Consider the following 1,025,476-nt stretch of genomic DNA (forward strand, 5'->3'; position numbering starts at 1 on the left):
TCATTCTTAGAAGAGTTTTATCTGTGGGACCCCTGTGAGCCCTGACCTCTGGGTGGGTCCTGTACAGAGATATTTCATTTGCTTATGCCAGGTAACCTAAGGATATCACCAATTCAGTGTCAATTTTTTTAGTTCCTCCCATATGAATGGAATATATATTTAAACTCCAAAGCCTAGGAGTCCTAGACATTGGTTAAAAATTTCCTAGGGAGACTTTTCTATGCAGAACCCAGACTTAGATTCCTTTGTCTAATTTTACTATATCTGGGAGTAAGTATTGCTTTTAGAGAACCCAACTTTGTGTGAGGAGTGTCTTACTCCCAACACCCCTTAACAAGCCCACGATTTCCCCTCCACGTGTGGATATAAGAAGACCAGGCATTGCAAAACATGACCCCATGCTACCACATTCTCCCACCATAGGCAGCAACGACAGCTGCTTATAGAGTTCTGTGTTCTTGGTGCTGTGGCCCAGGGGAATTTCCTTTACCTTCTTGTAACCTCCACTACGCATTAAAAGGAAATTTTATAGATAGTACCTAGTGTTTTCTAGGTGTTTGGCTGCAAGGAGCTCTTCAGGTTATCCTGTCGGCCCCAGTACCAGAATAGAAGCCTCATAGACATCAGTAGCATTTTACTTCTGGAAAAAAGATCTGAAGCAGAAAAGGAAAATAGTAGGATTTTCTGACGTTAGGTAAGGGGCTATATGGGCATTTATCCTCTATTTTTTCAGTTTGTTGGATTATTTCCTAATCAATGAATGAAGAGAACCTACTTCGTATCTGAGTTCCCTTTCCCGTTTCCAATTGGGAGTAGTTTTAAGTGTGAGCAAGCTTCTCCTGGCAGTGAGGAGAGTAGGATACTTTGGTGTGAGAATTCTTCCCAGGGCAGGACAAGAAGCTTCACTTGGTTCATACTGGCAAGAGAAGTTACAGGCAAAGCCCCTGGGGCTTTAGTCTCCTCCCCTTACCTCAGGCCCAGTGATGTGAGCTGACTCAGCACTTGGCACAGGGACTCCCATGCCCTGACCAAGCCATACCCAGCTCTTCTTGCCACATAGGCCACAGGCTCCTTTATGGAGGGACAGCACGCTTGCAGCCTCAAGCATCATATCGTACCCTGGCAGCTGAGTGGGAACAAGTGGCAAAAGTAACTCAATTGCTGCTACTTCTTTTTTTCTGACGTTTCCTGACTTCCCTTTATTCATGGGAGGCAAAGAAAACTCAAGAGCAAAAGGCAGCCAAGGAGACACAGAGTAACGGTAGTTCATAGCGTCTCTGGAGATATGACCAGCTCTGAGGTATGCTTTGAGGGTAGGCAGTGAACAGTTTTTTTCGTAAAAGTGTGAGATGCACCGCTTGGTTGGCAATTAAGAGGGAAACCAAGCCCTGTGCGTTTCAGATGGCCCTCAGCAGTGGCTGCTTTGATCTGAAATACTGGACGTTCACGTGCGACATCAAAATAGGTATTATACCCATTCACATTAAAGGTTCAAGAAACTTCATCTGAGAGCCAGGAAATTGATAGAAGTTAAAAACACACACACACACACGCAAGGTCACCTCTTCAAGGCCCTGAAGAAATAGCTCTAGACGAGCTTGCTGCCCAGAATGCGTCTTCCAGTGTGAATCTGGGAGTTTATGTTTAATATCTTGGTGTTGTTGCCTATTCCTCCCTGGTCCCAGCTGCTCCTTCTGTCTGCCCACCTTGACTTGTTTCCCCTGCTTCAGTTTCTGATGCTTGCTTCTTGGTGAAGCCAATTCCAGATGGAGGGAACAGTACCAGAGGGGTCAGGCAAGCAATGCCATGGGCGCACGCCAACTTCCAGGGGGACATGGTTCTCACCTTAACCCAGCGGCCACAGGGAAGGCTGCTTCCTCCTCCTCGTGGTTGAGGTTTGACCGGTTAAGAAGGCTTTGCCTGACATCAGGTACTTTCTATTAGATGAAGCTGGCTTGTATCTCTTAGAGCCGCTTCCGCTTCACTTAGGCCAATGCTTCAACCATTTAGGATTCAGATTCGGTCCCACCTCCTCTGGAATCCAGGAGTGTGGAGGCCCTAACTTCCCTCCTTTCTTAGAGGATTTCTCCATTCTGTGAACCCCTCTCCTGGTCTTTACTACCCATTTTACTCAAGAACCCTTGACCAGAGTACAGCTGTGGGCTCTGGGAACACCGTTCTCTTCAGACAAGTCACCCTTTGGGGAGGACCACAAGTGGAGTTGGGAAGAAGTAAAGGGGGATCCACATGGTAAAGGTATCCACAGGTCAGTGGAATTAAATACTTTCTGGAAGACAACAGGGTGACAGATGTCACAGCCAGCTCCCTCACTTCTGGGTCACTTATTCTGTGCCCAAAAGACCCTGCCTTACTCAACAAACTTCTCTTCTCTCTTGAGAGCCTAAATTTAATTATTCAAAGGGAGGGAACACTTCACCTTTTATACCCTTTGACCCCAACACAGGGCTGGGTGTGGTGGAGGCTACCAACAAATGCATGTTGAATGGGCAAATGGGTGGATGGATGCTCCAATTATCGAAGGAGACTTCTCTATTCCTTACTTCCCAGGTGTCAGATGACCATCTCAAAATCCATAGCTCTTCCATCACACCTCAAGTCCAAATGCCTAAAATCCTCCTATTTTCCCCTTCAGATCTCCCCTTGTTCTTGACCTTGGCATCCCCCCCTTACCAGTACAGCTCTTCTCTAGCACTCAGCAGAAACTCTAGTCATGTTGGAGTCTTTCCCCTCTTGGGCCCTAAACCACCAAAGCACATCAAGGCGCTCATTTCCTTTTACTCCCTTCTACACAGCCACAACCTAGGTGCTGGCCCTAGGTCTTTCCAAAACCTGCCCATCCTTCGAGGTTCACCAGACTCAAGTCCCATCTTCCCATCTCATTTACACCTTCACCAGCCACTTTCAAGGCCACAGGCTATTTACCCTGGGGCACCCCTTCCCCCCCTTGCTCCCAAGCTCTTTTATATATATAAAATATATAAAATATTTTATATTTGTAACCCGCATTAGCTCTCTTAAAGATCTTCCATCTTTGGAAATTTCCAGCCCACTTAAAACCCACACCCATCTCTGCTCCTGACCATTGATAACTCTCATGTGCTGCTTCGCTGACCCTGGGGACTGACTGTGCTTACTATTTTCTTATAATAGGACTGGAAAGGCACTCAGAGTTCGCTCTTGGCTCCTATTTTCTTTACTTCCCATTTGGATCAGATCCCCAAAAGCTTATTGCCGTGTATTTTGTACAAACCTGATAAGTTCCTGGGCAGAGCAGAAGCAAGGAAGCCTTTTTAAAAAATTTTTTAAATCTTTTATTTTTTTGGCAAGGAAGCTTTTGTCCTTGGCATCAAGGTACATATTATATTGCTGGGAGGATCAAGTCCAAAGGGCTATGAAAAAGGAGTCAGTTAGGTAAGTGCCCCAAGAGGAGTACAGGGTTCTCCTGTACCGGGCACTTACCCTACCATCCCCACATCCTAGCGGGTCATCCTGGATGTGCTGAGCAGAGGGAACAGCAGTTCTCCTCAAGACTGTCAAGAAGTAGGAGAGGCTAAGCTTTGTCCTGGCTTGACCTACCACCCTCTACTCTTGAACAACCCCCGACTCCCATCCTCCCACGCCCCTCCAGCTACTGAGGAGGCATTTCTTGTGCTGCTTATCCTGCTAGCCATAGCCAGCTCCTTCCTGGCTTCCCCAGCAATGCATGGTCTGAAGGGGTCCAGGTGCTTCCAGGGCTAACTTCCCAACGTGCAGTGCTTTTAGGACAGCGCTCACTGCTTTTGCTTTTGCTTCTAAATTTCCGTCTGTGCCTAAGAAATGATTTGAGTTTGTAAAATCAGTAAAAGCAGAGAATCAAATGTGGACAGCATGCCCTGGATGGGCAGAAAAACCAGAGTGAACCTTCGGAGAGGTCCTGCGAGTGGGTGGGGGTGCTGAGGTTAGGCTTCATTGGCTTCAAGGCAGTAGCCTCGGGTCAACCTCCTCCTACCTTTTGGGCTAAACCATTCCTCATTTCCTTGGCTTGGAACCCCTCACTATCCTCTCTTGGAACTAAGAGTTCCTTTTGCTGAGGATGCTGAATCCCTACCTCAAGTGTAAAGAAATATGGGGAGGCTCTGGCTTGCTGCCTTCCTCAGGAGTCAGGAAATCAATTTCGCTTCCTGAAAAATCAGTACCTACGCTCCTTCTACCAGCCCAAAGGTCTGATGTCACCCATGAGCTCCCTTCTCTGCCTTTGCTGCCAACAAGCTCAGAGTTAACATTTTGTGCGAAGTTACTCTGACCTTCTAAGGCTGATTCTTTGGGACCATTATTCCTCTCCTCCCTTTCCACTCCCTGACTCCCACCCTCTACCCCCTTTTTGTGCTAACAAGCTTTGGTCTTGTTCTATTTTAATATTTATATAGATTCGTTTGAAGCTTCTGCTGAATCCCCATCTCCCCATTCCCCATGGCACTCCATCTATTCCCTCTGTGAGAAACCAGGGCCCACCCAGGCGGGGACCCATGGTGGCAAAGCATCTTTCCCTTTAGGACTGAGCAGAAGAACTTTCTTCTCAGTGGTTGCTTCTGATGGTGGCTCCTGCCAGCTCTGGCAACAGCTCTGAGGCCTCCTTGTGACCCAACTTCTGAAAGACAGCTTCAAGAGGCTCCTGTGTTTCATGGGACCCTGTGTTAGGGCCCGGCTCCCTAAACCTTGAAGGGACTGCCTGCTTCACTTTCTCTGCTCAGCTTAAGTCTTGTCCAGCCTCAGGGAGGGGAGCAGCACCCCTGAAGGCTTCTGGGAGGTGCCCCGGTTGCCCTGGCAACCTGGCAGGGCTAAGCCACCAACTGCCAATGCGGATGACAGTTATTCAAGAGCTTCTGTTGGTCCTCTGTGCCAACGAGAAGGGGTTTCCAGGCAGCAAATATTTAACAGCATTTCTGAGACCAGGGGCATGGCTTGATCAGTCACTTAAACTGGAATGAAAACCCAGGCAGCCTCTCTATGAAGAGAAGACATATCACACTATCTGCCACGATGAGCTCCAGGGGCAGCTCCGGCCCTCAACTGGAAATGCTGGGCCTTTGGGCAGCTCAGGGCTCTTACCAGATGATCAAATATGGCCTGAGTCTGATCCAGGAGAAAAATCTAATGCCGAAGTCCACTAAGGGCCAGTTTTCCGAAGTGTGGTCTCAGGACACCTGAATCAGAATCCTCTAGGATGCTTGTTGCAAATGCCAAGTCCCAGGCTGTCCACCTACTCCTGGGCATGGGCCTGGGAAGATGATTTTTTAATTAGGACTCCCAGGTGACCAATGCACATTGATGTCTTGAGGACCACAGATACAGGGGATGAGGTTGCAAGGATGAGCAGGAAACTAATATTTCTGGCTAATTTTTAGAGATCAACTTTATTGAGGTATAATCTACATACAGTAAAATATGCTCATTTAAAGCCTGTGGTCCAAAGAGCTTTGACAAATGTTTATGCTTTTGCAATCGTTGCAATCCAGATAAAGGGCATTTTCCTTACGTCCCTTTGCAGTTAATGCCCACCACCCAGCCTCAGCCCTACTGGCCTGCTGTCTGGTACAGTCAATGAGATTTACCTTTTCTAGAGCTTCATATAAATAGAATTATATGATATGTTCTCTTTTGTGTCTGATTTCTTTTGCTTAGTGTAATATTTTCAAATTTCATGTCACACTTATCCCTAGTTCCTTTTTATTGCTGAGTGATACTCTATTTGAATACATAAGACTTTATTTACTTGTTTGGGTTGTTTCCAAATTTTGACTATTATGAGTAAAATTTTTATAAACAGTAATCTAGCCAAAGTTAATTTTGGTTTGTAGTGTAACAGTTGAGTTTTTTTTTTTTTTAACCCAACTAGTTAAGGGTATCTAGTTGTTTCAGCAGCATTTATTGAAGACTCTCATTTCCTCCATTGAATTATCTCAGCATCTTTGTTGAAAGTCAACTGACCATATATAAATGGAACCCATTTTTGGACTTTATGGTCCATCAATCTGTTATGGCCAACTTTTAGCCAATTCCCCATTCTGATTACTGTAGCTTTATGATAAAAATCAGTTAGTCTAAAATTTTTTTTAAAGATTTTGTTGATTCATGAAAGACACACAGAGAGGCAGAGACATAGGCAAAGGGAGAAGCAGGCTCCATCCAGAAAGCCTGATACAGGACTCAATCCCGGGACTCCAGGATCATGCCTTGAGCCAAAGGCAGGTAGGTGCTCAACCACTGAGCCACCCAGGTGTCCCCAAAATCAGGTAGTCTAAGCCCTCCAGATTCTATTATATGTTCTTCGCTTTTCCATATAAAAGTTTTTTTGATTAAAAAAAATATATAAAAAAATAAAAAAAAATTTAGGGACACCTGGGTGGCTCAGCGGTTGAGCACCTGCCTTCGGCCTAGAGCATGATCCTAGAGTCCTAGGATGGAGTTCTGCAGTGGGCTTCCTGCATGAAGCCTGCTTTTCCCTTTGCCTGTGTCTCTGCCTCTCTCTTGTGTATCTCTCAAGAATAAATAAATAAAATCTCTAAAAAAATAGTGTAAAAAAATAAAATTTAAAAATAAATAAAATTTGGGATCCCTGGGTGGCGCAGCGGTTTGGCGCCTGCCTTTGGCCCAGGGCGCGATCCTGGAGACCCGGGATCGAATCCCACATCAGGCTCCCGGTGCATGGAGCCTGCTTCTCCCTCCGCCTGTGTCTCTGCCTCTCTCTCTCTCTCTCTCTGTGACTATCATAAATAAATAAAAATTAAAAAAAATAATAATAATAAATAAAATTTTTAGGGGCACTTGGGTGGCTCAGTGGTTGAGCAACTGCCTTGGGCTCAGGGTGTGATCCCGGGGTCCTGGGACCAAGTTCCACATCGGGCTCCCTACATGGAGCCTGCTTTTCCTTCTGCCTATGTCTCTGCCTCTCTTTCTCTCTCTCATGAATAAATAAGTAAAATCTTTTAAAAAAAATTTTTTTTTAATTTAAGAGAATGAGAGCCCACACATGAGTGAGAGGAGGGGCAGAGGGAGAGAGAGAAGCAGGCTTTGAGAAGACTAGAAAGAGTCCCAGAGCATGTTCTTTACAGCCAGTGGCTTTGATATTTCCTCACAGTTGAGGTTATGCAAGTTTGGCAAGAACACCCCAAAAGTCATGTGGTGCCCTCTCCAATATATCATCACGAGGTACCAAGATATCAGTATGTCTTACTACTCGTGGTGTTAACTTTCAGCATTTGCTCAATGTAGGGTCCACCAGATTTGTCCACTGTAAAGTTACCATTCTTCTTTTATTATCAATAAGTACCTTCTGGGGACATATTTTGAGACCAATCAAATCATCCTTTTTCATCATACTTTGGCCCACTTCTTTTAGCATGCATTCAAAATTCTTTCCAGCAATAATAATTACTGTGGTATTTCCCAAATGATGATTTTTAAAATTTCTATCATTCTATATTTATAAATTGGAATTTTACTGAAAAGAAGAGCCAATCTTTTTCTTTTATTTATTTATTTATTTATTTATTTATTTATTTATTAGGATTTTATTCATTCATGAGAGACAGAGAGAGAGAGAGGCAGAGACACAGGCAGAGGGAGAAGCAGGCTCACGCAGTCAACCCAATGGGGGACCCGATCCGGGGTCTCCAGGATCACATCCTGGGCTGAAGGCGGTGATAAACCACTGAGCCACCCGGGCTGCCCTCTCTTCTATTTATTTATATTGACATGGACTCATGGATATTTATTTTATTCTATATCTTGTAATCCATTGCTGTCACTTTATTTTCTTTATTTTTATTTTTATTATTTTTTTAAGATTTTGTTTATTCATAGAGACAGAGAGAGGCAGAGACACAGGCAGAGGGAGAAGCAGGCATCATACAGAGAGCCTGACGTGGGACTCGATCCAGGGTCTCCAGGATCACGCCCCAGGCTGCAGGTGATGCTAAACCGCTGGGCCATGGGGGCTGCCCTATTTTCTTGTTTAAATTGATCCAGATGGAAAGGAACAAGGGGTGGTGGAAAGGGAGGTGGGTGGGGGGTGGGGGTGACTGGGTGACGGGCACTGAGGGGGGGGCACTTGATGGATGAGCACTGGGTGTTATGCTATATGTTGGCAAATTGAACTCCAATAAAATAAAATAAAATAAATAAAATAAATAAAATAAAATAAAATAAAATAAAATAAAATAAAATAAAATAAAATAAAATAAAAATAAAATAAAATAATAAAATAAAATAAAATAATAAAATAAAATAAAATAAAATAAATAAAATAAAATATTGACCCAGATCTACTTACCGGGTTCTTCAAGTTGACTCCTGTCACTTTGATATGTTCCCATCATCTGTGGGATTTGGATTCTTTTTCTCATTAGCTTTCCACCCCACCCCTACCCCCCTGATTGTGGGTAGCACTTTCTTTCCTCTTCATATACCTAGCAATTCTTTAGTGTGCAGGGTACTTTTCATCATATGCTTAGCAGTGCTGTATTTTGTCGCATTACTATTAATGTTAGCTTTGTTCTGGAAGGCAGTTAAGATACTGTTGGTTCATCTCAATCCTTTGAAAGCATGCTTTTTAAGATTTTTAAGGGCAGGTCTAGATTATCTTGTAGTCTCCGGTTATTTTAGTGATAACTATTAAGATTTGACTCTTCTGGGGTTTATACTAAATCCCCCACATACTCAGCAAAGTCTCTCCACTCTGGCTTGGAGGAATTAAAATGATACCTGTGTGATCTCTGAGAATGAATAGGTTTGGCTTAAAGCTCCCTGGGAAATATTCTTCCCCTGGCCACTGTTCTTGCCCAGTTTTATTGAGTTTTACCCTGTGTGCACAGATTTGCATTTAGCCAAAAAGTTGAGTGGATCCCTTTGCAGATTTCCAGAATTCTTGCCCTAATAGCTCCTGCTTCCAAATTCTGCCTCGACCTTCACATGCAGTGATGGCTCATCATGGTCCTGCTTTGCATTTCTCTGATGCCTAGTGACGTGGAATGTCTTTTCATGCGCCGGTTTGTCACCTGTATTTCCTCTTTGCTGCTACATTTCTTCATGTCTTTTGCCTATTTCTAATAGAAATTTTTTTCTTTTTGGGGGTTAGATTTTGAGTGTTCTTTATATACTGTGAACATGAGTCCTTTGTCCCGTAAGTGATTTGAAAATATTTTCTCCGAGTACGTATTTTGCCTTTTCATCCTCTTAACAAGGTCTTTACAGAGCAAAAGTTCATTTTTCATAGTGTCCTATTAATTTTTTTTCTTTTAGGGATTGTGCTTTTGGTTATGACTAAGAAGTCTTCACTAAGCCTTAAGTGCTGAAGATTTTCTCCTGCATTTTCTTGTAGAAGTCTCTAAGTTTTACATTTAAAGCTGACCCATTTGGAGTTAATTTTCATAATAAGGTATGATGTTCAGGTCAAAATTCTTTTTGTTTTGTTTTGTTTTTTTGCCTGTGGATGTCAGATTGCTCCATCATTTATTAAAAACACCATCATTCTTGCATTGAATTGCTTCTGTACATTAAAAAAAATTCACTTGACTGTACTTTTACATGCCTATCTCTGAGTCTTCTGTTTCATTGATCTGTGTTTTTCAATTCATCAATATTGCACAGTCTTGTTAACTGAAGCTCTGTAATAAGTCTTGAAATTTGAGTAGAGTGATTTCTTCTACTTTCTTCTCATTTTCAAAATTGTTTTAGCAATTCTAGTTCCTCTGTCTTTCCGTATAAATTTTAGAATAATCGGGCAGCCCGGATGGCTCAGCGGTTTAGCGCCACCTTCAGCCCAGGGCATGATCCTGGGGACTCGGGATCGAGTCCCACATCGGGCTCCCTGCATGGAGCCTGCTTCTCCCTCTGCCTGTGTCTCTGCCTCTCTCTCTTCTCTGTGTGTTTCTCATGAATAAATAAATAAAATCGTAAAAAAAATGAAAACTATAAAAAATTTTTTTTAGAATAATCTTGTCTACATGAAAAAAATTCTTCCTGGGATTTTTATAGGAGTTGCAGTAAACATATATATGTACTGACACTATGTTGAGTGTACTAATCTGTGAATATGCTGTATCTCTGCATTTAGTTAGAATTTCCTTGATTTTTCTCATCAGCATTTTGTCATGTTTTGTATTCAGTCCTGTACACATTTTGTTATATTTATACCTAAGCCTGTAAACAACTTTTTCTAGCTATAAATGGCATTGTGTTTTTAATTTCAGTTTCCATGGGTATAGAGTAGTGCAATTCATTTTGGTATATTGAACTTGTATTTTACAACCTTACTATCCATTCCAAGAGTTGGGTGTTTTCTCTTTTGTCTTATTTTGGTATACTCCTTAAGGTTTTCTATAAGGTCTATTATGTAATTTGCAAATAGGACAAATTTGTCTTTTCTAGCGTTAGCTAGAACTTCTAGCATTATGTTGACTAGCACTGGTGAGAGCAGACATCTTTGTCCTGTACTTGAACTTAGGGAAAAACAATCTTTCACCATTTAGTATATTAGTATAGGTTTTTTGTAAATGTTCTTTAATTTTTTAGCTTTAATGAGTAGAATTGACAACTAAAATATCTAAAGTTTGTGGGACGCCTGGGTGGCTCAGTGGTTGAGCGTCTGCCTTTGGCTCAGGGCATGGTCCCAGGGTCCTGGGATCGAGTCCCTCCCTCCTCTGCCTGTGTCTCTGCCTCTCTCTCTCTCTCTCTCTTTCTGTGTGTGTCTCTCATGAATAAATAAATCTTAAAAAAAAAAAAGTATGCAATGTGATGATTTGACATATGTAAATTTTGCGAAATGATTGTCACGTCAAGTTAATTACCACTTCACATAGTTACCTTTTGTGTGTAAGGGTAGTAAGAATGCCTAAGATCTTCTCTCTCAGCAAATTTCAAGTACCTAACAATATATTAACTATAATCACCATGCTGTTTATTAGATAGCCAGAGCTTATTCATCTTAAAATTTTTTTTAAATTTTTTTTTTATTTATTTATGATAGTCACAGAGAGAGAGAGAGAGGCAGAGACACAGGCAGAGGGAGAAGCAGGCTCCATGCACCGGGAGCCCGATGTGGGATTCGATCCCGGGTCTCCAGGATCGCGCCCTGGGCCAAAGGCAAGCGCCAAACCACTGCACCACCCAGGGATCCCGCTTATTCATCTTATAATGGAAGTCTTGTAGCTTTTGACCAATATTTGCCCATTTCCCCCACTTCTCATCCCCTAGTAAGCACTATTTTACAGCCTGTTTCTGAGTTTGACTTTTATTTATTTTTTAAGATTCCACACATACATTAGATCATACAGTATTTGTCTTTATCTAGCCCATTATTTTCTCTAGGTTCATTTATTTTGTTGCAAGTAGTAAGATTTCCTTTTTTCTCATGACTGAATAATATTCCATCATATAAAATCTTGTATCTTTTTTGTCCATTTATCCATTGATGGGCACTGAGGGAGTTTCCATATCTTGGTTATTGTAAACATGATAGTGCATTTATCTCTTTGAGATACTGATTTTGTTTCCTTCAGATACATACCCAGAAGGGGGATTGGTAGTTTTGATTTCTTGAGGAAACTTCATACTGTTTTTTATAATGGTGATATGAATTTAAATTCCTACCAGCAGTATACAAGGTTTCTCTTTTATCCACATCCTCTCTAATACTTATCTCTTGGCATTTTGATAAATGCCACTCTAGCAGGTGTGAAGTGATCTCTCATTGGTGATTTTTATTTGTATTTCTGTGATGATTAGTGATGTTGGGAGCACCATTTGTATATATGTTGGCCATTTGTATATGTTTGGGAAAATGTCTATTCAGATCATTTGCCTATTTTTTATTTAAAATATTTTATTTATTCATGAGAGACAGAGAGAGAGGGAGAGAGAGAGGGAGAGAGAGAGAGGCAGAGACACAGGCAGAGGGAGAAGCAGGCCCCACAGAGGGGGCCCGATGTGGGACTTGATCCCAGAACTCCAGGATCATGCCCTTTGACCAAAGGCAGGTGCTAAACCGCTCAGCCACCCAGGCATCCCCTTTACTTTTTTAAAAATGAGATTATTTGGGGATTTTTTTGCTATTGAATTCTTTATATATTTTGGATATTAATGCTTTATCAGATATACTATCTGCAAACTCTCTCCTCCATAGGTTGCCTTTTGATTTCGTTGATTGTTTTCTTTGCTGTGGAGAAGCTTTTTAGTTTGATGTAGTCCTACTTGCTTTAATTTTTGCTTTTGTTGTCTTTGCTTTTGATTTCATATCCAAAAAATCATTGCCAAGACAATGCCAGAGAGCTTTTCCCTATGTTCTAGGAGTTTTACAGTTTCACATCCTTCATTTAAGTCTTTAATCCGTTTCAAGTTAATTTATGTGTATTGTGTAAGATAAGGATCTAGTTTAATTCTTTTGATGTGAATAACCAATTTTCCCAATACCATTTGTTGAAGAGATTCTTCTTTCCTTGTGCATTTTTGGCACACTTTTTAAAGATTAGTTAATGGTATATACAGTTGGGCTTGTATGTGGGTTCTCTATTCTGTTGCAGGTCTAAGTGTACTATATTGTTTTGTTTACTATAGCTTTATAATACAGTTTGAAGTCAGGAAGTGTGATGCCTCTGGCTTTGTTTTTCTTTCTCAAAATTGCTTTGGCTATATGGTGTCTTTTGTGGTTCCACACACATTTGAGGATTGTTTTTTCTATTTCTGTGGAAAAGGCAAGTGGAATTTTGATAGGGGTTGTACTGAATCTGTAGATTGCTTTGGGTAGTATGCATATTTTAACAATATTAATTCAGTCCGTGAAAGTGGGATATCTTTCCATTTATTTGTGTCTTCCTTTTTAAAAAAATTTGTGTCTTCCTTGATTTCTTCCATCAACGTCTTATAGTTTTCATAGGTGTTATAGCATAGGTCTTTTACCCTCTTGGTTAAATTTATTCCTATTTTATTATTTTTGATTCTCTTACAAATGGGAATGTTTACATAGTTTCTTTCTCCAGTAGTTCATTCTTAGTGTATAGAAATGCGAACAATTCTTTTTTAAAGATTATTTATTTATTCATGAGAGACACAGAAAGAGGGAGAGAGAGGCAGAGACACAGGCAGAGGGAGAAGCAGACTCTGCCCAGGGAACCTGATGTGGAACTCGATCCCGGGACTCCAGGATCATGCCCTGGGCCAAAGGCAGGTGCTAAACCGCTTAGCAACCCAGGGATCCCCAACGAACAATTTTTCTTTTTTTTTTTTTTTTTTTTAATTTTATTTATTTATGATAGGCACACAGTGAGAGAGAGAGAAGCAGAGACACAGGCAGAGGGAGAAGCAGGCTCCATGCACCGGGAGCCCGACGTGGGATTCGATCCCGGGTCTCCAGGATCGCGCCCCGGGCCAAAGGCAAGCGCCAAACCGCTGCGCCACCCAGGGATCCCAACAATTTTTCTATATTGATTTTATATACTGTAATTTTACTAGATTTATTCTAACAATTTTTAAAATATAATCTTTAGGGATATGATTGTATTGCTGGCAAACAGGTACCATTTTACTTCTTCCTTACTAATTTAGAGGCCTTTTATTTCTTTCCTAATTGCTCTGGCTATGACTTCAAGCACTATGTTGAATACAGTGGTGACAATGAACATCCCACAGGACACCTGGTGGCTCAGAAGTTTGGTGCCTGCCTTAGGCCCAGGGTGTGATCCTGGAGTCCTGGGATCGAGTCCCACGACGGGCTCCCTGCATGGAGCCTGCTTCTTCCTCTGCCTGTGTCTCTGCCTCTCTCTCTGTCTCTCATGAATAAATAAATAAAATCTTAAAAAAAAAAAAAAGAGAATGAGCATCCTTGTGTTGTTTCTGATCTTAAATCTGAAAGCTTTTCACAGTTGAGTATGATGTTAGCTATTGGCTTCTCATAAATGACCTTTATTCTGTTGAAATACATTCCTTCTACACCTAATTTATTGAGGGTTTTTTTTTTAATCATGAAATGATCTTGAATTTTGTCAACTTCTTTCTCTACATCTATTGAGAGATCATATGATTTTTATCCTTCATTCTGTTAATGTGGTGTGTCACATTTCTTAATTTGCGTATGGTGCACTATCCTTGTGTCTCAGGGATAAATCCGGTTTGATTATGATGTCTCATACTTTTAGCGTGCTGGTGAATTCTATTTGCTAGTCTTTTGTTGAGGGTTTTTTGCATCTATAGCCATTGGCGATACTGGCCTATAATTTTCTTATAGTGTCATCCAGTTTTGGTATGAGAATAATGCTGGCCTCATAAAATGGGTTTGGAAGTATTCCCTGGAAATGTTCTTTATTAGGTTGAAGAGGTTTTTTCCCTATTTTTAGTATTCTAAGATTATTTATGAATGAGCATTGAATTTTGCCAAGTGCTTTTTCTGCATCAGTTGATAGGATCATGCGATTTTTCTTCTTTAGCCTGTCAATATGATAGAATACATTGATTTTTAGAATTTGAACCAGTTTTGTATCCCAGAAATAAACTCTACTTGATACTGTTGTTTAATGCTTTTTAATATAAAAAAATACTTTTTAATATATTAACTGAATTGTCTTTGCTAATATTTTGTTATGGGTTTTTGAGGGATACTGATCTTTAGTGCTTTGCCATTTTTTTGTTTTTTGTTTTTATTTTTTGTAATGTAATTGTCATATTTTATAATGTAATTGTCTTGTATTGGCTTTATAAAATGAACTGGATCTCAGAGGTATCTGTATTTCCTTGTTCACTGCAGCATTATTCACAACTGCTGAGATATGGAAGCATCCTGTGACCACCAATGGGTGAATGGGTAAAGAAGATGTGATGTGTGCACACACACATAGACAAACACACGCACACTGAAATATTATTCAGCCATAAGAAAGGAGAAACTCTCCCATTTGTGGCAACATGGATGAATCTGGAGGACATGAAAAGTGAAATAATCCAGACACAAAAATACAAACACTGCATGATCTCACTTATATGTGAAATCTAAGAGTAGAACTCATAGCAGCAGAGTAGAATGGTGATGGTCAGGGACCAGGGGTTGAGGGAAATGGGGAGGTGTTGGTCAAAGGGTACCAACTTTGAAGTTATAGAATAAGTTCTGCAAAAAAACCCGCGACTGTCTTGAAGAATGTGAACCTAAAGCTGTGAACTGTGAATATCACAGAGTTTAAACAAAACCCCTCTGACCTACAGATACCACACAAACAGCAACTCCAGAAAACTTCAGAGCAGGAGCTGAGAGTGGCGCTAATGCCTCACATTTGGATCACTTCTCTCAGTTAAACAGTCTGATCAAAACAGAGGAATTGGTAAAAAGCCACAGCCCCAAAATGATGTCACTTTGGCCAAGTTGCCCATCTGGGGCTGATACCTAACCTAATTATGGTTTCAACATCCCCCAGAAAAGTAGTCTTAACTGGTCAGTCAGGAATTTTCTGGTAAGCACCAATGAGGTAATCGGTCACCTAGACCCTCTCTATTTCCCCAAAGAAGAAGAAGAAATAATCTGCATGATAAGACCCCCTTGCTCCCTGCTCCCACCCCCCAACGAAGGGAAAGTCATCTTGCCTGGAACAATCCTTTCTTTTTTTTTCCTTACAACATTTTTTTTGCCACACCCTCCTTCCTATTGAAACCTTCCATTTTGTACAACTCTTCAGAGGTCCCCTCTATTTGCTAGGTAGGATGTTGCCCAATTCATAAATCCCTTAATAAAGCCAATTGGCTCTTTTAAAAAAATGAAACAAACAAAAACAAAACAAAATGAGTAAGTTCTGGAGATTTAATACATAGCACAGTGACCATAGTAATATGGTACTGTATTTGAAATTTGCCAGAAGAATGAATCGTAAGTGTTCTCATCTCACACACCAAACTGGTACCAGTGTGAGGTAATATGTTAATTAAATTGATTGTAGCAGTCATTCCACAAGGTATACATCTACCAAATCATCACATCATACACCTCCTGTTTTTACTTTGTTTTGCCAATTATACCTCAATAAAGCTAGAAAAAATGAATTATCACACCTATAAGGAGTGTAGGATTGGTGTCAAATCTTCCTTACATATCTGATAGGATTCAGTGGTAAAGCCATCTGTGCCTGGAGATTTGGGGGAATTTTAAAATTATGACGTTAATCTCCTTAATAGTTGTAGAATGGTTCAAGTTATCTGTCCTGTATGGGTAACCTGTGGTAGTTTGTAGTTTTCAGGGAATTGGTCCATTTCATTTAAGTTGTCAGATTTATGTGTAGAGTTGTTGGTTGTATTCTCTTCTTTCATGGACCTGGCACTGCAGGGTCTGTAGCGACAGCCTGTTTTGTTGCTGATACAGTAATTTGCGTCTTGTTACTTGTTTTCTTTGCCAGTCTTGCTAGAGGTTTTTCAGTTTTGTCAGAAAGCCAGTTTTTGATTTCTTTTTTTTTTTTTTTTAATTTTTATTTATTTATGATAGTCACAGAGAGAGAGAGAGAGAGGCAGAGACACAGGCAGAGGGAGAAGCAGGCTCCATGCACCGGGAGCCCGACGTGGGATTCGATCCCAGGTCTCCAGGATCGCGCCCTGGGCCAAAGGCAGGCGCCAAACGGCTGCGCCACCCAGGGATCCCTTTTTTTTTTTTTTTTTTTAAATTTTGAGTTTTTGATTTCATTGATTTTTTTTTTACCTCATTTTTCTGTTTTCAATTTCATTTATTTCTGCTCTTACCATTATTATTTCCTCTATTCTTCTTGTTTTTGGTTTAGGATGTTCTTTCCCTAACTTCCTATTGTGGGACATCAGACTACGGACCTGAGGCTTTTCCTCTTTTTCCCTATCAGCGCTGCTTTAGCTACATAACACAAATTTGATTATGTTGTTGGTTTTTTCTTTTAATATTTTACTTATTAATTTAAAGACAGAGAGAGAGAGCATGAGTGGGAAGAGGGGCAGAGGCAGAGGGAGAGAGAGAATCTCAAGCAGGCTCTATACTCATGCTCAGCCTGGAGCCTGATTGGAGGCTTGATCCCATGACCCTGAGATCATGACCTGAGCCAAAACCAAGGGTCGGATGTTTAACTGACTGAGCCACCCAGGTGCCTTGGTTGTATTGTATTTTCATTTTCATTCTAGTCTAGTTGTTTGTCCTTTGGACAGGAATCAATAAACTTTCTTTGTATAGGGCCAGATACTAAATACTTTAGGCTTTGTGGGATATATAAAGTCTGTATCATTCCTCCTTCTTTCTTCTTTCTTATAACATTTTTTCCCTCATAACATTTTTAAAAGTGACTTTAATTTTTAGAGTGTTTTAGGTTCACAGCAAAATGGACTAGAAAGTACAGAGGTTTTCCATATATCATCTGTATATCCAATATCCACGCATGTATAGCCTCCCCCATTATCAACATCTCCCACCAGATGGTACCTTTATTAACAGTTGATGAACCTACACTGATACATCATACTCATCCAAAGTCCAGAGTTTACATTAGGGCTCACTGTCGCTGTCATACATTCTATGGGTTTGGACAAATGTGTAATGACCTATGTGCATCATTCTGGTACCCTACTGAGCTTGTACTGCCCTAAAAAATCCCCTGTGCTTCACCTATTCATCCTTTTCTCCCCTCTAACCCTGGGCAATCCTTGATCTCTTCATTCTCCATAGTTTTGGCTTTCCCAGAAAGCTACATAGTTGGAATCCTATAATACGTAACCTTTTCAGATTGCCTTCTTTCACTTAGGGATACACATTTACGCTTCCTCCATGTCTGTTGGTGGTTTAATATCTCATTTCTCTTTAGAACTAAATAACATTTAATTGTTGGATGTACCACCAACTGAAGGACACCTTGGTTGCTTCCAAGCTTTGGCAATTATGAATAAAGCTGCTGTAAATATTTGTGTGCAGGTTTTTTTTTCAGGTTTTTTTTAACGTAAGTTTTCAACTCCTTTGGTAGGAGTGTCATTGCTGGATCATATAGTAGGAATATGTTTAATTTTGTTGGAGACCACCAAAGGGTCTTCCAAAGTGGCTGTGCCATTTGGCATTGCCACCAGCAATGAATGAGAGTTCCTATTGCACTATATCCCCACCAGCACTTGGTGTTGTCACTATTCTTGATTTTAGCCATTCAGATGGGTGTATAACATTTTAAAAATGTAAAATCATTCTTAGTTTGCATCCTAAGAAACAGTTTTTGCACCAAAAAAAAAAAAAATGTCTTGTGGGGTAATGGCTTGTTAACCCCTGGTTTAGACCTATCTCCCATTTTCCATAGTCTTGAATGGGTGTCTCTACCTTTGCATGATGCAAGTCCTAGCTGAGCTTTTGTGCTTAAACACACACACACACTATTAAAGCCTTTTCTCTTCTGCCAATTTCTCTACAGCCTTCTCTTTTTCCAGGACTCACTTCAGTTCTTACCCCCACCACTTCCATGAAATTTGTTCCGTCTGCTTCATTCTACACCTGTCTCTTTTTCAGAACACTTACTGCACGTAATTTTGATAACACTATTTTGTGCTAAGTGCAGACTCTCACGGTTCGCTACTTTAACTGCCTCACGTATTTTAATTTATTTCCACAAGCGGATTATATGTTCCTGGAGAGCTGGCATTTCCCTTAACAACAACAATGATAACAATGCTGCCTTTTAAAACAATTCTTTCTGGGTTATAAAGTGTTTACATGGGCTTTTTCTTCTTAGTTCATCAGAGGAAAACTGGGAAGCAGTCTGGGCAAGGCATTTTATCTCTGGTTGACAAACTGAGGCTCAGACAGTTCATGTAGACCAAGGCTCCGTGACTAGTAAATGACAAATGCAGATCCAGAGTGTCTGCACTGGCCTGGTGTGGCTTCAGCATCCTGACACTAGGTAGGGGATGGGTACTCCCAGCACCCTTGGCCCAGCCTGTTGAATGAATGCCTGATGCTGGGGTCCAGAGGGTCCAGTCCCTGGGTCCATATCCCCCGTTACTTCCCCAGACCTTCTGCACCGTTTTTTTCGGCCGCACGCTGCTGTTAATTTAGGGAGAACTTGGGCTGTCACCCTTTCAGAAGACCTGTGCAAAAGAAGAAGCTCCATCCTTTCATATTTGGAAAATCTTTCTCCAGAGGAAGGGGACTCTGTCTGAAAACACACTCATTTCCTGGAGCTGGTCTTGGGTGGAAAGGCCACGTTCCAGGGAAGGACTTATCCCCTGGAATTTCACACTTGTCCCCGACAAACGATTCTTCCCCACCATCGGGCCATTGCTGCATGGTCCTCTGTGGGAGCACAGAGGCTGGGGGCCCAGGCCTGGGGGGCTCTGGCCAAGGAAACTCCCTCCTGTGCCGGGCAGTCTCTGCTTTAGTAGAGGAGGTGTTGGTGGAGAAGCTAGGGAAAGGATTTCCACAGCCTCAGCAAGCCCCATGGCAAACATGGGAGTAAATGCAGGCCTGTCCATTGCTGCTGTGCAGCAAATGCCCTCTCCCTGTCCTCTCAGGGAGTCCGGTGGCTTTCCACTTAAGAGGAGGACCTTGGGCTGATCTGGGCTGTCAGAGTGGCCGGTCTCCCTCTGGGCACCCTGAGCCCCGGCCGAGCCCCTGCCTGGTGTGTGCTGGCTGGCGGCATTGCTCTCTGCACACAGTGGCTCCCACGGCCTGGCCACTCCACCCGCACCCAGAGCTGGAAGCCTGGCCACAGACCAACGTCCAGCCGTGTGACTGGAAAAGGAGAAGCGTGGCTGGACTGGGGCAGGGAGGCTCCTGGAGCAGGTGACAGGGACACTCGGGTCCCCAGAGGGCTCTTCCTGCAGGGCTCAGCTCTCATGCATTCAGGGAGAATAGGGCCATCCTGTCGGGAGAAACTCCCCTTCCTGGAAGGCCACCTCCTTGGTCCGGGTGCTCTGCAGTCAGGATTTCTGCCCCGTCCCAGTCCTGGTGAGCAGCTCCTGGTGCGCGGCCTCTGAGGGTGAGTGCATGGGGGGAGAGGAACGCTAGACAGCGGTATCTAGGCCCTGTCCCCCTTTCACTTAACCCTCACAGCAGCTTTGCCAGGCGGATCTCTAGTATCTCGGCTTCAGGGGCACAGAGGGTGCTGGGGCAGGGCCGGCGCCTGAGCTCAGGTGCACACTCTCTGACCTCTTCGTTCTCTTAGGCCTTCAACTTGGACGTCAGTCAGGGACACCGAGTGCAGACAGAGAACCGACCCGGGCCAGTTGCCTGAATGCCTGATGCTGGGGTCCAGAGGGTCCAGGATAATGGAAATCCAGGTAATGGATTTCGGAAGGAGAGGGTAGATTCCAGCTGGATGCCGCCCATTCCATTTCTTGGCCCCAAGCGTAGGGGCAGCGGTGTTTCCTGCCTAGACAAGCCTGGAACCCGGCAGGAGCTGATGTCCAGCCTGAAGTCTCTCTGCCAGGGCCTCACCTTCTACTCTCCTATGAAAGAGGAGGATCCTGAGATGGAGTCACGCTGGAGGAGTGCTGCCCAGGCCAGCTGTCCACCCTGCAGGGGCCTGCCTGTGGCTGGTGGGGAAACCTTGGTGCGCCAGCCGCTGAGCTGTCAGGCTTGGTTGGTTGGAATGGCCTAGCGTACCCCAAAGATTCAGATGCAATGAAACGTGGGGACACCTGCACCCCGATGTTTCTATCAGCAATGGCCACAATAGCCAAACTGTGGAAGGAGCCTCGGTGTCCATCGAAAGATGAATGGATAAAGAAGATGTGGTTTATGTATACAATGGAATATTACTCAGCAATTAGAAACGACAAATACCCACCATTTGCTTCAACGTGGATGGAACTGGAGGGTATTATGCTGAGTGAAATAAGTCAATCGGAGAAGGACAAACAGTGTATGTTCTCATTCATTTGGGGAATATGAATAATAGTGAAAGGGAATATAAAGGAAGGGAGAAGAAATGTTGGGAAATATCAGGAAGGGAGACAGAACATAAAGACTCCTAACTCGGGGAAACGAACTAGGGGTGGTGGAAGGGGAGGAGGATGGGTGTTGGAGGGGAATGGGTGACGGGCACTGAGGTGGACACTTGACGGGATGAGCACTGGGTGTTTTTCTGTATGTTGGTAAATTGAACACCAATAAAAATTAAAAAAAAAAAAAAAAGGAATGGCCTAGCGTATTGTGACCAATAAAGCCAGCAGACGAGGCTCGGCGGCTCCAGACCCAGGCACGATGCCCTGAATCAGGTGCCTGAGCTGCTTCTGTGGGCGCCTCCATGCTCCTGCTGCTGGCGTAGGTGGCATGGTTTGCGTGACGATCACTGCGGCACCGGGCAGCAGGCACTGCGGATCCAATGTCTGCCGGGCCGCCTTTGGGAAGCTGGGGGTTGGCGCAACCCCAGCTTGGGCAGGCTCTGCACAGCCCAAAAGTGTAAGATGCGGATCCTAGCCTCAGAGAGTGAACTGTCCAGTTGGAGAAGTAAAAACCCATAAAGGCCATTGTGATGGAAGAGAAAGTGGTACGTATGCCAGGAAAGGATGGGTACTGGGCTCTGGTTCCTGGAGGAAGAGGCATTTAGGTCAGGATGGTTGACTCTGTGCACTTGGGTTCTGGGGATATTGTCTCAGGCTAGTTTAAATTAAATTACTATCTGTTGCAATTCAAGAACGGAAGGGAAAATGTTGAAGAAAAGGTGGACACAGAGTTTATATTTAACAACAACAAAAACAACAACAACAAAATCCCGCAACCCCAAAACATATATACTCATATATCCCTCAGGGAGGGATACCTTTAGACCCTGCACTTGACCCTTGGTTCATAGTTAACTTTCTCCCCTTCCAGTATAGACTTATTTGGCAGAATGAAGTGAAAAGCAACTTTATTTGTTGTTTTAACTCTTAAGACGTTGCATTTTTCTGGGTCGTTCATTAAGGAACCCAAAAACCTACTCTTTCAAGTCAATACTTTGATTAATGACTCAAGAATAACACCATTATCAGGGGCTCTACTTCTACTACTGATTGTTATTTATCATTTATGTAGTTCTGTAAAAACAATCCCACTGTGTTAAAATGCTTTTATTCAGACCCATTTAATGGTTAAGACCGAGGGCTGCCGACATTCCCATATACATCCTCGTTTTATCATAACCACAAATCATTCTTTCGCAAATCTATTTTCCTGATTAATAACTTCAAATTTTGCATTCATTAGTAGCCATTTAACATATAATCCCTGACAAGAGTATTGATGTATTAACATTGTACTTTTATTGTATGCTTATGTTCCCAAATTGTCCTGATTCCCTTGAAGGTGGCTATTTTGCTCTTAATAAAGGACAGCAAAAGATTGAAAACAAGTCAAATATCTGTAAAAAGGAAACTACTTAAATATATCATGTCACGTCCCTCTGTGGGATGCTACTCGGTTGTAAGAAAAAATGAGGTGGCGCTTCGTGTCCTGTCATGCAATGATCTTCGAGACATATTGTTAAGACAGCCAAATGCAGAACAGGATGTAGAGAATGCTCCCGTTTTTGGTTTTTGGTATAAGGGAGATGTTAAAATGTGTTGGCTTGCAAAAGTGCGAAATACTCTGAGCAGATACATCCAGAAATGAGATAACATTTGGAAGAGAATATCATGTGGCTGAGAGGCTGAGTTAGGGGGGAAATACTTCAATGTATATGTTTTATTTTTTCACTCTCAGATACTTCAATGTGTATTTCCTAAGTGTGAGGATATTCTCTTACAGAACCTCCGTGCAATGATGGCAATCTGGCAATTTAACGTGAATACACTATCATGTAACGCACAATCCACATTGTAATTTCTCAATAGTGACTCATAGCCATTCCCCACCTCACTCCCACTCAGGATCACGTGTCATACTAATTGTCTTGTATTTTAGTCTCCTTTACCTTGCAATGGCTCCTACACCTTTCTTTGTCTTTCTTTTTGTCAACAGCAGTAATGATTAAGCCTCTTTTTTTTTTTTAATTTAAAGATTTTATTTATTTATTCATGACAGACCCAGAGAGAGAGGCAGAGACACAGGCAGAGGGAGAAGCAGAGATGTGGGACTCCATCTGGGATCCTGGGATCACACCCTGAGTGGAAGGCAGAAGCTCAACCGCTGAGCCACCCAAGCGTCACAATGATTAAGCCTCTTTAAGTGGCTTCTCGGGTGGCAGATGTAGACAGGTGGGAGCTAGACTAGGAGAGCCAGAGGATGGAGGCCCTAGGGATGGCTATCAGCTTCAGTCTTGTTTGTGGTTCAATACGTGGAACCTTTTGAGGACTTGGTGGAATAATGGCATTCTTCTAGAATGTGCTCCTAGGTTGTGGGGATGGGTAGGTGGGGCTTACAGTTATTGTAAGTTGGGCCTAAAGAGAAATTTGAGCCTATTTTAAAGGCTGGTATGGCCAGGTGACATTTAGATTACATTCTTGGGTACATTTACAGGGGGAGGCTGTCAATAGCTTTCATTAGAGTTTTTTTTTTAGGCTTTTTATTATGCAAAGTTTTAAATACATACAAAAGCAGAGAGTGTTCAATGAACCCCCATGTACTCGTCACAGTGGGTTTGGCTGGCTGGTCAGGGACTTGGAAAGGGCACAATTAAAAATTGATCACAAGGCATTCTGAGGAAGAGATGTGTGGCTAGACCTCTCTAAATGGCCTCAGAATGAGAAGATCTGCATCCCAATGGTCGCTTAAGAGTTGCTACAGCAGAGAAGGATTTTTATAATCAGGTAGATAAAATGGTCTGTTCTCTGGACTTCCTTTAGCTTCTTTCCCCAGCATCTCCATCCTTGCCCAAAGGCCTCAGAGACCAAAGTGGCCAAGGCACAAAAGTGGCTCAAGGCCAAGGCATTGAGCCTCTGCACAATCTCTGTCAACCGCTGAGCCAGGGCAGCCCAGGTGGCCCAGCGGTTTAGCACCGCCTGCAGCCCAGGGCGTGATCCTGGAGACCCAGGATCGAGTCTCATGTCTCCCTGCATGGAGCCTGCTTCTCCCTCTGCCTGTGTCTCTGCCTCTCTCTCTCTCTCTCTCTCTCTCTCTGTGGCTCTATGAATAAATAAGTAAAGTCTTTAAAAGAAAAATAAAAACAAAAACAAAAACAAAAACCGCTGAGCCACCTAGGCTGCCCCCTGCTGGGATTTGAATGGGATTGTGTTCAATCTATAGATGAATTTCGACATAACTGACAACTTAACCACACTTAGTCTTTCAACCCACGAATGTGGCATATCCCTCTATTTAGTTGTCTTTTTTACTTTCTTTAACAATGTTTTTTTGTAACAAGTCTTGTGTACCTATTTTGTTAAATTCTTTCCTAATTATTATCTGGCCTGTGATGCTATTATATAAATAGCATGTTTTAAAATTTAATTTTCTAAAATAAAATAAAATTTAATTTTCTGACAGGTGATTGTCAATATTTAGGGATACAATAGATTTATTGACTATACTTTATAATTTTTGCAAATTTTCTTATTTTAGTGATTTCATTGTATATTTCCTAGGATTTTCTACATACACACATTATTATATACCTGGAAAGAGTTTTACTTCTTCTAATCTATACCTTTCTTTTATTTCTTTTTGTTTTGTCATATGGAACTCCAGTACAACATTGAATAGGATGGTGAAATAAGACAATTTTACCTTTTTCTTGATGTTAGGTTAAAAAGGGTTTTTTAGCCTTTTATCATTAAGTGTAATGATAGCTTTGTGTTTTGTATGTGTGTGTTTTTATTTTTTAAAGATTTGATTTATTTCTTCATGAGAGACACAAGAAGTGAGGCAGAGACACAGGCAGAGGGAGAAGCAGGCTTCATGGAGGGAGCCCGACGTGGGACTCGATCCCAGGTCTCCAGGATCATGCCCTGGGCCGAAGGCGGTGCTAAACCGCTGAGCCACCCGTGCTGCCCTATGTGTGTGTTTTTAAAGTTCACTGAAGACTTGTAATTTTAAAAATGACCCATGGGGTTTGTAACGAATTCAGCAAATCATTCTAATATTTTAGAACTGATATCAGCTTTTGCCAGGCAATTTGAAAGATTCAGATGTGAAAATTTCACAGTCAACTCCACCCCTAGCAAAACCCCTCATGTTCCATGGTTATAACTCTCAATTCTATACTAAAGTCTGCATTATAAAGCTCTGAGGCAAGCATCAAATAATTAAGTAGTAATATTTTAAGTGCGGACAGGTTTTCCATTATTTCCAAGGCTTGAATCTCCTTATGTTGTAACATTAAATTCAATATGATTGGTGAAGTTTTGGAATATAGGTGAGGTCCGAAGCCGATGACCCAGAAAGAATTCTTGAGACGTTTTTGGTGCAAAATGGTGGTTTTATTAAAGCACAGGGACAGGACCCGCGAGCCAGAAGCGCTGCTGCCCCAGGGTTGTGAAGGGTGGAGTTGGAGGAGTTAAGCAAAAGGGAGATTTCAAAAGGGTTTTCATATGCTAAGGAGGACCTACGGGATCCTGGAGGCCTTGCCTTCTTCATGTTAAAGATAGTTTTTCCCTCTAGCAAAGTATTAACATTAAGACAACTGGAAGCTTCCTGAGGAATGTCACACATTTCCCACCCTGGGTGGGGGTCGTTTGTGGATATCAGCCGTGCTTTGTCCTCAGCTAGCCCTGTTCCCCAATCTTGATGACAAGTCAATTTAAAGAATCCCTCTTCTTATACAAAGTTCTACAAATTTCTTTTTTTGGTCATCTTTCTTCTTCCTTGTCTTTGCTCTTTGGCCTCTTTTTCTTGTTTTTGTGTTTCTGGCTCCCCCCCGCCCCCAATTCTGTGCCAATGCCTGTATGCTTCCTATGTATTTATTTTTAAAAAATGTTTCTTGTATTTCTTCTTGCTGTCCTGACTTCCTGCTGAGCTGGCACTGCCATTGTGGCTTTGGGCTTGGCTTCTAGAAAGACCGTCACATTGACCTGGACGGCAACTAGGACCACTTTGCTTGACTCTTACTGTGTCCAGGCTCTTCTGCATCCTTCATTGTTTAGGTCCTTAGACATTTGGCTGAATTTTTCTCTTCTTTTACAGATAATGTGACTTTCACTGTCACCGTCATTATAGTCTGGCTGAAAAGCTGCTTCGTCGTTTTCTCTAGTTAAGTCAGAGGAGGGTCGAGAGGAGTAGATAGTGAGGCTTTAGGCTGGATAGATTCTAGTCATTTCACCTGCTCCTTTGCTCTTTTTTCAATATCTGTGTGTCTGATAGGTTAAGAATAGAAATTAATTTATTGCCACTTGCTTCTTTTTTGCTCCTTCTATTATGATCCTTCCAAGTACTTTTGTCTGCAGACTCTGTCTCTTCACTGGAGCATTTAGCATCATAAGTGGCTCTCTGCTCCTGAGATTTTTTTACTTCTTCTGGTACATGAACTACCTTTTTGGGAAATGTCCTATTCCTTTTTTAGGCAACTCTCTCCTCTTTCAGCTTATTTTTCTGTTCAGATGCAGAAGCTCTAGGGTTTTTTTTTTTTTTTTTTATAGATACTTTTTATTAGGTTGAGAAAGTCCTCTTCTATTTCAGTGTTTTTGCTGAGAGGTTTTTTTTTTTTTAATCATAAACAGTTGTTTAATTTTGTTGTTGTTTTCTATGTCTTTTGTGATGCTTATAACTTGTCTCTTTTAATTGTGCTATTGTTGTGGATTACATTGAGCTTGCTTTTTTCTTTCTTCTTTCTTTCTTTTTCTTTTTTTTTAAGATTTTATTTATTTATTCATGAGAGACACAGGGAGAGAGAGAAGCAGGCTCCATGCAAGGAGCCCGACAAGGGATTAGATCCCGGGACTCCAGGATCAGGCCCTGGGCCGAAGGCAGGCACTAACCCATTGAGCCACCCAGAGATTCCCCAACATTGAGTTTTCAAATGTTAAGACAACCATGCATTCCTGGGATAAATCCCACCATGTCGCATGTATCATGTATTTTTAATACTGCTGGGTTCAATTTACTGATTTTTTGTTGTTAAGGATTTGTGGTCATGAGAGATCTTCATCTGTAATTGCAGTATAATGACTTTTTCTCATCAGGATAATGTTGACATTATACAATGATATTCTCTCACCTCTTTTTTGAAAGTTTTTGTGTAAGACTGGTGCTATTTTCTCCTTAAATGTCTGATGGACTTCACCAGTGAAGCCATCTGGTCTGGCATTTTGTGAAAAGAGTTTCTTAAAAAAATTATTATGAATTCAATTTCTTTCATAGACATAGGAACATTTAAATGATTTCTCTTTTTATGCCAGTTTTTGTAATTTGACTCTTAAGGAATAGGTAATTTCACTATGTTGATGACTATATTGGCATACCTTTGCATATATTATTACTTAATCATTTTAGTGTTTGTAGGACCTGTAATTGTGTCTCCTCTTTAATTCCTGATATTACTAATTCGTGGTTTTCCTTGATAACTCTAGAGGTTTATCAAATCTATTACATTAAAAAAAAAATACACCCTTTAGCTTAATTGATCTCTCTCCACTGTTTGTCTATTTTCTATTTCATTTTTCCTATTCTTGCCTTCACGTTTCTCTTCCATGTATTTTGGGTTTAAGCTGCTCTTTTTTTCTTTTGGAAGATTTTATTTATTCATGAGAGACAGGCAGAAACACAGGCAGAGGGAGAAACAGGCTCCATGTTGGGAGCCTGACATGCATGGGACCCGATCCCAGGACTCTGGGATCATGCCCTGAGCCAAAGGCAGACGCCCAAACACTGAGCCACCCAGGCATCCCTAAGCTGCTCTTTTCTTTCTACTTTCTTAATACAGAAGTTTATTATTTATTTATTTTTTAAAAGATTTTATTTATTTATTCATGAGAGACACAGAGATAGAGAGGCAAAGACACAGGCAGAGGGAGAAGCAGGCTCCATGCAGGGAGCCCGACATGGGACTCGATCCCAGGTCTCCAGGATCAGGCACTGGGCTGAAGGCAGTCCTAAACCACTGAGCCAGCCGGGCTGCCCAAGATTTCATTTTTTTTGATGGCTGAGTAGTATTCCAGTGTGTGTGTGTGTGTGTGTGTGTGTGTGTGTGTGTGTATCACATCTTTATCCATTTATCTGTTGATGGACATCTGGGCTCTTTCCATAGTTTGGCTATTGTGGACATTGTTGCTATAACTCTGGGGTGCTGCATTTTTATATTTGGAGTAAATATACAAATATTTGGATTTGGATGATAATATTTGGAGTAAATACCCAAATACCAAACCAGTGCAATTGCTGGTTCATAGGGTAGCTCTTTTTTTTAACTTTTTGAGGACCCTCCATTCTGTTTTCCAGAGTGGTTGTACCAGCTTGCATTCCCACCAACAGTATACAAGGATTCCTTTTTCTCCACATCCTTGCCAACATCTGTCATTTCCTTACTATTTTTTTAAAAGTATTTTTCCTTACTATTTTATTTATTCATGAAAGACCCACACAGAGAGAGGCAGAGACATAGGCAGAGGGAGAAGCAGGCTCCCTGCAAGAAGCCTGATGTGGGACTTGGTCCAACTATTTTGGGATCACACCCTGAAATGAAGGCAGATGCTCAATGGCTGAGCTCCCAGGCATCCCTCCTGACTTGTTAATTTTAGCCATTCTGACTGGTGTGAGGTGGTATCTCATTGTGGTTTTGATTTGTATTTCTCTGATGCCAGGTAGTGTTAAGCATTTTTCATGTGTCTGTTGGCCATTTGTATGTCTTTTGTGTGTCATCCTTGCGCAGGGGCCATGCTAATCTTCTCTGTATCGTTCCAATTTTAGTATATGTGCTGCCGAAGCGAGCACCATTTGTATGTCTTTTTTGGAGAAATGTCTGTTCATGTCTTCTGTCCATTTCTTGATTGGATTATTTGTTTTTTGGGTGTTCAGTTTGATAAGTTCTTTATAGATTTTGGATACTAGCCCTTTATCTGATATGTCATTTGCAAATATCTTCTCCCATTCGGTTGTCTTTTGGTTTTGCTTTGCTGTGCAAAAGCGTTTATATCCTGATGAAGTCCCAATAGTTCATTTTTGCCTTTGTTTGCCTTATATCCTCTCTCCTGCTTCAGAGGAATTGTTGCTGCAAAGGGCCTCTTGTGTTAGCCCCCTTCTCTATTTTTCCTCATGTGAAATTGCATAAACTCTTTGCCAAGCATAAAGGATCTCTTCAGACTCAGCAGGTATGTTAGAGAAACTGGCTTTGAATTTGGTGCTAGTCCAGATGGATTAAGAAGTGGAAATAAATTGAAATGAGGATAAAGGGCATTTTAAATGATATCAGGAATCCCATTTGGTAAAATCAGAGTAAATTCTTCTTTTACTTCATTTTCCCCAAATTCCATTTTAAAGCAGGTGACCTTTTAAAGGCAGATGCTTCTGTTGTAGTAGGCATTGGATACATTACTAGCCTTCCTGGGCTTTCTCAGCAGGGATACAGACCTAACATGTGATCTAAGAGTGTTTTCCTTGAGTCCAGTTAGTGTTATTTGGTTCCAGATATGGAGAGAAGATGGATAATCTCCTAGTCTAAGATGTAAGAGGCTTCTTCTCACCTTTTCTATATTTTCAATTAATAAGCCTTTTGAAAAACATTTGGACTTCCACTTCCAGATGGACTATAGAAATTTGCAAGAGACCATTACTCTCACTGTAACAAGGTAGGCTCAATAAGCTACAAAATCATAGCTGTTAAAAACTAGTGAGAGAGCTGAGGATGCAAAGAATTTAAAATGACCTAATTCCAGAGTGTAAAGAGCCCTTTTTAGGAGAGTGAGTTTGCTTCCATATAAGGGTATTGGAATAGCAAACCTATTATAGATACAGGATTTTTGGAGTTGCATGAGAAACTAGTTGAACTAGTTGAAATTGGCATGAGCTGTCATGATGTATTAAAATTCCGAAAGACCTAACTGCAAAGTGGCACCCACCTGCAAATCCTCATTTATAAGACCTCACCAAAAGTATGGCTCTGGCCTGGTGAAGGTCAAGGGTGAAGAGAGATTTCCTAGCAGCACTCATTTGTTACTTTTTTTTACCTGAGTCTTCACTGAGTACACAGCAGCAACAGGGACATGGAAGAAGGACAGAGATCCCTTAAGGTACACCTGCCCATCAGTCCTTTCCAAAGGAACACATAGTTAAAGGTAGAAGACATGTAAAAGAGCAGGAAAATGTGACCCATAATCAAGAGGTAAAAATGGCCAGTAGAAACAGAACCAGAAATGACCCAGATGTCAGAACTAACAGACAAAAATTTTATGATAAGTATACCTCTGTTAAAGTGTCTAGTGGAAAATACGAGCAAAATAAGTAAAAATGTGCAAAATTGCAACAGAGAATCTGAAATTTCAAAAAAGAATAAAATGAAAATTCTAGAACTGATATGAAAATTCCATTTGAAGGATTTAACAACAGAACTTAAAGATAGGTTAATAGAATTTATCCAGGGGACGCCTGGGTGGCTTAGCAGTTGAACATCTGCCTTCTGCTTGGGGTGTGATCCTACAGTCCCGGGATCGAGTCTGCCTGGAGCCTGCTTCTCCCTCTGCCTCTCTGTGTGTCTCTCATATATAAATAAATAAAATCTAAAAAAAAAAATGATGTAAACTTATGCATAGGAAAGAAAAAATGAAATTTAAGATTCATTTACTGATTTATTCATGAGAGACACAGAGAGAGGCAGAGACACAGGCAGAGGGAAAAGCAGACTCCATGCAGGGAGCCTGATGCGGGACTTGATCCCAGGACTCTGGGATTATGACCTGAGCCCAAGGCAGATGCTCAACCATTGAGCCACCCAGGTGTCTTGTGAAAAATTAAAATTTAAATAAAATTACAACAGACTTTCAGAGAACTGTAGCACAATATCAAACACCATAACACATGTATACTGGAGTCCCTACAAAAGAGAAGAGAGAAAATGGGGCACAGGGAATATCTGAAGGGATTATGCTTGGAGATTTTCAAGAAATAACAAAAAGTATCAATTCACAGATCTTAGAAACTCAGGAAAACCCAAGCAGAATAAATACAAAGAAAACCATACCAAGGCACATTGTAGTCAAAATACCAAAAATCAAAATTAAAGAGAATGTCTTAAGCAGAGCCAGAGAAAAAAGGCACATAAGTTAAACAATACAAAAAATGAGGGCTAACTTCTCATCAAAAACAGTAGAATGTAGAACACAGTGGCATGGCTTCTTCAAAATGCTGAAATACGGGGGGTGGGAGTGACTGGGTGGCGGGCACTGGGTGGTGGGCACTGAGTGGTGGGCACTGAGTGGTGGGCACTTGACGGGATGAGCACTGGGTGTTATTCTGTATGTTGGCAAATTGAACACCAATAAAAAATTTATTATTAAAAAATGCTGAAATAAAAAAAAGTCATTCAAAATACCTACTTCAAGAATGAAAGAAAAATTACATTTGCCCACAGAAAAAGGCTGAAAGAACTTGACTCTAGTAGACTTTCATGACAAGAAATCATAAGTTCTTCAGGCTAAAGGGAAAGATACCAGATGTAGCCTGCATCAGTAGGAAAGAACACTAGATAGGGAAAATAAATGGGAAGGGGTGTGTGTGTGTGTGTGTGTGTAGCTGTAATCATTGTTTTAATTTACCCACCAGGTATTTAGACTTACCCATGTTGGAGTGAGCTCTGCTCTGTACTAAGGACCGATACTGGTATATAGTGGTGACGCTCTCAGGTTTTGTTCGTTGACTACAGTTTCAGTTCACACTGATGGTCACTTTTTTTCCTGGGTAAGGAGTTTTATGTTGGGAGTTCTCTTCTTTCAGCACATGGAGATGGTCATTCTGCTGTCTCCCAAGTTCCACTGTGTTTGTTGGTTTGTTTTTCTGTTTTTTTTTTTTTTGAGAATTCAGCTGTGAGCCTAACTGGTACACTCTAAAGATTTCTCTTAGGTTTTTTCCTTGTCCTTGGTTTTCTGCAGTTTCACCATAAAATGTATAAACATGGATTTCTTTTTTTTTTAAGATTTTATTTATTTATGAGAGAGAGAGAGAGAGAGAGGCAGAGACACAGGCAGAGGGAGAAGCAGGCTCCATGCAGGGAGCCTGACGTGGGACTGGATCCCGGGTCTCCAGGATCACCCCCCTACCCCCCCTTATCCCCCCCACTCCGGGCCAAAGGCAGGTGCTAAACTGCTGAGCCCCCTGGCTGCCCTGGATTTCTTTTTAAAACTTTCTCCCTGGGATCTCTTTGGCTTCTCAACCATCCATTCTGGTATCTTAGTCTTAGTCTATGTAGGCTGCTATAACTAAATACCACCTACTGAGTAGACTTCTAGTCCTAGAGGCTGGAAGTCCAAGGATCATGGCCCAACATGATGGGGTCAGGGCCCTCTCCCTGGTTGACAGCTGGTGCCTTCTGGCTGAGTCATTACATGGTGGGTGGGGCTGGGGGTCCCTCTGCCTCTTTAAAAGGCATGACTCCCATTCAGGAAGGTTCTATCTTCCTGGATCAGGCACCTCCCAAAGGCCTCACATCCTGATATCACAATTTTTGAGGGTTAGGATTACAACATATGAATTTGTTGGGGGCGGGACACATCCAGACCCTTGCAGCATCTTGCGTTCTGGACACTTCTCAGTGCCCATTTCTTCACACATTCCTCTGTCCCTCTTTCTCTCTCTGCTTTTGGGATACCCCCCAAAAAACATATGGGTCAGACCTTCTCATGGTATCCTCTATGTCTATTTCTTTCTTTCTTTCTTTCTTTCTTTCTTTCTTTCTTTCTTTCTTTCTTTCTTTCTTCTTTTTCTTTTCTTTTCTTTTTTCTTTTCTTTTCTTTTCTTTCTTTTCTAAGATTTTATTTATTTATTCATGAGAGAAACAGAGAGAGGCAGAGACACAGGCAGAGGGAGAAGCAGGCTCCAAGCAGGAGCCTGACTTGGGTCTCAATCCCAGGTCTCCAGGATCATGCCCTGGGTGGAAGGCAGGCATTAAACCACTGAGCCATCCAGGGATCCAGTGAATGTCTCCATGTCTCTGCACACCTGGGGCTTTCTGAGCAAAGGTTGATACCTGAGGTGAAGAGTGTTAGAATGGAAGCCATCTGCTCCCATTCAAAGGCTAACAAAACGTAGCTTCTCTGAGCTCCCCACCTCCCAGAGCTAGACGCTTGCATTCTTCCCTGTTATACTTCTTAGATAATCCTTTACATTTCAGAGGGGGATAAAATTTGGAATCCTGGAACCATCTGTTTACATTCCAAAGGACAGTAAATGACTCCAGTGAATGTTTCTCCACCCCCCCCCCCCCAACCTCCTCTTAGGAAGAGAGGGTGCTAGCTGGGCATTGTGTAACCTATGTACACTGCCAGATTTCTAACTTCAGGGTGTCTCTCCTGCAGTGCAAAAAACGCTTTGCTCATGCGGCTCTAACCCATGGCTCTCACTGCGTGACTCTGAAGGCAGAAGAAGTCAGGAGTAGGGAACCGATATAGTTACTTGTGTTAGTTATAATCGGCCTCATCCCAGAACTTTATGATTTTAGTCAGGATAATAGATGTAACTAGAGGTATTTAAAACTTACCACTTAGATTTCCTGCTTTATTTTCTATCCCCTTGTCTTGACTATTCTCTGAGTGGTTTCTTCTGACCTACATTTTTGTTCATGAATTCTCTCTTCAGCCCTTGTAATCTACCATTGAGCCATTCATTTAATTGTTTTTTGTTGCTGTTAATTTTTTTTTTCTGTTGCGGTGGTGGTTGCACAAGTATAGGTCACCAGAGTGTATACAGTGAATGAATGGATTTTATTGTATATAAATTATACTTCAGTAAAACTGGTAAAAAGATAAAAAGGAAAGTGCACCTGGGTGGCTCAGTTGCTTGAGCATCTGACCCCTGATTTTGGTTCAGGTCATGATCTCTGGGTTGTGGGATGGAACCCTGCATAAGGCTCCATGCTCAACGTGGAGTCCACTTGTCCCCTGCCCTCTACTCCTTTACCCACTCGTGCTCTGTCTCTCTCTTAAATACATACATACATACATACATTAATTTTAAAAATATTTTTTTAAACATTCATTTTTAAAAATTTTTTAAAAAGATTTTTAAATTTATTTATTCATAGAGACAGAGAGAGAGAGAGAGAGAGAGAGGGAGAGGCAGAGGGAGAAGCACACCCTAGGCTGCAGGCGGCGCTAAACCTCTGTGCCACTGAGGCTGCTCAAAAATCTTTTTTAAAAAGATAGAAAGGGCAGGAAAAATCTTACTCTTAATTTTCATGTTATTCTAATTTGCCGTTTTAAAAATGACTCTGTTCCTTTACATATTCGTCACTTTTTTTTTCATATTCGTCACTTTTTATAGTTTCTAGTTTTCTACCCAAATAGTTTATCTCCTTGAGATAAAATAACTAGTAAAACTTCATTTATTGACTTATTTTAAATAGTAAACATATACATTTTATCGTCTCTGCTGACAGTTCCATTATTTTAAATCCCTACAGGCCTCATAGTATTATCGTCACATATGCCTGGTTATCTCTGACTGTATGTTAGGCATTGTGGTGGGAAAACTATTGCCTAGGACGTGTTCTCATCTTCTTCTGAGAGTGGGTTTTCTATTGCTTTAGCCAGGGGTCTAAGAGCATGACCAATCCAGGGTCTCTTCATCCCAAGTTCAGGCTTTGTTACTTTCTCAGAAACCCAAATAATCTGAAGATAGATTTTCATCTGTGTGAGGGTTAGTTTATTTTTGCTGACTCTTACCTATGGTGTATGGCTTTGGGAGGCCACAGCCCAAAGCCAGAAGATTTTTTTTATTTGGCCCTGTACTTTGAGAACTCTGGACTCTGACATTTCCTTCCATGGCCCCTCAAGGCCACCAAAAGTCCCAAATTGCAGCTTTGCTTCAGGTGGTAGAGTCCAAAGTATCTCATTAGCCATTCCAGTTTCCAGGCCTTTCTGGGATTTTAGCCAGGTCATTTTTTTTTTTTCAATTATCTTTTGAGCTCTGTAATGCTTTTAAAAAGATTTTAAAAATATTTTTTTCACCTTTTTAGCTATATTGCTAAGAGTTTGGTCTGAATCACTTAGTCTGCTATTAGGAGGATTAAGTTTTAACACTTGACATTTAAAATAAATATTTTTATTTAATTAAAGAAACACTGACTTCCCTAGTTTTTTGGGGGTTTTTTTTGCTTTTTTTCAGATTTATTTATTCATGAGAGACACAGAGAGACAGGCAGAGACATAGGCAGAGAGAGAAGCAGGCTCCATGCAGGGACCCCCAAGTGGAACTTGATCCAGGACTCCAGGATCATGCCCTGGGTCAAAGGCAGACGCTCAACCGCTGGGCCCCCCAGGTGTCCCTGACTTCCCTAGTTATAAACGTTAAACCTGCTCATTGTATTGAATTTTGAAAGCTCAAGCAGAAAAATAAAAATGAAGAAATATCTGCCCTTGGAGTACCACCAGATATAAATACCTTTTACTGTGAGGATGTGTTTCATTTCACTCTTCTTTTTCCCTTTTAAATAGAATTAGTATATGAATTCTAATGCATTTACATTTTAATATCCTGCTTCTGTTTCTTAAAATCATATTGCCAGTATTTTCACTAATAATATTCTGTGGGGAAAAATGGTTTTACTGGCTTTGTCATATCCTAACATGAGTATATCAAAATTAATTTAGCCATTTCCTACTTTTGGAGTTTTATAAAAATTATCATTATCCTCATTTTAATAGTATGATTAGCATCTCCTCATATAAATATTTTTCTTGACTTTTGAGTATTTCCCTTAGGTGTATTCTCTAGCATAGAATTACTTGGACAGGATGACTAGAAATGTTATTTTGATAGCAACAAGAATTACCCACAGCTAATCCATCTTTTGCCAGTTTCTCCTCAGCACACTGAGAGCTGTTGTCACTGTAAACTCACCGTGAGTTATGAGTAAGTGGTGCAGAGAAAATGCATCACTCTTACCTCCTTGACCACTTGAGAAAAATTTTCTGCTGAATAGGCAGGTACAGACAACTTTTTGCTCTCAGACAGCAGGCCTTAGGGACGCCTGAGTGGCTCAGTGGTTGAACGTCTGCCTTTGGCTCAGGGCATGATCCCCGAGTTCCAGGATCAAGTCTCGCCTGGGGCTCCCTGGGAGGAGCCTGCTTCTCCGTCTGTCTGTGTCTCTGCCTCTCTCTCTGTCTTTCATGAATAAATAAATAAAATCTTTAAAAAATAATAAATAAGACAGTGGTCCTTAACCCCTGTTGCATATTAGAATGCCTTTGAAACAGTTTAATATGAATCCCCAGGAACACCAATGGGCATCTATAGATCTGTGTTAATTCCTCAGCAAGTTCCAGTGCAAAGTCAGACTTATGGACCACTGCTTAAAAGTAAAAGACCATCTAAGTCTGTGTTTAGTAAACAAGTGAATTTTAACTCTTGACCTCTTAAAATGCCTTTGATCTTTGCCTGCTTAGGAAAGGTGGGTTTGCTCCTGATCGTGGTTTTACTTCAGAACTAGGGTTGATGGATAAGCTATAGGATGCTTAGTTAAATTTGTATTTCAGATAAATAACCAGTAACTGTATGGTTATTGACTGTATGTCCCAGATATTGCAAGGGATATGCTTATTCTAAAAAAACTACCCCTGTTTTTACAGTCTGAAATCCAAATTTAATTTAGCTGAATATCTTGTGCATTTATTTGCTAAATCTGGGTGCACTAATCGTGGTCCCACTTCCAGGTACATGTGATTTTCTGCAGCATTCTCCTCTTCTTGCTGCGGTTTGGTATGGGACCCTCTGTTTTATGAAGAGGTTTGTGTTTCTTTCTGATTCTCTCTGCCTGGGACAGAAAGCCGCCTTCGTCAACCTTCTGCAATAAGTCCACAAAGACACTTTCATGACACTCTGTAAGGCTGGTGGCCCCTTGGCCGGCCCTAATGTCTGTTGCAGGAAGCTCTCACTTGGTATACAAGAGGGCTCCCAATGGCCATAAAGTAGGTAATAGCCTTGTCAGACAGTTAGAGAAAGAAGCTTCTAGCATTTCTAGGTGTCAGTCAACAGAACTGTGTATTCTGGAGTAGGCTTTTGCTCAGACAGCAGTCAGCGGGGGCCCTGCTAGCTATGCATCGCTAACAGACTTGGGGGGGGGGTATGTAGAAAATGCTGCTGCTCTCATTTAGTGCTCGGTCTCGGAGGGGGTGAGCCAGTTTGCACAAGTTGCCCAAGGGGTCTGGTGTGTGTAAAGGCCCTGGGACCACCAGTTCAATCCCTCCTGAATCAGCAGGTGAAGGGGACCTGGGGAGCTCAGCTGGCACGGCCCTGCCCAAGGCACTCCGGTAGGAAAGGTGTGCGTGTAGGGGGTGCGCCTGGGTTGGTGGTGCTGCACCCCTAACGTTCTAGAAGCCCTGTTGGATTCAGAGTCCTCCGCACCCAGCGTGATTAGGAACAACATCTCAGCACGAGGCGGGAGCCACGGAAGAAGCCCAGCCTCGGAGCTGGAGCTCCAGGGTAGGACACCGCCCCCTCCCCCCCTTCCCCCCTCCCCGCCCCGGGAAGGCACCCCCGCGCGCGACCACGGGGCCAACCTTGCGGGATCGCCTCTCTGTAGCGACACCTTGTGGCCGCATCTTGTCATGGCAGCGGAGGCGGAGCTGGGGGAGGCGGGCCCGGGGCGGCGAGGACTGCCCTCCTCCTGGGCCTTCCCCCTGCAGCCCCCGCCCCTTGCACGCGGCGCCCTCCTCCTGGGCCTTCCCCCTGCAGCCCCCGCCCCTTGCACGCGGCGCCCTCCTCCTGGGCCTTCCCCCTGCAGCCCCCCGCCCCTTGCACGCGGCGCCCTCCTCCTGGGCCTTCCCCCTGCAGCCCCCGCCCCTTGCACGCGGCGCCCTCCTCCTGGGCCTTCCCCCTGCAGCCCCCCAGCCCTTGCACGCGGCGCCCTCCTCCTGGGCCTTCCCCCTGCAGCCCCCGCCCCTTGCACGCGGCGCCCTCCTCCTGGGCCTTCCCCCTGCAGCCCCCCGCCCCTTGCACGCGGCGCCCTCCTCCTGGGCCTTCCCCCTGCAGCCCCCGCCCCTTGCACGCGGCGCCCTCCTCCTGGGCCTTCCCCCTGCAGCCCCCGCCCCTTGCACGCGGCGCCCTCCTCCTGGGCCTTCCCCCTGCAGCCCCCGCCCCTTGCACGCGGCGCCCTCCCCCTGGGCCTTCCCCCTGCAGCCCCCCGCCCCTTGCATGCGGCGCCCTCCTCCTGGGCCTTCCCCCTGCAGCCCCAGCCCTTGCACGGGGCCGGAAGGCTGCTCTTCCTAGAACGCACCCGCAGGGAGCCCGCCCAGCCTGCTGGCGCCGCGCAGACCTCCGTGCGTGGCTGAGCCCCTCGCCGCCCTGCTCCCAGGGGCCAGGCTCTTGGCATCGAGGCCTCCCGCTGGGCCAGGCTCCACGTCTCACCGTCCTTGGCCCTCAGCGCCCCCCGGGAGACCGAATTCACTGAGATCAGATGTGACCCAGGGGTGTCCCCTTGGTGACCAGCCTGGCACCGGGCTAGGAAGTGTCGGGGTCCTGGGGGATCAGTTAAGATAAGGAGGCGGCCTCTCCCTGGATTGAGGGTCGAGCGCAGCCCCTCAGTGCATCGTGGGAAGTTAGACACGCGCAGGAAGGGAACAGCTGGCCCTTACACGCCGCGCCGGTGTGCCAGTTCTCTGTCCTATAAGAAGCCTAAAACACCGAGTGTTTAGAGTGTTTAGAGTGTCTCTCTAATCAACAGTAGAGAAAAAAAAAGATTATTGCCAGAATTTATTATTTTGTGTGGGTATCGGCGAGAAACAGTTCCAGCTGGAAAGCTTAGGCGGGCCCCAGGGGCAGGTCAGAAGTCAGAGCCCTGGGGTGGGCGGGTTGGGGGCTGCGGGGAGCACCTGCTCCCCCCCCCCCCCAGCTGAGCTGCAGGAGCTTGTGGCCTACGTCAGCCTCCTCTTTTTTTCTTTTTTCTTTTCTTTTCTTTCTTTCTTTCTTTTTTTTTTTTTGCTGCTATATTGCTAGTAAAAGCACTGGGCTGGTCAGGTACCAGGCTTGCAAAAACCATGTTGCCTGCTCAACAGAGCTTGTTGTCCTTCAAGATTATAAGGAGGGTTGTTCGCACACCTTGTGGAGAGCAGCAGAAGTAACCAGGGGTTATTTCACTGGACCCAGGGAAGGCTGAGAACCTTCTGTGTTTAATAGTTCCCATCTGTGTTTTCTCCTGCCCCACTAACACCCATTCCCCCTGTAGCCCTAGCATTCTGGTTTCGTCTGGGAAATCCTAATGAGTGCAGCCCTGTGGGATTTGCTGAGTCCATTGACTACTGCCTCGGCGCGACCGTTTCTCAAGGTTCCCCAGGATCCCCAGCTACAGAGGTTTGCTCTCAAAGTGTGGTCCCCACACCAGCAACACCAGCGTTGCCTGCAAAAGCCCAGACTCCCGACTCAGAATCAGAAACTCTGGGCACGGGACCCAACAATCTGCATTTTAGGAAACGCTCCAGGTGATTCTGATGCCAAAGGTGGGTCCCAGCACCATCTGAGAGTCTGTTGATTCCCCCAAAACTTTGAAAAGAACCAGCACCTAATTGTCTGCTGGGGGCAGGGAGGTGATTAAGAAGGGTGAAGGGATGGCCCTCAAGAGACTGCCCAGTCCTGCTCCGAAGATCTCTGGAGTCTGTCCAGAGAGTCAATTTCTTGTTTCTTAGAACCAAAGGGCCCAGCTGACCCCCGGATGGGAAGGATTTGGACAGATGACCTGTAAGGTCTCTTCCAGCCGGCACACTTTGAACGAGGGTCCATGCATGACTGACTGATGGGCTGACACCAGATCTCCTTGAGTTTGAGCTCTGAGAGACAGCAAAATTAGAGCTTGGGAGAAAAAGGAAGGTGAGGAATGTGACCAGATTCTGATCCCGGAATGACTTGGAGTTCTGGCCGGAGCAGGATTAGAACAAGCGCCAGGAAACGGGTCCCCAGGGAGAGCTTCTTGGTTGATTGGCTGAGTGACCTCAGGGAAGTCATGTCACCTCCCTAGACCCCATTTTTTTTTTCTAATAGAAGGATTCTTTTGTGCTCTTAGCTCATCGCCCCCCCCCCCCATCGTGTAGCTAAATTAAAATGCACACGTGACTAACAGCAGCCTTGGGGTGGCCGGCATGGGGTGCGGCCTATGGGGTTGTGTGCAATTAGATGGAAAAGGGCTTAATCTTGGCTCCTGGGGCCAGATGCTTCTGCACAGACCCCGCTGACTCACCAGCAGCTCTGAGGCTTACCAGGCTTCCTGAGGGAATGCCATCTGCCTTTCCAGAAGCGCCCTGCTAGGGTGGTGCACTGGGGGTGGGCAGGGGGCAGGCTGGACAAGCATCCTGGGAGCGTCTGCAGGGGCTCTGAAGGACGGGGACTTCATCCTAGCCGGATGCACGTTGATTGGAAGTGAACCCTTTCTAAGGGGCACACGTGAGTGTCTACACGTGGAATTCCGGGGGCCGGGACACTTACATGCATTTGGGAGAGGAAATGTTCAAAAGTGCCAGTTCACGTGGTTCCCTCGGCTGTTTCGGGGCAGCCCGGGGGAGAGAACCACGCTCAGAAGCCATCAGTGCTGGGGCGCTGGCAGGCTGGCCTCGTGCCCCTGCTGCTCTTTCTGCCCCTCTCAGCGTCTCTTTGCCACTGTACGTGGGCCTGGCCCTCTCGCCTTTTGGTTTCAGCTTCTCGTTTCTGCATGTTGCCTTCCAGGCAAGAGCCCTTTTGGGTTACAAGTGACTGATACCAACTTGGCACAACTTGGGGACCCGGGGCGGGGGCACTTTCTTGGCTTGTGGAATAAAATCCTGACTTTGAACAAGCAGATCTTTGAAAGGGAAGAGTCCTGCCAGGTTGCAGAAATGACTGGAATCTGCTGTCAGAGTCACCCCTTCGCTTGTCCCTGTGTGACGGTCTCAAGGCCTCTCACCACAGATCAGCTCCCGCCACACGTGGGGAGTAGGGCTGCCGACGGCTGGGCGTATGCAGTGCACAGTTCCAGCTACTGGAGGGGAGGGGGCGGCCTTCACTTTCCGGGTTCCACGTTGAAGAGAACACTCCAGGGATTAAGAATCCCAGCTCATGACCGTGACTGTCCTGCTCTGCCAGTGACTACCTGGGTGGCCTTGCAAAAGCGACTTCACCTCTTGGGACGGCTGTCTTCTCTCGTCTGAGAATTGGGGCTGAGCCTAGCGCCCACCTTAGAGAGGCAGCTTTTGTCTAGTGGCTGGGAGGAGAGGTCGGGGGCCAGGCCGCCCTGCTACAATCTCGGTTTTGCTACTTAGAAGCAGTGTGACCTTGGGTGTCCTGCCTTCCGCATCTCTAAGATAGGAGACTAATCGCACCCTCTAGCAGGAGTGTTGCGAGCAGAAAATGAACTTGTGCACCAAAGGAGGGCAGAGCAGTGAATGCATCTCCCAAGCAGTTGGCGAGAGCATTTAATCCCTGAGATCTCCACTGCTTTTGATGTCATTTCTACAGGGTCTCTGCACGGGCTGCAGTGTAGACATAATGGAGGGGGAGCAGTGGGCCATTTGCTCCTCTGCTGGTAGCCACTCTGCTCCTTTCTCTTCTGCTTAAGAATGTAAGAACCAAGAGGGATGTTCTTGGAGGAATAAACTCGAATCTGTCTTAATTTGTGTTTTTAAAAAAGTGATCATTCTCCAGCCTTGGTTCCCTATTATTAGTGGATCGCTTTTAAGAATAGATTCTATTCTGAGCACTGCGTCCAGTGCCCCGCAACCGCATTTCCTGTAATTGTTGCAAAACACAGCAAGGCAAGTGTTTGTAGCCCTTGCCTGCAGATTCGGGAAACGTGCCTCTGAGAAGAATGGTGGTTCCCGAGGGGGGTCCCGCACCTGGCTTAGGGAGGCCCCATATTGAAGACCTGCTGGCCTACCCCGAATCCCATGTGATGCCAGTCTCCAATGCATCCTCTGCTGGAGGCCCTGGTGGCCCCTGGAGGCCCTTAGAGGCCCTGGAGGCCCTAGAGGCCCTGGAGGCCCCTGGAGACCCCTGGAGGCTCTGGAGGCCTTGGTGGCCTTGGCCAGCCTTCCCATCTGCTTCTCTCGTCCTCCTCCTGGGTCAGGCCACCCGACTGCCAGTACGTCTCCCCTCTGCGTGCTGGTGTTTGGGCCTGTGCTGCTCTGGCCTGCCGGGGTCCCCCAGGCTGCATGATAAATAAGCTCTGTGCGGTGGCCCCTGTGCCTCAACCTCCCTCCCAGAGGACAGGTGTGCTCCCCACCCGGAGGCCCGGGGGGCTACCAGGGAGCGAAGGCAGCGGAGGCACAGGCCTCCCAGAGCCCGGCCAGCCTGGCGGGGGTGTCGGGCCGGAGCCTCCCAAGGCCTGAGTGCTGCCTTCGTCCTGCAGAGGCACCAGGAGCCCAGGGCTGGGGACGCATGGGGGCGGGGTGAGCCCGGGACCCAATGCAGCATGAGGCCAGGACCGCTCCGCTTGATGAATGTGAACATTCAGGGCTGCCCATCACTTGGCGGGTCCGCATTTCATCGTCCCTGTACAGGCCCGGGCCTTCAGACAATGCTAGAGGCCCCTCCATCCCCCTGTCCCCCAGCCCTAGGCCTCCAGCGGCCTTGGCCCCACTGCTTGGGGACTGCAGTTTCTCCCCTCCCCTGTAAGCTGGCAGGGATGAACCAAGTGGCTCCAAGTTCCCCTCTACCTGTAACTACTTAAAAACTCAAAATGTAGAGCCCTCCTCAGAGATGTGGGGCACCTGACAGTCTCTTGGTTTAGGCTACTGTTCATTCATTTGGGGTTGACTAGGTGCAGCTGCAGGCCAGGCCTCCCTGGCAGCCTGCCAAAGGCAGGGCCAAGGCCACCCCCCTCCCCCCTCTGCCACTCCCCACCTCCAGACAAGAGTCCCGGGCCTCAGGGGGATGCCAGGTTCAGTGCAGGGAAACAATTGAGAAGGCAGTTGCCCGCTATGAGAAGTGCCCCAATGGGGAAGTGGATGTGAAGGTCATGGAGAGCTCCCTGGAGGAAGGGGCCCCTGAGCGGGAGCCTGAAGGTGAGGGGAGCTAGCTGGGCTCCAGAAGTGAGGGGTGGAATTGGACACTGGGCCTCAGAAACTCGTGTCTCAGGAGTAGGGCCTGGCTCCATCCCATCCCTCCTTGGTCATTCGCACCTCAGGGACCCCTGCTGGGGGAGGCAGCAAGTCCACCTCTTATCTGTCCACGTGAACTACAGCGTCCTGCACAGAGGATTACAAATCTGTTGAGAGCTACCAGCCTTCTCCACAGGAAGAATATATGCATACGAGCGTGTCCCCTTTACGCCCACAACTGCAGGGTGTGGAGAGGAGCCCCTGGATTGGAGGCAGAGAACAAGGTTGACCTCAGGCTCATAAATCAGTGGAACCTCACCAGTCTTGCTCCCAATTGCCTTGATCACTGTCCTCTGGGATCCCTGTATCCTGGAAATACCTCCTTGGTTCCTCCAGGAGTCTTTCTATTAACAAGCAGGATCCCCATCCAAATCCCTGTTGCTGGGGGCTCAGTTGTGAGGGCCATCCACTCTGAGATCCCAGGCCCAATGGGCACGGAGGAGGGTGACTTGGGGAGACCATGCCCTCTTTGATGTGAGCCCCAAAGCCTGGTTGCATCTGCGGAATGACACCGATAGTGTCCTTCAGAGTCCTCAGGATCCCTTCTGCCTGGTGGTGTGGCCCAGTGGAGAGCGCACTGAGCTTAGCGTGGGGACAGCCAGGTGTGCGTCCCATCCCTGTCTGCCATTTTTCTCCCATGTGATCCTGAGCAAGTCCTTTTGCACTGCTGGCTCTGGCTCTCTATTTCCTCATCTTATATAGCTCTTGGCCACAGTGAGAGGATCAAATGAGATGCGAGTTCAAGCACTTTTAAACCGTATAGGGATCGTGTCTGCTGGGGTGCTTTCAGTGCACAAGTGAGAGAAAGCAAAACCCCAGAAGCTAAAGTAATAAAGGAGACGAATTGATTCCCATTACTGAGAAACCCAAAGCCTGGGCAGACACTGGCACTGGGGTTTCCTGTGCTTCTCTTAGCTCTGTACCCCTCCTGGGGCCGCTTGGTCCTGCGGCCTGGCCGAGGCGGCTGCAGGATGCACGTGGTCTCGCCCCACACACAGTAAAAGAGAGATCCTTGAGGAGGGGGACGTTACTCCAAATCATCCGCCAAGCCTGCTGCTGCACCTCACAGGTCTGAAATGGGCCATATATGCTTATGGTCTCTGAGGGGCCCTCCAGTAAATGATAACTGCTTGTCTCTATCTGGGTCATAAAAAGCAAAATCTTACTTTTCGTACTGATACTGCTGGAGGCTTATTACCTAGGGGGACAGCTGGGATAGCTACTCACCCAGTTGGGGTCTCCCCCTGTGGGCAACCTGCCAGGTGAGTAAGTCTCCTGGCCTGGAGAAGAGGAGGTGACCGCGTGCTCTACGTGGGCAGCTCACTTCCACAGGAAGAAGAACTGAGCTGGGCTGAGCTTGCCCAGTTTATTCTTCCCTGGTTTTCATTTGGAGAGATTACGTTGCCTCTCCCGGGGCACAGTGGGTAAAGGGGTAGAGAGAGGTCAGAAACCACATGAATGGATTTTCTAAGGGAAGAGAATATTAGGAGAGAGAAAGATACATTTCTTCTTTCCTTCGCCCCTCAAATCTCCATTCCAGAACCGTCCATGTGGCCAGGAGAGTATCATGCACTAATTAGCTTAGTCCTGATTTAACTGAACTAATCAGGATGGCAGGGGGGCGGGGTGCTGGAATCACACCAATTGGATTGGAACAACATGGGGCCAGTGTGAAGCTGTAGCCCAGGTGACGTCCCCCCACCCCTCCGTTCCAGGGGTACTAGACGATGGGAGTTTGGTACAAGAGCTATTGAGAGGATAACCTCCACTTCAGTAACATAAAATAGTAACTTAATAACTATGATTAGTTTAGTGTTTATTACAGCCAAACACAATGATAAGCTGGTTTAATCTAAAAAATCAAATAAGCTGAGATTTCCACTTCTGGCCGTGATGGAGTAATTGTATCAGGGTAACCCTCCATCCATAAATGACTACAAAACTGGAAAAAAAATGAAATAAGGGTTTTCAGCCATTGGACAGTAGCCAGTGGAACCCTGCGATTGCCCTGGCTTTCTGCCTGGAGGCACTTACCAGAAGCCAGCACAGGGAGGAAGGTCCAAGGGAGCTCCGCAGTCTCACTGAGCCGGGCAAGCTAAGTCTTGAGTGTAGGGGGGCTGAGGCATCTGGAATATGTGAGGCAGAGTACATTGGCAGGGAGAGAGCTCTGCAGACCTAGGGCTCCAGAAATCTGGAAGGATCCCTACACCATGATGAAAACATCCTGGAGTTAGACGGTGGTGATGGTTGCCCTGTCTTGTGACTATATTAGAAACCAACGTATCATACACTTTACAAGGGTGGATTTTAAGGTATGTGAATTACATCTCAGTAAAAAACAAGTGAAGAGCAAAGAGGATCCCCTTAAGTCTTTGACTGAGTACTAAGCTGGTCATGGGTAGGGTGAGACCCCAGGAGAACAAAGGGCAAATACTGGCCAATGAACCACAAGCAGGGAGCTGAATAATGACCAGAGCACACACAAGGTTGGAAGACTTTTTTTTTTAAGATTTTATTTATTTATTCATGAGAGACACGGAGAGGGTTGGAAGACTTTTGAGTCCTGACCAACCAGAATAGAGAAACCTCCATGAACCCTGGGAGCTCTCAGTAGTGACTTCACAAAGATCTTACCTTAGACGAGGGGTTAAACTATCCCCAAAGCAAAGGCTGTCCTAGATGTACTTTGACAATGTTTTTAATTTTTTTTTGACAATGTTTTTAAAACATTGTTTTGAAAGTAACAAGCAGATCCTCAAGTAACTCTCAGAACAAAATGATATTTTTAAAGACAACAAATTCCAGTACTCAAAAACATATTCATAATGTCCAGCATCTAATAAAACTTTTTTTTAATCAAAAGGAAAAAAAAATACAGTCAACAGACCTAGAAATAGCCATGATGGTAAAATTAGCAGGCACAGACTTGCCAATAGCTTTTATCTGAAGAAATAATGACCGAAAGTTTTGCAAGTCAGATGAAAAATATATACAGATGTGAGAATTTCAACAAACGGCAAGCAGAACAAACACAGAGAAAACCATACAAGGCACTTCCGAGAATGGCTGAAAACTAACGATGAGAAAAAAAAAATCTTTTTTTTTTTTTTGAGAAAAAAGAATTTTAAAAGCAGCCAGAGGAAAAGAATGACATACAGTGGAATGAAAATCAGGATGACCATGGCTTCTCATCAGCAACAATGCAAGCCAGAGAAAATGGAACCATCTAAGCAAGCCTCCTGTAGACAAGGAGATTGTGGCTCCCAGAGATGAAGATACATGCCTAAGTCATTCTGTACAGTGGGGTTTAAACTCTGGTCTTTTGACTCTAAAGTCTGATTTTTTTTTCTTTTTCCCAGTTTGTCCCTTCTTAACTTATGACAATATCAATAAAGCTTTTGTAAGAATTACCATGTTGACTATAAAAATTAATGTATGAATGTGCTAAGAAGTAAGTAAAAATAACCTGAAATCCCCCGCCCCCAGGGATAAATCATTCATAACTGGTAACAAGGCACAGATACACATGTGTCTGTATGCGATGTAACGGGCACGGATCATACTCCATGTGACTAAGACAGCTAATTGCCTGCCAAATATATATTCTCATCTTCTCCCCTGGTCACAGGGCTTTGGGCATTATGCCCAGTTGGAAAATTCTCTTTCCAGGTTCCCTAATAGGAGCGGTCAGGTGGGGGGGCTCCTGGCAAAGCTGCAGTGGCCCCTCCCCAGGATTTCCAGGCCACAGGACTGATGGCTGAAGCTCCAGGAGTCAGACTCTGGCCTGGAAGGTAGAAGCTGCCTTCCGAGGACGGCAGAACACAAGCGCCGAAGGATCCAGAGCCTCTGATGGATTTCAAGGAACTGCCATCCCAGCCTGGATTGTCTGTCTCTAGCTTCTCTTATGTAAGAGAATAAACCATGAGTCTGTTTAAGCCATTGGCTTGAAGAGCCATGTGCCCCTGAGAAGGTATTTTTTTTTGTTTTGTTTTTTGTTTGTTTTTTCCAGCACAAATCTATTTAATTGAGGCAGGCGGCAGCATGTTCCACTCTGATTAATTAGTCCAGGGGCCTGTCAACACAAAGTACAGAAGAAGCCACCATCATTCTTTCGGGAGTAGCCTCCATTGGTGGCTGCAGTGTGAGGGGACACTATGGATCCCTGGATGCTGTGGATAGACTCCTTCTTAGGGTTGATCCAGTGTCTGATGTTAGCTCGGGAAGTGATGGAAGGTGGCGGAGGAGGGGGTAAAGGTTCTCCAGGGAATTAGGTCTTGATGATACGGTGGATATCCTGAGTGGTCTCCTTGTGTAAAAGTATCTCACTTTTGTTCTTGAATGTCCCTGTGTGGTGGTTGTACAAGGCTGCTAAGCGGAAATCCAGGTCATCCTTTGGTATCTCAGGATCAAAAAAATAAATATCTTGCCTCATGGAGGTGATTGTGGGAGTCGAGCTGAGCTGACTCCAGGGTTCCTGTTGCTGAGCAAGGTGAGTTGGGTTCTTATATGGCAGTTTCTTGGAAGCCCGGAGTTTCCCAGGTAGGAATCATCGTTTTCCAATGTAGGGTGCTGGAAAGGGTCTCGGGTGAAAGGCATGGTAAAGTGCAGAGTGAGATGCTGGTGTGAGGGATGGGAAGCCCACCACCTTTGGAGGTTTTTAAGTTGACATCAAAATTTTTTTTGTAAGTTTAAGTAGTTGCAAAGAATGTAATTCTGACTTATGAAACCGTTAACATTCTAAAGCTGTCACATCACTTTAAAATGTATTTAAGGAAATAAACACTTCACAGTAATCTAATACCATCATTTAAAAAAAAATACATGAACAAATGCGGTACAGATATACAACGGAATATTACACAGCTGTAAAACAAGATGAGATTGTGCCATTTGAGACAACACGGATGGATCTAGAGGTATTATGCTAAGTGAAATAAGTCAGACTGAGAAAGAAATACCATATGATTCCATTCCTAAGTGGAATCTAAAACAAACAAATGAATAAACAAAGAGCAGAATCAGACCCATGAATACAGAGAACAAATTGATGGTTGCCAGAGGAGAGAGGGGTAAAGAGTGGAACAAAATGGGTGAAGGGGAGGGACACCCTTCCAGCTACGGAATGAATAAATCACGAGTAAAAGGCACGGCATGAGGAATACAGTCAATGACGTTATAGCAACGTAATGGGACGCATGGTAGTCACACTTATCGTGAACATAACATATGAAATTGTTAAATTCCTTTTTTTTAAAAGATTTTATTTATTTATTCATGAGAGAGAGAGAGAGGCAGAGACACAGGAAGAGGGAGAAGCAGGCTCCATGCAGGGAGCCTGATGTGCTACTTGATCCCCGACCCCAGGATCACACCCTGGGCCGAAGGCAGGCCTTAAACCGCTGAGCCACCCAGGGATCCCCCAAACTTGTTAAATTCCTAATGTAATATTGGACGTCAACAATAGTCAAATAAAAAAACACATGAATAAAATCTTTAGCAGTCAAATGTTAGATAATTATTTTTCTTGAACTCTTATTTCCATTCTATTATCTTATAGAATTTCATCCTAACTTTTTTTTTTGTCTTTTTTTTTTTTTTAAAGATTTTATCTATTTGTGAGAGACACAGAGAGAGGCAGAGACATAGGCAGATGGAGAAGCAGGGTCCCCGCAGGGAGCCTGATAGGGGACTTGATCCCAGGAATCCGGGATCGTGACCTGAGCCAAAGACAGATGCTCAAGCACTGCCACCCAGGAGTCCCCTAATGTGTTTTTTATGCTTAAAAGTCTTTCAGATTATTTTACCTTGTGTCTCTGCAATTAGATTATACACACACACACACACACACACACACACATATACACATTTAGATCTTGTGACCACATATCTTTACAGACTGAAAATTTTGACCAGGATTGAGGTAGGTACATTGCAATCTTAATGAATATACAATTGAGCAAAACAATATAAAGTAAAAAATTTTGAATAATAAACATATAACTAAAAAATTGGAAATCCACTTCTCAATAATGTGAATTGAGCATTTAAAAAATAATTGGTTCATTTATCTATGGCTGAGTGTGATTGTTAGATTGAGACAGCGTTCAGCTAATTTCTCTTGCTGTTGATGGTTTTTGTAGAGGTAAGCACTACGAAACCTCATTCACATAAGCAGGTAGATAGAAATGGAATACGTTGTATTATATAGCATTGTCATATAATTCTTTGAACTATTTTTGAGTTACATGCTAAAAATCACAATGATATATCATCAAAAAACATTTATAACCTTCTATCAGCTAATCCTCTGACTAAGCTAAATCCTTCTTTAGTTTTCTTGAAACCAAAGAATTAGAAACCATTGATTTGCAACTCGGTCATTAGAGTAATTCACATTCTCAGTTTCTGGGAAGTATATCACAAAGCCTATGTACCAAGACCTATCAAATGACTATTAATTACCCTCTCATTCCTTCACAGAGCGACATTTGTTTAAACTGACATTCACAAAAGGAGTTGGGAAAAATCCAAACATAAATCTCAATTTGCCCTTATCAACATAATATTTTTGATGAAATGCTTTTGTCTCAGCGCAAGCCTTAAACATTTTCACCCAAACCTTGGAAAATGTCCACCAAACATCTGAGGTGGCAAAGCTAGTTCTCGATGCCAAATCAATTAGCCCAGTCAAGTTTATTTATTTTGAAATATGACAAACATTCAGAAAAGTCTACAAAGCAAAACTTTATGGGTCAGTGAATAATAAAAAAGCAAACCCATGTAATTATCACCCTTTGCCGCGTCTCCAAAGCCTCACCTCATGCCCTTTCCCACTGACACCTCCCTCCTGTTCTCTTAGAGGGTACTGGGATCCCTGACTAGCTCAGTCAGTAGAGCATGTGACTCTTGATCTTGGGATCATGAGTTTGAGCCCCATATTAGGGCATAGAGATTACTTAAAAAAAGCAACAACCATCTATGCCTTTCTTCTAGAGGATACCACTATCTTGACTTTTATAGTAACTATGCTCTTCTTTATAATTTTGCCAAATATGTACTCATTCCAAAACGATGCAGTTTTGCCTAATTTTGAATTTTTATAAGTAGAATCTTACTGTGTGTGTGTTTTTTGAAATGTGTATCTTTAACATTGGGAAATTCATGCATATACTTCCATGTATGCTACAATTTCATTTTGGTATGGTTGACCATTGTATGAAATATTTGCCCATTCTGTTATTAATGGACATTTGAGTAATTTCCAGTTTGGGACTGTAAGAATCACGTTGCAATGGATATGCATTTTTTTTCCCAACAAGAGTCAAATTTCAAATTGCTGAGTTCTATTGTATGCCTATCCTCAGTTACAGTACATAGTGCCACCCTATTTTCCAAAGTGGTCATAGCAAAATGGTGCTTTTACTCTCAATACGAGAGTTCCCATTGCTTCACCGCCTCACCCACACTTGGATCCATCAGTTCAAACAGTGCCCATTGGTACGTTTTTGTAACTCCTATACATTTGTCAGCCTTTGTACTTTTGTACTTCTTGCATTCTGGTGGGCATATAGTGATATCTCACTGTGATTTTAATTTGCATTTGACCTATAATGCATGGGGCTGAGTTCCTCCAGTGAATTGTTTGTTCAAGACTCTTGCCATTTTTCTCTTGAACTGTGTGTTTCTCGCTGTTTTGTAGGAGTTCTTTTGATATTTTGGATGTGATCCCATCATCAGTTATATGTATTGCAAAAATCTTCTCCCACTCTGTGATTTATGGGATCTTTCAATCTTTCAATCTTTAAATGGCTGCTTTGGATGAACATGAAGTTCTTAATTTAATGGGGTCCAAATAACAATCTTTTCCTTATTAGTTAGTTTTTTTGTGTGTTTTGATTAGGAAGCTTTTTTCTACACTGTAGCCATGAAAATAGTTTCCCATATTATCTTCTAGAAGCTTTATTGTTTTCTTTTACATTCAGGTTTACAAATAATGAAATTATTTTTAATGTAAAATGTGAAATAGATGTTTCATTTTTCTCTCTCCATATGGATACCCAATATCTAGTGTTATTTATTAAAATACAGTCTCTTTTTCACTCTGTTGGAGAGCCACATTTGTTAAATTGTGCGTGTGCTCATGCATTGCAAGATTTCTGGGCCTTCTGTTCTATTCTTTGAGTCTATTTGTCCAACTCTGTGTCAAAACACTGTTTTAATTACTGCGCTTTTATAACAAATCTTGTTATGAAATTAAGCAAGTTCCCCCAACTTCTTGAACATCTTGGCTATTGTGTTAGCTTGGGTCCTCCAAGAGGCAGACCCCAAGATGGCACGAAAAACTAATAAATAAATTTCATTAAGGGAAATGCTTATATGCAAAAAAAATAGGGAGGGATCTTGCTAAGGCAAGGAGAGCTGTCAGACTGACCCACAAGTCTGCTTCCAAGTAAAGAGGAGAAGAGAAAATTGGGTGGAATTGTTAAAAGCAACTGTGTAGTCAAAGAAAGTTTCGACAATATTGGAAAATCCTAGAACCAAAGCTGGCCATCAGAAGGGTCCCTGTCTCCCAAGAACAGGCCTGCTGTAGTATCCCTAAATGCACAGTCGCTGAGGTCCTTGGTCGGTTATTTTCTCTACAGTTGAAAGTCCACAGGACACACATGCGGCTGCCATGGTCCACCCTTGTGGTAGGCAGATTCATTTCTCCACACAGCTTTGGAAGAGATCCTCATTAGGATGTGATCAAGATTAAATTAAATACACAGATCAGTTGGGGAAGCATTGTTACCTTTAAAATATAGGTCTCCCAATCCATGACACTGGTATACAGCTTTATTTTATAGCTTCTTTTTTTTTTTTTAAAGATCTTATTTATTTATTTGAGATGGAGAGAGAGAGAGACAGAGATAGCAAGAAGAGAGCACAAGCAGGGAAGATAGGGAGAAGCAGACTGTTCACTGAGCAGGGAGTTTGATGCAGGCCTGGATCCCAGGACCCTGGGATCATGACCTGAGCCGAAGGCAGATGCTTAACCGACTGGGCCACCCAGGCACCCCATATTTTATGGCTTCTTTTATTGATCTTCTTACTTATTCATTGCTCTTTGCAAGGTCTTATACTTAGATTAATTTCTAAGTATCATATATATATTTTTTGCTATTTATTGCAAGTATATACAAATGCAAACAATTCTTGTCTATTGAACTTTTTTGAAAAACCTAAACTTATTATTGTTAGGTTTTTCCCAAATGAACGATGGAGAAATTTAAAAAAACAGCAGAGCCAGGCGGTAGGTTTGAGAGTGCTTTAATGGGGAGTGCTCCTGGGCAAGGTTCTGTGACTCAGAGGGGCTTGAGTCAGGGAAGCTGTCCCAGGCAAACTGCAGGGGGGTCTATAAAGAGTTTTTGGTGGGAAGATGGGGGCAGGGTGGCATTCCGATTAGTGTAAGGGTTACAGGTCTTTGTAAGCTAAGTTAGGGTAGGGAGGTAAGGTGGTGTTGGTGGGAAGATGGGGGTAAGATGGCATCCAGTTAGGGCAAGGGTTACAGGTCTTTGTGTGTTAAGGTAGGGCGGCAAGGTGGTCTTGGTGGGGAGATGGGGGTAGGGCTGCATTCCAGTTAGGGCAAGGGTTATAGGTCCTTGTGTGCTAAGGTAGGGTAGGGCAGCAAGGCGGCCTTATTGGGAGACTGTTGGCCTGGGGTCGCTGTTTTGAGGTCCCCAGTCTCACCAGCCCAACAATTATTAATTCTGACATTTTATTTGCATGTTATTTTGGATGCTCTCTATACACAAATTACCTCTTCCTGATTGTTCTATTTCTTCCTTTTTCATCCTGTGTCTTTTATGTCTTCTTGTCTTATTGCACTGGCTACTTCCTCTACCATGTTGAATAGGAGGAAACATATTTGTTTTGTTCCAAATCTCAAAAAGACAAATTTTCTACATTTCATGAGTAAATTATATTATACTGAATGCTTTTTGTTTATTTCTCCAGATCCATTCTCTATACTTTTCCAGCTGTACCGTACCCCAAGAGGCAACTTGTAGGCATTGAACCAATGGGCTCCATTGCCTTTTTTGGTTTAGATTAGTTGTGGCCAGTTATAGGCACTGATATGAGATAGGGTAGGGAGGAGAATTGCTTGGAGGTATTTATTCCCCAGACTACCTCACTGCCATGTCATATAGATTAGGTGTGTCCTACCAAAGACCACAGCTTATGTCATGTAGCCCCCTCCATATAGCCAACTTTCCCCATTTTATAGTAGTTCCTCGTTTCTCTTGTCCCTTCAGTTCCTCCTGTCCATTACTAGCTCTAGGATACTACATTACACCTTGTTTGTTTCTTTAAATGCTCCCCCACCTTTCTAAGCAATTATTGTATTAAACTCTTCAGGTCACCGCATCTGAGGGTGCTATCTACCTTCTGCTGAGTCTCTAGAATAATTGAAGTCTACTGTACATTTTGTCAGATGACAAAGTTTCCTTCTACTTCTATTTGTCTGAATTTTCTTAAAAAGTATGAATGAATCAATGTTGAGTTTTATCAAATGCTTTTTATGAATCTATTGAGACATTATTTTTATCCTTTATTTCGTTATTGCGCTATATGGCATAGTGTTAAGCCATCTTTGTACTTGGAATAAAACTCAGTGTGGTCATGGCATTTAGAGACCACCTTTTTAGAGACAGTTGAAATTAACTTGCTAATATTTTATTAATGAATTTTGCATTAATAAAATATAAAACTCAAGAACAAGATTTGGCTCATAGTTCTTCCACTCCGTGTTTCTGTCACTTTTGGTATCAGAATTCTGTAGGCTTCATAATATGAGTTGGACTGTGTTTCTTTTTGTAACATCTGGGAAAATTTGGCATTTTTTCTTTGTCAATGTTTAAGTTCCATGTAGAAAGCAAATGGACCAGAAAATTGAGGAAATTCAAATTTGTATGTTTAATAACTTAGTCTCAAATACCTACTAAAAACTGACAAACCCAAAGAAACAATTGACAATCATAATCAGATTTTAACATACTTTTCTCTGTAACTGATAAGGAAATTAGACAAAAGTAAAAAAGATTTAAACACAATCAGCAAACCAGAACCAATGGATATATGGAATACAGCTCCTGATGACTTTAGAACACATGTGGTTTCAAGCTAATGTAGAATATTTATTAAAAAACTTGACCATATCCTGGGCCATAAAGCAAGTACAGAAAAAAAAAAGGACTAAAATAATACAGAGGGTTTTTTCCCCCCTTACAATGTCATGAAGTTAGAAATGAGCTAGAGGACCACCTGGGTGACTCAGTTGTTGAACTCCTGTCTTTGGCTCAGGTCGTGATCCTGAGGCCCTGGGATTGAGTCCCACATCAGGCTCTCCGCAGGGACCCTGCTTTTCCCTCTGCCTGTGTCTGCCTCTCTCTGTGTGTCTCTCATGAATAAATAAAATCTTTAAAAATAAATGAGCTAGAAAAAATAATTTGCCATAAATTTGGAAATTTAAACCTTGCTTTTGAATAAACATAAACCAAAGGAATAATCACAATGAAAATTGTGGATTATTTGAAACTGAATGATAATGAAAATACTATATATCTGGGGATCCCTGGGTGGCGCAGCGGTTTGGCGCCTGCCTTTGGCCCAGGGCGCGATCCTGGAGACCCGGGATCGAATCCCACATCAGGCTCCCAGTGCATGGAGCCTGCTTCTCCCTCTGCCTGTGTCTCTGCCTCTCTCTCTCTCTCTCTGTGACTATCATAAATAAATAAAAATTAAAAAAAAAAAAAAAAAAAAAAAAAAAAAGAAAATACTATATATCAAAATATGTGGGTTACAGCTAAAGATATGCTTATGGAGAAATGTATAGCCTCAAATGCATATGTCTTAATATATTACCCATGTTAGTTATGGTGTAAATTTAAATACTAACAGTTTATATTAATAATAAATGACTAATATATTAATTATTTAATGTAGTTCCTAATATATTTAAATTTAAATTTACCATTTTACCAGGTTCTTTCTATTTTTCCTGCCTAGTCTAATTCCCCCTTTCCTCTTTTCTTGCTCTTTTGGATATATTGAGTATATTATCATTCCTTTCACACTCTCTGTTAGCTTGGAAGTTATACAAATTTAATATTTTTTTTGGTGTTCACTTCAGAAATTGGAACCTTAATCTTTGACTTATCAAAAACCTAGAAGTGATTACTAGTAATGCCATCATTCTGGACAGTGGAAGACTATTAAAACATTGTGATTGGGATCCCTGGGTGGCGCAGCGGTTTGGCGCCTGCCTTTGGCCCAGGGCGCGATCCTGGAGACCCGGGATCGAATCCCACGTCAGGCTCCCGGTGCATGGAACCTGCTTCTCCCTCTGCCTGTGTCTCTGCCTCTCTCTCTCTCTCTGTGACTATCATAAATAAATAAAAAAATTAAAAAAAAAAAAAACAAACATTGTGATTTCATGGACACTTTTCTTGACTTACATGTCCATTGATGACATATATTTAAATTTCTTAATATTTTAAACTCAACAATACATTATTACTTTTTAAAAAAAGATTTATTTATGTATTTATTTATGTATTTATGTATGTATGTATTTATTTATTTATAGGAGTGGGGGGGCAGACGGAGGGGGAGAGAACCTTGAGCAGATTCCTCACTGAGCACGTATCCTGGCACAGGGCTCGATTCTACGACTCTGAGATAATCTGAGCTGAAATCAAGAGCCAGACACTTGCCTGACTGAGCCACCCAGGCAGCTCTATACATTATTATTATTTACACGGTCTGTGGTCACTTATACTGACTCGTATTTTTATGATTTTGATTGCTTTTTATTCCAACCTGCATCTGCAACCTTCAGTTTGGAATCACTGCTTTTCTGTTGGAAGAACGCCCTTTAGTACTTCCTTTTGCTCACTTCTTGGTGAAACATTTCCCCAGATGGTCTGCAAGTGCTCTTATTCTATCTTCGTCTTGAAGGATAACTTTGCTGGGTATAGAAGTCTAGGTTGCAGGTCCTTTCTTTCAGTTTTTGAAAGATGTCATTTCACTGACTCCTACTTTCCCTTGTTTCTCTTGAGAAGTCAGTTGTTTGTCTAATTGCTGTTTCTTAGAAGGTAATCTGTTCATTTGCTCATTTGTTTTCACTTAACCTGCTTTTAAGATTTTTCTCTTTGTCCTTTGTTCCCTATAGTTTGACTCTGATGTGGCTGGGTGTTTTCTCCCCCTGCTCCTTAACATAGCTGGCCTGGAGGCTGTAGGGATTCTTAAATCTGTGACATGATGGCTTTCATGTATCGGGCAGTGTTCTCATTCATTATAAGTTTAAATATTTTTTTTGTCCCCTTTCCTCTCTCTCCATTCTTCCTGAGACTGGTTACAAATATGTTGGACCTTCTCAGTGTTTTGTCTAAGTCTCTAACATTAAAAAAAATATTTTTCCAAAAAAAAATATTTTCCATACATATTTTCCTCTCTGTGCTCCTTTCCGGAGATTCTTTTTCTTTTTCTTTTTTTTTTTTAAAGATTTTATTTATTTATTCATGAGAGAGAGAGAGAGAGAGAGAGAGAGAGAGAGAGAGAGGCAGAGACATAGGCAGAGGGAGAAGCAGGCTCCCACAAGGAGCCTGATGTTGGACTTGGTCCCAGACCCCAGGATCACACCCTGAGTCAAAGGTAGACAGACGCTGAACCACTGAGCTACCCAGGTGTCCCAATGGAGATTTTTTTTCTAACTAATTTTTTAATTCATTACTTCTCTGCTTAGGAATATCGGCCTATCCATTGAGTAATTCCTCTTAGTTGCTGTGTTTTTCAGTCCTAGGATTCCTAGATTTCTTTTTCAAGTCTGGGATGTTTTTTCCTAGTTCTTTCTTTGCTAGCATTGTTGATATTTTTTTCCTTTTATCTCTTTGAATATACTAAGGATAACTTTTTAAGAAAACTTTTTTTATTATGGGAAATGTGTGTGTGTATGAATCTATGTATCAAAACATACATATGAATTGTAATACATATGGGTCACATACATATCAAACAAATGTAATGAATTTCTATGTGTTCATTGCTCTGCTTCACTAAATATCAATATTCTTTCATCCTTTAAAAAATATATTCTTCCCATTCAGCTGTTGCTCCTGACCTTCCCCTCCTCCTTTTCCCCTTCCTCCTTCCCCTCCTTCTTCCTCCTTCCCTTCTCCCTCCCTCATTCTCCTCTCCTTCCTCCCCCTCCTCCTCCTCCTGCTCCTCCTCCTTCTCTTTCTTCTTTACTGGAGTAATCAAAGCAAATCCAAGGCATTGGTATATTTTTCTCTAACAGACACAGACTTTAAAAAAAATCATAAGCACAAAATCATCCTACCTAGCAATACTAATTCCTTTAAAAAAAAATTTTTTTTTTTAATTCCTTAATGTCATCTACTACCTGTGCAGTTTAAGCTAATTGTGGCTTTCTTTGGTTTTAGCATCATATGTCTGAATTTTTCACTGGGTTGGTCAAGAACTTAATAAAGCAAATATGAAATTTCCCTCAAATATTGCAGTGTGTGCAAGGGACCCCTGAGGCTCCACTGAGGTGCATTTTCACACACTGGGCTCAACCTCTTTTCTGCCTCTAGGCTGTTCACACAAGCACACTCTTCCATGAAGAGCAGCTGACACTGGACATAGTGATTCTCACTGGGGAACACAGACACAGCAGAATGAGGGTGGAGGTGGAGAAGGATCCAGGACAAATAGTTTGAAAAAGCACTTTGTCAAATCAGCAAGCCCCTTTGCTAGAGAGGTGTAACTCCCCCAGGAGTTTCCTGCTTGACTTGGTCCCAGAGTGTGGACTGTCATAGATAATATGCAAGCTTATTGTAGATGGGACACAGGGGTGGCAATGACAATAGTGTATCACAGGATGAGACAGTGATTCTCCTCTCAGTTCTCCTCAATACTTGTGACTACATCTCATTTACGGATTATAGGTTTTCAGTACTTCTAAACTTTCTGCATCTCAATTCTAACAAAGAAAACTGGGCTTCAGGCAGGCAGTCTCTGGTTAATGTTTCATAAATTGTTTGGTTTCCTTTGTGCTTATTTTTGTAGTTATGTCCTACTTATGGCAAGGAATATGCCTTAGCAGTAGCTAGCACATATCAAGTTCAAACACTGTTTGCAGTGTTTTGAATGCTTTCTGATTAGTAGCTCTTTTTATCCTCATGGCAACCTATGAGAGGGGTTCTAGTACTCTGCTTTCCGTGTATAGAAACTGGGGTTCAGAGAATTTTAGTAAGCTACCTAGAGAGTCACAGTTTGGAAAGGGCCACGCTTGGCTCCAATCCAGAGCCCACATTCTTAGGAGCCACTCCACACTGTCTCTTTTAGGCTAGTGTTTCCTTTAAAGATTATTTAAATCAAAGTGAACTAATTTAAAGATAATTCTTATGTAAAGAACTAAAAAGTAGAGGCACTATGTGAATGGGGCAAAAATTGGGATAGGGTCCTTGGAAGATCCAAATTCGGAAAGCATCAGCTCCATGGTTCTGACCCAAGGGTAGCAAGTCTTCAGCTCTGCTCCAGGCCACAGCCAGGGTCAGTGGGGAACTGTCTGCTGGAGGAGAGAGCAGACCCCATCTTGTTCCTGTTTAGAAGCTGTTGCAGGACAGCTCATCCTGGGAACAGGCCGTCTTAGATCCTTGTATTCTTTTTATATTTCTTACCATGAAGTTGTATTACTGGTTCAAACAGTATGATGTGATCTGATGTGAAATGCTGTAACAGTACAAATCAGGGCTTTTCCCAGCAAACCTAGCATGTGATTAAGAGCTGTCGCAAGAGTGAATGTGTTAGTACATGTCAGCATTTAGAACAGGCCCTCGCATTACATCAGTGGGCTTACAGGGGCATCGGGAATGGGGATGGTTAAAGACGGATGAGACCGTGCTGAGGATTAGGGAGAGGGGGCCTCTCAAGCAGTCCTGGAAGCAGCAAACCCTTAATGAGCTCCTACCCAAGGCAGCTCAACATCGATCTGCCTGACGTTTGTGTCAGGACTTGCTTTGTTTCAGGCAGTTGCAGAGACCTGCCAGAGCCAGCTGGGGAATGCCAAATGTTCCGCCTTGATGCCCGGAGATGCAGTGTCTCATCTGAGCCCACCAGGTGTCATGAGTACGGGACTCCACCGAGACGGGGATGGGACACTAATGGGTTTCCGTGTCAACATTAGTCAAAACCCTGCCCTGTGTTGCGAGCTGCACAGAGCTGGCTGATGCATCAAGGAGTATATGTTCCAGAGACGGGCACCATCAGGCACAAGTCAGCTTTTAAGTCTGGAGGAGATGGGGTTCTTCTATAACTTCTGAATCAGTGAGCCTAAGACCAAGAGAACAGGATTAGCCAGGAAACGAGGCCACCTGGTGAGGGAAGATGCTAGGAGCTGGGCTTTACCTTCTACAGAGCTCTACAGGCTGCGGGGCACCCGCAGAGCTGCCAGGGGCTCAAGAGCAAGGCCATGTATAGAACGGACATGGGCATGCCCCTTACTCCTTGTCTAACCCTGCACAAATCATTTGTCCCTCTGAGCCTTGGCTTTCTCATCTGTAAAATGCAGGCTGTGATAGTACCTACCTTGCAGGGCTGTTGTGTGGATCAAGTTAGATAAGGTAGGCACAGTGGCTGGTGCACAGCAAGGGGCCAGTCAGCGGTAGAACCATCTGTTCTGACATCATCTCGGCTGTGCTGGGAAGGCGGGGTCCTGGAGCCTATTTGACAGGTGAAGTTTGGCTACAGGGACGTGAACGGACTACCTACCCCAGGACACATGGCTGCTAGAGTTCAGAGCCCTATTCCAAGCCCCAAGCACCTCTGACCTAGGTGACGTGTCCCGGGCACAGCATGACATCCAGCCTAGGGGTCATCTGAATTGGCCACAAAATGGAACAATGAGGTTCAAACCCAGGTTTCAGCCTAGGAACCCTGTATGCTCAGATAGGCCAAGACTGGCTTATTTGATTTATGTCACCACTGTGGACAAAAATGCGGCCAAAGTCCTCAGTTGGGGGTAGACAGAGGATTAGTAAATTGAATAAGGAGGAACTTTATTTATATCTTTGTGGCTCAAGGTGATCAGATGGGTTTTGTTTTGTTTTTTTTTTTTTTTTGATCAGATGGGTTTTAAATGGGATATTTCACGTGGCATGTGCTGTGTGTCTTTTGTAGTGAGAGACCTACAGTCACAGTTCAGCATGAGACTCTAGAATCGCACGGCCCGGGGTTCACATACTGGCACAACCACCGAGGCGCTGGGCTGGTGGCTTTTTGGTAGGCCTCAGCATCCTCATGTGTAAAGCTCTGATGATAGGGCTATTTCACAAGGTGTCTATCAATTAAGGCGAGATTTGATTGAGGTTGTGCTATTTACGGCACCTAGTGCAGGGCCTGGCGAGCCGGAGGTGCTCCGTGACGGCAGCTATTACCATAATTAAGACACAAGATGTCACTTAAACTTACAAGGCATTATCTTTGCAGCCAACTATCAACAGATTTTTCTCCCCAGTTGTGGACATGAATCATAGCTCAGCCTGGAGACCTGGTGTCTAAGCAACTGGATGCCTATCACCTTTGCAAAGCCAGCCTCTGCAACTCGTGTGTCGCCGTTACCATCACCCCGCCGCCTAGCTGCCCCAGACACAGTGCTTAGCACAGAGGTGCTGCAAAACGGTCTGTGCACTGGACCCGAATATGCCACCCACCAGCCGGTGGGGGTGTGTGGGTTGTTTCTGGGGGATGGCACAATGGCAATGCCCGGGTGTGGGGCTAAGGAAAACGAAGCCACGAGAACCCGGTTGGACAGACCCCTGGCCCTGACTTCAGCAGTGCTCGTTCTGATTATAGGTTGTGCCCTCGGGGAACTTTCCAGAAATGTAATCATTGATGGGATGCTGGTAACACTCCGCAAGAGTTAACACAGCTGATCCTGGGCAGGTCCTTTAGCCCCTCAGTGACTCAGTTCTCATCTTGAAACTACGAATAAAAAACACCTGCCCATCTAGGTTTTCATAACTACCAAGTTAGCTCTCGAGTGTGATGCTCTGCAAATGGAAAAACTCTCACACAAATGTGCACACACACACAGTTGACTAGTGGGGGCTCTGCCCGTCCTTCCCCACCCCCGGGTGGGCTGGTGGTACAATGGGAGGGTCCCTCTCTTCCTACATGAATTTGATCCTGTAAACCTCCCCTCTTGACCACGGCCTCCGGGGAGAAGGGCCAGGAGCTGCTGGCTGGGCAGCAGGAGACGGACCCTTAGCTCTGGCGGTGATGCTCCTGGGGACTCATCTGGACCTGGGGAGTCAGCTCCAGAGGACACACTTCCAAGCGGGAGATTCAGGAGCCAAAGGTAATCTCCCTCTAAGGGCAGCCACTTCAGAGCCGAGTGCAGCTCCGGGGTTGGCTCTGGGAGGGGAGAGGGTGCTGTAGCTCCAGCCCCGCCTGCGGTGGCCAGGCAGCTTGGCACTGATGCTGACGCACCCCCTGGCCCCCCTCCAGCTCTGGCCCGCTCTCTGACAATGACCGCCCGGGAAGAGCAGCAGCAGCCGTATGATCATACTAATGAGGAGGGCTTTGTGTGAGTGGATCGTTTAATTTAATTCCCATGACAGCTCAGCGAGGCCTGTGCTATTATTATTCCCCTTTTACAAGTTGGGAAACTGAGGCACAGAGAGGCTAAGATGGGCCATGTGACAGATGCCTGGGTCCGGCATATCCAAATTCCAACCCCGGCAGTCTGACTCAGAGTCTAGACCTCTTGCCTCTCCCCCGTGTTTGCGGACCACCACTGGGACGGAAGGGACGGAAGGAAGGAGAACGTGCGTGGAAGCGTGTTGTAAAGTGTGCAGTGTCGGCCCGGGCTGGGGTTTGTCCCCGTTGGCCCAGAGGCGGTCCCCGGAGCTTGTGCTCTCAGGGCTGGGGCTGCAGTTCCCCGGGGGGCGTCTGGCTGAGATCTGGGGCTTGCCCCTCCACCCTCAGGGCTCCCCTGCCCCCGACCCTGGGGCTGCCCCCTTCCTCCGGGCGCCAGGGGAGCCAGTGCACACCTCCGAATCCGAATCTGGAGACTTGGCGCTCCCTGCCCCTGGCCGGCTGGTGGCCGTGTGCCGCCCTGGGTGAGTCCCCCTCTGTCTCTGCGGAGAAGCAGGCCCTGGCCTGGCCTCTGCGGGCCTGGGGGGCTAGGGCGCCTGCGTGCCTGGTTTCAAGGCCACACAGCCCAGTGATTGCAGGGAGCTGTACTGCATGAACCAGGCACAGAGCATTTCCAACACCGCAGAAATGTTCCATTAGCGCTGCTTGTGAGCTTGGTATTTGTTCACGGGTTTTCTCTTCTGAAGTAGAAAGAATCCTAACACCCCAGAAATTTCCTGCACTTCCACCTCAGTCAGTGTCTGACCCCGGCCCCCGAGGTAACCGCTCTTGTGGTTATTTTTCCTTTTTAATAATATAAATGTTTATTTTTTAAAGTTTTTTAAAAATTTTATTTACTTATGAGACAGAGAGAGACAGAGGCAGAGCCACAGGCAGAGGGAGGGAGAAGCAGGCTCCATGCAGGGAACCCGATGTGGGACTCGATCCCGGGCTCCAGGATCACACCCCAGGCTGAAGGCAGGTGCTTAACCGCTGAGCCACCCAGGGATCCCCGTGGTTATTTTTTCAAACCGTGAATTCATCTTGCCCGTCTATGAAATACCTTGTTTGGCAGGGCAAGGCGCCCAAATGCTTGCACCATTTTGCAACATCCTCCTCTCAGGAGAACAGGAGCGTCCTGAGACCGACGGTCCCCACCGTCTCTCCTCCTTGCTCCCCTGCCTTCTACATTCAACAAGCAACACGGAACAGAGCTGGTCTTTGGGAACCTGAGGATGGTCTGCACTCAGCTCCGGGGAACCTACACCTTTCCACTTGCCTTGGTCTGCGTTTGGCCTGTGGAGCCTGGGCTGTAGCCCTTTCTGGGAGAATGGACTGTCATTCCCGGGTGGGCTCTCTGCCACCCTGTGCAGGGCTGCGGAGCAGATGGGAACGGCAAGGAGGACAGAGGCTGTCACCTTCTGAGGACTGTCAGAGAGGGGGTTGGCCCAGAAGACATTGCTCCAGGTCACCCCTGCCCCGGGGCTGGGTGGCCACTTGCAGCCCCTGTCCTGGGGGTGGGGCGGGGGGTGGCGGATTACAGGAGATTTGAATCAAGTTTGAGCTGGAAAGTGGGAAATTACTTTTTGCTTAAAATTTGGGGTAAGGAAACACATTTTACCTTTTTAAAAAAATTCTATTTATTTATTCATGAGAGACACAGAGAGAGGCAGAGACATAGGCAGAGGGAGGCTCCCCATGTAGGACTGGATCCCAGGACCCCAGGATCATGACCTGAGCCAAAGACAGATGCTCAACCACTGAGCCACCGGGGTGCCCCCACATTTTACCTTTTTGCTTCAGATCAGTTGAAAAAAGTCTCAAGTAGGAAAAACCAAATGCAACTCTTTCCATATTTGTTCTCACCAGGGCTCGGAAAATCCCCAGGTGTTCAGGGTGGCCCCGCCGGCCAGCCTCTCCCAGTAACCGCCATGCCGCCGGAGGGGTGGCCAGGGAAGGCATCTGTGTGCAGAGAGCCAGCTAGAAGGACAGGACCTGTGATTCCAGAGACTTCTGAGCTGGCACAGAATGACCTCACTTGACTTTTTCTGGGTGAGGGAAGGGCCCCCAATGGGGGTGGAGGTGGGAGGGAGGGCGCTGGGATAAATGTCAGCAGCACAGTGCTGGAGACTTCCTGAGCCATCAAAGGGGATGGGGGCTGGCTCTAGCACCCCGCAGGAGGGACCTCTCCGCCAAGCCTGGAAACAGTCACCTCCTGCTGTCTGTTGGTCTGCTCACTTCTCACTTCTGTGTGCTGATTGGCAGCTGTGCCAGGATGAAAGAAAAGGGACTGATGACCTGCACCACAGGAGGGGGAGGGAGGGCAGCTGAGGACACTGGGGCTGGGAAGAAAGTCAGCAAGGTTGTGTCTGGGAGCTGGCTGAGGAGTTGCTAGAAGCAGCACATCCCTGAAGCTGATGGGAAGGAAGCAGGCCTGGAACGGTGGGGTGTCTGGGACTCGCCTGCCAACAGGACCACGGGGATCCCTGAAAATGCACAGTGGCCAGGCCACAAAATGATGGGCCAGAGGTCGTGTGTGGAAAGGGAGACCTTTTTTGCTTCCTGGGCAGGGCCCCTTAAGTCACTGTGTTTGTGCATGTGAGTGTGGCAGTGAGAACCTCAGAGGCCGAGCCAGGGGCTTCAGGGTCCCTCTCCATCAGAGGCTTCCACAAATTTACAAAATCCTAGAGGTCTGTTTTGGGGGAAGGGGTCCCGGCCTCTCCTTCCTTTCCTTTTTGCGGCCCCAGAATTCCCCGTGCTGCCTTTGAGGCCTGTGGGTCCGGAGGGCCACCTCCTTCCCTCCACCCAAGTACAGACTCGGAGAGAGAGAAAGCTCTTTGCCTCCCTTCCGCTGGGACCTCAGAGTCCTCACGCAACCATCCCCAGACTTGAGTTGGAAGCCTGTATTTGGGGACCAGTCGTCCACAGAGCTCAGTCTTGGACCTGCCAGGAAGGATGGTCAGAGCCTATGCAGTCTCGGCAGGGCAGCACCGGGGCTGCGGGAAGGGGTTCTGATGTTGGGAAGTATTAAATAGGCGCTTTCTTATTTTGACCATGGAGCGATGTCCTTCTACACATTGGTAGAGACTCAGCAGAAAAGTAGTAAGCTCCCTGTCACCGGTGATATGTAAGCCGAGACTGGCTAAACACTAGCCAGGGATTGTGTGTGTGTGTGTGTGTGTGTGTGTGTGTATTTCAGGGACGAATTTACACGATTATTGCCAGTTTGCACCAGATGAATGCTTCTCATTCATGTGCCGTCTTCCAGATTTTTGACATATCTGGTTCCTGTTTATTTATACACTATTTTTCTTTAAATAATTCACTCTTTTGGATACAAGTGTATGTTTCGAGAAAACTTGAAATCAGTATCATAAAGGAAAGCCAGAATTGCATGTTATAATTAGAAAATAATGCTTAAAAACTCCCCGCCGCCGCCACCACAAACCAAAGATCCTGGTGCTGCTGCTGGGCCGTGTCGGCTGGATCTAGAGGGAGATGGCAAGACACACCTGCCCCCCATAAGGCTTCCTCCCGGAGGTCATCAGGATGGTTGGGAAGGAGCTGAGGAGCCAGGGCCTCCTCCCTGGGCCCCACCCCAATCACCTGGACCAGGTCCCCCTGGGCCGGCTCCTTACCCCTGTGGGCTCACCCCAATGTGTCAAAGGAAGTGTTTGATTGGAAAACCATCACTAGGGTTCTTTGCAGCTCTAATATGCCTTCCAACTTCATTTTTAAGGATTTTCTACTCCCGTATGATTGTTTAATTTTCGAGTGGGCTTTCATCAGCCCTAGTCCAGGGAGGGAGCTGGTGTCCTCGCTGGCTCTGCCGTAATAAGCACCTGCCTTGCAGCCCTGCCTTGCAGCTGTCCCTCCTGCTCCAGACACCTCCCATCCTCCCTGCTTCCACGTCTGCTGCTTCGCGTAGGCTAAATGTCGGTTTGAAAAATAGCATCCCATTAAAAGATTATTGTCTGCTTCCTTACTCAGGCCTCTGAGATGGAGCCTGTCCTCATTTGATTTGGTTCAGGGGCACTTTCAAAAAGAAGGGGTGGTGGGGGCGGTGGGAGGGAGACAATTTATCACAGAGAGTTAGACATCGACGAGAAGAAGGTTTCATCCGGAGCTTTGTTTATACTTGGAAAAGTGCTTTGAAATATTCTCCCCGGCAGGCCGGCTGTCGGCACCCTGTTAGGCGCACCCTGTTAGGCGTAGCACCCATTCCCCACTATAGCAAGGCCTGACCTGAAGCAAGTTCACCACGTGACAATCAGGCCAGAGGAAGGAGAGGCAAATGAGTAGGTAATGAGGCGCTTTACACAGGATGGGTTTCCAGGAGTCCTCTAAACAGGCAATCCCTGGTGACTTTTATTTTTTTATTTTAAAGATTTTATTTATTTAATCACGAGACACACAGAGAGGCAGAGACACAGGCAGAGGGAGAAGCAGGCTCCCCACGGGGAGCCAGATGCAGGACTCGATCCTGGGACCCCAGGATCACTCTCTGAGTCGAAGGCAGAGGCTCAACCACTGAGCCACTCAGGTGTCCCCCCACCCCACCCCCCCACCCCCCGCCGTGACTTTTAATTACAATCCTATTTCTTCTGAGGGTATGGTAAGGACTTAAGAAGATGACCATATCTCAACCAGATACATTTGGGGGAGGGATTTCCTCCTGGAAATTGCTAACCTGCTTCCTGTCTTTGTAGATTTGCCTGTTCTGGGCATTGCACAGAAACGGAATCACACGATATGTAGCCTCTAGTGTCTGGGTGCTTTCACATGCATGTTTCTAGGGTCCATCCGTGTTGCAGCGTGCATGAGAACTTCATTCCTTTCTGTGGCTGAAAAGGAATATTCCACTGGGTGGCTATGCCAGGTTTCGCCCAGCCATCCATCAGTGGACTGGTATTTCGGTGGCTTCCACTATTGGCTATTGTGGATAATGCTGCTCTGAATAACTGTGTACAGACATTTTCATTTCTCTTGGGGACACACCTAGGGATGGAATTGCCACATCATATGGTAAGTCTAGGTTTAACCTTTCGAGGAACTGCCACACTGTTCTCCAGAGCACGCACACCACTTTACACTTCCACCGGCAGTGTATGAGGGCTTCAGCTTCTCCACATCTTCACCCACGCTCATTGCTGGCCTTGGCTCTAGTCACCCAAGTGGGGACAAAGTGGAATCTCCTTGTGATTTTGATTCACATTTTCCTACGACATAACCTGGGACTTGAACTCATGTCTCTCAATTCCCAAGTCATTGCTCGATCCCCAATACCAAAGAAAGAAGAGGAGGAGCCATGATGGGGGAAAGGAAAGCATCTTCTTCCACCATTCCCTCCTACTGTGTCTAAGGGAGGTGGATTTGTTCAAGCCCCCCGTATGAAGACTATACTGAACATAAGACTGCCCCAGCAGTCTGTCTTAGATGCCCAAAATAGCCTTAAGAAGGTGAGAACAGGGGCACCTGGGTGGTTCAGTGGTTGAGCATCTGCCTTCTACTCAAGGTGTGATCTCCGGGGTCCCAGGATCGAGTCCCACTTCGGGATCCCAGCGGGGAGCCTGCATCTCCCTCTGCCTGTGTCTCTGCCTCTCTCTGTATGTCTCATGATTAAATAAATAAAATCTTACCAACAAAAGGTGAGAACAGAGAGACTCCATGGAAACATGGGACTAGTTTATCTAAGATGTAATCGTAAAAAACAAAACCAAACCCATAATGGTACCCAGTGGACAGCAGACCTTGATCCTCCTAGTAGGCTAACCCCGCACAGTGATTCTCAAGAGTGTGTGTTCTCCCCTCCCTTCCTCCCTCCAACCCTCTCCCGGAGGCTTCCTGAGCTGGAGAGCCACCATCTCTGCTGGGGCTGAGTCTGGTCCCCCGGGGATGCTGGGGCGAAAATACTGCTGAGAACTGCTGCTCTTGGGGCTGGTCTGTCACAGGGTCATGCATTTGATCACTCTACAAGTGAATTACAGGTTGACTTGAGTCTTTTTCAAAGGCCGATTACCATAGTTTTTAACCTTTGAATCCTCAGTGCCTGGCATACAAGTTGGCTTTACAGAAATGTTTGTTGAAGTCATTCATCCACCCATTTAACAAATATTTATGCAGCATCCATTTTGTCCTCAGGTACTAGTCTAGGCTTCTAGGATACAGTGAACAAAAGCGGTTAAGAATTCCCTGCTCTCGTGAGGCTTACATTCTAGTGGCTGAAGAATAAAGTGTACAAACCTGTATTTGAGACAATGAATATGAAGGGAATTTGTAAGCTGTGCATGCTATGGACAATGAAGGATTCTATGCATGAAGAAGTGGTGATAATACAATAACACAGCAGGTACGTGATGCACTAAGTGCCAGTCCCTGTCCTAAAGTATAATATGAAGACTGTGTATAATATAGATGAGGATTATGTGCATAATATATATGAGGGTTAGGTACTTAATGTGCATGAAGATATGCACATAAGGTATTCAAGGGTTTAAAAAATTTTTTTTATTCATTGATTTTATGGTGTCAACTGCCTTTATTGTTCGTAATGGGAAGTGGAAGGGCAGGTGACACCACGACTCTGGCTCCAGAGGTGACTCTGAAGACCCACTCTGTCGCTGTTCCCTCCCACCGGAAACAAACCAAATTTTTAAATTGCAATATATAAAAAAAATATATATAAAATAAATTGCAATATGATTTTTTTTTTAAACAAAGAGCAGAGCACTAAACAAAATAACATAATGGGTCAGACGGTGTAAACGTACTGTGCCCTGCCATGTGAGATGGGCAACTGCAGGGAGATCCAAAGTAGACGAGCTTCCTGGGTTGGTGTCCAGTCATCTCTGATCCCACCACACCAGACAGCCAGAGGGCTAGCTGTGGTTGGGGCTGAACCTTTGGGGAGCTGAGTTCCTATAAGTCAACCTACTTTGTGTATATGAAGCTTTTGTACATGAGGATTCAATAGAATGTTAGACACACACATACACAAAACGTAAGAATCCATTAATCCTCCCAACCACCCTACAAGGTAGAAGGTTATTATTATCATTTCCACGTCACGAAAGAGAAAACTGAGACACAGAGAGGTTAAGGAACTCGCCCGGGATCACACAGTGAGTAGGTGAGAAAGCCAGAACTGGAACCCAGGCTCGTGGCCACAGCCCCTGTGTGCTTGACTGCTGTGCTATGGCCCCGTGCGGTGGCAGGAGGCACATAGGAATTTGGCATGAGCTGGCTTCCTGAGCTTTAAGGGCTGGCTGCCACAGCGTCTTTCATTGGTGTGGGCCTGGGATGTTTGGGTTGGTGGCAAGCCAGCCAGACCACTGGAGCAGAGGCAAGGACCTCCTTCAGGACACACCCCACCACCTCAGCCCATGAAGCCTGTGACCTCAAGCCCTGGAAGCTGACCCTCCCAGAGTGACGCTCCTCGCAGCCCTCCCCCTGGCCTTGTCCCAGGTGTCTTTGCAGGAGCCTGTGCTCATGCCCAGCAGCTGCTGGGTGACCTCACGGCTGTGGCCAGGGGCTGGGAGTCAGGCATCTTGCTTCCGGGCAGGGCCTTGCCTGCTCAGTGTTCCACGCGGGGCAGAGAGCCTCCCAGGGCAGAGAGCCTCCCGAAGCTGCAGGGGGGAGGAGGGCGGGGAACTGGGGGGCTGTTGGGGTTGGCTCACATTTTCTCCCTGATAGTGACTTCTGGGTGTCTCCCTGTAAAGGGTGGGTGGTCTTTCAAAGGCTGCTCTGGACACCTTTCATTCTGTCATTTAAAAAGAGACAGCAGGAAGGGAGACAGAACATAAAGACTCCTAACTCTGGGAAACGAACTAGGGGTGGTGGAAGGGGAGGAGGGTGGGGGGTGGGGGGGAATGGGTGACGGGCACTGAGGGGGACACTTGACGGGATGAGCACTGGGTGTTTTTCTGTATGTTGGTAAATTGAACACCAATAAGAATTAATTTATTAAAAAAAATAAAAATAAAAAGAGACAGCAGGAGTCTGGAAGGTGAGGAAACATGCTGAGGAGCCTCAGGCTCCAAGAGCCTAGGCTCTGAGAGCTTCCAGGTAAGCGGCCAGCAGGTAGGGCCTACGGAGTCTCCCTCACGCTCCACTCCCCTGCCTGGGCCAGGCCGGGCGCAGTGGGCACCCAGGGAATGCTGAATGAAAGGGCCAAAGAGCAAAGGGAATCCACCTGGTCCAACTCTCTCCTTTTATAAGCAGGAAACAGGCCCAGCAAGGAAAGGAGACTCAGCTAAGCCAATATTTCTAGCCACAAAACGGGAGACCCAGAGAGCCAGGTCAGGCCTCGAGTTGCAGCAGAGGTGTTCTTTACCGGGCATGGGTGGCCTAGGTGTGCAGGTGCCTCTCCTAGAGGGGACGGAGCCTGCTGGATGGGGAGTCCCTGCCTCTCCTCTCCCCCACACTCGCTCTCATCTCCAGGAACATCTGCTCGCTAGCAGCCCAAATTGGAAAGCCAGGAGGTGGGGAGGAGCCAGTTAACCTTTGCAGTTCAAAGTGCTTTTATGGCAAGGGGGGAAACGCGGTGGGGCGGAGGGGGTGGGGGGAAGAATGATGATTAGGATCACAGGGTTGGCCATAACTCATTGAAGACCTACTACTGTGAACAGGCCTTTTTGTGTGCATTATTTTTAATTCTTCAACATTCCTAAAATAAATTATGGACAATTGATGGAAACATTTTTAAACAGAAGGGAAAAAATATGCGTGGGCCCAGGTACCCCAGTCAGGGGCTCTGGGGTCTTGTGCTCATCCCAGCAGAGGGCAAAAGCTCCTACTTCATGAGCTGTGGGCTATCTGTGGTCCTGGGGCCTGCAGCCTCCGGGTCTCAGGTTCGATCCCAGCCCACCACACCCAACTGAGTGGTGCCCTTTCACACTGAAAGGCCGGGGAGAGAGGATTAAATACACGGGCTGAAAAGGATCTAGGACCGGCACACAGTAGGTGTTTGGTAATTGTTAGCTCTCTTTTCTCTCCCAGCTGCAGCAAACCAATGTCTACTTCCAAGAAAGATGACTGCCTTGCACCATCTTCTAAGAAATCAGCATTTTAACTGATGACTTTTAGAAACCATTGTGTTTGGAAGCTCCAAGAAGTGCATTGCCAAAGGTAACTGAGAGCAACAGAACCATGGACTTGTACACTTAAGAAGACTTGAAATGTCGTGATGTTTCCTGGCCAAAATATATATGAAAGAACCTTGAAAGAAGTTTCCCATTTGGTAACAATCCTGAAGAATTCCTGATAATAAGTTGTGGAGCTGAAAAGGAGTTTTCCAAGCTGTCAATGTTTAAAAAAAAAAAAAAAAGTTGGTTAAAAAGCTAAAGTAGGGGCACCTGGGTGGCTCAGTGGTTGAGCGTCTGCCTTTGGCTCAGGGAGTAATCCTGGGGTCCTGGGATCGAGTCCTGCATCGGGCTCTCCATGGGGAGCCTGCTTCTCCCTCTGCCTGTGTCTCTGCCTCTCTCATGAATAAATAAATAAAATCTAAAAAAAAAAAAAAAAAGCAAAAGTAATTGAGAGAGACAGTGGGGGGTAGAGAGGCTTCCTCCAGGTCGTCCTTGAAGGGCCTGACCACCCCCTTCCTGTGCCACCTCTCTCTGTATGGGGATCCTGAGGTCTGGGGACACCTGTGCAGTAGCTGGGCAAGAACCCCTCGGGGCTCAGGGCACCCTCTGCGTGTGCCCTGTGTAAAGGCTGGGGATGGGAGGCATGGGCAGTGGGGGCTTGCGATTTGGGAGTGGAATTGAAGAAGGAGACGGGGGTCTCAGGCACCAGGGTGAGGGTGTGGGGTCTGCAGCTTTAAGGGTCTTGTACTGCAGTGTCTCAACACCACTTGGAAGATGCTGGGAGGGTCACAGTGGTCACAGTCTCCCCAGGACGGGGTGAGGAGTCCCAGAATGACAGAGATGAACATTTTTATTACCTTTGCCAAATAGGGACTCAGAATAGGTTACGTTTGCTTTCAGAAAAGCACTAAAAAAAGGTAATGTTTCCTCCACTTGAGTTTTGGGGCAATACTTAAACATGCCACAGATGCATGTTACCAGCATATTTAAGTGTAATGTAATAATAGGGGATCTATACCTTTTTATTTTTCCTCTGATGATACAGCCAAAGCCCTCTCTCTTATCTGGTGCTATCCCTTCTGGTTAAAGAGCAGGTTAAGACAATCATTATAAAAATTTCATATACATATTTAAATATTTTATTCTAATTTCCAAAGATGATCATACAATAATCTGGCTTTTTTTTTTTAAACTAATGATGGAAAACTCTAAATATGTACAAAACAGGCAGAAGAGAATAGGGAACTCTCGTGTGCTTTGTGACCCAGCTTCAAATATTATTGAATCACGGCCGAGCTCATTTTGTCTATATCTGTCCTTCCAACGTGCTGTTACTTTGAAGCAGATTCCGGATGTGATTTTGCTTAATCCCTGGCATTTCAGAGCGCATCTGCTATGGACTGAACTGTCTCCCTCCAAAATTCTTATGTTGAAGACCTGGCCCCTGAAGCAACGACCTTTGGAGATGCGGCCTTTGGGAGATAATTCCGGTCAGATGAGGTTGTGAGGCTGGGGGCCTCGTGATGGGATCAGTGCCCCTGTGGGAAGGGACACCAGAAGGCTTGCTCCCTCTCTCTCTCCAGCCACAGCCACCATGAGGAAAGTCCACATGAGGACACAGTGAAGAAGGTGGCCATCTGTAACCCAGGGACAGAGTGCTCACCAGGGACCGACCTTGCTGGTACCTTGAGCTTAGACTTCTGGTCTCCTGAACCCTGAGAAGGAATCTCCTATTGTGTAAGCCACCCAGTCCCTGGTACTTTGTTTCAGCAGCTCATGCTACTACAGCACCTTTAAAAGACAAAGGTTGTTTAAAACAAGCAACTAGAACAATAATGTTACCGCATCTACAACCTTGGATGGTTGACTCCTTCATTTCAGCAGGTATCAGCAGGTAACAGTAGGTGAACTTCTCATGTGGGCCCGGGGCTCTTCTGCCTGCGCTTTGGCTCCCTGGAGGTCTGTGCGGCCTCCCAGGGACAACCACATCCCTAATGTATGATCTACAACCTGTGGTTTCAGGTTTTGGGTTTTGTTTTAATTATTCTTTTTTAATTTTAATTTTAATTTATTTTAATTATTTTTTAAGGTTTTATTTATTTATTCATGAGAGACACACAGAGAGAGAGAGGCAGAGACACAGGCAGAGGGAGAAGCAGGCTCCATGCAGGGAACCTGGCGTGGGACTCGATCCCGGGACTCCAGGACCGCACCCCGGGCCAAAGGCAGGCGCTAAACCGCTGAGCTACCCAGGGATCCCTAATTTTTATTATTTTTTTAAATTGCAGAATGAGAACTTGGAGGGATTTGGGGAGATATGAGGGTAGAACTCTCTCAGCTAAAGTTCTTACTGTCTCCTGCCATCTTTTGTAGTTGTCTCCTTCACACCTACTCCACCAGCGTTTTGAGTTTTTTTTTAGAAATTCATTTTCCCTGAGCATGTCCAAAGCATTTACCTTACTTTTCACGGAAGTGACTCTCCTTTTTATACTCAGACTCACTTGGTGTTTTGTAGTGTTTGCTTACAAATTAACAACCACGGGTACAGCTGGCATAAGTAGGTTTGGGAAGAAACACAGCTCATTCCTGCCAAGCATCGAACTCCACTTGCAGGAAAAGGGCCTTGGGATGCCGGAGAGGGCCACAGTCATCCCATGGTGGGCTTGTGGAGGGACGGAGGGCATCACGTGACTTAGGAAGTCTGTTGGGTGGAGATTGATTAAGTGACCTCTTCTGACTTTTTTTGGAAATCTTTTTTCTTTTAGTGCAAATGGCTCCACAGCCTCCTTTTTATATACTGCATGGTAACCATTGCATAGTTAGTTGTACCATATGCCTTTACTTACACATTTCTTGGGCAGCCACTGTGGTGCAGCGGTTTAGTGCCACCTGCAGCCTGGGTGTGATCCTGGAGACCTGGGATCAAGTCCCATGTGGGGCTCCCTGCATGGAGCCTGCTTCTCTCTCTGCCTGTGTCTCTGCCTCTCTCTCTGTGTCTCTATGAATAAATAAATAAATAAAATCTTTAAAAAAAAACTTATACATTTCTTGGTGGTAGATGTGGAAGTTGTTTCTGGTTTTTGTCTGTTCATTTTGCTTCTTTGCTAAGAGGTAAAATGCTTCATTGAGCCTCCTTGCCCATGCACCTTGCTGTGCTTTTAGATTTTATTTTTTTATGTTTTAACTTTATTTTTCAATATTTTACACTTTATTTAAATTCAGTTAACATATAATGTATTATTGGTTTCAGAGGTAGAGGTCAGTGTGATTCATCAGTCTTGTATAATACCTAGTGCTAAAAAAAAAGAAATACCTAGTGCTCATTACATCCTAGTCCTCCTTAATGTCTATCACCTAGTTACCCATCCCCTCACCTCTCCCTCTCCAGTGACCCTCAGTTTGTTTCCTATGATTAAGAATATCTTATGGTTTGTCTCCCTTTCTGATTTCGTCTTGTTCTATTCTTTCCTCTCTTCTCCTATGATCCTCTGTTTTGTTACTCAAATTTCACATATGGAATGAGATTATATGATAGTTGTCTTTTTCTGATTATTTCATTTAGCATAATATCCTCTATTCCCATCCGTGTCATTGCAAATGGCAAGATTCTATTTTTTTTAAGATTTTATATATTTATTCATGAGAGACACACACAGAGAGAGGCAGAGACACAGGCAGAGGGAGAAGCAGGCTCCCTGAGGGGAGCCTGATGTGGGACTCCATCCCAGGACTCCAGGTTCACAACCTGAGCTGAAGGCAGATTCTCAACCACTGAGCCACACAGATGGCCCCCATTTTTTTTACAAATCTTCTTTATCCATTCATCTGTAGATGGACATCTGGGCTCTCTCCATATTTTGGGTATTGTTACCTTGTACTTTAACCAGCATATTTACAGGATACATTTCTTAGTGTGAAATTATTGGGTTAAACAAAAGATATATGTATTTAAAGGTATATATATTTAAAGTTTTTATTAAAAAATACTGCAATACTGCAAGTGATTCTCCAAAATTGTTTCACTAATTTCTACTCTTACCAACAGCATGTAAAAGTGTCTACTGCACACCTTCTCAGCAACCATTACCACCCTTTTTTATCCTTACTCGTCTGATAAATAGAAAGTGCTATCTTACTGTTGTTCTTTTTCTTTTATTATTTATTTAGAGTGAGCTTTAGCATTTTTTTTTCTGTTTAATGGGTATTTGGACTTAATTTTTTTTTTTATGAACTGTGAGTTCATATCCTTTGCTCCGCTTGTCTTTTTAAGTAGATTTATGAAACTCTAATTTAACAGTCCTTGCCCTTTGCTTGTCTTTGTGTGACATAAATTCACAGCGAGATTTGGATGACTGTTCATCAGAAATGTGCGCTTTCCCTTCCACTGTGTGGAGTTGCCTCTGTGAAGAGGTTGCCAGCTAGGGACTGCACTTTGGGGTGCAGGTGGAGCCACGTGACTGAACTCTAGCCAATGGGCTATGAGCATGGATGACAGATGTTACAGGTGTCTGGGGAGTTTCTCACCAACCTTCTCCGTGATCCCACAGGTCAAAGCTGGCAAGACCTCTGTCGGGCTAGCATCTGGGTGATGTGCAGGAGGGGACCCGTTCTGTTCTGCGCTGCTGATTGAAACCACTAGTTAATTGAACCATTAAGCATTTTACAGTTTATCTTTTTTTAAAAAATAGTAGTCAGCCCCCTCTAGTACCGGAAATACCTAACAAGTAGCCTCTTCTAACTTATGTATCAAATATGTGTTGTGTTTGTTTTTTTTGACCTTTTCCATGAGATTTATTTTTTAATCATGCAGATTTATAACTTTTTTACATGTTCATTTTTAAAAATGATGTTTGCATTTTGTGTTATGCTTGGAGAGAAGCTCCCTACCCCAAGGTTATTTTTTAAGTCATTTATGTATCTTTCTAGAACATTTAGGGTTTACATTTTTCATTAAAATTTTTTGCTTCATTTGTAAGTTATTTTAGTGTAAGATATAATGTGGGTTTCCACCTTAGGTACCCCCCCCCCTTTAAATTCTTAGGAGTTTGTTCTCATCCCATATATTGAAGTCTAATTATCATCACTGATTTGAATCACACTTTTGTCATTTACCAAATTCCCATATGCATTTGGGTTTATATATGGACTCTTCCCTATTTTGTGGATTTGCCTGGTAATTCGTATACTGTGCCAAAGTGTTTTTGTTGTTGCAGGTTTATGACAAATACTTTTTTTTAAAAAAAGATCTATTTATTTAGGAGAGAGAGAGAGAGAGACCATGCACACATGTGCAAGCAGGGAAGGGGCAGAGGGAGAGGATATCCAAGCAGACTACTGCTGAGCACAGAGCTCAATCCTGCGACCCATGAGACCAGGACCTGAGCTGAAGCCAAGAGTTGAATGCTTAACTGATTGAGCCACCCAGGCACTCCTAGGATGAATACTTTAACATGCTTCGTGAGGAAGTCTATCTTCATTTTTCTCTATCATTTTCCTGGCTCTTGTCATATTTGCTTTTGCAGAGAAACTTCAGAATAAGTTTGTGTAGTCAAGAGAAATTATGTTGCTACTTTAACTGGAACTGCTTTGAGTAAAGAAAACTGAAATTTTTTACGGTACTAAAATTTTGTATTCAAGAATATGTGTCTTTTAGTTTATTCAAATATTGGGGCACCTGGGTGGCTTAGTGGCTGAGCATCTGCCTTTGGCTCAGGTTGTGATCCCAGGGTCCTGGGATCGAGTCCCACATCATGTTCCCTGCAGGGAGCCTGCTTCTCCCTCTGCCTTTCTCTCTGTGTCTTCATGAATGAATGAATGAATAAAATCTTTTTAAAAAATTTATTCAAATATTATTAAAATTTCTCACAGGAAGGTTAAAATTTTTTCATGTAAATCCTGCACAGTTACTGTGGAATTCACTCTTAGGGGCTTTATTTTTCATTCTTATTATAATTGAGATCTTTTCTTTCTTTGACTGCCTGTTGTTTGCATATGAAGAAACCACCTAAATCAATACTGAATGTTTCTAAAGCTTTTCAGCTGGTTTGGATATATAATCATATCATCTTCGAATCGTATGAAATCTGCTCCCTCCTTTCAAATATACTTGCTCTACCATCTCATTAAAAATCCTGTACGTTTTTCCTTCTTGATTTTCCTTTCACATATATGGAAAAGGAGGTTCAGAGAGGTTAAGTGACCGGCCCAGGAATTGCTTGGCTAACGAATGGCCGAGCAGGATTCTGTCCTAGCCTTCTGGTTCTTTCCATTCAGCTGTGCTGCCGCTCGGTTGACCATCCCTTGGAAAGCAGCTCTGAAGATTTTCCATCTTGATAATGAAATGTGACTTTTTGAAAGTTGTCAGCTGAGGAGGCAGAAGGGAGTGAGGGAACTGTGTCCTATAGAAGTCGCTACTGATTTTGCCCCTGTTGGCAGAGGGTAGGTTTGTGTGGGAGTCTGGTAAGGAGGGGAGGGCTGGGGGCAGTGAGGGTGGGAATGTGAGAGGTAGCGTGAGAGCCTGCACATCCTTCAGCTCATTGTCCAGCAGCCTAGACTCGGTGTGTTGGAGACCCTGGGGACAGTCCGCTGGCCCCTTGGGGCTGACTCTTGTCCTCTTGCTGGGTGGTCCCATGGAGGGTCATGCAGCTCTCGGAGCACTGGCCCCTGTGGGGACTTGGGGGCCTTCCCTACGCACACAATCCTGTGTCAGCCACTTTGGGATGGTCCCAAGGAGAGAACAAGAGTGCCCAATCCTTACCCTAGAGGCCCGTGTTCTGAAGGGAGAGAGAGAATTTAGCAGCTACTATGTGCCTGGCTGGATGCTGACACCTCACCACTTGGTCATCACCACCAATCCAGGCTGAGGTAGAATGAAGTCCCTAAGTGGAGTCTCAGAGAGGGCCCCAGCTCATTGTGGCCGAGCTGAATTCCAGCTGGGGGTGGGGGCTCCAACCCCCCTGCTCCTTCTGGGCACCCCGCCACCTACCCACAGCTTTGTACCGTACAGGGAAGTCCTGGGTGACTGCGCTGGGCCCCGTCAGGGGAGAGAATCAGGGCAGCTGCTTGGAGGGTGAGGCGTAGGAGGCTGTGAATAGCCTCAGGGGAAGTCAGAAAGGAGGCAGCGGCGGGCTCTGAGACAGATGGGCAAGCAGTGTGGTCTGGCAGTAGGGAGAGGCCACAGGGATTAGACTCCAGCTCTGCGGAAAAGGGTAACTTCTGAGTCCGCCATACTGGAGGCCACGTTCCCCTGAAGGCCTGACCTTGGCGACACGGTGAGGTCAGTAAGGTTAGCTACTTTTCCATCCTCTCCCCAGGCCCAGACTGCTTGTGACCCCACGGGGGTCCTTTCAATCAGCTACAGGTCAACCCTACTGCACCCCCTCTGGCCCCCACCCACATCAAGCTCCCCTCCTGGGCCCCCGCACATGTTTACACCACACGGGCTGGTGTTCCCGGAGCCCCGGGAGCCTTCCGGGCTGTCTGTAGACGCGGAACGGCTACCATTGGCTATTCAGGAGGTGTTCAGGCCGGCAGGAGGGTCTCCCGGCACCCCTCACTGTCTGGGGGGCCACCCTTTGCCTGCTCCACACCTGTCTCTGTGGGTTTAGGAAGTTGGGCTGTCCCACCTCGATGCTGACTTAGAGAAAGTAGGGGCAGTGGCTTTCCCTTCTCTGGCCCTCAGATGTCATTGGTTCCCCTCGACACAGGCAAAGTGGAACAGCAATCCCGCGTGGCAGCCCGTCACTGGGCGACTCGATTTCACTATCAGGATGGAAAATCTTCAGGGGTTATTATCTTCCAGGGGGCTGGTCACCTCCATTAGTGACTCCTTCAAACGCAATCCAATATCCCAGTGAATATGACTTTGAAACCAAATCTGGTGTCCCCAGCCTTGCCTTAATCCCTGTGAGCCTCCTGCCCATCCCTCAGAGCTGACCCAGCACTGGCCCCCCGCGGCTAGTTCCTAAAATGACTTGGCTTAGGAGGCAGGGCGGAAGGGAAGCATCAGCTCAGATTTAACGGGATGGACAACGGGTACTAAGTCTGAGGCCACTACCTTTAGAGATTTGGGCCCCCCTGAAATGTAGGTGACAGACGATCCACAAAAATATACGCTCTCTGCAAGCATGAAAAACCCTTAGTCATATATCACGCTGACATGCATGGAGCCTGCCAGGGTTCTAAGTTCTAAACAGGATTGTGGGAGCCAGTTTCTCATAAACTTTCCAGAGCCCAAGGGCTTCCTTCCCTGTCTATTAACCCCCAACACAGTGGCTCAGAGAACATCAGATTAGCACTATGAAGACTGATAAGGTTTCTTGTCAAGATTTACACACACACACACACACACACACACACACACACACACACTTGCTCTCTTTGTCTCTCACTTTCCCAGTCAACTCCCTTTTCTTTTTTTTTTATTTTATTTTATTTATTTATTCATGAGAGACCCACACAGAGACAGAGAGGCAGAGACACAGGCAGAGGGAGAGGCAGGCTCCATGCAGGGAGCCTGATGTGGGACTTGATCCCAGGACCCCAGAACCATGCCCTGGGCTGAATGCAGGTGCTCAACCACTGTGCCACCCAGGGATCCCAACTCCCTTTTCTTTTCTTTTGTTTTCTTTTCTTTTTTTCTTTTCTTTTCTTTCTTTTCTTGTCTTTCTTTCCTTCCTTCCTTCCTTTTTTCTTTCTTTCTTTCTTTCTTTCTTTCTTTCTTTCTTTCTTTCTTTCTTTCCTTCTTTCTTTCTTTCTTTCTTTCTTTCTTTCTTTCTTTCTTCTTCCTTCCTTTCTTCTTTCTTTCTTTCTTTCTTTCTTTCTTTCTTTCTTTCTTTCTTCTTTCTTTCTCCTTTCCTTTCCTTTCCTTTCCTTTCCTTTCCTTTCTTTCCTTTCCTTTCTTTCCCCTTTCCTTCCTTTCTTTTGATTTTGTTTATTTACCTGAGAGAGAGAGAGAGAGAGCAAGACCAAGAGAGCACGAGCAGGGTGAGGGGCAGAGGAGCTCCTGCAGAGCAGGGAGGTGTTCAGGCCAGCAGGACCTGAACCCCAGGACCATAATGATGACGCTCAGGCGCTTAACCAACTGTGCCACCCAGGCACCCTCTCTTTTATTTCTTAGAGAAAATTAAGACGTTGTGAGGCTCACAAAACTAATTTGGTGAAGTTTCTTGGAAAGAACAGGGTTTTAGGGGATCCATAAACAGCCTCTGGATTGATCTTCAAAAATACTTTACCTCCTATTGTCATGTTATAGTCTTTGCTTAAGGTCCTAAAGCAGTGTCCCCATCTCTCACCCTACCTCTCACATCTAATTTAATATTCAAGATCATTCTCTGGGTCTTCACTGCTTTGTAACACACCCCTGCCCCTGTTAAGTTCTTGCCCACACACCCAGGTTCTCTCTCTCTCTCTCTCTCTCTCTCTCTCTCTCTCACACACACACACACACACACACACACACACACACGCACACACAGGCTTCCTCTCGCCGCACAAAGGCCTTCCTTCTGCATCTGCCCATTCCTGTGCAGTCTGACCCATCCCTCCAGGCTAAGCCCAGCTTCTACTTTTGCTTCTCAGAATGCCAGGAGCATTTAGAATATGATTATAGCCTCATTTTCCGCCTTCTGTCACTTTTTTAGCTCCTTGTTTTGCAGGCACTGAGCCTTTCTCCCTTACTAGATTAAAATACTGCAGGAGGACACGCACTCTTCTTGTCTGTTACCCATTCCCTCCCCTGTGTCTGCAGCAGGTGCAGCACACAGTGGGCCCTCAGGAAATACTGAATATTAAATAAATGAGAGTTTTGGTTTCTGGTCTCAAGGAACAATTCCTAGTTCCTTAAAAAACAAAACAAAACAAAACAAAACAAAAAAAAAACAAAGGAAGTGAAGCAGAAGGAATGTAATCTGGAAGCATTCGGACATTTTCCACAAGATGTTCTGAGAGTGCCTGCTTCTGTGTGTGCATGTGTATATGTGTGTGTGCATGCGTGCATGTGTGTGTCTACATGGGTGTGCTTGCCCTGATAGGGATATATGTGGTAGTTTGGATCCAAGGCAAAATTAGGCTCATTATGAAGATGCCTGCTGACCACCTGCATGTGGGTACATCCTTAAATTGTGCTCATTTGAGATGCCTTTTTTTTTTTTTTTTTTTTTTTGCACATTGTAACAAGCCCTGGGTAATGACAGGAGCTAAGGCTGGAATGCCTAATGAGCTGTGGATTAAGAAATGATGTGATAGCATCTTGCTGATTGTAATTAACACACGGCCTCTATTATGTCCTATCGGAGCTGCATCTTCTTGCTGACAAGTAATTCCCCAAAATAATCACTTGTCTTTCAACATCTCGATGTGTGGACTAATTGTGAAGAGCTCCTGCCTGGAAAGGCCACCCGGAGCAATTTGAGGACAATTACATGGGAACTAGTGGCTGCTGGGCACAATTACCTGAACTTGAATGCATGGTGAGTGAGACCAAGCAAGGGGAATGAAGCTCTGGCCGGGCATTCAGACAGCACCTGCCCATGGCCGCTGGCTTCATAATGGGCTTTCCACATATCTAACATGTTGCCCTAGAGGAGGAGAATAAAGTGCTCATCAAGAGTACATGAAAGGACTTGGATCAATTTTTTTTCCTCCTTAAGCGATACCTCCTCATGCTTATCTGTAGAAAAAACAGAAAATATAAACAACAAAACCACTACCAACACCACCACTCTCATCACCATCATCTTCCGCATCTTCACCATCAAAGTTGCTACCACTTAGGGACTTAATATTTCATGCTGCACACTTTGGCAGGCACCTTAAATAGGTTTTCTCTAGATCTGACAAAAATCTTGCAAAGTGGGTGACTATAGTCCCATTTTATAGATAGGAAAACTGAAGCACATGCCTGTCCCAGCTCACACAAAGCAATAGCTGTTGGAGGTTTGGGTCTGTGTGTCTAAAACCTGTGCATATGCTGTTTCTCTTCTTGTTTTTGGACAGGATGATGACCCCTTTCCCTCTTGGCTGCTGTTAAGTATTAACTGTGAATTTTGAGTAAGATACTGGAGATGAAAGCTTTGCAAACTGTAGAGTCCTGAATGGATTCAAGGCTTTATTAGGCAGTGCCTGGCATCTCTTCAGATATCATACCCAGCTGTCAGGTAAGTAAGTAATGGGTATTGAATGGTGTGTGATTGGGTCTCATTGAGTCTGGGCAGGTCTGTGCAGTTTGAGTAAAGGGAAGGAAGGATTAGAGCAAAGCTAGGTACATGGGCAGGAACATCAGGATTTAAGGGGAAAGAAAATAATCCCATCAACTGGAGTGAACATTGAACTGGGCAGTGGGAACGCCCTGTTCACTTCCACCAGCCACCTCAAATCAGTATTTATTCAAAATCAAAACAGCATGATTAATCCCTAACAGTAGCCTCAAAACAAGCTCCTAGCCCCCTTCCAAGCAGATCATCAAGTTCTTACGTGTGAAAATTCTAGAGCCACTGCAGGTGCTGGGGAACAGGAAGGGTGAGAGTTCAAAACTGTGGGTTAAGCTTGGGCAGGGGTCTGAGTGTGACAGGTGGGACAGAGCCAGATGATTAATGTCGTTCTCTCTGCTTCTGTCTCTGCCCACCTCACCACCTCTCTCACCTTTTATTCATTCTGACTATTGACTTTGGTAAATAATGTGGAATTCAAAAGTTTTGTCCGTGTGTGTGTGTGTGTGTGTGTGTGTGTGTGTGTTGGAATCAGGAACGGGTTCACATGGTAAAAGGCAGAAGTCAAGAGACTCCAGCATCTAAATGTCCACCCAGGATGCCAGCCAAGTGCCCCGCCATGCTTGGACGCTGCACTCCCCTCCCATGTTGGAGGTCCTGCCGGCAACCTGAGAAATTAATTGAAGTTCTGTTGGGCAACTGTCCGCGAAGGCAACTCTCCAGCACCCTGTGGCTTCTGAATTTGTCTTGGAAGATGACCAAGCCAGGAGTGGAGTTTGACCAAAAGTAGGTGGAATTGACATAGAAGAGCTAACTCGGGCAGTCGCTATCATCCAAAAAAGCAAAGAGAAGGAGGCTGGGCGGGAAATTGGGCAGCATCAATAAGGGGATGCTACTTTGCTGGGAACAACTTGCAGCCACAGCCTGGGAGGGGGCAAGGCTGGCTACGTGCAGCCACGCAGATCCTCTACCTGGGGCCAATGCACTTGACCTCCACATCCATACCCAGTGAAGGTGAATCCTCTCAGGCGGGGGGCATTGGAAGGCATATGCGGAAGTCACCAGGCTGGGGGACTCTGCAACGGGAGCTATTCACGCCGACCAGGCATCTGGCGACTGGCTGCATGGCCCTGTGGTCGTGAACTGGGAGAAGTCATCACTGTTCTGGTCATGGTTGTGTGGTGACCCTGTCAGAGAGACACCAGTGGCCATGAACTTTCTTTCTTGGAGTTGTGTTCTGTGTATCAAAGGCCACTTCTGCTTTCTTTCTTGAAACTGCTGCTGGGCTTCAGAGAGAAGCTGGTGTTGATGTGGTCTTTGCTCCGGGGAGGTCTTTGGGGGTAAAGAGGGAAGGAGGAGCAGAAGGGAAAGGGACAAAGGAGATTTCCTCAGTGGGAAGGAAGGAAAGGATGTGTAGAAAGTTCAGCTGTTACAGTGAACAAGTAAGTAAGTACATAAGTAAGTAAGTTCAGCTATTACTATCCAAGCAGTGAGCAGGTTCTTGGATGGTTTGAGCTGAAAAATCAACATCAGACTGAAAAAGCCGGGCATATAGGCACAACCTAACTGAGTTCCACCCTCCGGGCTGCAGGTCTATGAACTGCTGCCTGACACTAGGTCTACTAGGTCGTGGTGCTAATGCCGTGGCTCCCCTCGGGCTCTGGAATCCGCAGGGACTTCCAGGGGGAGAGAAGAAAGCTGCACTGTGTGTCCTTCCCACTCCACACGGGGCTCCTCTGCTCTGTCCTGTGCTGCAACCAAGTGGTCACTCGGACATGAGAGAAATCTGGTCAGGATGGTCCTTGACTCCTAGAACGTGGAGTTCCAAGTTGTCCTATCACAGCTCATTCTCCACCTGAAGATAGAGGCGGTGGCTCTGAGAGGATGCTGGAAGCCTCACCAATGCCCTCCTTAGAGGGCTCACCAGAGGTGAACCTCAGAAATACGAATTAATTGGTGCCCCATCAAGTCCTGGCACCCCCAGCCCAGGCCTAATGTAGCTGCCAGTCCAGTGTCGGTGCCTCATGGATCTGCAGGGAGACCCGAGGAACCACTTGATGGAGCCTCTGACCCCAGAAGACCCTCATTTTTCATCCCCTTCATTCTGCCTCCCTCCAGGGTCCCTCCAATTGGCCCTAGTCCTCAGCTGTGCCCTTGGCTGCTGCTTGGATAGGGATGGCTCCCTCCCTGTCTCCCTCGTTCCAGCTGTCACACGAGGCTCTGGACCCCAGGTTCTGCGAAGGATAGAAGGAGGGAGCGATGCTCGGGGTGGAGAAGAGGAGGTGCCAGAAAGAACCATCGTCGCCCTCTTTAACTCCCTGGCACGGGCATGTGTGTCTGGAAGAAGTGCCAGGTTTTGGATGGCCCAAGCGTTGGAATTCAGATCCCCAAAGGGGAGCTGGGGGCGGACAGATTCCAGGTCAGAGTGAGGAAGTTAGTAGCTGCATTAGTTCGGAGCTGCACCACCTTTCCAGCAGCTGATGCTGGAGGAAGTGTGTGGATGTCGGCATTACCCCGTATCCAACACCTGTGTCCTGACCGCTTACAGAGCTGAGTGCCCCGCCGGGCACTTCACCCACGTGGTCTCACGTAGTACCTCTTCCATTTACTGCCACCCGCTTTTCTCTCTGAGCCCCATTCTCCCCACTCCTGAGCCCTCTGACTTGTGGTCCTTGGGAGGTTAGAGCTTGGAATGAGGAATCCTGACAAGGCTGGAGGCCTGGGAAAGCACGGGCCAGGGCTCGAAAGCCAGACACTTGCTTGATGCAAACAATGACTTTGCCCTTCAGTAGCTGACAAGTAGGCCTCATCCTTGGTGGGGCAAGCGGGACCCAGCCTTCCCTCTGAGCCCTGTTGCCCACGCCGCAAGCTATGACCCTTCCTGTCACCCCCCCACCCTCACCCTGCATGGAAAGCTTCATACAGAAATGAATTATTCACAAGTTTATGTGAAATTTAAAGATTTTGGTTTCCTCTTCCAGGGCAATTATTGCTGTCAGGTCAATCTCTCCTGATACAATGGAAATCCTTGTTCCCTTATCATTAAAGGAAGATTATGATTCTGAAGGCAAGTAGGAGTATCTCCGGAGGCTTGTTCCCCTTGGACCATGCTGCATGGACAGATAAAGATGGATAGAAAGGGGATTGGGAGTCATTGGTTAATGGGGACAGAGCTCCAGTTCCTGCTGATGATAAAATCCGTGGAGCCAGATGGTGGTGATGGTTGCAGGACATTCTGAGTGTACTTAATGCCATTGAATTGCGAATTTAAGAATGGTTACAATGGAAAAAGGAAAAAGAAACCATAGCTCGGCCTGTTTGGAGACAAGTGGGGGAGGCCGAGGCAGGACTAGCTAGCAGGAGAAACAATGAAAAGAATAGAAAGGGAATGCTTTCCCTTGTTGGAGGGGGTGAAGACTGACACAGACCTGATGAGAAGCAGTTGGCCACACGGACTGGAATCATAGCTGCTCAGACCCTTGGAGTTCACGATCTCACCACTATTCAAAGTGGGGGCCTGCTCTCATACCAAATGATGATGCAGGAGCTCTTTACCACAGTGGTGTCAAGAACAAGAGAAGACCAGCAGGTGGAAACACCTAGAGGGCTGGTTAGACAAACAATGACAGAGCCACACTACAGTATAGCTGTTGGGGGCCGGGGGAGGAAGAGGGATGGAGGGAAGGGGAGAGAGAGAGAGAGAGAGAGAGAGAGAGAGAGAGAGAGAGAGAGAGAAGGAGTTTCCTATGTTAATGCGGAAAGTTCTGCAGTGGAACCGGCCTGTAAGTCAAGATTTATTGTAAGGTAAAAACATTGAAGAACAGAATAGTACAAATGGAACACTACCTTCATGTAAGAAAAGAGGAAATGTGAATATATATATGTATTAGAAGTGTGTAGAGAAATACCAGAGGATACATAAACCAAACACAGTGGTTGCCTGAGAGTCCTCAGTGAGGAACGGGGGTTGGGGGGTGGGGGGAGTGGGGGGGGGGTGGGGACAGACAGAAGGCTGCATATTGTATATTGTTTTGATTTTTTAATTGTACGAATAAATTACCTAGTCCTTTTCTAGGAAGGGAGGAAGGAAGGGAGGAAGGGAAGGAGGGAGAGAGAGAGGGAGAGAAGAAGGAAGGAAGGAAAGAAGGAAAGAGGAAGGAAGAAGGAAGGAAGGGAGGGAGGCAGGCTAGGAAGGCCCTTTACAAACTCCAAGACATCCTACAGACAAAAAGCACTTAATAATGAGAAAGCAATTACGATGATCATACTCTAATAGCTACCATTGCTCAAGTGTTTACCAGACATCGCACTAAAGACTTTCTATGATCTTCTTTGGTCCTGACACAACAGTTTTTATTTTCATGGATGGGAAAACCGGCAATCGTTGGAGTGAGTTTGATTGTCCAAGGCCAGGCTTCTAGAAAGGCACAGAGCTGGGGTTTGAACCCAGATCCTCCCGTGGCTCTGGACTGCCTTGCTCCCCTCCGTGCCGTGAGCCTGGGGGGATTTTCTTGGTGGCAGCGGTGGGGCGTGTGGTTCCACGCTGCCGGAGCATCCCCTGGGATCGACATAGGCATTTTCCAAGGAAGGCTCAACTTTTTAGTAGTCTAGGTGCCGTTCTTGGAAAAAACCAAACACCTTGACACCGCCAGTGTGCCTCAGGCCCTGTGGTCATTCTGTCTTCAGGAGGTATTTTTGGTCGCAATTTTCCTACAATATCCGGACAAGTGCCATGATGAGGCACCACACTTCCTTGCGGTTGCGCCTAGCTTTCCCGAAATATCCATCCAAGACCATGCTGGCTCCACCGCCTTGGATGGAGCCCAGAAGAAGGTTTTTATGGAACATTTCTTTAAAACCGGTTAATGATTTACTCATAACTTGGCAATGAAGGCAACGTAGGTACAACAAAACCTTTTCCTGTGTTCGGGCAACCTCATGGCCATGGGCTTCAGCCTGCAAATGGGGCCAGGTAATTACATAGTCCCAGAGGAGGTCCCGCTGTCCAACAAAAATTTGGTTGTAAAAATAATTGGATCGCAGGATATTTAAAAATAGGGTCCAGAAGTGGAGCTGCGGTCTCCATCCTCATTTACCTTCAGAGAAGGGACCCCAAGTTGAGAGTAAGTTGAGAAACAAAAAGTACTGGCATTTTGGCAGACTGAAACTCGAGGCTTCATTTCCCAGGGCCCGGCTCTGCCGCTGGTGGGGTTGCCCAATGGAAGACGCTTGCTGTCTCCAGAAGATTCGCTGGGGAAGTTTGCAGCCTGCAAGTGGCCTTTGTGTTTCCATTAACGAAGCCCACCGCACCCTTTCCCCAGCACCATGCTTGATGACTTGTCTCTCCCGCAACACTTGATCCATTTTTTAAGTTAATGGTGCTCTGTGCCCAGAGAGCAAGGCAACTGACGTGCATGTGCTTCCCTGAAGGGATGAGTTATGGGATGTCCTGTGGAAATTGAAGGGCCGGTTTGCTTCAGGATAAATGGCCTTATTGTATTCTGTTTTTCTTATCAGTTGATTTCCCACAGCTACCCTCATTTGTTTGGGTGTAGCAAGGGGGGGGGCGGCTAGGAAGAGGAAAAAGTCTTTTGTTTTGTTTCACCTTTGTTTTTGGGTTGTTTTTGTTTTTGTTTTTATCTTAACCAGCAGCCAAGGAACCCAGGAAATCAATCACCTCCCTTCTGGCTGGGTTAGAGGATCAGAGCAGGAAGTTAACAGCTTACATCTCCCTGGTTAGAGCAGCCCTCAGGGGCTCCAGAGTGCTTCTTGGTAAGACGTGTTGATGGGAAGCTGGCCTTTCCCCTGGGCCGCGGACATGTGGAAACAGCTTTCTACCGAGTGTCCTGGGTGGCCTGTGCCATGGTGGGGAGAACGCTGACAAAGGAGTGGAGGCAACCAGACTGATCATCCCAGGGGAGGTTTCCATCAGGGGTGTCGGAGGCACCAGCACCTGTGCAGGCCTCGGAGGCTGCCCCAGCTGTGGACGGTCAGCCAGGCCTGGAGGTGTCCTCTGATTAGTGACACACTTGACAGTGGTCGTTCCCACTGGTCGATGCTGTGGGTAGTTTCTCTTTCCTGTGGCAACCGTCAGTACGCATCTGAGCAAGATGCTGCGTGGTGAGGTTTACCGGAGGAGTAGGAATAACGGATATAGGCCAGTTAGCACGATGCCTCGCACCATGATGCTCAAAATACGCATTTGAAAAGAATAGCAGAACAAAAGGGTACCATTATGAATTCCTGTTTACCCTCTATTTGAATTTGGGCCACTGCAATTTGCTAGACACACCCTCCCTTGGTGTCTTTGCTCCTGGAATTCCATCTGCTGGAACTCCATGGCTCCCCCTCTTCACCCACCGTTCCAGGTACATCAGTTCTGCTCATTCTCTATCTTAAAGTCTATTTTGTCTGATGATAAAACTGCAAAATAGTTTTCTTTTGGTGAGAATTTCTCTGGGGCATCTCTCTCCAGTCCTTTACTTTCAACTTTTCTGGGTCCTTAGATTACAAATGTGTTTCTGGGACACACACATTCTGAAACAATTTAAATCCAATCAGGGAATTCTTTTAATTGTTTAGTTGCATCGATTTACGTTTACTGCAACTTTAGGTATGTTTGAATACATTTTACATTTTCTCTTTATATTTATTTATTTATTTAAAAAAATTTAGGGATCCCTGGGTGGCGCAGCGGTTTGGCGCCTGCCTTTGGCCCAGGGCGCGATCCTGGAGACCCAGGATCGAATCCCACATCGGGCTCCCGGTGCATGGAGCCTGCTTCTCCCTCTGCCTGTGTCTCTGCCTCTCTCTCTCTCTCTGTGACTATCATAAATAAATAAAAATTAAAAAAAAAAAATAAAAAAAAAATAAAAAAATTTATTTATTCATGAGACACACAGAGAGAGCCAGAGACACAGGCAGAGGGAGAAGGAGGCTCCATGCGGGGAGCCCGATGTGGGACTCGATCCCGGATCTCCAGGATCACGCCCTGGGCTGAACAGGCGCTCAACCACTGAGCCACCTGGGATCCCTTTCTTTTTTTTTTTTAAATTGAGATACAATTGACATATAACATTATATTAGTTTCCAGGGTAGAACATAATGGTTTGCTATTTGTACATACTACAAGGTGATCACCTCGATAAGTCTAGTTAGCATTCATCACCACCCATAGTTACAGAGTTTTTTTTTTTTTTTCCCTATGCCAAGGACTTTTAAGATCTACTCCCTTAGCAACTTTCATATATACAATATTATTAACTGTATTTTCCATACCTCCCACCTCTAGCCTCTGGTAATTCCCAATCTGTTCTCTATAGTGTTGTGTTTTTTTGTTTTTTTTTAGATTCCACATATACATGAGATCATTTGGTATTTGCCTTTCTCTGTCTTATCTCACTTAGCATAATGCCTTCAAGATACATCCATGTTGTGGCAAATAGCAAGATTTCATTCTTTTTTATGGTTTACTGTATTCCTTTGTGTGTGTGTGTGTGTGTGTGTATATATATATATATCAATGGACACTTAGGTTCTTTCTATGTCGTGGCTATTGTAGATAATGTTGCAATAAACATGGGTGTACACATACTTTTTTGAGTTAGTGTTTGTGTTTTCTTTGGATAAATACCCAGAAGTGGGGTTGCTGAATTGTATGGTATTTCTACTTCTAACTTTTTGAGGAACCTCCATACTGTTTTCTACAGTAGCTGTAACCAATTTGCATTCCCATCAACAGCACAAAAGGGTTCCCTTTCCCCCACATCCTCACCAACACTTATTATTTTTTGTTTTTTGGATCATAGCCATCATTTTCTTTTATTATCTCTGTTTATTCTAAGCTGCTTCCTTCTTTTTTCTGCTTTCGTTTCCCTCTTCATCTTCTTTGATTTGGGAGCTGTCCATTTGGTTTTCATTCTTTCAGTGGTTACTCCTAAAATGTTAACATGTTCATTTGAATGTCACAGTCTCAAGTTAATTTATACCTCTGCCCTCCTACAAACAATTGACAAATAACAATATGCCTAAGGCTAATGTACTCACAAGTTATTGTGTCTAGTATTTGGGTTCCAAAATTTGTCCTTAATATTATTATTATTATTTAAAGATTTTATTTATTTATTCATGAGAGACATGGAGAGAGAGGCAGAGGGAGAAGCAGGCTCCCTGCGAGGAGCCCAATGTGGGACTCGATCCCAGGACTCTGGAATGCCCTGAGCCAAAGGCAGACGCTCAACCACTGAGCCACCCAGGTGTCCCTATCTTTAATATAATTGTTGTTGTTTTATAATTCAAGCTTGTTTAGTATTCCCTATATGGTAATCAGTGTCTTTGCTCATCAATGCTTCTTTAGGACTTTCTTTTGGGTTCACTTGCTCACCCCCTTTAGAAATTTAATCAGGGTGAGTCTATTGATGAAAGATTTAGTTTTCATTTGTCTAAAACCTTTTTATTTCAGCCTCATGGTTAAAATAAAGGTAGGATATTTAGAGTTATTCAGTAGAATTCTGGGTTGACAGTTATTTTCATTCAGTCCTTTGAAGATATTACTCCGCTGCCCCTGGTTCCAGTTTTGCTGTTGAGAAGTCCGCTAATTGTCATTCCTCTGTAGGTAATTTCACTTTTCTCTCTTGTTGCTTTGAATATTTTCCTCTTTGACTTTGGTGAATTATAGTTTTTCTACAAGGCATCTGTAGGTGGGTTTTTCTTTATCCTTAGAACCTGTGCTTCCTAATTTGCAAATTCGTGTTTTTCATCATTTCTCAGCCATTACCTCTGAATATTATCTCTCCTCCTTCTTTATGGTCTTTTCCTGGAACTCTCACTAGATATGTTACAGAACAGGCATTCTCATTCTATCTGCTGTGTCCACCAGGTCAAAGCTTTTCTTTCTTTCTTTTTTCCTTTCGCGCACTCCATTCTGGGTATATTTCTCAGACCTATTTTTATTTGCCTAATTCTTATAATCCAATCAAGGCCAATCTGCTATTTGTTCTCACTTACTGAATTTTAAAAATTCAGTGGCCATTAAGGTAAATCTTCCATAAGTTCTTTTTGGTTCTTTTCCAAATCCACTTATTTTTTGTTCTGTTGTGGCTGTTCCATTTTTAGATTTTTTTTTCATTTTCTATTTCCTTCTTTTAAGCTCTTAATAATTTAAAGTCATTAATTTTATGGTCTCCATCATATTATTCTCTTACCTGAAGTTCTTGGCAGTCGTATATGAGCTTGGCTTCATTCTGTCTATTGACTTTTGCTCATGATGTGATGGCTTTTTCATGGGTTTTGAAATTTTGGATTGTGAGTTCATATTCAATGTGGGTTTATCTTTGAGAATCCGTCTCAGCCTCAGTTGAAGATATGTATCTTTTTTCCCCAGCAATTAATACACTTTCATGAGCATATTAGGTGACCAGCAAATACTCATCTCTGCTGATGATATGGACAAGCTACTAAAAAAGATAACTAAAGCTCTTTACCCCCTCATTAGAAGAGCACTTATTTCTCTACCATGTGTTCCCTTCAAGCTTTTCTGCTTGTTTGTTGTTGAGATATGCATTCTTGGGACCAGAGAACACAGCTAGCCTTGGGAGAAGAGAAATGAGCAAAGGTTTTGGAAAGGGGAAAAAGAAGATGGAACAATTCTTTAGTCACAGGAGAAGAGACAACATTGAACAGCAAACAAAGACAGGTAAACAGAAATGCCATCATTCCTGGGTTGAGACGGGGGTGTGACGACAAGGTAACAGGTGATGGACCAGAGGAAGTATCTCATTGTATGTTTCAGAGGATGGAGCCTCTGAGAAAGCAGGAATAGGTTTATAGAACCACCTTTCTGCTTTTATTAATAATAGCAAATGACAGTAAAGGGTCCAGACATTTCCTGTGCCAGGTACTATGCTAAGGGCTTTATTTGCATTCTTTCATTTGATCCTTGTAAAAACTCATCATGGAGGCACATCCTCCCCTACTCTACAGATGGGGACATTGAAATTCGAGAAGCTAAGAAACTTAACCCAGACCCCACAGCCAGGGAAAGGAGCAGAGCTGAAATTTGAACCCAGCTCTGTCAACTCCAGAGCCGGCCTGTGTAGCCACTTCAGGGCTGACCTAGCACTTCCCCTGGTTATGATATAAAATACTTTAATACATGTAGTAGGGCCTCCAGGGCCCCCTTGTGTGGTGCTGGGAGAGCTGCTAAGGATGGGAAGACTGTTCATTGGAACTGCTGGTAGCGTGCGGTATGTGGCATATGGTGGGTACTTAATAAATATTTACCCAATAAATAAATAATGCTTTTTCCTTCGCAGAGTTGGGGAGCTGAGCCCTGGAGAAGTGGACTAGGACATGTTAGGTTGTGACTCTTCCCTCTCTGGCTTGGCCCTTGGCTTTAAAGTACTCACAGTCACCCAGAGAGACCAGTGTCCTGATCTCTTTCCCTGATAAGGAGGCTGGGCTGGGTGGAATTCTCTAGAAGTGTGTCACACTGCAGGCTGATAATGGTGACGAGGAGTCGTGGCGTGGGTGTTTGAAGCTTCTTTCTCTTGGCTGTGTGGCACTTTCTAGATATCGATCCTGCTGAGTCTTATTCTCACTCCTCATCTTGGTGAGGGGAATATACGCAATGAAGGGATTCCTTCCTCATCTCACCTCCTACTCACACAGCCCAGGCTCCCCCCCAGCAAACCAGGAGACTTTACAGAGCTGCAGGGTCTCCCTGACAGGGAGGCTGAGCATCTCAAGGATCTGTGCTCCTGGACAGTGAGACAGCCCAGAATGTCGGGGTGGAGGGGCGGGGTTGGAGGCTGTGGTTGGAGAGGATGGGGAGGTTTACCAGCCGGGATTTGCCACCAGGATTCTGTGTCTTTCCTTTACAGGGGAAATGATTTGTTTCTTACTGTTGAAGCTTTGGGGCTTTCAAATCCCCTTGAATTACAGCCACAGCTGGCTGTGCTTTCCCAGGGAACAGGAGCACCCAGAAGAGGCAATGGGCTGGGGACAGCTGCATGTCTCCATGTCTTCCTTGTGTCTTGGGTCTCACGTCTCTTTTTCTAATTCTCTCTGACTTTGTGTCTGTCTCTCCCTCTCCTTCCTTTAGCTTTTCACTTCATTTCTTCCCTTTCCTTCTCATCTCCAAGTTTCTCTCCCAGGTCTCACACTTTTGTTCCTGTGAACTTCTACACAGCTCCACCCCATCATGCTTTCTTTCTCTCCACAGGGGCACCCATTCCTGCTATTTGCCTTCATCCCCGCCAGCCTCCCCATGGCCTTGAAAGGTTCTGGCTTGCCTGCAACTCCAGGGCTCATTCCACAGAGGTTCTTCAAAGTTCCCATCTTGACCTCAGGCTGGGTCTGGCTTCCAGTGAGAGGCCCAGGAGTGGGGCTGCCATATGCACCTGCTGCGTTGAACATCCCCCACTGGGGAGCCTTTGGTGGGCTAACCAGGATGCCCGGCCCCTGCAGGGTGCACAGAGGCACAGAGGCCATGGGGAGCAAACTTCCTGGTGCCTGTTATTGGCTTAGGAGACTTCTGAGGTCCTCTATACTGACCCACAGTGGGGGGAGGCTCACTGGGCCAGTGGGCTCCCCATGGGGTAAAGGGCCCCATGAAGCTCTGAGACCCAGATTAGCATTTTAAAGAAAGGTCGGCAAGAAAGAATTTCTGAGACCTGCTGGGAACATAAGGGATGTTGGTGAGGAAAGATCACCACTACCCCCAGTCCTCCACAGGCCCATCTGCTGACCAGGTGGCATTTGAGAGGGCAGAGAAGGCACCAGATAAGGAATGGGAGCGCTGGATTCCAACTTTAGCTCAGCCACTGGTGAGCAAAGAGTGAGCAGGTTACTGAATACTTCCAAGTCTTACTTTCCTCCCTTCTCCAAAGAAAAAGTCAAACAGAAAGACCTTGGAGATCCTTCCAGCTCTAGAGTTATGGTGGCCCAGTGAAGGGGTGAAGGTCAGGACCACCAAAGCTGTTGTCCTCTGGCCTCAGAACAAATGCTAGTGTTTTGTGTGACTTTGGACGGGGCACTTCACCTATCCGAGCCTCAGTTTCCACATCTATATGGTGAGGGTGATGCTTGCTTTACAGGATCCTTTAAGAACTGCCTCAAATAGGAAAGTACAGTATTGCTCAAAGGATGAGTTGTGTGACTCCAGGTAGTGCAAAGGATGATTTTATCTCAGATTCCATCCTGATGTTCCATGAGAAAGTCATACCCTGTTCAATTCTTTCTTAAACCTAGTTGCCACGGAGACAGCCAGCCTGCCTGTACCACCTGTATAACCCTCAACAATTACTCCATTTAGCAGAGGGAGCCCAGGCCTCAGGGTGAGGGCCTTCATTTTTATTTATCCTGTTTAGATGTTTTTACACTTTTCTTCTATTTAGCATTTGTATATTTCTATTTCTATCTTTTTTGTGTGTTTTTATTATCATTTATTTACCTTATATTTATAGCAAGACTGGTTTTCCACAAAGCTAGTGTTGCTAAAATTTCCTTTTGAAATAAATTTGAGTAAATCATAGGAGTCACTTGGAGCCAAATATTAAATACCAGTAAAGGCAGCATGATGATACAGTAAGATTGTGAAGGTGATCTAAGAGTTGGGGAAGGGCTTGCATTACATCTGGGGACATGTCGTGTGATAATCACATGGGTAATCATGACATGCCCTACAAGGAAGGCCATGTACTGCCCACATGCCATTTCTCTGCCTGTGATCTCAGCTCCCAGGTAGTGCTGGGGATGCCAGTCTCCCCAGAAGACCCATGGATGAAAGAGCAGAGCAAACCCTCTGGACACTGCAGTGTGGACTGTGCAGTCTTCAGATTGGTTCTGACTTAAATGGTCTCCCCCCATCGAATTTAATGGAAAGCCATTGCAACAGCCACCTGATTATGAACTATTGAACTTCTACAATGATGATAAAGGGGCTGGAGTTCCCATCTGAGCCATTGTATTTTAAACAGAATGTGTATTACCTTCTGAAATAAAAGCCACTTATGCGTACCAGCCAATCTGTCTCAGTATAGGTCACCAAGACATATCTTGATAGAAGAGCCAAGAGCAAGTCAAATAAAAAGCCGTAAGTCCATGACTAGCCATCACTCAGGGAGTTCCCAGGACAGCTTAGGGCAGCTTGTAGGTTACTTTGTTCAACTTACAGTTTTCAGTTTTGTTATATATATATATTTTAAAGATTTTATTTATTCATGAAAGACAGAGAGAGAGAGAGAGAGAGAGAGAGGCAGAGACACAGGCAGAGAGAGAAGCAGGCTCTATGCCAGGAGCCCAATGTGGGACTCGAACCTGGGACTCCAGGATCACACCCTGGGCCAAAGGCAGGCGCCAAACCTCTGAGCCACCCAGGGATCCCCTCAGTTTTGTTATAAGGAGGGGAGGCCACAATGAGATTTATAGATAACCAAAAGGACGTTTTTATAAGTCTCCAATTCAGTGTAGCACCTTGCAGAAAATTCATTCAGCACAGAATCCTGATGTTCCTGGAGGCTTTCCAAAAGCAAAGACTCAGCCACATACCTGGCAGTGTCTGCCTCTACCTGTCTGCTCTGTTCCAGATACGTAGTGTAAGATGTCTTTCTAGAACTATCTCAAGTATCTAAAGTTTGTGCTCATACAAGCCCATCTCAGGGGTTCCCCAGGGAGAAAGAGCTGGTAAAGCACTCAGTGGATACCTCCAAACAGCAGTGGCTTCAGCACCTGGAAAAACCAGAGGCCCCTCCTTTCTTATGCTTGGATTTGCTAGACTGGCCAGACAATTGGCAAAGGTCACTGGGGAAGAATTTGCTTGGTGGCAGACTCAAGGACTCAAGTCCTGGCTGATGGGGAGGATCTATCTCTCCTTCCTGTCCACAATTCCTAGAAAAAAAAACGTTTAATCAACTTTCCTTTTTAACTCAGCGGCCAGGTATTGGTCCATCTCCTTTATGTCTTATTCTTCTGCTACTCCCAGGATATTGATAGCTTGGGTTTTTGTCTTGCCTTTTTTATTTTTGCAAAAACATGGCAGAAGCAGGATCTCTTGGTTTTGCACAGATGGCCTTACCTCTCATAACAACACCATAGTTTATAATTTTTGAAGACACAAAAGCATGATCTCATCCTTGGGAAGTAAAAAGCTTGACAACTGTAAGATAAATACTAAAGCTGAAGAAAGGATGTGACCTCCAGGGAGGCCAGTCATCAGTGTGAAAGGAAGAGATGGATCCTTCTCTGGATAATGTGCCCAAAGCAGACACAGACAGAACAAGTCGGAATTAGAAGTCAATGAAACCCACAGGATGTCTGGTTTTCGACTCATCTTTCCTTGTTCTCAAGAGGGTTTACAAGTGGGAAGGATGATCTCAGCATTGTCCTTACGTGCAAACGTGATACGAGCTTCTGAGCAGAGGCAGGATGGAGGTCCTCAGCTCATCTGCACAGTCCCTTTTATGGCGTAGTCATTCAGGCACCCGTGGGCCGAGGGATGAGTTACATACTAGAGTACCCAGATCTCGAACCACTGCTTTTGCAAAGACCAGTTAGGGATCCTCTAAGAAAAGGATTAGAAAGTCTCTTTGCCTGGTTTGCGGTGTCTGGCTGGCTTGGTCTGTAGAGCATGTTAACTCTTGACCTCGGGGTTGTGAGTTCAAGCTCCTTGTTGGGTGTGGAGCCTACTTAAAGAAAAAAGTCTCTTGGTCTGGAAGTAAGAACAATTTGGATAGTATCAGGGAGAATCTCTTCACCTTTGACTCCTTCTTTGGCCACCAGCAAAAATGAGCTGATTAGTTTTTGCCCTGCCTACCTCCCAGAAGCAAGGTCTATAGAACTGGCATGTGGGTGCAGTGACAGCGATCACAGAATGACAGGGAGATGGGAATTTGCACAGTCGTTATTCCAGAAGTCCTGTGGAATGCAAGTTGGAGTCAAATTCAAACCAGGCCACGGTCCATGAGCGAGGTCTACTTTGACTCAGCCAAGGATGTAGTTGAAGGGAATGATGACTATATTCTTGCAAGTTTGTACCCTGGCTGGCGCTGGGGACAATGACAGAGGATGATAGGACACTATTCTTCACATTGCCCACTGGGCATTGGCTGATCTGACGCCAGTATGCGAGGCAAGGCTGGGAGGTATCTCACGGCTTGGTTGGCTCGCACGTGCTCCAGCCCTGGAAGACGGCTACTGGGTTTAGGATGTAAAAATATCAGCGATCTTCTTCAGGGCATCTTTTCAACTACTTTGGATCATTTACATAAACTTTTAGAACTTATTTAAAAAGATGTTAGATTTTGGAACAACCTAAATGTCAGCAGTATGCCATCTAATGAAATATTATTCAATTATTTTTTAAAAAGTGTTTTTTTTGGGTTATATTTAATGACATGGACAATAATACTTACAGTGTAATTTTAAGGGAAAATAGGACAAAAATTAGATGTTCAGGGGCGCTTCCGTGGCTCAGTTGGTTAAGCATCTGCCTTTGGCAAGGGTTGTGATCTCAGGGTCCTGGGGTGGTGTCCTGCCTTAGGCCCCCTGCTCAGTGGGGAGTTTGCTTCTCCTTCTCACTCTGCCCTGGTGCTCTCCCTCCCTGCTGGTGCTCTCCCTCCCTCTCTCTGTCTCAAGTAAATAAATAAATAAAACCTTTTAAAAATTAGATGTTCAATCTAACCCTAATTTTTCAAAAATACACCCCACCGCTAAGAAAATAATGTGAAAGAAATATATGAAAATATTAATAATGATTACTGGTGGGCCGTGGGATTCTAGGTAAGTTTTATATCCTTTTATGAAATGTTTATTTGACAAAATCTTTGAGTCTGAGTTATTCTTATAAGCAGAAGTAAATGTAAAATAAATATTTACTATAAACAAACTGCTCAAAGCTTGTTCTCTGCCGTCCCTTCTGGAACTCAGAGGCTCTTGGGCAGAGTTTCAGTGGTAGACCGCTATGCTCATCCTTGTCCATGGTAAGTCACAGGGAGAGAAATTGCTCCAAAGGTCTAGGCCCTCTAGTCATGCCGAGTAACTTGGCAGATCTAAGACTCAGTTTCTTACCTGTAAAATGGGAGAATGACTACTGCCCTCTCTTATACCACAAAGAGATTATAAAGACTGGAGAGGACGAGGAAGGGGAGAGTACTTTAACCATTTAGATCCGAATGCACTGGTGAGGTATGGGTCACTAATGGTAGTTGTAGCTTAGAAGATCGGACATCAAAGCAGGAGTGATAATATCAAGCCTGTTAGCCGCCCTTATCACAGTGCTTTATATGATGGTAGGACTGGCAACTGGGTAATTCTTATTGCTGTGGTTGCAGGATCTTTGGGAATTGTTCGCACCAAATTTCTGTTTTAATAGGCCCTTTTTTCAAGCATTTGCCAAATCATGTCAAGTGCCAGAAAGGGTCACCAGAGGGCGCTAGATCACTTAGGTGTCCCCGCGGCGTCCATAGCAAAATCCCCAGGATTTGTTGGAACTGGGTCCAGGCTGGGGGAAAAATGAAACCCAGTGTTCGTTACGGTGTTGGGCCAACATTTAAGTAAATACACTTTTCTTTCTTTCTTTTTTTTTTCTCCTTGACTAGTACTTTAGTTGCTCGACTTTTTCAGTTTGCATTTTAATGCATTTTTATTGATTTCTTTTACATCAGTTGAGATTGTCCAGATTAGAATCCTTTAGAAGCTTGAGATTTGCTTTGAAAGCTGCTGTAGGCACGTGTTCACATGATCAAGAGGCTGCCCTCTCCTCTGAGAAGTTTATAAATGTATTTAGAAGTAAACAAATGGCCTATATTGTTTTCAGAACAGGGAGGAGGCTGAGGTTTGTATTTGTGGTTAGGCTTTCAGTGCGTGTGCGATGGATGGCCCTCAGTGCCCAGCTGCAGACACACCTACAGGAGGGCCAATGCCAGGGGCTATTCGCCAGCGGGCCTCTCTATCCTGTCCTGGAGTCTGTCCACCCACTGGCTGCGGCGCCCTCCTGGCCCTAACAGCTGCAGCAGACAGCAGGGACACTTTGCCTGACTTCTTATCCCAACTGAGGGGGTCGTTGGGTGCGGAACAGCCAGGTGGGGACAGGGAGCAATAGTTTTAACTGGTCGCATCTCCCCCACGGTCTGGTGCTCACGCAACCAGTACTGATTTGGGGGTCAGAAGATGTGGTTGGAGTTTGGCTGTTTTTTGGGTCACGGCAGTTACAAACAAGACCTGTATAATGTTTTCTTTTTCATCCTTACAAATCACCCTTTGTTATTTGCAGATAGGGAGGCAGAGCAGTTCCTGTTTTTATTCCAACTTTACAAATGAGGAAACAAGATAAATGCAAGGCACTGACGGTTCCATTCTGTCTGATGGGACCTTTCCCCCGGTTGGTCAGGCCAGATGCAGGTTTGCCGGACCTGGTGCTGAAGCTGGTGGACGTTAAGGTGGTAGCAGGAGAGGTGGGCGAGGCCCGATGAGGGCTTTCTCTGGTGGACAATAGCACTCTTGTCCACGGCCTTCCAGCTGGGCCGTCCCGGGAGCTGGTGTGGGACTGGCTGGTTGCAGGAATGGTAGGATATGGATTTTGATGGCAAGGGACTCTGATGAATCCCGACTCAGCCTAGGTTTGGATAACACAGACGTTGCTAAAAGCTTCCACCAGCACGGGCAGAGGCGATGAAGACAGTAGGAGACAGGCCCTCCCAGCACCCTGGAAGGCCGATGGGACGGTGACGGGGACAGTGGAGAAACACAGCTGGACACAGCTGGGGTTTCTGCAGTTGGGGTGACGGAAGTCAGAGCAACCAGTGTCTTCTTGCTGGTAGCCCCAGACTGGTGATTTCAGGGAACTCAGGTTGTGGGGGCTGCCAAGGAAGGCCTGGAGAGGATTCATGGTTTGTGGAAGCTCAGTTTTAGTGGGGAGGGAATCCATTCTGGGGGCTTCGTATCCCTGTGGGCAGACAATCCTAGCTTTCCCTGCTCTTTTTATTTTTAAATTTCAAATCTTGTACTTGATTTAAGGAAAGTCCTTAACTTCCCTGGCATATGCTGAGGCCCAAAGGTAGCAAAGTACAGCCATTTAGAGGGCTAATAAATTGAAGGAGTCTCAAGGTCACTGTTACCTTCTTGCAACTTTGCCACAGCCATCTAGGGCTGACCCTGAACCCAGTGCTGGGAAGAACCCAGGGTCTTTGCAGGGACTAACGCAGCACAGACATGTTGAGAGAGGCTGCCGTACACGAAGGATGAGGCTACAGGTACTATCTGGGTGACAGTTTCACTTTCTGGAAACTACTGTCTGTAGCTCCCTTTTATGCATTGCTTTTTGACTACCAAATACTCAAGAACCCTGATTTCATTCTACTTTCCCTTTTGACCTTGGCCTGGACTTTTTCCTAAAGGGTATGTGTCCTGAACCCAAGGAACATATTCCAGATGAGGCTGGAGAAGCTGCAAACATTCTCTTCAGCCTCTCTACCGAGCTGGGCCTCCCTTCTTGGGTCCTCCCCAGCATCCTAGCGCCTCCAGGGGCAAGGGGCAGGGCTGAGCTCTGGATCCCGCAGAAGCAGGCTTGGCCTATGCAGTAAAGGATGCTAACTTGGCCCTCACCACAGGAAGGGCTGAAAGGAACCTGAGGATTCCAATTAGGCTTAAACTAATGAGCTGGAAACTTTGGGGAAACCACTGTGGGCAATGAGGGGAGAGCGTGACCATCTTCCTTCTAATTAGCACTAGGAAAACTTCTGGTCCAGCTGGTAGCCAAGAGGAAGGGCCATGAACAGAGGAAGCAACATTTCTGAGAGTGTCACAAGAGGTATTCCCCTGTGGTATAGGGTTAGAGGCTGCTGAACAAAACCAGGCTCCTCCTCCTCTTTAAGGGTGGAGGTAGGAGAGAGGCCCTAAATGGGGGGTGGGGGGGTGGGGGGGTGAGGTGGGGGTGGTGTTGGGGGGGTGGGTAGACTTGAATGGCACCTACAGCGTCCTTCCTCCAAGCTGCCCTCCTCACACGATGGGGCCTGGGGCTAAATAAAATGGGAGTGACTTTGGGGGAACTCCATTGTCTATGGGAGCTTGCACCATCCCTGAGGCCGCGTCCCCCTTGTTCCTCTCTCTCTCTTGGGCAGTCTCTGCCCCTTAATAAGGAAAACACAGAAAAACCACCTGCTGCTGTCAAGGGCCACAGACCACCCGCCGGCCTCCAGCCATGCTTGGGGCACCGGGGCACCTAGGAGAGGGGTAGGGATGAACGAACTAGAGGCCAGAGGGGGCCGAGTAGGGTGTGTGCCCTGGAGAAGGGTCCTGCTCACTCCCGAAGCACGAGGATTCGGGGGTGTCCGGCCAGCGGTGTCGGCAGTTGGTCCCTCCTTCCCTCCCCACCGGGGGCTCCTTTGGTAAAAACGGCCTGTGGGGGGGGCTCCCCTCCCGGGTCGGGCGCTCGGCTGGGGGCGCAGCACCTTGGAGAGAGGCGCCCGGGCCGGAGCCCGATTTGGGGCGCCGGTCCTCGCGCTCGGCGGCCAGGGCGCGTGCCAGGCGGCCGCCCAGGGCCCTCCCGCCCCGAGCCGAGCCCCGAGCCGAGCCCCGAGCCGAGCCCCGAGCCGAGCCCCGAGCCGAGCCCCGAGCCGGCGCTGCGAGCCTCCTCCCCTCCCGCCTCGGGCGGCCTGAGCCCGCGCCCGCTCCAGTTGCTGCAGCTGCTGCCGCCGGCGGCTGCGGGGAGCGCGGGGAGCGCGGGGAGCGCGGGGAGAGGCTCGGGCGGCGAGGACGGGGCCGGGAGGGGCCGGGAGGGGCCGGGAGGGGCCGGCGCAGGCGGGGAGGCCGCGCGAGCGGAGGCCGCGGGGCTCGGCGGCGCGGCGCGGGGGTCCCGGGGGTCCCCGGGGGTCCCGGCGCGTGCGGGGGCGGCGATCCGGAGCCCAGCGCGGCCGGGGGCGCCGGGGCCGGGCCGAGGCGGGGGCGGGGGCGGGGGGGCGGGCCGCCCGCGCTTCACTAGTTGCCGCCCGCTCAGCCCGGGGCGGCGGGGCCGGGGGCCGGGGGCCGGGGGCCGGGGGCCGGGGGCGCGGCGGGAGGGTCCCGGGCCGGAGCGCAGCGCACTCGCGTGGCGGGCGGGGGGGCGCGCGGCGGGCGGGGGGCGGGGGGCGCGCGGGGCCGGCGCAGCCCGGGGCGCGGGGCGCGGGGCGCGGGGCGCGGGGCGGCGGGCGCGGGCCGGGTGGCGAGCGGCGGGCGGGGAGCGGCGGGCGCGCTGCATCCCCTCCCCCCGGGCGCGGCGGCGGCGGCGGCGGGGGAGGGCGCGGCGGCGGCGGCGGCGGCGGAGGCTGCCCGCCCGCCGTATATATCTCGGCGCACCCCGCCAGGTCGCGCACAGCGCCCCGAGCCCCGGCGCCTCCCCGCCCCCTCCCCGCGCTCCGCGGCGGCGGCGGCGGCAACATGGCTGTTGACGGGTGTCCGGGGAGGCGCTGGCGGCGGGAGGAGCTCCCCCGAGCCCCCGCGCCGGCCGCCCGCTGCTAGCTATGGCAAATGGTGGCGGCGGCGGCGGCGGCGGCGGCAGCCTTAGAATGAGTAGCGGTATCCACGCGAACCATCTCAGCCTAGACGCGTCCTCCTCCTCCTCCTCCTCCTCCTCCTCTTCTTCCTCCTCCTCTTCCTCCTCGTCCTCGGTCCACGAGCCCAAGATGGATGCGCTCATCATCCCGGTGACCATGGAGGTGCCGTGCGACAGCCGGGGCCAGCGCATGTGGTGGGCTTTCCTGGCCTCCTCCATGGTGACTTTCTTCGGGGGCCTCTTCATCATCTTGCTCTGGCGGACGCTCAAGTACCTGTGGACCGTGTGCTGCCACTGCGGGGGCAAGACCAAGGTAACGCGCCCGGCGCCCGCCCCCCGCCCCCCGCGCCAGCCCACCCCTGCTCGCGCCTGCCGCATCCCGCCCGCCTTCCCCGCCCGCCCCGCGCCCGCCCCGCGCCCTCCCCGCGCCCTCCCCGCGCCCCGCTTGGCGCGGCGGGCGGCGCGCCGGGGCCCCCGAGTCGCCCCCGACCTGCCCCCGACCGGCGCGCTCGGGACGCGGGCGCCCAGCCCCGGCCCCTGGCTCCTGGCGGGGCCGCGGGCGGGGCGCGGCGGGGCGGGGGGAGCGGGGCCGGGGGTCGCGGAGAGGTGCGGGGCGGAGCGCGCGGGGCTCGGGGTGGCGGGGCCGGGGGCCGGGGGCCCGGGCGCGGGGCCGGGGCGGCCGGGGGCCGGGGGCGCGGGGCCGGGGAGCCGGGCGCGCGGGCCCCGGGTGGCGGGCGGGGGCGCTGGGGCCCGGGGTGGCGGGCGAGGGGGCGGCACGGCAGCCCGCACTCTAGAAACCTGTTGGGGAGACGAGTTGGCGGAGTCGGCAGCGAGGGGGAAACCTTTTGGGCGGGGGAATCCCGGGGGAGGAACGTGGCCAGGGGAAGTGGAGGGGGGACTTCGGGGACCGCGAGGGAAAGTTGGGGAGATGCCTCCCAGTTTTGGAGGCAACCCGCGGAGGCCGCCACTTTAGGAATGTGCGAGGTCGCGCAGCCGGTGCCACCTGCCTCGCCATCCCTTGGATGTGCCCGTGGAGCGCACCCCCACCCCGCGTTCCAGCCTCTGCGCTCTCGCCCCCACGCCACCCTCCTTAGGTCCCCGGAAATGCCGCCAGCGGCGGGCGCGGGCGCGGGAGGTCCGTGCGGGAGCCTCCTCCCCGCCCGGGCGCTCTCGAGGTGGCTGGGTGTCGGCTGGAGCTATTCCTGGCGCGGGGACGCCCACCTGCACCCGGGCGCGCTACACCTTAAGCGCGGTTGCTAGGCTCGCTGCCTGGCCTGTCGCCGTGTCCCTAGAGATGTCCTCTTCTCCCCCCCCCCGCCCCCCACCTGCCGAAGGTGAGGGGCTGGGGCAGTTTTTCATCAAAGACAGCAGAATTAAAAAAGAAAGAACTGGAAGAAAAAAAAAAGAGAGAGAGAGAGAGAAAAAGGAGGGATCGAGCCGCCTTGTGTTTGAGCAGTTCGCATCCTAGGGGACTTCACGGCGCCAGCATTCTCGGTGGGCAGGAGGGGAGACGAAGGAGAAGAGGGGAACCCGGGGAGGGCGAAGCAGGTCTTGGGGGGAATGTTCACACCTTTTCCTAGTAAAGTTGATCCCAGGACCCCTGGAACTCGCGCAGGGCTCGGCAACTTGTAGCAGCCTCCTCGGTTGCCATGGCGAGTAGGGAAGCCAAGGGGCTGTGGGTGAAGCACAGGGTGACCCCAGGCGCTCTCTCCCCATCATTAATTATACACGGCGCTGGGTGCTGGAGCTCAGCTGTGTTTTGTGGCAGCACATTTGTGTTTTGGAAAATACTGGTGTGTTGGAAATAAGGGAGAAGAATAAAAGCCATCTCTCTCTCTTCCTCCTCCTCCCGCTTCTCTGGAGGCTTCCAGATGTTGGCCAGCCGGCTTTCTTTGGAGTTGCCTTCTCCTCCGGAGAGGTGTCTCCCTACTTGTCCAGGTGGGAAGCCTCTCGTATTCCAGAGAAGCGAACAGGTTAAGCAGAGTCTGAACCCCGAGACCGGGCGACCGTGTTTCTTGCCTTCCTCTCAACCGATTATTCATGGAGCCTTCTTGATCACACATTCACTCATCTCCTCCTCCTCCCATAGTCCAGTCCTGGAGTTTTGTTTGTTTTTTTCCCTTTACTGAGAGAGTCTGAGTCTGTCCTCGGAGGAGGGATAGCTCCCCGTGATGGGCATCTAAAATGTTCGAGGCCCCTGAGCGATTTTGGTGAAGTTTTTAACAGCCTCCTCATCCTTAAGGAATTGGACGTTCTTGATCATTAATGAAAACCTTTTCAGTAAGTCCAAATAAGTTTGGGTGTTTTTGCGATCGTGTGGTTTTAAACACAGCTCCCACCTCCTTTTACTCTAGGGGGTCACCGATGCCACTGCACTACCTGTGATGAAATGCTGATGGGATCGTTCCCATAGAGAATCTCTTTCATAAACGATGACCAAGCATAACTTCTGTCAGCCTTCTCGAGAAAAATAGGTTTTTGGCAATGATCATTGGGAAAAAAAAAAAAAGATCCCTGTCTACTAGACTGTATTTTGTAGTTCCGAGGCCGGCTGAGTTGACCTAACTGGAAGTTTCTACCAAAAATCCACCTGGGACAAGAGGTGTCTGCAGTTGGTTGGGAGGTTATGAGGCCAATGGAGGACCGTGTCGGGTCACTTTTGATACCATTGGAGCGCACTTTAAAACATGCCCAGAATCTCTTGATAACTGCGCCTTGATTTTCTCACTTGAACCATGTGTAGCCAGCTCATTACACCCGTAAATAGTAACTTAGGCCTTTCCTAGGCTTTTCTTTCTGCCCCTGAGGTCTGTATTTTTACTGCCCTCTTGGTGGTTTTTTCTTTTTGTTGTTGTTGTTGTTGTTGTCCTTCATTCTTTTTGCTTTCCAAGTATTTGGTAGTTGTCAAGATCCATACAGAAGAATGCATTTGGCCTAAGCTTGGAATAATTGTTTTAGCGCCACGCTTCCCAAGCAAACCTAGACTGCTTTTGCCCAGAATTCTGTTGGCCGTCAGATGTGCTCACTCTTGCCCTCATTCAGTCCCAGGATGATCTGCCAGGAGCTGGGGTCCCGTGGAGGGCTGGGTTTTAGCATCTGAAATTCCGTGGGAGGTAAGTTTCAGCAAGGTGCTCTGACGTCACAAGTACTTGGCCTCTGGGACCCTACCGTCTTTTTTGATCAAAGGAACCCAGGGCTAGGGATGTTTCCTTTTTTTTTTTTTTTTTTTTTAAGGGGTGTTTCATGGGGCATCTCATCATCAGCGCTTTGGCCTCTGAATCTCAAATGATGAGTGAATTTACTATTTTGAAAAGAATGGTATGTGGACTTTTTTGGGGGGAAGTAAGAGACCTTGTCCCATTTCCCCCCTCTTGAGAACTTGGGCACCATCATCCAGTACTGTGTTCTTTGCTGTACTTTTTTCACAGTATTATTTTTCTCTGTTGGGTTTCATCAGAGCTCTGTGTTCACGAGGGTGTGACGTTCTGAGGTCCAATCCAGTTGCAGACTGTAGTGAACAGTGAGAAACGCAGGCAGCCTGGCTAAGGCCGTGACCTTGAAGAACTCATTTAACATCTCTGGTCTCCTTCTCCTTGTGTTTAAAATGTGGAGATTGAGTTCTGTGACTTCTGATGCCCCTTCCTGCTCTGGGATTTAGTGTCCGCGGTTGGCAGGAGTCGAGAGAGTACGGGGAAAGTTTCTAGCTCAGAATGTGTGTTGCAATTTTTTGGCAAATTCTTGAGGAATTCAGCCTTACGGTGCCTCTGCGTCTTTATTGCCACTCTTTCCTCTTCCAGCACACGTCAGGGTAATCTCTTCAGATTAGCCTGGGGAAACCGAGGCCAGCTTTCTGACGGAGCTGTGGCTGGCTGGGGGACCCGAATGCGGCCCAGCAAAGGCCCGCACCTGGCCTCAGTTTGAGCTGTCCTCCCCGTGGAAGTTTGGGCTTGATCAAGCCTGGTCTGCATGTAATGAATTATTGAGGTATTGTCTCCATGGCTGTGTGTCTGAGAAAAACAACACGTTTTCTCTGTCAGGTTGGTGAGTAATATAAATATCAGATCCTGTTATGGCTCGGTAATTACCCAGGGTCTGGCCCGACGCGTCCAATCGGGGCTGGAGCTTCAGTGCCTCAGAATTCTTGACTCCAGATTGGCCCCGCTGCCTCATCGCGTCTTGGGGGTTGCCTGCATCGGGTGGCCTTCAGATAATTCTCTCCGATGAGAGCCCTTAGGTTTGGCCCTGGATGAGCTCTCAGGTCCCGGTCACCGGCGGGGCTCCCGCTGACCTGCCCTCGTGCAGGGGGCGTTTGCTCCTCGTTCCTGGCACTCCTAATCGAAGTGCACCCTTCAGGAGAGACTCGGCAGTCAGACCCAGGTGCAAATCGTGAATCTCACACTCATTAGCGGGGCGTCTTTGGCTGCCAGCCACATCCAGCCTTGATTTCTTCATCTGTAAAAAGACCATATTGATGCCTACTTTGTCAGATGCTTTGAGGAATAGCAATAATGGGTATATGGTACCCAGCACAGGCCTGACACGAGGCAGGTTTCCTGTAAATAGCTCTGCAAAGTGGTGAGTTTATTTTCTCCTGGATTACTTGAGTTTGACCCCAGAGGGGCACAGACTACAATACATAGAACTTTTGAGTTGAAAGGAACCACTAGACTCGGAAGGCGGGTCCGATAGCCGCTCAGGGTCAGACGGAGGTTTGGGTTCATGGCTTTTGGCTGTTGGAAGGCTGGAGGATTGGAGAGGGGCGGCCAGGGGAAGCTCTGTGTTTGGATGCTGCTGTTTTGAGGGTGGGGATGTCAGTGGACTAAGCGTTGACTAGTGTTGACACTGTGTGGCTCCGGGAGTGGTAGCTGGAGAGGATGGGAGCTGTTTAGTAGGAGGGCAGGCTGGCCCCCATCATACCATCAAGAAGGGATGACGTCCTTCCCTGTTACCCCAGTCCAGAGCTCACAGACCTGTTCCCCCGATTATGTCACAGTTTCCTGGCCAGGGTTCTCTGTACTGGCACCAGCTTTCCTGAAAGCAGTGTTTCCCAAAGTGTGTTCTGTGGAGCGCTTGTCCTTACCATGTGAAAACCACTGTGAGTCGTGGCACACCTGAGCGCCACTCCCCCCACCCCCCCACCAACCTTGGAGAGTCACATCACAGGCTTGGAGAAGTCCTGTAGTAGAGAAATCCCTTAAACTGCACTTACCTGTGCTCCCTTTGAGCACACTCGCCTAGCTGTCAGGCGTGCTGTGTGGTACCCAAGAGTCTAAATGTGACCTTGGGCAAGGACTTTGCGGCTTTGTACCTCAGTTTCATCATCTGCACATTGGGGATTGTAACAGAGCACACCCCTATGGGGTAGGTACTCTCTCCAGCCCTATTTCATAGACTTTCCTAGGAGGACACAGGTGACCTAAGGCCTTGGGCTGACTCTGGAGACTTATCCAAACATATGTGGGACAGAAAGAATGCCAAGGCCAAGTGGGCCCCCTCTTTGCCTCGCTACTGTCCTCTTCCCTGCATAGGGCCATTCATTGGGGGTGCCTGGTAGCAGGGAGTAAGTGCTTGCTTTGGGTCCCTCTCTGTCTCACCAGGGCACGAGACACGTGCTGTTGAGATGGTCGGGCTGGCAGTGGACTGCAGTGCCAGGGCCTCTTTCCCAAAGTGGGTGGCTGGTGGGGGGGGTGGTCCTGGCTCACAGTGGCAGTGACCACAGTAATCTGCAAGTCACGGCAGCCAACGCCTTCTTGGGACTTCAGAGCCGTGGAGCCCTTGGAGGGCCGTTTCTGTGGCTCTGGTGAAAAGGGGTGTGTTCATGCGGTGATGCCACGGCTCCGGGGCCCTGCTGGGAATCCTGACCCTTCCTGGATACATATCTAGGGGTCGGGCGAGCTCAGGCCTCCTGCAGGACCTCTGAAATTCCAGGGCCTTTCTGGGCTTGGTGGGCAGCAGACCAAAAGTGCCTCCTCTTTTGAAATCTTCTGCAGTGGGTGGAATCCTGGCCCTGAGCGCACAGTGAAGGAATCTCAGCCTCGGAGGCAGGGGTGTCCTCTTGCTCTGGGTAGAAGTCTCAAGGAATGTTGAGTTGGGATGTCAGACCTCTGCTTCCGAGGGCAGGAGACAGCATTTGTTGGTCTAGTCCTCGGGCTCCTCACACCTTAATATTGCATACGAATCACCTGGGGAGCTGTTAAAATGCAGCCTGTGATTCAGAAGGTCCAGGGTCAGGCCCGAAGTTCCGCACATCCCACAAGACACGGGCAGGTGTGTTGTGCTGTGCAGACCACACTGAGTAGCAAGGCTCTGGCTATTCCTTGGCCTCTAGTCAATCCCTCCCTGAAAAGGAGCCTATTTTTAAATATGGAAATTCCCAGCTCCTGAGCAGTGAGGAGGGGGTGAGACAAGGAAGGTTCCCTGTGCCAGGACAGCCTGGTCCAGAAGACTCCGTGCAGGCCCCTCCGAGCTGCCGTGGTTCGGTCTGGGCCCTCCCTGCTGGAGCTGATTGTTCGGGTGCCCCCTCCCAAGGCACCCGCCAGCGCTGTTGGTCTGGGGTTGGCCTGTGGGGGCCCGAGCAGCATTCTGTGGGTGTACAGGGTGTGGCCTGTGTGCCGTCTGCCCGTCGGCGTGCGGGCTGTCCCTCGCGCCAGTTGGTCACCCTGCAAGGGGCGAGGCTTCCAGACATCCAGGACGGCAACTCAGCCAAACCACCTTCTTGCAAAATTAAAGGCTCGTGGTGTAGCCAGGGCTGCGCTGTGGTGATGCTCCAGGGAGCCAGCCGCTGGCCACTCCCTCTGGGGTGTTTGAAGTCAGTGGGCAGCAAGACTGCCAGCCTGACTTGCCGCAGGGTCCTGGGTGGGCCTTCCCAAATGGAGGGTTCAACTTAAAAGGTTTGGACTCAACGCTGATCCTGAGTGTGGGGAGGACGGCTGCCTGGCACGGTGCGCCCTCCAGCTGCTCTTCTCAATGTTCCTAGCAGGTGAAATTGAGAGTAGCTCCTTTTGTCACCTTTGCACGGTTGTTTGCAGCTCGTACTGTCAGGGACTTTTTCCTTGAGATGTGCTGTTTATGTCTTTCCATTGTCGAAGAGGAGAAGCTGGAGGAAACTCTCAGCCAAAAGCGTCTTCGGCAGCCAGGATGAAGAAGGGTCTGGCACAGTGTCCAGCATGGAACCGATCCTCGGATGAATATTATGGTTATGATTATTGTTCTAGATTTGGCTTTTACTACCTAGTAAGTGCATACTATGTGCCTGAAACCGAGCTGGTACCGGGGGAAAAATAAGACCCCGTTGTGACTTTTATTGGACAGGGTGAGAGGGAAAAAAACAGCTGTGTTCTCATGGGGTGTGCACACGTCTGCTCTCTGAGTTGCCTGCAAACCCCCTGAGGGCAGGGGCTGAGTCATATAAACACAGGCGCACATATGTCTTGGGAGGGTCCTTTCCCTACTGGTTCGCTGGGGGCCGGGTGGGAGCGTAGTAGGTGCCAGGACATTTTGCTGCTCTTTCCGGGTAATTTGTCAGAAGCTACGGAAAAAGGCTGGTGAAAGGGACGGGCCTGATTTGGTGACCCGACGATGTTTGAGTCATTCCTGGGTTTCGGTTATTCATGCCACCCAGGTCTCTCTTGACCAGCAGCTCAAGGATTTGGTTCACGATGAGCAGCTGCTTGTGAGCTGGCTGAGTCAGGCAGGGGATGGAAGGGCAGCTTCAGAAGAATGGACGATGGGATTTGCTTTGTTTTCGGCATTATTTGGTGATTGTCTTTGTCCAGTTGCCAATTTGGAAATGTAATTGACACTCCAGGTCCAGAAAGGATATACTGAACATCCTCATCTCCCTGTGAGATCTCATTACCTGTATGACTAATGCTTCTTTACATGGCCAAAGGCGAAATTATTTAAGACATCTCATTCACTTGGTATTCTCTGTGCTGTTTCCTTGGCCTGCCTGCCTGGTTTTCTGAGGGCCCCAGATCTGGCTTACTCTGGGCATTTAGCAGAAACGCCTATCTTTCTCTTTTCTCTCCTTCCTGCTGCTCTTCACCCTTTCCTTCCTCCACTTCTTCCGTAGTGACTTCACCGGCATCTGAGAGCAGAGACTGGATTTGGCAGGTTAGTGGACAGCAGACAGGGACTTGCTCTCGCCAGCTCAGAATCACAGGGCATTACAAAGTCATAGAGGTGAAAGGGAGATTTAGGGTCTGGGTACTTCCTCCCCAGGGCCGGTGCTGGGAGCCCCAAGCCCTGTCATCATAGGGGACGGGGGTGTCACGATCACCTGAGGCCACACTGTTCCACGGAGGACAAACCCACCTTGGAATGAATGGAAAGATCTTTCTCCTTACGCGAACCCCTCTTTGCTTCGGGTCTGTTCCCATGACACACAGAACAAATCTTGGAGGATAGTAGATTTCAGGTTCTAAGTCCAGCCCAGGAAGGCCCAGAGCTGGGTGGTGGTCAATGTCAGCAGTGTTGTTGAGGGCTAGAATGCCCATAGTCCTACCCCTCTCAGGCCACTTTCTTTTTTTTTCTTAATGACTTCTCAGTGTCCTTCACCTGGGGTAATGAGGTTTCTCCTTGTCCCGTTCCCTAAAGTTTGGAAAGGGTCCATTTTGGCTGTTGGTTCTGATGGTTTGCCCTCCAGGATGTGTCTGGTCTTGCTGGAAGCTGTGGGTGGAGGTGTGGGCTGTCCCTTGGCCATCGAGTTGCCTCTTTGTCAATGACACATGTACTATCTTCCAAGGTTAGCTTCCTTCACCATTTAGCGCTGGGATTGGCCTGGAGCAGATGTGATTCTGAGGCCACGCCAAGAATCCAGATGTAGAGAGCATGGATCCTTTGTGAAGATGCCTGAGTTGGTCTCTGTTTTCTAGGTGTCAGCTGTTCCCAGACGAGAGAGAGCAGATAATGATCTGGAGCCTCTTTTTGCACCATTTAAGTATAGCTGCTCCCTGGGATCGAGGGTTGTTCCTCCCAACTGCTCATCTTACCTCTTCTCTGGGCTTCCATATGCTACCTTCGCCATGTCCCCTATTCTCAGAACAGAAAGAAACCAGAAAAGAGAACGTGCAAGAGGAGAAGGTGAGGGAGAGTAAGGGGTAGAGGGAGGTGTTCACACAGTGAAAAATAGAATTTCTCTTCTGGGAGTAAGATGTTGGGTAAATATATAATTGGATGGATTTTTAGTTCCTACACCTTTGTCTTAATGAGTAAGTAATGACAAGTGACCTCACCCCCCAAGAGTGAAGCGTTATGTAAAGACCAGTAGAATGAATGATTTCACTTGTGGAAGATTTCAGCTCTTCCAGTGAGAAGTATTGTCTAGTTAACTGATAGGATGGAGCCTGGGTGGCCTGTGGCCCGTGGGGATCTTTTTTGTGTGCCCGTTATACGGGAGCGGAGTCCTATCCCTCTTGAGGAACAGTTGCTGCATTAACTTGCTTTGGAGTATAGACCCTTTCTGGCTCTGGAAGAGGAGAAAGTGGGTATCCAATGATAATCAAGTGAAGAGCTCGGAGAAAAGGCTCTCAGGTTTGTGGGAAGGTTCTTTCGGAAGATGGCAAGGTTTATCGGAAGTGCTAGGGATTTTCATGACCAACATTAGCTGGCAACAGCTTTATATACATTGTTTTTTTTCTCTTTTTAAAAAATTGTCAATGTTTCTATCTGTCTATCAATCACATTTTCTTTTTTTTCTCTCTTTTTCAAAAGTTTTATTTATTTATTTATTTATTTATTTATTTATTTATTCATGAGAGAGGCAGAGAGAGGCAGAGACATAGGCAGAGGGAGAAGAAGCAGGCTCCCCACATGGAGCCTGATGTGGGACTTGACCCCAGGATCACGCCGTGAGCCAAAGGCAGACGCTGAACCACTGAGCCACCCAGGCATCCCTCAATCACATTTTCTTTATCCGTTCCTCTATCAGTGGACACTTAGGTTGTTTCTGTATCTTACATATTATAAATAATGTTGTAATGGACATGGGGGTACATATATCTTTTTGAGTTAGTGTTTTTGGTTTCTTTGGATAAATGCCCCGAAGTGGAATTGCTGTGACATAGGGTGGCTCTATTTTAATTTTTTGAGCAACCCCCATACTGTTTTCCAGAGTGGCTGCATTGGTTTATATTTCCACCACAGTGCATATTGTTCCCTTTTCTCCACATCCTTGCCAGCATTTGTTATTTCTTGTATTTTTTTTTAAAGATTTTATTTATTTATTAATGAGAGACAGACAGAGAGAGAGAGAGAGAGAGACAGAGAGAGAGGCAGAGACACAGGCAGAGGGAGAAGCAGGCTCCATGCAGGGAGCCTGACATGGGACTTGATCCCAGGTCTCCAGGATCACACCCTGGGCCAAAGGCAGCGCTAAACCGCTGAGCCACCCAGGCTGCCCTATTTCTTGTCTTTTTGATAATAGCCATTTTAACAGATGTGAGGTGATAACTCATTGCACTTTTTATTTTCCTTGTACTTTTTTAAATAAAGATTTTATTTATTTATTTATGAGAGACAGAGAACTCATTGTACTTAAAATTATTTATTTATTTGAGAGCGAGCATGAGCAGGAGGAGGGGCAGGGGAGAGAGAGAAGCAGACTCCACACTGAGCAGGGAACCTGATGTAGGGCTGGATCCCAGGACCCGGGGATCACGTCCTGAGCCAAAGTCAGATGCTTAATTGGCTGAGCCACCCAAGCGCCCCTCTTCTGCTCATCTTAAAAAATCAGATTGTTTGCTTTTTTTTTGTTATTGAGTTGTATATATTCTTTGTATATTTTGGGTATTAACTCCTTATCAGATATATATGATTTGCAAATATTTTCTCCCATTCAGCAGGTTGCCTTTTCATTTTGATGGTGGTTTCCTTTGTTGTACAAGGGTTTTTTAGTTTGGTGTAGTTCCACTCATCTATTTTTGCTTTTGTTGCCTTTGTTTTTAGTGTCAGATCTGATGTATCATGGCCAAGACTGATGTCAAGAAGCTGAGCGCCTGTGTCTTCTTCTAGGAGTTTTATGGTTTCTGGTCTTCCACTCAATCTTTCATTCATTCTTAAGATTCCTTTTTTAACATCAATGTGTTACACTTTTGTCCTTCATCTTAAGTGTACGATATGTTCATTGTAGAAATGTACAGCAAGGCATTAGAAAAAAAAAAGAACACCTCATACCCACTGGGATGCTACTATTAAAAACATCAACAACAAACCAGCCCAGAAAATAACAAGTGTTGGCTAAGCTGTGAGGATTTGGAATCCTTGTGCACTGTTGATGGGAATATAAAATGATGCAGTCATTGTGGAAAGAAGTATGGTGGTTCCTCAAAAAAAAAAAAAAATTGGATTACCATATGATTCAGCAATTCCACTTCTGGGTACAAATCCAAAGAAGATATTTGCACACCCATGTTCATAGTAGCATTATTCATAAAAGCCAAAAGGTGGAAGCCACCCAAATGTTCCCTGACAGATGAATGAAAAAAAACAAAATGTACCATATACTTGCAATGGAGTATTATTCAGCCTTATAAAGAAAGGAAATTGTAAAACATGCTACGACATGGATGGACCTTGAGGATATTATGTTAGGTGACATGAGTCAGGCACAGAACGACAGCAGCTATGTGGTTCTACTTATATGAAGTACCTAGAATAGTCAAATTCATAAAGATAGAAGTAGAATGGTGGTTACCAGGGGCTACGGGTGTGTGTGGGGGTTAACAGGCACAAAGTGTAAGTTTTGCAAGATTGGAAGCATTCTGCCCAACACTGAATAATCTTAATAGTACTGAACTGTATACTGAACTGTATACTTAAAGATGGTTAAGATGGTAAGTTCTATGCTGTTCCTATTTTACCACAATAGAATAAAGGAAAAGAAAGTCCCTCCCCAGCCCTACCTCCTGGAGATGACCCCCCCTCCCCCATTATCTTTGGCCTCATTTTCCTCCCGCATTCTTCACCGTGGCCACCGTGGCACTCATGTTTGTCCTTGGGGCAGCTAGTAATTTTCCTCTAAGGGTTGGTAAATGGCAGTCCTGTGAGAAGTACCCAGCCTGGCCTTGTTGGATTTAGGTGGTGCCCATACTGAGAGCAGAACAGACACCACAACCCTGCTTCTGTCTGTGGAGTCCGGTTTAATGGCATCTATTCTAAGAGTGAAGTTAAAGGCTACTGGAGTTTTGATCTTGACATAGGAGTGGCTCTGGTACCTTAGGCAAGTCATTGTCCCTGGGCCTCTGTTTCCTTACATGTAACGTGTTCTCTGATTCAGTGATTTCAGTAGAACAGCCGTTTCTTCAAATCAGATTCTAAAGTTACAGTTGGTACCCGATGAAAAACCCAGGAGCGAATCATTTAGGGCAATCGGGCAGTCCTGGTTCTATTATAAATCACAAGAGTGAAATCTGACTGATGCGTCCCCGAAACGTCCATACTGACTTGGATGAGATGGTGTAGTTAAGAATTACGGTCTGAGGACATAGGCCCTTTTGGAAGTATCTTCAAACTTGTCATTAAAAAAAGCAAAACGAGACAAAAAAACGTCTTAGAAATAGGTTTTTTTGTGACTCTACTGTTACTTCTAAGGAAACAGCCACGTCACTGCTGGGGTTTTAGTTTTAATTTTTGGTGTGGAGGCAAGATTGGCGACGTCTTAGATTATAGGCTGTAAGTGGTGCGCTATGATAGGCTGGCTTTGTGGAGGTTGGGCATAAAAAGAAACATCTCATTAAAGAGAAGGTCACGCAAATCAACCTGCTTTGATGCTTTTCCTTGACTTGGCCCAGAAGGCAACCCTGGAGTGAGAATGTTCATCTTGGCTCCGTTCCATGGAGCATTTCAGCCTCCAGAAGCTGGGAGGAGATGATCAAAGCTTCTGTGGCAAAGGAGCTAGTGTCTGAAGGGATGATCCCCGCACACTCAACTTTTGAAATAAAATCCAACCCCCCCCACCTCCACATTGTAAGCATCGACTACATCAGAATGGACTGGACCAAATAGTCTTAGGTTACGTAACATCAATTAGATCTTGCTACTGGGGGCCACGTATTACATTTTATTTTGTGTTATTTATTTTTAAAAAAGTATTTATTGATGAGAGACACAGAGAGGGGCAGAGACACAGGCAGAGAGAGAAGCAGGCTCCCTGCGGGGAGGCCGATCCAGGGACCCGGGTCACGCCCTGCGCCGAAGGGAGATGCTCAACTGCTGAGCCACCCAGGCGTCCCCACGTATTACATTTTAACTTGTCACAGACACATTACATTAGTGCTTCACAGATCCACAGGGTACCAGGTAGCCTTTGGGTATTATTGAGTGAACTGGTGACTGCAGGACTTGACGAAGCCTGGACAAAAATACTGCTTTAGATTTTTCTGTAGGTGTTGTTACACTCATATGAGGGGGTGCAGACATCCTGCAAGTATTTCTTACAAAATACGCTAAAAATTGAGATGGGAGTTATTGTATCTGCCGTACTGAATGGTTGCTTTATAGCCATGAACCAGATACGGCAGAGATTTTTCAAACTCTGGGTACCTTCTCATTTTCCGATGACAGGCAGTGTGAGCGCTATATTTTTTAATTGGTCCCTTCTTTAAATCAGGAGCTGAAATGTTATCATGCAAATCTCTCCTGAGTTGCATGGAAACTAATAAAATCACAAAGGTTTCTATTTGTACTCTATGAACACAGACTGTAATGAAGCTGAAACAGCCATCTCCAGGGGATGATGCTATTTAAATGCGAGGCAGGGCTTTCAAAGGATTCTAATGGTGAGAAGAGAAACCAGCAAGTGAGCAGGGCCCCTTCTTTCCTCCCTACCTCTCAGTCGCCTGTGCACCTACGCTCCTCTGTAACTTCCTGACCTCAGGAAGAATTCATTTAAAACAAAGACCTCTAATCCTTAATACATCCTGTCTGTCACCTGTTGTAGCAAATAGCCGTTGACACTCAGTCTCTCTTGGCCATTTGCTGCTCCTCACAGCAAACTTAATGTTAATCACAAACTTTTGTTTTTGGAGCGGTTACGATGCATCAAGCCCTGTTTTAAGCTCCATATGTTTCTTCTGTTAGCCAACCTTCAAAACAGTCCTATGGAATAATCATGTTTATCGTCCCCATTTTTTAGATCAGAACACTGAGGTACAGAGGATATATATATATGTATATATATGTATTCATAAATATATATAAATAAATTTTTGGATAACAGACTTTGAGTGCTTACTATGTGTCTGGTGATTTCCAAGTTCTTTGCATGTATTATCTTATTTAATCCTTGCAACAACCCAGCGAAATAGGTGGTATTGCCATCACTTTACAGATGAGGAAACTGAGGCATAGGGAGGCTGAGTAACTTGCCCAGGGTGACACACTAGTGAGGGGCTGGGCCAGGTTGAAGTGCAGACAGGTGGGCGGTGGAGCCCGCATGTCTCACCCCTGCCCTGTACACTGCCAGGTTTACCTCCTGTAGCGGCGGTAGGTTAGCTCTGCTCAGGTCATCCGTGTCACAGAGGGAGGGAAAACAGGGTGTAAGAGAAGAGTTGGCATGTGGAGACTCCTGTATCATCCCAGGATGAGGCATGAAACCTCTTAGATAAATTCAGAGAATTGTATACCATGAGGATAGAGGTGACCCTTAAGGGATATCTAGTCCTTTCAATCTCTCTGAGTCTTGCTTTTCCTTGCTGGAACATGGGTTCAGCACCTTTTCTGTACCTGATAGGCAGGTGTGCTGTGTGCAGTTGTATAGGTTGCTCACTGCACAACCCTAGGGCTGCTTTGAGATTCATATCTGATACATAATCAGACTTTATGCACCGTGGCACATGTGCCATATTTCTATGTTGGGGAGGGGGGATTTGGAGGCACAGAATAAGTATGGGGCATTTTTCTGAGTACTGGTCTTCCTTGAAGTTTTGGGAAAAAACACTATTTTTTTTAAAGATTATATTTATTTTTTCATGAGAGATACACAGAAAGAGAGAGGCAGAGACACAGGCAGAGGGAGAAGCAGGCTCCCTGCAGGCGGCCCGATGTGAGACTCAATCCTGGGCCGAAGGCAGGTGCTAAACCACTGAGCCACCCAGGGATCCCCTAAAACCACTCTTTCTGATATTAACACACACACAGGAGATATTAGGAGTAGGATGCAGAGTTCAAACATATTTTTAAAAACTTGAGGTGTGTGTAGTATGTGTGTATTTGTGCACACACCTGCAGGAGGGCGTGAGGAGTGGAGAAATTTGACACCCACCAGCCAAGCCTTATCATTAAACTGTGAACCTAAGTATCCTGGTGTGACATGATGCCTTATTATTCCCACATGCTATTTGCTCATATCTGGAACTCTGAACCTATTTTATTAAAAGAATGGGAATTGTATGAAAAGCACATAACTATATCTGAATTCCCCAATCTGTTATAAATAAAGTACATTTCAGGTGTCGGTGGGGCAGAGAATTTAATCTGTGCACTCAGAAGAAGGTAGTGCTGGTTATGAATCTTCCCTGGCCTTAGAAAGATCGATTCCTTGCCACTCTCCACCTCCACAGCCTGGAAATACATTATTGTATCACAATATGGATTTCTTTCTAGACCAGTGGGTATTGTGGCCTTCGTCAGCCAGATCTCGTGCACGAATATTTAGAAGCAGGAGACAAAGTGGTCCAGTCTGTGAGTCTTCATGAGCATGGCTGTCCTTTTCTCGGGGATACAGAGTTGTGTAAGGCAGCTTGTTTCCTCCTGGGCAGGGCCAGTAGCCATGCCTCCTGATTCCAGGGGCACCCTCCGCTTCAGAGTCATGAATGATGGCCCTGGAATTGTTCAGCGTACACCCTCCATGTCCACACACGCGGTTTTTCTAAGTGTCCAGCTGGGTTGTATACACCTATGTAAGAAAGTAAAAACAGTACAAGGCCTTTAATTCTTAACGGCCTAACAAGTAAGAGAAACATCAAGAACTTGAGGTCCGGAGAAGGTGGAGGACATGGAGAACTGGTCAAGGGTGGCCAGACAGAGACCCTGGGGATGTGTGGAGGTGTGAAGGTGGACCTGGCCTTCCCATCCCTAGGCCCAGCACCTGTTGCCATGACTTCTGATGACGGTGCCGCTCCTGACGTGATGTAGGAGGGCTCCCGGGCCCCCACCCTTGTTCTCAGTGAGAGCCTTTGGAAAGAGTGATTGCTTGGGTGCTAGCCTGCGTGTGCCCCCCAGGGCCCATGCACGGGGAATAACAGGATTCAGAGGATTTGGAAAAGGCCTCTCTGTGGCCAGCCGTGCTATTTTTAGCTCCCTCCCATGGTCCCTGCTGTTCCCAGGTGTTTGTCAACAGAGCATCCCACACCTATGTGGAAAATGGCAGTTGAGGCCCAGGCAGGCCCGGTAGGCCACAGCAGTCTCCCCACCGGGCCCGGCGGCCAGGCCGGATCTCTGGGGCTGGCAGGCTGCTGCGAGGGTGGTTGCATAACTGGCCTTTCTGCTGGTTGTGGTGCCTGCTGGTTCTGGGTGAGGAGGTCGAGCCAGAGTAAACAGGTCTACGCTTCACGGCCCCTCCCTGGGCCCCGCTGCACTGGACGGGTTCGTGGGCCTGGTGGTGATGAGCTGGCACAGTCGGGAGCCGCTTTGGCTCTCTTGCTGCCTGGCCACTGCTGCACGGCATCCAGTGCCCGTGCTGGGAAATGTGCAGATGGCCTGGCCTGGTCCAGGGGTGGCCAGGTGTGCTAGAAGGCTGGGTGTGACCTCAGGGATGGCTCCCTCCTTCCCTTTTAACTCTCCACTTTGCCTCCCCCACCCTGCGAGGAGGCTTGGCTCACTTGCCTGGAGTGTCCCCTTCCTGGGAAGCCTTCTGCATGGTCTGAGCCAGGCCTCGCTCTGTCCTCCCACACTCCCCACTGTTTGTCCTCCCCATCCTGCGTGAGCATCACCCATCTGCTGCTCCTTGTGGACAGGGCTGGTACTTCTCCTTTTTTGATCTGTGGCTCCTCACGGGGGTCCTAGAGATTAGGCTGTGAGTATTGGCCAACCAGTGACAGTGTGGTGGCCAGTCCTCAAAGAAGGCCCTTGACAAACCAAGCCTCCTGGTATTCATGCTCTCAGGTATTCCCTGGCTTTGAATCCAGACTCTGACTTGCTCGTAACCAGTAGAATGAAGTCAGAGTGACTGTGACTTCTTTATTTTATTTAAAGATTTTTATTTATTCATTAAACACACACACACACACACAGAGAGAGAGAGAGAGAGAGAGAGAATGGCAGAGACATGGGCAGAGGGAGAAGCAGGCTCCATTCCAGGAGCCTGATGTGGGACTTGATCCCTGGGCTTCAGGATGACACCCTGGGCTGAAGGCAGGTCTAAGCCCCTGAGCCACCCAGGGATCCCATGACTGACTTCTGAGACTAGGTCAGAAGAACCCTTGCAGCTTCCCTCTTGGCCGCCTGGAACACTGGCTTTTGAGAAACCAGCCATCATATATAAGACATCTGATTGTCCTGAGGCCACCGTGCTGTGAGAAGTCCAGGCTACAGGGAGAGCCTTGGAGGCTGAGGTGCCACATGGAGATGGTGGGGGTGGGCGAGCGACACTCCACAGAGCACCAAGGCACCAGACGTGATGAGAAGAATACATCTTGGAAATGGATCCTTGAACCCCAACTGATGTAATCAAAGATGATCCAGCTAGCTCATCCCTTCCTGAATTCCTGACTGAAAAATGATAAAATAAAATGATTGTTTTAAACCACTACATTTTGAGGTGATTTTTTATGCAACAATAGATGACTAGAACAAATAGCTGTCATGTTGGACAGTCCTTCTACTAGATCCAGCTCTTAGCGTCTTCTGTGGGTTCCTCTTAGTCTCTCTTCCCCAACCCTCTGGAGCCAGCTGCATGGGACTTCCTTCATGTCATAGATGATCTTCGCTCCGCCTAGAATTCTCTTTCCTTACCCTCTTTTATACAAGATTTTAAAAAAATATTTTATTCATTCATGAGACACACACACACACACACACACACACACACACAGAGGCAGAAACATAAGCAGAGGGAGAAGCAGGCTCCCTGCAGGGAGCCTGATGTAGGAGTCAATCCCAGGACCCCGGGATCATGCCCTGAGCCAAAGTCAGGTGCTCAACCACCGAACCACCCAGGTGTCCTCTTTCCTTATCCTTCCTCTCCTGTTCCGCTTAGTTGACTCCTGTTTATCCACTGATGTGCTGGTGTTTACTCTCTAGGAGAAAGCCCCTATTTGTGGCGTTTGTCAGTTCCTGTGGGGTAAATATGCCCACCGTGGCTGGTGTCAAGATACCAGCGTGACGTCACAGAACACAGAGACTAGGCCAGTTTTTATAATAAGCAACCCCAACATGTCCATGACTTGATACAGTAGGAGCTTATGTATTGTTAGTATAAAGTGCCATTAAGGGTGTGTGTGGAGTGTGATGGGGTGGCGCCTTGTTCCACGCAGTCATTCAGGGCCCCTGGCTTCTCGTGCCTGTGGATGCATCTGCCATCTTCTAGGGGTCTCTTACAGTCTCTGCTGAATCTTCTGTATCCATCTGACAGATGAGGGTGAGAAGTAAGCCCCGTGAGGTGGGACTGTGGGAGCCGTCCTGGAGGCCGTCCACATCCCTCCTGCGCACACAGTCTATTGACCAGAACTTAGTCACATGGTACCCTAACTGCAAGGGGTCCTGAGAAATGTAGGAGGGCACCCAAGAGGAGTTGGAGATGGATTTGGAGCCTACCCGGACTGCAGAAGGGGCTCCCGAGTGGCCATGCTGGGGGAAAACAGGGGAGGGTTTCAGCTGTCCAGAACTGGCTCTGCCTTGATTATATGACCATCTGCCAGGATTACTGATACTGCTGGATGTTTCCTGGGTGCTGCCAGGTGTTGCAAATGGGGTTAAGCACTCCACATGCCTTGTGTCTCTTACGCCTCTCAAAAAGCCCATGTTTAGGTATTATTTCCCTTATCCCCATTTTAGAGACGGGCAAACACTGAGCATTGGAGTGGTTATGGCACTTGGGGAGGGCTCCGTTCTCACCCAGAGTTTTCTGGTTCCAGAAAGCCTTCTTGTCGCTGCCTTCAACTTGCAAGCTACTCTCCTTGTTCAACACTAGAGCAATGGGACCAAGGGGCTGAATTGCCCCATCTCTCCACATTCCAAGGAGAACAAAGAGATCAAAGGCGTCTTGGCCGTCACCAGTTGGCATCGCCCCTTATTCTCCGCCATGGTTAGAGGGTTGCATTGACAGTGGTGCCTGTGCTCCACCTTGTGACTTGAAAGCACTGTCTTCCCCTTAGCCGCCTTCCACTTTGAATATTACTTTGAGTGGCTCTTTGCCTGGACCATCAAGAGCGTGACGGCGGTGAAGGCGGAGGCTGGGTCCCAGGTCCCTCACTGTCCTCCGTGTAGTGAAGCGCTTCTCCCTTGGAAAGGTCACTTCCCTTTACCCCATCCTACCCCGTGCAGATTTCGTGTTTAACCAGAGTGAGTTCAAGAGTTCATTGCTGAGACAATGGGATTATTAGGTGAGTAATAATGGGAGCAACGTGGCTGCTTGTCTAAAACCCAGTGGACCGGAACGTACACGTCCAAGTGAACCTCTCTCATCCTGCTGAGCTCAGTGTCGTTGAGAGCTTGCTCTCTGGAGCCAGACGGCTCCGCCTCAAATCATAGGTCTGCCACTTGGTGACTTTTAGACCTTTGCCATGTTGCTTAACCTCTCTGGGCCTCAGTGTACTCAACCTGGGAAGTGGGATTGATAATAGTAATCACTTCATGGATTTGTTGGGAGGATAAAGTAGACGTTGATTGCTTAGAGTAGCACCTGATACATAACAAATGCCACGTAAGTGTTGATTGTGATTGTTATTTCACTTTGGTCACCTTTGGGGACTGACTCTTTTCCTAACATGGACCATGACACTAGCTTCGGCGGTCACTCCGTCTCCCATAACTCTCTAGTTTGTTCAGTTTCCAGAGGGCTGGCTGGCATGCCTGTCCCCCTGCTGGAATGTAGCATTCCTGAAGTCTGGGACTCTATGTCCCTGTTTGCATCCATAGTATCGGGGGCACTTGAGGTCCTCTGCAAAAATTGCCTGAAGAAGTATTGTCCCCATGTCAAGAACTCCAAGACCGAAAACTTTTTATGTTTATCTCTGTTACCATAGCAACCTACAACAGTGTCTAGCATCACGAGATGCTTTTTGAATAAATGCAGGAGTGAAAGAAAAAATGGTTTCATTCTTACTTGGGAAATGAGGGTCCGTCTTTGGGAACAGGCTGTTGATGGCATCGGAGCATTCTTTTGAATGTTGCTGGGGTGACATGTCTCGACATTTGAAAGCCAGTGTGATTTTGGGAAACAGAGGTAGTTCGCAAGCAAGTCCAGTGAATAAGAGAGGAAGCCAGTGTGGGTACCCAAATGTGTAATTATGATGTATTGAATCTGAAAGTTCTGGATGGCGTGTCCATGACCTCTGCAGGAGATTTCCAAAGAAAAGTTTCCCAAGTGCTTTTGAGTCCTGGCAGCCCTGGAGCGGATGTGTAACTCACCCCATCCCCCCGCGCCCCTTCCCCACCACGGAGGGGCAGGACTCATTTCGAATATTAACTTTGGTCTCTCAAATTCACGCTTGTGAACTTTACAGCCTAGCCTTGGAGGAGGGACAAAAGCAGGCCTGAAATCCCAGCTTCACGTTGCACTAGTTCGGCGGCTTTGGACAATTTACTTAGCTTTGCCAAGCTCACTTTCTTCATTGGTAAAATATGAATACTAAAAATATCTGCCACATGGAGTTTTTGTGCGGGTAAAATGAGGTGATCACAATGAGCACTCAGCACCTCTTAGGTGCTCGGTAGAGAGCTCCCGTCTGATGAAGTTATTTCAGCCCTCGCTCCTCCATCAACAGCCACAGTGAGGTAGGAGGAGGGCTTCCCTTGAAGGAGCGTGGTAACCAGGGGCCAGCAGTGAGTACTGAGATGGGCCAGTCGGGAGCTGGTAGCATATACGTATGACGGCAGAGCTTAGGATAAAAGAAAAGTGGAGTCAGAAATACTCCCTTCCCTCTACCTCTGCATCACCCCCCACCCACTGTAGGGAGGAGGGGGAAGGGATGGAGCCAAGGGAAAGGAAGGATTTTGGAGTACGAGAGGCCTCATCTTATTTTATTTAAAGATTTTATTTATTTACCTAGAGAGAGAGAGAGAGAGAGAGAGAGAGAGAGAGAGAGAGAGAGAGAGAATAAGTGGTGGGGAGGGGCAGAGGGAGAGGGAGAGAGAGAGAAGCAGACTCCCTGCTGAGCAGGGAGCCCGACGCGTGACTCGATCCCAGGACCTGGGGATCATGACCTGAGCCGAAGGCAGACTCAGCCACCCAGGTGGCCCGAGACCTCACTCTAGAAGAGTCACTTCTGGGGGACCCTCAGGTTGCTCACCTGCAAGATGCAGGTTGGAGGAGGTGATTCTCAGGGTCCCTTTGTCCATTAATCCCCCATGTTTTCTTTTTAATTTTTATTTATTTATGATAGTCACACACACACACAGAGAGAGAGACACAGGCACCGGGAGCCCGACGTGGCATTCGATCCCGGGTCTCCAGGATCGCGCCCTGGGCCAAAGGCAGGCGCTAAACCACTGAGCCACCCAGGGATCCCCTCCCCCATGTTTTCATAAGAATTTTGATTTTGCTCCTGAATGCTCTGTGCTGGGCCAACCAACTTCCATAACCTCAGGTAGACGGAGACCAGAGCGGAGGGAATGGAAGGGATGGCAGTGAGGGACAGCCTGGAAAGTGCTTCTCCAGGAGGCCTTTGAGTCTGGTGGGTCCATCTGCCTTCCGCCCTGGGTGGCCCTCCTGTCCTGCGAATGCCTGCAGGGGCCTGGGGAGCCATGAAGGGACCAGGGGACCTTTAGGGCTGGAAGGGCCGAGGAGAGGGCCTTCTTGGGCCTCCACTGCCTCACCTGAGTAGGCTGATTTCTTACCTGGCAGGTTCCCCCTTTTAGGAACATGTGCTACTCTGGTACATCGAGGGAGGTGAGGTTCTAAGGTTTACATAATATCTGGTATTTGTTCTCCGGCTTTTTTCCTCGACTGGGGATTATGTGTTCTGAGGCACCAAAAACATTTTTCTGTACACTGAACTCCTCCAGGAAGACTTCCGGGTCATCTTCCCCACCTCCCACCCCTTTTTCTAGTTTGTCCTGCCACAGTCACTCAGGTAAGCAAATATCTTCATCATCAGTAAGCTGTCCCCCACTGGTCCCAGCTGTGAAGGGGATCCCAGGGACAGTAGGCATGGCGGTGCCTCCTTGGGGGAGCCCCCAGTTGAGTTGGGCCTGAGCAAGGGACAGACATGGGTGTTCTTTCCTGTTTGCCGAGTGACACGGGGAGGTGTGGGATCATGAGGGATCTGGGCTTAGCTCTCACCGTTCCTGCTGATGGGCTGTGTGGTCTCCCCAAGCCTTGGCTTCCCTTGCCTGTAAGGTACAGACCACAGAGAAAGTTCTACGTCGCACGTAGCAGATGCTCAGTACATCATGGCCACCATTTTCATTATGGAACACATGGAGCGATGCTATTTAGCAGAAGTAGATCTCTTCAGGTCTGCCTTTGAGGACCCCCACCCTCACCCCCTTATGCAAAGTACTGTGTTAGGTGGAGGGTGGAGATAGCCCTGCAGGGTTCTGTGTTGCTTCACTTGCCCAGCTCTCTGATGAGATTGTAAGCCCCTGGGCCACCTGGGTGGCTCAGTGGTTGAGCATCTGCCTTCAGCTCAGGTCATGATCCTAGAGTCCTGGGATTGAGTCCCCCATTGGGTTCCCTGCATGGAGCCTGCTTCTCCCTCTGTGTCTCTGCCTCTCTCTGTGTGTCTCTCATGAATAAATAAAGTCTTAAAAAAAAAAAAAAGACTGTAAGCCTCTAACAGTGGGTCCTTCAGGAGTGAGCACACAAGGGGCCTGTGGTATTTCCTCTGTGTCCCCAGAACCAAGCATATGACGCATGACACAAGGTGGCCGCTTGGTAGACCCGGGTTGAATGAATGAACAAACGGGTGTTAACAAACTCTTGCTGATGAATTGACTAATATTCCACGCTGGTTAAAATTGTATTTCAGGTACTGAGTCTCTTTCTTGTCTGTGGCTTCTAGAGCGCTGAGGGTATTTCTCTCCGGATGCCGAGCCTGAGCCTTTCAGGCCGCCCTGGCCAGGCGGGCGGGGCAGGGTGTGGATGCTGCCGAGGTGGCCTGTCCCCGCTCTGTTTGCCAGTGGCTTGGCCAGCGTCCCCAGAAGAAAGGGTATTTTGTACTCTCTGTTTGTGTAAGTGTCGGACACCTGCAGACGCTCTTTGCCTGTGTTTGATAAAATGACAGATTTAACATTTTTTATTTATTTATTTATGAGAGAGAGAGAGAGAGAGAGAGAGAGAGAGAGAGAGAGAGAGAGAGAGAGGCAGAGGGAGAAGCAGGCTCCATGCAGGGAGCCCGACACGGGACTCGATCCTGGGACTCCAGGATCATGCCCTGGGCTGAAGGCAGATGCTAAACCGCTGAGCCACCCAGGCATCCCTAAAATGACAGATTTACCATTTTCTTCTCCCCCTGCCTCCACGCACCCACCGCTTTCTTCCATTCCTCGTGTGAAGGGGCCTGTGTCGGGCCGGCCACCAGCCACCGAGACAAGCCAAGGCCCTCGTCGTGCTGTGCGGAACCTAACTGCAGCACATTGGGCGGAGGAGGCAACTTCAGCTCAACTGCAAACGCCCTGTCAAGGAACAGAACCACGTATGGTTTTTGCTGCACATGGGGAATCACAGCACGGAGGTGCAGCTCGGCCTCTGCATGCTGCTAACTAACCCCTCGGTGCACGCTCGCTGTGTGAGCCAGCTCGGAGCCTGGCCCGCCGTCTGTAGGGAAGGCCCCTTGGTGGCCACAAACTTGGTTGGCCCAGTCTCCGGCAGCTTCTCACCTGCTTTGTGCCTGACTTCAGACGAAAGTGTTGTTCTGGGACTAGATAGCTCTGAGTTCTCCAACCAGGCACAGAGTGTACTGGAAAGAGGCACAGAGCACCCAAGGGTGGGGCCAGTCAGTTCTAGTCAACCACAGTTCATTGGGCTCCTGGAAGTTTTAAACCTTGTACTGTGATGGGGGGAGGTTGAGGCAGGGCAGCTGCCATTTACTGAGGGCCTACCATGTGTCATATTCTGAGCTGGCCACTTTGTGTCATAGCTGCAACCCTGGACAGTGGATGTTGCTCAGGAAGAGGGACTCGGAGAGGTTAAGGAATTGCCCCAGGGTCACATCGGCGTCCCCGGGGGTGGGAGACACAGGCCTTGAGAACTGACTGTCCTGTTGTATGGGCAAAAGCTCCAGATTGTCATTTATTCCTGAAACAAACAACCTTTGGGTGCCTACTGTGTACGTCTGCACAGGGCAGGGGATCCAGAAATAAGTCAGCCTCAGCTTTGGCTTCCTGGGAAGGTCTCAAGGGGACTCTTCACCTTCACTGTTTGGTTATGGGGCCAAGAGCTGTGTCAGGGATGCACGCAAGGTGAGGAGCTGAGGACTTAGTCTTGGCGGTGAAGCCAGGAAGGCTCCCCCGAGAATATCACACTGGAAACATGCCTGGAAGGATGAGAAGAACTCTACCAATCTTTTGACTTTCAGTTTCTAAACTGAGGTCTAAATATATAATAGGGCATGCACGGATCTCAAGTTTTCAGGCTGGTGGATTTTTACATATGAAACGCACCCTTGGAGTCACCAGGTCTTGGAGGCACACATTGCGTGCTGTGTTCGGGCAGAGTGATGAGCAGACCCTGAGCATTCTGGGGGCTTCCGAAGAAATGGAGCCCAGTGAACTCTCACAACTCTGGTTTCAATCATAAGAGAAAGGAAGATGAATATTCGTGTATCTTGATCTCTTTTTGCATCATTACATTTTGCTTTCTCTGGATTTGAGGCACCCCCCCCCCCCCCGCCCCTGGGTTCTGCAGAATAAGTATTTGATGGCATCACTTTCCTTTTTTTTTTTTTTTGTTTTTTACCTTTTTTTTTTTTTTTTTTTAAGTTTTATTTATTTATTTTAGAGAGCAAGCATGAGCAGAGCAGGGGGAGAAGCTGAGGGGAAGGGAAGGAGAATCCATGCTGTGCATGGAGCCCGACGTGGGACTCGATCCCACAACTGTGAGATTGTGACCTGAGCTGAAACCGTAAGTTGGGCACTTAACCAGCTGAGCCACCCAGGTGCCCCACATGCATCACATTCCTACTGCATTGGGAAGAAGGAAGTTGGCAGAAGAGGAGTTGATTGAATCCTTGACTAGTTTAGCCAGCTTGCTGTGCATGGCTGGGAATGTGCCTGGGTCTTTGGCCGTGTACATGGCATGTGTACGTGATCTTTGGGGTTTGTGGCAGTGAGGCCAGGCCTGGTAGCTGGGCTCAGGTGTGCTGTTTCTTCCATAGGTTCTTGGAGGGAGTGTGTTTGCTTCTGTGTAGGCCCCTGTGTGGGAGCAGAGGGACCAAGGAGACACTAGAAGCCCCCAGGACTTTCATCTTCTTCCTTAAACTGTTTAGTGTTCACATTGAATCGCTTAATCATGTAAGAAGGCAGATATATACTCTACTGTCTTGTGGCCCTGGATCCTACCTTCCAGATTAGATTGTAAAGTCCTCTGTTGGTTTATAAACCACAGCGCCTCGTTCTTCTCTTACACTTTCCTCTTGCCTATACCTAATCTCGTCTGAGCACATGGCAAAGCACCTCGTGATTACTTGTCATGTGCATTGATTTTAGGGTCTTTGGTGAAGTTGTCCGTGGCTTGCTATCAGAGGGATGTGCAATTGAATTGTGAGGTTAAAGCCAGCATCTGATTATAAGCCAGTAGTGTTCATCTCTAGACATTAGGGTGAACATTGACCTTGGTGAATAGCATGGGAGGAATTTGGGAAAAAGTCACAGTAGCTCACATTTTTAGGAAATTATGTAGGCCCAGAGTGAAGGATTTTATGTAGCTGAATCAATTGTGATGCTTTTGATAGTAAGTAGTAGGAATGCTGGCTTTCGTTGTCCTCAACGTTAAAAGGACGTCATTAGCTGATATAATTGAAAGGGTGAGTGACTTCAGATGAGGCTTGATCCAGTGGCTCAGTGTCTTCAAGGACCCAGTTTCTTTCTGTCTCTCCAATCTACTTTCCTTACCAGTGGCCTCATCCTGAGGCTGCTTTGCCTCCGGGTTCCCAGATGGCTGCCATAGCTCCAGAGAGCACGTGCTGTTACGTTCATGCCTGTAGGAAATAAAGCCCCCTTGGTTTGGCATTCCTTGCACAGGTCCTGAGGGTCACTCTACCCGGACAGGGTGAGGCCAGGCTGTATGGTTGGTGTCCTCAGAACCTTGAAGACCTCTAAATGGAAAACAGGGGTCTACAAAGAAGAGAGAAGATGGACATCTGGAAGGCAGTCAGCCAAAGTTCCATACAAGCAGTGGTTGAATTTAATCCTCGCTACACCCTTTCGAGGTTGGCACCGTCCTTACCTCCATTCACAGGTAGGGGAGCCAGGGTACGGAGAGACCGCGTAATTTACTTGAGTTCACACAAGTTCACAATGGAGGCTGGACAGCCCGACTCCAGAACCTGCATTTCTGACCACTCCATTGCATTCTTCAATGAGTCCTTTCTTTTTTAATTTAGGTAACATTTATCCTTTTACTGTGTACATCTCAGTCGTTTTTAGTATACTCACGAAGTTGCACAGCTGTCACCACTGTTTAATTCCAGAACGTTTTTACCACTCTAAAAGGACGCCCTGTACCCATTCAGTGGTCACTCTGCCTTCCCCTCCTGCCAGCCTCTGGGTAATCTACTTTCTGGCTCTCTGGATGCGCCCAGTCTGGAATCCTAGATGGGGAATCACGGCATAGGTGGCCTTCTGGGTCTGGCTTCTGTCACTGAGCCAGGGAGTTCTATTTGACTGGGGTTTGCTGTGCCTGACCTTAGGGATTCTCCAGCCCCATCCTTCCAATCTTGAAATGGACAGGGATGGGATCCCTGGGTGGTGCAGCAGTTTGGGCCTGCCTTTGACCCAGGGCGCGATCCTGGAGACCCGGGATCGAATCCCACGTTGGGCTCCCGGTGCATGGAGCCTGCTTCTCCCTCTGCCTATGTCTCTGCCTCTCTCTCTCTGTGTGTGTGACTATCATAAAAAAAAAAAAAAAAAAAAAAAAAAAAAAAAAAAGAAATGGACAGGGAGAGGATGGTGCTGCTGGGCCGAGGAAGAAAGAGACTCTGGCAGGTGAAAGAGACACTGGCGGGCAGGCTTTTTTGGGGGGGAGCCACCGGGCTGGGGCTTTGTGAGGACAGGTGTGAGCTTTTGTGTCCCCTGTCTCCTGGATATGCCCAGGGAGGGTTCATTGTGCGTTCTTGAGCACCCCCGTGTGCCAGGCACTATTTGAAACCCTGGAAGAAAGTGAGGGAAAGGGTTGGGTGGGTGGGGAGCAGGGAGGGGGGCAGATAATCAGTCGATGAACTAATGAGATCATTTCTAGGACACAACGGAAGAGGGTGATGGGGTTGAGGGTGTTTGAGAGGCTACTTTGGTGGGTGGCCAGGGAAGGCCTCCCTGAGGAGGCGCTCACTGAGCTGAGCCCTGCCTGAGAGGAGAGGTGGCCATGCAGGATGGGGGGCAGCATGCCCCAGGCCTGGGAGGCCAGGGCTAAGTCCGAGGTGGGAACTGGGTGGCAGTCGGGCTAATTGGACATGATAGTGCCTGCCGCCTCGTTTCTGCTTTTCCCGAATGATCCCTTCCTCTTTGGGGCTTTTAACCTGCAGCCTGTGCCCTGGGAGGGTTTGACCACTGCCCAAAGGTCACGGTGAGATTCGTCCCTGAAGGCTTTGGAGGCTATTTGGGGCTTTAATCCCCTTCTCTGTTTCTGAAACTTGAGCCCAGCCTTCCTCCTGTTTCTGACTCAGGCTTGACAGTGCCGATCACCTGTTTTGGTCTTTTTTTTTTTTTTTTAAAGAAAAATTTGGTTATTCAAAGACCTTCATGCTCTTTCTCTTTAAATGTTATGTCCACTGAATTTCAGGGACTGTAGACCTTGGCCAGCCGGACACCTGATGTCACTCACCAATGGGAGCTGTTTGTTCACTGTGCTTCGGTGAGAGTGCAGAGGGATAGGAAGACAGATAATTGGCCCCTTGTACACGCAGGTGCACGCACGCACACATGTGCGTGGGAGCCCACAGTGACGACCGGCCGTGGATGAGGCAGGGCTCAGGGAAGGCTTCTGCAGAAGCGAGGCCTGAAGGAGAGGAGGTGCTAGGCAGGCCTGGGTGGTGAAGAGTGTGCTGGGGGCCCCAGCAAAGCAGCTTGGAGGCCGTGGGCTGGAAGCAGGAAGGACGCGGAGACGTCGAGAGGCAGATGGCACCGTATGCCAGGCCCCGGGCCCCAGGAGAGGGGAGGAGGAGAGAGTAACCGTAAGCTCTGGGAGGCCAGAGACGGTCTCGTTCATCATGTCACCTCCAGTGGCCAGCACGGTGCTGAGCATGGAGAGCTTGTCCTGACTTCTCAGGTGGAGCAAGTTGTGTCTCCATTTCCCATCACCGCTGTGATAAATTGCCGCAAACTTCGTGGCTCAGGACACTGGTAATTATTCTCCCCCAGCTCTGGAGGCCGGAAGTTTGTAGGTAATTGGTTTCACGGGGCTAATGTCAAGGCATCCGCCAGGATGGTTCCTTCTGGAGGCTCTGATGGGGCCCCCTTCTCTCGCCTTTTGCAGTGTCCAGGCGCACCCCTGGCCCTTGTTCTGTGACCTGTCCCCATCTTTAGAACCCGTCGCTGTGGTCTCTGTTTCCATCACCACATCTTCAGTGTTCTCATTTGTGGTCAGCTGTCTCTCTGCCACCTTCTTCTCCTCCTCCTCCACCTTCTTCTTCTTTTTAAAGATTTTATTTATTTATTCATGAGAGACAGAGAGAGAGAGACAGAGAGGCAGATACAAAGGCAGAGGGAGAAGCAGGCCCCCTGTGGGGACCCCGATGTGGAACTCGATCCCAGGACCCAGGATCATGCTCTGAGCCAAAGGCAGATGCTCAACCACTGAGCCACCCAGGCACCCCTCTGCCTCCCTCTTCTCTGGACCCTTTGCTCACGTCAAGGGATAATCTGGGACACTCACCCCATCTCAAGATCCTTCATTCAATTATATCTGCAGGGCCCCCTCTGCTAGATAAGACATCTTGTGCTTCTGCCGACCACAGTGTGTCAATGTTTATAGGGGGTATTAAGGGTACGGGAGGCCATAGCACGTTCAGCAGGAGAGCCGCACCTTGATAACCACCAAGGAAGACGGGTCTTTCCCTTGGCTGGCCTGATTCTGCAGCATTGTCCTTTGTCCTCTGTGGCTGCTCCTCCTGACTTCCCCCTTCTCACTGCTGAGTGACACGAGCTGGTTTCCTCAGCCCCAGACATCCCACTCACACCCTTTCCTGACTTCTGTTCCTTCCCTACCCTGCAGGTCTTCTCTTCATCCCAGAATCAGCATGGCACACGTCCCTCCTGCCCCATCCAGTTAGCGGAGTCAGAACCCCAGGGGGGGCCAGGATGGTTTACTGTACATAGGCACATAGTCACGGGGAGGGAGAGTGGAGCAAGGCCACTGCCAAGGTGGGGATGAGGGTCTTTGGAAGGTTGGCTTCCCTACAGGTCTTGTAGGGTCTTCCTCAAGGTCAAGGGGCCCAAAGTGGCACTGGACAACCAAGATGGCTCTTTGCAAGGGTTTGTTGGGTGCATATGGTAAATCCCTGTTGCCTCTGCCTGCTTTGAAAAGGGAGCTCCGTGCCACCATGGGAGAGCAAGCGATGGGGCAATATCAACCTGATCAGCACCCCTCGGCTTGGGGTCCCCCAGAAGGGGCTTAGGAAGAAGGGATGGCCAGGTGCAAATATGTCCTTCTTGACTCCAGGTTGGGGTGTTGTGTTAAGGATCTTCCGGGTTTGGGTGTTTCTCTGGAGGAGCTACTTGTACCTGACCGTCCCATCCCCTCCTTCCAGACAATCTGGAGTGACCCTATCTTAGAACCAACTTGGCCTTTCAGCAGTCTTACCCGCAAAGGGCCTGAGGCATAGGCGGCCAAGGAAGGCCAGGGGATTTGAGCGAAGGGTGGAAGATGGAGCCTACAGGGAGTAGTCAGGCTGCAGCCATTGGGGTGTGTCTGGGAAGATGGTGGCTGAGTACATCCTTCTGTGGGTGTGACCCCCAAGGGGCGGGGTGGGTGGTGAGGAGTGGGGACTCGGTCCCACCTCTGCCATTTATGGCTGCAGGCCTTGGACAAGCTGTGTATCCTCCATAAACCTCAGTTTTCTGCGAAATGAGCACCTCCCTCATAGAGCATCTGCGTCCATGCAGTGAGTTAATGCGGGTAAAGCCCGTGGCATCCAGGAAGTACCTGCTGTCAGTGAACCACCTCTGTCACCATTACCGTGTGTCGGTGGCCCAAGGGCCTGTGACATGGAAAAGCATCCTGGAAAGGGGGCCAGGAGTTGGCAGCCGTGGTTGGTTGGGGCGGCTGCTGGGGCTCCCTGTCTGAGACACTGCTGCGGACTGTCCGGGGCATGTACGGGACACCGCCCCATGTCTGGAGGCCACGAAGTAGAAAGCCACTGGTCCCCCGCTGGCATCCCCGGTAGCCCGTCACCCCTGGAGGTCTGCAGGCAGACCTGGCTCGAAGCCCAGGGCAGTCACTTCGTGGTCGTAGGACTTCCCAGTGTCCCCATCTGAAGATGGGACTGGCGCCCCACTAGCTGGGTGCTCTCGGCCTCAGCGGAGATGAAGGGTCCTATTCGGAACCCTTCTTGGTGGCAGGCAGGGTGCCGGCTCCTCCCTGCACTGTCTCCGTGGCCTCCTTCGGGAGGGCTCTGGTGCCCTGGCAGCTAGCGAGCCCGCAGGGAGAGCCTCTTCGGCCAGGTGGCCTCTCTGGACCTGCCCATCCCGGTCCCCGGGCTGCTGCTGGGTGCAGGGTGGGGAGGGAGCCTCTCTCCGCGGTTCACGGGGTGCCAGCAGCTGGCTTCTGTGCTCCAGCCACAAGGGTGTCTGCTGTTAACAACCATGGAGTTTTATGGCTGTTCCTGGTTCCTGCCCAGAGGCTGTTTTATGGGCTGCTGTGTGCTTGGAGGGCCGGGCCCAGAGAGTCCCAGAGACTCTGTGGGCTGAGGAGGTGTGTGGTGGGTACCCCGTGCTGCCCGTGAACAGGAGGGTTTTGGGTGCGGTGGGCCCAGCTCCTGGGGTTTCCAGTGACCCCCCCTCCCCGGCCAGGCCCTCAGAGAAATGTGTTTTGCTTGGGTGTCCACTTCCGACGAGAGCCATCTGCTCATCTTTAGGAAGGGAACGACAGCCCGGTTTCTATGCTCTGGCATTAAGTTAACCTCAGAGGACCTGGAGAGGAGAACTTGGTAACTCAGACACTAATAAATGCCGTGCCTGCTGATTGCTTTATTTTATTTTACTTTCTCCAGTTCTTAGTTTCTTATTCCCCACTGTCCTTGAGGAGAAAGGCTTTTGCATGGGGCCTCGTATGGGTTTTGCAGGAGGCAGTTTGGTGTAGGTGGTTAAAGGTACAGGCTGGGATCCCTGGGTGGCTCAGCGGTTTGGCGCCTGCCTTGGGCCCAAGGTGTGATCCTGGAGTCGCAGGATCAAGTCTCATGTCGGGTTCCCTGCAAGGAGCCTGCTTCTCCCTCCTCCTATGTCTCCGCCTCTCTCTCTGTGTCTCTCATAAATAAATAAATAAATAAAATCTGTAAGAAAAAAAAAAGGTACAGGCTTAGTGTCACACAAATCTTGGTTTGAATCCTGTCCTCACCGCTCGCCCATTTTGACGGTCACCTGACTGGAGAGGCACTGCCAGCCTTTGCTTCCCAAGGCCTGGAAGAGTCAACATCCTGCCGCATGTGGGGCAGCCCCAGACAGTTAGGAGTTGCCCGGTCCCCCATGCCAGTGGTTTCCCCGGAGACATTGTTAGTGGGTCCCCATCAATGTCTTGCATTCACTGCACATCTTTTTGCATCAGGCGCTGTCGTAAGAGCTCTAGATAAACCGTGTGAGGTAGGAAAGATTATCATCCTCATTCTGGAGTTGGAGAGCTGAGGGTCAGTGACTTGCCGAAGGTCACACCGCCAAGCGGTAGAGCCAGGATGGGAATGCCAGCATCTGACATAGTCTTCATTCAGGATCACCCAGCCGTCTTGCTTACGAGGCTGTTCTCCCTCTGAGGAACTAGAGTTCTGCATGAGTATTGGGCAGTCCTGGGGGTGGTTGGTCTTCGGAAGGAGCCCCTGCAGGTGGCACTTCCGGCTGTGTAATGGGAGTGGGTGGGTGGGAACTCAGGCCCACATACTGCCCTGGCCATCTGCCTGCCTGTGCACTCTTGACTCCTTCCCCTAAACACCTGCCGGGATCCCAAGGTGGGGGTGGGGGACGTAGGGGGGCCTCATTGAATGGATCTGAACCCTCCTCCTTCTAACAGAGATGCTCAAACCCAAAGGGGCATAGCACCTGTCCAGGTGCTTGGTTCCCAAGCTTCGCTCCACATCTTTGAAGTGGGACATCAGAAGCAGATCTGTCCCAGCCTCATTTCTCTCTGTCCTGCACTCCTTGCTGTCCTCGCAGCCCCATGCACCCCTCTTCCCACCCCTGCCATGCTATAGAAATCCATGCTGAGGTGGAGGGGAGCGGGAGGCAGGGAACACTGAAAGGAGCCCAGAGGGAGGCTGGCTCTGCGGGGACTCCTGAGAACTCTGGCATCACAAATATCAGGGCCTGTAGCTTTATTTTTAGCAGTATGAGGGGCCCTGAGGGCAACAGGGGGGATGTGGGAATCCTATTTTTTGCTGTCTTGCTAATGGAACCTCTAGCCTGATTTGTTTTCCTCTGAAGTCTGTCAGGCTTGCAGCCCCAAAGTGCTCTCCTCCGGCACAGCTTGGAGTAACACAGCGTTGGTGTCAACTGTCGGGCGCGCCGCTTTCCCTCCCAGCTCCAGGTTCTCCAGAAGGAAGGTGGCCGTCTCTCCCGTCTTGTCTCGCAGCCTTCCTCATCCTGGGCTCGGTTTCTGAAAGCAGACAGCTTCCCCACCAGATGAATGGATATTCCCAGAGGTGTTTCCTGGGAATGTTCTGAGAATGTTCCCAGGCCTGCCTTGGTTGCTTAGAACCCTTGAGCCTATGGGGTGAGGGCGGTCTCTTGGCGGGAGGGGCCTGCTGAAGGCTGCATGGTCACAGGACAGCGTGTGGGGTGCTGGTCCCACCGCTGTGGGCTGCCGGAGGTGCCGAGGATGTGAGGACCCGTATCAGTGTAGGGGTAGCAAAGGAGAAGATGTGGGGGCTGAGGCGCACCTCCTGATTCAGTACGCTCAGATTCTCTGTGTCCACCAACACAATTTAAAAACATAATAACAGCTGTATTGAGGTGTCGTTCTCATGGCATAAAGCTCACCCTTTGAAAACAGCCTTTAGCCTATTCATAGAGTTGATGGTGAATCCTTCACTATTATCTAACCCCAGAACATGTGCATCACCCCAAAAGAAAGTCCTTAGTGCTGAGCAGCCACTTCCCATCCCCTCCTCTCCCCCCAGCCCTGGCAGGCACTGACCTGCTTTTGGTCTCTGTGATTTGACTGTTCTGATCATTTCATGTAAATGGGATCATACGACATGTGGCTTCTTTGATCTCTGTGTCACGCTACAAGAATGTGTCTCGGTCCTTTTCTCTGAGCACTTTTGTGTCCGTGGACACAGGACTCATCAGAGTCTGAAAAATGACTACGGTGAGGGCATCTCTCTCAGTTTTAGTGCCTGGGTGTCGATGGGAGAGCTGGGATGCCTCCATCAAATTTTGTTGCCACCCACTGGTGAGTTTCATGGGCCTTGCAGGTTGGACTAAGTTCAGAAGGCCCCTCGCGTTACCTGGGATGGTGATATTGTATAAGGGTTGGCCTCTTAGTGCACTTTAGTAGAATACGGTTTTGGTGAGAGGCAAGGTTAATGACTTAGGTGGCATGGATCTCCTTGTAAGCAAAGGAGTGAGGGCTGGACATCTATTGCCCCCTTGCTCAGAACTCAGCACTTCCTGGAACTGAATATTAGCATGGTCTGTGCCACCTGCTTTGGCCCTTGGTCCAAACAATTTGCTACATCCCCTGACCAGGTTGACCGTGGCCACGTTCTTCAGGGCCAGGAGGTTGCCTTGAGGCCCACATGGTTTCTGGTTGAATCATTAGCAAATAAACTGGCCTTGATGCTTAGCAGGGCCCAGGGGACGGGGAGGCACCATAGCGATGACCTCTGATGATAAACAGACCATTGGAACTAGCCTGTAGCCTCCAAAGGCTTGCTGCCTTCTGTGTTGGGACCAAAAGCAAGAGCTTCTTCATCTTGGGGCTGGTGGGAGTGAGCCACTATGAGATATTTTGGTTCCCAGATTGTGAAAGGAGAACAAATGTTTATACCAAGACTATAAAGGTCATAGGGTCTTGAGTCTAAAGACAGTGGCATTATTTGTGCTTGATTGGCCAGATCATGGGCTTCCTCATTCATGTCACCAAAGAGCTATGGAGTGCATATCACACATTAATCAACGTCACAAATTTGGATTCCAACATATGTTTAATTGTAGCTCTGCTCTTTTAATGGAGCTTATATAATTGTCCCTTCTTTTTATCCAAGAGGCTTTGGTTGGGATGGAGATAATGATGGTCCCTGGTGTCCCTGGACACGAGCATGTTCATCCAGCCATGGGACCCTGGGCAGGACCTTCACATGTGAGCCACAGTGACCTTCTCTGTCAAGTCCCTGCCTCTCAGGGGTGTGAAGCTTAGATGAGATCATGTTTCTGAATATATTTTGAAAAGGTGGAAAGGGCTGGCCGTAAAAGCCACATAGTCAGACCTTCCTGTGCATGAAGGGCCAGTACGAAGTCTCTTCTTGGCTTTGCCAATGAGAAAATGGCCTTTGCTCAGTGGCAGGGATCTTTGGTCATCTCCCCCTGGGGGGTAAATCATTAAGTGGCTGTCACTGTGTTAGGCAGTTTAACAAGCAGATTCATCCCCTGTAGGGAGGCAGGGTAGTCTAGGGGAGAGAGCCTGAGGCTCTTGGTGCATCCTTCGGCTCTGTCACCTGCTGACTCTGTGACCTTGAACAGGGTGTGTGTGTGTGTGTGTGTGTGTGTGTGTATCTTGTAGTAACTTCTCCACGTATCCCATTACATAAGAGGTCAGCTGAGGACTAGGTGAGGGGATGTGTTCAATGCTTGGAAATGCTCAATGTGTCTTACTTGCCGCTCAACTCACAGGACCACCACTGTCTTCTCCTCCTCCTCCTTTTGACTGGTCTGTCACCGCCATTTTACAGATGAGGAGACTCGGGTCACTTTTTATCTTGTATGGACGGACCCTCTGTACCAATATCATGGGAGCATTCCCACCTCTGCTTACATGCCCCTGGGAGAGGGGAGCTCACTACCCCTAAGGCATACATTTTGTTCTGTTTTGGAATAGTTTCACATGAATCCTAGAACATGCCGAGGTGGGTGGTGAACTATTTACATCAAAAACGATGAGCTGTTCATCTTGAGAACATGATAGGATCAGCCCACTTCTCACAGTGCAGACCTGGGATGATGTTCCTTGACATGGAGATGGGTTGGCAGTGAACTTTCTATTGACATCCCCTCCGTACAGGTGAAGGCCAGGGTGTCTGAGGGACTAGTGAGGGTGGAGATTAGCCCAGAGAGTTACAGCGTTGAAGAGTGGAGGCGACCAGCAGGACAGCTCTGGCTGCTGAGGTAGGATGACATCGTTCTGTCCAGGGTCACGGGCCTCGTTGCCCTTGACCTTGAAAGTCAGCGTTGGGGTGGGGTATCCAGTGCCGAGCAGTTCTCTATTAAAACAGGTGAAGGAGGCACAAACACGTGATGATCTCTGTGATTGCAGAAAAAGCTTTCAGTATAATCCAGTTGACATTTCATGAGAAAACATCCCAAACTCGGCACGGAAGGGGACTTGCTTATTTGGTGATGGATAGCACCGAGAATTATAGCAAATGCTATTTTTAACAGATAAACACGAGATGCATTCCCTGTAAGCTAAGAACAGGACAGGGATGTCCACTATCACCTCTGCTTGTTCAACGTTGAACCCTAGGTCCAAGGCAGTGCAGTAAACAAGAGAAAGGCAAGAGAGACATAGCATCAGACAGGTAGAGATAACAGTGTCATTTGCTGGGGATCTGATCATCGGGCTAGAGGAAATCTTAGACTCTGAATCTATAAATTATTAGAAGTAATGGAATTCAGCCAGGGGGCCAAAGTCAAGTACAGAATACACAGCTTTCTCATAGATCAATGGCAACTCACTGGAAACGAGGTTGAGAAAGCCTTGGACCTCCCCATGCAGGCTTTCGACGTTACCCCCCGCATGGCAGCTGCAGTGGTGACGTCTCCCAGTGAGTATTTGTGAGTGTGATAAGGCACTGTCACTCACACCCAGCCCACTAGGCCCAATAGGTAGCTTTATTTTGGATTTTACGCAGGAAGAACCTATGGCTCTGACAGGTGTGAGTGACCTTGTCCAAGGTCACTACGTGAGTAGGAGGCAGAACAAAGGCTCCTTCCCATCCACTACTCTCCACTTGCCTTCTTCGGGCCTTACCATCTCTACCAGTTGGCCTTGCCCCTTGTTACTCATCTCCGGTAGTGGATGACCTTGGTGGGAAGGCTGGTCTGGAAACATTTTCATTTGGGCGAGAATGTACTCTCAGATTTCTTTTACGAGCAACAGCTTGTCCTGACACACTCGCACCTGGGCTGCTGGGCGGGGCTGGCTTTCTTCGGAGGGCACCGGGCTTGAGACGTGAGGAGGGAAGAGAGAGGGCCCAGTGGTTGCTGGGCGTGGTCTAGGCTCCTTCTGTCTTCGTTTTGGCTGGCTTCTTCTTAGTCCGACTTCCATCTTTGCCTTTTATTTTATTAAATGCCTCTTAAATTGTAACAGCAACACATGTTCACTGCAACCAATAGAATAATAACGTAGAAGAAAATGTAGTCTTTATTTCTTCCTCGATAGTTTTTTGCTGCAACACACTTCTCTCCTTTAGCTTCATCACCCAGTGGTAAGAGCCTAGTGTAGTAGACTCTTCCACTCACTTCTCCAGGTGCACAGCGCAAGGTGCACAAGCAGGTTTTCCATTGATTTGATAAGAATTTATAGGCACTGTGCTAGATGCTGGGGATACCACGGGGAACAGGAGATAAAAAGCTCTCATGGAGCTTACAGTCTAGAAGGTTGGAATACCTGATAGTGAAATGTCTAAAGTGCCAGTTGGAGGTAAGTTCTACAGGGAAAAATAAAGCAGGAGAAAGCTCCCACCTATTCCCCACTTTGTAATTTTGAATCAAGAAGAGGTCAGGGTAGAATTGACTGAGAGAGTGGCTTTTGTGGGAGAAAGCCATGAGATCTCTTGGCTTTGAGGCAGAGGGTAAGTACAAAGGCCCTGTGGCAAGATGGTGCCTGGTAATATGCTCTGTCAACTGGAGCAGGGCGTGAGATGGGTAAAGAGGTAGGAAATGAATTCACAGAGGGAGAAGGATGGAACTGGAGGAGGGGAGGTTGTGTAGGGCCTCCTGGGCATCGGATAGGACTTTATGGTTGTGTAACGAAAGGAGGATCTTGTTATATGCTTTTTCCCTTGCAACTTACTTTCCTTGTTTACTCATACATCGTGGACACTCCTCCAGGTCCACAGATGGAGATCTCATTTTCAAAAATATTTGCAAAATATTCATATACCATGATAGATTCAGCCATTCCCTTTGATGGACTTCTGGGTTGTTTCTTTCCCCACTCCAGCAGTGCTGTAATAAATATCCTTGTATTATGTTGCCTTCCAGATGGGTGCTTTTATTTTATATGTTGGAGTATGGGATTTCTAGGCCAAGGTGTGTGTGTGTGTGTGTGTGTGTGTGTGTGTGTGTGTTTTATTTTAATACATATTGTCAGATTTTGCCCCAGAAAGGTTTTTGTTTTTTCTGGTAGAACCGTTCCTAAGTCTCAGATGGTTGGCTTTGTCCCTGTCACACCTACAAAAAAAGGACAGCTTTGGAATCCTTCAGCTGGTGGGAAGGTGTGTGGCCTTTTGGGGGTGCGCTACTGGGAACAATATCATTAGCTCTTTTTCGGAGCTTGTATTTGATGTTGGTGACGTCAAGATAACCAAGAAGATGAAAACACAGCTGTTGCTGTGTTGTTTGTGTTGTGGCTAATTTTCTGTATGCTGAAAATAAGCCCAATGGCGAGAAGCCACACGGACAGAGATTCACACCTTGTCAAATACTGAGTGGTGTTCCTGCAGCATCTGAACGATGAGGCTTCCTTCTGGCATGGGGGTCTTGTGAGCTTCGCGAATGCGGGGAGCGCGGCAGTGGGCGTGTGCTCGCTTGGCCCCCCTCCTCTCCGTGACGTTCGGAGTGGGATGTTGTAAACTTTGAAGCTGATTCTCACCTGTTTGATAGTCTGTATGTACTTGTGTGATTTGTACCGTTGGACATATAGGCTGTTTCCCATCTGTCGCAATTCAAACAATGAATAATCTGGTGCGTGAGTCGTTTTGCACATGTATGAGGATATCTGTTGGGTAGATTTGTAGAAGTGGAACGGCTGCATTGGAAGGGATTGGCCGCTTGCGTGGTGATAGACACTGCCAAATTGACCTCCCTCGGGAGAGGGAGTGGTGTCCCCATTGTCAGGTAGTGTGAGAGGGCACCCTCTTCCCCAGACCCTCTGCAACTCAGGGTCTTGTCCCACGTTTTGATTTTTCCCAGCCTGGTGGGTGAGTTGTACCCCATTTCTATTATGTATTTGTTTCATTTTGTATTTATTTGTTGCCAAGGACAACCCCTGCCTTCAGATGTTCAAGCGCTATTGCTGTTTTATGTTTTTGAACTTTCAGATTCTTTGCACTTTTTTATTTTCCTGTTGGATCATTAGTCCCCTATCTGCCCTCCTCCGATATGGTCTGTCCACATTATGAAGACATTTGACACTATGATCAGATAACCTGACCTGTCTGACTAGTTAAGAGGTCAATCCACACTGTTTTTATTTTCGGGAGGGAAAATTTAGGTATTGGAGAGAAAGGAATACGTTCTCAACAACAGTTCTCGACTGTTCCTGAAACAGCTTAAACTCAGACAAAACAGAGAGCCGTGTGTGTGTGTGTGTGTGTGGGGGGGGGGGCACCTGGGTGGCTCCATTAAGCATCCGACTCTTGATTTCGGCTCAGGTTATGATCTCAGGGTCGTGAGATCGAGCCCTGTGTCAGCTCTGCACTCAGCATGGAGTCCCGTGAGGTTCTCTTTCTTCCTCTCCCTCTGCCCCTCCCACTCGTGCTCTCTCTTTTTTCTCTAAAATAAATAAATAAATAAATCTTAAAAAAAAAAAAAAAACAAAAAACTGTGGGATGGTAGAGTCCCTAAGCCTGGGGACATCTTTTATATGGTCTCATTTTTATCCTTCATTGGTTTGAGGAAATAATGAAGAAACTTAGCTGTCTGCGACTATAACTTCTTTCTCCACTTGCCTGAATTTACAACCCTGTTGTGGGGCTTTTCAAAGCAAGCGCTCCACTGGGTCATTATTCTTGTCCAGGTGGTCTAACTGCTATTTTCAGACAACCTCCAAATTCAGTAACTTAACACAATACTAGGGTTACAACCAACATGGGTGTTCCAGATGAAGTAGGTGCCTGGGTGTCCAGGGAAGGATCCAGACTCCTCCTGTCTGTGACTCTGCCCTTTCTAGTTCCCCAGAGGCCTCCTCAAGGTCCTCAGCTAGCAGAGGGGACAGGAGAGAAGAGGATTATGTGTGGGAGGGTTTCATAGGCGGGTCGCTGTGCCCGTGCTCCTCTGGCCAGAACTTGGTCTTATGTCTCATCTAACTGGAGGGAGGCTGGGCAGTGGAGGCCAGTCTTGACCCCAGGAGCTTGTTGTGTCATGGTTTCTTAACACTGTGTGGAACCTGTAAGTTTTCAAAGCATCTGGAGTGTGATCGCACTCTGTCCTTTGATAGCTCTGTGAAAGAGAGGTCAGATGAATGCTTTTAACCCCCACTTGGAGCCGAGGAGGCCGAGGCCCAGGGAGGTAAGTATCCTGCACAAAGTGAGGTACTGAGGTATGGACATAGGTGCATTTAGAGTAAGCTTGAGGAAAAAGCTCTCTCCTGGCCCATCCTTCCTAACATGATACAAACGCAGTCACCCACTCTGGGCATGCCTGGGCCAACCCCCTGCACATGGGAGAACAGGCTCTTTGGTTAGGGGGCAGTAGCAGCTGGTCAGAGCATATCCTCTACCCTGGTATGGCAAGAGGGGAAGGTGTCTCTTGTCCTTTGTAAATGGTACCCAAAAGGCGAGGGGTGCTTGTACTTGTACTGGTAGGAAGTTTGGCCAAAGTATCTTATGTTAGGATGGACTCGCCATTAAACCTGGCCCTTCCAGGGGAGATGTTCTTTGCCTTGACTTTGGCCATCATCCCTTTCTTATCATTTGCGTGGGGCACTATCATTGAAATTGGGGCTTTCTTCTTCATGTTCCCATTTCCCTTTATTTAATTATTTTAAAACATCTGATGTTGCAGTGAGATCAACATGTGAGCTGTGATGTCTCATCTGTTCTATTTCAAGCAGCGGGGAAACAAATGTGGGATGTTCTCACCTGCCCTCTGGGTAAGGACTGTGCCTCCAAGACCCCATTAGATGGGCGAAGTCAAGGTGGTTCCTGGCATACTTTGCATGCTTTCCCCTCCAGGGTGGACACCTGGGTTTCCTTGTAGTGAGAATGCCTTCACTAACCTACTCAAAGCCTATAAAGACAGAATACTAGGTGGTTGCATGTGTTGTGGTAGCAAAGTCAGCACCAAGCAACAGAAAGAAGAAGCATCCAGAGGCCAGTGGTTGGGGCTTAGTACTGTTACTTCTCATTGAATGGCTGCTGAACTTGGTTTTCTCATCTCTATGACAGAAATAATATCTTTCTTACTACTCTCACTGGGCTCTTATGAGGATCACACAAGATAATTTGTATGAAAGTGCTTCGTAAATGGGAAAGCACTTTGTAATATGAGATATTACTAATAGTAACAACAGGTATTTGCAACGCTGGTGATCCACTTGGGGTAGGAGACCATAGATCTCATCACTGCTACCTTTACTACCCCACATGGTACTTCAGAGCTGCAATTAGCATGTGCAATTTCACTTGATACTTAGCGATCATGGAATGTTCTGGAAATAATCTTGGGGCTTAACTAATCCAACCATATCACTTGATAGATGGTGAAACTGACACCTGGAGGGGAGACACTTGCCTGGGGTTCCTAGAACCTGGGACTGCATACTCTAAGTTCCACAGAGTGGGTTGTTGGGCTATTTGCCTTAGGATGGTCTTTGCTTCTGAAAATGCTAGAAACTGGGAGGTTTGGGTGGGACGTTTATCCTTAGTCATTAGGTGGAGTTGCAGCTCTGACTCATGTCTGCCCGCTCATTCTGACCCCACTCTGAGCTCTGCTGTACAAGGTTCTGGGCAAATTTGGACAGTGCTCAGGGAAGCTCAGATGCTTGGGCACAGGGTCCCGGGAAGCAGAGAGTAGGAACTGAAGTAGTTTGCCAGCAAGAAAGGGAGGCCAGGGATGTTCCCGAATATGGAGGGTGGAGGTGCCCCTGCTCCTGACCTTGGTCCTTGTCAGGCACCCCCTAACCTTACCCTCGCCCCATGCACTCCCTGCCTGCCCTCTCCAGGGGGCGCCGGCCACCAGGGCACACGCAGCTGCAGGGCTGGACGGCCCTCTAGGGGGTGCCTCTAGGAGGGTGCCTCTAGAAGGCTGGGGCACCCAGCAATGCTTGAAGTATTCAGACGGCAGCCGGGCTTGGTCCAGATGGAAGAGGGACCCATGAGTGGAGGCCCTAGAAAGACTAACTTTGTCCTCCTTTTCCATTCATGCCGCTGGTCAGCCCTTTCCCTGCCTCTAGGTCGTGCTCACATGTCACCTTCCAGATAGGCCTTTGGGAACGCCTCTCTTTGAACATGTGACTTGTACTCCCTACGTGTTGATCCCTGTTTCTGGATTGGATTCACCATCTGAAACATACAGAAAAGTTGCAAGTTAGTGCAGAGAGTTCCCATCTACCCTCCACCCAGCTTCCCCTCCTGTCTACCTACACCCCAGGCAACCCTGGTATGGGAGTGCTAGCGCCTGGGGATTGAGTCTCGTATTACTGACACTCACTAGCCACAGACCTTCGGATTCATCAGTTCTTCCACTAAGGTCCTTTTCCTTTTGCAGGATCCAATCCCGGATCCTACCTCGCGTTTTTACCTGTTGTGTCTCCTGAGTCCCCTCCAGTCCGCAACTGACTTTGTCTGTCATGACTTTGGCATTTGTGGAGAGCACTTATTTAATTATTTTTGTAGACTATTTACCAGTTTGGGTATGTCTGATCTTTTTATGGTTAATGTGTATGGCTTTTATTTCCTGTTGATGGGGTCTGTTCCAGGGGTGGATTGTCCTTGCCCATCTGGTTCACTGCCATGCCCCAGGCCTGCTGGAGGGCTCAGTCAGTATTTGCCGAGTGAACAGTTGAGGTGGAAACCTGCCCAGCATTAGCAGAGTGCCCGATCTGGAGTGAGAGAGACCCAGAGCAGCTGGGCAGTAGTTGAGCCTTGGTGGATGACTGGGCTGGGTGAGCCCTGAAGCCTCTTCCATTCATATTCTGTGATTTTAGAACATACCCAGTGGTGGTACATGAGCTCAAACTCATGAAATTCCACATGTGTTAGCTGAGCATGTGCTGGGGAGCCCTGTAGTGGGCACCTGGGATCCAGCCTCTGAGAGGGGTTTACTTTCCTTGTGGACCAAGACCCCAGGGAAATGCATGGGAAGAGCGAGTGGCCATGCTGCTGACAGTTAGTGGTCTAGCATCTGGACTCTAGATCAGTGGTTTCCAGACTCCGACTGACTTCACAATCACCCAGTGGACTCGGTCAAAGCACAGATTGCTTGGTCTCACCGACAGGGTTTCTGCTTTGCTTGATCTGGGATAGGGCCTAAGAAATCACACATGTTGCAAGTTCCCAGGTGACGCTGAAGCTGCTGGTACAGTGACCCCACTTTGAGAACCACTTCTCTAGTTGTTTGGAGGAGAAATAGTCCACTCCCAATTAGCAAAATCCAGGAAGACCTCATGGAGGAAAAGGTCAGGCTTGAGTGGGATAGGATTTACCCAGGTGGCTGTGGGGGCTTGAAGCACACCTGGCTGCCTTGCTGCTGCCACCTGCAATCTGTGGGTGCCTTTTGCTTACCTTTGCCACATTGGCCTCTGGCCTCATTGTGGTTTTGTCCAGTCCTCTCGGTATAGTGGGCCGTCTTGGCCAGGGGAGTCTGAGCCCCTAGAAGAGGAGCCTGACTAAGCCTTTGAGAGGAGTTGACCTTGGCCGGCTTGGATGAAGTCACTCTGAGGCCTGGATGCGTCCGTATTGCACAGGCTGTTTGAATGTGTTTATTTGCCTGGGCCTCACTCTCTGCCTGCTGGCACCGTTTGAGGTGTTGCTGTTGGGCTCCGTGGCTCTATTTCTGTTTTCCCGTCTGGCACCAGCTCAGCGGGGGCAGATGAGGTGTGTGGCCACCCTTGCTTTCTTCCTGGCTCCATGTTCTTCTTGAGGCCAGCACTTGGTCAAGTAGAACATTTGAGCCTCACTAGAGTATCTGCTGTGGAGCAGATGGGTTCTTTTCGGGAGAGAGACGTTCTGTGATGGTAGGAGAAAGCTGGGAGATAAATAATTGAACTATGTTTGGACTTAACACACAACAGTGGTAGGAATATATACACACACATGCGTGTGTGCTTAAACTTCCAGATTCATTTACAAGTTGTTATTCCTTTAAGTGGCATTCAAAAATTGGTGTTAGAGATGAGGGGGAGGCATCAGGAAACTTGGGAGAGGCCATGTATTGTTTGTGTAGTTGGAAGACTCCAGGCAGGAAGGTAGTGTGTCATTCAAATCACAGAATGTTGGAACAAGAGGGACATCGAGGAGCTTTTGGTTCATTCCTTTCATTTTAGTTGGGACCTTCAAAGCCTAAGAGACTTGATCTGCTCAAATGTTACCTCCTCAACTGTCCCAGGCCACTCCAGATTGCTCTCTCTTTCTCTTGTGTTCCAAAGTTGTTTTATTTGTAGCACACATCTCTTGTTTTATAAGTAGCCACGTATGAGTTTGTTTGACCCACGAGATCAAGGATCAGCAAATTACAGGCGGCAGCCCACTGCTTGCAACCAGCCCACTGCTTGTTTTTGTAAATAAAGTTTTATTGGAACACAGCCTATGCCCATTTGTTCATCTCTTGGCCATGGCTGCTTTTGCACTACAGTGGCAGAGGTGAGCAGTTGCTACAGGGACTCTCTGGTCTGAATGGTCTAAAGTATTGACTATCTGGCCCTTTACAGAAAAAGTTTGCCAGCCCCTGCAGTAGAAGGTGAACTCTCTGAGGGCAGGTATGGAGTTTCATTTATCTTTGCATCTTCCATTTCTTGCTTAATAGTAGGCACTTAATAAATATATGTTGACTAGGCTTGAAGTGCAGGGGGCCAATTTATCAATGATTAACTGTACCAGGCTGGAGCCACCACCTGGCTGTCCCGGCTTCCCCAGCCTCCATCCCTCTGTTGGACCACCCCATGCCCCAGTTTTTTCTATAGGAAGATGATAATATTGTCTGTCTTGCTGAGTCCATTGACCTGTGGTGAGGGTAGAATAGGATATTGACATGTCTTAATAGAACCACAGGCCTAGATTCTGATGTTCCTGAACATTCTAAACCAGCTTAGTGCCCGATTTCTCTTTCTGAATCTCTTTGGCTCCCTTTTGCCTGCAGGCTACAGTATACACTTATTCATGACCCTCCTTATTTTGGCCACTACCTGCCCTCTCCAGTGTAACCTACTGTTGCATCCAGAATCTTCTGCATGATGTCCCCTACATATTTATTGCACCTTTGCTGGGACCCTGTGCCCCACCTCGACCTTTACTCTTCCTGTTTCTCTACTGTCTGTCCTTGCAGGTCCCCCTTATGTCCGACCTTGCTGGAGTCTTTGGACCTTGGCCAACATGAGTGACTGTCTGATTTGCCACTCAGGGAAGTGTTTTTCTTTGTTATTTTTTAATCCCCATGGATGCTTGTTAAAAGAAACCCAGAAGCTAGGCAGCCTGGGCTCAGAGGCTTAGTGCCATCTTCAGCCCAGGGTGTGATCCTGGAGTCCTGGGGTCAAGTCCCACATCGGGCTCCCTGCATGGAGCCTGCTTCTCCCTCTGCCTGTGTCTCTGCCCCTCTCTCTCTTTCTGTGTGTCTCTCATGAATAAATAAAATCTTAAAAAAAAAAAAAAAAACAAATCCAGAAGCCTGGCCCCCAGACTCATGGAATGGCTAGAATGTCCAAGGGTGGGGCCAGGTCTGTATTTTTTTTTTTTTTTTTACAAGCTCCTCATGTGGTTATGATTTTGACTGAAGTTTGAGGAACAGTAAGTAGGAACAGGGTGCTCTGTGGTAGTATTTATCTTTTTACGAGATTCTTATCTCTTCAAATAAACTGGAAACATCTTGAAGGCGGATCTGGGTCTCATTTTTTAGAATATATATATATATATATATATATATATATATATGCTTAAGTCTGTGAGATGCTTTGTGGGTGAGATTATCTCCTGCATCAAGCCTGCATCTGGTAAGCGCTCAGGAAATGTTTACTCGTTGATCGGTACAAGATATGAAAGTGCTCGGGAAAGCAAAGCAGGATCTGTGAAGCAGGGGATTATTATCAATGTGTGCCTTTGACTGATTTCTGCTGAAGACATCCTCAGAACTCTGGACACAGAAAGTCCCCCCCGAGAAACGCTCACTATGCAGATTCCCTGCACTTCTCCAGAGCTCTTTTCTTTACTCTCATCTCCCTGGGCTTATGCAAGAACACTCCTTTTTCTTTCCCCTATGGCTGATCCCAATAATGCCAAGCTGTAGAAGTGCATGCTGCTTGGGAGAAGTTTGTTTGGACACTTAAGAATGTAGAAGAGGTTTAGCTTGTATAATGAGTTTTGCTTTCCCATTTAGCATGCTCGGAGAGAAGTGCAAATGTTTCATCTCTGCCTAGTGAGTTATACTGCCTGTTTACACAAGCCTGTGCTCTGCCTCTGAAAGTGCTCCTTGCCTTCTTCAGGGTGTGGTGCTGCTGCCTGGATGTTCTCTTCAAGCAGACACAGTGCTCAGGCCTCGTGTCTTTTATCCTGTTAACATGGCAGCAATGTTATGTTTCAGAAGAAATAATTTCAAGTGGATCTTTCCTTAGAACCATCGTGCAAGGTTATTTAGAACACGAGGTTGCTGTCATTTTATAGAGCAGTGGGGAGAGACCAGTTGCATAGACTGCCCATCAAGGTTGTGAGCCTGGGCTCTGGTCAGGGCACTCTCTAACTGGAGTTGAAAATTCTTAAGTCTGTGATGGAAAGAGATCAAACAAACAAACAAACAAATAAACAAAAAAGAGATAACATAAAAACAGTTAGGAGTCACTGGTGAAGGCTGAATTAGGAATATTGTATTTCCTTAGAAATTCACAGCCATGTGAGCATATATGGGAACCTTGGCTTTGGCAACCAATGGCCTGTGGATAAAAACTGCTTTCTCCTGTTGTTTCATTACCAGCACATGGTATGTGGGGAAAAAAAATGTAGGTTCTAGAGCTTACTCCCCTCCTCCCTTATGATTTCACTTCATTAATATTAGGCTTAATTATTCCAATTTATTATATGAGAGGCTTATTGCTTAATTTAAAAATTGAATGGATTATTAGCTTTTTAATAAACAATAACATTTACTATCTACTGATGAGGGCTCTAATCATTTAATTTATGACTGTACTCTGTTCATGAAATGGAACAGAAACTGTTACCTACCCCAAACTAGACTCGATGACCATCAATGTGGACAGTGGAGGGTGGCCCTCGCAGGATCCAGAGCACGTTTCATATAGAGCACAAGCAGAGGCTGTCAAACATAGAGCAGTGGGTCTAGCATTCTAAATGCTAGAATCTGTCTTCCTCCATTGTACCTAGAGCCAAGAGCATGGGTCAGAGTAGCTCAGTAGAGTGACCGTGTGATCCTGTGTTATAAACGGAGACAGGCCTAGCATAGTCTCTCCAGTGATGAGAGAAACCACCTGGTTTCAGATTCAGACGTGGAGAGTGTTACATACAATGTTGGATAAAAATTGGGGCCCTTTAGTGTATAGAGGGGATAGAAAATGAGTGTTGATAAATACATTGTTTGATTTGGACAGCCAATTTCATCGTGATATAAAGTGTGGTTGGTCAAATGGGCTTCTATTTTTGATAAAAATGAGGTTCCCGAAGGCCATTCTGCTTCTGAGAAAGAGATTTCAGAAAGGAGTTTTGGTGTGTTCCCCCACAGAAATTGCACTGCTGTAATCATTCTGTCACCAGAGGCTTGGCACTGAAGAATGAAAGCATGAGTGAACTCAATCTTATCCTTCAGGAGCTTGTGGCATACAGGGCCCCTCCACAAAGGAGGTAACTAAAGGTGGTGAGGACCTGTATGCCCAAGAAATCCAAAAACAGAGCAGGAAAGCTGTTTACCTAGAGACCCACTACTTATGGAGGTGGCATCTGAGCTCATCCTTGAAGAATATATATTTTATAAACAAACAGACTGAAGAAGTAAATGGAACAGAGAAAGGTGATGGGGTACAGAGCATGTTCATGGCAGGTTAATGAATCTTTTTTGAGAGCTTTCTCTGTGCATGGAGTTCCCATCTGGTGAAGGGAATGAGGTGTGGGCTTGGTCCCAAACCAAGCAATGTTCCTTGTGCTTATCTTCACTCCTTACAGGAATTGTTGAGTATAATAAATGTCTTTAAATGTGGTGATTCATTTAACCATGACAGCAACTCAATGAAGGAGGAACCACAATTGTCCTCACATTATGGAAGAGGAAACCGAGATGCTTGCAGTTGAGTGACTTGCTTAAGTTCCTGCCGTTAGTATGTCACGAGACGGAGATTCCCACTTGCTAGCCTGACCGTGGAGCTTGTGCTCTTGGCTGTGGCTCCTCACGCTGCCACTTCTCACCCTGAGCGCCAGTGACTCATTTCTCTGCTTACCTTCGCCAGCAGAGCATGAGCAGCTTGAGAGCAGGGATGCATTTCGCCCCTTGTCCTGGTCATGCAGCCAACTGTTGGCGTGTGGTCTGAGGTCAAGAAGGTGTGTAGGGTACCAAAGATTTGCTATGGGGTCTTTAAGGAGGGAGCAATCAGATTTTCTGGGTTTTGAGGAACTGTTTAGAGAAGGTAAGGGAGGGCATTTCAGGATGAGAGAAGAACGTGAGCAAAGGGCCAGAGTGGCTAAGTGGGAGGAGTGTGCAAGGGAAGAAGGGTCTGGTGTCCCTTGGACAGGAGTGTGGGTGCATCTGGGGAGCTGGAAGACCCGGGAAGGAGGGTGTAGTCCTTGAGTACTGGCAAGTGCTGGCCCCTCTGCGGGACCTCTCTGGACCTGAAGGATTGTGTTGGACCTCTGGCCTCCAAGGGGTATCAGATGACCATTCTCTCCCCCAGCTCACCCTTTGGTGTCTGTATCAGAGACAGAGTGTGGGACCGAATGGCCCATGGCCTGGATTCCAGGGATCATTTACTTGGTTAAAAACATGTATCGAACAACTTAAATATACTACATTCTGTGGCTGGAGAGGCCCTGAAGGGTGGCTCATGGGCTAATGCTCTTGTTGGCATGTTGGGCTATTGGTGTTTGTTGCCAGGGAAAACTGGGTGGGTGGTGGGGACCAAGGCCTGGCCCAGGGGGCTGTCAGGTCTTAGAGAAAGAGCCAGAACTGTGGTCTGACAGTTTCTCTGGTGCTGAGTTGCTGCCTGGCAGGGTACCCAAGTCCTGCTCTCTAGGTTTTGGGAACTGAACTAAGCAACTGAAGAAATCAACAAATTGTCACCAGGTCAGGTCCTTGATAAAGTATGATAAAGCATGACAGATGAAGGAGGAAACAGAGGTGAGTCAACCTACCTCTACCTTAGCCCCCTGAAATTGTGTCATTTATGAATGAGATTGTACTTTCCAGAAATGCAGAATTCCTTTTAAATGAATATAGGGCTATACCTCCTTAGGGTCTCCTGCCTGGGCATGGTCAAGGCTGGGGATTGCAGACCCTACCTTTATACCCTTAGGAGATGAGGTTGGACATGTTGGTCTTTCCTTCTGAGCCAGCACAGAGGCTGAGCATGGAAGGTGGGTGACATGAATGGGTTGTCTCTGGGAGAGCCCCAAACCCATAAGGAGTCAACACCCTATCTTCTCCATCTTCTTTTTAATTCTGCCACAAAACCAAGGATGTTACCCCAAACCCAGGACAAACTTTGACTCTGATCCACCTGTGTGGAGAGTTAGGTCATTGATCAGAGAAGGATGGACCAGTTTCCTTCAAGGATAGGACTTTTTTGTTGTAAAGCTATCATATTACTCAGATTTCAGATCTCAGAAAATTATAGTAGCAGAGGCTCCAAAGGCTAAACGTTTTACAATCATTTCTTCTTGGGCTTAGAATCTCCAGGTGTTAGACCAGTCCCTGGAAATATCGCCTTCCAGACTGGTGTCTCTGTGTTAGAAACGATACCCACCCAGGCTCTATGGAGCCTCTGTTTGCCAGGGCCTGGATTCTAGTGGCCATTTGTGTTCTCATCCATCCTTCTCTGAAATTGGGCCAGTGATACATTGACCTGATTTCTGATGATCTTCAACTGCTCACAGTAGAATCAGGTCTAGTCAGGCCAGGATGGGGCTGATCAGGAAGAAGCCCAGCCTGGGAGTCCAGGGAGCAGAGCAAAGGGTCAGGACCATGGAGAAGTGGGCAAAACCAGGAGGGCCAGGCTCTGAGTGGTCGGAGGTCAGCAAGAGCAGCCCCGCTTATGAGTTTGGCATGGTGGTGCCCATTTGCCATGACAATCCTGGACCTGTGAGCAGTATTTGTAGCCAAAAGAAGGTTGGAGGCGCACTGTGCTGCTGACTGAAGCAGGAGGGGCTGGAGATGCCGGATTCACCTCACCTGGCCAGGGCCAGCTTTGCCCTGCAGATTGGCAGATGGAGCTGGTGGCTGGTTATGGGTGCAGACAAATCACATAGGAAGTGGGGCCTCCCTAGCTGGCTGCTTGCCCTGTGCTTTGGGACCATGCCCATAACTAAGCAGTCACGTGTCTCTTAAATAAAGGCGGCTGAGAGTTTCATCAGGAAGCCTGTATGGAACCAAACACCTGGGTGTCTGCCAAGGCCGTGGCTGCTCGGGTCAAGAAGGCCCCCAGAGGGGTGTGGCTCTGAGGCCTGCCCTTGTGAGTGTCTTGCCGGGAACAGGCGTTTCCTTGCAGTTGGTCAAGAGAGGGCAATCCTGATGGCTCGTTCTAGAGATTCCAGAGGGGAGAGATTTAGGGTATGGCACAGCAGAGCCTGCTTCCCACTGAGTGAGCATGTCTTCATGTTCCTAAATTCCAGCTGGAAGAGGATGTTACTAATACAGATTGCTAGCGATTGGTAAATCCTTATTCCACATATATTAATGTGTTTATGCCTCATAGCAACCCTGTGTGGCAATAACCCACTGTTATTTCTGTTTTGTAGAGGAGGATGTTGAGGTGAAAGAGGTCAAGTGACTCGCCAAGACTAATTAGCCAGTGAGCATCAGGGCCAGGGATTCAACCCCAGGCTCACTAGCTCCGCTGGGCTCCGTGTCACTGATGGCATCGGTGACCTCGCGGATGAACTCCACTCTTGCCCGGGTGGAGCTGGGCTGACATACATTTGATCTTGCTGGAGAAATCACCAATCTTCTCAAACTTTGGAAAGTTTGACAAGTGGAACCTCAAAGTTGTATCCCAAGGGCATGTCTCCAGGTTTGCTGAATTTTTTAAAGAGAAGTTTTACTTTCTTTTTTACAACAGACTTTCTTGCCCAGTCATGGGAAACTGATAACCACTTGCAGAACTGCCTCTGTCCTGGCTGTCTTCCACCCCTCCTAAAACTCAGCTGCTCCTTGAAGTCCTTCTTTGAGTGTCAAGAGGCTCATGCATCTGGAGTCAGAGCCAGACAGCAAGGTTGGACCAGGCAAAGCAGGATGTCCCTTCTGAGGCCGTCCCCTGTGTAGCCGTGTCACCAGCCCAAGGCTTGGGAGATGTAAATGGGGACAGCCATGTGTTCCCCAAGGAGGGAGAGGGCGGTAGGAGAGAGTGAACTATGCTCAGGGGCTGACTGAACCAGGCCACTGAGTGTTCATCCCACCTGGATAGAAGCCCAAACTTGGGTGTCATACAAATCCTAATGTCTGGGCTGGCTTTGGCTTGAGGAGCCTGGGGTCAGGGAGGCCCTTCATGAATGTAATTTCTGACCATGTTGTGGTTGGGCAGGCTGGTGCTGGAGTCTGATGGTTGGGCTCCTAGTGAGCCACGTGACCATGGCCACTTACAGTGGGGCTGGCTACGTAACTCGTGGGGGGGGGGCAGAGCCAAGTGATAATTACAGGTCCCTTATACAAAGATTATGTATAAATACATAATATAAATATGTAATATGTATTATATAATACATACGATTTATATATATAAATACACACACACACTTTATACATACACACAATGGAGTATTACTTAGCCATCAAAAAGAATGAAGTCTTATCATTTGCAATGATGTGGATGGAACTAGAGGGTAAAAAGTCAATCAGAGAAAGACAAATACCATATGATTGCACTCACATGTAGAATTTAAAAAACAAAATAGAAGAATATAGGGGAAGGGAAGGAAAAATAAAATGAAATCAGAGAGGGAGACAAACCATAAGAGACTCTTCTTAATCATAGGAAACACTCAGGGTCCCAGAGGGGTGGGAGTGGGGAAGGGGGTAACTGGGTGACGGGCATTAAGGAGGGCATGTTGATGGAATGAGCACTGGATGTTGTATAAGACTGATGAATCCCTGATCTCTACCTCTGAAACCAATAATATACTACATGTTAATTAATTGAATTTAAATAATAAAAAAATTACTGAGGATTTTAAGATGGCGACAGCAGAGCATTAAGCCAAGGCTGGGGACCTGTGGGCTTGCTCAGTGTGTGTGTAAAGCCTCCAGTTCTTCCCTTGGGACGTGGAGGTGATACGTAGTAGTATGTCCCTCAGGGGCTCGTCGTGAGGCCTGAGCGTGAGGCCACGTGATCAGGGCTGGACAAAGTCAGCTTCCACGAGTGCCGTGTCAGGCGTTGACAGCCTTGTTTTGGGCCTTGGGCAAAGGCGCGTGGAGGGCAGCAGGACCCTCGGTAATGGCTCAGCTGAAGGGGCATTTTGGGCTATGTTCTCTGCTCTCACCAGCTCATGGTTCGGGACCTTCCGTTTTGCCAAGCACAGAAGCTTCCTCTGAGGGCGCAGGGAGGCTTTTCCCACATGTGTGGGCCCTGCCCTGCATGTCGCAAGCCGTGGGCTGGAGGGCGGCCAGGAGAAACGTGGGCTGGTTTTTTTTTTTTTTTTTTTTTGCTGTGTTCATTTTTAATTTGCTGAAAAAAGTCAATTACTGACATCATGGAATTTCTCCCCAAAGATTTTACTGTGCCTCTCTGAAAAATAAGGACATTTTCTTTCTTTTTTTTTTTTAAGATTTATTTATTTAGTTATCTGAGAGAGAGAGGGAGGGAGGGAAAGAGAACGCATAGAGGGGGAGAGAGAGAGAATCCTATGCAGACTCCCCGCTGAGGGTGGAGCCCGATGTGGGGCTTGATCCCACAACCCCAAGATCACAACTTGAGCTCAAAACAAGGGTTGGACACCCAACCAACTGAGCCACCCAGGTGCCCCAAGGGCATTTTCTTATATATGCACAGTAACATTATTATAGATATCAAGATTTTTTTTTTAAACAGCATTTTTTGGAAAGTTTAGCTAGGTATTTGTGGGGAGATAAAGTGGTTAGTATATATTTGCTTTGCTAGGATGAAGGGCTGTTATCCAGATTCAAGGTCTGCATTCTTGTTTACATTTAAAAAAAAGATTTATTTATTTATTTACTCATGAGAGAGAGAGAGAAGCAGAGACACAGGCAGAGGGAGAAGCAGGCCCCTCAAGGGGAGCCCGATGTGGGACTCGGTCCTGGGACCCCAGGATCACTCCCTGAGCTGAAAGCAGACGCTCAACCACTGAGTCACCCGGGCATCCCTCTTGTTTACATTTAATTGCCATTCATAGGAGGTAGTGGCTCATCATTTTGGTAAGAAAGATGTGGGGACACCTGCCTCATTGCCCCACTGGGTGAGAATGAAAACCGCTTCTCAGGAGGAGCCTCGGTGTCTCATTGCTATTGCTAGGTCCTTCTCTGTCTTTCACCTAACCCATACCAGGGGCCTCCCACTTGGCCTTTGGAGAAACACCCCTACTGGCCCGTTCTTCACATACCATGAGAGAGGTCGATGATGTCACCTGGACCTTGAGAATGTCACCAAGACTTATCATTCACTTAATTAAACCTCCCCAATGCCTTCAGCAGAGTCAACTTGCCACCTCTGTCTGTATGGCCGATGAGCTGAGGATGGTTTATACATCTTTTAGTGGTTGGAAAAAAATGAAAGAAGGGTACTATTTTTTGATACATGAAAATTATGAGAAATTCAAATTTCAATGTCTATAAGGTTTTATTGGAACATAGGCTTGTGCATTCACTTATGTGTCTTCTGTGACTGCTTTTATGTAACAATGGTGGTTGGGCAGTTGCACAGATCATTACAGAAAAGTTTGCTGACACCAAAGCTGTATAAAACCCTTGCTTTTTGGCATGGCATCTAGGGCTCCGGTCACTGCCACCTACCTACCTTTGCACCTTACCTTGCTTTTCTTGCCCCTTATTCTCTTAGGAACTTCTGTCTCCTGCATGCATCATTTTCACCTCTGTGCTTTGCTCCTTCTCTCTCTCTCTCTCTTTTTTTTTCCATCTTTTCTCCTTCCTGGGCTCAATGTCACTGACTCATCCCTGCAGAAATTATCTCTTCCAGGAGGCCTTCCAGGCCCAGCTCTCTGGTTTAGTGGTTCCCTGCTTGGGGTCTTACTGTTCAGATAGGAAAAACAGGGAGAAGGCCAGAGGCTCTGAGAGCTTGGGAGCCAAATGCTCAGCACAGGGGAAGCAGGGCCTGGGGTGGAAGTGGCTCACCCATTCAGGAGATATGGATGGACTGACTGGTATACACCATGTACTCTAGAGGTGGACAAGACAGACTTGAGCTCTGTCCCCTTGGGGCTAGCATTCTAGTGGAGGAGACAGTGCACATATTAACACATTAAGTGAGAAAGAGTTTGCAGTCTTCATTAGTGCTCTGGAAAGGTGGTAGGAATGACAGAGGGGGTGGGTTGTCTAGATAAGGAGACAGGAAGGCCACCGAGGAGGTGATGTCTAAGTCCTGACTGAGCAGGACACTGGCAGCCAGGAGCTCTAGAGTGACAGGGAAGGATGAGCTTTCTTCTAAAGCTGTCTCTTCTATTCCTTTTTCAGTCTTGAGGAGATGGTGAGAGGCCGTGCATCTCTCCTCCCCAAGTCCATAGTGTAGCGGCCTGAGAAGTCACAGCAGGTTCTCAGGTCAGAGCCCTCCCTTGTGCGTGGGCTGCACCTTCCCTAGGCCCTTCTCTAGAGCTTCTTGGCATCTATCCCAACCCTAGGACATCACTAGCAGCCACCTGTCGAGATCTGTGAGGTGGCTTGGAGGGACTTCAGCAATGGACCCATCTGGCCTCTTTAGCATTTCAAGAGGCAAAACTGAAAGCCAGAGAAGCAGAGTCCCTTGGCCACTGGGGTGCTCAGAGGCAGAGCGAAGATCAGACTCCTGGTTCCTTGACCCTCAAAGAAAGGGATCACTCATCTTCTTTTGATTTTATTAGGGGAGACATCAGCCCCCAGAATTGAGATAGGGCTACTAGAGGCCATTGGGAAACCCTTGGATCAAGGCACCATCCAAGAGAAGGGCTGACTGGCTGGGACTCCTTTGCACCAGCAATGCTCTTTGCTGGAGGTGTCCGGAGGCACTATGTGAGGCTCTTGCGTCTAATCCCACTGGTTTAATTTAGCGGCAGTCCTGAGGGAGGCTGTGCTAATTATAGCCAGTTGACCATGCTGGGAGCTATAAATAGGGCGGGAGGCACCTGTTTGGTCATTAATAGGCATTTATCAAGGCACCTATGAAGGATTCGGTGATGGTGGTGGGCATGGCGTGGGTGCAGAAGGCACCTAGAAGCCTTGAACTGTGCTCTGAATTTATAGTTTAGCCAGAGGAAGCCAGTGTGAACAGCGGAGGGGGGGGGGGGGGGGAGGGCATCAAGAGCATGACTTGAAAACAAGGCTATCAGAGCTCAAATCCTGGCTTTTCACAGCAGTGAGCCTCTGAGAAAGTTGCTGGAATTCTCTTCCTTCATTTCCTCACCTATAAAATGGAGGATTTAATATCTGCTTAGGAAGGATGTTGTAAGAGTAAATATATGTGTGCACACACGTATACTCATTTGACAGATACATTTATATAATTATGTAATTACATATTCTGTTGTATATGTTATTACTTATCAATATATTATATATTGATATATAAGTAATTTATGTGTATGCATGTGTGTATTATTTAGAATAGCCTAGTATCTTGAGTCAAATGAAACTGCTTGTTTTTTATTGCTGCATGAGGACAGCTCCAGGAACAACTGCCTTTGAGTGACCATCTTGCACGGAAACCTTGATCTTGGAAGAATGCTGAGTCTAAGCGCCTCCTTCGATGTGACCACTAGCGTGTGGCAGTTAAGAGTGTAGCTTTTTTAACCTGGAGTTCAATTTTAGCTCTCTTACTGTATCCTGTTAGGCGTGTTACTTCCCATCTTGTGTCCGTTCTTCATCTGGAAAATGGGACACCACACTAATGAGCATGTCCTGGGGTTTTGGTAGGATTAAAGAGATAACACCTGCAGAATACTTTAGAGCACAGTGCCTAGCACATAGTCACTGTTTTTTTTTTTTTTTTAAGGATTTTATTTATTTATTCATGAGAGACACAGAGAGAGGCAGAGACATAGGCAGAGGGAGAAGCAGGCTCCCTGTGAGGAGCTTGATGTGGGACTTGACCCTGGGACCCTGGGATCATGACCTGAGCCAAAGGCAGATGCTCAACCACTGAGCCACCCAGGTGTCCCCACATAATAGCTATTAATGGAAGTATTGTTAACCCTCTTCTCATCTGCCTTTGGCAGCACCTCCAGGCTGACATCGTCCTCCTACCTGGAGAATGGGGCCTGTACCTCTGAGGGCAGAGGACTGGTCCTGAGGTGCCCAGGCCTGAAGATGGGTGGCCGGGGCTTCTTCCTTCACAGGTGCAAGTGTCCCTACTCTGGAGCCCCATGGCACCTCCTCTTACAGTCATGCAGTTTTTTCCTGTGTCTTTGCCCTTGTGCCCCAGACATGGCACATGGTGGGCATCCAGGAAGCACACCCCTAGCAGAGAGCCATGTTTGCCCGCGACAGAGGAAGAAGAGATAAAGCGACAGGAGTTGTTGGATTTGTTTTTTTTTTTTTTTAAAGATTTTATTTATTTATCTGAGAGAGAGCGAGAGAGAGCGTGAGCATGTGAGTTGGGGTGGGGGAAGAGGCAGAGGGAGAGGAGAAGCGGACTCTCTGCAGAGCAGGGAGCCCGATGACTGAGGCCCTGATCCCAGGACCCTGAGATCATGACCTGAGCTGAAGACAGACACTTGACCGACGGAGCCACCCAGGCACCCTGGAGTTGTTGGATTTGTATGGAGAGAGGCCAAGGGGTTGGGGGAGGGACAAGATACCTAGGAGGTTTCCTGGGAGAGGAGCCTATTTGTTTTATCCTGTGCCAAAGAGCAAGGACATCAGAGTAGAAGTGTGGGGAAGACAAATCTCTGTTAGGCAAAGGGCAAGTTGCCTGGCCCTAAATCTGCCTGAGGTGAGAAGCATGGGAAGAATGCGGCCCTGGGTGTGAGGCTCCCTGGTCGGGGCTTGCAGCTCCAAGCATGGTTAGACGACCAGCAGCGTGGGTCCCCCCCAGACCTGCTGAGCCCAGATCTGAAGTTCAGCCAGGTTCCCAGGGTGGGGGGTGCATGTGGAAGTCTGAGGAGCTCGGCTCTAGACCAGTGCTGCTTCAGGTAGGGGTCCCTCTTCCCAGCCCACAGCTGAGAGAACTGAGGCTATGACATGGGCCTTGAGTACCGGTTCTCAAAGTCCTGCAGCTCTCCCTGGACCCCCGGAAGCTCCGATTCTGTCCTGGGAGCAGCAGCAGCGTGGAGGCTTGTTAGAAGTGGCAGCCAGTGCATCAGCCCCCTGGGGGTGGGGCCGTCCAGGTGGCCCTGCACGACTGGTGAGATGGATGACCGAGCCGGAGCACTGGCCTGCAGCCCCGCCGGCTGCACAGTGGAATCTCTTGGGAAGATAAACAAAGGAAATACTTGGGTCGCTGCAGAGCATGTGCACGTGGCAGGGACACTGGGAAAGCCACCGCAAGCTCCCTGGGGGATTCTCATGTGCAGATGGATGGCGGCCCAGGGCTCTTGGCCCGTGCCCTGGTTAGCCTCAGTTTTCTCAGCTGTAAATTGGGAAGAATTGGGGAGAATTACCCCAGTTTGTGTGTCAGAAAAAGGAAAGTGCCTCGGGGAGCCTTTCACTGAGCTCCCTGAGGTCTGGAAATGTCCCTAGGGAGACGGGCTTCCATCTGTCAGGAAACGTGCAGTGAGATTCCTGTGTTGGTAGGGGCGGGATTCGATACCTGGCATGGGCCAAGGGGTGGAATTATAACTCGGTGGTTCCCCGATCAAGTACTAAGTGCTGTAAAGTTGATACCATGCCTGCTGCAGTAGCTAGGTTCTGGACAAGGCACTCACTGGCTCCGAGGGAGCCCAGTTCAGGGATTTTCCTTGTCCACCTGCTGCCACCATTGCCTCCTGCGGGAGCTCACCTTTCCTGGGGCCCTTTGCTCTGGGTTGAGACACAGTGCAGACTGCATCCCAGGCTCCCTTGGGTTAGAATGGGGGGTTGCTGGGATCCTGGCCCCCTCGCCCTGAACACTGGTGGTGGCAAGAATGAAGTTTATAAAAATATTTACCCAGAGTAATCCCTCTGCTATGCCACTGCCTGTCTCCCAGGAGGCTGGGTAACAAACACAGAGTTCTGGTCATAATTTATAGAGGGGATGAGCTGAGCCTTCCAAGGGCTAAGACGAGGCAGAAGAAAGGGTGGTGGTTACGGTGTCCAGACCCAGGCTCTGCAGTGGCCAGGGTCGAAGGCCTCTGAAAGTAGCCATTGGCTCCAACCACCGGGTGAAGCTGTATGTGCATTATAAATGCTGGCCTCAAAAGCATCATGAAACAGCAGATGTGGAAAGTAATCATAATTTAATCTTATAAATGCAATTATATGGCGCTTCCCAAGTGCCCGAGGGGACTATACTTCATGGGATCTTCACAACCATTATTCCTCTCATTTTACATGAGCAGTTGCTCTTGGGGGGGGGTCTGCGATGGTCAACCTCTGCATTTTACAAGTAGGGAAACTGAGGCCCACAGGGGGTCATAGTGAATAAGTAGCAGAGACAAAAGAAGAAGTGCAAGTCCTCGTCATTCCAGCACATCTTGAAAAACAAAGGGTTTACCCAAGTCTCTTCTTGATTTTCAGGCTGGGATGACTTTAATACAGAGTTGCCTGTATTATGTAACACCAAAAAGAAAACCTCACAGGATATTCGTTCTGAAAGATTCACAAGAAATTCTTTAGAAAGTAAATTTAAATTTGAAATTTTTAGACCATGTCCCACAGGAAGAAACACACTGGACGTTGTATATGTATTATATGCACACACATATATATAATACATATATATGCACACCCATATATATACATATGTGTGTATGTATGTACTAAATTATACATATGCGTGTATATATATATATATATTTACCTACATACATACGTTTCACAGAACAAAAATTCATGAAACGATTCTTACCACATGGGCCAACTTGATGTATTGGATTTATTCTACTCTATTTTATTTAAAAAACATTACTCATACTCCATTAAGTAAATTTCATGATCAACCAGTGGACCAATTCCTGCCATTTGAAAATTACTGGTGAGATCTGGCTCCTCACTCAGTACGGGAGGAAGCTGCAGCTTTGCTTCACATTGCGTATCTCTTCTTCACGTATCTGAGACTAGAATCCAGCTATACCGATTGCCACTATCCACCTGCCCAAGCCTGACCATTGCACCTGAGACTTTGATGGGAACCTTGTGGGCCCATTTCCTGGCATATTCTGTGGTTTTATGCCTGCAAAACCGTGGCTTCCAGGCCTGGCCGGGCTCTCTTTGGCCATCACCCATATCAATGCTTTGCTCCTTTTCCTGGTCACTGTCCTTTTCTTCCTCTTCTGAGAACCAGAGCATGGATTTTGCAACTGAGTCCCAAAGAGTTTTGGGACTGGAGATTGAAGTATGAGGGATTTTGAGAGAGAACGCATTGATCTGGCTCCCCAACCCCTTGTTTACAATTCCACGATCCTTAAAGCTCTGAAAAGTGAAGGTTTTCACATAATTCATTGGAGGTGGGGGTGGGGGAGTACAAACCTGCCTGGAACTGATATGAGGCTGTTGATGGTTTTTATTCATCCAGCTTAGTCTGGAGAGTCCTGTGTGTCCCTATAGAGACTATAGTGTAACAGTGATTTGTGGCCCAAACCCCAAAAGATTTACCTGATTAATTTTTAAAAATCTGAAACTGTTGAATTCTAGAACATATCTGGCTCCATGGTTTTGAGTAAGGAAATTTTGGACCTGCAGACACAATTGAAGTGTGTGTGAATGTGTTATTGATTAATCAGTGAATACTTTTGGGAGAAAAAGTGGTAGATGGAGGAAAGTGAGGGAGGACCAGTTATCAGAAAGTTGACTGTCAACAACCTGTGAAAAACAGAGGGGCTTTTGTGAGGATGACCTGGGTGCAGGCCATGGAAGCAATGGAAACTCTAGTGGCCTGTTCTGGTATCAGGTGTTTGGTGTGGTCTGATTTCTTTAGAAAACTGAATTATTCTCTAAATGATGCACTTATTTCCAGCTTGAACAAAGGCCCACGTTGTGTGTGTGTGTGTGTGTGTGTGTGTGTGGGTGCATGTGTACATGCACATGCTAAGAAGGTGTCCCCTTTATTTTGCAGTGCCACAAATGAGGAATAACCAAGCAAAAAAAAAAAAAAAAAAAAAAAAGATAGGAATGTCCCTGAGTTCTTTGTAGATTCCTTTCACAGCTCCTTGGCTCGGTTTTAATATTCCTGTCTTCTTCTTTGTTCTCTCTTCTTTATAATAGTTCAGATGCCTCTTAATAGAAACTGCTGACTGCACAGTGAAATGCACTTTTCTTCATTACTATTAGCCTTGTAGGTCATTAAAACCTTGCCGAGGCTGCTTCCCCACCCTCCTACCCTAATAAAGGCTTCAAAATCTTAAGAGTTTTTAAAGCTTCTGTGTTAGAGGGCCCCAGAAACTCCAGGCTCCTGAGATGAGAGAGAGGCATATCCAGCTTTTAGGGAAGTGCAGGAGAGAGAGCACGGACCTAGGTCCTCAGAGACACTTTGATATGTCTAAAGAGAAATCAGGCTGAGGGAGAGTCAGATTTTAAGCCAGGATTGAAGCCATAGTCTTTATGAAGGCCCAGGAGACCAGACCTTGGGCCCTTGTCAGGTGGGGAGTTGGAAATGAGATTCCTGCATAAAGCCAGCCCTTCCGGAGAGGGGGTACATCCTCAGGAACAGGTGGTCCTGGAAACATTTGGTTGAGGGAGGGTGAAACAATGTCTTTTTTTTTTTAATTTTTATTTATTTATGATAGTCACACAGGGAGAGAGAGAGAGAGGCAGAGACACAGGCAGAGGGAGAAGCAGGCTCCATGCACCGGAAGCCCGATGTGGGATTCGATCCCGGGTCTCCAGGATCGCGCCCTGGGCCAAAGGCAGGCGCCAAACCGCTGCGCCACCCAGGGATCCCGAAACAATGTCTTTTGTGAGAATTTGTAATCATAGATCTGCCTTCTTGCAGATTCAGGTTTGAATTTGTACCCCCCATGTGACCCAGGACACCCCACGCTGTGAAATTAGCCTGATGTAGTTTTGGGTTGATAGCATTCTATAGTGTCTGTCAAAACCAAATGAAAAATTCTCTCTAGAGGAATGTACTCATAGCTCAAGCATTGAAAGATTCCTGTAGAGAAAACCCAGCCAGTCAGACAATGAGCCTTTACTCTCCAATTACAAAACAGACAAGGAAACAAGTCACCATGAGTAAAAGTCAGCAGAAACAGCAAACAGGAGAATCAGATCCCCCAGGGTTTCATGTTTAAGACCAATTAGATATATAATGTATTTCAAATGTCGAAAAAATAAGTTGTTGAAAAACATGAGTAAGAAGCATTATACTAATTTTAAAAATGTGTGGCTATTTGAAGAAAAAGAAATAGAGCTTCCAGAAATGAAAAAATAATAACTAAAATTGAAAATATGATCTTCAGCATTAGGCACGTACTTTTACAGGTTATTTTTAATTAGAAACATAAAGATAATTCATTTATAGGAGTATATCAGATACAACGTTAAAAATATTTGCAGTTTTGCAGAATTGAATGCATTATAATGTATTAGAAAAAAAACATGGGACCCAGGCAGACTTTCATTTAATGACTATGTAACCTTGGGTTACTTCTTGACCTCTCAGATGCAGTTTCCTCTCATATAAGCTGACTCCACAGATTTGCTCTGAAGGTTCTATTAGATAGTTTTTGAAAAGGTCTTGATTTCCCTTTTCCCTTCATTTCTCTTGATTCTGAAGAATACTAGTCTCTCCTATTTCTTTCTCCTTTGGGAAGAGTCTTATAATTTATTAAATTATAATTTAGTAATGATCATTTCAGCCAGGATGGCCAAAGAGTAGGGTGCTTAGCCAGTGGGGCCAGTTGCAGGTAGGGACGCTCTGGCCAGGCCTCCCATCCCGAGGCGGGAGGGGATGGTGCACTCTGACTTTGAGTGGGGCCTGAATTTGGTTAATATGGTGGCAAATATGGATCTTAGGTCAGGCACAGCCTGCAAATCCCTTTTTTTTAATAAATTTATTTTTTATTGGTGTTCAATTTGCCAACATACAGAATAACACCCAGTGCTCATCCCGTCAAGTGCCCCTCTCAGTGCCCGTCACCCATTCACCCCCACCCCCCGCCCTCCTCCCCTTCACCACCCCTAGTTCATTTCCCAGAGTTAGGAGTCTTCCACGTTCTGTCTCCCTTTCTGATATTTCCTACCCGTTTCTTCTCTCTTCCCCTCTATTCCCTTTCACTATTATTTATATTCCCCAAATGAATGAGACCATATAATGTTTGTCCTTCTCCGATTGACTTATTTCACTCAGCATAATACCCTCCAGTTCCATCCACGTTGAAGCGAATGGTGGGTATTTGTCATTTCTAATGGCTGAGGAATATTCCATTGTATACATAAACCACATCTTTATCCATTCATCTTTCGATGGACACTGAGGCTCCTTCCATAGTTTCAGCCTGCAAATCCTATTCCCAATTAAGCCAATCCAACCCATGGGAAATCTGAGTTTTGCATTGAGCTTGGACTCTAGTTTTGGGCTCGGGCTCAATTTTACATTTTCCTACAGGCATTGTGCACCCTGTCCTGTTGGTCAGCTCTAGCAGAGGACAAGACCTGAGCTCCCAGAACAGTGGGGAGGGAGGGGGATGGGAGGTACCTGTAGGGTAGCTCACATGTAGATCTCCTCCCTCTCCGTTCCCTGCTTTGTTGCCCTGACCCCCTTCATTTTCTCCCCACCTATTCTGCTTTGACTTTCACTCCTTTGTTCTCTTCCCCTTTTTATCTTTATATTTTCTTTTTCTCTTTAGCAGGGGAATGCTAAAGAGACCATTTTTTTTTTCATCCTGTGAAATGAGTACAGTGAGAATTTGGGGAGTAGGTTTCATCTGGCCTTGCCTGGACCCACAACAATGTTTGGCATATGCTAAGATTTTAGAAATTGTCTAATAGGGTTGTCCTGGACCTTGGAATCGTTTCTGGACCTTTCCTGGTGTGAATGTAAGTCATGACAATGGAATTCTACCCAGGAAGGGAAGCAGTGAACCTGAGCAGAGTTGGCCTTTGGGAGGAAACGGCAGGTTCCCCCTCCCCAGTGACATGGGCCCAGCCCAGCCTTGGAACTCAGCAGAGTCAGGCCTGCAGTGATGTCACTGGCCTTCCGTGGGACAGCTGCAGCCAGCAGCAGGACACTCCAGAAATGCCAGCAGTAATTGGAAACTTTATTTTCAAATGCTTCCCACAGCATTCGTGCATGGTGAAGAAGTGCTCCTGCTGCTGGGCTTTTCAGGTGGCTGTCCTGAGCTGGGCCCTGGGAAATCAGGGGGACCCGAAGCTAACCTCTATCATCTCTGGTGCAGGGCTCCTGGGGTTAGGATGCAGGGACATTCCCCAGAGGGCTAAAGCTTCATGTCAAAGGGATTCCATTTATATAGGCCTCCAGAGCCCGTGGGATGCATTCTTAGACAATAATTTTCTTTTTTCTAAAAAAAAAAAAATCTATTTATTTATTTGAGAGAAAGCACACTTGTGCACCCGAATTGGGGTGAGGGGCAGAAGGAGAAGCAGACTTCCCCCTAAGCAGGCAGCCTGATGCAGGGCTGGATCCCAGGGCCCTGAGATCAGGACCTGACCCGAAGGCAGCCGCTTAACTGACTCAGCCACCCAGGCGCCCCCTAAGAATAATTTTCAAAGCCCTTTTTGTTTTGCTAGTCCATTCAAAGAACATTGTCTTCTTATTTAGCTCTCTCTGATGCCTAATCCCTGTACAGCAGGTGAGTGTAAGAGAATTGAAGAGAGAGAGAAACACAAATATTGTAGAGGAGAGACTATTTTGTGGAGCCAAGGCATTGGCCTTCCCCTGTCTGAAGGTCCGTGATGGGGAAGCGGCGTCAGCTTGTTCCCTGTGGCCCCCGACAAGGGAACCAGGGCTGTGGGGAGACACATTTCGTCTTGGAATCCCAGTGACAGCAGGGAGCTCACAGCAGCGCACCTGCTGCGGGACACACAGTGCAGCGGGCTTGTGCACAGGCCTCGGGTGTCAGAGCCACTTGTGCTTGGGGAGACGGCCTGTAGCATGGAACCCCCGGAACCATGCTACCCAGCCCCCTGATCCGTCCCAGGCTGAGCGCCAAGTGCTGCACTCGTCAACTGTCTAATTCTCATGACTGCCCTGTTGGGTGGGAACTATCATTAACGTCATTTTACACATGGGAAACTGACTCACAGAGCCCAGGTGCCCAAGGTCACAGGCTAGGAAGCAACAGTGGCTGGACTGGAATCAAGGCGGTCTGTCATCAGAGCTCCCTCCCCACCAGCTCTTAGCCACCAGGAATTAGGTCTCACTGGTGTTTGAATGTGGGTTATTAACCCTTTGGCCCTCCCTCTTGCAGTTTTTTTTCTACCTTCTTTTTTTAAAAAATATTTTATTTATGGGATGTCTGGGGGGCCTCAGCGGTTAAGTGCATCTGCCTTCAGCTCAGGGCACAACCCCGAGGTTCCGGGACCGAGTCCTGCATCGGGGTCCCGCAGGGAGCCTGCTTCTCCCTCTGTGTGTGTGTGTGTGTGTGTGTGTGTCTCTCTCTCTGTGTCTCTCATGAATAAATAAATAAAATCTTAAAAAAAATTTTATTTATTTACTCATGAGACCGAGAGAGGCAGAGACACAGGCAGAGGGAGAAGCAGGCTCCCTGCGGGACCCCGATGCAGGACTCGGTCCTGGAACCTCGGGGTTGCGCCCTGAGCTGAAGGCAGATGCACTTAACTGCTGAGCCTCCCCCCAGGTGCCCCCTACCATTTTTTTTTTTCTTAAGATCTTAGTCTTAACTGTCATATGGGCGTATTGCCTAATGAACTCGTTGCGGAGATGTGGCTTTGGGAAGAGGAGCTCAGCCGTGGAAGCGCTCCCTGCCCCCAACCCCCGCCCCCCCCAGTTTAGCTCCTTTAAGGGAGCGCGTACTATGGGAGCTGGCGTCTAAAAATGGACTGGCTCAGCCCTAGTGGATTCAGGAGGGGGAAGGTGACCACTTGCAGGAAGCCGAGCCGGGCGTCAGGCGGGAGGGCTGCTGGACGCCCGAGGCCCAGCCTAATGAGGACAGTGGCGGGGTGGCCCTTGATGGCGCTCCCGCTGCCCTGGAGACTGCGCTGCCAGAAGCGTGATTGGGCTGGGGCGGCAGTGGCACGCCGGCCCTTCTCACCACCTGCTTGAATTATTGCAGTTGCCTCCTGCCGCCCCTGCCAGGCCTGCTTCGCTCCCTCCTCCGGCCGTCCTGGCGCAGCTGCCCGAGCCATCTCCCCGCATGCTGATTTTATGACATCACCCTGAACTCCCTTTGCTCCTGTCTGTGCTTGGAGGCCCGAACTCCTCCGGTACCCGGTGCTCAGGCCTCTGCCCTCGGACCCCGCTTGCTTTTCCCTCTCCCCTTCCTCATCCGCCCTCCATGAGCCTCGCTCCACCCGACCCATCTGCCTGGTGCCCTGAACAGGCCCTCGGGACCTGTGCGTCCTGCCCTGGGACTCCGTCCTCCCCTCCCAGGTGTCTGAGTTGCTTGTCCCTTCGGGGCTCTGTTCATGCTTCTGTTCACTCAGTGCTCCTCTGAGTGACTTGGTGCCGGGAAGAGGTGGGAAGACCAAGACACACGAGCCGGGCCCCAGTGCCCTTGAAGAGCTCTGGGTCTTAGATCAACCTGATGAGAACCACTCCAGGCTGGGTACAGAGGTTCCTCTTCCAGGAAGCCTTCACTGATTGCTCTGTTACTGTGAACCTGCCCTGAGTAGGAGCTCTATAGATCCTGGTCTCTGTTCTTTCTCTTTCAGTGTCTTGTTTTCTGCCTGGTGTTGTTCCCTTAATGCCAGTATCTCTTGGACATTATCCTAAAGGAACATACCGCACTGTACTGCAGTATGCGCCTATTAATAGGAATACACGTTTATGTTGAGGGCTGACTCCCAAGAACACTCACTTCCGTGATGCCCCTGGCTCCCCTAACAACACTGTGGGGCAGCCAGGACAGACGTGATCCGGCCCGGTCTGCAGAATGGATGCGTCTTGCTCACAGGCACACAGTTAACGAGTGGCAGAGGTACACGAGGTTGCTGGGTTGCTTAGATAAAAGGTGCTTAGCACTCCTAACGCTTCTCATCCAGGCGCTGTACTCACCCTCTTCGTCCATGGAGATGGGAGTAGCTGGATGGAGCGAGAGGAGAAAGAACAGTGTGGGAGGGGGCTGGAGTAGATATAGGATGGATGGCAAGAGGGGGCAGGTGAGCAAGGCGTGGGGGCAGAGGCAGTCAGGTGACCTATCCCTTATCACCTAGGAAGAGCTTCAGGCTCAGCCACCAGCTGAAAAATTTCAGAATTCTGTGTGGTTCTTAACATGGTTAGTGGACCTGGGGACCGGGTATACAGGGAGTGGAATCCCAGCTCCCTCTCGCTCTGGCTATCAATTTTTGGCTTTCCAATTACAGCAAAGGTGCTACCACTGTGAACACTAGCTAGTTGGAATGCTTGGGCTCTTGAAGCTCAGTGGTGCGAGTTACCTATGTGTTAAAAAAAAAAAAATCTTACCTTGCTTTAACAAGAACAAAGTGTGTTTCTTTAGCCTGGGCATGAATCAAAAATAGTTGAACTTTTTTTTCTTTCTTTTTTTTTTTTTTTTTACTCAAGTTTAAAAATAAAAAAGTCACCTTTGGGCTGAGATCAAGAATGGAAAATTTCAGGGCTTAAGAGTAAATTTTTTTCCCAGCTGCTCTGGTAAGGGCCGATAAGGTGTTTTGATGGAAGGCTGCATGTCAGCGTGGACTAGGAGTCCCACTCCATTGTTGCTTTGCAATGTCTGCTTGGTTCAAACGTCCTCAATGAAAGGCTTCTCCCTCTCCTTGCACCGCTGAATATGCAGAGGACAGGGGAGACATGTGTAAGTGAATATAAGCAACTAATTGGAACAGACAAAGAAGGTGGTGATTAAAATTAACAGATGCTTCAGCTTCTGCAAATGTGGTTTTATCACATAGAGTACCGGTTGGCACCCCAAATGATCAATTACTGATGCTCTAGATTGGGTAGTGACAAGTGTCTAGAGATAAATGCCAGGCCTAAGGAGCTGCAATGGAAGTGAGAATAAGGATGGAGACACTTCTGAATTTTCTTTTTTTTAGAAGAAATTTATTTATTTATTTATTTATTTGAGAGAGAGAGAGAGTGAGAGCACACAAGAAGGGAGGCAGGCAGAGGGAGAGGGAGAAGTAGGCTCCCCGCTGAGCAGGGAGCCTGATGTGGGGCTTGATCCCACGACTCTGGGATCATGACCGGAGCCTCAACCGACTGAGCCACCAGGTGCCCTGAATTTTCATTAAGATTAAATCTGGACAGTTCTTGACTACTGTAGCTAATTTTGAAGGGCATTGTGGTTAAAGCTTTGTTTGTTTGGCATACTTTGTTTTTACAGCTCAGTATTATTAAGGAATGAAGAAACTGTTTTATGTAAGTCTATTTTACTGTTTCTGACAACATCTTCCAAAGAAGTATACATTTGTGCAACAGACTGCCTGCGATGTTAATTCTAATTTTAGAAGCTGCCTCCCATGGATGCTGAAATCAGTCACACAAAATTCAGGTAGTTACTCAAAAAATCTCAATACACACGAGACTGGCATAGTCGCTGGTGGAAATTTGGGCAACTGAACCTGTGTCTTAGGATCCCAGGATTGTCGGCAGTGCTCGGGTCAGCTGTGGGATGGCTCTAGACATGTGCATGAGCAAACAGTTGTTGAGCAGAGTCAGCATGGATGGAGAAAAGACAAGCCACCGTGGACAGACCCGGAAAGCATCAATCCAGGGGTCCTAGGATTTCATCTTGACTTTGTCACTTACTAGCTGTGTGGCCTTGGGCAGGACGCCTCACATAGAAGCCCTGGTTTCCTCATCAGCAAAATGATGGTATTGGATTGTATATGTTTTAGGTCCTTTCCAGATTCCCAACCCTGTAATTCATAAACAAAAAATTCAAAGATTCAAGTAAGAGCTTTAGCTCTCTCTTAGCTGAGCTGTTTGTAGTAGTCAAAAGTGATAACATAATTCAGGAACTTCCCTTCTGGTTAAAGTAGCCGTTGTCAGATGTAGTCAACGGTATTGTAGTAGTATCGTATGGTGGCAGATGGTAGCTACCCTTGTGGTGAGCATGGCCTCAAGTTGAATCACTGTGTTGTACACTTGGAACTATTGTTAACATTGTGTGTCAACTATAGACAAATAAAAAAAAGTTAAAAACAAAATATAATAGCCCATTGTCCTAAGTTGTGTGAGTAACTCTATCACTCTGGCTTTTTCCCTGAAAGCCTCTGGACCTTCCCAGGAGGCAGTTTTTAAAGCCTTGATGTTTGACCCTGAGAGGGTCTTCAGCCTAGGCCCACATCCATCCTGATGGTCATGGCTCTGCCTTACCCACTATTAAATATGGTGGACATCTTCCTGGCTTACAGGTAGTCTCTGGGTAGAGACACCATGACAATCGAACTCCTCTGGGTCTCTGTTTCTGCACCTGGAAATGGGGCTTCTCATAAACAGTAGAGGTAGTTACATAGGTGGGCCCTAAAGCCTGACCACTCGGCTTCCAGTCTTGGCTCTGTGATCCATTGGTGTGGGATCTCGGGTAAGTCATGTGACCTTTCATACCTCAATTCATTGCCTGCAAAATGGGAGCTATAATAGCCCCTGCTGTCTGGAGCTGAGGGTGGGATTAGACAATGCATATGGAAGGCTTAGAATAGAACACGCATGGTAGAAACGATGGCTCTGTGTGTGTGTGTGTGTGTGTGTGTGTGTGTGTGATATTAACACTTAAGGCTTTGTTATATATCAAGTGAGATAATGTAATTATACACCGAGCGAGAGAATGTGTGTAAGCCCCTGGCACGATGCTTGCCAAATAGTTAATTTTCAATGAATGTTAGCTCTTACCTAACCAGGTCCTGTTGGAAAAAGAAGTTATGTCTTTATGTGGTTGTAGTAGTCTCTCCTCCAGGATTTATGCCTTTTCTCATCAACAAATGGTGGAGGCTGGGCATGAAGATCACAGCGCTTAGCCTGGCTGGGCGGATGGGAGGCCCTGGCAGCTGCGTCTCTGTCAAGGCCTCCTGGCCGGGGTCAGGAATTCAGGTGCTGAAGTTTTGTCTGCTGGGGCAAGTCCCAGCCGCCCTAGAGACCACTTGAGTGCAGCTCTTGGGGGCTGAAGAGCCGGCTCCTTAGAATCCAGGAAACTGGGTATCTATGTCCAGAGCCAGGGCCGCTTCCAAGAGGAGAGAGGACAGCAGGCCTGTGGAGCGCCAGCCACCTCCCTGTGTCACGCCCTCCGGGGGCCTTGCTCAGCTCAGTTTCCTCATCAGTGGCCAGCTGGGATGAGCTGGATTGGGGCTTTCACACTCTGTTTTCCCCCTTGAGACCCACAATAAGACATGCTTTTTCTTCCTCAAAGTGATATATAACAAAGCCTTAAGTTTCTTCCTCAACTCATCACCTACAACCGTGAATAGAATTAAGGCAAAATTCCACACAATGGCGCCTTTCTGTAGGTCAGACTTTCTGTTTCCTGTGCTGTTGTTTTCTATTTCAGTTGAAAAATGCCAGTTGTGAGCTATGAAGTTGGTTCTGTGAGCTGCTTATGGGTCATCATGTGCATTTGAAACACACGAGCCCGGGACGCCTGGGTGGCTCAGTGGTTGAGCGTCTGCCTTTGGCTCAGGTCGTGATCCTAGGGTCCTGGGATTGAGTCCTGCATCCAGCTCCCCGCAGGGAGCCTGCTTCTCCCTCAGCCTATGTCTCTGCCTCTTTCTGTCTCTCTCATGAATAAATAAATAAAATCTTAAAAAAAAATAAACACATGAGCCCTTGAGGGCTGCTGTGCTGTGACTCTGCTGGGACGGTGGAACGGGGAGAAGGTGGCTTCTCCCTGTTGGGCCAGAGACGGTGTGAAATAGCAGCCAGATTTTCAGGTCCAGAGGTGGAGCCAGCTGTCCCTTTTCTCCCCCTTTTCCTTGAAATCAAGTGGATATTTCCACAAACTCAAAAGTATGAATCTAACACATGTGGGGCTGTAATTCCTTCACTAGTCCCCAGTCCTGGCAGCAATGAAGGGAGGCCTCTCACCACGTGGAGAACAATAGATGGTGTGGTTTCATATGGTTCTCGGCATAGCTGGGTCCTGCAGCCCTTCCGTCAGTTCTGTGCTGTGGGTCAGGCTGCAGCCCCATCACATTGAGGTTGCACAGCCTGTGCACCTGTGCAGTCCTGGAGCAGTGCCCAGCTTGTGCACTGGGCACCAGCTTGTGAGTAACAGAATCATGGGGAGGTCTGGGGTTGTGGGGTGGATTGGGTTGTTGGGCAGCATGATAGTGGTGGGCACCCAGGTGCTCAGAGAAGCACCTATTTACTAACATGTACAAATTCCACTCTTAGGCACTGCCGTTGTCCCTAAGAGACCACCAGTAGATCCCACCTATTACGGACCAGCTGAAGCTGGTCTGAAGGCTCACTGAATGTTGCAGGCAACAGGGGCTGCGCTGAGCAAAGGCATGGAGAGGGGCTGGTCTCTGGGGCCGAAGCCCCCAGGCAGCGACACCCATCAGACCTTTGCCATGGCCAGAAGTCCCTCACGTTCCCAGTGAAGCACGGGAGCCTAACTATACACAGCTGTGTTAAGATGAAGTTGTATCACCTGCTCTCCGCCTAAGACTTACAGACCGCAGCCATTTGACCACGACTCATTAGAACCTGGTGTCACTTGGAGAGGCCTCGAGGCCCAGCAAATGGAGACTGTGCCAGGGGTTTCATGGCAAGATGTCTGCTTGATGCCAACTTCCAAGCCTCTGCTTCTTGGGTTTATTTTGTGCCTTTGCCCTCTTCCATCTGGACAAGCAGAGATCTTATTGGAATTCCAGGGCTGCTGTTGTGGCCTTCCTCGAGATGCAGCAGGATTTCTGACTAGTGGGGGCAGGTCTTTGGACCAAAGGTGCATGCCTGATAGCAACTTTATTGTAGGAACCTACCTCCCGGGATGCCTGGGTGGCTCAGTCAGTTAAGCATCTGCCTTTGGCTCAGGTCATGATCTTGGGGTCCTGGGATTGAACCTTGTGTTGGGCTCTTGGCTTCTCCCTTTCCCTCTGTGCTTTTTTTTTCTCTCTCTCAAATAAATAGGTTTCCCCTTTTTATTAAGAGTCTATCTCCTTGGGCATGGCCGGGAACCTAGCCTCTTCTTCCGTAGGACACCTGTCATCTCAGGCCCTTCCTGGAACTGCATTTAAGCTGGTGAACTATGGGTCGGAGTTCTCAGTTCCTGTCTTTCAGGGCCTTGATTGATCCTCTCTGTCCTCTCCTTCCCTGGTATCACTCTGGTCAAATGGATCTCATGAAATAGCTATATACTCAGGCTCTGCCCCTGCAAGTCTGCACTCTCAGTGAGGTGCCACTTGGGTATCACGCGATTTCAAGAGGCATGTCCTGACATCTGTGTTCTTATTTTTGTAAGACCAGAATTATGAACATTCCAGGGATCGTTTGGAATCTGGAGAGGCAAGAACCCATTTTCTGAGCCTTTTTCTTATCCATAGCAGGGGGATAAGATACCCACTTCACAGATTTGTTGTGGAGATCATATGAGATAGAACTTTGCAAATTATTTGGCCAAAGGTGAAAAAAAGAATTTTTATTCATTAATGTTGCTGTTATTTAGAATTTCTTACAATTTGCACACCCTAATGCCTTATTTGCTGCAATCTTTCTATAATTCCAGATTGGGATGCTAGCTTACTTGCTTACAGAATGATGTAAAGGAAAAAAAAATCACTCTTCCCTGGCAGGCTGAATTTTGTAACTTGGCCAGTCAGGCAGCTTAAAGTTTTTTGAAAATATTGGTGAGGGGGACCCAGAATAACCCAGCCCCTCTGGTAATAGCACATTATTACTACCTTTTCTGTTTCCTGTTCATCCCTGGAAACCCTAAAGAGCAGGAGAATTATATTCTCTGTCACTGCTCAAGAGTCTCCCATGAACCATATAAACAGGAATGAACTGCACACTTGTTTCTCATAAACCCAGTTGGGCTAATATTATAGGCCTCTTTCTGTCACCTCTGGCTGTCTGGGTATTTGTATTTATCCACACACCCTCTATGCCCAGGGCGCTTGCTGTGTAGGAGAAGCCTGTGCCCTCCCAGCTGGAGGATGCTCATAACTCATGAACTCAACATTGAAGGGCTAATCGTGGGCCTTGATCCATAGTGTTCCTGAAAGCTCTGGGGCCGGATTAAACTGCCTTCTGGCCGTGATTGACAGCTGCCAAGATTGAACTAATGAGCCCGGAGTGCCTGATTGTCTGCAAACCACTCTGGAGTTAATTTCCTTGCTTACCTCTCCCTACCTTTCAGAAACCTGCCGCCTTTACTCCTCTATGCTCAGTATATGTCACATCCATCTCCCACTCCTATGCCAGACTTAATTGCCAGAATTATCTGAGTGAGTTATTTATATTAGTCTCCTACCAACCAGCAATTATAGCTAGAGGACCAACAAACAGAACACATGCTTATTTGCCTCAGTGCCTTTTGGTCTTGGCCCTGAGAGGGCCTGTGGGAGATGAGTTTGATTGATCTGTGATCAATGGGCTGGAGGCTGGAGCTGTGGAGATGCCCCAGTGTCTGCATTTTCTTAGTGTGTTTTTGGCACACAGGTGTATCATTGCAGCAGGACCTTTGGGTGTTGACGAAAGATGGTCCCCTGGTGTTGAACTTTAGGCACTTGGATGGGTATGCCCAGGATCCTGGGATCTGTGCTCACCGTGATCCTTGGTTCGATGGATCTGGTTCATATCTCCAGGGTCCTGGATTCCACCCGATCAGCCTGATTATGGCTTTGAGATAAGTGAGGAGCTGCCTTGTTCTATCACTGTCTTCATTGTCATCAACAATACTGATGTTTCCATAGGAAACGGAGCTCTGTCACCTGAATTATGACTTTCAGTTTCTCCCAGTTTGAAAAACTGTATTTCCATTGTTAAGGATTTTATTTATTTTATTTATTTACTTATTTGAGAGAGAGAATGAGAGAGGGAGTGCGAGTGTGGAAAAGAGCAGAGGGAGAGGGACAAGCAGACTCTGAGCCGACCGTGGTGCCCAACGTAGGGCTCAATTGTAGGATCCTGAGATCATGACCTGAGCCAAAATCAAGTCAGGTGTTCAGCTGACTGAGCCACCCCGGTGGCTGTATTTCCATTTTTTACAGATAGAGAAACAGACTTCAGCGAGGTTGGCTGACTTGGCCAACGTCCCCCAGATCACAGGTAGTAGAAAGTGGCTTAGAACCTCCTTCTGAAGGGACGCCTGGGTGGCTCAGTGGTTGAGCGTCTGCCTTTGGCTTAGGTCGTGATCCTGGGATCCTGGGGTCAAGTCCCGCATCGGGCTCCTTGCAGGGAGCCTGCCTCTCCCTCTGCCTATGTATGTCCCTGTCTCTCTCTCTCTCTCTGTGTCTCTTGTGAATAAATAAAATCTTAAAAGAGAAAAAGAAAGAAAGAAAGAAGAAAGAAAGAAAGAAAGAAGAAAGAAAGAAAGAAAGAAAGAAAGAAAGAAAGAAAGAAAGAAAGAAAGAAAGAAAGAAAATTGGATCTGAAACCCAAGCTCTTTCTCTTTGGCCACACCATGTATCCACTCTGGATTCTTGCCCAGCCCTCTTTGAGAAGAGCTCAGAATGCTTTAAAAAAAACCTGCATTTTGCTGTTGCTTATTTATAGAATGTCAGTGTTTGCTTCAGTCAGTTCTTAGGTAGTAGTGATCAAGAATCTCATCATTCCTCATTGACTCCAGCTCGGAACCAGAGGCCCCAAAATACAACCACACTTCCTGGCTTCTCCAGCACTGACTTCATCTCTAGATGCCACCCATGGGAGGCCTATGTGTGCTCAAGGGGCACGGGGGAGCTAAGTTTGGATCCCTGTACTGTTCCCTTTTCATCTGTTTAGTTTAACCTCCAAAGCCTTATACCATGCTCTCTGTGCCAAATGGAAAATGATGTTTTTATATGGTTCCATACATCATTCTTACTCCAGTGTGGGGGCTGGGATCTTGGAACACTTCAAGATGCACAGCACAGGACTCTGCTTAAAGCTACAAGAAGCTGTTAGATTGTTTTGTTGTGAGGTTGGCTGAACTCAAGTTTTACAACCGTTTTGTATGTTCGGTTCAGAAAGCCAAGGTTGAAAGAACAGGTGACACCGAAGTGTCATTTGAGTAAATGATTTTTGTTTTCTCTTGGAAGGGAGGTTGGCTGTTTCTGGATTCTAATTTTCGTGTTATTTTTTTCAAGATATATAATTCTGTTTTTTTTTCCTGACATATGAGATCGTAAACCCTGGAGACTCACTTCTTATAATAATCAGAAATGGCCCTTGATCCAGTTTTATCTGGGCTCAAATCAAGTCTCCAGAGGACCAAAGGCCTTGTGATCTTGTCATGTGATAATCACCCTGGCCTGTGAGGAAGGGCCAGGCTGATCCTTTCCCAAGTACATTAGACACGTCTCTCCATCTCCCTCTTCCCGAGAATGAATGCCCTCCCCTACCAGATCAGGGGAGTTCTTCATCTCCTCGATGTTTCTGTGGTGGACACTTGTGTGCTTGTGTGTGTGTGTGTGTGTGTGTGTGTGTGTGTGCGCGCGCAGACACAGAGTGAAGAAATGGTGGGTGAAAAGGTGTCTTCAATAAGGTTCTTGTTAGGGGATGTTTTTTCTCAGAAGAGAAATCCCTTTCACATGATGGGAGGGGAGCTAGTACGATGTCATCTGCAGCCCCACCTGACCCCCTCTGTGATGAGCTGTTCCTGCCATCTTCCTTTTTTCCTGCCATTGTCAAGTCCCTCAGGAACTACCTGGTCCACAAGGATGCACCATGGGGGTTGACTCTCTGTGGGCTCTGTGCCACGACTGTGAAGTTAGGGCCTTTCAAATGCTAGGAGGCTTTGTGGATGGCAACGTTTCCAGGAACAGGAGGACCTTGGAAAATATGTGTGCTCATTTGATGGAGGCAAAGGTTCCTTTGGGCTCTTTCTTGGTCTTCTTCATTTCTAAATTGCAAAAGCAATCTCTGTGGAGTCCTCCTTGCCTCCTCAGAGAGGACTTGGTTCTCAGGAAACATCTTCAGGGTGCCTGAGCTAGTTTATCTGTTGGGTTTTTGGAGGATTGAAGAAACAGCAGACTCACCCCCAGATGTGGAAAATCCAGCTCTGAGGAAATTATTCAGCTTGCTTTGAAGAGCTTGGATTGCCACACAGAGGGGGTCCTTTATTTGTAGTGAGTGGCTTAGGCCAATTGTTTCTAGTCATGGGCACAAGAATCACCTGTTAGAACCTTAAAAATAAATAACCCCCCACTCCAGTCCTACTAAATTGAAATATCCAGGAGTGGAATATGAAATTTGTGTTATTTAGACCAGTGCTATGGGGTTTTCTGATGCCCTTTCATGCTTTAGAACTGCTGGACTCCCCACTCATTAACTAGGCAGTGGGGGAAGACAGGATGAGGGGTGAGGTGACCCTCAGGTGGGACCTTGTGTCTTTGTGGTTGCCTTGAGCTCCTCTCCTGGCCACCCACACCTTCATGGTAATAGCCTTCTGGGACGTTGAGCCCTGAGGGTGGGGTCAGTGGGACACTCTGCACCTGGGGTGGGCATTTCCCTGGGAACAGCCCCGAGACAGAAGCTGCTTTCTGGGAGTGGGATGCACTTGAAACATTGCAGGTGGGTTCATTGCTGAGCAATTTGGTGGCTCCCCAAGCCCCCAGAGGCACTCAGGCTCTGGATAGGTGTGCGTTGTGGATGAACATCAATGCAGGGAGGAGGGGAAGAGTCCGGGCAATGGCAAGAACCATTTATTCATGAGGGCTGATTCAGGAACATTTAAAAGATTGATGGGCTACATTCTCAAAAATTCAAAACAGAAGTAATTTTACAGAGACCCAAGGGGCAAAAAATGAAAAAAAATTAGATTTCATATTTCACTCAATTATAGGATGCTATTGAGAAAATTGACCTTGCCTTGTTGTCGCTAAAATGTTAGTGTCTCTGCTGTTTAGGGAGCAATAATACAGAGGCTGCTTCCTAACTTTCTGCATTGTTAAATGAGCTCAAGGTTGCATCATGGCCCGCCGGTGTGTCCATGACAAGAAAACCATGCACATTGTGGCAAAGGCAGGAAGAGTTTCGTCTGCCCTCTGGGGTGTCAGATCTCAGCACTTCTTGGTGGAAGTCTTTTTACAGTGTGTATGTACTCAAATACCACGACCCACACTTAAATATCTTAAAATGTTATTTGTCAGTTATACCTCAAGGAAGCTGAAAAAAATAAGAGCAATCATGAATACATATATATATATTCCTAAAGAAAACTCCCCATACTTGATGTTTCCTTTTTTTTAAAAATATTTTATTCATTTATTTATTTGTTAGAGACAGAGAGAGAGAGAGAGCGCACATGTGATGGGGAGGGGCAGAGGGAGAGGAAGAAGCAGGCTCCCCTCTGAGCAGGGAGCCTGACGCAAGGCTTGATCCCAGGATTCTGAGATCATGACCTGAGCCAAAGGTAGATGCTTAACCGACTGAGCCACCCAGGCACCCCAATACCCAATGTCTGAAACATAGATGGGGAGCAGAGAGCTGTAGCATGTATGTACACAGGTTGTCTGCCCACCAAAGTAGAGAGAGGCCTCCATGGGTCCTTGTCTTAGCCACCACCTGGAGAGTGCCAAGTGCTCAGCCTGCATTTGCCCTCCTCGTCCTCCCTGCACCCATAATGTCTGTACATAGTTACTGTCCCTGTTTTCAGATGAGGAAACAGATCAGAGAATTAAAGAACTATATGAAGGTCACAGAGCTGGTGCATGGAGGAGTTAGGATTCAAGCCTGGTCAGGGGTTTGAGCCACCCGAGGCCCCTGGTTTAACCACCACACGTGCTGCCTTTCCGCAGCAGAGGCTGGCTGGGGTCACATCCTACTCGGTGCTGTCCGCTTTCCTGCCACCCTGTGTGCTGGCTGGGCTCTCTGCTCCCAGGGCTTTGCTATCTCTTTGAATACAGTCTCTTTAGCCGCCGCTGTCGTCTTCTTCTTCTTCTTCTTCTTCTTCTTCTTCTTCTTCTTTTTTTTTCTCTAGCCTTCTGTACCCAGACTCTTTTCCTGTTCCTTCCAGGTTTCAGAAATGCCTGGAAATTGCAGATTTGTCCTGGGGGTATTTGCCCACTGAGGCCCAGGGAGGTCTGTGCATCTGTCGCTGACAGTTGACCTCCTCCTTAGCACTTGTGTGGTCTTTTGGTCGACCGTGCAGGTAGATCTATCCTGTTAGAACTGCAGAGTGTCCCTCTGCAGAATCAACTGCCCAGAATCTCCAGAAGGAGAGGGTGACTTCCGGGTACCCATCTGCCATCTTAACGATGGCTGGAAGAGATATGCTGGTCAGGTTGGGTGGTAGGGTCTCTGCTCCATACATGCCATGCTCAGGGGACACAGGGTCTTCCTTGAAGGGTCAAGTCTGTGATGTCAGCTGAACCCTGGCTGGAATCCCAGAGCACTGCTGTGCTTGGAAGAATTAGTTAGGGATGCATCTCTGTAGCATGCTGTCCCTGTCGCAGGGCAGGATGAGTTAAATTGGAAACCATTCCTGGTGTCTTCCACCTAACATTGGGTGACACTTTCCTGGAAAGAGCATTGATCACAGGGTTCAGGGGCTTGGGGGATTCTAGTCTGCCTCTGTTCTTTCCTTTCTCTGGGTTTCAGTTTTCTCATCTATAAGGTGGGGCCATTAGAAACTCGGTATACAAGGTGATAAACTCCCACAATGTTGAATGTCACTTACGTCTCAGTAAAGAAGAAGAAAAAAGAAACTTGGTGCTCTTGAGGATTTTCTACTGAAGTTCTTTAAGGGGAGAAAAGAAGAGAAGGTGAGTGGGCCCTTTCTCCCATCTCTTCCCTCAAAATATAGGAGCATAGTCCAGAGTTATCCACTCCGTGCACACGTTTGCTTGATAAAGTCTTGCAGATTTTTCTTGTCACTGCATGATGTGTATTTTTTATTTAATATGTAAATATGGGCAGCCTGGGTGGCTCAGTGGTTTAGCGCCGCCTTCAGTCCAGGGTGTGATGCTGGAGACCCGGGATCGAGTCCCACGTCGGGCTCCCTGCAAGGAGCCTGCTTCTCCCTCTGCCTGTGTCTCTGCTTCTCTCTCTCTCTCTCTCTGTCTGTCTCTTATAATAAATAAATAAAATCTTTAAAAAATATGTAAATAGTACTCTCCTTACATCTTTGGGTCAATTTTATGCTCCTTGAGTGTATTCCGTGGCTGGTTTTATATACCCTGACACCAAAACCTTGCTGGGGGCCTTATATCTGGAAGGCAAAGCTTGGGGGGCTTGTGTCATGCTCTGGTAGGGGGGCAGGATATAAAAATACTATTTTTATAAGCCCTACCTTTCTGCTTGTCTCAGGGTCTTATTCACACACCGCTTCCAGCATCTTTTCTTCATGGACTAAGCAATGATGCAGACGTCTTACCTTAAAAACGCTCCACTTTTGAAAATGTGCTCAGAAGCAGCACACCCAGGCCTCACCACTCCCCAGCCCCCCTTCTGCCCAGATGCAGCCCGGTTTCCGGGGGAGAGGCGTGCCCGAGGCTGAGATGCTTGCTTGGGAATGTTTTCCAAGGCCCCTTCCAGCTCTGATGTTCTGTGCGTCTGCATGAGGTCAGAAAGCTAAGACGGGCAGGCTGACGTCCATGCACACAGCAGCATGTGCATCCAGGAGCTAGAAGAGAAAGCGAGGCAGGAGAAAACAGTGTGAAACCCGAGAAGGTTCGGGGGTTCCCAGTGCTTCCAGCAGCAGGAGGAAGACAGCAGCGGATGCTGTGCCACCTCTCGGGACCCAGCACTCTTGGGTCTACACCGTAGGCTTTGAGAGAGACGCAGCTCCAGCTAGAGCCGGTATCACATGGGAGCAGGGCTCCCTTCTGTCTTCTCTGATGCTCTGTTCTCCCGACTGGATGCACCGGGACTGCCCCAAGTGGGGATTTGTCTCTGCCTTCTTTTCCTTTCTACTTTGCTTCCACCCTGGCCTTGGTGGTGAGCACACTAGACATGAGGACCATTGCCCAGGGGAGTGTCTTGGATGGCTGCGGGGGTGGGAGTGGGGGGGGGAGGGTCCCTGCACAGTCCCTGAATCTCACCCTTTTCTTCCATGTTCTACTCTGCCCCTCTTAGCATCTTCCTCTTCTGAAAAGGAAGCTGTTGTTTGCCTCACTAAGCCAAGACTGTCATCCTTCAGCATGGGCAGTGGAGAAAATGGGCAAAGGGTAGTTGCATGTCCTTGACTTTCTCCAATTTTACCCTTCTCTTGAGGAACGTCTCACCTATTAGTACTTCCAGCAAGGTGCTAGTTAAGGGGGCACCATTTTCCTCTAACCACGGTGGCCCAGGCTTGGGGGCATGGCTTTTCAGCCTTTCCTTCATTCCTTGTGTTGTTGGACATCTGGCCTGGGACATTGAAACAGGTGAAAACTTGGGGCTGGCACTAGGGAAATAAACAGAGGGCAAGAGGGCCAGATAAACTGCCTTACAGGGCATGACGTATCCCTGCCCACATCCTAGTCTTGGCCTGCCTCCATGGCGGTGGGGGGGGGGGGTCACTGCTTTCACTGCAGCCCACAACTCAATATCTGCCTGCTTGGAGCTGCCCGGCCAGGAGAATGGCCCAGAGAGGGAGATGCAAGGGCCTTCTCCATCATATCAGTTGAAGGCCTGTCCTGTTAGGAGCTGTCCTCTCCTAGAGGACGTCCATCCTAGGACGGGGTACTCCTGCCAGCCTGGAGCTGCATGGCCTTACTTCCCAAGTTCAGGAGAGAAGAACTGGACACAGTAAGTTCAACACCTCCAGCCAGTGTCGGAGTATCAAGAGGGGTAGGACAGTTAATTTCCTTCTCAGTATAGGCAGGATGGCATAGTGGTTAGGTACACATGTCCTGGTGTCTTAATGCCTGCGGGTTTTGTTTGTTTGTTTTTGATAGAAGGGTCAACAAAGACGAGTTTATTTATTTATCTTTATTTCAGTTCAGTTTGCCAGCATATAGCACCCAGTGCTCATCCCATCATGTGCCCTCCTTAATGTCCATTGCCCAGTTACCCCCACCCCACCCACTTCCCTCCAGGGACCCTGTGTGTTTCCCAGAGGTAAGAGTCTCTCATGATTTGTCTTCCTCTCTGATTTTTCCCCACTCAGTTCCCCCACCCTTTCCCTTATTGTCCCTTCCACTATCTCTTATATTCCACATAGGAGTGAAACCGTATGATAATTGTCTTTCTCCTATTGACGTGTTTTATTCAGCATAACACCCTCCAGTTCTATCCACGTGGATGTAAATGGTAGGTATTCATCCTCTCTGATGGCCGAGTACTATTCCATTGTGAGAAAGCCTGCGTTTACTCTGCCTTTTACTGATGGTGTTATCCTGGGAAGATGGCTTCACTGCTCTGGGCCCCAGCTGGCTCGTTTGTGGAGTGTGTGTATTTATTTATAGAACCTTACTTGGTTTTGGGGGCTGCTTGTGATTGGAGGGTCACTACATGCAAGGCATTTATTTATTTATTTGTTTTTAGATTTTATTTATTCCTGAGAGACACAGAGAGAGCGGCAGAGACACAGGCAGAGGGAGAAGCAGTCTCCCTGCAGGAAGCCTGATGTGGGACTTGATCCCAGGACTCCGGGGTCACACTCTGAGCCAAAGGCAGACGCTCAACCACTGAGCCACCCAGGCATCCCCATGCAAGGCATTTAGAACAGTTCCTAGTCAGTGACTATGGTCAGTGATCGATTCCCAGCAGGTCCAGTCCGTAATTGGTCCAGAGTGGGAGGATCATGTCACCATCCATGATGCAAGTGCAGCACATCATGGTTTTCAAAGTATTCCTGCATGCATTTCTTGTGAGGTTCCATCCCAACCCTGTGTGGGGGGTACACTCCATGAGGTGGGGCTTTTGTCTGTCATGTTTGCCACTATATCTCAAAGGCTTAGAAACAATGTCTGGCCAGTAGTAGATGTTCAATAATTACTTGCCCTGTGCCTGAGCTCTGTGAGTTAGGCATAGCAAGTAGTATTAGTCCATTTGACAGGAGGAAAGGCTGAGGCCCTGAGATGTAACTTGACCCTTCTAAGGTGGTATGAGGTGTTAGCAGCTGAGTTGGTGTGGGACCCCTGTCTCCTGGGTCCTGCCCTAGTTCTCCTGCTCCCATGGGTTATTGTCTTTATTAAGAGCCATGCCCATAGGTTGCCCAGAGCAGGGGCTATATAAAAGAAAGGTTGCTTTCAAGTCAGTTTCTTGTGTGTCTCCTACATGTTGGAGATTCTGGAGCTTGTAGCCCAGAGGTGCTTGCTGCATGGATCCTGCTGAGGGACAGCCCTCAGGCTGGCTTCTTTGGTCCCTAGCTGAGTGGCATGGGGCAAATGACTGTTTGCTTTCCCGAAGCAGGCATTACCTACAGTAGGCCTTCAGGTGTGGATAGGGGTGCAGGGTGAGACCGTGTGATTGTAGCAGATCTGTCGATCTGGCCTCCCACAGGTGGTTACAGATTGCCCTTCTCTAAATAGGAGTCATAGGAGGCCCTGGGTACCAGGCATCTTGTCTCTTTTTGGCTTCCTATGGGGCTACAAGGGCCTTCCAGGGCTTTTTTTTTTTTTTTTTCCCATCCTTTTACCTCCATGTAAGACCAAACCAAATATATCCTAGAGGTATTATTTGCTTTTAAAAAGACTCAGGAAATAGGACCAACCACTTCTGAAGGTTTTTCTAAATTGAGGGTTACATTTTTTTTTTTCCAGTAAAGGGCCAGATAGTAAATATTTTAGGCTTTGTGGGCCATGCTGTTGCAACTACTCAACTGTACCTTTGTAGCATGGAATCAGCAATAGATAACACTTAACAGATGAGCATGGCTTAGTTCCAATAAAGTTTTATTTACAAAAACAAAGGTCAGGCCAGATTTGGCTCATGGGCTGTAAGTTTGTCAACCCTTGTCTGAGTAACCATCTTTAGGGTCAGCCCATTTCCTTTGGTTTTGCCGGTCGTGGGTGCCACCTGAGTCAGATAATCCAAAGGGAAGGCAATTCCATGTTGACCTTACTTCCCAGTCTCCGCTTCAGAACTCTCCTCAGAATACCTGCTTAGGAAAGGTCCTGGAACATGTGCCTTCCATGCAGAAGGCTTACTGTGTATGGAAAGACTGGCTCTCACCCCAAATTCCAGTTGATCTGGAAAAGCCACACAGGGGTGGGCCTGGATGGGGGGCCAGTCTGGGGTGAGGCTGGATTACTGTAATGCTCAGACACTTGGGTTCTTGGCTCTGTACCCTCCTCACTGCCTTCCTCAAGCCAAGAAAAATGAAAGGCAAGGGCTGTTTGATCTTGGGCATAATATTTAAGATTGAGTGGGTAGGGTGAAATATAATTGACCAGTTCTTTTCCTGTAGCCAAGCCCTGGATGGTTCCTTAATAATTCATGGTGGGGATTGCAGATTGGTGGGAAAAGCAGTGAAGCTCTTCAGCTGGCTTAGGACAGATGTCTGGATTCTAGGAGGTACTGGCTTCTGAGAGGCAGATTCAGCATGATTTTTTCAACTCATTTTCGCACAAGGAGATTTTTATGGAAATCTGAACACTCCCAGCTAAATACTCTTGCTATTAGCATCTTTCATTTTGACAGAAGAGTTTTCTTCTTCTGCCCTGATGGATTATTCAGGCTGGGCTGGGTTCCTGTGTGGAGTTATGGGCACTCTTTAGGGGAAACATTTGGTGTGGTAGGAAGATCATGATTTCTGGGACTCTAGATTTATGTCTTGGCCATGTGCTACTACTTGTAATGGGCTCGGGCAAGTTCCGTAACCTTTCTGAGCTTCAGACCTCACCTGCACAAGGGGGTGATGATACCATACCCACTGTTGCTGGAAGACTGAGGGTCGGTGTGCAGTGCCCCAAGCACAGTGACTCATAGGAGGTGCCCTGTAAAGGAAAACAAAAATTCAGTTCTACTATCTAGGCTGAGTTCAACATCTTTGAGGTTGTTTATGTGCTTCCCTGGGTGACCACCCAGCAGTAAGGTTTTAAAATGTGAAGGAGGCCTTGAAAGGATAGACTGCTACCTGGTGAACAGGTGTTTTTGAAAGTCAGATTATCCCTTTCTCTACACATTGGAAAAATTCAGCCAGTTTGGGGCCAGGCAGCACCAAGGGGAAGGGGCACATGTCTGTGAATTTTGGAAGATAACCTTCTTGTGAGAACTCTTCCAGAAGAAGGAGATAGGATTGGCCTGGGCCTCTGGGTGTTTCGGCCTACCTGCTTGGAAGAGCTTGTCTTGCCCCTCTCCTTGTACTGGTGTTTTGGTGGATTCTTTGAGGCTGAAATGTTCCTCCATTGTTCCCTTATATGAGGTTCCTTCTGTCAAAACACAGTGCACCCCTGCTGCTTCCTGCGTCCCGCATGTCCATGCTGGATAGTGGCAATGATCACCCTCTCCTGATGGGTGGACCAGAGCTTTCTGCACGTTCCCCGTGGAGCTGCGTGCCTGTAGCACACTGTGAGTGAGAGGGAGGCAGTGAGCTGGGAATTTAGTGGAGGAGGAAAGCCTTCATGGCACAGAGAAGAGACAGGATAGGGAGAAGAAAGAGGAGGAGGAGAGGGAGGCTGTTGAGATAGCTCTCTCATTTACGGCAGAGAGTGTGTGATCACAGCCAGCCCTACACAGACTTCCCTCCAAATGAGAAGGGAGTGAGAAAATGTAATTTTAGCGTCTGGCTTTTGGCTGATTCCCTGCGGAGGTTCCTTCTGGGCTGTGGTGTTGGGTGTCTCCCCTCCTCTGCAAGGGACAGACGGGCTGTGATAAGTGGGTTCAGATTTTGCTTGGGGGAAAGCAATGGGGAGAAAGTAGGGAGCAATGCCTATACCCAAGGGACATGGGGGACTTGGATTTGGGGACATGGAGGTGAAATTGAGGTCACTGCAGGAGAGCACCAAGGACGTTGCAGGAGAGGATGTTAGGGACAGGGTGGTGGGGTCAGCAGCTTGACTCAGTCTGGGCTGAGCTATATTGGGTCTCTGTTCCTACGCTGAGGCATGAATCCATGTTTTCCAGGCCCCGTTCCACGGCCCCACTGCCAACACAGGTGTGCATTTTGGTGGAGGCTTGCCGACCTCTGTGCAAGACCAAGGCAGCAGAGTCTTTCCCTGGAACAAGGCCCTGCTAGGAAGTGCACACTCCTAGGAGGATGTATCCTAGGCAGGGCCTGGGGGGCCCCTGCGCCTGGCTGCCCTGTGACTCCTGGCACGGGAGATGCCAGGCAGTATAAACCACAGGCTGGACAGGCTGGTGTATGTGTGTGTGGAAATCAGACTTGGGGAGACTGTAAACCAAAGACAGCCCTCCGCATCCCAACCTGACGGCCCCCACCTACCCCAGAGAGTTTTCAGGGATGGCATAGGGAAGATTCACACTTGGTGGAAAATCTTAGCATTTTTATCCTGCTTTCCCTCCCCTCACTGCCAGTCAGCGAGTGTTAGGGGAGTAGAAACTCATTTAAATATGAGTCTATGAAAAAACATAATTAGGAAGATAAATTGGAAAATGCATATAATACACTTCCGTGCCAGATATAAATTACTTTATCCACACCGCTACACCCATCCATTAACCTGCAGAGTTGGGAGTTGTCTATGGTGTGAAACTCTCTTGGGGGATTTTCCCAGGGAGCCCAGCTATTAGGAACTCCTTAAAAATGGAACTTAAATGATAGCATATAGATAAGAGCATCTTGGAAACCTCATGATTCCATTTAAATTCATCATTCAGTGACTTCATCACAGGTCAGAAAAAAATGCAGGGTCTTTTTTTTTTTTTTCTCCTGTACCTTTTGCACCTGGGGTGGGTCGCCTGGGGAGGAAGAAGCCTGGACAGATGAGGGTCCTGGGATTTTTGCCTTCCTATGTTGGAAGGCAGTGCCATATGGAAAGGGGTTTGCCTTTTTTTGTTGTTGTTGTTGTGTCCCCAGAGAGCACAGTGTGTGCCATTGGTTAGAAGTTATAGAAAGGTGAGCCTTGGATCAACGCAGGGGAGCACTATTTTTTTTTTTTTAAGATTTATTTTATTTATTCACTTGAGAGAGAGTGAGAGAAAACACAAGCCAGGGGCATGCAGGTAGAGAGGGAGAAGCAGGCTCCCCTGCTGAGCAGGGATGGGAGCCCCATTTGTGGCTCGATCCCAGGACCCCAGGATCAGGACCTGAGCTGAAGGCAGACACTTAACTGACTGAGCCACCCAGGTGCCCCTTTTTAAGATTTATTTACCTATTTTAAAGGCGGGGGGAATGGTAAGGGGAAGAATCTTGGGCAGACTGCCCACCAACTGGGGAGCCTGACATGAGGCTCGATCCCATGACTCATGAGATCATGACCTGAGCCGAAATCAAGAGTTGGACACTCAACCAACTGAGCCAGCTAGGCTCTCCAAGGGAGCACATTCTTGCAGAGTATTTTGGCTAAAAACATGGTCTTTAGAGTTTTGGAGCTCAGACCTACCACCTCCTGGCTGTGTGGCTTCGGGGAAATTCACTTCTCCAGGGCCCAGTCTCTTCTGCAGGAAATGAGGGAAAACTCATGAAACCTTATAACTTCCTAAGTTTGCTCTGCAGATTAAAGGAGAATGTAGAAGAATATGATGAGCTCCTAGTTAGGGCAATTCAATAAAAAGTAGGCATTACTGCTAGAAGACATGATCACAAGGGGAGCAGCAGTGAGAAAATTAGCTGTACTGTGCAGCGGGAGAGGTTTTGGTGGGCTGGGTGGCTGGCTGCTTCTAAGGAGTGCTGCCCGGAGATTTCTGGGCCAGACGGCGGGGTTGCATTCCTGGGCTGCGTTCAGTGGTCCTCAAACTTGGCAGTGACCATCTCAGCCACCTGGGAGTTTCTTCCTCTACAAACAATAATGGTTTTGCGAAATAATCACTACTAAAAATTCACAAGAGAGTTTTTTTTAATTCACAGAGAGTTTTAAAAAATCATTCAAAATCTCACCACCTAGGAATAAGCATCTTCAACAGTAGGAGGAAATCACTGAAGTGTCTCTCTATGGATGTATACAGCTGAAAAGATACATAGACCATAGATCGACAGGAATAATTTTAGAATAATAGGATCACACTCTCCATTCTAATTTTAACAAAGAGTATTCACTTACTTTGCTTGATTTTTCTAAGAGGAAGCATCTGAAGGAAGTGCTGCGCTCTGCATTAATATCTCTTCATTGAAACACATTTTCTAAAAGATCTCACTGAGGTGATGAAAAATATTAAAAGGTTGCAGTCATTACTTTCTGTCAACGACGGATTATAATTGTAATAGTGTCTGCTATACAAGATGCAGAAGGATGTAGTCACGTACTTTTCTCCCACCACCTGCCTCTGCCTTACATTAGTACTCCTGTTGTTTTTACAGCCTTAAGGTTGATGATATCTAGTAAGTCCCAGAGCCGTCTGGTCTCGAGCCTTTCCCCCATGTAGGAATTCAATTTTTATTTATAGTCTTTCTGTCTCCAATTTATGTGGCAATCTGAAATGGTGTCATTTTGGTCTTCATTTTGTTTTCTTTGATCTAACTTCTTGATAATCTAACTTTTCTTGTTTTTTTTTTTTTTTTTGAATATATATTCTGATTAATTCTCCTATACATTAAGCACTTGTAGGAAATTTCTTCTGTTTCTTTGGTTCGATTTTCTTCAAGACAGGCCTCTTCATCTTCTCTATGCTGTGTTCCCTATGTTTACCCTTCTTAGTCTATGTATACAGGTGCCATGACACTATCTTGCTTATGCTGAACTTGGATGGCTTTGTTTGGTTCTTCTATTTGTTCTGATATTAGGCAAATGCTTTTTTTAAAATGACTTTTAATGTTTTTTTTTTTTAATGATGCCTTTTGTAACTTATTCAAAACCCCTACCTTGGTATCTGAGCTACAGTTTGAGATGATTTCTGATGCCTCAGAGCCTTATAGGGAACATGCAGATGAGGGAGGGTCAGAGCTTGGAGCTGTATGTTCCTTCGGCTAGGACTATGTGCTGCTCTCCTGAGATTTTGCTCGATATCCTGTTCCAAGTTCATTCCACTCATGGCAAAGGTACTGTCTTCTGTGAGGGGATGCCCTTGACATTTAGATGATCCCTTGAATTAAGCATTGAGTTTTGGAGCATATGTTCATCTGAGATGGAGAGAGGGACCCTGAATTATTGAAACCACAGCTTTATGGCTATCAATTCTTTCCTGTCAAGTCAGACAAGGGCAAAAAAGTAAGTTAAACCATGGTCTTCTTCTTTCTAATAGTAATTGGCAAAATACTGATGACTTGTCTGTACCACTCTAGTACAGAGACTGGTAGTATAATAACGATAGTAACTGGTAAAAAGTTTCAGCATTGTGGCCTCACCAATAATGCTTCTGGAGAGAATGGTGTGGGGATAGGAGTTTCACAAGACATGTCAAATCCTTTCCCCCTACCCTCATCCCAGATCTTTCTTCCCTTTTAGATGTTGATAGCATTCCTTGTTTGATCACTTTCAGTTCCTACCCCCACTCCCCTTTTTTTGAGGGAGGTGTATGTTTTGCTTAATTATGTGTTGGGACATAGAGTTATTGTGATGTGGCTTCACTCCACCATCTTTCTCCAAAAGCCTTTGACTTTCTTTTAAAAAATGTTGTCTCTCAGTATTGAGCCAGACTCATGGAATCACACTCCCCTATCAGTGGGATGCACAGATCTATAACGGACCCTTGAACAGTGCAGGGGTAGGGGCACCAACTTTCTGTACAGTCAAACATCTGGGTATAACTTTTGACTCCCCCAAAACTTAACTCCAAATAGCCTATTGTTGACTGGAAGCCTTACCAATGACCAAACAGTTGATTAGCACATTCTTTGTTATATATCTATATCTATATCTATATCTATATCTATCTGAATTCTTACAATAAAGTAAGCTAGAGAAAATGTTATTAAGAAAAGCAGAAGGAAGAGAAAAAGCACTTGCAGTACATTACCGTAAAATATCTGCGTATAAGTGAACCCACGCATTCAAACCCATGTTGTTCAAATGTCAACTATATATTTTTATGAAGTTTGCAAGGCATTTCTAACAGTCAGGTCTAGGATCCATTTTAAGGTTCCGCCCCTAAGATTCTGTGATTCATTCTGTTCTCTTTAAGAAGCAGGGAGGGGGTGTTAGTACAGGATTGTCAGCTCTTTTACCAGATATTCCCAGATGTGGTTTCCCTCATCTGTGGAAGAAGGGATCACGTATCTCCCTATGTTCTGAAGGTTTCTTTTTTGATCTGTAGGTTGGACGGATGAAGTTGGAGGTCATTTAATTTCTGCTTTCCACAGCAACCTAAAAGTACCCTCTATTAACAGGCTGTCTATGAGTTTGTGTACAATTACATTGTTCTTAACCCTGCCTGAACACCAGTCAATTTGGAAGCTTTTAAAATACTGATGTTTGGGCAGCACTGCTCTACAGATGCCATATTAATTGGTCCGGGGTGAGGCTTAAATCACTGGCCTTTCTTAGAACGCCCTAGATGTTTTAGCTAATCTACTTCCAGGATTGAGAACCAGTAGATTGTTCTTTCTTATTTTTTTAGTGACTCATGATCCTTTCTCCATTTTCCTTACTCATACTCCAAGCCTTGGTTATGAAACATGTATCTTCTGCACACTAAATATTTCCCAAGGTAACATTACTTAGAATAGTAGTGTGTTGAACATGGGCTTTGGAGTGATAGAAACTTGAATGTGGATCCTCTTTCTGCCCCTGCTGCCTGCGTGACCTTGGACAAGTAACCTAACTTCTCTGTTCCTCAGTTTTCTCATGTAAAATAGGGATTTCAGATCTACTGAAATCTATTTTGTACTGTTTTGAAGGTTGTTTTGAGGACCTGTAGTAGTTTTGAATGACATTAATTACATGCTACAATGGTTTTCTTTCCATTAGTGTTTTGGCATCAGAATGCCTGATACATTCTTTTCTGTTCCTTTATTCTTAATCTTTTAGTAAGGTTTTGTTTCAGCTATGCCTCTTGTAATCATAACACAACTGAATTTTGTTTAGTCGTTTACAGTAGTCTGATAATCTCTGTCTTTAAATAGGTAAGCTTAATCCATTTATGTTTATTATAATTGCTGCTATAATTTCTGAGTTTTTTTTCCCCTACTGTTTTCTTTTTACCAATCCTTTTCTTTGCTCCTCTTTTTCCTTTTCTATGTTGATGGATATTTACACATCTTCTCCTTTTTTCCTTTGCTGCTTCCTGATTAGTAGATCATATTCTATCCTCTTAGTGGTTACTCTTAATATTTTTAATGTATGGGCACACCTTGTTTTATTGTACTTTGATTTGTTGTGGTTTGCAGATACTGTGATTTTTACAAATTTAAAGTTTGTGGCAACTCTGGGTAGAGCCAATCTATTGGCTTTATTTTCTGAACATCATTTGTTTGCTTTGTGTTTCCATGTCACATTTTGGTAATTCTCACAATATTTCAAACTTTTTCATTATTGTTACATTTGTTATTTTCATCTATGACCAGTGATTACAACTCACCAAAAGCTCAGATGATGGTTAGCATTTTTTAACAATCAACTATTTTTAAATTAAGGTAGACATTTTTAGACATAATGTTATTACACACTTAAAAGACTAGAGTATAGTGTGAGTATAACCATTGTATGCACTGTAAAACCAAAAAATTCACTGACTTGCTTTTTTGTGATATTCACCTTATTATGGTGGTCTGAAACCTAACCCTCAATATCTCCAAGACATGCCTGTACATACTTAGCCAAAAATGTTTCTAAGAACATTAAAAGTGATACAGGATTATTATTATTATTTTTTAAGGATTTATTTATTTATTTTAGAGAGAGAGTGCATGAGCAGGGGGAAGGGTAGAGGGAGAGAGAGAGAAGCACAGAGCCCATTGTGGGGCTGGGTTTCAGGACCCTGAGATCATGACCTGAGCCAAAATCGAGTCAGATGCTTAACCAACTGAGCCACCTAGGTGCCCCAATACAGGATTATTAATAAAATACTATATGTAAAGATCGGGCATAGTTCCTGATAGTCATTAAAATGCATGATAATTTCCAGTTACTGGTGCTGCTCTTACTACCGCCAACACTGCAATTAATATTAATACCATCATTTTACCCAGAGAGCTGCTAAACATTATTTTTACCCATGAGTATGTTATCAAGAACCTGAACATTATGAAAATTATGCAGAAAAATTGTTAGTCTGAATAGTGACAGTTTTTCCCAAAGGAAGGCCTGTCTATTAGGGAAGATAGCATTGCATCCTGGTGCCTTTGTCCCCAGGCTCATGACAGCATCTTTTTATATGACTTGTTCTTATTTGTAAAGTGTTGCACTGAGTATTCGTTAAGTTTTGCAAAGCACTTAGCACAGAGTAGGTGTTCAATAATTGGTAGCGTTCATATAGATATAAAGCTGAGCTTCCCTTTTCAAATACACCCGCCTTGATGCATTACCCTGCCTTATTTCCCTGAAAGCCAGTTCTTGGTGTGCGTCCCTCTGGCTCCGACCTCCTGAGCCAGAGCTCCGGTGGGTTGAGCATGGATGTGTCTGCTCAGCTCCACCTGCTTGGGGCACAGCCAGGCAGGAGGCGGCCCCGCACTGTGAAATCAATCAGGATGATTTTAGGAGGAATTATTGGTGAATTAGTGGAATGCTATGAGGAATGGTCCAGATGGAGGTAGGTGTAAAGTAGAGCTTTGCTGGATGGAGATGTTTTTGCACAACATATTGATTTCCTTGGGGTGGGAGAAAAAAGAAACAGCGGCTCCTCAACGCTGTCCCAGAACGGCGGGTGGGAGAGGACAGGTGGGAGTCTGTGGGCCCCCTCAGCTCGCTTTTTTTGGCTGTACCATCAGGTACTGAAGCTGCATTCCCACTGCTTCCCCGGCGATGCAAAGGGCAGATTACTAAGCAGGGCTGGGCTGGCAACGAGCTATGCTTTGTTTTCTGTCGGCGGCTGTGGCGTTCCTGGAGGTAGGTGGTGCGGATACTCTAGGAGGGGGTGCTGTTCATGCCTGGTGCCCTCAGACTGAGCTCAGAACAGAGAAGTATGGCTGAGAGTCCAGCCCGTAGCTCCCCAGTGCCTAGGTTGTCCTCCTCTGATGGCCCTGGAAGTAGCAGGGCCTGGGAGTAATGTAAGCCTGGACATTTGGGGATGAGGGATGCTGTCAGAGCCAGGTCCCCTCCTTGAAGATGTCTCCCAGATCTGCCCTTGAGAGGACACAGTTCTTCCTCCAGCCTTGGCTTTGCTTTGCTGCTGCGATCCATTATCTGGGAAACCCTAGGCCACTCGCTTCCCACCTGGGTGTCTGTTTCCTAAGCTGTAAAATTAGAAAGGCAGGTGTTTTAGTGGAAGGGTCAGGAGATGAACCTAGGTTTTAATTCCATCCCCATCACCAGAGGGATGGGGATCAGTAGACTTAGGACTCGTGACCTGGCTGAGCTGTTGAGGACTGACCTCCTATTAGCTCTGGAGTCTGGTACTGCCACTCTCCAAGACACGCAGGAGGAAATTGAGGTCCAGAGCAGTTAAGTGACTTTGCCAAGGCCACACAGCTAGTTGGCTGGGATTTGAACTTGGGTCTGGCTTAAGGAATCTAGATAGGGATAATGATACCAGCGAAGGTTCTGGAGTTGGAAGTGGTGACAGGAAAAGGCTGTTTCAGAGGCCAAAGAACATGGCAGGGTGTGCTGGCCCACAAGACCACTGTGGGGGTTCCAGCCAAGGGTGAGAGTGTGAGTGTGTGTGGGCACGTGTGTGTGTGTGTGTGTGTGTGTGTGTGGAGGGTGTGGCATACATATAGAATACATGAGAGGAGGCTGTACAATGTAGCTTGTATCTAGTGTGTTTGAGTGTATGTGCAGGTAGGGACTTGTGTCTGTGTGGAGTTGTGGGAGTGTGTGTGTATAGAGTCTATGAGCGATTGTGTTTGTGTCTATGTGTAGAGTCTATAAGTGTATCTATCTGTGTGTGTGTGTAGAGTCTATGAGTGAGTGTGTGTGTTTGTGTAGAGTCTGCAAGTGTATCTGTGTATGTGTGTATAGAATCTATAAGCGATTGTGTGTGTGGAGTCTACAAGTGTATCTGTGTGTGTGTCTAGCATCTACGAGTGAGTGAGTGTGTGTGTAGAGGGCCAATGAGTATATCTGTGAGTTGTGTTTGTATCCGTCTACGAGCAAGTGTGTGTGTGTGTGTGTGTGTGTGTGTAGAGTCTACGAGTGTATCTGTGTGTGTGTGTGTGTAGAGTCTACGAGTGTATCTGTGTGTGTGTGTGTGTAGTCTACGAGTGTATCTGTGTGTGTGTACAGCGTCTACGAGCAAGTGAGTGTGTGTATGGCATCTATGACTCTATGTGTGGGTGTGTGTGTGTATAGCGTCTACGAGCAAGTGTGTGTGTGTGTCTGTAGAGTCTATGAGTGTATCTGTGTGTGTATATAGAGTCTGTGAATATGTGTGTGTCTGTGTGTAGAGTCTATGAGTGTATCTGTGTGTGCGAGCCCCTTGCCCCGCCGCGGCCCAGGACGGCCTGCGTCCCATCCAGTCCCGCTGAGGCATGGCGTGGGGGTGGGGGTCGCTGGGTGGCAGAGGCGGCGGCAGCGCTTAGGGACCGAATGGCCCATGTGGCACCTGGGGTGACAGCGGGACCAGCGCTGCCACTTGGACTCCCAGTGGCTCCTGAGCAGCTGCTATGTTCTTAATAACAGATTGTTGCCGTGTCTCATGGTAGGTAGGGTTTTTTTTTTTCTTTTTAGAATTATTTCTTCTTTTACAGGCAGAATGGAAAGAGAAAGAGTGGGATGCAGGCAGCGAGGGAGATTGAAAGGTTTTAGGGATCATCGAGGACATTCTCTAAGCCAGAAAAAATAATTGGGAGTGCGTTTTAGGTTTGTGCACTCCCGGGAGGATCTTTACGTGGAAGACAGGTCCAGGCCAGCTCCCGTGTCTCAGAGCTTGGGAGAGCGCTGGCCAGGCCCTGCTCTGGGCCCTGTCCTCGGCCCACGAAGGAGGGTGGGCCACGGAGGGGGCGAGGGTGGGGTTTGTCCTGCAGTGCGGCTCGGGCACCGCGGACTCCCCTTGGCTCTGCGGAGTGAGTGGCCCTCGTGGCAGAAAAGTCCGTCCCTCGAGCTAGCGCCTGGTGACGCATGGCTTTGCACCCACCCAAAGGAAGGCACTTCCTGCCAGTGAAGGTAAAAGCCAAGGGGGGAGGGTGACAGAAGGAAGCTAGGTTCTAGAGAGAATTCGAAGATCTCGTGGGTGTTGGTGTTAGGGGACACGCTTCCTCCCGACTCTGGGGTTCTGCGTGTTCCCTTGCAGATTTCAGGATCGGCGGTGCCCAGTGTTTAGGGCTGTCTCTGAGGAACAGGCATGAACAGAAACTAAGAGGGGGTGCCTTTGAAACAATGGCACGAGGCACAGTAGGCTTTTTCGGCTTTGGGGCTCTGCGCCAGGCTCTCTACTAGGTTGTGCAGATGGCTCAAAGGTCAGCAAGACTCAGCCTCTGCCCCTAGGACCTCACCCTTGCTGCAGTGGACTTTGGGTTTTGTTTTCTCTTTCCAGGTCATTGGCTGTGTTGAATTGTGCATCCTTTCCGTATCCAACAGGAAACGCCATCAAGATGGCCATTGAGAGAAGGGTACAGATTCGGCTGTGTTGGGAGGAAATAGCGATGCTACTATTTATGGAGGGTCTACTGTGGTGTTTTAGGTAGTTGGCTTCTAAAGTCCGGATGATGACCTTGTCAAGTGGCATTTTTTTCCCTCCCCAATTAACAGATGTCACAGAGTACGTGGTAAGAGCGTGGGAGACAGACCACCTGGTTTCAGTCCCATCCTACTGCCAACTAGCCGTGGGACCCCGAGCACGTTACCTACCTCTCTGTGTGTCCACTTCCTTATCTGTAAGATGGGCGTGATAGTAATAGTACCTAGTGCTCTTCTCATAATAGCGTTGTTGCAAGGAAGAGATGGGTTCTTGGGTGTAAGCTTTAGTGTCTGGTACATACAAGGAGCTTAAAAATGTTGGTATCGCTGTCACCAGTGGGGAGATTGAAGCTTGGTGAGGTGAGGTGACTGGCCTGTGGTCACTTACCAGTACGTGGTGGGGCTGGAAGTCAAATCCAGTGTCAGGGGGTGGGAGGCTGGGGGTCACGCCCCAGCGTCGGCCTCCACCTCTTGCGACCTAACCAACTAGGTAAGAGAGAAGACTAGAGTTCTTGACTTTTGAAGTGACATCTGCTAGAGAGAAAAGAGGCCCTTTGTCTTAGGAGACTCTAGAATCTTGGTGCAGTAACTTCAGTGAGCCCTGAACCACACTGAGAAGAAAGACCACAGTAGGATAGCCCTCTGGGAAAGCCCGTGTTCTCTAATTTTTAATAAGAAAGTGCGCTGGCTTCCTTCTGCTCCCAGAGGCCAACTACCATGGCCTCACTTGGGGGAAAACTCTAAACCATTGTTTCTAGACCAAGAGGTAGTTGCCAAACCAAATAATTACACAAAATGTACCTGCCAATATGTTTCCTTTGTCTTTTAAAAAAAAAAAAAAAACCAAACTGAATTAAAGCTTCTTTTATCTGTGTTTTTCAACAAAAAGGTGATAAACTTTTTTTTTTTTTTAAAGCTTCAATTTATTTGAGAGAGAGCATGGGGGAGATGGGCAGTGGGAGAGAGAGAAGCAGGTTCTCCACTGAGCAGGGAGCCCGGCTTGGGGCTTGATCCCAGGACTCCGAGATCATGACCTGAGCCGAAGGTAGACACTCAACCGACTGAGTCACCCAGGCACCCCAAGTGATAAACTTTTTGAATTAAATTTGTTCGGCCTTGAGGAGTTCTGGGTAGGTGAACAGGAGTCACATGTTGTTGATTTTGACCTTGAGCCCTGAGAAGAATTTTCTGGTGTGTTAGTGTTTTCCCTGGAATCAAGACCCACTTTGTGAACTGATATGTTTTTGATACTAGAGTGTGTATATGAGTGTCAATCTCAAGAAATCATCACAATTTTATGGCCTAACTTCCTATAACATCTTCACATAAGGCTTGGCACTTGGGTGAGCTCCACAACTATTATCAGCAACCTGTAGGTTGTAGATTTAGGTTGTAGGTATAGGTGTGGTGCAGGTATAGTCATAAATATAATTTGTAGATGTAGGTTGTAAGTGTCGGATTTAAGTTGTAGATTATAGGTGGAGGTTGTAGGTAGAAGTTGTCATTTTAAGTATGTAATAGAAATAAAGGGCTTTTCACTTTTCAAGGTCACATGCCACGGAAACAGAAAGCCCTGAACCTAGAACCCAGATCTTTTGATGCCAAGATCCCTGAGATCTTTCTGAGTATATGTTCCTCCATGAGAAATGATGAGATGTATTTCAAAGATATTGTTTATATTTGCTGTTTTAAATATATGGAAACATAGAGGAGGGACTTGTCTTTGGTCTCTCTACCTAGAGACACCCGTTGGTTACCTGTTGATCCATTTCCTTCAAGCCTCTTGGTCAAGATACTCAAGTTATTTCAATTTCCTTAGCTGTGATTTATCCAATTTTATGTGCTGCCCCCATTACTATAATAAACATTTTCCCTGCTGTTGTAAGTCTGTAAACCTTTTTTTATTTTATTTTATTTATTTTATTTTATTTATTTATTTATTTATTTATTTTATTTATTTTATTTTATTTTATTTTATTTATGACTACATGCTGTTCAGGATGGCTGTACCACCGTTTCATTGTTAGCCTTTCTCCAGTGTGAGATATTTAGGTTGTTTGTAGTGTTTGGCTTCATAACTAAGATAACAACAGTCATCTTTGAGCTAAGTTTTCTTGAAGCTGGTATCTTTAGGTTTCCAGGGGGAATGTGGAGCTGGAGAGGCTGGGGAAGGCTGGTAACTCCCCGATGGGGAGCCTGACCTGGGTTTACACAGCTGCCTGGTTCAAGTGTGCCCTTGGCAGTGGCTGCAGGCCCCGAGGCCAGCACTGGGCAGTGTAGTGGGCCAGCCCTGGGGTAGATGGAGCAATAGAGGGAAGGTTTCTCTTCCTCTAGACAAGAGTAAGATGGGCAGGCACAGAGCTAAGAAAAATGGATGCCTTTCAGAGATTTGGGTTTATAGAGCCAGTAGAGGTGGGCATGGGGTGGGAGGGAATAACCATACTCTCTGGTATTTCTGCCCTGAGTTGTCAATGAGCAAGTTCTCTCCCACAACTAAAGTCTAAACAGGGGACAATTGACCCTCCTTTGTCAGGGCTTGGGAAACACTGCTTGGTGTCCTGAGAGGGATCTTGAAATGTTAGTGGCCGGAGGAGTGATCCTTTCATAGGGTTGGGTGAACCTTCAGGGTAAAGGATGGTGGAGGGGAGAAGGAGGGGCAAAGCCTGGCATGAGGAGCGGGGACGGAGTAGGGTATGGAAGAAAGACTGGCCCCTTCACTCAAGGAGGTTAAGATCCTCAGGAGCCCTTCTTCCAGCCTGGATATTCCCAACTCTGGGATGGTTTTCCTCCTTTTGTTTGTCTTGTTTTTGCAAATGAAGCAGTCAAGTCCTGGAGGAGTTAAAATTATTTTCCTAAGGCTGTGTAGCCATTGAATGAGGATGGAAAAGTAGACCAGAGAGCTCCAGCTTTCCTAGTGCCCTGTCCACCATGCCATGCAGCCTGTTACATGTGTTGGCTTGTATTCCCTTGGGGTGTCTGCTTCTCGGGGGTCAGGGTTGTGTCTTACCTCCTTAAATCCCTGCATGTGTGACATGACCTTGTTAGGATTCAGTGGGCATGTTGGTAACCCTGAGTGACTTCCCAGGGTAAAGAAGGCAAGGGCCTGTCATGATGTGGATGGTCAGCCTGTGTTTGGTGAATGCATGAGTGTCGATCCATCCAGCGGAAATGCATATGTGTTCTGTTTGCAGATATTTTTAAGTGCTTGCTGTGTTTGTCCTGAGCATAGCAGTAGACCTTCTATTCTTGCGGAGGAGAAAGTTGTCAACAAGAGTTATAGAATTAATTAATTACAGATGGTAGAAGAGCCAAGGAAGAGAGTGGTTTCAGGTTGCCAAGAGAACATATGAGTTTGGGAAGCACCTATAAGCATTACCCAGATGCCCTGGACTCAGAAGTCAGGGTCCTGTAGTGCCAGGGGAGGATTTTGTTAAAATAACTAGATGTTTTCCACTTGGACTTTCGTTTTGCTCTGCTGTTGACCAGCTGGGTTGCTTTCAAAAAGTCATGTTGCTTCTTTACGTTTTGTTTGCTTTATCTAAAAGCAAGAGATTATACGAATGAAGAGATTGTAAAATTCTGCTATAAATAACGGAGCCACCCCATCTCCTCAACCACCACCACCATGGTGGAAACACATCCTAACCCTATCTTAAAAATAGTCACGATATGCAATATTTTAGTGTTTGTGTTTTGTCTTTTGAGTGGGCTATTTTGGCCATTGGCTAGTTCCTGATGGGTAAGACTCAGAGGGGAGTATTTTCCAGGCTTAAAAATGAGAAAAAGAAAAGATCTGGGAAGAAATATATTGACCCTTGCTGCTTCTTACCCAGTAGGAGCATGCTTCGTATAGGGTGCATCTCTCTTTTCATTGGCTTCATTTCAGTCCCTCATGTACTGGTAGTCGCTTGCCCCCACTTGGTCAGATGGTCCAGAGAGCCCAGTGCCCTGCCCCTTTTGCACACATCCTGGGGAGGCTTAAAGGCATCTAGTTGGACTCAAACGGCGTGTTATCACATGCCTGCTTGGGGAATCCTTCTGCGGTTGACATATTACATGACACACAAGGGGTTTTGCATCATGCTGAAATGCATGCAAGCCTCTTCTCTCTCTGAGCACCAATTTAGTGCATTCCCCACCCCCCAGTCACTGCTTTTTGTAGGAGATTATTTCTGATGCATATTGACTTGTTAGTGGAAAATGCTTCAGAGGGATAATGAGCTGGGTATTTTCCTCTTCATTTTTCTTTGTTATTGTTGTTGAATTCATATGGGCTCTCCACTTACACTTTATTGATTTCTGAATTTAGGGGATGGCCTGTAATAGGCAATTTCCTCCATCCAGCATTGAGCAGAGAAGAGGACTGTATCTGTGGATGCTGACTCTGCCAGAAGCTGTATGATTCCAGGACCAAGGTCCTCGCCTGAGACGGGGGCGCTTCTGTCCAGCCCTGGCCCGCCACAGCTCAGTGCCCTTGGGCAAGTCCCTTGCTGTTTCTTTCCTGGCTCTGTTTTTTTTCTTGCCATCCAGCCGGGGGTCAGACCAGATGCCAATGAGTGCTGGCCTTCCCAGTTCTCACATCCTCCAGGCTGGGATGGAAGCCCTTTTCTTTGGTAGCTTGGTGTGTGGAGACTCGGGCACTCCTGCATTCATGGATGACACCACTGACCCCATGTGCTCTTGCCATTGTTTTCCCAGGAGGCCTGATGAGTGTGTGCTGAGTCATACATACGCACAGCCAGAGTCCCTTGTGACTAAGCTGTGCATTTTCAGGAGGACTGGCAGGGCCAGTGGTGCAGCCTTTGGACTAGGACAGCCTGAGCCCGGCGTTGCCCAGATGGGGAATAACCGTGACCTTGTTGGTGTGGGTGAGGGGCACCTGCCCATGGAGCTAACCGGTCTGGGCTCATGCGTTGCTCTATCCTGGTACTCTGGCTGTCAGCTTTGCTTATGCATAGATGAATTACTCTTGTTTCAAATTATCATGGAAAATCTTACTGTCAAGTTCTTAGGACAGGATTAAGGAGAATAGGTGATAAAGGTCGTCAGCATTATTTACAATCGCTGGACTTTTGTTCACCTCCGTAGCCTGCAGAGGAGCGGGTTTCTTACGAGGGTGGCAGAGACGTGGGATTTGGAATGAGGCACACCCGAGTCTGAAGCCGGCAGTGGTGCTTCTGGCCGTGTCACCTTAGAAACTGGCCTCCCTGAGCCACAGTTTACCTTCTCGAAAATGAGAGAAAACAGCCGACTTAAGAGGTTGGCTGGGAAAGACTAAGTGAGGGAAGGCTGTGTTTTGCAGCATCCCCACACTGGTGGGATGCTTTTAGGTGGGACACAGACGAATTTCTTATTATAGTTATGTATTCGAATGTGCTTGTGAAAAAATAGAACTAGCACATCAGAGCTCGTGCTTTCGCAGATATTATTGCTCAGGACAATGCTAATTTTAAAGAAGTGAGACAATTTAAAGTTGATTTAAAGAACAGTGTGCAGTGAATTTTAGTGCAGGATATGCAGACAACAGCAGAAATCAGAAAGGTGGGTGAGGAGGACAGAAATCCGGGTACGATGGAGCTATGTTGTACCAAAGATCGCAGACTCAGGGGTAGGGCCAGAGTCAGTGCACCTTTGCCTTCTTGTCTGGTACCGGTGCAGGGGAGGTGTAGGGTGCTGGTGTAAGAAGCCCAAGGAGACAAGCTGCTGGTAGCTCAACTTCACACACTGTATCCACCTGATGGATGCTGTCTGCTTCCAGCCATGGATTCGCTAAGTGATTGTGGACAAGATGACCACTTTCCCACATTTTTCCAGGGCAAATGTCACTCATTTCAGAATTAGAGCCTGAGAGCTAGAAGGGATCTCAGAGACAATCTACTCCATTTTACATTAGACTCATGGGATTTCTTTAAAAAATGAGTTTACGAACGAAGGACAGAGAGGTGGAGTTACTCGGGAACACACAAATAGTGCAGTGGCTAGGACAAATCTTTATGTGTCTTTCCCTAAAGATCTTTCTTTCCTCCGCCGGGCTTCCCATCATGGGCAATAGCTTGGAGTGTGTCCTTAGAACGGAACCCACCAGACCTCAGACGTGTAAGCCTGGTGACAGTGAGGGTCTACTTCTTGAACATTGCCTGTGTTTCTGGGTTTCTCCTGGTGGGGAGCTGCTCTTTCACCTCTGAGCCAAAAAAAGGAAATGAATTTTAAAATCACGTTTGGCTTTTTGTGGTTGCAGGGTTGCATAGCTGTGGCTCACCTCCCAGGGCCTGAATTTCCTTCTTCTTTGTCAGATGCTTTGACCTCTGTAGGTTTAAATGAGATAAGAGGTGAGAGAGGCCTAATGCTTGGATCCCTGGGTCAATGTAGTTGAGGCTGAGGCCAGGCTGTTCACTCTAAGCTGAGCTCAGGGCCTCGCCCATGACTTTGCTGATAGAGGCTCACTCTGGTGCCTTGAAGTGGCCTGGTCACTACCTGCTTGGGGTCTTGTAGTCCTTCTCCCTGAGGAGGTTTTGGGGTGGGGGTGGGGTTAGATTATCTAGGAACCCAGTCTCCTTTGTTTATACTACTTATTTCCTTTCTCTTGATTTCTAAAAAGTAGTCTGTAATTTTATTTTATTTTTTAAGATTTTATTTATTCATTTATTAAAATAAATTTATTTATTTATTCTCTCACACAGAGAGAGGCAGAGACATAGGCAGAGGGAGAAGCAGGCTCCCTGCAGGGAACCTGATGTAGGACTCTATCCCAGGACCCCAGAATCACAACCTGAGCCGAAGGCAGATGCTCAACCACTGAGCCACCCAAATGCCCCTAGTCTGTAATTTCAACTCCCTCATTCATTCATGTAGTTACTGTGTCCTGGGTTCTAGGATCTGAGAGTGAATTAGCTATAGTCTGTGCTTGGAAGAAACTTACAGTCAAGTTGAGGAGCAATATTGGGACTTTGTGAGCACAGTGCTTGATAAAGGGGGAAGTGCAGGGTTCCCGAGGTGGGAACCCGGGGAGGAAGAGGCGGCTGGGGGGAAAGGTTTACACAGCAGGCAGTGCCTGAGCTGGGTCCTGGGGCATGAGGGGAGTTCGGCAGTGTCCTGGAGGCAGCAGGGGTGCACTTCTGGTGGAAAAAATAGCATAAGAAAGGCCTGGAGAGGATACGAAGCCTGTGTGAGTGTGGTGTGGGGAAGGAGGGAGCTGGCAGGAGCACAGGAGCTGAACTCTGCATATAACAGCAGCCCTCAGCCCCCAGGACCCTGGTCCCTCTGTCCTCCCAAACCCCCATGAGGTAAGAGGTCTCGGGGGAGAAGGGTCTGTCTGCTGTGCCTTTTCTGGGTTCCTTTTTCGGTGTGAGGTAAAATACATATCTATAAAATTGACCATTTTAACCATTTAATAAAGATAGAGTCACAAGGTTGTGGAGCCATCACTGCCTATTAGTTCTAGAACTTTCCCATCACCCCAAATAGAAAACCCATACCCATTAGTAGTCACTCCCTGTCTCCTCCTTCCTCCAGCCCCTGGAGCCATGGATCTACTTTCTGCCTCTATGGATTGGCCTACTTTGATATTTCATAGAAGTAGAATCCTACAATATGTGACCTTTTGTGTTTGGCTTCTTTCATTGAGCATATTGTTTTAAGCTTCATCCATGGAATGGATTGACTTCATTCTTTACTGTTTAAGGTTCATCCACTTCATTCCTTTCTGTGGCTAAAGAATACTCCATTGCATGGATATTCCACATTGTGTTGGTCTGTTGTTCATCTGCTGATGGACATTTGGGTCATTTCAATCTTTGCCTACTGTGAACAATGCTGCCGTGAACATTTGCGTGCAAGTGTTTGTTTGAAGCACCTGTTTTTAATTCTTCTGGGCATGTACCTAAGAGTGAAATCGCTGGGTTATGGTGGTAATGTTGCATTTAACACATTGAGGAAATGGCTGGATTCTTGAGGGTACATTTGGCTCCACCCTCTGCTCAGAGCCGTGCCCTTCTCATGTGCGCTACTGGGTCCAAGCGCCGAGGAGTGCACCCAGCAATTGTCAGGTGCCAGGCATGGTTTTGCATCCTCACTAGCAACCCAGGTGGTGGGCACTATTCTTGTTCCCAGATTTCAGATGAGGAGACAGAGGCACAGGGTGGTTGAAGATCATACCCACAGTCACACAGCTCCTGAGTAGTGGACTGGGGATGTGAACCCAGACAGACTGTCTCCCGAACCTTGTCTTTCCCCAACACCCCACGCGATGCTTCAGACATGGGAGCGTTCGTCAGCCAGGCTGCAGGCTGAGCCTGACTTGCAGTGGGGGGCTCTGTGTACAGCCCACATGAGCCACTGGGTTTGAGGGCTGCCTTGGGGCCCCCATGGCGGTACCCTGGGCCCTTTGTTCTTTTCATACCTTGGTTCTCCCCAGCACCCCCATCGCAGCCACCAGCCTCCCCTCTTTCTCTTTCAATAAATGAAGATGCTTTTATGTGCTTTCCTAGAAATAATAGAATAGAAAGCCCCTGCCCTCTGGTTAGTGGTGGGAAGGGTCAGGGAGCATGCTCCTGTAGCCCATCTGAGGAGAACCCATGGGACCATCCAGTCTCATGGGTTCTTTTTTTTCCTTTTCTTTTTTTTTTTAATAAATTAATTTTTATTGGTGTTCAATTTACCAACATACCCAGTGCTCATCCCGTCAAGTGTCCCCCTCAGTGCCCGTCACCCATTCCCCCCACCCCCCGCCTCTTTTTTTTTTAAGATTTTATTTGTTATTCGTGAGAGACACACAGAGAGAGGCAGAGACACAGGCAGAGGGAGAAAGAAGTAGGCTCCCTGCAGGGACTCAATCCCGGGACCCCAGGATCACGACCTGTGCCAAAGGCAGATGTTCAACCACGGAATCACCCAGGTGACCCCAGCTGGGGGTTTTTTCATGGTGCTTGCAGGCTGCAGAGGTGACCCTGAGTTGGGCTTGGGCTTTGGTGTCTGAGCATCACCCATGTTCTTTGTGATCGCCACAGGCCAGCCTTCTGCATCTGCTGTTGTGTAAGCGGCACCCACAGAGGATGTACCATGCTGGGGCAGCTAACTGCCAGTAGAAGAGCCTCTGTTGGTTCCCTTTGGCTGAGGCTGGAGGTGGAGGACCCTGGGGAAGGGGTGGCCGAGCCTTGGAGAGGGGGGAGTCCCCTCTTGGGAGGTGAATTGGGAGCCCCAAACCAGTTTGTCCTGTGGGAGCTGGCCCAGATTATGGTTTACAATGCAAATTTGGGAGCATGCCAGGGCCATATTAATACTGCATGAGGCAGTAAGGGGACTGCAGGCTTGAAACCGGAGCTCTGGCCTAGAATGGAACTGCATAGTGGGCCTTGTCTTAAAGGGACATGACGTGCTCCCAGAAGTATGTGCAGCATTATTTCCCTCTATGCTGTTTACTATATTTGCACACAATGCCCCTGAAGGGTTTAAAAAGGAAATGACAATGTAAGATGGGAGGCGTATTTTATTGCACATGATGGCACCATGTAATGCTCATTGACTTTAATTATCATTTCTTTTGTTACCTTGGTGAGAGGTGGGGAGGAGGTGGTGGAGAGGGAGGGAGAGGGAGAGAGAGGAGGGAACTTATGTGTCTCCCTGATACTGTGCTAGAATCTATCTCAGCTAGTCAGCAGATTGAGAAATCCGGGACTCATTCACAGGTAGAACAAAATGAATAACACTTTGCAAGTTCAGAATCACGAACATGACACATAATTCTGCCTTCAGAAAGGTGCCAATTTTGATTCTTCTGCTCTTGTGCTTGAGTTCATGGCTGTGCTCATTGTTTCCATGCAGAAGGGCAAGTCAGTGCTGTTTCTTGTGGGAATGTGCAGGCCACTTGCATTTGTCTGGAAACCAAAAGCAACAATAAAGTATAAATACCTGGATGCTCTTGGCTTCTGAGGAAGAAATGGAAGAGAAGATGTCAGGGATTTCTGTGAAAGGCTGACCTCTATCCGGATGACATCCTAGACATGAAAGGAAGACTCAGATGTGTGCAGTATAGTTGTAGTGTTAAGTGTGTTTCGGAATTTTTTTCATCCTTTTCAAATTGGTGGTCCACTATGGTAGCTAGCATGCCTTTGGGTGCAAGTAATGGGCAACACAGACTCCAACTGGAAATGCAGAACAGAGATGGCTGGGGCTGGGGTAGGGGATCTCTGGTGTGGCTGGGTCTGGCCCAGTGATGTCTGAGGTCCTGGCTCCTCCTGTTTCTCTACCCACTGTCCTTAGTTACAGCTTCATCCTAAAGCTTGTTCCTCTCATGGCTGTAAAATGGCTGCAGCAGTTCCAGGCATCACATCCAGACATGGCAATGTCCAGAGGCATGGTGGGACCATCTCTTCCAGGGAGGCTTGACAGAGAGAGGAACCCTTCCTGGAAGGCTTCCAGCAAATTCTCCATCTGTCCAGTTGACCAGAACTAGGCCAATTCCCCTCCACTGAGTCAGTGAGTAGCAAGTCAAATTGGAATGCTCTTAGATATAGACCAGACAGGAGCTTACCTGAGGCCCTACAAGGGCAGTGTAGAGAGGAGGTAAGAACCTGAATAAAATGAGGCCATGCTATGAAAGAGGAAAGGGGACATGTCTAGCTGTCTCTTCTAGTCACAAATAGCAAAAGGCAGCTCCCATTCACCTGGATCCACAAGGCGGTATGGAATGCTCCAACCTGGGAGAGAAATCAGAGATGATCTGCTCCAGTCCCTTCATTCTACAGATGAACAAACCGAGCCACTGCAGTGGAGGTGACTTGCCCAAAGTCACCTGACCCATCCTGGAACCCATGCTCCAACTATGTGAGCATGGTGAGTGGTTGGGCCTATCCTGGCTGATGTTACACAGTTATGGAAGAGTACCAGAACTCAGGGTGGGAGATTACTGTCAGGGCTTCTAGAAACCATTTGTAGGGCCTGTCATTTTCTTTCAATAAATATATCGATCAACCACTGAGTCTCTAAGTCTGCCCTCTCTGGGTGTTATGAGCCTAAGTGCAGTAAAGACGCTTCAAGACATCCATACGAGAACAGGTTCCAATCCATGAGGGCATAGCCAAAGCTGGGTATGTGTTCTCTTCAGGGGAGAGTTCTCATTTTTCATCTTCTCACTGCCTGATTCCAAAGACTTACAACAGTGTCTGGAACACAACTAATACTCCACAAATGAATGTCAAATTGTGTTGATTGAAACTGCATGAAGCCATGTTAATGGTATCTTGTTTTCACCTGTACAAGGTAAGTATAAAATGAAGTCATGCTAAAGATCTCTAGACAGGATTGTCCAAAGAAGAATGTTATGCCCTCCTGAGAGCAAATATGTCTGGCCTTATTGGAGGACTGCGGTCTTGATGATTGGGTATTGATTGGGTTAGGCAATCAGCCAGTGATGGTGGCAGAGCCAGCTGGTGCAGTGAGAGGCTGAGCTCAGATCCATGCAGGTCATCCATAACTGCCCTTGGCCATCGGGTCTAGAGGACATGCATCTTTTCCTGGCTCCTGCATAACCTCCTCAGGGTACTTCTTGGAGCCTTCTCTTACCAGCAGGGAAGCTCTGGTTGTCCATTATTATCTGATGTCAATTGCAAAAAAAAAAAAAAAAAGAGAGAGAGAGAGAGAAAGGGCAGTGGGGAGTAGCTTGTGGACAACTAGACCCAGGTCCCTTGGTCCCTAGATACCACCCTACACAAAGCAAAATAAGTAGCCCACAGCTGTATCAGTGTGTTTTGTCTTCTAGAACCAGGTCACCAGGACTGTAAATCATTCAGGACTCAGAATACCACACACACCATCATGTTGAGGTTTCTAAAATCAGGCTCTGTCTCTTGTGCCATCTTGAGAGTGTCAGAAACTCCAGCATATTTGAGGGTTCCCAGAGGAGAAAGGAATAGCCTTCTTATTATTCTGAGAGAGTATAGTTTGCACATTCTTGGCTTCCTCAACATTTGGATTCTGGAGCCTGGTCAGCGTGCGGATGCAGAGCAAACCCCATCAAAGCTACTCCTCTTGTTATGCTGATGGACAGTTCTCCACATCTGTTTCATTACTCAAGCATTCCATGTCCCCCTTTGTCATCTCCCATACCCTTGTTGCTTGCCTTTGGGCACTGGAGACTTATCTTACTTTGTACACGGTGACAGCTGAGTTCTCTGAATAGTGAATTTTTGTAAAGCACATCCTTTTCTTGCATTGACTTCACTTGGGCAGTGAAGATAAGTTTCCATGGAGGAAATATTGCTTACTGTTTCTTTTTTACTTTTTTAATTGAACTATGCCGTGATGTGGAAAAAAGCAACAGACCGTAAAGTCTAGGTATCTCTGCAAACAGAACTTACCTGTGCAACCAACAGCCAAATCAAGAAACATAGCATCTCCATAATTTCTTGAAATACGCCCTTACCTAGAGATACAAGGCCCCCATGCATGTTCTATCACTAGCATTTCTGCACACAGCATATCCCCTCTGACACCGTCTGGCCTACATACACATCACCAAACCCAGGAATTTCTCTCCCATGGATGGGTTACTTGGCTTGCATTTCTTATGTGTTAGCTTTGACTTTGTTTTAAAAATGAGGATTCCTACACTTCCATGTTAAGTAAACTCAGCATATGAGAAAGCCATGTTTACCAATGAGACCAACTGGGGACAGTCTTATTTAACACGTTCATTGTTTAATGCTTTTCTTTTTTACTCTTCCTCTTCGATTGTTGCTTCAATCAGGTCAGCTCTTCCCTTGCATTTATAGAGCGATCCATCTTAACAACCCCTAACTATTCATCAGGCACCTGCTACATGCCAGGCATTCTGGCAAAGTAGCGTGTGTCTTTAACATGAGTGCTGTGGTGGCAAGATCCAAGGCTGACCAAGACATGGCTTGTCTTCTCAAAGATGCACCAGTCCTGGGGTGGGAAGTGGGGGGCACAGATGTGTGCTAGCCTGACCATTGACTTGCTACATCAGTGAGATATTGAAGAGGCTGAGAGAGTTGGGGGGATCACCCCCACCTGAGGGTGGGCTGGAGGATTCTGGGGGAACTTGTGAAGGAGAGGACTTTTTTTTTTTTTTAAAGATTTTCTTTATTTACTTGAGAGAGAGAGGGAGAGTGAGAGAGAGCGAGAGAGCACCAGTGAGGGGAAAAATAGAGGGAGAGGGAGAAGCAGGCTCCCTGCTGAGCAGGACCCTGGGATCATGACCCGAGCAGAAGGCGGATGCTTAACCAATGGAGCCACCCAGGTGCCCTGGAGGGAACATTTTACATTGCCACTTGGAGATGTGACTGCCCCTTGATGGGACCCACGTTCATGTTTATGATATGAGCCACAAGGAAAGGAGTCTTAATGTGCTTTGATAGTAGATGCTGCTATTTAATGCATGAAGCTTAGTCAGAGGGAAGGTTTTGGGTTTATTACAGGAAATTAGAGCGCTCTGTGCAGGCAGTTCTGCAAGTTCAAAATGCCATCCAACGGGTTTGCTTAAACAGTTGGTTGCCCTGGGACCTGTTTCTTGTTCACTTGGCAGCTAGGCAGTGCTTGAGCCTTTGAAGGTCGCCTTTGGAGGGTACAGGCTGGATGGAGGCCCTAAGCCAGGCCCCCCAGACTCTGTCCCTGCCTGTACCGCTCCCCTGCCAGCTTGCTGGAGCCCTGCTCCTGGGCAGTGACAGCTGGGAGGTGTGGGTGAGGGGTTGTTGCTAAGAAAACGATCCCAGCTTGCCTTGTCTGACGTGTGTGTTTAAATTAGCATCTTTAACTGCAGTTCCCAACAGTTACTCAGTTTTGAAACTACTGGGATTTGGGGACAGGGGGTGGTGTTGAGGGGGAGGAGAGGTGATTTGAAAAGGCAAAACATTTGCAGGTGTTTTTTTTACGCAGTTAAATAGAGGGAAGACTATTAGACGGGGGAATGTCAATCTCAGGCGTGGTTGCAGAACCCCTCTGTGGGTCATAGAAACCCTCTACTTTGCCCCAAGGGGCTAGCGGTGGCCCTGAGGAGTCCGTTAGAGTGGCTCATGGTCCACTTAGAGTCCTCAGGAGTCATGGTATTGCATAAGACTGTGCGGGGATATCCATCTACCCCAAGGCAAGAATGGTCAGGTGGTTGGGAATCTGGACGAGGTGCTGGGGTGGGTGTCCTTCACCTACCCAGTTACTTCTCCGAAGGGGCCAGGTGGAGATGGGACATCTAATAATAACGATGACAGTGCTAAAAATAGACAATGGTAATGATCACATTTATTGGGCGCCTTCTGTGTGTCGGCGATGGAGCCGAGAGCGCCCCATCTTTTAACTTGCTCACAGCAGCTCACAGAACTGATTCTCTATTATCTGTTGTTTACAGATAACAGAACTGAGGCACCGAGAGAGGACAAGTGCCCCCAATCCCTGAAGCACTAAATGGCAGAGCTGGGGTTGAAATCCTGGTTTCCTGGCACTAGTGTGCATGCCTCTAACTTTGCATTTTGCTACCACCAGGCATAAGGCACCGGGAAACTGAGGAAACCAGATGAGAGCAAGAATGTGTAAGTGGAAGGCAGGAGGTGGGGCTTAGACAGATGTGCTGCACTGAAGGGAGTGCCCCCCACTCCCCACCCCCCGTGGCTTTTTAAAGGTTGCCTTTGGAAGAGGATGAGACAAAGATGCTAGTCTCTCCGGACCTCAGGGCCTTTGCTTGTGCTGTCCTCTGTGTGTGGCTAACTAGGATCATTGTTCTGCCTTCTTTTTGTGTGCTGGCTCCATCTCATCTGTCATGTCTTAGTTTAAAGCCATGGGGACAGAGAAGCCTTTTGGACCATCCAATAACACTCATTCAGCAAATATTTATTATGTATCCATACATATTATTCTAGGTACACAGCATACACTAGTGAACATATGTAAATCCCTGCCCGTGAGGAGCTTAGTTCTATTTGGGAGAGAGAGAAAATATGCAATAAACACAATATATAAGTAAAACTTTGTAGTGTGTGATTTTGCTGTTCTGTTTCAGCACCCCGTTTGCTTCTTTCAAAGTCCTTACCACATTTTGTAATGATTTTCTTTGTTTACTTGATCATTGTCTGCCTACCTCCCATATGGGGTAAGTCCCTTGGGGACGGGGACCTTGGGTGTCTTGGTCACCACTGGCTCCTAAATGCCCAGCCCGGAGCCCGACATGCACTGGATGTTTAGTAAGTGTTCGTTGAGCAAATGAGCGAGAAGTGAAGCTCTTGGACTTTGGGGGGATAACTAGACTGAGGAGCTTGGAAGGATTTTCTGCAGCTGGGCCTTTAAAGATGTCTTCCAAGGCCAGGGTTTGTTGGGACAGATGATGTCCACGTGAACCCAGGGACCCTGGCTGAGCTGTGGTCTAAGCCTTTCCCTCAGGGCAGTCCTTGAGAAAGTCTCTTGGATGCTTTGAGGGCTGTCTCTTTAAAATGGAGATGATCCTGCCTTTTCCTCTCCATTGAGGACAGTTGAGGGATCAGGCGGCTGCTGCCGGAAGCAGAGGACTGTGCGGTATGGGGTGACCTGCCCTGGGTGCCTCACATAGACGGGCTGAGGTACAGTGGGGGGCATGCCATTCTCACCTGCATTCTTGGGTTGGTGTGGGGACCAACGAGACCACATCATTATCAGTAGTAGTAAGGATTCAAATAGGAGCTAATGTTTAGGGAGTGCTGCTGTGCACGGACACCTTGCCAAGCCTTTGAAGGGCACCCTGTCATTCAGTCTTTACTAGTCCCTGTGTGATGTGGAAATTTGCTCAAGTGACTTACCCAAGGTCACACAGCTTGTGGAGCTTGGAACCCAACCCAAGCCAGTCCCAGACCTCACACTGTACACCCTCAGGCAAGTCTCTTGGCTTATTTTTAGTGTCCCCCAGCAGAAAGCTCTTACACTGTCAGAAGATTCTTCACTCGAGCCTTCGAACATATTTCCCATTCTGTGTTTCGCCAAGAAAGGCCTTTACTGCTGAGGTACTAGCAGAATTAATGTACTTTATAAGCGCTCGGGTTATTTATTGTTCTTGCTATTATTAATAGAAGCCAAAATAACTCAGTCTTTGGGTTAGGGAGGCAGCCAGAGGGAGCCGGGTGACCTTGGTTGGGATGTTAATACTCCTTTGCAGTCTCCTCTCGATTATCCAGGCTAATGGAATGGGAAGCAGTGCCCACAAATAGTCATAAAACAAGAAAATCAATTATGTGCTCAGTGGGGTGTTGACTGACAAGCAGGTACTAAGCCTTTTATGAGGCTGGCCTTCAAACACGACTCCCTTCTCCGGCGAGCTTTTGGAAAGTGCGAGGTGGGAAACAGTCCATACTTTGCAAGGCAGGGATGGGGAAGCAGCTTTGTGCTTTGATCTCTGGGTAGAGACAGTGTACGGGGAGTGTCAGCAGCCCAGGTGGGGCTAGTGATGTTTTCTCTTCTCCTAAAGCAACTTGGGTGATGGAGCGAGTTGCCTAGTTGCCTTAACCCCCCCCCCCCCCCCACGCATTTCATTTCGCGGGCTGGTGCTGCCGCAGAGAAAATGTCAACGCGCTGTCCCGGGCCAGGCTCAGGCCAAGGCCAGCGTGTCTTCGAGTTCTGCAGGGCTGACGTGGCGTGCAGCTTGAAGGGAATGGAAAGGTCATAGAGGCCTGGGACAAGGGAGCGGACGGAGCCAATGGCACCGTCCGGTAACATTATATGGAAGATGAAATTGTAGTGTGGAGCCGAGAGATGCCCGGCTGGGGAAAGAAAGCTCAGCATTTTCCATGATTAACTTTCTAATAGTAACCGTGTGTGTACAGCCGGCGCTTAGCAACGGGGAGCTGATCTTCACCGAGTGTGCACGAATACAAGGGCACGTGGCTGCTTACCATTGTTGGGTGTTCCCCTTTGTTTCTATCACCATCCAGGGGAGAGCCATCCGGGAGACCCGACCACACCTGTCGCCCTTGACAGCAGAGGGGGCAGGCGGCCGAAGCTGTGTCCTTTGCCCGTTGAGGCGCCCCTCCCCGGGAACCCCAGGCCTCAGGTGACCACAGAACTCCCTCATGGCTGCAAGTCATGAAGGAACCCATGCTTCGCGAGCTTACCCAGAGCTGGGGCAGGGCTGGGACCAGCACCCCGCTCTTCTCCCCCGTTTCTGTCCTGTGCTCTGGAAAGTGGCCCTGTGCTTTCTCCCTTCTCCTTGGCCTCCTCCCCCAAAACCAATGCTTTGTCTTAGATTTGTCAGCGGTCCCCACGAAGAGAAACTATGGGTTCACGTTGGCATCGATGACTTCCTGTGTCGCCACTTAGCCCACTCTGAGGATTTGAGAAAAGGTGCCTAGGGAGGGCATCGCTTAACCCAAGGGAAAGCTGAAGGCAGGATTGCAGGCCCCGTGTGGCCTGTGGGGTGTTGGCCTGTTCTGGGTGCTAGGGATGCAGGGGTGACACCAACCCAAATCTTCTCTCCTTTTGGGCCGTATGTTACAGTGGGGGAGGCAGGAACGTAGTAGATCGAATGATAATTTACCTTCAGATATGTGTTTTAAGAATATGAAAGCAGGCTAAGAGGTAGTGGTGGCATGAGTGGGAAGGGGCATCTGTTTTACAATAGGTGGCTGCGCAAGGGCATGATGTGTCTACCGGAGCGATCACCGCGGGAATGGCATTGACCTGTCTGGAAAGAGAAACTGTGGAGAACCTCTGGGGGAACAGTGCTTTGGGCGTGTGGAATAGCAGCTGCGAAGCCTCTGGGGAGGGAGCGAGCTGGGCTGCTGGAGATCCCCCCCCCCCCACTCTGCTTGACGGCCCCTTTCCTGCCTCCCTCCCTAGCTTTGTCTCTCCCGGGGAACCTGTCAGCATCCGATATACTTTGGATTTATACAAAGTATAAATATGCTTTGTGGCTTTGGCTTGTGGTCTGCTTCCCTGGCTGCAGTGTCCCTGTTGCCCAGAAGGATGTCTGGGAGGTAGTGATGCTCAGTACCTTCTTGTCAGAGGAGGAAATGGATGGAATCCTGTGTTTGGAGCCAGTGAGCAAAGTGGACCGTGAAGATGTGACTGGCAGGGTAGGCAGGAGTCAGAGCATGCGGGGGGCGGAGGAGAGGCTGAGAACACTCCGCAGGTATTTGTACCGTTGTCTCACAGCCTGCTATATGGGGTGGGCAGGGAATAAGCCTCTGGCCCCAGGAGCCCCAGCTCAGCCAAGAGACCATCTGGTCATCATATGTCCGAGGCATGGTGCTCCCAGAAGCTGAGATGTTCTCATTAGATGTGTAGCCAGTGAAAAAGCACCCACATTGCCCTAATGACGTGTTTGCTTTCCAGAATCTTCAGGGAATCCAGATCTATATGTTCAGTCCTGGTGCAAAACCACCAGCCTGGCCTCCTTCTGAGGGACACTGGTGACCCCATCCCTGGGGAGCCTGAGGCACCCATGCTTGGTGGCCATTTTCCTGGGGCTGCTTTGATTGTCTGGTTGCTGCTCTGTAGTTGTCTTCTGGTCCTTCCATGGAGGAGGAGGCCTGGGTTCCATAGTTCCATAGTTCCATGGTGTCCTGTCCAATACAGCCTCATCAGGCCAGGCAGCAGGCAGCAGAGGGAGGAATTCTTGTGGAAGACCCAAGGGCACTGGCCACCTGGTCCCCATCTCTGCCTCTCCAGCTGGAGGTTGCACCAGGGAGAGGAAGCACCAGCACCGTCTCCCACCAGCACACTTTTTCTGCGTTCACAGATGTGTAGATGCACACAGGTGCACACCTGCATACACCCACATGTGGTGCCTGCCTCCCCTCCCTCGCCGTGTTTTTATATGTCCCCATGAACATTCTCGCCCCTTGGCCCCTGCCCCCCGCTCAGGCCCACCTGCTTCCACTCTGCCATCATACACATTTGCTCACACACCACACACCTGTAGCTCCCGAAACATGCCTCCACCCCTCAGCCCACCTCTATGCACTCAAGACACTCACTGCCCCCCTGGCTCCCCTCACCTGGTACCTCCTCATCACCTCCTCTTACATTTACACAAGAGGGATTCTTGCCCTTTGTGGGCTTAGAAGTATGATGAGGTGTGAGAGGTGGAAAGTTGTGCAAGTGTCTTACTTACTGACACCAGAGGGGGGTGGAGACAGGGGTCTGAGACAGGGGACTCACAGTGGGACTCACAGTGGGCAAACCAGAAAGAAAGCAGACACAGGCTCTGATGTCTCGGTTACGCTCTAGGGGTGGAGCAGGCCATACACAGGATAATTAGGCCAACACGATGTGTCAGATAGTGATGGGGCAATAGGACAAATGAAGGAAGGACAGTGATGAGGAGGACGCTCTTTCCTACAGGGCAGTGAGACAAACTCTTCTGGAAGATGAGCTTTGAGTGGCGGGTGTCTTCAGAGCACCGTGGGAGGGAGGAACAGCAAGTGCAGAGGTGTGGAGGGGCGGGTGGGGGGCAGGGGTGTGGCTGTGGGTGTGGATAATGGGGAGTTGGTTGGGGAGTCCTTCCGATGGAGGCTTCTTAAACATCCGTCATCCCCAAAAGATGGTGATCCCCTGAGGCCGCTGGATGGGTGGGGTTCATCTCCATGGTCTTGTGTGCTTGACCCCGCGGGGTGCTTGGCACCGATGGGTGCTCTGAAAATGCTTGCCCCTTGACACGTTGCTTGGTTCAGTTCTACACAGAACTTCTTCCGTGTTCCAAGATACCTGTGCTGGCCACTGGGGCTAATGGGATGTAAAGAGCCAGCCCTCCCCTTGAGGAGCTCCCGGCTGGGGAGGCGGCCAGCCACATGCACGAATGCTGAGCGGCCCCTGAGAGGGATGTGCCGGGGCTGGTGCACCTGAGGCCTGGCGAGTGGCCCTGAGTAGGGACGGCTCTGTGGAGAAGCTGATTCCTGATCCGTATCTTCAGGAAGAAGAGGAATGAGCCCAGGGTGAGAGGGAGGAGGAGGAAAGAGATACCGCAGGAAAGGGGTGAGTGACAAGGATTAGGGAAATGACACCCTCCTGCGTGGTGTATGGTGCTGGGTACCCAGCAGTTGGGAGCTCCAGGAGTGCCATCTGCTCTTGCCTTCATGCTCTGCTTGTGCTGGGCCAAGAAGACAGCAAGACAGGGCCCAGATGCTTCACCCTCGAGTTGATGCTGTCAGGGGGGCAAGCCCTGTGGCTGCGTGGCCGCTTCCCTGATCCCCATGACTGAGAATACCTGCAAGACCTGACTTACCTATTCTCTGTTTCTCTTGGTCATCTTCCTGGTCCCCTCAGGGTGCTGGGAGCCACATTCCCTGGCTCATCAGTCAAGCCTCCCCCTCTGGCTGGTGCTGCTGTTTGAGAGGCAGGCCAGGAAGGCCTCCGTGGGTGCGGAGCAGAGAGGGATGGAATCCTCTGAATGTGCTCTCCAGAAACCAGTCACATCACCCTCGCTTTCAGAGGGGACAGGCTGGTGGTCCCCAAGTGTACTTGGATTGGCCTGTGTGGTTTTAAAATTCCATTTTGTGGGTTTTTCAATTCTTTTCTATTTTTTTTTTTTTGCATTAATTGCCTACATTTACAAAATGGGAAGTTTGGGATTAAGATAAACAACAGCTGGGTTTCTAACTTTTCTTGAAAAAAAAAAAAGGGTTAAAGACAGACCTTTGTAGGCCTGGGTCTCCTCATGGTGACGATCAGCTGGGCAGAGTTGTGGCCCTTGCTGTGGACAGTCCCTTACTTACCATAGCGGCCTGGTTGCAGTGGGCACATCAGCTTGGAGCCCCTCTGCCCCTTTTTTTGCATTTAGGAAATAAACATAGTTTTGTGTTTCTGCAAGTTCTCAGGGATGGCTTTTGAGTCCTTAAACTCTTCTGGATCATTCTCATTCTCAACTAGAAGCCAGTAGGGTGAAGCCCCCCTCTGTTTTCATTTGCTTCAGGAGAGCTGGGTGTCACTGTCTGGCAGAAATAATGGGGAGGGGCACCTGGGTGGCTTAGTTAGGCATCCGACTCTTGATTTCGGCTCAGGTTATGATCTCAGAGTTATGAGATCCAGCCCCTCATGGGGCTCTGTGCTCAGTGGGGAGTCCACTTGGGACTCTCCCTCTCCCTCTGCCCCTGCCCCATTCGCATAGGCTCTCTCTCTCTCTCAAATAAATGGATAAATCTTTAAAGAAAAAAAAAAAAAAGAAAAAAAAAGAAAGAAAGAAATAAAGGGAAGATGTGGGGGTGGGCAGGCCCTAGGTGGCATTGTTGGAAGACACAGGCCACATTGCCCGGCTTCCAGATGTGGGTAAAGAGGTAGAAGGCCTGAAGCCCTCTGGAAACCTCAAAGGCTGAGCATGGAGAGCTCATGAATGCAGAGGGCAGGGACACGGCCAGGCCTCCTTTTCTCTGCCCTCCTTTTCTCTGCTTCACCATCACCCAGGCTACTCCCTGAGCCAGATCCTCGGGGAGTTTTTGTAGAAAAAAAGAAGGTATGATTGATATGGTCAGGGTCTAATTAGATGGTGATCCCTTCCCAGTGGGTCCCCTTTAGCCTCTGGGCTGCACAGGGCCATTTCCAGACAGTGGAAAGCCTTGGGGTGGGTTGAGAGGGGGCACTGGGAACTTGCCTCTTGAGTCTTTACTGAAGTGGGGAATCATGTTCTGTTTTCTCACCTCTGCTCCCTACTCTGAGGAGACTGAACTCACACCACCTGGGCAAGCTGCTTTGATGGGGCCACATGTGGATTAGGATCAGATGACCACCTGGGGAATGTGCCAGCTGGGCAGCCAGGACAGAGTGATTTGCTTCCCTTTGCCAGTACTTTCCAAGGTCCGGTGTTTGCCTGCAGCTTCTGGCGAGGCCTGGCCTACCTCTGAGGGCAGCTCAGCACACACTTGGGCTCAGAAGTCTGCAAGGTGGCACAGCCAGGCCCTCCGGACCTTGAGCAAGGCCTGATGCACCAGGGCAGGCTGGGGGGAGCCACATGCTGCCAGCCACTGATGGTGGTGGGGAGGCTCCAGGCCCAGGTGCCAGGCGGGTAAATTGATTTTTCAGCCTGCGGAACTTCTAAAGATAGGCTTGGGTGGTGCTCTGCTGGCACCGGGAGTGATGGGCCATCTGTGAATCACAGGCCCGCCCGCTGCGGGAGTGCAGGCCCGGGGCAGTCAGTGCTGCAGTGAGAAGGACCCAGATGCATGAGGGGAGGGCCAGTGCAATGAGGGTGACTCATCCCAGGCCACCCGCAAGGGGGGGCTTTGCTGCCTGGCTCCGGGAGGACTGCATCCGCCTGTAATTTACGTGGTTCCTATGACTGGTTGGAGCAGATAAAGCACAAACCGAGTAGATGAACATCAGTGCCATTTGTGCTTCTCTGGCCTGCAAGCCTCACCTAGTTAAGAAAACAGATTGCTTGGTTCATTTCTTAAATCACCACTTGGAGTCCCTCCGTGTTTACTCTGAATTGCCCATCCCCCTACTTTTACCCTGTTTTCTTTGAATTATTTGGCTGGCTCTTTTGGGTACTTGTGACACTTTCATGCAGCACTCTACAGTTTGCAAAGTAGGCATCCCACATTTATTGAGCTCCTTCTAGGCGCTGGACAAATGCTGGCGAAGCAGCAGTGACTGGGCAGGCACTTGGTGCTGGCTCTCAGGGAGGCAGAGAGCTTGTTGCTATCATCTAGGAAGACAACAGTGTGAGAGGCTCCTGAGGGTTTCTTTGTGATGGGGAGAAAGGCCTCTTCGAGGAGGAGACATTTATCCAGAAAGGAAGCTAGTTGTTCAGAAATTTGGGGGAAGAGCATTCCAGGCAGTGGGAATGGCTAGTGTACACCCCCCCACCGAGGTAGGAATAAGCTGGCTTATTTCCAAAATAGCAAAAAAGCCACTCTGAACAGAGGTTAGGGCATGGAGGGGAAAGTGCTACAACAGGAGGCTGGCATTTCTTGTAGGGCACGATAGGCAATGGTGTGGAGTCTAGATTTCCTCCTCAGTGCAATGGAGTGTTATCAGAGGGCTTTACGTAGCCATGCATGTGACGTGATGGACCTTTGTAAAAGCTTGCTTTTGCAGCAGTGAGGCCAGGCAGTGAGGGCAGGAGTAGAAGCAGAAGTGCCCGTTAGGAGGGCTACTGCATTTTTCCTGGTGAGAGTTAAGGGTGCAACCATGGCTTGGACTCTGAGGCTTAGATCAGATAATACTGCCTCAAGCCTTAGAGGAGTCCCATTAGAGACAGAGGAAGAAACAGAGGTTCAGAGGGTACCAATGACTTGTCCTGTGGCCAGCCATCGGTATGGTGAACAGTTGCAACCAGAGCCCCAAGTTTAAGGACTTGCATATTATCTTCACCTCAGCATGGTGTCTGAGAGGCCGCCTGCCTCCCTCTCACATGGCGTGATGCTGGGATGTAAGGTGAGGGCAGTCCTTGTGGGTCCTTGTATCCTTTTGTTCTGGCTGCTGTAACAAATACCCCAGTCTGGGGATGTTAAACAACAGACATTTCTTGCCTCCTAGTTCTGGAGGCTGGAAGTCAAGGTGTCGGCAGGATTGCACCCTTCTTCTTCTGTTTTTAAAAGATTTTATTTATTCATGAGAGACACAGAGACATAGGCAGAGGGAGAAGCAGGCTCCTTGCAGGACCCTGGGATCACACCTTCAGCTGAAGGCAGATGCTTAATCACTGAGCCACCCAGGTGCCCCGGGTTGCTTCCTTCTGAAGCCTCTCTCCCTGGCTTGTAGCTGGCCACTTTCTCCTGGCGTCTTCACCTGGCTTTCCCTTTGTACCTGGATGCATCCTAATCTCTTCTTCTGAGGTGTCTAATGACCGCACTTTAATGACCTCACTTTAGCTTAATCACCTCTCTAAAGACCCCGTCACCACATAGGATCATCTTTGGATGATCGTACTAGGGGTTCAGACTTCTATATATGAATTTTGTGGGGGATGCAATTCAGCTCCTCCCAGTCTGTTTCCTTGGCATGGAGTTCATGCATGGTGACACTTTGGTTTGTCTCCAGGACGATGACCACTGGGAGCAGGTATTTGCAGGTGGCCGTGTGCAGGAGTCCAGTGCCACAAGTGTGGGAGGGGTCCACAAGGAGGTCCACAAGGAGGGCAAGTGTACTTTGTGCAAGGCGATGAGTGGGAGAAGGAGTGACAATAGCATCTGCCCTAGTCACTGACTTTAAGGTGTCCCCTGACAGCACACAGATTATGAGCTGCTTCCTAGATCAGGTGTTTAAATAACAAAGTAATTGAAAAAGAACAGCTAGTATTTACTGAGCACTTACCGAGTGCCAGGCCCTCTCACTAGCATCCTGCATGCTGGGATGCATGCTTTCAGAAATTCTGTGAACTGGGAGATGAGGAAGCTACATCTTAGAAGGTTTTAGTAACTTGTCGGTGCTTATTTCCAGGTAACTGTGGAGCAGGGATATGCAGAGGTGCTCTTTCTGATTCCAGAATCTGATTAGCTAACTACTATGACGTGCTTCTTTTGAGAACTTGTCCCAGAAGAGAATGGAAGTTTTCAGTTCTAGTTAGACTTGATTTCTGTGGTGTTGCCGGAGGTACAGTTGACCCTTGATCAGTGCAGAGGTTGGGATGCCAATGCCCTGCAGCCAAAAATCCATGCATAACTTTTGATTTTCCCCAAACTTAATACTAATAGCCTACCATTGACTGGTAGACTCACCAATAACATGAAGATTTGATTAACAGTGATTTTGTATGTTACATGTATTTTATACTGTGTTCTTACCATGAGGTAAGCTATAGAAAATGTTAAGAAAATCACAAGGAAGAGAAAATATGTTTACAGTCCTGTACTGTAGAAAATTCTGTGTATAAGTGGATCCATGCTGTTCAAACCCATGTTGTTCAAGGATTAACTATATACACATTTCATCTATGTCCTGTGTTAACCTTGTAGGTGTGGAGGGTTTTTTTTTTTTTAAGTTTTATTTATTTATTCATGAAAGACACACACAGAGAGAGGCAGAGACACAGGCAGAGGGAGAAGCAGGCTCCATGCGGGGAGCCCGATGTGGGAATCAATCCCAGGACTCCGGGACCCCAGGATTATGCCCCGAGCCAAAGTCAGATGCTCAACCACCAAGCCATCCAGGCATCCCAAGGTTTGTTTGTTTGTTTTACTACCTATTTTAATGTTTGGAAAGGTGGGGTTTTTGGATCAAGAAGCATCACCTGGGAATTTGTTAGAGATGCCTTGGATTTCCTCAATCAGACACTGAGGCTGGTATCAGTTTGGCCCTTTCTGGTTTAACAAGCCCTCCAGGTTCTCATGCTTGCTAAATTTTGAGACCACTGGCTCACTTCAGTTTCAACATACAGGCATGTGCATGGAGAAACCCAAGGCTGGATGTCCAGATTTCAGGACTGTACATGGGATGAGGGACAGAGCAGCATCTCTCAGAGTCAGTTGCATGGGACACGAACAGGTGTTATGCCAAAAAGGCCCCGGTTGACAGTAGATTTCTCTATTGCAGACTTTTAATATGGTGATGATTGTTTTGCTTTTTTGGGAGATAGCAATGTTTGTATTTCCCCAACTTATCTGACTGTTAAAATTCCTTTTGTGGGGAGCAAATACCAGGACTAATGTTTGTGAAACACTGCAGTCCGTAGGGATCTCTGGGGGAGATACAAATGATCAAATTGGGATCTTCATCATAATGAGTTTTAATCAAATCAGTTGTGTTTGCTAATAGGTATGTTGTGTTCCCTCCCATGGCAGAAGCTGTGAGCAATCCCAGAAATGAACAGCGATCGTTATTTATCAAACACCTGCTTCCTGGCAGGCACAGTGCAAGGCCCTACAACTCTAAGGGGTTGATATCCTTAGTCCCATTTGGCAGATGAAAAACGGAGGCACAGAAAGGCAAACTTGCCAGGCTTTTGGCAGGTAGATGGTGGAACTGGGATCATACTCCATGACTCGGTGATCCCCACATCTCTTCTCTTTCTACTTCTGTATCTCCTCGTGGAGCTTGGAGAGGGAGACGGGGCACTCGGGGAACAGAGGACCAGACCCATGGACATTGCACTGTGACATGGTAGTGTGCTGTGCTCCGGGCAGGAGGATGATGTGAGCCAGTCCCCAGCGCAGTTTAAAAAAGCGACATTGTTTTTCTGATTATAAACATATAACACGTACTCCTGGTAGGAAACTCTGAAAACACGTAAATGTATACCCATTAAAATGGCTATTAGCCCCAGTCCAGAAAATAACAAGTGTGGGGGGATGTAGAGAAATTGGAACCTTTGTGCCTTTCTGGTGGGACTGTAACGTGGTGCAGCTGCTGTGGAAAACAGTATGGCAGTTGCTTGAAAAATTAAACATAGAATTACCATAGGATCCTGCCCTTTCACTATTGGATGTACACCAAAAAGAAATGAAAACAAGGAGTTGAACAGATATATGTACACTCGTCTTCATAGCAGCCTTATTCACAGTAGCCAAAAGGTAGAATCATCCCAAGTGTCCACTGATTGAAGAATGGGTAAATACACACTGGAAAATTATTCAGCCTTTTTTAAAAAAAAATATTTATTTGAGAGAAAGAAAGAGAGAGCGAGAGAGAGCGTGAGAGAGAGCACGTGAGGGAGCAGTGGGGAAGAGCAGAGGGGGAGGGAGAGAATCTCAAGTAGACTCCGCACTGAGTGTGGAGCCCAGTGTGGGGCCCGAGCTCATGGCCCTGAGATCACGACCTGAATTGAAACTGAGAGTCAGACACTGAACCAACTGGGCCACCCAGGCGCCCCTATTATTCAGCTTGTTTAAAAGGAGAGAAATTCTGACACTTGCTACAACATGGATGAACCTTCACAATATTACGCTCTGTGAAAGAAGCCAGTTCCAAAAATACCGTATGGTTCTACTTTTATGAGAGACCTAGAGTATTTACATTCAGGGAGACAGCAAGGGAAGCGTGGCTGCCTGGGGTGGTGTGGGGAGACTGTTTAGTGGGTGCAACATGTCAGATTGGGGCGATGAAGAAGTGCCTGAGATGGATAGTGATGCTGGCTGCACAGCGCTGTGAATAGACCTAGTTCCGCCACAGAACTGTACGCTGCAGGTCGTTCCAGGGGCGTATATTTTGTGTTATGTGTATCTTACCTCAGGTATTTTAAAAGTATAGCAATGAAAGTAACTGTTCCATCCCAGAGATAATTGCTGTCAATATTTGGATACATGGCCTATCAGTCTTTCCTCTATGCATTTAGACACACACGTAGATCTTTTCCCATGTCATCAATAATTTGTTGAAAGTGTCTTTTTAAAAAAAATTATTTATTTTAGAGAGAGCAACTGAGCAAGTGAGGGGAAGGCGGGGGGGGGGGGGGGGAGAGAGAATCTCAGATTCCCTGCTGAGTGTGGAGCTGACGCAGGGCTCTACCTCACAAGCCTGAGGTCATGACCTGAGCTGAGACCGAGACGCGGACACTTAACTGACTGAGCCACCCTGGCGCCCCAAATACGTGCTCTTTAGTGATGCCCCTTAGTTCCTCAAGTAGATGCGCTGCAGTCTGTTTCACCATCTCCCTGTTGTTGGTTCTGCACACTATTTCTCATTTTTCACTGTTTTAGGCAATGCTGTAGTTAAGATCTGTATATGTCCATTTTTATTCACACCACAGCTTGTTTCCTTAGGACAGACTCCTAGAAGTGGAATTTGCTGGGCCAGAAGGTGCATGTTTTTAAGATTCTCTGTGCGCACTGCCAAATTGCCTTCCAGAAAGGTCATGCAGCTTTCATGCAGTCCCACCAGAAGTGTGTGAGAAAGAGTGTCTTTTTTCATCACCTTCCCTACAGGGAGCCTAGAGGATGCAGAGGAAGAAGGAGCAAGGTAGCCTGGTCCCTTCCCTTCCAAGAGCTGGATCTCAGCCCACGCAGTTTTCTTTCGGGCAGTCAGTGGGTGCCTGTTTAGCCAGCCAGGGATGGGGCTGATGAGTGCTCTGGCCAGCCCGGGGTTCGGAGCCTGCCTGCAGGAAAGAACAGCCAGTTCAGGGATAATCCCTTGATATTGGCGCTCTGGTTCCAGTCTGGAGATTTTTTATCCGGCTGATTGCCAGTCCAGCTCTGGGCAGTCGGCTGAGCTGCTCAGGCGGGGTTCCCTGAGCTTCGGGAGTTGGCCCTTAGACCTCATTTCAGGGGGAGAACTTTGAGAGTCTCTGTGTTGCTCTCCTCCAGGGTACCCTGATTGAACAGTTGAAGGGGGGAGAAAATAGTGCCTCCTTCCTAACAGGCATTCTTCTCTTCCACGGGACTGAAACTAAGTTGCAGGAATAGGTGCTTCCCTGTGGTCCCTGGTAGAGCCTCTCCCTTTTGAATGAAAAAAAAAAAAAATTAATGTAGAGGCTGCAAAGCATTTTCTATTTTTGAAAATTATTTATTTATTTTTTTTGGTGGATCGTAGAAACAAATGTTTGCTTGCTCTCGCCCGTTTGGGAAATAGTGTGCTGCTCTTCATTCTGAGCGGGCAAAATAAACACAGGTTTGGAATGAATGGCCTGTTCCTCTGGAATTAAGCTCTGCCGGTGGTGGGAGGGGCTGTGAGCCCCGAGCCTGGGACTCAGCTGAAGGCTCTGGAAGGAAGACTTGTCTCCTTCTCTCTTTCTGGCTCCTTCTCCCTCCCTTCCTCCCTTCCTCCCTCCCTCCCTTTCTCTCTCTCTCTCTCTCCCCCACACACACATTTAAAAGCTTCCCCTCTGTGTCTGTCTGTCTGTCTCTCACACACATGCACAAGCTCCTTGGGAACCTCAACTCTGTGGCCTTAGTTTCTTTCTGGCGTAGGATACCCTGACAAGGTCCCCTGAAGATTCTTTCTGATTTTGGACTAATTCTCGAAAGGACGTGTTTTGCGGGCTCTCACGATACCCAGAGGAGTGGGACGCCCTTGAGCTGTACCCCTCAGGTGTGGGGAGGATGAGAGGAAGCAGGATGAGGCATGGGCCTGATGGTGAGGGTCCGACCGAGGAGGCACACTGTTGATGGTTTCAGAACTTTCAGAAGAAAGCCTGGTTAGCTAGCTCTACACGTGAGCCAGTGGGGTTAAAGTCACCAAGGAGGGATGGGGGAGCCATGGTACCATTCTCTAAGAGGAGAGAGAGAGAGAGAGAGAGAGAGAGAGTCTCTCTCTCTTACAGGGGCCATGGTTTCAGGGCCCGGCTTTCCCTGTCCCTTTTCTAGTCTGTTGCCAGATGCTGATGGTTCTTGCTATTATTGCCCGCGTGCATTCGCCCTCTCCACTGCTGCTGCCTCTGGTCCACTTCAGCCTTCCATTGCTGCTTGCTTGGACCACTGCAGTAGACTTCCAGCTGGCTGCCTGACTCTCTCCTTTCTGATCAGTTCTACCTCTGACTGCCCAGTTACATGTTCTAAATGTTAGCCGAATATTTCAATTTCCTCATCAAATATTTTTTTCATGGCTTCTAATTAGCTGGAGGAAAAGAGAAAGTCCAGATATATATATATATATATTTTTTTTTTCTTGGCGTTCAGAGATATCCATATCTCTTCCCTGTCTTCCCTTTATGTCTCTGGGTGGCAGCCCACAAAACTACTCTCTGTCCCTGCCTCATGTGGTAGTTCATTTTATCCTTTCTGGTTTTTTTTTTTTTTTTTTTTGGTCTGTGTACTCTTAGGTCTCATTCATTCTTCATAGCCTGGGGCCAAATCCTCTTCTTCCAGGATGCTCCAACGAGAAGTAATCTCTCCTCTACTCAGCATACTCCTCCCCTGTTCCCTGTCTTAAAGCCCTGAATTTTTGTACATTCTGTTAGAGTTTCTTGACTGCTGCTCTTGTCTCCTCAGTCTTTGCAGACGTTGGCTTCACCGCTGAGTGCCGGCGTTGCCAGGGTGCGGCACCTTGCACGTTGCACACGGCAAATATGCAGCAGTAGCTGATGAAGAAAACGAATAAATGATCCGGGCTTTTCGGTGGTGTTCAGCCTGTGTTTTCACCCTGTCCTGTTTGCCCTCCCCTCACTCGCACTTGGTTCCTGCTGGTGAGCAGCTTGCAGCCCAGGTACCGCTTCACTGAAACACGCTCGTGTGTTTCCAGGCACGTAGCAAGGGGCAGCAGGTTAGTGATTCATGAGTAGGTGGAGAAGGTGATTGCCTTGAGAGCTGCTGACTCAGCCACCAGCCGCTAACCTGGGGCTCCTCTGGGCAATGAATCAATGAGTGGATGGTATGAATGAACAGATGGCCACAGACTCTCAGGGGACCCGGGTCTCTTGGATCTGTGCTTCCCAGCTTTACAAGTACACAGCCCGGGGCCGCATGGGGAGTGCTGGAAGCCTCTGTATCAACACGGCATGTTTTCCTTCAGAACTAGTTCCTTTTGGAGGTTTGGGAATAAATATTCTTTAATATTCGATCAGAGTTATCAGGGGAGAAATGCAAATAATGCTTGCATTTTAAAAGATGAAATGTAACAAGTTAAAGAAGCTTCCTGCCTGCTGAAGGCATGTTTCAGGTTCCCACCCAGGCTCCCCTGGGTAGGAGGGAGGTGGGTGTTCACTCTTCTCACCCTCAGGGGCTGTGATGGAAAGGTCTGCAAGGATCTGGGCTAGTTCTATAGCTCCTGCCCCACCTGGTTGCTAGTTTCTCAGCACTTGCCTCCCTGCCCCATGGCCGATCTTAAGCAGGGTGTAGACTGTTAACTTGGAGATTTCACAGAGCTGGGTTCAAATCCCTCCAGCAGCATAGACGCTGTATCCGGAGGGCGATGGGGGGAGGGACACGCCCCCTCTGCCTTTCCAGAGGAGAGAGACATGAGTCCTGGAAACATTATAAGACTAAAAGGTACACATGGAATAAATTTCGTAGCTAGTGCAGTAGAAGCACCCGGGGATCAGTGGGAGAAACACACTCTTTCAGGCAGGAGTATAACCCACATGAGGGACAGTGGGGAGCACTTCAGCTGATGATGCTACTCAGTTATACCCCCTGGCGGAGTGACCCTCCAGTGCCACACCCCAGCAACCTGTGCTCTTGCCCCTCCCTGCACCCCCCATCATGATGAACTTGGTCTAGCTATGTGACCTTGGGCAGGTCACATGTCCACTCCCTTGGTGCCTCATTTGTTAAGTGACTGTCAACACCTGGTCCAGAAGGTTGTTGTAATCACAAGTCCTGCAAGAGGCCAGCAAAGATTTGGGGTCTGATACCTTGTGACTAATATGGCAAGGCCCCCCCCCCCCCCCGCCCCCCGGGCCTCCTGGCCTGCACTAGAGAATCCATCTGCATCTTTGCAGTTCATACATGGCAAAGGCCAGTTGTTTGCTTCCTTAAATTTTTAGAGAAGCAGTTTAAAGAATGGCAGTCCCATGAAGGCGGGGACCTGCCTGATTTGCCCCCATCTCCCTACCCGCTGGAATGGTGCCTGGGGTTCAGTAGGTCCCAGACCAATACTGGATGGTCGGATGCAGGAGGGAGATCCATTTAACATCTGAGGGCAGACAGGTACCAGAGAATGTGCTCAGAATCTCTGAGGAAGTTAGTTGCTAAAATATTGTGAATTTCATGACCATTGGAAATAAGGCTACCAGGCTTTTCTGGATCTTTCTGTGGGAGCCTCAAACTGAACCCTGGGTCATATGCCACCTGGCTGGGTGGCATATAGATGTGTCTAGGATAGAAGTGAAGTGACCTTTCTCTCCGAGTCACCGGTGCCAGGGGAGTGGTCAGTATGCTCTCTTTCTCAGGGATTGAACAGACTCTTGGAGCCTTGGAAGAAAGGAAGGAAAAACCTCGATGTGTATTAACACAGTATTTGGGGGGATCAAGAAATCAGTCTGTGGGAAGGCTGCCGTGATTCTTCTCCAGGTAGATGGCTTTACCTGGGCCAGTAATTAGTCTTAGTCATGAGGTCATCAACTATTTATGAGTGAATCATTGCCACACTCAGTTGTACATTACCTTTGATGTGTTTTGCTCATACAAGTGGGATGTACTTCTCTACCAGACTTCACACCCCTGCATATGATGTGTCCTTTGTGCCTTTTTGTAAACTATATATTCATTGCTTCAAAAAAAGGAAACATTGATTCCTAGGGTGAAGAGGTGATGGTTTCACCCTTGAACTGTCCTTTGTATACTTTCCTGGGATTCTTGAGGTGGCTGGGTTGGCTTCTGTTTGGAAGATGGATTTTATTATGACTTATTTATCTATTTTTTTTAAAAAAAGATTTTATTTATTTATGAGACACATGCAGAGAGAGGCAGAGACACAGGCAGAGGGAGAAGCAGGCTCCCTGCAGGGAGCCCAATGCAGGACTCGATCCCGGGACTACAGGATCACGCCCTGAGCCAAAGGCAGATGCTCAACCACTGAGCCACCCAGGTGCCCCTTATTATGACATTTTAAACCAAGAAGTCTGTTACCACTGCACTCTCCATCTCTGACCTATGGGGACTAGACTTGATATATCTGCAATGTTGAAGCCAAAAAGGGTCTGATTTATCTGCATTTCTTTGATAGTGTTGCTAAGTTGTCTCGGACACATCAAACTAAATCGAAAAGTACTTATTATACACCGATGCTACTTATCATCGTTGTCATTGTCATTTTTATTATAGCGACTTCTGTTTGGTGCTTGGAACTTTACTCACGTAATCTCACTTAATCCCCCCAACAACCCAGGAGGAAGGTATTACTGAGGCTTCGAGAGTTCAGGTGACTTGCCCACGGGGTGGCTGAGTGGAGGAGGTGACATCTGACCTCGGTGAGGTGAGAGTTTGGGCTTTGTCATCAGACAGACCTGGTCCTTCTCTTGATGTCCGTGGGGTATGAGAGACGTAGGGGTGGTGCTTGCTCCTTCCAGGTCAGACACAGCTGCGAGTCTGAGCACCCCCCGGGCGGTATAGGTAAACCTGAGATAAGATTCCTCCAGGGGTAAGACAGCGTGTGGAGGGAGGACTTCCTGGAGGACAGTGCTCCGTGTGGGGCCTGAAATGTGGAAGCTTTGGGGGCAGGTAGGAGGAGAGGCAGGCACTGAGAGTGAGAGCAGTAACCTGAGGAAAGATTCAGAGGTGGCTGGCTCAGCGTGTTCTGGCCTCAGTTTCCCCACCTTCCTGGGCACATTTACCTATGAATGAGGTGATACACGATGCATCCTTTCCATGTTAGAAAAGTGCTGTAGAAGAGGGGCATTTCTGGTGGCAGGAGCACGATCATCAGCGGAGTATCAACTGGAAACTTCTTCTCTTTTTGTGACTTTTTCTCTCTTCCCCAGCGCTATGGCTGTCGTGCTTCATGGCAGCCTGATGTAGTAGGAAGAAGCTTCTTTTGGCGCCCTCAGCTGTCCTTGGTGCGTTCTGGTCCTCCGTTAGGATTTTCTGCTGTGTGACTTTGGGGCTGCCTCCCTGTGCCCTGTGGCCTCACCTGGCGGAGGAGGGGTCACACTGGTTGATTTCCTTGGGCACAAGATGCTGGAGCACATGGTCTAATTGTGACGACACACAGTCAGCAGCAGCGAAGTGACTGCACATTTCAAGTTTGAATTACATCTTTATGAGCAGAGAGATGTCTCCTGCCTCCTGGGACACGTTCATGTCCCTAGGACTCAACTGCCTCTGGTTCTACCTAGGGACACGGAGAACGTGCTGTGTGGCCCAAAGGCCCCTGCCCGTCCCTGCTGCCTGTTTGGTCCTGGATGACCGTGTCCTGGGACCGGCTTGGGTCTCTTTTGTGTGCTGGCTTTCTCTGTTTGGCCGAGAGACCAGGGCCCAGGGTCTGGGCCTGCCTCTGCCCAGCTCTGCAGCCTCTCCAGGGGGAGGAGGAATGGAGCTGGGAGGCCGGGAGGAAGGGCCATGTGGGCGGGGGGAAGAGGCCCTGGAATGACTAGCTCAGTGAGTCACTCAGAGTCTGCTCCAGCTGGAGAGAGTCGGGGAGGGGGGGCGGTTATGGCATTGCCTCATGCAGCAGGGTAGGAACCAACCGCGAGAAGGCATCGATTCATCGTCAGGGGGCGGCCGTCCTCCTGGGCACAGTCGCGGAGGAGTGGGCACGGAAGGTTCCCTGAACCCCGGGGGCAGAAGAGCAGTGGGGGCTCGAGGTGGGCCCTGCTGTGCATCCCTGAATCAGAGTGAGAGAGGTCAGTGAGTGCCTTGCAGAGCTGATCTCATCGTCTCTCACAGCCAGACCAAGAGGGAGCCATTCTTCTTCTTCTTCTCAATTTGTGGATGATTAATCTGCAGCACAGAGAGGTTAAGCGTCTTGCCTGAAGTCACCCAGCAATGACTAACCGGGGCCTTGGGAGCCTGTGGGCTTAATCACTGCATCAGTGATTCTCAGCGTGGAACCTGCATCAGAGCCACCTGCAGGGCTGGGCTCTACCCCATGGTTTCTAATTCCGGTTGAGTCTGGGATGAGTCTGAGAATGTGCATTTCTATCATGTTCCCAGGTGATGCCGGTGTGGAGGGAGAGGGGGCAGGGACCACACTTCGAGGACCACTGCTGTATCCTCTCATCTTCCCCACCCCAGGCTCTTCCCCCGTGAAGCAGGAGGGATGGAGTCTCCCACCGTGAATGCCATTCTTTTAATTACACGTAATTATGTTTAGTTTGGGCCAATTTAATTTATGAAAGAGCAATAGCAGTTTGTAAACTCTCCTATTGCTACTGTGTTTCTGTCCCTTGTCTCTTTTTATTTTGGAAAAGTTGCTGCTGGGCGCCTGGCTTGCTCAGCTGGTGGAACATGAGACTCTTGATCTCAGAGTCATGAATTCAAGCCCCACGTTGGGTGTAGTGCCTACTTGAAAAAAGAAAAAAAAAAAAGAAAATTCACTGCTATATGTTTTGATGCTTTCTTACTTCACGCGTAACGTCCTTGACTCCATTTTGGATTATAGTCGTTATGGACACAAACGCTCTTGAGTTGTCTGATGTCTTTCATCTTGACTTTCTCTTGATGGGAATTCCAATGCCGCCAACCTGGCATCATCCCTGTTGTGTGCGTGTGCTACGTGTATATGTGTTTTTTATCCTAAAAGCAAATATGTTTTGACCCTTCTGGCTCTCTTCTGTTTTTCAAAACTGCTCCTTTTGCAGTCCCCTTTGTTTGGCTATGGTGAACCATTTTTTAAATTTAATTTTATATTTTTCTGTGGAGCAAGGTTAGCTCTATCTTTGTTGCTTCTCAGGAATTTAGCGATATTCTTCAGGGGCGTCTGGGAGGATCAGTCAGTGGAGCGTCCAACTCTTGGTTTTGACTCAGGTCATGATCTCAGGGTGGTGAGATTGAGCCCGGCATCAGGCTCCACGCTCAGCTGGGAGTCTGAGTCTCCCTCCCGCCCCTTCTGCCCCTCCCCCAGCTCGTGCTCCCTTTCTCTCTAAAATCAATCAATCAATCAATCAATCAATCTTTAAAAAATATTCTTCAGTCATCTTTTGCTTATGGCTAATGTACAGAGTGAAAAGCAGCAGCTCTTGCCTCTCTATCGTGTAAGGTAAATACCGGTAAGTTTTCCCTTTCCTTATTCCTCTAGTCTTATCATATCGCATTCATATTTTTATTGTGTATTCTGGTATTTAAGCCTCTGCTGTATTACTGCATTTCACTTGATTTTACATTTTATCTTCTCTTGAAGGGAAGCTTAATTTTTAATTTTAATTTTGTGTCGTGATATATCACAATTATAACAATTATTGAGGCTGAAATGGATCTTCATGTTCAGTGCCAAATCTTTAGTACCACCGGCATTCCCCATTATTGAAGCCCTTACGTTGATTAATGTCTTTCTCGTAAATGTGAGAAGCTTAACATCTGTATAAGCTTTCTGAAACATTTATTCTGATTCATTGCACCTTGTTTCTTCTAATGTGAAGGACAACTTAGCCCCGTTGTTGAGTTCTGCAGGGGAGCAGCCCACTACGAGCCTGAGTTATCTTCCTTTCATAGGTCATCCACCATCTTCCAGTGGGGTGCTTATACTTCTTCACCATGAAATGAATAATTACATTTGTAGGCACCTGGTCCTCAGTGAGCCTTTTGATCTTCAGACCTAGGTCTGTCTTTAGTGTCGGAAAGTTTTCTTGCATTTTCATACATTTTCAGTTCAGTTTATTCTGAATTGACTGCCTGTCCTTTCTAGCTGTCATCTTTTATATAACCTGCAGTCTTCAACGTCACAGTATTTCTGCTTATGTCTGTCCTCCTCTTCATTTCGGGAGTGCTTTTTAAATTTGTCCTTCACAACACATCTTGTTTTAGAGGTAAGTCCTCTCGGCTTTTATTGCAGACATGGAATAGATGGTTTCTTGGTGCTTTACTTATCCCCAGAGTTATCTTTAACGGAGCACTTATTATGCTCTGGGCATTGTGGCAGGCATTTTGTGTGCACGACCTCAGATGAGCCTTAGAACAAGGCTGAGAGGCCTGGGCTTTGAGTGTCTTCACTCTCAGGTTGATATACAGATGCTCAGAGAGATGGAGCCCTGCTCAGCCTCACCCAGGTAGTGAATGCTGGGGCCAGGGCTCACAACAAGCCTGTGTCCATGCCCTTGGCCACGATGTCTTTCCAACCATGGTTCTTTTCAGATCTCTTCTTCACTTTGAGTGCTACGTTCTTGACCTGCTGTGTTTAAGCGTGCTTCCGCAGGTCTGGTGGGAGGTTTTTCATTTTCATCCCTGAATGCAGACGGTGTTGCCTGTAAATAGGAAGGGTCGGTTCTCCTGGGTCCTGGTCCCATCCACCCTGCTGCGGAGCAAACACCCCCCTGGCTCTTAACACACAGGAGTGGCTGACGGAATGAAGTGGCTGACGGAATGAAGTCTTGAAATGAAGTCTTACAGCGAAATGTAAGGCAGGGCAAGTGAGCTACCACCATGAGGACTTCCAGAAGGGAAACTTAATGCCCATGATATTTCTTCTCAGAGTTTGGTGAACCCATTGCACTGTGAGCCAACTGTTTGCATCTGGCTGGCTGTTTGACCTGGCCACCATGCCAGGTACAAACTGTGCTTGGACTTGCCCTTCTTCCTGGAGCTGCCACCTGCTACATCAGGGACAAGGCCCTGCCCCCAGCCAGTTTTCTTCTTGCTGTACCTGCCATGTGATTCCTGGGGCTTCCCAGGGCTGCTGCTGACACACGCTGCTGTCGTTCTTTGGTGACAAGAGGGAGCCAGGTGTGGTCAGCATCTCTGCCCATGCTGGCCTCACTGTCCTGTTTTGTCGTCCTGATCTTGGCAATTCTGCTGTGCAGCTCCTCGGTGACCTCCTCTCCTTGTGGCGTGATCTTTCTCCCACTTCTCCCAAAGTAAGGCTGCCCCAGGGGCCTCTCTGTCTTTTCTCCTTTCTTCATCATATATATTTCTTTAGATGTTCTTTTAAGTTGCTGGCACAGGGGTGGCACCTTTTCCTAGTTTCCCAAGCTGTTGTAGGTTTTCCAGGCTTGCTGTACTCCTTTGGTTGTGTCAGTAGGAATCTGTTGCAAGCCTGTGCTCATGTCTCCATGGTGACTCCTAAATGGACAGTTCCCTCTGAAGCCAGTGGCAGGGCTTTTCTCTCTGTACTGCCCATGCTCCTGAGGGTGGGGATGGGGGTAAGTCACTACTTCTCCCTGACTTCCCACCTGCTGGTCACACCCCCTCCTTTCCCACTTCCTCCTACCTCAGATCTCAAGTCTTAGCATGAGACCCGGGCTTCTGGGTTTCTCACACTGAGTTGGGTGACCCATCACAACTTCTATGACTCTGTGGCATTGGTCCTGGTGATCTAGGTCAGGCTAAACTAAGCTCTCTGTTAGGAGATCAAGAGACTTTATAGTAAAGAGGGGATCCTCTGTTGCTGTTCTTATATATCATATGGTCTCAGGCTGGGAACTCAGGTTTTTAGAAGTCTCTCTGGGGGTCTGGACACAATAACGTGGCATTGATTCATTGTTGGAAGGTGTCAGGAGTAGATTGAGTATGTGAGCTCACTCACCCTCAACCAGCATGGACTTGGTACGTCACTTCCAGATCTGTGTCTGGTGCGAGGTATAGTCACATCCTTGGGGTTTACTTGAAGGCTAGTCACTAAGGTACTTGATACTACAGACACATCAAATGTGATATGCAAACAGCCTTCCCTTCCAGGCTAAGGATGATCTCTCCCCGTTGGACCTTGATTATTCATGAATGACAATTGATAATAAAGCATGCTCTACTTCGGAAAATTCATTAAGGGAGGCTGAGGGGGGGCAGCCCTGGTGGCTCAGCGGTTTAGCGCCGCCTTCAGCCCAGGGCCTGATCCTGGAGACCCAGGATCGAGTCCCATGTCAGGCTCCCTGCATGGGGCCTGCTTCTCCCTCTGCCTGTGTCTCTGCCCCTCTCTCTCTCTGTGTCTCTCATGAATAAATAAATAAAATCTTTAAAAAATATATTAAAAAAAAAGGGAGGCTGAGGGGCTTTTCCAGTGAGAGTTAGGACAGGTTGGTGGTTGAGTCCCTAGGCAAATTTGAGATTTGCTTTCTGAGATGTTGCTGGCTGCCATGCATTGGCCTCTTCAGAGACTTTGGGGGACACTGCTGTTTTCATTTGCTTTGCCAGTGAAACAGGTGGTGATGATCTAGTGAGAAAGAATAGAGGAAGAGCAAGGTCGAGGTGTGGGGCTGGTGAGGAAGGGGAGCAAGAAGTGTGAGGAGGGGAGGACAATGAGTTGAACTGTGGAGGGGGTGGATTTGAGGTACTCAGGAGATGCCAGGTCAGGCAGCCAGGAGACTGCAGGAGTGGAGAGAACATGTCCATGGTGGTGCAGAGGGTGACATCGGGCCTCTCCTTAGCTCCATGTCTTAGGAAACTCACCTAACCTTTTTGAGCTTCACTTACCCATAAAATTGGAACACTCACAACTTGCTCACGGTGCTGTTGTGAAATCAAGTAAGTCAATAAATGCGATGATGCTGGTCTGACAGGGTACTCAAAATCTCTTCCTCGAAGGGTGCTTTTTCTGGAATATTCTCTGTAACATTCATGAGGTGCTCTCCTAATTGGAAGGCCTGTCCCCCGATGAGAAGGATCTTGATTAGAAAGGTGGCAGATTGGATTTTGTTGTCAATAAGGTGGTAATGAAGGGTCTGGCATCCAGGGTGGTATTGAGGGCTGGCCAGGCTGTGTGGTCAGGTGAGTACAGCTGCACTGAAGTTGATTTAAGAGCCCTGGGGTCAAGGAAGAAGAGGGGGCAGGAGAGTCCTCAGGCCAGCCTTTTTTGGAGATGAAGACTGTCCACAACCATGTAAGCCTTCTGCTTCCTTCTGAGGCTGGGGCTTCTCCACTTCCAGCTCTGCTTCTTTATCAGACTGATTCTCACTGAGAATCTTGGGCCCCTTGGTGCCAGCTGAGTGCCCCCAGCAGGATGACTCCCAGAGACAGGCAGCCCTCTGTGAGAGACCACAGGGAGGGAACAGAGGCCACTCAGAGGAAGGACACATCCGTCTCCAGTCTGAGGGCCTCCCCTTTGCCTCTGTGTGGTGCAGGGCTGCTTCACTCCTGTGCCCACCCCTTGGGCTATGTCCACATGTGCCAGCCTCTTAGGTGGCAGCCTTGACTTGGCCTCCCAGTGTGCTTCCTTGCCAGTGTCTCAGGAGAACGTTCTAGGAGCAATGCTTGGGGAGTTTGCTCTTTCTCCTTTCATGAATGAGAAAATGGCCTGAGAAGCCAAGGTGCTTATCATCGTGCAGAAGGTAGTGGTGCCACATTCTGTCCCCCAGGTGGGACAGCCCCTGGGGCTGTAGAGCAGGACAGAGGTAGGGGGGTTTAGAGGTTTGGTAGAGGTGGGACTTGATGGTAGGGTTCATGGTCGGGCTGCAGCATGCTGGGGATGTAGAAGGGAGACTGACCAAAGCTAGGGCACCCGGCAAGGAGTCCATTTCAGTGGATGGAGGCATGAGGCTACAAAGGCAGAAGCTGGGCTGGAAGTCCTTTTAGTCATCTAGCCTGCTTCTCAGAACTCTGCTCCAGGACATTAGTAATGCTATGAATTCTAACTCGGGTTTTTTTTTTTTAACTGTTTTTCCTTTGGAGAACCCAAGTATTATAGGTTGAATTATGTCCCCTGCCAAGATACCAAAGTACCAGGCCCACATCCCTGTAAAGGTGACTTATTTGGAAATAGGGTCCTGCAGATGATCAAGTTGAGATGAGGTCATTGAGGCAGGCCCTACTCCAATGACTGGTGTCCTTATCAAAAGGAGGAAATTTGAGCCCAGATAGGCACACAGGGAGGATGTGTGCGGAGATGAAGGGAAACGTTGGAGTGATGCATCTGTAGGCCAGGGAATGCCAGTGACTGCCAGCAAAGCCTCTGAAGCTCCCATGAAACAGTCTCTCTCACAGCCCTGAGAAGCATCTGACCCTGTTGACACCTTGATCTCGGACTTCTGGCCCCCAGATCTGCGGGAGAATACGTTTCTCTGGTTTAAGCCCCCCCATTTCGTGATAGTTTGTTATGGCAGCCCTTGGCAAATGAGTATACCGTGCTTTCCAGATCCCATTTTCCCACTTCCTGGAAAACTGTTCCCACTGATGCCAAAGGATTGTGCTATGCCCAGCTGACCCCGGGGAGTTCACTGGTGGTAAGCAGGAGCTGCCCTTTGAGCTGCAGACTGGCTGGGGAGCTCCTGTGGGCAGAGGTTGCCGGTTCACCGCCTGCCTCTGGGGACTTTCTTCCCCATTTCCTCCCCCATGGACCTGCCAGACCAGACCCTGCTGAAACTGCTTGTAGGGTCAGGCAGTGGGTGATGCTGCCCCTGCCGGGGACCATGTGTGCTAAGCCCAACCGGGCAACCGACTGCGCCCCTGCCCAGCCCCACCGAGGGATGCCCTCAGCCCCTGTCCTGCCCTCAGCCCTAAACCGGAGAGGGCCAGGGTAATGAAGACAAAAACCTTGTCACTGGGTTGTGCACGGTCTGTTTGGTATGACGCACAGACTGAGCAGAAGCCACCTTTTAAAGTCAAGTGCGGTGTTGTGAGTTTCTGAGGCGTTGGGTGTCCTCTGGTTGTCCCATTGCGCTGAGTGGCACGGTTGGTTGTATGTTTATCCCCCAGCCAGTGGTTATTCTCTTTGGACTGTTTGAGCCGACTATCTTGTATTACTTATGGACTCCTGGAGCACAGAGACCTCTCCCTATATTCACCTTGCACACTGGAAGCCAACATTTGCCGAGGGCTTGTCTTTCGGAACCCCGCTCAGCAGGCCTATGTGAGCTGTTTTATCCATTCATCGTGCAAGGGAGGAAAGCAAGATTCCAGGCTGGAGTGATTTGCTCCATGTCACACAAGCAGAGCTAGACCAGGCATCCCCTGCACACAGTAAGTGCATCGGAAGCATGATAACTTGGTAGGCACCACCTGAGAGTTCTGTGTGTGACTGTGGCCCCAGTGGTCCAGAGGGGCCAGTCTTGGCAGCGGGCCATCGGGGGCAGGGATAGCCTCTCTGCTGCAGCCCCCGGGCTCCCAGACCTGGCTTGGGCACATGTTCTCCTCCTGTGCTGATTGATGAGCGTGGTGTTAAACGTGTGGCCTTTTGCAGGGAACTCTAGGAGGGCGATGAGCTTTATAAATCTGCCTGGTGCCTAAAATTGAACCACACACATAATTCACTCACATGTACTTGCTTAGTCGGGCTTGCATTCTGTCTGCCGTCCTGCCTCCAGCTCACGCTTGACGCCTTATGATTCTGGACTTCTCTAGTACACAGTGGCATGTCCGGCCTGTCCCAAATTCCTGACCTTTAGGCCTTGGGTCCCCGTGGGCAGATTACTGCTATCCAAACACCAGGCCCTGGCCCTTGGTGAGGCCTCGTCAAGTGTTCTGCTACTTTTTCCTCTGCTTTCGAAGCACCATGCCTGCCAGGGTGGGTGGGTGGAAAAGGGGGTGAGAAGCCAGGGCACCCTGGGATGGGGAAGGGCTCCTGAGCTGTGGCCAGAGAGACTTGATAGAAACCTGGAGCAGTTACTGAGTAGATTTAAAGGGCCTGACACAGGGCCAGGTAGTTTGGGGAAAGTGAAGACAAAATCACTATTTCCAGAGACTTGGACAAGCAACAGAGGATTCTAGTGAAAACTCAGATTTGTATTCAACTACTGGCTCAAATCCCCAGTTACTAGCTCTGACCTTAGGCAAATGGTTTCATTTTTCTTGATTTAATTTCTCTGTATACTTTCACGAGGTTTTCGTGAGCATTAGCATAGCGCATGGCACACTGCAGGTACCCGGTAAATATTAGCTCAAAATGCTGGCCCCTCCGCCTCCACTACGGTGATAAGAGCTGACCCGCGGACAGCGCCTGCTGGCTGACCACAGGCTGGTTGTGGGGAGCTGTCTGAAGTTCCAGGCATAGAGCTGGGCCCCTGATCTCTGCCTTCAGTTGCCAGGCCACGTGGCCTTGCTTAGACCCACCTATGTGTGAGATCTTGGACAATCTCCCTGTACCTCAATTTCCTCATCTTTGGAGTTGGTACGAGGAGGGTACCAGCCAGGACCCTTAGGAGAATCCCTTGAGCTTTGTCAAGGGCTTAGCGGGATGCCTGCCCATCATAAACACTCAGTGAGTGGCAGCGGTCCTTTGATGGGGAGCACATGTGCACAGGTGACCAAAATGGCAAGCTGTTCGAGGCAGAATGCCAATGCGGCCATGCAGCTCTTTTATTGTAGGTGTTTAGAGTGTGGAGCTCAGCACGGGCTGATTGGGAGAGACGGGGAGGGGGTGGCTCAAGCGAGGAGGCTAGTCTGGCCAACAGCAGGTGGGAGAGCAGAGACTGAGGAGGACAGGTACCAGCAGGGTTCAGGAAGTTGGGAACTTTAGGAGTGGGGTTCGACCTGTGGACCGTGGGAAGACACTGTGGGATGGCAGGCTCATGGGGGTCACTTCAGGGCCTTTTAGCAGCTCGGTTGTTAGAGATGGGAGAGATTTCTCATTCATTCGAATCCAGCTGCCAGTCCCTGGTGAACAGAGCAGTAATCACAAAGGAAGGGACCCGGCCAGGCACATAGGATGCTTGCCCAGTCCTTCCATCTGCTATCCCAAGGGGCTAGCCCTAGACCCTGGACACATCCAAGGCCCTGGGTTTACTGCCTTTCAGCTGCTGTTTGTGTCACAAATGCCTGTCCCACAAGGGGTATTAAAAATAACCCAGTGGCTAATAGCATTTCTCAAAATAACTGCTTGCAAAGTACGTTGCTAGAGCGAATGGCTACTAAAATTAGATTCCCCGGAGTGTGTGTGTGTGTGCGTGCGTGCGTGCGCACACGTGTGTGTGTGTGTGTGTGTGTGTGTGTGTGTGATTTTTAGACTCCTCTCTCCTGGGTGAGGCCCACAGTTTGTGCCCTTTTGTTCTGTGGCTCCTTCTGTCGTCACTGGGTGTCCCAGAGCCATGGTTACCAGCTCATCCCCGCAACGCCCATTTCCATCCCCCAGTCCTTGGCAAATTGGGGCAGCTGCTGCCCTACATTGCCCAGTTATGCTGCCCCAAAGAGCAGGATTTTGAAGAATCTTGGAGGGGGTGTGGAGTGGCCTCATTGTAGCAGTGGCCTCATTCCTCGGTGTGCCAGGTAATAATAGCACACTGTGGGGGGGAATCTCGCTCAGCCTGCTGTCCAAGGGGGAAACTGGGCCACGGAACAGTGAGGCAGCCCCACTCAAGGTGCCCTAGTAACTGAGGGCATGGACACTCGATTGGCCAAGCCCTTGTTCCAGGCCACAGCTCCAGAACTCTTCAGTGGCCTTCCGGGCCAGTCCTTTGTTCCACCAGGCAATGGGTTCATGCAAGCCCAACCAATTCTCCTTTCACTCAGAATGCAGAAGGGAATGTCCTTAGAGCAAGTGACTGAGTCACAAAGTGACTCAGTCCTGGAGGGGAGAGGGGTTTTGGATGTAGGACAAACAGAACCTGAGAGCCAGAGGTTGGTTCTTCCTTGGGTAGTGACTTGCCTGGAAAGAGGTGGGCCAGTATCCCCGTCTTCCACATGGAAGAGCTTTCAGAGATTCATTAGCAAGCATCTATTGAGCACCTGCTATGGGGCAGGCTCTGTGGTAGGCACTGGAGTTATGGGGAGAGGTGTAAGGTGAAAGCAAGGTCAGGACACTGTTGAGAGCCAGTGGCAGCACCCTAGGGCTTGGGTTCTGTGTGGCCCAAGGGGAGAAATGCGTTGTGTACACATTGGCTGCATCCCCATGCCCACTGGCCTTGTGTTGCCCCTAGAGAGTTGGGTTCTGTGAACCCAAATAAATGAATCCTGTGCATTTATTTACCTATTTATTAGATTTAATTGGACTTAATTTAATTTAATTTTACCTGGGATGGAGGCCCAGGACAAAGTGAATTTCCCATTCCCTGTGGAAGCTGCATGTGGTAGAAGGGATCTATAGTGGAAAGATCATAGGTTCTGAGGTCAGGTGGATTCTGCAACTGCAGACGAATTGCTTATCCTCTCTGAACCTGTCGCTTCACTGCTAAATGGGAGTCAGCATAGCACCAATATTTAAGGGGATTAAAAGTCATAATTGATCCAAAGTGCCTCGTGTGTTCCTGGTGTGTAGTGGGAGTCTCCACACGTTATAGAGATCGGTGGTTACATCAGCATTAAACTAATAAACTGTGTTTGCCTGCGAAGTTCTGGTGGTCATTGCTTTCAATCAAGGTGATGGAGATTTGAGTTTTGAGTACTAAGTCCTGGCTGTCAAAAAGCTGGAAACCAGTTAGGCCGATTTCTAATGCTGGAGTCAGGGTTGAGGTGGGGATATATTTAGGGGGGTGGAGGGGAATGGGTGACGGGCACTGAGGCGGACACTTGACGGGATGAGCACTGGGTGTTTCTCTGTATGTTGGTAAATTGAACACCAATAAAAATTAATTAAAAAAAAAGAAGAAAAGTTTTCATGAAAAAAAAAAAAAAGAAAAGTTTGCATGTAACCAGACTTTAATATGATGCATTCATTATGGGTGCTGGATGTTTAAGAAGAATCTTTTCTGAAAACCCATACATCAAGTTGGCTATCTTTGAACCCAGTGATTCTCTACCAGACATGGCTTGGCCCTCACGTGGGATGTCTGGAACAACTGGAGTGGGAGGTACTATTATTTAGGGGGTGGGAGGAGGGGTGATGCTAAATATTCTATAGTGCACGGGATGCCCCCACAAGAGATAACTAGACCAAAAGAGTCAGGGTTGAGAAAGCCCTGCCCTAATCTAAGGATGAGGGAACTGACCCCTCTTTGGGGGAAGTGACTTGCTGAGGTCACCTGGCACATCCGAGTCAGAGCCGGGACCCAAAACTGAGTTGGTTGGCCAGCTGCCAGGCCTTCTCCTAATGTACCTTGGTGCCTTCATCTCGTTGTGTGAAGCACATCATTAACTTTAATCACGTTACTGAGCTCTTACCCTACACTTGATCATTTTCAAGGCACTTTGTCTTGTCATCTCTGGAGTTCTGCTTTGGGAGAACCAGGTTTTCATATTCCAGGCTTGCTGATACAGAAGAGTTGCTAGATTTAGTAAATTAGAATAGAGGATGCCCAGTTACATTTGAATTCCAGATAAATAAGACACAGTTCTTTTTTTTTTAAGATTTTATTTATTTATTCATGAGAGACACACACACACACACACACACACAGAGAAAGAGAGAGAATGAGAGAGAGAGAGAGAGAGAGAGAGAGAGAGAGGCAGAGACACAGGCAGAGGGAGAAGCAGGCTCCATGCCGGGAGCCCGACGCGGGACTCGATCCCAGGACTCCAGGATCGCGCCCTGGGCCAAAGGCAGGCACTAAACTGCTGAGCCACCCAGGATCCCAAGACACAATTCTTAAGTATGTTCTCTGCAATATTTGGGACATATTATATTAATAAATTATTTCTTATTTATCTGAAATTGAGATGTGACCAGGGCATCCTATTTTTGACCTAGTTACCTTACAACCTCTACCTGCTGTCCCAAGATCACACACAGGCCATGGGACCTTTCCCGCTCCTGCCTGAGGCTTCCAGCATTACTAGGCCTCTCTGCCTGGTGGGTGAAGGCGGAAAGGGACAAGTGGCCCAGAGAGTTGAGCAGGCATCTGTAGCTCCTGGCCTGCAGGTGTTTGGGAGGGACTGGCTGTCCACTCTGGGCTACAAACTGTAAGCTGAGAGGGTGGCTGAGCTGTCCCCTTTTTTATAACTGGAGAATAGTTCAGCTGAAGTGTCAGCAGGTGAGCTGTATCCCTGGAACACCGGGTCTTGGGGGGAAGGCCTGGCAACTTTGCCCCTAAATCAGAACAGAGTGCCCTTTCTATCTTGCTGGCTTCCACAGAACACCGCCACCTGGGCCTGAGGAGCACCTGGGCCCCAGCATCTTCCAGGATGGAAGTGCTGTCCCTGTACAGTCCCTGGTCTGGGCCTGCCCCTGGGGCTGGAGCTGGGCAGCTGCAATTGGCTCAGGAGGGGGAGAGGACAAGGGCAGGGGGATGTACCTACAGAACTGTCTCTGAGCCAGCAGGCCCAGCCCCTGCAAGCTCCTCTGTTTAGAAGAGGAGGCTGTTAACAAGCGGGGTGAGTACGGGATGCTGGCCTAGCTGCCCTGCCGTCTCAGCCTCAACCCTGGCCTGCCCCCTCTTGCAGCCCTGCTACTTCACTAGGCTGGACACTGGGCTCCAGAGCAGTTCAACAGCCCATGTTGGGGGTGAGGCCACTGCCCTGCCCCATCCCTCCCACCAAGGTCCAGGCTTGTTGTTCCTGGGCATTGGGATGCCATCTGTCCTCCCACCCCAGAGCAGCTTCCTGCTGGGGGAGCTTGTCCCCACAGTACTTCCTAATGCGCAGTCAGCTGGCCAGTGCCTCAGTATGGTGGCCGTTCTTGATGTTGACTGGGAACAGCCTTTGAGGATCATTGGGGGGCAACTGCTTAGGGGATTTACCACATTGGCTGTCACTTTGTGGGCATCCATGGGCCACCAGGGAGCCAGTGGATATACCTGGCCTTTGTTTGTGTAGGTGCTTAATAAGTGCATGTTGAATGAACACATGAAAGAAAAGTATGTAGTAATTCTATTTCACAGAAGGTATCTGGTGATCAAGGTCGAAGCCACTGCTTCTCACACTTGCGTAGGCATCAGCATCGCCTGGTGGACTTGTTAAAACAGAGACCAGCCCCAACTCAGGATTTGTGGCTCTGTGGGTCTGGGTAGGGACCAAGACTTTGCAGTCCTGACAAGTTCCCAGGTGATGCTTCTGGCCTGGGGTCACACTTTGAGAACCACTGTCTTAACTTATTGCCCTTCCCAAATGCTTTGCATTTCAATGTTACTTTTATTTAAATAGTCGTTAATCAGGGAGTCACACAAATCTTGGTTGAATGCCTACTGTGTCCCTGTGTACCACCTTTGGGGCATGAACGGATACTTGTGGCCTTGGGGAGCTCACAGTGCAGTGAGACAACTGCACACAAAACAGTTGCCAACTAATCTGATTGCTGTTCCTGGGGTACCATGTTCAAAGTGCAGGGGGAGTGTAGGAGAAAGGGCATTGAGGTAGGATCCCTTTGAAGATGAGTATGACAACGTCTTTTTCTCTCTGTATTGCACTTCTTTGTGGCTTTGTGGCTTGTGTCTCCAGTTGTCCAGTGAGATCTTGAAGGGCAGAGACGGAGGTAACTCTTGGTTTTCCTTTTTTTAAGTGTGTTCAAACAAAACAAAACAAAAACCCCAAAACTGTATTGCCCAAAGAAACATGTTAGTATTAAAGAAGTGAATGCCTAATGGTGGAATTTCAGGCCTAGGTGTTTGTGGGTGTTTTACTGATTTGGATTCTGTTATATATACCTACTTCTGGGCTGTCCTGGATGGAGACCATCTTCAACACTGGTCCCCAGTGTCAACTTGCCCCCTGAGTTTATGAAAAATACTGCAGACATTTACCTGTAGGGATTCTTAGAACCTACCACGCTCTTAGAGAATTTCCAAGAGCCTTACGTGGTCCTGAGCTGATGCTTAGCCAGGGGCTTGTCCATGGCCTGAGGGGACATGCCCTTGCAGCAGGAGGAAGAGGCCTGGGTACTCTTCTTCAGAATTTGGGAGTTTGAGGAGGGAGGGAAGCCCCTCCGTGGTGACTGCTTGGGGCTTTGGGCTCCAAATAGAAGCTGAGAAAGGAAAAAACTGCTGCTTATTCTTAGCAGGGGCTGGGAGAAGCCGTCGGGCTTTGCCTGGGCTCGGGGCTGGCTTCCCTGTGACTTTTCCTCCACGCACCCTCATCTTGTCTGCTTTGGCTTTAGGAGTGCCAGGTAAGTGCAGAACTGTGCTCGCTGTCAGCATCATTAGTAACAAAAGTATTCATAACAGTTGATGCTAGTGGAGCGTCTGCTGTGTGCAGAGCACTGCTCTGTACAAACACCTTAGATTCATAAGCGATTGGAAGGGTCGAAAGGTTAAGAATAGTCCATGCTGATGGAGTGCATGCTCTCAGTGTTCTGCAGCGTTCTGCATGTGTTACTGCATTCAGTCTTTAAAACAACCTTCAGAAATTGGAGTATAATTGGCTCCCTTTTATTTTATTTTAATTTTTTTAAAGATTTTATTTATTTAGAGAGACAGAAAGAGAGAAAGAGACAGAGACACAGGCAAAGGGAGAAGCAGGCTCCATGCAGGGAGGCCTACGTGGGACTCAGTCTTGGGTCTCCAGGATCACACCCTGGGCTGATGGCAGAGCTAAACCACTGAGCCACCCGGGCTGCCCAAGAAGAGGTATTTTAATGGTAATGAGATCTCTTGGCTGGAGGATAGATGTTGGAATTATTTTCAGCAGGGGGTGGTCCAGACGAAGAGCAGAGCGAGTTTTAGTGTAAATTAGCATAGAACGTCCCTCAGCTGATGTTCAGCTGATGCAGGTGGTTGGTGCTTAAGTGTCTCTGTGGATGCTGTGGACGCTACTTACGGGATCCAGTGTCAGGAGAGCAGTCCTTGCACCACGGAGGTAGCTTCCTGCACTCATGTTCTGCACCCCTCATTTTATCACATCTAGCAGGATGAGCGTGTTAGCTGATGAGTGACAGGAACCAGTATTACATAGATGCGCAGTTCTCAAAGTGGGGTCCCTGGCCTGGCAGCAGGAGCATCCCCCTGGGACGTTGTTGGGAATGCACATTCTTTGGCTTCACCCCAGACCCTCAGGATCAGAGGGTCTGGGGTTAGGGGGCAGCCAACATGCCTTGGTTGAACCAGCAGCCCCTCTAGGTGACTCTGATGTGCAGGCAAAACTGAGAACCACTGAGATACAATGACAGGAGCTTGGAGTTGGGTCTGGGTTCTGCCCTGGTGGGTTCTGGAGTCTTGGGCAAGTTACTAACGTCCTTGAGCCTTGCTTCCCCACCTGATTGACGAGGGCTATATAGCCTTTCTCTCCTAACCTCAATACGAGGATTATTAACATAGGCGATAACTGATGTAAAGTGCTTCCTGCCAGGCGGAGCATACAGTGTCAGTGACTGTTTCTCTCATTCATTGGATTATGATGGGGCAGCAGCAGTGGGGTGGGGGGGTCCCCGGAAACATCTGACTCCCAGTTCCTTCACTCACTAGCTCTGTGACCTTGGGCAAACCAGTCTCCTTGTTTGTAAGAGAGAAGTTGCCTAAAGTCCTTTGTAATTTGTAAGCTACCAATCCAACATGTGAAGTTGCTGCATAGGTATTGACTGGGGTGGCTTGTACTTAGTCCTCTTGGAAAACCCTTTCCCTTCTCTCAAACGATGAAAGAAAATCCAGAATCTCACTCTGCTGGACCTGCAGGCTGGGTGACACAGGGATTTTTTTTTTTTCTCCCAAGAGTGTTTGTTTTCCCTACGTTGTTTCTTTCCCTCCCACCCTGACCCTCTTAGGCCAGATCCTGTCCTTAGCTTGTTTCCCCCTGTGGCCTGATGTTGATCCTTTATTAAAATCTCAACCACAAATCATGAAAACTGTCTGGTTTCTTGGAGGAGGGGACTGCCCACCATATCCTTTTGCCGTTATGATGATTGCTTGGGTGGCTATGCCAAGACATCAAATAAATTGCCTCCTCCCCTTAAACGTTTCAGTGTAGAGATAAGCTTTGCTTGCAATTTCACCAGATTCTTAAATGAGGAAAATGGGCAAGCAGCATTCCTTTCGCTCTACTCTCCTACTTTTTCCATGGCAATGTCCAATGACAACACATCCATCACCAGAGAGGCTCAGAGCCGGCCAGCACAGGCTGCTAGAAGGCTCCTGGCTTCCCAGAGAGTACTGAGGGCCCTGGGAGGGGGTCTGCAGAGAAGAAGTAGAGCCAAAGACCCTGCTGTTTATCGTCGGGGTGCAGCAGGTCTTCCCCCTTTTCTCTTCCTCCCTGCCTCAGTGAGCCACACATTGATGAAGTGGAAGCTTGTGTCACAACCACGCATCCTCATTAGGCTGCTGATGAATAGGGACAGCAGGAAAAATGAGTTGGGCTCTGCTGTGGCATCCCTTTACTTTTCTAGCAAACTGCCAGGATGTCCTTCCCCTGTAAGAGTGAAGGTTGCTGAGGAGAGAGGAAGGGTCAGAGCAGAGAGATTTCTGATATGCTGTTAGTGGTACAGCCAATTAAAAAGAAATTAAAACAGAAATCTCTGAAGGCTGCTGGAATGCAAAAGTCTTCTCTCTTGGCCCCTTTAAACCCTTGAACAAATTAATTGGATGGATGTTGACTGGGTATCAGCTGAAGGCTTAGGTACCAATTCTTTCTATGGTGGGCAGAGAGGAACGTGTGTGTGTGTGTGTGTGTGTGTGTGTGTGTGTGTGAGAGAGTGAGAGAGAGAGAGAGAGAGAGAGAGAGAGATGGAGGGTAGGGCTTGGGGGTGTTTATGGGTTGCAGGGGGGCAGTTCAGAGATTGAAAGCATGCTGCATGTGAATTAAGCATTTTGGGGTCTAAGAGACAAAATGTGCTGAAATTTCCTTTTGGAAGTAATCAGAGGGTTGGGAGAGAGATCTCTAGCCTTGGAGAAAACAGTTGGAGGCTGTGACGCACTCTCCCTTCCAAATGCTGCATTTTGGAAGCAGGGCTCAGGTGAGCTATGAAGAAGACCCATGTGGCCTGTTGCTGGAAGAGGCAGTGGAAGGTGTGGGGTGGCCCCATGGTGCCCGTAGTTGGCCGGACGATGGATGGGATTACTTTACCCCTATGCTGACGCACATTTGTCTAGAAGCTTTTTCCACTATGTGGTTGGGTGATCTCAGAAAGAGACAGAAGGAGGAGGCTGTCTCCCTGTGCTGGGACCTGGATATTTGGGGTCACCTGGGTTCCTCCCTAACCTCTTGAGGTCCTCAGCCCTGAATTCTCATAACTTTTCTCTCTCTCTCTCTCTCTCTCTTTTTTTTTGCACATTCTCTTTAAGAACATAGATAGTGATAGCTGTGGCCCTTTGGTCCAGAGTTCCAGAACGTGCACTTTACTGAGGTCAGGGCAGATGAGTGGGAATGGAGCAGAGCTCCATCGTGCTTCCACTGCTGGCTGCCTGGGCCAGCTCTGCTCCATCCTGGGGACAGTGGTGGCCTCTCTGAGAACAGTTCCCACCACGCACTGAGCCATAAAAAATTAAACTGCAGGGCTATCAAATATTTAATCGGTCTGATAAATGAATGCTTGCAGATTCTTATGAATTCTTTGCTTTGATTAAATAAAATTGAAGGATGGGAGTTGTCTTTTCAGCACTTTAGCAAAGGATGAGGCATGGCCGTTTCTTTCCGCCCAGGATCTGGTTCCTGGGAGCAGCGAGAGTCTGGGATAACCCAGACTCTCTGTTGTCTGGGTTGTTGTCACCATCTCTGTGCTCCAGAGTTTTGGACTTACCCCGGTTGTGGTCCAGAGGGGCAGTTCTAAGACCGGCAGCCCTTTATGGTTTATGACATTATCCTAGTAGATCCCAACTTCTATATTCTCAACTCTGGATAGCCCTCTGATTGTTATAAAATGGGAATAACGATGATTAATAATAACAATGATGATACTTTATCTTTTTTTTTTTTTTTTAAGATTTTGTTTATTCATGAGAGACACACAGAGAGAGGCAGAGACACAGGCAGAGGGAGAAGCAGGCTCCCTTCCCTGCAGGAAGCCCGATGTGGGACTCGATCCCAGGATCCTGGGATCATGCCCTGAGCCGAAGGCAGACGCTCAACCGCTGAGCCACCCAGGTGCCCCAATGATACCTTACTTATAAGATTGTTGTGTGAGACAGATCAAATTCCTTATACCCAGCACCTAGCAGGTTCTAAGAAATGATCACTATCATTATTACTTTGTTTCTACCGTATCATGACTGAGTCGCGTCTCTCCTTCGATTTGGGAAGACATGATTTTGGAGGATGTCCGTACAGTGGCTGCTGCCAGCAGTTCCTTGGTTATCACCTGACCATTATGTTAGCAAAGCTACTTGCTCATCTGTTCACTAACTTAAGGCTGTTGGCTCATGCTAGGAAGTGTAAGCAATCAGATCCCGCCCATCTGGAAAATATGCTTTCGTTGGAGACATCACATGTATACACTAGGTATGTGTGTATGTGTGTGTGTGTCTGTGTCTTAAAATGTTCATCATACAGGGAGAAAAGAAGGTTCATAAAAGTTGAGGTTACTATGGGTAGGGTTTTCTCTTTTTTTAAACGATTTTATTTATTTATTTATTTATTTATTTATTTATTTATTTATTTATTTTTATTTATTTATTTATTTATGAGAGACACAGAGAGAAGCAGAGACACAGGCAGAGGGAGAAGCAGGCTCCACGCAGGGAGCTATGGGTAGGGTTCTTAGGGAGAGCTTTCACTAGCAGGCTTTACTGCTAAGTAAAAGTCTTGTGTTGTAAAGCCTGTGCTGGAGAAGGAGTGAAGAAGCCTGTGGTAGTTCCTGGGATTTCAGAAGAACTCATAGAAGCCTCTAGATGTGCAGGACCTCTGGGGAACATTCAGGCTTAAAGATAAAATTGCTCCAGGAGAGGGGGATTTTTTCCTTACTTGCCGGATGCTTTAATAGTATGGGAAAAGTCAACATGGCCCTGTCTGAGTGCCTTTGGCTCAACTGGAGGAAGATCTGCTCTGCGGCAGTTGAGGGGTCAGGTGTACTGAGGATCGGATCTCACCAGACCAGAGCTGTACAACTGTGATTTGCCTGCCGGAGCCCTGGGTCACTGTGCCAGACCCAGCCTTGGGTCAGAAACTGGAACTGGATTCCTGTGGCCAGATGGGAGGCAGGCAGGCAAGGCCAGCCCTTCCTGGTCAGGCCTGTAGCCAGCCCGGGTCTGCTGGGAAGTGAGGGCACATCCTGAGGTCTGAATGCCTGTAATGTGTCAGTCGGTGGCTCAGTCCCATGGGGGGCAGATGCCAGCATCACAGTTGACATGCATTGACGTCCTGGTTGGTGAAGTCTGTGGGTCCTGAAGGAGGTGCACCAGCTTTTGCCTTGGTGGAAGGTCAAGGTGCCCCATGGGACCATTCTCCTCTTTAAGCTATCTAACTAGTTAATCGATGAGCAATCGATGAGATTCGAGGTGTCCAGTATTGAAAAAAATCTCTAGGCTTGGCCCTGGAGGGGTGTGAGGAATTACAATTTGTACCACCCTCAGAGATAAGACCGTGGGTGGCAGTTCAGGACACATCCTAAGACAGCATCTGCTTAGTGACACACATGTCTAGGGTGGGGGGTGACCTCTAGGCAGGGGTGGGGGGCAGGGAGCTTGCCTCCTTGGCCAGCCTCTGTGTCTTTCTGCTTCATGAACTTATTTACATGAAAAGAGATAAATTCTGTTCCTTTCCAAACTCCAATGCGGATGAGTAATACCTCTGGACATTCTTTTCTATTTCTTAGTCCCCTTCCACTGCTTATGAAAGTCCTTTGGACACATTGTAAGATATTTGCAAAGAAGCAGAAATGAAATCACCTGTAATCCCATCAGAAACATTACCACCATTCATGTTTTGCTTTATTTCCTTTCGACAGTATTGCCATACTTTTTTTTCCTTTACAGTGCTGACATCACGGTGTATGTATAATTTCGTGTTCTGTTTTTTTCTTTAGCATCATCATATTATCAGTATTTCCACATGCATTGAGACTCCATAAACATATTTTTAAATGACTCATATCTCATGATATAGATCTCACCCCTTTTCCTTAGATTTTCCTTTAGTTTCATCTTTTTTTTCTATTATAAATGGAGTTGCCCTGAATATCGTTCTTCAGAATTATGTATGTTCCCCACTTGTTCATTTATTTAAAAAACCTTGAATACCTCCCATATGCAAGAAATGTGCTCTTAGCCCTAAGAAGGAAAAGGCTTTTAGGCATACTGTTGGATATTGAGAATGACATGGGACGACTTAAGAGGAAACCACCTGAAATCACAAACACATGCATTTCTGAATTACTTGAGAACATGCACGGTTTTGTGATATTGTTTCTACAGCCACTGTCCCTGGCTTATCCTAGCACATTGGGCAGGTTAGTTGTTGTGGGCCTCAGTTTCCACATCTGTAGTCACTAGATGGGTTCGAAGTTGCTTCTTGCCTCCAACAGTCTGTGGTTCTAACTGTAAATGGAAGATCACGCAAGGGTCCTTCTTTCCTGAGGACTCACTGAGACTCTAGGTGTTTGGAGCATTCCTGGTCTACAGATGCTGCTGTCGGGCCTGGACATAGCCTCTTCTCTTCCCCTCTTGGTCATGATCACGTGTCCATTTGCCCAGCTCTTCTTTTGCATGGTTGTTCAGGGCTTGACTGCAGCCCAACTCCGTTGGGAATTAGCGCAGACATCATCGAGTTCTGTAAAACTGTGAGCAGAGCAACCAAGGAAGGAAGACTCTTTCCCAGATGCCCATATGGCCAGAGAGGTTCCCCTTTGAAACACAAGCAGGGTAAGTGGGAGGGGTTCCTACCCCATTAAACCCGTTGTGATAAACTCAGAGAAAGTATTGTTCTGAGAAGTGTTAAAGGCAGAGCACTGCAAAGACTTTAAAAAGATGGCCATAGAAAGAAAGGCCACAGGACATCTGGTACCTGCAGGGCATTCTAGTCTAGCTGGATGAGTGTGCATGCCCAAGTCCCACAGACCCCGGATAATGGCATTCACATTTATGAGGCTTTGTTCTCAGTTTATACACAATGTGATTGTGACAAGCCAGCACATTTGAGACTGAAGACCAGCTAATTTATTAAGGATTGCAGTTTCTTGCTGGGGTCATGCTTTTAGCTTTGTTGGCTCAAAGAACTTAATTTTGACAATTCACACAGAAGGAAGCAGGTTCACAGAACTGACTGCTACTCAGCTAACTCTCCAGCAAGTGGGGGTACGACTATAAAGGCATGTCATGAGGGGCGTGAGTGGGAGGGAGCATCATCTGTCTAAGTCATAGATGACGAAGTGCCACCTCTTATCCCTTACTCATGACAGACATCCTTAATCTATCAGGATATTTTTTCCAGCTGAGCCAAGATGCAGGTTCAGAATCCTTCTTAACGCCATGCTCCAAGCTGCCCCTCGCAAACAAATGGGGCCCATTGCTCCTGGAGTAAAACATCCTTGTCATCCCCAGGCATAGATTCATTCTTTCTCCTATGGGCAACGCTGTGTGGGAAAATAAATCAATATCTGGAGGGTTCCCCAGTAAGCACAGATACATGGTGGCCTGATAAATTGCTTCTCTATACTCCAGTGACATTTGTCCAAGGAACTGGGGGCCATCTTGAGTAAAACCAGGGAATATGGGAAAGCGCAGATACCCTTTTTATTATTGGCCACCAGCATGAAGATTGGTTCGTGTTATGATAACGAGTTATGCTGTAGGCACTTCCCGAAGGACTTGTCGCTGTGTTTTATCGTGTGTTCTCCATAGCAACACCTGTGGGATGAGCAAGGTTGGTATTATCTCCGTGGAACAGATGATAAAGGCTGAAGGAAGAGAAATGACCTGCACAGGGCAAGTCACACAGCTAGGAGTTTTTCCCAGAAACCAGGTGTCTTTGGTATTCCTTTTAAACATTAACAAAAAAAAATTTAACCTTTTGGGGGCACCTGGGTGGCTCAGTAGTTGAGTGTCTGCCTTTGGCTGAGGTCGTGATCCTGGGGTCCCAGGATCTAGTCCCACATCGGGGTCCCTGCAAGGAGACTGCTTCTCCCTCTGCCTGTATCTCTGCCTCTCTCTCTCTCTCTCTCTCTCTCTCTATCTCTCATGAATAAATAAATAAAATCTTTAAAAAAATTTTAACCTTTTGAGTTTGCACTAACATGAATTCCTCTAGGGCAGGGTCATGTCTTATTGCTGCGTCTTTGATGACTTTTCCTCACAATCTCCAGTATCGTGACTAACACAGGAAGTGATTAGTAGATTTTTATGGCATATAGGGCAGCAGAAGATCCATTTCTTCCCTCCCTTCTTCCCTTTCTACCTTCTTTCCTGCCTTCCAGTAAGAAGCATGTCCCCTCCCTTCCACGCTGGCCTTGCCCACTCCAGGTAGGGGAGAGCCATGAGCTGTCATCACAGGAGCAGCTCTGACTGCGAGGCCGCCCTTGCACAACCGCACCTGTGCAGCAGGTAATGACATTATCACTCCACTGGGGCTTTCTTTCCCACCAAGAGACTAGTCGTTAAACCCTTATTTGCGGCTCTGACAGCAGGAGCCACAAGCCGCTAACCAGCTCAAGACCAGGGGTCCCGAATAGAGGGATCCCTGAGCAACAGGCCTTCCAGGAGGGTGGCAATACCTCTGCTGCAAAGGGCAGAGGGCCTGGGGAGCTGGCGCCCCCAGGCCCCCGGGCTCAGGCCGAGGCAGCAGGAGAGAGGCCGGCACTAAGGAGAAAGCGGGACTTGGAGGGTGGGAAGTAGATTGGATTTAGGGCTGTAGGGAGAGGCGGGAGGCCAAGTAGCCTAGCTCCCCAATCCCTCTCCGGACCATCTTTGTTTTCTGATTTATAATGTGTCCCCTTTGGGGATGGCCTTTTGACATGTGCTAATTATAAGTTGTCCTTTGGCGCATTCAGAGAGCTCTAATAATTAGAATTTCTAATTCCAGTCCTGTGAGCTGCTCCCAGCAGCCTTATCCTGTGAGAGGAGCACTTGACACATTTGCTCTCCTGCTCAAAGTCACTGCAGGAGGGCCAGCAGTGTGCAGCCTGGAGGAAGGATACAGATTTGGCGAGTAGGGATGGAAACTTCTCTCCACAACCCAATGTCCCGGAAGAACTTCTCTCTGTGGCGTGTTTGTTTTTAGAGAGGAATACTTTCAAGGGAAATGGGATAGGGCAGGGTGGTCTAAGGAGGAGCCCCTGGGCTCTGATCCTCACCTGGCCAGAGCCTCCCTGTGGGACCCCGGGCAAGACACTCCATGAATCTCAGTTTCCTTTGCCTGTAGACCAAGGGGATCAGAGCTGTGATTGCCCAGGGCCCTTTCAATTCTGGGATTATTTGAATCTCTGAAATGTGGTAATGGGGTGTTCAGAGCCCCCGGATCACGTAGTGATGCTGCCACGGCTAGCTGCTTGACTTCGTTGGCACGTAATTTGATAATAGGATATTAAATAACTTCACTCAAGGTCAAGGTAAGGGCCCATACCATGTGTTTCTTTCCTCGCTTCCACACTGTCTTGCTTAACCTCCCGGAGCCTTGGTTTCTTCATCTGTAAAGTGGGAATACTCCTACTTGGGAGATGGTATTGGTGAAGCTCTGTGGCAAGTGCAAAGCACAGGGATCTCTACACTGTCACTCTGACCTTCCATGGATCTTTTGGAAGAGGCGCAGTGCAGTTGCTTTACTGTCTCAACCCACACAGGGCTGCAATCGGAAAGCGTCTCTAGGGCCCTGCAGTAATTTGGCACCCAGGGTGGTGGTGGGGAGAAGGTAGGTGGGTACTTCGGCTCCGGCTCTTGCCGAAGACTCACTCTGCCTTGCTGGGGAGTCGCCTTGTGGGAGGGCTGGAAGTGGATATCAGTCCTGAGAACCCCCCGGGTGTCTGTCCTTCCGTCTTCTCTGCTAGTGGCAGCGAGCATGCTTGGTGTGGCAGGATGTGTTACTGGTCCCTAGCACATACGCTCGAGTTGTTCACAGATGGGAGGTGGGTGGAGGGGGGATGCTCAAGGCCATGCAACGGGTAAATGGAGGAAGGAGATGGGGCGGGACAGGAACTGAAGCTTCTAGCTCCAAGGATCAGCCCTGCCGCCCTGCCACAGCACCCCCACCTCTGTGTGCTGCTCTGGCAGTTGCCTCGCTCCCCATCTGGGCTTGGGCCCCAAAGCTGCCCCTTACTGGGGGTGGTGCTTGAGCGTTAGGACTGTAAAGGAGAGGCTGTTAGTGCCAGAGGGATCTTAGATGGCATTAGGTTCAACTGTTTTAGGTAGTTGATGCTGGAATGGGGGCTGAGATGATGGAGTAGTCAAGGCTGCACACGTAGCTTGTTCAGATAGCCTGGGGATGACCAGAATCACAGTGCCCTTTCTCCCACACCTCATTGCCTCCTTTCCCTGGAATTCCATCAGAGTCTTGTACTGCTGAAAGCGAGGTCCAGGGTTCCATTGTATTTGGCTGATCTTTGAGCCAGAGGGGGGTGGGGGGAGAATTTAAAGCCTCAGGACAATACCCCACCCTCCCTGTATTTGTCAGCTTGGTCTACAGCAACAAATATCCCGGACTATGTGGCTAGATGACACATTTACTGTCCTGCAGTTCTGGAAGCTGGAAGTCTGAGGTCACGATGTCCTTGGGGTTGGTTTCTTCTGAGGCCTCTCCCCTTGGCCATCATCTCCCTGGGTCTTCATGTGGTCTTTTCCATGTGGGTCTGTGTCCTCTTCTCTTTTTTAAAAGACCACCCACTGGATAGGCTTAGGGCCCACCCTAAGGACCTCATTTTAGCTAATCCCCTCTTTGAAGAGCCTGTCTCCAAACACAGTCTCATTCTCAGGTGCTGGCAACTAGCACTTCAACATATGGATTTGGGGGGGGGGACCTCGTCCATCCCTAGCACTCCCTCTCCCAAGTCACCTTGTCTCTGATTTACACCCTTTGCTGTTTGTCTGGCCCGTGTGGGCATTTGCGTTCCCAACCCTATCTTCTTTCGGGAGCCTTGGTGAATGATCAGGAGAGATTCCAGAATGGAAGGGATGTCCTGAGAATGTTAAAGATGGGGAAGCAGAAGGGGCTGCCTGTGGCCACTGCCACATTCATCCCATGGTGGCTGCTCCATGGATTTGCTTGGAGTGGGGGTGGGAGGACCAAGCCGACTCAGAACACGTTTGGGGCCTAAGAGGGAGCAGAGGGAGCAGACAGTTCTTCTAGGGAGCATACCTGATTAAAATCATATCAACTGGCCCTCAAAGAGACATATTTATAGCTTCAGCGACACATTTTTTAGGAATCTAATTTGGATCAGACTCTGGGAATCTTATTTTTAGGCCCAGAGGAGATCCCTGCAGGCAGGTGACCAGATCTCCGGGGGCTTTGAAGCCATTCTGTTCAACTGGAGACTCAAAGTTGAAAAAACTTGAAAGGCCCCGTCAGCCCATCCTTCCACCTGTCGCTTGTGTCACTGCCCCAGTGTTCTCACTGAGGGACCATCCCACCTCTCTTGATTGCCTCCAGTGCCAGGGAAACCCTTTCTCTCCAAGGGACCCATCCTATCCTAGGAAAGTTAGAAGCAGCTTTCTCCTTTCTCAGTTATCTGTCTGCTGGATTGGTCCACCCTTGGGGATGGACAGAATGTGTCTAACCATTTGTCAGCTCCTCAGAGGTCTTGAATACGGGGCCAATGGCCTTGTTGGCCTTCCTGGCTCCAGGCTAAAGGCCCCAGCTTATGCTCCAAGCAGTTCCTCTCAGGATGTAGTTCAACCCTGTTTTTAGGGAATGTGTATATTCAGTTCTGGGTTCCAGTACTTTCCCCATTGCCCGCCTCATGTGGGCTGCTGTAATTCTGGGTCCAGATGAAACTTGGCCAGTTGTAGTCAACTGGTCTTTGTTGAGAAATTTTAGGGAAAAGAGACCACTTCTGAAAAGAAATCACTCAACGGATACCTGTGCTCTTGGTTTGGCCAGGAGAAAGGTGGAGGCTGAGTATTGATAGAGGGGGTCTGCCCATATGGGGGGCAGCACTAGGCCCCTTCTGGAGACCCAGATCAGGCCACGGGATGGGAGGAGAAACCAGAGCATCTGGGTGAGTGGTCCTTCTGGGAAACCAGCATTTGGGCACCACTGGTTTGCCTACCTCACCCTGCCAGGCCTGAGAATGGAGAGTCCTTTCTGCCCCACTGTGGGTGCTCCTGACAGGGAGAGCTTGGGGAGCACCTTGTGTAGGGCCGTGTCCCCTGGCTCATACTGGGCACACCTTCAGGGTCACACCGAGTGGACTGTGTGCACCCAAGGCTCAGCTCTGTGGCTGACCTACCTTTTGTGACACCTCGAGCAAATTTCCCCACTTCCCTCATCTTCAGATTCTGTCTGCCTCCCTTGCTGTTTGGAGGATGAAATGGGGTGACGCCTGCAAAAAACCCCACCAGCCCCAACGCTCTCCACAAAGCTGCCTCTGCCTGCACAGATGTTGATATTGTAGGGCCCAACACTAACCGCAGAACAAAAGGAAATGTTAGTTTTCTGAGGTGGGCAAACCAGACTTTAGAAGGTATTTCATTGGAGCTGTTATAGTAGGACTGGCCTAATTGTCCAAACACCAATTTTTTTGTTTCCTTTAAAAATTCTGTGTTTTCTATTAAAGACAAGAATACAGTGTATGTGTGTGTGTGTGTGTGTGTGTTCGTATGTGTGTATGTGTGAGTGAGCGTGTGTATTTATTCTTTGGACAAAGGGGCATTCCTCTGTGGACAGGGCCACCCTTGTGCCCAGTCCCCGCCCCACGTTGCTCCTGCTCCCCGCGTCAGGTGGCATACTTGTGCTCGTACCTAAAGGAACCCAACAGAAGAGCCCAGGTTTTGGGACAAACAAACGCCTAGAAATTGCACTTCCCAGGAAGATCACTTTCAGTGGCTCTCCTAGAGACACCCTCATCGCTTGAAACAAGATGAGAATTTCCCAGGTTAGACCCCACAAGATGGTCGATTCTGTGGGCAGGCTTTTAAGAATGATGAAATTACCTGTTCACTCTCATCAGGATTATAGTCAAGTGGCTTATTTCTACTCTTCTGCCTGGCTGGCAACTAAAAATAAGGCTCGGGAATTAGATTTTTCTTTTTTGTCCTCACCACAGAGCATCCTCTGTGAGCACTGGCTTTCTTCCTGAGGGGAGTCCCTGCCCAGAGGCCTCACGTGCTGACCAAGCTCTTTCGGCTGCTCTGGGTGCTCAGGAGAAGCTGGTGTGGCCTTGGGTCTATGTTCCTTGGGGGAAGCTCATCTCCTGACTCACCCTACCTCGGGTGGACACTCCACCTGGGGTCTCCTGCCCCATGTCTTGCCTTTGTAGTGTCTAGGGAGGGACTTGAATGACAGAAGACTGCAGCATCACCCCCTTGGTGTGCTCAGTCTGAATCCTTGCTGCTGGACCATAAACCCCATGAGGGTAGGGGCTGGGTCCGTCTTTGTCTTCAGTGTAGCCATGGCATAGTGCAGGGTGGGATCATTTGTGGGATAAATGAGTAGATTTCCATTTCTAAGTTCTTTCCAGAACTGGCACCGGCGACAGAGAATCCCACTGGCTTCTCTTTCCCGGTTCCCTCTAAGCAGTTGGCGCCTGGTGGAGAAGATGGCTCCTGGAGTTTCTGCCCCAGCCCCCAAATCCCGTGCCTTTCCAGAAGAGACTCAGAGAGCCGAGAGCCAGAGGCACAAGTGGGCAGCCAACCTTTGCTTCCTTGCTCACCGTGACTGATGAGATTAAAGAATTTTGGCAGCATTTTTAGGTCTTCATCTGCTATTAGCTGATTAAAATGGAAAAAAAAGAGAGAGAGAAAGAGAAAGAAAGATCTGCATCCTGGGACAGCTTGTGCTTGATGCAGTTGAAGAAAGACTGGGAAGCTATCAATGACTTCCTGGCTTATGTGGCCCTATTTTTGGCCTCAAATCCATTGTGAATTGCTATCTTTCCCCCCCAATCATCAGCAGGAAAATTCATCAACAAATTAAAATTCCCTACAGAGTCAGAAGGGCTTTGGTTTCTGGGTTTTTAAATGACCTTAATTTTAAGCACCAATGCCATGCAGGTTTGGAAGCCGCACAGTCACTGGATGTCTTGCTCCTTGCTGAGGCAGCAGAGTGCTGGGGTTTTCACAGCCTTGCCAAGATTCTGGGTGCTTGGGGGATCCCTCTGGAAGCCTTATTGATTTCTAAAGGGCTTCCTGCCCCTTCCTTCATTGGCCTCATTCAGCTTTAGGTGGGTTCATACACCCTTGGGAAGTTTCCTACCACCTTCAGGTTAACTCGGCCTAGGCCCTCAGGAGCCCCCTCTGGCGGCCGTTACGTTCAGGGGCCCTTTGTGGGACGAAGGGAGAACCAGGGGCAGGTCTCAGGCTGCCTCCTACAGGCCGCGTGACCCTTGGGCGGCCCGGAGCGCTGTCCAGCGCCCTGTCAGCTCTCCGGCTCATCTCCAAGTAGGTTAGACCATTGTGGCCGGGAATCCTCCGTCTCCAATGAGCCAAAAAGGAGGCCTCTGAATCCCATGCTGTGGGGATTCGGATGGCCTGTAAGGGTTTTTCTGTCACTGCCATTTTCTGGAGCTGCATCCTGCGTTGGTCTGACGTTGATAAACTGGAGGAGAACCACCAAGCTTCCTACTTGGGCCTTGGGTGGGAGGAAGGTGGAGATGGACAGGCAGGGAGGGACAGAAGCGGCCTGAGTGCAGGTCCAGGAATTCAGACTGGTTTGCTGTGAGGTACTTGGGGGGCTGTGAAGAGTCAGGACTTGCCTGCAGAGTTTAGTGCTCTGTGCATTCATTGTAAGCCCCTTTGCTCACACAGAAGAGGAGGCTAATCGGTTTGCTAAGACCAGGTTGCCTTAAGGCTACTTGTTAGTAGTAAGAGGTGTGAGAAACATTTATTGGGCACTTCCAAGTGTGAGGAACGGAGAGCTCGACACAATGGTGTGAGGAAGGGACTATTGCTCTCTGCAGTTTCCTGATGAGGAAAGCCAAGCCTGCTGACGTGTCATAACAAGGACCACACACTGCGGGCTATGGATGGGGTGGGGGGCTTAAACAACAGAGGTTTTCTGTTGTTCTTGAGGCTTCAAGTCCGAGATCAGACAGGATTGATTCCTTCTGTAGGCTGTGAGGGCCTTAGCCTGTAGATGGCCATCTTCTCCCAGCATCTTCTCATCGTCTTCCCTCAGTAGCTCTCTGTGTCCTCTTCTTGTAAGGACCCCAGGTAATATGGGGTTGGAGCCCAACTTAAGGCCTCATTTTAACGTAATCACCTCTTAAAAAGCCTTAGCTCCACATACAGTCACATTCTGAGGTCCTGGGGGTTAGGAATGGAACACAATTTTTTTTTTTTGAGGGAGGGAGGGATATAATTCAGTCCATTATAGGCACAGAGAGACTAGATAACTTGGCTGAGGTTGCACAGCTACAGGATTCAAAGTCAGGTAGTCTGACTCCAAGAATCCCTTGGTTCTGTACATATTGAAAAAATGTTGGAGAAATGCCAAAGCAAGGTAATGCAGTTGTGGTCTATTTGAAATGTTTACATGAATCAAATAAAGGAGCTCTGTTATTTTTTTATTTTTAGATTTTGTAAAAAAGATTTTATTTATTTATTCATGAGAGAGGCAGAGACACAGGCAGAGGGAGAAGCAGGCTCCACGCAGGGAGCCCGATGTGGGACTCGATCCTGGGACCTTGGGGTCACACCCTGAGCTGAAGGCAGACGTTCAACCGCTGAGCCACCCAGGTGTCCCATAAAGGAGCTCTTTTAAAAAGAAAAAAAGCCAAATACAACATGGCCATGCTATGCGGAGGACAATTAGTTCCTATGTAAACCTAATGTTAATTCTTACTGTGTTGCCAGGAATGAGATCCGGTAACTGGACAGAAGTGTAAAGTCGATGGGCAGTGGTATCTGTTTCCCATCCTGTGGGTGCATCTCTGTGGATGTGTAAGTAACCTCATCACTTTGAGGTCTAATTTGGGGTCCTGGGTGAATGTAGACTCGCCTAGTGGTCCCCAGCTCCTCCCTGGCTCTTCGGGGTAACCTTTCTGAAACTTTGGAGCTCCCCAGTCTCTCGTCTTGGATCACCATGCTCTGCTTCCTCCCAAGTCTGGCAACAGGGTTCTGGACTCTCCAGGAAGCAGCAGTGACCTTGGGAAGGGGAAGGTCATTTGGGTCAAGCTTACCTTCCCTATCTCAAATGGAGGTGTTGTAAGTAGAAGATGACCTTTATGAGTCTCGGCAGATCCACGTATCCCCACAACTTCGATGCTGTGACTGAGAGCTCCGTCACCTGATTCTATGGCTAGAAATTAAGCTAAATGAAATTGCAGTGTCTGGAACCCTATCAGATTGTCCCCAGTGGCACCCAGAAGCCCTTGGGGTCTTCTGATCGCCCAGCGTCACATCCATGGAATGCTGCTCAGCTGACATGGTTGCAGACCGCCGCGTGTCAGAGCCCCGTTCCATCATGAGGGAACACAATCCGGAAAGAGGAGTGGTTGTTTGATCTGATGCGGAGCCATGGCCTCTGCAACGTGTGATTAGTTTTCACAGATGGAGATATAAGGCCAAGAGCTATGGGAGGTGATGATGCGTGTCGGAGTGAGGTGGCAATAGCTGTGTACCACGGCGTCCTTCCCAGCGTGGCCTAGAGGTCACCCTGAGAGCTTGGGACAGGCTCTGTGTTCTTCCAGCTGCGTGTTCCTGGCATAGGTGTCTATTTCCCTTCTCTTCCCCTTCCTTCCCTTCCCATTATTTGTCTCTCTTCCCTCCCTCCTTCTTTCCTTCCTTCCTTAAGTACCATTGATGAGAGCTTCCAAATCAAAGGTGATAATTCGCCTCCTGTGAGCATCATCGTTCCATGTGACATAACGTGCGCACACCCAGGGGTTATTTGCTGGTGGTCTTTCCTTTCTCGTCCCTCTCTGACCCCTTACTCTCTTGTCAGGGCTACATTCAGCCTGTCTCATGCGTTACTCTTTCTCTGACTATTGAAATTTTCAGTGATGGATTGGAAAGTGTAGTGACTCCTTTCTTGGAAGTTATCACAACTTAACACATACGTGATATAAATAATGTGTGTGTGTGTCTCACCGGAGGATAAACTCTTTGAGGACAGGGATCCCATCTGCTTCTTTCACCATCGCGCTCCCAGGCCCTGCACAGTGTCTTAGTGGCTTACAGTACGTCCCAATGCTTGTTAGTTGAATGGGTGAGGGCGGTAGGTGGTTGGGAGAGTCTTCCTTTGGAGCTGAAGAAGCAGGTTCATGTAGCTAGGTGTTTTGTCCCGACATCTCTGCCGGCCATCAGCTGACACAGACCTGGGCTCTCTCACTGCACTTGGTTCAAGGGGACCACGGCCACACCCATCAGTCTCCTGCCCGTGGGGTCCCTACTGTCTAGTTGAAGGGGGCAGGGGAAGGCGGAGGAGGGCTGTGCAAGGAGCCGTGCTAGGAGTATGGCGTGCAAGACACAGGCAGCCAGGCTTCCAAGGGGCAGGGAGCTCCGAGCCAGGGACGGGTGGCTCACCCCGAGCCATGCAGCTGGTCTTTGCCTCCACCTTCAGTAGCTGTGGTGCGCTCTGGATGTTCCTGCCAAGGGTGTGCCTTTGCTGGACTTCTCACCTCCTGCCAGCTGAGCCCCTGCCAGGAGCGCTTTCTGGGGGTGGTCCCATTCCCTGCCAGGGTGGATGCAGGTCTGTCCTTTCCCTCCAGGTATCCCTTGGACATCTCCACAGACGGAGGCAGGGCCAAGGCCACAATGTGGGCAGTGCTCCCTCTAGTTGTGTGGTGGCTGAGAGATGGAGCTGGGGACCGGGGCGGCGGGTTGGGGCGGGGAGGAGTCTGGCTCACTCTTAGTATAATATATAAGGGAAGAGCTTGTTCCCTGGAAGGGCCCGTCCTTGAGCAGTTTTGTTTGTTTTGTATTGAAGGATGGTGCCAACATTTATTTATTTTTTTTATTTAAAAAAAAATTTTTTTTTTTAAATTTTTATTTATTTATGATAGTCACAGAGAGATAGAGAGAGAGGCAGAGACACAGGCAGAGGGAGAAGCAGGCTCCATGCATCGGGAGCCCGACGTGGGATTCGATCCCGGGTCTCCAGGATCGCGCCCTGGGCCAAAGGCAGGCGCCAAACCGCTGCGCCACCCAGGGATCCCGGTGCCAACATTTATTAGACGCCTAGTGTTTGCCAGATGCTAATAGGATGCTTTGTATAGGGTATCTTATATAATCTTCCCTATAGCCCTCCGAAGCTAATTCTGTTATTATCCCCATTTTACACACGAGAAAGCTGAAGTTCAGGGTGTGCACAGCTAGTAAGTAGCGGAGCCCAAATTCAAACTTGGGCTCCCCCAACCCCAACTGCCAAGTATTTCTTTGCTACCGTGATGGATTCTAAGACCTGAGAAGAGCCAGGAGGCTCCAGAGACAGGAGGTGCCGGAGAACAGAAGGCTCAGCCAGGACCCCTTTCTTTCCTGCAGACTGCCTGGTGTCCCTGGGTCAGGAGCTAACATACCACTTAGCTGCATCTCCAGCCCGGGGGCCCTTCCTGGAGCCTGGAAGGCCAAGCTGTTTCCTCTTGCTGCTCTCGGAAGCCAGCGGTGGGCAAGGAGTGGGGCTTCTGCTGGGGTCTCCCAGCCTCATCAGAAACTGTGACTGGGCCAGAGGTGGGAGCCCTGGGGCACCCAGGCCCAGCCTTCTCAGAGCTGACCATCCAAACTACTGGCGTATGCGTGTATTCCATTTTGGGTGTACTTCAGTCCCTCCACTGCTTTTGGTTTAGAATTCGGGCCATATCTCTTTGTTTCCCCACCCCACACGCAACCACAGTCCTGTGCAGAAGACAGGTGCTTGGCCATCGCAGCCCCCGGAGCTCATGGAGGGAAACGATGACTTTGATGAAACAAGATAAGCAATAATTTGGAAAATTTCTGTTTAAGCTCTGTGATGTAATTTCCTCTCGTGACAGATTTACCTCTTCAATCCTGTGCAACTCAGACCAATGTTAGAATGACTTCCCCCTTCCTCTCTGTCTGTGTACCAGTCTGAGTTGGCTCTCAAGGGCCTGGGTGCCCTGAAGCCCTGAAGAGAGTTTGCCTTGGAAGGCAGGGCGCCAGGTTCTGGATTTTGGCCCGGCCTGCCATTGGTTGTGTGGCTCTGACCCACTCACTTAACCTCTTTGAGCCGAAGAGGTCTCCGGTCTCAAATGGGAGTTCCGGTATGATAACTGAATTGCCTTAAGGCAGTGGACAGTGCCAGACCTGGGATTTCTAGATGCAATACTCTGGCTTACTTAGCATGCCTCAGATTTGCTGCCCCCCCCCCCCCCGCCCCATTAGCAAGAGACAGTATCTTCTCTCTCTCTCTCTTTTTTTTTTTTTTTTTAACTTTTTTGGGTTTTTTGGGAGTTAAGAACCATAAGGTTTATTTTTTATTTTTTTAAAAGATTTTATTTATTTATTCACAAGAGACACAGAGAGAGACAGAGACATAGGCAGAGGGAGAAGCAGACTCCCTGTGGGGGGGGCCTGATGCGGGACTCAATCCCAGGACCCCGGGATCATGCCCTGAGCCAAAGGCAGATGCTCAACCACTGAGCCACCCAGGCGTCCCAAGAACTGTTAGGTTTAAAATGGAATTAAGAGACCATCTTCCTGGCCTCAGTGTGTACTCCAGGGATCATCTCTCCACCTTTCTGTGCACTAGCAACATCAAGAAGAGGGAGAGGGGCATAACCTGGTGGGAATGGAATCATTTCTTTATGGAGACCCTCCTCCTTCTCCAAGGGCTTGCAGTTGGTGGGTCTGACTTGAACCTCCTGGAACCTCTGAGAGAGAAACCAGGCCCACTGGCCCAATAGTCCAAATGAGGAAACTCCAGCACGCAGAGAGGTCAAGTGGTTCTCAGAAAGTCACGCAGCAATTCGAAGGCAGTAGAACTCAGGGGTATTGACTCCGATCCAGTGCTTCTCAAAGTTGGGTCTGCTTGGGAGTCTCCCGGGAATCTTGTGAAAATGGAGATCAGGTCCGGGATGGGGCCTGAGGTTCAGTATTTGTGACCAGGGCCCAGGTGGTGCTGATACTGCAGGTCTGGGGATCTCGCTGGAGCAGCAGGGGGCTTGATGAAGAAGCTGGGAGCCTGGGGTCTTCGCATCCTGATCGAAGAGGAGGGAGGCCTCGGTCCAGTAGCCTCCTCACCGACTTGCGTGCGCCTACCTTTTATTCCTGAGTTTTATTCCTCTTGCGCCGTGAAGGCCTTGGCTGCATCTTGTGCTGCGATTGAAGTGAGCGTCGCATCTCAGCTGGTTTCTGAGAGGGCCCTGCTTGCCGTAGGCTCATAGTCCCTGTTCCAGGGAGACTCGATGCCTGACTTAACTCCCTCTGGAGCAAGAAACCACCCTGAGTGCTAACCTCGTTTGTATTTTTAGAGTGCTCTCCATCAATTACTTCACTGGCAGAGCGGCTTCTTTCCGCTCATCGGGGAGGCACCAGCAGTTCTTCCTCAGGCCTCCCTGGGCTGTCCCCTCCTTGTTCCCATCTCTCACGGAGTCAGGCTTTCTCCCCGGGTGCTAGATCCTCCGTGTGCAGGATGGAGACATTATCCACCCCATTTGGTCCGTGTGGCAGTACCACGGGCCCAGAGCAAGCAACAGGCCAGGTTCAGAAGTGCAGTGTGACCGTCCCAAGAGGCAGGCCAGCCCCTAAGCCCTTCACCTCCCTGCTGGGGAGAGGTCACAAAAAAGGGACATTGTGCCAGGCCAGGCAGGGCTGGGGACTCTCTCTGAGCCACTGTTTTGCAAGCTGCTGGTCTGAAGGGAAGCCAGGGAGGGGGCCATGACCTGTGCTGCCCCCTCTGGTAGAGTGCTTTTTTTTTTTTTTTAAAGATTGTATTTATTCATGAGACACACAAAGAGAGGCAGAGACACAGGCAGAGGGAGGAGCAGGCTCCCTGCAGGGAGCCTGATGCGGGACTCATCCCAGGACCTGAGGATCAGGACCTGAGCTGAAGGCAGGCGCTCAACCATGGAGCCACCCAGGGGCCCCAAATTGGTTTTATTTCTAAAGTTCAGCTGGAAAATCCTCACACCAGAGAAGGCTGCCAAGGCCACTTCAGCCAGTGGTTTCTGTCGCACGCCCCCCACCCTAGGGGGACCTTTGACTCTGGTCCCAGACGAGTCTTAGCAAATGACCGGCTTTGCATCTCAGCCCCGTGTCTCCCACCTGTGGCCGAAGCTGTGCAGAGGCCTCGGGGCAGGCAGGCTGGCTCCTTTCCGGGCTGGCCGGGCTGCTCCGGGTCGCTGAGGGCCGCTTGCACACGAGGGTGACGTGGGCAGCGGCTGGCCCTTCTGAGCCAGGCTCTGCCTCTGGCCCCAAGGCCTGTGGAGGTGCAACGTCCCGCGTGTCCCATGTTCTTCCACCAGGAAAGGTGAGCACAGCCGTGTGGGGCCCCAGGCAGGCTGCCTGGGGCTCCGAGTGGGAGGGACCTCAGGGACCTTAGGCCGCTTCCTGGGAAGCCATGCTGTGTCCATCTGGAAGAGTGAAAGCTAAAGGCATCCAGAAATGTGTGTGCATGTGCGTATCAGTGCATGCACGTGTCTGCCCGTCCTCGTTTAGGGACCTGTGTGCTCGTGTGTACGGTGTCCCGTGTCAGTGTCAGTGTGTGTCCACGTGTATGAACGTGTGAGCATATGTCCTGGTGCGTGCGCATGTGGCCTGTGTGGCAGTGGGTGTGTTTCTGTGTGTCTGTGAGTATCTGTGTGACATGTACGTGGGCGTACGTGTGAATGTGTGCGTGTGTCGGTGAGTGTGCTGTGGGCTGTGGCCCGTTGGGCCCCACGGTCAGTGGGAGCGCCCCGACGCCCTGGGCAGTGGATGGGCCGGGGACACGTTCCCTGTGCGTTGTCTCTGTTTGGTCTTGTCCTGGATATTTGGATGTTTCTTCTGCCCAGAAGCCACTGGGCGGAGCTCGTAGTGAAGAGAGAGGAGGAAAACAGAAGGCCTAACTTCGCCTCGGTCGGGGTATGTCTGGTTCCGTGCAGGGCACACGACAGACGACAGACCCAGACGTGCACCAGACTTGCCTGGTGCGGGGGACAGGCCTCTCCTGTGCTCTGTCCGGAGGGAAACTGAGCAAGAGGAGCCTCTAGAGGAGGGGTGGCCGAGGCCAGCCCATGATGCAGGTTAGAAGAATGGCTCCTGGAAACGAGACATCTGCGCCCTCCTGCCCTCGCCACTGCAGCGTTGGTAGGCCCGAGACTACACCGAATTGAGATTCCGGGCACCCACTGTCTCGTTCCAATCCTTACTGTGTGATCTGGAGAAAGTCACTTGGCGTCTCTGGGCCTTGCTTCCCTACCTGTGAAATGCAGACCCTAGATCATCTCCTTATCTTACAGAAATCCGTAAATCCTGCAGCTGAATGGGTCACGCCACAAATGGCAATCTGAGCCATTTAGCCTGCAAAGCCTAACATATTTACTCTTTGGCCCTTTCCAGGAAAAACTTGCCACCCCTCTCCTAAGTGTTTAGTAAACAGGAACTTATTTAATCCTCATAACAGCCCTATCGGGAAGGTGTTATTATTGTGCTTCTTTATGGATGAGGACACTCAAGCCCAGAGATATCAGATACCAGGCCTCAGGCCACGCAGTTAAGAAGTAGGAGATGCGATGTGAGGGCTGCAGCGCTGGCCACTCTGCGGCACTGCGAGAGGACCCTGGGGAGGGAGGATCGGCTGAGAGGATGTTGGTGCTGACCTCCAGGGTACTACCTTGACCTCGCCAGGCTCTTGTCCAGAGTAGTGATGTGTCAAAGCTGTGCTTTGGAAACTGCCGTAAAGTGGACATCCAGGGACCACCCTGCCTTTGGGGAGACTCAGTCTCTCAACCATATCTCTTAAGCTCTTGATAGTTCTTGGAGACAACACCTGCATGTCATTAGGCGGGCGCTGCTCATAAGAGCTTCTCCAGGGAAGCTCAGTGGTTGAGCACCTGCCTTTGGCCCAGAGCATGATCCTGGAGACCCAGGATCAAGTCCCACATCGGGCTCCCCACATGGAGACTGCTTCTCCCTCTGCCTGTGTCTCTGCCATTCTCTCTCTCTCTCTGTGTCTCTCATGAATAAATAAATAAAATCTTAAAAAAACAACACTTCTCCATAAAGTCTTCCTCATTTAGATTATTGGTCCCTGTTTGTACCATTGCCACGTGCTGTGGCCTGTGTCCTAGAGGCCTGCCATAGTCATAAATACTTGGGAGGCCTGTGTTGTGTTTTTCACGGTGTGTTCAGGGGCAGAATGGTGTCTCATCAGGCCAGAGGATTCTAGGGCCATAGTGGTGTCAGAAGGGAGCTGTCAACATGCCTGCCCCTTGAGAGGCTTAGACTGGAGCCGGGAGTTATGTGCAGGGAGGATCGATGATGTTAGCAGGTGCCGTCCATTACCCCATCTGGTCCCCCAGCCCTCTCATTCCTGCCCTGAGCCGCTGCTCCTGGCTCAGGGCCCTCCCCCTGCTCGGAACCAAGGTGAGCCCGCACAGAGTCAGCCCGCGGGAGTGGCCCCAGCCACAGACCCCCGGCATCTGGCTTGTCAGGCGGGCACGGCTTGGAGACCTGCTCTGTGCCAGAGCTGCCCACAGAACCTTCTGTGATGATGGAAGCTCTGCCTCGGTGCTGTCCACCATGGTAGCCACTGATTACAGGTGGCTACTGGGCTCTTGAGATGTGACAAGACTGAGCAACTGAATCTTTAATTTTAAGTAATTTAATGTCAGAAGCCAGATGTGGCTGGTGCCTGCCCTGGGTCCCAGAGGTCCCCAGCAGGCCTGCTGACTCTGTTGTCTTCGGCAGTGTCCTTCCTGTTAACAAACCCTGCACTGAATTCCTCCCCTTCCCCACTCTCCAACTGATTCTTCCCTGGAATTGCCATCCGAATAAACTCTTGATTCCAGCCATTTGAAATGGCCATTTTTAAGGTCAAAAAATAGTCGAATGTTGGTACTTTCATGTGATTGAGTTTGCACTGACATCCCCGCTGTAGGTCTGCATCTGGGGGACACCCAACTTCATGGGGGTGTTGAGGTTCATGTTGGTTTGTGTGCATGAGTGATGGGAGGGTAGTGGAACTCATTCCCTGTCCAGGCTGGAGTTTGAGCCCAGCTCTGCCTCAGAGTGGCTGTGTGGCCTTGGGCAAGCCACTCAGCCTGTCTGTCCTCATCCTTGGTGAGGATAATCCTGCCTGCGTCCATGGCCCGGCGTCTGCCCTACCTGCCTTGCAGGCTGGTTGGAAGGAGCAAGAGAGCTCCTAGACAGGGCTACTCATTAAAAGGGAGCCCAGTGAGGGGTGCCTGGGTGGCTCAGTCGGTTAGGGATCTGCCTTCAGCTCAGGTCATGGTCTCCTGGTCCTGGGATTGAGCCCCACATCTGTATCCGGCTCCCCGCTCAGGGGGGAGTCTGTATCTCCCTCTCCCTCTGCCCTTCCCCCTGCTTGTGTTCCCATAAACAAATAAAATCTTTTTTTAAAAAGTGAGCACAGTGAGACTGTAAGGTGCCATTCGAAGGTGCCGTGCCCCAGCTGCACCCAGCCCCTGGCTGGAGGGATATTTGCTCACGGCTGATGGAATCCGGACGGTGGGCATCTTTGATGCTAGGATGGGCATTCCTAGCTGCCTGGGATGCCAGTCCCTTGAAGCCGTCTTTGCATCCTCCTGTCCTTTTGGCAGGTTGCACTTAGCCGCTAGCGTGAGCTCCTGAGCAGGGACGCTGGGGAAACTCACCCTGCCTGCCATCTGATCAGAGCAAGAACATGCGTTACTGGATGGCTGCTGAGGGCCTCACGTTTGTTTCCCTTGTCCACGAAAAGGCAGTGAGCAGTTGAATTAGTGGTGATTGTGAGGCTTATCCTTTTTAGGTTTTTTTCCTGCAGTGGACCTAGAGAGGCTGGAGGCATTGCACTTGCAGACAGTGTGGATTTTCCTAGTTCCCTCGATCTTCTTGAACTTCCTAGGGGTTTGCCTTCAGCTCAGACTCGCCTTGCCCAGAAGCTCTGTGCCTCCCAGAATGTTCAGGCTGGAGAGAGGCTGAGCCATCAGGGGCCACTCAGGAAACCAGGGCTCCTGCTAACAAGTGCAGTAGGGGTTTATAGGGGGAATGAGGTATAGAGGTCTTGGAGGGGATAAAAAGCTAAGCACGGAATGGAGAGGTGACCCCAGAAGAGCCATAGCAGGAAGCTGCTAGTATCCCTAGGGCTGGGGGGACAGGGAGAGCTGGCTGCCTGGAGCTCAGGATCCAGCAACACCTGGGGATCCTGGACCTTTGGAAGGCCTGCTGGGTGGGGCAGCACCACAGAGCAAGTGAGTCTCTGGGGACAGCTGGAGACCCAGAGGTGATAGAGTCTCTGTGGAGACACTACCCAAAGCAGGGGGGGGGGGGGTAGACGTGTGCTGGTTTCTTTCTTCCTTCTTCCAGGAGGAAACACGGTCTTTTGCCTCTCCTCATTGGCCAGATCTGTCAGGAGGCAGAGGGCAAGGGAGCGGGGTGGGTGGGGGCACTGTGGTTTGTAGAAGAGGAGTCAGGATGGGGTCTGAGGGCAAATGACCGGCATGGGGCCCTACCAGAGCCTTCAGGGGAGAGCTGTGAGTGAGCTCCAGGGAGCCCAAGCACCTCGAGTGAACACAGGCACAATTTTGTCTCCATGTATGTGTACGCATTCTCTAGGAAGAGAGCTGGTATCTTTCCTCAGATCGTCCAGTTGCCCAGGGCCCAGACTGCACAATTGATAAATGTACACCTTGTCTTACTTACGGGAAATCTGTGGGTGCAGAAGAACACATGTGTGCTCTTGGTCCGGGGCCCACTCTGCTAACTGGATGTTTTCCTTTGCTCGTCCTGGTTATGTGAGTATGTTAGGAACATCCCCTGTCCACTGTCTGCCTCTCCAGAACTGGCTGTGTGGCTCCCCTAGCTGGTCGGCCTTCCCTACTCAGGCACACCAAACGGCTCCAGGCAGCCTGCTTCTGCAGCCATGGCCAGCGTGCCCCCGACCTGGGTCCTGGGCCAGGTGCGCCACACTGTGTGTGATGCAAGCAGAGCTCGCACCGGGAACAAAACCTGGTTCTCCTTCATTTGGTCTCCCTTGTTCAGTACATGTGGACCTTGTACCTACCGTGAGCCAGGCGTTTTGCCAAGTGCTGGGGAGACAGTGCCCATCAAGATAGGCGATGACCCTGCTGTCATGGAAGTAGAGGTAGACTTAGAAAATAAACAAGAGAACAGAGACACAAACAAGATAATTTCTGACCATGATAAGTGCCAAGAAGACAACAGAGCAGGGAAACGAGGGTTGAGTCTGAGAGCTATTTTTGATGGGGAAGGCCTCTTCTAGGAGGATATGTTTAAGCAGAGATGTGAAGGAGGAGGAGTCAGCTTTCCAAGAGAAAAAGCCTGGCAAGTGGGAGCAAGAGCCAGTGCAAAGGCCCTGGGGAGGGAATGAGGACTCCCCTCCCCCAATAAAAACAAAAAAAAAAACCAAAAATGGTCTCATGTGGCTGAAGCCAAATGAGAGCTCCCGCCCTGACAGTCTCCAACTCTTCTGACTGACCCTGCTGTGCCTCATGTGTCTTCTTACCTTTGTGCATGAATGGGTGGGTCAATGCCCCTTCCTTCGCCATCCCCTGTTCTCAGCAGGGTGTGTGGCAGGTGGTGGGAGCCGTTTTGTGCTCCCCGGAGCAGTGGCTGAATGTTTTGGTGTCTCTGAGATGCCAGGAGGATGGCAGATTGTTTCTGTTCAGACCATCAGTCACACAAAAGCCCAGAGAGCAAAGAGCACAGGCTTAATTTATTTTGTTTATTTTGCAGAGGAAATAGCACTTCCTTGGAGTGAAAGCTCTGAAGACTAGAAGCTGAATGGAGAGGGGGAGTTCGGATTAAATGAATGGGCTGACCAGCTCTGACCCACTTTCCATCTAGCACAGCAGTGATGGGAGAGGAAATTGCATTCCGGCTCTCTCTGTGCTGGCCTCAGGGCTGGTCACTTCTCCAGCCTACCTTTTCACAGGGGCCAGGGCTTCTGTGCAAGTCAGGCTTGATGGAGTGTTCTTGAAGGTAGCTCATGAGATGGAGTGGAGCCTCACAATGTACAGTGGCCTCGTGCCCTGCCCGGGTTCACGGTGGACCCTTCAAGCCTGGCTGACAGAAGCTGATGACCTTGGCAGTGAGGGCAGCTGTAGGTTTAGAGGAGGGGTCATTTTTAATTAATTAATTAATTAATTAATTTTTTGGTTAATGAATTGATTTAATGGCTGATAGATAACCAAGTACATAGATTGTTAGTAATGCACAAAGAAAGATAGGTGATGTACATATGAGTAGATAAATGTAATTTTATATATGTAGATATATTTTTTAATTTTTAATTTTTTAATTTTTATTGGAGGAGGGGTCATTTTATTGGTTCTGTGATGTAACTGAACCGGGAGGGAGAAATCGCTGCTCCTCTGGGCTGCAAAGGGGCGACCACAATGGGGAATTCTCAGGAGGCTTGCAGCTGGCTGGGCAGAGAGGGCAGGGGACATTCCAACTCCCCCTTGCTGTGACTGGTCTAGCGCTGTGATTGCAGTGCATAAGACATGTCCATGAAGGGCTTGCCTCAAGGAGTCCTGGGTTCACATTCCTGGTTCTGCATTTCAGTAGCTGTGTGGCCCAGCAGGTTACTAATCCGGTTTAGAGGTCTCAGCTTCCACCCCTCTGAAATGGAAGTGTTGATACCTGTCCGTCCCACCTCTCCGGGTTGGTGTGGGGTTCCCGAGGGATTGTAGGCTTTGAAAGTACTGCCAGGCCCATGGTAGGTACTCTGTAAATATAGTTTGCTTAATTGAAAGAATGCAGAAGTAACTGAAAGAGACCAAAGCTGGAATATTACCTGGAACTTTTGGGCTATGAGGAATGAGCTTTGAGGTGGCAGTGACAAGGAGGAAGTTAAGGTGGACTATTGCGAGGTATCCATGAGGATCCATCATCCCAAGGGCTTGGCCAGTTCTATCAAGTTTCCTTACGGCAGGAAGAACATGCTCTGGACATAACACAGATTGTCCTGCTCCCATAGGATGGATGACCGTGAATCACAACCCCGGGGGACTTGGGTCTGTTTATGGATTTCTTGCTCCTCAAGATTGCTTTAGACCACTGTTCATATGAGGATCGTAAAAGGGAATAGAGCCCAATAGGGAAAAAGGGCTCTAGCCATGGCATTTTGAGGGTGCTTCACTAATGAAATAATCACATCATTAATCCCCACATGAAGAAGGAAAGGGGAAGGCATCAAAAGAAGAGCGCGTGTTCATATGCAGTGACCACTGACAAACTCTGATTGTAACAGGCCCTTGTGAAGGGGAATGAAGAGTCATCTGACTTAGGGCTGACCGAGAGAGGTTCAGGAAGGCTGAAACAGAGAATCAACTGAAGCTGGTAAAAAGAGCTAAAGATAGCCATAGACCTTTGTAAACTAATAGCCTCAGAGTTAGAAGGTGAGCAAGACCAGATAGTATCACTACTCTGGAAAGGTGACACTGTTAGCAGACAGAGAAGCAAAATGGAAAAGTGAGTGTTTCTGTTTTTTCTCTCTGTCTTCTCCACCTGGAGTGAACCCTCTCTGGAATGAAAAAGAGAACAAGTCTCTTGTAAGGAACTAGAGAGTCCTCTTAGAAGGTGTTTCTAGGATCAAGTGGATCTTATGGCAAGGTCTTGACATACCCTTCGGATATGATGGATAAGATTGTAGGGTTGTGTGGGGAGTCTTTTGATTGATTATTCTTTTCATTAGGGATCATATTTTTCTGCTTCTTTACATGCCTGGTAATTTTTGATTGGATGCCAGACAGTAAATTTTACCTTCTTAGGTACTAGATATTTTAGTACTAATATAAATATTCTTGAGCTTTGTTCTGGGACATGGTTAAGTTCCATGGAAACAGTCTGGCCCTTTGGGGTCTTGCTTTTAAACTTTATTAGGTGGGAACAGAGCTACCTCAATGTAGGGCTGATTTTTTTCCCCACCCTAGAGGCATGCTATTTTGAGTACCTGTATGAGTTTGCTAGAGCTTCCGTAACAGAACACCACAGGCCTAGTGGCTTACCGACAGAAATTTATTTTCTCCCAGTTCTGGAGGCTAGAAGTCTGAAATCAAGGTGTTGGCAGGGTTTTTTTTCTGAGGCCTCTTTCCTTGGCTTGCAGATGGCCATGTTATCTCTGTGTCCTCACATAATCATCCCCCTGTCTGTGTGGCCTGTATCCTAATTTTTTCTTAAAAAGGACACCGGCCACACTGGGTTAGGGCCCCGTCTAAGGACTATATTTTGGTTTAATTACCTCATTAAAGACCCTGTCTCCAAACAGTCATATTCAGAGGCCCTAGGGGGTAGCGCTTCACCACAGGAATGTTAGTGGGGGGGGACATGATTCAGTCCATAGCCTGTGCCTCATGAATTTTGAGGTTTTCTATTCTGGCGGGTTGGACATGACCTATTTCCAGCCCTGTGTGAGCTCCAGGCTGTTCTGTGTGCCCCTTCAAGATGTTTCTCTTCGCCACCTTGGGCAGTTTCCTCACAGGCCTGTGCTGATCAATACTTAGACTTAAGGAGGCCCCTCTGCTCATCTCTGCTGTGCTGTCTTGGCAGCTTTCTCCAATCTGATGCCTTGCCCTGTGAATTCCAGCTGCTTCGGCCTCCGTGGAATCCCGGCCCATCCCATCAACGTGGCAAGGGCTCTGGGCTCTGCCCGGTTCCCCCTTTTCTGTGTCGCAGTCCAGACCCCCCTCCAGGAGTCCAATCATAGGCTCCTCTCATTTGTCTCTCAGGAATCACTGTCCTGCTGTGCCTGAGCTCCAGTGTCTGCAAACTCTTGTTGCCAGTGTTGCTTCTGAGTTTTTAGCTGTTTTGAGGAGGATGTTGTTAAATCTGGTCCCTCCTACTTCCTTTGGGGAGCCTTTGAATGGTGGGGAACACCTGTAGTGTTCTGGGACTTCTCATCCTTGCTAGTATTTCTCAGTGCGTGTTAGAAGATGGATTCTGGAGTCTCCATTCAAATGATGCTGTGGCTTATCCTTGGGAATAATTTCTGATCAGATTATTATGCTGAGTGCCTGGAGCCTTTAGAGGTGCAAGTGGTAGTCACATTGCACTCCATTCAAACAGGTCATGCTGGAACCACCAGCTGTTAAAGAACTGATGTCAACCTGTAGGGCTTCCTTTACCATGACTTAACCTGAAGTCATGTCAGGGAGGTTTTGCTGCACACGAGGATTTCCTCCTTATAGCAACCCCCTCAAGCAGGTGCTATCATCCCTGTTTTCCAGAAGGGGGAAACTGCAGAGGGCCTCTGGAAATTCCTCAAATCTGCAGTTCGAACTCAGTTCTGTTGGCCCTTAAATGAGATGCTGCATTGTCCAATATCTTCATCAGAGGGTTTTTTTTTTTTTTGAAATATTTTATTTATTTATTCATGAGAGACACAGAGAGAGAGGCAGAGGCACAGGCAGAGGGAGAAGCAGGCTCCCTGCGGGGAGCTCAATGCAGGACAACCTCCCAGGACCCTGGGATCACGCCCTGAGCCAAAGGCAGATGCTCAACCACTGAGCCACCCAGGGGCCCCTTCATCAGCATTTTGATTAGGGAGCATCCAAGAGCTGGAACTTCGACTCAATGAGCAGAACAGAAACAACAACAGATCAGGTGCAAGATGAAGTTCGCTCCCTGGTCCCTGCATGCAAATCAGAAAAGATCCCCAGAAGCAAACGGAGGCTAAAACTTATTCCTGCAAAGGCCTCAGTTTTAGAAGGGAGCTCAGAGATTATTCAGGCCCCACCTTACAGCTGGTGTTAGTGGTGGCCAGTGGCCAGTAGCTGTTGTGGCTTTGTCACACTCACAGGCAGGCAGGAAGCCTCCCTGGCAGGACTTTCTGGGTCTCTACTATGTGAAAGGCCTTTTCCTTGTGCATTCCCAAAGTGTACCATTACCCCTGGATGATTGGATGGATGAACACAATCTTGGATGGGTACAACCTTGTCAATTGTAAATAAATCATCACCTCTCTTCTCCATCACTATCAAAATGTCTTTCATGCTCCAATTAAATTAACCCACTTACTTCATTCTTTAATGAACTTTTCCAAAAGTTAACCCCTCTGCCTCCATCTAGAAAAGAACTCTGATTAGATGTCAACCACCCTTTAACTCCCTTGGGTGTCCACCTCGTTCTCCTGTCCGAATTTGGCTCCCTCCATGTGATCATCAGTGGGTGGTGGGGAGGGGAGTCTTGCTGAATTTTGTGAAAAGAACACTTGCTGTCTTGGAATGCCAGCTCATGTCTGGAACAGCGATCAAACATAGGATAGATGTTTTATTTCCACTGCTATTAGCAATGCTTTGATGGGAAGGAGACGTCGGGGTGCGGAGTTTAGTCAGACCCAGGGGTGTTCCATAGAAAATGCTTGTTAGGCCTAGTTTCCTATGGTGAAAAGAGTTGTGAATTTCAAAAGCATGTCGTGAACATCCACAAACTTTTGTTTACTGTGGATTTGTAATTGAGCTATATACATAGGAGGCAAAACCTGGGCACATAGGGTCTCTGAAAATATAGATGCCCCACATGGTGATGGCCTGCAGCCTTGCCCATAAGCAGGAGGGACAGTCACTAGCATATGTGGTCCACATGCCATGTAGTGACTGCCCACACCTGGGCAGGTGGACACCTGGCTTCTATTTGAATCCACCCAGATTCTAACCCAGTTGCCATGCCACCTCTTTGGGAAGCCACCCTCGTGGCCCAGGCTGGAAGTGAGCTTCCTCTTCTGAGCCCCAGCTGCCCGTCACCCATATGTTTGCTGTTAGGGCTCTGGTCACTGTCTGCCTGGGATTTGAGTTAGTTACCTTCTTACTTCCTCAGCTGGACTGTACCCTCCTTGGAGGACAGGAAGTCTGAGACATCTCTGTGACCCCTTCAGTGCTTGGCACAGAGCAGATGTGACCTCTCTTTGGTGGTTCCTTGTCATCTGCCTAATGTCCTTCAGCCCATGTATTTCACAGGGTAAAAAATACCCATTTACTTTGGGGGTGCCTCTAGGTCAGGCTGCCCTTATATTTCAGGGTTTCAGGGCTGGTGGGAAGTGGCTTCAGATGGATTTGAGGCTAAGGTTTAAGAATCTGGGGTCTGCTACATTAGAGCTGACCTCTTGTAGTGGGTCTCCTGCACTTTCCCTCTCCTGGACTCAGGACACTGGGATCCTTTGAGTGGATCTGAGGCAGGTCATCACGTAGAAATTTGAAATTTCTAAGGTTTTTATTACACGTGGTACATTGTCTTACTAACAGGATACCTTAAAGTAAAAAAGAGGCTTTTTATGATAATAAAATTATGTGTTTATGGGAGAAAACACGGGAAATAATAAATTATAAAGAGCAAGCAATTTCTTTTGTAATTCTACAATGCAGCAATCATATTTCGGTGTATTTTATTATTACAATAAAATGTTATTCTGAAAATGTAATTGGATCCTAAGACATATAAAACTTTAAAAATAATGCTTTTTAAAAATGAAAGAGCACATGTGGTATTCAAATAATTCATAAAGATATAAAATGAAAAATATAAGTTTTTTGGCCACCCACTGGCCCTAATCCGTGAAACCTGTCTCCAAAGGTACCAGCTCTTCAAATATTCTTTTGTATCTCTCGGGGGTGGTAGGGGTAGGGTGGAGAACACATATACTAGCTTTCATAAGTGTGACTGGTTAGGCTTTTAGGGTAGAAACAGGTAAAGGAGCATTTCCTCCTGTTGCTACTGATATTTCAAAAATATTTGAAATGGCACCACCCCAGTCCGTCACGAAGCTGTCCCATCTCTGCTCTTCATTGGGCATTTAGTTTCTTTCCAGGTTGTTATTAAAAGCAATACTTTATTATTTATTTATTTTTTTTTAATTTTTTATTTATTTATGATAGTCACAGAGGGAGAGAGAGAGGCAGAGACACAGGCGGAGGGAGAAGCAGGCTCCATGCACCGGGAGCCTGATGTGGGATTCGATCCCGGGTCTCCAGGATCGCGCCCTGGGCCAAAGGCAGGCGCTAAACCGCTGCGCCACCCAGGGATCCCTAAAAGCAATACTTTAAAATAAAAACATTTTTAGGTACAATTGTGCCCACCTCTGCTTATTTTTATTTTTATTTTTATTTTTTTTCAGAACAGAATTCCCAAAATGGAATTCTCGTAGCAAAGGACAGAAGCTTCTCTGGCTGTTGGTAGATACTGTCTGGTTATGATACATTTCTTCTATAGAAATAGGACTATTTCTCTTGCCCATACATTCTTTTTGATGTCTTGAAGATAAAAAAAAAAAGAATACAAGGGGAACTGCTCTTTATGCAAAATTCAAACAATATGCAAGTTCATGGAGTGAAAAGTAAAAGGGGCGCCCCTCCTCAGCTTCTCTCCCCTCAGCTCAGAAATAAGCCCTGTTAGAGCCAAGCCCGGATGGGGCAGGCCTGAATTAGAGTTTGGATGTTGCTGTGTGATGGTGGATTCGTGACGCAGCTGCCGGGCCTTGGTTTCTTCATCTGTAAGATGGGTGTGCCGAGCATCACCCTATTGGATTGTGAGGATGACGTGGGTGTGTGCAGAGAGCCCGGCCAGCGGTAGGCATCGTTACAAGTGTCACCCTTGTTGAATGACAAATGGCTGTGGGATGTGGAATCCACAGACTCAGGCTGAAATCGTGCTGGGAAGTCATCCTGTCATTCTGTGGAGTGCTGGCCCTTCTCTCCAAGATTGCTTTCAATCTGGCCCCACGGAATCACAGTGCCGTGAGTTCCACGTGCAGGAGACGGTTTCCGGCAGCTGTTGCATTGAGCTTGTTGTCCTAGTGTGCTGGCCTAGGCTCTTTGAGGGGCAGGCAGGAGATCACACCTTTATTGGGATGGACACACCCAGGATGACTATCCCTGAGGACCTTGACATTGAGGACAGAAGAATCAGGCACGAGAAGTCCCAGCTTGGGATTGCCTTGCCTGAGTGTCCCCTTGGAACGTCAGCCTGCTCAAAATTGTGGGCATGAGACCAGAAACCCTCCTATTTATATTGCACTAAACTCTGCAAATATCTTTAGTAACACTAAGCCCTGGGTTGTTCTAACAGCATCTCTAATTATAACCTTTTTAACATTTACCGTGCTGTCACGCCACCCTGATTAAAGTGCCGTGGCGAGCAAGGCTGTTCGCACCCAGTGGCAGCATTGCTGATGAGAAGGTGCCACTAAAGCTGACCTTCCAGGAAAAAAAGGCTGAGCCATCACTTAGGATGCACAGGACGCAGTGGGCCACTGTTCTGGATCCCGAGCTCCAGCACGTCCCAGCTGAAGCATCTCCCTGTGGCCCTCAGGCCGTGTGTGCGAGACGGAAGAGCAGGTGTACTGTGCAAGTCCCGGGGGGCCAGAGGAAGGCTTTGCTGCGGAGATGGTCTGTTTTGCTGGCCTCCACGTCATTCAGCCCACCTGACAAACAGCTACTCTGAGTGTGCGTGGAAGACTGGCCGGCTCTGCGAGAGCTTGGTCAGCAGCTACAAACGTTACGGGATTCCATCTGTCGGGCAAAGGTGCCTTGAGCATCTTCTATGGGAGGAACGTCAGGTTGTACAATAATGACCAGCCAATGAAGACGAAGAGGGGGTGGGCACTGGTGCAGACTGGGTTTCTGGGAAACAGACCTGAGTTTGGACATAGGATGTTGGCGGGGGAGCAACACCTGTGAAAGGAGGGGTGGGGGGCAGAGCCGTGGCCATGGGGACGCGGAGTGGAGGGCCGATCAGGCCCTACCAGGCCCTCAGCAGCCCAGCAGGGAGCTGGGTGGACCCTGCCCGACAGAGATGATGTCTTCTGGCTGGAAGTCTGGGCCTCTGTACCCCAGGCCCTCATCAGGTGCTGACTGTCCCAGAAACACTGTGGCCGCGGGGGAAACCAGCACCTGCACTGGAGGCTGACCCTGATGGAGCAAACAGCTGGAGGCGGTCGGTCTGCTGACCCCCTCTCCCTGAAGCTGCCTTGCAGAAGGAGGATGGGGTCAGGGCATGTCCGCAGGCAGGCACGGCCTGATGAAGGAGCTGGGGTTCCCCCTCAATCCAGAAGGCTACCTCAGGCTGGTGGTCACAGAGGAGTGGGTGGGGTGCGGGCTTCCAGGTGAGCACAACGGTGTGAGCGAAGGTATGGAGGCAGACAGTGCGTCCTGACCGGGAGCCAGTGTGTGCAGCGGTGGAGTTTGGCTACCCGGGCGGAGACGTGGCCACTGTTGGAAGTGGCCCAGGGGGCCACCCGTGTGAGTGACCTTCCCAGCTGTTGGTCCTCAACCCCGTCCCCCTGCCCCCAAAGCCTGTTTTTCCTGTCACCGTTAGGGAAGTGAAGCCAACCTGGTGATGTGTCTTCCCAAGTGACCCGGAGTGGCCTTTCCTCCATGTCCTCTGGCCACTTCACCTCGGACAACAGGGAAGATTCTGTGCTTCCTCCTGCACAGAGCCTGGATTTTCAGGGCTCATCTGGAGGAAAGTGGAGGTGACTGCTAGGGCAGCTGACCAGAACCTTGAGAGCCTCCTTGAGCCTGGTCACCCAGTTCTATTCAGAAGCTCTCCTGAGAGGGGTGCAGGGATCCGGGTAGCACCCCAGCTCCTAAGTGTTGGGGAGCTACCCTCAGCCTCTGCCTGGCTCTGGGAAGATGGGCATCTTGTAGGCCCTCTGATGAAGAAAGGCTGGTCTTTGGCCTGACGGCTTGTCTGTTTCGATTTCTGAGACAGCCCTTGAGGTGAAGGGATTTTCATAGGCAGCGACTTCATTCAGCTTCCCTGGTGGTCTGGGACGGGGCAGAGGGGTGTCTCCTTAGCCAGGTGCTTTTGGCAGCAGGGTGTCTATGAGAAGAACACAGAACCACACGAGTCAGGCCATGAAGGCAGGTACCCGGGGCCAGCCCGCTCTCTCCAGACACCCGCCTTACCCATCAGCTGTTCCAGCCTCCTGCCTTCCTTCGGCTCCCTGGCCCATGCTGCCACTTGGCTGACCAGGGCCACACCTTGAGTCCCTGTCCCTTGAAGTTGAATTTCCTCCCGAGTATCCTCAGAGGCCCTAGCCTGGGTGTTGTCATGGTATTTTGGGATTTGACGAAGGAGCAGAGATAGATGGGCCCCGTGGCCTGTTTGTGGTAACTTCCCTCGGCCTTGACTAATGACTGCAGTGACATCTGTGGACAGTAGGCAGGTCCCTGGTGCAGCCCTGTGCGATTGAGTTTCCTGAGTTATTCCATATCAGCAGTCAAGAAGCCAGATCGTTGGCTGCTAATCGTGCCGGCTTGTACCTGGCGTGGAGTTTAGGTTTCGAGGGCCCTCCCACTCAGTCCCGAGTCGATGAGGACATGGTGCATGGCTAGAGTAGCAAGGACTCTACGCAGGAACGGAAGGTACAGGAGTGGAAGTGTCCGAGGGCAAAGTGAATCAGAAATTTTCATGAAAGGATTTTGTTGAAATTGATCATGCATCAATATTTTTCTCGTTTGCAAATTAACCGCAGGGACCTGTGTATACTTTTATTTTCCTGCATGTGCTTGCATCGTGTGTGTGTGTGTGTGTGTGTGTGTGTGAGAGAGAGAGAGAGAGAGAGAGAGAGAAGGAATGTTTCTGCAGAAGATCTAGAGGTTGGTTGTTGACATTAACCTCGCTGGCAGAGCTAACCCACGAGGCCTGCATCAGCTCTGCACACGGGGTATTCTCGGAGTTGGCCTTGATACAAAGCTAAGAGAGTAGCCACATCCCCTACCCCTCTTTAGTTTTCTTGGGCTTTTCTGAACCTGAACGAATCTCATTTTCCATCTCTAAATACTGCTGGGTGGTCTTGGCTGCTGGGACCCTGGCATTCCGGCCCTGCCTTGGGTCTCTCCTAGGTGCTCCTGCAGCCACAGTGGGTTGCTATGGAAACCAAGGCTCACAGTACCATATAGAGCCTGTTTATTTCTCCATGTCCTGCGTCTGCCCTGGGGAAAAAAATGATGATGGTGACACTTTTGCTCGTGGACCATTGGGAATTCCCTGAGCCATCCAGTGAGGCTTTTCCAGGCCCTGCCCATGGTGACCACAGGGGAAAGTTGGTAACTATTGGAAGGTTTGGGCTCCTCTTGGGCAGGGTGGGTCTTCACCTTTGGACGGGCTGGCCAGCTGCTCCTCTGGGCTCAGCACTGGGGCAGGGAGTACTTGGGCCTTTGGGAATGGTTGGGAGGTGCCCAGGATAACCTCTGGAGTGGTTGGGGACACAGGGGCTGACAGCCACCCTGGGGACAGCCTCTGCCTCTTAGCATGGAGACACCAATGGCAGACTACATGGCATTTTACATCTCACGGATCAGCTGATAGGATAGTGAATATCATTGCCGTGTGGCAAATTAAAGTGACTCCAAGTCAGCTAACAGGTGCCTTTTCATTATTAATTCCCATCAAAGACATTAGTTGCTATTTAGGGATCTAGCTACTTGGCCACCTACACTCTACTTCCTCTGGATGCCTGCAGTTTTTGAAGAAAAGAGAGAAGAGAAAGGTCTTTTTCTTTTCCCTTGCTACTCATCCTTGGAGAATTCACTTTGGAGAAACCTTAGGTGATTCTCAGGGCTAAGTCTCTCCCCAGAGCAGATGGAGTCTGGACAAGCACCACAATAATTCTGCGTGCTGGCAAGTCTCAGCCCCCTTCAGCAAGCTCCTACTACGTGTCTGTGACCTTTTGAAATTATATCTTTAGAACTCTCAAAACCGTGCCTTGCAGAAGGCATTTAAAAAATTCTCATTTCTTTGATGAGAAAATTGAGGCTGAGAGAGGCTACACGTATCACCAGCGGTCACCTACCTGTGAAGGGGCTCAGCTGGGATTTGACCCTGGCCTCTGCCTCCATGTGACACCTGAGTCCATGTGGGGCCAGCTGGACCTGGAAGCTCTGCACTTCGCAGGGGCTGCCGTTCTCTCTGACCAGCAGACATCTCACCCTGTCCTTTGTTGTCATCAGAAGCCCAGCCCAGATCAGCTTCCCTAATGAATTTTCCAAGCTGCGACCACAGTCCCTAAGTGGCTCTGAATGCCCATGAGGGGGCTTAGCAATGGATCTCATGAAGGTACGTGTCTGTGGCAGACTGCATGAGTGCAGGAGCTTGAAGACCAAGAGCATCTGTGCCCCTGTCTGCAGGAGTGACCCAAAAGCTAGCTGGAACCACCAAGAAGACCTTTCTTTTGAGAAAACATTCACGTAGAGGCAGTTTGGCCCCTTGATGGGAGACTGGTGGCCTCTAGGACTCCTTTCTCTCACCTGGTTTCACATCTGTTGGATGTACCCATCCACTCCTGGATCTCCGGCAACCCAGGGCTATCACCCTGATATTGCTGGGCAAACATGCTAGCTGAAAACCAAACCTGCGCTTTGGAAGAGGACTGTCCTTGCACTTGGACCACCTGTGGGAGTAAGGGCCCCCTCGCTAGGATGGGAGGAGGGACAATGTTAGAGGGTAAACAGTAGGTGTCAGACATGTACAAAAATGTGTTCAGATTCACACTGGCCAGGATCAGGAGCCCCAACTACAGAAGCCGAAAGTGCAGACTCCTGCTGTCACCGGGCCTTTTGCTGGGGTGTGAAGGAAGGTGTGGGGGAGAAACCAGCCACTCATGGAACACGTGCTGAGTCTGGTGCATCTCAGGGTGGGGGCTGGGTGTAAATAAAAGCTGCTGGTGACACTCTTGTAGGGAGCCTTGCCATGGGCCAGGCTCCAGGAGAAACCCTTCACGTGCTCTCTTGCTCTTCCTCATGAGCAATCCCGGACGTCAGTACCATTGTGGCCATTGTATAGTTGAGTGAATTAAGGCATTGAGCATTTAAGCCACTTGGCCAAGTTCTTACAAGTAGTAAATAGCAGCTCTAGAAGGCAAAGTCGGGTTTATCTGATTTCAAACTTGGTTGCCCGCGGGGTTTTGGGGCTGGGAGACAACTGAGGAGCCCGGGCAAGAGAAGCCTATTGTGCAGGGCGCAGAAAGCCCGCCTGGAGAGGGAGGAGACCAGTGGGCAGGAGCGGTGGCTGATGATGGGTTGGAGTGTGGCACAGGTTTAGGCGTCAAGGGAAGGGGTGGTGGTACTTGGTGTTAGGCGTGGTAGGCACTGGGAATCCAGAACAGGTGTTCCCACCCTTGAGTATTCACTGAGTTCACCTCCTGGTTCTGGGTCCCGAGCATTTACTCGTTGGGGCAACTGCGATAGTGTGGGAGTGGGTTGGGGCCAGGGTGATGGCTGAACATGGGCACAGTGGGTGATAAGGTAGGAAAGGCCCTGGATGACCGGAGCTAGATCTTGACCCTATATGCAAGGAGACACCTCAAGACAAAAGGACCTTTTGAGTCTCCTGGATGGTCTCTTTCCTGATCCCATGCCTCCTCTCAGAACCGTGAGTGGCCAAGCAATCTCCACTACTGGCTCTGCTGGGAGAGAGGAGAATCCACAGAGGACCTAGGGCATTTTTGAAGCTGTTTTAGGCTTATGGCTCACACGGAGGGGAAAAATGGCCTGGATCGAGTACGTGAAACCCTTGCACTCCTCATTCTGACGCTTGGGGGCCCTTTCTTGCAAGACAGAAAAAAAAATCCTCAGCTTATTGTCCAGCCCTTCTATTTATAGCCACCAGATAATTAAGCAGATCAACGTGTCTGGGATCAGAAGGGGCTGCCTGGCTGGTGGGCCATATGGTGAGTCTGCAGGGTCGCCGTGTGGCTAATAGGAGGAGAGAGGGGGAGTTTGGAGAGCCTCTTGTCGGTGTTTATGCTTCATTTCGTCCCAGTGTGTTTCTGGTCAGCAGAAGGATTAAAAATAGCGTGGTCCTGGATGTGGTCCTGGGGGGCTCTTTGGGTGCACATTTACTCACTTGGCAGATGGCACAGTGTGCTGCGGAGTTCTGAACAGCCTCGGAAAGAAGCCCAACCGAAGACTTCAGGTGTCCCCCCTACCTGGTCAGGGGCGGAGGCATGACCTAACTTCTTGCTTTCCTTTGTCAAGACCCAAGGGCTCCTTGGCCAATACCTGTGATAATTCATCAAGGTCGCCCCTTGCCGCCGCCTAGTGGGTCTAGTGGATCACCTGTAGACATTGCCATCACAAAACCTCTCCTCTCCACCCTCATTGCAGTTCCTCCAAGGCTCCCTGTTACCTACAGGGTGGAGTCCAGGCTTCTTTGCCCCGCACTTGAGGCTCTCGAGGCCTGGCCTGAGCCCATCCTTCTAGCTCCTACCCTGTCCTCCGGAGCCTTAGTCAGTCATTTGGGGCTCTCCACCTCTCCAAACACGGGGGGCTGCCTCTTTGAATTTTGACTCTTGCTGGAATGTTTTTTCTTTGCCTGTTCAAATCTTGCTCACCCTGCAAAAGCCAGTTCACATTCAATATCCTGGGCTTCCTACAATGGCAGATTGATCTCACTCTTTTTTTTCCCCCAGACCTTTAGAGCAGTTCTGTCTGAATGGTTTCATTTGGCAATTAATCATGTTCTGCCGGCAATATCTTCGCCACTATTATCCCAAAGAGTTATTTAAATATTTCATCAGCATTTAAGTCTTGATATTTGTCCTGCCACCTGGACCGGATGGAGTGTCATTGGAGGGCAGAGAGAGGGTCTTAGGCCTCCCTAGCAGACAGTGATGTGTGCTGGTCACCTGCACGACGCCAGAGCCTGCCTCTGCCTTTCATTCTCCCTCGACCTCTTACTAACCATATGACCTGAGGAAAGTCTCCCTGGCTCTGTGCCTCAGTTCCCCTACTTGTAAAATGTAGATAAAAATCTAGCACCCACCTCAGAATTGTAAGGATATAGTGAGCTCATACTTTCAAAGAGAGAAGGCTTCGAGAAGGACTCCGTGGTGCATGCTGAGATGCCTGCTTGCCCTCCACCCAGCCCCCAGACCCCTGCCTTGGACTCAGGAGATGGGCCAGATTTGCTCGTTCTTTCCATTTGATGTAGCATCATTTGTACAGAAGAGAAAGCTCTGCCCCAGAGAGGGAGAGAGGCATTTTTTTTTAATTTTATTTATTTATGATAGTCACACACACAGAGAGAGAGAGAGAGAGAGAGAGAAGAGGCAGAGACACAGGCAGAGGGAGAAGCAGGCTCCATGCACCGGGATCCCGACGTGGGATTCGATCCTGGGTCTCCAGGATCGCGCCCTGGGCCAAAGGCAGGCGCTAAACCGCTGCGCCACCCAGGGACCCCGAGAGAGGCATTCTTAAGGTCACATAGCAGGAAGGGGTGGAGAGCCTAAGGGGACAGAACTGAGAGTCCAGGGCTCCCAGGGCTCCAAGGCCTTTCTTTTCACATGCTAACCCACTGAGGGTCTTTACTTTGCCAGGAGCATGGAGAGAAAGCTGTTTTTTTTTTAAATTAATTAATTAAAATGGTTAAACAACTTCTCCTTGGAGCAGATGGAGTAGGAGTGGGAGGGATGCCATAGCCCTGCAGGAGTCCCAGGGGACCGTTTGCATTGTATTCTGTGGGAATGGCCTCCCCTTGCGGTGTGCAAAAGGGCGCTGGATGGGAAATTTCCCTGATAACCTTCCCATCTCACTCCTGGGCCCTGTGATGGAGCCCGAGGCCACCTGTAGCTGGAGAAACACAAAAGCATCAGAGCCAAGGGTGCTGTTCTAATCCCTCTTGAAGGAAGGGCTCTGAAGGTAGGCTCAGCTGCCCTTGATGTGAACTGCTCTTCCTGCTGTGTCTTGGCCACATTCCGAAAGACCCCTCAGGGTTCAGGAGGTATTTCGAGGAGCTATTCCCAAACACCCTCCCTCCCTGTTTTGTGTCAGGGGGGATGTCAGTTTGGCTGGGACATGTGGTGTGATGATGTGCGGGGGTGTTCCCAGATCACTGCTTCCCTTCTGGCCCGCCCCAACCCACCCCTGGCCCGGGAGAGTGGAGGGATGAGGGGGCTTCAGAAGATGCCAAATGATTTCTGATTCAGAAATGGCAACATCTGACCTGAGCCTCCAAAGTGTTTTCCAGGCTGCTTTTCAATGGAACCAAAGGTTAGCCTGTGGATAGATTTGTGATAAAATAGTAAAATGTAATAATGTTCATGTTAGCATCTACGTGGTGAATATTCATGTGTTCTCTGTGAAAGTCTTTCAACCTTGCTGTATGTTTGAATTTTTTTTTTTTTTTGTTATCAAATGTGGGGGAAGGAGTGAGGACTTTGCAGTGGACTGCCTAGGTGGCCAGTCCCAGCTCTGCCCCTTTCTAGCTGGGTGATCTTGGACAAGTTACTTAACCTCTCTGAGCCTCAGTTTCCTCCTTTGCAAAAATGGGCTTAATTCTAGAACAGTGTCATAGGTGGTAAGCTAATGCATTTGAAGTACATCTTGGGCAAGGACTTGGAATGGAATCTGATACATTTATTTAGTTGGTAAGTATCCACCATCATGATTATTATCAATTAGTTTTGTTTGGATGGGGTCTTAGGAGAGGGCATTGAATTAGACAATTAGGAGGTTATTAGTAACATGAAAGAATTATTCTAGGAGTGTGGTCCCATATGGAGGAAGAAGCCTGGTAAAGGGGTTTAAACAGAGAGGGCCAGGGATGGGTGGAGAAGTCAAGGCAGCAAGCATAGACTCCACTCTCAGAAAGCTTGTTAGAAATAGGAGGGGAGGGGAGGGAAGCGGGATGGGGGGCAGAGGAGACTTGTTTGTGGGGCACAGGGAGAGAGAAAGAGGGCCAGGAGGGAGGAAAGTTGTAGATGGCGCCACCTGGCGCCTCAGAGTGGGGTCCTGGGACCCGCAGCAGCCATGCCACCTGGGAGCTCATTGGAAAAGCAGAAGGTTTGTGCTCATGGAAGCCGGAGAAGCGTGGGGCTGGATACCCACTTGAACTGCAGGACCAGCAGGGCCTTGCCAGTCTCCAGCAGCATGCTCAGGTGCCCAGTCCCACGGTTTGCGTCAGGACGTGGAGTCGAATGGTCCAGCCGGGCTCTTTGTCACCGTTCTTGGGGGTCCAGGCACCTTTGATGGGGCCCCAGCTGGACCTTTGCAGTAGCTCTTCCCCACTCCCAGCAACTGAATCGATTAGGTCCACCCAGCAGTTTTCTCTTGCTCTTCCTCTTGTTGGGCTCCTCTGCCAAGTGGTGTCTCAGAGGAGCCGTGGGGCCAGCAATGCCAGGGCCGTGTGGTAATGAAGCAGGGGGGCAGGCAGTAAGTCTACTTGACACCCCACACTCGAGGGAAATTCTGGAACGTCTAAACCAGAGATCACGGCCAGGGTTTGTGTCACTGACCTTCAGGGGATTGACATTTTTGCAAAATTAGATGCCAAGAAAAAATTGAGAGTCCACATGAAGGTCTAGATTCCTAGCTTCTCTTGAAAAGAAAAAAAAAGATCTACTGATCTATCAGATCTTAGCAATTATCTGGGTTTGAGTGGCAGGTGCATGGGACGTTTAGGTCACCCCTGTCCCTTCAGGCTTATGGTCCAGGCTCACCCTCCTGAGCATTTGGGTTTGTCAGCCTGGCCTAATGCAGCTCCTTCTTTTAGGGGAGTGGCCACTGGCGAGGCAGGTTCAGGGATTTGCCTGAAGCCATGCATTTTGTCCACAGAGCAGGGTCCTGGCTCCCGGGCCCACACGTTCATATCGGAGGCCCCTCTCTCTATAGCCTTCCCATCAGAAGCCTCATGCAAATTCTAAGAAATCCCTTCAACCTGGTCAAGAGGGTCTTGGGTCCGTCCACCTGTCAGGGAGGCCCTAAAGGGATGAGATAACTCTTTGTAACTGCTTTATATAAAATTATCACAAACCAAGCTCCCCTTGGTGAGTCGTTCTGAGTTTTCTATCCATGAATGTTCTTCTATCTTTGCACCCCAAACTTTTACCTGTTGTCAAACTATATAATAAGAACTTTAAAAGACATTTAAAAAACCAGCCACGGATCCCTGAGTGGCGCAGCGGTTTGGCGCCTGCCTTTGGCCCAGGGCGCGATCCTGGAAATCCGGGATCGAATCCCACGTCGGGCTCCCGGTGCATGGAGCCTGCTTCTCCCTCTGCCTGTGTCTCTGCCTCTCTCTCTCCTCTCTCTGTGTGTGTGACTATCATAAATAAATAAAAAATTTAAAAAAAAATAAAAATAAAAAACCAGCCACGATCCCACCAGCGTAGCACAGCAGCTCTCCCTGTCTTTGATTTTTAAAAATGCTTTAAATCTCAGGAAAAAAAGCTATTCTTATTTTTATCTTGTGCCACTGACAATATATTTTAACCAATTTCCCGCCTTCCAGCCTCCCTCCCTCCCTCCCTTCTCCTCCCCGTCTTTTCTTTTCCCTTTCCTCCCAGCCTTCCCTACCTGATAACCGCGAGGCAACACAATGCTTCTATTCTACGTCCAGAGTTTTTTGCTGGAAGGAGACAGAGTCGCCCAATCTGGCTCAAAGAACAGCCCAGGCCCACCTGTGGCAAAGGAGCTGTCTGTCTGCCGTCTGGCTGGTCAGATAAGTTCCAGAGCCTAGGGGGCAGGAGGGAGAAAGCTAAGCATTGGGACGAGCTAGGAAAGTCTCCTAGCTCTTACTTTTCCATCTACTAAAGTAGCACATTTTGGCGGAAGGATTGTGTGTGTGTGTGTGTGCACTTGTGTGCATGTGTAAAGAGGTAGGCCTGGAATGGAAAACTTGTAGGCACCAGGAATCCCCTCCCTTTCCAGCCTGGGACATTCAGATCTTTTGATGCCTCTCACCCACGCTAAGTTTTAAGCTCAATATGGTCATCTTTCCTGGGTATGACGTTCTTAGCATTTATGTATATTCATTTCCCAGAGTTAACTGTGCCCGGCGGGGCATATTTCAGCACCTGGTGATAACAAAATATAAACGGTACATCCCTGGGACGACCGTGCCCTGTGCTGCTGGAGACAGCCCGTGCTTTGGGTGCCAGAGTAGCTGTGTGACCTTGGGCAGGTGACTCGATGTCTCTGCGCTTCGTTGCCTTTTCTGTAAAATGGAGATGACCGTTCCCAACCCTGCTGGGGTTGGATTCATTAGATGAGATACTGTATGCAGAGCACTTAGCAGAAAGCCTGGCAACCAAACGGAGCAGGGATTCCAGTTCCCTCCCCCATCCTTCCCCTGCTAATTTTCTTCAGAGCTTGAGAATCTGCCAAGGAGTTAATAATCTGTTAACAAACACTTACGTGTTCCAGGGAAGCTCAGACTATAACGGGTGGCTTTCGGAGAGTGGAGAACCTTCCTGTAATGTAAATAGTCAACTCCAATTTAAGCCTTTAACTCTGGTGAGCCTCCAGTTTTGCCTGTTTCGGTTTTTGCTGCCCGGTCACAGAGAGAGGCAGAGACCCAGGCAGAGGGAGAAGCAGGCTCCCTGCAGGGAGCCCGATGCGGGACTCGATCCCCGGACCCTGGGGTCATGTCCTGAGCCGAGGGCAGACGCTCAGCCACTGAGCCACCCAGGCGTCCCACCCTCTCTGGTCTTTTATGTCCATGTTTATAACCTGAAGAGGGTGGATATATTTAACCCCGGAGGGGGAAGGGTCAGGAACTTTGGAAACCCAACTCAGCCAGCGGCCCGGTGTTGTTCAGCATTGTCCGTTTCCCTCTTCCTGGTTTCTTTGGCATGAGGTGTGTCCTTAACACTGTTACGGAATCTGGACGTTGCCAGAAACGCTCGGGTTAGCTCCGGCTTTCGGGTTCCCCCAAGTGTGGAAAGCACACCATGGGGAGCGCGCCAGGTATGAGACCTTGAATCTCCAGGAGATTCCAGCTCCTTTTCAGTTTTCCTCCAGTCTTCCTGGGAGATCTGGGAGAGAAAGCCTCATTTTGGTGTTTTGAGCACCTCTTGAGGCTCACCCTTGTTCCTTTGGAACAAAGGCACAGCCATCCGGCCAGCAAGCAGTGGCTCCTTGGAATTACGTGACTGGGTTTTGCTTGGCGTTGTGTTTATTTCGAAGGCTTTTGTCTGTGTTTTAGACGTGATACCAGTTTTTTACATTTGGCAGTGTTACAAGGTTCCATTAAAAAAAAAGCGAAAGCCTGAATCAGTGGTGCAGGTGGCGTGTGGATAGGGCAGGGTTAGGATGGGGGGTGGGGTGTGAATAGCACGTACAGGAGGCACCGACTGAGCCAGTCTCCTGGATTGGTTCCCAAACTGCTGACCTTGACTCCATTTCTGACCTCACCACTGACAAGTAACATCGGGGCAACTTCTCTCAACCAGACAATTCTCTGAAGTCAAGAATGGTGTCTTTTTCCCTGCTTGTCATCCTGCGCACGACAGAGGGACCTGGCCTATCACCCTTATTCATCTGCTTGATGACACACATGTCAGTGGGCCACCTGCTTCCCGGCAGCCTGCGCTGGGCCTGGGGGTCTGGGAGTGGGGGCCAACATGCCCCAGTCTCCTGGGGTTTCGAGGACACAGGTAGCTGCTGTGGTTGACTGTGGCATGTCTCATATGAAAACATTCACATTCATCATGACTTGAAAACACGCCTGGCACAGACCGAGGAGAGGTGGAGCTGGCATCCTGAGGGTGGCCTCAAGATGTGCGGGGAGACAGGGCTTCCTAGTAGTGGCTGCTCCTGCAGAGCATGCTGTTTGCCTGTGCTGCTCATGTGCAAGCCTGTTGTGCACTGTCCAGAGCCGGGATCCTTGCCCCGGGGCCCACCAGTCTCCCCCATGTGGCAGGAAGGAGACACCTGGTGCTGGTGCAGTTGGCTCTTCCATGGGGGAAGATGGCCCAGATGGTGAGACGGGTCCTGCTGCCACTGTCTGAGCGTGCCTCAGTACCCCTGCCCCGACTCTGGTCAACATGGCTCTCAGACTAGCCTTTGTGCGGTACTTCCCAGAGGCAGGTGTATGGCTGGCTGAGCAGAAGGAAGCTTGGAGCCAGCCGGTGACGGTGGGGAGAGAAGCCCTGGGTTGGGTGAGGGAGGGACAGCTTCGAGGCCATGGCATGTTGGTGTCCTGAGGAGGATGGCTGTGCTGAGCTTCCGTGGCTGGTTGTGGCTCTGACTGCGCTGCAGTTAACCCTGGAGCCTGGGATTCGGGCTTGGGATGATAACGACCTTGTGCCACCCTCTGCTCGTCGCTGCTCTTCGGGTTGGGATGGCAAAGTGATCTGTCAAAAACCGAAGTCACTTTTTCAACAAAAAATAAAAGCAGACCTAATGACTGTGGCCTGATTTCTGAGCGGTTGGCCTTCCTTAGTTTTGAAATACGAAGTCATTGCTTCTTTCTTACCGTGAACAGACTTGGCTGAGCTTTTCTCACCCCGACGCGACTCCATCCCTGACTTTGGCCCCTTCATCACCCTAGCCTAGTTCCTGGCCTCACACCTGTCTTGCCCTTGTTCTCTTCCTCACCTCACCCCTTGTTCCTCTGTGTCTGTCCCACCCAGGGATACAATAGCAAAGTCAGTTTTGCTTCTTGCTTGATAATTTAAAAGCTGTTGAAAGCCTGGCAATTGGTTGTTTAAGTGGTATCAGAATGTTCCACCTTAAAAATGACAGGGCCGGGAAAACTCTGGGTTGACCGTGGGGGCCTCTTCCACCACCTCCCCACTTGCGATGATACCTTTCACTTTCCCCGGGCTCTGCTTCCTCATTGGCCGCCACAGGGATTTGGGCCAGATGAGCGAGTCTTTTTATTTCTGGATGTCAGTCTGCTCCTCGGTGGGACAGTGACGCCAGAGCTAATCTCCAAGGCCTCTTCCCATTTTAAAGTTCTTGAGTAGGACCCCTGAGGACTATACTTAAATTCCATAGTTGTGGGGTGAGGAAGTGAAATCAGGACACTTTATAAGGAAGGCCAAGTGTGGTGCTGAGACAAATGGGTTCAGGGAAAGAACACGAGGTGATTATACTTTGTGCAAAGCAGTAAATAAGCCTCCAGAAGGCAAAGTCCCTTTGGCTTCATGGTTAAGCATTATCACCGTACCTTGACAGTGCTGGGAAGGAGAAAGGGGAAGGGAGAGGAGTCAAGGTGTGGCCCTCCGAGTCTGGAACCCTGCAAGTGGGAGAGACCTGCCGAGTGCTTTTCCAGTCCTGAGGGCCCCGGCCTCTGAGCCCTTTGCTGGCAAGTTTCTCGCAGCACAGATTCCAGGAGGAAGCCGCAGACATCTAGCATTTGCTGTTGCATTCCTGTTACAGCTGTTGGCTGAGCTCAGTGGCCTGTGGTCACCTCTATATTTTTCAGACTGGCTGGAGCCACAGTAAACCAGGAGAGGGGCCCCAGGCCTGCCCTCCAGCTCAGACCCTTCCCCCATTCCGAATCCTTAACACCCTTCTACTTGGAAAGCCCCAAAGGGCCTGGAGCAATCCCTAGGACCCTCTTCTGCTCCTGGGGCTGAAAGAGGAGCCCTGGGACACCAGAGGCTTAGAGGTAGGATTCTATTTCAGTCCTCATGCAAAACTGTAGAATGTCACACCATCAACACTTTCTTTCTGGATATTGTTTTGATTGTTTTGCAATCTGAGAATGGGAGCCAACCTGTGGCTCCTCCAGCACTTGGTCTTGGAAGCTGAGACCATCAGGGGAGTGAGTGATCAATCATTGCTTGTGGTGGAGCCAAGAGTGACAGGACACTGGTACCTTGACATGCTGCCCTTAGGAAGGACACTGGACCAGCTGATCTGAGCTGGAAATTGATCTCTTATGTCTTGGAACTGATGCAAGTCCCCAGATGGACAGTGGACACTTCACTGGAGGGCCCACATACCCTCCCTAAAGAGTAGTTCTCTGCAGCCTGGCAAGCCCGGGGTGGAATATGACCCAAGAAAATGATGAGACAGGATAGAGGGAACTGGGGTGGCTTTACAATGTTATCGATGATCTGTGAATTTTAATCAAGGCATGGCAGTGGTGGAGGCCTTGACCTTTTCTGGCTGACATACTCCTTCCACCAGCCTTCATCGAGGCCCGCTCTATGCCAGCCATGATACAGAGGTGCTTGGTGTGGATGCAGAGATGGGTTAGGTTGAGTGGCTCTAGTGGGACTAGCACTGTGTTGGGCTGGTGAGGTATGAGGATGTGATATTAAGTGGTGCCTCCCTGCATCGTCCCGTGGTTAAGGTCATCACCAATGTGAGGTCCTCCTCTGCTCTGCCTGCAGAAAGTACTTGCTTTGTTTGCTCTCCTGGGAAATATTCATGCTCGTAGTTCACTAGCTTTAGCTTCCTGGTTGGATATTCTGAATGGTGGCAGTAGAACCAAATTGTGACATGATAGTGAGAAGCTGGACTTCTATCTTGTAAAATAACATCCAAATCATTTATGCAGGAGGATGTAGACTGGGACTCAAGACTCCAGGCTGCTAGACGTGGTTCTGGCCCTGCTACTCATCTGTTAATGATGCTTAAAAACATGACCCACTTCTTGCCTCCGTTCATCTGGTCATTTGTGGGGGGTGGTTGCCCCCCACATGTACACATTACCACATGTACCAAAGTCTCACAATATAGTCCTTGAAACATTACTCTGAAAGATGCAAATAGATAATAAAGGGGTCTGTTTGGTAAAGTTTGCCAAATACTAGATTAAACCGTTATCCCATGGGTTTTTCTACTGTAGAACTTTTCATGACCTTTAATTTACTAATGTCAGGGATCACCATTTCTGGGGCGGGGGGTATAGGTATCATATGCCGTGATTCCCAGATTTAGCTGGGAAACCCTGAAATACTTGTGTTATAGTGGAGCTTACTGAACTAATGTTCCTTGGAATCTACTTTGGGAATTGTTGGGCTGGATGGGTGGTTCTCAACTGGTGGTGATTTTGGCCCCTTGAGGACGTTTGGCACTGTCTGGAGATATTTTAATTGTCACAACTAGAGAGGGAGGCAGGATGCCACTAGCATGCAGTAGATAGAGGCTGGGGATGCATGTGACAGCACACAGGACAGATGCCCACAACACAGACTTACCTGGTCCAAATGTCATAGGGTAGGGTTGGGAAGCCCTGGCTTGGGTGGTGGAGTCCCTAAAGTTCCCTCCCTTCTCCCAGCTCTAACACTTAGGGAATTGGGTGGTTTCGTGACACTCTCCAACATGGTTTGCCCTGCGAGATCTCTGGCCCTTGAATGCCGTTGCTCTCTGGAAGGCAGGAGAGGTGACGCTACCGACTCCAAGCTGCATATCCGGGCACCCATATGCTCAGTAACCATGATCTGGCATTTTTGGCAGCTCAGAGGCTGGTGGCGAGGTGAGAAGAACATAAAGTCTCCCTTTCCTGGGTCTTGTTTTCACCCTCAGTGGCCAAGCTGGGGGAGCTCACTTTGCTCTGTTGCCCGAGAAACTTGGATTTCAAAATCCGCTGCCTGCCAGGAGCTGTTCCTGCAGATGGAGCTGAGATTCCAAGAAGAATCTCCAGCTCACAGATTCATCATCTTTATGAAGTTTTAAAATCACAGATGGTTTTTATGGATACTCAAGGTATTCCAAGCTTTTTCTGCTTCCTCTTGACCCCCATACCCCACTTCTCCAAACACACATTTTTCTCTAGTAACCAAAACACACTAAGTAATGGAAATTCCGTCACAAGCTGGCCCACAGAGACCCGGATGGGACTGGTGCAATTATATCTGAAGCGAGGCACTGTCATGACTAATTAGCCTCTTAGAGAAGTGAATTTTCCTATGGACAACATCAGGGAAATCAGCCTGTCGCGTCTCAAGGTGCACTCTTTGTAAGCTTCCTGGCCTTCCTCCCCAGGCTTTGGAGGTGCGCTCTCTCCACGGATATCCTGCCACCTGTGCACCGTGTGAATAGTGCAACCCGAGGTGGAAATTCACTTTGTGCCTGCCCTGTCCGCTCCATCAACCCCGTGCTTATTCTCATCACAGAGGGCCTCATCACCTTTAGGGGCCAGAGCCATTTATGGAGAACTTGCTGCTTCCCAGAAGACAGCGTAGGCAATGATGAGCAGGCTCTGTCACCAACAGTAACCTAGGAGGCCTTGGGGAAAGCGTGTTGGGATTTGCCGTCTATGTCTTTCCCATCTGTAGAGAGTAGAGCATCATCCTGTGTCCAGAGATACCAGATGAGACTGAGTGAGTGAAATTTATGCAGCCAACTTTATTGACCACTGGCCCCAGAGGGATGTATGAAACACCATTTTCAAAAGGACGCTCAGTGATGGATGACTTATTGGGGAAAGCTCTAGGCCTTTGCCTGCTTGGTTCAGATATTTGTTGAGTATTAGCCATGTGCTAGGGAGTCCTGCTATTTCTCTTGAGGGTTGCAGAATCTGTAAAATATGGACACACAGAGAGGGGCAGGGAAAATTCTTAGAGCGTTTTGGGTCAGGCTTAGAGGGGACAATAGTGACCTCCTACTGCCGGTCGGCGCTGCCTTGGTATGCCTTCGGCATCCCTGCGGACCCTCACAGTGACCCTCTGTGGCAGATATGAACAGTCCTCTTTCCAGGTGAGGGCACTGAGGCTCATGGGAGGTTAAGCTAGTAACCTAGTAACTCCAAGCTAGTAACTAGCAAAGCTAGGCTTTGAAGTCATTTCCAGCAGACTCTAAAGCCATGCTCTTCTTACTTTTTTAAAAACATTTTTGTCTCCCATGAGTGCTGAATCTTGAATTTTGAGTTCTTAGTTCCCCAGCTGGTATCCAGTCTCCACACTTCAGTGCTCCAGCTAGGCTCCAAGCTCTGGGGAAGGGTCCCAGGGACCATCCAGGCTGTGACAGCGCCATGGTGCTCACACGGAGTAGATGAGCTGTCTAGCTCTTCCTTTGGAAAGAATTGATGTGCGCTGTGCTCAGAAATCGCATGTGCCACATGATAGAGCTGAGTTCCCCCAAGAAGAATTTATCAAGTCCTGGCTGCAACCTGTAAGTGGATTATAAAGTTAGTTTAGCAGGTCACAACCAATGCTTAAAAAAAAAAAAAGTAGTAGAAAAAGATATAACAGTAAATCCCTGGTACACAGGTTCGGTGTTTCATGAGTCCTTTGTTGCAATTACTGAGGTACTAGGTGCGTACAGGTCACAACATAAAGTGTATTTCTCTGTGGGTGAAGGTCACAGGTTTGAAAGTATTGCCCTGGAGGGAGGTTGGGCATGCAGCAAACACTCCAGAGAGAGGCCTGTAGTGTTTGCTTCTTGAGTCTCTGCTGAGGGATGGGTTGAAGGAGGCAGAACATGTCTTGGCAGGTGTGTGAGCAGGGGTTGGCGGAGAGCTCACTCTGAGCTGGGCTCTCTTAGGTGCCTTGGAAGCTTCAGAGATGCTAGAGAGAAGGCCCCTGCTGGCTCTCAAGTTTCTTCCTTTCCCGTCAGAGAAGACAGCTCTGCCCAACAAGACAAGAGGATGTAACAGGCAACACCCGATAAGAATAAAAACCTAGTGGTGCAACATAGCTGTGGTTAAAAGCATGAACTCCATAATAGGTTTAAGTCTTCGGTCATCTCACTTAGTATCCACCCTGACCTTGGGTAGATGACCGCTCTTGCCTCCACGTTCTCATCTGTAAAATGAGCTCGATAATGGTACACACTTGAGTCAAGTTGTTGCGTGGATTGAGTTAGTATCTGCAGAATGCTCAGAACAATGCCTGGCACAGGGCCACCTGCATTTTTACACCTATATACTATATGCCTCATTTGTCATGTGAGCTTGACTGGAGTGCCAACAGAAGGCTTTACCAAGGCAAACTTGAAGCTCACCCCATTTAATATTATTTTCATCATGATCATCATAACTACCATTTTCCTGTCATAGGGATGCCTGAGTGGCTCAGTGGTTGAGCGTCTGCCTTCAGCTCAGGGCATGATCCCGGAGTTCTGGAATCGAGTCCCACATTGGGCTCCTTGCAGGGAGCCTGCTTTTCCACCTGCCTATGTTTCTGCCTCTCTCTGTCTCTCATGAATAAATAAGTAAAATCTTAAAAAAAAAAAAAAACATATTCCAGACACCCAACAGAGTCTTTCATGTATGCCCTATAATCCAATGATATGGGAATCCTTATGCCCATTTTACAGATGGGGAAATGAGTGTTTAAAGAGGAAAAAAAAATAAAGAGGATCCATGCCAGGCCCCAGACCCAGGTTGGTCTGGCTCAGAGGCCTGTGCTCTTGAACCAGAGGACACATTCTGTCCTTGACCTGCCACTACTGCTTCCTTTGAAGATGTGGCAGCTAGGTCCTTTCCTGGTCCTGAGAAAGGGTAGTATCCTCTCCACTGGGCAGAGGGAAGATTGGAAGCATGGAGGCTCTATGGATTGCCCAGGCCTACCCTGTGAGGTGACCCATTCACTACAGAGACCTGTTTTCCTGGTGGCTCCTGCAGCTGCTTGACCTCTTGATGGCCTTGTCTGGTTCTGCTGAGGTCAGAGCTGTGTCACAGCTCTCTGTGCCCCACGCCTGGCTCATCTTCTCTCCATCCCAGAAGTCGAGACCCTGACTGGACAGAGAGCCTGTGACAAATGCCAGCCCCTATTTGAAGTGCTGTGTTAAAGAGGCTTCCAAATAAGATGCGTGGCTCAGCAGAGACTCATGCATTTTTAAATGCCCTCCTGCTTTTGGAAACTGCTGGAATCATTAGGGCTCTTAGTCATCTGGTTCAGCACCGGGGATCTAAGGATCTTGGCTCTGTTCTCAGCAGGAAAAGTCCTTCTGCCTAGGAAGCCAGGAGGGCAGCCCACACTGCCCTGGCAGGTGGGCCCACCCCTGGACCTGTGCTTCCAGGTAGGTGTGGACCGATTAGCAGCTGACTGATGGGAAAGAAGGGCAGTGAGAGTGGCTCTAAGCTACAGGCCTTTGGTGGACTTGGACTTGGCACCCACCAATGTCCAGGTCTCCCCCAAACACTGAATAAACATGAAGGAGGAGTCTGGGCTGGGGAGACACTCAGTGCATAAGCCTAAACCCAAGCACTGTAGGAATCAGGGGAGGGAGTCTAGGGGGACTGTCGTGGTCTTGAGAACTTCCCACGGGAGAGTAAACTCAGGTCAGGGCAACCGAGGGTTTGGAATTACTACACTGGTAGGTAGGTCTGGGTGGTGTCTTTACACATAAGATTTTCTCTTTTAGGAAGCAACCACCGGGACTCCAACACTCACCTATTCATTCATTCATTCATTCATTCATTGTTCAACAAATACCTCTCCCATGGCTGCTCTGCTCCAGGCCCTGGGTGTAGAGTGGTGCACACAGTAGCATGCCACCTCTCCTCCGGAGTTCATGGTCTAGTGAGGGCCTCTGGCATTAAACAAATAAATCTGCAAACATCTGTGAAATTAATCCCGTAGAGAGTCTGACAGAAGCAACTAATGGGTTGTTGAGAGAAAGGAGAAGGGGGTGGTGCTCATTTAGACTCAGGAGCACTGTGCCCACCCTTCAAAGCCAGGCAGCAGCCCACTGCCTTCATGACATCAGCCTTTCCTGGGAACACTGTCTCCCACCACTTAACAGGCCTGTGTCATGCTCTCTCTTCCCCTCCTGTGCCACATTGTACTTTTGCTTAATTTTGGACACTTGTCTTATTTGCTTTGACAGATCTTCAACTCGTGGAAGGAGAGGCTGAGTTTTATTGTGTGAGAACCCACTATGAGAATTCCCTCTATGAGTGGGTACAGGTAGAGTGTTGTTGAGTGAATGAGCATAGGCCTCCATTCCTACCCCAGAGACACACAGGGGGATGTGTCAAGTCCCTGCGACGAGAGTGCAGGCTTCAGAGCCAGCCTGCTTGGGTTCAGCTCAGCTGCTTACTGGCTGCGTGACCATGGGCAAGGGCCTGTACTTCCCTGTGCCCTGCGTCCTCATCTGCAGAATGGGAGATGTTAGGAAAGTTGTCGTAATGCTGAAAGATGTTAGGACATGTGTACTTCTTAGATTCGTACCCGGTCATGGTAGCTGCTTTATAAGTTGGTAGTAACGTGCCAGAGATATTCAGCATCTCACAAAATTCTCCCAAACCTCTGGCACTTATTTTATTTATAAAATAAGTATTTATGATATTTATTTTGTAGCTCTGAAACCTGAGGTTTTGAAAGGTTTACTAACCTGCTGCAAATGAGATTTTGATATGAAACAAAACAAACATAAAATGAAGCATATCTGCAAACCCAAGACTTTTGTACTCTGCAATAGCATGCCATTCCTCTAGCTGGTTTAATTCTCACCTCGAGGTATTGGCTGAGATGTGGATGTTCCAGAAGTCTTCTCTCCCGGTCAAAGACTAATGTTCTGTTCATGGAATGACTGGACATTTGAGAGTAGATGCTGTCCTTGGAAGGGATGAGAGAGGGAGTACTTCCAGGGTGTGTGTGTGTGTGTGTGTGTGTGTGTGTGTGTGTGTGTATCTGCTCCACCTGTCTCAAAGAATCAGGCCTCTCTCTTATTTTTCAAGGGACTCAAGGTAGGAGATAGTATCCCCAAAATCTCATAATCTATCATGGTGGCAGAAAACATGGCCTTGGTCTGTGTGTAAAACACTCGAAGTCTTTCAAGTTCACACCGACTCCATGTGAGCAGTCAGCCCTGGGTTGGCAGGGGTTGGAGAGGCAAGGAAGGTGTTTGATTGGTTCTGATTTTCTATTCTGTGGCCCCTGAGCTTGAGAATACAGAGTCCCCATCCCGTGGCATCCCCTTTCTCTCCATCACCAATGACAAGCTGTGTCCACGTTCCCTTTCTTGGCTCCCTTATGTCCTCCTTGGGCACAAAACTATGTCTGCCTCTTTTGAGAATAAACATTATACCCCTTATTTTTCCAACAGGAGAGGGATATAATTTGTGGCTAAAACCAGGGTGCTTAGGTTATGAAAATATCCATTTCTAGCTCAGACCCAGAGGAAAAGCAGCTGTTTGTCATTGTGAGGTTCTTTGTGAGTGTCTCCCGATAAGAAAGAGACAGGACCAGTGGAACCAGGATGGGGAAAAGCCAAGTCTCCTTAGTCTATTCATTGACTTTTTTTTTTTTTTTAAGACTAAAAAAAGGATCACATGCATTTTGCCAAACCAGCCCCACGTCAGGAATCCAACAAAACATCATAGTAATACTATCTAGATCATCTAATTTCCAAAGAGAGACCCCAGCTCAAACACCCATCAGCTAGCAGTGATGCGGAGATGGTCACACGATCTGAGGGCCGAGGCCCGTCGTTCCCCTAAAGTTCTGTGGACAGCCTCTAACGTTAAGGCGTGGCCAGACCTTCATCTGGATCCTGTGTATGTGTGTGTGTATGTGACTCTCATATCTGTGACTGCAAGAAACACCCTATTTGAGGGAAAGGCTGCCACACACTAAGTGGCTTAAGATAACAGAAATTGATTCTTTCATAGTTCTGGAGGCCAGAAGTCCAAAGTCAGGGATTTGCAGGGCTGAGCTGCCTGTGAAACCTGTAGGGTAGAATTTTCCCTGCCTTGTCCTAGCTCTGGTAGTGGATGTCCCTCCTGGACATTCCTTGGCTTGTGACTGCCTCACGTCAGTTTCTGCCTCTGCTGTCACTTGACCTTCTTCTTGTGTCTCTGCCCTAACGTGGCGTTCTCCGACCTGTGTCTCATTCTCCTCCTTTTGTAAGGACACCAGTGGTACTGGATTACTTGATTATATCTGCAAGAACCCTATTTCCAAATAAAGTTACATTTACAGGCACTGACGGTTGGGAGGGCTTGGGGTACACAATGCAACCCATTACGGATGCCTTGCTCTGATCCTAGGAAGATGGCTCAGGGCTTCTTTTACCAGCATGAGGAAGTGTACAGGTTGGGATGTTCTTGGGAATTAGGTCCTTGGAAGGAGGAGGAAACCTCAGATGGAGGACTTATGCCTTGAAGGCCCTCCCTGGCCTCCTTCCTCCCACCCTGCCCACATTGATGTTTCTCAAAATGGAGGCCCAAATTGGCAGCATCAGCATCAGCTGAGAATTTGTGAGAAATGTGAATTCTTAGGCTCCAATCCCGACTTCCTGAAGGAGCAACTTTGGGGTAGGGCCCTGGAATCTCTGTTTTAATAGGTCTTGCAGGAGATTCTGATGCACAGTGAAGTTGGAGGACTGTTCTTCTAAGTTCTGCCCTTTTGTCCTCACTGTCATACTTTCTAATGGGGTTGCCCATGGATAGTGTTAGGTTTGGATTAAAGTAGAAAATTCGTTGGTGTAAAATGAGTTTGGGAAGTACTGTATTGGTCTAAGTCAAACAAGTTCCTTGACTAGTTCTGAGCTTTTGATATGCTCTATGCACTAAACATGGAAAATTTCCAGAAAGGGGAACAGTAATGTTTGTAGATTTCATCGACAAAAGAATGAGCCTTTCTGTGTGGCGTGTCCCATTGGACAAGTGTTCTACAGAATACACACTGGGAAACTCTGCTCTCATCCACACATCAAGGCATTCAACAAATTTTTATGAATCACCTTCTAGGAATCAGGCTCTGTGCTAGGGGAATACATCCGTGAACAAGACATAGTTTCTCTCTCCATGGAACTTATAGTTGTGTGCAGGAGTTGGCAAACTACGGGCTGTGTGCCAAGTCTGGCCTGCCATCTGTTTCTGTATGGCCTGCTAGCTAAGAATGGTTTTTGCATTTTTTAAATAGTTTAAAAAAATTTTAAATGAAGGACATTTTATTTATTTTAAATGTGAAATTATATGAAATTCAAATTTCAATGTCCATACATAAAGTTTTATTGGAACAGAACCTCTCTCTTCTGTTTGCATATTGCCTATGACCACTTGTGCTCTATAATGACAGAGTTGGGTAGTTGCCATAGAGACCGTGCCACGTATGCCTCACAGATCCTAAAATATTTCCTGTCTAACCCTTTACAGAAACAGTTGGCCAACCCCTGGTCTAGTAAAGCAAAGAGGCTCTGAACAAGTTTTGCAGGTGCCGTGAGTGTTACGGAGGACCACATGGAGATGGAGGTTGGAGGGGATATTAGGGAAGGGTATCCAGAGAAAAAATCTTGAGGATGAACAGAAAGTCTGGAATATGACAGGGTGGAGATGGTTGTTATAAGAAATAGTACATGCAAATCCAAGAGTCAGAAAAGAAGACCACTCATTGAAGGAGTGGAAGAAAGCCCAGCATGGCTGGAATATGAAGAAGGTGAGGCCAAGACTGGTTCCATATGTGACTAGGTGCCAGGCAAAGGCCAGACATAGAAGAGCAACCCTGAAGACCCTGCTGAGGATTTTGAACTTTGCCCTAAGAACAATGGGAGCTAATTGAAGAGTCGAAGCACAGGAATGGTATGAGTGATCTCTAGTTTGTGACATATCTCTGGCTTTGGTGTGGGAATGGATGGAGGACTGGAGCAAGAGTGGACAGCGCACAGATAATTATGAAGCTTGGCTGTCCATCAGGGGAGATAGAATGGGGATGGAGAGAAGTGGATTTTGGACGTAACATCTCCATGACATCTATGACACTCTCCCTCCCTCCTGCAGGTTCTGTGCACTGCCTGACGGCCTACAGAACCTGTCTCTTAGGTGCTGGGCCTGCCTCCTCTTAAACCCTGTTTATTAATCAACACTGATTGCTTGTTGCAAACCTACCACATGTGCATTTGGCAGAGTGCTAGATGTAGAATAAGAATATATATATACACACACACAGTACAGAATGTATTCTATAGGGGCACCTGGGTGGCTCAGTCGGTTGAACATCTGCCTTTGGCTCAGATCATGATCTCAGGGTCCTGGGACCAAGCTCCATGTTGTGCTCCCCGCTCGGTGTGGAGTCTGCTTCTCCCTCTCCCTCTCTGCCTCCCCCAGCTCGTGTTTGCTCTCTCTTTCAAATAAATAAATAAATGAAATCCTAAAAAGTATAATATGTTTATATTCCTTATCTTTAAGAACTAGTAAGATCAGATTTCTGACCTCGAGATTCTTAGCCAGGGGAATGATGGATGTATCCACAGTACACGAATGTAATGAGGGCTCATAACCAGAGGTGCAAGTCGTTCTCTTAGGGAACAGAGAGTAAGTGTTGAAGAAACCCCGGTGGGAGATATTAATTCTAATTAAGAGACCTGGTGAGGCTTCATGGTAGAGGTGGCTTTTAAACTGCATCTTGAAGAACTTGTGGGATTTGAGAAGGAGGGGAGAGGTAATGAATCCAACACGAGCACAGTGATGAGTTTATGGTGGTGTGAGGTGTGTGCAGGAGAGGGCTGGGGAGCAGTGCAGGGTAGTGGAAGGCTCACTCTTTCTCTGATGGCCAGGGCCCTGCCTACTTCATCTTATGACCTCCTGAGACAAGTAGAAACCATGAAACACATGTCCTTCGCTATGACCTTGTTTCTAGGCACGGCCTTTCACCTGAACCAACAACTACTGTTATCCACAGGGACAGGTCCTCTTGGGGGGTACAGTCCATCCTTCGATGGCTATTTCTGATTGCCTTTGACCTCTGCATTGACTTCTTCCTTCTGGCTGATGCCTAGCCCCTGGCTGTGCCCCAAGACCAATGACTTTGAATGAAGTTTGCTCTGGTTCTTGGTTCCGTTGTCCGGGGCTGTGACACAGAGTCATTTGTAATCTGAGTCTTCTGTCCTGTGCCAAGAGATATTTAATAAATGTGAGTGATGATGATGGGTCCCTTAAGAACAGTTTGGCTGATTTATTTTTAAAGCCTTTTTTAAAAATAGTGAAATAAAACAAATATACAGAAAAGTATATAAACATAAAAGTACAAAAGAGGGAATAATGATGACAAAATACTGATAACCACCAACTTGGGGTCAAGAAATAGAAAGTGCCCACAGCTTTTCTCTATGTTGCTTCTCCTTGGCCAGCTTCTCACCTTTGATGTGTCAATGTTAAGAAATACTAACAACTACCCCTGTCAGGGCTCCTGGTCAGAAAACGCCGCTGTAGCAGAAGAGAAACAATCTTGGGATTCAGGCAACAATCCGACCTTCCTTCCAGGGCTGCCTGCACAAAGGAGGTCCCATCTCCATGAGTTCTAGGGGCTGGACTGGCCGTTGCCATGGAAACTCAGGGCTTTTGCAGGATGCCTGCTCCGGTGATGACCACAGTGCTCACACAAGGGCCCCTGCCCTCATCGTGGTTGTTAGATCTTTACAGTAAGAGACTTGTGAGGTTCAAAAGAAGGTTCCCCTTTGGGTTTTCCTCGTCCCCATGCCCACCTGGCATGGCCCTCCCGAGCACAGTAGATGGGGCGCGAACAGAGGGAAAGCGTGTTTTCTTTTTGTCCAAGGGAGATGGTGGGTCCTCAGGGGGAGAATGTGCAGAGCTAACAACAGTTCAGTAGTAATTCATTAGTAAACTTGACATTCAGGTTACGGACATTTTTGCAAACTGCATTTTCTAACAATCGTCTTGGGCCCCCCTCTGATTACAGTCTGTATTTGTAGAAGGAGGCTAGTCTCAACAGGCAGGAGGGGAAAAGCAATTTCCATCGGAAGAGAAGGCTGGATGGCTTTGCCCTCTGTTCTCGGAGAAAGGTGTGTGCCTTTTGAGATTTCAGCTGTTGAATCACCTCCCCCCGCAGCTCCTCAATATTTATATTGGGTGCATTGCAACTAGATTTGCAAACTCAGAATCCTGGGTGGAAGAGAGAGGGAGGGATGCTGTAGGGAAGGAGCCCCTGTGTATGCAGGTGTGTGAGCAAGACCTTTTGGCTTCCTGTTGACTTGTTTTCTATATCTAATTTCATCTTGGGGTCAGACCTGCCACTTTTTCAAGCGTGCCCTGCTGACTGAGGTCCAGAGCCGGGGAAAGGGTGTGGGTGCCCCTGGGGGTGGTGAGCCGCCACGTCCAGACACTCGGTGTGCTCTGTCTGGGTGGAAAACCTCCTCTAAAGCCAGACTGAATCACACCAGTTTCTAAGACATTCCTCAACCATGTTAGGCAAAAGAGTCCCCTGCTGACAAGCTGGGGTAGAAGGAAACCTGATATAATTTTGGAAAAACCTTCTTTGAGAGAGAAGGTTCTCACAGCTGCAGAGCCGCTCCCCACCGTCCGGTGTTGGAGGGGTCCCAGGCTACGGGAAGGAGATTGATGGGCACAGGGGTGCCAAGCAGAGAGCTGAGGCTTTACAGTGCTGGGGTGCTCACCCTTCCCAACTCCCATCGGGGATCCAGAAGGAGAAACAGTCATCTGAACCGGTTAGAAATAGAAGTCCCCTCGCTTCTCCCCCGGCTGTTGAATCATTGTTATTATTTCACATTAACAGCCAGTCCAGACTGTCTTGTATTTGGCTGCTGTGTTGGAAACCTAGATCCAGACGAGGGTTGTGGGAATGCAGGAGCATAGGAAGCTGAGGTTTGGGTGTCCAGCTCGGCCTCCGAGGCGGGTGCAGAGCGGGAGCATGGGGAGGTGGGCAGCCCTGGGGAGCCTGGGCACCCTCCCTGGGCGGCCGTTCACGTTGCCAGGTCCCTAGTGCATCGTGTGCCCGGTATTTTGGCCATCTTTCTGCCTCCCGAGGCCTCTCTGATTTGCTGGGCCTTGGTTTCCCAAATGGGGGTCATACCCTGGGAAAGGCGGTAGGACCACCTCACTGGGACAGCTCTTTTGATCCAAAGCGCGATACCATCCCACGTTCAAGCACGTGGAAGTGGCAGAAAGATGTTCGATGAGTGAGAGGTCTATAGACACATGCTGGATCAGGTCCTAAATCGTGGTGGAAATTTTCCTGGAGTGGGACAAATCCTTTTGTAAACAAGAACATTCATCTTTTATTTTTGACTGATGTGTCTGGTGAAGCATGTGCCTCTCAGAAGCCCCATGACATCTGATCTTGTTTGGGATTTGGTGTTTGTGTTTGAAAACGTAGCTGCACTGAGGAACAGCAGTTTGGGAGCCAGCACTCGGTGCGAGGCTCAAGCTGTGGAAACTGGCCTGCTTTAGCCAGGATGTCAGTGGTGCCCAGGAAAGCACTTGCTTTTCCAGTGCCTATATATTAATCACCTGCTGGATGCCAGACACCCTGAGCCTTTGACTTCAAGTTGCTTTCAGGCTAATGGGGGCAAGGGGACGTGTGTGGATCAAAAGGCAATGAAGACTGCCGGCCTGTGCGTGTCCAGTGACCAGGGAGAGGAACAGAGAGCGAGGGCAGGAAGAGCTGTCGGGGTGGAGCCAGGGAGAGGACTTCACTGGACCCCTGGGAGTTGATTGAGTGGGGGTGGGGGGTGCAGCTGAGTGGAGAGCAGTGGGGTAGGTGTCCCAGGAGTGGGAGCAGCTGGCACAGAGGTTGGTGCTGAGGACCAGGTCCTATCAGGGAGGCCCCGGGGGGAAGCGAGCCCAGTGCATGGTGGGGAAAGCCGCAGGCAGGCCTGAAGAGCAGGCCCCGAGGGGTTCTGGGCAGCGGGCAGTGGGGACTGGGGAGGATTTTGAGATTCCAGAAAACATGAGCAGAAGGAAAATAAAGCAAATCGAACAAAACCCAGAACTCGTGCAGTCATTCCTTTGGCGCACCATCAGGTCCCTTGTAAGTACAGGCGGGTCCCAGGCTCTGAGGATACGCAGTGAACAAACCGGGCCGAAACCCTGGCGTCCCCGTAGTCGCCGGGGTTGATGGAGAAGGAGCGTCCCCCTCCTCCCCGCCCCAAAAGTGGCCCCAGGAGAAGCGTGGCGAGCTAAGGGGATGGAAGTGGCCCGTGTCCTTCGGGGCATTGGACTGTTGCTTGGATGTTTGCCAGTTATTCACCTCTTCGCTTGGGGTTGCCTCTGTCCGCGGATGTGGGGGGCAGTGGTCAGCCAAGCGGTACTCCCACCTGCAGCCAGCGGGCCCCCTGGGTGACCGGGTGGGGCCGTGGCTACAGGTACACCCCGCCCCGGGGGTCGCTGGGGTTCTGGGCGCTTCCTGCCGTCCGAGTGAGGACTTGAGGACCTGGCAGTGATGCTGCGAATCAGGACCCTCGGTGTGGCCCCGAGCCCTGAAAGCGGATGCTTTCTCCTCTCCTGGTTCTGATGGGCACTGGTGGCGCTGTTGGAGTCCCGCCGGACCTCGCCTCTGCCCCGTGCGCCCTGCCTTTCCTGGCCTTAAGGCTGTCCCTGATGGGTGTGATGGGCCCATTCTAAGCTCCATGTAGGGGCTGTGGCCATTATGAGCACAGCCTCTCTGTGGCCCTCACTTCCCATCCGTAGAGTGAGGACCAGGTGAGCCGTTCCTGGATTTTCCATGAGCTACTCAATTACTCGTAAAGACATAGAGAATATCACAGGGTTGCCAGCTTTTTCATTTTGAGAAGCAGGAGCATAAAAAAGAAACTGTCAAATGCCAGCTCTACCACCGTTGTCATTTCATTAAAAGGGCATATTAATACCCAACAAAGGAGTGATGACATAATGTCAAAGAAAAGGACAGTTCTTCCCTGGAGAGGAATGTTGGCCGTCCTTCACTGACATCCATCCTTACACTGTCCCGCCACTTTTCATTTCCACCCTTCCTCCTGGAGCAGCATGGCTGTGTGGCCCCACACATGGGGACCTTGGGACCAGAGGGCCTGCGAGCCCACCTGCCAGGGTCCTTTGCTATCGAGACCAGATGAACTGGTCCCTCAAACATCTTGAACTCTGTGTCTTGAACTCTGTGTCTTGGTGACATTCATGTTCCCCCTCCAACCACATCCATCCACAGCCCTGTTTTGATTCATTTGCCTTCCCCCCCACCAACTTGAGTCATAAAAGTTAACTTGGCTGGGATATGGAGATTTCTGCCTTCTTTTATGAAAATGAGGGTTTTGGATTTCCTGTGGGCCTTAGTTATACATATCTCTAGTCTATCTTGACTAGAAGCCAGATTTGGCCTCCGCTTTGGTGAAGTGGACAGAAAGGAGGTTTGCTGTTGGGAAAATAAGGATTCACATCCTGATCGGCTCTGTTAGCCGGGGGGACCTCGAGCCGGTTGCTTCTGAGGCCCTCCAAGTGCACCGTCTGGCACTCGGCTGGTAATAATAACTGCTGTTTACTGAGCCCTCGCCTTCTGCTTTGCGTTCGTCCTGATGGCCGATCCTCACAGATGCTCTCTGAGGAAGGTATTTGTAAGCCTGTTTCCTTCCCCACGAGGAAACGGAGGAGGCTAGGATGAGGTTCTAGGTTGCACAGTCGGTAAGAGGGGAAGCCAGGAGTCAAACTGCGGCTCTCGGACAACAGCACCCGTGCGTGCCACACTTCTCAGGCCGCCTCTCAGCCACGTCTGGCTCTACACAGTCTCTTCTGCGAACAGGCTGCATTTCCTTGAAAAGCCCCCCTACCCCCCATTCCGTGGCCCTTGGCTCGTCCTTTCTGAAGGGACGGAATCAGACTGCACGGGTTCCAAAGTCCCTTGCAATGTTGACCTCTACAGTTTTGTGACCCTGAGGTTCATTTCATTAAAAAAAATTTTTTTTTTTTTAATTGAAGGAGTTGGAGTAGTCTCCTTGAAGCAAGAAGGCATGCTAGATTGCCAGATTGCCTTCCCCTGAAATGCAAGAGTCTTACTACAAAGAAAGGGATTTATATTGAGCTCATTGTCCTCACGGGGTTTAGAAGGTCCCCGTGCTAACCATAGACCCTCAGAGAGCCGCGGTGCCTCAGTTTCCCATTTTCACAATGGGGATAATAGGATTTAACTTGGAATCTTGTCAACAGGATTCACCAAGATGCTACATTCAGAAAATTATACTCGTTCTTCATCCTTCTGAATTTCTCTGGCCCTGCCTCAGACCTGCCTGGTGTGATTGCAGGTGATTCCTCAACTAAAAGACAAATGAGGTTTTTGTCTTCTGACTCGGCCCCGGGATAGTTTTCTCATCTGAGGGTTCATGAGACATTCTCCCCGGGCAGGGGCAGGCTGTCCTGTAGACTCGAGGGTCAGCTGCTGTGTCTTTGCAGGTGGACAGATGGACTTGGGCCTGGCCTGGGTCACTCTGGCTGAGGGATCAGAGCTGAGGTCTCTGCTAACACAATTCCAAGTCTCTGAGGCCCCAGTGGTGGACTCTGGGCTGTCACGTATGTTCTCATTTTGTTAAGCTAATTGGGAGAAGGAGATTATGAATTTGCATGTGTGGAGTAGTGGCTGAGATGTACATGTTCGTCCTGAAAGTTGGGGGTTACCTTTTGATTTAAGCAGCAAGTGTGGCCCTTGGAGAACACATCTCACTACGGGACATTGTGTCTGATGGGTCATTCTGTTCCCAGGTTGGATTCTCTTCCCCAGGCCCTTTCTCCAACTCCCCATCCGGACACAGCATGACCAGATTTAGATGTCTGAACTACAAAATTATGTTATCGAGAAGCCATAGGGTATGAGATGATGGTTTCAGTAGTAGTGATAAACAGCATTTTATGGGGTGATCCCATCTCTTCTTTGTACATTTTGCCTATCCCGAGGCAGCAAGGAATAGAAGAAAAACATGGCCTTTAGTCTTAGAATAGACTGGATTTAAATTTCAGTGCTGCCACTTATGAGATGAGTGATCTTGGAAATTACTCAGCCTCTCTGCATCTCATGACATTCCTACCTTGCAGTCTTACTGTGAAGATTAAATAAGATGGTGTAAAACCCCCAGTAGAGGACATGGCCTGTGGGTACAGGAGGGAACACAGGATTTCCTGAGGGCCAGCCCTGCCCCATGCCCCCGGACACTGGCCAGCCGCTTATGGTGTTTGCCAGAAGGGGCCCTGGGCTCCCCCAGCACTTCACCTTGGGGGACACGTGCTAGTGAGGGGCTTGCCCTCCAGACCTCAGGGTCAGGTGCTTTGTAAGCCAGACAGAGCCTTGGGGAGCGTTTACACAGCCCCTTTGAGTTTGAGACAAAGAAACCCAAGGCACAAAGATGGTAAGTGCCTTGTTAAAGGTCACCCAGCCTTTTTCTGCTGTCACCTTTTTTTTCCCCCCACAAAGACCTACGAAGAGCAGTTATTCACACACAGCCCAGGGGGGTCTTAGCAGTGAGACACCGGACAGTGCACCCGGGAAGCTAGAGCTAAAGATACCTGTGTTGATGAAGTTTCTTAGGACCCACAGAGAGACCCAGGAGACTTGGATGGCTTTCTGACACCCCAGAGCACTTGGCTTTGTCCGAGCTTCTTTGCAAGCTCCGGTGGGCATTGTACCCCTTCTCTGGAAGGCGTAGCCCGTAGTTTTTAGCAAAGGTGATAGCTCCTGGGTAGGTCCATCTGGCTTGGATGTGGAGTTGCCTGCACGTGTGAGGTCCCGGGGGATGGATGGGGAGGCCGTGGGGTGAAGGGGGGGCTCTGACCTGCGAGGGAGGGGTTGGATAATCAGAGCTTCTCCGGGATAGAAGCCAGTCTGGCAAAAACTCCATCCACCAGCTCCAGGGGGCCCCGGACACTCTGCTGCCCTGCTTCCCCCACCCCTGAGCATCAGGGCTGCATCCTCTTGCTTTTCTCTCCTCTGCAGAGCTCTTGCCATGAAAATCCCAGCGGATGGTGCCCACATTATGCTTTATTTGCCTGAGCTGCTTTAGGTAATCGGTCTAATCCCTAATACGTAGGATTACCAGTTCCTGGGAGACTGCCGGGCCGGGCCCACGCCCAGGATGTGAAGGAGGCCGCACCGAGGGATTTCCCCCTGGCCTGCTGGGAAGGGCTGTGGGTGTCTGGAGGGCCCTCCCAGCACGAGGCCTGAGGCCTCGAACCAGGTCCTGGTAGCCCCGTGGGTTTGCGGACACTGAAGTTCAAGCATTTCTGGATCTGAGGCCGGCTGTGCCCCAGAATGTCATGATCATTGCCATGGAATAAAGCATCTTTTAAAAGCTACAATGGGCCAGGGGATTTCGAACTTGCTTCCCCCACAGAAAACCATTCCAACGCGGTCTCGCCCAGGCTCAGTGCAAAGGTGCTTAAGTCTTCGGCCATCCCTCGCTGACCCCCTAGGGTCCTAGGGTTACTTGGGGCTCTCTGTATTCTGTGTCATAGAATGCAGGGGGCTGGGCCCCAGGAACAGAAAATTATGGGCTTAACCCACTGCTCCTTCTCATCTCTTGCACGAGGGCTCTGCTCAGAGAGGCTGGGTGACCGGCCAAGGCCCCACAGCCTGTTCCTGGCAGAGCGGGGCTACAAGGCCAGCTTCCCAGCGTTGAGCCCGGAGCTCCTCAGGCCGCCACCATTCCTCGGGCAAAAGAAAGACTCCTGCTCCATGCCCCACTGAGGGCAGCTGCGTGCCGGGCTGCTGGGGTCAGTCTCAAGGACAAGAGGGTGCAGGAGAGGTGGGGAGGCTGCCACTGGAGATGGGGTGAAGGTTGGCATTGCAGGCAGGGGGAAGGGGCAACTTGGGAACAGCATCTTGCAATACAGACTCTAGGAAATGAGTTTCCGATGGTGACCAGGGAGACGTGAAGACAGCGTGGGACTTGCAGTGAGACCCAAGGAGAGGACAGACAGAGGCTTCCAGTCCTTCCTTCTCCTACAGCCCTGGGGAAGCTGAGCATCCAGGAAGGATGCTTGAGTGCAAGGCTCGGGGCAGAGGATGCAGGCATGGGACTAACAGGGAGGGGGCTTGCTCCTGCCTCCGCTGTGCCCCCAGGGGAGGGGGGATGGTTCCTGGCCAGAGGCCCCCCCTACCCCCCACCCCACCCCACAGGTGCCTCAGGCCTGCAGGACTCAGCCCGGGTCACCTGCATCTCCTCCTCCGGCCCCATCTGCATGGGGCGCCTGCCTCCTTGCTTAGGAGGAAGGCTTCGCGGCCTGTCAGCTTGCCCATGCTCATTTCTGATTCGATGGGTTTGCTCCACGAAGGGTGATTTATGGCTCCGAGCTGTTTTTTGGCCGAGAAAGGAATCATATTTTCTCTGTCCTTGATTTAACCACCCTCTCAAGGCACAGGGACCTTGCAGAAGGGTTTCTGCGGTACACGCGGTACCCTGGAGCGGGGCAGACTGAGTCCTCATAATGATCATAAACCCCTCATGGGCACTTGGCAGTTGTCCACAATGCGTCCACACACATGACCCACTGGCTCCTCCCTGGGAGGATGTCGGAACAGGACTCAGGTCTTACGGGTGTCAGAGAGCTGGGCCTAACTTCTGAGTGCGCCCCCCTGGGCCAGCTACTCAGGCCCTCAGCTGTGCAGAGTTGCTGCAGTCGTGCTCAATGTCAGTAGCTGCTGGTGGTAGCGTTACGATGGGGACGGGCTCGCAAGCCTACCTGTTCTAGATGTTGCTGAGGACACGGCAGAGAGCAGAAGCAGTGTCACGTCTTCCCCTCATTGAGCTTACAGATGGTAAAAGATGCTGCAAGTTGGCAGGCAAGCAGATCGTCGTATAAATGCTCTGAGCAAGGGTGGGGGGTGGCCGGGGTGGGGGGTGTGTGTTGTTTTCGACAGGGCGGGCGGGGAAGCTCTCGGTAGTAAGGCAGCGATGACCTGAGGATGGTGAGGGAGGCCACCTGGGGCTCTGCGGCAGGGGAGCGGCCAGTGCAGTTAGCCCATGGTGGGAGCAGGCCTGGAACATTCTGGCAGCGCAAGGAGGCTGACGTGGCTGGAGTGAGCGAGCGAGTGGGAGACTTGAGGGATGGCAGCAGGCGCGGACAGATTGGGTGCGTTGGACTGTGTGAAGGCTGTGACTTGTCCTCCCAGTGGGATGAAGAGCCACAGGAGGGTGTTGGCACTGCACCAACATGATCCAACTTACATTTTCAAGAGTAGTTTTCCTCCCAGATGATCACCGTTTAAGCAACTTCCCAGATCTGGGACAAGGAGCCGTTGTCCAAGGAACTGAGAGGAAATTGAGCCAGATTTGGAGCCCCTGGGGGCAGCCCCAGCAGAGCGCAGTGAGGCAGCTCTGGATTCCTCCCAGCAGCTGGCACCCCCCCCCAATGGTCCCTCTGAGGTCACCCACCAGGTGTGGTGCCCACCGTGGCCTTGGCACCTGGCCCAGCCCGACAGGTGTGGGTGCGAGGGTATCCCAGGGAGAGTGAGGCCCGCCAGGCAGGAGCAGGTGCAGTGGCAGCTCACAGGTGGCCAGCATCCTCTTGGGGCCTGGGGAGATGGTGGGGATCCTGCCCCGTGTGATGCAGCTCCATGGGGATCTGAGAGTCGAGCCATGTGCTCTGCAAGGCCTGGCGTTGGGGTCTGGGATTCCTTTCTCCAGAGCAGCATTGCTTCCGGTCCAAACCAGAGGGCGCTGATGCCGCTGTTGCCCACCCTCAATAGGACAGCTGGCGCTTCCAGAAAGTGCTGTACTCCGTATCAGGTTACAAGGCACTACTCATTGCTGTAGATAGAAGAGGCTTTGAGAAATGAACTGGCTTGTCTAGGGCCATCCAGAAGACCTAGACTTGGATTTGAGTATTTTGATGCTCAAAGTTCTTCCCACCACACCACAAACCTGAAGTTTACAGTCTACTGGGTCCAATTCAGAAAGGACGAGAGATGGAGAGAGGGCCCGGAACTGAAGACTGGGGACCATGGGGTCCTGGAGTTAGAACGGGCTTGCTCTCCATTGCTGGGCCAGGGCCACTTCCATGGCTGGGGAAAGCCAGGCCCTTTAGACAAGGAAGGTTGCTTCCCACCACAGCCCCTCTACCTGGGCCAGGAGCCTGGACCAGCGGTTTCTTCCAGTCCCAGGAACACTCAGACTCCACGTTGTGGGCTGGTACAGCGGAGGGACGTGCTTGGGAGTGGCTGGTTCCCTGGGGCTGGATTCAAGGGGGTGACTCACCTGGTTCAGGAGGCAACCAAGGATGAGAGCAGCGGAGGCAGCTGGGGGTTCCTTCCTGGCTGGGCCGGGTGGCCCTGGGCATGTGGCTTCCCCTCCCGCCCATGGTGTTCCCATGTGTATAGTGAGGGGTGTTGGCATCCCAAGGGGTTACTGAGGTCCTTCTCAGGCTTTGGTGTTTGATCCTATGATTCAGGAGAAATGCCTAAACGTCTAACAGATGCATACTCTGTGTAGTGAGCACCAGGTGAGTGTGGTCTGGTCGGACCCTTGGTCACAGGTGACAAGGGAGGCATGATGCCCTCCGCATCACGCCAACAGAAAGTCACAGAAGGGGACGTTACTCAAAGGAATGGGGGAGGGCACAGAAGGGGTGAGGCCTGTGAGAGCAGGCAGGCGGAGGGGCCAGCTGGCCACGGTGCCCTCCAGGGTGCCCCCAGACTCCTGTACCTGCACCCCTGCCCTGCGGTCTAGGCGCTGGCATTACATGTTGTCCTGTGTTGTCTGCAGGAGGCAGCTGTGGCTTGTTTTACAGAAGACTCTGGTGGTGGGAGAGGGCAGGGCTGGGGGGAAGGGGGGCCTCCCAAGTATGATGGAACCCTTTTATCAAGGGGCGTGGCTGTAGCATGTCTGCATCTTCCAGGACATGCCCCCCCCCCCAAGCCCTACCCAGTCTCATTCTTTCCCCGTCCCTTCTTCCTTAGTGTTCCCCTCTTCTCCCCAAGGCATCCTTCTCTCCATTTCAGAAAATCTCTGTCCTGTCTGAGGCTAAGGTAGCTGGAGCCTGTAGCTTATGGGGTCTCTCTGTCTCTGTGTCTCTCTGTCTCTCTGTCTCTGTCTCTCTCTCTCTCTCTCTCACACACACACACACACACACAGTGGTCTCCGTGGAGGATGAATGAGGGGATCAGGGCCAGGTCCCTCCTGATGCCAGGGCTGCCTGCCTGACCCTGCTCAGAAGTCCTCCTGGAAGAGCATCTGGGTCCTTCCCTGCAGTGGGAAGTGGAAGTTTCGATGGATGCCCACTCTGCCATTCAGAACAGTTTCCCACCCCACCCCCCAGTATCCTGGGGGCACTGGGGAGGGAGTGGTGTCCTGGGACCCGGGAGGCAGCCTCCCTCTGGCCCACAGTCTCCTCATCTCGAGTGGGAGGTTGATCTGATGGAGTTCAGAGTCAGAAGGAATCTAAGAGGTCTCTTGGTCCAAGGCCCACCCTGTGTAGGAAACCCTGCAGCCCCCGGCCTGGGGAGGTGCCACCCAGCTCCTGCGGGAGCCCCTCCAGAAGTCATGGTGCCTTCCCATCCAGCGGCCCATTGCCTCATTGAAAAGCCAGAGCCGTTAGAACCTACGCTTGCTTATCCTCCATCCTGTAATTATTTATTAAGGCTTCTCTCTGGCTCAGGGTCCCACCTAGGGTTATCGGCATCCCTTTCGGGGCTACTAGTCAATGGGGTGGTGCAGTTTTAACGGAACCTCCTTGGAGGCAATCCCTCCCGTCAGTGGGTGCTCTGTCTTGGCAACTCTAACTGCCTTGCACCGGGCCAAACACTGTGCATTATTTATCTTACATAAGCTGCGCCCCCCACCTCGGTGGGGTCGGCGTGCTGGTCCCCATTATTGTGCAGGAGGTGAAGTTCTGGAATTGTAACCTGCCCAGTGCAGCCAGCTTGTAAGTGGCATAGCTGACTTAGCCCAGGGGGGCCCTCGGCCCCCAGCCCTTGCAAGCTCTGTGCCTTCCTCTGAGAAATCCCTGCTCCCACTTACCCTGTTTGTAAAATGGGGGTAACCCCAGCTGTCCGTTGGATTATCATCAGCTCTAAGTGAGTTCGTCCATGGAAAGCACTTAATTTTTAGTTGTTGGCACCCAGTTCTGGCTTCATAAATGGTGACCAGTCACCATTAGACTGGGTGCTGTCCCTTACCGTTTCTTCCCTGCCGTGTGCCTCCACAAGAACCCAGCCCCCCTGGGCCGCTGCCCTCTTTTCTCCAGAGCGTGGGGCTGTACCTGCTGCCAGCGAGGGATGCTTTGGCCAGAGTGAGGTCAAAGGTGGAGGGGGGGTGCTTCCCCGCAGGCCGAGTGGGGCCAACCTGGCCGGCTGGCATCAGGCTCTGCAGAGCTCTGGCCTCCTTTCTGCCCTGCCACTGCCCCAGTCCTGCCTCCCGCATGTGGTAATTGAGCCCACGGCATCGAGTATAAGCAAATAATAACACGGGCATTATCTTTCTTTAGTCTGTGTTTTTCCTTGCCTATCATAAAGTAATTAAAATAATGAATGCCTTGTAAAACAATAGTTAAGAGGGCTGGCAAAAGGGCATTATCTGCAGTACACCTCTTGTGCTCTGAATTATTGATGCATTGAAACCACCGAGACTGGGGAGGACTCCCTGCCTCCTGGCCCTCTTCATGCTGCTTCTCTCCTCCGAGGTCTGTGGAGGCTGAGCCTCCAGCTCGGACGCACGGCTGGGGGCACCGCTCCAGAGGCTCCGAGACACAAGAGCCTCTGGTTTGAGGGCTTTGCCCTTGCACCGACCTCTCCCTTGTCCCCTCACAACCCCTCCTTCTGCAAGAAGCCGGTGGTTCCGTCCTGGGTGAAGGGAGAGGCTGGGCGAGAGCTGGGTGTTAAGATCCACGTCCCATTTTAGATCAGGGCGGGGATGATGAAGCTGGGCCAGTGTGATTAGGAACAGTGGTTCTCAAAGTGGGGTTCCCGGGCTGGCCGCATCGGTATTCTCTGGGAAAGTGCTAAAAATGCAGGTTCTGGGCAGCCTGGGTGGCTCAGCGGGTTAGCGCCGTGTTCAGCCCAGGGCCTGAGCCTGGGGTCCTGGGATCGAGTCCCACGTCAGGCTCCCTGCATGGAGCCTGCTTCTCCCTCTGCCTGTGTCTCTGCCTCTCTCTCTCTCTCTCTCTCTCTCCCTCTCTCATGAATAAATAAATAAAATCTTAAAAAAAAAAAAAAAGAAACGTAGGTTCTGGCCCGGGGCACAGCACTCTGTGTTTTAACAAGGCCTCCAAGTGGTTCTGATGCCTACTTGAACTTGAGAATCACTGCTTTTGAGCCTCAGTGGCTCGCGGAGAGGTGGGAGGTGGTGGGCTAGTTAACTGAGTGTGTCGTGTGCCTTTGGGCGCTGCTTAACCCCGCCTGCACCCACGGGGCCGGCTGTGTTGTTCCCATCTCATGGGGCTGGGGGATGCTGTAGGGGCAAGAGAGTGAATCCACAACTTTGGTTCCTAAGATTCAGGGGAAGGGCCTCTGGATCAGGGCTGTTGTGATTTTCGGTACACCAACCTGTGCCGAATCTCCGTGTGATGGAGACTCGGGGTCTCTGGACTGAGACTGGCCTTAGGTGGCTTGGGCAGCAGACCCCACAGGTGTCAGGTGGTCCCCAAGTGTGCCCACCCTGTGGTCCCCCCACTCCACACCTCTTCTTAGACTCTTCTAGCTCCCTGTGGCCCAATACACTTAGAAAGACGGCGTGAGCACCCAGTGCCTTTGGCTTCCCAGCTTTCCTGGAGCCCATGGAGGCCAGAAGGGGAGAACCCTGTGTCAGGAGCAGCTTCCTGCCTGCCCGCCCGCCGTCCCCAAGGGGATGACTCATCCGTGCCTCTCAGCTTGCCTCTCATCTCTCTGCCTCACCCCCACTCACTGCAGACCAAGGTGGTCACCCCTGCCTTGGTTTCTCTCCCTTGCTCCGACTCACAGTGATTCCCTACTGTCTTATTTGCTTTGAAATTTAATTCTAAGGTTTTAAGTGGTGAACATAATTTGCTGGCGTCTTTTATACATCTGTATCTGCAAAAAGAATCTCCGTGGATATTTGAGCAGGGGGCGCAGTTAAATTTTATATAGTGAATATTTTTTCAGTATAACTGTGTGCTGTGTAAAAAAAAATTGGGTTTCATTTATCTGAAACTCAAATTTCTCTGGGTGCCCTGAATTTTGTTTGACAATCCTAAGCCCAGTGGGGGGGGTGGGGGGGTGGAGGGGGTTGATACATATAGCTCTTTATATTTTTTCGTTTGTGTTTATTGAGCCACCTATATGCAAGGCACTCTTCCAAGGCCCTCAGGGTACAGGAGTTGGGAGGGGGAGGCAGACTGTGAATGAAAAGTAAAACAGAAAGGTGGTGCTGTTGGAAGGCAGAGTTGGAAGTTTGAAAGGGTAGCTGGAGAAGATTTCATTAAAAGGTGATACTTGAGCAGAGACTTGAAGGAGGTGAGGAACTAAGCTTGGGTTCTCTGTGGGAGAAGAATATTTGAGGCAGAGGGCTCCTTGCATTTAAAGCATGCAATTTAGGGCCCAAGGTGGGGCTCATTTATCTGAAGAAGTCAGTCCTGTGTCCTCAAGCATGTTTTTAGCCATGGAGGAGCATTTATTTCCTTTTGTAATTAAAAAGGTCTAGTGTGGATTTCAGGCACAGCTGGATTCAGGTGTTCAAATGATGGCATCAGTATTCTATCACTGCTCTCTGTCTCCTGTGCGGTGGCTTCATTCCCAGGGAAGGATTACTTTTCCTACTCTTTCCAACAAAGGTCCCGGGCTTGAATTGTACTGGGTTGGCACAGGTCGTGTAACCATCACTGACCCAATCGCTGTTGCCTAAGGGATGGTCTAATTAATCAGTCTCTATTCCTGGAGCCAGTGTGGGCCTTCAGTTCCTTTTGAACTACACAGATTGAGATGAGGAGATGGGGGATTTCCTGAAGAAAGATAGAGCACTTCTGGGAGCAGGATAGGAAGGCTGGGTAGGTGGACACCACAGCGTGTTAACCTCACTTCCTTTGTAATCATTCCATGACCTTAGACAAGATGCTCTCTCTCCTGAGCTTAGTGATTTTTTCCCCCTTTAAAGTGGAAAGAGAATAATTTCATTCTTTTTTCTTTCACAAAGATATTTTAAGAGGAAAAAAAAAAAAGAAAAGATCCTTTTAAAAAAAGATTTAAAAGAAAACCAAAGCCATAGTACATCCCATCTCCCTGCCCCTCGTACCTTCAAGCCAGTTCCCACATCACCAGGACCCTTTCAACTTTGATTCTTTGGGGTAGGCTGTGTTTAATAAATCCAGTTGGTTCCTATTCTAAACCCTTTTCTCTCTGTTGCCAGGAGGCCCAGAAGATTAACAATGGCTCAAGCCAGGCGGATGGAACTCTCAAGCCAGTGGACGAAAAAGAGGAGGCAGTGGCAGCCGAGGTCGGCTGGATGACCTCTGTGAAGGACTGGGCGGGGGTGATGATTTCTGCCCAGACGCTGACCGGCAGAGTCCTGGTGAGTCCACAATTCCCTCCTCCTTGGGGAGGCCCACTGTCTGGTCCATGATGCCTCTGTGTAGAGGGATGCCGTGTTTCCTGGGGTGGGGCTTCTCCAGGCCTCTGGCTATTGGGAAGTGGGGGTGAATGGCGGGTCATGGAGTAGAGGCAGGGTTCCCTGTGTGCATAAGCCAGTGGTTTGAGGGGGGATTTGCAGAGTGGGCCGGCATATGGGGCACAGAGGGTGTGTTGGGGAAGATGTAGAGCATTTCCTCTGCCAGCAGAGCAGGTGTGCACAAGCACGCACACACATGTGCACACGTACATGAGCATGCACACACACATACATATGCCGCTTGGTAATCTTGGAGAGGAGAAGGGAGTCAAAGTAATGTGTGCTCAGAATTCTGCAGAGAGCCCAATAAACGATAGATGCCAGGATCCGTAGAGCTCTCCGTATGTGCCCATCGGCTCTCTTGGGTCTATTCTGGGAAGGGAGTTTCCCCGAGAAGGATGCTGCATTCCAAATGATTTCTTGTTGCAATTCTGGAAGCTGCCCTTCCTGGGCCAGAAGCTGGGGCTTGGTCAAGACACATTTGGCTCAAAGAATGAATGGAAATGTCCTGACAGTTGGGTGAATCAAAGATCGGGCAGGGACATTGGAAACCGTGATGTTTCATGGCAAAAGCTCAGTGAGGAGGTGATGAAAGGTGTAGGGAGGTGGTGAAAGTTCCACCATCAGAATCCTTCTTGGGGAGAACTCTACATTATGTTTGGAATGAATATCTCACAGGCTGCTTGAGGGAAGGAATGAGACGCTGAATGCCATGCTCATGTCACAAAGGTGACGGCCAAATAGCCGTCAAGGAGTATGAGGTTCTATTAACCCAGGGAGCTTGGGGAGCTGAGCCTTCTGGAGAGTCTGGATGTGAAACTGTGGCTGATGTTAACTGCTGGCAACATAGGAAAGGGAGAAATCTAAAGCTGTGGTTTTGGAGAGGAGGCCAGAGGAACTGGTGAGGCCTGCTGCTGCCTGGAGGAAGACAACCTGGATGGGGAGGACCCAGGAGAGACAGGGCGGTGTGGAGCGTCTGAGGAATTGAAGGTGGCTTGCCGCAGGCTGTGCCAAGTTACCACCATCCTCGCCTCCCTGCAGGGTCTTCAGTAAAGGCTCCATTGCTCTTTTGTGCTTGTGTATGAGTGGATTCTGTGTGGGGAGCTTGCGGAGGTGAATTCTGGGTCTGGCCATTCATGTGAGAAGAAATGCAAGCAGTGCCTTCTCTACCTGTGGTAGTGATGGTAGATGAAGCACAGCCCACTGTTTGGTTGCACGAATGTGATACCTGTCACTTCCACGTGGCCACAGTAGGCAGCTCAGATCCTCTTCATCAGCCTCTGCCAAGACTTACCGAGGATGACTTGGCTAGGCGTTTTTTCCAACTCTTTGGAAAACAAGGAATGATCTCATTCCATTGCACCATGGATGGAAGTTCTTGAAGGAATGTCTGGAGGAGAAATGCTAGGGCTACAAGCATTGTATGGGCGTGTATAGGGGGCTCTGAGCGCGGGGACATAGGAACCATCAAGAAAGCCTTCATGGCGCTTCATAGGGAGGAGAGCCTTTGAGCTCAAACTCCATTTCAAGATGAACTGAACCCACGCTCGGTGGCAGAGAAGATAACAAAGATAAAAGCTTGAAAACAAGAAAGGGACCGCTTAGTGGGCCAGAAGCTGAGAAGAATACCTAAATCATAAACCATAAAACAGAAGGCATTTGAGTTGAGCTTTGAACTGTGAGCAAGCATCATGAAGGTCCATTGAGGAGAGGGGATCATCCCAGAGTGAGCGGAGGGTGGTTGTAGAGCAGAGGTGAGGCACGTAGTGTGCACCCGCTGCAGCAAGGCCTGAGCGAGCACCAAGTGGTGCAGGCAGGGGGGTGGATGTGGGTGGTGTGGGGGAAGCAGAGCTCACAGGCCAAGTGCACCGGTGGTCATCTTGATACTGCTGCTCACAGGAACGTTACCCCCAGCCTCTTGTGAGCCGGGCACTGTGTGAGCCGCATCCGTTATGACCAGGTTGAAGGGCAAGGACCGTGTTGTGTTTGATCCACATCTCTCGTTTTGCTGTTGGGTTGAGGGGTCCACGACAAGGAAGTGAGCAAGCCAGTCTTATCGATGGATTCCTCTCCATCTTAGAGTTGAGGAGCCCAAGGCTTGGGAGGGGCAGTGCCTTGCTGAAGAATATGTAGCCTCAGGTGACACAACTGGGCCCTTACGTGTGCGCCTCCGGACTCCCTGTCCAGTGCTCTTTCTGTGTCATTACTTCCCAGTCGAAGATAATTCCTCTTCTTTTTCTAAGCCCTTGTCAGCTGTCGCTTTGGCTGTGACACTTTGACATTCCTGTCTGAGCCAATTAGGTCCTGAGGCTGTTTGGCCTGATTCTCTTTAACATTTGCATGGACGAGCACAGTCCGCGTCAGCCTCCCCGTGATGCCAGCTGCTCTCTGAAGGTCTCCTTGGAGAAAATCCTGCCCGGGTTGCTCTGGCTCACTCAGAGCCGAGCAGGTCCTGCTGTGCAGAGAGCAGGCATCAGGGAGTCCCGGGCAGTGCTTCAGGACAGGCCTCTCCTTTAGGAGAAGGCAGAACTTTGCTCCGAGGAAGGAGCAGATTCCACATGGCAGTCTCAGTGCGCACGAGAATGCAGCTCTGTCTGTTGAGAACCCAGAGCTGTGTTTGTCTTGAGCTGTCCAAATGTTTATCCTTGCAACAGGGGGACTAAGCACGACTAGACATCCAGCTGTTCAGAGTTCCCCTGTTCAGTTTTTAATATGGTTGTTTTTTTACACATGGCTCAGGAGCTTGGCCTTCACACCTCAGCCGCTTTCTTACCTGTCTCATTGTCACAGGTGAGAGTCTCAAAGCTAGGCATTGTGGGTGAGGCCCAGGTTGTGGAGAATTCACCAAGACCGCCCCAGCACATCTGTAGACACACCTGCTGTCTGGGATCTCTCAGGCGAGCACATCATTCATTCACTGAGTACTTATTTCTCATCTGCACCAGGCACTATTCTAGGCCCTGGGCATAAAGCCACGAGCAACAGACATGCAGGGTGTAAACTATTTATATTGATAAACTAGATATAAATTTGTAGAGCTCAGTGTGAAAAAGGAGAAATGACAGTCACCATTCACCAGTAGCTTTTTATAGTTCACACCTGGAGCCTTGGCATCGGCTCTCGGAATAGCCTGCCTTGTCTCCGCTGTGGCACTCAGGCTTACCTTCAGGACGGGAGCAAGACTGGACAGGGTCTCCTCCTGGAGCGCATGGCTGAGAGGTTCTGCATCAAAATGACCGCCAGGTGGTCCAGAGTGGCTGCATCCTTTATTTATCTTTTAAAATTAAATATCTTTATTATTTTCTGATTATTAAAGGGGGTACGTGCTTATTTAAAATTTGGGAATATTCTGGGAGAATTGGTGTAAAGTCCACTTTGGGACGTGGAGTTGGCACATGCCACGGTTCAGTGTAGCAGTAAATGCCATGGAGGTACCTCCCACCTGTTTGGGGGTTGCTGGGGCTTCGGTGGCTATATCTCATGTCATCCCTTTAATGCGCAGACTCAGGAGATGAGTAGTTATCTCCGGCAGGGATTGCTGTGGTCTTCCTGGTGGACCTTCAGGGAACACTTTACGTTGGGAAGGAGATCATGGCCCTCCTCTCATAGTGGCTCCTGCGAGCCAAGTTCGTGGCCCACGGAAAACACACAGCATCTCAGGATTTGCATTCTACACCTTCAACACCCCCCTGACGCCGTCTCTGTGTCTCTTGGCTCACTTTCTCTTTGTCCCTATTTCCTCACTCTCCTCCTCAAACTTTACGTTGTATGTGGATATATGCTCCATTGGTGTTTTGTGAGCTAATTAAATCTTTCTAAGAATAAGGCAGTGTAGATAAACAAAGAGGGCAGGAAGCCCTACAAAAGCAATAGGCTTTTGTATTGTTTGGTTGTACTTTACAGAATCATAAGCCACAATCAGGAAGCGCGATGGTCTAGTTCAGGGTTGGTTAGGGATTTTGTAAAGGGCCAGATAGTAAAGGTTGTAGGCTTTGCAGACCACAGGGACTCTGTCGCAGTGACTCAACTCTACCATCGTAACTTGAAAGCAGCCACAGCCAATATTCAGGTGTGACTGTGTGCCGGTAAAGCTTGACAAAAACAGGTGGCGGGCCAGACTGTTCTTCATGGCCATAGGTTGCTGATCCGTGGTCTATTCAGTTCCCTATTTAATAAATAAAGAAAGCAAAAGGCAGAAACTGGAAGAACTTCCTTAGGAAGGAATTTTCTAAGGTAAGAAAGCACAAGAGGGATAGTACCAGAGAACCCATTTGTAATGAGGACAGTTCTAGACACATAGAAACACACATGGCTAAACATAGGCACGCACGTACACTACTCACCGCATCTTTGTTATAAGCATCTTGTTTCTGAAAGTTCATATTAATTCCTACATTGACCTCAGAGCAGCTATCTCCCTAAGGAAAAACTGTGTCTCATGGCCAAGCCAGGCCTCACCTCAAGGTGGAAGCAGGCTCTACGGGGCTCCGACCGCACCCCAGTTCCTTTACACATTCAGTGCTTTGCGCTTCTCTTCAAAGACACGTTTTGTCCATACAATGATCAGCTCCTTAAGCAAAGATAGAACTCTTAGAACTGCTCTCTGTTCGGTTATTTCCCCCATATTCCCATGCCACTCTGTTTGAATATTGCTCCAGGAAACATCTAAATCTAATCCATGAACCGAGAAGATATGCTACCTGCTTTACCGTCATCGGGATGATTTGTCGAAGAAGGAGAAAGAAAACCACCAGTCTTTCCCTTTATCATCCTACATTCATCGCATGTGTGGCATTTTACATTCACATTATATACACAGGCTGGGCCATTCTATCTTTATCTCCTAGGGCTCCAAAGAAAATATGTATCAAAAACGCCTTTCAGATAGCAATAATCCTATTGGTTTAATAGAGTTAGATGTGTTCTCTGTTGCGTCATCTGTGCATGAGATCGGACCAGTTGAACAAAATTGGAGGGGCACGTGGGCATGCGCTTAATCAAATATGTGACATTTATTGCTTTCATTTCCCCCTTTAGGTGACTCATGGTGCTGCTGACATTTCTCATCAGCATCCTCTACTTTTCATTTCCAGGGCTGCCTGGTGGCAAATTCACGCATAGCTCACGTTTCCATCTCCTCTCTCTTCTCATTCATGCCTGCTCCCTTTTTTTTATTATCTTTTAGGCATATCTACCTAAAATTTTTATATCACCTACAAATGACCTATGTAGCGGAAAGACCAGAGGTGTCATGGGCCTACATTCTTAGGAAGACTGTTCTTACAGTAGATAGGTAGATCCTGCTGTCTGTGCACTTGGGAGTAAGTCAAGATTTTGTTTGAGGTTTTTTTTTTTTTTTTTTTTTAAACTCCCCTGAGGGAGGCTTCTTTGAAAGGAAATGCATGGCAATCCCTCTCCAGGACTTAATAATGGCTCTTCATTTTATCCCGTGCAAAGAGTTTATATTCTGGATATGAATCAATAAGTCCAGAAAGGTGTGCTTTCTTTATATCATTGAACAGGAGAGGTTTGTCCTCACCTGTTGAAGGGCACACTAGATTGCCATAGATTCCTTATTTGTGACCTGGCACCGTTGGTAGGGGATGGGAAAACTGAGTCGGAGAAGTTGCTGAATCCAGCAGGTGCTCATGCTAGGTGCTGAGCTGCCTGTCACTGGAGACATTCCAAGATGGGCAGGATCACATTTGGTGCCGTTGCTGCCAGTTGGTTAGACTTTTTCCTCACTGCTTTAATTGGGTTCTACAGAAAACTAGATCTGGGAGCTGCTCTAGGATAAAAATGGTTTCCTGGAACTTGGACAGACTTCATTTCTCTCCTTTTTTTTTTGAGATTTGTCAACGCGTATCAGTGTGTCAGGCTCGAAGAAGTCCCGCAGTAAAAAGGCAGAAAGACTTTGCTTTGCCCAGGGTTTCCCATTCCTGTGTCACCATGGAACCCTTTCCTCATGAAGCACCTGTAGGCGTCACAAAGAACACGCCTTGGGAAATGTGGAAGTAGTCTGGGGATCGGCAAATTGTCACCCAGGGTCCCGATCTAGCTCCCTGCCTGTTTTGCTCACAAGCTAAGGAGGGTTTTTACATTTTTAATGGTGTTTTAAAAAAAATCAAAAGAAGAATATCTTGTGACATGTGGAGTTATATGAAATTCAAATTTTAGTGTTCATAAACAAGGCTTTATTGGGACACAGCCATGCTCACTCATTTACATATTGTCGATGGCTGCTTTTGTACTGCACTGCAATGCAGAATTGAGTAGTATCCACAGAGTCCAAGATACCCGCCAGCCTAAAATAGTTACTGTCTGGCCCTGTACAGAAAATGTTTGCCAGCCCCTGAACTAGATCATTAAGTTCCCCTCTGCTCCGTGACTGTCAGTATTTCTAAGCCACCCACGAGACTTGCCTCGTGGTTCCCCGTAGCACGAGCTAATGGGCCACAGGTACCATCTAGCCCCTTGGGCAGACGTTTATTCCCACAACCTCAACCAAGTGATGAGGGTAGAGGTGGGGAGACAAAGGCCAGAGCCAAGTGTGACAGCAGGTTCCCAGCTGGCTTGGTTAACGGATTTCCCCTCCCCAAAGTCAATGGAGTGTGCCGGGGATCCTGTAGCAGGGGGTGCTCCCTGCATCTCCACCTGCCTGCGTCCATCCCCTGAAGGTCAGCCCACCCCGGGCCCTGCCTAGCAGCCCAGAGTCCAGTCCCCACCCCGGAGGACATGCCTGGTTTGGGCCTGCAGGCTCTGCGCCTCGGCCACACCGGCCGCTTGTGTGCACTGCCGGTCTGCAGGCCACGTGCTCCGTGGGCCAGCCTCTCCAGCACATTCTGTAAAGCAGCTGTTAATTTTACTAGCTGGTGTGTTGGCGCCCCTGGCCTCCCCTGTGAAAATGAAGGAGGTTTCAGAAACAAATCCTCGGACAGCTCTGGGGAGAGGAAAAGCATCCTGGCCCAGGAGCAGCCTGCTTCGTCCTGGCTGTTTGTCTCTGACTCCCAGGGGCAGCCTCTGGGCTCTGGTGGCAAGTGCTTATGCCCACGGCCTCTCTCCTCTGGGGCTTCTGGGGGGAGAGGTGCCTGTGTTGTCCTCCCACCTTATCTGCTCTTCATTCATTCCTCTATATCTGGTCACCTTTCTGCCCCACCCACATACCTTTGTTGGTGTTCCCTGGCACATGGAACTGAATGTAGCACCCAGTGGACACCTGATCAGTGAGGTAGGTCACTACAGGGCTCTCCCTCACCAGTTGCTCTTGCTTCTATTCTTTCTGTTTCAGCTTCTGGGTCTGGGCTGGGAGACAGGAGCCCTGCCCCTCTGCTGAGCTAGCGTTCTCTGACGCAAGGCTCCTACTCCCTTGATCTCCATCTGGCTCCTTGTGTCTTTTTCTCATTTTGGTTGGAACCAACCAGGAGGATAGGTAGAGTGCTCAGCATCCCCGGCTTCTCCAGCTCCTACTCTTCCTCTCTCCCTGGGATGTGCATCCCCAGGAAAGCATGCTGAGGGCTGTTGTGCATGGTCTCGAGCCTGTTAGGGGTGCAGTCCCTGAAGCCCTTCTGCTGAGTCCAGCTTGGCCCTCTCTCGGTCTTTTACCCTGGGCAAGTTCTTTCCATTCTGGTGCCTCAGTTTCCTCATCTGTCCAGTGGGCATAGTAATAGTCCTTGCTCTTCACGTTGTAAAATGTGATTCATCAATGTGTATACAATGTTGGGAATAGTGGCTCTTAGATGGTGAATGCTTGCTAAGCATTAGCTGTTATTACTTTGTCATTGTTGTGTGAGCCCAGAGACATGTCATGGAGGAAATGTGCTGGTGTGGAGGGAGTGGAGAATAAATCGTTTCCTGCAATAGGGGTGGAGCAGCCCTTGGACTTCACCACACTCAGATGTCCTCTCAGAGAGCCGAGCCAGCTCTGGGCATGGCGATTTGAAAGGGTTCTGAGTGTCCCAGGCAGGCCCTGGTTTGCCTCCAGGCAGCTCATGAGGTTTGCTCCACGCACACAATTCAGGCCCTGTCATTTCTGAGGCTGCCTCATGCCCCCCTGACTCACCAATGTCAAGTCAGCTAGGAAATTCTCACTTCATGTAGCCTCCTGGAGCTGCCCAGGGGCTGGAGGGCAAAGTGGGCTCACTCTGGGAGCCATACATTGTAGGTGCTTGTGTCAAGGGTCAAGTTTTCTTATTACTGTGGTCCCCATGTCATCCTTCCTGGATGGGGCGGGGTGTGGGGAGGGGGCTGACAGACACAGAGCTGGTTTCAGAGAACACGTCATCTCCAGTCCATGGGGAGGTGTCTTTAACATTCATTTTGGCGGGCAGCAACCACAAATCTGTTGGAAGGATTCAGGAGACTGTGCTGTCACCAGAAGAGGACACAGATTCTGCTGTACATGCAAGGCGTCTCCTTTGAGCTATTCATTCATTCATTCTTTTGAACATTCCTGGAAGATCTACCAGGTGTCAGATGTTATTTAAGGCACTGGACACATGTTAGTTCTTCTAGCAAAATCTGCAAAGTGAAATCATTCAAAATGTTGAAAGTGCAAATGTTATGCCTGAGTTTTGCTACAGTGCTCTGGGAGGCAAGATTTCTGAAGGACTTTGGTCATAAATCAGAGCCCATGGCCTCTCCATCGGTCCTTGGACAGGCCTGGGAGCCTGACTTTTCTAGTCCCGATCACACATCCTGTGTTTTTCTGCTGCTGGGCCCAAGGGGCCTGAGCAAATGTGTTTCTATGACTAATGTTAAATGAACTTCTCCTTTCCCATCAGTAAAAGCTGGCACCCCCTGGAGGCTTTGTAGGAAATGGAATGCCCACCATCTTGAGCTGGGAGAGTTTTCTCACTTGGCTTTTCCCCCAGGGCCTTCGGAGAGTGCCAATGGTTTAGCAGCCTCTATTTGCCAGAAAAATACCCTGGTGGGCTGAAACTCTCCTTGGAGCCTCCATTTCAGCTGCGGAAGTTTGTTTAGCAGGGAGACTCAAAAATAGGGATGACGCGGATGACAAAGTCGCCAGCCGTTGTCGTTGCTGGGGGCACGTGCTCGGAAAGTCACACTCGGGACCACACACAAGCTGATGCTTCCAAGTTTAGTTTACTAGGCTATGTTTAGGAGGAGGCAGACTGACTCGTGCCTGCAAGGCCCCAAACATCCCGATTTGGTGCACTAGAAGCCCCATTTTTAGGGTATGGGTCTAGAATGAGGCCTTTTCCAGAAAAAAAAAAAATACTTCAGGGGAATGACAACAACAGAAATCCACCATTTGCCCTAAAAATTTTATTGCAAAAAAATGTTCTCTAGCATTTGAGTAGTGAGGGAACTAGGGCAGGACATTTGCTTGTCTGTCATCTTTCTTAAGGAATCAGGGCACTCGAAAACTCCATTAAATGCATGCAGGCCTTTTAAGCAGCAGGGCCATGGTTTTGCTCATCCAGTTAATTTTAGTTCATACAATTGGCGTGGTACGGATGCAGAAGATCATGACAACGCTGGGAAGCCGGGGGCCTGACTGCGTGGAAGCTGAGTTCCCAGTTCCCCAGCCTGCTGGGACATAGGTCTTCTCCTGGGGAGTGGGTGGGTGGGGTTTACCTGCAGCACTAGGTGCCTCCACCCTGAGCAAGCACACCTCTGGACTTTCCTTGTTTGTTGGATGCTGGTGAATCCAGAAGGTGAATGCACTGGTCCTACTGGTTTCTTGTACCTGTGGAGAATTCCAACAGATTGCTCTGAAGGGTAGAGAAACCCACACCTTCCAAGATCTGTTCCCAGCCTGCCTCAGCAAAGAGGCTGAATTTTGATCTTTTTGATCTTTTCCCCGTTTTTCTTTATTAGCCGTTTTTTTTTTTCCTTTTCTTTTGGCGGCTCTTGGTGAAGTGACTGTCCTAAGGGAGATAGGGAGCAGCTTACAGAAAAGGGGAGAAGAAGCAAAGACCCTGTTTCCACACTACCTTCTCTTAAATTCTGGCTTCGCTGACATTAAAAATAGCTTGAAATGGAGGCCGAATTGCCGAAGAGTGGCATTTCAGAGGGCAGTCTGCTGGCTGCCTGGCCGCCACTCGCGCCTGCGAGGGCCCTGACTTGCACAGGAAGGCGTGGGCTTTGGAATCCCACTGAGAGGGCTCCAGACCCTTCTCCTTGTATGTCAGGCTAGATCTATCTGGAGCTAATTGGATCAGCGGGGCACTCACGCAGCCTTCTCCCTGGGATCGTGCCCCAGGGGTGGGAAAGAACTTCCTGCAAGGGAAGGGGGTTGTCTTCAGGCATGTGCATGGGCTCCTGGGGAAGCTGCCATGAGGCGGCTATATATCTCCCTCCAAGCCACAAGGTGGGCACCCTGGGCTCTTGGACCTTTGACCTGTCCAGGAGGAAAGCGTTGATCATCAGGAAAAAGGAAAGCATTTTGCTCGCCTTGGGTCATGTGGTGTATCTCTCTGGGCTTTGGGGATTAGTGACAGCGTTCAAGATCAATTTGGGAAATAAGAATAGAGGTGACAGTCACTTCCTTTCATCTGAGGAACTGTGGCCAGCAGCAAACTAAGTGGGTTCTTATCCTGGCTCTGCTGTAACCTTCCTGGTGACCTTGGGCAAGTCCATTCCCCTTCAAGGTCTTGGCGTCTCTATGACTGAGACAAGAGGGTAGCGATAGTTTGTCCCCTTAAGGCCCCAAGTGTTTTTGCGTTTTCTCATCCCTCTCCCGTCCTTCCACCTGTAAAGGCAGCGAGGGTTCACCTCCAACCTGTTGTGCTCTTGACAACGTGCTAGACACTGGGAGAGTTGAGTTGGTCAAAGGATAAAGGAGAGTTGTCTTTCTCCCATCTGCTGGAGCAAGTGAAGAGAAGCAGGAAATAGTCCAGGGGCGTCCCTGCGTGGCCCTCCCCTTGGCTTCGTGTTTCATTTAAAATAAACTCTACAAGTCTCCCTGTGTGATAGGGCCTCTGCCTCACACTCACCTATGATTCTTTCCCTCCCGACTCCTTTCCAGGCAGATCTCCTTATGCAGGAAGGGAAACAGCTCGCAGAGGGAGCAGGACATGTGACTGTGGGGTCAGGCAGGAGGAAGGATGCCTTGGGGGAGGGGTGGGTCACCTCCCAAAGGCCAGGTTCTTCCAGGGGAAGTGGGCTTCTTTGAAACTATCTCCATCTCGGATCTCCCTTGAGTTATCTTTAAGCAGTCGGAAACCTCCAAGGGGGTCGAGTTCCGACTTGGTAACCACACGAGCACCAACACAGACTTTAAGAGAAGCCTTCCTTCCAGCCGAGCAGCCTCTGTTTGGGGAGACCTTGGATGAGATACAGCCTCTGTCCTTTGCTGTAATAGAACTGCTGTTGAAGCATGTCACCATGTTCCTGGAAGTCCATTCCTCTTCTGGAGGTAGAAGCAGTACCTGTAAACGTTTCATAAGAGGCACATTTATAGGAAATAGTGAGTGGAAGAGGCACCCAGGAGAGGTGGAACAGTGGGGAAGCATAATTGTCATGAAAGTCTTTTTTTTTTTTTTAATCTCTGGAGCAAGGTGGTGGTGTACCCTGGAGGCTGGCAGGAGCCACCAGGCTGACCCCACATTCACAGCAAGGGTGCGAGCACTGTGGGTGATTGGTGGGTTTGGTGCCGTGGAGGTTCCCCAAATGGAGCTTCATTTTAGGTAAACTTCGATGAACTTCTAAACAAAACCTCAATCGACTCTTTCAAGTGCTCCTGATTTAATGAATAGGATTTAAGCAAAGGCGGTCCGAATAATCCTTCACAGTAAGGACCGAGCGGTTTCCTGGATGCTGCATTACAAAACGTCACTGTTCCTGTGGCCTGTGCCCACTTTGCAAACCAGTGGGTTTATCTGGTTGTTTCCCCAGAAAGTTTCAGTGCTAATGCAGGTTTCATAGCACCCTGGCCCAGAGGGAGTTGCCTTACTGGGGGCTCAGGGTCATCTCCAGCAGACAGACCTTGTGGAGGCAACTACTCAAGTCATCCTTCCAGCTCTCAAAGATACAATTCTTCTTCCCTGGGGTGTGATAGAGAGATCCAGATAGAGAGACCAGAAATAAATAAGAAACTAGATTCTCTTTCATTTAACTCTCTTTCAGACACAGCCTCTGGTGCTAATTATTTCTGCGGTAGATTTTGTCAGACCTTGAATCCCTCTCTTTTTTGCCATAGGTGGTATATTTTTTAAGATGCACAATGACATGAAAAACAACCTGCTTTCCTGAAAGATAATTTTGTGTACATTAAACAGACATATTAAGCCATTTATAATCGAGCTGTTTGTTCTTAGGAATCTGGAGGAAATCTGAATTTCTAATTTCAGACTTTTTAATAATTTTCAAAAGAACCCACAGTAATAATTAAATGTCTTTGAACTTCCCTAGGCTGTCTTCTATTCCATGATCTCAAAGCATAGGGAAAGAAATGGAATTCTCTACCTTGATGAACTCCTTAAGAGGGTACAGGGGACATCGGGCCCAGGGTGGGGGGTGGTGGTGGTGTGATTTTTAGCAGAATTGAGGGAACCTAAGGTAAAGAGGCTCAAGGAAAATGCTCAAGGTCGCTTTTCAGAGCTTCAGACATGGAGTGAGGGCCTTAAAAGCTGGTGTTTTTTTTTCATAGCCTTGGCTGCTAAGACTTGGGAGAAAGCCAAGGAGAGAGAGAAGTAGAACTTAGTTAAGGGTATTTGTAATGAGAATACGCGTGATGTGTAGCATTTTGTGGCTTTGGTGTTCAAGGATTAGAAGAGATCTGGTCCAGGGATTGGTGAACATGTCATCTCCTGGGCCCACTCTGATTAATTGGTGGCAGTTCCAAGAACGCTTTGCTGAAGATTCAAGGCTCAGCAGGAAAGACTAACTTTCTGGGGCTCTGCTCTCCAGAATTCTGTGATTGATTAGAGATTCCCATCAGGAGCAGTGACTTGAATGGGGGCAGTCCTAAGGTGATTTCTGCCCTGTTATGCCTTAGATGTCTCTGTTCTAGATCATTTTCCCTAAAGTTCACTTTATGTGTGATTAACGTAAGGCTTGTTCAGGGTCACAGAGTTGGTCCCAAGCAGTATATGGACAAGAACCCACATTTCCTGACTGTCTAGCGTTTGGTACCCCAGCTTTATAGGTTAAATCCCCAGAGGAGCAGAAGGTTGTCAGCTTCCCGCCTGAGCCTTCTTTTTCTTTTCTTTCTCTTCTCTCTGTTTTTTTTTTTTTATTATTATAATTCATATTGTAGCCTGATTTCAGTTTTTTCCATCTGGAGACTTGCTTTCGTGTTTGGAGAAGCAGAGTGGGTAGATTTCAGGTCCATAGTGATTCTGCAGACAGAAATGCAAGCACCTTTTTCCCATTCGTGAGGTTCACTCTCAAAACTCTTAGGCACAGAACACGTGCTGGTCACCACCTTTCCCACTACAAAGCTTTGCCCTCAGCGCACTCTCAGGTCCTACCCTCCCCATCTTTGTGGATGCCCCCCCCCCCCCGCCCTGCTCTCAACACTCTATGAAATGCTTCCGGTGGGGGCTCATGCGTCATCATTCCCTCTCTAGCTTTCAGAAGCCTTACCTCCTATTTCTTCCTGTTTTCTCCCTTAATGTTTTCTCTCTCAGGTATTCATGCTCACATCTTAATGGTTGTGCTTACAAAGACGAATACATTTTTGCCTCTGACCAAGAGCACTTTCTGCCCTGACTTGAACTGAAAAGTCTGCAAGAGTGGCTGGATGGGAGCAAGGGTAGAGTCCTCGGCTTTATCCTGGGAGACATAAAAGTTGGCAAAGACTTTATTGCCTCCATCAAGATGAAAATGGGATTCCAAGGCTTCAGATAGGATAGATAAATAATAAGGAAAACTCTAGCTTTTGTCAAAGCCAAGTTGTCTTTATCAGTTTTATGAGTCTTCCTATTGTGCCTGTACCTCAGCATCTCTCATTCTGATGCCAGACAGAAGAACCTTCTCTGGGAATTTATGCAAAACTGAGAATGGATAGAGGATTTCAGACAATTGGTAAAACTCGGAAGAAGGCTGATCAATCATGTTCTTGGGCTATAACTCACTTTCATGCTCCCCATCCGGCTTAATGGGGATTGGTGAAGAGAGCTGAATTAGCTGGGAGGCCCAGGCTGGGTGGGGCTGGGATTCTGGGATTGTGATGGATAAGGTGGTATGACCTACGGGACTGCAGTTGCATGTACCAGGCAATCTTTCATGTTTAGGGTGGCTGGGATCCTTTGTCAACGTGGAATGTTGTCTTCAGTAGCTAGCCATGCACAACTGCAAAAGGCTTTTACTTCCATTCCCATGCACTGCTTGAGGGACCTTCATGTCTCACCTTCTTTAGAAACCAGTGCTGCAAGGAGCTCGGGTGCCATACTGGGTGGGCAAGAAATCACCCTGTGAGTGCTCCCTGGAACTCGTTTCTGATCTGAATGCTTGCTTTGGTGGGAGACTGATACAGACATCCTGTACCCTGGCAAGAGCAGAGTCCTTGGCGACTTATCCCCCAAAGCTACTGCCTCCATTGTCCTGGTTGAGGCCCTGTGACATCCTCCCTCCTCCACTTACAGCAATTGCTGTGTCACTCTCCTCATTTGCCCCATCCCCTTCCTTTGGTCCACCTTGCATGCCATTTGCATCCTTAAAGCCAGCTTTGCTTTGGTTTCCCCATGGCTCAGGGACCTTCAGTAGCTTCCCATGTCCTCAAGCCCAGGCTCCTTTTGCTGAGGGTCAGGGCTCACCATCCTCTGGCCTCCACTCTCTTGCCAGCCAGTCCTCCCACTTTTCCCCTCCACACACTCCATATGTTCTAATCCTGCTCATCTTTATGGCGTAGTGCAGGGTCTTCCCTCCTGTGTAACCTACCACTCCTGTACACTGTTCACTTACACTCGTGCAGGTGGCCTGTGCACCCTAATAGAGTCACAGGCTGAATGGTTAAGGGCACTGGCAGTAGAGCCAGCCTGGCTGGGTTTGACTTTTGCTTTGCCATGTATTTGTGTGACCAATGGCCAGTGCCAGGAGCCAGTAATAGTACCCACCTCAAAAGGATATTATGAGGATTAAATAAGCTAATATTTATAAAGTGCTTAGAACAATAGTTGGCACAGACTGAATATTATATAAATTGTTTGTTCAATAAATACGGTAAACTTCAAATTCCTTAAGAACAGGAAACATGTATTTTAATATTATAATCACCTTTGTCTTATACTGGGCTAAGATAATCCTGAACCAGATTGCTGTGAGAATGAAGTTTAAGGGGATCCCTGGGTGGCGCAGCGGTTTAGCGCCTGCCTTTGGCCCAGGACGCGATCCTGGAGACCCGGGATCGAATCCCACATCAGGCTCCCGGTGCATGGAGCCTGCTTCTCCCTCTGCCTATGTCTCTGCCTCTCTCTCTCTTTCTGTGTGACTATCATAAATAAATAAAAAAAAATTAAAAAAAAAAGAATGAAGTTTAAGAGAGAAAGAGAGGGGAAGAGAGAAAGGGAGGGAGAGGGAGAGAGGGCAGGAGAGAGAGGGAAGGAGAGCGAGAATGAATACATGTGAAAGAACTTTGTCATTTATTCATTCAACTGATATTATTGAGTATCTGGAAGTACCAGGCTCAATGCTCAGTGGTTGCTAATGATCAAAATGGGATAAAGTATGGTTTCAATATTCAAGGAGCTTGCAGTCTAGGGGAAAGGACAGAGATGTAAGTCAGTATCTGAACACATTGGCTCTAACTATATGAAAGACCAGTAGATCAGACATTTTTCTGATCTCACCTTCATGTTATAGATCAGAAAACCAAGACACAGGTATATATAAACAACTAAAAAAAAAAAAGACATACAAAAAAACAGAACAAACTGGAAGTTGTTAGTTAGGGGTGAGGGGGGTTAGAGATAGATGAAACAGGTAAAGAGGATTACGAGTACACTTATCCTGATGAACACCGAGGCATGTATAGAAATGTTTCTTTTTCAGAATTGTTGAATTATTATATTGTATGCCTGAAACTAATATGACTGTATGTTAATTATATCTCAGTTAAAAAAAAAAAAAAGAAAATGAGTGCAGGAATGAATGTGTGAAAGAATGAACCGAAAGATCCTAAAGACATGACTCCAGGAAGAGAAGCTCAAACCAGGGATTTGCCAGAGAGGATGGGTTCCATGTCTGTTTGGATGGGTGGTGAACCCCTGAAGCCATAACTATCCATCCAATCAAGCAGTTACTATGGTGGGCAAGTGGAATAGTTTCATTGCTTCCCTTTTTGGGGCCATCTCACTCCTTTGGTCACACCTTGATACCCTTCTGCCATTTTTCTCTGAGGCAAAGGTGGTTTTATTTCCTTTCCCTTTGGGTCATGCTGAGGACAAGAAGTGAATGTGACGATGGACAGAAAAAGTACTTAACTATTCGCTCCTGAATCTGCTTTCATCATAATGGGACCATTGGGAAGGCTTCTGTAGGTACAGGGACAATGTCTGTCCACTGGGCTTCATCAGCCACTAAGTGATCAAGGCGTCAGGGAACAGTCAGGAGTGAGGCTGGCTGGTTTCCATGGCAACCTGCGTTTGCCTCAGCCCTGCGCACACACACTTCTCTCTTTCCACGTAGGCATGTGTTTATTTATTTATTATTGGTTCCACCCGGAAGTGCCCGAGTGGCTGTGCAGGTGGTCTCTATGCTTCCATTGCTGAGGTCACTCTCTCAGTTTGGAGATGGACCCTCAGGTGGGCGGTTAGAGACACAAGATTTGTCCCACCAGGTGAAGCTCTCCTTTAGGCCTCTGAGCTCTGCTGTCTGTGAGCATGATGATGGAGATCCCTGAGGTGGGGACATTAGAGATGCAGATCTAGAACCATTACAGTCAGACGCTGTGTGGAGCCTGCGGTGAATCACAGGCTGCTCTGGAGGGCTGTTGGTGGTGCACATACCTTTCATCAACAGATGGCTTGCGGCTCCCCTGGGGAGGCCTGTGAGCTGGCCCAGCATTTGTAGGCTTGAGAAGCTCCAGATCTAGGCTGTCTGACATGGGAGCCACTAACCTCAGGTGGCCATTGGGCACTCGAAACTTGCTTGGCCAGTCCAAATTGACATGTGATGTAAATATAAAATCTAGTATGAAAAGAAAGGGGAAAATATCATGACTACTTAATAATTTTTGTATTGATTGCATCTTGAAATGATAGCATTTTGGACAAGTGGCCTAGAACCTAATTTAGGTTAAATAAACTTCCTTATTAAAGTTAATGTTACCTGTTTCTTTGTAGTTTTTAGAAATGTGTCTCTAAGATGTATTGTGGTGAGGGTTGCAGAGTGTGAATGGACTGAATGTTACTCAACTCTTACTTAAAAATGGTTAGGATGATAAGTGCTATGTATATTTTATTGTAGTTAAAGCAAAAAGCAAAAAAAAAAATTTAAAAATTTAAAAAGAGATGGAAAAGGAACCATCGCTTCCAGGTTTCTTAGTAGTCTTGATCATTTTTCTAGAAGCCCCTAGGACACTTCCCTATTTATCTTATGGGTCAGGACTGAATTACATATGTGATCCTTAGCCAATTGCAGACAGAGGAATGAGACTACGTGGTTGGCTCAGACTAACTAGGTCTCCTACCCAGGAGTGAGGCTAGGACCTCTTGTGGTGTTACCTGTGTCCTAGAATGAGACCAAAGCTTCTGAAGAAGGAAGAGAAGGGGAAATAGCAGCCTACACTGCAACTGTAAAGGAAAATGTATAAGAAAATCAACGTATCTGTGCAGTAGGTGAAAGCAATTTGGAGATTTCCTCCCCCACTTGGGATATTACTGTCTTTAAATCTGTTCATGGTTGTAAGTAAATTGGTTAAGCATCAAAAATATGTGCCTCCCACAAAATTTAAAATTATATATGTGGCATGTATTATATTGCTTTTGACAGTGCTGCTCTCTAGTATTAGTGGTTAAATGCGGGGTCTGGGCTCTTCTCTCCCATTTACCAACTTTGTGACCTTGGACAAGCTGCTCTGCTATGTTTTGATCGCTTCATCTGTGTAACAGGAATAGCACTCACTTCATTGGGTTATGAGTTGAGTCGATACGCGCAGGGCACTTAGCACTGTAGGTCTGGCACATGTGAAGTATCTAATGAAGATCAGCTCGCATCAGTGACTGAGTGACTGCGTGGGGACCAGTGGCTGTTCCCAGAGCCTCCAGACCCTCCCCAACCTGCACACCACCCCTTCTTTGGCAGGGAGAATGCTGACTCTCAGACACAAAGGCATCGTTCCCGAGGGAGCTTTTAATCAGAGGTGGTAGTGAGTGCTTGTTGGATGGGTTCTTTCTCCGGATGGTCCCGAGATGACTTTTCTTAGATAAATAGCCTTCTCCTGAGGCTTCTCGGCAACATGGGAAGTAAAGATGGAATAAAAGGTCCACAAATGGGAAACCTTTTGTTGGGTTTGGGCAAGGTCTGACTTAATTGAACTCAAGCCTGTTGTGCTCCCTTAACGTGGCTCCAGGAGAAGCGGGTGTAGGAAGCCAGGTTACCCAGCATCCTTGCTCTCAGAGTCCCACTTTATGAACCTTTGTAGGGGCTTGTGTTGACCAGGAGGGTGTCTCAAGGATATCTGAGGGGAAGGAAGGCCTGGATTTAAAGTTGTTTCTAAGTCAACAGTTGAAGAAAATAAAATCACAAGGAAATGCGTGATTGCCTTCGCAATTATCTGGGACCAAAGGCACACGTGGAGGATTTGTTGGGATCTCCAGGGCATCTAGGGATGTTCTTCATGTCATTGAACCTTAGACTGCAATTATTAGATCTTGACAAACTCTTATCTCAATTCAAATTGCTGCCTATTGAGGTGCCTGGGTGGCTCAGTCGATTAAGTGGCTGCGTTCATCTTGGGTCATCCTCCTGGGGTCCTGGGATTGAGCCCCACATCAGGCTCTCTGCTCAGTGGGGAGCCTACTTCTCCCTCTCTCTCTGCCCCTCCCCCTGCTGCTTGTGCTCCCTCTCTCTCTTTCAAACAAATAAACAAAATTAAAAAAAAATCTGAATTGCTGCCCATTACTTAGAGAACTGTGGTGTCAGTGCTGGAAGGTAGCATAGGGAGCACTGTGCAGAAGGGGATGGGGCTTGAGGGTGAACAGCGGACGTGCTCAAGGTTAAATAGCAAGTTAGCATCAAGAGTCACACTTTTTCTGAAGGAGCTTTCTTTGTGTTTTCTGTAACTTTCCATCATTTTTTAGTAAATTTCTCCCTATTTTAAATTACTCCTATTTCCTGTTTTCTCTTGTTGCTTTATAACACTCATAATTCTCCAATATAGTATATACTGCTTATTTATTTTATTTATTATGTGTCTTCTCCCATCCCCACTAGAAGACATACTAGCTCCATAAAAGCAGGGATTTTTATCTCTTTGGACCACTGTTGTATCGTTAACATCCAGTTGCCAAACTAGAGTAGGTGCGGACCGAATGAATGTTGAATGAATATGTGAGAGCCTAATGGGATCTTTTAGGTCCATCTTGGTGGAAGTCAGCTTTCCTTGGTTGTCTAATTCAGAGTCCCTCGAAGAGAAATATGAAAGCCATTTTCACCCCAATGGAACTCTAAGGTTAAAACTCATAGAGTTGCTCAAGACTAAGCTATCAATATTGACTTTCTAAGAGATCCTAAGGTTTGGAATTTAGTGCCCTCAAGTCACTTCATGTCATCATGCCCACTAGGCTGCTTGAAGTAAATAGACAGGGTGGATCCTTCCTTCCAAGTGAAGGCATCTTTTTTTTAAAAGATATTATTTATTTATTTATTTGAGGGAGGGACAGAGATAGTGACAAAGAGCATGAGCAGAGAGGAGAGGGATAAGCAGACTTCCCGTTGAGCAGGGGGCTCCAGGTGGGGCTCGATCCCAGGATCCCGGGATCATGACCTGAGCCGAAGGCAGACGCTTAACCCACTGTGCCACCGAGGCACCCCTGAAGGCATCTTTAATATGAAGTGCCAGCAGGATTTCGCTAGGTTAAGGGGGGAGAAGCAGGTGTCCCGAAGGCAAGGAGTGCTGGAAGCACAGCTGTGAAGGCAGACGTGATCCTTCCTTCAGCTGACATTCCTCAGAGCACTTACAATGGGCTTGGCTGTGGCTGGCTGTGGATCCATGGCTTGGTTGTGAGTACTTTTGAAGGACTAAGCATTCATGAGTAGGACACTGGGGAGAGAAGGATGCATATTTTTTGCCAGATTCTGAAATGTGCCTTCAATTCTTTGGTGAGGTAGGCTGAACAAGAAAGTAATGCTGGGAAACTGTCTCTTCAAAGCAGCCAGGCCTTGGGGCTCCAGATGAAAGGACTCCTTTGTGAGGGAAATGAAGGGAGGAAACAGAAGTGATTCTGTGGTTGAACCATAGGCTGAATGATGACCTGGAATAAGGGGAATGCTTTAAAGTTAGATGCCAGGCTGGGCTTTCTAAGGAAGACTCATGGGGAGAGGGACCCACCGAGATGGAGGGCTCCAGGCGGAAACCCAGAGGCAGGAAGGAGGTGCAGTGTTTAGGTCTCTGATGGAGACTGGAGGGTGCTCTTTGCTTCGGGCATGAGAAGACCATGGTGCTGATAAGGTTACCTTTAACCTAATAAAGAAAGACCTTTCAGATGATGTCACAAAATTTCCAAATATTTTTGTTTACACACACAGTCATTCTTTTCTCCCTCTGTTTGTAACCCCAGCCGGTGACAAACAGTCCTATTTCTGAGGGATTTACTAAGTGCCACATTTGGTGCCAGGTGCTCTTCCTACGTTGCCTATAATCCTCACATTCCTGCGGTGGACAGGGTACCACGTTCATCCCCATTCTAAGGACTCTACACGTGAGGAAATTGCCTTGGTTGGTGGCAGGCCCGATGGAAATGCTGGCCTTTGTAGACATCAGGTGTTTTCTGTTGAAAAATCAGGTGGCGTGGCGTTCTGGGGCAGGGATGAGGGACTGCTGCTGGCCCATGTGCTGGATGGAGTCTTGACGTGATTTGACCTCATTAAGGAAGCAGTTAGCGAGAGGTTACATACCCTTTAACTCCTGTAATTGTAAATCTGTTACATAGCTTTAAAAGCTTTTAGTGACAATCTTCCAAATTAGAGGTCACTTTATGACAGTTGCTCTTTACTTCTCACTTTATTGTTGTCGTTTGGTTGATTGATTGTTTTCTTTTCTGCCTTCCTCTGTCTGGTTTTCTCTTCATCTCTGCCCCCTAGCTGCCTTCTTAATCACTTCTCTTTTTTTTTTTTTTCCACTTCTCTTTTCTATCACTCTTTTTCTCTGCCTATATATTTATTCATCTGTCTTTCCTTTTCCTTTTCCCCCCTCTGTACCTATTAGTATCTCTGAAATGCCCATGAAAAAGCATTTCTGTGTTCTTGTTTATTGAATAGGAGAGGGTTTTATGATTTTGATACTTCTTTCTTTAAAATACAATAACATTAGGTCACTTTTTTTTTTTACTTCATTAGAAGCAAAAGAATATTCTGATTCTCTACTGGACAGTGGTCCTCGATGGGGGCGAGTGGATCACAAATCTCCTGTGAACCACTTGCATCGAAGGGTTCTTACTTGGTCTATTTTCTTTCTCAGTTACTTATGATTCAGTTTAACATAGAGATCATTAAACAGACAGTGTTTTCTATCTACAGTGTCAGGGGAAAGCCTTGTCATTCCCCAAACATCAAATGAAACAATGCTTTGGAAGCAAGAACTTCTCAATAGAAACCAGACAATTACCAAGGGTGTCATCTGTGCCTCATTTTGGTGTTTGTAATTGAACAATGAAAATGAAGGTACATGTAGGGGCCATGCAATAAGGCTTTTAATTTGAATCAGAGGATGGGGCCAAGAGCTGTCATTTATAACATTACACAACCAGTCCTACAATGAATAATAATTCTGTCTTGAAATTACTTCCTTACATCCTTCCTGACAAATGATCACCATAGATTAGTTTATAATGGAGATAATAGTGCCTTATATTTGCACACAGTGCTTTTCAATTGTCAACATCCTCTCTCATAATGTTATCTTATTTGGCACTTGAACATCTGAAATATCCTAAGAGGGGTGAGACCTGGAACTAAGACCTTTCTTACAGTGTGGAAGCTGGAGATCAGAGAGGTTATGTCAGTTGCCTGACGACACACAGCATACCAGTAGTGACAGTTGACCTAATCCAGGTCTCCAGATTCCTGAGCCAGGGTGATTTTTGTTTTTGTTTTTTTCCTGACTGCATGTGGCTGGAGGGGGACTTCATACTAGCCATTGTGCTGAAGCCAGAGAATGGGGAACTTGGCAGAGTCTGCGCTCTAGCTTGGTAGCCCTCACCTAGACAGGTCTTCTTTCTCTCCCTGAAGACTCAAGGCAAAAGCAAATGTCTTGAAGTTTTCCTAGCTAAGCCTTTGCCCCACACTTTGGGTACTTGTGAGATGAGAATGGGGTTGTGGGGAGGTGCAAACACATGGTCCACAGAAAAACAGCTCCCTCACCACCTTGCCAAGGTCCCTGTGAACCCCTCCTCCTGGAGAGGTCAGTCAGCAGATTTTATTTTCATGGCTTCTTGACACCCCGGGGCTGTGGCGACCAGTGTGGCTTTAGGTGGATGAGGACAGAGCGTGTGTAGAACCATGGCTTATTTTCTCAGACATCAAGCAATTTTTTAAAAAAGATTTTATTTATTTATTCATGATAGACATATATATATATACATATATATATATATATATATATATATATATATATAGAGAGAGAGAGAGAGAGAGAGAGAGAGAGAGAGAGAGAGAGGCAGAGACACAGGCAGAGGGAGAAGCAGGCTCCACACCGGGAGCCCGATGCAGGACTTGATCCTGGAACTCCAGGATCACACCCTGGGCCAAAGGCAGGCCCCAAACCACTGAGCCACCCAGGGATCCTCGACTTCAAGCAATTTAAACACAGGGGGACGTCTTTAAACTTAGCAAAAGAAATAAAGCTTCTCTGCCATTGTACCCTCGGAGTAGAAGCTCATCTGCTTTAGGCACTAAAAGGGGCAGATGCTCATTTAAAGAAAATATTGTATGCCATCAGGCTTTTCACACTTATTGAGAACTCACTATGCACCAGGCACGGGGTGAAGTCCTTAGTGGGCCTCCTTGTACCCTCACACCCAGACCACGAGGTAGACACATTAAAATTGCTGTTTTATGCCAGGTTCAATGGGGTTGAGTAACTTGTTGATGGCTGCACAGCCACTAAGTGGTCTGACTTTTGGCCCCTGCTCCCCAGGATCTCTAGGGAGGGAGATCTCTTAAGGCAGTTGCTTTCCTACTCGTGAAGGCCCAGAGCTCTGTGTAAACTGACAAGAACCTAGCTGCTTTGATTCCAGGGTTGGGGTTGGGGGAAGGCTGGAGCTCCACCTGTGCCCGCTTCTCTGGAAGCCCAGGCAGGTGTCTATCAGGCCTCCACTTGCCTTCTGGGAGATGAGGGGTTCCTATCCTCTAGGTAGGGAAGACCAGCAGCCATTCCTCCTTGGCCTACCTCTTTTTCCGTAAACGGGAATTGCAGAGGGATCGTCCTCGTCCTTGGAAGTGAGAAAGGACGCAGGCCTCCTTGGCAAGGCTGCGGGTGAGACTGCTGGAGATTCGGGTCCTTCACAGCAAGCCCCTGGCTTGGGAGAAGGCACAGGTGGGAGTGGGCTGAAGTAGAAAGTGCCATTCCCCCGCAGGGGCTACTCGTTAGGGAAAGGTGACCTGGGCCTGGGAAAGGCAGGCTGGGCCAAGGAGGCTGCCCTGGAGCGTGTGGTGGACGGACATGCCTTAGGTCCGCTGGTGCCCCCTTCTTTTCTGGCTGCGCCCTCTGGGCCAGGCGGCTCTGGGAAGGCCTGAGGGCCTGTGGGCTGAGCCAGCCCCCACGCTTCTTCACCTCACTGCCAAAAAGAACATACGGGCATTTTTGATCATTTGAAACGTGAAGCATTTCACATTTGGGTTTTTTTGTTTGTTTTTGTTTTGTTTTGAATTAACTTTAACGAACAGCTTAGGCAGCAGTTGATGAAATAATTATTTTGAAATTGGCCATTTATCTTCTAGGACAAAAACATGTTTCTGTTTCTTTTGCTATTGGGAAGAGCTTCCTCTTCCCTCAGGGTGACCTTCCAGGTCATGCCTTGAAGTGAACATCCTCCCTCATTAGTATTTATCTGAACCACTGAAGGCCCTTGGTAACTCCTTGGATAAAAAAAAAGTAGGTGCCATCCCATTGCAGGCTCCCCTCGGTGTGTTTTATTGCTTCATTTGTCTCCCCGCCCAGGACTGATTGTCCCAGCTACATGGGGAAAGTGAACCTGACGGTTTTTGTGGTGGAGAAGGTCTACAGAGCTCACTCTCTACCTGCAACTTCCTAGACCCTGCTGGAAGACAGCTGGCTACCTGATTTTCCTGGAAGGGAGACTTGCCCATGTGCAAGCGTGGCTATCAGGGTGGTCACAGACCCCACACATGCCATTTTGCTTCCCCTGGTCTCATGGCTGTGCCAGCAGCAAGAGTGCCTAGGACATACAAGGGCCAGGACCGCAGCGTGGCTGGGCACATGAGGTCTGGGTAATGCTCTGGATTTAGAAGGCAGAGAGTCTTATTTTCAGACATTCATTCGATCAACAAATTCAGGGTTTGCTGTAGGTGGGGGGTTCTTGGGAAGCAGACTCTGAGGTGGAGTCGAATGTGTGCAGGATGTTTATTACGAAGTGTCCGTAGGACCAGTGCCTGTGTGAGGGGTGGGAAGAGGCAACATTGCACAGAGGGTGAGCTGTGATGCAGGCCTGTGGCAGCCTCGGCCAACCCCACAGAGGGAGCTGGAACGGAGGTGGTCTGCAAGGTCTGTAAGCATTGCCCTGACAGGAGCTGAAATGGGCCCTAGTCAGCCAGAGGGAGAGGGCTGTCCCCCCAAGGGTGTGCTTGGGCCAGACAGTTCTCAGCAGCTGAGCATACCTCAAAGAGGCTACCGACAGCCCTCCCAGCAGCTGAGCAGCAAGGAAGGGGGGGTATCTATGTTCATCATGGTTGTCTCATGGCTAAGGCACTGTGTCAAGTCACTGCAGATGGCATCAAAAGACTTGGTCTCTGTCTTTAAAATGCTTGCAGTATTGTGGCTCAGATGCTGGTGTGATGGATGCAGGTATGGAGGGCTGTACCTGGTGCCCCAGGCACATACCTGCTCCTCCGCAGCCTTGGTACCCCTAGGGGGTGTATGCTAACACCCTGTTTGCTGATAAGGAAGGCAGGGCTCTGAGATGTTGAGTAGCTTGCAGGGGACAGCCAGCCAGTCCAGGAACGTCCTGGGATCCCAATTCAGGTCCAACCCTGAAGCTTGTGTGCTTCTCTGTATTCAGAATTGGCCCTGAGATGGGAGGTGGGGCCAACAGGAGCCATGATCCCATTTCCCCATAGTCCTCCATGAAGATCTACCCCCTTCTCCAGCCCATATGGCTTCCTCCTTGCTTTGACCTTTCTCAGCTGGCCAGAGTTACATTCTCTGGTTGCTGCACTGGAGGAAGCACTGAGCCCTGCCGATGGGCAGGGCTGTTGTATGTGTGCTGACTTAGGTCTTCTGTGAGAGGGGATCCCTGGGTGGCGCAGTGGTTTGGTGCCTGCCTTTGGCCCAGGGCGCGATCCTGGAGACCCGGGATTGAATCCCACATTGGGCTCCCGGTGCATGGAGCCTGCTTCTCCTTCTGCCTGTGTCTCTGCCTCCCTCTCTCTCCCTCTCTCTCTCTCTCTCTCTCTGTGTGTGACTGTCATAAATTAAAAAAAAAAAAAAAAAAAAGGTCTTCTGTGAGATTTCTGTGCTCATGGTCAAGAGGTGTGGTGTGAGTGGCTTCCTTCCTCCACCAGAGACACCCTAACCCCCCTCTCTGGGAATCAGGGGATTGTGAAACGCCAGCAGCCCTTCAGCCCTAGAATCACAGGCGAAGTCACCGTCTTGCCCTCCAGAAGCCCAACTGGTAAAAATTCTCACATCTACGCCTTCTTGTGGGTCTGTACCTGGCCTGCCTCATGTACCTAAGAGAGAAGGTGCAGGGCAGACCAGGGCATCGGCAAGTCTGAGAGACTCTGACTCTCCCTATGTTTGCTGAAGGGGGCGGCTGGCACTGAAGCCACCCGAAAGCAGAATTGGACAAGACCCAAAGGTTCCAGGGCCTTGACATCGAGCCCCTATGACCTACCACTTAATCAGATGGTCAAGGATGTGTTAAGAGGGAGAAATATGTAAATGTTTAGAAAGCAGTGGGTTGTGGGCTGTAAATGGCCCTGGCATGTTTATAAGAAATGAGCAGGCCAGAAAAGAAACCCCAATAGCTTTTTTTTTTTCTCCTCCTTTGGATAGAATTACCAAAGTGATGGATGGAGGGAGTGTCCTGGTTGTTAAATATTTGGGCCTCAGGAGTCTTTTGATGTAGCGCCGTGTGACAACTGCTTGCAAAGTGAGCTCAGACTAGCTTAAATTAGCTTAGGGCCATGTGTTGGGATAGAGAGGCTAGTGGTTGGAGTGGATTCCCTCCATCATTGTTTGCAAGTCTATTGTCCAGAAGTTCAGGACTCACATTTGTCTCTGCTCACTTGCTACCACATGTGGTACTCAGGGTCTGGGTGAGTGTGGAGAAGCATCAGGTCAAGGAAGCTTATCATGATTCTCAAACAGCTATTGGCGTTCACCAGGGCCAATCAGTCTCTCTCCATCCCTGTCTACCACTACCCACCCTCCCCACAGCCTTCTCAGCAGCCCGCCCAAACTGCTCCCTGGTCGCCATGCATGTCTCCTTCCTTCTGCCCCCCTGTCCTTTCTGCCATCCTTCAGCCAAGGATGCTCTCGTGACTCTCTCTAAATAGCTCTGCTTGATCCTTTAGGGGCAAGCTCAAAATGGCATCTTTTGCACCGAGTCTTCTTGAACCACACAGCTAGAAGTGATCACTACCTCTTGCAAATGTCATTTCAGCCAACTGGACAGATCCAAAGTGAGAGTGGGAGCCATCTTGGTTTTGGGTTAGCTGGCTGGCTGAGGAGACAGGGAGACAAGGGAAGAGATGAATGGAAGGAAACTTAGACGCAGGGATGAATATAGTGTCTTCTGCTTAAAAAGCACTATGCTTCAGCTTGCTTAGTCTCCTTTGGTCAGCGGGACTGGTAGTGCCAGCACCTACATTGCGCTGTGTGAATTAGATGGAATAGTGTGTGATACCCGGGGCTGGGGAGGATAGCTGCTGTTATTGTTGTTGTTGTTGAAAATAACTCCAGGAGATGTTCCACCCTTTGAGGAAATTATTTTAGGATTCTGTATTAAACCCAAAGTTTCCTAGGGCTTGTAGTTTCACCATCTAGACCTCCTTCCTTATGTTGCTGACAAGGAGTCTGAGCCTGAAAGAGGGATGGGAGAGACTTGCCCACATTTGTCAGGGTTGGTGGCAGGCTTGGTGTCAAAGTAGAATTTTTTTGAAAGTTAAAAATGTGACTCAGACAAATATAGACTGTGCACATGTCAAAGATTGCATTTATCTGCTTAATGAGGGAATCCACAGGATAGCAAAGTGGAGTTACAAAGGCGCTGGAGAAGGAATGTTGGGATGAGATTGCTAGATTAGACATAGATTTTTTTTTTTTAAGATTTATTTATATATTCATGAGAGAGAGCGAGAGAGAGGCAGAGACACAGGCAGAGGGAGGGAGAAGCAGGCTTCCTGCAGGGAGCCCAGTGCAGAACTTGATCCCAGATCCTGGGATCACGACCCGAGCCGAAGGCAAATGCCCAACCACTGAGCCACCCAGGTGTCCTGATTAGACACTAATGAATGGTTTGCAGAGCAGTAAAATCATCACTTTGGGATTATTTTTACTACTGAACAGAAATCATTTGTCTTTCTACTGGGCAAAACCCTGAACGTGAACATACAGCTTCTCAGATTCTGAGCCTTTAAACAAGTCACACAAAGGAGCTCCTCCCTAGATGCTGAGACATCCGTTGGGAGGGCTGTCAAACCACACCCTATGACATTGAGAGAGCTCGTGCCTTAATCCTGACAATAGAACCAAGTCTTCCCACCAAACTCATCATCTCCCCACCTCTTTCTACTCTCCCTACACATGCATGCGTGCATGGAGCCAGGGTCCCTGCTTCCACTCCCTTGTTGGAAACATGAGGATTAATTACGCCACCTCCCTCGTGGGCCAGGTGTGCTGACTTATGGCTTGGAGCTGGACAGGCACATGGAAGGTCACCTGGTCTTGGGACTGGGGGACCCTGACGTCTACAGGAGAGGCAGACTTGTGCAAATAACTGTGCCACCATTTGGTAGTGGCTGTGAAGGCAAGAGCAAAGAGCTGCAGGAGCCTAGGCAGAGGGGTGCCTTGGTGTAGAGTAAGGGAAGAGACAGGAACATTGAGTAGGGCATCTCCAAGCCCCACAGAGTGGCGTCATTCGTGGAAAGGCACAGGGCCAGCTTGGCCAGGTAAGCAGCATAAGCAAAGATGTGGGAATAAAAGGAAAGATGCTTTCCACTTCATGCGTATTTGTTAAGCATCTGTCAGGTGCCAAGTTCCGTGCTTGGCCCTAGGATGTGTGCAGGGAGTGGAGGAGATGGAAACGTTCATCCATGGAGCAGAAAACAAGCCCTAGTCCTTTTGGAATGTTTTTAGGAGACTGGGGTCTTAGGTACATTTGGGAGGAGGAAATGGAGGACCCAGTGGAATGGAGACAAGTGAGGCTGGAGAAGCAAGAGAAGCCCAGGCTTTAGCTGAGTGATGATATAGATGGTAACCCTTGACCAAACAATTCATCTTTGTCCAGAACCTTCTCTAATGCAAAACCTGTGGCTGACCCCCTGGGTGAGGCAAACAAGTGTAAGCACTTGGTGAAGTCCTCAAGAAGTTGATGGTTTGAGTGGAAAAACCGGCCACACTCACAGAAAGAGCTAACAATGTACAGTGGTGGGTAAGATAACTGTTTGCTCAAGCTCTGGGGGGAAGGAGAGCTCTTTGTGGTCAGCAGGAATTTCTGGAGAGGGGGACACTTGATCAAGAGTTGAGGAAACAAAAGAACAGACAGGGCATTCTAAGCAGTGAATGGAATACCTGCCCACAGAGGGCCTGGAAGCAGGGAGATTTTCCAGGGTTCTTGGGAGAGGAGTTTGGATAGATGTGGTGGGCCAGGTGGTGGAGCACCTTGAGTATCCAGCCAAGAAACTCTAAGTCCATATTTTCCCAGGGGTTGAGTGTTCAGATGTCCAAACAGGCTGGGAGGGTCATGTGATGAGGGAGTGAGCCTGGTTGGGGGGACTGGTCAGCACAGTGAGAGTCTTCCCAGCTGAGGGAAGTTGTCTTGGAGAACTGGCTGACTGTGGCCATTTGTCCAGTTTATGATATTTCAAGGGAAGTCAGAAATTTGCATTTTTGTGAAGTTTGCTGAATTTTTTTAACCTATTGTCAGTTAAAAAAAATAGTAAAAAAAAAAAAAAAAGAAAGAAATCCCTCCATGGGCCAAGAAACATGTGACTTCTCAATAGGTAGTGTGGTCCCTGAAGGTCCTTCCAGGCTTGGGTGTCACCAGGCAGATGGCAGAGGGAAGATGAGGGTACTGAGCAGGAGAACTGAGCAAGGAGGGGCAGCATCAGGGTCAGGCCCTTGGGCAGTTATGACCAGAGGTCACAATTAATACTGAGCAGGCCTTACCCTGACCAAGAACCACAGACCTAGAATGAAGGGTGCCTAAAGGAAAGGGAGTGAGGTGCCTGATGCAGGGTTGGGTGAATAGTACAAATCCAGTTTCTTACTTGCTGTCTTTAAGAAGCCTGGGTGTTGGAAGTCTGCCTATTTGACAGAGCTGATCAGTGGCAAGGCTGGTATTGGAATCCATATCAGTTGGATTCCAAAGACCAAGGACTTTTCTCATGGACTACTGCTCTGGCCCCTACAGGGTCTCTCCTCATTCTCTATTTCTAACCCGTTGTGTGACCTTGGATAGGTCACTTCTGTCTTTGCAGAGAGGGGCAAGAGAGAAAACCAAGGGCTTGTCTGGTCCAACCTCAGCATGTTGTGGTTCTGCATTGGAGCCATTTGCCTGTTGGGATTTTATGGTTCTAAAGGTCTTTGAATGTTTCCTTTCAAACAAAGAGCTAGGAATCAGAGATGTGTCATCCTCAGATAGCCAGGGGAAGCAGGGTTGAGAATGAACTTGGCAGCCCTGTGAGAAAGGATGCATTCTCATCATTCTTGGAAGGGCTTTTTGTATGAAATAGGCACATGGATATTAAAAAAAAAAAAAAAAAAGGCACTCTAGCATGGCTGTCACTGAGGCCCCCAGCCTGGAGGCCTAGAATGCAGCTTTTGCTGTTTTCCTATCTTTCTGCCCTTCTGTTCTCTATGAATGTTCACAGTCCCCCCACCCCAGGACCTGCAGCTTCAAAGAGAAATATTATTGATGCACTGAGTCTATTTTTGGCTGGCTGGGGTTGGTGCACATCCAAAACGGAAGCATTAAGTTTTGTATCCATTTTTATCTACATCTGCTCCTCTCTCCCCTAAATTCATCAAAAGATAACAGAAACAGAACTTTCCTCACACCACATTCAATTGGTTTGTATTTTGGGGGCCAATATGTCAGGCCCCACCTTGCTGTAATTGAGACATGCATGTAACATTTCCAAGGAGCCACAGAAAAAGACAGAGGAAAACTTCCATTTGCCCTTAGAGATTAGAGGAGGGTTTTTCTCTTGGAGCTGTTATATATGGAACTGTTTTTCTGACTCAGCAGGGGAAGGAGGTGGTTATGAAAGCAGAAGATGTTCCTTTGCCATGAAGCAAGTATTTTGGGTCATGGATCTTATTGATCAGACCTATGGAATTGGACATTTCTCTTATGCACACATATATTTTCTGTCTGGTGCTGTTCCAGTAACTGCCAGAGAGACCTCTGAAGACTGAAGACAGCCAGAAGATGGGCTTCTGGAATCTTGCTCCGGTTCTTGGGTTGGGTGGGGAAAGGCAGGTCTCAAGTATAGGGGATTTGTTGGGCTGACAGAGAGAGTTTGGTGAATCCATTGGTCAAAATTCCTCCCTGAAAATTCTCAGTGAGATAACATCTGTCCTTGGGTTATTATAATGTGCAATGGGATTGGGAAGCAATGAACCTATGGCCTTAAGCAGACTGACATAATGAGCAGGGGGCCAGAGCCATGGGAGGCGAGCCCAGATTCTCATATGCCTTTGTCTGAGTCTAGAGTAGGGGTTCACACTTGGCTGACACTTAGAATCATCAGAAGAATTTCCAGTGCCTTAGCCCAGCTTCAGAGATTCTAATTCAGTTGGTCTACGTGGAACCCAGGCATCCATATTTTATAACTCTTTCCAGATGACTTCACTGTGATTTCCACTGTAGAGTAGCATGCTTCTCAAACTCTGATTTGCAGGAAAGTTACCTGGGGGTGTTGAAGTAATGGTTATGAAGACCTGGATAAATGGAAGGACATATGTTCATAGACTGGAAGACTCATCTGTAAAGATGTCAGTTCTCTCCAGACTTCCTTATAGATTTAATACAATTCTAATCAAAATCTAAGCAGGACTCGTCAAGCCAATTTCTGACACATATGTGGAAAAGCAAAGTAACTAGAATAGTTAAAATAATTTTGAAAAATAATATATTTGGAGGGATCACACTACCTTGATTTTAAGACTTATTATGAAACTATGGTAATTAAGACAAGGTAGCATTGGCAAAGGAATAGACACACAGGCAATGGAACAGAATAGAGAGCCTAGAAATAGACCCATAGCAAATATGGCCAAATTGTTTTTTGACAGAGGTGCAAAGGCAATTCAATGGAGAAAGGATAGTCTTTTCTACAAATGGAATTGAAATAATTGGATATTCAAGGGCAAAACAAAAAAACCAAAAAAATCTTGACCTTAACTTCACACTCATACAAAATTTATTCAAAATGGACCATAGAAATAAAGTAAGACTGTAAAACTTTTAGAAGAAAACCTAGGAGAAAATCTCTGTGACCTTTAGCTAGGCAAAGAATTTTTAGGCATGACACCAAAAAGACGATCCATAAAAGAAAAATGGACCAATTGGACTTCATCAGAAGTTCATCAGAATTAAAAACTTTTGCAGCACGCCTGAATGGCTCAGTTGGTTAAGCATCTCAATTTTTATTTTGGCTCAGGTCAAGATCTCGGGGTCAGGAGATCGAGCCCTGTGTCAGGCTCTCCACTGGGCATGGAGCTGGCTTAAGATTCTCTCTCTCCCTCTCCCTTTGCTTCTCTCTCCTGCTTGCATGTGCACTTTCTCTGTCTCTCAAAAAATTTTTTAAAAAAGTAAAAAATGTTTTAAAAGAATTAAAACCTTTTTCTCTGTGAGAGACACTATTTGGGAATGAAAAGATAAGCCACATACTGTAAGGGAATGCTTGAAAATCACATGTCACACAAATGACTTGTATAGTCAGGATATATAAAGAACTCTCCAAATTCAACAGCAAGAAAACAACCCAAATGAGAAATGGGTAAAAGACTTGAACAAACACTTCACCAGTTGTCAGTGCCTGACAAGTTTGCAAAGTGCTTCCTGAGAACCATGGAAGTCAGGAGGGTCCTAAGGAAGATACAGTGAATTATCACCTCAGCCCAGTTTTACAGAGTTTTTATTCTTTAATCCAAGTGCTTATGTATTGTTATTATTTTTTTTAGATGCTCTGCATTTATATGGGGTCCTGGGAAGGGATTCTTTTCCCCATCTGGCAGGTAATCCTGCTGAGACCGTGGGAGGTTATGGTTATAGAGTGTGTTAGTGAAAGAGCAAGGAGGAAGCTGGTTTCTTACCCACCAGGATGCCCACGATGCCCATGAGAGGCATATAGAGTGACTAGAGCCATCACAGAACACAAAGCACAGGAATTAGGTTCTCAGGACTCTTCTGCGGAGGAGGCTAACGGCAGGGTGAAGGTGGCAGGAAAAAATGCTGGATGGAGATACAGTCAAAGGCAAGGGGAGGGAAAAGGAAAGAGGAAACGAAACTGACGGTCATGGGTTGGCTTAAATACACAGTGAAGGTCTGAGGGTGCATCTTTGTCAAATGGCGGGTCTGTGGGAAACCACGCTATCACTAACTCCTAGTTACCTTTTCTCCCCCACCCACTAGAGGAGATCGTGTTCGAACATTCCTGTATTGAGTAAGAGGCATTCCAGTCAGCACATCTGGGCTTCAGTATGCTTCACCTGACACCTACCTTACTGCGAGATCTTGAGCAAGTCAGTGAAAGCTTTGTTTCTGGAAGGTCCTGGGAAATAGTATCTGGGTTGCTCAAGGTTTGGGAGAGGAAGTTATCTGTGAATAGCCCCTCAGTGGGTTGTGGTGCCTTTGAGGAAGGCAGCGAGAGGAGCCAGAAGACAAGGGGCACCTGTTCCCTAGTTGGGGTTTTAGGGTGTGAATTTGTGATGTCTCTGTCATTTTCTCCGGGGACCCACTGCCCTCACTTGTGCTTTGGTTGATAACCTTAGTTGATTCTTTTATGCAGATGGCTCTCGAACCTCAATTTTCCTGGCAATTACTCCTCGACAGTACCTTCCCTGCTGCATGCAACTTCAATTAATCCTCAGTTAAAATGCCACAGAGACTGAAAGGCTTTTTTCCCTTGTTCCCTTTTCTCCTCCTGAGCAGATTGGATTTTGTGCAGCTCCATTGAAAGGAGTCATTTTGAAAGCAGGTTCAGATTCTAGCCCAGTTCCTATTTATTTATAGTGCAAGTTATTTCAGCAACTGCTGTCAAGTAAAAACTCTGTTTAATCGGAGGCAGGTAAACATGCCAATTCCATTTCATTGCCTAAGCCACCGTCTCTGCTGGGGTGGAGGAATGATGCCGTGCTGGCTGACCCTGGCTGCCAGAGGGTTGAAGACCAACATGGTTAGGAGTTGCTACCCAACCGGACTGGGCCACCCAGCTTATCGTCATTTATGTCATTTGGTAGAAAAAGCAAGAAGTTATGAACCAGAGGTTCCAGTTCTGGTTTGGCCACACGCTGACTCCATGACTTGTAAAAGTTACTTAGCTTCTTGGAGTCAGGATTTACTCATTTTATTTTATTTTTTAAAATATTTTATTTATTTTGAGAAAGAGAGAGAAAGTGAGAGAGCAAGTGAGAGCGAGCGAGCGAGAGAGAGCACGTGCATACAAGTAGGGGGAGGGTAGAGTCAGAGGGAGAAAGAGAATCTCAACCAGACTCCATGCTAAACATGGATCCTGACTATGCAGGGCTCCATCTCATGACCCTGAGACCATGACCTGAGCCAAAATCAAAATCAAGAGTTGGATGCTTAACTGACTGAGCCACCCAGGTGCTCCAGGATTTACTCATTTTTAAAATTTTATTTATTTATTTATTAATGAGAGACAGAGAGAGAGAGAGAGAGAGAGAGAGAGAGAGAGAGGCAGAGACACAGGCAGAAGGAGAAGCAGGCTCCATGCAGGGAACCTGATGCAGGACTCGATCCTGGGACCCCAGGATCATGCCCCGGGCCAAAGGCAGACGCCAAACCGCCGAGCCACCCAGGGATCCCCAGATTTACTCATTTTAAGATGGTAGCATTAGTAACTACAAATATAAATGAGCTAATGTAAGCCTCCAGTGCTGTGATTGGTAGACAGTGGTTTCTTACTTCATGGTGCATGGAAGTTCTTTGAATGAATGAAGTTGGACATTGGGGAGTTGAATGAATGAATGAACACATTTGTTCAGAAAAGATTTGTTGAGAATTTGCTAGGCATCAGACACTATGCAAGCTGGTGGAGAAAATGAGATATTGTCTCCGGCTTCACAGAGCTTCCGTGGTAGCGAAGGAAAGGACATGAGCATAGAAATGTATAATCATGCATATTAATAAGTCTGTTCTTAAAAGGTGTGGAAGAGAGAAGAGGAGAGAAGAGGGTGGGAATAGCTTGCACTGGTGAGTAGTCTGGAGACTCGTCTTGGAGGAGGCAGCATTTGAGCTGAGACCAGAATGCAGGGCGGGAATTCACTTAGACAAAAAGGAGAAAAAGCATGTGTCCAGTCCTGAGGCAAGAGAGAGCTGCACATACTCAGGGAAGGAAAAATAAGGCCAGGGGGTGGGAGTGTGGTGAGCAAGGACGGGTTTGGCTGAAGGTCGCTGGAGAGGAGGGCAGAAGCACCCAGGCCTCGCAGGCCACAGGAAGTATTTTGCATCTGGGCGCCACTGCAAGCCTTAGGCTTTGAGCACAGAATTAATGTAATTCTCTTTATTAGGACCAGATGAGGTTGAATTGAATCAAAGGTTATTAAGAATACAGATGCCATTTTTATAGGAAGAGCTTGTGCACTTGGTGCTGAGGGCTGGCATAAGGCAAGGGTGGCTGTTGATGATCGTCTTTGGTTCTTCCTGCTTCTGGCCTCTGCTGTGGAGCTGGGGACGGGCTGACTCTCTGGGGTCCATGGGCTCCTGCCCATCTGAAGCCATAGACTTTCCCACGACCCAGTCCCATGACACCTTTGGGTCTGAGAATCCTCAGGAGTGGGAATCCAGAAAGTGTTGGCTGTGTGGCCTCAACTGGAATTCCAACTTGATTTAGTTCTACTATTGATTGGAAGAAAAACAAGGAAGCTGTGGTGTCAGCAGGCGTAAACTGGGTTGAGGAAGCTCACCATGTATTTTTCAGAAAAAAACCAAACAAAACAAAACAAAACAAAACAAAACAAAAATGGAAGCTACTCTCAGTGTTGTAAGTCACCTTGACAGCCCAAGGATTAGAGTTGTCTGCTGCTTGGCCTAGCCATCCCGGTGCTCATGGGTCCCAATGGGAGATTGTTCAAGCTAAGCCAGCCATGCCTCTGTCTTTCTTCCCAATGACAGGAGGACCATAAAAACTTGAAAGGGGGACACATGCCCCTCATCCCCATTTCCGCCCTGATTTGGGGAGTAGCAGGGACTCGTCATAATATCCCTCCCCTATACAAGCACATCATGTGGGGAGAGATTTGTGAGAGGCCCATTTGACTGATGCGTGTATCTTCGTAAGCTAACTAACCATCCAGGGGAGAGTCCTTTCTAACTAAGAAGAGGGGCGATGGAGAGGAAGCTACGGGAAGCCTGAGCAGATGGACTGCAGCTCCCATGCCCTGCAAGGCTGCAGCTGCCCTGCGCCCCGGGTGGCTGGGTCTGAGGCAAGGCACCAGGCAAGGTCCATCCAAAGAGCATCTTGAATTTACTGAGATTCTGCTGTCCTTTGAGCTCGGCCCTTCCCCCATGCTGGCCCGTGTGTTCTTCCCAGTGATGCTTTACATCTTCAGATGGAGCCACCGAGGCTCAGAGTGGTTACATAAAGTACCCAAAGCCACGTGGGCATGAAGGGGTTGATTGAGACTGAATGTCTGCGTTCCCCTCCCCCCAGATTCTTATGTTGGAACCTAACCCCTCACGGGCAGGTGTTTGGCAGTGGGGCCTTCCAGAGGTGACTGGGTAGCGAAAGCAGAGCCCGCATGGGGCGGGTGCCCCTATAAATGGCTCTGGAGAGCTCCCGCACCCCTTCTGCCCTGTGAGGACACAGACGACGGCTGCTGTGAAGCCGGAAGCGGGTCCTCACCAGACACTGAATCTGCCAGAGGCTTCGTCTTAGACTTCTTGGCCTCCAGAACCATGAGAAGTAAAGGCGTGCGGTTTAAGCCACCTGTTTGTGGCATTCTGTCTTAGTGGCCCAAATGGACTAAGTCACGGGTAGAACTGGATTTGAACGCCAATCTTTCTGGCTCTCTCCACATTGTCTCCCAGCCTGTCCCAGCTTCTTGTGTGCCTGTGCATGTCGGGGACAGGGTCAGTGATGCCCTTCTCCCACGCATGTGTCCTGGTGCTAAGTCATTGTCCTCGGTGGGGGTGCAGTGAAGGGTCACTGGCTGCAGAGGGGCCCGGTGCTGACTTGTCAGCAAGCCATTATGTTCTTCCTTGTGAAGCAGGGTCAGCCTGCCCACCTGGCTGGGCTGCCCACCTGGCTGGCCTGCCCTCTGCCGGCCTGCCGTCTGCCGGCCTGTCCTCTGCTGGCCTGCCCACTTGGCCGGTCTGCCCTCTGCCGGCCTGCCCACCTGGCTGGCCTGCCCTCTGCTGGCCTGCCCACCTGGCTGGCCTGCCCTCTGCCGGCCTGCCCTCTGCCGGCCTGCCCACCTGGCTGGCCTGCCCATCTGGCTGGCCTGCCCATCTGGCTGGCCTGCCCTCTGCTGGCCTGTCCTCTGCTGGCCTGCTGGGAGCCCAAGTGAGAAAATGGATGTGCAAGGTCTTTGGGTAACAGAGAGCACAAGACAAGAAGCTGAGGTGCTAATGGGTAGGCAAGACTACCTGCTGAGAGAGATGGTGGACCTGGCTTGGCTACCAGTGTGCTCAGCTCCCAGGCAATGGAGAACTGGGCCACAGCTGGCCTGTGCTGGGTCAGAAGCACTGTTGCCTGAGCCCACAGCACCAGCCTCCGTTTGCATGGTTGAGGAGGTGCCTGGGCGTCCTGCTCCCCGCCTGGCTGCATGTGGGGGGCCTCTCATTCCTGCTGCTTAGAGTCCAACAGTAGCCAGGGGTAGCTCTTGGCCCACAAGATAAACTACGTGGGCCAATCCTGGTCACCTGGCCCAGGGTCACCTGGCCCGCCTGGCCACAGAAAGTCCCTTGGGCCACTCCTGGCTGGAGCCAGTGCTCCAAACTACCAGCCCCCCCCCCCCCCAATCCTCCCCTTACTTCTGCCCTTACCTCATCTTCACAGTTACTCTGCAGTTTCAGTGGGAGGTGTTGGAGCAATTAGGTGGAAACATCCTTCCTACTGCCTAGAATCTTCGAGCTCCCAGAATCTTGTTAGCTCCTGTGTTCTTCTGCTCTGCCTTCCTGTTCTTTGTCGAGAGCAAATCCATGGGCCAGCCACCTTGTTGCTGGGGGGCCGATGGAACCCCAGGCAAGTGGCCTCCGTGGGAGGGAGTTCTCCTGGCTGGGAGCGTACACTGTTTGTGATTCTCTAGGTGTGCTCTACTCCTGGGCCCATCCCTCATTGTCTGCTAAGGCAGAAGGCTCTGGATGCAGACTTGGGAAGCCTGGGGCCTGGTCTGAGAGATGTCTAACCTCGATGATGGTGAGGATAATGATACTAATACTAATAATAGTTAAAATAGCTCTCATTTACCAGATGCCAATTTACACCAGAAGCAATTTAGACCTGCAAGGCTGGTATTATAGTCACCTTACAGAGGAGAAAACTGATGTTCAGAGAGGTCGAATGACTTTCCCAGAGTCAAACAGCTGGAAGGTTACTGAGCTGAAGTTTGTGTCTACAGATTGGTGATTCCAAAGCCCTGCTGTGTCTCCCGGGCGCCCTGACACATGACTTCATGAGCCCCAGGGTCACTAACTCAGAAGCCACCCAGAGCTGTCAGGGTTCCAGATCCTTCTGTCACCCTGGCAGTGAAGAGGTTCAGGCCTCTACTACATTAGTACCTTGGTTCCTGAGTTCCTTCCTCTTACCTTCTGAGTGTTTGCAGAGGGCCCGACTCTCTGAAATTGCCCTGACGGGGCTGGGTACTTTGGAAAGTGCCAAGGAGGAAGGAAATTCAAAATGGCTTGACTTGGCTTCTTCCAAGTTTCCCTTTGGAGCCCCAAGAAATGCATCTGGAAAATGGACGGGAGGATGAAAAGAAGGAAGCAAAATTGGAAAAAAGAAGACTGGAGACTTCACCTATGCTGAGGGTGCCCATCTCCCAGGAACTCAGGCATGTATTTATCTTTAGAGTGGCCTGAAGGGGTGGAGAGGGTCAAGGTGGAGTGAGACCTTGCTAGCCTTGACTCTCTACTTGCCTGAGACCATCTGAGCACAAAGCAGGGAGGGCTTCCCCAGCCTGGATAGAGCCTCATGCTCCACCAGGGTCCAGCCTCCTCATTCCTGAGAGGGCTGGGAAGCCCAGAGGCTCTCTGTCCCTTAGGTCCCCAGAGGGGAGAGTTCCTGGAATATGTCCTGTCTGTCCTCTTTGGCTATCCTGCTTCTTCCTAGGCTCCCATTCTTTCTCCAAGGCCCGCTCATCGACATCTCTGGGAAGTCTTCTCTGGCCACCCCAGAATCTTATTCCAGAGCAGCTACTGCATTGTAGGCTATCTAAATGCTTGCTGAATTTTTTGTCCTTTTCTCCAAGATAAGGCCACAAGCAATTTTCTAGCCTGGGGTGGTCCCTTCTGTGCATAGTCAGTTCCATGAAATATTTAAAATACTACTGGCATAATTTAGCATACAGAGTGAGTTTATACTCTTGGGTATTTAGATCATTTCCCTTTTCTTTGTAGTTGATATTATTAATTATTCTTATTATCACTTTACTCTGCTTAGTCTTTTTTTTTTTATTTTAACAGCTTTGCTTCACGCTGTCTTTTCCTATGTTGGCATTTATTTATTCATTCAACAAATAGCCATTGAGTAAGCCGTTGAGTACCTACTATGTGTCAAACACTCTTCTAGGTACTGGGGGCACAAAAGTGAACAAAACATTTATCAGTTTATATAATTGAAAGACACAGGATTAAGGGTCACTTAGGGTGAGGCTCAACAGTATCACCACTGGGGCGCACATCCTGTGGGAGCTGACTTTGTGGGTTGAGTATCTGGAGACCCTTTCCTGGACATGCATCAGGTCTTTCTTGAATGAGTGTTTCATCTGGTAGTGAATGAGGCCACCCAGGCTCACACACACTTGTTCCTGGAGTTGGAGCTACCCTCTAAGGTTTCATAATGAGAACATGCTTTTTTTAGGGGAGCAGGTGTGTGGTAGATTCTGGACTCCTACGCGGCTGTCTTCTGATTATTCCCGGAGAACTGCACCTCTCTGATCTGGTTTGGCTGAGACTGTTTTTGTCAGCCCCACAGGGCTGTGTTGTTTGTTCCTAGAGCAGAGAGACATCTGTCATCCTCACTGAGCCTTGACAGATGCCACATTCAAAAAAGCAGCACCCATTTAAATACGCAGCAGCAGGAGCCCTGTCATTGCCACCCTGGCTCAGACACTGTACCTTCGTCTCCATATCCTGTGGCTTGCCCTTCCTTCCACTGGGTACACCTTCCTGCACCCTCCTGCCAGCCCAGACCCCCACACTGCAGGTACAGAATCAACAGTACCTGTGTGCAATATGACGCCCAGCAGATTGAGCAAGAGGGCTTGAGCCTGAGATGTGGGGTTGTAAGCACCTGCTGGACAATGAGCATCTCTCAGCTTGTGGGTTGCAATGGGGTTTGGAGGGTTGATCGTGAACACAATGGGAAAAGTAGGTAGGACACCACCTCCCCAGGGATAAGGATGAGTCTTCCTTAGGAAGTGCCACACTTGACTCCTGTTAGCTTCAGGAGTGAGAGCTTGGGGAACTGGGGAGGGCATAAACCTACAGTGGGACTTGCTCTTAGTATCAAGGGGAAGCTGAGGATGCTCAGTTTCATAAGAGAGAGAAGGCTTGGCTGAGGATGGCTTCCAAAGCGAGACCTACAGAGATGAAGGAGGGCTGGGGATGGTGGGATGAGAAGGAAGAATCAGGATGTAGATCATTTCCTCTTAGTTTACGAAATCACCCTGCCTTTTGATACTTTAGCACTCCCTCACTGTGGGTCCTAGCGGTGTAATCCTGAAAGACATGTGGATTTGTTTTTAGAGAAGGCTGGGTTAAGAAGTTTAGGAACGGTAGAGAATATCATATCCTCCTACTGGGCAGGCTCCTGCATGGAGAGGGTGACTTGGGCGAAAGATGCTGAAGGGTCAGGTCACTGAGGCCTATAGAGAAGAGGTGAGCCCAGCAGTGTCTGGGGACAGGGGGACAACCATTGGTTGGGTCCTGGGCAGTGTCCTGGTGCCATGTTCCAGATGGGAGGGTAGGAGAGTCATCAGCCCATAGATGACCATCCTGCTCTGGTGGTCGGGTTTGGGAAAATAAGGCAGGAGACTGTTAAGTGTATTTGACCAGACGTATTACAGACAAGCCAATAAGATAAGTCCTACTCTTTACCATGTATGCTTATAATAATGGATCACTAGCTGAAAAAGACTAGTCCTGGAAGCTTCCATGGAAGGAAGCTAGTGAGGCCCCTGTTGAGCTAGAGGTGTGCAGCTCCAGGTGCTGAAGAGTGTCAGAGTCAGAGGACCAGGTCTGAGGCCGTGGGCTGGGCTGCAGGGAATCCTGAGGGTGGTTCTTGGCTGACCCTCACTGCTCCTCCTTAAGCCTCCCTCATTGAAAAGCACTTCTGCTTTCATATTGTGCTTGTGCTTAAATATTTTATTTGGAGAAAGGCATCAAGAACCAAAACACTTCTCTATACCCTAAGTTTGATCATCTGCAAGCTCCCTAAACTGATTTTGTGACTTGGCATTCCGGAGACCCCAGCCCACTTCACTTCATCCTGCTTTTTCTTTTTGAAGCTACTCGTTCTTTCTTAAGCTGACATTTGAAATCTTAGGTTGTTCTTTCTGGGTTTTCCCAGATTATGGTTGTGACTAATCCTTCTCATGATGTTTTAAGTAATGAAGAGAACCTGAATCCAGCAGTAAAACCAAAGACCTTCGTCATAACTCTAGAAGTTTCTGGAATCTATAACATACCAGTTAAAGAAGGACTAGGTTTTCCCTTAACTTAAATGATGACAGCTCATGGGAAATTTAATTTTTAAAATAAATCCTGCATTCCAATAAAGAGGAAAGCTCTGCTAGATAAACAATGAACATGTTTGCTCAAAAAAAAAATGGTTCTTTATTCAGCTAGGGAGGAACCAGGGGAATAGAGGAAGATACAAAGTGCTGAATAGAATCTATAAGATGAGATTTTGAAATCAAGGCTGAATTTATCCTCTCTCCTTTCCAGTGGGCTCTAGCTAAGCAGGACTAAGCAGACCTTCTCCAGATGCTCCCTGTCTCAGTTCTAGGACCACCGGAAGATGCTGCCAGAAGGACTGTCCCAAGTGTCAGGGTGCAAAGCCCAGGTCTGTTATCTGTGATAGAAAGCTTCACCAGGGTAACTGCATGTATCATCCAGGATTTTTTTGTATGCAAGTGAGAGAAATCCGGTTCCAGCTGCTTAAGCAAAGCAAAACAAAACAAAATGAAACAGAACAAAGCAAAGCAAAACAAAAATGTGGAGGTGGGTTTGATAAATCCAGGAACTGGAAAGCTTAGGGGTGAGGTTTGGTTTCAGTTGACTCTAGGTGCTCCAGTGATGTCCGGAGGTCCCTTGCTCCCACTCTTTCACTCGTTTCTCCTCATATCTCATACTTATGTTTCTTTCTATATGGTTTTACACCCAGGCATATATCCTTCTCAAATGCGTATCATAGTTGCTTCTTACCCTAAGCTCTCAGTGGAGAAATGACTTCTGTTTTGTATACAGAAGCTTCAGCAGAAATCACATAATCAATTCTCATTAGAACAGGTGGGTTCACATGCTTGTTCCTGAGCCAATCACCATGGCCAGGAAGATGGGTCTAATTCTCCTACTGGGCAAGCCTGGGGGGCACCTGCTCCTGGACTTGGGGGTTAGAGTTGGGGCCCTTCCTGAACCACAAAGATTGAGAGCGAGGGAGTTTTGTTACCAAAGGGGCAATAAGTACGAGGCAGATAAGATAATAGCTATCCACTTTGATATGGTTTGGCCCCTCAAATCCATGGGGCCAGCCTGGGGGTGAACCCATGTTCACCAACTGATCCTTTTAGGTGATTTCTTCCTCTTTGGTTTCCTAAAAACTACCTCAGTTGTTGAAATGATCCTTCTGCCATCTTGCTCCTTGACATTGGAAGAGTATGCAGAGCCTAATTTACCAACTCGGACCCACTCTAGAAGGCAAGGCACGCTCTGTGCCCACACTTCTTCCCCAACTGTAAGAGTTAAGAAGTCACTTCCACCTTCTAGGCTTACTATTAATTTTTGGCCATCAGTTGAGAGCTGACAGCTATTGGAGATTCAAAAACAAAATCTCTAACTTTATGATTGGAACTGTTTGGTTTTATTAAATGAACAAGTTTTTATTAAATATCTCTAGCTATCTGTTATTGGGTACCACATATCAGGCCATTGCATGCTTCATAAATATTGTCATATGTTGACAGTAATGCCATGAGATACAGTATTCGTCCTACGTCACAGGAGAGGAAACAGGGTCAGAGTGCCATGTGGCTTGTCACAGGCCATGCAACCTGGAGTATCCTACATATCTCTGCGGTTGTGCTGGGTTTGATGCATAGAGGGATGTGTAAGGCATGTTCTGTGCCCTTGAACAGTAAGGAATTGCTGCGTGTTTACAGTTACATAAAAGAATGAGTAATATGTTTCAATGGGAGTAAAAGATTAAACAGAAGGAAGTGATTAATTTTCCTTGAGTGTAATCTAGGAGGAGGGAAGGGACATTTGAGCTAGGCCTTCAGGAGTGAGTAGGAGTTTCCACGTGGGTATGGTGCAGAGGGAATTTGTTCTTGAACTGAGTAATACATGAGTTTTGAGATGGAGGTGCCAGTGTCTGGATGTAATATCACTTTGTCCTCTGTCTTCTCATTTTACTGGATGACCAAAGTGATTCAATTGTGTTAGTTCAGATGCTTTCATTTGCAAAGAATAGAAACCCCAAGACAAGCTGCTTCAAACAATAAAGGGGATTTATTGTCTCATCTAATTGAAAAGCACAGAATTAGGGCTGGCTTAGAGTGAGGCTTGATCCATTGGCTCACTAATATCACCAGGGGTCTGGTTTCTCTCCATCTCTCTGTTGTGTCTTATGCAATGGTCTTTTCATCCGAGGCTGGCTCCCTCCTCTTAGAGTGCTAAGATGGCTGACAGAGCTCATGCTCTGTCATGCTCCTCATGCTCGGCTTTGTCCTAGCATTCCCAGCCAAAGACCTGAGGCACTTAGATTGGACTGGCTCAGGTCACATGCCCAATCCTGAGCCAGTCTTTGTTGCCAAGGGACATGGATGACATTAGTTTCTTTGGAAACACATGGATCCCCAAATGGAATTTTGGGGACTGATGGAAGGAGGAAGTGACAATGGATGCTGGGAAGTCATCAAAGAAATGTTCACCACAGCATTTAAGTTTGGATATTCCTTCTCTCTTGAGCAGTAAAGGTGGCATGTACCTGTTACACATGACCTTTGAGGCTTAATCTCTGGTACCTCAAACTCCAAGATTGACCTTGAGTAGTCCAGCCATTGAACCACCATTTTTTTTCTCTGTTGTCCCTTCCTAGTTTATCTCCTGGACAAGCTTGCTTTGACTTTGTCTGAGAACACCCTGAACACCCACTCTCTAGTAACATACAGTGGACTTTGTGCACAGACCAAGATGCTCCCGGCATAATGGCATAAGTACCACACAGGATGGTCTAGAGCTTTATAGCAGATCGTCTCTTAGGCTTTTTAAATAGTTGCTTTCTCTGAAGAGGGTAAAAAATCTGACACAGCATTTTCTAAAATTCTTCCCAAACTCCAAGACCACTACTTTCTCCTTTCTACTGAAGTAGCTAAATTTATTCTCAGTTAGGGAATGGCAAAAAAAGAAAAGGCTTCCCAAGATGTCCTGCACCCACGAGGGGAAGAAATACCCATGGCCATTATTAGCCGGAACTGGCAAATGGCATGTGGATTATACAGCACATAGGACAACTCTAGGAAAGGCTGGGTAGTCGGAGGTGGAGAGACCTGGGTTTCAAGTCTGGATGCAGGCACTTTTGAAGAGGCAACGTCCCATGGGGGTGAAGAATACAGACTAGTCACGCTGCCTGAGTCTAAATCCTGGCTTTTAGGATTTTGTTGACAAGCTGTGCTTGGGTTCCTGTCCCAGCTTTCTCGTTTATTAGACGTGGATCTGGAAATAGTCACCACGTTCTAATCTTCCATTCAGGGGATTGTTTTCTGAGGTTTCCTCTTGTCATCTGACCTTCCAATTTAGTTGGGAGGGCGATGACTGTCACTTTACATCAAGCTGCTTCGTCTGGAAAATATGGATACAAATAATATCCACATTAGAGGGTTGATGTGAGGATTAAATGAATTAATACATGATAGACGATTGACACGGCATCTTGTAAGCACTAACTGTGTGGATAACTAGATAACTTGTAAGGTCGCTGTTAGCCGTAGAGACATTGCATATATGCTCTCTGGCATGTCACAGATGCCTGACAAATGTTAGCCATTATTAATAATAATTAGGTTGATCAGACTGTTTCATAATAATGCGAGTCATCTGAGTAGAGCTTTTTTTTGTGGCTGGAGTGCTTGCCTCCAGCGTTGTCCCCCTGGACCTCACGGCTGCTCAGGTTGGGGCTCCTTTTGGCCAGTGGATCTCAGGGGAGGGCTGAATGCCTCCCAGGATGTCCTGGCCAAATGGCCTCTGTTGGGACAAGGACAGGATGCATGGCGAGGAGTTTCCTTGTCCACGGCTCCTACATAGCCCCTTTCTCTCCATCCTGGAGGCTTCCCAGCCATTTGTCATAGCCTCTTTTGAAATGCATGCGGTTCTCATCAGTAATATCCTGATTGCCCCATTAATCTCCTTTAAGCTTCATGAAAAATACAAAGGGCTGGATCAGGAAATAGTCACCAAGTTCTAATTCTGCATTCAGGGGATTGTTTTCCGTGGACGTGAAGAGACTGATGTTTCCCATTTGGCATTTGGATTTCCAACTAAGTCGGGGAGAGCTGTCACCTTCTGAATTATCAACCAGTTTACAAGGTTGCATCTATATTTTGCCTCTAATGTGTCTGTACTTTTTGTTGTGTCTCTATCTGCATGTGCTCTTCTTCCTAATGGATGTTTTACTATACTGCCCAGAGGAAGCGCCAAGGAAATTTCTTATGATAAGACCTTAGAGGAGCAAGAAGCCTGGAGCTTCCAGTCATTCCCTGTACATGTTCCTTAGGCCCTGACCACAGAGCATTGCTCGCTATGGAAGGAGCAGCGTTTGCTTTGTTAAACTGTGCTCACACACACACACGCATTATACACACACATACATACTCAGAGACACACACACAGACACACATTCCAAGGCCCTGAATTCTATATTAGTTCACTGTTTAATGGGGTAGCTACTGGCCACATGTGGCTTTTTAAATTTAAATGAAATGACAAGTTTAGCTCTTCAGTCTCATTAGCCATATTTCAAGTGCTCAGTAGCCACACATGGCTAGTGGCCACTGTATTGGGCAACAGTTCCATTCATGCAGAAAGTTGTGCTAGACAGTGTTTGGCATAAAAGAGAGAAGGAGAGGGAACTGGCACATGAGTGTTAGCATTAACGACATCATCCCCTAGACCAAGGAATATTAAATATTCCTCTTTCTTCACTCTGTATTTCCCTTGCGATTCCAAGGACACTTATGCCAGGAGAAACAAGAGACTATATTGTTCTTTGATCTGACACATTCAATGAAACCATTCATTGAAAACTGGATTATTTTAATCTTATAGAAACATATAAATGCCTATTTTGTCACTCCCATGAACAGTGAACTTTGAAACACAGGTGTTTCATCCCATCCGTGACTGGCATGGGAGTGGCCGGTGTAGAACCTTGTATCTCTTGGTGAGGGTGGGGTTCAGGAAGACCGTTTTTGAGCATTGCCTGGCAAGTCTAGTACTAGTCTAAGACTTTTAAATGCTTCTGTCCAATTTGATCTTTAACGCTTCTGGCTGTGGACCACGCTGTTTCTGCAAATTCACTTAGGAACCATCCAGTCTACTCATTTGTCTCCAAAAAAGCAGGCACCAGAAATGACTGTAAGAGCACACTTGCGTTTGATAATATCAGGATGGCGCCTGCTGCTATCTTGTTGTTGAATATCAGTAGGTTGTCCAGTCGTACCAGATCCAAAAAGTTGAGCATCATTGCATGAATGTTGCAAAAAATCTCTGGACGTTGCGGGGACCGCCCAGACCTAGTTTTGAGAATGACTGATTTAATCAGTTTGCAGAGTTTAATTCACATACTCGGGCAAGGGTTCTGAATCCTTCAGTCCTTTGGGAGGGGGGGCGTGGGGAGGGAAGGCATAGAGTGGCTGTTGGAACTCACAGGAAGCATGGGGAGGAGGGATCTAGGGCTGCCCCCGAGATCTGAGGTCTGATTGACAGAGCACGTGCAGGAAAGAGCTGATGTGCCTGCCTGAGATGGGCTTATCCAGCAGCACCCAGGGCCTCTGGTGAGCATGGGGTCATTGTGTTCCAAATTGTCTGCAGCTGGCTTACCAGACAGGCTGCAGTCTGGGGGAGACTATCTGTGGGGTTTTCCAGAGACCTGAAGTCCGAGGACAAGGAGGTAATCTTCCCCCAAATGTCCTTGTAGTCTTAATTGTGGCATCCTGAGAATCTCAACCCATGTTAGGGGTCATCTTTTTGGTGCCTTTTGACCTTTAGTCCCCTCAGAGTTGACAGGTGACAGTAAGGTGACAATTTCTTAACTCCTGTCACTGATAAAACTCTTAAAAGATCTATAATACTCTAAATATATCAGAGTAATAAATGTAATAACACCTCTTTACACTTTTGTAGCCTTTAAAAAAAAAAAAAAAAGATCTGCCCATGAGAGACACACAGAGAGGCCGAGACATAGGCAAAGGGAGAAGCAGGCTCCCTGCAGGGAGCTCGATGTGGGACTTGAGCCCAGGACCCCGGGATCACGCCCTGAGCCGAAGGCAGATGCTCAACCACTGAGCCACCCAGATGCCCCTTTTGTAGCCTTTTGAATAAAGTCCCTCAGAAGCGTTATCCTAGTGGTTTACAAACTCATTTTTTCTTGGTGGGGGTTGGGGGCCAGTCCTTAAAAAATCTTTGTTCTAGTGACTCCTAGGCTAGAACGCATCAGGCCATCCAGATACAAGAGGAGTGGTGACTGAGCTCACTGAGCCTCTGTCCTCCAGGCCCTCCAGTCTTCGAGCCACTCCAGAGTGTCGCCCAACTGAGCCTTGCGAGTGTGTCCTCCTGTCACTGCAGTGATTCTTTGCTGCTCCTGGAATTAGGATGGCAGCCAAAGAGGAGAGAGTGGCCTCCTTTGGCCCAATTCAAGGAGTGTCTGTAGTGAAAGGGTTGCGGGGGGAAGGGACTCATCCAAAGTCACTGGTTGGGGAGGGACTGGATTCTCCATCGACTCTTTTCCAGAACAGAGCATGTCCTATTAGAACTTGGCTCATGGTTTCTCAGGCCAAGCTGGAGATTTTGAGCCCTGGCCTCCGTGCAGCCTGTCTTCAGCCTCCACTCAGGGATTCTCCTGGGAAGACCCTCACGAGGGTTTTCAGCCTAGTTCAAACTCTGGGTTGCTCCAGTTACTTTTGCTTTGCACACTCAGGTGAGAGCACCTGGAAGCCCTGCTATGGTCTCCACCTGAGGCTCATGAGGCCCATTGTGCTTGTTCTGCCTCTCAGGCTGTCACCTGTAACAAAACAGCTGCAGCCAGAGTGTCCACAGGTACAATTGGTTCTTGCGCACAGATGAGTGAGCACTCATCCTCCACCGACTCTTGTCTCTAGCGTGTCATCTGCCCAGTGCCTCAGTATTCTTGCCTGTGAAATGGGCATATAAACAAATCCACCTAAGGCTCCCTAGAAGAGTCAAGGTGTTTGAAAAACTGGCTAACCACAAATTTTCCCAAATAGATGCTGGTTGTAAAGCCAGAGAGTAGGAATAGTTGGCCTCCATCTCAGAGGCCATTCCTGCCATGCTCCCTAAAACGTCATTGCTGTTCTTGTTCTGAAACCAAAGAAACCAGAGCTGTGGCTTCTTGTGTAACCTTTGCTGATGGTTTTCAGATCAACTCTAGATTCAGAAGAGCTGCTGATCAGTTTCTTAGAGGGGGAAGCAGACGATGGGGAAGAAAGGGACTGAATTTATTTTCTAAACGCGGTTTCCGTGCTGACTCACCCAGTGGATTGGGAGTAACCTTCTGCTCTCTGTATCCATCCTAGAGATGGGGAAGACGTTACCCTTTTGCCCAAGGGGAGAATGGAGAAAATTCCAAGGACTGCATTGAGAAAGGGAGTCAGCAGAGCAAAGGAACTCCTCTTCAAAGGTTAATACAATCTTAGTAATCTCATGAAAAGCCTTCCTGGCTTTAGCATTAGCTCCAAGGAATCTGGCACCAGACTTTAGATTTGCTCAGAGAGCAAGAGGGAAGGAGATGATGCTTTTGTATGGAATCCCAGTACCTTCCTTTGCAAGGCCAGCAGTGCAGAGGTAGGCCCCAAAGAACACTGGCAGCCTATAGTTGGGACGGAAGCACTTAATTTGCCTCAATTTCTAGGAGTCACTGGGAAATTCAGCAGCTAATGAATGTGCCCCTGTTCTGTCAGGTTCCTATAGGAATATTCAGTATTCCCTTTCTCATACTTATCAGCTAAGGGAATTACAGAAATATATTTCTGGAGCTTGCTGAGGATAAAAACAGAGATATAAAAACCTTCTTCTTTTCCACCCGATGGGACCCAGCAGCGCAGGTGAATGTCACGCCTGTGTTAAAAAGGCCAACGATTCCCAGCAGGCTCTGACCACAGCCTTCACTTCCCAGGACTGTGCCAAGTTGGCTTCTTTTCCCTGGTCCTACCTCTTGCTGGGGTGTCCGAGGGCCTTCCATTCAGCGCGTGGATGTCCAGGTCCTGTAGGCGGACACACTTCTATGGATCTGGACAAAAGGGCAAAAGACGTAGAATGAAGGACTGTTCCCTTTTGGGCTGTTCACTATTTTCTTCTCTCCCCTTTTGCTATAGAATAGTCCCCCCCTTATCTTCGGGGGCTAATTCTAAGACCCACAGGGGCTGCCTGAAACCATGGATAGCACCAAGCCCTATCTATACTATGTTTTATTCCCATACGTACATACCTATAATAAAGTTTAATTTATAAGTTGGGTGCAGTAAGAGGTTAACAGCAATGGAACTAGTGCAGATTTCTTTTCCCTGTTTTAGTTTCATGGAAAAGAAGATTCATTCATACCATAGATCTTAGCGGCCTCAGCACACGATTTTTATTCTTATGAGGTCGAAAAGCGTCACCTTTTCACTTAGAAGAAGCGCTTTCTGGCTTCCCTGTGGCATCTCCAAATTGCCAGCATCATGAGTCTTGTGCTTTGGGGCAATTGTTAAGTCAAGTGCGGGCTACTTGCACACAAGCACTGTGATACCACAACAGCAGGTCTGCTCACTGTGGTGGCTACTAAGTGACTAGTGGGCGGGTAGTGTAGGCAGCGTGGGTACACTGGGCAAGGGGATGATTCACATCCCGGACGGGATGGAGCAGGACAGCCTGCGATTGCATCATGTTACTCAGAACGGTGCCCGATTTAAAACTTATGAATTGTTTATTTCTGAAATTTTCCATTTAATATTTTTGGACTACGGTTGACCGTGGGTAACTGAAGCCGTGCATAAGTACTACTGTACTTAGTGTTTCCACTAAGTAAATGACTAGAGTAAATGACTCAGAAGTGGTATTTCTGAAATCCTATTTCAGGACATACTGATACCCCTCAAATTTGGAAGAAGCCTGCATACTGTCTCCCACTTGATGATTCCCATGCACATGTTTCCGTGAAAGACCATGGAAGTCGTATAGTAAAGTGACCCAGACAGGTTTGCATCTGTTCATCCCTGTGATTTCCAGTGAGCCCAGGATGCTGGGATTCCGCAGGGCACAGTGTGGACGTGTTGCTTACCTGGACTGACTCATCCTTTGAATAAGGTTTGAATGCAGCCAGGTGAATAGCAAGGCTGTAAGTTTTCAGCCTGTAGTCTTGTGCCCTTCAGCAAGTTACCTAAGCTTTACATGCCTCAGTTTTCTCATCTGTAAAAGGGGCTAATAAAAAGTACCCACCTCACAGCCCTATCATGAAGATTAAATGCTTTTGTTAAGCTTCTAGCATCAATTTTTAAATATCATGTATTCTGTACATGTTAGCTATTATTAGGACTAACATCATTATTACTTATTTATTAATTATTATATTATAAATTAAGGCTTTTGTTACTGTGCCAAGTGGGGCTAATGCTGCCTCCTCATGTTGTAGAGCACAGGATAGGATACAAACCTACCTTGGATGAAAGATTGCAAGGCACCAGTGTTTGATTGAAGCCTCATGACCATCTTAGAGGAAACATGCATTTGTCCCTCTTTTATGGTGGAGCGTACCTGAGTGGTAAAGAGACTAGTCCCAAGTCACACAGCACATTGGAGGATGCAAAGCCAGTCTTGCTGGCTCCGAGCCCATGATCCCCCATCACCTCTGTAGAGCTGCCTGTCGGTCAGACCCTCTTGGGGACCTATAGACATGGGCCTGGTGTCAGCTCTGGTAGGAGGCACTGTCTACATGGATCCTGGGTTCAAATCCTATTTCTATCCCTCTCTAGCTCCTTGCCTTTGTGCAGGGTCACTTGACTTCTCTGATCTTCAGTCTTCTCTGCTGTAAGATAAAGACAGTAGTACCCATATCTCATGGACACAACAAGGCTAATGATACAATGTCTGCGAGGGTCAAGCACAAGGCTGACATGGTTAGTGCTCAGTATGTCTTAGCTCGTAGTGACACTCTGCATTAGGCTTTGTACCAGGCTGCTTCACATGCAAGATCTTGTGTAATCCTCACAACCCCAGCAGGAGATCTGTACTCTTCATATTTTTGGATGGGGAAACTGAGGCTCTGTTCAGTTAAGTGACCTGCCCACGGTCATAAAGTTGTGAAGTTGAAGTTCAAACCCTGACAACCTTACTCCATGGAAACGCCTTTCCCCTTCCTCTTCTGTAGAGTGATGTGCTGGACTATATGCATGGTCATGCTCCTTGGTCAGCAGGGTGGTCTGGAAATGGGCATTTTAACCATGTCTGTGTAGGATAGTACTGTCCTACTTGGGCTTGAGGACAGTGTTCCTGAGCCAGGAGAGTAATGCAGAAGTTTAGTGCTGTTTCACCAGGAGAGATGTACTGACTCCACTCTTGGGTCTAGCAGTTCCCTCGGAGATGGTGGCCCATTCATAAGTGCCTGCTTGAGCAAGGTTAAAGTCTGTGCCTCGGCATAGGACACAGTGACCTCAATGAATCCGGTTACCTACTTAACAGCTCAGGTACCAGAAGAGATGGTTTCCTGCAAGATGAATCGAGAGAGAACTCAGCCAGTTTTCCGGCTGATTGGGGGACGCAATCCAGCGCATTGCAGGACAACAGAGTGTTTGGATGCATCCTTAATCATTGAATCACTCAGATAAATCCTCGTTAACAATTCTAGAACCATGGATACCCTTCAGCCTGAGGGACAAGAGTAAAACAAATCACCTGAGGTACCAGATGCAAGACACTAGAATAGGGGGAGGACAGGAAAGCAAGGGAGAGTCCAAGATTACTTCCATGCTTTTCCTACTCAGTTGGTGTTCAGAGTCCAGGGAAAGAGCCAAGGTGGGCTCTTAAGGGAGTATTGATTTGGATGTGCCAAGCAGTTGGAATGTTTTTGTTTCCTAGGACATGAAAGTGCACTTGGCTTTGCATGATTGGGCTTAAGTTGCTCAGTGGAGCATCACTTGGCCCTGGCCTGAGTCTACAAAGTCCTGCAGCTTGGGAAGGACAGTCACTGCAGCACACTTGCACTTTAGGGCTGTTCATAGCAGGTTCCACTGCTCAGTGAAGGCACATTTCCCAGGATTTCCCTGTTTTACCTTCTTTGGCTCAGGATCCTGTAAGCATCCCTGTGGGGGAAAGGGAGTATGTATACAAGGTTGGCCAGTACATGAATGTATCCTCTTGGGTCCCAGGGGATGGGGCCAGGTGCAGCCCAGCAGTCATGGCGGTGGGGATGAAGGCAGGGCCAAGGCAGGGAGGGAATGGAGATCCTTCATTCATTCACCCAGGCAGCATCAACTGAGTACCCACTGTGTGCCAGGCATTGTTCAAGGCAAGATCACAAAGCTGTGATCAGTGAGGTCAAGCACAACCACACCCAGTTCTGTCATGGACAGCGTGGGCCATGGGAGCAGCACGGTGGAGGAGGGAGCACTGGATTGCGGGTGAGTCTGTGTTGTATAGTTGTGCTTCCTTACTAACCTGCCCGGATTCTTCTCCATTCTCAGAGCCAACTTAGTAGGAACAACACTACTTTCTTCCTCCTCTTCCTCCCCTCCTCCATCTAGCAACTGATAGCCATTTATTTTGCCTTTATCCCTCTGGCTGAAAGGTGAATATAGGTATAAAACATAACTTCATCTGTCTGGGATTCAGTTCCAGAACAGAGGGAGAGGGTCTTACAGACCCAGCCACATGCTTCTTAGGGGAAACACCTCCTCCTGAATCCTGGTTTGGGTTTTCTTTCTTGGGGGGGGGGGGCGGGGGGCGGAGACTGAGTCCATGATTTCAGATCAGGGAGGTACTGCCTGGCAAAGGGGGAGCCGAGAGCCCTGATGGGGATAATGAGATGTGGTTCTAAGAACGGGACTTGGAGCAGGTGCCAGGGAGAGCAGGCTAGATGTGACAATTCCACAGAACAACCTGAATAGAGAATATAGGACCGTGTCTGACACATAGGAGGCCCAGTAAAAAAAAAAATATAAATAAAAATAAAAAATAAGCCTGGGAAGAAAAGCAGGAAGGCAGCCATTCATCTGATCTACAAATATTTCTTAAATATCTAAGTCAAAAGAGCATGGACTCTGGAACAAGACTGCCTGGGTTCAAACCTTGGCTGTTTTATTTACTACCTTCGTAGTAAGTTACTTAATTAGTCTCTGTGCCTCAGTTTCCTCATTTATAAAATGGGAACAATCAGTAATAATAAGTGGTTGTTATGAGACTAAAAAAGATTAAGAGCTCCATGTGTTCATTATAAATATCCTTTTGTTTATTTATTCAATGGCTATTCATTGGTCTGGTGTTAAGATCAAGGCAGTGGAGATTGGCAAGGTCTCTGCTTTATCCATCTTCTATTCTAGTGGGAGAGCCAGGGTATCTAAAAAGCCAACAGATTGACAAATAATGTATCTTAAGGTAGTGATAAGTGCTCTGGAGGAGACAAGAAAGAACACCAGGAAGTGAGTGAGCGGAGCTGAGGACCAATAATACAGAGAAAGGACAGGGGTGAGGGAAACAGGCATTGCACACAGAGATCATTCTGAGATAAGCAAATCTTTGGAATTTGCGGGAGAGAGAGAGAGAGAGAGGAGAGAGAGAGACAGAGAGAGATAGAGAGATAGAGAGAGAGGAGAGAGAGAGAGAGAGAGAGAGAGAGAGTACTCTTTGAGTACTTTGAGTTTCCAAGAGAGGCAAGCAGGATAAGCAGCCAAAAATAAATATAGTTAAATAAAGATTGATTCTGGGGCCAAACAAGCTTCGAGATAATTATTTTCCCTGGTACTGAATCATTATGGCTCACAAATGAATTCGTCTTTTCATGTTTTCAGTACCAAAGGTCCTTGATAGATGGATTAATCCTCCTTTTCACCTGGCTTCCTTCACCTGATCCCTTCACTTCGTCGAATTGAAATTAAGGACCATTCATTTGGAAAAACCTATTAACTCCCTGCTCCTAGATGGCTCACTATCCAGTCAGCCTGGCTGAATTCCATCTCTTAGGGCATGAGCCCTTGTGCATCTCTGTTCTCTCCATCAATGTCCCTTTGGGCCTGTGGCTGAGGCAGTCAGGCTCATCGAATATGCCAGTTGCTTCCGTCAACTTTCCAGCTTCCACAGGGAACCCAGGAGCTGGGCATCACGTCTTTGTGATGGCACCCAAGGAGTTTGGGTGCTTCTGATGGTGCAAGATGGTAGAGCTTCCGTCGATCCAGGCCCCAGACTGGGTGGGCAAACCCTCACTCTGTCTCCATGGGTCTCTGACTTCTGGCTTCTCAAGGGCCTCAAGGATTGCCTACTCCCTATGTTTTGTAGGCATTTGACAAACTCTACCAAATGAATTATTCAGCCTCCATCAGGTCTGCTCCTGTTCCTATTAAAGTTAACTTTCCCCCTCTAAAATAACTTCCACACCTCTTCCTGCCCTAGTCACTCTGACTTTCCTGTGTTCTTTCTTATTCTTTTTAATTGATTTGAGAAAGAGAGAGGAGGGGAGGGGCAGAGGGAGAGGGAGAGAGAGAATCCCCAGCAGACTCCCGGAGATCATGACCTGAGCATAATCAAGAGTCAGACGCCTAGCCAACTGAGCCACCCAGGCGCCCCATCCTGTGTGTTATTTCTTTATTATATCTGCCATTATACAACATTATCTTATTTACATGTTTATATATTATCTGTGTCTTCTCACTAGACTGTGGTCTCAAGTCTGTTTAGACTCTACTGTATCCTTTCTTTTTAAAGATTTTATTTATTTATTCATGAGACACACACACACACACACACACACACACAGAGAAAGAGGCAGAGACACAGGCAGAGGGAGAAGTAGGCTCCATGCAGGGAGCCTGATGTGGGACTCAATCCCGTGTCTCCAGGATCAGGTCCTGGGCCGAAGGTGGTGCTAAACTGCTGAGCCACCCGAGCTGCCCGAGACTCTACTGTATCCTAAGTGCCTAGAACTGTACCTGGTGCAAAGAAGGTGCCTGGTAATAATGGGAATGAATGAGTGCCAGTCGCCAGGGAGGCACCTCTGCTCCTACCCTCACTCCTTCCATCCTCTCTCCCCTCTTTCAGGGCCCGGCAGCAGGGTCGGCTCATTGAGGCCATAGACTGTCTGGTTAGGAAGATAGACTTCAGAACCAGACTGCCTGGCCTTAAAGACAACATACGACCTGTGTGACCTTGGGCAAGTTCATCTGTGCCTCTGTTTCATCTATAGTCTGGATGGTAGCAGTACCTACCGCGTAAGATTGTTTTTCAGATTAAATGAGTTTAATATCTGTAAAACACTCAGAATAGTGCCTGGCTCTTGTGAAGATGCCTGTAAGAATTACCTGGTTGCCAATTATTGGGGGAGGAGAGGGGTCTGTCCCCTTGGTGGCCCCTGGGTGCCCCCTCAGTAACCTGGAGACCTGGCCTCATTGCCCCCCTTGGGGTCTATTCAGCAAGCATGTCCAGCCCAATTTTTTAAAAAGATTTTATTTATTTGTTCAGGAGACACACAGAGGCAGAGACACAGACAGAGGGAGAAGCAGGATCCCTGCGGGGAGCCCAATGCAGGACTGTATCCCAGGACCCCAGGATCATGACCTGAGCCGAAGGCAGAAGGCGGATACCCAACTGCTAAGCCACCCAGGTGTCCCCTGGCCCAGTTTTTATGTTCAAAGTGCATAAACCCACCCAGCCTAGAGGAGGGATCCTTGAGGAAAACAGCTGACCGGTGTGGGGACGGAAGGTCCTTTCTCAAGGTTGAAGCTTCCCAAGGCTCTGTCCTTCCCTGAGTCCTTCAGCAAGATTTCCATAATGTTATTAAAAAGCGATGTGTGCTGGCCAGATGAGTGACACTTCGCGGTGGCGGGGCTTTGCTCTGCTCCTCTGGGCACAGAGAGCTTGTTCAGTTATGTGCCACCCTGATGATGGGCCCAGTCACGAGCACACACATTAGCTCCTGATTATACCCTTGTTGTGTGTCTCTTGACAGGAAGGAAATGAATTTACCTCGTGTCACCTCTGTAGTTTGCAAGCAGCCTTGGCTTCTGCGATAATAACACCTTTCATGTTTTGTGAGACCAAGGAGGAAACATTACGTTTGGTGGCCAGTCCTTGGTGGCTGATGCGGTCAAGCCTGGAGGTGGCTTGAGCTGATCCCTCACCAGGACAGTGGCCCCTAGGCTCACAGGGTGTTGGCACCGCAGAGCACAGAGCCCAGAATTCATGCTCTCCGGGTCTTGAATCACTCAAGTCTTGGGCAGATGTCTGTCTCTCCACTTCTATGTGCAAAATGGGGGTGATACGAGTCATTATTTTACAGGGTGGGTGTGAGATGAAATAACCTAATATATGGAAAGGACTTAGAAAAGGGCTTGGCATATGGTAAAGGCTGCATGGATTTGTCTTTTGTTGAAAAATCGTTTAAAAAATAATTTTGCTCTTGCTGTCATCGTTATGAAAAGGCTGTCCCCAGAGTTGAGACACATCTCTGTCATTTAGTAAAGGTGTGGCCTTGGACACATCCCTTATCCTTTGTGGGCCTTTATCTCCTGTTTGTAAAGTGAGAAAAGGGTAGCGCTGCTGCTCTTGGTGTTGCTGGGAGCCTTTCAACGAGGGAATGTGTAGAAAGCATTGAGAACAAACAGCACCAGCACAGATAAATGCTTAGTGGATGTTAGCTGCTGTGGATTGTGATGGGTGATTTGCCTTCCTCGTCCCTCGGGGGGGTGGGGGTGGGGGGAGGTCAGGTGCTGTGGAGGCCTGCAGGGCAAGGGGAGAGGAGTCTCAGCATGGTGGGTTAGTATTGTGTACTGAGGTCTTGCTTTCCATTTGGGGCCGTGACCTTGTGGAGAGAAGTTGTCCAGCCATGCTAAACTCCGAGTTCTGCTCTGGGATCCTGGAGCAAGCCCTGAAGAGAGGTGGGAGTGAGTCCGTGGATCCGTTATTCCTTCCAAAGCCCTCATAGGGGGCTGATCAATGCAGCCTTAAAACAGTATAATTCCGGTAAGGGGCAGCAGACTCCTCCTTCACTGACCCATCCCCTCTCTGCTAGGAGCATTGACCCTTTTAGCAGCTGTCCCTACAGAAGAAAACACCCCCCTCCCACCACTGGGGAACATGAAATCCCTGGGGACTCACCTCTGAAGAACTATGAGAGCCTGGGAAGGGCTTTCCTTGGGTCTGGGAGAGGACTTCTCCTCCTTCTCCTTCTCCTTCTCCTTCTCCTCCTTCTCCTTCTCCTTCTCCTTCTCCTTCTCCTTCTCCTTCTCCTTCTCTTTCTCCTTCTCCTTCTCCTTCTTTCTCCTTATCCTTCTTTCTCCTTCTTTCTCCTTCTCTTTCTCCTTCTCCTTCTCCTTCTCCTCTCCTTCCTCCTCCTCCTCCTTTCTTCTTCTTCTTCTTCTTCTTCTTCTTCTTCTTCTTCTTCTTCTTCAAGATTTTATTTACTTAAGAGAGAGGGGAGTACAAGCAGGGGGAGAGGCAGATGGAGAGGGAGAAACAGACTCTTGACTGAGCAGGGAGCCCAACGTGGGGCTCAATCCCAGGACCCTGAGAACATGACCAGAGCTGAAGGCAGATGCTTCACCCACTGAGCCACCCAGGTGCCCTGGACATCTTCTGAAACATTAACTAACAACCCTTTTTCAACCCCTGATCTTTCCTGTCCCCAGTGAATTCCCAGTGGCAGAGTCAGCTTAGTGGGGAGAGCCCCTGTGTGGATGGGCCATGAGGTCCCTGAAAGCATTGGCATTTTGGTCTGACCTCAGGTTCAGGGGCTGAGCAGGGCACGACCTCTGGGTTCTTTTCTGACCTTCATGGCTGCCCTTGCTTGCCTCCAAGAACATGAGGCACACCAGTGAATCTTCACTCTCGAGGGGAACCCAAAGTCCATGGGTCCCACCCCCAGCCCCCGAGCCCACAGCCTCAGCCAAACCCAGTCACTGCAACAAGAGCCACTATTTCCAGAGGAGCCTGGGCCTGCTGTGCGTGGGGACCTGGCACTGTGCCTGTGCGCAATGAGCTCTCGAATCATGGGCAAAGGAGGCAAATTGCACATCCTTCCAGTGTGAAAATGAATGAGGTGGAAGAGAAGGGAGAAAAAGCCAGAACAAGACAGAGCCCTGAAAAAAAAAAAAAAAAAAAAAAAGACAGAGCCCTGGAGAAGGACAGAAGCAGAGTGAGACTGGGAAGTGAGAGAACTCTTGAAAACAGAAGGGAAAGTAGAAACTCGTCATGGGAACTATCTGGTGCTGAGAACCTAGAGTGTTCCAGGCACTGAGCTAAGCACTCCACATATTCTCCCGTTCAGTCTTCACAACCAGACCATGATGTAAGTACTGTTCTCAACTTTGTTTTAAGGTGAAAACAGTGGATGTTCAGAAGGGTCAGGCGTCTCATCCAAGCTCACACAGCTTTCAGTGGAGAGTCGGGACTGGAACCCAGGCCCACTTGACTGCAGAGTGCGTGTGCTTCCCCCTTCCACCCACCACAGAGGGCCATCACCCCAAGACTGTGGCAGAGCACATCTGAGCCCCTGTGCATGCCCAGACACTGTGAGGCACAAGGCATGCTCTTTTGTAGTTGAGATGCATTTGCAAAGAGACCTCAGGGAAGGCAGATGGGTGAGTATTAAGCATCTCACCCTTGACCCCTTTGTCCCTTGGGATGCTTTTGGGTAATAATGGAAAAAAGCATTTTTCTACACACACACAAAAAGAAATCAAGACAGAGGCGCTGGCTGGTGCTGGTTCAGCTATGTCATGTCAAGGTTGACCTCTCTAGGATGTCAGCTTCCCTTGGCTTTTTGCTCACGGTTACAAGACAAACAGGCAGCTTCAGATGTTGTGTGTATGTTGAGGTGGGAAGAAGAGGGGAAGGGGAAACATCAGGGTAAGCTGTTCCCTCCTCCCTCTGGGGCTTCCTGCCATGCAGAGTTATGCCATGGCCATCCGTAGTGGCGAGGGAGGCGATAGGAGGCATATTTTAGCTTTAAGGCTCCAGGACAGGCAGGCTGAGGGTCTACCTTGGGTGAGCCAAACTGCAGTGTCTGCTGTATTCCAACAATCCGGCCACAGCTCAAACTCACCAGTAACCCTCACCCCCCCGGGCAGGCTCATTTAGTTCTCTGGAAGACCCAAGCAGGCCTTGACCATCATGAGTGGAGGGTCGCCGAGGTGGGGGTGCAGATAGGGGCACCCAGCTCCTTCCTGCTTGGCAGCGGCTGGAGGTAGCTGTCAACACAGTCACGTCTGTCGTGTCTGCAAAACCAAGCCCGGAGTCTCTGAGCTCTTTCGTGCCTGCTTTCTCTGCAGCCAGCTGCACGGCTCACGTCCCAGGAGAGGCAGCAGATTAGATCAGTGGAGGAGCAGAGAGGCCGGGGAGGGGGTGGAGGAGGAATGAATGTGGATTCGAAAGAATTTTCTAAAATATCATATTATTGATTTGGGAAGAGACACGAGAGGAAGTGTGAGAGACGGGTGATAAGAGGCTCAGCCGTGGTGGGCATGAGAGAGGCTGCCTGGTTTTGGATTGGAGGTAACATCAGGCCAGTGATTCTCAACCAATTTCTCATTAGAGCCCGTCTATGGAGCCTTTGAAGATGTTTTATTTTCCTAATCATCCTCCCACCCGCCCATGAAATTTTAATATCACAGATATGCTGTATATGTCTTTATGTGCTGTATGGATATCTGTGCTTATACATAAAAGGGATAACGTTTTTGACACCCCTCCCCAATATCCGTGTTTGCCTCCTTGCAGGAGATATTGCTCCCCATTGAGAATACATGCATTGGGCTTGTCTCTGGGGGCACATTTGGGCTTCAGGGGGAGGGGAAGAGCTGGCCCTGCCCTCCCAGCTCAGATACTTTTATGGAGAGGGGGAGCTGGGAGTCTCACATTTCTTGAGCACTGATTATGTGCCACACACCAAGGCAGGTGCTTTATTTTTTTAATAAAGATTTATTTATTTATTCATGAGAGACACAGAGAGAGGGGCAGAGATACAGGCAGAGGGAGAAGCAGGCTCCCTGCAGGAAGTCCGATGTGGGACTCGATCCCGGGACTCCAGGATCACACCCTGAGCCAAAAGGTGGACGCTTTAACTGCTGAGCCACCCAGGGATCCCTAAGGCAGTTGCTTTAAATACATCACCTCACCTGATGGGGGGCGGGGTCAGAGCTATGACCCCATTTTATAAACAAGGGCATCAAGTTTCAGAGGCTCATCCCTTCTTCGAAGAGACCAGACTTGCCCAGATGAATGAGGAGATGCTGTTCCTATGGCCGGGTATGATCATGTGTCAGCTGGGTTCAGAACTAGTGGCATGAGGAGAACAGAAGGGGCTGAGTCAGTGGTGGTCCTTTCTGGAGGGAAGCGGATGGCAATGGGCTTTGAAGACCTAGAAATGAGAGTTCCAGGCAGCGGGGACAGGAACTTTGAAGGCTTAGGACTCGGATCCTGCCTGACGCAGAGGATAGGGAGCTGAGGGAGATGAAGGTGGAGCCATCCAGGCGATGAGAGGAAGCCATGGGTAAGACTGGCACTCGGTGGACTCTGGTTAGAGTATGGTATTGAGCCAGGGACCCAGCCCTGATACTTCACACAGTTGTCACGAGGCACAAAGACATTTTCTTCCTGGGTTAGGGTAGGAGATGGGGTTCCTAACTCATTGGCTTTTGGAAATGGAACAGTCTTCAAAGAATATCCAAAGGAAATCTCTGAAAGAAAGTAGCGGAGTGTGTGACCCAAGATAGACTAGACTCTTGCTTCCTTTTACTCCCAAGACCCTTCCGGTTCTCTCACCCCTCCCTGACAGGTACTTTGCAGAAGCTCCTATAGACATGACTGTATCAATGAAGACAGGCCCCAGTAACAAACGACCCCCAAATCTCAGCAGGGCAGTGCAACAAAGGTGTGTTTCCCACTCAGGCTTCATGCTCTTCATGCTTTATATTGTAACCCCGGCTTCTGGAGACTGCATTTTCACATGTGCTTCCGCTATGGCTATAGCGGCGGAAGAGAACATGAAGAATTGTGCACGGCTCCTAAAGTTTCTGCCAAGATGTGACTCATGCCACTTCTGTTGACATTTCATTGGCCGTTGTAGGTTACATGGCTTAGCCTAACTTCAAAGGAAGCAGAGAAATATAATCCTGTCATGTGCCCCGGATGTGAGGAGCAGGAGATACTTGTGAACAGCACTGAGGATGACCACAGTGATAGCAAATGACGAAGATATTAAATTGACTTTTCAAGATCAAGTAGAAATGTTTTTTTTTTTTCCCTCTGTTCTGTGTAGCACTCTGATTATCTCTCCATTAGTGCTCATAGTATACCGTTTGGTAAATGTGTATTTGTTGCTGCAACTAAAATCAGAACTCCTAAGGGCAAGAAGTATGTTGAATGAGAGACCTACAAATATTTATCGAGAACCCACACACTATATGCCAGGCACAGTGCTGGTGCACAGAACAAAATCCTAGTGTCTCAGAGTGGTGGGTCTTTGGGGAGTGACATGAGTTGCTTCTGACTTCTAGAACGTCCTGGACATGCCTCCATCTTAGCATTGACTGGTGTCATGGCTTGTTGATTGACTCTCTAAGGTAGAGATGGGAGGTGTAGTGGAAGAACCTTCCAGAAGGAGATGACCTGTGAGTGAGGACCTCGTCCAAGCTCCGCATGGGGCAGGTGTGTCATGCGTTCTTGGCCTTCAAAGTACTTTGCTTTTAACAATGCTTCTTTATCCTCTCATCCCACTCATTCCTTTAGATAGGACAGATATTATTGCTCCCATTTGACAGATGGGCAGACAGTCTCAGAGTTGGCCCTTCAGACTGGTCAGCTTAATTCCACGTGGATGAGGGCTCATGTCCTCTGTGGCTGTGTCAGCTGAGCTGGACCTGCTGAGTTCAGGCTTCCCATCACTCAGCTCCCAACACCATCAATCAAACATTCTCAGATTGGTGGAGCTTAAAAATGACAGCCATTTGAAATTGAGTAGAATTCAGTATTATTAAAATAGCATTCTAAATTTTAATCTTGTGCATCGACTTTTTAATAGCTTCTACTTTCACTAAAAATTATGAGCCATGCTCAGAGACATTCAATTTAAATACTGTCAGGCACGGCTGATTTCTTTTCTAGTATTATGAGATTTCTTCCTTCCCTCCCTCCCTCCCTCCCTCTCCCTCCCTCTCTCCTTCCTTCCTTCCTTCCTTCCTTCCTTCCTTCTTCCTTCCTTCCTTCCTTCCTTCCTTCCTTCTCCCTATCTCCTTTTGTCTCTCTTTTCATTTTTCTTCCTATTTTTAAAAAATTTTTAAAGTACTGGATTGATTGGTGGATTGATTTATTTTTTACTACTTGGTGATTTTACAAGGTAAGAAAGAGGGCATGTCTCTGCTCTGGCCTAGTTATTCTTTTCCTCTGTTGTTTGGTCTTCTTTCCAGTCTAGCCATTGATAAGGGAAGATAAGCTCCTCCATTGTGGAAACTGGATAATGTTTATTTTTTCTCAAGCATCTTTTCTTACCATTACCTTATTGTCAGGATACCAAACAAGTGTAGTTATCAATATGGGTACCCTCCCCAATGCGCTTGTTCTAGGCTCACCCTCTTCAGGACTTGGAAGTCTCCCTTAGTCCCCTCCGAGATGCATCTGCTATTCTTTTTTCTCCCCTGCCATCAAACCCTTTCTTGCCTGGTTGTCTTTATCTTCTCATCCCCATCCCAGTTTCTCACCTTGAACCAAGCCTGGGGTGGGAGAGATGGGGAACAGGATTGCTAATGAGGACAGGCAAGGACAGATAAGAAGGGATGAGCATGGCTTTTGGAGTCATAGCTGGTTGCATTTCTTTCCTTGCCAGTTTCTAACCTTTCCTGGTAAAGTCACTTAGCTTCTCAGAGCCTCAATTTTCCTACCTGCAGAATGGGGCTAATGATACCTCTCTCACGGGTGATAGCACAGAGTTGGTGGGAAACTGCCCACAAAGCACAATGCTCAATGCCATGGATGGTGGCATCGATAGCCACCAGGCCATTCTTTCCTTTCCTCCGCCCTGCAGTTCCTCTCCCCCCAGACCAGCAATTCTCAGCCTGAGACACACATTAGAATCACCTAAGAGCCCTAAAAAGGTGCCCAAATCCCCAGGCTTCACTCTAGCCTAATTAAATCAGAATCTGGGGGTGTATGCTTGTGGCATCTTTACTTTAAAAATTCTTTCCAGGTAAGTCTGATGCATGCAAGGGCTGAGAACAACTCTAAGTCCCCAGGGTTCCCTGAAGCCGGAATATATTTTTCTTTTGAGATCATAGGGAACTTATTTTAGTGCGTGTGGGCAAAGACCCAGATCTCTCATTAGTGCTGGAATGGGGTTGTACCTTTTCTGACTGTGCCTGAGAGAATGAAGAGAAGGGGAGGGGGTGTGGAGTAGGGGTTTTCTCAGCAGGTGACACTAGGCACACCCTTTGCTTGTTTTCTCTTGGGGATGTCTGTATTGTGGCCGCATCCACACTCTTGCTTCCAATAGGGGGGCAGCGGGAGAGAGGGGGAAAAATAAGGGAAGGAGGAGGGTGACCCGCATGGAGCCTTCTCCAGACTTCCCTGCCTCTAAGGTACTCCTCTCCTCTGTGCTCTGGAAACCCTTGGTCTAACCTGAAGCTTGTCCAGTATGGTGGCCATTGGCCATCTGTGGCTGTTACACATGAAATATGGCTTGTCTGAGTTGAGATGTGCTGTGTCATATATATTCAATGAGTAATTATAAAAAGAGAACGTAACATAGCTTATTGACAGAATTTTTAAAAATATTGAATGTATGTTGAAATGATAATACTTTAGTACATCGAGTTGTATAAAATATTACTGAAATTAATTTAACCTGTTTCTTTTTACTATTCCTATGACGACTAGAAAACTGTAAGTTACCTAGGTAGCTTGCACTATCAGACGGCACTGGTTGGACCTCTCACTTGACATTCAGTATACGTTTTGTATGTAAGCATGTCCTGATGTGTCCATCGGACAGGCAGTCTGAGGACAGAGACCTCAGCATCCTATTTGTTTTATATCCCCCAAACACTGTCATCAAAACACATCGTACTCAGCAGGCAGTAATGTATTCTGTAATTGTTGATGATGGTGATGGTGTTGGTGGTTGTGGTGATGAAGATAATAATGAGGATGTAACAAAGCTCAAATGGTACATTGGGGCCAAATTGCAAAGATTTTTGAAAAGACATGCAAGATGAAATGGATACATTGCTTGGAATAAGGGTCCTCAAATGTATCTAAATTGTTTGATTAATTTACACATATAAAGAGCCTTGGCACACGGAGCAGAAAAATCTTCAGTCATTTCTTTTTTTTTTTAATTTTTAAAATTTATTTTATTTTATTTTTTTTCTTCTTCAGTCATTTCTATTTAGAGATGGAACAAGTTTTAAAAGTCTGATGATTAAAACCCTTCCAAAGTATCTAGTAAAATCATATTAGGTGATTTGGATACAGCAGTGAACAAAGAGCTAAATATCCCTGCTCTTCGGACCTTCCTTCCATATATGTGAAAATAAACACATATCCAGTAAAATGATTATAGTTTGGACAGTATAATTAGCAGCCAGGAGAAGAAAAACACAAGGCAAAGGAAAGGGGTTGTGGTGGGGTCAGGTGGATGACTTGCGATCTTCCGTGGGAGCAACATCGAATAAATACCAATCAAATGTCTGAAGAAGAGTTCACTTTATCTTATGGTTTCATTTCAGTTGTTTATCCACTCGACACATACATGTAGTGCAATTCTTCTATTTACTTCAGGCAATGGGTGAGATGAGGAAGTGGGTTCTGCCTCCCCAGGAGCTCACAGCTTAGTCTCAGAAGCATGAAAAATGTGCCAATTATCCCTCCACTCACATCGCCTTAAAAGTCGATCCTCAATTAGGCAACACTTCTCAGCAGCTGTAGTCACTCTATCGCGTTCTCAGGGAACAAGACTATGCCTCATCAGAAATATCCTGGAGCTATAGCCGGGGGAGATCCCTCTCGAGAAGCCTGGGTCCTTTGAGCAAATGCTCTGAGGCTCTGGTTAGCATCCTGAACCCAAAAGGAGTTGAAATGCTGCCATCTTGTTGCAGTGTGGTAGTTCGAATTTAGGTATAAGGTTTATTTTTGAGTTCTAGGCATGGAACTGGTTTGCGGTGACATGGTCTGGGAGAACTGTGTGTTTTTTTGCCAGGCCCTTCTTGGAACATGCAGTGTCTCACCTGTTTAGTCTGTTGAGATCAGAACCAACAGGCCCTCTGTCCAGGGAGGTCCAGGATGATGTGACTCACATCCTGCTTTGTATCATCCATGCTATTGTTGGTCTGTCTTCTGGAATTGGCTGGCAGGATTGAGACCCACCTTGACCTGGTGAGGTCATCTTGGAGCTCCCGGCAGGAAGCAGAATGAAAACTTGTGTTTATTTTACTCACGGCTGATGAGTCTTTCTGTGGTAAGGGCTCCACTCGGTGACAGAGAAGAGTCTCCTATCTCTTCATTTCACATTTGAAACCAGAAAAGTTGCCTTTAACGAGGTTAACACCTAGACTAAATAATTTGCTAGATGAGTCCAGTAGGTCTCTGGGTTTGAAGTTTGGAAGCCTGATTCAATGACTTTCTTCTGAGAGCCACGTGCTTCTGTTGTTTCCATTTCTTTCCTTTGGATTGCTAACCCGTCTTTCCCGGCTTCCTTGCTGCCATCCCCCCAGATGTGTTCATCGTCCCCTGTCGCTCCAAGACTCTGCTAGCTCTGCCTGGTGACCCCACAAATCCCCAGCGTCCCATGTCTGCTGCTCTGGGGAGGGAAGCAGATGGCAGGGCTTATGTTCTGGCACCCAGGAAGGCAGGTGGAAGGGCAGCCAGGGTTACAGCAGCAGGTGGGGAGTTGGGGTTTCAAGACTGAGCCCGAAGGAGACACCGAATCATTCACCACCCCTGGGCCGAACAGCTCACCTGGAACCAGCCCTGCTGGCAGAAGGTGGCAGCAGCTGAGGGCTGTTGCGGCTCTTGAGCAAGTGAAAAACAATGTTGGGTGGGTGACTGGGAGTTGCTGCCTTTATGGATTATCACTTGCCACTCACTACCTCAGGCCAGAAGCTCCACTGAGGTCCCCACACTCTGTGACAAATGGGTTTTTGCTTCAGTGTTTTCTTGATCCTGGACAACATCCACTCATTTCCCCCTTCTCCTCCCCTGGCCCCGTTCAAGTCTCAGCTCTGAACTAAATGCCCAGAGTTCAGGGAAAGTGCCCCTCCGCGGTGCTCCCCCAGCCCCAAGCACTGGGCCCACCACATCGCTTTGTAATCGCCTCTATACATGGTCTCCCACACTGGGTGGTGATTTTCTTGGTGGCTGGGACTATGCCTTGTCCCACAATGTATTCCCAGGGCTCTGAAAATTATACCCAGTGCAGCGAATATTTATAGCCTAGAGTGAATCCCATCTACGTGCATGGTATCATTTAATTGATTATAGACATCTCTTGATTATCCACTAAATGAAAGGAACTAGCAGCCTGGAAAAATCAGAAGAGGAATTAAACCAAAATATACTTTTCTTTTTTAAAAAAGGCATTCTTTGTGGTACTCCATAGGGCAATTTGGGGGAGGGGAGCAAATTATGCAACTTCTTGATACTTTTTATACTTATTAGATAAAAATGAGAATTTTGGTGGTGTTTGAATATCAATATTCTAAAATGCCTTTCACTGCCTCCCTCTTCAGCATTGTTTCATCCTCATTGGCTCTACCTAGTGAAGACACGAACAGTTGTTTATGGAAATTGATGTGTGTTTCATTGACCGCAGTTGCTCCTGATGCTGTAGATCATAAAACACTATTATATAAATTGAACGTAAGCTTGAGCTGGGTTTTCTAAGTTATTAGTTATTCCTTGTGCTCAGACCTGCTGCCAGTCAGTGTTGGGAGCCTGGGAATATGCCAAGTGGGATGAACCAGGCCAGTCTAGGATTTAAAAGTTTTCCAGATAAGCCACATGTGATAACTGAGCTTCCTCAGTTCAAGCATGTGATTGGCAAGTACATCAGAGAGCATAGGTAGGACAGGACAGTAGGATGCTGGCATTTGTCTGAAGCCAGGGTATGTTATTGGCTCCTTTAGCACAGATTCTGTGTGTCTTTGCACCTTGGAAAGAGAACTGGCTGGCTTGACAGTGACAATAATGACAAGAATGTTGGTGCTTTGCTCACATTGTTGCTCACCCTCCTACATCCTGAAGGGAAGATACTATTTCCATTTTACAGATGAGGAAAGTGAGTCCTCATATGTCACTTTTCCAGAGTCATGTAGCTAGCAAGTGGTGAAACTGGTTTTCAGAGTTCTGTCTGGCTGCTTTACCATGTTTTTCCCACCCAACCTTCCTGCCTGAAGAGCGAACCTGAGCTGTCCTGAATTTTCCATTCACTGGGAGCTATGTGACTTTTACCTAGGCACATCAATCTTTAGACCTCCGCTACCTTTTCTTTATAGTGCAGATGACACTAATTGTCCGCCTTGGAGGGATGCTAAGAAGATTGAAGGAAGTTAGATACATGGCAGTATTTAGGAAAGTATTGGGAGTTCAGCATCAGATGGGGTCATTATCATTATCATTGTTTGTCTTCCATCATGACTACAGTTTCTGAGTCGTGGACTGAGATTCTAGCTGTTTCTGGGTCATGGGCTGAGAACATTGAGTTAGCATTGACCATTCTTCAAAGAAGCTGTGCAACTGGGGCCTTGGCTTCGGGGATCTGAACAGCTGGTGTCAGCCCTGTGAGCCTCCTGGGCTCCTCTGGAAAGTGACAGACTGATGGAGAAGCAAGTGGGTGGCCTCAAGCATGGCTGAGCAAGGGGTGGAGAGTGGCTGTTTTGTGATATGGACCGAGGATATTTAAGCTCTCCATGGCTTTTAGGGGAATTGTGGCCTTTGTGTTTTTGCTGTCTCCCATTTTAAGGAATGTCTGAGTTCTTTTTATGTTGAACTCAGTGGGTGAATGACTAAACCTTCCTCATTTTTTACTTGATCTGTCTCCAGAGTTTGTTCCAAAACAAGATAGAAGGGAGCAATTAATAGGAGTGGGGAGGAGAAAGGGCATCCATGCAAACCAAGTTAAAGGAGGAAAAATAGAAGGTTTTATCTTTGTTTAGTCCAATTTGACATTAATCAGAACAAAGACAATTATAGTAATAACAATAAGAATTATACTTACCCAGTTCTTATTATGATATGTGCACTTTCTAAGTAATTTAGGTGTATTATTTTTACTTAGTTTTAAAAATAACTTTATGAGCTGAGGACTGTTTTTATGATCATTTGTATAGATGAATGAACTGAGACATGAAGAGGTGAAGGAACTTGCCCAATGTTGCCTCCTGATAAATGAGGAGTTAGGATTGGAATCCAGGCAGTTTGTTTCCAGAGCCTCACTCTCGATAAATATTCTCTGCCACCTCTTTGCAGTAGGTAAATTAGAGAATAGAAGAATTAACTCATCTCAGAATAGAAGATCTATGTTGTTCGATTTCTTATTATCCAGGCCAACAGAGGGGAGCCAATGACTCCCCAAGTAATTTATGCTTAGCTCTGGTCTGCATTATGAGGTTTTGTGGGTGGTTTTTCTATGATAAGTTTAGAATCAGGAGCACAATAGATGAGGAAGCCCAATTATTAACCCCAAACACATTAATTCTCAATAACTGCATTTATTTGAATGATTCCAAAGAGTCTGTCTTTTTTTTCCTTGACAGTTTCTCAGAAGTCATGACTCCCATCAGCCTTTGTCCACTCGTCTGTTTCAGGACCATGGACAGGGCCCTGGGTGTTGGAATGGGAAAACATTTTAGTTAGGTTACGCTTGTCTTCTTGGCTCAGTTTATCTTCCATCTTCCATAAGACACACGTCTAAGCTTTGTTGTAAGTCGCATTAGCATTGTCTGAGTATACACATGCTGACGTTGGAGTGTATTATCCTCTAAACATTTTCCAATAATAGTCTGCATAGTTGGTACTGGTCCTTTTCTACTTTCTCTGGCCTTATTGGGACTTGACAGGCTCGACACTTTGCCTTCCAGTATGTCCTGCCTATCTAAGAGTTTGGTTCTATAGTGTGGTTGCTGTCAAAATCCAGTAAAGACATTCATTTAACTTTTCTTCAATATCATTATATGATAATGACATCATGGGTGATGACAATACACATGTATTGTGTGCTTATGGTGAAGTAGCCTCTGCTCTGAGTGCTTTGCATGTATTATTTTATTTAATTCCCACAGCCACAATAGTCCTATGCAATGTAATACAGTTTTATAGAGGAAGAAAATGGGACACAGAGGGACTAAGTAAATTGCTCAAGATAACCCAGTTAGGTTGTAATTAGTGGAGCAGAGCCTACACTCTGAACTTCAGGGTAATCCTGTGTCCATCTGCAGTGGGTCCATAGGGTGAAAAAGGAAGGATAACCTTTTCTGAGTAGAGATGTAGGAGATGTGGTTGGTATTTGGTACAGTTTGATACTCAGTGCCTTATTCTGCTTACGATCCAAGCTTGTTTACACAAGGGGGTAGTGACACTTTAGAAGCCAGGAATGGCAGTAGGAAGCTGCATTAGGAGTCATAAAGTGTGAGCTCAGATGCAAAATTGGGTGTGCTGTGCTGAAGGGTTAATAGGCATTTCCAGTCTGGATCATTTTGTTGTGACATCTGCTGCTAACCCGCTCCTGGGAAGGGGAACGTCAACCATGATGCTGCCTTTAGTAACCTTTGAAACAGAAAGCATTTGTAGGTCTCAGTGAGCACTGGTGTTCTGTTGGTTGGCTGACACAAATCCCGGTTTCTTCCATTTCCCCACCGGTAGGCTTACATTTGTGTGCCAAGGCATATTGGGTAAGGATGACCATATGGATGGGGGGAAGGCTCGCTTTGGTGTCAACTAATCTCATTAATAACCACAGAATGGCAATATCATCACTAGATTGAAGTTCAGATCCTTATAGAAAAGTCATTTTTAAATAGAAGAGGAAACAGGTCCAGAGCAGGAAAGCAGAGCTAAAACGACCCCTAATCCAATGTTTTCATCATGTCTCTATACTATCAAACTACAAACATGATTAATATTAATAACAAAATATTTTCAGTAGTATTAACTTACTGATAAAACTTCTATCAAGGGTAAAAACGTTGAGATTAAGATTTGAAGTTTGTCAAGGCAAAATAAGCAGTGGTCCTTCCTCTCAAAGAGAGGATTGACAGCCTTGGGTCAGAGATATAAAACAAAGAAGCGTCACCACCCCTGTCACCATCACCACCATTGTCACTATCACTGTCATGTGTATTTAAACTGCCACCACCATGACAGAAACCTATTTGGAGCACTTAGTATGTCCAGGCATTGTGCTACATGCTTAATGTTACTCTTAATTTAAAATGTATGACAAACCTATTATTAAGCATGCTTACAGATTAGGTTCAGAGGTGTTAAAATAACTATTACAAAGCTTTCTATTACAAAGCGGCATATGGGGGATGCAGTTAATCTGGTACAATAGAAGCTTAGAAAAAACCAGAACAGTGTAGAGGTTTAATGGAGAATGTGAGACTTGCAGGGGGCCTTGAGCTAAGCTATGAAGAGTGATAAGGACAGTGGAAGTGAACAGGATGGGGAGGATACTAGACTAGGGTGTGCTTGAATGGTTCTTGCCATGAAGAAGGTGGAAAGTTAGAAGAGAACAATGTGTAGAGTGGTCTGAGGATGAATGAATGAATGACCTCCTAGTCTACAGAGTACATTCTCTGTTCCAGGCCCCATGTAAAGTGGCAGTGGGCACGCAGAAGTGAGAGACACAGACCCTGCACTAAGGAATAGGGGAGAAGACCCCAAAATAGACAACCATGATCCTGGTTGATAGAGTTGGGCAGGGGCAAGTGAGTTCAGAGGAATGGGGCCAACCTCTGCTCCATTTGGGGCTACACTCCTGATACTGTCGAGGGTGGCCTGGAGACAAGGAGACCTAGGGCAGTACAAGTGAGCATATGGTCCCAGCTGCCAACTGGCTTTGAAGGTCACCTTCTTTCCTTGACTGCCTCTTCCCTGCCTGTGAGCAGGACAGGGGGCACTTCTGTTAGTGCCACTGCCTGGCATGGTCAGCTGCCAGAGCTGCAGCCTGAAGCCCAGAGCTCCCCACAGCCAGAGCTCAGGGCTGTCAGAGGAGATCACTCCACACAAAGGCTGTTTCCCCTCCGCTGCTGGACTGGGTGTGTTTGCATTCACTGTGCCAGCCACTCCTGCCCTCCTCAATTCCCGGTGCTGAGGCTGGGTGGCTGCCGAAGGGCAGGCTTCCGGGAGGCCAAGCTTGCTGGGGTGAGGTCGGGGGGGAGCGGAACACAGCTGGTGCCAAGAGAAATATTAACTTGACATTTAGCAAAAGGGTGAATCCATTTATTGCACTGCAACGATGAGGTGTTTGCATCCTGAGTGGCCTTCTGTTTTCCTATTGTCTTTCCTCCGCGGTGGTCTGGCCGGGCCATAGTCTTGGTGGTTTACATCCACATGGTAATGAAGGGAAGCCTTCTGGTCAGTTCAAAGTCAGTCTCTTTGTCTGTCTGTCTCTGTCTCTGTCTCTGTCTCTGTCTCTCTCTCTCTCTCACACACACACACACACACACACACACACACGTGCCTGTGCATGCGTGCAGAGTCCCCAGATCTATACTGATAATTCAGAAGTCTGTTTCTCTCTGGTTCCTTCCTTGTGAGCCCTAAACTTGCAACTTCAGTCCAGACAACTTGGACACTTTGAAATGCCTCCGTCTTGGCCTGGCTTTCCAGCTCCTGACAAAAACCATTTCCAGACAGGGTGGAGCATGGATTGAACTCTAGCTGTGTATATTCAGGAACAGTAAGAACATGACAAAAATTGCTTACATAGCCACAAGGATTTTGGTATTTATAGGGCTTTTGCCTTTTTATCATCTCCCAGGGGCTCAGGGAGATGGGCAGGGTGGGTGCCATTCTAAGTGAGGAAGCTAAGACCTAGGCTCTTTTGTACTTACAATGCACCAGGCTTGGTCTTGGGTTCTTTAATTGCATTACATCATTTAGCCCTCACCAAGGCCTAGTGGGGTGGGTCTAGTTGTCCCATTTTATAGATGAGGAAGCTGGAAGGGTTTGAAAGTTTTTTCAGCTGGTAAATGGCCATATGTACCTGACTTTAAAGCAGTACACTGTTGATTTAGGGGCCATGGGTCAGTTTGGAGGGTGTGTAGAGTCCAGTGGGTGTTACACTGTCTGGTCCTATCCCAGTCCAGTAACCTGCAGTGGTCTATGATGGAGTCACGGGTGTTCTAGAGAACTACTTCTTTTGCTTCCTTTTTTTCCTTACTCCCAGAATCCTCAGAAGAGACATTGCTTCTTGTAACTCTTGTCTTGCCCAATTAGATCCAGTAACTTAATATCTGAATGTCTAACCCAGGATGACTCAGAAGCTCATAGAATGTTCTCTCCAAAATTGCCTCTATGATCTCCTCTGATGGCCCTAAGCTGGTGGATGGCACTATTGCTTTGAGCCCATTCTCAAGTCTGGAACACTTTTATCCCTCAATCCCCTTTCCTTGAATTCACTTGCCTCAGGTCCTTCATTCTACATCAGAAGGAAGGTGCCACCGGCCCGACCTGATAACTTGACCTTCAGAGTTGATAGTGATATGTGAGGCATGAGAGAGAAGCAGAAAACAAATATAAATATACCTATTATATATTATTCACCTTTTCTTCAATCGCTAAGTTAGCATTCTCAGCTTACCCAAGCTATCTACATATCACCCCTCCCACAGCTCAGTAGGATGACAAATTTCTTGCCACAAAATTATTCATTTTTCTATTGATGGACCTGACTACAGTTGAGGAGGGCCAACCCACAGATCCAGAGAAAAGCCCTATTCTTTTAGACCCATCTATATACCTGTGTCCCAGTGGGTTCCCAAATTAGCATGGGATGGAAAGTCCATTCCTGCTATTGGCAAAGCTTTGTTCCCATCCCAAACTCATTTTTCCAAGCCTGTAAACATCTTGCTAGGGAGTTCCATTTGTCACTAAGGTGAAAATCCAACTCTAAGAGCTTGGTTACCAAATGAGGGGACCAATCACTTTAAAAAATTTTTTTATTTATTTATTTGAGAGAGACAGAGCACAAGCAGGAGGGGCAGTGGGAGAAGGAGAGAGATTCTCAAGCAGACTCTGGACTAAGTGCAGAGCCTGATGCAGGGCTCGATCTCATGACCCAGAGATCACGCCCTGAGATGAAACCAAGAGTCAGATGCTTAACTGACTGAGCTCTCCAGGAACCCCACCAATCACTTTTTTGATGTACCAATCGGTTCTTCAATGCAGACCAGCCTCAGCCTCTTTGCCTCTGTCAGATGTTGATGGGAGCCTAGTGGTCTGATGATCTTAGTTGGCTACAAACCAATTGCTTTGTCTTCGTCCTCATTTTGAGACTGAATAAGTCAGTCCTGATGCTAGTAAAACCTTGTATTTTTCTCCAAGGCAATGGCTACCAAACGTAGCTATGTATCAGATTACTTGGGGTTGTTTGTTAACATGCAGATTCCTGGATTCCACACTAGATTGGCCACCTTAGAATTTTTAGACTATATTTTTTAAAAGCCAGTTCTCCTTCCAGTGCTTGGGAACGCCAATCTCATTTATCTACCAGTTTCCAGGCAAGGAAAATTAGTGATGAAATCACCCAGTGTGGGTGCACTTGGCCAGTTCTCATTCCCTTTTCCACCCGACAGCTTTTTTTCTGCCTTGGAGGAGCAGAGCTATCATCAAAACTCAAGGTGACCCTCCTCTGGTTTATTCTTCTCTTCCCAAAGCACAGGATGTAGTTCCATCTGGCACTCCTGGGATACTTAGTGGACAAGAAGAAGGAAACGTCAGGTTCTAATAGACATACCTGTGCCACATACCTGGCATGCTGCATGGTGTTCTGTATCCTTTTGTCATTTCTGCTGATGATTTCATAATGAACTTGGAGCGCAAACTTAAAGAGCTGGAATTCAAGAGTTACTAAGTAGATAAAGTATCCCTACACTGCCCACTGATAACCAGTTAACTAGCAGGGTGAGAAATTTGATGAGCACCAAAATACCATGGACTCTCCCACTCCTCCAGACCCCTTGCAGTTGGGTGAACCATGAGCAGAAATTATGTGCATTTCTTCCAGCCAAAGACAGTTAAAAGCCCCTGCCTGCTTCCCCGTACTCTTCCTTGCCGTCTCATGGCAGTTGTAGAGACCATGTATTCAGAGGTAGAACCACAAGGTAAAACCAGTCTGGATGTCATCTTTTTAAAACAAGCTACCTTGGAGAGCCACCAGACCCAAAATGACTTTGCATGAGTGAGAAATAAGTGATGAAAGAATAAGTCTTTGGAATTTGAGGGTTTCTCTGTTACTTTCTCTGTTACTTTTCATAACCTTGTATGTCCTGACTAATGAGGTGGTTGTTGTCCTGAAGCAGACTTCCTGGTGCACGAAGCTTCTAGTTCTTGGCATTTGGGTCTTGCTTCTCCTCCTAAAGACTGAATGAAACTAGAACTTTCTAGGAACTCTTTCAAGCTGCAGTAGTGATTTACTGAAGCAGAAAGAACATGGTTATTTTGAGTCTCAGAAGAAGAAAAACAAAACAAAACAAACTTAGAGCTGTTGTTTTCCTCCCAGAAAGGAATTAAAAAGAGGCATATTGACATGGATAAAAACACCACCACTGCTTGATCTGGTGTGGATGTGTTCTTCGAAAGTATTAATTACACACTCCTACCATTTAAAAATATTAATTTAAATGTACACAGCTTGTAAATCTCTTGTTATTCTGTCTGCTGGATGACTTGGGACAAAGCTAGCTAAGAATTAATTGATTAATAACAGTCTGCAGCCTGTGTATGTTTTCACTGACAATCTCCTCAGGACTTGGGCTTCTTAGCGCTGCTTTTCTGCCTGCGGGAGAAATGTTTGCCTCTCTGAGGGACTTTTATCACTTGGTAGAGTTAACTAATCTGATCTTTTCTCCTCTGGCAATGGCAAAAGTCACTTATGTGAGAATGGACACTTACATGTATTTTTGTAGTTGTGCTTATTTGGCCTATGTGAGATATAGAAGGACATAGAGGGTGAGTACTCAAGAAAAGGTCTTTTGTCCATCACAACATCAAAAGGGTCTTCTGTCCATCATGACTGATTGTCTACCAAAAAATTCCATTATGAGTAACGCATGCCTTTACATTAAAGCTATGTCATCGCAGAAGTGGTTTGATTAAATATGAATACCTTCTTATGGAGGGAAAAATAGTAAGTTGTTAACAGCATACATATGACTTCCTTAGAAAACCCCTGAGAGAATGGGACATGAGTCAGATCCAGTTTGTTGGGGGATGTGAGGTAGAGATGAGCCACTTAAGACAGAGTATTAGCAGAGTGAGTGCGAGTCTGGTGCTGGAGCAGAAAACCTGCATAGCCTGAGAGCTCTGACCCTAAATGTGGACAGTGAAATGGGTTTGGGTGGTGAAAGGCCAGCATTTGTTCAGGGTAGGCCATTGAGCGCCTGCCTTGGTGCGTCCTCTGGGGTTGATTTCTATCACATTAAACACATGCTTCCTAAACATTTTAGCTGTGTTCAGGCGTTCTCTTATAACTCTTAGAGTCATGTCCTATCATACATAGGTCCAGTGAACTGTCTGCTATCCTCAGATGTGGAGGAGTTGGCAGGTACAAAGGAGACAGAAGTGAAGCAGCATCCACATTGGGAAATACCTGCCTTTGTGCATCTTGGCCTGGGCAGCGGTCTGGGAAGGGGACAGGAGTGGGGGGACCTGCAAAGGCTCTGACACTTGTGTGGTGAGAAGGGTTCAGCCCAATGACATAGAGCCCTGGAAGCCACTGGAGCTTCTTCTTTCTTCATGTTTTCCTGGGGCCTCAGCCTCAGCTTTAGAGTTCAGAGCCACTTTCAAGTTTGATTCTTAGGGAATTGTTCCCCTTTTTTTCTTCCAGAACAGCCTTCATGACGATTTGTGTGATATCACCTCCCTCTTGAAGGCGTCTTGTGTCCAAATTGATTCCACTATTTCTTGTGTCCCTCTGTGTTGACACCCACCTTTCTCACAGCACTTACCAGAACATATTTCTTTTGTACCAGTTAGATACTTCTTCTCTAGAATTCCTCTTGGAGTCTCCACCATTTTGTTTAGAACAAATATGTTGGTGAATCTTTTAAGGGCGAGAGGTGAGACCTCAAGGAGAATGTTCGAGCTATCAAAAGAAGCCATAAATTATGTTTTGTGGAATGTGGATTCTGTTACCTGGAGGATCTTTTTTTGTCTGTTTGTTTGGAGAGTGATAGAATTAGTTGAGTATAGCACTTTTACTGTAGGTTAGGACAGAGCTGAACTGTTCTGCATCAGCCAGGCTCTACCAGTCAGGCTAGGCCATACTCTGCTGCAGTAACAACCCCAACAGTGGCATAATGCAGAAAAGGTTTACTCGTGTTCCGTTCATATATAATATCAGTCAGGAAGGGCAGGGGTTTGGGAAGAGAGTGACTCTTCATTAAAGTCAGAAAGTGAGGGGTACCTGGCTGGCTCAGGGGTTGAGCGTCTGCCTTTGGCTCAGGTCGTGATCCTGGGGTCCTGGGATCGAGTCCTACATTGGGCTCCCTGCAGGGAGCCTGCTTCTCCCTCTGCTTGTGTCTCTGCCTCTCTCTCTCTCTCTCTCTCTCTCTCTCTCTCTCCCTGTGTCTCTCATGAATAAAAAAATAAAAATCTTAAAAAAAAGTCAAGTCAGAAAGTGAAACAAACTGAGAGAAGCTCCATCTTGACATTTGCTTCCAACATCATCCTGGCCCAAGACAGTGGTGCCATGGCTGAAAGCTTCCATCCAGAAATGGCACACACTTTGCTCATGACTCATTGGCCAGAGCAAACCACTTGGCCATACCTAACTTCAAAGGAGACAGGAAAGTATTCCACCAATTGCCCCCAAACAGCAAAGAATTGGACTAGTTGTGAATATCTCTGCTGGTGTCCATAGGGATGAAGCCCATGCTAGCAGAGGGGTGAGGGTCCAAAGGCTTCTGCAGAGAGACTAAGGAACTTTGTTTTATCGGGACTGCATTTCTACCTGGAGGGGCTGAGTGGGGAAGGGTCAGGGAAGTAGTCCTTGGTTGTACCATGGTCTACAAGGAACTGAAGTGAATTCAGAATCCTCTATTAGATCCATTTATACAATTTATGTCCTTTCTTCACCTTACCTGGGAAATCTCCAGCAGTTTGGGTTGTTGCTTGTTGCCTGTGCCTAGGAGCCTGGGATGGAGTGGGGGCAGGAGGGAGGGTCTCAAACAGCTACCACATTGAGGATATAAGTCATTCAGGGCCAAATCAGAGGCTGTACATCTCAGCCCGGTGCCGAATAAGCCAGAAACGGCCAACATGGCCAACATCTGAGTTAATATACCTGTTATTTTTTCCTCCTAAATCATAAATTCTTCAAGGTCAAGGACTGTTTCTTATTTATATGCATGTCCCCTGCAGAGCACAGAACCACTCTGGACTCAGCAGGTGCCCAATTGCTTGGAAGCATGTTTGTGGGTGAATGAATACATGAGTGAGTGCCTTTCTGCCTCTTTTGCCTTGTGTTGGGAAGCCTTGTGGTGGGCAGGTACCCAAGGGATGGCATGGGAGGGGGGGCAGCATCGTCTTCACCCAGAACAGCAGCTCTCTTCACTTTGCATCCAGCCTTGGCTTCGTTAGAAGCCAAGGCTTGACTTCTAAGTCAAGGCTTAGCCTTCTAGAAGGCTCCAAGTGCTGTCAAAGTAGGAGGTAGAAAGCTTCCTTGACCGTTCTCACTTGTGTTGATGAACAGTTGGCTCTGGAAGAGTGGCTCCCTCAACATGCCCAGAGGTGATGGCAGCCTGAGAGCTGTGCACCAGGAGCTGGTATAGGTGTGTGGGGGGGTGGCAGGCAGGGGGGCAAAACACCCGTGAGGATTGGGTGTCACAGGCCATGGACAGGATGCCAGCCTTGGAATACCTTCCCTTTGCCACTCATCCAGTGGTTGACTCACTCTTTCACTTATTTACCTGTGATTTCATTCATTCCCTCTATCATCCACAATGATAAACCAGAGTGTGTTTGGAGCTCCTGATACAATGCCTGGCACATAATTAGTGCTAAGTTAATGTGTTTGCTCATTCATTCAGCAGCAATATTTTTTGAGTGCCTCCTTTGTACCACGCACTCTACCAGACCCTGGGGACAGAGCAGAAAACAAATAGACAGACCAAGGTCTCCGCTCTCGTGGCTGAATGGCAGTTGTTATTATTACTTTGAAGTACTTCTGATGTTCTGGGAATCCATGGAAAGTGACAATATGGCCTCACTCCTAGGGGAGATGAAAAACCAGAGAGAGACAAGACACGTGCACGCAGAATATAAACACCATGAGGCAAGGCAGCCTTGGGGATGGGGGGGTGGTGGGGACAAGGGCTGTGTGCTTGGGCTGTTGGTCCCCAAGTGGGGGAGTGTGTGGGGTGGCAGGCTTTCGGCTCTGGCAGGGCAGAAAGGCAGGAAAGGCTCTGCTAGGGGTGGGGTGGGGGAGAGGGGCCGAAGGGGCTGGATTGTGACTGCAAGTGACTCTCCTTCCTGTTAGCGTTGGGACTGTGGACAAGTTACCTAACCTCTCTGTGCTCCTTTTCCTCCTCTGTAGAGCCTTGTAAGGCCGGTAAGAGTTAACAGCTTGCAAAGTTCTTCGAGCACTACTGGGAACGGATAACCATTATATGCTGGTCTGTTGTATTGATACATGAGTGAAAGAGTGGAGCTGGAGGTTCGGTTCTGGGTTCTGGAAGGTGTGGCCGGCCCTGAGGAGCACAGGAGGGTTATGGGTAGACGGGGGCCTGCTTGGATGCCCCTCCCCAAGGAAGCATTTCGTTTCCTCCATTCGGTTCAGGCCGGAGCTCTGCGCCCCCCCCTCCCTTTCCTGTCAAGGAGCTGCCAACCCCTCTCCCCCTTAGTATTTGTTGGCAAGACCGAGCAAAAGCATTCCTGAGTTAAAGGCACAGTGAAATGACACTTGAATTCTCTGGGGAACAATTCTGCTATGATGGATAAACACGTTAATTACTCAGAATTTAACCTCCAGCTGCTGCAAATGCCGAGCTTTTCCCTCTCAACCTGCGCTTGAGGCCTGGGGTGGTGGACTGTCGGGGAGCTCAGTCTGTCTGCCCGGAAGAGCCTCTCCGTCCCTGCGCACAGCCAGCCCCTGGGAGGCCGTCAGGGGCAGGTCGAGATCACAGGCTCTCGTGCTAAGTGGCTCAAGTTCGAATCCCAGCTCTGCCACTCATGACCTGTAGGCCGTTGAGCAACTACTTCAGCCTTGCTGTGCCTTAGCTTTTCTATCTGTAAGATGGGTTGCCACGAAGATGAACTGTGTTAACAACTGTGAAGGACTTGAGGACTTAGACATGTCTGTGCTGTTACTATGATTACAATCCCTGTGCAGGTGGCCGCCTTGGTGCTCAGCTCTCCGACTGCAGGATTTTTGTGGGTTCCTTTTCTTTTTCAGCATCCCTGCTGTCTTGCTCTAAGGTCTCCTAGTGAACGTTGCAACTCACTTTTTTCTGGCGCCTAATTTTAGTTCTCCCAAAGGAGAGTGGGTGAGGCACATTTGTAAAGTCTTCTAGGACATGAGTGGGGACTGCTCATCAGTTGGTTTATATATAGAAGATTTAAAGAATGCCTACTAGTGCCAAACCCTACACCAAAAGCTGGTGCCACAGCCTCCAGCGTGATGTGGCCAATAGCTCAGGCGGCTTGCTTGTGGGAAGGCAGCAGGACCATGGGTGAGCCATGCATGGCAGCAGGGAGCAGTGGGTGGGATGACAGAGGCCAGAGGGTCCTCTCTAGTGCTTTCCACTACACACCCCCGTAACAAGGGCAGCGTGTGGCAGCGCGGCCTTCGGAATCCGACAGGCATGGATTCCAGGACAGGCTAAGCATCTTTGCTGTATGACCTTGAGCAACACATTTCACCTCTGTAAGCCTTAAGTGCTGATTCAGAAGTGGGGAGAGCAGTGCTTAACTCGTAGGATCGTTGTGAAATGTGGGCAAAACCCGAAGTTCCGTCACCAGGAAGGCACTCAGTACGATGAGGCCTGTATTGCAAGTGATAACCTCTCCTGGTTGGAGTGTCCTTGTCTAAAAATAGCACCTCCCTTGCTGAGCCTAACAAAATTAAATGAGGGGCACTTGGGTGGTGCAGTCGGTCAGGCATCTGACTTAGTTTTGGCTCAGGCTGTGATCTCAGGGTCATGAGATGGAGTCCTGTGTCCAGCTCTGTGCTGAGCGTGGAGTCTGCCCAAGATTCTCTCTCCTTTTCCCTCTGCCGCTCCCCCCTCAAATAAATACATAAATCTTAAAAAAAAATTAAATGAGATGATGGGTACAAAACCCTTAGCATTCTCTGTATCCAAAACAGTGATGGGTGACATTTACTCGGCATTTTTTTTTTTCGGTCAGTGTGCCTCCTTCCTCAGCTCCTGCTTCACCTGCGGGCATGGAGGAGTGCCCCCCGCCCCAGCTGGAGCCCCATTTGGGCTCAAGATTCCCCCAAGGAGCCAGGCAAGGAGATTCCAGCCTTCAGGTCGCCTTCCATAGATTCATAAATTTCTGGGCTCCTCAAGCTGGAAATGGCTCACTGCTGATAGGATCATTAAGAGTGCCAGCCAGATCTGATCTCCACATTCAGAGGTTTATTAATAACACCTCGAATTTATCTTCCTTGATGGGGAAATTTTGCCAGTATCTGATAAAAGCAAAATGCACAGTGGCCTGGTGCCAACAAGAGCCCTCTCCCTGTCGTCAGCTGTTAGCGGAAAGCTAGTACAGCAGGCTGGAACGGGGCTAATGGAAATACAGGGGGAAAATGAGTTTCGTAGCTTTCGTTCAGAGCTTGGACTTCAAACCTCCTCCCGAGGCCTCTCGCCCCCAAACTGGGCTGTGAAAATACATTTCAGATCTGCACCTCCTCCTGAGAGTGCATGCCTCATCTTCCAATCCCCATCTGAACACAGTGCTCCCAATGCAACTACACTTGTCCCCTCTGGACTTCTGTGGGTCCTGCTTATCCTCCAGTGGAGAGTGCACGCCACCAGAGAATTCCAATGAGTAGCATAAGTGGAGCTGGCTACAAATGAGAGAAAACATCATGGTGGCGTGTGATAGGGCTTCAGCAACAAGGATCCCGGGTTAAGCTATTGAGGAAGTGGGCCCCTTAATTTATATTAGCTGAATCAGGGGTGTATAGCCAAGCAGGAGGACCCTCCAAGGGCAGAGGATTCAGGCTGTGATTCTAAGGCAGTCTAGAAATATCCTGCTGGAGACCTGGCAGTGGGAAGCCTGAGGTGGCAGGGAGTGTTTGGGGAGGCTGACCCAATGTATGGTGCTAAGTGGTAGGTGGCAGAGCAAAGGGCTTTGGAAGCTTCTAGCTCCGAGGTACCCTTTGTCCCTGATAAAATGTCCAATGAGCTCATTTTACTAATGAGGATGTGAAGCCTAGATGGGGGAAGCCGTTTGCCCAGGATCCCACAGCAGTGGTGGCAGGCTAGAACTGGAATGGGTGCCTGACTTCCCCGTCCAGCAGTCTTTCTACCCGAACTTGCTTCCTTATGTGGTTAACTCTGAGCCCCACCTGCCAAGTGCCTTGCTAAGGAATGAATGACCTTCACAACAACCTTGTGAGAAAGAGGCTCTGGGTGCCTCCATTTGACCCTTGGTGCCATTGGCTGGAAGAGTTTAAAGGACTTGCCTAAAGTTACAGGCTACTAAGTGGTGGATTCAAGGCTCCCATCTAGACAGGTTGCTTGTAATCAGGAGTCTAAACCAGGGCTTCTCAAAGTGGGGTGCCTGGAGAACACCAACCTGGAAACTTGTTGGAGATGCAAATGCCTGAATCAGAAACTCTGGGAGTGGGGCTGGCTATCTGTGTTTGAATACGTTTGAGTTGGTCTAAGCTACAGATCTGCCGGTTGTATAGTGAGTCCCTCTTCCCATGCTTTGGAAACCAAATGACTGGCTCCTTGCGCCTCAGGAAATGTACAAGGTCATTGCTACATTTCAGCCTTCCAGCTTATGGTGCCCTCTTTTAACAGTAGGATTCTTTAGGAAGCCTGGGATTGGCACAGGTTTTCCTGTACCCAGAGAGGTTAAGTGTGTCTCTGAGCTTGAAGACAGCAAACTTGGCGTGGCTGAACCTTCTGTTGGCCAGAGGGGATTTTGAGAGTCCTGTTTGCTTTCATGAGAACTTGGACAATTTGGTTCAGTCAAGTGGAAAATTAACAAACCAGAAAGGAAGGGGACACAATTTGAGACCAAATGTTCATTGCAACCAGGGTGCTGCCAGACTTCTAAACTTGCTCTTGTGAAGCCTTGAGGAATCTCACACTGGAGATGTTTTCTTCTTGAGTCAACAGACATTTATCTTGCACCCCCCAAATGCCAGGCACTTTGCCTACCTAGGACGGAATAGAAAGATGAAGGGATGTGGTCCCTGCCCACAGGGAACCCACAGTCTATTGAGGTTCTCTAGTGATAGGATCCTCCACTGGGGGAAATACAGTGGCTTTTGGTTAATGCAGCTGATGAGGTCTGGTAAGTAGAATGTCATAAAAATAAATCCCCTGATTATCCCCTTGGCGATCGATGACATTGCGTACTAATGAAGGCAGCGCTTCTTTGGTGGTATGGGGGAAAAGAACCGCAGCCCAGTGAAGGAGAGTCTGATGAAGACTTCATTATTTAATGAACCATGTCCTTATGAACAGCTGTGGTGTTAACCAGCCAGGACAATTATGCAAGTTGGATTATGTCTCCAGTAAATTGATTCTACTTTATTTGATTAGGTTGGTTCTCCAAAGACAAATTCTTCCAAGTTGGGTTTGGGGAAAAAAAACAAACAAACAGAACACCATTTCAACTTTGCTTCTAACTTTTAATCTTTGAAATGATTTTGCTGTCAAATCTTAAGAGGAAACCCAGGATAGCCGCTATGTTGCCATCAGCAAGAGAACCAAGAATAATCATGCATTTACAATAGCTATTAGCATGCTCCATACAAGACTCACACAGTCTTCTCTCAATGAGCTTGTCCATAGGGGCAATAAGAGACAGGCAGAAGCTGTAACTACTCCTTTGTGAGCCCCCAAAGTAACTGGGCTCCAGCTCACCAAGCAGTTATCTTAGCACATAGCCAGTTGTAGGCGCACAGCTGAAAGTAATGAAAAGAAACAGGATTGATGTGAAAATTTTCCTGGAACCCCATCCTGCCATTTTCAGATTATTAGGCACCACCCAGTCTAATGTCAGTGTGGGCCATGATGGATTAGCAGCTTATAAAATCTATTTAATGGGTCATCACTCACACCACTAAAAAATGAAATAGAATAAAATAAAATACAGTGCATCTCATTACACGTAGTAAGTATTGCCTCATGAAATGGTAGTTTCGTTGGGTGTGCGTTTGTGTGTGAGGGTGTCCATGGTGTATTCTCCACCGTGTTGCAATTCCCACAGCCAGACAGACAGTCTCTAAGTGGTACAGGCTGCTTCTGGATGCGATTCATCTCCCATAACAAGAGGAGCCCAGAAAGGCTGGAAAAATCACTTGTCCCGGATGTGGTCTCTGGGGTCATGAAATCACTGGATGAAAGTTCGATTCATCAGTGGTTTTTAGACTTGCTAGGACAGGGCACATTCAACGCACACACCCATCCCACAAACACAAGGCTGGCTGACCTGTACTGACCCTTACTACATGTGATGCGCTCTGATCCATTCTATTCTACTGTGCTCAGTTCTCTTGTACTCTGTTGAACTTCACTGACACTACTTCTTTTTTCTTTTTAAAGGTTTTATTTATTTATTCCTGAGAGACACAGAGAGAGAGAGAGAGGCAGAGACACAGGAAGAGGGAGAAGCAGGTTCCATGCAGAGAGCCCGATGTGGGACTCAATCTTGGGTCTCTAGGATCAGGCCCTGGGCTGAAGGTGGCGCTAAACCACTGAGCCACCTGAGCTGCCCTACTGACTACTTATTCTATTCTATTCTATTCTATTCTATTCTATTCTATTCTATTCTATTCTATTCTATTCATTCTATTCCATTCATTCCATTCCCATTTCATTTATAAAATGATGGTCAGGACTTATTAGGTAGATCATTTTCATGATCCATTCATGAGTTGCATTAAAAAGTAACACTGGGGCACCTGGGTGGCTCAGTGGTTGGGCATTTGTCTTTGGCTCAGGTCATAATCCCAGGGTCCTGGGATTGAGTCCTGCATCAGGCCCCCCGCATGGAGCCTGCTTCTCCCTCTGCCTATGTCTTTGCCTCTCTCTCTGTGTCTCTCATGAATAAATAAATAAAATCTTAAAAAAAAAAAGGTAAAAAGTAACACCAGATTGTTACCTTCAAATTTCCTTTCAACCCCAAACTTCTGTGAATGCAATGTAAATCATCACCATTATATTAGGATGCAAATTCTGTGTACAGCAGGCTCCCATATAAAATTGTTGACGGCTGAAAACTATCTGTTATTAATTAGTCATTGATTCACTGGCTCATTCATTACTTACATGTGCCAGGTACTGCCTAGGCCATGGTGATGTACGGTGGATAAAACATGACCCCTGCCCTGGGTGAGTGCCTAATTATAGGGATACTGATTGGGCTTCCTGGGGTTGCGAAGGTTCCAGCAGCTCCCTCTCATGGGAAGGAGGACCCTTGAAGCTTTATTTCCAGCACATTCTTCTTGATGTTTCTGGGCAAAGTATCTAGTCCCAAAGTCTTAGTCCAATAGAGTTTAACACACTTCAATTAATAAACACCAAAATCAAAATGAATGTATGCTACAAAACAAGGCCAGTGGAGCTGTGGTGGCCCTATCCTCTCTTGGGCTCTCTCACAGGTATTAGGGACCCTAATTACGTGTTGTGTATTGATTAGTGTCCCATATAGATCACTAATCCTGTGGACCGACTTGCAGGGACGAGTAAATGAGATTGCTCAGTGTTGGGAGCTAATCAGATTTCTTATGCTTAGAACAGCTCTATGCTAGGGTTTAAGGATGCTCCTGACTCAACCCCCAAAATGCTCTGACCATTTCTCAGATGAATGAGAGGAAAAATGGGCCCAGGGGTGTAGAGAGTGGCTAAATGTTCCTTACGGCTCCCCTCTAATGAGAAACTCTCCTCAGATGTCCCATTCAGTGTTGATTCCTCCTGAACTGTGGGACTTCTGAGGATATAGGGAGAGTGGCCACATGCCGGTTTAGAATCATGTGCTAATTTTTTCGGTATTATTTATTTTGCTCCCCAGCTAGATTGTGTACTGCTGGAAAGGAGCAGCTGGCTGGTAGGACCGGTCATTCCATGGTTCTGAGTTCCTCTTCCTCATGGTTAAATGGAATAAGTCTACCACCCAGCAGACCCTTGGGGAAGGCTGAGTACAATCTGGCCCCCAGTAAGGGCAATTATCTTCTTCTCCAGGGCCCCTGCTGCTCCCCAAAGCCAGTACTGAGCAATGGCTTGTACCTCCAACTCCAGAGTCCCCTGTCCTCCCCTCAGTCCAGCCCACCATCATGTCATTGAACCTCCTGACATTCTTTATTTTTCTGTTTTATTTATTTTCTGTTTCTATCGTTCCTCCCCACCCTCACCTCATGCCACACCCCTCATTCCACTTTAGGCCAGTGGACCAGAATTACACATACTTGCCCAAACCCGAGGGGCTATTGGCCTGACAGCTCCCTGCTTCTGCTCATTGTTTATCCTTTGCCCAGGAGTTTCCCTTACATCCCCCACAATCACCTTGTCCAGCACACTCCACACTGGATAGAATGACCTCTTTTGGCATTCTTCTGTCTTGAGTTGCTCCCCTTGAGCATCATAATAGGGGCCAGCACCTAGTGAGCTGTGCACCCTGGAATTTGAGGCTTGAACTCAGTGATGTCAGTGAGGTGGAATGCAAGTTGCTGGATAGGGTACCATGACATGTTGACTCACCTTCCAGACTATGGCTTTCATGAACCCCCAGGAATGTATGTGATGATGAGTGTGTGCACTCTCCAGAATGATCCACAGAGCTGGTCTCTTGAAGAGCAGACCCACTTAGGGGAGGCAGCGTGGCTTGGAGAATGAACAAGGCCATGGTTTCTGAGTGAGGAAAATGGATCCCAGTTCTATGAAATGCCATGCTTCCTTCTATCTTTTATGCTGAGGGCAGCAGGTCAAGGCAAGGCCATTTCCAGTGACTGGCCTGGTGAGATGGGCCACTGATCCTGGGTGTTTGGAGCTGGAAAGGTTTTGCCGATCCTCTCTTGTCCAGTTCTCTCCTTTTACACCTGAACAAACTGAGGTCCAGAGCTGGGCTGTGGCTTGACCAAGGTCAGTAAGAGCTGTTACCACTAGCATGTAGGGTGACAGCTGTCTGGGCTACAAGGGAAGGGGGCCTGTTGCTGCTTCTCCTCCCTGTAGTTGCCACCGTCTTCTCTTGGGTGTCCTTATCTTTCCCTGGAGCCAAGAGACAGGAAGGAAGGAGCATCCATTGCCATGGCAACCAGAGAGCAGGCTTCTCTCCCCAGTGACTGGCGTTCCTCTGAGTTCCTCTGACGAGGGCTGCTGCTGGTTCCACTGCTGGGCCTCGATGGGGGTGCTGGGACCAGTCACCTTATTTGCTGGGAGAGAAAACAAGAGGAGGAGCAGCAGACAGCTTCTAACAGAAAGTGGGCCTGCGGGTGCATCGCGGCCATCCTCTTCGCTCTCTTACACCACTTTCCCCCCTGCCAGAGACTCCGACAGGATTTCAGAATCTTTTTTAGAAAGAGATCAGTCTTGAGCAGACTCTGGTCTTCAGATGCCAGAACTCAACTTTTGAACTGACAGCAGCTCTGGCTAAAAAGGCTCTGTTTGTCAAACCTGCCAGGAGAAAATCTAAAATAAAGAGCTGGAGTGGGGGAGAGAAGAAAAAGAGGGCATTTATTTTACTTTCAGACATATTTAAGTCTTGTCAGTCCTCCAGGAGGTAAATTGGGACTTTAAAGATCAATAGGCATTCCTGTTCGTGTTGGACTGAGAAATTCAGGGGTGGGAAGGGCCTCATCAGGCCATCTATCCCTCTGTCCCTGGCCTATTCTAATCCTTCTTGTTTGTAAGACTCTTTGGAGAAGGTGATTGCATAAGCTCTCACAGTAATTTGTTCCACTGTCTAACAAGTCCTGATCTTAAAACCATCTTCCTTATGGCACGGCCAGATTCCTCCTGCTGCCTCCAAAGCTTGTCTGTCTGTGGGCCAAGGGTGCTTGGAGGCACTGAGGTTTTATGAAACGAGCAAGGACTTGGTCCTATCATCGATGTTCAAGTGTGGCCATTTCCACTCATAGGCTTAAGGACCTTGGGCAAGTCACTTAACTTTTCCAAGACTGTTTCTTAATCTGAAGGGGTTGATGTGAAGGTTATAGGAAGTAGTAAGTGTCAATGTGTCTACCGTGCTACTTGACATTTAGTGATGTTTAATAACATGCCATGTTGCTCTGGGTTGGCCTAGGGGTACCATGCTATGGGCAGCTATTGGATTGACACCTCAGGCATTGATTGACCATTCGGTTGTTGGATCTTGGGGTAGTAAGGGGACTGGAGGAGTGGAGCAGCAGGGGCAGCTGAGGGAGCACTCATGGGGGGTTGGTCAGTGCCCGTTTGCCAAGGAGTACAAAGGTCTCCCTATTTTAGAGGCCCATTTGGCTGTGTCTGTGCATATTATATTAAAGTATCGGCCTTGGTAGTTCCTTCAAAAATGCCAAGCAGGGGTGCCTGGCTGGCTCAGTTGGTTAAGTGGCCGACTCTGGATTTCAGCTAGGGTCTTGGTCTGAGGGTTGTGAGTTCAATCCCTTTGTTGGGCTCCATTCTGGGCATGGAGCCTACTTTGAAAAAAAAAAAAAAGCCAAGCAAAGCCCTATTTCCATGTCTTTGTGCCACTCAACCCTCCATGTTTTTCTCCTTTATCGAATCTCGCTCATCAGTGAGATCCAGCTCAAACCCAACCTCACACATGACTGTGACTCAGCTCTAAACTATAAACCTCTTGCCCTGCACAAGGTTTTATCCAGAGGGAAGAAAAAGGAAGTTTTTTTCCTGCATGGCCAGTTGAGCCACTGACAGAATTGAGCCATCACAGAGCATTTGGCCTGAGAATCACTGACGAGGAAACTGAGACCACAGAGGAAGAGGGACTTGCCCCAGGTCATGGCAGTCCTCAAGAACAGGTCTAGAACTCCAGTCTCTGACTCACTGCCCAGGCTTCTTGTCCAGTCCCCATGTCTGAGGTTGTTCCTTGAGCCTGGAACTAGACCAGAGTCAGCCACCACCCTGTGCAGCACCCCTCCTAACCTACACATGCTTGCTGAGTTATTCTGAAGGGAGGTGGGTGGGAGGAAAGCACCCTGTTTTTGGAGATGGGGAATCCACCAGTTGGGAAAACTGAAGCCGGGCAGTCCATGTGGATGAGGGCTCCCATCTAGGTCCCCACCCCAAAGCGCAGGCCAGGGTGGGAGTGCTAGGGAAGTGGAAAGCATCTGTGTCTTTCTTACCCACCTGACAGGGGTGGGGTGGGGGTGGGGGACAGCTAACTTTAAGCCCTGTGCTCAGAGGGCAAAGTTTCAGTGTTGGTTAGACACCTTGCTTGGCTTAACGTTTATAGGACTTGTTTTCAAATGGAAATTCCTTAGTCAGACTTGGTCTGCTCTCAGGGAGACGCTGGCCAGCCTCTGAAGCACCTGGATTTCAGGAACATCTGGAGGGGTCATTTAGGTCAAGAGGCTATGAGATAAATGTTTGTGTGTATGTCTGTGCATGGGTGTCTATGATCCCCTTTGCTGGCTGCAAACTCTGTCATTGCATCATGGAAAAATCCTTCCGAAGTAAGGCAAGTAGCAGGTGCAAAGATGCTGATGTTGGATCCAGTGAGAAAACACAGTTGTCGTCACAACAATGGAATTTATGCACTGGTTTGGCATGCGGTTGGCCCAGATGGGGAAAATACTGTTAAAATGGCCAGGCTCCTTTGGGTGAAGGGACATGGAGTGGCTCCCAGAGGAGTAGGGGACAATGTGGGGTAATGAAGCATGGTGGCTTGGAGGTTGTAGGACCAGAGTTCAAATCCCGACTTTGCTGCCTTCCAGCTGTGTGGCCTTAGGGCAGTTTTTAAAAGCTCTTCGCTTGTCCCCACTGTACATAGGGGCCCAGTGTTAATTCTCGGTTCCCTTCTGTGGGGCCCTCAAAGATAACTGCAATGGCTATCTGAGAGGAAGATGGCCTGTAATTTTGAACCTGCTAGCCTGAGGCATCAGAGTGGACTCAGGGCAGGGGAGGGATGCATGGTCATGGAGAGGCCCACACATAAAATGACCCCACAGGCTGCCATTTTAGCCACATTTCAGGGTTAGAAATCTGCCAGCTGGCCGGCTTCGTTTCCGGAGTACTGACAAGGGAGCAGCTGGAGTCTTCTTCTTTGCTGGTATTCTGGAACAGCTGCTGGGATTTATTAGTGCACTTAGAGGAATTACCTGGAATCACGGCAGGCATTAAGAAATGGGAATGCATTTCTGTAAGCCAAGCTAATGTTTGAGTGTCTGGGAGCAGGGTCTTTGCTCCCGTAGGGGGGGAGACACAGGAAGGTCTGGCCTGTGATTGTGCTCGAACCATGGGCAGTAATTTCATCGGGGCTGTACTCAGCATGGGACACAGGTTGGATAGTGTGTGAAAATGAACAACTGGCTCATGCGAGGGACCTTTTTGCAGAGCCAATGCTCTCAAGGATGCTGTGGTTTCTAGGCACCTGGGGAGTGACAGCTGTCTTGGCCAGGACGTGAGGACAACTGTGGGTAGCACAGCACTCTGAGCCTGTTCCCCTACTCACTCCTCCCTGTTTATCTGGCAGGATGGTAGTCTCATTAAGTGTCTTCTTCCCGACCCAGCTGTTCTTCTCTCATGTCAGCTGGTTCCATTTCTTGATACTGAGTTGGCACTCCTGCATGGCATCGCACGCGGGTGGACTGTGCTTGCTTTCCAGGGCCTTAAAGTCTTCTTGGGAAATGTGATGAACGAACGTTCAATTATTAGACAAGAGCAAAGATAGTACAAATTACAGTTATAAATGGAGTCTAAGCAGGGTAGATATGTTTAGGGCTGATCTAAATGTCCTTGGAGCTTAGAAGGTGGGGAAACTTCAGAAGGCTGCAAGAGATTGGCTTTGGATGAGCCCTGCACAGCCTATTGGGAAATGCACCCACTGCAGGGGGCCACGCCTTCTCTGATGAGTCCCTATTTGATGAACTTTGAACCTGAGGCAATAGCAGAGCCTGGGTAAAATAGAAGGAAGAGGGTTCTGCTCCTGTGTCTTTTTGCAAGCTAAGAGTCCCATCTAGCTTGGGGACTGCTTGAGGTTGCCGTATATCCGCCACGGTGGCCAGGGTAGGTGGGCTCTTAGTGCCAACGTGGGTTGATGAGTGGCTTCGAGCTGTGACCCTGGTTAATGAGATTGGATTCAGAATATGTTGCAAATGCTGAATGGTCACCAGTAGGCTCCTGTGCACCTCCTCTGTGGCCCACACTGTGTTGTGCTGAGTGCCAACAAAACCCTGGTCAGTCTTGCCTGCTAGGTATGGCTGTGGTCTATTTGCTTCTTACCCAATTCAGGCTGCCATCACTTCTTGCACATATGACTGCAGTGGTGGCCTAAAAATCTGCTGATATTCCCTCCAAGCCATACCCTTCCCATCAAATCCATTCTTCCAACAGTGGCCAGGGGGACCTTCCTGAAATGGTTTTCTGATCATGTCAATTCCATTTTAAAAGCTCTTCACCTGTCCCCACTGTACATAGAAGAAAATTCATCTCCTCGTCGTGGATTGTCCACTTCTGAACTTTTCTTGTTCCCTAAGTGCCCTCCACAATGTAACTTCAGAACAAAAAACAACTGGCCTCTACCCACATGGAACTCTGTACTGGGGATGTCTGGCCTCTCCATTCATGTCTCCCCTTTGGCCTCGCTCCCTTCTAGTCACCCCTCACGGACATCATCTCTTACCAGACCAGGATGGTGACTCCCATTCTATACCTCACAGCTTGTTATAAATTTTCTTTGAAGCACCTTTTGAATTACCATCTATCATCTGTGTAGGACTTTTTTTTGTTGTTGTTGTTGTTTGATGTCTAATGTCTTTCTGTCTTTTCTCCAGTCACTCCCAAGGTTCCCAAGGGCAAGAATCCCTACCCCTATCTTGATGGCTACTGCTTAAGACCTAGCACAGGGCCTAATACCGAGTAGGTTTCAGGATATGTGTGTAGAGGTGGTGGGCCTTTTAGGTTTCAGAGCTTCTTCAGAGTTTCCTGTTGGGTGTCCTACTGACCAGGGAACCACTAGAGCTTCAGGCAACTCAGCCAGATGTTTCTGTCTTTCGATATGCTTTATGCCCAGGCGTGTAGCAGAAGAAACTCTTTCGACTCATAAACCGAGCAAATTTATAGTGGAAATCAGTGGGAGAGAATAAATATGAATCCCCATGATGTCATTTTATGGGCTGCTTTATAGATTGTAATCACCCATTTAGAGTTTGCAGGCTATTAATTTTGTTTGTGGAGAGCCAGGACTCTTGGGGACAGAATTTACAGGGCTGTGGTGTCAGACACGTGGATCTAGGCCTTCAACCCTTGAAAGGATTTGGAAAGAGAAGGATAAACAGTCCTTGAGTGGTTAGAGACTCAGGAAGCTTGCCACTAGCTCCTCCTGGATGCAATTCTAAGTGTCTTTACAAATATCTGTTTACTGCTTTATTATCTTAATTTTTACCCTGGTCTCCAGGCCCCTCCTTCTCATAAGCTAAGTGACTGTGGAATTTTGCTTCACAAGTGGCAGAGAGAGCTTCCCTTATTAGAGCTTCAGAAGGCCTAGGAAGTAGCAGATTCATCAGACAGAACTTGGTGGACTCCAACTCTACCCCTTAGCTTGCTTGCCGCAGCCGTTAGCCAATTTTTGTTGTTAATTTTTTGACTCTTTCTTTATTTCTCTATAAATCATGACTACCCTTAGCCTGAAGGGATGATTCTAAAGACAAAGGAGATGAAATCGAAAAAGCACTTGGTACTCAAAATGAGTTGCAGGTAACAAAGTGATTATTTTGATCACTGTTTTAATGTATGGTATAAGGGGAACAGAGTGAAAACTAAGAGGCAGGACACTTGGTTCCAACTCTGTCACTCTCATGCTGGGTGACCTTGGGCAAACTAGTCATCCTTTCTGTCCCAGATTCTGCATTAGTGAAATGAGAGGTTTGGCTCAAATGATCTCAGTGGTGGTGCTACTCAAAACATGGTCTGTGGACCAGCAGCATATGGGAACTTGTTAGAAATGCAGATTCTCAGTTCCCACTCCAGGCCCTCAGCTCAGAAACCCTGGGGGTGGGGCCCAACCATCTGCATTTTAACATATGTGTCCATAGCGCTAATATCATGTCTGATGTTGGCTCCCTGAGCATCAGGCACCCCAAGAGCCTTCCTCCTTAGGGTCTTGGACCACAGTGGCCTTTGGCAAGAGGAGAATGGAGTGGAGTAGAGGAATGAGTACAGGATCCTAAATCAAGACTCAGCTGGGATTTGAACCCATTCAGCCTGATGCAGTATCTGCGTGTATAGCCACTACTTGGTTACCTCTCAGTAGTATGGCCTCTGCCTCTTTCTTGCCTAGTGACCTTGGCTGAGTTATTCAAACTCACCAGGCTCCTTTTCCTCACCTGTAAATGGGAAGGATGCTAGACCCTATGTTATAAGGTCATTGTGGGGATGACATGAGTTACATGAGAAAAATGCCTTTAGGGCCTACATGTGACTAGTATGGGGTGTGCTAATTAATGTCACATCAGTGTCCTTCCCATGCTCCAAAATAAGACTCCATGGGACTGGGGGTAAAATGGAAGATGAAGGACCAAATTCAAGTTTCAATTAGGAAACTTGTGCTTTGTGACCTTGAGCAACGCATTTAAGCTCAGAGAGGTAAAATTTCCTCATTTCTAAAACGGGAATGTTTATTTTTTTCTGCTGGTATTTATTGAATGTCTACAAAGTGCTGATGCTGGGCAAGCCCTGACAGCACGTCATGAGGAAGGCAGATGCGGTCCCTGCCCCCCAACACCTCACCCGCTCTGAACCCTGACTTCGTTGTGGGATATAATGAGATAGATAGTACATGAGCAGGCCTATCGTGCTTGTTGATCATCATCATTTTACCAACACGGGTATCTGCAAAGTATGTTGTGGACTTAAATGGTGTCGACTGTTTTTGTGCAGTTTTGGAGATTTATTCCTATGGGTCAGGCCCTGATAGACCAATGAGAGAGAGAGGAGGAGGCCTTGCCTGGTCAGTGCTAGATATACCTGCTTCCTCAGAGCCTGACCCACAGCTGTGCCCTCCAAGGGGTGGGCTCTCCCTCCATGTTTGGGGCAGTCATTTGACGTGTCCCACAGAAAGCCGATGTGGCGGTGAGCCCATCTCTGCCTTTCCCAGGTCTTTTTTGAAGTTCTTTTTCTCTGCCTGCACATGTTCTATCCTGGAGGTGTTTTGGGGGGCACCCAATTAGGTACACCTGGTCTTTGTACCAGGCAGGATATTGGAACTGCAGAGGGGAAGGGATAGATGGGCAGGTCTTTTAGGGTGGTGGTGGTTGGATTTGTCTCGGAGAAGGTATGTTGAATGTTTACTGGGGGAGTTGCACTTCACCCTCAGCCTGTCTGCCTGTGGTTGAACTCTGGGCAGCAAGAGAACAAAGGCAATGACAGTCCTTCAATGCCTCCTCTGAGCTACAGCAATGCTACCAATCATGGGGGCCTTGAGAACCCAGGTCCTCCTGGGGCAAGGGCGGTGATGGCCACATCCACCCTGCCCCAGCTCACCTTCCAAAGAGCTCCTTCTGAGTTCAGGTGGCCTCTGTCCTTTGAGCCATGGTCTGTTCTGTCTGTCAACCCAGAGCTAAGTGGGTGTCTCCTTCCACGAGGTGGAAGGTAATTGATGACTTGAGACGTCTGGGCAGAAGTGAGAGGAGAGAACTTTGAAGGCTGAGGATGAGGGAGGACTTTGTGGAAATCATGACACTGTGGCTGGACCTGGATGGAGAGGCAAATGGGTAGACTTTTTGAGGAGGACAGAAACTCTGGCAGACCCAGGTGGCTGGTTAATCAACGTCCATAGCCCTTGTAGTGTGTGGCTCAGCTCACAAACTCGGTTGTGCAAAAAATGTCAACTTCATTTTTTAAACCTTCTAATGAACCAGTCTGACTCTGAGTTTTCACCTACATGTCTGTTGGGGGGATTTTCCCCTACCTTGGGTTGTGCATAGCTGTTGAGTCTGAGAAAGAGCCCAGCCATGGGCTTCTGGCCACGAGGGCTTTGTGCACCTGGTCCCTGCTGAGATGCTTGTTGTGTGATATCCAGGCCCATTTGGGTCTGGGGCTCTGCTGCATCTGTGCTGCACATGCAGCATCGGAGTCCCTTGGGAGGCAGAAAACCTACACTGCTGGTACATCTTCCCTGCTCCCTCTGAGGTTGTGCCCTCTTACTGCTCCAGGATGTGAATCTCTTGCTCATAAGCTCTACCTCCTACTTCTCTTTAGTAAGGTGAAAAATCTCTCCCTTTCTCCTTTAGTGCCCTTCCTAGCACTCATCTCTTCCATGGGACCCCACCGTATGACGTAGAAGAAGAGCCTTTGTCATCAAGCTGTTTATTTTCTTTCTGCAGAAATCCCCTCGTTTAGACCACCTGGTGCATATGAGCAACCCCCATGGAAGACAGATGTAAATTGGTGTTTCTGGAAACTCTCCCACCATATATTTTAGAGCCAGAAGAACGGGAGTAACATCTTTAAGTAGCTGAAGCCCAACCTGCCCTTTGGGCACATAGTAACTAGTTACTGAGGGCTGCCCTGAATGTCAGTACTGAGTTACTCAGGAGCCAGAAAGGGCCAAAATCAGGCAGCTGGCAACCAGTGACTCACTTCTGGGTGACGTAACACAGAAGCAAACATTTCTTTGACCATTCACTCCCTAATGCTCTCCCCATATCATTTCACCATCATAGCACATGTTGGCCCTGTCTGGAAGATTCATTCTCCAGAACCAAGCAAATAAGAAGAAAGTCAGGGACTAACTGCTGACATCTGAAGGACCAGGGCAGAGTGTGTGGGGACCAGGGCTAGAGATCCTGGGTACCAGGGTTCATCTCCTGCGGAAGTGAAGTCAGGAGTTGTGATTCCTAGTGGATGGGAGTTTAGGTGGGATCATCTCTGGAAACCTCAGAGTCTGTAAGACATGCTTATTGGCTATTCCTAAGCAGTAACAGATGGCAAGATAATATTCTTTTCCTAGTCCCTTGCTAATAATAGTCATTCTCAGAGACCTTCCCAATTGAAGAAGATGCCTTCAGGGTGAAGAATGTGGCCTCATTTTTTTCTCTTTTCCATTTCTCCCTTTACCATTTTTCTTTTCCTGTATTTCTGGTAGGTAAGGTGGTCCAGCTCCATGAGTGGGAAGACTGGGCAGCTGGGATGTGGTTTGAGGCACCCGTCATGGTCCCATGCACCATCAACGTGTTCCATTGATTCCCCAGCATTGGCCTGAAATGTCCATGTATGTTGTTCCTTTGGGTCAAGGGATGAAGACATCTGTCAAACTGCCAGTCTTATCTCTGATATGGAAGATAAGAAGGGATGATTAACTAATTGAATATGAAAGGGCTGGTCATGTTTTAAAGTCAACAGACAGGGCTGGAAATGAATTGTAATCCTCCATTTTATTGCCAATAAAAGAGAAATAGTATAGTTGAATGCTAGACCCTGGAGCAAGGCTCATGGGCTCAATGTCTGGAATTTGCTAAACTGGACAAGTTACTTGGCCTCTTTATTCCTTAGTTTTTTCACATATAAAATGTGGACAATATTAGTACTTCTATGTTAGAATTGTTAATAGTTAAAATCCTTGGGTTAGTATATACTCAGAACAGTTCCTGGAACATAGTAAGTCCTACAGAAGTGTTTGCTAAAATTCTTATTGCCCAAGGTTACACAGCTTGTCTTTGAAGATCTAAAGCCAGAACTGTACATATTGCTAGGACCACATAGATTTTAAGGTGACTGAGCTATAAAGGAATGTGATCAAGACCTCTTGATGATGTGGTGAGGACCAAAGAGGGCTGGTGAGAAAAATCTGTATCTGTGCACACCAGAACACTAAGGGTAACTTTTAAAAGTCCCAGTGCTTGCATGCAGTATTAAAAAAAAATCTCTCTTGGATGATTCCAACATGCAGGCAGGGTGTTAAACTACTGGTCTACAGCTTCATGAGTCTTATAAAAATTATCTCGTAGTATTATTCAAATAGCTTCAGTGCCTCAATCCTAGCTATTTGGATTCCATAGGTTGGGGCCCAAGAATTGGCATTTCTAGCCAGCTCCCAGGGGGTGCTGGTGCCCCTGGTCTGCAGGACATACTTAGTGGTGAGGGTAGAGCATAGCACTGCCCGGAGTGTGCTACACTGCACAGTTGTGGAGGCCAAGAGGCAGCACAGTATTTAGTTTATTTACATCACTTATGGATTTTCCTGGAATGGAGGTTACAGGTGGGGAAATGGGTAGCTGGGGTAAGTAATAGAAGTTTGTCAGAAATTCCTTCAGTTTAGGAAAATGCCCTTAGTAGCCTTCAAAATCCATTACGAGATGATGATCATTAAGTACTTAGAGTGAGCTAGGCCTGAGGGGATGAGAGAAAGATAAGACTTGCCCTAAAGGAATTTATAAGACACACACCCTTGAAAGGGCAGACAATGGAGCTGTGAGAGACCTGTAGGTAATATTTCTGACTCAAAGTTGAAGAAACTGGGGCCAGAAGTGTTGCCCAAGGTTGCACAGTTTATAGGTGTTAGGATGGGGATTTGAACCCAGGATTGGTCACAGGGCAGCATTAGCTACGTGCTTAAGGAGCAGTGTATAGGGGGGCAATACAAGGATGCAAAAACTAGAATCCTCAGCCAAGAGCTTCTGGAATTCAGAGAAGTACCCTCTGCTCCCCAGGTCTGGACCCCTTGGTGGGGGGCAAGTTGCTCTGCCTTTTGGTGGAAGGAGGCTTGGAAGTCAAAGGTCTGCTGAATCCCAGGTCTGCTGTTTATTATTACTGGGACCTTGCGGGAGCCTGAATATAATCCCTGCCTCCCAGTGACTGTGAGAAGGACATTAGATGAGAAAGTACATGAAAAGGACCCAACTTGATTTCTGGCACACAGTGCACCCTTCAAATTCAGTAGCTCTTCTCCACTTAGACACTTGAGACTTTGCTCCCAGGCAACGTCCCTCCCAGGACTGGAGGTCACCCCTCCTGGCTTTAATTGGCTTTGATCTGCCACCGTGCTCTCAGGTTCACTGGGACCTCTGCTTTCAGGTGGATTGAAAACATCCAAGCTGTTGTGAGATGTTCCCATTATTGTGATTTAAAAGCATCTTGGATGCTTGGTGTAGCTTTTGTCAATTTCTCAGAGAATTAAACATTTAGCACCCAATTACATAGTTTCCAATGCTGAGTACACGTGCAAATGTACAAGTGTACAAGGACCCCTCTAGGGGGTCAATTAAAGTGGAGTTGAAAACTAACTCACACTAATTCTCCAACGTAGGGAAGCATCTCTGTGGTTGGTGAGATGAGTAATGTGTGTAATCTGGTGGAGTGTGGCTCCGAAAGTAGAAGATGGAGGGCAATCAATGTCTGCAAGAAAGGGAAAAGCTTGACGCATGGTTGCAAGAGAAAAAGGAAAGGGGAAGAAAAGATCCCTCAAAGATGGATCTAGTTTTCCTACAAACAGATCTACTTGACACTGTTAGAAGATATTTGCTTCTGATGCTTATTCTTACCGTTTGCCATTTCGTAGGGAATCGAGCCCTCAAAGAAGTTATTTTTCCCTCTTGGCATGGTTGGTTTCGAGAATTAGATCATTTGTAAGTCAAAAGATTTCTATAAAATTCAAAATAGGTTACCAAGCCAGGTATCTGAGCTTCGCTGGCTAGAAAGAAGGGGGATCATATTAAGGTAGGGTTCCTTATTTCCCAGCTTAAAATTGCCTTCAAGGTCTTACTCCCATCCCAAAACAACAAAGGCCCTGCCTGAGGAAGAACCCCTCCTTTCTTATGGTGTTCTGCAACCTGAGTTAGTGAGGGCTGAGATTCTCCTGGAATTTCAGAAGAGGCTGCTAGCTCCGTGTTAGCTGCTGGGCTGGAGGGGAATTAGACATGAGGATGAGATGGAGACTGGCTGGGGCCATAGTTCTCAATCCTGGCAGCACATTATAATCCTCTGGGGAGCTTTCAAAGACCCCGATGCCCAGGTTCCACATCCACTAATTAAACCAGAATCTCCGGGATTGTCCAGCTCCCTAGGATCCCAGGAAGCAGTCAGGGCTGAAAAGCCCGGGTCCTCCAGTGGAGCTCCTTGAAGTTTGGGTTTGAGAGCACAGGCAGGGTTCAGAAGCCCTGGGGAAGGAAGGAGATGTTGGCTTGCATGGCATCTACACCTCCAGGGGTGTTTGTAAAGACTAAGTTGCAAAATTCTCTGAGAAGAAAGGAGTCGTGAACATTGAGTTTGTTGCTATGCATGAGATGGTAATTCAAAAATTACACTTTCTTGATTCTAAAACACATTGATTAGTAAGATGCACCACTGATTTAATAACTGCTTTTTTGAAAAATGGGGGCAGGAAAAAACTCTGCATTAAATATGTATTAAAGTATGCATCAAGGGGCTCCTGGGTGCCTCAGGTGGCTCCTGGGTGTTCAGTGTCTGCCTTTGGGTCAGGTCATGATCCCAGGGTCCTGGGATCATCGAGCCCTAGGTCAGGCTCCCTGCTTGATGGGGAGTCTGTTTCTCCCTCTCCCTCTGCTCCTCCCCCTGCTTGTGCTCTCTCTCTCTCTCCAATAAATAAATAAAATCTTTTAAAAATATGCATCAATTATAAGATACCTTTTAACTTTACAATCATATGTTGGGAAATGTGACCCTTGGAATTACCTAATAACGTAATGATCCTGTGCTTTACATTTAATCCCCACAAGAACCTTCCTAAACAGGTGCTACCATTGTCCCCACTTTATAGGTGGGGAGGGGACTGAAGGCACAGAGAAGTTGATTGATCTGTCCAATGCCACAGAGCTGAGCAGCAGTAGAACTGGAGTTTGAGGACTGATTTTCAGAGGTAGCTCAAGTGGCCTGAGAACCAAGGCTGCACTTTCTCAGAGCCCAGGGGGGTGGCTTTTCCACAACCAGGACCCAGAATCCCCCAGAACAGGAGCATCCTATAGTTACTTCTCTTGCCTCCTGCACGAGGGTGCCTGGCTGAGGGCTTGAGTAAGGACGAAATCCCACTGGAGCCCCTCTCCAGGCCCCGAACTCAAGGGTTTACTTCTCCTAATTCCTCAAAGGCTCAGTGTGAGCCGGTGGAGGCCTGCCCGAGGGATGGGAGCCCAGGCGATGGGACCGAGGCGAGATCACTGAGCAGTGAGCAGGCCTGCCCCACCACTTCCCGATGGTTCTCGGGCCTCCTGTGCCTGGCTTCCAGAAGGACCATTGTAGGGGACCTACGTGGTGGCAGAGGACCAGGGAGAAGGAATTTGAGCTCCCTCTGGCTCTGGGGCCGCTGATGCTCTGCTTCGAGGACACAAGTCTCTGCTTTCCGTGGCAGTTTGCTCCACCACGCGTGCTGGAGGTGGGAGACGGGGGGGTGGGCTGACCTGGGAACCACAGAAAGCTACCGCTCTGACCTCCTGAACCCGGCCCGGCTTCTGCAGGTTTTGCCTCTTCTGTTTTTCCCTTTTCTCAGGCTCCTTGACGGGAAGGCAGGCTTGCACCTCTCAGGCTCTGCATTCCAGAACACCCCGGGTAATGGAAAGTACAGAAACAACTTCAACTGCTTTCCAAAACCTGATGGGCTACACTGACTTCTCAGAAAGCATTCATTTGGACCTGGAGCGAGAATAATGTTTCGTGGCTCCCTGGAGGAGGGCCAGGGTTCTGCAGCTCCGGGCGTGGGCCAGATGGGAAATCCAGACGCTGGCCTGGTGAAGGAGGTCCTTTCTGCTGCTCAGTTGGGCTGTGAGGGCAGCAAGCCTCCTTAGGACTCTCACCGTAAGCCTTCAAGTATTGTTCCATGGGGAGACTTTCAGAGGGGAGGAAAGGTTTAATAAGTATGGGCAGCATGTGGCCAGCCTTAGAATGGCGGTTGTTTAGAAGAGGGACACGCATGGGTCGCAGCACTAAGTCAGGTGGGGTCGGGTGGCCGGTGCTAGGGGGCCGGGTATGGTCTGTAACTCTGCCTCCCTATCATTCCAAAAGCCAACTCCATTTCAGCTCAAAGTCTAAATTAATAGTTTGCTGGCTCTGTAAAGAAATGGATGTTTGGAAAGGCTCCAGGGCCCCATGTAGTAGGAGGGCATGATTGTAGAGCCAGTGCAAATAAACATATATATGTGTGGGGAGACGGCGGCAACAAAATCAGAAAATCAGTTGTTCCAAAGATTAACTAATTATTCCATAACCAGAGAGGCCCGCCTGACACTCGGGGTGCAGACTCCTTGGGTGCCTATAGGATGGATGTCTAAAATTCTGTCTACACAGGCCAGCACCTGCCTTGGCTGTCTGCAGTGAAGACCTCCTGTGCTCTCTTCCTGCCCCACACACCGTGGGAGCTCCGTCAGGCTGTGGGGTTGGTGACCATCACTCCACTGGCCTTGGAAAGAACCCCACTGGATGCTGAGGGCCATTCCTCTCTGGACTTGCTGGTTCTCAGGCAGGGAGCCTTAAATTAGGGGGCCTTTGGGAGGTCACCCCGTCATGGTAGGGAATAAATTCAGCAGCATAATAGAATCATCTGGGGATTTTTTTTTCACTAGAGTATACCCTCTTTTCCCTTATATTATAGTAGGCTTGCCATGGAGCCCAAACACCCATTTTTAATAAGCTCCTTGGATATTTCTGATGGTTCTAGTTGCCCCTTGGATAAACCCCTTTCCTCCGACTCTTTGGGGGACATTTATGGACACTCCGTTCTTTTTGACAATCTTTCTCTGGCCCAGTGGAGCACACCAGGTTACAATTATTATTGGATCCTTATGACTCAATTCATGACGCTGGTTTGGATATACAAGTAGAGACTGCTAGTTTCCTGACAGTTTCAAGGCCCTGCCTTGGGAGGAAATGGTAAGCCGAAGGCCTTTGGGATGGATACCAGTTGCTGCCCTGAGGGTTATCAGTACTGTTTGGTGTCACTGCTGGGACTGCTGTGTGTACTCATTTGGGGGCCAATTAATGCACAGATCTCTTCATTTGGGTTCTCTTAGACTCCAGGCAGGAGAAATTAGCCAGGGAATGCAGTGCATCTTCCTTACTCCCCTCCTGTGCTGTTCAGATCTTGGGAATAAAGAGGCTGAAGCATGAGAGAGCAGATATAACCTGGCTGCAGAAGGAAATGTGTTTTATTTTTTCCTCTCCCCTTCCTCTCATAGGTAAAGGCTGTCTCTTTTGTACCATCTGTCTTAGAGCGCAGCCAAATTAATTATGTGTGTATTTAGGGCTCTACTAGTCTTGCCACCAGACATGTGTGTAGCGCCTTACAGTTTACAAAATGGGTTCACATACTAATCTCCTTTGACTTAATGAGATGATGATTCAATGGGTTATAAATCACTAGAGCAGTGCCGCGCACCATGCATGACAACCATGGAGCTAGGACGAAGCTGTCACTTAAATGAAAGAGGCTGATAAAGGCCTGTATTCCCCAAGCAGAGGGAAACAGCTGTAAACTTTCCATGGAGGTTCTTGCTACTGTGTCTTAAGCTCTTTAATAACCTCTTGTTTGAGATACCTAAGGATTTTGGGGAACAACGTCCTATACATGAAATGTGAGTTAAGACCATTGATTTGGGTGCCATATTGTACAATGTTGGGTGTGAGAGGGCTGCCTGGTTTGGCTCTAGTCTTGAGATGAGAGACAGTGGAGCTCTCTTGGTTTTGTAGCTCTCCAGTAGTCAGGGGAAGGCTCTGATTATAAACCTCGCCTCTCACAGTTTGGTCTGTATCCCACCAGAACCTTCTTCACGGGGACTGGGTCCTCTGTCTTTGTAGTGTGAGGGGTGGGAGGAAGTTGGGGGAGGAGTAGACTTACCTTCTGGAACAAGGAGACAAGTCTGCTTCTTCCTTAGATGTCTTGGGTGAAATCTGGTGAATGGTTCAAAGACAGAGGGAAATTCAGGCTCACAGTGAGGCTTTTCTGAAGCCCCAGAAAGAGCTTTGCTCCTCTTTGCATCAGCCCTCTAGAACTCCTCTTACGTTTTATAGTTCCCATGAAGCAGGTTGGCAGGTAGGGCCTCTCATCTGTTCCCTTTCTAATGCCATGTCACCAGCCTGAACAAATGGGACTCACACATGCTTGAGCAGAGATGCCATTCTGTTCAGAGAGTAGCAGATAGGCCAGATGGATGCTGAGTTCACCCCAGCGTGGGGCTGGGATGGTGGCTCTGTTGCTATCAGACCAACTGACAGAGAAGTCTCATTCATCAGACATTGTTGTAACGGGCAGTGTTATGGAAAACTCGTGTGTCTCCAGCAGGAGTTTCATTCAGGGCTGATGAGCTATGGTTAGGGCCAAACCTGTCTGATTGACCCCCTTCTGAAACATGAATTAGGCTGTTTTAAAGATTTGCTCCTGTCTTGGTCACCCATTGTGGCTGTAACAAATTAACCACAGACTTAGTGGCTTTAAACAACGCAAATGTGTTATTTTACTGTTCTGGAGGTTACAAGTCTGAAATTGGTCTCATTGGGTTAAAGACAAAGTGTTGCCAGGACTGGGGCTTTACGTCCTTGCCTCTTTATCCTCCTAGAAGCCCCTGCATTTCTTGACTCCTGGCCTCTTCCTCACGTCACTCTGACCTCTGTGTCTGTTGTGATATCTCATTATCTGACTCTGACTCTTGCTTCTCTCTAATGAGGATCCTGTCATTACATTTTGGACCCACCTGGATCATCCAGGATAATCTCTCCGTCTCAAAGTCCTTAGTCACGTCAACAACATCTCTCCTGCCATGTTAGGTAACATTCACAGGTTCTGGAGGTGAAGATGTGGTCCTCTTTGGGGAGCTATTATTCTGTTTACCTCAACTTCCAATCAGTGATTTCTCCGTTTTATTTGCCCAAAGCTTCAGGGAGCATCACGTTTGCTCATTTAAAACACTATTTTTAAGAGAGAGAATATGTACTTGCAAGGAAAAAAAGGAAGGAACTGTACAAAACAGATATAATTTAAAATGTTACTTACCCTTGGTTTCTAGTACTTTGTTTTCCCTGCCAAGAGGTGAAAATTATGTTCGTTAACGATTCCTCGTGTATCCTTCCAACAAGAATCCATACATAGACAGGCATATATGCACACAGACATGTGTATATATGTACAACTCTCCCATTTTTTAAAACCAACGATAGCTCATTTTTACATAACTATATTCCTCAGTGATCTGTTCATATCAAGATTTATGTAGATGCCCTTTTTAACATCGACATAGTGTTCCGTGGCGTTGACGTATCAGAATATATGTAACCAGCTCCTTATTCAGACAGCTTGTCATTGTTACTGATCTTTCGCCAGAGCACACAACGCAATAGAAAATGCCTTCTTGCATTTGTCTTTACACACATGTGCCAGTGTATCTATGGGAGAAACTCCTGTTAGTGGCATTGCCAGATCTCAGGTTATGTGCTCCCTGAACCTTGGTTATGCCACATTGCCTTCCAAGAAGAATGTATCAGCAAGCTCTTGGAGACTGTGGTGCCTGAGTATAGCCAGATGACACGCTCGGCGGGGCTCTGCCATGTTACTCACTGGTCACCCCTGGGGAACCTCATCATAGCCCTGACCACACCTACCGTCACTTTGTGGGGGGTGGTTCAGTCCAGGATTACAAGTGTCCCCTACGGGGCAAGCCACCGAAGACCTAGACCCAGACTTGCAAGCAGGACAGACATGTTCACTCAAAAGGCTATTCTCGAAGCATCGCATTCCAAGATCCCGTGTCAAATGCTGGAGATTCAACATTGTGTCTCCTTGAAAACTATGAGTTCCTTTTGTCTTCCTGTTTCTGAAGGCAGACAGTTTCGAGGCTCTGACCGGAGTACCGCAGTGGCAGGCTGTTCTGGGAGGGAGAGGTCTGAAAGATGCACTGCTTTTGCCAGAGATTGCAGCCGTGCTGGCTGGCCCCAGAGTGCTTGCCTCTGACAGTTATTGTTTGTGAAAGAGATTTGGTGCTTCATCAGAGAAAAACTGTGTACAGAAACCTGGCAGAGATTTCTTAATGGCATTCTGATTAAAGGAGCAAACAACCTAAATGCCAGATTAGTAGCATTTGGGGGAAGAATGCTCGATGGGGAGTGCATGTCTATTTTCTCCTTTCCCTCAGCCTTGCTTGGCAGTATACATTTGTCACTTTGAGGAAATGAGAAGAGGACCAGCTGATGTAGCAAAGAAATAACTGGGAAACAAAGACTGATGCTTGTTGTAGCTTTCTGGCAGTTAAAGGGGGTGTAGGTTGGAGATTCTGACTCCCAGAGTCCTGAAGTAAGAGTCTGGATAGCCCAGTGGACTGGCTCGGAATGCCAAGCTATGCTGGTACGTGTTGGACTTTCCATCAGGAAACTTCCAGAATGATTGAAGGGGGGCCCACCTGGGGCCATTGAATGTTGGAGCTGTCATGCACCTGAGTGGTTACCTCTCTTCTCCTCTGGCCTCAGCACATGATGGAAGTGTTATCAAGGGAACCAAGCTGTCTCCCCAAAAGCATGCTTCAGGGACTGTGGTTGTCCCCTCTGTCCATCATTGAGCAAGCTGTTTAGGGGGACGGTTAGTTCTCTCATAGCCCTTTAAGGACATCCGGACAAGGATGCAATTTGCAGAGGTAGGGGAGAGGATTAAGAATTTTTTTGGGGGGGCAGACTGGGTGGCTCAGCGGTTTAGCACCGCCTTCAGCCCAGGGTGTGATCCTGGAGACCCGGGATCGAGTTCCACATCGGGCTCCCTGCATGGAGCCTGCTTCTCCCTCTGCCTGTGTCTCTGCCTCTCTCTCTCTGTGTTTCTCATGAATAAATAAATAAAATCTTAAAAATATTTTTTTTCTCTGTAGACAAAAGGAAAATTCTCTATATGTTGGCCAGAGTGGTTTTCTTCGAAATGTAAATCTGATCAGTGTTAAATTCTGAACTCCTTACCGTGACTTCCAAGGACTGCCATGACCCGGCCCGTGACTGCATGTCCACTTTCTTTGCTTACCACTTGCTCACATGCCCCCATCACACTGGCCTTCTTGCAGCTCCTTAAACACCCAGATGGTTAGTGTCTTGTGACCTTTGCCTCGCTGTTTCCTCTGCCTGGAATCCTCTTCCCCTGGCTTTCATGGTTGGATACCATTGCACGCTTCGGCTGTTGGGGGAGACTGATGCACCCTGCCCCCTCCCCCCCCCCCCCGCCACCTTCCTGCTGATTTCCTTCACAGTCCTTCATAGGACCAGGAACAGGTATTTATTTGTTTATTTGATGGCTTTCCTGCCCTATAGGTTTCTCCCCACTAGAAGGTCAATTCCAAGAAGGTGGAGATCTGGTTAGTCATCCTCAGTGCCGGTAGAGGCCAGAGTCCAGTCAGGAAAGCAGGGGTTTCAAGAGAGGGAATTCAGGGTGGGAGCTAGGTACCTGGGTTTAGGAAGAGTGCAGGGGCCAAATAGGCCACTGCAGGGCAGCCCAGAGGTTAGGAAGAGAAAGGATCCAAAGGCCTAAAGGGAGGAGGTGGTGTTATGAAGGACGAGCTCCTGTCAGGACTAGAGGCGCCCTCTGAGAGAGGGAGGAGATGAGCCACAGAGGAGCAGCCCCCCAGCTTCTCCCTTCCTTCACCCTCCCGCCTCCCCCGGTGCTCCCATTGGCAGGGGTGCCACCCAGATAGCGTAGCCTGTGGGAGGTAGCCTCCGTTACCAGGACTGGAGCAGGGGGGAGGTGGGGAGCAGGTGTGAGGACAGGCAGGTGCCCGGCACCTCTGGAAGTCTTTGGCACATCATAGGTCCTCCGTATGTAATTGTTGGGCGGATATCTGAATGCACCGTTGTGCACAAGTCCGTTCCAGTGTCAGTTCTAAAGATTATTTATTTAGGACAGAGAGAGAGGAAGAGCTGGAGAGAGAGGGCATGAGCAGGGGGAGGGACGGAGGGAGAGGTAGAAGCAGATTCCCTGGGAGCCTGCCTGTGGGGCTTGATCCCCGGACCCTGAGATCATGACCTGAGCTGAAGGCAGATGCTTAAGGGACCGAGCCACCCAGGTGCCCCCAGTGTCAATTCTAATGGGGCTTACCCCCCAATTAAAATCCCAGGACCTTAGAGGGAGGGGCTCTGTCTGAGGCCTGGACTTGATAGTCAACACCCTGTGGCCCTGACAGGTTTTAAGCCTCGGTGTGTCCTCTCTCTGCCGCCCAACCCCGGGGAAGGGAGAAGGATTCTTATTTCTGGAAATAACATTCTTTCACGATCCCTTTAATCTGAGCCTGCTGTCAATTTTATATGTGCAGGGTTATGTTGCTTGAGGAATTCCTTTGAAGACCATTTTAAACTTTCATTCCTTCGTTCAGTTTTAGAATTTGTAACATTTGGGACCCTTCCCAGTGCTCTGGATTTATTCAGGCCTGGGGTGCTAAGGGACTGGAGCCGAATTCCACAGTCTTGATGACCTCTGTCTGGTGACCTAGGAGAATTGATTCAGTGTATGGGAGCCTTGATTTGTCTGTAAGGAAGAGTTAAGGACACCTCTGAGGGAGTGTGAGGCAGCGAAATAAGCCAAGATAAAGCCCCAGCACGGACGAGGCCTGATGATGTTGAATGCTTTCCTATTCTTTTCCCCAAACCTTGGCAGGTGGCCCCCATGTCCCCAGCCCTGCTCCCTCCCAGGGCTCGGTGCAGCCTCTGTATGGATTTTCTGGTTTCCTCCTGCTGATTACCTTCCACGGAAGAGTGTGGTTGGAGCAAAGGCAGCGTCTTGGCCCCTTTCCACTACATCTCCTCATTTTGACATTTTGTCCTGTTAAAGGAGTAATTGTGGGTTTATATGAATGTTTCCTTATAGGTTGTCTGCGTTAAAAAATAAAATTATAGTCTGCCAAAACTGATTTCTGTGGGTAATTGATGGAGTGCCTGCCTCTTTTCTCTCTTTTTCCTTCTTTTTTCTTTCCTTTTTGCTGAGATGGTGCCTTTGCTGCCTTGTCCCCAGAGTTTTTGCTCGAGGGTTGAATTTGGAGCTGTAACAGTTTTTCCCATTTCGGTGTTAGGGTTGACTGGTGCTTTATCAAAGCTCCGTAAGTACCTCGTATTATTGGAAATCTCAGCAGGTTGGAATCCAGGGACTTCTATTTAAACCTCTAATGTAACAACAACGCCGTCGCCCTGTAATTAAGCATTTCTGGAAGTTACTTCGATTGAATTGCAGAAAGGAAGGTGACAGCCCACGGAGGCTGGGGTGACAGTCACGGGGAAGAAATGTTGGGGCAGCTGTGGTTCCAGAGGAGGGTGGGGTGAGCGTGTATGTGTGTGTGTAATGTGTTCACTTTCCAAGATTTCTGTCTAAGCGGCTAGTGTGACGGTAGGTGCAGGGCGCCTTTTAAAGAACACTGCGTGTCTGGTGAACATCCTGTGTATTGAACGTCCTGGTCTTCTTCCCACTGCCACTCCCCATCAGCCTCGGGAGACACCGAAGGAAAATAATGCTGCAGGTTTCAAAACAGTTACCCCCTTCCCTATCATTTCACAGAACCGGGCTTGGTCAAGCTTATGATGACATAGAATTTTCCTCGCTTTGAAAAGTACTGGTTAAGTCTTTTGCTTCCCGCGCTTGAAAAGCAGAGTCATTGTGTTTTTCTTTTTCAGAGGCACTGTCAGGCTGTCAGAAAGTGGAATTTCCCACAAGACCAGAATTCCATCAGCCTTCATTCATGACCTTAGGACTTCCAGTTTTAAAGGACAAACCTGGCCTGTTTTCAGGGTTGGAGGAAAACAGCCGGCTCCCAAGGTTGGGTGGGTGCACATAAGTAATTGTGTGGGGGGCTTGAAGGGCCTGAAAGGATGGTCCCTGCCTGGGCAGGGGAGCAGGGGGGCTGGATCCTCCCTTGGAGCGGGGCTTGGGAAGCCTAATTTGACTTGTCTCCCCAGGCATTACCTCTCCCCTTATGTATTCTGTGCTCTTTTTATTTTAAGAGAGCTCTGATGTGTTATTTATTTAATTTCCCCTCAACTATGCCCACTTCAAGTTCTTATTAGATACTCAATAGCCTTCTTGAGTATGATCCAATTCTTTAAAAATGAAGAAAAGTCATCTTCTGGAGAAAAATCTACTCATGGGCCCTTGAAACATGTTTGCTTTTTAAAGTATCGTACAGTAAAATGGGCTCCCCCCCCTTTTGTGTACAGTTCTCTGAATTTGAGCATGTGCATACATGCATGTAACCACCAACGTAATCGAGATACAGAACTATCCCCTCACTTCACCGCATAAAACTCCTGTCCTCCACCTACAACCCCTGGCAACCAGTGGTCTGTTTTCCATCCCTATAATCTTATCTTTTATCTTTTATTTATTTATTTTTTTAGATTTTTTATTTATTTATTCATGAGAGACACAGGGAGAGAAGCAGAGACATAGGCAGAGGGAGAAGCAGGCTCCCTGCGGGAAGCCCAATGTGGGACCCCGAGATCATGACCTGAGCTGAAGGCAGACATTCAACCACTGAACCACCCAGGTGCCCCCTATAATTTTGTCCTTTTGAGAATGTCAGTACATAGAACCCACAGCATGTGACCTTTTGAGAAAGGCTTCTCTTCTGGGTCTTTTTTGTTTGAAGCAGATCCTCATCCTTTAGGGTCATCTGTATCATTTCATTATTTACTCTTTTCTGTGCAAGCTTGGAAGAATTTGAATGGTTCCTTAAAAGAGAATTCACCACAGGAAATTGGTGGCAAGACTTAAGGGCAGCTCTGAGACCTTCATTTCTGTCCCAGACACTGACACCTAGTGGTTTTAGGTAACTTCCCAGGGCTGTAACTTCCAACGGCTGTCCATTTCTCTTATATAATACAAGTGTGGGTTATATGCCTGCAGAGAAGCCAGCTGGAATTCCAGATGCCTGCTGATAATCAGAATACTATCCACTTAGCCCAGTGTGCCAGAGCCACCAGGCCCTCTCAAACACTGACCGCACGTGAAATCACATCCATGTCCTCGGGAGCCCCATGCTTCTGGGGCTGGGCTCTGCTAGGAGAATGGGGCTGTTTGCAGGGGCCAAGAGACTGCTTGATTCAAGGTGGCAAAGGAACTGCTTCAGTGTAACTGCCTGGCAAGGAGATAATTGGGAGAATCAGTTTGGTGATTTCCATCTGACAACCAACGGGAGACTTCCCAAGGAGCTGGAGGAGATAAGCCTGTCAAGATCCTCTCTGCTGTTTTAGGTCCTGCTGCAAGGCAGGGCTTTGGTCCTCCCAAAAGGGGAACCAGAAAGATGCAGCATTCTTCTTCAAAGCACCAAGGAATCACAGATCCCATGGCTAAGCAGCATGGAACCAAGCATGTTGGTTGTCTGGTCAACCTTTCTTCTGGTCTAGCCAATGAGAGACGTTCACTTTTGCAACATAAGCCTCAGGCTGTGTTATATAATTCCACCTCCTTGTCTTTCAGAAAAGTGTCTTGAAATGGGAGTGGGAGTAAGCTTTTTAACTTAAGCCTCCACTCTCCCCTGATTCGCTACTTGTCAATCAATTGGCTATAACTGATAGCTGTTATTTGCCATTATTGAGAGACATTCTAGTGGAGGAGTTAACAGCAGGGCCCTGGAACCAGAACACAGGTCCCACCCAGTCTCGTGGGGCCCTTGGGCAAATTGTTGACCTTTCTGGGCCTTTGTTTCCCCATCTGTAAAGTGTGGATGACAGTACTATGTCCTTCACAGGATCGGTGTAAAGCTTAAATTAGTCAATATGCATAAAGCAACGACCAAATACCAGTTAGTTTTCAGGGCTCCATATGTGGATGCTTCCACTGGAGTGTTACCCATTCAGTTTAAGCACTGTTGATTAGTCTAATAGTTTCACTTTACAGAGAAGAAAGCTGAGGCCTATGAAGGTTTAGTATCGTGCCTGATGGCAGAACCAGGACAAGAGATATCCTTTGGCTCTTACTCCCTTTTTTTTTTTTTCACTCTTCAAAACAGAAAACTGATGATCTATGTAAACTGTTTGCTGTTGGGCACTTTATTAACTGCAAGTCTCTAGTAACTTGGACTCTCACGCTTTGTCAAGACAATTGTAACAAATTTCCAGCTCAGTAAACCAAAGCCATTGGAGAAAGATGTCACTTCCTTCAATAGAGTTTTAGTAGTCTTAAAAATATATATTTATTTATTTGAGAGAGATAGTGTACTAGCGGTAGGGAAGAAGGAGAGGGAGAGAGAATCTCAAGCAGGCTCCATGAGGAGCATAGAGCCTGTGCGACGTGGCGCTGTAGTTCATGACCCTGAGATCACAACCTGAGCTAAAACCAAGAGTAGGACGCTTAACCAACTGAGCTACCCAGGCGCCCCGGTAGAGTTTTAGTGTTAAGCATATTTTTGCAGTGCTTATTTATCAGTATAATGACTACTGTATATGAGATTTGGAGTAGTTTTTAGTGACCCAGAATGTTTCCTTAGCAAGAACTGTCATTTGCTGACCAGGAGAGTTGTTAACAGTTTATTGCCACTTGATCTCGGCGAGCCCATCTGGGTCAGCTTGTTTCTCTCTGGTGTTCACTCTTTCCATCAAATTGTTCCAGCAACTAACAACCCAGTTTAGTGATGACAAGTTTGTTAATAGTGGAGCTCAAGATAAGGCAGTGTTAACTCCCTTTGCCCTGAGAGTTTGCTGCCTGCCTGTTGAGTGATCCAGGGACTTGTCAGCCCTTTGAGCTGACGTGTGAGGTGCCGGGAGTTAGGAGAAGCACTTGGTGTGCTTTCAGCTTACACATGTGTCCCCAGGCTCAGCATTCAGCGTGCCAGCACCCCACCCCTTCCAAGAAACCTCCCTTTCTCCTTGTAGGTGATACTTGTGCCAGCTCCCATCTAGAAAACAAATGCCTTTGATTTAGAAATACATTTTCTTAGATGTGCAGAGGTGTTTAGGGTCTTGGCTTTTGCTCAGCCTGCAAATCAGGTGACTCCCATTGTCCGTATGAATGATCTGTAGTCAAATTTAGGATCCTAAATTGGGGCTTCCTGTTACTGACGGAGCTTCTGGAGTAGGCAACATCATCTAACATTGTTAAACTCAACGTGGCAGGTAGGAAAGTTGGAACTAACATTGATTCACAGCCTCTCTGGGCAGATACATAGTCTGTGCTTTCCTGTGCAGGCTCTGTGAATACGACAATTGTTTGTGGGGTGCTTCTGAATTATCTGCTCAGTGCATCCACTTTTTCAAGTATGAGGAAGCCCAAGGTGATAGCACACAGTATAAAGGGACCCCCTCCGCGTATACGTCTCTGGTTTTCCATTTATCTTATGAGAGGGGTGCCCACCCTGAAGTATGAGTTAACTGAGTCTATGGCTGAATGAGTTCAGATTTGCTGAGCAGGCTCATTCAGGAAACCGCCCTCTACTCGCCTGCTGTTTATGGCGTACAGACACCCTTCCTAAGTGAATGTGGCATTTGTATTGGATGAAGGCCGTAGCTCAGTATGAAACGTGATTACATGTCTACTCTAATCCTCAACAGGCAAGGTTTTCCACTTAAGGTGTTTTAAGAGACATGTGTACTGGTGGACTCACATAATATTTGGGTCAAAGGCGCTTACACGCAGAGATGGAAGCTATGAGCCATCAGCTTAGAAGCCAAACCTCAGGAGAGATGGGGGTCAGACTGAAGCTGCATAAAGTTTCAGTAGCACCCCCACGTATATATATAGAGTGGACACATAGGTGTATATGCGCACACACACAAACACACACACACACACACCATCTCCAGTCACATTTGCAAAGACTTACCGATGAGCTAATAATGTTGCTGCATGCCAGAGGAATTCACTGGTCTACAAATTCCGTGAATTCTAACGTCTCACTCTGCACTTTTAGAAACGGATGGGCTAGAATTAATTGGGAACCTTCCTTCCAAGGGAATATTGGAAGTATTCTTCACTGCTGTGGAGCACTGTTTGTTTATCCATAAAATTCCACAAATTGCAACGGAAGTCGCCGAGGTGACATTGTGAGCGATGGGTATTACCAGGACTTTAGCTGATGGGCTGACCCAGCATCATATGATACAGGATATAGACTCATGTGGTGAGAGGGTTATGCTTCCTTTTATATTCCGAGCACCACAGGCAGGACATCCCTGCTTGGTTCTATCACATGTTTAACACCCTTTTGAACCTCGGTCATCAGCCTCAAGCCTCGGGCTCTGAGTCTTTGCTAGAATAACCATATCCAGGTAGGATCTGCGTCATCTGGATGTTCTTTATTGTGGTACAGGGTTACTTTCTAGTTATGGCATGCAAGATGGGCTTTCCATTTCTGGGGGTAATATAAAGTTCCATTTAAGAAATATATTTGGAAGGAGGCAGTTTAAAGGGGGAAAAAAACACTACATAATTAATTGTGCAGGTGGAACCCAGTTAAAAGATGTTGTCTGCAGGGACAGGACAAGTTAGGAGACCCTGGCCTAGGGGATGGTGAGCATCCTTTTTTTTTTTTTTTAAGATTTTATTTATTTATTCATGAGAAACAGAGAGAGAGAGGCAGAGACAGAGGCAGAAGGAGAAGCAGGCCCCATGCAGGGAGGCTGATGTGGGACTCCATCCCGAGTCTCCAAGGATCATGCCCTGGGCCGAAGGTGGCGCTAAACCGCTGAGCCACCCGGGCTGCCCAAGGGTGAGTGTTCTGACTGTGGGGAGGCAGTCGGGATGAGCTGCTCCTCCTCCTCCTCCTCCTCCTCCTCCTCCTCCTCCTCGTAAACCCTGCTGCCTTTTCTGAGAGAGCTATGCTGATCGCTCACCTTTGCAGAGGCTAAGCAGGTGCCTTTCATACACCCCATTTAATCATCCAGAGGTCGCCACAAGATATATATTATTAAAATCCCTTTGTTAGACGATGTGGGAGAAAGAGTAGGGGTGGTGGCTGACATCTCCAAGGACGCTGGACTGGTAAGGGTCAGAGCCAGCATTTATTTGAACACGGGCAGTATGACTCTGGAGACTGGCGCTTCCCTCTTATGCCACATCCCATTTCACACCTAATAACGTCCCCCAGCAAATGACCAGGGAAATGGAATAAGAGAACACTCTACACATTCCAGTTTGCTAACTGTTGGCAAATTGAATTTCTGGTGAGGAAAAAGAAAAACACATTTTAAAACGAGAGCGAGAAAACACCAACCTAAATGTGGGGAGTTGGGACCCATGGGTAATCCCCGTGTGACATCATAATTATCACCTCTGTTTTGCTGTGCGTTCTCTGCTTCCCACATGCCAAAGACTATTAACGATTGATGGGTGTTCTTAAAATCTCTACTTTGCTCATTAACGATTAGGTTTTGTGATTCTTTCTCTCGAAGCCTGGATCACAGAAGCCTCTGGATTTGGAATGCCTGACTTGTCTATATGCCAATATTTATACATTGCTGTGAAGGTTTTTTACATTAAGGGAGGGATCCTTTTGCAAGTAGACTTGATTTAGAGTCCATCTAGCACTCTTACAGTAGTATTCTTAGCACGACTGCTGTAGGATAATAAATGCTGTCTGTAAATACACATGACGTTCATCTCAGCAGCATGCATTTACTCCTTTTTTGGTAAGTTTTCTGGGTAAATTTCAAGGCCATCAGGATATTTCCTAAGTTAGTAGATTTTATTAAACCTCCAAGAACATAATTAGCTCATTTTACAAATTGTTGGTGCTTACAGAAACTCATGATAAATGAGACACTTAAGGCCATTTCATGAGCAAACAGGAGAAGGTAGTTTGTTAATACTGGTCCCGTTCTCTGATATTGTGAGAAATAAATGAATGCTTGTCACTAGTTGTTATACCCTTCATTTGAGAATTATTTAAAAGGCAATTACATATGTTTGTAGAGAAATAACACCACCATTTAGTTGTGTTTGTAGCTTCACAGAGTCTCCCCCGAAAGAGAATGACAAAACGGTGCCACCGTGGACTTGGTTCCGCTCGAATTTTAACATTTTAATATGCCTGTATCCCTTTTAAGAAATTAAAAAAAAAAAAAAAGATGATCTATGATCAGTCTCAGCCTCTGTCCTGTGGCAATTTAGTCTGCTCTCTGGGAGGCCGGCGGGATCTTGTTCCAGGAGCTTTGGTTCTAGTTGTTTATCACGGGGGCGTTTTGCAACACAGGGTTTTACGGCGTACCCGCTTCTTCTGATCACACCTCTCTCCACCCAACTCTCCACAACTATTAGGATTGTGCTCCTCTTCCCAAGCGCTGTGTTTCTCTCTTCCCCTTCATGTTTGGGCTCCAGTCACGTTGGCTTTGTCCAATTTCCCCCATGTGCATAGTCTTTTCATGCCCTTGACTTTGCACCTGCTGTTGCTCTCTTTGGATACTTCCTTCCTCTCTGGTCTCCCTTCCCTGCGTTGGGTGTCTTTCCCCTGGATCGGATCTACTTCCACTTCCCGTGTCAACTCCAGTGCTGCTTCCCCGGGCAGCTTCCCTTTGCCCTGTTCCTCTGTGAGCAGCTCTCCCAGAATTGTGTTCGGTTCTTTCAGGCTCTTATTTCAGTTTGGGTTCCCTGGTTCACTGGGGGTGACTACTGACTGTCTGCCTCCTTGCTGCATTGTGACACTTCCTAAAAGCAGCTGCTGTCTGTGACTTTTGCTAGAGTTGCATCCCCAGCAGCCACCTGTGTGCCCAGCACCTGAGCGCTCAGTTAAGTATTTGTGGACTATCTCCGTGGACAGAAGCGTGCGCCCACCTCCGTGTTCTTCTGCAGCTCTGCCCTCGATGCCAAGAAACCCAGCGCTTTACCATCCTCCTTGAGTTCTCACTGATGTGCCTCTGATTCTGACCCAGCATGACAAGTGTGTGAGGGGATCAGAGGCTTCCTGGCATTTGGTGGAATTTATCAAGAACTTGACAGAGAGAGAGAGAGAGAGAGAGAGAGAGAGCGAGAGAGAGAGCACAGCCCTCCCTGTGGAGCTGCCTGTCTGGCCGTGTGTGTGTGTGTCACTTTCCTGATAAGCACCATCCTGGCCTAGCCGGGTTGGTGGGTGGGGGGAGGTGGCTGGGCTTTCTTTCTGGGCTGTGGTAGACTGGCCAATCTGGAAACAAAATAGGTTCTGTCTAGACAGCCTGGACATTTGGAAGAAGAGGAAATATGAAGTCTAATTGAAATTATTGACAAAGTAAGAAGAAGTTGCAGGTAAAGAGAGAAAATGGGCATTTACTGACTACTCACTGCACTGCAAGCCCTGTGCCAGTGTCACGTGTCTGCACACCCCTTATCTCCTTTCATTCCTCCATCATCACAGACTAGGAAATTGAGGCACCCACAGACAGAGCAAGGGCTGGTGCGTAAACCTACTACTCCTGTTTGACTCCAAAGCCTGTATTTTCCATTGCCACATGCTTCCACAAAGGGTCTTTGGCCCTCCCTGATCTGACTCCAAAAGTAAGGGCAGCTCATCCTGCCAGAGGTTGGAATATATTCGGCCTCAGGGGCCTGGACCATGCAGCCACTTGTGTTTCTCATCAGGCCACCTAGCTGTCTCTTGAGGCTGGACCACACGGGAGGTGGTCATGTTGCTCAGGGGAGAGTGGATGAACAGCTATGCCATACAAGAAGTCTGTCCTCCTCTGATTCCCTGGGAATCATTTAGTCTGCAGTGTCCTGTGATATGTGAACTTAGTTGACAGGGTTCAAATACACCTGCCTGTGTGCACACACATGAGCAGTGTTGCTATGAGAACCAACAGATTGAAGGTGAGGAAAGGCTTTTCAGACCAACACGTGGCTTGAGCTCGGAAGGACGAATAAGAGTCGTCTGCTGGAAGAGTCTTAGATGGAGGAGGGTCAGGGAGATGTTCTGGACAGTGGGAGGGGCATTTGCAAAGGCCTCATGGGGGTATGGGGGGAAGGCACACCTGCATCATGGTGGAAAGGCCAGTGTGACTGGAGCTTGTAGAGGGGGAAGGGGCCTGATGCCAGATGTCACGGCAATGACAGGGGTCAAACCTGTGCAAATTTTGCTCTGCCATCCTGTCTTGAATAAGGAGGATAAGGGGTAGGCTCTACACCGGAATGGAGGTGGGGAAAGGCTGGGGAGAAAGGCTGTGATAGGAATAGAAAATAAGAGTTTCTAACAGCATATTTTAAGGAGAGTCGTAGAACTAGCCTGTAGTAGGGTTGGGAGACCGAGGCGAACCTCCCTGATAAGCCCTGCCCTGAACTCCTGGTCCCTTTACGACCAGGCATCAGAATCACAACATCTAAGTTCGCGGTGTCTTGGCCTCCTTACCAGCCCCCCAGTCCTAGGCAACCACGAGTCTGTTTTTCTGTTTCTATAGACTTGCTTATTCTGGACACTTAATATAAATCAAATCATGTAATAACGCAGTCTCTCATGTCAGGCTTCTTTCCTTTAGCATACTGATTTCAAGGTTTTTCCATGTCGTAAACATACATCAGTACTCTTTTCCTTTTTATTGCTGCCCAAGCACTTCTTGACCTCCTGAGAAAAGCATCCAGTCATGGAGCAGTCACCAGTTCCAGTGTGTGGTGAGAGCAGGGCGCCACAGAGTCAGTGATTGTCTTTAATTCATTTGGACTTCAGTGGTCTGGATCGGGTCAGCCTGGAAGCAGGCCTCCTCGTTTCTCTTTTGCCCTGTTGAGTAGCAGCCATGCTGTAGCTGTCCATTCCCATTATGGTTCTGGGTTTTGAGCTCTGAGTGTTCCTTCTATCCAGGGCCAGCACGGACACCTGTTAGGTTGAGCACTGCCCGAGGGTGCTTAGCTGAAGGCACAAGAAAGGGCTCAAATACAGTCTGTATTCCACATGCGAAGCTGTAAGTCAGATCCAGAATGGAGCTGTGTCCATCCAGACAGGGAGGTTAGGTTGCCTTTCTAAACCAGAGCTGTGTCAGGGCTCTGGCAGTTTTTTGGCTGGCATTTTGCTGTCTTTGGCACGTATCAGAGCTGAGGACTTGGGCCCAGGTACCATGCCTTATAGTTGAGTGAATAAGACTTTAGGTATTTACAAGATAAAGGATAAAATTACAGATATTTTCTAACTTATGGATTTGTTCCCATAAGAAAAATGTTCCCTGCCTTGTGTTCAGACATCTACAGTTCTACCAGGAGCAAGGGAAATTTTCAACTTTTCTGTTTTCTCCATCAGTTCTCTTCTGAGTTCTAACAATCTCTTGCTGTTCCCATCTGTGTTTCTAACTTTGGGGTAGAACGCTTCTGAGGTTAGATTGGTGTTAAAAATTAATTTTCACAGAAAGGGTAAAATCATGACTGTCAGTTGTCAGAATGAACACGTGTTAAAGCTTTTATCCTACTTAATCGATGGGGGGAACCAGTGGAAGAGAACAGACACGTTTACAGATCAGGACTAATAGAAGACATGTACACATGGAAGCAAGGCTGTTTCTCCACAAGAGTGGGGGGAAATCTGTTGAACCTCTCTTGGATAGGATGGAGTTTACGTATCCACAGACAAGAACTGTTTGCATTGCTGTCATGTGTCTGAATGCACAGAATGGTAAAAGAGTTTCCATACCATCAGAATCAGATGGCCCAAAGAAGCGTTCTCTGGTCTGACCACGCAACTTTTTCTATGAAACCACACGTCTTTCCACCACACTGATGATTTGTGGTGTCTCTAGCACATGGGTGAATTGAGACAAGCTTTTGCTGTTCCAGTTGAAATTTTAGCAGGAGCACGAGATTTCCTTCAGATTTCAAACAGTCTTTGGTATGTGATGTTCTTGATCGGAGGAGCAAGGATCTGGACATTTTCAGACATCATAGTTGCTAGAAATAGCAAAGGTGAGATGCCCTCGGGGGGCCTGAAAGGAGGAATCGGTTAGACCAGAGACTGGATTTTCTTCTTAAAATCATTACACACTTTCTGTGTGACCTTTGGGCTTGCCATTTATCTCCCTGCCTCTTTGAGACAGGAAAATAAGTGTTATTTGTAAAGTATGTTGAGCTTCTCTGATGAAAGGTACCAGTTAACTGTGGAGTGGTATTATTAATTTGTTCAGCCTTGCCCTTTGTATTCCTGCTGGGATTTTGATGCTCTGGGTAGATTTGTCTTCCATCTCTTCTCTCTTCCCACCATTAATTTCCACTGCAGCAGGTGGGGCCCTCACCATGAGACTAAGGATTTTCAATGGCTGCTTTGGGATATTTTTATTGACTCCAAAAAGATCTGTTATAAAAAAGCCAAAAACATCCACCCCAGTTTCTTTCCTTTCCTTTAAAATGTTTAAGTAAATAGTTGATGGGATAATTATTCTAAATGTAGTAGAGCATCAGACTGTCTTATAAAACTTGCTATAAATTCAAAATTAGTCTTGCCAGAGCTTCGTGGACTTCTTCGGCTATGCCAGGTGCAGCTCCAGTGACCAGTGTTCCAAGTGGTGGAAAGGAAAATGCAGGATCTTCCAGAGAGAAAAAAACAAAAAAGCGTGGGAATGTTTCTGAGATCTGCATATTCAGAATTGACTCCATTCCTATCAATCATGAGGGGGTCTTCAGGAATATTTTCACTCTATGAAAGAAAACCTTTTATATAGGAGTGTGCTATCGTATTTGCAATGTGATACATTGTGTATCTGCTCAGCTTCACTTCTCAAAACTGACTAGCAGTAGAAAGGGAAATAGTGGCTGGAAGACTTACTTTTCCTTTTAGCTGTGACATTTTAATGACTTTACTATTCCTGTTTCTCCTCTGAGCTAATATTCTTTTACAAATTAAGGCATGTGATTCTTAACCTCTAAGACACCAAATCCTAGATCCCTCACTTCTTTTTTTTTTTTTTTAAGATTTTGTTTATTCATGAGAGATACAGAGAGAAGCAGAGAAATAGGCAGAGGGAGAAGCAGGCTCCCTGTGGGGAGCCCGATGTGGGACTCGATCCCAGGACCCCGGGATCAGGACCTGAGCTGAAGGCAGACGCTCAAACACTGAGCTGCCCAGGCATCCCTAGATCCCTCACTTCTACCATTGAGTTCCTTTGGGTGACCCAATATGACAGGCAAGATTATTTTTGTCTTCACTGTCATGACATGTTTCTATAATACTCAGATGAGGCTGAGTTTTGAAGAGTGCTTTGTTATTTCTAGACAAATGCAGGAGTAGGAAACTGCAGCATTTCAATCCCAGGGACTAGGTATTTGTTGCTTTTTGGGAGGCAGTGCTAGGTCTCAATTACACTTCACACATTTATCACTCCACTTACTTTTGATACATTATTCCCCCAGCCAGTCTAGCCACACGGATCCTCTGCTTCTCAATTCCTAAGGTTTTTATTATCTCTCCTACTGATAGCTCCACTTAACCATAACAATCTGATATGATTGTCAGTCTATTTGTTGGGTATTCATTTTGTCTCTCTATGAGACATACATTTTTGTTAAAGGAGACAATCCTATTTTATGTTTCTCTTTTGTCCTCTTTAACACCTAGCGGGTGGCCAGAGTCACCATGGGTGCTGAGCAAATTCTTTCCAATTTCCTAAATGCAAATGGCATTGGCTAGAGTTGTGCTGAGTTACGTAGATTGTCACAAAGATCTAAAACGGAGCGCACTGATTACATACATAAAATCAGCAGGACTAGCTTGAGAAATAAGTCATGCTCATTTCTGAATGGAGGTGAGCACAGTGGTGATTTACCTGGATCCTGGCCTTGAATAATGGAAGGATATAAACCTTTAATTGTTTGGACGGAAAGGAAACTTCTCTAGCATTCTTCTTTTCCCTTCGATGAACTATTAGAAACTGAAAAATCTCAATAGTCCATTTCAGTGGAGATAAGTGTAGACTTTGCAGGCAGCTGTGAACACCAGCATCCTCCCACTGACCTACGGAGCTTGGGGTCAAGTGTAGAAGCAGGGAGATGAGTTAGCAGGGCAGTGTAATTGGTGAAAGATGATGGTGTCTTGGACATGGTCTGGTGCTGTGGGAGTTGAGAGAAGTGTGAGGTGCTGTGTTTATTTAGAAGGTAGAGCCAGTTACATGGGTAAATAATCAGGGCCCTTTTAGTAATTCTGGAAGTCCAGAGAATGAGTCCCGGGAAGAATGCTCCTCTGTTTGGAGATACTTCTCATCCCAGGAAGTGAGCTGTCAGGGGTAGATCTTGGGTGCTGAGAACTTCCTGCAGAAGCTACTGCTGTGCATCTGCTTGGGGGTTTTGTTGTAGTTTTAGAAGCCTTGTGCTTGCGAGCAGCTGGGCCAGGTGTGCCCTCTCTGGGAGAACGACCACGGGATCTATGATGAGTGGTTCCCATCATCCAACCTCCTAATTGTTCCTTTGCCTCTGCTCACAGTAGGGCCTTGGACAAGTGAATTCCTTACTGGGTCCCAGTTTTCTCTCCCAAAATGCAGGCCTAGCCCTAGATGTCCTTTAAGATTCCTTCCCAGGGGGATCCCTGGGTGGCGCAGCGGTTTGGCGCCTGCCTTTGGCCCAGGGCGTGATCCTGGAGACCTGGGATTGAATCCCATGTCAGGCTCCCGGTGCATGGAGCCTGCTTCTCCCTCTCCCTGTGTCTCTGCCTCTCTCTCTCTCTCTCTCTCTGTGTGACTATCATAAATAAATAAAATTTAAAAAAATTAAAAAAATTAAAAAGATTCCTTCCCAGAGAAGCATTCAATGACTTTTTTGAATCCTTGGAGCCATCCTTGGTGTTCAGTGTTCTTGGCTTTGAGGACTTCCTCCTTCACTCTTAGCCACTACCTGAGCTCATTTTCTGAGCAAGAGCTCAGATTTCTGGGTTCGTTCGTCTTTGAACCTCCTGCTAAACTGGAGCTAGTCCCGAAGTTGAGAAGGGAATCCTGATGCCCCGGGCCATTCTCTCAAACCTTTGTCCATTGAACTTTCCATCTGTAAAGCCCTCTCTGACATCAAACTTTTCCAAATAGGAAGAACCTGCTATCTTTATTGTTGACCATCCATGACCATCCAGTAACAAGCCACCAAAGAGACTCTCAGATGATAAACCCTCCATGTGCATGATAATTATTGCCAAGGTTTTGCACTGAAGCACAGAGCTGAACAGGGACTTTATGATTAATCACAGGCTGTGGAACTGCAAAGGAAGCAACAGACCTCACCCTTTCATCTAAAAGTAGATAGTCTCTTGAGATGGTGGACACCATGGCAAGCCAAGTCCCACTGCCATCTCTATCTTTACCACTTCTTTTCTCAGCTTCTCTCCCTACAGAGCTCACTGCAAGCTTGTTTGTCGCAGTGAGGTTTACCGTCCAATAGAAAGGAAACCCAAGGGCACTTAGCCTTGGCCAGCAGACCAAACCGAGCTCCACTTCCTCTGATACTCGGTAATTATCAATCACCTGCATTCTTCCCAAAGCTGTATATGTTCCTCTCTTTTGAAATCCCTGGGACAGCAAATGAAGCCAGGATTAGCCAGCCAAGGTTTGTGATGCCTGGTATGCTCGTGTTTCTGTTTTTGGCTCACGGGCTGCCTTTGCTAGGATGAAATAGTGGGCCTTCCACTGGGCATGGCTCAGCAACTCTGCTAGTGTCTGTGCTTTATTGGGCAATAAATTAATACAGAGCACTGCCAAGGAAAGAGATAAATGGATAGGACAGCAAACACATTTTTAACAAGGAAAATGGCTTTGTTTCTCAGTAGCATCATTTAAATGATTAGCTCAGTAATTGTGTAGGTTCCTTGATTGGGGAGTGGGGGAGGGGATCCTGATTAAACACATCTCTGGGAGGAACTGTGTGGGCATCCTCACTGCCTGTGGGGGTTTTGCGGAAGAGGAGGAGGATCCTGGGTCCAGGGAGAAGCTTGCATTTTCGTCACGAGTGACACAAATTCTGCCCGGGTTTTAAGCCTATAAATAGCGTGTGGTTCACGGCTGGCTGTACCTGCAGGCTATAATCAGGATAGTCACACTTGAAGGAGTTAGGAGAAATCTTTTATGATTTGTCATGGTCATTAACTGCATCCTATGGCTAATAATGGTGAGAGGGAAGGAGAAAGGAAAAAGATAGACTCTGTGAGAGGAAGCTTCTTGTTTGCAACACAAATCTCGCAAAGCCCAGAGAAATTCCAGACGTCATCCTAAAGCAAGACCCTCAAGACTCAAGCCAAAGGCATCAGAAAAGAAAAAGCAAATCCTTCCTTTTCTTGTTACGTACATGTAAACACCAGACTGTGCATGTATTATCATAACTAATTTCTAGAAAGGATCCTCTCCCCACCTGGCTATTGGCTGCATAAGGGGTCTTGGTCCCTCGTTCTCCACAATATCCCTCGTGCTGGGGATGTTGCTCAGCATATAGTAGGAGATCAATAATTACGTGTGAAAAAAAAAAGATATAAGTGGCCTGTTTCCCACCCTTCACATTCTACCTATTATTTCTTCACAGCTTAATTACCCTTCCACCGCTCCTTCCCGACAGCTCCTGCCTGAATGGCCATTCTCTCCTCCACTTACTTGATTAGCTGTACTTTTCTTTTTGGAAGAAAAGAATTGGAAATTGAGTCCTTGCTTTGGACCATCTTTTCTATTGTCTCAATTTGACATTAAACTCTTCTAGTATCGATCTGTTTTATATCCCTTTCACAAACCTTTTCAGGTTGCTCTAAAGTTTTTATCTGCGTTTCTCTAGGAATAGATGAGTTGCATAAATGTGAATTCAATTTATCTTGCAAGTATAATAGCTTATCATAATAGACCCTTCATATAATAAGTACATCAGAAAATAATTTAGCCTTTATGGGATTTTTCCCCCACTTCAAATGATTGGTCTGTATGCTTAATCGCTCAAGAACTCAGCTTTCTGTAGAAATGGAATTTATGTTTGCATGTGACCAACCTCCTGATTCTTGTCTTAGAAAGACAAGAAGAGAAAAGGAATGGGAGGGAGGCAGAGAATGAACAAAAGGGAAAAGAGAAACAAAAGAGAAAGCACATAGGGATGTTTGCTGATGCCTATAGCTTACTTTAGTGTGAGTTTCGAGGGCTTATTTACAGCTGTCTTATAGAAAATATTTGCACAAAGTAAGTGCCATGGGATTTGAAATTGGGGAAGAGGGCAGACAAATTGGTGCTGCTTCTGCCTTAGGGGGTATATCTTGGTGATTTCTGATAAAGGGAACTTTGCAAGCTTTCTTGTCTCTGGTGCTTATAATGGTTCCATGTATCTCTTCTTGGTAGGGGGTTTAGAAGAAATGGCAGTTCTTTGCCAAGAAATTGCTTTATTGGAACAAATCATTTGCAATAGTAATGTGTTTACTGAGATAAGTGCCGTTTTAACCGTAGCATGCTGTACCCCTGGCAAAGAATCTCAAAGATGACTCAAAGCTTTTTTGAAACACTGCCATATAATTAAAGAAAACCGACTTAATGATCTAACATTTAGCATTATTCTGTACAGTTTTCCTCCTAGACTGGAAAGTAGTTACAAAAATAGCTTTATTTATTTAGAATGAGAAATAGCATATACAGATAGATGTATGTATTTATATATTTACTTCATTTTACAAATTATTATTGGTAGAAATAGTCCTGTATGTGTGACCAAGAAGATTCATTTAGGGACTCTGCTTTATCCTTCCCGTTCATTTCTCAGTAAGTATTCATTGAGGATGTGCCTTATGCTGGGCATTAAGAGGGCCACAGGAGGAGATCCCTGGGTGGCTCAGCGGTTTAGCGCCTGCCTTTGGCCAAGGGCGTGATCCTGGGGTCCTGGGATCGGGTCCTCCATCAGGCTCCTTGTATGGAACCTGCTTCTCCCTCTGCCTGTGTGCCTCTCTCTCTCTCTCTCTCTCTCTCATGAATAAATAAATAAAATCTTAAAAAAAAAAAGAGGGCCACGGGAGGAAGGTGACATTCAGACACAACTTCAAGGCGTTTGTAGTCTAGATGAGGAGACAAGACATGTACATAAAAATAGTTAACCATATGTATCAAGTAGTATGGAATGGAGTGTCCTCAAAATATGAAGAACCAAATGTGCTTTGGAATACTAAGCAAAGATAAATAGAGGAATCTATACATCACAGAGGGCATTCATTTATTCACTCATTAATTAATTCATTCACTCAGTCGTTCATTCATTCACTCATTTAGCAATTCTACATAAAGCATTTACTATGTTCCATCACAAGACATATAGGTCTCTGTCCATACAGAGTTTATCTTTTTTTTTTTTAAATGATTGTATTTATTTATCCATGAGAGACACAGAGAAAGGCAGAGACACAGGCAGAGGGAGAGGCAGGCTCCCTGTGGGGAGCCCATTGCAGGACTCAATCCCAGGACCCAAGGATCACGACCTGAGCCAAAGGCAGACGCTCAACCACTGAGCCACGCAGGTGCTCCAAGTTTATCTTTTCTTGAGGTCAGACAAGCATAGACAAGTAAGGAAAGTGATGTCAAGGAATGATAAGCCAATGAGGGAAATGAAGCTGTGTGAGGGGACAGGCCAGGGCTGTGTGCACACATACACTCACTCACACACCCATGATACAACTTTAGAGGGATAGTCAGGGAAGGCTTCTCTGAGGAGCTGGCCCGAACTCAGGCCTGATAAGGAAAGGAAGCTTGCAAAAGAAGTGGAATTCTATTCTTGCCTTGAAGAACCAGAAGACATGATTTGGACGATGGGAAAGGGACAGACATCATGGAATCTTTCAGACTATCTGAGCTCCTTTTCCCCTAAGGTGTGGAGCTGCAGTGCTCTGCATAAGGTGAGAACTTACTGAGTATTTCTCAAGTGAATCAGTGAATGATTCTGGCAATCACCGAGTTGGTAGCTATTGACAGGTCAGAGATTTCCATCTTTCAGTAAGATCATTCTGGAATGAGCGATATTGTGCTCAATGCCAATCGCCAGGCATCATGCTGGAAATTTGTATTTAATATTTATTTATAGAACATTTACTATATGAAAGACATGGTCTTGAGTGCATTATAGATACTAATTTAATCTTTATAACTCTTTGAGGTCGGTGCTCTTCTTACTCCCTTCTAGCAGATGTAGGAACCAAGCCATAGAGAGTGATCTACTCAAGGTCACATGGCTGTAAGCATCTGGTTATACGGTCTAACCCTCCACCACTGTGCTCCCTTTCCACTAGAGGAGGGATCACCCACATCAGCGGGGCATTTTGAAGTTTCCTCATCCTGGATTGGTAGAAAGAGGGAGCTTTTCAGCTGGCTAAGGGCTCGAAAGCTATACTGCTCAGCAGAACTCTATGTAAAGACGAACACCTTCTCTCTGTGCTATCCAATACAGTAGCCTCTAGCCTGTGTCTGTTACGTGCTTGAAATGTGGCTAGCGGTCACACGTACAGGACTATTTCTACTGATAATAATTTGTAAAATGAAATGTGAAGAACTGAGTTTTCAAATTTTATTTACCTTTGTTTCATTTCAATATGAATCTCAAAACCGAAGCAATATAAAATATTTTTCTGCGAAACACAACTGTGTTGCTTACTAGAACTCATTTTCACTAAATGCCACAACTGTTGCATCACATAAGATAGTGTTGTATTGTAGGAGGTGTGGTGGGTGCCCAGGTTGTTTCTAATAGTCCCTTAATCAATTTCAATAAATTTCAGTATTAATTGCATGTTGATGTAAAAGGATTTTGCACATATGGGGTTACATGTGAAATATTTGAGACATAAATATCACTTATTTTTATTTTTTTTAATATGTAGCTACTTTAGAATTACAAATGTAGCTTGAATTCTATGTTTGTTGGATGCCATTGGCCTGAAGTTCACCCTCAGGCCCCTGGATAGGGTGCTTGGTCAAAGGGAAAGTACCTATTATATTATTGGTGGACGCTGAGCCATCATCCTGATGACTAGCTCTCCATGGAACCCTCACCTCTTCATTCCTGTTCCCAGGGACCAGTGTGAACTGTTGTAATGTAGGTTTGCAGATGGAGCATCATGAGACAGGTTTATGGAAACTCATACATTGCACATGACCTCCATTTTGCTAAAAAAGATGTGGATTTGGTTGGAGTTGTGGAATCTTTGAACCAGATCATACTCCTGCCATTCTACTCTTGCCTATTTCTTGGCCAGGATGGGGACCTGTGTTGCCATTGGCAGGAAATAGCTATCTGCCCATCCCCTCCCACAAGGGCCAAACCCTGCACCTGGGCCCAGCGGTGCCAAGGAGCGGGGGGTAAGGTGGCTGTGCTTGCAGGAAACCACACGTGGGCTACAGATGACCCAATCAGTGCGGCCTCCAGCTCAGGCCCAGTTCCTGTCCCTGCATGCCATCTGTGTCCCCCAGAGGTCTGGCATGCAGCAGCCTTCCCATCAGCCTTGGTGTCAAGGAGGATTGTGTGGGTGTGTGAGAGAGTGGGGCTCCTCAGCGACAGAGTTGCCTGAGGACTGCTCTTTCAGAGTCATAAGTGGGGATTTGGGGGAACCAGGTGGTTTTTCCTTTTGCCAACCCTCCCTGGGTTGGGCTTCCATCTACCTAGCTTCCTGACTCTTTTTGCACATTACACTTGCCTCTGCCTTAACATTCTCGCCAACCACTGCTCAGGTGGTTTTTCTCTACTTGTAATGAGTGCTTTTACCCAGGCTGCACATTGAGGAACTTTATTTTCTAATACATCAGACAAGTACTACTGATGCCCTGTCCTACCTCCCTGAGATGCTGGTGTCATAGCTCTGGGATATAACTTGGTGATCTGAGTTTTAAAAACTTTTTAAAAACTTCAAAGTTCTCCTCTTCATTAGGGAACCCCTGCCTTAAATGGACCTTTCTCAAAACGTGTCAGAATTACAGGGAAAGGGGGTACGGTGTGTTTGTTGAAAATGCAGATTTCTGAGTCATCTCTAAAGCCTTTGGAATCAGAATATTTGGAAAATTTTAAACAAATATTTAGCAAAAACAGAATTTCTGACAAATAGCCCCAGTGGATCACAGGTACACTGTGATGTCAACACCACTGTATTAAATCATTAACAACTTTGTATGGATATTTTTTTTATTATCCCTTGTGCTTTTTAAAAGAGCCAAGAAAGAAGGTTAATGCAAAATTCAAAGGAAGTAATCTCTGATGATTCTCACTGTTAAATTTAGACTTCATAGAAGAATTTTCCATTATGGGGTATAAGACTGGAAAATATGCCTATCATGTATCCATAAAGTGGTAAACCTGCTATTTCCTTGGGGATGGGAGAGAGGGTTGTTTATGGTTTGGGGGGCAAATGGGGCCAATGTTTACTTTCGTGTCCCCATTTTGGGAGGGGTTGTCTACCATCATAGCTATCCAAGAAAACTTGATGCTTCTCCACCAAGGAACTCTGAAAAAGCTGGTGGAACTCCAGAGTTCTCCCACATAAAGGCTTTGGGGACACCGACGGCCTTATAACCTAAAATTGAGACAGCAGCTTTGGTGTCTTAGATTAAAAGAAAAAAAATAGGGAGTCAAACCTGGATTTGAGGCCCAGCCGTGCCAATTACATACTCATTGAAGTTCCCTTTGCCTCAGTTTCTCCATCTTCCTTCTTGAGAACAGTGGGTCCCTGTTCAATTCAATTCAGTGAGTATTTAACCCTGCCCTCACTCTGCCCTGTCATGGTGAGTGTGTAACACCACCTTGGTCCTCTGTTCACTCAGCAAACATCAACAGGACAATGGTTAAGAAGCTTTGGATGCGCTGTTTTCTGCATATGAAATGCTTTCCTTACTCTAGTTAACTCTTTCTTATCCTTCTTCCCTGGGGAAAACTCCTTTAACCCCACAGTCAGCAAAACTCTCCACTTGTGTTCAGAGTCCTCTTTGCCATGTACATTTTTTACTCTGTAGTGTGACCACTGGTTGAGTGTCTGTTTTCCCTCTAGACTGTAAGGTCCATGAGGGCAAGGGCCCTCTTTGGTTCTCTGCTGTATATCCAGGCTTAGTGCAAAGCATAGTATACAGTAGTCACTCAATAAATACTTGTGGAATGAATGGATGGATGGATGGTGGAGACAGAGACACAAATGACACATTCTGCTCTTAAGGAGACACGGACAAGAGATTGAGAGGAAAACGGATGACTATAGTGAAGAATGAGAGAAGTGCTTTGAGAAAGTCTACTCAGAGTCTTTTAGGAGTTGCCTTCAGTGAAGCAGCAGATGAGGTTACGGAAGGCTAAAAGTTGTCACTTTGTCTGTTTCTGAATGGCTTGATTTTTCAGTAGAAGGAATGAAGGAAAGAAAGAAAGGAAGAAAGGAAGGAAAAGGAAGAAAGGAAAAAGAAACAAGGCTTAAAAAAATCCAACCCCCTAGTGTCATTGAAATATCATTTAAAACATAATATAGGATGGCAGGTTAAAATGACAATTGTGGCTGCTTCTGGAGAGAACATGTCAAGTAGACCTGCATTCTTAGGAAGGTCAGTCAGCCCAGAGCACACAGGGAAGCCAAATTAGTGCCAGAAGTTTCTTGCAGGGGGTGAAGCTTGAACTAATGGAGTTGGTCTGTCTTTCCTCTGCCTTAGACATGTCTGGGAAAAATGGGCAGAAGCATGGTCCTTGGTTCCTTTCATTTTGGAAGCCTTGTGGGCAACTATTCTTTAGCACTGGTTCTTTCCACCAAGAAAGGAAATAGTTTATCAATGGGAGCTCCCATTTTCCATTTGTGGTACTTTTTGATTACTTTCTTTGGAAACCAGTCTTCTCAGCCATGCCGTTACAAGTCTTAGTTGAAGTATGTCTTCAGAAATCTAAAGTTCCGTATTGGAAATGGAACTTTTAATAGTTTTATTAGCAATAGTGACGTATCTAAATTCATGACGTACCTTTCTATGGACAAGATATATCAGCTTAATTAAAAACAAAACCAAAACATGTTGCTGGCGTTGTCTAGCACATTGAACTAGCATATGAAAATGATTTTGGATTATATTTCAAGATAGTGTTCTGGCCAGTTTTCTCCCTTTTGGAAGCCTTCAAAATCTATGGATATTTACAGAGAATTTTGTCCAAATAACACATACCCAAAACAACCAATTTAAGATGTTTTTACACCCATATTCAAAGAAGCCAGAATGTCTTTAAAGGATTGACTTTTTAAGTTTTTTTCTGATGGCTTAAAGCAGTGATTCTCAAAATATAGTCCCTGAGTCAGCAACATCAGCATCACCTGAAAGTTGTTAAGAGATGCAAATTTCTCAGGCTCCCCCAGACTTATCAAATCAGAATCTCTGGGGTGAGGTTCAGCAATATGTGTTTTAACATGGCCTATGGATAATTCTGATCCATACTCACACTTAACAACCACTGTCAAGCTACGCCATAAATGTCTGGAAAGGTTTTTGATGTTGGGAACCTCATCTTGGCATCTGTCATCCTCCTTTGCATAAGAATTTTGTGCCAAGATTAACTAGAGTTCAAGTTCTATAAAGCAGAAGTATTTTCTCCTACTCCGTATCCCATGCCAGCTCAACCCTGAGTCTGTAGGGGGTACTTGGCAACTGCATACAATGAATGAATGAGTGGGTAGCTGTGGAATGGTGTGGGGAGTTCAGAGGAATGAATTCTTGTGCATGAAGATCTTCTAATGGAGTGGACAGGGAGGGGAACTCAGTGAGTCAGGCTGGGGCTCTGCTGAAATACACAGCCGGATTATGACAAGAGCCCCCAAACCCTGAGAAGGCAATGGTTCTCCCCCATATATACATTAAAAGCTTGGAAACCCATGCAAAGACTTAAGGATGTCCACCTCAGTTCTGATTTCTCCTTTATGATAACTGTGTCAAAGCTTTTAAAAATAGGAAATAAAAAATTCTTCCCATATTTTCTGGCTCCTGCCATGCTGCAGACAGCCTGCGTGCCTGGTCTGCCTGTAGAGAGATCGAAGTATGAAGGAGGCCTGAACATCATACACATGCTCTTCCTCTTTTTAAATGACCTTCAAAAGACAACAAGTAGCATTATGTAGACAGTCTTCTTTCTCCTGTTTTGCTTCCAAAGTAAGGGTGAGGCTGAGAGAGGCAGGAAAGCTGTGTTACCTGACCTTGCCCCCATCCCTCCACCCCTAACATGTGTCCCATGGAAGGGGAGCTTGTGGTTTTCTGACTTGATCTCTGGCTTGCCAGAGCTGTAGTTAGGCTGTGCAGCATTATTAGCATCTGATCGTCACCGGGCCACAGGGAGATTTGTGAGATATGCAGGAAGTAGGGCAGTAGCTGGGGATGTCATCCAACCTTTTCAAATGAATGCAATGTTGGGTGGGGCATCCACCCTCACTCAGGACAACCATCATTACACATGTTGAGATTTCTGCCACTGACCCTGCCTCTTGATTTTCCTTGCTGTTGGGGCGGGAATTTGTGAGCATGAGGAATGCCAGCTCAGGAAGATTCCTGCTTCCTTCAGGAGAGGCAGCTTGTTTGTAAGAATGCAATGGTAAAATTTAAAAAAAAAATTCTTCTCTGAAGTGAGGGAAGGAGGGAGAGATGTCAGAAGTGGACAAGCTAGTACCTTCTCTTTGGAGACTTGGAATCTCAACCTACTGTAAACCTTAGCATGGGGGCTTACTGGTTTCATTCTTATCTCGATGGCATCCGCCAAAGCCAACCCCTAACCCCTTTATTATGGTCAGCTGTTGGGCCTACAAAAGAGAAAATGGAGTGTTGTGCTTTTGGAACTAAGCACACGAACGTGCGTCTTCATGGTCAAGCCTGGCATGGGGCGGGTAGCTGATTTTGAAGCCTGGTCCAAGTTGGTGTCAATGTTTTATTGTTAGTTGAATGGTTATTTATCATTTTTGGCCAACTCTCTTGACTTTTCATGGCTTTACTTTCCAGGTTGCATTGGCAATCCTTTTGAAAAGCAACACTTTTTGATGGCAAAGTCATTGTTGTAAAAGATGGAAATTTTAGGTTGTTCTAGGGGTGACTCTGGGGTCCTACTAACCCACTAAGCGGCCATACCTAAGTCATTACTGCAGCTTGGCCTTGAAGTTTAGACCTTGGGGACCAAATGTTCTGTGTCCATGACATTATCTTAGAGGACATTGTTAAATGTTTTGAAAATGTTATAAGCCAAAGGCAGACATTCTTTTCTTTTTTATTGTGGTAAACGGTACTTTCTTTTAAAACTCCCAGTCATATCTGGGACTTTAGCTACAGTTCGACTGTAGCTCTAGATCCAAAAGACATAGTAGGCTCTAGATCCCTGAGAAATTCATAGTCCCCTTCCTGTATCGGTAATAGATGAGACTGGAAGTGGGAGGGTAAAGTGGAGACCTACGTAAGTTCTCTGTGCCTAAATGGGGATAGATTCTGGAACTAAGGGGGAAATGCCAGCTTAGTAAAGAATAAGATCAAACATCCCAGAGAGGCAAAAGTCACTTGTACATAATGTAACTCTCTTAGAGGTACCCATTGCCACTAAAAGGAGAGATATAAGTATCTTTCTGGAAAGATGATTATGTTTGAGTTTTGAAATTTAAATACACTGCTGGATTCTGCTTGCAGGTTTTCAGAATGTTCCTTCTATTTTGTTTTTTAATTGTGATTAACTTCATGTGAGATTTGCCATTTTAGCCATCTGTGAGCATATGGTTCAGTGGCTTAAGTACAACCACAATGTTGGACAACCATCACCACTATCCATCTCCAGAACTTTTGGATCAATCTAAACAGAAACTCTTTACATATTAAACAATAATTCCCTATTCCTGCCTCCTCCCAGACCCTGGCAACTGCCATTCTACTTTGTATCTCCGTAAACCTGACTGAGTTCTCGAGGTACTGCATGCAAGTGAAATAATGCAATAATGGTCCTTTTGTGTCTGGCTTATTTCACTTAGCATAACATCGCCAGGGTTTACTCATGTTGTAGCATGTGTCAGAATCTTTTTCCTTTTCAAGGCTGGTATTCCATTGTACACATAGACCCCATTTTGTTATCTGTTGCTTCCAAAGCTGCTATGAACTTGGGTGTACAAGTATCTGAGTCTCTGCTTTCATGTTCATTTTTGCCTTCAATATACTCTAACTATGGCAAGATTTGAGAAGTAGGGCAAAGATGGCCATAAATTTAGTCCTTGGTGATGATAAGTGGCAACTGGTGACCAGGCAGTGTACTACAGAAGTTTTCTCATCTTATGAATCTAATTAAATTAAAAATCTAGTTGGCCAGACCCATATGCACTTAAGCCACACGGTGTCCCCCAAAAACTCATTAGCTACAAACTTGGGAGCTCCAGCAGCAGATGGAAATTTTTCCCTAGATTCTTCAGTAATTAGACAGGACAGGTCTCTCAAACTTTAGCCCTCGAATGGAACATTATATCTTGTTTGCCAATGCACCACTTTCATGCTATTGATAGAAATATGTGAAAATCAACCTTTTAAGTTTTATGAGGCAATGATAGAAGATTTCAGTGTCATTAAACCTTGATTCTTAAGGTCACAGGTTTTAGGGAAAATTTTCCGACTCAGGGTTACAGTTGCTTTCCATCATTTCGGTTTCTTGTTTCAATTATAATAAGTTGAGACCTTTAGAGGATCACATTTAACTTTTCTATATTTTTGTGTTACGCAAAATGAAACAAGCGTGGTCAACAAAACCCAAGATGTTAGATCGTTGACACCTTCCCGGCAGTTGGGAAACACTGACCTGCAGAGATCCACACAACTTTGTGCCCTGGAGTATATCAACATGGTCCCCCAGGAGGGAAGAGATTAGGCTTATAATTATGCCCCCAATTCTTCTTTGGGGAAAATAAAAAAAAGAAGGATCCAGACCTTTTATATCTATTCCATATTAGTCAAATGCTCCTCTGCCCTCTATAAAAAGCTCATTATTGTGCATAATTTGTCTGTATGCCAGTAGATGCGTGACTTACAATAAAATTGTTCTTAGTAGCTTACATTAAGAAGGAATCCTATTATTTTCCAGAGCTTTGTTTTTATCTATAGTCACTTTGAAATTACCTAATTTGGAAATCACAGAGACACTTTGCTAGGACTGTAGTTGGCCAATAAATAGTAATAGAGACCCAGTATTTGTGATTAATTATTGGAGTATCAGTTTATCTCTGTGTCTCTTGCAGTGTGTGTGTGTGTGTGTGTGTGTGTGTTCGTTTATTACTTATACACTTATATTTACATTGTTTTGCATCTCATTTCCTTATGACATGTGCTTCACTTTGTTTCCACACATTCCCAGTCCTGATCCTAACTTAAATTCTCACCTTCTGACATCTACCACCTTAACTGAACCTTTCATAGAGACGTAGTTTCCCTCACACCTCCATAGGTGTCTTCTTTGTTTATAGCCCATTGGCCCCTGGATCTGATCCTCCATAGCTCTTCCATCTTTGTGCAAAACCTTTTCTCTTGAGGGTCCTGCCATCCAGCTGAATCCTCACCCTGTCTACTCTCCCTGATGCTGGCATCTCCCTTCCTGCAGGCTCTTCCACCATTCAAGGTGGCTCCATCGTTGACTCTTCTCCCCACCTCAACTCCAGCCATCCCCTTCTGGTATGTGCACATGATTCTGCTTGCTAGCCCTCTTGCATCCCAAATCCTCAACCCCTTCAACCATGATGCTCTCCAGCCCTACTCCACTCCCGCCATGAGTCCCTTGGCCCTGGAACTATACCTTACCTCTTTCTGAGGTTTTAAGCTCCAAAGTCTCACTCCATGAGGATCCAACTCTCTTGCTTTCATTACACCCAGTTTCCAAACTTACTCTCTTATCTTTTCTTCAAATACACTTTTATTTAGCAAATATTGATTGAGACACTTTGCTAGCTTCTGGGAGTTTAGTGATGACTAAAAATGGACAGGCAGATGGGATGAACACTGGGTGTTATACTATATGTTGGCAAATTGAATTTAAATAAAATACTAAAAAAAAAAAAAGGACAGGCACCCTGTCTTCATAGAACTTGCAGTCCAGCAGAGGAGAGAGGAATTGATCAAATGATTGCACAAAAAATTTAAAATTTTTGCCATGCAGTATGCTATAAAGTATTATGTTCATGGGGTACATCCCTGCAGTAAGTGTTAGGAATGTGATAGCAGAGCTGAGATCTGAAGGATGAGTAGTCTATGAAGAGAGGTACGACTTCCAGGAGGAAGAAAATGCTTGTGCAAAGGCCCTGTGGTAGCTGGGGTGGGGAGGCACGACACATGATGAGTAAGAAGAACTGAATTTCCATTAATTAGAATCTTCAGCAGCAGAGAAGCAGAGAAATTCCAGGGCTGAGAATTTCAGGGTCTTGTAAGCTGTTTTAGGGATTTCTTTTTCTTCATACTCAAAGTCATTTGAAGCAATTTAAGGGGTGGGGGGACCTCTCCAAGTTATATCTTGTGTCCTAAAAATTCAGTCCATTTTATATTGGGTATGGCTTTAAGTTTTGCACTTTGCACTTTTGGAAGTACCAGACTTAAATGCCCCTAAAAGCACGACATTTTTCCTGGCCTTCCTTACATTTGAATAAAGCACAGTTTTACTCTTATCTGGGAAGTCCCATGTATTTTATAATTCTAAACACTGACTACTGAAAGCACTTCTTTATTCCTCCCTTTATTTCCTCTTGAATGCATCTGTACTTAAACTGTTGTTTGGAGTCTTGGCCTTTAGCGAATCAACTTGCAGCATTTTTGTGTAAGCACTTCATAAGTCAAAAGTAATGTGCCAGAATGTTACTTTGGAAACTTAGGGGACCTTTGGGTGTTTAAATGGCACTGTCAAAATATTGGTTTTATATTTTACAAATCTTTTGTTATTTAGGATAACAAAAATACCTTTCTTGGTAGCAAGATGATGTCTTCTATTGAGAGTGGTTGAAGGGTGAGGAAAACATTAGTATACTGGCCAGATTGTGAAGAAAAAAAATATCCTTCACTTTTTTCCCTTAAGAAAACACTGATACTCAGAGTGTGGGCTCCTCTATACAAAACCTACGGAAACATGGGCTTTTCAAAGAATCACAAAGGCAGGCGGAAAGGAGATTGGGTGAGATCCCCACTCAATTCCCTGGAGCAACAGCAGAACGAGGCACAGGGCCAGGAGAGAGCCAGTCAGTGGCCTCGGTAGGTTGTGTTGTAGTTTTGTGGGATAGCCAGCTGCATGAGCAATTGATTGTGCCACTGGAAACACAAAACTATGAATCCGAGAGTCCGTAGGATTCCTGCTTATGATTTTCTGCAAGACACAAGCCCCTCTGACAAGATTAGTGACACGCATAATGCTCATCATGCTGAATTTACAGTGATACCCACAAATGGCACCCCCTGACATAAAAGAGCATTGCCTTCTCAAGCTAAGAGTTCTGAATCCTTTTGCAATTCCTGTGCAATAACCTATCCAGGTCCTGATCTGACGATCATCTCTTCCAGGCCCCCCTTTCACAGATTGGGAAGCTGAGTCCTGGAGTTGTTAAGTGGTATGCTCAAGAGTGTACTGCAGAGTCAGGATTCAACATCACTTGGGTCTGTGCCCTCTCTGCCACGAGTCTGTCTGCTGGCACGCCTGGTGCCTTGCCCTTCCCTGCATCAGACAGGTGGATCTGGAGTGTCAGGGATTTCCTTTCTTCTCCCTTGGCTTTCCACCCTCCCCTTCCTATTCCACTTTGGGGGTTTGTGATAGTGGTGGTGTTACTTCTGTATCCTTTCCTTCCTTGGACATCCGAGAAGTGTCTGTTTATATGCGTGGTATTTATCAAAGCCACAAGGGACTCCTGAGTAATTTAAACTTCTGAATTCCATGCTTGTTGAGGGCAAAGTCCAGGCCTGACTTTGCTCTTTTAGTTTTCTTTTTTCTCTCTCTCTCCCTCTGGGCTTTGTACACAGGAGTCCTGTCTGTCAGAATTGTTAAATTCACCAGACCAAACATTTTAATTTGGATGGTGGAATGATGTTATCGCTCATAAACAAAATGTCCCCACGTTGTTTTGCCTTGGGAGTTCTCATGTCTATTGTTTTTACATAGTAAATTTTATTGTATATAAATTACACCTCAATAAAAAAAAAAGTGATGTGCCCTTGGGATTTTATGTAGAAAATGGTCCATTTTCAGAGGGGTCGCTGCTGCCAGGGGCTGGCTAGGCCCCAATCAAACATGCAAAATCATTAATTAGGGTCATTTGTTCTGCTGTGAGCTGAGCAGAATGTATAAAACCTGCTCAGGAGAGAATTAATTCATCCTCCTCTCTGTACTTTACTTCTAGCAGGATTCTCAAAGCCTGCAGGCCTCATACATATGTTCTAATGGGCTAATTGTTAAGGCGACATTTGTAAATTAATCTCTGACTTGAGCTAAGTGGTTTCCCCTAATGGCTTTAATTCAGTGACTCCCATTCTTGGCTATATATCAGATTCACTGGAGGAGCTTCTGAAAAATAGAGGTGCCCAGCTTCCCCATCCCCCCAGCTTGCCATTCTCTGGTTCCAGGGTGGGATGAGGGCATCTCTGTTTTTTAACAAATGCTGCTCAAGTGATGGGTTGGTGGTGGTAGCTGCCTTTATGAGCCTCTACTCCAATCAGTGTCTGGAGGCCCTCATAGACTCATGACTTGTGTCTATTGAAAGCGCTTGGGCCAAATTCAACAACTTGAAACCAGTTTCTAGAACAGACAGCGTGTCTAAGAGCCCACCTTCCCCATTCATTCATTCTATCTTCATCTCACTGGAATTGTCCTTTCCTTGAAGATCTTCAGTGACTTGATGGGGGATATTCTGTGCTTTGCCATCATGTTTCCCACTTTTATGAACTTTTTTTTAAAAGATGTTATTTATTTATTTGAGGGAGAGGGACAGGGATAGTGAGAGAGAGCAGGAGTGGGAGGAGAGGGAGAAGTAGGCTCCCCCTCCCCGCCAACCCACCCATGCGGGGCTCAATCTCAGGACCCTGGGATCATGACCTGAGCTGAAGGTGGACGCTTAACCAACTGAGCTACCCAGGCACCCCTTTTATGAACTTTCTGAGACATTTGAAAGATCTTCAGGGACTGCTGGAATGTGCATCATGAAAATATCTGTGACTATCCCCTCTCTATTCTCCATTTATTCATCAGGCTCCTGGTGCCAGATGTTATGGAGAGACTTTTTTTTTTTTTTTTGATGCACTGTGTGTCTCTGTGTGTCTGTGTCTGTGTTCCTGGCATTCTTCTATGCAAACACATGTCGTGTTTGATCTTGCGTTTCTGGGAACAGATAACTCAAGAGTACCATTGTTTCAATGACATTTATCAAATCACTTTTGTTAGATATCTGGCACTCTGTAAATATCACTCAGTACCTGGTACCACTGCGTAGCATATGGGTATTTTCAATCAACCTAAGACTGTGGCAGTTAGCGCCATCCCAGGTAGCCATCCCATGGTGATTTGGTGACCCTACCTCCCAGCCTGTGAAAAGCTAGAAAGGCGCTGGTGGAGGTCAGCACAGTGTGTGCCCCGAGAGGGAATGCTCATCTCATCTCACATGACAGACTGTGTGTACCAGGTCTTGTTTGTGACAGTGCTTTGTAAAGAGCTTGGTTATTGTAGGGAGCCTTCTGTGACTCAGCTGCTGGAGGGCTAGTGTTTCTGTGTCTGGTATATTATTATGCTTTTCTTGGCCTCATCTTAACATGTCCCTTGGGCTAGAGTGCCTTTTATCTCTGGGACTTTCGAGGCACATAGAAGAACTCCCAGCAGACTTCCCCCTTACTGAAGGGATGTTCTAGAAGCCATTACAGGTAGGAAGAAGGGACACTTTGAGAAGAAAGAACATATTGTTCCTGCCCATCTCAACCTCTTTTCCCATTCATATCTTGACCTAGTTAGTACCTTAGTACAGAACGACTATACCTGCGCCATACCATTGAGTGCTAGTTGTGTAGTAGTGTAACATGACATGGATTACTATGTAAGGATTATTCCACAAAGAAATTTATTTCGTGACTTTAAGTGGACTTTTGTTATTTTTCCTAGGGCCTTAAGTATAGCAGATTTCATGAAATAAATACTTAGATAATTATTTGGAGGTGCTCTGTAACATAACCGTTAGCATTTAGGCTAAAAATCCAACTGTTCTGTGTAGCTGGACTGAATTTTTTCATATGTAGAGCAGAGTTCTCAGACAATGGGGGGCTTATCAGAGAGAGCGATAAGAGATGAAGAGAGAGAGTGCTAATCCTTTGTCAGGGCCTATAGAAGATGAATCTTTGTTGGATTCCTATTTCCACGGCCTAATCCAAGGGGTTGATTCATTTTCTGTAGCACTTGGATCCAGGTTGACAATGTAATCAAGCCCGACGTGATAAAGAGCCATTTAGCATGTTTAAAAACCACATGCCCAGTTGCCTTAATTTTGAGAAGCTGGTCCCTTCCTCATTGATTATTTCAGTCCTTGAGGTGGGGGGTGTGGGGGGTGGATCAGTTTGGATGCCCTGTACCTCCTCAAGAGACAGCCTTCCAGATGAACATGTGGACCCAAGAATTGGTTCTCTCACCAAGGTCTTCAGTTCTTGGAGGTCATTTCCCTCCTGAATTTCTTCCCTCCCTCATCCTATCAGAGAGATGCTGATACTTGAGTTTGCATCTTAAGAAGCTAGCAGGAGTCCTCCCCTCCTGTCACTGGCTGATTTGCTTAAATAAGCTGCACATTATTCCCTGTCAGAGAGGCCAAGTGAAGGCAGCTGGGACAAATTAGTGTCAGCTACTTCGTCTGGCCCCCCAGTGCTGGGAAATTCTCACCATTGCAAGAGAGCTTAGATTTTGAGCTCATTTCATAACGATGGTGATGCCATTTGCAAGGGCTTCGATCCTCTTTCCTCCCCTCTCCCCTGCATCCCTGCCCTCCCTTCCCATCCCCTCATTGGCCTGTAGAGTCAGCTCTGACCAAAGCTCAGCATCCTTACACACACACACACACACACACACACACACACACACAGAGCCCAGCTGACAGAGATTAGTCTTGGGTCAGCTGTTTATGAATGAAGAAGAGGTCCTTCCCCTGTGCCCTGGCCACGCCCCTTCTCTTTGCAGCATTTTGAGAATGAGGTCGGGGCCAGGATTTCAGTGCTTATGTCTCGTAAATAGCAACACAGATCAAAATTAATCTTAAGCTATTTGTTTTGCTGTCTCCTTCAGATGATAGAGGGAAAAGAAGAGGCTTGTTTATATTTTTGTTTGTGTTTTTTTGTGTGTATGACTTTGCAAAGGGATGAAGGAGTGAATGAGCGTGAGGGGAGAGCCTGGGGTGAGCCTGCCAGGAGGATTAGCACCGGATAGATGGTGATTTGCCAGCAGACTGCAGGGTTACCTTGGATTCAGCTGCAGCACGGTTTAGTTTTTGAGACAAAATGGAAGAATAAAATAAGCCCCAGTGATGTACTGTTTTACCACTTTCTTTCATCAGGATGATTTGTCAGGTGCTATGAGGCTACGTCTTCCTCAGTGTCCTGCTGTTTGTTAGTGTTTACTGTGTGGTCTGCTGTCTGTCCTGGTAGCTCCGTGGGGCTCTGCAATGTTTTCAATGAGTACAATAGGCAGATTGCATTTCCTATCTGCCAGTTTGATGCACACACACAGTACAGATATGCATGTGTGATCCCCTCGACTCTCTCTCTCTCTCTCTCTCTCTCTCTCTCTCACACACACACACACACACACACACACACACACAGCTTGGCTGTACGCAGTCGTTAAATTGGGATTCATCTCTATCCACCAGCCGATGCCAGAGGGATGTCAATATGCAGATACTCTGAGAAGAGACTGACACTTCTTTCTGCGTGGTCCTTTTAGGATATTAGTGTGTCGGAAAGGTATTTGTTGGCACAGCGTGCAGCGGTAGTGTTTGCTTTCTGTTTTCAATCTTAATTGTTGGCTCTGCGCGTCTTGCTCATTTCTGAGCATCCGTTTAGTTGCCCTACTGGTCTCCTCTGTAAAAGACTAAATGAACAAACCAGAACGTAGAGCGGGGACAGAAGTGTTGGTGGCGGCGTCAGCTGCCGCATACGCTTCAGATGGACGTCAGTGTGACAGGTATCCTTTGGAGGAGATGCCAAACTGTCTTTTATATCAGAGGCGATTAATTCTGAGTGAAGAGTGTAAAGATGAACAAGTCTTCTCGTGTAGCTGGCCTAATGTATTAGCGGCTTTGGCTCCCTGCACCTAACCCGTTCCCAGAATACTTGAGAAGTGTTGTAACTACACGCTCGTGGATGTGCACACACACACACACACACACACACACATTTGTACAAGCAGCAAATTTGTGCTTTTCAAATTGATGGTTCTTGTCTGGAGACCAGCAGTCAATCAGGGGTTGCATAGGGCTGGGGGCGGGAGCGGGCTTAGCTTGTTCCTGGGTGTGAGGGGTCTTCCTGGGATTGATGAAAATGGTCGAAGCCATTTCATTGCAGTGATGGCTGTATCCCTTGGTCAGTTTACTTGAAGTCACCGAATTGTGCACTTAAAATGGGTCAACTTTGTGGTCTGTAAATCCTTGTCAGAACTTGGAAAAATTGATATTCCCATGTCTGAGTTCTTCTGGGTCCAGGATGCCCATAAAATGACCAGTTGTATCGCCCTGAATTCTTACCTGCTCTTTCCTCACTGGAAGTGTGCGGACTTCAGTTGCGGAGAAGCTGGACCCTGTTGCTAACAGGGCAAGATGGGACCCGGCACCATAGAAACAAGAGTCTGCCCTGACCCCTGTTGGCCAGCACAGAGGTTGCTGCCCACTGCAAGGTGTGGAGGCAGCATCAGGAGTCCTGTGGGGGCCTCCAGGGCTTGAGATTCCCAAGAGGACCCCAGAAAGCAGTTGGAAATCTGCTTCTCCACTTGTGTCCAACCCCCACCCCCGACAAAGCCCCCCAAAATGAAGCTTCCTGGTGTTGGCTTTAAGTGATGGCATTTTCTTCTTCTTTTGCAGGTTGTCTTAGTCTTTGCTCTCAGCATTGGTGCCCTTGTAATATACTTCATAGATTCGTCAAAGTGAGTATTCAAATACGTTGTCTTGCCCTCTTTTCTAAAACAATCATGAGCCTCTGCGTCGATGACTTGATTTATTTTAACACCAAAATTTGCAAGTCTTTTGAGGGTGGAAGGCTGTCAGAGGAAGGCAAAGCTACTCTGCTGGTTTTCTGAATGGGAAAACAAGCTGTCACAGGAAGGTTACTCCGATTCTGCTGGTGTAAGAGGGAGAGAGGTATCTGAGGATAAGTCTTTTTGCTGGGTCTAATTTGTTTTCAAATACCTGTTTCCTGTTGAAATATTTGCAATAAAGATGTCAAGAAGCTAGGAGGGCTTTGGTAGGAATGTCCAACCACTGGGAGGGTTACAGGTATCCAGCCAATGAGGGTCCAAGCCATTCTTGCCATGTTTGTAAGGTCCTCTTCTCATTAGGGTTTCTCATGCTTTAATCTTGTTGGGGATCAGATTAGGAAGCATGGCTCTGTCCTTTGCAGCTATCAAGCAGAATATTCAGTGGAAGCATTGCTCGTTGGTGCTTCTTGACTTGTGAAGGTAACAGATGGGAGGAAGGAGTTCTTTATGACTCCCAGAGGTCAAGGCCCATGGCCATCTAGCATTTCCTAGAGTGGACATTTGTGTGGAGCCCTGGGGTACCAGCTGAGTGAACTGGTACTCTGGGCTGAACCTGAGGTGGAGGTGGGGGCGGTTCTTGAGGACAGAGTTTAAGGCTTCATAGGGGTCAAAAGAGGTCACTGAGCAGAGCTGCTAGGCAGTGGCCAGCTCTGCCCTGGTTCCAGCAGGTGTCACCCTGGGGTACCTTATTTGTTCCAAGGATTCTGTTGCAAGCTTGGGGCTGAGAAGCTGGAGCCAAGCTGGTCTGACGCGCCTTTCTGTGGTGACCGTGAACTTGACAACTGGGCGGTGACCTTGAACTCTTTGCCTGCGTTGTCCACTGTGAGAGTGTTTTTGTCTCTCTGAACTCTATCCTTGGTATGACTGTTCACTAGAGTTTGATTCCAGGAACCTGCTTTGTGTCCTTGTTGGCACGGACCCTGGTGTGCCTGAGTCCTGAGCTTAGTGCTCTTTTTCTATGGCTCGGGATGGTAGTAATTTCATGCACGCCTAAATTCTGAATTTCTCAGAGGCATCTGGTCACCAGCCAAAGGATTTTGTGCAATTGGGTGCTGAGGCCAAAATGCCATGTCAGGGAAAATAAAGCAAACATCCCTTTAATCACTTGCCTCTGGGAATCAGCCAAGTCTGAGAGTATCAGAGGTCCTTCAGTCCCCATGCACAAGGCTGGACTGCCCTCACCTGCCTCAGGTGGAGAGTCCTTTCAAAGTCCTCCAGGAGACAAGATTCTACACGCCTCCTCCATTAGCTCTTTTTGGCCAAGAAAGAGAAGAGATGTTTAAGCCTGGACATCTCCAACTGGTATGTCATTGAAGGTAAGCTTCTTTTAAATATCTTCTCTTAATGATTCTGGACCATATTTGGATTGAACTAAAGATCTTCTAAAGCCCTGGTCTTATTTCTCCATTCTCTTCCCAGGAGTGAGGAGTGTTCTAACATGTCAGGGGGTGCATATCCTGTCAACTTCCATGCCAGGCTCAGGAAATGGGTTTGGGCATGTAGTATGTGTGCCCCAGACAGAGCAAACCCTCACATGGAGGTGAGTGTGGTGATCGGTTAGGAGAGATGCCTCGGCACCTTCTTACCCTTCCCCTCCCTTTCTGCTCCTCTGTATTTCTCAGAAATAAAATGCTCTTGTTAGATGGATTTGAATTGTGTCCTTTTTTTACAGTGTCTACTGAGAGGCAGACTTTTGTTCGGTAGATTCTGATGTTCACAGCTCCATATAGGAGAATGGAAAGGAATCGAATTCCCCAAAGCAAAGGGCCCCTACTCTGGATGCCCTGCGCCACCCCACGGTCCTTCGGATTTAGTTATGATTTTGCTCAGTCTTGGGAAAGCCAGCATTGGGACCCTTGTCTGGTTCCGGTTTCTTTAATGGACTTACAAAGAGTCTATTCCAAAGATGGACAGTTTGCTCAATTTTTCAGCAAAAATGCCAGTAATCTTAGAACCAAACTTGTCCCCATTTTCCCTGGGGACTGCCCTAACCTCAGTCTTTCTTCTGTGTCACTGACCTGTGTGGTTTGGCATAACGAGACTTGATTTATAAGAAGACTTGATGTTTATTTATGTCAGCCCTTCCGGTTCTCATTTGCATTAGTATGTTTGGTTATAGCCATCTCCCAAGGTTCTGTCCTTTGGGTGACCTGATCGGCGCAGCCAATAACCAAGGAGTCTTCCATCTTCCTGGGGAAAGCCTGCAAAGCATGCACACATGAAGTAAGGGGCAGAAGTAAAATCTGTAAAGTAACCTTTATGGCAAGTCCACAGATTCCCAGGAATAAAAAACAAAAACAAAAACAAAACAAACAAACAAAAAACCTATTAGACATTGTAATCAAGCAGACTAAGAGAAAATAAAGTTCTATCCACATATAAGAAGCAAATGGAAAATGTGTAAGAAAGCTGAATGTAAATTCTTAAAATTCATCTTTTCATCTGAAATTCTCATTGATTTATACACACTGGTGGTTTGGCTGGCTATGTGGGGGACTTGGAAAGAGGGCCTTAAACTTCTCTTGGGAAGTTATCCTATATTACCACCCTGGAAAAACCTCGTATTCTTCAGACAAATTTCTGTTAGCATTTAGCCCTTCAAATATATCAATCAAATAAACAAATCCCTAGGCTTTCCCTCGCATGAGCCTAGTTGGGCGGACATTGTCGTGAAGTGGCTCATCTCCATGAATTTCAATCGGAGCTGCACCTCCCCAAAATGGTGAGGAATGTTCTAGCAGCACAAGTTCAAGATATGGGGGTCTCTGCACCCAGCCCCTTGAAGAGGGCAAGGAAGGCAGATTAATATACACAACAGGCTCTGGTGGTCTGCTCTGCCGGCTCAGTGTCAGACAGGCCTATTGGGGTTGTGGGAATGGGCTGGCAGGTGGGGTGGCTGGTCATTCCACTTTCATGTGGCAGCAGGTGGGGAAGGCAGTCCAGAAAAATGTCATAATTGGTGGCTTTCTGATCTTGTTAACCTTTCAGAACTTAGTTTACTCTCAAGAGGTAGTGGGTAAGTCATTTCCAAAGACAGCCTCCCCTAAGGATCTTTCCTTTCCCATCGTTAGGCCAAGATAGGTCCTGGAGCAGCTCTTTTTTTTCATTCAAGGATTTGAGGAGAGCTTCTTTGGGTCTTAATTTTCCTGGAGTGATCACCACAGAAGAATCACTTGTGCAGCCTCAAGTGATTGCTATCTAGCTAAGACAGATTGTGGCTCCGAGCTCCTGGAGTTGAAAGCCAAAGAGAATTATGTTAAACTGTGTTAAAATTATGCTTCATCATCCCAGCGGTAGACTCTCTAGAAGCAGCCAAGCAGAGGAGCTCTTCTACCAAGACTTTGGATAGGCACAAGTGTCAGTTCCTTCTAGACACGGAGAAGATTTAAGCCCTCCAAACACAATAATCCTATCCCTCAGAAGATATTAAATTAGCCACACAAGGCAGGTACTGCCCAAAAGAACTCTTCTTTCTCATTCTTTTTAAAGGTGTTCTGTCCAATTTAAGGCATATGCCACTCCAGCTCCTAATTCTGATGTCTCTTGATCTCCGCTGACCCTTTCCTCCCACACACTCTGAATACTCTGTGAAGCAAAGACTTTAAAAAAATTGTACAACTGAGTCAAAAGCACCCCAGACACCCTGTGGGTGATAATGTCACCATGGCTGGTTCCATCCCTGTCTGTTTCCTCTCTTTGACATAGGTACGGTAATTCTTCTCTAATAGATAAGAAAAAAAAAAAAAAGACCCAACGATGTCAGTGTGAGGGCAGGATTCGTGGATTGCATAATGCAGCAGTTCCTGCTGCTTCTAGAATTTCAAGAGAAAGTTGGAAGAGACAGGGGTTCCGGGCCCTGGATATTTGCATTTTTTCCAGGGGCATTCTTGGAAAGGATGACTCACCTGTGGGGAGATATTTATTCCTTTGATTCGTGTTTAAACTCAGCTACTTCTTATGCTACAGTTACGTGGATTATGAATATTTAATATTGCGCATACTGAAAATGAAGGTCAAGTCCTGCTCACTGGTTACTTCAGTGCAGGCGCACGTCTCTGCAAGGGAGGCTACCTGCTGTTAGCAGAGTAAAGCTGAAAGGTTATACATTGTTAAAATTTTCCTTAATGACTTTATCAGCTCCAAAATTGCTGGCACACAGTGGGGGCACCTGCTGATTTCACCGGTCTTTGCTCTTGGCTTCTCGTATCAGCAAGGCTGCTTTGGGGGATATGGACATCAGGAAGGAAGAGGGAAGAGCAGTGCAAATTTTGGAAAGCATCTAATCCAAGGGCTGGGTTCCAGGGCAATGCTGGCGTTATGATGTGAAAATGGCCCTCCCTTGGTCTTTAACATCCATTTAACGTTTTACGTTTGCATTCACGGGCTCATTCATCTTGTGTTCATTCGCTCATTTGAGACCTCTCACACTGAAGATTTTCCACCACACAGTAAAATTGCTTGGGGTTAGGTATGGTTAAGGGAGATTATCCTTAAGATCACAATAGAAATCGACCTGATGGTTTTCATAGTCTCCAAAAATAAAAGTGGTACCGTTGATGTGATGGGGATACCCAGAGCCGTCGCAGAACCGGCCAGTCACCAGCTACTGTACCCAGTGAGTGTTCACACAGGTGGGCCTTGAGTCCCCCAGCCTAGAAATCCTTCTCATAAAAGGAAGAGATGGGGCAGGTGGCTGGGAGAACTGTTCCCTGATCGGAGACTGTGCTGAGCACCTCGTGATGCACACCACACAGGACCTCCCTGAGTGCTCCCAACAACCTGATCGGATGAGTGCTCTACCTTCCCGAACATGCCGCATTTGTCCCAAACCCCCAAACCGGGTAGCTCATCGGTCAGGGAGCCAGGACTCAAGCCCAACACGTCTAAAGGGATCTCTCTCCCAAGTGTCTCGAGCTGTAATTCCCGACGGTGGAAGTGCCTCTGTGGGTCAAGTGAGGAGTTGCAAGAACGAGGAGTAGCTGAGCCTCCTTAGCTGACTCCTCTGTCCTGTTTTCAATTTGTTCTCCGTCTTCCCATTTCCTATCTTTGGGACCACGTCCACAAGTCAGCAGTGCCTAGCACAGCTTCCTCCCTAGGACACAAGACTTGTGGGATGGGTCCATGGGACATGTCGTGTCTGCTGTCTGTTTAGGTCTTGATGCGTTTCTTCCTAAGTTATGGTGTAATAAGGCTCTCTTCTCTTTTATCTCAGGGGAGTGGCAGCATTTGGTGATGGAATAGGGTCAAGGTAGCAAAGAACAAGGAAAACTGGTTGTTCTCAAGGGCTTCTCCCAATTAAGGGTTTTTTTCCCAGTAGAAAGCCCCTTGGCTTCCTCCCACCATGCTCACCTTGTCCTCTGTGGCTGTCGGTTGGCACACTACAGTAGGTAATGAGAGAAGCCCTACTACTCCATGACACAGGTTCTTTTGTCTCTGAGAGAGCTGCAGAATTTCATTAACTTGTTACAGCTTTGCACTGTGTGCCTAGAAAGTTAGTACCAATGAAGCAATGGACTTTAGGAGAATTTGGTTCCCAAGAGCTTTCTGTGGAGGTCTCTGGACCAGGGTAAGATACCTGACCTCCTCCTGCGGGTGGTCCCGTTCTTCCTGGCTGTATGCACAGGTGTTGACCCAGTGCCTCCCAAGTGGCAGCTTGGTGGCAGACACCTGGCCTAGCTGTGAGGATGGCGTTGTCACCTCTACGATAACATGATGTAAACTGTAAAAAAAGTACTATGAAGGCCATTCTCACTTCCACCATGAGCTCGCCCCCTGCCTGGCAGTAAGGACAGTCTGGTAGCCCATGGCATGGAGAAGGGAACTCACCACCTTACCCTGTGCCCAGCTCCTTCATGGAACGTGGCCTTTCTAGGTGGCATGCTGGGAAATTTCCTGCCCTCCTCTGCCATGATGTCTTTGTCGAGGAGTCACCGTATGCTTTTAACCTTTGTTGAGGAAGTCAACACAAGTCAGTGTGTGTGCAAAGCATCTCCCTATTCTTTTTCCCCCCTTTTTACATGCTCCACCCTAATTTTCTCTATCCCTCACTGACATTTTTATTGCGAGGCTTTGGTTTGGAAAATTATGGGTAGGGAAAGTTCAAGGGCAGGATGTTCAGAACAGCATTGCACATCTGTGAAGGGAGCACAACAGGAGAGCCAGCAGCTGTTGAGAGAATGGAACGTCAGATGGTGGAGGCACTGGGCCCACAGAGGGATGGAGGAGGGGAACAGACCTTCAGGGCAAAGAGTCTGTAAATACCTCCCAATGGGAAGTCTTTGTCCCCTTGCAGAATTTAACCTTTAATGGCAACACTGGATTCTCTGACTCAACTGTTCTATTTCATCTAGCTTTCCAAAATGCCAGTTTTTTTTTTTTTAATCAGGAGAGAAGACAGGTGGAGGATATGCCCAGAGGGTAACTCCTCTTCATCCATCTCCCTTCCATCTGGGTAAGGCGGGCTCAGCTTCCTGGCTTACTTCTCATTGCCTGGGTGATACATAGGTATCACATCCATTGGCATCTGGAAACATCAGAGACCTGGTCATCTTTGGCCTTTCCTTGGAAAAAATCAGAGACTCTTAGGAATGGGAAGGAAGACAGAGCTAGACCTTCCAGGGCCTAGCTCCAAAAGGTAACTTGAGAGAATGACATGTTAGAATTTGAAGAGACTTTCAAGTCCACCTGGTGCCACTATCCCCTGTGCCTCAACCTCCTCTCCTGCCCCATGAAGTTGAGGGATATACTCAAGGTCACCCATGTAGCCAGGGGCTGACCTAGAACCAGAGCAATTTTCTCTAGTCCAGGCCCCTTTATCCTTGATCCCTTGGGGTTCTTCCTACCAAATACTAAATAAACTAAGATGTGATGACAAATATTATCCATTGAATAGCAAAGCAAATAGTGATTCTTACACCTATTCTGGGAGTTTCAGGCTGTCATCATGGGGGCAACTTTAGGGTCATAGAAAAGAACAAAGATAATGAGAGGTAGGCACTTGGGATTCAATCTCCTTGGCAAGAGACCCTGAATTCCTTGATTTTATGAGCCTTTCCTTTTTTTTTTTTCTTGTTGTACTATTTTGGAGGGGGAGGTAAGTGTTCAACTATGTTGTGGAAGGTTATTAGCAAGCCTGAATGCATTGGTTTGGCTTGTTTAGATTTTTTTCCCCTGGAATTTGTTATGCATGACTTTTGAGGACATTTTGCCCAATGGCTCCATTTGTTTCACTGTGAAAACACTATCTGATGACTATGTCTATAAATCTGTATTTACTCTTCTCTCCAAAATTAGAATGAATTATTTCTTCTCTTCTCAACACTCTTCAGAATTTCAAAGGAAAACTTTGGATTATCTGACACTGTTTCAGCCCTCTTGCTTCTTTTAAAAAGAATGATTGTTTCAGGGAAAATGAAAAACATGCATTCCCTTGTAGGTTCAGTTGATTGTTTATGTCTTCTGCAATGAGCATGTGTTTATAGCGCACGAGGGCTGGATCTTGTCCCTGTTGCACAGCACTGGTCCTCTACGTAAAGTCACAGGCAGAAGTGCACACAGAACTGCCAAGGGATCAGAGTAGGAGCCAGCTGGAGAGAAAGGTTAGCGCTCAGAACAGTTTAATCCAAACACAAGGGCAAAGCTCATGCTTCACACAACCATGATTGTGCTGAGGTTTGGTGTAGACTATTACAGCTTTATGATAGGTCTTCTGGGTTGCAGACGAGAATGGAGATGTGACCTCTGTCTTTGCTTTTATTCGTCCTTCTTCCTGACAGTCTGACAAATTGTAGCTTTGGGGAGACCCTGGTCAGTGATGAGTCATTTGTGGTTTAAAAATAGACTTCTTGCAGCAAAGATGCCCTTGGGGCTTTTCGATGCACATGTCACTATTCGTAGAATTTGGGAGAAGGGAATGTGTGTGTGTGTGTGTGTGTGTGTGTGTGTGTGTGTGTTTGTGTGTATGTGTATGTGTGTAGGGGACATTCTTGTCCCAACTCTCGATTGATGAGAGAGCATAGCATGAGTGGGATAGCCACTAGTCTCATGGTAACAACAGAGATGAAGCTGAGAGCCATGAACCTATGCCTTTAAAGATATCGTCAGGTAAGAGATCCCTATTAAGTATTGAATGCAGGAAAGAAATTTGCTAGGTATGGAGGATTGAAAATACTACGTGTAAGACTAGATCTTTTCCATTAAGACTTTTAAATTATATATATTTTTACAAGGGCCAGAAAGTCTAGCCATCATATAGCAAATAGAGGGGAAATGGGCATAAATATAGCAAAAGGACAGGAGAAATGAGGTACCAAAACAAGGTAACAATTGAGATCTCCCCAGGAAGTGTGTCATCACTCTCTACTATGAGCATTGCAGAAGGTCAGGGCTGAAGGTAGAGAAGCCAAGAGGACAGCTGGGTCTTGGAAGTGTTTTGACTTTGGGGAGGTTTTGAGTTGAGGAGGTTAAAACTCTTGTCTTCCCTTGATTCTGAGAACCCACAGAGGGGCCTCTCATGGCCTGCACTATGTTCTCTGACTTTTATTTTCGGTATGTGCTGAGTCCGGCAAAGCCCCGCCTTGCCATGAGCCCCTGAAATAAAGGATTGAGAGTGCTGCAAGGGTGGCATAACAGAACCAGACAAGCAAACTGTCCCTGGTGGCAGTAATACCTGTTCTCCAATTGCAAGTGATGAAAATCTTTGGAAACTTCTCTTTGGAAATTTCCAGAAGTGGCTGACTGAAAGGCATCCACTCCACCTTTCTGAGAGCAAGGTCAGGGTGTAGTTTCAGGGGCCCTCTTTGTGAACTTGCCACATGCTAAGCATCCAGGGACATAGTGGGGAAGAAAGTTATGGCCATGGAAGGTGCTGTTACTGATGAAGTGGTCACGGCACGTTTGGCTGGTGACCGGGGTTTGCCTCTAGGGTCACATGATGATTTTCATGGGTGGTTTCTTGGGTCCCTTTCTCTGTACAGCATATTAAAAGTTACACTTTGTGACTGCATTCATATAAAGATGAATATAATCCAGGCTGGATTCATTATTATGTATTTATTGGGTTTTTTTCTTCTGATTTTAAAGAAAGGAAAATTAAGGCATTTTTGTAGGTCATTGGAAGTCTGGTGGGCTGTAGGCACTGTGCCTGCCATGGCCTGTTGGAAAGTTGGCCCTGATTCCTCCCTTCCTGTCAGCCCCATCCATCTGGAAATTTTCACAGATAACAAAACAAGCTCAGAGACAGAGGCCTAATATCCCATCCATCTTAGTGTCATCTAATTGTTTCAGATGAGGAAATTAAAAATAAACATTCCATTTCAAACCATGTCTTTTGACTTGGCTTTGAGAAATATGAACTCCAGCAGCCCATTCGTAAAAAAAAAAAAAAATGGCACCTGTAGATATGTCCAGTTTTTGTTCAGAAAACCTAATAATCTTGTGATGAGTTTTAGAGAGAAATATGTGCTTTGTCCATCCTCCTATCTGAAAATGAGCCTTGCCAGTTTAGGAGATCTGTTTGCTGAGAGCTCCACAGTGAAAAATAACATTCCCTACAGCAAGGTTTGTAAGCTCCAAGAGATGGGGCAGAGTGGGGTAGGGTGAAGAGATGTTATAGGAATGAGGGAAGCAGATCTGGTGAGGACTGAGCTGAGGTGAGAGCTCAAGCCTCTCCTGAAGTGGTTTCCCAGCTCTGGCTGATTGTCCCCAAGCAGAGCGCAGGCTCGTGTGGCCCAATCTTCCTGTGTTTCAGAGAGAGGAGAGGAAACCAGGCTTTGTGTTGAATCTCCAGTTTTAAAATCCTGCCCACGGCTCCAGATCTTTTAAAGTACTCTGCAGGCCAAACAAAACACTTCTGCAGGCCAGATTTGGGCCTCCCGTTTTCAATCTTTATTCTAAACTGTCTCTCTTTCTGGTCTTGAATTAGCTCTGCTCTCGGAGTGCCAGAAAAATCTTCTTAACTCTTGATTCTCCGTCATCTAGAAAGGGTCCCTTCACTTTCAAAAGTGAGGAGTCCTTGGTCTCCAGGTGCTCTGGCTTATCTCCTATCTAACACACTTGCAGATGCTGCTTAGGTATAAGTGTCCACTCTTCTCTAGGCAAATACTGTATGTCACAGCAATAAATCACCCACAATTTACTGTAAATCCCTACAGCTGCATATCACGATCTCAACGTCATCCCTGAAAATAACGTTGTTAGGACCTCATAAACATACACTCTGTTTGTTTAAGAACTGCAAGAGCTTTTTAAACATGGTTGCTAAGTCACAAGAGTGTATTTTCCAGGACATAAATGGAAGTGAACACAACCCCCTTAAATTGTCAGATTCTTTATAAGAAAAGAGGCCCAAATCTGTCTGTTCTGCTGGTGTATTAACTTGACCAAAACGGAGTTGATTATACAAAGCATGTGTGTTGATAACTATTAGACACTATCTTCTGACTGACTTGTCTAAATGGACACATAATATGAAAGTGGTTTAATTTCTAGCATATGTGGGTATAAAAGGATGGATTAGCACAGATAAATCTTGGCTGTATTTTTTTTTTATCAACCTTAAAGTTTGCAATTTGCTGAGCAGTCGATTCAACATTTACTGATAAAATTCTTATGCTATGGCCACTTCAAAAACAAAATCAGAAGCATCTCTGGACCTTTCTTCCTACATATGGTCCCAAGTCTGAGCTACATTTTCATCCCCTCATATTTTGCTTTTTACACAGAAACTTGGCAGCTAATGTTAAGGTAGCGTTGTTAGACTCTGCTGGAATATAGAGCTCAGATGTTTTCAGAACTACAAAAAAGATGGCTGTTCCCTTATGATAACCCCAATTCCAGTAGAACTGCTTCATCAATCTGGTTTTCAAATGGAAAATATTCATACTTTCACTTATCATGATACTCTCAGGACGAAAAATGTAGGGCGGAGTCTAGGGACTACCAATTAGATTTTGGAATCTATTGTAAGGCACATGTCCTTCTTCAAGATTTTTGATCCATATTCCTATTTATGCCCAGGCAGAGAGCCCCTGTCTCTTCCTTTGAGAGCTGGTCTTTTCAACTCTATCTCTCTCTGCCTACCCCCTACCTCCCACCCAAAAATGAACCCATGGCCTAGTTTGAGACACAGTTGATCTTGATGCCTTAGAGAGAACTGGAGGGACCATATGTAAAGAAAGATGAAGGACATGGATGCCAAGCATCTACCTGCACATGCTTTTATCTAGCATCAGGAGGAAGGGGGGGGTACATTAAGGATTTTGCCCTCTTCATAACAGCATGAACAAGAATGCTAAGTCTGTAGGAGCCGCAGTAATAATTGAGATACGCTTCAGGCAGCCCTATAGCCTGTCAGTGCCTTGGAGCACAATCTGTTATCAGGTACTTGGTGAGGCTGGGGAGTAGACAAGGAGAGGGCATTTAGTGGCTGTGTGTCCCTGTGCACTCATGTGCATATGCTTAGAGGAGGAATGAGTAAGAGTTGGTACCTACAGCAAGTACAATTAGAGAAAGCAATGTGTATAGATTGCCGTGTGCCATGGTGATGGTTCTCTTGTGGGGCAAGCACCCCTTTGAAATTTGATGAATGCTGTAGGAATTTTGCTTGCCCAAGACCCTAAAGTTGGTCCAGGGACCCCAAGCTAAAGATTCTTGCTCTGTACAATGAGTCATTGGCTCAAGCACTACTGTTTCTTCTGCCATGAAGATCATGTAACAGACAGAGGGCAGTCCTCCTACCCGAAGGTTAAGCAGAGACTGATTGGGAACCCTCCTCTCCTGGCATATCAAACACGTCCAAGTGTGAGACTCTCCATAGTGTGTTTTCTCATCTCCAGCAGTCAGACCCCTTTCCCTCACTGCATTTGAAATCTTGAAAACAGAGGGGCAGTGCTAATGAAACCAGGGAAGGAAGGCCCTAGGCTTCCTGGCCATTGCTTTAATCTTGGGCAACACTGAAAGCAGTGTGTAAGGTGAGACGGGGCTACAGGGAAGAGCCAAAGCACTCTTTGTTCTCTGCTTCTCTTACACACTGGGGGTTAGCACCTGTATTTAGAGGAAAATTTCCTCCCTGGCTTGTGATTCAGGATGCAAACAACCCCCAGCCAAAATCATTCCATCTGAGACACTGCTCTGGAGCACCAGGACCTGGGCACCTCTGGGGTGCCCCGAACAGATAACAGACAGCTGCCACTTCTCCAGAAAGCCGCATCTCTCACCTGTGGCTGCAGAGTCTCTGGGGACCTCCGTGGGCTCATCCGACCAGTCTGCAGACCAGTTTGACAGAAAACCAAAGAGCAGCTTCCGGAGAGAAGCCCCATCTCTCCTGAATTCCCTGCTTCTTTCAGAGCTCTTCCTGCCTGCACCTGTCTCCAAGCCAGCCAACTGTGACAGTTTAATTGGTGTAGGGTGGGGGGAAGCAGTCACGGGTGACTGGCGTTCCGGAAGAAGGAGACTCCCCTGAGAGGAGTGAGGGGAACCATGACAGGCAGGCCTGGCAGCGCTGTGTAGGGGCAGAGGGTCCATGACCCTCGCTTGAAAACAGTGCCCACTGGAGGAAACGTTTGCCAGCTTCTTCCACCCCGAGTTGCTTGGCCAGTTTTGTGTATTCATGTGTGTTGTTGCTGCCTTGACTATGGTGGCAGAGAGGTCTCTAGGGGGCTCTGGCCTGGAATGGGAATGGATGGAAAGGAAGGACAGCGCTGCCTAAGAGCTAGAAGCAGAATTCTGGGCTTATCCTGCTCTATCACTTCATAGTCCTTGCCCTTGGGCAACCCACTTAACCTTTCCAAACTGTATGGTCTTTTTTTGTGTGTGTGAAATGGGGTGAAAATGGTGGTGAGGGACAGCAAATCCCTACCTTGCAGCCGTGGGTGCAAGCAATCAGATGGTGTCTGTAAGAGGCTGTGAGTACCGTGCCCAGCGTGAAGGCAGCCCCCCAAATTTAGATATTTCTGTTGTCCTTTTGAGGTTTGTTTTGAAGCTTTTAATCAGGTCTTTAGAGAGACAAGATGTAAACACATTAAAATTAGGAAACAAAACAAGAATTTGCAAAGCAGTGATGTGGTTCATTATCAAGGGGGTGCGTAAGACCTGAGCTCCTTAAAAGTGCAGCTCTCAACTCATTAATGGTTTGGGAAGGCGGTAGAGTGGGTCAAAATGAGCACTTCTAAAGGATGAGATTGAACAGCCTTTGGTGAAAATACTGCTCCAAAAGGTCACTGTGATTTGATGAAAATTTGTCTCAGTTATCTCCATAGAGCTGTGTATACTGTGTCAATGTGTCTGTACTGGCTCTTGATGTAAAAATCCGTATCTTACTACGAGTTTCCTGAGAAAGTGGTCTAAGTAGCGCTTGCTTTGAGTCCAGAAGAGAGCACACTTTCTGAGCTGTAGTAATTTAGGGCACCTTCAAGGAAGATGGGTTCAGTCAGGCACAGGTAGGATTTAGATAATATGGAAGGAGGGGATAGGGTGAACAGTCCACAAGACCACCCTTACTTCTGACACCAACCGCGGGTTTGAAGAACTCCCCAAACCACCTCAGCTTTGATAATTCACTAGAAGGACCACAACACTCATGCTCAAAGACGGCTTCCTTCAGGGAAAGGATACAGATTAAACGCAGCCAGGGGAAGAGGTCCAGAGGGCCGATCCAACAAAGTACCAAACACGGAGCTCCCATTGTTCTCTGCCTATGGAGTCACAGGGAGTGTTACTTTTCCAGCATCCAAGTGTGACAACATGCAGGGAATCTTGCCGGTGGAGGAAGCTCACCGAGCCAGGTGTTCAGAGGTTTTTCCGGGCCTCCACACACAAACTTAGGTGACTGTCCATAGACTGACCTCAGGCTCTAATCTTTTTGGAAGTTGACAAATATCATGTGACCCAAAGCCCCTACCATATATCACATTGTTAGATTTTCTGGTGTGGTTAATCACTCCTCCCCATCTGCCAATCACAGTGTTACTCTCTGGCTGATGCAAGACACTCAGGCAAAGATTGAGTCAGGCATAACATCCCAAAGACTTAAAGGTTACGTCATCAGAAACGGAGGACCAAGGCCAGATTTCTCTCCTGGCAGGGTCAACATCTTTAAACCAGAGTCAGTGAGGGAACCATGCTGGCTAGAGGAGGGATCTCTCCTGGGTCCTTTGAGCACATACATGAATAGCAGAGGAGAGGGAAATGCTAATTCACAAAATCTAGTGTTTCTGGGGTCTGTTAATGTCAGCAAAATCACTGTTGAAAACAATAGGATTTATCCATCCCCATGTGCATGCAAGCTGAATAACTAAACAGGTGAGCCTACAGTTGGTAAAGTAAAGCTGGGCACAGGCCACCTGGATGCACATTCTGCATGCAAGTGAGCTGCCCAGGGCACAACAGACCTTTGGTTGGAGCCCATTTGCTGCCGTTTCTAGGTGATCAGGACTCTTCCTGTGCCCTGTTCCTTTGCAGACCCAATGGATGGGCCTCCAGGTACCCTGGGCAGCTTTGGTAAGAACATGTGTCTCCCTGCTCCAGTTTAACTTCCCCACTGTAAGGCTTGATGAGGTCAAAATCAGAAAATGCCGAGACCTCAAGCTGGGGATAAAATGCAGATCCAGCATGCCATCAGGCCATGCTGCCCCCTTGCCACCTGACAAATGAGACAATCTCCAGCCAGGGACAGTTTGTAATTGTGCAATCAAATTAACTTGGGTTTCAGCTTAATGAAGTGCTTAATGTCCTGAATGAGGCCGAGTCCTAATATTTAGAGAAGCAAGCTGGACCCCAGGAAAGGAAAGAACAGACTTTGGTTGGTAGCTGCTAGTATTTATTGTGCTTGCAAAGTCAACCTTTTTAAAAATTCATCCTTTCATTCAGGCAATCTGTTAGCACCCAGTTCTGCTAGTTTTGCTAAGGGGTTTTCCTGCTGTGGCTCATAAACAGGACGGTGGAAAGAATTTTTTACTGGAAATCTCTGCTGAACTCTATGCCCCAGAGCATATTTCTTAACTTCACAGGATCTCAGCTTTTTCAATTGAACAATAAGAAAAATATTTCTCTTTTTCTTTGGAATTCCCATTTTTTGTTCTGTTGTAGTTAAAGACTGATCCTCTGGAGGCAGGTAGACCTATTTACAAATTCTCATGCTGTCATTTAGTAGCTGTGTGCCCTTGGGAAGAAATTAACCTCTCTAAGCCTTAATATCCACAACTGTCAATATGGGTCCTAATAATTTCTGCTCCTTAGTACTGAGAACAGTAAATGAATACTCCACATAAAGCATCTAGTATGGGACATAGACTATATTGGCATTTATTAAGTCAGATGATATGAATGTGAAATTATTTTCAGTATGAATTATACATCACTAACTTGGTACCAGTGGTTTTTATTTTTATTAAGCTGATGGTTTAGCTCTTGTTTAGAAAATGCCTGATGACTTGGTAATTAACTTAATAAATATTTATTGAATGGTTATTATGTGCCAGGCACTATTTTAAACTCTACGCACTTACCAACCCTAGTGTCAGAGGAAGACGGATAATAAACATATTGACAAATGAATAAATAAGATAATTTCAGTTGATGATCATTGCTGGGAAGAAAATAAAACTGGTAATGGGAAAAGCAGATTTCTTTAACAATTTTGTGCTGAGGACTCCTTGGGCAGTCTAGTGGATACTGTTACTCCCTTTTGAGAGTATTTATCAATGCATAATGTAAAAACACTGGATGATAAGAAAACTGGTTACATTGAGATACAGTTATCAGGATATAAAAATCAAATTCATGATAGGATATGTGTGCTTCTTTATTAGTACATTCTTATCCAGATCAAGTGCAACAGTTCTAATATGCCTCTTTAATTCTAAAGTAGGATTAATGTAAATGATATTTTGAGATATTGGTATCAATTGTAGTCTTACATATAAATACATGAGATTTTCATTGCTAACAGAGTCAGAAGTGTCATTGATACTATCCTAGATTGTTGCCCACATTTATAATCAAAGAACATGCTAAATTTGAGGTAGAGGTTAATGAAAGTAATGCTGTAATTTTTCTCATCTTAAAGTCATGGCATCCCTGAATATTATCCAAGGGCCCCCATGGAAATCTGTGCCACCAGGTAAAAACCCTTAGGATAGAGAGTGACTTGTACTAGGGGTTGAGCCATTTTACTGAGAGATGAATAAGGTGATTTCTACTTTTAGAAAGTGGGGTGTCTGAGTGGCTCAGTCTGTTAAGAGTCTGCCCTTGACTCAGATCATGATCTCAAGATCCTGGATCAAGCCCCATTTCAGGTTCTCTTCTCAGTAGGGAGCCTGTTTCTCCCAATCCCTCTGCCTGCTACTTCGCCTACTTGTGCTCTGTCCTTTCTCGCTCTCGTTCTCTGTCAAATAAATAAAAAAATCTTTAAAAAAATAAAATAAAAAGCCATTGTGGACATATAGATTAATGGAATAGAATTGAGAGTCCAAGTATAAACATATCCATCTATGGTTGGTTGATTTTTGATAAGGATGCCAAGATTTTTCAATGGGAAAGAATAGCATTTTCAAAAGATGGTGTTGAGATGACAACTAGATGAGCCACATGCAAAATAATGAAGTTAGACCCCTACCTCACACTATATGCAAAATTCACTCAAAATAGATACAAGACTTAAATATAAGAGGAGAAATCATTAAACTTTTGGGAGAAAACATAGGGGTAAACTTTTGTGACATTGGATTTTGCAATTCATTCTTAGATATGATACCAAAAGCATAAGCAACAAAGGAAAAAAATACACACATTAGACCTCATCAAAACTGAAAACTTTGGGTTTTGAAGGACACTACCAAAAAATGAAAAGACAGTGTATAGAATGGGAGAAAATATTTGCATATCATATCTGATAGTAAACTTGTATCTGGAATATATTTAAAAAGCATATTAAAACTCAGTAATAAGAATACAACCCAATTAAAAAATGAGCAAGGGATGGATATTCATGAACACATTCATCATCAGGGAGGTATAAATTGAAACCACAATGAAATACCACTTCACACTCACTCCTATGGCTATACTAAAAAAGGCAGATTGTAACAAGTGTTGATAAGCATGAAGAGGTCAACAAATTGCAACCCTGTACATTGCTAGTGAGAGTGCAAATAGTGCAACAGCTTTGGAGGGCAGTCTGGCAATTCCTCAAAAAGTTAATCATAGAGTTACCATAAAACAGAGCTATTCTCCTTCTAGGAATATACCACCAAGGTACAGCAGCAGCCTAAATGCTTGTCAATGGACAATTGCATCAGAAAAATGTGGTATATCCATGATGGCATATTATTTGGCCATAAAAGGAACAAGATACTGATATATGCCACAACATGGATGAACCATGAAAAGGTTTGCAAAGTGAAAGAAGTCAGTCACAAAAGACTACATGTTATATGACTCCATTTATATGAAATGTCTGGAACAGGCAAAAGAGAGAGACAGAGAGGCTTGCAGGAGTGGGAAGATGGAGGATGATGACTAAAAGGTACAGGGTTTTTTTCCAAGGTGACCAAAATATTCTAAAGTTTACTGTGGTGATGGTCACACAACTTTGTGAATATACTAAATGCCATTGAGTTGTATACATTAAGTGGGTGAATTATGTGGTACATGAATCATAACTCAATAAACCTGTTACCAAAAAAAAAAAAAAAACCATTCTGATGTGATGTGGAGAACAGAGCCTGGGGCACAGAATTAAAGGAAGAAAATGTTTGGGAGGTGGTTTCCATTAGTCCAGTTGAGAGAATGATGCCTTGGGCTGGGAGGGAGACAGTGGAGGCGGCGAGCGCAGCTGCAGGTATCACAGACAGACAGGGCTGTTGAGTTGGAAAGAGAAAAATGAAGAGTGACTTCTAGGTTGTTGACTTAATAACTGGTTATTTTCTTCCTAGAAGACTTGGAGTTTTAGTTACGAGCTATAGAAATGTTGAGAGAATGCTGAAACACTACAAACTCTTTGAAGAGCTGGATCTCACCATGTCATAATTATCAATTTCACTGTAGCTTTTAACAGAGAAGAATATTCATTATACACATGCATAGGCATACACACCACATCTTCACAGGCACTCTCATGCATGCAAAGAAAGAACATAAAAACCACATGCTTTGGAAAGCCGAGCCAGGAAAGAGAGAATGAACCCCTAGCCTCACAACTTCTCCTCATTCCGATGCTAAATTTGTTCAGTGGAAAGAGATCTGTGATCCAAGCAAGTAGGAAAGAATCTATTCAAGAATTTATGTATCTTAAACATGTCCATCAAGCATAATTTTCTCCCTATCACATGTACAAATAGCGAAGGAGAAGAAAAATGTCATTTTAGGGCCTTGGGTATTACAGGATTTTGATAATGTTAGCAAAATAATGGATAAAATAACCCTGATTGCTTCAGTCACCTGGTCCCAACTGGAGCCCAGGCTAAGTAAATTGTCAGTATAAGCGTGTTAAAATCCTTGTTACTTAAGGTCCTTCTCTGGAGACAGCGTGGCTTCAGTAATGAATGAGCTCTGGAAATTAAAGAAGTAATCAGATTGTTAATTGAGATTATTCGCTTCCCCTCAAGCAGAAGCAAATGGAACGGACGCCTCCTGAACGTGTACATGGCTCTGCTGTGGGGAGCCAAGGGTTTTCCATGATGCCGAGTCCTCTATGGCTCATCTTCATATAGGAACAGAAGGCATGTGCCCCCTGTGGTGGGGCTGGAGGAAGACTTCCCAGGAACCTTAGCTCTGAGCCAGAGATGCAGGAGTTGATATACCCTCATCTATGCTTGAGGAGGATATATTTTCCTCAATATTTTCTCCCTCTTCTTCCAGGGTCCCTTGGGAGCTGGGGTGTCCAGCTCCGTGAAATTAATTGACCGAGGGCTCAGTTTTAATTCCAACTGCACCAACAGAACTTTGCCTTTTGCTGTATAACTCGAGATTCGACAGACCCATGGGCTCGATTTCCTCATCCGCAGAGGATAGAGTCGAATAGAGAACTTGTGAAATTGTCCTCTATACTTTTTGACTCTTGGAGGTTTTTTTTTTTTTGGAAATTGAGTTGAAAATTCACATAGAGTATTAAAGCCTACGATTCAGTGGCATATAATATATCCGCCATGGTAGGCAACCATTACTTCTTTAGTAAGACCCTTATATCACCCTCAGAAAAAACCCTATGTCCCTAAATAGTCACTTCCCTGCCCCTGGCAAACAGCAGTCTTGCATTCTGTCTCTATGGGTTTACGTTTTCTGGATATTTCTTATAAATGGAATCATCCATCTGTGTCTGGCTCCTTTCATGGAACATTCTATTTTCAAGGCTCATCCATGCTGTAGCCTGTATTAGGACTTTATTCTTTTTTATGACTGAATCATATTCCATTGTGTGGATTTGTCACATTTTGTTTATCCATGTTGATGTGCATTGGGCTTGTTTCTGCTTTTTGGCTATTTTGAATAATGCTGCTATGAGCATTTCTGCACAAGAATTTGTTTGAATTCCTTTCAATTCTTTTATATCTAGGAATGCAATTGCTGGGTCATCTGATTATTCTGTTTAACCTTTTGAGGAATCACCAAATTGTTTCCCACAGACTTTGGACTCAGGCGGATTTGGGATTCAGGTCTAGGTCTACATCTTTCTAGGAATATAACCTTGGACAAGTTATAATCTCTGTGAATCTTTTGTCTATGCGGTGGCCATGATACCACCTGCCTTAATGCTGTGGTGAAGGGATGAGTGACTTGCCAGCTCATGCCTGACAGATAGGTAGGCTGAAGAAATGCTCTTCCTTTTCAATGATGAATAAAAGTAGAGTGGAATAGGTGGGTTTTAAACAACCTGCTTTTAAATTCTTCTTATTATTTTTGCTGCCAAATCATGCTTGGTTCAATTAATAGTAGAATTTTAATATATTTATTTTCTATGTGTTTACCAGTTGATGGGGCAAGGGAGATGAATCTTCGGGACAAAATCAGGAAGATAGAGTAAGCTGACATGATCTTGAGATTCCTTGGGTGGATGATCCACCTTTATTTACTTTCCATTCTGTCCATGTTTGAGGATGGACTTGGCTATTGGAGTGGTTTATTGATCCCTGTGATCCTTCTGTAACATGGCCTGCTTACCATTTTTTTTAAATATGCAACCATTGGTCACAAACTGCCTCATTAACTTTGAGGGAGTCAATAACTATTTATATGGCTTATGATGTGATATGATCCCTACATTCAAGGTTCAGCCACATCTCCCAAGTAACACCCACTGTTAAGTCCTAGGGGTGCATTTTTCATGGTGGACTGTTGTTTTCTTGGTCCTAAGCACTGTAGGTCCTCACTCAGTAAGCCCTGATGGCCACTCTTCTTTTGGGGTTTGGCCCCAATGATAGTAAGGGGTTTGGACTTGTCCCATGGGGTGTGACTAAGGAGGGGTCACTGTGAGAATTTGTGATCCCTAGAGTTGATGAAATAATGAGAGAGAATGGGAAAAGCAGCAAGTGTTTGGGCCCAGTGACCAGTTAGCTTAGAAAATGGTGGACCAAGGAGACGCCCTGGCAGGCAAATAATTTTGTATCCCTTCAAATCAGTGTTCTTTACATATTTATTAAATAGTTAGTGGAGAGACTGAGCTTTTACAGGTGAAGAGAAAGAAGAGGAGGAAGAAAATGATGTTAGGGTGCCTCAGAGGCCCTCGCCAGCTGCTTTAGCAGTTCAGAGACCCTCTGCTCTTCAAATTTGTCCTTGCAGGGTCTCACCTCTCCACAAGTAGCTTTTCCAAATATTCTTTTGGCTCACATGTTATAACTACTCTCTGAAAAAATCCCATTTTTCCATCCTATTACTCATCCAGTGATCCCTTGAGCACCTTATAGATTGACACCCAGGAAACTGCCCGGTTGAGCCACTCCCTAATTCACTTCTGGCTGAGAGTTAAATAAAAAAAAAAAAAAAAGAATTTGAATTAAGTACCTACTCTGTGACAGGCATTGTGCTAAGCCCCTTGTAAGGATCATGTGACTGGATCCTCCCAACGATTGATAAGGTGTGTACCTGTGCCATCCCCACTAACAGGTGAGGAAACCAACACACAGGGTGTTGAAAGTGGCTTACTTAAGGTAACGGCTGGGAGGTGGCTGAAGGAGGATTTGAATCCATACCTTTAACTTTAACCCCTGTGTTTTTCTTGGGCAAAATCATATATTATTTCTTTCAAAGTCAGGATTTCAGACCCCTGATAATGACAGCAAAATGAAAGCTATTTGGGAACAGTTTGAGACTAAAACATCACACGTACCAACACTAGTGATTTATTTCAGAATCAAAATTGTTATAATTATGAAGTATAAGTATCTGTAATGTAAATCTTTCCGAGAACTGGAAGGAGCTACCCATCTCTGAAGGTGGTTCTGTTTTAATTTGGTTCCCAGGAAGTAGAGCATTTATGCCATAATTTGCATTTGGCAGTACCTTCCAAGTCACTGACAGGCCAAAGCCTTAGAATGATGGAAGTATGGAGTTCACAGGCATCTTCTGGGGCCTGGTGAACCTCAGAACCAGAACCTGGGTTAGCCAGACGCCCCGTTGAGGGATGTTGATTGATCGCTTTTCCTATCTGTAACTAATTGTAAAAAAATGCCCGGAACTTCACAGGGAAATTTTTCCGTCTTCTGGTTTTCTCTGCGGACCTCAAATTGCTTGATATTCTGGCTGTTTCCAGGGCGTTGACGTCAGTGGAAACGGCATGCACAGAATAATTATCTAATATGCCATAAACTCCATGCTATGGTCTGGCAAAGGAAATATTGCTCCAGGCAAAGGGGAACTCAGATTATATATATAAAAAAAGCAATAAGCCTCTCCTTCGTTACTCCTGAGGAAGGAGGATTCTGGCTTTGAAGATGAACTGAAAGTCCAAAAAGAGCCCATTTTGTAGTGAGAGAGGTGCCCCTCTCTCTTAGAACCCCGAAGTTATTTTTTTGGACATTGGCTTAGTCCAGTGGAGACCACAGCGAATGTCCAGCAGCACAGCCAGGAGCGGTGGCCTGCGGGCCCGTAGCTCCTCCTTCACCTGAAGCCCCTCCTTGCGGGGTGAACAGGCTTCCTTAGAGCCCATATGATTTATTCCTCGTCCCTCCTGAAAGCATCCAGTCCTGGGCTGGGCGAGGGAAAGATAAATGAGTCCCAGTGGCCGTGTTGTAGATTACTTAGTGCCAGTTGTCAGTTCTTTTTTCCCTGGGAAGGGTTTGAAATGAGATTGTTTTCGACAGACTGTCCATGATAAATGATTTTCCGAGTAAGAAATTGCTTTCAGTGCCGAACCTCACCAAATCACCCTGACAAATGTTTGTGGTGGCGGGGGGGGGGCGGGGGGGGGCGCTTCTCCTTGCCATTTCATGCTCCGGGAGGGGTGGTGGTGCAGTGGGAGGTAGGGATGGGTCGGATAGGGTGTCTCCTCGATGCAGACAAAGAGGGGTGGGGGCCTTTGTTTCTGGGCGATGCATTTGGTCAGTTTCTTCCAGCTATTGCTACGGGTCCAGAATATTCTAGATCAGAGGGAGGAAGAGGGATGTGTGTGCATCTGTTAGTGCTGGCTTATTGCGTTGTTTCCATGTGCAACTGTTAGGGTGAGGAACCTAATGCCAGTTATAAATAGAATAGCGATATGTACACACAGCAGGGGCAGGCACCCTCCAGGCCATGTTCCCAAACTCTAACTAGTTCGTGACCCCTCCTGAAAAATCACAAAAATAGCATTCCCTCTTTCAGTATTATTTGGCATTTCACAAGAGATTAAATGTCATGTCTAGAGTCACAAAGGCCTGTTAGAACACGGCTTTTCCAGCTGTACAGGGTCCCCTTCCTCCTCTAGATTCTGGGAGAGCGGGGTTGGGGTGGGGGGCCTCCTGTCAGGCAGTCGTACAGGGCTCGGCCATGGAGACGCCCCAGGGCATTGGCAGGAGGATACCTTGAGAGCCAGAATCTGGAGGCAGAGCCTGCAGCATCACAGCATAACCAGGGCAGGCTCTGGGGCATCAGAGCCCGGGTGAGATGATGAGCCTGCAAGAGGGGCCCACAGTGCTGAGCTGCAGATGGACCTCAGCAGCTCCAGTGTTAAAGGGGATTCTTACTCTCCTGTATTTAGACCTGTGGCCTCCATGGATCCTCAGCTGCCTGCCAGGTTCCCCAGCTCCTGCCTCCTCTTAAGGACCCCGATGCCTCTTCGGTGATGCTTACCCAGTGGCCAGTAGCCCAGGCCACCTCTGTGAGGCGCCAGTGAGCAGCTACAGGAGTGTCACAGACTTCCTGCTGCATGGATTCAGGGAGAGGCAAAGTGTGATGCTGCAAGGCCAGGGCCCATCATGGGGAGAAACTGGCCCTTCCGGTGGTATTGGGTGCGACAGCACATCCTCGAGGTGACTTCCGCCATGACTTCAGAAGCAAGGTCTGTTGAGAGCTTGCTGGTTTTCCTAGTCATGGTGGAATCTTCTGGGGCTGGTGGGAAAGATGGGTCATGCTTCTCCTCCCCACATTGTTCTTCCTGCAGTAATAATCCCATCTTCCTCATAGTCTCAGCCTCTGTTTAGACACAGCAGCAGATGGACTGCAGCCTGAGAGGACATGCATGTGCCCAAGAACACAGAGTTGGTCAACTCTAGTGCTGCCACATTCATTCTCCTGGTCTGTCCTCACCTTGCTCAGATCCTGTCTGCCTGGCATGCCCCATGATATCTCCTGTCACTTGGGACACAGCAGAGGAGGACTCAGTAGGGCATCCATGGCCTAGCAAAGCTGAGTACAAGAGTCCAGCACTGCCTACGGATTCATTCATCCATCAAACATTTATTGAACCTTTTGCATCATGCTTTGTGCTGGGTATTGGGACCAGAGATGGAAACAGAGAACATTTTCTGCCCTCAAGATGCCCTTTCACATCTCACATGGAATCTGACAAGTAGTAGTAGTGGTAATGACAGCAGCAACCAGTGTATTGAGTGCTTACTATGTTCTAGTATGTTCTAGTCCACATTCTAGGCTTTCCCCTCTTACTAACTCTTCTGAACCTTGCAACTATCCTCATCCTCATTTTATAGATGAGGAGACTGGGCTTCAGGAAAAGGGCTTCAGGAAAAGCTAAGGAGCTCTCCCAGAGTCACCCAGGTAATGGATGGTGCCACTGAGATCTGAATCCTGGGAGCTGTAGTTCCAGGAACAGATGCCCTCAACTGGTCCTGTGGTGGGGATGAGTCAAGGTCAAGGTGGATGTGAGGGGAAGGAGTGGTCAGCACCTTCATGGGCTACGGGAAAGCTGTTCTAGGGAACTGATGCGTGAGCTGGGTCCCAACTTTTCTCAAGGCATCCAGGTCCTTAACATCGGTGAGAAGCAGCCCTGCTTTCCTGATCTCTGGGCTTGGTCTCCAGTGTTGGAACTGCCCCACAGCCCTTTCTTGTAGTGTGCAGACCTTTGCAGTGGAGGCAGGTTCACCAGTGTGCTCCATTTAGATCTGGGGACTTGGGACCTATTTGCAAAGGAGAGAAGATATGCGCATAGATCCACGTGCTCAGCTCCATGTTCAGATGGAGCTTCAGCTTTCAAAGTTATAGTCATGCAGGATACAAAGCCTTTTAGGAGCCAGTCAGAAGGAATGTGGCTCCTCTCCCAATTTGGGTCTATGAGCCATGGGCCCAGGCCATGCCTTGTTGGTTAGAGCAGAAATTAGAATAATTACCTCTCTATTTTGGGAGCAGACACATCTAGGGCTAATTAGATCAGTTAAACCCCAGGTGTGTCTGGGTCCTTGGAACTGTAACATCCCAGATATTCAGCAAATTTGGCAAAAGGAGAGAGACAGAGGCAGGGAAAAGTAAAGTACCCCTTTCGTTATACCCCAACTTCAGCAGCAAGCCAATAGCAGAAGCATGGCAGGGAAATTCCCAACACTTCTGTAGCCATCCGATTCATGCTGGGTGGAGCATAGCTTGCTCAGGGACTGCTCTATTCTGGAACTTCTCTGATGTCAGGCGATATTCCAAGTAGTGGAGACTCCCACACACTTCCTCGCTGCCCCAGATCTCTGGTTGATTGAGCTCTTTGGTTCTGCAAGTGAACCAGCAGCAGTGAAGGTTTTCACCTCCCTCCATGTGTTGCTTATGACTTTGGCCAGGTGACCACATTTGTGGCCTGAGTTCACCCTCTTTGAACCTGTGCTGTTTAAACTCTGTTGCCTAGAGAAGCTATCCTTGGTAGGGGACTACCCCCCAGAACTGAGGAAGAGAAAGGGGCATGACAACCAGTCAGAACCAGGAGAAAGGGCAAAATACCCCCATTTGAGAAAATGGACTTGTGGCCTAGTGATCTTCATTAGCCCTGGCAATGGCTCTTAGAGCTATCAGTCCAGTCATCCTCCTTTCTGGGTTTCCTGCCAGCCAGTCTTCAAGTCCAATTAAGAAGGTGTCCCAACAGGCCACCACTGCTTTGTGGTTCTCATTTTGGGTTCCTTGTAGGTGTGTTCTAACTTTCTCATGCTTTCTTTTTTTTTTTTTTTTTTTAAGATTTTATTGTTTATTTTAGAGAAAGAGCGAGCAAGCAAGAGAGCATGAGCTGGGGGAGAGGATGGAGAGGGAGAAGCAGACTCCTTGCTGAGCCCAATGTAGAGCTCAGTCCTAGGACTCTGGGATCATGACCTGAGCTGAAGGCAGAGGCTTAACCAACTGAAGGCAGAGGCCACCCAGGTGCCCCTGCACTTTCTTTTAAATTTGTTTTAGGGACAGTAGCTTCTCTAACTGGGGAGTGAGGCTGGTAGTAAAGAATGTTAAGGATGACCGTATAGATGGGCAAAGATCACCTGAGAAGATCAAGATGAGCAAGTGGCTGGATCAATGCCACCTGAAAAACCAACACATTCTTTGTTACAACATGGTCTGATGAGAAAAACCATGACCGCTCTAAACAGCTTCTGAATTACAGTTTTTTTCAAGCTAAAGAGAAGTGGCATAATTATTTAAATGCAGTACAATCCTATAGTAGGATACCCTACAGTCCAGTTCATAATATAAAATGAGATATCTAGAAAATGGCTATCAGCTCCAATCCCTGACCTGGTCTTGGCTTATTAGGCTAACTTTATTTATTTATTTATTTTTTCTTGGGGGTTGGGGCAACTTTGCCTTGGGAAGCAGAAATGCAAAGTGGAGCCTTCTTTTCCCCAGTGTTTCCCTTCCCTATCTCCCTGAAATCTGGAATCTGGCCAATAGAACAGGAACCAACTAATCAAGATGTTCCTGGAATCATTACTGTTATCCTAGAAGCCTCAGTAGCCAAAGCTTCTAGAATTATCCCATTGGTATTTACCCTGGGGCAGCCAACTAGCCCAGGTAGGACCAGGCTGCTCTTGGGACAGAGAAGATGTGGATATTGCAGCAGGACTTGGTGGCCGGCCGTGCAGGCTCCCTCAGGTCATGTCAGTCACCGTACAGTGATGCAGCTCCACATTTTACGGATTGAAATATTTAGGCCTGCTTGTCATATTACGTTGGAAGTAGGGGGCAGTGGGTAAAGTGGATGGGGAAGCAGAGTGTTGGAAGTTTATTTTAATTTAATGTTATTTAATTCAGATTGGATATTTCAATATGATGCTCAAAAAAGATCCTCCTGCTGTCTAATTCCTGTGGATTTCCCAGGGACCATACCAACCTGATTGTCTTTGTAGAACCACAAGCTTCACCTGTAACAAAGCCTAAGATGCATCTCCCAAAGACTGGACAGCAAGTTCATTACTGATAAGCCTAGATTTTACCTTTTTCTCTCTCATGTAGAGAAGATTTTCATTTTGCCCCTTTTGGAGATGAATGCCACATGTTTTCATGTATGTGTTTAATCACCAATAATGCTGCAACGAAGTTGTTTTTAGGATCATCTTGGGACACCTGAGGAAACAGGGGCACAGGGAAGTGAAGATGCTTGTCTAAAGGAATGTAAGTGACAGAGCTGCAGTTCAAACCTGAATTTGTCTGGCTCTAAAATCCAGGCTCTCCCACTCTGCATCATAAAGGTCCAGGTGATACAGATACAGTGGTTAGGCAGGTATGGATTAATTCATAATACTCTTTTTTTTTTTTTTTTTGGAGAGCAGTGAGGGACATAGATCTCCTTGAGAATTTCATGGAAAATGTGTTCCTCTGGGTGGGCAGAGAGCTGGGAAACACCTCAACTTCACAATTTTGCATATTATTTCTGGGAGTCCATGGGGCCTCTGAAGCCCACCTGGGGATTAGTTAGACCTAGAGGAGTCTCAGGATCCTAGGTTAAGCTAATTAGGATCTTGGGAAGATTTATTAAAAGTAAAAAATAATTCATTAAACATTTTTAAAGAAAAACATTGGGTAATGGGGAGGCCATTTCCAGAAATTTCCTTCCAGCTCTTCAGGAAGAAAGAATAGGGATCAGGACAGGAAGAGGAGAGGAGATGAGTGAGAAGAGGAAACAGGATGGAAGGCATTAAGAAATTATCCAGCATGCAGTAAAAGCAATTTGCATTGTGAATAATTAAGGCTGTTCAGACCCTACGGACTTGGTTGAAGCACTATTCACAAGCATTTTCTTTTCAGGTTAAAATTAATTGGAGTGTTGGTTTATTTATCTTTTCCCTTGGTGAACCAAATGACTCATCCTGATTTATAAACCTTCTACCTATCCACTCTCTATTAAGATCAGTGGAGGTGAGTGATTGACAATTTTATTGAGCTCCCTGGGGCCATTATTAGTAAGACACTCGTGCTGGTGGCCAGATCAGTGGCTCTTAGATACTTCTCTGGGCAGCAGAAGCTCCAGTTTCTATGAAAAGAAAAAGCAGGTAGCCTCATAAGGTCATTTATGTCTTCAGGTAGAATTTTTAAAAAGATTTTATTATCTATCTATCATCTATCTATCTATGTATCTATCTATGTATTTATTTATTTAAGATAAGAGAGAGAATGAGAGAGAAGGGGGAGGAGCTTCAGGAGGGGCAGAGGGAGAGGGAGGGAATCTCAAGCAGAGTCTGCACTGAGCATGGAGTCTGACACGGAGCTTGATGACCCTGAGATCATGACCTGAGCCAAAATCAAGAGTCAGATGCTCGACAGACTAAGCCACCCAGGAGTCCCTGTCCTTAGGTAGAATTCTGGAAGGAAACTGGGATACATGGCTAAGTGGGTAGGGAGGGTTAGATCCAAGAGCTTGGGGATTTTTCTATTAAAAAACTAGATAGAATTTCAAACCCAAGAAGGATCCCTCTGATATAAGCTCTTGTTCTTTGTGTTTGGGGAAGATCCCTTGAGACCACTTTATAAGCACAGGAGTGACCAGAATTCCTTCATAGGGCTTATCTCCTCTGCTAGACATTTTTAATCTCCTGAAGTTTCAGAAATAAATACGATGAAACATTTTTCCCAGCTTACCCCTGAGGAAGGTAGAGCATCCATCTCAGGCCCTGTTGGGTAGTCTTTGGAGATACTGGGCTCCCCTGTGATGTAGAGGCCCCAGAGCATATGGCTACTCCTCAGGCTCTAGATTCTGAGCACGCCAGGTATACTCTCAGCTCTGGTCCGGAGCAGTAGGGTGACCTTGAGCAAGTGCTTAAATTAAAGCACAGTTTTGGTGTCGAAGTACCTGCCATGTTTAGGGGATTAGAACAGTGCCTTCAGGGAGAGTTATTACAGTTATTTAGATTCTGAGCTTCAGGTGTTCCACTTGTAGAATAGAGTTGAAAATATGGGGTTGTCATGAGGATAATGAGATAAAGCAGCAAGTGTACTTAAAAGAGTGTGAGGTAGATCATGCCTGTTCTGCCAGTGTTTGGCAGCAGTGGATCATAGCTCCAATGCCAGGAAACAGACCTGGGGGATCTTGGCATTTCCCACATAGATTGGGGTTACTGAGAAACCTTATAGGGGTAGAAGCTTTAAAAATGCTGCTCTTTACCTGCCATATCCTATGTAGCTTCAGGTAGTGTCAACGTGTATAAGGCCCAGAACAATGCACTTCGTGGTACCCAAGGTGCCAGGCCTGCCTGGGTTTGAGATTTGTCCTCCCATTCAAGCACAGTGAACCTGTGTGCATGTGCCTTTGTATATTAAGTTTCTGGTGCCAGCTTTACTGCTAATAGTGCTTCGAAGAAATGAATGTATTAGGCTCTTCTTAGACGAATTGCATCAAGATTGTATTATGCTGATGGGAAGCAGAAAAGAAATCAGGGCCTCTCTCTAGGCCTTGTGGGCTAAAAGGGTAAAATTAATTTATTAAGTATGTCTGTGAAGTAAAAGCTCTGGAGGTGTGACTCCAGGGCTGATTCAGGGGACGGCAGTGATACAGAGTACTGATTGTCCCGAGATGAGGTGAACCAGGCAAGTGGGCACTTTGAGTGCAGAGGATATGAAAGAGCTTGAGATGAAAAAAAAAAATTAATACCTTTTTTTAAAAAGGAAAAAGAAATAGTCTCATAAATGTTGAAAACTGACCCTACAGTAGAGAAAGGACCTTCTTGAAGTCATGGATATTTATGGGTGATCTGTGGGATTGCATGAAGTGGAATTGTTTCTGGGCTGAAGCAGTCCAACTGTGTGGTAGGGCTTAGACCCCCCTGCAGGGTCTCCTTCAGGGCTTCATGTGAAAATGCCCACAGGAGTCAGCCTGGACGGAATGCAGCAAGGGGCAGTGGGGACTGGGGGGACCTGTCTGTAGGCCAACTCTAATGAATTATACCCCAGTGGGAACATGGAGCAGGTCTTTCAGGTCTTCTATTTATTCAAGTGATTCTGGAAATCCATGTTTTGTTTTAAGGTAACCCTTCTAATTAAAAAACAAAACAAAACATGTGGGTGGCCATTTTGCAACTTTTGGCTGTAGAAGAAGACCAAGGAGCTACCTACTTTGTATGTGCAAGGAGGCCAGAGGGGTCCTCTGGCAATGGGGCAAGTCCCCTCAGCTGTCAAGAGAAAAGGAGACTTTCTCTTGGGGACTCAAGGGAAATACTCAGCTCCGCTAAGCCTTCTGCTCCCCCCTAACAATGGTGGTCCTAGAATTCCATTCCTGAGCTTACACTTCCTCATCTCTTCTAGGAAGCATCCTCTAGCTTCTTCTAGGAAGCATCCTCTAGCTCTCCTATGGGGTTGAAATATATATATTTAAAGCATTATGGAAATGACTATTATACATAGGGTAGAATCTGGGCAATTTTTAAAAAGATTTTATTTATTCATGAGGGACACACAGAGGCAGAGGCATAGGCAGGCTCCTCGTGGGAGCCCTATGTGGGACTCGATCCCAGGACCCCAGAATCAACCTGAGCCAAAGGCAGATGTTCCACCACTGAGCCACCTAAGTGTCCTGAATCTGGGCACATTTTTAAAGGCTTTAAACAATCTTTTAGTCTCCTGATGTTCCTGCCCACCAAAGGTCCAAGGGGGTTATGGAATGTGTATATATAGGTTGGTCCCACTTGAAAAGAAAAAAAAAACTGAATTCAAAACAGAGACTGGGAATTGACTGCTCTCAGCACAAAAGGAGTTTTCTCATTATAAAAGATTCCACTGCAAGCTTTCATCACAGTGTTCTGGTTGAATTTACAATAGGATTTAGTTTATAAATCAATTTGATCTACACATAATTTTCAGGAAAACATTTGCAGCACAAATTGAGGTGCACCTGCACTTCCTACCTTTTTTTTTTTTTTCCCTTCAGTGTCTTTCATTTTCCATTTTTTTTTCTGTCTGTGTCATCTTTAAGGATCTCTGCATTTTCAGTCTTGCAGTTCTTGGAGACTTCACAGCAAACTCACATATTGAGTCGAAGGTAGGGAGCTCAGGGGTGGTCCCCAAAACATTCTCCACAAATGGATCATAATGCCCATTCCTTTAATAGGTACCAGTTGATGTTGGGAGGAAGTGATCATGAGATGGTGGGGGATCATAGGATGGATCTGGCATATACATCTCTGTAGCTGGTACAGGAAACAAATTGGGCTCATTGGAAAAGCCATAACAAAGGCCTCTGCTCACGAGGTTTTCTCCTCTAATGTGGTGGAATGGGAGACATGGCTTAGAGTCCTGGCTCTGCTGTTCACTGACTTTCTGCCCATTTCCTTGTCTGTAAAATGGGAGCATTATGCTTCCCTTGAAAGACAATTGTTGACAACTAAATGAATGGTGTGTGCAAAGCCAGTATCCACCTTATGATACTCATTTGGTAAATGCTAGTTCCTTTTTTTTTTTTTTTTTTTTTTTAGTAAGTGAGTTCACGGTTAAAGAAATTTCCTTCAAAGAAGTAATTCCTATTTAGAAGGCATGAGGAGGCTGATGCTTAGACCGTACAAAAGGTATCATATTCCATTTTCAGATGCAAAATTAAAATGGTATTTCAATATTTCCAAAAGCAAGAAGTGTCTTTAAAACTGATGGCTTCTTAAGGCTATAATTCACGAAGTTTGTTTCTCTTCTTGATGCTACATAAAACAGTGGTCCATCTTAGAGATGACAACTTAAGTTCAATAAAATGGGGTCTTTATATTTTTGAAGGTGAGCCTGTCAGACATTCCATGTGTGATATATAACTTCTTCCCCCATCTCTTTTTTCTTCTCTTCTTCCTTGTCTTCCTTCTCTGTTGTCTTCTATTGTTTTGTTCATATTAGCAGCTTTATTGAGATATATCTCATATACCTTAAAATTTACCAATTTAAATGGTTCAGTGGTTTTCAGTATAGTCACAGAATTGTGCAACCATCACCACAATCTGGTTCTAGAACACTTTCAAGTCCTCCAAGAGAAACTGTGTATCCATCACCACTCATCCCCACCTCCTGCCCTCAATCCTCACAATCCTAGGCAACCACTAATCTACTTTCTTTCTCTATGGATTGGCCTAGGATGGATATTTCACATAAACAGAATCTTAGAATACATGGCCTTTTGTGACTCACTTATTTCACTTAGTATAATATTTCCAAGGTTCATCCATGTTGTACCATGTTGTAGTATTCCACTACAGATAATATTCCAGATAATATTCCACTGCATGGATATGCCAAAGTCTGTTTCTCCATTCATCTGTTGATGGACATTTAGGTTGATTCTACATTTTGTCAATTATGGGTAATATTTCTGTGAACATTTGTGTATAGGATTTTGTGTGGATGTATGCTTTTATTTCTTTTGAGTGCATACCTAGTAATGGAATTACTGGGTCACCTGATGTTTTTATCAGCATGGGCTGCCATAGCAAAATACCTTATACTGGGTGGCTTAACGCACATTTATTTCTGATATTTCTGGAGGCTGGGAAGTCCAAGATCAAGGTGCCAACATGGGCTTCTAGTGAGAGCCCTCTTTTTGGCTTGCAGACCTTCTCATGGCAAACTGTCTTGTGTCTGTTCTTATAAGGGCACTGATCCCATCACGACAGCCCCACTTACATGACCTCATCGAAACCTAATTATCTCCCAAAGCCCCCATCCAAATACCATCAGCACAGTGGATCTTAGGGCTTCAACATGGGAATTTTGGGGAATCGCAAGTCAGTCCGTGGTGTGCTCTCTGCTTAACATTTAAAATAACTTTTAGCTTCTTTTATTATGAACTCTGTTTTGTCCCCAGCTTTTATAGTGATCTTTATGAGTTTACTATGAGGTGGTGACTCTGCAGCTTGCAGATGCAAACACTGTGGCCATTCATCTATTCATTCAATGGAAACTTAATTATCTGATCAGCGCTAGAGGCTGTAAATCAGTGAGCCAGTAAACGTAATCAGGGGATGCTTATAATCTAGTAGGGGAGACAGGCAAAAAAAAAAAAAAAAGCAAATTAAAACAGATGAATATTAAAAGTCAATTTTAATCTGTAATCATGCTCTGAAGATAAGAGAGAACAACAGGCCAAAGATGGTGGTGGCTTGACTGAATGGGTGGTAAAACAGAGGAATTAATGAGAAAGATATTTTGGGTGGATCTCACTGATGGGCTAGATGTAGAGTGAAGGAAAAGGAGGAATCATGGGACCTTGTAGGTGTTTCACTTAATTAACAAGTTAAGGGTGCTGCCATTTACTGAGAAGGAAAGGGCTGCATTGGAGGGTAAGTTGTCCGTTGAGAAATTAGGATTTCATGGATGCATTAAAATTGAGAAGTCTGTGAGACATGGAAGAGGAAGTTAGATGTGAGAGCCCAGAACTGGGAAGAAAGTCTGGGCTGGAGTTATACTTTCAGAAAATATAAAGATGAGTTTGAACTCATGGGAATGTATTGCATCACTTAGGAGAAAGAGAAGAATGTTGCTGGGGTTGGCGGGGGAGGCAGGGTGCGGGAGGGAGGAGCACCCCCCTGTAGAGGCTGGGTAAAGCAGGAACAACCTGGATGGGAAACAGAGAGCACATCACCTGCAGGGTTGGGATGGCAGGAGCCTGGGGAGGAGTGTGTTTCAGGGCGGATGAGATAGTCCATTGCCAAATGCACATTAGGGAGGCCAAGGGCCCAGAGTCCCACGTGGAGTTTGCTACATGGGCATTGCTGGTGTCCTTGCTAAAGTGCAGAATTAGCAAGTGAGGGGGGAGGTCAGAGGGAGGTGGACTGAGAGGAGGAGCTTTTCTGGAAATTTGGCTGGCTATGAAAATAATAAGAGTCAAATGTCTGAGTGGGATGTGAGATCAAGGAATGTTTTTGTTTTGTATAATAATGGGAGATGGCTGAGCAAGTGTTTATTTTGATGCCAGCACTCCAGTGGTGGGGGAGAGATGGCAAGAGCGCAGAGGCAGGTCAGAGCTGATAGAGCATCCATGGAGGGCATGCCCTTTTGGGGAATGAGAGAACCTGGCTCCTGGGAATGAGGAGGCACGAGGGGGGGTGGAGGAGTGGGGGTGGGGTGAGGGGGTGAGTACATGCAAACACAGGCTTGGAGGGCTGCGGGCAGGGAATATGGTCAAACTTGATCTGATCTCATGTAGTCTTCTTTCTAATGACATTATGAAGCGAGGCCGTGGTGGAGCATGATGATGCACAAAAAGGCACGGGAGGCCAGAGAAGGGAAACTATGAAATAGTGGCCTTGGGGAATTGGAAAGCAAACGAATTGAAGAAAAGGAGCAGCTGGCCAGTCAGTGCTGAGTGTCAGTTTGCAGTGTGAGATCATGAATTTATAGTAAAAACAGTCATTTCAGTTGTGTGGTTTTATCCAGGGGTTTTAGCCCCACGGGGGCTGGTTGGAACAGAGGAAGAGTCCAGCCCATCTTGGGGAAGGGGTGGAGGGTGGTGATAATGCTGAGCTGGGGGAATCAGGCTGGACAGGCCAGTCATGAGGCAGGACACGGAGCAAATGCCTGGCGGGGTGGCTGGCAATGTAGTTGACAATTTGGAGGTTTCCTGGAGGCTGAAGAAAGATGCCAGAGGGGAGCTCCTGAGCAGGTGAGCCCACAGAGTGAGAGGCTGTGGGTGAAGGACTGGGGATTTGAGGTGGCAACAGCGGGTGCTTTGTAGCTGCTGCTGCTGCTGCTGACCAGGTCCAGAGCATGACCATGGAGGTGGGTGGGGGGCGTGCAGAGGGGGTATAGGTCATGGACGGTTAGCAGAGCAAGGAACCAAGAGTCCAGCATTCCCATGGTTCATCAATGTCGTAATTATAAAGATGATAGGAGCTGGAGAGGATGGGGAAGACAGTGACCTGGGAGCTGGGGCCCCATCCATGATCATCAGCTCCACTTCTAATTGAGTGTGGGGTTCTTATGTCCCGATTACAATTTTGAACTTAAAATTGACGTATGGGAATGAAAGTGTCAGAGATTCAAGTTGGTCCCTTGAAGCTTCTGCTTTATGTTCTTTTTAAAAATGTATTTATTCATTAGAGAGAGAGAGAGAGAGAATGGGCAGGAGGGGCAGAGAGAGTGTGGAGCCCGATGCGGGGCTCAGTCTCACAACCCTGAGATCAGGACCTGAGTTGAAACCAAGAGTCAGGTGCAGAACTGACCGTGCCACCGAGGCGCCCCCATTCTTCTGCTTTGTTTTAAGGATGATTGTTTTGATGACCTGGTCCTTCAAGATGTGGGTGTCTCTGCTCTCACAAGTACTTTCTTCATGCTAGCTCTGCTGCAGCCTCAGATTAACACAGAGCATAGGCATGGAGGGTTAGATTAATGAGATGACGATGAATAAGAATTCCAAGCCTCGATGCTGACAACTACTTTCCAGGTCTTCAACCTTAGCTGCATTTCCCACATGCAGGACTAAAGCTGTTCTTCCTCTTTGCAGGGTACCCTGCGAATTATACCACATTGTTACACATCATAATTGTATCATTGCACGTCATAACAATGGGATTTCAACAGTTATTATTGCACATTCTAATTATGTGATTACTCAGTCTTTCACCAATTATGTAATTACATTTAATTATACCAATTGCACAAATAAACGATAGTCAACTACGAATTACTTAAAATAAAATCCAGAACTGTGCATACGTTGGCAATCGCCCTGAAAACAAGAATAGGAAACAAGAAAGGGGGAAGGCTTTATGGAACCAATTAGCAAGTGAAAGGAATGATGTGATCCGGGCAGATCTTTAAGGATCTTGGCAGGAGATCTGGAAGTTTCCTGTCATTTTTCTCTCCAACAGAGTGGTGGTAGGAATTGAGGTCATTGAAGTCAAGAATACTGATGCACTGTTGTTATGCCTGGAAGAGGAGGTGCCCCTATTTCCTGAATAAAGAAGAGGAGAGAGAAAGAGTGAGCAAAGAGCAAGAGATATTGATGGGAGAGGGAGGGAGAGAAGCTGAGAGGGAGAAGGAAGAAGAGGGGAGAGGGAGGAGGAAAGGGACAGCCAGGAGAGGGGAGAAAGAGAACAAGTTAGACATTTAGTAATTAAAAATAGTACAGTACTGGGGTGCCTGGGTGGTGCAGTCAGTTAAGCATCCAACTCTCTTCAGCTCAGGTTGTGATTGCAGGGTCATGGGATGGAATCCACACTGGGTGTGGAGCCTGCTTGAGGTCCTCTCTTTTTCTGCCCCTCCTGCTCATGCTCTCCCTTTCTCTCTCTCTCAAAAGAAAAATATAGCATCACTTAAGGTGGAGCATAGAATCAGTGCTAAGAGAATTCAGATTTATTATTTAAACTTTAGTCCTTGGGATCCCTGGGTGGTGCAGCGGTTTAGCACCTGCCTTTGGCCCAGGGCACGATCCTGAAGACCCGGGATCGAATCCCACGTCGGGCTCCCAGTGTATGGAGCCTGCTTCTCCCTCTGCCTATGTCTCTGCCTCTCTCTCTCTCTCTCTCTGTGTGTGTGTGTGTGTGTGTGTGTGTGACTATCATAAATAAATATAAATTTTTTAAAAACTTAAAAAAAATAAATTCTTTAAAAAAAATTAAAAAATAAACGTTAGTCCTTATCTGACCCACTCTGATTTTTTTCTGTCCATTACCCTTAGTTTAGTTCCCCAAACTCCTTCTGAGGTTGTTACCTGAAGCTAGAACTTTAGGACTGACCATCTGTCACATTCGAGACTACATTTGTGAGAACAAAACATAATAGGAGAGAAACTCACTATTCGGAGCAGCAAATAAGTACCATCCTCGGTCATGGTTCCTCATGCACATTGCCCTTGGTTGGTGGGTAATTGGAGTGCCTACAAAAACTTGGGGTTGTATCACAGGGACCAGTTGTTTCTATGGAGATATCCCAGAGGGGTGGTCTTGTCTGGGAACAGGTTTTCTCTGACGCAGGTCACAGAGCCAGAGTAGAGACCAGTGGTTATTGCACCCCAATCAGTCTTCTCAGCTCTCTATGCCTCAGAGAAGGGCTACCCTAGGGCTTCTGGAGAGGAGAGGCAGAGAGCACTCTGGGGAGGTGGGACCGTGCATGCATCTGGGAGAGTGGGCCCGCTGCATTTGCGCTCTTACAAAGAGATATAATTGGTAGGTGCCATTTAAGCGCATATATACTTAGGGAAAATTACCCACTGGGCTTGGCTGAGTAACCACTGAGCACCAGAATTGCTCAGCATCTGCCCCAGGATCCTACAGCAGTTGACAGGATGAGGATTACTTCAAAAGTACACATAATGGCTGGGGTGAGTACTTAACACAGCTATAAAAATAAGTCTCAATGCTATTGAGGGTCAGGTTGGAGATTCAATGTACTTGGTTAGGTTTTTCCTGTGCATTAAAAATGAACAAAGCGCACAGCCACAATAAACAAATGAGGAAAAGTGTGCTTTTAAATCTAAAGTGTAGGCAAATTGAATTTAAATAAAATATTTTTAAAAAGATTTATTTATTTATTTATTTATTTATTTATTTATTTATTTATTTATTTATTTATGATAGACAGAGAGAGAGAGAGAGAGAGAGAGAGAGAGAGAGGCAGAGACACAGGAGGAGGGAGAAGCAGGCTCCATGCCGGGAGCCCGATGTGGGACTCGATCCTGGGTCTCCAGGATCACACCCTGGGCCAAAGGCAGGTGCTAAACCGCTGAGCCACCCAGGGATCCCCAATAAAATATTTTTTAAAAGCCCTTAATTATAATGCTAAAAAATAAAAAAATAATTAAAGTAAAATAAAATAAGATATAATGAAGGCATGTTAATGCCTTCACCGGTGAGTTTGTGGAAGCCCCTGAGATGGAAGCTAAAGGACCTTAAATCTAAACAAAGGCACCTGTCCTGCGGTTTCTCCATAGCTCCCGGACTGTGTTTCATTTTTGCTCTGTTACCTTGGACATTCATTCCTGCGTGGAGGGTCAGTGCCTATTGTGGGGAACCCTGAGCTATGGGAGAGGGCACCTAAGGTAGGGTGGTGGAGTTATGTGGGGAATTTGGGCAAGAGAATCCCGTGAATTTGGAACTAAGAGAGAAGAGTCGGGCTGGAGCTCTGTAGCCCAAATATCTCTTTCCTCATCTCCCCAAATCCACCAGATCAAGTAAGGTTAAGCCGATGCTTATCAGCAGGTTTGCAATGGCGTTGCATCTCGCTCTCCACTTCCCTTGTCAGAAACTTGGAGCATGTAAAGCAGAAGATGTGCAGCCAGAGCTGTTTTCTAAATGAGAGTGAAAGAAGCATAAGCAGTTTACACAAACAAGTCAACTTGCTGAGCTGCTATAATCTGCATTCCAGGTTCTTAGCCCAGAGCTGGTCATCCCTGGCTTGCCCTTTTAGACGGAAATGCCAATGCAAAGATGGGAGTGGAACGTACTGATGTGTACAGGCATGAGCTGGAACTGGCATCAGTCCTACAGAGGTGCTTCCCCGTTTAAGCATCCATGGTATGCATGTAATCCTGGCTACAAGAGGCTCAAGGAAAGAGAGTCTACAAAATGCACCTCATAAATGTGCGGAGCACCACACAGCTTGAATGGTTACCAGCAAAGATGGGAGGGGAAGGCCGCCATGTGGCCAGTCACCAGGAAACAGCCATTCATTCAGTATTTATCAGATGGCCATGAGGTCAGGTGCTGGCTTAGCTAGCTATTATTAAGGGATCCTGACTTCGGTTCTGGTTTGCTTTCTCTAGGCCCATAAGCGGTTTCTTTATTTATTGAGAACTTACTATGTGCAACGATAAGCCCTTTATAAACTTACCTTATTATTCTACTCAGTAGCTCTACTGTGTTTTTTTAAACTTCAGAAAGTTTAAATAACTTGTCAAGGTCATATGGTTACTAACTGAGATCAGAATGTAAGCCCCTGGTCTGAATCCAGGGCACTTTTTCTTAACTCCAAAATTATACGTCCTGTTGTATGCCAATATATATGGAGTCTTGGACAATTTCCTCATTGTAGCACACTTGGAGTGTGGGAGATTTGCATAGGCGGGCTCAAATTTATTTAGGGGTATTCCTTTATTAATATACATAGTAAGAAGATCTTTGGATTAACATGGAACAGGCTGCCAGTTTCTTATTCAAACGACCTAGAAAAGCAATTGACAAGAAAATGTTCTGTTTTGCCTTCAAGTAAGATTGGAAGTATGTGGTAAATCAAAAGTTATATGTTAAACATCCTCCCAGGTGCATTTATTATAGAATATTAAATTATCAAGAGACTCCTGTTGGAGGGAGAGATGAAAAATCCCTTGACGTGGGTACAGAAGCCATACATAGGTAGGGACTGAGGTGGAAGCAACCTCGTGCTAATGATCATGGTCTGGCAAGAGAAACAGCATATGAATTCCTTGTTTGCTTTTGTTCCTTCCCTTGATCCTCCATTTGTTTTTAAATTCATTTAGCAAAGCTTCCTGAGTACCTACCATGCATGTCTCAGGCACCAGGTTAGGCTCTGGTGAAGCAATAAACAAGACACATAAGTTTTCTGCTTTCATGGAGCTTCCAATAGAAATGGACAAAATTTGGGGGCTTTGGAGGAACAGAAAGAAGGGGAGTGTGGTTGGAGCTTGGTGGGCAAGAAAGAGAGCAATGTGCAGTAAAGGAGACTTCTTTAGAAGCAAAAGAAGCAGGTGCCTGGCTGGCTCAGCCGTTGAGTGTCTGCCTTTGGTTCAGGTCGTGATCCTGGGGGTCCTGGGATTGAGTCCCACATTGGGCTTCCCACAGCGCCCTCTCCTTCTTCCTGTGTCTCTGTCTCTCCCCTTCCCAGTCCTCTCTCTCTCTCTCTCTCTCTCTCTCTCTCTCTCTTTCTCTGTCTCTCATGAATAAATAAATAAAATCTTTAAAAAAAAAAAAAGAAGCAAAAGAGTTCTAATTTGCAGGGAAACACCCAAGAGCAGACGGAAGCTTGGTCTGTGGCATTACTTTGAACAACGGCAGCAGCAGGTAGCAGTTAATGAGGCTTTACTAGGTGCCAGCAACCGCGTCTGAGCATTTGTCATATTTTAACTCACTTAAACATCACAACTCCGCTCCAGGAATTTTAAAAGACCTCTACTAAGTTGAAAAACAATGAAGTCAATGTCAGGTTGATAATTCTAAGAACTCTAAGTATTCAGCGGGTTAGGACACAGCGACAATTTTAAATTATTTTTTTCCAGTTTCAGTGATGATGTTGTTCTAATTTAATTGCGTTAGCACCAATAGATAATTATTTAGCTGAGGAAAAGTATTTTATATTTGATGGGATTCTTGTTACACTCTAAATTTAACTAGTGTTCTCCCTCCTTTTGGCGAAACTGGCTCCTTAGTAAATGGGTCCACCAAACGGCTTTGTCTTTGCTCTGTTCACACTATGGTATCGTGTTGTTCGTAGTTTCATCTGAGCAGAAGTGGTGTTTTGATGCCAACAAATTCGTTGCTACTCATAATAAACAAATATTATCATATCTTTGCTTCTCTACTATTAGTTAGCTCACACAGAACTGCAGATCATCTTTTTAGAATTGCTTACACCGAGCATGGTGTTTCAGAAGCTCGTGGCAACTTAGAAAATTATAACAATTTCATACCATTTTAGAAAATAATACTGATTTTTTAATCCACTTAATATTCAGGGAGAATGATGACTAGAAGGAGCTGTCCATCAAAATATGTGCTGATTTGAGAGGACAAATTAAAGGAAAGTCAGTGTTAGCTGATTTAAATGCCTGGTTCAGAGATGATCTCAAATAGAACCTTCATCACATGTACAGCATGGGGTCAAAACTGTGCTAGGACCCATCTTCACTGATGTAAGATTGCATTAAACATTACTGTAGCTTTTGAAAGTTAGAATATATTATTTTCAGATTACTTGAACAATGGAGCATGTTGATTCCTAAACAGTAAGATTAGTCTGTTGGTAAGCAGAACTTTTAGGCTCAGGTGTTCATCTCAAATCCTGACCCCTATGGTTTTTTTTTTTGTTTTTTTTATTTTTTGTTTTTTTTTGACCCCTGTGTTTTTATGAGGACCCTTTAATTTGTTTCTTTCCATTGTTACTTCAACAGTTGATTTTTCGGGTTGTTTCCTGGAGAAGTAGACCAGCAGGAGAGAGCTGAGTTTACTTCCTAACATCTGATTGGCAGAAATCTCTAGAGTTTTAGTTTATGCTGCTACTATGCTTCATGTCATGTTGGGGCCAAGCTTTCTGATATACAGCACAAACATCTACCATTTGAAGAAAAGAGAGATGAATGGAGACTCTAATCATCTGAATCATCATCTACATCCTATAAAGAAAAAAAGATAACACATCCATTAGTTTAAGAGAAATGAATTTTAATTGGCTTTAAGCATTTATTTTTGTGATGTCTAATGACACAGAGAAATCAAATGCCCTAGTGGGAATTTTTCTCTTACATGATTCAGAATCTCTCACAACCCTCTAGGGGCTTTGGCTTTTCACGGCTTATAGATCAGCTGGTTTCACTGAGTGGTGAATCTTGCTATCTCCAAGACCATCCCCATTTAAGGCTTCGAATCTTCTCCTGGGTGAGAATCACATCTAGGTGAGATAACCTGTAACTGTCCTGGGACACAGGAGGAGTCTGTATATCAGTCCATTGAAGACACTGCACCCTTTAAGGATTGTAGGATTATTGTAGCTGATATAATTGTCATACGATTTAAGTTCCCAATCCATACAGGATCTTGGGGCCATTTAAAGTCATGTCAGAAGATGGGATTTCTCTAGTAGGCTTGGCACCTCCTCTTGATGCTGTGGATTAGTAGTCAGTTTTCCCCGGATCCTTCCATTTCTTCTCTCCATCCTTTTATTTTACTTCTCTTCCCTAAACATTTGTTGAGGACCTCTTGCACAGACATGGTGTTAATGGAAACACAGACATAACAGACAAAGCCTGTCCCGTTAGGGAGCTCACAGTCTAGCCAGGAAGAGAAGGGGGTGAACAAACAGATAAATGACAACTGCATGAATGATAGGTGCCACAAGAGAAGCACTCATAAAGAGAGGGAAAACCCAGGAAAGGGCTTAGTTACCTCCAGGTGAAGTGAGGATCAGGGAAGTCTTCCTGGAGGCAGTGACTACTGATCTGGGTGTTCAAAGGTAGATGAAGAGGAGTTTTTGAGGGAATAGCATGGGCATGAACCAGAAGAGTGAGTTCAGCAGTCTGTTCTTCCTTAGCTGGTGTTCATTCTTACAGATGCCAGTGAGTCATTCTGTGAGTCTCTGTCTTCTCCTGGTTAAGAAATTCCTAAAAGAATTATTGCAGTTAGGATAGGATCCTTGTGCATAGTAGGATTTTCCCAGCTCTTTGGGGAAGAGGTTTGATAACTCATGCATTTCCAGGGCAAGCTGATCTGCTTGTTTATCCTTTAAACAGCTTGAGAAAGGCAGAGGTTCCAGACTCCTTATAAACCCAAACCACTGCAGGTAATAACAGTGTTAGGTTAACAGCAGTGCCACATCTTCTATTTCAGGAAGGATTGAAGTGGCTCTTCCCGGGTTTTCATTTATGAGGCTTCAGTTTCAGGAAATTTTATTCTTTGCACATTTCTCCAATTTTCTTTTGTTCCTAGTAGAGGAAGCTTCTTGGAAAGATAAAGCAGTGGACATGTTCCTTATGAAGTCTTTGGCATTCTAAGGATCCAGCTTTACTGCTTCATTTTGATCTTGACTTTATTTCAATAGAATTACCATGAACAAGCATTATTGTAGTAGGTAGAGTGGATGGCTAACTGTTGGGTGATTTGGGCGTGCTGCAAAGACCCCTATACCCCAAAATATCTCTTTCTTACTTGCGACTTATCTGAAAATCTGTAATTATAAATTCGTTCTTGAAGTCTTTTTGGTTGTCTTTAAAAATATGAGTAATTTTTAGTATCCCCTTGTACCTTAACTAAGCTGGTATCAGTTATGGGCTCCTTAAGTAAGGCCAGCGCTGAGCTCTAGGAAAGGAAAGAAGTGGAAAAATCAAGATAAAGAGTAGCTTTGTCCGGGACCAGCTTTATGTTACATGATTATTATAACATCAGTAGCATTATTCAATACAGCTTGTCACCTGACATCTGCTTACCTGAGGAGACTGCTATGGGTGAATTCTAGGAGCTTCCTTATCACATTAATGACCTATACTTATTGACAGTTCATTCTATCTTGAGAGATTGTCTATGATAATTTGCAAAGTTAATAAACGACATCTCTGCTTCAATTAGTGTTCCTCTGAGAAGGGAGGAAGAGAGTTAATATTGATTGATATTTCCAGTCTACCTTATGCCTCTTTTATATCTTTTTTGGATTGGACATGGTACTGTGCGTGTAACAGGTGCCAAATAAATATTTTTTTAAAGAAATCCGTTCGTATATTTTTTGGAGGCTTGTAATCACCACTGATGGGCTACTGACCTGACACCCGACTAAAGTAACACCAAGCAGGCAAAGTAACTGATTGTTTTGTTTTTATAACTTTATTTTGAAATGGTTTAAGGTTCTCAAGAAGTTGCAGAAACAATGCAGAGTTTCTGTGTACCCTTATTCCAACATACAGTAGCATGTTACGTAGCCACAGCACATTGTCGAAACCAGGAAATTGACTTCACCACAACACTGTACTCAGGTGTGGACCTTTTTTAGGGTTTTGCCCATTTTTAGAAGCCCCCTATTTTCTGTATTGTTTGAGGACATCCTATCATTTGGGATTTATCATTTTCCTTCCTGATCAGAAGATAGTTATCTCCCATCAGCGCTAAGAAACCCCCTTGTGAGAAACTAATTTTTTAGAAGAGAAATGAACAAATGGAAAAACATACCCCCGAATTTATACAAGGTCACATTGAATGAATTTTTAAAATGGCATTAATTTCAGAATGACTTAGACTGAGGTTTGAAATCCACTAAAAACCAACTGTTATTCAGCAAACTACTTGTAAATACTGTATGTGTGGGTTTTTAAAAAAAATCATGTTTTCTTTTTTTAGCTTCTCCAAATACAAGCATCCTCCAGAGCCTTGGTCAGTTCTGTTGATCACACTGTAAATGTGCTACCTACTGAAAAAGTTACTCTCACTCTGATGCTCATCTGAAATCGCACCCAGATGCATACATACGGAGGTGCACACAGTCATCCCTGTTCTTGGCAGAAGCCCAGACCTTGAAAGGAGCAGGTGAAGCAGATCAACTTCCTGAGTCGCTAGGAAAGACGGCGGGGACGTGAACAGGCACCCTGAGCTCTTGCAAATTCCCATTCGGTTTCTGTCTGATAGACAACAGGGAGAGTAATGGGGCAGAGGTGATGACACCCTGATGCTGCTTGATGCTCTCACCATTTTGTGGAGTTGGGTGTGTGTATGTTTTTTTACCTACTGGGGCGGCAGTAGGGGGAGAACAGCTTGTGTTGAGTAATCATCTTTTTACGCAGCTGGGAGAGAAAAGGAGAGGCATTAGGTAGCTGAGAAACATTCACCCTCTTCCCAGTCAAGACATACTTACTCCTTCCTCCGTTCTTCAGAGGCAACAGCCCCCTAGGTGGGACCTTTTATCTTAGCTTTAGTTAAGACCTATTACAGTCTTCTTTGGAATCTGTCCCTGCGGCAGCAGCTGCCCCACAAAGATGCCTTCCTGCTGAGCTGCCCATTTCCTTGAGTGTCTGCTAATTACGCAGCAGCAGTCACTTTAGACGGTCCCAGTCAGGCCTTCTGCCTTGAGTTCAGCTCATCATGTTTTCTTCTTCTCAAGTCCCCAGTGCAGAGGGCTCATGTCCCCCCAGGTCAGCATTTGTACTCTGGTCCTGGCTTCCAACTGGAACTCACTTGGAACAAATGAGAACCCACCAAGGAAGTAGGGCCACAGGGTCACAACAGTATACAAGCAGACCGGTTCTGTGTCTGCCTCATCGGCTGGGGGTACAGCGTCCCACCACATTTGTCCTTGAAAGTTGGGCTAACCTAGCACCACACTTAATAACTTCTAAAGGGAGAGCACACGCTCACACATGGCTCTCTCCCTCTTGCTGTCTTGACTCCAACCGAAAGAAAGCCGCACCCTCAACCCTCATGTTCTCAGCAGCCGTCTGAGATCTGAGGGAATTTAGGTCTCTAAAGAAAGACTGGATCATGATACTCCTAGAAGCCTAGATGCACAAAGGGTTTGATAGAACATTTAGAAGACAGTGGGGTAGGATGTGTGCTGGTATCGTTAACCAAGGTCTTTAGACAATGAGCAGAGGAGGTGAAGGCAGAAGAGATGTTCGCTGTAACTCTTGCCTAGGTGTGCTCACATGTAATTTGTCTAGAATCTTTGACAAAGGTCTAGGATGTTCACATGCCCTCCTGCATTCAAGGTACTGAAATCCGTCCAGTGTATATAGATTTGAAGCCTAATTCAGAGACTGCTCTCCAAAGAAGCTGAGAGAATGGCTTCTTAATAGGGTAGGTCCTTTCCAAAAATGAAGAGACACATGCCCTGTGACACAGACTGTAATGGCGGAGAGGGCCACAGAAGGAGACATAGCCACGTGGTTAGGTGCCCACCATAGCAAGACTGGGGGTAAAACCCCTTTCCCTCAGGACACCTGATAGCATCCTGCCCCGAAGAAGGGGCATTTTCCAGGATCTTGGGATGCTTTGCGCTGCAGCAACAGTTTTTATCTTATTATCTGCATAGGTGACCTTTTTTCCTTTGGAATTTAATTTGACTAATTAACCTCTTTGCTCCTGCCCCCATGTGCTCCTGCTTCTGATTCCTTCTCCGCATCATTACCAGGGTTGACTTCCTATGAAAGGTCATGGCCTTATTCTCCTGCATTTAAGCTTCTGTAGGATAAGATGAAGCCTAGACATGCTACCACCAAGGTACATTTGCAATCTCTGTCTGACCCCATTTCTTGCTGATCCTACAGTCTACTTAGGCTCCCGTCATATGGAGGCCCCTCCCTCCATTCCCAGGATGCACTGTGTGCTCTCTTGCCTCCACGTTTCTGCCCACACTTATCCCTCTGCTTCAGTATATTATCCTGCCTTCTGTCCCTGACAGATTTTACTCGTGACTCATAATCCACCTCAAAAGTTTGGCAGAGGCCACCTTTTCCAGAGCCCTTGGTTTCTTATCTGTATTTGACTACTAATGATCGTAATAGCTAAAATGACACAGCATTCTCCATGTGCCAGCCACTAACAGAACAGTTAGCATTGACTAACTCATTTATTCCTCTCAACAATCTGAGGAGGTGGATATTCTTTGCATTTTATACATGAGGAGGCTGAGGTCCAGAGAGATTAAACAACATGCCTACGGTTCTTCGGTAGATTTTTGAAGCAACGCACTGTTGCATATATACGCTTCCAGAAATTAAAATCTGGGTAGGCTCTTCTACTACATGGAAAAGGACCGAAGAACAGAAACCATGTTTGATTGAATTTTGTGTCCCCCAAACTAGCATAGTGCCTATCTCAAAAGAACCTTGGAGAAATTTATTGAATGAATGTATGGACTATTATAGTCTTGTTTCAAACTATAATCTTTTTGAAAACATGTCATTCAACTTAAGCCTGTAGGTTTTTAAGCAGAGAGAATGAGTTGTGACCAAGTGGAAACAGCTGCACCTTCAGGTGCGGGGAGGCTGGTGCGGGGAGCAGCCCTGTACTCCTTCCCTACCTGCATCCATTCACATGTTGCAGTGGTGCTCGAGTCTTGATGGATGGTCAGCTCTCAGGGAGCATGTGAGGCCGAGACAGCACCCTGCTCCTTCACGAGGAGCCTATGTTCCCCCCCAACCCCCACCCTGGGGCTGTGATCATACCTATAGAGGAGAAGACTGAGCTCCAGGAGCCATTTTGAGATGAGTGCCCGTTTTCCTCCCACTATTTCCAATCAGAACCAGGGGGGGAAATCGTCACTTAGGGCTAGACCACACCATCCTCTGCATTGTGTTCAACGCGTCAGAGATCACAAGAGACAAAGGGGGAGGAGAAAGGAAAGCAGGTGTGAAGGAAGCAGTTCCCAGGAAGGCAGTTCTCAGATACCCCATGTGGCCTTGACATCAGAGGGGCACTTGATGGGCTCCTGCTGAATAGGTACTATTTTTCATTGTTTAGGAAAAACTTTAATTTTTTTTTCTGATCAATGTTGATAAAAGGTGTGTTTGGGGTGTCTTACCTGTAACTAAGGTTTTGTGAAATGGTTAAGGTATATGTGGAAGAACTCACTTCTGACCAGCCATCCATGCTGGCATGAAGAAAAGATGGTGCCCCTTGGGAGTGGGTTTAAATTAAGGGTCGTAAGTGCTTTCCTGGGGCTGTAGTGGCATAGAGTTACCTAGTTTGCACTGCCCCGAGCTTTCATGACCTGGTTGGGTTGCTCTGCTGCCTTGTTACACCTCGAGAGTCACCACGAGTTCTGTAACCAAAGTGTTAAGGATGTTGGCACTTAACTGTCTCTTATTTATCTGACCAGCTGAGCTCTGCTTGTATAATGAACTGTAACCACAGGAAATCATGGTGTGTATTTTTATGTAACTGATGCCTTGCTTCTCCTGAATTTTCGGAACATCTTAAAAATTATGGTTGATGTTAAAGACTCTAATGAGGTTGTTTGTTGAAGCAACATACATTATAACAAGACATGCATTCGAAAGGATGGCCAGGGAAACCATCTCATCAGCGTGATGACCAGTTCTGTCCTCACCTTTCCTCCTCTGTCTCTCCCCTCCCTGTCCCCTACGCTGCCTCTTCTCGCGTGTAATGCCAGTGCTCTGTACAGTGTTCTGTTTAGAGTGGTTTGAACATTTTTCTGCCCGTGTCTTTCATTGCTAAAGTAACTCACCTCTCTCATATCGACTCTTACCCAGGAGCCGCACTGCAGACTCTTTGATGTAGGTCTTTTCTGCATGGCAGCTAAGGCCAAGCTGTGGTTTTCATTGCATGATGCAACCTCACCCTTTCGGTTGTCGCCTCCAGGTTAACCAAATCCTTTTCCTGCACTGCCCATGCATGCTGCAAGCTTCCCCCACAAGGCCCGAACCTGAATGTAGTGAGCACTGGGCGCATGTGTGGAATTGATGCGGTGAGCATTCCAATACACTAAAGCACTGGGATTTAGGGTTTTCTTTGGACATCTTCATGGGTCCTCAGTTTGCTGTGATACCACGAAGGCCACTCTGTCCCTTGAAGACTCAAGACTAAAACAATGAGAAACAGAAAAATAAATATCCTGTTTTTAGATGTATGCTGAGCAAAGGCTACCATGGAATTTAGAAGCAAGGGTTGGTTTTCCAAGTAACCACTAAGCTGATGATCAGCCCTACAAATTCCCAACTGTGCATGGATGTGCTCCAAATGATGAATTATTATGGTACCTTATCACATTTTTCTGAACACTGTTACCTCATTTGGTTTTGCTTAGATTTAATGAGATTAATAAAAATCTAAATGTATATCCTTAAAAGAAAAGCCAAAAACCTCTTAGGCTAAATGTCCTGAGAAATACAATCATTGGCCTTTGTGTTTATTCATTGTGCAAACAGGAGTGCCACTAATTCAACTTTAAAAGATGTAAAGCGGTAGTACTATAAAGGAATACCATATTCATTGCAACATGTTGGCATTGCATTCAGTATTACTGATTAGTAATTGTGATCATTTTCTCTCACTAAGATATATTTTTGCCTTAGGGGTGTCTAATGATTCCTTTTAGGACTGGTTTTCTTTTTTTTAACATGTTTTTTTCTCTTTTTTTTGCTGTTTTATCCTCAGAATAAACTTTAATAAAAAATAATTGTTAAGATCTTTTTTTTGAACTGGATTTTTTACTATTTCCCATAAATAGATGCTTTACATTTTATACATACCTTGGCTGTCATTTGAGAACAATGACAGATGGGCGTTCCCAAACTCTGATAATCCTATGGCAGGAATGAGAGTTCCTAGAGAATTCTTGGTGGAACCAGCTTGCTAGAGCCTCTTAGATTAAAACTCTGCACTAAGCAGTCATAATGACACAAAATTGAAAGCTTCATATCTTGTGTTTCATTTTTCTTCATGAATCCTGATTTTCTCATATCCAAGGGATTTAGTAGATTAAAGTTCTTTCCACAATGTTTTTCTTCCTATTCTGCTAAACATATCCTATTCACCCTATAGAGATAGACTTCACTTAGAATTTAATAACCTGTTCTTTTGGTAACCAGTACAAAGCCCCTTTGAATGGAACCATTTTCCTTTTTGACAGGAGCTTGGATGGAATTATAGTGTAGACCTATGCAGAGCAGGTGATCCTGACCAGCATGATGACATGCTCTCACTTTACCAGAGCTTTCCTTCATCTGGGGGTTTGGTGAAGGAAACAACTGATTCTCTTCTTTGGGATTCTTTAGTAAAGGGACCCACCCCTTGTTCTGAGAAAAACACAGCGCTTCCAGATAAAATGAAAGGATTTCTGAAACCCGACATCGGGTGGGGGGTGGAATAGATGGATTCATTTATGGAGACAAAAGAGAATCCTACGAAATCAGCTGCCTAGGGACATCCTGGTTCCCTCACAGAGCTTTTATTTTTACAGTAAGGTGGGAAACAACTCTAGAGAAAATCAAAGATATGGCAACAGAATTAAGAAGGGGAACTGCAGAAGGAAGCAGGGAAAAAGAAACTTTACCCTGATGAGTGTACGATTCGTTACTTTCTGACTGTGAATCCAGAAGTCTGGTGGACACCATTAATATGGTGGAAAGTGCTATTATTTCTGAGCTATGAGCAGGACAGTTTTGATAAGTGATTTCCAGTGCTAACCAGAAGCAAATGGGAAAGAAAAAAATGAAGGAAAAGAAATGTTCCTGGAGGTAAGAAATTATTTTCATGAAGTAGTTAAAGAGGAAATTAGAAGAGTATACACTTGAAGTTATGATTGTATAATCATAGGGTTTAACAAGCCATTACGATTTTCCGTGTTAATGATGACAATTTGTCTCTAAAGGTAATTTGTCACATCTGATTTTCCGTGGTGATGTTGGTCCCCACTGCTCAGGTCACTTTATGGCATTCCTAAGGCATGACTCCTGCTTTGGACTCAGCAGACTCATGACTTCTAATCAGCAACATCTCAGGCTCTCCTTTTTGGCTGTGAGGCTGCTGGGCTCCCAACAAAACTCCTAAATAGGAATACTTACAAACTTCCACGCCTCAGCTGTCAGCCAAAGACAGAGCTAAGACACAGCTATTTTATTTTCTTGTGTAATATAAAGGTATAATTGTTTTCTATGCCAGATATCAGAAGAACTTGTACCGGGTCTTTCTCAGTATCTTCTTAGAAAAAAATTCTCAACAAAAAAAAACCAACCTCAGGATGTCAGAAACAAAACTATCATAATTATCCTTTAGCATCACATAAAAATTCGTGGGGCGCCTTTAACAAATGCCAGTGTCCTGGTGGTGAGTATATATACGTTATGTGACAGTGTTTTCTATTCTGCAAAGTGAAACAAAGCAGATAAACAGAACCATTGTTTCTTTATGTAATTTTTTCCCCTAATGCTTTTGAGCCTCCCCAGATCAGTACCAGGCAGGCCTCTAGCATTGGTGCTCTTTGTCATTGAAGCTCTTCAGATGAGACCACCGAGGAGATGTGTGCCATTCTGCTTAGTCAGATGTGGCTGGCAGATTGCAGGATTGAAACTTTAGCAGATCTACATGCCTTAGCCTGCTGTCAGGAAATTGGAGTTCCATGAAGGGAATAGGAAAGGGATCTGTCTCCTACATCTTCATTACCCCCATCTGATTAGGCTGTCAGTCTGGGTCCCAGAGGAGGCTGGGTTTGGCTGTATAGGTTAAGTAGTTTTGGCTTTCCCACTCTAAATCCTTGTAGGTAGACCCATAGCAAGGAGGCATTGCCAAGGTCAGGCTATTTAGGTGTGTCAGGATTACATTAAAGCCAGGGAGCTGGACAGGGGTGGGAGCATAGGGCATAAGCTAAGTAGGAGACTAGTAGGATTAGACCAGGGAATACCCAGAAGAATCCCAGACAGACATCAGGAGAAGAAGGCTCAAACATGGGAGTTTTGAAGCCTGAACCCAATAACAGTTTAAAGAGGCCCCATAGTGATGTGAAAGACTGTTATACTGTGGGAATCCCAACCCACCTGCTCTACCTTAGGAGCCCCTACCATTCTCTATGCAATTATGAGACCTTCATAATTTATTTAGGAAGCCTTGAGCCCAAAGTACCTTGAAACTGTGCCCCTAGGCTGCTTCCTCATGGTTGCTCTCTCCTTAAGAAATGGTGACAGCAGGCAATTGCCCCCCAGTGCCTAAGAGCTGACTAGTGGTTATTACTGGCAAGAGATGATTGTCTATGGGCCTCTTGGCACATGTGTGACAACATTTGATATCCAGTGGTGTTAGGATGAATCTGCTTTTCTTGCTTCTTCAGGTCTCCATTTTTGTAGGCATGAGAGTAGTTTGGCTTCAGGGCTCAGAGCTCCTGCAGCCCCCCACTCCCCTTACCGGGCATTGTGTCTGGTTCCCTGCTCTTCATTCAGACCTGAAACCTCCATCTTCTCCCTATTTCTAATCACCTTACCCAAGTGATCCTATTTTGTGGATGGCCCCAGAGTGAGGTTGGAGTAGAGAGCATACACTTGTGCTGGTAGGCTGTGGGTATGTGCACATGTGTGTGCACATGTACCACCCACATGTACCACTCTACAACTGTACATGCTCACTGATCCTGCCCCTGAAAAATTCTTAGTCTGCTCTGTAGTATTTGTGTGTGTGTGTGTGTGTGTGTGTGTGTGTGTGTATTTGAATTCTCTACTCATCACATCCCTCTACTAGATAAATAAGTTTACTAAAGAAGAGAAGGCTGGAGTCAGTGGAGGTAGAGAAATAAGAGTAAGGAGCAATCAGTCATGGGTTCTCAGACAGTTCAGTGAGAACCAAAGCAGCACTCATTTGGCAAGACTCTGTTTTATGTAGTAGCTTAACTCTGATTTATTACATAAAAGTTGCTGGCAAATATGAACACTAATTCTAGTCTGGTAACAACTGTGATTGAAATAATTGTAGTCTGTAGACAAATTGGAAAAAACAAACATTAGTGGGCAGGTTGTCTTGGACATCATTCCAAGAGTCCAACAGTGAAGAAATACATGATCTTACAGACGTAGAATTGGAAGAGATATTTAGAAGACATATGACCAGTTCATCCCCTGCCTCTACTCCAAATTCATGGTAAGCCAACCAGGCAAATGAAACTCTCTCTTCTGCTAAAGACCCAGGAAAAGAATACACAACCTCTTGTGGCCACTCATTAAAGTGACTCATGGCTTTCTCTGTCAGGAAATCTTGGTTAATTATTTAGTATTTATGAGACTATGTGGCTGCCTTCATGGAAATATAATTTCCCTGGTGTTTCCTCTTTAGTATTACCCAAATGTAATACTGTAATATATAGAATGACAGCAGATGTTAGCTCACTGCACAACTTATTGAACATTTGAATTGTGTTACAACACTCAATAAGGAGGCAATAAAACAGGTACAAATGGAAAATTAAGTGTGAAATAATTGATTCTATCAGTTTTTGCTCCTTTGGATAATTGCCTTTTTTTGGCATTTTTCTATAAATAATTCTTATTTATCACTATTGTTATTAACTGAGTTTTAAAAATAACTATCACCTGTTCAGCACTTAGTCTTTACTCAATATCTGATTTCATTCTTGCAACAGCCTTTGAGGGTTGTATCCTTATCTCCAGTTTACAAATGAGAAAATCAAGGCGTGGTGGTCAAATTATTTGCCTAAGAATATACAGTTAATAATGATAGAGCCGGGATTTTGTTTTTAAAGATTTTATTTATTTATTCATGAGAGACACAGAGAGAGAGAGAGGCACAGACACAGGCAGAGGGAGAAGTAGGCTCCATTCCATGCAGGGAGCCTGACATGGGACTCGATCCTGGGTCTCCAGGATCACACCCTGGGCTAAAGGTGGTGCTAAACCACTGAGCCACCGAGGCTGCCCTAGAGCTGGGATTTTAATTCTTCCATTGAATTCCAAAACTACGTAACTGCTATCCATGCTTATGGTCAACTTCTCAACTTCAACAGAGAAAATTGGGGCATCTTGAGGGCCATCCATCTTTAAGCAAATGGATAACACAAGCAGAGGAGCTTACCTCCTCAGTAGATGGGGTCAGGTTCCATGATGCCAGTACCCCTCAGAGGCCCCAGAAGCACTTCTGGGGGTTAGTAATATCCTGTAATACCCACATTTTGCTCTTATTTTACTTATTTGGGTGCCTAAGTGGATAAAAAGATATGGAATGAAAATGAGAAGGGGACCTTAAGCTTAGATAGCATCTTGAAATCTTGTGAGATAATTTAGAGGAATTCCATCAGATAGTGATAGAGATTTCACCATCGAGTTTTATGAAAACAGATTATCAGTGTGTTTCACTGAGAAATCCAGGGTGTAAGCAACTGACATATTTTGTTCTCTTCATCAGCGATCTATGTAATTTTGTTTGTCTCCTTGAAGAATGTTTAGTTATTAGGACCAATTATTCAGGTAGATATCCTGAGCTATACAACTGCTCTGAAGTCTACAGCTCTCATTGTTCCAGGATTCTCCATAACAGTCAGAGCTCAAGAAGACAGAGCACATGGGATCCCAGAATAGTAAGGATTTATATGCCACCTTTTCATTTGTTCCCATTCATTGCAACACAACCCTAATGAGGCATATGTTTGTGGCTATTGGATCACATCTTGTCAATTGAGTGGAGGCGTAATTGGAAGCCTGATGCTGTCAGAAAGATTAATAGACCTGTTGATACAAACCCATAACTGAAGATTTCCCAACAAAGCCATTTAACCAACTGCCTTGGGATCAAGTAACAAAAATGTTTTCTGTTCACATTAGAACCATTGCAAGGTCCAAAACAAGTGTTTTAAGATTTAGAAAAGGCTCCTTTTGAGGTCATTGTCCTTAGTATTGATTGACGACTGAACACAAACTCCCCCATCAACAAAAATAACATCTTAGAAGATAGCTACTCAGATGTTCTGGGATAAAGTCAAAATGATGAGCAAAAGAAGAGGCTGCTTTTTGTTTGATAAAAGTAATAAAACCTACACAAGTTATTGAATATATGTATGCTCCACTGAGTATAAACACTAGAAGTACCAACATCAGAAAGTTAAGCTCTTAAGTGGATAACTCTGCCAAGGTAAAATGGGGGCACCAATGAAAGCTAAAGGATAGAAAGCTTTCTATCCTTGGATCTATTCGAGACCTAGGGTGCTGTCTAGGTTAGAAGACAATGTTCTAAATAAAGGTTATTACTTTCTCAGTGGTTAATTACTATTGTGTCATTTGCACTAAATCCACTATTACTATTAACTTAGAAGGTATTTTTCTGAAACCTAAAATTATATGAATAATAATATCGATAACTTGGAGTATATTGCAAAGAATTGCCTCCTTTTAAAAATAGTTTGCTCTCATAATATTCTGACCAGCTAGGTACTTTTATTTCTGTTTGTAGGCACTTTGCTTACCCAATATATCCAGACATTATTAGAAAAATCTCAAATCATTTAGATTTCCTCCCTCTTGGTTGCAGATAGGTTCCATAGTATCCATGACTGTATGATGTTATCATTTTTCTTTATTTCAATTGAATGGAATGGGATGAAAAACTTACTGTTTAGTCCATAACTGAAAGTGTTTAAAGTATCTAAACCTCATACATTCTTGTTCTTCTAGAATAAGAGAGGGTAAGAGAAAACAGGGCATCTTGAGGGTCATCTGTCTTTAAGCAGCTGGATAGCTAGGAGTTATTTCTCCATTAGCAGAAGAACTTACCCTCAGCAGGTGGGTCAGTCTTCATGAGGCCACTAGCCCCCCAGGTGCCCTGGAAGCACTTCTGGGTATTAGTAACATCCTGTATGGCCGTCTTTACAGAGCAGGGTTAGATACAAGTTGGATAGGTATGCTTCCTCTCAATTTTTCCAGACCATTTGACAAACACATTCAATTTTTCTCAGGCAGTTTTACCTCGTCTATAAATCAGTCAACCGTCATTGTTTCAAAAAAGCTCCATGCCAGGGTCTGTGGATAGTAGATGCTACATCATGTTTCTCTTACCTTTCCAAGGATGTTGCAATTCTCCTGGAGAAGTAAGGTGGTATGGCAAAAAGGATATTGGGTCTGTCCTAATAACCCTGTCCTAACCCTTCCACTTAGCTACATGATCTTGCCTAAGTTTCTGAGCCTCTACTTCTCAGAAGTCTGCAAAATGGTGATTATAGCAAACTATTTTGCCAAGTTGTAAGGACCAAATATGACAGTATGTGCAAGCTCCATACAATTGCCAGGTATTATTATGTTGGATTAGATAAGAATCAACATTATAAGACAGTTTAGAATTCATCACTCCTAATGCTATAGGAATTCAGAGATGGGAGAGGTCAGTGAGGGTACAAGTAACTTAATGAGCTGAGCCTTTCTTTCAGCTTTGAAGGCTGCCAAAGGTTTGAACACAAAGAGAGAAGAGCATTTGAAGAAGCCACAGCAAAAGCAATGATTCAAAATTAGGAATACGTGGATCACATTCATGACATAAGGAAGGTACCAGCTCATGGTAGCAAAGGGCTTGGCCTGGAGCATATGATGGAAAATAAAATGGGGCATGTAGTGAGGTTGGGTTTCAGAGATTCTTCACAGCTGCGGTTAGAGCTGATATATAGGAGGCAGGAGGGAGCCATGATGGTAGATGAATGACATCTTTTAATTAAATTAATCTGGCAACATTGCAGAGGTGAGACTAAGAGAAGAGTGTGGAATCATTAAATTCATTGTATTGATTCATGTCTATGGTGCTGTGGGCCTGCACTCTGGTGGTCATAATCCTGGTGGGAATTGAGAAGGCTCCATGCAATTTAAAAAGGGACTAGACACAAGAGCAAGGAGAATTTAAGTGTTGGAAATTATTTCACAAAGTGCTATTTTGTTCCTCAGTTAGTCCCTTCCCTCTCATGTGGTTATTTATTAAATCATCTCAGATATTTGCTGCTGTTGTTCACGTCCCAAAACCGCTTAACATTTTGTTATCTTTTATAAACGATGGTCTCCATAACCTCTCCCCATCTATACTTCATTTTTGCTTTTAATCTTAAACTAAAAATGTGCTCCTAAGGCACTCTGTTAATTAGAATGTCGGTGAAGCTCGCATCGTGGTGTTGTAATTACTTCTCTGTATCGTCTTAATTCCCCCCCACCCTTGTTCCCACCTGAAAGTGAAAATATCTGTTCACCCTCTTGATCTCAGCAATTAGTTAAGTGGTATGCAGCTGGTTATCTGGGGATGGGTTCAAATGTTTCATCATCTCTATTCAGGTCTGAATGGGAATCTTCTCGAGCAGCAACACCCGTAATTAGTGTGTCGTTGCAAGAAAGTTCTTCTGGAACAGTGGTTCTCAAACTGTGGTCCCCAGACAAGCAGTAGTATCCGGGAAAACTGTTAGAAATGCAAATTCCCAGGGCCCCAGCCCAGCCCTACTAAGTCGGAAACTCTGAGAGGGGCCCGCCAATGTTTTAGTAAGCCTTCTAGGTACAAGCTAAAGTTTGAGAACTGCTGTCCTGGAGAAATATCTTCATAAGGTTGAGCAGCCAGATTCAGAGAGTTAGGAAAACAGACTTTGGAAAACACTAGGGGAATTTAGAGGCTGAGAACAGAGGGTGATTGCCTTCCTCTTGGAGATGATACAGATTTCCAGAGGAACAACTGCTGGAAGTGAGATTGTTTTGGTCCCTAGTCCCTGCCCCTTGAAAGAAAATGTAGCCAGCCATTGCTTGCCCTGTGCTTTGGAAAGACAAGGTCTTAAGTCAGTTTCGGGAAGGACTATTGGATCTTCCTGCTCAAGGGTTTTCACTGGATATTACAATGTTAATTGAATGAAGAAAGATATTTGCCATTCTGGGTAAATCTTCTTTTCTTCTATAGTCATCTAAATACTGATGGTATGCCTATTGGATGATCAAGAGGAAATAAGACCTCTCTCCTACACTGGACATTTAAACCACAAGAAACTTTTTATTGAGGTTCTTTTGAAAGTGTCTCAATCCTAGAGTCCTAGTGAAAACACTAAATTTGCCTAAGGTTTTAATCTCACCTTTGACCCATGGACTGTGGGAGTCTAAGAATGAAGAGTCCCTCAGCTTACCAACTATCTTGTGTCCCCTAATTGCTAGGTCACTAGTTAACCAGGAACAATTTAGGGAAAGTCCATTTACTACTTTCAGGACCAGAACTAGTATCCCTATTTCAGTTCTCAAAACTCCATATCTCTCTCTCTCTCTTTTTTTTTTCTCTCTACTGGCAACACATATCCACATAAAGGCCATTCTGATGTGGGCATGCCTCACCAGAATGACAATCAAAATTTAAGTGTGTAATTCGGAGTCACTTTCTTTTGTATTAAAAAAAAAAGTGATTTCTAGCTCTTGAAAGTTCTGTGTATCTAGACAAGAAAGTCTCTAATTTTACATGAGAAGGAAGAGGGCTTTGTGTTTCATTTTCTGTTCTACAATGAGCATTAATCATTAAGATAAAAATCTCTTTGGGAAGAAAATAAATCCTGGCTGATATGGCCAACCCTTTTATTGTTGAATTATATATTTTCTTTTTATAAGATCAATGAACTTCTCCATCGGTTGTTTCCATTTGGGGAATGAAATGATGGGGCTTTAGAATCTCTGCTGTGTGGTCTCTGATTGTGTGAGTTTGTGGACTGCAGGCACTCAGAGGATTTATCTCAGAGGGCATCCTGATAAACAGTTCCTGCCACTTGAGAAAACTAGGCAGGACCTTTCTCCTTAGGCCTTTATGGCAAGCAGCAAAGAGCTAAAAGGGACAGAAAACAGACTTCCTTGATCACTCAGGTCCTACCTGGGTCCCAAGTAGGGCCAGAGGCTGGCCCTTTATTATCTCAGGGTTTCCTGCTTCTCTTCACCTCTTCCATCCTAGCAGAGCATGCTCATAACATTGGTGAGCTTCCGCCAGAAGAAAAGCTGCTAGCACCAGCAGCATAATGTACTCCTTTTCTTTTTTCAGTCCAAAGTTTAGGATTCAGGGATACTATGAAACAGTGATTAAAATCAGCTCAAAATTTTTTGAAAGAAGTACTAAAGAAAAGGTTTGATATGGTTTCAGCATTGTGTCTAAATCAGGAGTGCTGTTTAGGTGTATTTCTCAACACAGGCCCTTTAGCAGAGAGCCCTCTCATTGCTGCCATCGGGTATGGGGAATATAGGAGGGAACAGCAGAAATGACAAGGAGGGAAAGGATCACTGGGAAGAAGTTGCTACAGCCTGATTCCTTATGCTCTTTTGAACATCTGCTTCTGTTTATGTGGAACCAAAACATCCTCAGTGGCTTTGAGCTGACACCTTGCCCCCCAATTATCTCATTCTCTTGAACACCTAGCGAATGTTTTACCTATTAGCTACATTTTAAGGTTACTACCAAATAAACCACAAAGGCCATGGAATTAATGGGAGCTAGGAAATTCAGGGGACCCCAAATATATTACCAATACCTGTTGTGTGGGCCATAGTAAGGTTATTGTTTGACCTTGGTGAAGTGATAGTGGGTTTTCCGTGATAGACTTGGGAGCCAAAACTTTCTCTCTGTCCCTTTGATTATGACTGTCAGTCTTGATGAATATGAATTTAAATGTACATCTAAGTCACTACTCATACAAGTAAAACTCATAAAAATGAGCGCAGTATTTACCAGCAGAGCTTCCCATCCTCACTCTCTTACACACGCATATACACACACCATTCATTCTTCAGTAGCTCATTGTACCAGTGGCTTACATAGCCTAGAGATGCATTGTCTCTTCAACCCTTGCAATCTATAGTGGATTTATGTCAACCTAGTTCATGTACTTCTTTTCACTGTGACTAGAGCAGCTAAGAGCCCTGACGCCTGCAGACCTCGTGGTTCTTGTTTTTAACATGAAACAAAACACCATCCTGGCTTGGGGATTGCTGAAGTGTCACTTATTAACTCTAGGCCTGGATTTTCCCTTTTTTCATTTAAGTTAATACCCATGTAGGGGAGGAGGTAAAGATCAGTGGCTTAGCTTTTTCTGCTCCTGCCTCCTTTCAGCACTGAACTAAGCAAATTCCATGCCATCTTCCCTCCCACTTCCCCACCTTAGTGAAAACCAATAAGTTGTCATTTCCTTTATAAAAGAAATGTTTTTTCAGTGTTTGCTTTTTCTTCAGTCTGCCTAGTTGGTAAATGCAAATATAGATCACCCCCCCCCCCCCAATGCTTGTCTGGAGGTTTTCCCACCTATTTGTGATTTGAGAGATGACAAAGGGCATGTTTGGCTTGTAATAGAGATCAAGAATGGATAAATCCAGTGCATGTCATATGATTGGAGAGTCCCATAGACTGCCCCATCATGCCTCTGTGTGGGCCCTGCATTCCCATACTGCACAGATTCCTGCCTGTTGAATAACCAAGCATTGTCCTTGCGCAAGTACAACTATACTAACTGGTATTGTGTACAGTGATTTCCAAAGTGATGGTACTCGGAAATCCTCCATCCTGCACTTCTCAAGCTAGCCGTCTCCTGGTCCAGAGGTCCACGTTGCTTTCCATCCAGGGAAAGTATTTTGCTTCTCCTCAAACTCCCCATCCTTTCCCTCACCTCACCTTCTTTATGTTTCTGGCCTGAGAGTTACCATTTGCTTACTGATAACAGTATACTATGAATTTCCACTCACAGCTTTGAGATGCTTATGAGGCTTTCCTGCTTCCCACCCAGCCCCAAACTTGGGACTTTTCACACACTGATCCTCTGATCAGTTTGACGCGGGAAAGCACATGGAAGCCATGTACCAGTTTGTATAGTAGTACCCTTTTGAACTGTCTACTCTTGAACAAAGTAGAGTCTGCTGGGGGTTCGCATTGGCTGCTTGACACACACAAAACCAGTTAACTTGCATGCCAAAAAAAAAAAAAAATTAACCCTTAGAGTACTGCTTCAACATTTTGGTTTAATGGTCTTGAACTTTACCAGTTGGGCAACGCTTCTTTCTCCAGACCAGAGTGCTGTACATAAAGTCCATACATAGTCTAGCCGGAACATCAACCAGGATCCTCTCCTCCACAGCTTTCCTGAGATGCTCCTGGGTCTTTTATTCCTAATCAACCAATGGCTTTACAGAGGTCTAAAATGCAACCATGGGTTTAACTGAAAACGGGCTCTTTTTCCAACATGCTAGAGGGTATGAGGGATTGTTTTAGCTTTGGTATGTGTCCTCTGAAAGAAAGAAGTCAGTTCTTTAAGGGTTAATATGAAATTAAGGAATTTGATGGTCTCTCCTGCTTGTCCTTCCTCCAAGGTGTCTGCATGATCCTTTTTTAGATTCTTAGCTCAACTGTTGAATGATAAGAATAATGTATATATAAACATATAAGTACAAAAATGAATATAAGAACAAAAGACTGAATGGTTGAATGGAAAGACCCCTTGGCGATGCTTGCTCGATTATCACAGAGGGTAGAAAGACTAAATGTTTCAGTCAACGAATATTCATTTTGTCCTCTACCCCGAGTACCACTACTACACAGTATGCAGAAGCCTTGATGATGCTTTTCATTTACCTCTTGCTTTTTTCTTCTTCCTGTCTAATAGCCCAATAGAATCCTGCCAGAATTTCTACAAAGATTTCACATTACAGATCGACATGGCTTTCAACGTGTTCTTCCTTCTCTACTTTGGCCTGCGGGTGAGTCTCATCCCCACTACGCGGTATCATGATGGGGCTTCTTGTGCCCACGGGCCGAGCCCCAACAGCATCTGCTCTTGCACAGGTGAAGCCCAGTGCTTCCAGGGCAGACAAGAGACCCACATTCCGATTTTCAGCCCTTTCCATAACTTAGCATTTTCGGAAGTGTTTGATAAAATCTTTTCCCAAGGAGGAGACACAGGGATTGAAATAATCGTTATGCCTCTACTGGCCAACTGTTTCTCATCTCTCTAAATACTAATGTGTTATTGTCTTAAATAGAGAAAAAAAAAAAACCTTCTCTTAAAATTTATGTTTATCGGGGGTCACTTAGTTGAATCCTGAGAGAGTGGTTGTGAGGATTGAATTGAGGCACAGTAGCTTGGTAGAATTTGGGGCTTGGAGGATTTATAGTAGAGCCTATCTATGAGGGGAGCCGAACAGAATGTGTATTTCAGAGATTGTGTGTGCATGAGTGTGTGTGTGTGAGTGGATGCGAACACATATGCTGTACTTCCAGTTATATTTCTGTTAGAGTCTAATGAAGGTGAGACCACTCAGACTGTCCCCATGGTGCAGTTGAAAACCACAGGAAAATAGCTGGCCTGATGTTTCTCGAAGGTTAACGCAGTCTTCGGTCACTCTCTAGAAAAGGCTGTATAACCAAATTCTAAGGCAGAAACAGCCTGTGATTGGTATAGATCTGAGAAGGACATACCATCTCCCTCTAGGCCCCTGTGAAAAAAAGCAAAACATAGCCTTTGGTGGAAGAGTATAGTTAGAATGCCGGCATCACGCTTCTCATGTTTTTCTCGTTTTCTCTTTCTTCAGTTTATTGCAGCCAATGATAAGCTGTGGTTCTGGCTGGAAGTGAACTCCGTGGTGGATTTCTTCACGGTGCCCCCCGTGTTTGTGTCTGTGTACTTAAACAGAAGTTGGCTTGGTGAGTTCGTCTCTTCCTTTCTTCCTACTGGTTTCTGAGCTGTGGGGGTCAGAGGCCTGAGCTGTCCCGATAGAAGCGGAGTTTTACGTATTTATGGGCACAACTGTTGGCATTTGGAGAGTTAGTGGTGACAGTTCTCTTTGGAGTCCTGTCCTGGCAGGATGTGCCCAGTTGGGGCTTCAGGTAAGGCGGTTTTATCATTGTTGAAGCCTACTAGTCACACTGTCACAGCCAGGACCTCTGCCTTCATGGTTCTCTCATTTTCATTCAACCTGCTGGGAAGACTGGACAAAGAAACCCATGGGGATGAGGCCAACTTTCCGAGGAGCTGCTTCAGGTGCCTCAGATGTCTGCCTGCCAAATGTAGCTTCTGTCTGCTTCTTAGTTTTATGAAGAGTGGGTCCTGCCTGGCTTGTTTATGGCTATGGGTTCCTCTGTGGGGCAGGGTGGAGTCAAACATCTCGAGCCACCGTCTTCTTGAAGGATATAGGACCTCCTTCCTGCGTTAAAGGAGGAGCTTTCTCTGGTGCTGTGTTCACATCTCTCTTTCTGTATCTGCTCAACATGTCACTTCCTGTCTGTCCCTTGCAGGCCACTTCCTGCATCAGGAACCAGGACACTTTGGTGAGAGAAGTAACTAGCTCAGAGAATGGTCATGGCAGCCAGAGGCATAGACAGACAGCTTTGAGCTTCTTTTGGTTGCACTGAATAATTCTCTCAGAATGTTCCTGCTACTGTGGGTCTACAGGGGAAAAGGGAAGCTGAAACGGGGCTCAGAGGACTATTTCTGGGTTCCTTCCATCTTTATTTTTGGAAAGTTTTTGTCTTAACTTTTTTCAAAGTAATATATATTGTTGTAGTCAGCATAAACATTTAAAGATGTATGAAGAAAACAGCAATCATGTCTTCCCCCTGCACCCATCACTGCGTTCTCCCTGGGATGCCCTGTGTTAAGAAACTTCCATCTTTCCTTCATGTCCCATTGCCCCAAACATAGATGCACATACAAGTATTGTAAAGGTGGTGGTCTTCGTGCAAATGAGTGTGTCCATCACATTGCACTGCAGTTTGGTTTTCTTACTAACTAATAAATAATGAGTATCACTTCAGCTCTGTAATAATTCATTTTATTAGCTACACAAAATTTTATAAATGGTTGTATTATGGTTCATGGGACCATAACCCTAAGGATGGACATCTGATTATTTTCTTTTTGTGCTGTAAACAGTGGTTTAGTAAACACCCTAATCCACATATCTGTATAGTTCTATTTCTCTAGATGGTTCCAGGTTCCTAGAAGAGGAATTGCTGGATCAAACAATGTGTATATTTTAGTTTGTTCAGATATTGATGGCTCATTTTTCAAAAATGTTGTGCCAAGATATGCTTCCACTAGCAATATGTTTTTGATGTCCTTGCTAGCTTTGTGAATTTATTACATGCCTGTATCAACTATTTAAAAAAAGAAGCCCCCTTTTTATATGTTGTATGCAGTAATCATATATGCACATATCTGTGTGTATCTGTGTGTGTGTGTGTGTGTATCCCATAAAGATGCTATTTTCTACTAGTTTTCTCATTAGAATTGTGTTCACTTGCTCAATGGAAAAGTTTTTATCCTTGATCCAAGACATGTTTGCTTAGATTGGGTTTCCCAGCCAGTAAGATGGGACTGTCAGAGCCACTCACCAATCTGAGAAGTGTCCTAAGTATGACCTGAACGTGCTCTGGTGTTGAAGGTCCCAGCTACCTCAGCTTGGCTGTTAGCTGGGTTTGTGACTTGGGGAGCTCACATTGCTTCACTCAGCCTGTTGTTTTTCATCTGTAAAATAAATTTTAGGTTAGATTATTTGATTTCTCACATACTTTCAGCTCAAAATGTCTCTAAGACTCTTGCATTGTTAATGGGAAATTTGGGATCTAGGTTGTGGGAAGGATTGGGGGGTTAATGAAGTCAAATCACCAACAGTCCTGAGTCAAAGTAACATTCGGGCTGCTAACCAGGTCTCGTCCTAGAGCATCCTGTGGTGAAGAATATACACACGTGCACACATGCACCCACGTGCATGCATGCACCCTGCAAAACTCCAGAAATACATATAGGCAAGGAAAGAGACCAGGTTAAGGATGTGGAGCTGAGCCTCCTTGTGAGGTTAAAAGGAGTGTCAGCAGAACTTGGATGCTAAAAATTGGCGTCTTTTTGTGACTGATTTAATCCTGATTTTTGGAGTTGTGTTCTCATCTAGTGAAAATCCACCAGAATGAGTACAAAAAGGAGAAGAAAAAGAGAAAGAAAGAGAAATGAGATACACTTTTGTATCAACTGTGGTTGCTCTTCAAAAAGAAGAAGAAGAAGAAGACGACGACGATGACGAAGAAGAAGAAGAAGAAGAAGAAGAAGAAGAAGAAGAAGAAGAAGAAGCAGCTCTAAAATTTGCTTTGATTTGTTCATTAATTGAACAATATTTATTAAGCACCTACTATGTGCCAGGCACTTTTCCAGATGGTTAAGGAACAACAGTGAATAATGGGGTGCCTGGGTGGCTCAGTTGTTTGGGCATTTTACTTTTGATTTTGGCTCAGTCATGATCTCAGGGTCATAGGATCAAGCCCTGTGTTGGGCTACCCGTTGGACATGGAGCCTGCTTAAGATTTCCTCCCCCTCCCCACTTCTTTACACTAAAAAAAAAAAGAGAGAGAGAGAGAGAGAAACAACAGTTAATACAATAGACAGTGTCCTATCCTGGGACATTGCAGTGGGGAAGGAATAGGAAGAAATGAGCCTAATAAATAAGCAAATTATGTAGTATGTTAGGAAGCAAAAATATTTTGAAACTGGAAACAGACCAACAAACTTTTGGGCTATAAAATAATAATAAAAATAACCACAACAAATAATCTTTCTTCTCTTATAGCAGAAGGCACTGTCCATGAAATACAGTTGGCTCTTTGGTAACTAAACCTCTTGGGTGAGATCTGCAACTGGTCTGCCTGTTATGGAGGAGAATTCAGTATAATAATATTTCAGGGAGGCTCCCACGTCTGATTTAACACATGGGTTATCACCTCATGAAACAAATACCGTGCCGATGAGCTGCCAGAGATAAAATGAACATTTCCATGAGGTAGGGCTTATAATGTAGAAAGAATAATCCCATTCAGTGGAGGCATTTTAGGAGGAGCTCCCTTCCTCCTGGAAAATGAAAAGGTGCTACCCTTCCCGGCAGAGGTTTGGTAAAGATGAGGAAACTGCAGTCTGTTCTGTTTCCTGCCCCCCCCACACGCCTGCTGAAGCCTGCCACCCAGGGGGCTGTGCTGGAACTGGATCCATGCAGGTGCAACACAGGATGAGCACCATGACCCCCACCTGTACATTTCCCAGGGCATAGCATACACTGGGCTTGACTCCTTATCATTGAGTATGGTTGTATAGGTGATAGTACTCATTTACTTTACTTTATGCATTACCTTAGTGCATTGGACGGCGTGTTACTAGTTACTGTTACTAACAGCTAATTCTGGTTCTGCTGTGTGCTGGGCACGCTGATAGGCCCCCAACACACCTGAACTCACTTAATGCTCAGAGCAAACCTGTGAGCTGGGAATGACCTCTCCCCATTTTGCAAAACAGGCTCAGATACGTTAATTCCTGTCTTAGGTCGCATAGCCTGGGAGTGTTGGAAGGGGTGATGTGCCTCCGATTTGACTTTATGCCCATATACATGCTGTTCTTCTGCCTCTGTCCTTACCCTTAAAAGATTGGGGATTTTGAGGACGGGGTTAGGGTGACTGAGCTGGTTTTGCCCATTTCTGCTGGCCATTCTCCAGCAGAATGGAGATTAAGGACCTTACTCAGAAAGCTTCACTTCAGGCAGGCAGGGATCTCAGGGTCATAGGATCAAGCCCTGTGTTGGGCTCCCCTTTCGGCATGCAGTCTGCTTAAGATTCTCTCCACCCCCCACCTCTTCACACTAAAAAAAAAAAAAAAGAGAGAGAGAGAGAGAGAAACAACAGTTAATACAATCTTACTTCAGAACACACATCCTCATGCCTCCTTCTCTCCTTCCCACTCCTTGTTCACCTCCAGTATCTAGAGTTGCCATTAGGACCTGGGAAATATGCAGAGCTTGTGTGGTGTCTCCTGAGTCCCAAGGTCTTGTAGTACCTTGGGGGTCAGATCTGCTCTACCTGGAGGGAGGGAGAGACTAGGGACTTCCACACATGCTGTCAGTAGAGCAGAGTGGGTCAGAGCCAAGTTCTGGGTTACCACCTCAATTCACGTCTTGACTTGGCCAGTGGGTCATTTTGAGCCAGGTTGTTTATTCACCTCCTCAGGTTGTTGAGGGGATTCAGGGAGGAAGAGGAAGTAAAGCACCACGTACATAGGACGAGCTTCGTGATTATCCTGGGCTTCTCTTTCTAACCTACCTATCATATTTTAAAGCGCCAAGGAAGAAAACAAACCAGAATGGAACCAAAAATAAGGCAGTGGGATGTGAGGACATCCACGTTGGCAGGCGGCAAGTTGCTGCTTATTTTAATTCCTGTTCCCACACACCAGCTTATTCATTTTTGTTTCTCTCACAAAATCCTTATCCTACCTAACTAAAATAAATGTACCTTGAAATGAGAGATGTATTTTATTTTGAGACTAGAATAACATGCTCTGGGGAGAACTCTTCTGTCTGTCTCCTTCTTTGGGGAACTGTATCCCCAAGGTAGGTCAACGGGCTGTGCCTCCTTTGTGTATTTATTTATATGGTTTCATCAAGGGTCATTTTGTGTGGTTAGAAGAAGAGAGTAGAGAAAAAAATAATGATGTGCTTCCTGGCCAGTCATCTCACCAGCTTTTATTGAGCGCTTACTGTGTGCTCAGCACTAAGACAAAGGGAGTGTGTCTGGCCACCCTCTTTCCTAGTCTTGCTATGATTTCCAACCTTGTCCCTCTTCTCTGACTAATGAAATCATGGGATGGTAAGGAGCCCCAGGCCTTGAACCCAGGGTGGAAAAACTATAAACTGTAAACCTACCTGCTCCTCTAGCCCATGTTAGACTTCAGTGCCTTCGGCAAACAGTGCTACAAAATAGAAACGCTCCTAAAAAATAGAAAAATGGCAGCCACAGGGCAATTAAAATGATTGAGGATATCTGCTTATAAATATATGCCAGGCAGTTCCTTTTTTGTGTCAAAAGGTGATAAAAACAGGACTGTTAAAAAAAAAAAGTACAGGTCCTTAAAAACAACAACAAAAGGACAAAACGTAGTTCCTGTTTGAGACTGAGGTTTCAATCTAGATTTGGAACCAAAATAAACGTGCATGCAGCAACAGCAGGTAACACTGCCCGCTGTATAATTAAGTCCCAAATTGCCAGGTACAGGCTGTCAGAGCCTTGGGAGTTCACAGGAGAAAGAGCTTATGTGGGCGGAGGAACGTGAGGAGGCTTCTGGAAGACGCTGGCCTGGCCCAGGCTTGCTGTAGTGGGTGAGACGGGCTGGAGCAGGGAGCAGTGTGTGCTTCTTGGGGGAGAGGAACTCAGCTTACCCTGTGTGGAGGATGGCAGGTGCCCACCAATGATACTGCCATGCGAGATAAGAAAGACCTTTTTCCCTTGCTGGGCATCAGCCCCAACCCTGCAGGAGGGATGTGTGTGCTTCCTCTTGCTGCAGTAACAAACAAGTGCCCCAAATGCAGTGCCTTGATGCAACACAGGTTCACCTCTTACGGTTGTGTAGGTTAGAAATGAACATAGGTCTCTCTGGGCTAAGGTGCAAGTGTCTTCAGGGTCGTGCTCCCTTCTGGAAGCTCGGAAGAAGGGTCTGTTGCCTTGCCTCTCTCAGCTTCCAAAGCCACCTACATTTCTCAGCCCCAGGCCTCTCCCTCTGGCTGTGGGGTGGGTCCTCGAATTATGCCTCCCTGTTGTTGCTGTCTGTTATTACCTTTCTCGGACTCTGCCTCCTGTCTCCCTCTTCTACTTCTAAAGACCCTTGCGATTACATTGGGGTCTCACTTGGATCATCCAAGTTAATCTCCCCATGTGAAGTCCAGCAGGTCAGCAACCTTGATTTGTCTGCTACTTTGATTGCCTTTTGCCATTACTGTATTCCCAGGTCCTGAGCATTGCCAGGACTGTTTTGGGGGGCCATTGTTTGCCTACCCAAAGGGGTATTAATATTCCCATTTCACCAAAAAGGAAACAGGCCCAGAGGAGTTAAGTAACTTGCCCCAAATCATAGAGCTCGTGGCTCCGCACAGTCTTCTAGAATTCAAAAGCTCTGGCAGGTGTTCTGGGCCCTCTGCGCCCTTGCCTTGTCATACTTTTCCAGTGTGTCACGGGGAAGAGACACTTAGGGAGATCTCCCTTAGAGCCTGAGACCTTCTCCCTCTCCTCACTTCCATGTAGTGATTTTTTTCCTTTTCTTCATCTTTTTCTGGGACCAGGTGAGCTACTAGGCAGACACGCCTGCCCTTCACCATTCCTAAGCATTGAGTCTGGGTGCCCCTTCCTGTGTGGCTGCAGCACCGGAAGGGAACATGTCAGGTCTGCAATGGCCCCTGCTTAAAAGCATCCTTTCATTAGAATTCACTCTTTCTTGCTTTCTTAATTTAAAAAGTGGCGAGAAACTGGAATTTTTGAATGCCATCCGAGGTGACGAGTTGTGACGTATGTCACCGTCTTCCCAGGGAAGGCAGCGTGTGGAGTCACAATACGGCCTTCCTCTGCGAATGGTCATTCTCTCAGGGCTCAGCTGCAATCTCAGGAGCCTTCTGTTGCCCTCTCCATCACAGGGTGTCTGGCCCCAGGGCCACTCCCTTGCTTGAGGAGTCCCACTGCAGGTGAGATGAGGTTAATATCCAGCCTCTGTTGACCAGCCTCTGCATTTGATAAGAATACTCATTGGTGAAGGCCTTTGACTGGTTTCTGTTTCCGGACATCAGGGATTTTCCGTACATTGAAATTTAAAAAACAAAACAAAACCAAAAACATCAAAACAGGATGTGATTTGGCCAGAGAGGGGAGGTAGCCCTTGTGGGGAACCCCAGGCATGCAGCCTCGACTCCCAACCTCCCCATTCCCCCCTAAAATTCCTGCCCCAGGCCCACTAGGCTGCAAGTTGGATCTGCCCTGCTGAGTGTCACCTTGTGCTGAGCCAAGAGTCAGTTTCTGCCCGCTGGTTGGCATCCCCCCTCCCCCCATTAAGGCACAGCTCTTACTCCACCTCCCGTGCGAAGCCTTTACATTCTTCCAATTGGAATGGATTCCCTGACTTTTGTTTCTTTTACTCTTTTATATACATAATCTGTGTTATGAGTTAGAATGCAAGTTTCATGAAGGCCTTGTGTAGGGACATTGACTATCTTCTTTTTTTTGCTCTGTCCTGGTGCCTAGAACAGTTTCCGACACATAATTAGTCCTTGTTAAAAGAATGAATATGTTTTCTTACAGTAAGGATAATAATGAAAAATTATTGACTGTTTACTAAAAGCAGGCACGGGGCTCAGCATCTCATAGGCATTATCTGATTTAATATTCACAGTAGCCCAAGGAGTAAATACTCTTAGTCCAGTTTTACAATTTAGGGAGCTGAGGTTTGGAGCGTTAAGTAACTTTTCCATGTAGTAAATGTGGATCCAGGACTCAGCCCAGTTCAACCTGATTCTGGAGCCCATGCTTTTAAAATTACTAGACCAGTCGTTTTTCAAGGCGTACTTCCCAGTCTGGCAGCATCAAGCATCACCTGAAAATGTGTTAGAAGTGCAAGTTCTTAGAACCTGGCCTAGACCCAATGAATCAGAAACTCCCAGAGTTTAATCTGATAATCTATGTTTTACATGGCTTTCTGGTGGTCCTGATGTTCACCCAATTTGGAGAACCACTGTCCGAGGCTATTCTGGGATGGTTATAAATTTGGCCATTCACGAGAATTCTCCAGAGAGTTTTTAAAACTCATGATGTTCAGACCAAACCTCCAACCAATTAAATCAGAGTCTCTGGATTGGGGCAGAGGACCTGGGCTCAGCATTTTTTAGTGCTCTCAGGTTCCATCTAAAATGCAATAAGGTTGAGAGCCATGTATATACATCTATACAACATTATAACTATGAATGTTGAGTTAATTCCTCATCTTTGTGCAGGGAAGCACCAGGAGATCTTGATAGAATGCAGCTTCTGATTCAGGACGTGTGGGTGGGATCAGAGATTATGCATTTCTCCAAGTTCCCAGGTGATGCTCATCTTCTGGTCTGGAGACTGTATTTTTAGTAGCAAGACTGTGCTGTCCAATATGTTAGCCACTAGCAACACTGGGCTATTTAAATGTAAATTAATCAAAATTAAATGAAATAAAAGCTCAGCTTCTCAGTCACACCAGCCACATTTCAAGCACTCATTAGCACTGTGTGGTTAGTGGCTTGGTGTTGGACAGCACAAATATAGAACATTTCCACCATCACAGAAGTTTTGCTGGACTGCGCTGCTCTAGAATGTGGCTTGTGATAGAACGTACCATGAATTTTTACTTTTTGTATGTCTGGGACACTCTTGTAAACGGTGGAAGCTTAATAAATGTTTACTGAAGCAATTTCCAGTGAAAGGACCAATGTACAGTTGTAGAGAAATCATTAATACACCATCGAAGGGAAACTCCCCACCACCCTATCCAGATTTAATTATTTAAAGTCTCTGTAGGCAAACAAACAGACAGACAGATGGACAGACAGACAAACCACAAACGGGGCCCTGGGACTGGCTCCAGCCCTAGCTTCTCCTCCAGGACTCTACTGCTGATTTTGAAATGGCCTTTTGGGATCTGAAAGGAAAGGTCTCTGGTTCCCCCTACAGGACTGTCTTGGACTTTGCTGGATCAGTGTGAGATTAAGTAGGCCGGAGAAGGGAAGGGAGACAAACTGGCTCAAACTCAGTGGGTAGTCGGTGGCTGGTAGAGGTAAAGACTTTGCATTCCCATAAGGTATTTGGCATCTAATAATTTGACTTGAGTCAATTGCTGTGACCGTGAACTCCCCATCCTGCCCACCACCCCAAGAGGGTTCCTGGTCCCACTGCCCAGGGTCTGGAAGAAAGGGCCTTAGAGAGCCCCCAGACATGACCTGAGGTGGCCGGACTTAGATGCTCTAAAGCCCAAAGCCTTTCAAGTAACTCCTCCCTATAGTCAGTGGTTTAATTTAACATAATAACAATGAAAGAAAAAAAAATGTGGCTTCCCTTTTGGGAGCCAAATGTCTTTGGAGATGGGGAGAGGGAGAGAGAAGATGTGTGCTCTAAAAGAGAAAGTGCTTCCATTAGCAGGATAGTTTTGGATGTGTTCACAGCACACGTTTACGTGTGTATATGTGTGTATGCGCATATACAGGTACAATTTATAATGATCCCAGGTAATCTTCCAAACGATCCTATGAAATAGGGATCCTTTGTAGCCCCATTTTACAGTTGGAGAAACCGAGGTCTAGAGGGGTTCTGTAACTCACCAAGACTCACATAGTGAGCCAAGCTTTGGACCCAGGCAGTTTATGGTCCTCAGGGTCTTATTATACTGGCTCTCAAGCTTTAAAACTAGCCGTTATAGTTACACTTATAAAAAATCAGTCCAACAGCCCCATCTAATCAGATCAAATACTGAATACAGCTTCCTCCTTGTTCCCATCCCCTGACAAAAGGTGAGTGACCCCCTCCCCCAATGCCAAACAGAATTTCTTTGGTACTCCTGGGTAAGAAAAGCAAATTAAGAAGAAAAACAACTCAATCTATGTTTTGGAACAATTGAGTTGATATAATTTCTATAACTTACTAGCCCTCAAACTACTTTTTTTTTTTACCTTAAAGCATTTTCCCCTTTTTCCCCAGTCCCCCCTTTTCTGAGTCTCTTGGTTTCTTCTCTACAAGGACCAGATAAATAAAATCAATGTTACCATCATTAGTCCATCTTGAAGTAGTGTCTGGTGGAGACTATGGGCTCTGCTCTTTGCCTGAGCTTATTTTGGGGCAGTGAGGGTGGGTGGTCCTCAGTGGCTTCATGTTCCTTGGGAATAGCACTGGGACCAGATTTCTATAGTGTGGCAAGAGAAATAAACTCATTGAGCCCATCCCTTTGACTGAGCTCTGAAGAAAGGCAGCCCCAGCAAAGTGGCTCGCTGGAAGTTTAGCTGTTTTTCAGGGAGCTAATTGCTGCCCTGGTAGCTGCTGTGGCTGAAACTGCTTCTAGAGAAATTATTCCTCTGAAAGAGATTTCCGGTTGTATTCCCTTGATATTGCTTTGTCAGGACATGCTTTAAATAAGATGCCCTCTGCAGGTAGCAGGGATTCTAAATCCTCATTGACGTGTACAGCTCTGTTATGTGCCAAATTGGAAATAACATCTCAAAATGAATGTCTTCAAGGAACAAATTCAGCAGTAGGTTTTCGTAGATGCCAAAACCTCTCCAGATGGCTGTACTTCATCTGGGGTATTATTGGAACAGCCTGCTCAAGCAACCTAAATCTCTAGGACTGGACGTATATTTACCTTTGCATCATCTTCAAAAAATAGATGCCTTGATTCTTCACGATGAGATAGGGCCGTGATGGATTGACTTGGCTAGCAAACTGGGTAGGGAGAAAATGAACACTGGGGAGCAGCTCTGAGACACTGCTACTCAACTGAACACCTACTGCGTGCAAGCCACCAATTCCTAAGAGTGGCTCACTAATGGGGAAAACCGAGATCTTGCCTTTAAGATGTTGATAATTTAATTGGGTGGGTACTTTATATGGAAGCATAATCCACGTATAGGAATTCAGAGGAGGAACAGAAGGAGGAAAGTTGGCCATCCCAACCCAAGGTAGATGGCAGGTATCTAAAAAGTTAGCCTATTCCTCCTAGGGCAACACCACTATGGTATGGTCTGCAGGCCAGCACATCATCTGGGAGCTCATTAGAAATGAAAACTCTCAAGCCCAACCCCAAACCTATAGACTCTTTGGGGGTAGGGCTAAGGGATTGGGTTTAATAAATTATCCAGGTGATTCTGATACATGCTAAAGTATATATTAGCTACACTAATATATTAATGTAAATTATAATACCCTTGGCAGTACATTAGGATTATCTGAGTAGGTTTGAAATGTCTCCTTAGCCAGATTATGCTTCAGACCAAGAACATTAGGATTGCCAGGTGGAACTCAGCCCTCAGAATGTTTTAAAGTTCCTTGGGTAATTTCAGTGTGCAGCCAGGATTGAGAAGCCCTGCAGTGGTGTTTCTTAACTCAGGAACACACCTGAATACCAGAGAAACTTAAAAAAAAAAAAAAGTAGGAACAAAACACTAAAGCATTCTAGAAAGATCCATTCATTCTCCCACTTGAGCTGCATTGAATCACCTGGGAGGCTGGTGAGACCACAGAGAACTGTGTTTCTGATTCAGTATACCTGGTGGGGGGAGCCTGAGGATTTGCATCCCTACAAGTTCCCAGGCAATGGCTGATGCTGTCAGACTGGACTGGGGCCATACTTTGAGAACAGCTGGTCTCACCTCACATGAGGCTCCCCTTGAATTCTAGTAGTAGCTTTTTGGCCAGTTTCCAGGATTCTCATATTCCAGTAAACCTTACCGTTTTTGTGTACCAAAATTCCAATATATTTATTGATGTAATCCCTTATTTTAGTATGTTTTTGAAATTAAAATGAGAATCATTTACATCTTGAGAGATACCCGGCATGTGATATTCTATGTTATAATTTCAACTGGAACAGAGGAGCTCTCTTTAGAAAGACTTCTGATCTCACATATGTAGTCCTTTTCTAAGACATTCCAAGTCCTGGGGTACACCGAGAGGGAGGACCCTTGCTTGTGTTTGTTAGGCAATATTTCCTCCAGAGTCATTTGGGGTTGATATCTCTTTCTAAGCCCCCTTGGAATTGGAATAGAGTTGCCTTATTAGGAAAAATAGGAGGAGGGTATGTTGGAAATTTGGGGAGAGGAGGGAGAGAGAGAGAGATCCCAGATCCAATTCCTATCCCTTTTCTGGAGCCTGACCTCCTCCCTCCCCTTGGGCCAGAGCCACCAACCATCACCCCCCCAACCGTCCCAGGAAGGATATGCCTGACCCCTCTCCACCCCCAGGATAATTTATTTTGACAAACATTCCTTCCCAGTTATCCTATCTGGAGACATTGAGATGCCCCAGCCTGGACCTGGGCCAGCTGCTGGGGCAGATGATGGATGATGAGCAGAGCTCTATTTTTTAAGAAACAACATCGTATCACTAGAAATAAATACCAAATTCCAGTAGGATGACACTTTACTCCCATATGACAATTGCTAAATTCAACTTTTCTCTTTAAGGCCAGACAAGAATTTAGCAACCCATCTCACAAAGGGTACCATTCATTTATTATTTCCTGGGTGGATTGCAAAACTACCCCCTGACCAGACAAGGGGCAGAGCAAACTCTTCCTTTTTGTCAAAACTCAATCTCACAGTCTTTGTCCTTTATAGTCTTACGCCATCTCCCTTTCTACCTATTTTCTGTGAATTTCTTCCTTGTTGTCACCAAGCAGCCTACCTACCAGCCATCCCCAGCCCCAGCTGTAGATATATCCCAGCTCTGTGATTCTGATAGCTCTGCGGTCTAGCAGGTGCTCACCCGTCCTCTCTACTCCCCCGAACTCAACCAGTTATGATCTTGCCTCTTCTAAAACTATGATCATCCGAATCATTCATGGCCTCTCTGCTGATGTTGGCTGTATTTTTATAAGTAATGTATAAAATATTCTTATAAGTACATGTCCTGGTTGCTTGACTAGATCAGGAATTGGCAAAACTGGCCCATTGCCTATTTTTGTAAATAAAGTTTTATTAGAACACAGCCACACCCACGTGTTTATCTTTGGCAATGAGACAGAGATCTATGGCCCACAAAGCCTAACATTTTTACCATCTAGCTCTTTGTAGGAAGTGTGGGATCTGATTTCCTGCCCTAGAATAGCAGCTATGTTATAGATCCTTTTCCATTCTTTTAAATGTTTGCCATGGAATTTTGCACCAAACTACTAATTAGTTTTGATAAACAGGGCATGAACTCTTCTCTGAAATCAGTAAGAAATGTACCAGTAATAAAATAACATCTTATCTTTGCTGCTGTTATTGCTATTATTATTATGGCTACCCAAGTATTATGTAGCAGGTAGTGGACTGTGCTCTTGATCTTTCTCATTCAGTCCTCCTAACAGCCCCAGATAGAAGACCCTGGAGCTTAGAGAGGTGAGCTGTCTTCTTTGCTGTGTGACTTCATCAAGGACTGGAACTCAGGTCTCTCTGATCTCAGAGCCTGAGCTTTTTATTACTGCTAGGTCCTCCCGCTTCAGTCCTAGCCCTTCTAGGTGCTTGGTCTTGAGTATGAGCTCCAGTTAGGGGAGACTATTAAATGATTGTTACCACTATTACCGTCCTCACTCATTCATTCCACAAACCTTAAAACCAGTCCCAGGTATTAGTTGCTGTGCAGGGCTTGGCATTTCGACTGTGAGGGAGGCATTTTTCCCCTGCTGTGGGAAAAGCAAGTCAATAAAGCCCAGGTTGTAAATCCAGATGTTCACAAGTTGCAAACCCGAATGTTTACAGGGACAGGAAGGTAACAGATGAGGGAAGCATGCCAGGTGAAGGCTGTCTCTAGCTGCGGAGCCAATGCCCCTCTTAAAAGGGTTGCTGTTGATCCCGTTTGGCTGATTCCTGCTGGGTGGATACCTCTTCAGTGTCCACGAGGGTCTCTCTACTCCCTCCCCATCCTCTTCCTTCTCCTCCTGAGAACAATTATTTTTGGCCACTGTGACTTGTCCTTTAAAAACTGGTCTAGGTTGCTATATTCATTCTCTGCTTGGAATACAGAAATTCTGGTGTCTCCTCTATAGGAAATAGTCCTACTAGACTGTTTTCCTACTTACCACATTAGTGGCCAGCATCCTTACAAAGGCTATGACTTGGCATCTGCTGACAGCACTGAACAGGTTACAGCAGATTAACCAATAAATTTTCTTCATGTCGTAGGTCAGTATCTTAGGTGACTTAAAATACTCCACTTGAATTTGCGAACTGGGACAAAATCCTTTTTCAAATGTGATGGCGTCTGGAGCAAAATGCACGTTGTCTCAGGACTTCTTATTCCTATTTTTGGTTTTTATGCATTTTGGGCAGTGGCCTTTGCTCACCCCCACCCTCACCTCTTAGTAAAAGTGCTTCTAGTCTGGTGAAGAAGAGGGATCCGAGCTCCAGCGCAAGCACAAGGGAGCCTGGGGGACACTCAGGTGTCACAGGCTATTTTCCCTGCAGTGACCTGCCCCAAATGTCTGTCCTCTTCCCTGGCCCTCGGAGGCCCTCCCAGTCCCACACTTGAACACGGCTGCATTTTCCAGGCCACCGTTCTGAAAGGATTTGTTGTGTAGTTCTGCTCCCTAGTGGGAGAAAGTGGGAATGAAACAGACAGTAGCCCTTCTCAGGATTGTGTTTCCTTCAATTCTAGTGAATTAACCTCCATTGAAATAGGCTCTGTTCTTAACTCTTAGAGATAACATACCCCTCATAAGTCCCCCGACAATATGGAAAAGCCTGGAAAAGACAAATGTTAGACCAATAGCTAGGGTTTTGAAAAGGAGGCATATGTATTCAGGTTAAGCGTGCACTGAAACCACTGCCCATACAAAGCCAAACCTCGGTGGGCTTCCCAGACAGGCCAAGAAGAGTGGAGCCCTAGCTTGACTCCAGAGTGAAGATATTACCCGTTTCCCTAAAATGAAGGCCTGCCCTCAATTGTTTATATAATCCTTTTAAGCCCAGTAGGGTATGTTCCTTCTGTCCTTTGAATAAATTGGTTTTGGCTTTGGAAGAAATAGTGAAGGATCTGTCACTTTCCTTCTTGCATGTCAAAGCTGGCCAGCTTTGAAAAATGGAAGAATGTGCAGATCCTGAATAAATCTGTTTGTCAAGCCTACACAGAAATGGGAGCTTTATTAATAAGCTTGAGTGTGATCATATAATACATGTATCCCAATAAAGCAGCTCTGATCTACGAGCCAGAAAGGCAGTGTTTAAGGAAGGACTGCACTGTGTTAGCGTTGTGTTCATACTTCAGTCTTTCCTCCTGGGAGGTGAGTTAGCATAATATTACCATTGACTGCCTTCAGGTGGGTCCCAAAGGTCATTTCTGGGGAAGATAATAGAGCTTTTAATATGATATACTTTCAGCCGCCTAGCAGATGCAGAATAATCTGAAAAGGGACCAAAAAAAGTAGTGTATATTTTTATCCTGAGTTGTCATTCCTTGTATCAACTCATTTTTAGGGAAGAGAAAGCCTTTTTTTTTTTTTTAAATGTTATGACATTTCTCTCTCTCTCTCTCTTTTTTTTTTTTTTTGGACTCTCTGGCTGGACTTTATCTCAGCAAAGTTGCAAAAAAAATATTTTAGTTATGGGGAAGAATGATGGGAAGGAACCAGAAGAAGGGAGACAGCCACAACACAAGGAGAAGCAGAAGTCTGGATGTCCTGTGGCCATATGGAAAGTTTAGGGTTTTCAAGGAGGAAACATGTTCAAATGGTTGGTTCTGTTATTCTAGGGCTAACAGGAATCTAGGAAGCATTTGTGGTTAGTCAAGGAGCACTTCAATTATCTAACAGTGGCAGCTGTAGAACCACACCAACAGGGCAAGAAAAACAGATGACCCATGGGAGCAAATGTGCTTTGTTCATACCACTTCCATGGGATTTAGATACCAAAGGAAAACAACTGCTTCCAGCCGGGAGGGCGGGGGGGGGGGGGGGAAGAGCTACCAAGTAATCCTGGAATTGGGTTTTCAGAGCTCCTTGTGTTCCAGGAGCCTTAAAAAATGATCATTAGCAAGTCAATGTATGTTGGGGGTAGGGAACGGGCAACACAGGGAGTGATTTGTGTGTAAATGTGTCTGTCTGTGCTTTACAATGTCCACCCCTCTCGAAACTGCAATATAAACATGGGTGTGGAAAGAAGAGCTTTATGATTTTTAGATCTAATAGGCCACTTTATGACGCCAGTGTCATCTCTCTTCTCTGCTGGTGTGTGTTCAACCGGCCACCCTTCATGCCAAAGACCTTGAGCAGACCTTGGCCAAAACCCCAAGGTGTACTCCCTGGTCACTGTCAGCAGTGATCTGTGGCATGGATTGGTGTGGGCTGCGTTATCTTGGGCAGGGTTCATGGGTCATTCAGGAGACGATGCATCAGGCTGCAGAGACAGAGGGAGGCTGCCTTATGTCCATGGAGATGAGTGAATCAGAAAGCCAGATGGGGGCCCCGCTCTGAGGACATGAGGAATTACAGAGCACAAAACTGGAAGAGCTTGGGAACATCTTGTCCTTTACTTCATTTATGAAAAAAACTGAGACCCAGGGATGCCAAGGAATTTGCCTATATTTCTTCCGCTAATTAATTGATTCTTTCATTTATTTATTCAGTGATCATGCGTGAATGTCTCTCACATGTCAGACATTGTTCTGGTGCTGGGGTGATAGAGAGGATGAGGGTCAAAGAGAGAGCAGAAATGTATCACAAGTCACTGTTGAAGGAAAACCTGGTTGAGGATGAAGCATTCTTGAGGCAGAAACAGACAGAAGAGAGAAAAGAGAACCACCTTAGTGCTGTAAGTGTGAACACTGATTTAACAGTCTTTGATAATTACATTAACTCTCAGTGCATAATGGGAGGTTACCCCGGTACCATTCCTTGACACCCATCAGCGCTGTAATTGCAAAGGTACTTGTAAGATGATTTGATTAGTCTTTTTCTCCTGCTGCAGACCCAGACTGTGAGTTCCATCATGCAGATACCTTTCTTGGCTCTATGTTTTATCCCCCAAACCTGCCCAAACCCTTGGCACATGATAGATGCTCAGTAAATATCCATGGAATGAACAATGGAACGAATGACAAAATTGAGTATGGCTACCCACGTTCCATTTTATAGGATGGGGATCAGCCAACATCAGTAAAAAGTCAGTGAGTAAATGTTTGGGCTCTAGGGGCCATACGGTCTCTAGCACAACTACTCCGATCTACCTTTGGAGCACAAAAGCAGCCATGGACAATACGTAAGAGAATGCGTATGGCTGTATCCCAACAAAACTTTATTCATGTATACTGAAATTTGCATTTCATACAATGTTCCTGTTCCATGAAATATTATTATTACAATAGCTCTCAATTATTTAAAAATGGAAAAAATAAGCATTCTTAGCTTGCAGGGTGTAAAGAAAGAGATGACAGGCCAGGAGTTATCCCTGCTATAGGAGTAGATTAATTGTGAAATTTTTAATTGATTAATTTAAACATTAAATACATGCTCTGAGCCAGGCTCTGTATCAGCACTGGACATACAGCAGAAATAAGATACAGTATCTGTCCTCAGTTGGTTTAGCACCTTACTGAAGAAGACACATGTAAAAAAAAAAAAAAATAAGTGTAATTAAAAATACAGTGAAGTGATCTAAGTTTGGCAGGGAGGGAATGGTCAGCTCTGTTCTAGAAGCATGAGAGACCTTCATGGAGATGGTGTTGGTTGCATCGAGGCCCGAATGCTGCATAAGCATTGGCCGGGAAAAGCTAGGGAAGGAACCACATGTGGAAAGGTGCAGAAGCAGTTTTTTCTCTGAAACCCAAATGTGATGGGGACAAGGCCCTGCAAAGGTGACCCCAGGAGGCAAGGGCCATGTCTGCCAGGACTTTGGTATTACGTGAGAGAGTTCAAAATGTGCAAGTCTGATCTTGGAAGTGTCTCCTTGAGAATCCTCTGGAATGCTGTAGTCTTCAGGAAAGAGTGTGGAGAGCATCCTGTAGGAGAAATCATGGGGGAATTGGGTTGAGACAGGGGATGGAACTACCTGAGACCACTTCAGAATCTAGGGAAGAAGTCATGAGGGCTTATGGTCATTAAGACAGCAGCAGAGTTATGGAGACTGAGGTGAAAATCAAGAGAAATGGCAAGGAAGAAGATCCTAAGAGATCACTTTGTGATTGATGGATATGTGGAAGATGAAGGAATAGGAAAAGTCTAGAATGACTAGCTTTCGGATTGGCTCTCTCTTCGTGAATGGTACCATCTTTCACACAGAGAATAGTAAAGGAGAGCATACTTTAGAAGAGGGTAATTGGATCTCTGGAGCTTCCTTCCTTGGTGATTTTTAAAGAGTTCTCCTTCTGAGACTTAATCCCTCAATCTATAAGACAGGAATAATTATTTCTGTACTTTTGGGAGACAGAATTGGTATGGCTCACCTCTCTTGGCAGTCATAATGATGATTAGTCACCTGTACAAAGACAAGATCATTATGCTCAGCTGGTCTGATCTTTGAAGGGTGAGTCATGACTGTGTAGTAAATGAGAACCCCACGGTTCATTTAGTTAATGTATGTGAAGCACTAAAAGTAATTGGAGGTTTCTAGACTATGCCTTCCAACGTCACAAGCTTCTTTCAGATATCCCCTATTTAGAGATTGGAAAGTAAGTCAATGTAGATGGAGTGATTGCCCCACTATCTCTGGGTCAATTTGCCTATCTAGTGCTCAGAAACTTTCTGCTAGTTCTCTCTCTCTCTCTTTCTCTCTCTCTCATTTTTTGCCCATTGGAGAGTGCCTGTGGATTTTTAGAAAACTTCCTTACAAATTAGAAAGAAAACCTTAGAAAAAAACATTCTGAGCTTTTCCCATTTGGGTTGGATCTTCCCGGTTTTTATCTTAATCAAAACTAGAGGCAAAGATGTGATCTCTACATTGTAGTCAGAAAACAATAAAACCCTGTGTCTGTTTTATTTCCTGACAATAGAAAGTGACCCAGGAAAATATTAATGAACATAGAAGCAAGATAAAATTAGAACCTTGAAAACTTTGAAAGATTTTGCATAGTACTTTTCTCATTTATTTGTTTCTAGCCTGTTTTAATTCCATAATCTATTAGGTTCCACTGTGTTCTTCAGCTCCACTGAGGAAGTTTATTTCTTCATCACCAACATTGTGCAGTCTTTCAGAATACTTTTGGGGATTCCAGAGCAAATAGCCTTAAACAGCAGTTTAATTGTCTGAGAGATTTTATTTGCTTATTGAGAACTGTTGGGACCACAGCATTATCTGCATTGGGGAATAATTCCTTTAGGTGCATGTCAGTTTTACTGTTCCTTGCCCATAGGATTATAGTGCCTTTTGCATAAAAGGATGCTTGGAACTGGGACACCCAGAGTACTGATTTTGGGTCCTTGTAACTAGGCCCACGGTAATAACAATTTGAGCAGAATCAGTGCGTCTCTTGAGGCCTGGAAAAAAACGGCAGAGAGAGAAAAGAGCAATTTGAGATTAATAAATGATTCATTCAATAGATAATGTATTGATTATAGCACTCTGTTTGTCATGAGAGGTACACTGTGAAAGTTAAGACAGTTTCAGCCTAGAGTAGGTTTTTTTTTTTAAGATTTTATTTCTTTATTCATGAGAGACATGCACAGAGAGAGGCAGAGACATAGGCAGAGGGAGAAGCAGGCTCCCTCTGGGGAGCCCGATGAAGGACTTCATCCCAGGACCCTGGGATCATGACTTGAGCCAAAGGCAGATGCTCAATCTGGGCTGAGCCACCCAGGTACCCACACCTAGAGTAGCTTAACCTACTTATGGATATTGGAATTCAAAATACTGAGTCTACAACGGGACTTTGAAGTCCTTGACAGGTAAACAGAATAGAGGCATGAGTAAGTAGTTAAATTAAAGAGTAAAAAAATAAGAAGATATGCATTGGGAGGCATGCAAATGCACTCTTTACATTGAACATAATTCACACATTGTCCACGTGTTAATGACATGAGACATACACTTACCTATACACATGATCTCTAGGGGAATTCAACACAGTAGGATAGTAATTGAATGATAGAGGCCGGTGTGCCTGACTTTCTCAGACTGGGTATCTTGTTGGCACATTGCGGTAACTAATACTAGAACGAGTGGAACATGCCTGTAAGTCCAAATGGAAAATCCCCCCTGTTCTGCTCACCTGGCCCTCAATGAATGAATGTAGGCATCTGTAGAACAGTGGTTATTTATTTCCCTATCCAACATCTGTCCTTGAAAGCCATCACGTGGGCAAGGGCTGCGGAACATGTAGACGGTGTTTCCATCAATGGGCTGACCATATTGAGTGGAAGAGCGAGCCTTGGAGGGATGGGCCCTCCTAGACAGGTAGGCTTGTAAGTCAAGAGCAGGGTGTCGGCTCCCTGTGTGTATTTCATGATGAGAGTGAAAACAGACCTAAATCATGAGTTGTTGAGTCTCCTGCTTGGATGTTCAATTCTTAATTTGAAAGGAAGCTCACTGCCAAGGGAGTGTAACATAGAAAAGGAGTGGCCTTGGTGCCGAAAATAAACCAGGGCCTGTCGGGGCTGCTTGAGTTTATTTACATATATTTATAAGACATACAACATTTCTACAGCTGTTCCAATTCTGTGAAAACATTTTGTGAACATTATTGTATTGAATCAATTCTGTGCGGTAGGTGTTATTATTCACTCCATTTTGGCAGATGTGGACAAGGGTGTTTCAAGAGGTCTGTGATGGGTCCAATGTCACACCATTAATAAGTAGCATGGCTGGGTCTAGAATTAGGGGTCTTTCCATCCGTCATGTTCCCACTAGGATACGAGAGGCTATGACAGGCCCTGCCTTCTCGGTGCTGATCAGTTAATTTAGGTATATGCTCAGATGGGGTGAATTATTCTCTGGTTGGGAGCCACATGTAAGATCTGTGCAGCATTGTGAGTTGCAGGCAGGGAGATGCTGTGCCAGAGGGCCTGGCTGGGGGAATAGGGTTTTAGTTGAGGTTTCAAGCGTGGGTAGGGTTGGATTAAACTGAGTGGAGAAAGGATTTTGCAGACAAGAGAGGAAGGTAAGCAGGGGGAGGAATTTGGATGCTGCTTTGGGGAACCAGTAAGTAGACTAGTGTGGATATTTTAGTGTTTGTGTGGAGGTAGCTGGTGGATCTGTGCTGGTGGTAAAAATAACTGGAGTGGATTTATCTTGGGGAAGGCAGGGTAGTTGAAGCTCTTTGGGGAAGTTCGAGGAATGGGAGGAGAGCCTGCTTGTTATCCCCTTCCAGTCCTTCTCTTTGACCACCTTCCAGCCTCACAGTAGATGGAACTCAGCCACGTATACATCCACCCATTCCTTCATTTCACTTCCTCTTGTTTTGTTCAACAGACATTTATTATGCACCTGCTGTGTTCCAGGCACTGCATAAAGTCTTAGCAAAGTGACTGAAAGGAACCCTCAATGCTTAGTGAATTGGTACATGAACAAAAGAAATGGGACTTGGGCTGGCGAGCTCATTCGTAAGGTTGAGAGAGGTAAATTGGGTTCCAATGTGTTGGGCTAAGCGTGGCAGTGTGCTACTCGGAGCAAGTAGAGAAGCAACGATTCGTGGGGCCAGGGAAGGCTCTCGAAACAAGTGGCATTATGGGTGGTGTTAGGAGCTTGATTTTGGGCTGTGTCAGCTAGAGAAGGAGGAGAGGCAGGCCAAACCAAGTTCTGTCTGCAAATGAACAAAGACCTAAACATTTGAGGAAAGTGGTGTAACCCAAGGTGAAGAGAGGAGGAAGGTCATGGCAGGAAAATGTCTCTGTATCACACCGAACAGGACCACTGGTCCAAGGGAACGTCCGCATCCCCTTAGGCAAGCCCTCGGCAAAAATAGTACTGCTCTGGGAAGTTTACTAGGTCATAGCTTGACGCTAAACTCATCTTTCTCCTAAGAAGGCTGAGGGAACATCTGTCTGAGGCTAGAGGTCCAGCAATTAAAGAAGAAAGAGAAAAGGCAGTGATATGCTGTAGAAGAAAAGAAATGAAGGGAGAGGATGGTGGTACTAGACTATTTTTTTCCCTAAAACAAAAGCGAGAAATGAAGTGTCTGTTAATGGCTGGCCCAGAATGCCAGTCTAGGGGCTCAGGAAAAAAAATCAAAATGTATTAGAGCTCTCTTCAGACCTTGGATGGTTTATGGCAGCATCTAAAATTGCTGGTAAAATTATGACCTTGTAATTCACAGCTGTGTCATATATTCTCCAGCACACCGTGTGATTTATATACCAAGCCAGTTGCTTTGAAAAAGCACAGAGAAAAAAACTCATACAACAGGAAGTTTATAAAATGTTGTTATTTTTAATGTATAATGCCTTTTGCTTAAATCCGCACTGATAGGATGGGTGGTGTGCTGTTGGTCAAGGTTACTGTCCAGTTCTTGCAGTGGGCTGGGGTGTGCAAGGTATGATTACACCCCCACACGGGCTGGCCAGGCTGTGATACTCAGGCTGCGCAATCCTGCCCCACCTCTCACCAAAAGAGAGCGGTCACCTTGAACCCCTTCTTCCCTTGAAATTATACCTGGGCATCTACCAAAGCTCGACTTGCATTATCTTGAATCACATTCAACCTGAGCAAGAAAGGAGTCCTCCTTTCCTTGGAAATCGAAGGGGCTCTGCAGGACAGCTTCTTAGAAAGCCCTAAATGGGATTTCCACCAAGCTTTTCAAGTCAGCATGGTTTTGAGCCCTGTTACAGAGCTAGTGAGGGGAGGGGCTGGGGCAGGCTGGGGGATGGTGATACTGAACTATGGGGAATACTAGATTCCTACAACTCTCACTTCTGTGAGAAGGTGGAGGGAGAAAGAGAGGACACCCCACAGCCTAGTGATCAGGTGAGAAAAGCCCCAGCTGGGAGTCCAGAGACCCCTCTGTGGTCCAGGCAGGAGCCCCGCCAGTCTGGTTCTGATTGACCTTGAACAACTCAACTGTAAAAAAGAGATGAGCTCTTGCTTTGGCGACTCCTCAGTGAGTTATTGTGAAGATCAAAGGAAATATTATATCTTTTAATCCTAAGCCAATGGCCAAGGTCCTTGTTTTTCCCTTGCTCTGCCCGTTTCATTTCCCCCTCATTGCGTACAACCCTCTTACCTCAAAGAAGACTCTTGAGGATGATGACCTGAGACTTCCTTCTCTCTAAATGTATTTTCTTTTGTTCAGTCTCATTTCTGTCTTTCCAGTTTTACCTGATTGTTTTCTCTGAGCCTGTTAGAAATCTAATCACTTCCCTGTGTAGGACCTGTTTATACTCTTTCTTTGATGTGACCACATACTTCTCTAGATCAGTCTTAATGCTCCTGGTTCATTTCCGTCCTGGCCGAGACCCACAGGGCACCAGCCACAGAAGGAAGGCATCTCAGTGCTGAACAGAAGGACCTTGCTGGGGCATGTGTGATGCAGGTGACCAGAGGCCAGAGCTCACTGCAGTGGTCCCCAAGAAGGTGCCAGGACTCTGTTCCCACTAAAGTCAGTGAGGCTTAGAGGACACTACAGCCCTATATATGTATACGCAGAACCTCCCTGACTTTGGCCACATGGAGGAACTTTGCCAAGCCCCAAGGCGGGATGAGGGGATTTGTTTCTCGTGTCCTATGTTGCATCCCAAAACCCATAAAGATGCTTCCAGTCCCTCCAGGATAAGGAAGTTCTGATTTTATTCCAACACAAAAAGATTCTATTTTATGGGACAGAGTCAAAGAAGTCAGAACATCTTAATGATGTAGTTTCAAAGTAATTCTTTCATAATTTTCACAAAAATGACACATTCTCATTTTATTTATTTTTTTTAAAGATTTTATTTATTCATGAGAGACACAGGGGGTGGGAGGAGGAGAGAGAAAGAGAGAGGCAGACATAGGCAGAGGGAGAAGCAGGCTCCATGCACCGGGAGCCTGATGTGGGATTCGATCCCGGGTCTCCAGGATCACACCCTGGGCCAAAGGCAGGCGCCAAACCGCTGCGCCACCCAGGGATCCACACATTCTCATTTTAAAAGAAGTGGAGCAACACAGAAAATGCAAAGAGGAATCCGTCAAACAAACTAAAACAGACAGCATACAAATTTTGGTAACTAGACAAAGATCATAAGGATGGTGTTAGCCGGGCAGCCCTGGTGGCTCAGCGGTTTAGCACCACCTTCGGCCCAGAGCGTGATCCTGGAGACTCAGGATCGAGTCCCACATCGGGCTCCCTGCATGGAGCCTGCTTCTCCTTCTGCCTGTGTCTCTGCCTCTCTCTCTCCTCTCCGTGTTTCTCATGAATAAATAAATAAAATCTTAAAAAAAGAAAAAAGATTGTGTTAGCCATCTCTCTCTGCCTTATGTGTATGAATGTTAGATAAACAGAAATTCATATGAAATGAGTTAATACTATCCATAGTTTTTAAAATTAAAATGTTAAATAAAGTTTATTTGAAGGTAACAGGAACAACTTTGAAGAAAAATACAGGAATTGCTAAACTTTGCAACTTCCATTTCCTAGCATGCACTGGTCTGATTTGGAGAAAGAAAATGACCACGTATATGTTTCTGCTACATCCTTTCCACCCCATGAATTATTTCTTATTTTCATTTCATCATGGTTTCATAACACTCTCTTTTGGAACTAGAGTTTTCATTTTTTTTAAAGATTTTATTTATTTATTCATGAGAGACATACAGAGAGAAGCAGAGACACAGTCAGAGGGAGAAGCAGGCTCCCTGTGGGGAGCCCGATGTGGGACTCGATCCCAGGACCCTGGGATCATACCCTGAACCGAAGGCAGACACTCAACCACTGAGCCACCCAGGCACTCCTAGAGTTTTTGTTTAGTCTTAGATAGTTTTTTAAATGCTTTATTTATTTATTTGAGAGAGAGAGAGAGAGAGCATATGAGGGGGGGTAGGCAGAGGGAGAAGCAGGCTCCCCGCTGAGCAGGGAGCCCGATGTGGGGCTTGATCCCCGGACCCTGGGATCATGACCTGAGCCAAAGGTAGATGCTTAACCACCTGAGCCACTCAAGTGCCCCTTAGTTCTCCCTTTAGTTAAGTATTTTGAATTGTGAAGTCCTCACCCAGGTCCTTTCTTTGCTTAGGTTCACTGTAGGCTCAGGGAGTAACAATGGAGAGACAGCTTTCGGGCCACTAGAAGCCCAGCTCTGTTCCCTGGGGGCTAAGTGAGCTTGGGCAAACTGGGTAACCTCTCTGTGCCTCAACTGCTGTATCTGTAACACGAATACAACTTGAGCCACCTCCTTTGGGGTTTTGTGGGGATGGAATGGGTTATTAATTAATCTATATACCTGTAGATAGGTAGCTATATGGGTATTGGTAGATTGATCTATCAATTTCTCTGTCTCCCCATATAGTGACCTATCTATAGGTACAGAGGGATACACACACACATATACACACATACACACACACACACACACACACATTTTGGAGATCAGAAAGTAGCAGGCAGACTTGATACCGATGTACTCTCTAAGGGGCTTGAATTCTTCTGGCACATTACTCTCATCATTTCATTCTCTCTTCACGTGACAATTCTCTAAGTCAGTAAGAACTTAAGTCCTGGTTCTTGTGGGAGTGGCTAGAGGAAGAGATTTGAGGGGCAAGTGCATTCACTGAGTGCCAGCTGGGTGCTGCACAGTACTGGATCCTTTGTGCTTTATTTTACTCAACCTTCTTAGCAACCTGTGAGCTGAACTCATTTTCCCCTTTTACAAATGATGCTGGGGAAGTTATTTGATCTGTCAAAGTTAGTAAGTGGTGGAGTCGGGACTGCAGACTCCCCTCCATCAGGGAACACTTGCCTATTAAAGAAGTGTGACATGGTAGCCGCTAACCAACTCCAGACAGACAGCAAGGAGTCCTTCCTTTGGGGGTACGAGCTATACGTATGCATCCCTCCCAGAAAGAGGAATTTTGGATTGCAAGCGAGTACCAGCCCTGAGTCTGAGAAATGAACAGTGAGGGAATCACCAGTGTGGGTCTGAGTTCATTAAGAAAGGAGGTGATAGCAAAAGATTTAAGGTGGCACTAAGAAAACATATTTAGGAGCAGGATTTGGGGCGGGGGGAGTGAGCTGGAAATTATGGAATGCTTTCCTCGGTGAAATCCACCAGCCTAAGGTCTCCTTTTTCTAAAATGTGTTTTATGCAATTGTGGATTACACAGAAAGTTAGTAGGCATTCTAGAAAGAGAGCTCTATGGTCAAGTAAGTTTGGGAAATCCTAGTTTATTTTATTTTTATTTTTTGTTATTACTCTAGATTCCTTTTATTATTTTTTTAAATAAATTTATTATTTATTGGTGTTCAATTGAAATCCTAGTTTAAATAGAGGGTTTCTTAACTGCAAGAATTCTCAGAGGCTTTAGGATGCTGGCACACATTGCCAGTGTCCTTAGGTCAGGATGTGGCATCGCTTTGAACCTGTAGTGTCTTCAGACATGCCTGGGGCAATGTTTTTCCACTGGCCAGGACCTCCCAGCAGGAAGTCCTCAGCTTCAGAGAGTAGTCATAATGACAAGACCTTCCCAATACTGTTTCATTAAGCCTCCCAAGAGGTAGGTTTTATTATTCTGGTGAGGCAGGCCTTTCTGGTGCCCCTTCTGTATCCCCTCGCCCTCACCTTTGTGCAGGTGGCTTGATTTTGAGTCACCAGCTTCAGCATTTCCTTGCCTGAGGCTCCTCTCCAGTCACTGAAGACTGCTTGCTGGCCTGCCTCCAGGGCACCCGTGCTGGGACCTTAATGCTCCCCTCAACCAGTGACCTACAGAAGGTGATTGGTCCATCCTCTGGTCCTCCAACCCTCAATGAGAGACCGCTGCTCGCACCTTCCACACTGGCTACCCAGTCCTCCAGTGGGCTTCTGCTCCAGTTGTCCACAGTGATACTTGCTTGATGAACTGTTTATTCCTCCCTTCTTTCCTATCCCTTTCTTATGTCACCACTTCCCTACTGGTATTCCCTGAGATCACCTCACAAAGAAACTGTTCACAATTGAATATTTTGCTCACATTCTGCTTCCTAGGGAATTTACACTGAGAGATTTCATTTCACACACACAAAAAAACAAAAACAAAAAACAAACAGAAGATCCCTCAGTCTCCAAGAGGCTACAGAAGGCACTCCAAACATAGTTCACAAATGGTAAAGCCAGGATTTAAATTTAATCAACACTTTTACTGAGCACCCACTGTGTGTCCAGCACTATCCTAAGTGATGAGATGACAAGATGAAAAACAACAACAACAACAAAACCCTCTTTGTCTTGAACAATAGACAGAAATAAATTAGTCCAGGCCTGTCTTCCGGGACTCTGACTTTACCTACAGTACTCGACAAATGCACTGAGGTCAGATGCTTGACCCCTTCTAAACTGAGACATCCTTTCTATTCCAGACCCATGATGACCTCCCAGTCAGAAGCTGTAATATTCAGCTTCTGTACTGCCCTCCAGGCCATACAGAAATGCATCAGATAGAGGCTTTTGGTTCATGATAAATGCTGGAGAGAATTGCAGGATTTGCTGACTCTGTGATTTCCCTGCCCAGTATAACATCTCTCTTAATTAATGAGTTGCAATTAGCATTTATAAAAAGAAATCATTCTGCAAGGTGAGGCCACTGAGATGTAACATCTTGTACCAAAGCTGTCCTCCTGGTGTGAGTGGGATCATTCAGAAATTAGCATCTCAATAAGCCCAGCACTCCAGCATTTTAATGCATGTGGTCCAGCTGGGCAAACGGGGTCTGCGGGTCTGCGGAAGGTTTGGGGAGTTTACTGGGGTGAGTCAGGCCTCCTCCATATGCGGTAGCATTTGTTACTCATTGCAAAGTAGCTACAGAAATTGCAGATTTACGAGAATAATTTTTATTTTTTCTCTTTGGGCTATTTTTAAAGTATTATTTCTATGTTCACAAGTGACCTCTAGAAACACAGAGCCACACAGTTATAGAAATGAAAAAATGAAAGGGACATTAAAGATTATCTGCTAGTAAACACATTTCCTCCCTTCTCTCCTTCCTTCCTTCCTTCCTTCCCTCCCTCCCTCCTTCCTTACCTCCATTCTTCCCATGAGGAACCCATTAGGGCACAAAGATGGAAGCAGGACTTGTCTAAGGTAATGCAGTGTGTTAGAGTACTCCTGAAACTAGAACCCACTTAGTTTTTCAAATGGTCGTATAGATATTCTTTTCAAAGCCACAAGAAATCTTGTTTTTTTTTTTTAATTTTTATTTTTGTGGTCCTTTTTGTCCCTCTCAGCAGTTTTGGTATAAGAATCATGAAAGGAAGTTTAATTTGCCAACCAACATAGATTTCGTGTTATCTGCGGATGTCTGCCTGTGGACCATGCTCTCAGTATTCTTAAAATCTCAGTCTGTTCCAATAAATCATTGTGATTAGTTACATGCTATTTTTTGATTTTGGGTTTTAGTTTTTGTTATTCTTTGTGTTTCTTTAGAGTAGAGACCATGTCTCATAGTGTTTCCAGCCCTAACAGCTCCTGGAAAAGGACCAAACATGCAGTAGGGATGCAGTGACGTGCCGCTGATTAATTCATTCCTTTTATGTATATTCTTCCCCTTTGTTTGTTGGGTTTGCAACTTGTGCCCATTTCTCTCCTCTCCCCTCCCCTCATGCAGTTAGTGAAATGGCCACAAGGACGGCATCCGATAGCAGAAGAGGAAAGAGCTGGCCTATTTTGCCCCCTAATTAAAAAATCAGTCCAAAATAATGGCAGGGTGATTTCATTTGCAAACCCACACATCAGGCAGTTGGTAAAGAAAAACAGCCTAAGCAACAATATGAGTGTGTTGTTCATTTACATCCGCACTTTGTGGCAGGAAGAAAGAATCCACTTATTGCTAATGATAAAGCAATGACCCACCTTATTTATTTTCACATAAATCACATCGTGGCAGGCATTTTCGTAGCCTGAGACTAGCTTGCCACTGTTTTGTCTTATCTGTGAGATTGCTCCTGTGCTGTAGGAGCTATTTCGTAGAGATCAAGAATCACTGCTTAAATGTGATCCATCTTCATCAGTGAAGTAATATGCTGTGAGGACTTTCCAGACATTATCTGTTGCCACGTGACCAATAAGTGGATAGTTTTTGTGCCTCCTGCTCTGGTTCTGTGAAAGGGTAGGGATTTTAGAGCTCATCCCCTGTCACTCAGAGTGGGATGCAGAAATGGATGAGGCTAGCGGAACTGGCAGGTCTGGGAGGCCTGCCATTCAGATTCTGATCAGTGACCTCCTTGTACTCAGGGATGAATTGGAGTTAGGGATGCACACTGAGATCGGAGCTGGATTAGTTCACTAAGCAGTGCTAACATGGGTCTCAACTAGACAGCACAACAGCACAAAGTCTTGCCTCGCAGATATTGTTGCCTTCAACTAGTTGGCAAAGTCAAAAACCCCTCACTTCACAAGGGATTTCCGAGCTAAACCCGAATCCAACTCACTTCCTCTTTTCTTCAACACATATTTATTGACCACTACTATGTGGTGGACATCGGGGATATGGACAGAAGGAGACAGAAGTTTTATCACCATTTATTTATAGGGCAAAAGGCTGAAATCAGCACCTGAGCCGAGGAATTAGGAATCACAAAGTGGGACTTGCAAACTTGTTTTTGGTCAGAACAAACTAGTTTATCCCTTTAACATAGCTTTATTCAGGACTTATTAGAAAAAGGGTGCAGTTGGGGAGGGATGATCATCTGTCCTTTAGATGAAACTATTTCATTTGGTAGGTTAAAAATATCTCCAAGTCCTCACATTTCAGAATCAGAGATATGAATCGCCCTTGTCCCCCAAGAGAAAAATCTTAAGCAGGCGCAACATTCCTGGCTGTGCTAGATGTTACAGATTATACACAAAGAAGAGGATGGATAGAGACCTTGACCTCAAGGAATTCCTAGTCCAAAATGGTTTCTAAATACCTGAATTAAGCGAGGAAAAGAGAAACAGCATCTTGAGAGTTAAAATGAGTGTTACAGGCAACGGAAGGAACAGCCAAGTGTTACTAACTGGAAAAAGCACCTGTTGGCAAATTAAGCATTCCCTCCTCCTCCAAAGTGTCAGTAGGTCAGAGGTTGGCAAGTTGGCCTGCACGCTAAATCTGCTCCACCACCTATTTTTGGAAATAAAGTTTTATTGAATGTAGCCAAGCTCATTTTCTTACATATTGTCTCTGGCCAGCTTTCACACTATAGTAGCCAAGTTGAATGGTTTCAACAAGATTATATGGCTCCCAGACCCTGAGCTATTTATTCTTGGCCCTCTACAGGAAAAAAAAATTTGCTGACCCCTAATGTCAGTTATCCAAGTTTATCCTGGTGTTAGTTTAGAGCGTTAGAACAAAATGTAACTGAGGCGCACTTGGTGGTAGATTAAGCTCCCCAAAACAAACACTTCACTTCCATCGTCTGCGTTTACCTTAAATTAATTTTGAGCATTGGAATTAAGCATAGCTAAAATCCTGTGGCACCTTGAGGCCCTTGTGAAAATGTTTTTACTGACCTGAGATTCAGTGTTCTGCTTTCTGCCTTTATAGAGAGCTAAATCAAGAGCACCCATTTGGAAGAAGTGCCTCTGTTCTTTGTAAACTATAATTGAAGATATAATTCACTGTGTTCCTCAGTCTTTATTCAAAGCCGCTGGCACAAAAATTCTGCTTGAGATTAATTTTAGGATAACATTGATCTCTGAATCGACTCTATAGGTTTGCCCAGCTCATAACTGCCGTAACCCAGTATGTTTCTCTCTTGCCATAGGTGACAAAATGCAGAACCATTTTCAGAGGTGAACTTAGTAATAGACTCATTGCAGGTGCCAGGGAGGGGACTAGGGTGAGGCAGGAAAGGGGTGTGGGGTGCAAATTTAATGACCTACTCCTGGGGCAGCACAAGGGCAAAGCTGTCCTTAGAAAAGTTTGCCTCCTTAAAATCCGTGCACTAGGTGCCTCTCTTGCCTCACTCTTGTCCTGAGGCTCACAGGTGCCTGGTAACATTCATCCCCTATTTTTCCAGTTGTCAGGAGCCCTGTCCTCATTTATCCCTAGGTATGCATTTTGTTTTGTTTTGTTTTGATTTCTTGACCATGTAAACTGATTCAGGTCCTCCCTGCAATAGATGGAGGGACAAATCTCAATCATCCAACCTGTGGGCACTTCAGTGACTGAGGACTGCCATCTGTCTCCTGTGGGTCCAAATGTCAGGCAGGAGGGAAGCTCGGGGCCATGCGTCAGCTTTCCAGCTGGGGCTCAGCGTGGGAAGTGGGATTAGGGAGGATTATTCCAGTTCTCATCTTGGAGCTCAGGTTTTCATTTGGGGGAAAAGGAGAGGATATTGAATGTAGTTGGATTCATTTGTCTCCAGCATCACATATGGTGTGTCAGGACAGGCAGAGGCTGTTACTTTGGAAATGAGAGGAAAATATAGGACCCAAGAAGTTAGTGAGGTTCAGCGCTAGCTGGTGATGAGGGGGAGAGGGAGATGGGCGAGTTACAGACTCTGCCCTTCAGACAGTTAGTTCTTAGGAGGGAAGAAGATGGAGTGGGGTTGGAGGAGGCAGATTAACTGGAGATGAGGCAATATTTTCTTGAATAGACAAACCGGGGACCAAAGCAAAGCATCCATTCCCCCTGTGCCTCAAGCCCTGTGCAAAACTGGCAGGCTTCTGGTCTCCAATTTTAAAAAGAGTTGAGTGTGGGTAGGTGATCTGAGGCACTTAATTCAAATGGTCTGGGATTTGGGGGAAATAAACAGTAGTATATGCCTGGTCATAGCCTCAGCCTTGACATTTTATCTTTCCTATTTCGAATCACAGACATTTGGAGTACTCTTTTGTCAGCCAAAAACAGGGCTATGACTTGACAGCAAGTGGAGTTGATTCAGTTCTCAATTTGGTCCACAGTTTGCCCCTTTCCACCCCTTCTCCACACCTGCTTCCCTTCCCCATGCCCAGCTGGCTTCATAGTTTCCTTGCAACCAAGAGTGCCATCAACCCCTTCTTCCTGACTGGGGGATCAATGACTTCTAGGCAAATGTGCATTTTAATAGGGACCAGACCTTCAGATCCTAGGAAGTGGGACCAAAGAGCAGGGGCTTTGGAGGAAACTGGGAATGAGTGTTTTTGTAGCACATTTTGGGTGTACCCTAAGAGGCATAATTACTACTTTATGGGGATATGCGGTGGTAGGTTAGCAGGGTTCAAATAACCAGCCCAGGTTCTCACATTGCATAAGGAAGGGAGCCAGCATTCAAAGCCACACCTATCTGATACCAGAAGCACAGGTCTTCCAGTGGATGTTCAGGCATCAAGGAGCAAGTGAGAGAAAAGTGCTAATTTGGGGGTTTTCTCCTAAAATACAATGATGTAGGGAGTCATCTTTCCTATCTAACTAAATACAAGTTTAGATTGTAAGCTGCTCCATAATGCCATTAATTCCTTGAGGATGGACTTGTAGCTCATCACATTTGTATCCCCGGTATGCCTAGCTCAGTATCTGGCTCATAGTAACAATAACAGCAAACACTCAATGGCACTTACTATGTACTGAGGACAATTTTAACTGTTATAGATCAGTGATTTTTTTTTCCTTACAATCACCCTATGAGGTAGGGGAAGAGAAGGAGGAGGAGGTGGAGGAGGAGAGGAGGTGGGGAGAAGGAGAAGGAGAAGGAGAAGAAGAAGAAGAAGAAGAAGAAGAAGAAGAAGAAGAAGAAGAAGAAGAAGAGGAGGAGGAAGAGGAGGAGGAGGAGGAGGAGGCGGCGGAGGGAACGAGGAATTATAGACCAATATACCTTTTATAGACCAGTATACCTTATCAACGTAAGCACAGCAACCCTTAGAGTAAAATCAATCTGGAATAATACATCATGACCAAAGGAGTTTATTCTCAGAGTACAAGATTAGCTTAACAAATGAAAACCAATGATGTTATTCACCACATTAACAAAGTAAAAGAGAAACATCATATGACCATTTGAACAGACATCAGGGGATCCCTGCGTGGCGCAGTGGTTTGGCGCCTGCCTTTGGCCCAGGGCGCAATCCTGGAGACCCGGGATCAAATCCCACGTTGGGCTCCCAGTGCATGGAGCCTGCTTCTCCCTCTGCCTATGTCTCTGCCTCTCTCTCTCTCTCTCTGTGTGTGACTATCATAAATAAATAAAAATTTAAAAAAAATAAACAGACATCAGAATAAACTTTGACAAAATACAACACCCGCTTTATGATAATGACTATAAAGCTACATGTGATAAGATAGTATGCTATGGCCTAAACAAAGACAAACTGATGAATGAAAGAAAACAGACTCCAGAAATAGACCCATATATACATATGGGGTGATATACATAGATATGGGGCCAGAGGAGAAAGACATTTCATTGATTGACAACAAAAGCAGCAATGCAAAGGAAGAAATTCTTGACAAATGCTGATGGAAAAACCAGATCTCTGTAACAGAAAAAGATAAACCTCAACTCTCACCTAACACTATATACAAAATCAGTTTGAAAGGGATCATGGACTTAAATGTAGAAGCTAAGCATAAAGCTTCTAAAAAGGAACACTAGAAAGTATCTTGAGGACACTGTGTTCTTTTGATACAAAAGGCACTGCCTGTTAAAACCTAGTTAAATTGAATATAATTAACATTAAAAACTTTTCATCCAAAGGCATTTAGTGACTTCTTCTCCTTCTCCTTTCACTCTCCTTCCTCTGCTTCCTCCTTCTTATTCTCTTCCTCCCCCTCTTCCTCTTCCTCCTTGCCCCTTCCTCTTCCACCTCCTCTTTCTTCTTGTAATGCTTTTGTCAGATTTTGGTGTCATTGTTAGGCTGACATCATAAAAATAATTTGGGAAATGTTTCCTTTTCCTCTATAAGCTACATATTATTGCTTTCTTAAATGATTAGTAGAATTCTCCAGTGGAAATCATTGAGACCTGAAATTTTCTTTGTGGAGTGCTATTCATTGAAGTTTCAATTTCTTTAACAGATACGTGGCTGTTTAGATTTTTCATTTCTTCTTGTGTCATTTTGGAAAAGTTGTATTTGTATCAAAGTTTGCTTATTTCATTTACTTTTCAAATTTGTAGACATAATATTATTTAAAATATTCTTTCAGTATCCTCTTGATGTCTGTCTTTAGGACCTATAGTTACATGGATCATTTCCAGAGAACTGTAAGTTTGAAAAAGTCTCTTATCAGTTGTTTCATTTTAGACACACTGAGTTCCTTTCAAGTCAGGAACAGGCCATTTTCTTCCTTCTTTGGGATATTTGTCATGCTGTTTCCTCAGCCAAAACAAACAAACAAACAAAAAATCCCCTCATCACAACTGTTCTCTTCTCAGCTGACTGTCTGCTACTCAACTGTTAGGACTCATAATCAGTGTGAAGCCCTTTCTGATATACAGATCACAACATTATCCACACATACTCATCCAGATACACAGTATGCACTACACATGTGCAGATGTACACACACATACCCACACATACACTCATACAGATAACTACTTATGCTTTTCCTTCGGAGCACTTTATTCAAAGTATTAATTAGAAAAATTTCTTTTTTTTTTTTTTAAGATTTTATTTATTTATTCACAAGAGACATAGAAAGAGAGGCAGAGACATTGGCAGAGGGAGAAGCAGGCTCCCTGAGGGGAACTGGATGTGGGCCTCGATCCCAGAATCCTGGGATCACGACCTGAGCCAAGGCAGACAACAACCACTGAGCTACCTAGGTGCCTCTAGATAGATTTCTGATAGGAATTTTATATTTCTTCTCTCTCTTACTATTTATATTTATATTTATATTACTAATTTTATATTACTTTAAATTCCATCATGGCTGAACTTGTATTGTTCCTGTTAATTGCTAAACACCCAGTACTCATCACAATGCTTGGCACGTGATAGGTGCTTAATATGGCATGGTTGGGGAAATAGACTAATCTACAGTGAGGAGAAATAAGTTCATCTCCCTGAAAATTCCATCTGATTGTTTTAACTCTGATAGAAGGCAGTGTAAAGGCTGGAAAAAGAGGTGGGGGTCAGATTATGAGAAGCCTTGACTAACAATTTATGAATATAGGTATTTCTCTGTCTATATTTTTATTTCTTTTTATTTTTTTTTAAGATTTTGTTTATTCATGAGAGACATAGGAAGAGGGAGAAGTAGGCTCCATGCAAGGAGCCGGATGTGGGACTGGATTCTGGGACTCCAGGATCATGCCCTGGGCCAAAGGCAGGCGCCAAACGGCTGAGCCACCCTGGGATCTATATTTTTAATACTTTCTCTGTCCCTGCTATATTTTTGTTTGCACTCATTGCCTTCAGGGAAAGAGGGGATTGGTGTTGGTAATGAGAGGAAATGCTGAGAAGCACAGAATAGGGAAGTGTAGGGGCAGGAGCTCCAATGGAGTGTCTCCTCTTGTCCTCTGGAAAGCCTAGAGATCCCCCTCTACCTTAGTTGTACATATAAGATGAGCAGAGGATTTACATGGCTGGATTATGTTAGTGGTGGGAGGTGGACGGATAGAGTGGGGCCATTCAATTTTTCTCACTAGTAGGGTATCCTATCCAGTGAGGGAGTCTTCCCTAAGAACCCTCAATCATCAGACTGGATCAACAAAATAAAAGAAATGGCCCAGTAGGATGCAAACTGCAGCTCCCCCTCCCTCCCCACAGCCTCTTCTGTGCTCCTTCATTTGAGGAATTATAGCCTTTTCTTCTTCCATCCCCCTAAACCATGTCCAAAGGAGCTTATGTGGTAATTTACAGAGTGAAGCTGATTGATCAGCTTGTAGGACATAATGGATCAGAGTGCTCCCCTCCCTTCCCAGCTGCCTCTCAGAGGAGGTTTCATGCTGCTGCTGCTGCCCGTAGTGTGCTGGGATTTTTGCAAGGGTGCTGATGAGGGAGGGAGGAGGGAAGCTCCACCAGGATATAAATGCTGGTGAGCCACACTGTGCTAGACAGGAGGACTCATTGGCAGCACGAACCCAAGGAGCATAGGCTCCTCCAGATCTTTGCAGAACATTAGCTTGGGCGAGACGCAAATTGAAGGGAACCTGGAGCCCAGCCCAGCTCTCTGCCTCCACCATGATCCCAAGTAAGATTCTGGTCTACCATCACCCACCCAACAGCACCAGCACAGAGGCTTATAAACCCCCCAGGCGCCGCCGAAAGTCCCTGGGGGACTTGTTCCATAATGGCTACCGGGTAAGGTCTGGGCCCGCCACCCCTGAGAAGGAAGAACAGCAGAGCTTCTGGCAGTCGTTGGTGTCCTGCAGCAGGGTTTGCACCTCTTGGGGTAAGGTCCCTCCCAGCCCCAGCATTTATCCCCCAACACATATCCCGTGTTCCTGGAGGCTGCCCAGGAAAGAAGTGCCCTTCTTACAGGCTGGATTTAGGGTACTGTCCAGCGGCCAGGCGATAGCCTTCTCCATCCCCCTTTGTTTGGCATACCCCTGACCTCAGATGTTTCAGGCCAGGCAGGAATCCTGGCTTTCCTTTTTGGATGAATGTGGCTGGTCTCTAGTGCTCCCAAATGTTTTTGGGCTATTAAAGAATATATTTCAGAAATGTTGGGGAAAGCTTGGCAAATGACAGCAATAGCCTCCTTCTTATTTATTAAGTGGTAACAATTTCCAGTGAGTCAGCATTTTCAGAAGAGGCTTTGGAGCCATGAACAGGTTTTTTTTTTTTTTTTTCAGGGACAATAATCCCACTTCTGTTTCCTTTCTTATGTCCTCATAGCAGGCCATGGGGATGCTGTCTTTCCTGTCTTGGGTGGTACTTCATTCTTCTTACCCAGCAGATATCAAAGAGGCATCCTCTGGGAAGATTATTCTCTCTCAACAGTTTTCTGAGAGGGATTTGGCTTTATTTGGTCATCCATAATGTATAGGAGTTTGAAATTAATGACTTAAATTTACATTTCTGGACCTAAGGATCCCAGACTTAGGAAGAGATATCATTTATTTCCAGAGAGGCTAGTGGTACCAGGAGCTTCTTTAAAATGAAGTATTGTCCCTTTGGAGCCAAGTTAAGGATTCTTATGCAGATAGGCACTGCTCAGACTACCTCTATATTATATAATTATGTAGAGTGAAATTCCAATTAGCAAGCAAAGGATGGGTGAATCCTGGTCAATTCTTCTCATTAGAACTGGCCTAAAAGGCTCCTTAGGGCTGAAACATCTGCATGGACTTCACCTGGAATCTAAATATTCATGCCCCCTGTGTGGGACCCTACATCTGCAACCAGATTGTTACCTTCCCTCCCCCTTCACTTCAGGAAAGAGCTGCTTCATGCTTTAAAACTTCCAGCATTGGCAAGGACCACCATGAAAGCAGCTAGAAAGATGAGCATGAATGATGGGATCATAAGCTAAGAGAAATAGACCATTTCCTGAGTAAGAGTTGAGTAACTGAGTAGTACCACAGGTTTAACTTAGTATCCAATCTTCTTACTTTCCTTTGGAAGGGTTTCTCATAAATTCATTCATTTTCAGCAGTGAGTGCTTACTATGTGCCAATCCTCGCTATTCTGGAAGATAATGAACATGGTGGTGAGCAAATGCATAAGGCTCCTACTACACTGGAGCTGACATTCTATGGAGGGAAAATGGGCACATAAACAAGCAAATATGATCATAGTAGATAGTGATAAGTACTCTAAAGAAGAACAGGGTAAGGGGTAAGGAGGCTACAGATTGGGTGGCCAAAAAAGACTTCTTTCTAAGGCAGTGTCCAGTTGAGCCTGCCTTGGCATGATTTAGGGAAAGGACATCCTAGAGAGGAATGGAAGCTGAGAGTGAAGTGGGAAATGTTCAAGAAGTAGAGGCACAGTGTGGGAGATGTGAGGACGGGGAGAGTGGAAGTGACACGAATAGAGACCAGATCATGTAAAGCCTTCTGGAGCAAGGTAAGGAATCTGGAATTTATTTCTGGTGAGACGGCTCTTAGCCGGAGGTGATGTAACCTGACTGACGACTAGAGAATGTTCAGGGGCAGGATGGGCTGAAAGAATGAAAGTGAAGCAGGATGACCAGCTTAGGGCTGTCAGCCTAGCTCGAGATAACACTGGCTGGGACCATGGTTCTGGCAGTGGAGAGGGAAAGGATGAGTTTGTTTATATATATATGTATTCAAGAGATAAAATCAAGAAGATGAACTTGTTTACTCAAAAAAACATGTTTCTCTACTTTCTGGCTCCCCTTTTCAAATGGGAGACTCTTGAAGCAGGAGCATCACCCCTGGTGCCTTCAGTGTTTAGAACAGTGAGAGATTGGTACAGAGAGGCATTCGCTGCACATGTCTGCCATGAATGAATGAATGAATGAATGACAATCCCAGTTTGAATATCAACTGATGTTTAATGTCTCTCAGACAAAAGAAGCAGGACTGGGTAAGGTGGATAACAAAACGGCTGGAACAATTACCAAGGGAAAAGGTTTGAAAAGGTCAGACAAGGAAGCACTGTTTATAAAACACCAGCTCTGCCTAGAGGAACAAAAGCCCAGGGGCACTTGACAGCAAGAAAGATGGTCCCCTCCCTCCAGCTAGAAAGAAGAGGCTTGGTTCAGTCTGCTGGGTCTGAGAAGCACGTGGGCCTAGAGCTGAGGATGGGAAGTGAGACCTGGTGGCAGTGACTGGGTGACCACTCTGGAGAAGGGGAACAGCCTGGAGAAGGGAGCAACTTGGAGAAGAGAAGCAGCCTGAGAAGAGGAGCATCCTGGAGAAGGGGAGTACCCAGAGAAGGGGAGCACCCTGGAGAAGCCTCCCTGTGCCCGTGTCTGCCCCACTGGTACCCGGAGGACCCCTGGCCTCAGTGTGAGCTCTCAGGTGGCAAGGCCAGATGATTATGACCTTGTCAGACCCTATGAAGATAATTGCTTTCCAGGATTTACACGGGGGTGGAAGGATTGGAAAGGACAGAGGTTTGTTAGAAACTTTCAGCTTTTTGCATTTAAGGATTAAGGCGTTAAAGAGAATGGACAATAGCAAATTGGAATACGCTGGCAGGCTTTCCTCCACAGGCTGGGATGTGTGTTTTGTGTGTTTCCTGGGTCTTCTACTCAGTTGGGACCTTGCTTGCAGGAAACTCCCGAGTCCTTTCTGCCCAGGGTTCATGGGAACCCTGAACGGTGAATCATTTATCATTTGCCTCCATGTCCCTCAAAGTCTGTTGGAATAGCAATGCTGCTTCCAACTGAGGAAGAGGTGCTTATCGCTCCACTGGTTAGCTGGCCGATGCAGGGATGCCAGGGCACCTATTCTCAAGACTACCCTAACCTGGTTGCTCAGGTCCTGGGCTCCAAGTCTGACCCTCTGAAGGGACATCAGGGTTGGGATTCCTTCCCACTAGGAGCTGCTGGCTTCAGGGTCCTAATTCTTTGACAGGGACACAGGAGCTCAGTCCTGAACTCGCCACCAACTTTATAATAACAACTAAAAATTATGAATTAAAAAATGTACATATACCTACTACAATTTTTTTAAAGAACTCTAGAGAAATCAAAGAAATATCAAAATCCTGCCTCTGTAACACAACCACTGTCATCATTTTATGCTTTTCTTCTAATTGTTGTTTTTCATATACCTGTAGTTTTTTTAGTCTTGTCATAGAGAACATGTATTTTTATATACTATAGCTTTTTAAAAAAATGTATCCTGTTTGCTTTTTTTAAAAATCATAGTAAAAAAAAAACAACAACAGCAACAGAACATACAATTTTCCATCCTAACCATTTTTAAGTGCGCAGTTCGGTAGTGTTAGGTGTATCAGCATTGTTGTAAAAACAGATCTCCAGGGACGCCTGGGTAGCTCAGCGGTTGAGCATCTGCCTTCAGCTCAGGGCGTGATCCTGGGGTCCGTGATCAAGTCCCGCATTGGGCTCCCTGCATGGAGCCTGCTTCTCCCTCTGCCTGTGTCTCTGCCTCTCTCTCTCTCTCTCTCTCTCTGTTTCTCATGAATAAATACAATCTTAAAAAAAAAAAAAAAACAGATCTCCAGAACATGTCATCTTGTAAATCTGCAACTTGTTACCCATTAAATAACTCCCCTTCCCCTCACTCTGGTAACTACCATTCTGCTTTCCATAACCTACTTTAATTTAACACCATGTCATAAGCATTTCCCGGTTACATTATTCTCAAATTTGTATCATAAATACCTCATGGAGAAGATGGACGATATTGAAGAAAACCTATGTTTAGGTATTAAGCTTCCATTTGCTTTTCTTGTTTAATGAGTCGTTTTGCAATTAACATCTTTGTTTCTGTGGCATTTTCCCATATTTAAAAAAAATATTTCCTTAGGCTATATTTCCAGAAATGGAATTAGTTTGCTTCATAATGCAGAATAACTTTCCGAAAATGTTGAATCAATTGACAATTCCACCATTAAATTATAAGATCATCTCATTGTAGAGTCATCTCTAGGAGGTGAAGCTCAGATATACTGGTATTTAAGTAGAATAAACAATATTACTGTATTTTTTGTTAACTTGCATTTCTCTTATTTCAACCAAGTCTAATGATTTCTAATGGTTGTTTATTATTTCATGAGGTGTCTCTTTATAATTTTTTACCTATTTGTGAACTAGGGACAGGATATTTTCCATACATACTTTTAACATTACAAAGAGTTCATCCTTATTATATCATATCCTTGTTATAGCCTATTAAATTATTTTTCTTGTAGGTTATCATCTTCAGTACCATTTTTTTTGGCATACAGAATTTTGATATTTTTATCGTGGCTGATCTGATACTTAAAAATTTTTATGATTCCTTTCACATCTGAATTTAGAAATTCTTCCCCTCTGCAGAGAGGTAATAAATACATAATTACATTTTCCTTAGCCTTTCTATGGTTTGTTATTTGTATTTCATTTTAATTCATCTGAAATTAATTTAAATTATGGTATGAGATGGCTGTTTATATTGATTGCTGCTTTTTGCCAATTGTTCCGTCATGAATGCATAATGCTCATGTTCTTCTAATTTGTGATGACTCCCTTTTCCTATATTAAATTCTTCTCTATATAATGCAGTCTATTTTGCCTATCTTTTTTCTTAAGATTTTATTTGAGAAAGTAAGAGAGCACAACAGCAGGGAGGGCCAGGGAAGAAGCAGGATCCCCACTAAGCAAGAATCCTATGACCCTGGGATCATGACCTAAACAGAATGCAGACACTTAACTGTCTGAGCCACCCAGGCGCTCCTATTTTGCTTCTTTTTGTGACTTTCTTATTCTATTGACTTGTGGTAAATGGCTTCTATGATTTCTGCATTTTCGGATTTGGTAAAGTTTCCTTGTGCCCTAATACATGGTCAGTTTTTGTAACTATTCAGTAGTTGTTATTAAAGAATGTGTGTTCCTAGTTTAGCAAGTAATAGATGTGTCTGTCCATCCATTCCAGTATATAGCATCCAAATATATCCCAAGGAATTAAATGCTATACAAATATTCTTTATTTGTGCTTATTTTTTGGCTAGTTTCTGGAAAAGGAACATTAATGTCTCCCATTGTGCTGTGGCATTGCCATTTTTTTGTTTGGTGTATTTGTGTCATTTTCTGTTCTATCTCAAAGGTATATTCTTAGGTGTGTATAGTTTTATAGGTATTATCCTTCATTTGTTTCATAATTTTTCACAGTAGCTGCCACTTTATTTCATACCGTTATCACTTTGTTTGCTTCTCTTTTTGGTCAGTATTTAGTGCATATTTTTCAGCTTTTCATTTCTAATTTTTCTTTATACTTTGTTTTTGATGTGCTTCTTACAAACAGCATGCATCTGGAATGTGTTATTGATGGTTTTATACTATCTGAGAGTGTTTGTCTTTCAATAGATGAACTTAACTCATTTTATTTTCTTGTAATGACTAATATAATTCAGTTGTTTTTGCTGTAACAATAGTATTTTCTAATTAATATGCTTTTCTTCGGTTTCTTTTTTTCACAATTCTTTTCCTTTGGTTAGACGGATCCAATTTTTTGTTTTTTTTTTTTTCCCCTCTCAGATTTTGAATTTATAATTCTAAATATATTCTTAAGTTTTTGATACACAACCTTAAATTTTTCTGTTAATTAATAGTATCTTCCCCTTTGAATACCTGGCTGGCTCATTTTTAAGAGCACACAATTCTTGATCTTAGGGTTGATTGAGCCCCATGTTGGGTATAGAAATTACTTAAAATAAATAAACTTAAAAATAATCAATATCTTTCCTAGAAGCAGGATGAGAACTTTAGCATACCTTTCTTACCTCCACTGCTGCCTCCCCTCCATATCTACTTTCCATGTAGTATCATTCAGAAATTTTAAATTTGGGGTCATTGCTATTGTTTATTATGTTTTATAGTATTCAGTCAACACATAAACCAATCAACTACTTTTAACTCTTTTCCCCCATTGGTTCTTGTGTCTCACTTCTTTTGGATTTATTTTCCTTCCAGCTGGCTAAGTATATCTTTCTTGGTTCAAAATGATATCTCCTGTCATCCAGTGCAGCCAGGGGAATTCTGAAAATAATTTGATTCCCACTGCTTTGAGGGGATTATATCTTTACATTGATGTTCTGAAATGTCACCATGATATGTCTACAGTTGGGTCCTTGAAAACACGACCTGCTGGATACTTAACAGATCTTCCCAATCTGAGGATGCAGGTCATTCTTTTGGTCCAAGGAACCTGATTCTAATATTATTTTGAAATTTTCCTGCTTCCAGTTACCTTTACTTTCCCCTTCTGGAAATTCATTTAATAATATGTAATTTTACACACACACACACACACACACACACACACACACACTCCGTTACTTTATGTGCTATGCAAATGTGAAATTAGGTTTCTTAGCTCTGCCAAGTTAATGTCCAACCAAATATCCACTTTTCATCTACCAACATTTTGTGCTTTTCTCTTATGTGCTATTGTCTCTCTTCTATTCTTTTTGTCCTTGGGGGATTTTACCATTTCCCCCTTTTGTATTACTTTAGTGAGGCTTTGCGATAAAGCTATGTTTAACCAGAACTGTTATAGGTTTAACCAGAACCAGATTATTATAAAATAATAATCTAGATTATTATTTTAATCTACTGATGAATTACATATATATTGATATTTTGTGTATATTGGTATTTTATGTGGAATTATGGCATCTCTAACATTAGTGAGATTATTTTATTTTTGTGCTTTGAAAAGCCAGGTTGGTACTAGGTTGATTTGTTTTATAAAACAACTTTAGTAGTTTTCTGTCTTTTTCCTATTATGGGATAGTTTATAATTTCAATGAAATATAAATGTTTTATGGAATTTAATAATAAATTACATGATTGCAAAGTCTTTGAGGGGAACATTTAGTAGATTTTTCTATTTACATATCAATTATGATTCGGTAACAATTTTCCCGTTTTGGTCATATCAACTTTCAAGGTTTACTTTTTTTGGAAAGTTGTCCCCTATTATTGAGGCTTTCAGTTTTATTAGTATAGGATTGTGCGTGATTTTTTTTTATATTTGCTTCTTTATTGGTTAAGCCAGTACTTTATTTTATTTTGTTTTATTGTTGTTGTTTGACCTGATAAATTTGTTATCACTTTTACTCTTTATTGGTTTTCTGATTCTTCAGTTATAAACACTGAAATAGAAATCATCTACCTCCTCATGCTGTTAAGATGACTTTTTCCTCAAGATCTTAAGGTGAATGCATTTTTAAAAAGATTTATGTGTTTATTTTTAGAGGGAGAGTATTTGCATGCTCATGGAGGGGGGTGGAGGGGCAGAGGAAGAGGGAGAGAGAGAAAATCTTAAGCAGAGTCTCTGATAAGCAGGCTTGATCTCATAACCCGGAGATCTTGACCTGAGCCGAAATCAGGAGTTGAATGCTCAACCGACTGAGCCGCCCTGGAACCCTATGCTGAATGCATTTTTTATAGGTAATCTCTTATTATTCTATAGTTTTCTTCCAACTTCTAGTTAACAAGTATGCTCTTTAAAATTAATTTAATATAAGTAGAGAGGCAGCATGCTTAGTGGGTATATTAATGATTTTAGATTACTCAAGTGATTACTTAGGAAGGGGAAATTTGCTAACTATTTGAGGAAAAAAATAAAGCTTCATTCCATTGGCATACTATTGACCAAAATAAGTAAATACATCAAGATGGATTAACAAGGTTAAAAGAAGAAACAATCCTAAACCCGTGGTTCCCAAAGTTGGCTGCACTTCAGAATCATCTGGGGAGTTTAAAACATTCTGACACATTGTACCCCAGACCAATTAAATCTGAATGTATGGGAGTGGGAGGCCGGTATCAGTATTGTTTTAAAATCCCTGGCTGATTGCATTGGCAGCAGAGTCAGGGAACCACTGCCCTGCAGCCTTGTTTTCTCAAAGTGTGGTCTCTGATCAAGAGCATCTGCACCATGTTAGAGCCGGATGCAGAGTATCAGGTCCCATTTCAGACCCACTGAATCAGAACCTGAATATTAACAAAATCTAGGTGATTCATTTGCACGTGGAATTTGAATAGTGGGTGTCTTTTTTTTTTTTTTTTTTTTTTTTAGTGTTTAACGTGAACTTAAGTGTTTCCTTTTTTTTAATATAAATTTATTTTTTATTGGTGTTCAATTTGCCAACATATAGAATAACACCCAGTGCTCATCCCATCAAGTGCCCCCCTCAGTGCCCGTCACCCAGTCACCCCCACCCCCCGCCCACCTCCCCTTCCACCCCCCCTAGTTCGTTTCCCAGAGTTACGAGTCTCTCATGTTCTGTCTCCCTTTCTGATATTTCGAATAGTGGATGTCTAATGCAGGTGTAGCAAACTAGGCCCCTTGGACTATTTATATGAATAAAATATAATTGGAATATAGCCATGCCCATTCATTTGCGTACATTTACGGTAGAGTGGAAAGTTGTGAGAGATCCTAAAATATTTGCTATCTGCCCATTTTCAGAAAAAGTTTGCAGTGCTTCTCAGTGTGGATGGCTCCTTAGAATCATCTCAGCTCTTAGAACTCCCCCTGCCTGGCTGTACCCAGGCCCATGAAGTCAGAATAGATGCAGTTATGGTGTTTGAAATGTGCAGCCAAGGTTTAGAACGACTACCTTAAAGAGGAAATGTTACTGCATTAAAAAAAATCTGTTTTTATGTTGGAGGTGGCCATTGTTGAATATTAACAAAAAGAAACAGTGATAGAAGACTGATGTATCAGACCATCTAAACAACTTTAGAATCTGAAAAGAAAAAAAGAGGAAAAAAAACCCATCTTAAACAAAATTATAGATTTAGAAAAATCCTTTAAACAACATTGAAAGAAGAATGATGAACTATGGGAGATAATAGAGAGCGTAATGTCCTTAGTACAATAAAGCCCAGACACACAGATACACACACACACACACACACACACACACACACATCATTTATTTATTTTAGAGAGAGAGAAAGAGGGAGATTGAGAGATAGCATGAGTAGGGAGAGGGGCACAGGGAGAGGGAGAGTAAGTCCTCAAGCAGACTCCCCACTGACAGAGTCTGTCACAGGGCTTGATCCCAGGACCCTGAGATAATGACCGCAGCTAAAATCAAGAGCCATCCACTTAACTGACTGAGCCACTCAGGGACCCCAACAAAGCCTACATATATTAATAAGATGAAGACACAGGTCATCTGGCAAATGCCGCTATAAAGCACTTTAAAGTAGAAAATAAAATGACTAGTAATTATGTGAAAACACTTAAGTTCATTTGTTGACTTAGAAAAGAAACCTGAGGAGCAGCCCCCATGGCCCAGTGGTTTAGCGCTGCCTTCAGCCCAGGGCGTGACCCTGGAGACCAAAGATCGAGTCCCACATCGGGCTCCCTGCATGGAGCCTGCTTCTCCCTCTGCCTGTGTCTCTGCCTCTCTCTCTCTCTCTCTCTCTCTCTCTCTCCCCCTCTCTCTGTCTCTGTCTCTCATGAATAAATAAATAAAAATAAAATCTTAAAGAAAAAAAAAGAAAAAGAAAAGAAACCTGAAATAGTGATGAACTTCTACTTGGGGCGTTTCCAAAGGTGAGGCTCACTTTCCCTCCCACCCATACTTCCCCCTTGCCTTCTTTCTTTTATCACAGTGCTCAACCTGGTGGGGATGTGGGCAGATGACCATTTACATACTGGTAGAAATGCAAATTGCTAGCAGACTTTGGCAAGAGAATCTCAGTGTTGAAAGTGCTGACTTGAGCACTGATGTTTGCAATTGGAACTGACCACCACCTGAAGTCTGTGCCAGGGAATGGCTTACAAGCTTGGGCTTTGTGCAGGGAGACAAATCTGGGTTGAGACCTGGCTCTGTTGCTTACAAACTATCTGCTGGACACTCTATCTAGTCTATTTATCCTTAGCTATTTTCTTCTGTTGTCCTTGTAAACAATAATTAACGGTTTTGGTGTGCAAGAAGTAATTAAGAATAGTTGACAATCAATAATTATAGGTTTTATCATTGTCAACATCATCATTTCACCCATAATTTAAATATCAATAATGTATACCGTGTGTGTGTGTGTGTGTGTGTGTGTGTGTGTGTGTCTTTGTGGACTTTCTATTTTTCTTGTTGACTTTTCTGTTGAGTTGTATACAATCTTATACTTTTTAATTCTATGGTTTCATGTGATGAAATTACCATTTATTGAGTACCTCCAATATGCCTGCATTGTACTATCAAAATACTTATTCTTCTGGTACATAATCTCCAGGGTACTTCTTTTTTTAATTGAAGTATAGCTAACATATATTAGTTTCAGGTGTACAACATAATGACTTGACGGTTATATACATCATGAAATGCTCACCAGGATAAGTGTAGTTACCATCTGTCATCCTACAAAGTTATTACACTGTACTTTTCATCCCTGTGACTTATTTTATAACTAGAAGTTTATACTTCTTAATCTCCTTCACCTATTTCTCCAATCCCCACACCAATTCCCCTCTGGCAATTATCAGTTTGTTCTCTGTATTTATGAGTCTGTTTCTGTTTGTTTGCTTTGTTTTTTAGGTTCTGTGTGTAAGTGAAATTATGTTGTATTTGTCTTTTTCTTTCTGGCTTATTTCACTTAGCATAATACTCTCCATCTGTTGTCATGAATGGCAAGATTTCATTATTTTCCTTGGCTGAATTATATATATATATATATTTATATATATAGTATATATTATATACTATATATATAATCTGAGATGTGATATATATATGTATATACATATATATATTTATTCATCTATTAATGGATATTTCAGTTGCTTCCATATCTTGGCTACTGTAAATCATCCTGCAATGAACATAGAGGTACATGTATCTTTTCAAATTAGTGTTTTCATTTTCTTTGGATAAATACCTAGAAATGGAATTACTGGATTTTGTGGTATTTTTATTTTTGAGGAAACTCCATATTGTTTTCCACAGTAGCTACACCATTTTACATTTCCATCAACAGGGCATGAGGGTTCCTTTTTTCCCACATCCTTGCTAGTGCTTGTTATTTCCTATATTTTTGATTCTAGCCATTCTGGTAGGGTGAGATGATATCTCATTATGCTTTTGATTTACATTTCCCTAATGATCAGTGATGTTGAGTGTCTTTTTATCTCTATGTCTTCTTTGGAAAAATATCTATTTAGGTCCTCTGTTCATTTTTTAAGTAAGATTATTTGTTTTCTTGGGTGTTGAGTTATATGAGTTCTTTATGTATTTTGGATATTAACCCCTTTCAGATATATCATCTGCAAATATCTTCTCCCTTTCAGGAGGTTTTTGTTGTTGTTGTTGTTGTTGTTGTTGATGATGATGATGGTTTCCTTATCTGTGTAAAGAGCTTTTTAGTTTGATATAGTCCCAATTGGGTTTTTTTTTTGTTTTTTGTTTTTTTTTGCTTTTGTTTCCCTTGTCTGGGAAGACATATCCAGAAAAATATTGCCAAGACTGATGTCTAAGAGATTACTACCTAGGTTTTCTAATAGGAGTTTCATGGTTTCAAGTTTTACATTTTGGTCTTTAATCAGTTTTGAATTTATTTTTGTGTATGGTGTAAGAAAGTGGTCCAGTTTTATTTCTTTTCATGTAGCAGTCCAGATTTCCCATGCACCATTTATTGTGGAGACTGTCTTTTCCCCATTGTATATTCTTACCTCCTTTGTTATAGATTAATTGACCATATATGCATATGTTTATTTCTGAGCTCTCTATCCTGTTCCATTAATCTCTGTGTGTTTTTATGCTGGTATCATACTGTTGTGATTACTAGAACTTTGTAGTATATGTTGAAATCTGATATTTTGGTACCTCAAGCTTTGTTCTTCTTTCTCAAGATTGTTGTGACTATTCAGGGTCTCTTGTGGTTCCATACAAATTTTAGGATTATTTGTTCTAGTTCTGTGAAAAATACTATTGATGTTTTGATAGAAATTGCACTGAATCTGTGAATTGCTTTGGGTAGGATAGGCATTTTAACTATATTAATTTTTCCAATCCATGAGCATGGAATATCTTTCCATTTATTTGTGTTGTCTTCAGTTCCTTTCATTAATATCTAATAGTTTTCAGAGGAGAGGTCTTTCGCATCCTTGGTTAAACATTTATTCTTTTTGATGCAATTGTAAATGGGATTGTTAATTTCTCTTTCTGCAATTTCAGTAAAATATGTGACACAATAGATGTCTGTATATTGATTTTGTATTCTATAACTTTACTGAATTCATATATTAGTTCTAACAGATTTTTAATGAAGTCTTTAGTGTTTTCTATGTATAGTAGTAGGTCATCTGTAAGTAGTGACAGTTTTACTTTCTCCTTACCAATTTAGATGTCTTTTATTTCCTTTTCTTGCCTTATTGCTATGGCTAGGACTTCTAGTACTATATTAAATAAAAGTGATGGAGTAGACATCCTTGTCATCTTCCTGATCTTAGGGGAAAGGCTTTCAGCTTTTCACGGTTGAGTATCATGTTATCTGTGGGTTTGCCATATATAGCCTTTATTATAATGAAGTATTTCATTATAATGAGGTATTTCTCTCTATACCTGCTTTGTGGAGAGCTTTTATCATGAATGGATGTTGAATTATTTTTAATGGTTTTTCTGCATCTATTGAGACAATCATATCATTTTTATCTTTCATTTTGTTAATGTGATATATCATGTTGATTGATTTATGGACAGTGAACCATCCTTGGAATAAATCCCAGTTGATCATGGTAAATAATCCTTTTTGTATTTTTAAATATGGTTTGCTAATATTCTGTTGAGGTCTTTTGCATCTAGGTTCATCAAGGATATTGGTATGTAATTTTCTTTTTTTGTATTATCTTTTATTTTGTTATCAGGGTAATGCTAACCTTGAAGAATGAACTTGGAACCATTCTTTCCTCTTCTATTTTTTTGGAATAGTTTGAGAAGGATAGTTATTAACTTTTCTTTCAATGTTTGGTAGAATTCACCTGTGAAGCCATCTGGTCCTGGATTTTTTGTTGGGAGTTTTTTCATTACTGCTTGAATTTTGTTACTAGTAATCGGTCTATTCTGATTTTCTATTTCTTCCCTATTTAGTCTTAGAAGACTATATGTTTCTAGGAATTTATCCATTTCTCTTAGGTGGTCCAGTTTGTTAGCCTATAATTTTTCATAGTAATATTCTTTGTATTTCTGTAGTATCGGTTGTAACTTCAACACTTCCTTTTTTTTTTTTTTTTTGGTTAAAGTTTGCTTATTTTTTAGTAATTTCTATACCCAAGGGGGGTTTCAAACTCATGATACCAAGGTCAAGAGTTGCATGCTCTTCTGACTGAGCCAGCTAAGTGCCCCCCTCTTCATTTTGTATTTCATTTATTTGCATTCTCTGTCTTTCTCGCCTCCTTTCCCCACCCCCAGCCCTGTCTTTCTCCATGAATTTGGATAAAGTTTATCAATTTTGTATATTTTTTCAAAGAACTAGCTCTTAGTTTCATTGAACTTTTCTATTTTTCTATTTAGTCTCTTATTTCATTAATTTACACTCTGATCTTTATTATTTTCTTCCTCTACTAATTTTGGGCTTTTTTGTTTTTCTTCTTCTAGTTCCTTTAGGTGTAAGGTTAGATTGTTTATTAGAGATATTTCTTGTTTCTTGAGATATGCCTGTATGGCTATACACTTCCTTCTTAGAGCTGCTTTTGCTGCATACCAAAGATTTTGAACCTTTGTGTCTTCAAGGTATGACCTGAGAGATGAAGGTACTAAGACTAGGTGGAGAGCTGTGGTACAGTTGCAACAGAGGCTTAGCCAAGGTCTTGTAGAGCTCTACAGCTGGATGGCTCTTTAGGATTGTTCCCAGATGGAGGCAGGGCAGCAAGTCTTGTTACCACATGTACTGGTCACTGGGGACCATCCCTGGCCAGGGCATAACCTTAGGTGAGACCTCTTCAGGAGTCAGGGAAGCATAAAGATCTCTGAAGAAGGGACCTGGCTGTGCCTCACAACATCCACTATAGATCATGTGTGTTATTCATTCAATGTAGTCTCAAATATCATTTAGATGTGTTTTATTTAGGATTCTTATAGTTAGTGTGTGAGCTTATCTTTGTTCCCCCAATATAATTCCAGCTTTCTAAACCAACGCAGAGTATGGAAAACGAGGGAACAGTCCATTTTAATTAGTTGACTATATAGTAGAGAGGTTTATTATTTCTTAATATTTAAAGGAACTCACCTGAACTGACCTGGATCTTTGTGGGGGCATAATTCATGGTTTTGGTACACACACATTTTCTTCTTTACAACTTTGTTATAGTCATTTTAAATTTTCCTAGAATACCATTTTATTTCAGAGATTTAAAGTTATAGGGAATAAATGATAAGAATACAGTATTATGAAGCAAAGAAGATGAATGATTTTTCAGTTAGACATAGCCCATCCGGGATCCCTGGGTGGCGCAGCGGTTTGGCGCCTGCCTTTGGCCCAAGGTGCGATCCTGGAGACCCGGGATCGAATCCCACGTCGGGTTCCCGGTGCATGGAGCCTGCTTCTCCCTCTGCCTTTGTCTCTGCCTCTCTCCCTCTCTCTGTATGACTATCATAAATAAAGAAAAATTTAAAAAATATATTTAAAAAAAAAAAAGACATAGCCCATCCCACCTCTCCCTTTCCCTGGTCTCCTTTATGTAGTTTGAGTTTCCATCTGTTCTTCTTTAGGACTTCTCTGGAAGAGGGACCATTGGTTAAGGCTCTTCCCTGGTTAGGATGCTTTAGATTTCCTGTGGGTGTCAGTCCTCACCTCTTAGGTGAGCCCTCAGTGCTCATGACTTTTCTCTTTAAGAAGCCCTGGATGGTCTCAGAGTTCTGAATGCAGAACATGTACCCTTTAACTATCTGCTCATTCTTTTTCAAAAGGATGATTCATTGATTCAGTTCAAGTGGGTATTTATAGAGCACTCACTTTATTCTGGACATTAATTAAGGTATATGAAATAAAGCCATGAGCAACGAAGACACTAGTTCCTCCCCTCTTTGAGCTGATGGTATAGATTAGGAGTCAGAAAGTAAATCACTTGAGTAAGTAAGACCTGAGTGCTTTCTCATGCCGTGGGGAAAAGTAAAGTTGGTACAAGGAGTAGGAGTTTGGGAGGCGGAGAAGAAGAGAGCTTGAAGTTTGGGTGGAGAAGCCAGGGCAGGTCTCACTGAGGTGGCTGCATTCAGGACACACCTGCAGGAGGTATGGGAGCGCATCCCCTGGCCATGTGAGGAAGAGCACTCTGGGCCGAGAGCAGGTGCAAGATCCCGAGGCAGGAGCATGCCTGTCCCAGCAGAGATGGACCACGGAGGGAGGCAGCGAGGAAGGAAGGAGAATAATATCAGGAGCAGGAGGAGGCCATCAGATCCAAAAGGAAATGGCGGGGGCGGGGGGGGGGGTGTTGCTTTAGGTCTTTGGAATACTTTGACTTTTACTCTGTGTGAAATGGGGACGTTGGAGGATTTTGAGCAGAGGAGAGGCGTGATCTATTTTACTTTTTGAAAGGTTAAAAAAACTGGCTGCTGTGCTGAGAATAGGCCAGCAGGGTCCAGGCAGGAAGCAGTTAGGGAGCTGCAGGGCATGTGGTTCAGATGACCATTTCTCCAGTCAGTTTGGCTTGATCTAAGGATAAAATGTAGACTGCTTTTTTTTTTCTTTTTAACCCACACAAACCTGCCACTTGCATTAGTGAAAGACAATGCCATGAAAATGACACGCACAAGGCAGTCAAATAAAGGTCACTGTCGCGGAAAGTCATTCCTGCCTCAACCAGGGTCGCTTTTGCTGGGGAGACATAGCTCTTTCTTGTCTCCATCCTGGAAAAACTGTTTTCCTAAGAACCAGCTTTTCTCTCCTGTACATTATTAATCTTCTAATGTCTCCCTGCTTTTTTGTTGACTAAGTGCTCAGAGCTAGGTCTACAGTTTACCTCCAGCATGAGTACAGGACCTATGGTGCCTGCATTCACTGTGTTTCCCACCCTTATTTTCAAACAGACCCATTAAAAGAGAAGCTTTTTTTTTCTATTTTTCTGAGTCACTTTAAAATATGGGAAGCTACAGACAAGTAACATGTACACAATATCACCTACAGTAAAAAGAAAGAAAGAAAAAAGAAAGAAATCCAGCTCAAAGTTTGGGTCATTTGTATTCCAGCTTTGTTTCCACAAGTGAAAAACTACATATATGTATGCAAATATATATATATATATATACATATATATATATATATATATGTATATATATATACACATACATACACACACATTGGATTGGATTCCCAGGATTTTCAGGCTAAAACAGCGGCTAATACATCACTAAAGCATCCTTATATATCCTGACTCCTTTCAGTGTCGCCAGTCTTCTTCTTCGAGTTTCTAAATGTGTTACTTTTATCTCCCAGCAGTGTGTGCTGATGGTCCTGGGCTGAGACCAGCCATCCAGGGTGGACTGGATGCTTAGGACTAACAATAGAGTTTATTAAAAATATATCTCCCAGCCCCTGCTACTCATTTTGATTTTTTTTAAGATTTTACTTATTTATTTGATACCGAGAAAGAGCACAAGGAGGGGGGGGGTGGCAGGCAGAGGGAGAGGGAGAAGCTGAGAGGGAGCCCTATGATGATGACATGGGGCTCGATTCCAGGACCCCAGGATCATGACCTGAACCAAAGGCACATGCTTAACTGACTGAGCCACTCAGGTGCCCCTCATTTTGATTTAATACAGTTTGAGAACTTTGAAAATATTTTGCATACACAATATATTTCCCAGGATCCTGGGTTTTTTAAGACCTTTTTTTTTGTGTCTCTGTTGTTGCACAAGTGCTTGATGGGCATCAAAGTTGTGGGCCAGATTCTCCTTGTCTAAGATTTCTGAGTGTTGCCCATTGTCATCCACACATACTGTCACATCATGGGGTCTTTGTGGTGTTCGTGGTGACCCTCGCCCCAGCCTGACACTGTTTTTTAATTTATATTAATACTTAATATTTGAAGAAAAACAAAGGCAGGTACTTCTTGGCATGAGTTTCTAAGAGCTCGTCGTTCGTTTTGCTACTTAATCTTGAGTCCTTTTTTCCTTTCTAGAAAGTTCTTTTTGATTTTGTCCCAGCCATTACTTATGACCTACAAATTGTTTGTACTTCCCTTGGAACATGTTTTATTCATAGGCTGGATTTCTGTGATCTCCCCTCCATTTCCATTTTTTTAGATTTCATCCTTTTTTTCTCCCTTTTCTTTACGTTCTCTGGCTTCTGGGATTACTCCTCAGTTTTGTTCTCTGTGGCATTTGGCTGCGTTAAGTGAACCTTTCATCAGTTCTGTTAGGACTGTGTTTTGGCTCCTGGGCCTTCAGTTCATCAATATCCCTTCTCATCTCTGTGCTTTCTGGTTTAATAAAAGTAATATAAATATCATTTGGCATAGAAGGCCAACGTCTTCTGAGAAAATCTTCTGTTCATGAAGGTAAATCCCTTTTAGATAAGAAATTTCCCTTTCAAGCTATTATCCCTTTCTCCTTCTTGTGCAGTGGGATTTGTGTTCCCCTCTTGGGCTTTGTGTTAGTCCCTCATTGTCCCCCTTAATGCTTGAACAAGGCGAAATCTAGCCAGGCCCAATGTGGAGCTGTACAGTGAAAGCTACCCGTCTATCTCCATTCCTTGATCCATTGCAGTGACTCTGCCACCTTTTCCCCATCACTTCTACCTCATGTACAGGGGCCCGAGTAGAGTCTTACCCACTGGCTAAGAGCGGCCTATCAACAACATAGCTCGCTCTGTGCCTCTGTGTGTAGTATTCCACTAAGTGGCACAGCAGGGGGGGAGGGGGCATTGACAAAATGCTTCCAGAAAATCTGTAAGAGAAAATCCCCTTAGCAAAGGGTGTAATATTGAAAATATCTCAAAGCTGTGATGATCAGTATTTTGTAAGTAATTCTCTTACACGATGGCCAAGCATGAAAGCCCCATGAGTGACTCAGAATGTTTTTTGGCTCATAAATTTGATCTCAACAGAAATATATTTTACCCTGGGCTATTAAAACAAAGCAGTAATTTGTGTTTTCTCTAGTCCTTGATTGTGTCTTCCTTCCTGGTACCCATCTCTCTTCTGCTGTCTAGAAATGCTGGCTTTTGGTTTCTATTCAGCAGAGGTTGCCAATTTAGAAAGGACAAACATTTATCTTGACACTTAGTAAAAGTGGAAATATATATACTTTGGCTTCTGAGGTTATGGGGTATGAGATCTTACTGATCTGAATTTTTTTTTTTTTTTGGTTGGGAGAAAAATATAGAAGTTTTCTAGAAAACAGATAACACCATGGACTATACTCTTCATTTTATCAGCTGAAGATAAAGTTGAAAAAAAGAACAACTCATAAGACATCAGATTTGTTCCTAATCTGCTCTTAGCATAAAGGTTACCCTGCCCTATTCCCAGTATTTTTCAGAGACAAAAATCCTCTCAAAAAAGTAGGTAACTTAGAAACAGAGCTTTAAATCTGGAATGGACAAAGGCTTTCCCCACCAGACCTTCCTCTGTAGTGGCTCAAAACAGGCCTCCTTTAATGAGAAAGTTTACCAGTGGAGATTGAACCAGTCAAGAATCAGAATGAAGGACTATGTCAAAGGTACTGGATGGTTTAATCTTCTGCAAGAACTTCATATCCCTTCAACCCTGGCAGCTGTAGATCAAATGGCAGAGTGTGAACATTAAAACCACGCAGTGAGAATAATGTGTCTCTATTTCATTTCTCTTTCCAGGTTTGAGATTTTTAAGAGCTCTCAGACTGATACAGTTTTCAGAAATTTTGCAGTTTCTGAATATCCTTAAAACAAGGTAAGATGTTCTTATTCACATTTTTAACTCGTTCCACGCCCCCCCTCAATGCCAACTTGTAAATATCAGATGTCTTTGTGTCTTTGTTTTCATCACTGTAGAGTGAGAGTTCTGTTAGTCTCAGAAAGAGGGATCTAACACCGAGATCTGGAGAAAGCCCAAAATAGGGCCTGGGTCGCTCTCTTCTGCAGGACTGGGGACACTTTGCTAAGCAGAGAAAGAGCTGCGCATGTGGAAAAGTAGACAGTTTTGGGGTGCTGTGTGGGTTGCTTGGAAATCAGCTGCAGCATCCTGGAGAGATGGTGCCTGGTGGATGAGGGATCGAGCAGCTCATTGATTGGGAAATCCTTGCTCCCAGGTTCTAAATCGCCCCTTTATTACATCACTAAATAAGAAATTGAACCTGAACGTAAAAGCAATGGAAGCGGTGCTCTTTGAGAGGCAATCACAGACCTCATACGGCAAACAGAAAATCATTTCATTTCAAAGTACATTTTAGATGTTCACTTTATAGCCAGTGTAGTCCCTGGGGCTTGCTCTGTGAATTGCCTTTTGGGGAATACCTAAAAACCTCCTGCCGAATGCACCATGACTACTTCTGTTAACTGTGTTATGATCTGGAAAACACTACTGGACCAGGAGGAAAAATCCCCCCGAGATCCCTTTCCTGATGACCTGCGGGTTTGCAGAGCTGGCCTGAAACCAGGCTGCCTTGATGAATAAACTAATAAAAGAGGTTAGACGTCCTCTAATGGAGAATAAGTACAGGCCATAAATTTCTCTTATAGGAAATTACACTTTAAGAAGCTCACTGCTAATGTTCCATTTCCTCTGAGGTTGACGTGTTTGATAAATGATTAAAAACAGGACACTTCTGGATTTTGTGATTTATAATTAATACACCTGCATTTGGGGGGCCTTGGGTTCCACATTGTTTGAGCTGGGACTCAGCTTCCCGAACCTGTCACACCTAACAAATATGACAGGCTATTGGCCTCCCTCTTTGGGGTTCGTGTTTTACGTTTTATTTATTTCTTTTATTTTGGTTTGTTCTAATTCCATCTTGCTTTCTCCTCGCTAACTTCTCATTTGTGTGCATGTGGGATAACTTTGCTTTCTGTTAACCAAGTTAAAAACCCAATGAGCGTCTCTCTACTCAGCAGGAGTCCCATCTAGTGTGTCTCACTGCTCTGCACTTTCATTAGCCTGGGGTCAGCATTTATGAATGTTCCATTTAATAGTATGTAATATTATTAATATAGAGCGAATATTATTATTCTTTGTATTCTTCTGAGTGACAGTAACCCTTTTCTTTTTTTCTTTTGACTCTTTCTACCTTTTTAATAGCTCTTCTGTGCAATGGACTCACATTACTCTTGAAATTAAAATGATCAATAAGCTAGCAACTCTCCATATTTACCAATGTCATAATTGCTCCACTCAAAGATATTTTTGAGGGTAGAACTGGTGTGTACCCAGGGGCCAAGCAGAGGGAGTGTATTTAAGAGACACATGTTTTTTTCTAGTGGGGGAAGGTATTACGTGGAGTCAATACTCTTGAACATGGTATAGGGTCCCTCATTCCCTGTTTTGTGTTTACATCATAAATTTGGGGGATTTGAATCCTCTGACACCAGTGTTTTAAGAATGTGCCACTAGTCCAAAGAATAATGTGGAAAGAAAACTGTGTTCTATTTTACTTGCATTCCATATGGATCCTTTTTTGGACTTGGGAGAACGATAAGCCAAGTAGATAAAAAAATCTTTTCCTGGGCTTTTATGAAGAGACCCACCAATTCCCCATTCCTTGGAGAAGATTCCTTTCCTTTAGGTGCAGGAAAAAGCACTCACATCCCTGGTGAACTGTCCACCTGCTAGGTCTAGTTAGAGTGGTTCATTCTCCCAGTGCACAGGGGAGAGAGTCAAAGCAGCCAGCTGGGGAAAGAGGTGACTAGAAATTAGGAGAGAGTAGCCTTAGGGAGGAGTCGTGGGGTGGCAGGCTGCTGGGTGTCTGCTGTCCTGAGGCCCAAACAGCATTTGCCCGGCACCCCCACTTCTCACTCAGTTCAACGCTTTCTATGGTAGAGGGGGTTTTCATCACAACCCCACAACTTGGATTGTCCCAGTTCCTCTTGCTTATGTGGGTGACTGAGTTAATTCAACAAGCCTGACTTGAGTGTACATTCCTACCAGCAGCTGGGTGGGTGCTGGGGTAGCATCCTGCTACCAGAGAGCACAAGAGGAAGGGGGCCAGCCAGCAGAACCCGTGTGCTTGGTGCTGGTGCTGGGGCACAGGTACCTTCGGGGGAGGGGTGCTGCTGGATGGGGGAGGTGAGGCATGGAGGAGAGGAATGAAACCAAGCTTTACGTGAGTGCCGGTTAGTCAGGACTCTTCAAAGAAAAGGGTTTGTCTTAGGGAAGTTTCCTAGAAAACTAGGTGTTGTCCATGTGGGGCTGGCTTGGGCCTGTGAGGGTCAGGGAGGGTGGTGCCGACCTCCAATCACAGAAGTTGAAAATGCACGCAGGTGAGAGAACATGCTCCTTGGGGGAGCTCTGAGTAATCCTGTGCTCCAGGATACTGGGGGCTTTGTGCTGGGAAGCAAAGACGACATTAGGAGGTCAGGCTAGGCCCAGATCCTAGGCATAGAAGAATTGACTTAATTCTAAGAACTCTAGAGGCTTTAGAACAACTGTCTGAGCCTATTCTCTGGATGTTTTTCCTTTGTGCACCTCTGAGCCCAGATCCTGAATCCTCTGATGCAGAGAATTGGAAGCCTTGGTTTTTGTAGGGCTTTGGATGCAGAGCAACTTTCCAGTGACTCCTCTGTTCTCTGCTGTGTTCACAGAGACCTTCCAGGAGGCTGGGTACAGCCCTGTAATCATCTTTAGGGGGGATTTTGTCTGGCTTTCTCGGGTGGCCAATCCCCCATCAATCTGGCATTACACAGGGATAGAGACGTTGCAAATGTGATTTGAAATAATGATTTGAAATTGCAGTTTCATTTTCTGTTCTTTGGCTGCTTTGCTTGGCAAAAAGCTGGAAGTAGCAGAGCAGAGACATATATGGGGGGGGGGGGTGGAGAATTAAGTGGGCAGCAAAGAAAACCAGAGTGGACAAGATGACACAGAAAACAGATGAAAGAAACAAGTCATCTTGCAGATGGGACAGCACCAGAGTCATTCCTTAAATTCTCAACCCACAGGGGGACCTACCATGTCTGGAAGATGGCCTATTAGAGGGGACACGGTCCCTTCCATGTCATTGTCTGAACTTCTGGTGGTGCCTCAGTGGCCCTACAAACTGGCAGGCAGACTCACAGTTGAGAGGACACTTACCCTACACTCAGAGCAAAATAAGCAGCTTGGTTTTCAAGGCCATCATTCCACATCTTATTGGGTATATACATGTTGATGATGAAAACGTGGGTCATCCAATAATTTGTTTTAAATGGCAATAGCCATTTAAATGATGTGCTCTCTGTCTCCCTAAAACAAAATAATTATAGTAAGATAGACTATGCTCATTGTAAACATTTCAACAATATAGAAAAGCACAAAGGATAAAGTAAAACTTCCCCAACCCCACCTACAGTTGAGACAAACATGACTAATATTCTCCTGTGTCACTTTTATTCCCTGCATAGTATTCCATGACACGTGTGCACCATCATGTACCTAACCCACACATTTTGGGGGGATGAGTAGAGAGCTAAAGACACTCTACTACAAATAAGACCTCGGAAATGGCTCTCATATTAAGTTCTTTAAAAAGAGTGTTCATTATGGAGATGGCAAGGGAGTGTCCAGGTGGAGGCCACACCCGATTTATCCATCATGGATTTAACTTATCCATCATGGATTTAACTCAGGGAGCGAGAGGGACTCCCTGAAGTGTTTAAGTAGGACAGGAACATGGTCAGATTTGATTTTTAGAAAGATCTGCTAGTCCACCAATTGTGTGATGGGTTTGATGCATCTAAGACTGGAGACCAGTGAGGGCAGCTGCCCAGGAAGGCGGTATCAGGAAATGGCCTTGAACTGTGCAGGTCAGGGTGGAGCAGGAGGGGTGCAGAGGTTTTTCAGTGGTAGATTGACAGAACCTGATTTTCCTCACAGTTCAGACCATTCATCTCAATGTGGTATCATCTAGTTGACTTTTCAGGGGTGGCTGTCTTACATCTATCCAGCAAAGGTAACAATAAAACAAAATAAAGGCACGGACATCTGGCTATACCCTCAGCCATAAAGGAGGAAAATAGTGGACAAGCCCGACAGGGACAGATTTGCCCCCCGCCTTTTTTTGTAGACGACGGATGACATTTTCCAGTGTGAACCCAAACATGTCTTGTTAAATACGATGAGAGCAAAGATGGCTTGCACTAGCTCTAGGTTTGTAGCTATACTTTCAGAAAGAGACAGATTTTCTCTCTTCCCGTATTTGCATGGTCCCGGAAAGGTCTCTGATCTACAGGGACGGAAAGACATCCGTGCCTGCCCTTGGATAATTCACTGTATCCAGTAATGGAAGTTTCTCTAGTGGCTATTGAGAACTCGTGAGCTGGGGACCCAGAAATGATAACGGACAACATGAAAATGATTCTCTTTGGAGGAGTTAGGTTCTCATGATAGAGTCCCACTCCATCCCTCCCTCAAGGCATGGGAAAGGGGCATGAATCTGAATGGTTCCAATCATTCTAACCTTGGGGAAGGTCACATTTGGCTCAGACCCATGGCCTTGGCTGTGAACCTATGCCTATTTCCAGTGGCCCTTTTTGCTGTGCCAAGGATGCAAACTCACCCCTGCTACCCATTCCCTCCTCTCAAGGAGCCCTGTGCAACCTGGTGAGGTTCAAATTTCAGAGTATGGAGAAAGTCCACTAAGAGTTAATCTTGCGTCTTTTCCACAGAGCTTTTAGATGATTGCCTGGTTGTACAGTTTAATTTGGAAAGCAAATTCCTAATACTAGCGATCTGTAATCATGCTAATGCCATAAAAATAATCAGATTTCAGTGCTGAATATGGACTCTTTCAGCAACAATGATGAACTGTTCTATGCACAGTGAGAACTCCCTTAAGCACTATTAATATCATTATGACAATCATTTGGAAATTAATAATCATCATTTTTGGTTGTTTTTCCAAAGCACCAAGAGGCTCAAAGGCTGCAATAGTTTTAATATCTCAATAGGGCTTCCCATGGTGATTGGTGGGGCACTGCTTTGTTCAGATTCCAAGGATCTGGGAGTATGTAAGTGAATCAGCTTGATATTTAATTATCCTTTCAGAAAATGAATAATGCATATTTTCCTCGACTTACAATGGAGTTACGGCTGGAGGAACCCACTGTAAGTCGAAAATATTTTAAGTCAAAGATGCACTCAATACACCTGACCTCTTAAACATCATAGCTTAGCCTACCCCACCTTAAATGTGCTCAGAACATTTAAATTAGCCTACACCTGGCCAAAATCCTCTAACACAAAGCCTATTTTATTATAAAGTGCTGAATATCTCACATAATTTGTTGAATTCTCTACTACTGCCGGTGAAAAACAGAGTGGTTGCATATCGGTTGTTTGTTCTCATGATCACATGGCCAGCTGGGGGCTGCAGCTCATTGCCACTGCCCAGGATCACAAGAGAAATCATGCTGTATATCACTAGCCTGAGAAAAGAACAAAATCCAGAACTCAAAATCTAGTTTCTCTGAATGCATGTGGTTTTCACACCATTGTAAAGTTCAAAAATTGTAAGTTGAACTACTGTTAAGTCAGGGACTATATGTACATGCTTCTCTGAGATCTCTCCCTTGGTGCCCAGCTCCCTGTTCCTCATCTGCTTCTTACTTTCACACCTTGGAGGACCCACAAGGCAGAGGCTCGGAGGTTTTGCTGTAGTTCAGCTTCCCACTGAGACACTAGTTGGGAGTAGGACATAGTGATGTTCCAGCCACAACAATGTTCAGTTCACTGATCCCCAGAGTTGCTTCTCCTAATGGCTTGTTGGGTGGATGTCTTATATCTATGAGTTTTATTTCTGCTCTGACAGTCTCTGGTTGTGTGTGGGGAGAACACTCTGGAAGTCCAGTGTGTAGGCCTCTGGGGCTGACAGGCTGCTCCAGGAAACAGAAAGGCAAGAGTTATAGTATCTTTCTTCTCTCAGGAGGGGTGTAAAGAGAAGATTTTAAACATTATTTTGGTCAGCTGGTGATCTCCATGTACAGCTATAGAAACTACTTAGAGGTGGTTACATGACCCAAGGTAGCATCTGGAAAAAGGGACAAAGGCCAGGATTTAGCAGATCTGTACTTGCCTTTGTAAATGCCAGGTCCATCCATCCAGAACTTGCAGAGCCATGGAAGTAATCATCCTGTCGTGCACAGTTGGTGGTGGTACAGGATCTGCTCTCTTTTCTTAGATGGAGATCATCCCAGACTTACTTTATAGACCTGATCAATTGCTAGATTCTCCGAGAGATCATTTTGGATAATCAACCCCTTCTGTTGCAAGCAGATGGCTTTAATTGTGAGTGACAGAGTGTACTTTGAACCAGCCTTGGTAATGACTGGGATTTAAGACAGAATCGGACATGTCTGGATCCAGGGGTTCAGATTCTCTCATCAGGATTCTGCTTCTCTCTTCATCTCTTTTAGGTTCCATTCTCAGGCGGGCTTTCTCCAGGGCAGATGGCCTTCTAGACTTATATTTTTTTGTGCCCAAATCTCAGGAGGAGATAGATTCTTTCTCTCCCACTCAGTTCCCAAGCAATGTCTCTGATAAGCCCGACTTCATAGTCCTTTAGAGCCAAGAGTTCCTCCAGCAGCCAGTGTGGCTCAGGCCACCCAGACAGAGGGAGAGGTGGGAACTTGTGAGTGACATCCCACCTAGGTTAGAGGCTGAGGATGGAGCTGTCCTTGAGGAAGGGATGTCAGACCCACCCAATAGAAACAGAGCTCTGTACTGCTTCTCCAAATTATTGTGTTAAGTAGGGCTTGGATCAGACAGGCCTGGTTAGAATATTAACCCCATCACTTACCGATCACATCTTCTCGGGCAAGCTGCTTAAGTACACTAAGCCTCAGTTTCCTTATTTGGTTACTGGGAACAATGATAGTACCTGAATCAAAAGGTTAAAACGGTAAAAATCTGAAGAAAATCAAGAAGTCAACATGATGCCTCACACATAACAGGGACTCAGTAAATATTGGCAAGTTTTATAGGCAACTCCTATTCTAGCAACCCAAGAGATGACCAAGAATGACAGAGTGGACATTCTCATTGTTTTTCTGTTTTTGAACCAGAAAGAGATCTTTCCATATATTTCAAAAGATCAGTATCAAACAAATTTTTTAAATATTTGGCTCTTCTTTCCTGGAACTGTCAAACCCAACTCTAGAAAACTAAGACCACGGTTCCTCTGCTCAATTACATAAAGAAAAGAAGATTGATAAAAAGGCAAGCTGGACTCTGGCCTCATGCCTATTCTAGAACTGTTGATCTGACCTCCACTGAGGGACTCTTCCTCCAACCTCTGGGCTATTTAAAATGTACTGATTCATTCAAGGAACACTTATGGATGCTGAAATTATTTGGCATGAGGTTGTGAGGGAAGAGGATACACAAATAGTCTCAGATTCTCACACTGTAGATGACATATTAATTACAGAGGGGAGTGGGCTCCTTTTGGTGGCAAGATTTCCCATTCCCACCTTAACCGACTGGACCTAGGGTAATCGACTTGAGATTTCCCGATGTGATGCCAACCCAGGCAGATATTCTTAACAGAAGCATTTAAACAGGATCTAATCATGGGGGGAAAATCAGACAAATTCAGAATGTGGGGTACTCTATAAGACAGCTGACCTGAGTGCACAGAAAATTAAATGTCATGGAAAACAAAACAAAAAGAAATGGCAGAGGAGCAGTTTAAAGGAGAACAGAGCAGGGATTTGCAAACTATATAGTCCAAGGGCTAATCTGGCCCATTGCCTGTTTTTTGTGAATAAAGTTTTATTGGAACACAGATGTGTCCACATTCCTGACCCCTGAATAAAGAAAGCAACATAATAAACAAATGTAATGCCTGAATCCTGACTGGTTCCTGCATCAAGGTTAAAAAAAAAAAGAAAGAAAGAAAACATCAATAAGCAATTTCAGGGCAAGTTAGAGAAATTTAAAGGGACATAAATTAGAGAAATTTACATGACATTCCTGAATTCACGTGAATTTTCTTGGGCTTGACAACTGTAGCATGATTGTGCTGCACGGTTTCCTTCTTAGGTGTTAAATGCTAAAATATTTAAGGGTTGTGTCATGAAGACGACGATGTACTTATAAATGGTTCGGCCAGAAAGCAAACTAAAAGAATAGAAAAAGAGAAAAGGAAAAGAAGACAACGAAAAAAATGTCCAAAATATTAACTGATCAATCTAGATGAAGGGCATACACATGTTTGTTATACTGTTCTTTCCATATTTCTATAGATATAAAAAATTTCAAAATAAAATCTGACTAAAAAAATTTAAACCCAATGGAAGGATTAATTTAGGGGTCACGTTTAGTGGCCCAGCTGTTATTTTTTCTCTAGGCTCTGGCCCTACGTACTGATGCTGTCTTCCAGGACCTTCCCTTAGGATGGAGGATACATGGCGGGGGGTAGAGGTGGGCTGCGTGTCCTCCAAAGATTGCCGCCACTCTGGAAGGCAGCCCCAACATGCTCTGCTTTTGTAACTTGGGGATTTTGCTTGTTGTCTCTTTGTACAGTAATTCCATCAAGCTGGTGAATCTGCTCTCCATATTTATCAGCACGTGGCTAACAGCAGCCGGGTTTATCCATTTGGTGAGTATCCTTGAAGATGCTCGGGCCTCTGGCTTTTCTGCCCCTTCTGTCCCTGTGTCATTTCATTACTTGAGATTTCTCTCCCTGAAGAGAAACCTCAGCCCCGCAGTGGAAATGTAGGAGGAGAAGCAACTGCACGATGGTCTGGGTTTCCAACCTTTTCACCCCAAACTAGCTCTGGATGGTGAATAATGCTCGCTTCGTTAACCTGGGTTGTTCTGCTCGCTGGTTTGGTGGGGTTTCCATTCTGTCTGCAGTATCCCGAGCAAGCCACGAGATGGCAATGCGTCCCCAGCTAACACTCGCAAAGCTCTAGGCCGCAAGGTTGGAAGTTTGACCCACGTCTCTTAATAAACAACAAATTCAGATCCCTCCATCTCTCTCCGCTTCCCCCTTACAAAAAGCCACCTTTGATTCTCTCCCCTGATGACTTGGCAAGTTATCTTGTATCTCCAGCACGTTAATTCTTTCAAATTATTGACTCTTTGAAAGGCTGACGTTGTTAAGTCAAGCTAGTCTCACCTCCTGGAGGCCGACCTTTATTCCTGCTTTTAGAGACCACAGCTTTTGTAGGAAAGCGTGCTTCCTGCAAACACAAAGTGTTAAAACCAGAAGGAGCCTCCTCTAACTGACGCTTTGAGTAAGGGCGCCTTTCCCAGGCTGAGCCTCTGTTTGGGTTAAGGGGTGGAGGGTGCATTTCATTACCTCCCATTGTCAGGGGGATTTATCATTGCAAAGGAAGGTGCCCCGGGCTGGAAGCCTGGGCTTTCATTCCCCCACTAGATCTACCCACCCCCTTTGCGGATGGAATTCTTGGGTGAAATCACTCCTCCTGGGTAATCATCCTAATCACGAATATGAGCTCACCTTACATTTTGTGAACTAGCTTCTATTCCACCGGGAAACCTCCATGAAAATGGCACATTGAGGCCAAGAAGGGATGTGCGAAAGACGCCAGGTTTTGGAAACTTCCTGTGGACGAAGAGCCAGAGGCTTGGTGATTGGGGCCTTGGAGGCTGGCTGCCCATGTGGGCCGTGCTGGTGGGTGACAGGCACTGCCCACGACGTGGCGGGCTGCAGGGCCGGGATCTGGGGTAGGCCTGGAGAGCCAGCCCGCATCCCTCCCTCTCTCCTGAGAGTAGTATCTGAAGGGTCTCTCCTGCCTACCTCACAGCTTTGTTGTGGCTCGAATTCGATGGGAGGACGGAAAGTGTTTTGTAAAGTCTAAAGAAAAGAGATGGGCACCCTGCACCCCTCGGGGACAAGGGGTTCCTGGTTCACCCATTCTCCTTTCCGTTGAAGTGTGGCCTCTGGCTGATTCACCAGCTGCACCGTGGAGTCGTGGCTACAGAGATCTGAAAGCGTATGTCGTGCAAAGCTGAACATATCTACTGTCTGGTCCTTTATGGAAAAAGCTTGCTGACCCTCGGTCTGAGGAGTTACACAAAAGCAAGTTGCTCTCCTGAGCTCAGTTGTCCTGCACTCGGGGAAACGCCTGCCTGCCGTTTGCAGGGTAGAGCCACCGTCGACATTCTGCAAAGCCCGCAGAGCAGAAGCAGACTCCCAGGAAATACTGTTTGGGGGTTCGGGTGTAAGGTCTGAATGGGCGACGCCCACCAGGCATCCCCTTGGTCAAAATGATGAAAAGAGGAAGCCCTTTGTGGGAGAGTCTAGAATTCCTTTGGGGAGCACATGAGCCAGGCCCTTGCAGAGAAAGGGCAGGGCAGGGCTCTCTAGCTCTTTCCTTGGAAGACAAAGCTGTAAAACATGGCCAGGGGCAATGCCTTAAAATTCAGCTGGCTTCCACTCCTTAACAGTGAGAAGAAAGCCACACTAGGGGTGTTTGTCTCTGTTTCTTCCCGTTTCTTCCGCAGTCAGGAGGAAGGCGAGGAAGGCGTGTTTGTGCTACTACCTCCCCACTTTCTCCGGGAGGCTCTGAGTCCTGGCTGGACTCACCCGGGGGCAACAGGCAGCTCGTGTTGAGGTGCCGTGCAGGTGGCACCAGCCTGCTTGAGCTCTTGTGTCCTGGGTTTACCCTACGTATATATGTCATCTCTTCTCTTCCCTGTCCCCTTGCTTTAGGTGGAGAATTCAGGGGACCCGTGGGAAAATTTCCAAAACAACCAGGCTCTGACCTACTGGGAATGTGTCTATCTACTCATGGTCACCATGTCCACCGTTGGCTATGGGGACGTTTATGCAAAAACCACGCTTGGGCGCCTCTTCATGGTCTTCTTCATCCTCGGGGGACTGGTAAAAACTCTTTATTACAATGTTGATTTTTATGGTCATGAATATTTTCTATTATCCATTTCCTTAAAGCTTTGTATTTTGATTCTGTGTTTCTGCATTACAAGCAGGGGATATGGCCCTAGAGTTACAATCAGGCTAAGGAGACCCAAACGCAAAGGTAGATTTTTGTGCGTATCTCTTTGGTATGTTAGACTGGCTTCCCAGAGACCCAGGCACACTGCCCTTGTCAGGGTCAGCCTTGCCGCCCGGAGGAAACCTAATTGTCTTAAGAAAGTGATGCTCACTTATTACGTGAAGTGTCTGCCCCTTAGTAATGTGATTCAGCAGCTGATACTCCGCAAGGACAGCTGCTGTCACCTGACCCCGTAGATGCTGTGGATCCTCTGTAGACAGTTTGCGGTTTCAAGAGCTTCCCCCCCAACACTCTTCATGATCCTCCCCTAACTTCCAACAAACACTGTGGCTGGGGCCTGCCCTGAAGAGTAGGGTCCCCACAGAGGACAGAAAGGCTCCTACTCTCACGCAGGTGGACATCGGTATGTGAGCCGAGTGTGGGTTTGTACACAGCTGACCGACACCCCCCCCCCCCCCCCCGCCCGCCACGCAGCGACCCCGGGGGATAGGTTTCCTCCCCCTTTGTAAGTCAGAAAGTTTGGCTATTTGCTTTTCTAGTCTTTGCAGATCATAACGGTCGGTCATGATGTAATTTTCGAGGGGGATTTCTGGCAACCCATGGGCGGCTGCTGCATTTTGTCTTTCAAAGTAGCTCATTTTAAGATTTTTTTTTTTTTGCCACATGTGCAGTAAAAGTGATTAGGATCCTACTTCACACGCAGCTTTCACATATGTACACCGCGCATACATTTATATGATGCATATACATCTCTCTGTTCTGTATGCATACGGCGTATATACATTTCGAAAATGTATATAAATGTACATGTGCGTGTGTCCATTGATGCGAGCGTTTCCTGGGCATCGGGGAGGTCCCTGTAGGTAAGGACACCCACTCATCCAGCCACAAGCACAATGTTTGTTGGACAAAACATGGCAGATTTGTGTTCCTCCTTGCTATTCTTTCCTCCCATGTGATTTCCTAAATTCACCTTTTGTGCTTTTTAGTGACTCTTTTTTTTTAAGTGGAGAAAGTTTATATTATTTTGATCTTTTGGTGTTGGTTGTCTTTCATCACTCACGAAGGCAGTGATTCTCCTGTGAATTTTAACCAGAAAGAAAGATCTTCTCTTGCAGTTGTGTGTGTGTGTGTTTCACCAGCATGCACCCCCTTTACTGATTTCCCTTCAACAGGAAGCACTAGATGTCGACTTATGTATTCCTGTCTCCTTTGTATTTTTCTTGACTGTGATTTTTTTTTTTTTTTCCGTTGTCCAGGTTGGCTGATGTTTGTTTTGTCCCATGTATTTTCAAGGGCTTGCCCTTTTTGTGCTTTTATTTTTTATAATCTCCCCCCATAGTAGTATACACCTTGGCGGTTCGAACCCCTTTGTGTTTTCGAATCTTAGCACCCCCCACTTCTGAAAAGGTCACCCCCTTTCTTTGGCCTGTCTTTTCAGTCTCTCTTCTGTCTCCTGTCTTCTCCTCAGGCCATGTTTGCCAGCTACGTCCCTGAAATCATAGAATTAATAGGAAACCGCAAGAAATACGGGGGCTCCTATAGTGCGGTTAGTGGAAGAAAGTAAGTATGCCAAGAGGTTGTGCTGCCTCCACTGGGGTCGAATCCTCTCTGCATGCCATTTTTTTTTTTGGCTCTTGTTTCTTTGTTTCATGCATGTAGGCAATGTTTGCCCGCTACGTGCCCGAAATTGCCGCTCTCATCCTGAATCGGAATAAATTCGGCGGGACTTTTAACAAACATGGAGGCAGAAAGTAAGTCAGTTGCATCAGAAAAGATGTGGTTGAGTGACTTTCAAGAGCTCGTCTGGCGGTGACACCTGAATCCCGCCCCTCACCCCTCTCACCCACCCAGAAGCCTCTGTGAGGCAAGGGCCATGCTCTGTGTGGGGCCCAATGTCAGAATTACCACAGGAAATTGTCACCCGAGGATGGACCACGCAGACCTGTGCCCCTTCGTGGCTTTCCCTGCCCCCCACCTTCCCGAGAGACACCCTGCATCTCTCCTGGAAGGGGTCCCTAGATCATGGGGCCTGTATGTTGTGTTCTCACCCCTACCCGGTAAACCAAGTTCATTCATTCTTTACATCAACTGGCTCAGGGATTACATTCTGGTCCCCCAGACTACTGTAATGCCACCCTATGGGGGGATTCTGTGCAGCTGTGATATGGGGTGTCCTCCAGCGGGGAAGTCTTAGGAAGAGCAAGGGCAAGGTCACCTTGCCTACCATCAGGGCCTTGTGGCAACCCGGAAACCAGTTCTCTTCATCCAGGAGGCACCGAGCGTGTCCTCAAAGAGACTCCTCATTCCTCAGTTGAGATTCCTTCTGGGCAACATATATTCCATTTATGGTGTGTCAGGGCACTGCATGCTATTCCTGATGAGTCTTGGGTTTGGCTTTCCGAACATCGGTGCTTTCTTTTTGGGGACTATTTTGTTCCATGCTCAGATCATTTTTATCAATATCAGTATCAATGGATGGCTTTGTTATCAACCAGAAGTCTGACTCCTATGTGAACAGCAGGGCCTTACCGTCTGTGTCCTCTGCCAGACTACCATCTCGGGAGGAGAATGTTGCAGGGGAGACAGGGCCGGTGGCAACCATTCTTTTCTTTTATTTATTTTTTTAAATGCTTTTTCTTGGGTCCTCAGCTTTGTTGTTTTTGTTTCTGACGTTTTGTGTTTGTTTTAACTTTCATAGAGTAACAGGTTCACAGCCTTAATGTACAGCTCAAGGAGTTTGTTGGTACCTACATACACAGCCAGTGATTACCATCCAGATCGAGATGAGAATATTTTAATCACTCAGGCCCCTTCTCAGTGCTAGAAGCTCCTATCACAGAACTGGGTCCCCCTCCCCTAATACATTTTTCAGATGAACTCTTGAATAGGCTGTTTTGTTTTTTAAGAGAAGATAAAACCATAGGACTACCCTTCCCCCCTCACCTCCTCCTTGCCTGACAGTCCTGTTGGATGGAACAAACCTCATCTTCTGTTGGTCATTCGGGTGCATCCTGAGCTCAGGTGTCCAGTCCTTCGTTCAGAAAATGAGGAGGTAGAAAAAAAAGGACTCATTTTCTTGAACTACCCACAGGACACCAGTTTCCTTTCAAAGGAACAAAGGACAGTGGGCGAGAGGAGGCCAGTTGGCGTCTCTTCCGTGGAGGCAGCACATTCCTCCACCTTCCCTCTAAATGGAGCCCTCCTCTTCCTATTACCTTAACAGCCCTGGATGAGATGAAAACCAAGCTGTTCTGATTTCTGGGCCATTGGTTGGATCCAAAAGGCCAGATAAGTCCAGAGATTCCCACTGGTCATTTATTCCATTGCCAAGAGGAAAACAGCTCCTCTGTCCATTTTGCCTTTAAGGTGTGAACAGGTCGCCATAAAACAGAAGGCATTCTGAGAGCCTGGGCTCTCTTTATGGCCTCCCACCCCACTTGCTCAGCCGGGGTTTCCTTATCACTGTCCCTGAAGAAGCACATAAACTCAATTGCCCTGAAGTCTATATTGAAAATATTTCTTGACTCTCACTCCAGGTAAAAAATTTTCTTTTTCCTCTAGACTCCCTCGTCCACTGCAGGTGGGCCGGGTGGCTGGTGGCTTTTGTCGGTGGGTGACCCAGATAGGGCCTCAGAGCTGCAGTTGCTCACCCACCCCGGGTCTGATCTGGTCATCTTTGTTGCCTTGGCACTTCCACTCAAACCCTCGAGTGCTGATGACTTCAGATCACAGACTTCCAGCAGCTTTTGTTCTGGATCCATCTCTGTCATCTTTTATCACGGCCTTTTAGCCTGGTTTTTCTCTCTTTCTCTATTTTTTCTTCTCCCTTTATGAAAATACACACTTTGCTTTTAATGTTCTCTTTGGGTCTCCAATGTCCCCCGACCCTGAGGACGGAGAGTAGGTCCTGTCATCAACACTGGGACCACTCACTTTACTTTACGCATTGTTTCCTGGTTCAAAAGCTAATTACTAAGTAGTTTAAAGAAGCCCTTTGGTCACTTAGATCTTTCATCAGAAAATATAAGCTCGGGAAAGGAACGGTAATAAAGGGCCATTAGCACCCTTTGTTTGATGTTGTTTTCCAGTCAGTAGAACAAGATTGATGAAATGTTATGTTTGGCCAAAATTTGAGTTTTCATTTGGAATTCAGTGTTGAGAGAATGGGCTGTCAGAATCAATAAGTTTTCTTTCGCTTGGGATATGGGCATGTGGTAGTAATTAGCAATATAAGGTCTTTAGTTGAGCAACCAAGCATGGATTTTGGCAGCAAACATAATGAGAAACTACAGTTGTTCTATTTCTAACGTCAAAAAGTTTCCAGATAAAATTAAATGCATTTGCAAAAGGAAAGCAGCTAAACTTTGTTGAAAGATAGAGTTCAGACTCTTTAAATAGCATGCTTTGCCCTGTGTTCTTGTGTATGCAAAAATATACGCACTAGACTCAGGGGCACACGTACGTACCTATACCCTTCTCCCTAGGATTTCATCAAGTGAATGCCCAGAATGTAATTAAAACATATACATCGTTAAGGGGATTGTTTACATGTGCATATTTTACTCCGAAATAACCTCTCTAACAATGCATTAACTTGTCAGAGAATTTAAGGTAACTTGTGACCCAAAGCTATAGATGCACACAACTTCGAAATCTAAAGGTAATTTAAAGTAAAAAACAACAACAACAACAACAAAATAAAAAAACAAAAAAAACCACACACACACACACACACACACACACACACACAAACAAAAACACAAAAACCAGGCAGAGAAGTTTAGGGTTTTGTTTACATGACACCCAGTTTCAGGATATTGAAGAACATGAAGATTTTGCTGGCACGTCATTTTCGGTTTTCATCTGTGTGTTTGGCATGAAGTAAATACTCCACACAGCATCCCCAGAACATTATCACCATCAACCTGGGATCAAGCGCCTGGAGTGGCTTCCTCCAGCGCTCCTATGGGTATTCATCACTTGACTTCCCACAGGACATCCAGAGCCAACCATAGATGAGGGGACATGTGTGAGTGTCAGCTGTTCTCTGCTTTATCTTATTATGATGTATCAGGGCTCCTAAGAATAGGAATTGGGTGTCAGTAACCAGGGGTTCCATGAATGGCCTACGCAGGCAGTCTCTGTGGGTTGGAGGTCTTGGGGACAATTGGCCTCTTGGGCTGAGACTCCAGATCTTATTCAAAAGAGTAGCCTGCCTGCAGCCAGCCTGCCCCCTTGGGGCACTGTCTCCTCCTCCTCCTTCCCTTCATGTAAAATCAAAGCTGCTCAGAGGTGGGAGAGAAGCAGGGTGAGGCTCCCATGGCCTTTGGGATCCCGGCTTGCTCTCCTTCCTCCCACAGCCCCTGCCTTTCCCCCCAGAGATTTCCTCTCTGTGTGTGACTCAGCCACTCCTCCTCAGTTTATGAGAACTGACAAGATCATGCTCCGAGGTCACATGGCCAAGGGCCATGGAAAATAATCAGCCACAGAGAGGAATCCATCTGCTGTAACCCCCTAACTAGAGTTGGCCAGGCTGGGGAGCCATCTAGACCTTGTGTTTCCCATGATGGGCTTCTAGGACTGAGGTGGTCCTAGGCCAGATGAATGGGAGAGGGGAGAATGGGATGAGTTTAGATTATTCTCCTAATTTCTGGGAGCCAAATGCTGAGAGACACAGAGAGAGGAGAATTAATAATGGAGGCCAAGAAGAAGGCGAAAGGAGAGTGAAGGAAAGGTCCCATATCTGAAGGAGGAGACTGGGGCCCCCCTTGTGGTTGGGGGAAGAGTTGTCACAGACTAACCTGTCTCTGGTCCCAATGCAAGAAAGCTGTCTGTGGAACTTAAATGCTATGGCTCCTCTTAGAACTCTTCTTTATGTAGACAGAGGAGTCCACGTATTTGCAGATGAGAAGCGAATCAGTACGGCCCAAAGCTCTAAGACTGCTGTCTCTGACAGTAGTAATACCTACGGACTTGCATGTTTCTTAATCCTCACAGCAACCCCACAAGGAAGGTGTTATCTCTCTTTGCAGTGGGTGAGGAAACTAAGGAACAGAGAGGTTGCGCGACTTGCCTGACGTCACACGGTGAACACAGGGTAGATTTGAGGTTTGAACCCTGGGGCAATCTGCTTCACTGGGCCATAGAGATCACCTAGAGATCACCTTCTAGAATCCCTTTCTGTTCTGAACCCCATGATCATCCTGTGGTTGTGTGTTTTTATTCATGTGGACCCATAAGTGGGGCCACACCACTGTGCACATGAGAAGAAGAGGAAATGGATGAGTATCACTGTGGGCCTGTCTCTTCTGTACGCTTGCCTATTGCTTCTAAGGTTCGTGCCCCCCCAGAGTCCAGGACAAAAAAATCTGGAGAGGGGACAAACCATTTCTTCCTGGATTTTGCTCATTCGGTTAGACTGGAAATGTATTTACCTCTTGGACCCTTGCAGCAGTGAGAGGCTCGCAAGGATGGACCGAGGTATTAATGACGGAAATATGATTTGTGCCTTATTTGTGGGTCTCCACACTTCCAACCCCTTCCTGAGGAATTCATTTTCAAGGCTACCAGCCATGGTGGCTTGTAGTGACCTGCCAGATGCAGGCACCCCCCACCCCAGGCAGGGCCTGCCTGAGTAGCATCTAAGAAGAGCGTCCCCTGCCTTGGCAGACATAGCCACCTGTTCCCTTCGATTTCCTGGCTGGTCTGCAGCCCAGCTCAGAGCACTTCTCTGGTGCTGGTTTTCTTAACTGTCATGAGGATTAGCGTAGCAGGAGCCCCTCCTGGAAAGTCCTCTATTAGATACTCTCTCTGGGTTCATCTCGGAGTTTTGGGTTGGCAGCATTAAGCCTCAGGAGGCTTGGGTCTTCCGGGAGGGAGTTAGGGCAGTCTGCCTTCAACATGAGGGGTGGCCTTGGGATTGTAAGAGGGGGGCCCTGAAGCCACAAAAGTCGGCAGCATTTATCACGTTTTTCCATTTATCTGCTGAAAACAGATAACTTTAATACGTTCGCTAATGTAGCGGGTATATTTTAAGGAGCATTCAATACTAAAGACAAGAATTTCAGGAGCTAAGAAGTACTAGAGCACAATTAGTTTCCTGCCTCCCTCTCCATTCCTGTTCCCATGTCCACTGGCTCATTTTCAGTCTGTGGATGTTTACCGCATGCCCCCCACGCCCGGCACCATGCGGGTTGTGTTGGGTGCCAGGGATTCGGTGGCGAGCCAGCTATCTCCGTGGGACCTGTCCTCATGAAGGTTGCAGTCGCCAGGCAGTTACAGGCTACGAGCCAGGCTATGACTGACGACAATACCAAGTACAAGTTTTAATGTGCGTGTGGCAAAAATGAAAAGAAGAAAGACTAAAATTCTGTTATAGAGCCAAACGAGATGACTTACTGGAATGAAGTCCTGGGAGGCAGCATTTCAGAGGAGGGCATGTTACAGCCTGTTCCATGGCTGCTGACCCCAGTTCTGTTACTTCTAAGCTGAGGAGAGCTAACACCTCAGTTTTAAAATTCACATTATGGGGCACCCAGGTGGCTTAGTCAGTTAAGTGTCTGCCTTTGGCTCAGGTCACGATCCCAGGGTCCTGAGATCGAGTTCTGCATCGGGCTCCCTGCTCCTCCCTCTCCCTCTGCCTCTGCTCTCCCTGCTTAATTCTCTCTCTCTCTTTCTCTCTCTCTGTCACTAAATAAGTAAAATCTTTAAATAAATAAATAAAATTCATATTACATGAGCCCCTTTTATAAGCAGCCGTCTTTGGTTCTGCCTCCATGGGACTCAGTCTTGAAATCTTATTTTCCTCCCAGTCCCTACTTTGCCTGTACAGTAGTCTCTACTGACTTATCAGGAGAGGCCATCCTTCCCTGACCTCTTATTACTGGGATATTATTTAATTCCATACCTCTTCTCATATCAGACATACTTTCCTCATCTCTCTCTGTGTGTCCTTTGTTCCTTTCTGAGACCACTTTCTATTCCCTCTTGCCGAGCTGTCTGGAAATGCCGCTCCATTTTTTCTACCACACTCAACTTTTGCCCGCTGTGGTTCTAGACTACATTTTGTTGTTTAGAGATTTGGAATCTTAAATGAGTTATGGTGCCAGAGCCGGCATTGCAGTTGACCCTTGAACACAATGGGCTTGAACAGGTGGATTGTTTAGATAAATACAGTACAGTAAATGTGTTTTCTCTTTGTTATGATTTTCTTAATCCCATTTTCTTTTCTCTCACTTTATTGTAAGAATACAATCTGTAATATATGTAACATATAAAGTAGGTGTCAATTGACTATGTCATTGGTGAGACTTAGGTCTGTTAGGTCTACTAACTTAGGTCTGTTAGGTCTACTAACAGCAGGCTGTTAGTAGTTACATTTTTGGGGTCTCCAGAGTTACATGTGGATTTTTGACTGCACCAGGGTTGGTGCCCCAAACCCAGGGTGTTCAAAGGTCAACTGTATTTCTTTACAAAGACTTACTGGATCTACCCCAGAGTCTACCCCCTCCTTGAGGAGAGCTAGCTTGAGTCATGCCTTCATCACCATCTAGTCCACACATGATTATTGAGGACTTGCCACACACAGGCACTGGGGATAAATGGATTCACACCCAGAGAGACTTCCAAATGTACTACATCTCTCTTGACCTACTCATTTTAATATTTGGCCACCAACATGGTCAGAGAGTTCAAACTCAGAGCTTATTAAACCTTCCCTCTTGGTTCCCAGAGGTGACCGACTTCCTACAATAACATTTCCATCTTGATTTTTTCTGATAAGGGCTGACTCCAGCACTTGGGAATAGGATGTGGGGTTAATTCATGGTGTTGTCTTAGGCCATCTTTCTTTTCACCTCTATGCACAGCTCAGGCAACACTACCTCTCCCTTTGGCAGGTAGGGATGTGTCCGGTAGGGCAGGGGGGGGTTGTGGCTACTCCTGTGGGGAGCATTTCCTATAGGATGCCATTTATGATTTCTGTATCACAGACATCACTCTGGTTGAAATGTGACTGAGGCTTTGCATTTCACACAAACTTCCATCCCTTGACAGGAAGCCACTCAGCCCTCTCCTTGCATGGCCCACGTGATTCCCAGCCTGAACTCCCGGCAATGTTTTCAGATGCCTAGATTTTAAAAGCCATAAATTAGCAAATCATCAACATATCACCAGGAAGGATCATCTGGTAGCCATTCTAGTCAGAAGGAAACACAGGCCCCAATAACTGATCTTCGCAAAGATATGAAGAACTGTAGACAGACAGATACAGTAAATAGGAAGACAAACAGATAATTCAAGTTGACAGATCATCTTGGACTGATTAGACATTCTGCTTTGATTACCATTAAACTTTTGGGGGAGGAAAAAAAGAATTGAGATTGCCCTAATACTTTGGAAAAATGACCCCTTGACTACTTCTGAAATTCAGAACTGAGGCGCAGATACCAAAAGCAAGTGTCATTAGATGCTGTATCATATAATGTAACATGCTAGGTATTCCTTTCTGATGAGAGGGGTCTTGGTGGGTGTGGATGTGGGCGCTTCTTTCTTTGCATCTGCTTTGGATTCTTGTAAGCCACATCTTCAGTCCCTTTCAAACTTGAAGCTCTATTTAAAGAGACTTGGATGCATATTAAATCAATTTCCTGATAATACTAATGGAATGAAGGCTTGTCCCTCCCTCCCCCTTCCACTTTCCTGCCATCTCTCTTCTCTTCCACATACTTATCAAAATGTTCCAGCTATTGTTCTGAAAACAAGAATAGAAATGTAGGTGGGAGATGAACTGTATACCTAAAAAAATAAAAAAGTCATATTCAAACCTAGACTTTTGCTCTCAGAGAAGTCTTTCTTCCATAAAAAAAAGAATTCCAAATATGACTTTTCTAATTATAATCCCTGAAAAGTCTTTCAGCACAACCTCACGTTTGATTGGGTGAATCCTTGCTGGGTAGGTTCCAAATCTAAAGAACAAATGCCATCATCCGAGAATGAGTTGCACTGTGTTTTCTGTCTTCCTGCTATGTCATTCATTGCGATAGAAGTCTTTCCAGAGCTGTGCAAAGTCATTCCTATTAGACTTGGGGTTTGTCCCACTGATGCTGCCATCATACACCAGGAAACTTTCTAACTGTCCAAACCTATCATCTCTTTCCATAAAAAGAACTTTAGATGCTGTTGCAACATGAGACTCATGGAAACCTGATTCTGTGTCTCTCAGGGTTCACGGTCTCACATCTAGTATGAGTGCTGCATAACAAGGACCTGCTCCCACTCCAGAACCATGGGGACTGCTCCAGATATGGGTACCGATTGTTAGTAAAAGCAATCTCATCTCCCCTCTGTATACCTTCTTAATTAGGGGACGTGGAGGCAGTTAAGAGATAGATTCATGCCCATCTCTGCGAGAGGTTTAGTGATCTTAGCCTCTGACCTCAAAGGCAAATGCCAGCTAGGCTGTAGAACAGATTTAGGAAAGTTCCCATCCCAACATGTTTGCTCAGCTAATAAGTTTGGGAGCCCCTTCCATGTTCCAGTCACTGTGCTAAGTGCTGTGGTTGAAGGACAAGCAGGAACTTGTGATTCTGATCTCCTGGAGCTTACCTGAGATGTTGACCAACAGAATGATCCAAGGAACGAATGGTAGCTAAACAAAAGCTTGATTATGTAGGAGCATCATCCCAGTGAAATGCTTTTTGGCAAGAATTTTGTTCAATGAAATCATGAAGGCTGCAAGCACTTTCAGGGGAGTGCTTCTAAAAGCAGTTGATTAATTCATATTGTTAAAATGTACCCATTGCAGTAGTTTGGGGCAAAAGTAACAGCAGGGTGACTTGTACACCTAACAATCCATGGTTCTAATGATGGACCCAGTCTCTCTCTGAGACTGGGAGGGTGGTAGAGCTGCTGATGCAACCCCCAGCCCCCTCTTTGTCATCCCTTATAGTGTCCCCTGGTGGTATGTTATGCCTCAGCAAGCCCTGGAACCTGTGGACTCCTCCTAGTTCTTATGTGTGTAATGGATGATGGAGGCTGGCTACTATGTTGGGTCTACTCAGAGTGGATTGGATAGCTAGCAGTGTATGCCAACTGGGCCAACACCCTTGTATGACTGGGGAACAAGGCCAGGATGTGTTAACTTGATTGTATGGGAACGCAGTCCCAACAAGATATGCTCTAGGGCCGTGAGGCATGATTTTCCATGGGTGTTAGGGGGAGGTGGGCCTCACTTTGCAGATCAATGCTAACATACCTCCCCTCTACAAGGGCAAAAGTAAGAACCAATTCTTTACTTGGACTCATTTTCCCTCTATTCCACCTTCATCCCTGAAGGGTGTGGTTGACCTTTGCCTTAGTCTTCCCTACTCTTGGTGCCTCCTGTTCAGAAGCAGCACCACCCAGTAGAGACAGGCAAATCTACTTTGATCTGCATAGAGGAAAGTGATGTTCAGTGCCCTGATTTCTCTGTAAGAGTGGAGCACCTTCTAGGATTGGAAGAATCAAGTCAAAGGAAGATTGATGTGCTTGAAAATGGCCAAAGGCCACCAAACCCAAAGTAAGGGAATGAATAAAATGTGGAAGGGCATAGGGTTGGGGAGAGACACAGTGTAATTTGTGAGTTGGGCAGTTATGGAATTGCCTACTTAAGAATTGCCATACAGGTCCTCTTCTAGGAAGGAAGGAAAGAAGGGGGGAGAGAAAGAAACCAAAACAACATGAGCATGCTGCGTCCATGTGAAAATTAAATGAGAAACTAAGGTGAGGGTAAACAACTCTTCCAGTCAGGAGCTCTCTGGTTACAGGCAACAGAAACTGATTCTTGCTAATTTAAGCAGAAAAGGAATTTTTTTGAAAGTTAGGGTACCTTAAGGAATTCAGAGGAAAGCTGAAGAGCAAGATCTCAGAAAGGACACTGTTGAGCCAGCCAAGCCACCCTGGGATCTGGCACTCAGGGACAGTCATTACAGGGTTTTGCCATCAGGATGGATCCCACTGAGAACTTAGTGTCACTCCATAGAAGACTGACAAGAATTGATTGGCCTAGCTCAGGCAGGGAACCTTGATTCAAGGTCCTAAGACTATATCTGACTGAGGAGGGCATTTTAATTTTCCCAAATTAAAAATGAAGTGCCATCGACAGAAGAGAGGATGCTTGCTGGATAGGTCGAGACAACCAATGCCTCCTACACTGCAGTTCTTAGGATTGATTGATTGATTGATTGATTTTTAAATATTTATTTATTTATTTGAGAGAGAGAGAGTTGGGGGAGGGGTAGAGGGAGAGAGTCTCAAGCAGAGTCTGTGTGAGCTCGGAGCCTGATGGGGGGCGGGCAGGAAGGGTGTGATCACATGACCCCGAGTTTACAACCTGAGGTGAAACCAAAAGTTGAACACTTAACCAACTGGGCCACCCAGGCACCCTTCGGAATTTATTTTTAAGGCCTGGATGGAGGCACCTTTTAGGCAATAAGCTACAAAAGATGTGTGATCACTCCATGTGTGTGATCTAATTATGGAGATCTAATTGTGATCTGGGATGGTGAAGGTACAGACACAGGCCACAGTTTAGGTCCTGACTATTTGTATATGGTAAGATGTACCCACTTTGTGCAGAAAGTTCTAGTCTGGTCAGGACATCTCAGTATTCACTGTTGGCGCCACCAGTAGTCTGTCCTGTGACCTTGGGGCTCTGTTTTACAGAGGTGCCTTTGCTGCACTGTTGGGATCTATTTGCTCAGCCTTCTGCCCCTGTTTAGGGAAACAGCAAAACAGCCTGTCTCTTTCCAGAATAGCTCTATTGACAGCTGGATGAGATGATTACTTTATTCTCTTCCTCACTAGGAGGGAGAAGGCATTTCCTTTCTTTGTAATTAGCAAAGTACTAGCTGTGGCCCCGTGTAGGAGATTTTCTTATCTCTAACCCTCCTTGGGCTTTTCTTTCGTTGGCTTTGTTTTTTCATTAGTTTTAACCGGAAATGGCTACAGCCAGGGTTTGAGACTGTGACCTCAATACACATTCATTGTTTTGTTTTGATTTTTGTCCTCCTTACATGTCTTGTTCTTTCACAAGCTTGAAACATGATAGTAGATCTGAGGCAACAGAGTCAGCCAATGATCTATCTGACAGTCTCACGATTAATGGTTTTATTTCTTCTACACTTAGAGTGGCACAGGGTGGCCAAGACAAGCATGTCTTACCAACCAGTCTACTGGGCAGCAGATAGTTCTGGAAAGTCTAGTGCTTTGGGAGTCCTGAGCCAGGTCCCAAGATGGGGTAGAAGGATGGGATCTATTCAGCCTGGAGCTAGCTTTTGTTGACCAAAAGTGAACTCCCTTACGTGGAAGTCAGTTCCTTTGGGACAATCTCTCAGCACTGGAGGAAGTGGGAAGGCGGGAGTTGGATCAGCCTCCTTCCTTTTGGGCAGTGGGGTCGTGCACCTCAGGGGAAAACCTGGGTAATGGCCACCCTGAAAGACATGACCCAAACCAGGGGAAGCTGTGTGACAAAGCAGCCAAAGAAAGCCCTACCAGGTGACAATGGAATGTCAAGCCCAGAGTCTGCCCAAACTCAGCTTGCATAAGAGTCTTGGAAAGATACTTACTGGAAACTGAATGGTTCAAATTCAACCTTGGAGGGACAGCATGAACTTGTAGTGCTGACCACTGTGTGATTTGGGTTGTGGGGTCTCTTGCCACCCAAACCTTGCTTTCTACATGATACAATGCCGCTGAATGCCCTGGACAAGTCCTTCTTAAAATTCATCCCCATCAAGTCGTTGACTACCCGTGGTGGGGGTTGTTGTGGGGAGGTGGGATGGAAAGAGCATGATTAGAAGTCTCAGCAGAAAGACAGAAGAGATTCTAGCATATGTATTTGATATAAATATTATAGTTTTACAGAGACATCTAGATCAATATATGCCACATTTCATCTACCTCTCTGACAAAGTGAGCACAATGTATTCAGGGAAAGCTGTATAGGATTTTCAATTTACTCTGTGTGATTTATTGTGACAGGATAGCTATGGGTTTTTTAAGTTCTTTATACTTGTTCCAGTAAAAATGGATATAGTATCTTTAAAAATAAACAGCCCAGAGCTGTGCATTTTACATTGTCTTCCTAGAATGAGGCTCTGCTAAAGAGAGATCTGAGACCTCCCTGCCCCGGGAAGGGGGGTGGGTAGTGGGGAGGAACCTGATGCAGTCAGATTTGCCTCAGTTCTGCTCTTTAGCTGTTTCGAGGATGGTGGGGGTGGCGGAGAGGGTGAGCAGAGAGAGCTGAATTAGGAAGCACTGCAGACGTCTAGACAAGATAGGATGGTGGTGTGAACTAGAAGGCACATTGAGCTGGAACTCTGCCGGGGGGGGGGGGATCCATCAGTGTCTGTGGGTGCAGCCCACTCAGTCTGGGCCCCTTCATTTTCATTTTGTAGTGACTGGCCCCAGTCTCCCGATTCCCTGCTCAGGCTCCTTTCAGCAGCATCAGCCTTTCTTCTCTCTAGATAGAAGTCATCAAAGCCAGGAGGTAGGACTGCTCTTGCTGTGCTACTCAGCATGTCCTAAATCTCTGGCCCTCAGTTTCCACATCAAAATAATGCAGGCACTAGACCAAACATTCCCCAAGGGCCATTCTGATACTAAGATGAACATGAGTCTATGGAGTGGAGCCCATCCCCGTCATGGTTCCCTTTTTCAAGGCTACTGACTTGAAGCAATGCTACCCAAGTGTTCTTAAAAGCATGTATGTTTTTGTTCTCATTCAGCTCAACTCAACCTCAGTGGGCCTCTGAAGGCCGCATCCACTGGAGCCTTTCAGAGTTTGGGGGTCCTCTCAACATCATCCTCTTATGCCTGCTGCCTTAGGTCACCTCCCCTAAGTTGTCCATTCTGAAAGGCAGCAGTGGAACTGAGCTCTGAAGCAGATCCCAACTCAACTGGGCCATCCTGGCTTCCCTCCACCATCTCCAGGAAGGAAGTAGAGTGATTGAGGAGAATGCATGGGATTTCCTTCTGGAGGTGGAGATACTTAATGATGGGGGAGGCACATCCATATTCATTTAGTGAAGATGTACCCATGATAAAAGCACTTGGCAGTTTTCTGGTGAATCCTGCTAGAGTTTGTAATAGTCAAGCATTATTCTTATTCTGGTTGTCACACTCATCTACTGACACCAGGCTTGCTCCATGACACCCCTAATTCAGTGTTATCCACCCTTAATTCAGTGTTACCCACTCCTAATTCAGTCCAGTCTATGTTTATGGAGCCCTGCATACTTGCTTACACTGGATGAATAACTCTTTTACACAGAATGCCATCTGCTACTATTCTGGCATTTAAGATGCTTCTTCATGCATCTGAGAAGAATCTTTTAATCCAGCCATTAATGTTGGTTTATCCCAAGAAAGATTTATTTACAGAACTCGACAAAATTTTAAAAACAAAGAAGTCCCATTGGATCAGAAATGATTATTGATTTAGGTTTGTTGGCCATCTTCACAAACCACACGGCCAGGCCCCATAGAAATCTCTCATTAAGATTGCCAACAGTTTAAAGAAGTTTAATCTAGAGCCACTCTGGGAACAGTGTTAGTTAACTTCATAGTGTAAACTTTCCTAAATATTCTCCATTATAAATGGATCATTTATCATCTGGATCCTTGGGCTGGTGAGGTAGTCCTGGGCTGGACATAGCATATAATGTCTAACATGGATATTTGCATCACTTTGTCATCCCTTGGCTTGACAAATCATTGTGACTTCAGTGTAAAAAACTTGGTTTAGAGTTTCGGCCATCACTCGGCCTTTGCTTTCTCGACCACATGCAGCCAGCATCTAGTGATGCCACAACATTGGGATGTTTTAAGTGAGAATCATCTCTTTCTATCCTAGTCTCCAGGCTAAGCGTCTCTCCTGTTAGACCCCTCTAGCATTCCCTCCACTGAGTGACCAGGAGGACATCCTGTTGGCCCAGCCCCGCCCGCCATAGAGGAGTGGAAGCTACAATCCTCCAGCCTCTGCTCTCTACACTCCATCACTTTCATCTTAGTGAGCATTAGAGCCGGGGACCTGGGTCACATCCTGAACAAGTCACTTTCTTGCTTTGGGATGTCAGGCATGCGACTTAAGGAAATTGAGGTTAAGAGAGGTTATCTGCAAAGATGCAGATTGTAGGAACATGGGGTTGTTTGAGGATTAGGTGAGATTCCAGGGGCCCTAGAGCACTTTACATCTGTTTACCTACTGATTTATAGATATCACTTGAGTCCTACCATTTAATAATGCTTACAATGGCCCAACCTTTCACTGGGCCCTTCACATATATTATCTATTTAAATAAATCCTCAAGATAACCTCATGAATCAGGTACTAGCTCCAGCCCCTCTGAGACTCTGACGTTATGGTTGTAAAATGCAGAATTGGTACCTTACCTAAGACTATTTAGTTATTTAGTGTCTGAGGCTATCAAAGTACGAATCTCACATGGTAGATTTGTAGGTGTCATGGAATCTGGCAGAGATAATTTTGGATGAGGATCTTTTTGGCATCCTTCAAATCGTACACTGTGAATAACCATCACTCTGCATCCAAGGAGGGCACACTCTGCTCGCAGTCTTAGAATATTTTCAGTTGTATTTTCAATCACTGAGGATATAAGAAATTCTGCTTCTCTTTTCCCTGCAATAACATCCTTCCCCCAACTACCATCCCTGGAATTTTCAAAAGTCCTGATAATATTTCTGGAAATTAAATTTTCCCCTTTCACCATCCATCCCTTGTGCTCCTGCAGGCCCCACCCCCACCCCCTCCCGGCTCCCTCAGACACAGGCTGATGGGAGCAGATCTTCTAATGCAGATGCTGAGTTAGAGAGGTGACTTCTCCCCATCCATCAACTCTAACTGCATTCAAACATGTTCAATATGTGGGCTTCTTGATAACTTCCACTGTATGGAAAACAAAATGGAGGGAAATGATTATTGGCACAAAAGGGGGAAGTCATAAATCTTCAAATCAGATATAGGACAGATTGGAACAATATGGGTTCTCCAAGGTTGCCATGATAATGTACCTAATAACTCTCCTTGGGCAAAAAGGCAATCTGCTTTCAATCAATCTCGCTTTTTCTGAGCAAAAATACCAATTATGTTGAAGGAAGATTTTTTTTTTCTTCCTTTTTGATAAAGGCTGCTCTCCACCCCAGAAATCATGCTGTAGCTAAAAGATATATATTCTCAATTGTCTAGAATGGTATTGGACAGCTAGCTTCAAATGAGGAAAGTCAATCCTTTTTTGTCTCTCCTCTCCTGCCTGCATTTGTCTACTTCTTAAGAGAAGTGAAAGCTAATTAAAGGCTTAAGGGATAATATTGATTGCATTGGAATATATTTTATATGTACCCAGCACATTTTCAACTAAGAGAACCCTGACTCTTTCTAAGGCTGAATAAATCAGCTGGCGGGGCCTTTGATTCAAGGGTGAGAGGGTGAACTCATCTCCTTCCCTTCCACTTCTCACACATCTGTCCTAGAGATGAATGATTTCAGAACAGGGAGAGGGAATGCTGGCAGATGTTCATTCAGTCCTTTGCGTACAGGATGGGAAGGATGAATGTTCAGGCATTTCCCTGGACCTATCATTGATTTGAGTCCAGCTTTGAATAATCACCAGGCTTCTACTAGTATAGAACTTTGAGCTTTGCAGTGCCTGGGGTGGGAGCTGGCTGGGTGGTATTAACCTCTCAGCTCCCTCATCTTTGAATGGGGATAAGGAGCTTGCCTAGGATCACACACAGCCTTGGTTGGCAGAGCAAAGAATCCAGTCTGGCTTATTTTCACATCCAGGTGAGAGGGAGGGCCCCAACCACACATATGTCCTGTGGAGGAACCCTACGTTGGATTCATGCTGGCCTTGTTCTTAGTCATGGAAGTCTGCAGGCAGAAAGTGTGAGAACTGCCCCATGCAGCTCCAGATGTCAGTTCAGGAGGGAGATCCATTTCTCCGTCACTTTCTGAATACACTTGGCAAATTCAAAATCAGAAATCTTATTCAAAACGTGCAAATTCATTTGCAGCCTGTTTTGTCCATATAAATGCACTTGTGCTACAAGAAATATTTTAAAATATGACATGATAAAAATGTATATAACCCAAGGATTCTGTTCATGTCCCATGTCCTGACAATGCGTACTTCTGGAGGGAGCTACTCATATGGGTTTGGGGCATTTGGATGGGTGGTGAAGGGACCTCCCTGAACCTGGCTGGTACTGGCCAGGTTCAAACAAAGTGATTGTGTTGGAACGTCCCTTCTGAGGCAGCCCCCTGACGGTCTTTCCTCCTTGTGATGGCCTGGTGCTTGCCCGGCCACTAAGTGCAGCACCGTAACAATAACAGTCCATAATAGTGATATTATTAACTGCATTGTGCATATTATTGATTTACTCTTTGTTCTGCATCATTATCCTTTCACCAATGAGTTTACTGCCTTATTCTCACATACTTAGTCAAGCACCAAATTACAACGAAAGGGCAGGCTCTTGTAATGGCATCTAATGGAACATTGCATAAGTGATCATCACTTCCTCCCATTATGAGCTGCCTCCAGCCAATGAGCTTTCTGCCTTATTGGAATGTGCACAGAGCAATTATGAGGTGCAAGGGGCCTAGCCATTCTAAATTTTTTCCCACGAAATTACCGTGCTTCAGTGTTCGCCACCTGCCCATGCCTCAGAGCCCAGCCAGGGATTCGGCCTCTGTTACTAGCAGTCTGAGAGGCACAGAGACACGGGCTGAGCCCCTTGCCACAGTCTTCTTATTAGAAGCCAGCAGGTTTCCTCCCCACAGCCAGGCCTCGGCTTTGGGTTGTGGGGCTAACCCTTGCATGAAAGGGCTTACTCCTGATGGAGCGTCAGATAGCAAATGTCTGGCTACCACGGGGTAGCCAGATTGGTTCAGATTCATCAGACTGATCCAGGAGCACAAAGATGTTGGGGGGACTGTTGTCCTAGAGGTTCTGGAAAAGAGGGAAACCACCATCTCCAGAAACAGGAGTCCAAAGCTCCCTGGATCAAGGCAGACAATTCCAGCCTCATTCCTTTCTAGCTTCTCCCCATCTTGAAGTAAAATGCTTTGGCCCTCGTGGAAATCTCAGACACCCTAGGGAAGCAGCTATCTGGGGATACACAGCCTGCGGCATGATCTCAGATTCCATAGGCGTCCCATCCTCATTTAGCCCTGAGTAATGCTCACTTACTGTAAAGTGTTACATGCCCCCATTGTCGGAGGAGTTATGGCGGAAAAATGCAAAATTTCCTTTTTACTGCTTATGGCCAGCAGAGCCCATAACGTGTCAAGCCGCACATTAGCCACCCTGATAAAAGTCCGCTTTCTTACACACAAAATCATCGTTTCAGCAAGATTTGTTATCTCATTACCTGATAAGCTCTATGTCATAAACCAAGACTCATTCGGTAAATCTCTCAAGAGGACGCTTTGTGGGCAGAAAGGGAAAGATATGAATCTGCAAGGGACTTGATAATGCAGCATTTAAGCACAAGCATAATGTCACTTATTGTTAAATGCATAAAACCACTTGGCCAAACGGTTGGGCTTTTAATAGGATTTTGTGCAGCATCAGGTGAGAAGCCATATGCCTTTTCTGCCGAGGAGTCTCTGAACACCTGCCAGCACCGCTGCTTTGCCTCACAGCCCTCTGGGGATGGGAGCTGGGCTTTAATTGAGGCCTCGGGAGGAGATGAATGCTTCCCTGCAGCTGTGCGCTTCCTCTGTCTTGCGTGGGGTGGGTGCTGGGTCAGCGCCAGGCTGGCCCCATCTGACTGGCTTCTCCTGTTCAGGCACATTGTGGTCTGCGGACACATCACTCTGGAGAGTGTTTCCAACTTCCTGAAGGACTTCCTGCACAAGGACCGGGACGATGTCAATGTGGAGATCGTCTTTCTTCACAAGTAAGGGGCCCCTGCTGTTTCAAGACCCTCCATGCAACCAGGCGCCCCGAGAAGGACTCCCTGAGTGTCCATAGGAGTGGTGGTGAAGGGGCCATGTTGGGGGGAGTGCAGAGTTGAATTGGCCATGACCCTCCCCCCACCAGTGGCCTCCTTAGAGAGAACACCATGGAGCTAATGGAAAGGGAACCGACACATTAGTTCAGTGGTGAGCACGGCACCTGCCTCCATGGAGGCAATTCAGGCACATGCGAGTGAAGTTTATTATGGGGCAAACATGTCATTACTGTCTCATCAGCTGTCTGGATCTATTGGATCTAGGTGTGTTCACAGTGTCTGGTGCGGAATGAGCTGTATGGTGTGGATGCATTCTTTACAACTGAAGGAGTGACATAGTGGCCAGGCAAGACCCAAACGTAAGAAGAAGCAGGGTATAAAGTGCTCGCAACAGCTGCAACAGCAATTGCTATTTCTAGAAACCTCAGTGTAGGACCCTGTGCTGGTCCCATCTCTAATCAACACAGGGAGTCAATGTACATGCTGTGAACTCAGAGGATTCCTTATGAGTCTTGCTGAGTAAGTTACTTAGCCTCCCTGGGCCTCAGTTTTCACATTCCTAAGATGGGGAGATCACAATGGTTTCATTCTACCATGTAGAGAGAATGAAAAGAAATAGTCCGCGTAAAGTATACAGAGCAGAGTCAGGCACACAGGAAGTGCACAACAAATGTTAGCTATTATGGTGAAAGATAAAATATATTAGGCTAGATAAGCAACTTAGAAGATAGGTCTTATCATGTTTCTTGGACAGTGGAGGAAAGCCAGATATCTCCCTCTGCTCAATGTTGTTGGGATTTTAAGCTTTGCCTGATCCCCTTTTAAGGAAAAAGCCTGCCACAGGGATAGAGAGTCCAGGGACTCGGGCATGGCACCATCTTATATTTTGATGGAAATGGGGCCATCATAGGGCCTTCACTAGCCCCAAGTTACCAAAGGACAAAGCTTGTGAATTGGTGTGGCTCCAGAGGGGGTTGATGGCTCAGGACTCAATCCTGCTCTGAGATCCCATGAAAGCGGATTTCCCTATAAGCTTCTGTTCTGTGCATCTCCTTCGTTTGACACTTATTCACAGAATACCAAACTGCCTGCCATGTTTGAGTGCTAGCGTTTTGCTTCTCAGCACTGAATTCTCCAAGTTCTGAAAAGACCAGCTGGGTCGTGAGCACAGGAGCAGAGCTCACAGATCCAATGCAGGGCTTGGCCTCTCATTACCAGCTGAGGGGCCTGTCCTCTGCAGAGCATTCTGGAAGGTTCCAGGGAAGTAGAGTGCGTAGGTTCTGCCCTCATATTGGTTGGGCATTTCAAGATGAGCACATGTGCAATAATTAGAGCTCAACACCTAGCCTGTATTCACTGACTGAAGTCTATTTAGTCGAGAGGCACAATTGCACAGGGCATTTGCATCAGGGAGAGACCGCGGCTGACTTCCCAAGGGGCCTGACCAGTAATGGATCTCAAAAACTGGTCCAATTTGCACAGGCTCTGTTTCTCTCTCACCCACCGCTTGAGTCTGAATCAACAAGCTGGCAGCTCATACTTCACTTACTGGGATTCACTTTTGTGTCCCCAGCATCTGTCAGCATCAGCATCGTAGTAGATGGCCTGGTTAATTAACCTCTTGCAGCTTTGGGTTAATAGCATCCCTTCCTCTAGGGTTGTTTTGAGGTTTAAATGAGTTAATACTTGTCAAGTGCTTGGAATGGTGTCTGCCACATAGGAAATGCTCAAAAACATTAACAATTTGCTCTAAGTGCTTAATGAATATTAGGCAAGCGTTGACTAACACAGTTCTTGGTACCTAGCAGATTGAACGAAATATTATCTCCCAGGGCCTAGCCATAATACCTTATAGAGAGAAGATATTTTTCATCTCTGCAGAAGTAATAAATGGATGAATAGGTCAATCAGTGTTTTAATCCTTGTCGTCCAATGGGAAAGATGTCTGTGCAGCTCAACACTAAGAATGATGAATGGTGTACACATGTGTGGATCAAGAATAGTACCGAGAGTAAATTAACTCAGTCTGTGGCCGCTCACAGGTGGACATGTTTTGATCCAGGCCCAGGGGGATGAAAAGTCCACGTGGCTGAGAAGCAGAGAAGAGGCTTTGAGGGAGGGAATGACAGGAGGCTCTACCAGGGGCATCTTTGGCTAATCTCTGATGTCACAGCCCAGTGTCTCTATTCATCAGATGGGGATTCAACTTTTAACAAAGTCGAAGACATTTTATCTCATAGGTCTCAGACTTTGTGAAGACCGTGAACCTCTTGGTGCTGGTTTTGGTTTTCAGTGGGTGGGGGTTTTATTTTTCTCAAGTTTGAAACTTTTATGTCTGGCAAGAAAGGGGTCTGTCTTGAAGGTGAAAGCCTTTTCCTAGGTCTTTCTCTTTGGAAGTCAGAGAGAAAGAAGGCCATGGAAGCAGAAATACCTGAGTCTGTTTTATTAATGGTTGTTCTTTCTCTCCCTGCCAGCATTTCCCCTAACCTGGAGCTTGAGGCTCTATTCAAACGACATTTTACTCAGGTGGAATTTTATCAGGGTTCAGTCCTCAACCCACATGATCTTGCAAGAGTCAAGGTAAGAAGGAAGAGGTGACTTCTGTTTTTACTCCAACTGAGAGGGGGATTGACTCTGTCGTGAGGGCATATGCCTCCTAGGAAGGCCAAGCATCACCTGCACACCCCTAATGAGATAAGTCTGATGCCACCAGCCTTGACATCACCCTTCCACTGACCCCAGAGCTTCATTCTGCTGGCACTTGCTAGACCACTTCCCTCACCTGGACTACTCATAAAATGAAAGTTATTTTGCCAGTTCCTTCAATATCAGCACTCCTCAAGGAAGGAGACCAGTTGTATGGATTCAGTAGATGCATATATAACATAATAATCAAGATAATATTTAAGATAATTCCTATCTTAAATACTTAAATTGGATTCAGTGTAGCTCTGAAATCTATTATTTACTTGGAAAGGAACATGAAGGATAAAGTATAAATAAAATTCTACCAGGCCGTAAAGCATCTTGAGCTTCCTTTTTATTCACCACCAAAGACTAAAAGCACAAAACTAAACATGCAGATATCTGATATCACTGGGTAATAGGGTAATCTTTCATTCCAAAATCTATTAAGTTAGAATCTTCTTATAAAACAGACCTGAGGCTTATAAAGGAAAGGGATACAGCAAAGTGGCATCTGCTACTTGGCTCGTTTTATATAGATTTTGTAAGCACGTTCAATATTTGTAAGCATGTTCACTACAAATATTGGGTTTAGATTAATATTGTGAATCCACTGACATCTAAATGTTAACTGTGGTCACTACATAATTTAGTCAATAATGTCACTGGCAAACATGAATAAGCCAGAAGGATCTGGGTAAATTCTTTGGATTATTAAAGAAAAGTAGAGACAATTTGTGACATACCATGGAGGAAACCATGGCCTCCCACCAAAATGCAGGAGTGGTCTATGAAGTACAACATATCGAATGGGACAGATTGCAGACCTGAGCCAGCACAAGAATTCTTATGCTTATAGAGTCCAGTTAATCTTAATATTATCCAGACATGATCCAAGTTATGACTAATGTGAAATCTAATGAGAACTTGGAGAAAATAGTTACTGTTCAAGGACCTAATTTAGATGCAAGCAATTATTAGCATAACTCATCATTCCCTCAAAGGTCTAAATCTTATTTTGGCTCATGTTTAGATAAGTCAGTAGGTTTTGAGGTCATCTGTAACACATCATTTCATACACATAGATTTGTTGTCTTTTGAATATCTGAATGCTAATTGAATACTAAAGAATACTGAGTTGTTATCTGATTTAGGGCTCTTATTTTACTTCTGTTCCAAAGTTAAGATGTGAAAAAGGTCAGATGAAGGACTTTGGAGTCTCAATTTCTGAATCCCCAACAATTCACTTAACTTGGTAACCTGAGAGAAGTGATTTAGCTCAACTAATACCATTTCCCGACTAAAAAAATTAGGATGATGGTGTGGATCCGTTGGTTGGGAAAGGAGGCGGGGAGGGGACTGAAAGGCTTCATTAATTGTTATTTAAAGAAATCTGGAAAGATTACATCAAAGTGACTATGCAAAATGAAAAGTCTGATTACCAAGGTACAGGTTGTACCCTCTAACAACAAGATAAAATGTTTATACCATAACAAGAACTTGCAACTTACACTTTTGACAAAAACTATAATCTCTCAGGATTATTTTTTCTTTCCTTGCAAAGCACCAGATAAAATAAAGCCGTCAACAGAGAAAGACTGCAACCAAGCATGGTTATTTATATGTTTGTGTTTTGTGATTTTCCTTTTGGTGTCTTAGATAGAGTCAGCAGATGCGTGCCTAATCCTTGCCAACAAGTACTGCGCTGACCCTGATGCTGAAGACGCCTCCAACATAATGAGGTAACACTGGGGAGGCCAGGGGAGGCTCTAGGCTTGGTGCTCTGCAGTCCATTGGGTGCCCTCTTGAGTTCCCTGCAGAGCATCATCTCTGTGGGACCTTCTCTCCCCCATATGTACCCTACCACCTTGCCACAAGCATAGGTCCAGGGGGAGCTGAGGCACTGGTGGCTGTGGAGGGCAAGGACACAAGGCTTATTCTTGGCACATGGGAGCCCTGGGGCTCACAACTGGTCTTGGGTTTGAGATATTTCAGACAGGACTAGGAAAGACAGATTGAGATTGGGTGTAGGCCTGAAGTAAAGTACCATTTTCCCTAAGAGGGAGTGGACCTGAAATGACTTCACTGTGGGTGATTTTGTCCCCCAGAGGACATTTAGAAATAACTGGAGATGTTCTTGGTTGTCATAATGGGGGGATGATGCTGCTCACGTCCCGGAAAGTAGAGGCCAGGGATGCTGTTCAATATCCTACGACGTACAGGACAGTTCCCCACAGCAGAGAATTATCGGGCCCCAAATGTCAATAGTGCCAAGCTTGAGAAGCTCCATGTTGGAGCTTTCTGAGTGTGTCTGTAAACATGTTGATTAATAGCCCCCACAAAGAGGAGTTGGTTGACTGATGAGCTTGTTTCAGCCAGTTTCTCAGGATGAAGCAGTGTCTTCACTGAAAGCCTTCTCAGTGCTTTTAATACTAAAATGCATTTCTAAGATAATGTTCTACAGAGAACTTTCTAAGGTAATGTTCTACAGAGAAGTTATCACACCTATTTGTCTCCAAACCCCCCCTTATTTTAAAGGTTCATGCTTTTTTTTTTTTTTTTAAGATTTATTTATTTATTCATGATAGAGAGACAGAGAGAGGCAGAGACACAGGCAGAGGCAGAAGCAGGCTCCATGCCGGGAGCCCGATGTGGGACTGGATCCTGGGACTCCAGGATCACACCCTGGGCCAAAGGCAGGTGCTAAACCGCTGAGCCACCCAGGGATCCCACAACCCCTCCCCCCTTTTTTACAAAACATCTGTGCGGGGGTGGGGAGCACACCATCCAATGCCCTCCTGTTACCCTCTAGGCCCCTGAAAGGCCATGGCCTGGCCTGCCCTGAAGTGCCCGATCCCCCCCACTCTTCACTCTTTTCTCATGTCAGAAGAAAACTGTTCTGTGACAACTTAATGACAAAAAAGTGAAGATATTTGGCTCTGGAGAGTTAAAGCCCCTTGGGGTTCTTCTCCCCTCCTAAGTACATTGCAGAGTAGTCAAGAGAGCTGGAAGGGAATAATAAAGAGATGCTTCTGGAGAAGAGATGAAGGAAGAGAAGACATTTCCCTCCCACTGCATTCCTAAGAACTCTTGCCTAATTGTGAGCAGCCACCCTTTGGTCCAGACATACCGGCCTCTCCCCACAGCTTGGTTTGCTCCACAAGGCTCCGAAATTTACCTGGGGTGAGAGCTTGGGAAGTTGCTTCCTCAGGATGCTCCCATCTCCCTTCATTTGCTTCTAATCAGTGGCCTCAAGTGACATCTCCGAGGTGGGGGGTCTCTTCCAGTGCACTGGGGATGAGCACGTCTTCCCCTCACCATCTGGTCCCTGTGTCTGGCAAGCGACATCTGGCACAGTGTTCTTTCCTCTTGCTTTTCTTCAGCAACATGCTTAGTGCCGTTGTTTTAAGGAAGCTGATGCATGAACTCTTGTATGCAGGGGGCTTGCCAGCCTGCAGGGAAGTGGTGGCATGGGGACTTGTGTCCACACCTGGGCCCACCCCCTAACTAGTCACAGCTGGAAAGTCACTATAACAGCTCAGCATGGGGGGTGGGGGAGAGGGCTTCAGTGACCCTTTCCTGAACTAGGATTTCTATCCTTCACCAGGTTTTTGTATCATTTGAGGTGATAAAAATGTAGACTTTAAGGTCCTCATCTTTGGATTTTTCAAACATAAAAAACAAAAGAAGAAGAAGTTTAATGTTTTGACCCCCAGAGAAGTTTGGGGCTAGTGTCTTTTTATTTCCCCAAAAGCGAGTAATTGACAAATGAGTAATAGTTTTGAAATGGGCATTTCTCTTACTAGCAATATTTCATTTAAGCCCTGGCTGCGATAGGGCTAATACGAAGACATGGAAGTGACCAGAGTGTTTGGAATGAAGCCACGTCATAAAAATTACAGGGCCCAGATAGCTTCAGAAATGAAGTTGAGCCATGCATTAACCAGAATCAGAACTAAGGCCCAGGCAGCGAAAGGCAACAACGGGAAGTTCAGGGTTAAAAATTGGGCTCTGTCTTTCCCTTATTTGTATAATCCTCCTTTCTCCTTAGTTTAATGAGACCAATCTGCCCCTTTTGAAATTAAAATGTCAAAGACCCATTTGAAATGAGCTAATGCAGAAAGCTGGCCCGGGCTGTGAACTGAATTCTGAGGGCTGAACCATGGCTCAAAGTCCTTGAGTTACAAGCACAGGCCAACACCACACTTTTTCAAAAATAAAATGAATTCCTTCAAGTGCAAAAGCCCAGGCTGAATTTGTGCAGGAAGAGGCTTCTGTGTGATCCATTTCCTAAATTTATAAGTTGTACCTTCTCAGACAAAACTGCTCCCTGGCTGCCTTCTCTCCATTTTTGCATAAAAAAGGGATGAAGCATGGAGCATTTTTTTTTTTTTTTTTTGGTGCAAAGTGTGTGGGGGTGGTCATAATAAACGCACTTGCATTTCTGATTAGGCTTAGGAGGTGGGCCCTTCTGTGGAATTCCGTTCTTTAGCCTTCCTTGTCACAGAAGGAAATGTGCAATGTCACCTCTGACAGAGTCAGTAATGACAAAAACCATAACTTACACGTGGAGAGAGCTTTTAATGATTTCAAAGCATTTCCACATCTGGTCTTTCATTTGCTACTCATACCAAAGCCTGTGAAATAAATAAAGCAGGTACCGTTGCCCCCAGCGTCCAGATGAGGAAACAGTCACAAAGAGCCCAGGGATTTCCTGAAGGTCACCCAGTTCCTTAGTACAAGACTGGGACTGGAATCCAGGTGTTTCTGTTCCTCCCCTTGTAGCCTAGTGACTGTGTCAGGGAGCCAAATCTAGGGGTGGCGTGGGGGAGGGCAGTGGTTCATAGGGGGTATGCTGAGGGCAGTCTGCTGGTGGGTAGCTGGGAGAGGGAGTGGAATTTCCACCAGACTGTGGCTCCCTCCAGGCCTTGGTGCTCATTTCCAACCAGCATTAAAGTCATCACTTAGACACTATTATCTAGCGAAGGCTGAGTCATTGATCGCATCATAAGAACCCTGCTCAGAAATCCTTTCTGTGAGTGGCCATGTGTGTGTGCCAATTAGTATCATTTGTCAGGCTGCTTGTTTGATTTGTCATTGTTGTCTCAAGTTGTTAACTTGGGGAATTGGACTCAGAGCAAATTATTTCTAGGCTCGTCCCTAGGGTATGTGAGATTGCAATCCTCCTTCCGCCCCATGAGTTAGGCTTGCTTTATTTAGATGCCTATGTAGGCTGTAAGCCCGTGACCCCTTCTCGGGAGCCCCCGCTCCAGTACACACATGTTCACATGCCCACACCAAGACACCACAGGACAGGACTGCTCTCCTCTTATGCCCAGGACATGGTCTGTGGCCTTTTCGTTGACGTCTTTTTCACACTGCCATGGGGCGGGGTGATGGACACACAGTTTCACTTGCGCCTGTGCCCGCAAGCCCTCAGGATGCCAAACTCACTCCATTTGGGCACAACTTCACGTTCCCATCAGACTCCAAGAGTAAGGCGGACCCTGTCTCAGCTTTGGTTCTTTCTTCCACAGAGTAATCTCCATAAAGAACTACCATCCGAAGATAAGAATCATCACTCAGATGCTGCAGTATCACAACAAGGTAGGCCAGCCACAGCCCGAGCCCGTCCCAGGCTCAAAGGTGCATGAGTGTGCGAGGTCTCTTTTCTCTCGCTGCACAGCTGCGTATGCGCACACGTACATACACCTGCTGCTGCAACCCAAAGGCCTGGAAAAGGGGGTGCTGGGTAAAATCCTCCCTGCCCCCCAGGGCCTTTCTTTTTTTTTTTTTTTTTTTTTGCATGTGGTCTTTTTTTTTTTAATAAATTAATTTTTATTGGTGTTCAATTTACCAACATACAGAATAACACCCAGTGCTCATCCCGTCAAGTGTCCCCCTCAGTGCCCGTCACCCATTGCCCCCCACCCCCCACCCTCCTCCCCTTCCACCACCCCTAGTTCCTTTCCCCAGGGCCTTTCTTGAGTGCAAACATCGCATTTACCATTAGTCACTGGGAAGAGGCATCTGTTGGACCCCCAGGATCAGAAATATCGATATAATCTTTGATCCTGGTTCAACAACTTCCCCTTTTATGTGCCCCACTCACTTCTGTCAGTATTTACTGACATCCTGCCCTGTGGTTGGCGTGTCAGCTGGCCTCCCCATCACCCACACAGAGATAAGTGAAGGAGTCCTACTTCGTGCCTTTAGGGACGAGGGGTAGAGAGTGTCCCAGGCAAGAGGCAGGGCTTTCCTACCAGAAACCAGGTGACCCAGAGAAGCAGAACATGTGGCAGGTGGAAAATGTGCAACACCGGCAGTCTCAAATTCAAGATGAGAACTGGCTCGGTCGAAGTCAGGAAAAGAGTTGCTCTCCAGAGATTAAACAGAAAGGAGTCTTCTAGTTTACAAGGGGATTGGGAAGAAAACAAGCGCGGGAGTCTGTGCTGTTGCCCTTGCAATGACTTCTCAGTCTCTCACTCAAAGGCACTGCTCCTCCACTTGGCCTGTCACTAAACTCCCCAGGAAACAGCTTTGGGGGAGGGAAGGTGGCACCTTTCTCTGTTTGATATGGAACTGGTTATTCCCCATAATGAGGCTCAGAGACCAGAGGCTGCTCAGTACCTGGAACCAGGTGTCCTGTCTGAACACAATAACTCCCTGCTGGGTTGTGAGTGAGTGTGTGTCCCATCTTATAGGCCATATTCCCAACGAAATAGGCAGTCAGGTGACCCAGAGAAGACCCTGTTCTGCCAAATGCACCAGTGCCATGCCATTATTTCTTAATTGCTGGCAAGTGCTGCCCCATTTTGCTGCGTGGAAGCCCATCAGAGGCCGCTGTTGAGTGGAGCCTGCTGTCGGTGACTGGCCTTACCACTTGGGTCTGCTGCCCACTGCCCAGCCCTCGGCAGGTGGTTCCACTGCAGAACGTGTTGCACTCCAGCCAGTGGGCTTGGTGGTGGGCACCCAAGGTCTCATTGTCCTGTTCGTCTCTGGAAAACCCAAGGACCCTGAAGAGATAAAGTGAGGATTTTGGGTACTCAGAAGCATCGGACTGGAGTTTTTTGACAGCAGCCTCTATAGATGGAGGTAAATTTTACACAGCAAGGCTGTGGCTGGTGACAGCTCCTAAGGCAATAAACTCTTCTTTCATTTATGATTTGAAATTCCATTTAGTGTGGGAGTGCTTTAAGCTGTTGTTTAGGTTTTTTGGCTGAATTTAGATTGAATAGGAAAATGAATGTTGTATGTTTAGAAGAGGTTGTCAGTTCCTTTTTTTCTCCTTCCAATGAGTACCGATACCACATCTTCAAGAAATTCAGGAGGGTTTCAGCTGTGATTCCTGTCAAACTCTGAAGTAGCTCCATGGACCTAGGATCCAGATGGAACCTGGTCAGTGCTCACATGACCATAGCAAGCCAAATGTCTTTTATAAACCTTTTCATGGTACTTATTCAGGAACAACTATGAAGAAATCAACTGATCCATGATAATTTACTGAAAACATATTTATGTAGAACCACCCCAATTTCAGGGGGGTTTCAGGGTCAGGCAATATTATGTGTGAGACTTTGCTCCTCCTGTAAGGTTAGTAAGGGTACAAGCAATGGAGTGACTTTGGCCCAAGACATTTTTCTCTACCATTTCATTTCTCTCTTCTATCGCGAGAGCAAAAAGTCCACTGGTCTTGTCATCTCATTTCTCATGGAATCGCAAATGAACACTTGCCACCCTGCTTTATAATTGTGCTATTTCATGAGATGCTCCCACCCTCCCTTAAATATGTTTTTCTTCCCATTGCTTACAATATTATTTTTCTTCCTCTCTCTGTACTTCCTCTTCACCATGACTAAATGCCCAGAGAGCTCTACGCATTAAAACTTGCTTTCTTCAAAGACCCTGGTATGTGTGTGTAAACTTATGTTACAGTCAATGTACTACAGTACAAAGTACTGCAACTACAAGATGGTTAATTCCATAATTGGACACTGGACTGAAAATATAAAGAATTGCAATTCCCTGTGCTCTAATGATCCTGGTATTCCAGGGCCTAGAGGGATGTAGGCAAGCTGCCTACTTTCTCTCTGTGTGAAACTGGTCCTAAGTTTGTCATTGTAGTAATCTCAGACATTTGTGTCATATTTTATGGTTTTTAAAGAGCTTGACATCCATTATCACATTTAGTCCTCATTTGACCATCTGTGCATGCTAGCATCCCAGTGTGACTTCAGACTGGGAGTCTACGCTGTCTCAGACAGAGCAGCTCTGGTGTGTACAACTCATGGTCACTTGGCAGGCAGTGCTAAGGACAGAACTGCCAACTGTCACCTTCTCTTTAAATAGAGCCACACCCCACTGAACCAAACTGTGGTTCCTCACAGCCGGCCTTATATAGTAGGACTGATGTTCTGTAAAGTCGATCTGAATTCATGGAGAGAAACACTCAGCCCAGCCATCTCTGAACACGGGAAGAAGATGGTACGGGGCATTTTTGATTTGAGTGCAAATGTCTTGAAGCTTTTCAAGGAAAGAACAGTTGCCTGTTCTTTCAGTTTCACTTCTAATGACTTAGCTATTAATGGTTTTTTTTTTTTTTATTTTCCAAACAGATTCTAGAACAAGAGTTCTTTGTCTGGGACCTGGAAGCCAAGTCCCAAAGGCCCAATGGAGGTGCAAGTTCTTTGAGCTTTCTCACTAAAACCCCTTACACACTTGGGCAGTCATCTTAAAGTGTTTTCTCTGAAATGACTTTTGTTCATTATGGTGGCTTCCTCAACGTTGTGTGTAGAGGGGAGAGCTGGAACTGGGACTGGAGTTGATCTCTCCTGGTTTCCCAGGAGAGCCTATTTTCACATTCCTTCTTGGGATGGGGAGTGATCCTGTGGCTGATCAGAGGGAGACCCTGGTCCTGCTACACCAGCTTTATCACGCCTCATCCTCCAGAGAGGATTTGCCTCTAGACTCCTGGGCAGAAATACTGGCATTTTCTTCTGGGCCCAAATGTCCCTCAAATGAAGGACAGAGGATTCGGATTCCTGGTTAAATTTCGCACACACAGATGTTCCTCCTAGCCTTTGGTACATCCCTCCCTGCTCCCTGCCCCACAGTTGGGGAAGATATGATGGCCAATAAAAAGGGGCCATATAGAAGCCTGAGAAATGAAACAAACTTGAGTTTCCCATGTAATCACGTGTAAAGTATGTCTAAGGAACTCAAACCAGATGGGGACATAGGGGACCCAAAGCCCAAGGGTCTGGACTTCATACCTTCAAAAATCTGGCACATGGGAATATGGAACACTCTGGAAAAGGCTTTATTTGTTTGTTTGAAAATGCCACAAGGGTTATGTGGCCTTCAAATCTCCTTTCACACTCAATGATTTATTTGCTCATCACTTAGATCTCCTTTCTCCTTATTCTTCCCAGATGATATGAATGCAAATGAGAATTTCTCCCCTGAGACTGGTGTCTTCCCTCTGGTATCAGTAAAGAGGGAAGGTGGCCTTTGCGAGCTGCTGAAGAGTAGGCAGAGAAACAGGGTAAAGGGCAAGCTATTTGCTAGAATCAAGACCATGATGTGAGAAGGTCTCTGATACCCAGCTTGAGAGAAATTACCATCCACTGTGGCCCGCACACCAGACTTTTTTTTTTTTTTAAGATTTTATTTATTTATTCATGAGAGACACACACAGAGAGAGGAGGGCAGAGACACAAGCAGAGGGAGAAGCAGTCTCCCTGCAGGAAGCCTGATGTGAGACTCAATCCCTGGACCCCAGGATCACAACCTGAGCTGAAGGCAGATATTCAACTACTAAGCCTCCCAGGAGTCACCACTGCTGGATTAGGATTTGTGAGACTGTCATAGGACTTTGCAGGAGTGGTTATTTCCAAAAGCAGAGCAAGGAGCCATTGGACTTGCTCTTCGTTTCCATGATGGTGTCTTCTACTTTTCTAGCACCACTGTAGTTGTATTGTCCTGACAGTGAAGGGAAGCATTCTGGGTGCTCCTGCTGTTTGCTGGTACGTGGAGAGAAATAGTAATTTCAGAGCCATAAAGCCTTGGCATCAGCGGGGCCTTGGCCGGGCTCACCGCTTCAACCTCAAACGCAAAGCAAGAGGTCTTTCTATTATGACTTGGAAAAACACTTACTGAGTTTTTGGGACAAAGACCTTGCATTTTTGGAGGTAGCTTTCTCCATTTATTAGACAAATTACATCCTTAGAAAGTTCCTTTATGAAACAAGCCAAAAAACTGCTTTCTTGTAACGTACACAAGTCAGTCCTAATTCTGGCCCCTGGAACAAAGCAAGACAAGCCCATCTCTCTTCATCACAACAGCACCTGAGGTATTCAGAGGTAAACCAGCCTGTCTCCGTGAGGGTGTGGCCCTTCTAGAGGCCAAACACTGCTGGCTCTCTTACCTGTTTCCCAAAAGATGTTTTTCAGAAGCCCCACCTCTCCTTGTGCTTGTCTTTTTTTTTTTTTTTTTTTTCTGGAAGTGATTCAATTGATCAGTTTTCCTCTTTAAATCTGACTGTTACAACTGGATCAAGTACTCTGGAACTAGCCTGACCAGTTCACAACAGAATGAAACATTCATTTTCCCTTGATCTGGATACCATTTCTAACAAGCAAGCATTGGCTTTCTCTGTAATCTGTCACACGGTTGGCCTCTTTCTGAGGTTTGAGTTAGCCACACACTTAAGGTTCTTCTTTTTTCTTTTTTCCTTTCTCCTCAGCTCTGTTGCCAAGTTAGGTCTTCTCATTTTGAATTTATACAATTGATTTTTTTTTCAACCTAAATGCTGTGCTTGACATTAAGGCCTTTAAAATCTTTCCTGGCTGGTTTTCTGCCCATTTTTCCAACCCTGGAGTAGTTTTTGAATCTTGATTCCTTCATCCGATGTATGATCTCTGGCTCTTTGCTTCAGGCCACTTAAAATTAATCGGATGAGCATATGTCTGGGTCCTTATCTGGGGGTGGAACCTAACTATTGAATAGGGTCAGTCCATCTGCAAGAGATTGTAACATGTCTACACTGTGATTTGCCTGATGATTTAGATCAGTGCTTCTCAAAATGTGCTCCTCAGATCAGCAGCTCAGCAGCACCTCGAAATTATTAGCAATGGGGATTCTCCAGCCTCACCCTGCACCCTACTAGATCAGAAACTCTGGAGGAAGGGCCAGCAGTATGCGTATCAACTCTCTGGGTGATTCCGATGCCCACTTAGGCTTGGGAGCCACTGGCCTGGAATATTGGGGAGGCAGAGAAAAGAGAATTCTAAAACACGCAGGCATCTGACACTCTGGGTCTGTTTGAGGAGCCAAGTTATGAGCCACGTATCCAGACATCCCAAAAGTGTGGGCCGATGTGTGGGCTGAGGGGAGAACCTGGGTTTGGGAGGCACAGAAGCGATGTTCCAGAGTGAACGTTGAAGACTGAAGTGTACCGAATAGGGGAGTCAAATAAAACACCAAACACCAGGCTCTGGTGAGGGAAAGAAAGGATGAGTCTGAATGCCTCTGAGTAGTCGGGCCATGCTGCATTTCCCAGAGGAGATTTGCAACAATTGAACATTTAGCAACGTAAGGTCTCATACCTCACTTTTGCTTCCACAGGCCCATCTGCTAAACATCCCAAGCTGGAATTGGAAAGAGGGGGATGATGCAATCTGCCTCGCGGAGCTGAAGCTGGGGTTCATAGCTCAGAGTTGCCTGGCTCAAGGCCTCTCCACCATGCTCGCCAACCTCTTCTCCATGAGGTCATTCATAAAGGTAACGTCTTGTCCTATTAGAGCACATTAGCCCCAGATTCAGTTTGTCGTGGGGTTGAGTAGAGAGCACAGCTTAAACTCAAAACAGATCGACGGGCTTTAACCACTTTGGTTAAGGAGAGATTCCTTGTTACAGATTTGGGCACGAGGCCAACTTCTTTCAAAATTATGTTTTTATTTTTATTTGGCACATCCACGGCCATTAAATGATTGTTCAAAGCACAATCCTCTCTTTTTTTTAGATAAACCACATGTTTATCTATCAACAAAGCCTCCGCTGTTAAAACAAAAATATGATTTATATGCATTCCATATGGCACCAGAGCGCCTAAAGAAAAGAATTATCATTTTGCTCTTTTACATCAAGTGGCTGGTGGACCTCTCACTGTGCGGATAAATGCAGACCATGTGTTTGTGCTGAAGCCCAAACCCCAACAACATAATTCATTTATTTATTTCTGCACAATCAAGGAGGCCAGCAGGGCTGACATGCCATGGTTATTTGAATGGAGAGTGAAACGAGGGACCGAACCCTCAGCAGCGGCGCCCCGTACACCGTGAGATGGGCAGTCTGGCTCTGCTCGTCTCCTCGTCAGCTGGATCACCCCACAGAGCTGACTGGGCAGCCACCCCAAAGTCTCCAAAGTGGCCCCTGCCTGCTGGTCCAACCCAGGCAATGAAGGACCCAACTCTGTCCTCACAGGCTGGGTCAGCACATTTTCCAGACCAGGCCAGGCCCATTTCCAGGACATTGGGTTGAGAGTCCAGGCCCCTACTGAGAGGGCTTTTGGAGTGCAGGATAATGATAATACCAGTCCCCATCCTTAGATTGTTCTTAGCCTAGACTGTCAAGGAGGCAGATCAGGACAGTAAAACCTGCCCAGTTTGGGCCTTTCTGACTTGGCATTGGTGGCCATTAGCTCAGGATCTAGGCTTCCATTCCCCTTCCTGCATTAGTAGTGATAGAGGTGGGAAATTTGTGAGTTACCTGGAGGTCTCACAAGGGGGGCTAGAAGCTCTGCAATTGAAAGTGTAAGACCTCCAGCCTTTTGCTGCCATTACTGCTGTGTGTGGCACCAGTGGTTGGTCAGTTGTTCGGGGGAGTCGAGGCAATGGCCCTGGAGGCCGTGGGAAAGATGAGTGAGAAGAGTAAGGTTACAGGTGATGGGCTGGTTCCATGTGAGTGCTCACCCTGGGTACCCACAGCCGTGTGGTTAGAGCAGGGCTCTGCTCTTCTCTAGGTCCTTACCCTCTGAACCCACCTAATTTACATTACTTATGCAATTCATGGATAATAATCCTTTATGTAAAAGAACACATTGTTTTGGAGACCCTCAATCACTTTAGCAAAGGATGGCTTGGTCAAAAAATTCCTTCAACTCACTATGTGCCCAAAGACCCCCAACTCCACAGAACTCCAGGCTCAGACCCAGCTTACAAATAAGGACATTGTGGGTGTTTTGTTTTGTTTTGTTTTGTTTTTTAAATGGCTTCTTTAATCCAGGCTGCTATTCTCCTGCCTGGATGAAAATGAATGCAGGCAAAATGGAGTTGGCAGGGGGCTCTGTGTGGCTGGACTTAGAGACATGCCCCAAAGCCAGATGTAGTCTTGTGTCTCCCACGGCTCTTGTGTTCAACACAAGGAACCCAGACCCTGGGATAAAGGACTGTCACCAAGAGAGCTCCTCTGGCTCATTCAACCAAGCTCTGGTGGTTTCCTCCAGCAGGGAATGACCCACAGGCCCAGCCACAAGGTCTGAGACCTGGGCTCTGCTTCCTTATGTTGATGTAACACAGTCTTGGCAGGGCCCTACCGCACATGGGGCACTTGACATGCGTATGTTTTGATTTTGTGGTGCCTGCATGGAAACTAGAGCTGCCTGTCAAGAAAATTAATAAAATGGATGTGACGCTGATTCCTCAGTGTTATTACCAGCAGGGATAAAGAACTTCTGTCCAACTTTCTTCAAGACCCTGGAGGGCCTCACCTCTGGAGCCAAGGACATCCCCTCCAGCCCAACTAATTCCACTGCCAAGTTCCTATTTAGGAAGAGCCTGTGGAAGAGACTGGGCTGGGCCCTGGTGTAACTGAAAGCACATTTCCCTCCTAGGGTTATGTTACCATGTTATTTCTGCCCCGGGGCCAGCTCCTCCGTGTTTGGAGGTAGCTCTCTGAACAGGGCCTCCTGACATTCAGGTGGTCTTTGTGTTGGAATTTGCTAAGGCGCATGACCTGGAAATAGCAAGATTTCCCTTCAAATATTTTTTTTTTCATTTAAAATAAGGACAGCCTGAAGCATGTGCCTCTCATTCTGTAGTGTCACCATTGTGCACTTACCCTCCAAATCCCTGATCCTTGTCTCTTTTGGGTCACAATAAACACCATGATGATGTTCTCTTTGACCTGTTTTGTGTATTATCTCCCATTCCAGAAGTCACAGAGCCTTCACTTACTTTTATTTGGTGTGTGTTGTGGGGGCAGATGGAAAAGGGAATCTAGAAATGGATGACTGTTTACAAAAATTGCTTCCTTCCCCAGTATCTCCCATTTTCCTCCAGCAGAGAATTCACCAGCACTTCCACAGGGACTGGCAGGCCTCGAGGATGGAGGGAGGTGAGATGGGGCTTTGGTAGATTTCATCCCTTGAGGATACTTAGCATTTCTGGAAGCAAGAGGTGGAGTGTGAACTCAGCCTCTCCTTTGCCCTGGGCAGGTACAGTGTCTGTTTCTTGGCTCTGCAGAATACACTGTACTCTGTCTCTGCTGAGCAGAGAAGAAAGGAGGACTGACACTGTGATAATATATCACAGGCAGAAGTAGCACGGTGGCTGCCCACCAGGCCTTTAGTGGCAATGAGACCAAAAGCCAAGACTGAAAGTGAGGATTTCAAAGCTCAGCAAGAGCGAGGGGCTACTGGTATGCAGGGGTTACAAAAGAGACCCAGCCCAGAGATACCAGGAAAATATGGGGAGCACCTGTTTATCCCCTGAGCGATATCATTTTCAAAGTCCCTTACCATAGGCCTTCATTGCCCTCTGAAAGCCTCGCTCCCATGTTGGATGTATCATCTCCGAATTGGTCTTAATTTTTCAAGATTCTATATTTTTAGCCCACGTCTTTGGGGGTAATGAATTCAAGTGTGCTAACTACTGTTAAAGACTTTTTCTTGGCTATTTGTATTGAATTTGGTCTGCTCAACCTTTAAGGCATGCCCTCTGCAGTTTCTGGTGTGCTGGGATTTGTTTAACAGATCCATGCTAACCTGATAGCCAATGACTTCATGAAAGAGGCACAGGTTGGCCCCTCGGGTCCTCGGACCCAGAAGCCTATTGCTAATGGCAGGCTAAGCATTTTCTGCAGCGAGTACCCAGTTTTTGCCCCGAATTCCTCTAAGAAGATAAGGTGATCATCCTGGTTCCTGTGGCTTGTCTATATCTACATCCTCAACCAGGTCTGGAGCATCCTGTTTATTTACACTCTCTGATCTCCTGCCACCTGCCTGTGAGGGTCAAGTGAGAATCTTCCTGAGGCCTCCTGTAAAGACCGAGACAATAAACTTATTTAGCCTATCTGCTATTGCCTTGTAGCTGAGTCCCTGAATAAGTGGCCACACTTACCCTCCACTTGGCTTCCTCCTTTGGATGTATTCTAAGATCCATTGTTGTTTTTTTTTTTTTTTTTTTTGGTTTGAGAGTTTTAGCATGTAATACTTAAGTTTATCTTCAGCATATGTGGTTTCAAGTTGGGGCTTGACCTGCCATCTTGGTGAATTGTGCTATTATTCTTACTAGGATTAGCTGTCCTTGGACATGATAAATTGTGTGTGGGGGTGTTGTGTATAATTTAGAGAGTGATTAACTCTTAACATTTCATTTTAGTCTGTACTGAGACTTCAAAATTTAGCAGATTTAAATTATACTCAGGATTGCCAACTATTTTAACCCTGCTAAGCTACAAAGCACACACTCATACATAAATACACACACATCCTGGAGCGTGGCATGTACTCCATAATTATTTCTTGTAGGTGAAATGTTACTTAATATTGATCACAACATGGCCTCCTCTGTCACCTTTTCTATTTCTGAGTGAGGAAGCCATAGGAAAATCAGGTCCGTGTTATTCAGAGTGTATCTTGGCTGAAGTGGACTTTGCTGGACATGAAAACCATTTGTTCGTTATTGATATTACCGCATTAAGATAAACTTTCAACAATACATAGTCCTAGCATGACTTGTAGGCAAGGGAATCGTTTTAATACTTCTATTTTGGGTTTATGTTTATGTGCATCTATGTGTTTTATATGCATGTCTAAAAAAATTATGGTTTAGGAGCTGGAAATACAAATCAAGACTCTACTAACAGCTGAACTATCTGCGATTCTAACTGTGCCAAGCCCTGTGTTAAGTGCTTTATAGACATTGGTCATGTAATTCTCACAGTGGCCATACCCACCACTGACTCTATTATTACCCACTTTCCAGTGGCAGACACTGTGGGTTATGAGAAGTTCAGCAACCTGCATGAGGACAAAGCACCTAGAATTGACAAATGCACGTTTCGAACCAAGCAAACTGGTTCTAGGTCTTTGAGTATATCAGGAGGAAATATGGTAGAGGTGCCTGGGTGGCTGAGGCGGTTAAGTGTTTGCCTTCGGCTCAGGTCATGATCCTAGGGTCCCGAGAGCGAGACCCATGTTGAGCTTCCTGCTCAGCAGAGAGTCTGCTTGTCCCTTTCCCTCTGCCCCTACCTCTCACTCATTCTCTCTTTCTCTCTCTCTCTCTGGCTGGCTCTCAAATAAATAAAGTCTTTTTTAAAAAGAGGAAATATGATAAATCATAAGGGGGAACCTTAGCTAGTGCTAGCATCTTAGCTTTCTGTAGTTTATAGACATGGTTGCTTTGATAGAGACTCCCTGGGCACCTACTGTATTACAGAGAGGGTGCTAATCACACTGTTATCCTCATGGCTAGGAGGCACTCAGAAGCTTCAGGAAGCTTCTGTTATGACTAGGATGGTGGGCACATCCATTCTCTGGGTCTTGTTGGCCTTTCTCTCTGGCCAGCTCTATAAGGGCAGAAGTCACTGCATTAATGCATGTGAACCTAGGCTGGGATGAGTCAGGGTAGGGAAATATGATCCAGGCTTTCCAGAAGGAAGTGACATAATTCACTGCTGTATTCAGGGGGTGAAGCTAATTGGCTTTGGTAGATGCTCCTAGGAGAATATAAACAGTTCTTACTGCCTGATGGGTATAAGCTCTGCAGACCTGAGGTGTTCATCCAGGTGAGGGAGACATACTAGAAATAGGACCCAGCCCTGTGTGGAGTGGGAGGGAGGTGGGTGACCTCTGAAAGGGGTCTAGAGCTGCAACTGATAAGGTTGGGGTCAATCTACATAGAGTAAGTTAGATAGTGAGAGGCAGGCTGTTGCTTATTCCACACTCATGGGTGATGTCATCCTAGTCACAAATTGTGTCATGACAGTGGACTTCTGCAGATATGTTTACCAGTGGAGAGCAGGTCCCAATACAAATATACTCACTTCCTATAATCTTGTTTATTCTCATAAGTCCTAGATGTATAGAGGATCCTCAAATTTGTATCTCCATTCAGAACCTCTCCCCGAACCCAATATCATCTAACTGCCACTCAGCATCTCTATCGGAGTGTCTCATCTCATCTGAGGCCTGGCATACCCAGAATTGAATTCCTGTTCTTTGTCAGGAAGCCTGGTCCTTCCATTGTACTAATGGAGATGCCATTCTTCCCATTGCTCAAACTGAACTATTTGGAACTATCCCTAGCTTCTTTCTTTTTCTCACACACTATGTTCAATCCAGCAGGAAATCCTCTCAGTTTGACTTTCCAAATATGGCCGGGATCTGAGTACTCCTTCCTGTCTGATCCAAACCAACCTCATCTGTCTCCTCGAGCATTACACCAGTCTCCTAACTGGCCTCCTTGCTCTGCTTTTATCCCTCCCTCACTCCAGTCTGTCCTCAGTAAAGCATCCAGAACAATCCTTCACAAGCATGAACCAGATCCTATCACCCTTCTGTATAAATCTTTCCATGGCATCCTATCTCACCAAAATAAAGTTCTTACAAAGTTCTATAGGTCCTAAGCAATCCTCACTGGCCTCATCTCATAAGTGCTGTTCTGCTCCTTGCCCTCAGCCACACCGTCTTTAGCTAGTCTGTGGGGTTATGCACTTGCTGTTCCTCTGGCCGAAACACTCTTCTCCTAGTAGCTTCCTGGCTTCCCTCTATCAGATCCTCCATGTCTTTGCTTAGTGTTAATTTCTCAGTGAGACCTTTCTCTAAAACACTAGGATTGCATTTTTAAGAAAGGCTTAAAAACAAATTTTTAATTGAAGTATAATATACAAACATAAAAATGTGTCTCTAATAAATGGGCAACTTATTACTTATTCACAGACTCAGAACTCCCATGTCCTGAGGACCTAGACTGAGAAGCCATACATTATCAGTACCCCAAGGAGCCCGTTGATTTAAATATCAGTGTATGTGTGGGTCTGTTTCAGGGCTGTCTTGGGGAGAACTGACGTCTCCACGATGTTGAGTTCTCCAGTCTAATGTAGCATATCTCTGAGAAAGAGATGCTTTGCCCTTCAACAGTTTTCCTGGCAAATGCAGGAGAATCAAGAAGGAAGTGACTAAGCTCCTACACTTCCCTGGGGCTTTCCTTCCCTCAGGGGCTTCTGAGGGTCCCTAGAGGGGAGGAGATGTCCCACTTCAGCACATTCTCCAGCAGGGATTTAAAGGTTCTCCTTGGCTTCATGGGGTGGGTAACATTTCCATACCTAAACACATCAGAATGACATTTTCAGGATTTATACCACCCTTCCCTCCACAGCCCCCTGTGTCTATTCCTTCCCAGTGTTCCTGGCTTTGTTTTCCTCCATGGCTTCATTTATTGCCTCCTTTCTCTAAGATAGTGTAAACACCACGGAGCCTGGGGCTACTTGCTGAATCCCTAGTGCCTGGAGCAGCCCTTGATGATGCACAATAGGTACTCAAGAAATGCCTGTTGAACAAATAAATGAATAAACTGGTCTCAGCCTCGCCTGGCTAGCCTTTATTACAGAGACAGCTGGGTAGGGCCAGGACCGCAATTACAATCTGGGGTGATTTTGATGCTGAAAACTTCTTCCGTGGCTACTGTGTATAGTTCCCTTGCCAAATTAAAGGGCTAGGACTCCACGTGGAAACGAACTACAGAGCTTGGCGAGGACGCGTGGAGGCTGGTTACGTTTGGTTATAAACCATTTCGACTGCCAGCAAATCCAGTCAGTGTGTGGCTTAAATTCACAAATCAAAATAAACACCCATGCGTTGAAATGAATTTGCTAAGCCTCAGTATCCCATTTGGGCCGACATCATCGTGCATCCTCTTTTTTCCTCCGTGAATTTCATCAGATCGGCGGCCCAGCCTGCCTCCCCCAATGCCATCCAATCTGCTTGAGATGACTAACGCCCACCTGAAAGCCGAGCAACTTCCCCGAAAATGATTTCAAATGAAGAGAGAATTAATCCATGAAGTATTAACAGGGATTTCGTTCCCCTCTGGCCCTGGTAATTTCTAGAACATTGAATTAAAGAGTTCTTAGACCTTTACAAATTCTCAAGGCAAACATTATTAGCAAAGAGAAGCCCATACAGCATGTTAGAAGATTGCCAGAAAATGTCAATGGAATTTCTGAATAAAATAAAAAAGGCTTATGCTTCCCCTCCCCATTTTCTCCCCTTTTCCCTCCCTCCCTCTCCCTAACATGATTAGAAAGTCATTTCATGTGTCTTATATGTTTGGTCAATCAAAGGCAAACGTACATGATTGATGGTGACAGGGAACACGTTTAACTCATTACTCTTTACTTTGCAGCAAAATGATTTGTGTAAACTGTCTGCCTAGCATTAAAGGTAAAACAAACTTAGAAACCCCAAAATGTTAAATTTTTGTCTAATATTTTCCTTTCGGTTTTATAGCCGTAATCACATATGGATTCTTTTATTTGGCTCTTGGCACAGACTGAACAAAAGGGGAAGACAGCACAGAAAAATTACGTAACTTACAGACAGAGCCCCATGCCCTGATGGAGCCCACAGAGCTGCAGTGGCCAGGACTCACCCTGAAAGCCAGGAGAAGCCTCTACTCACCCTGGCCCTTATCAGCTGGCAGGATATTGTCAAGCGTGTGAAGTAAGGCCCTCTTGACCAAGTCGCAAACACCATAATGATCTCTTTTGGAGATTATCAGACCTTAATTACTGCATGCATTTCCAAATACACCTGGGCATCCACAGGCTGCGTCCTCCTGGCTTCTCCCACTTTCAGCGTTCTAATTATGGGCACCACCCACTGTTGGTGATTTTTTCAGGCAAAAGTCTCAAAATGCCGTTAAACCATTAGGAATGAGTCTCAGATTCCTTGGTTAAATCTATTGGTAAGCATTGCCCTTAAGTGATCCCGAGTATAAATCTATGCCCAGAACAAGGATGAGGAACCTAACATTTTGAGGCAATGACTACATATCTAGGGGAGGCAGAGCAAAGCACCACCACTGATTTGATACAGTGGGTATCTTTTCAAGAACTTTAAGATTGTAATAATATCCTAAACTTGCATAGCTCTTTACAGTTTACAAGATATACATATTTTACTTAAATTACTTTTTATTTGACCACATACACAAGCATTTTATTGAGTATCATCCAAGAATTGTGCCTAATTCGAAGGATGCTGGCATTTCGGACCCTTCCTCGTGTGTAGAGGAGGAAGAAATAGAAAAAGGGGAAACAGAAGGATGGCTGACTTCTAGTTGTACAGCTGGATGGAAGATGGCAGAGCAAGAGCCAGGACTCCGCTTGATCGGTGGGTTCTCAGCTCGGTGCTTTCCCTGCTATCTATCACACGTGGCTTCCCTGAGAGAAATGTTTTGATAGAGACTTTGCTTGGTTTTGTATTCAAATCAATACCTTCTAAGAACAGAAATCCTTTTGCGATATTTGTAGAAGTCGTATCCTCAGTTTCCCCAGCCATGCCAAACTACGTGATCTAAGAATTAGATATTTTTCAAAGGTAGGAAGCACCTGTTTGTCCCATTCTCTCCACAGTGTGTCGGTCTTTTCAGACCACACCACAGTGTGTCCTCCTTGGACCTTAATGCCTTGTTAGGTGAGACTTTGTTGCCCAAGTGCTGCAGCTGAGCTGGGGAGGGAGAGGATGACCCCGTTTGTTGGAGGTCGAATGAATGAGTAGGTCAGAATGCAGTGTGGTGACTTCCAGCACGGAGGGGGTATCCATAAAGAGGGCGTGAGGTCTAGAAGGGTTTACAAGTGCTGATAAAAGCAAGAAAGGAAAATTTCCAAGGCAAAAAAGTATAGTTAATCCTAATCCTTGAAGGCTCCTCTGATCAAAGTATTTAAGTAACTCAAACCATTTGGGCACAGTGGTGGGACTCTGAATTGATGTCCTTGAGATTGGTACATAAAACCACCTGCATTTACCTAGACTTTCTTCTGGCCATTTTCCATTACAGGAAAAACGCTTAAAGTATGTGGGCCCACGAAGATGTGGAAGTAATTTTAATTGTCTGCCTATCTTGTTCTTTAATCCTATTCTTTAAATTAACCTACAGTAAAATTGATGGGCATGTATGCCCGTGTACACAGCTCTGTACATTTTAACGCATATGTTGAGCCATGCCACCAGTACCAGAATCAGGATACAGAATGGTTTCAAGATACCCCAAATTCACTCATATCTTTCCTGTTCCCCTAGCCCCTGACAACCATGGGGCTGTCTTCTGTGACTATCGTTTTGTCATTTTCAGAATGTCTTGTGAATAGAATCATATAGGATCTAACCATTGGAGACTGGCTCTTTTCATTCAATATAATTATCTTCATTCATCCAGGTTATTGTATCAATATTTCAGTCCTTTCTCTCTTTTTTAAAAAAGATTTTATTTATTTATTCATGAGAGACACAGAGAAAGAGGCAGAGACACAGGCAGAGGGAGAAGTAGGCTCCATGCAGGGAGCCCCAAATGGGACTGGATCCCAGGACTCCAGGCTCACGCCCTGAGCCAAAGGCAGACGTTTAACCGCTGAGCCACCCACATCCCCATTCCTTTCTTTTTCTGAATAGCTTGGCATTTTATGGATTTGCCACAGTTTATCATTCATTCCTTTATTTTTTTTAATTTAATTTTTTTTTTTTTTAAGTAGGCTTCATGCTCAGCATGGAGCCCAGCATGGGGCTTGAACTCACGACCCTGAGATCAAGACCCAAGCTGAGGGGCACCTGGGTGTCTTGTGGTTGAGCGTCTGCCTTTGGCTCAGGGTGTGATCCCGGAGTCCTGGGATCGAGTCCCACATTGGGCTCCCTGCATGGAGCCTGCTTCTCCCTCTGCCTGTGTCTCTGCCTCTCTCTGTGTGTCTCATGAATAAATAAATAAAATCTTTTTTTTTTTAATTTTTATTTATTTATTTATGATAGTCACACAGAGAGAGAGAGAGAGAGAGAGGCAGAGACACAGGCAGAGGGAGAAGCAGGCTCCATGCACCGGGAGCCCGACGTGGGACTCGATCCGGGGTCTCCAGGATTACGCCCTGGGCCAAAGGCAGGCGCTAAACCGCTGCGCCACCCAGGGATCCCCAATAAATAAAATCTTTAAAAAAAAAAACAAGAACAAGACCCGAGCTGACATCAAGAGTTGGATACTTAATGGACCGAGCTACTCAGGTGACCCTATTTATCCATTCAGTCCTTTAATGGCATTTAGGTTGCTTCCAGTTTGGAGAGATGCTGAATAGAGTTGATCTAAGCATTTGTGTAGAAGTTTCTTCTAGTCTCTCTAGAGGAAAGAAGTAGGATTGTTGGATTAGAGGGTAAGCATATGTTTACCTTGAAAAGAAATCACTAAAGTGTTTTTCCGGAACGGTTATACCATTTGTCATTCTTGCCAGCCCTGTATGAGACTTTCTGTTGCTCTGTATCCTTGTTTGCACTTGGTATTGTCAGTATTTTTATTTTAGCCATTCGAGTGGGTGTGTTAGAGTGTCTCACTGTGGTTTTAATATGTATTTCCCTAATGACTAATGATGTTGAATATCTCTTCATCTGCTGATGTATCATCTTTCTTTTCTTTTTTGTGAAGTGTTTGGCCTATATTTAAAAATAGGCTTTACTTTTTAAGGCAGTTATAGGTTTATAAGAAAAGTAAGTGTAGGTACAGAGATTTCCCATATGTTCCCATGCATTCCCCCATTACTGACATCTCCCACCAGCATGGTACATTGGTTCCACAGATCAACCTTCCTCCCTGTTGATCCCTGGCTAACATGGATGTTTGACCTGTCTCCATAGTTTTGTCTTTTCCAGAGTGTTACATAGTTGGAATCCTACAGTATGTAGCCTTTTCAGATTGGCCTTTTTCACTTAGTAGTATGCTTTCTACATTCTTATATGGCTTTTCATGCCTTGAAATTGAATTTTCAACTCTTGGTAAATATTAAGGAGGGTGGATTGTATGGCAGAAATATGTTTAATTTTATAAGAAGCCACCAAACTATCTTCCAAAGTGACTGTACCATTTTGCATTTCCACCCAGCAATGAATGAGAATTTCTCTTGCTCTACATCTTTGCCAGCATGGGGTATTGTATCAGTGTTTGGCCTATTTTTTTAAATGGGGCTGTTTTGCTTTTATACTGTTGAATATAAGAGTTTATTATATGTTCTGGTTATCTTATTAGATTTGTAAGTATTTTCTCCCAGTCTGTATCTTGAGTTTGCATTTTCTTGACCCTGCTTTTCCTGGGTAAGTTTTTAATTTCGAAGATTTTAGTGGTTTTTCTCTAAATGTCAAATATGGATTTTCCATATGACCCAACAATTCCACTCCTAGGTGTCTACCTAAGAGAAATGAAACCGTGTATATTAATTTTCCATGGCTGCTATAATAAATTATCCAAAAAAAAAAGTTGCTTAAAACAGTGCAGATGTTTTTCTCTTCCTTTTCTGTAGGCCAAAAACCTGAAATTAGTTTCACTGGACTAAAGTCAAGGTTTTGGCCAGGCTGGTTCCTTCTGGAGGCTCTAGAGGAGCATCTGTTTCCTTACATTTTCTAGTTTATGGAGACTGCCTGCATTTCTTGGCTTGTGACTCCTTCCTCATATCCCTCTTTGCTTCCAATGTCCCATTTCCTACTTCCTCTTCCCTAATCAAATCCCCACCTGCCTCCTTTTTATAAGAACACTTGGCATTACAATTAGGGCCATCTTGGATAATATAGAATAACCCCCCATCCTAAGATCCTTACACTTAATTGCATCTGTAAAGTCCTTTTTGCCATGCAACATAACATTCACAGGTTCCAGGTATACTTTGGGGGCCATTATTCAATATACCACAATCTGCCCTTTAGCCTCAAAAATCCACATCCATTCCACATGCAAAATACATTCATCCCACATTTTGATTTATTTATTTTTTAATTTTTAGAAAAGGTTTATTTATTTGTTAGAGAGAGAGAGATGCATGAGTGGGGGGAGGAGCAGAGGGAGAGGGAGACAAACAGACTCCCTGCTCAGTGGGGAGCCCCATGCCTGGCTTGATCCTAGGACCCTGAGATCATGACCTGAGAGCAGTCAAGAGTCAGATGCTCAACTGACTGAGCTACTCAGATGCTCCCACCCCATATTTTTAAGTCTTAACCCTATAGGGTAAGATTCTGGATATGATCCATTCTGGGGGAAAATTCCTTTTCACCTACAGATCTGTAAAACTAGAAGGCAAGCATTCTGCCTCCAAAATATATTGATAGGACAACCATAGGATAACAGTTATAGGCATTCCCATTCCAAAGGGAAGAATGTGGAAGAAAGAAAGCCTCTACTAGCCCCAATTACCTTCAAAATCCAATCAGACAAATTCCATTAGGTTTCACATCTGGGAATAATCCTCTGTGGCTTAAAATTAGACTAAGCTAATGTGATTCCTCCAAATGTATTCTTTTCAAAATCACTTTGGCTACTCGAGTGTTTTTGCCTTTTCATATAAATTTTAGGATCAATTTGTCTATATCTACAAAAAATCCTACTTGTATTTTGATTGGAATTATGTTAAACATACAGACCAATTTGGGGGAGCACTGGCATCCATGAACATGAATTCCAATCCATGAACATTGTCTCTTCATTATTAGATAATCTTTAACTTCTTTTATCAATGTTTTGTAATTTTCAACAGATAGATTCTGTACATTTTTGTTAGATTGATACATAATTATTATAATTTTTTGGAGCTACTATAAATGGCATCTTAAAAAGTTAAGTTTGCAATTGTTCAGTGGTGGTATGTAGAAATACACATTATTTTGCTATGTTAGCTTTGTATCCTGCAACCATATTGCACTGGCTAACACTTCCTGCAGGATATTGAATAGGAGCAGTGAGAGTGGACAGCTTTGATTTTTCCCCGGTCCTACGGGGGAATATATCCAGTGTTTTGCCATTAAGTGTAATGCTAGTTGTAGATGTTTTGTAGATGCCCTTATTTTGAGACTGTGGGAATTCCTTTCCCTTCATAACTTGATGAGAGTTTTTGTTTTTGTTTTTGTTTTGTGTGCGTGTGCTTTTTCTGCATCAGTTGATGGAATCATGTTATTTTTCTTCTTCGTGCTCTTAATATGGTGAATTACATTGACTGATTTGAGAATATTGAAACAGCCATTGTGCATTTCAAGACAAACTCCACTTGGTCATAGTGTGATGTACTTGCTAATATTTTTATAAAGATGTTTTGTATACTGTTATGAGTAGATACTGTTCCATAGATTTTCTGATACTATCTTTGTCTGGTCTTAGTATCAGGGTAATGGTTGATTTCATAAAATGAGTGGAGTAGCCTTTCCCTTTCTTCTGTTTTCTGGAAGGGTATAGAAATTGGTGTAATTTTTTCTTTAAATGTTCAGCAGAATTCACTAGTGAAAACATCTGGGCCTGAATTTCTTTTTCCAAAGGTTTTTAAAGACTAATTCAATTTCTTTAATAGTTATAGCTCTATTCAGGTTATTTGTTTAATCTTGGGTGAGTTGTGGCAATTTGAGGTTTTTGAGGAATTACTCTAATTTATCTGAGTTACTCAAGTAGAGTTGTTCATATTTTTCCATTTAACATCTATGGGATCTGTAGTGATACCTTCTCTCATTCCTGATTTTGTAATTTGCATCTTTTTTTTTTTTTTAATTTGTCAATCTTACTACATGTAAATTTTGCTGGTCTTTGCAATCAGCTTTTGGCTTTATTATTTTCTTTATTTTCTGTTTTCTTTCTGTTTGATTTTGGTTTATTTTACTCTTCTAGCTTCTTAAGATGAAGCTTAAGTTATTGATCTGAGACTCTTTTTTTTCAAAATATAAACATTTAATGCTATAGAGTTCCTTCTAAGCACTGCTTTAGCTGCATTCCACAAATTTTGATATAGGTATTTTCATTCATTTAGAAATATTTTTCAATTTCACTTGAGATTTCCTTGATCTGTATTATTTAAATGTGTGTTGCTTAATTTTCAAGTGTTTTGATATATTATTTTGATATTATTGATTTGTGGTCTGATTCCATTACAGTTAAAGAACCTACTTTGTACTTTGTATGACTTCCATTTCTCTAAATTTGTTAAAGTGTGTTTTATATAATCTGTCTTGGTGAATGTTCCAGGTGAGCTTAAAAAGAATGTGTATTCTGCTGTTTTTGTGTAGAGTGTTCTATGACCATCAAGCATTAGTTAGTGCCACTTGGTGAATGGTGTTGCTCAGTCTTTCTATATATTCTTGCAGATCTTATGTCTGCTGGTTCTACCCATTATAGTCAGAAGAATGCTGGAGTCACCACATATAATAGTGATTTGTCTATTTTAGCTCTGTCAGGACTTGCTTTGTGTATTTTGAAACTCTGTTAAATGCATATACATTTGGATTCTTGCACTTTTTTTTTTTTTTTTTTTTTTTTTTTGGTGAATCAACCCTTTTTTATCATTATATATTGTCCCTAATATACTTGGTAATTCTCTTTTTCTAAAGCCTAGTAGACTTCAGTTCTGATGTTCAAAGACTCACTTAAGCTTTCTTTCCTTTTTTTTTTTTTAAGCCTTATTTATTTGAGAGAGAAAGAGAGAGAGAGAGCAGTGAGGAGGGGGCAGAGAGAGAGAGAGAGAGAGAACCTTAAGCAGAATCTGCTGAGTGCAGAGCATGACATGGGGTTCAGTCTCATGACCCTGAAATTACGACCTGAGCTGAAACCAAAAATTGGACGCTGAACCAACTGCACCACCCAGGCACCCCTCAAAATTTCTTTTGACTAGTGTTTTCATGGGAAAAAAAATCTTTCTCATTATTTTCTGTCTGAACAAAACCATATTTTAAAATTTTATGTGATTTTCTTGTAGTTGGGCCATTTAAAAAAAAATTCCATTCTGTGAATCTGTTTGTTAAAAAGTGTATTAGACTATTTAACTATAATGTAGGTCTAATATTTTGCTCTTTGTTTTTTGTCTATTTCCTCTGTTTTAGTTCTCTTACCTCTTTACTTTCTCCAATTGGACTGTTTTGAACATTTTTAGTATTCCATTTTATCTATAGTTTTCTTATTATGTATCTTTATGTAGTCTTTTAATTGATTGCCCTTGGGATTGTAATGCACATACTTAACTTTTCAAGACTACTTAGATTCAGTGATTTACCCCATGTAGGTAGAATGTAGAAATCTTATGAACCTATAGGTCTCTTCACACTCCCCATTTTTTTGTTGTAGTTGTATTAACATATCATATCTAAATATACTGGCAATCACATCAAACAGTGTTATAAGTTTTTGCTTTCAACCACTAAACATATTTTAAAGAACTCAATTCAAGTGTCATCTTTTATATTTATCCTGATATTTCCCCTTCCTGCTGTTCTTTCTTCATTCCTGATAGTTTGGTTTTCCCTTTGGTATCGTTTTTCATTCTGTCTGAACAGCTTTCTTTAGCAATTCTCTTAGAGTACCCTGCTGGGAACAAATACTATTTTCCTTCATCTGAGAATGTCTTTAATTCACCTTCATTCCTGAAAGACATTTTTGGTGGACACAGAATTCTGGGTTGACAAATCTGTTCTTCCAGTACTTTAAAATGTCGTTCTACTTCCTTCTTGCCTCTGTTGTTTCTGATGAGAACTCTGTAATCATTTGAATTGTTATGAACCTATAAGTAAGAAGTTCTTTTCCTCTGTTTGCTTTTAAGATTTTTTTGTCTTTGGTTTTCTGTCATTTAACTATACTGCGTTTGAACATGATTTCTTTGGACTTACTCTGTGGGGCTCGTGAGATTCTTGTATCTCTAGGCTTGTCTTTGGTGGAAATTGGGAAGTTTTTGTTCATTATTTCTTCAGATATTTTTCCTGCATCATACTCTTTCTACTTTCCTTCTGGGATTCCTAGGAGACAAATGTTGGACCTCTTTCTGGTAGACTGCAGGACCCTGAGGCTCTATTCATTTAAAACATTCCTTTTTTTTCTCCCTGTTGTTCCTACTGCACTCTTTCTATTGTCCTAACTTCAAGTTTGTTGATTCTTTCTTCTGCCATCTTCATTTTGCTACTGAGCTCATCTGGTGAGTGTGTTAGTTATTGCATTTCGCAATTCTAGAATTTTCATATGATTCTTATTTTTATCTTGTTTCTTCACTAAGGCTTTTTGTCTTTTAATTATTTATTTAAGTGTTCTCTCTTAGTGGTTGGAATGTTTTTAAAATAGCTGCCTTATGGATCTTGTTAGGTAATTCTAATATCTGTGTCTTCTAGGCATTGGATGCAATTTCAGATTTTCCTGGTTTTTCATAAGCCAAGTAATTTTTTATTATATCCTTGATATTTTGATTATTTTATTTTGAAACTTCGGGTCTTGTTTTAATCTTACAAAAGTTTTATAATTTTGACACGTAATCACCCTCTTTGATTTTGGGCTGTGCCTTCTGACCAGACTTCTAGGGGTTCTGATTACAGTGTTAGTTGAGTTTTTAAAGCATTGGCAGTGCTGTTTGGATTTGTCCCACATCAGCTTCAGTCTTTATTATAGTTTGTTCTCAAAATCTATATATGCTGTGTAGGGTCAGCTTTATCCATGCACAGCTCAGGGTAGGCCCAGGAGTCATAAACAATTGTAAGGGGCTCCTTTCCCAAGTCTTCTTTCACTGTTATCACCAAAGAACTGTCAGCTTCCATAGGGCCTTCCTTTTTATCCTCCGACCAGAAAGCTGGGACTTTAGTTACCCTGCTTACTATATATTTCCTGCTCTTATGTGCCCACATGGGGCAAGCCAATGGGACAACAAATACAAAAAGCAACAGGACTTTACCTCACTCTCTTGGAACCTCAGATCCTTCATCCAGTGAAGGTTCTCCTACTTCTCTTACTCTCCTTCCAGCTCCTATTGCCACCTCTACTACTACTACTACCACTGTTGCCTTAGGGGTATAGGTACAAGAAAAAAGTAGAAAACAAAAAGAGAAAAAAGAGAAAACATGATTTCTCCCGTTCTTTCTGAGTGTTAAGAATTTTTCCTACTGGTCTTTGAGCCAGAACAGGAGCTTCTCTTGGAGCTCTCTCTGTCCATATCCTGGTCCTCACTTACAGGTTCTGAGGTCAAGCTAGAGGATACAGAGGAAATAGAACAGTAAACTCAATGCTGATTTGGTGGTACTTCCAATTCTGGTCAATTCTGTTTGCTTCCATTCACTTCTCAGTCTTCAAATGGCTATTCCATGCATTCTGTCCAGGTTTAATAGATGCATTTAGTAAAATGAACAGGGTAGAGTTAACTTATTCCATCTGATCCAGAACCAAAAACCCAGATATTGCTTTAGATTGTCCTTTATAGCCAGACCCAGGGGATTATTGGCTATATGACAGTGTTGTCATCATCAGGTCCTTTAGGTATGAAGTAATGACTCTCTTTGGGGGAGGGGATGGTTTGAGATTATCCACTTTTCCATCAGAGGCTGTAAATAACCTAGTATGGCAAGCTGCATTACAGTGAAATCCTGTGCCTTTCCTGGTAGAACAATATGAGGTGGCTATTTCAACTTGAAGCTCATTTGGCTGATTTAGAGAAACTTTGGGACAACAGTAAAATGACACTGAGATCAATTTAGGCATCCATCTGCCATCTTGAAAAATGATGTGCAATAAAACCTTTCAACTGGGTGTAATTTTTTTAGTTTTTATCATTAATGCCACATGTATTTCATGGTAATAAGAGTGATTCAGGCCCACTTATTAGGGTTTGAAGTTCTGAGAAATACAGGTGCCCATCCTCAGTGTTGTACTTTATGTACCATAGGGGATGGGAAGTCGGGTGGGAAGGAGAAGAATTAATTGGCATATATGAATAAAAGATAGCACCTCTTCCCTTTCCCCCAAATTGTTTCAGTAGGTAGGGTATCTCTGCCCACTGATAAATAACATCTGTATCTGTGCCCACTGATCTTGGTGTGTAAAAAGCTCTTTGCTGACACTCTACCAAGAGAAGTCTATGTTTATTCCTAGCCTTCATATTATGGCATTGCTTTGGAGGACAATGGATTTAATCAGTTTCTCCTTTCTCTAGACTGTGACAAAGTAAGTATCATTTAAAAAGGAATTTCTTGTTGGTTTCTTGCTTTAGCTAGAGTTTGGCAGTGAGAAGACCATTTCTTTCAGTGGTTGGATATTTTTTCTTCTCTTTGCATAAGCTAGTATGGAAAGAACCCGTGAAAGGAGAATATCTGGCACCCTTACAGAATTCAGATTAAGTATTAGATTTGATCAGCTAAAGATGTTGGATGGTATCTCCCTATTCAGATACACCCATGGACCACTATCTTATCCAAATTTGCCAGCGCAGCCCTCACTCTGACTGTTGTCCCTCACTTGTGAAATTTGAAGGGACTTGTATAGCTGTATAGTGAGCAGAGGGCTGTGTAGGGAGAGAACTGTAAGACTCTGACTTAAGACATAGCTGATTATAAGATCTTGGACTGCTTACTCAAACTTTCTCTGAGCTTCATATTTACCCACTATAAAAGGTGGAAGAGTGTAGAGGATTATTGGAATTATTGCCAGTGTGTTAAATCCCCTAACCCCTTCCTTCCTTCTTAGTGGGTCATACCATTTGGTTTCTATTTGTGATGAGACTTGAGACTGGGTTAGGATTAAGTCACTGATAGGAGAAGATAGAGGGATGAGCCTGATAGAAAACCAATCTCCAGAGTGGAATAAAGGTATTCCTTCCTATATTGCTTACACTTTTGTGTTATCAACATCTTTGTAAATAACTGATGCTGGGGGAGGTCTCTGGAACTCTTTGTCGTGAGATACAGGGTTAGTAGAATTTTCTGCCTGAATGCCTTTTCTAGGACAGCAGCATTGTTCATCAGTCTAAATGACATTGCTTCCCTTAACCTTCTCAGCCTTGGCATCAAAAATTCTACCTCCAACCCCCTGAGCTGGAAGATTTTACAGATGAAATTTGGGTGCATCTGTCTGGCTTTTCCCAGACCTCTGCACTGGATGGAGATTTAATAACTCTTTTTCCCTGTGTGTAATGAAAGCCCATCTAGCTAGTGCATCCCTGTCAGTGCAAACCCTGCAGTGGAGTGACCTACAGAAGAACAGTTGTGTGCTAGAGTGAGTAACCTGGGAAGAACTCAGAGTAGCAACCTCCCAGTTCATGCCTGGGGGCTTGAAATGTACTGTCAATTTGACCTTGCTCATGGGACCAGTGAACAGAGAGGAACAGTAACTGCTCCTTGTTCAAATAGGATCATCACAAGGCCATTCCAACTGTAAGATAAGGGCCAGCCTGGCAGTATTTTGGAAAATAATGAACTATATAATAAATGCTATTATCTTCCTAGAAATACTACCAGAAAGGAAAACATGGCTTCCAGAACTCTTCCAATTATAGGAATCATAAAGTATGCAATTGGAAGGGATGCTTTAGTAAACTGTTTGGAGGGGAAGGGATGAACTTCCTTTCCCTAAGTAACAACAGATATATATATATATTTTATTAATTAATTTTTTTTTGTTTGTGGTTTTTTTTTTTTTTTTTTTTTTATGTAGGCTCCATACCCAGCATGGAGCCCAAACAATGGATATTTCTAACTTGCCTTCTAAAAAGGATGAATCCAGGGGTGCCTGGATGGCTCAGTCAGTTGGGCTTCTGACTCTTGGTTTCAGCTCAGGTCATGATCTTGGGGTCATAGGGTTGAGCCCCACATCGGGCTCCACACTCAGCACAGAGTCTGCTTGTCCCTTTCCCTCTCCTTGCTTGTTCTCTTTTTCTCTCTCTCTCTTTTTCTCTCTAATAAATAAATAAATAAATAAATAAATAAATAAATAAGAAAAAAAGAAAAGGTTGAATCCACAGAACTACAAGGCATTTTTTTTTTTTTTTTTTGATGAGGGGAAATATGCAAAATTGGGACCAGGATTGAATTATGAGGGCAATAGAGTCTGAAGGCTCTGGCCAGCAGTCATTCTTCTTTCTTTCTCCCCACCAGTGCTCAGCCTCTCCTACAAATATAAGTTGAACAAGTACTTTAAAAAATAATGTTTGACCAAGCACCAGTTTATTAGTATGCCCATCCTGTGGACCAAGGATGTGTCAGGTATCAGTTCAAAATCAATCTGGGAGGTGAGACTGGAAATAAGGAGTAAAGCTATTTGCTAGGAAGAAGGATAAGAAATAAGAATAGATTGTAGGTATTTCCCAGTTGAAAGATGTGGGCAAAAGTCAAGTCCAGTGACTGGGAGGAGCTAGCCCAGTCTACCCATCAGGATCGTGCTGGCTTGGGACTTCTTTCAGAAGGCCGGGCTGGGTTTTCCTCCATCAGCTAATGGTAACATTGACCCATGACCCTTCTCCTATTTTAGGAGACCATCATTTCCTCCAAACACCTACCTCTATCTCATCATCATATCTATTCAGAGTGTACTTGCTAGCCACTAGGAAAGGTGGAGGGGTTGGGAGGACCTCTAGAGAACACTGCTATCTTTTAGGGATACATTCAAGCTGCTTCATTTTTCTCTTTAATCCAGAGGATCGTTTGATAGTCAGTGATGTTCCAGGCTTTTCTAGCAGCAGCTAAGCAATAGGAAGCCATGATTCACAAAACAAACATCTAACTAACAGGCCTATGTTCTGTTGTGTGAGCAGGAGAATGTCTTCATTACCACCATCATCACTATCATCATCATCATTACCATCACCATCATCATCATCATCATCATCATCATCACTGTCACCATCATCATTGTCACTTGTTACTTATAACAAAAGCTGACATTTATAGAACTCTACAAGGTACACCCCCAGTAAATGCCATATTTCAGCATGATTAAACCACAAGAGCACTTGACACATTTGCCAGGCACTATGTTAATCACTTTATATGCGTCACTTCATTTCAGCTGTCTTTCTAGGAGGTAGGTGCTATTGTTGCTCTCATTGTGTAGGTGAGGGGGTTGAGGCTTGGAGAGAGGTTATACAGCTTAGCTCAGGGGCACTTGTGGAAGTTAGGATTTGAACCCAGAGCCTGCATGTGCTTTGGTACTTTCTGCACTGCTACATACTGAGGATCAGGCCCCCCCTTAAAAGGAAACTGCTAAGCCTAGCTAAATACCTCAGCAATTTATAGGCTGCCCACTTTCAAGCTCTGAACCAAATGTCTTTTTGATGAGGCCTAAAATCCACTCTAGGAAGCCACAGAAGGGAATTTCTGAAGTCATCTCTAACTTCCTGTGAAAATATTCTGTAGCTGGCAAGAGATTTTCCAGATAACAATGAATACACAATAAAGCGGGTGCCTCTGCCTTGGGTACCTGGCTCACAAATAACCCATTTGGCTTCCCAATCACCCTGATACCTAAAACTAGCAGAATTTATGCTTGTGGCTGGAATGGCTCTGTTCAGCCAGAAAGCAAAAGTTTATGGCCGAACCCTTTGCTCTGAAATGAAATCTAGTCTCTTTGGCTCAACTTTATTAGGCCGTATTGTACAGAGATAGGAGACATAAGTATCCAGAATCTGCTGTCACTAAAACGGGACTGAGTTGGCAAGCGTATTTGTCCTCATACTCAACACCGTGTCCTAAAATGCAGACATTGAATAGGAATTAGGGATACAAATCAGGGCCATTTTTTGAAACTTTATTTTTAATTGACTTAATATAGTCATCTCATTGTTCTGTCTTTATACAGCCCACATTGAAATGGAGACTAAACTATCGTTGGGGTCACTGAACCAATGGAGAGAAACTAAGTAGATAAATCTGGACCCCTGAAATAGTGTTTAGACTAATTGCCACAACAACCCAAATACTTGGATACTCAGTGCTTAGTTATGTTTAAGCTTTCTCTGTAACTGGCTCCAGTATTTAGCGATACTTATGGAAAGCATTCTTTTTCATCCCTACTTTAAATCCTTTGGACTGTGATTGATTCTCCTTAATCTCTGGTCCTCAAAAGCACAATGGAGAATACTTGTTTTCTGTTCTTTACTGTCTTTGGGAATAGCTCTTTACTACTCAAAGTGTGGTCCATGTTTGGGCAGCATCATTATTGTCTGGGAACCTGTTAGAAATACAGAATCTTAGCCCCCTACCAGGACTAGGGCATCCGAAACCACATCTGACCAAGACCCTTGCATGATTTACATGCACCTCAGAGTTTGGAAAGCACTGGACTCAGAGCCTCAGAAGACTTTTCTTAAGTATGCCTCCAAAGAGTCAGTCCACTGGCAAGAAATTTTTTCGAGTGATAGCAACAATGAATGTAGCGAAACTACAAACCAAACTACCAACTACCAAACACCAAACTACCTAAAATACCGAGGATCCTGCAAAGGCATAGGTGATGCTCTAGTGGTTTGTCTCTTCAAAAGCAAACTCATAGTTCCTGTGTTGAATTGAATGCTTTTCTAACTCTCTTCCTATTCATCCAGAAATAAACAAACAAATAAATAACCAACCAACCAACCAACCCAGTTGTTTTTTCTCAGATCTAGAATTGGGGAGAAATGGAACTGCCAAATGTAGCCTTTGCGGGGCTTGGTCCATGTCCTTTTGAATTGTTGTTTGACTCTACACTGGAAGCCAAAAAAAAAAAAAAAATGAAGGCAAGGAGAAGACAGAAGGCTAAGTCCCATGGGGAAGACAGCATAATCATGAGACAAGGGTGAAAGGGAAGCTACTTTTCTTAGGATGTCAATGGATTTCTTAGCTAGTAGGAGGAAGGACTTTAGATAGACTGGTGGAAGTACACCACCTCTTGAGAATCTCTTCTTCTAAATTCAGGCCTCCAAGTTACTGGATTTAGAATTTAGAAAATCATAAGCCACTTGTTAAATAGCCCAAGATGTTCTGCGATGACAACATTTTCCAGGAAAATATTGCTCCTAGTAAGAAGTTTTCTGGGAAGTTTAAAAATGATCTAATTCTTCCTTCTCCCTATTAAAACCTGAGAATACAGAATTTTTCAGCATTTGGAGGCAGGATTTAGTTCATTTCATGGTGCAACACTAAAGGCTGTGAAGTGATCAGTGCTTACTTGGGATTAGGTACCCAGGGAAAATGGCTTGTTTCTTTGTGTCTCTTTCTCCAGTTTTGTCTTACTTAGTTCAGTTCAACAAATATTAATTAAGCACTTCTTATATAGGCACCTGTGTTGCTTTTTCTGGAAGATAAAGAGTTGAATGTGTAAAGGAGGGGCTCATGTTCCCAATTCCACTTTGCTGTAGCTCTCATCAGATGTCAGAAGACCCCAATACCATGATGGTAGCTAATGATGGTTAACATGAGCTGTGTGCTTACTATGGGCCAGGTCGTGTTTTTTTTTTTTTTTTTTTTTTAAGATTTTATTTATTTATTCATGAGAGACACACAAGCAAAGGGAGAAGTAGACTCCCTTCGGAGCTCAATGTGGGACTCGATTGCAGGACCCCGGGATCACGCCCTGAGCCTAAGGCAGCAGCTCAACCACTGAGCCACCCAGGTGCCCCTGCCAGGTAGTGTTCTAATCATTCTATATTGATCACCTCCGCTCTCCCAGCTCCCCTAGAGGTGGACTTGATTAGTATTTCCAGTAAGGTGTGGAGGAGCACATCAAGCTGGGGAAATGAGGAAAAGCCTCATCAGTGAGGGGGCATCTGATGTGACCCTTATTAAAAGAATTAGATTTGACCTCTGAAAAATAGATATTTTGGAGCTATAATATATATTTGTGACAGAAGGATCACGGGAAATCAGAAAGAGGGAAAGTTTTAAAATTAGCATTGCCTAACTCCGTGAGCTGCTCCTTAAAATAAAGGGTTGTGTGACCAAATACCGTGTTTCACCCCTGGAGATTTACAACTCCTATGAACATGTTAAGATTCTAGCCATCGTACTAAAAAAGAATATGCCCAGTTTGGCTTTGTTAAATCTCAAATTTATTTCATCCATTCAAATATTATTGAGCTACTGCTTTGTACCATGTACTGTTTCAGGCACTAGAGGTTCAGATAGAATTTTCTGCTCTCAACCTACATTTTCATGGGGACCCTCTCTCTACTCTGTATATTCGAGATATAACACCTGTTAGTTCTGATGAGCTTAGTATGGGAAATCTTGGTTGAGAATACTTCTACTTTGCTGTGAGGAAGGAAGTACAGAAAATGAGAGTAAGTTCTTAGGAACTTTTAGAGCAGTTTGATAGATTAATTTTATATTGGTTGAATCTAATGAGAAATATTTTGGACCTGTACTTTGTGGGTCTTGTCTTTTTTTTCTTTTCTTTTTCTTTTTCTTTTTTTTGCTTTTTCTTTTTCTTTTCTTTCTTTCTTTTCTTTTTTTTTTAGAATTCATTTTTGTTAGATTTTGCAGAAGTTTGAGTCTGCAAAACAGTGGATATTAGAAATAAAAGCAAAACCCGTTCCCCTACCTCAAATGGATTGAGAAACTCCATCCTGGATAATCCTGCATGCTGGGGGCTGAATCATCCTCCTGAGGATTGCTCAGCAGGTGTCCGCTTGAGAACATTTACTTCCTGCTTGCTCCACTCAGATTAGAGTTCTCTTAGTGATATTTTAAGAACCTTATTATTTGAAGCACAAATGAAGATGTTCTTAACCCTTAGCAAGATTGCAAAACCAAAGTCCTATTTGGACAGAGAGTGAAAAGGCCAGCCTGTAACAGGGTCTGACATCTCTTAAGCATAAACACCTTTTCTATACTAGAGAGAAAAATATGGAGAGAGTTGAGAAGTCTTCTATATATTGAAAAAAAGTACCAATTTATAGCCACATAAGCAATACTTTCTTAAATCACTTCTCTAAATAAGAATGCTTTTCTTCTTTAAAAAGATTTTATTTATTTATTCATGAAAGACACAGAGAGAGGCAGAGGGAGAAGCAGGCTCCCTGCAAGGAACCTGATATGAGACTCGATCCCAGGACCTGAGTCCAAGGCAGATGCTCAACCACTGAGCCACCCAGGTGCCCCAATAATAATGCTTTTAAAAAGTTCTCATGTCACTCTTTGCACTAGCCTTTCCTTTAGCCTCACTCCCTCTGGCACTCTCTGTGTCTTCAGAATAATCTGGGCTGGGGGTGGGGTAACACAGTAGGGGAAATGCCATATATTCTTACACTTTTGTATGTGGTATGGTCTGTTAATCTCTCTCAGAGTACTTCATGTGGGCTATTTTTTTTTTTTCTCATAATGCCTGATGGAAGAAATCTCTTTTGATAGTCTGCAGCTCACTAGTCTGGGACTAAGAGATTTGGCTCAAGTCCACCCAAAATTAATCTTTGGAGTTATTTATTTATTCATTCAGTGCTGAAGCAACCATTTATCTGGCATTCCATCAAACCCTGAATAATTTGTTTTAATTGACACTGTCCTGAAGCCTTTGGACGAGTCTGAAATCCTTTTCATCCTGTTCTCACATTCGGGAGGATGCAATCTGAAATAGGCCATAATTGTGGGATGCCAAATGGTTATGCAGTCCCTGAAATCCAACGCTGCTCTCTGAAGGGCAACCTACCTGACTCCACGTCCAAGAAGCACAGTGTTGAAGTGCAATTTGGCACAGAGAGGAAATACATTCTGAAAAGGTGCACATCACCATTCATTCCCCATCTCCTTTGCTTCTCTCCGGTGGTTTCAACTTTATCACCAGTTTGTTACCACCACCATCCCCCAAAAGCTGTGCAACCAGGCATTCTCTGTTCTGGCACCTGTGAGGTGCAACTAGCAATGCTCTTCCACTAGCAAGGTGCAAACGTTTTGTCTTTTAATTCCACGAGTTGATTTTAGGAATTGTCATCATACTGAAGAATGTTGAAAAAGGGAAGGTGAAAGAGAGTCGTGGGCCCATTGATAAAAACTGATGCAAGTGGGTTAAGATTGGAACATAGAGGAAATGAGGAGAGAAAGAATCCAGAAAGCCCAATGATGAAGGCTCCTTAGCACTCAATTGTCCTTAACATTGTTCTTTCCAGCAAGAAATGATTAGATGCAACATTAAATCAGATTTTCCCCAGTGACAGAGCATGCTCTTGAGGAATGTGGATAAATGACCCCACACATTTTAATAACCACTCACACTCATCAGCGTAGGGACCATAAATGCTGATCCCATGTTTATTATTGTAGTCAAGGACTTGACACTTCCTGTGGGTGTTTTCTTTTTCTTTTTTTGTAGGAATAAATATGTTGTTGTTTTTTTATGAGATCTAAGGCACATTGGTCAGTTTATGTCACTGTACTCTGTTTTAGATTGTCACATCATAACGGACAGTGACAATGCATTATGTAATTTATATGTACAAATGTTCATTCAGACGTGGCTGGTTAGTTCTTGTTCAAGCAGTTTTATGCTTTAAAATTGTGCATCCTTTACAGAAAACATATTAACTTAGAATTTGGATAGATTATAAAAACAGTAATGCAATAAATACCTGCTAATCCACTAGTCTCCTATCACCAATGTTAGGCAATGTTAGTGTAGATCTTACAACTCATCTCTTTGTCTTCTTTTTTGTTGTTGTTGTTGTCTTTAAGATTTATTTATTTATTTGAGAGAGAGAGAAGGAGTGTGCACAAGAGCAGGGGAAAGGGTGAAAGGAGAGGGATAGAGAGAATTCAAGCAGATTTTCCACTGAGTGCAGAACATATTGTAGAGCTTGATCTCATGATTTATGAAATCACAACCTAAGCCAAAATGAAGGATCAGATGCTCAGCTAACTACGCCACCTAGACACCCTAGTGACTTACCCCTTCTTATTATAGCTATTAACATAATGGTCATCAATTTTTATAATTTCCTTTTAGTTCCTTATTTTTGATGTGCGTAATATACAATATTTAGACTAACACAGTGTACTTGTTTTCAATTAAATAGGGATTGGCATATGATAATCTCTCAAATTATTTACATGACTCCAGAGGTAGGAATAGACATTAGCAAAATTATTTGACTATAATCACCACAGTTATTCAGACTCTTTTCTGGGAACAGAAATCACCACAGTTGGAGCATACTCCAGCCAGAATGGTTGATTTTTCACATTCACTGGGCTGTTAGCATTAGAGAAACACAGTTTCACTCTAATCAGAGAAAGCATAAAAAATAAAAGGTGTCATTACCGACCCACCATTAGTAACACATGCAGAATCTAGGATCAAGAAGGTGTTACTTCCTTTGGAGCCAAGGCTCTTGTTTCCAGTTGGAAGGTACCCTTTGATGATAGAGCCGGCTGCCCATGAATCGATGTACAACCATTTACTTGGGGGTTGGACTAGACTGGTTGAAAAATTAGATAACAGAGAAAGCATAAATAAGCAGACAAGAAGTGTAGACAAGCTAGCCCAATGGCTCAATTTCCTTTCTCACTGAAGATTCTGTGAGCATTTGATGAATCAGGAGACATAGCACATCACCTGCTCATCTTTGCTCTTCTAAAACAGCTGGAGTTTGATGTGACAGCCAAAGGAGAGATTGCTGCCTCGGGAAATGCTTTGCCTTTGACTGATTGCTGAATGGCTGGCAAATTAATTTTGGCACCTTTCCTTAAGTCATTTTGGTCCCATTCCTTCATTTTTCTGCTGGGAAGTGTGTATATTACCTTACAGTTAAAAATATCTACACAACACAAATGTAGAGAATAGCATGTACCATTTTAGGAATGAAGTTGTAGGCTGGGATGGTTCCATTTTGAAGCTTAAAAAAGATGCCTCCATGCCCTGAGAGGAGGCTTGCACTAAAATTAGTGTTACTTCCCATTGACTTCGCACAAGATCATGGGCTCCAAGGTTTAACATTATATGAGTCCTTGGTGAGCTTCAATTCTAGTATTTCCCCCTTAGGTACTGATTGTGCAGCAAATCCTCCCTGCCCCTTCCTATTCCCCTGCCCAAATCCTAGTACCATTCCTTCCTTATATATTTACCTTGTCATCTCTAGCAAGAGGTGACAGGATGGGTGGTTGACACCAACTTAACCTGTCTGTGCCTCAGTTTTATCCTCTGTAAAAGAGAAATCATAGTGACAATAACTTGCTCTACCATTTTTAGATCTCTTTGTTCACTACTGTTTTCTCTTGTGTGAAGCATAAATGTTTTCAACTCCACATATTTTACACTTTTTTTTGTTGTTGTTCTTAAGAATGCATTTCAGGGGCACCTGGGTGGCTCAGTTGGTTAAGTGTCCAACTCTTGATTTCAGCTCAGGTCTTGATCTCAGGGTCCTGAGTTCAGGCCCTGTGTTGGACTGCACACTGGGTATGGAGCCTACTTAAAAAAAAAAAAAAAAAGAAATGCATGTCATTACTGCTGACAAAGGAAAAAATAATATGCACTTTAATTTTTGCTTTTTCAAAGTTAAAGATACCATGTTTGAGACTTAGGTAAACCGTGGTAAGAAGTGACAGTTTGAGGCCTTGCCTTGGATAAAGATCGAAGCTCTGCTCTCTGAGCCTGTGGTGTGCTGCTGTGTCCCTGTCACAGTCTGGGGCTCATTCCCTGGTTCTCCTGATGTGATTGGCCTGTTCTTGTCATCAATCTGTCCCAACTTATCATTCTTGCCCTTAGGAATTTAAAGGTCTTAGTATTAATTATAACTACTGATTCTTCTGCTCTTATAATTATAGATATGGATTTAACTTTTTAAATTGTGGTAAAATACATATAACATAAAATTTAGCATTTTAATCCCTTTTAAGTTTGTGTGTATATGTTTGTGTAACACCTTTATCAGAAACCTCAAAAGCATATTGACTTATCTGGATGGAAACTGCGTTAAAAATGTGGGAATCTTGGGGGACCTGTGTGGCTCAGTCAGTTAAGCATCTGACTTTGGCTCAGGTCATGATCTCAGGGTCCTGGGATCAAGCCCCTTATGGGGCTCTGCTCTCAGCAGGGAGTTTGCTTCTTTCTGTCTCTCTCTCTTTCTCTGCCGCTTCCCCCACTTGTATGCATGCTCTTTCTCTCAAACAAATAAAATCTTTAAAAAAAGGATTTGATGACTTAAACAAAAGGTTACGACAATGAATTGAAACCAATCAGTATTTCAACCGTCCCTTTGGTGCTACTATGTCTAGTGTTGTAGATGCCACCTAAAAATCTACATACAGATGTAGAAGAGGCATTGCACTTTCCAGAAAAGCTCTGTATATTTTTCCAGTTATTTTGACGTTGAGTTCCTTAGGCATTCTAGATTAGCCATAAAGACAAAACTTGCAGGAAAAAAAAATATGGAAAAAAAATCAGTAAAAGTCAGATATATCTGGTCAGATGTATCATAGCCAGACATATGTGGTGCTTCTTCCAGCAAGGAGAAAAATATGGGAAAATAAATACCGATTAAAGTAAGATTTAATCAGCCGCTAGAATCGATCCTGAGATACTGCATATGCTCAATAAATATTTGCTGAATGAATGAATATCTACCATGTTCAAAACAAACATGAATAGTATTGTTATCTTGCAAAAATGTGTTTCTACTTAGTAAAAAAGTTTAATGATTAACCAACAATAAAATTTGGTCCAAAGAGTAGTTCCATTAGGACACACAGGCAGGAAAATACTGACCATAACTGAAAGAACCATATTAAAACTATATTCACTGAGGAATACAACCAACAATAATAAATGAGATAAAGGTTCATATTTTCATTTTTTTTTCAAAATCAAGTACAATTAAATTAACAACATAAACAGCAAAATATAAACGGGATATCTCTGCTAAAACAATGGGCTGACTTCCTACACTTCAAAAATGTAATTTTCCCATAAATCTCTATCATGAGGATTTAGAATTGACACTTCCTCATATAGGATCCTATTTACCAATAAAACAAATTATGGTACTATAATGCCCCAAATATTTTACATTTCAGATTATTTACTAATGCAGTTTAGGCTTTCTTCAAATTAGTTAGAATTAATGACTTTTGCTTATAAAGCCAAAAATATCTTTTATTTTAAGAGAAAGTTGAAATCTTAAGCTTCAGGGAAATTTAAAAAGTTTATGCTTAGTTAGATACATTGCAGTTAATTTTTAAAATCGTACGGTTTAGCAGTAGAAATGGTTGAGTGACTTTTTTTTTAAAGACCCCACTCTGGGGAAGACCAATTTGTCGATAAACAACCCATACCCAGCAGCTTTGTTTAGCTAATGTCTAAAGTGTGGGAGTAGGTTAGAAGCAGCTCAAACTAATGAGGTTAACCCACATACTCTAATCATCCAGACTTGCACAAAGCAGACAAATAGCATAGAAGCAGGGAGCATTCCATCTATTTCTAAATGATTCCTGCCATTTTTGTATTCCAGAGTGTCACCAAGTAGATGGTCGGTGTCCATTTTCCACTGTTTCCAAGTCTCTTCCAGCATTGTGTTTCCCCTAGTTAACTGACTAGTGGGCCATAGACAAGATGGGCTTTAATTCAACATCAGCACAAGAAATTGTCAAAAGGCACTTCCTGTTGGCTGGAAAGCTGCTTCTCATCTGCCCCCCTTTGTAGCCTCCAGCAGAGGTGTACGTGGGAGACTGCAGGCTCCCAAGGACCACACAGCCTGCCTGCCTTGGCAATCCTGAGATCCCTGACTCCCAGAGGGGCTCAGCATTCTTGTTGTTATTCACTTTATAATTTTTAAAGATCAATTCCAATGTAAAATCCTTCCAGAAGTGCTTAGCATGAAGAGGGTTGTTGGGAAAACCAGTTGAGCTTGATTAATTAGGAAAAAGACTACACATTTTAATGAAATCTGGAGTAAGACTTCTCTGAAACTACATTTTCCTTTTTGGGATACTCAAGGTGTGGTTAAAAGATATATTTTTTTCCCAAAGTAGATATTTATATGTTGTTATACACACACACACACACACACACACACACACACACACACACTCATTGTAAAAGTCTTCAGAAAACACAAAAATCTATAGAGAAAAATTGTTTATACTAAAATAATGGCTAGTGTTCTGGTATAAAGTTTTCTAGATTCTTTTAAAAAAACATTTTATTTATTTATTCATGAGAGACACAGAGAGAGGCAGAGACATAGACAGAGGGAGAAGTGGGCTCCATGCAGGAAGCCCGATGTGGGACTCTATCCTGGGACTCCAGGATCATGCCCTGAGCAAAGGCAGACGCTCAACCACTGAGCCACCCAGGCATCTCAGTTTTCTGGATTTTTCTATGGCGTTACAAGCATTCAGATAATTATAGGGTATTTTTTTTCAGTAGGGTCAACTATAAACACTATTTAGCAATGTGCCTTTTTATATAATTTCTATATGAACAGATACGAATTTTCACTATAATTTTCAATTGTTTCTTTGTATTCCATTGAAGAATGTACCATTTGTTTATCCGTTTCTTTGCTATGAATAGTTAAAATAGAACTGTTGTGTAAAGGAACACGTACTTTAAAAATTTTTGTTAATAATTGCAAAATTGCTCTCTAGGTCTGTTTTATCTATTTATGTGCCCACCAGGATTTTGAGTGAGTGCCCACGCCTCCACACCCTTAGAAACCACACAGGGTAGAAAAGAGTGCTGCTTTAGAGAGGATGTACTAACATTCTATGAGCTTAGGGTGATGCAAGCTTCATGTAGACGGCGTGCTTGTGTTCCTGGTTGCTGAAGATGGTCACCATCACAAAAACTACAGCATTCATTTATTGGCCAGCTGGTAAACTCTGGTTTCCTTTATATAGTTTACTGTCATATCTTGAACCTCCTATGTTCTTCTCTCCTAGATTGAGGAAGACACGTGGCAGAAATACTACTTGGAAGGAGTCTCAAATGAAATGTATACAGAATATCTCTCTAGTGCCTTCGTGGGTCTGTCCTTCCCTACTGTTTGTGAGTAAGTGACCATTAACCATGTGCTCTTTGGCCCTCAGGGATATTTTCTGTGGCCCTTAGGAAGGACACCTCACCTCTGCCCAGCACAGTTGAGGTACTCAACAATTACCGAGGGTGTCCTGTGTGCTCTGTCTTGTGTAGAGAGCAGGAAGGTGGGTCATTATGTGGTCCCCACCTTGGGGATTTCTGCTGGCCCTACTTTTCCCTGCAGCTCTGAGAACCTGATGCTTAGATCCATCATTTGCACTAAAATATGAACTACAGTTTTCCTGCATGTCTGGATTATGCTCCTGCCGTGTAGACACAATTATGATGAGTGGTAGGAACCCATGTCTCTGATATTACCAGGATGAAAACAAATCTTGCTATCTCCTTGATGAAAGGAATTTTAATATTTTTTCTGTCAAGTCAGATCATAGAGACATCAGAGAAGCCATTATTCAAAGTGCGTTCATGATTTGCTGAGGAAATGTGGAACCGAGTGTATGGAAGCAGGCTTTGAGAAAGCCCTTAGCGGTTTAGTCCCCGATATGGATAACTGGCATGTTATGACAATGAGAAGTCTTAGCTTCTCCTTCTGTGAGCTCAGCAGGAGGGGTTTGAGCAAAGGGCAGCCCCAGCCTGCTATGGCCACTGCAAGTAGAACAGGTGATCATTTAGGAGGTATGACCTCAAGAGTTCCAAGGGTCCTGGCCCTGAAAACTTCCATTATGATGATGCCTCACATTTCCCACTTAGAATCCCAGATGTTGGGTGTAAGTCACACAGGGCCTTTGTCCTCTATGAAAACACAGACTCCCTGGGAATGCTGAAACATTAAGCCTGATTTATTCAGCAAAAGATTTGATAACCTCAGTCTCACTGATAAAGACTGAGAGGAAATAGGGGAATCTGGGAGCCCATTGGGCGGCGGAAGAAAAGCTGTTGCCTTGAGTTATCTGGGTGCCTACAAACAAAACCTATCTTCTGGAAGGGGAAGTCTAAAGACAATGTGCTGGGGGCCCTTGGGCTCCTCTGTCTTATAAGCTTTCTGTTCTATGCACAACGGAGAGCAGACAACGGGCCTGGGAGCTTGGTGTTTACCTGGAGACTCCTGTCAGTGAACACAGCAGGTGTGTTCTGTCTCTGGGCCCAGACCCTAAGCAATCCAAAATGGTCTGGCTGTTTACTGAAATTTCTCACCCTGTCTCTAAGCGAAAGTTTAAACGCTAAATGGACTGGAAAAGTGAATAGGTAATTGATTCGGAAGGAGTTATTTTCTGAAAATGGATGCCCTATTGTAACTCCCATGTGCTCCTTTATTTGAGAGCTATTTCTCTTTCTGCTGCAGAAAGGAGTTAACCATTCAGAGGCATTGGGTCCTGGAACATTGAACCTGTCCCAGGGGATTTTTCTCCACCTTGGAGTTTGGCCTGCCTACGATAGAAAGCCCAGGAGAATTCAGGACTTTTAATAGAAGCTAATCCTATGAAAAACAAACAAACAAACAAACAGTTGAGGCCTCCTATACAGTGTAGGGGTGGTCTGAGCTCACTGCAAAGCCACCAATACCCAGAGGGGTCCTATGGCACTGGGGACATTAGCAGGGGAGTGTGTGAAGACGTCCCTCGCCTTGGCTTTTGATTTTTCCTGGCTTGACTGGTGTTTGTCTATTGTAAGTGCTTCCTCAGAAGCCTGCATTCCCACTGCTTCTCTTATTCTGCTCCTGGGAACTAAGTCAGTTCATCTTAAGAGTGTTAACCTGGAAGGTTAGAACCAGTCCCCTAGAAGCTGCCATTGGGATACCCATGAGCTACATTTGACTCACGTGTTTGCCCTAAGCAGTATTTCATTTCTTAAAAATAAGTTGCCAATATTTCAAAATAGTGGGATTTCACTATTTTATATTTCACTATAAAAGCTAGATTTCTGGCATCTCTTGAAAATCTGATGAGGCAACACAGGACTTGCATTTCTACTGGATGCTAACTGGCACTAGTTTTTATAAGGGAGGGTTTGATGGGGATGCCTGGGTGGCGCAGCGGTTTAGCGCCTGCCTTTGGCCCGGGGCGAGATCCTGGAGACTTGGGATCGAATCCCACGTCGGGCTCCCGGTGCATGGAGCCTGCTTCTCCCTCTGCCTGTGTCTCTGCCTCTCTCTCTCTCTCTGTGACTATCATAAATAAATAAATTAATTAAAAAAAAAAAAAAAAAGGAAGGGTTTGATGTAGGTCCTCCCCTCTCTAATGTCTCAAACCAGGCCAGACTTGCACTGATATCCTGGGCCTGGCCCTGTAGACATGTGAGTTGGCCAACTCTGACTCACTGGGTGATATGAAAACTTCACTGCCCTTTGGAGCCAGCTCAAGAGCTGGACACTAGTGCCTGCTATAGATATTTCCCTTGATTGATTTTCATGTTTAGGACAGTTGCAAGGAGAGAATCTTTCAGACACACCTTGTTGTCAGAAAATTTAATATGTGTTCAGCACAGCTTCTGAAATACGAAAAAAAAACCCACAAAAAAACCAAACTTCTGATGTGAGTGAGAATGTGTTCAACTTAGTGCTATTATTCGTTCAGCACAATGATACAGCAGAGGTAGGAATAATCAATAAAGAAAGGACATTTAATGAGATTTAGGAACATCCCAAAACATTGAAGCTCTCCTCAAGCATTTGATTATCTGGAGGCTTAATTATCTGTGTTTTCTACTTTAAATTAAAGAAAAGCCATAACTCAAAGTTACCAGCAGTTTAATGATAACACTCTTCAATTCAGGTTAATTAAAGCACAGCCGTAATTAGAGTGTAGTGTTGTATATCACCAGGCTGGCGCATAAGTATTTTCATTACAGTACGAATTGGCTATTCAATTTCAAGATGACAAAAAGGACGCCAAAATATATTTTAAGCTGGTTCATGTAGAAGAAAAAAGAATTGGGGAATATTCTGGGTACAATAAAGCGCAGATAAAATATACAGATTTTCAGAGCAGTTTCTGTAATTATGCACTGCATTAAAACAATATGCAGCCAATAACGTCTTAAAGCATGAAAAGAAATAAATTTGCTCTTCCCCTGGGCTTGCAGAGTGCCCCCTTGCAGGGTGGGATCACTGTGTTGGAGAGCCTGGAGTTTTCTCAGAAGCTGGGAGAGCCTTTTTTTTTTTTTTTTCTTTTTAAAAAAGATTTCATTTATCTATTTATTTTAGAGAGAGAGAGAGAAAGAGAGAGAGAGAGAGAATAAGTGGGGTGGGGAGGGGCAGAAGGAGGGGGAGAGAGAAAATCTTAAAAGCAGTTCCATGCAGTGCAGAGCTTTTTCTCACCACCCTGAGATCTTGACCTGAGCTGAAACCAAGACTCAGATGCTTAACTGACTGAGCCACCCAGGCGTCCCAGGAGAGCCATTTTATGAAAAGATAAAGGAGCAGGATGCCTGGTTGCAATTTGAAGTGGTTTCCCCAGAGAACAGAATGGGGCAGAAGGAGAGGCAGAATGGAAAGAAGGCCCCTTTTAAAAAGGCAAGCTTTTTAAAAATTTTTATTTTATTTTATTTTATTTTACAAATTTCAAGTGCAGAGATGCTCTCTCCTATCTAGGTGAGACTCACACCAGCTCTATCCCTGGACTTCTCTGCACCAACCTTTTGGCCTCACCGTGTGTATCACCAGAGGATGCAGCTTTGTTCCAAACCCAGTAACTAATTTAGACAAAATGCAGTATTCTCTCTAAAATTTTGATTTACATTTTCTCATTTCATCCTCACCCTAATATTATGGTTTCTATTAATATTACTGTCCCTGGCTTTCAAACAAGGCCACTGACACTCAGAGGATGTTGGTGTCCCTCCAAAGGCACCTAGCACACAAGTGACAGAGCCAGGGTTCTGCTGCTGGGCCTGTGTAATTGAGAGCAGCTTGGAGTAGCTGCTGGATGAAAGCCGGCTAATTAAGAATCTCCTGGGGAGTTTACTAAATGGAGAGATTTCTAGACTCCATCTCTAGATTTCAGTGTCTGGGAGGAACTCCCAAATTTGTACTTTTTATAAGCAAGGAAGGTGATTCTGATACAAAGTCTGATGACTGGAAACCCCTCCCCCTCCCACCAGGCCCACCCGCCTGCCTCTTAGCTCATCCTTCTGCATCACAGGCTGGAATAAACTCCCCTCATTCCCCACTTTGGACTCAGTCACTGGAATGTTCCTCTCTGATTTTAGCCAAAGTATAGAAGTATAGGTAGGCCACATTTCACAAGCTAATGTTAAGATTGGGGCCTTTGGGTGAGCTTCCTTGCCATCCTTCCTTCTACAGTCTCTGGGGAGGTAGGATGAGTCTACACATCACGATAGCAGGCAAACCACTGACTGCTCTGCCCCCTTTCCTGCCTAATACCATATAAAAGGCATTAGGTATTGAGCCCTGTGATGCTGAAAGCAACTTGAGGCTGGAGAGAACAGATCAGTGCTAAGTACCGAGAAGCACAGGGGAAAACAGGTACCATTCAGGATGCAACCCTGGAAGATGTCACATGGCTTTGTGGGCTACCATGGTGGTATGTCCTGGACCTGCCCCAGGATGCCCTTAGCATGTTCCTTTTAAGAGCCAGCAACTTCTGAGCATCCCCCCTTCATTTTGCATAGCTGGCTCACCCCTGGATTTGTGTGACAGTAAGATCGAGGCAAAGGAGCTTTGGGATCTGAAAGAGAACGTGACATTCATTGTTCTCTCAATACTAGAAAACCACCTGCTCCCTTCGCCTCCCACTCCTCACCTTCTGCAGGGAGGCAAGTGACTATGGAGGGTATGAAAGGCTAATGGCAGGCCTGCAGGAAGCGAGGAGCTGTGGTATGAGGTCATGTTGCCACTAAAGGGTCTTGTTTTTGCAGTTTTCATAGTAGGACGCTGCATGATGTCACACAGTGTGACCTGTGGTATTGCAAAGGCCCAGGCTCAAACCCCTAGGTCAGCCGCTTGGTGAATATGTCATCAGAGACAAGATACTTGATTTTTGCCTGCCTCCTTCCTTTGATAGTGACCAGCTGCCTGGCTTTGGACTTGAGATAGAAATATTACTTATCTCTCAATACTAGCTAACATCCTTTTCTCTTCTCCTTTTCCCACCATCAGTCCTGTCCCATCCAATGCAATGTAAGCTACAGGAAAGAAAGGGACCCATTGTGGCATTTCCAGGCTATATTTACTCTTACCCTTTAGAAGAGCCCTGCATCAGTCAGCAGCCAATCAACTTGATATCTAATAAGCTTAGGATATTTGTACCGTGGTGCCAGGCTCTCTAGAGGAAACTGCAATGAGGTCTAATCAAGTATATGCATGTTAGAAGGTTAATAACAATACTTATAATGACAAATAAAGAATTCTGTTTCCCTACAGCAGCTGCCTTCAGAGAGTTTGCAGTCTGGCTAAGGAAAATAATATCCATCCTCAGGGAAAGCCAAACACCCATAAGTGCATGGTGGATGAGTGTTTGATGGATAAGTGTTTGATGAGTGCACATCCTAGAGGATAGCAGCTGAGAGTTACAGGGGGAGAGAGCTCCCTGTAGGCTGGGATGACCAGGAGAGGCTTCCTGGAAGAGATGACATTTGAGCTGTGCCTTGTAAAGAGACTGGATCAGAGAGGGAGTAAAGAGGGAAGAGGGAATTCTAAGTGGTAGGCAGTCAGGAGCCACGCGGACCCTCTCTCCACGCCCAGGTCTCTGAGATTTTCCAAGGAGAGCAACTGGATTTCTCCTTTAGATGGGAGGAGGAGACGAATCAGAGTCCTTTTCACCATGTGATATTTTCAGGGAGGAAACAGCGAGTGTTTTGATCCTAAGAACTAGTAAAGGAGAGGCTTCACCCCTCCCTCTGCCTCCAGATAAGGAAGTGAGGTGAGAGGTGAGAGGTGAGGAAGGAGGAGCATAGGGAAACCCACAAGTTCAGAGGTTGGGTTGTGGCCAGAACAGCACCTTCCAGGGCCTGAGTTTCACCCTGAGGCTATTAGTCAGCCATTCATCACTTGCAAATATAAGAGCTTAATTGTATCAGGCTTTATAGCTCAGAGGGGATTAGGACAAAAGATGTATTTAAAACACTGTGTTTCTCTCTCTGTCCCCCCTGCAGCTGATGGAGCAGTTAAAATTCAGGTTCCATGTGGAGTATTTAATGCCTGGGTAACTTGGGGAACTCTGATCAGATCTTTGCTGTGCTAAAGGGCAGGGGCTCTCCCCTCAGCCCAGGTGCAAGCATGGATGCTTCTGTGCTTAAGACAGTGTGGGGATTGGAGGGGGATTTTCCATCCCCTCATCCTCCTGCATTCAAGGCCCCGATACAAGAAGAAAATCATGCTCTCATGCTGTGTTGTTTTGCATGGACAGATCTTTCCAGTGAAGCCCCTTGAGGAAAATCTAAGACAGCCTGGAAAGACCCAAGTCTCCCGTACAGAGACTGGAAACTACAGCTAGTTTAACTTGAGTTCTACAGAGTCATTAGATTTTAGAGAAAGACTTCTGAATGTGAACATGGAACAGAGAGAAGCTGGCAAACCTGATAGTCATGTGATGGGTTTACCTAGCCGGGCTGCCGGAATGAGCATTTTATGACCATCTGTGGAGGGACTCGTCTCACCGTTAAAAAATATTTTCCTCAAAGAACTGGCCCTATTCCTCTAGTTACTTGAGGGGGGTTATTATAATTAAGACAATGTATATGGGGACGCCTGGGTGGCCCAGCTGTTGAGCATCTGCCTTCGGCCCAGGATATGATCTTGGATTCCTGGGATCGAGTCCCACATCAGGCTCCCCGCAGGGAGTCTGATTTTCCCTCTGCCTGGGTCTCTACCTCTCTCATGAATGAATAAATAAAATCTTTCTTCTTTTTTTTTTTTTTTTTTTAAAAAAGACAATGTATGAACACAGATAGGAATGCAATATTTATGATTATTTCTACCACAGGGACCCAGAGATGACCGGTAATCTTTTTACATCTTAGTGAATAAACAAATGACCCTAAAATCTATTTAAACTTTTAACCAAGGGCTACAGAGGCAGTGGCACATCTAAAATTCTCTGCAGGAGGGTCGAGGAGGCAGCCCAGTTGGAAATGGGATGCTAGGGGCTTGACTTGATGTTAGCCACACGTTAGCTACAAGTAACAAACACAGAGTTTACATTTTGTTTCTGACTAATAATAATAGCAAAGATTTCTAAAATGCATTTATTCATATTTTGGGCAAATACTAATTGTTCATATCAGAGAATGTAATTATTTCTAAATTCAAGTGTGTTAGGTGTGCTAGTGGAGATACTGTGAGTGTGCGGTGTGGGTGTGTGTGTGTTTGAGGGTGTTCTGAAGCCTTCCCCACTCTACCTCTATCAAAGCTATTGGGAAATGAAATCTGAACAACATCTCCATGAACATTTTAAATCACTTCCTTTTTCTTGCTCCTGAGTCTTATAAATCCTGCTGTTTCAAATTTCCTTTAACTGGATGTTTCCATTTCAAGAGCCTATCATTTTAAATCAAAGCTCCTAAATGTGAATCTTTTCCATTCTAGCCCCTAGATCCTAAAGATCTGGTTTCCCAATGCATGGTATTTACATCTGCATCTATTCTGATTGCATGCATCGGCCTGACATTGCCAGGGTCCCTCTGGATAACAGAAGAGGGGCCTCTCACTTGGAGGAGGAACTGGGTTTGGAGGGCACAATGCAGGCTGCCCCCTCTCTCCTCATCCTCTCACTCCTGGGTGACTCATCTTCAACAACCCCAAACCACATCTTCACTTACCCTTCTTGAGCACATGTGAAGGTGCAGGCTCTGCGAGGGGTTTCTCTGCTTAATTCACATCAGCAAGCAATCTTTGTAGTCAAGGGGGCTGATTTAATGGCAAGAACAATTTATGTCCCTCTGGGTAGGTAGAAACAGTTGGACTCTAATTCTTAAGAGCCTTTGTTCAGGAACATCTGGGTTGAAACTACTGTAGTTAACAGATGATGCTAGCAGTAAAAAAAAAAAGGCATTATATAATGTCATTGTCAAATTTGGTAGACCTCTACTTAATAATTATCAAGAAAGCAATCTAACTTGTTATTACAACAGTTTTATTGCAGATTGCTGGTTTAAGACCTTTTTGTGACAAGTGGCATTTTTTTTTCTGGAAAAAAGTCATTTCTATTCCTCTGTAATTATTTTCACAACCAGCAACAACTTCCTGCTTTGGACATATTGGGACATTTTATTTTAGAAACCAAGAATTAAATTCCTGCTAAAGGTTTATCACATTGTGAAGGCTTTCTTGCTTCTTTCTTACACCCTCTCTCCCCCTAAGCCCCTTTCCTATCCTACCCTAGTCCTATATATGCGGAGACACTGAGTAAAGCCCTACAAGGGACCCTAAGAACTGGATGAGCAAAGCCTATTTTGCTTTACCAAAAACAATAGTGTTGATGATACAAATACATATTTAAGCTCAAGATATCCATTCTAAGTAGTCTGAAGACATGTTCCGGGGAGGGAACCCCTTGTACCAGGAGCTGTGGAGACTCCCAAGGACAAACTGCTGTCTGTATCTTAAAATTACATTTGCATTTTGGCATATTGATTCGAGGCAAACGTTAGATTCCCAAAGCGTGTCACTGGTATTATTTATTTCGACACCCTTCTTTTCCAATCTCTCTGCTTCTTGTGAACAAGTTAAGAGGCATCTTGTTTCATGATTTTATACCCAACTCCCAAGCCTTCTCTACTTCAATTTTCCTAGTTTACTACTGTATCTCTTACGTGTGCTTCCAGCAACTCATGAGATTTTGCTTTCCATTCATTCATATATTTACTTAATCAGCGTGTATTGAATGCTTACTCCTTGCACTTTGCAAAATGCCAGGGAGGCAAAGCACGTGTCTTGCACCAAAGAAGCTCAATCAGAGGGCAGGGAGACAAGTAAACGAGTGATTATCACAGCACACCACTCACTGGCACCTCTGTTCCCTTGCCTTGGTCTATTCTTACCTCCTGGTACCTCTGCTGAGGCCTTAAACCCAGCAGTCTGGACATTGGCTAACTGTCTGTGCCAGGATCTAACAAAAAAACTGTGATTTTTAAGAGGAAGGGACATAGTTCAAGATTTGAATTTGGTGGGCACAGAAGATACTTGTTACAGCAGAAATTAAAAACTTAGGTGCCTCTAGGGGGCAGGAGTGAGCCACAAAGAGTGAAGAATGAGGAGGCAGGATAGTTAGGGAGTGCTGGGGTCTATAGCATATTGGGGAGCACATGTCCCTACCAGAGGGGTAAGTGCTTCAAAGCTCCAGTCCCTTTTAGCCATGCAGAATGTGGCTCCATTGTGGCCATTTATGATTTATCAAGGAAAGCTGAAAGGCTAGTTTTTTGTTTTGTTTTTTTTTTTTACAAAATCACCTGTTAGTATCTAATTCTGGGTTTTAAAAACGTTGTCCTGATCAATGTTCCATGCTGGGCTTCTGGCCACCACTTTGATGGCTTTGCTGTTATAAGAAGCATTTTTGCAGCACACTGCATTGAGATTTGATTTCCACTTTTGGCCTTTCTTCCTTTTTTTTTTGGCCTTTCTTCCTAAAGGCCATTTGATCTTGAGCAAATTGTACCTCTTTGGACCTCAGTTTGTCATCTTTATGAGGAGGGCAGGCCCAACAAGTCTTGGAGGGCCCGAATCTGATAATCCATGGTTGTGGCGCTGTTTGCATATCATCACTTTGTTGATATCACCCTGTCCTCCTCCTCTCTGCCCCTCTGGCCAGAGAGTAAAGGCTGGCTTTGGATCAAAGAGCTTCCTTAGAAAAGGCTTCTATAAAGCAGTGTAGTCATCTTAGATATGGATTTGGAAGTTATGAAAGAAGACTCAAAGATCTCCTGGTCCACCCTGCTAGGTTAAGAAATGTGCACAAGGCTGTGTAGATTTTATTGGCTTTCCTGCCTTAGAGAGCTCCTCTCTTTTTATATCTAGTTGGTAAATGGTGTCATAGTACCTAGAAAGATGTAACTCACCATTACTATGGACTATTTCCTGCTTCTACCAACAGGATCAGGTCATTAGAGCAATTAAGATAGGTTATCCCGGGACGCCTGGGTGGCACAGCAGTTGAGTGTCTGCCTTTGGCTCAGGGTCCAGGGATTAAGTCCCACATCAGGCTCCCTGCATGGAGTCTGCTTCTCCTTCTGCCTATGTCTCTGCTTCTCTCTGTGTGTGTCTCTCACACAATAAGTAAATAAAATCTTAAAAAAAAAAAAAAAAAGAAGAAGATCTGTGATCCCATGAACCACAGAGTCCCAAATCAGAGTGGCCAATCACTCATGGGGATATCAGCCTACTGGCCTCTTCATGATCTGTGCTAAATTAAGATCGGCCTTCTCCTTGAGATTTTGGCATTTAGTTGCTATTTACATTAGAAAGTAGTTACCTAATCTAGTAATTTGGTTCAACAAATATTGTATAAGCCATATGATATTTTAAACAATTTAAGCTCCAGGAGTAACAGCCCCATAAAGGGTGTGTGTTAGCAGTGCTCTATGGGACATAAATTAAGAAGAGCATTTTTCCAGCTGTAGTTGGATACTTGGGTTGGTGTTTCAGCAAACTGCATAATCAGCACAAAGCCCAGGTCATTAGGGTCTGCTGGCAGGAATCAGCAAACCTGCAAATCACCAGGAGAGCCCAAATACGCCGAGATGAAGTGGTCCTTTGAAATCTGACTGTCTGTTGAAAGCAACACGGGAGACCATGACCTCATATGTAAGAGTGAGCAATTGGTCTTACTTCCGCTAGAGAGCATGAGGCCCTCACCAACCTCACTGCTTTTCTATATGCAACCACCCCAAAGCCTCCCATTTCACTTAGAATAAACGGCAGATTGGCAGACTTGCTGCCATGACCAGTGGTCTTCACAAATATGCTCCTGCCCAGCTCCCTTGAGCTAATTACTGTCACATGTGACTTTGCTCACTTGGCTGCAGTCTAGTTGCCTTTGTTGCTGATCTTCAGACACCCTGAGTTCCTTCCTGCCTCAGGACCCTTGCACTTACTTCTTCCACTCCCTGGAAGAATTTTTCTCCAGATCCTCTCATTGCTTGCCTCTTCCCCTCACCTCCTGTGCTCTAGCTTTCCTTTCTCAGAATGGTCCTCCTGGACCATTGCAGATAACGCATCTTCCCAATTACTCTCTTTTGTTTGGTCAGTTTGGGATTTTTGGTTTTTTATGGGAGTATAGCTGACACCCAATGTTAGTTTCAGGTGCACACATAGTGATTTGATGATTATATATGTTATGCTGTGTGCACCCCAGGGGGAGCTTCCATCTGCCTCCATATGTTGCTATTACAATAGCATGTCTATTCATGCTATGCTGTGCCTTTCGTTCCCAGACTCATTCAGCCCATAACTAGAAGCCCAGACCTCCCACTCCCCTTTACTCATTTTTCTCCTCCCCCCACCCCCTCCCCTCTGGCAACCATCAGTTTGTTTTCCCGTATTTATGGGCCTTCCCAGTTACTCTTTGTCCTCTTGGGTTGTTTTGTTTTCTGCATAGCACTTTTCCTCATCTGGAAATTTATTATTTATTCACTTGCATATTTGCTTATTATCTATCTGTCCCAGTACAAAATAGACCTCCCTGAGTTAAAGATGTATATCCTACCAGGTCCTAGCTGGGGACATGGGCTTTCTGAGCCTAGGTTCATCACCTTAGTAACATAGAGATATCAATAAAAGAATAACTGAGGCCATCTTTCTGTCTCAGAGACTTTGAGGGGATCAAATGAGAGCACCAGGAATGGCCCCGACTTGTGACCCAGTGCATCTTCCTCTTTATAGTGTTGCAGCTCGATAACCTACTCACTCCTCAACCTATCCATCAGCTAGTGTCTTAATATCCAAAAAGTCCTTAAAACATATGCTCATTATGGAAACTTGTAATATATAATCTATGTAATTCTTCTGTGTGTGTTCATTTCTATGAGTATATAAATATATATTTTCACCCAAGTGTATCATGTTATTCACATGTTTGTATCTATATAACATTATTTGTTAATCTTATATCTTGAAATACTCCTCAGAGTCATGTTGAATGCTAAAACATATTGTACCATACTTTACTGAACCATTGCTTTATTATTGGACATTTGGGTTGCCATTTTTTTTTTACTCTTTATAAAGTTCACTATCTTGAACATCTTTATGCATAAACGCCTTGTTGGACCTTTTCTTTTCTTAGAACACCAGTAAGTGGAAATCATGCATTTACTGAATTTCTGTGTGCCGGTGGTTCCCTGTACAGCACTATGGGGAATTCCAAATAAGTCCCAAACTGTTAAAGAAGTCACGCTGGTTGAGGAGCTAAAGTTCAGACACAGAATGCAATAGAGAGCAACCACAGCCAGTATGCAGTTGATTAAAGACTGAAGGAGGCTGTTGCAGACAAGGTGCTGCAGGCAGGGGTTGGGAGTGGTGTTTTGGGAACAGAAAACCAGAGGGTGGCAGTGGAGGCAGAAAAGCTGCACAAAGGCTGGATTTGACGGGCACTTGGGAGGGAAGGTTGGGAAAAGAGAAGGCATTTGGGATAGGAATCACATCAGGGAAGGCACGGAGGCTGGAACAAGCCAGCCTCAGAGCAGCCTGGGCTGCAGGCGAGGGCACCGGGCAGATGAGGTGAGGCCGCCTGGATGGGGCCAGAAGTGATGGTGCCACAGTCATGTGCTGGGCAGTTACATGGAGGCTAAGGATTATTACCATCATTCCGAGCGCACAGGGGTCTGCTCAGAACAACAATATGAGCCATTTGTACAAAAGACCAAAATGGAATCCAAATAACAGGTCCAGCTGCTCCAAATACCTCCCTCCCCCTGCAGTTAACATTTTACTACCCGACCGAGTAACTAATGAATCTGGCCCAGCCTAAATCCCCAGGCACAAATCCCTGCTTGGGGTCTGTGTCTAGACATCCAGACCCGAGTGCAATTTGCACTTTGAACATTCAGTGCCTTATCGCTTACGAGAAATCAGGTTTAATGGGGAAGATGGGGAGGTGTCGCCCCTACCCCCTCCCTTCGGCCCAGCGACTGTGGGCTAAGGGTCCCTGGGATAATGAATGCATCGGGTGATAGAGAGGTCATAGTGGTGTTTGCTGTGTGGCTCCGGTCATCCACAAGCACTGACGGGGAGGTTTCTCCATCTCGTTGCAGGCTATGTTTCGTGAAGCTCAAGCTCCTAATGATAGCCATTGAGTACAAGTCCGCCAACCGAGAGAGCCGGTAAGCGTGCCACCACCCAGTGGCCTGCTGACACCTGCGAGGCAATGAGCGTGCTCTCAGGGAGCTCGGCCCACCTGCTTCTGTCCTCCACGTGATTAACATGCTCGGGCCCCTGGTAGATGCGCCTCTGAGCCTCGGCACATCTCAGGGCATGCCCAGCCAGATGCGGCCACCTCCGCTGCAGACCCCTGGCATCCCAAGCCCCGTTGGACATTCAGAAAGTGTGTCTCCAAAGGAGGGCGATGAGGCATCCGGAGGTCTGATTGTGCCAATTTAGGCTTTTCACCCTCTCTGCACAAAACCAGGGACAGGCCCCGTCCTCAAAACCCTGTTTACTGCCGTGAGCTTGAAGCAGGTGGATTCTGGCCCCCTCCACAGCAAGGATAGGGCAGGGCCATGACGGGATGCACCGGCCCTCTTGATGGCCAAATTACAAGCAGCCTATTGTGTACCATATGTGCTTTTCCCGGTGCAACCGAAATCCAGGTGGCACAATGTCAGCTTCATGTAAATTAGCCAGGAGAGCAGGGCTCAGAGGCAGGAGCCCTCTTTATTTATTTATTTTGCACTTAATTATGTGCACATCAGACTGAGGAGGGACGGGGTCTGGTTGAAATAGATAACAGCCCAGTCGATACATGAGTTCTCGCCGGACGAAGGAAGCATCCCATTAACCCAGGAGTTTGTTGATGAAGGACCATACGCATTACCGATAAAATAGAGATGATTTTTTTTCGCCCCAATTTTTATCAATGGGTTTTGGAAGAAAGAGCTTATGGAGAAATGCGTGGGCTTTCGTCCTCTAGGATGACATCTGGGTGTATTCCTAGTAATAGGAAGTAAGTCTTCCCGTGACCGCCCAAGTGTAGAGGACAGATACCCTCCAACATGTGCCTTAATACATCAAGTGCAGGGCAGGACTAGAAGGTGCTCACTATCACCATCTAAGGAGTTTTCATTATCTAGATGAATAACTCAATAAAGCTGGGCTTCCAAATGGACGCTCTCTCTGGGTAATTAATGCCATAAAGCCAGACTTCCAAACATACAGTCAGCGTCTCTGACAAAAAGCAAAACAAAAAGCAAACAAAACAAACCAAAACCAAAAAACACTGGATTGTCAGCAAGTCAATCCAATGTTCCCTGTTACCTTAACCACCAGATCAGATTGCTTTCACAAAGTCAATCTGATCAAAGGCTAAGCTATTTGGAAAATCCAAATCAACCAAGAGGAACTAAAAATGGTAGATTTGGTAGCTACATGTAAAGCGTGGCCATAGCAGTTAGTAATTATGTATAGATATAGTTTTCCTTTTTGTGATGGCAAACTGAAGAATATCATGTGCAAAGAAGGGGGAGCCAGAGCCCTGGCTATTTGCTGTTCCACAGACAGAGTCGGTGTTCCTGGGATTGCCGCTTTCCCACATGGTGGCTAGTAGTCACCTGTGCCTGTGGAGGGGGAAACATGTGTCCTGGGTTTCTGCAAATGACATTCTTCATGTTGCCACGTCAGTAAATCTGTGTAATTCAGTCTTCTCTCTTTATCACTTCGGTGCATCTCTCAAAAAAGTGTGATGGTGTAGGCGGCGCTAACGCTGAATAGCGTCTCTTGACCATTCCTGTATAATTTCATGGCAGGAGTCTGCCCCCTGAACCTTGACCAGTCATCTCCCACCTGCCACCTTTGGTCACAAGGAGGGAGAGAAAAAGTCTGGTAATGGTTCAGTGTGAATCTGCTGTCACTATTCTAAGAAAAATAACTAAGAGCTTTCCCTGAAGACAAAGTCTTTTCTTTGATGGACCCTCCAATTAACTCACAAAGCTGAGATGTTTTCAACAAAGCCATATTTATAGATACAGATTTTTAGGTTTTTTTTTTTTTCTTTCAGAAAAGAGTGAAAAGAACTTGTTTGGCTTTGTTTTTGGCTTTCTGTGTGCCTTTGCCAACTTAATCCTCTCATGTGGCTTGGTCTCAGTGTGGAACACATTGGTTCTTGTGGAAAAAGGTGTGTGGGAGGGAATGTGGATCGTGCCTCTGAGAAAACACTTAACTTCTCCAACACAATATCCATGTTAAAAAGAATCGAACTTTTGACCCTTCCTGAGCTAAGAATTTTGGTTTTTTTTTTCTTCATTGAAGAATTTCCCATTTCCTTTCCTCTCCCATTTTCTAAGTGGCTGGGTGTTAAAATTAGAAGAACCCAGCCTCTCCCCCCACCCCTTTGCCCCCCAGCCTGTGTTGAACTACCTCCTCTGTTGTTTGACCCCATGACGCTGTTTCCATGCTCTGCTGAAAAACCTTGTTTTCACATGCATCCTTCAAATAATTTGAAACAAAGGTTTTGTTCCTTCTTTCCCTCTGGTGTCAGTCAATTTATTATCAAATTGTTTGATTTTAAATTCTTTTCTTGTCGTTTTGCAGAAGCCGAAAGCGGTATGCGCTCTTCGTTAACCTTCCTCCCAACCCCCACCCGCTATCTTCACTGCTAACCACAGGACTAACCATTTGCCAAGAATTCAGGAAGATAGAGATTATATATATGTATACACATACATATAATCTCGTTCCCTTGTCTAGTATATATATATATATGTAAATATATATATATGTATATTTATAATTAAACCCCTCTCCAACTAGAACACATAAACATTGAAAAGTAGCAGATTGCTTTTCTTGTTCAGTTTGTTGATTCTTTTGGATGACGCACTAACTTCTTTGCAGGAGACCTAAAAAACCAACAGGTGAAGTCCCTGTTTTCAGTTATGGCACCAATGATGGGAGCAAGTGCCAACAATGTTGAGAAGGAGGACGCTTCTCTCTAGCCCCTGGTGTCTGTTTCTGTCCTGTCCTGACGTGTCTTGGTGTCCACCGGACTCTGTGGTGCCATTTGTCTGCATACCACATCCACATTCCCAGTAACTTCCTCCTCCTTGTGTCTGCTTTCCAGTTTGTAGAGCAGGATTCGTGTCCTTTTATCCACAAAACAGAGACCAAGCTCAACTAACATTCAACTTTCTTTCCCTTACACTTATTTTGATGATAATATTTTGCTGATGATCATTTATTTCCCGGGCAATACTTGGTACAGACTTAGAACACTGCTACCTAATTGCCAGATTATTACATCTGATTTAGTGAATGAGTACCGTTTATTGAGATGAACTCATGGCTTTATGTTTTTCCCCAGTGTGTTTGGGCATATTTCTTAATGTGAAGTATCTCAGCTTTCACCATGTGACATCACCCTGTTATGCTGCTGTTCTCTGTTGCATGAAGCATGACCAAATCCTCATTGATAGCATTTTCTTTTAACTTTTTTGGTTAATATTTCCAGTGTAGTTTTTCAATAATGTGTTCTCTAAAACAGTATTGTTGAAAACATACTATTGAGATGCCTTTGTGTTCATCTTCTCAAGAGTTGTTTCTCTCCGTGGTTGGAATCACTGTCACTTGTTCATGTTTGTAATTGTGTGTGTGTGTATGTGTGTGTGTGGTGGGGGTATTTGTCTGGAACTCTTTCCAAAGTCAGATTCCTCTGTGATTTTTGGAGTAGATGTGTGACAATAGAGGTGGCTTCCTGTCAGTTTGGTATTATTGATATGATCCAACTGCAAGAAGTTACTGCAACACTTTGCATTTTCAAAGGTCCACAGTGGTTGCACCTCTGCTGTTGGCTTTTGGCCTTTGAGTCCTTTTATCTTGTGGTGGAGGCATGTTGTGACATAGCATGACTTGTCCTAAAGTGTACCACAAAGTAACATGGCTTGCTCCCAGAGCCAAATAGCCACTGTTTTCCTTTCCAAATGAACTATTTCTTCTCCATCCCTTATGGCTGCTGTTTTCCTTATGTGCAAAATATATTTTTAAATGCCATTTCTAAAATCATTGTGATGGGTTCAGGCCCAATAATTCCTTGCCCATATCATTGGCGTACCACAGTCGCAGGCATTTGAGTCTGACCAACTGGGAGCAATCTTTACTATGCTGTCTCTGTGTGAGTGAACTGGGCTCAAATATATTGAAGCATGGAATACACACTGTGTCTCCTACATAGATTCTATAAGCAAAAGTGTGTGTGTCTAGTTGTGTGGGACTCCAGCAGCATATAATTGAAAGCCCAGAAAAAATAAAAAGTTCCAGAAAGACAATAATATTTGAGATTTGGGGCTCCTGTAGGCTGTGCCCTAATCCAGCCCATCAACTGCAGGGCAGTTGTACTCCCGAAAGGGTAAACAATTGGCTGAAACCAAGTTCCACCTGATAGCAATCATATATGACCATGGGTGCTCAAAGAGGCCACTTCCCAGTGGTGTGATTCATCTGGGCAAGGCGTGAACTGAAGTTTTAGATGGTTCTAATTCCCTTGCTTTAGTTAATGAAGTCCCATTAGCTTGCTAGACACAGATATAATTATCATGTTCTCAAGTACAAATTATATTCTCATGTGACTGATAATTTTGTCATTGTTCGGGGAATGGTACATTACACCTACCAAAAACTGAGGGGGGTGGGAGAAGAAATACACACCTGTTAATTTACCCATAATAGATACAAGATTCCTTTAAAAAATATGGTTCAGCTGAACTATTCATCATTGGTTGTCTCCAAAACCAGCAAACAAATTAAGTTTATGATGATGGAAGAAGGAATAAGTAGATGTTTCCTAGTTGTTATGCATAAGTGGCGGAGAAAAAGAATAAATCATTTTGCCCCATCAAGCCCCAAATCTCCAACCTGACTCAAATTCAGCGTGACATACACAATGAAATGCATTGTACCTTGAGGCCTGGAGCTCCCCTTCCGGAGGAACCCGTCTGGGACGTTTCTCTGTTGAACTGAGCCCTGCTAGCCAGTTCTAGGTTCTTGTGTTTCAACTCTGAGTGGTACTTTCAATATTGAAATCAATTGCTGCTACTCCCCAAGTGGCTAGCTGTTTATATATTTGTGTATTTACATTTTTGTACTTAGTGCATCCAGGAGATGGTTAACTCATGTGCCAACCCCCTAGAAAAGGTGAGGTCCCTCCTTTGGTAGGCCTGATTGTTAAGAACTTGGCTCAATCTTTGAAATAACAGCTGTGTCTACCTTTCTCCTCACTGGAGAGGGAGAGGAACACTTTTGGAACTGAGACCATTGATTTATATTTTTCGTTCCTTCCACCAATAGTTGAAAAGTGCCTATTGCATACAGGGCCCTAAGCGGGCTACCATGGGAAACTTATTTACAAAAACAAATAAAATGGGATCCCTGGGTGGTGCAGCGGTTTGGCGCCTGCCTTTGGCCCAGGGCGCGATCCTGGAGACCCGGGATCGAATCCCACATCGGGCTCCCGGTGCATGGAGCCTGCTTCTCCCTCTGCCTGTGTCTCTGCCTCTCTCTCTCTCTCTGTGACTATCATAAATAAATAAAGATAAAAAAAAATGTTTAAAAAAAAACAAATAAAATATGAGCATGCTTTTCACTCCCTTTTTTCAAATAGGGGTTCCCCATGGAAAATATATATTTGTTTCCTGAGAGTGGGCGAGGAGCCAGAGAATCAGCCAAATGCAAAAGTAGTCTGAGAGCCAAAGAAAAAGAGAGAGCAAGAAGCCTTAGAGAAGGAGCTACATAAGCCCTTGGCCTCCAGCTGCCACTGAATGTTTTCTGTTGAAATTAGCAAGGTCATAGAGGAAAGAGGATAATTTATATGTTCTTTGAAATGAGGGAAAGTACATCCCTTGCCAAGAAGATGTCCCTATTGGAATTCTACTAATTGATATATGGACTTTTTCTTAGAGATTTTCTTGATTCTTCACATGACACATCTTGAAGTTTATCTCTGATAAGCAAGTGAATTAGACACAATTGGAGCCAGGGACTGATTTAACGTGATGCATAGGGAGGGAGATGTCTGGCAGTCATAAGAACAAAACAAACTTAACATTGGATATTCTTTTAAGAGATCAAACAAAGACTTTTGGAAAGATTTACATATTCCCAGTAGGAGGTCAGTCACATATTCTGAGGGTAGTAGGAATTTTGCTGGGGAAAAAAAAATTACTGCTGTGTAGGATCCTTTTTATATATATATATATATTTTTTTTTTTTTCAAAAAAAGGAGGATTAACATTTAAATTTTCTAGATACGGAATGTGGATAGAAGACTTAATGTCTACAGTATTAAAAAGAGTAATGCATTTCCTCAAAGAGACTTTGAAGCCTGTACCTTTACATAGGGAGTATTATATGCAGTGGGCCCATGGAATCAGGACCACATGCTTCTCTAACCAAACTGCTAAATATATGAATGGAATACAGCACAGTGAACATTCTTATGTATCTAGACTTCTTTCCTTCATTATTCTCAAGATCTGGGCTTGTTCTTTCAATTCCCACCCAGAAAGCTGCCTTGGCTTGATAGCTGCTAATGTGAGCATAAAGCCTCACACATGCTTTAAAGAGATGACTCAAAGCCTCTTACTCCTTGTTAAGCCCTCTCTAAAAGAGAACAAGAAGGCACCCTGGAATCACATAGTCAGTGATGTCCTTGGAGGTGCATAAGGTTTGAGGAACACAGAGACACTCCACTCTGCAGCCAGAAGGCAGTCCAAATTAGCCTGTCTCCAGATGTTGTAGAGGGATATAATATATTGGATACTGTAGTCAGTAAAAAGGTCTTTCAAATGCCAATAGGGGGCCTTCTGGTGAGTTATTAGCACCAAGAACAAAATGGAGAACTAGCCCCTGTGACAGATTATTTGCTTCTTATTTAGTTGTTTTAATAACCATGCTTACTATTAATAGGGACCATGCATTAAGGATCTACTATATGGCAGTCACTCAGCACCTAGTATATACTTTAGCTCTCTTAGTGACACTATAAGCTGGAGATTATTCACTCCATTTCATAGATGAGGAGAGTGAGGCTTAGTGGCCCCCACATGCTCCAGGCCAGAGTCTGAACTCCTAGGCCTGACACATGCACCTGCTAGTTTAACTAGCATTGGCAGTGAAACAGATTTGAACACAAATATGCCTTCTATCAGTGCCCCAGATCTTTCGTCTCCACCATGCTAACTCGACTAAAGTAGGCTTGAAGGCTGTAATAAATGATCTCAACCTGCAGTCTCTGGAATGATAATCCCAAATTCTCATTGTAAGCCAATTCTTGTTCACTGCTGATAAAGAACAGAGTAAATGAAAAGAAACTTTTCATTGATAGGAACCTTGCTATCACTGTCTTCCTACTATGACACAGTGGGCTTGATCACTGGAGTGCAATTAGAGAAGCACATAATGTAAAAAAGAGTTCTGTGCAAAGCTTGTTTTGCACATATATGTCACCAAGACATTGATGAGTGTCAAATTTCCCCTTTTGAATTGCATTGTTGAAATCATGATTGGATTTTTTTTTTCACTCAGAAGCTTTTTTTACACTCTTATATAAATACATATCAAAATGTAGATTTTTCCAACTTTAAGGAATTAGCTTCGTCAGATGCCATAAGTACCCAGAATTTTTCATGTATGTCCTTGTACATTATTGTGGACTGTACAGTTCTTCACCCTATAACTTCATCTCATTATGAACAGGATATTTTGATAAGGAGCCCTGTGTCCACTCTGTGGGGCCAGCTAAAGAAAATATGATAATTCCATTGAAAATGAAATACACTTTTGGCTTTTTTTTTTGCACTAATAAATAAGAAGAGTAACCATAACCAATATGCAGTGAGCCTTCTGTACATTATCTTGCATTATCTCTGAAGAAAGACTATGATTATCATCATCATTGTAGGTGAGGATACTGAGTTGGAGGGAGATTTAGTAATTTGCCCAAAGCCAGACAGCTACTAAATGGTGATGCTGCATTTTCTGATTGCAGAGCTAGGGCAGACAAGTACTGCCTGACAGCAAAGGGGTAAGAAAATGTGCAAAATCCAGAATTCTCCCCTTCTAGACCATCACATTTAATTGGCTTTGAAAAAGGAGTCCATCTAAACTGTATGAGCTCTGACCCTTTTTCCCCTCGTGATCATGAGAAGTCAGAGGGCAGTTAAGCCAATGTAAAGAATTGGCAGAGGGGTAATTAGAAGGTGCTTGTCCAGTGCTGCTGTCGGTTGCAAGCTGTTGCTCTTAGTGTGGCCTGCTTCTTCCGATTTCTGAAGAATCTCATTGTTGCCTGTGGTTCTAGGGAAGAACAGACCAATCATCATGGTCTGTGGCTATTATTTAAGTGTTAATAACAGTGATGACACAGGATTGGTTTCCTTCTGTCAGGTCCCGTTATGGCTAATAGTGGATGTTCTTGCAACCACAGACAATTATTTTGCCATAACAATCCACTCTGAGGCTTCCCGATAGAACAAAAGTTTACCTGAGTCCTTCCTGTATTGCTACAGACATGTCACTCTGTTGGCCACAGCCCTTCCCTGAAATGGTTTTGCCGGCAGTAAAAAACAAAACAAAACAAAACAAAACACAACTTGTTAATTAGCATCCTGGATTTTGATTGCCTTAGACACTTGAGGACTTCCTTTAGCCTAATTCCAAACATCTATTACTTTAAAGCCAGATTTTCAGATCAGAGAACACCTTTGTTATATCTATTGCTGCATTCAGGGTACCTAAATACCCTGTTCATTAAGCCCAAAGCCTGTCAGTCTCTTTATAATACATGCCTGCATTCTGTTCTTGATCTGCAGATATTAAACTTATTTATTTCACCCATTTATTAGATTAAGATACATGTGTCTCTTTTGTCAGTCCAAACACAACTTGGTCAGCTAATCCATTTTTAACACTTTGAAACAGGACAGTGTATATTTAGGTCCATACTTCCCTACAAGGGGAAGGTTTTTCTAGGGATAATTTACATTTGTTTTATGATTACAGTTTGCCCTGATCAGGATGTACCAGATACACACATTATTCAAACAGTCCCATGCATTTTGGGAAAGGTGGACTGGAATCATTTCTAACTGCTGGCATTTTTCTTTTTCACTGTTTGGGTAGATCCAATTCCTTCTACATAGGCTGCACGTGGAGTCCACTTACATGTATTTACCAATGTCATGCAGATGTTATGTTTGCTTCTGCATTGGTTACAGGTGTCGTGTACCATTCCCTGCAGTAATATATGTATATGTGTATCTTTCTGGATGTATATAGGGGTCCCATTAATGCTCTGTCATCTAGTGGAAAATTGTTATAGCAATAGCTTTATTAGATGAGTAACATTCAATGTTGACCATCAACAGAAGTTTCCAAAGGGCTACATATCAGATCAGAAGCCCATGATGGCAACCCCATTATATACCCTCAGCCCTGAAACCTAGATGTGCTTTGATTTCTGCAACTGGGAGTATGCCAACCCGGGAACTGAGCAGTAGAGCTTTATGTTGGCATTATCCACTTAAATGTCTGTGGACATCAAGCTCTAGACAACATCTTTGGGAAAAGCATTAGACTAGTGGGCCCCCTATAAAATTAACATTACAGTGTAGCCTTCAAGGTTTTATTCAGAACATGACCTCACAAATGTGCCTTCTTTGTTTGTTTTTGTTCACTGAGCAGTATATTAATTAATCCTGGAAACCATCTTAAGATCCAAGAAGGTACTTTAGGATTTTTCATCGCAAGTGATGCCAAAGAAGTTAAAAGGTAAGTGTTTATATATATCTGCCTTCCTTTCTGGCCCAGCCATAGACATCTTGATCCACCATGATGGGCCTGCTTTCAATATGTATAGGGCCCTAACCCCAAAACTTCTTAACCATGTTTCCATAGATATCAATGGTACTGAGTCTTAGGAAAAAGAGAGCATGCTTTCAAATGCTTCCATGAACTCCTCTTCACATAATTGATTCCACATCTTTGAACTAGAGTAATAACATTTTAGAACTAGGAGGGCCTAGCTAACTGCTCCTTCATTTTCCAAGGGAGGAAATTGAGTCCCAGAGAGCTGAAGTGATTGTTCAGGGTCATCCTGATTCAGAACAGCATAACACAAGACAACTGGTTCCTTGTCTAGTACTCTTGACCTAATATCCAGGCAAATTTACTCTAGTATTATCCGCTTTCTAATCTAAATGCCAAGTGGAATCTCAAAAGGTTTGGATTAATTTCAGATGAAATACTAAATTGGCTATATTTCTCTTTGTGGCCTTCTAGGTAAGTAGTTGAAATTGTCAGTTTCAATTCTTAAGCCTGTGTAGGTACAGCCCTGGATTTCATTGACCTCAATGTTTTATGACACTTTTATTAGTATCCTTAAACCTGTTTAAGCAGCCTAGGCATCATAGGGCTCTTTGGAGAACACCATGGAATATTGTTATATTTGATTCTGTCCTAGGAACTATGAAAAATTTATTAGCAGAAAATGTGGCTCAAACAGTCAGGTCACTCACTTTAACAATAATGTTACTTAAAATATTTCAAATAAATTATTAATTGTGAAAGATCTCCAATTATTTATATAAGCCTATTGCTTTCATTTAATGAGTTCTTATTCAAACCAGGTCTTTGCTAGGTGTTCTACATTCTTTCTTGCTAGTCCTCAAAATAGCCTCATAAGGTAAGTCTTCTAAAACCCTTAAGGGCTTTAGTTTCCTCATCTGTAAAGTTGAGATAAATAATTTGTCCAAGGATATACAGCACATAAGCGAGTGGCAGAGCCCAGATTGGAAATGGTCTTTCCTTTTCCCAAACCCACACTTTCTACCAAATTTAATAACACTAGAAAATTCTTATGTAGAGTTTAATATGTGCCCACACTGCTCTAAGTATCAGGTACCATGAACTCACGTCATCCTCTCAACAACCTTATGAGATAGGTAACATTACTATTTTCGTTTTACACACGAGGAGACTGGGTGCAGACTGGTTAACTAACTTGCCCAAGGCCCCACTGCTAAATGAGTAGTAAAGCCAGGATTTAAAATCAGGAAGTCCAGTTCCAGGGCTTACGTTCTTAATTATTTGCCAAGAGGTAGCCTGATGTGCTGAGCACAGAACAATGATATTTGACAACTGATACCTATTACATTTTTCCTCTTCACCCACTCCTGCAAACTAACCATACTAGTTATAAAAGCTTTTAGGGGAAAAACATGGAAACAAACAAAGAAAAAACCCCAAAAAGCAAAACAACAACAAAAAAGAAAAATTCTTTAAACTGAGCTATCTAATGGCTTAAATTTACTTCTACAAATTGGGAAAGAATTGCCATTATTCAGATGGGGACAAGAAAACCTCCTTATCCAGATCATGGATCCTGGCTGTTCTTCGGGAATACCTCAAGAACTGGGTTCACCTGAGCGGAAAGTGGGCATGAATGGGACTGAAGCCTCCTCCAGGTCCCCTGGAATAAAAGGTTGTGCTCATATCCAGACTGTAAGACACACAAGCAGCATCTCAGCACCACATACGGGGGGGCTGGGGAGCACAGCGGCACCGTAGATCACGTGTACCTCCCAGATAGCAAATATAACATGAAGCTCCCATTTGTGTAATTCTATTTCCTATTACATCTCTCGCTAATGAATGTCACAAATACCAGGCAGTCCAAAAAACAAATTACCTCCTGTATTAGGGAGTGCAATATGTCTCATTTCAGTGCTTTATGGTATTCACAAATACATGCTGACACAATCAGCTACAACACCAGCCTGTAATTTTCCGTAGTGTGTGATGTGTTGGAGCAAATGCTGTCAGTTACAGGATTTCAAATAGATGAAGACTGCAGAAAACCACAGACAGGGCCTTGGGGACTTGAATGAAACTAAACAAGTTTTGTAAAAATGGAAAAGTTGATTATGATGATCCAGGATTGAGGTTGTACCTCTCCTACAAAAAAAGCAACCAAAGAAATGAATGGATTTTAGCTCACAGAAACTCAGATGCGGCATTTTAGGAAAAGAGGAGTGAAACCATCCATTCCAGTCTTTGAAAGGTCAATTTTTTAGATGAACATTTGGTCACTTGTCCACTATTCCTCGCCACTAAATATTTTCCTTCTTAAATGACCTTGGCCCATATAGTCTTTGATATAGGAGCCACAAAATGGTGCCCCATTGGCTCAGTTTGGCTTGCAGACAGGATTCATTTGATTCACAATTGTAACAAATAGATGAGTCGCCAAGAGGAAGACATCATCATGTTTTATTTAAAAATCTTTATTTCTGGTTTCTCCTGAAAAACTTGCAGATCTAGCATTACTGGGTAGCATTCTCACACTCATTCATCCATCAGATGTCTGTAGGTCACTCACTTTCTAGAACGCTCTGTACCAGGTGCCAGGGAAGCAGTGGTGAACAACAAAGTCCTTGCTTTCAGGGGCTCAAGTTCTGGGGAGGAAAGAATAGCAGTTTTGTTTATTTACAATACATTAATCAAAGTCTTAATGCAACTGGGTCACTGATTTAGATTGTGTGTAAGTGAAGGCTGTTCTGAAGGAGCCACATTTGAACAGAGATGGAGGTGATGGGAAAGAGTCCATCATACAAAGATTGGAAGGGAAGAGGAGACAAGGTGAGGGCAGTGTTGTTGTGTGCAGGGAGCCAAGGAAAGGAAAGTATGTCTGCGGGAGTAGTGTGGGGAGACAAGGTAAGAGAGAAAGGCAGGGCTGGCTCCCAGAGGTTTTGATACAGGGGTTGGGTTGTCAGAAGATGGAGTCATTGATGGTTTTAAGCTGGGGGTGATGTAGTCTGATTTATATTATTGAAAGGTCTTTCCTCTCCATTATAAAGAATGGGATATAGTGCAACAGGAGAGGGTGCTCAGAGATGGAGAGACTGCATAGTGTAGGTGACAGAGAATAATATGGGCTAGGCTGGTGAGTGGAGGTGCAGAGAAAGGAGACTGATTCAGAATATATTTTACTAGAGAGTCTATAGAGCACACTGGTGGACTGCATATAGGAAGTGAGGGTAAAAAAGAGGAATCAAGAATAGAGCCTAGATATGGAGCTTGTGCAGTTGAGTGGATGTTGGTTCTCCATCTTACTGAGATGGAGAGGGAAAGCTGGAAGAGAAGCAAGTTTGAGGTGTAGGAAATTAAGAATTCAATTTTGCCATGTTAAAATAGGAGATTTGCACTAAACATACACATAGAGATATCATAAAGGCAGTTAGATATAAGATTCGGGAGTCTGGGGGAAAGATGACAGCTGGAGGTGTCATTTATGGGAGGGCCCTGGCCAGAAACAGATGACACACCTAAATGAGAAAAGAGAGAAGAGTTTTATGAAGAGACCATATAAAGTTGTGGGCAGAGAGTTAAAGAGAGCCAATAAGGGATGGTGAAGCATCCCAGAGCTAGCAACAGAGGGAAGCCATTCTCAGCCCTGAATCTACAGTCAAAGGGAAGGAGAGCTATCGGAACCTGTAGAGAGAGTTTGTATCATAGGAAAGGCTGCCTGGCAGGAGCTGAGCCCTCTTAGGCTAGAGATGTGGCCACCACCTTTTCATGACCCAGCAGGAAGAACCCTCTCTTCCCATCCTCCAGTCTCCTGCTGGCTCCTCCCATTGGCTGAACACAACAGGAAACCAGAGGATAAGGAGACCCTAAAGACCAGCCTTCTGGGGTATGGATCTGGTCTTCTTGATGATGTGTGTGTCAAGGTCACCAGCTGAGGGCCACTTAGGGAAGGGCTGCGGTGGGCGGGACAGGAAGAGGTCGAGGAGAGCAGAAGGAAGGATATGGAGTAGGCCTGAGGGGTGTGGAGTAGAAGGAAGGGATATGGAGTAGGCCTGAGGGGTGTGAAAAGTCCTCTGGAATCCATGGCCCTGGATTTGAAGTGAGATCAGTGTTTCCTTTCCTGGGCTCAGCTGCTCAGGTGCAAGTGTGCAGTAAGGTCAGGCTTTGCCAGGTGAGCATGAGAAAGGCAGAGATGGGTGGGTAAGAGCATGGTGCTTGCAAAAAAGTGACACTTGGCAAAACTCAGCTGGAGCTTAGCTACTGAGCTCCCTCTGGTTGGGGATGTGTCTCCAGGACTGCAGACCAGAGACACCCTCTCCCCAGCCGCATCTCACTCATTAACTTTACCCTTATCTTCAGAATCAGTTTTAATTCATGAAGTAATCCACTTGATCTTCCCAATAGTCTACTCAGACTCATTACCGTTCCATCATCTCTTCATTAGAGATGTGTTTAAGACCTTGAGCTCTTAGACTGTGTGCAGTTGAATCCTGGCTCTGTGTGACCTTGGGCAGGTCATGTAACCTCCCTGTGCTTCAGTTTCCTTATCTGTAAAACAGAGATAATAATCACTACTCCTTCAAAGGATTGTTTGAGGATCAAATACATTTAATACTAATAAAATGGTTAGAATAGCGCCTGGCCTATACTCTATGCTCTGTAAGTGTTCCCTGCAGTTGTTGTCATTATTATCATGTATAACAGCATCAGGTGGGAGAGAAGATGGCCAAGGGAAGTGGAAACAAGATGACTTCCTCCATTCCTGTCCTCCTTTCATAGCCTTTCATAGACACATTGCCAGGCAAGGCAAATAATCAGCTACCTTTTTTCTTTTTTTTTTTTTTTTTTTTTCTTTTTCTTTCTTTCTTAGCCTTTCATAGTCACATTGCCAGGCAAGGCAAATAATCAGCTACCTTTTTTCTTTTGTTTTTTTTTTTCTTTTTCTTTCTTTCTTTCTTTCTTTCTTTCTTTCTTTCTTTCTTTCTAACATGGATAAACACTGGCATTTAAAGAAATTTATTATTTGAAGAAATAGTGACTAGAGCAGAGAGAGCTTGGATTTTAGAAGTCCTGGGGCCGGCCAAGCCCAGCACAGGATGACTTTGGGCAGGTTGTGACAACCCCCTCAATTTACATATGGGAACAGAGTCCTGGGGACCTCTAAGATGTCTTCCAGATCCCAAAGTCTTAACATTGGTTCTAATCGGTGCCAATCACATGTGTAAGTCCTGTGAAAATATAAAAAGGAGCCTAGGAATAGAGTAGTCAGGAATTGTGTTTTTTTCTTTATAGTCTTGGTGAAGGGAAGACCATGTTTATCCCTGGCATTCAATTATGTTGGGAGTGGTAAAGCCAAGGATTTTGTTAGTCCCTATTTCCAGAGCTTGTAAGGTTGTTCCAGGGAATTTTATCCCAGTAATCCCCTGTCCTAAAAGAATATAGGCCTCCAGTGCTGTTCTTCTAGGTCTTATGCATTCTTTGCTTGAATGATCTTGTTTTGTCTCATCCAGAATATCTTTGACACAGCCAATGTGCTTTGTAACCACAGCTTGACACTTTTGTCAGTTGAGGGGATCTTTTTGTTGACTTCTTCCACTGGGTACCCAACCCAAAAGTGCCCTCTGCCCACCTCATTGCAATGCTCAGCTGAGCTGTGCTTCACCATGAGAAGAAAACATCCATTAATTATGTGTTCTTGGGGCTGGAGAGTACGGGAGTTGATCCTTCCAGTTTGGAAACAAATATGGGCTATGAAATGCCAGAAGAAATTTGACAGAGGACCCCTTTGACTCACCACTTTTGTCTTTCCCTGTCACCTTCCTCCTTAATCTCCCTCACTTTGGAAAGAAATGTGCTTTCAGACTGACAAGGCTAATGTTTTTATTTGACTGTGGAACCCTATCCTTGCAGCCCCTTTGATAGCTATCTGACCAGACAGCAAGGGTCTTGGAGATGTATTCAACTTCCCCACCAGGGGCCTGGGGCTGGTTGCCTACGTGTTCCGATGGGCGGCACTGAATACTGTGACCAAAAACGAAAGACGAGCAAGCAGACCCAGGGTGTCACATCGGCAGCCATTCCCCCAGTTCCTTTTCAAAGGAAAGTTTATTAAAAGAAGCACTAACTCAAAATGCAGAATCTTGTGTTTGAAATAAAAGGTCTTGCAACAAACATTTCCGTCTGTAAACGTCTAAACCTTTCAAAAGATTAAAGGAAATTAGTGCTGGCATGTTTCATTAATTTGGCACCACGGTGGAGGAAATGTGGTACTCATTTCATTCGGGTGGATTATGAAACGTGTCAGTTTTTCCATTCTCTTTCTCCAGGGCATTTTTTTACTGCAAGGCCTGTCATGATGACATCACAGACCCCAAAAGAATAAAAAAATGCGGCTGCAAACGGCGTAAGTAGTGTTTCTTTCCCCCTTCCCCCCCCCACCCTTTCCCCCAAATTTGTTTCCCTTCTCCTTTTCCTATTAAAGAAACACTAAACATCAAGAGGTTTCTTGAATATGTTTATGTTTCACCCAGCAGTTTAAAGAGACATGAAAAAATGCTCTGTCCTCGCTTTCTAGAGCAGGGGAGGAAAAATCACCACCATCAACACCTTTGAAAGAACCTAGTGCCTAATCCCTATCTCTGGACCCTGCAGGGATGCCGAGGTGGTGTGTCCACTTGAACATAGTCAGTATGGTGTCCAAAAAGGAGGACAGCTAAGACCATGGAGGAGGGAGAATTTTTGCATAGTCATTTCCAGTGGAGGCGGGACCGCCATATGTGAAGATGGCTGTACTAGGGCTGAAAGGGAAACTGAGTCTGAGGATGCTGTAACCCAAAAGGGAGCTGACTCTCTTTCTATTTGGGACTGCTGCCTTGATACCAAGGTCCAGAGTTTTCCCTTGTGGTACCCTCTGACTGGTCCAGGAAGAGGACTTGGCCACCACCAATCACCTTTATTTGCCGTTGCTCCAATAACCAACCTAAAACACCATTGCTCCTTGGGGTAGACTAGATCGGGCTCAGTAGCTTCTGGCATATGCCGTCTCAAATCTCTTCCAAAGCAGCTTGCCAACGGGACCTCTGGAGAAAGATATGGTAAGTCAGGGACTTTGGATCATGGGCTCCTGAGAAACCAGGACTTAAAGTGGGCTTTCCTTGAGAAGGCCATGCCTCTTGCAGTAATTATATTGCATTGCCTAATAGAAATTGTTCATGACCTTAAAGAAAACAATAATAATGATGCCTTCCTTCCTGTGGTGATTTAGTATTTTTTCTGAGCTCTTTATTTATGATCATTTTTTTTTCTTTGATCCTCATCCTAACCCTGGGTAATTGGCAGGGGATGTTATTAATTCCATTTTATAAAAAAAGAGGAAACTAAGGCTCCAAGTTTAGTGGGAAGATGAGATTGCTAAGAGTCACACAGACCCAACCGACGGGGGTTCAGTCTCACCCAAAGGCCTTTCCATGTTGTGCACTCAGTGCTCTAATCATTTTTGCAAGAGAGGAGGGCAAGGCAATGACCTTGGGTCTGATGAGGAGAAACACAATTATGAAAGATCGCCCCATAAAATACTTTTTCTTAAGCAGAAATCAGATAGAAGAGCACTATTCCTGGGATATGCCAACCAAAGCAAGGGCTTTTTTCACTGCATTCCTGAAGGGGGGGGACACAGTAATGTAAAACCAGTAAGATATAAATACCACTCTGCTGGAGCACGAAGACGCTCGATCTCTTAGGCAAATACCCATGGGAGCACTCTTGGTCCAGAGCAATTTCTGTAAAAATCCTCTGAAGCTGGTTCCCAAGTTTGGGGCAGTTTAGGCCCATTGCTTTTGCTTTCTCCACTGACTCAACACACATGGCCCTGTTCCCCCCAGCTCTGACACCTTACTCCAAGTAAGGTGAGTATTTATCGATGACTTAGTCAAAGAGAGTCTAAATTCTTTTTTTTTTTTTTTAAGATTTTATTTATTTATTTGAGGGGGAGAAACAGAGCATGAGTAGGAGGGAAGGGCAGAGGCAGAGAGAGAAGCAGGCTCCTCGCTAAGCCGGGAGCCCTGTGCGGGGCTCCATCCCAGGACCCCGGGATCATGAACCCAAGTCAAAGGCAGATGCAGAATAGACTGAGCCACCCAGGCACTCCATATACTCTAAGTTCTTGAGGTCTAAGAATTCTGATTCTGACAACCTAAGGGGAACATCTAAGGAACAACAAACCTACTTCACTTCCAATCCCTGGGACTCATTGATGCCAAAGGCCCTTCTTACCAGGGCATCCACCTTAGTCCTGCTTGGTTGGTTGTGAAGACAGAAACACAGCTTGGCTAACCAGGCATCCCCCAGACCATTTCCATCAGAGGAACACAGTATCCCAAGGTGGAAGTAAACGAGAGTTACAAATATGAGGGTAATACAAAGGGTTAACTCCTTTATAAGGAAACTCTTGTAGCGGGAGGGGGTTAGGAAATGCAAGAGTGTTGAGGCCAATAATCCATGGCCAGATATCTGCCAAAGAATCTGGTCCCGTGGGGTACCACTGAAATTCACTTATTGACTAGGCAGCTGCATATTTCTGCAGGTGCTTTCTTGCTGCCTGGGATGGAAGGGTGAACAAAATAACCACTGTTCTTTTGAAGCCTTCACTTTAGTGAATGAAGACAAACAATGATCATAGAAACCATTCAATTCAGATAGAGTCAAATGCTATGAAGAGAGAAGAGACTGCCTGAGGGTATGGGGAACTTGTAAGGATGCTGCTTTAGCCAGAAAGGTCTGGAAGGCCTGTCTTGGAAGGTGACATTGAAGCTGTGACCCTGTCCAGGTTGGTAGGAGAGCAAGGGCAGAGGTCAAGAGGCAGGAATAAGTTTGAAATGTTGAAAGTAAAGAAGGAAGGAAGGAAGGAAGGAAGGAAGGAAGGAAGGAAGGAAGGAAGGAAGGAAGGAAGAAAGGAAGGAAAGAAGGAAGGCTGGCTGAGGTCAGAGAGGAAGCCAGGGGCCATGGTGAGAAGCCCAGGTTTTAGTCCTGTAACTGATACAGCCATTGGGAGATTTTGAGCAAAGGTACAGAATCATCAATTCCTGTATTAGATGACCTCCATGGTGCCTGGCCAGAGAACAAACTCTAGGAAGGTAAGGGTAGAAGGCGGAATGATGGAGAGAAAGTGTCTCTGACTCCTGTCCTGATACTGGAATGTTCCTCATAGGCATGTAGCAGAACTCAGCAGAGAGCTTTCAAGTCCCTAGAAATGAGCATTTGGCCTCTAAGATATTTTTCCACCCTGATTCCAGGCAAGCAAACAGCAGCTAACTTTAACTTCATCCTAGAGGGAGAGGCACATAATCGTTTGAAAGAATTTTATTCTTTTTGTTCCCCTTAAAGCTGGTTCAGCTACGGAAGTGTGTGATCTCTTACCATGCAGCATGGCATGGATTGCCGCAGAAGGAATGCCCCCAAAGCCCAGCCAACATGACAGGGGTCTTGCCCCTGTCTCTTTGTACCTCCTTCCCTCTTGAACTCTTCATCTCATAGAGGCCCCCGGCTGTGAGGTTAATGTTTGATAACAATCAAAATTGTCCAAATATTGTTCTTCCTAATTAAAAGGCCATAACAGCCTGTGTTACAGAGGGCAGGATGCAGATGTGTATGTGTAAGGGGTGATCAGAATAAAGTGAATTATTAAACATGAACTTCCCTGTGCATACCAGGCAAGTCAGGAAATTGGGGAAGATGGGCTTTGGTTGCAAAGAAACTTTCATTAGAAGGAGTTAGAACTGTAAATAATGCATTGGGGAGTTCCTGTGCCTTTGAATGCACATTGCCTAGTGCCCTAAGTTGGAGAGGGCAGCTCACTCACATGGTCATTAGTCCAAAATGTTAGGCCAGGTGTTAATAATTCACTCTAGAATGATACATCTCCACCAGGGCAGAGCTGATGACAGTCAATGGTCTTTATCCGCAGCTTCCTAACCCTCCCCTCCCAACCTAGCTCTTCCCCTTCCAACCCCATCCCCACCTCCCCATTCACCTCGAACATTTCATGCCATACTATCTGGGAAAATATTGAGTGTGGACATTCCATTTCTGGAAATTCTGTGGTAGTATAGTTTAACTTTTGCATTTCTTTCCATTTCTTCATAGCATTCCATCAAGGAAGAGAGTCAAATTCAGCTGTCTGGCCAAGGAGCAAGCTCTCAGAATCTACTATTTACCCATTTTCTTCTTTTGTATAACAAACCTGGTCTAATGATTTACATTTTTTCCCCCAGCCTGTAGAAGTTTGCCAAAGGGTGGACTCCCAGGGGACAAGTCATGTCTGAATTGATGTATTTGAAGGAATTTTCTTGAACTTCTAATCATTGACGTATTTTTGATTTATTTTTTTTCTCTTTGCTGCCTTGGAATACGGCCCCTACTCTATTTTAACTGCACACTGGTAGTGATATATTGTGAGTAAAACGGGTTCCCAGTAGCCCGGAGTCCAGTTCCCCCTGTCTTTCTCTAGAAGAGATACTTCTTTTATTTTCTGTTCAGTTTCAGTTTCTTTTTTTCTTTTGGTATTTATGTTGCATGTAGCAGTGACATCATGCCCCAACTCCCTCATCCAACACGGTCTGCAGAGTAGCCTGGAGCTGGAGACCCCTGAGAGCAGGGAACCCACCCCCACCTCCGTTCATCTTCCCATCTCCCAGCCTCTTGCCAGCTTCTGGCGCTGTCTTATTTTTCCATTTGAAAATAAGACCTTGACCACAGTGTTTCTCTTGAAGGCCTTGTCTCAGGACCTTTAGGGGACGCTGAGTAGGCTGAGGTAATTACCACTATAGCTGTAGATGCCTCGTCAATTGGGAGTCATTGTCATGCTTGCCTTTGATAAATTAGACCTGGTCTCTGCTACTGAGCTTGAATTCCTATCCTGAAGGAAACACATATGCTACATATATATTCCTTTGTTGCGATATATATATGATATGTACCAGTACTTTATATGTAAAAATGAACATTTTTTATATAAGCATAGAGATATTTTATAGAGAGAGTGATGCATTTATTACAATATACGTGCCTCTCTATGTGAGAAAGTGCTTGTTAGAGAATTAATTGGACACCAAACTTTGGGATTGTAAGTATCTTAAGCCACCTTACTGGAGACAAGTACCCAGTACTTGTCTTCTGTGGAAACAGTGGTAATTATTTCCTACAGTCTATGAAGTTCCCTTGCTTTTAAATAAAGTTTCTCTTTCAGTCAGTACCCACTAGGACATATGCAGTTCTGCCTTGGGCATTAGTCAGGCATCTTGGAAGATCCATTTACTTGTTTAAGGTGGAAAAGGTGGTTCAAGAATGATGTTCCATTTTGCTAGAGAGCTATGCAGAAGTCGGAACAAGTCAACTAAGCCTCTGAGCCCCTAACTTACAGAGTAGGAGCCCTCTCACCCAACAAGATGTGGCAATTTCAGGGCCAGTGTTTCTTTATTTCTTTTTTTTTTTTTTTAAGATTTTATTTATTTATTCATGAGAGACACAGAAAAGGGCAGAGCCATAGGCAAGGGAGCCTGCTGCAGAACTCTATCACAGGACCCCGTGATCATGACCTGAGCCAAAGGCAGACGCTCAACCACTGAGCCATCCAGGTGCCCCAAGGGCCAGTGTTTCTGTGCGTGACTCCCAGCAATGCCACGTTCGGTGGTACCAGTGATGAGCATCGTCAGGTCTCTACTCATGTACCTGAGACTCCATAGAAAGCGAGACCCAGCCTGCAGACCAGTGCAGTCCAGCGGTCCTGGAATTTGGAGATATCTCAGCACTCAGAACTCTCATTGCCTTTGCACCGTGCAAGTGGGTCATCTGGTTTTGGCTAGTCTTCAGAGTTTGAGGCTGTAGACTGCTCAGTGTACAAACAAAACAAATCAATGACGTCCTCAGTTCATCACACAACACCGCCAAAATTGACTCTGTGGCCCCCTTTATCTGCAGAACACCTTGAAGGATGGCTCGAGGGCATGTGCCACTTTCATACCTGCAGAGGCACCTACCGCACCTCATGATCCTTCAGATTCAAACAGAAAAGGTGACGTCAATCCACAAACAACTCTGGTGCCAAATTCCTCTACCTTCCGCAACCGCAGTGTGGTGTTGAGGGCAGGATCAACTAATTCTGGGTACTTAGCGCGATTGACATTAACTAGCTTTTTCTTTCCCCTCTCTCTGTTCTTGGAAAACCACCTGGAAGATCTTTCTTCTCCCTGCAGAAGCTAATAGGAGGAATTTTGCTAAGTGAAGACATCATTCCTCATTTATAGGACTGGAAAGAATGCTCTGATTCCCACCGTCACGCCAAACAGTTGTCTCAACCCTATACTTTGGTGGAAACTTTTTCGTTCTGTGGATGCAACTGCATATCATTTTAGTTGCTGCCGTGCATGCGAAGAAGAGCAGCTTCAGGGTTCAGGCTTGGAATTCACCCTTCCTTCACTGGATTGATTTTAGACATGTCATTGCGATCTAAAAAGTACCTACCAACTGAAAGGCAGATATTGTCTTCTTCCACACTAGTCTTTCTTTGAATTTGCTCCATTTGAACCTAGAATACTTTTTCTTCAGCAGTTGGAAAACTCCACCTGAGCCTCTCAGTCCAGTGCTGCCTTTCCTGCCCCTTCCAAACCCACCCTGGAAATTAAGATTCTGCAGTTGGAAATTGGCTGGCAATTTGGTTGCTGATGCAGGAGGCAGATGGTGCTGAGAACAGGATGGAGTCCAACTCCCTCTTCATTCCAGGCTTGGCTCAGAAGGGCTAACCGGCCGAGAACCTGAGTTTGACAGCTGACTGTCAGTCCGATGCATGGAAAACACAGTAACCGAGCCACAGCGACAGCAGCCACTTCTTTTTAGGTTTCCTTTCTTGAGATCACGACCTTTGAAAGTAGAGAAAAAGTGGTCCGAGAGTACGTCTGAGGAATCCCCCATTTTTAAACACTGAAGAGTAAACCGGTAGCTCTGATGATGTCCGTTAGGGAAATACTTTTATTTTATTCCTACAAATAGGGCTAGGAAGTCATAATGGCAAAATTGGATGAATATCCACTTCATTGTGGTGAAGGAAGGCAGATGAAAGCTTTTTCTCAAATTGTAAAAGTGCTAAGGCAGAGTTCTTTGGAGGAAGGTGAGACCCAGGGTCTAATTCTTGGCAACCACATAACCTCTTTGAATCAGTGGCACTGGTCCAAGAACAAGAACCTTGTCATGTGGGCCAAAGACAAAACCGAGTCCCCGCAGGCTTATATTTCTGCTTTCCCAGAGTTAAGCTGGCCTATGGGGCCAATTATTTGAGCATAAAGTTCCAAAAGCCCTAAGACGGAATGACAAGTAGCTACAGTATTCACACCTACCAGAGACACACTCTTGTCTGTTCCCTGTCCCCAGAAGCTGCAGCAGGGCTTCGGGGAGGCCCAGGCAGCTGGTGCTGAAGTGGCCCCACTTTGCTGGCCTTGGCGGCCGAGCCAAGGTGTCCGCAAGTCCGCCACTCTGGAACCATCTCCTAGAGTTCACCGCTTCATCCCCACTGCCCTCTAAACGTCGGCTGTGAATCCTAAGAACCACTGAAGTGAAATGACACTGCACAGATTTCGATCCTTGAAGGCACGCAGGGTCCCCTTTCTGCTGCCCTTCAGAGAAAGGCCGGCTAGTTGGGATGGTCTGTTGACCAGCTGCTCTTCCACATGGATCCACTAGATGTCCTCACAGATCTACTTTGTATTACCGTCCACATCCTGGGGAAAATTTCCTTTTCTGAGGCTTGGGATTTGGGAAGAGAGCGTTGGGGGACTCTGAAAAAGAAGCTCAGCAAACGGCAAAGATGAGAGGGCACGTTAGGTGTCCAGGGAGTAGATTAAGAACCTTATTTCTGTTTTAAATAAACACTGAAACTTTCAAAGTTGCTCTTTGAAACCTAACCTTGGGAGTTTTTAAGTGGCACTCTGCTCTCTAAAATTAACCTTCTAACCTACATCAGCTCTAGAAAAAGGAGCCGGTCACGGGGAAATGGAAATAAAACGCCAGCGGTTCTGAATATCTGGGATTCGCTGAAACAAAACCAGAGGATTAGGAAGCCAGAGAGAGTTGAAGGAGACCAGGGGTGGTGGTTTCCAAATCAGGAGGTCCATTGACTTAATTTTGATATAATTTTGTTTTACAACTTGAAAGTATAATTTTACACACGGAGTATTCACATCCTCTGGAACAGCTACCACCACACGGGCAAATCCTCAGACGTTTTTAGTTAGAGCGCTTGTTCATGACTCATTTCATGGCCCAGAGGAGGGCTCTTCTTGGCCCGGACGCACATCCTTCAAGCCTGATGACTCTCCCCACCAGAAAGGAGGTCAGATGGGCCTCACCTTGTAAGAAGGTGGACCCAGAGTGTGTAGGTGAAGACATCTTGGGGGTGGGGGCTGTCAATGAAAATGGACTCTTCCAGAAGTAGAGCGAGAGAGCCACCCTCCCAGTCGGTGGCACCTTGGTCTAGACATTGTAATTCACAAAGGTTTGTCAACACGTGGGGCTCAATCATTTTTAACTGTTTCTGTCTTGTCTTTGAGCCTCTCATTGATCATTTTTGCTGTGTGTTTTTTTTTTTGTTTTGTTTTCTTTTTTTTGTGGTGGTGCTTGTTTGTCTTTTGAGATTTCTATTTTGTATTTGGTGTGAGTGTAAAAAACGATGACTGGGGAGGAATGACGAGTAATAGCATGTTTGCTTTTTTATGCATATGCTGCTTTGGAATGTGACTGCTTATAATTAACATTTAATCTTCTTATAGCAAATGGTTTTTTGTTTTTTTTTTTTTTTTTTGCTGCTTCGATTACCAGTTTCAGCCTGTTCCTGCATGCTAACAATATGAAATTTTAGAACAATGCATGGTTTCCAGAACAGCCAGCAATAACAGTTGCAAACAGTTCCTGAGAGGCACTGGGTTGAAGTTGTGTTTCCTCCTGAAGGCCTCATCAACTACGAGGTTTAAAAATCACCCATTATGATGGGCTTACCTCTGACAGAATCGTTTCAAAAGTTATTCCGCTCATCCTCCCTCCCCTTGTCCTTAAAGACGGCATACATAGAAGAACTCTCTTTCCCTATAAATGTGTCAGATTCTATTATTGTATATGAACCCAAAATGGCAGTATGGAAATGAAAACCAGGGACTGTTGCTAATGAGAAGCATAGCATTTCAGAGTTTGATGGGCTTCTCTTCTGCTACAGCATTTGATTAAATTTTTCTTCAAAATAATTTATTTACAGTGAAACAAAAAAAAAATTATCTTTGTTTCTCTCCTCTGTGTAAATAACAAATCAGTATTTCCAGCAAAAGAACTGAGCCAAAAATAAGCGAGCAGTCTACAAGTTGTACATCAGATCTGGGTGCATGTAAAATAACTTCATTTTTGTGTCTTCAGCTGAAGACTTTTTCCCCTTTCTTGACTTCAACTACTACTGTTTGGAGTGTCCGGGCATTCACACCATGCCTTCTAAAGTCTTCCAATTCAAATGCTATAGTGGAACTTTTTTTTTTTTTTTTTTTTTTTGGTAAACGTTCAGCTCAGGAATGATGTACCACGCATTGAAGAGGGCTGGGGCTGCATGATGATGATGATCTGAACAACCAGCTAGCTAGGATGCTAAAAGAACATGTCACTAAAAATGGGAGCCAAGTTTACAGGAATGGATCTCTCATCCATCTCCCCCAGTGCCTGTTTCTCACAATCCTAACGTTACCCCTGCTTGACAAATATACTGTATGGCAAGTCATAAAGGTCTTAGAACAGGACTTGACCCATTTGAGAGATTTAAACCCCTCTTCCTGGTGACTGTAACATTCAAAGAGGGCAAAACCACAAGCCATATTTTAAACTAAGAGTGCAACCATTCTCCACAAAGAAAAAGAAAGAGGGGGAAAAATGACTTTTAAAATGGAAGGTGTGGGCGCAGGGAATAACACCTCTCCAGTCCCGGCTTACTATTTGGCTATGATGCTTGGAATAAATACGAGTTCTTCTCCAATCCTGTGAGAGAAGCAGGCTGGTTCACGCTAACACGTTTGCCTGTTGTAGCATCAGAAAAGCTCCTTGTGCTGAAATATAAATTAACTTGAAGGATAAGAAAGAAGCGGATTGAGAGCCACTGTGGTGATGCCCAGCAAGTTTTGTAGGTCGGCCCTCAAGTTGGATCCCCAGGCAGTCCCGATCCTATGATATCAGCTTTAGAAGAGCTATCAACACTGCACACAAATATAAATAAGATATTTTACATGGGACCTAATCTCTTACTTCATGTTTTAGAATCTCTAATCTATTTTGGCCAGTATTTTCTGTTTAAGAAAAAAAAATTATGATTAACCAATAGCCCCGATGGCTTTCCGAATTTTCAGTGGGTGGGGAGAGAAAAGCAGATGCGATTTTCAGATTCTCCCAGCTTTAAGCAGAAAATACACCCATGAGTAGCTAAATGCATTCCAATAGACCAACATCTCATATGCTTTTGGTGATTTCTTATTTGTGAACTGCCTTTAATGTCAAATACGCAGCGTTAGCCTTGAGTAGCTGCATTTCTTATATGGACAGATTTGGATATTTGTTCTGTCAAGAGTAAATTTAAATTCCTGTAGGCATCATGTAAACTCACTCTGGGGAAGTTCAGCAGAGGCATCCTCAGATTCTATATTAACATGTAATCGTTTCACATCTAATTTGATGAAAGCTTGTCCTAGGCTCTGCCTAATGCTCAGAAATGGATGGAAATTAGAAAGCCTACATATTAGATATTTTGCATCTCGCAAAAACCATTTATCGTACCAAATCAGCAATTAATTGATTGGCTGTGTGTATATTTTGACCTCCTGTATTAATTGCGCCAGGGGACAAATGTTGGTTACATTTTTGCTGTCTCTAACGTGCTCTTCTTCTCATCCAAGAACCCGATTGTAATCAGCCATGCCCGCTTCCTGTAGTCACCTGCTTTACCTAGGGGAGAAAAATAATACACCACAGCCTTTGGGGAATATACAGGCAATTTATATTCTCACTGCTTTTTTTTAATTTATTTTTTTAATTTTTTGTATGTACAACCAAACTGTTACCAGCAGTCACTCTGCATTTTTTTTTTTTTCTGGGTCAAGACTGTTAATGTGAACTAAGACCTGTGTTAAATCCCTGTAGCTGCCTTCTAGCTGCCTTGCTGTGTGTGACCTTGCCATTAACTACCGCTCTTCCTCTCCTCCCATCCAACCCATGGTGATAGCCAAGATGTCCATCTACAAGAGAATGAGACGGGCATGTTGTTTTGATTGCGGCCGTTCTGAGCGTGACTGCTCGTGCATGTCAGGCCGTGTGCGTGCTAACATGGACACCCTTGAGAGAACCTTCCCACTTTCTTCTGTCTCTGTTAATGATTGCTCCACCAGTTTCCGTGCCTGTAAGTTTACCCCCGACACACGGAGTTCTGTGTCTGTGCTGTCCGTGGTACCATCCCCGTCTTGTGTTGTGTACCCTGTGGTCCTGGTGAGTCCGTTGGGCTGATGTTTTCTTCCCAGTGTGACCTTGTGTGTGGTGGTTGATATGTTGTCCTCGCTTCCTGTGTCCGTGTGCACCTCCTGGGGAAGGCCTCCCTTCCCATTCTGTTAACTCGTTGCGCTTCTGGTGATGGCGTGCGGGATTGTGGTATTGGAGTCTAGTGATAGCCTCCCTCTTTCTCCTTTAAATAAACATAAATGGAAATTCATGTGACAGCATATCAAATGCTGTGCTAATACAAAGATGTGTGGAAATGCATATCTTAATGTTCGGGTAAAGGCTATACATTGGATTGGGTTGCAGGGAGGAAGGAGAGAGAACAAGCCAACAGTACCATTAAATTGCTTGTAGCGAGTGTAGATACCTTCCAAAATACAACAGGGTTAAGATGAATGTGGATTTCTTTCTTCTTTCTTTCTTTCTTTCTTTCTTTGCTTGTCTTTTTAACCTGTGTCTCATTCCTCCGGTGCTAGGTTGTGTCCTATGTTCTGGAAAAGAGTATTCTAAATCTGTAAACCTATATTGACTGGTGCAGTCTTGGGCTTTCCTCAGAAAGACGACTAATTCAAAGAATCATTATTTTTCTCAAAATAGAATCTCCCATCTAACTAGCAATTGTGATTCCAAAAACTATAAGCCACAAACTGCCATGATTTCCACTGCACAGGACTTTGAGGTCAGTCTTCTTTGTCACCCACAAGGTCAGAAATGTTAAAGAACCAGTCAAGGCCTAGCAGCTGGCAAAGCTGAAGCACACCAGATTCCTGAGATCTCCCTCATCCTTGTCCGCAGCGTGGACTTTGTGGGTATTTTACTGATGGTTCTCGGGTGATGTTACTGAAAGCTCCAGTGTGTTTGCTGAGGTGCTGGGATGCAGGTCTTCCTCTAATGGCAGATGAGGTTGTGTTTCCATGTGAAGACCTGGATGTCTTCAAGTGTGGCTCTAACCTTATTGTCACATTTTTGGTAACACAAAAGGTAGAAGACAGTTCCTTGTTCTGTGCTTCATCCCTTCCTCTTGAAAGCACCCAGCACATTTATTGGTAACCATATTGCCATCTGGCCTCTCCCTTTCTCAGTGCCCAGAGCTGGATGAACTAAATTTTCACCAGCAGGGGTTAATTCACACTGGTAACGAGGGTGTAGGGGAAGAGGAAGAGCACTTGCTCTCGAGCATGTATTCCTGTGAAGAACTTGCTGACCCACTTGCACTGGTGCTGGAGGTGGTCCCAGCATGGGGTGCTTGTGGGACAGTGATCCACAGAGGCTCTCAGGGCTGAGGGAGCCCTGACTTCACTGAATGCAGTGGAGTGGTGTGCCTTGCCAGGTGCTCATGTTTGAAATTGCTGTTCAGGTCAGAGGCACAATCTGTGCATCGAACTGTTTGAGTCATTTGGAAAAGTTATTATCTGGGACCAGAGAATCATCCTTTCTAATTCACAATTCACTGTTCTCCCAGAACAGTGCCAAGAAACAGGATTCATTTTTTAAAAGTGATACCTAGTAGAGGTTGTACTAAGGGATTTTGGACTGTCCCAACCCCATTAGCCTAAAATCCTAGAAAGGAAGTTCCTTTCAAATCTTTTGTACAGCTGCCGCCACAGTATGAAACTTTACCTCTTTATTCTTATCTCAAGAATTCTCGCTATTTCCTATGACACTATAAGGTGAACTTGGTGGTAACCACATGACGAATTTGTCTAAGATGTAAGACAAGACACTAGGTTCAAAGATAGGAGCTAGGAGGAAAGAGCAAAATGGTGAGCTATGGTGGCACAGTTTGGCCACATCTTTGACTGATAGCATTGAATGTAACCACCAGCCACCAAGGTTACCCATCTGCCTAAGACACAACTTCTTCTGTTTACAGATAACCACTGGGCTCTAAAACTTTGGCCAGGGATTCAATGGAGAAAAGGAAGGAGCCATTTGGGCTGTATGTGGTCGTGTCTTGGCATTAGCCGCCCATACCAATCACAGTAACATGTGTGTCCCCTGTGTGAGGCCCGTGATACCCAGTGTGTGTGATTTCCATTTCATCCAGAAGAAACCATAATTGGAGGGATTTCTCAGCTCTGCAATTTAATCCAAGCATTGATGGAGGCCAAGAGAAGAAAAACTTAGGATGGGATTGTCCCATCCTTTCGGAAACATCCTGTCCCTGAAATTGTTGTCCTTCCTACCCTTCCAAATCAGCCCCACCGTGGAAAACATGGAGCTTTGGGCTGTATGTTGAAACCTTAACTGGTACTGACAGCTTGGGGTGGGGGGGTCGCCTCCTCTGTTTCATCAGTCTCCCTGCCGTCCTCACGCCATCAAACGAAAGCAGATTTCATCCACCCCTGTGTGAGTCCTCTCACCTTTGACCATTAATAATAAGTTAGAAAAATCCATTCCAATTTGAGCCCCTCTGTGCACCCACGTAAGCCCTTCTTCTCCAATTAAAAAATGTCTATCTCTACGCAGAATTCCACTGGCAGAGCTCCAAGAGCAATCCCTGGGCTTCCCTTGCTGGTGGTGGGTTGGGTGGTGCCCATTTGACAGAGCTGGTTGACTCAAAGAGCAGTGGTGAGAGTGGGCTTTTCATTAAATATGAGCAGATGTGAAATGTAGAGGGTTTGACAATTAGAAATGGCAGGAGAAGGGCCCTTGAATCAAAGTGAGGTCAGATGGGCGGATCAGATTACTTCTCGTACATTCTTTAGTTGTTCTGAAAATCATTTTGAATTAGTGTCAGCAGAGCCATGATGGGTTTTGCCCTTTGTCTTTTATGCTAGGGCCGTATTGTTTCCCAAGACACTCATTAAAGGTCATTATATTATTATGGAGCTTGCTTTGGTCGCAGTTTTCCAGTTGAGCCAGTGTGCTTTGGAGACTGCCTAATTCATTTCTCTCTTGCCTTTAGTCTCCCTCCTTGCTATTTTTTTTTTTTTTCTCATAAGGGGAAAGATTTCCGTTTTCAAGGGACGTTAAATTGAAACACAAAGTCCCATTATGTGTTTTCTGAAGTGGGAAGAAAAGTAGCCAGTTCCCGGAGGAGTAGTAATATATTAAAAGTGTTCACAACAGTTTTAAAAATCTGCCTTCCTACAGCAGCAGCCCCCGCCCCCCGCCCCAGGGCACCTCTCCTTGGAGGTGTGGCCCTACTGAGGATTGCTCCTTGCAAAGTCACGTTCTAACAGTTGTCTCCTTTTGAACTCAAGAGATGTGAGGTCAGACGGTGCCAACAGAGAGCTCTTCAGAGAAGAAGGACTCCTTTACAACAGACTTAAAAAAACAGTGTCAGGAAAGTAAAGCACATAGTGACCAGTAAAGATTCATCAAAGACTATGTTTTTGGCAAGACTGAATTTTTCCATATGGTAGGCGGGAATCGGTGTACAAAAAAGCTTCATTTTCCAATCGTCCTGGTTTTGTTTCTACTCCAGATGATCCCGAGTAGCAGCTCTTCTAAAAGACGCTAGGTTGATATGGGCACAGACGTTTTACAAGTAGCCATGTTCTAGGACCGTCAAATATTTTTAAAAATGAGGTCTAGCAACACACACACACACACACACACACACACATAAATATAGATGTAAGTTCCAATCAGTTCTACTTTGCCTCCATATAATTTTATAAAATAGTGCTTTTTCTCTGTCCAGAATTTATTCTTGTTATTTCAGTCTTGCCTGGTATCCGATTGCTCAGTCTAATAGAAAGGGACAGTGAAAGTTTGAAGCAGCGACAACATAGGACCCTATTGATTCAAACCTGCCGAGATCCGTGTGACAAGATGCTGGCCGCAAACCGTCAGCAGCCCTGGCATGAACAAATTAATCATGTGCTGGAAGAGAAACAGATCTTTAGACTTGCACTTGGAAATAGTTTTAGCTCAAGTACATGTGCGATCACTCACACCAACCTTTCAATTTACTAATAGTTTAAACCTGCACAATTACATACACCCTTTTGCAAACTACTGTAGCTAATTTTAAATGGTGCATGACTTTTATTTTGGGTATAAATATAATGCGAGGAGGCATTCAACTCCAATGGTTAAGTTGAGAGGAGACGTCCAATACCATTAGGTTGAAGGGACACATACCCAAATCAGTTTAGTGTAATCTTGAGTCTTGTCATATAATAAACAAAAATCAGCTTATCCCGAGTAGCCTCTGGTTTGTATGGGCAGAGAATTAACATTGTCAATAGAACGAAAGTCACTCGAGTGAACTAATGGCATTTTGAAGTACATAAAATCAGATACGAGGGCAAGGGGTGGAAATAGCTCTAGGAAATGTCTATAACAGGACACACCCTATACTGACAGTCTCCACTGCCTGTTAGAGAGGCATTTGAGTTAATAAGCTGTATTTAAAAATCAACAGCCTATCATTATCTGATTCCTTTTATGTGTAGTTTGGGGTGACTTCCTCAAGCTCCCCCAAATTGTATTTGTTTATTTTACTTCTGGGCCCTGAAACCAAAGACTCTTCCCACCACAATGATCAGTGATAGAAAGATAGAAAAAGGAGAGGCAAAGGAAACTCAGCTTAAATCAATTTAATCATAGTTTTCCATGCTTTCTTGAAGCCCATTCATTCCAGGTCTGCAATTTCTCCCATTTTTCTTGTGCAGGCTGGTATGATCTCTCCGTATCTTTCTCCCTCTTCCTCTCCCTCTCTCCTTTTCTATATCCATGACAGCAAATACTCAAGCAGCCTTTGGATTCCCACTGTAGCTCTTCGCCAGCCCTGGCCCACGTTCCCTGAATTGGCCATTTGCACTTCATTGCAGGACGTGAAAACAGGAAGGCAAATAGGGCCAGACAGCCATCTAATCATTCCAAGAGACTAAGGAATGGTGTACCTGGGAGGGCAACTTCGGGCACTTTTGTCGGTAGCAGGCAAGGTTACAGAAGCCACCGCCTCCCCCTCAAGTCTGCGGTGGGCACATTTAGCAGTGGCTTGACTGGAAATACACCTTCCACGTGCTTACACAGTGGTCACCTCGTTAAATTGGGATCCTAGGGCAAAAAGCCAAAATGTCCTTTGGAAAGGATCCCTTGAAATGCCTGTCTCTAAAGGTTTTCATTTGTAGTAAATAGCTGCTTTCTTCAGGTTAGCGTCAGGCGAAGTAGTTGACTTGTCCTTGGGGCCCTTGTTATGCTCCCCCCCAAAGTATTGTTGAATTCTTTACGATAAATATGCTATGAAGAGCCACCTCATAAGGATGAAGAGGGACCATCTGAGCAAAAGGCAACCAGCTTTTCAAAAGAAATCCTTTGAAACCGAGTTAGGAGGCAAGAAGTAGAAAGGTCAGAAGGAGGAAGGACGGTAAGGCCCCCTTGAGTGTACCTCTCAGTGGGACACCTCCCTTCCCAGGAGAACAACACTTTAATAAGGGACTCGGCTCTTCAAGGACAAACTAGGAAAGATGTCAGCATGCCACAAGTAGGCTGAGCCGAGGTCCTTCTGCAAGGTGACATGGAAATTATGTTTGCATTTTTACTCCGGACAGTGGCCGGTTGTCACGATACTCAGCCTGACAGCTCCCAGCACTGGGCAGCAGATTCCCCATCTTACCTCCGTGGTGGAGGACGGATGTGGCCAGTTAGCTCTCCATCTCCCCCCTTCCTCCACTATCTCAGGCGACAGATGCCAGGGCCAGTCCGCCTTTCACTTGAGCTCTCTTGTCAAGGCTCTGCCTTGAGCCCAAATCCTGACCTTTACTGTATGAAATAAAGTACTGATGAACAAGCTGAGGTTTGAATTAGAGCAGGCTTGGAGCAAATGTCAAGTCCATCTCTGCCTCCCTCCTCCACCTGCACCAGGAGCCTGGATCAGACCGGGTCTGGAGTTTTGCAGTGCCTTAGGCTTTATGGGTCTGGGGAGACATAACTTATTAACAAAGAGTTATTAAATTTTTATCAATTTTACAACACAATGTAAATGCCTCCTATGAATCTACATTGTATTCATTATCATTTAAAACGTTAATTAAGTCAAAGTTGCATTTAATTTCTCTCTAAATGGGCCTCTGGGAAGAGGCTTTTAGAAACATCTGTGGGAGTGTGCGGCTCGTGGAGACAGGGAATCCCCCAGCCGGTGTTCAGGATAGCCTCCTGAGTTGATTGCCATTGCGTGTCTGTGGTTAATTTGTTGTGATGCGATTGGGCATCGTCTCAAATGAGTATCAGACCAATAATGGTGTAAAGTCACTGGAGAGAGTCTTGTTGGGCGGCAGCACGGGCCCTACTGCATCCTGCCTTCAAGTCCCATCCAGATGGAAATGAGCCCTTGATGTGCAGCCTCCCTGGTCTCCATCATGCCCTGGGGTTCTCCCTCCTTGGATGGTGCCCATCGCTTCACTTGGATGCTTCCTTCATCTGAGATGGACATTTGTCATCTGGCCCAACCAATTCAGGACGTTTGCCATCACACTCATAGGAAAGGTCTTAGAGTTCGAGAGCTTTGACTCGCATGTAAGCCTAGAAGCAATGAGCGTGATGAGAACCCTTTCAGAATGGAGTGGAGGTAGAGATTATAAACGGATCAGATGCATCAGTGGGAAGGGTGAGGCTTGCTAAGATTTGGTGAAAGATCCTTTCCCTTTTTGAGGAGTGGTTGCAGTTTTTGTTTTATCTGAGTAAAGGCCCATTCTCCAGGCAGATCTATTATTATATCTGTCCTCCATCACGCAGAACTCCAGGCTTCTTAACGTGGTGGTAGTAGGTGGCTAGTGCTTAACTTAGAAGGCCGTGAAGACTAGACTTTGTGTAGTGTCTGCTCTTACTGTGAACCAGGTGCTCTGCCAACAAAGCAAGGCTGTGTGTGTTGTGTATTGTTAAATTTAACACATAGCATTTTCCACATTACAGACATGATTGCAAATACTAATTTAATCCTTATTTTGAGGTGGTAACTGTTCTTGGCAGCGGAGGCAGCTATAAGCTGAGGCAGCTGTAAGTGGTGCCATTTAGAGATGAGACAACTAAGGCACAAAGAAGGTTCCTGAACTTGCCTTGGGCCTTGCCTGCGTCAGCGTGGGCCTGAGATACCAAAACAAGCTGGATGGCTCCACAGGCTGTGGAGCAAGTTGAGTTACTCAGGTACTTACAAGTTGAACCTCTGGTCACCCTGTCCGGCTGGAGCCTTGGAACCTGTTCTTCTCAGAGAGAAGAGCTGTAAATGGGTTTTGTTCTTAATCTGCAATATGGTCGAATGCATTCGAGGTGTCTGATCAGGAAAAGAACTGCCACCACCCAGGCTTTGTTCTAGGAAGTCTTTCGGGGGGGGGGGGCTGTGGAAGAAGGGGCCAGCCTGGTCGGGCAGTTGGGAGGCTCTCCCTGAGGGTGGAGAAGACCTGCAGAGGGGAGGCTGCTCCGCGGGGCGCTAGGAAGGAAGGCGTGAACTACGGCCACCAGGACGCTGCAGCTGAACCACATTATCCACATGCAGCTCCAAGAAGTTAAAATCTTTTTAAAGAAAGTTTAATTAATGGCTCTGAAGCAGTTGAGTTGCATTAGTTAGATTTCTTGAGCATAATTCTCCCCAGCTGACCCAGCAGCCATTGTGATTCCTGTTTGGGCTCAGTGGAGTTTGCTTCAGTTGGAGGGGAATTTAAAGTCTCAGCTGGGACTGGAGACCTACCAGGCTGCATCTACTATCCCCAGCCTTGGGATCTTCTCCATCTATTTTCTTTTTCTAACCCTCATTTCTTCTTCCTCCCTCATCATGCTATCCATTTCTAATAAGACTCACGTCTTGAGTGTGTTGATGGGGACAGAGGCAGGCAGCTCCCAATTGCCACGAATGCTATTGCCCAGGCTGGGCAGCAGCAACAAGGGGGCACCACCAGCGGGGACATGTGACCAGCCCTGAGGGTGTTGGCTCAAGCTGCATGTGGTAGCTTCAGCTAGAGCTCATGAAAATTATTTTTTAAATCCCTGTGTCTGGCAAGGAAACTTTTCTCCTCCCATCTTTCTCAGGGAGACAGCATGTCTCCTTACATCTATGAAGGAAAAAAATAATAAAGTATTTCACATCCCATTCACTGAAAATCCACTGTAGTTTCCAGCCACTTATCCTACTCCAGTGGAAATACAAAACACATTTCCTGTGAAGTACTGCCACACAAAATCTGAGGAAGTCATGTGGCATTTCTAAGTACCACGGCATAGTTTTCTTTTCCTTTTTCTCTGTGCACAAGACCTTTGTGTTCATTGTGACCGTATATTGGCCATCCATGGCTATTGGATTTGTACGTGGCATTGATCTCAAAGGGCCATTAAAATGGCATAGAGTCCTGGGCTCCCTGAGAGTGCTGGGACATGCATGCTGAGCATGCCAACTTCTGGAAATGGAATGAAGCAGAATGCACCCACCACATTGGCTGTGGGTTGTTTCTCTTCTCTAAGGGGCTTTCTCCCAAACCAGTATGTTGAATTTTGTAGATAATCAGGGAATCCTCCATCCCCACATTTACTTATAAGGGTTCTGCTTCCCCAGCCAACCATTTTCCCAAAAGGAAACCAAATGTGCAGAAACAAGTCCAGCATTGTCAGACCCCCACATTTAAAATCTCAGGGAGCACTAAAGAGATGCTTTAAGAAATAGCTAGATGGTGCCTGGTTTGGAGGGAGATTCTAGACATGCCCAGAGATTCTTGTTCTGGGGAGACAGTCTTCTGAAGTCCAGCTCAGACAAACTGGGTGAAGGGTTTGGAGACTCAGAGGCATGTCTCCTTAAGACCATCTCACTTGGTCATCTGCAGAAGGAGCTGTCCCCCCACAAACAAGGGAAACAGCAATAGAGAAACTCCCTCGACTTCTTCTGGTGAACCTGAAGGCCCCCATTCTATCCCCTTCAATATGGCAGGGTGAATACTACCACATATTCCTAGAGAATATTCTGAATGTTCCTAGAGAAAACTCTAGGCAAACTCAAAGTGGAAGTTTCCGAAGCAGATCTATGTTAGGGATGGTCTGTTAGCTTAACTAAGAGACTTTTGAGGGAAGTAAGAAAGACTGCTTCCTGGAGCTGGAGCCACACAAGATGTATCAATGGTGCATAGAAGGGCATTTGTAGACCAGAGTGTGGGCCGTCTTTTGGGAGTGGAGCTGACTGCTTGAATTAAAGTGATTTCCACTTTGGCCAATGGCAGCTTTCTGGGCCAGAGCCTGTTGGATTGTACTCAGTCAAGAAAGGAGATAGGGGCTGCCTTCCTTCCCTCCAAGGTCAGAAATGCAGGATGCTGGCATCCTTGGCGGGGCTTCATGTGTTGGCAAGAATACCCGGATAGGAAATGGCCTGCAGGATTCCAGTTCAGTAAATATTTGATGAGTAAAAAGAATGAATAAATGAAGGGATTTCAACCATCAGTTAAAGGAATAGATGGTATGTCAGAAGCAGGATCACCCACATCCATGAAATTTCCTAAAACTCTCTAAACAACTTGTAGCAATGTGTGTGTATGCATGCACACACACACACACACACACACACACATACATGACACAAGAAGATTAAAAGAGGGAAATGTAGCAAAGAAAATCAAGGACATAACTGATGACACTTGAAAACTATCAAATAGTAGGTACAATCCATATTCTTTGTGAAGGTTGGTTATGGGGAAAGAAAATCTAGAAGCAATTCAATCAGATCCCAGTTTAAAAAGATCTAGACAGAATTAAATTGCAGTAGGCAACCCCCCCCCCCCCAATTATCAAATGAGAGAGAGGGATATCACCACACAGAGGATACATGTGTATGTAGGACATTTGACCTAGAAAATCAAGGACTTGTGACTTTGGCATTCAAAAAGCCTGATCATTGTCCTGTGAGTGATGGTGGCACAAAAATACTAATGCACCGGGTAGGGCCAGTGTGAGGAGAGATACCTGTTTGCAGAGTGCTGTGACCATTGGGGCATGGCCATGTCGGCCTGCCCAAATGCAGAGAAAGATTTAAGGCCATTCATGACTGTTAGGATCATTGACTCTGACTTAAGGTAGGCTGGTTGAATCCAACAGCACCCAAGTGGCAATTCTTCCCACCTCAAGGTATCCAAAGGCTGAGTGTGTCTCCTGGCAATTTCCTATTAAGTGTCATTATTCTGTTTATTCTGCTCGAGACAAGGAGAGGGCAGAGAGCTTTCCAGATTGCTCGCAGAGCTCTCAGCCTGCACCAAGCATTCATTCTCTTACCTTTGAGTGGCTTTGAATTGCTCTCTGCATTTTGTCAAGGTTGATCTGGCTATTTCTTCAGTGCAGATGAGTAAATTTCCACATATGGCCTGTAACATATCCAACCGAGAGAACACATCCAGCAGGGATGCTTCAAAGCCAAAGCCCTAAACAGGTGTTACTGGAAAAGGAGGTACGGTGACCCACAGAGAAGAAAGACCTCGCAAAAATGACGGAATGAAGCTTGCTAGGCATGCAGGTGGGGTAGAGAAAGGGGCTCAGGTCATGTGGCCTGGAAGTCTTGAGAGGAGGTTGTGAAATGTGCAAGGGTCTAGTTGCTGGAAGGACCACTGAGGATGAAGATGGATATCCAGTGGGCAGACATCTCCTGTCTTTTCTCAGCTATCTAGCTGGGGATTCCCAAGCCATTCATCTCACTGGGCGGTGAGCTCAGTGATTCTCCTTGGCAATTCAAGCCCGAAATTCTAGGGAACCTCAGAGCAGGGAAAGGGAGGGAAGTAAGTGGGATTTCTGTGTTTTCTGGGGACTTTGGAAACCATTCCTGGAGCAGTCGTGTTTTGATATGTTCACCAAATGGGTGCTCAGTGCGTGCCAATTGCTATAATAAGAGTAATGGTTTGCACATGTATGAATCTTTATTCTTCTCGTTTCATCTAAACGAACCCAGAATAAACATCAACCCTTACTACTGTGGGACTTTGGACAAGCTTCAGGACTTCTCTGTCTCTTAGTTTCCCCATCTGTAAAATGGAGGTAAGAATGGGATCTATCTCGTAGAGCTCCTGTGACTTTGTTCTCTTCATTCCTCCTCTTATTGAAACTGTCTTATGACTTTTCCATCTCTTCTATGGACATGGACAGTGCATTCCTGGAAGACAGAAGGAATGCTGGAGACCAACAAGAGGGGAACAGATGGTGGGGAAGGATGGCCTTTCTTTCCTTTCAAATTCTATCAGAATTTCTTTTCTTGATGATGATCTTGATCTCAACCCATCTTTGAGGTCTGGTTGGTGTTGAGACGTCACATCATCACCTTCCTTAAACTGCTTTATAAATAGTCAGGCTCTGCTTCTTGCTGATTTTCTCATTAGTGAGATTAGTGTGAGAACTGGGGCCAAATGGGGCCCAAATGCTTTACCCATGCCCTGCCTTCCTCCTAAGCTTTGGAATGTTATCAGCATGGTAGTTTTGCTTGAGATCAAATCAGGGCAACATAGGAACTGTCATTTTTCATTTGCTGGGGCCCTTTGATCCCATTTGGGGTTTATTTGTTTCAAGTGAAAAATACGGCCCCTATTGCATACATCTATCCTGTAGAGTACTTTTTTATTTTTTTCTGTTAGAGATCAAATCAGAGTTGTAAGTTGTGTGGTCATTAGTTATCACCACCAGATTTCACAGCCTACACTTTATTTCTGCTCGTACAAAATCACCAGTCTTCTCTGCTGCATAACGATCACTCCGGGGAAGCTACATACAATATGCCTTTCGTGGGTGCTTGGGTGTTAATTTATATCACAGTTTCCTTTGCAGATATAATCAGAGTCACCTATCACATTCCTGTTTCTTCCTTTTATTGTGTTCCTTTGCTATCGCGTTTGTGTGATCTTTTTCTGAAAAATGACAGGTAGTGTTTCTCTGCTCACTGTATCAGTGACTTATATTCTCCATGACTTCTCTATTGCCGTTTAAAAAATATAGCATTTTATAGATGTAATCTTAGTTATTTATAACTCAGGTTTTGTTATATGGGAAAATTTCCTAAATGACACCTGGGTTTAGGTCCATTTTTTTTTAAAGGAAGGGAAAAATATTCACAGCAAAAATATTTTCCTCTAAATTGTAAATGAAGGGAAAGCTCTCAGTTAGTAAGATTATAATGCATTTTTCCTGATTTCTTAGTACATCGAAATGCATGAACATTATTTTTATGTAAGTGATCAAGTTGTGTTGCTTAATAACACGTTGTTAGAGGAAAAAGAGCTATCCCTTTCGATTTATTTGGATATTTACTGGGTGACTTACAGTGCTTTACATATTAGAATTGGTTTGTCAACAATTAACATTCTAGGTTTTTATATAACCCATACTTCAGGTAATAGAGGATTATTAAACTGCAACCAGTGTGTTAGAAATCTGCCGACTGGTAATAAAATTCTTATGTATAACAGCAGCTGAGAAATACTGCTGTATATTTATGCATAGATTACAAGATAGATGTTGGCCGGCAAACCGCAGAGGGGCCTGAGGGGCCAATCGACCAGCAGGTGGCGCTGCTTTTCTAGAAATGAAATCCTCTACCTGGACGTATTCAAGGTACCCCCCCCATACACTCTGCATTTTTCTTTTCCAGATATTCCTTTATTTCTCCAGAATGACTTTCTAACACTGAGTTTGTATGTTTGTCAATTTATTGAGGAGATATACCTCCACTAAGACAACACCTCTTCATTGCTAAGATTTCTTTAAATCCGACTAGCTTTATTTATTTATTAAGATTTTACTTATTTATTTACTTATTTATTTATTTATTCTTGAGAGACACAGAGCGGGGGGGTGGGGGGAGCCACAGGCAGAGGGAGAAGCAGGCTCCGTGCAAGGAGCCCAAAGTGGGACTCGACCCTGGGACTCCAGGATCATGCCCTGGGCCGAAGGCAGATGCTTAACCGCTGAGCCACCCAGGCGTCCCACAACTAGCTTGATTTAATGCTAGTGTGGAACAAATCCTAGTTCAATAAATGTTATTTTGTTTTTAAAAGGTAACCACTCAATGTCAGATTCTTGCCCCTAAGACTGGATTGCCTCCACCATCTGATTATTATGTGGCAAGGCCCCATTTTTATTTAATACCTATTTATACAAATTAATTCCCTAGGCTTTATTCCACACCAGGATATCCACCAGGATAATGAGGGACATTTTTATAAAAGTGGCTTAGGTACTGGATCGGAGGGTGCAATATAAAAATCATTTTAACGTTTCATCAAGAATTACTTTAGAATACAAGTTAACCAAAGAGTTTTGCTTTCTCACTGGGCTGAAGCTGAATCTCTGACAAACAGGATCAGAGGTGTTAGGTTGTCTTCCCAGAACAGTCATTCACACAAAGGCCGATCAGTTCATCAGTTTGGACATCGATGAAGCAAAACAACAAATGTACAAGGAAAACTATATTTTTGGTTCTTTTGTCCCCACACAGCCTATTTTCATTGTTTTGAAAGACAGAACTATGCTTTTTTTCATTTTTTTTTTTTTAACCTACACTATTTCTTTTATTCAGGGTGTTTGTGAACAGGGACAGGAGAGAACAGGTGACAGTGGATTTATTGGGGTATTGGAAGGCGAGAATTAAAATACATCCCAGGACATCTCATTTATTTGCTCATTGTATTCATTATTAAGTACTACCTATCAGACTATGAGGAACTTTGAATGCAAGTATTTTTCTTATTTTCTTTTTTAAAATTTTGAAACCATTAATTTGGGAAGGCCAATATTGTATTGTATTTTTCTCTCTCTCTCTTTTTAAAGTAATCTTTACCCCTAACCCGGGGCTCAAATTCACGACCTCGAGATCAAGAGTCACACGCTCCACCAACAGAGCTAGTCAGGCACCCCAAGAATTTTATCTTTTGAGTTTATAAACATTTTTGGCATACTGGCCTAAGGGGTGCAGGTCAGGGATCCAGACAGGGATCCAGATTCTTCTTTTATTCACTTCTGTGGTTTTAACAGAGAAAACGCTGAAGTATTATTTTTTAAGTAAAACCAAGGAGTAGAGAGTTTCTCTAGGAGTAGAGAAACCTTTCCTTCTCAGTGAATCCACTTGAAAGCATGAGTTTTGTTGAAAATGTTTTCCCAACTGTTGACTGCGATCAGTATTCTTACTACAGTCAAACCCTGATGATTTTCCTCCCAGTCCCTTTAAGATGGGACAGGATCATCTCAAATAGCTGAAGATGGGAGATACTGTCCCAGAGTAAAAGGTCGGATGGACCTGGCTGGGCTCTGAGGAAGCAGCCCTGTGAGTTTCACAGGCCCCCTTTCCAAGGCATTAAATAACTTTATTTTCCTGTCAGATACACTCTCCAGAGTAAAAATGAGACCTCCAAGGGAACTGGACTATTGCCAGGGGCCTCCTTCTCGTGTTTAGTTTCATGCACACACGTGTGTACCTTAGCTTGGACCCTTATAATTCTTAAGCGGGCAGAAAGAAAGGAGGCTGAGTGAGGGGCTTTCGATAGATCCTGCCTAGATCCAAACCACCTGCTGCCCTCTTGGAATCTGAGTATTTTAAACTGAAGAAAAAGTAATTTGCAGAGGACTCAGATTAGCATCTAATAATCACAATTCTGTCATTTGGAATTTAAAGCCTTACACTGTCTGTCCCTTAGACACCCCCAACTATGCCCTCAGATAAATCTGCCTGCTTTGGCCAAACCGATTTTCTTAGTCCCTAGCTTACGACCTTCCCGTCTCCTTGCCTTTGGCCAAGGGGGCCCCTCCACCTAGAGCGCCCTTCCCACCTGGTGCTGCCACCATCGAGCTGCTTCTACGCTGTGGCTTCCATGCTGTCAGTGTCCAAGGCCCTGTGTTTGGCTCAGAGGGTATGTAGCTGAACAAGATTAACAGCTCTATCTACCCGACCCTTGTTTTCAAGTCTGACTTTTTTTCCCTGACCACCCTGTACATTCTAGCACTCATCGTATGAGGCATTTCTTTTAGCCCTCCCCTGACATTACCATGCAGCACCTTTGTACTATTATTTCATGTAACATGTATATTATATACATATATTGGTGTTGTGTAAAATTTTTCAGTTCATTTTGTTGAAAGACAGGCTTGAGAACCACTGAGCTAGGCCACACTTTCCTTGGATTAGGAATTCTGCTTTCCTATTCTGTAGCACTTTGGGGGATTGAGTCTGGTAAGAAGTGCTGGATCATTATTTTTGCCTGAAGAGTTATGAGGCCTTCCATCCATGACTGGTTCCTGTGATATTTGTCAAGTAACAGAAGAGAGCATTAAGCCCAGAACCCTTGCAAATCAGAGCTGAGAAGGCCCTTGTATGTAATGAATGCCAGCCCTCTAGGAGGGGAAGTGTCTTTCCAAGGCCATGCCTTTGATCCAAACTGTGACAAACTTGGGCTCCCCTTTATGCTTCTTTCCTCTGCAACACCTCCCTGGCAACTAAAATCTATGTCTTAGGAACCTTACCAGGGGCTCAGCACTATGAGAGATTCAGAGATTTGTAAACTACAGTAAAGGCGCTTGTGAATCTAGTTGAGGAATAGGACATATTGAAATGGAAAACAAATTATAATGCAAAAAATAAGGAGATGTCAGAGGGGTGTGAGATGAGAAATGCCAAGGGATTTGTAGGAGGGATTCTGTTTTATTACAGTTGCCTGGGAAGGCTTCCTGGAGGAGGCAAGCTAACCTATTCCTTGAAGGATAGACAGAGTAGATGGGTGAAAAGAAGACCTGTGGGAAGGAAGAGTGGAAGAGTCACTGCCACTCTGACTCTCATCACTCTCGTTATCCCCACCATTGTCCACATGCATGCCCCCATCCTGTGACCTCCCACCAGAAATTCAAGGGAAAGAGCCCCTTGTAATCAGACAGCACAAATTTCCTGTAATTTAGAGGGAACAGTGGGGTTTCTCCAGGTTTCCATCTGACTTTCATTTGTTATTGCTCTGAATAGTCCCAGCCTCCTCCAATTGAGGCCCATTTAAACATTTTCTGGCTTTTTGTTTTGTTTTGTTTTTATGACACTTGGCATAGCCTAATTATTTTGACCTTAGCAGTTCATTGAGGCCATATGAAATACAAGACAAAGGTGGCAACCAAGCAAAAGCAGACAATGTCGGGTGGGTGTTGAATCTCACCTCATTCTAGTATGAAGATACTAGATCAGTTGCTCCAGGCAGAGAAGAGAGCATGAACCCATCTGAGCAGAACAAAATCAAAAGAGCAGAGTGGCATTGTGGGGAAGGAACCAATGCTCGAGAGCTCTAATTACTTTGATTACTCAAAGCCAAGGTAATAATGATCGGTAAAATTTATCCTGAGCCGCCAAGAATTCTTCTAGGCATTTTTAAGACTTTTAATCATAAAAATCAGAGTACCTATGAGAAAGGTACTCTGAGTATTCCCATTTTACAAGTGAGAAAACTGAAGTTAGCTAACTTGTCAATACCTGGGTTCAGACCCAGCAGGGAGGCCACAAGGCCTGTGTTAGCTGTTATTCTTCTTGCAGCTCAATGAGTTGACTTATGTAGAGGGATCTCCCACACCTTACAATCCTTCTCTCAGGGATGGTGTACTTGAGTGTCATGGGAGCCAGGGCAAAGGATGAACAAGAGGGGTGCCTGCCATGTGGCTGGGGTACAGTAGGCAGCACCAGGGTGTTTGACCAGCTGATGAACTCATGTCCCATGAGACACTTCACCCTCCTGGAATGGGAGCCCAGTCTTCTGCAGACTTAGAAATGCACATTTTTATGGATAAGCTTCAGACTTGAAGATTGCCCTACACATAAAATCCCATGGAGCAGCAGAGTAGTGCCAAGCAGAGCACATTGAGACAGCATTTGCTCCTCAGGCTTTCAGCATATGGCCCCTGATTATCTCTTTTAACCCACAGCGACTCCAAATCTCAGTGTCTACATCTGTCTAGCAGGGATGACAGGGGATCTTATGACATTGAGGCGCTGAGTAACTTGCCTGGGATCAGAGCTCTAACAAAGTCAGAGGTGAGACTTAGGCAGGTGGCCTGACTAGAAACTTTATCCTCGTGGTACTCTCATGAGCAGAATTCTGACAGCAATTGGTCTGGATTAGAAGTCTGCAGACCTGGGCCCTGGCTCTCTGTCTGCATAGGACTGTAGTCTTGAGCCCAAAGAGAGTGAGACCAGAATATCTCTAAACCCCTTCCAACCCTGCTCCTGCATTTTATACCTTGTTCTCTGTGTTGACCAGAAAGGGGCCTCCCATGCACAAGCATTTTAAAATGTTGCCCAGGATATGTCTGAAGATAAATTATAGTAGAATACAGATAATGATTTTGTAGTTCAAGAGCATCTTTAGAAGGTGACTATGCCCTTAAGAAATATACTAAATGCTGTGTTTAGTGTAAAATCACAATCCAGACCGGTCCTTACCTCCCAAGGTTAAAAACATACAGTATTTCTAAAGTGTTTTGGCAGGACATTCTTCATGGGGCCATGGAGTGTACCTAGCTTGCACTAAAAACCCATGCATTTTACCTTTATCTGAGTTTCAGAGAAAGTATCAGTGCAACCATCTGGAATACATATTAGAATTCTAGGTGGCTCTTGACACAACAGGCTTGAAGGAAGATATGGTGTTTATGGATGAACCAGTAATATTAATAATATTAATAATAATGATGGTCTTTAGCTGCATAACATCTTATGGTTTAGAAAGCAATTACACGTACCCCCAGTTAGACAGTAGGCTGGTCTTCAAGTAGAATTATGGGGGCACATATTGATTTTTTAAAGTGTACATAGTAAAGTGAAAATGGAAATGAAAACGTGGACATTTGCTGCCAGTCATATTTGCTTGAAGCTGTTTAGGGGAGAGGAAAAACCAAAAAGAGAAGGGAGGTAACATCTGAATCAAAACATATAAGCAAGTAAAAACTTTTACCCCAAAGTGAAAATGTAAATCAACATTGTGTTAACCAGGAGAATTTGATGTGAAGTGTGAAATTAAGTCCATGAGAGACTTGACCCCTTCTCTCTGTTCTGTTTCTCACCCCAGGCAGGTGGCAAATCTCAGATTCCTGAGGCAGCCCGATCTTTTCTCCACTCCTTTGGATGTCTGACAATTTGTAAATCCACAAGGAAACCTTTCTTGCAAGGGTCTTCCTTAACAATCTCATGCAAACAGCATGAAGTGATCAAAAGAGTAACTCTTGTTTTATATTTGCCTTGCCCAGTTCTGAACAAGGGAGTATATAGACACACACGCAGATACAAAGTAAGATAACTTCTTTGTAATGACAGGCAGGGTGGCAGAACCAGCAGGTTCTTGAGAACACTCTGGAGAAATGGGCAGGGCTGGGCCAGCGCTTGAGTAAGGAGAGTGAGCCACTTCCCTTGGGCACCAAATTTAAGGGGACACTGAAAGCCTCAGGAATCAAGAGAGAGTTTCATGCAGTATTTTAAAAATCAAAATGCAAAAACAAATCCATAATAAATAAAATGTCAGAATTTTAAATAAAGACAGGACAAATAGCAATTTTAATGCTGGCACTTCCATACTGAAGAGCACAACTAGGAATTGGCAGCACTTTCCATGTGCCAGGAGTGGTGTTCAGTAGCATACAGCCACTCTTGATACAGTGCAGAGGGACCTGATTTATCCAATGGTAAATGCAAATCTATTTGATAATAAACCATATCAGAGGAAGAGTTCCTTTACAGGCTCCATAAACTCCATTACAGTCCATTTTGTCTTTGTTAAACATATGAGTTGAAAATTACAATCCCTTTATTCACTATTATCATTTTAGAAGCACAGCTCGAAAAGATTGGCATGAACTTAAAAAAATATGTTCGCATGCTTGTATCTATGAACCACCATTGTTTTCTGGGCTCTAGCTGATGATTTTTATGAAGTATACTGAAGGAGAAGAAAAATCAAAGATAATTATAAATTTCCAAATACCTACTTCATCAGCCTAAAGTGATTTTAATGGGATGGATGCAGAATTTTCTATTTCCACATGAAAATAACAGAGATATTCTGATTAAGCCCCTAATCTACTATATGTGAAATTCTAACCAAACTGATGGGGCACATTTTCTTTTCTGAGACTACCTTTGATAAGAAATGCATTACAAACTCATCAGTTTGGCTTCCTGTTAACAAAGAGACAGCAGCCGTCTGGATCATTCTGGATTCACAGTGAAACTGCCACACCATGTATCCTCCAACTAAAGCCGTGCAAGTTTGACAAGGGGCAGATGAATCCAGGAGTTATTGTGCAGGGGTTTAAATCTATGCGGCAGCTGACGGTTGAAATAATCATCTATATATCGCTCTGAGCTAGCTGGGGAAAGGTTGAAGCTGTATATTTTCAACATATCTAGTCTAATGGTTAATCTGTTGTCTTGTGCGGGCTCTCTCAGGGTGGACTTGCGGCACACGCTGACAGCTTCAAGGAATTGTTCATGGTAGATGTGGTTTGCCTTGATTCTCAAAGTGCAAGGTAGATGAATCTGACTTCACTTGAGTTGGAAGATGGGAAACTCACCTGACTGGTTTCCCCCAATACCAGGGCACCTGCCGGACTCCTAGCAGATTGGAAAATAGGGTCATTTGGGTCGCTAAGCTACCTCTGCCCCTCCCTACCTCCCCAAGTCTGTGCACTTGATGTGGGCTCCATCTGTGTTCCTCTTGTTGATTGGCCATCTTGGCAAATTGGGAAGAACATTGTCCTTTTCAAAAACTGGCCAGCTAGGAAAATGTGAGAAGATAAACGAGCAGAGATCAGCAAACATTTTCTATCAAGGGCCACCTAGTAAATACCTCAGACTTTGTGGACCCCTGGGTCTCTGTTGCAACTACTCAAGTCTGTCGTACAGTGAAAATGGCCATAGACAATAGGTAAATGAGCAACTGTGGTCCTTTTCCAATAAAACTTTATTTATAGCTGTTGAAATTTGAGTTTCCTCTCATTTTAATGTGTTATGAAATATTCTTCTTTTTTTCACCAGCCATTTAAAAATGTAAAAACATTTTAAGCTTATGGAGTATACAAAAACATGTTCCAGACTATAGTTTACTGACCCTGGAACTTGAGAAGTATAAGAAGAAAGAAAGCAGCTCTCGGTGCCAGGGAGTTGGCAAGTCTCATCCCTACACTACAACTCGTCCCCCACAAACAGGTGCTGCACATGCCAGGCTACAGAAAAAAGGAGTCAGATTCACTTTTTAGCTTCAGAGCAGTTAGCATCTCCTTGGTTGGAGTAAAGAATAGGGAGAGAAGGAAAGAAAAGTTGAAAAGGAGCAGTTTTGTTGGACTCCTGTATTTTTTTTTCTCAGTTTGATACACAGTAAAAGTTATCTTCCATCTTGTACTGCCTTCCCAATCTCCACTCCATAGCAATAATTCAAGGAAATTTTTGTGTTTCTCATTATAGTCGTGTATTTGCTCTTAGAATTCTGTTGTTTTATCTTTGTGTCTCATCTCTGAGAAGCTAATATCTAGTCTTAGCTTGAGACTTTTCTTTGCCCTTGAGATGATAGAAACAATCTGTTCCAATAAAAAAAGAAAAAAGAAAAAAAAAAGAAAGAGCTAAAGGCAACCAGATCTCCAAAAGGAATTTCCTCCCCAATACTGAGCAGAGCATTGGGCGAGTTATTCTAGAAGGTCAGGGTTTTAGTGAAGATATATGAGCTGAGATTCTAGATACAGGGGACTTTGATGAATGTTGGACTTCTACCAGGATGCATATAGAACATGAGGCTTACAGTTTGAGATGGGGGGGGGATGTGGGGGGGTTCAGTAGGTAACATCTAATCCACCCTGTTTGATTCCAGAGGATCCATTAGGCCTGCAATGTTTCCGTAGAGAACATTGCAATCCAGGTCATGTGGGTTCTGTTAGTATATTTATATAGTATTTTTTTTTTCTCTCTCATGTAGGAGCTGAATTCTTTCATTACTCTGTGTTGATGGACTCAAACTTACACAATTCAGGTTTCCCAGGCAGTGAATAGAACCAGAAATACACCCTGTGATTAACTTCTACATAACCTATTGTTCCTTAAAGTCTCCCTCCCCATTCTCCTATTAGCTCTACAAAAGCCTAGAAATGAAAAAGCTGCAACAAACCTCCCCTCCCTGCCCTGTCAGCCTACCTGGGGACAGGCACCCCTGTGCCTGTGCTCTGGCCCACAGAGCCACTTAGAGATACCTTCCATCCTATGTTACATAATGGCAGGTTAGTGTTATTTTCAACCCACGACCTCTAGGTTTTTCAAATAAATGTATTTCCTATTTCTCAGCTAGAAGTTGTGAAATTATCCTGCCTGATAATGTAAATAATAAAGCAATTGTTCAGTTGTAGACAAGTTATATATGTTATATGTTGGAAATATTATTATTCTTGGCATTGCTTTTGAGAGGCAACATCCTTCATATTTTTATTACCTGTGCATTAATATTCTCTATGATCTTTCAAAAATATTGATTTTATAGGTTTATTGATTACAGTCTCAATAATACTGCAAAGTGTTCACCAATCTTCAGGGGGGATATATGCTATCCCAAGGTTTTCAGACCAGAAACTCTCATTTCAAGGATATCACCCACTGTAAGTCCCCATGTTCTGATATTGAGCTGCTTATGACCCTCTAGGCATAGAACTTGGCTCTGATGCCTGCCTTGTCATGTCCTAGCCTTCTTAACTGCTCAACCTCGCTAATGAGCACATGACATTTCCCTCTTATGGTATTCATCTTGAACCAATATCCAGGTGCTCCTTTATAGCAATTACAAAACCAAACTCACAGTACGGATTATTTATCTGGCATCTGTTGTCCTTGTTGTTGTTTTCCTTCATTGCTTCTAGAAGCATCTACACCTTCTCACCCATCTGGTTTGTGTGACAGGCAGCTAAGGTTCTGGTACCGTATGGTTACAAGACAGAAGACGTCCCTCCAGAAAACAGGTGCCATTCTGTGCTCCCATCCAAGGATTGCTCTTTGGTGGCCACATTGTAAGACCTCAAGAGTTAACTAGCCCATATTTTCTGGTGAAAGTCTTAGGCTTTCCATCATATTAGAGAGAAAGGTTGAGTCAGCTTGGGAGTTTTGTCCATTCTGATTGCAAACTGGGAAAAGACTATATTACTATGACTTACATGATTTTTCTTGAGGAGAAAGTTTGGTAAACTCACAGAGAATAGGAAGCACACTATTACATCCCTAGCTTGGCAACTTCACCCTCTCTCCTTACCCTCAAGATTTTTGTTCTGAAAGATGGAAAACACATACCCACTTGTCTTTTTTTTTTTTTTTTTAACACTCATGATACAAGGAGATGCCATATATCCTTCTCTCTTAGGAGTGGCAAACCCAATGGCATTTAATACAAGTTAGGCAGCAATCAAAACCAAGCTGACCAAGCCTGCTGTTTGAGATGAAAATGATAGTTTAACACTGAGGATTGATGACTTGGAATATAATGATTATTCAGTAGGATGCATTCAACAGACTTCAGGAAATAATGGGTCTGGTCTTGCTGCCAAACTGAGTTTTTGGTCTGTGTATGTCATAGGGAGAAGGGTACTCTGTAGGTTTTTGGAAATTATTGCACAAACAAGATTGTTTTCTGACATATTATCCCTTCTGACATTGATGACAAAAACACAGCAAAAAGAATTTCAAGAAGCCATCGGGGTAAGAGAAAACTGCAGTTCAGCTGAGAGGAAGAAACTCCCCTTTTCATGTAAAGCTATAATTCTATTCGATGGTAAAACTCATTTGGAACTTCCCTAATGCAAAATTTCGCAAAGGATTCATTTCCATTTTCTTTTCTCATTATTGTTTGGCAGTCAAGGTTGCAGCTAGATCGCGCTATCCCAAAGACCCATTTGAGTTCAAGGACACAACTCACAATCCTCGGCTTGTGGCCGAGCCAGGTGAAGGAGTTCGGGAGCCCGTTCCTCTTTTAATAACCGCACCCCTCAGTGTTCTCTCCTAACGTGCTGAGCTCAGTTGAAGAAGAAAGATGTACTGTTGTCGATTTCAGCATGCGTTCAGCTTGTCGGGCAGCAAAATTCCAATAAGAAATGCCATAGCCAACAAGAAATAACAATTAAAATGACCCTGCCTCCAAACTAGCAGCTTGCTCAAGACTTTCGTCGGAAGCCCTATTAGCTATAGCTAGATGCCTTGCGTTCAAGCCACTTTGCATGCTGCTCACTCTGAGTGATTCCAGTGTGAATATGACATTACTAATGACCTGCTAAGTGTGTGCAGATGTGGGTTTCTCCAGATGTGGTGATTCATAACGTAATGGAGATAGCCGGTCGACTCATGTTTATAGGTTGTTTGCCTTTTATTGCGTTTCCGAGTTTATTTGCTTTGAACTGTTTGTTTTTTTTTTTAACTCCAGCCAACAAATTCACCTTTAAGTGTCAAAGGGCCTCATCCCCCTAAACCCTGTCGAGGACATAAGGAAGGGGGGATGTGCCCCCGGCTGGACCCAAGCACTGGGTCCATCACATTCAGCATTGAGCTATTTTGGGAAAGCTGAAAGTTGGAATCCTTGCCCCATTTTACTCAAAAGGCCCACAAAGAGGCATTGGTAACCCTGACACGGTGTTTGCAAGCTGGCTAGGACAATAAAGAAATGGATTTCTATTAAAAAAAAAAAAGTAAAGTATATGATCATCTTGAAATAAGCCCAGAGTTCTGGCCAGTGTTTCTGGTGGATGTTGCCTAGCTTTTGCTTGAAAACAGAATGCCGATGAAAAGTCGAGTAAAATGTTGTTACAGATGTTCGACTCTGCATTAAGGCTGTTGGAATTACCACCACATCTTAAATCAATTCCCAGAACATTGTCTGGAGGTTATGTCATTGAAATAATGAATCCTCTTTAGTCAAGTATAAGCAAACATGTTAAAACATCATTGTAACTTTAAATTAAACTCTAGTGCAAACCAAGGGATCTGAAGCCTCATTAGACTTGCCTGACATTTTTCTAGCACTGAGTCTTCCCCAACTGTAAAACTGTTAGATTCAGAGCCTATTAGACAAGTGAGCTCTGGGAAGTTACAACAGCACATTAAGTGTTATACTTAGGGATGTGCAAAAACAAGCCCTTGAATTTTATGAGTACTTGGAGACTGGATGGAGTTCAGCTCCTATAAAAATTCCACATTGGATTCCTGAACTTATTTGTGTTTTAGAGAAGCCGGTAAGTCAGGTTCCTTTCAAAGATCGTATCTTCATGTGCTTCCACAGCATGATGCAAGTGAAAATGCTGGAGACAGAGGTGTATTGTAATTAGCCAAAAAGTAGGCTAAGTAGGAGCCTGTAAATGTGCGTTGGCATGAAGTAGAGGCCAATTACTTCAATACATTTGTCTTTCATGAAAGTAAGTAAATTTAAGTCTTCCTTTTAATTCAATTTTTATTCCTTTCATGTAGTCACAGAAGCTATGAAATGAAAATTATATTTTATAGCTTAACTAAAAGTTTTTCTAGATCTGCTTTCTTTAAATATGCAGAAATTGATAGAATCCATATAAAGGATAATAATTAAATATGGTTTATAACCTACTTAGAGAAAGAAGTTATCGCTGCTTCTCTCGTGGGATCTAAGCCATATGTAATGGTCTCCATTACACAATGTTCATATATTTAAGCTGAAGACATTCTCCCCCATCCCCCCATTTCTTCAGGGAACAGATCTGCATTTCCAGGCCTTGTGAGTGCAGGAGGAAACCTTTGAACATGAGTTTCATTTAAGAGAACAAATCCTGGTTTAAATGCAGTATGATTATGATGGATGATCTTTCTGAGTTGCAATGAAAATAAATAGTTTCCTTGCATAGAAGGAGGCATGACTTTAGCACTAGAATGAAGTGTCTCCCTGGAGCTGGGTAACAGGTATTAACTTACACATCTTCCATGTGAAGATCACCGCAGGTAAACAAACAGTGACAAGGTGCAAGGATAATGGGCACTTAACCAAAGAGGGTTATTTATTATAGGTCCAGTGCAAACGGGGAGACAATAGGTAAGCAAAAGAATCCAACAGAAGTGCCAGTGAGTGGGACTTCTGTTCAGGTCCTTACTAAAATAGACTCACTGAATAAATCGGATGAAACCATGGCAACATCTGGTGGCCTTGAATAAAGTCAGGCATAGTAGCCTAGGTTAGGTAAAAGACCTTTCTGGGTGTGTCACTCTAACCATAAGGAGGCCTGTGTGACAGAGAAGAAGAGAATGTTCACCCCAACTAGCCCCACTCACATGCACACATGTTATTCAGTCTGTCATGTGACTCAACTAATCTAGGTCACCCTGAACACAATACAGCAATAGCAAGTGGTCCATATTAAAAGGTGACCTTGTATTACGGGTGGAATCCATGCAGGATTTTCTCCCCAATCCTTAGATGGGGAAAATGCAAAAGGATACTTATCCACACACCTCTCTCTCATCTGTCTCTGTCTCTCTGTCTCTCTCTCCCTTTCTCTTTTGCTCACTGCCTTTCTACCCCATTATTAACCTGGGATGCCTGGCCCCCTGTGCTGTGAAAGGAAGATGAATTCAGGTCAAGCCCAGAGTGCCTGTTTGCTTGCGGAGAGATGCATATCAACTCTAAGTGATTTTTTTCAATACCATTTATGTGGCTTGTATTTATTTCCTTTAATCTTTTAAGTGCTGTTTAGTCTCTGTGTGATTTGCTGTGGATACTCATTTCTGATAAGATGCGATATCCTCCCAGCCACATAGTTAGGCCTGGAGCCCTAAGTGACTGATAGGGTCGCAGCCTGAGCCTGGGCCTCGGGGGACGGGGCGAGAGAGCAGCTGGTAGAGTGAGTGGGATGTAGGCATTCGTACGTAGGTGCTTTCTTGCCTTCATCGCTTCTGGAAACACTCTCACCTCAAACTGCATTCTTGTTCCCTTTCCATGTGTCAACCAGAATAGAGACCACCCCCGACTAACAGTGGGATAGGGGAATGTACCAAGTGGGATACTTTGAAGCAGGTTTGGAAAATAGTTGGATTATTAGAATCCCTTGGAACCATGTATTGTCACGTACTAAATTTATTTAGGGTTTTCAGGGAAGTACCATATAATGCATGTCCTGATATGGGTCTTCCTGGGCAATGTCGAGTAGCTGAGATGGCATCCCCCCCCCACTTGCCTAAGACTTGTACACCATTAACATATGTCAAGCTTCTTTTGATGTCATCACTGCTAATATTTCTCTTCTTAGCTTTAAGGTGACTGCTGTGCATTCCGGGTTTCAAGGGTGCTTCCTCCCAGTCAGTGTTGCAGTCAACTCTAAGAATCCAAGGATCCTATATTTTTCCTCCTTGACATTACAGCTTTAGCCTGAATTGTGGGGGGTGGGGAGAGGAGGGCTAAGATTTTGCCACTGATGCCCTTGGGTGACAGGCTGGGTGCGCATCTGCTAATTATGAAGCAGCTCTCTTAAAAAAAAAAAAAAGCATGATGCAAGCTAATACATCTATAAAGCTTATTAGTGGGTGTCTTTGGGCAAAAGCAGTAAAGTGTGCTGTGTTGTTTGTGAGCGAACCTTCACATTGCTTAGCGATCTGTGTGGTTTAGACGTTTGGAAAACAGCCTTGGTTTCCAACCCCCGCTGTCCCCCCTCTCGCCACCCCCGTCCCCCATCATCAGAGATATCACTCAGTGGCAACCTCCTCCTTCATTCAGCCGCTCTTCTCCGGCTGGTCCTCCAACCTCACAGCCCAGTCTGAATGAGTTGAGAAGGATGCAGCCCCACCCCCCGCCGCGGTGCTCTCCCTCTAGGAGGGGCAGGGCCAAGAGCTGAGCTGGGCTGGAGATCCATGAGCCAACAGGCACCAATGTTCCCAGTCAGGACTGATTAAAACATTGGCTGTCAGGGGCTCCGATCCCTGCCTCTCTGCAAGGCTCTTCCCCTGGCGTGCAGGGATTAGGCACCAGCTAAGGTGGTTCCTCCGAGGAATCAGCGGGCTGGCCGTGATTCTGCTGCTGTTCCCCATACGACTTCATTTCTGACTGTGGTTATGGAAGACCCCATTCGGTTACTCGGCAAAGCAACTACAGTCAACTCTAAGAGTAACGACTGAGTGTTCCCACCCCCCGACCCCCACATATATACATACATATATATGTATTTTATACACAGACGAATCATGATTTCTTTTCTTTCTTGCGGCAGGGCGCTTACAAACTGGTCTAGTCTGTTTCGAGTGCATGTTCAAAAGCTGGAGCGCTCAGAGGTGATGAGTTCACCTTCTCTAAGCCGCCGGCCTCTTTGACTAACACATTTGGTCTTTGTCACTGGGTCCTAAAAGACAGCCATGAGTTCCTAGTGAGTGACTGAGCCGTGAGTGTGTGTCCTTTGATATCTTGCCTGTATCTCGCAGCCTGCCCTCCAACTGTTCATAATCTCATGAGCTGCCTGTCTTTCCAGTTGAAGATGAGCAGCCATCGACGCTGTCCCCCAAAAAAAAGCAGCGGAATGGAGGCATGCGGAACTCACCCAGCTCCTCGCCCAAGCTGATGAGGTAAGAAGAGGGGCTGTGGGCCACGCGTGGGGGCCACCCCCCCCCCCCCAGATCCTCTACTCCCCACCCTGCCCAGGCCCGAGCCCAGAGTCCCCCCCACGCCCCCCACCTTACAAGCACGAGGCGGGGGAGGGGACCGATCGTTAGGTGGCTTCTTAAAGGCTGGAGTATTTATTCTGTCAGCTTGTCAGCAGTTAATGATAGAGCTGAAAAAATTCTGTCATGAAAAACAGTTTGAAAAGCTGTTTGAAAAATACATAGGCTTTAAAGTCTTAGCTGTCACCATGTCCTGTCTCTGTGTAGTTCCTAAACAGCAGTGGCACTAATGACGGCGCCAACCAATCAGAGGGACTCGTGTGGTTAGTTTGCCTGCGGCGAGTCTCTTTCTGCTGGAGTCCCTCCGAGGACTGTTTGCTGTACTTAAGGCCATATGTGAGATGTATCATCACAATCAAAAATGAACCTGAAGATTACCTTCCTTTTATCCTGTCGATTGAAATCAAATTTCTGTTAATTGATTTTGACTGATAAAAAAGTCTAATAATCTGCGGACTTGCCAAAGCAAAGTTCAAAAGTAATCCAGTTCTGCTCAGGCTAAAAGCAATATTAATTATGAAATACAGCGCAGTGGGTACTCTTTCTCCCTCTCCTTCCTTCCTCCCTCCCTCCCTTCCTCCGTCCCTTCCTTCTCTCTCCTTCCCCCTTCCCTCCTTCCTTCCCTCTTCCTTCCCATTTCCTTCCTTCCTTCCTTCCTTCCTCCCTCCCTCCCTCCCTTCCATCTTGACTATGGCTTCCTCTTGGAAATGATAAATGAAACCAAATTCCAACAGAGTTCTGCAGGTTTCTCTTCTGGGCCTCTTCATCTTTCATTTTCCCCGGTTGTTTTTGATTCATCTGCCAATCCCAGGGCTTATTTCCTCCAACATCCTAACTCTGTAGCATCTCAGGGATGAAATAGGAGTGATCCCTACATGATCACTGCCATGGAAACACCTGCCATCTTGATGCTTGATGTTTCTTTTTCTTTCTTTCTTTCTTTCTTTCTTTCTTTCTTTCTTTCTTTCTTTCTTTCTTTCTTTCTTTCTTTCTTTCTTTCTTTCTTTCTTTCTTTCTTGACATTGGCTGCTCTCTTCTCTTTAATTACTGAAATAAGATTATGGCCATCCCCCCCCCACCCCTTTCCTCTCTGCATACATTCGCATCATCCAGGCCCTCGGAGGCCACCCTTTTAGGATGCAGATGGGGCCATCCTTCTCCCTGCCCTGGAGGACAGGGATTCCCATGGAAGCTTCCCCCAGCCCCATGTCCTGCTCCATTATGATCACCGCTTGCTGTTAGATGTTTCCTTAACAGTCCTCTGTCTGCCCCTCCACTCAGTCTTGCTGGGGTGTTGCTGATTTACATGCTTGTTTACAGTTTATGAGGAGAAATAAAAGGACCAACTGCCAAGCTTCTCATTTTTATGATGCCAGTTGTCATGCTAGCATTCATTTCCTATTTACTCATCTTTAGGTAATCGCCTTATCTAATGCTAATAGTTTTATCCATTTAAAGTAGAGAAAAGCCCAGGCACTTCCTTTTGCCTAAATTTAGAGAAGCAAATAAATAAATAAAGAGAAGTCTGAAAAATCTGAAATCTTTGGAGCCAAATTCCCTGTCCCTGTTTGCTATGTAAAGTATGGCTCATTTCTTTGATCTTGAGTAATAATAATTCTGAGGCGTTATACTGTTTTCATATGCTTCAAAGCTGTGTCAAAGTTTTGCTGCTTAAGGGTACTTCTTTATTCTGTTGGCTCTTGGGTACCAAGATGACAGGTCTTCTGTACGAGGTGGAAGCTTTTTTAAGTCGTAGCCTTCAGCAAAACATCAAATTACCAAATCCAGGGTAACATACTTCTACACAAATGCCTTTCCTGTAGATATATTATACCATATATATTAAATACTTTAGTGTTACACGCTACATTTTATGTGCAATAGAAAGTGATGGTTTGAGGTAGCCTTGGGGGGACTTTTTTTCCACAAGCAGAAAAAGCTAGTGTATACCGTATCAAGCATGGTTTTTACAGGACTTTCTGCCCGAAGGCCTTTGTAAATAAGTAATGATCAACAGATTGGCTGTGGGTTTTTGAAAAGCATGCCTATGTCAGTTTGCATGATGGGGGAGAATTTTCAAAGTGGGTCTTGCTTTCATTGCCTGTTGGAGAGGGGCTGAGGGAGCAGTCATCCTGGGCTGGAGCTGTCTGCCCCATGGTACATCAGAATTGCTAAACGGGGGTCAGGCGGTATGAGCTGAGGCTTGCCAAGCTACAGAACTTGGGTTTCTGGTGTTGGTGCCTTTGGGCTACTCTATGGCCACAGCTACTGCTTCACCCCACCTGCCCGCAATGGTCTCGACTACAGCTCAGCTGAAACGGGCTGTCCAATGACAAGTCGGAAAGTCTTCGACACCCTTCCTTTACCATGACTCTCTATGTCCCCAAGTGCTCTGCAGCATCTTCTGATGTGGAAGCAAAGACCGGATGCTGAGCCCTCTTTCCCCCTTCACTTCCAGCATGTGAGTGAAGAACCCATGGGCAGCTTCGTTTGGTTTGAATATCTGGCACTGATGGTGAGGCTGCCGGGACCTATTCTTGTTATATCCCTCTTGTTGATTGAGAGGAAAGAGCGGGGGCTCATGCCGTATCTTGTGGCTTCTCCAGGTCACCCTACCTTTTCAAACACTGCAGAAGGACTCCTTTCGACTCTGCAGAAGATAGGACTCTTAGGTCCTATTCCTTCTGACCTGAAAAATCCATAAAGGAAGCTAATGACTTATTTGAAGTGAGTTTTTCGACATGAGTTTGTGGCTTGCTTGTTTGAGCAGAATCAATCATTCCGAATGTGGAAAGGTTTTAGTGGCCTATGGGCAGTGATAGGAATAGCTCCAAGAGAAACCAGAGAGCCCAGAATGGGAGAGGATGGGCTTTAATTTACCACTGTGGCTTCTGCAAATAAAACAGGCTCCTACGCGAGGGTTTCTTGCAAACTATCTGCCAGCATCAAGTACTGCCGGGACTCTGCACTAATGGTCTTTGTCTCCCTTTTGTTCTGGTATCAGACTCACCCTGGTTTTTCAGTGTCACTTAGCTCTCTGCACAGCCATTAGGTGAACAGCCTCGTTTTGTGTGTCTGGATCCTGATGCACTATGTTTTTTAGTCGCCCTGACAGAAAACAACTCTCACAGCCCGATTGAGCCAAATGGCAAGCGTCTGTGCTCCAAGCCAGGGAGTCCTGTGTCATGACAGATAACCTTTGGCTTCACAAACCCCCCAGGAGGAGCAGGCCATGGAGTTTCCCAGACTCGTGTTATTTGCCTTCCTTGTTGATCTCTTAACATGGAATGATTTAAGGAACCTCTCTTAGTTTCCCTTTAAAGTCACCAACCACTCATTGCCCACTTGTCCCTGCTAGTGAGTCTACACCTTGAGAGGATGGCTGTGTTTTTCTTCTATTGCAGGGCTGCAGAGGGAAAGAACATTGTCTCTAGATAACCGAGTCAAGTGTTCTTAATTTGGGGGAGCTCATAGACCCCACTGAACTTCAAATGAAAGCTCTCTAGGGGGGGAAAAAAAACCACATTGGGCACCATTTTGACTACAATTAAAGCAGATCCATGGATTTCCCTCAAACCCTGCCCAGCTTACAATCATATTTGGTTCTTTCCATGGCCACCTTCAAGGACCTGTATTCACAAATGCTGTTGGATACTAAGAATATTCCTCCAGCGGGTAGATAGTGGAGAGTAAATGTCTGGGCTCTCACACTGTATCCTCAAATGGGATCCAAAAAGGCGGTGCATTTCAGCTGTCTGTTTCAATTCCTTTTCTCAGATTAATTCTCGTTGAGCAAATGTTTTTTGAAAGCCTACTGTATTCAGGGTTATAGAAAGTCTTTGAGGAGTGTAAAGTAAGATGGGTTAGAATAGGTCTCTGTCTTCAAAACGATCACAGTTTAATGTAGGAGACAGGCAAGCGTATATGGCAAAACAGAGTAGAAACAGCTCAGAGATGTACTAGCATGGGCTGTGAGAACAGAGAACAGAGAGAGCTGCCATTACTTCTGGTTTGGGAGGCTGAGGCCAGTTTGTGAAAGAGGTTTCATTTAAACCTAGCCCTGGATGATGAGGAGAATTTTCTAGTAATATCAAGCCTACCCGTGTTCATTACTTACTGGGTGCCAGACATCATTACAAGAACATTATGCCTGTGAACTCCCTGAATCCTAACTATAACTGCATGAGTAGGAATCATGCTTTCCTCCATTTTATAGATGAAGAAGCTGAGTAGCAGAGATGGAAAGTCTAGTGAATCTGATGTGTCTTACCCAATTAGGAGGATCTGAACCCTGGTGGTTTAGCTTCAAGCCCATATTATTAATTCTTTTACTGCTCTGTCCATTTGGAGGAAATAAGGAGAGTGCTCAGGCCATAGTAAATGGCTCAATGTGGCTGGAGCAAGGGGTTCTTGGAGGAGCATAACTGGAGCTGGAAATATGAGAATATTCTTGTATCCACCCACGAAGGCCCTTGCCCATCATAGGCACTGGGAAATACTTGCAAGTTCTTGAGGAGACCGTGCTTTAGGAGGATCACTGGTGGCAGTGTAAGGAGAGGTGTGGAACCAACCTTCCATCAGGGCAGCCTTCTGGAAACACATGTTACATAAATAAGTGTGAGGAGAAGGCCCAGCCAGCCCCAGCTTCTGCCAAGGTCCTTTGGGTGCCAAACCACTCAGGGTCTGCTGTAGAATAGTGGACCAGAAGTGGGCCATGGTCTTCCCAAGAAGAACACACAGAATTCCTGACATTAGTCCAAGTTACACCGGTTTCTCCAGGACCTGAGAAACTTAGAGTCAGATAGAGGGGCCATGAGCCATGAGGATCCATGGAGGATGTTTCAGGGAGACAATTTACCAAAGAGATGGCCCCCAGCCAGGCTAGCAAGGATAATTGACAATACTGAAAATAGAGAAATTGAGCATGGTGAGGGAGTTTCACGTCACAAGACCCAGAAAATATTAGAGATTGGTTGCCTGAAGAGGATTTGAGGAAAACTGATTAGCCTCTTGGCCATTTCCTGATCATTAAGTGAAATAAACTCATCTGCTTGTTAAGTCCCATTCTTCTCTTTTGACTTATACCTTCCATGGGGTCTTTTTGTTAGGACTGCCAACTTGAAAGAGTCTAGTAATAGGAAATGGCAAGATGTCCTGAGCCCAGTCAGAGTTGGGGATGGAATGCCACTCTCACCGCTCCTTCCAACTGGGAAGAATAAAGAAGGAAGGCAGGGACAGCTTAGCTAAGTAAATTCACCTCAGAATGCACAAACAAATAGCAAATGACAGGCCCTGACGGGACTGGAGAAGAAATAGTGGGGCTCATCATACCAGGGCTTGGGGTGGATTTGACACAGGTCTCTGGACAAGTTGCACGCTCAGCAGAGGGTCATTATCCCGTCCTCTCCTTTCAAGAGCATCTTGCATGCTCTCCTCTAGGACTGAAGAACATGTCAGTTCTCCCAGGTTGTCTCCCAGACATAAAGGCAGTAATTTCCTTCTTCCTTTTAGAGTGGTGGCTGCCTAACAAGAGATGATATATGAGGTGGCAGTAGTTCTTGACTGTTTACTTGTTAGGCAGGGAAAAAGATGTAAGGAGATAGATACAGAAGTTGAAAAGGACTCTGGTCTTGGCAGAGTGGCCAGAGCCTGGCCTGAAGGTTTTGTCAAGGTGGCTCCAGGGATGACCTTCTGGTGGGAGATGCGGGTGGGTGTGTGTGTGGGGGGGGGGGCAATGCGGGCAGCTGTGTCTCAGGAGAGATGCTCATTACACAGGAGGGTGGGGGCAGTGCTGAAGGATGAGTGAAGGTAGGTGCCAGAACCAAAAGCCAGTATCCTTGCAACATAATGGGAAATAGTATTTACCCTGAAATGAAATGTACCCCAGAATGAGAAAGATTATTTATGGTATGAAAACCCAAATAACCCAAATATGAGTCCTTTTGAAGAGACCACCTGAGACCCTCTTCGGCACAGCCTGTGACTCACTTGCTTGGCCTGCCACTCTTGAGCATTGCATTCAAAGACTTAGTTACTAACTGCCTTGGAGTAGAAGAAGAAATGGAGTAGAAGAAGAAATGAAGAGAAAGGAGGGCAAAAAAACAAAAAACAAAAAATGGAATTTTAAATGTACGTTACAAGAACTAATATTTTATTGGCTGTTTAATGTTTATTTGCTAATTATAATTAGCTCGTGGGATGGAGGTCAGCAAGAAAGAGATGTTAGTGTCTCACTTTATCACTGAATAGTTGCTTGTAGTCCCAGTGGCAAAGACTAGTTCTGTGGAGTGTATCCATTGTGTCAAGCACCACTGTGGGGCTATGGGGATATTTTTGAGGTCTCACACTTTGTTTCAAATGTTCTCCTGAATCTATCCTCCTCCATAACCAGAGACAGGAGCCGCTTTCTCCTGTCTTCTTAGGAACTCCTACCAGAAGAGGTGAGAGATGCTCCTTCAGAGATAATAATTTGCATTTGTAGGAGGCAGCTGGATTTTGTTCATTCTCCACTGCAGAGCCCTGAAGCACAGTGCCCTGAGCTGCAAAGACAAACAGACTAGCACGGTGGGCATTCATGGAAGGCACAGCTTGTATGAATAATCAGTAGGAAAGGAAATTACCCCATGGGCCTTTGTCAGGACAATGTGCAAAGGAGAGCCTCAATAATCAATTAAGCCTGGGAAAGCTTTTGCCGTGTTCCAATATTTGAAGACTCAGTTCAGGAACATCCACATTTTTATAGCAACCGAGGAGCCCCAGTGAGTTAAATTTTTCATATCTATGCTTCTTGCATCTTAGCTCACACCTCCAAAGTCCACAGCTAGAAATTAAGCATGCCTGACTTCAAATAAAGAATAAAAGATCATTGTTTTGAGGGTCTGCAGAGCAAGGAATGCCACTTGCCATCAATTAATCTGAGGAAGTGAACTAAATGCCCTGCTAGAGCAGAAACACAAAAAGCTTGCCTTGAAGACAAGTGCCTAAAGCAAAACCACAAATCCCTCTTCCAGCAAACCTGCTGTGGGGAAGCCAGTATTATATTTTAAAGAGCACAGTTCCGCTTACAGGCAAATACAGCAAATCCCAGTTTTTCTGTAGCAGTGGGTTCAACACTGGCCTTCAGAAATTTACATTAAAGTACAAGTAAACAAACCAAAAAAAAAAAAAGTGTGAAAGAGGAAAGTTACAGCATGGTTTTTTAATTGTGTCCTTTGCTTGAGCTTTGGGGCCTCATTTTCATCTCCTAAGGCTTCTCCTATCATTCCAAGCACCCCATTTAGGTTGAGGCCCACCCTGCAGTGGTCTCCCTGGGAAATTGGAGGCTGGATAAAATGTGAGAGAAATTCTCAGCCAGGGAGAATGAACAAAATCCAGCTGCCTCCTACAAATGGGAGGGGGTGGAAGAGGGGGCCAAGCAGCATTGGCTCCCAGTCAAGACCTGTTCAAACCTTGCCTCTCCTCTCACTGGCTGTGCCATATTAGCCATGTTACTTAACCACTTTCTTTTCCAACCATGCAAATGGGTAATAATAGTGGAAATTACCTGCCAGTGTTACAGTCATGAGTAAATCATAAAACCTAGGTAACAGTTCCAGCCCTAAACATTTTATAACAATTCAACTCATGGTGGCTAACCATTTATGGTGGCGATACTAGTAGAAATAACTATAGTAACCCTATATGTGTATTATTAAGCTGCCCTACCCTTACCATCTCCTTTCATAAGAGCTACAAATATATGAGTGGCTTTTTAGCAAAGTATAAAGAATAATAATAATAATGGTAGTTAACATTTACTGAGGGCATGCTCTGTGTCATGTTCTATGCTAAGTGCAGGACAGGGCTTTACTCGTGTAATCCTTAAATGGAATCCATTAAGTCATGTGCTCTAATTGTACAGATGAAGAAATCGAGGCAAGGTGCAATGTAGCAAGTAGGAGGTAAGCCAAAACTTGCAGACAGATATTTTGGTTGCGGAGCCACTATGCTATATTGTCACTTAGGAAATAGGTGGTTTCCTCCCCTCAGTGATTTCTACCCCAAAAACATCCCTTTTGGAGACAGCTCTTGGGTCAAATGAATCAATTAAGTGGCAGGTGTCCAGGCTTCCTCTTTCCTTTGAACTGGTTGTCATAGGTATCAACCCAAAAGTGTGGTTTTGAGTTAAAGGCTCAAGAGAAGTGCCCTCTCGGGCAGAGCAGATATGTATGTTGGGGTGGGGTGGGGTGGTGCTGAGGGAGGGAGGTACTTTGGCCTGAACTCTTTGAATAAGATATTGTGTATTTCTGGTATCATTTTGTAGATTCCTAAACAGGTGGCAGGATGCATTTCTTCCTGAAATGAACAGGTGAGACTTGAGGGCAAGAAGGGCAGCTAGGGTCCCTTCTAGAGATCGACAGCTGATACATTGTGCCCACTTTTCAAGGTGGACTGTTGTATGGGTTTCCTGGGGCTGCCATAACCAGGTGGCACACACTGGGTGTCTTGATCAATAGAAATTGATTTTCTCACAGTTGGGGATGTTAGAAGTCCAAGATCAAGCTGCCAGCAGGGTTGATTTCTTCTGAGTCGGTGAAGGAAAGCTCTGTTCCAGGTCTCTCTCCTGAGTTTCTAGATGGCTGTCTTATCTCTGTGTCTTCACATGTCTGTACATGTCTGTGTCTACATTTCCTCTTCTTATAAGTGCAGCAGCTATATTGAATTCGGGCCCATCCTAATTACCTCTTTTTAATTTAATTTCCTCTTTAAAGACTCTATCATACAGTCTCATCCCGAGGTACTGAGAGTTCGGACTTTGATATACAGACTTGGTGGGGGACAGAACGATGCTCACTTAACAGCTGTGCAACAGATAGACCTCACCTCAGAGAGATTCTGTTACTTTAAAATAATGCATGTACATCGGCTCAGTGGTAAATGACAAGTGAGCCTTGAATCAATTATGGTGTATTTTAGGGGAGTTGAGATTACTTCATGAGTTAGGGAAATGTATAAAATAAGTAAGATAGGAAAGACAATATCTAGTATTTCTCCTTAATTCTAACTAAGGGGCTTTTGAGTAATTGTCTCAGAACGTTTGAATGTGGTTCTCTTAATCATTTTATGAACAAATGATGCTGGGATGATTTGTTCCGGGATGTTTCTGGTGGACTTCCTTTCTAGTTACAGCAGACTGTCTGGTTCTTCTCCTGGGCCTCCCCTGATCATAACAATGTTAGTTGTTGTGCTCAGTGGCAAATGCTCCAACTTTCTTTTATTGACGTAAACTCCATCAACCTCAATTTAGAAGCGCAAGTCCCTATGGCCAACTGGCTCTTCACTATTCACCTATGTCAGATACCTCTGCAGTTTAAGCCAACCTAAGCCACTTTAAATCACTACAGCAACAGATATCATAAAGAAATTCATCCTGTCCAGTTCAAAGTAGTTACTGGAATAAACCATGTCCCAAGCTTTCTTCCAGATGGTAGAACCCAGTGAATGAGGAACACTCGTGGTCCTTCATGGAACTCTAAAGTCATCAGTCTTTATTTCTTCTGATCTCCCATCATTGCTCTGACAACATTTCTAGAGTTACTTAATGACCTCTGGCCTTTTGATTCCCAGAAGTGGCCCAGAAGGATTTCCAGAATCCTTCTACCCACCTCTTTCTCAGTGAGAGAACAGTACTTCAAGGCTTGAAGGTCTTCTAGGTTCATGTAACATTTACAATGAAATCTCTGTATCCCAGTTTTTCTGGAATGTCTCAAATGATGAGAAATCCACTCTCTTGGGAAACAACTCATGTCATTTTTTTTAAAACCCCTTCCATTTTTATAACATTCTTCATGTTTGGAAACTTGATTTTTGTTCTATCTAAACTCCACACATGGTTCTTAACCTGCTCCCAATCAGTCATATGCAATCAGTGGATTCCATCTTCCATTTGAGGACCACAATGGCACATCAGAGGACTAGCTACTGTGACTGGCCTGAGTCTGCTATACCTCAGACTGGACAATACCACAGCCAACATCATCAGCTATGGTTTGGGATGCCATCCTTGGGCTCATATAGGCCTCCAGGGGATCCTAATGGCTGCTAGTTGATCAACACTAAAATAAACTGAGATTCCTCCTCATTTCTAGGGATCAGATAAAATGTTACCTTCTCTGGGCAGCCTTCCTTAATGTTACTCAAATACCAGGCAATTAACAGCTTCTTTCTTGGTATTCTCATGCCACCTTGTGTGCTATAACACTCATCACAACTCTTGATTGACGTTTTCTCTCTCTTGCTATATTATGACCCTCTCTTTGACTAGGGACTGCATCCTAATCATCAGGGTAGTCTCCATTCCTGGATCAAAATAGAAAATTCATGTTTATTGGCTGCTTTGATGATTCAAGAAATCAAAGTTCAAAGTCCATGTATCAATGACTGGTCAGAAAAGGAACTATTTTTGTTTGGGGAGACTTTTTAATGGTCCTAAGATCAGACCCTTTGAGGAAAATCCTGGGTAATACTTTTAAATTATCCAGGCCAGGGTGAGAGGTGTGTGGGGAGTACAGAGTGCAGCATGACATACCACTGAGACTTCTCAGGTGCTTCTGGATATTACAGTGCCAATCATGGCTTGCAACCCTAGTGTCAAATTACACCTGAAACTACTATAACATTGTATGTCAACTACACTTCAAGAATAAATAAGATTTTTTAAAGAAGAAATTATACCTGCTTTCCCCAGACCCTCACCCCAGTTAATGAGGCTTGACATTAAACAACTGTCTTTTCTCATTGAGGGATGACTGATCATCAGGCTTGTTTATTTACTTTTCTAAAATGAGGGTTGGAGGTATTATAGGCAAGTTTCAAGCCCCTTTGAGATAATACTCCCTCTCTAACCAATAAACTGGGCAAGAGAATTTGAAACTGGGTCTATTTCTTTAGAGAAAATTTATTAAGATCCTCTTGCAACTAAAATGTGTTCTTCTAGGGCTGGGAAGACTTCATTCTGGTATTTTCTGAAATCTCTTTGGTGGTTTCTAACCACCTTCCTATCACAGATGGTTAGATATCCTATCACAGATGGATATCTATGAAAACTATTAAAGATTCTTCAAGGACAAAAAGAAAATCAAAAGTTGCTCTTGCTCTGATCTGTGACCAGTTCTTAGGAGCAACTGCCTTTTTTATTTCAGCATTTTTGACTGAGTTCAGTATTTGAAAGGTGGCCTGGTGGTTTACAACACCTAAAGATCTCCCAACAGCTCAGCTACTGAGATGCTATTCCAAGGTGGATTGTTTTTCTCTTTTGAAGATTAGATATGACAGTTCCTATAGTAATCTAGCATGTTTGTTGAAGATAACTTTGCAGAATTGCTCACATGGTATTTGTCATTTGGTATAGCCTAAAAGCAAATTCTCAGGAATAAATAAATGCAGTGAGAGTTTTCCCATCTTAAGTCAGTGTGGAGTGAATACCGGGGGCAGGGGAACAGTTCATGATAGGTATCCTAATATCCCAAAAGCTTAGTTCTAGGGCTGTGGATCATGTAGGAGAGATTTCTGTCCCACTTTCTATGTAGTGGACATATAAATGAGAAGTGTCAGAGAAATTTCAGAGGGAAAAATACTAAAAACTAAGTAGTCACCCACTGATGCTTAAAATAGATCATATAAAGGGAAAATCACTTTATAATAAGTTTTTGGAATTCAAACCTTTTTATATTTTCTATCTTGAATTGGTGATATTATTTAGGAAAGATAACTCCCCTGCAAGGACAGGTAGATATGCCTGTGACAGCGTCCTAATTATATGTGGTCAATGTTGTAGAAACCTAAAAGACCTCCCCCCAATTGAGATATGGAATCACTATCAGAGATGGAATCGGACAATGAATATGACCCAAGATGTAGGAGTATGTTTCTTATGCTGTGAGCCTGTTAGACCTGCCTGATTTTATTGTAATTCCTAAGGTTGTTGGTAAGGCTTTGCCAGCCCACTGGAGGGGAGGCCTCTGCAGCAGCATCGTTCCTCTCCACCAGTAAACAAGGCAAGAGGATGAATTCAAGACAAGTTTATTAAGATGCGTCTGAGCTTGAGCTCTCATCCAAGGAAGGCTGCAGTTGGGAGGTGCAGTGGGGGTGGGGGGAGACCGTCATTGGATGGTGAGTGCAAATACAGTTGTCAGGGCAAAGAGAGAGGGTGTTGTTTAGTATTGAAATCATGTATTCCAGATGTGGGCATTTGGTAGTCAATCTGCTCTGAAGTGACATGCTGCTGAATCTTTAAAGGGCTTCAGCCGGGGAGAGCAAAATCTGATTGGGCAAATTGCTAAAATATTTAAAGTGCAGCCTGTTAAAGCTTTTACTGCGAAGAGCATCACGTCAGAAGTTGTAGTCAGAAAGAGCAAGTAATTGGCTTTCCATCCTCATGCCAGTCAGTCAGCATGAGGCTCTATTCCTATTCCTTCCTCTTCATTGCCAATGCTAATAACAACCCTTTGGTATGAGTGTGTGTGTGTGTGTGTGTGTGTGTGTGTGTGTGTGCGCGTGCCCACGTGCGCGCGCATGCCCACGCATATGTGTGTGTGCATGCACGCACACACATGCACACACTGAGGAGACTGGATGATTGGTAAAATGAGAATTGGAGGGAGAGGTATCCATGAAAGGAGGCTAAGTCCACAAAATGACATGAAGATGATTTTAGAGAATTACTAGGTGATAAAGGTAGCCTGCATTTCCACGTGATGGTGATGGTTGGGGCAGTTGTCCTTTAAAGAAAGGGTTCTGCAAACCAAAGAATGGCCTTCAGTGGCGGCCACTTACCATGTGTCTTTCAACTCCTCTGAGATATTACACAGGGGGCACTTTCCATTTATAATTCATTACATTTTCCACTTAGGTTTTCTTGTCATTTTCTCCCCAGGCATGACCCCTTGTTAATTCCTGGCAATGATCAGATTGACAACATGGACTCCAACGTGAAGAAGTACGATTCTACTGGCATGTTTCACTGGTGCGCACCCAAGGAGATAGAGAAAGTCATTCTGGTGAGTGGCGGGCCACAGAATCCGTGCTATCCACTTCTGTCCCAAACTACCACGGCCAGGAATGAGGTTTCTCTAACTGGCTGGTGGGAAGATAGGGTCCCTGGGCCTAATTATTTTTGATAACAAAAATTTGGGACACAGACTGAAGCAACTGGAACTCCTATCAGAATATGAGCCAAGGCTATTTTTAATCTCTGAATATTTATTGGCTCGTTACAATATGTGCTGTGTAGAAGGCACCATGGGAGGCGGTATGTATGTAATTCCTATGGATGTGGCTCTGCTTGACCTCTTTACACTTCAGTTCTCTTATCTGTGAGAAGATGGGATGAGAATGACCCTAACTGCTAGGGTTGTAGTGAAGAGTAAAACCCACAGGGGACTCAATAAAGTTACTTATTATTATTAAATGCCTTGAAGAGATACGAATGCTACCAATATAATAAATAATATTTTTTGTTTATAACAATGTCTTGTCTTCTTCTAGATAATAAGCCTTGCATATTTGGGATCCTTCTTAGCACATGATGCAAAATGCATTTGCTGATGACAACGATGAGCCATGGGTCCACCTCGGACAAGTGGGGGCTGAGAGCCCTATTTCATGGTTAGGTCATCTCAGTAGCAGCAGTAGGCTTCTTCTGGTCTCTCTTAGGAATGTCAGCCTAGATAACAATCCATTCTACTCTGTGGACTTGTCCTGTTAACAGCTTTAGGTTTTAATGCCCACATCAGCTTCCCTACAGTTTATTGTACTGCTAATCCATGAAAAATGGATTAATAATCAGGAAGGTCAAATGGAAGAGTTCTTTTTCCTTTATGCCGTCTCATTGCAGATTGCTGTGCCCTGCTTCTTTATGTCAGCCAGGAAAATCCTATCACTTCTGATGTCATGGCCACCCTTCTCAGAAAAGGGATGTCCGAGTTCCTCAGAATGACTTCATACTCTAATCCACTAGATTTTTTCCCTGTGTTTTTATATGAATGTGTCTATGTGTGTGTGTTCTCAGTTTAATGATAATCAAGCAATTAAGAGCCAATACAGGGTTGTTCTAGAGGCTGTCTTGGAGGTGTGAATGTTGCAGACAAAAGCATGGAGAGTCAGAATTCTCAAGAAACAGCTATTGTCCAATTTTCCAAGAGCGCAAATGGTTCTAATCACAAAGGTGCTCCGTGTATTTACATCCTGATGTATTCACTGCACTTTTGCCCTGTTGATCCAAACTCAGACTGGCGCTACCCATTTGGAGCTGGTAAAGGGCTGGTATCAAATCTGGAATCCAGAGTTTTAATGGCTTACCTCTATTCCTGAAGAGTGTATGGCTAATTGACATCCAAACAAAGTCCCTTCTGGCATGAAAGAGTTTAAGGAAGTGAGTTACTGCTTCTGTCATCTGAAAAATAACATCGTTTAACAAAACATTTATAATAGGCCATTTATGTGCTAGGTGCTGCTCTTGTCACTAGGGGTACAGCCCCTGACAATGACTGCTGTCATAGAGCTTATGTTCTAGAAAGGCAAAGAGAAGATATGCAGGTGAACAACTGAATATAGGAAAACAGTTCAGACACTGATACAGTGCTATGAAGACAATCAAGGAGGGCCATGGGCCAGAAAGGGACCCAGGAGGTGTTATTTAGACAGTGTGGTCCAAGAAGCCCCCTCCAAAGTCACACTGGAGCAGAGATGAGAATGCTCAGAAGAGCCAGCCATGTGAAGATGCTTTGGGGTTGCATGCATCCACTGGGTGCAGGGCACTAACTGCCCTGGGGGCTAGAAAATATGAAGTAGCCTCAATCTTGAGGAAATGGTCATCTAATTAGAAGACATAAAATGCAACCATGAAATAATATATTTAAAGCTGCGTGTTATAAGGCACAAAATGCTATTCACATCTAGGGGAGAAGGACTAGGATGCAGCTGACGGGCCAGGGGAGTCTTAGTGGATGCACACAGATTGTGCTTTGAAGGGTTTAAGGCCACAAAGGCCCAGCTTGGGCTAGGCCTTCAAGGATGTGTAGGAAGCAGAGGATTGTGCATGTGAGTAGTTGTTCCGTTGGGTCCTAAGCCTGACAGAATCAGACTCTAGGAATTGGGATCTTGACAGGATTCTGTAGGTGACGTTACTATGGCTGGTCTAAGGATTGGTGTATTGGTCCGCAGATCTAAGCTCCTGTGGTCAGCCACTTTGTTAGCTGGAGCCTTTCCCACCTCCCAGTGTCACGCTCCAGCCCCTACTCTTGACCCAGTTTGTATTCCTCAGGCTCACTGAAGAGAGCTTGACTCCCTGGTGACCTAGCCAATTAAAAGGAATTAGAGGGCCACCTGGGTGGCTCAGTCCATTGAGTGTCTGCCTTGGGCTTGGGTCATGATCCCAGCCTGAATCAGGCTCCCTGCTCAGCGGGGAGCTTACTTCTCCCTCACCCTCTGCCCCTCTCTCACCCCCTCCCCACTTGTGCTCTCAGCTAGCTCTGGTACTCTCTCTCTCAAATAAATAAATACAATCTTTAAACACAATAAAAGTAATGAGAAACCCCATCACAGCATACTGTAGACCGGTTGATGCTCTACTAGTGGTATCCAGGCATTCAGACTTCCAAACAGCCAACTAACTAACTTTAGGTCTTCTCCATGAAGCAGGGATGTGGGATGTTGACTTCTCAGTGGGTCCTCCTTGATCACCATTTCTAAGACATTCTTACGGCCCCTGTCTTAGGTGTTCTGTACTATTGCAGAGGGAAACTGATCATGGTGACAGCCCCTGCTTTATTCTAACGATCGGGGTGTGAAAGCTAGCTGCTTCTCCTCCTTGGGGGTTACTGTAATAACCCTGACATTGTCGTGAATTGTAATATTGGCATTTAAACAATCAATACACCAGTCAATTCTAGGGATTAAATCAAGCAGTCTGATATGTGCAGTGGACATTAATATGCCTCCCCCTAAAGCACTGTAAGTCACATGGGGCCATCCAGGCATGCAGTGGGTGGATAGGGAGGAAGGAAGGCAAGAATGGGAGGTATTGGAGAAGCGTCCAGAAGGAGGAGCAGAGAAAGACCCACTAACTGGCCTCCTCCTGTGTTGCTTTCTTCACTAATATAGTGAGCAAAAGGCAGTGGCTTCCTACTTGCATAGGAAGCTGGGGTCCTCTACTCACTAGAGTTACTTTATTCATTCATTTGAAATCAAGCCTAGGGTTGGGGGAAGCCATGGGGCTTGTTGCTCTTGCTGACCAATCTCTCAATCCTTTTAGTTATTCTCTGGGAGTCTTCCTCTGATGACATACACAGTGGGCCACTCCAGGCATGTCCCTGGAAACCACAAAGCAGCAGTGGACAGGGGTCAGCAGACTCTGCAAAGGGTCATATAATAAATGAGTTAGATCTTGCTGGCCATACAGTCATTGTCAAGCTAATCAGGTCTGCTAATCAGGTCTGCTGCTGTAATGTAACCACAGCCATAGGCAATACCTAAATGACTAAGATTGACTGTGTTGCAATAAAATTTCAACAGAATTTGAATTTTATATATTTTTTCACATATTATGAAATCTTCTATCCTTTTTTTCCAACCATTTTAAAATGTAAAAACCAATCTTGCCTCAGTAAGACATACAGTAGCAGATTGTAGATCAAGTTTGGCCTGTGGGTCATAGTTTGCCAGCTCCTGGCATAGGATGTCCTGGTCTACCTACTGATGTGATGATGTAGTATGAAACCCCATTGGTGAGTCCAGAACTCAAAACTCAAACTTCTCAAGCTGAGACTGGCATAGATCTTACCATTTTATCATCATTTCAGCAAGAGAGCCAAAAGAGGCAGCTTAGCTTATTGACAATTTCACGGAAACGAAGACTTCTCTTTCTAAACAACATAAATATTGCTATTCCTTCTTATTTTTCCTCCTAATAATCATCAGGAAAGACCACCTGCTCATATGTATTATGGCATAACTTTCTTAAATCTTTGTCGAAGAAGACATCGTTATGTGTAGACATATGTTTATATATGTTTATTATACCAGTACGATGCATACACACATACTCAAATTATAAATATATATGACATATCTGTAACATGGATGAAATTTTTAAAAAGCACACAGAAAGCACTCAACAAATGTTTATCTTTATGAAGGTGATTTTTAAAAAATCATTACCACCACCTTGAGGTCTTTTCTTCAATGCTGGTACGCTTCTCCCTGTTGCAGACTCGAAGTGAAGCCGCCATGACCGTCCTGAGCGGCCACGTGGTGGTCTGCATCTTTGGCGACGTCAGCTCAGCCCTGATTGGCCTCCGGAACCTGGTAATGCCGCTCCGTGCCAGCAACTTTCATTACCACGAGCTCAAGCACATCGTGTTTGTGGGCTCCATTGAGTACCTCAAGCGGGAATGGGAGACGCTTCACAACTTCCCCAAAGTGTCCATACTGCCTGTAAGTCCAAGATCATGTTATTGATGCTTTTTCCTTCTTTTCATTCACAAAAGAAAATCCCAGATGGATATAATAGCTGTAGCTTTGATCAAGCATCTGCTTCTTCATCTGGTTATGGGCCTCAGGACTCAGCCCTTCCCCTGTGCTCTGTCTAGGAATATCTAAACCCTGGGAGACCTTATTAAAAGGAATTTGCAGCCAAGATCAGCTGCTCATCAAGCATGAAGTTAGGCTGGTATCAAGTGCATTACCATATCAGTGTCTATATACTCTGTCCTGCCTACCCTAAACCTAGCGCTTCGAGATATTATGATGCTTACAGCAAAATTTACTCATGGAACTACTTTTATCATTGTACTTATGACATTATTAGTGCTTCTCTAAATCTTGGACCTAACACTTTCTGTTTTTAACTAAGTGGATTTAACAGAGTTCTTTCTCCATTCTTGCTGTACAGAAGGCCAACCCCTTCTGCTGGCCACTCCCTGCCTCCCATTCTCTTAGAAGCCTAGCACTGTTTTCATGTGTGCATGCACATATGTGCATGTGCTATTCTTGAGTTAAAAAAATGCTAGGACCCAAATCTAAAAAGAACAGTTTGGGACATTCCACAATGTAGAGTAAGGATGTGGGATGTATGGCTTGGGAGTCATTTAATTACTTCCTAACCATTAATCAATATGCTTTTTGTAAACTTTTAAACAATTCTAGGTTCAGTACACTTATTTAGTAAGCACATGTCGTTAAGAAGAGTCACCTGAAGAAAAACAAAATAGTCATATGCATAGAAGAACATAAACAGATATGTACCTTGCTAGTTTCTGTCATGATGGATTTGATTATGTATTTCCACAATTGTCTTCTACGTGTGCTTTTCCATATGGTCCCCTGGGGACACATGGACTGGGGTCTAAAAGTATTTTGTAAAGAGCTTATTATTTTACTGTGTGTCTATGTGTGTGTGTGTATGTGTGTGTGTGTGTGTGTGTACATGTGCATGTGTGTGGTGTGTGTGTGTGGAGTGTTGGGTGTGTGTATAATGCTTCGTGTGTGGGTGCATGCTGTGTGTATATATGTGTGTTTCCGTCTGTGTGCCCTTGTGTACATACATGCACTCACCTGCTGGTATGTATACAAATAAGCTCTCGTGTTTGCAGGTCCTTTATTAACCCTCCAAAATTTAGTGCACTCAAGCACACTACATTGGCACAACGTGGGCCTTCATCTATGTCTTCATATATTTCATTGTTTAAACAGTGCCCTACATCTGAAGCCAGCCCAAAGAAACATGATGTTTCTAAGCATATCATTGTATTTCTTGAGTTTTGAAATCATGTGTATATAACTGTGCATGGATTGTCTTACATCACAATTACTGCTGGATTCCTTACAAGGTGAAAATTAAAAGAATATAGATGTAGGCAATTGAGGCTTAGACACTGGGAAAATGATTCAAGAAGTTGGTCTGACTTATTTTGTACCAAGAGATCCCTGGAAAAGAGGGATTCTTCTCCTCTCAAAAGATACTGCTTCCAGAGCCTGAAACTAGTAGCTTTCCAGCCCCATAGCACTAAATGCCTCCTCCTCCCTAATACTACTTTGCAGCAGCATCTTGGGGGCTGAGAGCAGAATCATGACTCTCATTGGGTCATAAAAGGGAATTGATGGTCTCATTATGTGCAGCCAAACTCCATCATCCCAAGGCCCCTTCCTTCTCCAGGAGGGAGAATGAGAGGAAGGTATCCAGGGATGGATGTTGTTGGCCGACCTTCTCCCTCTACAGTCGGTGAGTTGAAGGCAACTCAAATCTCCATGTAGGCCAAGCAGACACTGGGTTCAGGCTGGAGCACCAAGTATGTAGACTCCAAAATGATGCCTTATGGCCCCTGGGGAGCCCTGACATGGGATGGCCTGGTGGGTTCTGCTATGGTCTCTCCTAGGGACACAGAGCATGTGGAGGTCACCCCCTCCCCTCCAATACTAATCCCTCTATTCCACTTGAGCTTGCATTCTTCACCTCTCTGTCATCACCTCCTTGTTCTGTTTTTTTTTTTTCTTCCTCACTGCTTTTTGTTGTTATGGAATTTAAAAAAAATCTGTTTACTGGCTTATTTATTTTTAATTATACCAGTAATATACAAATACATTCTTGTTATAAAATATTCAAACAAGATAGAGGTATATAAACTCAAAAACTTTTTCCTTTACCCCCCCAATCTTATTCTCCTCCCTAGAGGCAATTACTATTATCAGTTTAGTGTATATTTTCCCTGAAATCTCTCTCTGAATGTACATGCATTTATAAGTTTATTCACGAATATACAGTTTTATTTTGTGGGTTTCTTTTTACATAAATGAAATCATACTTTTCTGAGTTATCTAGAACTTGTTTTTGTGTGTGTATGTTTTTTCCTGTCACTTATCCCTGTCACTTATTTTAGAGATCCTTCCAAAGCTATGCCTACGTGGAGAACTGTCTTGGTCTCTCAACCTGCTGCATAGACTCCCCTTGAATGTATGTCCAGTGGTATTTTTAACCACTCCTAGGTGTTGGTCAATTAGGTGATTTTCTTGTTTTTTTTTTTTCATTAAAAATTTTTTTTTGTTGTTTTTTAGAGAGGGAGAGAAAAGGGGGGGCGGGATTCGGAAGGAGAGGGAGAGAGAGAATCTTAAACAGGCTCCATGCCCAGTGTGGAGCCAAGTGCAGGACACAATCTCATGACCCCAAGAACATGCCCTGAGCCGAAACCAAGAGCCGGATGCTTAACTGACTAAGCCACGTAGGCGTCCCTCTTGTGTTTGTTTTTTCTTGCTGAAAAAATACAATAAAATTACATGACTTGAAGCTGAACTCCTTTTCCCCTTCGCTTTGCAAGATTCACATTCCTTCCAACCCTCCCACATCCGCTAGGTTGAGCAGCACCATCAGCCCCCCACCCCCCACCCCCCATCTCATCACACCATGCTCACTGGCTATTTCCCCTTGGCTGCATTGGAAATTCTAGTTGGAGCTGCTGTTTTTGCCCGAGACAGAAGTGACCTGCTATTAAATAAACAGGCATTTGAAACCCACCCCCTCGTTACGTTCTGAAAGCCAGAGGTTGCCACAGGACAGTTTCTTAAATCAAGACAATTTCCAGGCAGGAAAAAGATGTAGAACCCTGGCATTATTCCTCTCCCTCGTTTGTTAGCAACGGCTTGATTGAGTGTGGAGAGCAAGCCTGAAATGCCGCCATCAGCACCGACTACCCTTTAGATTAGCACACAGCTCCTATTCCCTTGAACGTAGTTAGGCCAGCTTAATGTCAAGGCATAAAAAAGATACTTGTTAAATAATTTCCCAAAGCTCCGGCTCAATCTTTAATTTGTTTTTATTTTTTTTCCCTCTTTCCCTCTCGTGCCTCGGTCTCACTTTTGCTTTTCTTCTTCTTCTTCTTTTTTTTTTTTTTCTTTCCTCTATGCCAAAGGGTACGCCATTAAGTCGGGCTGATTTAAGGGCCGTCAACATCAACCTCTGTGACATGTGCGTTATCCTGTCAGCCAATCAGAATAATATTGATGATACTTCGCTGCAGGACAAGGAATGCATCTTGGCGTCACTCAACATCAAATCTATGCAGTTTGATGACAGCATCGGGGTCTTGCAGGCTAATTCCCAAGGTAAGGACAGCCTGTAATACTTCTCTGCTGTGCCTGCGGGGGACAGGGGCTGGCAAGAGGGATATCCTTCACTCAGTAATTCAAAGAGGCTCACATCAGCCTGCCTGGCAGTGAAACCCACGGTCGCTGGGATGGCTTTCAAAGGGGCATCTGCTGCCTCTTCTTACCATCGTGGGAAGCGGGCTTGAGACCTGAACACCCACACTCAGACCGCCCCAGAGAGGAAAGCGGTCTTTCAATTGCCACCCCCTTCGTCTTCCCAAACAGTGGCTTTATGACCAGGGTTACCTGCTAAATGTCAGGCACTGGAGAGATGCTGGCTGAACAATTCCTAATGTTTCTCTCCAGTTTATATTTTTGCCATTGACCTATGTTAAGCTTTGCCATTGTTATAGCTGCGTGGGGGTGTTAAGCTTTGCCTTGTTATATGCTGACCTACGGGATGGTGACCCCCGGACAGTGGGGACGACAAGGACGCAGAAAATCATTCAGCAAGAGGTGTTGCTCATCAGCCCACACATTCTCTACAGGAGGCATGACGGAGCTAAATGATCCACATCTGCTTTTCCGCTCTGCCCCCATCTTCCTTGTCATTTACTCTGGGATCCTGGGCAGAGAACTGCTAGTGGAGATGTCATCCAGAAGTCTCAGAGAGGCAGCACAGCAAAACATCGTAACAAACAGCCTCACTAATCAGGGCCCTGGGAGGATGGGGTGTGAGGCCTTTGTGCAGGCTTGGCTGTGAATCCCAGGATCATTGCCACAAGTGTTCTACTGGAGGGGTGGCACTGGGGGCCTGATGGGGGCCTGAGTCCCATCAGCCCAGGACCAAAGGCTTAGGGAGCACGGCCCATGGAATCCTCTTCTCCACACAGTTCTGGGCTGGCGTCTGCCAATGAGAGCGGGGCACAGGGACGATCTGGAATCTGGAAGGGGAAAGAGGCCCTGGTTCTATAGAGGCAGTGACAGCCAGACCCTGAGCAGATGTGAGGTTCAAAGCAACTCTTAGGGGAGCTTTCTGAGCATCACCGGCTTTGCTGCCAGGGACTGATGTGGGTGTGTATGGACTTCTTCAAGTTGCCTTCAGATCTACAGCGCCTCCTGTGGAAATTTCCATCTGCTGCTGCAAGTGAAACAGGCCAGTGGTGGCCTCTTTGATTTTTTTCTTGTAGCCCTTCCAGTGGTTGCATCAATGTCTAATTTTCTTCATACTTAGAATAGAGTGGCTTCTAGTCTTTCTTTGTTTTTTTAGTTCAAGTAAGTTAACATATTGGTTTCAGGAGTAGAATGTACTGATTCATCACTTTACGTATAATACCCAGTGCTCATCCCAATAAGTACCCTCCTTAATGCCCATCCCTCAGTTACCCCATCCCCCCCACATCCCCTCCAGGAACTCTGTTTTTCTCTTAACCATGGAGTCTCTGTGGTTTGCCTCCCTCTCTGTTTTTATCTTACTTTATTTTTCCTTCCCTTACCCTATGCTCATCTGTTTCATTTCTTAAATTCCACATATGAATGAAATCATATATTTGTCTTTTTCTGACTGACTTATTTTACTTAGCATAATACACTCTAGGTCAACCCATGTTGTTGCAAATGGCAAGATTTCATTCTTTTTGATGGCTGAGTAATAGTCCATTTTAGGTATATACCATATATTCTTTATCTATTCATCAGTAGATGGACATTTGGGCTGTTCCCATAGTTTGGCTATTGTTGCTAGTGCATCTATAAACATTGGGGTGCATGTGCCCCTTCCAATCAGCACTTTTGTATCCTTTGGGTAAATACCTAGTAGTGCAATTGCTGGGTAGTAGAGTCACTCTATTTGTAACTTCTTGAGGAACCTCCATACTGTTATCCAGAGTGGCTGCATTCCCACCAGCTTGCATTCCCACCAGCAGCATAAGAGGGTTCCTCTTTCTCTGCATCCTCACCAACATCTGTTGTTTCCCGAGTTGTTCATTTTCACTTTTCTGACCAATGTGAGGTGGTATCTCATTGTGGTACTGATTTGTATTCCCTTGATGATGAGTGATGTTGACCATTTTTTCATGTGTTCTGTTAGATGGACTTGATGTGACCGTGACTGAAATAGTCTGAAGCTAGGTTTGACCTCTCCACTCTGCCATCCTCTGCCTCTCCCCTACATCTAAATCCTGGTCTCCACTTGCTCAGCTGGGCCACAGGCCAGAGCAACAGGTCAAGGAACTGAATGAGAGTCTTATCTACACAGCTCTGTACTAGGGAGCCAGAGCCTACCTCCTACCCTGCCTGTTCCGGGAGTGTGGGTGACAAAGGATATGAGGAGACAGTAAGCTGACCCTCTAGGAAGAAGAAGAAGCAAGCCACCATTTGGTTCCTGCCTTTCAGTACTTGTTCCGTGTGTGTCTCCCGGCTCTGGCCCAGCATGGGCATCCCCTGAGGATCTCGTTAGAAATGCAGACTCTCATGCCCACCTCAAACCTACTGGATCAGAATCTGCATTCTAACAGAGTCCCTAGGTGACTCTTGTTCACTGCTGTAAGGCACAATAATGTGCACGCTAACAAAACCCGGTCCAGTGAACACACTGACCAACCCAATTAGACGCTCCTCTTCTCGTGGCAGGAGCTAGCAAGGGGAATGGAAAGAAATGGAAGCAGGAGAAGCACTCCCTTGGGGCGGAGGAGATAGAACTGAGCGGGAGGGGCAAGAAAACACTCCCTCTCCCCAACATGTCTATTTTCTCCCAATTCAGTAACTGTGATTGTCAAGGTCCACAGATCAGAGTCTCAGTGCATAATTGAGTTACATATGCGTGTGATGCGGGTGTTCCTTCCAGGTCTCATAGACCAGATCCCAGCCTCTCAGATTCTATATGATGGCCAAAGTGGTAAAAATGCTTCCCCTCCCCTCTGCACATACCCATTTCTCCAAAGCCTTCTTTAACATTTTTTGCAAAGAAATAAGCAAGGAAAGTAGGTTTTGGTGGGAGATAAGGAAAAAAGGAAAGGGAGCTTTTTTTTCTTGCAAGAAAAGAGAAGGACACTCCTTTCATCCACCACCCCCCGAAACACACACACACACACATCCCCAAAGAAGTCAGAGCATGTATCCTCTGGCCAGTGACCATTTTCAGACTCATGGTCAGCGGTGGAGTGGAGCCCATGGCTGCCAGCAGCCAGCAAGCCGTCTTTTCTGCTCTCAGTGAGAGACTGCCAGAACCATAGGCACACCGAGCCCACATTTCCCCTTGTTTTCTTATTTTGTCTCTTCTTCTCTTGTCCTTGGTTTCTGACACTCTCCTCTGGGGACACTCAGACTTTCCAAAGTGGTGGCCATAAGCACAGGAAGTGACTTTCTCTCTGATAGGCAAGTGCTCTATGTTCACCTTGGGTGGCTCATCATGGAGCCCCTCCCTGGGTTCGTCCGAGCCCATGGGACCAGAGGGAGCAACTAGGTTTCCCTGCCACTGTCCCTCCTTGAGACCCTTTTGACCAGCTGGAATGCTCATTGGCTTCAGATATTCTCACTGCCCTTCATCTGTGCATTTGTCATGACCACACTCCAGGTGGATCAGAATTACAGAGCACAAAATGGATTTCGTGCTACTCTTTTCATTGGGGAAGCAAATCTAACTTCCCCCGAGTGATAATGACATAGATTTCTGGCTACTGCTGCCCACCTTTCATCACGATGTATTATTCTGTAGTCTTTATGAAACCTCATCCTTTGCTTTGTCTTGAGAGCTGTGTTACCATCTCTCCAGAGCTTGACAGGACAGAAATATGGACTCAGGACAAACCTGTGTGCTTTGGAGCCAAAATATCCATGCATTTTTAGGGAAAGTTTTTCTAACATGATACAGTATAACATGAAAACTGTGTCTTACCATTGGGGAGGTAGAGTCTTTGTTGAAATTTGTGTTCAGACACTTGCTGCTGTGCATTACTTGGTCTCTGAGACCAACAAAACCCCCTTTTCCCTCTTCTCTCTTCACAGTGCCTTTGGTGTCACTGTTCTAGCCCACATGGTGTCAGAACTGACCCAGCCTAGGGATTCTGGACCAGACACTTTCTGAAAGATCTGAGATGTGATGCCTGGTTGTCAAAAACAATTACAGAGAAAGGTGGCATACCCTATGCTGGATGGTATATCCAATGTGACACTTGGGTCTATGAGATGCAGTTTTAATATACAGCAGGCAAGACTGCGGTGACAATTATATAAAGCAGGTGAAGCTGCTTCTTGCTGGTCAGCAAACATCAGCTCAGAACCACTTTACAGCTCTTTACCAGCAACTAAGTGCCTTTATTTACAGAGCGCCTGTCACTTCCCTTTGGCTGGAGAGCTGGTGTATTATTTAGCACGCATTTATCTGGGGAAAACATTTCAATTTAAATCAACTGGTACAACAGTGGCTCTTGCCAGACTGTTTCCCTGTGGTTCTAAAAGACAAGAACTGAGTGTGATCTTGAAAGGGAGGGTGCGCAGAGGAAGAAAGGGTCCATTCTCAGAGAGCCACTTGAGTCAGTACCTGAAAAGAGGGAGCATGTGATTGAGTTTCCCTTTGTGCTTTTGTATCACATTATGAAATGAGCATTTTATAGTTTCTTCCTGGTTAGCCTTCTACTGAGGATAACTATTCAGGGAAAGAAAGAAGAATAAACGAGTGCCCACTATACACTGGGCACTCTAAAAGCCCAGAACACAAAGATGACTTGGATTCAGACACTCACTATCCTTGAGGGGTTCAGGTGAATGAAGGAGATACCCCCATAAACAGTTACAGTGCAAGGAGACAAGGACAAGGCTAGAAATACAAAAGCACAGAAGGCTCCTCATTTTATATGTTTTGAGGAGTTGAGAAAGCTTCCAAGAAGAGGTGATGTTTGTGGATGAGTTGAATGCATGTGGCTATTGAGCACTTGAAATGTGGCTGGTGTGACTAAGGTACTACTTTTTTTCCCCCTTCTATTTAGTTTAATAAATCTAAATTATAAATACAGGCATGTGGCTAGTGGCTACCATATTGGACAGGGCAGGTCTAGAGCTTAGGCATGTTGCCTTGTTAAGTGCTATGTTGACAGGAAGATGATGATTAAATCCATCTTTTAAAAAGATAACAGGGAAGGATGTGAGCATGGATTAGATGCAGAAGGAGATGGCAACATAAGCTATGTGTGGAGACAGCTGCAGTAGACTTCACGGGATGGATGAGCACTGACAGGACAGCTATAGTGGTGTTAGTCACAAGGGCAAAGCAGAAATTGAGGTGGATTTGAAACAGAAAAGATGGGGATCCCTGGGTGGCGCAGCGGTTTGGCGCCTGCCTTTGGCCCAGGGCGCGATCCTGGAGACCCGGGATCGAATCCCACGTCGGGCTCCCGGTGCATGGAGCCTGCTTCTCCCTCTGCCTGTGTCTCTGCCTCTCTCTCTCTCTCTCTCTCTCTCTCTCTCTCTCTCTCTGCATGACTATCATAAATAAAGAAAAATTTAAAAAAATATATAAAAAAAAAAGAAAAGAAAAGATGGCCCATTGAAGGCCAGTTGGATGGGAAGGAGGTTTGAATGAGCAATGGTGAGGAGTTGGTAATGGCTACTGGGTGGATATAAAAGTGATGAAATAAGCCAAGGACTCGGGAGGAGAAATAGGCTTGTGGCCAATGGTAAAGAATTTGGTCCTGGTCCATTTGAGTTGAAAGTAGGATACTTAACAAGATATCTAACAAGACATACAAACATACAGCTAGCTTTAGGGATAAAGTTAGCTTTGAAATTACAGACTTGGAAATCATTGGTGATGGATAGCATATAGGCCTTGAGTGTGGTTATTTCCTAGGGTGAAAAGGCAGAACTAAGAGAAAAGGGCCAAACCTGGAACCTCAAAAATGTCAACACTGAAGGGACAAATGGAGGAAGAGAATCCAGCGAAAGGGGCCAAGGGCAAAAACCAAAAGAAGTAGGAGTGGACACTGTCAAAGGTAAAGGGGAAGAGAGTTGAATAAATTCCAAGTAGCAATTTAGACTGTATTCTAACTATTTGTTGATACCTGTGTTTCCTTGAGCAGACTATGAGCTCTTTGAGAGGCAAGGGCTCTCCTTTTGCTCATCTTCATGTCCCCAGTACCTTTAGCATGGGATCTGACATAGAGGTGACATGCCACAAGAATTTGTTGGGCTGAACTGATGTGAAAGGGAAGCGTTGATTAGCACTGTCAGATACTACAAAAAAGTCAAATAGATTAGGTCCTAAAAATGGCAATGGTGCATTTGACCCTCAGGAAGTTGTTAATGAACTTGGCAAGAACAGTTGAGTAACTTGTTGCCAGTAGAAGCTGGCATTCAGGGGTCTAAAGCACTAATGGGAGGTGAGAATTTGAAACCATATATTACTCCTTCAAGTGCTGATAGGGAGAGAAAGAGAATATTTCAGAGGATCTTGTCAAAGAAATGATTTCCTTTGTGTTTTTAGAATGCCAAGAAAGATACCATATTTATTGGGTACAGTAGACTGAGATGAAACCCCACTGAGAGGTCAAGTTTGAAGCTTTATGAGAGAGTTGTTAAATGATAGAGAGGAAAACAGAGACAAGCAGGAGAAGATGATATGGCCTTGAAAAGGAGAAGGAATGACTCTCATCCCTCTGGGATGGAAGGCTAGATGGGGAAGTTCATGAAGCCAGAGGAAGCTCAATCTGATGGTTCTGCTTCCTTCATAAAGCAGCCAGGTTGGTTTTCCTTGAGGATCTAAGGAGCTGGGACAGCTGGGATGGGGAATTAATGGTGATAAAGGTTCAGAGCAGACATTATGGTATACATGTAAGGGAGATGACTGGAGTGAGATGAGAGCATGAGTGAGCATCAGTAAGGGCCAGCTGTGGTTGGAATTACAAAGGTGCCATGATGCTGGTCAACACAGCTCTGTGATTTTTCTCTGCAGTTCTGGACAAAAACAGCAGAAAATGTACAAAATGGCTTTAGTTTGGGATGGAGATTCAGAGGAGGTTAAGGATCCTGTGGAGCTGTTGAGAGAATATTATAATGAGTGGGCACCAGGTCTAAGGTGGTAGATGGACAAGGCAAACTGGTGTTGGGGCTTAGAGACTGAGAAGCCATACAAAGCAGGAAATAATTCCCCATGAGGTCAAAGAACAAGATGTGAAGCAAAGGCGTGGGAGAGCTGGGTGTGGGAGGTCTGATCTGAGAAAGGAAGATGTGATGAGCTCAGAGAACAAAATATTTCTTGCAGAGCCAGAGCAGAGCTTGGTGGTATTATGTTGAAAACAGTTCATCTGCATGAGGATTCTGAGTCCAAATCTTCTGACTCTGGCGAGCACCACCAGTAGCACCAGCACCAACAAGAGCTGTAATAATAATGCTGATGTTCATGAACATTTGCCACCATCCTGCGGTAGGCATTTTGCCAAATGAGATGATATGCATTTCTTAGATCACTGGTTTTCACCCTTGGCTGCACACTGTGTTCATCTGAGAAACTTCTAAAAAATATTGCTGAGTCACAGCTCAGCATCTGTGGTTTACTTGGTCTGGGGTACGACCTGGACATTAGGAGTATTATAAACTACCAGATGCTGCCATGTGTGGCCGGGGCTAGGAACCACTGCCCAAGCTGGTCCTCAGAGGAGGTGCATGTGGTAAGGAGGTTACCATGTCAATCGGAAAGAAGAGAAAACCAAGCTTTGAGGAGTAAGATAATAGTTAAACTGGGGCCTCCTGGTCTCTCAGAGATCCCAAACTTTAAACTATTTTACATCTTTAGGACAATGCTGTTGGCTCAGTTTGTTGGTCTGCCTTCTTTCTTTCCTATTTTCTCTTGCCATTAGCTTCCCCAGAGTAAAGAGGCTTACGTGGAGAGAAAGGGGGTAGGGGATATGCTGGAGACCAGGCTCTGGTTTCTGCCAACTGGCTGCATTTGCTGTCTTATCTCTGTCATATGTGTCACGATGATAAGTGAAAGATATTGCCCAGTGGACAGGTCTTCTTCCTGACCATGGCTTTTGAGAAAGAGCCATGCAGAGATTCTGGACCACGCTGCCACTAAACAGCAACTTCGCTCACCCCCCAGAGCCAGCCATGTGCTCCCCTCAAGAGCTTGGGTTCCTTTAAGAAGATGGAACATGTGTATTTCGACTTTGGGGTTAAATTTGGATGTTGGTGTTCAGGTTCCTCTGTGGTTGTTTCCTTTCCTGTCATATGCTTCACACAACTCAGATTCATGCCACCTGTTCTGAAGGTATCAATATAATTCCACAAACTCTTATTAACCACCTGTTGTGTGCCCAGACTGTGCCTGGCAGGCATTGCTGGGGAGACAGGGGTGCATGAACCACATTCCCCGTCCTTGCAACCTCCTATGCAGATGTGTAGCTCTGCTTCCGAATGCCGGTCCATCGCCAGGAAAGAATTACTATCTATGGAGGCCAACATGGGACAGGAAAAGAGAGTGGGTTTGAGAGACACTTTGAAAAATGCATAGGATTTCAGCAGGTGGAAACAAATAGAGCTGATGCAGTCAGAGAAAAGAATAGAAGTAAGGGGGCAGGGGTACCCGGAGATGTGTTTAAGAGACAGTGATGAGTACAATTTGGCTGGAATACAGGGTATGTGTAAGGCATCTGGGAGACCCGAGGCAGAAATTTACATTAGGCATTGAGGGATTTTTTTAAAATTTTGAGCTATAAAGCTATAAACAATTCAGCAGGCACTGGGGAGCTACAGCAGGTTTCAGTGTAAGAGAGTGATGGGATCAGACCTGAGCTTCAGGGTGATTCATTGTTTAGAGCAGAGAAGAAGAGGATGCAGGGGTCTGGGTAGGAACTGCGGTTATCCGGGAGACTAGGAACCTTGAACTGGAGACGTAGTAGACGTACAACACATTGTGTGAATGTGACCTTCCTTCTCAGAGATGTTTCATGGGAAGAGGCCTCGGCATGGGGGGCCTGGCTATGGGAGAAAGTGGTGTGTTCTCGCCAGAGCTCATTTCTCATTTGGCAGAAAACCCCAGTGGCCGTGAAAGGCAGATGGGTGGAGATGAAGTCCTACATCCGGGAGAGGGTCACAGCTAAGTCCGCCCCCCTGCTTGTGCCCTATGAGTGGAGTGGAGCCTCGAGGAGAGGTCTGAGGATAAAGAGGTGAAAGGCAGAAAGATGAAGAGCACCCTAGAAAGGGCAAAGGGAAATGTTGGCAGAAGCAGAGAAACCACAAGCTAAGCTGGGCTCCCCATTTCCCAAGGGACAGAGGAACATATGTCACAAACCCAGAGTGAATGTCCCCTGGCTGCTTTTCACAGCTCTATGTTTATTTTTCTATATCCTAGGCCTCTTTATAGCCACCAAGTTAAAAAAAAATTATACAATGGCTTACACAAACACACCAGTAGGTACGCAAGCATGTATGTGTGTGCATACCAGCACACCTCCATGTGGGCACACACACACACACACACACACACACACACCACGGTTCCTCTAGGCCCCTGTGACCCTCAGCCACAGTGACACTAACTGATACCCACACATGAACAGATGCTCTCTGTTGTCTGCATTTTAACAAAGGTTAAGAGCCTCAAGTAGGGGATGACATTTTTCTTTGGAGGAATGGCCATGGTCCTTGGAGAGACAGCATTAATTGGGGGCATAGGGCATCTACTAAAGTCTGAGATTTCTTTTACTGTTCCAAAAGAAGAAAATGTGACTTCTTTTTTATCTTTGGGGGAGGCTGTGGATTAGGACCTCGAAATTATTGGATGGCAGAAGTCGGGATTCGAAAGGACCTTCCCAACCTGGCACTTCGGGACAAAACCCACAGGATGGAATGTAATGAAGACCCCTGGGCGTTAGGTTTCAAGTCATCTGTGAAGACAGGCAGCCGAAACCTTGTTGATAGAAGTGTAATTTATTTTGAGTAGTGGTTGTTTCATCCTGGTCGGTCTGAGAGGAAGCATGTTAGGAGCTACAAAGGTTTGAGAGGAAGAACTAATAAACTCAAGGCTGCCACCAACGGGATGGTCAGAATGGGAAAATGCTGGGACAAGCTGTCACTTGCCAAGCAGTTAAGAGAACAGGGGGTAGTGGACTGAAAGGGCCTTTCGGTCTTCTGCTCCATTGGAAAAACCAGGACCGATGGCTAACGACTAAGGAGAACCAGATTTTAGCCCCACATAAGGAAGCCATTTCCAGAACAGAATGGGCTGCCTGAAAATGTAGTGAGCATTCTGTTACCACGTGTCCATATGCCAAGGGAAAGTTACTGACATGGTCTTTGTGATGAGAGGGACATTGGGTCAGATGAGTTCTCTGGTCCCTTATAACTGAGGGTGTCTGGTATTTTCCTTACTTTTATTACACAGGGATCTGTGTTTTCGATGATCTACATTCTTACTCCAGAGGGAGCGCTATGACGTTTGGTGGGATTGGGGTTATAACCGGGTCTTTTAGTGGAAGCTTTCACGTCCTTCCAGAATGACACTGTCTCCAGGAGGCAGTGGGTGAGCAGCTGCACATCTGGCTTTTCTGTTAATTTAACAGAAACTCCCATGTCACCCTCAGCATCTCTCCTTCCCAGTGTTACCCCTTTGTGTCCTCCCTCCCAGCCTCCCCCCTGCACACCCAGGCCGCCCTCCAGCCCCCCACCGCACAAACGTACCTATATACACATATCCTCACACACATCCTCCCTGAAACCAGAGAAGCACTTTTTTTTTCAGCTGCTCCCACACAACGCTCGTTGCCACAATATTCTCCCTTAATTCTGAAAGGGTGGTGGCGGAGAAGCCATTTCTCTCTACCCACCAAATGAACAAAGCTCTGTGCTAAAATATTTTTCTTCAGTTGTAACTGAAACTACTGTTGGCTTCAGTCCCCAAACCAGAAAGACAATTATACTTAACTGTTTAGAGATTTATAAATACCACGCTGGAGTAGCCTCCAGGTAGTAACTTTAGATACCCAGCCCAATAATTTTCTTTTATTGGTTTGTGATTTAGATCTTATTTTGAGTCCTCTATAATAAGAGTAGTACATTTCATTAAAAGAGCTTACTAACCAATAAAGAAAATCTGGCTTAGGGCTGGAGCAGGTCTCCCGTACGGAGAGGGGCCGGCCCTGGTGCACCTCCTCGGTGGACATGACAAGACTAATCTCAGCACAGGGGTGCACATGTATGTCGGCACAGCAGCATGTGCGGCTGCTTTCTAAATGACTTCAACTTGGGAGAATTTTTCCTACACAGCATATTTTACCACATGAGGGGTCCTCTTAAGACGGCCCTTCACTATTCTGATAATAGATTCCCAGCAATGAGAACAAGGAGACACAGACCCAGGAATAATTGTAACAAGAGGCTGGAAAGCCTGAGCTCCTTGCTGAACCTGTGCAGGTTTTTTGGCCTTCCGTCAATGAGGATCTTAATAAAAACGGACCCCACCCACCCCCCAAAAATCACCTTTTCCTTCCAACTGCATGCAGAGCAGATTCAGTTCCCCACTCGGGCTGTGCCCAGCTTGGGACAATGGCAGTGAAAGGAAATCTTAGAGTCAGAGACAGAGAACAGATGTGGGGTGGTGCTGGTGTTGGGCCCAGCTCCTTGTCCTCACATCAGGCTTTCCTCCTTAAAACTTGCATGTGGTGTTCATGCTTCTTTTTAATAATTGTAAGCTTTTTTTCAGGTGAGTCATGCACCAGGCACTTTCATATGCAATATCTCATTTAATCTTCCCAATGACTGTTTAGGACAGAGGTCATTTATCTCCATTTTACAGATGAGAAAACTAAGGCTCAGGAAAATTCAGCAACCTGCCCAAAGTCTCATAGCTTGTCAAGAGCACATGGAGTTGATTCCAAAGCCTGTGCTTTCTTCACCATATCAGTCAGCTCCATAAAAGAGACAAGTATTATTCTTTCAAGAATAGGCCTAAATCTGTACATCTGCTTTTAAGAGTCCTGGAAGCATCCCTGGGTATGCTCAACTTCTTGCACCCAGGGACTAAAGTTTTTTGTTTTGGGTTTTTTTTTTTTTAATGTTCTTGGTCTACGAATCCCCATTTTGTAGGTCCCTGGCCCTCCTTGCCCCAACAGTCAGAGACACTGGGATTCTCTTGGTCCCAGTCTTCCTTGCTACAAGATCTAGACAAACAGGAGTAGAGTTGAGAGACATATGAAGAGCTCTGCTTTGCCTGCCTCTGTGAGCAGCTTAATTTGTTGGAGCTTTTTTCCCTGTTAGTATAGATTTGATTTTTGGAGCTGTCAGTATGAGGTTGGAAAGTTTGGGACTCTGGTATCACTCGCTGTTGTCCAGACACTTACAAAATATTTCCAGGTTTTATTGATCCATCCCACTCTCCAAGTGGAAGTTTCCATAAAAAGCAGTAGGTGAGAATAAACAGACCACTTGAGCCCCCAAAGCCTAGGATTTCAGGTGGTGTGTTATCCTCGGAAAATGGTCCAGATAAATTGTCCTTTGGGAGCAAAGTGTGGTTCTATAATCAAAGAAAAGTAAAAGAAGTCTTGTCATCCTATGGGCTCTCTAAGGCTCCTGATGAGATTTTGGATAAGGATGAGTCAATCAAGTGTTCTTTTCCTGAACATTACTTTGGTTTATACCCCATGGCTGAGGTTCATGTTCCCACTCTTTACACGGTCATGCTGTCTTGGAGCTAATGGGATCCACAGGCAGAAATGACATAGACATATAAAATAAATTATATGGCACAACTTGAACACACACACTTAACAACACAGGGTCTGGAACATTCTGGAGTACCTTGCAAAATGCATGGTGTGACAAAACTCATTTGTAATTTTCTGAGGCATGAGTTTAATCCACATGTTGTGAAGATTAACATGTGAGCCGAGAGCCAGCAAACGAGCCTAACCAATCATCCAATGGATTTCTGTCTTTATCCATCTATTTATAACCAAAAACTCATATAAAGTCTTCCAACCTTTATTTCTTTTCTTAAAAAGTACCCTGCAGAGAAACCAACTGATTTATAAGTGATTCAGTTCTGGATTTATAGAATATTTAATAGTATGAGTGGTCCTTACATATTTGAATTACACTTCATGGAATGTTCTGATGGAAGTCATCCCCCAAATTCTAGGAAAGCAGTGTAGGAGTCATTGAGCCTCTTGCTGCATAGCTCCAGTAAAGAGTTTCTACCAGATATGAGAACCACATGGATGTCCCTACACAGTGTGTCATGAGAAGGCAGAGATTGCTTTGGGCTGTGGTGTTGGGGGCAGGGGCTGTAGAGTAAGCGGAGTTGAATTTGAATCTAGGAATGATTATCGATAAGTAAAGGGGTTGTAGGCAGGTGAAGAGGCTGAGGCTGAGTGAGAGAAGGCTTGTAAGCAAGAAGAGCCAAGTGTAGTGTAACAGAGGGGCACATGGCTATGTGTCTCCTGATGATAGAACAGAGGGACCTTAAAGGTCTCAGAGGAAAGAATTATAGGTGAGATCATTGTTGACCTGAATAGGCTCTCGAAACAATGGCCTGGTCTATCATCTCACTGGTTTCCCCACTCCCACCAACCATCAGGAATATATTCATATTCATATATATGAATAAATAATATATAAATATATGATATATATTCATATATATGAATATATTTAATATATACAGCACCTCACACCTGGTGGAAGCTTGTAGAAGTTTGTGGAGTGAGCAAATGCAAGATTTAATCCCAATATCTGTTGTTTATAGTCTGTGCTGACTTCGTTTGCCCTCAAATGAGATAAAGCAGCTGGATACTTTGTTAAATACCACATCCTTTCCTTCCAGGCTCTAGTCACTCTCCATTCATTTGACTGTTGGGCACCAGGCAAGGGCTACAAAGATCCAGGACATTGAACTTGTCAGATTCATCCGGACATTCTTTAGTAAATTACCCCAGTCCTTTCACCTTCACTAATAGCTCCCGGTCCTCAGCCTTTCACTGGGCTCATTGCAGGTGCTCTTGCCTGAGGAGGCTGTGGGATTGAGACCTCCAAAGTTCAATAAAGGGCAGAAGCCATCTCTGCTTTCTGCTCCAGGGAGCTTAGAATGGTTTCTGAGAGCTTTCTTGGCCATGTGGAGATGGACATTTCCCTTACAGCAGACTAGCCAGTGGCACCCGAACACCTGGGCAGCAAGAATTCAGCAGATGGGTTTTGTCGCTCTAATTTATGATGGTGCATCACATATGGGGCTGTCAGAGTGATGACACAATCATGTAGGGTCAGGAACCAGATTCTAAATCCTCCTTGTGGCTGTCAATGTGTTATTTGACTTTGGATGAACACTCTATGATTTCATTTCTTCATTTATAAAGTAAGGTCTGTTCCAGTGGCCCCACCTAAGTACCCTGAGGGATCATGTGTGGATCTAAATAGATGATGGCTGTAGAGGAGTTTTGTAAAACATCAACAGCTGTAGAAACAGGATTTGCTGTCAAGTTTAATGCTGGTGTGTAGCGGGGAGCTTGGATTTGAATGTGAGACCTGCCACCTATGAGGCCTGGGCAAACTACTTAACCTCTCTGTACCTCAGTTTTCTCTGAAAATACAAATTGCACCTGGCTTATCAGATTGCTCTGAGAAGTCAATAGGACATAGGGTTTTCTGTATTCCATCTAGTATCTTTACATGTGTCAGAGAAAGTCACTCCTTTCCAAGACACGTTACTTTCATCTGTTGAAAAGTGTTCAAAATATGATTGTGTTTGAACAATACACTTGTCTACTATCTGCTTTGAAAAGAATATTATAATAAATATGAAAATATGCCATGTCCATGGTATGAATGGTGCCTACTTAGAGGACCTTCACAACCACACATGGCAGCCCTGAATGAGCTGACATAAAGCACTTAGTAACTGGGATGTAGTTAGAGATCAAGCAATGTTAGCTATTTTGTTTTTATTGGTTTGGGATAGTTTTACTATTTTCTTTCACTCAGTCCCCCAAAATAACAAATAGCGAGATAGGGTTATCCATGTGTACCAAGCAGCCAGGAGGTTGATTCTGCTTGTCAGTAGACATGCATAGAAAACAAATAATAGTGGCAACCAAAACATCTTTGGGAGGGGGGAAAACTGGATATAGTAAATTGACAGAAGTCTACAAAGTTGGTGAGGAAAACCTGCTGATTGACAGTACCCACTGAAATGGTCCCTCCATAGGCAGGCAAGTGTGGCATCACACAGGGTGCCTCTCTGAAAAGCAGAGAGGCTAGGCCTCAGACAGCTCATTGAAACTATCCTGGGTTACTACTGGCAGAGAAGGGCCCATGCTGCTCCAGCTAAATGATAGGTGACACCTCTCTTCCCACCATGGCCTCCTCCTCCTCCTCCTCCTCCTCCTTCTTCTTCTTCTTATAATAATAATAATAATAATAATAATAATAATAATTTTTTTTATGGCCCTAAGCCAGGAGACCTGGGGAACTTCCAGTTTTTAATTAGGGAAGGGATCTTAGATCCCTTTAAGTACACAATAAAATGATGGATCTTTTCTTAGCCCCTCCCCTTAGCTCCCTCTAGCTGTATGCAGAAATATTTGCATACAGGTTCAACAAGTTTGCCCTAGCCCATGGGTTTTCCACCTTAGCTGAACACATTGCAGTCAACCAGGGGACTTTTAAACCTCACCCAAGCCACATCTCCGAGCAATTAAACCAGACTCTGGCAACAGAGATTCCACTGTGCAGCCTGAGTTGAGAAGCACAGACCTAGCCTCTTCTTTACTCAAGGTTACCTTCAATGACTCTCCTCTGGGGCTGCTGATTCAGTAAGCTTACATCTCCATGGGAACTGGCAGCAGCCTCCCAAGGGTGCTTGTGGGGAAGTTTGCAAGACATGTAATGCACACTATAAAAATGCAAGTTCTATGAGAAATGAACTTTGACTCATGCACTTCCAGGTGGTTCCCAACCATGGGAATGCACAGGAGAGGTCAAGGCAGGTGGGTGCAGGTAGTTCTCGGAATGCCTAATCAGCAGTGTAAGAAATGGAGGAATTTTGAAAACCAGTCAAACCCTGGGTACAAGGACAAAGAAGGACAGTAAATAACGGGAATGTCATGGTTGAAGTTTCACACTTAATCTATAAACCTACTTTTAATACAACCCCAGGTGATTATAAATTCATGGTGGCTTTCTTTTTATTGAATTATATGAGGCTGTTCCACATCACGAAAGGAAGTCCAGGTGTGTTGTTTGTTTGTTTATTTATTTGCATTTAGGATACTGTAGATTTTTTAAAAACCCTCTTTTTATGAGCATTAATTATATACCATGCAAGGAAGCAATTGCCTCTATGTTATGAAATATTAAATCAAAATGCTTCCTGTTCCCAGATGTCCCAGAGATAAATACAGCAGTATTTTGAAGCCCCTCTTGGAGCTGTTTTGCCTGCAAATTTATTGTTTTGTCTCCATTTTCAGAAAGCCCTGTTTTCTGTGAAGTATAGCACTCTAGGTAGTTTTTAAGACGCAAACTCCTCTGGAGTTGCCTATGTCGGCAACAACTCTTATGTAGATGGCACACGAGGGATGGCGCACTGATCGGCTCCTTTAAGATGACAAATGGGCAGAGAGTGTTATTGTCTTTGATTGCACGCCTTACATCATCTGTATGTAGGAATAAAAGGGCCATACTTTATCTTTAGCCATTTTATAAATATTTAAGTCCTTATAGTTGCCTAAAGATATTAAAGCATATTTTACAGTAGTCGGAATATAAATATTATATATAGCACAAGATACCAAAGTAGTTTAATGAATTCATAATTTTCTGTTCACATTTATTGGAATGTGTTTTATGTTCCAAAAGTTCCATTTAAAGAATAAGATACCATTCTGCTTCCTGACAACACACACCAAGTGTTGGCCAACGTTTTCGGGCGGGGTCTCGGGTCCAATGTCTGTAGAGGCTTTCATTAAGAAGCAGAAAGGCAGGAAGTCAGGGCACTGGGAGATAGTTCCTCAATCTCTACATTTAAAAATATATATTAATAACTTTTTGAGTAAACAATTCTGGAGCTTATTTAAATTACAAAGCCTTTCAAAGAGAAAACTTTTTATAGCCCCTTTCTTCTATTTCAAGGAGATTAATTCAAAAAACCTAAGCAAGCGCAGTAAAGATGTAGTTTGCAATTTGCCTGTCCCCCCACCCCACCGCCTCTTGTATGCCCTGTCGGCCAGTCTACAGCCTGATTCAGGGTATTGATTTGAACAGTGACTTCCTAGTGCTTTCGGATCCTTTCTCCCTAAGTTAAAGAGTTCCAGCTTGCTCCTTACTTTTCCTAAATGCAAGGGAGTGACAGGGACAATATTACTGCATCTCTTTTCAATTTTCTAGTGAAATATAAAGACTTTCCTCTTTAATATTTCACCAAGTTTCTCCAGTTCCCAGTGGGAGTCCATGCTGGGTAATGTTTGCTAATTACCAACAACAAAACTAGACATACAACGCTTGGAAATTACCTGACCCTTTCCATTTTAATGAGACAACAAGGATTTCGCGAAGTGATGTTGTTTCACTGGTTAATGGTGTCAGCAATGTTGTAATTGTGGGTTGAGACACATTAGCTGAACAACCACACATAGAAAGGGCTTTCTCTTGACAAGCCCTTTGGAGACTAGAACCATATTATCATTAAGCCTTTGTCATTTGCATGCTGCTAATCACTTACTTTATTATCCCGAGTATCCATTGTCTTTCTTTAATTGCTCTTTAAATTAAAATTAAAAATAGTTCTAAAGCCCACAATGGCTGGGATAGCATCTTGATTATGAAGATAACTTCAAGAAAATGGAACAACTGGTAACATATTGCTGGGATTATGAGAGAGTCCCACTGTTATGTACCATGCCTGCAGGCCCCAGGGGCCTAATTCTGGCGGTTTCTCTTCCTTTAGCCCATACTGTTTGTTTAATAAATGGTTATTTATGGCCTTTTTGGCCATTATAGCAACTTTGGAGAAAGTACATCCTTCTCATTGGTTTGAGGACTGCAATTTCATTCTCTGGGCAAAGATATAAAATACATTTGGAAGGCAGGATCTGGACTAGGGCCTCTGAAAAGAGATCCTCTTGATTCTCCTTACTAGTGTATTGTGTACACGGTTACTATTAAAATTTGGGGTCATGAAAGAGACATAAACTTCAGAGCTGAAAGGGACCTTAGAGTCATCCCATTTTCCAGATGAAGAAACTGAGGACCAAAGGGTTGCCATAACTATAGTCAGAGTAAGAGATGAACCTGGATTGACTGTTACTGAGTAGAGTGGATCCAAAGCTCCTAAAGGAGGATCATGCCTTATGGGTTACTCCTGAAAGACAGTATGTCATGCTTAGAGTTGTGATGTGCAAGCTACATGGTTGCCATGATACAGTGCATTTAGTGTGTGCCTCTAGTATCCATATATTGATGTGTCTGTTGATATAGACTATGTGCTAGGATTCTGGAAGAAAGGGCTCATGTCTTCCACTTCCTTAAAAAAAAACCCCGTGCATGATTCTGCGGTCATTTCTGAATAGCAAGTGATTAAACCAAGAGTTATCAGGGTTCCATTTTCATATATAATGCTTCAGAATTAGGATGATAGGTTTTGGAGAACTAGGAAGGACTGGGCATTGCCTTATCTGCCTCAAATGTATAGAAAACCGAGTTTGGGTGAGACATTGAGTGTTTCGAAGTTAAGGGAGTTAAGGGTTGACCTGGGCTTAACACCCATATCTTTTGATTATCCGTTCAGTCTATTATTGACATCACCATCACCATCATTATCATCATCAAATAGGTTAGGACTTGTATGAAGTGCTTACTCTGTTCCTGGCACTGTTGTAAGCAGTTTACCTGTATTTTTTAACTTATCTACTCTCCATGGCATATTACTCTCCCATTTTACACATGTAGACTGAGACACAGAATTTAAGAAACTTTTCCCCGAATCACAAAAGTAGAAACTGAACAAGGCAGCCCTCAAACTCAGGCAGTCTAGCTCCAGAATTCAAATTTTTAACCACAGCGTTATGGTTCATTTCAGGTTGTGGTCAAGGGATATTGATTATAGTGTAAATGACTTTTCAAAATTAACTTAGCACCAACCTACCTCTTCCTTAGTGAAGATTTGTGTGCATGAGGAATATCTGATCCCAGTTATATGTTCATCTGCCAGGATAAACATGTATGCAGGAAAGCCTTTAAAACTTAAAAGAAAGAATTTATGGGGCTTTCTGTTAAAGGACTATCAAATGTTTGGAAACCGGGCTGCTGTCTCAGGCCAGGCATCCTGTCTCGAGAAACTTTCAGAGACAGCTGGTTGAAAGTTGTCGGGGATGGGATTCTGTGTTTCCTGAATTGTATGGCAATGCCTTGGATCACTTGGCAAATCCATCTCTTACAGCTACTTAATTTTCTGTGCCCTTAAGATATGGATGTTTTAGTTTGCTTGGGATTTCATAGCTCTGGTTTTTGCTATGCTGGCCATTGGTTCATATTAAACCAAACAACTGGGGCCCATTTGGCATTTGGTGTTTTAAAAGTAAAAGGACATTTGAACTACATGACAAATGCTGAAAAACAAAGCCCATAGCACTGAGAACATAAAGAAACTGTTTATAATGTAAAGGTGGTTACGTTTTCAGTCAATCTATCACTTTAATGAGCTCTTTGCATTTCTTTGATTAATGCTCACAAAAGGGGGAGAAAAAAATTGATGTAATGGAAACAAAATGCTATATAGTCTTGGCAGCACAGGGGAGGTTTCTGTGTGTTTTATTAGTATCCACTGCATCTCACTGTCTTGCAATGTATATGTCTACCTTTCCCCTGGCGTAGCTAGCATGCCTCTAGTTTACTGGAAATGTGATCCAGCATGAAGGAAGAGACCCCATATTAGGGACAAAACAGCCTTTGACCTCTTGTAGTGGCAGCAAAGAAGGAGGATCCAGAACAGGAACTTGGAATTAATGATGATGATGATGATAATAATAATAATAATAATAATAATAATAATAAAGAAAAGGCTGACATAGTCTATGCTATATTGAAATGAAGAACCTAGGGTAGCCCCGGTGGCTCAATGGTCTAGCGTCGCCTTTAGCCCAGGGTGAGACCCAGGATTGAGTTCCATATCAGGCTCTTGCATGGAGCCTGCTTCTCCCTCTATGTCTCTGCTTCTCTCTCTGTGTCTCTCATGAATAAATAAATAAAATCTTTAAAAAAAAAAAGAAAGACATGAAGAACCTAACAAGTATGAATACCAAGAAAGGAAACATTAAGACCCTGAGAAAACATTTAAACATTAGACTGTAGTGATTAGTATGTAATTAGTAGTAATTTATTTGTTGAGTTTAAAATAATAAGGACAAGGAAAAAGTACAGAAAAATATATCTTTGTGAAGTAACTGAATGGAGGAGAGAAGTTAGTCAAAGCAGGCTTCCTGGAGGAGGTGAAGGAGGGGTAGGATGTGGATTTGGAGGGAAGAGAGGAAACCACATTTCTGAGGTAGGGGAGCCTTGAGATGAGAAGCAGCAGGTGCCACTCCTCTATGTTGGAAACCAGCTCTGATTTCTCCTCTCTCCACCACGTGCCCAGTGCTCTTTATAGCCGTGAGCATTTGGCATCCTTTTCTCTGAGCTTGAGTGGCTCTTACAAAGTGATTGGAGGTTGATGTAGCAGAGACTTGGGAACCTCGAAGACTCACTTTGGTGTTTTATTTGTTTGTTTGTTTGTTTTGTTTGTTTTAGAGAGAGAGAGAGAGTTGGGAGGGGCAGGGCAGAGGGAGAGGTAGAGAGAATTCAAGCAGACTCCCTGCTAAGCGTGGAGCCCCACACAAGGCTCAATCCCATAACCCTGAAATCATAACCTGAGTTGAAACCAAGAGAGTCGGATACTCAAGGGACTGAGCCATCCAGGTGCCCTAAAGACTTACCTTTTAATGTGTAAACTTTACTTCCATCCTAGAACCTTAGTTCCACCAACTTCCCAATCAAGTGCGATCTCAAAATAACATTTAGGATCGTTAGAGCTCAACAAGGTGTGTCCATCCACCATATCTCAACTCATAATGATCACATGAGGTTTCAAGCTTTCAAGCTTTTTTCTTTTATTGATTTATAACTTTGACAATTTTTCTCATTGCACAAATAAAATATATTCATTTCAGAAAATTTACCAAGTACATATAAGCAAAAAGAAGAAAACACGCATTCCCCATATTTTTACCACTCGGACATATTAGCATTGGTCTTATGATTTCAGTCTTGCTTCTCTAGATATAAATATTTCCCCCTTAAAAAGGGATTGTATGTATTAGTATATAACCTGTGCTTTTCCACAAATATTTTTCCATGTCATTAAATATTTTTCTGCCATATGTTTAGTGGATTATACTTGACAGAATCAGTTTCCTGAAACAGAACATTCCTGTTGTTTCAATTTAACATTGTTACTTAATAACTAAAAATGAAGACTATTATAACCAAGTCTTAAACATAAGGAAATTATGGCTGTACACATATTTTTAGAAGTGAAATTGCTTAGGCCAAGGGGCACATACAATTTTAAGTCATTTGATTTGTATTGCCAAAGTTTGTCTTATTTTTAAGTTGTGAGATGAATGCAGAGGGGATAAAAAAAGCAACTGAGAAGTTACACTATGAGCTCAGGGGCAAATGAAGACATTAGACCAGATGAATATTAGATTGCTTTTCAAATCTGTGGTCTTAGTTGTGTTTGAGTTGTGAATAATTTAGTCCTTCCTTCCTTCCTTCCTTCCTTCCTTCCTTCCTTCCTTCCTTCCTTCCTTCCTTCCTTCCTTCCAGAAATAGATATTGGAACAGTAAGCTCTTCAGGCTTACTTTAAGGAAAGATTTATGAATTTTAATGAAACTTAATGAGCAAACAGCTATAGAGCACTTTGGTTGGTTGGTTGGTTGGTTGGTTGGTTGGTTGGTTGGTTTGGTTTGCTTTGGTTTGATTTAGACCCAAAACACAAATTCTAAAAGAAATTAGGATATTATACAATGGGTGGATCCAACTTCCCAAGGCATTCATCAAATATGGTCTCTAGAAAAAAGTACTGTCACCAATATCAATGTTACATACTGTAAATAGAAGAAATGGAAGCTGCACTGACCCAGATCTTGTGCCTGGTTACTGGAAGTGAAAAGGAAAGCTTAAATGAAGATACAGTAATTTGTTTTAATACAAAATCATACATGCATGAGCTATTTCACCAAGCAAATGGATTTTCTGTTTGGGGCATTTTGGTTGTAAGAGATAGAAGTTCAACTCAAAAAGGCTTAAATAAAAAGGAAATCGTGGAACTGAGGTTCTGGTGGGTTCATGCATATGAGCCCACAAGCTTGAATGATGTCAGAGCTCTGTCTTAATTCTCTTCGTGTCTTGACTCATTTGCCCCATGATGGGCTGAATGGTCACCTGTAGCCCCATATTACTTACCTTCTTCTGGCTTTGCAGCCACAGCAAAAGAACCACAGTTTTTTACACCAGGGCCTGGGGGAACATAGGTTGGCCCCACCTTAGGGGACAGGCTCATCTTAAACCAGTCATGTGCCTAGGATATCGGGGGACCCATCTTGCTGACCTTGTGAAGTCACACTGTCTGGGTTATGTCAGGGTTGCCCTCCCCCTCTCTCCACCAAACACTGTGGAATATGTTCCTTGCATGGAAAAGGACTTGGACGGGGGCAAATAATCATCTGTCCTGCTTCTGCCACCAGCTGGTTCCATGACCTTGGATACAATAACTTCTTTTCTCTGAGCCTCAGTTTCTTCATCTGCGAAATGGACAGATTGATTAGAGGATTTCCAAAGCCTTTGAGTCTCTAACATAGAGTGATTGGTAAGGAGGCAAAGGAGACCCAAAGATGTAGTTTAGGTTTCTCAGAATTGTCAATTTATTTGGTTTCTAAGTTCTGTTTTTAGGCTCTGGCTTGGGAGCAGTTATCGACTCCCAGCACATAAGCTATTTGGTTGAGTTTGGCAGGAGCATTTCTGCCCCTGCCCTTACCCCCATAGCTCCTCAAACTTTGCCTCCAGCACCATGTCTCCAGCTAGTGCGCCTCAGGATCCTAAGCAGAAAGAGTTGGTTCTGAGTGCCTTTTGGACATTGTCAGAAGATGCTGCCTTGGTAAATCATCATTTTTTACTGAATCAACACAGGTCAGCTGCCTGGCCTTCATGACTCTGGAACTGCAAGTTTGTGGGAGGCCCCAAAAACTACTATGAAAAAATATTACAAGGTTAAAATGAGATTTTCCCTTGACTGGATTATTCATATAGACTTTTCCAAAAATCTGTCTTCCAAAGCAAGCCTCTGTGTGTGTATGTTCCCGCTACAAGTTAGAAAGCAGTCGTGCTTCTATACATGGAATTTTCTTGACTTCAGCTGCTGAAGAATTTGTTGGAATACACACTGCAAAATGACTACTGTGGCTATTACTGTACTTGCTCAGGGGAGCTATTCAGATGCCTCATTTATTGGAGCTTAATAGATTAAAAGTCCAAATTGAGTCTCATGATATAAGCCTAATCAAGTTCTAATCTGCATAATTTTCCCATAAGCAGCAATGGGAAATTTGGATAATTTATGTTTCAGCAGTTGCCAATCATGTGTTAAATAGCATTGTTGCATTTACTTATCAAAATATTTTTATTGATCTTCACTTCATGTGACATTTCACTTTGGGATTTTTTTTCCTGGCATTAACAGGAAATTTAATTCATCTCCTAGATGATGTAATATGAGATGTTTCTCTTGATTTTAACATGTCTTTATAGATCATTTTTAACGGTGATCTTTTCCTTTTACAACTTCATATTGAATACCTGTCTCAGCAAAGCTAGATGACTCGGCCTAATTTATTTCCCTAGTTTAACGTAGCATATGGATTTCTAACCATCATTTATATGCACACAATAAAAGATAATTTGGCCCACCATTTGAACCAATTCCTTTATGTTAAATCTATGGGGGTGGGAGAGGCACTTACCTTCATTTCTCCATCTATTCTGGGGGAGGTGACTGATAAGAATTTCCATATCTCCCTCCCTGGAAAGGCTTAGGGATTTAACTAGGAAAGATTTAGAAAGTACTTTGTGTTTTCCCCCATGGAAAAGTACTGTAATAAAGCATTTATTATATGTACTGAGTTGTGCATGCTATTGCACCAAAGCAAGTTAAGCATAACTACAATGGGTCCCAGTTGTTATCTGCTATTGTTTAAAAGTGAAAACAGCAAAAGAGGAGGACTGGCTCAGGGCACCTGCATGCATGGCTCAGTCGGTTAAACATTCAACTCTTGATACCAACTCGGGTCTTGATCTCAGAGTCATGAGTTCAAGCCCCATGACTTAACCACAAAAACAAAAAAGTAAGACTGGCTCAGGCCTCCAACTTGCCTACCTGGGTCAGCCCCTGAGAAGGAGAGAACATCCCATACAGGTGGAGGGTAGCATGGACATGGTTAGCCATGGGCTCTGATGTCAGACTCAAATCCCAGATCTGCCATTTACCAACTGGTTGTACTTGAGAAAGATCTTCAACTGTTCTGAATCTTACTTTCCTTATCTACAAAATGGGGATATTAACAGCGCCTACACTCATGAGGTTGTTCAGAGGAATAAATGAGGTGGCCTATGAAAAGCCCCTAGTGCAGTTTTAACACATAATAAAAGCTGTGACATGGTGGTTTAGAGGGGACCTGGGGCCAATTTGCCTGGGTTCAAATATGAGATCTGCTAATTCCTAAGTGTGTGCCTTGGGGCCGATTACTTAACTTCATGTTGCAGTTTTCTCATCTACAAATAGTTGTATAGTATGGTTCTGAGAACTAAAGTTATTATATGAACAGAAATCAGTACATAATAAGTACTCTATAAATGTTGGCTATTTTTTTTTCTTGGGGTTCTATTTAAAGCTATCTTCTTCATTCTCAATTACCTTAATCAGTCTGGGTCTAGAAAACTCTTGCCTTTGTTTTGAGTTCCATACAGACAGTGATATTGAGTCTCATTTTCTAATGCACTCACCTCTGCATTACCCTGGAACCCAACCCAAATCTAGAAGTCTAGCGATTCCCGATGGTATAGATCTTGTCTGAGCCATAGCCTTTTTCCCCCCCTATAACCACATGATGTCTCTTGGGTGCTGCACATAGATGCATGCATACAGCAGATACTCAAAAAAAAAAAAACTAATAAAAAAATGAAACCTTGGTGATCTCCTCTGTGTCCCCTTCTACCTCTTCTTGAACTTCTTAGGAATGGCCCAAATATTTGTGTTCAATTCTTTAACTTGAAGCCATCCTATCTGAAATGGCCTTGTCTCATTTAACTAAACATCCCATAAGCTACTTAAGGTAACTTCCCTGGTGGGGGCTGAGTGCTATCAGCCCCTGGAATAACCAGTATCATGAAAAGAACATCAGACACTGCCAATTTTTGTCACCCGAACCCAACAGTGGCACATATGATTAGGAACACAAATGCTGGAAAAGAATCCGGAGAGTAGTAAAAAGCATTTTAGGAGCCTTGGAACTCGAGAGGGAACTTTTATACCCCTAAATAATTAAGAATAGTGGGAGATTAGCTCTGAAAAAAGAAAGCTCCAAAGAGATTCTTCAGTTGCTATAAGGAATTAAGAAACTTTTCTTAGTCTTTCTTAACAACTGGTCCCACTTTTCAATGTACCCAAAGAAAATCCTAACCATCTCCAAGGTCACTTAGGGAATCTGGATCAGCCCTGCCATTTCAAACTACAGGTTCTTCCCCATATTAGGACATCTAAGAAAACAATGTTAATGAATTCTGTTCATCTTTAATATAACTCTCTCTATAGGAGGAGAGAAAAAAAATATTTTTCTGTTGTCTTTGCCTTTTGCTTTTAACAATATGTAGCTACAAAAGTAGCAAAGGAAAAAGAGGGATTATCTTTGCTGAAGTTTCCTTGCCAACAAAAGCACTCTGTTCTTGGGGTCATGCCTAGGAGAGAGAAGGGACTTTTAATGGAGAGATGTCTTTGGACACTCACCATAGTTTGTCAGTTGCAGATGCTAATGGAACCAGGCTTGACGACTGAAGGGGAAAATGGAATATGAAAGCAAAATGAAATAGGCCTATGAAGCAAGCATGTCATTTCTAAATGAAGGTTTCATGCAAAGGAGTTGAGTCTTTTCACAGCTGAAAATGGAATCTTTAAATAAGATAAAATAAAAGGATGCTTTGGCTTGTTGCAGGTTCTGTAATGAAATACAGTTTTCCTAATACCGTGTGACCTGCATTTCTCCCTGTTTTATGGGTGCTATTCCTTGACGTACAAACCCGTATTTTCTCAAGTCAGCATTTGATGATGGATGTCAAAATACAGGCCATGTATTATGCATATAGCATTACCGATTTAAGGTGTTTACTTGTCAAGTTGAAGAAATTCAAAAACGTCACCTCCACTGAATCTGCACAGCTGTCACTTGCAGTTTTTCATGCTTTTGAATGAAACTTCTGATGAAAACAGTTTAGTTTTCCCCTTCGCTATTCTGGAGAAGAAAACAGCTAGCATTTAAAATGCATGTTCTTGGTTATGTGGTTGGCTGAAAAATAGACATTCCAAAGTTTAGAAAGATGGACATTACACTGTCACTCGAAATTACTTACCCTATTCACAGTGTATCAACACAAAGAATAAAATTAAGTGCAATCAGAGAATGAATAGTAAATAGAACTTTTCTTTTCTTTCTGAAAGTATGGCATTCAGTAGTATGAAATTTATACATAGGAGAGCAGAAAATAGGAAAACCCTTTTATATTTTGCTGGCATTTCATGCATTATGCACCTCCAAAACAACAAGCAATTATTAAGCACCTGTCATTTCATTCCTTATAGATAGAGCTTCACACATACCATAAACCAGAATCAATCCAACATTGCCACATTACTGGAGGGTAAGTCAGGAATCTGGCCACACAGTCTATTTGGAATTTTGTCCTTGGAGACTTAGCAAGTGACTTTGTATCGGTAAGCCCTTAATTCACTGATAAACCCATGTAGCCAATCCCCCAAGGGCAAAGAAGAGAAACCAAGTGAATGTGAACTTCTATCTGCCTGTCCTCTAGGGTCAGGAGCAAATTGGGTCTTGCAACCAGCATAGAGTTGATGGTAGCCCTTGGCATGTGCTTGACTTGATACAATTAATTTTCACCAAATGAATATATGAAGTCAATAAATGTCTCATGTTTATAGATTTCTATTCTATGCACATCCTCAAAGAAGCAGCCATTCAGCCTTGAGGTTATAGTTAGGCCATGTTTGTTCTAAATATATGCTGGGATTTGGGTCTGAAACACCCAAATGGCAAAAATCAGAAACCAAGTAAGCTACTTTCCAATTTACTATGCCCATGTTTACTATGTGAGGTCTGTGTTAGGCACATTGGGGGGGCTTCAGGATCCCTACAAGCAGGGGGCATATGCAGCAGTCAGGATGACGTCAGCTGCATGCATGTGAAAAGAAAAGAAAACAAAACTCTTCATTTGGGATTACACAAAAGGAAAAATATGTACAATTGGCCCTTGAACAATGGAGGAGTTGAGGGATGCCAACCCCTCACTGCACAGTTGAAAATCCATGTATAACTTTTGAGTCTCCCAAAACTTAACTACTGATGGCTTTCTGTTGACTGGAATCCCTACTGATAAACAGTCATGAAGCCTACATTTGGTATGTTGTGTGTATTCTTACAATGCACACTATATTCTTACAATGCAGTAAGGTAGAGAGAAGAAAATGTTATTTAGAAAGTCATAAGGAAATTACATTTACAGGACTGCATTGTAGTTCTAAAAAAGAAAATTCGCATATAAGGTGACCTGCATAGTTCAAACCTGTGTGTGGAAGAGTATATATAAAATTGTGTGTGTGTGTGTGTGTGTGTACATATAGTGTGTGTATGTATACAAAACCAATCTAACCAACCTCAGGAGTTTTTACCATATTTCTTATGGTATAAGAAATATATGGTATATAAATATATATATATATTTATATAATCATTATATATGTAAAATATACATAATTATCATATTGTATATTATAATCTTATTTGCATATACTGTATATAAAATCTCATGTAGTGAGAAATGGTTAGTTGGTAGTTGGTTTTGGTTCTATGGCTGGCTAATTCAGTAACTCAATGATAGTTTTTTTTTGTTTTTTTTTTTGTTTTAGTTCTTTTTATTTTATTTATTTGTTTATCTATTTATTTACTTATTTTTTGAGAGGGAGAGAGAGAGAGGGAGAGAAAGAAAGAGAGAGAGAGTGCAGAGGAGGGAAAGAGGAAGAGAGAGAATCAAGCAGGCTCGATCCCATGACCTTGAGATCATGGCCAAAATCAAAAGCCACATGTTCAAAAGACCGAGCCACCCAGACACTTCTCAAGGATAGTTCTTTCTATCATTAAGTCTTTCCAGCATTCAGTTCAGCCAGTCTCATTAACCTGGCTTTGTCTCAGCTGGTGCCACCATAGTTGCAAGATGCTACCACAGTTCCAGGCACTACAGGTGCAAGAGCAATGTCCAGTGAATTAAAAGAGAATCTCTTCCTATGTGATTCTTTTTTTTTTTTTTTAATTTTTATTTATTTATGATAGTCATAGAGAGAGAGAGAGAGAGGCAGAGACATAGGCAGAGGGAGAAGCAGGCTCCATGCACCGGGAGCCTGATGTGGGATTCGATCCCGGGTCTCCAGGATCGCGCCCTGGGCCAAAGGCAAGCGCCAAACCACTGTGCCACCCAGGGATCCCCCTATGTGATTCTTTTTAAGAGCAAGGAAACACTTCCTAAAAGTCTCCAAGCAAACTTTCTCCCACTTCCCTTTGGCCAGAATCTGTCAAAACCCCTGGCTTGAGTCACCCACTGACAAGAGAAGAAGTAATCAATTGGTTTATGGTAATAGTCAGGATAGGTTAGGCTATGCTGTGGCGACAACAACAAAGCAATCCCCAGTGTCTTAAAGCAGCACAGATCACCTCTTCAATCACTCAGAATGGTTTGTGGTCTGGGTTACTCAAGGCTGCTGTCCAGCTTTCACCTCTATAGTAACTCACGTTCTCATGGTTGCCACAGTCTGGGAGGAGAAGCAGAAAGTCAAATATTTGTACCAGAAGCAGTGGAATACACTGTTGTGTTCACTTTTCATGGGCCAAAGCATTTCCTATGCCACATGGAGGCACGGAGGTACAATCCTGTTGTCTGCCTGGAAGGTGAGGGGAACAAAAAAATCTATGAGCAAAATCAATAATTGATGCAGAGACTCATTTTTAGGGAGCTATCAAGGCAGGTTAGAATTATTTATACTGGCCTCTTACTTTGTCATTCACAAAAGCAACACACAGAGTTTATCCTCGGAGTGCTAATTGTTGATCTGTAAATAATGCATAAACAACTCTTTCTTTGAGTGTGCATGTATATTATGTTATTCCCAAGCTCTCCATGTCTCTGACTTTTCTCCCTTCTCTCTTTCTTTTGTACTAGGGTTTACACCTCCAGGAATGGACAGATCCTCTCCAGATAACAGCCCAGTGCACGGGATGTTACGCCAGCCATCCATCACAACTGGAGTCAACATCCCCATCATTACTGAACTAGGTAGGGATGAATGTCAGCTTTGGGAAGATTTTGTTGTCCTCTCTTCCAACCATGTAGGATATGAGGTTACCCTGTTTCTTAGCTCCTTCAGCAGAGTCGGCTCTAGTAGGGTTGGTTTGGGTGGAGGTGGAGAGAGGTATGGGTAGTAGTATGACAGATTACCAAAAGGAAAACTGATCTATCTTTCCTTTGACATGAATAGACAGTTTCCTTCATGCTGGTAACTGTTCTCAAAGGAGCTTGAGATGATGGATTTGAGATTGGGACATAAATTAGGGAAGCGGGAGGAAAGGAGGAAAGGCGTAATCCATGGACTCTTCTGGTGATTTACGTTGGAAGCACCTCCAGACAGCTCTTGCAATCAGAGCCCTCCACTGAGGTACAAAGCCTCAGGTCTAAGCCAGACCCATTCTGAGAATGGGCAATGGGCATTTAATCCATCCTAGCTGAACTTCTCAGCTAAAGGTCATTTTCAGCGAATGCTATTCTGACCTAAAATATGATGGGTTTTGAAGGGCCATGATTACCAGCCAGTGGAACCCAACTTTTAACCCGGCCATGGCACTCCTTCTACTATTTGTGAATTTGCAAAGCTGCTGAGTGGTCTCTTCCCTAAACCCCAAGACAATACTAGCCATCTCTGGTGCTGGGTCCCCTTACCTTACAATGTGTTCTCTGTTATTCCCTCACGCTCTTCTTTTTCTGTACTTTCCTCCACTCCCTTTCCCCAACCCTTAAATGCTGTATCCAATTAGCTAAACCTGGCAAGTTGCCTTTGGTATCAGTCAATCAGGAAAAAAACAGTGGGACGCACATTCTAATGATAACTGAACTGGGTAAGAAGCACTGTTTTCCTTCACATCGGTATCTCCTTTTGTTCTGTTGTTGGTGTTTCCAACTATCATCGGCTTGTTTTTTATTTCACGGGCTGTAATAGAAAGACTACCCCATGGCACTGCTTTGAATGTGTTTTATTTGTGGCTCTGGTTGGAATCGACTGTCTTGTTCTGGCCTTTTTTAATGATTTTTTTCCCCACACAGCATCAGTAAACCTTTGATCACACCCATCTGACCTGGCAGTTGTTTCCAAAGCATCTTTGCTCTAATTCATTTTCTTTGGCCTGGGCCTTTTTTTTTCCCCCTTTCCATGTGTCCCCCTGTTCTCCCGCCTTCTCCCTTATATTCCTTTTCCAACACACTGTCAGTTTGACTGACATGTCTTCACAGCTCTCAGAGAAGTCAAAGGAGAAATATAAAAATTTTAAGATAAGAAACCTAAGACGGAGCCTTCCCTCCAGCTGTTTATTTTCCTTTATTCTGACTTTATTTGCCTTTCCCCCCCCTTCTCAGAGGCTCTGGTTCTGAAGCCATAAAAGCAGCCAGATCCTATGGGATCTTTTCCTACAAAAGCCAGATTTCAAGAAGGGTGCCAAAGATGAGGTTAGCAGCCACTGAGGCACAGCCCTGCACTCTGACCCCCACCTGGCTGTCCCAGAGCCTCACAGAGATTCAGAGTGGACTCACCAGGAAGATGAAAGGTTCTGGTCATGACTACATTTGTCAGGCCCTCCACACTTCCCCGTGACTTGGTTAATAACTCTGTAAAAGGCACCCATCAGCTGCAGGTCTCAGAACTGGGGATTGATCTTCTAAATAGAGACAGCAAAAGTGCTGTTCTGCAGAGGGGTGGATAGAGAGGTGGGGAGCACCTGCCTTCGAATGACTCACAAATGAAACGAACATGCCATTCTCTTGGCCCCAAAATATATTTCAAAATAAGAGAGCAGGCTTTTAACACAGTAATCTTGCTTGTGAGGTGTCTAGAAACTAAGGAATAAATTGTCCACCATTCGGCACTGCATTATTGTAGACGTAGCTATTTATCAGGACAAATTCACTCAGGTCAAGGAGTATCGCACTATTTTCTGTTTCCAACAGTAGGAGAGGTGTCTTTTTCATGTTTAGAGAAGTTGGCTAAAAGCCTAGGTTTCTGGATTGCTCTTTTCAGGACCTTAGGGTTGTGTGAGGCGCAGGGAGCTCATGCAGCCCAGACCACTGGTTGGAAAATTCATCCAAATATCTCCATCTCAGAAACCTTCAGAGGCATTTCAAAATCATTACTGCCAGGAATTTGTTTTTCTGTTTGGAGTTCATGTGCTGCCAACTAACCAGGATATCTCGATTTGTGATTAGGAGAAGAGAAAAGAGAAGGCTTGGTGCACCAAATCTGAGGCAATAATTCAGGCATTCAGTTAGCAAAACCGAATCCCCTGAAGCCTTTGTCCCTCACGAGATTTCTTCTGTGAGCTCAGAGAACCTTCCATGTGTTCGCCTCACCCTTACTTTCTACATTAAGCCCTATTTTCCTGGCGGTCATACCACCTTTGGCAAGCCGTCATCGTCCGACCACTTTGCCTCCCTGCATCCCACAAATATTTACTATTTACCTACATGTTCTGAGATGTGTTCTGCATTATGCCAAGCCATTAAAATGCCTTCTAAAAAGCAGAGGATACCAGGTTTTTAAAACTGTGTGGTATATTCCAGTCTTCATCCCGTTGGAGAGTTTCAATTGATGTTAGAGGGTCAGAGGCTTCTAGAAGTTCCCCAAGAAGGATATTTGCTTAAAGCCCTACTTAACCTGGTTTCTAGTCATCTATGACCATAAAACATTTGGGGAGAAGGATTTAAAAATCACCTGTTAGCATCCACATAATGACTGCTCTGTGATACATACAGGCTTTGGGTAACACTGTCTGTTCTCCCTCTGAGACTCTCCCAGAACAATACACAGGATTTTCACTGGCCCCCTGGTTCCTGCCTTGGGGCGCCTTCCCAATGACTGAAATGCCTGGCTCACTGACAGTTGTGTCATCTCTCCTTCCTTGTGGCCCCTTCCCCTCCAAGTCTACCACCGGCCCTTCCCGGCGGTCTGGAGAAAGGGTAATCAACTCTATACCTTTCGGAGTGTCAATGCACACGCCGCCCTTGGCTAGCCTAAGTAATTAAAACCATGCTCCTCTGCGTATTGTCCAGAGTTCATATTTTCTGATTCACCAAGCAGAAGCCTAAACTGTGGCATCCAACATACTTTTGGGTAAATGGAGGTACCATTTGACTCTATAGAGTCCCTGAGCAAGCAAGAGCCTTGCTTCTGAGAGAGGTGGAAGGAAGCTGGGAAGTTTCATAATGTAGTAGGGTAGACAGATCATTTAATCAGAAAGGCAATCCTGAGAGCAGCTTACACTTGCCAAGGCCCTGGGCCACACTCCAAGCGCAATCTCATAGGAGCCTCCTGACAGTCTTGTGAGAGCTGCTATTATTTCTCCCATTTTACAGAGAGAGAAGCTAAGGTGCAGAATGACGAGATTCATTGCCTGTACAGAGTTTGTACACAGCCTAGATTCAAAGCTTACTTGTCAGATCCCACATTTTGCACTTTTACCCACCAGCTGTGATTCAAGTGTTGCTGAGGCAAAGATGTTCCCCCATTAAATTTTTTCTCTGGGGAAACAAGATGGTGTCATTTAGAACTAATTCCATGCCTTGCCTTTTATCCTATTATCATTTATTCTGCTTTATACAATAAACAAGCAAAAGTTGGGAAAAAAGTTATCCAAAAAGTTACTTTCAGGAAAAAAAAATTAAAACAATAACTCTAGGAAAGAGAATTCACTCCTGATACATTTAGAAAGGAATCAGAAAAAAGGAAACCTCATCTATTCTTTTCCTAAAAGCACCATAATTATTCCAGAAATCACGAGCACTCATCTCCTCCCCCACCACACACTTTCTTTCCTATTACTTGCTCTGCAAAACTGATAATTTCTGAAGCCAAGATGGGAATGGAAATTAATTTGTCATTTAATTTTTAATAAGTTAAAGACATCTCAGTGACACAGCCAATCAGTCTGCACATGCCCGCCGGAGGAGTCCTTGAGGAATCCTCATATAGAAATGAACTACAGCATCAAATGCTCCTTCTACTTGAGCTGCAGCACATAAAAGATTGAGCTGTTTAGAAGGGGAAAGGGAGAACGTGGGCGTCCCCCATGCAACTCGGAATGCACAGCAAGTCCTTGTCAGCAAGCAGCCAGAGACAGCCAGGATCCATCCCACCTGGGGTCACTGTTCTATGAAACAGGACCTGTCAGCGTGGGCCTGGATTCAAGGCTAGGGACACGAGGCCCTACCCAGGCCAACCCCGGGCAGCCTGTAGGTCCAGCCTACAGGTGAATTCCCTGCTATGCGCCTTTGCTGTGCTCCTAGTCTACTGCTCTTCGGTCTTAATAAGTCGCTTTCTTTTCCTGTGCCTAAACTTAGCATCCCAGCATGGCTACTCATGGCTACTCATCCTTGAGATGTGTCCATGTCTCAAAGGACTTGGCTACTGAAAAACACCTCAGGGTGTTTTTTGGTCATGATTCTAAAACTATACCAAAGGACTGACCAGCACTGTCCAGCAGTTCTCCAGTGGTCTGCCATGGAGCAAGGCTGCTTGAACTCATTGCTCTCTGGGCCTGGGAAGCTTGAACAATCACATAGGAGCAGTCCATTGAGTCCACTGGCTCCCACCCGCAAGATTCATCTACAGCTTCTCCCATGCTTTTCTTTCCTTTTCAGTGACTTCAGTGTTGCTAAGCCAGTGGCCTGCTCTTTCTCTGGCTTCACTGTTTGTATGTGGTCTTTTGAGCTAATTCTCATTTTACACTTTTTCTAGTGAATGATACTAATGTTCAGTTTTTGGACCAAGACGATGATGACGACCCCGACACAGAACTGTACCTCACGCAGCCATTTGCATGTGGGACAGCATTTGCAGTCAGTGTCCTGGACTCGCTTATGAGTGCGGTGAGTGGGTGTGGGATATGGGAGTAGAGCACCTCCAACCCCCAACATCGGTGGTCCAAGACTAGAGCATGAACTCTAGGGAAGAGCATGACCATACAGAGCTTGCAATCTAGAAGCAGATACCAACATTAGTCAGACTCTTGTGCAAATAAAAGTTGGATTATGAATTCTTGAAATTGTGAGGAAGATAAGGAAGAGGGGAGATTTTATGGGGAAGAGTAACCCCACCCCTAGCCCCAAAGAAGGAAAGCAAATGCAAAGGCCTGGTGGTGAAGGAAACTGACCATCTTAAGGAGGCCAAAGAAAGCCTTTGTAGTTGGGCCCTAGTGAGAAAGGGAGAGGAGAGGATGAGGCAAGGTTGGACCTATACGACCAAGAAACCCATTTTCACGGCTTCATTTTTTTAAGATCAATGAGGAGGCATTGAAGGATGGTTTTAAGCTGGCAAGTCATGTGATCAGATGCTTTAAGAGGATCATCTTGGCTGGTGTGTGGAGGATGGCTCTGGAGGCAAGATGGTAGCAGGAAGTCTGAGGCTACTAAAGTTTGGATGAGGATAGGGTTAGCAGGGCTAGAGGGAGATGGGAGCATCTAAGTAGTGTTGGTCAGGAAGACTGATAGGACTTGGGGATAGATTAAATATAAGCAGAAGATGGAAGAGGACAAAATGTGAAGGGTGACTCTTACGTCATAGCCAGGTCACTGAAATATAAGTCCTGGGAGAGGACCATGCATGAGGATCAGGCCTGGCCAGTTCTCTGCTGCCGGGAAGGAATGACATGGTGGTAAAGAGAGGAAAGTGGGTTATCTGAGGGATCAAAGGCATCATTAATTTCTTTTTTAATTTGATATGTACCAAGCAAACAAGGCATTGTTTTTTTTTTCACTTTTAAGACCAAAAACAAATAACAATTAAAAAGTAGGCACTAGTTCATCGAGCTGTCTTGAACTGAAAAAAGGCAAAAAAGCAGACACTTGAGTAGGTTATAAGTGGGGATTGTGAGGTGCTCCCACTGAGTGTCTTTATTTATCATAGAGAAAAGCCTCTTTATTTTGGAATTCTCAAATTCACCACTTATGAAAATACATACATAAGCTGGATAAAAACTGACCTTTGAGGAATCCATGAAAAAGTTTTATTGAACACATTAAAGCCATAAACATAGCTCAGAGAGTTTTTATACACATACATATCTTAAAGTGCTTAAGAAGGCTATTCTCCTGAATGTGTTAAACAACTGATATGCTAATTATGCATTATTCTTCTCTATTCATTAAAACTAATCCCAGAAGAACTTCTATTTGAGGAAAGAAAAAACATAAAGCTTTTAAAGACTAATTTAGGTTACTCTGTTTTCCTGAATGTGGTCCAACTGCAAGCATATCTTATTTAAAAAATTAGAATTATGGATGTAAAAATAATTATGAAACCCTATTCATCTGAATGAAGGTTGATTACTAGGCATCATGCCATACCTTTGCATGATGCCTAGTCAAGAAGGAGAAAAAAAGGTCACTAGACAAGGCACTCCTGGTTTTCCAGGATTTGGGATTTCATTCTGATGGCCTGATGGTTCTGGGCCCAACCATTCTCTACCTGCTAGTGATGTTGGGCCCAGTTTGGGCCAACTCCTTAAGCAAGCCAGAAGGAAGATAGAAGCTACAGGATGTGCTCATACAGTGCCAAACTGTCTGTACTGGTCTTCGGTTTCAAATGGATTTTTTTAATTCATCTCTTTTAGAAATTTCATTTTACTTCTGATCCTAACTAGAGAGATTACAGAAGACTGATATCCCTAAAAGGTGATTAAACTGTGTTTTTTTTTTTTCAAGAGCTGCAAAATACTCTATTAAAATTTTATAAAATCCAAACTTATAAAAATTTGTTTCTATGTATCATTCAGGATATTCCAGGCAGGAATTAGCCAGGCCACTTTTTCATACATGATTAAGAATTTCAAAATGTTGAGTGCAGAGCTTTAAGCCAAGCGAGGGGCCCTTTGAGCATGGACTGTGGGTGACCCCACAGTCTACACACCCATGAAGCCAGCCCTTCATACCAATGAGCCGCTAAAATGGATTTTAAGCAGCAAAGAACTTCACCCCTACACAACAGAAGGGGCACTCGGTGGCTATGGGGTGGGGCTGGGGGGCACATCTGGATCAGAGCTGCACAGCTATTTGTCTGTAGCCCCACCATGGAGTCCGTTTTTGGAAACTCAGATGAGAAATCAAAGTGGGTTGGTTTGAAATTTTTAAAAAGCCATCTCTAATCTCCTTTGAAATGCAAACTGAAGTGTCTGGGAGAGAGTGCCTAAAAGCATGTATGGATGCCACGGGTCTGCCAGCAGCATTCCTTCTGAATTCCAGCCTGGGAAAAAAAAAGAGTATTGAGAATCTAGTAACTGTCATTGTAATCATCATCGGCTTCATTTATTGAGGGCCCAGAACTCTGCGAGGCACTTCAGCTACAGTGTCTGATCTTTTGGACAATAATGTGAATAAACCTGAAGCAACACATATTTAACCGATGCGCTGATGGGGACTTTTCAAATCATTAGTCAAAAAGCCCATCCGATCATTCCAGGCCTGGTTTTCCTTGTCTGGGATGAGCAAGTTCCACAGTGAGGTCTTTTTTTTTCTCCCCCCCTCTCTCTAGAAAGAGAGAGAGAGCACAAGCAGGGACAGAGGCAGAGGGAGAGGGAGAAGCAGGCTCCCTGAGCAGGGAGCTCCATGCGGGGCTCGATCCCAGGACCCTGGAATCATGACCTGAGCCAAAGCCTAACTGACTGAGCCACCTAGGCGCACCCCCACAGTGAGGTCTTGAATTGGATCTGGTTCAACAGACTCACTTGAATCTGGGCCTTCAGACAAAAATGTTACCTGTGATTTCTTTGCATTCCACCCCAACCCTAATTTATGAAAAACAACGACAACAACAACAAGAGATTATCAAAAACCAAGGCAGTAACTAGAAGGAACTGAAAAGGTTGGCAGGAATGTAAATTGAGAAATTGAGACACCTCCAAGCAGCGGGAGCCAGAGGTAAGCTTCCATCTCAGACAGTTGCTTACAAGCAGCGTCTCGATGTTCGCACACACACCTCCTCAGATGTCCATGATCTGCTTTTTCTAGCCCCAAAATTGCCACTTAATCATGTGTCTAAACGTCCCCTGAATATTGTCCTTCATAACTCAACTCCTGCTGCTTGCTGCTTCATTTATTAAAAGAACAGTGTTTTGATTCGTCATAGGCATTCCTGAACAGATAGGGATGTTGTAGACATGGCCTCGTGGCTTTCTCCTGCTAATCAACAGCAGAGACACATGATCAGAGGGAATAATTATGCTTGTGGGTATTTGCCTCTAGGAAGAGGCTCACAACTAAGCAGTGTATTCAGCAAAAGGTACCAGCCTGCCCCCCCCCACCACCAACACACACACACACACACACACACACACACACACACACACACATGAAAAAGATGAAAGGAAGCCTCTCTGAATTTAGAGCTGAAACTGGTGCTCAAGTGTTGGACTTGACTTCCACACCACTACCTCCCCCCACCCGCAGCCCCAATTTGAGTTGTATCTGGCGCCTCCCTAGGCAGAAAAGTCATGAACTATGAACCAGACTGCTCGGATGCAGATCCCAGAACCAGCATTTATGGGCGGGATACACTTAACTTCTCTGTGCCTCAGTTTTATCATCTTTAAAATTGGGATAATAATAGTACCTACCTCACAGAATTGTCAAGATCCTCAAATGAGTTAAGGCTGTAAAGTGATTAGTGCAGTGCTTCACACATGACAAACTCGATATTGTATTTATCATTATTGATCATTGCCTTTCTTGGGCACTGAACTGAATGTCAGGCACTATTTCGATGCCAGGGATTTAGCAGTGAAGAAGAAAGAGGGAGACCTTGGCCCTCATGCTATTGGAACTTTCATTCTCATGGGCAATAATTATGTAAATGATTATGTAAATCAGTAATGACAGCTACTTATCAGTAGTAGTCAATGAATAATATCAAATGGGCAAAACTGATTTGAGGGTGTGGAGACGTGTGTTAGCCACAGTGGTCAGAGTGAAGTTGTCTTAGCTGAAGACCTGGAAGCTGACACTGAAAAATCAGGAGAGAGCACTTGGGGGTGAGGGTGATCAGCTTTCCATAGCAGATGCAAGATCAGGGCTAAAGCTAAACAGTGGTGCTGAGCTGACTTTGATGGGCCTGAGGCAGTAGCTGAAGGCCATCGTGGTTGGAATGTTGTAGATATAGGTGAGGGACATGCAAGAAGCAGTCAGACGGGCAGAGCTATTGTCCATACTGTGAGTATTCTGAGTACAAAGACCATGTACTGTCAAGTTCTAGGTCTGGGACTAAACACTTTAGTCTTGATTAGAATATGCATGCGTCTTCCTTTGGATACCACCAGGATCCTCCTAAGGCCTCTGCTTCCTGTGTGTGTTGGCTGGAAGGACAAACCCATCACTGAGTTGACTCCTGAAGTATTTTTCTGTCCCACACTCCATCCTAGTGCACTCGTTTTAAGAGAAAAAAGGAACAGAAACAGCATGGTATGTTGGCATGAGCACCTGGATTGATATCTGGCTTCTAATGAACCGTCGTCTCTCATAGAAGTCTCAAAATGGCACATTGCAGGCAACACCCATCCTGTAGACAGTTCTGTATTTCCCAAAGTTTTTCATTTTTAACTAGAATTGTTGCCGATATTTTAAACTTACCCTTCCTTAGAATACCCTTAGAATAGATTACCCTTAGAAAATGGATTTCCAGCTTATTTTGATTGGAGTGACAAAGCAGATTCCCAGATACCCACAAAGCACCCATCGGCTAGAGCTGAGCTATGCTTCCTTTAACTGGAGTCCACACTGTTTCCTGTTAAATTCTCCCAGGCCTGCTTCACTCACCCCACTGGTCGCCGCCTGTCCATCCCACTGAACCCGACTTGCAGGCCTCCTGCTTCCAATTTTGTGAGCCTGCATGACTATGTTCCAACAACACCCTTGGACTTCTGGCCATGTGCCTGTCCTTTGAATTGAGAGCATGAGCACATGATGTCCACTTTCTTTGGACGCTCCACCTTTTTTGGGACCCCCACCACTGAATTCCCCCAGGAGCCCAAAGAAATTTCAGTATGACCATTTTGTGCCAGGCCTGTCTTTGCTTTGCTCACTACTCCAATGCCCAGGGTGGATATTTGCATGTTCAATGAATTAATATTTCATAACAAAGGCAAGGACTTATAGGAGACACAATATGGCACTGGCCCATGAATTAGGACATGAATTAGGCCATGAATTAGGACTGGTCTCAGTCCCAGCTCACTAGCAGCCAGTGCATGTCTTTTCCACTGTCTGGGAATCAGTTGGGTCCCAATGTCCATGGGAATGATATCATGTTAGGGTAACTGGATAAAGACAAAGGTATATGAAAATCTTTCACAGAATCAGCAAATACTTCTTCAGATCCAATGTAACTACAAAGAAGTAGATTTATTATCCATGCATGTACATATATATGCGTATGTGTGTATTATATGTTTCTATATTCTATTCTCTAATATCAGAGCTGGTCTCTGTTTGCCAGAAATGACTGAGGCTTATGTTGTAACTGAAGAATGTGACCATCTGGAAGATGGACTCACATGATTCACTCTCTTAATTGTACTTGCTTTTTGGCTAAACCCCGGGAGGGTGTTATGGAGCAGACCAAGTTCGTAGTCAGCCCAAGCTAATCCAGTGCCATGTTATATAAACAAACGACTCCTACATGGCCCTCTTCCTTGCACTGCACTTGAGAGCCTCATTTCTCCTGCTCACAAGGTGAGAGACGGGCCGTGGGCCATCCCGAGGCAGATGAGCTAGCGCCAGTGTCCATGTGGCAAATGGCAGTGTGCTCTGTTGCACCCAGAACACACCCCTGCTGTCACATCAGGCTAAGCAGATCCGGCATTGAGAAAAAAAAAAAAAAATCAAGTCGTTCTCATCCCTCATGAAAGAAAAATACTAAAAATAAAAATCTACACCATGAAAACTAGCAAATCTAAAAAATGGCAGCTATGGCATGGAAAATGACAATTTTAGAGCAATTATAAACGAAAGGCAAAGTGCCATTAAAGTTAAGGCAATGTTATTAAAAGATGTGTTAATTTTCAGTTAAATTTTCTATAAAAGACCAATTAGTTTAAAAGGCTTGACAGCATTAACTGTGAAACATAAGCTCTGGTAATTATACTTTAAAAAAATAAAAAGAGGAAGATGCACCAGTTAGAAACACAGGCGCAGAGGGGCGTCCTCAGAGCAGGCTAGGTGGCAGTGCGGGCTCAGATTTCCCTGTGCTGTCAGGTCCTCGGCCCCGCATCTCTCAGCTTGCACGATGCCTGTTATTCTGTCTACATATGGGATCTGAGAAACGTCAAGGTTCCGAGGCCGAGGAGGCCACGCCTGTGATCTAGGCCAGCTCTCTGATATGAGAGATGAGAACACCGAAACATAGGGAGAGGGGGTTTTCTGCATTGCTAGCCGGTTGTTATTTTTATCAGCTACCATTTATTATTTATTGCACATTAGACGTTACACAGAGCATCTCATTTAACACCATCCTATAAGCTGGCTTGCACTGGGGTTTTTCTTTTGTTCCCATTACATGGATGAGGAACTCGAGGCAGAGAACAGTCAGGCAACTTTCCCATTGTCAGAGCTGTCGAATGGCAAATCCGGGATTTAAAACCATGCTAGCTGAATTCTGAGGTCAGTGCACATAACCCGGGGTGCCATGGTGTCCTATCTGAAAGAAGGTCTTCCCTGATGAGGGGTGGAACCCCAACCTTGGTAGTGGGAAGATGGACTCCCATATTCCCTCACCTACATGCATAGTTCAGGAGGCCAAAGACCGCACTTCCATATTACAATACTACCTTCAGAAGTTTGCGTGTCTGCCTTCGATTCTAGTGTTTCTGTTAATCCAGAAGAGAACTATGTACTCTGGGTCAGGTGAGTTGTACAGAAGTTTGTTCTAGCTGGCACATTCTCCATAGGAGTTGTCTGCTATAACTGGTATTGAGGGCCCAGCATCTGTTTGCCGCAGGGTACTGAAACAGCCACTTCCGATGCAGAAAGTTCTGGATTTGTGCTTAGCTGCAGGCCAATCAGCGTATGCTCTATGAGTGATATCCCAACCACGTGAAGAAATCCGTGCCTTCCATTATGACCAGCTAGTTATCCTTTTTCAAAGAAAAGCGTTGTCTTTGCACCACGTCACTCAGATCACAGAGAAACCTTGGTACGAGCTCAGAACACACCCCCACGAAATGCCCAAAGTTACTTCTCTGCAGCTGAATATTGAGGCAGCAAAATGGGAACAAGAGAGCTCTGCTGACAGACAGACATCACTACTCTCTGTCCTTGCAGGTGTTGCTGCCTGCAGTGCTGCTCCTTGAAGCCCTCATGGGAGAATCAAGGAGAGAGATCTAGGGTACAGGTCAGGGGGTGGAGATTTGTGTCCAGGGTTGTGAATGGTTCCAGAGTTGGTCAGGCACCCATGAAACCCTGTGACCTACCCTGAAATTATACCAGTTGATGGGAAGTTTTGAAAGTGACACACTCTTTGAAAAGGATACAATTTCAAGCCAAACCAAGACCTAGGGATTAGTAAATGCTCAATAAATGTCAGCGATGGATTGATCAAAAAGTCTGTGCTGTTACAAGGTGACTGATTTCAACACAAAAGGGGAAACATGTTAAGGTCAAATCCTTGAGATTGGAACAAATTGGACAAAACAATAACCTTTCATGCTGACCTTCTAGACTCATCATTGCAAAGCACAACTTAGACTGTTCTTTTTTTTAAAAATCACTGACTGCTTTCATTAGGAAAGTTATTCAGTGTGGGATATTTTGAAAACACAGAAGGGTATAAAGAAAAACATTTAAGTGAACCGTATTTCTAATACCCAGAGAGAAGCATGATTAATATTTTGGTATATTTCTTCCCAGATGGATAAATAAACATGGATCACCCAGTTTTAGATCTTGTTTTTTTTTTGTTTTTTGTTTTTTCCCTTTTAACACTTAGTATTTTATCCAGAGCTTAATCATGTCATATTATTGGGTATCATGATTTGCAGTGCCTCCATAGGACTTCATGCAGTTCTAACCTATAGATATTCCAGAACCTATTTAACTGTTATCTACCTATTATGGGGCATTTCGTTTTAAAAATTTTTTGTTGTAAAAAAATATTTTGTGTGTGTGTAACAATAACTAACCCTGTGTTAAACATTATTTTACATAATTTTTGAACAAGAAGCAATTTATGATCTTGAGGCAAACTTACCGGGTTTTTAACAAATATGAACATTTTTAAAGCTCTTGGTGCATATTGCTGGATTATCTCCTATTACTTCATGCTGCCCTCACGGGTTTGTAAATGCCATCTCATGAGCTCTAACGGGCACCGATTATCATTTTCTCTAGGAGGCCCTTTAATTGTGTTCATGATAGTTTCGAAGTATATAACCTTTTAATTTGTATGTGATCATGTAAATGTATATTTTGTTTTGTGAATTATTCTATAGTTTTTATGCTTAAAAAGTGCCTGCTGACCAAGAGAATTATCAGGTATCCTGAGATCACTTAAATATTCAGCTATATTCTCATCAGGTTCTTTGTGGCTACATTTTACTTTATTTTTTTGCCTCTAACTATTTTATAACACTTGCTTCCTTTCTTTGGCTGAGTTTTATTGAGATATAATTGACTTATAACACTATGTACATTTAAGGTATATAGTGTAATGATTTGGTATATGTATATATTAAGAAATGATTGCCGCAGTAGGGTTAGTTGACACATTCATCACCTCAAATAGCTGCATTTGTGTGTGTGTGTGTGTGTGTGTGTGTGAGAGAGAGAGAGAGAGAGAGAGAGAGAGAGAGAGGACTTTTAAAATCTCTTAGCAACTTTTAAGTATATAATGCAGTATTGTTAACTGCACTCACCCTGCCATATATTACATCTTCAGAACCGATTCATCTTATAACTGGAAGCTGGTATCCTTTAACCACTTGTTTGCTCCATGCCCAACATCCAAGCCCCTGGCAATCACCAATCTCTTCTCTGTTACTGTAGGATCAGGGTTTTTTGTTTTTGTTTTTGTTTTTTTTGGTGTGTGTGTGTGTGTGTGTGTGTGTGTGTGTGTGTTTGTGTGTTTGGTTTTGTTTGTTTGTTTGTTTGTTTTTTAGGTTTCACATATAAGTGAGATTATACAATATTCATATTTCTCTCCTGGACTTATTTCACTTAACATAATGCTTTCAGGATTCATCCATGTTGTTGTAAATGGCAGGATTTCTTTCTTTTTATGGCTGGGTAGTATTCCATTGTATATGTATACCACATTTTCTTTATCTACTCCTCTGTCAATGGGCACTTAAGTTGTTTGCAACTCTTGGCTATTGTAAAAAGTTCTGCAGTGAGCGTGGGAATGCAGCTGTATCTTTGAGAAAGTGATGTTGTGTCCTTCAGACATACCAAGAAGGGGAATTACTGGATGATATCGTAGTTCTATTTGTAATTTTTGAGGAACAATCATACTGTTTTCCATAGTGGCTGCATCAATTTACATTCCCTACCACAGTGCACAGTGGTTTCCTTTTCTCCTCATCCTCATCAACATGTATTATTTCTTGCCTTTTTGACAATGGTCATAATTAGCAGGTGTGAGGTAATAGTTCATTGTGGTTTTGATTTGCATTTTCCTGATGATTAGTGATGTTGAGCACCTTTTCATGTACCTGTTGGCCATTTGATCATCTTCTTTGGAAAAAAGTCTATTCAGTTCCTTGGCCCATTTTGACTGGTACTTGGGTGTGTGTGGTGTTTGCTACTGAATTATATGAATTTCATTCATTTCCTTTTTTAGAAATTTAATATAAATATATCTTTAGTAAAAAAATATAGAAAATAAATAAAATTTTAGGAAAAAATGGAAATCAATCAGAAGTCTATCATCAAGAGTTAATCACCAAGTAAAATTTTGGGGTATTAAGTATAATTATTTTCACAAAAATAAACCTATATCAGCTGAGTTCTGCACTTTTTTTTTTAGCTCTGCACTTTTAACATGAATTTTATATCACTTTTTTTTTTTTTTGGATCTTGCCTTTTTGCATATTTTATTATATCATATAATTGTTACAGTGCCATTAAATATTCTCTGAAAACATAATATTAATATCTGGACAATGTAAGTAATATAAGTGTATCATGATTTATTTAATCATTACCATATTGTTGAAGAATTTTTTCCAGATAGCCAGTTACCCCTAAATCATTTGTAGAATAAACATTTTTCCCCTATGGTGTATGATGCTTTCCTTATCATATGAAAGAACAGATCAGCAAACTTTTTTTGTAAAGGACCAAATGGTTAATATTTTAATTTTTTGAGAGCCATACAGACTCCATTGAAAGTACTTAACTTCCGTCATTATAGCACAAAAACCTATTTATAAACAAATGAGTATGTCTGCATCCCGATAAAAATTTATTTAAGATAACAAGTGGCAGGCTGGATTTGGCCCAAGGGCCAGATTTGCCAAGTCCTGTATTTTACAAAGAACTACTCCACTATTGTTCTCAGTAATCTATTCTGGTTGAGCTTCTCTCATTTTTACTATTGTCTACAATGTTTAGTTATGAAATATCTAATATTCATGATAGTACCTGGGAGCCTGGAAGGACAATTTCATAAACTGTTTACGGAGGAAATTTAGCATATTTGTATCAAGTTTTTTAAAAGTCCAGTTGAAAAAAAAAAAAAAAAAGTCCATTTGAGGGGCACCTGGGTGGCTCAGTTAAGCTTCCTGACTTGATTTTGGCTCAGGTCTTTATTTCAGGATCATGAGATAGAGCCCCTTGTGGAGCCCCATGTCTGGCTCTGGGCTAAGCATGGAGCCTATGTAGAGTCTCTCTGCCCATCTGCCACCCCCACCCCCCACTCGAACATGCTATATATACATTAATTAATTAATTAATTAAAATAAAATAACACAAAATAAATTCAAAAGTCCAGTTGAATCTGTGATTAGGCATATATCAAACATAAAAATTTTTTTACCAGAAAATATGACATTATAACATCCACTTTACATGTTAAGGAACATGACATTTTTCTTTTTTAATTTTTTTCCTATCTTCTATGTCTGTGGATAATCATTACTTTGCTTTCCCTTGAACAACAGTATCTGTTCTTATGCATGACCAGGAACTATGATATTAAAGAGAGCTTCCAGAATAGGAGTGTTAATTCTTAAACACATAGGACACTATATTCTCTTTCTTATTTCTAATTTTATTTTTTAGTTATGTTTGTCATAATCTCATTCATTTTTTGAAGAATTATGTCTTGTATTTGTCAATTCAATAAATATCCTTTTGTGATTTCATTAATTGATGCTTTATTATTGCATCCCTCTGCTTTTCTAAGATAAAAAAGAACAATAAAAGACAATTCTTTTAATGCTTAGCATTATTTATTGCGATTCTTTTGTGCTTAATAAGAAAATCATTTAAGGCTCTGAATTTGTTTCTGTAGCTTTGGCCTCAATCCATGACATTTTTATATGCCATTTTTCAAATAGTTAATTCTTAAATACTCTATATTCTAAGTTTGATTTCCATCTTGACCTGCAGTTAGGTTTTAGAATACCCTTCTTTTAAACTTGGAGATGTTGGGATATTTATTCTATTTCTACTATTATCTTAATTTTCTAAATGCAGACTCTAGAGCTTATACCTTGAGCTTATACTTTGAGCCATTGATTATTTTTTGGTAATTATTGTTTGAAAGCTATCTAAAAATGTTGCAAAGTTTAGCACACATCTACTAAATCGCTTTTATTATATCCTTAATTTTCGCATAGTTTGGTCTGTTTAAGCTATGGTAGCTAGAAACATAGTGATATTTTACATATCACCCTCAGCACATTTATTTTATGCTCATTGCTAATTAGTTTTACTTTCTATATTTCAGTTGTATTATTTTGTGCATAAATAGGTTATATCTTTATTGTAAATTTTAACTATCAATACGAAGCTAACTTGCTTAATGTAATATTTAAATTTTTCCCTTGAAATATAGTTTTTTATGCCAGTTTTGTTTTGCTTTTTCCTATTTTCTCTCTGAAAATATCAGAGTCTGATTTTCATTTTGGCTTTTGAATAAGTCTAAGAACCTTTGCGATTGAATAAAATCCCTTAGCTCATTTATGTTTAGTTATTAACATATAATGCTATAATTTTGCATTACACTTTATACATGCCTCTATAATTGTGTCTTTTAGTATCCATCTTTGGGTACACAGGCTATATTTTTGTATGCTTATTTTCTCTAGTGATGTGTAAACTATATTCTATTTTTTATTCCATTTAGTGTTTACCATTCTATAAATATGCTTGAAAGTATATTTTGTAAGCATTATTATCTAGAAAAATTTAGTTCTTGAGTCTTCCTTCTATAAGATGGAGGAATTTACATGCCTTTATATCATCCTTCTCTCTCCTACCTCATTTTTCTGACTTCTAAAAATAAATTAATATTACTATTAACAAATAATTTTGTGTCATTTTTTTATTTCAAGAATTACTTCTGACATTTGCATTTAGTTTAGTAGTAAAATATACAACCATCTCTTAAATTCCATGTTTTGGTATATTTCACCAATGTTTTTAAAAATTTGCTCATCTTTTAATTTCTAAAAGTTTAAAATGATCTCAAGGATACCAATTTCTGTTCCTGAGTATTTTTTTTAATGAAGTAAATCAATAAATACTTAGGTACACAGAGATTCAAAAATATTTCTGTTTTTTTACAATATTTCTATTGCCTTCACAAATGATTGGTAACCTAGATGCACGTAGAATTATTGGAATAAATGTGTCCTTTCAAAACTCAGTTGATATTGTTCTTAAATCTTCTAGAGAAGTCTCTGGCTAACCTGATCTTGTACTTTTTTTCCCTTACAGCATTGTGTTAGGTCATATTTTGTCTTCATTTAATATTTTATATTTAAATATTCACCTGGTACAGATTTAAATGTTGGCAGCATTTACTTGGTGAGCCATTTCAATCCACATCCTTGGTACATCATTCAGCTCAGGGCAGGTTGTGCTCATTTGTTTCCTTGCTTCCTTATTCATTTTTACCTGCTCAAATTTTGTTTATAGCATTAACTTGTGAACACTTGCTATTTATCAATTTGACTTCTGTTGTCTTTCCTCAATATCTACCAGCCTTCTCATAAAAGACGAAAGAAAGAAAGAAAGAAAGAAAGAAAGAAAGAAAGAAAGAAAGAAAGAAAGAAAGAAAGAAGAAAGAAACCACTCTACATATTTTTCCATGTAGTTTCAGCCAATTTCTTACTTTCACTTCCACATCACTGATTTTGTGTATATATGATTTTTAGTTCTATAACATAGTGCCACTTTTTCTTTGTTGTTTTGGTAAGAACACTTCACATGAGATCTACCCAGCTAAATTTTTCAGTGTCCAATACACTATTGTTAACTATTGCTTCTGAATGGGTAAAAGTCTGGCCATTATAAGTTTAGTTACCTTTTAAGGATTTCTCTTTTGTTTTAAAACATTTACTGAGATATAATTAATAATCATGCAATTCTCCCACTTGAAGTGTTCAATCCTGCAATTTTTAGCATGATCACAAGTATGCACAACCATCACCACAGTCAATTTTAGAACGTTCTTATTGCCTCAAAAAAAAACCCTTCCATACCTTTTGGCAACTCCCACTAACCTCCATCCTCCTCCCTCAGCCTTATGCAACTATTAATCTACCACCTATATTTATAGATTTGCCTCTTATAGACATTTCATAAAATTGGAATCATACAATATGTAGTCTCTTGTGACTGACTTCTTTCACTTAACATAATGTTTTCAAGGTTCATTCATGTTGGAGCACATATTAGTACTTCATACCTTTTTGTGGTATGAATAATATTTGTATAGCTGAATAATATTCATGCATAGATATAGCACATTTTATTTATGCATACATTAGGTGATAGACATTTGGACTATTTCCATTTTTAGCTATTATGAATAATGTTGCTATAAACATCTGTATAGAAGTTTTCATATGGACATAACTTCTTTTAGTTTTTCTTAGATCTATATATAGAAGTAGAATTGCTGCGTTATATATCTCTGTCTAACCGTATAAGGAACTGCTAAACTGTTTCTTGAAGTGGTGGTATCATTTTATTTTCCCCCCAGCAGAGTGTTATGGTGCAATTTCTCTACATCTTCATCAACTCTTATGATTTGTCTTTTTGATTGTAGCCATCCTAGTGAGTGTGAAGAGGTATCTCATCATGGTTTTTTAATTTGCATTTTCCTGATAACTAGTGATGTCAGGCATCTTTTCATTTTCTTTTTATTTTGTTGGCCATTTGTATATATATATATATTTTTTAGAGATGTTGATTTAAGTTTTTTGTCCATTTTTGAAACTGGGTTATTTGTATTTATGTTGTTGAGTTGTAAGATTTAATATATGTAAAATATGTAAGATTTAATATATTTAATATATGTATATAAAAGATATAATCTTACATAAGATTATATATGGGGCAGCCTGGGTGGCTCAGCGGTTTAGCGCTGCCTTTGGTCTGGAGCATGATCCTGGAGACCCAGGATCGAGTCTCACATCGGGCTCTCGGTATGGAACCTGCTTCTCCCTCTGCCTGTGTCTCTGCCTCTGTGTGTGTGTGTGTGTGTGTGTGTCTCATGAATAAATAAATAAAAAGAAGACTATATATGTATATTATATGTATATATTCTGGATACTAGACTTTATCAGATATAAAGGGGGTTGCTTTGAGTATCATATTTAAGACTCCATTTTCAAATCAAAGGTTATGACAATTTACCCTATGTTTTCTCCTGTTTCATAGTTTTAGCTCTTACATTTAGATCTTTGATCTATTTTGAATTAATTTTTGCATATGGTGTGAGGTAGGGGTCCAACTTATTCTTCTGAATGTAGAAGTCTAAGAATTATAGCTTCATTTGTTTAAGAGACTATCTTCTTTCTCTATGGAATGATCTTGTCACCCTTGCCAAAATCAATTGACCAAATGCATATGAGTTTCTTTCTGGACTGTCAGTTCAGTTCCATGTCTGTCCTTATGTCAATATTACACTGTCTTGATTATAGTAGCATTGTAGTGTGTTTTGACATCAAGAAGTATGAGTCCTCCAACTTCATATATTTTAGATTGCTGGGTTATTTGGAGTGCTTGCAATTTTTTTTTAGATTTTATTTTTTCATGAAAGACAGAGAGAGAGAGAGAGAGAGAGGCAGAGACACAGGCAGAGGGAGAATCAGGCCCCATGCAGGGAGCCCAATGTGGGACTTGATCCCGGGTCTCCAGGATCACACCTTGGACTGAAGGCAGCACTAAACTACTGAGCCACCTGGGCTACCCCGGGCTTGCAATTTTATATGAATTTTGTTTTTATTTTTTAAGAGATTTTATTTATTTATTTGAAAGAGAGAGAGAACACAAGCAGAGGGAGGAGAGGAGGGAGAGGGAGAAGCAGACTCTCTGCTCAGCAGGGAGTGCAACACAGAGCTGGATCCCAGGACCCTGAGATCATGACCTGAGCTAAAGGCAGACACTTAACCAACTGAGACACTCAGGCACCCTTCATATGAATTTTGGAATTAGCTTTTCCATGTCTATATGGTTTTGGGGGTTTTGACAGAGATCGTACTGAATCTGTATATTGTTTGGGGGAATACTACTGTCTTAATAATATTAAGACTTCCAATCCATAAAGATGAGATACCTTTCTATTATTTAGCTTCTCTTTAATATCTTTCAACAATATTTTGTAGTTTTAAGTGTACCAGTCTTGTACTTCCTTGGTTAAATCTCTTCCTAAGTAGTTCTTCTTAGTGATGCTATTATAAAAGGAATTTCTTAATTTTATTCTTGTATTGTTCATTCCAAGTGTATAGGTATATAAATAATATTTTTGTATATTGATTTTGTACTTGTAAACTTGCTGAACACATTTATATCTATAATTGAATTTTAATAGATAACTTAGAATTTTCTATATATAACATCATGTTCTCTGTACTTCTTTCTTTCTGATATGGATAGTCATTTCTTTCTAGCCTTGGCTAGAGCCCTCAGTGCTGTGTTGAAATAGAAATGGTGAGAGCAGACTTCCTTGTCTTGTTGCTGATTCTAAGGGGAAAGCATTCAGTCTTTCACTAAGTCTGCTGTTAACTTTGGGTTTTTGATACATGCCCTTTATCAGGCTAAAGAAATTCCCCTTTATTCCTAGTTTATTGAATGTGTTTATCATGAAAGCATATTGGATTCTTTTAGTTATCTCTAATCACATCCATTTTAATTTTAATATCTTGCATAAAAAATGGGTGAGTTGTATGAAGTCAGCTTTCTTATAGTCTCATCTTTTACTTCTTATAGACACAATATTTTAAAAAATTTTATTTGATTCCAAAACAGATGCTTCTAACTTTTTCTTCTACTTCTTCCAGTAACTAATCAGTCAAAATGATGCTTTTCCTTTATATCTTAAATACTATGGTTCCCTTATAAAAAATATTTATACTGGCTCTTTTTATTTCTCTGTACCGAAAAACAGAGTTCAGTGTACAAGGTCATGACTATTCTGTGCCCACTTTGCAAGCTGTTAAATTCCTCCCCTTGGTCTTGATCTAAATGGGTAATTAGAGCACAAAGGTCCTTGTCAAGTTTCCATGCCCAGCACTCACATATTTAACGTGCCACAGGGCTAGGGAGGAGTCTCCTGCTTCTCATGATGTGTTATCTGACTGTAGCGAAGAGGATCTGGAAATGGAAAACATTGGAAATGCTTGTAGATGTGCCCCAGCACAGGAACATACCTCCGGAGGCTCCTCTCGCTACTCCTGCCCCATCCCAGGATATAGTGTACTGGTGACCTTTGCCCTGACATTCTTGTGTCCAAACAGGGTCTTCCAATGGAGGCAGACTGAGAAGCACAAACTCAAGGGTGAAATACATGGCTTTGGTTTGCCCACCCTTCACCCCAAACATCAAGGATTTTTATTTTTTTTAAAGGAAAGGCTGAGGATGAGAGGACTGTTCCTCTCCCTAGCAAAAGCTCTGAGTCTCTGATACCAGGCTGGGAGTATCTGTCAGCACTTGCTGCGCACCAAGCACTGTTCTACGTGGCTCACCTGTGTTAGTTCTGTTGTACTTTTAACCACTGTTATTACATTTTACAGATCACAAAACTGAAGCACAAAAATGACAAATAACTTTCCAGGGTCACACAGCTTCTGAGAGGTGAAGCCAGCATTACATCCACCGCCTGACTCAGTCTTATCCCGTGTCCAGGCCAGCAGCAGTTCGTCCAGTACTTGTCCTTGTGCTGCTTCTGTGCCTCAGGGCACATCTGAGCTCTGGTGGAGGATACCTTCATTCTCCTTAGGGTCTGACTCCTTCTCAGTAACATTCCTAGTCTCCTTTGCTGTTGGAATGTTCTATCACTTTGGGTGTTTTGCCAGTATTTCAATGAGGAAAGTGAATCCTGCCTCATCCATGAGCAGCTATCATCTGAACTCCGAAGTCCTCATGGAATTCTTTTTTTTCCTTTTTTTTTTAAAGATTTTATTTACTTATTTATGAGAGACACACACAGAGAGAGAGGCAAAGACACAGGGAGAGGGAGAAGCAGGCTCCCTGCGGAGAGTCTGATGCAGAACTCAATCCCAGGACCCAGGGGTCACAACCTGAGCCAATTTGGGCAGCTGCTCCACTACTGAGCCACCCAGATGTCCCAGAAGTTCTCATGGAATTCTTTGCATATGAACTTGATCTTAATGACTGTGCTTATTTTACGGTTAAGAAGATCAAAGCCTAGACTGAGTAGTCAACCCCTAAGACAAAGAACTAGTGATGGCTACACAGGATGAGAGGACTCATCCTTACCTGGTTTATTCCCCACTACATTTTGCTAGGTAAACTATCTGAGAAAATGTTGGGGTGAAATGCAGCTGTGTTTCCTAACCGACTCCCAAAGTCCATACGCCCTCAGAAGCCACAGGCAAACTCTGGTTTCATTTCATTTTGCCTGCTTGATTTCTTCTTACCCTCGAAAATGGAACATAGACTCTTACTTGAGATTTTTCTCAAATTAGGCTGGGTGACAAGTGTCTTTTTGAGCTCTTTTATTTGACACCCTATTAATATTTTTAAACTCCCATTGTTTTGTTCCTGACAGGTCTGTTATGTTTCAGGTGTGAGACAAATGTACACATAGAGGGAAACTTCTCTAATATGCTATATTTGCCTCAGAGGGAAACTTTTCTAATATGCTATATTGAGATCACTTAAAAAAATAAAACCATAAGTGCACGTACCAGGACATCCTCCTCCTCGTTATTTTATCTGACATATTTAATTGATAGAGACTTCTGGGTTAGATTATCATCAAAGCACGTAATAAAATAAATTGGTGACATGTGACCTTAATGACACTCTCGGCATCCCTTTCCAATGCCGAAGGAAGTTTTAACCACTTTGGGGAAGGTGACATCCTGGCATAGGGTGACAGGACCTCAGAGGTAATCGTACTTGGATTAGCAGCCTGGGCAGGCTGCATTTTGTGTCACAAGTCCAAAGTCCCTCAGTAGACATGTGGAGGGGAAGCAGTATTTGCATCCCTACTAACACCAATTATGGTAAACACCAGCCATTTAGACTTCAGCCCTTTAATGAAAGTTCCCTGAATTGGTTTCTAAAAGTCAGACTCTCCTGGAAGAACCAAGTAGGAGAGAGAAGAATGGAATAATTGAGGCTGCTGTCTTTTCACTTCCCACATAAAATTATTTGAAAAGAAAGGCCAAAACTTTAAACAGGAGATACCAAGGAAAGTTGTAATTTGGATGTCTGTTGTCGTGACTTTAGGGTGTTTGCTTAAAGGACTTTTTTTCCCCCAACTCTCTCCCCAGACATACTTCAATGACAATATCCTTACCCTGATCCGGACCCTGGTGACCGGAGGAGCCACACCAGAGCTGGAGGCTCTGATTGCTGAGGAGAATGCACTTCGAGGGGGCTACAGCACCCCCCAGACGCTGGCCAATAGGGACCGCTGCCGTGTGGCTCAGTTAGCGCTACTGGATGGGCCCTTTGCGGACTTGGGGGTAAGTCCATGGAGCAGAACCCGCTGGTTAGGAATAACTTGGCCTGAGTGAACTGGGTGCCAGACAGTGAGGAGCTAGGCACCTGTCTTTTCTGTCTTCTGTGGTAAAATAACTATGATGTTTATGGTTTATTGCATAGCAGGCACTATGCTTTACCATTCATTTTTATTCCAATGGCAATCCTTTGACATACTCTAAGGAAACTGAGGCTCAGAAAGACTGAGGATTGGCCCAATCAGGAATTTGCACCAGGAATGCTGGCTTCAGAGCCTGTGGACTTACTCACTCCCCTGGGAAACTCCTACCATGAGCTAGGAGGCATCAGGTGACTACAGCATGCAACCAAGGCAGGGATCCCCTTTCCACACAGTCATGCCTCAGGGCTACTTCACCCCAAAGGCACGTTCATAGCACATGAGGAGCTTTTAAAAACCATTGATGGCCATGCCCGATTCCCAGGATTCTAAGTTTTTGTATCTAGGTATGACTGTGGCCTTGGAAGTTTTTAAACACCACTGGTAGTTACATACATCTAGAGCCTACATACATACTAGAGCCTCTAGTTACATACATCTAGAGTGGCTCTAGATGTCAAACAAATAGCATCTCATGTGAATCCTTTAATGTCCCTAATTCCAGATCTAGGCCCTCACATTTCTGAGGCTGGGCCCAGTCACTCTCCCTCATGCTTTCCCTGCCACAGAGGGTATGACCAGTGCCTCCCTTTGGGCCCCATGCACCAGCTGGGTTCACGTACTTTAGCAAAAGTATGCACTCTTGACCCTTATTCATGGCCCTACCACCTCCACAGATGTGTTCAAGGGGTGGAGAGCCACAAGTCTTGGGAACCAATAAAGTTATTGCACAAACAGTAGTGTTGCCCAGGGAAAGGGTCACTGTCTCTATTTCTTCTGAAACCCTGATATTGACTTGCACCATATTTTGGTGTGGTTATGGGCAAGGGCCTTTGTTAGACTGGGCTTTTTTGAAAGGTGGCTTCCATAGCTAGTGTCCCCTTTCATCTATCATTGACTTATGCACTTATGCACTTTAAAAGGATAAAGACTTTAAATATCAGTAAGATTTGGCCCCATTTGTGTTTTGCAATATGATGCGCATGTGGAAATTCCAATGACAGGAAGGACAAAGGCAGCCTCTTATTCCCAAAGAAGTCATTCTTCAGGGCCCTTCCTGTACTAACGCCCACCTGAAATCACCTGACTGCATGAAACCAGCGTTTCCAAGTGCGTGGATTTGCTTTCACATTCCACTTCAGGCCCCAGACCCTTGGAAGGTGACTGTGAACTGATTAGGACTGTGAATCCCACTTATTCAGCCTGCAGCTCTTAGCCTCCTGGGGAAACACATTCTCTTCCACCAGTGCCATCTCTGAGGTCTGTAAATTGTGCTTTTCACACAGTCCTTTCCCTGAAAGAGTCTGTCACCATAGTACCTGGTGGGGTCTTTTCTCCTAGCAGTGATTTTAATTATCACTCGAGCAGTTTTGACAACACGGTCAGATCACAGTGATTACAGCCGAGCTGGGGCTAAACATAATCACCATTTCGCAGAGCTGGTTTCTTCTCAGCCAAACATGCATCTGAGACCTTCAGGCTTTACACCCTCACTTCAAATGAGGGAGAGGCACACTCTCTTTAGGGTCCTCATTGCTACAGATAGAAAACTGGAGAGAACCAGAGGAGAACCCCATCATTATCTGATCCCTGAAAATTACCAGTATTGGATGGAGGCAGTTAATCACAGTAACTTCTTTATCCTTGGTCCTTTGGAACAGACCCTCCAATTCAGGAGACCCCAAAACAAGCTTTCATGAGAAGGCTCTGTTCCCCCCTGGACCTCTACTTCCAGACAAATAAAAGTGTTGCTCTCTGTTCTTTTCTTGTCTCCCAGGATGGTGGTTGTTATGGTGATCTGTTCTGCAAAGCTCTGAAAACATATAATATGCTTTGTTTTGGAATTTACCGGCTGAGAGATGCTCACCTCAGCACCCCCAGCCAATGCACGAAGAGGTGAGTATATTTCCACTCTGCTCTCCCAACCCAAATGCAGAGACAGAAATATCCTCTCCTGTCCCCCACTGTACAGGCAGAGGTCCATGTATATGCTCTCAACGTGCAAATGACTCTGCCACATTAAATCCAACACTGAGTTTGGAGGTCATGGGAGATGTTTTTCTTTAATTACCCATAGAAGCTGTAAAGAATTCAAGTTTTATAGATTAGTTGCTGAATAGGAGTGTCTCCTCTAAAATCCAGCTGCAGGGATTATTCTGTTGGTAGCTAATAGATATTTCATATTGCTAGTGTTTAAGATAGATGGTTCCTTTGCCATATCCTAGATGCCCATATTTTTACTAAATATATTTTAATGGACTTACTTTTTAAACTTTTATATATTTACTTTGAGAAAATCATGTATTATCACCTTAAGCAGAAAAAAATAGCAGTTTATGTGTACTAGTTATATTTTTCTAATTGCATTAAAATAAATTCATAGCAGCCGCAAATTAAAAGTGCACTATAGAATTACTAAAACCAGTGTGTTTGCGTGATATACCTCAAGAAACAATGCTATAGAGTTGAGTATTTCTCAGCTCTGTTTGCACATCAGAATCACCAGCTTTGTAAAAATATTCTTATTTCTCTGACTTAGTTGGTCTAGTTTGAAAACATAGATGATTTTTTAATGCGTAGAGATATAGGGTATAGCCAGAGTTGAGATGAATTGCTTTGAGAACCAGCTAGTTCTCAAAGTTTAGCGAGGCCGGAGAATCACCGGCACAGCTTGTCCAAACACAAATCACTGGACCCCACCCCTAGCGCATCTGACTCCATAGATCTAGAGTGAAGTTGCTTAAGAATTTGCATTTTAAGTTCCCAGGTGATGTTGGTATGTCTGGCTTAGGACCCACCTTGACATGTACTACTATGGAAGAAACAGTGATTTTTTTTTTTTTTAAGTGTCTGGTGTTAACCGGATGGAATTGGGAACAGTTAAAGGAAGGCTAGCATAGACAGAGGCAGGGAGGTCCTTTTTCTTCTTTCATTTAGAAAAATCCCCACCAGAGTTGATTTTCTAAATGGTAAAGAGTGAGAAAGGACTAAGAAGTGAGATCATGGGAAACAAAGACCCTGCGATATGTGTCTGTGATTGTTCAGAACACTCTAGAATGAAAGGTGCAGTACAGTCCATGAACCTCCTGCATGCATTTGGGCTACTCAGGATCAGAAGTGAACTTGATAGTGAATGGAAAGGGGCTCATAGGCCATAGGAAGCACGATTTTGTTCTCCCATCACGGGCACTAATTCTGCATCTCTGCCGGGGCTCGTGTCTGATCTCCTGTCCCGAGCATCAGCTTGGAAGATAATACTTAGGGCCTTGAACCAGCTAGAAGCCCATCTTCCAGGTCCTCTGCAAGACCAGAGGATCCCACAGGTTCAGAGACAGGTGAACTATGCCCACAGTTATCCTCACCTGTGACCCCTTTGCTTTCCCGCCCAGGTATGTCATCACCAACCCCCCTTACGAGTTTGAGCTCGTGCCGACAGACCTGATCTTCTGCTTGATGCAGTTTGACCACAACGCCGGCCAGTCCCGGGCCAGCCTCTCCCATTCCTCCCACTCATCCCAGTCCTCCAGCAAGAAGAGCTCCTCCGTGCACTCCATCCCGTCCACGGCAAACCGACAGAACCGACCCAAGTCCCGGGAGTCCCGAGACAAACAGAAGTACGTGCAGGAAGAGCGCCTCTGATATGTGTATCCACTGCCACCGTGTGTGAAACTGTATCCGCCACTCATGTTCCCCAGTGGGTGTTTCCAACAGTAACTTTCCCCCTTTGCCCCTGTAGTCTCCTCCCTTTTTTTTACACATATTTGCATATGTATGATAGTGTGCATGTGGTTGTCATTTTTATTTCACCACCATAAAACCCTTGAGCACAACAGCAAATAAGCAGAAGGACCAAAAGTTATTTATGATTCTAGGGGAAAAATAACCCAAAGGCATGCTCCAGACATAAATAGCTCACTGCAGGAAGGAGTTTGCAGAGTAGGAGAGAGCCCTTGTGATCGATGTCAGTTATGCAAAGCAAGTTTAGTTAATGTAGAAGAAAAGTTTGTTCTGATTTATCAGGATTATCAGGGTGCTCCGGGTTTTGGTTTTGTTGTTGTTTTCCTTTCTTCCTTCCTTTCTTTTTTTTTTTTTTTCATATATACATACACATGTATTTGAAACGAGCAACCAAAAGGCAACAAAAACATATCGATTGTTTTTCCACTCTCTGGGCTGAAGTCTCGCAAAGCATTTAAAAGGCTTTCGCCATTTGTGTAGATGATTATTAAGCACCTGCTTTTATAACAGAACATGCGCGATTTTTTTTACTCACCAAGGCCTTTTTTGTCTCAGAGCTAGCTAGCTTCCTCTGGGAGTTCCTATGAACATTTCTACCCTTACTGTGGAGGAAAGAATAGTGTCCTATTCGTGGATGTATCAAATTCTAGTCATTTAATCTAAGTGAACAGAGGTTTGATTGCATATTAAATTGTTATTCTGTCTCCTTATGCCATATGACTAGCTATTTTTTTTCTTTCACTTTTGACATTTGGGATGAAAAGCCATATGTATCATAAATATCAGATGTAAGTCATTAAAAACTGCCTTCCTGGGACTTTTACATCTTTTAAAAGGTGAATTACTTACCTTATGTACAGAATAAATAATGCTCAGGAAAGAGCGAGTATTTTTCCATGCATTCTCAGGGGACCTTTTTAACTCCCCTTTGTTTGATTAGCTAGGGCCCCAATGCCAGGTAGGAGCAAGGGCTGGGGCCGTGGTAGAGTGTGAGGAAGATAAACCCAGCAGCAGAGCATGTTTTTCTAGGAGCCGACATGCTAAATAAATCAGAAGGTAGGGGGATCGAGCCACAGTTGACTCAACAAAGACAAAAGCCAGCTACCACCCCAAACTGCTGGCACAGCTGCATGGTGCTGGCTGTCCCAAAGCTGAGAGCTGGTGGAAAAATTCCTCCTCCCCAGTTTCTTGAACATAGCCAATTCACTTAGGCAGGTGAATGACAACTACGGCGAACCGCTCCTTGTCGTCACGGGGTGGGGAGAAGAAGCGTGCAACAGTAAGCCAAACACATTTTGGTACAATTATTTTTTTCTTCTGTTTTTCTTCTTCTTCTTCTTCTTCTTCTTCTTCTTCTTCTTCTTCTTCTTCTTCTTCTTCTTCTTCTTCTTCTTCTTCTTCTTCTTCTTCTTCTTCTTCTTCTTCTTTTTTTTTAAGTTAGTAAGCATGAGAGGAAAGGTAGAAAAATCCCTTTTTCAATATCCAGTTGTCAGATGTCTTATGCATGCGAATCAGGCTTTAGGCAGTGCAGTAGTTCCTACAAATCGGCAACCTCCACCACAACCAAATTCTTGTGCTTGTGGACTAGCCCTGGGCTGATGTATACCTATTTGAAATGTCTCCTTTAAAAAATTCCATTGAGCCGAATAGGGGTGGAGGGGAGGAGAAAGGTGCCACGGCTATACCATCTCTAAAAAGGTGTTTTTATGGTGAATGCTTTGAGTTTAGATTTCGGATCCCCTCTCCCCCCAAGCATGATAGTTTTGGAGGTTTGCTTGCTGTGTGAGTTGACAAGCACTTTTACTGACAGAATGGTGAGGCTCAGTCTGAACCTCTGCCCCCCATACCAAAGACAGGGCAGTGCAGTATTCAGACCAGGAATGGGGTGGGGGAAAAATGTATACATGTATATTAAAAAGCCCGATGAGTGGAAGAATTTTTTTCAAATTATTTTTGTCCCTATATATCAATTTCTATATTATGTATAATTATCTATCTTTTTATATAGAACTATATATATCTCTATATATATACACACACATATATATGTATACTATACGTATATATGTGTGTGTGTATATATATATATATACACACACATAGACCCCAGTTTGGGATCATGAAGAGCTTTTCATGCATTCTTTGCAAAGGAGGTTATCAAGTTGTGCCCATAGAACATTTATACCTATAAGAATGTGCCAGTTAAAGTGCTCAACAGGAAATATGACAGTTTAAAAGCATTGTAAAACTCACATAGCTTACTTCTCTCTCTAAAGTGCAACAAGGATGAATAGAATGGGCCAAGGTATGACAATTAATGGTTCTGCATGACCTAGCCACTGCTGGGGGTTTTCTTCTATAACGTTGTCCTTGTGAAAACTTTTGTGAAATTAAAAAAAAAAAAAGGAGTTACAAATTTTATTCTGTTATTGGTTTGTTTATTTTTATTTATATTGTTCTGTTTGTGGTTTTATTTAGTTTGTTTTGCTTTTTTTTTTTCCTCCCCTTTTCCCTCCTCTTCCTTCCCTACTTCTCCTTCCTTCACTTTCTAAATTGCTCAGCGCGATGAGGCTGTGCTGCTGCTACTGCTAGATCCCTTAGAGTTTGTTTTGGTGTTCTTGGTTTTGGGGTTGGGTAATTTGGGGGGAACTTCTCTCCATCTGGCTTGCCTTTAAATCTGCACGTGGCCTCCCTGCCCACCTTGGTACCTTGCTCCAAGTCCAAAAGCATTTTCCCATCAAGAAACCCAGCTTCCTCCACTCCCCCTCCCCATTACCACTACCCCAACCCAGTCCCCCATCAGTCTGTCCACATTTCTGTGTTTATCTTGGCAAGACCTACTAAATCAGAGTATGATGCCAGGTGATAAACTTTGCTGGAAAACATTTGCAGCCATTCCATTTGGCAAACCTGCTTCTCGGTTCATATTTTATCCTCCTTTTAATGTAGACCAGGAGGTTTATTAATGACAAAAGCATTGGTCTCCTTTATGTTTGATCAATAGGCCCCCAAATTAAAACTGTTCAATTATGTGTCTCAACTCCTAGAGCAAGCCCGGTTATTCGGGGCCTCACGACTCAGGCTCTGCATCATCCAAGTCTCTCCTGCCGCCTGCCTTTCAGGCATTTGTTACATCCCAACCAGAGATTGGGCAGATAGAGAGAAGTGATGCCAAAATGCATTTTATATACAATCTTTCAGCAGCTCTGATGAGATGATGTTGTGACAGGAACGGGGTGGGAACAGACTGTGACATGAGATGAAACTTTGGGATTTTCCCGGGACTTTAGGCACACAACTGAGAGTTGACTGTAGCATTTGGCTAACCATACATTCAATGATGAAAAGGTAATCATTATGACCTCTATTCCATTAGCTGAAACTACTATGTTTTACTTGCCCTCAATAGAACAAAGTCTCCTCCCTTGTTTTCCATGTGACTCCAAACTTCCCCATTCCCCTTTCAGCCTCTTTTAGGAAGGAAGCACACAAAGTTCTCACATTATGTCTCTCCCCTTCCTGCTCCCCATGAAAAAATAAAAGAATAGGAAGGAAATGGAGAGAGAAAGAAAAAGGAAGGAAGGAAGGAGAAAGAGAGAGAAAGCAATAAAGAAAGAAAGAAAGAAAGAAAGAAAGAAAGAAAGAAAGAAAGAAAGAAAGAATAAGAAGAAAGAAGTAGGTAAAGGTTGAGAGCAAAAGAATTATTTGAAGAGAAAGTATATGCATTTAAAAAGAGCAACAGCTAGAAACTCAATTATCTGTACCGTTCTAGAAGAGAAGCAATTTGTAAGCCATTCAGTCCAATTTGCTTTAGGTTTTGAAAGGGCTGAACCTTAAGTAAGTGGGTAGACCAGGAGGTGTAGTGAAGCCTTCTCAGCCTCAACAGCTTGCTCGGATGATCGTAAAATCATCAACATCCCTAAGGACTGCTACCCAGGGGCCTTCCTGAAGCCAGTTCAAATGGATAAAGAGAAAGCTGGACCCTTGGACATAGAGTCCTACCACAACCGGGAGAAGTTTCAAATTCCGTATGAATATTACAGGTTGTGACCCGGAACCTTATAATAAGTGCCCAGTAAATCTTTTGAAATAACTTGAACTTAAATATTTTCAGACCTTTCATCATGTTATCAATTATCTTTACTCCCTTGGCTTATCTTTAAAAAGGATCCAAGAGTGCCTCTAGGTGCTTCCCTATGCTGCTGTGCCATTGGCGCTCTCTCGAGCTAGGCTCAGGGCTCCTGAGGAGGGGGTAGCCTTAGAAGTCCGGTGAGACGGAGGTACAGACTGTGCCTCCCGCCAGCATTGTCAAGATCTCAGATGACCAGAAAAAACCTTTGACTGGCTCTTCTTCAGCATGGGAAAAGCCTAAAGGTGTGTGCATCCCAACAGAGACAATTAAATCAACCTGACAGGTTCCTATAGCAACAGGCTCCTGAAGGATAAAGAGGGAAGTATGGAAACTTCAGGGCAAGACAGGGTAAAAATCAGTGTCTCAGCCAGCTTCTTTAACCCATCCCTGCTTTGTCATAACACAACGAAGAAGCAGCTGTGGGCACCTGTCACTAAGCCGGTGGCCTGTCTCCCACCAGGAGATGGCACCTATTGTAAAGGGAGGTGAGAGGGATTATCCCCTGCCACCCGAAAGGAAAGAGTGAAGAGTCTGTCCTTGGGGTGTCAGCTGGGCAAAGGCCCCAGAAAAGGCCCAGAGCGGGGGGGGGGCAGTTTGTCCAGCGAATGGCAGCATTAGACTTTCGGTTAAAAGAGGCAAATCGAGTCATGATGGACGATTGCAAATAAGTGTCAGCTTTCATAAATGGAAGCTGCTTTGGTTCTGGTGCGAACGGTTTTTATGTCTAAGAAATAGCCGTCCATTGCCCACGGAGGGGAAAGACGGCAGTATGCATGGGTGGGGTCCCCCTAGGGGCCTTGAGGTCTGCTGCGCAGAGGGCCAATGCCAGACTGTGTCCCAGAAAGGTGAGCTGGGAAAGCAGACAGCGTTACCTTTGCAGGCTCCAGCTCCTGGTTGGGGCTTCCTGTCCTCATCCGTTGTCTCTCCAAATGGAACCTTCATTCTCTAAACCTCAGCTTGTGGGACAGCAGGAGGAGGGCCAATTATTCCAAATACCATTGCTGTATTCTCGCCTCTCCTTTAATGCACTCTTCTCTGGGGAGCAGTTCGGTGAAAAGGCTGAATCCCACAGTACTGACAAGCCGCAGAGCCAGCGGAGAGGCTCAGTTTTCACAGCGCAGCCTGTTTCCCTGCTTGCAGGTGCCCAGGCAGCCAGGACAGCCCAGGTCTGGGGTCGTCCCCCCCGCCCCCCAGCCCCACTCCTCCAGGCTCCTCGTGGCTTGGGGAAGTCCTAGCTCTTATCCTGGGCCCTTCTATCTCAGGAATGGAAGTAGCGATGGAAGACGCAGAGGGCCCATGGGTGGGGTAGGGCACCTGTTGAGCACAAAGCCGTTATCTATATCTGTATCTGTAAGGATACAGGCCCCACAGCAGGGTAGCCACCCTGGACCCCTCAGAAAGAATGCAGGGCCACCCCTTTCTCTCCTTTCCTTCCAATGCAGATAACCCAAGCAAATCCTCCTGGGTCGTCTCTAATGCCGAGCTCCCCGTTCTGCAGGCCAGCACCCCGGTTTATGTTCCTTAGATCTCAGTGTGCAGCCACACGTAGCCCTCGGGTACGGAGAGTGCTCGTGTAAATGCTAAGGTCACAGGACAGGCTAACACCCAGCGCTTCCTTAGTGCCAGACTCCTGCCAGCACTTTACCTACTCATTCAGTCCTCACCCCAGCTCTGCCGAATGGGGCAGCTCGCACCTCTGTTCCAAGGAATCTGCAGGACAGATTTGTTCAGAGCCACCGGCCAGAAAGTGGCAGAGTGGCTTTTGAAAGTGCGGGCACTTCCGCACCTGGGTCTGGGCCTGTGCTGAGCACTGCACCTACTCGAGCACCTTCCCTCCAGGTGACAGCGGGAGGAAGATCTGCCCACGAGCCCATTTGACAGAAGATCCGTAGCTGCGATTGGTTAGGTAGTGGCCTGCTGGGAGCCAGCCGCCACCAGGCGAGTCCCCAGATCCACCTCCCCCTCCCGGCTGCTGCCCCCATTGGCAGCCCCCAGCTCCTTGTGTGCTGGTGCCGCACAGCTTGGGGCCTGGCCAGGCTCCATCCGTGCCCCCTGCCCCTCCGGGCAGTGCCAGGTCCCTCAGAGGCATCTTGGGCTCCACGTCCAGGTTGCATCTCGCCCTACCAGTCACTTGCCAGAGACCACAAAGCCTCCCCTCCCGAATCCAGGGGGTCGCACACGACCCCTGTTGGGGCTGTTTTCCTCTGGCGGCGAGGAGGCCCGCACAGCCAGATCCACCGGCCATCCCATCTTCGGGCAAAAACGAAGCTCCTGGAAATCTCTTTCTGGCCTGTGGCATGAGGCGGGGAGACGAGATAAACTCAGGGATCTGGATTTTTTTCTGGACCACTTCAGCATCCATTTGAATCCCTTCCCTGAGTGTTCTTCCTCATGGCCCATGGGGTGGCCTCCCATTGGCCCAGTTTCTTCTTTGGAAGGCGAGATTCATAAACCCAAGTGTCTTCATCATACCCCGCACACTCTCTGTTGAAACAAGTGGCTGACGACCGTTAAAGTGTGCGTTCCTCTGATGGCCTTTGGGAGAATCTCTTCGTGAAATACCTCTGCCCCTGGATATTTTACCGGAGTGCTCAGAGCATTAACATATTTCCACATCCTCGACATCCTACCCAACCAAGTCTCCAACAACATATATATTCATATCTGACCAGGCGCCCAAATTAAAAAGCCTGTTTCTCAGGCATAACGAGAACCTCAGCTCATCACCAGGATGTGCTTGAACACAGCTCCTTCTTGTGTGGAGCTGAATGGCCAAGACACAGGTGCTACTCTGCATAGATTTTCTTCTATGGCAAGAAGTGTAGAAGGAAAGAGAGAATGAAGCTTAAACGGGGAAATAATGCTCTCTTTCTTAGCGACAGCAGAAGGAAATTGATATTCTCTCTGCTGTGAAAGGTCAAAATGCCAACTTCGAATTGAACTGTAAAGACTAAATTCTGAACAATTATTCTCTGCAGCAGTTGTAAAAATTTCAGCAAATTGCAGCTGTCTTAGGTCTTTCGCCCAAAAGACCTACCCGTTTCCATCAGCGGAGTTCAGTTTCCTTTCCAACCTGGCATGTCCAACCTAGCACTAAATCCCTTTGCACAATCAGTCCCCACAGGGGCACAGCCAAAACCCAGGGCAGCTAAGGCAAACAGCACAGACGCCTGGTTCAGCTCTTCTGAAAATCATCCTTACACATAAACCATTGGAAAAAGTCGTAGTTTGAAATTGTTTCAGCGGCCTGGCAATGCTTTTAAAACATGATAACCATCACACGCTACTCCTCTCTGAAAGGTTAGTTTAATCGTAGATCACAAAAAATTGGTTTCCACAAATGCATAATGGTTCATCTATGTCACACTTGAACTAAATGGTTTTTTAAATGGAGCTGAAATTATTTTGATGTGTACACAGTCCTGGATTTCTATACAACCTTTTTTAACCAGTCCATCAGGAACCTTGCCTCTAAAGCCTCATTAATAATTCAGATGTGCTGATGACTTTAAAAGATCTATGGAATTGAAGCTTAGGAAAAAAAAAAAAAACTCCGCTTGACAAAAAGATAAATGAATGTAGAAAGAAGCTGTACGAGTCTGGCAAGCTGTAGATCATCTCAGAACAGATTGTAACTTTATCATTCTGTCAGGGGGAATAATTTAAAGCACTTAATCAGTTAGCTTCACTGTGAGGATGTAGCATTATGAATTCCTATCGTCCAATCTGTTCAAATCAAAGTGAACTTAATTATAATAGGTGAGAGAGCCAGAGCAGGAAAAAGGGGAGTGGAGAATGATCCGAGAGACAGTAGTGTCCTGGGTGTAAACTGAGCTGCTGAACAAAGGGTAGTGGGCCAGCAGATCTCACTGAGGACACCCCAGCTCCCCCACGGTGTTTAGGCTGAGGGCTCAGACTTGACACCGCAACAGAGTACGCCTCGAGGAGACACAAGCAGAGCGGTTGTGAAGCTGATCGCAGATGCTGAATTTATAGATCATTAGCCTATCAGACAGACAGACAGACAGACACGCGCGCACGCGCGCACACACACACACACACACAAGCCAGGTGTCAAGCCAGGTGAGCAATTTTTGTTGACGTATCAGTCCAGGACCGCTGACAAGGCAGTTGTGACTTGTTCTGATAGCAGAAAAGAGGCCATTGTCTCTAGAGCAGTGGGTGTGCCTAGAAGCTTTTCTCCTTTTTCTCTCCTTTTCCTAAGCCACTAATACGATTCCCAAATTAGAATGTCCTATTTGCCCAGTCTATTCATGTCCGTATACGAGGCCGATTACCCAGAAAGTTTCAATCCTAGAAAAAAGGCAGGGGCAAGGCCTGAGCCCTATAAAATAGCACTTAAGTGCAGAGAGGATGCTAGGCCCTTTCCTTGCCCCCCTTAACTCACCCCCGCCCCCCAACACTCTGACTCAGCCTTCTCTCTCAGGCAACTCTGTATTTAGGGTGGAAATGAAATGCCAAGACTTCGTCGAGCTCCCTTGTCAACAGCTTGGGTTATGATAGTCGGTTAAGATACTGCCACTGGGAATTCTTTTCATAACTTTCTACCAACACAGAGTTTTCTTTCTTGAAATAAAAACCATCTCAAAATCGTCTTAAAATATTGGTTACTGTTCCGATTTTTAGTCTCATTGCCCAGCAAAATCTGTGGGCTTAAGACCCTCAAAAATGGCTGCAAAAAAAAAAAAAAGAAAAGAAAAGAAAAGAAAGAAAGAAAGAAAGAAACAAACAAACAAAGAAAAACAAAGAAGAGTGGTGTATTGAGATACAACCAAGTGTGTCTGTTATATATATATATATTAAAAAAGCCAAGTACAGGTTGGGAGGAGGAGATCCTGCATAAGACGCTAGATCGCTGGCTCTGTGTCAGGGACAATGTCCCTCACGTTCCACTCAAATCAGTGAACACGCAAGTCTCTCTTCAGGCACAGTGTTCACACCTAATATTTGGTATATTCAGCATCTCCTTCCCACCAAAGCTTTCCAGGCCACTAAAGGAACCCCAGAGAGCATTGCTGGAGTTCCTCTTCCAACCACTCTTTGTTTTGAGAGGTCCACCTACGGGGCTTCCAAGGCCCATGGGTGCATTGGTCATCACTTGTCACAGGCAGCAGAGCTGCCCCAGGTCCTGTGGTTCTCCCTACACTGCACTATCTCTTAGCAACTACTCACTGTCAGCTTCTATCGATTACATTTTTGCTTTTTTTTTTTTTTTTCAATGAACTTTCCAAAGGCTTTACCCTAGGACTAATTAAGCTTCTCATTTCTCCTTCTTGTTCTCTATCCGTTTTGCCCTTTAGCAGAAAAGAAATGGTTTACAGATGAACCGGATAATGCCTATCCCAGAAACATTCAAATCAAGCCCATGAGTACCCACATGGCTAACCAGATCAACCAATATAAATCCACAAGCAGCTTGATTCCACCAATCAGAGAAGTTGAAGATGAATGTTGACTCCCAGGAGACCAGAACTATTTTTTTAAAGCCTGACAAACTTCATAAATGGTGATGTGACTTTTCTTCCTCTTACATGCTGAATCACTGGTGGAAACGTTAGGATAAGCGAGAATTGCAAGAAAAATAAAGTAGACAGATCTTTCTCTTTGTCTGCCTTGAATATTGCTTCCATGTATTTTGGAAAAGAAAATGATTTCATTTATAAATGAACATACTAAAATAGTCATGTATAGCCTCTAGCATTTTAAATTATTTTTATTTATTAGAAAGAAAATATATTTTTTCTTTTTTTCTCATTGTCAGATATCTTCCCTATATCTCAACAATGCAAAATCAAAATGAGTAAGTGGCCAGACTCCTTAATGCGTATTTCTCTTCTTTTTCTCTTTTCCTTTGAGGAGAATGATGGTCACCACCACAGTTAATTGTAATGAAGGGAAATGGATTATTAAAACAATTTTACAATGGTCCGATGATGTAAACATGTATTTTAGTAAATTCATAAAAGAAGACAAAAGGGGGCAGGTGAATTTCCTGGATGGGTGTGTATTTTAGCTACATCGACACCAGCTCTTAATAAATGGAAACTTATTTATTTTCTCAGTTGAAAGTCATATTTTTGTAGTTTTAGTTTTCATTCTGTTTTTCTCACCCTTTTGTTCATATATTTAAAGGGAAGACCTTCTTGCAGCTTTTCTACAATTGCCAGATCAGGTTTATCCAGCCAACTAACGATGCCAGGAGGGTTGTGAGCACGCCTGGGACGTGAAAGTTGAGGACCAGATGCGCACAAGATACTGCTCTGTTTGTTGTTCTAATAGTGGGGACTCCTCCATGCTGTTATGCTTCTCATTTCCTATGTCCAAACCACCCATGCAAGCACAGTAATTTCAACTCTGTAAGGGTCTGGTGGACTTTTCTCCCCACTCCCCAGGTCTCAGAGCTTTTAGCCTGAAAGTTTGTAAACACCAGTGGATAGTTTCACTTAGCAATAGGATATGATAATGCATTCGTTCTTCTGAGTTTTTGTTTAAAAGCCAGAAAATTTTCACGATCAAGGAGACTACTTTTGCCCAGATTTTATTTTTTTTCAGGCTTTCCTTTAGTTGCTGGGACAAAACACACAAACTTGCTGCAATTGTGTAAAACATAATAACGACAACAGCAAAACAATGAATGCCCTCAATACAGACTATCAGAAAAGTCCTTTGAAAATGACCAGCAGTGAAATCAAATGTCTCAGCCACTTCCAACTGTGCTTAAAGATTTTTCTAGCCATCAGACACAATTACCAAGTCTCAGAGCTCTGCTGTGGCTTGCATGCTCGGTGTACAGTCGTCCCGGCAACTGTTACGTTCCAAACGATTTAGCAAATCTTTCAACTTCAAAAATGATCAATCTTTTATACAGTCATCAGGGTCTATGGAGAAGCATGGATGTGATAGTGATTTTTCTTTTCTTTGAAAATGTAAACTGTGGACACTTGAAGAAACCAAACTTACCAAAATACCCCTCAAAGTCCCATGATATCTATTCCACTAATTCTTTAGGCCATGACCCTGTGGCACTTAGTATATTAGTGCAAATCAAATCAGAGCCACGCAATGAAATCACCATGAAAACATACGTCCACTAAATACTCCAATTACCAGTGTAGGCAAAATGAGCTTCCACCTCTGTCTACTTCCTGCAGAGCCAATGTAGTTGTGCTTCCGCCTTGTAGGCGCCCTCCTGAAGTGACTTGTCAGACTGTGGTTACCCTGTTGTCACATTTTGTAGAAGTAGCTCTATAAAAGTATTGTGAATATAATGTATGTCCAATTGGATTGTTTAAAAACTAGTTATAACCAATCACTAGTCTACACAGCAGACTAAAATGACGTCAGCAGTCTATATTCAGGCTTATGAACATTTCCTGGTTTCCAACAGAAGTAAATCGGGTTTGTGGGGTGAATCCCTTGTTAGGATTTCACAACTTTCTTGAAAGCTAGGCCTTCTTCTACATAATGATTTTGCATTGGGGTCACCTTAGTACATTCACATCAATCCACGCTCTTCTTTCCTTCATGAACCCTGGTGGACTCTTCTTCACTCTTCTTCCTGATAACCATTTCCAAATTTGTTGGAACTGTTTAGTAACCTTGGCAGGCGATGGTGGCCACCTAAATGATCTTCCCTTAGATAAACAGTGTCCTGTGCCTCTCAAACCCATCTTTCCATACTAAGTCAGTCTGAAACAGAAGTATAAACTCCATGACCACCATGGCCAGAGATTTAAATCTAAACTTTTCTTTTCTCTTCTTTTCTTTTCTTTTCTTTCTTTTCTTTTTCTTTTCTCTTTCCTCCTTTCCATTTCAGTATTGTTGATAGATAACTTTTTTTTTTCTTTTGATCAAACAACTAAGATGGTTTCCTATAACAAAGTGCTACCCCCAAAACTAATTGGCAGGAATCTATTTTCCTCTATGGTAGAGGACGAAGCTCATGCTGTTTTGATAACGAATTCAATAAGAATTCAACAATAAATTGTTCTGAGACAGAAAATAAAAATAAGCTTTTTTTTTTGAGGGAGTATGCAAAATGATTGGTTGGTAGCTCCTTTGGCAAAAACTGGTGCTGGGTAAGTTAAAAGTGATGTGAGAACAAGGTTGTAAGATCACGGAAAGGCTCAAGCCAATCCTAGAGCTTCCTGATTAGTTTCTATGTGTTGATCTCTCTGGCTGGGAAAAGGTCATCATTTTACCCCACTGTGATAGACCAGTACCCATATTTCTGACTAAATTAAACTTAAACCAATGATGGTCATCATTGGTACCATCTGTCTTGAAAGACTCTGATCTCCTATCCCATTTTAGGGTTCCAGGAAAACCCTTATCCAAACTAAAGACTCTTGGGTGCTTTGGGAATCAAAGACTCATCAAGACAGTATTTAAAAATCAGAAAGCACCTATTTACAAAGATATCATCACCATCATAATCTTTCTTATTAAGAAAACTTTTACTTTTATCCAGGCAATTATATATTTCAAAATATCACCTTGAACCAATATAAAAAACTTTACATATAAATGTGACTAAGGCATGTTGGGGAACATCCAGAGCTCTTTCCTTCCAAAGCTTGGGTTACCTTATGATGTATTCAGTACAAAATTTAATTGAAGACTTAAAACAACAGAGAATTAGAACTATTCGGTTAGGGTACAAAAGGGGGGAAACTGAGAAGGCAGAAGAAAATTGGGGATTATTTTCATGCTGAAAGTCAAAGAGTGCAACTTCCTTACTGGTGGTTTAATATGAGCATTCAAGAGTTATCTGCAAATAACTAGCTATGCACTTTGAGAATGTTCCTGAAACCCTCGGAATCCCAAGGACCTCATTTGTAAATGAGAATGATTCACCTAAATGGTCCTAAGGTGCCTTTCAGATCTGGGAGGACATGAGCTAGGTTAGGAGTAGGGGCGTGGGAATAGTCATTGGAAGCAATCTTCTCCTGTGCTGGGATGATGATCCTCTTGCTGCAGCATCCAAGTGATACTCCTGAGAGTGGTGTGCAGTTTCTGTCCTGGGCCTGTGAAAGCTAGGTTCATGCCTCTGCTTTGCACTTTGGAGTCTCCGTAGGTTCAAAATGCAATTTCAAAATTCAGGTTCTCTTGGGTTACATTGGGTCAGATTTTTCTGTGTGTTCCTATGGTGTACGTCTTCATCTCAGCCCTGTCTGCCCTTTTTCTTGGCTCCAAGCTCAGTTCCAGTCAATCCCTTCATCTCTAACCCAGATCTCCACTTTTTAATATGTAGTTAGAGTCTCCTGACCCCCAGATTCCTGACATTTTTCCTCATTTTTATTTCCACAGGTGGATCTGGGCTTTAGGAAGCAACCCGTCTAACTTCTCACTTCATTTCCTGTCCTGTTTATTTGATTTCCTTTCTTCCATTAGTACACTCTTTCTCTATTACTTACATTCCTACCTAATTTTGATCTATCATTCTTCATTTTCAATGAAAACCTCAGTAAAGAAAGAAAGGAAGGAAAGAACAAACGGAGGAAGAGAGGTATGAAGAGGGAGAAAAAAAGAATACCAAACCAATTGATTTGAATGTGAGCCTACTGTTAGGAGACCAAGCAAATCCATTCAACTTGGACATAGTGTTCCATTGCAGAACCTGTCTATTATCTCTTCTGTCCCTGTGGTCTGTCTATTCTCTATCCTGTTCCTCTTTGTGGCTTTTGGAATGGTGGCAAAATAACTGTGGTCCTTCAAAGGGACTTTACTATTTAGGCCTTGACTCAGCCTCTTTAAAAAGCAAAGGGAACTGAGATTTCACTTATAACTTATCTGGCAAATTTCCTTTCTGCCCCTCCCCTACTCACTCTATGTTCCCAAAGTACATTCATTTTTCTATCCAACAGAGATGATATGGCACTTTAATCCCATGGTCATATAAAGTTGTGATACGGCCCTTTGGGTTTATTAATGAGAGAGTAGTAATTAAAAACGATTTCCAGCCAGTTTGTATGAGCATGGCCATATTGTTTTCTTAAGTGAAGCCTGCTGTAGTTGCTTGTTGCCCATGCGATACCAGTTGTTCTTTTTATTTTTTTTAATTGCCATAAAATAAGACAGTTCAGAGGATACTTTTATCCTTAATTTTATTTCCCAAGGAACTACAGAGCCTAATTGGCCATTGCTCTGGCAAGCTCACTTGGAACACATGAGGGAAACGAGCCTATGTGCCCTGACACAGCCACCTTTTAGCAGAACACCAGTTAGAGGCTGCATTATACCACACCTTCATGTGGTTAGATTGAGGGGATGAATGTTGAGTTAGACTCTCTATACCAAATCTTCCTTTTTTGCATCATTTTTTGAGAAAGGGCCTGAGACTTAAGTATGTAAAGACAAGCCAAGCCAGGAATGCATCTAGGAGCTAGGAAGAAAGAACAAAAACAAAATGATATAAGCAGCAGTTTCAAGTACCATCATCCAGGTACAAGTATGTGGTGGCAAGAGTTAGTGCTTTGGGTGGAAAAGAAGGAGAGGTTGCATTGAATTATATCTGTTGGGAAGAATACAGAGTGATATAGTGCTTGATGGGCTTTGGAGGTATTTCAATGGGAAATAGATGGCTATAGAAAAATATAGAGAATGAAGGTTTTCCAGGAAGAGGCGACTTAATGGGCCATGGCTCATTGGTGGGAATGTGATTTCAATACATAAGGCCATTTTGTCTCTGGTGACACAATCCTGTAGGGGAGCTGAAGAAATCTAAGATGAGACCTTAGGAAATAGACTGTCTTAAGAGGCAAGCCAAGAGGTTGAGACTTGATTTAGAAAGCCATGGAAAGCCACTAAAAGTTTTAAACAGAGTGATGAACACCAGTGCCTGTGCATTTTTTAGATTGAAAGTTTTGAGATGTCAGTTCCTCCTGGAAGTCATCAGGAGCGCATGTGCAAAGCTAAACGTTTTTCTTAGCAGCATGGAGTTCTCAAGGGTGCACTTTCCAAGTCTAAAATAGCATAGGAAGCACCTATCTTCCTCAGATACGTGTCATGGATCATACTTGTTATAGAAGTTTAGTTGTAAGGACTAGTGTGTGGATTAGGTGTTGGGGCAATGACTGGTTCTGGAAACCGTTCTTATGAAAGAAACAGTGACTTTGGGCCCCAAGGGAAGAACCACGTGGAGGATTGGGAAAGAAGAAAGGAAGACAGGAAGGGGAGCCAGCAAATGCGGGCACCAGAGCAATGTTGTATTAGATTCATTCAGAGTAGAAGAAGCTGAGGGCTTTCCATAAGTGAAGGCCTTGCAGGCAAAAGGAGCGCACAAGTGGATCTGGGAAGAGGCTTCCAGCAATCCCTGTGGATTTGGAAGTCAGGCCCACAGAGGTACTTGTGAAGTACGGAGTGTGACTGAGTCTTCCAAAGGAGGAAGCATAGGTCTGGAAGGCCATCTGGCCTAAAAGACTCTTAGGAGGCTACAGCCATATTTATAGGTGCTAGAAGGAACACCGTAAGTAGATACTCTTGGGATAGGAGATCTAGGTTACTCCAGAGCTAGGAAAATGTCAAGCCAGAGAGGGAAACTCTGAGAAAGAAAGGATGAGGCATTTATGAGGTTGGAGATGAAGGGTACCGGAGATGATGACTCCTCAGTAAAAGCACTCACTTGGTAAGGGCAAGGACTTTGCTTATTTGTCTTTATCCCCAGGGCCTGTCATGAGTCCTGGCTCAGGCTGGGCAATCAGTTGGCTGCAATGTGTTACTTTGGATGCCATGGGAAATGCAGGGTCGGCAGGACTTCTAGGCTACCGACACTCTTCCTGGAGAAGGATTCAAAAGAGGTGCTGGGCCTCTTCTTTCCTCTACCTGTTCATGTCACCCCATTAGTCTTCCCCTACTCACCCCCCAAACAATGCACACACTGGAAGCTTCAGTTTCAGCATTCTTAAAACAAATGTGACAATCACTTTGCTTTGGTGGCTTTTCTGGACAGGCAGCAGGAGGAGAGAGGCTTTTTTTTTGGCCCATTGAAAACAGACTCTAATTTCTAGGTAGATTTTAAGTTTAAAAAGGTTTCCTTTGGCCTGTTTATCCCCTTCTATCCCACAGAAGGACATCTGTGCTTCTTCTCCTCCACCCAGCTATTCAGTAGAACAGGGACAAACGTGACACCAAAGCTCTCCAGTGGGCCTGCCTTAGGAAGCATTACCGGGCTGGCTGTTCAGAATCATAGATGGGAAAGTACACACGGCACTGACACACGCCTGCCAGAGCAAAGCAGAGCTTTCCTCACACGGGATTCAGGGTCAATGTGAGAGGCAGCCAGCAGAGAAGGGATCCCTGCCAACAAGGTTGACAGAGCCCCACTTCCACGCTAAACCAAAGCCCTGCTGCCCCAGAGCGGCGTGTTCCCTTTCCCTTCCTTCCGCTAAGTACGGCTTGAGACACATTTGACCAGAACTGCAACATTTCAGACATAAACCAAACTCGGCCTGGAACTCCTAATTAAAAATGTTGCATTCCCAGGTGGCACAATCGCATCCTGCCTAAGACTTCTGGCCCACATCCCACCACCCAGATGCTGAAAAGAAACCTTTCCCCACTTTTACACCCAGACCTGCACTCGGTGTTTCTTCAGGGGACAAAGAAAAAAAAAGTACACTTACAGAGAGGTCAGCCTACATGTTCATGAAGGAAAAAGAGCGTGGCTTATTCATCCGTCTTTCAAACTTTTGATTGTCGGCATTCTGATTATGATTAATTACTCTGACCAGGATGGGAGGGGAGGATAAATGCTGGTGCTCTGAAATGATCTACCCAACTCTGTCATCTGTAACAACCAGTGATAACTCTCTTGTCTTGTAAAAAGGGTTTGTACATAACTTGTACATGGTTTCATTTTGTATTTTTCGCAGATTAAAAATTTATGTATTTGTGTTCTAAAACAACGGGTGTTCTTTGTGTTTCTGTAGTACTCGTGTCTTGCGGGGGCGGGGGGGGGGGCTTGAGGTGGGTGGGCGGTGGTGGTGGCAAGGTCCCTGCATCCCTGTAGGACAGCTGAGCTCTCTCTGATGAAGGCAAAGTTCACCAGAGACATGGGCTTGCCTTCCCATTGCCCTTCCAGCTCCAAGTGCAAATAGACCCCTACAGGTGCAAGGAGACTGTCAGTGGGCACTAGCTCAAGTCTACAATGGACAGTGGATGAGAGGGAGAGCTGCTGCCATTAGCTGTGGGGCCCGGGAACCCTTCAGGGCCACACCATGGCCAGAGGGACCACATGCTCCTGCAGAGGTCTCCTGCATGCAAGCCCCTAAGGACCTAGGCAGCCTTCAAACTGGCCCTTCGACAGCTGAATCCTTCTCTCCTCAGCCACCTGCTCCCAAGCTGGCTACACCTTTTGACATCTGCACCGTGAAGTGATGTTCATTCCTCCTGCATTTCGATGATCCAAGCCCAGGACAACCTCCTGAAGTTTTGACTCATCTTGCCCGCACTCACCCCCAATAGGGCAGTAGACGGAACTTTGTCTCAAGATAGAAGAGACCTCTTAAAAATTAGCACTGTGGTTTCAGGGCCATGATTTAAATCTTCTTCAGAATCCTGTGAGTTTGAACTCATTGAGAGAGGCTGGACTCCCAAGGTTAAGGCTGATCTAACTGGAGAAAGGGAAGGAGCTGAAGAGCCATCCAAATTATATCCACTTATGTATATCACGTATCGGCACTTAATGTATTCTAGGGATTATTTCATTGTTCATCAGTCAAATATCTACCAGTATGTACTAGTATGTTCACATTCCTCTACTGGGAGCTGGGGATACAACAGTGAGTAACACCATGATCCTGGTCTCCAGTCTGGGAAGGTGTGGAATCAACAGATAAATAGGCAATAATCCTGTATTAAAAATTGATCAAGAGGGGTAAGCACGATATGCCATTGGGAACACATAAGAGGCACTCAGCCATTTGAAAAACAATCTACCAGTGGATTGCTACTTTCAAAACCAAATTCCTGTTCCACCTAAGCCAACACCAACCTAAACCAGAACTCATTCATGGGGTCAGGAAGAGCAGGTTTACCTATTAGCATGTGCCAATTCCTGCCAGTCTTTGCGCTTCGGTTTCTAGACTTGCCTTCTCCAATATTTGCTAACAAATCTGAATGTTGTTGGGAAGAGTGTAATTGCAGAGCATATGGTCCCCATTAGTTAGGCAAACTCCACTGCCAAATTCGGCTCCAAGGAAGGAGTCTGCATAAAAGATGAAGTATTAGGAAAAGATCGACAGTGACAGAGAAAGCAAATAAAAGCGATGAGACAGTGAGTTACAAAATAGCGGGCTCGGCACACGCAGCACAATGAACGTGAAACATATTTTTCTATTTGTTGCAAAAACAATATATGTGAATTTGTGCTAAAATCTCCCTGTAGCAAAAATCAAAGTAGACCATTCACCAGAATCAATGTTAACTGCTTTGCAATGTCAGATAAGATAGATTCTGGCTGGGAGAAAAACTGGGGGGAACAGAACAGACAGTGGGCAAAAGAAATAAAGCATGAACGATATCAAAATGTAAATACAAGCATAGGCACTATTTTAAATGTTAATGGACCGGGCCTTTGAGAGAAGAAACAGGATCTCATGCTTACTAACCTTTCACAGTCAGAGAGTCTGAAACGTAAGCTAAAAATCAGAGATAATAGGTCCCCCAAGACCTGGAAAAGATGTCTGGGCAAGGTGGGAGTGGGGGGTGTCGTTGCACTGAAGGCAGTTTCCCTGCCCGGTCCAGCGTCTGCCCATGACAGAGGAAGCAGGGCAGTGTCTGTGCCCACACCCACCCTGGCGGCATGGCCTGCCCTTTGCAAACTGCTGACGTGGGCCTTTTGTACCCTGCCCACCTCATGCTCCTTGGTTTTCTATATATTCCAGTTATTTCACCCTTACTTAATTTGACAGATTTTCTTAAGAGCTATTTACTGTAATCCGGTCTTTCAAAAATAACCAACTCTATAGCAGCGACAAGGTCTTAAGTCCTTGTTTCTTTGGTTAGCGTACTATTTACTTAAATTGCCTACTGCGGGGACAAGTACAGACATTTAAACCAGCTTGGGACTGCTGGTCACTAGGCTGGTGGAAGCACAAGGAGACCAGCAGAGTAAGGAGCAGGCATAGATGTCAGTGCACCACAGGAAGCAGTGAGCGTGTTCCCAGAGCGACGGAGAGAGAGGATCAGTTAACCCAGCAAGTGGATGAGTCGTGCTTGATTACGGGGCCTCCTAACAGAAACGCCTGTAAGTGTCTATCAATGAGGGATGCGTTAAGGGAATTTATTCATCCATTCGGTGGAGTACTAGGCATCCAAGAAGAAGGACGAGGTAGATTTATATAGGTATATTGGGGTTGGCAAATTCGTCTCTGAGCCCACATGCAACCTACTGCCTATACTGTAAATAAAGTTTTATTGAAACACAACTATGTCCATTCATTACATATTATCTTTAGCTGATTTCCTGCTGAAACAGCTGTGGTGAGTAATGACAAGAGACTGGATAGTATAGAAAGCCTAAAATATTTATGATCTTACCTTTTACAGAAAAAGTTTGCTGACTCCTAGCCTATATAGCACACAGAGAAAAAATACAATGTATATTAGGATCCTATTTCTGTTAAATGAATAGGCATGCTTAGATTCATTAAAATTTGTCAAACAAAAACAGTAATTGTCAAGGTAGGGCGGGAGTGGAGGGGAAATATTACAAGATGTATGAGAAACTTTTGCTTTCACTTTACATGCCTGTTTTGTTTAGGTTTATGTAGGTTAGGCATGCATAATTATCATCAGAAAAATGATCCTTAGGATCCTTCTTTCTAGGAAAAAATAAATAATGAAGGACCTAAGGTCACAAAGGATGTAAGTCACTGTACCAGAATGGGAATGAAGTTCTGCTCATTCTGCTCTTTGATATGAGTGTTTTTAAGTGATTTAGTTATTTATAGGAATGTCTTTCTTGGGATCCCTGGGTGGCACAGAGGTTTGGCGCCTGCCTTTGGCCCAGGGCGTGATCCTGGAGACCTGGGATCGAGTCCCACATCAGGCTCCCAGTGCATGGAGCCTGCTTCTCCCTCTGCCTGTGTCTCTGCCTCTCTCATTCTCTGTGTGACTATCATAAATAAATAAAAATTTTAAAAAAAGGAATGTCTTTCTAGGGCTCTGCATCTCACTGTTCCTCATTTCTAAGTGTCCTGTGTACAGCGGGCAAGCGTGAGACTCGGACATTTTCTCTGCTGCTCTGAGTTTGTCACAAGTGTTGAGCTCTCGACCTGCCCAGCTAGCAAGCATGCGTTTTCTCCCACCTTGCTTGTCCAGCACCAGCACAGTGCCCTCTGCACACTAGCAGGAAGAGCTGCAGGACCAGGCTCCTCAAGTCCAGCTCCAAGGCTGCCCTTCTTCATAGTCCTCAACTGGGCAGCACCAGTCTGGATCATGGGCTTTTACTGTTGCACAGTCTTCTTTAATCCAGGCATCTTCCCAAGAAAAGATAATGCTTTTCAGGCCTCTTTTATCCATTAATTAATGAAAATGAGAAGTAACTCAATTATACTAGAACATGCATACTTGTCACACACATTTTAAAGATAAGAGATAGGTAAACAGTGCAAATAGTCCTCTCACCTGGTCTATCTAGTGACCCAGCTCCTCCTTGCAGACAATCATATTTAATAGTTTCTTCTTTATCCTTCTAGAAATAGTTCACACATGTATGAGCATATTCCGAACATAGCATGCTTTATACATATACTTTATATACCTTCTGTGTAGCTTTTTAAAAGGAATATAACATATAGGTTGTTTTTTATCTGTCCATCAGTCTTTCCTGGGCTATCCAGTAGTCTGTACAAGGAGTAATTTATATAAACTTTCTCCTACCCACGAGCATTTAGGTTGTTTCCAATGTCTTTTATTTCCACTACCCCCCCGCCCGCCGCCTCTGTGAACAATCTGTGTACATATCTTTGTGCACAGATATAACAGTGGGATAAATTCCTAGAACTGGAATTGCTCTGTCATTTCTGAAAATATTTTAACTGCATTTGATATTGCCAAATTATTCCCTAAAGAGGATGCCTTAAATCATATCCTATCACCCATCACTGAGTCCCTGGTTTTCCATATCTTTTTCAATTGGGATGTTACATTAACCAGGGTACTCTTGACTGTAAGTAACAGAGTGCCCCACTAAAGGTGGCTAAGACATTACATGGTTACCATCTGATAAAATTCACAGTCCAGAGGAGAGTTTGGTCACAGGTTGGTAGATGTCATTTTACTGAGACTCTGGGTGTTTTCCCTTTTGTGCCCTACTGCCTCAGCGTACTGAAGGCCACTGTGCTCTCAGTCTGATGGGACTCATCCTATAATAGAGGAAATCTTTTCTAGAGGCACCCTGGACACTGCCCTTCAGATCCCACCGGCCAGGATGGGATCCCATGGCCACACTCAGAATGATAACCAGAAAAGGGCTGATAGTTATGTGTTTGACTTAGAGTTTCATGGCTAAACAGTCGCACTTCATCCATGGACTTCTTGGAACAATATACCAGTTAGTGATGATCAGAATTAAATATACCATCTTTGTCTTTTGACAAATAGATTTATGATGTTATACATGATATTTTCTCTTTGATATGAGTGTTTTTAAGTGATTTAGTTATTTATAGGAATGCCTTTTAAATACTGTGTCAGTTAAAATACCTTTCCCAATCAGCGAACTACTTTTCATGTCTGGTATATTTTCTTCTATTACTTTTTCTTCTTACTCCTTCTTACATACGTACTTATATTTTATTGCAATAAAAACACTTAATATGAGATCTATCTTCTTAACAGATTTCTAAGAGTCTAACACAGTATTGCTAATAGTAAGTACCTCTTTTTTTAATCCTTCTAATTGGTCATTGGTGTCTTGTTTTTAAGCCTCACATAAACACCTTTTAAACTTCCATTAGGAAGAGTCTATTGGTGATGAACTCTTTTAGTTTTTCTTTGTCTGAAAGGATCTTTATTTTTCACTGATAATTTCAATGATAATTTAGTAAGGAATATAATTCTAGTCTAGTTTAGACAGATTTACTAATCTAATTGTTTCCTTCTTAGGTAATCTGTCTTTTATTTCTGGATACTAACAAGATATTATCTTTGTCTTTGGTGTTCTGAAATGTCACAATAAGTGGAATCTTTCAAGTAAAATTTCAAGATTTTTAGGATACATGTATTCATATCCTCTTATTTTCTTTTTAATATCAGGAAAATCTAAAGAGATGCCTTTTTAATTTTGTTATTGGTAATTTGTGACTTTTTTATTTTTTATGGTTAGTGTTATTAGTTTATTAATTTTTTCCAAAGAACCCACTTTTGGTCTAGAATGAGAATAATAATCCCAAAAGGAAATTGTAAAATACAGAAAACAAATACAGTTGCAAATAAATCTAAAGGAGCAAATTTTTAAAAAAGATTTTTCATTTATTTATTCATGAGAGACACACAGAGAGAGAGAGAGAGGCAGAGACACAGGCAGAGGGAGAAGCAGGCTCCATGCAGGGAGCCCACCACGTGGGACTCGATTCCAGGACTCCAGGATCACGCTTGGGTTGAAGGCAGCGCTAAACCACTGAGCCATCCGGGCTGCCCTAAAGGAGTAAATTTAAGGAAGGAATTATTGTAAAAAAAAAAAAAAGAAAAAAGAAAAAAGGAATCAATAGAAACTAAGAAAAAATAGGTTAACAATGTAAGAGGAATAGATACAGAGTGGTGATTACAGTTAAAATATTCAAACTGTTCAGAAGAAGGGCAGAATTATTTCCTGTTCTTAGACATTATTAAGCTTAGTATGCAATGGTAAAATTTAGGAGTAACCATTTAACAGAAGAAACAGTGTATAGAAGTGAGTAGAGAAGTGAGTAGAGAAGAAAATGCAACAACAAAAGAATCAATCTGAAATCAGCCAGAAAAAATTTTTAAAAGAAACATTTTTTAAAAGAAACATTTAAAAGAAAATTTTTTTAAAAGCAGCACAATTAAGGTGGTAGGAAGAAGCTGAAATAGATCAATAAACATAAAATGAGCTGAACATATTTGTTAAACATGAGTGAAAACATTGCTAATGGGACTTTCACAGGAGCTGGGTAGAGTTGGAATGCTTTACTTCCCTGGTAGGTTTTCAACCATTATTTATTTGGATGTATTTTCGGCTCATTCCTTCTCTCTCCTCTGTCCAGTAGTTTTATTCGATGTATGTTGGTGAGCTTGCTGGTGTCCCACATTTCTCTGAGATGCTCTTCATTTTTCTTTATTCATTTTTCTCTCTTCTTTGTATTGCAAAGTCTCTAACAATTGTCAGGCCTGATATCTATTCTCCCCATTCAAATACACTCTTGGGTCCTTCTGGTAAATATTTCATTTATGTCATTGTACTTATCCACTCCAGAATTTCCATATGGTTCACTCCTTTTTTTTACACATAACTTATTTATATTTATTAATATTCTCTATTTGTCAAGATATTGTCATCATACCTTCCCTTACTTCCGGAAGCATGGTTTCTTTCAGTTCTTTGAATTTTTTTTAAGACTTACTTATTAATTTTTAGAGAGAGAGAAAGAGTGCACAAATCGGGTAGAGGGGAGGGAAGAGAGAGGATCCCAAAGCAGGCTCCACATGGAGGCCGATGCAGGGTTCCATCTCAGGACCCGAGATCATTACCTGAGCCAAAATCAAGAGTCAGCCACTTAACTAACAGCCACCCAGATACCCTTTTTTGAAAAATTTTAAAAGATTTTATTTATTTATTTGAGAGAGAGAGAGTGTGTGCATTCACATGCATGAGAGAAAGAGAAAGAGAGAGAGAGAGAGAGAGAGAACAGGGAGAAGAGGGAGAAACAGACTCCCTGCTGAGCAGGGAGCCCCATGTGAGGCTCCATCCCAGGACCCTGAGATCACAAGCTGAGCAAAAGGCAGACACTTAAGTACTGAGCCACCCAGGTGCCCCCCTTTACGAATTTTTAATAACTGCTTTGAAGTCTTGGTCTGCTAAGTCCAACATCTTGGCCCTCTCTCACAGGTGTTTCTGTTGTATGGTTCACACATTCTTCTTCCTTTTTATGCCTCATACTTTTTGTTGAAAACTGGACATTTTAGATAATAAATTGTAGCAACTCTGAGTGCCAATTCTTCCTCCCAACAATATCTTGCTATAATTATTACTTTATATAATTTTATATCTTAGAAAGAAGCCAAAAGAAAGAAAAACAAATGTATTTATTGATAGAGTGTTTAGAGTTTGAGGCTTATGAATACAGTCCCTTCTTAGATAATTTTGTTTGATCATTAATTCATTTACCTACTTGCAGAGACTATTTTGGTAGACCTTAGTGCTCCCTGAAGTGTGAAGCTTTGGATATTGCTCATCAGGGGACTCAACCTAATGCATGCTGATGTCACCCTGGGATTGTGGCAATTTTAGCAGGGCTTTATGGCTGCCTCTTTCTCAGTTTCTCTGTTAAGCTGTCTCTCTTGGTATCACACCCAGCTGTTTAGGTTTCATGAATTGCACACTAATTGCTCTATTGTTGTTTTTTTTTTTTTTAATATACCCTAGAGTTTAAATTGCCCCATTGTTTGATCTAATTAAATAAAAGCCTTTGATAAGAGTGGTTTTCGAAAGCAAGTTGTTGAGGTTTGTTTTAACCCTAGGGTGGCTCTACTTAGCTATCTCTTTCCCTGTTTTTTTCTAGTGAACAAGCTGGCCTACAGTTTAGGTGATGCTCTCATGGAGCCACCAGCCCTCTCTTAATTGCTTATCATCAAGAGTACTCTAGTCTTGAACTTTCCCACATTCTGTTCCAAATAAAGTAAGTTCCCTTGGGGAGAGCTTTGGAGGTAGTTCTTTGTTCTTACAATCTGCTTCTTCAACTGAGCAAAATTCCAAAGCCACTGTTGTGAGGGTATGGATGGAGACAGTGGCTATGCCTCTCTTGAGTGACACTTCTGCCTCATGAGCATGGTGTTGGGTGGAAGCAGTTGCCCCTGGCATTTCTTGCTTCCTCAAGCATGGAACTTTTGCTTTACAATCATGCTTAGGCAAGGGTGATCAGAGCAATTAGTACTCTTGACCTAAACCCTCTGCCCTGCAACTTGGGCCTGGTTAAAGGAAGGGAGCCCTTACCTCTTGGTCACACTCACCTGGAAATTTTTCTCTGCTACATGGAGGTGGAAAGGGGAGAACAAACCCTGGTGGCTTGCTCTTGTTGCAGAAACACAGTATCCCTTCACTGAGAACTGGTGGGACAGTGACCCTTATCTTCTTGATCAAACCCAACTAGAGTAGTGCTTCGTCATGTCAAGCTCAGAAAGGATATAAGGAAGAGAAAACCATGCCTCTGGTACCACAGATTCCTACTTTTCTTATCAATACTTTGTAGACTTTCTGAAATAAATATTTCTTTCTTTACTAGGAACTGAAAACTTTAAATCATTGTTATTTTCATAATTTTTACCAGTTATAGTTATTTCATTCAGGAGAGGGTCTTCAAGTCTTCTCAGACCTCCACTTAGGACTTTTTTGGGAAGGACTTCTTCAAGATACAAAAAAGTATAAACCATAAGAGAAACAAAAAATATATTTAACTGCATTAAAATTAAGAAACTCTCTTAACTAAAGAGAGTATAGCAACAATAGAAAGATAAGGTACAAAAAAAAAAAAGAAAGAAAGATAAGGTACATGTTGGGACACGTTTTTTTTTTTTTTAAGATTTTATTTATTTATTTGAGATAGAGAGAGAGTGAGAGACCATGAGTAGGATGAGGGGCAGAGGGAGAAGCAGACTTCCTGCGGAGCAGGAAAGGGGCTTGATCCTGGGATTCCAGGATCATGAAATGAACCGAAGGCAGACACTTAACCATCTGAGCCACCAAGGTACCCCGGGAGAAGTTTTTTTGAAGCAAATATAGCCAGCAAAGGACAGGTATATAGAATATATAAAGAACTTCCCAAAATGAATAAGAAAGACTATAGTCTGATGAAACAAAAAGAACAATCGATATGAATCGACAATTTGTGGAAGAAGAAATGTAAGTGGTAAAAATACTCATAGAAACACTTAACCTAAATAATCATTTGGGTAGTGCCAATTAAAACCACAGTGAGGTTTTATACATTCACACCATTATATACTCATCAGATTAATAAGAATTAAAATATCTTAATTTTCAATGCCCAGATTTTGGATTCCAAATACCACTTTCCACTAAAAGAAGCCAGAACACCTTGGGGGACATGGATGATTCCAGGTGGGACAAAGATAAATACAAGGTAATACATGGAATATCATGTCACAGTAGGTATCAAGGAAGATATCAAAACTGTCAAAGGCACTGAGGATCCAATTCAAGAAGGTCCCATCACCCAAAATTGAGAAATCTTGGAGCATTATAAAGAACAAGAAGTAGAATGCATTGAAATCCATCAAATATAGTTGAATTCATGAGCTTTTATACATTTTTTATCATTATACATAAAAGATAATACAAAAAATAAATTTACAAGTTGTCGTTGAAGGATGGCTGTAAACCATGTCATTTTTCAAGAACTGGTAAATGGTGCAATGAGTTCTCTTTATCTCATCTTTACTATGCAAACCCTATCACTAAATAAGTTAATAGTAGAGGAAGGGATATTTTAAAGTATTCCAGCTAGTCAATTAAGGAGGGATGAGAGAATCAGAATGCAGTATTTTGCAACACCAAATGAATCAATGAATCTAGAGATTCAACATCAACTACTAAAATAAAAAAAGTGAGACAACCAGACATTGTGATGGAAAAACACAACACCAATCCTTTAGACTATAGAATGAGCTAGCAATTTACAGGAATGTGTCACAAGACATCATGAAGGGGCAATCAGCAAAATTTAGCCTATGGGAAATTCTACAGGAAAAACCACCTACTTTCTTAATAAAACAAACACAGAAGGGGAAACAAAAAAAAATGGAAAGGGAATCTCTAGCTAAAAAAGATGTAAGAGATGTATCAACCAATGGCGATATGCTGATTTGATCTGATAGTGGTTAAAACAATTAAAAAATCCTGTGCTATCCTCATGGCACTGTTGGAAATGTACTATTAAGAAAGTATTTTTTAAGCTGTGGTAATGCTACTGTCGTTATTCTTTAAAATACTTCTTACAATTCTAATGTAATAAAGATTAAATGGTGGTGATACTTATGCTTGAGGTTTGCTTTAAAATGATAGATGATAGAGATATATGGTGGATAAAAGAACAAATGAAGCGATATTAGATGTGAGATGATAACTCTAGGAACTGAATGATGGACACATAGGGTCTATTATACTGTTTTGTCAACTTATGTGTTTGCAATTCTCCATTAAAAAATAAAATTTTTTGACAACACCAAATTTTCATAAGGAATAGCACTCTTACAGACTGCTAGTAGGAGGGGAAATTGTATACGTTAGGGAGCAATACAGTAATCTAGAATATTTGAAGATGTGGATAACCTACAAGCAACCAATTTCCTCTCCTGCATATATGTGTGTGTGTATATGTACATATATGTACACACACATATACACACTATATAGATACCCTCACAGATGTACAAAAGGATGTAGGAAAATGTTTTCAGAGCAGCACATTTTTGCATGTGAAAAAATTTGGAAGCAACCTAGCTGTCCATCAACAGGAAAATAGACAGATTGTGGTATATTCATCAAATGTATTTCAATAGAGCAGTAAAAGTTAATGAACTAGAGCTACATAAATCAACTTTGATGACTCACAGACACAATCCTGAGGTGGAAAAAAGGAAAGGGAAAATAAGCCAATTTTAGAAGAACCCATATATTTTACATAAAGTTTTAAACATATTTAACAATGTTATACTCACATATGTATAAGAATAATTGCAGATAGTGTAAAATTATAATGAAATTCAAAAGAATGACAGGTGCCAAACTCTAGGCTGTAGGTACCTGCAGAGGAGAGCAGTAATGGGTTTGAGGAAGGGTCTAAAATGGGCATCGGATATATTAGTAATACATCAACTCCAACTGACACGCTTGGTTTTACACAAGTGCTCATTTTGATATTTTTCTATCATTTTGTAATGTCTGAATTTTTAAATGTCAAAATGTATGAAGGAATAAGATAAAGGTTACGAGCATGGCGGAGTCTGAGCACAAAAGAGGGAGCAAAGACCCAGCCTGGGAAGTTACAGGTAGCTCCATGGTGAGGATATTTGTGCTGAGTCTTACAGGATGAAAATAAAATTACCTCTTTCTTCTAAGAGACAGAAACAGAAAGAATGTTCAAAGTAAGATGTGTCATTTTTGTTGTTGTTACTGGGCCTTCAGGCTAACTCGGGGAGCTGACTTTTTTCTTTTTTTTTCATTCCGTCTCTTCTTTCTTTCTTTCTTTCTTTCTTTCTTTCTTTCTTTCTTTCTTTCTCTTTCTTTCTTTCTTCTTTCCTTTTCTCTTTCTTTCTTCTTCCTTTCTTTCTTTCTTTCTTTCTTTCTTTCTTTCTTTCTTTCTTTCTTTCTTTCTTTCTTTCTTTCTTTCTCTTTCTTTCTTCTTTTCCCCCACCCTTTCTTTTTTTCTTTCTGCCATCAAGCTAAGAATGGTTTTTACATTTTATAAGTTGTTACATTTTAAATGGCTACATAAGTCTCCATATATCCTCAGCCTAGTCTCTTGGCCCACAAAACTTAAAATATTTACTATCCAGCACTTTCAAAGAAAGTTTGCTGGTCCCTGGAACTTTAAACATTTGCTTCCTGGTAAGTCTGGGTGATTCTGGTTCAGAAACAAAAAAAAAATCACTTTTAGTTATGAAACTTCTTATGGTATCAAGGGAGTAAATGCAAATTTATATGAATTGCAGAGGGAAGAATTATAACTAAAACTCCTTTAAGCAAAAGGAGTGAAATATTGGTTTATAAGTCTGAGAATCCAGGGTGATGGCTTCAGGTACAGCAGGATCCAGGTGCTAACATGATATCATAAGGATTTTGTCTCTGTGTCCCTAGACTCTGCTTTCCTCTGTGTTGACTTCATTTTCAGGCAAACTCTCTCACTGTGGTGGAAAAGATGGCCAACAGCAGCCCCAGGCTTATAACTGGGCAGCTGTGCAACCTCCCATTCGTGACTGTTTCAGGAAATGCCTGAGAATACATATTCTGTTTCCTGGTTTGGATCAAGTGTCTACCCCTGAATCTGGGGGTGGATATTACACCTCCTTGGAAAACAGAGCCCAAAAGTGTAAAAAAAAAAATCAAGACTGTTCCACAGAAGAAAGGATGAATTTAGATGGTCCCAAAACACTCAATGGTAGACATTGAGTCTACTATTTTTGTTTACCCAACAGCTATTTATTTTCACTCCCTCCTTTGCCTCAAGATCCCAAAGCTGGTGTTAAAACTGACTTTCCTTGCACTTCAGGTATAATACATTCTTCTACTCTTCCTGGTCTGCTCACTTCTTGGGGTATCACATGTCTTGATTGTCTCTGTTTTGGTTTCAGGATGCAGCTTGGAATTACATTTGCCATCTTCCTGTGACACAGTGACCTTTTTTTTTTTTTGCTTTGGTTTCTCAATAACGCTTTTGAAAGGTCAACTCTTTAGATTGTTCTTTTTTCTAGCCATAGTAGAAATTAGTGGAAATCACGGCACACATCACAGCAACTGGCTGACATTCGGAGCCCTACAAGACAGGTAAACCGTTGCCTTATTGTATTTTCACCAGAATTAAAACATCTTAGGATGGTAATGTACCCCTTTCACCAGTTTTACCAAAACCCGATTCCCTACTTGAAGTAGGAATGGGGAAAGCAAAGAAGGAGATGAAGAGGTACCAGTTTCTACCATATTTATTGTGCAAAGCTGTTTAAAAATGCACTTCTTCAATTCTAGATAACAGCCGTAGTTACTGCTATCAACCACACCGTCTGATTAAACCACATAGTCTGTAAGTCACACCAGGGAATCAGGCAGTGGCAAAACTTGCAGGTTCTGATATCCTTGCTTAAGGCAGGAAGTCTTCCTAAATAATAAGTTTTGCAGGGGGACAAAAAGAAAAAGAAACACACACAGATATAGACTACTACAAGTTCCTTTGACGTCAAATTTGAAAACAGAGATGTCGGGATTCTAGAAAACTCTTCCCTTCAGACTGAGCCAGACTAGAGTCAGGGCTACAGGACCAATCATTAGGCAGCCAACTGCAGAGAATGTCTGCCAGCAACCATCTTCTTAGGCCCAATATGACCAGCCAAGCCTCAGCCCACATTCTTCATGTTGCTGAGCACCTCCTAGTTGCATAGACTCACCTGCGTGGCCACTACTCTGTCACTGCCCCTGGACCTGCCCCCCCCCCATCAGTGGGTGCATCTAGTCCTTCCCACATGCACGTTTCTAACCAGAAGCTGGTTGTCCCAGTCTTGGCTGTAGTGACTACTAACACAGTGGATCCTGTGTGAATACAAGTCACCATTCAAGCAGTCAAGACCCTTGAGTTAGCCACTTGAAACAACTCTCCTTCTGGAACATGCACTGAGGGACAAGTCCCAGGGAAACCCTCAGAAATCCCAACTCCATCCCCTGTAACTCATGACTTTATGCCACATCCTCTACCCAAATCCCAATGCCAGGCGCATCTTCCACAGAGCACGGCGCAGAGCCAATAAGGCACTTGGGGGAATCTCTGCAGCTGGAATGCCTGGGTTTGGGTCTTCCTCTGCTGACTAATAGCTGTGGGGCCTCCGTTTCATCCCCAATCCTCAGTTTCCCTGTTGGAAAATAAATGGGGATGCTGATCTTTCTTATAACGAAGACTGAGAGAGTTAATACTGGGAGCTGTGCTAAGACGCTGCCTTGCACATAGTCGCTGTAAGTGATCAAAATAACTACCCATCAAGTGCTAGGTCTTCTTTAGACACAGCTGTTCAATTTCTAAGAAGTCACATCTGCATTTCTAAAAGTGGGAAAGGAAAACTGTCAAAAGTAATGACAGGCCGAGAAGGAATTGGGCAAAAAGGAAACCCAGAGAGGATCCCTCAAAAGGCCACTATCTTGCCCATCCCAGGAAACAGGCTCTAACCTGCGCTAGCTCCCACGAAGCCAGCATCGAAAACCTCAACCCCCACTCTCAGAAATGGAGACACCGCCAACAGAGGAGGACGAAAAGCAGCAGAAGGCTCCAGCCAGCAAATTAACAAGCTTCAGTACGTTAAAAGAAAGAAAGAGAGAAAGAATGAATGAAAGAATGAAGTCCCTAGTTGTAGCTACTGAGATGCTTCCTGGAGGAAGGTGGCTGACTTTTTATCAGATGTGTCACTCGGTGAAATAATTGCTGGCAATAATGGTGCAAGAGCAGGCTGCTCAGAGTACAATTTATCCATGTCTGTTCTATCTTTCAACTTCAAAGCACCCACTGCCTCACAGAGCACATCAAAATGACACCACTGTTGTTAATGACAGTGGTCTCACGCAATACACAGAAGTCAAGTGATTTCTCTAGATAGGCCAAAGAAAAAATAGCTCTCGTGGAGCCGCAAGGCTTGTGTGTGCACACATCCTGATGCTGCATTTTAATTCCCAGGTGGGGAAGATGGAGCCGGATTGCAGATTTATTCACCCTTCGAAAACACTGGAATCCCAGGAAGGCAAGGGGAGATGGGACATAAAACCAGTCAAGAGGCTATAGAAAGGGAATTATTTTTCTGTTTTTTTTTCCCCCAAGTAATTTGTCCCCACATTGCTGATGACGGGCCTGCTTGGGATATCAGAAAGGGCATGGGATCAATCAGATGAAAAAGCTTCATTGTCTTTTATTTCCATTCCATGTCAGCCACCTCCTTGTACCACCACACCTTTATCTGGCCACCTCCTTCTACCTCTCCTGGCACGCCCTGCACGAAAGTAACTATTTAGACATCATGGCATCCTCAGATAAGGCTCCCCACCGGTTGTCTTCATCCTGGGATTATTTCCACTCTACCTGTGTGGTTAATATGGTTTAATCAGATCAACTACAGTCTCTTTGACTCCTCAGTTCCATCTTCTCCTTGACCTTTTTGCTCAAGTAACCTGCAATTTTCATGTATTCTGGGTAAACACACCGGTCCTTTCTCTTGGAATCTATTTCCAAGCTAGCAGCCAAGAGCACACGTTGAGAATCTGATAACCATGGCGATGGGATCGTTTACATACTTAGGATTTCCAGTCTCACTTGAGCCTATATTTCTCCATCACCCATTTCCTCATCTCAGGTCATTGCTTTCCATATTTCTATAGCAGCCCTTCACGAAGTTCAGTGTACGTGATAGCCAGTGGAGGGGCTTACAAAACACATTCTCCAGGCCCCATCTCTGGAGATTCTGACTTAGTTGATATGGGGAGGGGAAAGCTTAAGAACTACCAGTTCTAGCAAGCTTCCAGTTGAATATCATTCATGATATTAGCCCATGGGTCACGCCTTCAAGAGCACTAATAGACACTCCCTGGCATATAGTACATTTTCATGCCATTACTGCCTTACAGGATCTCAACGCTTTTCTTTCCCCACTTCAACAGACCTCCTGTACTTGGCAACAACAACAAAAACAACTCTAAAATTAACTGACCTTTTCCCTCCTAAAGTTATGTTCTTTCCCAACTCCGACTCCTACCTTCATGTGTCAGAGGAAATAGTGGCTTCATTGCTGGCTTCTTGAAGTAGATGGGTCAATGGGAGGTTTACAGATGAAGATCCGAGTCTGGTCTTCAGCTGACTTAGTCCATCATCTGCCCTCACCACTACAGAGAAACAAAAGCATGAAAGGTTAGGGACCTCCTCCTGCCCAGACCTCAAAACCTGACATGGCTGATCATTATGATCTTGACTCTTGAAAATGGGAATACGCATTACAATGGAATTGTAGCAGGAGCAAGGATCTTGGAGCTGCAAACCCAAGCTTATATATATACAAGCTCCATCATTGTCTACCCGCATGGCCTTTGGAGGTCACCTCAACCGTTTTCCTGAATACAATTTTACTGATTACTATAGTTATGAATGCTGGACCACAAATTCAGCAGTGCAAGCAACAGAATTTCCTTTACTTTTCTCCAATGTTTAGATCTTGCCATTTAGCTAGGGGCAAAGAGGCAATTTCCATCATTTCAAGGGTTTCCTTTTTCTTTTCCCTAAATTCTTGCTTTGTCTCAAGGACTCAATACAGTTCTAAGATTTGGGTTGAGGATTTCTGATCCTGGATTAGTCAGGACCCACCTACACCGACACCTGTGAGATGCCCATTCCCACCTGGTCCTTTCTGTCTGTCCATGCAGGTTGCCCTGTGCCAGAGCTTGTTCCTGAACCCAAAGCCTCATCAGGCTCACCCCTACCTGAGCTAGTTTCATGCCCTTTGTGAGTATACAGGGGTCAGTCTGCTGCTCCCCATCTCTATTGGTCTGGAAGACATTTGGGGCTCCTTAAGGCCTTTCCCCACTTTCCTGCCACTCTCAACTTGCATCCTTCCCCTGCTCTTGCTTCTTGCTGAGACAGGAGGAACTCTGTGAGTCTGCTGTGGCCCATCCTGCTGGATAGCCCCTGCGCCCGCCCTTTCTGCTTCCCAGGGCTCTAACGATAAATCTGAGACACAACTCTCTTGGTTTTCAAATTCTCTTTTAAAGGTATTTACTTTTGAAAATTAAAGCCCTAGGCTCTTTAAAATCAAAAGGCCTTTTCTCCTACTTTCTTTTGTAATATTCATCCTATGGATTAATTAACTTGCCACATGGGAAAAGACTGATAGGTACAAAGAGACTGCAGGAAAAACGTCAGTTCATATTTCAAAACGTCTTAACTGCCTATATAAAGTGGGATAAGATTATTTTTAGGCTTATGTGAGGACTACATTCCATCACACAGGTTAAGGTCCTAGTGGTGTCTGATTTGAAACATACTAGATGAATATGGGTTCTCTTCCCTTAGCTCCTCCTGGCTTTCTGACTGTGTGTTTTTTCCTCCATGGCTTTTCTCCTCCCACCTTTTCCCTACCTTTGTTTTATTTATTTTATTTTATTTTATTTTATTTTATTTTATTTTATTTTATTTTATTTTATTTTATTTTATTTTATTTTATTATTTTTCCTACCTTTGTTTTAAAATTTAGTGGTTCCTCCTGGACAGCCACAGACATTTCACACTCCTCTTGCCCAGAACTGTACATGGTGTTACCTCCTCCCATTTCTCTTTCTTCTTGGATGTCCTAAGTCAGAAATAGCACAACATTCACAACCGTGCTTAAGAGGAAAACCTTCACACAAATCTCAGTGTCTTTCTTCTGTGCTAACACCTGGCACTTTTAACCAGCTCCCAGTCCATGAGTATTCCTCCATTTTGACCCTCTTATCAATTCTCACAGCCACTGGTATAGCTGGGGTCCTCAAAATATCATACCTCACATTTTATGCTCTGAATCAGCCCCCTACCTTCCTGCTTTAGGCCATCTTCTGACAATATTCTATTTCTAATACTTAGTGGTAAGTTACTTGACTTAGTTGACTTACTTGATTATGTCACCTCAAGCTTAAGTATTTATGATGCTGCATTATTTCCAACAGGTAATAGCATTGAAAGGCCTTCACATCCGTCTTTCCTCCTCTCTACTGCTCCTCTCTCCTCTGACCTTCCCTCTCTCCTCTGATCTCAAATCAATGCTTAGCAGTGATCTTATAAAAGTAAGCTTGGGGGGATGGCCAACTGTGACATGGCACAAAAACTTTATTACTATTAAAAAATTAGGGTTTGGGTATATATAAAATTGTGTAAATATAATTACATAATTACACAAATATATATTATATAAGCATAATTATATATACTATATTATATACATAAGTCATGTTATGTGAATATATAGTATACATATTATGTATATGATATAATGCATGTATAGCATATATATATAATTGCTTTCAAGAGACCTCAATCCTTTCCTTTCCCCACCTCTTCCACCTGACAACAGAAACGAAAATTACTGTGAATACAGATTTCTTTAACTTATTTTCTTATAAGTTACTTTCTTATATATTATATATAATAGTGTCTATATTATGTATAATATATTTAATATGATTGGATAATATATGTGATATATAATAAATTATATAGTAGTGAGTTTCTATAATAGTGTTGCATTCACAGCAGGTGAAAAAGGAAGAATAAAGAAAAAAAAAGGCTAACCTTAATATCCTATCCACATCATCATGATGTTTATTACATAGTCCAGTCCTTGGAATAGAGAAGATCCTCAACAAACAATTCCTGAGTAAATAAATATCCCCTGGAAGGCCTTGCTGCTCTGCCTTGCTGGGAGTTCATGTGAGATCATGGGTGAAGATCATGTGAAGATGGGTGGAGATCATGTGACACCCTCCCTTAAGCACACTGCTGCCCCGGAAAGCCCCTTTCCCACCCGAGCCACTCTGTCTTCCACCACAGTACTCATTTCTCAAGCTCAGCTTAAATATCAACTCTTCTGTTTAAGCCTTTGTTGACACTCTACATCATTTCTCCCTTCCCAGGCAAATGAATTGGTTTTTTGTACTTCTGCACTATTTGGTGAGGGCAGTTTCCAAGTGCTTTACTTAGCACTACGGATTTGTTATTTGGCATATGTATTATATCCTATTCCCTCATTACAAAGTGAGCTCCTCAAAAAGCCGATTTTCTTTGGATTCTGGCATCAGTCTGCATAGCAGACACTGAATTTTTGTTTGGTTTAGTTGAGTGGTGAACTTGAAGGCCAGAAGATGAAGAGCTGTTAACTCAACCAAACACATTGAGTAGGTTTGCCTGGGTTTTATTTTTAAGCAACAACACGGTGGTTTACCTTTCTAGGATTTTAGAATCATCTTTATCTAGTAATACATCCTTCCTCCTATTGACTCCTGTATCACAGGCATGGGGAAAATCCAGGTCTTTGTTCCCCAGGAATCCTGAATGGAGACCAAGATATAAATCTATGGATTTCTTGCCTTCAAAAATTCAAACACTCCAATGAGTAAATATGCATTTGAGGACCCTTTGGTAAAACCAAAGCAGCATTATGGCGCAAGTAGCAGGACTATGGGAGATTAATTACAGAAGGTCAAGGAAATCTTGTCCTCCTGGCACACCAAATTTTAGAACATAGTGGGATGCCCTTCTGCAACCCTTCCCAAACATACTCATTTGGTTACAGTGTGTCGTAGTTCTCGAGACACATCTGCTCCTTTTTCCAATGGATGTTTGAAACATATGGTCCAATTTTTGAAAATAAACACATTTCCCTACCTATTTGCACAACGTTTTTGCAAAGACAAACTCTTCTCATTGTCAAATTTCCTACTTCTAGTTGGAGTTTATCTTGTTGCTTCACTGTAAACCTTTGGTTTCCATTTATGTCCCTCTAGGACCAAAAGAGAGAGAGAGAGAGAGAGAGAGACTCACTCCAGAAATTTGGAAATAAATTTTTCAAGTAGTTTGTTCTGACTCAACTAAAAAATTATTTCAACATCCCCGAGGTACCCTAGCCCCCCAAGGCTCTAACCACAGTCCAGCTGGTTTCATTTGCCAAATGTGGAAGCTAATTATTGAAGCCACATCCCCTCGATTTAATATCTTTTAATGGACAGCTAAAAGCTTGGCCATCACATCACACCTGCCATAATGTCAATCAGTTGGAGGGAAAAAAACATTTTTATGTCAATCAAGAAATCCTTGGGGATGTTGTAACCTGTTATGATGCATTACCCTTTGACCACTGTGACTTAAAGGTTCTAGCATCAAAGAGCACGTGCCAGAAATAATTAGAAACCAATCTTGATTGTATTCACATATAAATGAAGCATTAACTCTGGAGTGTTTATACTGTCTGGACAAGAAGGCTAGGGAGTCCATCTTCCTGGTACCACCATCAGTATCTCTCTTAATCAGAAGTAGTGGGTTGAGATTCAAAGCTATTGCCCTAACACTGCAGATACTTAACACCAATGTGATTACTATTATCCTGTATTAATGTCCTGCCACAAGTGTTAACAAGGCCAGTAGAGCAAACTGACTAATTTTCAATGCCCCTGGCACCCTGTGGTGAAAGAGATGGATTTTCCAGGAAACAACCATTGTGGAAAACAGCAATATATAGGGCTGAGGCTAGCCTTACACATTTTAGTGGTTACAAAAATGTCTCCCCCCACCCCTTGTGAGTTACAGCTCACTAAGGTATGACACTGAATCACCTTATCTCTCTCAGTAACTGTTCTGTTGTGCCTTGCTCAGGGGCATTCATCTGAATGACACCGACCTCAAAATCGGAATTTGGGTCCTAAATCTTAAGCATGTGATATTTTTCTTTATGGGCTAGATTTCAGAGAGCCCAAAAGAAGAGAGAGAATCACCAGCACACACCTGACTTGCACGTGTTCACAACTCATCTTGGCCATTGCAACATCCTGTCCTTAGAATGACCTTACAGAAAAGGAGAGCTAAAGGGAATAGCTATGAGAATGAGAATGGCCGAGGAGTAAATAAAACAACAGGGAGGCAGGCAGGGGCCGTGGTGCCCAGGGTGAACCAGAATAAAACAAATTCATTATATTGTAAATTGTTCACACTATATGGGAGCCTATTATGAGGAGTTTGTGAGAACTGGAGGAGGGGGTGGATTCCCACAGTATCAAAGCCCGTTGATCACTCCCAAATCTCCAGAGACAAAGAAATCTAGCTCCTGATGGTTGTAGAGGGTGAGTGGAGAGTAGGTAAATTAAGGCCCGAGATACCCCTATTTATGGCGTGAAGAACATTGCAGGTCTTTTCACTGCATTTGGGCTGTGAATGCTTGCAAGTAATTTGCCATCCTGAGGGCCCAGGACAGAGCCAGGCAGAGTGTCTTAGTGCTCAGTATATTGCTGTCAACTTCAAGAGGATTGTCATGAAGTGTTAAGGCACTTTGCACGTAGTAAGCACTCAATAAATATCAGTGATTCAGTGGTTGGTTGTACAATCACCTCCTCCATTTAAGCTTCCTGCTCCACTACGGGAGCAGGAATCTACAATTCCAAGATGTATGAGCCTTGTCATCCTCACATCGTTGCTTCATTCATTCATTCATTCATTCATTCATTCATCGAATACTGACAGAGCAGTTACTATGTGGTAGGCCTTCCCAATCACATGTTCTGGAGTGGGGTAAAAGCTTTGGCATCAGATGGATCTGGGTTCAAATACTGACTGTGATATTGAATGAGTTCCTTACTGTTTCTGAGCTTGTTTCCTCATCTGCAAAGTGAGCACAAAAATAGTGCTTCCCTTGGGATATGTGAGGGTTAAACGAGCTTGTGTAGTGAAATATTTAGGACTGAGCTGAACACATAGTAAGCTCTATGAATGTAAGTGTCTTAAAGGCTCTGCCCAAACCGGGCATCACCGCCACCTCCTCCCCTGTCTTACATAGCTCATGTTAATTTTTTCTTCCCTGAATGCAATTAGTACTCATGATCTGTTTTGTCAAGTTTGGTTCTTGACTTTACATTTACACGGTGGTCCTTTGCTGGCCTATTATTCTGTGAATGCCTACTTTTGGCTTTTCCCATGGAGGAATATCATTGCAAAACACACTAGATCATGACCACATTATGAACTGGGGACTGAATCCAGACAGAGATCAATGCAGAGAAAAGCTCACCATCACCTGGGTAGAGTGAGGCTGAGGCTGTAGCTCTAGCCATCAAGTCTACATTAGAGCAGAAACAAAGGGACAGGAATAAGGAGGAAAGGGTATTGCCACAAACAACAAAACAAAGCTTTCCTGGAAATCTCACAACACAGTTGTGCTTGTGTCCCATTGGCCAACACTTTCACCCATGACCAGGCCTGCCTGGAAAGTAGATAAAGAAAAAGAGGTGGGAAATGGGGATTGGGGTCAGCCAGTCAACGAGTACTCCAAATTGTAACTGAAAATCTCCCTGTCTTCCTTCTGAGCTTGAAATAGTCTATCACAGAAACCACTGAATTGAGTAAGGCCAAGTTATAAAGACAAATATCCTTCTTTTTGTTCATTTGTTTGCTTCATTTTTTCCTTCCTTTCTTCTCTCCTACTTTCCTTCCTTCTATTCCTTCCTTTTTTCTCCCTCAAAACCTACATGCCAGGTACTTCTCTAGGCATTGACTCTGCAACAGTGAGCAAGACAAACCCCAGCCTCACTCTCAGACAGATTTACGATCTAGTAGGAAAATATTTGTTTATCTTGCATATTTGCTTCTCCAGCTATTGGGTATATCACTGTGGGGGCACATGACAGGAACAACAAATCTAGAGTGGAGCATGGGTATGTACCTACATCTGAGAGGTCTGGGGGAAGAGGGAATGACCCAGGCAGAGAGATTCAATTAGCGTGATAGGGGATTTTTCAGTTCAGCCTGGCTGAAGCGTGAGAGGGGATTTTTCAGTTCAGCCTGGCTGAAGCTGAGGAGCTGAGGACATTGTAGAAGGGGGCAGTAGAGAAGAACTGGCTGTAGGAAACACAGGACGGGGACACAAAGGCCAAGTCAGAAGGTTTTCTCAGGAGAGTGAAGTTTAGACTTTCACAAAGGAGCACTGGAATGCTGCGTTCACAGAAATACAGAATAGCCATTGCTTCTAGAAAGACCTTGATGCCTCAAGAATAGAGAATGGGAGACACCACAGTGGAAGACTGAAGAAAATCAGGGAGGCTGTGGCAGTGTTCTAGGCAGAAGATCGTGACCTAAATCAGCAGAGTGACAAAGTACAGGGAGAAGCGGAAGGAGTGTCTCTGAAGTCATGGACCAGTCGAGGGAGAGAGAAGTGTGTGGCCTCTAAGTGACTTCACACTCAAGAAGTTTTGTTTCCACCATCATCATAAAGGATAGGAAAGTAGAAGTTACCTGCCCACATGGCATAGCGATGGTTACTACAGATGTGAATATATACATGCATTATATAATAGTATTTATTACCTAGTCCTTTGTGGAAAGGGTTCAACTACACATGGCACAAGTCATGTCTGGATTGACTGCATCTGCAAAGTAAAAGAAAATACAACTTCAGTGACTTACACAAACTTGGACCTATTTTCCTTACAGAGAGAGGTCATTGTTGGTTCAAAGATTTCAGAGTAGGTGCCTCTTTTGAAGTTGTCCTCATTGTCACAAGATGGTTGCCATCACTCCATCCATTACACAGCCAAGGCAATAGAAAGATTAAGTGGGGAAAGCTGTGCCAATATTATGTGTCCTTATATCAGGAAAGAGAAATATTTTATGAAAAGATTTTTCCCAGAAGACTTTTGCTTGTTCCTCATGGACACGGGCTACCCCTAGCTGTGTGGAAACCTGGTTGGCAAATAATGGTCTTCAGGACACCATAGAAAGAGGAAGAAAGGGAGAAGGGCACTGGGAATGGCTGTTCAGCAGCCAATCACCAGTGATTTGCCCCCAATGCATTATAGGGGAAGCTGTGGAGGCAAGCATGTAGCAGAGGTCAGTCATAGTCATGAATTTTATGAAAGGTTTTCTGGGAAGCTACATTTAAGAAAATATATATGGTGACTATGATTCCCCCGACAGCACAACTGAGTGATTTGCAATATACTTGCATTTCATGGCCTTCGTTCCAAGTACTGTCACTCGCTTTCATGTCAGACACTCGAGTTGTTTCAAAATCACCAGGCTGGCCCACTATTAAATTACACACACGTGCACACACACAGACCCTTTAGGAGCCCCCAGTGAATGATGAGAAGTGTGCTTGCTCTTTTGATGGCTGTGGCATCAACACTATTGATTTGTTTGGGCTGGAAGTCTGGGGGATTCAAACTACCCTCTGCCTCAGTCCAAATTCCTTTAAAGCAGTTTAACACCCCTGGCATCATTTGATTCTCATGGCAATCTTGCAAAACAGATTTTGCTCACTATTTTAGAGAGAACTAACCCCCCTCCCCCATGAAATGATTTGCTTGTGATCTGCTATTAGAGCATGGGAGTCAGCAGCCCTGCTTCAAAGAAGACTTTCTGGGTTTAAATCTTAAGTCCTTCTAATGCTTGATGACTCAGAAGAGTTTCAGCGTAGATATAAAGGAAGACCACTAAGGAATGAAGGAAGACCAGCATTAATGAACTGAACTATAATTGTAGTTTAGGAAAATCTGGAAAAATGTCCTGTTTATCTCTGTGCTAACAAAGCACCCCAAAACTTAGTTGCATGAAACACCAATTCTTTTGCTCAGGATTCTGTGGTGACCACAGTGGGGATGGATGATATCTAGAGTCTCAGAAAGGAAGAATTAAATGTCTGTGAGTTACTCCATGGCCAGAGGCTGGATTCTTGTGAAGACTTCCACTCATTTGTATGGCTCCTGGGCTGGGATGACTTCAAGACTAGGCTGAAATGGAACTATAAACTTGAGAACCTATGAATGGATTCTCCATGTGGCTTGAGCTTCCTCACAACATGGCAACCTCAGGGTAATTTGACTTTTTAAATGACAGCTCAGAGTTCTGGGAGATTGCCTTCCAGTGAGCGAGGCAAAAGCTGAGTGGCCCTTTATGATGTAGCCTTGAAAGTCACATAGTAAAAAAAAAAAAAGAAAGAAAGAAAGTCACATAGTGTCACTTTCATCAAACTCTCTTGGTGAGAGCCATCTCAAATCCACACAGCTTCAAGAGAAAGGGATTGCTCTTGAGGAGAAACACGTCACAGGATTGGCGGCTGTCTTTTAAAACTAGTGTAGAAGTGAATCCATATCAGTTACTTTTATTTTTAATTCATATTGAGTAGGAGAAACACATTCTACTCTCTTCACAGATCTCTTAATCTCTAAATGTATTTCTTCGGCCCTACTACTAACACTTACTAGCTGCGTGACCATAGGAATCTTACTTAGTTTCTTTGAATCCCACTTTCCATGGCTTTAAAATACATATATGACCTCTCTGGGCTTCTGTGAGAAAAGAATGGGACAAGATATGCAAAGTACTAACCAAAGACTTACTCCACATTTACTGAACACAGACATCAAGCACTTCCTGTGTGCCAAGCTCTGCTCTAAGTGTTTCATGAAGATTACCTCATTTAATCCTCATACACCCCTATGATATGGGCACTGTAATTATCTCTGTTTTAAGGATGAGAAAACTGAAGGGCAGAGAGGCATGACTTGTTCATGGTCACAAATCACATAAGTGGCTGACCTGGACTTGAACCAAGTAATCTGGCTCTAGAGTCCATACTCTCAACCACTCTGATGTGCTACCTTTCAGGAAATAATAAAGATGTGACCATGTACTTTCATATATAGTTTACTGAACACCCACAAGTAGCAGTGGGGGGATTCTGGTTTGTGCAAAGATATGTTCATCTAGACCAGGGGTCTGCAAACAATGACTGTGGTCCAAATCCAGCCACCCCCATTCATTATGTACTACCCAGGGCTGCTTTCCTGCTATCGTAACAGAAATGAATAGTTATGACAGAGACTGTACAGCCTGTGATGCTGAACATATTTATTTTCTGGCCTTTTATGGAAAAGTTTGCCAAGCCCTGCTCTAGACTTTACCTGCAGCAACTCTTTGTCCTGGATTTCTTGGAATTGCACATGTGCTGAACCTTTGCCCCGATTAATCCCTCCATTTAACAAGTTTTATTGAGGACCTAATGTATTGAGGACCTAATGTTGTTACAGATCCTGGAGAACTTGTTGAATACTAAGACATAGGGTCTTTGTCCCCAGAGAGTTTGTGTTCTGGTTGAGGGACATTAAAAAAAAAATGAAACAGTACACAAAACCCCAAATGATTGCAGATTGTAATGATTGCTAAGGAAGAAATAAACAGGATAAATAAAGTTAGAGAGTGGATTTCTTAGATATAGAAGTCATTTTAGTTGGCAACTCTATTACTACAGCTAAAAGCATTCTAATAAGAAGGCACATGAAGAGGAGAAAGTATGAAATAGTCCTGTCTGAGAGAGGAATAGAAAGCTTTCTAGGAAATGTGGAAGAGTGGCTGCCCGGTGTGGAACGCCCACTTCAGGATGTGACGGAATTGAAAGTGAAGCTGGGCAGCCCTACAGTACATTTTTTTTTTTCCTTTTGCAATGTGAAGTAACCTGGGTGCAGATATGGGGAAAGCAGACAGTGGGTTCAACAAAAGTTGAGGTTTTAGAGGATAGCAATAAATAGAAATAAGGGGAGAGACAAATGGACAAAGTTCACCTGGAGACCAATTGTGGGGGTGGGGTTCACTCATTGTATTAAAACTAGGCATTTGAATGCTTTCAGATGGAGCACAGTCCATTTGGTTTGTCACACCCCTGCATGTTCTTGATGTGCTGTGTTTGCCAGTTTCCATCATTAATGTCTCTTGCCTGCTCCTGTAAGCTTCTGAGATTCCCAAACACTGAATTATAGTAGATGACAGACTCTTACCTGGATGAGGAGAGAATGGAAACAGAAGTAAGGGATTATGAGAGAGGGGTAGGATGTGTTAATTGGAACCTGAAGTTTTGATGAGGTCAGATGAGAACTAAGGGACTATTTAAGTGAGAGCTGGAAGCATAGAAAGTTTTCTTAAGAATGAAACATTAGAAATCCAGAATTTGAAGGTAGTAGACTAATGCTTGCAAGTTAGGGAGTGTGACACTGGGAGGGGGTAGCTGAGGTATGTGCTAAAGCTGGTACCTCAAATCAATGGGGCCAACTTGGACTTGTAATACATGGCACCGGGACAGCTGAGTAGCCCATCCATGATAGGTCAAATTAGATCCATACTTAACAGCCATACACAAGAATGTCTGCTACACAAAGTGTTTCTTTGTATCAGGATTCAGATCCAAAGAATTTCTATATTGTGATAGCTTCGGAGTAAGCTGTCAGAGAAAATAACAAAATATACGTGGTAAGCATGGAAAAGTCAGAAAGGATAAATCAGAAACTCATTGACAACATAGCGAATAAAATAAGAAGTCACTAGTCCATATTGTTATTAATAATTAGTTGAACACATTTTTAAAAATGGGGAGAAGGGGATATTTTTTCTTACAGTTGAATTCCAGGCAATAAACATAAAAGGAATGATGGAAATAGAAAATCACCACAGTAATGATCGTTTCAGGTAAGTATCATCAATGAATACTAAGACTAGGGATGGGGACAAAGGTGGGCTGACAACAAACAGGAATTTTAAGCACTCTTGAAGGAAATTCCCCCAGAGGACTAAAAAAAAAAGAAGAAAGAAAGAAAAAAGAAAAAGTGAGATAATTGGCCACATCATTTTAACAAAGTGATCAAAGTCAGTATTACCAGTTGTGGGACAAATTGACTGCTAAGAATTGGTAAAGAAGAGATAAAACTTCTGAATTATGTACTGGGAAGGACACAACATCCCTTTTTTGTTTCCTTGCCCAAAATACATAACTTCAGTAGAATCAAAGAAATATCAAACAAACTCAAATTGAAGGACAATCTATAAAATAGCTGGCCAGTACTCTTTAAATCATCAAGTCATGAAAGACAAACACTGAGGAGCTGTTTCAGATTAATGGTTGTTAAGGAGACATAATTAAATGTCATGTGTGATGCTGGCTTGGATCCTGGACCAGAAAATGGACATTAGTGGGCCAATTGATGAAATTTTAATAAGATCTATAGTTTAGGTAATAATATTGTATCAACACTAATTTCTTCATTATGATAATTATACTATTGACATTTTCAGAATCTGGGTAAAGTTTGTACAGGAATCCTTTGTACTGTTTTGGCAATATTTATATAAGTTTGAAATGATTTTGAAACAAAAAATTAGAGAAACAAATTTGATTATTAAATTTTTGGGTGGTAAAATAAAAAAATTGGGGGGTATAGTAGTAGCATATGCTTATATATGTATGTATATACAATAACACTTTTTCTTTTTATTTACATAATTATGCCAGAAATAGCCGGATCTAGCCACTGGTTCCTTAATCATTCTTTTGATATGTAGCAGTTAGAAAAAATAAATGAAAAGTACTCTGTACATTCAGCTCTCTAAGCCGAATATACTCATTGTACCCTCTACTGGGATAATTATTGGCCATTCACTGATTTCTGGTCCAATAATTTATTATTGAAAGAAACATTACTCCTAATTGACTTATTTTCTTAAAATAATAATCTCATTGATGTCTATTAGTCAGAGAGGAATTAGTAAAGGCTCAAGATATCACCAAAAAGCTTTTCTTAGTTTTTTGTGGGTTAAACAAGTCAAACACAAGGTTCTCTCTTCAAGAGCGTTTTTCACGCCCATGGCAACTTCCTCTTGACTCCTTTACCTGCGTAAATGGGAGGGTCACAATTACCCAAAGTACATCAGATGTTTCTTCTTAGACACAGGGAGTAGCTTTTGTTATCATAGCTGCAAGAGACAAACTAATCAGCTAATGGGCTAGACTGGAAATTCCAAAATCTGGCTTAAACAGTTTCACCTTTTTAAAGAGCCCAATTCCTCTGAGCACGGGCTTTGCCCCTCCTGTAAACAATCCACACTGGAACATTCCAGCCTATCACCACAGCCTGATCAATAGTTGTGCTGCACATAAAGTTATGTCTTGCAGGATGTCAATATTAACCTTTCAAGTGTGTATCTTTTATGATTTATTCATCAATAGCCCTACTAAATACATTTTATATTGGACGAGCAGTTATTTTTTACCAAAGAGGAAACTGACATTTCAAAGCTGACTACCTTCTGCAAAGACACTGTCTTCTGGAATCAGGGAGACATCTTGACGTCCTGGGCTGGTCAGGGTAAGGTGCGCTTTTGTAACCATCTTATGGGTTAGTATTTTTAAACGCTCCCCAGCACCTAAGATTATTCTGAGCATTGAGTAAATGCTCAATAAACACTTCCAAACTGAATTCAGCATGAATCCAAATATCACCAATTTTGTCACCAGTCAAAACTATTTATTATTTGTTAACTATTAATTGTTCAATGGCTTTTAAAATTTGCTACATGGCAGGTACTCAGTCCTCAGACAAATCTGGAAAGGTAGACTATTGCTATCCCTTTTTCTATAGATAAATAAGAATGGGTGTGGTAACATCCCCAAAGTCACTTGGCTAATGAAACCGGAAGAGCTGGTATTTGCCACCAGGTATAATAACCCAAAAGCGATGCTTACTCTATGCTGGGTGTGCCAGCATGGCCCACGGGGGGTGTAGAACTTAGAATTTAGGAGCCTTCCTAAGTACTTCATGTCTGTCCTGTAGTTAGAAGCAGCACGTGCTATTAATCCAACTAATCAAATAATCCAGTCTTCTATGGGCATTTCGGCCTTCAGTAACAATGCAAAATTTGAAATTTTGCCTGAGGCACCAAGAGAGCCATACTAGTTTCCTTTTGCGACAGTAACAACCAACCATGGTCTGGAGATGTGGACACGTTTGCAGGACAATTGATCAGCCTCCCATAGTACCACGGATATAAAATTTCAAAGTGAGTTGACACACCAAATGTAAATTTTCAAAGCAAATAATGGAGCTTGTCTCATGACTCTTCTTTTTTAAGATTTTATTTATTTATTCATAAGAGACACACACAGAGAGAGAGAGAGAGAGAGAGAGAGAGATGCAGAGACACAGGCAGAGGGAGGGCAGGCTCCCTGAAGGGAGCCCTACGTGGGACTCGATCCCAGGACCCCGGGATCATAACCTGAGCCAAAGGCAGATACTCAACCACTGAACCACCCAGGTTCCCCTCTTTTTAGTTTCTTTTAATTATAAGTAAAGGCAATAGATATCTCTTTTTAAAAGTATCATACATATAAGTGAAATTTTGCCACTGAGGAGCACCTAGAGGGGTGATAGGATTCTAAGAGCTAGAGATCTGTGAGGAGCTCTCCTACAAACTAAGGAAAGGAAAGCCTATGGGGAAGATGTACACTTCTCTGCATCATAGGATTACAGTCAGGGGAGCCCCCCAACATCTGTAAGAGACATTATCACTTCAAAGTCCATTCTACCTTCCCTGTGAAGGAAGAAGAACCCTCTTCAGAAAAAAGTTAGTATCAGTTTACATCGTCATTACTTTCATTATATATTTATAAAATAAATAGAATGAATGAACATAAAAGAGTATACTCAATATCATTAGTCATTAGAGAGATGGCAAATAAAACCGTTATGAAATACTATTACATACCCATGAGAGTGGGCAAAATTAGAACCGATAATGTCAGGTATTGGAAAGGAGGTTGAAAAACTAGAATATCTTATATCTGGGGATGCCCTGAATATCTGTGAGTGAGAGTCAGGCAGCCCTTACACCTGGCAAGGTTATTGGAAAGCTTCCAAAGAGCAGTTCCACTGAGATAAGAACAAAATATTTGGTAGATTATTTGGAAATATCTTATAAAACTAAACTCTATGTGCACTACTCTCAACCCAATAGAAATGAGAGCTTAAATGTCTCAGAAATCATAAACAAGAATAATCATAGCTGTACTTCAATACCCTCAGCTGGAAGCAACCTCTGTGTCCATCAAGAATAGAATGGTAAATAACATGTGGCAGATTCAGTCAATGGAATAATTCACAAAATGGGAGAAAACACACTACTGATACACAGGACGACATGGATGAACCTTGAGACATCATAAGGTGGATGATGTTAGACACAGAAGAGTACATAAAATGTTATTTCATTTCTATGAAGTTTAAAAACTAATATGTAGACATAGAAACCAGAATAATGGTTTCCTCTAGGAACTAGTGACTGGAAGAAAGTACAAGCAAGCCTTTCAGGATTCTGAAACATTCTATATCTTAATCTTGGTGATTTCCACACTTATTATCCATATGTAATAATTCATCAAATTGTAAATTAAAGATTTTTCCATTTTTTTGGTGTGTCCTATATACCTCAATCAAACAAAACAAAATAAAACACTACTAGTCACACAAAAAAGACAGGACTATCTAATCAAAAAATCTAAAAGAAAAATAATACAAAAAATAGAAACAAACCCATTGTGATTTGGGTAGTGAGGTCTTTACAGTAAATGCAATTAATTTGTTCAAGACAATAGAGATGAAGATGGAGATTTTTGCTAGAGAATCAAAATCTATACAAACTATGAAGTAAAATTTCTAGAATAAAAAATATGTTATCTGGATTTAGCTTTTAGCTATGATGGAGAAACTGATACTGAACTAACCCTCCCATTATTAATAAATATAGAAAACACAAAGTTTATAAAGCCCTGGGCAGTAGGGAGCACAGAACTGATTCCTGAAAAAGAAACAGGGGGATGCAGGTTCCACTTAAGGATGAGTGTCCTAGGTGTGCATGAAAACCATGTTTAGGTCATGGTGCAGCAAGCAAAAGTCCTAACAGTTCAGGTAACTTGATGACTTGAGGAGGTAGAGAATAGAGTTTGGGGCCACTAAAGAATCTACAGTCTGTGGTTTGGAATGAGAAAGAAGGAAGTTGTACAGAGATAAGGTCCCAGAAGTGTCTATGGGAATTCCCTGGAACTCTATGTTTATGCCTGGGCTATACTTGTACAGGACAAGAAAACAGGATTTCCAAAAGGCAAGTTGACCAGAGATGAGAGTAGAACAGATAAAGGTTCAGCAGTGTGAGGGAACAATGGAAGTCCAGCCTGGCTGGAGTGGGAGGCATCCTTAACTCCTTGTTGACACCCCTGGTATTCAACTGAGATGCCAAACAGGCCAAACCTTAAGAATAGTAACCTATTCTAGAAAGCCTATGATAGAGTCTCCTTAACCAAGCTTAAAATGAAAACCTGATAAAACCTATAGAGAGGGCAGAGATTAAAAGGTAAGTCCTTTCAAGCTAAACAAAAACAACAAACAGGAAAAAGTGCGGCTTTTCACAAGTCTGCCTAAGAAATTGTAATAAACCAAGCCCACACAAATATAAGTTGAATAACAATGATTAAATGGTATACTTAATGGTATCTACTTTCTCCAGAGGAATATAATGAAATCTAGAGTCTCTCCAGTTCATCATTAACAACATCTAGTAGAGAATGAAGCCTCGTAGACATGAAAAGAAATCAGAAAGCTGTGGCCCATAGTCCAGGAAAAAAGAAACTATAGAAAAAACACAACTGGAAATTCTAGATGTGGAAAAAAAAAAGAAACCTAAATGGAAAAAAAATAAAAGGACATTTCTAACAGCAAATTAGAAATGACAAGAGAAAGAAACAAAGCAAGAAAGATAAGTAGAAATTATCCAAACATTAAAAAAGAGAAAAAAGAGTTGAGGAAAAGTGACAGTGCATCAGGATCCTGTGGGATAATATCAGCCCCAACTATGTGTAATGGAGTCTCAGAGGCGGGAAATGGTGACAATGAGGCAGAAAAATATTTAGAAGGAGTAACAGCCAACATTTCCCAAGTGTAGTTTAAAAAAAAAAAACATGTATTTTTATGAGATTCAGAAGACTCAGAAAACCCCAAGCAGGATAAACACACACACACACACACACACACACACACACACACACGCCCTTAGGCACAACATAGTAAAATTGTTGGGTAAAATTTCAACAAAAATTTTGAATGCATAAAGAAAAATAAATATTTTACATCTTCACATACAAGGAAACACATGAATTAACATTGACTTCTTAGAAATAATGAAGGCCAGGAAACCATACAATATTGTATTTAAAGTGCTGAAATCAAGAAACATATATACAGTGAAAAATATCCTTCAAAAATGAATATAAAATTGTTGGACAAACAAAAACTGAAAGAATTTATCAACAGCAGACCTGCACCATAAGAAATGCTCAACAGTGTTCTTTAGACTGAAAGAAAATGATACCAGATAGAAATTCAAACCTATAGGAGTCTAAAAATAGTGCAATATGTGTATCTATTACAATGCTGCTTGCAAAGCAAGGAATTGGAATCGTGGTAAATGTCCAACAAAACACGTCATTTAATTTCATTGTCAATCTATTTAAGAAAACATAAAGGCATTACAAATGAAATTAAAGATCTAAGTGATATAAGAAAATGTTCATGATATATTACTTTTTTGTCTTTTTTATCCAATAATTTCTGAGAATACAGTGGGAAATCTTCCACTATGATTGTATGTGTGTATGTTTTTTTTTTTTTTTAACAAAATGGAAGCCTGCTTTTATTGATGCACACATCGAGGGACCTGGGGTTGGAAGGGGCGGTGAGGTTCACATGACACTCGTGGTTAACGCAACAGAAACATGAGGGCAGGAGATGGCTTTGCAGGGACATGATGCCTTCATAAGTTAGGGAAACGGACTGCTAGCTGGCTGCCCTTTCATTACATGTTCTTCACAAACTCCTCTCTTTTTCTTTTTCTTTTCTTTTTCCAGGATCGAGATTCTTTATTTTGTGATTTATCAGTAGAAAAGGAAACGTTTAATACTGAAATCTAAACATACAGTACCTTTTTTTTTTTTTTTTCCAGGTCCTCTCCCTTTTTGATGGAGGCCTTCAGCTCGGGATGGCTTCTGCTATCATCTTCTCTTCAAAAGGGGAGATCTTGCCAATGCCTAGATTCTTCTCGATGCCCTTCTCCCCCAGCAGTAACGGTGTGGAGAAATAGGCACAGTGTGCTTCCTGGGATTTAACAAAGAAACATTCAACATCTCCTTCCTTCCCGTTCATTGCATCCACAAGGGAGAAGACAAACCGGGCTCCAGCTATGCCACGGACAGGGTGGCAGAGCCTGCTCCAGCTTTGGCCTTCAAAGGAGGCCACCTCCGTGCAGGCCTCCTGGATCAGCCCAGTGATGGCTGGTCCTGGGGAAGGTCCACCTTGGGAGTGCACTGAGAGATCAGGGAGGTGATGGTCTTCTCGGCATGACCACCAATGACAGGAACATTGACTCGCACGGGATCCAAACCTTTAGTTCTGCAATGAAAGTGTTGGCCCTGACAATGTCCAGGGTCGTCACCCTGAAGATTTTATTGGGGTCGTAAGCTCCGTGTTTCTTGAAAACCTCCGTTGCAATTGGGATGGTGGAGTTGACCGGATTTGAAATGACGCAGATCATGGCCTCGGGGCAATGCTGGGCGCAGGCAGCAGTCGGGGTGGCCACAATTGAGGCATTGGTGTTGAACAAGTCATCCCGTGTCATGCCTGGTTTTCTTGGGGCATGGTTGCTTGGGGTGGGTGGGGAGCCGAAGAGCAGGCGAAGGAGCCTGGCAGCTGGCAGGTGACACCAACGACCTCCACCTATGTGTGTATGTTGTATACCTATATGTTCCTGATTTTTATATCATCTTAATTAATTGCTGCTTATTTCTATAGTTTCTTAAATTGTAAACTTTTTTATTCTTTTAAGAGAGAGTGCACAAACAGGGGGTGAGCAGAGGGAGAGGGAGAGAGAGAAACTTAAGCAGGCTCCATGCTCAGCACAGAGCCTGATATGGGACTTGATCGCACAACCCTGAGATTGTGATCTGAACCAAAATCAGGAGTCAGACAGTTAACCGACTGAGCCACCCAGGCACCCTTCTCTATAGTTCTTAATATTTTTAATCATACTTTTTAGGTTAAATTATATGCTGTTGATATTGACAAAGCTGCACTGGTTTTCTTTTCGTGATATTTTCCTGATTTATTTTTTTTCTCCAAATAATTGTATTTCACTTTTCTGTGTCTTTTTTTTTTTATGGCATTAGCTTAAAATTGAGTGGTTCTTCTCATTTATCAAGATAGTCAGTCTTTAAATAAGTACATTTAATCTATCTCTACTGTCTTGACTCTGAGGTATTTGTCCTTAGTTTGCTTTCTCATTTTGTCTTTCTTTTTCCTCTTTCCTTTGCATCTTGTTTACATTGTTCTCTGCCTCTGCTCATCTTTCTTTCCTCACTAAAAATTATAAATTATTTAAAAATTATAATTGTGTATGTGTATTTACTTTTAACATTTTTTTTAAAGATCCTATTCATTTATTCATGAGAGACACAGAGAGAGGCAGAGACACAGGCAGAAGGAGAAGCAGGCTCCATGCAGGGAGCCCAACGTGGGACTTGATCCCAGGTCTCCAGGACCATGCCCTGGGCCGAAGTCAGGTGCTAAACCACCAAGCCACCCAGTAGGTTCCCCTACTTTTAACATTTTAAGAATGGAAATACAATTATAATTATCTCCTGAATATGAAAGCAAATCCTCATGCTTTTGCAATTCATTGCCATTTTCACTTACCCACCTTTCTCAAACTCTCAGCTCAACCCAATGGAATCCATAAACACAGAAAGAAAAACTCAACACATTTAAAAATAACTATATTATACAGACTATCTTTTCTAACCACAGGAAAATAGAGTTAGAAATAAAAAGAAAGATAATTAAGAGCACACATAAGTTTGGAGCTGAGCATTCCTGTCTTTAGTAACATTTGAATTAGAGAAGAAATCACAAATAACTTATGACATGTTTAGAAACTCAGTAGGAATATTGCCTGTAAAAGCTTGCGAGGTGCTGCTAAAGCATTACTCAGAGGTAAATTTATGTGCATATAGGAAGATGTTAAAATAAAAAGATACTGAATATAAAAGAGGTAATCCTGCTACTTTCTAAAATAAACACAATATAAAACAAATTATGAGTGTATGTCGAGGTAAGTGAAATAGAAACTGAAATAAAGATAGATGCAGAAAATAAAATCAGGGGCACCTGGGTGGCTCAGTCGGTTAAGCGTCTGTCTTCTGCTCAAGTTCTGATCCCTGGACCCTGGAATCGAGTCCCATGTTGGGCACCCTGCTCAGTGGGGAGCCTGCTTCTCCCTCTCCTACTCCCCCTACTTGTGCTCTCTCTCTCTTTCTCAAATAAATAAATAAAATCTTAAAAAAAAAGAAAATTAAAAAGATGTGACAGTAAACATAATACACTGAAAAGCTTTTTAAAAACTGATCACAGGGATCCCTGGGTGGCTCAGTGGTTCGGCCCCTGCCTTTGGCCCAGGGCGCGATCCTGGAGACCCGGGATCGAATTCCACGTCGGGCTCCCGGTGCATGGGGCCTGCTTCTTCCTCTGCCTATGTCTTTGCCTCTCTCTCTCTCTCTCTCTCTCTCTCTCTCTGTGTGACTATCATAAATAAATAAAAAAAATAAAAAAAAATAAAAATCTTGATGAGAGGAAAAAAAAATAAAAACTGATCACAAAATAAACAAAATTTTAAAAAAGATTTTATTTATTTATTTTAGAGAAAGAGAGAGGGAGAGCACGTGCTGAGAAGGGGACTGGGAGGGAGAGGGACAAGCAGACTCCCTGCTGATCATGGAGCCTGATAGGGATCTGGATTCCAGGACCCTGAGATCATGACCTGAGCCAAAATCAAGAGTCTGTATGCTTAACCAACTGAGACACTGAGGCGCCTCAAACAGACAAGTCTTAGATTATATAGATCAGGACAAAACAAAATAAATGATATCAGGAAAGTAAAATAAGACTGAAGTCTAGATACTTTGAAAGTAAGAAATCATTTCAAAGTATGATGAATAATGATGATTATAAATTGAAAAGTATAGATGAAATGGACAACAGATAAGGAAACTATAGATTGCTACAATTATCTTAAGAAAATTTGAGGACCAGAGTAAATCAGTAACCATCAAAAATCAAATCAATTTTAAGATTTTAATTTTACTTTCTTTCCCAAACAATAACAAAATAGTTTTATGAGGAATTTGCTTTCAAAAAACATATGTCTTATAAATTGTTTCAGATACTAAAAGAGGGGAAACGTCTTTCTCACCCTATTAGGTTAGTATAATGGGTAATCTAACCAGAAAAGGATAAATTAAAATAAATTTATAGATTGGTTTTATGTATAATCATAGGTGCAAGAATCCTATATATAACGTTATTATTTATGTCAGTATTGTATTATATATAACACCAAGTTTTTTACAGTAAATACATGTATTTCAACAAATATTTGTATAGGAAATTGATATATGTGATGTCTATGGCTTGCCTGTTTATTTACTTATGAAAACCATGAACGTATAGGTCATTAAAAGAAAGTCCTACATAATCTACTCTATTATCATTGAATATATTAAGTATCTAGAACTACTATACTTAGGTATGAAATATGTAACATATAGTGTTATATATTTATTAAATAAAATCAATACATATATTAAGATATCTATATCGTTCTATCTATACCCATTTTAACCAAGCAAGGAGAATTGTATATCAGGAAAGCCCTCTATGTAAATCATGAGATTATAAGAGTGAAGTGAAGCAAATAAAGCCTTTAATAAATATTAAGAAGGAATTTAATGAAATTGAACACTCATTGTGGATTTTTTCAAAAAGGGAAAGATCTTATCAAAGTGAAAAATGAAGGAGTCCTTCCTTAATCTGATAAAATATTATTTTTCTGAAATCTACTTAAAATATCTAACTTCATAGTAAGACTTTAGAAGCCTTTAAAGTTAAAAGCAAATTTAGGATTCCTGTTATCACAGTCTCTATTTAACATTTTATTGGACTTCCTAACCAACATAATAAACGGAAGAAAGGAAACAAGAAGTATAAGAATTGGAGAGAAAAGGGCAAATTCTGTTGCAAAAGTATTGTTTTCTACAATAAAAATCCAAGAGACTCTAAAAGTATTAGAAATAAAAAGATTGTTAGATAGAAAATCGACATGAAAATTAGTAATATCTTTATATGTTAGCAATAACCAATTAAAATATAATTTAAAAATATAATTCCCAACAGCAACAGTGTTTAGAACATCATGGATTAAAAAAATTTTAATTTTATTGGTAGAGACGGAAAATGCCTAAGTGCATGGAGAGATACACTGTGTTTATTCTTTAGAAGTTTCAATATTCTTAAATTTTTGATATTATCTAAAATTTATGTATAAATTACGTGTAATTTCAGTCCAACTGTGTGAGGGAAAACAACTTCTATTCATGCTGGAAAGCAGATGGCAAATAAAATGATCAAGGATGCTTGCTGTGAACCTGCTTTCAAGTGCCAAGATAGGCCAGTGTCAACAAATACTGCCTTGGATGGAAGTGTTGCATTTGCTTGCCATGTGATGACATCTTTAAGCATAAAGGCAAGGTAGTGCAACAAGAATTTAGTGATTTAGGGGTTTGGCAGCTCTTGCAACTGCACACTTTCTCAGAGTCATTGGGTCAGTGATAGTCACTTTGATGATATGTTGAGTGCCACCTGACTTCTGTTAAATTTTGATATTTTTGTATAAACAAATCAGGGATTTACAGTTCCTGGGTATGGTCTCCCCTCCTAAAATAATGCAAAATTGAAGCAGTGATCTGTCATGGAACTTAACAAGGTGACTCTAAAATTCATACAAAAAGGTAAAAAAGAAAAACATAAAAAAAAATAAAAAGATAAAAGATTAAAAAGTCAGTTGAAAAAATAAAATGAAGGGGAACATAATGAGAGGGAACACCAAAATAAAAAACTTCTCCATAGCAAAGTAAATCATCAACAAAACAAGGAATCTACTAAATGAGAGAAGATATTTGTGAATGATATATCCAATAAGGGATTAATATCCAAAATTTATTTTTAAAAAACACATACAACTTAACACCAAAAAAAAAATGAAATTAAAAAGTGGGCAGAGTACCTGAATAGATATTTTTTTTTCCAAAGTAGATATACAGATGACCAACAGACACCTGAAAAGATGCTTGACCTCACTAACTATCAGGGAAATGCAAATTAAAACTAAAATGAGATACCATATTCCACCTGTCAGAATGACTAAAATAAAAAACACAAGATATAACAAGTGTTGGTGAGGAAGACGTGGAGAAAAGGGAACTTTTGTACCCTGTTGGTGGGAATGTAGATTGGTACACCCACTGTAGAAAATGGTATTCATAAAAATAATAGAATTATCACATGATCCAGAAATTCCACCACTGGGTATTTACCCAAAGAAAATGAAAACACTAACTCGAAAACATCTATCCACACCTATGTTTATTGCAGTATTATTTACAATAATAACCAAGATATGGAAGCAACCCAAGTATCCATCCATAGATGAATAGATAAAAGTGTGGCGTATACATGTGCAACGAACATCACTCAGCCATAAAGAATGAAATCTTGCCATCTGCAACAACACGGATGGATCTAAAGAGTATAATACTAAATGAAATGAGTCAAAGACAAATACCTATGATTGTACTCATATATGGAATTTAAGAAACAAAACTAATAAACAAAGAGACAAAAGAGACAAATGAAAACCAGACTCTTAACAGAACAGTTGGTTGCCAGAGGGGACATGGGTGGGGAGATGGGTAAAATATGTAAAGGGGATTAAGGGAAAAATTGAGAGGGATTGCCTATCAAATAATAAGTCTTATTAAAGTATTAGTTGTTAAGACACTACAGGATTTGTGCATAGATAGAAAAATTAAGCAGTTCAGAAGAGCCCAGCATTAGAGCCACGAATAAACATAGAAGCTTCATGGGTAATGGATGTGCCAATACAGGTTAGCAGGGAAGGGACTCATTACTAAGTAAATGAGATTGAGGTAACTGCTTAGCCACATGGAAACAAAACCAGGTCTTTACCTCACACTTTATATTTTTGCCCTAGAAGATGAAAGGCATGAAAATCAAAACTTTAAAACTTTAAGGTAAAAGTATATGAAGAGTATCTTTACGGGATTGTGGGAAGTAGCCTAATAAGACACAGAAAAAGGTTACTTAAAATCTTATGTTTCACGACTCTCCATAAAACAGTGGAAAAGATAAGCCACAAACAAGAAGACACTCACAACAAATATGACTGACAAGGTTTTAGAATTCAGAATACACAAAGAATTACTATACATCAAAAAGAAAAAGCTACTCATAACTCTTGAAATGACAAGAGGCAGTTTCAAGGGAAGGCATGGACGAGGTGACCCATACTTATGAAAAGATAGGCACCCTTATCAAGAAAGACAAAGAAAATGCAAATTTTAAAATTGAGATATTTCACAATCTGTAGACTTAGAAGTTTAACAAAAGGGAGATGTTGGGAAGAAGTAAAGAAATCAATAACTCAGGTACACTGCTACTGGGAGCCAAATTAATTTAATGACTGGAAGGTATGTTGGCAATTCCACTTGTAGGTACTCTTACCAGATAGCCTGTTACAGACGGTGCTTGAGACATATTGGACAATAATCATGGATGCATGGTTTGTGATAACCACAGTTTGAAGATGTCCTAAAAATCCATCAGTAAGCAAATTAGAATAAACCTAATTCGTTGGTGTATCCTTGCAACGGCACATTACTTAGCGCATGAAATGAATCAACTACCATCAATGTGTCAAAATGGAGAAATCATAAAAGCTTAGTTACAAGACAGGTTACGGAATTATCACTGTAGTGGGATGCCACTAAATCTAATATTTTAAAACACATCAAACAATAGTATAAATTTTACAGATACACTCATATGCATTACAATTTCAAAAATATGCCTGGGACCGATAGACAAAACTTCCTGAGTGTGTAATCTCCTGGTTGGGAATGAGAGAGGCGAGGATTCGGGTGGGAGTACAAAAGAAGTTTCGATTGTACCTGTTTTATTCCCTTCAAAAAGATTTAAAGCAAAAAGCAGTAAAATGTTAAGATTTGTTACATTTTGAGAGTAGGTACATTAGTAGGTTCTTTACACTATTCTTTCTACTTTTCTGAATACTTAAAATTTTCATATTAACAACAAAAAATGAAAAACAAGAGTGAATTGCAAAACTTTATACTGTGACCCACATTTGTATAAAAATCTTTAAAAAGTGGCTCTGTGTGTGTATTTGCACATGTGTGCATTGGTTTGCTAGAACTTTCATAGTAAATATCACAGACTGAGTGGCTTAAACTACAGAAATTCTTTCACACAGTTCTGGAAGCTAGGTGTCTGAGATCAAGGTGTTGGCAGAGTTTTTCTTTCTGAGGACTCTTTCCTTGGCTTGTTGATGGCTACCTATTCTCTGTATTTTCATAGTCTTCCTCTGTGTGTGTCTTTGTCCTAGTCTCTCTTTTTTTTTTAAGATTTTATTTATTCATGAGAGACACACAGAGAGAGAAAGGCAGAGACACAGGCAGAGGGAGAAGCGGGCTTCATGCAGGAAGCCCAAGGCAGGGCTCGATCCTGGGACTCCAGGATCATGACCTGGGCCGAAGGCAGGAGCTAAACCACTGAGCCACCCAGGGATCCCCCTAATTTCCTCTTTTTATAAGGAAACCAGCCATATTGGATTTGAGTCCACCCTAATGACCTCATTTCACCTTAATTACTTCTTTAAAAGAAAGACCTATCTCCAAATACGGTCATGTTCTGAAATACTGGGGAGCAGGACTTCAACACACAAAGTTGGGAGCGATTCATTTCAGCCCATAACAGTGTGTGAGGGTGCACAGTATCTTTCATCTTCACATCTTCTCCTCTCCTTTTCCAGGTCTCAGCCTTGAGGCACATTATTCACTCAAGCTTGTTCTGACTCTCTCTTGGGAAGTTAAGTCTTATGTACATGGGCATCGCCTTTGAGCATCCCATTTCCTTCTCCACCCATGCTACTCCCAGATACCTCTGTCCCACAAGTGGGGACTTCCTAGGAGTTTTGGAATCTTCCTTTTCTCCTCTGCAATATTAACATAACACTTCACACTGAGCCCCACGAAAAGAACTATGCCACATGGACGGTATGGCAACAGATCAGATTAGACTACTGGTTCTCTCCATATTTTCTACCTTTATGTGGGTCTTTCCATAAGGTTGGGCTTGTTTTGTTTGGATTGGTTTTGAGTTTGGTTTTTGTTTTAGAATTTATGCCTAACAAAAGCAAAGAAATAATCACTGGTGGGTAAGAAGTAAGAACCTAAACTTTATAAACAAGTCCATCTTTTTTAAAAGTCAAAAATGATTAAAAATGTTATAAACAATCTTTCTTTGCATCTACTTTTCTATTCTACTTGACTCAGTGTCATTTTTTTCTCATTCTGCACCTCCACACTAGAAATCAAAACAAATTCATGGCATTGACCTGAAGACTCATTTACAGAATAAGTACATTAGTAGAGATGATGCCCAACGACATCTCCAAAAAGTGGTTCAAAAGCTCTGAGCTCTGCCTGTGATGCCTATGTCTACCCTTAAGTGGGTAAAGCAGAGGTAGACTCATTTTTGTCAAGACTTATTGTTGTACAGATTTGGAGAAAGCTCACATCCAATTATGGTCCTTGACACTAAACCATTATAAAAAAGATCAGCTCGCACTCGAACCATGAAAAAGTTCTGGTCTTCGTGAGGAAATTGGGTACAGGGGGAATTTGACTTGGAATCCCTAACCCCATCTTCTTGAAAATCCCCCTCATCCATAACTATTTTCTTAGATGGGATGCGAATCCCTATGGCTATGTTTAAGGACCTAAGGAAGACTGGGAGAAATATACTACGCATTCATGCAACCATCCTCAGCTGTCTTCCAGGATTATTAAGTACCCAGAACTGTAAACTCCTACTTGTTTCTTTAAAAATTGTTAAAGCAGAAATGCCAACACATCAATAGCACAGTAATATCCAAATCATATATTATTCCTTCCAAGAGGCTGGAAAAAGGCAATGTGCATCCCCCAATGAGGACAAGACTAATCGTAACGCTAGGGCCAGGCCTGTGGAGATTTCCCCTGGGAGCTCATCATTTTATCAGATGTCACGGCTTCTCTCAGTTTCAACATGCTCTCCGGAGAAGTTCCCTTTCCCTCCACAGGCACCTCCATTCCAGGGAAAGAGCTTTCTATAAAATCTAACCAGGACAGGGCTGGTTCAAGGGTCCATGGTAGTAGCACACAAAGAAAACAGAAAGACCTAGAGGCCCTCCACCTACCTGCAGTCAGTGGATTGACCCATACTTAGCATCTAGATCAGCAACTGGTAATTCACAGCAATTACTTGATTTGAGTACTTATATGAAACAATGCTGGTGGCCAATAGGCTACATGTCATTTCTCCTTCCATGGCTTTTGGTCTTCTTCATCCCTCCACATGCATAACTATAATGGACTTTGGAAACATGAGCATGCTCACATGTGTTTGCACATATACACACGCATATGCATGCACATTTAGAAAAGTGATCGTCGGTACAGTTTGCCATCCTGCTTCTAAAGTCCTGCTTACCCAGATCAAGATGTATAACTCTTATAATCATGAATGGCTACAAGATTTTGCTTTACTGCCTTTCTCCTACACACGTGTATTATTCAGGAAGGATTAACCCTGTCACTTCTCCATCATCAGTAAAGCAAAATTCCTTAACAGCTTAGCCTATTTTGACACTGTCCTGCAAGTCTAGAGAAATGTGGTAATGCATCCATTGAGGAGAGGTACAATTTGATCTCATGATGACAGAGAACCACAACCTGCTCGAGGATGCAAAGTGTGGACAAATCACAGTAGCGTGTTGGTTGACCTGGCCCAAGGTCACCTGAAACCAAAAGCTCCCTGTAGTGACTGAGACCTCAGGCAGATAGAAGGATGGAGAATGGCCCCATATAGAGTGCAGTATTGGCCACGGGGGTCAAAAAACTCTGGGGTTCCTTAGGGTTCCTGCGGAGATGGATAGAATGCTTCCCAGATCTAAAATGCCATACCTGTGCCTCAGTGTTGCCTCAGCCTTGTTAGCAAAGCCAAAAAAGCAGTACAAAAAAGTTAAGCATTCACTGAAGTGGCATTGAATTGACCTGGCCAGAGATGAAAATGTTCTTTCTATCCTTTATTCTCCCAAGTTACCCTGCACTCTCCCGGCCCACCCCTCTGAGAGAGCCAAGATGGACAACAAGGTGTCGTTAAATATCTTGCTGACAATGTAAGGAAATGAAGAGATTGTCAACAAAGACTTCCGTGAAGGTTGCAGGGACGGGAGAGGGCAATTGTTCTCTGAAGTATGGTTGTCACTCTGTGTTAATAACTGCATCTGACCTTTTCCTGACAGAGGTTCTTTGCTGGGTTCTACATTGAGCGGCCAGAATGATTTAAAATTTAAGCCCTGACAACAGGGGACAGTCCATTTGAGTGAGCAAAGCACTGCACTTTGTTTTCTCTAAAGCCTTTGCCTGTCACGGAAGCTCTGTGGAAGGCAGACAAGAAGGGTGAAAAACAATGGCAGGGCCACTCCTTAAAGCATGTGCTTGGTAACTAAAGAGCTTTACGCTGAAAAACTACAATTCAAGTACTTTTAAAAACCAACTAAGATACCATTTCTTCTTTTGCCTTAGGGATAAGTGACTGAAAGTAACTAATAAATATTGCTGTATCCCTCTCCACCGCTAGACCCAGCCTAGCCTCCCACCTCAGACTCCCTCTCCATTAAAACTGATCTTTCTATTCAGTTTCAACTCTTAAATTGATGTCTTGGTTCAACTCTTGTTTCATATCCCTCCTATCAACTTTCCCCCAGCCCCATGTGCTCTGACAGCCCCACTGTTCCCTGAGCTATTGGCACTAATCATGGGCTCTCTGGAGAGCTTTCTGACATGTTATCCTCAGCTGTTACTTAGCTAGGCTCTTCTTTTTCAGCATTAACCTATCAACCTGGCCTTGTCTCTAGAAGTAATAAAAGTTAAATAGCAAAGTGTTGATTTAATATGGGGACCTAGTAGTTGAAGATACTGTTTTAGGTCCAAGGGAAAAGCACAGAAGAGTCAACTGTGAGCTTTATCCTCATGCCACTTTTGGTCCAGGAGTGTAGAGACAGGATGCAAGCTGATGGAGGAGGCCATTGAAGGTTGAGGAGATTGCTTCCAAACCAGGTAAGCCAGAGAGAAGAACCTAAGACTGAGTGAGTCCTAATGGTAAAATTCCTTCAGTTTACATGTGGCTGAACTGAGGGCCAAAAGGTAAGATTATTTGCCATTGTCAAGGGTTAGCAGGTTCGGGTGGTATGATTCTCATAAGAGCCAGTAATAATGACCACACACGTTTCATGAGTACTTGTTAAGAGTCGGGCCCCGGGCCGGGAGCTTTCCGTGCAGTTGCTCATGACATACTCACCACGACCCAAGAGCTTGTCCCTATTGTTTTTCTCCATGGTTACCCATATAGAAATTGAGAAATCAAGAGATTTTCCTGAGGTCACAGACTTAGAGAGCTCAGGAGCCAGGCTGAGAACCCAGGGCTCTGCTATCATTGTGTGCCTTTGGCCTTCTGTCCTTGATCAAACCTCCATCAAATAATGTACTGAAATGAAGTTTAAAATTCCTCACCTGTGTGCATGATTTCCTTGCTCCTTATGAATCCTGACCCTGGTCTCTTCTGGTTCAGGGCTCCGGGTGCCGTTAAAAGCATTAGTCACAGATAGGATCATTTGCTAAAGGGTCTTGGTTACCTCACTTATAAAATGAGAGGGTCGGACCAGATAATCTCAGAGGTCCCTTCTGGTTCTTACAGTCTATGATTCTATGATTCCAAACAAAGATTGCCATCCTCAAAGATCGTAAATTTCAACTCCTTTCACAAGCCCTAAAGAGGAAGGAAAGGAAAGAAGAATTGATCGCATGCTTGTGCAAATTTAAGTAATAGAGAACAGAGATGCTACCCTTGTGAATTCCTGGGTGATATGCATGACTTGGAAAAAGAAGAAAAGTATTTCATGCAATACCACAGGGCACCCTTAGCTCAGCCTTTCTTCCTGAAATAAAAATACAACTGAGTTTTTCAAGTTAGTTGGTTGATGTATCACCCTGTTCCCCCTCATCATTCTCATATGATTCAACAAACATTAGAGAGAAATTTTTCTGCTTAAATTCCTTCCTGCAACAGAAGTAAATATCTTACTTTTATAAAATACATTTCTTAAAGATAAAATACAGTTCTACAATGCTGTTTCAGATAGATTTGCCATAAGTCAGATACCCTCGTTCAAATAATGGACTATGAACATAATCCATCTTAGGGAGTCAGGAAGTGCAGAACTTGGTCTTATTAAGGTGCTCTGTTATGAGGCCCAGTCACTGATACAATGAATTGTTTTTCAACTGGGCTGTGGCTGCCACCGTAAGTCTTTGGCTTGAATGAAAAGGCAATTAAGAAGGGAAGTTGGAACAAGAAACTCAAACCAAATACTCTTCTTTTTCCAGTGCTAACATAATTAAAATGGTGTTTAAATGCCAGTTGGCTAAAACTAAATAAAAATGTGCAATTAAGGACACCAGTGAGACTATATCTCAAAAACTCTCTCTTACTAGTGCCGTTTGATTCTTATTTTTCTTTCTTGCAGAAATTTCCCCTAAGGTGGAGTGAATTCTGCAGGTGGGCAATGGAAAGGTGGCATATTCCAATTCCCCATTTCACAATCCTTACCTACACTAAAGCTGGTTGGCTTGAACGACATAGTGTACTTCCAGCCACTAATATACTGGGGCCAGGAGCCTGAGAGTGATCCAACCTATTTTCTTATGTAATCATGATGAGAAAAAAGCCTTAGTCTCCTAAGAAGGCAAAATATTGTGTTCAAGGACTTTATAATCGATCTATTGCTGTGTAACTACAAAACTTAGTGGCTTTAAAAAATTCAGAATTATCATCTCATGGTTTTTTGGTCAGGAATCTGGGCATGGCTTAGTTGGGTCATTGACTCAATGATCTCTCATAAGGTTCCAATCAAAGTTTAACTAAAGTAGGATCTGCTTCCTAGCTCACTCTGGTTGTTGTCAATCTTCAGTGCCTTGAAGGCCATTGAACTGAGGAATTCAGTTCCTTGCTGGCTATTGGCCAGAGGCCACCCTTACTTCTTTGCTCTATGGCTTCCCCAATATGGCAGCATGTTTCAGTAACTCCAGCCAACCAGAGAGTGTACTAGCAAGGCAAACTCACAAACTTTTGTAGTCTAGTCATGAATTGAACCATATTACTTTCCCATGTTCTATTGGTTAGTCACTCAAGGAGAGCAGGTTACACAGGGTATGAAAACCAAGACATAAAGAGAATCATTGGGAGTCATCATAAGTCAAAGACAGATGGAGTTCCAAGACTTGACCAATCTCTATATGATAATTAGAAGCCAGGATCTAATCAGTTAGCAACCTTTCTAATTTTTACAGCAAAATCATACTTCTAAGAAGAATACAATCATTAATTATAGGTATCTCCCTGATTTCCACTATCAACGACACATGTAGTTGGATTATTATCCTACCCTTGCAGTTAAGGGGAAAGAATATTATGATTGGCAGTCCCATCAGAACCACATGTGATGGGGGAGGTGCATTTCCCTAAAAGAGGTGATGTTGAGTAGATTAAAACAACAGACCTCACTACCTTCAGCCAAAAGGGTGGCTGGGACAATGAACATTTGTGGAACATAATCTAGGATTATGTTATATGTCATAATGGTTATTCATCTATAGTGTATTAATCAGTCAAGTTAGGTCAAAGACAATGTCAAGATTACTCATCTTAATTTTGTTCTAAGAATGCCTTTACCAATCGGTAGTACTTAATAGTAGCCACATCTATTCCACTGGAATGTATATCCTATAAAAGCAGGTATCTTTGACTTATATCACAAGTGCCTAGAACAGGATGTGGCACATAGTTGACCCTCAATAAATATTGGTTAAGTAAATGCATTGAATATACATTGCTGGCACAGTTGTACATTGAGACAAGTAAACCATATCTCACATAGATATTAGATTCTTAGGTCAATTTGTAAGGGGAGCTGTGTGTCATAAAAATGACCACATAATGAATATCATGGGGGATTTTGTAGGCTTCATTGAACCTTGACATTTTAGACCATGTTTCTACATAGCAACTCCAACAGGGATTTTTCTTTCTGAAATTTCTTTGGTTAAGCATCATAAAAAGTGATTCCTTTGCGCCAGGAAAAAAAAAAAAAAGATTCCTTTGCGTTTAGTGGTCATGATGTATAACAATATGTATCATTAAACATTTCAAGACAGGCCTCAGAAACCAAAAAGGTCTGAGCATGAGCAGGTTTATTTGTCCCATCTGTGCTTCCTCCAAGATATACACTTGCAATTATCCTGACTCTTTGGAAAGTGCCAATATCCTTAAAGGTGTTCATACCTCTGGATCCAGGGTGGCTACAACTTGGACATTATCACAGGGAAATAATCTGTGCTATTTAGTGACATATATTGCAGGGTTATTTATAATAGCAAAATTCAAAGTTTTTAAAGCATAAAATAGTCAGAGAAAGGTTTAATAAGCACTGTATGTATATATAACACTCTGCAACTTTAAACCCACTTACTTGCAGGTAGTAAAACGTTGCCACATCCATAATACCAGTGGAGAAGATAAAGTTAGAGATTTTCAGTTCCTTGTACAATATCAAAGTGTCATAAGATGTCCATGCTGGAAAATTGACTTCTGGCCATGTGGTCCCATTCTAGTTTAAGGGCGACCCTTCTGTAGCCTGCTCCAAGGCGTCCTCCCACATGCTTGCCACCTCCAATAGATGCAGTGATAGGAGGAATAAAGATGCCCCCCGCCCAAAGATGTCCCCCTTCTAATCCACAACCTGTAAAGATATTATTTTATGTTGTAAAGAGGAATTAAGATTGCAGATGATATTGAGGCTTCTAATCAGCTGACCTTAAAACAGGGAGATTTTCTTGAATTATCTGGATGGGCCCACTCTAATCACCAGGGTTCTTAAAAATAAAGAGGAAAATACAAGACTCAGAGGGAGATGTGACTATGGTCAGAGGGACATTGCTGGCTTTGTAGATGAAGGATGGGGTTCACAAACCGAGGAACACAGGCAGCTTCTAGAAGCTGGCAAAGTTGAGGAAAGGGAGTCTCCCTTAAAGCCTACAGAGGAATGCTGCCCTGCTGATACTGTGATGTGAGCCCAAGGAGACCAGTTTTAGACTTCTGACCTCCAAAACTCAATGATAGTAAATCCGTATTAAGTCACTAAGTCTGTGGTCATTGGTTGGAGCAACTATAGGAAACCAATACAGATGGGTAGCTTGCCACTTCTTAAAACTATGTTCACTTTTCAGATCTTGTAAGGCAATGTGGAGGAATGTACTAAATATTTATTGACCAGCATAAAATTGAAAGATAGACTTGGGCATACATTTCTGACATCCGACCACAAATCTTAACATAAAGTCACATTCCAATTCATTGAAATTATGTTCTATAAGAGACCTTAGCACAGCTATATGCTGCCTTTGGCTACCTCAGTTTGGATGACTTTTGAAAAGTGGTAGAGTGCCTTGAATTCCTCTGCTTTCTTAAAATTCTGAGACACATATTCAGTGAGTAATTATATCTCTTTGAATAAGTGAATAAACTATAATACTTAATGAAGTTGAAGATCCGTTCAAAGTCTTATTCACTCGGCTTCTCTGTAGGGATTTAATAAAGAATGTTTTCCTCTTACACAGTTTACCAGCCTTGAATTGTTAGAGAGGAAATAAAGGAGTCATCAAGTTATATGGTTAGATATTAATCATTAGATTTCATAGTTGGTCACAGTATTTTATTTATTACCATTTTATGCATCAAGTACAATATTCAGAAGCATATAGACAGTTACATATATTCAGGGACTTATAACCTATGAAAAGTGGGTTTGGTTTCTCTGTGTACCCTTTGTTTACTTGCATGAACCAAAAGATGTATTTCTAATTATGTCGAGACATCACCCAAAGATGTGACTGTTGTTAAAAGATCACAAATTAAATGGCAAGAACTGAAGGCAACCCGGAGTTTTTCGAGAGCAATCTTACAGCTTGGAGAATTCATAAACCAAGTAAACCTTCTGACATAACTATAAAATGTGGTATAAACCCTAGAAAAAAATGGCCATCTTGAAAGGGTAACAGCACTTTTATGAGAATTCCAACCGCACCATGGCAACATCAACCCGTCAAAGCAAATGAAGGGTAGTAAAAGTAAAATTAAACATGATGAAGGGGACACCAGCTTGCTAACAGCTTTCCAAGCAGTAAAGCTTTCAAATGTTATCTCTTCATTGGTCTGTTCAATCACACATGCCTGCTACCAAGCTTTATCATATTATGTATCTTTCTCATCACAGCAGCCTGCCACGGGTTTGATGGACTTGTCTGTATGTTCACAAAGGAGGGAAAGAGAAAGAGAGCGCTCCCCTTCCCCCCACTGCAGCCCCTCCCTGTGTACCCTCATCCCTCTTCTGTAATTCTCTCCCACTGTCCTCTCTTGCCCTTGCTCTGGTGTCCAACATGAGTCTCCCTGGCGTAACAAAGGTTGCCTTGCAGCTCTGAGCTTTGGGGACTAAATATAGATCAAAGCCCCATCCTATCCTCAGTCATCCAAAGGACAGATTCCAATGTGCATCTGACTTTGTCCTCTCTCTTTGCTTCCAAAAATCAGCATCCTTCTCTCCTTAAGGTTTTTTCCCCCCTCCCAACTAATCCTTCTTCTGTACCTCTTCTCCAATCTCCTGTGGGGAAAATTTTGAAGCCATTTTCATGTGTCAACTAATGGACTAGCTAATCCCCTGATCTGAATGCTTTTGACCGGTTTGCTGGGACCCAGGAAACTCAAGGTTACATTTATTCTCTGACCCCCTCAACCACCAGGGAGTCAGGATAAATTCTGGCCTTTTCAGTGCTTTAAACTTCTTCCCCACTCTATTTCCTCATCCCAAACAAATAAGGTTCCCATTCATTGTGTGTGTGGTGTTCACACATGCCAAATTCTTCAGATTGTGGACCATATGAGTTATTTAACTCTGTGGGGAAAAAAGAAAAAAGAGGAAAGCAAATGACTAATCAGCCAATAGAGATTTCCCATGGCCCACACAGTGATGAGGAGATTCAGGAAAAAATTAGAAAGCCAGGCTACCATGCTGTGGTGCTTACAAATAGTCAATAGGGGGTGGAAATGGAAAGGAGAGACCAAGAAAAGAAAGACAACGTTGCCGCAGGCAAAAGTCTCATAAAATTGCCATGTTTCAGCCTGAGTCTACTGTGTTTGTGTGGGGAACTGAATTGCTTTCTCTATTGCCCGCTAGAATGTGAACCCACTTCCTTTTTCTATGATCAACATTTAAGTGTGTTCCAGTGAAATCAGCCCTTAGATTCATTCATCCATTCAGCAAACACTTTGTTGAGCCTCAACAGCTTGCAGAGAAGGATGTAGACTGTGTATGAAGTCTGAGGAGGGGTAGCCGGAGAACTCATCCAGGTGTGCTCATGTAGATGATCTCTCAATGTGCTTTGATGGCTCCTACCATCTCTCTCCCCTCTTTTCTCTCCCTGTGTGCCCCAGGTGAGTCCAGTGGCAGCATTTGGTTGTCCTAATCCTAGCCTTTGCTGATTTTCTGTCTCTTATTCTGTTCTTCTAAAACCACCATTTCCTTCCCCACCTCCTAGACTGTTGTAGTTCAAAGCACAGGCACTTATTTGGGACATACTAAAAGTATGAAGGAGATCCTGGTTCTAACAAGAGCCCAAGGGAATTCTGATAAATTTAATCGTATTGTGTTATTGTGTGCCTACACAAACATACACATTAGCGCATGCTTGCAAGCACACATACTTCACTTTTGTTGCCTTAATCTTTACTTTAATCAATCCTAATGTAATTAAATCAATCAGGCATCTTCTCCCAAAGTGTAAGGATTTGTTTATGTGGTTTATGATGTCAAAGCCAATGCACTGTACTTTTTGGAGAGTCCGCGTGTAAGTTGAAAATCACAAAAAATTGAATTGCATAATCACATAAAATTCAAAGTTGAAAACAGGTTGAGGGATCCCTGGGTGGTGCAGTGGTTTAGCGCCTGCCTTTGGCCCAGGGCGCCATCCTGGAGACCCTGGATCGAATCCCACGTCGGGCTTCCGGTGCATGGAGCCTGCTTCTCCCTCTGCCTATGTCTCTGCCTCTCTCTCTCTCTCTCTGTGTGACTATCATAAAAAAAAAAAAAAAAAATCAAGCTTCTTAAAAAAAAAAAAAAAAAGAAAGCAGGTTGAGATCTAGATGAGCAGAAGGCTGTTTTTGTAATCACAGTCTCTCACAAATTTGCCCTATGGCTTTGGATAAGTCACTTTTATTTTTAAGATATAGGCATAAATATAACATTATAAACGTAAATATGTGTCTACCTCTATCTTTAGTATCAGCTACATATGAATGTAGCATACTAGGTGCATTAGTTTACTCAAGCTCCTGTACTCCAGGCTGGGAACTTAACCAACAGGCATTGCTTTTCTCACAGTTGTGGAAATTTCATGCAAGAGCAAGGTGTTGGCAGGGTGATTTTCTTCTGAGGCTCTCTTCTTTTCTTGCAGATGGCTCTGTACACACATGGCCTTCACCCTCAGTGTGCTCATCCCTGGTGTCTCTTCCTCCTCCTATTATGGACTCATTTCAACTTAATCACCTCTTTACAGACTTTGTCTCCAAATATTGTTACTTACTGAGATTCTTGGGGGATGGAATTTCAATATAAGAATTTGGGGAGACACAATTTAGCACCTAACATTCGGTACTAGGGCAATAAAAATAAATGGGACACAGTCCCTGTCTTTCAAAGATCCAGTGATTGAGACAGAAATAAAGTTGATTATATGGCAGTTGTAAGAAGTATAACAATAGAGGCAGATACTGCATGTAGGGAAGGCATAGAACGAAATTGGCAAGTCGGCTTAACTAGTTCACAGAAGGCATCAAGAGGGAGATGGTATTTGCTCTGGGTCTTGCAGTCTTAGCAAGAGGTCTCCAGGCCAATGGGGAAGGACAAAGAAAGGCATGGACATTTTAGATATTTAGGATCAACCCAGCAGGCCAGTGCTCCTCATATTAAGGAACTTCTGTGACAATTGGGAAAGAGAAATATGTCCAGTTGTCTTCAGCCAATTAGATCCCTAACTGATCTAATCTCATTTGAGCCTGTTTGAGCCATGGTGAATTCTGTAGGTCTCTATTCTGAACAGTGCTGTCCTTGATCCTTGGAGGATTGAAAAGACACTAACCCCATCTGTCCAAATCTGAACTGGGAGATCAGATACAGGTGAAGTAACTGGAATAACATGTCAAAGAAACTCATGAACCATCCCCCAAAATACTCATTTCTTCCCCTTGGGCATATGTTTCCTCACGGATTAAAAAGAAAAACACTGAATTAAATCTTCTCTGAATTCTGATCAAGGAATCAATGGACTATTACAATGGAATCTGAGTAATATACTTAAAAGGATAAAAAAATGCACAGACCTTCCTCATATTACATTAAATTATTAATGTTATTTAAGAGTATAGACTCACTTAGGAGCCACACCGCCAGTCTTTGAACCTTGGATTTTTACTAGGTCTGTGACCTTGGTCAAATCACTGAAAATTTCTCTTTGCTTCATTCTTCTCATCTGTAAAGTGGGGATAATGGCAATACCTATATTCATAACATTGTTATGAGAGTTAAATGCATTAATATTTGCAAACCACTTATATCAGGTTGCTGGCATAGAATAGATGTTATATAAGTGTTAAATACAATTTTTGATAAATGCATAAACATAAAATTAGGAATAAAATTCTTTATGTATATAGCTCCTACTTAACTATAAAACAAAGCAATCTGAAAACTATTAGCTATAAAGAAAAATAATTTAAAATGAAGTGAAAACAAAACCATAAAACAAATACAATTCAAATTTACACTGTTACTTCAGCGTGATAGATAATGTTTTTGCTACAACTAAATCATAGAAGTTGTTGTTAATTATAGAAAGATTTAGCATCAGATCTATTCCACAGTGATTTTTTTTTCTGTGTTTTGACTTAATAATACAGAGGAAGTCTGCATGCAAAGTAAGCTTTTCAGAATTCTATGAATGCCATCAACACTTTGTTTGCTAGGTCAGGACAATCAGACCTCATTCTTTATCAATGCCATACTAGTGAATAGTCCTGGAATGCCAATTTTAATTAAAGATAATGTCAAATTACATTATTAGTGAAACCTGCATGATATTGTTCTCTAAATCACAGTTGCTTAAGTCAGACATTTGAAGACCATTCATGATTTCTATCTCTTTATCCTCATCCTATAGCTGAGTAAGCAGGTCCCTAAAATATTCCCTGGCTCTGTCATTTTTTTTAAATCTCCTCCTAAACATATGACCTCCTCGGATTATGGATTCAGACCCATGGGGTTAGAGACCCCTCTTTGAGTATCCCATATATGCTTATATTATCTGTGAAGACTAGGTAAGAGGGTTGTGTAAGCTTATGAAAGTGGGGTATAGGCACTCCCACATAAACCTCTTTTCTGTATTTCTGTTGGACAAAACTCTAATTCTAGAGTAATCTAGAATTCTAGATTGGTATGATGAAGCCCTTCATAAGTAGAAGTTTCAAAGCAATTACCCTATGGCTTTCTGAGTTCCAAATGCTGTATTTTAGTTGAGCCTAACCCAGAAGCTCCTTTTTCCTTGGTATCTGTTATGATGTGGTATGTGAGCCTTTCCAACCTCAATCAATACATTTTGGCATTAATGAGATAAACCTCTGTGAAGAGCTTTGCCTTTCAGCTGCATTGAGGTTGGGGTTCCAACAGAAACACCTTGCTGTGCTGGCCTGTGGGCTACTGGCGCTTAATCAGACCATGCAGACTCTATGTTTAAAGCACAGAATCATGGAAGGCCAGCATGCAATTAGAAATGACAAGTTCAATCTCCTTGTTTTACACATTGAGAAGCCAGTGCTGAACTTCCCAAAGAGAACAAAAGACTTGAAAACATCACACTTCTTGGAGGACCTCTACTGAATGGGAAGCATAAATGTGGAAAGGCTGTCTTTTCTTTTCAGAAGCATTGTGGTCTAGGACAAACCTGGTGCTTCCATCATTTGGCTAAGTGGTCTTGGCTCAAATGTGGGAGACTTTCTTGATCCTTGGTTCACACAAAGGTAGATCTGACCCTTCTGTCCTCTCCGTTCTTAGGCTGCTCAGGCTGTCAACTGTCCCAGCCTTTGTCACAGGCCATCACCATATTTGCATGCCTGTTCCCTTCTATTACAGATTCCCAAATAACATAAATTAGTATCTTGTTGGCAGAGATATCCTGTGGTCAAATAATTGTTGGAATACAGACTTGAATAAAGAAGTTTTTCTAGGACTTCTTAGAACATTTAATATACACCATTTGCACTGAGAATCTCCACCAGGGGTAAGCAGGAAGTCAAAATTCACACAATTTTTTTCAACTAGAAACTTGTGTTTCTAGAGTACCTCAGGTGGCACCTTAAAAAATATTTCCTTACCTAGATTTTAATTCCTTGTACACAGTTATAATGTCTTAGCCCTTTTTTTTTACCCACAACATAAAGCACTAAGCTGAGCACGTGATGTCATCAAACACATTTAGTGAAAGAATGAGTGAAGTTACTTAGTTTCCCGGTTCTTAATTTGATCATCCCTGATAATGTAGAGTTTAGGTTACATGCTATCTTTCTTGATGATTTTAAACTGTTCAGAAGGAAGATTTAAATGAATATAAACTGTTAAACTGGCAGTACTTTGTGTATTTAGTGTTACCATCAACATCACTACTATCATGACCAGTTGATTATTGTTAGTAAGTGCTTCACAGAAAATTGTTATTTTAACCCTTGCTTTACATGGAGTGTTAAACAGCTCGGAGCTTTATTACTATAGTATATCTCACTTTTAAATAGAATAAGGTAGAATTTTTAAAAAATTTTTATTTATTTATGATAGTCACAGAGAGAGAGGCAGAGACATAGGCAGAGGGAGAAGCAGGCTCCATGCACCAAGAGCCCGAAGTGGGATTCCATCCTGGGTCTCCAGGATCGCGCCCTGGGCCAAAGGCAGGTGCCAAACCGCTGTGCCACCCAGGGATCCCAAAATAAGGTAGAATTAAATAGAATTTACCAAACATGGGTGAGTGGATCATTTGCTAGATCAGTGTTTTCTAAGTTGCCTGAAAAAAAAAAGGGGGACTCATATGTTTAAATATGTATTCATCTGCAATGCTCATTCATGTAGTTACAGTGTTTGGAATTATATTATTATTATGACTCTAACTATAGATATGACTACATTATATAGCTATATGTATATGTGTATGTGTCATATATATACACATACACATATACACATACATGTGTGCACACGCATATATATGCATGTGTATATATATATGTATGATATAGATATTGTGAACACATATATAATAGCATATATAATAGCATATCATTCGTTGAGCAACTACTATGTGCCAGGGATGGCCACAGGCACTTCACATATATTGTCCTCATCCTCACAATAACCCTGCAGAAGCTGGCACTATTATTCCTATTCTAGGAAGATGAAGCTAAGGACTAGAAATGTTAATGATAACCCCCCGGAAGTGTAGGAACCCTGTGCCTTAATTCTCTGAAAGAATCCTCAAAAAGTACTTGCTCAGCCTAAAACAAACTAGCTCATACCTTGCATTTAATACTGCTTACGGCAATAAGTGATGGCCCATGCCCAGAATAAGAATCTCTACCCTGACTGGAGGATAGACAGTAGCCAAGCAGCAGAGAATAATATTCCCAGCTTAATACTGTATTACTGTAACTCAAGACCACGCAGGGCCCAGATGAAAGGCAGTCTGCTTCCAGTCACAATGAACATTTCCATGATGCCATCACATGCCAGGTATTATTCTCAGCTTTCTATACCACTCTCAATCCTCGTAGAAACCATATGTGGGCTACAGTTACTTAAACCATTTTTGCAGATAAGGTAAAAGGCCTAGAGAGTTGGAGTCATTTGCCCACGGTCACAGAGCTATTGAGTGGCCAGCTGAGACTTGACCTTGGGCAAAGCTAATTTAGTGGCTGGGTACTTAGCTCCTACACCAGAAACAGTGGTTTCACTGTACCTCTGGCCTCCTTAAATCCTGTGCTATTTTGGTTGCCAAGTCGTCATCCATCCAAGGTTCCTTCTAACCATGTTATCTTGTCACCATTACCTTGTGATGTTTCATTACCATAACCATCTCCCCAGTGACTTTAAGCTGGGTCTCCCATCTGTGCCTCCTCAAACCCCCACTGAAGTGGATGGGCCACAGGCATTCAGCTGCTCTCCCTTGCAGTCCAATTTTACTCCTCCCCACTGCTCAAACTACTCCCGGAGTTTTGCCTTCTGATGCAAGGTTTACAAGGGAGTCATCATCACACAATTACTCTCCACCATGCAGCGTTGACAATGCAATCATCTGTCAGCAAATGAGCTGAGCCATTCTTGTGTGAGGCTGTCTGGACCACACTTGGCAAAATCAGGTTATTACCTTCATGCCTTCTAACCAAATGCAGACAATAGAGCTCTCCATTACCCAGAATGGGAGCACAGTGTTCTTTGGCTTTCCTGCCCACATACTGAGATTCAAATAGCAGCCGCAAAGGTAGGGGGAGATTATCTCAAGACAAAATGCCTTTGTCCTATCTCTTTAACTAAAGAGAGTTGAACAGTGTTTTGTAGAAAGCTCTTGGAAGCCAATTATAATATTCCCTGCACATCCTTTCACTGAGGGTTGTGCTCCCTGTGTTATCTGGCACATTTGCTTCTGAAGATCCAAAATTGAATCATTTTATCTAGCCAATGGACAAGGGTAAAGATTGATTTGAAGACCTATGGGACATTCAGACAGTGCACAAAACTGTCCAGGGAATAATGCTGACCAGAAGACTGGCCCTCCATCTTGTCTCTCCCCACCCTCATCACTGTATTATGAAAAATTTCCAACACACAGAAAAGTCGAAAGGATTTTACAGGGAACCACCCACCTACCCCTACTTAGTTTTTATTATACCTGCTTTATGCCATATCTATCCAGTTATCCATCTTATAGTAAAGTGCATTTAAAGTAAGTTTCCTTGGATACACATCACCCCAAATACTGCTTCTCTCTGACTTTTGAGTTGGGAGGTACAATATGATGTGGAAATCTTAAGTGGACCATTCACTGAGTTTTGACATATGCATATACCTATGCATATTCTGTATGTTAAGATTTAGAACATGGCCATTGTTCCAGAAAGTTCCCTCATGTCACACTCCATCAGCCCTCAACCCCACCTCCCCAGAAGCAACTACTATTATGATTTTCTTTCCTGCCATAGATTAGTTTGTGTCCTCTAAGAATCACATATACGGAATCAGAGTCCTCTTTTGTGTAAATTGCCTCCCTCAGCATGTTTTTTAAATTCTCCCATGTTATGTGTACCAGTAATCCATTCCTTTTTATTGCTGAGTAGTGTGCCTTATGTATGGATATACCACATCTCATTTATCCATTCACCTGTTGAAGAACACCTGTGCTATTTCCAGATTTTGGCTACTGTGAATAAAGCTGCTGTGAATGTTTGCATACAAGTCTTTGTATGCCCTATGTTTTCATTTCTCTTAGGTGAATATGTTGGAGTAGAATTGCTAGGGTGATAAGCTAGGGTATGTTTATTTTTTAAAAATATTTTATTTATTTATTAATGACAGATACAGAGAGAGGCAGAGACACAGGCAGAGGGAGAAGCAGGCTCCTTGTAGGGAGTCTGATGTGGGACTTGCTCCCAGGACTCCATGATCATGACCTGAGCCAAAGGCAGATGTTCAACTTCTGAGCCACCCAGGAGTCCCTAGGGTATGTTTACTTTTATAAGAAATGGCAAACCTTTCTTCCAAAGTAGTTATCTCGTGTTACACTCTTGCCAACATTGTTTGAAAATTCAGTTTGCTCTAGATCCTCACCAACATTGGGCATTGTCAGTCTTTTTAATTTTAATCATTTGGGTGGTACTGCACTTAAGTCAGTGTTTGTTTATATTTGCAAGATGACTAATGATGTTAAGCACTTTGTCACATGCTTGTGGCCTTGGGCATACACATATCTTCTGTAAAATGTCTATGCAACTCTCTTGCCCCCCCCCCTTTTTTTAAAGGGAGGGCCTGGTCAAACCTTGGCCCTTTTTCGGGGGAGACAAATCTACAACCTTGAGCATGGGCAAGACTTAGGAAGCCCCAGTCCATCCCTGCTTCTCCACCTCCTGTCCAGGCTCAAAGACCCTGAAGAGATAATTTTTGAGTAAACGTTGGTTGCACTCCTGATTTGCTGGGTGCTGCCAACAGGCAGCGGGAATTGACGGCTTGTTAGCAAAGCCTGGCCCCTTTGTGAGATGTTTTCAGAATGATTGATTTACAATAAAGTGGTTCCTGGTGTGTGCATGCAGGTGGAACTGATGCGGATCGATTCCAGTGGCGCTAACTAATCAGCTGTTTAAACTGGCAGGGAGAGTGCTCAGTGACAGACACAGCGCGGCCATCATTTTCCCCCTAAGATTACAAATTAACTTGTTGGGGTTTGCTGGGGTGTGTGACAACCTGGAGCCCAGCCTCAGAGGAGGGGAGGGCGGCTGTGCCTTCAGGGAGGCCTCTCTGGGATCTGCTTTTACAGGCTGGAAGAAAAGAGATCTCATCTAGGGAAAGTGTGAGTATGAGGATTTTCACCCTCATTGAAATTCATCTCCACTCTCTAGTGAGGGGGCCTGCTGAATTTCTAAGAAGGTCCACTCTTGTTTCTCTTTCCATTTTTCTGTGAGCTGTTTGCTTGACCCAATGGCAGGCCTTGCTATCTCCCTTCCTTCACTCATTTTTCTCCTCTCTGCTCCTAAAGAGGGGAGATTTTTGGGTTAAGGGATCCAAGCTTTTTGGGGTTAAAGAGGGCCATTATTTTGTCCTGTTTGCTTTTAAGTTCTCTGCTTTATGGCAGGATTATATTGTGGTATCTTTTAAACATTGAGGTATTTGCTTTTCCTATAGTCATTACAGCACCTGATCCTGAAAACTGGGAGCTTTTAGGCTGAAGAAACTAGGTGAGGTGTGGAGGGCCGTGAAAATAAAATGGGAGAGCTGGTTTGACTCTGGCCCTGTCACAGCACCAATGTGGAGGCCTCCAGACTCTAGGACCAGTTTTGGCCTCTTACCCATGAAAGGTCTTCCATATGTTGTCTTCCCCTCACGATACCTCCTCAAGTAGATGCCAAAAGGGGTGATATCTGACCTCAAATGCAGGTCTTTGGATTTTAGTATGTCCAATGACGGCTCTGGAACCCTCAATTAGCAGGCCAAATAATAGGTGTACTATATGAAGTATCTGGAAAGGCATTCCAATGTAGGAGCAGGAGTCTGTTAACACACTCCAAATTAACACTTCAAAAGGATTTGTTGCTTCAGAACTTGATACTGTTATTCTAAAGTGCTACTGGAGGAATAACCAGGTGAGAGCCAGAACAGGCTGCAACCAGATATTAAAACTTAGTGTGAAGCTCCAATAATTAGATCAGTGTGGCCCCAGGGATAAACAAACAGACAAATGAAGTAGAATAGGTGGCTTTGTAACAGACTCTGTTGTCTTAAAAAGCAAATATGACGAAGGAGTTGTCCAAAACTTATAGAGAGGGGATGGCAAGATTTGAAAATAAATAGCTCTTGACAATCAGAAAATTGTGAAGGGGATAAAAGTATATTTAGATTCTGAAGAGCTAACATACTACAAATAAATACCAAATATTTTGTGATTTAAATGTGGAAATCCAAGGCATCAAAGTCTTCAAAGCATTTAGGTTTTTACTTAAGTCTTTGGATTAAGAAAGTCTCTGCAAGCAGAAAAGCAAAGGAAACACTGCGAATGGAAATATTGGTGAATTTAATGCATACAAATAAATTCTCTGTATCTACAAAACAATACAAACTTTAAAACCCAAAAACAAATTAGGAGGAATATTTGCAAAAATTATGTGAAGGACCACTATCACTTAATACATAAAGTCTCATTCAAATAGATCAGAAAAACAGGAATCTCAATGGATACATTGAGGTCAAGGATTGAAGAGAGAATTTATATGAAGGAATATAATACATTAAATTACTTTTTTTTTTCGTAAGTTCACCAGTCAACAAAAGATTAAAAATCAAGATAAGGGGTTATTTTTCATCTCTCAATTTAGCAAAGATGAGCATAATACTTAACGCTAGCAAAAGTATGATATAACAGAGACCATCATACTCTTATGGATGATGGTTGAACTGTACAACTTTTCTGATCTATATGCCTACATGTTGTCCCATATGACTTCTCCACTCTTATTTTCTAATTCTTTCTCCTTTGCTCTCTGTTCCAGAATAAGGAGATTTGTGTTTTGTTTTGTTTTCAGTTGTTATCATGCAGATTTCCCACATTTGAGAAAGCTTTCAAACTTCCCCCTCTCTTCCCACCCTCTCACTTCCTTCTTCTGCTTTTCTCCCCTGCCCCCTTCCTGAGCCTCCCCCCCTCTATTTTCCTTGCTCCTCCCCTTCTTTCTCCTGTCCCTCTTCCCTTTTATACATTCTCTTCCTCTTTCCCTTCCTCTCCGTCTTCTAAACTTTCTCATCCCTGAAATCTCAGATCAAACATCACTTACTCAATGCAGTCCCCTTATTCTCCCTAAAAGCATCACACTACCTGGTTATTTGCTCTCAGAGGCAGTTTGTAACTTTTTCTTATACACTAATCACAATTGGGATTTATATATTTGTCATTATTTTATTAGTATATTTCTCCCTCCCAGGATTATATGAATTGTGTCACCTTTAGTCACCAGTATCTAGCAAGGTGCCATAAAATAAGAGAGTTGATATATTCTTTGTCTGTTTTAATGGCTGACTTCCATAAAAGACCACTAGAATGAACTGAGGCCAAAGTAAAGCTAATTTAATCAAGCTTATAGCAGTAAGGGAGAACCTACTTAGCCATGTCTCAGAAGAGGATGGTCATGGGTTTAGGGATCTGAGCTCAAGTGGTTTAAGGCAGGTGTTTAGTGTGAAGAGCTGATAGGGAATGGCCAAAGTATGATGTCATAGTTTAAGATTGGTGAACACAGCAAGATAAGTAAGTCTTCTACATAAAAATAGTTTGATATGTGAGTGCTTGGCCCCATGAACAATCTATCGTTTTGACAAGGGTATCTGTTTATCCAGATGAACAAATTAATTTTTCATATAAAGTAGCTTTCAAACATTTCTAAAGCTAAAAGTTGAGTTATTTATTGGTTTATAGCCTTATCTTAATGAGCAACAATTGCCAGGAAGAAAAAAATAAAATCATATTGATACAGCTGGCTTCAGTTCTCAGTCTTGAGAGTTACGCTATGTGGCTATAGAAAGTCTCAATTCTGAGATGAAAAAAAGGAATGCAATCCTGGCAATATATATTAAGGTCCTTCAAAATGCTTTTACAATATTTCCTAGAAGCTCTAGGAGTCTATCATTTAAAAAATCAGAGACATGAAGTTTTATATACAGGGTTTGGAAGTGTCTCTTTGGGATTGGGGCAGCAAGATGACCCAGCTCTTAGGAAAAAAGAAAGGCTTGTGAGGGAGGGGGAAGTAAAGGTGAGATGAAAAATTGCCAAAGATTTCTCAGTTTTGCTTTAATCCACTTATGGAAACCACATTCAATATCTATTGAGAGATTCTCTTCTTCCTTGTCCAAAACTGGCCACATGTTTCTAAGAAATTCTTGGAGATGACTCAAGCTCCAGGAATGCCTGCAATTAAAGCTTGTCTTTAAATTTCTACAATTAATCAGTGAGTTGTAGACATGCTTATCTTAGCTCCAGTGGGAGTAACAATTACCTGATGAGACTCCATGAAAATGCTACAAATTCTGTGGCAACAAGGCCAACAGTTGTTTTTATTTTTTGGTTTTTGTTTGTTTGTTTGTTTGTTTGTTTTGAGTATCTAGAACTCTTTCTCTGACTCTTCTATAATAAACTCACATTTCCCTTCGTCTTTTTGGTCAAAGGAAATTATTTTGGATGAAAATTTGTGGCTCCTGGTGTGTGGCAATGGAGATTCTAGTTAGCCAGAATGTAGGAGAGTGAGTTGTGGTTCTAGGTGACAGCCTAGGTCCTCAATAGCTGGATTTATATCCCAAGGTCTGAATATAGCTTCCAAATAAGATTTCTAACAGTAATAGATAAGACAGAAAGACTTTTGGTTTTCCAAAAAATAAAGACATGACAAGCTATACTTCTGAGATATTTTTGATCAAAATTATAAGGTGCTTTATGGGTACTGGGGAGAAAAAGTTGTTCCCACCAGGACCTGAGATAGGATCATTAAAGAAAAAAAATCAATGCAGATAAACTCCATTTCTTGTTTTTGGTATTGTTTGCACATCAAGCGTATGTACTCATTTTTTACAGCATTTGGCCAAGTCCTCAAAATATCTTTGCAAACAAATAAGGGGTTGACATACTCTGGAAGGTGGCTGAAGAATTGCATCCAAAGTATATGAATCAACATATTAGTTTTAACCTGCATTAATATATTCATTTCAACTGAATATTCAGAATAACTATGAACCAGCAGAGGTCAGTCATAGTGCAATAAAAGCTTATGTTATGTAGTGCTAACACTCTGATGGACCAAGGTCATATGTAGGGTTAATTAAAACTCTGTCCTGCAACAGAAAAATCAGCAACTGCTTCCTGTCTCACAATCTTTTAAAAAGTCATGAGATTTAATATTTTAATGATGATGATTTTTTTTTTTTGTCTGAGTTACCTGAAATCAACAGCTCTTGGGTTAAAATACACGACTTAATTGAATGATCTAAACAGAGTGTAGAGTTTCGTATTTGATAGCAGGCATCAGTGTCAAGTCTATTTTACCCAATGATTGTTAACAATCATAAACAGTCATAAACAATAAAGTTATGAATGTCAACTACTTTGTATTTTCACATAACGTAAATCTCATAATGCATGTGGCAACCATATAGAAAATAGAATATCACTTTTGATACCACAATATTATATGATCCTTAAAAGTTATGGGAAAATATTTTTTAATCCAATGAAGAAGTGACCTTTGAATCGATTCCGTTATTATTAGTTCAAATCAGCCAGCCATGTAGGGATGGGAGCAGAAAGTTCTAGGCAGAGGGAGGGAATGGAAAAGTCCTATCATGAGACTGGGCATGGTATATTCTAGAAGGCTCCAAGAAGCCTTTCATAGCTGAAGTGGAGCAAAGTGGTTAGAGTTAATCTGGTCAGGGTTGAGAGGTAGTGGGGGCCAGTTCACAAAGTGACTAGTAGTACAAGGATAGGAATATGAATTTCAGTCTAAGCAAAGAGGGAAGTCATTGGATGGATTTAGGGAAGGAAGGGATTTTACCTGATTGGTTTTTAAAACGGTCATTCTTGGCTGTTGAGGGGATTGTAGAACATAGATGAGTAAGAACAAAAGTAGGGAGACCAGTTAACAAAACTTCTGCATAAGTCTAGACAGAAATGATATTGGCTTGTATTAGGGAGGAAGCTGAGAGAAGTAGAGGCATTCAGGATATATTGTGAAGGCAGAGCTAGGAGGATTTGAAAATATGGATGAGATAGATTATTAAGGAAAAGGATAAGTCAAGGATGGCTCCTAATTTGGGAGTTTGGGTACATTTAATGGATGGTTGTGCTGCTAAATATGGATTAAAAATATGTACTAAGCATCTACTATGTAGAGAACACTTTTTCTGGCAAGATATATTCTTCTAACTTCTAAAATATTTTTATTGCTAACAGACTGTGAGGGCAAATCACATAAAAATTTAATTGTCATCAATATTTCTATTTTATTTCAAGCAAATATTCTAAGTAAGCATTTTTCTGACTCTCTCATTATCTTTTTTGTTAATAACATAGATCAGGGGTCTGTAAATATTTTTCTGAAAAGAGCCAGATAGTAAATATTATAGGCTTTGCAGTCTATATGAATTCTGTTACAACCACTCAACCTGGATGTTGTAGTGGGAAAAGAAAAGAACCATAGTCAATATGTTAAGGAATGATGTGGCTGTGTTTCAATAAAGCTTTGTTTATAAAACAGGCAGTGGGGCCATATTTGGTTGGTGGGTTGTAATTTGCTGATCCCTGACATAAACTATAGGTCTTGGAACAAGACGAGAGGGAGGAAAAGAAAATCAGTTCATGAAAAAAGAAGTCAAATACTCATCTATTGATTGACAACAATGCATAATGGAAGTTTTCGTATTTATTTATTTTTATTTATTTTTTCCTGGTAGTGTTTCCAATAGTCATTCTTCTGATTGCTTCAGGGCCCCCTCACTCCACATAATCCTGGTAAGACTATAAATTCTGGTACTTTGCTCTCCGTCACAGTGACAGGTCCTTACCCACCTTCGCCAAACTGAGTAGTTGCTTCCCCAGGGTCACAGAGAGTGGGTTAGAGGTGGGTGCACTATTCAAGCAGGTCAATTAGAATCTTCCCTGCACTTGATACCTAGATAGTAGGAGACAGTTTTCTTGACTAAGGGACAGCTAAGAGGGGGCTTAAGTTGTATAAATTACAGGGGCTGTTTTGCCAGGCATTTGGTCAGTTCAGAACAACTGCAAGCAGAGATAAACAGAATCAAGAGCCATGACAACATTGTCTGGGAAGCTTAAGCAGGCGATGTCGAAAGCCAGAGAAATGCCAGGACTCTCATTCTGTAAGTCAGTAAATTCCCCCCTCTTGCTTCAGCTAGTTTGAGTTGAGTTTTGATCAGTTGCAGACAAAAGTTTTTAAACAAAAATACTGCTTCATTGAATTTGAAAGGGGAGGACAATTACCATTTGAATTCCTCGAATGTGCTGTGCCTAATACATGTTAAACTTAGTTAAACTTGAAATAGTTTTATGTTTAAGGTTGAGAGGACAGGGACTCGGGTAAGCAATTTGCCTGAAGTTACATAAGTTTTTGGTCGAGTTATGATTTGACTGTTGATGTTTCTGACTCCAAACACCACGCTGTTTATGATACCACGTAGTAAGGAAGCATAGAAATTAAATGACAAAATGATTAAATATAATTTTTGGATTTCTCAATTTCTTTTAAAGTAGTTTCAATTAGGGCTCCAAGACTGTGAGAATAAAGGTGATTTTTACAGCATCAGAAAGACAACTGAATCTCTAAGAAGCTTCTTTCATAGAAGCAGCATATGAGCTGTTAGGCAATCAATCATGGGCCAACTTTCAAAGCTGCTTTGAATCTTAAAATGGAATGTTTCTAGCTTAATTGTCCATAGGCTAAAGCTGGAAAATGTTAGCCTTCTTTTTTTCCTGCTTAGAGAGACCAGATTTCATATGTATGCAGGAAATGCGGAGCCGGGCAAACCATTCATTTCCATATCTCTAAGTAGGCTGTGCGAGTTTGACGAGGAAGGGCAAGTAAGGAATATAAAAACCAGCATCAAAGATTCATGCTGAGGAAACTCTTCTTGAGAGCTACGTGGAGACAGGAGTACAAGAGAGGTTTCTTCCTAGGTGGAAAGAGGTGATAATTAAACATAATTTGTAGAAGAAAATTAATAGTGATGGACTTGAATCCTTTATGGCAAATGTAAATTTCAAAGCAATTTTGTGTGGAGAAGTAAAAGGCTATAATATATGGCTGAGTGGTATATGCTGACAGTAATGGTCCTCTTGTGCAGTGAGTTATTAAAGACTTTCATCTCACAGTTTTCAACAATGAAAAGAGAAGCAGTTTGAGGGCATTTTCTGAGATATGTCCCTTTTGTTGATTTAGCTGGTATGATCAGTAGGTTATCTCAACAGTTGTATGGAAAAGGTTAAATTTGCTAAGGAGATGAAAGACTACAATGTGAGAAGCGTGCTATTTAGGAAAGATGTATTGTTTCCTCTCTGGGACTAGCAAACCATGACCCTGGACAAGTCATTTAATCTCTCTGGGACTTTGTCTCCACATCTTGTCCAAGGATGTTGTCCATAGCCTCTTCCAACTCCAAAAATCTTGGATTCCCCCTTGTGATAAGAACAGCCTCTTGGGAATGAGTTTTCCTCTCTGTCTAGGGAGTTTGCCCTAAAGAAACCTCAGGGATGTTTCACTTAGAGTCCATCTTCTGTCTCTCTTCCCTTATTTTTAAAATGGATTCTAGAATCAGTTCCGGGACTATATCTTCAGGGAGCACCAAACAGAGATAATGAAGGGCCAGAGCCATCTCAGAAAGCTTGGCACTCAAGATTTCACAAAGGTCTATGGATGGAAAACTTGTCTAGGAACCAACAGCTCAGCCTAACTGGATCACAAAACATATGACTCTAGGTTTGGGATGTTCTTTCAGTCTTGGCTTGTGAGAATTAGATCCCACAGCTCTTAGATATTCTGTTCAACTTTTTTTGCTGTTTGTGTTTCACTTGGGAAGTTTCTATTAACCTATCTTTAGGTTCACTGGTTCTTTCTTTGGTTGTATGGAGTCCAGTTGGGAGCTGATATTTTTTTATTTCTGTGTTTTTTATTTCTAACATTTTCTTCTGGTTTTTAAAAATAGTTTCCACCACTCTGCCAATAATACCCATTTGATCTTGGTATATATACATATATATATATATATATATATATATATATATATATACACACACACACACACACATACATACATATACATATGTATATGTATGTATATGTATATAAACTTACATATATATATGTATATTTTTTTTTCATTAGAACCCCTCACAAGTTAATCATAGTTACTTAAAATGCCTTTTCTGTTCATTTAAATTCCTTATCTATTAATTCGCCTATCTGAATATGGTTATGATTGCATTGTTTCCCTAACCTGTGTTTTCTTGCCTTTTGATAGGCCTTTTGATTTTTTGCTGAAAGTTGACATGTCTCAATAGTAACTCCTGAGGCAAATAGACCTTTCGGGTGGAGGATTTATATTAATCTGGCTACAAGTTGGGCTGTGTTTAATGTTTGTTGTAGCTCTAGGGAGTACAGACACCAGATCCCTCTAGCTCTGTTGGTTTTGTTTCCTCCCTTGGTCTTAAGCCTTCTCTTTGGATTACTTCTCAGAGGCAGTCCCTGTCCTACAGCTTTCTCTGCTGTAATTCTGTTATACCGGATTGGTAAAATTGTTGGTGTGGTAGTTGGGTATAGGAGAGGGAAGTCTTCCCAGTCATTTAGTGGAACTCTGTCTCAGGGTGTGGCCTTCACAAATGTTTCTGTCCCTCCTCAAGGTGTGTAGTTATCTCCCACCTTCCCTGTACCAAGTTTCCAAGACATTTTCTTGAAGCTCTGTCCCTGTTAACTTTTCTTCTCCCTGCACAGTGAAATACAAGTACCAGAAAGGAATGAAGTGGGAAGGATATCTCTTTCCCCAGGTGAGATAGTTTCCGTATTGCTCTGTGGTGAAGTATTTTATCCCGGAGATTAAATAAACTTTTGTTATAGAAAAGGAAAGGAGAGGATTGCGCTTGCTGCTTTTCCCCTCCTCCTGTCAGCACCATAGGAGATTTTTTTTTGGATCCTCATTGCAAGAATCTTTCCTGGAAGGAAAACCCAAGAAAGTGTGTGGGCTCTCTGATTGCAGCACAAGGAATTTGTCATGATCAAGCTAGTTAGCACTCGGACTAAAACAATCTGTCAAACCTCTGGTAAAGCAGGCAGTTGTACAATGTATGGCTTCCAGTGGCTTCAGCTCCAGGTAAGCATTATCTCTAGTGCTGTATCTCTCTGGATGCATCAGTCTCTCCAGAGATTGGAGTGGTGGTTTGCTCTAATACCTCAGTTCTCTGATACGTTTAAGAACAGTTGTTGATTTTTAGTTTGCCTAGTTTTTCTTGTAATGATGAGATTGATGACACATAAGCTCCTTAAGCTTCAAGCTGAAAGAGGTAAGACTCATGTCTACCTCTTTCAATGGAAAAAAAAATATATATATATGCTCTATTTTAACCCTAGAGACGCACACCATCTGCACAAATAGATATGTAAATTGAACAAGTCAAGTAACTTGATATAAGATAGAAGCAATCATTAAAACCAATAAGATACATAACATAATACAGGTTTTTTGTGCTGACCAAATGATAAAGAGAAAATTCCAGAGTGAGTGCTGGATGGCGGAGGAGAGGTGCAAGGAGTTGCTTTTTGGAAGATGCACTCATCATTCTGTACCTCCTTCTTAGTTAACATTTTGGAATTCATGTTTTATCTTAAAAACTCTTATAAGTAAAATCAAAGGACAGAAAAACATCTATCTAAGAAAATGAAGGCTAAATCCAAAAGCACATTGAAGCATAGGGAAAAAGCACACATACTCAACAGACTGAAGAGATGAAGAGGAAGCTCTTCTTTATCCTTCTCACTTGGCATATATTCACAAATAAAAATGTTTTGGTTCATCGAACCGTGACCCGCAGTTTAAATTTGTTCCATATGATATTCTCTGACTCGAAAGTGTGTCTAATAAATTGCTCAATGTGTCTTTGCTTAAAAATACAACATTGAAATGTCACATCTTAGAGTATATTTACTTAGCGTGTTTTAGGTGAAAAGAGTCATTATACCAAAAAAAATCATATCCAAAAAATGGTAAACTTTGTCAAGAGCTCTTATGGCAAAACATCATTAACTGAGCAATCCCTATGAGAAGCAATTCTGTAATTAGTCATAGTTTTTATTTATTTTAACGTCTTGAATCAATTAATTAGTAACTTTGCTTCCTCCTGAGCAATGTAAAAACCATAGACCACTTTCATTTTCCTCAGTGTTTCTGCTAGCTTCTACCAAGCCATGTGGTAGCTGCCTGGAATTTTAGCTCATATTATTGTTAAAATTCTTTTTTTTTTTCGTAATAAATACTTAGGCCTGATAACCAGTGGTTCCCCCTTCTCTGTAATGTCTTCCCACATACTCCTGCTTTCTTCTGAATTCATTTTCTTTTTGGATGTAGTTCATCCTCTGAGAAGCCATTATTTTCAGAAAGGATCTACAAGTTATAGACCTTTGGTGGCCAAACTCACCCTGAAATGACAATGTGTGTAGGTATAGATTTCTAGAATTAAAGTATTTTCCTGAGCACTGGGACATGCTCCACTGTCTTCTTGTATCCAATATTGTTAATGCTGTGTTACCAAATCTAGTGTTACCCAAATTCTTAAAGTAGAATGTGCATGTGGCAACCATATAGAAAATAGAATATTTTCTGAGGCAAAACTGTTAGGATAAGTAGATTTTCTCTTTACTGCTAGTGCCCTGAGGTGAGTTTATAATATGTCAGCATAGTGTTGGTACTGTTGTTGTTTGTATTTTAGTTTTACTTTCTCATCCCTCTTAATTTAAATGCATGTCTTTCTTTAGCTTTTAGAAATTATCGGTGATTTTTTTGAATATTGTTTTCCCTTCATTGTCCCTATTCCTTCCTCCGTAACGTCTATTACATGTTAGGACTTCTGTTCTATCCTCTTAATTGTCTGTGGATATTTAGAATTAGATTATTTGTTTCTTACAATGAGATATATGGAGTTCTTTATATATTCTGGATATGAGTCCTGTATTAGATATGTGATTTGCAAATATGTTCTCCCAATCTGTGTCTTGCCTCTCCATTCTCTTAATAGTATCATTTAAAGAGCAGAAGTCCTTAATTTGGATGTAGTCTAATTTATCATTTTTTTATGGCTTCTTCTTTTTGTACTGTATCTAAGAAAGACTTTCTCCTACATTTTCCTCCAGAAATTTTATAGTTTCAGGTGTTATATTTAGGTCAAAAATACACTGTGATTTAATTTTTGTAAATATTTTAAGATATGAATTAGAGTTTTGTTTTTATTTTGTTTTGCATGCTGATGCCAACTTTTTCTAGCATCATTCGTTAAAATGGCTCTTTACTCTCTACAAAATAAACTTTTCCCTCTTCTTTGAGAACCAACGCATCAGATCTATGGGGAGTTCTACTTCTAGTTTCTCTATTCTGTTCCACTGTTCATCTATCTTGACTTTAATATCACACTTCTTTGATTACTACACCTTTATAATGAATGTTTTCGTTAAAGAAATTTTTAAAATAAATTTTTCAAAGTTGTTCTAGCATTTCTAGATATTTTACATTTCTATGACAATGTTAGAAATAGCTTTTCAATTTCCACTGAAAAGCATTTTGGAAATTTGATTGCGTTGAATCTATGGCCCAATTTGGGAAGAACTGATACATAAATGATATTGAGTCTTCAGGTTCATGAATATGATATACTTCTCCATTTACTTATGATTTAAAATTTCTTCAGCTGTAGGAAGGAAATTCCTCAGCTTGCTAAAAAACCTGCAGCCGATCCATTTAAAAGACTGAATGCTTCATGATTATGAAAGGAAATAAACAAGGATGTCTGCTGTCACTGCTTCTGTTTAATATTGTATAGGAGATCTTAACCAGCGCAATATGGCAAGAAAAAGAAGTAAAAGCGAACAGACTTAGAAAGAATAAGAAAACTATATTTATTTGCAGACAATATGATCATATATGTAGAAAATCCAAGGAATCTACAAAAACCTAAGCAAACTAAGGAGTGATTTAAGTAGGATGCCAGGATATGATGTCAATATACAAAATTGATTGAGTTTTTATATAGTAGCAATCAACAATTGGAAATTGCAATTAGAAAAAATACCATTTGCAATATCATAAACATTAGAGATAAATATAAAACAATCTGTGTAAGAGCTGTGTGTTGAAACTATCGGCTATTACTGGGAGAACTATACAGTGTTTATGCATCTGGCAATCGAATAATATCAAATTTTACAAAATTAATCTTGAGATTCAATGAAATAATGGTCTCAATCAAAATCTCAATGGGATGTTTAAGGAAATTGATGATTTGATTTCAAATTGTATGAAAATGCAAAGGCCAGAATAGTCAAGACTATTTTGAAAGTGAGGAGTATGTAACCTTTTGGTAAGCCTTACTATTAAGCTATAGCAATTAAGACAGTGTGATAGACATATGGTTGGTTGAATGTAATCAAATGGACAATCTAGAAATAGCCTCACACCTATATGGTTAATTGATTTGCAAGAAACCTGCCAGGTAATTCAAAGGGAGAAAGAAAATTCTTTTTATCAAATGGTGCTGAAACAACTGGACCTCATACTGAAAAAATGAACCTTCCCTGTTATCTCACACCATATATAATAAATAAGTCATCATGGATCACAGAACTAAAGAGCAAAAACTATGCAACTTCTAGAAAGATCTAATGGAGAACATTTTTGTGATTTTGAGTTAAACAAAGCTTTCTTGATAGGACACAAAAAAGCATAAAACATTAGGAAGAAAAAATAATGATGAAATGATTTTCATCAAATTTAGAAATATGCTATTTTGAAAATGAAAGAGCAAGTACATCCTGGGAGAAAATTTGCAAAACATATCTGATAAAGAACTTGTATTCAGTATAAATAAAGAGCTCTTACAATAAAATAGTAGGAAAAAATACATTTTAAAAACAGAAAATGGTTTGAACAATTACTTCCCCAAAGACTATGCATGACTAGATAAAGAATGAAAAGATGCTAAATATCCCTACAAAATTGAAAGAGAAATTAAAAGCAGATGAAATGTTATTACACATCCAGTAGAAAAATCTAAAATAAATGAACAATAACCTGAGTGTCAGTGAGGATGTGACCTCTCATTGCTGGTATAAACACAAAGTTATGCAGCCCATTTTTAAAAAGCGTGTTGGCAGTTTCTAATGAAGTTAAACATACCTTGCCGTTCTACCCGGCATCTCCATTTCTGAGTATTTATTCAAGGAATATGAAAACATACATCTGTTTGTTTCATATGTATAATAGAGTTGTATGGAAATGTTCACATCAGCTTTATTCTTCATACCTAAAAACTGGAAAAACCCAAGGGTATATAGATTGGTGAATGCATTAACATATTGTGACATGTCCATTGGAGGAATATTATGTAGTGATTTGAAAGTATCAACTATTGGGCAGCCTGGGTGGCTCAGTGGTTTAGTGCTGCCTGCAGCTCAGGGCCTGATCCTGGAGACCGAGGATCAAGTCCCACGTCAGGCTCCCTGCATGGGGCCTGCTTCTCCCTCTGCCTGTGTCTCTGCCTCTCTCTCTCTCTCTCTCTGTCTCTCATGAATAAATGAATAAAATCTTTTAAAAAAAGAAAAAGAAAGTACCAACTATTGAAATAATCAATGATATGATGAATCCTAAAAATATTATGCGAAGTGAAAGAAGCCTGATACGAAAGACTGCATATTATATGATGCCACTGGAATAAAATTCTAGGAAAGGCGAAAAGAACTACAATGACACCAAGAAATCCAGTGGTTGCCCAGGGCTAGGATAGGAGGGACTGGGAGGTGGTGAAATTATTCAGATGTTGACTGTTATTGTTATGTGACAACCGATAATTGCCAAACTCAGAATTTTATGTTTTAAATTATGATTTTAAAAAAGATTTTATTTATTTATTCATGAAAGACACACACACACACACACACACACACACACACAGAAGCAGAGACATAGGCAGAGGCAGAAGCAGGCTCCCTGTAAGGAGCCTGATGCAGGATTTGATCCTAGGACCCCTGAACCAAAGGCAAATGCTCAACTACTGAGCTACCCAGGTGTCCCAAAATTGGTGATTTTTGTAGGTAAAATAATCTCAATAAAGCTGATAATAAAAAAGAAAGGCTCAGAAATGACAGAGAAAATAAAGAAGACTTTTTCTTTGAGAAGCAAAAGCTGAGGATAGTATACTAGAACCCTCAGAAAACTTTTTCATTCCATCTAAATCAGAAGTGGCTCTCTGAGGAAAATCTCCTGAATAACCTAGCTGTGTTCTTTGCTCCAGACCAAAATTCTCATTTTTTTTTTCCTGGTTTCTATTGTTACCTTCTCCTTGAAAGATCGCTTGTTCCTTTATTGGCAAAGAACCTTTAACAGTTCAGCTTTGATATTCAAAGAGTAAACAAATCACATTATTTCTATTTCACCATTGCTGTGAGGAGACAGTGTGAGGGAGGCTGGTAACTTCCTTCCCCCATACACCCACCCACAGGCTGCCTGCTGCTTCCAAGACTGCTGCAGAACCCATAGTCCCCTCCATCAAGCTGGGAGCAGACATGAGCCTATAGAATGAAGGGCTTTGTGAATCTTTCCCTTACTTTCCTTAAACTGCTTAGTCCCAAAAGCTGTCTAGCTAGAGAAAACTTGTAACACAGTAGGAATTGTGAACTCAAGGTATTTCTAACCGTAGTTTAAAAACGCCATGAAAACGTAGAGGTGAATGTAATCTTTTTCAGTCATCCTTGTTAGCTTGCCATGCACGTATCAATGGCTTCATTACCAACACAGTCACACAGAAGTATTTAAAAGTTTACTTCTATTTGGAACATCTTTATCCCACACCTTTTATGGCTTTTTCATCTTCCATAACTGTCATCTTCAGCATTTGCAGCCCTTCTCAAGAGAGAGGAAGAAAAATATGTTGTGTATATAATATATGATGACTCAACCCTGTTGTTATCATCACTCATAGGAGAGATGAGGGATCATAAGGTATGAGTTATCCCTCACTCCCTCATTCACAGAGATAAAAACATAGAAATGCCATCCCAACATTTAGGCAAGATATACATACTAGGAATGGCAGAAAAAAATAAATTGTCCCAGTAACTCCTGTATTCTTTCCACAATAAAATGGTAGGATTCAGGGAAGCAATGGAGCCTTTGGAATAAAATCATCATTCCATCAAATATGATCTTTATATTTATTTTAGATAAAGTCTCCCAGTGTTTTGGGTTTTCCAGGAGCTAAGGGACCAATGGGAGAGTCTCTAAACACATCTACTTGTATATGAGATGGGTAGATTTCAGCAGAAGGTTCTGGTTTGAGAGCTAGATTTGCTTATGGAATTTAGGGAACGACGAGATGCTGCAAATTTTCTGAGCAACAGTCCTTAAAAAAAAGAGCTTTACTGTTGTAACTTTGGACTCATTCTTTACTCTAATTCACTCAGTACAAATGTACATTCTATAGCACTACTCACATTAATGTCTACGCATAGTGACCTATTCCCGGATTTGGTTTAAGGAACCCTTGTTTAAATGTTTTCCCATATTGTAACTGTGTGTATTTGGAGCTCTGGAAGTCATAGCAATTGATTCTGATCTTTGTATGGGATGATCACTGTCCTACCAAAGTTCGCCCCTCCAAGTTGCAATTCTATAGGAATTTTTCTGAAACTGTGTTATTAAAATCTCATGAGACATACATAGTCATCCAAAGATATTTGTCGTCCAATATATTTTTCTCTCTAGCAACACAGAGCTCTTTAAAGAATGCTCTTAAAATATTAACTTATTTCAAATTTTCTTGCATCTACAAGACCTGTTCTATACTGTCCTTGCAAAGTGGCATGGGAACTTAAAAAAAAAAAAATCCGAAAAGACAATTCCAGAAAGGTTTTACATGTGGACTCTTGTTTGTGGCAAGATCATCTTTCATCCTTAGTTGAGACTATTAGAACTGCAAGGGAAACTTCAGGACTGTTAAGATGATTAAGAGCCACATTTAATAGTAGCTCCAGTAGCATCTTGACAAACATTTTAATTTTATATCTCTCAAGTAAGCCCATAAAACAGCATGATCTAAAAATTCTTAACAAATATATTAATAAAAATTTAAACATGTGCACATTACTTATGCTGTTTTGAGTTAATTACATAATAATATTGCCTTGTATACACCTTAATTAGATTAAATATTGATCAGTGCACTTTTTATTGATACTTCATTACCACACAATAACTGTCTTGTTATATCTAGATGAAACTTTAAATTAATTAAAGACTTTGGATGTAAATGAAAAGTTATGGAAAGAGATCCCTTTTAAAACACAAACAGGACTAGAAAGCTCAGTCTATGAATTAAAGCAGAAAAGAAAAATTCAACTCAACCTATTTTAAGGGTTTAAAGTAATTAGATCTAAGAATGATGATCCAATTTTTTCCCCAATAGGCTTCAGCTGTAATATCAGTTAGACTAGGTTCATCTATCACTCTGTGTTAAGGAAGAGGTTATGAAATATTACAATTATTCCTAAGGATTATGGTCTTTGTTTATTTCAAAAAGAAGCTAGATTTTAAACAGCATCTAAGATTTGTTAGCATGTGATTAAGGCTGTTTATTTTCATGCTGATGAGCTGAGAGCTGTTTCAATGGAGAGATGCTGTAATCTTCCCATGATCTGGAAAATAATTCATGGCACTTTTTATGTTGTCATTAACTGTCATGTCTCTTGAGTTAAATATGAGCCCTGTCATTTGGAAGTCAGAAAGCGGCTCCTAAATTTCTCAATTTCATTAGCAATTGATTCAAATCATTTCCCGAAAATAGTCTGAATTGACATATGAATTGTAGTGGTTCCTCAGCTTGGTGATTAATTAATCAAGCCATCAGGTTCACATTAAACTATTTATCAATCTTACGATTTCCTGCTTTTCAGAAAAAATTAAAAAGCACTCTAATGATATTTTATGAGTTTGGAGAAAAATTAAAATGGGACCAAAAAAAAAGTAATGTGTCCTTCCTAATTCTGAAGCTCTGTGATGTCAGTTTCTGTGAGCCAAGACACACGGGGAGAGTGGGCTGGAATGTGCACCCCAGAGACGGCACCGTGGGGCATCCTGTGGGCCTCAGTTTCTCTACCTGTAAAATAGATAAATGAACTAAGCGATCTCTCGTTTTTCTTTCACTTTTAAAATCATGGGAGTCTGTGAATCAAAATGGGACGTGATCGTCGTTCCTTTTATTTTTATAGTTTCAATGTGTGCCATTGGCTTTACGTTAACAAAAACCAAACAAACAATGTAGGGTCATTGATAGAGGCTCAGAGTCCAAATTAAGATTGTAATTGACGTTCTTGGAGCAACATTGGGCACTGTTCTGCAATTTGCATTTGAAATACTATTTTCCACGAATGCCCACATTAGTCTGGGTCTTTTCTGTGGCTGTTAGAACAAGGGGCCACAGCTGATTGCCTCAGCCCCGAGTGACAGTGTGAACCTTTCCAAGCCTGGGCCCCACCGAAAGCTGTTCGCTGAGAAAACTGCTGGCAAAACATCAAGTTGTTTGGCTATTTAGCCTCATTCAAACTTTGCTGAGTTCAGTTAATAGCCAGTTCTTTTCAAAATAAACAACTAGCCAACCGAATTCAGTCTCTTGTCTTTGGAATTTGCTGTGTGTGTACCGACAAAACAAATGTCTCATTCTACACAAATCCCCCTGGGATGACTTACAGAACGCTGAGGTTTCTCCCTTAAAGTTAACTGCGTTTTAAGTGCTGGACTTCCTCTGATGTTCTAGAACAGAGGGTACAAGCCACAGAGAAAGGCCCCCATGCGGGCCCCTGTGCTTCTCCATCTGGGACAGAGGCAGTCTTTCTGGCTTCATTTCCCAGCCTCAGGAAGATGGGGAAAATGAAATATCCTTTTCTTCATCTCTTCTCCTCCTCGGGATGGGCTGTGGCTAGCCGGCCCTGTGCAGTGCAAGCTGCCCAGACTTCAGATGGGGTCCAGAAAATACACCAGCCAAGACCTTCCTTGGGGACTGGGGGCAACTACCCCCCACTCCAACCTTGAGGAAATGGATGGAGGCCTTTGGGTCTGGGGTCTCACTGGTACCACTGCAGCGCTGACCGTCCCATGCTACTGACACACATGCACCTGATCCATGAGGAGGTCAAGAGCCAAGGAGAACTTGCCCAAGAATGACACCTCTTGGAAAACTCTGGCCTGGTAGGGGAGTGGGGTAGAAATGGCAAAGTGGAAAGCCTACGTGACACACAAACCCATAAAGGATCTCGTATTTAGACTTCAACTGTGTCTCCAAATGAGGTTATTCATGCAACTGCCGAGATGCATGATGGAATTGGAGAAAAAACAAAGTTCATCCCATGACCAGAAACTTACTGTTCTCTTTTGGAAAAATATTGTCCATAACCCTCATTTTATCAATTTGGTGATCAGCTTAGGCATAGCACTTTTATTTTTTTTAAGTAGGCCCCATGCCCAGCATGGAGCCCAGTGCAAGGCTCGAACTTATGACCCTAAGATCATGACCTGATCTGAGATCAAGAGTCCGATGCTTAACTGACTCAGTCACCTACACACCCTGCATAATATATATATTTTTTAACTTAAAGAGTTAATTTGTTTAGCATAACCATTAAACATGTAATGTGATTTTCATAACTCCATTTCAGTATTTTTTTCATATTTTTTCATATACCAGGAGCTTTAAGAAAACAGAGAAGCCCAGGCCTCTTTCAATCTCTCTGAGGCTTTACTCATCTGTCCTGGGCATCCTTCAATTTCATCTCCAAGACAAAGCCATGTAGTAAAAGGAAAATAACACCTGGGAGATGCACATTACAAGTACCAAGTGAATGACGTAAGCCCTGTAGTAGCCTTGGTGCATTGCCAAGAGACACCTCCAATTATATTACTAAAGAGAAGGGAAAATCCCTCACCTCTAGATGATATCCTACTCCTGCTATTTTGTTATAATGCACTTGTAATGCATAACTATCCCAAGCCCTTTCTGGAATATGCCATGCTTTCAAACTCCCAGACTAGCACCATGAGGATGGAAAGGAATTGCATTTGCAAATGTCAGCCCACCTCATCCATCTCCCCTCATTCAAACAATACGCATTCGAGGTTCAGCAATCGGAGTTATATATTTTTCCTTAATGTTGTTGTAAGGTAATGGTTCTCTTATCTGAAATTCATCAGCCTGCTATAAATTTAAACTCCATTACTGCCAATAGAGAAAAGCTAAGCACCAAACCACTTTCAATAAATTTGCACTTATGCAATTGAACTGATACGGCCTCAGAGGAAAAGGTGAAACTCGTCTTGAGATATTTAAGTTAGTGTGAGTCACTGCTTCGTCTGGTGTTAAATTGGATTCATCGAGAAATGTAGGGCAGCACTCATCAGCCCTGAGTTATACGAAGAGATTTCAGGCTGAAAAAAAAAATCTGTCTCCAGCATTCATTATTAGATGGTGTAATTCTAAGAAACCAGTGGCTGGCTCTGTTATTTGGCACAACTAAATGCTACAAATGGAAATCTTGATGGATGAATGTTTTTATGAACAACATTAATCAGGCTCAGGCCAGCCCAGGTCCTGGAGATTTGTCATGTCCAGTCATGAAGCTGTAAGTGAGGATGTCTCTGTACTCAAAGCGAAGAGGGTAATTACAAACATTTGCACGAAGCTTCAGGATTGACGGATAATACCCGCCCAGATCTAATACACCCGCCTGGGGATACAACAACTGTTGTTCCCGTCTCCTATCTCTGATCAGAAAACTGAGGCTCAGAAATGTGGTATGACCACCTTGCCTGGGTTTGGGAAAGTAATGACATGTGATGTCTTCCTGGCTCTGTGTTTTTGGTGGTGGAAGATTGAGAACACGCCCAATTCAGCAGTCTCAAAAAGCTGCCAGGGTCTCTTGGTGAAGAAGGACATCTTGATCCAGAGCCAAAAGAATCAAATGAGATACCCACAGAGGCACGGCTGTAGCTTCCTTGGAGAAGGGGCCTCCCAAAGCTGACCTCCTGAAGCAGTCCAGCCTGGGGAGAGGGGTCAGCTGGCCAATTAGAGTTGATGGTTTTACAGGCCGAGGACAGCATGACCAGGCCAGAGCTCCCAGGCTGCTAAGGATTGGGGATTTAGATACTTAAGATGACTTCTATTTATGGTCAGAAAAAAACATTTCTCTGTGGACTGGAGCATGGGAAGTTTAACTCCCAGGGCATAATGAGCATGCTACAAGTTGTAAGGGCTTAGCTGTCAGACACACACACATGCCCACGACCACACACCCTCCCCAGCCCCTCCTCCCCTCCTCAGCCTAGTGCCCATTCTAAGGCCAGAGCTGGCATCACATACCCGTTGAAAGAACGGAACAGCATTTGCACTTAATTGGATGATATACATTATTCATGAGCCTTGAGTCTGTGATGATTTTGGCATTCATTAGGGGGGGAAAACGGGGCATTAGTTTTCGTGGTACAAAACATTCCGTATTAAACTTCATTTGCAATCCACTTTTAAATGTGAGGAATTAGAAATGCTTTTAAGCAAAGTTAGGGACTATGAAATAGCTGGAAAACAAGTAGCAACAACTTCTAAAGATGGCGAAGAAAGGAGTAAAAGCAGGGAATTTCAGATGTCTCTGCACTCAGAGCTCCGAGCTCCAAGTATAGGAGAAGGAAGTCACCCTAAAACTAAAGCAAGTTAATAAAAATTACAAGGATAATAATGATACATGTGTGTAGGCATGTGCACAGACTTATGCATGTATATACCATATATATTATATATGAATATCTAGATTTCATATTTGATTACGTGTATATATGCCCGTATGTTCATATATGTTAATACATAATATACATATATTCAACATTTATTTATTTATTTATAAAGATTTTATTTATTTATTCATGAGAGACACAGAGAGAGAGAGAAAGAGAGGCAGAGACACAGGCTGAGGGAGAAGCAGGCTCCAAGCAGGGAGCCCAACATGGGACTCAATCCCGGGTCTCCAGGATCATGCCCTGGGACGAAGGCAGCACTAAACCGCTGAGCCACCTGGGCTGCCCATATTCAACATTTACTTAAAGCAATGGATGCAAAAAAAAAAAAAAAAAGTAATGGATGCATTGAGGGTTGCTTTCTTTTTTTTTTCATCTACTTGTCCAAAATGAAGGCATCATTTCCTAAGGGATAAATGAGACTTAGTTTAGGGTGGCATCATGCCCTTCGTCATTCCGTTTAGAATAAAGACTTCAAGTCATACCAGAAGTTTCTCTAGGCTGAGCTTAAATACGCCTCGTTTCCCTTTGCACAGTGTCTGTAGAATCCCAGAGTTGAGATCATCTAAGTCAATCCCTTCATTGTGCAAATGAAGAAACTGAGGCACCATGAGGGGTCTGGTATCCCTAGTGCTCAAAGGGTGGAGGGCAGAGGAAATCCAGCCTTCTTTGTAACCTTCCTGCGCCAGCTCCCTACATGGCATGGCTCCCTGGGAAAGATTTGAATTCACACAATCTGGTGCGGACACTGGAGGATGGCAGGCAAGCCTCTTCTTCTTGCTAAGCCTCAACTCTTCAGTTTTACAAAAAAGATGAATTTTGGATGTCAGGAGTTTTGAGGTGATAGCTACAGGTAAAGCCCTTGGGATGGAGCCCAGCATATATTAGGTCTCCACAAAGCTTCCCTGTGACTGTCTTGATTTTAAAGTCGGAGCACACAGCTCACGTGGACATTCTTGCTATTGCCTGCTAAGCTGTCCCATATCGGTGACATTCGTCTAACGTCCCCAGTTGATCCTTAGATCAGTTTCGTGTTTAATCCCACTTTAGTGATCCCCAGAGCCTGATCTTCATTTAACTAGCAGGTGCTCAACAATGCTACCAGTTGTGTTTTACACAGTGGGACAAGTTATGATTTCACATGTCCCTACAATGCTGATGTACCTGCCGTCAGAAATCAGTGCCGATTCTGTACTGCAGAAAATCCCACGTACAAGAATATCCACGTGCGAAGTTCCCGTCATTGTCTCAATTAATGCTCGCAAAGATCCAGGCGGGCAGTTACCACCATCTGCATGTAATAGAGGAGGAAAGTGAGCTTTGGGAGTGGGGAAGGGAGCTGTGTGCCCGCAATTCAGCAACAAAAGGATGGGTGTGGAAGATAATTGCAAGCTTCCCATCCTACATCCACCTGGGATCCCACTCCAAACCCTGTCTCTCGGTAGAGACTCACTATCTGTTGTGGGTTGAACTCCACAAAGCAGGGCCCCTATTTCAGTACGGTGCTTTCAGAAGAGTAGGATAAATAGGCTGGCTCATTTCTTCGAATGTTTTATTTGAGAAAGCCCCAAAGCCAGAGTAAAGTGATTGCCCGTCACCAAGGGTCTGAAGCATGGCTCCATGAGGCTCATCATAAGAGGGAAATTTCTTTGAAGTTTCCCATTAAAATTCACATCCATTTGAGTCAACTCCACATTAAAATATATGTGTTTATTTTAATACACATTGACTGCTTAAATCTTGAAGTGAAATAAGCATTGAAAGAAAATGCACCATTTTATCTTATGGTTCAGGGCACCCAGGGCCCGCAGCTGCACACTGAGATTCAGAAGAATGGTTGGGGGCTCTCTATCTCTATGGTAATCCCCAAATCTCAGCTCCAGCCCGGATGCGTGGTGACCCCCACAGCCCATTATCATCAGGACGCAGCTAATGGGCCTCGATAAGGGCGGGTCTACACGCGCAACTGGGCTGACCCATCCGTCAATTTTTCTTAAGGAGCCACTGAGGATGCCTGCCTTCCCACAAAAGCCTGAAGAGCCGCCGAACTCATTTCTCTTCTGTCCATGTGTATTAATTCCTGTTTCTGTAATGAGATACAGGGGAGAAAAAAGGGCCGAGGACTGATGTGGAATCAGATTGGGCCTGATGAGTTATGGAGGCTGCCTTCTCATCAGCGATGTAAAACAGCCCGGGCTCTATTTACTGCTGCTGTCAGCAGGATCGATAAATAACATTTTCAGTGACATGAAGAGGGAACGTGTAAGCTCAGTGAAATGAAGGGGAGCCAGAGGTAGAAGCAGACAATGCTCTTTTTTTTTTCCCCTCTTTCTGCTCTGGCAGGAGTCACCTGTTTGGGGGAGAGAAAGGGGCACTGATCTGGTTTTGCTTTTAAGGGAGGAGGCTGCATCCTGGGAGGAGGAGAGGGCTTCTCTTCTCTGGCTGAGAGGGAAGGCAAGGAAGGGCATGGCCCATTGTCACTATAACTTCCCTCCTGTGCTGAGCCACACCCCCATCTGAGCCCACTGTCAGCAACACCCCACATTTTTAGCCACTTCAAAGAGAGGCATTTTGGCTTCTTGTTTATACGGAAGTAGAGTCCAGGCCCAAGGTAGAACCCAGAGGAGGTGTGCCTGATTGCCAGAAGGCTGAGAGGAGGCTGACCAATGAGAAGGGCCTCCCTGGTTAGAGGCGTTAGGTGGGGGGACCTAGAGCACAGCAGAATTCCAAGTCCCTCCAACAAGAGTTGGGAGTCAAGAATTAGCCTCGTCATGGAATTCCCACTTTGAGGGAATCTCTGAGGTCATGAGAATCATCTGTTCAGGACACATGAGGGGCTGACCCAGTCTCTGCACACAGGGAGATCACCAGCATTTTCCATTCTAGGCTTCCCCCATGCTGCATGCGTGGTGGGATCATCTGATGCAAGGCAGTGGCCCAGCTAACTGGAGCCCATTGGCTTTGCACGCCCTGGGAGACTGGCCTTCTGCCTGGAAGGGGTGGGCTGAGGTGGTAGGTTGGGGTCCTGGGAACCCCGGAGACAGTCCCTGGGTAGCCCATCCTGCCTTTGCTGTTCAGACAGCTTTGTAACAACATGCTCTCAGCTGAAATCACAGTAGAGAAGCTCAGTTGCCGGTTTGATGAGCAAAATCACTTTGAGGACTTCATTTGCCTTAATTCCATCCCCCTCCCCCCACCACTTTCTTAGCATGTTCATTTGGGTTAGGGACCATGAACGGTTAAGAGTCACTTATAAATCTTGGTTGGACATGTCAGATTCTTTGTGGCATGTGAAAGTTCTGACAGAAACCAGCTATGAGAGCCCCAGAGCACGGGGGAAGACAGAGGAAGAGCAAGGAGGGTCATTAGCGTGCGAACAGAAAGAAGGGGAGGCCGAGAGAGGAGATGAACAGAAGACGAGAAAGAAACGAGGGGAAAGACGAAAAAAGAAGGCGCTGGGGGAAAGGGAAGTGAGAGGGCCAGGAGAGGGGGACTGGTCAGCAAATCTCTGCTCCCCTCAAGTCAGCCTTAGATTGATAAAAACCATTATTTGGGTGGAAAAGTACATCATTAGAAGAAGCTCTTCAGATGCTGTGTCTAAAAGCATCAGGAAATAGAACCATAGAATATACACTCTCATTCCAAGTATTTGGGGGAAATCCAGTGAAATCCTCTGACAACATGACTATGTGAGAGTTAAAGTCCTTTCTTAGACTCGTGATAGCAGATGTTTACTGGATGCCATGCATTGTTCAAAGTACTTCAACAGTATTAATGTACGACAGCTACATGCCAAGCCTATGAAATTGGGGCCATTACTGTGCCTGTTCTAGGAAGCTGCACAGAGCTGGAGTAAACTGTCTAGGGCTACACAATCAGGAATGTAGGAGCAAGGATTTGAGGTGGCTCCAGAGCCTGGACAGCTGACCACCTGATGCTTCTGCCTCTCATTCACTGTTGAGTTGTTCATTCATCCCATAGATATTTATTGAGGCCCTACTATGTGTCAGTCCTCTAGTAGCATCACCTGGAACCAAAGCATACAAGCAAGAACAGGCACATTCTCTGCTCTGAAGGACAACTGGACTGATGGGTGAGGCCTCACAATCAGTGTTAACTGCTTGGTTCTTTGTCTTTATGCTCTGAAAGGGATAAGCAGGACAGGGGCTCAAGAATTTGTGTTTTGATTACACTCCCATATGATGTCAGTGTTGGTGGCCTGAGGACCTCACTTGGAGGACCACCGATTCAGAGATAGTGTTGTAAATAAGAAGAACAGAAACTGAGATCTAGATTCTCTTTGAGAGGTTTGCAGGGTGAGAGGCAGGAGGAGAGAATGTCTGTAGGCCTGGAGGCAACAGGCAGATGCCACTTTGGGAAATGGAGGTAATGGTCAGAACTAGGAAGTGTATGGCTAGCGAAGGATGGGAGGTGATACTGAGGGGCCAGGTGAATTTAATGCAGCTCTCACACATTCCAGGAAGGATCACTCCCCCGCCATGAAAACTTCCATAGAGCTACCACATGGGGTTCATGGTTTCCAAAAAGTAAAGTCATCTTTTGATATGAAAGGCAAGTTGGATTTCCAATCACTTATTGGGCCTTATTCCATGTTCTCTTGGGGAATTTGTCCCAGGTTGCATTGACATCATGTTTCTTTTGCTGCATGGGAATAATAAACACACACAAGTCCATGGTGTGGCTTTCTCCATGATAAAACCCAGCTCTTTATGGCAATCACATAGGGGACTGCTTCTGCAAATGATCTTGAGAACTAGATGATCCCATTGGCTGCTCAGAAAGTTCCAAATCCCATGATATGCATTCCTATTAACCTATGGGATCATCATGAGACTTCTATTCATATGCAAATGTGTACCCAGGAAAGATAATATATCGTGATCATAGGTCCTCATAAATACAGTTATAGGGAGGAGCTTAAGGGGATATGTACTTTCTATCCATGACCTGGCCTGGGACTTGGGGAGCAGAGGGGTCTCTTGGGATTCCCTGATAAAATGTCTTCACCTGTATAGTGGTTGTGCTCTTTCTGACCACCGGACTGCAACAGACACATGCACTCACAGCTCTGCCCAGCATAATCTACAAACATATTTATTGTGATTTTTGTTGACCAGTTCATTCATTGACCGGTCCGTGTGAAAGTTGCCCCAGGGCTCACAGAGGTGGACATATGCAGTCTCCAGAAATGTTTTATGGCCCCAATCACAAATGGATAGCAAAAATCTAGGAGCCACATCTAAGGGGTAGCCTGTGAGCATGGGTACCTAAGTGGGTAGCTCTTAGGATCAAGTAAAAATGCAGTATGAAGAAAATGAGAGCAGTAGAGTAAACTCAAAGAGCGATGGGAGACACCGAGGGATGGGAAAAGAGAATAGATGGGGCAGCCCTGGGGTACCATAAGCACAATTGCTTCTGCTTCCTTTGTGGATAGAGTGGCTGACCCTGCAGGGTCAGTGAGTTCGGTCGTGAACCCCAAAGAAGCACAATATCACTACCGTGCTCCCTAAGTGAGACAGCATTCTAGTCTGGAATGCCAGAGTAGTGCAAATCTTTCACTGAGATAGAAACTAAACCAAAACCCAAACCACACTAAAACAAACAAACAAACAAAACACAGGAAGTAAAAAAATATATATATCACTTAAGTTCTGAAACATAAATTCCAGTTTGAATTTTCTTTTCTGTTCCCTGGGTACCTTGAGGCATCTGGCAGTTATCCTGGGGTGATATGGTTGGGGTGCAGGGGTGGTGGCATGAGGAGGAGTGTGAGTAGGGAGTTCTAATCCTCCTACCCGTTGCTGCCTCTGCTCATTCAGAAAAGCGGCTCTTCTTTTTAGAAATGGGTTAGCAAGATCCCATGGACTTTCTTTTTCCCCCCTCATCAGAGGTTGATCAGAAGGACTGTTCCTGTTTTTTCTCTCTCTCAAAACCTGATAGATGTCAGGCACCCAGCTTGTTAACTGCTGATTTGGCTATCATTACTTTCTGCTTCAGATGACTGCCCCATTTATCTTGGCTTAATACATTACCATGCCAACATACGGTGGTATATAGGTATTCTTTTATTATGCTCAAGTAGCATATTGAAGCATGTTTCAATTTAGAGTGACACACAAATCTAACTTTCCTCACCCTTTAATTTGACTCAGTGGAAACACAATGTGGGCATAACAGACAATGTACAGTCTATTAGCAATTTTACAGTGAATCACTGTTAAAAGTCTGTCATCTTAGTATTTATTTCACTAAGTCGCATATGATCTAGTTGAACAATTCATATATGCCTGTATTTTGCTTCCTGACAACCTGGGTAGAAAGCACATCTAGGACGGCATATGAAATATGCATGCGTCCTTCCATGAAGATATTTATAAATACATGATTTTAATAGTGAAAAATGCAAACAAGGATGACACAGCTGATTCTGCACCAATATGCATAGTTATTATTGAATTTTTAAACTCATCAAAGGAAAAAGTTTAAAGAAGTGGCTTTACGAACTAGGGACACAGTGTCAGGTTTTGCGTGTCTCAGGCTTCTTCTGGGAGAAAGAGATGGGGAGAGTTTTCAGTGAGCCACCAGACCACAGCAAAAAAAAAAGTTCATTGACCTTTTGGTGAAGTAGTGTGAATCTTTTCTTCATATTTGTTGCTTTAGAAAATGATGAAAAGGATTGTATAGAAAATTCATATTTGTCTCCAAGCACTACTAATTCAATCGCAACAGTACTTTAGTAGATCTGAAAAATAATGGTATACACATACACACACACGTAGATCCTTGAGATAATACAGTGTATATTTATGTATGTGCATGTGTGCATATACAGGTGTGTATATACAGGTGCATATACAGGTGTGTGTATATAGGTGTGTGTGTATATATGTATATATATATATGTCACTATGTAAAGTTATATCTCAAAAAAAAAGTTATATCTCATCTTCCACATTCTCAGACTCAACTTTGAACCATTCTTCCCAATTCACTCTTTACTTATTCTCCACACAGTCTTGCACAACTGCCTTGTTGATGTTCCTTTAAACTTTTTAGTTGGCTATGTTTTGGGCTTATTTAGAAGTGCTGCTTCATTACTAGATATTAGTCAGGATCATTTTTATCAAAGATGATAGAAAGTTTCCAGTTACAGCAGACAGTGAATTTCTTTGTTGTTCGGTTGCTGTTACTTTGTTTAACCTAATTTGAAATGGGTTATAAGATATATAGCTTCAGGCATTGCTAGATCCAGGTGCTCTGATGATGTTGTCAGGGCTCTCTGGCTATCTTTCCATGTCTGGATTCACTTTCCACTGTATGATTGTGTCATTCTCAGATAGGCTCTTTCCAGGTAGTGATAAAGATGATTATTAGCATCCTCAGGCCTTTACACTAATGGCCCATGATTGAAGAGAAAGAAAACCATTCTTTCAGCCAATATGTATAAGCTCAGGGAGGTTTCTGACTGGCTCTACTTGGGTCACACCCCAAATCACTGGGATAACCATTGGATCTGTTCACACTTTGGGTCTAGCCTAGTGACTTGTGCCCAGTTTAGGGCCAGGGGCTAAATGGGGTTCCATGATTAATGCCTCATCATAACCACATGGAATGTTGTGTGTATTGAGAGGTAGGGTGGGGAGGGAAAAGGGGAATCAGAAGTAGAAACCACCTCTCCACCTTCCCTACTTAGGTACCTTGACTCAGATTACCTCAGCTAATCATCTCTCCCAATTTTATCACACTTGGGACTTTCCACTCCATTACCCTTTACCCAGGTCTCAACCACTTTTTTTCTCAAGCATCTTCTAAATCACAGCTGCAGTTGCTCAGGATTTTCCCAGGGAAAGCAAGAGTCAACAAAAGCCCAAGAGATAAAATACTTGCATGGCCAATAAGTCTTAAAGTAGGCAGTAAAAGATGGGCAGATGGTCTCCATCCAAGATTCTTGGAAAAGCAGCCAGACATTCTGTGCACGCTTGATAAACATCAAACAAATCACAGACATCTGTGAAGATGGGTTCTACCCATGACCACTGGCTGGATCCCTGGAAGAAGAAGAAAAACATACTCTTAATCATGTTTCCTAGCCCAGTTCCTCCTTTCCTCCCCAAATTATCTTGCCGTTGAATATAAGCCTTCCCCAGAATGACCTGTGGTATATAGTACATAGTACTAAAATTCAAGGGTAAATTAGATGTAAGACAATGAGGTCAAGTTACCTAATCTCTGTAAGCTTGGTTTATCTTTTATCTGTAGAATAAGAATAAGAATAAGAATAAGAATAAGAATAAGAATAAGAATAAAAGAATAAGAATAAGAATTTCATCAGACAAGGGTGAGGCTTCAATTACTTCTCCTCTTTAAGCTTCAATTTCATGTACAATGGACATATAATACTTACTCATAGGGGAAGTCAGAGACACACTCAATATCCATTCTGCTCTTCTTCCTTAGTAACACAATGCCAGTTTTGGTAGAGGTGGCAATATGGCATAATTTTAGAAAGACCCGGCTTTCCTTGCATATAGGGGTGGTCAAGAAAAGGGAAAGATTTTAAGAGAGAAATGTAGAAGAATCCTTAGGAAGGGGGCTGATTAAACTGATACTCTTTTGGTTTCATTTCTTCTTTCATTTTTAAAAAAGATTTTATTATTTGAGAGAAAGAGAGAGTGAGAGATGGGGTGGGAGGAGCTGAAGAAGAGGGAGAAGCTGACTCCCCACTGAGCAGGGAGCCCAGATGCAGGGCTTGATCCCAGGATTCTGGGATCATGACCTGGAGCCAATGGCAGATGCTTAACCCTCTCAGCCACCCAGATGCTCCTTATTCCTTCTTTCTATCTGCAATTAGGATGTGATATCTTCAGCTTCAGCAGCTATCTGGGGGCCTTGAGGAAAGACAAAGAGAATTGCTGAGACCTTGGCTTTGACATCGAGTTGCAAAAGGCCAGCAACCTCTTACTTCTGGACTTCTTGCTGTTTGAGACAAATAAATCCTGTTGTGCTTAGTCCTCTGTAGTCAAGTGTCTGTTACTTGCAGCCAAATGCAATGGATAACTGTGTAAGATTGTGTAAGGATTCAGACAAGTAATCCATATAAAACGCTCACTGCAAAAATCTGCAATATTGACTCTAAGACACTCTAATGCTGTTGTTTTTTGTTCTCACCAGAAGGTGTCAATAGAATGTTTTCTTCCAACTACATCACAACTATTTCCAACTTCAGAAATATTAGGATGAACAAATCTTATACCTTGGAATTGATGAAATAGGATAATAATAATAATAATAAGAATAAGAATAATAAGAATAGCTAACATGTATAGAGCAACTCTTATTTATGAACGTAAAAGAGCGAACCCACTGCCAGGTACATGGCAGGTGCTCAAAGTGTTTTCTCTTTGTATCCATTCTACGGCCTCTTCTTCTAGTGCAAGGGTGTGTCTGTCCAGGAAGAGGCAGCCTCCTTCAATAAAATGTAAATGGTAATAAGTTCCAGGTGCACTCAGGAGGTGGTCACAGCAGACAGTGCCTTCTCTCTAAAAGGAGAGCTCAGACATGAATTTTGGAAAAATAAGAGTTTTGGAGCTAACTATCTTTAACAGGGGATCTGACCAGGATGGTCCCTAATTCCGGTTGGCTCTTTGGAGTAGGTCCGATTAGTGGGGCTGGGATTAGCCCTATTGGGACAGACCAATTCGTGGAAATATTCGGTCTGCTATCAATGTCACCCTCCCCCCGGGCCTGGTGGGGAGGCAGCCTCCACCATCAGCGTTTCCATGACGATGCAGTATATTTAGTCAGCAGCACCTCCCGAGTAAACAGTAATCCTTCAGAAAAACAAGAAGGTCATTACAGCAACTTGTCAAATCAATGCAGAGGGTGTCGAGGCCGATTAAGGCATCTTCTCTCGCAGCTGACACAGTGTCAATAGTACTGGGCCACTACTGCTCAGGCAGATGATTGAAGTGAAGTGCCCATCAGTCAGGGCGTTGAGGTGAGCTAACGATTCCCCGCGCTGCCTATTAGAGCTACATGACAACTCAATCCTCTGTGCTGCAAAGAGAGAGAGGGAGAGAGAGAGAGAGAGAGAAGGGGAAAAAATAGTGACCTTGTTGCTTTGTTTGAAGCTGAATTAAATTGACAAGAGCAGCTAATCTTTACCTAGGGCGATTAACAGAATTAAGGACCACAACAAAGGCACCCAAGGTTTTAACATCTATGCAAGGGCTCAGGGATGTTTATGATGTAGGAAGCCCTCCTTTGGTATTCAGGTACAATCCAGATATATATTCTGGGCCAAACCTTCTCCAAATGAAGCGTGGGTAATCCCATTAACACCCTGCCAAAGCAACGTGTAAGGACACAAGGCGTTCATGGGATACGTCTCTTCCTGCATCAGCCGGGAAGCCTGTTCTTCCCAGTGGCGCTGGCTGATTATTTTAGACTTATGAATCTGGGCTGGGGAAAGCCATAAATATACAAAGTTTTTAATATATTTCCCAGGAGAAATATTTTGCCTTATTTTAAATCTTCTAAGCCTATGATTCCAGAGCAATTTTTTCCAAACCATCCAGTGGTTCAGCAAAATAAGAGAAGGGCCTCATGGCAGATGAACAGAACTCCCAAAGAAGGAAATGAGAAGCTTGAGAGATTCTTGGACAGAAATATTTTTTGTTCCAGTAAGGAACATTCTACCCTTGATGCAGTTAACGGCATGGGATCCAGCATGAACAAATTAGCAGCAAATTGGAACAATGATATCAGAGATAAAAATTTTACTTTTCATATAAAATTGCATTTAACATTTACAGAGCATACTCTTCAGTGACCAGAAGCTGGGGTCATCAAATCCTTTTCTGTAAAGGTCAAATAGTAAATATTTTAGGCTTTGTAGACCTTATCATCCCTGTCGCAACTACTGAACTCTACCATTATAGCATGAACAGAGTCGCAGGCAATATGTAAATGAGTAGAAGTGGTTGTGTTCCAAGAAAACTTTTGTTTACAATAACAGGCAGGGGACCTGATTTGGCCTGCTAGCTGCAGTTTGCAACCCCTGGCCAAAAAGACTGTAGCAATTCCATTCACCCAACTAATATTCATGGAGTGCTTTCTATTTGTCGGGCACAGAACTAGCTGCTAGAGCAAAAAGAGGGAATAAGCACAGTCCTTGCATTTGAAGAATTTGCAGTATAATAGAGAAGATAGCTATTTGTGTGCATGACTGCAGTATAGTATGTTAGGTGCTATAGTTAAAAACACAGATGAACATAATAAATTCTTACTAGGGCAAAAAAGTTCAGAGAAAAGTTCAAAAAAAGTTCAGATAAAATAAGAGAGTTTGGGGCTACACATTCAAGAAACCTTAAGTGGGTAAAGTGGGTAAAGATATTACAGATTCAGTGTAGCCAGAGTGTATGGTGTGTGTGTGTGTGTGTGTGTGTGTGTGAGAGAGAGAGAGAGAGAGAGAGAGAGAGAGAGAGAGAGAGAGAGATCTGGAAACAGACCAGATCAATGAAATGAGAAGGACAAGGAATACAGAAGGAGACTTTAGGGGACAAATTGGTTGGAGAAAAGGCTAGAAATTTACATGGGAACCAAAGGAAAGATTTATATGGCAAGCTAAGGAATTCAGATTTTTTTCATCTATAGGCAATAAAAGCAATTACTTATTTTAAGCAGAGGAATAATGCAATCAGATGGCTATGTGGAGACAAGGAAACACTAGCCAGAGACTATTATAATAGTTCCAGGCAAAAAGAATATAAAATCTTGGATTAAGATTGATCAGGGAATAGAGAAAAGAATAAAAATGTGAGAAATGTTTCATAAATATAATAGATCAAGCTCCTGCTCTTAGGGATAGGGCAAATACAGCTGAAGGGTTACCTTGGCATCTGTTCCAAGAAAGTTGGTCTTGGGGGAGTGTAGGACTTTGAGAAAAATTTGCACAGAGCCAACTAAGGCAGCACAGCCAAGGGAGAAATTTAGTCTAAGAGGATAGCCAAGAATATCACCATGGAAACAGTCTGTAAGAGCCAAGCATGGAAGATGATCCAAAGGTAAGAGTGAGCTATCAGATCACTGAGGTGAGAAGCTCATGAAAGTTGGTGGAGGTCAGAATACAGATCTGGAAATATGGTTGGGGCAAATTGTTGAAGCGAGGTATGCAGGAGATCATTCCTCAGTTTGGTGTGGTGCCAGTGTGAAGAGATTTAATAATATATTGGCTCATGTAAACTCAGATACAATCAATAACACCAGGAATTATTCCAAGAATTCTAGCTGGGTGATTCAAAGCGGGTGATGTTAACAGAGGTAGCAGACAAGGATGATATAGACAGAGTAATGTTGAGTTTACTTTGGGACATGATGAACTGGAAACACCTACAGGTTAATTGGTGGCTTGTTGAATTTGATAATGTAGGGCTTAGAACTGGACATATAATTGTGAAACTAATCAGTATGTAGCTGTGGTTGAAGCCACAGAATGGATGAGAACACCCAAAAAGAGTGTGGCTGAGAAGAGAACAGGGAGAAAAGTAGGAATCCTATAGAAAATACTAATGGAGAGGACAGAGAGAACTGCATCACTGAAAAAGACAGTGAAAGACTGGTCAAGTAGGAGAAAGATCAGGGGAGAATAATGTTTCTGGAATAGGGAGATGGTTAATGGCCAATGCTACAAGGAAGTGAATTTAGTTAAAAACCAAACAGAACAGAAAAGCCTTTGGGGTAATTCTTGGCAATCCTGAGTTAGAAGAACAGTATGGATAGAAGCCAGATTATCCTTGGGTGAAAACTGAATGGGAGACACTGTCAATACTTTTGATGATAAAATGAGATGAGAGATGGGGCACCTGGGTGGCTCAGTGGTTGACCATCTGCCTTTAGCTCAGGGAGTGATCCCAGAGTCCTGGGATTGAGTCCCCTATCAGGCTCCCCGCAGGGAGCCTGCTTCTCCCTCTGCCCGTGTCTCTGCCAATCCTCTCATGAGTAAATAAATAAAATCTTAAAAAAAGAGAGATAAGAGGCATATTTGTAATTTTAAGAAGATACATAGCAGAAGGAAGATGATTAAGAATGAAAAATACTGAAAGATATTTTAACTCAAAGGAGAAGCTGATAGATTGCAAATATATCAGACAGGAAATACAGAAAAGTTTGGAGTGGCATTTCCTAAATTAATCTATAAACAAGAATTACCTGTGGGTATTAGTTAAAACTATTCCTGTCCCCAATTCAGATCTTCTAAATCTACTAATTTAGAAGATCTACCAGGGGGACCAGGGGATGTCAACATATAATAAGCATCACAAGTGACCCTTATAATCAGGCTGATTTAGGAAATTGCTGTAAGAATATTTGAAATTAGAGCAGTGGTCCACAAATTTGGCTGTTCATTGGAATCAACTGAGGTGCTTTAAAAATATATCAATGTGTGGGATGCCTGGGTGGCTTAGCGGTTGAGTATCTGTCTTTGGTTCAGAGCATGATCCTGGGGTCCTGGGATCAAGTCCCACATCAGGGTCCCCGCAGGGAGCCTGCTTCTCTCTGCCTGTGACTCTGCCTCTTTCTGTGTCTCTCATGAATAAATAAAATCTTAAATATCTATCTATCTATCTATCTATCTATCTATCTATCTATCTCAAGGTCTGGATCCCACCTGCAAGAGATGCTGATTTATATGATCTAGAGTTCTACTTCGGTATTGGGAATTTTATAATTTTCTGATGGGATTCTAACATGCAACTAATTTTGAAGTGTAGGTATGGGAAGATGAAGATGAATGAAAATAAGTTTTGGGGGAAAAATAGGTAAATTTGCTTATTTCATACTTCTGTGACCTCCATTATACTGAAAAAGGCTTCATCATCTGTTGAAAGTAAAGGGGCAGAGGTGGAGTATTGAACTTATGGAAATAATTAAAGGGAAGGTATGGGAATATGAATTGTAAGGGCCCTAAAGATGTTGCTGAAATGATACTCTTTTTCTGCAGAGGGCAACTATTTAGAAGGAGAGTGACTAATTGACTCTGTATCTGGTGCTGGGTTTTCAGGGAAAATATAGCAGTGTGACCAGGGAAAAGAGGACTGAGGGAACTGGAGACATGACATCATTTAAGAAGGCATGGTTTACCTGAAGACTGTTGTGAGTAGTAAGTCATAATTTTAGTTTAAGATCTTGGAATCTCAATCTCAAAGAATAGTCACAGAAATGAAGTGAATATCTTTGGACTAAAGTTGGCTAAGGAACTATATGGTTTGAGTTTTGAGATATGAGATTGCCTAGTTGAGACAAAGGGCATAAACTGTCTATTAAATCTGGCTTCTTGACTTGCTAGTTGTGTAACCTTGGGCAAATTATTCAATACATGGAAGCCTCAATTTCTTCATCTGTAAAAAGGGGGTAATAATACTTGTGAGAAAATTATGTGAACAAGGCAGTGATCAACAATGTCAGTCTTTGGGAAAGTTCCAACAGGACAAGAATTGGTGAATAAAATGATTATTGGTGATGAGTTTTTAACAGAGTGGTGAGGGCAGGAGCCAAATTTCAATGGGCTGCAAAAGAAAGTCCTAGAGTAGAGATTCTTCCAAGAAACTGGGTGAAGAGAAAGAGATATTTTAAGGTAAATTTAGGAAAAGGCATGATCTATGGAATACTTATAGGATTTTTGTGATGATTAAATTAAATGAGTACAAAACATCTAACCTAGAAGGCACATAGTCCTCACTAAAACTGATCTATTGGGATCCCTGGGTGGCGCATCGGTTTGGCGCCTGCCTTTGGCTCAGGGCACAATCCTGAAGACCCGGGATTGAATCCCACGTCGGGTTCCTGGTGCATGGAGCCTGCTTCTCCCTCAGCCTGTGTCTCTGCCTCTCTCTCTCTCTCTCTCTCTCTCTCTCTCTCTCTCTGTGACTATCATAAATAATAAATAAAAATAAAAAAAATAAAACTGATCCATCATTATTATTACTACTGCTATTATCAATATCAAAGTTTTGTGGATGATAATCACTGGTTTGGGGAAATTTGAATATCAGATGCTTTATGGGTTTGGTGATTGTGTTGACTAAATGAAAAATGTATATAACATGTGGCCTGATGTGGTGAAGCATGAAATCATGATGGGTAAGCTAGAGGTAACAACTCTACTATTTTGCTGTCTTGTAGTTATGTTTACTACTAAAATGGGTTCCATGATGTCTACTTCTAATGATATCTAAAAGTTAGGTGCATTATATAACTTGCTTGTTGAAAGCTGCCTTTATATTTGTATCATTTTTCTGCGCAACACATCAGTTTATGTAACTGACCTATTCAATCAAATAGAATAAAATGCTGCCAGGAATGGGGAGAATGAGAGAAAGAGTAAGAAAATCTATCCCCAAAAAAGTCTAAAAAGGGAAAGCATTAGAGAAAATCATAAATAATAGCTTTTGTTACTGGTCCTGAGTACTGCTGGGGACATGTCTATATCCTATAATTAAATGATGCATTTGAGCATCCAGAAGAGAAACCACTGCCATAGATGTTGTGCTCTGTATGGAAGGTCAGGACACTAGAAAAGATCCAAAGGAGGCATTTCTTAGAGAGGTCTGGTACACTTAGTAGAAAGGAGAAAACATCATCATCCTATAATCTATCCTAGGGACAATCATGCAAAAGCCTACTTATTTCTGCAAATAGAGCAGAACCAACCACTAAAACAATGGAGTCTCCACGGTCTTGGAAGAAAGGCTTAGTAGAACACTTGGTTTCAAATAACAACCCCAGTGAGCCAGATCTATTTTGGAGGCCCTTGGATCACTGAGAAGTAGAATTATTGTGGTGACTTTTAGTTGGCAAAACTGGATCCAGTGACTGGAAGTTGAAGGGAGGAAGATGTCACTTTAACATAAGAAAAAAAATAGGCTGCTTAGGAAACAGTGATTATTTTTATTTGCAATTGGAGATCCAAAATGAAATGAATAACCAATTGATGAGATCTTCTGGGTCAGTTTAAGCATCCAATGGGAGATTAGATACTCAAATTACCTTCTGAATCTGACATATTACTTTTGATGTTTTAAAACTATCAGAACCATGTTTAATACTCACATGCTTGGGGATCCCTGGGTGGCGCAGCGGTTTGGCACCTGCCTTTGGCTCAGGGCCCGATCCTGGAGACCCGGGATCGAGTCCCACGTCGGGCTCCCGGTGCATGGAGCCTGCTTCTCCCTCTGCCTGTGTCTCTGCCTCTCTCTCTCTCTCTCTCTCTCTCTCTGTGACTATCGTAAATAAATAAAAAAATTTAAAAAAAATACTCACATGCTTGGATGAACTTAATTCTTCCCTGGAGCAAGTCAAGATTGGGTTGGTCAAAGCTCTTTCTGACTAGACATGTAACAGGTATTGTAGAACTCTGGAAAAAAAAGTTGTAAAGAGGACATTTTGGGGAAGAGAGGCTTCTATTTATATCTATTGAGACACATTATATTTGAAACTTTAAAAAGTTGTCTCATTTAGTTTGCACTGAAGAACCAAGGGGTAAGTACTATAATCTCCGTTTTTTTGAATGCAGATATGGATGGTTTAGAGCAGTTAAATAAATGGCGAATGATCACACAGCTAGAAAACCAGTACTTAAAACCAGAATTATTTTACCCTACAGTTTGGGCTCCCATCACTACACTCTATTGTTCTCAGCTTGTCAGGTGCCAGCTATATGAGCTGGGATATACTGCTCAAATTCCCTCAAGTTTTTTGTCTTTGATAATAAAACTGTAGTGTTGTACAATATTACATAGGGGGCTTCTGGGTAGTTGAAAATAGTAGCTGCTACCTAGGTCTATATAAGCCATATAATCTGTAAAAACAATACAGAACAACAAGAAGAACAAATAATAGTACACAAAACTCAAAATCTCAGAATAACTAATACACAGGGATTTACCAAACTTCAAAATAATTACAGAAGTAAAAATTAAAAAATCCCAGTGAGCTCTCATTCATACTCTCACCAAAGTCTGTTTATCATAAGCAAAGGCAGTTTGAGAAAGACTATAAGAAAAAGAGAAGATGGGAGCTAAAGCTGGACATACATTTTTCTAAAACCATAGTCAGAAAGACAAAGTTCACCTTATGTGTAAAAATACTAAAAATATTTATTGATAGATCTGATTATTAATAACAAAAAAGATTCTTAAAAGTTCACATGACTTGAAATGGTAGTTTTTGAGAGGCATGACTTCAGGGAGAAGAAGATGCAAAAAGAGAGAGGACCCCCTTAACAACTGAATGGTGAATGGAAAATTTTAAGGTTATTTCAGATAACAAACAAAAACCCAATAAATAATGGGCACAGAACATCTCCCACATCATGTGTTCTCTCTCTCTCTCTCTCTCTCTCTCTCTCTCTCTCTTTCTCTCCACTAAGGAATTGCTATACTGGCAGAAGAGGGCCATACTGAATTAGAAATCTTCTAAATATCAACAAACCTTTGAAAATTAAGGAAAGACATTTAAAAAGTCTACCCAAAGTTATTATTAAAAAAATCAGAAAACAAGAGCCAATGCATTTCAGATGATGAAAATTGTCCCTCAAAAAAAAAAAAAGAAAAAGAAAGAAAGAAAGAAGGAAAGAAAAGAAAAGAAAAAGAAAAAGAAAAATCATGAGGAAAAAACCTCACAAGACAACATTGCAAAGTTAATTAAATATGCACAGGTGAGCATTTGACAACATAACAAATCACTTTGAATCAGAAATTCAAAAAAGAAAAAAATGGAAATAGGTAAAAAAAAAACAGGAAAAAATGGAAAGGATGGTTTGTTGAAGCAAAAATAATCAAAATTATTTCAGAAATGTAAATTATAAGATGCTCAAGTGAAATAGGTTCAAACAAAAATTTAATAAATGGTATTGAATAAAGGTAGGAAACAGCCAAGATAATGGAAATGAGGTAAAGAAAGGAGAAAAAAGTCAGGAAAGAAATTTTAGTAATGGAAGATGGCAAAGAAGAAGTAATATGCATATAATTGGAGGCTCAGAACAAGAAAAGGAAACTAATGGAACATACATAATATTTACAACTTTAATTCAATATTATTTTCCAGAAACAATCCATATATTGAAAGGGCTCATCCTTGGGAAATCAACCTTGGATGATCAACACTGAGATATAGCATATAAAACTATGTGACCTCAGAAATAAAGGAAAAATCCGTGAACTTTCATGAATAAACACACTACACACACACACACACACACACACACACTCTCTACATGAAAAACACACTGATAATAGAGACCACGCCTTCTTCTAAAATACTCATTGGTTGGGATCCCTGGGTGGTGCAGCGGTTTGGCACCTGCCTTTGGCCCAGGGCGCGATCCTGGAGACCCGGGATCGAATCCCACATCAGGCTCCCGGTGCATGGAGCCTGCTTCTCCCTCTGCCTGTGTCTCTGCCTCTCTCTCTTTCTCTCTGTATGACTATCATAAATAAAAAAAATAAAAAAATAAAAAAAATAAAATACTCATTGGTTGTCACAAAATTTAACCTATAATCAGTCACAAAGAAATAGACAATAATTCTCATAAAGTAGAATGTAAATAAAACTGATCACGATACAAAAACAAATGCTTAGATATCATTAAGAAAATTAAAACTCCCAAATGTCCTTCTACATGGAATTGAAAAACAACCTTGCATAAGAGAAAATACAAATTGGAAATGTAGAATCTTAAAAAATTAATTATAATGAAAACACTGGTTATCAGAATCTATGGATACATCCAAATTAATGATTGCAGGGAACTGCATAACCATAAGGAATCTTTTTCTTAAAAAAAAGATTTATTTTGTTTTTATTTTAGAGAGAGCAAAGGTGGGGGAGGGCCAGACCGAGGGAGGGAGAGAGAATCTCAAGCAAATTCCCTGCTGAGTGTGGAGCCTGATGGGGCTCTATTTCACCAAGAGTTGGACACTTAACCAAATAGCCACCAGGTTACCATGCATAACCATAAGTGATCTTATACATAAAAATGAAACAATGAAAATAAGGAAATTAAATGTGCAGCTTGACAAAAGTATAAAAAAGATACAAGAAAGCACAAAGAAGAAAATAAAAAAAGTACAAAAACAGAAATTACTGAAATATAGAATGGGGAAGAGCATGGAAAGAAACCACCCTGTGGCACAGAGTCAGGGGGAGGGATGACAGTTGAGAGTGGAACAAGAGCACGGAGAAGCACTATTCCATGTCAGAGCCGCCAATATAAACATAAGGCAGCGCTAAGGAATTTAAAGCTGGCATGCATTATAAGTAACACGAGAAACAGTAAAACCAAAACCCAACCCCAAGTCCTACCTAGATTGACTAAACCTCTACACTAATGGCCCAACAGAAAAAGTTCACCTATTGCCAGGCATAAACACTATTTACCTCAGCTGCTTCTGGTCTACACACAATCTCTGCCACTCAGTCAAAAACAGTAAGATGTTGGAAAGCATGAAAATGCATACCTTGGCAAAAGACAAACTAATCAGCAGAATCAGACTCAAAAGTGAACCAAATGTTGGAAACATCAAACCAGGAATTAAACATAACTATGGCCAATATATTAAGGGATCCAGGAAAAATAGTGGACAATATTTATAAATAATAAACAGCTGGGTGACCTTTGAGGAAAGAAACTACAAAAAAAAAAAATCCATAGCAGGAGCACCTGGGTGGCTCAACGGGTTAAGCGTCTGCCTTCAGCTCAGGTCATGATCTCAGAGTCCTGGGATTGAGCCCTCTGTCAGCGTCCCTGCTCAGCAGGAAATCTGCTTCTTCCTCTCCTTTTGGTTGCTCTCCCTGCTTGCACTCTCTTTCTTTCTCTGTCAAATAAATAAATAAATTCTTTTTAAAAAATATATGAGAACAGATATAAATAGTTCTCTTGAGGGCTTATCAGTAGACTAGACATGGTTGGGGAAAGAATCAGTGAATCTGAAAGTAGGTCAATAGAAATTTCCCAAGCTGAAATACAAGAGGAAAAGTGAATGGGAGTGGGGGGAAAGGAGCACAGCATCCTAGGACCATGAACCAATGTTAGATGATCTAATGTTGAGAATAGGAAAATGAGATCTAATTAATATATCAAAATTCTGTTTTCTTAAAAATCAAATACACATGTCACTAGCAAGAGCAAAAAACAGGAACATGTTAGAAAGACACAGAAGCCAACAGCTCCTAATGGCCGAATGTGGGGAACTTCGAGGAACCAAATAAATAGCAGTAATCAAGTATAACCCACTGACTAAAATAAGAATTCATAGCTTTACACTGAGAGTTATATACTAATATTTCTATAAATGTCTACTTACACATATACTGACATAAATGAATGAATGAGTGAATGAAACAGCTTTTCCTTAAAGCATAAGTTCAGCTAACACATGTAGAAGGAACCGTGGAAATGGAAAATCACCATGTGAGAAACATCACAGTAATAATCGTTTCAGGCGAGAATCATCCATGGATGCTAAAATTAGTGAGTGGAAGTATGATGGGAAACAGGATATTTAAATGGTTTCAAAATATCTCCACATGGTATACTTGTTAATTACAAATTAAAAAATTATAACCACAGTGAATACACCTATCACATATTCCCCTGACAAAGTGATGTTAATATCAGCAGAATGGCATAAACCATGTGCTTCCTAATATGTACTTAAAGGACACAAAATCAGCTTTTCAGTATTTTTGGCAAAAATTTAAATCAGATTGTAGTCACTTGGAGACATTGCACAAACTCAAACTGAGCATCTGCGTACAAAGTAAATGGCCAGTGCCCTCCAGAAGTGCTAAAGTCATGAAAAACAGAGACTGAGGAAGTATCCCAAACTGGAGGAGATACTAACTAGAGAAATAATATCTAAATATGGTGTGGGATCCTGTATTGACTCCTGTACCAAAGAAAAGAGTTATCAGTGGGGAAATTGGTGATACTTAAATAAGATACATGGATATAATCATTGAGGTATCTCAATAATATTCTATCAATTGTGATTAGATTTAACTGCTGTGGATTCTGGGTGAAAGATATTTGAAAAAATCTTTTTGCATATTTTATGTAAGCCTGAAATTATTTTAAAAAGATAAGTTGTTAAAATCTGTAAAGTTAAAAAAAATAATAAAGTGGTTGAAACAGCAGCCTGCTGCCTAATGGTCATACCTCCTATCAATGGACTTAATGGTCACCGTGAACTCTGTGAATGCATCAGTCTTTTTCAAGCCTATGGGTGTGGGGCTCCTCCTCTTGAGCTCCCAGCACCAGTGCTGAACCTAGTGCATCAGACATGGAGAACAGATGGTTTCTTGAACCCCTCCCTCTTCCAAATGATGAAATTCTCTTCAGCTGAAATCACGTAAGACTTAATAGCCATCATTATTTTTCCTGATTTGTTCCCTAGCTTAAAATAAGCAATTGGCCATTTTAAAAGACTAAATGTCAATTTAAAAGATATTTACAAAAATCTGTAAAATATTTCATGTATGAATGAGAATCTTTCTTTACACTATTACAACGGGTAGTTTATATAAGTAACTCTAGTCCCCTCACCTTTCTTTTTTTTAATGAATTTTTATTTATTTATGATAGTCACACAGAGAGAGAGAGAGAGAGAGAGAGAGGCAGAGACACAGGCAGAGGGAGAAGCAGGGTCCATGCACCGGGAGCCTGACGTGGGATTCGATCCTGGGTCTTCAGGATCACACCCTGGGCCAAAGGCAGGCACCAAACCGCTGTACCAACCAGGGATCCCTCCTCTCATCTTTCTAATCGCTGCACTATCATTGCTTATTGTGAATCTACTGTTTAAATTTGGTAATATGTGGTGCTGCAGAGGCTGGAGATAGGCTGCATCTGAAGTGAGCTTGTCTGGATCAGGAGGGCCTTAACTCTGGAAGTGCATGAGTGTTGTCAGTCTGTGTTGGGGCAGGAAGATGACTGTTAACAAAGATATCCTGAATTAATTTTCACACGGAACAGAATGTTTCTTAAAGGACAAAAATATGCTGATTTCCTATTTATATATATATTACTCAAACTCAATGGTGACTCCAGTAATCATTTAGAACTTAGACCAAGAAATGATTTGGGGAAGGAGAATTTTATCAGTGACATTGTTTAGAATTTATTATCACATGGTGATAATACAAAGAAGTCTAGCTTTTAGTTGATTCTATTATTATTATTATTTTAAACATTAATTTGAGAGAGAGAGAGAGAGAGAGCAAGAGTATGAGTGGAGAGGGGAAGAGCAGAGGGAGAGAATTTCAAGCAGACCCCATGCTGAATGTGGAGCCTGCAGTAGGGCTTGATCTCACAATTCTGAGATCATGACCTGGGTGTTTAACCAACTGAGCCACTCAGGAGCCTCAAGTCTATTATTATTTTTAATTTTATCCCTTCATTGCTGGTTCTGGCTGCTCCTCCCACCACCCCACCTTTGGAACACTGCCTGCTGCATAGAATCCTGTGTTTCCTTTATCATTATACTCGCCACTCTGCTTTGTTGATTGAAATATCTATGTAGCCGGATACTGTGAGCTGTTTGAAGACAGAGTCCATGCTTTACTTATTCACTTCTATATCTTGAACACCGGATGCATAGTAGATTCTCAATAACTGTTTGCTGGGAGAAAAATGACTCCATGAATTCATGCAGACAGGAAGTGGGCCAGGATCCTTGCATATATACCCTGGGCAAAGATAACAAACCTCCAACTTTAGCACTGCCTAAAGTCATAGGACTTGCCAACAGGAGTCTGTGTGGACTTCTGATGAAGTGAAGGAGGTGGTCCCAACCAAAGGGCCAAGATTGATTATCTGTACAGCAAATACTACAGGTTGTGCAGGGTGGTGAGGAGCTTGAAATTAGTAGCAGACAGTGATGGGTTTATGTCCCACCTATGCCACTTAGTGACAAATTTGAAATGTTCATACAATTGCTTGACCTCTCTAAGCCTCAGTCTCACCATCAGTAGCAATGGGCATAATCCCTACATTTGTGTGGTACTTAAATTAAATGCCTTAGTTGTCATATCTCTGGCACAGAGATTGCTTACAGCAGGAGCTCAGTAAATTATGGTTGCCATACCATTGCCCTCTTTTTTCTCTCCTGATGGATGCTCAGACACACTCCAAATTTCTCTCCAATACATTTATAAAACCCAAAGGATGTCTTCTATACAGCATGACATTTCCCTTAAAATAAGAAGCAGTGCAATTTGGGGACATGGCCGTTGTAAATATCTGCCATTAGTTATAGGAAGATTCAGTCCTGGACTCCAGTTTCTCGTCATACTCTTCAGGCCATCCAGGGTGCACGATGGGTGGCTGACAGAGCAATTGGAGAATTGTTTCCTAAAACCCCACTGGAACTCTGCATAATACCAGTCGAGGGCCATGAAGCCCCAAAGCCGGAATTAATCAGCATATTCTTCTCTCTTTTCACTAGATACTTAATTGGTGTCTGTTAATCAACCTGCTTGGCTTCCAATAATCACAATTTCACAAGACATGCTTAGAGGAAAAGTAAAAGAGAGCACACAGGGGGCAAGGTGGAGCAATGGATAGATAATCAACATTTTTAATTGGATTTCAGGTTTGGGCTTAAGCCTCTCGTTGGAGATTCTATATTGGCTCTATCATTAGCAGAATAATTCTACTCTCATTTTCTCATTATTTTAAATTGAACAGCAAAAGAAAAGTGTGATGTCTGAGCACATATGTTTCTTGGGAAAATTAACCTAAATGATGGAAGTGGTAGTTTAATCCAGTGCTACCTGATATAACTTTCTGCAATGCTGAAAAAATCTTGTTCTGTGCTTTATAACATGGTAGCTATTAGTCACATGTGGTTATTGAGCACTTGAAAGGTGGATAGTGCATGTGAGAACTTAATTTTTAATTTTATTTAATTTTAATTAATTCAAATTTAAGTAGCCATGTATAGCTAGTGACTACTATAATGAACAGCCCAGGAAAGAGACCACAGTAAAAGCAAAGTCCACTGATCTCAGAGTATTGGGGTTCAGCTTGCATTGCTATAAGGCTACTTGACTCCATGCTTCAAATTCTCTTGGTGCTCCTGCCTGGCTTGCGCTCCTCCCAGTGATCTTTGAATTGCTTCCATTGAAATCTAGCTATTGTAGACTCAAATCTAGTCCATTAGCTGCCCTCTACCTGGATTTCTAAAGCCTCTGCGGTGTTTCCTTTAGAGTTTCCTATCCTGCACCCATTTCCTTTAACATAATAGCTTCCTAGTTTTCTTTGGAGAACCATCTCTTCTCTCTTTCCTTACATATAATTCAAGTGGTTTGGGCACAGCTGACTCCATCCTGGGACTCTAGGAGTGCACACTAACAGGCTAAGCAAAGCACTGCAACTCTCTGGTCTCAAACTGGTACAGGCATTGGCACATGGTACAAGTCTATGTGTCATGGAGACACTTGGAATTATTTGCTGGGGTCATTGCAAAAAAGAAGCTCCCTTTCCATTGTGATTGCTGAGTTAACAAAATGGAAATGTGGAGTGCTGGTAACCATTTGCCACCATGTAGAGATGAGTTTAATATAGAGGAGAATATAATTAAAATTGCAGAAGGATATTTCTGATGGCATTACCTTTGAACACCTGGATCCAGGCATGTCTGAAGATGTAGACGCTATTAAGTTACTTCTTGTCTCCCTCCCTCACTCTATTCCTTTTACTTTCTTTTGAATTTTTTTTTTGCTTAAACAAATTTGAGTAGGGATCAGATGAAAAAGATTCTAATACATAGCATCTGTAAGAAGCCTTCTACAAATTTGACACCTCCCTGCATCTCCTTCTATTTCTCAGTGTTACTATAAATGTACCCTCCATTGGATTCAAGCACATACTCCCACTCCCTTTCTCTGTGTCTTTGCTTTTTTGGTGTCTTTTTTATGCCAAATATAACACAGTTCCTTTGTTTCTCTTCTGGGTCTCTAATCCAGGTCCAAACCCAGCTCTGCCTGTCTAGTCTAACTCCCCTCTCCCCTCTGCTCTCTATCCTCTGAACTCTTGAACAACACTTCAATTACTTTCACTCTCCTGTGTTCACTGGGCTGTGTGAGCTTGTCTTTACTCACTAACAAGACTTGGAGACTCACTGAGGGCAGATACCACATTCAATCCAGTTTTATCTCTTGCACATAGCCTCTATCAGGGCCTAGTACAGGAAGGTTCAACAGTTCTGAGGGACTGATGGATTTATTTATAGAAAGCACATATTTCATTTTTTTAAATATTTTATTTATTAATTTGTTAGGGAGAAAGAAAGAAAGGGAGAGAGAAAGAGAGAGAGAGAGAGAGAGAGAGAGAGAGAGAGAGAAAGGGGAGCACAAGCAGGTGGAGTGGCAGGCAGGAAAAGGGAGAAGCAGGCTCCCTGCTAAGTGCAGAGCCTCTCATGGAGTCTGATTCCAGGACCCTACAGGCTCAATCCCAGGACCTTGAGATCATGACCTGACCTAAAGGCAAATACTTAACCGACTGAGTTACCCAGGTGTCCTGAAAACACATATTTTACAAACACCAGTTTCTGGATGTCTAAGAAGGCAGACAGTGAGAGGTAGTCTTGAATTATAAAACAATTAAGACTTTAAAATATATAAGTTTGTTTATTTTTTGTTTATTTTTACATTTTATTTATATTTACATTTTTGTAGAAGTTTCATTCAAGCTCTCAAGCTAAGGTAGTATTCTTTGTTCAGAATTTGCTTATGTCTTTTCTAGGCTAAAAATTAGCAAAAAGAAAATGGAGAGAATTAGTTATAGCTGAGATTCAAGAAGTCAACCATCAAGGTTGAGGAAATAAAAGTTTAAGACAATCTACAGTCCATTTGTCTCCTGAAGATATTATCATCCAACCAGAATGTGTTTACAAAAAAGATTGCTCAGTGCCCCCAAATAAAGGTAACGGGGAATAGAAGAAAAGATAAAGGCATTGTCTCTGCACTCAAGGCATCCCAACCTCCTTAGATGGAAAAGTTAACATTTCTGAGATAACAGTGAACAAGATAAGGCAATATATAATGAACTCTGTGGGATAGATCAGTGGTATAGAATTTAAGAGATGTAGAAGATCAATGGGGGTTGTAGGAGTCCCTGCAATAGTCTTAGAGAAGGTAGGACTTAGGCAGTGTTTTAAAGAATAGATAAGAGTTGAATGAACAGAGAAGATTTACATGGGCATAAAAAAGACAAAATTTAAAGAAATTAAATGTTAGCTTTTAAATTTAATAAGAGAGATTCAGAGATCTTTTATTTTATGGTTCTGGCTGAGAATCACTTTTAAATGCTTTAAGAATTAGAAGCAGGGCATCTCAGTCAGAATGTATAGGTTGCACATACATATCTAAGAGGATTCCATTGACAATGTAAGATCATAGGTATGCATTATTACAAGATTTCCCTACAGATAACTTGTTCTTACAAAATCAGTATGCTAGTGTATGAAAAATGGAGCTTAGGTTCTTACGGAAGGAACACCAGCCTTTTTCTTATTCTTACAAAGTCACCTTATGGATGACTGGAAGCTTAAAATTTAGAGGAAGAGAGGACATGGACTTTCTTGTCTCTGACCTTATTCTGCAAGGTCTCAGGAGACTCTCAGGAAGAAAGAAATGATATCAACTACCAGGTTGTTTTAGTTCTCCCAAGGGTTTTCCCATGCACTTTCTTGAAAAAGTTCAGGTCCTAAAATGATCAGAAAAAGGTCAAAGCAAAATAAAAGTTTGAGTCAGGTAGATGGCATAGGGACTAAGTACTACAAAGTTTGGTGCCAAGAGTACCACTGTGGAGTAATGGAAAAACATTTGAGGTGGGCCTTGACTGAGTGGTAAGACTTTCATAATTAATTGGAGGTAGGGAAGGAATTTCTAGTAGAATAGAAATTAAGTCATATAGATAGCAAATGAAATGTGGGAAGTATCAGTGATATTTATGCTTTCCTCCAAAGTATATGAAATTGAGTTCTAATTTCTAGTCTGTCAAGTTAGAACTTGGAAGTTGTCACTCCTATGCTCATGACAAGGAAAAAAAAATACTAAAGTGAAAATCAGAAATTTTTCCTGGGTTATCAGAGAATTGCAGTTATAGGGTAAACCACTGCCCTGAAAGCTGGAGAAAGAGGAGGTTATAGAGAATCATAGTTTACTGAGAACAGAAGCCCTGGAGCAGAGGTTGCCACTGGAGCTAGTTCTAGTAGGAGCACGCAAACCATAATTTAAAAATTTCTGGGGGCTTAGTGCAGACTAGTTTGAAAGACAAAGTCTTAGAGTGAGGGTGGAAGACCATGTACTTTTGTGAACTTTATCCCAAGTCTCACAAGATTCTCAGAATATACTTTGGAGAAAAATGTCCTTGAGCTTCTGGTGGGAATTGGCAATGAGAGTGAGTAAGAAAGTGTTATTGAAATGCCCCTAGAATATTCCATTCTCCTCAACAAAGGCCTTCCCTAAAAATAAACTATTTTGTACTGCCTTGAACAATGGCCTTAGAGCCATTATGTATGATGACAGATGTTAACTAGATTACTGTGGTCATCATTTGACAAAATATACAAATATCAAATCATTATGTTGCACACTTGAAACTAATATAATGTTTAATTATATTGTACTTCAATATAATTACACCTCAATAAGAAAGGAAGAACGAAAGAAAATAGATTTAAAAAAGAAAAGAAATTATTTTACCAGAGCCTAATGATTTAAGTTTACCAGAAATTAGCTGACCTGAAAGAAGAAATATTCCAACTCCAGGCCTCTCTAGCCTTTCACATAGGAGAATAGAAATGTCCATGTGCAGCTCTTCTAGAGGTCACAGTTCGCTGAAACAAAGATAACTAATTACAGGACTATAGAATACTCCACCATCTCCTTTACCACTGTGTTAGTCAGGCTCCTCTAGAAGAGAGCTTTATAGGTAAAAGTAATTCAAGGCTCACACTCTATTTAAGAAGTCTCTCAGGAAACTCAAAGACATTAGGGAAGGCAAAAACAAGGATACAAACAACAACTTCAGCCTCTGATGCCTATAGCTACAGCAAACAGCAAATGCAGCCTAACTTCAGCCAGATAAACATAAAAATTTACCCTAGAGACCTATTTACCTCAGTATCTTTAACCCAATATATCATGTCTGATTTTCAACAAGAAGTGGTAAGGCATGCTAAAAGGCAAAACACAGTTTAAAGAGACAAAGCAAGCATTGGAACTGAAATTGCTGAATTCCAACTCACTATGGTAGAGATTTATAATTATCAGACAAGAAAATTGAAATAATTTTGATTAATACTCTATGGTTCTGATGGAAAAGGTATACACTAAAGAGCAGCTGGCTAATGTAAGCAGAAATATGGAAACCATAAGAAAGAATCAAAAAGGAATGTGAGAATTCAAAAACACTCTAACACTAATTAAAAGTGCCTTTGAAGGGGTCATCTGTAGACTGGACACAGCTAAGAAAAGACTTGGTAAATTGCAGATACATCCATCGAAACTTCACAAAGAAAAAAAAAAGAAACTTGATAAAGATTTAATTTGTGAAAGATAAAGTCTTTCATTCATTTTATGAGTGAAAAAAAGGGCACAGAACATCCAAGAACTGTGGGACAATTACAAAAGATACAACATGTACATATTGGGAATACCAGAGGAGAAACCAGTGAAAAAAAAAACAGCAGAAGAAATATTTGAAGTACTAATGGCTGAGTAATTTCTAAAATTAAGATATATACTGAACCTTAGATCCAGAAATCTTAGCAAAAAAAAAGAGTAAATACTACAAAACCTACAACCAAGAATATCATATTCAAACAACAGAAAGTAAAATTTCAAAATAGTGAAAATCTTGAAGGAAGCAAGAGGATGGGGGTAACTTACATATAAAGGAACAAAGTTAAAATTATAGAATCCATGTAAACAAGAAAAATGGAGTGAAACATTTAAAGTGTTGAAATGAAAAAGAAAAACCCTCACCAACCTAGAATTCTGTAACCTGCAAAATTATCCTTCAAAAGTAGAGAAGAATAACTAAAGATGTTCTCAAAAAAAAAAAAATATTCAGGGAACATCTCCACAAGACCTGCCTTGAAAGAAATGTTAAGATAGTTATTTAGAGAAAAGGAAAATGATATAGGGCAGAAATTCAGTCCTGCATAATCAAAGAAAGACTGCCACAAAAGAAATAAAGGAAGCAAATTTAAATTTTAAATTTTTCTTATTTTTAATTGATCTAACAGATGGCAGCTTGTTCACAACAATTGCAGCAGTGTATTCAGTAACTGTCATTTATAGATAGGTGAAATAATTGGCAACAGGTTATAAGAGACAGAAGAGAGAAAATGGAAAGACTGTCGTACAAAATACCTATATTAGTCATGAAGTAGCAAAGTGTTATTTGAAAGTGGACTTGGGTTCATTGTAAATTTATATTGAAAACCCTAGTGAAATCACTAAAATTTATTAAAATTTATAATTGATATGCTGAGATAAGAGAGAAAATGGAATTATATAAAATGTTCAATGAAAATCAGAGAAAAGTGGAAGACAAGAAAAGAAACAATAAGAACAAATGATTGAAAATAGTTACAAATATGGTAGCTATTAAGACAACTATATCAATGCTCATTTAAAATATGAGTGATCTAAAAATATCAATTAAAAGAAAGATGGTAGACCCCGAATAGCCAGGGGAATTTTAAAAAAGAAAACCATAGCTGGGGGCATCACAATGCCAGATTTCAGGTTGTACTACAAAGCTGTGGTCATCAAGACAGTGTGGTACTGGCACAAAAACAGACACATAGATCAATGGAACAGAATAGAGAACCCAGAAGTGGACCCTGAAATGTACGGTCATCTAATATTCGATAAAGGAGGAAAGACTATCCACTGGAAGAAAGTCTCTTCAATAAATGGTGCTGGGAAAATTGGACATCCACATGCAGAAGAATGAAACTGCACCACTCTCTTTCACCATACACAAAGATAAACTCAAAATGGATGAGAGATCTAAATGTGAGACAAGATTCCATCAAAATCCTAGAGGAGAACACAGGCAACACCCTTTTTGAACTTGGCCACAATAACTTCTTGCAAGATACATCCACAAAGGCAAAGGAAACAAAAGCAAGAATGAACTATTGGGACTTCATCAGGATAAGAAGCTTTTGCACAGCAAAGGATACAGTCAACAAAACTAAAAGACAACCTACAGAATGGGAGAAGATATTTGCAAATGACATATCAGATAAAGGGCTAGTTTCCAAAATCTATAAAGAACTTATTAAACTCAACACCAAAGAAACAAACAATCCAATCATGAAATGGGCAAAAGACATGAAGAGAAATCTCACTGAGGAAGACATGGACATGGCCAACAAGCACATGAGAAAATGCTCTGCATCACTTGCCATCAGGGAAATACAAATCAAAACCACAATGAGATACCACCTCACACCAGTGAGAATGGGGAAAATTAACAAGGCAGGAAACCACAAATGTTGGAGAGGATGCAGAGAAAAGGGAACCCTCTTACACTGTTGGTGGGAATGTGAACTGGTGCAGCCACTCTGGAAAACTGTGTGGAGGTTCCTCAAAGAGTTAAAAATAGACCTGCCCTACGACCCAGCAATTGCACTGTTGGGGATTTACCCCAAAGATTCAGATGCAATGAAACGTCGGGACACCTGCACCCCGATGTTTCTAGCAGCAATGGCCACAATAGCCAAACTGTGGAAGGAGCCTCGGTGTCCATCGAAAGATGAATGGATAAAGAAGATGTGGTTTATGTATACAATGGAATATTCCTCAGCCATTAGAAACGACAAATACCCACCATTTGCTTCAACGTGGATGGAACTGGAGGGTATTATGCTGAGTGAAATAAGTCAATCGGAGAAGGACAAACAGTGTATGTTCTCATTCATCTGGGGAATATAAATAATAGTGATAGGGAATATAAAGGACGGGAAAAGAAATGTTGGGAAATATCAGGAAGGGAGACAGAACATGAAGACTCCTAACTCGGGGAAACGAACTAGGGGTGGTGGAAGGGGAGGAGGGCGGGTGTTGGAGGGGAATGGGTGACGGGCACTGAGGTGGACACTTGACGGGATGAGCACTGGGTGTTTTTCTGTATGTTGGTAAATTGAACACCAATAAAAATTAAAAAATAAATAAATAAAAGAAAGATGGTGAGAGTGAATTGAAAAAAAACAAGTACCAATTCTATGTTGTCTACAAGTAACCAACTTTAAATAACAAAAATAGTATTATATTAAAAGTAAAGGGATAGAGAAAGATGTACTACTAAGCTAAAGCTAATCAAAATTGGAGCAGCTAGGGATCCCTGGGTGGCGCAGCAGTTTGGCGCCTGCCTTTGGCCCAGGGCGCGATCCTGGAGACCCGGGATCGAATCCCACGTCGGGCTCCCGGTGCATGGAGCCTGCTTCTTCCTCCGCCTGTGTCTCTGCCTCTCTCTCTCTCTCTGTGACTATCATAAATAAAAAAAAAAAAATTGGAGCAGCTACATTAATTTCACTCAGAGCAAATATCAGAGCAAAGAAAATTGTCTGGGATAAAGAGAGGCATTACATAATGATAAAAGGGTGAATTCTCCAAGAAGAATATAATATATATAAATGTGTATATATCTAAAAACAGAGAGTATGTATTTTAATACATTGGATAAAAACTAATAGGCTTAAAGAAGTAGAAAAATACATTATTATAGTTGGAGACTTCAATACCACTCTAAAATAATCAACAGATCTAGGGGTCAACTATATGACAGTGTAGTTGAACAGAACAGCACCCTCAATCAACTGAATCTAGTTGACATTTATAAAATATTTCATCCAACAACAGCAGAACATGTATTTTTCTCAAGCACACGTGGAACATTTACCAAGATAAACCACGTTCTGGGCCATAAAACATACTATTACATATTTAAGAGAATGGAAATAATAGAAAGTAGTCTCTCAGACCACAATAGAATTAAATTGAAAATCAATAACAGAAAGATAGCTGGAAAAATAGTAAAGTACTTGGAAATTAAACAATACACTTCTAAATAACACATGGTTCAAACAAGTGTCAAGAGAAAATTTAAAATATCTTGAACCAAATGAAAATGAAAATACAACTTATCAAAATGTGTGGAGGCAGCAAAGACAGTGGTCGAAGGGGAATTTATAGTATTGAATGCACATGGTAGAAAAGGAGAAAGATCAAAGTCAATAACCAAAGCTTCAACTTAGGAAACTAGCAAAAGAAGAGCCAATTTGATCTAAAGTAAGAAGAGAAGGAAAAAAAAAATGAGAGCAGAAATCAATGAAATTAAAATAAGAAGATCTGTGGGGAAAATCAATGAAAACAAAACCCAGTTCTTTGCAAATATCAATAAAATTGATAAACATCTAGCCAGGCTAGTGAAGAAAAACAAAAGAGAGAGAGAAAGAGAAAAAAAACTCAAATGATTGATATCAGAAATGGAAGAGAGGCCAACACTACTGATCCCATGGACATTAATTAAGAGGATAATGAAATTCTATTATTAAAAACTCTATGCCCACAAATGTGATAACTGAGATGAACCAATTCTTTGAATGACACAAATCCACCAAAACTCGCACAAGGGGAAATAGATAACCTGAATAGGCCTATATCTATTTAAGAAATTGAATCAAGAATGAACAATGGAAAATGCAGAGAAATGCAAATAAAAACACAATGAGATATCATCTTACACCTGTTAGAATGGCTATTATTTTTTTAAAAAGCAAGAAATAACAAATGTTATTCCACAAAGATGTAGAGAAAAGGAAAATTTGTGCACCACTGATGGAAATGTAAATTGGTATAACCACCGTGAAAGACAGTATGGAGGCTTCTCAAAAAATTAGAGATAGAACTACCATATGATCCAGTAGTTCCACTTCTGGGTATTTATCTGAAGGAAATGAAATCATTATCTCAAAAAGGTGTCTGCTTCTCCATGTTTATTGCTACATTAATTACATTAGCAAAGACATAGAAACACCTAAAGTGTTCATTGATACATGAATGAGTGGATAATAAAAATGCGGTATATATATTTGTGTGATAGCTATGTCTACATTTATCTAAAAGAAGGAAATGCTGCTATTTCTAACAACATGGATGGACTTTGAGGACATTATGGTAAGTGGAAAAAGTGAGACCAAGAAAGACAAATACTATATGATTTCACTTATATGTGGAATCTAACAAACCAAACCAAATTCACACTCATAAATACAGATTGGTGGTTGCCAGAGGCAGGGGGTAGGGAGTGGCCAGTGAAATGGGTTATGGTAGCAGAAAAAAAAAACAAGACAACAACAAAAACAACAACAAAAAACAGAAAGATGTGAATAACCTTCCCCAAATAGAAAGCACCTGACCCAAATGGTATTTTTGGTCAATTCTACCAGACATTTATGCCTTTTTAAAAAAACAAACAAACAATAATCTTGTCCAGAAAAATAGAATTAAAGGGAACATTTCCTATCACTTTTCATGAGGTCAGCATTACCCTAATACCAAAACCAGGCAGAGACAGTATAAGAACCCAAACTATAAACAAATATCTCTCATGAACATAGATGCAAAAATTCTCAACATGGTATTAGCAAATTGAATCCATCAATGTCTAAAAAGCACTATAGAGCATGACCAAGTGAGAATTATCCCAGGTACCCGGGTACGCAAGGCTAGTTTAACATACAAAACTCAAATTGTGTAATACATAACATCATTAGGCTAAAGAGGAAACAGATGATCATAACAATAGATGCAGAAAAAACACTGAATAAAATCCAATTCATCCAATCCTGAATCCATTTTATTCATGATAAAATTTCTCAGTAAAATAGGAATGAAGGGAAACTTCCACCACTGATGCACATCCACAGAAAACTTGTAGCTAACAATATATTTAATATGTATAAGTTTCTGCTGTAATATCAGAAACAAGGAAAGATGTCCCCTCTAACCAACCCTATTTAATCCCATTTAACACTGTACTAGAAATCCTAGCTAATGCGATGAGACAAGGAAAGGAAATAAAACGTATACAGTTGGGAAGGAATAAATGAAACTGTATTCTTTTGAAGCTGGTATTATAGTTTGTGTAGAAAATCCCAAAGAATCCATGAAAAATAAAACCTCTTGGAACTAAGAAATAATTATAGCAAGTACATGGTAATATAAAAAAAGTCAATCACTTTCCTATGTGCCACCAATGAACAATTGGAATTTTAATTTATAAATTCAACATCATTTACATTGGCACCAGAAACATAGAGAAATAACTATTTCAAACTTAAGAACAGCAACTATATATATATATATATATGTATATATATATATTATACATAATAAATATATAAATTGTATATAGTATAAAATGTAAATAATATATATACAAAAATATATGAGGAAAACGACACAACAGTAATAAAAGAAATCATAGATCTAAATAAGTGGAAAGATATTCCATGTTTATGGATAAGAAAACTCAATATTGTTGAGCTGTCAGTTTTTCCCAACTTGATCTTAGATTTAATTCAATCCCAGTCAAATCTGAATGACCCTACTACCCAATCTCAAGACTTACTATGGAGATACAATAATCAAGCAGTGTGGTATTATCAAGAGTAGACAAATAGATCAGTGGTGTAGAAATCCCAGAAATAGATCCACACAAATATAGTCAACTGATCTTTGACAAAGGAGCAGATATAATTACATGCAGAAACTATAGTTTTTCAACCAATGGTTCTAGGATAACTGGACAATTCACATGCAACAAGATGAATCTAAACATAGACATTATACTTTTCACAGAAATTAAATAAAAATGGATCATGGTTCTAAATATAAAATGCAAATATATGCCTCCTAAAAAATAATACAGGAGAAAGTCTACGTGACCTTGGGTTTGTCAATGACATTTTGGATGTAACACCAAAAACATAATCCATGAAGGAAACATTAATAATGTGGACTTGACTTAAAAGTAAAAAGGCTTTCTTTATGAAAGTCGTTGTTAAGAAATGAAAAAAGGAAATCACAGACTGGGAGAAAATACACAAAGAGCTCTTAAAACCTAAGAAGAAAACACACAGCTCAACTTTGAAATTGAGTAAAAGGTCTAAATAGACTTCAAGAAAGATTATACAAATGGCAAATAATACAAAAAGATGCTCAACAGTATATATTATTAGGGAATTGCAAATTAAAATAACCGGATGCTATTATGTACCTATTAGAATAGCTAAAATCTAAAACACTGACAACGTCAGATGATGGCAGGAATGTCAATGCATAGGAACTTTCCTTTATTGCCCCTGAAAATGCAAAATGGTGCAGACACTCTGGAAAATGGTCTGGCAGTTCCTTTCAAAGCTAATTGTATTTTTAATGTGTGATCCAGTAATTGCACTTCTAGACATTGACCCAAATGAATTAAAAATTTACATCCACATGGAAATCTGCATGTGAATGTTTACAGCAGCTGTATTCATAATTGACAAAATCCAGAAGAGCCAAGATGTCTTTCAAAAGGTCATTGGATCAAGAAACTGTGGTACATTCATGCAGTGGAATAATATTCAGCAATAAAAAGAACTACCGAGCAGTGAAAGACTGGAAGGAATCTTTATATTACTAAGTGGAAGAAGTCAATCTGCAAAGGTTATTTACTGTGTGACTCTAAGTAAATGACATTTTGGAAAAGGTAGTTGCCCTCGGTTGGGGGTTGGGGGGGAGGGATTAGAAACTGAAGCACAATAATTGAAATTGTTCTGTGTGATACCGTAATGGTGGATACACAACATTACGCATTTGTCAAAACCCACAGAGCTCTACAGCACAAAAGGCGAACTCTGATATAAACTATGGACTTCAGTTAATAATAAACAATGCAAGATGTCAATAATAGAGAAAACTGTTTTGGGGGATGAGGAGAAAGGGAAGCACCTACCTTCTTTGCCCATCATTTGCACTTTGCCCTCTTTTCTTATCATTGCCCATATATTTAAATAAGAATCACAATCCCTTTTCCAATGACCTCTATATTATTGGGCTGAATTTCCCCTTAAAGAGGGAGATCTTTGAAAGAGAGTGTTCCTTCTGTATCATCCTTCTGGTGGATAAGATTTCCTCCTGCTGTTTGTGATATTCTCTCCATCAGAAACTCACAACAAGAGAATTGTAAATTGCTGGGTAGATTCTCAATCCAATGTAGGTCTGTTATGTGTCATGCATTGTGTGCTGGCAGCCTGTAAATATTTAACAGCAGTAGGTACCAGACACCATGTGAAACCACAGAGAAGTCGCCTGATAAGAATACATAGGGCAACAAGTACGAGGGCATTTAACTGGGAAATGAAGAACATTGTGATGAAGTCAACATTTCTAGAGCTGCTCTACTCCCCTTTCTGCTTAGAATAACCAATCACAGTATGGCCAAGTTCCAAGCAAAGTATAAGTAAAGAAACTCAGCAAATGAGTATTAGTAAAGCAATGCTGTTAGTAAAGAAGAGTGAATACTCACCATTTGTTTTTTGGCTCATGGGGTTGCCTTTAAAAGGAAGTCTTGGCTTGAAGGATTGGATCCAATTTCCAGAGCTTGAAAATATATACCAGACACAGCACACCCGTGAGTCTGTCAAAAGGAATTAGAGCCCCCCCTAAATTGGGAAAAGGCACTTCTCTTGGTGGCAGGAAGACTTATCTTGCTAGTGGCATGTCAATGCTCCACACACCATGGTCTTTCACATTCTACAGATGAAAGACATTATCCCACCCAGGAAGATAGCAGTTATTCCCCCAAATGAATCCGAGGATGTCATACTCATCTGGACACCATTTGTGGAGTGTTTATATGAAAACTATGAAATTTAATAGGCTAGAGAAAATAATAAAAAAAACTTTTAAAAAGACAAATAGGGGAAAAAAATTACAAAAGATTTACTGTTGCCTCCAAGATCTGTCTTAGGAATGTCAGTATTTCTCAAATTGTGTTCCTAGGAACACCAGGATGGAAAAGAGGGTTTTAGAAGAAAATATTCTGTGGTCCAATTACCTCAAAATAGTCTGTATTCTACAGTCCCTGGTGAATGACAGTAAGGATTGAAAATCCTGGACTAAAAATTTAAAAATCTCTTGTTTTATTTTGGTTTATACTGGCTTTCCCCAAATGTGTATGAACATATGGTCATTTTATTTAGAATTTCTATTAAATTCATTATAGGGATCCCTGGGTGGCGCAGTGGTTTGGCGCTTGCCTTTGGCCCAGGGCGCGATCCTGGAGACCCGGGATCGAATCCCACATCAGGCTCCCGGTGCATGGAGCCTGTTTCTCCCTCTGCCTGTGTCTCTGCCTCTCTCTCTCTCTCTCTGTGACTATCATAAATAAATAAAAAATTAAAAAAAAAAAGTTATTTAAATTCATTATAGTCTAGTACTTAGTAATGTTATTTTTTCCCTCTACCTGTCAACTTTGTTAATCTTTTACCTGAGTCAGTCAAGTGACTCAAAGTTGACAATACCTACCCTCATGATAGGACAGGCCAAGAAATTTCAAGGGTGTGAATGTGTTTCATGAGAATTAGAACGTTTGTGCAAATACATCTCAGGTGCTATGGGGCTGAAGGCTTTGCAGAAGTGAGCATGACCTGGTCGTCAAGGCTAATTAGTTGAATGAATCTATTTGGTTGCCACTGTTAGGCTTTCCCTACACTAAGAGATTTAGCTTTCCTCCCCCTGAACAAAATGCAGAGCAGATTTTCAACAATTAACTTGTCGGTCCAACAAATGTTTATCAACTTTGTGTAGTTAGAATTCTTCCTGTGATGAGTGATGGAAAGTCTAACTCAGATTGACTTTATCAGAAAGGTCTTCTGATTGAGAGTGAGATCGGTTCACAAAAATCAAGGGTTACTATTGGGAGAGATTGTTTGAATACTAAACAACTGAAGACAAGTCCATTTAAAAAAAAAAAAAGACATTCAGAGCAAATGCCAACTATAAGCACCACTCTAAATAAAAACGAAAAGTGTATATTTATTGAGAGCTTAATTTACTCAAAGCCGAGTCCAAAGAGCTTTACGCGTATTAATTCATTAAAGTCCTGACAAGTACTATGTGATAGATACCGTTAGTATCACCACGTTACAAAAAAAGGGAACAAAGAATGAACTTAGAAATTGACCAAGTTTGCCTCGTTAGCAAATAGGTAACTTGGTTCTAGAGCTTTTCAGTCACTGGGCTATAGTGACTGGCAATAATTTTAGTAAATGTGGGGGGACATGAAAATGAACAAATGGGATGTCTCATTAGAAAAACCTTTTTGCTAGTAGAGTACAAAAAATGTAAGTACATGATCACAACTCAGTGTGCTCATTTCTTTGAGAAAAGACAAATAGGTAAAGTGCTAGGAGGACTGGGAAGGGGGAGTATTCCCTACACCTGGGGTGGAAACTATGCAAAATGGGAAAGAGGAGATGAGAGTGTGCTGGCTCTGAGATACACATGACATTCTGCCTTGGGTAGGGGTAGAAATCAAAGAATATTCCAGGCAGCGTATGTGAGGGAAGAGGATGTGTTTTTCTAATGACTATCCAGAATTATTCATAATTTTAAAAAATGTCTTTTTTGAGCATCTAGTAAGTATCATGCATACTTGTAAGGACTTAGGGTGCCTCCATAAACAAAATGAGCAAAGATCCCCATCCTCGTGGAGTGCACGGGGATGCTACTTACACTTCAGGGACAGGATGGAGCAGCCTGTCTCTCCATGTCTTTCCAGACAGGCTGGAATGGCTCTTATCAAAGATAGCTAGCTCTGCCATGTTCTGCATTTTGCTAGATTCCCCAAAGAAGAGAAAGGGTAACTTTGATCTCAGCTGTTGCTACCTGCAGGTTGAAACCCCCCCAAAACAACAACAACAACAACAACAAAACAATCCAGAAGGCACTAAAAGAGGCAGAGGCCAAAGTCCCCCTCCCTCAGCTGAGCATGTTGGCCCAGGCTGATAGAAGCATGCATGGAGCAGACTGCCATGGCTGTGAGTGTGTGTGGTGTGCTCTTGCACACACGTGCCTTGTGTGTATGTGGCTGCACATTTGTTGGATGTGGCATTCCCGGGAAGGGAGAGCAACGGGCCTCCGTTTCTCATGGAGGGCTTGGAGTCCAAAACTTGGAGAGGCGAGCTGGGCATTAATCATTCAGGGAAGAGCATGGCATTTTAGTTTTCAGTTAATGACAAACTTTATTAGAGGAAAAAGAAAGAAGCAGATGCATCTTATTCTGTCCCGTAGTTTCTCATGAGGCGGGCAGAGTTCAGTGAAAGGCTGGAGGAGGGAAGTACAGACAGCCCTTTTCCCAGGGATAATTGAAGTGCTCTGCACTGTTTTATTAGGGAAAAAAAAAAAAAACAACTTCCCTCCCAACTGGCACTCTCAAAGCTGTGTACCAAAGATTTCCAAAGAAAAGTCACACTACCTGATGTGAGTTTTAAAGATAATTATTTTTGTCATCTCTTCTGGAATCGGAGATCTGGGATTTGATTCAAAACTTGAGTCTCAAAAAAAACAACAAAAAAACCCACCAAACACTCTATCTGTTGGCTTGGCTTGTTCTCTCTGAACCCTGAATAGTTACACTTTGTGCTCTTTCTTTTAAAACAATCCCCACCCAGTACACAGTAATCTCATCATTCATTCATTCATTCATTCATTCATTCAGCAAGTTTGTTTTTTAGCCCTTGCTGTTGCCAGGCACTGGGCTGGGCAACAAAGCTATAGGATAATGGGATGGAATTTGTCCTTGTGCTTGTGGAGATTAGTCTAGCTCATGACTTGTATCTGTGATAGGGATAAGTGAAGTACTTGAGAGAGTAGGGAAGAGCCCTGGAGTACTTCAAATCTAGAGTTTTCCATAGGACTGTCAACATGGCAGAGACTAGCACTAACTTCCTCCCTCAAGCTTGCAATTTGGTGTGTATTCTTTCCCCAAGAAGCTAGCAAAATAGTCATTTTGATGTTATTTTACCAGAACATACCATACGGGGGTAGGGAGACATAAGCACCCATAAGGACAGATGGCCCAGGCCTTACTTCTCCATTAAGGTGGCTCTGCAGCCCTGTTAGTACAGACCCAAGACTTCATATCCAGATTGCCTGATTTTAAGCCATGGCTTCATCATTTTTAACCATGTGGACAAGTGACTTAACATGTAATATGTAACAGTAAATATTATTCCTAATATTTCGTCCATCTTACAGATAAGGAAACTGAGGCATAGAGAGGTTAATTCGTGTAAGGTGTGTACAGTGGTACCTAGCATATAATAATCCCTTCCTTTTGGAAGATAACCTCTAGACACTGGGAATCAATTGTTGAACAAATATTTATTGAATGTCTACTATGTGGATGTAAATCAATACAAGGCAGGGATGATCCTTGGAGCTCACCTTATTCTAATGGAAATGCAAAATTATATAAAGTGCAAAAGTCACTACTTTTTAAAAATGAGCTTATTTCCTGGGTTTGGAGATGTCTCCCAATTCAGATTTCTTTCCTATTCTGATTAGAGCTACCCTGATCCCCTGGGCTTTGCACCCAATGAAGGCTCCAGTCTGAGTCTAACTAGAGAATGGGAGTGACTCTCAAGTGGTTAAGGCATAGATGATCCACTGAGGGAGTGGGGTGCTGTCATAGCAATGCAAGGTCAGCAACCAGAGGGCTTCCCTCTTTTTACCACTGAGAAACTCTTTTATTTCAACTCTTGTTGTGAGTATAGGTGACTCTAGAGTAAAAGAGATGTAAATGTGTTGTTGCTTGGACTGAAACTCCCTCTAGAGTGAGACAAAGGGAGCCTATGCGGTCCCCAGGAGACAGGACTACAAACACATTCCCTCCCTGAATGATGTACCTTCCATATAACTAAAAAATGTCATATTTCACCTCTGGAGCCCTCAGGTCATAGAATCTGTGAACTACCCTCAATGTCAGCTCCATAGAGGACATAGGGCTAGAGGCAGAGTATCTACTGTCCATGAGCTTAAGTGACAGAGCAGGTGATTGGTAAATGTGGACAAAATGAAGGATACATTTCCATCTCTGAGCACAAGATGATTTGAGAAAACATTATGGAATGCTTGATATCAGGAAACAGGATTTGATAAAGAGTAGGACATCTTCAAATATAGCTTTCTGGCTCTGAGTCCATACCCCCCCCCCATGTCAAGTATGGATGTATGTTGTAGTGAACAGCTATCAGATTTTGAGCACCTGTCATGAGCCAGACATGCCTCATACTTCAACCAATTTAACAGAAGTTGATATTTCATGTGATATAATTCTCACTGTTCCATAAACACAAAGTTACTATTATGCTCATTTCATAGATGAAGAAACTGATGCTGAGAGTAGTTTGATAACTTGCCTGAGGTCTCTGAACTAAACTGTGAGACTTGAATCCAGGTGAACTTGATTTTTTTTTTCTTTTTGAGAGAGAGAGCACAGAGGGAGAGGGAGAAGCAGACTTCCTGCTGAGCAGTGGACACCCTCCCCGCCGCCGCCCCAATGTGGGGCTTGATCCCAGGACCCAGGGATCATGATCTGATCTGAAGGCAGACTCCTAAACAACTGAGCCACCCAGGTGTCCCCAGGTGAGCTTGATTCCAAGGCCCAAGCTCTTAGTCACTACCTGATACTGCTCACCCAACAGAAACAAAGACAAGCTTGTGAGAGAGACCTGGTCACAAAAAGGGAGACCAGGTCTCTGATGGTGGCAGGGATTGAGTTGTAAGGGAAGCCACACAACTGAAGTGAGGAAGTGACTTGAGTAGCCCAAGCTGGGGTAGAAATGCTAGGAATAAATGGAGAAGACATGATTGAAGAGATTCCAGTCAAACATCTTACCAAAAGGCAAGGTCTGGCATCTCTGTGAGCCCAGGGCTGGGCTGGCCCCTACAGAGACGGTATCATCTCTGGTACTGCCTGCCCTCACAAGCCTACAAGCCCTTACAAAACAGTTGCAAAAAGGGCTCAGAGCAGGAGCCGGAAGACCTGAGTTCTGAGTTCTAGTCTTACCTCTGCCTCTTACTCACTGTGCCTTGGTTTCCTTACGAACCAAAGGAAGGGCCTTGACATCCTAGAATATTGTGATTCTATCACTTATCTGAATGGAGGATCAATAAAGAAATAAATAAATGCATTGCTTGAAGAATCCAATACCTCAATTGGATAATCTTCCCCAGGCTTTTCCCTATCTCCCTCAACAGCTTCCAAAACGTATGAACATGGTACAAATACCCAATAACTGGCGGGCACAGAATTGAAGCTCTCTGTGGGTTCTTTTCCTTTTTCCTATGCTCTCTTGATCCTATAATAAACCTTGTCTTGTTAGTCAGATATGCAGGCAAAAAGAAGCTACAGGTGAAAGGCCTGGTGGCTGGACTTCCCACATTGGAAGAAGAGGTCATCAAGTTAGAGGTCAAAGGCCTACCCAGATGCCCTATCTTACTGCACTGAGCACTAATGGAGTTCTTTAAGCAAGAGCAGGGAAGAAAGGTAGGAAAATTGAACACTGAAATTGACACGGACTAGAGTCCGAATTTAAGAAAGAGTGGGAAAAATTAGAGACGGAGACAAATCATGAGAGACTCCTAACTCCAGGAAGCAAACAAAGGGTTGCAGAAGGGGAGGTGGGTGGGGGGTTGGGGTAACTGGGTGATGGGCACTAAGGAGGGCACTTAATGGGATGAGCACTGGGTGTTATACTATATGTTGGTGAATCGAACTTCAATAAAAACAAATAACAAAAAAAAAAAAAAAGAAGAAAAGAAAGACAAAAAGACAAAAGTGGAAGCCCGGATTTAATACCTAACCAACAAGGAAGGACAGTAAAAACCTTAATTTTGTTGTGTTCTACAGTAGAGACATAATTCTAAATGAGCAGGTTATAAATGAAAAGGCTGAGGAAGGGTAATAGGTTACTGTAGGTAAAATGTTTTGGGGCATTAAACATAGGGACAAAAAAAATAAACCTCTCATGCTAGAAGTAAATGAAATCACTTTATCTTCCAAGGCTTAGCTAAGAAACTATACATGTGCTGTTCCATCATTCAACAAAACTTTACAAAACACCTATTTTGTATGAAGCCCTCTGTCAGGTACTCCACTCAAATGAAACATCGATCTGTACGAGAACAAAAGAACACAGAACAGTCCAATCAGAGACAATCAACATCAAACTGAGAGAGATGGAGAATAGTATACAGATGGTAAGATATTAGAAATCTTGAATATTCACCTGTGTTTGTAAGGCTCATGTTGCTCTATCAGTGGCAGTTGCTTCCAGAACAGAAAAGAAACAGGTTCATAGCAATTTCCACTGAGTTGTTTGTTTCAAAGCCACATTCTCACTGGCTCCTTCATGCTCCAAGCTGTGGAAATTCAAATGTATTTTTCTGCTGAAATGGAAGCCTCGTGATTGGTAAGTCGGTGCTGGCTTGCCCCTGATTTCAGTGGATGTCAAAATCTGGCCATTTCAAATTCTGGTGGGCTCAGGCTGGCTCATTCTAGAGAAACAATAGGTTCGGTGCTAGGGATCTAAGACGGCTGTGGCCATAAACCAAGGTGCTTCACACAGGGAGTTACAACTGGGAACAGATGGTGAGTATTTCACCAAGTAGGGTGCAGCCCCTACTACAATCATTCTCTCCTCTCATCTCTGGCGGTGAAAAGCTGGACAGGACTCTAATGGCTGCCTAATGAGCATGATTAAAACCTGGTAATGACTCATCCTGGGAGAAAATGTTCAACCCTGCAGAAAACATTCTGCTTTATTGTCTGTGAACTTCTCACTGATGAAGCCCGGAGATTGACGGACTTTCATTGCATGCAGGGTGCGAGGTTTGCAGGAAATGGAAGGTGACTTCCAACTATTTGTGGCCACGAAGCTCTTCTGAGGACAGGAGGGTCCCTACCAGGGATGTGTGATGGAGAGCATTTCTCCCCTAAAGGCCCTAGCTTCTGATCTGGCAGGAGGAGCATTTGTTGAGTCTAAACAGAAATGCGTTGTTTTCTGCATAGATTTGATTAACAACCGTGCTGTCGAGTCTTTACCGTCAGGCCAGATTATATTATAGTCATGACAAGTAGTTAATGAATTTACATTGACTAATCCATACAATGCTAAAGATTTTTCTGTCAGGATTAATATCCAAAATGTGGAGGACACTGTCTGATGTATGGCTCTGCTCCTTACACCGATGTGACCGTGGCTGGTGTTTAATGCCCCGTGATCAGATAAGTGACAGAACAGGAGCTGGACACTGAGATTCAGGATTGTCTGGAGGATTTTGTAAACAAATGGCCAAGGGTTATCTTATTCCTCTCTGGTTGGGCTTCTTATATCTTGCTTTCTTTGCCTCTAGGAGCTGAAGCAAGCACCTTCGAGAATACCCAAAGGACTCATGGCACCTCTAGAAATGGCAGGATAGTTTTATTGCTTTTGTCTAATTACCTATCTTCTTACTGCTGCTTGCTCTGTGGTGTCTTCTCAGCATGATTCTGACCTCTGGTCTGCTCCTGGCCTTAGGTATCTGCCATCCCCTCCACACCAAACAGAACACACTCTAGACTACTCGTTTTCTTCCAGAATTCTGGCTCTCTTCTAACCATGACCTCACCAGCCCCTGTAGCTTGCCTCAGGCCTAGCCACTGTGTCTTTTCATAACTACTACGCATATTGATGGCCATCACTTAATGGTAGTGGAAGGCCCCTGTTCTTCTTGTCTGAATGGCAAATACCAAACTATAGTGACATCAGAATCAACTGGAGAATGTGTCAAGCAAAGCAATTTACCACCCTATCCAGTAGGTCTGCACTGAGTCTCATGAATCTGCATTTTTTTTTTTTTATTGAGTAGCACAAATGACTTTTCACGCTTGATAAAAGGGTGTTCGTGGTCCACACTTCAAAAATTAAAGATGCTTCTTGTCAGGTTGTCTCCAGTAGGTCCCTGTTCCTTGGCAGCAGTGTCTGGCAGCAGTGCCTGCACTAACAAATTTATTGACAGGGTGATGTGGGCTGATACAGTCATTGTGGGACGAACTTTCTGAGAGTAGGTTCTCTCAATACCATAAAATTCTGGACTTTCCTGCAGCTTGATCTAGGCCTATACAAATCAAAACCTTTGACCTGCTCTGGCTCTCTTTACTCTCAAATTCTGGTGATGAGAGGTGATAAAAATGTATTATAGTAACTAGATGAGAGCTCTTTCTGGAGAGAATATCTGGGGGAGTTGCCAGTGGGAAACTGGTAGGAGAGTGAAGGAGGGAGTAAGCTAATTTTCCTAGTGGCTGCAGCCTCCACACAGTCATGTGTGGCTCAGTTAGCCATAGCCCAGAGCTTACATGAAACTTAGACAAATCCAGGGAGTTTGGGTTATACTTCTACACAAGCGGAAGTTGAGGTAGGAAGTAAGAACAATAGCACTCAGATAGGGGATCAGGACAGATAGCTTGAATTAAGCCTATCAAGAGTCAAGGGGCACCTGGGTGGCTCAGTGGTTGAGTGTCTGCCTTCGGCTCAGGGTGTGATCCCGGGGTCCTGGGATCAAGTCCCGTATCAGGCTCCCCGCAGGGCGCCTGCTTCTCTTTCTGTCTATGTGTCTGCCTCTCTCTCTGTGTCTCTCCTGAATAAATACGTAAAACCTTTAAAAAAATGAATCATAACTCTGATGTTTTAGAAAGGGTGGCAGCCTGTAGTGTGGGCCTGATTGTGCTGGGGTTTTACAAGCATCACTGTCTACTCTTTATAACAACCCTGTGTGGTGAGTATATACATCACCATTTCCCATCTGAAGAAATGCGGGTCTGGAGAATTTGGTAGCCCGCTCCAGAGGACACATGCCACATTGGCAGAATGAGGATCTGAAATCAGTTCAGCCTGACTATCCCTTTGTAAAACATTGTGTTTTGAGGATATTGAAGATGTTAAAATTGTTCCAAAGCTGTGGAAGTTTTCTGTCTGAAAGTCAATGCAAGCACCTTTAACTTCTGTCTACGGTCTATGTGTTTTCTCTAGCAGAGGTTAACATGGTGTTTATCATACCTTAGTTGGGTTTTCATGAGTGACTAACACAAGACTATTGAGATATATCAGATCCCTGGACATATAGTCGTGGTATTAAGTGATTATCAAAGACCAAGGTCTTATGTGTAAAATGTATTTTCCAGGTAAACACCACCATTGTAACTACATAATCATGTGTATATTCATTCTTGGAGTCTCTGAAGGTTGGGGGAGATAGGCACTGTCTGCTTCCCTCTCACATGATACAATTTATATCTCAGTTCAAACACCTCCAACTCTGTGAAGCCCTCTTGATTTTAAGAATTGAATTTTGCACCCATTCTCCTGTGTTCCCCATTGGCCTTTGTGAGTTCATCATCATGTTCTGCCATTTTGATTGCTTGAGTCCATATCCATAGTCCTTTCCCAGACTGTACGTACCTAAAGGAAAAGAACTGGGTTTTACTCATGTTTGTTAAAAGCCAATAAGCTAAATTAACCATGATTCAATTCACAAGTGGGAATAAACCATATATAGCTAAGTCAATTCTTTGCCCAAAGTGTCATGCTTAATATGGGCCACGAAACACTGGTCTTTCAGAGTCTGAGAACTCAAATAATCCCAAATATGCTTTGCAAGGGGTTCATCGAGAGCCCGGTGATGGCGGAAATGCCAATGAGTAAGTCAGCATCTTGGTCCCAGGCAGCCTAAGTCTTACCCAGACCTGGGCAGTTGCGAAGTTGAATTCTCCTCATTTCTTTCCACTACAAGAGGCTCACTGTTCTGTGAAACTAGTCAGCAGGTACTTTTGCTCTTATTTCACACCAAATCAGTGACCCCATGTTTGTCCTTCCTCTGAAGGGATCTGGCCCATGGCTACATCCCACCCTGTCTTCTTGAACTGCTCCCATCTGTCTCGGGGGCGTTTTTCCACTTTCCAGGGGCTGAGTCCTGGCCTGGAAGAACAACTAATTCATGTCAGAGGCTCATCGCAGCTTGTGAATCCCAGCCGGGGGCTGGAGCACCACCGGACTTCCAGGAAGGCTCATAAAGGGGCCAATTGTAACATTCACACTCCTTTGGAAGACATTCCTGTGTCCCAGTTGGTTTTGGCTGAGGGGATGGTTGGCCAGGAACAAGGAGGCAGATACACTTCCAAAATCCAGCCCATGTGATCAAGGCACTGCAGGGAACTTGGTAGGAGACCTCGCTTCAAGGCCTCCCCAAGACGACTTTCTTAAGCTCCTTGGCACTCCTGGCATGGTCACCTTTTAATGTCATTTTACTTTGCTATTTTGGATGTTTGTTTGCATGCTTGGGGCTGTTTCTCCCTGGCTTACAAACTCCTTTTTGGAAGCAGGTTTTAGATTCTTTTTAGAGGGAAGAAATTTCTGTCCTTCTTCAAGTAGAGGTGTTGAAAGGTCTTTCTTGTCCAGAGAATACCTCCTACAAGAGAAGAAAAGCATATTAAAACATGACTTTTTCCTTTAGGCTTAGAGTGGTTGGGGAAAATGCTGGTTCTGGGTTTAACTTTGGAGTTAGCCTTTCTACATTTACTTATTTGACTTGAAGTAAACACATACCCTTACATCTGGCATTGCACTAGGTATCAACTGATTAGCTAGAAAGGAAAATGAGGTTCCTACTTATTCCTGGGGAGATTCCAGATGAGTTACGGAAGCAAAATTTTCACTAGAAATAGCAGGAGCATAAATAAGAAGAAATGAGGGCTATTCTAGGCATGCATTCTTTAAATATAACCCAGGAATTCCAGGGTCCAGGAACAGGATTCTGTATGTAATAGTTCATATGTGTGCATGTGTGTGTGAGATATTTTCGTGTACAGATATGTGCACATATATAGGCTCTTTTTCTGAGGGAAAATAATCCATAGTCTGCTGAGAGCCTCAACAGTTCTCCAAAATAAACTCCACTGTGTTAGAAGTAACTATCCTCTTATAATTGAGATTCCACTCCCAATTCTGGCTCTCCAGGCTAACACATGCCAAAGTGAACAAAGTTGTCTTGTCGCTCTTCTCATTTTTATCCACTACCTTAGATTGTGACCAGAAGGTGGTATGTGCCACATTGCACTTGCTTCAGTCTAATAAGTCTGTATTTTAAAGGTATATATTTAAAGGTGGAAAGACGAACTCTCCCTCTCTCTCTCTTCATGGATAGGACTTTGTTAATAAGCATTTTTCTCTCCAAACAAACTGCATTATCAAACTCTATTTCCTGCCTTGGTCAGATTAGGAAAATATTTTATTTCAAATGCGATAATACATAACGCGCTCCCTGTGCGACTGTGATGGCATTGAATCATAGGTAGTCATGTGCTCTATGTCTTAACTGAGTCCTCTCCCTAGAGAGGACATAAGTTCCCAGAAGGAGGAAAAGAGCTATGTCTTAAATTGCTTTAGCATTCGAAAGTTCTGGATTGAAGAGAGCCAACATTCCATCTACTCGTCGCAACTTCTTGGTCTTCTAGCCTCGACTGGGCCATCTCTGGTGACAAGGCAGGCATTTACTTTGAAGACCTCCATGCCAGCCCAGGAGGCTGCAATATAAAACCACAGTATTTATGGCACATCCCAGAATTATGCAATGCAGTGGCCCTGGGAGGGCTGTGAGAAAGTCCTTCCTTATGTCACCTTGCTGTGTCCTCGTGAGCTGCACCTGAGTAATGCCATCTCAGACCACCTACACTGAGTTGGATCTGTCCTATGAGGGGATTCCTTCCAGCAGTAAAAGCTTCAGTTTGGAGTCTGGCACCACGGAAGCCTGGAGCAAAACAGTAAGAGAATGAAGGAGTCTCTAGTTGACCCTCCTGTGCTAGAAATAGAGACGATGGAGAATGACCACAGTTGGAGGGCCCCAGACCTTGTTAGCTAAGCTCATTGCTGTCAGGAAACCACTTTCTTTTACTTCTTATCTCTAGTGACCGGTTCTGTGGCGGGTTGCATGGTGGTTAGAGTATAGCATCTTGGATCGCATTCCTTCTCAGATGCAACTGTTGTCAATTTTACCCTGGCTACAGGTTGCACTCCTTTCTACTACAAGCAAGATTTCTCCCCCCCTTTTGAATACAGAGACACACACTTATACTCTCAAAAATTTCTTAAAATAGAGTATAGAGTTAGTGAAAATAGAGGCCTAGGACCTACAATTTTAAGGAAAACCTAAAAATCATTAGGTCCCTTTTCTGATCTGATCCCTCAGGTCTATCTATGACGTCTTTGGCCTGTATTTGCCCAGCCTGATGGAAACAACAGCTCCTCTTACTGCTATTATGATTATGATAAACTGAGTGTTTACTGTGTGCGCATTCTCATTCCATCTTCACAACAATGCTGTGAGGTTGGTACAGCCAGTGTACACATTTCTAGATAAAGACACTGTAGCTGAGAAGGGTTAGTAACATTCCCAGGGTCACATAGCAATTTTTAACCCAAATCTGGCTGACTCCAGGCAATCCAGCTATTCGTCACTGTTCTCTTGTTTCTCAAATTTATTGTCTCATTTATTCATCCTCCATCCAACAAACATATGATGGGTTTTCCATTCCAAGTACTGGACTGTATGTATCCATATTCACAGGGCTCCCAGATCTGCTATCTGGAGTCATGCAGCAACTCTATTTCCTCTATTCCATTCTATTCTATTCTATTCTATTCTATTCTATTCTATTCTATTCTATTCTAGATTTATTTATATATGAGAGAGAGAGAGAGAGAGAGAGAGAGAGAGAATGAATGCATGGGAGGGGCAGATGGAGAGGGAGATGGAATCTCAAGCAGACTGCGTTGAATTTGGATCTGGATGGGGGGGCTTGATCTCACTACTCTGAGATCACAACCTGAGCTGAAACCAGGAGTTGGACATTCAACCGACTGTGCCACCCAAATGCCCAAATGCCCAAATGCCCCTAATTCCTTTAGATATCTGGAGACAGCAAGGATGAACCTGCTCAGTTTGTTCTTCAATCAAAATGTCCCAAGTTCCTCCAAAGGCCTTCATTTAGGATGGTTTCTGTTGCTTTTCTCTTCTTGGGCCCTCTCTTCTGCCTATACTGAATGTTCTCAGTAGCCAGCAGACCAATTTAAAACCTGCTGTGATGCCTGTAGTGCAGAACCAACTTCTTTAAAAAGGTACTCTAATGACAGTAGCCTCTGGTGCATCCTGTCCCAGCAATTTCCTTGTTTTGTGATAAAGAGCAACAAATAAAAATAGCTAACATTGATTGAGAATTTACTATACTACTGTTTAAAGTGCTTCACATGAATTGACTCGTTTCATTTCACAGCAACCTTGGGGGGTACATACAATTGTTATTCCCAGTTTACAGATGTGGAACTGAATTTCTGATAGGTGGAGGAACTTGCCCAAAGTCATCCCGATGACAGACCCCGAAAGAGGCCACACTTTCCATCTCAGCTCAGGAAGGGAGGAAGGGTAGCTCTGAGGACTATTTTCCAACAACCAAGGCCGGTCCCCCCTGAGAACTTCCGTTTCCTTCCTGGGTCCATAAGCAGGCTGCCTGGACTCATGACAGATCCTCCCCAACTCAGCAACCCTTGGCCCTGACTCTTGGGTGTTTCATACACAGAACCCTCATAAAGCCCCATCTCTGCATCCCAAACCCAGGTCTTTCCTCTGTTTCTGAAGCCACAATGCACCTTAGCTGAAAGGATGTCTCTTTTCTCCTCCTCCATTTCCCCAAAATGCTCCAATAAAGTGGAAAAATGCAAAAATACTTCTTCTTTAGTAACCCTGCTGCATAAGGAGAGCTGGGCATGCTTATCAACCATTAAGCTCATAAAAATATGTATTCCTTAAAACAGCAGTTTTTTTAAAAAAATGAAATCATATTCATATTTTGGTATCCGTCACAAGTCCCCCTTATAACTTTTTTTTTAATTTTTATTTATTTATGATAGTCATACAGAGAGAGAGAGAGAGAGGCAGAGACACAAGCAGAGGGAGAAGCAGGCTCCATGCACCAGGAGCCTGATGTGGGATTCGATCCCGGGTCTCCAGGATCGCGCCCTGGGCCAAAGGCAGGCGCCAAACCACTGCGCCACCCAGGGATCCCACAAGTCCCCCTTATAAACCATTAGTTAACATTTGCTAATCCAGTCATTCTTTATAGGAAAATGTTTTCTGAACCTTCTATTATGTATGAGCAGAATTTTCTCCCCAAAGAGAAAAAAACTATGCAAACTTAACAGCTCCTTTATTCGTAATTTAAAGATGATTCTTTTTTCTGAACATGTATAATTTATGTTTATGCATTAATTCTGTAATTAATGGTTATAAAATACATCAAATATGTAAAGTGCTGCGTAAGTGCTTAATTAAAATAAAAACAAAAAAGTGATGATAATTAATTGTTCATCCCAAAGGCAAGACAGTATTATGGTTCACAGTGACTATCAATTAATATTCCTATTGTTAATAATAAGCTCAACTTTTTATATAAAGTGGAACACGTTAAAATTTCCTGATTAAACACTGAGTCAAAAGAAAAAAGTTCCTAAAAAATATTTTCATCATATAAAGCCTCTGTGGGAAAACAGCTTTCAAATTTTGCATTTTAAATCCTTCATTGAATTCAGCTTCATTATAAATTTTTTGACTCAGAATTATACCATTATAATACCACAGTTTTCAAGTTCCTTATCTTCCCTAAGGAATTCTGAAAATACAGCAAAGCCCAAGGAGACTGATCTTGGTTATAAATACAGGTTCATTAGTGTTGAAATAGCTAATATGCAATAAGATGCCTACTGCATGGAAGGCACAATTCCAAGAGCTTTGGAAAGTATATTTTTTGTTCATTTGACAAATTTGAGTACCCACTGTGTGCTAGATACCGTGGTACATTCTAGAAATACAACGAGGAATAAAAGCAGGTGCAGGTTCAACCCTTCATGATGCTTGTGATCCAGGGGAGGACACAAACATAAAAGAATTGCTAACGTGATGACTGCTATAAGGAGCAAGCATTCCTACCTTGAGTTCTGGCTTTGTAGATAAAGCAGCTTCCTGTGTAAGATGGTAAACAACAGAATGTTGTCACTTAGTCTTTCCTACTTTGTTTCTCTAAATCTGTTTGTTGAGGTTCCCTGCTTTTTAAAATGACATCTTCATAAATAATCCATCTGTGTTGACTTAATTAACCACGAAAAGATGAATAAATCAAATGGATGTTATTTTACTTACTTTACTCAGAAGGTCAATTCGCTGAAATAGACAAACGAACGTGCATTTATGGGGAGCTATTCATTCACCAGGGATCCTTACAAGTTCATTGGAATAACATAAGCTTCCTTTGTTAACTGCACACAGCAGCATTATTGGCAGATGAGTAGGGCCTGCCCACATTTTCCTTGCTTGGTGGGGGGTTGAGGTGGAGGGAATCTCTGCCTACAGCAGTGATTGTTTCTGAAAAGCCAGCTCTGCCACCTGTTCTAGGGGCTCAACTGCCTTTCACTGCTAATGTCCTCTCCAGAAGCAGTAGGCCATTAAAAAGAGACAAATAATCTTATTTTGAAAAGTGAAATATAACTTCCTGTCACTATGCTAATGAAGCAATAAAGTTGGAATTCATAAAGTATCATATTTAATGAAAATATTGCCAAGATACAATTTCAGTGTGGCACATGCTAGAACAGCCACCCACACAGGGCTCTTTCTTCTCTACACGCTTGGGACTGGATCTTATACTTGTTGATCTCAAGCCTCTTAATCCTATGATAGAAAAAATCTCTGCTCTTAATGGATCAGCACATCTCATACTCAGAGGACCCTCCGGGATTCACACAAGGGCAGTTGTCCTTCTCTCCATAATAGAAATATAGTGTGACCCTTGGTCAGCCATCTTGACTCTCTTAGCCAGGAATTTGCAAGTTGAAGTCATGGATAGACCTCAAAGGGTTAATAAACCCAGAGACATAAATACAGTTTACATACCACGGATTTGTCTTGGGAGAGGATGTGTTCTTTTTTATTTGAGTCTCAAAATGGTCTATTGATTTTTTTTTTTAAATGTTTGGAAAGCATTGCTTTTCCTAGGTTCCTATGGTAGATTCCATTAATGACAAAAAGGTTCCACCTTTCCCCCATCTGTATTTGACCACATGATTTTGCAATTCTTGCTGCTAAAGAAATGGAGTCTATGTCCCTACTCCTTAAATCTGGGCTCAGCCCTATAACTGGCTTTTGTTAGTATAATGAGGAGGAGATTTCATATGTAAGTCCCAAGTTTAGGCCTTAAGAGACCTCGTGTGCTTCAGCATGTTCTCTTAGCTTCTGTCATCGCCATTGGAAAGACATGCCTGGACAAGCCTGCTGATCCCAAGAACATAAGGAATCCTGAACTGGCCCAACCAAGGTGTTTTGACTAAGCCCAGTTCATGGTAAAGCCCCCTCACCCATATGCTACCCACCAACAACCTTTACACCGTGAGTAAGCCCAGTGAAATGAAGCAAACTTAGTCCTCATCAGGAGCACCCAGCTGACCCACACATATGCAACCTATAATAATAAAGAATTGTTCTAAGCCACTGAATTTGGGATAGTTTGTTACATAGCAATAGCTAACTGATCCAACTCCCAATACTTGAGAAATTTCTGGCCTCTTCTAAAATCTCTAGAAAGATTCTTGGGATCTGATACTCATCAATGCAGACATAGCTTCCGGCCCAGTCTTTGCTTACTTTTTTCTTTGTGTGTGTCCTGCACATAAATCTTGGTGAAAACTCCATAAATCCTTCTCCCAGAATTGCTCTGTAAGTGTCCTGTGGTGAGCTCACCTGACCTACTTTGCCCCGTGTTCAAAGATTATTGTTCACAAATTATTGTAGGCAGGATCCATCATGGGAAGGAAAGCCTTCTTTTAACTCGGGTTAATATCAGGAGAGGACATTAGCAGAATCAAAATGAGATGATAATAGAATGTAAATGTTATTGAGCTGCTAAGGCAAAAAGAGGGGCAGACACACTGGCTATGGCTAATGGGACAGTAAATGCTTTGATATCTGTCTGTTCTCTGTTTTAATTCTCCTTGGGATCTTTCACTATATTAAAAGCAAACTCTGTCTGGAAACATGGTCCTTTGGACACAATTCATCATATAATTCCTTTACCTATGGGCTCACATTTTCTCTCCCCTCCTACAACAGAGATACCTGAGGGAGGGGGGATTAGCTCAATCCCCCGTTGTCCACTGGCTTTCTGACATTGACTATAGTTCAACCTAAACAATGATTTCAATGTATCCAAAATATAGCCAGTACTGACATCTCCTCTCCCCTCCCCACACTTCCAGTACTCTCTCATACTGTAGTTACATGATATAGAACAAGTCCCATCATCTTTCTGGGCCTTAGTTTCCACATTCACAAGCGTTAAGGACTGGATCACTTGATGATCTTTACAGCTTGTAATCAAATAGTTCTGTGATTATCTTATCTACTCAACCAGATTCACAGAAATGTCAATTTTTAACTTTGGAAGGAACTTTCAAAATTATCCAGCCCCAACACTCTAATTTATGAAAGAGAAAACAGAGCCTCAGACAAAGTGAGTTGCCTGAGCCCACCCAGCAAGTTAATGGCGGAGCTGAGATGAGAACTAGGGCCTCTTTCTTTTTCAACATTGTCTTTCATTTAACTTCCTTGAGGATGGGGCTAATTTCAAATTCATCTTTTTCATTTTCAGCCACACAGTCCAAGAATTATAACTAACACTCAATAAATCTCAATAAATATTTGTTGACTTCAACTGGGAATGAGTAAGCATCAGTTGTTCGGCCAAGAACCAAATTTTTGAGACTGTTCAGCCAAGAGAACATGACTGCCACATTCCCCGGAGGTCTTCTTCTCTCATGTGGGGGAGATGTATGATTGTGTGTAACTAGTTTAAGTTACATTTTGATCAAAGAGCCAAAACAGCCTCTTATCCAGCACTAGGTTAACATCATTGGGTCTTCAAACACCAGCACTGCTCACCATGAAGGTGTGGTGGCAATTTACACATAATTTCTCACTCACAGTTTAGGTTTTGAGATGAGATAGGTTTTGGGCAAGGACATGATGGATTAGATTTAGGCAGACAGCCACTAAAACTGCTTATTGTTTTAGAGTGAACTAATGTTTCTCTGAATAGAAAACAATTTATACACACAAGGAAGGTAAAGCAAAGGAGTGAAGTACTAAGGACAATCAAGCTTGGATTATTTATCACAGTCCCAAATAGTCTCCTCTCCCATTTTTGAAAAGGTACAGGACTGAATATGTCCCCTCCTGGGTGGCATTGCTATTGAAATGAGGAGACATAAAACCACACATTATCCCAGCCTGTTCTCTTGGGAAACCACATTAATAAAGCTCAGCTTACTCTCAAATCAGGCACTTAAAGCATTCCAAGGGTACTAGTCCTGCATGTTAATGAAGGTCCCCCAGAAAGAACATCCTGTCTTCACACATGTTTGGGAAATTCTTGGTTAGATGATTTTTTAAAAGTTTACTTATTCTCTCTTTAAAAGTAAGTGAAAAATATATTTAATACACAAAAAGAATATATGGCATATATAAGTTATGAAGCTTAATGGTAAAATAAATACTCACATATTCCCCCAGTCAATTTAAAAACAAAAAAATTGCCAGTATCTCTGAATCTACTTGTGAATTTTCCCTGCTTCCCTCAATTTCCCCCCCACATATGTATATATGTGTGTATATATACCTATATATACATACATATGTATGTATTAGACATTTAATTTTGATTTTTGTAATTTTATGAAAATTGAATCATACTATATGTAATCTTGAATGACTTTGGTTTTTCATTCATCATTATATGTCTAAGATTCATCCATTTGTTGTATATAAGTATAGATCATGGAACTGTCAGTAGTGGAATGAAAAATCTTACAAATGACTTATGACAAATATGCAAGAAATTGTCTAGTAAACACATGTAGAACTAAGTCACAAGTAATGTGCATATTTAACTTGACAAGATAAAAGCCAATTGTTTTCCGAAGTGATTATGTTGATGCATTCTCTACCAGCAATAGAGAATATATACCAGCAGTATATAAGAATAATATTGCCTTTATACCTAGGCAAGAAGTCTCTGCCCTGGCCTGTATCACAGTGGTTGTGCACATTGGACTACCTTTCTGAACATTTTCTAACTTCTTCTATACTACCTAAGACTGGCTTGGGCCAAGAATGCTGTCTGGGTAGGTAGCGCATTCCAAGTTTTAGTTCACCTCTTCTGGGTGTTCTCTACTCCTCTAACCCCACACCCCAATATACCTGCCCATCTATACACGAGAACTTCCCAGACTCCCATCTATGCGGCTGTCCGGGGGCCCCAAGGTGGCGGTCTCACTTTCAAGGATTGGGCTGGCCAGCTCATTGCTTCTGCTGATTAAGGGAGTCTTTATTTGCAGGATTATATTAGACTGCCCTGCCAGAATGATGGGTTGATTTAATTATTTACAAAAACAGCCTTTGAAAAATGGATTTGCTTAGAAGCCCACACACTTTAGGAGTGGTCATGTATAAAATTTCTCAGTATTCCACAATCCCATCACCACTTAGTACTGTCAAACTCCTCAATTTTTGCAACCTAGCATTCTTGAAATGATCTCATTGTGGTGGCAATTTGCATATCCCTAATTACTAATTAACTTGATCTTTAAAAAATATTTTTATTTGCATTACAATAACTTTTCTATGAGGTGCTTTTTGAAGTCCTTTAACTATTTTTTAAAGTTGTGACCAAATACATATAATGTAATATTTACTATCTTAAACATTTTTTAAAAGACTTATTTATTTATTTTAAAGAGAGGGGATGAGTGGGGGGCAGGGTAAGGGGAGTGGGGGACAAGCAGACTCCCCGTTGAGTGTAGAGCCCGACATGGGGCTCCATCTCTCAACCCTGGGATCATGACCTGAGCTGAAATCAAGAGTCAGATTCTTAACTGACAGAGCCACCCAGGCACTTCTATTAAACATTTCAAGTATATGCCTATACTTGGTTGTGTGACCAATCTCCAGAAATTTTTCATCTTGCAAAACAAAACTCTATATACATTAATCAATATGTTCTCATTTTCCCTTTCCTGTTGCTCCTGGTAGATAACATTCTAATACCTGTTAACATGAATTTGACTACTCTACCTATCTCATATAAGTAGAATAACACAGTATTTGTCTTCTCATGTTAACTTATTTCAGTTAGCAAAATGACCTCCAGATTCATGTGTCAGGATTGTAACATGTGTCCTTCCTTTTAAAGGCTGAATAATATTCCGTTGTATGGCTCTACCACATTTTGCCTGTCAAGACATTTTGTAGCTTCCACATTTGACTATTGTAAATAATGCTGTTAAAGCATGGGTGTACAAATATCTTTTCAAGATTTTGCTTTTGATTTTTTGTGCATATGTCCAAAAGTGGAATTAATTTCTGGATCATATGGTAATTCTACTTTTAATTTTTTGAGAAACCACTATATTTTTTCCATAAAAGCTGCAGCATTTTACATTTCTACCAATGGTGCATGTGAATTCCAATTTATCCAAATCCTTGCTAACTTATTTCATTGTTTAGTACTAGTCATCTTGATAGATGTAAGGTGATATCTCATTGTAGTTTGATTGGCAATACCTTAATCATTAGTGTTTTGAGTATCTTTTCATAAGCTTGATGGCTATTTATATATCTTCTTTGAAGAAGTATCTATTCAAGTCCTTTGCCCATTTTTAAATCCAGTTATTTTGTTGTTGAGCTGTAGGAATTCTTCACATGTTTGAATATTAATCCCTTACCAGATACATAATTTGAAAATATTTTCTCCCATTCTGTAGATTGTTTTTCACTCTTTTGATTGTGTCCTTTGATACACAGGTTTTTAGTGTCATAACCAAGAAATCATTGCTAAATCCAATGTCTTGAAGCTTGTCCTCTTTGTGTTTTTCTAGGAGTTTTATAGTTTTAGGTTTTTCTTTGATCCCTTTTGAGCTAATTGTTGTTGATGGTGTGCAGTAAGGGTCTAACTTCATTCTTTTGCATGTTTATATCTGGTTTCCTCAACTGAATTTGCTGAAAAAAATCAACAATTATATTGAAAACCAATATAGTGAAGACTGTCTTTTCCTCATTGAATGGTCTTGGCATCCTTGCTGAAAAGCATTTGACTATATATATGCAAAGCTTATTGTGGGCTCTTTATTACATCCAATTGATCTATATATCTGTCTTTATGCCAGTACCACACTTTGTTGATTACTATAGCTTTTTAATCAGTTTTGAAATTGGGAAGCATGGGACCCAAATTTGTTCTTTTAAAAAAATATATTATTATTTATTCATGAAAGATACACAGAGAAGATAGGCAAAGGGAGAAGCAGGCTCCTGCTGCAGGAGCCTGGAATGCTCTCCTGATGGGGAGCCTGATGCAGGACTCCATCCCAGGAGCCTGGAATAATGACCTGAGCCAAAGGCAAAAGCTCAACCATTGAACCACTCAGGTCCTCCTCCCTCAACTTTGTTCTTCTTTTTCAAGATTGTTTTGGCTATTTGGGGTCTTTTGAGATACCATCTGATTTGTATGATGGATTTTTCGATTTCTGAAAAAAAAATTGCCAGTGCGGTTTTGATAATGATTACATTAAATCTATAGATCACTTTGGGTAGTATTGACATAGAATATTAAGCCACCTAACCCATGAACATGATGTCTTTGCATTTCTTTGTGCTGTCTTAATTTCTTTCAGCAATATATTGTAGTTTTCAGTGCACAAGTCTTTTGCCTTCATTGTTAAGTTTATTCCTAAGTTTATTCTGTTTGATGCTACTGTAAATGGATTATTTTTCATTTCCTATTTGATTGTTTACAGTAGTGTATAGAAATACAACCAATTTTCTGCATGTTGATTTTGTATCCCGCAACTTTGATGAATTTGCTTCTTTGTTCTAACAGTCTTTTCTTCATGGAATCTTTAGGGTTTCCTCCAACCCTTTTAAAAATGTATCTTTTTTTTTTTTTATTTGGAGAAGTTCATTATGTTTTTTAGATACCAATATACTTTATTAGTGACATGCAACACATGTCCTACTTTTCCTAGTATTATGATTTCTCTTTTATTTATTCTTTTTCTGGTAGAACAAAAATATTCATTTAAACTATTTTGGTTAGCATTTTTTAAGTTTTAAGAAATAATCTCTTAGGTCAATTTTATGAAAGTATTCCCTTATATATCATTCCAAATTTTAAAAGTTTAATATTCATAATTAAGTATTTAATTTATCTAGAATTGATTGTGCAGTATGAGGTAAGTATAAAACTTTATTTCATTTTTTTCATCATTTTTTTGAGTAAAGACATCTGTCCCTGTACCAATTATTTACTAGTTCCTCCATGATGTGACATGTTTCCTCTGGCATATATCAAGTATGCATTCATATATGTAATTATGTCTGGACTCTGCATTGTTCCAAAGTAACTTTTTTTACACAATAGTGACAGTACCTTAATTATTTAGCCTTAGTCCTAATATCTGGTAGGGAATGTCCTCTCATTCTATTTATCTTTAGGAATGCCTTGGCTATTTGTAACTTTCATTATTTTTTTTTTTTTTCAGAAACAGCTTATCAATTCTTTTAAAAATCTCAATTGGAATTTTTATTGGAATCACATTAAATCTACAAGTCAACTTAGAAGAACTGACATCTTTGGGATTTAGGTGTTACAATTCATAACCAAGGAATATTCTCCATTTATTTGTTTCTTTAATGTCTTTCAACTATATTTTTCATGTTTCCACATTAAGAAGTTGCAAGTCTTTTGTTAAAGGTATTCCTATGTATTTATTTTTTGTTATTATAAATATTGTACTTTTTAAAAGTTACATCTTTTATTTTTTTATTATTATTTTTTTTAAAGTTACATCTTTTAAATGTTTGTTTTTTTCTTATAAGGGGATGCAATTGACTTTTTTTTTATATTGATCTTATATCCAGCCACCTTGGAAGGCTCTCCTTAGTTTTTATAATTTATCTTCAAATTCTTTTGTCTTTTCAATGTAGTCAATTATATCATCTTGTCAATATTTTTTTCTCATTTCCATCCTTATAACTATTACTTTTTACCCTTTTGCTACTGTGCCAGCTAGGGTCTCCATTACAACATGGAGACACTATTACAACACTAATAGAAGTAGTGATACCAGATTCATTTCTCCCCATCCCTCACTTTTTAGGCAATAACCAACTTCATTATTTAGAATGCTATTTATATGGGGTATTTTGTTAAACATCTTTCATAAAGTATAGTAAGGGCACTTCTATTTGTATGACTTTTTGTTTGCTCATTGTTTCTGTTACCTTTTTGTTAATAGTTGTTTAATTTTATCAAATGATCTTTCTGTAACCATTAACATAATCAAGTATTTTTCTCTAAATGTATAGTATAATTATACATTTAATTTAATAATTTTATATTTTATAATTATATATTTAGTTCAATAATTATATATCTAATCTTCTTTAATGGAATTCACATATCTAAGAACATAACATATGCTACTAAATAATAGAAATTCACACTTGAACACATAACAATAACAGTAATAAGTAACAATATAATAGTCTACATTACACTAAAACTAAAAAGACTTAAAAAAATGACAACAGAGAAAAATCAGATACTTTAAAAAGATTCGAGATGAAAGCAATAGCAATAATTGAAGCCAATAATTGAAGATGATGAGTAATAGATTTAAAATGCTGAGCTATGTAACCAGAAAAAACATCTTTCTAGGTTGAAAATGACACAGAGATTTCTAGACAATTTCCATCAATGAACAATTAATTCAAAGAACCGATGAGTCTCAAAAAGAAACAGAATTACCATATGACCTGGCAATTCTACTCCTAGGTGGGTATCCCAAAGAACAGAAAACAGGTACTCAAACAAATACTTGTATTCAATATTCACAGCAGCACTATTCACAATAACTAAAAGGTAGAAGCCACCCAAACATCCATCAATGGACTGATGAATAAACAGAAACAAAATGCATAGGTGAACCTCAAAAACATGGATGAATAAATTTAGCATTGCTGAAACTAAAAAACATTATGCTATGTGAAGGAAGCCAGACAGAAAAGGTCTTATGATTCAAGTTATATGAAATATCCAGAATAGTTAAATGTACAAGGACAGAAAGAAGATTGGTGATTGCCAGGGGTTGAGGGAGGGGAGAAAGAGGAATGAACACTTTATGAGAACAGGATTTTCTTTTGGGATGATGAAAATTTGGAACTAGAAAGACAAGATGGCTGCACAACACTGGAAATATGCTAAATGTCCCTGAATTGTACTATAAACGGGTTAATCTTATGTAATGTGAATTTCAGCTCAATAAAAAATCATTGGTGGTAATTTTGCCAGTTCTAGGTGTAGAACGCAGGTGGATTTGTCAGAGTACCTAGTCCATTTTGCACTGGAATTAGAAGGAGCATTTTGGTTTTTTTAAACAGAAGAATTCCTCAGCTGTAATAATATGCTAATGTATACTGGCACCTTTCAGGTAAGAGATGGAAGAAATGGACATTTGGAGAGGGGGCAGTGGTAGTGGGAAATCCGCCTTTAAATTAGACAGCCACAGATGGTGGTAATCGCGGTAGCAACAGTAGTAAACTCGGGGAAGCTGTTGTAATCACTAACATTAGTGTTTCATAATCTGTTTGGGTACTTTACAGCTATTAATTCCCATAATCCTCAGACCATCTCTGTGAGGTAGGTTATATTATATATTATCCCCATGTACAGATAAGGAAACTGAGTCTCATTTAACAGTAGATATGGGTTCAGTCTAGCTCTTGGGTCTCCCCACCAACAAATATTCACACCTCAAAATTCCCTTAAGATGAACATTTATAGCTCTGGACAGAGGTAAGCAGATGGAAAGGTGGTTCAAGAGAAAGGCAGCTGAGAAACCCTGGGAGTGTTCCCATCTAAAACCTGTTGGGCAGTTATGAATCTAGGCAGTAGATTTCTGTATTTTTCTATAAGCACTCTCTTTCCTCCTGCCCAGGAAGCCCTCATCCAGAGCCCACCTTCTGTTTTGCTCCTCATGGCCCCCGTTTAATCCAATGGACTTCTACCTCTTAATTATAGCCACACGTATATAACCTCAAAGGTACCCATGATCTGTGCCTGAGCTGTGAGCTCACACTCCCTTGGGGAAAATGCAGGCTTCTGTGTTTCTTTAAGGTTGCAAGACTCATGTCATAGTACTAATTCAATATGGGCATTGGAACCAGGAAGGGAGGTAGACTTGGGATTGACTGATTTTCCTCCTGTTCATACCCGGAGCCTGCTCCTTAGCTTCCCTCTCCATGGGCTCCCATCACCCTCGGTGCCATCCATCACCGCTGCAGCTCAGCCCGGTGATGTATTACACTAACATATCATTAGTGCAACGGCAGAGCAAGGAGCTTTGATGATGTATTGGGGCCATACATCATCAGAATGAGTCACTCTGATGATGTATAACTCAAAAGATGGTACTATCCAGGGAAATGTGGACATACCATAAATCAGGGACAATGTTAAAGAAGAAAACCCAGGACGGCCTCGAAGGAAAATAAAAGTTCAGGGGTCTCCCGCAGTAGGGGTTGAGAGACAAAACTAGTAAATTCTTAACGGCTCAGATTGAAGCTTTCTGTTAGCTGTGGCATCCTTAATGACTAAACCAGATCATCGGCATCCCAGGGTGACACTTGGGTTTCCTTTCCATCTGGAATTCAGTTTGGCTTCTACTTTCCTGCAAAGCCCCCTTGTCTTGAGGGAGATGCAGAGTCCATCAGATCAAACACAAAATACTCCAGGTCTGTGCTCTATCCGGGTCCTCTTGGATTCGTCAAGCAAAGAATGGATTGTGGGAGCTTTTCGGTCTATGATGGTTCAAGCTTACATTCTCTCAGAAGTTCTCTGCCTGTAGCCTGATTACTGAAATTCCTCAGATTCATGAAGGGGTGTGAGTTTGAAATTAGGTTGTAAAAATAGAGCCAAGGGAGCTTGGCTGTAGGAGTTAGAAACTTTTAGAACATAGTTGAGGATTTCTATTTGTCAACAGGCTAGATCTTGCTGAAAGCTTCTTTTGCTTTTCTTTCTACAAAATAGCAACAAAAAAGGGAGGAGCCTATGTACCATTTAGTTCAAGACACAGAAAATTCCCAAATTACGTTTTTATGCTGTCAATTCGTCAGTTGGACTAGCAATGTCGACACTTGGATATGGGACCTCCAATGAAGTCCCTTTCCTTCCCTTCCATCCTCCTATCTTTTCCAGCTTTACTTCCTCCACAGGAAGATAAATAATGGAAAGTGTCAGCCTCCCTTCAATATCCTTAGATTAGGGGAGGCTAATAACATTCTCATAGTTAAGAGCATAAACCTCTTTGTATTTTTTTAAAACTGGGAGATAAAGTCTTAAGGAAAGGGAGTTGAGAGCCATAAGGCAGAAGGAGGAGGTAAGACCACACGCAAGCACACTGGGAAAAAAATAAATTAACGTTTGTGTTTAATGCTTTATTTAATGCCAAGCTGTCAACTTGAGATCTGAGGCCCAAGCATACTGATTCTATCCCTCCACCCATCCAAAATAAAATAAAAATCAAAGCCTAGGTGCTTCAGGACTGGAGAATATCAGAACTCAGCCCATAGCATATGGGATCCATTACAGGCAAGAAGTCTTCCTCTGGGAGTTCCTTCCCCGGTCCCCACCCACACTCCCGCAGGGGAGGGAGCCACGAGCAAAAGCACTTGCAGTCAACCCTGTTCATGTTGCTGTGACTCACTGCCTTTGTTTATTGCAAACTGCTGCAGACTCTGTCCTGGAAGGCCGCTTACATGAAGACCTTCCAAGGGAGTGCAGGAGAAGGGCCTGAGCCTACCATAAAACACAACCACCTCACCCCCTGCCACCCTGTGGAAAGGACGAGGGGGGCTTCACCACCTGAGCAGCAGTTAAGAAACAAAATGCTTTTTTTTTTTTTTTTGTTCTCGAATAGCTGTGCCTTCAAAGGCCTTTAAAAGTTGAAATAAAACAGATCTTGCCTCTGCTCTTTATTTATTTTTTTGGCAGGGGGAAGGGGAAGAGAACAAGGGAGCTGATAAAGTCAGTACATTCCTTGGGACTTGTTTACAAAGGAGCAGGAACGGAAGGGGTCCCATCATGGCGTAGGGACCCTCTCGCTGTTGAACGGGATGGCGATGGCGTAGCAGTCACCTGCCCCTGTGTGCATGGCCTCTCTCTGCCTGTGCAGGGAACTGGAGACACAGGGCATTGGGAACCTGGGCATGCGTGTCCAGATGGGAAATCCAGGGGAATGGCTAGAAACAATGCCACAGGATGTGTTGATGGAGCAGTTGGGACCTATGACTCAGTGGTCAACATGGGACATGAGAGAACATAGGGAATTTGCCAGAAGCAATAGTTTTAGCTATTAGTGTCAGCTGCTTTACTCAAGAGTGGCTTGAGTCAAGCTGTGTCGTGGTATTGCCATTGAGTGGGCCCACAAATTCAGCCCCCTGGGACTGCAGCACAAGTCAGCATTGTGCGTCCACTCATCAGACCTGCTAGATCCTGAGAATGTCAACAACAACAGTGGCAGCAGTGGGGGCAAAAGGTACCTCGCCATCACACATTTATTGTGTGTACCTTGTTAAGACCTTGACTTATGTCTCAATCATCACAATAGCTTAAAGGGGTAGTTTTATTCATCCCTTTTTCACACAGTCACATGGCTATGAAGTGGCAGAGTAAGATTTCAACTCTCAATGTCCTTTGGCTCCAAAGATTTCCCTAGTGAGCACTGCAGTGTGAACTGCAGGGCAGGGGCAGGCCTGCAATGTCACCCAATCGGGCTTTGAGTTGCTCCATCACTTCATCCTCTTCTTGAGCTTCTGGCCTTCAGGGACTTCTCAGACTTCCATTCTAGAACCCATGGTCAACCACTCTAAGACTTGGAACAAGAATTATTGTATTTTAAAGCCCCTGTTACTTCGTGCCTGAATTAAAGGGCAGATGAATGATCCTAAACACCAAGGGCCACTTGCCCAGAGGCTCAAAATAAAGGGAAGAAAAGCATTGTGTTGGGTGGGTCTGCCTGGCGGTCTGCTCTTCACTTGGTGGGGGGCTTGTTGCCTTCTAGGTGCTTGTGTTACATTCATCGGCTCTGGAAATGGTCTCAAAGCTGTTGAGGGGTGGCCCTTTGATAACATGTCTCTCCCTCCCCTGCTTTTGGAGCAACACTATGCCCGGAGTCTATAGGACAGCAGAACTACCCAGAGATACAAGAGTTCAATCAACTTTCCCTTCATTATCTGCATCTCCAGAATAAATAATAATAACAATAAAAACAAGCCCCTCGCTATGTGATTTTATGCCCCCCCCCAACTTCAACCTAATAATGCATGGTTTTACAAGATGGAGGTGCAAGAACTAATAAAATATATGGTTTAATTAACTAAACTTATGCTGTAGTCCACATTAGAAGGCCATGATTTAGCATGCACTCTCATCCTCAGGACAGAATAATGCAAACAGCATAATTAAAAGTTGATGAGAACTATATTTATTGGGCACACAGAAAGAAGGGACATCCAGATTTACGATACATAAAGTAAACCTTTAGTTTACAATATAATTAATATTTTAAAAACCACCGCGTGCATATAATGCAGTGGAAGAGTCCGCCCCCGCGGAAGGATAATTTCTTTGGTGCTGATCTTGGCTCCGTTTAATAGTAAATTATGTTCCTGAGCATATACAAATGTAACATGATCTATTATGATCTGGAGATGATGCTCATTGAGATGTCTGCGGCTGTGATGGATCGTGGGTGCGCGTCTCCGAAGACACGGAAGATAGCTGAAGGGCCAATTATTTATCTGTGGCATGAATTCCGTGGCTATTAGTCACACACATGGTGACGCCAAATGAGGGTATGCCACTACATTTTAATCAATTCCCGCTGAAGAAAACCCCTCGTTAGCACCGAGCTGAGGACATGCAGGATTTGCAGGGGGGAGAGAGGGACAGGCTCCCAGGGGCCGGGAGCACCCACGCGGTGCTCCACCTTGGCTCTTGAGGACTCAGCAGCATGGATGGTCTCGGGCCACAGCTTACCTGTCATGTGACACTCATCACCACCTCGTGTGATAGGTCCGGTTTTCACCACGCCCTCGTGCAGACGAGGAACCTGAGCCCCTGAGAGATCAGCATGCAGGGAAAGGCAGAGCCAGGATCTCCAGCCAACCTGTGCGACCCACCTGTGCGACCCACCGTGCTCCACCTGCGGTCCCCGTGAAAGGCCCTGAGACAGCTGAAGGACAGGTCCCCACAACCAGTCCACACTTCCCCGTAGAGGCCACAAGCTCAGGATCCTCCTCCCACGCAGATTCCCTTCCTCCGTTCAGACGTGCTCCCTCGCTGGGAGGCGAACACTGGGAGGCGAACACCTGGCGCCTCCTTTCCCTGTTCTTTCACGTTTATTCCAGAGCTGCTGGTAATCCTGCAATCTGAACACTCTCCAGGAACCTCGCCCTCATCCCAACCTCAAGGTTATTCCAGAAAGGGTCATGGTCGATGTCATTTAATAGCTAGTTTTCCTTTATAAAACGTCTGAATATATAACGAAATCTGTGAATTACCTTACTTTCCACCCCTTCAATCCACCTCTCTCCTTTTCTTCCTTCTCCCCTTCTTTTCTGCCTTCCTCTCCTCCTTCATATTTTTTTTAAGCCCCAGAGATTGGATTTAACAAATACACTTGTATTTTCCTTTTACGGAAACATAAATATTAAATTCTTCTGGGGAAGGGGGGAGAAAGACAGCTTTTGTGCATAATCTCCAGTATCTATCCTGTCTAAATTCCCTAGGCTGATTGGCCTATCTCACTCTAAGGAATGGGGACAGTGTCTTTAGGGGAGTTTTCTTTCATTTATCTGTTTACTCTGCTTATTCCATCACCTGGACTATTACTATAGGAAGCCACTGAAGGGTTATAAAAAGGCATACCTGGCTAATTCCCTGTACCCCACCTATATGCATCACAGGCTATGGAATAGTTATGAACATTTTCTAGAGGATGGGCAAATGATACTCAACCACATAGCAGAACCACTAGGAGGTCTAAGTACCTGGACTTAGGGCTTTAGATCCCATTGCTTCGGCCGTATCCATAAGATTGGCTCTTTCCCACTAGTATCAAAACCCCAGACAAGGAGAAGTCCAGTTCAGCCCAGGCCACACTTCCTATCCTGACTGTACTCTACACTCAAAGTGGAAACCAGCACGGCTTCCTTCGCCTCAGGAGGGATCCATTTCATCTGAGACTTGAGAAGCAATTCACTAGAACCTGAGAGATGCCAAGTCCCAAAAGAGGGTGTGGGGTCCTGGGCATGGGCTTTGAAGCCTTGTCCCAGGTGGTGGACAGGAGTCCAGGCAGGTTTCAAATAAGAGTTTTTACCAGGTTTCAATGAACTAAAAGAAATATTTACCTACAATCCTACTGTTGTTGGAAACACTCTCAGGGAAGAGGCAAAGCAAAGGAAACACACAAAATAAATTAAGTACAAAGTAGATAAAGAAAATAATATGAGTTCTTCTTCATTATCTGGTTCATTACACTTTTTAGTGCTTATTAAATTCGTTGTTAAATGATTTAATTTTGTTTTGGAAAAAAGTGGATGAGGAAGGGAATAAGAGATTAAGGAGATAAACTGCTGAGGTTTCCATTTTGGAACTGGTTACAGAACAAGGATACGATGAGAAAATTAATTTGTAGGTCTCTCTAGGGGAGTAGTCAACACCAGGCACCACAACACACGCTATTTGCCTTATTTTTTGCTTAATTGGCATGGCCTTCTCTGGGGAGAGCTCAGCCTAAGCCAAGTAAGAGGATAAATCACCTTTAGTGTGGCCCCTTCTGGGTCATGGATAATTTTTCTGACAGCCATGTCAGATCAAGATGCTAATGTATCAGCTAGCTCCCCTGTATCCCAGTACTGAGAGTGTAATTTCCTTCCTATTAGCACACATACACACAAACATGCTCCCCAGGGCGGTTCAGTGAAGGTCCCCAGTCCTGACTCAGGGAAGAACTCTGAGAAGTGGTAGGATGCTCTAGGCCAGGACAATAGCAATCTTTGCTTCTAGAGCCACCATTCCATCCCTAGAGGGCTTCTTTCATCCAAGAATGGACCTAGTATTTTCTAGATGCCTTAGACTCCCTGAGATGCTTGCTTGTGTATGATCTGTTAAGATTGTGGTGGTGGCAGTTGTCCTGAAAAGGTCTGAGCTTTTCTTATCAGAATACATTACCTTTACCTGCTAAACTATTTGGAGTGTAACATATACCTTTAGTTTAACATCATGCTTGAATGATGCCTGGGGTATAAGGCATCTTCTCTTTGAATTTGCAAGTTGGTTTTGCCTTTCCTCCCCCAACCTGTCTTTCCAGCAAGATTAGTCTCTCTTTCAAATGGAGCCCTTTCAGTCCATGCTCAAAGGGGAGACCTTTATGACCTCAGCCATTGAACAAAGCATTTCCCATTGGACAACCCTGAGTGCTGAGGCTGTGATGATGTCTCCTAAGGGAGAAAAGAGTGGTCCTTTTGCTGCCTCTGATCGTGGAGAGCACCTTGAAGATAGGCTGGAGGCCTGAAAAGTCCTTGGCAGTGAGGACTCAACATTATCCTCATAGAGCATCCATCCCGTGCTCACTGACTGTCCTTGCTAGGTGCAGGGAATTCACCACATCCTCTGTTAGAGATGAACTGTGCTGTTCTTCTCATCTTTTCTGTTGCCCAGAGACTTCCACCCTCTGCTCCGTGTGAGCAACATCATTAATCGGAGAGACAACAAGGGAGAAAGCTGGCTCTGACCATCAGCAGAGCCAGAGGAAGGGCTGGCCTGGGCAGGTGCCAGGGATGAGCCAAGCAAAATCTTTCCTTTATCCTGGTGCTTCCCCTCCCAGGAGCCTTCGGGCTCCATTACTAAATCCTCTGCAAACTGCAGTGAGGGCAAAAAGCAAGCCTGTGCCTTTCATAATGGATTTGGGCATAAATGAGGATTGTTCTTAGGTAACTCACCCTGCCCTACTTTCTCCCACCAGCTTTCTAACAAAGTCAACCAGAGAGCAAACAGCGTTGGGCTTTCAAAGCCTGAGATTTAAAAAAGAAAAATCCTCTCTTTCACAGCGCCTGTACTTACAAATATGTATTCCGTATTTATACAGCATATTAAAACCCAAAACCTACAGTAATGCAACATTAAAGTCAAGAAATGCAAAAGTGAAGAGTTTATGGCATTGTTAGCTTGCCCACATTGTGCATTCTGCATAATGAACCTCACCTTGAAATTCAAGCTATATACCATGCAGCAGAGTTCACCCCACCAGGCAAACCTTAAACCTTTTGCATTTTGTGAATTTCATTACCTCAAATTGCAATATTAATAACTGAAATGTGCAGCCAAGAAAATGCTAATTTTCTGCTTTTCCTTTCATTTTTTTCTTTCATCTATTTTACCCTCTAATTAAAAAAGTGGGGAAGGTAAAGAAATAAGGAGAAAGGAAGGGAAGGAAAGCCAATGAGGCGAAAACCTGCTATACAAACTCACAGTGTTCGACAATTTTATGGGAGAGGACACTGAGGCCAAGAGAGCGATGCCCATGGTTACCCAGTTTAGCGAGGATTTCCCACTAAGTTTCCCACTGTAAAGTCAATGCTCTTTGGCTGCATTTCCTGGCCAATCGTTTGATGAGGCCCCAAATCCAAATGGGGAAATGGTTTCTGTGGCAAATAAAGGAAAAGCAAAAGCCAAAAATTTCTGTGAGTAGTTAGAACTACTTTTCTTCCATTTACACTATCTGGTTTATCTTCACTTAGCATAACTGATCTCAAGGGGTACAGAATGACTTTAAATTACTAGCATTTAAAGAAGACTCACATTTCAAAAAAGAAAAAAATATATTCTCTCTTTGATTATTTAATTCCCAAGGAAACACATTTAACTCATGAAGTAGCCAGCGTGGACAGAGTCCCAGGAGCCACACATTAAAATCAGCAACATTCCTTTCAACCCAGTGAGCTGGCATCCTTGCGGGAACGGTTGCTCCCCATTTCACGGAGTCTGAGATGAAAAGCCTGTTGACAGTCCTGGCTTCCTTTCCTTCAGCCTTTTGTCTGGGTAGGCTGGAATCATCTGGAAATGAGAAAGGGTCAGTGTGACCTCAAGTCTGACTTCTCATTGAATCCGCAGCCAAAGCTGCCTTGGCACCTGAGTGTTCACAGAATCAGCAAAAAATGGTATGGATGGGTTTTTATTCCAAGAAATTTGACCATAGAACATGCCTTTGTCTGTTTCTTGGCTAGAAGGTATCTAAAGACAATGCCAATTGGGCACATGTTAGCCCCGCTGGAAGAAACAGGAGAGAGAGGAAAGCAAATGCACACTCACAGTCCCAGGAAGAGGTGCACCTAGAGGCGAAGCATCAACTTCTAGGACTTTCTTGAAAAAAACTGAGGGTTTCCCTCCAACGGGAATGTTTCAATGGAGACCTCACTGTCTCACACACCTTGTAAGATATGAGAGTCAGATTTCTGTTTTGTGAAATCGGAATCGCAGTGAATTATTTTGTTCTGGAAGGCTGGAGGTCCTTCTTCCTGGGACCTCCCTCTGCAGAGACGTTTACGAGGAGTGTAGGAACTTCAGGGCAGTGTTCCAGCTCCTATCCCTGCCTGCAGGGCAATGAGAACCAAGTGCTGTAAGTGAGGGGTGAGGGGCAGGAGAGAAGTGTTCCCAAGAGGGTTTTGATGAGTTAGAGGCCTCCTTTACAAATGGCCCAGAAACCCAGGGAGTACAGTGGAAACAGAGTTAATGAGGCAAAAGGTGGGGAAAAAAAGAAACACCCAAGGGTGGCAGATCAAAGTCAGAGACCGATGCCTGTCGGACAGGAGACAGGAGGAAGGGGGGTTTTCCTTGCTCCATCAATCCTGCCCAGGAGTGGCCTAGCCTGTGTCAGTCAGTTTATTGAATCCAAAAGGTGCTTACCTGAGCCAGTGACAGCCTGCTCTCCTTCTCCCACCTCTCTCCTCAAGTCCCTGCTGCTCTCCTCCTAACAGATGGTAGCACACACGAGCATTTTTTTCTTGCTTCTGATGCTAAGCATGATTTACAGGCTTGAGTTATTATTTATCATTATTCATTTTCTGTCAGCAGTGCATTGAAGGTTAATAGAAATGCCAGCATGCTCACTGATTTACTTAGTAAAATATTTGTTCCAAGGTTTAGGTCATATGATTGGTGTCTGAGTGAGTTTCAGGTTTATGCATTATGAAAAGCAAGATGACTTGACCTTCAGCCACCAACACTAGCACCATATATTACTTTAGTGAGTGACCTTCAGAGACCTAAGATGCAGTAGATGTATTCAACACATGTTAGCCGCCACCATATTGCTGGCATTGTATACATACCAGCTGAGTTTACGCAATGTAAGCTGAGCCCCTGAGCCCATCTCATGAATGGGAGGCACAGGAGATGTAAACTCAGGCTAAACCAGATCCTTTCTTAAGATAATAAACTGGCTTTGCAGTCCAGCTGTGCTGAGGCTGTGTGTACACACAGGGACTAATCGCTTCACATCGCCTCCTGGGCTCCATGCAGCTCGGCAGGGAGGAGGCGGACAAAAGGACAATTCTGAAGGAAGCTGGTCTTGGATAAGCAATTAGTCAGGGCCCCAAGGGGAGAGTGGGCTTGCTGGCGTCATGGTGTTGTGGTTGCAGGCTGAAGGTAACAGAGGAGTGGGGTAGGGAGGAAGGAAGGGTCATGAGTGTTGGATTTTAGATCTTAGGGCCAGGCTGCTGGAAGAGTTCTAAATAACATTACAGTGATACACAAGTAAATAGTAGATCAAAAGCCAGCATCATTTCTAAAGGGCCAGTTCTAACCATTGCACTAGCAGTAATGTAGTACAGGACAGTGGGTTCAAGGCATGGTCTCAGATTCAGCATTCAGAGGTTTGGGTCCTAGCCCCAATGGACCAGTTGGCTCAACCTCTTCAAGCCTCAGCTTTTTTATTTTTAAGAAGTGTAGCTTCCTCTGGAGGCTGTTGAGAGGGGTCAACTGAGAATACAAGGAATGTGCCTAGCACGGGGGCTGATGTGTCTTCTGAGTGCCATCATTCCAAATCTGGTGAATAGACGGAGAAGATATCATTGAGAACAGCCGGCAAGGCTTCATGTCTGACGAGAGACCTGATATGGCAGTTAAGGTGGAAAAGAAAGAAAGCAGGCTGGTGGAGAAAATGGGGATCCTGGAGAACAGAAAGCCTGCTGGCTGCCAGAAACATGTCACCAGCCTGAAGCTAGAAATGAAAGTCAGGATGTCTAAGAGCCTAACTTCTTTTCTATTTCCAAACTGTGCTCCTCCCCTAGACTTCGTCAGACTAAGTCCCTTTGGACTATCAATGTTCTTTTATCGATAGTTTACTAATTTTCATTTACTTTCGAATCTACAGAAGTTTCTTTAGGTTTTTAGATTTGCCTCAAACATTGTCTTAAGATTCAATGATCAGCTGACGTTCTCCAAGGAGCCTTCTCATTTAGTCCTCTAATCTGTCGTTTGCTTCCCGCCTTTGTAAGGGCAGGAAGTACTTGTAGTACTTGTGTGTACTTGTAGCAACACATATTATGTACGTGTAATTGCTTTCATCTGGATTTAAGTGACCAGGCTTATTCCAACTCATCACACCAACAGGAAGCAGGCAGGTGTTTAGTCCCTCAAAATATTGCCTTTGAGGGGCACCTGGGTGACTCAGTGGTTGAGCATCTGCCTTTGGCTCAGGGCGTGATCCCAGGGTCCTGGGATCAAGTCCCACATCAGGCTCTCCGCAGGGAGCCTGCTTCTCCCTCTGCCTGTGTCTCTGCCTCTCTCTCTGTGTCTCTCATGAATAAATAAATAAACCTTAAAAAAATATTGCCTTTGATGTTCTACACAGGTGGCTTTAATACCCCTGAGCCCCATTCACTTCTCCTGAAAGGGGTATGAACCCTCTTTCTCACATGTGATATTAAGGGAATAGCCTTTATTGGAGAAGGGTCAGGGAAGGTGGCTTAAAATCCAGTGGGAATCCCATACCCAGGAATTAAACACAAGACAGTTTTCCTTAGAGAAAGCAAATACTGGAAATAGATCCAGAGACTCCCCATACCTCAGCCCAAAGTATGAGACAATATTGTTTTTGAAATAAGAAAAACGATCCCTCACTGAGAACACAGCTGCGAAGTAGATCCAGTCCACAACGAATGTGACACTACCCACTGGTCATCTAGTCATCTATTAATTCTATATATAATGTTTTCTTGGGAGGGGGAAAGAAATTGGAGCTCCTATATCCTGGGCATTCACTGTGTCAAAAGCCAAACTCCTCAGGGTCAAGGCCATGATACTGGGACTCTGTTCTTCACACTGATCATTTATAATAGAATAATAGAGTCTTAGCACTAGACAGTTTCTGAGAGGTCATTGAATCTGATATTTTCCCTCTGCCACTGAGAATTCTGAAGCCCGGATTTATTGACCTGTGATTGATAGTATCAGATAGAGGCCTGGAACAGAGATTATCCTGGCTCCTGGTGGTGCTCTTTGCCCCTCTCCACATTTGCTTCTGTTTCAAAAAACTCTTTTCCAAAATTGGCCCTAATAACAAGCTGATGATTGGGTTCCAGCTGCCCAGATGCAGTCCCACTCTCAGGAGAGCCACCTTTCCTTGTCTTGAACAAAGGTGGGAATGCCAAGAAACTCATGGTGTGTCAGAAATGTTGATGGCTAAATATTGCAATGTAATAACAAAGGCAACCTTCAGAGGAATAAGGAAACAAAGCAATTTAAATCTCATTTAAATAATTTTCCTTTCTTCCCCCTATCTTCACCCTAGACTATTCAATGAGCCCATCTGAATTCTGAGGGCATGTTCATTCTCCCACAATGGGGCTGAGTGCTGGAAATGTCCTTTCATTTAATTTCCAGTACTAGCTAAATTATCTATTGCCACGATCTGTGATTGATTTAGCTTTTATTGCTCTTGGCTGCGACAATCTATAAGGACCCAGCTGATTCCCCCTTTTTGGGTTTTAGGCTTTATTGCTGTCATTTTAATGACAGATATTAAACATAGGGAATTCTCATCTGTATTTCCTCCAATAGGCTGAACTGTATGTTGTATTTGAATGTGAAATAATATCAAGAACTAGTTCTTCCAAAGTCTCCTTCTCCTACCTGCTCCAAGTGATCACTCCAGAAATCTGTGACAATTCTGAAGAACACATATATCTTCAGGCTAAATTCATTATCATGATACCAAATATATAGTAAATATCTAATAAATATCTGATGTATAAACTAATGAATGCAGACTTCACTAACCCTTTGGCAATGGGAACTTTTCCTTGAATCTGCCATTAATCCTCGTTTCCAAATGCTCAGTGAACATCTACTGTACATAAGGAAATTATGCTATGTGTAATTCAAACAAGTATATAATCTTACTTCCCATGAACTTACAACTTACTGATAAAAACCAAGTGTAGACACAAAACTATCAATAATATAAAGTATGGTGGTAAGTGAAATTGCAGATTTCCTAAGGGCATAAAAGGGTGAGACATTGTCTTGAGCAAAGAAAGAGAAAAGAAGTAGGAAAGATGATGAAAGTTACACAGGAAAGGGAGTTATTTGATACTAGATCGGGTCATTTTCAGCCACAAGAGACAGAAACCCAGTTCAAGTCCATTTACTGGCTCACATAATTGGCTTCCAACATTGCTAGGTTAAGGGCTCATCTAATGTCATGAGGAATCTAGAATGTCTGCCCCCTCGAGACTAGAGGAAAGAGCACTTTGTTCTATCCTATGTCTGTCTACCTTCCTTTTCATAGCATTTCCTGTTAAATGCTTCTTTGTTTTTCAAACCTGAACACAGTTTGTTCAGTATAAGAAATATAACATTTCTAAATTTAATTTTTGAGATGTCTTCTTAATTCTTAAAAATATATGATCAAATCAAGCTGAAATTCACAAGCAGCAGCAAAGTCAAAATAGTTGGGAGATAAATTGTTTGAAAGCCCAGATTTCAACTGTATTCTGTTTATCACTGATAGGCTCAAAATGGGGTTGTCTCCCTTACTCACCATGACAGGTTCATGAGATGCTTGGATCCTACTTCCTGTTCTTGGGTGCTGCTGCTGCAATCTTCATTTGCTAAAAATTCAAGTATCGACTCTAGGGTGCCCATTCAGAGAGATGCCATTGTAGAAGCTGACTCTATTAGAAGATAAATTATTAAAAAAAAAAAAGAAGAACATAAATTATTTATGCTTGATTATGATGAGATTGTGCCTAGATAGTGATGGTTAAAAAAAAAAAGGGAAAAGTTACTATTTAAAACAACAACAAGGCCCCATAGATTTGGATTTTTCCTAGTTGGGAAGCATAGAAAATATGTGTAGGTAGTAGTCAATGTTTATACTCAATGTAATTATATGTATAAGTATTGTATCGTAGGTGATACAAAAAGATAACTTTTCAAAATGCTTTTGTTGATATTCTTCTTTTTGAAGACTTGAATGATGGCAATGAAGGCACACTTATTAAATCTATAGATGACACAAAGCTTTATTGAAGAAATCTATATTCAAAGAGAGCCCTACAATGCTTTCCCATTAGTCCTCAAAATCCAAAATACATATGACATACAGTGTGAAAACAGGTTTCAAAACAACAAAAAGTAAATGGGAATAGTAAGCTCTCCTTTTTTCTCCCCTTTCTATCCCTCAAAAAAAATGTAGTTTTAATCAGCTACCAGAAGCCAGAGCTTATAGGAAGCTCAACAGGGAGACACATTTGAATTGCTTCTGGTAGGAATAGATCTGATGATTTAAGAGAATTAAATTTAACCTGAAACTTTAGAGGTTGGGGTGTGTTATCTCGTGGAAAAGTTGGGTTTCCTCATCCCGAGAGAAGATCTTTGAACATGTGATATTTCAAAATGTTCTAGCTAAATCAAAATCTTTCATTCACTCAAAAAATATTTGCTGGGTGGTTTCCATGTTCCCTTCACACTTGGGATCATACCAAAAAGTACCCACCTTTAATGGCTGGGGAATTAAGAAGACAAAGACCAGGAGGATGAGAAAAATGATAGAGAGACTGGCTGGGGTGGGGATAGGAGTAGGCTCTGGAGATTTTCTTAATTATACAGAAAGTAAAACAAATTAAAGAGTTTAGTAAATGTGAATGTCCAATACTCTGCAGTATCTCTGAGTCCAGGCCTGGAGCTTTACACATACCTCTATGCATCTTCAGCAACACCATGGCCAGCATCTCCACCAGAACCATTTCCTAATCCTCTAAGTAGAGAGAGCCGAAGTTGGCAATGGTGTTGAAATTCCATCTGTCCCCCTGGAAGAGCCCTGGGAGGAAGAAGAGCCCAACAGAGGATCCAGATGTCTCAAATAATTCCAAAATTCAATCACAAGACCTAGGACTGGCATCCAAATCAAGTAATAAGGAAACCAATAATCATAGATTATTGTGTTCCAGATGTTCAAAAGAGGCTTTAAAGTCAGAAAATGGGTTGGAATTCTAGCTCTGATCACTTCTATCCATGACTTTATTAAGAGTCTAAAACAGTATCTTCTACTACCATTATTATTATTATTATTATTATTATTATTATTACTACTACACTCTACAACTATAACTTCTACTAGTATAGCTACTATCATGATTGCCTTGTTGGATGTTATATAATTTACCCTAAAACCTTATGAATTGTGTATTACTAAACACACTATACCAAGAAAAACAAACAAGGAAGAAAAAAGAAAAGAAAAACAAAACTAAGATCTATTAGTTTGTCCAAAGTTATAAAGCACAGAAGTAGTGGGACTAGAATTTGAATCCAAGTTTGTTTGACTCCAAAACCCTTGTGCTTGCCCAATTACCCATAATCCCTATAGAGTGGACAAGAATTTAGCTCCCTTAGAGCCAAGGAAGAGAGAAAGCGGTATGTTTGCCTACGGTTCTAAATTACAGAAGAAAATATTATCAGAGCAAGGAGGACCACAGGGAACATGGCTCTGGGACCATCTCAGACACTATCTCAAAAGACCACCCCAGTCCCAAAGGCTGCTCATATGTCATATGTTTTTTTCTTAACCACAAATCTTGCCTTGACCCTCCCTGTACAAGTCAACTTTTGCTTAGTACAAATGACCGTTGGACCCACCTCTCCATTCTGCTGTGGAGATGTGTATTTCCAGTCAGGCCAAATTGTCCAAGATGGTTACCATTTAAAGTTCGCGGTTCTACTCTTTTACAAGTCACTGAAATATTCTGGAAATTCTGATTTTTATGTGTCCACACACTTCTCGGCTGACTATTACAAGTAGTTGAAATAAATTTATTGGGCTTATTTTTAATTTGGAAAAAACAGCTGGCAGAGCAAGACCCATCTCCAGTTCAGCTTGCTAGTACTTGTTGCTGTTGACCTTGCAGGATTGCATTGTTGCTTAGGTCAAAACAAGGAACTCAGAGCCCAACGTCTTGCAAAGGGGAATAGCCACATCCAGAAAGCTCCCTGGGGTACCATGAATATTATCAATAAAGAAGCACTTCATATTTACACACCATCTGACATCAGTTCTCACAAACTCCTGGGAGAACTCTGAGCTATCTCATTTACTCTTCCCACAGCATTAGTGGGCGGAGGTAAGTTACTTTCCCTCATTTATAAGTGAAGATATTCATGCTCAAATGGTTGAATAATCTGCCCAGGGTTAGCATATAGTCACCTGGAAGGAACAAGGCTTCCAGGTCTTTCCATAGTTCCACACTGTTTTACTCTCCCGGACCACAAGGCTCCATGAACCCGTTCCCTACAACCCACCTCAAGAAAAATAGAATTTGTGTGACCACGAGGGCCTCCATATTTAGGATGATATTTTAAACCTGGACCATACTGAGAAGTTCCCATCCTAAAGGCTAGTGTGTGGTCTCAACCTGAGGGAAGTCCACTCTTCTATCTGCAGGGTTGGTGAGGGAACAAATGTGAGAACTAATTCACACCACTTTATCTGGTACAAACATCTCTCCGAGTCTTGGGTCAAGAGAGTACCTAGGGTTCCTTATTTGATCGTTGCCATCTCTCCCAAGAAGAGACAGTTTGGGCTTGAGCTTTCTCTCTTCTGTTGGGGAATCATCCTCAAGCACTGTTGCCAATTTGGGGCAAATGGACTTTTGCAAACATAAAGAATTTTACCATTTGGCCAAATGCTTCCTACCTTTTTTATGGATCATTTTCTCAAACTCTTCCTGTGTGCTCAATGCTTTATATGTGTGCATTTATTTTATCCTTAAAACAACCCTATTGGCTGGGCAGTTTGTTTCATTTTATGGAAGGGAAAACTGTAGGTCTGAGTTATCCAGGGTCCTTTAATAGGAAAGTAGTCAGGCTTCAAACCCAGGTTTTTCTGATTCTTCCACTTTGCCCTTGAAGCAGCCTGGTATCTTTCAGAAGGGACTCCCTTACTGAAGTTTCAGCTGCAGCCCAGGTACTATTGACCTTGTCTTTAGGTACTAGTTCCCTTTCTATTTGGGATGGAGGTTGAGGGACATCTCAACAACCTCAGCCCTTAGAGGGATGGTTTGGGATTTGAGGTCATCTACCTTCCTACTGCCTGACTGTCACTTGCCAAAGAACCAGGAAACATACCTGGTGTTATTGCCAGGCTCAGGTGAAGAGGAGTGAGTTTACCTGCATCCAGCCCAAAGTGGAAGGAGAGAGGTGCTTTCTGCATGTGTCATTTATCATGCTCTACCACCTCCCCCTCCACCTTTCAAACCAAGGATATGACATTCTGCACATCCAAGGGGGCAGGAGCAGGAGTGCAGAACATGAGCCTCATAACCTCAGCTGGGTCCTTTTCTGAGTGGTCAGCAGAACCCATCCAGGACCAACTGCAAAGCACCAGGCACCCAGTCAAACTCCCCCAAACGCAAAGACCCTTTGTTCTCTTGAAAACTCGTCTTTGTTGGGGAGGTTGCTATTGTTGTGGTCTTGGGAGGGACGAAAATGCCGACATCTCCAGTTTTTAATATGGTAAATGTCAGTGTTTATGCCTGCGCAGGCTGGCCTAATTATCCCGTGTCCTCTAAAATCTTCCGCTGTAATTACCACTCACCGCAGTGACACCTACTGCTAAAGGGAGAGCCATAAGCTGCAGGAAGCTCAAAGCCAGAGCACACTCAGCAAACTGCAAGCAACACCAGCAGCTGTTTCTGGTTTCGAAGCGGTGGGAGCTTCCTGAGCCATTTACCCTGGTCCCTCTGGAGTAAATGCCACCATGGTTGAAAAGTTGGAAATGTTTGTCAGGCCCAGAACAAAGCTGTGAATGAATACTACAGTAATTTGCTTTCTCACAATCTTCTCGTTTCGCTAAACCAGCCATGGAAGCAACTGATGGGGACAGAGCAAAAAGGAGAAAAAAAAAAAGACTATTAGCACCAGTGGTATCTGGTATGTCGTTGCTATTATGTGTATAATAGCCTTTGTGTTATCTACATATGTACTGTAATGCATAGAGAACGAGCTGCAGAGTTGAGACAGCTCAAGAGAATAGCTTTTAAGCAAAATGCTATGCTAAAGAGACAGATCGTCCTTCTTTAAAAAAAAAAATGCCCATTAGCCCACATGGGCAGTATTGAATCGCGTTTCCTGTGTGGAGGGAATGGGTTGGCCTGCCTTCTGCGCTTGCGACTATACAGAAAGAGGAGGGGAAGAAAAAGAAGAAGGAAAAGGAGAAGCAAAAAGGGGGGGGGGAATCAATAAATTCAGTGTAAGCAAAGTCACAGCAACCTTTAAAATAATAAGACAAATCCATTTATTTCACAAATGTCTTCATTTCCAAATGCCATTGTTTGGGGCACTCTGCTGTCATTGTCCATGACATTTTCGAAAACTTGGCTCTTAATCATTTAGGTGTAGCTGGAGTTCTCCAGCAACAGCCAAGTTAAAAGATTAGACATTCACCCCACTGCTTTAACAGCCGGTGCTGTGGGGGGAAGGAGGGAGCCTGGCGGTGGGGGAAGAGACGAGGCTTAACTATGGACAGAAAAGCTCAGCTGTATTGCTATATACAATGAAAAGTAATTACAGAGAAAAATGAAAGCTGTTTCTTGCTGTTAGCAGGAAGAATAAGAGAATTCTGTACCTTTTTAAAGCTCTGAGTCCATTTTGATGTAATTGGTTCTGGAATTATTTATGACATTAATTGCTGCGCTATCGACTGCCTGTCAGTGGCTCTGGCAGTTAGTCCATCTTTCTTAGCAGAGACAGCCTGCTCAGCCCAAACTAGACTGACAAGCTAATTATACCCATCTTCCCCTTCAATGACAAATGCTGCTCATCGGAAACCTTTCTAGAAATAAGCTCTCATTCTTTTCCCTTTTTCCTGAGCCAGACATAACGGATATCTCAAGGTGCAGATCGCAGCTAAAACTCAGCTCACAGGGCTATTAGCTCTGAACATCTCACTTGAGCCAAAAAACCTAAGCATCTTATGTTATCAAACTGTATGTCATTCCCTGATGCTAGTTTTCAGGGATGAGCAGGGGCCCGGGCTGTCAGTCAGAGCCGGGCAGAGAGAGCCGAGCTGACTGAATTAGCCAAGCTCTCCTTAAGCAGCACCATGGCCAGCTCAGGGGCTGACACGGAGCCTGGGGAAACACGGTCGCTGTGGGGCTTTGGGGGAGGCTCACGGCGAGGGCCCATTTTAGGAAGACCAGGTGGAGTGTCTTATCCCAAAGCCCCTTTGTGATTTCACCATGTAAATTGTACTCATGTCCAAGGTTCATTTTGCAAACGGATTTTATAGAACACGGTGCAGGCACAACACCTCCTCTGCTGGGCATTGCTTTGGAGAGTGGGGACCCTCGCTGTGGCACACTTGGGGCAGGTGCAAGAGGACAAACAGGGTATCCTTCCTGCTTTAGGGACAGGCAGGCTAGTTTGGAAGACAAGGCATGCACACAAACAAGCATGAGGAGCCTTTTCTCAAAGCATTTGGGAACCCTGGGGGAAACCCTATAGTTAAAAGAAGGATGGAAAGTGCTGGTAGAAAGAAGCACCTCTCCTTTGGAAATACCACCTGGTTTTCCTTCTCCGCCACAGGTATTTTGCTCTATGTTGTGCTGTCCGAAATAAACTGGCAAAATTCATTCTCTTTTTTTTTTACAGTATTGTTTTTTTTAATAAATTTATTTTTTATTGGTGTTCAATTTACCAACATACAGAATAATACCCAGTGCTCATTCTGTCAAGTGCCCCCCTCAGTGCTCATCGCCCATTCACCCCCACCCCCCGCCCACCTCCCCTTCCACCACCCCTAGTTCGTTTCCCAGAGTTAGGAGTCTTTATATTCTGTCTCCCTTTCTGATATTTCCCACACATTTCTTCTCCCTTCCCTTTTTAAGAAAGAAAGAGCTTCAGAAAAGAAGGGCCCCCGTGTATACAGTTGCGCAGTTGGGAGGAAAGTCAGGCAGATAGAATTCAAGTCCCTCCACTTGGACCTTACAGTACACAAACTCCCCAAATCCAAACCTGCAACATGGACTGAATAACCCCAGGCTACTTCCCAGTCGAGGCTTGGTAGGAAAAATTTAGAAAAATTATAAAGACACTGAATAAACAAGAATCCTGTCTGATTGCTGCAAAAGTACGGTGACAAGGACAGGATGGACTGTGTATGGGCTTTGGAGCCAAAAAGTCACTGGGGACAGCTTGCTTCAAGAAACATCTTAGAAGGCCTTTGAGATTGTGCAATCCCTAGGATGGTATTAGGTGCATTGTGATCTCCCACGTAATTTTGATATTGTCTTCGTTTATGGCTGAAAGGGCCACTTATGGAAGCCAAGTCGACAAGGGGTGGGCTGAGGTGGATTTGTATTGTATCAGCTAGGCTAAGCTGCACATTTCCTAGAATTCCCTTCCCTGCATAGTCCCAAGTTAATGCCACTTGAGACATTTTGTATGAGATTTAGAAGGGGACATTAGAGGTGTGGCTATATTCTTTTACTCTCCAGGGGCCAGGGGAGGCAGTCCTACATTGCCACTTATCTGCTGGCATATCTGATTGGCATGGAACAGATGTCAAGCTCACAGCATCTCCATCAGCTCAATCATCTGCTTCAGCTTTTCCAACACCTTGAAGAGGTGCCAGCATGATATGTGGGGCCAGCTTCTCCTGCAGCCCACCCCCCCTTCAAAGCCAGAAGTCTATAGGAGGTAAGAGACCAATATGGATTCCCAACTTTCCCAACTTTCCTCCTGAGTTCAGACTCAGCCTTGTAGGTACACATATATATGTGTGTATATATCTATATCTATATCTATATCTATATCTATAGATATATCTCCATATATCTCATGATTATATATATATTCTTTTATTATATAGATATAGATCTCCATATCATCAAAATTCCTTATTTCCCAGCTGGCGCAAGGACCAGAACCCTAGGGGAGAAGGGTTCCAGTAGAAGACTCTTCAAAATGTGGAAGAGGGCATCAGCTACTATGCCTACAAAGACATAGTCATCAGTAGGCCTTCCACCATTCAACTTTCATGTTAGTGTAAGGCAAACGAGAGAAGAAAAATTGTGTAAAATTTGAACTCCATTTTTATAACCCGAAATACTTAACCACCACCTAATATTCTGACTTTAAATACCAAACACTTGTATAGCTAGAAAATGGACTTCGTTTTCACACAGAGGGTTGATAATCTGCAATTATAAGGACTGATCCAGGGCTTAACACTGTGAAACTTGATCTGCAAAGGAGTGTAAATAGGGTGACTGTCCCAATTGACTCAGGACTGAGGGATTTCATGGGTCATGGAAACTTCAGTGGCAACTTAGAGACAGTTCTAGGCAAACTGGGATGGCTGATTCCCTTAAGTATGAGGCAACTTTTCATGCCGGCCCAGCATTACCAGTGCTTTTGGTCTCTCTGCTTCCCCACCTCTAAAATTGTTTAAGGATAAATTTTTTTTAATAAAGGTAAGACAAGTAATAAATACTAGATATTTAGTTACTAATAACTAGCGAATAATATTACCAGAAAGAGTAACACTCAAAAATGTGAAATTATAAGAAAAAAATCCATACATGACCAAATATTAAGCATTAAGTAAGGAAGAAAGCACATACTACCAGAGCCCATGGAGACATACAACATGAAGGTAGGAGGTTCTTGTATTCATTCATTTGAAGGAGAATCTATTCTGGGGCAGGCACAAGACTAAGTGGAAGATCTAATTTGATGAACCACGTAGATATGAATTCTTACCTTCACGGGGCTTTGAATCTGTGAGAGAGTCAGACGTTATACAAACACAACCACAAAAATGAGTATTATGAGAGAAAAATAATTGAGTGTCCTCAGAGAAAATATGGGGAGAGATCTAATTTAGTTTGGGTAATCAGAGAGGAGTTCTCAGATGAAGTGCCATTGACAATGAGTCCAGAAGGATGAGAAGGAGCCAGCAGGCAAAAAAAGGAGAAGAAAGTACAGCCCATACACAGGGGAGGAACAGGGCTCAGGGATTGGGTCTTGGAAGAGGTAGGGCTTAAATTGGGTCTTTTATTTTTTTAAGATTTTATTTATTTATTCATGAGAGATGCAGAGAGAGAGGCAGAGACATAAGCGGAGGGAGAAGCAGGCTTCTCGTGGGGAGCCCGATGTGGGACTCGATTCCAGGACCCCAGGATCAGGACCTGAGCCAAACCCAGATGCTCAACCACTGAGCCACCTGGATGCCCCTAAATTGGGTCTTGAAGAAGAAGTGAGTTTTCAATAGACACAGAGAAATAATTCCTGTCATGGGTACTTTTACATCTTTACTGATCTTGGGAAAATTATTTTCATCGCCAGGCCTCAATTTCTTCTTCCATGAGATAATGGGTTTGACTGGATGATCCCCATGGAAGAATTATGTTAATATAATTGAATATGCCCAAGAAGATGAACACTTAAGTATCAAAAGCCACTTGCCATTAACCATGGCCAAACAAATATCCCACGGGAATTGGAGAAAACGTGTAGGTTCCCAAGGTTGCTATTGTCACTGCTCATTAACTGAATGGACTAAGAGCTTCCCTTAGTGAAGATTTACTCAGATGTGAATAGATGATGGGGTGCAAATTAGGCCTGCCTAGGAGCAAGACTCATACATGTCTCGGCTTCTTGAGGAGGAATTTGTGCTTCTTATTTTCAGGGAATGATTTCAGTTGGTCAGAGAAAAGGAGTTTCCCACTTATGAAGTGCTTCCCCACTAGAAGGAAGGGGATAATTGAACATCTAAACTATGGACACTTTATACCTTTTTTTTTTTCTCCTGGTAAACTCCTTGGAAACTTCCACATAAAACTAACATGAAGCTCTAAAAATTGGATCTTTTAAATCACTCTGTGCTTATAAAGTGTGGGGTGCTGAGGGTAGCTTTCTTAGGCCATTTTTTTTTCCCACTGATTGTATAAAGTTGCTGAAATAGGTGGATCAGGAGAAAGATTTTATGCAAGTTCCCTCCCCCACCCCTACCTCACCATCCCCAGGCAGCCAAGTTTTCATTTCTGTACTTCTCTCTCAATATTGCCAAAAAAGGAGGAAATTAGGATTTTTCTGAAGACCTTCATCTAAACCAGTGAGCCCCACGAGGGCAGAAGAATCTCCTGTGTCCCTACCTCGTGGCCCAGAGCCTGGGCCCACAGTGGGACCTCAGGAATTGTCAATTAGTTGAATGGACAAATTAACTTCAAGCCAACATCTGCTTTGATCTGATCTGGCTCATGTGGAAATTGAGGAATGGCAAGGAGATTGAAGAAGCATTTGGAGAAAGAGTAGCATCCTGACACTTGGCAAGAAAAATAGATTCAGAGTCAATGTAGAGGAGGGATCCCTCTTGGGGTCCGTAACAAGGTGACCTTGACCCAAGTGACTGTTCTTTAATCTGAGCTCTGCAGGTAAAAATTTCTCTCCTAGCTAGAAAAATGTCCTTAAAAAAAATAAAGTGAACTTGGCAGTCTTTCAAATTCTGTAGCTTAGACTTTCAAATAGACATTTTACAACATGACATAGGATGGCTTAAGCTTAGTCCTGTTGAAGAGAGAAATCATCCAGCAATTGCAATGCAAATAGAAATAGTATCTTACAGTTAGTAAGCAGATCATAGACTGCAAAGTCCTTTTCCATACATTATCCCATTCAGAATGGCACAACTACAACTTCAATATGAGCAGGGACCAGGTATCTCTTGTTCACCACTGTATTCTCCTCCCTTCAATAAATAGTTGTTAATAGATATTTGATGTATAAATCACGACAACAAATAGGATGTTGGCTTAGAAATGCCATATCATTTTCCCAATGTCAAATAGTTAATAAATGGCAGAGCAGTTACATTTCAGCACAGATAGTTAGGAATATTTTCCAAATGTGCTCGTAACTCAGCTTCTTGCCACACCCACAATGGCATGTAGGTTCACCTTCAGTTTCATTGATGGAGGCAATGTTCAAGTTGAAGAAAGAAGAAACTTTGAGATCCTAAAGAAAAATGTGGAAAAACAACAGCCACCCAATGTATATTGTTTTATAAAAATCAGCTTGCAAATCCAAAAGATCAACCTTCATTACAGCTTTATGTTATATTATGGTTTATCATGCCATATGGATTGGTATAGTAAGGGCAAAAAATATTTTTTTTAAGATCACTAAAAACCTAAGTAATATTTGTTTCTAAAATTCATTTGATTTTTTTAATGTAAAAATATACTTTGAGCAAAATTTAGCAATCATGCAGATGATATGCATATGCCTTTCATCTCTAAGAATAATACTGGTTAGCACTCTATTCATGGCTTCCGGAAATTATCCCTTGGGTGCTTCTAAAATTCTTCCTGTGGAGGAAGTCCTGCACCCAACACTCTGCCAGTCTTTGGGATAGCAGGGTAAGCGAAATGTCTATGTCCAGCCAAACCCCGAAAGACTGTAGTATGTAACTCCAGGGAAAGTGTTATATTCAGTGGTACTTTCTCTTTTTAATTTCTGAATTTAAGGCTGCAGTTGGAAAGAAGAGAAGGATGGGCACCCCCCTTTCCTTCGGGTCGATAAGCTCACATCAGCTTGCCCAGAACTCACAGACATTATCTTCACTCAGGACAGGTGGCGGAAGGGGTGGTTTGCTCTCTCCTCACCCTGTCCTTTTAGGTTTCCGACATTTTTAAGACACGTGTAGAATTTTTTTCAGGTGAATGCCACAAGAGATTTAATAGAAGATGCATTTGTTTTTGACTTCTAATTAATCAAGATAACATCTCTCTCAACCATTAGACAGTAAAATCAATACCTCCGGCAGCTGCACCACCAGTTAGACTTATACACCAATACCTATTATTGGCAAATCAGTGATGTATTTAACCATGTTGTACTCTATCATTTTATAATATGAGGCCAACGTGACTATGTTGAGGGTGTGTAGAACAAGATACTTTGCCTCTGGTTCCAGCAATGGGATTTTTGCTGTAACCTCAGCCCTGCCCCACTCCCTCCCACACTCAAAGCTGGGGTGATGATTCATTTCCCAGACTCTGATTTGCATGAAACCATATACTCACCATGGGGGATACCAGAATCCCAGGTTATGAGAAACACAGGTAGAACAAAGATCCCAGATAAAAAGGTGGGACAAGAAACATGAGAGATGTGGGTATGTCATGAGCTCCTTCCATCAATAGGCAGTGGTGGCCTAGGGTGGGAAGGGTCCTGGCTACTCTGAGGCCCTGCTCTTTGGAAATAGCATGTGGAGGATGTCTTAGGTCTAGCTGAGGGGGTAATGAATCTCTGGAATTCATTGTAATTCACTGTAGAATTTGCATAAGTGGCACCTGTGCTATTCCCTGTAAATATTCTTCTAGGCAAAATCCAAGTCAAGCGCTCTATGGTAGGGGGAGGACTTTCTCTTTGAGGCAACTTATGGCTTCCTGCTGACCCAGAGCTAGAGCACTGAGACCATGATATGTTCCAGCAATTGGCTAGGTATCCAAGACACTGTGTGGTAGACCAAGAAAGCTTGCTTACATAGCAGGTGACTCTCCCCTGGACCCTACATCTAATCTTGAAAAGTCCCTCAAGTCCCACATCACTATTGCTCTTTATTAGAGTGCCATAAGTTTCAATCATCCCAAGTTTCCATATAATTCGTAAGTATTATGTGAGCAAGACTCCTGAAGGCATGATGAGTTCTAGGTGACCGGGGACCTAAAGAAGACACTCTGACTGAGGAGAGAAAGAGCCTAGGAGAGGCTGAATAAAGCACTTCCTGGGACACTGAGGCACAGCAGAGCCAGTGCCAACCTTTAAGACAGGCACACTCTTCTGACTGCCATTTTCCAGAAAGCATTCTCTGACTCTACGTCCTGGTATTCTTGGAACCCCCTCTCTACCACATGTCACAGTGAGAGATCTGTTTTCTGTCTCTTTCCTGAATGCCTGGGAGCTCCAGGAATCTTGTTCCTCTCCATTCCTCTAGGGTCAAGCACAGACCTGACCCAAAGGAGACAGTCTGTCAAGGGTAGCTATTTTCCTGTGGAAATTCAGATGCAGCACCACTGAGCCATGAGGGTAGGACACCACAAGTTAGTCTGAGAGTGAAAGGGTTAAGCAACCCTGAAAAAAATCTCATTTTCTGGGGGACTTGTTGAGGGGAGGAACACATTTCTAGACTGCCTATATTGTAGGCAAGATGGTGGAAAGAGTAATAACAACAACCGTAACAGTATCTATCATAATTATGAAGATAAGTACATGGCATTGTGTGTGTCTCTCTGAGGCTGGTTTTAATACTCTGTCATACTGATGAGGAAGCTGCCTTGGAGAGGACAAATCATACATCCAAGGTCACACAGCATTGGAGCTTGGGTGGATCTGAGTCTAAAACCTGTGCTCCTTCCATGATTCTCTATTACCTGCCACATAAAACTCTAAAGTGATACTTCACCAGTTTTCACTGAGACATTTCTCCTTTTTCCTTAGCACTCTGATTCTTTCCCAGAGCTTGTGATGTTCACAGCCTTGTGTTCCTCCCATTGGAAAGCTATACTTGGAACATCAACATACAGAAAAGTAAATTTTTAGGAATATGATTATGCTTCCAGGACCTATTCTTTTGACACCAAGATAATGATTCAGTGGATCAGAGGCATTGTCCCTGAGGATTATACACACAAACACCCGATAAGGTGTCAGAGCGGGGGTGGGGGGTGGCGGGGAACCCCATGCTGTGTATCCTGGATATAAAGGACGAACTTCTGCAGACACTGTTTCTAATTGAAAGGCTTCAATCAGGTGTCCAAAACTGTTCCAAATAGTCTGAGCTGTGAGCTCAATAAGAGATCCCTTCTTCATTCTTTATTTTATATTCAAACTTACCATAGCTAAGTGTTTATATTGTCCATGAGCTTAGTTAAGTTTTACATTTTTAAAATATTTTTCTTAAACATATCCTTGAGTAGGAGGCTGAATCTACAATTTGCAGCACAAGTTTGGGTGAAATGAGACCTCTGGCCTCAGTCTTCAAGTCACTTTCCTCTTAATGACATTTTTACACTCCCACCGCATATTGTCTTGAAATATATGAGCTATATGGCCTGTCCCATTTGAATAGAAAGTCCCGGATCAACCACAATGTGCAGTCCAATGCACTGTTCACAGGTTTGTAGAAATGTATCAGGGTTTTGATTAATTACCTGGTCTTAGCCTTGATGTTAAGTCTTACCCTTAATCATGGCCATGTGAACATGCATTATGGATCGTGAAACCATTCACCCACAAAGGAAGTTGTTTTGCTGACATTTGATTTTGCCATTTGTCAGCAACATGATATGAGAAAGGAACCATCTTTTGACAAGAATTGCTCTAAATTCTTCTAGAGATGTGTTGGGGAGGCACCAACCTCTGCAAGGAATCTCATGATTGTTCTTCCAATGTTCATGCTTTGAACTCTATTGGTTTGAGTCCCTCAGCATCAGTCAGCAAAATCAAAGGTGACAGGTCTTCCATAAAACATAGGTTTGTCCAGTGTGTTGTTGACTCACACTCTCTTGTGGTAGCCCATTCATTGTCATCTCTTTCTCTGTAGTTCTGGGGGGGGGGGGGGGCATCAGGGGAGCTGTAATTCAGGCCCCTCCTTCCTTGGCCCAGGCTGCACTCAGCCTCACTGCTCTGGTCCAATGTCAGCCATGTCGGCTTTCTTGCATCGATTCTTCATTTTCGTATTCATTCACTCATTCATTCATTGAACAAATATTGGTTGAGCACCTACAATGAGCCATGCAAAGGGAACAGCATGTACAAAGGCCAGGAAGGAGAAGCAGTGGGAAGTAATTTTAGGTCAGCAGTCATAGGGGGTGCTGCACTGGGACAGTCCTCCCTTGCACAGATACGTTTCAAGGCTTCTCTAGCATGATCTGGCATTGCGCATCTGTATGCCACATGATCTGTGTCCCCACCCAAACTGTACACACAGTAGACCAGTCTCCTCCTTGCCTCTGAGGTCCTGACTATGGACTTCCTCCAGCCTGCACTGCCTTTCTCCTCTCTTATCCACTGCCATCCTTATTAACTTTATTTTTGAAAACTTGATTTCAATTAGCAATAATCACGCCTCGGATAAACCTCATTGGAGATGATACTGCCACTGAACAGAGCTTGAAAACTTGATTTCAAGCTTACTATTTTCTTCTCTCAACTTAGGGCTTGATTATTAATGATTCTCCTTTTATTTGGGTTTTATTTTTATTTATTTTTTTTTTTAAATTTTATTATTTATGATAGTCACAGAGAGAGAGAGAGAGGCAGAGACACAGGCTGAGGAAGAAGCAGGCTCCATGCACCGGGAGCCCGATGTGGGATTCGATCCCGGGTCTCCAGGATCGCGCCCTGGGCCAAAGGCAGGCGCCAAACTGTTGCGCCACCCAGGGATCCCTTATTTGGGTTTTAAAATCTTTTTGCTTGTGCAACTCTTAGAGCCCTGATGAGATGAAAAGATGCTTCATAGAAAGAATGGTTCAGGAACTTTTTTAAAAAAGATTTTATTTATTTATTCATGAGAGAGAGAGAGAGAGAGAGTCAGAGACACAGGCAGAGGGAGAAGCAGGCTCCATGCAGGGAGCCTGATGCAGGATCCCGGTTCTCCAGGATCACGCTCTGGGCTGAAGGGGGCGCTAAACCGCTGAGCCACCCAGGGATCCCCTGGTTCAGGAACTTCTATGGAATTCTCTCTTGCCCAGAGAGAGGGTTGAGGGAGACTTGAAGCAGGGAACCAGTGAATGTTCTTAGTTATAGACAGCAGGACCTAGTCTAGCTAGTTCAAGAGGGAAAAGAGCATGTTTTATTAGAGCCTGTTACGTGACTCACAGAGTATCTGGGAGAGAGCCAGAGAACCAGGTTTGGAGGTGCTTCAGGGAAACATAGCCTCCTTCATCATGAGCTATGTCAGTGAGGGCATCACTACCACCTGGCCCAGGCTGGCAGCTCATGCACAGCCCTGATGTTGAGTTAGGACACATCACTAGTCTCAGTCACTGCTATCTCTGGGACATCTCTCCTTCTATCCCTTCAGAGTGGAGTGTCTGGCTGGCGTGTGCTTAACTGAGTCCCTAGGTTCCAAATCAGAGTATTACATATAAACATCTGACCAGTGGAGCCTAAGTCACATGCCCACACTGCCAGGAAACTGGAAAACCAAGTTTTTGGCATTTACTGTAGGGTAGTGAGGATTCATAGGTAGAAACACTGTAAGCATGGGAAAGGTGTTCAAATGTGATGGACAGACAAAAACAACAACTAATGAGGACGACATATGGATGGGAGGAAGAGTGGGGATAGAGTAAGAAGGGCCTCCACTAAATCTACAAAGTTGACTCCTATCTAGGGGTCATCACCCACCCCACTTGCTTTTTTTCTCCACATCAGATCTCTCAGAAAGATCTGATTTATTTCTTAAGCATGTCTTAAAGCCACATGCCTCCCTTACTATCATTCTAGTTCAGGATTAACAAACTTTGGTCTGCAGGCCAAATCCAGCCCACCTCCTGTTTTTGTAAACCAAGTTTTATGGGATCACAGACACACCCATTTGTTAATATGTTGTCCGTGACCATTTTGAGTAGAGTAGTTTCGCTAGAGACCATATGGCTGACAAAGCTTAAAATACTTACCTCTTTGTCCTTTACAGAAATACTTTGCTGACCGCTCTTCTAGTCTATGCCAGAACCATCTCTTACTGGACTTCTTCAAGAACTTCCTAAAGAACCCCACATTCCTTATCAGTGAGTACATCTAATAGTTAGAGTACTCATTGCAAAATACAAATATGATCCTGTCAGTGTAAGATAAAATTATTCAATAAACTCTCATTATACTTAATATAAAGAACAACATCCTCAAAATGGCAATGAGATCCTGCAAAATTTAACAATATGCCTGGTTGGCCAGTGGGACAATAATAGTGAAAGACATCAACAGACATGATTAGGATATATGATGTTTCTTTGATGATCAGGGATGAGAGGTGATATTCTGACAAAGCATGAGTTGACAGCTCACACCCAGGTACTGGATACAGGGAGAGGCTTCCACTTTTCCCAAGTCCCTCTCACACACACACGCTGCGCACACACACACACACACACACACACACACAAACAAAACATAACAGCTGCTGTGGATAAACACTCCATGGAATGAAGATTCAACCAGTAGCAAGAAGCTTGATTTTGTCATTGTCCTACAATTAAAAATACCTTTTTGTCTCCCTCTCCTCTCACCCATCTTTCTGATGTGAAGTATCTGACTGTGGTGCTGCTTGCTCTTCAGATGCAAATGATAAGTGCTTTATATCCTGGCACATTTCTCTTTATTGCAGGACTACATAAATGAATGAATTAATGGTTAATTTTCCGGGCATGGGGAACTCCAGTAGGGCCCATGTTTCAAACATGCATAAGGCCCATTCCTGAAATGAACCCTCTGATCTAACATTAAATATCCCCACAGTATCATTTCGGTAGATTTAGCTTTTTGGTTTGGTTGGTTCATTCAGGTTTTTTATTTTGTTTCTATGTTGTTTTATCTTTCTGAACTTCTATTTTATTATGTGTAGTATACAATTATTACTTGAACTGCATAATAAAGGTAAAGTATGGTAGCAATCAAATGAATCAATTACATTATCAATTGAATAATTTGTCTATGTTCTGAATATATTTTATGTTTTTTCTGTCCCTTTGAGGTTAATAAGTTCAAAGAATTAAAATAATAACTTTTAAAAACAGTTTTTTATTTTAGTTCCAGTTAGTTAGCATGCAGCGTTATATTAGTTTCAGGTGTACAATACAGTAACTCAACACTTCCAAACTAGTAATAGCTTTTTAAATTTTATAAAGCCTCCATATTACTACAATTAGTCATCCTTCTCTTCAGACTACCACTCTATTATTTTCAATGCTATTCCCTGGAACTGCTGAAGATATTTTTACTATATGCCAATACCAAGGTATTTTCTCCTGCCCAAACATGTAATGAGTACTCTCTAGGGGGGTCCCGGGGATACCTATCTCACATACACCTGCCTACCTACCTGGTACCTATCCACCTACGTACCCACCTACCTACCGAAATACCTATTGTTTATTTATTGGTTTGGAATACAATTTATTGGTTTGGAATAGAAGCTAAAATGTGTTGTAGGACTATACAACTTGGGCATAATGACAACAGGCATATTATTTATTTTTAGACATTTTAAATAGAATTTTTATTGAAATATGATACATATGCAGAACACAAAATACACAAAGTACAACATAGTAGAGCTCAATGGATTTTCCACAAAGTGAACACAGCCATACCACCACCCAGATCTAGTCAGTGCCCCTCCAATTGTGTTTCTTCTTCTTCTTCTTCCTCCTCTTCTTCTTCTCCTTCTCCTCCTTCTCCTTCTTCTTCTTCTTCTTCTTCTTCTTCTGCTTCTTCTTCTTCTTCTTCTTCTTCTTCTTCTTCTTCTTCTTCTTCTTCTTTCTTCTTCTTCTTCTTCTTCTTCTTCTTCTTCTTCTTCTTCTTCTTCTTCTTCTTCAAGATTTTATTTATTTATTCTTAAGAGACACACAGAGAGAGGCAGAGACACAAGCAGAGGGAGAAGCAGGTTCCCTGCAGGGGAGCCCGATGTGGGACTAGATCCCGGACCCAGAATCACGCCCTGAGCCAAAGGCAGATGCTCAACCGCTGAGCCACCCAGGCATCACTCTTCTCTTCTTAAGAAGACACCATTTATACTGGATTAGAGTTTACTGAATACATTTTTGGGAAGAATGCAATTCAACCCACAGTAGTCAGTTTTAAAGTTCTGTAGTTAGTTGTATATCTAGTTACGATCATTATGTCTTTTTGGTAAATTGATATTTTGTCATTATACATTGTCCACCTTTATCCTTTTTTTCTCCTCTAAATTCTACTTTGTCAGATACTAATATAAATGTTCTAGGTTTTTTTAAAAAAATAGTATTGGCAAGCTAGACTTTTATGCTTTTTACTCTTAATCCATGTATATTCTATATAGTTCCAGATGGTTTCTATAGTTTCTTTCAGTTATATATTTATCAATTTTGATGATCTTTGTCTTTTACTTGGTATCTTTTACACCACTAGTATTTAGTGATGTTGATATGTTTAGATTTAAATCTACCATTTTATTGTTTTCTGGTTTTTATTCCTCTGTTTCTTCTTTCCTGCCCTTTTTGGGGTTTTCATATATTATCAGCATTCTACTTAATTGTATATTGTGTTTTTAAATATATTTATATAATTTCTATTTGTTGCCCTAGGAATTAAAAAATACAATCTTGGGGTACCTGGATGGCTCAGTGGTTGAATGCCTCAGTTTAAAAATACTTTCTAAAAAATAAAAAATACAATCTTAATCTCTAGCATTCTACTTAGAATCAACACTTTACCACATTGTGTGTAATGTAGGAAATGTACCACAATAGAGGTCCCTGTATCCTCCCTTCTTTGGTTATGGTTGTCTAATATATTACATCTGTATAAAATCAAAACTCCTTGGGACAATGTTTTAATTTTTTATTTCAATGAACAAATACATTTTTAAAGAACTCAGTAGGGAAAGAATAGCCCCCTATATTTACCTAGTTATTTCTGTTGTTCTTCCTTTACTTCCAGAGTTTTAAGTTTTCTTCTGTTATTATGTCCCTCTGTCTGAAGAACTTCCTTTAGCAATTCTTCTAGATCAGGCTTGTTTCTGGTAACAAAATTTCATAGTATTCCTTCATATGAGAATGTTTTTATTTCACCTTCATTCTTAAAGGCTACTCTTGCTGGAAATTCATTTTTTTATCCAACAAATGGATAATCAGACTTTCTATTTCTTCCTTTGTCAATTTTAGTGAGTTTCTTTTTTAAAATTGAGGGTTTCATCTAGTTTTTAAAATTTATTGGCATAAATTGTTCATGATCTCTTCCTTCAAATGTTTAGGTTCTATATTTTCATTCCCTTATTTATTCCTGCTATTTGTGACCTGAGCCCTCTTTTTTTTTTTTCTTCACCAATTTTCCTAAGGGTTTATCAAGAAAAAGATAAAGGACACAAATTACAAATATCAGGGACAAATGACTAGTGCAGCTCTGAATATGAATGTACATGTCTTCGTGTGGGCATATGTTTTCATTTCTCTGTGTAGATTATTAGGAATAGAAATAATGGATCATATACTACATTTATCTTCATTTTTTAAAGAAACTGCCAAATTGTTTTCTGAAGTTTCTGTACTATTTTGCATTCTCATCAGCAATGAGTAAGGCTTCTACCTTCTCATTAATAGTTTGTATTATCTTTCTTTTTGAGTATAGTCATTCTAGCTGGTGTACAGTGATATCTCATTATGATTTTAATCTGCATTTCTCTAAAAATTAATGGTGTTATATTAAGCACTTTTTTGTGCATATTAGCCAATTCTATATATCATTTGATGAAATGATTGTTCAAATACTTTACCTGTATTTTTGAATTTTTGGTCTTATTGAGTTTTAGGAGTTCTTCACATATTCTAAATAGGAGGCATTAAAAAATCCAGGATGTTTTCAGTCTGCCTTGTGTTTTATTGTCCTCTAGTTCCTTTTGAGTCTTGTACTTTATGTGTGCATCCCCAGGGTAAGCCAGGAGTGTGAGAATAGCTCGGAGGTGCTCTGTCTCCACTGACCAGGTGTATAGACTCAGCTAAAAATATGTTTGTCCCAATCAGGACTATACCCTCAAGCTACTAGAATGAAGCCATTGACCTTGCCACTTGTTTGCCTTACACACAGAAAAATTGCTGGTCTTCCTGGCCTACCTTCTCCTGGTGGAATCTCCCCATCACCTGTTGGAGGAGGTAGTAATGGAAGTAGCCACAGCCCCAGGCCTGAATGCCACAGAATCCCATTGTTCTTATCCTGAATTCAACAATTTATCCCAGATTGTTATTTATGACTTTGGTAGAATTCTAGAGTAGTGGCATAATATTACTTGTTGATCTTGTCCAGCTTTATAGTTACTTTTTGGGCAGAGTATTTGCCAATCTTCTTGGCCGTAAATCCTGGACTTCCTATCTTGGATTTATATTTTCTTCTTTTTAATATATGCATTTAATTCTTTTTTAAAAAAGATTTTATTTATTTATTCATGAGAGACCAGAGAGAGAGGCAGAGACATAGGCAGAGAGAGAAGCAGGCTCCCCACAGGATCTTCATGTGGGACTCAATCCCAGAATTTCAGGATCACACCCTGAGCCAAAAAGCAGACACTCAACCACTGAGCCACCTAGGCATCCCTATACATTTAATTCTATATATTTTATTTTAAGAACAGTTTGAGCTGCATCATGTAAGTTTTAATAAGTCTTATCTCACAATTCAACTTAAAATATATTTTTATTTCCATTTTGATTATTTATTTGCCTTGTGTTATTTAAACTGTATTGTCTAATTGCATACTGTGGGGAGTTTTAATAATCTTTTGTTATTGATTACTGGTTTCATTAAACTATAAAACTATTTTAGAAGAACATAGAAGAACTCTAAATCAGTCATGAGTTTGCCCCCCAGAGGACATCTGGCAATATCTGGAGATGAGTGCTATTATAACTAGGAGAGGGGAGCTGTTACTGGCATCCAGTGGATAGAGGCCAGGAATACTGCCAAGCAACCTATGATGCACATAAAATCTCTCATAACAAAGAATTTTATCAAGCCCAAATGTCAATAGTGTCAAGGGGGAGACACTGAAGTAGGTTGAGACTATACGGTCTAGCTTGTGGGACACCTGGGTGGCTCAGCGGTTGAGTGTCTGCCTTCATCTCAGAGTGTGATCCTGGGGTCTGGGATCGAGTCCCACATCGGGCTCCCTGCGAGGAGCCTGCTTCTCCCTCTGCCTATGTCTCTTGATCTCTCTGTGTCTCTCATGAATGACTAAATAAAATCTTTTTTAAAAAAAGTCTAGCTTGTCACAAATTTTGATAAAAGTTCCCTATCTACTAGAAAAGAATGGGATTCTGTCAATATTCAATTCATTTTCCTCTATTAGACTCAGATTTGTTCATCATGTTGTTAATAGATTCTAGATTCTTACTATTTTTTGTCTGCTTGTTCTACCAGTTACTAAGAGAGGCATGTTAAATTCTCTCATTTTGTTTATAAATTTATCTCTTTGGTTTTTGTATTTATGTATTTTGAAGTAATCTTTAGGTCCATATAAATTTTTCTATCTTCTTGGCTATCGACCTTAGGAAATCATCTCCAGTAATGTTTTGTGCCTTAGATCTGATATTACATCAGGTTTTTTATGGCTAATGTTTCCATATCTTTTCTCCATCCTTTAATATTCAAACCTCTCTATAATTTATCTTAATTGTCTCTTGTAACTATGACTTTGAAGTTTTATCCATCTAAGAATATTTGTCTTTGTTTGAAATATTCAGGCGATTTACATTTGATATTATTTGGGTTTATATTTACAATCTTAATGTTTTTCATTTGTTACCTACTTTTGGTACCTTTACCTCTCCTTTCTTCAAGTTTTTTTTTATTCATCAAATATTTTTAATATTCTCTTTATTTTCTGTAAGTTTTTTTTTCTGTTCTTTTAGTGGTTTTCCTAGATATTAAAAAATAAATTATTGAGTTATTAGGATCTAATATGCTAGTACTTTCACCTCCTCCCAGACAATCCTTAGAATATTTAACCTCCATTTATTCTAGCATCTTTGATGTTTTTCATGTTAGTTGTTACCATACATTTTAATTTTGGATATGTATTTTAAATTACAGAAGACATTGCTCTTTTTGTATAGTCAATATGCCTTGCTGGCTGTCCACATATTTCCCTCTCTTACTGTGGTCTTTATTCCTTTTTTTTTAAATTTTTATTTATTTATGATAGTCACACAGAGAGAGAGAGAGAGAGGCAGAGACACAGGCAGAGGGAGAAACAGGCTCCATGCACCGGGAGCCAGACGTGGGATTCGATCCCGGGTCTCCAGGATCGCGCCCTGGGCCAAAGGCAGGCGCCAAACCGCTGTGCCACCCAGGGATCCCACTGTGGTCTTTATTCCTTACTGCATACCCTTAATTCTATCAGATAATTTTCATTATACCAGAACTCCCTTGAGTCTTTATTTAGCTCACTCTTGCAAGCAACAAATTCTCTGTCTTTGTATAGAAACTTATTTTTGTCTTCATTATTAAAGGATATTTTTGCTGAGTATGGAATTACAAAGTGGCAGTCATTTAATTTCAGTATTTTAAATATACCATTCTGTTGTCCACAAGCTACTATTGTTTCTCTTGGGATATCAGCTGTCTATCCCAATATTGTTCCTTTTAAAGGTAATGCATCTTTATATTGGTTGCTTTCAAGCCATAGAATTGAGTTTAGAGTGGTTTGGGTATTAGAAACATGGTGTGGATGAGAGTATGTGGGCTTTGGGTGGGTATTTCCCCATCCCACTGGCTCTTACACATTCTTTACTCCATGGGGAGGGGCACTGTGTTGTCTGCTCAAGATGCTACAACAAAATACTATATATTGAGTGATTTAAACAACAAATATTTATTTCTCACAGTTCTGGATGTTGGGAAGTCCAAGATTAAGATGCTGGCAAATTTGGCTCTTGGTGAGAACACTCTTCCTAGCTTGTAGATGGCTGCCTTCCTGCTGTGTTCTCATGTAATAGAGATAGCTTTGGTTTCTCTCCTTCCTCTTATAAAGACACAAATCCCACCACAGTGGCCCCACTCTCATGACCTTATGTAAACCTAATTACCTCCCAAAGATCCAACCTCCAAATTCCTCTTACTATGGGGTTAGGGCTTCAGGATATGAATCTGAGGAGATATAAACGTTCAGTCCATGGCAGGTACAATCAGAGGAAAGGGCCAGAGCAGGGACTGCTAAAGTGTACTTTTTGTCTGAATCAAATAGTGATACTGATAATAAGTACTGAGTCTATAACAAGGATTAAACTGTAAACTTGGAACTAAATGTAAATAAACAAAAATGGCAATTAGGATAACAGAGTCAAGTTTTACAGAGTAAAATAATACATACTTTAATAATACAGAAACTATATATATATATATAAATTGAGCAATGAAAGAGGAAAAAGATAAGAGGTAGAAAAGTATGCTGATTTCCTCATCGTTAACAGCTAGAAATCAAAGCATACCATTTAAGTTTCACAAATCAAGTATCATCTATCCTATAAAATGCATACTTCTGTTACATGAGTTAGGCCATATGTGATTTGAAGTTAGTAGATATGGTGCTGGTATAGTGAGGAAATCATTAATTCATGTACGATATTTATTACCGTGTCAATATTTTAAACCACCAGGAAATAATGGCTGAATGTAGCAAGCCACAGAAGAGTATGGGACTATACACACCATACAGCTGTTCCATATTTTCTTTCTTGGATCACTTTTTCCATGTGCACTATCTTTGAGGGATTATTGCACATAACTCTCTGATCACTATGTATTTGCCCCTTGTTTCCAGACATCAGCAGATCCAACACTTGCAACACACACACACATGAACACACACACACTGAACTTTAATAAGACTAGGAAGAATAGAAAGAAAATAATGTAGTAGAAAAGGAGAGTGAGAAATAAAAATTAAGCGAACATATTTATTGTCTATTTTAGGACACCATTTCAATCAAGGTTCCAACAGAGAAGCATAACCAGTGATTATATATAAAGAGATTGATAGCAGAGAATTGGCCTATGTGATGGTGGGGTTGGCTAGGCAAGTTCAAAATCTGTAGTACGGGCCATCAGGAAAAGTAGGCTGGAGACTCTTAAGAGCTAACACTGCAGTGCACAGATGGAACTTCTTTTTCCTCAGGAAAACCTCAGGTTTCTTGCTCTTAAGAACTTGAAACTGACAGGATCAGGTCCAGCCAGATAATTAAGAATAATCCTTTACTTAAAGTCAGTTGACAATAGATGCTAATCACATCTGCTGTATATCTTCATAGTAACTTAGATTAGTGTATGATGAAATAACTGGGTACTAACACCTAGCCAAATATAAAGCTGACCACCACAAAAACACACATGAAGAATTTCAGGTTGAATGAAAAAAAAATCCTCTCTAAAAGTCTTTCAACTTTGCTAATCATTAGAAAAATTTCATAAAAAAAAGTTTGTGCATAAATATTGATAGAGAAATATAAAAACAAAACTCTATGTTCTGTATAGGAGACATACCTAAATACATCACGACTCAGAAGCTGTGGGGAGAAAAAGGCAACTATAAACAAGGAAGATGAAATAAAGAAGACAATGAATTAGCAAACTTAATATATCTTATTGAATTCAGCCCCAGATCTTTAAATAATGCTGGCAAAATAATAGGCTAAAGAGTATAATATATAATATAATGAATACATAACTGTTGTGATTATATGCATTCAATAACATAGCACCCACATTCATAAATCACGTTGATTTATGAATGTGGATGCTATAGTTATATGGATAAGCAGAAAGATGCTGGCCTAAGATTTTAATTCATCTATCATTACAAGGAAACAAACAGAAGACTCAAATAACATAATTAAAAAGGAGGGCACCAGGGTGACTCAGTTGGCTAAGTGTCTGACTTTTGATTTTGGCTCAGGTTGTGATTGCAGGGTCATGAGATAGAGCCCTCTGTCAGGCTCTGCACTGAAAGTAGACCCTGCTTAAAATTCTCTCTCAACCTCTGCCCTACCCCTGCACCTCATATGCTTTTTTTTTAAAGGTAAAAAAAAAAAAAAAAGGTGTATTTATTCCTTGATATATTTTGAACTTCAAACACTGAAAATAAGGAATATACCTTCTTGAGGTGCCTGGGAGGCTCAATAGTTGAGTGGTCCACTCTTGATTTTGGCTCAGGTCATGATCTCAGAGCCCTGGGATTGAGCCCTGTGTTGAGCTTTGTGCTCAGCGGAAAGTCCGCTTCAGGATTCTCTCTCCCTTTGCCCTTCCCCCTGCTCACTCTCTCTCTCTCTCTCTCTAAAATAAATAAATCTTAAAAGAATAAGAGTATACTTTCTTTTCAAGGTATGACTATTTGTAAAATTTGCCCATATATTAGATCACTTGGAAGTCCCCAATAAATTTCAGAATTAAAAATACCAAAAAATGTATTATGCTTACAATGAAATAGCACTAGTAACAATACAATAATATGAGAGAGTCCCATAAGCATCTCTTTTTTCAAATATAAAATAGAAACTGAAATCAAAGTATATTGAGAAAAAAATGAGTGGAAAATTCTAAAGAACACTCAAGTAGAGAAGCAAAGTGAAGACATTTTTAAATGTGACAGAACTTGATCATATGGCAATTACCTTTTAGGTGCTTCAGTCCTTTTTCCTTCCTTCCTTCCTTCCTTCCTTCCTTCCTTCCTTCCATTTAAGTCAGTTGACTTCCTTCCTTTCTTCCTTCCTTCCCTTTTTGGTGGTGGTGGGGGATGAGAATACAACCACCCAATGATGAAACCCAGCCTAATGCAAGAGAATAGTGACTTGTAAAAGGAGCATGGGGTGTTCAATGCCAGAAACCAGTACTACAATAGCTAAATCTTGCTGATAGTATAATAGTGTGATGTGGCACACAAAGAACTTGGAGGATGCAGCACAAAAGTTCTTTTTGAGAAAAGTACTCCACAATCAAATCTAACCAAGCAGGAAGGAATCAAGACCAAAACACTCAGGAATGGAGAAACGCCAGAGAAAAAACTGGTGGTGAGCAAGAAATTAATACAAATAAAGAACTAAGATGATCATACCCAGTACATTGTGATTGTAGAACATAAATATCATAATTCTTGGTAAGTAAATTTGGGAGGTGGGGGTAGGAGTCTTGACAGGAGGTATTAAAAGGCCACCCACTTACCTAATTGTGTGAATTTGGTCACTATTGATTAAAATTGAAGTGGAATTTTAAGAAGTGTAATATTTCCATAATCTCTTAAAGTTGGAAGTTCATATTTTTTTAGCCTTAGATAATTTAGGCATTTATATCTCTTGTGGTAAAGAAATAGCTGAAATTAAGCAGTTTCCTTATTTTTAATTATTTTTCTTTTTTCCTCTTAATATTATATTTTATTAAAATAACATTGGTAGCATAAACCTGTTTTAGTTTTTCTCCATCCATCTGTTCATATATGTGCATTAAGAATAGTCTAGAAGAATGTTATCTAATTTTATATTTATGGGCAGTATGATTTGAATATTACTTTTTTTTTGTTCTGGTTGTATTTTTCTTCCTATGTCTTACTATATTGTTTGAAAAGTTCATGATGAAAATACATAATTTAAAAAGCAAGCTATAAAAACATTTCAAAAATCAGAATGGGGGCAGATGGAGGAAGTTTTATGTAAGAGAACTGACAGGTCTGAACGACTGCTTGACTACAGGGAGAAAAGAAAGAGGAGAATTTTAAGTACCACTGAAATTTAGAGGCTTGACCAATGGCAGAACCACCAGCAGAGTAGGGAACCAGCAGAAAACATAACTGGTAGAAGCAATCTAGATTCCTTCAGCCTAGGAGGTATGCTTACCAGGGGTTATTGTCAGTATGGAGATGCAAGGTGCGAGGCTGGAAGACAGAATTAGTGAGAAAAACATACTTAGAAGTAAACATTGTAGAGATGTGAGCTTGAATCATGGAAAAGGATGAGACACCAGGACTGATGTGTGCACAGGGAGGGCCTAGGGGTCCTGACACAAACTGGCCATCACTGATTTCAGGCAGAAGGAGCTTCTCTGCTATATGGGTCATCTCCAGTCACCAAGGACAAAACCAGAGCAGAAAGTAGCTGAAACTGAGATGTAGCAGCACATACGGCCCAAACTTATCTTGGGTCTCCACAGGCAGGTTGCAATTAAAGTAGCTACTCGGGGGCCCTGCTTTTCTCAAATTTCAGGCTCTACTTGGGACACTGTGACACCAGAATTCTCTTTTCACTTCAGCATTGACTGTTGGCATTTGTAGAGGCAGACAGTCACACCACAGTTGATTTATCACTGTGCCTGAGGCTCCAAGGGATTTTCAGTGGAAACCAAATTCAGAGCCTACATGTACTACAGACTTTTTTTTTTTTTTTATCAAATAATTATTTGTTGGATTTTTTTAAAAAAATGAATGTACTTACAAAGTCCTTATGTTATTTAAAAATGCTTAATGACAGGCCAATGTATTGAATTAAAAACCATTAAGTAAATACATTCTCTGTTAGTAGGCTGGAAGGCCGGGCTAAAGACTATACACACATCTGCTGCCATCCATCATGCCTTAATGCCAGTTAACCATCACTTCTGGGCTGGAGTTAATCAAGCCAGGCTCTCCCACCAGGTGAGCTTGGTTACCACCTGTTACTTTGGCTAGGCGAAAGGACTAGCCATGGATTTTTATTTAGCAGAAATATTTGACTTTGGCAGACTGTTAAAAGAAGTAATATTTCAAAATAATGCAACAGAGGAATATTTATGAAACTATTTGCACGGTGTTACCGAGAAGCTAGCTCTCCTTTCCCATTATAAATCAGTCTCCAGCCGGGTCAGAAGAGCAGGTTTGGCAAATATTTAGATTCTACAGGAAATGCTGCAAAGATCATTATATTAAAGGAATTAGAGTCGTCAGGAGATATTGGTGGGGGAAAATGCTGGCAGCACAAAAAAATCACACGCAGAAATGTGGGAAAGTATTAGGATAACTGAAACTCTTTTCTTGGAGAGCAACACAGAGAACAAAGAAAGAGGGCAGGGAAAAGCACATCAAACCAGTGTGACCAGCTCTGCCTCCCCCTCCTGACCCTCCCTAGCTGGACTACACCTACACTGGGTGGCTGATCCTACTTTATTGCAGCTTGGTGATATGACTTGGTCAGGAAAGACTGTTTTTAAGTTTTCTGAACACTTCCCACTGGCTCTGTCCATTTGTAGTTACCACTCTGGAGTCGGGGCATGACAAGAATTGGAACTGACATACACCAAACTCTGCATGTCCTGGAGCCAGCCTCTATCGCTCTGCCACTGTCACGTCAAGCTCCATCACTCCTGGCCACTCAGTGCCTGAGCCCATGACACCTGTCAGAAACTTTCAAGTGTCTGCTTGTTTCTTCATCAGCATTGCCTACTTAGCCTGGACAAGGAAGGGATGACATTTGGGATGAGGGAGGAATGGGCAGTGCCTTCCTCTTTCTGCCTCCTCCACCTGTCAGTTTGGGTTTTCTCTCAACATATCAAAGTTTAGAGCCAGTCGCCTTGTCATTTAGAAATGCATGCAGTGGTGACCAGGTTTGAAAACAATGTGGGAGGGAGAGAACTTGGGCACATCTCCTTTGAGAAGGATGCGTTGTGAGGAAATTAAACAAAGAAAAGAGGCATTGCATGAGGCTATCTCTGCCCTTTGGAAACGTGCTGCTTTGGGATATGGGTGGATGCACTCAAGTCATCTATACACATGGATTCCTTTGCATTTTTTTCTCTTTTCATTAAAGTGGAATAATTTGGCATATGAGTTATCTAAAATTGCAGAGGTTTTCTGGATGGGAGGTTTCAGTTGTCTATTGTTTTCCTTCTTCTTTTTAGTAATGCTTTCATCTTAATAAAGGAGAGAGGGGCAAAACTATGGATCTTAATTAAAGACAAAACTTCACAGTGTTGCAAGCTCTGTATGGATGCATGTCCGTAATTCCCTCTTCTCATTATCATAATATGGACAAATATGTAGGCCCAAAAGTGCTCTCCTCGTCCATCCAAATTTTCCCCCCAGTGGCTTTAACAGATAGCACAAAAGTGCCTTCTATAAGGACAAAATGAGTGTTCTCTTTTTCCTTTAGTCCATCTGAGCTGTTGTAACACTCAAAACGGGTGGCAGAGAGGTAGACTGTATCATTAAACCGCTTCATCTCCCATTAGTTTCTACTGTGCTTAAACTCTGGCTTTTGCAACTATCACCCAAATCTTCTGTGATTCTTTTTTTTCTCAGTTGTTATTATTGAAGTAGGGGTGACCCACAGTGTTATATTAGTTTCAGGTGTACAACAGTGATGTGACAATTCTATATATTATGCAATGGTCACCACCATAAATGTAGTTACCATCTGTCACCAGACAGTGGTGACACTTTTATTTTTGCCCACAACAAAGAATTTTTTCCACTGACTCAGGGGATGGGCTTTCTCAAAAAACTATGCCAAAGCTGGGCATTTAACAAGAGCTGACGGAGCTGGCTTCTTGTGGGGCAGCATCTTGTTAGCCATATGAGAGTCCTACTCCTATAAAGCCTGTGCAGATTCAGCAAAATGTATGTTGCCTTGGGGGACAGATGTGGTATCATTCCACTTCTGCCCCCAACTCCCTTCTAAGCCTGAGCGAATAACCAGCATTTTGTGCCTCCATCCCTGGATATAGAATGGGAAGACAAATTGATGATTTGCCTCACTCCTGAGATCCTTTAAAAGTCCAAGTGAGATAATGGTTATGGAATTACTTGAAAAGAATAAGGGTATTATTAGAATAAAAAATGGGAAGGGTTTGGATAATTAATATAAATGCATCTTCCAAATACTATCAATGGCCTTCTAGGACCTGGCCTATCCTCAACAACTGCACATAGAAGCAAATGAACCCAGGAGCCATGTTTGTGTGGGTTGGTGCCAACTAATTTCTAGAAGGTGAAGAAGTAGGAATACACAGCTCGAGTAGGGTGATTGTGAAAAATGTTCTATGTATTTTCATTGTTCTTAGTTAGAACAGGAGATTGCAAAAGCTTCCAGGTAACCTGTAGAAGATCAGAGAACTATTTGTACCCAGAAACAAGGAGATAAGAAGATGATCTTAAAAGTAATAAGGAAATCAGGGGAAAAAGGAATGTGAACATGTAACTTTAACCTCCCCACTAACCCCCGCCCCGGGGTGGGATTAAGGGGCATGTCAACAGCAATGCTCATCTTCTCTGGCCAGCAGTTTGCTCCTCTCAGCTCACATCCAGCGCAGCAGGACTTGGAGAACAGGGACTTCAGGGAGAGGAAAGCAAACCCATGAGGATGACCTTTCTCTCCAAATCCAGGTGTCTAATATCAAGTAACGCCAGCCCTTATAAAGTGTGAGATTCCAAGGAGAGGCAATGGTGTGGTGGGAAGGATGTGAGCAGTTCCCAGGCTGACGGTTGGACCATTAGCCCCTTAGACAAAAACTTACAAGGCCAAGGACAAACAGGTTTGGGCACAGGACCTTGTGTGTGAACGGGTATGTCACCATGGAAGAGGTAACTGCACTCACACAAGCCAGCTCATCCTGCAGTGGACAGGGGTAGTGGAACTCAGCACCTATTTGTAAATGCAAGGACTTCTCCAGGAACCATTCTCTCTTCTGTTTAATGTGTCTCTTTGGCTCAGAAAATGGACCAGGTCGCTCTTGAGAAGTAGCACCTCTACTTACGCTAGGGGAGGAGTGAATCTGATGTCAGAAATTGGATTCTGGCCCTCCTATGTGAAGATCTGCTCCTCTGGGCTCTTTTTGTGTGCTGCCCATTTGCTTGCCTATAGGACACTGATTTTATATTTTGTTCCAGTTGCCATGATACAGGTAAGCTCATGAGAGCAGAACACCTCTACTGTGCAACTGGCAAACAGGCTGTATAGTCTTGGCTGGCACCATACCCCATACTTGAATTTAATTTATCAACAATAAAAGCCAATATTCCTGTCCCTATCTGACTCCTATGTCTACTTTTTATTGTTTCTTGACTCCTAGAGGGAAGGGTTATTCAAAATCTTAATGAGATTACGGATAAATCAATTTTTTTTCTTTCTTCAGGCCACTTCTGTGGGAAGCGGAAGAACATTGACATCATAAATACAACTGTGGGAAGTGACTAAAAATGAATCACAGGTAAACTCTCAGAGTCAATGCATGACTTATAAACTATGCACTGACCCTTGAGTAATTTTTCTCATGATCCTAGTAGGGACTGTACTATATTAGGGATTACCTGTATTAGAGACAGGTATTTATGACAACATCAACAAATAAAACGTAGTAAATATAATCATGAAGTTGTGAACATGGTTCTAAAAAGTAAACTTCACAAATACACAATGAGAGCATGTAGCTACATGTAAAGAGAGATATACTATATATAAACAAAATGAGGGCTTGCTAATAATCTCGAGGATTGTAAATACCAATGAGAACTTTAAACACAGAGTTTTGAGTCCCATTCTATTATGTCCTGTGGGAACTGCTCTGGAATTCTGAGGCCAGGTTGTATGTGACACTCTGAGTAGGACACAGGAAACCTGGGCAGACCCACAGGTGACAAAGCAGGATGGTGAAAGGAAGGGACGATGGGATCTGAAGAAGAGCACTCTATCTCCTGGACAAAGGAGGCACCAGTGGAGGCATGAAGGCCATCTTTAAATACCCAAGTGATGATCATGTGGAAGAGGAAGCTAGTTGCATGGGTGCAAGAGGCCCAGGTGGTAACCATAAAGAAGAGTTTTCTAACAACTAGATCTAATTGAAATAGAATGGCTTCTACAGAGTTCTTAGTTATCATTGTATAGACAGAACTCATGCATTAGGTAAGAGTTAAATGGGGTGAGGTATCATATAGATATCCAGGTGTGATACGCTGTGATTCTAGAAATTATTCATATAACACTTATTCACCAGCATAGGCTTGAATTATTATAACTGTCTAATTCTGAGTGTAGATTCTCTTCTGCTTTTTCCTTACTAGTTCACTATGGGGGTTAACCTAGTGTCTTGCACTTGACAAATGTCTACCAAATAAATGAATGGTAGACACTCAAATATTTTTGATGCTGGTGATGCTATGCTCAATAAAATTTGACTAGTGGATTAATAGACAAAGAAGGATGTTAAATATTAGCAAATCTTTTTCTCATACTGTTTATTAACACAAGCAATTCTTCCTGATTTGATAATATTTCTCTTTAACATTCTTTACATATGAGTTGAACACAATATGCTGAACAGCCTTGAGGCATCTCCGAGTTTGAAAAAGAGCAATATAGTTTACATTTTACAAAGGATGCTCACATCCATTATTTCTTTATAATGCTCAATATAACTCGTATAACTCAATGAAGTTGACATTTTCCAAATGAGGAAACAGGGCCCAGAGATAGAAAGGGACTTGCTCAAGGACACAAAGCCAGTAAGTGCAGAAACTGAACCAAGGATAAGGTCCATTAATTCTAAGATGCATGCTCTTTCCACTATATGTCAAATGCCTCTGACAAAGGCCCTATGTAAAAAAGAGAGAGAGAGAGAGCAAGAAGGAAAGAAAATGAAAAAAAAGGTTACATGCCTCTATTTGGTTAAGTTGGTCAGACCTACCTACTCCTCATTTTCCCCATGTGTTTCTCTTCCTAGCATCCTACATTAAGTAAAGCCAATTGTTCATAGAAGATATGGTTCTGGTTTGCCTGGATGCTGAGTTGATGTTGATGCTATGTGAATATGACCACGACATAACTTGTCTTTATAAATATCCATTCCTTGCAGGCTTGTGAAACTACTCGCCTGAAGTCTGAGTCCGTTTGGCAGGGAGACAGGACAGGGCAGCTGTAAGTTGGCACAGTTACCCTAGGCTAGTCCATCGCAAGCCACCTCACTTAAAGGAGGACTAGAAGCTGGTGCTGTGGTTTAATACCAGGACTGCTGGCAGCTCCCACCTTGTGACCTGGAATTGCAAGGTGATCTGTGAAGAGAAGCTCTGAAATATCATCAGACATGCTCTGAGGGTATGCTTGCTGCTGCTTAAGTGCTTTGGAGAAGGGACGTCTAATAAATGTGTTCAGTATTCTCCTTTCCCCTTCAATCACATCTTCTCTCACTGTTGTCTTTTTCTCCTTCCTTGAGGAAATAGCCCAAAAGTAACCTGTTCTTGTAATAATGAAATAAAGTTTTCTCATGTTAATTCATTTAATAACATTGAGCACTTCTGATTTGCCTTATGCTAGGCTAAGTTCTGGAAATATAGAACTGAAAAGGACTGTTATATGATCAAAGAATCAGTTTAGTAGGAATGACAGCAATTAGACAAACAAGTAAAATAAAGGCTTATTAGTAATATTATTGAGATATTTACAAGATGTTGTAATTGGTGTTCCTGAATCAATTATCTGTATCAGTGGAATATAAATAATAATCATATGCATAATAAAACTTTCCCAAGCTGAATAAGAGTGTGCCTATAAAGGACTCACCACATCAGGTAAATTTAGGAAAAGAGGCCAACATTTAAATATCCTAAAGAAATTTAAGTTGTTAGTAAATGTCATTGTCTGAATAAAGATTCCTAGCAGAAGCAAATAGTGATCATTTCTGGAAGAAAGCTTCCCCTCATAAAGGCACTTATTGTTTAAATGATTTTGCTTGTGTAACTATAGTTCATTATAGAACAAAGTAATGCCATTTTTAAATGCTTTATATTTTCCCTGGAGTTTCTAGTTGCCTTTATTTTATTCTTGAAGTTTTTATTTTCATCTTCCTTAGGCCTTTTGCACAGATATTCTCCTGGTGTTTTCTTTGATTACTCTTTTGAGTAAATACAAATAGTTTTTTGTAGCTCCCATCACAATACTCCCCCTGCAGATCATTGCCAAAATATTGTCACATGGCCAACAGGATGCCAAAATAAGATTCAATTCCTCATTAATTGACATATATCCTCAAATAGTTTTCTTTTCTGTGTCAGCTTAGATTAGATGTAGCTGTGTATAAGAGAATAATCAAAGCTAAATGAACATTAAGATAAAATTTTATTTCTCTATTACAAAGAGGATTTTAGAGGTAGGCAATACAGAGCTGCTATGGTGAGTTCACATTGTTCTCTGAGACATTGCCTTTCACCTGTGTCTTTCATTTTCAAGAAAGTGAAAGAAACAAAAATGAATGTTAGGGTTCCAGCTACTCTCTACAAATTAGAAGAATAAGAGGGGAGCATTCTCTCTCTTTTAAAGATATTCCCATGAAACTCTCCTCACAACACATCCACTATAAGTTATTGGCAGAATGTGGTCATATAGCCATCCATAGGTGCAAAGGAGGCAGAGAAGACATTTGTTTGTTTTTTAAGATTTTATTTATTTATTTGAGAGAGGGAGAGAGAGAGGGGGAGAGAGAGAGAGAGAGAGAGAGAGAGGCAAAGACACAGGCAGAGGGAGAAGCAGGTTCCGTGTCCATGCAGGGAGCCTGACATAGGACTCGATCCCAGGTCTCCAGGATCATGCCCTGGGCTGAAGACAGTGCTAAACCACTGAGCCACCCAGCCTGCCTGATATTTGTTTTTAAAGCTTAGCTGGAGAGATGCCTGGGTGGCTCAGCAACTGATGGTCTGCCTTTGGCCCAGGGCATGACCCTGGAGTCCTGAGATTGAGTCCCACATCGGCCCCTCTCATGGAACCTGCTTCTCCCTCTCTGCCTGTCTCTGTGTGTCTCTCATGAATAAGTAAATAAAATCTTTAAAAAAAAATAAAGCTTAGCAGGAATAAGTCTAAGTAAAAACTATTTTCCATTAATGAGCTAGAAAAAAACAATGGGTAATTGTGGGAAACAGATTCTCCCTCTCATATCTAAAAATCTCTTTACTTTGTCCTCACATATGTTACATATTTTGTCAGAGTCTAGAATTCCAAGTTAAAAACCATTTTCATCAGAACTTTGAAAGTATTTTTCTGCAATCATTTAGCACTTGATATTATGATAGTAGGTTAGTCTGAAGGACTAAATCATATTTATCTGATTTATTTTTTCAATATCAGCAAGCTTTTAGTTATTTATCCTCAAAGTTTGGAAATTTCACCATGATTTTTCTACTTGTTTTAATTTCTCAAATCTTTGAGTTATTAAACATTGTATTCTGTTAGTTCTTTAAATATTTTCTTTCATTCATTTCTATATATATTTTTCTACAACTTCTGTTACTTGGCTGTTAGACCTTTTAGATCTGTCCTCTGTCACTTATCTTTTCTGCTAAATTTTTGTTTCTATTTCCTTTATATTTTACTTCATGGATGAAGGTAGTTTGGAATTTCTCCCTTCAATCCTTCCAGTTCTTCTACTGAATATTTGTTTTGTTTTGACAATACTATTTTAATTATTAAGATACCATTTTTATTCTCTGAATCTTCCTTTTCATAATATCCTGCTAAGTTATGGATGATAGGTCAGCTCCCATGTCTCTGGACATATTAATAAAAGGGTTTTGTGGGGTGTTTTTTTTCTCTACTCTTCTATTTTCTTTGAAACCTTCTTTTATTTGTTTACCTTATAATAAATCTTATGTCATACTTTATTGTTAAAATATTTAGTGATTCTTGTTTTTTCATTCATATTTAAAAATAAAGACATGTAAGACTTTCAGTTAAAATAGCTCATGAAAAAAAAAGTCCCACCATTAAAACATTATAAAGGGTTGGAATACACACATGCATACATAAACTTGAAAATTTGCAAATTTCAAAAATAATAAAGAAATGCAAAACCATATCCGAGTATAAAAATAAAAGGCAAATGGCCCACAGGGCATTGGATTTGAATATAGGCTAAATACATAGAAGAGGAGGTTTAAAGATCCAGGCTGTTAAGCATAGTAAACTGAACTTGAGCTCATGAACAAGGTGCAGAGCCTGGAAGAACATGAAATAGGACTGAACTAACTACTATAAAAAATATGTGGTAAATGATTCATCCACATTAAACTGAAAATCCAAGTCTGTACAATGAGAGATTTAGAGCTCAAATTCACACTCCACTCATAAGGAAGGAATTATAAGCAGAAAATGAACCTAAAAGCTGTTCTGGAATTGGTAATACCCACAGGGTCTTAGCAAAGGCAAATTTGAAATTGTTCAATAGAGCTATTCTTTACCATAGAGAATCAAATGATATCTTGGCAAACAAATACCAATAAAAAGAGGGAGGAGAACTAGGACAAGGAAGAAAGGAACAAGGAGGAGAATGAGGAGGAGAAAAAAATTATAAACAAAAATATCATAATCATATTCAGCATGTACAACAAACAGGAAAGTTACACCCCATGAACTACAGGTAATAAACCAAATTGAAAGAAACTTTTTTTAATTAGAAAAGTAGGAAAATCTGGAAAAATGAATTTCTAAAAATAAAACACATTGCTAAAATTTTCCAATTTTGTGAAAACTATAAACTCACAGATTTGAGAAGCTCAACAACCTCCAAACAGAATAAACAAAAAGAAACCACACCACAGAATAATCAAATTGCTGAAAAACAGTGATGAAGAGAACATCTTAAAAGCTGCCAGGAAAAAAAAGCCACATTATATACAGAGGGACAAGATTAGAATGACTGCAGATCAGAAATGATACAAGACAGAGCACAGCAAAATGAGACATTTAATGTGCTGAAAGAAAAAGGGTCAACCTACAACTCTATATCCAGTGAAAATATCCTTCAAAACTGAAGGTGAAATAAGGCCATTTCTAAACAAGCAAAAGCTGAGAGAGAATTTATTCTAAACAAAATCATACTATAAGAAATGTTATAGGGAGTTCTTTATGCTAAAGAATGTTTCTAAATAGAAACTCAGATTTCTACAAAGAAACAAGACAAAAAGTGGTAAATATGGGAATTAGAAAAATGTGTGTGCATGTGTACCTTTTTCCTTATTTTAAAATTTTCTTTAAAAGCTAATTGTTTAAATAAACATGATAAAATGTTTGAATTGGAATTTTATGTTTGAATGGAGAATTTTATGTTTGAATGAATAAAATATACCACAAAAATAGCACAAAAAATAGCGGAGTAGGGAAATTGAAATAACTTGTAAGTAAGGTACTACACTGCATGGGAAGTAAAAACAAATTAAAAACATACTGTGTAAGTTGAATATGCTTATTGTAAATACTAGAACAATCACATATATAATAAAGAGTGAATTGGAACACTAAAGCTACTGAATTAATTGATAAAGAAACAGGAAAAGACCACATAGTAACAGAGAACAAAAAGTACAAATTTAAAAAAAAGAACAAATATAAAGCAAATAGCCAGAGGACAAAATTAAAAGCAAATATGCTGTTAATTTCATTACATGTAAATTGTTTTGGGACTCCTGGGTGGCTCAGTGGTTGAGCATCTGCTTTGGTTCAGCTCATGATCCTGGGGTCCTGGGATCAAGTCCCACATCAGGCTCCCCTAGGGAGGCTGCTTCACCCTCTGTGTCTCTGCCTCTCTCTCTCTCTCTCTCTCTCTCTCTCTCTCTCTGTGTGTCTCTCATGAAAAAATAAATAAAATCTTAAAAAACAAAAACTACACTTGATAAGAAGGCAGAGATTGTTCAACTTATTTTAAAAGTGAGGAATAATTATAAGCTATGAATTGGAAAATAATTTCAAATGAAAAGTCTAAAAGTAAAAGTGGAAAAGGATAAATCATACAAACACTGAAATATTAATGACAAAGTAGATTTTAGATTGAAGAATATTATCTGAAATATGGCAGGACATTAAAAATAACAATTTCAACATGAGTGTATAATAACTGAATAGGTAAGCAGTATCCAATAACAGAGCTTTAAAACACATAAAGCAAAACCTTAAAGACCAAAAGAAAATATAGAAAAACCACAATTACAGTTGAAGATTTCAACATTCAGCTTAGAAATTAGTAAAAATGTAAATATAAAATCAGTAAGGACATAAAAGACTTAAAAATGTATATCAATTTGTGTTAGTTGACAATATACTAGCAATAGCAGTAGACACATTCTTTTCAAGTGTACATAAAACATCCAACAAGCTATACTATAAGATAAGCTCATTTAGAAGGATCAAAGTCATAGAGAGTTTGATCTCTCAAATATACATGCAAATTTAACAGAAAATAAATACCCAAAATTATCTGGAAAATACTCAACTATTTGGAAATTAAGGCAATTCTAAATAATCTATCAAGTAGACATCACAAAGAGTTTTATTAAATATTTTTTAAATGACATGAAAATCACTACATATCAAAATGTGCGGGAGGAAGCTAAAATAGTATTTAGAAAAAAAATGTAATGCTTTGAAGTCTCATATTAGAAAATAGGACAGTTTTAAAAATCAATTAGCTAAGTTTCCATAATAGCCAACTAGGAAAAGATAAGTAAAGTGAAAGGGAGAAAATAAAAAAATAATAATGAAAATTAATGAAACAGAAAACATACACACAAGAGAGAAAAATATATAAAACCGAACTTGGTTCTCAGAAAATATAGGAAAAACTAATTAGCTGTTAATAAATTCTCGGACCATAGATTGCCAAATGGACATTAGTGGGACAACCAATGAAATGGAAATCTGTAGATTAAATGTATCAAACATTGATTTTCTAATTTTGATAATTGTTTCATGGTTATATAAGATGTTAATATTTAGGGAAGCTGGATGAAAAATATACAGAAACTCTGCATCTTTTTTTGGTGACTCTTTTGCAACTTTGTAATTATTGTAAAGTGACTATTTTTTTAATTTTAATTTTTTTTTTAGAGAGGGAGAGAGAAGGGGGGAGGGGCAGGGGGAAGGGAAAGAAAGAATCTTAAGCAAGCTCCACACCCAGCATTGATCCCAACCTGGGGCTTGATCTCACAACCCTGAGATCTTGACCTGAGCTGAAATCAAGAATCAGATGTTCAACAAACTGAACCACCTAGGCGCCACTGAAACAATTTTTTTAAAAAAGAGTAATTTCCAGGAAGGGAGAAGTAAGACTGTGTAAGAAATCAAAAAGTCAAGATACTGATGAGGAGAAAATATTTGGAATAGATAGAGTTCTTACAACTTAATCATGAGAAAACACACAAGCCTGTTAAAAATGAGTGAAAGATTTGAATAGATATTTCACAAAAAAAGGGAACCTGGGTGGCTCAGTTGTTTAAGTGTCTGCCTTTGGCTCAGGTCATGATCTCACAGTCCTGGGATCAAACCCCAGGTCGGGCTCTCTGTTCATCAAGGAGTATGCTTCTCCCTCTCCCTTTGTACTCTCTCCCTCTCTCTAAGTAAATAAATAAAATCTTTTTTAAAAAAGAAAAATCAAAAAAATTTCACTAAAAAGATAGATGAATGTGCAATAAGCACATGACAACATGCTCAAAATTACTCATCATCAGGGAAGTGCAAATAAAATCACAATAATACTACATTTAAGATATAATGGCAAACATTTTAAAAGACTGATAACACTCAGTGTTGGCTTGTGTGTCGAGCAACTGAAATCTCATACAATGCTATTAAGAGTGTGAAATGGTACAACCTCCTTGGAAATAATGCGGAGGTTTTAAGTAAAGCCAAAAAACAGTCCTAGTATATAACTCAGAAATTACACAGCTAAGTAGATACCTCAAAGTAATAAAAAACATATCCAAACATGAACAGAATGTTCATAGCAACATTATTCAAAATACTTCAAGCTATAGTAATTAAAGTAAGTGTGGTACTGGAATACACTGAATGTGAATGAACTATAATTTAAATAAATACTTAAAAAAAGAAATAAAAGAATGAACAAAATAATGAAATGGGCAAAGGATTTGAAAAGACATTTTATTCCAAAGAAGATATTGAAATGGCCAAAAAGTGATGTTCGATACCATCAGTCATAAGGAAGTGCATATCAAAACCACAAAATACCACTTTCATACCACTAAATGGATAGTATAAAACAAAAACAAGCAAACAAAATTCTAGAAATTGGAACCCTTGTGTATTGTGGTTGGAAATGGTGCAGCTACTATGGGACACAGTGTGGCAGATCCTCCAAAAGTTAAACATAGAATTACCATTAATCCAGCAGCTCCTCTCCTAGGTATACACCCAACAGAACTGAAAGTAGGGATTTAGACACTTGTACACACATGTTCATGGCAGCGTTATTCGCAATTGCAAAAAGGCTGAAATAGCCCCCAAATGCATGAAGATGAATAAATAAACAAAATATAGTATATACATACAATGGATTGTTATTCATCTTTAAAAACAAATTAAATTCTGCTCCACGCAATATCATGGATGAACTTTGAAAACATTATGCTAAATGAAATAAACCAGACACAGAAGGAGAACTATGATATGATTCCCCTTATATGAAGCACCTAGAAATCGGCAAACTCATAGAGACAGAATGTACCAGGGACTAGGAGGAGGGGAAATGGGAGAGTCACTATTTTAATTGGTATGGGGTTTCTGCTTAGGATGATGAAAAAGTTCTAGAAATGGAAAGTGGTAGGGCTGTATAATGTTGTGCACATACTTATTGCCACTGACTTAGACACTTAAAAATGGTGCTTGGTAAATTTGATGTTATGTGCATTTTACCACAATAAAAGAAAAGGAAATTATCCCCAAACTTGAAAGAAGGCAGATGCCCACAAAGGAATACGGAAAACTAAATCCTGGTCTCTTCATATGCTGCAATACTATTTAGTAGCAAGAAGCAATAATGCAAATAAATCTCAGAATTGTAATACTGAACAAATGAACCCAACCACAAAATAAGTATATGCTGTATGACTCCACTTACATCAAGTTCAGGAAAAATCAGAACTAATCTGTAGTAACAGGAATAAATTAGCCGTTGAGTAGGGTTTGGGGCTCTGACTGTAAAGGAGTATAAGGGAACTATTAGGGGGGATGAGAATGAATCATATCTTGATCTGCATTGTCACTACACAGTTGTATTTGGTACAATTCACTGAACTTCAGACTTACACTGAAGGCATTTGGTGTTTTGTTGTCTGGAAATCACACATACAATAAAGTTGATGAAAGGAAGGAAAGAAGGAGAGAAGATAGGAATGAAGGAAAGAGGGGAGGAAGAAAAAATTGCACAGCTGTACCAATTAGAACAGGGTAATCTCAGGGATGCCTGGATGGCTCAGCGGTGAAGCGGCTACCTTCAGCTCAGGGCATGATCCTGGAGTCCCGGAATCAAGTCCCACATCAGGCCCCCTGCTTAGAGCCTGCTTCTCCCTCTGTCTATGTGTCTGCCCCGTTCTCTGTGTGTCCCTCATGAATAAATAAATAAAATCTTAAAAAACAAAACAAAAACAAAAAAACAGGGTAATCTCAGCACAAGGAAAGCCAGTTACACATACTGAAAAATGGAAAACCCAAAAATAATTCCACATATATAATATGCAAACTTGGCAATGACAGAGATGACATTGAAAAGAAGAGAAAAGAAAAAAAAAAAAAAAGAAGAGAAAAGTTGAAGTGGAAAAATAAGCCAGCCATGTAGTCAAAAAGTCTAATTCTACTTTATCACACCATTACAAATTCCAGATGGATTAAACACCTAAATATGCAGGATAAGATTTTATAGTTTTTACGAAAAAATAGAGCAGAATAACTTTGTCAAGTACTAAAGAATGTTCACAGACGTATCACAGCCCCTGTACCTCTCTCATATGTGTATCACAAAAATTAAGAAATTTGATCACATCAGAATGGTAATGATAACAAAATTAAAAGGTAACCATAGGCTCACAGAGATATTTATTAACACATTAGAGCTAAGTTTTTATATCTAGATTATTCAGGGAGTCCCAAAAGTCTTAGTTCAGTTTTAAGCTTTAATCTTTTCAGAAGTGTGAGTGCTACTAATTTACATTAACAATATTGGAAAAGTTAACTAGGTATATGTTTAAATATTGATATGTTTCTTATTAAAATTCAATATAACTACTGTCTTGTGCTACACATCACTCTAGTCGATTTTCAAATCTTGTAAAAACTTTTCCCAGCTGTTGCTCAGTGAGAGAAAAAATTGTGTTTATAATGCTGGCCTCAAGATCCTCAAGAAGGTTTTGATAAACATGATAGAGAGTTTGAACATGACCTCACCAAGAAAAGTCTAATGGACACAGATCAGATGACCTACATGGCCAAGTAGTAGATTTCCTCCACTGAACCACTGTCAAAGAAAGTGTCATTCAGAAACTATTATACCCAAATAAGTTAAAATTAAAAATTTACTTTTAAAACCCACAAAAGCAAATATGCAGAAGGGCAATATAAATAAGTACACTGCCAAATGATATATTTGTAACTGCAGCATTTAAACATCCAGAGTCATTAAGGCATAAAACTCCACTAAGACCTACAAATTTCCAACTAAAATTGCTTATTTTTCTCTCCACACTGCTCTATGTTGTTTTATACATATGAGGGCCTGTATCGATGTGTATAGATACTCATGATCATAATAGCTTTTTTGACTTAGCATTTCTTTTTTTTATTATTTTTTTGATTTAGCATTTCTTTTAGCAATATTATACTGCCTGTATTTCTCAAGATTATATGGCATTTATTACGAGGAATTGGTTCATGTCATTATGGAGCCTGACAAGATCCACCATCTGCCATCCACAAGTTGGAGACACAGGGAATCAATGGCATAGGCCAGAATTCAAAGGCCTTAGAACCAGAAGAACCAATGGTATAAATCTCAGTCCAAGAAAAAGAGGAGTTTTCAGTTCAAGCAGTGAAGCAGGAAAAAAAGGAAAAATCCTTTCTCCACCTTTGGTGCTATTTAGGCCTTGAAGGGATTACAATCCTGCCTACACACATTGGGGAATGCAATCTACTCTACTGAGTCCTCCGGTCCAATGCTGAGCTCATCTGGAAACACCCTTACAGAGACACCAGAAATAATACTTACCATGGGCATCCCACGGGCAATGAAGTTGACACCAAGAAATAACCATCACATCATCCATCTTTGTTCTTCAAGGGATGTTAAATGAAAAAAAGTAGGTGTAGGACATTGCATATGGATCCATTTATATAAAAAGAAGAAATTATGAAATTATGTATATATCTATACACACACTAGTTCTCAGTTCCCGTTAGGTGGAAAGAAATAGTGCTGTACAACTGGGAAAGAGGCAAACATGGGCTTCATTCTCCTCAAATACAGGCACTGATGAACAGAAGGCCATAGTCTTACTAGTTTCTGCCAACCTGTACAGAAGAGGAACATGAATACACGTTTCATGAGAAGAACTAAAAACCCCTGGGAATTGCTTCAATAGCTAAATGGGGAAAATGCAAAGATAAGAGAAACCATCACAGATAAAACCTAGCCTTCAGTAATGAAGCCAGCTACAAGCCACAGCTTAGGATTTTTAGCTGGAAATTAAACCAGTGTTGAGTGTTAACAGGACCAAGGATTTTAAAATATACATCAAACAAGTAATGTCCAAGTTCCCTCCAATCTTCCCCAAGGGTTGTGAACTAGTCAGGGCTGGGATTACAGTAGCCTGAAATGGAATTTCTTACCCAAGGCAACTGGAGACATCAAAGGATTGAGGAAAGGAAAGGTCTGAGTAGCAATGCAAAGGCCCAAGGTGGAAGAGTCAAGCCAGAAGGAATGTCTGAAAAATTACTAAAGCTAAACGAGAATGAATGGCCAAAATGAGAAGTGACACTACAGTCAGACATATCGAAAGGAGTATGTGATCAGAGAGATAAGAACAGATTAAATCAGTCGGAAGCAAGATGGGCAAGGGGGATTTGGAGAAAACATGCTGGCCTAACTTACAGGTATGGACTAAGCAGAGGGCATGCAGCACAGAATCTGGGTTCATGGGCTTTGATGCTTTAAGGAGAGAATGGAACAGGTGAGCACAAGCACACATCAGAGATATTATGGGTTCGCAAGGATATCGCAAGAAAGTGAGGAATATCGCAAGAAAGTGAGTCAAATGGAATTGTTGGTTTCCTAGCGCATATAAATTATTTTTACACTATAGTCTATTAAATATATGATATCATTATGTCTCAAAAAGCAGTGTACATACCTTAGTTAAAAAATACTTTATTGCTGAAAAATGCCAACCATCATCTGAGCTTTCAGTGAGCCATAATCACTGATCACAGATCATCAAGGTCAATATAATAGCAATGAGAAAGCTTGAAATATTGTGAGAATTACTAAAATGTGATACAGAGACACAAAGTGAGCAAATGCTATTGGAAAAAATGGCACCAAAGGATTTGTTTGATGCAGAGTTGTTACAAATGTTCAATGGTAAAAAAAAAAACACAATTTGTATATGTATAATTTGTAAATCACCATAACGTGAAGCATGATAAAATGAAGTATGCCTATATCATTAAACTGTAATCTCTGTTGACTGGATAAATGCATTAATTTTTACCTATTTCAAAACTCCATAACTTAATAGTCTAAATATTGTAAGTCCACCATGAGCCACCTTTGTCCCTCTCATGACAAGGAGTCAAGTTGAAAGGTTGGTGTTTAAAGGAAATTATTCCTAATACCTCTCAAATTCATCTCTATTTCTAAGATTGCAGGAATTATTCCAAAATGGAAAAGGAAACATTGGTTTAATGTAATTGATGTGAGAGAACATAAACATCAATGATTTCCAGATTGTTCTACTTGCTAATTAAGGTTATCCAGTTAAACTTAGGTGTCATCTACTAGTCCTATGAGTTGAGTTACCATTTACAGCCTGAACCCAGGGACAGTGAAATCCTACGGCCAGCATCTTCAGTCCTACATAGAGGTCTTCATTGTTTTCCTTAAATATCCTGGCATTTGTGTCATATTCTCAAGGCATCCTTCTACCTCTGAATTGCATGCACATTTGTAGGTTTGGCAAGAGTGTGGAACTATTTTCTCTCTTTGATCTAACTGCTTATACATGAAGTTTTCCCCTTACCTTTCAGCCAGTCCGTGTAGCAAGGAAATGCAATTTAGGATGCTGGTTTTTGTTGAATACTAACCACACTCCATAGTCATCTTTACACGTAGACAGCCATCACATATAGGACCGCTTATGCCCACAGTGCTTTGCAGTCCATCTTTTCCTCACTGTTTCATTGTCTTGGGCAGAAAAAGTCATAAAACATTACTGAGTAGTGGCACTCCTCACTTATATCAAAGATAATTCCATTTTGTGGAGAAGATATCACTAAATATCACTGTAGAGCTGAACATCAGCAGCCTTTCTAATGGGCAGAAAATGGTATCTTCCCTTCCTTTCTCATTATTCCCTCAGCTCCCTATTAATCCCTGTCCACTGTGAGCTCACACTTTAATCCTACTTCCAGCTCTGTCTCATGCTCTTCTTTGGCATAATTTCATTTATTACCATTTACATCATCCCTACTTTAGGAACTCGCTTCCAGACACATTCTACACTTAAATTTCCTCTCGTGTCTCTTAGCAAAACTCTCTTTTCCTAGGTTGTATGTTCTCCAAGCCACATTCCATGACACTTTAGAAAAATCAACACATGCTAACATGTGAATATGTCCCAAATAACGAACTTAATACCTACTTCACCCACAAAGTGACAAATGGACATTATAAGTCCCCAGAGAAGAACTTATAAGGCTGGAAAACTTCCAGTAAACATATAGGAAGACACAATCTTTGGACAGTGGCTATGTCTTCTAATATTCTTCAAATCCCTTAAGTGTTTGCTGATGCATTGGAAGTAATATACAGTACTCCACTAAGAGCTGATGGTCTGTTTGTCATACAAATAAGTAACCAATATGTTTTGTGCTCCTCTGGTCTCATTTTTCTTTCCAGGTCCTAGTCACAGTAGTTTACCACATGGTATTTGGACAAGTTAGAGAGAGCAGAACAAGTAATGGTAACACCCTTATTCGGCAAAGGCTTCTTGGAAACAGAATTGGGATAAGCAGATGGTGAATGTCACATTGGATCAGCTGCAATGGATAGACACCATGGATGAGTCTCAATGGACCCTGAGCTGCCCACCCTTGGCATTAGGCAGTGACGCAGGTCTGACTTAGGCCGCTTTTATGAGTAGCAACTACTGAACACTGTTACTGTTTTTGATGAAAAGAGCCCTGTGGATTGTTTTTGATCTGCATATTAACAAAGAAGAAAAAGACAGGTTATTTCTTGGAAGCAGCAAGAAAGATTTTCCCTGAAAAAAAACGTGCAAGATACATCTCTGCTAGAACACCACACACGACACACACACACACACACACACACACACACGCCACGCACACATAGAGACAAAACAAAACAAAATAAAACAAATGAAAAATCCTTTCATCCAGAATCTGTGGTTAGCTTTCTTTTATTCCTTCGTATACTGAATATGTGAAAATGCACAACACTCAGACGTGCAGTCTGATCGAGTGATAATCTCTTATAATGTGCCTCTATTTAAAGCAACAAACAGATGGAGGGTTTATGAGCAAGGCTGGTAAAAGTAAAAGCAAATTATTGTAATAGTTGTACTTTTAATAGGATTCCCCACAATCTAAAACATTATTCCCCAAGGAACAAATTGTTCTATAAAATTGTGTTACTTAGGAAAAAGACAGTCCGCCCTGACTTTGCAGAGGCATCAGAGGACTCCGGTTGGCTTTCTATTGCAGGGGCTCTCAAGACAGGTTGGTGTCCTGGGAGAGATGATACAAAGCTGTCAAGTACTGTGACCTCCTAAGAAAAAGCTCAATGGGAAAGGGTAAAAGGCAGAAAGACCAAAGGGGCAATTGGACATATGAAATAATTCTGAGCTTTGATTGAGTTTATTACCTTCTAATTTTCTACTTTGAAAAAACAAGGTTTGGGAAATTCTTGCAGATTTAAGATAAGCATGCAACGTCATTTCTGGCTCTACTGATTCAGACCAACAACTCACTCTACACAGCAAATCTTGCTTAACAGTAGAACTGTAAACAACCCAACACTAAGTGATTACCATTATCCCTTTTCAAGAGAAGTGAAACTTGTAGTAATTCTATCATTAAGATGAATATACCGTAGTGATGGCCTTTACGTAAATTATAATTAAAGCTAATCTTAATTAGAGTTATTACACCATTTTGGAAGAAAATAAACAACCCAAAGAGAGGGAAGCAATGTGGTCAATAATTCACTCCAAAAATATTTTTTGCCTCCAAACTCACATTGAGGGAGACATTCCTGCGCATGATACAAATGGTTCTGACATTAAGAAAAGTAAACAAGTAAGAAAAATAAAGATGGAAAAATTCTGTGGTCAGTTCACAAGTGCTTTTTTATTGTTTGAGGCAGGGTTAAAGCCTTTTATAAAGACAAGGATATATGTGCTGCTAGATTGGATATGACATTGGACTCGTCTAGCTGCCCTTGCACAGAAATCTGGCTGCCCATAATATGCCATGGACAAAACATGTGTGGGTGCTTCTAAACAAAGAGCCAGGGTGGGACCTAAAGCAGCTAATTTAAAGCATTGCCCCAATGCTGTTTTGTAGTTCAAACAGAGAAAAGGTACTCAGCTCTGGTTATTAATGGATTTGAGAGATAAAGGCAAACATTTAACATCCCCTAATTATTAATGGCCTTGAGGATTTTGATCTAAATTTGTCTCCATAAGTGATTAACTTGCATAATCTACAAGAGGGCCTCCTGCCAGCCTCACTGCAAGTCATTCAAGGACTGTGTTGACTCAGAGGCCAGAGGCCACGTAAATGGTCTAGAACTGAGAAAGTAGGTTCTTTTTCAGTCCTCAGGGATTTTGAGTCCTTAAAGACTTTTACAGTAGCAACTCTCTAGTTGTGTGTTATCTATAACTTGGAAGGACTCTCTTTTCAGGTTTTGCTGTCCTCAAGCTAACCTAGTACTGGGACATCCTGGACAACGAACACCTGGTCTAAAACAGAAGAAGCAAAAAGTAAATGCTGTTGTGTCAAGAACAACTCACCTTTCAAATGCCTCCTAGAGTGATTTTACTGGCGTATCAGTACATTAAATGAAATTATAGCCACCCAACTGGTACGATTTTGCTTCTTTTCCTTGTAACATCAGTGCTGGAATTTAGCCAAAGATACACAAAGACCATCTCGTGAGCTATGGATTTCTGTTCTGAGAGGTCTTGAGGAAAATTCAAAGGGTCTATGCCTTCTAT

At 44.3% G+C, this 1,025,476-nt stretch overlaps 1 protein-coding gene, 1 long non-coding RNA gene, 1 other non-coding gene and 3 pseudogenes across 22 annotated transcripts; 1 reads left to right on the plus strand and 5 right to left on the minus strand.

Moving 5' to 3' along the window:
- Positions 1 to 28,688: 28,688 nt before the first annotated feature.
- On the minus strand, positions 28,689 to 28,795 carry LOC121488448. The gene has a single exon (XR_005987077.1). It is a non-coding gene; the product is annotated as a U6 spliceosomal RNA (small nuclear RNA).
- An 18,405-nt stretch (positions 28,796 to 47,200) lies between these two features.
- On the minus strand, positions 47,201 to 47,721 carry LOC121487008 (annotated as a pseudogene).
- A 54,574-nt stretch (positions 47,722 to 102,295) lies between these two features.
- On the plus strand, positions 102,296 to 820,988 carry KCNMA1 (potassium calcium-activated channel subfamily M alpha 1). Of its 20 annotated transcripts, XM_041748736.1 has the most exons (32): positions 102,296 to 102,933; positions 319,596 to 319,757; positions 461,820 to 461,881; positions 522,557 to 522,650; positions 523,482 to 523,593; positions 578,808 to 578,883; positions 587,647 to 587,722; positions 589,805 to 589,975; positions 591,580 to 591,671; positions 609,963 to 610,073; positions 612,602 to 612,707; positions 614,472 to 614,554; positions 618,350 to 618,419; positions 624,438 to 624,593; positions 656,944 to 657,053; positions 670,244 to 670,312; positions 672,735 to 672,746; positions 679,872 to 679,958; positions 686,321 to 686,397; positions 720,339 to 720,425; positions 724,950 to 725,043; positions 738,053 to 738,176; positions 742,387 to 742,611; positions 746,079 to 746,271; positions 775,817 to 775,930; positions 776,686 to 776,766; positions 780,651 to 780,781; positions 799,867 to 800,061; positions 801,973 to 802,091; positions 803,585 to 803,809; positions 806,210 to 806,238; positions 813,387 to 820,988. In XM_041748736.1, exons 1-32 carry the CDS (start codon positions 102,589 to 102,591, stop codon positions 813,539 to 813,541), a joined length of 3,843 nt encoding a protein of 1,280 aa, XP_041604670.1. In that variant the 5' UTR covers positions 102,296 to 102,588; the 3' UTR covers positions 813,542 to 820,988. The 20 variants fall into 20 exon arrangements, with proteins under 20 accessions (XP_041604670.1, XP_041604671.1, XP_041604674.1 ...); XM_041748737.1 differs by lacking the exon at positions 720,339 to 720,425; XM_041748740.1 differs by lacking the exon at positions 806,210 to 806,238 and having other exon boundaries at positions 813,387 to 813,542.
- Positions 820,989 to 836,144: 15,156 nt separating this feature from the next.
- LOC121487009 lies at positions 836,145 to 855,308 on the minus strand (annotated as a pseudogene).
- A 116,515-nt stretch (positions 855,309 to 971,823) lies between these two features.
- On the minus strand, positions 971,824 to 978,258 carry LOC121488113. Its single transcript, XR_005986980.1, has 3 exons — positions 978,134 to 978,258; positions 976,976 to 977,108; positions 971,824 to 971,988 (listed from the first exon to the last, which is right to left on the minus strand). It is a non-coding gene; the product is annotated as an uncharacterized LOC121488113 (long non-coding RNA).
- A 13,267-nt stretch (positions 978,259 to 991,525) lies between these two features.
- On the minus strand, positions 991,526 to 991,609 carry LOC121488405 (annotated as a pseudogene).
- Positions 991,610 to 1,025,476: the final 33,867 nt, after the last annotated feature.

The sequence above is a fragment of the Vulpes lagopus genome, chromosome 3 (genome assembly GCF_018345385.1).
Source record: "Vulpes lagopus strain Blue_001 chromosome 3, ASM1834538v1, whole genome shotgun sequence".
NCBI classification, from domain to species: domain Eukaryota; kingdom Metazoa; phylum Chordata; class Mammalia; order Carnivora; family Canidae; genus Vulpes; species Vulpes lagopus.

Bases quoted from the DNA above. Each gene is read 5' to 3' on its own strand.
- KCNMA1 (XM_041748736.1), top strand. From the start codon at position 102,589: ATGGCAAATGGTGGCGGCGGCGGCGGCGGCGGCGGCAGCCTTAGAATG. The intron at 614,555-618,349 runs GTAACACTGGGG...TTTCTTCCACAG, and splicing joins GACGCCTCCAACATAATGAG to AGTAATCTCCATAAAGAACT. The intron at 800,062-801,972 runs GTAAGTCCATGG...CTTGTCTCCCAG, and splicing joins GGCCCTTTGCGGACTTGGGG to GATGGTGGTTGTTATGGTGA.